General features: G+C 43.4%; 6 protein-coding genes and 1 pseudogene across 11 annotated transcripts; 4 read left to right on the top strand and 3 right to left on the bottom strand.

Moving 5' to 3' along the window:
- Positions 1-3,952: 3,952 nt before the first annotated feature.
- Positions 3,953-4,070, bottom strand: LOC146025353 (5S ribosomal RNA; annotated as a pseudogene).
- A 166,103-nt stretch (positions 4,071-170,173) lies between these two features.
- On the bottom strand, positions 170,174-171,979 carry LOC146021240 (general transcription factor II-I repeat domain-containing protein 2B-like). Its single transcript, XM_083155033.1, has one exon. The coding sequence runs from the start codon at positions 171,977-171,979 to the stop codon at positions 170,174-170,176; it is 1,806 nt and encodes a 601-aa protein (XP_083011159.1).
- Positions 171,980-250,731: 78,752 nt separating this feature from the next.
- On the bottom strand, positions 250,732-286,901 carry LOC146019554 (1-phosphatidylinositol 4,5-bisphosphate phosphodiesterase beta-1-like). Of its 2 annotated transcripts, XR_014450600.1 has the most exons (5): positions 286,821-286,901; positions 274,176-274,342; positions 259,821-259,970; positions 253,026-253,118; positions 250,732-250,834 (listed from the first exon to the last, which is right to left on the bottom strand). XR_014450600.1 is itself a non-coding variant. In XM_083152057.1 (3 exons), exons 1-3 carry the CDS (start codon positions 286,898-286,900, stop codon positions 259,960-259,962), a joined length of 258 nt encoding a protein of 85 aa, XP_083008183.1. In that variant the 5' UTR covers position 286,901; the 3' UTR covers positions 259,556-259,959. The 2 variants fall into 2 exon arrangements, 1 of the variants encoding a protein (XP_083008183.1); XM_083152057.1 differs by lacking the exons at positions 250,732-250,834; positions 253,026-253,118 and having other exon boundaries at positions 259,556-259,970.
- A 45,790-nt stretch (positions 286,902-332,691) lies between these two features.
- Positions 332,692-449,386, top strand: KYNU (kynureninase). 5 transcript variants are annotated; one of them, XM_083153859.1, is made up of 14 exons: positions 332,692-332,806; positions 335,829-336,040; positions 338,467-338,587; positions 352,451-352,533; positions 361,854-361,915; positions 364,916-364,987; positions 370,067-370,141; positions 374,710-374,856; positions 395,765-395,863; positions 400,207-400,280; positions 405,136-405,188; positions 407,494-407,579; positions 445,794-446,024; positions 448,514-449,382. In XM_083153859.1, exons 2-14 carry the CDS (start codon positions 335,872-335,874, stop codon positions 448,646-448,648), a joined length of 1,407 nt encoding a protein of 468 aa, XP_083009985.1. In that variant the 5' UTR covers positions 332,692-332,806; positions 335,829-335,871; the 3' UTR covers positions 448,649-449,382. The 5 variants fall into 5 exon arrangements, with proteins under 5 accessions (XP_083009985.1, XP_083009986.1, XP_083009987.1 ...); XM_083153860.1 differs by having other exon boundaries at positions 332,739-332,794; XM_083153861.1 differs by lacking the exon at positions 332,692-332,806 and adding an exon at positions 333,039-333,160 and having other exon boundaries at positions 338,470-338,587; positions 448,514-449,383.
- Positions 449,387-460,842: 11,456 nt separating this feature from the next.
- On the top strand, positions 460,843-1,040,516 carry ARHGAP15 (Rho GTPase activating protein 15). The gene is made up of 15 exons (XM_083153856.1): positions 460,843-461,236; positions 462,904-463,107; positions 489,287-489,424; positions 553,347-553,415; positions 572,317-572,381; positions 578,529-578,613; positions 586,616-586,705; positions 781,955-782,053; positions 783,816-783,933; positions 822,408-822,530; positions 833,862-833,960; positions 865,882-865,959; positions 935,150-935,284; positions 1,002,650-1,002,755; positions 1,038,620-1,040,516. Exons 3-15 carry the CDS (start codon positions 489,335-489,337, stop codon positions 1,038,789-1,038,791), a joined length of 1,329 nt encoding a protein of 442 aa, XP_083009982.1. The 5' UTR covers positions 460,843-461,236; positions 462,904-463,107; positions 489,287-489,334; the 3' UTR covers positions 1,038,792-1,040,516.
- Positions 480,662-482,068, top strand: LOC146021239 (paraneoplastic antigen Ma2 homolog). The gene has a single exon (XM_083155032.1). The coding sequence runs from the start codon at positions 480,662-480,664 to the stop codon at positions 482,066-482,068; it is 1,407 nt and encodes a 468-aa protein (XP_083011158.1).
- On the top strand, positions 510,575-514,350 carry LOC146020609 (uncharacterized). Its single transcript, XM_083153857.1, has 2 exons — positions 510,575-511,334; positions 512,187-514,350. Exons 1-2 carry the CDS (start codon positions 510,918-510,920, stop codon positions 512,757-512,759), a joined length of 990 nt encoding a protein of 329 aa, XP_083009983.1. The 5' UTR covers positions 510,575-510,917; the 3' UTR covers positions 512,760-514,350.
- Positions 1,040,517-1,153,433: the final 112,917 nt, after the last annotated feature.

The following is a 1,153,433-nucleotide window of genomic DNA, read 5'->3' as shown; positions in this document are numbered from 1 at the left end:
AATGAGAATAACAGTGTAAATATTTTCCTTTCAAAATTCAAGACTTTCATTTCCCAGCATTAGTTTATATGGTTCTTTTTGATGTGATTATTTTGAGAGTGACCATATAATTTGGCCATTTGTTTTAAATTATTATGAACCATGATAACATATATTTGATATTGCAACTTTAATTTTGTTTGATAACCTTAATATTGTAATATATATATATATATATATATATATATATATATATTCCAACAATACCCCTAGTCGCGCTAAATGACACTTTATATGTTATAAATGAGTAAAAGGGTAAATAATAGGTTACGCTGCTGATCCACTTAGATTCCCTGAAGGTGGAGAATCATAACATAACAAACATGAACAACAAAAGTGGAAAAGCGCCAAATGATCTCTTTCAACAAGAGATGACTTAAAAAGTTAATAACAGTCCATGACTTGAAATGTTGTAAAAATACTCGAAGTAATATACGGTTTGTCCGATATCTTTATTTGATCGTGAAGTTTTCATGCATAATACGGAAGTGACCCAACGCGTTTTGTCTTATCAATCAAGACTTTTTTAGGGGTATTAGTCTCCCAATAGAGAAAATTGTGTTTGATTTAGTTTTTTCAGATTTGTCAAACCCAATTTTTTTCGGGATAGAAGATGCCCTCAAAGTATAGGACCGAATTGAAAAAGTTAATTCGACAATCAAGTAGTAGCTGGTACCTGGAATAATCTGATTCCAGTGGAGCTATCTACCAAACCGAGTCACTGGGATGTATTTATTTAGTAAAGTTTACCATTTAAAAAATACCTCCTGAGTGCCTCTGCCTGTTCTTTGGACTGTTCTATATCATTGCACCAAGAAGGCACCGGGGCAGCTGCGAAACTCCAGGACGAGCGCCGGGCTGATTCCTGCTATATATATAGGTCTCACTAGCACCTTGATAAAAAGGTCTACGGACCTTGGAACGTCGGTTTCCTAAACACCGCCTGCTGTATTTATTTATTTCCGAGTGCCGCCGCCCCCGTTCCTTTATATTTATATATATATATATAAAATATTCATTTATTCCAGTATAAATTCTTAAAATTGCACTGTCACATAGCTGAACTGATTGCTGAACTGATTATGTTTTGACTATGATTGCCTGACTGTGAGCGCCAGGTGGAGTAGGAACATTAATGTATACCAATAAAATTATAATATTTTAACACCAATAAAATAACTTTTTAAAGCATGTCCCAGCAAAAACAAACAAAAAGGGGCCCAGAATAGGTATGCTGGCTGTTTGGGGATGGATTGTCACCATTAAGTAGTGATGTTTTACAATATATTGCAAATATTAAGAATTCCATGTGGCTCAGTGTACTTGCAGTTACATACATCCATTGAAGCACTTCTATTGTAGATACAGTATTTTGAGTTGTGTCCATTTCCCCTTGTTAATGTAGGCTCAGATGGAATCAGACCATAAGAACCATGTGAAATAACAAATTCCCAAAGTGTACCCTCATGGAATCTCTTTGCTTGCCATGCTTCAGGGTACTAAAGGGAATAGATTTTGAGGTGGTTAGTAAAACTGCTAGAACACCTATCTTGCTCTTCCACCTGCGATCATGGGTCCCATGGTATGTGCCATAGTTCACTTGGTATGATTACATCAGAGGCTACATTACATAAAGGGAATCTAGCCACAAGCCATCTAACGACTACCAAGCCTATTCAAATCTATTCAAGGATAACCAATTCTCAGATGCTGCACATTTCATCATCAACTGTATAGTGGAGCTACAAAAATAGCACAAAGAAGTGATACAATTCAAGGCCTAAAGTTACACATTACACAACTACGATGGTTTGAAATCCAGATTTACTGTCAAATGTAGCCATTTATAACATCCAATAAGCCACACAAATGTATTCATAAGGAATTAATTTGAATAAGTCTCTGAACAAATTTAAAATACATTTTTTATATTATTTAATTACACTGCTTTCTACTGTAATATAGATACGTCTATTTTGCAATGCATTTGTAAAATCTGCTGTTTGTGAAATGTGATGCCAGAGGAGTTTTAAGGAATTAGCAATTCAAATCTGGTTAAGGACATAAATGATCTCAACGTTTATGACAACAATGTCCTATTCAAAGAAAGGCACATACAGTGCTGTCTGTGATATGCGGACACTAGAGACACAAACTACGCATTACATGCACCATTCAATGCTGTTATTATTGCAAAGTAATATAATTATTTGTGGTATAAAAAACACACACGAATAAGTTCACTAAGATTCATTGATTTAACTTCAAATTTCTAATTAGATTTTACTGGTACATTTGTACTGAAGCTACAGTAGTCTTCTACATGCTGAATATTTTATTCATTTTATTTTTCATGTTACCAAGTGTGTGTGTTTGTGTTTGTGTGTGTGTGTGTGTTTCCTTGTAGTTCTTTGTTGGATTACATAAAGCTTTTTCTGAATAAAAATAAAATAATTATATATATATATATATATGGATACACAAAAGAAAGGGAGTTCAGCGCCAAGATAAAGTGAACAGAAAATGTTTGTAAAAATAAATTATGGGGTCCCTTTTGGATCTGAAAGAAACACACTCCCCACTATACAATGGGTGTCTGCACGGGTTCTACTTAAGGGACGGTGGTGGACCGTCTCTATAGAAAGAAGAGTATTTAAGGAAAGTTTTGCGGAACCCGGCGATCTGTGCTTAATAAAAATTGGACCAATTTGACTATGTCAAAAAAGATAGATATTTATTATACTAAACAGGGGAATATAGGGTACACAGCAATCAATAAGAAATGACACTAGCACATAAAAATATATAAAAAAATGTATATATAGGGTAATGATTATGATAAGAGCAAAAATATATATGAGAGATAAAAGCAATTAAGAGAAAAAAATCCTTTAGGAATAAAAACTTCTTTAGGATAAAAAAATATACAACACAGTAGCTTAAGTGTAAAAGATAAATAGCTTAACTGAGGGATGAGGATAAGGACTCAAAAGCTGCCCGACATGTTTCGTCTTACAAGACTTCCTCAGGGGGTGTGGACAAACTGGTTAGGAGCTAGTATATATCAGTAAGGCAGGCTGACATCACTTCCTGTAGTTAGGTAAATCAATTAAGCCAGATATACTATTTGGATGTTACTTATACACATTAAACTTACTAGATTACATATTAGACAACCCGTTTTATATATATATTCATTGGTCAAATAGTCTCTAAGCGCTGATGTGTGTTAGCGCTGACGAAATAGTTAATTGGGTAAACGGAGGTTTCAGGAAGTGGGGCGGGACGTCACATCCGCCCCACTTCCGCCCCGCATCCGCCGTCGTCAGGAACGATGTGCGCATGTGGTTTGAGACAATTCTGCTGGAAGGAGCGTCTGGGTTCTCCGTTGTTCTCCGTCACATTGGAGGCAGGTGCTTTATCCAGTGTCAGGACCCGGATCGCGCTCATGCGATTGGCTGTGTTATGCTGACATCTTGTGGTTAGTTAACAGAGCTGCAGCTTCATATGTTATTTTTCAATTGTTTTGGCAAATAGCGTTCCTTAAGTATAGGAAGCTCATAGAGGCGAACATAAAGTAATGTGGAAGACAAGAAAAAGGAGATTTTAGTAAATCAGTTATAAATACTCACTCACAGGTGCATGTTTTTGATGGCATATCATATATATTTAAAAACAAACAAAGGAGGCAGCTATTACTACTAATGCCAAGTATCAATAATTAAATAGGAGTTTAGATCCAAAGACAATATGCATACGCGGAGAAGTAATATAATATTAGATGAAATTATTAGTGGTATTGTAATTCATATAAGGCATAATTTCTGATCAAGTATTTATACTAAAAGGTACACGTCCAGCTAGGCAAACTGTATGATCGACCTTTACTTGTGTGTCACCACCTGATTTTTTGAAACTACAGCACCTGGTATTCCATAGAGGTCTCCCATCCATGTACTGACCGGGCCCTACACTGCTTAGCTTCCAAGATCGGACGTAGTTGGGCGTCCCAGTGTGGTATGGCTGTACGATATTGGATGGTATATTGGCACAAAAGGGATCAAGACCAGTTAACTACTGACATCCGGGTTCAAATACAAGCGTTAGATACGTTATCACTGTTAATATTAGGAGTATATCCAACCTTAATGAGTGGTATACTCTTGTCATCTTGTCATTTCCCATGTGGGATGCGTTGGTAAGGGTTCACAGAAAGGGTGCTATCTCGTAGTTGTCATTAAATCCTTCTGGATGGAGGGTGTTTAGTTCAAAAATCCAGAACATTTCCCTTCGTGAGAGTAGGTTCGATAGGTCTCCTCCTCGTTCTCCAAGGGTGACTTGCTCGATCCCTTTATACAGAAGTTTTTCTGGGTCTGAGTTGTGATGTTCAAGGAAATGTTGTGATACTGTATGTGTTTGGATTTTATTTTTAATGTTTCTGGCGTGTTCCTGGATCCTGGTCTTCAAAGGTCTTTTGGTCTTTCCAATATATTGGAGGCCACAAGGGCACTCCAGCATATAGACAACTGAGGTGGTGTTGCAATTGATAAACTGCTTTATTTTGTACTCCTTGGTTTTCTCTTTGTTCTGGAAGATTTTTCTGTTGGGGTGTAGTAGTCTACAAATGTTACAGTGACCGCATTTGTAACTACCTACACATTTGGGCATTGTGTTCGTTGGGATGGTCTTTTCTTTAAGCATGCTTGGAGCTATCATATCTTTTAGGTTTTTTGTTTTTCTGAATACCACTTGGGGGCGTGTTGGTAAATGATCCTTGAGAACTGGGTCCATCATGAGGATGCCCCAGTGTTTATTGAGTGCTGTCTTGATGTTCCTCTCGTGATGGTTGTAGGTGGTTACAAACTTCACCCCTGGTTTTTGATGTTCTCTTTTGGTATATTGGAGTATGTTGTTTCTGTCGAGATCTTTTGCTCTTTGTTCAGCATTGATGAGGATATGTTCCGGATAACCTTTCTCCCTGAATCTGTCTGCATATGTGTTGAGTTGAGTGTCTCTTTCAGTCTCCATTTTGCAGTTACGTGTCAGTCTATGGAACTGCGAGAAGGGTATATTGTCCTTCCACTTCTTGAGGTGACAGCTTTCGTAATGCACATAGCTGTTGGTGTCCACTTTTTTGATAAAATTTTTTGTGATGACTGAGTTACCGCTTTTCATCAGCACCAAATCCAGAAATTCCACTTGTTCCATGCTCGTATTGGAAGTGAATACTAAGTTTAGGTCATTGTTTCCTATGTATTCCAAGAATTCATTGAACTCTGTTGTGGTCCCACACCAAACAATAAGAATGTCGTCAATATACCTTTTAAAAAGAATAATATTGTCCTTAAAACGATGGTCGTTATAGATAAAATTCCTTTCCCAGTAGCCCATGAGTAAATTGGCAAAGCTTGGGGCAAAAATAGTCCCCATAGCAGTACCACACGTTTGTAAGTAAAAGCCATCCAAAAATTTAAAATAGTTGTGTTTGAGAATAAATCTCATGATGTCACAGATGAATTGTGTGTTGTCATCTGACAGTGATGTATCCTCCTTTAAAAACTCATAGCATGCTTTGATACCGTCTTCATGATTAATGCACGTATACAGTGATTGAACATCAATGGTGGCCCACATGTAATTCTCTTTCCAAGTTACGTTTTCCATGATGTTCAGTACTGACGTGGTATCTTTCAAGAAGGATGGGAGATTCATTACGTGTGGACGTAGAAATTTATCCGCGTATTCTGACAAATGGGATGTCAGGGAATCAATACCGGCCACAATCGGCCTACCCGGAGGATTCTGCAGAGATTTATGTATCTTCGGGAGAAAATAGAATATAGGTGTGGTTGGATTGGTGTGGAGCAGGTATTGGTATTCATCCTTAGTTAATGTTCCGTTTCTCAAACCTCTAAGTAAGGTGATCCGGAGTTCTTCTAGGAAACTGTCTTTTGGATCTTGTGATAACGGGGTATATGATGATGTATCACTGAGTAGTCTCTTAGCTTCTTCTTCATATGCTGATCTGTCCATAATCACCAATCCACCACCCTTGTCGGCCGATTTGATTACTATTTGGTCATTATCACGCAGAGTCTTGATCGCTTCTCTTTCCTTGCTTGTGAGGTTCTTTTTCGGTATAACGGGTTCTTCCTCAATGCATAGTTCCTTCTTTACTGCTTCATAAAATGTCCCAATGTATGGTCCTTTGGACTCCAGGGGGTAAAATTTTGAGGTGGGTTTCAGGCCAGATTTTGAGTTATTCGTATAGTTCTGGATTACTGCATCCTCCTTTCTTAGGAAATGTCTTTTAAGTGTCAATTGCCTTGTGAATTTATTGAGGTCGATAAATGTATCAAACCGGCTTTTTCCTTTAGTTGGTGCAAATGATAATCCTCTGTTGAGAAGGCTTATTTCTGGATCTGAAAGGGTGTATTTCGAGAGGTTAAAGATGCCTTTGGGTGTTACTGGTTTTGGTTTAGGGTTCTCCTCTTGTGGTAACTTCTGTTTGTTCCTTCCGCTGCCTCTACATCCTCTCCTTCCTCTAGTCTTCTTTTTAAGGGGGAGGCATGGTTCACTTTCTCTATAATTGCTGTAGTGGTTAAGTCCTTGATGCGGGTACTCGTTCCTGCAGATAAAAAAGTGTTCCTTCCATTGAGAGGTGAATCATTTCTTCCTGGTATGAGTTGATTAGTCGTATAGACTGGTCTGTGTCTCCTGGTTTCCCAGTCAACATTTTCTTTTTTCCTGCCAGTGTATCTGGTCTGTTTCCAATTTGGTGTTCTTCCAGTATTGGGGTATATATATATATATAGCAGGCTTCAGCGTGGCACTCCAGACAGTAGTAAAGAATTTTCAGACGGACACAAGATGTGGTCAACGTTTCATTTCTTTATCAGAAATTTCATCAGGATACAGTAACAGTGAATAACATACCTTTATATACCCCACACAATCAATGCCAACTAGGTCCCACGCCTCCACGATCCGAGCCACGCCACGCCGCCGGTACTCGTGACGTCATCAGTCCTGCGTCAACACGTGCGGCCAAGCAGAGACGCGTCACCATGGCAACACACGTCCATACAACAATGTGGTGCCATGGAAACCTGACTCGTACGGGCCCGCTAGTGTAGACACTGAGCACAATGCGTCCAAACACTATACCGTGGCTGCGTCGGCATGGTAACCCAGGAAGCGCTGACTTTACCAGCTTTTATACAAATAAACCCACCATATAACCCCAACGGTATAAACAACATTAAAAACACCGAAATCAAGTACATGTGATACAATGGATAACTGCACTTGGAAAAGAGTCCCTCTAAAAAACACAGGGAGGTATATAAAGAAGCATTCATTTAATATAACAACATTACAGTAATCTGTCAGTTCATTCCGTCCTCTGATTTTCCATTACCTGAAAATGTCCCCAAAAAAGAGTTAAAATGTATTAGTAGAGCTAACAACTACTTTCAATTAAGGGGTACAGCGACATATAATATAATCACAATATAAATGGGACGGTTTTAATTAAAGCATGATAAAGTGATATTCTCATTAAGACCCAAGGGTGCCAACACCTTAAGCCTGTGAATCCAAGAGGATTCTTTGCACAGTAGCATGCGTCCCCTGTCACCCCCTCTTATAGATGGTGCTACCCAGTCGATAATGCGATATCTGATCGTATGTATGTTATGTCGACACACCGCAAAGTGACGAGCAACAGGTTGCTCGCTAGTACCTTGCTCGATTGCTGCCCTGATGGCCGACCTGTGTGCCGTCATCCTTTCTTTGAATTTACATACAGTCTTGCCTATGTAAGCAAGACCGCAGGGACAAAAGATTTGGTACACCACGTAAGATGTCTCACAGGTAAAATGTTCTTTAATTTTATACACAACACCATTGTGCTTGAATGTGTTCCCTGTGAGAAGATATTTACAAGTGATGCATGGACACTTAAAGCAGCCTGGTTGTTTAATGGCCAGAAAATTTTTGGTATTGCTGTTTTTTTTAGTTATATCTGCTTTAACTAACATATCCCTCAAATTCCTTGGTCGTGAGTAACAGGGCATAATTTTTGTTGTTTTAAGGCCTAACTCATGGTCCGATTGCACAATGGGCCAGAGCCTCCTAGTGTTCTGAAGTTCGAGGTCTGATTGGCAATGGAATTTATTTACCCAGGGGAGTTTGTTACCTAATTCTTTAGATGGTGATTGTAACAACAATCGTTCCCGTGGGATGAGCATCACCTTTTCTTTGGTATTCCTGAGGGCCGATAAATCATATCCCCTCTCAACAAATCGGGTAATCAGGTCATCGATTTGTATCGATGCTTTAAGAGTGTTATCATTTATGCGTCTAATACGTAGCATTTGCGAATATGGGAGGCTGTATTTAAAATTCTTTGGGTGACAACTGTTACTGTGCAAAAAAGAATTGCGATCTGTATCCTTAGAGAACACCGTTGTGTGTAATAATCCATCAAGGATAGAGATTCGCACATCCAAAAAATCAATTACATTACTGTCAATTTTAAATGTAAATTTTACTGGGCTATCACTAGCATTATGATTCACCATCAGGTCATTGAACTCAGTCTCAGTCCCTGACCACAACAACAGCAGGTCGTCTATAAATCTAGTGTAAAACACAATTTTTTCAGAAATACATTTTTGAGTAAAGAAAATGGAATCTTCTACCCCAAACATGTAGGTGTTGGCATATGCGGGTGCCACCGAAGACCCCATCGCACAACCCCTAGTTTGGAGGTAAAAGACCCCATCAAATATAAAATAATTTTTTGTCAAAATCAACTCCAACAAGGCAAGTAAGATCTCAATTTGCGCACCATCGAATTTACCATCAGCTAGTAACAATCTCTTAACCGACTGTAACCCTTCCTGATGCGGAATCACCGTATACAAGCTTGTTACGTCGGCAGTAATCAACAATACATTATCCAATTTACCTTCCAAACCATTCAATTTGTTTAGAAGTGATGTAGTGTCCAATAAGAAATTAGGGTGTCTCTGGACCAAAGGTTGTAATATAGTGTCCAACAACACCGACGTTGGTTGAAGTAGGCTACCCCGGGCGGATATAATTGGGCGTCCGGGGGGGGGATTAACCCCTTTATGCACCTTCGGCAAAGTGTATATTAATGGGACTAGTGGGTATGCTGGAATTAGAACTTCAAATGTTTCCTCCGAGATCAAATGGGCATCTCTGGCTAAAATCAATGCTTCTTTGAGTTCTTTTGTAAACATTGATGTCGGGTCTCCCCTCAATCTTGTATACACACCAGGATCCTGTAATTGTCTAATGATCTCGGTTTTGTAGTCCCCAATGTCCTGGAGGACAATTGCTCCCCCTTTGTCCGCTGGGCGTATAATTAAAGTGTCATTTGCCCGTAGATTTTTTAGCGCACTATGTTCACTACTAGTCAGGTTAAGTGGACATTTAGTTGCCATAGCAACATCATTTTTAACATCATTGTCCAGGACACGAATAAAAGTCTTAATACTTGCATTATTGGACAATGGGTCAAATCTGGACGGTTGTTTAAATTGTTTAAGTTTCTCAGGTATTTTTACCTCACTGCTGGTTGGTTTATTAAAGAAAAATTCTTTAAGCTTTAACTTACGTTGGAGTTGGTGTTTCTCCACATTCCAGCGCAAATCATCAAATGATTGAGAGGGAGCGAAAGACAACCCCTTTGACAAAAGGCTAATCTCACTCTCACTCAATTCATGACTTGATAAATGTATTACTACTTCCCTTTGCCGCTTGCGGGTGGTTTCTTTGCTTTGACGATTGCACTGACCCCCACGTCTTGTGGATTTTCTTTTGGGGTTCCTCGGCGTGTTGTCACCCCTAAAGGGATGGTCGGGCCCCTACGTCTATTACGTCTGGTGTCGTTTTCACTTGCTGAGCTTGCACCTTCTGTGGAAGTATCAGTGTCAAAAAGCGTTTTGTTTGGTCTATTGCGGCGGAAGAATGGGCGACGATTATTGTCTTGATTGCCTCCAGACAGCCATCGGTACACCTGATGGTTGTCATAATCTTTCTCAACTTTCAAAAATTTTTCTTTTTTAAATTTAATGAGTTCCTGCTTATAAGTGGCCAGCTGTGATTGAATTTTGTCCAGCCAATCATTATCTTTATCAGCTTTGAGTACCGGTAAATGGTCCTGTTCAAACCCAGCAATTTTGGTCTGCACTGCAATCATTTCTTTATTAGATTGTTCAATTACCAGCAAGGTTAAGTCCGCTGAACACTTGTTCAGTATTGAAATCCATTTGCGGCAGAAGACAGGATCGAACCGGCCAATGGTTGGACAGTTCCGTACTCTCAGACCCCGTGGGATCTTTTTTGCACGAAAATAATCACTGAGTGTGATAGCATGGTAATTAAAATCTATCTCCTTTTTCTTCATTCTTAATAGATCAAAGTAAATAGATTCAGGTGTGCGAGCTTCAGCCAGTCCCAATAAGTGATCCTTACGCAGGATAGAATCACTATCAGGTTCGGAGTAACTGAGGAATTCCTGTAATGGAATTAGCAATGGATTGAATTGCTCACTCATTTCTGAGTTACCTTCCGCCATTGTGTCGGCAACCACTGCACACAATACACTAAATGTGCACAAGAGATCCTCGTGAAGAAAAAGGGTGATTTTGTAAAAAAAGCTGCTATCAAGCAGAGATTCCTGAGCATATAATAATCTCAAATTTTGTATATTGCTCACGTGCCTTGGTCTGGTTCAGTCCCAATGTCCATAGGCTGTTCCAATATGTAATAGCGTCTTGACCCGGCACTGTGTAAATAAATCTGCTGCGTCCGGTGCCCCCACATCCAAAATAGGAAAAATATAGCAGGCTTCAGCGTGGCACTCCAGACAGTAGTAAAGAATTTTCAGACGGACACAAGATGTGGTCAACGTTTCATTTCTTTATCAGAAATTTCATCAGGATACAGTAACAGTGAATAACATACCTTTATATACCCCACACAATCAATGCCAACTAGGTCCCACGCCTCCACGATCCGAGCCGCGCCACGCCGCCGGTACTCGTGACGTCATCAGTCCTGCGTCAACACGTGCGGCCAAGCAGAGACGCGTCCCATTTATATTGTGATTATATTATATGTCGCTGTACCCCTTAATTGAAAGTAGTTGTTAGCTCTACTAATACATTTTAACTCTTTTTTGGGGACATTTTCAGGTAATGGAAAATCAGAGGACGGAATGAACTGACAGATTACTGTAATGTTGTTATATTAAATGAATGCTTCTTTATATACCTCCCTGTGTTTTTTAGAGGGACTCTTTTCCAAGTGCAGTTATCCATTGTATCACATGTACTTGATTTCGGTGTTTATAATGTTGTTTATACCGTTGGGGTTATATGGTGGGTTTATTTGTATAAAAGCTGGTAAAGTCAGCGCTTCCTGGGTTACCATGCCGACGCAGCCACGGTATAGTGTTTGGACGCATTGTGCTCAGTGTCTACACTAGCGGGCCCGTACGAGTCAGGTTTCCATGGCACCACATTGTTGTATGGACGTGTGTTGCCATGGTGACGTGTCTCTGCTTGGCCGCACGTGTTGACGCAGGACTGATGACGTCACGAGTACCGGCGGCGTGGCGCGGCTCGGATCGTGGAGGCGTGGGACCTAGTTGGCATTGATTGTGTGGGGTATATAAAGGTATGTTATTCACTGTTACTGTATCCTGATGAAATTTCTGATAAAGAAATGAAACGTTGACCACATCTTGTGTCCGTCTGAAAATCCTTTACTACTGTCTGGAGTGCCACGCTGAAGCCTGCTATATTTTTCCTATTTTGGATGTGGGGGCACCGGACGCAGCAGATTTATTTACACAGTGCCGGGTCAAGACGCTATTACATATTGGAACAGCCTATGGACATTGGGACTGAACCAGACCAAGGCACGTGAGCAATATACAAAATTTGAGATTATTATATGCTCAGGAATCTCTGCTTGATAGCAGTTTTTTTTACAAAATCACCCTTTTTCTTCACGAGGATCTCTTGTGCACATTTAGTGTATTGTGTGCAGTGGTTGCCGACACAATGGCGGAAGGTAACTCAGAAATGAGTGAGCAATTCAATCCATTGCTAATTCCATTACAGGAATTCCTCAGTTCCTCCGAACCTGATAGTGATTCTATCCTGCGTAAGGATCACTTATTGGGACTGGCTGAAGCTCGCACACCTGAATCTATTTACTTTGATCTATTAAGAATGAAGAAAAAGGAGATAGATTTTAATTACCATGCTATCACACTCAGTGATTATTTTCGTGCAAAAAAGATCCCACGGGGTCTGAGAGTACGGAACTGTCCAACCATTGGCCGGTTCGATCCTGTCTTCTGCCGCAAATGGATTTCAATACTGAACAAGTGTTCAGCGGACTTAACCTTGCTGGTAATTGAACAATCTAATAAAGAAATGATTGCAGTGCAGACCAAAATTGCTGGGTTTGAACAGGACCATTTACCGGTACTCAAAGCTGATAAAGATAATGATTGGCTGGACAAAATTCAATCACAGCTGGCCACTTATAAGCAGGAACTCATTAAATTTAAAAAAGAAAAATTTTTGAAAGTTGAGAAAGATTATGACAACCATCAGGTGTACCGATGGCTGTCTGGAGGCAATCAAGACAATAATCGTCGCCCATTCTTCCGCCGCAATAGACCAAACAAAACGCTTTTTGACACTGATACTTCCACAGAAGGTGCAAGCTCAGCAAGTGAAAACGACACCAGACGTAATAGACGTAGGGGCCCGACCATCCCTTTAGGGGTGACAACACGCCGAGGAACCCCAAAAGAAAATCCACAAGACGTGGGGGTCAGTGCAATCGTCAAAGCAAAGAAACCACCCGCAAGCGGCAAAGGTAAGTAGTAATAAATTTATCAAGTCATGAATTGAGTGAGAGTGAGATTAGCCTTTTGTCAAAGGGGCTGTCTTTCGCTCCCTCTCAATCATTTGATGATTTGCGCTGGAATGTGGAGAAACACCAACTCCAACGTAAGTTAAAGCTTAAAGAATTTTTCTTTAATAAACCAACCAGCAGTGAGGTAAAAATACCTGAGAAACTTAAACAATTTAAACAACCGTCCAGATTTGACCCATTGTCCAATAATGCAAGTATTAAGACTTTTATTCGTGTCCTGGACAATGATGTTAAAAATGATGTTGCTATGGCAACTAAATGTCCACTTAACCTGACTAGTAGTGAACATAGTGCGCTAAAAAATCTACGGGCAAATGACACTTTAATTATACGCCCAGCGGACAAAGGGGGAGCAATTGTCCTCCAGGACATTGGGGACTACAAAACCGAGATCATTAGACAATTACAGGATCCTGGTGTGTATACAAGATTGAGGGGAGACCCGACATCAATGTTTACAAAAGAACTCAAAGAAGCATTGATTTTAGCCAGAGATGCCCATTTGATCTCGGAGGAAACATTTGAAGTTCTAATTCCAGCATACCCACTAGTCCCATTAATATACACTTTGCCGAAGGTGCATAAAGGGGTTAATCCCCCCCCCCCGGACGCCCAATTATATCCGCCCGGGGTAGCCTACTTCAACCAACGTCGGTGTTGTTGGACACTATATTACAACCTTTGGTCCAGAGACACCCTAATTTCTTATTGGACACTACGTCACTTCTAAACAAATTGAATGGTTTGGAAGGTAAATTGGATAATGTATTGTTGATTACTGCCGACGTAACAAGCTTGTATACGGTGATTCCGCATCAGGAAGGGTTACAGTCGGTTAAGAGATTGTTACTAGCTGATGGTAAATTCGATGGTGCGCAAATTGAGATCTTACTTGCCTTGTTGGAGTTGATTTTGACAAAAAATTATTTTATATTTGATGGGGTCTTTTACCTCCAAACTAGGGGTTGTGCGATGGGGTCTTCGGTGGCACCCGCATATGCCAACACCTACATGTTTGGGGTAGAAGATTCCATTTTCTTTACTCAAAAATGTATTTCTGAAAAAATTGTGTTTTACATTAGATTTATAGACGACCTGCTGTTGTTGTGGTCAGGGACTGAGACTGAGTTCAATGACCTGATGGTGAATCATAATGCTAGTGATAGCCCAGTAAAATTTACATTTAAAATTGACAGTAATGTAATTGATTTTTTGGATGTGCGAATCTCTATCCTTGATGGATTATTACACACAACGGTGTTCTCTAAGGATACAGATCGCAATTATTTTTTGCACAGTAACAGTTGTCACCCAAAGAATTTTAAATACAGCCTCCCATATTCGCAAATGCTACGTATTAGACGCATAAATGATAACACTCTTAAAGCATCGATACAAATCGATGACCTGATTACCCGATTTGTTGAGAGGGGATATGATTTATCGGCCCTCAGGAATACCAAAGAAAAGGTGATGCTCATCCCACGGGAACGATTGTTGTTACAATCACCATCTAAAGAATTAGGTAACAAACTCCCCTGGGTAAATAAATTCCATTGCCAATCAGACCTCGTACTTCAGAACACTAGGAGGCTCTGGCCCATTGTGCAATCGGACCATGAGTTAGGCCTTAAAACAACAAAAATTATGCCCTGTTACTCACGACCAAGGAATTTGAGGGATATGTTAGTTAAAGCAGATATAACTAAAAAAACCAGCAATACCAAAAATTTTCTGGCCATTAAACAACCAGGCTGCTTTAAGTGTCCATGCATCACTTGTAAATATCTTCTCACAGGGAACACATTCAAGCACAATGGTGTTGTGTATAAAATTAAAGAACATTTTACCTGTGAGACATCTTACGTGGTGTACCAAATCCTTTGTCCCTGCGGTCTTGCTTACATAGGCAAGACTGTATGTAAATTCAAAGAAAGGATGACAGCACACAGGTCGGCCATCAGGGCAGCAATCGAGCAAGGTACTAGCGAGCAACCTGTTGCTCGTCACTTTGCGGTGTGTCGACATAACATACATACGATCAGATATCGCATTATCGACTGGGTAGCACCATCTATAAGAGGGGGTGACAGGGGACGCATGCTACTGTGCAAAGAATCCTCTTGGATTCACAGGCTTAAGGTGTTGGCACCCTTGGGTCTTAATGAGAATATCACTTTATCATGCTTTAATTAAAACCGTCCCATTTATATTGTGATTATATTATATGTCGCTGTACCCCTTAATTGAAAGTAGTTGTTAGCTCTACTAATACATTTTAACTCTTTTTTGGGGACATTTTCAGGTAATGGAAAATCAGAGGACGGAATGAACTGACAGATTACTGTAATGTTGTTATATTAAATGAATGCTTCTTTATATACCTCCCTGTGTTTTTTAGAGGGACTCTTTTCCAATTGCAGTTATCCATTGTATCACATGTACTTGATTTCGGTGTTTTTAATGTTGTTTATACCGTTGGGGTTATATGGTGGGTTTATTTGTATAAAAGCTGGTAAAGTCAGCGCTTCCTGGGTTACCATGCCAACGCAGCCACGGTATAGTGTTTGGACGCATTGTGCTCAGTGTCTACACTAGCGGGCCCGTACGAGTCAGGTTTCCATGGCACCACATTGTTGTATGGACGTGTGTTGCCATGGTGACGCGTCTCTGCTTGGCCGCACGTGTTGACGCAGGACTGATGACGTCACGAGTACCGGCGGCGTGGCGCGGCTCGGATCGTGGAGGCGTGGGACCTAGTTGGCATTGATTGTGTGGGGTATATAAAGGTATGTTATTCACTGTTACTGTATCCTGATGAAATTTCTGATAAAGAAATGAAACGTTGACCACATCTTGTGTCCGTCTGAAAATTCTTTACTACTGTCTGGAGTGCCACGCTGAAGCCTGCTATATTTTTTTTCTATTTTGGATGTGGGGGCACCGGACGCAGCAGATTTTTTTACACAGTGCCGGGTCAAGACGCTATTATATATATATATATATATATATATATATATATATATCTTACAATTAGCTGGCACTCTTCCTTCGAATGGAATGACCGTGGTGCGGGGGGAAAACAGGTAATGTAGATAACGAGCAGCCCGCACCCAACGGATTTCTTAATAGTAAATAATCACTCAAACGCCATTGGCTTCAGCAACGTTTCGGGGGTTTATTCCCGTCCTCAGGCTGGTTACCAGCCTGAGGACGGGAATAAACCCCTGAAACGTTGCTGAAGCCAATGGCAATTGAGTGATTATTTACTATTAAGAAATCCGTTGGGTGCGGGCTGCTCGTTATCTATATATATAATATATATATATATATATATAAAACGTGTGGTATGTCCGGCACTCCTCGCTGCAAAACTTGTATGGGCCCAGGTGCCTTCCCCTGTGGCTGTGCTGCCACCAATATAACCTCCAATAAAGCAGGCGTCACTCCGGGTCTTAGGTGAATCAAACTGTGGTATTTATTCTCCTTCTTAACGGTCTACGCCGTTTCGGGCAATCGCCCTTCGTCAGGACCAGAAGAAATGAAATCAAACGTGCAACAACAAAGTATAAAAGACAAATGGACTTACATATAGGGGACCCGCCGTGTAGCGTCCTCCTCCGTCTGGGACTCCTGCTGACAACTTCCGGGATCTCCCGGAAGTGACCTGTCCGTCTTGGCAGCGGAGGAGGCCACACTAGGGAAAAGTACAAACATGCCAGTACATTAGTTATGCTGGTATAAAGTGCAACGTGCTTAATACACAAAAACTTATAATACAAAACTGTGCTTGTATACATGTGCATATGTAAAAAACGACACTTAATAAGAAAACTCTTTAAAAACATTCCTGCGCACTTTCCCTGTGCTTATTCATGAGTAGCCACAAGATGGCAGTGTGGCACAACATCATTCCCAGAAAAATTACTATAAATCTTTTTTAGATATATTATATTATGCAGGTGTACTGGGATTATCGCATCAGGAACTATAACTGAACAAATCCACTAAATTCATGTTGGGCAACCTGAAAACATATATCTTGGCATAACATTATGTATATAAACATGTCAATATTGAAAATTCTCTGGCTAATACTGCCTCACTACCACCCAAAAAACATGATTGTGTGTATGTCCCTCATTATTTCACATCCACTCTCTCCAGGAGCATGTACAATATTTACAAAAAACTGCCCAGATTCATGGTCTCATTGAGCCCTCCTGGTCTTAAGGTGCCCAGTGTGTGGATCCACCTGCTCTCGATTTGCAGGAGGCTTTTGCCTCTATCTCCCCCTCTTAAAAATTCCGGGGCCTGATCGATGAGCTGAAAACGTAAATTAGCTACCCCATGCCGGGCCTCTAAAAAATGTCTGGCTACGGTTTGCTCGCTATGTCCTTTGTCAAGAGCTGCACGAATGGCTGTTCTATGATTTGCCATGCGATCTTTTATCGTGCATGTAGTCTTTCCGACATAATTCAACCCACACGGGCATGTCAACAAATAGACGACATATTTGGACATACATGTGAGAACTGGCTTGATATTATACACCTTGCCCGTGTGGGGATGCCGGAAAGTAGAACCAGAGGTCATATAGCTACAGGTTACACAGCCTGTGCACCTGTAGCAGCCCCCTTTGCAGGAGAGAAAATGTGCTGGTTTACTCTGAAGTTTGGAGATATCCGTCTTAACTATTCTATCCCCAATACTTCTACCCCTTACAAATCCAGTCTGAAGGCGGGTGTTGTTAAGACTGGGAATGTCGGGGTCTGTGGAAACAATAGGGCACATACTCTTGGCTTTTTTGACAATCCCGGGGCTCTTATCTGAATAATGCTTGACCCATGTGAATGTTCCTGTATTGGACCTGGTGTCCGGTTGTTTACTCTTAAGTAGTTCCTGTCTTGAAATGTTAATGGCTTTAATTTTTGCCTCCCTGAGGAGTTGATAGGGGTAACCCCTCTCCAGGAATCTATTAAGCATGGCATCCAGTTGGGTGTCCCTTACTGACACTTCACTATTAACCCTACATACCCGAATAAATTGGGAGTAGGGCAAGCTGGCTGTAGTGGCCCTTGGATGGAAACTTTGGAATTGCAACATCATGTTGCGGTCAGTGGGCTTTGTGTAAAGTTGGGTACTGATTTTATTCCCATTTTTTATGATGCGAACATACAAAAAATCCAATTGATTAGGACTAATCGTATAGGTCAGCTTGACCGGACTACTGGTATCATTATGCTGCTCAAGCAGCCTGACCAGATCATCCTGTGGCCCTGCCCACAGCAGAATCAGGTCGTCTATATACCTGTAATAGAATAATGCATGTTGTTTAAACATTTCATTACAAAGGAATATTTCACTTTCGACCTGAAACATGAATGCGTTTGCATACACTGGAGCGGACGGAGAACCCATGGCACACCCTGACACCTGATTGTAATATTTTTTATCATATATGAAGATGTTATGGGTAAGAGTGAATTCCAGGAGTTGTAAAATAAAATCTGGACTGGGACCATTGTAATGGGTACTGTGTGCCATGAGTTCTCCTACCGCCCGCAGCCCCTGCTGGTGGGGGATGCAGGTGTAAAGGCTGGTTACATCTATCCCCACCAGCAACGTGTTGATGGGGATGTCACCCAGCTCCTGCAATTTAATTAGTAATGAGGTGGTGTCCTTAAGGTATGTACTTGTGTTCTGCACACAATTTTGCAGAAACGTGTCCACATATCTGGCAACTGGTTCACACAGAGAACCCCTGGCAGAGATGATAGGTCTGCCAGGGGGCCTCTGTGGATTCTTGTGGAGTTTCGGTATGATGTAAAATACCGGCGTGATAGGGTGTTGTCGCAGCAAGCTCTTTTTGACATCAGGTGAAGTATAGTGCTTGGTGATGGCACTGTCCAATATGGCTTCTAATTCACGACGATGCTGTGCCGTAGGGTCAGCAGACAAAGGCTCATAGGTCAGTCCATCCGCCAACAGGCGTTCACACTCTTCCTTATAAAAGGATAAATCCATAACCACCACCGCCCCACCTTTGTCCGCCGAGCGAACAATGATGTCAGTTCTTTCACTCAAATTCTTAAGTGCTTTATGTTCTTCTTTCGTGAGATTTTGTGTAGAAGCACTTGGGACATCATGGCAACTATTTTCTAGTATGCGGGCAAAGGTCTTGAGGGAGGGGTTATTGGACAAAGGGTCGAAGGTGCTCGGTGGTTTTAATTGCTGCAACACCTTATCTTCTGGGGAGGGATTCAATTGTGGGGTCTTGTTTTTGTCAAAATGTTCGCCTAAGCGGAGTTTTCTTCAAATGGAACAGTGGCCCACAACGATTTCAAATGGAAGATTGATAACTACCGCCTGCAAAGAAAACTCCGCTTACGCGAACATTTTGACAAAAACAAGACCCCACAATTGAATCCCTCCCCAGAAGATAAGGTGTTGCAGCAATTAAAACCACCGAGCACCTTCGACCCTTTGTCCAATAACCCCTCCCTCAAGACCTTTGCCCGCATACTAGAAAATAGTTGCCATGATGTCCCAAGTGCTTCTACACAAAATCTCACGAAAGAAGAACATAAAGCACTTAAGAATTTGAGTGAAAGAACTGACATCATTGTTCGCTCGGCGGACAAAGGTGGGGCGGTGGTGGTTATGGATTTATCCTTTTATAAGGAAGAGTGTGAACGCCTGTTGGCGGATGGACTGACCTATGAGCCTTTGTCTGCTGACCCTACGGCACAGCATCGTCGTGAATTAGAAGCCATATTGGACAGTGCCATCACCAAGCACTATACTTCACCTGATGTCAAAAAGAGCTTGCTGCGACAACACCCTATCACGCCGGTATTTTACATCATACCGAAACTCCACAAGAATCCACAGAGGCCCCCTGGCAGACCTATCATCTCTGCCAGGGGTTCTCTGTGTGAACCAGTTGCCAGATATGTGGACACGTTTCTGCAAAATTGTGTGCAGAACACAAGTACATACCTTAAGGACACCACCTCATTACTAATTAAATTGCAGGAGCTGGGTGACATCCCCATCAACACGTTGCTGGTGGGGATAGATGTAACCAGCCTTTACACCTGCATCCCCCACCAGCAGGGGCTGCGGGCGGTAGGAGAACTCATGGCACACAGTACCCATTACAATGGTCCCAGTCCAGATTTTATTTTACAACTCCTGGAATTCACTCTTACCCATAACATCTTCATATATGATAAAAAATATTACAATCAGGTGTCAGGGTGTGCCATGGGTTCTCCGTCCGCTCCAGTGTATGCAAACGCATTCATGTTTCAGGTCGAAAGTGAAATATTCCTTTGTAATGAAATGTTTAAACAACATGCATTATTCTATTACAGGTATATAGACGACCTGATCCTGCTGTGGGCAGGGCCACAGGATGATCTGGTCAGGCTGCTTGAGCAGCATAATGATACCAGTAGTCCGGTCAAGCTGACCTATACAATTAGTCCTAATCAATTGGATTTTTTGGATGTTCGCATCATAAAAAATGGGAATAAAATCAGTACCCAACTTTACACAAAGCCCACTGACCGCAACATGATGTTGCAATTCCAAAGTTTCCATCCAAGGGCCACTACAGCCAGCTTGCCCTACTCCCAATTTATTCGGGTATGTAGGGTTAATAGTGAAGTGTCAGTAAGGGACACCCAACTGGATGCCATGCTTAATAGATTCCTGGAGAGGGGTTACCCCTATCAACTCCTCAGGGAGGCAAAAATTAAAGCCATTAACATTTCAAGACAGGAACTACTTAAGAGTAAACAACCGGACACCAGGTCCAATACAGGAACATTCACATGGGTCAAGCATTATTCAGATAAGAGCCCCGGGATTGTCAAAAAAGCCAAGAGTATGTGGCCTATTGTTTCCACAGACCCCCACATTCCCAGTCTTAACAACACCCGCCTTCAGACTGGATTTGTAAGGGGTAGAAGTATTGGGGAAAGAATAGTTAAGACGGATATCTCCAAACTTCAGAGTAAACCAGCACATTTTCTCTCCCGCAAAGGGGGCTGCTACAGGTGCACAGGCTGTGTAACCTGTAGCTATATGACCCCTGGTTCTACTTTCCGGCATCCCCACACGGGCAAGGTGTATAATATCAAGCCAGTTCTCACATGTATGTCCAAATATGTCGTCTATTTGTTGACATGCCCGTGTGGGTTAAATTATGTCGGAAAGACTACATGCACGATAAAAGATCGCATGGCAAATCATAGAACAGCCATTCGTGCAGCTCTTGACAAAGGACATAGCGAGCAAACCGTAGCCAGACATTTTTTAGAGGCCCGGCATAGGGTAGCTAATTTACGTTTTCAGCTCATCGATCAGGCCCCGGAATTTTTAAGAGGGGGAGATAGAGGCAAAAGCCTCCTGCAAATCGAGAGCAGGTGGATCCACACACTGGGCACCTTAAGACCAGGAGGGCTTAATGAGACCATGAATCTGGGCAGTTTTTTGTAAATATTGTACATGCTCCTGGAGAGAGTGGATGTGAAATAATGAGGGACATACACACAATCATGTTTTTTGGGTGGTAGTGAGGCAGTATTAGCCAGAGAATTTTCAATATTGACATGTTTATATACATAATGTTATGCCAAGATATATGTTTTCAGGTTGCCCAACATGAATTTAGTGGATTTGTTCAGTTATAGTTCCTGATGCGATAATCCCAGTACACCTGCATAATATAATATATCTAAAAAAGATTTATAGTAATTTTTCTGGGAATGATGTTGTGCCACACTGCCATCTTGTGGCTACTCATGAATAAGCACAGGGAAAGTGCGCAGGAATGTTTTTAAAGAGTTTTCTTATTAAGTGTCGTTTTTTACATATGCACATGTATACAAGCACAGTTTTGTATTATAAGTTTTTGTGTATTAAGCACGTTGCACTTTATACCAGCATAACTAATGTACTGGCATGTTTGTACTTTTCCCTAGTGTGGCCTCCTCCGCTGCCAAGACGGACAGGTCACTTCCGGGAGATCCCGGAAGTTGTCAGCAGGAGTCCCAGACGGAGGAGGACGCTACACGGCGGGTCCCCTATATGTAAGTCCATTTGTCTTTTATACTTTGTTGTTGCACGTTTGATTTCATTTCTTCTGGTCCTGACGAAGGGCGATTGCCCGAAACGGCGTAGACCGTTAAGAAGGAGAATAAATACCACAGTTTGATTCACCTAAGACCCGGAGTGACGCCTGCTTTATTGGAGGTTATATATATATATATATATATATATATATATATATATATATATATATAAACAACAAAGTCCTTGTGACGAAATGCATTAGTGCGCAGTAGCGCACGCAGGGGGGTTTCTGAGTACCCAGAAACCCCCCCCCCTAGAAGTCTAAGGAACCTAGGCTGAAAGCTGAGGGTCCCTTCTTTCCAAGGGTACAAGAATTTTAAAAATCGCCCCTTGGGAACCGGAGATATCTGACTTCAAAGCAGTGGTCCCCGACCAAGCCTGTTAATGGCTTTCCCAGTCAGATATTTAAAGTTCTGTCTGACTTAGAGTTTTTCTGAGGGTATATTCCAAAGCTGGGAGTCTCCCCCTTTGATAAACACTAGTAGCTTGTCTCTACTGTTCCCAGAACCAGAGATATCAGCCTTCCAGCAGCTGGTTACTGCTCCAGCTCCACACACATGTAGTTTTATATTCTTGTTGGCAGATTGCTCTGCCTCCTGAACTCTGATCCCCTAGGCCACAATACCATTTGGTAGGTGGGATTCTCTAGTTTTTAATTCCTTTAACATCTAAAAAAATCTATTTCCGGGAACTGGAGATCTCTGCAGTCAAGCAAGCTGTCCTCCCACCAGAAAATTAGGAATAATAAGCCCACTCCACTATACACCCCTCCTCTGCATATTAAACATCCTCTACCACCCTGGAAGTTATGTATCAGGGCCCCATTATTCAGCCCAATGCCCCCTTCTCCCACTCCATCTCCCACCATCTGTGCAGTAAAGGGGTAATTAGTGGAAATTACTGATCCAGGCCCTATATGCTGATCGGTTGATATAATACCCCCACCACCCGCGGGACATAAAAGCTTACCCCACCCCTACTGCTGGAGGATCGGTAGGGGCCCCAATACATTGCTATGCCCAGGGGTCTGCACTGCTGTTGATGCCCCTGTATATTTTATTTTTATTATTGTTATTTATATACATTTGGTCTATCTATAATACTTTAACAGACCCGGCATATACTGGGTCACCTAAGTATCCATCTCCGTGCTTTGCTCCGCCCCTTTGGAAACCCCCTTCTGAAAATCCTGCATTTGCCCCTGGTGCGTGGCCCAGCACTGAAGTCTGCAGAGCTGCACAGAGTGTAACTGCTCCAACTAAAACTGTGCCGATTGCACTGTATATTCATGCTTGTTACCACAACGGTCGTGTTAACCGATTCTACCGGTACGTGACCCATTACCTTGCTCAATGTGGGATCGTGATTTTACAATAACATTTTCTTACCTGTGATAAACGCACTATGGAGCGCTCTTGTTCTTTTTAGAATATATATATATATATATATATATATAGTCCATAGAGCAAATGCACACGCTGACTGTTAATAGGGACCGTGCCAGGTCATGAAGGGGTATAGGTTAAAGTCCTGTATGTGATCCCCAGAGGGTAACAGAACTGACAGCACCAGTCATGAAAAAGATCCAATCCACCAGATAAATGAATGCAGGTTTTAATAGATCCAAGCTCACAATAATCCGGAGCATAAATGGACACCAGGCTGATACAATGCTTAAATTGATACATTACACGTCTCCTCGACGGCCGTTTCGGTGCATGGCACCTTCATCAAGAGGGGTCATCAAGACACTGAACTCAGGACCTAGAATTTAAAAGGGCATCCAATGGCATACTCACCTGTCGACACTCAGACCATCAACCTCAGGTGCAGCGGTCGCACACTCCAATCACTCCTCGCGTCACAGCAGACAGCGCACACCATCTCCGTGTACCGGAAGTACAGGCGGCGGTGTGGAACCAATCTGCCGCACACAGCAGAGGGGGAAGGAGATGTGGTTCCACTGTTCCTGGAAGAGATCCGGTCTCCGGGCGGTTGTCATGGTAACCAAACCCCACATCAAAATACGTGACTTCTAATAATAATCTTTACTACATTGTGAACAAATGCGCGTTAATATGGGGAGATATAGAACATCTACGTGAAAAACAGAAAATCTATCAAGTGAATGAATGAAAAATATATACGTGCGCACATAGCGTCACCGGAATAGCCTTACATCAGGAGGCAAGTGTCCAGTGTGCTCCCGCGTATATATACACAAATCTAACAATACATTCAGAAGGCACAGTGATACAATAGACAATCACAAAAGACTGTCTAAGCATATTGTAAGGGGATTAATTAGAGCGGTACATCAATGAGCTAACATACAATATACATAAAAAAAAATACATAAAAAACCATCCAAATAGACACACTAGCTTGCACTATAAATTAATTGATGAACGGGGCAAAAGAAAACTCTTCATTGAGACCCAACGGTCTCATGCAATTGAGTTCATAAATCCAATAGCATTCTTTCTTCATCAGAAGACCATGTCTATCCCCACCTCGCCTCAGGGGGGGCACATGTTCCAATGGCATGAATGCAAAATCCTTTATGGAATGTCCACAATTGACGAAATGATGCGCCACTGGGGGCGTGCTTGCTTCTAACTTCTGATAAGCCTTGTTGATGGAGGACCTATGTACTCCTATACGCTCCTTGAGCATTCGCATGGTTTTGCCCACGTAGATTTTGTTGCATGGGCATTTAATCAAATAGACCACATATTTAGTCTCACAGTCCATAGGATGTTTAAAATTGTATCTCTTGCCTGTGGTTGGGTGTATGAATATTTTGGTCTTAATCATATAGCGGCAATTGACGCAACCAGTGCAATTTTGGGAGCCGACAGGCCTAGAGAGCCATCTTTTTGACTGGTCTACTTTAGGGCTAATGTCCGAAAAAGTCAGTTGATCCTTGAAATTCTGACTTCTTTTAAAACAGAACAGAGGTGGACACCGACATACATTCCCCATAATTGGGTCGGTTCGTAGAATGTGCCAATGATGTAAGATTGATTCTTTTATGGCTTTTGACGCCACCGAATACGTGGTGGTGAAGTGTAGTCTCTGTTCTTTCTCTTCCCTCACTTTGGGGGACAACAAATCCGCCCTGTGTAGACCCTTGCACTTGGCTCTAGCATCTTCGACCTCCTTGCGATCATATTGCCGGTCAGTGAACTGTTTACACATAGTATTCAAGGTACTGTCCAAGGCAGCTGGATCAGACGTGATGCGTACTGCTCTAAGGAGTTGGGAGTATGGCAAACCGCTTTTGAGCGGCTGGGGGTGGAAACTGGTAGCAAGTAAGAGTGTATTTTTATCCGTGGGTTTTTTGAAGAGTGATGTTACAAGTGTGTCATTTTTGATGGTAATGAGCACATCCAAAAAATGCAGAGCAACTGTACTGCAATTGGATGTGAACCTAATGTTCCCTGGAATGGAATTCAGAAGGTTAACAAAGTCATTGAGAAGTGCCTCAGTGCCAGTCCAAATAAAGAACAAATCATCAATATACCTAAAATAGCAATTAATGAATTTTGAAAAAAATGAAATTTGAATGAATGTGTTGTTTCTCATATTGGAACATAAAAAGGTTGGCGTACGATGGGGCTATGTTTGACCCCATCGCCGTCCCACGGCGTTGCAAATAAAAAAAAAATATATATATATATAATTTAACCGTGACCATATTAACATGAAGATCCAAATAGAGATGAGCGGATCATATTCCGTAGAATCCGAGCTGCTCCGAACACTTCTCTGCAAGCCTGCCGCAAGCCACACTAATGAGTTTCCGGCTTAGCTTGGAAATCCGCGTCAGATTCTTGTGAGACGCCAAGTCTTTAAAGGCTCGTCGTCCAGAGAATTCGGCACCATTTAGTTGCACACTTCCAAGCTGCGCACAGCTCTGCCGTGTAGTCAGTCTCTGTGGGGTGTGTTACTTGCCTGGCAGGGGTCTGAGTCAGTTGGGGGTGTACTGGGCTGGTAGTGGTCTGTGCAGAGATTGCAATGCAGAGGGGTCTGTGGCAGATGCATATGGGGTGCTGTTCTGTAGTGCAGAGGGGTGCAGTGCAAAGGGGTTTGTGCTGGGTATTGTACTGGTCAGTGGTCCTGTGTTAGGCAGGCTGTGTCAGTGCACAGAGGGCAGAGTCTGTCAGTGTAGTGAGGTACAGTACAGTTCATTGTATTGTGTGGTGTGCTGCACTGCAATCCAATACACCATATACTATACTGTCAGAAGTTCTGTGTGTGATTGTTCTGCCTCCACACAAGCCCCACCCATAAATAAAAAATAAATAAAAATGTTACTTTTCTTTATTTATTTGTGTTTACTGCACCCCAATAGTATACACCATAAGTTCTGTGTGTGATTGTTCTGCCTCCATGCAGCGTTATACAAGCTGCACATTACGAAAAAATAACAGTAAAAATGTAAAACAATTTTTCTCTTCTTTATTGTTTGTGTGTACTGCGCCCATACTATACTGTCAGAAGTTCCATGTGTGACTGTTCTGCACCATGCAGTGTTATACAGTACAAGCCATGTCCTCAAAAACAAGTAAAAAAAACTATTTTGCTCTTATTTAAATCTAATTTAAAAATGGAGAACAAACAGTTTAAAGGACCAAATACTCCCACACCAGCTGTTGCCATAATTCATGGTTACGACTTAATATGTACTACTAAAGCTATCGCAGATGCTCAGCCTCAAACCAGGCAAGAGTTATCCAAAAAAAAAGATTACATAAAAAAATACCCCCAACAGGAATAAAGAGAAAGTTAGTTCCTCCTGTAGCTGAATTAAAATTGCCAGAATGCCATTCACATTATGCAATGGCCTTGCCTCTATTTCTGAGTCAGACTTGGGAATCTGCAGCTGTCAGTGAGTCATCTCATGCGTCTGACAATGAAAGACCTTGTCATTCCGCTTTCCTAAGTGAGAAAACAGGGCAAACCACTATGGGCCTTATTCTGGTCGGTGCAGTCCGTTCCGAATTCTTTCGGAGGGCGCGTTTTAGTCGTCTGCGCATGCGTAGGCAACGCAATGCGCATGTGCCACGCATGGTCTCCGTACTCGTTCTCACTAATACCATACAGAAATGTGCACTGAATTGACTCGGGAATTATGGGCGTAATATGGGCGTCATTCGGACCTACACAAGGGGCGTGGATAAAAGTGGGAAAAACTGGGCGTAAATATGGGCGTACACGAGGGAGTGCACGAACTGTGGTAGGCGTGCATTCGGACAGCACACTGACTGCAAAAAAACCAACACGCATGAAATATGCGGTCTTCATAACCAAGTTTCACTTTGCGGAGAGCACTTGTTCATGTGCTAGGCATTCGGTTCGCCCAATTAGTACGCCCGCATCTGAAGCACTGTCAGCTGAACACAATACAATCTACTCCTCTACTATTGGAAGCATTGCTGCCTAAATGGCCCATTACTCAATACACAAATATATGCTGAAAACACGACTGCATGCTTGCTATTTTACACACATTTACACTGCAAGCAATGGACAGAAATTGGTACCACTAATATAATTTTACATGTCACTTTTACATTTTATGAGGTTGGCTAATTGCATAAGTGCTGTAAGACTGTGCAGAATCTTTGTGTTCCCACCGCACACGCACGGTTTGGATGTTGTCCATAAACACACCCTCTTCTTAGAGAGTGAGTCCGTCCGAATGCGGAGGACCTGTGGGCGTTTGTTCTTACAATGTCCGCACAGCGTGGTGTTCGGTCAGCTCCGAAAGAATTCGGAACAGACCGCACCGACCAGAATAAGGCCCTAAGTCTGCAAAACAAACTATGTGTCTAGTAACAAAAACATCAAAAAGCAGTGATGGGAGTCCAAGCCTGTCCTTGAGTCCTACGTGTGAGCATTATCTCTCAGAGAAGCCGCCTTCCACTCCCATCGAATCACAGCAAGAGGATGAGGGGTCGACTTGTATAGCAGACGATGGCACTACTGAGGAATCAGATATTGAGGATGAGGATGTTGAGGTACAAGTGGGCATAATAAGACTGCCAATGTCATGCCTGGTCATAGGATCAACAAATGCAGTATGTGTGGAATTATTTTTACACAAATTCAGAAAACTTTTGCCAAGCCATCTGTAGCCTTTGTGAAAACAAAAGAAGCCAAGGTAAGGACATTAAGCATCTCGGAACATCTACGTCATACTGTATGCAGCGAGCTCATGGAAAGCATAGCGATGTTTCCAAAATTGGTGCTGAAAAATTAACATCAAGGAGCAGTCCAGCATCAAATGTGTCCCTTCTCTAGTGGACCCCACCACTTACAATCTCCACTACCAACACTCTCACCCTCAATATCCTCAGTAATCCCTGGTCATTATGATCAGGGATGGTTCTTCTGATACTACTATTGTGCTAGAAGAATCCTCCTCTTTCCAGGATTCTGCAGAAGAATCCTTGATTGCAAGGTGTCATGCCTTTAGCATAAATTTCTGTTGTGTTCTATTGATTCTGTTTTGCATAATCCACTCCTTCCTGTGGTCAGCACAGAGCTACTGTAGCTAGCTAGCAATGCATTCTGGGACAAAGATGATCATCAGGGGCCATATTAAGTTTCACATGGATGCAGGCAGACACAGCTCACATGGTCCAGCCTGATACAGCATTCGATGGTGAGTTTATCATGCAAAACTATGTCACCCTTAGCTCATTTAGGCAGTTATGTATGCTAGCAATACCAGTTACACTCTAGCATATACCTTTTACCCATAATGTCAGGTTGTAAGCCAGTGGTTCCCAAACTTTTTTTAATCACGGCACCCTAGAGTATCAAAATGTTTGCACGGCACCCCTAGGCCCCCCAAAAATTAATAAGATTGGGTTTATATGCGATTCCTAGGGTCAGTTATGTAGTAACGGGCAGGATTTGGTTCTGTTTGTACACATTTTATTATTGTCAGCCACCAGCACTGGTTTTGCCCATAAATAATTAACCATAAATAATTTGAATTGGTCTTGGACCACCAACCCAGGGCACCCTTGCATGTGTTCCGAGGCACCCCAGGGAGCCACGGCACACAGTTTGGGAACCACTGTTGTAAGCACAATGTTATGTGTACTGCATGTTTACCTTGCATTTTTCTATGTGCAGATTGTAATTGCATGTTTATGTTTTATTTACAGTTTTACCCAATTCACTTGTATATACACCATCTAATCAATCATCGCATATATATACATGATCCCTTTACTGAATAATAAATACCATTCTTCAGACATCGTATCAAGATCGATTATTGAAAAGTAAAGGAGGGTTATGCTGTAGGTTTCGAATTTGCCAAGCTGCTTAGTGAGAGACTAAACAGTAAAACATCGATGCTACCAGCATCCGGACACATGCACACTGACCTGGTCAGCAAACCATCGATGCTACCATCGAGTTGGACATATACACACTGACTTCGTCAGTAAAATATCAGGCTGTCAGCAAGTTAAACATACAGTGAACATCCTGATTCATCAGCAGCATTGTCTGTCAGCAAGTTGAACACATATAGCGACTTACAGATCTGTTACACTGCCAGCAACAGCTATCTGCATACGACAGCACAAGTTTCTATACAGTCTGCTAACAGTGGCAACTCAGCAAAAGGAGTACCGCCATTTGACTACACAGAAGCCTCACACTGTCAGCACAGCTACTTGCACACGGCAATACAGTCCCTGCACAGTCAAAAAGCTTAACAGTTCCAAGAACCTGACTTCACAGAGCTCTGCTTCACCGTCAGCATAGATACCTGCACACGGCAATACAGCAGTCTCTACGCAGACAAGCATTTACATCTCATCAGTATGTCTCATAAAACAACATCTTCATAAAAAACAAGGCCCCACGTCTCTGGTTCCTCCAAATCAACATCAGTCAGCAATGCAGCCATCCTTGCACACGCAAAAGCCGAAGCTGCAAAGGTACGGGCCAACTTTGCTGAGCAAGAAATGCAGTTCAAAGTAGAGAAAGCACGTATGGAGGCAGAAAAGGTGCGCATGGAGGCAGAAAAGGCGCGTATGGGTGAAGAAAATTATATGAAGAAAAAACGCTTAGAAGCAATTAGTGAGAAGCTTGCTGCTGAGAAGGAAGCTGCTGCCGCTCTGGCCGAAGCAGAGTTTTTAGAGTCTGCGGAACGCGTCAACATAAAGGGAACCATTAATATACTTGATGCAGAACTTGATGCAGAACTTGGATCACAGAATTCAATGCAACGTGCAGCAGAATACGTGCGCCAAGTGTCTGCAAATAGCAGCAATGCTCCACCAGTACAAGGTATGGAATAATAAATGAAACAAGCCAAGTACGCTATGCAGTGCCATCACAAGTCAGAAGCAAACTGCAAACCTGCAAGCAAGAGGCCTCCAATCACAGTGCATCCACGAGAGACAACTCACCCTCACGCCAAGAGCCTGTATCTGCAAACTACAACCATGGCACTACCTCCTACACACAAAGGTGGGGAAATACAAGCCAGCAGGAACCAGTCATTCCTACCAGGTATGATAGCACACCATTTACCCACCATGCTAATACACCTAGAGCCAATCAAGATACATTAGACTTTGCCAGATTTCTTGCTCGCCGTGACCTGGTCACAAAAGGACTCTCAAAGTTCAATGATTACCCTGAGAGTTTCAGAGCATGGCGATCCTCTTTCCAAAATGCAATCAAAGATTTAGGCCTTTCATATAGTGAAGAGATAGACCTCTTAATTAAATGGCTTGGGAATGAATCAGTTGAACATGCCAGAAGGATAAGAGTGATTAATATTAACCATCCTGAGAATGGCCTTAAAATGATCTGGGACAGACTTAATGAGTGCTATGGCTCACCAGAGGTAATAGAAAACGCACTGTTCAAAAGAATTGATGATTTTCCTAGGTTACCTAACAGAGGCTATCAGAGACTTAGAGAGTTAAGCGACTTACTAATGGAGCTCCAAGTAGCCAAATGTGAGGGAGACTTGCCAGGACTTGCCTTCCTAGACACCTAGAGGCATTAACCCTATAGTGCAAAAACTACCTTATAATCTACACGAACAATGGATTACCCACGGTTCAAAGTTCAAACAGCGGAACAAGGTACCATTTCCACCATTCTCTTTTTTCGTGTACTTTGTAAGTCAGCAAGCCAAGACTAGGAATGACCCTAGTTTTGCCTTTACCCTAACAGGCACTACCCCTGCGCTACCTAACCCTCGTAAAACTGCAGTCACAGTTCACAAGACTAACGTTCATAATTCAGATTCTTCCCACAGGTTTATCAGCTCTGCTCACCAAGAGACCAGGGAGAAAGATCCCGCCAAGCAGTGCCCTCTGCATCACAAACCACATCCTCTCCTGAAATGCAGAGCCTTCAGAGAAAAATCCCTGGAGAACCGTAAGGCCTTCTTAAGAGAATCTGCTACAAATGCTGCTCTTCCTCATCTCACCTCGCCAAAGATTGCAAGGTTAGTCTTAACTGCACAGAATGTCACAGCACAAATCATAACACAGCTTTACACCCTGGGCCTCCCCCATGGACTTTACAAAACAGTCACAGTAACACAGAGCATGGCGGGGAGCACAATGCAGAGCAAAAAGACACTAACGCAGCAACACCAGAGATGACTGCGCAATGTACCGAAGTCTGCAAAGATGCCATTAGCAACAGATCTTGCTCCAAAATCTGTTTAGTCAGAGTATACCCCAAAGGCCAACCAGATAAAGCTGTCAAACTTTATGCTATCCTAGACGACCAAAGTAATGGTTCTCTAGCCAGATCAAACTTCTTTGAGACCTTTAACATCAGAGGCCCAAGCACCCCTTACTCCTTAAAAACCTGTGCAGGGAGTTTTGAGGAAGCAGGAAGGAAAGCCACTGGCTATATAGTGGAATCCATAGATGGTAAGATACGTCTTCCCTTACCACCAATCACCGAGTGCGTTGATATCCCAGAGAAAAGGTCTGAAATCCCTACACCAGATGCAGCCTTTCATCATTTACATTTAAAACGTATAGCACATCTGATACCAGAACTGGACTCACAAGCCTAGGTATCTCTACTCATCGGGAGAGATCTCCTACGAGTCCACAAAGTCAGAAGTCAGATTAATGGTCCACACAATGCACCTTATGCTCAGCGTCTACACCTAGGATGGGTCATAATAGGAGATGTATGCCTTGGGAGTGTGCACAAACCAGCTTCTATCAATACCATGCTTACTTGCACTTTAGAAAATGGACGCCCTTCTCTGTTTCAACCATGTCACAACCACTTCCTCATTAAGGAACTACCACACTGTACTCCCATAGATTCTCTTAGTGACAACCAGACCTGTGACAACTACCAAGATCATCTGGGATTCACGGTCTTCCAAAGAACAATAAGGGATGACCAAGTAGCAATGTCCATAGAAGACAAACTATTCTTGGAAATAATGGAGGAAGGACTAGTTAAAGACAATACCAACAGCTGGGTTTCCCCTCTACGATTTAGAACACCCAGACAATTTCTACCTAACAACAGAGAACAAGCTCTCAAACGTTTCTCCTCACTTAAACGCAATCTTCACAGAAAACCAGAGATGAAAGATCACTTCTTTTCTTTCATGAGCAAAATATTTGAAAACTGTCACGCTGAGATAGCTCCCATTCTTAAAGAGAAAGATGAATGCTGGTACCTGCCAATGTTTGGAGTATACCATCCAAAGAAACCAGGTCAGATCAGAGTCGTATTTGATTCCAGTGCTAAATTTGAAAGTATCTCCTTAAATGATGTGCTCCTGACAGGACCAGACCTTAACAACAAACTCCTTGCAGTACTCATACTGTACGATTCCAAAAAGACTCTATTGCCTTCACAGCTGACATTCAGCAAATGTTTCATTGTTTCCTTGTGAGAGAACAGGATAGGAATTTCCTAAGATTCCTTTGGTTCAGGGACAACGACCCCTCTAAGGACATTGTAGAATACCGCATGAGGGTACCATCTTTGGTAACAGCCCTTCACCCGCAGTTGCCATCTACGGACTTAGACGTTCAGCTCAAGAGGGTGAACTAGAGTACGGTTCTGATGTTAGACAGCTCGTAGAAAAAGATTTCTATATGGATGACTGTTTGAAATCTATGCCAACAGAAGAGACCGCAATCAGCATTCTCAAGAGAGCTCAGGAAATGCTTGCTTGTTCCAATCTCAGGCTTCACAAAATAGCCTCCAACAGCAAAAAAGTCATGGAAGCCTTCCCTACACAAGATCATACCACTGACTTAAGGGATTTGGATTTAGGAACTGATTCGCCACCAGCCCAACGTAGCCTTGGACTCTTATGGGACTTGAAATCTGACTCCTTTACCTTCCAAGTAAGTAGTGAAGAAAGGCCCTTCACTCGCAGAGGTGTCTTATCTACTGTCAATAGCTTGTACGACCCCTTAGGATTTGCAGCTCCTGTCACCATTCAAGGTAAAGCCTTGCTCAGAGACCTAACCTGTGAATCATCCAACTGGGATGCCCCTCTGCCTCTAGGAAAAAGGGAATTGTGGGAAGAGTGGAAAAGTTCTCTGTCCGCCTTAACCAACCTTTATATTAGACGCCCATATGCACCTGTACCTTCCTCAGAAGTGCAAAAGCAGAGACTGTGTGTATTCTCAGATGCTTCAGTTCAAGCAATTGCTGCTGTTGCATATCTCAAAACCATGGACAATAAAAGTCAATGTAACATTGGATTCGTCATGGGCAAAGCAAAGCTAGCACCTCTTCCAGAACACACAGTGCCCAGGCTAGAGCTTTGTGCTGCAGTACTAGCCATAGAAGTAGCTGAATTAATCTCATCAGAGTTGCCCATCGAACTCTCAGAAACAGAATTCTACACTGACAGCAAAGTAGTATTAGGGTACATTTACAACGAGACCAGACGTTTCCATGTTTATGTCAGCAACCGTGTGCTAAGGATCAGGAGATCTACCAATCCAAAACAGTGGAACTATGTATCTACTGCTCATAACCCCGCAGATCACGCCACAAGAGCCGTTCCAGCCAGTCTCCTCAAAGACACCACATGGCTCACAGGACCTGAATTCTTGTACAAGACAGATTTGATCAATCCTCCAGAGGACCCATTTCTACTTACCCCTGCCACTCTTCTTACTCAGAAGACTGGGACTGCTTATGCTCCTTCTGGAGATTTCAACACCAAAGACTTATTTAAACGTCAATGGAGACAAGTTTAAAGCCTTGCAAACACCTTTTGGGACAGGTGGAAAAGTCAGTACTTATCTACCTTACAACCAAGAAGCAAATGGCAAGTTGCCAAACCCAACTTAAAACCTGGTGACATTGTGCTCATCAGAGACTGTCAGGCACAACGTAACGAGTGGCCTTTAAGTCTTGTCACTAAAACATTCCCAAGTAAGGATGGGAAAGTCCGTAAGGTGGAGGTCAAGGTCTGTAAACAAGGAGAGACTAAGTTCTATCTCAGACCCATATCCGAACTGTTCTTACTGATATCATCTTAGAGTTTAATATATGGTATCAGTGATACCAGACGGGGAGTGTCATGGCGCGCCCATTTTTTGGGGGGCGTGGTCTATCAGTATGGGGGTGTGGCCTATTTCAACGAGGCCACGCACAATTTTTTGCCGCTGAGTTGAAAAAAAAAAAGCTAACGTTCACATTATGCAACGGAATGAGAAGACACAGGGTGAGAGGGTGTTGGTGCAGGGTGAGAGGGGTTGGTAATGAAGGGTGAGAAGGGGGTGACGAGGGGTGAGAGTAGAGTGGCAGGGTGGAAGAGGATGCAGGGAGGGAGGGTGGACGGAGGGTGGCGTACAATGCTGGGAGGGGAGATGCAGGGTGGCTGAGAATGAAGGGATTGAGGAGTTACACAGGGTGGCACAGGACGCAGAGTGGGAGAGGGGCATGGTGGCACAGGATGCAGGGTAGGATGGGGAATGCAGAGTGGCAGAGGATGCAGGGAGGGAAGTCAATAAGTGGTGGAGAATGCAGGGAGGGGAGACAGTGATGCCCATTATACATTTGCCACACACCATGATGCCATTATACATATGCCACACACCGTTATGCCATTATATATATACTGCACACCGTGATGCCCATTATACATATCCCACACACCTTGATGCCCATTATACATATCCCACACACCTTGATGCCCATTACACTTTAGAGCGTGCCCTCAGCTGTTTGAAACCACACACCCTGATGCCCATTATACATATGCAGCACACCATATGCCCATTATACATATGCCACACACTGCGATGCTCATTATACATATGCCACACACTGCGATGCTCATTATACATATGCCACACACTGCGATGCTCATTATACATATGCCACACACCGTGATGCCCATTATACATATGCCGCACACCGTGATGTCCATTATACATATGCCACACACCGTGATGCCCATTATACATATGCCACACACCGTGATGCCCATTATACATATGCCACACACCGTGATGCCCTATACATATGCCACACACAGTGATGCTCCATTATACATATGCCACACCATGATGCCCATTATACATATGCCGCTTACCGTGATGCCCATTATACATATGCCACACACCGTGATGCCCATTATACCTATGCCACACACCGTAATGCTCCTTCATACATATACCGCACACCATGATGCCCATTATACATATACCGCACAACGTGATGCCCATTATACATATGCCACACACCGTGATGCCCATTATACATATGCCGCACACCGTGATGCCCATTATACATATGCCGCACACCGTGATGCTCCATTATACATATGCCGCACACCGTGATGCTCATTATACATATGCCACACACCGTGATGCCCATTATACATATGCCGCACAACGTGATGCCAATTATACATATGCCACACACCGTGATGCCCATTATACATATACCACACACCTAGATGCCCATTACACATATACCACACACCGTGATGCCCATTATACATATGTTACACACCGTGATGCCCATTATACGTATCCCGCACACCTTGATGTCCATTACATTTTAGAGTGGGCCCTCGGCTGTTTGAAATCGTGTGATGGGTTGCCAGCCAATAGGAGCACACATTTACATGACATGATTGCTACAAACCAAATGATTGAACCTTTGCTAATGTCATAGTGATAATGATATAGTGATAATAGTATAGTGAAAATGCCATTACTGTATCAGTTATCCCTCGCTGTCCTGCTTCTCTAGATGACTATTAAGGTTCCAGCTGCTTCTTCACTTTTACAAGACAGAAGTACAGTGTATGTGCCAGTGCCCCTGATGGATGGACGTGTTCCCTCCCCAGGAGCCGCCTGTCACACACCCCAGTCTTCCTGCAGAAAGTTTGTTGCACTGTGTAGCCTGCAGCACTGCCTAAGCCCCGTCCTGCAGGAAATACCAACAGGTTTATAGCGCTGAAGGATACAGAATGGAGGGGCAGTACCTGTGTGTATAGCTCAGCCAAAGCCATGGTGACCGGGCGGGGGGTCCGGTGCCGTCTCCGCCACTCTGCACTCACTGCGACTTGTCCAGCTGTATTGGTTGGCGTGCCAGCGCCTGTCCCATCACATGAGCGGCCGCAGCGCCCCCTTCCTGATTTTGATCCCCAGCGCACAAAAAACTTGTGCTGCGCTGGCTGCTGGGGATCAACTTAGCAGCAGCCGCACACACACTCAAGGGGGCCGCGGGAGCTGCTGTGGTGTGGGACCACACATCACTGCTGCCAGGGATGAGGCAGGCCGCGGCCATCTTTATTGTGGGAAAAGTGCTGTGGCCGCGGCCGCTAACCGCGGAGAAAGCCATTCCGGAGCCAAGGATCACATGACTGTGAAAGCCCACTGGGTGGTTAAATCCCCTCCAGCAGCAGTAGGATCTAGCAAGCATCACCAGCTCATTCATACGAGGCAGGCTACTCTATGTATCACTGGCTTTACTAAGAGGCATACCGCTGAGAACCTCTTGGAAAAACTGAGAGATGTCATAGCGACATGGCTTACCCCACTTTGACTCTCCTCGGGATTTATCATGTCTGATAACGCCAGTATTATCATGAAAGCATTACAGCTGAATGAATTCAAACACATCCCCTGTTTTGCTCACACGATCAACTTAGTGGTTCAGGCATTTTTAAGGAATGACAAGGGCATGCAAGAGATGCTGTGGGTTGCATGAGAAATTTTGATGCATTTCCAGCATTGCACAACAGCGTGCAGGATATTGAAGCAGCTGCAAGAGGAATTCAATCCGCCCTTCCATCAGCTGAAGCAGGAGGTGCAAACATGGCGGAATTTCAGCCTGTACATACTTCAGCGGATGGAAGAACAGCAAAAAGCCATTCATAGCTATACAACAAACCATGACTTTGGGAGAGGAGGGGGGGCGTACCTTAGCCCAGCACATTGGAAACTAATTTCTGTGCTGTGCAAGGTGCTGAAACCCTTTGAAGTAACCACCTGTGAAGTGAGTGCTGAGACTGATAGTTTGAGCCAGGTGATTCCCTTATGTAGGCTTTGGAGAATCAACTTGCGAAATTGAAGGAGGAGATCAAACAAGGACCATGCACAAAATATGCTGGACTTGTAGATCAAGTCCTTTTTTGTCTTCAACAGGATACACGGGTTGCCAATATGTTGAGAGCGGAACACTACATTTTGACACCTTTGCTTGATACAAGGTTAAAGTCTATGCTGTGTCTTTTTTTCCAACTGACACAGATCTTATGACATGCAAAGAGCTCCTGGTAAGCAAGTTGGCAGCTGAAATGACGTCTCTTCCTTCAATTTTGGAAGAATCTGCCCGTAAAAAAATGCATTTTCCAAAAACATCTAGTGGGGGGTGAAAAGCAGTCCACAAAAAAAACCCTTTTTTTTTACATCAGGTCAGGTCTAAGTGAATTGGCCAGTATCAGAGACACCACTAGCATGACTACTCCATCAGATACGGTCACCATGCAGGTTAGTGGAGGACTATTTTCAGGACAGCGTCATTGTAGGCATGTCAGAGAGTCCTTTCAAAAACTGGAAAGAAAAAAAGGCAATATAGAGGCCCTTGTACAGGCTGGCTTTGTATTACTTAAGCTGCCCACCCTCCAGTGTGTACTCTGAGAGAGTATTGACACTGCTAGGAACCTTGTGAGTGATCGTTGTTGGAGGATACTTTCTCAAAATGTTGAAAAAATGATGTTCATAAAAATTAACTACAAATTTCCCACCAATTCCATCGCAAAACACATACATCACTCTCTTCGCAGTGATGAACTGATATTGTGTGATGATGATAACTCCAAGGATATACACACTGATGAGAGTGAAGATTAGGATGGTGAATGATTACATCAGTCTGTACCTTATTGTGGGGGCCCAAACGAACCATTTGGCAGCCCCTCTGACTGAAATGACTGGTTCATGTTCAAGTGTGCATGTCCTTTTTTTTTACAAAGTTTTTACTTTTTACAAAGTTCCAGATGGTATAGTGGCACTCAGGGCTATTTTTGTGCAGGCTCCAGCAGGAACTGTGGCCCTTATTCTAGTTCACTCTTTCTGACAAAATATTCCTCAGATGGACAAACCCATGTGCACTGCAGGTGAGGCAGGTGTAAAACCCCACCCAAATCTAATTATCTCTGCACAAGTAACACCTGCCTCACCTGCAGTGCACATGGGTTTGTCCATCTGAGGAATATTTTGTCAGAAAGAGTGAACTAGAATAATGGCCACAGTTCCTGCTGGAGCCTGCACAAAAATAGCCCTGGTGGCACTACACCATCTGGAACTTTGATGTGTTGCTTTGACGTGCGCAGTCTGTACACGTCGATACCACATGAAGGTGGTTTAAGAGCAATGCAAAAATTCCTGGTTGATGCGGAATTTAACAATCAATTGTTTCTGTCTTTGTTGGAGTTAACGCTCCGTCTGAACTATTTTTTATTTGACTGAGAGTTTTTTGTTCAGCGTAGGGGGTGTGCCATGGGATCTTCCATGGCACCCTCCCACACAAATGTGTTTATGTTTTTGACAGAGCATAATTTATTTTTTACGGATCCATCCATCCATCAGTGAACAGGTCTTGACTGGGTATATTGACGACGTGTTTTAATTATGGACAGGCGGTAAGGATAGGTTTAATCAACTCATGACAGAGGTGAATTCTACTAGTCCTTTCATTAAAGTCATATTCTCATGTGATCCTACTAGAGCTAATTTCCTCAATGTGGATCTACAGCTCAAGGAAGGTCAAATTATCACTAATGTGTTTAATAAACCAACTGACCGCAACACGTTGTTGCAGGCATCAAGCTTCCATCCCCCAGCCCTGAAGAAGGGCTTACCTCTCTCACAAGTGATCCGGACAGCCCGGATCATGAGTGATACCAGTTCAGTCCCTGCACAATTAGAGAGGGTGGTTCGGAAATTTAAAGCCAGGGGGGTATCAGAGATGTGATCTTGAGAAAACCAAGGATCAGGTTTTGAAATTAAATCGAAACAACCTCCTTAAACCTAAAAATAAGATTCCATTGGTGTGTAAATTTTCAACTTCCAACCCAGTGTTCCAACGAGCTACGAAAGCTTTGTGGCCCATTGTAAGTACTGATAGGGATCTTCCGGCCTTTAAAAATTTGAAACCTATTGTAGTGTTTTCTCAGGGTAGAAACCTAAGAGACAGGTTGGTAAGGACCGATATCACGGGGATGGGCAAAACCAGGTGTCCTAACACCTACTTTAAGCCCCCGGGGTGTTATAAGTGTAGCAATTGTGCCACATGTAGACTCCTCATTCCTTGCAAGAGTTTTAAACATCCCCACACTGAAAAAAGGTATGACATTAGATATTTGTTGGGGTGTTCATCATCCTATGTGGTCTAGTGGTCATAGTGGTATGCCCTTGTGGACTCTACTATGTAGGCCAGACTACATGCAAATTCAAGGAGCGAATGGGGGGCCATAGGTCACCTATCAGTTTGGCACTTCGGGTCCGTGAAATAGACCAACCGGTTGCCCATCATTTTAAAATGTTAAATCATCCTCCTGAGTCCCTGCGGTACTTTATGATTGATGGTATTTCAAGTATTCAGTGCACCACAGTGGAGTGTTGGGCATATATATATATATATATATATATATATATATATATATATGTATAGAAATTGTAGGTGGAAAACGCACACTATACTAGAACTGTTGTGGCGGGGTGCAAGGGCTGGTTATAGATACATGAAGACAGACCATAAAGACAAAAGTCCCTTGGAACGACAGGTCCAGCACACCCTTAGTTTGAAATGCAAAACTTTTAATAAAGCATCGTGTCAATCATCATTGGAAGCCAAAACAAGTCATACTTAACAGTGACAGCAACATCATATCATGCAGAGTTGTGCCCTGACGGGCCGTTTCGGTAACCACAAAGCCTATATATAAGAAGTACACACCTGAAAATCGTGTAAGTGATAATTACCTGAAAAGCACCATATGTGCATGTGTATCAGCGTGCAGGGCGTGTCCCGGATACAGCCAGCTGGGGTGGAACCAATATAACCTAGGCTAACACAGAGGGGAGCGAAAAGAGGTTCCCGGGTACCGGAAGTGAGCTCACTTCGTCACCATGGCAACCAGACGCTTCCCCCGGCTGTCTAGCACACCACAGTAAACACTGCATGCCCGATCCTCAGACAGGGGGAGGCGCCATCACTTACCAGGTGTCAGAGCCAATTAAACTCCGTTTCCACAGTACCCTGACAATGCCCACCAGTGCCCGTGCTATAGTACACCATCCTCCAGAAGGCATATAAACACCGGGCGGACTACAAGTATCATGCACCATCTGTACAACGTTACTATATCTTATGAATCTCATAAAAAATATATTCATGAGAAAAAATGTGAGAAAAGTACAGTACATAGCTGTTCTATATAATAAGTGTAATAGCAGTGGACTATTTTCATCACTTACATATAGCGGTACACCCGCAATAATCGTCCCACTCATAATGTTCCAATTATCACTTACTGTATACCAGCAATCACTTAATCTCAAAATGTTATACACTACACAATCACGATATTACTGAAAAGAAAGAAAACTATCAAACAGTGAGAAAACAGTCGTGAAAATAGAAGCAATCAATTAGTACTCAATTGCACATAAACAATTTCACATAAAATATATACAGAAAGAATGCATATAAGAATTTATATCGGTGGAGAGAAATTGAACGTCGGGTCCACAATAAACATGATTAAAGGAATACTGACCAGTTAAGTTCCTCATTTAGACCTAGAGGTGCCATGGCCTGTAGCATGTGTGTCCAATAACTTTCACACTGCAACAGTAGCGTATGCCTGTTCCCACCTCTGCTCAACGGCATAATGTAATCAAACGGTAAGAACTTAAAGTCATTCAACCGATGTCCTGCTTGCGCAAAATGCTTTGCCACCGGTGGTGTGGTGTTATCATTCTTGACCAGAGCTTTATTAAATGAAAAGCGGTGCATGTTGATCCGTTCTTTCAACATGCGGATGGTTTTACCCACATATATTTTGTTACACGGGCACTGGATAATATATACAACGAACTTGGTGGTACAGTCCATGCGATATTTAAGATGATACTTTTGGCCCGTAATCGGATGTTGCCAGTCACTGCATGTCAGCATGAATTTACAGTTGACACAACCACTGCATTTCTTAGCACCAACTCCCAAATTCAGCCATGTGCTGTTCCCCGTCGCTTTCGGTCCCACATCCATGAGAACCACTTGTTGCCCAATATTAGGGCTTCTCTTGTAGCAGAACATGGGATTATGCAAGCAGTGTGGACCCATTATTGGGTCAGTCCTCAAATTATGCCAGTGCCTAAGGATTGCTCCTCTCAAAACTCCTGAATTTATGGAGTATGTATTGGGAAACATCATCCGTTTCTCCGCTGCCAATTTATCTCTTGGGCACAGTAATTCTTCTCTCTTCAAGGATAGGCATTTTTCTTTAGCTGTAATAACCTTATTGGCGTCATAACCTCGAGACTGGTTATCTGAAAGAAAATTACAACCATTGTTTTTTACTTGGATAGTGTAGGTCTTGGGAGCATGCCTTCCTGTATAATTAAGAAATGGTCAGGAAAGCTGCTGTAACCGGCTGATTTAGGTGTATGAGAAATTTTCCATGACAGACATGAGTGAATAACTCTACCTGTATATTTTTGGATTGTGGGAGGAAACAGAAGTACATGGATAGAAATCCACGGAAGCATAGAAAGAATATAAAAAAGGCCCTTATTCTGGTCCGTTCACACGGACCAGAATATTCGCAAGGGCATCGATGGTGGGTGTATGTGCATGGTCATTTCTGCGCATCTGCATACGCCGGGTGCGTGCGTCCATGGTAAACAGTTTGTTCACCAGATGCATGTACCAAAGTGCGCGGCCAGAGGGGCGGCCCATTTGCATTTTCTAATGGGCTGATGAACCAAGTGCTGGGGTTGTGCAGCTGACATCACCAGATGTCATCTGCTCACACACTTCCCTCAGAGTACACACGCACATCTAAGGTTGCTCTGAGCAACCTTAGATACACGTGTGCTTTCCACATCATTCGATGGTCAATTTTGGCTTATCATTGCTCAGTGATATATCGATCAGTGACCATTTCGCACCATGCATCGTTTTTTTTTTTTTCATTTCAGTCTTGATTGTCAAGTCAGCAATGAAAAATCAAAATCACAGGAGCATGTTCTTGCAACCAACATTCATTAAAGGCTGGCTGTGGGAACGCACTCCTAGCGATGTATCGCCCTGTACACACAAGAAACAACCATTTAGCCTGCTGATGGCTAATATCTCCCCTTGTGTACAGGGTTTATTGCTGTGAGGCAGTAATGCTAACCACTGTATCTTTATTCACTATTTAGTAAAAGACCCCACACTCTAAAACTTTAAGCTATTGGTAAACTAAACTACTACTGATAATATCTCTAGGAATCCAGAGTATACTGCAGCTCATTACTACAGCAATTTTGACTGCACTATCACAGTGCTCTCAATGCATAGTTTCTGAAATGGAATTACTACTTATTATAGTACACAGTATAGCTCACTAGTGTACTTATAGTACATTGATTCAAATGGATACTAGGGATCCACAGTGTAAAACTCATTTGTGTATTGTCCCTCTGCAGGATCCTATTAGCTCCCTTGTTTGCTTTCTGTGATCTATGTGCACCGGCTACAATTTCCTATTTAGGGTTCTAAATTTACTAAAGCTGGGTACACACCATATACACCATGTATATACCACTAGACGATATACACAATAACATAATAATAATAATAATAATAATAATAATAATAATAATAACAACAATAACTTTATTGCTATCATGCATATCGCTAAGAAATATCTGTAGTCTATCCTATTGATCTATCGATCTATTGATCTATCTATCTATCTATCTATCTATCTATCTATCTATCTATCTATCTATCTATGTGCATAAAAGACGCATGTACAAAATCTGTAGTGGCGACCTCTACCTTTAGCATATCCCACCCTAAGCAGATTCCACCTCTATTTGGGCTTCCTAAGGAAATTTCCGGGGATAGATTAAATCCCTGTGTTCCTAACCATACAGGGAACTTCTCTCTCAGATGAGGTGGGGTGATTTGCACATATACCATACCTCCCAACCATCCCACGTGTGCAGAGAATACTGTACCCCAGGCCCCCACTGGGCCCCATGGCCTGAGCCCTATGACATAACCAGCTCTCTTGATTCCTGTACCAGTATGTAAAACAGGTGAGGGCAATTATAAATTAAGAGGGAAGTCCGGTAACAGAGCGTTGTGTCCCTCCTGGAATGGGTCCTGTTGGGAGGTATGTACTCTAGCTGTTTGCACATCTTTCTAAGGATAATTTCCTTGGTTACAGCTAGCAAGGTGAGAACTCCACAAGTGTATTATTAATATTACATAGCTTTGTGCTATTTCATGAGATTTATTTGATTTGTTTTTGGTTTTATGTTTCAATATTGTGCAATAAAATCTATTACATTATACCTTATAGTTTAAAATTAATAAAATAATTTAAAATACAGGTACTCTTTACTTATCACGGCGCCCATCGTGGCCATCGCGGGCATTGAATGCACTAAAAAATCGGGTGCGACGCGACCGACGCGATGCCCGGGATTTCCCATAGGGAACAATGTTAAATGTCTCAATTGACCCGATTTTCCTGTTCAATGCCTCAATTGACCCGGTTTTTCCATAGGAAACAATGTTAAATGGCCCACAGAGGCCAAATAGGTACCGTGAAGTGTGAAATGGCACCCACAATTGTTAACGCCACCCAACGATCAACGTGAACCCGAAGCGTGGCGAGCGCAGCGAGCCCGCGAGGGGCGGCGGTACGCGTCCTACGACCTTTTCATACCCCCACTATCCACGTCAGCGTGGAGATGAGAATAGAATAGTGTGGCGAGCGCAGCGAGCCACCGAGCCCAAAGCGTGGCGAGCGCAGCGTGCCCCGCGAGGGGACGCGGATACCTGTGAAGCCCGCGAAGGGATGCGTTTACCTGTGAAGGTATCCGCGTCCCCTCGCGGGGCACGCTGCGCTCGCCACGCTTCGGGCTTGGTGGCTCGCTGCGCTCGCCACACTATTCTATTCTCAACTCCACGCCGACATGGATAGTGGGGGTATAAAAAGGTCGTAGGACGCGTACCGCCGCCCCTCGCCGGCTCGCTGCGCTCGCCACGCTTCGGGTTGACGTTGATCGTGGGGTGGCGTTAACAATTGTGGGGGCCATTTCACACTTCAGGGTGGCTATTTGGCCTCTGTGGGCCATTTAACATTGTTTCCTATGGAAAAATCGGGTCAATTGAGGCATTGAACAGGAAAATCGGGTCAATTGAGACATTTAACATTGTTCCCTATGGGAAATCGCGGGCATCGCGTCGGTCGCATCGCACCCGATTTTTAGTGCATTCAATTCCCGCGATTTTTTTACCTGCGATGCCCAGGATCAAAATCGTGGGCGCCGTGCTAGGTAAAGAGTACCACATTTAAGTATGCCGTACACTTAAAGAGAATGTAAAGTATGATGATGAAAGTGTTTATTTAATTTTAGATTTATAGTATAATCAAGCTCCTGCGCCATTCGGTTCTAACAATTGTTCTTCTATATACAGTGTGTTTATGCTGATGCTGACATTATATTGTACTTGTTTATTACAATAAACACTCTAAAGGTTCCATCTGTGTTCATTTCTTCATTGTGTATTTTAAACAATGGTAATAAATATTGCTTTTTGTGAGGTTATCAGATTCACTGTAAATCTGTAATTACTATATTTTATTAGGTGTAGTAATTAATGTACTATTTTAGTCCGTCGGTACCCTCTTGTTCTCCATATATGTCTATATACTCCCTATATGTGTGTGTAGTTCCAGATCAGATCGCTCTCGCCCTAATATGGTCTGCCAGGAAATACCCAGGAAATAAGTCACCAAAAGGTTATGTCCCATTACCATACTTTTGTTCCTGCTATCACAGGAGGGTGGAAGCTGAGGGGCAATCTCCACAGGGGGGTTTACAATTCTTTGCAAACCTCTGGGCTCTAGCAGACTTTGTGGAACCGGCCACCACAGGGGGTGATCAGCCCATAATGTAATCAGCCGATTATTGTTCCTGCTGTTTACATGAGGGGGATAGCTGAAGGACAATCACCACAGGGGGTGATCAAATTCCCCTACTATCAACAGGAGGGTTGTCCACAGGGGGTGACCACCACATAATGTAATCAGACTGTGTTTTATATCTTGTGTTGACTCTGCTATGCATATCTTGGCTACTTCCAGACTTTCTGGAACCGACCCCAGCAGGGGGCAGAAGCAGATGGGCAGCAGCAGTACCTGGGAGGGGGGATAAACCTGACTTGAATCCACCAATAGGGATTGAGTGCAAGCCCACTGATGGTATGGAGAAGCGTGGGAAATTGGAAGTTTTTAAAATGACTTGTACACCTGCCAGCTCAGTATGTTAGTCGCAATCCGGTCTCAGGGGTCCTACCCTTCACTGGATCTTGTGGAACACATCGTTTGCCCGGGAAGGGGGCATCCTACCAAGCTCTGGTGTGGAGCGTCTGTGTTGTGTGGATTTACACAAGGTATCGTGTGGACTTATATGCTATCACTGCTGTGGGGATTAAGTGATAGTTTGCCCTGTGAAACTGATCTGGGACTGTGACTATACAAGGACTGTCTGTTTGGGCCTGCTACCTGAATATCTTTCTACTCTGCAATTTACCTTTGCCACTGTTTATTGTCTATTTGTGCGTGCTGTGGAAAATAAACCATTCTTCTGGTTTCATCTGCTCGGTGTCTGAGTGATTGAGGAACTCGTACCCTCACATTTGGCGGCAGCGACAGTGGGATCATTCAGACACCAACCATCGAGCACAGAAAGCACAGAGAACAGAGGATCAGACCATATGTAAGGAAACGGAAAATGCAATAAGGTGATGTTCAGCAAGTGAGCAGGTGTCAGTCCTGTGAAAGGGAAAATGTTTCCAAGGAAAGAAAATCGATGCCTCAAGACCCCTGTAGCAGAGGAGCTCAGGGATGGAGGTTCTTCAGTGTATCGGCAGGCTGGGAAGCCGGATCTGTTATTTATTGTCAGGAAAATGCAGTATATCTGGAAGTACTGGGAAGACGCTCAGCAGATGGTCAGCGGGTGGAGAGTATCCAGCATACAGGACAAAGTGTGTTACCTGGGGGATGCATTCCTGCACTGTAAAGGTGAGGCCACTTCTTGGAATCTGCTAGGAGAGCCAGAGTTTGTAGAATTTACAGAGGAAGTGATTGCTACAGTTACCCAGATGCTACAAAGAGGACAATATTCTGAGGCTGAAGGACAAGTCCAGAATAAATTGATGCCCCAGATAGAACCAGAGGAAAGGTCTAGAAGGGGGCTACTGCAATCTGGGCAGACAACCGAGGGGTCTGCCACAGAATTAATTGTTACCGCAAGAGAAGGGTCGTTGTCAGGGGGGCCCCTAACTGCCCTTGAAGAAATGAGTATGGAGGAGCTGATAGCAGAAGGTCAGCTGCGAGGTATACCCATCCAATCCTGCACTCGCGGGGAAATCCTTCAGCAGATCCTTCACGATCAGGGAGATCCTACAAATGCATTTGCTGATTATCGAGCCTGGATCCTCCATTTCGGTGCCCAGTTGAGTGTGTGGGAACAATTGCAGTGTCTGGAGGAGTGCTTCGTGGTGGCAGAGGAAGAGGCGATTGATCGGGGGCTCCTGGATACCCCAGCATGGCAAGATCAGTGTCGCAGGGGGCGTGATGAAAGGCACCGTTTGCAATTGCTTCTTCCCCATCCTAGGGAGGAGCTGCACTACTGCTTCCCTTTTGCTGAGGTGGGAGATGCAGAGCTATTATCCTGCTGCCAGGGGATCTATGAGGACTGCGTCCAAGAAGAGATCGCCGTGGTTAGAGGAGTATCCGACAACATCCAGGCCACCAGCCCACCAGTCACAGATGACGTCGTGTTTCGGGCTGCCCAGCATACTCAGCTGGGGAAGGAGGCTATCGCGGAGAAGGAGGTGTGCGCAGAAGTAGCTGCAGGTGAGCATCTGGCTTTTAAGGGGACAGAGCTGACACAGCCTGTCCTGCAGCCACCAGCGGAATTGTTTGTGATGGAGGGTCCCTCCTCAGCCCTGGACATTGAGACCAAATGCTGGACTGAAATGTGCCATGCCCCTAGTTTGGGTTTGGGGGAGGAAGGACATGACGGGGTGGTGGAAGTGCCAGGGCCAGAGCCCCTATATTGGCCTGCTGTTTGGCCCCTGTTCCTTGGGCAAGAGGGGGAGGTGGAAAGTGGTCCCTGCCCCATTGTGCCCGAGGCAAAAGTATTAGTAGGTTACAATGTTGCAGAGGGGGGGTACCCAGAATCCGAAGAAGAGGAATTGCTACAGCCCTTGTTAGTTCCAATGTATGACTTAGACGGTAATCATGCCCTTGCTGGTTCTGCAAACCAGCCGCCTTTTACAAGATGGGTTTGGTATGATGTCACCCTGTGGGACTCAGGTGGTATATCCAAACCCCAGATTCTCGGCTCTGCATCCCGCTATTCCAGGTTGTTATTGGTTCCTGAACAGCTGGGTACCGGGACTACAATAGTAGGGGAAGGAATGTGAGGTTATCAGATTCACTGTAAATCTGTAATTACTATATTTTATTAGGTGTAGTAATTAATGTACTATTTTAGTCCGTCGGTACCCTCTTGTTCTCCATATATGTCTATATACTCCCTATATGTGTGTGTAGTTCCAGATCAGATCGCTCTCGCCCTAATATGGTCTGCCAGGAAATACCCAGGAAATAAGTCACCAAAAGGTTATGTCCCATTACCATACTTTTGTTCCTGCTATCACAGGAGGGTGGAAGCTGAGGGGCAATCTCCACAGGGGGGTTTACAATTCTTTGCAAACCTCTGGGCTCTAGCAGACTTTGTGGAACCGGCCACCACAGGGGGTGATCAGCCCATAATGTAATCAGCCGATTATTGTTCCTGCTGTTTACATGAGGGGGATAGCTGAAGGACAATCACCACAGGGGGTGATCAAATTCCCCTACTATCAACAGGAGGGTTGTCCACAGGGGGTGACCACCACATAATGTAATCAGACTGTGTTTTATATCTTGTGTTGACTCTGCTATGCATATCTTGGCTACTTCCAGACTTTCTGGAACCGACCCCAGCAGGGGGCAGAAGCAGATGGGCAGCAGCAGTACCTGGGAGGGGGGATAAACCTGACTTGAATCCACCAATAGGGATTGAGTGCAAGCCCACTGATGGTATGGAGAAGCGTGGGAAATTGGAAGTTTTTAAAATGACTTGTACACCTGCCAGCTCAGTATGTTAGTCGCAATCCGGTCTCAGGGGTCCTACCCTTCACTGGATCTTGTGGAACACATCGTTTGCCCGGGAAGGGGGCATCCTACCAAGCTCTGGTGTGGAGCGTCTGTGTTGTGTGGATTTACACAAGGTATCGTGTGGACTTATATGCTATCACTGCTGTGGGGATTAAGTGATAGTTTGCCCTGTGAAACTGATCTGGGACTGTGACTATACAAGGACTGTCTGTTTGGGCCTGCTACCTGAATATCTTTCTACTCTGCAATTTACCTTTGCCACTGTTTATTGTCTATTTGTGCGTGCTGTGGAAAATAAACCATTCTTCTGGTTTCATCTGCTCGGTGTCTGAGTGATTGAGGAACTCGTACCCTCACACTTTTTGTTATAGATTTTCTTTTTGTGTATTGTCAAATTCAGGGACAATCATAATGATATTTATTTTATAAACCGAAAGCCTGGAACTAATTAAAAATGTGAAATGAATATGTTTCTTTCATGTATCTAAAATAGAAGAAACATTCTGCAATCTTGCTGATTAAAATGGGAATATAATGAATAAAGTAAGCTTTTTTTTTTACTCAATACATTAATCCTATGTAGTCTCATGTTTGCTACTTTGTCAACCCTGAATATGGTTATATTTATGCCCAGTACCCTAAAACTTTCATTGGTTGTCGCTGATGTTCGCAGAAATAGGTTTCACAATCATAGAGGGATTGGCCTGCTGTGGAATGAACAGAAAACCCCTCTCTATCATTGCATCTTCCATAGGCAAGACCAGCCTAAGCCACAGTGCTAAATAATGGAGACAACTTCTAAAAAATAATGTTAAATAGCTCAATATTGCCATCACTACAGAGGACTATGGTGATTGCAGCTACAATCAATTAGTCACTGATATTGACTGCAGGTAATTTCAGTGATATCTTCTGTGCTTTTAGTGTTGTGTAATATCAATGATGTCAATTCTCTTCAAGACGATGTGCTGTGATGTCATGTCAAAGAGTGCCGGTACTCACAGGTGTTTTAGTCACAGGAACAAGTATTTTCCAACTTACAGTAAGTGTACCGTGGCGATGCTGTTTGCACCGTACTAGGGCACAAAACAGCATTGCCATCTTGGTTTTGTCAGGTTTCTGTAAGTACCTCAGGAGGGGTGCGAGCAGAAATCCACTAGTCGAAGTTAGCAGTGTGCTGATAAACACAGCAATCCCCATGGACTTGCAGCCTATGTGTATGCTACATACATTTCTGCATGTTTGTTTACATGTGCTAACCAACTAAACAAGTGTGGTGTGAGCTATAACATAACTACACAAAATGGCAGGTGAGCGAGTGTATCATAGTGGAAAATGGTGGAAGAAAGTTTACTTAAGAGCTCATATATGGCGAAATGTGTGAAGCCTTGAAAAGGGATAAAATGGGGAGTGATAACCCACCAGCCAATCAGCTGTAAGATGACAGTTGAGAGTTGATTGGCTGGTGGTTTATCACTCTCCATTTTTTTCACATTACAAGCTTAGTACATCAGTTGTTTTTTTGATGAAGTATATTACACATTTCCATACCTATCATGCACTATAAGGGGTACATTTACTAAGATGGAAATTCTATTGAAGATTGGATGTTATTTATTTAGCACCTTCTAGAAGCTAGTAATTGGGATGTTTTCCATAGTAGCCAATAAGATTCTATCTACTATCTTTTAGAAGAAGGTGCTAAATAAATAACATCCCATTTCACTAGAAATCCCACCTTAGTAAATTTACCCTAAAGTGTCGGTATAGAGATTTTTGCATAGTAATGATTTTAGATGTTGGTGTAATTGTAATACATTTAGACGTAGATGCATTGGGATGCGTTGAATTTCCCGGTGGTCAGGATGCCGGTGTTCACAATACTGATGTGGGCATCCCGACTACCACCAGGAGACCAGCCTTAGAATCCAAATACTGTATCAATGAGGATGCCAGGCCTGGAATCCCAATTGCCAGGATGCTAAACATAAGTATACGGGGCAGGTGAGGATTATTCTTCTTTTAAATAAATTGTATTAATGAGATGCCATGGATACATCAAGAAATAGTAAGGCAAAAAGACATATTGAAGAACAGGGTCCAAAAGTGTACAAATTAACGTTAAATTTAGGAACCTACGTAGAGGTTCCAAAACCTGGACCAAATATATACAGTCAACAAAAATATAGAGGCATCTCTTTTGTTTTTAAGGGTGATAATATACGGTACTTGTGAGTTATCTGGGCGCCCGATTTCTAAATCGGGTCGAATCGGGCACATCGCATCGCATCGCATGCGACCATCGGATGCGATGCGATGCGATGCGATGACCCGATTTTTCCATAGGAATCAATGTTAAAATGGATAGAGTCCATTTTAACATGGAATTCAATGGGAAAAAGGGGTTCTTTTCATACCCCTACTATCCAAGTGGGCATGGAGTTGGATATAAACCTGTGGCGAGCGTAGCGAGCCACCGAGCCCGAAGCGTGGCGAGCGTAGCGAGCCCCGCGAGGGGACACAGAATACCGTCCCCTCGCGGGGCTCGCTACGCTCGCCACGCTTCGGGCTCGGTGGCTCGCTACGCTCGCCACAGGTTTATATCCAACTCCATGCCCACTTGGATAGTAGGGGTATGAAAAGGACCCCTTTTTCCATAGGAATCATTTTAACATTGATTCCTATGGAAAAATCGGGTCATCGCATCCGATGGTCGCATGCGATGCGATGCGATATCGCATCGCATCGCATCTGATTGTATGCCTTAACTTAAGGCATACAATCAAAAAATCGGGCGCCCAGATAACTCACAAGTACCTAATATACTTAAAGACAATAAAGATATAATGCTTATAAACAGTGATAAATAATAATAATAATAATAATAATAATAATATATATATATAGGAAAAAAATAAAAATAAAGAACAACACTGTTATAAGCTACAGAAACCATAAAGAAAAAGTATTTAAGTAAATTAATAGAAAAGTAAAGGAGGGTGAAAAAAGGAAGGAAGACAAGGAAGGCAAAGAAAAAGGGAGGGGAAGGAGGGAATCGGAAAGGAGGGGGTCCTACCCGACCAACCCACTAGGAGATCAATTCCTCTATTTTTAGTGGAAGGCTGGGGGTACATTAAAATACATGGTCCAGGGCTCCCAGACCTTAATAAATTTAGTGGAAGAGCAATTTAAGATACTAGTGATGTACTCCATTGAATGAATATACCAGATCTTAGCAGTCAACTCGGCCAAAACAGTTGGAGATCTCCAGAGACCCGCTATACAGGTTCTGGCCGCCAGAACCATATGAGTGAACAATTTGTTCTTAGCACGAGTTGTTTCTGGGATATTCATAGAGAGGAGAAAATAGCCAGCCTCAAATGGAATTTGCAAAATTAGAATAGAAGTAGCTAAGGTTGCCAGCTTCAGGTGAGGATTATTATTACTGTATATGATCTGCAAACTATAGCTATTGGGAAGAAACCTAAAATTGATTCTTTCTAGTAGTCAACTGCAGTATCAGCTGACATTTAGCAGTTCCAATTGATAATGTGCTGTAATAGCTTTGCCCCCTTCCACCGCTCCCTTCCCTATTCGCTACATAGAATTTGACAGGAGCAGGCAGAATATTTTTAATGGTAACATTGAGTATAATCAACTAATAGGACCACATACTTCATCATAATATAAATACCACCATTAGAACCCTGTCTACTGTGAACAATTTGCAACATTCTTATTTAGAGACATATATGCAATGTTACAGATTTATTATCAGTAACATCTACTACATTTCCTTAAGTAGGATTGCATACTATCCATTATAATAGTTATTAGTATAGTGCCTCTTGTGTACACTCTATAATTTATAATTGCACTATAATTTTGAGTATACAACACAGAATGAGATGCCCAGTGAATTAGAGCTTTATTGAGAAATACACGCCAACTAATGCAATTGTACAGTATACTGCCACAATTTTTTAATCAATTTTTCAACACTTTGCCACCGTTTTGTCTGTTTTTTTTTTTATATTCTGCAGTTTTGTTTATATGTACTATGAATAAAGTTACATTTTAATTCTCTTTATGATGCACCACAAAAAGACATCTCTTTTGTCTTTTGATGTACTTACCTAACTATTGTCTAGATATACCATAATAAAGGGTTCCTTGTCCATGCGATTGACTCCACCTCTTTTGTCAAAACTATAGTTAAAGTTAGTTAAAAACTATGGCCCTTATTCTGGTTGGTGCGGATATGTCCGCATGCGTTCGTTCCGCCGATGTTTTGTGTTTGCGCATGTGCAGAGGCATATCTGCGCATGTGCGAAAGGGACATACGTCCAAATTCCGCATGAATTGTTTACACTACGAACAGGGGGAGGAGAGGGTCGTGAAGGGCTGTTTGGCCTCATTAACATATGCATACGCCCCGCGTTTCATGGGCGTTCCCATAAAAAAGCTGGGCGTACGTATGGTAATGCGGCTGTGACGCACGTGTAGGGGGCGGACATATGACATTGTCGGATGTCAGCTGCCCGCCCAGATCCCTGCTTTTGCACTGAGAAATGCCCAAATGGTCTGAGCTCGCGGGAGCTGCCTGACCACTCGGTCCTGCATTCGATGGTATGCGACCATCGAATGATGGGGGAGGTTCCCAGAGATGGAGGAGGTGTATACATGAGAAATCCACTCGTGCTCCGTGCGGTCAGCGGCTTACCGCATTCGGACGGAGTGAGCGATCAGTACGGAAGGCGGGGTTTAGGACGCACGGTCCTGGCCGCATATTCGGCTCCGGCCGCACAGACCAGAATAAGGCCCTATATGAGCTGCCCTCCAAAATAATAACCCTATGCAGACTGTAACTGTATATCATAGACATTAGGAAAAATAATTTCCACCTAGCGCTAAGAGGTGAGTTATTTGGCAAGCTGCTCACACCGAAATGGGGTGGGTCAGTCCCCAAAAATACATACAAAGAGAAAAAGACTAATGGTGGAGCGCTTAATAATTGTAAAAAATTATCACACAAAAATAAATGTATAACGATCAATTGGGTATCACATAAAGAATCACAATTTATTTTTGACTAGCACATCTTTTTTTTTAAATGAAACATGAAATACATCATAAGAATAAATGTAAATATAAAATATAAAATGCACTCTGGAAACTATTCATAAATGACAATGGATTATACTGTTATCAATCTCACTTGTTCCTAATGTGCTCTCCTCAGATCATTGGATATGATCTCCCATGGCCTTTTGTAGTTTGTATCCACTTGCTCGAGACAGGATTTTTTGAGGTCTCCGGATCTTAACAGGCTCCAATGGTTAACAGGTGGTGGTGTCCCAAAAGATAGTATCCAGGTGGTATTGGCAACATAGGAAAACCAGATTGGGAGGATGAAATAGGAGAGCTGGTCCAAGTGTAGGATTAATTCAAAGTCCAAAGTCATGTAACAGAGTGCAGCCTGGCCTGACACGTTTTGTTGCTCAAAGACAACTTTTTCCAAAAAACTGTAATAAAAAGTATTTAATAACAAATTGTGTATACAACTTTCAATAAAATCAAAAGGTACAGTAATAGGGAATCCTTTCAGGATATTGACAGTGGTGATCATGAAGTTGGTGTAGGCAGTCCGACGTGCTTCGTCAATAGCATGACTTCATCAGGGGCAGAGGTGTAGATCATCAAAACAGATCTTCAAAAAATATAAGATGGTCCAATGAGAACAATCTTTTTATAAGAAGGAAACAACCAATGCTAGTTTCTCAAAGGCTCACAAATTAGCCCAGGTATTTCCGTGACCAAAATCTCTGTCAATTATATAGACTCAGAGGAGAGTGTGTGCACTGCTGGATTCCAAAAACAGTTTTTGGAATCCAGCATTGGGCTGCCTACACCAACTTGATGATCACCACTGTCAATTTCCTGAAAGGATTCCTTGTTACTGTACCTTTTGATTTTATTGAAAGCTGTATAACAATTTGTTATTAAATACTTTTTATTACAGTTGTTTTTCCATTAACTACTTCATAGTGCCCTCTGAACCTTTCTTTTTGTCATTTCTATTGTTGGATTCCACCTAACAGGGGATCCTTAGAGGTGCTGCTCCATTTGTATAGAGCGAGGATTGGGGTTCTCTCTCTCTCTCCTCTCTGTCTGTCTGTCTCTCTCTCTCTCTCCCCTACCCCCACACACACAGCTCAAAGCTGCTCCTAAGAATTACATTTCTTATCAATAAATCAGCCATACAAAACTAAAGAAAGGACAATTAATACAAAACAAATCTTAGCAGTCCATTATCAACTGGAGATAAAATAAAATAGTGCCCTTCCCCTTTAAATGAACTTATAGATAATAATTTCTTTTGATGAAATATTTTACCAGATTTGATCATCTCTTCACACACTAAAACCTTTACACGTATAGCACTAATAGAGGAGAGAACCACAAGCTCACAATGCTTCAAGGGACAAGAAAAAAATGGAATTTCAATTGTATTTCTAGAAAAGCTTTATTAACTACTAGAGGAAAAGGTCATGGCGATGTTCTCTAAACATGTCTAGTGAATTGAAGACAGAAGATGCCAACACATTTAATAAGCATAACCTTGACCTTAATAAATGTCTTGATGTTGTGAGCAAACAGTGTTCTGTATACAATTTGCAGAAACTCATTAATGTGTTTATTATACAGGTAGTTGTGTGTTGTCAGAATAGTGTAAGTACCTTTGCACATTATGGGTCCAGAGAGCAGAGGACTAACTTCCATTAACAGTACTTAGTATAGTAATAGTATAATTACATAAACAAAGTGCAATGGCAAATGTCAGTTTCAATTCTTCTTAGAAGTGTACTATTCGGCTATACAATGTTTCACTGCAGTTCACTAGAGATAAAACTAATAGACACTTCTTTTGTTATTGACTAATGGAAATATTGAGCAAAGAATGTATACAATATTCTTATGATAGGGCTTTATCTAGTTTGTATAATGGTGCTAGAAAAGCTGATGGCACATAATGTACAATACAGTTTCCATTGTTTCCATTCTCTACTCCCAGTGCCGTCTTTCCCATTGGGCACGATGGGCAGTTGCCCGGGGGCCCTAGGACCTAGGGGCCCCCGGCCCAGCCCAATGGGAAAGATGGTGGCCGGGGTCCGGGAATCCGCTCACCCTCGCTGGGGGATCCGGGCAGGGGGATCAGGGCGGTGGCGGTAGCTAGAAGCCTGATTCGGCAAAGCTCTATTTGCCGGCGGGGCGGGAAGCGCTGTTGCATTTGAATAGACTGGCCGGACGCTGATTGGCTGAATGATTGGCTGAATTCAGAAAATCAGCATCCGGCCAGTCTTTGAAAAGGCAACAGCGCTTCCCACCCCGCCGGCAAATAGCGCTTCACCTCCTAGCTGGCAGTGAATTTAATTTCGGGGGTCCGTGTGCCGGGGTTCTGATCACCCTCACTGGGTAATCCGGCAGGGGGATCAGGGCATCGGTGGCGGAAGCTAGGAGCCCGAAGTGGCGAAGCGCTATTTGCCGGCAGGGGGAATTCAGCCAATCAGCATCCGGCCAGTCTTTTCAAATTCAACAGCGCTTCCCGCCCCCGCCGACAAATAGTGCTTCGCCGCTTCGGGCTCCTAGCTACCGCCACCGCCGCCCTGATCCCCTTCCCCAGCGAGGATGGTCGGATCCCCGCCACCCGGCCACCATCTTTCCCATTAGCGCTATTTGCCGGTGGGGCGGGAAGCGCTGCTGCATTTGAAAAGACTGGCCGAACGCTGATTGGCTGAATTCAGCCAATCAGCGTCTGGCCAGTCTTTTCAAATGCAACAGCGCTTCCCGCCCCACCAGTTAATAGCGCTTTGCCACTTCAGGGCAGGCTCCTAGCTACCGCCGCTGCCCTGATCCCGCTGCCCGGATCCCCCAGCGAAAATGATCGGATCCCCGGCCGCCGGAAGCTGACTGGCTGCCGCACGGAGCCAGAGAGGTGAGGGTTGGGGAGGTGACTGTGGGCTCCTGGGCAAACTAATTTGGGGGGGGGTCCAGTGAACTAGGTTTCCCAGGGGCCCTTCCTAATGTTAAGACGGCCCTGTCTACTCCATAACCCCGGGTTCCCCTCCAAGAGCTCTTTTGTCAGTATTACATTATATGTTAATCATCTCCCAATGCAATAGTACTGTATGGGTCATAGGCCCTTTTTCTGGTTCACTCGCAAAGGTAAATTCCTTGTCAAATGGAAAAAAAACATGTGCTCTACGGGGGGGGGGGTGTGCAGATGTAATAAGAGAGAATAAGATTTGGGTGGGGTTTTACTTCAAAGTGAGATCTATATTGCAGTGTAAAAATAAAGCAGTCAGTATTTTCCCTGCACAGAAACAAAATAACTCATCTAAATCTCTCTGCACATGTTACATCTGCCCCCCCCTGCAGTGCACAGGGTTTTGTCCATTTGAGAAACATTTTGCCTTTGCGAGTGAACCAGAATAACCCCCATAGTCTATTGACCAGGAATGTGTGACAACATTGTAGTGAGGTACAGTATGATGCCACTGGCAGCATGACCACGTCTGTCCCCCATCTTTGCCCCTGCCCCATTAACTGTAGAGATATCATAGGATGAGTGGCACTCTTTAGTGTAGCCCTGTCATGAGTCCTTAGTTTAGTTCTGTCCAACTACATCTGTTATTGGGCTACTTCCATGTAAAATTTTTATATTTAGCTCTAGTAATAAGGCTTTACTGCTTAGCATAATTAATTACAAAGATTTGCATACCTGCAAATCAGATAAACACTTGTGGCTGAGTCACATTATGTGACATTATCACCTGGGATACTGGCAGAAGGGTGTCGTAGAAGAGTGCAGAGTTGGATGCGAGTGTGTGGGAGCATCCTATGACCTTCAGGGAAAATGCTCTGCAGCCAGATCAGCTCCTCTGTTGCAGAACCTCCTGGCTAAGCATGTCATTTGGCATGCTTAATATTAAACAGGAATGGATAAACTATGCCCTCTTTTTAGTTTGTTGTAAATTTGGGACCAATGATGAATCGATGGGGGGAGAGGATGTGTGTTTTCAGATCAGCTATTTAAATATCTCTCTCGAGCAGGTGAATGCCGCCCCACCAGCCTCTCCTCCCACCCCTGTGTACGGTTGTGAATGCACAGGAGGAAATCAATTCTGAAATATTCACCATCAAATGGATTCCCCCCTGCCCCCAGCTGCCGAATCAGTCTAGACCAAAGGCAGGGCAACACCTGCATTTTCCGCGGCACTCAGGCAAATTGCCAACATTCCACCCCCTTATGCTCTGCACCTGTCAATCACCTTGCACATAGCAGTGAAGAATGGTTAATTTGCAAGGGAACCCCACGCATGTGCACAGAAGTGGTTGTGGCAGGCAAGATACAGCTTGTGTGTATAATCTCTCGGGACATTCAGACAGGGGCGGATTGGGAATTAAAACCAGCCCGGGAAATATCTTGAAGCAGCCTTAATGCAGGGGTGGGGGACCTGTTGCGCACCGGAGCCACGCACAATTTTTTGGGGTGTGGCCTAACTATATGGGGGTGTGGCCTATTTCAACAAGGCCACTCCCAATTTTCTCTGCTGTGGGGGGCATGGCTAGTGGCTCTCTGAGCTGCTGGCTATGTCCCCAGCCCCTCAGGCTGCAGAATAGGTGCATGGAAGGGGGGACGCAGGGTGGCGGACAATGCTGGGAGGGTAGATGCAGGGTGGCTGAGGACGAAAGGAGGGAGGACATACGCAGGGTGGCATAGGACGCAGATTGTGAGGGGGGAACTCAGAGTTACAGAGGATTCAGGGAGGGGAGTTGCAAAGTGGTGGAGGATGCAGGAAGGGGAGACGCAGAGTGGCGTAGGAGGTAGGGTGACAGAGGGTAGACGCAGAGTGGCATAGGATGTGGGGAGGCGGAGGATTCAGGTAGGGAGGGGGGAAGCAGGGTGGCGTATATGTATAAATATATATATATATATATATATATACACGGGGGGAGGGGATGCGGCGGCACTCGCAAACAAAAGAAACCACACCAGGCGGATAACTTCACCAACGTTTCGAGGCTGGTTGCCTCTTTATCAAGGTGCTCAAAAAAACTTCAAACAAGTACACAAGTGCAAAGCAAACAGTTTAAATACCTGATCCGGTCCTGTCGGAGCTCACGGCGCGGTCCAGCGTCTCCGGCGTCTAATGGTGACGTCACGCGAGTTGCGTCCCGGCCGGGAGCCCGAGGGGCGGATACCACATCTGAAAAAAAGCATACAAAGAGAAATGCATAAAACTTCTAAACAGTGACATAATCTGTCAGTTATACTAGTACTGTGCTGCAATATGAGTGTTATAAAAACACAATACAGTGCTAGATGTGCGTGGCAAAATTACTACTGGCATAACCAATATGGCGACGCAATTAAAGTGGCAGTGCATTATTTAAAACTGAAAAAACATAAAAAAATCTGCACAGTGAGAAAGTACAAAATACATGTAACAAACAATTAAAAACAAATGGCAAGTCTGAACTATTCTATCCACGGGGTGGGAACGATCCGCTATGTAGAAACTAAATACTAGGCAACTTTCCATTTAGAGGAACTATCTAAATGCCTACTGCGACCTGTCAAACCAAAAAAGGGGCAGTGCCGTAGATGTTTATGCAGCTCTTTAGATGTTAGTGCTACCTTTACAGAAAATGGGATAAGCCCGTCTGTTCGTTTAGACCCCTGGGTGCCAGGGTGTCCAACCGATAAATCCAGCGGCTTTCCAACTGAAGAAGCCGCAAAGATCTGTCACCCCCTCTAGACAGTGGGGGGACATGATCAATGATGCGGTACCTTAAGGTGTTCAAATTGTGTCGGGCTTCTGCGAAGTGCCTAGCGACTGGTTGGTCGCTATGGCCAGAGGAAATGGCGGCCTTGATGGCCGAACGGTGGGCTGTGGCCCTCTCCTTGAAAGTGTGATCAGTCTTCCCCACATAGTGGAGGCCACAAGGGCAACTGATAAGGTAAGTGACAAATTTAGTGTTGCATCCCACTCTATATTTGATTTTAAACTTTTTCCCTGAATAGGGATGATGAAACGAATCCCCAGGAATCATATGGCCACAGGTGATGCATCCACAGCACCTGTAGCAACCAAGTTTGGGGGTACCCAAAAAGGTGGGGGCTTTGGGCAGGGGGAATACAACATCATTGCGCACCAAATAATCCTTCAGATTCTTTCCTCGTGTGTATGAATTCATGACCCTTTTGTTGTGCAGCGCTGGTAGGCTGGCATCTGATGTCAAAATGGGCCAATGTGAATTCACCACCTTTTTAATTTGTTGGCTAACAGGATTGAATTTGTTAACCCAAATGATCTTATCATCCATTTGGCGTACTTCGGTTCTGGGGGCCAAAGCCTCATTCCTGGTCATGTCTAACACCCTGTTTTTAGTGGCTTCTAATTCACTAGCTATGTATCCCCTCTCTGCAAATTTGCTGCACATTTTAGTAAGGGAATCCACAAGGTCTTCTTGTGTACTGCAGATGCGGCGGGCCCGCAGCATCTGTGAAAAAGGGAGTCCTTTTTTGAGGGGTGTGGGGTGAAAGCTGTTGGCCAAGAGGGTGTTGTTCCTGTCTGTTGGTTTGGTGTAGAGGGTGGTCACAATGGCCCCGGCTCGAATGTTGATGTTAACATCGAGATATTGCACTGACTCCTTGCTCAGTACGTATGTTAATTTTACTGGGGAATCAGATGCGTTGTGATCCAAAATAAGATTCTCCAGAATATACTGATCCCCTGACCAAAATATTAGGAGATCATCTATATATCTGAGGTAAATAATTAAATGATCTTTAACTTGTTCATTTTGGGTGAACAGGTGCTGCTCCACTCCAAACATGTAAGAGTTAGCGAGCGATGGGGCCACTGAGGACCCTATCGCACACCCTCTTAACTGCAGGAAAAATTTCCCATTGAACCGAAAATAATTACGCTTCAGCGTAAGTTCCAACAGTTGCATGAAAAACGGGATGGAAGGACCTCTGTATTTTTCACTGTTGGAAATCAGGGATTCCACTGCATCTAAGCCTGCCTGATGGGGAATGATGGTGTACAGGCTAGATACATCAACTGTAGCCATTATACAATTGGGTGGTAATTCAGGGATAGCTAACAACCTCTGCAGAAGCATGTTAGTGTCCTTTTAAAAAGAGCTGTCATTTTGTACACACGGTTGAAGAAAATAATCTAAATAAATGGAGATGGCCTGATACAGAGAACCCCGGGCAGAGATGATGGGTCTGCCCGGGGGTTTCTGTGCATTCTTATGCACCTTGGGAATAGAGTACATGATGGGCACAATGGGGAACCTGACGGTTAGGGCTTCCCTAGTGTCGGCATCAATGATGCCATCGGCCACTGCCGTATTCAATATAGTGTCCAATTCCTTTTTGTACCCGACAGTCGGGTCATTGGGTAGCGGACTGTAAGTCGCAGTGTCCTGTAACTGAGTGTTCAACTCCTGGACATAATCTGATGTGTCCATGATAACTGTGCCCCCGCCTTTATCGGCGGGGCGAATGACGATGGAGTGGTCATTGCTCAGTTCTTTTAAGGCTGACCATTCCTCCTTGGAGAGATTCGACCTGGCAGGAAGAGGATGGTCAAGTGCGATTCCAATGTCCTGCTCAACTAATCGAGCAAAAGTTTTTAAAGATGGGTTAAAAGTTTGTGGCTCAAACTTGGATTTCTTTTTCAACGCTTCAGGGAATAGGGGCAGCGTTGCAGGAGTTGGCGGTTCCACTGGTTTAGACTGAAAGAATTCCCTCAGCTTTAGCTGGCGATTAAGTTTGAACTGTTCTTCTTTAACCATAAAGGGGTCAGTTTTAGTTGTTGGAACGAATTTAAGTCCCATAGATAGTACCTTTGTTTCTATGTCGGTCAAGGTGCGGGAGGATAAGTTGAATGTTATTTCTTTTGATGGCGGAGGGGCTGGAACCGGGTCTTGGCGCCCCGACCTCTTATTCTGCTGCCCCCTGCGTGTGTATTTCCGGGTTCTGGATTTAGATGTGATGCCTGGCGTGCCCCTAAAGGGGGAAGACCCTGATGAGAGTTAGGCTGTTCGATCTCGCTGTTGGAAGAGTTGTCATCTCTTGAAGATTCAGTATCACCTCCTCGTCTGTTAGGCCGCCGATAAGATCGCTTTCTGAAGGGGCGGCTGGGGGCTTCGCCTCCTGTCAGCCATGGGTAGACCATGTGCTTCTCATAATCTAAATTCACCCGGTCTTTCTTGTTGCGCTTGTAAGCAATAAGATCTTTTTTGTACTTATCCACCTGCGTGGTGAGTTTTTCTAACCAATTGACTTCCGTGTCATTTGTCAAAGTTTGACGGTGTACAAGGTCAAATTCAGCAAGTCTGGAACGAATGGAAGCCAATTCCTTTGTCACCTCCTCTATGACCGCCACCATTAAATCGAACGAACACTTGTTGAGGATGGCCGTCCAAACCTTACAAAAAGGTATATTGTAGCGTCCGATGGTGGGCACGTTCTTTACCCTAAACCCCCGGGGTATCTTTTTATCTCGGATGTAGTCCGATAAGGTAACCCCGTGGTAAAAGTAGTCCATCTCTTTTCTTCTGAGATTAAGCCACTCGTGATACAGTTGGATGTTATCCGGGGAGCCAGACTACATCCGAGATAAAAAGATACCCCGGGGGTTTAGGGTAAAGAACGTGCCCACCATCGGACGCTACAATATACCTTTTTGTAAGGTTTGGACGGCCATCCTCAACAAGTGTTCGTTCGATTTAATGGTGGCGGTCATAGAGGAGGTGACAAAGGAATTGGCTTCCATTCGTTCCAGACTTGCTGAATTTGACCTTGTACACCGTCAAACTTTGACAAATGACACGGAAGTCAATTGGTTAGAAAAACTCACCACGCAGGTGGATAAGTACAAAAAAGATCTTATTGCTTACAAGCGCAACAAGAAAGACCGGGTGAATTTAGATTATGAGAAGCACATGGTCTACCCATGGCTGACAGGAGGCGAAGCCCCCAGCCGCCCCTTCAGAAAGCGATCTTATCGGCGGCCTAACAGACGAGGAGGTGATACTGAATCTTCAAGAGATGACAACTCTTCCAACAGCGAGATCGAACAGCCTAACTCTCATCAGGGTCTTCCCCCTTTAGGGGCACGCCAGGCATCACATCTAAATCCAGAACCCGGAAATACACACGCAGGGGGCAGCAGAATAAGAGGTCGGGGCGCCAAGACCCGGTTCCAGCCCCTCCGCCATCAAAAGAAATAACATTCAACTTATCCTCCCGCACCTTGACCGACATAGAAACAAAGGTACTATCTATGGGACTTAAATTCGTTCCAACAACTAAAACTGACCCCTTTATGGTTAAAGTAGAACAGTTCAAACTTAATCGCCAGCTAAAGCTGAGGGAATTCTTTCAGTCTAAACCAGTGGAACCGCCAACTCCTGCAACGCTGCCCCTATTCCCTGAAGCGTTGAAAAAGAAATCCAAGTTTGAGCCACAAACTTTTAACCCATCTTTAAAAACTTTTGCTCGATTAGTTGAGCAGGACATTGGAATCGCACTTGACCATCCTCTTCCTGCCAGGTCGAATCTCTCCAAGGAGGAATGGTCAGCCTTAAAAGAACTGAGCAATGACCACTCCATCGTCATTCGCCCCGCCGATAAAGGCGGGGGCACAGTTATCATGGACACATCAGATTATGTCCAGGAGTTGAACACTCAGTTACAGGACACTGCGACTTATAGTCCGCTACCCAATGACCCGACTGTCGGGTACAAAAAGGAATTGGACACTATATTGAATACGGCAGTGGCCGATGGCATCATTGATGCCGACACTAGGGAAGCCCTAACCGTCAGGTTCCCCATTGTGCCCATCATGTACTCTATTCCCAAGGTGCATAAGAATGCACAGAAACCCCCGGGCAGACCCATCATCTCTGCCCGGGGTTCTCTGTATCAGGCCATCTCCATTTATTTAGATTATTTTCTTCAATCGTGTGTACAAAATGACAGCTCTTTTTTAAAGGACACTAACATGCTTCTGCAGAGGTTGTTAGCTATCCCTGAATTACCACCCGATTGTATAATGGCTACAGTTGATGTATCTAGCCTGTACACCATCATTCCCCATCAGGCAGGCTTAGATGCAGTGGAATCCCTGATTTCCAACAGTGAAAAATACAGAGGTCCTTCCATCCCGTTTTTCATGCAACTGTTGGAACTTACGCTGAAGCGTAATTATTTTCGGTTCAATGGGAAATTTTTCCTGCAGTTAAGAGGGTGTGCGATGGGGTCCTCAGTGGCCCCATCGCTCGCTAACTCTTACATGTTTGGAGTGGAGCAGCACCTGTTCACCCAAAATGAACAAGTTAAAGATCATTTAATTATTTACCTCAGATATATAGATGATCTCCTAATATTTTGGTCAGGGGATCAGTATATTCTGGAGAATCTTATTTTGGATCACAACGCATCTGATTCTCCAGTAAAATTAACATACGTACTGAGCAAGGAGTCAGTGCAATATCTCGATGTTAACATCAACATTCGAGCCGAGGCCATTGTGACCACCCTCTACACCAAACCAACAGACAGGAACAACACCCTCTTGGCCAACAGCTTTCACCCCACACCCCTCAAAAAAGGACTCCCTTTTTCACAGATGCTGCGGGACCTTGTGGATTCCCTTACTAAAATGTGTAGCAAATTTGCAGAGAGGGGATACATAGCTAGTGAATTAGAAGCCACTAAAAACAGGGTGTTAGACATGACCAGGAATGAGGCTTTGGCCCCCAGAACCGAAGTACGCCAAATGGATGATAAGATCATTTGGGTTAACAAATTCACTCCTGTTAGCCAACAAATTAAAAAGGTGGTGAATTCACATTGGCCCATTTTGACATCAGATGCCAGCCTACCAGCGCTGCACAACAAAAGGGTCATGAATTCATACACACAAGGAAAGAATCTGAAGGATTATTTAGTGCGCAATGATGTTGTATTCCGCCTGCCCAAAGCCCCCACCTTTTTGGGTACCCCCAAACTTGGTTGCTACAGGTGCTGTGGATGCATCACCTGTGGCCATATGATTCCTGGGGATTCGTTTCATCATCCCTATTCAGGGAAAAAGTTTAAAATCAAATATAGAGTGGGATGCAACACTAAATTTGTCACTTACCTTATCAGTTGCCCTTGTGGCCTCCACTATGTGGGGAAGACTGATCGCACTTTCACGGAGAGGGCCACAGCCCACCGTTCGGCCATCAAGGCCGCCATTTCCTCGGGCCATAGCGACCAACCAGTCGCTAGGCACTTCGCAGAAGCCCGACACAATTTGAACACCTTAAGGTACCGCATCATTGATCATGTCCCCCCACTTCTTCAGTTGGAAAGCCGCTGGATTTATCGGTTGGACACCCTGGCACCCAGGGGTCTAAACGAACAGACGGGCTTATCCCATTTTCTGTAAAGGTAGCACTAACATCTAAAGAGCTGCATAAACATCTACGGCACTGCCCCTTTTTTGGTTTGACAGGTCGCAGTAGGCATTTAGATAGTTCCTCTAAATGGAAAGATGCCTAGTATTTAGTTTCTACATAGCGGATCGTTCCCACCCCGTGGATAGAATAGTTCAGACTTGCCATTTGTTTTTAATTGTTTGTTACATGTATTTTGTACTTTCTCACTGTGCAGATTTTTTCATGTTTTTTCAGTTTTAAATAATGCACTGCCACTTTAATTGCGTCGCCATATTGGTTATGCCAGTAGTAATTTTGCCACGCACATCTAGCACTGTATTGTGTTTTTATAACACTCATATTGCAGCACAGCACTAGTATAACTGACAGATTATGTCACTGTTTAGAAGTTTTATGCATTTCTCTTTGTATGCTTTTTTCAGATGTGGTATCCGCCCCTCGGGCTCCCGGCCGGGACGCAACTCGCGTGACGTCACCATTAGACGCCGGAGACGCTGGACCGCGCCGTGAGCTCCGACAGGACCGGATCAGGTATTTAAACTGTTTGCATTGCACTTGTGTACTTGTTTGAAGTTTTTTTGAGCACCTTGATAAAGAGGCAACCAGCCTCGAAACGTTGGTGAAGTTATCCGCCTGGTGTGGTTTCTTTTGTTTGCGAGTGCCGCCGCATCCCCTCCCCCCGTGTATATCGCCAGCCTAGCGCTGACTCAGGACGGGCACCGCTTTATTTCATTTAAACTCTGCATACTTCTAGCAGCTTGGAGTGCCGCAAATCCCCCCTCGCATTTATATATATATATATATATATATATATATATATATATATATATATATATAGTATTCGATGCTGGACAAAAAGTGGCACTCCACATGATTTTACAAATCAACAATGTGTTTAATAAAACCGACGTTTCGGGGGCCATAAACGGAACCCATTCTTCAAGGTGTATAAACAGTGCAGTAAAGTAAGATCCTACCTTAAATACCGGAGGAATGTATGTGCCTCTCCGTCCGTGCAGGGAACCAGCCTGGGCATCTGACGTCATGTCCGGCGCTGCGGTGTGTGAGGAGGCGGGTTGTCATAGGAACAGGACGCTGCTGTAGGTTGAATAGGCTGAGGACGCGCTCAGCCTAGACGATTGGCCAATGTTTGTCAGTGCTCAGCTGTTCCGTGCACGGGCTCGAGGCTGTGGAAACAAAAAGAAGTGATAATTATACAGTGTTGTGCACGTAACAGCTAAATAAAGTGAACACAGTGCAATGGGTGATATAAAGATGAAAATAAGGGACATAGCTATGTGCTATAGTGACTACAGATTACATGAAGTGCTCATGCACGCAAGAGGGTGATCTAGTCGTAAGTGGGCTATCTGATGATGAGGGACAGTCCAATGTACAAGCTGTATCTGGGAGGGCACTGCTGAGGGGAAACTAATATGACATAAAACATCACACGTCCATGAATCAAACTAAATGCTGGGATCTAGATAAACAGCATCAGTGGGAGTCTATCATTGAGACCATGGGGTTTGCTGCACCCCACATGAAATATCCATCTAGTCTCTCTCCTTAAAAGAGCTCCAGCTCTGTCACCTCCCCGCTTGTAGATGGGTTCATGGTCGATTACCATGTGTCTGAGGTCGGAAAGTTTGTGTCCCTTTTCACTGAAGTGCCTCGCCACTGTTTGGTCCAAGGCTTTGCCGTTTATGGCAGCCTTTATGGCTGACCGGTGTTGTGCCATTCTTTTATGCATAGTGCAGGTGGTCTTGCCTACACAGAGGAGGTGGCAGGGGCATGTGATGGCATATATCGCATACGTGGAGAGGCAGTTCAGTACATATTTGCATATTTGATGGGTGCTTACAATGTTAAATGCACCCCCACTAGCAACGCAAACCCGAAGCGTGGCGAGCGCAGCGAGCCCACGAGGGGCGGCAGTACGCGTCCTCCGACCTTTTCATACCCCCACTATCCATGTCGGCGTGGAGTTGATGTTAGATAATGTGGCGAGCACAGCGTGGCGAGCCCCGCGAGGGGATGCGTATTACTTAACATGTATTCCGCCACGTGGAGAGGCAGTTCAGTACATATTTTCATATTTGATGGGTGCTTACAATGTTAAATGCACCCCCACTAGCAACGCGAACCCGAAGCGTGGCGAGCGCAGCGAGCCCACGAGGGGCGGCAGTACGCGTCCTCCGACCTTTTCATACCCCCACTATCCATGTCGGCGTGGAGTTGATGTTAGATAATGTGGCGAGCACAGCGTGGCGAGCCCCGCGAGGGGATGCGTATTACTTAACATGTATTCCGCCACGCTTCGGGCTCGGTGGCTCGCTGTGACGTGGATAGTGGGGGTATGAAAAGGTCGGAGGACGTGTACCGCCGCCGCTCGCCACGCTTCGGGTTGGCGTTGATCCTGGGGGTGGTGTTAACAATGGGGGGCCATTTAACATTGTAAGGACCCATCAGCAGGGCTATTTTTGGGCAGGCTCCAGCAGGAACTGAGGCCATTATTCTAGTTCACTCTTTCTGACAAAATATTTCTTAGATGGACAAAACCATGTGCAATGCAGGTGAGGCAGGTGTTACTTGTGCAGAAATAAATAGATTTGGGTGGGGTTTTACACCTGCCTCACCTGCAGTGCAAATGGTTTTATCCATCTAAGAAATATTTTGTCAGAAAGAGTGAACTAGAATGAGGGCCTCAGTTCCTGCTGGAGCCTGCTGAAAAATAGCCCTGCCCATCAGGGTGCTTGTACAAAAAAAAATCATATACCATTGCATCGTATTCCATTGTATGGCATACGATGCAATATTTTATTGTACAATATCGCGTTGCATCGCATACCATATTAACTGTTATGGTTACGATGCGATGGGCGCCGTGCAAGGAAACAAGTACCAAGGCTTCTAATAAATTATAAATTACCTGCTTGTTGCCAAGGGGGTTAATGTCCGTTGCCAAGGTTGTTAATGTCCGTTGCCAAGTTGGTTAATGTCCATTGCCAGGGGTTATTGCTTGTTGTCAAGGGGAGTAAATGTCTGTTGCCAGGGGCTCTTGCTCATTGCCAAGGGGTAAATATGCATTGCCAGGGGTTATTGCTTGTTGCCTACCGGTTTATACTGGTTCCCAGGGGTTAATGCTCATTGCCAAGGGGGGTTAATGTCCATTGTCAGGGGTTCTTGCTCATTGCCAAGGGGTTAATATGTGTTACATAGAAACATAGAATTTGACGGCAGATAAGAACCACTTGGCCCATCTAGTCTGCCCCTTTTTTAAACATGTTACCTCAAACCATATTTGATCCTTATTTTTTTGTAAGGATATCAATATGCCTATCCCAAGCATGTTTAAATTGTACTACTGTATTTGCCTCTACCACCTCTGATGGGAGGCTATTCCACTTATCTACTACTCTTTCTGTGAAGTAATTCTTCCTCAAATTTCCCCTGAATCTTCCTCCCTCTAGTTTCAGTGCATGTCCTCGTGTTCTGCTGCTCCTCTTCCTGTGAAGAATGTCTCCCACCTGTACCTTGTTAAAACCCTTGATATATTTGAAAGTTTCTATCATGTCCCCCCTTTCCCTTCTCTGCTCTAAAGTATACATATTAAGATCTTTTAGTCTTTCCTGGTACGTTTTGTGATGTAGGCCATGCACCATTTTAGTTGCCCTTCTTTGTACAGTCTCTAATGTATTTATATCCTTCTGGAGATATGGCCTCCAGAACTGAACACAATACTCTAGATGAGGTCGTACCAATGACCTATACAGTGGCATTATTACATCTTTCTTTCTACTGCTGATACCTCTCCCTATGCAACCAAGCATCTGACTTGCCTTCTTTATTGCTTTGTTACATTGCCTACCTGCCTTTAAGTCCCCTGACATAGTGACACCTAGATCCCTCTCTTCCTCAGTAGTTTCCATTATAGTGCCATTTATACTATATTTAGTCTTTGGATTTTTGCAACCCAAGTGCATGATTTTGCATTTTTTGGCATTAAACTGTAGTTGCCATGCTCTTGACCATTCCTCTAATCTACCTAGATCATCAATCATTTGTTTTACCCCTCCTGGTGTGTCTACCCTGTTGCATACCTTTGTGTCATCTGCAAAAAGGCACATTTTACCCTCAATTCCATTTGCAATATCACCAATAAAGATATTAAAAAGCACTGGTCCAAGTACAGATCCCTGGGGTACTCCACTTGTAACCTTTCCCTCCTTTGACTGTACTCCGTTTACTACAACTCTCTGTTTTCTGTCCTGCAACCATGCTCTTATCCATTCAACTATCTTAGAATCCAATCCCAAGCTTTCAAGTTTATTTAACAGTCTGCGACGTGGGACAGTGTCAAAATCCTTACTAAAGTCTAGATAAGCTACATCTACAGCCCCACCTTGATCTATTACTTTAGTCACCCAGTCAAAAAAGTCAATAAGATTTGTTTGACATGATCTTTCCCCAGTAAACCCATGCTGTTTTGGATCCTGTAAATTGCTGGTTTTGAGATATTCTACAACTCTTTCTTTTAGGAGTGTTTCCATCAATTTCCCTACTACTGATGTAAGGCTCACTGGTCGATAGTTGCTTACCTCTTCTTTGCTTCCACTTTTGTGCAGTGGGACTACATTCGCTGTTTTCCAGTCCTCTGGGATTACTCCAGTAGCTAGTGACTGGTTGAATAATTCTGTTATTGGTTTTACCAGCTCCCCTTTGAGCTCTTTTAGTATCCTTGGATGTATCCCATCTGGCCCCATTGATTTATCCACTTTCAGTTTTGAGAGTTCTGTGAGGACTTTCTCCTCTGTAAATGTACTTGTTTCTCCCTCAGTTTTCTGACTATACTTGCAACTTAATTGTGGCCCCTTCCCCTCTCTTTCAGCAGTGAATACTGAGCAGAAGTAATTATTAATATTATCTGCTATTACATTGTCCCCCTCAAGAAAACTTCCACTCTCTGTCTTTAGTCTTATTATTCCACTTTTTGTTTTTCTCCTTTCACTTATATTGCCAAGGAGTTATTGCTCGTTGCCAAGGGGTTAATATGTGCCCGGCCACCCGCCCGTCAGCTGCTGCTGCCCCTGCCTTCCCCTGCACACAGAGAGACAGACGCTAGAAGTAATTTTTCACTTCCAGCGTCTCTGACAGGGAGCACAGCCTGGCAGCGTTACCAGGAAGTGCAGAGCTGCGCTTCCTGTCAGACGCTAGAGGTGAACTATCACTTCTAGCGTCTGCCTCAGTCTCTGTGTGCAGGGGAAGGAAAGACAGGGGAAGGCAGGGGCAGCCGTAGCTGACGAGCTGGTGGCCGGACACATGGGCTGCCGCGGTGCGGCAGCTATTGAAGTGAGGTGAGGACTGCTGGCGGCCGGAATGACCGCTGTGGCTGTGAGTAACAGGCCGGCCGGCAGACATGAGCAGCCGGCCCGACAGAGGGTGGATTGGGCCGGCCCAGCGGGATTTCTCCCGGTATCCCGGTGGGCCAATCCGCCCCTGCATTCAGAACACATTAAAATTAGGCTCATACACTCATCAATTATTTATGATGGGGTCAGCAAATTTTGGGTACCATTCTAAGTAGCATGACATAGTTTCCCTTTATTAAAGTTAAAGCTGTAGTGGAATCTTAATATAATCACATATTCATTTATACCCCATATATATATATATATATATATATATATATATATATATATATATATATATATATATATATATATATATATATATATATATTAGAAGAGCAGGACTTTAAATGGTAAAAATATTTCCCGATCAACATTTTTTCAACCGTCTTCAAGATCACAGATTAAATACGAACAATAAATACTGTACATATACACCTGTTGACAGGTCCCATGCTACCACCGCTGCCCACAGTGGCTGTCTGCATCCCTGTCCTGGGACGCCCACCTCCCGGGGTTATCGGTGACGTCACAAATTCCCGCTTATCTCCCTCTTATATTCAGCTGCCTCTTGCTGTCGGCTCTAATATATATATAATATATAGCTGGTGTCTTGCACTCATTGAATAATACGTAATCAACTTGCTCTGGTGCCTACCTTTATTTAGGAAAATATATAGTAGCTGCTGGCTGGCACTCAAAGAGACTTTCATCCAATAAAACACTGCACAAGTGTTTAGTTGACTTGTGCAGTGTCTTATCGGATGAAAGTCTCTTTGAGTGCAAGCCAACAGCTACTATATATATAATATATAATTGTTCCATAAGATTAAAATTGCCCATTACTTCTAATATACGATGATTGTCCCCATAATTAATATATACTTTATTCCTTAAGTTCTGATTGCCGCCTAATTCTCTATATTTAGCTTTTTGGCATTTTAAAACTACTGTATGTTTGGAATCTTGTTGATTTCTGGATTGTATATTGATAATTAACAATCAGGGGACATACTGTATATATAATAGAGTCAGTGGGTGAGATTTACTAGGATGAGAGATTCAGAAAGTGAGAGATTTGGTGAGAAATCTCTAGTTTTTTTTTAAAGCGGCAATCATTTACACTGCAAAATCAAACTGGTTTAGCAGTGTAAATGATTGCTGCTTTAAAAAAACTGGAGATTTCTTACCAAATCTCTCACTTTCTGAATCTCTCATGTGGGATGCTGTCTGATCTTATTTAGAAGGCTAACCTGCTTATTCAACAGTTCATGAATGCACCATTATTTTCTTTAAAGAGAATAACAACCCAAAAATTCAGCTCTCCTTTGAGTGGTCTGTTATTATTTCTGTTTACTTTATATCATGTGTTTTTCAATCTTCTATAGGACTTTGAGTACTGGGAGACAAGCCCTATATAAAATAACAGTGTTATGGTTGGTAGTAATTGTACTAGGGTACTATATTTTCCTATTTTCCACAGTAAAACACAATAAATGTGTCAGTTACACCAGGTTCACTTCAATGGAAGAAGTATAATAATAATAATAATCTGTCTGACTTGTGCTAACTAATGTGGCAAATAAAGTAAATGTTGCATTTATTTATTTATTTACAGTTTGTTATATAGCGCAGCATACTCCGTTGCGCTTTACAATTGGAAACAACAGTGATTAAACAAACTGGGTTGATACAAACCGACATGGAGGTAGGAGGGCCCTGCTCGCAAGCTTACAATCTATAGGGATAGCTGACTCTTTCATTTCCAAACAAGCGATTATGCTGTAAGCCACATTTCTATTGTGTAGTAGCTGTGCTGCTTTGCAGGTTGACCAATCGTTTAGAATAAACAAGATGTTGGGTGACATTTAATAGGATGCGATTTTTGATTTTTGGCAATAATTAGGCAGCAAAATGGCGTTGTCAAATTTTTTGCCGAAATCACCAATGTAATAGGGTGCGCTAAGTCCCGTAAATCGCACATTTTGTGCGATAACTCGCACTTTTTCAATTTGCATTTTTATTGCATCCAGATGTTTTCGCATAGAAAAGTATACAAATCGCTTATTTAATGGCATGCGTAAACGGAAATCGCATTTTTGAGGTGTCTAAAAATCGCACATTATTCAGACCAGGATCGGTTGGGCGAATTTGACAGAGACATGCAAATATCGCAATGATCTGGGCATGTCTCTGTCAAATTCGCCCATCCGAGTTAAAACTAAAATTAAAAAAAACAAAAACGGTGTGGGGTCCCCCTCCTGAGCATAACCAACCCCGAGCTCAAAGACCCGGTCCTGGTTTCATAAAATCACGGGGCAAAACAAATAGGGGTCCCCAGGATTTTATAAAACCAGCACCAGGCTCAAGGGCAGGTCCTGGTTCTCAAAATACGGGAAACAAAATGAGTAGGGGTCCCGAGTATTTTAAGAACCAGCACCGGGCCCTACCAGCCAGCAGGGTAGTGCCACAGCCAGGGGGAGACTTTTTATACAAGTCCCCCCGGCCAAAGCATTCATCCCTCTGACCAGTCAGCATTTCCCAATGCTGAACCATGATTGGCTGGTGGGCAGGCCTAAGTCCCGGTTGGGGGGCGGAGCTCCAGAAGTAAACAGAAGACCAGAGCGTGGTTACAATGGTGCAGGGGTCCCGGAGAAGGCCTGTAGATGTACGGTGAGTATGTTTTCTCTCCACAGGTACCCAAGTGGATACTACTATGGCAACATAGGTGAGTATAGGATGAATGGGCTCAGTGTGTAATAAAGTTTTACTGTCAGTGTGTAAGTGTATTTATTTAACAATTTGTTCTACTGTGGGATAACAAGTCCCAGCGGGCCCTTTACTGCTCCACATGCTGGGACTTGTGGTTCTCCAAGTCCCTGCATGCGGTGCAGGCTTGCTGGAACTCATAGTTCCACAGCAATACACAATAGTTTTTCTATTTTTTTTACACAATAATCAGCTCAATGCCCACCACCCAGGGGCATCGAGGACAGCCTCGGCCTTCAGTATGGGCAGGTAAGTTCTGGAGGGGGGGGTCTTTGGGGGGTCCCCACTTCCCCAGGACCCCTGCCCATGCTGACCGGTCAGAGGGATGAATGCTTTGGCCGGGGGGACTTGTATAAAAAGTCTCCCCCCGGCTGTGGCATTACCCTGCTGGCTGGTTGGGCCCGGTGCTGGTTCTTGAAATACAGGGGACACCTGCTCATTTGGTTCCCCGTATTTTGTGAACCAGGACCGGCCCTTGAGCCTGATGCTGGTTTTATAAAATCCTGGGGACCCCTATTTGTTTTGCCCCATGATTTTTTTTTTTTTTAAATATGTTTATTCAGAGCCATTGCATATAGAAGGTAAACATTTTACAATAAACAATGAACAGTAAACAATATGTAGTAAACACCTTCTTGAGCATAGCAGACACAATATTAGCAGGTTCATGTTACACAGTGTCAATGACTTATTATCTGTGATGGTAGTATATACTATATCTTCTTAGTCTTTTTGTAATCTATATTATGAGTGCCAATTGAGATTCTGCTGGCCACCGGTGTAAATAAGATTGTTGTGTCTGCGCATATATTCAGGATTAACTAGGCCCATCATTTTCCATATAATATAACAAGGGGGGGGGGGGGGTTGGAGGTTATCATATGATGGTGTACATAGGGAACATGTGGTTAGGGAGGGGAGGAGGGGGGGGGGAGGTACCTTATTGGATTTCTGCTCTGCAGTTCATTGTACAAACTTGATACATTCATACAACTACAGTGTTCCTACATGTCTCAAGTATCTTATAAATGTTTTGTCTTAATTCCGGGTCGCGACTGTCTATGAATGGTGTCCAGACAGTGTAGAAGCGGGAAGAGGTTGAGTTTGTGTTTCGAAGGATGTCATATCGGTCGTAATACATATATTTTAAGAGGAGAGTTTCGACCTCAGTTACAGTGGGTACATGAGGGGTTATCCAGGCATTTAGTATAACTTTTTTGGCTACCGTTACTATAAGTGTCAGGATGGGGATTAGGTATAGCTGGGAAGGGGGGAGCGACCATGGGTCAAAATTTGCAAAAAGAAGCGGGATCGGGTGGAGTGAAACTTTTGTTTGAAAGTTTCTGTTTATGAAATACATTAGCTTAAACCAAAATTTCTTTATACACCTACAGTTCCAAAAGTTATGGAGGTAATTTGCTAACTGGTGTTTGCATTTAGGGCATTTCCCCGATTCTTCTTGTACATAATGGCTGCGTTGTTGCTGGGTGATATAAGCTCTGTGAAGAGTTTTAATATGTACCTCTTGGAGAATTGAGGCTTTTAGTATACGTATGGTGGAATGATAATATTTGTAGAGGAGTGTTTTGTCTTCTGATAGTTGAATATCTTGCGACCATTTATGCGTTATCTTTTCCCACACAACCACCGCCGGCAGTTCCGCCAGTGTTTGATATAGAAATTTGGTTTTGTATTTACCGTTTTGGAGTTTCATAATTGCAAACTTTAGCCACGGTGGTGTAAGGCTCTGGGTGTTCATATTGGGAAGAGATCTGGCATAATGCAGTAGTTGATATATAGCGAAGTAGCTATTTGCGGGGAGACCGAACCCATCTTGAAGCTCCGAGATCGCCAACATTCCGCCTCTGGGGTCGAATACCTGTGAAATAGCTTTGAGGCCTTTGTTTCGTAGACGGTGGAAGATCGAGCTATCCACACCTGGTGAGAACATTGGATTTCCCCAAATGGGAAGCCAGTGTGATACTCGGGGATCGTGGCCCAGAGCAGTGGAGACCGCCCACCATGCAGTGTGGACGTCTTTAAACAGTGGGTTTTTGTATATGTGTGTTGGTATGTGAGTCTTAGGTGTGTGTAGGAGAGCGGCTGGGGAGTAAGGGGAGAACATAGCGCTATCCACGTGAAAGTCCGAGTAGTCACTTTTCTCTAGTAGCCAACCCAGAGCGAATCTACACAGGAGTGATCTCGAGTATTGCTTTAGGTTTGGGATATTGAGGCCTCCCAGATTCTTAGGGAGGTGTAACTTGTGTAGTGCGATTTTTGGCTTTTTGCCATTCCAGAGGAATTGTGATATCAGGGAATTAATTTTAAGGATATCTTTATTGTTTAGCGGGATAGGGAGCATTTGCATTACGTACATCAGTTTGGGCAGAATCATGGATTTTATAACTTCTGTCCTACCTAGTAGCGACAGAGGTAAGTCTTTCCACGTGGACAGCGATTTGGTTAGGTTTTGAATGATGGTGTCATAGTTGCTGGGATATAGTTGATCAATTGTTACTGGTATGTATATGCCTAGATATTTTATCTGGGTTTTTTGAATCTTTATGCTGCGAAGATTTGGGTCATCTGGGAAAGAGGGGGGTGTTCCTCTCAGAGTCATCAACTCTGATTTGTGGATGTTAATTTTATAACCTGAGAAAGTGCCGAATTGTTGGATAATATTGTAGGCTTCGGGAAGTGAGTGTTGTGGGGCAGTGAGAAATAGAAGCATATCATCTGCGAACAGGGATACTCTTAGGTCCACAGATCCAATTTGTATTCCTTGAAACTTCGGGGACTGTCGGAGGGCAATCGCCAGGGGTTCCAGGGCTAGGGCAAACAGCAGGGGCGATAAAGGGCACCCCTGCCTGGTGCCTCTTAAAATGGGGAACGGATCTGAAAGGATTCCATTACAGTGTATCCTTGATGCAGAGTTGCTATATAGAGTGTTTAGTATGGAGATAAATTTTTCGGGGAACGAGAACTTACGCAAAGTGGTATATAGATGATCCCAGTGGACCATGTCGAAAGCCTTTTCCGCATCCAGCGACAGTATCGCCAGCGCGGGGCCCGACACGGTCCACTGGGACTGCTGCAGAACCGACAGTACCCTCCTGATATTCGTTACCGGATTGCGTCCCATAACAAATAAAGTTTGGTCAGGGTAGGTAACATTGGTTTTAGCCGCTCGGCCAAGATCTTAGTTAGGATTTTGTAATCCATGTCTAGCAGGGATATAGGTCTGTAGGAGCCTGGGTCCGATAAATCACGGCCTGGTTTGGGGAGCACTTTAATTGTGGCTGTATTAAAGTAGAGAGGGGCTTGGTCTGAGTGTAGAATAGAGTTGTACATGTCCATTAGTATGGGGGCGATTTGTGGTGCGAGGAGCTTGAAATATTCAGACGTCAAGCCGTCTGGGCCTGGGGCTTTTCCGGGTTTGAGACCTGCTATAGTGTTCAGTACTTCGTCTAATGAAAAATCTTTACAAAGAGAATCGGACATGGGTGTCGTCAAGTGTGGCGTCGGAAGATTTTCCCAGAATTGTGTGGCTGCACAATCATCAGAGGCGGGGGCTGAATATAGTGATTTATAATAGGCATTTAAGGTGTTGGCAATTTGCACATTAGTGGAGGTTATGGAGCCATCTTGACATTTCAGAGGATGGATTGTGGAGGGGGAGTTATATCCTTTGAGTAGATTAGATAACAATCTACTAGATTTATTGCCATACTTGTGAAATTTAGCGTTGGAGGCAAATGTGTAGAGAGCTTCAGATTTTATAAAAAGACCCTCAAATGTGGCTTTGGCCTGGGTGTAGCTAAGTTTGGTGGCTGGGGTGGGAGAGGATTTATATCCCAGGAAAGCGGTTGTGAGGTCCGCTTGGGCTTGGGCAAAAGCTAGGGCTATCGTTTTACGTTGGTATGAAGTGTGTGCGATTATAGCTCCTCTGATTGCAGCTTTGGAAGCTTGCCAGAATAGAGCAGGGTTCGTACGGGCCGTTTCTTTGTTGTTTTGTGTATATTCATCCCATGCTTTTAAGACCACTGCTTTTAGGGAGTCGGATGTAGTAATAGATGAGGGGCATCTCCATGATATGAATGAGCTTTTTTCTGGTGATACTTTTAGGGAAATCCAGATCACAGCATGGTCTGATATTGATATTGGTTCTATATGGGACATGAGGATTTTTGGGAAAAGGTCTGTAGAAGTAAGTATGTAATCTATCCTGGAAAGTGTGCTGGTGGCTGAGGAAAGACACGTGTAGTCACGGTCAGTGGGATGGAAGATCCGCCATATATCCTGTAGGTGCAGTTGAGCTGCTAGTGCTGGGACACCTAAACTAGGGAGCTTTCTTGAAGTAGGGAATTGTTTGTCTAATTCTGGGTGGGAAATTAAATTGAGGTCTCCACAGAGGATGATTGGGAGGTGCATGTGTGGGGTGAGTTGTTTAATGATAGTCTGGAAGAACGTTTTTGTATAGACATTAGGGGCATAGGCGTTAAGGAGGATGTATTGTGTTTGTGCGATGGTGAGGTGTGTTAAAGTATATCTACCCTCTGGGTCGGAGTATAAGGTGTCAGCTGTCAGCGGAGTGCGTCTCTTGCTCAGGACGACGACCCCTCGGGCCCCTCGGGCCGTAGATTACATCTCCTGGACCTGTTTTCAAGGTCCTGAACCTTGTTATGGAGGAAGTTTATTTCCTTATTTGCAGATTTAAGAGATGATTTCAAGTCAGTAATATCAGCAAAGTTTGCGCCTGCTGTTTGCTCTGTGGAAATAACTCTCTGTTGGAGCTGGTCTATTCTTCTGCCGAGATCGTCAGTCTGTGCTTTTAGCAGTGGACCTATGGCTGTTCTGATGGCCATAATCATGTCCCCATATGTGACTGGGGAATCGGGGGAAGGTAGGGTTTGGAGCGGCTGCGGGCACTCACTGTGGGAAGCGCTCTGGTCATCTTGGTGAGAGAAGCGCAGGGGGGGAGTGGGACCCCTTGAGTCTGGGGCAGGTGAGGTTGGTGCAGCTCGGCGGGAGCTGGTGTCTTGCGCCATCTTAGGACCCGGTGTTTGGCGGTCCTTGTCTTTCCTGCGTGTTTGGTTGCTCGGCATAGCGTTGTAATAGCGCTTCATACAATGGGGTGTAGGTAGGGGGAGGTAGGTTAGTGGCGGGCGGCAGTTATGAAGGCAGAAGGCCGTGTATATTAGGTTTTCGGGCTGCCGGGTATTGGAGCTAAAGTCCCCTGTTACTGCTGCATCAGGGGGTGGGACCGGGAGTCCTCACTCATATAAATTTATAAAATTGCTGAGCCAGATGTCAGGGTAGTTTAGAGGCTGGATAAAGTATGTTGCAGGGTAAATATAAACATCACTGAGCTTTAGTGGGGGGTGGTGGAAGGTGGTAGTTTCCACCTGTGGCTATAGACCTGGGAGAGAGAGCAGGGTGTATAGTAACCAGCGTGCAGCTCCCGAGCCTCCGTGTCTGACAGCTTATATCAATGTAAAAAGTCAGAACAGTGCAGTTCTTATGGAGAGAGAGCACACAGTCTCCTCCAAATGCTGCTGTCAAATACTGATGGCTTGTGAGGCTTATTCACAGCTTGGGGGTTGAAATAGGTAGCCCAGGGTGTCTGCTGTGATTGTGCAGCGTTTTTAAAATGGCGGCCGGGTCTTGGGAACAGGGAGGCTTATAGGCTTAATTTTGTGCCCACACTCTACCCTGGAGGGCGGCTGCCACTGGGGAGGTCTCCGGAGGTATTGGGAGATGTGTTGTGGTGAGGTGGGTACCTGTAGCGGGCGTAGAAGCCCGCGATCGCGTCCGCGGCGTTCGCGTCTCTCCTTGCTTCCAAAATTTAGGCCCCGGCTTCACCGGCCGCTCCGTCTGAGTAGGCCGCAACCCGCAAAGACGCTTAGAAGCGTCCTCCGGCTCCGCTGCACTACCCGGCGGGCGTCCCCGGTATCTGGGCGCTTGATTAGAAGGTCTGAGGGCACTGCAGAGGGGTTTATGCACCTATTAATGCTGTTTTTCAGGTGCTTTTGGACAGAGCTCTCAGGCACTGCGTCTGGTCCTGTTCCTGGTCAGGCCACGCCCCCTTGCCCCATGATTTTATGAAACCAGGACTGGCCCTTTGGGCCCGGGGCTGGTTATGCTCAGGAGGGGGGACCCCACGCCGTTTTTTTCTTTTAACACAAATCGCACGTCTGAAAATGTGCCGATTTTCATGATTAAAAATCGCACTATATTGCACTTGATTGGGATTTTTTGCCGTGAATTTGCATCTCATTAAATATGTGATGTGTAGTGATACGGTGCGATTTTAACAAGTGCGAAAAAATCGCATCCTATTAATTGTCACCTGTTATGTTTTATGATCAAACAGGATGTGAGCCAACAAGACAGGGTGCACTACACCTGCATAGAAATAAATATAACCAATGCTCTTGTGCCGTATGGATTTTCCAATAAATAATGTGTGGAACTGACCTCCTCTCTTTCTGCAGCATAGTCATTTACTGTGTGCTATGTATTTATAGGTAATCCTGAACATAGTTGTAAAACCTGGAGATGTCAGAAATTCCACATTACTGTACCTAGAACATCATTGCTTTGAATCAGGATAACTTATATGAAAATTTATCACTGAAAATTGGTCAATGGGGAGAATGGCATTAATAAATGAGGAGAACAATGCTTGCTCTACTATAGTTTCCAAGAAAATAATTACTAGTGGGGTCATTTGCAATTTGTCTTCTTGTGATCTTGTCTCTTTAAATACCAGGCACCAAATATAAACTGATATGGGGGAAATCAATTGTTCCGTAATGTGCCTCTGGAACAGCCACACTGTGATGAGAGCGGAGAAAGTGTTAATATTTCTATGTCTCAGAGACCATTCATTCCCCTTTCATGTCCTGTACTTTGGGTGTCCCAAAACGGTACCTGTGTCGTTTCACAGCACCAGCATGGCGCATGCTGCTTCCAGGTTCTATGCTCACCACTAACTATCTACAATAAAGTAAGTTAACTCCATGCCAACATGGATAGTTCGTACCCCCCGCTATCCATGTTGGAATGGAGTTGATTTTAGATAGCGTGGCAAGCGTAGCTGGCGCCGTGAAACTACACAAGTACCCCCAAAACATTGGACAACATAACTGCATCTAGCTTAATACTACTCCTAAGCAGTTAGGCGCCTTAGGTACAATATATTATTGCCTTATCTGTAGAATAGTCTGTAGTCTGCATTGTGGAACAAAAAGAGACATAATATGTGAGACTGTAGTTGTTACTGTAAGCATTCTTGCGTGGTACAGTACCAGATAAGTAGTTTGGAACTGGTTTTTACTAGTTTTGGAGGGGCTATCAATAGTGAAGAATGTGGTGTCTGATACTCTGTGGGTTTTATCTAGATCACCGGTTCTCAAACTCAGTCCTCATGACCCCACACAGTATATGTTTTCAAGGTCTCTTTGCAAGTGAAATAATTAGCTCCACCTGTGGATCTTTTTAAATGTGTCAATTAGTAATGAATGCACATGTGCAACTGCTGGGTGATCTGGAAAACATGAACTGTGTGGGGTCCCGAGGACCGAGTTTGAGAATCCTTGATCTACTGTAGATAGAGCTATGAATTGATTATTTAAAAATGTAGGGGTAAATTTACTAAGATTTTATTGAAGATTGGATGTTGTCCTTAGCAACCAATCAGATTCTAATTCTTATTTATTTAGCAACTTCTAGAAGATAACATATAGCATCTGATTGGTTGGCAGTGAGAGAAAGCTATGGAGTGAGCAATCTGATATATATGTAGGGAGGACTAGATGAGACAGCTATGAAGGGGGCAATGAAGAGGGCAATTAAGTTATACAAGGGTAATGGAGAAAGAAACCAGTTAAACCATGCCTGCAGTATTTTTACCACTTCTATCTTGCCATTAATGAGCATTGGTAGAAATGCGGGGACCACTTTATCGGATTTTCTCTCATAGAGACTCTGGGTTATGACTTTAAATGTGCAGGAATTTGTTTTAAACACTTACAAAGTTGTAGTTGTAGATGGAGAACAATGGAACTTGCAATTAGAAACAGCTGTGACATAGCACTTCATATAGAGACTAGATTGAAGGTGCCGTACACTTATCCGATTTGAGTTAACTTCACCCGATCCCGACGAATCAGGCTGAGAAATCTGCCCAAATCGGATGAGTTTGACATTCCATCTGACCTGATGCGTGGTCCCATGTGCATCAGGTCAGACCCTACATATTGAAACTGCTGCCGGTTCAATCTGTCGGATCGGACCCATCAGTGGCACAGTGTGCATGCTTTTAAGCACCCACGATGTTCTTGTTCCGATCCTTAGATGTGTGCCAGCGGTAGCGGCATTTGCCGGGTGGCAGAGTGGGAATTAGCTGCTGAATTAGAAAAAATATTTTGAAAAGACTTGGTAATCCGATGGGAGGCCGCTGACTTCCTGAGAGAATTATCTCGGCCAATAACCGTCCGGCCAGTCTTTTCAAAATATTTATTTGGAAGCCACAAACACCCCCCCCCCCCCCCCCCCCCGCCTCTGCCCACTCTCCAGAGTTCTTTTACATGCAATAAAACACATGTGATTTATTGCATGTAAAAATGGCACAACAAGCGCCAAATAGTAAATGAGCATCCTGAGGAGCTCAAGGGGAAAACTGGTCAGACTTGTCCTTAGGACAAGTTGGACAAGTGTATGGGGGCCTTAAGACTCTTTGGCCTTTGTTTATCACTTTCCACATTTGGCCCAATCAGCCCCTGTCATTTTTTTTAAATCCAGACACTAACATGGCAGTTAGGAGCTGATTGGCTGGTTGTTTACCACTCTCCATTTTATCACTTTTTGAAGCTTGATACATCTGGCCCTGAATCACTCTCCACATTATCACTTGTAAAGAAATTTAGCCAAGTGTCACTATCCATTGTTTTATTTCTGTGAATAATACATACAATTTATCTGGGAGCTAGTGTGCCTTGTGGGGCTGTTTTGTACGAGTATGATGAGATATATGTAGCTCATTACAGAGGCATAAGTTCATCAGAGTCGCCCTAAAGCAAGTTTGGTGCCCCTCTTTCCTTTAAAAAAAAGTGTGACAATGGGCGAAGGGTCAGAGTCAAATCAGCTTTCAATTGTGGGTTCTATCTCACACTTCAGCGACAGGCACCGTTGCTTGCTGCAGTGCAAGCTGAGCAATACTAGGCATGAGACGTCATTTCCCCTATTACAGGTGTTAGCAAGGCTCCTGGGACAGAGCTGATTAACAGGTGAGCTACAGAGTTTTATTGGGAGAGCAGCAGTCACACGTGGATACCACTGTGAAGCAGCAGGTGCAGGGCCTGATGAAGGATTCCAGCTGCCCTAGGCTAATGCATCTTTTGACCAATCAATGTATCACGGTGTCAATACCAGCAAGAGATGTGAAACGCACAAGGGGGCGGTGAATGCACCCATAAGACACACGACTACGTAAGGGCGCATAACGTATGAAGAAATGACGCAAATGACGCATATACGAAAAGGACGGGCTCCGGATTGTCCAGATCCGATAAACCCGTGCAAGGATTGGTTGAACAAGGTGCACAATGCTAAAGGGCATGACGCACCCACCAAAAGACGGGCTCCGGATTGGCCAAACCGGACAAACCCCCGCTATGATTGGTTGATCACACGCAAAGCGACGGCATCACAGCTGCTAAACAATTTAGAGATCTACAAACACTCCCTATTTAAACCAGCTCATACACATCGTCTGAATATCTGATGAAGCCGCTGATACCTACACAGGAGGCGGAGAAACGCGTCATACAGCTTTTTAAAATACCTCCTCTATACTTTCTGGAGCTCCAGAACCGGATTCCCCACCTGCCTGTCGAATTAATCCAAAAAGCAAGTATTGGTTTATTTTCAAGTTAATGACTGCCTCAAATATAGCAGCAGGACAGTAGCAGTTTGGGACCCAGAGACTTCAATCCATCATTGACTACCAATATATTTATATTTTCTTTTTTTCCTCTACTCCGTTTTTTTTGCATTTTTGAACATTTTTTTCATTTTTTACTCACTTCTGTCTGGCCAGACATCAGCTATTAAGAACTGCTGTGGAGCACCAAAACAAGTCTGCCTAGACATGATTATCCTATGTTTTTAAAATGTGCAGTTCTTAATGTGTTTTATACCTACTTATAATTTTTATTGGTACTCTTTACCTAGAACGTCGCCCGCGATTGGAATCGCGGGCGTCGGGGGTAAAAAATCGCGGTCATCGCGGGCATCGCGGGTACATAAAAATCGGGTGCCCGCGATGACCGCGAATTTCCCATAGGGAACAATGTTAAAAAGGCTGATTGACCGCGATTTTAATGTAAAATGCCTCAATGCCCGCGATTTGGACATAGGAATCAATGTTAAATGGGCTACAGAGCCCAAATAGGCACAATTAACCCTTAAATGTCCCCCCAATTTTTTAACGCCACCCCACGATCCACGTCAACCCGAAGCGTGGCGAGCGCAGCGAGCCCGCGAGGGGCGGCGGTACGCGTCCTCCGACCTTTTCATGCCCTACTATCCACGTCGGCGTGGAGTTGAGAATAGAATAGTGTGGCGAGCGCAGCGAGCCACCGTGGCCCGAAGCGTGGCGAGCGCAGCGAGCCCCGCGAGGGGACGCGGATACCTTCACAGGTAAACGCGTCCCTTCGCGGACTTCACAGGTGTCCGCGTCGCCACGGACACCTGTGAAGCCCGCGAGGGGACGCATATAACTGTGAAGGTATCCGCGTCCCCTCGCGGGGCTCGCTGCGCTCGCCACGCTTCGGGCCTCGGTGGCTCGCTGCGCTCGCCACACTATTCTATTCTCAACTCCACGCCGACGTGGATAGTAGGGCATGAAAAGGTCGGAGGACGCGTACCGCCGCCCCTCGCGGGCTCGCTGCGCTCGCCACGCTTCGGGTTGGCGTGGATCGTGGGGTGGCGTTAAAAATTTGGGGGGACATTTAAGGGTTAATTGTGCCTATTTGGGCTCTGTAGCCCATTTAACATTGATTTCTATGTCCAAATCGCGGCCATTGAAGCATTGAATGTAAAATCGCGGTCACCACTAAATTTAACATTGACCCCTATGGGAAATCGCGGTGATCGCGGGCATCGCGTCGCGGCCGTTAATGTACTGCCCGCGATGCCCGCGATCACCGCGATGGGCGCCCTTCTAGGTAAAGAGTACCTTTTTATTATATCTAATTGTTATTTTTACTAATTGATTGCCACTGGCCAGTGCAATATATATATATAAAATAAAATTTTTTACATTATATATATATAATTTTTATTTCTTTATATACATTGATTCTAGCGCGTGTATCCCCCTTCTTTGTCTTTTGTTCTCACACTAGGAATTGGCTATTCCTTTCCACGCTGCCTGAACCCTGTGCACACGGGGGATAAACTTTAGACAAAGTGTCTTATAACCTTTTTCCCTCTGAGTGCAACTTGGTATAAAATTAAAATCTGATTACCAAACAGATTGATACAAATAATTTTGGGGCAAATAGAGCAGAGCGCCATTTGTTTTCTTTACTTAGTCGTCTGTTTTGTACGAGTATGATGAGATATATGTAGCTCATTACAGAGGCATAAGTTCATCAGAGTCGCCCTAAAGCAAGTTTGGTGCCCCTCTTTCCTTTAAAAAAAAGTGTGACAATGGGCGAAGGGTCAGAGTCAAATCAGCTTTCAATTGTGGGTTCTATCTCACACTTCAGCGACAGGCACCGTTGCTTGCTGCAGTGCAAGCTGAGCAATACTAGGCATGAGACGTCATTTCCCCTATTACAGGTGTTAGCAAGGCTCCTGGGACAGAGCTGATTAACAGGTGAGCTACAGAGTTTTATTGGGAGAGCAGCAGTCACACGTGGATACCACTGTGAAGTAGCAGGTGCAGGGCCTGATGAAGGATTCCAGCTGCCCTAGGCTAATATAGAAGTGCACCCCCCCTCATACAATTCCCCCAAATATGTACCCACATACTTATTTCCGGGGATACATGCTCGTTGGCTCTGGTTAATTGTTGTTTGGGGTTACATATGCTCATTACCAGAGGGTTTCTTGCTCATTGCCAGGGAGTCACATTATCGATTGCAGGGGTTAAGTGCACCAATGCTTCTGGAATCTGAACTTCCAGGTTGCGCTGGGTGCTTTGCCATCCCCTGACAGATGCTAGAGGTTTATAGGACCTCTAGCTTCTGTCACCTAGAAGGTTGCAGACACTTTTGAGAGGCCATATTTGCAGATTCCATGCCGTCCACATGGAATCAGCAAAAGTAACCCCCTGCTGCACTGCACCCCCCTGGACCCAGTGCACTTGGCTACAGCCTAATCCACCTTCTGGCTGATCTGGCCCTGAGCAGGTCCCCCTTTAAGGCTTGAAGCCCAGAGTCAGGAGTCTCCATCGCCTCTCAGATTTAGGCCCCAGGCTCAGTAGCTGATGAGAGAGAGAGAAATACTTGTTATAAATAATGGAAAATCTGTTAAACCACCAGATTGCTGGAGCAATATACCGTATATTTTCTCCTTTTCCATAGAGACCCAGAGAGAAAAAGTGAGCTAAATATTGTTCACCATAGTACAAGGGTGGGCAATTATTTCACCTGGGGGGCCACTTTAATATTTCCAGTAGATATTCGAGGGCCAAAAGGGGGTGTGGTCACTCAAAAGGGGGTGTCTTTGAATGTATTGTAGCACACTATATACCCCTTTTACGCATCATGCAACACAATAGTATGCCCCTTATACTTGCCCCTTACCTTAGTAATCCCACACACCAGCTCCCCCTTAGTAATGCCACACCTCTGCCCCTCTATAGATATTCCAAACACCTGCGCACCAGGCTTTAAAAATGGCCTTGATTTCAGCCCCATGCAATCACAGCGACTCACCCATCCTTGGTGGCGGCGCTGTGGCTGTAGTGACATGCGGGTGGCGGGCGCCTCTGTGACACTGTATGTGTGTCCGATGGCAGCTGTGTGTGCACGTGGCATAGTTCTGCAGCCCTTTGCACATGTGCCGAGCCACGCCTGGCACCTGCTACACACAGGCTGCGTGTCTGCTACACAGGACTGCGCCAAGCGCATACACAGCCGCCATCAGACACACATACAGCAGCGCCGAGCGACGGGCCAGCCAGGAGCTGTTGCCCACCCATGCCATAGTAAGCAGTAATGTGCCCAGCTAAAAGTCATTCTTGGAGGTTACACTTTTTAAGATAGTTTTATAATAATAAATACACCCCATTGATGGATCATTACATGTGACATCTGGTCACTACTAAAGCAATACTAGCTGAAACTTATCTATTTTGTAGAAAGCTCCTGTCTCACAGACTTTTGTAAACCATGTAATTACCAGGATCTAATCCGTATCATTTTACTGGTGTGTGTCTTTGAAAGAATCAGCTAATGGAAGGATAATACATGTTTCCAGGCCCACAATTCTCCTAAAAGTCTATATTTTGCACTGCAAAGGTGTTTATTTCCATGTAAGCAATTGATTAAACCTCTACTGTGCTGTTTATATGGATTAATATTAGTTCAATCCAGGTCTGTTTTCTAACCTCATCTCCTTTCTTTTAACTAAAATCTAAGCAATGCTTTAGCTAGTTAAACACAGTGGGAAGAAGAAGCACAGAAAAGGACATGGTAAAATTTGTGCCTAATGTATTAACCTAAATGGCTAGCTATGCAAAATAATGAGAGTGAATGGGACTCATGAAAGGATATGAACAAGTAGATTATACAATTGGAGCATGGCCACTTCTACTGTATACTGAACATTAGGCTGCGGACTGCATGGGAATCTATAATATGGGTGGCGCTGTTCCATAAAATGTGACAGGGTTATTCAGACCTGATCACAAAGCTGCTTTTTTAGCAAATGAACAAAACCATATTAAAGTGCAGGTGGGGCAGATGCAAAATGTGCAGAGAGTGAGATTTGGGTTATTTTATTTATTATTTATTAACAGTTTCCTATATAGCGCACACAGATTCCACAGCGCATTCACATCAGTCCCTGCCCCTGTGGAGCTTACAATCTATATTCCCTACCACACATACACACGCACACAGACATTCTAGGGTTAATTTTTTTGCTGGGCGCCAATTAGCCTACCAGTATATTTTTGGATTGTGGGAGGAAACTGGAGCACCTAGAGGAAAGCCACGCAAGTACTGGGAGAATATACAAACTCCGCACAGCTGGAGCCATGGTGGGAATTGAACCCATGATCTCAGCACTGTGAGGCAGTAATGCTAACCATTACACCATTCGTACTGCCCTAGTTGTTTTTGTGCAGGGTAAATAATGGCTGCTTTATTTTTTACACTGAAATTTATATTTGAACACACCCAACCCCAATCTAAAGGCCCCCAAACACTATGCAATTTGGGCTTGATTTCACCCAATTCCAGTTGATCGGGCTGATAAATCTGGTGAAATCGGCCCACATAGCATGTGGGCATCGGATCGGAACTGGAGACCATCTCTGCAGGGGCTGGCGATTCTATCGCCAGCCCCGCCAGCGTCCGTCTCTCGCCAGGGACGCGTCCGCAAGAGACGCTCGTGTGCGCCCCGTGGCTACGGAGCTGGCTCTGCCGCCTCCCCTGGTGCCCCTCACAGCCCTGCTGTCCCCCCTATCCCTGCCCATTTCCCTGAAGAGGAGATGGGCAGGATGCCGCCGCTGCATCATCCTGAAACTGGGACGTGCGTGCCTGTGATATCCATGTTCTATGAAGTATACATGCACAAGAATGGGTTTTCCATATCTCATCATCCCTGCTGAATTTGATACTGTACGCACTATATTCTAAAACAGAAAACCAATATTAAAATAGAAGGCAGTGAATGCAGCAGCTCATAAGACCATCATTCAAATGTGCAACCATTAATTTGCACCTATATTATTAGTTTCTAAAGCCAATATTGTTTTAAATTTTATAGCCGCCCAATGTAAAGGATTTGGGTGGTCTGCCACTACATAAAGACTATCTGTTTCTTCCTAAAATGGTGGCGGGACAAGGCAAGTTCATCCTCAGTGGGAACAGTGTCCTGTGTGGAGGGTGGCGGTGGTGGTTGCGGCTGCTGTGGTGGATGTACATGAGGCAAAGGCTCCATTGGAGTCTGGATTATGTTGGCGTCATCCTCCTCTTCTCCTACCCCTGGTGAATAGGCCACTAGCCCTGAAAATGGAAGGCCCAGAGGCACTGGTGATGCATAAGGGCACTGACCACACATGAGAAGGATTTGCAAAGGATAGAACTATTCAAAAATAAACACTTGTAATGGAGAACACATTAAAACTACACTAACTTTGAACACCTACCAAAGTAGGCAGTTTAAAAATTATACTGACAAATTTAAAAAGACTACACAAAAAACATGTTATCACAGAATTTTCTATTTTCTGTGGTCCTTTTTAATTTGAAAACAAACATACTTCACATATCAGTTTAAAGTATGCTTGTGTGGTTGGTCCTAAACATGTTAATTTTATGGTTGCATCATTACATGGTTACATGTGTGTAACGTGTGTTTTGGCTGAAATCACACTTAGTATACCATCTTATCAGTGTCTGTTCCACATCATTTATTAATTTCAGTGTAGCAGACTGATTAAATTAGGATAATGCCTATTAATATCATCCCTATATTTCTCAAAGGGAATATACAGTATCTATTCAGTGATTGTCAGTGCTCAGTATATGTCTAAAATATTTTGTAGTTGCAAAAAAGACACCAAATTGTTTTGATTTTTGTTTTCAGCAATAATGTTATTTGTATCAATACCTTACTCATTGGTTCTTACTGTCTTTTTTTATTTAGAAGTTTTAATAAATCTACAACTGGAACTATTTTTGGCAGAATGCAGTTATATTTCATTATGTTTTTGGGGTGCTAAAGTAAACTCACACAAACACAGAAGATCGTCTTTTATGGAATGGTGGAGAATCTTAAAAAGCACCATTAAATGGAAAAAAACACATATAATTAACAATCGTAGTCTTAAAACTGCTAATGTACAATATTGTACAAATTTGGATATACTGTATCATGTTGCTGAGTAGGAGCTGCCTTTTTATATATGGGTGCTGCAAAATGATATAATTATTGAGAACTACAAGTAAAGATGATGACCTAGAAAATGAGGTTGCTACTATGGAAGTACAATGAGATGAGGGAGATATTTTTGTATCTGACACTAATGATGATGATGATGCTGATTAGGATATCATTTGTGTCAAAGTAGTCAAGGCTAAAAAAAAAGCCACCTCCTTTGTGTGGAAATATTTTTACCCAAATCTTAACATGTGTCAAACCATCTGTATCATTTGTGAAGTCTAAAGTATGCGCAGGTAGGGACAATAGCTATCTATGGACCTCCGCAACAATAGTTATCTATGGACCTCCTCCCTTGTTTCAGTGACTTCATGCATATCATTTATCAAAATCTGAAGAACCCTATAAAACAAGCATTTCATTATCTGCTGCCTACAGTTTGGACCAGCACATCCCCTCTGCCATCCCCTCATTAATGATTAGTGGTAGTCCTTCCCAAAAAAAATGGTTTGTGGAGAAGAACAAACCTAGCACAAAAGTTTGTTAAACTTGCATGTTCTTTTTAATTTGCAATTTTTTATTATTTTAAAAGGTGGGCACGGACATACTGGCACACATTAGGTGACACTAGTTGATGAATGTGGACCAAATGATCCTGCCAACGCCGTTTTGTGCATAAAAGGCACTGACGGGAAGCCTGCGGGCAGACCCCATGCATCTTTTGGGACAAAGAATTTACCCCTCACCAAGGTCCTACTACAAAGACATTTTTGGAATCTTACCCATCAAAAATATTATTACACAATTTGTCAATGTGTCTGTCCTGCGCCCCCCCCCCCTTCCCACTTGTGTATGTGTACCAGTATTAGGCATCTACAGTGTACCTTCACCACATGGGACCTTCATTTTATTTATATATTTTTTACGACATAAACTTGTCATATTTTTATCATTTATTACAATACATTATTTATTTTTGAACTATCACTCAGTCTCTTTATATTATTTTACGTACTGTATCCATTGACCTATTACTTCATAATGTATAATCTAGTATAAATATCATATAAAATATAATATTAAAAAGGTACAGTAAGGCAAGCGAAGGGTGTCAACACTATTTCCATTATACACAAGCACACTAGCTATGCCAGCATTGCCATGACTCGGACATCTGTTTATTAATTATTTGTAAACTTTTTAAATAAAAATAACTGCTTTGTTTATGTGCTGCTGCTCTTTTACTTAGTTTAGTCAGTCAACCTTTGGCCAATATTGGTGAACAATATTGTGAGCTGTGGGGTGGTCAAAATTGACTGGAAATGAATGTTATTGAAATACTGCAGGAATGAAAAAACATCCCAAATTACATGTATTTAGCTGTTATTAGCTCAAAAACATGTGAGGGTGATTTTGCCAAAACCAGAAAACAAAAACTAACCACAGAGGATGGAAACTAAAACACACGGACACACATCTCTAGTTTTAAAAGCTTGTATGAGAGGATTTCTGCCCATCACACTTAACCTGTACAAAAGGCAGATAAAGATATATATAAAATCATAGGTTAAACCAAACATTGAAGTATGACTTGAAAGGGTGTAGTATATAAAATAGTGTATGTTAAACAGTTTAATAGAGTATAACTGACAAAGAAAATGAATGAACTAAAGTAAAATAATACTACAGTAAAATATTGAAATTAATATTTTAAGCATTCCATATGAGTCACTAATGTAAAAAAAATATATATGTAGTGTGTGTTACATTAGGTTTAAAGTTAAAAAGGATGTTTGTCACAAAATACTAATGTTGCCTCCTGCAAGCATTCCATTACCTATTACTTGGCAAAAAATGTTTTATAAGAAAGTTCTCCACAAACCTTTCAGTACGTAAACTTTATTGAAGTCCTGCAATTGATCTGCATCAACATTGATAGTTATCTGTATAATTTCATCTATATTGAATAACATCTAAACAATATGTATACGTATAATTTCAACGGTATGCCAATATTTCCAAGTGCATTAAAGAAGAAAATAAATGGTATGTTAATGAATGTTATATATATGTGTGTGTGTGTATATATTCTTGAAGATTGTGTATAATCCTCATTCTCTTTGTTTGCAATGATACATTTAATGTTACCTATATTTTTGAGACCCCCAGCTCTTTATTTCTATAGACTCCCCTGATGAAGTCCTGTTGGAGTGATTTGTCTTTTGGAATATCTGGGTGCAGAGTGAGCTACGATAACTTAAGGCTCACACTCTAAAGGCCCCCATACATTAGTCCGACTTGTCCTAGGGACAATTCGGACCTGATTTCCCCTGCAGCTCCCCAGGAGGGGGACACAGGATTAGGCACTTGATATGCCAAGGTTTGCATATGATAAATCGCATTGGATTTAATATATGCAGTCCCCGGGGAGCTGCAGGAGGAGGGAGCCGTGCGGGGGACGGCAGCGGGCGGGGGATGCCGGCTTATTGAGAGCCGAGCAGGGAGAGGCTGCATAGGGACCCGGGCAGAAGGAAGCTGTTGCGGTGGGGTGACAGCGGGAGCAGGAAGAACTTGATGATGCTGGCTGCCGGGCAGCGCCGCAGCGGTGGGAGCCGGGAGGAACAGATAACTTGGAGAAAAAAAACGCCCATAGAGATGACAAGCAAGCCATTGATTGGCTGAGACCTGAGAGAGGTCTCAGCCAATCAATGGCTTGCTAGTCACCTCTATGGGCATTTTTTTCAAGCTATCTGTTCCTCCCGGCTCCCGCCGATGCTTGACAGCCAGCGTTATGTCATCAAGTTCTCCCTGCTCCCGCTGTCACCCCACCGCAACAGCTTCCTCCAGCCCGGCGCCATGTGCAGCCTTCCCCTGCTTGGCTCTCTATAGCCGGCATCCCCCGCCCGCTGCTGTCCCCCGCACAGCTCCGAGGCAGGGCTGCACATAAGATTTGGCAAATCTTATGTGCAGCCCGTCCGACCTCCCGACCCTGATTCGATGCGCACGCGACCGCACATCGGATCGGAGGGGATGTCCACAAGTGCGATTTGGGCCGATTTCACTGCCCGATTCATCCGAATCGGGTGAAATCGTTCCCATATCGCATAGTGAATGGGGGCCTTTAGGATAATACATTTTTTAAATACTGTATGTTATTATTCTGATTATGTGTTATTTTGTGATTTTAAATGTGATATGAACTAAACAATTTTCAAGGTGCTCACAAAATAATTTTTGGTCATACCAGACTGCCCCTTAGAATTTGGTTTTAAAAAGATTAGGACTATCTAATCTACTTTAAGGCGCTCCCCTTACTATTGGAATGTGCTGTAAACATTGCTATTTTGAATATCACTTTATTATATCTGCAAACCTCTAATGATTTTGTTGTCGCCATACAAATATATTTGAAGGAAATATATTTGAAGGAAATCATGCAGATGTTACTAAAAAAACAATAAGTGAACTTTTAAAACGTATCATTTTTTGCATATCGGTAGGCTTTACTGACACTCTGACGCTTCTGTGCAGTGACAGCAGTCATGCTGGTCTGTCAGCAATTGATTTATGGATTGCAAAGCAACAGATAGCTATGCGCTTGAAAGGCCTCTGTGCAAAACTTATAGGAAAATGAGATGGTATATAATTCAAATAATTCCCTAATTATATAAACTTACCTTTTTTTAGACAATGACGTCTTTCATTCAGGCAGCAGAAGGTACTCTTATACCATGGACAGAAAACATATATGAGAGACTGTGTAAAATGAAGACATATTGGTACTTATGTATTATCTGGGCTCCCATGTTAAATGCACCCCATTTTTTCATACCCCTACTATCCAACTACGCATGGAGTTGATTTTATATAGTGTGGCGAGCGCAGCGAGCCACCGAGCCTGAAGCGTGGTGAGCGCAGCGAGCCCCGCGAGGGGACGCGGTCTCATAAGAAAAACGGGAGCCCAGATATTACATAAGTACCGACATATTTAATACTACTAAAAGTAAATATAATCAATACATTAAATGACACAATTATGTCAAACAAACAAATAAACAAAACAAAAATCACAAGATAATGAGATTAGTATGATGAGTTGAACAAAATAAGTTCTCTTTCAAGAATGAATAAATAAATGAGACCTCTGTGCTCTTGCAGATATTAGTTTGGTTAGTGGATGAAACAACACAATGTTCCAAATGAAGAAAGTGCTCTTGCTTAATTAGTATTGATAAGACCTCTTGATGATTATGGTATAAACATTAATCGGTACTTATGTAATATCTGGGCTTCCATGTTAAATGCACCCCATTTTTTCATACCCCTACTATCCAACTACGCATGGAGTTGATTTTATATAGTGTGGCGAGCGCAGCGAGCCACCGTGCCCGAAGCGTGGCGAGGGGACGCGGTCTCATAAGAAAAACGGGAGCCCAAATATTACATAAGTACCCATTAATCATATATCTAGCACTTCTTTTGCATTGTATGCAGCAGTACTGACTTTTAGCAGGTGCACTAATTTGTGCGCAGGTGGCCACCTGATTGATGTAAAGGTTGTGGTATACCTGCGCACCAAGTGTTACTGTTGTGGACTAGCTGCAAAACACTAGAAGGTCTGACTGTGCCTTCCTGTTAAATGGTACATAGAAAAAGGATTTTTTTGTGTTGAGCTTGGTCCCTATGCGTATTTAAATGGATCACAAAGTTATAGTTGGGTAATTTTACTTGGTGATAACGTATATATACAGTGCAAAGTAAGACATCATGATGCCAAACAGATATACATTATGAAAAGAATGCAAAAAATAATAAAAAACAAAGAATAAAACAATCCAGAGTGATACAGTAGCGAGTGCTAGTGTATGTTCATAAACAGTACCAGAATCTCCAAATTTGATCGACGGGCTTGTAGCCAGTCCTGTCAAACCTGGGAGATCAGTCTCCTGGTTAAGCTGGATTGTGGGGGGTATGCTCGTCCTCCTTAATTCAGGGGGATGAGGTTTGTCCAGAGTAAGTGTCTTTATCTGATTGCGGCGTCCCGCAGATCAGATGGTGGATGGTTGATTGCAATTTATTCGGGTACCCCTTTTAGACGTCAATATGGGTGTCTCGAGTTTTCGGGAGGGGGATTGGAAGGTGCAGTATAGGGGTGCCAGTACGTTGGGAATGTCCTGTATGGTGCGGTGCTGCACACGTGTGATACAATACAGTGTGCCACAGCCGCAGTGATCTGGACTGGTTCCGGGTGTAAGAACAGCAAGTGGATGCACGTTGCCGTAGTCAGGTAGCTGACTTGTGCTCCGTGTCCTCCGTGCTGCCTGGGATCCCTCCTGCCTCACGTCACCAAGCCCCGCTTCCTACTTACCGATTCTCCACGATTGGTGCGTCTTCTGCTTCGCTCCCGCCGACGGCTTCTGACAGGTCACGCTGACTCTTCAATCTCTGCTGCCAGGGGATGGATGGTATGCAGTGCGGGGTGATCGTCCTAAAGTGCTTCTCAGGGTATGTAATTCCTCAACGCGTTTCTGCTCATTAGAGCCTTCTTCTCCTTGAAGAAGGCTTTAATGAGCAGAAACGCGTTGAGGAATTACATACCCTGAGAAGCACTTTAGGACGATCACCCCGCACTGCATACCATCCATCCCCCGGCAGCAGAGATTGAAGAGTCAGCGTGACCTGTCAGAAGCCGTCGGCGGGAGCGAAGCAGAAGACGCACCAATCGTGGAGAATCGGTAAGTAGGAAGCGGGGCTTGGTGACGTGAGGCAGGAGGGATCCCAGGCAGCACGGAGGACACGGCGCACAAGTCAGCTACCTGACTACGGCAACGTGCATCCACTTGCTGTTCTTACACCTGGAACCATTCCAGATCACTGCGGCTGTGGCACACTGTATTGTATCACACGTGTGCAGCACCGCACCATACTGGACATTCCCAACGTACTGGCACCCCTATACTGCACCTCCCAATCCCCCTCCCGAAAACTCGAGACACCCATATTGACGTCTAAAAGGGGTACCCGAATAAATTGCAATCAACCATCCACCATCTGATCTGCGGGACGCCGCAATCAGATAAAGACACTTACTCTGGACAAACCTCATCCCCCTGAATTAAGGAGGACGAGCATACCCCCCACAATCCAGCTTAACCACCTGATTGATGGATTAATCAGATGGCTCCTCAGCATGGTTAGCACTGCATAGCCAGGAATGGGGATCCATTTTAGCAATGGCACCCTCCAGTGGTAAGTGGTGTAGTAGCTGGTACCAGAAATGTCCACTTACGCATTTCTCTGCCTTACAGAGGCTCAGTGGCTTCCTCAGAGAGTAAGGAAGCCGCCAACTTGCTGTATGGTGGAGAAACGCGTCAGTGACATTTCTCTTTGCAGTGTAAAAATAAAGCTGTCCAGTATTTGCACACTACATGCACAAACAGCCAATAGTTATCCTGCATGTAAACAAACACATATATAAATAAATGAATAAAAGTAACTAAATAAAAAGTAAATAAACTAGTATTCTAGCATCATTTGTACTTGGATCAAAATTATGTTTGCTTTGCTCCCCCTTCAGAATCAAGGGTCTAATTTTTAGAGTTGATCGCTGTTGAGTGAAGTTGCAATCTGTTCGATTATTGAATGACTGCTCATGTGTACGGACTGTAGTGGACATGTTTGAGACAAAATAGCAACAAAAATACTGTTGTGAAAAGATCTTTTCGCAATCCCTTCGCGATTTGACTGACAGGAAGTTGGCGTTTGAGGATGGTAATTGGTCATTTTCTGGGAGTGTCTGAAAAATGCAGGAATGCCCAGGTATTTCTTTAAGGGAGGGTGTTTGATGTCAGTGCCCACCTCGATCAGCCTGTATCTGTCACAGACTTGTGGAAGGGTCACATTTTCACAGACTGGAAAAATCATTTGTTTGTTCGTGCATTGCAGTGCGACAGGATACTGGATAGAGATATGTTCTCAATTCACTTACAGATTTACACAGAGTGGGATTCTTTCTGTCTGGGCTGTGGCTAACTACTTGCAGTCCTCTGGAAGTTTGCAGATGAGCGATCAGGACTGAATCAGATCTTTAGCCCTTTATTTATTGTTTGGTTTATCTTTTTCCCATCATTATCTGAAGGAATGCTCTCTTGACATGTATATTATTATTCTGTAATGAACAAAAATAAATTATATAAAAAAAACACAACTATGTATCTCCTTTTTAAAGGAATTAATAAATAGACTCAAGTACAGTTAATGGCTGTTGGCAAGAGTATAATGTTATTTGCATTTTAATGACCTCCTGACAGTTACAAAGTGTAAACTGCAACTACAGATTAATTAAATGCAATGTGAATCATTTTAAATGGAGCATTCTCTGGTAGAAGAATGTGTTAGTATAATTAGCCTGGAGAACAATGTATATTTGCCGAAAAACTCTTAACCAAGTTATGTATCCCAACAAAATTCACAGGACGACAGTCATAAATAATGGATAAACCAATGTCTAAGATATATTCAGAAAGTATAAATCTATTGCAGTATACAAATCCTATAATTTGAGAATTTAACAAATAATTTATCACACAGGTAAACCAAAACATTTTTTTTGCTTATGATATTTTGGGGTTGTAAATTTCTCCAATGTGAGATGAATAAAGGAATTCTATTCTATTCTATTAAAACTACTGGCAGCTGTCATAGATCTCCAGGTCAAGGCATTTAAAGCATCCTTTTTTCATAGATAAAAATTCATCTTGAACACACTGCTTTTGATGTACAGTAGGCCTGTAACATCAGTCTTCACCACCCAATATTTAATAGTACATCCTCTCATATTGCATGACATTATAATAGTTATATCCAAATTCAGGGCTTTATCTGAATGTACTTGGCTATAATGACTTAGGGCCTTATTCTTGTTGAGTCGGATGGTTCCGAATGTGGACGGATTTGCTCATTACCATATGTGTACGCCCGCGTTTTATGGACGTTCCCATGAAAATGCTGGGCGTTTGTATGGTAATGTGGCCGTGACGCACGTGTGGGGCGGACATATGACATAGCGGGATGCCAGCTGCCCACCCATATCCCTGCTTTTGCATGGAGAAATGCCAGAGTGTTCTGGAGCATTCGGTGCTGCCTGACCACTCGGTCCAGCATTCGATGGTTGCCGACCATCGAAAGGTGGGGGAGGTTCCCACAGATGGAGGAGGTGTGCACATGAAAAATCCGCTCGCGATCCGTTCAGTCGGCACCTTACCGCATTCAGACGGTGTGAGCGAGCCATACGGCTGGGCTAAGAACACTCGGTTCCTGTCCGAAATTACGCATCCGACCGAACCAACCAGAATAAGGCCCTTAGTGACACTTCCTTTTGATGAAACCATTGACATGATAATGGAGAAACGCGTTAAGGGCTTTGGGGTTCCTTATCCATACCCCCATCATCCAGCTGATCAGACCTATCATCCTTGTTTTAGCTCTGGACTCTCTACCTGTTAGTAGATCTTACTATTATAGCCGCAGTGTTATCCACCCATATATTCACCGCTACAGCCGCTTCACAGGCACCTGCCTGACCATCTCTGAGCAGGAGAGGCTCACTACCTGCTGATTACATCATGGAGCAGATGAGGGATGGCTCGCTCCCTGCCAAACACATCTACAGCGGCCCGTCAACAGGCGATGGCTGCCGGGCAGGCACAGATTGAGCTGTCCGGGCATCCTTAAACATCTCTGCTATTGTTGCTGCTGGATATTATACAAGTCTGGTTTTCACCTAAATACTACTGCTGCCGGTTAAATATACAAGTTGTCTGGAGTAGACCTAAGGGTCCAACATAATTAAGTACCCAATTTGGGGTCCTCCTCTTCATCTCCTCAAGTACAAAATTCGCAATTTTGACTAGGAGTGTTAATGGTTTAATGGATTCCTGCCAGTGCAAAACAGGGTGAGATAACATCTTGTTTCCCAATACAAGACATTTTAATTGAAGGTGATTTACTTCACGAACAACAATTAACTCATTGTAATTTCCGGAAGTGATCATGCTGAATAATTATTAGTATATTAATTTATTAGGAATGTGTATATTCATAAATTATTGCTTATATATTTTTTATTATTCATTTACAGTTTTTATGTTTTTTTTTAAATATGATAAACAAATAAATTGATACATTTTGTATCATTAATTGTCCAACCATGTGGCACTCTCTTTATATATACTAAATATAGTAAATTGTATATATTTCTATTCAAGACTTTAGTGACATGCCTGATCTTACTGCTCTGTGCATTAAAGTGGTTTACCCAAAGTAAACGTTTAGTCTCACTCTTGCTGTTCTGTTTCCCTTCTTTATTGTTCTCTGGGAAGAGACATAGCTTTCTCCTTAGCTATAAATAATGCTTTATTGTCATTTCCTCGTGCTTCAAATTTGTCCATCATCATGTGAATGCATGGTGTTTAGCAAATGAAGCCTCACTAAAACGCCTTTTAGCCCATATGAACTGTGAGTATGGTAATCCATATTTACAAGATTTAGGGTGAAAGCTTATTGAGTGCAACACCATATTGCAGTCCGTTGATTTATTAAATAGAGATGTCCTAATCTGCCCATCTACAATAGAAATTTTGACATTAAGGGAATTGGTTGTTTTTGCATTTATGGCACATGTAAATGTAATAAGGTTATTGGCACAACTGTGGTTCTCAATAAATTCAATTAAATGTTTTTAAGTAGATGGCCATAGGATGAAAATATCATTATTATAATGGGAAAGCATCGTAATTGAACCAGACACGACCCCGTCACTGAAAAATGTTCACTCTCTGTCACTGTCTTGTGCGCATTGGCGCATGATGGGTGCCACAATCAACCCCATTGCACAACCAGATGTTTGGAGGTAAAATCTTCCATCATATAAAAAAATAATCGCGCATAAGGAAGAGATTCAAAAGTTCCAAAAACAGGCCTGGGTCTGGTTCCACATACAAGGGATTGTTATCAATCAATTGCCATACTGCAGCCCAACCATCATTATTCGTTATCACAGTGTATATACTAAAATATCAAATTAAACTCCATTAACATGTTTAAGAAAGAAGTGGTATCATGTATATGTCCCACGCTATTAACTATACAAGGATGTAATAATCCATCTGAATATGTCAAAACCTCCTGAAATAAAGATCCTGTAGCAGCAATAATCGGATGCCCTGTTTAGACGTACTACATCTTTATGTACTGAAATCTTACCATCATCTGTCTCAGCTCTTAATATTACACTTTCTAATTCTTTACTGAAGGCAAACTTTGGATTGCTTTCAAATATACAGCACACTATTGATCCAATAATTGCCATTCAATTTCCACTTTATAAGCTGTCAAGTTTTGTACAATTGCCCCGCCCTTGCCCACAGGGCAAATAACAAAATCGGTATAGTGTGACAAACCCCTAAGGACTTTAAATTCATGCCCACTCCTATTCCTATTTTGTGATTTCACCTGTATTGAGGTATTTATAGGAGCATATGCCTCTTGCTCTAACATTCGTCCAAAAGTTTTTCTGGACGTATTGGTGGACATTGGTTCAAATTACTAATTTTTCATTTATTTGTGAATATCATGAATCTGTGTCCATATTTGTAGAGTTGTGACCAGAGCTGGCCCTAGGCATAGACAATTTTGGCAAATACCGAGGGCATTTGGAGTGTTTAGGAGCATGCATACCACACCTAGGTCTCAGCTAGCTTGAACAAGGGGTTACTGTAATTAAGATGGCAACAGCACTCTGTAGAAGTAGTGCTGCACTTTCTGATTGCCTATCTGCCCCGTTATTGATGCTGCTAGTTTCTAATAAAGCTACACAATGTGCTTATCAGGGGCAACAATTACACTTTTAAAGAATTGAAACTGCCCAAAAAAATGAAAGAAGAAATAGAAATAGTCCTTTTAAGTAAACCAGAAATTGCTAAATCATTGGAACAAGCCGACACTAAAAGTAATCATCGATTTGCTGCAAAGGAGCAGATCCTAACACTCAACCATTCTTTTGTAACTGACCTTATATTAGAAAGATGTGCACTTTTAATACAGGAATTAAAGTGCGAATTGCAGTAAAGGTCAAAGTTGTAAGAACTCATTTCTAATATCACAGATAGAATGTATTCATGGCACACTCATAAAAAATATTTGTTCAACCTTGCAGGAAACTTCCTACAATGAGCAGATTGTATAGCTGGAAGCTGCTTGTCTTGCAGTATTCACCTTGAAAATAAATATCACATTCACTATCATGAACATCTTGACCTTTTCTGCTGCAGTAATGGTACAAACTAAACTTGGGCTGCGCTACAAAAATGAGTAAGATGCACAATGATTTTCTGACAAGTAGAGTCAGAGAACCCTCTCTCAGTATAGTGCTTATATAGCTGCTGCATGTTATAATGGTACATTCTATTTATAACAGAGAGGCACTAAAATGACTTTATAATGCATAAAATTCATGTTTATATGGCATGTATAAAGTTCTGTATATAATATCTGTATAGTGCGCAATCTCATCAATTGCAGCTTGGTATTATTATTTTGGAACACTTGCTTTATAGTAAAGTATACACCACATATTATGTTTGTTTAAAGCGGCAATCTTTTACAAGGCATTACTTGCTTTAAAAAAACATCTGAGATAAAAAAAAAAAAACTTAATTTCTCTGAGATAGCATCATGAGGCTGCACACGTCCTGCATTTTTCTACGGATGAGGCCAATTTATCAAGACAGGCGAAAAAGTATTCAATCTAAGCATCTCTTAAGGTGAGGAGTGCAAAGCATATTTCGGCATGACTGTTGGGAATTAAGACCAACACTATAGATAAGAATTTAGTAGCCTGGAAGTAGCTTCAAGACATCTTCCCTAAGCTGTCTGAGACAAAGTTAAAAGCTAGTACCTTTGTGGGACCACAGATTAGGAAGAAAGTGCAGTGCAAAGAATTCACAAAGATGCTTGCTCGGCTGGAGGAAGCACCTTGAATCAACTTCACTGCATTGGTTTGGGGCTTCTTGTGCAATCACAAAGCCAAAATCCTAAGTGCAGTTGGTTAAGACTTTGGTGAAGAATTACGGCACAATGGGGTGCAGGATGTCCCCCAAAGTCTACATTCTTGTTGCTCATCTTGAACAATTTAAGGAGAATATGGGAGCATACTCTAAGGAGCAAGGTGAGCGCTTCCACCAGGATAGACTTATGTTTGAAAACCACTACGGACAGTTTAATGAGAAAATGATGGGAGACTGATAAGTAAAAGTGACACTGGATACGAGATAAATCTTGAGAAGCTGCTCACTTCTAATTCTGATTTGGTCATGTTTATACAACTTTATATGTTGATTTTCATATATATGTATATTTCGTTTCGTAACTTCTCTAAAAAAATGCAAATTTGTCTGCAAAATGAACCGGGTTTAGCACTAAGATAAATACCCTGCAACTTAAGACAGGAGTTCCCATTAATGCAGGTCCAGTCCAGGTGTAGGAGCAAGTGCTTCCAGTAACCATACACACCTGTGTCACACTTTCTAAAAGCTATCGTTCATCCTCATGCACCGCCAATATCATTAATAATTTCGGCAGTGCTGCAATCTCAAAGTGTGTAAGTACCTTAAGTGCCACAACTGCATCATAGTTATTTAAATAACTTATTTAATGTAAATAAATGGATTACATGCAGGCCAGCAAAGGAACAGCACTGGGTTCCATTAAGACTACAATCACAGGTGAGTTGTCCTTAAACAAAAGCATTCAATTAATAACAGAGGGCCTGACTTAGAGGAGTACACAGTGCCAATGTTTGAGTAGTTTGGTGATGTTTTGCTACTGGACACGCACAAAAGGTCTAGGAAACTCTTCATGGCCACAGTCATTCCAATATGTGCCATAGTGTATGCATGTTTTAAAAGGGCTTCTATGATTTATGAGTATTTTAGGGTGGAGCCTGAGAGGTGACCTGTAATGATTTATATATAAAAAAAAATATGCCATGGGAGTGGCATGGCTGTGTTTTTGGCATGAGGCTATAATCTCTATCACAGCACATCAGCCATAGTAGCTATTTTTTTAGAAAGTTACATGGGAGGCCGGGGTCTATGAGTGTACATTCCAACTGATAATGCGTCATCGTGGAGAGATTGGATCCACCAGGGCCATTGTTGGAATGGCACACAGGGGCAACCCACGTTTTTCTCTAGGGATCAGGTTCCAGACTGTGAATTTCAATTATACATTATCCATGATTTACATTATAATGCACAGATGTGTGGTGTATTCCCTAATGTGCATTGCTATTATTAATCTGGTACATTGTCATGCAGAGCAGTATTTACAATATATATTTTTCAAGGGGCCCAGACCATGCACTATCTCTAAATTTTAGCCACACCCACTGTGGAGACTCACCACACCCCTGAATATCCCATACCAACACTGACCAGGGCTGTTGAGCATTAACATAGAAACATAGAATTTGACGGCAGAGAAGAACCACTTGGCCCATCTAGTCTGCCCCTTTTTTTAAACATGTTACCTCATAGCATATTTGATCCTTATTTTTTGTAAGGATATCAATATGCTTATCCCAAGCATGTTTAAATTGTACTACTGTATTTGCGTCTACCACCTCTGATGGTAGGCTATTCCACTTATTTACTACTCTTTCTGTGAAGTAATTCTTCCTCACATTTCCCCTGAATCTTCCTCCCTCTAGTTTCAGTGCATGTCCTCGTGTTCTGTTGCTCCTCTTCCTGTGAAGAATGTCTCCCACCTGTACCTTGTTAAAACCCTTGATATATTTGAAAGTTTCGATCATGTCCCCCCTTTCCCTTCTCTGCTCTAAAGTATACATATTAAGATCTTTTAGTCTTTCCTGGTACGTTTTGTGATGTAGGCCATGCACCATTTTAGTTGCTCTTCTTTATACAGTCTCTAATGTATTTATATCCTTCTGGAGATATGGCCTCCAGAACTGAACACAATACTCTAGGTGATGTCGTACCAATGACCTATACAGTGGCATTATTACTTCTTTCTTTCTACTGCTGATACCTCTCCCTATGCAACCAAGCATCTGACTTGCCTTCTTCATTGCTTTGTTACATTGCCTACCTGCTTTTAAGTCCCCTGAAATAGTGACACCTAGATCCCTCTCTTCCTCAGTAGTTTCCATTATAGTACCATTTACAGTATACTATATTTAGTCTTTGGATTTCTGAGACCCAAGTGCATGATTTTGCATTTTTGGGCATTAAACTGTAGTGTGTGTCTACCCTGTTGCATACCTTTGTGTCATCTGCAAAAAGGCACATTTTACCCTCAATTCCATTTGCAATATCAAAAATAAAGATATTAAAAAGCACTGGTCCAAGTACAGATCCCTGGGGTTCTCCACTTGTAACCTTTCCCTCCTTTGACTGTACTCCGTTTACTACAACTCTCTGTTTTGTGTCCTGCAACCACGCTCTTATCCATTCAACTACCTTAGAATCCAATCCCAAGCTTTCAAGTTTATTTAACAGTCTGCGATGTGGGACAGTGTCAAAAGCTTTACTAAAGTCTAGATAAGCTACATCTACAGCCCCACCTTGATCTATTACTTTAGTCACCCAGTCAAAATAGTCAATAAGATTTGTTTGACATGATCTTCCCCCAGTAAACCCATGCTGTTTTGGATCCTGTAAATTGCTGGTTTTGAGATATTCTACAACTCTTTGTTTTAAGAGTGTTTCCATCAATTTCCCTACTACTGATGTAAGGCTCATTGGTCGATAGTTGCTTACCTCTTCCTTGCTTCCACTTTTGTGCAGTGGGACTACATTCACTGTTTTCCAGTCCCATGGGATTACTCCAGTAGCTAGTGACTGGTTGAATAATTCTGTTATTGGTTTTACCAGCTCCCCTTTAAGCTCTTTTAGTATCCTTGGATGTATCCCATCTGGCCCCATTAATTTATCCACTTTCAGTTTTGAGAGTTCTGTAAGGACTTTCTCCTCTGTAAATGTACTTGTCTCTCCCTCAGTTTTCTGACTATACTTGCAACTTAACTGTGGCCCCTTCCCCTCTCTTCCAGCAGTGAATACTGAGCAGAAATAATTATTAATATTATCTGCTATTACATTGTCCCCCTCAAGAAAACTTCCACTCTCTGTCTTCAGTCTAATTATTCCACTTTTTGTTTTTCTCCTTTCACTTATATCCCAAAAAAAAGTTTTCCCCCCTTTACCCACTGACTGGGCCATTTTCTCTTCAGCCTCTGCTTTTGCACATCTGATTACCTTCTTAGCCTCCTTCTGTCTATTCAGATATGCTAAGTGGGCACCCCACCCGCTTTTTTTTTATTTTTACTTTTAGACACTTTTTTGGACAGAACCATGCACAGATCTCATGAATCTGTGCATGGTTCTGTCAAAATCATCTGCCAGAAGCAGGTTTATTTGTATTGCAATTTTTGGTAATGTTTAGGGTGCGATTTTAAAAATCTGGGGCATGAGTCCGGGGATACTTCCCCCAGAATCCAGCTCTGGATGTGACAATAGGTCAGATTGTAAGTGCCCCCACAATGGCATGGTACCCGGCGGCGGGAGCCTCCATTGCCCCCCAGAGTTCCGCCACTGCTTGCTTTATGTTTCCATGTAATGATGCGATCATGGTTCATTTGATTGTAACAACATGCTGGAGAAACTGCACTATCTTTAGTTATGGTACCTTGACACAAGGTACAAGAGACAATTAGGGATGGCTATCACTGCCATTGCCATCGATCATTGCCATCGATGGCAATAGTAAAACTGGCCATCAATAGTGTTAAAATATGCAATTGATGACCATTGATGTTTTTACATATCGATGGTCATCCATAATTTGAGTGCTTGGCCCATGGGCCAATCAAAACACTGGGGCAGGGCTTCACATGTGTCGGGCGGAGGTATGCTCCATGTCCCAGCACTATGAAAGAAAAGCAAAACTTTGGTTTTGCTGTGCCATTAATGGAGGGAAACCATCTGGTTCTCCCCCATAGATGGCAAAAGTATTCGACATCGGCCAGAAACCATTGATTATTTCAAATCATCAATAGTCAAGGGCATCCCTAGAGACAATGCTCCCTTATTATTTTTGTGAGTTGCTTCTGTACTCAGTAAGAAAACATTTTGCTGTACCAGAGTTACTCAAGCTAATGCTTGAAGGACTGCAGTTCACAGATGTGAAAGGATTGCATGCAATGTATTGATCGGATGGCTATACGCTGCTGCGATACATTGCATGGCCAGTTTAAGATCTGACATAAGTGGATTATGTTGCGAGCCTCATTGTAATTGTTCAATTAAAGAGAACCTGAGACATATGGGTAAAAATAAAAAGATGTGATGTTGTCGATATGGTGTGTACACACTTGTACAATCATGACTATATTACAATTTAGATTATCTGCATACAATATATACAATTTAGACTATCTGCATACAATTTAGACTATATAGTGCAGATCTGCATATATATATAGTCTATGCAGCCAAGACTTTCTGGCTGCGATACGGGAGCAAGCATCGGGATCGCAAGGGTTAAAACCTGTGCGATCTGCATGAGATCCAGATGAGATTTTGACTATATAGTCAAAATCTCATGCACATTGTACAAGTTGTGTACACACCAATAGACAGATTCTGCCTATCATTTTGTAGGATGCAACAGAGAAATGATAGACAGAATCTGATTGATTGCTCTGGACAACAGCATTTCTTTACATTTTTTAGGAGCTTTAGTAAATTTACCCCATGGTGATTATAAAGTTATGTTCTTTTATGTAAGTTAAAATAGAAATAAATCATATTAGTATGACGGAAGACTTAACTTTAGGAGGGCTAATTTCCCCATGCTGATTTTATCAATTTCATTCATAGACTGGGATGAAGTGTTCTTAAGAAAAGGCACAAAACATTAAAAGAAGTCTCTCTAAAACTATTTTAAATGAAGACAATTGCCAATGTATTTCTGTGGGGAACAAGAACAAAATCCATGTGGCTTCAATCAAAGGTAGAACAAACAAAAGGGCATTTTAATGAGGAATAGAAGCAGAAAAATCTGAATTTGTGAGGTCCAAAGAATCCAACGGAAATATAGAAAATGTCAGTCTTTTGGCTAAAGTAGAAAATAGATTGTTAAATAGAGCGAAATCAATAGCACATACTGAATATGTATATATATATAAATATTACAACCTCAAGGTTAGAGAACATTGGACCTATACGAATTAAAAACTAAGTAAAATTACTAATTTGTATATAAGCAACAATAATAACAATTTTTTTTTAACCTGTGTATAAAAAGGAATAAATGGTGTGCAACAGTGACAGATGATAATCTAATCCCATTTTGGCCCTGGTGGATAGTTTTCTACCCAGAACATTAATATTTTTGATTATATCCCCAAAAATCCATAACTTGTTCTTAATTGGGTTCAAATTATTCATCCATCAAGAAAACTCAAAAAGATCTCAACCTTTTCAGGTACCCGGACAAAACAGCTAATGGCACCATACCAAATGTACCATTTTGAGTGACAGGTGTCTACATGAACTCCATAATTTCCAACCCACTATTTATTTATTTATTTTTTTAATCTTTAAATATAAACAATGGATTGTTGAATAGGAAATGTTAAACCTGTAATCAAAATAATATTTATCTGGTTACTATTGACCAGTAAGTTAAACATCTATTGTCGAAATTCTATTTAATTGTATTTCAGGTAACCACATGCAAAATGTTATCTCTGGAAACAAGGATGGGTTGGGCTGAAGCGCTGCCTCTATGTATAATAATGTAATAATGAGGAGAGGTGATTTGTAGGATAAATAAATGCTTTTATTTGAAAATGTGCAAATAATCACTGTAAAAATGGCATGCGTGATGGGAAAAGGCTGTTCCTAGTCGTAACTGGAATGTCTTTTCTCCAAGGTGAATACCCGTCCGTCTGTCACTGTTTAAAAGCCCCGAGGGGAATGAGGGTGTCAACGGACCCCTTTAAACCATAAGCCCAACTGGGCTTATGTCTCTTTAGGCAGTTAAGTAATGACAGTTTTCTGGGTCAAAGGTGGTACAGTCTGGCACAATGGTGCTTAGGTTTGCAGAAGTGTGGTATAGTCTTGCACCAAGTGCTTAAGGTATGCAGGAGTGTAAGGTAGGTACGTACTGGGATTCAGCGAGGTGCGGCGTCCCGCTTGCTCGCTTCTTACCCTGTGTGTCCTGTAGTTGGAATAGCCTTCCGTGCTTCTGCTGAGTTGGGCTCTACCCCTCTGTATGCGCAGCCGCGCTGGATGGGGGAGCCTGTATGTGGGTCTGGGGTGACGCTGCAGCCGCAGCGCTCAGGTCCCCGTTGTTGATGTGTGCCTGCCCGGCTCCACTGGCGTCGGTCTGGATGCAACTTCCGGGTCTCGGATCCCACGAGATCAGCGTTGATCCCCGGAATGACGTCAGACGATGCCGGTGTGCTCGACTCGCGTCGGAGGAGACTTCGCCGTTGTTCTTTTGGTTTGCAGGGGATATCTCTTGATGTAAGGTGCTGAATGCACCTTACATCAAGGCATTCAGCACCTTACATCAAGAGATATCCCCTGCAAACAAAAAGAACAATGGCGAAGTCTCCTCTGACGCGAGTCGAGCACACCGGCATCGTCTTTCCGGGGATCAACGCTGATCTCGCGGGATCCGAGACCCGGAAGTTGCGTCCATACCGACGCCAGTGGAGCCGGGCAGGCACACATCAACAATGGGGACCTGAGCGCTGTGGCTGCAGCGTCACCCCAGACCCACGTACAGGCTCCCCCATCCAGCGCGGCTGCGCATACAGAGGGGTAGAGCCCAACTCAGCAGGAGCACGGAAGGCTATTCCAACTACAGGACACACAGGGTAAGAAGCGAGCAAGCGGGACGCCGCACCTCGCTGAATCACAGTACGTACCTACCTTACACTCCTGCATACCTTAAGCACTTGGTGCAAGACTATACCACACTTCTGCAAACCTAAGCACCGTTGTGCCAGACTGTACCACCTTTGACCCAGAAAACTGTCATTACTTAACTGCCTAAAGAGACATAAGCCCAGTTGGGCTTATGGTTTAAAGGGGTCCGTTGACACCCTCATTCCCCTCGGGGCTCTTAAACAGTGACAGACGGACGGGTATTCACCTTGGAGAAAAGACATTCCAGTTACGACTGGGAACAGCCTTTTCCCATCACGCATGCCATTTTTACAGTGATTATTTTAAAAGCATTTATTTATCCTACAAATCACCTCTCCTCATTATTACATTATTATACATAGAGACAGCGCTTCAGCCCAACCCATCCTTGTTTCCATTTATGACCCACAGGGGAAGCGGGTAACCCCTGAGGCTTAGCAGCGCCCAAAACATTAGTCATTCTAAGCGAGCGCAGTGTACACCCCAAACCAAAATGTTATCTCTGTCTGTAGAATTTACATTCATTTATTAAATTGTATAATTTTTTAACCAAGATCTTTTGTATATTGCATATTAGGTTTTGGGACATTTACGGCACAGTTTGTGCCATTTCTAAGTCTACTATCTAAAAGTATGGGGATGGCTGAGATTAATAGAGTAGACCATGCACGATTAGGTTTAAGAAACAGTGCCTGCATTTTTGTAGAAATATTTGCTGTTCTCCTTATGGTACATATGCTGTAACCCTTTACAAACTTCTCAATTACAAATTTCATACATTTTTAAGCCTTAAATTTCAATATCATATTCCAAAAATTTGCTGTGCTATACCTGTGTTATGGCTTTCTCTGTAATCCTGACCACAAATGCTCACATATTGCTCTTCAACCAAGACTTCTAATTTTCACTCTTCTTCTCTACTTTTATATGGAAGGTACATTCCTCCATTTAACCCCCCTCGTCTCTCCTGGCTGCAGCGCCCTGCCACGCAGCACAATATAGAGAAACAATTTTAACTGATACCCACAGCGCAAACGATTGGTAAAGTTTCTGCCCAGGGTGATATAGAAAAAGACCTTCACCAAACAAAAGTCTTACAGCGTATTGACAAAAAAAAAAAAAAAGAGTTATAACACCCACTGGCGAAACATGAGGATCACTTACACAAAAAATTGTAATGTCCAAACAACAGTCTTTAAAACAATAAAATCCAGGAATCTAAAAGGGCTCAAAAGAAAGAGACATAGTGCAATCCTGTACCATGTATTTGGCATGATTTTATTTTAAATAATGCACTCACATAGGATTGTGGTATAAGTGCATATCACAAACACAACCTTCTTTATCTTTTGTTCCTCTAAACAGGTTCCAAGAAAAACTCAATAGAGCAAAAGATGGTGCAAATACCGTTTTATAGACATAAAAACACACATTTTATTAAATGCACTCACAAAAGAAGATGATTAAAAGCACATAACCCATAGGGTAAAGTTTATCCCTGTGAATATTGTTGCTTCAATTACATTTTTGTGCAGAGTCTTCATCTGAAGCTTGGTACCATTGCAGAGTTGTATTGGTTCAAGTTTGTGAAAGCATCATGGATGGCTCAATTACTGCACCTCGTCAGGATTTCAGTCAACCACTATGGAAGATCAGGTAAATGTTGGTGTTTTACAGATTTAGACTATGTGAACGTGTCAATTAAAATCCTTGATTCCTCGTGACTACTGATCCTCCCCAGGAACTCTGTGCAGTCCATTAAAACTGTCTTAATCCAAAGGGGTTTTGCATTTGATTTGAATGAACATTGTTTAATCTACAGTGGCATTTCACATCATAATCCCCCTGCATTTGTGTGGCAGGAACCTCAAATTCAATACTTTGTACTGAATTCTGGGACAGTTTATGCGTCTTTGCCTGCTGTTTCTATGCCACAGCTCTTATGACAGTCCATCAAATGTCTGCTAACATTTTACAGTTATACAGTATTTGCTTTGAATTCTCTTTTCCATTTCTGAGATGTCCTGGTGGAATCTCTTCACATGCTCATCACATACTGCACCACAGTTGTCCAGGAATAAATCCAGATGAGAGGAAAGTGTAATTTAAGGATATGTTGCAGCCTTATTTCTGATAAAATAGCAGTAGGCTACTCACAATCTCCTTACACGTATTTTCTCTGTTGTTTCAAAAAAGTTGGCTGCTACAAGTTTGAATACATCCCATTATTTTTTCATTAACCCGGATGCAGTTGTGTGTTCATCTTTTGACATCAGGGGGAACGAAGATGGAAAAACAGGCAGCCCAGATGTTTCAAAATGTAAATATTAACATCTAAATACACTACAGTAGCAGTATATAGAAGCAGAACCATTACTGTCATGCAACATAGCGAGCATTCTTATGCCAACCATATATTACAGAGAGCACTCTAGTTACCACTATGCAATACAAAGAGCTTTTCAGCCGTACAAGGAAACACTAAACAGCAAGATATGAGCGCTAGGGACAGGTGTTGTGTGCTGTGTGCAAGTGGCTGCCTTCTGGTAGAGGGATGCTGCCCTCAATAAAAGGAAATACAGAAAGAGAAACCAGTAGGCGCCTTATGTACACAAAACCACAATTTAATTAATAAATAAATAAAAATAATAACTTGCATGCATGCAGTATACAATTTAAAATGGATACATCAATGCAATTGCATTTAAAAGTAACCTACTGTATAGTTACCAAGTCCTGATTGGATGATCAGATTGTACGCAAAATTGGACAGATGGTTTCAGTCCTATATTAGAGCGTGGAATTCCCAGCGCTTTGTTGGGGGAAGACAGGTTACTTTTAAATGCAATTGCATTGATGTATCCATTTTAAATTGTATACTGCATGCATGCAAGTTATTATTTTTATTTATTTATTAATTAAATTTTGTTTTTTGTGTACATAAGGTTTCTCTTTCTGTACAAGGAAACACGTCCTGTATCCTAATCAGAGCCTTAATAACATGGATCATAACAAGTACAGAACATTGTTGAGATTTCAAATATTAATATCGAGTATTTTTGTGACAAATCACCTCATTAATAATTAAACGCTCTTCAAATATTCTTAACTTCTTTAACATACTTGTACCAACAACATGCAATTTAATAAATAAACTTGCTTGCCCTAGTAATTGATTACTCGCAGCATCATTAGTTAATTTAGTGTTCATTAACACCATCATGGCTTCACTCAGTCTAATAAATAATTCCTTCATCTTAGTTAACCCCTTATACTTTATTAACTTTCTATCTCCACCCATCCTTCCAGCCCACTGACCAGTTGATGATCTATTATTCTTTTTTGCGCTCTTTTGACTCTCCTGTGTGCGCTTATACCACTGTATCACCAAAAGCATTAGATGACATATAACTGCAGGTAACAGGTCCACTCACAGCTTGTGAAGAGTTAGGGCCACTAGGGAAGAAGAGGTAGCAGATGGACAACCCTTACAAGTGCAGGAGATTTAGGAGGTTATTCTGATCGGTGCGGCCAAACGTGCGTACGTTCACTATTAACGTACGCTAGCCGTACGCGGCCGTTGGAGTTAAGTCCACCCACAAATCAGCCGCTTACGTACGGGCAGAAACAACGTAGAAGGGGAGTGGCGTACAAATGAGCGTACGGCAACGTACGCGGACGGGCCAGCCCTTACACTCCGACAACTGGCGTACAACTGAGCGTACGGCGCCGTTTACGGACGTCTTTCGTCTGTCTTCCCAACGACTTCTTGCGGAGATCTGAGCGTACGCCAGCTTGCACGGACGGGTCCCTATTGTTTTCAATGGAAAACTCAGCTTATGTCACCGCTCGTGAGAGTGAGCGTACGTCCGTGTACGCTGGCATACCCTTCACATATATGGACCTGCAAATCTTGCCTTTCAACTACAATTCTGACAATTGATTAATTAATCTATTTGTTATTCAATTATTGTTTTCTATTAACTCAATTGTCTACCTTAATAAAGACCTAATAAAACAACATTTTAACCCTCATTACATGTATATTTGTTATGTTCTAATGTGGCATTTTAATCACTATCTATGTGTCCCCATATTGCTGTTACTTTTAAATCAAGTTATGTTGGTGTTTCTGTATATGTACTAAATTATGTCCATAATTAGTTTGTCCAAAATGTGTAACATGTATACCTACCCTGATGTTATGTGTGATGTTTTAATCGAACAACATTAAACATTCATGCATTTTCACTATGTGTTATTTTACTCAAAAACACACACATTCACACATCAATCATTACCCCTCACCTCAAATTACAAATATAACTTACATTACACATCTGTATGTACCTACCCTTACAAGCCCTCTAACATATTTATTATTAAAAACACAGGCAACTTCTATCTGAACTTAAACTTTTATTATGAACAAAAATAATAAGGGGGGGGGGATAAAAATAAATTAAATGCGGGCCTCCAGAAGGCCAAAAAGGATTTGTAAATACAGGAGGGTCAGGACGATCTCCAGCATGAGGGCTGCCACCTCCTCCTGCTGCTGTTCAGTGTCTGTAGTGAAGGGATAAAAAAAAAAAATTAATATATAACATACACAAATGTTTGTTGTATTTGTACATAATAAAAAGTTCAGAGTTATGTGTGAAGGCCACATACATTTTTAAACTACATTGAAGATGGGTCTGCTGTAAACACAGTACTAAAAAATAATATGTTAACACACACATACTGTACATAGTAAATAACATTAATTAAATTACTCCTTCTTGGATGAATGTATGCTCTATCCCAATTGGTACTTTGGTTTTGGGGGACTGTCCTTTAACCTCACAATTAGGCTGTGCTATTTAAGGGTTATGACATTGTTGTGGCTTAAGCACTCCTTACTATTTTAAATTTAGGACATTGCTGTACAAATTATAGGCCTAAAGCTATGTTTGTAAAGCATGCATCCGCATGGCCTCACACACTATTAACAAAACAATCTCTACATTTATGTTGCACATCATGCTGGGAACTGGAGTTACCCAACACCTGGAGCCACATAACTACCACACCACTAATGTCGGATATCTCATTGGATGTACTGTTATGTCAATTATTCAAGGGGTGAGGCATGGCCCCACTCAAAAAAACCACCAAGGGGACCCTTGTTCCTGGAGAAGGACAGGACACACCTCATGGTCGCCCTGCAGTGATATGTTGCAACTAATGTTGATGTTGGATACACATATGTGGTTGTTGTGATTGTTTATGTGTAGAAATGTGTAGGTAAACATTAGACACATTATTTACTTACGGCTACTTGAGCCATCCTGGTCGCCGCTGGTTGGCTGTGCGGTGGTTGGGGGGGTCAGGAGCAAGGGTGATGGGATGGGAATTTGGATAGAGGTAGTGGGTGTGAGTGGGGATTGGAGAGGTTTGGGGGTGGGTGGTGGAGAGGTGTAGGGGGGTTGGAAATGGGGTGGGGAGGGGGTGGGGGTAGGGGTGTGGGTGGGGGTGGGGGTAGGGGTGTGGGTGGGGGTAGGGGAGGGGGTTGGGGAGGGGGTGGGGGTGGGGGTTGCGGAGGGGGTGGGGGTTGGGGAGGGGGTGGGGGTTGGGGAGGGGGTGGGGGAAGGGGATGGGGAAATTGTGTGGGCCCCAGCTTGACCCATTGTCTCGGCCTCCTCTTCCTCCTCCTCTTCTTCCTCCTCCTCTTCTTCCTCCTCCTCTTCTTCCTCCTCCTCCTCTTCCTCCTTCTCTTCCTCCTCCTCGTCTGGCTGCTCCAGGGCTGCCTGCTCCTGGGCTGCCTGGTCCCGGGCTGCCTGCTCCCGGGCTTCCATGCGTGCCCTTGCCCGTGCTGAAATGTTCATGTTGATGACATAGAAATCGAAGATTGGGTTTCATAAAAAAGGGGGAAAGAAAAATTCACATTAGTCATGCTCATAACCTTCCAAATTATCATTGCTGTTATATTTAAGACATTTATAATGCAAACTAATTGATATGCTACACCCAAAAACTGAGCAACTACTTAAACCCCCCCTATACACCCCCTATACACCCCCTATACACCCATATACACCTCCTATACACCCCATATACACCCATATACACCCCCTATACACCCATATACACCCCCTATACACCCCCTATACACCCCCTATACACCCCCTATACACCCATATACACCCCCTATACACCCCCTATACACCCATATACACCCCCTATACACCCCATATACACCCATATACACCCGATATACACCCCCTATACACCCCATATACACCCATATACACCCGATATACACCCCATATACACCCCCTATACACCCCCTATACACCCCAAATACACCCCCTATACACCAATATACACCCCCTATACACCCATATACACCCCCTATACACCCATATACACCCCCTATACACCCCCTATACACCCATATACACCCCCTATACACCCCCTATACACCCCATATACACCCCCTATACACCCCATATACACCCACATACTCAGGAACATATTTATAAAAAGTACAGAAAACATTTGCAAAAAAACGCAGACATACTAGTAATAAAAACTTACATCGGGCAATATGGCGGCGAAGTGTGCAGAGCAAAACTGGCTGCCGCCGGCGCAGGTCAGACCAGCGCCGCTCCACTTGCCCCAGGCTTCTGCGGACGCCGGTCGTGGAGTAGATTAGGCGGCGGGCAGCAGTATACGCCCGCCGCTTGTCCATATTGCTCACATATGGGCCCCTGGGCCCCAGGTGACGGTCCATGACCTCAACCAAGGCCAACAACTCCTGGGTCGAAAACGGCCTAGCCCTGGTTGAAGTCATAGTGCCAATGGCGCAGTTAATAATTGCAGGTACATATATCACTTTTGGTGCTTGCTGATTGGTCTAAAAAATTGTTTGTTTGGTATTAACTTTATTAATCCTTCTTACATTAACAAACTGGATGCGAATAGAAACTTACGCGGACCGTTCCGATATACACAGACCAAAACCAACAGCAAGCATTCAATGTATAGAGAGGAACTGTATATACAGTGTGCGAAAAATAATACACGCAACCGTCTACTTATAAATACGCTGCTTAAAGGGGGCACAATACACCGATTTCCATGGAGAGCCGTACTGTATATACAGTGTGCGGAAAATATTACACGCAACCGTCTACTTATAAATACGCTGCTTAAAGGGGGCACAATACACCGAATTCCATGGAGAGCCGTACTGTATATACAGTGTGCGGAAAATAATACACGCAACCGTCTACTTATAAATACGCTGCTTAAAGGGGCACAATGCAACATGTTGGTGTATGACAATTTCATACTCTTTACATATGTAAGGAAAGCATTATAACGTGATGTTTTGAAATGTGACTCACAAAGCATACACGAACTCCAACAGATACCAGCTGACAACACTCATCATTGGAATGACAGGTGCACACATTTCACGCTGCAGAACACAATGCTCCACAACCTGTGTATGTGCATATACAGGTGATTGATCAGGTGCGTGGAGACCTGCGTAATTTAAGCGGCAATTATCGGCGGGAAATATCGGCGTAAATGAGCAAGTACATTGCGGGGAAAAATATACGCCCCCTTGTTCATGGCGGGAGATTAACATATAAATATTCAGTCAGATGCAGGCCACAATTGCTGCAAACATGTCTAGTTCAGACGATTCCGCAGCTGAGGACGCTCTCCAGAGAGCCAGAGCAGAATCCTTGCTTGAAAGGTTGAGGCAGAGGGAGCAGGAGAGGACAAGAAGGACCCAAGACCAAGCGGGCCCCTCAGTAACAGGCCCTGTTCAACCTCCACCAGCTCCACAAGGGCCAAGCAACCAGCCAGAACAAGAGGTTGCATCTCTCCAAACAGGTGTGACCCAGCAGGTGCATGGTGAGAGAACTGGGGCCACCAGAAAACAAGCTGCAACATCGAGGGTGAGGACTGAGCAGAATACCACCACCAGAAAGAGAAACCCTGCATTTGTAGAGGCCGAATTAAGAATTTTAGTGCCCAGAGCACGCGAATGGATAGAATTGCCAATCAGGAAGCTGGGTGCCAGTGCAAGGAGAAACCTTTGGGACAAGATAACAGAGGAAGTGAACCATGTGTCACCAGTGGTCAGAGATTGGCAAGCGGTGAAGAAAAGGCAAGTGTGTTTGTCCCCCTGATAATGTCATATGTGTGTACATATGTTACATGTATGTTTTGAGAATAATAGAAAGCTGTGTTTGTAGATAGTGCTACACTTCAATGTCACATGTGAACACAACCATGTCTAATAACCCACATTGATATATGAAACATGCACCATTGGTGTGATGTGAGGTTTTGGGCACAGTTCTGCTCATGTGAAGTATGTGATGGGACAAAAGAAAGTGTGTTTTTGAAAGAGTTGTTGTAAAGGTGCCCATACACGTTACAATTATTGCATACAATATTGTATACAATAATTGTAACGTGTATGGCCACCTTTACATGTTCCATATGATGCAACTGAAACAAGAATGAGCAAACTGTGCACATGTAGCTGGTGAGAAACTACACATCCCAGTATGCCATCCCATAGTTAAATGACTCCATAATAACCACACTGTCAAGCTATGGTGGAATGTGTAGTTTCACAACAGGTGGAGGTGCCTAATTTGGCCAGGGATGATGTCATTTCTGCATAGTGATCTATGTATGTGCATTTAGTGGCCTAATGAATGAGATGAGACACTGAAATGCCTCCTAATGGAGACATTAATGTGTGTGTGGGACACATATGGATAAAAAACATAAGATCACCCACACTAGGAAATGTAACGTAGTCATGATGTTCACTAGCACAGTGGTGCACATATCTCATGGTGATATTTGTATTTTTAAACTTGTAGGTGGACCGACTTCAAAAGTACACTGAAGAGGAAGATGACTGACCGGTACAACCACAGCATGTCCACCGGGAGAGGTCCTATGCCCGATACTTTGGAGTATACCCCCCTGAAGCAGGACGCCTTGGACGTCATTGATGTGGGCGAGGTCAGGGGGATCTCCAATATGGACAGTGAGCTCCCGGCGGAGGTCTTTGATGCTGCTTTTGATGGTAAGTCACAGTAATGCATTGTATTTTGAAAGAGAATTTTTAGTGCGTATGTGATGGTGACATTGTTTTCAATTATTATCCTAGCAGAAGCAGAAAGCCAGGATGTACCGGCAGCATCTTCCTCTGCAGAGCCACAGGTGGAGCAAGTGGTCCAGCCTCCACCAAGACGTCGCCCCCAGCCCCAGCCACAGGAGACATGGGATGAGAGCGTGGTGGTGATGCTGGAGAGGATCGAGCAGCAAGGGGTGGATGCTGCGATCCGTCAACAGCAGGTGGCGGAATTTCTGGCGGAGTGGAAGGCCACAAACAGGCTGCAGTGTGAGGCCTTGAACCGCATTAATGACACTCTGGCGGCTGGCATGCTAAGCATTGGCCAACACCTCAGCCGCCAGAATGAACTTCTTGCGGAGCAGCTGACCACCGCCAGGTCCCTAAGGGACAATCCCCCATCTGCTGGCCCACCCCAAGCTGCTCCCCAACCTTCCACCTCTGCTGACCCTCCTGTGTCCACTAGGGGAAGACGCCGCAAGCTAGCTGAGCCAAAGGCCCCTGTCCCCAAGGCCCCATCTAAAAGGGGGAAAAAAGGGCCAAAATAATGAGACCTGGTTCACTTCCTCTGTGGTTGGACCCCAAATGTTTAAATTGCACTGGACATCCACTTCCTGAGTTGGCCATCTATCCATTTGCGTGCCATGGGCATTAAAGTTCTTATTTTGACCTCTACAAATGCAGGATAAATTTTTGGTGGTGTGTATCTTGCTTAGTATTCACCCTGGTTGTTGCAGTATGTATTCTGGTGTCCCCATTTCTTTCACCATTGCATTTGCAGGGTAACACATGTTTGGAGATATGCAACCTCTTGTTCTGGCTGTTTTTTTATTTTTGTGTCTATTTGATTTGTTTATTTGATTTCTGACATTAAAGTGTTCACACTTTAAGCTGTGATGCTGAACAGCAAATAAATTTATTTTACCAATTAAATCAAAATTGTTGTATGTGTAATTTCTTGTGTGAAACAAATACTAGATTTATGTGTACTTACTGACCAGGGTATTTTTGAACATTTGTTGAAGTGTGGTCGAAGTTTCCCATGTGTAACCCTCTCCATGGCCATTCCCATGTTCCTATCCAACTTTTCCCTGCTAATTAGTTTGTGTCAGCACATGTGCAGAGCAACTTAATAGGTGAGAAAGCAGTTTGTGTGCAGGTGAGGTAGCTCCTACAGTAGTAGGTAAAAGCAGGTCCAGAACAATGCTTTCCTCATGGAGTGGGTGAGGCAGACAAACAAGGGTGAAAAGGTAAATTTGTGTAGGAATGCATATGTGTCCTCCCTAAAAAAAGATGTGTGAATGGGCCAAACATGATAAAATTGCTTGTGAACAAACATGTATAAGTTTTTACATATATATGATTTGACAGTATCATAAGCAGATGTAGGAATCCTTTGTTAGAGAGATGTGAGTGCAATAATGTTATTGGTGGCATCTTACATCCAGAGTGTAGTCAAATCCAATTCATAGCAGATGAGATAGTGGTAGAGTTCTGTATTTTGGGTACTATACAAAGATTGTGTGCAAAATAGTGGTCATGGGCTTAAAACATTGCTGAAACATCCTTTGTAGGTGTTAGATGTGGTTTATGTTATTGTATCCTAAATACAAAACCTATGTTTGTATTAGAGTGAACACGTTGACACATGTCGACTTGTGTAGATTGAGTGTGCTACTGTGTAAAGTCTATGAAAGCACGTAGTGAATGTGTCTAACTGTTTAGCAAATAGCTACCTTAGCATATATAAGCAGGTCTTCAAAAGATTCTTACCTTAAATTAAACAAACCTTTAAATGTCGAGAAGTATAGAAAGATAAGCTTCCAATGTGTTTGAGTGCTGTGTGTGGCTTGCAGGTAGTGAAATCATGGTTTGGACTTAATAGACTGCAGCATTGCTTATTACATTCAGGTGTATGTGTTTGAGTAGGAATCAGCGTTAATTAGCAAACTCAGGCGCACGCTGGCATGCGGTATCTGTAGGGGTGGTTTGAGATGGCGGTTGGCGGCCGCCTGTTTTGTGTCCGAAATGAACGGTGCCTTAGTCGATCGTGCGGTAGTAGCACCGCTCATTTTTGGTGCACACCCCCGTGTACGCCCATATTTACGCCCATTTTCCCTCATTATTTCGGCCGCTCCCCTCAACACGCCCCTATGCCGCCCCCAATACCCGTACACTCGCGTACAGGTTTTTTCGCACGTAGAGACCCGTCCGTAAGCGTTGGTGAGTGGTCGCGCCTGCGCATTGGCGAATGTACGCATGCGCAGATCATAAAAAATCTTGGGACGTACGCGTACGGCCCGGCCGCTCCAACCAGAATAAGGCCCTTAATGTGGTCCATCAGAGACATTGTTTGTAAAAAAAAATGATATGGCCTCCTGGCAGTCCAGCAATGTCATAACTGGTGACACTGTAATATTTGAGAGGGGCAGCCACCTGCTTGCTGTCCCTTCACTCGTCCTCTGACACCCATGTTCCTGATGTTCATCAGGAGGAGAGGCCAAAGCATTAATCCATGAGAAGCATCTGTATTTATGTATTCTGGGCTAAAGAAAACACCTTCCTATATTGTGGTCTCAATAACTTTAGTACAATTGGTCCAATTTCATAGGCCCCCATTTAATGCTCAGTGGTTGTAGCAGGATTTATCTTGAATCCAATTGTGGAGTCTTATTTACAATTGATAATCCTGGTCAGATGGCCAAACTTTTTTTTTTTTTATTGTTCATTGAAAAAAAATTATGGAAAATGCAAAAATCTCCCTAAGTGTTTTTGTTTTAAATCTTTAAAAAAGAATCTAATAATCCATAATATTGGTTTTTTTTATAGAATTAGTAAAGTCAACTGATAAAGTGAAACTGTTAAACATTGTGTCAGAAGATGAGATTATTAAAGTACTGTACAATGAACAAAACAAGATCACGTTAATAAACAACTCCAAAATAAGTCAGCAACTCACATTTTTTTTTCAAATGTTACATTCTGCCGGAGATTTGATGGAAGTAAAATTCTCCAGCATACCGGTACCTTACAAGCGCTCATTAAAATCCAATTTTTGATGTGAAAAATGAGAGTGAATAAAACATTAAAAGATAAGAGATCAATCAATGCAAATGCTTAAAGCTTTTGCTCTAAAAATGTAAAATGTCTTGTAAGACCCCTCCTTGATGCCATATCGAGATCTTATAATGCATAATCAGCCTCAAGCTGCCTCACATACACTGTCACCTTTACAATTTGCTGTCTCTGCAGCTGGCAATAATGTATATATTAGATATGTACATTTTAGCGCACAATATAATTTTCAATGGAAAAGCTGCTTCTATGCCTAAATTATTAAGCCATTTCTAAAACACATAATAGAGGGTCTGATTCAGACATTTACGCTAATGCACCCGTATGCAGCAGATGTGTGAAAGGGTAGTAATGTTGTAGCTGCAGGAAACGTTTTCGCATACCATAGGCATTATGGAAAATACAAGGGACTGCATACAAATATGTAGCAGCAGGCATCAGTTGCAGGTACTTTAAAATGAACTACCCATGTAACCCCATATATATATATATATATATATATATATATATATATATATATATATATATATATATATATATATATATGGGAAGAAAAGATAGGGGTGTGCTAGATATACAACTCTATGGCTTTACATACAATGAATCAGATAAAATAAATAAAAGCAAGTAACATTTATTGAAAGGTTAAGTCCAGCATTCAGTTTTCATTTCACAGATTTTTTATGTGCCACATATAGTTCAGATCCGCTGCCCAACGCGTTTCGTCCCTTGGGACTTCATCAGGGGCGATGAACCAATCGAAGCCAAAATGTGGAGATATCTCCTTTGTATAATGTGGTCGAAGCTCTCTTAGAAAGTTTATAAGGGTTACCAATTTTGCAGAGAAGAACTTTCTCAGGTTACGATTATTTTATACAGAAGTTCTGTTAAATCCCGCCACGTTTAGGTGATCTTAGTCTCTCGGGCTTGGTTAATGTGAGTTCACACAGAAGAATAGGTGTTCTACACGCAGTCACTCCTATCACAGTAGGAGGTATGCAGCTTCAGATTTAAGAGAAGGATCTCTCCAATTAGGGAGAAAGATAGTCTTCAGCAGACCGAAATAAATTCAAATGCAAAAGACTGTTTTGCAGTTTCAACAGCCTCTGAATGTTGACAAAGCCACGAATCACAGGATCTCTAGGAGATATATATAGTGGTAGATGCTCAATTAGTTTTCTGCTTTCACCATGGGGTTACATGGGTAGTTCATTACAAAAGTACCTGCAACTGATGTGTGTATATATATACATATATATATATATATATATATATATATATATTATTTATTTATTAACAGTTTCTTATATAGTGCATACAGATTCCGCAGTGCTTTACAGAGTATAGTTGAACATTCACATCATTCCCTGCCCCAGTGGAGCTTACAATCTATATTCCCTACCACATGCACATGCACACACAGACATTATAGAGTTAATTTTTGTTGGAAGCCAAAACCGGAGTACCCGGAGTAAATCCATGCAAGCACAGGGAGAATATACAAACTCCGCACAGTTAAAGCCATGGTGGGAATCGAACCCATGACCTCAGCGCTGTGAGGCAGTAATGCTAACCATTACACCATCCGTACTGCCCTATGATATATGTATATATACTGTATGTCTGTTTTGAGAGGCAGAAAGGACCCTGCATTAGGAGGAGATGCAGGTCCTGATATGCGACATGGAATATTATGGGGTTGCTCCAAGGTAGGTAGCTCTTAGTTTAGATATAGTTCAGTAAGGAGCCATTATCATGTGGCTCCTTGCTGGTCAATCGTAGACGCAATTTAGGGTAACGTGTGGGATGCGGTGCCCTGGATTGGTTGGGCTGGATGGTTCTAGTGTGGCACACCTTTACATTCTATTAACACTTAGCATTATAATTTTTTTCTCACTAACACTATTTCTTTAATATTCTGTAATAAACTACATAAATACAAAGAACATTTTTGTGACCACTATATAATATATAGAGCATTTTATAGACCACAAAACTATACAGAGTAGTTTAGATTCTGTCACACAGGGCCTGATCGCAGTAGTCTATTAGTCAGCTAGTTAAATGGTAGATAAAGGAACATGGATGAACTTGTCATACTCCGACAATCAATATTTGAGGTTGGGTTAAAAGTTCTAATGTTGTCTTGTGTGAAAATAACATTTAAAATACAGCAGATTGCAAAATAAGAATGCATTTGAAACAATAATGAAACAGTAACCAGCAATTACATCATTCCAGTGATAATTCATTTTATTTTTTACAATGGCATATAATTTGGCCTTTATCTACTTTACCAACTCATTGAGTTTTAAACACTGACTTGCATTATAGTGGGCAGGTCACAAATAAAGTAGTCCAGTACGATCATGTAGTTCCACTGCACAAAAGAGAGATTTCGGTACTTATGTAATATCTGGACTCCCGTTTTTCTTATGAGACCGCGTCCAATCGCAGGGCTCGCTGCGCTCACCACGCTTCGGGTGCGGTGGCTCGCTGCGCTCGCCACACTATATAAAATCAACTCCATGCATAGTTGGATAGTAGGGGTATGAAAAAATGGGGTGCATTTAACATGGGAGTCCAGATAATACATAAGTACCGAGATTTCTTCCATAACCATAAAGTAAAAGTACAAGTACCACCGATACTGAGCAAGAGCCGCACGCTGTTTTTGTTTACATTGTGTGGCTCCGCCCCCCAAAAAGCACTATTGGCTACCTAGCGGCTTCTGAGTTTTATATTTCTAGTGTCTGTGTGTATTTTTTTAACCATTGGTTTTGCTATGGAACTAAGAGTTCCAGCAAGCCCATTAATGGGCCGCATGCTGGGACTTTTGGTTCTCCAAGCCCCAGGATGCGTTCCAGGCATAGTTCCACAGCAAAACCCAATGTTTTTTTCTATTTTTTTTACACTTCAATCAGCCCAGTACCCACAGCCCAGGGGTACCAGGGGCAGCACCAGGCTTCAGCCTGGGCAGGTAAGTTCTGGAGAGGGGGACCCCTTCATTGGGGGTTCCCACTCCCCCAGGACCCCTGCCCAGGCTGACTGGTCGGTATGGATAAATGCTTTGGCTGGGGGACTTGTATAAAAAGTCTTTACCCAGCTGTGACATTACCCTGCCAGCTGTTTGGGCCTGGGGCTGTTTTTCAAAATACGGGGAACCCCTACTCATTTTGTACCCCGTATTTTGGTAACCAGGACTGGCCCTGGGGCCTGGTGCTGGTTATAATTAATCAGTGAAACCCTAGTCAAATTGTTTCCTGTTTTTTTACAACCAGGAGTGTCTCTGTGAGCCTGGGGCTGGTAACGGCTGTGGGGGGTGGGGGTGATGTTGTTTTTTTTTTAATTATTTATTTATTCATTTTTTTTACACAGTGAAGCCTGCACAGATCTGACTGATCCGTACAGGCTTCTGCCAAATACGCCAGGAAAATGAATTGTTTTTTCCTAGCGTAGTTGGCCGGCAATTAGCGGCTGTTTACTTAATAAATTAGGAATTACTATTCTTTTGAATGGTGATTCCTATTTGTATTTTTCAATGGCGTGTATATATTTGTATTTGTAAATACAAATACGAATGTGCCATAAACACGAATACGAATTTACCTATTTTCAGTATAGTTAATCCTGAAACTACGTATATGCCTAAAAAAATTATATTTACTATACGAATAAGATGTTTTTAGGCGTATTAGCTTTAGTAAATTTCCCCCTCAGAGTCAGAGGTGTACAATTTTATACATTTCACAATAAAAAAGGTGACACATTAAAGGTCATCATTCATAGGGCGGGATGTATTAACCTCTTCCCGACATTTGACGTATATTTACGTCATGGTCGGGATGTACTTCCCGACACATAGCATAAATGTACGTCATGCCATTAAACTGTCACCGCGTCTATAGACGCGGTGACAGAGGGACGATGTCTGCTGTCCCTGACAGCAGACATCTTCCCTCATTGCCCAGGGGGGGCAGCGATGCCCCCACCCATCGGCGATCGCTATGATTGGCTGTTCAATGTGAACAGCCAATTACAGCGTTTTCTGTGTACCGGCGAATAACGTCGCTCGGTGACACAGGGATCGGTGGTGATTGGTGCTGTTAAGTACAGCACCAATCACCACCGGGTGTAAAGGTGTCACTGGTGGTCACCCCACCTCACCCCACCTGCCCCCAAAGGCTGTGATTGGTCCGTCGGACCGACGGACCAATCACAGCCATTACACCACACAGAAAATAACGGAGACAGCCCTGCAGCCGCCATTCCGGTCAGGAACAGCGTGCAGAGCGGTCTCCGTGCCCATCTGTGCCCTTATACTGACCTGATCAGCGTTGGTGGCATCCGTGCTGCCAGCTGCTGGTGCCTCCTGGTTGCTGTGGTTGCTTTTGCTTCCTGGCTGCTTGTGCTGCTGTTGCTGCAGCGTCATTGTGTCAGAGATATATATTGTGTGATATAATTTTGTATCTGCTGCCCCCTGCTGCCCCCCTTTTGTGCTGATCAGTATAAACTAACTGATCAGCAACTTTTTTGGGGTGCAGGTTTTTTTTTTTATATATATACCCTGTCAGGTTGCACCCAAAGTTGTGTGCCTGCTGCCCCTCACTGCTAATCAGTGTTGCATCACTGATCAGCAGTTTTTTTTTCTTGAGGGTGCTGTGGGGGTTTTTTAAAAAAAAAATTTTACACCCACGGTGATTTTGTGGGTGTCCTGTGGCCGCTGAGCGCTGATCAGTGACATACATCACTGATCAGCATTTTTGGCACAGGGTTGATCTAATTTTTTTTTGATCAAATTACTGTTGCCTTTGACTCATCAGCAGTTTTTTTTAATTTTTTTTTTTTGGAGGGTGCTGTGGTGTCTTTTTAAAAAAAAAAATGTTTACACCCACAGTGCTTTTGTGGGTGTCCTGTGCCCGCTGAGCGCTGATCAGTGACGTACATCACTGATCAGCATTTTTGGCACAGGGTTGATCTAATTATTTTTTTTTGATCAAATTACTGTTGCCTTTGACTCATCAGCAGTTTTTTTGTATTTATTTTTTTTGGAGGGTGCTGTGGTGTCTTTTTTTAAAAAAATTTTACACCCACGGTGCTTTTGTGGGTGTCCTGTGCCCGCTGAGCGCTGATCAGTGACGGACGTTACTGACCAACATCTGTGCTCAATTTTTGGCGCAGGAGCTTTTTTTTTTTTTCTTTTAACTTACACGTGTTAAAGCACTACATACACACTACATACCCCCCGTGTTGAAATAAAGTTTGTACCCCCCCTGCACTATACACGTGTTGAAACACTACACTTAAAAATAATAAAAATGTCCCAATCATCGCAAAGACTGTTTTCAGCGGAGGAGGCATATGCCCTTATTGCCTCTGACACTGACACAGCCAGTGAAGTAAGCGATGAATTTGCATTCGTCTTAAGCTCCTCTTCCTCCTCTAGTGATGAGGGACCCCCTCAAAGACGCCCCCGTAGAGCAGCTGAGACCCCCCCCCCCAATGATTGATCTCGTATGGACCCCACCACCAGACAATTTTGAGCCCCAGGTTCCTGAGTTTTTGGCCAACCCAGGAATCCAATTTGATACTACAGGCCTCAAAGAAATTGACTTTTTCAAAGTCTTTTTCTCTGATGATTTTATAAATTTAATGGTGGACCAAAGTAATTTATATGCCCAGCAGTTTATTGCCCAAAACCCCACGTCATCATTTGCTAGGTGGACCCCTGTAGATGCAGTAGAGATGATGACGTTTTGGGGTCTGGTGTTACATATGGGCATAGTTAAAAAGCCAGAAATTAGGCAATATTGGAGTACAGATGTTCTGTACAGCACCCCACTTCATCGTATGGCCATGACCCGGACTCGTTTTGAGACGATCCTTAAATTTTTGCATTACAACGATAATGCACAGTGCCCACCCAGAGATGATCCCACCTTTGACCGGCTATTCAAAGTCAGGCCGGTCATTGATCATTTCAGCGCCAAATTTGCTGAGATGTACATCCCCCAAAAATTCATTTGTGTAGACGAGTCACTTATACATTTTAAAGAAAGGGTTAAATTCCGCCAGTACCTTCCCAATAAGAGGGCAAGGTATGGCATAAAAATGTATAAGCTGTGCGAAAGTACCTCAGGGTACACCCACAGGTTTAGGGTATATGAAGGGAAGGACACAAGAATTGAACCGCCAGAATGCCCCCCTCCCTCGTAGGTGTTAGTGGAAAGATTGTCTGGGATTTAGTGCACCCCTTCCTGGATAAGGGTTATCACCTCTATGTGGATAACTTTTACACCAGCATCCCCCTGTTTAAGGCCCTTGGTTCAAGAGGTACAGCAGCTTGCGGTACTGTGCGCAAGAACCAAAGAGGCCTCCCAAAAACGCACGTTGCCCAATTACTGAGAAAGGGTGAAAGCAGGGCAATATGCACCGAAAATATGTTGTTGGTCAAATATAAGGACAAGAGGGTTGTCCTTATACTGACAACAATTCACGGAGACAGTACCACCTCCGTCCCTGTACGAGGTACCAGTACCCATACCTCAAAACCTATTTGTATCCTAGATTACAATAAGTACATGGGCGGAGTGGATCTATCAGATCAGGTACTGAAGCCGTACAGTGCCCTGCGGAAAACAAAAATATGGTATAAGAAGCTGGCCGTGTATATCATCCAGATGGCACTGTATAACGCTTACGTACTATTCCGTTCTACCAGCCAGACGGGAACATTTATGCACTTTCAAGAGGAAGTCATAAAGGGCCTAATATTTGGGAACCAGCAGGCAGAGGGCCCCAGTACTTCTAGTACTGACCCCAGTACTTCTAGTACTGGCCCCCATATTGTATCAGGGCAGAATTTTCCTAACGAAATCCCCTCCACTGGAAAAAAGGGCAGGACACAAAAAAGGTGCAAAGTTTGCTATAAAAAGGGAATACGAAAGCAAACTATTTTCCACTGTGAAACTTGCCCCGACAAACCCGGCCTATGTATGAAGGAGTGCTTTAAAATATACCACACATCTATGGATTATTAGGTTCATCATTTCACCGTGCTTCGGGGGTCTTGCTAATGCGACATAGCACCCACCATTCATTCCACCAGAATCTGTGCTGCAAAATCCAAATATCACTCCTTCCCTTCTGAGTCCTGCCATGCACCCAAATGGTATTTTTTGGTCACATATGAGGCATTGCCGTACTCGGGAGAAATTGGGGCACAGATTTTGGGGTGCTTTGTCTCCTTCATTACTTGTGAAAATGAAAATTTTTGAGCCAGAACTGCATTTTTGTGTAAAAAATGTAATTTTTCATTTTCACAGCCCAGTTGTACCACAATTGGTGAAACCCATGGGGGTTTGAAATGTACACTATACCCCTAGATGAATTCCCTGAGGGGTGTAGTTTGCAAAATGGGGTCACTTGTGGGGGGGTTCGACTGTATTGGTGCTTCGGGGGTCTTGCTAATGCGACATAGCACCCACCATTCATTCCACCAGAATGTGTGCTGCAAAATCCAAATATCACTCCTTCCCTTCTGAGTCCTGCCATGCACCCAAATGGTATTTTTTGGTCACATATGAGGCATTGCCGTACTCGGGAGAAATTGGGGCACAGATTTTGGGGTGCTTTGTCTCCTTCATTCCTTGTGAAAATGAAACATTTTGAGCCAGAACTGCATTTTTGTGTAAAAAATGTAATTTTTCATTTTCACAGCCCAGTTGTACCACAATTGGTGAAACCCCTGGGGGTTTGAAATGTACACTATACCCCTAGATGAATTCCCTGAGGGGTGTAGTTTGCAAAATGGGGTCACTTGTGGGGGGTTCCACTGTATTGGTGCTTCGGGGGTCTTGATAATGCGACATAGCACCCACCATTCATTCCACCAGAATCTGTGCTGCAAAATCCAAATATCACTCCTTCCCTTCTGAGTCCTGCTATGCACCCAAATGGTATTTTTTGGTCACATATGAGGCATTGCCGTACTCGGGAGAAATTGCGGCACAGATTTTGGGGTGCTTTGTCTCCTTCATTCCTTGTGAAAATGAAAAATTTTGAGCCAGAACTGCATTTTTGTGTAAAAAAATGTAATTTTTCATTTTCACAGCCCAGTTGTACCACAATTGGTGAAACCCCTGGGGGTTTGAAATGTACACTATACCCCTAGATGAATTCCCTGAGGGGTGTAGTTTGCAAAATGGGGTCACTTGTGGGGAGGTTCCACTGTATTGGTGCTTCGGGGGTCTTGCTAATGCGACATAGCACCCACCATTCATTCCAACAGAATCTGTGCTGCAAAATCCAAATATCACTCCTTCCCTTCTGAGTCCTGCCATGCACCCAAATGGTATTTTTTGGTCACATATGAGGCATTGCCGTACTCGGGAGAAATTGCGGCACAGATTTTGCGGTGCTTTGTCTCCTTCATTTCTTGTGAAAATGAAAAATTTTGAGCCAGAACTGCATTTTTGTGTAAAAAAATGTAATTTTTCATTTTCACAGCCCAGTTGTACCACAATTGGTGAAACCCCTGGGGGTTTGAAATGTACACTATACCCCTAGATGAATTCCCTGAGGGGTGTAGTTTGCAAAATGGGGTCACTTGTGGGGGGGTTCCTAACTTTTAGCATCTTATGGTGCCTAGAAACCTACATGGTGCCTAAAAAATAATCTCATAAAAAGGAGGCTCCAAAATCAAGTAGGTGCTCCTTCTATTATGAAGCCTGTGGTTTGGTCAACGTGCACACTAGGGCCACATATAGGATATTTATGAAAACAAAAGAATTGGGGGAATCAATTTTTAGTCACATTTCTCTAATAAAATCTACTGTGTTCCTTAGAAAAATGTATTTAAATTTAAAATCTGCAAAAAAAAATGAAATTTTGAAATTTCACCTACACTTTGTTTTAATTCCTGTGAAACACCTAAAGGGTTAACAAACTTCCAAAATGCTGTTTTGAATACTGTGAGGGGTGCAGTTTTTGAAATGGCATCATTTATGGGGGTGTCTCACATACAAGTCCCTCAAAGTCACATCAGAACTGAACTGGTCCCTTAAAAAATCAGTGTTTGAAATTTTCTTGAAAATTTGAGAATTTGCTATTCATATTTTAAGCCTCCTAGTGTCCAAAAAAATTAAAAGGAGGTTGAAATAATGATGGAAACATAAAGTATACATATGGTCTATGTTAGTTATTAACTATTTTGAGTGGTATGATTATTTGTCTCACAAGCAGAAAATTTAACAGGTACTCTTTACCTAGAAGGGCGCCCATCACGACCATCGCGACCATCGAATGCACTAAAAATCGGGTGCGACGCGATGCCCGCGATGGCCGCGATTTCCCATAGGGACCAATGTTAAAAATGAGATTGGACCCGATTTTAGTGTTCAATGCCTCAATGCCCGCGATTTTTACATAGGAAACAATGTTAAATGGGCCACAGAGCCCTAATAGTCACCGTGAACTCTGAAATGGCCCCCACAATTGTTAACGCCACCCCACGATCAACGTGAACCCGAAGCGTGGCGAGCGCAGCGAGCCCACGAGGGGCGGCGGTACGCGTCCTTCGACCTTTTCATGCCCTACTATCCATGTCGGCGTGGAGTTGAGAATAGAATAGTGTGGCGAGCGCAGCGAGCCACCGAGGCCCGAAGCGTGGCGCGCGCAGCGAGCCCCGCGAGGGGACGCGGATACCTTCACAGTTATACGCGTCCCCTCGTGGGCTTCACAGGTGTCCGTGGCGAAAAGCGGACACCTGTGAAGCCCGCGAGGGGACGCGTTTACCTGTGAAGGTATCCGCTGCGCTCGCCACGCTTCGGGCTCGGTGGCTCGCTGCGCTCGCCACACTATTCTATTCTCAACTCCACGCCGACGTGGATAGTAGGGCATGAAAAGGTCGGAGGACGCGTACCGCCGCCCCTCGCGGGCTCGCTGCGCTCGCCACGCTTCGGGTTCACGTTGATCGTGGGGTGGCGTTAACAATTGTGGGGGCCATTTCAGAGTTCACGGTGACTATTAGGGCTCTGTGGTCCATTTAACATTGATTCCTATGGCCAAATTGCGGGCATTGAGGCATTTAACATTAAAATCGCGGTCAATCACCGTTTTTAACATTGATCCCTATGGGAAAATCGCGGTCATCGCGGGCACCCGTTTTTAACGTACCCGCGATTTACCCGCGATGCCCGCGATTTTTTACCCCCGACGCCCGCGATTCCAATCGCGGGCGCCCTTCTAGGTAAAGAGTACCATTTAACATTTTGCAAATTGCTAAATTTTCAATTTTTTTACGACATTTTGGTATTTTTCACAAAAAAACACACTGTATCGACCAAAATTTACCACTAACTTGAAGTACAATGTATCACGAGAAAACAATCTCAAAATCACTGGGATAAGTAAAAGCAAAAAAAAGTTATCCCCACTTAAGTGATACATGTCAGATTTGAAAAAAAGGGCTCTGTCAGGAAGGCAAAAACAGGCTGCGGCGGTAAGGGGTTAATATACATCGTCACCCTTCGCCGCCTGGCCACCACGGAAGGACGTCCGGCTGCCTTGCTAGGGGGAGGAGGGGTTTACCTTCCGGGTACCAGGAGGACCTGCAGCAGGAAGGTAAGCCAGGGGGAGGGGGGTCGGCGGGTTTGCGGCGGCCGTTGAAAAGAAGCCCATAGGCTTCTATAGGGTACGTATGTACTAAAACCTGCCCGGCGGTAACGGTGCGGCCAGGTTTTAGTACATATGATAATGCGGTAAAACGGGGATTTTACCGCATCATCAGCTTAATACATCCCGCCCCATAGGGAGAAAGATCAGAAAATAGTCATTTCTTCAGTTCTTCATTCACTGTAACGTAAGTTGTTCAGTATTGTGTATGCCAATCGTTCTGATTAACCTGTGTAATTTAGTTAGGAAATGTATGCTAATATAACAGTTTAAACAACAGTGATACTACTCCTCCTATTAAAACATGGACTAGAAGAAATCCAAACAATACACAGTGGGGGAAATTTACTAAGATGAGACTTCTATTTCACATGGGATATTGCTATGGGCAACCAATCACCAATACTGTATGATTAAAAAAAAGCCTTCATCCAATATATTTAATTTTAACACTGGTTTGTACAAGGGTCCCCTAGAATATCTGCAGTGCATTAATGTGGTATATATAGACAGTCTCATTATCATCATTATTATACAGATGGCGCGCCTCTCAGCCAGCGCCGGTGTCTCGCCAGAATGCCCCCGCTGGTGATCGTTTACGCTTCAGGGAGACTGTCAGCAATAGGGGGGTGCAGGGAGGTGGCAGGGACCAGCGGACAGTGATGGGGAGGCAGCAGGGACTGACAGGGAGCTCTGTCGGAAGGGGTCACGCGAGTGTCTCATGCGCACAAAACCCTTTGTGGCAGCTGGCGGTTGGTGATCTGACCGCCAGACCCATTTCCCAGGTGGGTCCTTCATGCCCCAGTCCGACACTGGGTTCCCTTGAGGCATGTGCCTATATATCAGATTTGAAATATGTTACATATAATAATAAAATAATTGAAAAAAAGAAATTAACAAAAATGATCCAATAAAAGGTATTGTTTAGAGCTGTGAAGTTTTTGACGTGTTTACAAGCGCAAAGTCTATCAATATCAATACTTTCTTAAAAGGTAAGAGAGTAGGGTAATGGCCTTGACTATTAGAAGTAATGCATATTGGATTCAACAAATCTAAACAAATCCACAATGTTAATTAAAAATAAACTATAAAGATGTAAGGGCCCTATTTAACACAGATACATAACCCCTTTAGCACTTACTGTACTACAGGTATTACTGTATGCACTCATTGTAATATTTATCAAACAGTAGTGTGTCACAGTGACACATCATCAACAGATGGTGATATCATTATGGCACCCATTGTCAGCAATGAAAGTCCAGCAACAATCATTCCCACTTTCTGTGCAGATATCCAGGCACTAGCAAATCCCCACCAGGTGACAGTGCCATGAGTATGCGCTACTGCTATTTTGTGCATGCGGATGACACAGCTGCCAGCAACAGAGTGAAGAATGCTGATGAGAATTAGGGGATGACGCTGGACCTAGCTGGACAGAGTACTGTTAAATTCCAATGGTATATTCAACAGGTTCTCAAACTCGGTCCTCAGGACCCCACACTGTGCATGTTTTGCAGCTCTCCTCACAGAATCACAAGTGAAATAATTAGCTCCACCTGTGGATCTTTTTAAATGTGTCAAGGAGTAATGAATGCACTTGCCGGGTGACCTGGAAAACTTGACCTGTGCGGGGTCCTGAGTACCAAGTTTGAGAACCGCTGGTATATTCGATAGTATCATTCCTATACTAATCAAAGTATATCGCTGGTAGTAAGCTTCATTATTTAGGGTTTGAAGTATCAAACAGTGCAAATAGTGGAAAAGTGGATCAGTGCAGAATTTGCCCATTAGCAACCAAAGAAATGCTTTCAATAACATGATAGGTAGATGCTGATTGGTTGCTATGACCACTTCCCTACTCTTTTCACTGCTTGATACAACAACCCCTAAATGAGGCCTTGCTAGGTGAAAACTAGTAAAATGAGAATTGCAATAGCCAATTCCAGAGGTAATGAGCATATTAACGTTTCAGAACATACAATTGATATCTAGAATTGCGAGTTTGGCAAGATGAAGAACCAATTGTGAACTCACAACTAATCATTTACTAAAATTAACTGATTACTTTTTATTTGTGCAGAGGCTCTTCCATTTGGAGTGCGGAGCCAGCTATATAAACCATGTACATTCACTCATTAATCTTCTCGAACTGTATCACAGCAGGTAATGGATGCACCACTTGTCTGTAAGAGACCCACTTAATTTATGCTGATTAAGGGATTGGTGTCATCTTGTAGTAATAGATTACTACTAATTGGATCAATTGTTTTAATGGCTTTCTGACAAACTGGCAATTAAGAAATCTGACCATGGAGAATTATCCCAGTGAAATAAAGATGGTTTCTATTGCGCTCTACAACATTACATCTATCTATCTATCCCCATGAGATGGAGAAATTAGAAAATGAACCACGCAAAACAATTGTCAGGTTATCAACAATATAAAACTACATTTTTAAAACTTTCGGTGGCTGCATCTGTAATAATTTTTGACATGTTTTGAATGCTAAAAAAGCAAGGTAAGAGTTTAATACCGCAGAGAAGGCGATGAGTCATTCCATAAATTTGTTTAAATCCTACTTATACAGTTTAAACAATTCCAGAGAACTTCATTATGAGTGTTGCCTGGTGACAGCAGCTCAACTAAGTGTTTTAAGTCAGACGAATACTATCTACACGTACTGTATGTGAACTTTCGATATAGGCCATCACCAAAAGTAGGTTCAGGAGTTATGCAAGGACACAAAACATTCCAACATCTTCTCTAAAACCCATGAAAACAAGGGAATCACTGATTGCAACATGTAGAGTATAAACAGGTGATCAGTCACAATGAAGTATTCTTAACGGATGGTGTGTTCTTTTAAAAAGCATTTGATCGGCTCTAGAAAACAAAAAAGTAGTCAAACGAGAACAAAAGATACAAACATGATAAAGAAAATGTATTATTTCTTTAGATAAACCATGACACTGAAATGTTTCTTTTTTCTTACTATAAAAACAAATATTAATATGTTCTCCTTGACTGGTACTCTGCGAAAGCAGGATGATTCAATTTAGCAGCAATAAATCAAGGGACTTATATATTTGTTGTTTTTCATCCAATCTTTTTACTTTCTGAGGTAAGCATTGAACGGAAGCTGATTTGTTTTCCCAACGTTGGTCTTGTGTGTTTAAAGGTTTTTCTCTTATGTGTAATTGACTGTTTACATTGATCTATGTCATGTTATACTAGTCTCCCTGACAGTACAACAGAGAATTTATAAACTTAGATGATTAGGAAGAAGTGGATGTAACTTTATTCCCTTATTATATGTCTGTGTGTGCTCAGAGACTAGTTTCCTTTATGTTCAAAGCTTACATTGATTTACTTTTACAAAATGTATCTGTTTCAGTGTTTTTTTTATTTATCATTTATTTCTTATTGTCAATGCTTTTGTATCCCATTTCCTGTTTATATATAGTTCTGGCTTTGGGTCCTGTTGGTTTCTTTTGGTTAATTCCATCAACACTTTCTGAAGTTTATTGCACCTCTACTGGACACCCCTTTTATCTAAATTAGTCTACCATCTTCTCTACACTGGGTAGATTAACAGCCTGGTGTGATGACAGGTGTTGTCACCACACCACTCACATTCTTTAAACAACGCATAACCAGTTTAATCACTGGAGGACTTCGGGGGCAAAGTCCTAGAGGGACAAAACCAGTTTCTTGACAGTGTGCAGTGACTGAGATTGTGGTACCATTGGCTATTGACTATTGAAATCAACAGCAACCGGTGCTGTTGATTTTAAACTGATGTATGTGAGCTTTTTTTCTTTATTACAAAATGTATTATATATATATATATATATATATATATATATATATATATATATAGGGTAGTTGGATGATCCGGCACTCCGGACAAAATGAGGCGATCCCAGGGTGCCTTCCAGCAAAACAATATACGCAGGTTTTACCCCCTCCTGGTGTAGACACAGCAAGTAGAAGGAAATAGGCGGCACTCTCTGGTTTTTAAACAATGGGTTTTTAGTGCAAAAAGAGGTTAATTACATGACTGACTAGTCAGTCATGTAATTAACCTCTTTTTGCACTAAAAAAACCATTGTTTAAAAACCAGAGAGTGCCGCCTATTTCCTTCTACTTGCTGTGTCTACACCAGGAGGGGGTAAAACCCGCGTATATATATATATATATATATATATATATATATATCAGATAGATGGAAGCAATGACCTGGGGTTTAACATAGAAACATAGAATTTGACGGCAGATAAGAACCACTTGGCCCATCTAGTCTGCCCCTTTTTTAAACATGTTACCTCAAACCATATTTGATCCTTATTTTTTTGTAAGGATATCAATATGCCTATCCCAAGCATGTTTAAATTGTACTACTGTATTTACCTCTACCACCTCTGATGGAAGGCTATTCCACTTATCTACTACTCTTTCTGTGAAGTAATTATTCCTCAAATTTCCCCTGAATCTTCCTCCTTCTCGTTTCAGTGCATGTCCTCGCGTTCTGCTGCTCCTCTTCCTGTGAAGAATGTCTCCCACCTGTACCTTGTTAAAACCCTTGATATATTTGAAAGTTTCTATCATGTCCCCCCTTTCCCTTCTCTGCTCTAAAGTATACATATTAAGATCTTTTAGTCTTTCCTGGAACGTTTTGTGATGTAGGCCATGCACCATTTTAGTTGCCCTTCTTTGTACAGTCTCTAATGTATTTATATCCTTCTGGAGATATGTCCTCCAGAACTGAACACAATACTCTAGATGAGGTTGTACCAATGACCTATACAGTGGCATTATTACTTCTTTCTTTCTACTGCTGATACCTCTCCCTATGCAACCAAGCATCTGACTTGCCTTCGTCATTGCTTTGTTACATTGCCTACCTGCCTTTAAGTCCCCTGAAATAGTGACACCTAGATCCCTCTCTTCCTCAGTAGTTTCCATTATAGTGCCATTTATACTATATTTAGTCTTTGGATTTTTGCAACCCAAGTGCATGATTTTGCATTTTTTGGCATTAAACTGTAGTTGCCATGCTCTTGACCATTCCTCTAATCTACCTACAGTAGATCATCAATCATTTGTTTTACCCCTCCTGGTGTGTCTACCCTGTTGCATACCTTTGTGTCATCTGCAAAAAGGCACATTTTACCCTCAATTCCATTTGCAATATCACCAATAAAGATATTAAAAAGCACTGGTCCAAGTACAGATCCCTGGGGTACTCCACTTGTAACCTTTCCCTCCTTTGACTGTACTCCGTTTACTACAACTCTCTGTTTTCTGTCCTGCAACCATGCTCTTATCCATTCAACTATCTTAGAATCCAATCCCAAGCTTTCAAGTTTATTTAACAGTCTGCGATGTGGGACAGTGTCAAAAGCCTTACTAAAGTCTAGATAAGCTACATCTACAGCCCCACCTTGATCTATTACTTTAGTCACCCAGTCAAAAAAGTCAATAAGATTTGTTTGACATGATCTTCCCCCAGTAAACCCATGCTGTTTTGGATCCTGTAAATTGCTGGTTTTGAGATATATTCTACAACTCTTTCTTTTAAGAGTGTTTCCATCAATTTCCCTACTACTGATGTACGGCTCACTGGTCGATAGTTACTTACCTCTTCTTTGCTTCCACTTTTGTGCAGTGGGACTACATTCGCTGTTTTCCAGTCCTCTGGGATTACTCCAGTAGCTAGTGACTGGTTGAATAATTCTGTTATTGGTTTTACCAGCTCCCCTTTGAGCTCTTTTAGTATCCTTGGATGTATCTCATCTGGCCCCATTGATTTATCCACTTTCAGTTTTGAGAGTTCTGTGAGGACTTTCTCCTCTGTAAATGTACTTGTTTCTTCCTCAGTTTTCTGACTATACTTGCAACTTAATTGTGGCCCCTTCCCCTCTCTTTCAGCAGTGAATACTGAGCAGAAATAATTATTAATATTATCTGCTATTACATTGTCCCCCTCAAGAAAACTTCCACTCTCTGTCTTTAGTCTTATTATTCCACTTTTTGTTTTTCTCCTTTCACTTATATACCTAAAAAAAGTTTTCCCCCCTTTACCCACTGATTGGGCCATTTTCTCTTCAGCCTGTGCTTTTGCACATCTGATTACCTTCTTAGCCTCCTTCTGTCTAACAAGATACACCTCTTTGTCCTCATTCTTCTGCGTCTTCTTAAATTTCTTAAAGGCCAACTTTTTTGCTTTCACAATACTTGCTACTTCTTTTGCAAACCACAATGGCTTCCTTTTTCGTGTGTTTTTCCTAACTCTTTTGACACAAAGTTCTGTTGCTTTTAGAATTGCACTTTTTAAATTTTCCCACTTATCCTGCACTCCTTCCAAGTTCCTCCACTCTGCCAAAGAATCCCTTACAGAGTTTCCCATCTCTACAAAATCAGCCTTCCTAAAATCGAACACCTTTGTTTTTGTGTGCGATGAGTCAGTCTCTGTCTTTATTTTGAACCATACTGCTTGATGGTCACTGGATCCCAGATTTTCACCGACATTTATGTCAGATATTCTGTCTCCATTTGTAAGTATTAAGTCTAATATTGCGTCCTTAAGAGTGGGCTCCCTCACCAATTGCTGGAGGGATGCTCCTTGCAAGGAATTCAGCATGTCCCTACTTCTGGTGGAACTTGCAACAGGCAGCTCCCAGTTTACATCAGGTAGATTAAAGTCTCCCATAATTATCACCTCTCCTTTTAATGCCATTTTATTGATGTCCTGCAATAGGCTCTTGTCAAGTTCCTCTTCCTGACCTGGTGGTCTGTAGATCACCCCTATACGAAAAATCGCCTTCTCCCCTGTTTCTATGGTCACCCAAAGGGCCTCAGTTTTTTCTTCAATACTTTGTATTAAGGTAGTCTTTATACTTTCTTGCCTGTCCTATTCCTTTATGTCACCGCATGCACACTCAGCAGCCCCTCAGCTCTGGCTGCTGCTGTTGGGATCTGGGAGACTGGTGTGTCCACATTTACTGCCCCACTCTCATGCCTTTCCATGGTGTTGTGGTGCCGTGAAGCTCAGTGGGAGAAGTGACTGAACTTTGTGCCAGCCCCAGCGTAAGCTAATGCAGACGGCAACAGTGAGAGACTGAGGTGTAGGAGGTATGCAGGTGGGACTTCCTCTCTCCAGGTCACATGTGCTGGAGGAGGCAGCTCCTGATCAGCACTAGCCAGGGGAAGGCAGAGGGGAGGAAAAGCAATGTAGTGCTGCAGAAAAGGCTGACGGTGCAAATGGAGCATTGTGTCCCTGTGCTACCTGAGCCCCATAACAGCAGCATTACATGCACCTACTGTATAGTAATTACGCCACTGCCTACTATTTATTTTGAGAACAAAATAACCATTTGTTATTAATTCAATATATGTCTTTATAAATCAGACAAAAGTCTTTAAAATTATGATATTTTTGTCTGTTCTATTTTTTTGTATTTGTATCCTATTTAAACTAATTATCTCTCCTGGGCTATAGGGATGTGCCAGGAAAGAACTAAACATATATAAATATATAAATTATTTCTCTTCTCGCTCTCTCTCTTTCTCATTATATGGAAAAGTATGAAATAACAACAGTATTTCCTAGGTGACGGTAGATTTGTGGAATTGTTAGTATTTATCACGTAACCTACTTTTGGGCTCTCAAAAGCAGAAGTTGTTTGTTGGTGGAGAATTTGAAACTGACATTTTCGGCAGTTTTTGTCAGTACTCACTATTCCTTCAATTCTATTAAATTATATTTATAAGGGTTTTTACAACTATTGAAGAGATTACACTTATGTAAGATGTGTTTTTCCACATCATTTATATTTTTTAATGCCTCTGTTTTGATTTATCCAGATGATTACTCTAATTAGAGAAAAAAATTGTTAAACTTTACTTTATTAGGTACAATAATGTTTAAAGTGAAAAACAAGCTAATGGAAAGCAATACATGGAAATCATTATTTAAAATATACATATTTAGGAGATGAACCAGCAGTAGTCAGGCAGCAGGATATGTTCGCAGTGGGGAGCATGTCACAGGTGGACTAAATAAAAACCGGACCCGGACAAGACCACGGACCGGACATCAAACTGCATTCCGGAGCTTGTAGTGTTTGGTCCGGGGAGTATACCATCCGGGAGGTTTCTTGTCCAGGGGGATACCTGTGATAGCTTTTACCAGTGACATGGGGAAAGGGAGATTACAGCCGCCCCGTGTGGTCTGGACCATTCCGTTTTTATGCTACGTGCCCAGACCGTACAGGAAGGCTTTATTATCTTCTGCGCTCTGGTGACAGCTGTCACAGGCAGCACCCCAGACTAGAAACCCAGAACACTCCCCGGACCGGACACTACAAGCTCTGGAAGGCAGAGTTAAATGTCCGGTCCGGCATTCCGGGGTCATGTCCGGGTCCGGTTTTTACCCATACCCTGTCACGGGTCCTACTGCTGATCGTTGCATAAAAGAGAAGAAGAGAGAAGGTAAAGAGAGGGGTCGAGCAGCCCTGTGACTGGCCCAAAAAAGGAAAGGCTAGAATACAGTGAGTTTACTGATCTATGCTTACACTGTGTGCAGTGGGGACCTGTCTCAGAATGGAGATGATGAGGGAAATCTTGAGATTTCTTCTGCTTTTTTTCTACCATTACCGTTGTTTTGCTTCTCTATTGTAATATGTTTTAAAAAATTTTGACTATAATGTCTTTAGTCAATTTATATCATATAGGGCAGTATTCAATGTAAAAAATTTGCGGTCCATGGCGAGAGATTTTTTCTCTCGCCATGCACTCGCCGTGTTCCGGAGGGCTCGCTGCCTCTCCTGCTCGCTCTATTCAACGTGGTTAAGACTCGCCGCCACTCGCGGCGAGTCTTAACCCCTGCAGCGGACGAGTGTCCGCGGCAGGGAGCTGACAGGGAGCCGTGGGACAGTGGCATCCAGGGAGATTAAAGTCTCCCTGGATGCCCCAGAACATATGTGGAGGGGAGGGGGCTCCCCGGGACCCAGACAGCACAAGCTGCCCCCCCCCTATAGCCAGCGGGGGACCCAGTATTCACTGCACCCGATCGTGCATATGTAATGATCGGATGCAGTGAATATATGAATATCTAATGAGCGGCACGAGCACTCCGGCCCCCTGCTGGCTGCTCGGTGTAAAAAAAAAAAAAAAAATAATTAATAAAATATATTTTTTTTTAATTAAATATATATTCATGTGCTATAAGCACATGAATAAAAATAACATGCCCCTTCACAGAAAAAAAAACTGATTTTTTTACACCAAAATTTAAAAAAAAACCTTTTAGTTTAAAAGTTCAAATTCCAGCTCTCCATGAAAAGATGGAGAATTGCTACACGGCGAGAGACGGCGAAAATCACTTAAAAAGACGGCGAATATTTCACATTGAATAGGCTTGCTCGCTTTTGGAGAGCAAAATGCTCCGTCCAAGGCGAAAAAAGCACAAATTCGCCATAAAACATGGCGAATTTTTCTCATTGAATACTGCCCATAGTCTGAAAAAACGTATATATATATATGGTAGCAATGACCTGGGGTTTCTTGCCTGTCCTATTCCTTTATGTCACCGCATGCACACTCAGCAGCCCCTCAGCTCTGGCTGCTGGGATCTGGGAGACTGGTGTGTCCACATTTACTGCCCAACTCTCATGCCTTTCCATGGTGTTGTGGTGCCGTGCAGCTCAGTGGGAGAAGTGACTGAACTATGTGCCAGCCCCAGCAAAAGCTAATGCAGCCGGCAACAGTAAGAGACTGAGGTGTAGGAGGTATGCAGGTGGGACTTCCTCTCTCCAGGTCACATGTGCTGGAGGAGGCGGCTCCTGATCAGCACTAGCCAGGGGAAGGTAGAGGGCAGGAAAAGCAATGTAGTGCTGCAGAAAAGGCTGACGGTGCAAATGGAGCATTGTGTCACTGTGCTACCTGAGCCCCATAACAGCAGCATTACATGTACCTACTGTATAGTAATTACGCCACTGCCTACTATTTCTTTTGAGAACAAAATAACCATTTGTTATTAATTCAATATATGTCTTTATAAATCAGACAAAAGTCTTTAAATTATGATATTTTTGTCTGTTCTATTTTTTTGCACTTGTATACTATTTAAACTAATTATCTCTCCTGGGCTATAGGGATGTGACAGGATACTTTCTTCATTTTACTTTAATTAGAGCCAAGAAAGAACTAAACATATATAAATATATAAATTATTTCTCTTCTCGCTCTCTCTCTTTCTCATTATATGGAAAAGTATGAAATAACAACAGTATTTCCTAGGTGACGGTAGATTTGACGAATTGTTAGTATTTATCACGTAACCTACTTTTGGGCTCTCAAAAGCAGAAGTTGTTGGTGGAGAATTTGAAACTGACATTTTCTGCAGTTTTTGTCAGTACTCACAATTCCTTCAATTCTATTAAATTATATTTATAAGGGTTTTTACAACTATTGAAGAGATTACACTTATGTAAGATGTGTTTTTCCACATCATTTATATTTTTTAATGCCTCTGTTTTGATTTATCCAGATGATTACTCTAATTAGAGAACAAAATTGTTGAACTTTTCTTTATTAGGTACAATAATGTTTAAAGTGAAAAACAAGCTAATGGAAAGCAATACATGGAAATCATTATTTAAAATATACATATTTAGGAGACAAACCAGCAGTAGTCAGGCAGAAGGATATGTTCGCATTGGGGAGCATGTCACAGGTGGACTAAATAAAAACCGGACCCGGACAAGACCACGGACCGGACATCAAACTGCATTCTGGAGCTTGTAGTGTTTGGTCTGTGGAGTATACCATCCGGGAGGTTTCTTGTCTGGGGGGATACCTGTGATAGCATTTACCAGTGACATGGGGAAAGGGAGATTACAGCCTCCCTGTGTGGTCTGGGCCATTCCGTTTTTTTGCTACATGCCCAGACCATACAGGGAGGCTTTATTCTCTTGCTTGCTCTGGTGACAGCTGTCACAGGCAGCACCCCAGACTGGAAACGCAGAACGTCATGTCCGGGTCCAGTTTTTACCAATACCCTGTCACGGGTCCTACTGCTGATCCTTGCATAGGAAAGAAGAAGAGAGAAGGTAAAGAGAGGGGTCGAGCTGCACTATGACTGGCCCAAAAAAGGAAAGGCTAGAATACAGTGAGTTTACTGATCTATCCTTACACTGTGTGCAGTGGGGACCTGTCTCAGAATGAAGATGAAGAGGAAAATCTTGAGATTTCTTCTGCTTTTTCTCTACCATTACCGTTGTTTTGCTTCTCTATTGTAATGTTTAAAAAGTAAATTTATATCATATAGTCTGAACCCCCCTTTAGTGTGCGGTGTGGTGCAATGTGCCTATGTAATGATGCACCGCCTGTTGCTCCAGGCTAGGTCTTCAGAGTGTGAACAATACCTGAGAAGAAGGTCCCTGCCAATGTAGGCTTTATAACAGTACGTTATGATAACAGGGAAACACAGTCGTGCAGCAACAGTTCCCTTTGAAATTATTTGGGTGTCAGACCTTCTCTTATACAACTATAACAATAAGAACACAGTTACAGCAAGCGTCTCATCAACCTCCTGCTCCAAAACTTGGCATCTCAGGAGGCATCGATACTGTAGTCTAAGGGCCGGCCACACATAGCAGTGCAGTGTGTCCTGTTCAGCGGGATCCGCTGTGCAGCAAAGAGCCTGCACACAGGATCCTATGCGGCTGCCCACACACTAGCATCAGGGCCACAGCGGCCTAGTCCTACCGCAGCATTTCAATGTTTGTGTTCACACAGTGCGGCTATTCTTGGCCACTAACCTGACAGATATTGTTACATTACACCACACTGTTTTCCTCCAGCAGTATTAAAGCACACATGCATCTACCGGGCTCTATAATGACCTCATGGGGCCGGATGCACAAAGCTTTGAAAAGTGATGAACTGGAGAGTGATAAACAACTAACCAATCAGCTCCTAAATGTCATGTTACAGACTGGGTTTGAAGAATGACAGATAGCAGCTATCTTCTTACCCCCCCCCCCTAAGCTGCACCTCTGCTGCACCCCAGCCGCTGGCAGGCAAAGAGAAAGGCTGGTGGTGGGCAGGGTTTTCAAAACTGGCGGCAGTGGTGCAGGGAAGGTGTGTGTGTGTGTGTGTGGGGGGGGATGCCGCTGCCATGGCCACATCGTGTCTACAAATAGAAGTATGTGGCCAAATCCATCCCGATGAGTCGTTCATCTTTCTGCCTGCTAAAGGGATCAGCAGGCTCGATGAGTGACCCGCAGACACCCCCGCATTGGATTGTCATCATGCCCATACACTGTAAGTTTTTAAAGGATTGGTGGTTCCTTTCTGCCGGAAATGGCAAAAAAACTTATGTACAAACATCCATATCTCTCTGCACCATTTCTCCTTCACATAGAACAACAGTATACAGGCTTCTACAGTGCCACTCTGACACTGTCACTTTCGTTTCATCTTTATTTTCATTCTAAAACAAGTCTTATTCACACAATAGTATAAAGACGTTTCACTAATCAAAATCTTTGGGGAGCACTGGACCAAACCTAATCTCTTAGACCAACCCTGTGAGCTAATCAGACTTGCTCTTGGTGTACAAGAATAAATATGCGTGACTTCTATATAAATCACTGTGGCTTATTTTCTATCTTAACATTGAATAGACAAAAAACCCGGTGTTTTTAAATCGAATGCACAATTAAATATTCTTCTATATGTACCTTAACTCTTTGAGTGCCAAGAGAATTTGTCAAAATAGGTGTGCAAACATATTTATTTATCATAATGACCTGTAATGTTTACCTTTAAATAGGAAATCTTTTTTTACAACATTGATTTGAATTTATAATGGATATCTTGAGCATTTCTCACAGAAATGTTGGCACTCAAAGGGTTAAACTACTCATATTCTGGAGGGGGTTGGAGTAATGTATGCAACATGTATAAATGTCTGATCACGTCATACTGCACAAGGAACTCAAGAGAAAAATAAAATAAAAAACATGTTTTAAACTTTACTACATTTTGATGTCATTTGAGCAGGGGTTAAAGTGGAGAGGGGGGAACTGGGTGAAACTGAATTCCACCACCTGTAATGATAGGGGAACTGAGTTCCATCACCGCCCTGGAAGTCATTTCAACAGAAAAGCTCTTCTCAGGGGCTTCCTTTTCGCGGTACTGCGTATGTGATGTCATGTGTAAAGTGAGGAAGAGCCACTAAGAGTGGCAGCCTCTGTTCATGCTGAAGACAAGGTGAGAGGGGGATGGAGGGACATAGTGAGGAGGTGAAACTGCCGTAGGGGCACAGGGCATGGAGCTTCTAGAGCAGGCTTTCCCAACCACGGTCCTCAAGGCACACCAACAGTGCAGGTTTTAGTGATATCCAGGCTTCAGCACAGATGGTTTAATCAGAATCACTCAGGTACTAATGAAGTCACCTGTGCTCAAGCCTGGATATCTACAAAACCTGCACTGTTTGTGTGCCTTGAGGACCGTGGTTGGGAAAGCCTGTTCTAGAGGGACATGGGCAGCGAACTTCTGGAGGGACAGAGTCAGATATGTGTATAAGGGCCAGGGGCACTACTGTCGACATTATTTATATAAATTGCATTATTGTGGGATGTGTAAGGAGTACCACTGTGTAGTGTAACTTGAATAAGGGGCACTACTATGTGGTGCAATATGAACCAGGGGCACTACACTAATGTGGTATAATATGAATATGATTGTACTACTGTGTGGTGTAATTTTAATGGGAGTTACTATTGTGTGACAACACCCCTTCCTTGTGCTACCACTATACCTTTATAAAGTATTGGAGGTAGGGCACAAATTTATAGTTTTGGTAAATGGGCTGTCCTATCTCATATGTAAATGAGTGCTTCAGAGCATGACCTGGCACTACGTTAAAACTGTGTGTTACTTTGAAGTATTTACCACCTACAACGATAAGATACACTGGATCATACAAGATATTTCATAGCTTCCACTGTGTGTTTGTTTAACTGTCATTTGTCGCATAGCAAATATTTTTCACAGCTGTTTAACTATAAAGGTTAATAAAATGAATCTGAAATCATCAGAACAGCTTTTTTAATTAGCCACTTCATAAGCATCGTATTTAATTACATTTACTTTGCCAGGGGGAATGTTTGCATCCTCTGTCTGCAGTAACGCTACATCATGTGCAAGTTCATAAAAGCACAATCACACAAAAAATGTAATAACATTTCGTAGAAGGAGAAAAAATGGATTTACATTCTACAAAAGTGCCATATTTTAATGCGGGTGATTATCATGCTTTTTGCATATTAAAGAGTCCTAAATAGAGTTTTCATATTAATTTACTAAAACTTGTCAGTGCAATTATTTCTTCCGTTATTATAAAACATTGAAAACCTTTAGATGGCTATTTTTAAAAATGTACAGCACTGTATACAAATCTCTGCAGGCTTTAAACAAACAGTACTTCTAATGGCCCCCATACACTATGCGATTTTGGGCCCGATTTAATCAATTTCCTGCAGATCGGGGGTGAAATCGGGCCAAAGCATACATGCTGCACACAAGATAAATGTTATGTGCAGCCATGAGCAGCACATCGTGGGTGCTTTTTAGCATCCAAGATGTATCACATCTGATGCGGGGGAGGCAGAGAGCTGGGGGTGGGGGGATACCAAGAGCCAGGAGGCGTGACAATTTTTTTTTTAACATACAAATGAATGTAAGTGGTTTCCCCTTTATTTGTATGGGTTTTTTGTATTCTCCCTCCGCCTGCTACACCCCAGAAGTTACATGCGATATATTGCATGAGATTTATCACATGTAAAAAATGGCACATCAAGTGCCAATTTGTATGCAAGCCCTCCCGGGGAGCTGCCAGGGAAATTAGGTCCGACCTATTCTTAAAACAAGTCGGCCTTGTGTATAGGGGCCCTTTAAACTTCACCTGTCAATCTACAGCATGCTTCCCTACTTTTGGTCTGCTTTATATGGGAGCAGAGAGCAAGGGACTAGCCTTGTTCCTAGGTAGGGGTCATGGAGGAGGTGTTCTGTGGGCATGGCACTCGATGTAGCCAGACTGTCGCAGACATCGTAAATGATCTGAAAATTCTTTGATTTTGGCAAAGCCTACCGAGATATGGCAAAACACAGCAGGGACTGCACAGTGCTATGGGGGGGAATCATCTCCTATACACCACACCCCTGCCAGAATGCAGCGCACTATTAATAACAAAGGAAAGGTGGTGCAGTGGGATTGCTTTATGCTGTGGGCATCATAGTAGCTGCATCCCCTGCACCTTCCATAGTTACGCCACTGGTTACAGGCTGTGTTTGAAAAATGACAGGAGCTTATAGGCTGGTATCTCTTCACACTTTATCACTCTTAAAGGCTTTCTATATCTGCCAGTTAGTCAATGCAACATTTAAGGTTTGAGGCACAAAGCCTCACTGATGTCTCCTATTGGATCGATCATTAAATATTTGTTTGCCCTCAAATTGAAGGTTTTATTTAACCAAGGTAGGAACATGAAAGCACACTTCTAATTTCATCTTAATGATATATATTCTTTTAACATTTTTTTTTTTTACAGAAGTGTAATTGCTTAAATACTGACAAAATATCAGAGGTGAGACACCTAAATAGTAACACAAAGATATTACTTATATTAGACAGAAATTACACCTGTATCAATTTCCAGGTAACAAAAGGAAGACATATCTACTGTACTTACACCTCCTTTAACCCTGAATCTGCAGTATGCATCAGGAAAACACAATGATTCAGAGCCCACTGGCGGTGCAGGTGATGAGGATCTGTACTGTGTGTACAATGGTAGCAGCATCTGCTGAGAAAAGGTGAAGGGAGAACACAAGACAATAGGCAGCTGTGACTATATAACAGCAACGCTGCTGGGGCTAAATGAACAGTCCTCCTAGATATCTTATATCATTGTTGAGGCATCAGTGCAATTCCTTATCCAGTTACTGCTGTTTCTGTACGGTCTGTGCTATCTACCTAGAGTAGCAGTGACCAGATCAATTTTACTAGACAACGCACGTGTCTATGGGGCAGATGTATTAAGCCTGGCGAGGAGATAAACTGGAGATAAAGTTGAGATAAAGTGGAAGGAGATAATGCACCAGCCAATCAGCTGTGTTTGAAATATGTCAGTTAGGAGTTGATTGGCTGGTGCGTTATATCCTTCCACCTTATCTCAAATTTATCTCCAGTTTATCTCTTCGCCAGCCTTAATACATCTGCCCCTGTGTTCTCTACATAAAGAGATACTCTATCCTAGCACATTGTAAAGACACCAATTTACTGCTATTATTAAGAAAATTCTGTGCATTTTAAATTCTTCAAAGGAATATACAGCTTTTCACTAGATATATACTGTATGTAGTGGTCATACTATAATTACAACCAGCACTTTTTTCAAAGTATAGGATCATAAATTTGCCAGGAATAAGGGCAGCAGGTGCTATAAATGAATTTATGTAATTTACCTATACAGGTTGAGTATCCCTTATCCAAATTATTCTGAAAACCATACATTGCAGTAAGTAAAAAAAAAGAATTCTTGCTAAAAACCTAATGGAGACATGATATATAACAGCACTACTATGGACATGATATGTAACTGGCACTACTGGGGACATCTGTAACAGCACTACTGAGGACATGATATGTAACTGGCACTACTGGGGACATCTGTAACAGCACTACTGAGGACATGATATGTAACTGGCCCTACTGATGACATCTGTAACAGCACCACTGAGGACATGATATGTAACTGGCACTACTGGGTACATCTGTAACTAGCACTACTGGGGACATGATATGTAAGTGGCACTACTGGGGACATCTGTAACAGCACTACTGAGGACATGATATGTAACTAGCCCTACTGATGACATCTGTAACAGCACCACTGAGGACATGATATGTAACTGGCACTACTGGGTACATCTGTAACTAGCACTACTGGGGACATGATATGTAACTGGCACTACTGGGGACATCTGTAACAGCACTACTGAGGACATGATATGTAACTACCACTATATATGTGCAAGAAAATGATTGCTTGGCATTTAAATTCAGTGCCTGAGATAGTACACAAACTTTGTTTCATGTTTTGAAACCGTGTATTATGCACAAATAAAATATATTTGTGTGTATTTAATGTGTTTGATGTGTACTAAAGATGTGCGGGCTCGGATTTCCCAGATCGGAGCCCGCACGAACGTCATCAATCCGGGCCCGCATCCGAGTGGCGCTCAGAGCTTCCTGTCTGACTCGGATCTGGGCGTGCGGGCAAAACGTCATTGCCCGGGGTCGGATTCTTGCAAGATCACGGGATCCCCACCTCCCCGTGCCGCCATCTTCACTCCTGTCTAGGAGCAGGGTGTGCTGCTTTGTACTGTCTCTGCTGCTGTGTACTGTGTCTCTCCTCTTTGCTCAGTGGGATCATCACCATTGCAAGGACGACTGCTGTGTACTGTCTATCTTCCTTTGTGCTAGGGCTTGCCTCTGCTGTATACTCCACTGGTGTTACTAATGCCTGCCCTGCACTGCCTAGTGGCTGCCAGTACCTACTGTATCTACCTATTGCAGTATATAATTCCAGTCTGCTCTCTGTTGTTGCAACTGGCTACCAGTACCTATCGCAGTATATAATTCCAGTCTGCTGTTGCCCCTGGCTACCAGTACCTATCGCAGTATATAATTCCAGTCTGCTGTTGCCCCTGGCTACCATTACCTATCGCAGTATATAATTCCAGTCTGCTGTTGCTCCTGGCTACCATTACCTGTCGCAGTATATAATTCCAGTCTGCTGTTGCCCTGGCTACCAGTGCCTATCACAGTATATAATTCCAGTCTTATGTTGCCCCTGGCTACCAGTACCTATTGCAGTATATAATTCCAGTCTTCTGTTGCCTCTGGCTACCAGTATATATCGCAGTATATAATTCCAGTCTGCTGTTGCCATTGGCTACCAGTACTTCTCACAGTACATACTGTAGTTCCAGTCTGCTGTCGCCACTGGCTACCAGTAACTATCGAAGTGTATAATTCCAGTCTGCTGTTGCTACTGCTTACCTACTGCTGTATATAATGCCAGTCTGCTGGTGTGTCAGTATCAGTCCAGGGGTGCCTGCATGTGTGCCGTGTAATTCCAGGGGTGAGCCAAGTCTGACGTATAATTCATGGGGTACTACCAAGTGTGCCGGATCAGTCCAGGGGTGAGCCAAGTGTGCTGTATAATTCATGGGGTACGCTAAGTCTGACGTATCAATCCAGAGGTGCTGCCATTTTTTTAATTAAAAAAATAAGACTTTTTATTTATTTTTACTGCAGGAAAGTCACCGTGTCTGCCATATAATTCCATGTGTGCTGTATCAATCCAGGGGTTCCGCCATCTGTGCCGTATAATACCATGTGTGCCGCCATGTGTGCTGTATCAGGTCAGGGGTGCCACCATCTGTGCCGTATTATTACTGCAGTAAGCCAAGTCTGCTGTATCATTCATGGGGTGCTGCCAAGTGTGCCGTATCAGTCCAGGGGTGAGCCAAGTCTGCTAAATAATTTTTGGGGTGAGCAAAGTCTGCCGTATAATTCATGGGGTGTTGCCAAGTGTGCTGTATTAGTCCAGGGGTGATGCTAAGTTTGCTGTATCAGTCCAGGGGTGATGCTGTGTGCCATATCAGTCCAGGGGTGCTATTGAGTGTGCCGTATCAGTCCAGGGGTGCTATTAAGTGTGCCATATCAGTCTAGTGTTTGTGCCGCACACTTTTGTGGCTTATCATAGTTATCCAGCTACCTCGGTGCAACCTTTTGGCCTAAAAACAGTATTGTGAGGTATGAGGTGTTCAGAATAGACTGGAAATGTGTGGAAATGAATGTTATTGAGGTTAATAATAGCATAGGAGCAAAAAAAAAATGATGTGATTTTATGCTTTTTTTTAAAAAAAATCAGAACCCAAAACCCAAAATCTTGGGGTAGTGTTTTGGCAAAACCTATTAAAATCCAAAACATGAAGGTAATCAGAAACCAAAACGCGAAAAAAGTGGCCAGTGCACATCCCTAGTTTGTACAACATAAGACACATCATTGAAATATAAAAATATTCTGAAATACAGAATAACCCATTATCCAAAATTCTTCTGGTCCCGAGCGTTTTGGATAAGGGATACTCAACCTGTACCGATTTCTCGGTGTGAGCAATGGCACCATGAGTGATGTGAGGGCTGTAGTTATGGGGCCTACACACGATGATCGGTGACCATTGCATGATTTCTCTCCCCCTTGGCAGCTTGTGAGGGGATGTGTTTGAGTACACATCTCCTTACATGCTAGTGCGGGGATTGTTTGGGGGGGGGGGGGGGGGGGGGGGAAAGATGCAACTTATAACCAGGATGGCAATGTCTGATACGCCTCCTGGGTTAAGTATTTTGTAATATTTGTAACAATACATTTGATTTTATTAACGTATCTGTAAATAATATTTTCAGTTATAACACAATGAATGCCCGGTAGCATACAGTATATAAGCAACTATAACAATGTCCTGATACAGTATATGCAAGTTTCCGGTTCAGTTGTGCACGTTTATTGTAAATATTGTATTTTGTGAACATTCATGACTCCTAAGATTTATGCACTAACATATGTTATGTCAATATATATTAACTAAACAGTATTTTAATCAGACTTCTAGCTTACAATGCACTATTTTGCTGAACTGGGAAATTCATATTAATGCCATACTGTTTCTAAAAGCCAATCATGTAATACACTATCTTGTTTGAATGTGAATCACATATACAGAAGATCAATCATCTTTTCTAAAGGACAATGGGGGTCATTCTGGTTAACTCACATAGGCAAATTCTCTCTCTCTCTAATGGACAAAACCATATGCACTGTAGGTGGGGCAGATGTAACATGTGCGGAGAGAGTTAGATTTGGGTGGGGGGAGTACTTCATGTTTTTTTTCCATTAGAGAGTGAATAATGGAAATAATCCCCAATGTCTGCACTTGCGATATATATATATATATATATATATATATATATAGAGAGAGAGAGAGAGAGAGAGAGAGAGGTGGGTTAACCTCCGTCGTGCGCTAGTACTGAAAAGACAGCAGCTCCTCCGATAAGGTTCTCCTGTTAGTGAGAGCCTAGGGTGTACAGAGATACAAAGGGGTTATCGGAGTGCGCTAAAGTGAGTACCACTTAGCCAATTCACAATAAGTCCAAACAGCTGGTGTTCATATCGGAATTTGAACAGAGCAGTTTTTTCATCCACTTTGGAAATAAGAAGGAAACTCGGTACTTATGTAGTATCTGGGCGCCCGATTTAGAAATCGTGTCGGATCGGGCACATCGCATCGCATGCGACCAAATCGGATGCGATGCGATGCGATTTTTCCATAGGATTCAATGTTAAAATGGTCTGAGTCCATTTTAACATAGAATTCAATGGGAAAAAGGGGTCCTGTTCCTTGCCCCACTATCCAAGTGGGCATGGAGTTGGACATAAAACTGTGGCGAGCGTAGCGAGCCACCGAGCCCGAAGCGTGGCAAGCGTAGCGAGCCCCGCGAGGGGACACAGAATACCGTCCGCTCGCCACGCTTCGGGCTCGGTGGCTCGCTACGCTCGCCACAGGTTTATATCCAACTCCATGCCCACTTGGATAGTAGGGTTATGAAAAGGACCCCTTTTTCCCATTGAATTCCATGTTAAAACATTGAATCCTATGGAAAAATCGGGTCATCGCATCGCATCTGATTGTATGCCTTAACGTACCGGAAACTCCTTTTAGGATATGTAATCCTTTATTCAAGTCCTTTGGACTTATTGTGAATTGGCTAAGTGGTACTCACTTTAGCGCACTCCGATAACCCCCTTTGTATGTATGTATATATATATATATATATATATATATATATAGATAGATAGATAGATAGATAGATAGATAGATAGATAGATATCATGCACCGTATCATATGATGCATTACATGGCAACACAGGTTGAATGTTGAAAAGTAATTTATAATTGCATTATTTTCTATGATCGTATTACTCTAAAAGGAGCTTAATTAAAATGATGTTGAAACCAATCCCAGAGTGATACTGATGAACAAGATTCAAAAGCTTGTTAGTACTGATTGGGCTTAATAGAGGTTCCAGCATCTTCACTGTAATTGCTCTGATACAGCTCAGGTTACAGTCAAAATAAAATCCACAGCTATTTTTCAGTAGGTATAATCACAAAAGACAAAGATAACAACTTCACGGTAGGTTCAGACTAGGAAGTGCACTTAGTGCAGCATTAGTCAAGTTATAATTAAGCTATTTTCTCGTTAAGGGAAATGACTGAAGTAACTAGAACAGAGAAATGAAAAGAGCTCAGATGTTCGGAATGAAGACGGAGCTGTGCGCTTTCCTGGCAACAATATTATTTCAGATGACTTTAAAGATGTACAGTAGGTACAAAACATAACGGGAATTTGTGCAGAATAAGAGATTGTTGTATTGATGTTTTTTCCCCCCAAGGAATATTTGATCAATTTGAGAAATTAAAATACATCTTAAGACCATATTTAATTATTATCAAAACATACATGTTAAAAAATAAATAAATCACAATTACAGTGTTAGTTTAAATTGATAATAAAATTGCACTAAAGCCCATCTCCAAAAAGATAAGAATATTTTTTGTAAATGACATTGCAGAGGCACTTACTGAATGAATGCACTAGAAAGAGTTAGCATGAGGAGGTCATAGAAGTCATAGTAATTCACATTCAGTTTAACAGGTCCGGCCTTTGCTCACAGGGAAGTTTTCCGGGGATGCGTTTAGCATGCCAGTCGCCGGGATGTCAGCATTCACAATACCGATGCCGGCAACCTGGCTCCCGCCAGGTTTCAAGGAGATACTGCACCCCAGATGTTATCCCCATTATAGAGTACGGTGGTGGATCCAGGGGGATGGGATTGGTGGCTCGTGTTTTTTTTTTTTTGTTAAACTAAAGCAACTAGTAGCAGCATTTGTCAGGCATAACAGAGCCGGCGTGCACTAGGACCCGCCGTGGCTTTAATCAGCAGTTCCATAGAAAGCTCTCTTCTCTCTGTGCAGTGTAGTATCGGGAGCTGACTTAGCGAGAGTCCAACCACAGTTGGTGGTTTGTTAGGCAGTGCCTCCCATGACTCATCACCCCAATAAATTATCAAAGAAAGGGTTTGGAGGAAATGATAGTCTGCAGTATGTGTCTGAGTGGGGGAGGCATCCTGAGTTTGTGTAAATGTGTGTGAGTGCACATGTTTTGGGCTGCTGTCTGAGTGTGTGTGCGAGGGGGGTGCAGTCTGCTGTGTGTGCATGTGTGTGTGTGTGTGTGTGTGTGTGCGTGTGTGGTAAAGAAAGGTTTGCAGCCCGTAGCCAAAGTTGGGAATACATCTATATTATTACTGGCTGATTAAACACCTGTGAGGATTCCTGCATTGAGCATACATGAAAATCTGTTTAATTTTTGCAAAAATGTCATGATTATTTCATTGTGATTACATATAAGTTTAACTGCACAGGTTAATAAGCTTTTTATGTGCACAGACTTTGCAAGAGGCCTTATCTTATAGTAATGGCTACTACTGATTAGACGTATAGATACATTTCCTCTAAAACAGAAACAACTTTTAATATGCTCCATATTCACCATGTCAAGGTTAATGTTCTCATGTGGTGCTGACTGAAATCCCAGTTTTGAATTTGTGGAATCAGGTGCATTAATGCACACATCCCTTATTTAAATGGGACAACCCTATCAGCACATATCTAAACAACTCTATAATATGGTGCTAAAAATTGCACTTCTTAAAAACAGTGCCATCTTTCAACACTAATTGGTGTGGAACAGCTACTGTATAGCACCAAAGTAGGTGCATGACATTACACAATGACCCCACATCTACATTTTACTTCTGTTATACACTAAATTATCCTTTTGTCTCATAAACATATTTTTTACTTCAATTTCATAAACATCAGTGTCTATTTATTATGCTGATAACATAATTAAGTGTATTTCATTTCAAATAATGCTATCAAATTTGCAAAAAAGCAGCACCTGATATATTAAGGACATTGTTAAGTAGACAAAGACATTCTGATATAATACTGTAGGTGCATGGGTGTAAATAGTAGGGGTGTGCACTGGGAACTTTTCGTGTTTCATGCTTTGGGTTTTAAGTCTGTATCTCCACCCAAGTTTTGGATCTGGATCTGTTCCAAAACACCACCCTTTTTGTGTTTCGTTAAAAAAACTGCTAAAATTGTAGAATTGTTTTTTTCTTTGCTCCTACGCTATTATTAACCTCAATAACATTAATTTCAACTCATTTCCAGTCTATCTTGAACACCTCACCCCTCACAATGTTGTTTTTAGGCCAAAAGGTTGCACCGAGGTAGCTGGATTACTATGCTAAGCGACGCAAGTGGGTTGCACAAACACGTGGCCCATCTAGGAGTGGCACTGAAGTGGCAGACAGAATGGCAGTTTGAAAAACTATGCCCCAAAGAGAAACAAAAAGAGGTGCAAGATGGAATTTTCCTTGGGCCCTCCCATCCACCTATATGTTGCGTAAATAGGACATGCACACTGTCTTTAACAAACCAATCATTTCTGCGACTGAGTCTGCCACACTACTGTGGCTTGAATGATTGGTTTGTTTGGGCCCCCACAAAAAAAATGCAATTCATCTCTCCCTGTACAAACCGGCTGTATAGAGGCAAGATGTCCTCCTGATCATCATCTTCAGATTTCTCACCCCCTTCAGTGTGTACTTCCTTATCCTTACAGATTATCGATTCATCTCTACTGGACTCCACAATCACAGGCTCCTTTGTAGTCTCTGGAGGCACCTGCTGGTCTTCATTAAAGAATTGATCATTCATTTTGATGAACATCATCTTCTCCACATTTTGTGGAAACAACTTTCTACACCGCCCGCTGACCAGGTTCCCGGCTGCAATAAAAACTCTTTCGGAGTACACACTGGAGGGGGACAACTCAGGTAAAATAGAGCCAGTTTATACTGGGGTTTCCAAATTGCCTCCTTTTCCTGCCATTACAGGCACGGGCTGACTGACATGCTTACTTGCTGTCACCAATGTAATCCTCCACCATTTTTTTTCAATGGTGACAGCATCATATGCAGCAATAGTAGACATGTCAGCAATTGTTGGCAGGTCCTTCAGTCCGGACCAAATGTCCAAAATTGCTCTTGCCTGGCCTGTATCACCATCAGTAGGTTGGGTAGGAAATTAAAACTGTTTCCTTGCAGCCACAGGTGTGGGAGAAAATGAAGGAGGAACTGTTGCCATGTCACGGTATGCTTCAGATGACAATCTCCCTACTAGCAGGTCTATCCACCGCTGTAGACTTGTGTCCGTTGGAAACAGAGACACAACATACGTTTTAAACCAAGGATTGACCACGGTGGCCAAAATTTATTCCTCTGACTTTAGTAGACTGACCCCCCTCATATGCTGGCAAAGAGTAGGAAGGTCTTCATTCACAAGACCTACATGCTATGTGGAATCGCCATGCTTTAGCTCCTCCTTCACTTTCTCCAACCGCTTCTGCAACAGCCTGATCAGGTGAATGACCTTACTGAAGCTGCAAAACATGATGGTTTTTGAAGAGACAAAAAACAACTGGAGAATGTCTCTATGTGGTGCACCAAAGAGAAGAAGAATAAAATGTAACTTTTAATTGATGCTTTGTAAAATTAAAGCGAAATAAAAGACACAATACATATACACATACATGGACATTTAAATAAAAAGGACAATTAAATCATCACAACGTGGGACCCCCCTGTCCAAGATGAGTTTTATAATAAACTTTATTATTTATTAGTGTGTTTTTTTTTTATCTGAGATTCAAACTGGTTAATTCAAATACCACCAGTATTTATGTATTCATGCGCAAATTTCCTTGTATAAGCGGAGTTTTTAGATGGTAATCACCTAGATAGTACTGTCAAATTGGGTAAACTTTATAGCACTGATTATAATAATCACCAGGTCAGGAAGGTCACTGCAAGCGATCTTGCCGATGGATTATAAAATCCAATCCGGGCTTTATTGCATCCAATGTAATTGATCAGCATGAATCACAATTGTTATATTTCCATATGTGCCCCATATGGAAATATAACAATTGTGATTCATGCTGATCATTGGATGCAATAAAGCCTGGATTGGATTGTATAACAAGCTTGATTCCTTTGTTATAAAGGCAATTGCCTGACATCCCCCACCCAAGGTGTGGAGGATACTCCTGGATTATAACTGGGGTTGTGTGTCAAAACACATTCCCCTTGTCTGGCACCCCAGATCATTGAACTGTATGAAATGTGAGTGTGGTCTTGCTCTGTAACTATATAATTATATATATATATATATATATATATATATATATATATGTGTAAAAGAAAAAATGGTTGGCGTTACTTCCTATATGGATAGTATTGTTAACACTCGAGCCGCTGGTCCTTAGTAAAAGGGGGGCTGCCCTTTTGAAATAGTAATGGAAGGGGGGAGTGAAGACCTGCGGCAGGGTGTGTAATAAAAATATACTGACAATGTGTGCTGGAATATCTGCAAGTTTTATTCACTGACAGTATAACCAACTTTGCTGCGTGCAGCTGGGGTAATGAAAGGGTCTGGGTGAAAAGGGGGGTTTTGTGGTGCTGTTGGGATAAGCACGCGGGGGTGGTGGAAATAAGCAGTCAATGGGAGAGATAAAGTCACAAAATACAGGTGTAAGTGGTGCGGGGGGCTGGTGTCCCGTCCCACCCGCAGTGCACTTTACCTGTTCTCACCGGCCGGGTGATGCTGGTCCTCTGTCTTCCTTCCAATCGTCTGCTCCGTTACACCACAGCTGAATCGGCGCCTTGACCGCTCGATCCGCCGGTTACCACAGCATCAAACAGACGGGACTTCCGGGGTTGCGTCTCGCGGGACTTGACGCCGGGGTCCGTCTGTAGCGAGTGCCGTGCGCTCGACTCCCAGCCCGGAGGAGACTTTAGGTGTGTCTGTGGTGGTGGAAAAAGTAACTCCAACGCGTTGCGACCCTCTTGGGTCTTCTTCAGGGAGTAATCTTTCATTACCCCAGCTGCACGCAGCAAAGTTGGTTATACTGTCAGTGAATAAAACTTGCAGATATTCCAGCACACATTGTCAGTATATTTTTATTACACACCCTGAGCGCAGGTCTTCACTCCCCCCCTTCCATATATATATATGTATCAAACCCCAATATTCCTCCATGCACTATACCCCAAAAAATCTATATGAACAATTGTGCAAATAGGCTGCCCAACCACAATGCTCCCCGAGGGTCAAGGGAACAAGTACCACAATCTTCTCCCCAATAGTGGTGAGGCGCCAATCTGTCGATGTACAGTCCTTATGAAACCAATAATTTTAAAATAATGACGAAAATTTCATCCAAGCAATTGCTTTATTTGATCCTTCAATAGATAGTCATAAAATGGAGAAATGTACCAACGCGTTTCGTCTTTAAAAAGACTTCATCAGGGGAATAACAGGTACAATATTCTGTTTGATATAGGATATCCTATTATCATAATAGAGGTCCTATGTGGTTCTTATTGTTAATTCTACAAAAATTATTTATTCCTTGGTAGGAGACCCTTGAATGGTGTTAGATAATTGTTAAAAAAGAAGAATCGTAAAATTACTTTCTGAATGGCTTATCTGGCTAGTTCCTTAGGAATTTGTAAATTTCACCAATAAAAAGATGGAAATTTTTTCATCGATGGTGGACACAATTGTATTGAGCCACTCTAGAGGACTCCTATCTCCCACAGGTATAGCCAGCTCTGTCCTGTCATTTGCTCACTGCTGAATTATGCTAAAGACCATTGTCATTTGGAATTTCATCTGGTGAATGATTATGTATAACAATTAATAGCACTCACAAGATAGAGGTAACTACTGTATATTTTGAAACATTGATACTACCTCTGCATCTGCCTTATATATACTGTATATTTGCTGTTGTTAACTATCGATTATCCCCGAAAAGGTTTAACTGAATACACTTTAGCCAGCTGCACTGCTACATGTGTCTGAATGTCTGGACTCCTTTATATATAATACAAAACAGAGAACTCATCAATCACCACAGTAAACTCACTCACCTTAATACTGTACATCAGAGGCGTAACTCTGGGAGGCAATGGAGTCATCTGCCGCAGGCTCCTGCTCCCAAAGGGGGCACCTCTCCTCCCCTGCAAATTTAAATCAGTTAATTGAAAGCCTACAATATCGCTTCTGCGGCTGACTTCCCCTCCCATAGACATCACACTCTCTTTATTTTAACATAACATACATAACATACATACATATATATATTTATATAAGTTGCTGTGCGTGTGTGTGTGTGTGTGTGTGGGGGGGGGGGGGGGCACCAATATTTATCTGGCCTCCGGGCAACTGGGACGAACTTACGCCACTGCTGTACATCAAATAAATAAATTATTGGTTTTTAGATCATGGAGTGCTCAGTGCATTCAGCCTAATGTCAAGCAACCCCATTTCACTGCAAGTCCTACTCTATCACCTAGATTCTTGAAAACCTGGCAACTGCTGTCACATTGTCAAACTGAACATATGCTCCCTGGTTTAAAGCTCACTTGCAATCTAACTCATGGCTTTTAAATGTGAGACATTCACCAACTCAGCTCCTGAATTACCACTAAGGAAGCAGCTGTCACAGGTATAAGATAAATGAGCTTACCTGGGGTGCATCACAAAAAGGTTAATAAAAAATACACACACACAGAATTCTAGCACCCTAACCATTCCATTTCTGAATCACCATCATAGTCCATTACTTGTGTCGTACTCAGCATTGTTTTGTTCATCAGGGAAATATACATAGGACCATATTCATTTCCATTCGCAGTGCTGCCTGCATTCGCATGGGGCCGATGTTTTTTACCTCTTTTGCAGATGAGCATTTGTACTCATGTGCATGCGCTGGGTGCCTGTGGCAGGGCTGCCATTAAAAATTGTGGGGCCCGGGATTGACCCGATAGACAGCCCCCCCCCCCCCCTCCCCCACCTAAAAAAATAAGTCAAGCAAAAAAAAATTCCTTGGCAGAGTATGCTGCCGATATGTATACACATAAGAACAGCTGGGCATAGCCTCTCCCTCATATTACATAAAGACCAACCTCCCTCCACCACGATGCACTTACTGTACTTGCGCTGCTGCTGGCCCCTGGTTTTCATTAAGCTGCGCTCAGCACAAGCAAACAGAAAGGAAAGGACGAATGTGGGGTGCGCTATTATCAACAGCTGGCTGGGGGGTTGTCAATCCCCTAGTTATCAAGAAGAGATATAAATATGGTAAGCCAGCGCTGGCTGAATAATTGTTTCAGACGGTATAAAATTATAAATATTTATTAACTCTAATCATATAAAATGAATAATCAATATAACAACTGAAATAATAAATAATTTAAAAATAAAAATTAAAGGATGGCGAATGTGTCACAAAGTGACTTTTAGTTGTATTTTCATAGGTTGATTAAAAGTCAGTTGTCATAGAGTAGCCCAGATAGATATGTATTGTATTTTACAAAATGGGAAATCCTTCCATTGATGTCTGCTGTATAAATGGATGTTATGTCCTTTCCAGAGTTGGATGAAAGGTGAAGCTGGAAATGTTATGCTCAATGTATTGGGAGCAAATTATATCCTGATGGCGACCACTGGTTCTCTGGTACTGTATGTCTCTTTAGGGAACTGGCGTAGTATCCCAATGATGTTAGAAACTTGATCTAGGCTCAGGTGGTTCTCTATGGTTCACAGGAGTGGAGGCGGATCATCAGTCGGTATGGGGGTCTCAATTTGATTAACTCAACGCGTTTTCCCGGATAAGTAACTTCCGGCTTCCTTAGGAGTTTAATCAACCTATGAAAATACCACTAAAAGTCACTTTGTGACACATTCGCCATCCTTTAATTTCATTTTTTATGTATTCATTATTTCAGTTGTTATATTGATTTTTTCATTTTATATGATTAGAGTTAATAAATATTTATACTTTTATACCGTCTGAAACAATTATTCAGCCAGCGCTGGCTTACCATATTTATATCTCTTCTTCACAAGCAAGCAGAGGCTGCTACTGCCTCTTGCTGGGAGCTTATGAGCAGCGGCTATTGCTGTAGCTGCCACCGCTGCTCCTGTCCCCGCCGACGTGGTGGGACTGGACATGGACACAGTAGATGCAGACGGCTCCGTGGTGCCGCTCGGCACTCAGCACAAACAAGCAGAGGCTGCTACTGCCTCTTGCTGGGAGGTTATGAGCAGCAACTTTGCTGCAGCTGCCACCGTCACTGCTGTCCCCGCCGATGGCAGTGCATCGCATAGCTACTGCTGTGTGGAGGAGGCCAGCGACAGTATAGAAAGTACATGTAGGGTACAGGCAGGGGGTTCCTTGCTGGACCCTTGGGCCCCCCTGAATGTCAGGGCCCAGGACAGCTGCACCCCTAGCACCCACTTGTTGGCGGCCATGGTCTGCGGCCACAGCGCTGGGTGCACGCACCCAACCTTGCGGCTGGTGGGGGGGGCAGCGGGCAGGGGTACTCACCCATGGGAACTCCCAGCAATCACCTTGTGATATGGGCGCCGGCGGATGACATCACCAGATGTCATCTTCCCGCCCTCTTCCCTCAGAATGTGCACACACATCTAAGGTTGTTCTGAGCAACCTTAGATCAGGGACGGTTCCAGAGGGGGGCAAAAGGGGTGATCGCCCCCCCTAGGGTCCTCCCGCCTTATGCTAGCCGCTGGTCACTCAGTGTACCTACAGCCTGCTGCCTGTTGCTGAGAGGACAGACAGGGCTGCAGGTCCGAGCACAGAACAGGCACAGGCATGACGCTGGTGCAGGCTGCTTGTTTTCTCCGGGGCTGCAGACATGATCAGAGGCAGCAGTTCACAGTCCGGGGGAAGCAGCTCAGGTCTGGCACTTCTCACCTGCCATCTCCGGCAGCCAGCCTCCTGCATTGTAAAGCATGATCTTTAGCCTTTCACTTGTGCACGCACATCAGGTGACCCCCGTTATTGCTGCTGATGAGGGAGGGAGGTGGGGAGGAAGCTACAAAGCTCTGTCCCTTAATTAAAGTAAGCATTCCCCCAAATACAGAAGGAAGAGATACAGGCTGCCTTCTGAATTATCTGATGGAAACAGTGGCCATTGCCAGGTGACTGCTGTCCCTGGTCTTAGTGCCCCCTCCATGCTGTTTATTGTGAACACTCATTACATACATGTTTATCTTTGTGTATACATGTACATTTACAGCATATACACTGTGTGTATACCCCCTAGTATCCCCCCTCCTATGTATATCGCAATACCTTCCCTACATCTCACCACTGTGTATATACCTACTATCCCCCCTCCTATGTATACCCCAATACCTTCCCTGTTACCCACTGTGTATATACGGGTGCACTGCTGACGTGTGCAATGCGTCCTTGGGACCAGGGAAGACAAATCCAATGTCGCCATGGACCCCATGGACGTCTGAGGATCACCAGAAGTTCAGGTGAGTATGTAAAAAAAAAAATATTCCCGAGATCCGGAAAAAATCCTTTATCCTTTATCCAAAATGCTTGTGTATACCCCCTGTTAGGACTGGGAAGGGGGAGGAGTCAGGACTGGGAAGGAGAGGAGTTGGGGGAGGGTTAAGATTATATAGTAAACCGCCCCCCCCCTAGAAGAGAAGTCTATATCCGCCCCTGCCTTAGATATGCATGCATATTCCACATAATTTGATGGTAGGCTACCATCGAATGATATGGGTGTTCCCCCGCAGGCTGCGAATGGATGTTTACTGTATGTAAAACATCTATTCACAGCCAGTGCATGCAAACACACACTGTGAATGGGTGGCGGCCAGTCCACTATACGCAAAGCAGGGTTTGGTTGACTTGCAAGGATGCAAATTTGCAACCGAATTAATCAACCAGAATAACCCCCATAAAAAAGGTGTCAATACATGATATACTGTACCAGAAAAAAATTATAAAATTGTGTGTGCTCAGTGCAGTAACATGAGCGCACCAATAGTCACCCTTTATGTGTCCACCAGTACTGGGGAAGTCCAAGTTGTTTTGGTGAAGGATTGGTGTCCATTGAGTAAGGAGGAGAAGTTTTCTTCCTAGTAGTTGGAATAATGTCACCGGAGGTGGCGTGCCTCCCAGCCAGTTGTTTGCCGCGCTGGAAGAAAGAAATAAATGTTGCTTTATCCAGATGATAGTACAATAATGAACCTCCGCTGGAACGAATAGCAATCACTTCATGGGTGTAATGGGGTGGCTATTTCTGTAGATGAACAGGCAAGAACCTACGCGTTTCGCTGTTAACATGCAGCTTTTTCCTTGAAAACTACAGCAGCGAGTAAAACTACATCTCTTTCTCTCTCACACATGCACAAACACAGAGGCATTCACAAGGTAGCAGACTAGCTTTTGAAGCATTTACTTCAAGCGAGCTTACTAATTATATTAACATGACTACTGCTGTAAGTGACCAGAAAAGCAAAAAAAAAAAAATGACAACTCGAATCTGTGAGCAGGATCCATAAATGGAACGGAAGCTGTGCATTGTGTCAGGGATATGCAACTTTCAGTCTCATTAATATTTTACTCTGGAAGCATTTTGCCAGCATTTTCATTTCTTGTTACATCTTTTGTCACAGAATAAGGGTAATGTTGAGTAATTATCTATTCCTCTTATTGTCAATGCACTTGGCATTTGACAAATGGCAGAACAGGATTGTGTCATTATCCATTGAAGGTTAAAGTATTTGCGGAACTGGTAGAGATGGTGGCAGGTGTGACACATTTACACTTAACAAGAGCTGGACTTTACATGTCTTCTTTCAAGATAAGTGAACTTAACCCTTTGAGTGCCAACGTTGCTGTGAGTGATGTACAAAATATCCGTTAAAAATGCCAGCCTCACTCAAATCAACGGTTCTTTCTTATCATGTGTGCAATATTTAACTAAACTTCAATGAATTGACTTCATTTGCCAGAAATAATTAAAGTGATTCATATTCCTCGACTATGCCCTGGCATTTGTAGCAGATATTTTGCACATCTCTCACAGCAACGTTGGTCCTCAAAGTTTTCTTATTTATACTGTACATGTGTATGCATGTCTGTCTGTCTATCTAAAGAAAGTGCTATCTTAAGGAGCTTATACTCAGGGCCGGTGCAAGGCACCGGGGCGCCCCAGGCGAGTCGGGGTGGGGGCGCCCCGGTGCCGGGGGTGGTACCTGTGTAAAAAACTTGCGTCCCCGGCGTCCCTGCAGTGCTGGAGCGTGCAGGGGTGTCCGTGCTGCCGGGGGAACCTGCGGTGCTGTCATTGTTTATAAGCTGGCTGCGGCCGGCGGGGTCCCTGTAGTGAATAGAAAATAACTAGCGCTTCCCGCGCCGCCGTGCGCATAGCGCTAGTTATTTTCTATTCACTGTAGGGACCCCACCGGCCGTGGCCAGCTTATAAACAATGACAGCGCCGCAGGTTCCCCCGGCGGCAAGGACACCCCTGCACGCTCCAGCACTGCAGGGACGCCGGGGACGCAAGTTTTTTACACAGGTACCACAGTTCGCTAACCCTCCATGCTGGAGGTGAGGGGCGAACTGCCGCCCTCCAGGTGCCGGCGCCCTAGGCAAATGCCTAGAGCTGCCTAGTGGTGGCGCCAGCCCTGCTTATACTTGTCAAACAGATGAATCTACTAGGGAAGGAAGGGCTTACCTTCCGGGTCCAGGAAACCAGAACCTTCCTCTGTGTTTGCCTATGAAATCCCAATAAGGAAGCAGGCAGATTCATCTGTTTTATAGCTAATACTTGGTGACCAGCGCTCAGGCCCTGTCATACATATGGTGTGATATATGGGTAATTTGAGCGTACTGCAACAGACAAGTCTGTGAGCCAGTAGTGAAAATAAAATGTATTTATTGAAAACGGTGCACAAAATTACTGTACTGGTGTGATCTGTGTTGCAGCAGCTGTTGATAGCCGGGGCAGGGCTAAAGGACACAGCAGGCTGGTGGCACAGTCACCTGTAGGGAAGTGAACAGTCTGGGTGAGGAGGGGGTGGTGGTGGGTGGGGGCAAATGGGGGGTAAGGGAAGAACAGTCTGGTAGTTCTGGGTTGGGCGGTGCCCAGATAGTCCCGGACTGGAATGGAGGAGTGGAAACACTGGATGCCCACAAAGGGGGGAGGACAGTCCTGGGTCAAGGAAGATGACAGGGTCCTCCCCTGAAGCAGACGCCGGTAAAGTCTCCAGGCCGTGGACAACGCCGAAGGACCCTCCAGACAGGAGAAGAACCAGCGGGTATTAGGTACGTGCACGGTGCACCGCTGGAGGTGCTTGGGACGCCAGCCTTCGACGACATCCTGTCACCTTCCTTGACCCAGGACTGTCCTCCCCCCTTTGTGGGCATCCAGTGTTTCCACTCCTCCATTCCAGTCCGGGACTATCTGGGCACCGCCCAACCCAGAACTACCAGACTGTTCTTCCCTTACCCCCCATTTGCCCCCACCCACCACCACCCCCTCCTCACCCAGACTGTTCACTTCCCTACAGGTGACTGTGCCACCAGCCTGCTGTGTCCTTTAGCCCTGCCCCGGCTATCAACAGCTGCTGCAACACAGATCACACCAGTACAGTAATTTTGTGCACCGTTTTCAATAAATACATTTTATTTTCACTACTGGCTCACAGACTTGTCTGTTGCAGTACGCTCAAATTACCCATATATCACACCATATGTATGACAGGGCCTGAGCGCTGGTCACCAAGTATTAGCTATAAAACAGATGAATCTGCCTGCTTCCTTATTGGGATTTCATAGGCAAACACAGAGGAAGGTTCTGGTTTCCTGGACCCGGAAGGTAAGCCCTTCCTTCCCCTAGTAAAGCAGCCGGACGTCCTTCCAGCTGCAGGGGGGAGGAGGAGGCGCCGGGGACAGCCTGCTTAGCTGTCCCCGGCGTAAGGGGGGAAGCAGGTGGCAGGGAGATTACGGATACCCCCCCGCACACCACAGTACAGGTATCGCGGGGGGTCTCCGTCACCGCACCTCGATGTCAGCCGCGTATGTTAGTACATATGCGCAGGCATCGTGGCGAAGGGCAGCAATGTATTTTAATACATCCCGCCCTTAGACTAGGTTAGTAGCTAATTAGATTAGTAGACAGGTCCAGTTAGAGATGTATATTTATATAATAATGATAGCATGCAAAGTGGTTACAAACAGGGCCGGCGCCACCACTAGGCAAATCTAGGCATTTGCCTAGGGCGCCGGCCACTGGAGGGCGGCATTTGCCCCCCCCCCCCCCCCGTGCCGCGGGGGTACCTGTCCTGCGGCTGTTTATATAAAGCTTGCGGCGGCGGCAGTGGGGGTCCCTGCAGTCAATAAGAAATAACGAGCGATATCCGCCTGGCTACGCGGAAGCGCTTCTGTTGTGGAAACACTGGCCGCACGCTGATTGGCTGAGATTCACCCAATCAGCGTGCGCCGTGTGCCTTGCACCGGCCCTGGTTACAAAGAAATATAATACTTAAGGCCCATACATACAGATGGAGCCACGCCCATTAGCATGAGTCTGAGGAAGCCGCCGATTGCAGTAGTAGGCGGAGAAACGCGTTTTTGAGCCCCATCTGTGCTGGTCCTGTACTTTATCCTTCAGCGCGATATCTGTGGATTACAATAACCATCTAGCTGGCTGGTCCAGCAGAAAAAGGTCCCCAAACAGCCTATTTCCGGAGTGCAATTCTGGTAAAACCACTTGGAGAGACTGACCTGAGGTTATACCCCACCATTAAAAGCGCAGCAACTAAATGGAATCAAGTATATGCAGGACTGGTAAATATGAGAAATTGTTCACTGCTTCTAATAGAAACAATCATACAGCCTCATATATGCTCTTATTGAGTGACTGACAAAAAGCAATCCCAGCTATTAATAGCTTTTAGTGTATGTTACATGTTGTTTGTCTTGTCTGTTTTATTCTGCACAATTGTTAATAAATTGGGTACTTGTTTCCTAGCACGGCCACAATCTTATGGATCGTGTACCTTTAAGTTAAGGTACACGATCCATAAGATGGACCCGATTTCCTTTGAAATCAGGTCCATTTTGCCGGCTAGGACACAATATCGGGGGCATCGCGTCGGTCGGGACCATTAACATTGGTCCCGACGCGACCGACGCGATGCCCCCGATATTTCCATAGGCTTCAATGTTAAAAAAATATTTTAACATTGAAATCGTGTCGGGAAAGGTAAAATATCGGGGGCATCGCGTCGGTCGGGACCATTAACATTGGTCCCGACGCGATGCCCCCGATTTTTCCATAGGCTTCAATGTTAAAATATTTTTTAACATTGAAATCGTGAAAAAAATGTGAAAAATGTGAAATGGGCCAATATGACCCATTTCACATTATAGATGTCCCCGTCGTCACCCCACGATAGACGCCAACCCGAAGCGTGGCGAGCGCAGCGAGCCCGCGAGGGGCGGCGGTACGCGTCCTACGACCTTTTCATTCCCCTACTATCCACGTCGGCGTGGAGTTGAGAATAGAATAGTGTGGCGAGCGCAGCGAGCCACCGAGCCCGAAGCGTGGCGAGCGCAGCGAGCCCCGCGCGGGGACGCGTATAACTTCACAGGTATACGCGTCCCCTCGCGGGGCTCGCTGCGCTCGCCACGCTTCGGGCTCGGTGGCTCGCTGCGCTCGCCACAATATTCTATTCTCAACTCCACGCCGACGTGGATAGTAGGGGAATGAAAAGGTCGGAGGACGCGCACCGACGCCCCTCGCGGGCTCGCTGCGCTCGCCACGCTTCGGGTTAGCGTCTATCGTGGGGTGGGGTGTACGCCGTTAAATTTGGGGGGGTTGGGAATATTTTACTTTGAATTCAATGTAAAATAGGGTCCCAGGGACCCGATTTACATTTCATTCAATGAAAAAATCGGGTCGAAAATCGGTCGGTCGCGTCGATCGCATCGCATGCGACCAAATCGCATGCGATGCGATCGACCCGATTTTTCCGACACGACCACCCCGATGTAAATCGGTGTGGCCGTGCTAGGAAACAAGTACCATAAATTGTTGTATTATATAGAAGTTTTTCCATTATATGTGATATTTAAAATAAATGATTTATACCTTGTACTAAAAAACGTGCATGGACATTCAAATTACTGAGCAGGACTGCGCTTCTTAAAGTGCCAGACACCTTTGGTCTCTGACACTAATAGCCCTACACACATTGCGATGTGTGCAGGGCTACCTAGCTATGCTAGGTCGGGCTGTGCTGCGCCGCTATCGCCTAGCACACAGAGCTGACAGCCCACACACAGAGCGAGCTGTCAGCTCTGTGTGCTAAGCGAGCAGACAGCACCAGTGTTCTCCGGTGGGAGAATACTGCCGATGCCGAGTTTGTTGGACACTGTCCATCAATCTCGGCCAGCGATAAAGACGTGCGGGGACGCGCACGGATGCCGATATAGCCCCCACACATACACCGATGTGAGGGCATTTTCTAAGCGACTTTGCCAAACTAAGCAAAATCGCTTAGAAAATGCCGGTACTTATGTACTATCTGGGCGCCCGATTTTTTGATTGTATGCCTTAACTTAAGGCATACAATCAACGCGATGCGACTCGATAATCGCATCGCATGCGATGCGATGGACCCGATTTTTCCATAGGATTCAATGTTAAAATGGTCTGAGTCCATTTTAACATATAGTTCAATGGGAAAAAGGGGTCCTGTTCCTTGCCCCACTATCCAAGTGGGCATGGAGTTGGATATAAACCTGTGGCGAGCGTAGCGAGCCACCGCGCCCGAAGCGTGGCGAGCGAAGCGAGCCCAGCAAGGGGACACAGATTTTTAAAAAAGTATTCTGTGTCCCCTCGCGGGGCTCGCTACGCTCGCCACGCTTCGGGCTCGGTGGCTCGCTACGCTCGCCACAGGTTTATATCCAACTCCATGCCCACTTGGATAGTGGGGCAAGGAACAGGACCCCTTTTTCCCATTGAATTCTATGTTAAAATGGACTCAGACCATTTTAACATTGAATCCTATGGAAAAATCGGGTCCATCGCATCGCATCCGATTTGGTCGCATGCGATGCGATGTGCCCGATCCGACCCGATTTCTAAATCGGGCGCCCAGATACTACATAAGTACCAAAATGCCTTAATATCGGCATGTGTGTGGGCCGTATAACTCTCCATTTCTGTTTCCAAAAGGGATCAACACTCCCTAATTAAGAAGCAGCAAATCCTGCACAGTTAAAGTGGGTGCCTTATGAATTGGCAGATTGATCTTTTTTATGGTATACCTTGAATGTGGAATAACTAATTGAGAATTAAGATCTAGCATGACTAGCGCTACAGAGTGACCCTAGGGTCACTACTTTCTTTATTTACACTGCAAAACTAGTTTGATTTTGCAGTATAAATGATTGCTGCTTTAAACAAACCCTGGAGATTTCTTGCCAAATCTCTCACTTTCTGAATCTTTCATCCTTCTATATTTCACCCATTATCTTCTGTAAAGGTCCATACACACTGGGTGACTATGCCCAGCGTGTATGGACTGCGATGATCGCTATCATCGCTGGGGGCAAAGCTGCTCAGTGCATACACACTGTGAAGCTTTTCCCCTACTACAGGGTGGGCAATTAATTTCTGTCGGGGGCCGTATGAAAAATCTGAAGGGTGTCGGAGGGCCGAACCAATAATAACTTGAACTTAATTATACTTAATATTATATGTCTACCATTATAAAAAACAGAAAATTATATATTTTGATAAGATGCTTCTGGTAATCAGAAGTTTAAGAATATTCTGTAAATATTTTTGTAAATTCATGAATTGTGGTGTAGGACAGGTCAAAATGGAAAATAAGTAAAAGAGTCGAAAAGTAATAAAGTAAACAGTTTACTTCAAAAACAAACGTTACATCACTGTTTCATTTTATTTTTTAACTTGTTAATCTTCACAAATAATTAACAGGGTTTTTTGGTATGTTAAAGAAAAGCAACTGATCAACTTTACACAAAACAAAAAGCAATGTTCAGTGAGAAAAATCCAGTCTGTTTTGGGCTTGAACAAGTGCACTGAAATCTGGCTGAATGTCTGAGGTGGCTATACGAAGGATGGCTGAGAGGTGATCATCAGTGATAGAGGATCTGTGTCTGGATTTGTTGAACTTCATGACTGAGAAAGTATGTTCACATATATAGGTAGATCCAAAGAGGACTAGAATCCTCAGAGCATGTCTCTTCATGTGTGGAAAGTTCTCCTCTTTGATTGAAGAGTAAAACTCAAGCAGTGAGACTGACCTAAAGTGCTCTGCCAGAAGTGTGTCAGACTGCAAGTCAATGAGTTCCATCTGAACATCACTGGGTGCATTATCCACACTGCAGGTGAAGGGAGAAGATACCATGTTCATTTCACTCTCCAATCTCTTGAAGTCTTGAAATTGCCTTGAAAACTCACCATGCAGTGCTTCTAACATGGATGAGTACCTGTGGAGGTGATCAGCTGATGGTGTAGCTTCCTTTAGTGTTGGCATGTGAGTGAGATTATTGTCCCCCATTTGGCTTGAGAGGAGCTGCAACTTTCTCATGAAAGCCTTCACTGCGCTGTACATTTCATGCACAAAAAGGCCCTTGCACTGCAGTTTGACATTCAATTCATTCATCTGAGCAGTCACATCTACAGCAAAACCAAGGTCTACCAGCCAGTCTGCATCTGAAAGCTGAGGGATGTCATTTCGCTTGTTCTCACAGAACTCCCGGATCTCCTCTCTCAGGTCCCAGAAAACTTTCAGCACTTTTCCCAGGCTGAGCCACCTGGCAGCTGTGTGGTAGCTGATGTCATGATGTTCAGTCTCATTTTCCTCCAAAAGTGCAACAAACTGCCTGTGATTCAGTGCTCTTGCTCTGATGAAGTTAACGGTTTTAGTAACAACATCAACAACATGGTTCATTTTTAATACGGACTTACACAACACTTCCTGATGTATAATACAATGCAAAAATGTTAATTTCTGCTCCGGGTTTATTTCTGTGACTTTATCCTGCATTCTCTTCAAAAGTCCAACATTTTTCCCCGTCAGATTTGGACAACCATCTGTTGTCACACCTACAAGTTTGTCCCATTTCAGTCCCAACTTGTCCAAACATGCATTTACCTCTGTCAACAAATCACTCCCTGTTGTTGTCCCTTTCATTGACTGCATGGCTGCTAGCTCCTCCGTTATTTTGAAGTCTGCAGTGATCCCACGTAAGAAGATGAGTAGCTGGGCAGTGTCACATACATCGCAGCTCTCATCCAGAGCCAGGCTAAAACATTCAAAGTTAACCGCTCTGTTCTTCAGCTGAAACTCCAGATTTCCCGAAATGTCCTCAACCCTTCTTGTTACAGTGCGCCGGGAGAGGGGGATGTTCTCAAATGCACTCTTTTTCTCTGGGCATATTAGCGCAGCAGACTCCACCAAACACTCCTTAATAAACTCTCCATCAGAAAACGGTTTACTTCTTCTAGCTATTTTCTGAGATAAGACATAACTTGTCTTGGTAGCTGTATCTCTGGATGCGCTAAGATTTGTAAATAGCGTTCGTTGAGTTTGCAGCTTGGCTAGCAAAGCCTCCGACTTCTTTGCGCGCTCTTGGTCAGTTAAGTTCTTATATTTATCCTCGTGTTTGGTCACATAGTGGCGATTAAGATTGTAATCCTTAAACACAGCGACTTGGGTACCACAAACTAAGCACACGGCTTTACCTTTGACTTCTGTAAATAAATATTTAGCAGTCCATGCCGCATTGAAAACGCGGCATTCTGAATCAACTTTTCTATTTTTAATGTGAGCAAACATTTTTGGGGGGCCAGGAGCAGCTAGCTATGCGATGTTGGGATGGGCCAGATGGGGCGCTCAATACCTATGGAATGCTCACACTTGTGGAGTACGGTGGATAGTATAATAATAGTATATGTCAGGTTTGGTAATCAGTGGTTGAAAGGGACTGACAGAAGAGGCTTGAGCTTGACCCATAGAACTGTAGTGTGAGGAGAGAGAAAAACAGAAGCACAGTAATTACTGTAGTGTAGGCAGAATGGGCAGCAAATGAATAGTTCTTGCCCTAGGCCTTATCACTCACGTTTAGGCAGATTTAGGCAGCGTGTCTCAAGATGTTGACGTGACAGCTGCTGGGCGTTCAGGCTGCGGGGTCTGCTGGGCAGCTGGAACTGGGTGGTAGTGTTGGGGATATCTCTGCTTCCAGACTCCTCAGATACTGATCTTTAGGCAGGCTTGATCTGCTCACGTCCTGGGTGGCTGAAAAGCACAATACCCCACACACGCATGAATGATAAATCTAATATTGGGATATTTTACATAGTCTATATTACATGTAAAGCAGCACGTGACCAGACTCCACATGGAGGATGCCACGTGTTCTATGTCCTGATACATTCTGCCCTTGGACACACATGGCAGGAAGCTGTGTGCCTCTCTCAATATACATGTGTAACAGACATACCAGGATAATGCAAGTTGACATGTTATGTACAGTCATGTCACGTGGCTAGCTAGATAGATATACATACAAACACACACACATCTATACATTATAGGTGTGTATATATATATATATATATATATATATATATATATATATATATATATATATATATATACACACACACACACAGTTACGTGTTACTACACATGTAAATATATATATATATATATATGTGTAACACTGTATGTGTGTGTGTAAATATATATATTTACATATACACACACACAGTGTTACACGTGTAAATATAATATATATTTACACGTGTAACACTGTATGTGTGTGTATATATATTTACATACACACACACACACACACACACACAGTGTTACACGTGTATACACACAAACAGTTACTTGTGTGTATATATAATATATATACACACGTATATATACACACGTGTAACACTGTGTGTGTATATATGTGTTACACGTGTAAATATATATTATATGTACACGTGTATATATGTGTGTATATATCTATATATATATCTATATATATATAGATATATATATACACACACACACAGTGTTACACGCGTGTGTGTGTATGTATGTATATATATATATATATATATATATATATAGTCGCAGTACGGTCCGGCACTCACTCCGAAAAGGTTAATGGCCCCGGTGCCTGTCTCAGTAAACAGTATAGGCTAGAAAAGAAGACTAGCACTCGTAGGTCTTTCTTAGAAATTTGTATTCAGCAAACCAACGTTTCGGGGCAGCGCCCCTTTGTCAAGGTGTGTGTGAACAAGTAAAACAAAAATAGTGCTTACCTTAAATAAGGGTGAGTGGGTGGGCGGCGGCGCGTCGTGCTGGGCCTGGCCTGCTCCGTTGGAGGGTCGTGGTGACGTCGCACCGGAAGTGATGTCAGAGCCATATCAGGGAGATAGAATGTTCTGGCTCTGGTACCGCCGGAAGTGATGCGGCGGGGGAGCTGGAACGCACGCTGTCAGGGAGCCATGGTTACTGGAATCTCCAATCGGACCCAGTGGGCGGCACTAGGCTGCCAGCATGACGCGTAGCCTGCGTGAGGACATATCAAAACAAAGTGATTGTAAGACGATTATAAGGCAGTTATGCATTTGTGATAAAGTGAAAACATTAAACAAGACTGTTGCAAAAGTTAAAAAGCGTTATGCAGCACAGTTTCTCACAGTGTTAATAAATTATGAAGCACATGAAATGCTTGGTGAATAAAATGTATAGCCTTAGGATGGACCAGCATAAACCCTAAGGACTCTCTGTTACAACGGATGAAATTCCCATGTTTTAGTGTCGACACCATTTGTGTCGACCTGCACGAGTCACTGCAAATATCGGAGCAGTGGTTAGTGGAAGCATGTCAGGTACCACAGGGGACATACATAAGGAAATTTACAAGTATTTTAAATACATTAGGAAGAAAATCAAAGGGATAGAAAGAGTATTAGCAGAGAGAAGAAAAAAGCACACCAATGGGCGTATAAACGCTTGCAGCTACTGAAGACGTGGGGACTCCCTGGTAGCAAATATTGCTGTGGGAGATTGTGATAGGCACATTAGTTATATCCAATGTGGGACACTCAGAGCACAGCGGCCCTCATGTATAACTGGGCCTGGTGCAGGTATGTTCACACATTATTGTACACAAGGAAGAAAATCAAAGGGACAGCAAGATCAAGCGGAGAGAAAGAAAAGCACACTCAGAACGTGGCTGCGTTCATCTAATGTATATATGCTCATGGGTTATCCTGCCCCGAGAAGAACTTCGGAGGGACAGTGGGAGAGCAGAAATGGCACACTCGCAGCGCTAGGCTTACAGATTCCCGCTTAGGCTAGGGCCAGGTGTATTGCCTAATGCTGAATGGAGGCTCATGGGCTAGCATACATAATATACACGGAAGAAAATCAAAGGGATAGCAAAAAAGAGCGGAGAGAAGGAAAAGCACACCAAATGGACATATATACGTCAACGGCCTGTTCTATAATCTAGGGTGTTCCGACACTTGCTACAATAGAAAAAATTACAGGGGTAAACAGTATACGGAGCATGCAGTGTTGAAGACCTCCTCCGATGGGGCCTGCTGGGTGATGGCTATCCTCATTTCTAAAGAAGGGCGAGTGGACTAAGGACTGACTAAAGGAAGACATTAAGTGGCAGTCTATCGTTCAGTCCTCCTGGTTTCACAGATTTTAGACGGTGGATCCATCTCGTTTCAAGGCGTAATAGTTTACCGCCTCGATCGCCTCTCCTTAGGCTCTCAGGGATGTGGTCAACTGCCATGTGCCTCAATTCGCTTAGTTTGTGTTTTTCTTGTGCGAAATGCTTCGCCACAGGTTGGTCGTTGCCCTTGCCCATTAGGGCTTGGCTGATGGCCGAGTGGTGTAGGGCCATCCGTTCCCTCATAGTTCGAATGGTTTTACCCACATATGTCAACTTGCACGGGCAAGTGATCACATACTGTATATAATGTGGGTGGAGGTGCACGTTAGCACTTGTCTGATGGGAAACTTTTGTTGGGTCTTCGGGTGTGTGAAATGGGTGCCGATATCCATATGCTGGCAGGTGGTGCATTTGATGCACCTGTAGCACCCTGGTGCTTTGCTCAAGAAGTTGCTTTTATGGCTGCTCGCCGTTAGAAAACCTGTAACATCATTGTGCACCAATGTGTCCTTTATACTCTTGCCCTTGGTGAAACAGAGCATAGGTCTTTTGTTCAGGAACCCCGGAAGATTTTTGTCCGTTTTTCTTCATGGTTCCCAAGATCCATAAATCCCTTACCCACCCCCCAGGGCGCCCTATCATTAGTGCGTACCAGTCCATCTACCAGCCCATATCCCAATTTCTGGACAGTATTATTCAACCTCTTATCATCAGTCAACCCTCTCACATCAAGGATACCACCGATTTCCTAAACAGGCTAAACCAAATTCGGGATCTCCCAACTGAAGCACTGCTGGTGACCATGGATGTCACCAGCCTATATACCAGCATCCCCCAACAAGAGGGCCTGGAGGTCATGAGGGAATTCCTCATTGAGAACAACATGGATTCCTTAGACTTGGACCTGTATATGAAATTGCTTGAGTTAACCTTGACTAAGAACTACTTTTTATTCAACGGCCAGTTCTTCCGCCAGAAATCAGGGTGTGCAATGGGCAGCTGTGTATCACCATCCTTCGCCAATGTATACATGTTCAAACAAGAAAAGAACATGTTCCTGGACAGCCCTGATATACAACAACACATCATCATGTTCACCAGGTACATAGACGACCTGTTTATGATCTGGACAGGGGGTGAGGAGGCCCTGGAAACACTCATCTCTAACATCAACTCACAAGCGTCACCCATAAAATTGACTTATACTTTTTCACACAAAGAAATCAATTATCTTGACGTTTCAGCTACAGTCAATAATGGGCTCCTAAGCACCACAGTATACTCTAAGCCCACCGATAGGAATACCCTGCTGAGGGCAAACAGCTTCCACCCCAGAGCATTGAAGAAGGGGCTCCCCAAGTCCCAAATGGTAAGAGCGGCGAGAATCACCAGTGACCCTACTCAGTTGCCTCAGGTCTTAGACAACTTTGTTGACAAGTTCCAACAAAGGGGCTACGACCTCAAGACTCTCAAACTACAGAAGCAGGAAGTCTTGGCCATGGAGAGGACAAATCTCCTTGAAAGGGCGCAGAAACAGGGGGCGAACGAACTGGAAATACTGCCATTCGTGACAAGATTCAACACCGCCAGTGCCATCTTACCCAGGGCAACACGTGCCTTATGGCCCATTATAAAAACGGACAAAAATCTTCCGGGGTTCCTGAACAAAAGACCTATGCTCTGTTTTACCAAGGGCAAGAGTATAAAGGACACATTGGTGCACAATGATGTTACAGGTTTTCTAACGGCGAGCAGCCATAAAAGCAACTTCTTGAGCAAAGCACCAGGGTGCTACAGGTGCATCAAATGCACCACCTGCCAGCATATGGATATCGGCACCCATTTCACACACCCGAAGACCCAACAAAAGTTTCCCATCAGACAAGTGCTAACGTGCACCTCCACCCACATTATATATGTGATCACTTGCCCGTGCAAGTTGACATATGTGGGTAAAACCATTCGAACTATGAGGGAACGGATGGCCCTACACCGCTCGGCCATCAGCCAAGCCCTAATGGGCAAGGGCAACGACCAACCTGTGGCGAAGCATTTCGCACAAGAAAAACACAAACTAAGCGAATTGAGGCACATGGCAGTTGACCACATCCCTGAGAGCCTAAGGAGAGGCGATCGAGGCGGTAAACTATTACGCCTTGAAACGAGATGGATCCACCGTCTAAAATCTGTGAAACCAGGAGGACTGAACGATAGACTGCCACTTAATGTCTTCCTTTAGTCAGTCCTTAGTCCACTCGCCCTTCTTTAGAAATGAGGATAGCCATCACCCAGCAGGCCCCATCGGAGGAGGTCTTCAACACTGCATGCTCCGTATACTGTTTACCCCTGTAATTTTTCTATTGTAGCAAGTGTCGGAACACCCTAGATTATAGAACAGGCCGTTGACGTATATACGTCCATTTGGTGTGCTTTTCCTTCTCTCCGCTCTTTCTTGCTATCCCTTTGATTTTCTTCCGTGTATATTATGTATGCTAGCCCATGAGCCTCCATTCAGCATTAGGCAATACACCTGGCCCTAGCCTAAGCGGGAATCTGTAAGCCTAGCGCTGCGAGTGTGCCATTTCTGCTCTCCCACTGTCCCTCCGAAGTTCTTCTCGGGGCAGGATAACCCATGAGCATATATACATTAGATGAACGCAGCCACGTTCTGAGTGTGCTTTTCTTTCTCTCCGCTTGATCTTGCTGTCCCTTTGATTTTCTTCCTTGTGTACAATAATGTGTGAACATACCTGCACCAGGCCCAGTTATACATGAGGGCCGCTGTGCTCTGAGTGTCCCACATTGGATATAACTAATGTGCCTATCACAATCTCCCACAGCAATATTTGCTACCAGGGAGTCCCCACGTCTTCAGTAGCTGCAAGCGTTTATACGCCCATTGGTGTGCTTTTTTCTTCTCTCTGCTAATACTCTTTCTATCCCTTTGATTTTCTTCCTAATGTATTTAAAATACTTGTAAATTTCCTTATGTATGTCCCCTGTGGTACCTGACATGCTTCCACTAACCACTGCTCCGATATTTGCAGTGACTCGTGCAGGTCGACACAAATGGTGTTGACACTAAAACATGGGAATTTCATCCGTTGTAACAGAGAGTCCTTAGGGTTTATGCTGGTCCATCCTAAGGTTATACATTTTATTCACCAAGCATTTCATGTGCTTCATAATTTATTAACACTGTGAGAAACTGTGCTGCATAACGCTTTTTAACTTTTGCAACAGTCTTGTTTAATGTTTTCACTTTATCACAAATGCATAACTGCCTTATAATCGTCTTACAATCACTTTGTTTTGATATGTCCTCACGCAGGCTACGCGTCAAGCTGGCAGCCTAGTGCCGCCCACTGGGTCCGATTGGAGATTCCAGTAACCATGGCTCCCTGACAGCGTGCGTTCCAGCTCCCCCGCCGCGTCACTTCCGGCGGTACCAGAGCCAGAACATTCTATCTCCCTGATATGGCTCTGACATCACTTCCGGTGCGACGTCACCGCGACCCTCCAACGGAGCAGGCCAGGCCCAGCACGACGCGCCGCCGCCCACCCACTCACCCTTATTTAAGGTAAGCACTATTTTTGTTTTACTTGTTCACACACACCTTGACAAAGGGGCGCTGCCCCGAAACGTTGGTTTGCTGAATACAAATTTCTAAGAAAGACCTACGAGTGCTAGTCTTCTTTTCTAGCCTATATATATATATATATATATATATATATATATATATATATATAAGAGAGAGAGAGATCTCGCTGCAGTTGTCAAGTCTGCATTTATTTTCTACAAATCCGGATGAGTGCCGCCTCACTGTATATATATATATATATATGGGATGCAGTTACAATCCCAGCGTTCGGGATCCCGGCGTTCAGAATCCCGACGCCGGAATCCCGACCGCCGAAATGCCGACACATTCTCCCTCCTGGGGTGTCCACGACACCCCTGGAGGGAGAATAAATAAATTAGTGTGCCAAGCGTAGCGAGGCACTGGGCCCGCTGCGTGGCAAACGCAGCGAGCCCGCAAGGGGGGGCGATCCACGTCCCACCCTTGTCGGCATTTCGGCTGTCGGGATTCCGGCGTCGGGATTCTGAACGCTGGGATTCAATACTGAATCCATATATATATAAATATATATATATATATTTATACACACACATGTAACACTGTGTGTGTATCTATATATATATTTATATATTCATACCAGTAGCGCACGCAGGGGGGGTTTCTGAGTACCCAGAAACCCCCCCAGGAGTCTAAGGACGCTAGACTGAAAGCTGAGGGTCCCCTCTTTCCAAGGGTATAAGAATTTTAAAAATCGGCCCTTGGGAACCGGAGATATTTGACTTCAAAGCAGTGGTCCCCATCCAAGCCTGTTAATTGCTATTCCCAGTCAGATATTTCAGGTTCTGTCTGACTTGGAGTTTTGGTGAGGGTATATTCCAAAAGCTGGGACTCTCCCCCTTTGATGGACACTAGTAGCTGGTCTCTACTGTTCCCAGAATCAGAGATATCAGCCTTCCAGCAGCTGGTTACTGCTCCAGCTCTACACACCTGGTATGTAGTTTTATATATTCGTTGGCGGATTGCTCTGCCTCCTGAACTCCGATCCCCTACTCCCCAATACCATTTGGTAGGTGGGATTCTCTAGTTTTATTTCCATTAAAATCTAAGAAATCTATTTCTGGGAACTGGAGATATCTGCAGTCAAGCAAGCTGTCCTCCCACCAGAAAATTATGAATAATAAGCCCACTCCACTATACACCCCTCCTTTGCATATAAAACATCCTGTACAACCCTGGAAGTTATGTATCAGGGCCACTTCATTCAGCCCAATACCCCCTTCTCCCACCCCATGTCCCACCATCTGTACATTAAAGGGGTAATTAGTGGAAATTACTGATCCAGGCCCTACATGCTGAGCGGTTGATATAATACCCCCTACTACCCGTGGGACATCAAAGATTCCCCCATCCCTACTGCTGGAGGATCGGTAGGGGCCCCAATACATTGCTATGCCCAGGGGTCTACACTGCTGTATATATATATATATTCTGTCATTTCTTGATAAAAGTGCACGGGCACTGAAACGTTGAAAGAGCAAATCTGACATCTGTCGTTTATTTTGGGAAGTCTGAGAGTGCCGCCGCGATCCAACCACCTTAGTCAGACGCCCTCTGACTAAGTGGATTACGAAACGCGTAAGGGCGGGCCTTGGTGACGGCGAGCTCTGTGTCTGTCAGGAATCCCCTGCCGCATCTGATCCTCTCCAGCCTGTCGGTACACCGCTTCCCTCACAGAGTGTTCGGTGAGGTTCCGTGTCGTGCTGCAGTTGCCCCGGATGGTGGTAGGAGGCTTGCCTGGCTTGTTATATATACATCATGTGGTAACCAGCCCACTGCTGTTTTTAAAACGGTACGAGTACTGATTGACTGTACCGTGGATATTTTATATCTATTAAATCATATCTGGTTTTACACTATGGAGCGCTCCTCCTGTGTTTCTTTTTGTACATATATATATATATATATATATTTATTATTTTTATAAATTTGGTCTATCTATAATACTTTAACTGACCCGGCATATACTGGGTCACCTAAGTGTCCATCTCCGTGCTTTGCTCCGCCCCTCTGGAAACCCCCTTCTGAAAATCCTGCGTTTGCCCCTGCATACATACACATATCTATACATTATAGATGTGTGTGTGTATGTGTATATATATATATATATATACACACACACTATAATGTATGTGTGTGTGTATATGTATATATATATATATATATATATATATATATATATATATATATATATATAGTAGCCTGCTCCTTACATTGGTTTCATAGCGTCTGAGAGAGGGGGGGAAGCCAGGTAGCTGAGAGGGGAAGGCAGGAGAGAGGCGAGTAGACATTTACCGCCTCAGACTCAGAGATGAAATCTCGACTGCACTGCGCTCGCCCTGCACTGCGCCCGCCCTGCACATCATTACTGTGGTGTGGGAGGGGACGCGGTCACACGGCGGGCGCACCAACCAATGGCGGCAAAGCGGCTGTCGCGTCCCCGCATCCCCTCCCACGCTCCCAGTAATGCTGTGCGCGACAAGCACAGGTCCCCATTGACGGCAGCTGCGGCAGAACAGTGCTCTCCCGGTCCCCGCTGCAACTTAAATGACAAGCGGCTATTCATAGTCGGGCCGCTTGTCATGCTGCTGGGTGTCAGTGCGGCGGGCCGGACCTAAGCGTCTCGCGGGCCGCATCCGGCCCGCAGGCCGGCGGTTGCCCACCTCTGCCCTACTAGGTGCCATCAGCGGGAAGAGGATGGCTTTGTATAGCGCAGAGCTATGCAAAGCCATGCTCAAAGCCACTCATCTGCTGGTACCAGCAGATGAACGGCTTTCCTGGCGATGATGCTGGAGCGCGCAGCAGCACTCATCGCTCATCGCCGGGGCATACACACTGGGTGGCTTTGAGCAGAAAGCCACTCAAATATGTTGTTTTGAGCGACTTTCAGCTCAAAGTCGCCAAGTGTGTATGGGCCTTTACTCCAATTCCTGTCTCTAACTGACAGTGCTCAGACCCCATTCATCTTACTATCTTATCAAGAATCACAGTGGAATTTCTGCTACAACAGATCACATCCTAATGTCAGGGTAAACCAGCAGAGGGGAAACTGTGTTCTGGGCTGTGGTTTAATAACAGGACAGAATAGAAATTCCTGCATTACAGTATTGTTCTCTTCTTTCTGATAATCCAGTAACAACACTCTTCCATAAAAAAGGTATCAGTGTTATAGGAGACAGTTTTTTAAAGCCCATTATTATTTAATTATGTGCATTATACAGAATCATTAATTATTTTTAATAACATTTTAACCTTATTGCATTTTAAATGTATTAGAACATTTAGCTGAAATTTGTTTCAAAATCAGCCTGTCAGATGTACAATGCTGGATGTTCGCTGCTACTGTACTATTAATGCAATGGAAAAGTTAATGCTTTTTCTTAATGAGATATCAGTCTATTGTTCATGACTAACAGCATTGTTCTCCCAGAGCCATTAATATGTGCAGGTATGAAATACAATTTAAAAATGGTGAATGTGTGAAACTAGAGGAATCTGCTTAAAGGGTCTAAGGGCGAGATGTATTAAAATGAAAATGCGGTAAAACCCTCGTTTTACTGCATTTTCATATTTACTAAACCCCGGCCTAACCGATATCGCCGGGCAGGGTATTGCCACCTTTGGGTGGCGATACCCAATAGAAGCCTATGGGTTTCTTTTCGCCGCCACCCCACCGAACCCCTCTTCCCTCTCCCTTCCTTGGGCTTACCTTCCTGAAAGGTCCTACTGGACTCCGGATGGTAAGCCCTTCCTCCCCCTAGCAATGCAGCCGGACGTCCTTCCGGCTGCAGGGGGAGAGGAGGCGCCGGGGACAGCCTGCTTAGCTGTCCCCGACATGAGGGGAGAAGCAGGAAGATGACAGAGACACCATAGTACAGGTATCACGGAGGTCTCCGTCACCGCACCGTGATGCCAGCCACATGTGTTAGTACGGGATGCAGTCAAAATCCCGACGGTCAAATCCCGACAGGGTCAAAATACTGACAAGGACAAAATCCCGACAAGGACAAAATCCCGACATTTAAAATCCCGACAAGGTTAAAATAAGACATATAGAATGTAAAGGTGAAACAGTCAACATGACTTTGTTTCGACAGGTCGCGAGGTCAACATGTTTTTTTTCCACTGTTTTTTGACCGGACGTGCATACAGGCGGTATTTCATGCCCTATCATCCACTAGGGCGTGGTGGTAGAATAAAATAGTGTGCCGAGCGCAGCAAGCCACCGTGCCCGAAGCATTGCGAGTGAAGGGAGGGGCTGCGGTTCACTTCCAACTGTGTCCATGTCGACCGTGTCGACATTCGGGTAAAAAAAATGAAAAACCCATGTCGACCTCACAGCCTGTCGACACAAAGTCATGTTGACTGTTTCACCTTTACATTCTATATGTCTTATTTTAACCTTGTCGGGATTTTAAATGTCGGGATTTGGTCCTTGTCGGGATTTTGTCCTTGTCGGGATTTCATATCGGAACCGTTAGTACATATGCGCTGGCATGGCAGCAAGCAGGCAGCGAAGGGCGGTGGTGTATTTTAATACATTCCACCCTAATCAGACAAGCATTTTCCTGCTATCAAAAAGTTGCCACCCAAAAAGAAAGAATAAACGCTGCTTTCAGATTTGTAAATGTATTCGCAAAAAACAAAACATCAAAGAGTTTTTTTTTCCATCTGCGCCAATCTAAGGCTTCCACTAATCCTGCTAAGGAACCAGGCTGGATGTGGTCAACACTGACATCAAAGACCCACCCAAAAAAGCCCCTGGCATTTCACAAACACAGACAGAAAACGCCATATTGATCTGGACCCTGGAATATATATATATATATATATATATATATATATATATATATATATATATATATATATGGTACTTGTTTCCTATCTGGGCGCCCACTAAGTTAATTGCGCACCATGCTATTCTCCGTAGAGAAATCGGATCGCATCGCATCGTACACATACACGATATTGAACGATGCGATGCGATGCGATCCGATTCGATTTCCCATAGGAAACAATGTTAAATGGCTCAATTTAGCCAAATTATCATAGGAACAATAGTAAATGGGCCAAAAACACCCCTGAACATTGAAATGTCCCCCCAAAAGTAGTTGACGCCACCCCGCCATCAACGTGAACCCGAAGCGTGGCGAGCGCAGCGAGCCCGCGAGGGGCGGCGGTACGCGTCCTCCGACCTTTTCATGCCCTACTATCCACGTCGGCGTGGAGTGAGAATAGAATAGTGTGGCGAGCGCAGCGAGCCACCGAGCCCGAAGCGTGGCGAGCGCAGCGAGCCCCGCGAGGGGACGCGGATACCTTCACAGGTAAACGCGTCCCTTCGCGGGCTTCCCAGGTGTTTGCGTCGCCATGGACACCTGGGAAGCCCGCGAGGGGACGCGTATAACTGTGAAGGTATCCGTGTCCCCTCGCGGGGCTCGCTGCGCTCGCCACGCTTCGGGCTCGGTGGCTCGCTGCGCTCGCCACACTATTCTATTCTCACTCCACGCCGACGTGGATAGTAGGGCATGAAAAGGTCGGAGGACGCGTACCGCCGCCCCTCGCGGGCTCGCTGCGCTCGCCACGCTTCGGGTTCACGTTGATGGCGGGGTGGCGTCAACTACTTTTGGGGGGACATTTCAATGTTCAGGGGTGTTTTTGGCCCATTTACTATTGTTCCTATGAGAATTTGGCTAAATTGAGCCATTTCACATTGTTTCCTATGGGAAATCGAATCGGATCGCATCGCATCGCATCGCATCGTTCAATATCGTGTATGTGTACGATGCGATGCGATCCGATTTCATTACGGTGCCGTACGTAGAAAACCTGGGCGCCCAGATAGGAAACAAGTACCATATATATATATATATATAGATATACTGTGGCCTCTGATTCAAAACTGAAGTTGAATAACAAACAGCCGATGATTGCTTATCGACGAGGTCAAAATATTCATACATGGCAGCCAATGGCTGAGATCCACACGATTGGGGTGCTATAAGTGCACCAGATGCACCACGTGTCAATCCATGAACACAGGTGATCACTTCAACCACCTGCATAGTGTTTGTAAGATAAAAATTAAACACAGACTTTCTTGCTCGTCTGACCATATGAAGTGCCCATGTGGCTTAACATATGTCAGAAAGACTGTCTGCACCTTTAAGGAGCGGATGGCGAACCACCGCTCCAGTATAAGGGCAGCCCTGACGACCAAGACGAGCGATAAACCAGTGGCACGTCACTTTCTTGAGCATCAACATGCCATGTCCACTTTAAGAAGCATCATCATTGATCAGGTACCGGTTCTAACTCGAGGAGGGGACCATGCCAAGATATTATTACAAAAGGAGGCAAGGTGGATTTATTCCCTTAATACCATCAGCCCAAGGGGCTTAAATGAGTATAACTAATTTAAATGTTTTTTTGTGATTTTTTTTCTCCTTAACTAAAATGGACAATCTCATGATAAACATACAGTAACGATTCCAGTAGTGATAAGAAGGGGAACCATGGTTGCACACTAATATCAGCAATGATTTTTTGGAAATAGTTATGAGATTTACTTGTTCTTGCAGTGCACTTGTTCTCTGCCCCTTTTATCGTATGTGTATATTATGTATTGTTAATAGGGGGGAAATTTACTAAAGGAATATTGTAAAAAAATAGGTGTATTTGTATCCAGAAATACACTTATTTTTGACATTTACTATCCCGAAAATATGGCAATTCGTAGTCGTATTGATATGCTATCAATACGAATACGAATTGCCGTATTTTCGGGATAGTAAATGTAAAAAAAAAGTGTATTTCTGGATACAAATAGACCTATTTTTTACAAATTTCCTTTAGTAAATTTCCCCTTATATGTCTGTTTGTTTTAATGTTGTTTGATTAGAAGCTGATCTCTGGCCATAATAATATCACCCGCTTTTTTGAGAAAGGATAAACCCTATTCATCACATATGGATGCGCATATAAACCACATCTTGGTCTGATTATTTTTATAGGGATGCGGTCATTTGGTCTACTGCATTATGGTCGACAGTCATTAGGTCGAATCCATTAGGTCGACATGCTAAAAGGTCGACATGACTCTAGGTCGACATGGGAAAAGGTCGACATGATTCTAGTTCGAAAGGTCATTAGTTCGACAGGTCATTAGTTCGACAAGGTCATTAGTTCGACATTGTCTATGTCGACATTCATAAGGTCGACATGGAGTTTTTCACTGTTTTTTGAGCCAACATGTGCCGACAGGCGGTATTTCATGCCCTACCATCCACTAGGGTGTGGTGGGAGAATAAAATAGTGTGCCGAGCGTAGCGAGGCTCCGTGCCCGACGCATTGCGAGCGCAGCGAGCGATGCAAGGGGATGCAGTGCACTTTAAACTGTGTCCATGTCGACTGTGTTGACATTCAGGTAAAAAAACAGTGAAAAACCCCATGTCGACCTTGTGAATGTCGACATAGACAATGTCGAACTAATGACCTTGTCGAACTAATGACCTGTCGAACTAATGACCTTTCGACCTAGAATCATGTCGACCTTTTCCTATGTCGACCTAGAGTCATGTCGACCTTTTAGCATGTCGACCTAATGGATTCGACCTAATGACTTTCGACCATAATGCAATAGACCAAATGATCCCAACCCTTTTTATACATTCTATCTCACTCGTATGGTTATAATTGTCACGACCACCATCTCAGCTACCCTGGCTCCCTGTGCTGTCCCAGTCCTACAGACCTCTGACATGCTACCCTCTGTCTTGGTACTCAACTCCGCTGCTGATACCCTTGCTGGCTGTGGTGTGCAGTCTCCTGCTGTGCAGGCTCTGAGTGGCGTGAGGCATGAGCCGCCATGATGGTGTCCGTGTCATGTTAGGCCTCTGGCTGGGAAGAGCCGGCTGCAGCACCTCCACGTATATTCTCCGCCGGCTGGTTTCTGTCGCCGCATCTGGCGGCGGCCATCTTCTTGGTTGCTACAGCCTATGTTGCGCGGCTCCAAAGGGTGAGGTCACACGCGCAGCCAATCACCGGTCAGCTCTACCCTTAAAGTCTGACTAGCCGGGCCAGACCGGCAGTCAGTACAATGATGTCTATACGCTAACATCATTGATCAGTCCTGGCTATCCCTGTAGTATCCACTACAGCTCTCCTTCGCATCCTGGTGACAGTCTTCGCTGATCTCCCTGCTGATCGTCCACTGCTCCACCATATCATCACGGAACCCTCTGCCGCCTATTAGGATAGGACAAGGTTAACCCCCCAAAGGGTGTCATCTTCTTCCTTTATTCCTGACGGTTATTATCCGTGGTCGCATCCCTGGTCCTGCAGCTACGATCTTACTCAGCACAGTTTCAACTGGACTTCATCTTCTTCTCTTTCATCCAATCATTCAACCATCCAATTCTTCATCCAGTCTTTCTTCAATCATCCAATCATTCAACTTCCCAATCATCTTCAAGCTCTCCAATAAGTATTGTTTATTATTGCCTTCTTTAAGTTTATCAATATCTACAGTTATTCTTTATGCCATCATTCATATCTTGTACCGCAGTATTTTTATTAAAAAAAGGTTTAATTTTATCCAATTGCTTCACTCCAATCTGTTGTTCATGCAACAGCCCTACATTAAAGCACCCAGCCTCCGTTACACTCCAGCTGGTGCTTCATGAAACGTGACAATAATGAGCGACGCTGTCGGTTCCTATAGCAACCCAAAAAAAGGGGGCGGACATGCAATGACGCACCATAGATAATTGCTATTGTGGGATATACTATAGGTCTCCATGACAACGTGGTGGGCTGGACACGCAGTGACGCGCCTGATGGAGGAAGTGCGCACTGTGTTGTATGCACATGATGATGCGCATAGATGGGAGGGCGCACATCATGTAGCTAGGACACATAGTAGCGCATCCATAGTAACTGGCGTGTACTGTGATGATGCACGTGATAACGCGTCCTATGGACGGGCACACATCATGATGCTGATTCCACTCTTCCAGTGTAATGGTACGCATATGGAGCCGCCCACGTGGGGGCTATGCGTTCCACGCCGTTTGTGAACTGTAAGGCTATACAGGTTATACATTGCCTATTATTGGCTCTTTTCATTATTGTGTGAGTTCTATTACACCATGGGATGTGTTTCTGTATATGGGCATTCATCTATATCTGTTAGATTTAGATCTGGTGACATATGTTGAATATATGATAGCGTGAGAGACTTCCTGGTTTAACCAGTGCATCAGTACTAATGAGAGCACTATATAAAGTGTGTGATGTGTGGTGAGAGATCAGTTGCATTTCTGTGTGGCAGTCCATGATTAAGGGCCTAAACAGGTCCGAAACGTCGGCTTATTTTTTCTGACCATGATGGAATAAAAAAGCATTGATTTACTGCTATCTGGTGAGTGCCTTGAATATCTTTTGGATTGTGGATACGGACCGTGTGCAAATACGTGCCTGATGGGAGCACCGCCCTGACAAAACCTGTAACCATGAGTGCATTGGACATATACCTACATATATATATATATATATATATATATAGGGCAGTGTAGGGACCGGCACTCCAAGTCCTTCTGAAGTCCAACAGCCGGGGTGCTCACTCAATGAAATAAATAGTGGGGCAGAATGGAGGTGCACTCCCGCGGTCTTCACAAAATGAACAGCCAGACACTGGTAAAGTGCTAACGTTTCGGGGTGTGATCCCCTTTATCAAAGCAAAAATAAAGGGGATCACACCCCGAAACGTTAGCACTTTACCAGTGTCTGGCTGTTCATTTTGTGAAGACCGCGGGAGTGCACCTCCATTCTGCCCCACTATATATATATATATATATATATATATAGCGTTTTTGTAGGGCAGCACTCACTTCAATAAATCAGTCTCACAGGCGGAGGTAATATCAATGTTTCGAAGATGTTTATTTCTTCGTCATCAGGATATATCCTGATGACGATGAAATAAACATCTTAGAAACGTTGATATTACCTCCGCCTGTGAGACTGATTTATTGAAGTGAGTGCCGCCCTACAAAAATGCTGTTAATGGACCCCAGTACCGGGAGCATCCATGGGAAGGCACCCCAAGTGAGTTTACCTGATTGAGGAGTGCTCACCTATACTGTGACTGTGTATATATATATAGATATATCTATATATCTATATATATATATATATATATACAGATATATCTATATACAGTATATATATATATATATATATATATATATATATATATATATATATATATACAAACCTAAATATGTAAAATTTAGCCATGCAATGTAATCTATTACATTACAATTCAACCAAAAGATGGAATCCTTTAAATATATATCATTTTTTATAATGATTAATTCTAATGTATCTTATTGTGATTTTATTAATTAACCTATTTATGAGATCTATAAAATATGTATGGTTGTAGAACAGATAATATTCATATAATTCTGGTGAGTCATGCGCAGTAATGTGCACCGGCGTCCCTATTATAAAATAGAGGAAGCGTATACACACATAAGGAGTGAAATGGAACGCATAGGAACCACCAGGTAATGACAAGCACATGCACTTCTGGTAGCTCTGAAAGCCATCCCGGTTTGCGTGTGCTGCAGGAAGATACTAGTATTCAGCGTCAGCCTAAGGATGTACAGTATGTAAGTTGTAATATAAGACACGCTGAATTATAGTACTTATAGCGGCATATGAATTGCTATTAAGCGGAACGCAACAGTGAACCGGGCAGTGACACGCACTTCCGGGCAGGGGCGAATTTATGGGTCAGGCCACCCCTAGGCACAACCTTTTTGCCCCCCCCCGCCCATATGTGTGTATACATGTATGTATATGTGCATCCGCGTTGTATGTATGTGTATATATATATACACACACACACACACACAGCATAATAGAAAAAAAAAATACTCAGTCACCAACAAATAGCTCTGGTACACCCCTAAAGCACACACTTTTTTTTAGCATACCAATTTATTATTGCACTTACTGTTTAATAGAAGGTATGCAAACGCACACAGATAAAGTGCTCCAGACAAATTCCGTGCAGCATGAAGAGAGGAAGGAGGGCTCGTAACCTGAGTGCTCAGTGCAGGGAGACGGAGTTTCAGGTTGTCAGCGTGTGAGCAGGGCAGGCATACTGTCTGCCCTGCTCGGAAGGAGGGAGGGAAGGGTCATTGTAACTTCAGGCTGCAGTGCCGATGCTGCTGCCCAGAGTGGGACAGTTACAGTGGCAGCCGATGGACAGCAGCAGCACTGCTGAGCACAGGCATAGCTGTGGGAATGCAGATAGGCTAGAGAGCTCCTCCCTGCACTGCAGAGCGGTGGCAAGTGGCTGCTCTGTAAAAGTGTGTCACTGGGTGACAGCAGGTGCCTGGCAGCTGCTGCCCATAACAGTTGCCGCCCCTAGGCCCGTGCCTCACGGGCCTAGTGACAAATCCGGCCCTGCTTCTGGGTGCGGCATTCACCGTCCCGTGGTGTATGCTGCAAATTCAGTAATTGGATAAATAGAATTATATGCGCTTACAATAAATATTATAACAAATACTATAAAGTAAGTAATAAGTTCATAAAGGAGACTTTTATGATAAATACCCGGACTTCCTGGTTACGAACTATACTGACACTTCCGGTTACGAGGGACGCCAGTATATGAATATTGTTATATACTTTTTAGAAATACACTTATGGCTTTTACTTTTTAGATATGTTTATTTATATATACTGTTATGAAATGTATACCTCGGTTTTTATGTTTATGAACAATAATTGGTATACTCCCATGTAACAAAGGAAATGGGAGGAGTAAGAGGCATGATGGGTATAAAAGCCCAGACTAGCTAACATGGGAAACACCCTGAGGAAGGCTTGTGATCAAGCAGAAACGCATTTGTGTTTTTTAAAGGAAATAGATACCGTTGGACTGGACTTCTTGTTCATCTGGAAGCTACAGTATCTTAGGAGGAAGATTTCCGTGGAGACCCGGGATCTCACCAGGACCTACTCCTTTGACTGTCTAAAACGACACAAATAGCCTTGATCATAAGGCTAGACACGGTACTATGCCATTTTTTTTTATGTTTATATTGTTTCTGAATAAATGTTTACAGTTTTACGCTATGTCGAGCATTTAATTCTAATCCGAGGTATACAAGGAATGAAAAAGGGAATCTTTTAACTGTGGAGCATCAGACGATACTATACAAGATATCTTGTGGCCTAAGGGAAGGCTCATTTGCGGTATGGAGAATACATACGCACCAGAGAAATTTTATATATTTTTTCTTTTGGTAATATCTACACTATGAAAAGTTCATAGTGTCAAAACTTGTCAACATCGAATTCCATCATATCTCAAGTGGGAGCGCCCTATCAGATTCTTCTATTTTTGTCTACTATTGTTTTGATAGTTTGGTGACTATCTTTCATAATAAGGCTGCACCCTTTGTTTAGAGTGCAGGTTCCCTGTCACTTTCTTTGTTACTAGTGCTGATATATAGACCACACTGTGCTAGAAGCACTTCAGCAGACAGTGACACCCCAGGCAGGGAAGAGGAACTGCATGGGTTTTCAAAGATGACAGGTGCTAGAATGAACACTACAATCCTGATGCGAATTTGACTATATAGTCAAAATTGTATGCTGAATTGTATCATGTGTACATACCATAGCAATCTTTGCTAACTCATGTGCTATTTACATACAATTCATACTATCTACTATTTATATATCATGTAACTTTCAACATTATATGGCTCACATCCAATTCTTTTCCATCTCTCTGACATAACCCTCCGAGGCACTTATGTATTATATAGCTTCCCTTCTGGACTTGTAACTTGGTGGGACTGCTATGCTATTACTGGTGCCTGTCCTTATGTTTCCCCCCCTATATCCCTATAGATTGTAAGCTTGCAGCAGGGCCCTCCTACCTCAAAGTCTGTCTGTTGTTACCCAGTTTGTCTTATCACTGTCTACTATTGTAAAGCGCAACGGAATCTGCTGCGCTATATAAGAAACTGAAAATAAATAAATAAATCTACATTAAATCTGCACTGTATAGTCATTGCTGCACTGTCTATTCGGCTTTTTTATTTCAGCTGAACGTGAGCACGCAACAGCATAGAATCGGGATAGAAAGCTTAAAAAACATGTTCTATCTCCATACAATGGCCCTTATTCTGATTGACGCGGACTTTACCGCATACTTTCGGATCGCGTCTTTTCGGCGTTTGCGCATGCGTGGAGAACGCAACGCGCATGTGCCACGCCTTGACTCCGTACCAGTTCGGCCAAATCCCGTACAAAACTGTTCCCCGCAATCAGTCGGGAAATATGGGCGTATTATGGGCGTCATGCGGAATGTCACATGGGCGTAGTTTCAAAGTGGGCAAAACGGGGCGGAAACATGGGCGGACACGGGGGAGTACACTTATGTTGGGGGGCGTACATTCGGATAGCACTCCGAATGCACGCGATCAAAAAGGGCAGAAATGTGCGGTGTCCACAAGTGTACTATTGCTTTGCGGACACCACTCGTTCATGCGGTAGGCGAACGGACCGCCTAATGACTACAAGCATTAACACCTGAACCCAATAGAATCTACTCCTTTACTCATTACTCACTAATAGGCCGCTTGTCAGTGCTTTAATTGAAACCATTGCTGCTTCAAGGAAACCTTAGTAATCCCCCACATATGCTGTACTTGTCCCACACTTAAAAACTGCTAACAATGGACATGACTGAATCGTAATACTATCAATACACATGTGTATTCGACATGTACTCATGAAACCACACATTTTTGGGTAAAGTAAACAAATTTATTTCTATACATGTCACAGTCAATGCCACTGTGATGCAATGACCAAAAAATACAAAATCCAAAAAAGAAACAACATGGCAGGAATGTAGCAAAATAAATAATAATACAAAACAAATATAATTGCACACAGATGGACTCCAGCACCTCCTATGTGCCACTGCACATGCAGCCAGTGGGAAATGAGGATGCTGCTGGCCCTTCTACAGCAGGGCAACCTGCACCTGACCATTCTACAGCAGGACAACCTACACCTGGCCCTTCTGCAGCAGGCCAACCTGCAGCTGGCTCATATGCACCATCAGCAGAATCATTTGGAACACAACCGGGGACTTCACAAGATAGTACCATGGCCATCACTTCAAGTACAGCTGACAGTAATGGCAGGCAAAAGAGGGCAACAGGGGAACCAAAAAGGACATATGAAGCAAGGGCTCATCTGGTTACCCTCAGCACGTGATTGGACACAAGAAGCTGACACACACAGCACAATGGAAGATTTGGGACCACATAACGGTGGAGATTAATGCAGCCACAAGTTCATTTGTGACCACGTTTGGCCTTGGTAGGCTCCTTGGCCTGTGCAGCAGCTCTTCGGGGACGGCCAGATGCTGGGGCAGGTGGAGCAGATGATGTTGAGGGGTTGGCTGGTCTACCCCTCCTGCCAGCAGGGAGTGTTGCCGGTGGTAATGCACCAGAAACGGATGACATTAGGACCCTGTTGCTGGTAACCAGCTCCACCATAAGCTCATTATGGTGGAGGAGGAGATCATTTTGGCGGGTGGCTTGCTCGGCCAGCACCTGAGCACTTGCAGCCATGGCCTGATGTGACTCAGCCATGGCCTGCATGCTCGCAGCGATGGCCTGCTGGGTGCTGACCAAGCTCGCCAGGATCTCCTCGGTCCTATGCATCCGTTCTGATGCCAAGTCTCCCTGCTGGTTGATGTCCCCAAGCATCTGGGCCAAGGCGGCCAAATCGGCTTGGGCCGATGGCTGCTGCTGCACAGGCCTACCACTGGGGCCAGGTGGCACGGACTCCTCCACCTCCTGAGCAGAGTCGTCACCAAGCGGTGGGGTGTCTGTGGAAAAAGATAAACACAATTAGGAGACATTCTAAGATAATTACTTGCACAAGTTTATGGCATGACCAATATTTACCTTCCAGAAAAGACGCAAACACTTCAGCTGGGGCCTCGCTATCCATCGTGCTCACCCCCCTGATCTCCTCAACTGATATACAGCTCTCGGCCATCAACTCCAGGGGGGTGAGCTCTAGCCCTGATGGCATGGGCCCGGCCCCAGATGTCTGGCTGTGTTCCCACCGCTTGGTCATCTTCCTCTTCAGGTTGGTTTTGAAGTCCTGCCACCTGCAATGTAAGTTGACATATTAATACATGTCACTCCAGATGTTAGCTGTTGCAGCCATTGCTCTGTGCTACATATTACGACATGTGATTAATGTCCTAAAGATAATATTACATGCAACTATGATATCCACCGTTACAATACACATTCACAATCACCCTACTCTAACTCTCACCGAAATAACATGGCAATAATGTATGTGTATCGTAACAACCTCACGGGCCATTTGCAAAATCCATCTAAGCATCAATTCAATCATTACTTGGCTATTACTGGGCACATGTATCACAAAACAACTTGCCTCTTCTTCACATGGTCCGTCTCACGAACTTGTGGCGCTACTTCATTAATCTCTGCCGTTATCTGTTCCCAAATCTTCCATCTGCGTGTGTGTGTCAGCTTCTCCGATGGACACTCAATCCAATCACGTGCTCGGGGAACCAGGATGGCAAGCTCCTGTGCTTCATATGCCTTATTTTTTTTGGGTGGTTCCTCTGTTGCCCTGGCTCTCCCCTTGCCACGTCCTTGGCCACGCCCCCTGTCACGTGTCGCTGCACTTGAAGTGCTGGCCATGGTACTACCTTGTGAAGTCCCCGGTTGTGTTCCAATCAATTCTGCTGATGGTGCATATGAGCCAGCTGCAGGTTGGCCTGCTGCAGAAGGGCCAGGTGTAGGTTGCCCTGCTGTAGAATGGTCAGGTGCAGGTTGCCCTGCTGTAGAAGGGCCAGCAGCCTCCTCATTACCCACTGCCCGCATGTGCAGTGGCACATAGGTGGTGCTGGAGTCCATCTGGTCAAATAGTTGCTGCAGATCTGGGTCCACCTCTGGTTGTGATCCAGACATGTTAGCAACAACATGGTCACCTTCTAATACACCTTTATATACTGTTTGTGTATCCTGTTTGGCGGACATCAGCGGCAGCTGCGTTCCGTGCGTGAGCGTACGTCGCTGTTTTTTCGCGCCGCATACGGTGGCGGAAATTCCATTGTGTAAAACCTGGCGAAAGTTCTACATGAAATACTGGGCACCAATGCTAACATTGCATAGAATCTTCTGATACACCTGTGACTATTGCACAATACACATGCTATTTGCTAGCATGACATGACATTTGATTCATGACTACTGTGGTATTGTGGCGTTTGATTGCAAGCTAAAAGTAGCCCAATCCCTTAGATAATCCAGGCCACAAGTCATGCAATACTCATCTCTACTGTTATAGACCACACATGTGAGAGGCCTATAAATAGTGACTTGCTGCTAGAATCATTTGTCTCCAGATCTGGACTTGTCAGGGTCTAAGGTAAGCTCTTCCATGCTCCTTGTAGATATGATATCCATTAACAATGTAAGTGTATGAATGTATGCACCATTGCCTCACTGACTACAGATTGTTGGGCCAGCAAAGTGCGTGTAGCATTATTGCAACATGTCACATGTTCACTATTTCACTCACAGGTCTTAAACCTGTGTGGGTTCATCTATTGCAGGACAACATGTCCCAGCAATAGATGAAATGTCTCATAGTACATGATGTCGGCAAAAAATGCTGACACCTTTATCTGAGTGTTTGGGACGGTGTGTATTGAGTTCATATTATTGTGTCATCATTATAGAGTCAAATGGATCTGAGGGATTTCACGGGGCGGCCATCTATTGTACGTATTGAAGGCTACAAATCTATTTGTAGTGGGATATGGCCATTATGTGCATAGGTGCATCAGTATTTATGTTCATTTCTTTATAGGTTGCTGAAGCAATGATGCGCTACATGGAGAGGAGGCTAAGGGCACTTGCGGCTCTCCCCACTCGTCGGCCAAGGAGGCCAGGACGTGCTAGAATCTATCGCACACGGGTGACTCTGTTTGCTATGCCCGATGATGAGGTACTTACTAGGTACCGGTTACCGCCACATGTAATTCTGGATCTGCTCACCTTAATTCAGAGCGATCTGGAACCTCTACACGGGATCACGACAGCAATTCCGCCTCACACACAGCTGCTGGCGGTGTTGCATTTCTGCGCCTCAGGATCATTCCAACAAGTAGTGGCAGTACTTGCTGGAATATCTCAGCCGGCCTTCTGCCGAATCCTGAGGCGTGTGACGTCGGCCATGTTCAGGCGCAAGGGGCACTTCATGGCCATGACATTTGCCACCGAGACCCTGCGCAGAAGCCAGCAGGCCTTCCATCAAATTGCTGGCTTCCCTAATGTGATAGGGGCTGTGGATGGCACCCATGTACCATTTGTGCCTCCATCTCGAAGTGAGAAGATATATAGGAACCGCAAATTGTTCCACTCACTGAACGTGATGGTGGTATGTGGCCCATCCATGGAAATTCTCGCCTTCAACTCGAAGTTTCCCGGAAGTGCCCATGACTCTCATGTCATCCGACAAACCGGGATATGGCAAAGACTCCAAGAGCTGGAAGGCCGTGATGCGTGGGTTCTGGGTGACTCCGGTTACCCATGTACGCCCTGGCTACTTACGCCGTACAGCTACCCAGCACCGGGCCCACAGGAGGCATTCAATCGGGCGCATGTTGCCACCAGGCAAGTGGTGGAGCGCTCAATTGGCCTTTTAAAAGGTCGATTTAGAGTGCTCCACCGCACTGGTGGTGACTTACAATATGCGCCTCAAATGGTGTCGAGGATCGTGGGCCTGTGTATATTTTTCCACAACATTGCTGTGCGGCGTGAGATACCCTTTGATGAGTGGGAGGTACCATCTGAGCCGCAAGATCCGCCCATGCGCCCATCCCGCGCCCCTGAATGCCGGAGGGGATACCAGCTGCGGGACTCTGTGGCGCAAAGATACTTCAGGTACATGTTATCGAGTTGACAGAACACACCAATTTTAGTCAAAATCAGCCCTTCAAATAAGTACAGTGTGTTAGTTGTCAGTGTTACAAAACTAAAATTAGCCAGCCTGCCCTCCTAATGGCAAAGAAATAGGAGATATTTATCATATGTGCTTAGTTTTGGGGGAAGTTCAATATAGGTGCTAATTATTATACCTTGTACAAGGGATCTTATGTGTTTGTTATATCTTCATTATTGTAGTTGATACTATCCCTGATGACTGGTGAGTACATTGATTTATTCTCTAATGTGTTGGGGATTTTTTCCTGTGTTGATGTATGATTTGTTTGCAGATATATATATATGATATTTGAATTTATTCACATGTTTCAACATTTCAAGGAGCAGGCACCCAGGCAGGCAGGCAGGCAGGCAGGCAGGGCTGGTGTATAATGCTGGTCTCAGGATACCTGCAAGTATGTGTATGTGTCTTTTACACATAAATGTACGCATACACATAGATGCATAGAGTAAGTTATGCTAACTACAGCTATGCGTTGCTAAGCTATAGCACGCGTTGCTTGGCGGAGCGAGGCGTCATTGGATTTGCTAAGTGCATACACACTGTGTTTTATATATATCAGATTTGTTCATTGCCATACATCAGCACTACTGTTTTTAAGGCATGCGAATTTGTCACCATTTGTGTTGGCGCAGAGACGCTGTTCATGTAAAGATGAACAATAAAGTTATTAACACAAATAACTGTGATCAACCAATGCCACCACCTGATTGGTTGATAGATGCCATTGTTAACATGGCGGAGACACGAAGGGCAGACCCCTTTACACATGCGGAGCTGAGGGTTCTGGTCTCCGTCATGGAGACAAGGCTGGGCCGTGCGGGGCCCTTTATCACTAACCGCCATAAGCGGAGGGCCTATGCTGCGGCAGGGCGCCATATTTACGCCCGCACTCGGGTGCGTAGGTCCCTCGGGCAGCTCGAGAGGCGGTGGTCGGACCTCCGCAGGCGCCAGCCCCAGCTGTTGCAGCAAATCAGGGGCGAAATTGCTGATTGTGAGTATTTTCGCTATGAAATTTCGCACTTACAACATAGCATATATAAACAATAACATGTGTCTCATGATAAGTGGGTGTCCATGGGTTTAAAAGTCCATAGACTGTTATGTGTGCTTCTTCCTGGTTAACATGCAGTCATGTGGCTTTTATATGTAATGACATAGCATTGAGGATTCTGATGCATACAATGTGCCAGATCTAATATGTGTTACACATTGATAAATGCCAGGGTTGTAATGTTTGAACAAATTACTAACAATCACATAATAATTTAAATGTCACATTTTTGAGTCCATTAACAGTAATGAGCTACTTGCCTGCATCGTTTGCCATCATTATCACCCTTCCATGTATGTCTTGTTATGGATTAATACATGTGCCCCAATGACCCGACATTGACCATGATTTTTTTTTCTACCACACAGCACGAGCCCGAGCCCGACAGGCCCGTGAAGAGGCCGAGGCAGCCCTGGCCCAGGAGGAGGCCCAAGACCCTGAGGAGGAGGTGGCGGCAAGGGTGGAGGAGGAGGAAGTGGAGGAGGAGGAAATGTTGGAGGAGATGGTGGAGGAGATGGTGGAGGAGGAGGAGGTGCCTGAGGAGGTGGTGGTGGAGGAGGTGGAAGAGGAGTTGGTGGCAGAGGAGGAGGTGTTGGTGGCGGAGGAGGAGGTGGAGGAGGAGGTGGTGGTGGTGGAGGAGGAGGTGGAGGAGGAGGAGGTGGAGGAGGAGGAGGAGGTGGAGGAGGAGGTGCTTGTGGCGGAGGAGGTGGACGTGGTCATGGTGGCAGAGGAGCTGGCGGAGGAGGGGGCTGAGGAGGCCACGGTTGCCCCAGAGGATTCAGATTCCGAGGGGGAGGAGGCGTGCCAAGCCCCGGAGTCCCAGCAGATCGGTATGTTTACATAATGCATCATTCATGAAGTAGTTGTACTGGTATTTGTTATGTAGCACTGGTGATTAAAAATTTTGTTCCAATACTATTCATATAGACCCCAAAGTGGGTAGCTACAGATACAGGTACGGGTTAGATGGGGTGTCCAAGGCATCCCTTTCATCCAGGACACCTCTCAATTACACAGGTTTGTGGGATGGGTTGGAGCTCCATTTTGACTGCCACATAACCGTTGTAGTTAAACAGGATCCTGGAGTAAAGGGATGAGTGGCTCATTTGTGGATTAAATTCACCTGCTGCAATCGTAGATTATGACTCATCAAATAGTGGCATCTATATTGTTGGTGAATGTTATTTATAAACTCTAGGATGTATGCTATAAATGGAGTATGGGCCGGCCTACCTTGGAATGGAGTCAGAAGTTGCCAGTGTCCCAGGAGCCTCCTCTACCTAAACACCCCCTGTAGTTCAGATTGTTTTTTTGCCCTCACAGAATTGTAGGTTGGTTTAGACAGAATTATGATTTTGAGGATGTGTACTGTGCATTCCTGACATTTGCATAACTCCCATGCCACGAACCATCACTGAACTTTGACTGAGCAGATTGTGACAAGTTCTTATTGACGGAGGCCATGACATGCTTGTCAGTGGTTAGTCATGGGTGGGTTGTGACTGAGAAGAAACACTATGACTGTTATGTCTTCTGCAGAGTAAAGGGTAGAGGCAAAAAAAGACAGTATGTAGTAAATAAGTTTGCATGTATGTATATATGTATGTGTCATATCTATTTATCTATGTGTGTCTCTATCTCTCTACATAGATAGATATATATATATATATATATATACACACACATGTCACCTAGCATTTGTGCAATTTATGTCGCAGTATGTGAAATGTATGCATGAATAACATGACTAATTTTTGCCCCTTTGACATGCCCACAGATGACACCACACCGGAAGATGAGGGGGTGCGTGGGGCCCTCCTGCGGGCGGAGCACCATTTGAGGCTCCTGCTAGCCGACCTGCAGGACCTCAGAGATCTTCTGCTTTAATTTCTGATTTGATATTTTTTTATTTATATGTTATTTTTGTTTTCAAATAAATTGTTTATGCAAGTTCACAGTTGTTGGTTTTCTTTGCACATTAAACAGTATATGTGTAGATTGTTTATAATCTTTTACACAGGGTCTAATACAAACCATTGCACTTAAATTGCTGTAAGGGTTAATGTGTGCAATGCATGTGTTAGGCATGCTTGTAAGGATATATTGGCATCTAATTGATTCCAATTCCAAATAAGCAGTTTTTTATGAGGATAGGTAATTGAATAAGTGGGTCATGTGATGTATTGCAGAAGATACTTAATAGTGGGTTGTTTGGCGTAAATACTCCGCTTACGGGCGGTAGCACCGCTTGGCTCCCGTTCGGATGCGGTATTCCCGTGCATACTCTGTAATACTCTGTAATACCGTGCAGAATCGGAGTGTTTCTCCCGCACACGCATGGTTTGTATGTCGTCCGTAAACACGCCCTGTTCTTAAAGAGTGAGTCCGTCCGAATGCGGAGGACACGTGGGCGTTTCTACGGACGATGGCCGCATGCGGCAAAACACCGTGGCGTGCGGACCGCTCCGTAAGAATGCGGGAATATCCGCACCGATCTGAATAAGGGCCAATGTCTATGCATTTACTGTTCAATTTTGATTATTTGGTCAAAATTGGATGTCAAATTGTACCCTGCATACACAGCATTATTGTGCTGTCATTAAGAGCTTGATACATTTATATCTCTTTATTTATTTGAATAATAAATATTTAATATGAGACACTAAGCAGTGAAAACGGTTTTATATATCATGTAACTTTCAACATTATATGGCTCACATCCAATTCTTTTCCATCTCTCTGACATATAAATTCAAGAGATGGGTATTACTGAAATTCTAGTGCATTTCATTTACTATCTTTCCTAAGGTGAAGTCCCCCATACAGGAAAAGGAGAGTAGAAAGTCCCCTCCACTGGCGCCAGAAAATAAGAAAAATACGTCCCTCCTAAGAGGATTAGCATCCTCTTCTCCGAATAGGGGGATAGATCAGCATGTATATAAATAAAATACCATACGTCCCTTTAATTGGGGTCACGATCCTCTTCTCCGCCTCAGTACCAAGATTTCATATCCAACATGTGAGCCAATGATCCCTCCTCTCTTTGTGATCTCACTCAAAGGATATGGTAGAAGTTCCCAAAAAACAAGATTATATGGCATATAGTGTAATACAATATTTAATGCGATAAAACAAACATGAAATCATTAAATGAACAACAAATGGATGCAAATGGCCTGTTGCCCTTTTTGGTGGAGGAACATGGAATGAATCCAGCCCTCAAACACACATAAAGACTGATGTTGAATCCGGATTTCACCAGCTGGCTTTAGAGATGGTCAGGTATACTGTAGGTCCAAAAACAAATCCACAGTGCCTTAGTCCTACGAAAAGGGTCCAGACTTCAAGCGCTTTCGACCTCCACTGAGGTCTTTCTCAAGAAAGATGTTATCCTTCTTGAGAAAGACCTCAGTGGAGGTTGAAAGCGCATGAAGTCTGGTCACAGTCTGTGTAAAATATCAGGCAGGAGCTGATTGGTCGGTTGTTTATCACTCTCCATTGTATCACTTTTGAAGCTTAGTGGATCTGTCTCTATAAGAGCTGTCCTTTTAAATCAATGGACTTCCGAGTTTCGGCCACTGGGAGTCCCTGGTAGAGGGACTATATAAGCTGTGGTTTATAAAAGCCAACACTGAATAGATAAAGCTCATTGTTTGTATTCAACTGTGCAGCAGCCCTGAAAATACTGTATTATTGTGCAGTTACTCAAATAAAATAATATGGACATTTTCAGGGACAGATGTTTCCAAAGGAGAAACTTTTATCAAGTTCTTCACCTGTGTTCATCATTTCTATTCCTGCAGGACCCTCTCCATCCTCAATGTCATGTGCGGCGAATGCTTATTTTGTAATCCGTATATGTATTAGTTTTGTTTATGTGTATAAGAGGGGGGGGGTAAGTGTGTGGCAGGATGGCCCAAAAAGGTGGGAACACTCCGAAACACACTTCCTGGCGCTTAGCAGTGCTAGTGAAAAATAATTAGACAAATTCTAGTATATAATTTTTTAAAATTTTATACAGCTGCAGCATGCACTTCAGTGAGTCTGCCTTGACTCACACAAAAAAAGAAAAGATAGGGGTGGGTTGAAGTGTATTGCGCTGCTGTCTTAGAATTTTTTGTTTAAAACACACTGATTGGCTGGATAAAAATAAATGTTGGACACACTGGTATATTTTAAATTTTTATATAGAAATATAGAAAATTAGCAGTATACATACATACATTTATTTCCTAAATATTTTATTTTTCATATTTAGGAAATAAATGTATGTATGTATACTGCTAATTGTTTATGTGTATGTAGGGTTTGTGGTTGTGATTGTCCAGTGCTATTATTTTTCTATTGCGACCCAAAAACACAACTTTACCATCAAACCCAGATGATTTAGGCAGGACAGTCCTGATATCAAGACACACAAGCAAGATGAGGACTGCATTATTTCTGTCACCAGACAGTTGATGAGAAATGTCCCAACACTATTTCTCTTATAAGCAAAAGTATGCAGAGTAGCAATAAACGGGTGCCACATACATCTGCAGCCAGTATGTGCAGCAATGATAGTATGCATTGGAGGGCCCCAGTAGGATAAGGTGCAGCCTGGTCACCACCGGGTGCACCACCGTAGTGGGCTATTTTCCTTCTATGAAACATACATACAGTGGCATCACTCGGGGGGTGTGGGCTGCATCTGGGTGTTACCTGCCAAGGGGTAATACCACGGTGCCAACTCCTGCTCAGTAACAGGAGCCGGGTGCTACACCAGTAAATTCAGAATCCAGCTCCTGTTCCTGTGTAGGAGTAGTAACCGCAGCCAAGGCACTCTAGGGAGGCAGCCTGCATCTCCCAGACCCCTGCATTGATGAAACCGGGTGTTTGGGCCGCAAGGCTATGCCCCCAGCAGACAAGGCCACATCCCGTTTCCCCGGCTCATGGTTGTGCCATTTGGACTAAAGTTACTGCAGCATTGAGTGTCTACTATGTGACATAAAATAGACGTCAATTCAGTTTCATTTTGGCGCTTCAGGCTTTCCTTTGCCTGGGACAGTCTTGTTTTAAAGTTAATTCACATTGGCTATTTTGACATGTGACATAATTATGGGTCCAAATTACTTTACATTAGTCTTTTTTTCAAATGTCATGCTGAGCAGCCACAGTCAGATAAATGCCTGTCAGAAAAAAAAATGCATTTTATCTCAGTCTCTGACAACCAGCAAATATAGTCTCATGGTTATACACTGTTTAGCCATGACATATGGGTCCCGGCCCTAGGGAGGAGGCCTTTTCCCATCATCTTCCTGCCGCAGCAGAGAATACTGTACATTGTCTAATGTGGTCAATTTGCAACTTTAAAAACATTGCATCAGAAATGGCAGAATGATCTGGCAGGTCCGTCTGATCAATATTTTCAAACTGGTCAAGCACGTACACAGTACAGTTATTATATTGGCCCAAACTAAGGTTGCATACTGTATCTTTCAGTCGGTCACTTGAGCATACCTCCCAACTATCCCATTTATCACGGGAACATCCCAGTTTTGGGGATGTCCCCGGGCCAGCAGGGAGTTGGGAGGTATGCTTGAGGCCAACACATATAAAAGGACCATGTGCTGTATTATCTCAAACGTTTTTTACCTGCAATTGAGCCGCTGGCCAGGATCACCCATGTTGCCCAGTCCTGATATTAAAAAATGTGGAATGCAGTTGTATTTATTTTTCACCATTAACAGCAATTAGTGCGGCAGTATTACACCACAGCGGGGATTTCTACATTTCTGCAACCGCGTATTACTCTGTCCTCTAGATCACAAATTCTATGTATAGCATAATGTAGAGCACCATTGACATTTCCTTATCACTGGGAAGATAAAAGTAAACAACACATAATTGCAGTGACGTGCGGTGAGGTCAGTGGCTGGTGAGGCACTGGCTAGTATCAGAGCCAGAGTTTGCAGTGGTCAACTTGGACATAAGCCCCATACACACTAGACGACTAGAGGATCATTAATGATGTACAGGAGCACGCATTGTTATCAATATTGAGCGTACACACAAAACTTTTTTTTTTTTAAGATACAGTATTGCTCAGGGCGATATCTTATTTTTTTTGTTTAGTGTGTATGGGGATTATAAACAGATATTGGGTCATTTTAACACTATATAGCCAAAGTGCATACCATGGTGGAAATGTTACTTATACAGGTGTGTCTATCTATCAAGTTTTTCAGAAAATAACTAAGGGGCTCAAACAGATGCAGAACATCAGAGAATGTTACCCCTTTATAAACAGTTTAAGGAGAAGTCTGCTTAGTACTGTAACGCATTATACTATCCTGTAGCTGCAGATGAATAGGACACTAGCAGTACAGCCTTGGAGGATTGGCATGGCAGCCACGACCGAGCTGATACCTGGCTAAGAGTGGTGATTACTCTACTGAAGTCCCAGAGGCCTGCTCGGGGAAGCTGCTCCACTGTGCCCAGGAGCTGCTGTAACTTTCCCATTGTGTGTGCAGGGCCGGAATACTCCTGCGGGGTGCTGACCTCCTCCCCATGTGCAGGTGCTATATATATATATGATACAGGGGTTAGGTTTAACCTCTAGTGGGTGGGTTATGGTCAGGTTGTAGGGGGAGGGTGGGTTATCTTTTGGAGCCCCTGAGAATCTCTGTATTGGGATACTGGGGACAGTCCTTTCACCACCGGCATTCTGATCACCGTGATATCATATGTATCAAATATATTCCCCTCCCAGAGCAATTCATTATATCAAATCTGTTGATTTTCACCCCTAACCCCCACCTCATATATAATCCACAAAGCCTTCAATATTTAATGATCCCCACTCTCTCTCCCTATTATATATATATATATATATATATATATATATGTATATATATATATATGTATATATATATATATGTATATGTAAATAGCTTTTTCCATTGCCACCTTTTAAAATAAATGTAATGATACACCCTCAATAAGCTGAACTCTCCTCTTGGGGAGCAAAGTCAGGCAGTGTCACACAGGCCTCCTGCACCTCAGCGTCGCAGATACCTACTAGTTATCACCGGCACCTGCAGCAGTGATACAGGAGCAAGCAGCGCCGTGGCAGGTGAGTACAGCCATAGATGCACCACATCAGGACAAGTCTACTTCTCTCCTTCAGCAGCGCTGCTTGCTTCTGCACTGCTCATGCCGGTGATTACCAGAAGAAGACGCCACGCTGGCCCCTGAGCTCTCACCTCAATTTATTCCTCCCAATGGATGCTGCGCTGCAATGCTCTTCAGCCCTGGATGCAGGGGGTGCGGCGGTATTCTGGGAGCGGGTTTGCCGGGACTCGGTGGTGTGCTGGGAGCGAGGTCCTACTAGCAGGGTTGTCAGCAGGGGACAGGTCCGGGGCTCAGCGGTTTCCTGAGAGCGTGGTTGCCGCCACACAATGGGATCCTGCATCCGTACTGTAATTGTAAGTCGGACCTGAGTGGAGGTCCGGGCGGCACGCCAATTGTATCCAGGTGGCAGGGAAACTGTCCTCCCGGGCAAGAAGAAGAGGATTGGAGTAAGTAAGTAGCTGCAGACTGTTCCTCCTTGATGGCGTCCACTCCCGCTGTCTGTGTGTTCCCCATTATATGCTGGAAGCTGCAGGATTATCTGTCCAATCACATCTGTCCCAGTGACAGGGACGTTCTTTCATATGGGCAGAAAGCACGTCCCTGTCACTGAGGCAGTGATATAGGTGCCGCTTTTTCATCTTTTTTAATGGGCTTTTACAGCCCAAGGCTCAGCCCTGCCTCCTACCCGCCCCTCTTTCTGAACATTTTACATTTACAGCCGGAGGCACCGATCTCGGTGCCTCTGGAACCAATTATAACAAATGTATGTGGTAAAAATGATTACATTAATATAAAGCAAATACTTATAACAGAATATGTGTCATAAGTATTTACTTTGTATTTTTTATTTTTATTTTAACCATTAATGACAGGGGAGGCACTGCCTCCCCTGCCTCCCCTGACTGCACGTCCCTGCATAATTGCTATCTTTCATTACACTCTGATCCAAAGAGATTTCATCACATGCCCCACAGGTCACATGATTTGGCAGCAGAAAATTAACAGGCAACACAAACTTGCTGTTAAAAGCTTTAATATTGCACTTACGAAAGCTACTAATTAGAATTGTCATTTGTTGATTGATTACTACCTTCTAAACTGCAAAAGAAGCTACTATAAGTGTGTGAGTGGCTTATCTTAAGGGTACAAATCTGCAGTGTTCAGCTTCTAGCTGTCAGCGAGAATTCACTAAACGCAGTCCTTTTTATCACTACAGTCTGTTCTGCAGCTCTTGGGAGAACATATATGGCATGTTAACCATCAGAGATTGCCAGGATAAAAAAATCTAACACCGTAAAGCTTCCTATAAATCTATAATACTTACTGTAAAATAAATCTGCTTTTATGTGTGAACACATGTAATAGTCCCAGCCATGGTGCTGGGCAGATTTATTTAGTTGCAGTCTAAGCCAGCGGATATTGCAAGATTAATTCTGTGGGAAAAATATATATTTGGAAAGTCTCTGCAAATCAGCAGGCACAATCTAGGGACATTTGATGGCTAAAGATAACCTCCATATTTTTGCAATAACAAATGGAAAGAAATGGAGAATATTGATACATTTATGGTTAAAACAAGCCATTTCTACCATTAGAGGATATAATTTTCAGTTTTTGAGAATTTTTTTTTCTGCTGCAACGTGTTCCGGTCACCTTCTCACAGGGTAGGATTATTCACAATATACTAGCACAAGCTGCTGCTAGGGTCCACCCATTCATAGCTGACCTGCCTGCTGTCTTTGCTGTGTTAAAAACAGTGGCGGTTTTTACCTATGGGCTGCAGCCCCTCCAGGTAAAATCCGCCACTGTTCTCTGCCTAAGTGAAGCCAGGTGCAGTCTGTGAGACTGCTCTGGCTTCATTGTGACTTGCAGTGAATTCCTATTGGAAGTCCAACCTGCCAGTCACCCAAGACAGTACCATTGAGAGGTGTTCCCTCCCTCCGGGATGCCCACATGCGCAGTACAAGGATAATACTGCATATACGTCGGACCCGGGACCCTGAATATGCCGCTGGGGGCTGCTGAAAAAGCGATGGCCACTGGTGCAGTCGCTATCAATGGGTGATGGCAATCATACATTACCAGGGAAGTCCAGGAACAGAGCATTTTCTCCCTGAAGGAGAGGGTCCAGTAGGCAACCATGCACTAAGCTCCTGCCCTTTTCAGAAGACTCTATCCCCTTTTTGGAGTGCACATCATCTCATATCTCAAGACAGCAATGTTGGGAGGTACTGTATGGAATATAGACTTGACATTTCTTATTAAAGCCAAAGGGGGAAATTTACTGAGATGGGAGTTCTATTTCAAATGAACTGCACCTGGCTTACTGACACTGAACTGGCGCACTTTACCGAGGTAACAGTGGTTCTGCAGCCTATTGTTAAAATACGTCCCTTAGACCTTATGAAATGCAAATCATTTTGCACACCATTGCTATACAATATTGCCACCAATTATAGCAGAACATTATTTTAAGAGCTCCAAATGTCTGATGTATAATAACCTTCAAATGGCATTGCCTATGATGAATCTTTGCAGCTGCTCTGATTCACGGTTACTGTATGTTGGTTGGACAGTTGGAATGAACAATATTTATCCATCGTACTCCACATTAGTTACTGAAGAAAGATGACCATTCAGGATGATAAAGGATCTGCAAATTCTATGCAGATTAATTACGCTATGTGACTTTTTTTTCCTGTGTGGACAGTAACTAAAGTTCAGGGGTCTTGGGGAAAAAAATAAGCTAATTATGCGCAGGTCAAATCTTAAAATGCAAAGATACTTGTTAGAGAGAAATCGACTCTTTCACAATCTTCAAATTAATTGGATATGGAGAAATCCATAAGAGCTTAGCAATTTATTTTAAGGACGACATTAGATGCTGCATCCAAGTACAATAGAATATATAGCGCATTGCCTAATGCTCACCCATGTATTCATTCTCAGATGGAAGAGGGAACTAGTGTTCCTGCAGGCTCTATATTGAGATTATGTTAGACTTAAATACATGTAAAACTGATAAATGGGCATTGAAAGCAAAGCTGTTTCTGGCTCATTTATCAAACTGTCAGAAGGCAAAACATGTACAAAAATAAGGCAATGCTCTTCTCGAGGCCAAAGGGAATGCATTTTGCCATAAAGTTGAACACTTTCAACCGTCAACTTTTTCTAAACGAATCTCCATAAACATATTGGACTCTACATGCAACATATTCCCACAAGTAATACTTTTAATTCAACATTTTACAGAGTGACTTTGGAAAGTTCCAGAGAGTATTTAACAAATGTTGTATTTGTGTTACTAATTAAAACATACTTTGGAACTCCCACAGGTGACTGCTTTCAATCTGCAAATCTCAGTTTGAATTTACATAAGAAATGAACTCCTTACATTGAACGCAGACTGCGGAAATGAACTCCCTGACATGCCATCATTCCAGCAGGCCTATACCTGAATAATGCATACGGCGGATGTTTATTTGTCTCTGTACATCACATAATTTTGCGACTTTTAAATGATTAAAACGAAATGTACGGTAATTAAAAACATCTGGTTTTATTCTCAAAATGACAGTTTGCTAACAAGTAGCGCATTTATGTTTCTGAAAGGTTTGTGTTATGGGGAGGCAAGAATATGAATTATTTGTTAGGTTATTAATGCAATGGAATTGTCTACTAAAATTAATGAACAGACAGCTACATGCGCACAGCATCTGTCAGTGCAGGGAAGGGAGCCGGTGGCTGCCCGGCTGCTTGAGGAGTTCTTGGCATGCCCCCAAAATGATGAAAATGGGGAATGTGGTGCTAGGCCGCACCCAACTCTGGTTGGCCATGGATCTGATGTAGCAGGTCTCAATTCCAAGAATAGCAAGGTTGGAAGGCATGGTATTAACCTACAAGTGTAGGGGGAATGAACCCAACCAGTTGCATACAGTATCTAGTGGACAAGTTGCTCCTGCCAATGTCAAAGACTTGCTCATCTAGTTAGAGATGTCATAAGGGGGTGTAGACTGCTCCATGGTTTCACCCTTTTAAGAGGTGATACCAGGTGCTACAGTGTGGCATTATCTAGCAGCACTTGGCTTCTGTCCCACCTGCACCCCCTTAGGACTATTTCACATGCTCCGGCTCCTGCCGGGCGGTGAATCCCCGCATGGCCAAGAAGCCATGCCGCACTGAGAACTTTACAATGGAGGGGATGTCACAGCCCGGCAGCCGTTCCTTCCAGTGGTGGGATCCGGCTGCAACCAGACGGCCGGGCCGTGGCCTTCCCATGTGAATGGACACAATCGTGTCCATTATTAACTACTGTGTGCGGCACGGCTTTTGGCCGTGCAGGGTTTAGCCGCCCGGCTGGAGCCGGAGCGTGTGAAATAGCCCTTAGAGTTAAATAATCAGGAGCTTCCCTTAGAGGCCATGCCTCCTTTAATGATGTCATTGGTGCTTCTACAAGGCCATGCCCCTGTCCACAAAGCCACACCCAATTTGCAAGCTGAGGGCCTTTTTGAGAGAGATCTCTTGCCTACACCAGGTGTCATTGACCCTGGTGCTACCAATGCATCTCGTCATGAGTTCTGCATTTCTGTGCCACTGCATCATAAGAGTACAATGAAACAAAAGGCAAGGCTGTGGTAACTTGTAGAGATCTTTTCCTGGCATTGAGCGGCTGCTTGCGCTCCAGGAGTTTAAAATTTGTGGTTGGCTGATGTTACTCTGCATTGTTTGCAGAGCATGGTGAAACAGCTAGCATTCATGTAGACCTTCCATTGCACAATGCACACAAAGACTATAAAGATCATAGCATAACTACTAGCCAATGTTTCTCCTGCATTTGTGGACAATGGTTAGCTATTATCAACAATTCAAGAGTTAAACCTACTAATAGGGAAATTTACTAGAATTGAATGGGCACAAATTTTGATCGAATTGGTAGAAATGCCCATGGAAATTTGCTATACTAAAAAAATCAGCCCACTTTACTAATTTACAAATGAAAAACAAAGTAGAAAACACAAGTAAGATGACAGTGTAAAAACATATTCCGGTACCCGTGATTGGTAGGTAATGACCTGCTGATAAGGTGGGGTGTCCCTGGGGGCTGGGGGGTGGGGGTGAGAGAGAGTATTTTGATTTCCTTTCAATATTATATTTATTTACATTTAATTTATTATGTACCAAACTGTGTTGTTTGTATATTTATTAAACTATTAATATGTTTATAAAAAATATTGTTAAATCTTCAGTATATTTGAATCTGTGTATAGTGTAGAGCTAAAATACAGCTACAGATGTCCTTGTGTGCCTATACAACCTTTTTCATGCAAAAATGTCTGTATTCTGTTTATTTTTTTAAGGAATAGATGACTTTTTGGTATAGAAATATATATTTGTACCTTTATTGTTTAATATACTGTATAGTGCTTCATTAAAAAAGAAGAGAAAACAAAACAAAAGCATGAATCATTAGACCATCGGCCAAACTCGGCAGGACTTTTTATAGGCATCAGGACAACTTGGAAATTTACCATCATTCATAAGTGTGAAGTGGGCCAATAATTCAGCTCACAAATCCCCTGTGGTTACCTTTTAATTAAATTTTAGGTCAGGCTGAATTGCCAGTTCCCATCATAGATCTTTTTTCCATAACATTGAGTTCTATGGGACGCAGAGAGCCAATCACCTGCAGAGCTCCTCTCTAGCTCTAAGGTTATTGGCTCAGTCGCAGTGGTTCCCAAACTTTTTAAAATCGCGGCACCCTAGAGCATCAGAATTTTTTTCACGGCACCCCTAGTCCAAACGTTTCTTATTCTGTAAATTGATTTGTATGTCATACATGGGTTTATTTATGGGTGAGGGACAGGATTAGCTTCTGTCCACATATTTTATTATTGGTAGCCCACCAGCAATGTTTTTGCCTTTTACAATGACTATAAATAATTTCAATTGCCTCTAGACCACTAATCCAAGGCACCCCTGCAAGTGTCCCGAGGCACCCTGGGGAGCCTAGGCACACAGTTTGGGAACCACTGGCTCAGTGGATCCCCATTTACAAAATTCAGTGGCATCCTTGACATTTGCACAGACTCCTCTGTGCAAATGTCAAGGATGCCACTGAATTTTGCCATGGATCTGGCTGATCCATGCGATGATTCAGGTTTGACCAAGTTTGGCAGATCCGATGTATTTGGTAACCAGACGAGTTGCTGATAGGCAAAAATGGATGATTTTCATAAATTTCCCTCTAATAGTCCAGCAGCTGCTGTAGAAGAAAAACAGGGCTGTTTTTAAGGGTGTGGTATAACTCACAGACAATGTCTAGGTCGACAGAAGAAGATGCAAAAGGTCAACATTGACAAAATGTTGACACATGCAAAAGATCAACACATGAAAAAGGTGTCAATATTTTTCTTGTGTCACTGTTGACATTTGAGCACAGGGACCCTCAATTATATACTGTGTCCAAAAAAGAAAGAAATTGTGAAAAACCTATGTCAACCTTTCCCATGTCAACATTTTGCTTGTGGCCATATTTTAGCAATATCGAGCTTGTCCGTGTCCACATATTGGTGTTGACTTACTGACTGTTGACTTAGATATTGTCTGTCCGCCATCCGAATCCCATTTCGAAATGGTAATCTAAGTTTTCTTAGGTATAAGTTGAATAAGATCTAGAATTAATCTAAAATTGAATGGAAGACCACTTAAAAACTGCTCTGCATAATTAAATAATTGCTAGGTACTACAATTGCAGTTGTTGATGAGTTATTCGATCCATATCTGAAAAATAGTAGTTATGATTTAAATATTTTAATAGCAAGAAGTTAGTCAATCTGTAAGTTGTAACTGGCATTATGATTTTAAATAGGTAGGCACAGTCCTTTCTGAGTTGAAATGCCTTTTAATGGCTAATTTGTGATTTTCACTGGAGCTCTTTTTTAAAGTTCATCTCATTCAGTTCATGTGTAAGAGAGGAAAGCTACTTGCAACTCTGCGATTCAATCAGAAAAAGCAACAGAACTGGGAGCAAAGTTGTCAAGGTAACTTGTAACCATGGCGAGAGCAATATACAAACCCAGATTGTAACCAAAATATAATCATTAGATGATTTGTTACCTGAGTGGATCAGCCACCATGCTGAGATGCAGAGACATGAGATACAAGTAACACATGGAAACACAAATAATTACATAGACATGTAAGCAAAGATATAGTGATTGCAAATTTAAAAAAAATAACTTGTAGATTATTTAGAAGATTTTTAACCACTTTTACATGGCAACCATTAAAAATTCCACTACTTGTGTAACCTTTTTATGTTAAATTTATATTTTTAACGTATGTCTCAAATAGTACTGGAGATGTTTATAAAATGAGCAGGTCAAAAGCTTTTTTAAATTTGTGTAGATGAATTGATCATTGCATTGCAAATTCATGACTGAAAACCCAATTTGAAGATGGAGACTCTGCCAAAATTATGATCAATTAGATGAGCCATGAAGTAATTGTTAAAGAATTTTAAATCCATTTGTTTTATCAATAAATCAACTATAAGATAAATAATGTCTGAATCCATACATGGTGCATGTAGCTGCTGTCACATCACTTCTTACCTTGTATTTGGACTGCAATGTAACATTCAAAGTCTTGCTTCTAGATGCAGGTTACAACATAGGAAAGCAAGGTGATAGATAAGGGTATTAGGTCTTATCTGTAGGTCACAGGAACATAGTCTTGCAATGTGGCTTTTAGTTTAGTCCCAGCATCCCTCTTTGCACAAGTCTTGATTAAAAGTATGTGGTTAGGTTAAGGCAGCTTAGTGCATGGGTTTGATCTTAGTGTTAGACTGTTGGGAGGGTTAGGTACATAGAATGGGGAGTGAGGGCTAGGTTGTGGGTGGAAGGGATTAAGGTTAGAGTTAAACACTAACAGGAAGGGTTAGGAATAGGCTGCACTTGGGGGGGGGGGGGGACTCCTGTCAGGATTCATATCATTGGGATGTTGGTGACAGTATTCTGACCAATGGTATCCCACCAGGAGGTCATCCATATTTACTTTGCTACATATACAGCCTTCCCTTAATCTATTATTTTAGTAATGGAGTCAAAAAGTAAATTAGATTTGTTTGGCATGATCTTCCACCAGCAATCCAAACTGTTTGAGATCATATAGGATAGTTGATTAAAGATATTCAACAACTTCTTTTAAAAGTGTTTTATTACTTTCCCTACTCTACTGATATAAGATTTTCTGGGCTGTAGTTACTGGCTTCTTCCTTGTTTCCACTTTTGTGCAGTGGTATGACATGAACATTTCCAATCCTCTGAAATTGTGCTTGTAGCTATTGAATAATTAAATAATTCTGCTAATGGTGCTAAAAGCACATCTGTTAGCTGTTTCGGGAACTACAGTAAGGTAGATTTAGCAAGCATGACAATTTACACTGGGGCAACATGTTTGCCAAAAGCCAATTAACTTACGTGAATAGATTTCAGAATATGTCGGTTCAAATTACCATGTTGCTTTAAACTTCACAGGAAGATGCTTAGTCCTGAACCTGTAGTAACAAGCATCAAGTGCTAACTCATTACTAGTAAAAGGGCATTAGCTATTCCATGGTTTAGGTATTTTCAACACAGTAGGGCATATATACTAGGCCTTGGAGAGATAAAGTATTGAGATATAAAGTACCAGCCAACCAACTACTAACTGTCCATATCTAATGGGCAACAATACATCAAATCAAGGGCCTAATTCATGCTTATTTGGAACAAGGCAAATTCAGCCCAGTTCCAATGTTTGGGGGTCTGCACATGCACAAACACGTATTTGTGCATGTGCATACCCTGGCAACGAATGGCTTCAGCGAGTTATACAGCTGGGCTGTTTGTTGCAGGGAGGGAGAGCTGGAAACAGGGATCACCCATGGGAATGCCCAGCAGTTTAATGGGCATCCCCATGAAAACACTGGACATTCCCATGGGTATGCGGGTGGGCTGATGGCTGTTGTGGAAGTGGCGGCTTATATCGCAGGACATCAGCCAACCGCCCCTTCTTCATCCAGGCACAAGCAAATAAATCTTAGTTTTCACTGACTTCTATTTGCGAAGGCAGGAGAAATAATTTGATGGACGGCGATCATCAAATGATTTCTCCTGCAAAGGAGTCATGCGAGGGGATGTGTTGGGCGGCATCTCAAACATTGCAGCTTACCATAACTAACCTGAATCAGGTCCCTAGTGTGTGGTTGCAAACCTCTCTTGCTGGAAAGTCACCTCATTCTAACCAGACATACTGTAGAACTAGAGACACCAAGCAAAGCAGCAGGGTCAAACTTTACAAATGTGGCCCTTTTTTTGCTATGGGTTGCAGGTCCCCTTATACCAGTGGGGATATGTAGCTATTGTTAGAGTTATTATTTCATCTCATATTATTGCAATTATTTGAATATGATTTGCCTCTATACTGCTCGCTTGTTCTCTCTCCTTTTCCAGTTCTCTCTCCTAATCCCTCCTTTCCCACACATACACACACACACATACAATTCAATTCCTTTCTGCTCTGTTCTCCTGTCCACTACTACTTTAAAAGGCTAGTCATCAACAGGTTACCCATCTGTGTATTTTAAACATCTGGGGAAACTATTGGTGACTCAACCATTGGAAACAACTGATTGCGCATGCACAGATTGAGACTGCTCTCTCACACTGGACTTCTGTGCCCGATGTTCATCGTGGTGTCAGACTGGTTACTCACCACCGATGGTCTATAACTATATAACTGTGGCTACCCATTGAAGCATTATAGGCAGCAGCACAGGTTTCATTGGAAAAAGTGTCCTTGAGTTTTATTTTTCTGCACTATAGATATGTTAAGGAAATTAATGCTAAGACTTCTCACAGAGCAATTTCCTTAGAATCGCTACACTTGCATCTCTTTTCATGTGTCCAAAATGCATTGTTTCTGCAGAAACTTGACACAGGTACAGAAAGGGATAATTTGTCTCTATTAAAATACAGGCTGCCCATCCACACTGGTTTCCTATTAAACTATCCTAAAGAAATGGAAAGCAAAAATATATGATAACAATAAAGGTCTGATTCAGAGGTGCATGCAATGTCAAGGTCGGATGCAGTGGAGTGATTTTTTTTGTTAATGTACCAACCCATACTCTTTCATTTGGTCTAGCTTGGCAGCCAATAGGTCGACCACTATTAGTCAACAGGCAGGTCGACACATGTAAAAGGTGGACATGCATTAGGTCAACATGATCAAAAGGTTGACATGGAAACTGTCAAAAGGTTGACATGAGCCTTTACAGCACACAAAAAAAGCTAGTGGATATTAGTGAAATGCTTGAGAAAACAGGAAAGTCTTGAGTCTATTTTTGAAGAATTCTAAAGTGTGGGGCCCCCTCTCACTGTGTGGGAAAGAGTACCACAGAGTCGGAGCCACAGTGTGGAAAGCTCTACCACCGGATGAGTTCAGGAAGATTCTAGGTACAGTTAATAGTCTGCCATCTGCAGACCGCAGTAATCGAGAGGGGCAGTAAGGAATCACAAGCTGCTTCAAGTACCTTGGGCTCTGGTCATGAAGGGCTTTGAAAGCCATTAAGCCAGTCTTAAAAGCAATTCACCATCTTACAGGCAGCCAGTGAAGGGAGTAAAGAATGGGAGTAATGTGGCTGGAGCGCGGCTGATTGGTTAATAGCCTGGCAGCTGACATTTTGTACTATCTGCAAGCGGTGCAATTCTTTTGCTGGGAGACCAAGGTAGAGGGCATTGCAGTAGTCTAAGTGTGATGATACAAATGCATGAACGACTGTAGGCAGATCTTCTGGGGGAATGTCGACATGGACACCATATAGGTGTACCGCGTCCCCTTGCATGGCTCCTTGTGCTCGCCATACTTCCGGCAAGATGCATTGCTGCGCTTAGCCCACTATTATATTCTCCCTCTATGACCATTGGGATGGTAAAGAATGAAGAAGTCGGTTTAATAAAATCACAGTCGTTTGACTGTCGAACAACAATGTCGACCTTATGACCACATATCACTCCTTGCACGAGCTGATGGTTTCATGAAAGGGCACCGATAGAGGATTTATTTGTAAAGTGAGACACTGGGTCAAATGTAATAGAGTGAGAGTTTCATAAAGTGGGGGATTTTGGGAGAGTTTTCCCATTTTTTTTAAAGCAGCAATCATTTATACTGCAAAAACCAGGTTGATTTTGCAGTGTAAATGATTGCTGCTTTAAAAAACATGGGAAAACTCTTCCAAAATCCCTCACTTTCTGAAACTCTCACCCTATTACATTTGGCCCACAGAGAGATGTAATCAGATTTAATGGGGTGGTCTAGAAAAATGCAGACCATTTTCTGGATGTGTATAATGTCTGTCACTGCAAATGTATTCAATGCAGTAGAAGGTCAGGAGCCTTCTTAGATGAAATGCACAAATAACACTAACTTGTTCAGAGGGTTGATAGTGCACCTACTGTAAGTTCGACTAAAGTTTCCATTTAACAGGGGTTAAAGAACTGAGATCCACCACCTATAATGGTAGGGGGAACTGAGTTCCTCCACCAACACCACAGCCCTGCAAAGTGCTTCCTTTTCCGTATGTGATATTGGGCGGGATGTTGTAACATCCGCAGCCCTGTTCGCCCCCCTTCGCCGGCCACCGCATTATTAATAACGGCATATGTTCTAACATATGCCGTTATTAACGCAAGGGACAGCTCTTGCGAAAAGAGCTGTCCCTTGCGATGCAGTGCCGGCACTGGACTTCTGGGTCTGTGACCCGGGAGTCCATCTCCGCATGCGCATAGTGACGCGCCGGCTGCAGGGCATGCTGGGATCCGTGACGGATCCCTCACACAGTGCTGAGGTAAGAAGCCCATAGGCTTCTGCAGGGAATCACCAGCTTTTGCTGGCGATTCCCTCCGCAGCGCTGCTACTGCGGAGGGGGGGTTAGAGCATACAGAAATGCGGTAAAAAAAACAATAACGGGGTTAGAGAATCGCCCCCATTATGCTGTCAACACTACTAAGTGAAGAAGAGATGCTGAGAGAAGCAGGCTCGGCATGCTGGAGACAAGGGCCCACAATCAGACTTGTGAAGTAGCTTAGTTCATCTTCAAATATAACAAATCATTTTTGAGTTGCATTCATTTTTTTTTTTTAGAAAACTTAACAATGAGTTTTCTCCCACATTGGGAATAACCTAAAGCCCCCTTTGAATTTATTATATCCCTCTTTCTTTTAGGCTACACAATTTGAAATAACTTATTAAATAATAAAGATTATATATGCATATTCATATCAATTGAGTAATATACCCAAACCACAAAGGTTGCACTTCTAAAATGATTTTACTTCTCATTGTTGAGCTAATTTAAATCTACACAACTAACAATTACCAGTGCTATTTATTGCTGAAAATCACAATGGAATACATAAGGCCAAAGTCAAAGTTTAATTTCACAAAATGGTGCTAATTATGTATTCTAATGCACCAAAGAGCCAGACAAAAGGAACTAATGTGACAGATTCTAGAATTATGATCAATGTAGATGTTATACTAGTGTAGTAGCACCCCCATGTGGTTAACACTCAAACTGCTTTGCTTAGATGCATAATAGATATGTTTGCTTTGTGTTATTGCAACAATTTTTACTTGCTTTTTCATTAATAACGGTACTGACATGCATATCATTAGAAGCAGCTACGGTACTTATGTAGTATCTGGGCTGCCGATTTTTTGATTGTATGCCTTAGTTAAGGCATACAATCAGATGCGATGCGATGCGATATCGCATCGCATCGCATACGATGCGATACGATGCGATGCGATGCGATGACCCGATTTTTCCATAGGATTCAATGTTAAAATGGACTGAGTCCATTTTAACATGGAATTCAATGGGAAAAAGGGGTCCTTTTCATACCCCTACTATCCAAGTGGGCATGGAGTTGGATATAAACCTGTGGCGAGCGTAGCGAGCCACCGAGCCCGAAGCGTGGCGAGCGAAGCGAGCCCCGCGAGGGGACGGTATTCTGTGTCCCCTCGCGGGGCTCGCTACGCTCGCCACGCTTCGGGCTCGGTGGCTCGCTACGCTCGCCACAGGTTTATATCCAACTCCATGCCCACTTGGATAGTAGGGGTATGAAAAGGACCCCTTTTCCCATTGAATTCCATGTTGAAATGGACTCAGTCCATTTTAACATTGAATCCTATGGAAAAATCGGGTCCATCGCATCGCATCGCATCGCATCGCATGCGATTTGGTCGGGTGCGATGCGATGCGATGGACCCGATTTCAAAATCGGCAGCCCAGTTACTACATAAGTACCGCAGCTACTAACCATGCACAATCTTCATCATTCACAATCATGTACCCTATTTGAGAACCATGAATCTTGGTGCCCTTTGATCTGCCTTTACATCAAAAGTTATAATCCTGCAGTTGTAATGTCACCTGTCACTGGAGGTAGAACAATAGGAAGAAATGTAGCTATAACTTACAGAGTGAATGCAGAAATCACACTGGATACAGATAGGTAGGCAGATGGACAGACGGATGGACACATTGGTTTAGTATGTTTTCCTGACAATTAGGATCCCAGCTGTCAGGAACCCCACACTGGGATCCCAGTCACCAGAATATCGGTAGCGGGGGAGCACAACGATGGAGAATAGACCCTGTCCGGCAAGATTTCGGCTAACGGCATATAAACTACATCCCAACAGGTCAGCCATGGGGGGGGGGGGGGGGGGGGGGGTGACGACACTGCAGGGACTCCAGTCACTGGTCCAGACAGAAAGGAGGCCCAGGACAGGAGTTTATAAAGTAGAATTTGTCATAAAAAATGTAACTTTCCCTTGAAGCGATGGTCTATAACTATATATGTAACTGTGGCTCATTTAAGCATTATATGCAGCAGCAGAGGTTACATTGGAAAAAGGGGTTGGGATCATTTGGTCTACAGCATGATGGTCGACAGTCATTAGGTCGACATGGAAAATGGTCTACATGGGAAAAGGTCGACATGGTTCTTGGTCGAAAGGTCATTAGTTCGTTATGCTCGCTGCGCTAGCGATGCTTCGGGGACACTATTTTATTCTCCCACCACGCCCTAGTGGATGGTAGGGCATGAAATACCGCCTGTCGGCGCATGTTGGCTCAAAAAACAGTGAAAAACCCCATGTCGACCTTTTGATTGTCAACTTAGACACTGTCGAACTAATGACCTTTCGAACTAATGACCTTTTGACCTAGACCCATGTCGACATTTTTCCATGTCGACCTAATGGTGTCGACCTAATGACTGTCTATCATCATGCTGTAGACCAAATGGCCGCATCCTGGAAAAAAGTGTCCCTGTGTAATATTTTACTACAATAGGTAGATGGTAAGGAAATAAATGCTACATACAGTAATACATGGCTGCTTACAGTACAGTTCCCTTAGACTCAGACTCAGTGGCGTGATTTTTTGTTATTGTCCCAAAGCCACTTACATGTGTAGATCGTTTGGTGGACAGTGTCTAGGTCGGCAGTCAATAGGTTGACCACTGTTGGTTGATAGGCAGGAATTCGACACATGAAAAAGTCGACATGCATTAGGTGGACATGATCAAAAGGTCAACACAAGCTAAAGGTTGACATGGAAAAGGTCAACATGGGGAGGATCCGATGACCAAAGACCCCTCGACTAAAGACGGAGGATGCCCCACCGCGGCCCTGGAGACCCCGAAGGAGAACCCCAGTGGGGGGAGCATCCCAACCTACAGGACACCCTCCAAAAATAGCATCCCTGGGAACCCGTCCACAATACACGACCTCCGGGAATCACATCAGTGGCCTTCATTGGAAGGTAAGGCTCTTGCCTTGGGGAGAAGTGGAAATGGACCAGCAGCCCAGTGAAGGCCCAGTGAAAGCCCCCAGCCTCACCTTTCTCCCCACACACTGGCTCATCCCACAGCCGCGGCTCCAACCAAGGCGCCTGGACATGCTGGCCTGCAGCGCCTAAGAAGGTCAGGACTCTTAACATGCAGACAAAAAAAATGTCCTGCTAAGTCCAGCTGCTGCTCTGGAAGTAGCAATGACCAAGATGGTGCCGCTGATGACTGCCTAGGAGCTGTGCAGCTCAGTTAAATATGTCCCCTGTCTTATATATATCTGTACTGTCACTGTTTACTTGTTACCTACCTGGCTGTTGCAATGACCAAGTGGCGCCGCTGATGGCTAGGTGCTGTGCAGCTCAACCAAAATATGTTTCCTGTGTAGGGTTACCACCTTTGTGTTGAGCGATTCCCGGACAGTGACCCGCCCACAGAGCACCCTTATAGTTTTTTTTTTTTTTCATTTGCTTCAAATCTTCTTGATTTTGCACACGGTATTGCCAAATACACGTTAGAGAATATTTGAATATTAACATCAGTTATGCCAGGCCTCAACAATTTTTCTTAAAAAGAAGGACAACAGGCACAGTACGTGCCAGAGGCGCGCGTCAAAAATGTACACCGTAATGACTATTATACATCACACAACCATTACATAAGTATACTACATGCCCATTACACGTTATGCCACACAATTTAATGCCCATTACACATTATCCCAAACACAACATAATGCCCATTACATATACCACACACCGTAATGGCTATTACATGTTATACCATATAAAAAAGCCGCCTACCTCCATGTTAATTGCTTGGGGTTTCTTGCTCGATGCCAGAGCCTTCATGCTCAATGCCAGGGCCTTCATGCTCAATGCCACGGGGGAGTGCAAATGCCTGTTGCCAAGGTGGAGGGCAAATGCTCGTTGACAAGGGGGAGGGCAAATGCCTGTTGCCAAGGTGGAGGGCAAATGCTCATTGCCAAGGGGGATGGCAAATGCCTTTTGTCAAGGTGGAGGGCAAGTGCTCGTTGCCAAGGGGGACTGCAAATACCTGTTGCCAAGGTGGAGGGCAGGTGCTCGTTGCCAAGGGAGTTTTCTGCGGGGGGTATCACCAGCAAAAGCTTATGGGCTTCTTACCGCGACCCCCTGCCGACTTCCTCTCACTTTTGTCCGGGCAGCACAATGCTGTGCTGGCCATACTAGTGGCCTCCTCCTCCCTAGCCCCTACATCCCCTTCTGGGTGCAGGAAGGAGGCGGAGCCATGCCGACAGCCAGTGCGATAATTATGTGTGCTGTATCTGGTGATGTGCTTGTTGCACCTTTGCAGCTGTGAAATAACAAAAGTTGCCGATACCCCATAGAAGCCTATGGGCTTCTTACCACGACCCCTGCCGCCCCACATGGACCCCCACCACCCTGCGACATCCCCTTATGACCCCCATCAATTTTGTCTCGGTAGCACAATGATGTGCTGGCCAGACCAGTGGCCTCCTCCTCCCTAGCCCCTAAAATCCCCTTCCAGGTGCAGGGAGGCTGAGGCAGAGCCATGCCCGACAGCCCGGAGGTGGGTAACAGTTAACAGCCGGGTAAGGGAGGGAGGGGGGAGGCAGTGGGGACCTGCTGCACATTGCTGGCCACAATGCAAAGGACAGCTCTTAACGCATATGTACATGCATATGCGATAGTCGGCGATGTGCTTGTTGCACATTTGCAGCTGTGAAATTAACGCGTTGTACATTTTCTAGATGTACTGTTAAGTGAACAACAGGTGGACTTCATTCATGTATGGGAAAATTAAAGAATTCGCCATACAGCTTCATTGCTGCTTATGTGTCTTCAAGCCTGATACTGTGTTATTTCATCATTTATATAATAGTATGTATATAAAAACATGTGCGTATACAAATGCAACATTGCGTCCAAATTTCAAAGCAATTGGTGTAGAACTTTCAGAGATTTAAGATTTTGAAGCTGGCAATACCCCATAGAAGCCTATGGGCTTCTTAACGAGACCCCTGCCGCCCCACACGGACCCCCACCACCCTGCATGGACCCCCGCCACCCTGCAACATCCCCCGATGACCTCCCCTCACTTTTGTCCGGCCAGCACAATGGTGTGCTGGCCAGACCAGTGGCCTCATCCTCCCTAGCCCCTAAATCCCCTTTCGGGTGCAGGGAGGTGGAGCCATGCCCGACAGCCAACAGGTAGCTAACAGTCAGCAGCCGGGTAAGGGAGGGAGGGGGAGGCACTGGGTACCCACTGCACATTGCCGGCCACAACGCAAAGAACAGCTCTTAACACATATGTACGTGCATATGCGGTAGCCGGTGGTGTGCTTGTTGCACATTTGCAGCTGTGAAATTAACGCATTGTCCATTTTCTAGATGTACTGTTAAGTGAACAACAGGTGGACTTCATTCATGTATGGGAAAATGAAAGAATTCGCCATACAGCTTCATTGCTGCTTATGGGGCGCATTTATCATTAGAGAGTGATGCCGCCGCAGTGACATCGCATTGCAGTACCCTGCAATACCGCCGGGATTTATCATCTGGCAGGCGCAGGGACAGGCTCCAAAAAGAGCCCGTCCCTGCAAAGCCCGCAGCCGGAAGCCGGGGGGGGGGTCTGCGCATGGGCGGTTATGGGCTGTGGGGGGGACCCCACGCCGGGTTTTTTTTTTATTTATTTAATTTTTCTATTTTTTTACACTGAAGCCTGCACGGATCTGACTGATCCGTGCAGGCTTAAAGCAAATAGAACAGGAAAATGGTGTTCTATTTTCCTGTCGTATTTGCATGCCTGTTTTACACCACTAAGCAGCCGTATTATCAGTACGGCTGCTTAGTAAATCAGAAACCACCATTCTTTTGAATGGTGATTTCTGTCGTATCCTATCGATGGTGTAGACATTCGTATTTGTAAATACAAATACGAATGTTCCATCTTTAGGACTACGAATTGTTGTATTTTCGGGATTTACAATCCCGAAAATACAAATTCGTAAAAAAAAGGTGTATTTCTCCCTACGAATACACCTTTTTTCTAGGAATCCATTTTGGTAAATGTCCCCCATTGTGTCCAAATTTCAAAGCAATCGGTGTAGAACTTTCGGAGATTTAAAATTTTGAACAAACATTTACATTTTTGTTTATATAGATATCTGTACTGCCACAGTTTACGTGTTATCTACCTGGCTGTTGCACAGCAATCCAAATCTAATTCCTAGTATACGCAAGTATACCTGACCAAATAAATCTGATTCTGATGTTATACTTGTAGATATGCCAATATCGGGCTACTTGGACAAAATATTTCAGGGCCACTTGTAGTTCCAAATGTGTCCCTGCTGTCAACTGGAAGTGATATTATTACAAAGTATAATTATTTAAGAACAACATCAACTCGCATATTGTTGCCATTTGTTTTGAAGTTCTTAGAACATTAGGATTTGCTGGTAAATTCCTCCAAGGTACTGTATAATGGCGTTATACCATTCCCCCTTGTCAGCGTTACCTGTCAATCGCCTCACTTCTTCTTTTAGAAACACTAATGGTACCAGACAGGACTGTCCACTGTTGCCCTTAATTTTTGGTCTTGTTATGGAACCCCTGGCAGCAAGGATTCGTAATAATGTAGACATTACTTGTGTTAAAATTGGCCCCTCTGAACATAAAATTGCTTTATAAGCAGACGTTTTGCTACCAGTGGGTAAGCCAGTTGAGTCCCTACATCCTCTCTTTTCCGAGATTGATGTTTATTCTGGATATAAAATCAACTCGATTAAAACCGAAGTACTCGATTTTTATATTCCGAGCTAGTCCAAACTTGCTCTAAAAGCCGACTTCCCTTTTAAATGGTATACACGTAAAATAAAATATTTGGAAATTTATCTTACACATAGCCACCATCAATTATTTCAAGCTAATTTTCCTGGAGTACTGGACAGAGTTAAATCTGACCTACAATGCTGGTCGAATTACTTTATCTCCTGGATTGGGTTAACTGGGTAAAGATGAACGTGCTTCTCCGACTCTTTTATCTCTTCCAATCCCTCCCTATATTTATTCCCCCCTATGTATTCAAATTTTTAAAACATATCAAATCACATTTTATTTGGGCTAATAAGCCCCCCAGGGTTCGTTTAAACATACTGAAAAGCTCCACACATAGCGGTGTTCTGGACATCCCCGATTTTAAAAGATATTATTTAGCTGCCCAATTGGCCCAATGTGTTCAGTGGTGTAATCCGGAGGCAAAGACGGTATGGACTACTATTGAGGCTGGTGAGTTAGGGGTCTCCAAATCCTCATCTATGCTTTGACTACCTGCTGTAGATCTCACCGTCCCAAAACTGTTAGCTCCCATTCCATTGTTTCCTGCTCCCTAGTCATTTAGGACTATACAAATTTCACTTGGTCGCTAACTCCTCGCCAATTATCCCCCTTTCATAATCCAGACTTCCCCCCAGGGATACATAATTAATAATTTTCTTAGTGGAAAAAATTTAATATTTTAGATTTAAGCAACATCTCTAGGGACCTGTCTTTTCCTCAAATTATCCAAATCCAATTGGAAAATAATATTCCTGCCAGGGATTTTTACCAATATTTGCAGATCAGCCATTTTCACTCTAAATTGGGGCATGTTCTGTCCAGTAGGCCTCTCTCTACTTTTGAAGCTCTATGCCCTACTAAAGGCTTAATCTACCTTTTATATATATGTTAATGATCAAGGATTCTACTCCTCAACACACCCTGGGGGAGGGGTTGCAGATGAAATCCCGGTGGTCGGAATCCCGACCGCCGAATTCTCGACACTTTCTCCACGACACCCATAGAGGGAGAATAAATTAGTGTGCCAAGCGTAGCAAGGCACCAGGCCCGCTGCATGGCAAGCGCAGTGAGCCCACAAGGGGAGGGGTGGCGATCCACGCCCCACCCTTGTTGGGATTTCGGTGGTCAGGATTCCGGCGTCTGGATTTTGAACGCCGGGATTCCGACTGCCTTAATTTCATATCAATCCCCGGGGGAGAGGGCATGGGAACCAGACCTACACTTCCCCTTATCCAATGAGGAATGGATAGAGATATGGGACAATGCCGCCTCTAGCTCTATCTGTGTCAAAATCAAAGAAAACATGGGGTGGTGTTTACCTGCTCGTTACGTAGCGAATATACTCAGCCTAGCGAACAGGTACGAATCGGACCCTTATTCCATTGTCCTCTGCTGATGCAGCCATGTTTATGCACCCTGTACTTGGCCGCTATTGTATTCTACTGTAAGTCATTGTTTCGTTTATTTTTATGTTTCCTTTGTGACGCCATATAAATAAAGGATAATAATAATACTAAGTACTTTTTTTTTAAATCAATGTTATTGGTTCATAATTAATGAAAATCAAACTCAATTTAAGTTGAGTTTCTGGGGCTAAAATGCACATTTACTATAAACTGATTTTTTGATTATTAATTTTTATTTTAGTACAGTAAGTAGAAAATGTACTTAGAGAGCGCACTGTATTGATCTATTATAATCTATTTATTTAAAATAAAAATACCATATATATAAAACAATTACATACATATAAAAAAAATTTTTTTTGTATATTTAGTAGTTAAAAAGTTATAATTAATTCATTCATATAGGTCAATTATATCCACTATAAATATTAAACTTTTGGGTGCCTCAAAACCTTTTTATTGGATTCGATTTCTTGGAAAAGTTCCAGATAATATTGGCTGGTAAAGTTCCTTTTAAGTATAATTTGTAAGGAAAAGATCTGGCTTCTTTAGCAGAATAAACGTGTGCAAACAGTCTCTATTAATAATAAAATTCACCTGAACGGCTTTGCATTTGAAAACACACTGTAAATTAGATGATATTAAATGAAAGGATAGTCCCGCTGTACATGGGTCCGCTTCTATCGGTGTTGCTCCTTTGGCTGGAGCCGGTGACGGGAGCAGACGTTGTAGTTATTGCAGGAATTGGTTCAAAGGTTCCCGGACCCACTACCACCAGCGTGACTTTGATGGACGGGAGTCGAAGCTGGGAGCCGCCGTGGAGATTACCTTGTGACTGGTATGAATAGCCGGTGCTGTTACTCGGTGGAAAGGATCGCCACAGGTCTACTTTTCAGTTGCCGTGTGTTTGTCAAGAGGTTTGCAGAACGTGAATCAAAGAGGGGGGTGAGGCAGTCCCAATATATTCAAGGATTAAAGATGAAGAGTGGAGATAAAAACACACTCTTGACGCGTTTCACTGTCCGTGAAGTGCTGGCGGTTTCCTCAGATGAGGCTCCCAGCGTCGACTCCCGAACCAATTCCTGCAATAACTACAACGTCTGCTCCCGGCAGCGGCTCCAGCCAAAGGAGCAACACCGGTAGAAGCGGACCCACGTACAGCGGGACTATCCTTTCAAAGCCAGTAATATCATCTAATTTACAGTGTGTTTTCAAATGCCAAGCCGTTCAGGCAAATTTTATTATTAAGAGCCTGTTTGCACACGTTTATTCTGCTAAAGAAGCCAGATCTCCTACAACTAAAATATAAAAATTACTTGGGTGTGTACAATGTCGGATCTGACCCCCCCCCCCCCTTCCCCCCCCCCGTATAAATAAGATATATATGAAAACTATGTAAACCGCCCAGCATATATAGAATATCTAAGAGAATATAAATACGTTTTTCCCAGAATGAATGTTTAAGGATGTAAGAGTGTGGTGTGAGAGATAACTACATTAAAATATGCAGGAGAGAGGAGATGAGAGAGGTATAGAAATAAGTAGACGAGAATAGACCCAGCTGACCTCTCCCCCTATCATGATCACCGGTAGTAAAATAAAATGTTTTTAAATGTTTTATATGGTTTTGTATAAACTTTGTGATAAAGATAATGAATAAGTGTAATATTTGAAGTGAATGTATTTATGTAGACATGGATGAATTGAAAACATGTCTAAATGTCTAATGTATGTTTTTTTCATATTTTGAATAAAAAAAAATAAAAAAAAAGAAGCCAGATCTTTTCCTTACAAAGTATACTTAAAAGGAACTTTACCAGCCAATATTATCTGGAACTTTTTCAAGAAATCGAATCCAATAAAAGGGTTTTGAGGCACCCAAAAGTTTAATATTTATAGTGGATATAATTGACCTATATGAATGAATTAATTATAACTTTTTAACTACTAAATATACCCCAAAAAAATTTTTTTATATGTACAGTATGTAATTGTTTTATATATATATATATATATGGTATTTTTATTTTGGTAAGTGTGGGTTTTAACCCTGGAAGTGCACCGCTGATTTTACTAAATTTCTATCAATATGAAAATCTGTTGATATTAACCTTTAGCAATTATACTGTAACTCCATGCGACTCATGGGAGCATCCAATTACAGGGACACACTGAACGATCAGACTGAAGTGTGGTTCTGATTTGGCTGGAAACGACATCTCGTGCAAAGAATATATGGTACTTGTGTATTATCACGGCGTCCACGATTTTCATCGTATGGGCTCCTAAAAATATCATCGCATCCCCCTGGAATATTGCAGCATGCGATGCAATTCGATTTTTAATTGTACAAGCACCCATGCCATGAGATGTGATGGGTGCTAACAATGAAATGTAACCCCCAGTATCCACCCCATCCGGAAGCGTGGCGAGGTGGTACGCATCCTCCGACCTTTTCATACCCCCACTCGGCGTGGAGTTGATTTTAGATAGTGTGGCCGAATCGGACACGGATTACTTTACATGTATTCCATGTACCCTCGCGGGGCTCGCCACGCTTCAGGCTCGTATACCACTAAATCAGGTACACGATGCCATGCGATGGGTGCCGTGATAATACACAAGTACCGAATATACTATTATGTATCCACCCTGACACAGATGAAATGTATTACAATTGGAATTTTCTCAAACAAAGGCGGAGATAGATCAAAGCTTGAAGAGAGATAAAGCTCTCAACTGTCAGTTTGAAACACTGGGGCAGATGTATGAACTAGCGTTAAGTGCATATCTGCACTGATGTATTAAACACCCCGGCCGCTTTGCCAGCTCAGGGCTAGCGTTGTCCTATCCCCACTGCAGGGACAATGCTAGCCCTGCTGCTGGCTCTGGCCTGCGCATGAGATTTAAAAGCGAGATCTCGCGCATGCCCAGAGAGCCGGCCGGGGGAGAAAGGGAGAAACTTTTTATAAATGCGCAGGCCTGAGGGGGGGCGCTGATAAGGAGAGCTGAGCAGGTAGACCATAACGGCTCTCTTTTTTGGCAGTATGTGGGAAAATACATTAGAGGGAAAAGGGTGCCCGCTTGTCCTTGTTAAGGCAGGAGAATCAGGTAACAAAAATTCAAAAACATAAAGTAGATGTTAATACATCTTCCCCACTGCCTGTAAAATGGCAGTTAGATAATCAGATAGATAGCAAAGTGTATCTGATCCTGTCTGCCATAATTCCTATTAGCAGTACTCCAGTGCCACTGATTTTGTATATAACAACTGAAAGTCTACATTCCAGTAATGATTCTGATGCTGCTTGTCGTATTTTCCGAATCATTACCTCTGACTCTGGGCAAACTTAGCTCGTTCTACTTGACATAGGCCAAACATTCACTGCTGTGGCCAGAGGCGTAGCTAGGGTAGAACAGGTGGAGCACAAGCTCTGGCCGCCAAATTATGACAGGGCGCTGGAGCCATGCACCCTGCCACCGGCTCCCCCCACCCTGCTTGCCCACTCCCTGCTGTGCCTGGCGTCAGAGTGCATAGTTGCGGGACACCCCCCTTCAGCAGCGGTAGAAGCAGGAGACCAACACTGCTGACCGAAGCGCACAGGAAACCCGGCGCTGCTGACTACCTGGATATCTGGCAGTGACTGCTGCAGGACACTGAAGACCCCACGCTGATGGCTACATGGAACAGGACACCAGAATCTGCGCTGATGGCTAAGGACTGCGGGGCACAGGAGACCCAGCGCCAATGGCTTAGGACCGCAGGAGACCCAGCGCTGCTGACTGCAGGATACAGAAGACCCTGCATTGGTTTAGCTGAGGACCGCGCGGCACAGGATACATGCCACAGCCTGCGCCACGGAACAGGAGACCCAGCTCGGTAGGTCCCAACTCTGAGGAGCGCAAAGTTGTGAGGTATGCTCTCACTCCCCCCCCCCCCTTTACCCCGGCATCCATCTGAGTCTCTGCTATTTCTCTCCCCCTGCTCTCTCTAGCTCCTCTTTTCCAGACTCGCTCTTCCTCCTGCCCCCTCTCTCTTAATATAACTTCCCCTCCATCTCACCTCTTTATATATCTCTCTCCTCCCATACTCTTTCCCCACACTCCCTCCCTCTCCGACTCTGACAGTCTGTCACACTTTCTCTCCTACTCTCCTCCATCTCTCTCTCTAACCGGCACCTTGTTTCTCACTCTCTGTCCATTTATTTTCCTTACATGCTCTCTCCCTCTGTCTATCCTTTCTCTCCCCTGCACCCTCTCTATTTCACACATGACAGTGGCAGTGGGGGGCTTTCAAAATCTCGCTATGGGGCCCACACAGTTATAGTTACGCCCCTGGTGGCGTCACTGGGTGGGCTGCACCCGACCTCTGGCAATTACCGCTGCTGTCCGAGGAACCGCTGACCTGGTCCCAGCAATTACCTCCACACACCCCCCCTGCCCCCCCCCCCCCCCGCCCTCATCGGCTGTCATATATATATATATATATATATATATGTGTGTGTAAGTAAAAAATGACACCATTCAGCTCACTGAATGGTATTAGTAACCAATCTTGTACACTACATTATAATATAATTCAGAGATATTGGTTACATATACCTGCGCAGGTGTATGATATGCCCCCAAGCCACGTCAAGGCTTCTTTTTATATTGGGGGTCCTTATCGCTATATCTAGGTGCAGGGTGCTGCACCCCAAAAGACTATCACAAGCTAGAAAGCCCAGTGCGGCACGCCAAATACTATAGTGTTAATAAATGTTAGTGATAAGAAGCCGAAGCTATGTATGGAGAGAGAGGGAGAGAAAAAATAAATGAAGTGTAATTAAAATATTAAAGAAAAAAAAGGTCCCTACCCAGAGGTTGCCTGCCGGTCCAGGCAGGAACCAGGGGACATATAAATCCATTTGGGAAATAAAGTGGCTTACTAATAGCATTATTTCAGAGGAATCAATCAATATACTTCCCCCAGTGGAAAGATCACGTCCATGGTTAACTGTCGGTCCAGGCAGAAACCATTAGAACGTGAAGATTCCATCTGGGGATACATTGTGTCAATAAATTAAATACATAAGGAGTATCGATACTAACACCTCTGCCCCCATCTGTCTGTACTCACTTTATGAATAAGAAAGATCATCCCCTATATTCCATCATTTGCAATATAGCAACAAATAATACCCACAAATACCATCAGGACACAATTGAAAAAATTTGACGACAACCAGCATAGCCAGGGCCAGTATTTTTAACACTATTACATTTTTCTTCTGTTTATGAACACAAATTAAATATTGTTAATGTAAAAAATGTGACTCTTATTTCACCCTCCGGGAATTCCCTCTGCTTTCCCCAAAAGGAAGGAACAAAGGGATTTTTAAATCAATATCAATAAAAGTGAAATTTTATTTCAAATATCTGTTTCTCATACAGTATGTGTGTCTAATGTTGGCATCTCTTTCTCTTCTCTTTTGAAATTGATATATCTAAACTAAGAGCTACCTACCTTGGAGCAACCCCAAACTACTCCATGTGGCATATCAGGACCTGCATCTCCTCCTCCACAGAGAAGCCTTGACGTGGCTTGGGGGCATATGGTACTTGTTTCCTATCTGGGCGCCCAGGTTTTCTACGTATGGCACCGTAATGAAATCGGATCGCATCGCATCGTACACATACACGATATTGAACGATGCGATGCGATGCGATCCGATTTCCCATAGGAAACAATGTTAAATGGCTCAATTTAGCCAAATTATCATAGGAACAATAGTAAATGGGCCAAAAACACCGCTGAACATTGAAATGTCCCCCCAAAAGTAGTTGACGCCACCCCGCCATCAACGTGAACCCGAAGCGTGGCGAGCGCAGCGAGCCCGCGAGGGGCGGCGGTACGCGTCCTCCGACCTTTTCATGCCCTACTATCCACTAGGGCGTGGAGTGAGAATAGAATAGTGTGGCGAGCGCAGCGAGCCACCGAGACCGAAGCGTGGCGAGCGCAGCGAGCCCCGCGAGGGGACGCGGATACCTTCACAGTTATACGCGTCCCCTCGCGGGCTTCCCAGGTGTCCATGGCGACGCGGACACCTGGGAAGCCCGCGAAGGGACGCGTTTACCTGTGAAGGTATCCGCATCCCCTCGCGGGGCTCGCTGGGCTCACCACGCTTCGGGCTCGGTGGCTCGCTGCGCTCGCCACACTATTCTATTCTCACTCCACGCCCTAGTGGATAGTAGGGCATGAAAAGGTCGGAGGACGCGTACCGCCGCCCCGCGCGGGCTCGCTGCGCTCGCCACGCTTCGGGTTCACGTTGATGGCGGGGTGGCGTCAACTACTTTTGGGGGGACATTCCACTGCTCTGTGGGTTTTTTGGGGGTTTCTGGCCCATTTACCATTCTTCCCTATGCTGATTTGGGTAAATTGATCCATTTAACATTGTTTCCTATGGGAAATCGAATCGGATCGCATCGCATCGTTCAATATCGTGTATGTGTACGATGCGATGCGATCAGATTTCTCTACGGAGAATAGCATGGTGCGCAATTAACTTAGCGGGCGCCCAGATAGGAAACAAGTACCGGGCATATTATACACCTGCACAGGTTTATGTAACCAATATCTCTGAATTCTATTATCATGTAGCGTTCAAGATTGGTTACTAATACCATTCAGTGAGCTGGGGGAAACAATGTCTTTTACTTATTCGGTATTTTTTTACTGAGTGGTATTACTAAACTAATTGAGCATCTCCCACTATCCATATGTATGTTGTTAGAGGCAGAAAGGAGCTTGCATTAGGAGGAGATGACAGGTGCTTGCCTGACTTCACTATTACACATTACGCCTACAGTTAATCCCCTCCCTGAGTGCCCTATTAAAGTCCCCTTAGATCACTAGCACATTGGCCCTTATTCTAGTTGAATCAGACGGATGAGTATTTTCGGACGGCCACCGAGTGTTCTTAGCCCCGCCTACCATACGGATCGCTCACACCATCCAAATGCGGTAAGATGCTGAGTGAACGGACCGCGAGCAGATGTTTCATGCGAACACCTCCCCTATCTGTGCAAACTTTCCCCATCCTCCGATGGTCGCTGACCATTGAATGATGGACCGAGTGGTCAGGCAGCACCAAGTGCTCCAGACCACATGGACATTTTTCCGAATGAAAGCAGGGATATGGGCTGGCAGCTGACATCCGGCTATGTCAGTTGTCCGCCCCCCACACATGCGTCACGGCTGCATTACCATACATACGCCCAGCATTTTCAAGGGAACACCCATGAAACGCGGGGCGTATGCATATGGTAATGAGCCCAAACAGCCCTTCACGCCCCTCTCCACCCTCTGATCGGATGGTTCCATATGATCATTTTCTGTACGGAACTCACGCCGTGTTCTTACGAGTGAGGTGTTCGCACAAGCGCAGATACACCTCCACACATGCGCAAACACCAACCATCGGCCTTCCGTCCGCAGACGGATAAGAATAAGGCCCATTCTATCGCCAGCCCCTGCAAAGATTAAGCTCGCTCCATCTTTAGATACAGTTACATTGAATCATCAGTACCACTTACAGCACTTTACCAAGTATAGTATCTCTTACTAACTGCTTTGGGGCTCATCTACATATGGATCTAAGTCATTTTAGAAGATTCCTCTCAGATGTAGCAGTACACACCCATGCTTCTAGGTGCCACGTTCACAATTTCTTTTCATAATCTCTCCATATATGGAACTAGACACGCCCTCTGGGTGGAGCATGACACGCCTCCTCAATGGGGCGCTTTGCAAAATTCTATTACCAACTATAATCTCCCTGAAACTAATTTTCATAAGTAGGTAAGTATGGGTTACAGCATAAAAAAAAACTGATATTGGTACAGGTTGAGTATCCCTTATCCAGATGTCCATTATCCAAATTATTCTGAAAACCATAGCTTTCAAAATACATCTGTAACAGCACTGCTGAGGACATGATATGTAACTTGCACTATATACTGTATGTGCATGAAAATGATTGCTTGGCATTCAAATTCAGTGCCTGAGATACAGTAGTACACCACCTTTGTTTCATGTTGTGAAACCTTGTTTTTGCACAAATAAAATATATTTGTGTGTATGTCATGTGTTTGATGTGTCTATACAACATAAATGCAAGATACATTACCTCAAGATACATTATTAAATTATAAAAAAATATTCTGAAATATGGAATAATCCGTTATCCAAAATTCTTTTGGTCCCGAGCATTTTGGATAAGGGATACTCAGCCTGTATTTGACTAGTGCCAAAACTACCTCCGCAAAAGCTCAACACAGTGGTGTGCTAAACCTCAGTCATGACGGGGTTAAGGACCTCAGCAATCTGAAGTAATCATGTCTAATGCTGTGTACACACGGGGGAGATATGGGCTGTAATTGCTGGGAATATGGTCGCAGGCGACCATATTGCCAGTGATTGGGAGTGTACCCCGGCGATAAATCGCCGGGTGCGCGCTCCCGTTTTCTGCCCCATTGTAATCGCTGGTCGCAGGAGCTTGCTAATTACCTCTGCGGCACCCCCAGCAGAGGTTCCTTTTCAACAGCGACCATCTCTGGTCGCTTGTTGAAAAGGAGACACTGAGCAATATATTGCAAGCAATATATCTCCCCCGTGTGTACGCACCTTAAGAAACTCAAACAACATCAATGCAGCAAGCATGACTATGTAACATTTTTTAAGATGTACTATTAAATAAAAGACTATCATGTTATTCACTGCAGATATATATTATATGGGGGCAATATTATACACAGTAAGAATACATTAAATCTAAGTGTTGGAAATACATTATATTAGGGCGGCAAATGAAGTTTGCATAAGCCAAAGACCAAATGTCATATTATTTTTGTGTGGACTTTGCCTTGTATACATTTCTTTTTTCTTATTTAAACATAACACTGGCTGCTCTAGACAAACATGTTGAAGAATGAGTACAGGAGAATAACACATATTAGCAGATATTCATGAACTAACTTAAGTATTTTTAAATTGGTTTCTCAGAACCAATTGCAAGCCCTGCGTCTATGAGTCACATTTTAATAAAGCATTGGTACATAGTTACAGGATAAAGATCACCCTTGGAAACCAAAAGTCATTTTTGTCAATTATATCTCAAAAAGTTAATAAGTTTTTCACAGTAACAAACCCTAATGTCAGGATAATGATGTTTGACAGGCATCTGTGTAAAGCCATTATTACTTATCTTTGTTTATGGTGCTTCTGAACAGTCATTTCTGCCATTCATTCCATAATGTACCATAAGAATAGATTTTTTTTCTCTTCATAAAGCAAGCTGGTTATGATACATAGACAAATCGTTGCAGTAAAATATAATGTGTTGCTTTTTAATTGTAATTGTATAGTTAATCTCTATACAATTAAGATAATGAACTAAACTCTGCGATAACAAGAAAAAATAAATATACAACGTGCTGACAGATGTGAGAAGAGAAGTCTTGGCGTAGGTGCCTCATTTTAAGTCTAATTGAAATGAAATTGATTTTGGTTTGATGAATGACTTGACTCATTAATAAGCTCAAGGAAAAAAAAAGTCTTCAACAAATGTTTCCACTCGGCTCTTTGTCCGAAGTTGCTTTCGTCCTGTGACGGCTTATGCGAACAGCAGGGGCATACGCACCATTAGGATCAATGAAGCTGGTGCCTGCACTATTTTTAGATCAGATTCTCAATTTGTGGCAAGTTCAGATCAAGGCCTTTTTCCCCATACACACGGGGTGACAGGAGCAGTGTGCTGAATGATCTAGTTAAGCACAGATCACTCAGCACACAGCGCTGCACCAGTGCTGTGTGCTGGGCGATCTGTCACGGCCAGTGTTCTCAATTGAGAGAACACTGGTGATGACTAGATTTATACTGCATGGAGTATAAATCTAGTAAATTGATAGTGAGCGTGGGACTACGCATCCCCATTTCTGGGGGCCATACACACGGAGCAATCCCTGCTTCATTTCTAACCGCACTAGATCAGCGGTTCTTAAACTGTGGGTCCTGACCCCAAAGTTATTCCCGACCAATGTTCCCTCTAATTTTACGAAGGCTGTGTGCGGCAAAAGATTTTAGCTGTGCAGCTTTGGAAGGAAATTTAAATTTTTGTGCGTCACTTATATATAAATGGAAAATGACGTTCAGCATTTGTGTTAACTTTACTTCAAAATTATATTAAACATTTAAACATTCAAAACACAGCACACCATGTAGTTAATGGGTGAACACACACATTAATTGAGTCCACCACTGCAAAAAGGGACCACTGCTGCTTTGTGCGCTCTGTTGTCATGTCTGTGCGCACGCTCGTCGAGTTGTGTGCGCGCGCACGTGCGCACAGCTTAGAGGGAACACTGGTCCCGACCTTCTCAGCATGGGGTCACGACTCCATGTTGCAGACCATCAGGCTGATAACTTTTCTAATCTCAGTCAGTGATTCAAGGGAGGAAATTTACTAAGATGGGCATTCTATTTTACAAGGGATGTTGCTATGAGCAATCAATCAGAATCTACTTATTTATTTAGCACCTTCTGGACGATAATAGATAGTATCTGATTGGTTGCTCATAGCAACATTCCATGTGAAATAGTATTCCCATCTTAGTAAATTTCTTCCAAGGAGTCTAAAATATCAGACAATTCAACAGATTTTTCAGACTCCTCCCACCATTTTGTGCCTCCACCATGCTGCCATGTATGTGCTGTCTGCTGACTACACATGTGATGTAATGGCCTTCTGCAGTAACTTGCTGTGGTCCTGTAATTATTTTTAATGTCTGATGGGGTCCCAAAGAAAAATAGTTGAGGACTCCTGATCTAGATCTAGATAGATCGCTTAGAAATGGGTCTGTAATTGCACCATATGTATGGCCCATTCGAAATAGTTGCTATACTGCAGGCAAGTTTAAATTTACAAAAAGGGGTTCTACTAATAGCCTTACGGCCAGAAGTATACGGGTGCCTAATAGGGTGTGTTGTCAAGCAGCTCCTTCTAGGGAGCGTCAAACCCCTAACAAAGGTTGATATACCAGAAAAAAAGGGGGTGGAGCGCTAAAAAGATGGTTCAGTCAGTTAATTGTTAAAAGACAAGTGCACATTATTTATTAATACAATTGAACAATTATTATGGTATAAAAATGTATGCGGCATATATTAAAAAATAAATATTTGAAAATAAATTTGGGTATTAAAGTTACACTTATTGGTGTGGAGTCCCATTTGTGATCTTTTTATGTTATTTCCCCCTGGGTATGTCCATAGGTGGAATAATTAGGAAACCATAAACCTTGCTGGATTAGATGAATAACGCTGGAGGATAATGGTGGTCCCCATATGGGTGGGGGGATGTCCTCAACTATAATTGCGATAGTTTTATAACTGCAAAGTTTTTTATGGTAACAGCACCATTCGGACCTTATTCTGGTCCGTTTGCAGTCGGCGTTCGTTCGCACAGGGACCGATGTTTGGTGTATACACATGTGAAGCATCATTTCTGCACATGTGCATACGCTGGGTGCTTGCGGCAAACATCGAACAGACTGTTCGCCAGGTGTATGCACCCAAGTCTGCGGCCGGGGGGCATGGTGCGGCGGCGTATAGTCGCGCCCATGGGAATGCCCAGCATTTCATGGTCATTCCCATGTAAACGCTGAGCGTTCCCATGGAAATCAGATGTCAGCTGCATGCCCACTTCCTCCTGAGGATGCACACAAATCTAAGTCACCTGAGAGTCACTTAGATATGCGTGCACGTTCCACATCATTCGATGGTTGGCGACCATCGAATGATGCGGGTGCTTACCCACAGGCTGCCAATGGATGTTTATGTTAAACATCCATTCGCAGGCCCTGCGTGCGAACACACAGGCATACCACCATTCGCAGGGTGTGTTCTGGTTGACTCACAAGGGTGCGAGTTGGCATCTGAGCGAATCAACCAGAATAACCCCCTTCATGCTGTACATTAACATTTGTTGTAATTGCATAAATGTATTCTATTTAAAGCTTAAGCTAGACATTTTATTTGCATCTGATTTACAATCAATATGGGAGAAAGCAAATTCCCTGAATTTCCGGACCTGCTGTTTCATTTTCTGTGCAATGCAAATTATCAGACAAAATTAATAACCATTATGATGAACAGTGGAAAGAACAGCACAATTATATATCTACATGATCAATAATTAATGCCCAATTTCATTATAATATTATGAATTATATTATCACAATGTTTGTAAATCCATTTGTATTATGTTTTATAAGATTAATAGTAACAACAAAAGGTTCTGTGGTTAGAACCCACTGACCAATTACTCAAGCAAACAATCTCCAATCTGCAATATGCCAACTGTATCTCCGCCAAATTGTAAATTAGCATCAAAAGTTAATCTATAAGTCTTGAGAACCATAACTCATAACTGCTGATCTCTATTTGTTATCGTCTCCAGTGGATTTGCCAACCAAACCATTAGTGTGGCGATTAATTAAAGTCTACTGTAATAATGATGCAGGACATATCTGACCAAGATGTAAATCGCTGTAACCCTCCTCCCCTCCCCCTCTTACACACACTGGGGCAGATGTATCAATAATCTTTTAACGTTTGTTAAATAACGAGTCCCGCTTCTCCTGCATAACGAGGAGAAGCGGGCACTCGTTATGGGGAGATGTATTAACATCCCCCAAGCCGATAAGGAGAGCCGTTATGCCCAGCGTTAACGGCTCTCCTTATCGGCTCCCTCGCCGCCCCGCACATGCGCACTCGCCGTCGCCCCCCCTGCCCGGCTTACTGGGCATGCGCGAGATCTCGCAAAAAACGCGAGATCTCCAGCGCAGCCCTAGCCAGACGCAGGGCTAGCGTTGTCCCCACAGTGGGGGATAGGACAACGTTAGCCCTGAGCTGGCGAAGCGGCCGGGGCGAATTAACGCCTTGAAGGCTGTTAATACATCGCCCCGGCCGTTAATCCCTGGGGGGGATTGCAGGGACAGCCCCACCGAGCGTAACTCGGCGGGCTGTCACTAGCGCACGTTAGGTGCGCTAGTAATACATTAGGGTCAGACGTAATCCCCCCCAGTTAACCAGCGTTAAGAGCATTTTTGCACTTAACGCTGGTTAATACATCTGCCCCATTACCGCCTCTCCGGCATTTAAATCTTGAGCAGCATTTAGTAGTGCTAACAAAACTGAAAAATCCACATTGACAAAATACAAACCTAAGGGTGCAGAAATGATCAAACTGTGTCATAAAATATTTAATGTACCTCCTTTCGCTTCAAAACCATGTGCACTGCAAGTGGGGCAGATGTAACATGTGCAGAGAGAGTTAAATTTGAGTGGGGTGTGTTGAAATTGAAATCTAAATTGCAGTGTAAAAATAATGCAGCCAGTATTTACGCTGCACAGAAACAAAATAACTCACACAAATCGAACTCTCTCTATACATGTTACATCTGCCCCACCTGCAGTGCACTTGGTTTTGCCCATTTTCCAAACAAATTTGTACTGCGATCAGATCTGAATAAAGGCCATAGGGGCCGATTCAGAATTTGTCTCCGCCTCCGATGGTGGGGATGTGAGCATGTGCATAGTCGCTCATGTACATAACCCCGGAGTGAACGCCTTTGGCAAGTTTTACACTCGCTGAGGCATTCAAAAAATGATTGACAGGCAGGGGGCGGTCGCTGGGTCTGCTCAGCGTTTCATGGGCGTACCAAAAAAAAACCCCAGTAAGCGTGCCCATGGAAATGCTGCCCCTGCCTACTTTGGATGGGCGGATGACATCGCAAGACATCAGCGCCTGCCCCAAATTCACACAAGAACCTTCAAGATAAAGTACAGATGGGGCAGGTCCCATCCTGGCTGGCGGATCGCCAGAACGTCCGCGCTGGCGACCCGCCAGCAGCCGCGCCAGCGAATACACTGAGACGCGCGTGCGTCTCAGGCGCACGCGCGTCTCAGTCTCCGTCGCCAGCGTGACGGAAACCCTGTCCGTCTCCGCCTCAGGGAGAAGGACAGGGTTAGGGGGGTTAGGGGGGGATGCGGGCAGGCGGCGGGGACCCCGGGTTACCGCCGGCAAGCCGGCGGGGACCCGGGGGAACGGATGGAAGCACCGTCGGAAGGGGAAGCGCGCGCCTCTCGTGCGAGCGCGTCCCCTTCTCACCATCGCCATGGCGCTGGCGGGGGATGACGGCTGGCGGCGCCAGCGCCATCCCCTGCCAAGATGGGACCTGCCCCGTAAGTCCAGAGGAGAAATCATTCGATGTGAGTAACCATCGAATGCTATTGCCTCTGTGCAGACACATGTGAGTGGATGTGTAAGCATACGCACCTGCTTGCATCGTGTCACTGGGATTCGGTTGGCAGGGGCATGCGTTTGGACTTGCTCACTACGCAGCAAATATACACAGCCTAGCGAGCAAGTCTGAATTACCCCCATAATGACAGAATGCTGTACCTCTACGCTTCGGTCAGCCCTGCCGCTCTGCAGCAAAATCCTATTCGTCTAAAGACATTTCTTAAGTTCAAATTGGAGCATGTGTGTGTGTGCAATGGCTAAAATTGTGCAAACACAACAAACCCACTTGTCTCAGCAAAACATCACAGAGAAAATGCAATGAACAGCCATTTGTCAATTTTTTGCAGCAGCATTTAAAGTACCAAATTAAAAGGTAATCCAAGACTGGTATTGCTTTAAAAAAATAAATACGTTTATTTTGCCTAGAAAGAAAATTCATTATTTATTTTGCCTAGAAAGAAACACATGTTTTTGCAACTATTGCAGATTATTTTATAAAAATAAAGTTAATTTGTTGTGCAACACAGTGCACACTACACAGCCCATTTGCTCGCAGCGATGTTCACGGGCGTCTCATTTTGCACGAGAGTCTCATACAGTAAGCGCACTCCGTACAGCGAATGGCGGAGTTCCATTGGCACATTACAGTTTATCACTCTGATAGCTTGATGGAGCATTAGCCACCCAGTGGTGGAGGATTGTATTGCATGGCGTGCGCCCACGCCCCTTGGCGGACGGGAGCACAAGAAGAAAATTGGAATGCCAGCTGGTGGCAATGATGAGAGGCGCTACATCTGTATGTTCCACACCTAGTTTTACATCATCTCTCCTACACTTCTGTCAGTTCTGCCTGCACCTGAATCTCCCACTCTTGTGCCTTGCGGCATTGTGACCTGCCTTGTTTCATGTGACCGTATTAATGCATTATCTTTAATACATATGTTATGTATGCACCCATAATCTGCCGTCACCCTAGTCTGTCACTTCCCCGATGCTCCATTCTGCACCCCCCACTCTCTTTAGCACTTTTTCCCGCATCACCCTGGTTTCCAGGGCTTCCACATTATATGCAGGTGCTCTGGTTAGCGTCCCCTGTTACCATAGTTACCCAACCACTGGTGTTGCAAACACACCCTCCAGTGACCCAGAGATTACCGGCGCTGTGTGCGCCGATGACGTCATCTACTCTCCGCCGGGTTACAGGCAGTTGATGGATGCAGGAGGTGATCCTGCTTATGCACTCCCCTATATATGTAAGTAATGTTTCACTTGTTTTTATGTCTTGATAAAGGGCTATGCGCCTAAAACGTTGACTCGCTATGGGCGAGATTCACCAAACTAAAAAAGCCGTAAAAACCCAGTTTTCGGGGTTTTTACCGCATTTTCATATGCAGCAAAGCCCCACTGCCTGGGATTCACTGCGGGGAGTTACGCCAGCTCTAGATGGTGTAACCCCATGGAAGTCTATGGGCTTCTCTTTGCGTCCCCAGCCGCCCCGTGCACCCCCCGCCGATCCGCGACGCACCCCCCCCTCACCTGTGTCTGGGCTGCCTCCTGCTGTGCTGCCCGGACCAGTGATCTCCTCCTGCCTGCACCTCTTACGAGTGCAGGAGGAGGAAACAGAGCCCTTACAGCCAGGTAAGGGTGTAAGGAGGGAGGGGGGAACTTGCTGCACATCGCCGGCCATCGCCTTAATAATCGCATATGTTACTGCATATGCTACTGCATATGCGATTATTAACAATGCGAATGCTGGCGATGTGCACCTGGGGTTATTAGAGAATCCCGCCCATTACCTGTGTCCTCTTCACTTCATTGACTATCTGCCGCCGAACAGAATTATAAATCTTTTGAGTGCCATCACTGAGGGCCTTATTTTGGTTCATTCTTTCTGACAAAATCCTTCTTAGATGGACAAAACCATGTGCACTGCAGGGGGGGCAGATGTAACATGTGCAGAGAGAATTAGATTTGGGTGAGTAATTTTGTTTCTGTGCAGGGAAAATACTGACTGCTTTATTTTTACACTGCAATATAGATCTCACTTTGAAGTAAAACCCCACCCAAATCTAATTCTCTCTGCACATGTTACATCTGCCCCACCTGCAGTGCACATGGTTTTGCCCATCTAAGAAGGATTTTGTCAGAAAGAATGAACCAAAATAAGGCCCTGAGTCCCGAGCCGCAATAATTGCGGTCTACAAGTTACTACCCGGCGATCCCACGATCGCATACAATAAGGAACTACTGTACATCAAATCCTGGACAATGCGGTTACAAATGGGACTCTCATTGCTACTATGGCTAAAGCACTGGGCACAGAACATCCGACTGCCCCAGTTCTATACTCATTACCCAAGCTGCATAAAAACGCCACCAACCCACCTGGACGCCCAATTATTGCGGCTCGGGACTCAGTATATTATAAAGTATCTACATTTTTAGACCATTACTTTCAGCCCACCATTCAGTCCCAGAACACTTATTTGAAGGACCTCATCTGAAAATTGCGGGACTTGAAAAATCTTCCTCCTGGCTTTTTTCTATGCACCCTGGACATTGTCAGTTTATAAACTAATATTCCCCATGAGGCAGGCATAGAAGCTGCACACAGACTACTGACACAGAGTACTGTGTACACTGGACCTGACATTGCGCTGTTCATCCAGCTATTATCATTGACTTTGACAAGAAATAATTTCTTGTTTGACAAGAAATGGTACTTGCATTGCAGGGGCTGCGCAATGGGATCTTGCGTAGCCCCTGCGTTCGCTAATTGCTTTATGTATGTTTTGTTTAACTCAGGTTTCCTGGCAACCTGTCCGGACACTCTGACGTACCGGTGGGTGCGTGTCGTCGGATGATGGCGTTACTGGACCAGACTGGCAGGACAGTGCGGGAGGCTGGTGAAGGGCATACTCTCCACTTTGCCCCCAGTCCCTATCTGCTTCTACCTCCAATCTCTGTATTCACAGCTCCCTCACTCCATATGAAGCAAGTTTGAAACAGATGTGTCCCTGCAAAAATAAGGAATTTGGTACTTACCGATAATTCCCTTTCACCGAATCAGCAGGAGACACTGCAGTCATTACATGTGGGATAGAGTAGGTGTACTGGAGGAGTGGCACTTTAAGAAAACTTTATTGCTGCAGGCTCCTCCCTCCTCTATCCCCACCCAGACCCCAGTCTTAGAAAAACTGTGTCCGAGAGACCGGGGCCTGCCCGGTAGGGAATGGAGCTTAAACATAAACAGAGTTAGTAGACAATGCACATAACGTGAACAGAACAGAAACATAGGAAATAAAGAAGGTTCCTTATGTAACAAATAACAACTATGCAACAAACAGAAAGAGCATATCTTTCACTCATACCACACTAACATCATGGCAGGAGAACCAGTGCTGGGTGGGCGTGCAGTGTCTCCTGCTGATTCGGTGAAAGGGAATTATCGGTAAGTACCAAACTCCTTATTTCACCTACATGCAGCAGGAGCCACTGCAGTCATTACATGTGGAGATGCATACCCAAGCTTTTAAGTCCGGGCGGGTGAGCTCTGGGGCTCCTGTAACACTGCCCTACTAAAAGCTGTAGCTGAGCTGGCGAAGGTATCAAACCTATAAAACCGTGCAAACAAGCTAGATCCCGACCAGGTAGCCGCTTTGCACACTTGTGTCAAGGAGACACCTCTCGCCATGGCCCAAGAAGTACTTACCGACCTCGTGGAGTGAGGTGACACCCCCGATGGTACTTTCTTCTGTGCATACAAGTAGGCTTCCCTAATTGTACAGCAAATCCATCTAGCCAGAGTCCTTTTTGATGCTGGCCAACCCCTCTTGAGTGCATCATAGAGCACAAAGAGGCAGTCAGACTTTCTCAGATGTTGGGTCCGCGTAACATAGATTTGTAAAGCTCGGACGACATCCAATGAAGCATCTTCTCCCTGAAGAACCGGCACCACAATAGGCTGGTTTAAGTGGAACGCAGAAACCACCTTTGGCAGGAAGTTCCTGCTAGTGCGCAGTTCAGCACAGCCCCTGTAAAAAGCAATGAATGGAGACTTACATGATAGGGCTCCTAATTCAGAAACCCTACGAGCTGAGGCCAAAGCCAGCAGCATCACCGTCTTCCAAGTCAGAAATTTGAGATCCGAGGTGTCCAGTGGCTCAAAAACTTCGGACTTTAGAAACTCCAATACCACCGCTAAATCCCACGGTTCCGTAGGGGCAGTAAACGGTGGTTGAAGACGAAGGACCCCTTTCAAAAATGTCTGTACTTCAGGGATCAGGGAAAAAATACTGAGAGGGCTGAAATCTGGACTTTGAGAGAAGCCAGCTTTAAACCTGCCGAAAGGCCTGCCTGCAGGAATTCAAGAAGTCTAGCCAGAGAAAAAGTCGCCTTAGGTGCCTTCCTGGCCTCGCACCAGCAGATGTAAAACTTCCATATACGATGGTAGTGAGACACTGTCACATCCTTTCTTGCCTTGATCATCGTAGGAATGACTGTCCCTGGTATACCTCTCCTCTTCAAAAGTTCGGCCTCAACCGCCATGCCGTCAAACGTAGACGAGGTAAGTCGGGGTAGGTGAATGGACCTTGCAACAGCAGATCATCTCTCAGTGGTAGGCGCCATGGGTCGTCCACCAACAGGTCCCTGAGGTCGGAGTACCACGGTCACCTGGGCCAATCTGGAGCAATCAGGATGACCCCACTGCTTCCCTCTTTATCCGTTTGAGTACCTTTTGAAGTAACGGAATAGGTATACCAGGTCGAAGTCCCAAGGAATGGACAGGGCATCCACCGCAGCAGCTGCTGGATCCTGAGCCCTTGCACAATACTGAGGAAGTTTGTGATTCAGCTTGGATGCCATGAGATCGATCTGTGGCATCCCCCATCTCTGAACCAGTTGTTGGAAAACCTCCGGATGAAGGCCCCACTCCCCCGGGTGGAGATCCTGCCTGCTGAGGTAATCCGCCTCCCAATTTTCCCCTCCTGGAATAAAGACTGCGGAAAAACTGGTGGTGTAGGCCTCTGCCCAGGACAGAATCGGGCGGACTTCTCGCATGGCCGTCCTGCTCCTGGTGCCCCCTTGTCGGTTTATATAGGATACTGCTGTGATGTTGTCCGATTGTATCCTTCTAGGCCTGCCGACCAGAAGGGTGTGGGCCTGAGCCAGGGCCAACCTGATGGCCCGTAATTCCAGGATATTTATGGGTAACCGGGCCTCCTAGTGCTAAAGTAGGGGAAGGGGGTAGGGGAAAAGGTTCTGCACAAGAGTAGTGTATTGGTATTCACGTGGGTATCCCCAGTTACTAATTGCCGTGCTACTATTGCAGTTAGTGCATATATGGGGGTGCTGCCAGAGACAAAAATTATGGTACAGGAACAAAAAAGAAAAGGGTTGTCTCTGTTGTTGGCGCACTGAAGAAAGATTGGTTAAAATTTAACTTTTATTAGTCTCAAGTAAAAAGAAACCGTTGTAATGAAATATATATTACTTACAGGACATACATAAACAATGAACAATTATTAAAAGAATGCACGCGCTGTGTGTGTGTTGTAATTAGTATCCTCTAGTGAGTTAGTTTATCATGCGTTATGTATCCCTTAGGATGCACCGCTCTCGTTACTGGATGCTGTGGGTGAGGTCGTGTGGGTGACCAGGTGCTATACTGCGTCTGGTTCCTCTATTATATCACGACTGTGTTGCTGTACCCACTTCTCGTCAGTGCTCTCTGTTGTTCGGGATGCACCCTGACTCTCAAATTAAATAGATGAGGTTGGTTAGTGTGTATCCATATGTATTGGGTCCGTAAGTGTTGGTTACCCAATATGTTGCACACAGTGGGTTTTCAAATGCCCACACCTTGCTAGTGCCAATAGTCCAATTCTGGACATGCGTATTGCCCCCAAGAAATTATTATATATATATATATAAGTGTCTCTTCTGGCTCCTTGTTGTCGCAAGTAGAATTTTGCGCTGTGCACGGAAAGCTCTATGCGCCCGTTATTCTGGGCGGGCCGTGTTGATGATCTGGGTAGAGAGTACCCGTGGGTTTGAGCAGTCGGTGACACTTTGACGGGCTCACGTATTGGGAGATGGTGCTTTTGAAAAAATTGTATGGGTTAATCTGACGGTGTGTACCCTGTCAGAGTCCTCTATTGTGTGTCGTTAGTCCTAGAGGCGAATGTGTGTTCCAATTATAATTTATACACACGTGGAATTGGACAAGGTTGTATGGGTTTATCTGACGATATGTGTCTTGTCAGATTCCTCTATTTAAATCGTTTTGTCCTGTTCCAACAAGGTAAGTATATTTTGTTACAGGTATTTGTACATACATGGAGTTTTTATGCTATGCACACTGAAGTTTGTACGTGCATCAATCGTATAAGGTAAATATCTGTGCGCAGATGGGAAGGACTACTGCAAGCTTACATAAAGTTTGAAAAGAGGTAGCCTGAGATAAAGATTGTGTGGGCAATCTGGCGGTGTGTACGTCGTCAGATCCCTCTATTGCGTCACAATTATATATAGCCAAAAAACGGCAGGTGTCTATTCCTTTATAAATTTATTGTGCACGGATAGAATTTTTGTGCTTCTGCGCAATAAAGTTTTATGTGTGTCTCTCCCTTTTGTTGTGGGGATCAGCACAATTGCAGATACCTTATACGAATTGGGTAATAAAGACTCACGTGAAGTTTTTAAAGGAGGTGGCTTAAGATGAAGATTGTGTGGGCAGTCTGGCGGTGTGTACGTCGCCAGATCCCTCTATTGCATCACAATTCAAAAAAGCGGCAAATGTCTATTCCTTTATTGATTTATTGATTTGTAAGGCACAGGTAAGATTTCCGTGCTTCTGCACAATGAATTTTATGCGTGTCTCTCCCTTTTATTACGAGCATCAACGCAATTGCAGATACCATATACAAATTGGTTAATCAAAACTCACGTAAAGTTTTTGGAGCAGATGACCTGAGGTGAAAATTGTGTGGGCAATCTGGTGGTGTATACGTCGCCGGATCCCTCTATTACATCACAATTCAAAAAAGCGGCAGATGTCTGCTCCTTTATTAATTTATTTCTGTGCTTCTGCACAGTGAAAATCATGCGTGTCTCTCCCCTTTGTTGTAGGGATTAGCGCAATTACAAATACCATAAACAAATTATGCAATTTTATGGAGAGTCAAGATGTCTCTTAGAGACGTACTGGGAGAAGGTGGGTGGGTAATCTGACAGTGTGTATACTGTCAGGTTCCTCTATCACTTTCAATCAATTATACTTTCGCCACATTGATACTTTCCATGGATACAGTATTTAATATTGTGTCTGGTTGTACATATTTCAACACCGTTAATTCATGACAGTAACTCTATCTGGTATAGGGACAGGTATCTAGTGCTTAGTAATAGTAAGAGAAGTCTGCTGGGTATCAGACTAACTAATGTATAGCACTGGGGTCTATTAAAAGTTCTGGGTATCTGGTTAGTATAGCGTGTTGGTTGTCTGGTGCTTTCCCTGGGGAGCACTTGTCATATAGTGACTGGTTTCAAACAATCAGAAGTTTGCACTACCGGCAGTCTTCACCGGTATGCTAGGTTTCAAACTATAGAGTGACAAGTACGTTTGCAGGCTATACGTTATTACCAAGACCCCGCTAAGCGGCGTTAATTACTGCTTAGCAGTGCTATTGTCCCGTACCTATTAAGTTACGCTAACATGTCATTTTGTTAATACATTGTACAATTAGAGGCACACACACATATACAAGCAGCGCGTGCATACAGGCCAACGCGCGTTTCACAAAACGGCTTTCTCAAGGCTGGACCCGAACGGCATTGCCGGTGGGTATAAGTCAGTTGGTTAGCCAATCAGGTGTATTGTTGTGAACATGTGATCTATGTGCGTCATCAGCTGTCAGTTCGGGGGGTATTCCCCGTATTTGGCTGCGTGAGTATGTGTCGCTTCATCTGAATGAGACTGTATTCTTGCTGGTGAGTTAAGAATACAGTCTCATTCAGCAAGAATACAGTCTCATTCAGATGAAGCGACACATACTCACGCAGCCAAATACGGGGAATACCCCCCGAACTGACAGCTGATGACGCACATAGATCACATGTTCACAACAATACACCTGATTGGCTAACCAACTGACTTATACCCACCGGCAATGCCGTTCGGGTCCAGCCTTGAAAAAGCCGTTTTGTGAAACGCGCGTTGGCCTGTATGCACGCGCTGCTTGTATATGTGTGTGTGCCTCTAATTGTACAATGTATTAACAAAATGACATGTTAGCGTAACTTAATAGGTACGGGACAATAGCACTGCTAAGCAGTAATTAACGCCGCTTAGCGGGGTCTTGGTAATAACGTATAGCCTGCAAACGTACTTGTCACTCTATAGTTTGAAACCTAGCATACCGGTGAAGACTGCCGGTAGTGCAAATCTATGCAAAACTTCTGATTGTTTGAAACCAGTCACTATATGACAAGTGCTCCCCAGGGAAAGCACCAGACAACCAACACGCTATACTAACCAGATACCCAGAACTTTTAATAGACCCCAGTGCTATACATTAGTTAGTCTGATACCCAGCAGACTTCTCTTACTATTACTAAGCACTAGATACCTGTCCCTATACCAGATAGAGGGGGAAATTTACTAAAGGAAATTTGTAAAAAAATAGGTGTATTTGTATCCAGAAATACACTTATTTTTGACATTTACTATACCAAAAATACGGCAATTCGTAGTCGTATTGATGTTCTATCAATACGAATACGAATTGCCATATTTTCGGGATAGTAAATGTAAAAAAAAAGTGTATTTATGGATACAAATACACCTATTTTTTATAAATCTCCTTTAGTAAATTTCCCCCAGAGTTACTGTCATGAATTAACGGTGTTGAAATATGTACAACCAGACACAATATTAAATACTGTATCCATGGAAAGTATCAATGTGGCGAAAGTATAATTGATTGAAAGTGATAGAGGAACCTGACAGTATACACACTGTCAGATTACCCACCCACCTTCTCCCAGTACGTCTCTAAGAGACATCTTGACTCTCCATAAAATTGCATAATTTGTTTATGGTATTTGTAATTGCGCTAATCCCTACAACAAAGGGGAGAGACACGCATGATTTTCACTGTGCAGAAGCACAGAAATAAATTAATAAAGGAGCAGACATCTGCCGCTTTTTTGAATTGTGATGTAATAGAGGGATCCGGCGACGTATACACCACCAGATTGCCCACACAATTTTCACCTCAGGTCATCTGCTCCAAAAACTTTACGTGAGTTTTGATTAACCAATTTGTATATGGTATCTGCAATTGCGTTGATGCTCATAATAAAAGGGAGAGACACGCATAAAATTCATTGTGCAGAAGCACGGAAATCTTACCTGTGCCTTACAAATAAATAAATCAATAAAGGAGTAGACATTTGCTGCTTTTTTGAATTGTGATGCAATAGAGGGATCTGGCGACGTACACACCGCCAGACTGCCCACACAATCTTCATCTTAAGCCACCTCCTTTAAAAACTTCACGTGAGTCTTTATTACCCAATTCGTATAAGGTATCTGCAATTGTGCTGATCCCCACAACAAAAGGGAGAGACACACATAAAACTTTATTGCGCAGAAGCACAGAAATTCTATCCGTGCACAATAAATTTATAAAGGAATAGACACCTGCCGTTTTTTGGCTATATATAATTGTGACGCAATAGAGGGATCTGACGACGTACACACCGCCAGATTGCCCACACAATCTTTATCTCAGGCTACCTCTTTTCAAACTTTATGTAAGCTTGCAGTAGTCCTTCCCATCTGCGCACAGATATTTACCTTATACGATTGATGCACGTACAAACTTCAGTGTGCATAGCATAAAAACTCCATGTATGTACAAATACCTGTAACAAAATATACTTACCTTGTTGGAACAGGACAAAACGATTTAAATAGAGGAATCTGACAAGACACATATTGTCAGATAAACCCATACAACCTTGTCCAATTCCACGTGTGTATAAATTATAATTGGAACACACATTCGCCTCTAGGACTAACGACACACAATAGAGGACTCTGACAGGGTACACACCGTCAGATTAACCCATACAATTTTTTCAAAAGCACCATCTCCCAATACGTGAGCCCGTCAAAGTGTCACCGACTGCTCAAACCCACGGGTACTCTCTACCCAGATCATCAACACGGCCCGCCCAGAATAACGGGCGCATAGAGCTTTCTGTGCACAGCGCAAAATTCTACTTGCGACAACAAGGAGCCAGAAGAGACACTTATATATATATATATATATATAATAATTTCTTGGGGGCAATACGCATGTCCAGAATTGGACTATTGGCACTAGCAAGGTGTGGGCATTTGAAAACCCACTGTGTGCAACATATTGGGTAACCAACACTTACGGACCCAATACATATGGATACACACTAACCAACCTCATCTATTTAATTTGAGAGTCAGGGTGCATCCCGAACAACAGAGAGCACTGACGAGAAGTGGGTACAGCAACACAGTCGTGATATAATAGAGGAACCAGACGCAGTATAGCACCTGGTCACCCACACGACCTCACCCACAGCATTAAGGGATACATAACGCATGATAAACTAACTCACTAGAGGATACTAATTACAACACACACACAGCGCGTGCATTCTTTTAATAATTGTTCATTGTTTATGTATGTCCTGTAAGTAATATATATTTCATTACAACGGTTTCTTTTTACTTGAGACTAATAAAAGTTAAATTTTAACCAATCTTTCTTCAGTGCGCCAACAACAGAGACAACCCTTAACCGGGCCTCCTAGCTGGTCCAAAGACCCTGGAATGTGTGACCCAGCGTAACCGCTCCCCAACCCCGAAGGCTGGCATCCGTGGTCACCATAGTCCAGACCTGAGACTGGAAGGAGCGATCCTTGGTGAGGTTGGAAGTATCCAGCCACCACTGAAGGGAGAGTCGTGCTTCTCTGGAAAGCACAATGGTCCTGTGGATGTGAAGATGGGACCCTGACCATTGTGCCAGAAGATTTCCCTGGAAGGTCCTGGAATGAAATCTTCCGTAAGACAGGGCCTCGAAGGCTGCTACCATCAGGCCTAAAAGCTTTGTGCATAAATGCACCGAGACTCTGCGAGGCGTCAGAACCTGACAAACCTTCTGCTGGATAACTGTGACCTTGGACAATGGTAGAAAAACCTTTTCTTTGGACGGTGTCGAACAACAGTCCCAGGAACAAGAAAATTAGACATGTTGAACATGATGCAGTATATGATGAATTAAAATGGCAGCCATACTATACTGCACTGTGCTCATGTGTAATTTATTTAAAAAATGATGCTAGGCTAATATTTGCATAATTTCACAATGTTCAAGGTAACTTAGGCTAGAATAGTTAGTGTAAACATTTTTTTACAGTAGCTTGAAAAAATAATGCACTTTAAGTGCAAATGTCCATATTGCTAAATCTGCCATTTTGTTTTCATAGCTCCAGCTCCAGACTCCCAGCCTGCTATTGTGGTTCATTCATCTCATCGCCATCTTGGTGATTTCGACCCTGCAGGTGAGATGTGATATTGTTATGCAAAGCATTTTTTAATATCACACATGGCTGAAACCTACACCCTGCACTGTTCAACTACACAACCATGCCTGGGAGTTTAAACTACTTTGCACATCCTGATTACTAATAATATTTTGTGAAGCATGTGTTCTACCTAACACATGCACTTTACAGTTGTGATTGTCATGTGTTTGGACAGCACATGACATTGCAATGGCGGATTAAAGTGTTTGAAATTAATTCCTTTAAAAAACAGTACATTGGAATGTGTCATTTTTTTAAGAAATCAACAAAACTAAAGCTGGCCATACATCAGAAAGATACATCGATTGCGCTCATGATTGTGTACAATTTCCCTTGAAATCCCCGGCAGTCCTTGGTGGTTTTTGGACACACAATCTACACACAATCCATCTTACAATCAGTCATACAATCCATCTGCTGTATGATTGTGTATACAAGATGTGCACACAATCTGCATACAATCCATCATACAATCAGTCATACAATCCATCTGATGATTGATTGTATGATTTATGTACACAAGATGTGCGCACAATCTGCATACAATCCATCTTACAATCAATTGAGATTGTATGATTGGGTACAATATCTTTCTGATGTATGGCCACCTTTCGCATTGTTCAAAAACATCAACCATAGTCCCTTTATGGTGGAAGTACTGATCCATCACATAGATGCAATATGCATCTTGCAGACCACACCATTATAACTCCCTGACGCTCCAACCAAAATTCAGCATAACATACTTACCTTTGTCATCTTCTTTGTAGGAACATCTCAACCGATGCCAGAGCCAACAGAACCCATACAGATGCTGGATGGGGATGCAGTCAATTCCCCGGCGAAACCCCGACCGCCGAAATCCAAAACTTTCTCCCTCCGTGGGTGTCCATGACACCCGTAGAGGGAGAATAAATTAGCGTACCAAGCGTAGTGAGGCACCGTTCCAGCTGCGTGGCGAGTGCAGCGAGCCAGCAAGGGGGGGAGCTCCACTCCCCCCCCCCTTGTCGGGATTTTGGCGGTCGGGATTCCAGCGTCGGGATTCCGACCGCCGGGATTCCGACCGCCGGGATTCCATACCGAATCCGCTGGATGATAGGAGTGAAATAATACTGGAACCTGTCAGCACATTGGAACCTGCACAAAAAACACCAATCAATATTCCACCCTATACTCAGTCACATGGGCAGCAGGCCTCACTCCTGCAAGCCACCAATAGTCCTTCCAATGCCGAAGAATTGGCCAGATCCATTCACACATTTAAAGAGAAGCAAATATTTTATATGTCGTCTCAGAGCCTCCAAATTGAGCAGATGAAGGGGTATGTGCAAAGCATTGGTCAGCAAATGAGAAAAGTATATCAAAGCCTGCGTGCAAGTGTAGGTACGCAAATTCGTATTGCAACCACAATAGACACACGCTTAGGAGAGATTGGGCAGGCCATTAGGGGCTAAACCACACATTTTGGAAAACTTAATGAAAATATGCTGGCACAGACCCAAGCTATTAATGGGCAAACAACTGCGTTGATGTCCCTACAAAGTCAGTTAAGCCTAAGTGCAAGCAATTTGTTAGATCAGCAACAAACCACATCTACTCAAAGCAGCAGCGTGTCCTCCACACCAATGAATGGGTCACCCACTACTCCCCTCCCGCCGTAGTGTACGTACTAATGGTGGGTCTGGGTCTATTGGAAATGGTGGCATTTCCCGGTCTCAGGGCAAAAATGTTTAAGGGTAGAAATTGTGGATTGTTCTGTTAATTTACATGCATCCGTTTTCCTGATGACAATGTCATATTGCACTATTTTACCTTTTGCATAAAAAAGTGTTTTTCTGCAAGTAAAATGTTTTTCTACCTGCAACCTTGGTGTCATTCTCTTTAATAATGAAGGCATACTTTGATTTGTGTTTCTATATTGCAATATTACCTTCAAAGGTTGTATTTGGCTTACAAGGAGATTAATGTGATTTCATTTGGGCCTATTACATACGATTTAAAGGGTCCAGCATTGACCATTGCAGAGTGTAAGTACTATGTAATTTAACCAATACATTAAAATCCCCTCATCACAGGCCTCCATGGCAACTCCACCCCTTGAACCTGCGTTTTGTACCCTTACCAATGAATTATACACATCACCCATGTTAGGATTACTTACATTTAAAGGTCCTAGGTGCCAGCATGTATCAAGGCAAGGACAAAGCAGGTATGGCAGACCTTGCAGGGGGTGTGCATTAGTTCCCAAATGGCCCTGTGCAATGTTAAAAAAAGCAGTGAGTTGTTTTGTAAGGTACACCATGTCAGATGATATGGGTTATTCTTTAATGTCAATGTTTGCAAGGTAAATTACCTGTAAAATGTGAACCACATTCCCCCTCCGTGTACTCGTAACTACCACATGTTGTGTAGCTTCATCTTCCTGCACGACTGCTGCATTGCCAACATCAACATAATTTGGTTATGCCAGAGCAATGTTATGTAGCATGCAGCAAGCCTGGACGATCAGTACTACTTTGGTAGGGTGGTAAAGAAGTGTAGATGCTGATCTGTCCAAACACCGGAATCTGCTTTTCAGCACCCCAAAAGGTGCGTTCCACTACATTGCGGGTGACAATGTGTGCAGCATTGTAGCGTTGCTGTGCAGGGCTTTGTGGGTTCCACAGAGGTGTCATGAGTCACGGTAGACACCCATATCCTGAGTCACCTACAAATGAAATACTAATGTGTTTTGTTGGGCACATATCATGTGGGTATTTAGCAAATCACATGAATAAAACACTGATAACTGACTTACCTATTAGCCAGCCCTCCGGCATGGTGTGGGCCTGGAAGCGGTCCCAGAGAGCTGAGTGACGCAGGATATAGGCATCATGGCAGTTCCCGGGGTAGCCTGCAACCACACTGAGAATTTTGAGATTGCCAACGCATACCACCTGAATGCTGAGGGAGTGGCCGGCCCAGCGATTAACATACACATGCTTCCTCACGTGCGGAGCCCGTATCCCAATGTGGGTGCAGTCTATGGCTCCCAGCACATTTGGAAATGCTGAGAGCTGATAGAATGCCACCTTCAGGTCCTGCCACTCGGACTCACAACATGGGAATGTGATATATGTGCGCCACAGCTTCTTTAAAGCATTTAACACCTGAGAAAATGTTTAGAGAAAGTGGCTTGTGACACCCCCAAATGACCATGAGCTCAAAGACTGTGGCCAAGAAGTAGAGGGCACACATTAATTTCTGCAGCCCAGACACTGCATAGTTGGCACCCCCAAAAGGGTCTAAATCATCACTCACATGCTCATATAAGTTCAACAGGTTATTGCGCTTCAGCCTAAACATCTCCACCACCTGTTGATCTGAGAGGGAGTCCAGGTACACCCTAGCACGATACCTACGAGAAGCACAAAGTGGTCGGGGTACCTGGATCTGGTGGGCAGCAAGATCCCTCCTCCTGCATAGCTCCTCCAAACATCCCAGCTCACACACTAGCACCTCCAGTCCACTCTGCAACATCTCCATCTCAAACACCCTCACAGGTGTCCATAATCTTGTGGGGGTATATGTAGTGGACTTCATGATTGCAATGTGAGCCACCTGGGATGGATTCAACCATTTATGAGTTTATCGCCACTTTTTTTAACATAAATCGCCAGCCTCTACCTCGTCTGTTTTTTTTCCTGATTACAATTCGCATTTTGATGGCAAATTCCAAAATCGCCACCCATTAAATTTCCGAATTGTATACTTTTCATGGGGAAAACATCTGGATGCGATAAAAAATGCTATATGAAATCGCGTTTCCAACATGTGCGAGTTAGACACCACTACATGCAAATTTAGCAGTAAATCGATGATTATTAAATTGGCGATTTCTAAAAAACAGGTGATTTCGACATTTTCACATCACAAAATCACAAAAAATCGGAAAATGCAACCTATTAAATGTCACCCTATGTTTTTCAATAGGAAAACATCTGGATGCGAATTGAGAAATCGCCACTTCAGAATGTGTGAATTCCCGGAAAAAAGTGTGATTTTTGCCACAATTCGCATCCTATTAATTTGGCGTTTTCTGAAAAACGTGCGATTTCGGCCTTTTTTTGTGCGAAAAAGCACCAAAAACAGAAACTCACTCCCTATTAAATGTCACCCAATGTGTTATTGATCTTGAGTGAAGAAGTAACCAATTAGTACAAACAGCAACTCCAGATTTGCAAGTACCTGAAAGTCAGCTAGAATCGTGAAAATGTCCCACAATGCACAATGGAAAGATTAAAAGAATAAAAAAGATTCTGAGCATAAGCCATTTAAAAAATCAAGGCTTTTAATACAAACAAACTAGGCGAAAAAAGAGAGATGAAGACCGAGAGGTTAGCTTAGGAAGAGCAAAAGGGTGGGTTGTAGTGGGGAAGAGTAATGCCCCATACACACTAAAACGAACCACCCGTGGGGAAAACACTGAACGATGGGCCTATTTCTGACTTGATCACAAAGCTGCTTTTTTAGCAAATGGACAAAACCATGCTGCACTCCAGGTGGGGCAGATGTAACATGTGCAGAGAGTTAGATTTGGGGGAGTTATTTTGTTTCAGTTCAAGGGGAAATACTGGCTGCTTTATTCTAACACTGCAATTTAGAGTTGCCAAATCTAACTCTCAATGTACAGGTTACATCTGCCCCAGCTGCACTGCAGTATGGTTTGTCCATTTGCTAAAAAAAAAAAAAAAAAAAAGCAGCTTTGCAATCAGGTCTGAATTAGGCCCGATATCGTTAACGATAATTTTCAGTGACTGATATGGATTATTGGGACCCCCGTAAAACATTCAGTCCACCCCATAGAGGTTATGGTTAACAATTCGTGGGAGCACGTATTGTTAATGATATAAAGGGAAAACATATGCACGTTGAAATCATTAATGATATTGTTATTGAGCATATCATTAATGAAAATCATTTGGTGTGTACCCACCCTAAGAGCAGGAAACAAAAAGATCCAAAAAAAAAGAAACCATACAGCGCTTGGTGGTACTTACACCTGTAGGATACCTATAATATGGAAACAAATTGGTAATGTACATTTGTGTCCTGATGAAATACAGGGGCTGTGACTTTTCTGTAGGACAATGTCTCTTGGGAATAGTTCTCTTGGTGACAGAAACTTATTTTCTATATGACATTAGTTTTATTATTTCATTGAAAACTTGTACTTTTTATTCATAAAGATAAAATGGCGAGATATTCCGTTACAGTAATGTAGATCCATATCACAAGATATGAAAAGATCAAATATAAAACAAATTAAACCTATATTCTATAACTTTTAGTGTAAAACAATGTAAACTTTATTAACTATATAAAGAGGGACAAACTGTCAGCAAAGCACTGGGAGAGTGATGTCACAATAGCTTGTGATGTCACAATGGAGCTTGAACTGGAATAAAAAGCTGTGCACTACACAGAGACCATTATTGTTGCAGATTCATAGGACGGAGAAGCAGCTCTGACAGATTTTGTCTATTAATCTTCTCAAACTATGGCGGAAATACCCTGCAATGTAGTGGTACACAGTACCGTGTGTATGGATGAGCAAAAGATTGACTTGCTCTATTCAGTGATGAAGAGAGTATGTGATGATGGTGAAATAATACACCCAGGGGATCTACAAGACGACCAACTGATGGTGACCATCAGGGATGGCTCAACAGAGATTGAGATGGTTGGTGCTCCAAAATCATGGAGCTATGATCGTTATTTAGGCTGGATAGAAGTGGCCCATAACTACAGTGCCATGTGGACCATCACAGAAAGTCTACTGCCTCATACGGTCAGCACGGACGTGACTGACGATGACAGGAGTGACAGAGAAATGAGCGGCCAGCAGGAGGAAATCATACAACCTACTCCAAATGACGACATGATGGACGCATTACAGCTCAAAAGAGAAGTGGAGGAGGAAATAAAAAAGAAAGAAGCTGAGCTAAGAGAACTCCATCAAGTGAAGGAAAGTTTAAATAACATTCTACAAGAAAAGACCCCACGTTCAGGCTGGCGAGGCTTCGTCAGCAGGATTAGAGCGTCAGTGCACAATATATGTAGAAGACGCAGCAGCACTTCTTTCCTCACTACAGAGGGTGTAGCAGGCCCACCGGCTGAGACAGACATTCATCAATGGGGCTCCTGGGGAATGACATATTCCCAGCTCCTATACTAGATCAGATTTGTCCGTGGGCTAGGCTGAGTTCATCCCGGTGCCGACATTCCACACCTGAGAGATGAGCATTGAAGCCCCAAGGCTGAGCTCATCTTGGTGCAGACATTATACACCTGAGAGATGAGCATTGAAGCCCCAAGGCTGAGCTCATCTTGGTTCAGACATTCCACACCAGAGAGATGAGCACCTGAAGCCCCTGCCCCTTACACACCCTCTGCTGCACCACCTTATCCTGGAACAGAGATTCAACACCTGAGATATCATCACATACAGCTTCTGGGGATTAGGGCTACTGGCGAAACCCCATTAAAAAAAACGACACAGCGCAGCCACCTCATGGGTGTGTTGGAAGAGCTGCTAATTATTTATAAAATGTTGATAGTTACATCCAACTTGTTGATAACTTAATAACCTGAATATTTAAACCCAGGCACCGCTGGCTACTTCAGCTAGTGCAGTGATTCCCAACAGTGGTTCCCTGGGGCGCCACCTGACTCTTGCAGGGGTGTCATATTACAGTAGGTTGGTGGTCAAGTACCAAATCTATTTATGGTCAAAACTATTGGCAAAACCAGCGCTAGTGGCTGCCAATGATAAAACACGTGGACAAACAGACGCACAACTGTAAACCACCACAGAACTAAATAATGACAGGTAGGCAAAATTTACTTTAATATTTTTCTCAAATTTGTCACTAAAAACAGCTTTTATCCTAGGGGTGCCATGAAAAAAGTGCTGATACTCTAGGGTACCGTGATTCAAGTAAGTTTGGCAACCCCTGAGCTGGTTTAATATATGTGCTGACTGTCATACCCAGTGATCAGCAGCACCGCTGTGTGTCACTGACCCTGCTGCAGCATAGGACACAGCGCTCAGCTTGCCTGTCTTCTACAAGCCCACCCCCTGATTCCAGTAGGCTACTTTCCCTGGAATCTGGGGTAGACAAGCTGAGCGCTGTGTTCCGTGCTACAGCAGGTCAGTGAAAAACGGTGACGGTATAGATGATAGACAATGTCTAGGTTGACAGTCACTAGGTCAACCACTAATGGGCAACTCTGCCAAAAGGTCAGCACAAGCTTATGGTCAACATAGGCAAGATCAAAAGTCAAAAGGTTGGTATAAGGGTTACATGATTTTTTGGTGTCTCTGTAATTGTAGGTCGACATGTACACCATATATGTACTGCTTTGCTCTCCATACTATTATATTCCCACTTTCTGCCCACTTGGATAGTAAAGTATGAAAAAAACACCTTTTTCTGACAACAAAAAAAATCATGAAAAATCATGTCGACCTTTTGACTGTCGACTTTGCCCATATCAACCATAAGCTTGTGTCAACCTTTTGGCAGTGTCGACCTAAGCTAGGTCAACCATTTTTAGGTGTCCATCTAGTCACTGTCGACCATTAGCGTTCAACCTAGTGACTGTCGACCTAGTCACTGTCTATCCACTGACTGCGTACCCTGAAAAACACGGTGCTGCTGATCACTGGGTATGGTTGACAGCACATATATAACATACATCACTACCTGTATATATGCTAACTGGCTCCCCCATCGTGCCAGGTCACCAAAACGTCATTGCTGGTGGCAGAGACAATGTGTTATTGATCTTGAGTAAAGAAGTAACCAATTAGTACAAACAGCAACTTCAGATTTGCAAGTACCTGGAAGTCAGCTGGGATCGTGAAAACGTCCCACAATGCACAATGGAAAGATTAAAAGAAAAAAAGTCATTCTGAGCATAAGCCATATAATAAAATCAAGGCTTTTATTACAAACAAACTAGGTGAAAAAAGAGAGATGAAGACCGAGAGGTTAGCTTAGGAAGATCAAAAGGGTGGGTTGTAGTGGGGAAGAGTAATGCCCCATACACACTAAAACGAACCACCCGTTGGGAAAACACTGAACGATGGGCCTATTTCTGACTTGATCACAAAGCTGCTTTTTTAGCAAATGGACAAAACCATGCTGCACTCCAGGTGCGGCAGATGTAGCATGTGCAGTTAGATTTGGGTAGGTTATTTTGTTTAAGTACAGGGGAAAAACTGGCTGCTTTATTCTAACACTGCAATTTAAATTTGCCAAATCTAACTATCAATGCACATTGAGAGTTAGTGCTATCCCGTGTGCTCCCAGCGGGGAGTGTGTTACCTTAAAATGAAGGTCCCTGGCGTCCGGCGGCGGCTGTGGCTCCCCAATGCCCCAGGCCCCACCCGCATGTGGCGCTGCAGCAGTAGCACGGGTGTCTGATAGACCACCAGCTCTGCGCTCGAAAGCAGCCCCTCTCAGGTCCGTCTGGCTCCTGCCAGCACCCTGAAAAAACTGAGTCCATTGGCCTGGGGGAGGGGTAGAGGAGGACTGGGAGGCAGTGAAGTTTAACCTCTAGGGTGCTAGAAGCACTCTCCTAATCCACTACTCACTCACCTGACGTGTTCAGAGAATAAAACAGTTAGCATTTACCCTGCACAGAAACAAAATAACTGCTCCAATAACACCTAGTGGAGGAAGGAGAAACAAAATAACTAACCCAAATCTAACGCTCTCTGCACATCATCTGCCCCACCTAGTGAACCAGAATTAGGCCCACATTTTATTCAAGCTACATACAGTATTTGTCAATACAACTATGATGGGAAGAGCGTTCTGTAGAACTCGTCTTGCTAGACATATCTGTAATTATTAATCAAATGGTTGAAATGACAAAACAATCAAGGTCAAAACAACCAGTCTTGTACCTTAAATGATATTTCAGTGGTCATAGTGAGTCAGGGTGTAATTATTGGGTCTTCCTCTGCAGTTTGCACTTTCCAGCAGTCCAGTTCCAAACAGCGGCAGCCAGCCAGAAGCACATGACGATACATCTCTACTTAGGAATTACCAGCCAGCTGTGACAAAAAGAGAAGAATGGAAGGAAAATACCATAAAATAATTACAATGAATTCTCATTTGCTATATGTTACTATGCTGCATGCTGGTGGAAGCACTTATTTCATTTACTGGTAACCAAATAGATTTTTCTAGACTTTTGAATAGAGAAGTTTACTACTAGACTACTAAGGGATATGCTTCAAAAGGTGATAAACTGTAGAGCAATAAACAACCAGCCAATCTGCCCCTACCTTTCATTTTTCAAACAGCCAGGAACATGTCAGTTAGGGGCTGATTGGCTGGTTGTTTATCACTCTCCATTTTATCCCTTTTTAGGTGCCCATACACGGTACGACAGGGCAGTGCGATGAGCTGCGGGCTCCCGTGCACATCCCATCGCACAGCACATAAACTATGTGCTGCCCATGCTTTTAGTACTAGATTGCATCATATCTACTACAAAAAGCACAGTGCTATAGCACATTGTATGGTTTGTGTACTAGATGCTATGCATAGTACTGAAAGCACAGAGGTCATCGCACCGTGTATGGGCACCTTTTTAAGCATGCTACATCCTGCCCATGGTTTTTTATGTTGACATTCAAAATGTTCCTATTGTTTGAACGTCATGACATTTAGGATGTCAACATGTTCAGTAGCATTCACAGGGGAAAATTTACCAAGATGGAAGTTCTACTTCACATGGGATGTTGCTATGGGCCACCAATCAGATACTATCTATTATCTTCTAAAAGGTGCTTAATAAATAAGAATATTCTGATTGTTGCCCATAGCAACATCCCATGTGAAATAGAACTCCCATCTTAGTCAATTTCCCCCACAATGTCAGCACTGACATAATAACGAAAGTTATGGTGCTACGTTAACTTTCTTTCTTCGAGGTCCATTGTAACCACAGGGGAAATCGGGGTTGTAGGCAGATCCAGGGTCTGTGGCACCAATCAGCGAAGCTTTTTGCAGTTTCCCAGGATGCCTGTCCCTCTCCCCTATAACGCCACCTCCAGGCTTAGCTCTTCAGTTTTGTTAACCAGCCGTTAGCAGGAAGCGGAGAAGGAAGAGGACAGATAGAACACATGCCCAAGTACTCATACACACTACTTACAGTACCTGGACAAGACTAAGGTCGTGGAAGGTCACAGCGTACTATACCACACATAGGGATACCTCAAAGCAAATTTAGGGAGGGAGCCCTGTGGTTATCATGGACCTCGAGAAAAGAAAGTTAACCTAAGGTAGGTCTACCATAACTTTCCTTTTCTTCTTCGGGTTCCATGGTTCCCACAGGGGAAATCGGGAACTGTACTTGCAAGGAACTGTACTTGTCCATGGGGAGAGACATCCTCAAGGACTGAGTATCCAGAAGTGCACCCAAATGCAGCATTTGTTGCGACGGGATGAGTGATGATTTTTCCCAATTGAGAAGCCAACCGTGTTGTTGGAGTATCCTGATTGTTATCTGTAGATGAGATAACAGAACTTCATTGGATTTGGCCACTAAGAGTAAGTTGTCCAGTTATGGGAATATCCGGATTTCCAGGTGGTGTTCCGCCATGACTGCAATGATTTTTGTGAAAATCCTGGGGGCAATGGCTAGGTTGAATGGAAGAGCCTGGAATTGAAAATGGTGATTTAGAAGAGCAAACCTTAGATATTTTTGGTGTGCTGGTAGAATTGGGACATGCAAGTAACGTCCCGAATGTCCAGAGAGACCATGTATTCCACTGGCTCCATGGCTAGGATTATTGTCTGTAAAGTCTCAATCCGGAATTTTGAAACCTTCACCACTTTGTTGAGTGACTTCAGGTTGAGAATTGGCCTGTAAGTCCTGTTTGGTTTTGGATCCATGAACGGAGTCGAGTAAAACCGAGCACCCGCTGGTGCTGGGGGACTGGGATCCCAGACGATAACTTTTTCCCGGCAGGTGTGCGCCTACCTCCGTTGCCGTCTCCACACTTCCAACCTGACAAAGGGCTGTCCATTTACAGTCCTACACTGCTCACAACGGATGCCAGCCTGCGGGGTTGGGGAGCTGTCCTGTCATTCCTTTCGGGCCGTTGGTGACGAGAGGAGTCCAGCCTCTCGAACAACGTGCTGGAATTGGGCAATTTTCTGCACTCTTCGTCTAGCACGGCCACTCATACAGGGTCAGGCTGTCAAGGTTCAAACAGACAACGCCACGGCTGTGGAGTACATCAATCATCAGGGCGGAACTCTGAGCGGGGCGGCAATGAGGGAAGCCATCCGAATTCTGGCCTTGGCAGAATGCCACTTACTCAGCAGTTTACATTCCAGGAGTCAAACTGGGAAGCCGACTTTCTCAATCGGCAGGACATTCAGGCGTTAGACTGGGCACTTCACCCGGAGGTTTTTCAGTCTCTAGTAGATCGTAGGGGTCTCCCCCAATAGACTTGATGGCCTTGAGGTTCAATCGCAAGATTCATTGCTTCGGCACTCGCACCAGAGGCGTTTCTGGTTGATGGCCTGTCTGCCCCTTGGCCGTTTCAAAAGGTTTATGCTTTCCCTGCTCCCTCGGTTTCTTTGGCATCTCAAACAGGAGTCTCTAGTGGCCATTGTAATAGCCCCCAATTGGCCGAGGAGAACATGGTTCTCGGACCTTCAAGCTCTGTCCATAGCACCTCCTTGGCTACTACCTTTGCTCCAGGACCTCCTCACTCAAGGTCCGTGTTGTCACCCCGATCTGCGGAGGTTGGCTTTGATGGCCTGGCACTTGGCTCTTATCCTAAGAGCTAAGGGCTTCTCCCCAAGCGTGGTTAAAACAATGATTGCCGCCAGGATGCCCTCTTCTGCCCCCATTTACTAGCGCGTTTGGCAGGCTTTCTACCGGTGGTGCGCAACAAAGGATTTTCCTCCACGGGAATTCCGCTTGTCTCGGGTTTTGGCTTTTTTGCAGGCGGGCCTAGATTTGGGCCTTCGACTTGCCTACATAAAGGTTCAGGTCTCTGCCTTGTCTGTGCTTTTTCAGCGGCGTTTGGCTAAACGCATGGTCATGCAAACGTTTCTCCAGGGCGTGTTGCATGTACAACCTCCTTTCGTACCCCCTGTACAGCCGTAGGATCAACCTCTGGTGTTGCAGGCCCTCCAGAGACCCCCTTTTGAGCCTCTAGATCAGTGATAGCCAACCCCAGCCCTCGAGAGCTACCAACAGTTCACATTTTCCAGACAACCTAGCTGCTGCACAGCTGCACTTATTAATCACTGACACATTTTAAAAGATCCACAGATGGAGCTAATTAGCTCACTTGTGATTCTGTGAGGAGACCTGCAAAACATGCACTGTTGGTAGCTCTCAAGGACTAGGGTTGGCTACCCCAGCTCTAGATAGTGTGGATTTACGTTGGCTCTCTTGGAAAGTTTTCTTTTTACTGGCGGTGGCCTCTGCGCGACGGGTCTCAGACTTGTCGGTCTCGTCTCAGGCCTCACCTTTTCTGGTGTTCCATCCACATAGGGTGTTCCTCCGCACACAGCTGGGCCACCTCCCCAAGGTGGTTTCTCATTTTCACTTCAACCAGGAGATCGTGGTGCCGGATTTCTCCCCTTCAGAGGATTCTCCGGAACTCTGTTCTTTAGATGTGGTACGGGCACTGCGTCTTTATGGGATCGGACTTAACCTTTTTGCAAAACCGATTCTCTTTTTTGTGTTATATGATGCCGCCAAGCAGGGTTGGCTGGCATCAAAACAGACTTTGGCCCGTTGGCTAAGTCTTACCATTAAGCAAGTTTATGTGTTGGTTAACAAGCCAGTTCCTTCTTCTATTCGAGCCCATTCAGTTCGCTCGGTAGGCCCTTACTAGGCGGGTGCTCGTGGAGCATCAGCGGAACAGTTGTGCCGTGCTGCCACTCACACGTTTCCATCGTTTTGACACTTTCACTTTGTCAGACGCTGCTTTCGGGCGTAGTGTCCCTACTGCAGCTCAGGAGCGTTCCTTCCCATAAAGAGGGCGCTTTGGGATGTCCCACTGTTTCCAGTGACCACCAGAGGTACCATAGAAAAAACTGGATTTTTGTCCTACCTGGAAAGTCCTATTTTCTGAGTCCATGGTGGTCACTGGACGCCCACCCTTAGGCACCTGGCTGTTTGTAGGGTCGGACATTTTCTGTTCTCTTTCCTCTTTTTTCCCTGTCTCCCAGAGGCTTGCTTCGTACAAACTGGGGCCTGGGAGCGAGGTATGGGGAGGAGGAGCCTGGGATGCACAAAGAAGTCTTAACTCCATGGTGCCTGTTCACAAAAGCTCCACCCACACCCTACTGTTTCCAGTGACCACCGTGGACTCAGAAAAAAGGATTTTCCAGAAAGGACAAAAATCCAGTTTTTATTGTGGTACCCACATTAATCTGTGAATGTAATATCCTTGCAGACAATCACTTTAAACACTATTATTATAAACAACAGAATAACGTTCTCTATTTGCAAAAAATATACGCTGCTACAGAACTAGCAAAAATAGTTCCCTGTGAGACCGTCGCAGGAATCCCGACCACCGCAATGCTGGCACTTTCTCCCTCTATGGGTGTCCACCACACCCAAAGAGGGAGAATAAAATAGTGTGCCGAGCGCAGCGAGGCACCGGGCCCGCTGGGTGGCGAGCACAGCACGCCCGCAAAGGGGGGCGATCCACGGCCCCCCCTTGTCGGTATTTCGGCGTCAGGATTTCGACAGCCGGGATTCCAACCGCTGGGATTTTGTACCTATCCCCTCATAACTGATGTCTGTAGTGTGACTTAGTGATGAAGCACTGATTACGCTGAAGACACATAATTGAGTAGATACAGTTTAAATAGCACTATCTGATATGCTCCCACACTAACTGAACAGTGATTTGTCTCCACATTGGAGGTATATTCTGCCTCTGACTGTATATATTATCCTGCACAAGCTTAATAAACCTATATTGACTAATTATAATAAAACTATTCAGCCCGTGTAGACTGTTCTCAGTTCTCAGTTCAGTTCAGTTCTGTCAGACACGCACTCGCATTGAGAAACCAGCGCTCTGTCTCTATGTAGGAGACAAATGCGTCTATGTGTACTGATTTACTACGCAATGTAAAAACACCCATCTAATCTATAAATTAAATCCTTAGCGAGAATAAAGGTGTGAGCCTGCAATTTAACTGGCGGTGAAGCATAGTTTGTGTGTTTGAATTGAATCTGATAGATCAGCATCATGGGCCTTATTTTGGTTCATTCTTTCTGACAAAATCCTTCTTAGATGGACAAAACCATGTGCACTGCAGGTGGGGCAGGTGTTACTTGTGCAGAGAGAATTAGATTTGGGTGGGGTTTTACTTCAAAGTGAGATCTATATTGCAGTGTAAAAATAAAGCAGTCAGTATTTTCCCTGCACAGAAACAAAATTACTCACCCAAATCTAATTCTCTCTGCACATGTTACATCTGCCCCCCCTGCAGTGCACATGGTTTTGTCCATCTAAGAAGGATTTTGTCAGAAAGAATGAACCAAAATAAGGCCCTATATCCCTTTGTAGGGGACACACGCTAATACAGGAAGGATTTATAACACATATGACTTTTCTTAGCTCACCTCAGGCTTAAAGGATGAAAGAATATATTTCTAAAGGTGATTACACCTGATTCACATAACAGATGAGACCATAAAGAAATTCTTCCCACCTTCTGTACGGCTTATATAGTATCCAGTAAAATGTGTTACTAATAACAGTTACCTATAGGGCAACATAGTAGTAGTAGTTTATTTCTAAGGTGCCACAAAGTGTCCGCAGCGCCGTACATAGCAAACAAAAAACAAATTACAAGGTAACGTACAGGGTGTGTTGATAAAATACAGCATAAATAGGGGTATAGCTGGTAGAACTAAAATCAGCATCAGTTCTGAAGTAGGTGTCGAAATTGTCGAGGAGACTGAAGATGAAGTAGAGGAAGGGAAGAACAGGGCAGGAGCACTGGTTAGGTAAAGAGGTAGGGTGAGTACGTGAGGAAGGAGGGCCCTACTCATAAGAGTTAACAGAAAAAAAGGAGGTGGGTGGACGAACGAACAACAATAGGATAAGTAGGAATGGATGGGAATGGATGAAGGGGTAGGGTATGCAGGATAGGAGGAGCGAAAGAGGTTAGGAGGAGGAGGGATAGGCTAGTCGGAGGAAGTGGGTTTTGAGGGAGCGCTAGGAGGTTGTTCCAGTGCAGGGGGCAGCGCGAGAGAAGTCTTGGACACGGGACTCGGAGGAGGTGATTAGGTGATACATACAACATTACAACATACAACATTGTGTTCAATCAGTAGGATAAGATATACAGTTAACTTGCTGAAGCTGATATTAACATCAGACTGTTTGAATGGAATAATAAACAGGCAGTTAGACACAAATTAGGAAAGTTATGGTAGACCTACCTTAGTTAACTTTCTTTCCTTGAAGTCCATGGGAACCACAGGGGACATCGGGGGTTGTAGGCGGATCCAGGGGTCCGAGGCACCAATCAGCGAAGCTCTTTGAAGTTTGCCAGGATGCCCATGCCCTCTCCCCTATGACCCCGTCTCCAGGCTGATCTCCTCAGATTTTGTTAACCAGCCATAAGCAGGAAGCAGAGAAGAAGGAGGACACATGCCCAAGTACTCATACATACCACTCACGGTACACGGACACGAATAAGGTCAGGTAAGGTCACAGTGTAGTATATCACACATAGGGATACCTCAGGATCAAATTTAGGGAGGGCGCCCTGTGGTTCCCATGGACTTCAAGGAAAGGAAGTTAACTAAGGTAGGTCCTTAGTTAACTTTCCTTTTCAGGGTCCATGGGTCCCACAGGGGACATTGGGGATGTCTAAAAGCTGTATTTAAGGGAGGGAATTTGCCTGAGGTGTCAGAAGTACCCGACGACCAAAGGAGGCATCCTGGGAGGCGAACATGTCAAATGCATAGAATTTTATGAAGGTATGGACAGATGACCACAAGCACCTGATTGATGTGGAATTTGGAAACTACCTTTGGAAGGTGAGATGGTTTAGTTCGTAACACCTCCCTATCCAGATGAAATTTGAGGAACAGAGTTTTACAGGAGAGCGCTGACAAATCTGTCTAGCGGATGCAATGGCCAGGAGGAATACTGTCCTGGCTGTCAACCATTTGAAATCCGCCGTCTGCAACGGTTCGAAAGGTGGTTTAATCAAGGCCTGCAACACGAGTGATAAGTCCCAAGGTGTTGTAGGAGGGAAATACAGGGGCTGAATATGTATCACTCCTTGTACAGGCATCAGGTAGGAAGGCTATTTGCCTCTGGAACCAGATGGATAAAGCTGATACCTGGACTTTCAAAGACGCCAGTATCATATCTAGGCCCTTCTGAAGGAATGCCAGTATTCTGGTCACCTTAAAAATCTTTGGGTCATACTTCTTAGCCGTACACCATGCGAAGTAAGCATGCCAGACTCGATAGTAAATTCTGGAGGATGCTGGCTTGCGCTCCTGAATCATGGTTCTGGCTACTTTGGAAGAGAACCCCTTACTTTTTTTTTTAATTGAATGTTTTTATTGCATTTTTCAACCAAGTAAAGAAAATACAGGTCCCGACAGATGCAATAGATAAAAAACATAGGAACTTAAACAGTATTTAGGTTATACATAGATCAATAAACGCACGGTGAGAGATAAGAAAATACTGACTCCCTTTGCTACAATAAGTGAATCATATTTGCCCAAAGGCACCATCCGGGCACATAGATCAACAGGAGGTAGTGGAGCACAGATGCAAAGTGATAATATTTTGAACAGTATTCCAACCGCATAAGGAGAGATAAAAAATTGGTCGTCTGTCAGGCACACTAGTCTAACCCACTACCACTAATAAAATAAACCACCCATAAAGCCCCCAAAAAACCTCCCACAGAACCCCCACCGTGTACAACCCACCCCAAACCTAGGCGTACTTGGATCCCTATTACTACCCCTATACCCTTTTTAAACTAAACTAATCTGAAACACCATAAGCATAAAGAAAAGAACATAGTTATAAAAGTGAGCGGAATCAACACTCCAAGCTAGTGTGGAACCCTAATCTGGTCAGCTTTTAGACTCCTGAGGAAGCAAGTTGGATTTCCCATAAGGATAACAAGTCTCATGAGGTCAAGTAAAGGAGTAGCCGGAACACACAGGGGTCAAAGTCCAGGAATAAAACATAATCGTCGGTGGCAGGAGAAGAGACTGGAGGCAAGCTGTGTCACCATCAAAATTCACAGAAGGAGTACACCTAGCAATCTCAAAGTTATACAAGTCGACATAAGAATACATGTCCAATGTAGCATTCAGGATTGTAGCAGGACAAGTCAGACGACCATTAGACATCAAAAAATCTTCCACAGCAATTACATCACATCTTCCAACAGTACAGAGAGAGGATGGAATACCTCCTTGTACATCATCCAACTGGCGATAAATTCTAGCAGAGGAGGCATATATATCGCCCGCAAAATCTGTGCAGTCTAGGATTCCATATTCATCCAAAGAAGAAGTGACTTCCGATATCCACGTAAAGCAATGTAAAAAGAAGTCAGGTTGTCATGAAGCAGAGCACTGTCAGCAGTGCCTTAACCAAGTGACCAGGCAGGAGAAATGGCGTCGGCACATTAAATGTGCTGCGTCAGGCACCACACACCACTATAGGGGCACCAGACAGTTGCGTGGAGAAGCAGTGCAGAACCGACAAGGAGCTCCAAATCACTCCGGCACCAACTAGCAGCCGCAAGAACTAAAGTGGCCCACAGCAAGTGCCACAGCCCAGTGAGCGGAGGAGTAGGGCAAGATGGCGCCAGTTCCCTCCATGCAGACCATGGCAGCAAGTCTCAACTGAGACCGCTTCCCGCTGTCCCCGCTATACACCCCGGAGAGATCACCAGCGTACACCACCCCCTCCCACCAAGTCACCCGGGAACAGGGCACCACGTAGCAGGGCGCACTGAGTTGATGCAGGGGGATACAGTGAAGAGAGCCCAGGCTTCCGGGTCCCACAATAGCAGTAGGCCGCAGCTGTTATTGCTGTCAGAGCGACGGAGAAAGTCTGTTGTACCTCACCAACAGGAGCAGGCAACTATCAGGTACAGCGTCACTCATTCGGCACAGGTAGCAAAACCGTCAGTAGGATTAAAACAAGGTATTACACAGGATAGATGCTGGGAGCTCCGGAAAGCTGCTGCCTTCTCCTAGTTCGTTCAAGCCACTCCCCGAAACCCTTACTTTTTAGTAAGGCAGTCTCAAGCGCCATGCCATCAAAGACAGGCGCTGAAGGTATAGGTGCAGGCAAGGTCCCTGACTCACTAAGTCCACCCAGGGGGGTAGGAGTAATGGAGGCTGGAACAACATTTGTTGTAGGTCCACATACCAGTGCCTGCGTGGCCAGGCCGGTGCTATGAGGATGTGGTCCCCGCCTTCCTGTTTGAATTTCCTGATTACCCTGGGAATCATGGATATTGGAGGAAAGACATATGGAAGACGATAATTCCATGGAACTGATAGGGCATCCGTGAAGCTGGCTTGAGGATCCCTGGACCTCGACCCGAACTTGGACACTTTGTTGTTGTGTCTGGACGCCATTAAGTCCACGTCTGGCCTCCCCCAACAGTCTTTCAGGAGGGCAAACACCTCTGGGTGGAGTGACCACTCCCCTGGATGAATGTCTTGTCAGCTTAGGAAGTCTGCCTCCCAGTGTAGGACTCCTGGGATGAAGACTGCCGACAGAGCCAGAAGGTGCTGTTCCGCCCAGGTGAGAATCCTGGAAACATCTCGGAGAGCAGCAGCACTGCGAGTACCTCCATGGCGATTTATGTCCGCCACCGTCGTGGCGTCTGATTTGATCTGAACCGGTTTCCCTCGGAGAAGGTCTTGAGAATGGATCAGGTCGTTGTTAGCTGCCCTAAGCTCCAACATGTTGATGGAAAGGAGTGTTTTTGGTGTGGTCCACACGCCTTGCAAGGATCGGGATTCAACTACCGTCCCCCCAGCCTTGTAGGCTGGCGTCGGTAGTGAGAATTGTCCACTCTGTGAACCAGAATGGACGACCCTGAGTCAGATGGTCTGTTTGCAGCCACCATTGAAGAGAAGTTCTCACCTCCTTTGTTATCGTGAGAAACGTGGACCTGATGTGGTGAGGTTGTCCATCCCATTTCAACAAAATAAGACGTTGGAAGGGGTGGGAATGAAACTGTGCCCACACCACCATATTGAACGTTGACACCATCAGGCCCAAGATCTTCATAGCCGAGTGGATTGAAACTCTGGGACTCTGCACAAACAACCTGATTCGGTTATGCAGGGAATTGCACTTGTCCCTGGGAAGAGACATCCTCAAGGACTGAGTGTCCAGGAGAACTCACAAATGCAACATTTGCTGAGAGGGGATGAGTGATGATTTCTCCCATTTGAGGAGCCATCCGTGTTGTTGTCCTGATTGTTACCTGTGGGTGAGATAACAGGACTTCCTGGGACTTGGCCACTAATAGTACAGTAAGTTGTCCAGGTATGGGAATTTTTTATGAAAATCCTGGGGGCAGTGGCTAGGCCGAACGGAAGTGCCTGGAATTGAAAATTACGATTTTGAATAGCAAACCTGAGATATTTCTGGTGTGCTGGTAGAATTGGGACATGCAAATAGGCGTCCTGAATGTCCAGGGAGACCATGTAATCCCCCGGTTCCAGAGCCAGGATGATTGTCCTTAAAGTTTCCATTCGAAACTTTGAAACCTTCACCATTTTATCGAGTGATTTCAGGTTTAGAATTGGCCTGTAAGTTCCTTTTGGTTTTGGAACAAGGAACAGAGTCGAGTAGTAGCCGAGTCCTCTCTGTTGCTGAGGGACTGGAATAAGGACTCGAGACTATAGCAGACAATTTAAGATTTTTAATAATTGTTCTGCTTTGTGTGGATCGTGGGGTAGACCCGTGCAAAAAAACTTGCGTGGGGGAGGTTTTTTGAACGAGATGGAGTATCCCTGTGACACAACTTCCCTTACCCAGGCATCCTTTGTTGTGGATAGCCACTGGTGGGCAAAGTTGAGAAGTCTGCCGCCCACTTGGAGGTCCCCCTGCGGAAGGCTTGTCATGGGCCTGTCATGGGCCTGTCTAGCGGCCCAGGCCTGCTTGGGCTTTGCCTTACTTGCCTTGTTGGTAGGAGCGGTCCTAGGGTAGGACTGACCTCTGGCTTTACCTTGGGGACGAAAGGCCCGAAAGGAAGAGGTCATAGCTTTTTGCGGTAGAGCAGTGGGCAAACACGCTGTCTTGGCAGCTGCCAGAGATGCCACAATTTTGTTAAGCTCCTCCCCAAATAAATTTTCACCCTTAAAGGGTAAGAGTTCCAAGGTCTTCGTGGATTCCAGATCTGCTTTCCATGGTCTTAGCCAAATGATGCATCGGGCCTGGACGGAGCTGGCGGATGCCCTGGCAGCGAAGGTGCCCGCATCTGACATAGCCTCCATAATATTAAATGCCGCTTGTTTAATGTGATGTACCTGTACACATAACTTGGCATCCTCAGAGGCGTCAGGGGTAAGTTCGTCTTTTAAGACCTGTACCCACGGTAAGATGGCTTTAGCTGCCCAAGTCGCTGCTGTGGTAGGTCTCTGGACCGCCCCGGTGAAGGAGAATATGGTCCTTAGGGAGTGTTCCAAGCGTCTGTCCGTAGGATCTTTTAATACAGATTCTGAAGTGACCGGCAGTACTGAAGGTTTAACTAGCCTGGTCACATGAAAATCTACCAATGGAGGAATTTCCCATGGCTTAAAATCCTCAGGGGGTAAGGGATACCTGAACAATAGATTCTTAGAAATAGTGGACTTTTTACCCAGGGCCTCCCATTGATCCCTCCTGATCTCTATCAGATGGTCAGAGTGAGGGAATTGGGCCTTAATCACTTTCTGCTTCTTAAAAACATCTCTGGTTTTAGCAGTAGGTTCAGGCTCCTCAGAGTCTGACAATAACACCTCACGGATTGCATGGATGAGAGCTGCCACATCAGTTGTCTCTGCTTGGTCAACATCAATATTAATGTCATCATCAGCATTATCATCCCCATCATCATCTGTGTCATCCTGTGCTACAGTGAGCAATGGTGTTAACAGATGCCTATTAGGTTGTGCAGGATTAGGCAGCAGCTTCTGCATAGCTATCGTAGTCTGCTGCAAGGTCTGCACCTTGGTCGATAGGGCATCCACCCAAGGTGGAGGGGACTGGACTACAGGGGGTGCAATGGAGGGAGGAAGGCGATCCACTAGGGTGCCTAACAACTGCTGAAAGGCTGCCCAGGGAGGTTGTTGGGAAACCACCGTGGCGGAGGACTGGCCGGGGGGATAAAGCAATTTACACATAGCCCCTCCTGAATGACATCCTGTTCAGACAGGCCTGCAGCACAACTCGGTACTTGTGTATTATCTGGGCGCCCGATTTTGTTAATTGCATGCCTTAACTTAAGGCATGCAATGCGATGCGATTTCCCGCAATAAAATCGCGTCAATCGCATCACAGGCAACCAAATCGCATGCTATGCGATTTTCCATAGGAATCAATGTTAAATGGTCCCAAATGATCCCTGAGACCATTAGGGTCAATGTGAAATGCCCCCCAGCCCCCCCCCCCCATTGTTTGTATGCCCCCTCATTGTTAACGCCACCCCACCATCAACGCCAACCCGAAGCGTGGCGAGCGTAGTGAGCCTGCGAGGGTCAGCCACCGAGCCCGAAGCGTGGCGAGCCCCGCGAGGGGACGCGTAATACCAGTGAAGTAATGCGCGTGCGCTCGCCACGCTTCGGGCTCGGTGGCTCGCTGCGCTTACCACACTATATAAAATCAACTTACGTGGATAGTGGGGGGATGAAAAGGTCGGAGGACGCGTACCGCCGCCCCTCGTGGGCTCGCTGTGCTCGCCACACTTCGGGTTGGCGTTGATGGTGGGGTGGCGTTAACAATGAGCATACTTTTTGTACTAGATCTCATGTCATCTCATCTCATTGCAAAACCTGTGCGATGCAATGAGATGAGATGAGATGCGATATTGTATACAATAATTGTACCGTGTATGGGCACCTTTAGAGGGATTTAGGGTGGCTGTGAAAGCGATTATTTAACCTCTAAACGGTTTCACAGGGGAGACTGTGCCCGCACTCCTGGAAAATGGCCACTGGTCTGAAGAGAAGGGGCGGGCATAGGGTTAAACAGCTTGATGGACGGCATATCTGCGGAGAGATTGGCGCCAAAGCTGGGGGAGGTACTGCAGGCCAAGCGACACCCCCCCCCCCCCCCCCCATGCTGGACTTCCCCCACCGGAACAAATGGAGCCCTGCGCTCTGGCCCCGGTGGTCTAGTGGAGTCCCTGCCCGAAGCCAGTGTCCACCCCAGCTGCTGCGACTGTCTCCCACAGCGCGCAGCACAGTAGCAGTTTATGCCCTCATAGAGGGCCTTACCTGCTCCCAGATTCCGGCCACGCTGCCTGGGGGAGAATCGGCGGTGCTAGGCGCTGTCCTCTTCCCCCGCCGAGTACCCCTCTTGAATGCGTCGTGGGGGAGTTCCGGCACCGGCGGGAGTGATGTGACCGCCCGCGCCGCCGTCAGTTGATTGACGGCGGGGCGGCCTTGAATTTGTATGGGGTGGGTTTTCTTTCTGTCAGGGCGGCTGCTATCTACAACTCTGTAAATGAGAAATCAGGTCTGAATCGGACCCCAGATTATTAATGATCATATTGCCCTTTGGTCAGGACAGCTTTCTCTGTGGACGTACCTGACTTGTTCGGCAATTACCTAGGTTAAGGTGCTGCTCACAGATGAATCCTTAGGTGATGTTGATACCATTCATGATTTAAAAGTAGTACATTTCATTTGCAACAGTACTTTCCTATTCATAATAGAAATATACTTAAGACGCTCTGTCATATTGGTTTTGACCAGACTTTCTTTGTAGGCCAAGCAAATACTTACCACTAGGGATGGCCATCAATCATCGATGATTCGAAATCATTGATGGTTTATGGCCGATGTCGAATACTTTTGCCATTGATGGGGGAGAACCAGATGTTTTCCCTCCATCGATGGCACAGCATTTAGTGAGTATTGTGCATTTAGAGGTTATTTGTTCAGCATGACGGTGAGATTTCCTTATGCGATGCCCGTGACTGGAATATCACACAATATATAGTAACATTCATGAAATATAATTACATTTAATTCTCACCTTTTGCCACCAAGCCGCGGTTAAGCTCATACTTCTCCATTAGCTCCTGAACTTGTTCTTGTTTCAGTGGCGGATAGAGGATCTCCTTTAGTTGTGGATCCCGTTGCTTGACGTTAATGAATTCTGTCATGTGGTCAACACGGAGGTATGGCTTGCTCTTCATGCCTCTGCAAAACAGCCAATATACATTGAGACGACTGACAATAGTATAGTCAATAGTAGCCAACTCATAGGCGAATGCCAGCGGGGTTTGCAGCTGCCCAGAAACCACTTACCCATAGCCTGGCCACTAGCCACGACATGCAGTATAAACATTTCTCCCAACATGACCCTACAGGGGGGACACAATGCGCTGTTCCTGGACTTACATCTTAATGTATGATTGCCATCACCCGCGGTGAAACACAGGTGATGGCAATCATACATTAGGAGGGAAGGGAAGGAGCTCAGCATTGCATCCCTCCTGGAGAGGGTCATGTTGGGAAGTGGAGCTGATAGCTGTACCCGTTAATTCAAGGCTTCTCAAAACTCGGTCCTCAGAACCCCATACAGCCCATGTTTTCAGGTCACCCAGCGGGTGCACAGGTGCACTATTAATGATTGACACTTCTAAAAGATTCACAGGTGTGAGGAGACCTGGGGTCCTGAGGATCGAGTTTGAGAACCTGTGCACTAATTAAAGGCATACTTGCCTACCTGACCCTCTCCATGAGGGAGAAAATTCCCTGTTCCTGAATCATACATTACCAAGGAAGTCCAGGAACAAAGTATTTTCTCGCTCATGGAGCCAATTGGACTCCCCCTGCCCGCGGGTCACAGCCTGCTTGTTTGCGGTGCCACCTCCCCAACGCAGGAAGCCGCAGGCACCATCTTGTGCAAGCTCTGCCCGCCGTCCTCCGCGGCTGCATCTAATGGTGGCCGCCACAGAATAAGATAAGGCCCTGAGGGACTCCTGCTGTCTGCCACTGCCCATGATCCCGACGGGTCCCCCAGTGACCGCGGTAGACAGAGCACCGGACAGGCACCGGAGGAGCCGGGGACGCCGCCTGGAGCACTGCCGTCGAGGCCGCGTTACTCGCTGCCCGCCCCTTTCAGCATCTCGGCAGGCGGAGGCTCGGCGCAGTAGCTCAGAGCCCTTCTTCTTCCCGGCGGGGACGCAGCCCCGCGAGGCTGAAGGGATATATGTTTAATAAAACGACAGACAATGATGGAATATTATAAGAAATAATATCAGGAGAGGACAGACACTGACAGAATAGGGAAGACCAGGCTGAGAGGAGGAATAGACAGGACAGTATTAGAAGACTAAAGGTAGAATAATGGGCAAAAATATACTCCCTCTCCTAGGCATCCAGGGAAAAGAGGCAGAAGACCCTATGTAACAGCTAGACAAAATGTAATCCGCCCGACCCTAAACACACCCCGAGCAACCTTATTGGGCAAACTGCTCAGCCTATTAACCCTACTGTCCCCAGGGGCAGAGCTTCCCCAATTCCACACTTCCTTGCTCCCGCTCAATCCAGCACTCGCCCATCATAAAGGGCGGAATGGAGCTGATGGCTGTACCCACTGATTATACGTTATACCAATGTCCCCTACATCATGTGCATATACCAGTAGGTATAGGGTAGGTATGGGGTCATTAGACGCAAAGGGTTCTAGTCCCACACACATTTCAATGGGCTAGGACACTAGAACATTTGATTCATTTTTATTGAGTAATACCCTCTTTGCGCCTTAGAATTCTGTCTCACACGTTAATTAATCTTTAACCCCTTTCACATAGCACCATGGACCCGGGTTGGTGGTGTATGGACCCGGGTCGAGGTGCGATGTGAAAGCACCATGACAAACCCGGCAATTGAAAGTTATAAGAAGGGTTAAACCCGGGTCACCCTCTGTATAATTGGTGACCCGGGTTTAATGTGAAAGCGCCAGAGCCAGGTCATTCCCGGGATGAACCTGGCTTTGCGATGTGAAAGGGGTATTTGTTTTCCTATCTATAAATATTCACAAAGTGCATATCTATATGATTGTACAAAAATAAGTTATAATACACCATAAGAAAAAAATAGGATTTTAATACCTACCGGTAAATCCTTTTCTCTGAGTTCTTATGGGATACAGGGAAATCGTTCATAACGATGGGGAAAAGAGGGTTTCCGTAGGAGACAGGCACTTATAAAACTTTATACAGGGTGTACTGGCTCCTCCCCTCTGCTCCCCTTCCTCTAGTCAGTTAATAGAAACTGCGCCGTAGGAGAAGAACAATATGAGAGGAATATGTGTAATATTTAACGTGGTGAGATTCATCCAGCACACCCAGACATAACTTTTCAACATACAGAGACCACTGTAGCGACCACAGAACATGTGGAAATCTCAGGGCCTTAATAATATGTCAACTATTGACAACATTTGTAAAACACTATGGCAGTATTCAATGTGAATACTGGCGATGTGCAGCGAATCCTGTTTAGGATTCGCTGCACATTCGCCACTGCTCGCTGCGTTCCGGAGCCTCGCCGGCTCCGATATTCAACGAGTCAGGGGCTCGCTGCCCCTGACCGGCGATTTTGAGCTCCTGCGGCGGACGCCGCAGGGAGCCTGAGGACGGCGGCAGGCAGGGAGATGGAAGTCTCCCTGCCTGCCCCAGAACGTTTGTGGGGGGGGAGGTGGGCTCCCCGGGTGCCAGGCAGCACAGGCTGCCCCCCGGGGGTGCCAGCAGGGGACCGGGTATATTCACTACACCCGATCATGCATATGTAATGATCGGGTGAAGTGAATATATGAATAGCTATATTCGGCCCCCTGCTGGCTGGTCTGTGTAAAAAAAAATATATATATATATATATATATATATATATATATATATATATATATATATATATAGAAAAAGTTTTTGTTTAGGACTTTGGATAGCGACTACTGTGCACGTATTTCACATGGGACAATGTATGAAAAATAGGTGATTTATTTAAACACAGAAGAGAAAAGTATAAAAATACATATGGATATTCACACAGTGTTATAAAACCATAATATAAAATGTATCGGATATAAACCACAAAGACAGAAATAAAAAAGGGGGGGAGTGGGGGATAAAAAATAGATACTAAAATGACAATATGTAATAAAAGACTGGGATGGCGATGGTGTTAGTTTAGTATAATGATTGCACTAATGGAACACAGCAAGTGAGCTAAAAAAACTGTATTCAAAAAAGTGTCAATGTGCCACCTGATGAATATGCAAAGCTGAGTAAACCAAGATATATATATATAAAAAAAAAAAAATTAAAATAGAACAAAGAAATATAGTAAAAATATATATATATATATATATATATATATATATATATATATATATATATATATAGTGCACTATTGCCGACTCTCCCGGAATGTCCGTGAGACTCCCGGAATTGTGGGTAATCTCACGGACTCCCGGGAAGAGCCCCCTTTTCTCCCGGATAAAATTTTACGCTGCCGCAAATGTCTACTGCGCATGCGCGAGATACAACAATGACGCCGCCAACGCAATGACGCGTTGATGCAGCGTCATCACGTTGGCGGCGTCATCGCCGTTATGTAGCGCATGCGCAGTAGTCATCCCGGAAGAGACGCGGCAGAAGACGGTGGATGCGGAGACTGCAGGAGAAAGCCAGCGTTAGCAGCAGCAGGAGAAACGGGTCCTCTAATCGTTCGGTAAGTATCTGTGACACTCACCCCGCACCATTCAACTAAGCCCCCCTCCTCTGCCCTAAGTATCTGTGGCTCTCCCCGCACCATACAACAAAGCCCCCCTCCTCTGCCCTAAGTATCTGTGGCTCTCCCCGCACCATACAACAAAGCCCCCCAAAAATAGTTGTAGTTAGAAATATAAGTTAGCTTAACTTATTGGCAGTGTAGTGAGGAGCAGGAGTCAGAAGTATCCCAACATGTTTCGTCCAACAGGACTTCGTCGTCGAAACATGTTGGGATACTTCTGACTCCTGCTCCTCACTACACTGCCAATAAGTTAAGCTAACTTATATTTCTAACTACAACTATTTTTGTTAGCAGCTTGAAACAGCAGTTCACTATATATACTGTATATATATATATATATATATATATATATATATATATATTTTTTTTTTTTTACTATATTTCTTTGTTCTATTTTGTATTTTTTTTTTTTTTTTTTTTTATATATATATATCTTGGTTTACTCAGCTTTGCATATTCATCAGGTGGCACATTGACACTTTTTTGAATACAGTTTTTTTAGCTCACTTGCTGTGTTCCATTAGTGCAATCATTATACTAAACTAACACCATCGCCATCCCAGTCTTTTATTACATATTGTCATTTTAGTATCTATTTTTTATCCCCCCCCCCCCTTTTTTATTTCTGTCTTTGTGGTTTATATCCGATACATTTTATATTATGGTTTTATAACACTGTGTGAATATCCATATGTATTTTTATACTTTTCTCTTCTGTGTTTAAATAAATCACCTATTTTTCATACATTGTCCCATGTGAAATACGTGCACAGTAGTCGCTATCCAAAGTCCTAAACAAAAACTTTTTCTACAAATCACCCCCTGAGTGGCACACCACCGCTCCTGGACTTAGCTGACGCCCCAACCAGAATACTAGGGGAGTGCACTATATGGGATCACGCTCCTGGACAATTACCTGTTGATATCCTCCTGGCGCATACCTCACCAAATTCTAACCTTTCCATATATATATATATATATATATATATATATATATATATATATATATATTTTTTTTTTTTTTTTTTAATTAAATATATATTCATGTGCTTACAGCACATGAATAAAAATAGCATGCCCCTCCACAGAATAAAATTCCTGATTTTTTGACACCAATTGTAAAAAACAAAACACTTTATTTTAAAAGTTCACATTCCACTTCACCATAAAAAGATAGCGATTGCTACACGGTGAATCATGGCGAAAAAAACCTTGAAATTTATTCGCCATCTGGTCATTGAATAGGGTGATTCACCGTTTTAGTCAGAAATTCGCCTTACAGCACAAAATCGCCATAAAAACCTGGCGAATCAGCCTCATTGAATACCGCCCTATGTGTTCCAACCTAAGTGACAACAGCTGAGGTACACGATGTAAACAATAAAGGTTACCTTGGCAACCTCCACCCTTATGACCGCAAGGACAGAGGGTAACAGGAGGACCCAGTATTGGTCCACGTCTCACCAGAGTGAGTAAGGCAGAACTCCGCACAGAGGCGGGCGCCCTTTATCCCATAAGAACTCAGAGAAAAGGATTTACCGGTAGGTATTAAAATCCTATTTTCTCTTACATTCTTATGGGATACAGGGAAATCGTTCATAACGATGGGGATATACCAAAGACATCAGAACGGGCGGGATTGTGTGGAGATTGCGGCAGCACCGCTTGCCCAAACTGAGTATCTTCAGTGGCCAAAGCATCAAATTTGTAAAACTTGACAAAAGTGTGTTGGCCTGACCATGTAGCGTCTCTACACAATTGTAAGGCCGACACTCCTCGGGCAGCCGCCCAGGAAGTCCCCACTGAACGAGTTGAGTGGGCTTTCAGCCCAGCAGGCATAGGAAGCTTCGCCACCACATAAGCCTGTTTAATGGTTGCACAGATCTAACACCTACAGATAATATAATGTGTAAGGGCTATAGCCTGGGACATTTTTAGGGCTAGGTGAATGCAATCTGAAAAATGGATTTAAGAATCCAAGCGCAAAACTAAAAGGTGTGCAGCTGGGTTACTGTAATGATGGTGTTTTGACACCCACCACCAAAAAATACAAGATATACAAACGAGATTACAGAACCACTAGCGCTCCTTCCTGTTCACAATTGATTGATATGGAAGCGATATTCCAATCAGGTGTGTTTTCAGAACCTGAAACAATACAAATTGCCTCCACACACAACCTCACATGAATGAAATATGAGGTGAAATGGAGGCAGTTCAGACAGATTGGTGCAATACGTCTGGTATTAAAGAGGTTAACAATTTATTCGTTTAAAAACACTCACAAACATATGCGGTAAATAGGCATGTAAAGCAAATCCCATATGGTAACAACTGCTGGGCTAGTGTCCCGTGAAAGTTCTTCTCACCACCAAGATGTCATACGGTGCGGAGTAGAAGGTGTCCGATCGCCGGCTCAGGATACCTCAAACCCGTCGGGGAAATGGCAGCAGCGGAAGTCCACAGCAAGGGATCCAACACACTTTACGCGTTTCGGACGCTCAGGTCCTTCGTCAGAAGTGTGTTGATTACTGTCCAGGGATGGGTATTTATACCCATAACAATGTGGCGGTAATATCCGGTTTTTCTGTGCAGCTGAACGGTGATTATACTCACTTCCCCGTTCTGGCGACTCCCGGAAGTGCGTCACCGCTTATCTTCCGGAAGTAGCTTGCGTGTCATACGTGCGTTCCACCTAGATACCGGACTCTCCGGAAGTAGAGCTATATCTCAGCCGCTTTCCGGAAGGCACTCTGCGTGTCATACGTGCGTTCCACGTCTCCGTGGACAGGGGAATCAATGAAGTTTTATTGACACGCTGGCTGCGTTTCACAATTACGGCATACACCGATCCCCACTGAACACCAAATAATCTGGTGCCCTAGATTGCAAGACTGGCAGTTTCAACGCTTAAGCTCCTTGAATTTTCCCCATTTGATGATGAGTTCCAGCGTTTCTTAATTAGCCACCGCTTGCCTTGTCAACTGAGTTCTTACGTCTGATGCTGGAATAATAGTTATCTGGCGTTTTTCTTGTACTTTTTCCACCCTCTGTTGAATCCTCCTGGTGACTACAAATCCACTCGCGAGTGGATTTGTAGTCACCAGGAGGATTCAACAGAGGGTGGAAAAAGTACAAGAAAAACGCCAGATAACTATTATTCCAGCATCAGACGTAAGAACTCAGTTGACAAGGCAAGCGGTGGCTAATTAAGAAACGCTGGAACTCATCATCAAATGGGGAAAATTCAAGGAGCTTAAGCGTTGAAACTGCCAGTCTTGCAATCTAGGGCACCAGATTATTTGGTGTTCAGTGGGGATCGGTGTATGCCGTAATTGTGAAACGCAGCCAGCGTGTCAATAAAACTTCATTGATTCCCCTGTCCACGGAGACGTGGAACGCACGTATGACACGCAGAGTGCCTTCCGGAAAGCGGCTGAGATATAGCTCTACTTCCGGAGAGTCCGGTATCTAGGTGGAACGCACGTATGACACGCAAGCTACTTCCGGAAGATAAGCGGTGACGCACTTCCGGGAGTCGCCAGAACGGGGAAGTGAGTATAATCACCGTTCAGCTGCACAGAAAAAACCGGATATTGCCGCCACATTGTTATGGGTATAAATACCCATCCCTGGACAGTAATCAACACACTTCTGACGAAGGACCTGAGCGTCCGAAACGCGTAAAGTGTGTTGGATCCCTTGCTGTGGACTTCCGCTGCTGCCATTTCCCCGACGGGTTTGAGGTATCCTGAGCCGGCGATCGGACACCTTCTACTCCGCACCGTATGACATCTTGGTGGTGAGAAGAACTTTCACGGGACACTAGCCCAGCAGTTGTTACCATATGGGATTTGCTTTACATGCCTATTTACCGCATATGTTTGTGAGTGTTTTTAAACGAATAAATTGTTAACCTCTTTAATACCAGACGTATTGCACCAATCTGTCTGAACTGCCTCCATTTCACCTCATATTTCATTCATGTGAGGTTGTGTGTGGAGGCAATTTGTATTGTTTCAGGTTCTGAAAACACACCTGATTGGAATATCGCTTCCATATCAATCAATTGTGAACAGGAAGGAGCGCTAGTGGTTCTGTAATCTCGTTTGTATATGGCTAGGTGAATGCCCAGGATTCCACACCATGAGCGCTCTGTGAGCTGTTGGCATGTCCCTCTGTCTTGCATGAATAGACACTGGGCACATGCGGACAACATCTATTATTATTTATAGTTATAAAGAGGAGCATATTCCGTTGCGCTTTACAAGATTAACCACAGTTATTCACGGGTCTCCCAACTGCTCCCTCCCTCACCGTGGGACCCTGCTGCCCATGGTTGGGACAATCCCCCCAAAAACTGAACTGTCCCATGAAAATTGGGACAGTTGGGATATAGAGGCCCATTTATCAAAGGGTGACAAAACTCGTGACTGATAAAACTCATTGTATATGATAATTGCGGGTAATTGAGGAGGGGGTGGGGCTAAAATGATGTGAATTGCCGTCATTTCTTTAAAGGATTCACAGGATTTGCCATCATGGGGGCGGAGCCAAAGGACATGGGCCCTTGGCTCCATCCCTGAATAACCAGCTGCTTCACCTCTCCTGGCGTCTCCCAGATAGGTGTTTTGAAATGTAGACAAATACAGATAAATGGTGCTGTAGCCAATCACCCCCCTACCTGACATTTTTCAAACATGAGACAGCTGGGAGCTGAGTGTGTGGCAGTTAGGAGCCGATTGACTGGAGGACCATTTATCATACACAACTTTTATTATTCACAAAGAGTTTTTGCACTTGTTGATAAATAGGTCCCTTCGTCCAGAGGTGGGGTTCAGCCGGTTTGCACCTGTTCTGCAGAACCGATACCTAATATATGATCAGTTCTGCAGAACCGGTGGCTAAGGAGCGCTGCGGAAGCTCACACGGTACTTGAAGCTGCTGTGACAGCCGGGCAGAGAGCTGCGTGCTGCCCGGCTGTATACTGAAAGCAAGTCCGTCACCGCCCGTGGCTATTTTGAATGCTACTGTTGGACCGCGAGCCAATAGGAGCTCGCGGTCCGGCAGCCAATAAGGAGCAGCAATGGGGGCTTCTTATTGGTTGCCACCCGTGAGCTCCTACTGTCTCTCAGTCCAGCGGGAGAATTCTAAATAGCCGCGGACCTGCTTTCAGTTCAGTATACAGCCGGGCAGCAGCACGCAGCTCTCTGCCAGGCTGTCACAGCTGATACAGCGCTTCTCCTCTCCATTAGCCGAACGCTCCATGGTGACAGTCATCCCTGCAGTCTCCTCCTCCGTGCCGAGTGCTGAGGTGTGGAGTGTGGACCCGGCGGATGACGGGGAACCCCTGCAGCAGGGTGGGAGCTCTCACTCCTGGAATCCATGGCACTGGGACAGATGCCTGTATTTACCGCTGAACAGGTAGAGACTCTCTGTGACACTCTCCAAGATGCTCTCTCTCTGACACACTCTCTCTACCTCCCTGAGATGGGGGGCCTTCCAAAACTTTTTCTATGGGGCCCAACAAGTTCTAGTTACACCCTGGCAACCAGCATGTATTCCCCCTTGGCAACGAGCATGAAGACCCTGGCATCCAGCATGAAGCCCCTGGCATCAAGCATGAAGCCCGTGGCATCAAGCATGAAGCCCCCTAGCAATGAGCATGTAGGTAAGTGGTACATGTTTCAAATATGTAATGGGAATCATGGTGTGCAGCAAAATGTGTAACTGGCATCACAGTGTGTAGCACAATGTGTAATGGGCATTACGGTGTGTGGCCTAATGTGTTATTGGCATTATGGCATGTGGCTTTATGTGCAATGGGCATTAGGACATAGAACCTGTTGTTAATTTATTTGAATCCCACCACTGGTTTATGTCCCTGTTTTTTCTGCCTTCCTGCAATGTACATTATCTGGAGGGGCCCCCATAGGCTTTCTGTTTTCTTTCCTATGCCGGCTTCAGTGCTGTCATGATCTGCCTGTTCAATGCTTTGTAATAAATGTAACAATCTCTTCCTCCTGTAGACTTATCTTTGCTTATATGTTATAGGGATTCATGTCTATTCTAATATGATGACACCCCAGGAGTTGTTGTTAATTGGATGGAGTGCTATCTTATAGCGTGACATATATAGCGTGACATAAATACATAATTTTTTAAATTTTTATTCATTCTAATTTATACTATAAGTACCTAACCTTATCTATTTCTTACATTCATTCTTACTTTTCTACACTTTACGTCACTTAATTTTCCTATTTCAGCGCATGAATAAATATAAAAAAAATAATTAAAATGGCCGCGGCCAGCCAATCACGGCTCGCCGCGTCATTGCCCCGCCCCCTAGAGCTGGCTATATTAGCCAGCTCGAGACAGGGTAGGGGTAGTCTGTCCGACGGCGGAAAAGAAGAGAAGAGCTCCTGAAGTCCTGGGTGGCACGGCCAATGCAAAAGAGCTTAAAAGGCCGACGCTCCCGGATGAAGAACGCAGATGAAGAGGCTGAAGCCCTGGGAGGCGGCGGCCATGCAAAAGAGCTTAGAGGGCCACCGCCCCCAGGTGAAGACGCCCCAGAAGCCCTGGGGGGAGGGCTGAGCTCCCCTGAGTGAAGAAAGAAGAACCAGTTTAATAAAATATTTTAAAACTAGTGTTTGTGTGTTTTATTTTAATATTTCCTTTAAAGGGGGGCCTTTAATGCCCAACACCTGTGATTCTCCCAAGTACCAGCATGTGGGGCAGGATTGCTGGGACCTGTAGTGCCACTGTAAAGGACAATATTACATTTGGGACAAGCTATCAACCCTGCACCCACCGCACCCAGGGGTGCAGGGGATAGTCGTGGGCTTCAGCCCAGGCCTGGAATGCCCTGGAGAGGGGGGACCCCTTTATTTGGGGGGGTCCTCACCTCCCCAAAAACTCCTGACCTGGGCTGACTAGTTAGGGTGGGTAATGCATTGGCCACGGGACCCCATCAAGCGTGTCCCCTGGCTATGGCATTACACCCCCTGCTAGTGGAGCCTGGTGCTGGTCCCCAAAATACAGGGGACCCCTATTTATTTTGTCCCCTGTATTTTGGAAACCAGGGCCAGCTCAAGAGCATGGTGCTGGTCCCCAAAATACGGGGGACCGCCACTCGCCTTGTCCTCTGTAATTTGGGAGCCAGGACCACTCAAAGAGCCCGGGGCTGGTCATGCTTGTGGGGGGGGGGCCACACCATTTTTTTTAAATATATATTTTTCTATGCCCTAACCCTAACCAATGACCGTGCAGGATTGCTCATCACAATCACATGGTACCATTTTCTGTAGCTGCTTCTCCTGCTTTCCGTCCTGTACTAATTGTGTGGTTGACATATGAAAAATGTGGCCGGAGCTGATGACACGCACCTTTCCCTCTAACGTGTGGGCATGCCCGTGTTTTCCCTAACCCTCCCAGAAAACGTCTGGTTACCACCCACAAATGTCGGCTTTCTGTCAATCAACTTGTGATCAGCCAGTGACTTTATCTCAGGATGATGTCATGCATGCATACTGTGATCCGTACGCACAGGGCAGGACTGGGACCAGAAATCGGCCCTGTAATTTTGAGCACACAGGCCCACCTGCAGTAGGCGGGACCCTTGCGCGGCAGAGCCTCGCTGCAAAAAGGGGGTGTGGTCCAATGGTCCATGGTAGTACATGGGCAGCATGAGCGTGCACCCAGGAGGGGGGGGGGGGGGGGGGTTAGGTTTAGGCACTAGTGGTTGGTCTTATGGTTAGGCTGTAGGGGGAGAAGGTTAGTGTCAAGGTGTGTACACACGGCAGGATATGCCGTGAGATGCGAGTCCCGACGCGATCAGATCGAATCGGGACTCACATCTCACGGCATGCCAGATGGGCACAATTTACACTATATAGTGCAGATCAGTGTTGCCTGCCCTCTCTATCTGGCTGCCGATATGCGCTCACACGGGAAAAAAAGCATGCGATTTGGCTTACGATGTTCCCTACATCGGGAACATCGGAAGCCAAATCTTACCGTGTGTATGCACTATTAGAATACGGGGAAGAAGTAAGGGTTCAGCTGCGGAGGTCACATTTAAACAGTGGGGTGTAGGGGTTAGGCTTAGGATGTGTAGGGATAGGTAATTAGGCAGCTGGATGGTAGGTTTAGTGTTTGAGGGGCAGGGGAGGGTAAGTATACTTTTATCCGACCCATGTCATCCATATGTACATACATATACATATATACACATCCCCCCCCCGTGATGACAGTTAAGCACATCAGTGTGTGTGTGTGTGATGCTGATGGCAGGGCAGCCGAGAGGAATGCCGGGCCCCGGTAAAATGTTGGGGGCGTGGCCTAAGTGTGTGTGTTGTGGGAACCTCCCACACTTAGGCCACGCCCCCAAGTGTTTAGAGGAGGGTGAAAGAAAACTAAAAACTGTAATCTCAGAAGCAGCACACACCTACAGCATGTGCTGTGCTGACTGCAGGCTCAGCATGACCTCTCACGCTGTCAGTGAGACACTCATGCTGAGCCTGCTGTCAGCACAGCACATGCTGTAGAAGTGTGTGCTACTGTTGCTACCCGGGAGGGATGGAGGGGAAAGGGAGTGGTCAGACCAGGGCCCCTGCGGGGCCCCTTCAGCAAGCCTGGGCTCGGGTAATTAGTACCCACTCCCCCCCTCTCTCGGCTCCCCTGGCTGATGGTGCATAAATACCACAATACCACTTCTTAGATAGACAGATACTCCAGAGAGAGGAGGGAGGGGGAAAGAGAGACAGAGAGGGAGAGAAGAGACTATAAAAAGACAGATGGACAGTGACACAGACAGGACACAAAACAAGAGAGAGAAGGAGGGGTTAAATAAAATACACAATAATGCTTCTACTGTATGATCCTGAAAATGATGTCTGGTCTCTCCCCCACGCTGCTGCCTGCTACTGCCTCCGAGCTGCTGCATGAGTGCATGTACACCTTCTTCCTCAGTAACTTCGTTTAGCTTTCACTTTTTTGTGTTCAATGCAGAGCACAAAACAAGAGGACGACACCTAGGGGCACCCAGCGATACTGCAGTGAGCAGTGCACTCTGAGAGAACAGCTGCTGCAGCAGCAGCTGTCTCTCTCGTGTGCATCCGTCCTCTTCTCCTTACAGCAGGCATTCCCAACCACGGTCCTCAAGGCACACCAACAGTGCAGGTTTTGTAGATATCCAGGCTTGAGCACAGGTGACTTAATTAGTATCTGAGGGATTCTGATTAAATCATCTGTGCTGAAGCCTGGATATTACTAAAACCAGCACTGTTGGTGTGCCTTGAGGACCGTGGTTGGGAATGCCTGCCTTACAGTATATAGCGGCCACAGGTATGATGATGTGATTGATCAGCTGTACTGCTGGACTCAAATTCGGCCCACCTGGCCATCGGCCCTTCTGGCATTTGCCAGAAGTGCCAGATGGCCAGTCCGGCCCTGCGTATGCATGCAGAGTCTATCGATTATCGCCCGGCCAGTGAATTCACAGCCGTGCGATACAGTCTGATTTGGGCCCATTGTGTCAGGGTAACTGCCTCAAAAGGTGCCTGTCCCTGCGTTTCGCTTAGCAGCGTGGTCACCCCACACTGACCTTACTGCCCGGGCGGCAGTGCTGTGTTGCCCATAGAAACCTATGGAGGATACGGATGCCGGTGGTAATTGAGGGATTGCAGCAGGTATTGGGGAATTAGCTGCAAATATTACACGATAAATGGGCCCCTATCAGAGATGCAGCTTCCATCATCATGATTTCCTGCAATGTAAAGCTGGATACAGTCAAGACGTAGCTGTTGGAGTTCCCTGTTCTTTTAGAATGATTATGTAACAGATGTCTTGGTTCCCTGTGTACAAAGCATCGTATCTGCCTGATGTGAACAGTTTTTACTTCTAGCCAAGGGGCCTGATTCAGAGTCCATCAAAGATATCTGAAAATCGATACTCAGCGATTTCCGGAGATATGCGTGCTGTTTAATTAGCGAAGTGGGTGGCAACAGGGCAACGACCGACCTTTTAGGGGCTACGGAGTGTTTTGCGGGAGCCGTCCAGACAACGCAGGCTTTGGGGCATAAAACCATAATAAAGCATTTACCAACCTAGTCTGATAATAGTCTGTGGGGGGTCATTGATTTTGGGAACGCCTTTTATTGGACAAACTTTGTTGAGTCAATTGTGAATATTTGTGCCAAAGAAAAAAAAAGTTGATACTTCCCGTAGTAACCATTCAAATGGAATTTGTCAATGAAAGCAAGCATTTAATTGAATGCTACGGGCCACACCTTTGAGTCACAAACGGCTTCTGAGATGCGTAAGCAGCTGCATGTTTAGCGGATAAGAACATGATTGGCGCTGTGAGGTCCTCGAGCAGATTCCTTCCTCAGCAGGGAAGATCACATGACTATAGCAGGGCTCACAGAGTGATCCTCTGCGTGTTCTGCAGTTACTGGCAGCATGTCCGTCCTTATATTGTGGTGACTTAGCCATGGCAACTTATTGCATTCATCCCCACAGGTCAGTTACGGGAGTTATTTATCACCCTAACAGGTGAAGCCTCTGACGATGAGGTAGGGAAGAAGACCGTCCAAGTGGCCGGCTGCAGGGTCCAGAGCGGTGCCGTCAATAAGAAGCTGAAATTTCATTTGGTCCGTGACGGTATTTGGGAAGGAAAGTGAGGCAGATTCTGACTTTCCTCTCATTACTCGGCTCGGTAAAGGAGTCAACATTTCATTGAATCTGAATTATTCGACCCCTGCAGGATCACTAAGCTCCCTGATGCACCACAAGTACAGTATGATGTCCCCATAATACAGACAGGAGGGGAGTCCTGCATGAGTTTGGATGATGATGATATAAAAGTTGAAGATGAAATCATTTGCGTTGAACAAAAAACTGTACCTCAGAAAATACTGTATCATGGGATCCCAGATTTTTTTGGTGTGTATCGTACACATGAGCACTTACTTGTACTGTCCTCCAATTAATGAGGTGCTGCTTATGGACTACTAATGTGAAGCCGCTCCTAGAACACAGGGCATAATAAATAAGACAACGTGTCGCCCTGTGATTTGCCTAATCACATGGCTAGATAGGGCCTGCTCATTGGTCCTGGTAGGTGTGTCAAGGGATAAGGGCTGAGGTTGCTCAGATAGGCTCCTGTCTGTGTACAGTGATCGGCCTGAACTATTTTCATCTGGCTTCCATACTGTATGTCCCTGCGCTATCTGTTAATGGACCCATTTCAGTCTTGGTTGACAAATACTATGCCTCATGTATGAGAAGGTACAGGAACGGTCGCTGTAGGCCCTCCCACCCGGAGGTAGGGCTTGCAGAAAGAAAACGTTAACTCCTCATATAAGCCTTATACGTGGTCCATCCTCTTTAGCATAATGTCCTTAGGAGAGGACATATGCCCCGCTCTCTGAGCCTGTTTTGTATGTCATTTCATTTTGCTGGATTGTATTCTGGCACTCCCACCATTCCCACCCCTGTCCAGTCACCTAACAATAGCCCCGTAGACCCTGCGGTCGCAGGGAGGCACTGAGAAAGTGTGGGCGTCGGGGGTCTGTGGGGCTATCGATGCGCTGCACTGCTGCCAGGGCCCGGGACCAACTTTACCCCCCTGCTCACCGCGACCGTGATCCAGATCTACTGGTCTGTGATCCAGGATCCTCCTGGCAGGCTCCTGTTAATGAAAAATAGCCCAAACAAAATGTCCGCCCCCTTACAGCAGACACTTTTGAGGATGCTAGAGGAGGTGGTGGCTTTAATTTACAGGGGGGGAGGGGGCGCTATATTTTTCCCAAGTTTGAGGCATAGGCTTAGAGCAGGCATGTCCAAACTGTGGCCCCCGAGCTGTTGTGAAACTACACATCCCAGCATACCTTGCCATAGATTTAGCATTCCGTAATAGCAAAACTGTGGAAAGGCCTGATGGGAATTGTAGTTTCACAGCAGCTGGAGGGCCATAGTTTGGACATGCATGGCTTATAGCAGATGGGGTGAACAGGGCCGGATTAACAATTGGTCTATTTTATAGCTGAGGGCCAGGGCTTTCCAACGAGCCTGGCGCCGCTTCGCTAGCCCCTCGGGAACCGGAGATACAGATGGGGCCGGTTTTATCTTTGCTGGCGAACCGCCAGCAGCATGCTGCTGGCGATCCGCCAGCAACACTGCGCTCCATCTGTCCCCCACGCACTCGCGTCTCAGTATCCAGGCGGCGAGGTGGACGCAATACTGTCAACCTCCCGCTTGATAGTGCTGGGGGGGACCCGAGGAGGCTGCGGGGGGGTGCGGTCGCCCGGTGTGGGCATCGGGCGACCGAGGGCAGCACCGTCGGAAGGGGACGCGCGAGCACCTTGTGCGTGCGCGTCCCCTTCCGGCATACAGATGGCGGGGATGCAGGTGATGGCGATGGCGACGCCATCGCCATCACCTGCAAAGATGAATCCCGATACATCTGTACCACCAGGCAAAGCTGGAATGTTTTCCCCATAGGATAACATGGGACCCGGTTCCAACGGCTGCCAGTTCCCCCTCCAGCACCACAGAATATCGACTGATAACCCAAATTGATGGGCATTCAATCTGATTCCAGGCTGGTCCATATGGGTTCATTGCTTCTAGAGATATTGCAAGTAAACTGATTTTTTCATTTCTGAAATGTAATTTCATGGCTGTACATGTTGTTTGAGGACAGATTTCTTTGGAACCAAACGGCCCAGTTTCAAGGGACCAAAATCATTCGAAGCCCACATGTAAATGGGTCAGTTGGTTCTGAAGATATAGCTGGTTGGTTGAAGGGGGGGGGGTTTCTCTCCCCCTCACACCAGAAAATGCAGGGGCCAGGCTGGTGTAAAAGGGGCCAGTCCCTGCATTTTCTGGTTTGAAAGGGGTAGTAGTTTGTTTATTTATAAGGCGCCACAAAGTGTCAGCAGCGCCGTACATAGCAAACAAAAACCACCAGGGTATTATTTCAAATAGCTGGGACCTGCAGTGCTCTGAATACAGCTGGGCAGCCCGATGCTCTCTGTCCAGCTGTCACTGGCTGTCATTTCTGCCCAGCAGTGGCTGTCCCCCAGTTACCGCGAGCATGTATTCCCCCTTGGCAATGAGCATGTAATCCCACATGGCAACTAGCATGGAACCCCTGGCAATGAGCATGTAATCCCACATGGTAATGAGCATGGAACGCCTGACAATGAGCATGGAACCCCTGGCAATGAGCATGTAGTTAAGCAGCACTTATGTAGCATAATTTTTTTATAGGCATTATGGTGTTTGGCATAATAAGTAATGGACATTATGGTGTAGCTTAACATGTAATGGGCATTATGATGTAAATTTTGAATGCGCGCCAATGCCCCTGTTTATGAAGCATATTGTGCATTATTGCTCAATCTGTTTGGTAAAATGTGTATTTTGGCTCAATCTGTGTGGCATAATGTGAATTTTGTATCAATCTGTGTGCCATAGTGTGAATTTTGGCTCAGTCGTTGTGAATTTTGGCTCATTCCATGTAGCATAATGTGTAAGAGGCAAGTACATTATAAAAGTATTACTGTTGTGTTAAGGGGTATATGGTGTTGTAAACTTAGGTGACCACATAAAAGGTGCTGAAATGTTGTCTACCAAGTTTCGGCTTTCAGTATTTTTTTTTTAATGACTGGAGTGCCGCCTCACCCCGCAAGTAGGACATCAGTATCCTGTGGGGGCACCGCCAATATATCTCCCTGCATTTTTGCTATGCCAGCCCCCTGCTTTTTCCAGGTATATATAATTAGTTGAAAGTATTTACACAAATAGAGACACACCCATGAGCAGACCACCTAAACACTTGTTATGCCCCCCACATTGTTAGGTGCTGGCCACGACTCCTATTATTGCGCATAATAGGCCCTTGATCATTTTCAGCTCCAGGCCCATTTAGACCTTAATCTGGCATTGCATCCACCCAACTGTTACACCTCGCATGATCATTAGATGCATGTTTAAATGCAGCAGTTTCAGCACCCAGGGACACCCTATACTGCTACTGTATGTCTAAATTCTTCCTGTGGCTCTGTACCAGAGAAATGGGACACATGTGCACTGCGACACAGAGGCATGTGCAGATAAAAAAAAAAAACATTTCTCCCCTGCATCTGACATAGGACCTTATTCTGGTTGACATGTAAAACTTGAAATTGTTTAAACAACTTTAAAAACCGCCCGCACAAACGCCCGCCCCACTCGCATGCCGAATATCCCCGCATGCATGCGAATGGATGTTTAGCATGCGTGGACGAAATCATTCGATGGTCACCAACCATCGAATGATTTACACAGCGCTCACAGATCTAAGACACCTTCCTGGTGTCTTAGATCTGCAGGCATCCTGTACGTGAAGCAAGTGGGCAGCTGATATCTGCTGGCAGTTAGCCATTGTTGGAGGGGGCATGGTCTCAGATGGATCCCGCGGCCACAAGCCAGCGCTGTGTAAGCCTGGGAGGGGGGCTTTATTGGGGAGGTCCCCACTCCCCCAGTTACCCCATCCAGGGCTGACCAGCCACGATGTGAATGTCATGAAAAAGTGTCCCCCGGCTGTGGCATGGCACTGCTGGCTGTTGGAGCCCGGTTCTGGTTCCAAAATATGGGGATCCCCAGTTTTTCGTCCCCCTGTATTTTTGGAACCAGGACCGGTCCAAGAGTCCGGGGCTGGTTTCAGAAATACAGGGGACCCCTGTGCTTTTTGTCCCCCAATATTTTTTTGAACCAGCTCAATGAGCCCGGGGCTGGTTATGCTCAGGACGGGGCACATTTTCGTGACTAAAAATTGCACTCTTTCCTTAATTAAATTCACAGTAAAGTGCATGAGAATCCTGACTTTGTCTAAAAATTCGCACCCTATTACATTTGCGATGTTTTTTTACAAAATGTGCGATTTTTAGACAAGCAATTTAGTGCAAATCGTGACTAAATATCACACCTTATTATATTTCAGCCGTCATGTTTAAATAAAAAGTTTATAATAGAAAAGAAAGAGAAAGGAATTACATTGTATTTATCCAAGCTAAACATAGAGAGAAGAGTGAGAGAGAGAGAGAGAGAGAGAGAGAAAGGGAGAGAGAGAGAGGTACCCTCATAATCATACATCCATGTGGAATTTTTCATACATAATGAATTCTAATAATCTAATAAACACAGAAACAAGATACACAGTATATTACAGAGATCAAACATACAATGTTTGAGCTTACGTCGACCTATCAATAAATGCAAATAAATATACATATATAATGGATAACCATACGTATTACATCTCATCCCTAATGGGGGATGTTGACCCCAGTATGGCACATGTAATTTCAGCATCATTTCTGGGGCATCTCTATACCACTTATCACTGACGTTCTGTATGTTCAGTCAGTCGATGGATCATGGCAGTGGTCTGGATGGACCTCCAGTCCCACTGTTATTTAACCCATCATGCCTTTCTGATCACACATTACTATTTTCTATAAATAAATACTAGTAAGTGAACAACTAAACACCAAATCCCGTGCGCAGTTTTATTGTTGTTTTGTTGTTTTTGCTTGTTGTGGGGTTGAGCACCTCTGAATATCACCGCTAAATGGAATTTGGGTTTCCTATTGTTATAATAATAACTGTATTATATTCCAATTTTTCATATCGGAGCCACAGCGCCAGACTGCTTTTTACTTTTTTGGATTATTCTCCTTTTAACCTGCTCCCCATTTCCCTACAGAATAATATAAACATACACCGATGGATTCCAGAACAAACAGGACATGTGCTAAATAAACTAAATTAAACCCCATGTACAAAAGGAACAACACGTTCTATTATATGAATTATTAGATCAGCACAAAACCCAGACATTATAAATAATAGAGGTTATATTAAGGTTTACATAAACATATCAAAGTACTTTAAAATGCACTATTAGCAAGAACAGCACAATTGCCAACATCTGCAAAGCTTCCAGTTACTGTATCATCACTCTGGATAAGTGGCAATGAGTCACTTTCCTCTTAATCAGCATTTCCACAGGCAAGAGGTGAGGTGACCTGTATTAATCTTTAGTTACTTAGCTTCCATGTGCCCTACATAGCAGCAGATCATTTGCCGCTCAGTGCACTGTCCGCACTCACCATCCATATTTTGCATCTACTGAACTTCAGTTGTTCAAGGGTATTTGTTATATACCTCGCTAATTAGTGGACAATTAAGAAGACGTTTTTCACTGCATGTTGGTTTTTAGAAGGAAGAAACTGTGTCAAGGACATACAGTATACTGTACAGCCTCTCGCGTGTCCAATTCTCTCAATGTCTCACAAACAAACTTTAAATCGAGGAGATTTGAGGAAATGGGGTGGAACAAAAACACAGAAAAACATATGTCATTTATAAGCTGGTCCATCTGGATCTTAACAGGTTGTGATAATAGGGATTTATATTTTTAACTTGTTTAAAGTTAAAGTGTATTTTTTTGTTTTAGGCAAAAGGCTTTTTTGATTTGTAATGAAATTTATTACAGCCATACAGATGTAGCCCCTGTCATCTTTGCTCGGCGCCCACCAGAGCCTCCCCTCTGGCGAGCGCTTGGGGACAGGGACTACATTGAACTGGGACGCGCGTGCATCTCACGTGCATGCGCATCCCAATCCTTCGGCGGCGGGGCAGCGGCATCCTGCCCGTCTCCGCTTCAGGGAGATGGGCAGGGTTAGGGGGGGTCGGGGCGGCAAGGGGGAACAGCGGAGGCGGCGGGGAACCGGGGGGAGCTCCATTGCCACGGGGCGCTCGAGTGCCTGGATGAGCCAGGCTCCATCTGTACCTGGATTAGTGGGACCTGGATAAGTTGGAAACCTCTGTTACTGGGGTTAAAACTGGGCCCTCATTCTGGTTGACTCCGTGAGCTGCGAAGCTGACTGTAAAAGCGATTCACTATAGAAGCCTATGGGCTTCTCTCCGCAGTGCTGTTTGAGGGATCCAGCATACCCCGCGGCCCGCAGCGTCACTCTGCACATGCGCAGAGGGACTCCCGGGTCTCAGACCCGGAAGTTTAGCACCGGAGCTGCTTAGCAAAGGATAGCTCTTATCGGAAGAGCTGTCTTTTGCATTAATAATGTTGGATCATATGCAATTATTAATAATGCAGTACGTCGACAAGGGTGGCGGATGTTAGAACATCCCGCCCTAAGTGAGAAGCTGGATAAGAGAAATTCCTCTTTAAGGACCCATTTATTCACAATATTTTTACAAAAATTATGTGAAAAATGGTGTTTTCACACCCTTTACACCATTATTTTAGTGTCACCCGGCCATTATTACACTATTAGTTTAAATCTAATATACGTACATAATAATGACTGTGTACTGTTTTTAGCTCCACCTAATTGAAATATAATAAATTTATAAAGTTTTCTTGTAGTGGAACAAAGACAAAACTTAACCTCAAAATACGCAAAGGAAAATAAAATCTAATGTATCATCTATCTTGTCACATGCAAGCATAGCAACAACCTCTGTACTACTTACACACTGGGACAGGAATCAGGAAACGTATGGCCCGATTCAGACCTGCTCGCTAAGCAGAGTATATTCACCACCTACCGAGCAGGTAAACACAACCGCCACCCCGCCGAATGCATGCCGCAGCGCAAGTCCCCATAGTTCCATGCGAGCAGATGTGTATGCTGACGGGGTGGTTGCTAATGTCATGTGATATCAGCCGCCCTCCCCAAGCAGGCATGGACACGCCTGAGTTCGCAGCTGTCCACCCAGCATTTCCATAGGCCTGCCCACCATTTTTGTGGGCATGACCATAAAATCCTAGGCAGACCCCAGTGACCATCCCCTGTCTGCCCATCAGTGAGAGAATGCCCCCGGTGACTGTGAAATGCACCGAAGCCGTTCGCTCTGGGGGTTTGCACAAGTGCATATTCTCGCATTCGAAACCCCCATCATCGGCTAGGAGAGCAAATTCGGATCACAACGGGGAGGTCTTATTCACCCCCTTAGTCATCTCCATGTGCTTCGACAGGAGGGCCCCCTGACAGAGGGGGGGGGGGGCAGTAGCGCACGCAGGGGGGGTTTCTGAGTACCCAGAAACCCCCCAGGAGTCAAGCCTGAAAGCTGAGGGTCCCCTCTTTCCATGGGTATAAGAATTTTAAAAATCGGCCCTTGGGAACCAGAGATATCTGACTTCAAAGCAGTGGTCCCCATCCAAGCCTGTTAATTGCTCTTTCCAGTCAGATATTTCAGGTTCTGTCTGATTTAGAGTTTTTCTGAGGGTATATTCCAAAAGCTGGGACTCTTACCCTTAGATGGACACTAGTAGCTTTTCTCTACTGTTCCAAAAACCAGAGATATTAGCCTTCCAGCAGCTGGTTACTGCTCCAGCTCCACACACCTGGTATGTAGTTTTATAAACTCAGTGGCGGATTACTCTGCCTCCTGAACTCTGATCCCCTAGTCCCCAATATCATTTGGTAGGTGGGATTCTTTACTTTTTAATTACATTAAAATCTAAAATCTATTTCCGGGAACTGGACATACTGGGGGAAATTTACTAAAGGAAATTTGTAAAAAAAATAGGTGTATTTGTATCCATACGAATACGAATTGCCGTATTTTCGGGATAGTAAATGTCAAAAATAAGTGCATTTCTGGATACAAATACACCTATTTTTTACAAATTTCCTTTAGTAAATTTCCCCCACTGTATCTGCAGTCAAGCAAGCTGTCCTCCCACCAGAATATTATGAATAATAAGCCCACTCCACTATACACCCCATCTCTGCATATTAAACATCCTCTACCACCCTGGAAGTTATGTATCAGGTCCCCTTCATTCAGCCCAATGCCCCCTTCTCCCACCCCATCTCCCACCATCTGTGCAGCAAAGGGGTAATTAGTGGAAATTACTGATCCAGGACCTACATGCTGAGCGGTTGCTATAATGTCCCTACCACCCGCGGGACATCAAAGCTTCCCCCACCCCTACCGCTGGAGGATCGATAGGGGCCCCAATACATTGCTATGCCCAGGGGTCTACACTGCTGTTGAGGCCCGTGTGTGTATGTATATGTATATATAAAAAGTCCAAGCCTGCCGGCACTCCACAGAAAAAGTCAACAGGCCCCGGTGCCCAAGGTATATGTGTATAATTTATATACGTTTGGTCTATCTATAATACTTTAACTGACCCGGCATATACTGGGTCACCTAAGTGTCCATCTCCGTGCTTTACTCCGCCCCTCTGGAAACCCCCTTCTGAAAATCCTGCGTTTGCCCCTGGGGGGGGGGGGGGGGGGGGGCAGGGTACAGTATCACCTGTATTCTCTCCTTAATCTGGCTACTGTATGTCTGTCACTTGAGATGCCACTTAATCAGGTTCGACTATATTATTGGGTTAAGAGTTGAATCTTTATGACAAAGTCACACTATACTACTGGTGGAACAGATTTACAATGCCCATCAAAATTAGAGTCTAAATAATGTCCACATTTGTGGGCTACATGTAAAAGACAGCCGGTTTTAATCCAGCATGCAAAAATGAAAGTAATTGCACCGCTGGCATTGCAACATGATTTGTGTAGGTGCACATTTACTCGTATCTTCCAACTGCCCCGCTTTGTGTGAGCCATTCCGACTTTTCTGGAAATGTACTGCATCCCAACCATGGTCTGCAGTGTCCAGCGGTGGGGATGGTGGTCAGGAGTGGAGTGGAAGACACACCGTTGTTCTGCGTAGAAGAGTAAATGGGTGTGGAACAATAAACCTACACAAATTAATAGATCAACATGAAATAGGTCAACAGGGTGAAAAGGTTGAGTGTCAAAGGTCAAACGTTACACAAGGTTGACAGAGTTGAAAATTCAAATCAACAAGTACATGGATGCCAGGACTGGAACTTACGGTCCTCTAGTATCTTTTACATAGTATGAATATGTCAATGTATAGGTTTTGACAATGCAACATGGCTTTGCCAAAATGCAAGTCCATCGTTTTTATAGTCACCGAACAAAATGCACGATAAAGCCATAGGAAGCTTCACGAGATGTTCAGGAGGGTCTACGACTACATGCAGCCATCCTTTGAGTGTACATATAAATTGTTATGATCCGGGGACCACCTTGCCACCCCTATCTCCGTTGCCTCAAACCGGGATTGGCGGACGTGTGCAAAGAGCTAGACTTCACCAATAATAGCCGCGTTCGAGGGAGCAAGTTAGTCCGGCTCCAACCCCGATGCCACCTGGTCTTATGAGAGGACAACACGACCGCCAAGGCCAACAGAGAGCAAGGGCACAGCTAACTACACCTACAGAAGGCAAGGGGACCCCGGACGCCTGGCGTGTAATACCCCTGGGGGACACTACCCAATAATACGGAATAGATCCAGGGGAGTATGACTAAACGTAACAATACGTGAAAATGGTAATAAATGTAAATGGTGAACAAGGGAGCAACAATGCTACGAAGATGGAATGCTATCACAACAACTGAGGGCAACAATGCCGAAGATGGAATATAAAGACAAAAGATATAACTGGCAGCAATGCTTCTAACCAGGTGGAATATGGGACTAGAAAGCACTGGCAACCAGGTCCTCTGATGACACTTATCTGTAGCCGGACACGGGTAAGCGGGACACGGCACGAGGAACAGCACGAGGCACGGCACAGAACGGAACGGCACAGCACTGCAGAGTACTTCTGGAACCAGGAACACCAAGGCACACTCAGGTATGACCAAAGCTATAACCGGCGTCTGTTCCCAGCAGACGCCGGCTATTTATTTGAATCTGCCGCCTGTGATTGTGCTGACGTCAGCTGCGCTGACGCCGCACGCTGCTTGGAGACTCGAGAGCGTTGCCCAGCAACGCCCCGACGTCCAGCAGCCGGAACTACAGAGCCGGAAGCTCGGGGCGTTGCTAGGCAACGCCCCCGACGCTCCCCCGGCGCTCCATCTCCGCCGCCCGTCCCGGACGTGACATCACGCAGAGGCGCTCTGGGACGGCGGCGGCTGACAGTACCCCCCCCCTTGAGGAGAGGTCAACCGACCTCCAAATCCTGGCTTCAACGGATTTTGCCTATGAAATAATTATTTTAAGGATGGGGCGTGAAGGTCCTTGTCCGGGACCCAGGACCTTTCCTCAGGTCCATAGCCCTTCCAATGGACTAGAAAGAACAAACGCCCGCGAGTGATTCTCGAATCAAGAATACTATCGATCACAAACTCCTTGATGCCTTGCCGAATTACTGGGGCCGGCCTGTAAGCACGTGGCCGATGGGCAGGTTTAAGTAATGAAGCATGGAACGTGGGATTGACCTTCAGAGAGCGTGGAATCTGGAGTCGAAAGGCCACAGGATTGATCCTCCTAATGATCCTGTAGGGACCGATAAAGCGAGGACCCAACTTCTTGGATGCCTGATGGATATTAATATTCCTGGTGGATAGCCACACCCAGTCTCCGACTTTAAACGAACAAGGTCTCCTGTGACGGTCGGAGAAGCGCCTTGCGGCCGTGGTCGCAGAGAGGAGAGCCCTACGGACCATAGCCCAGATACTCCTCCTACTGGTCACCCACCTGGGATTACCTGTTCTGGCGGGAACAGGATCAAACGAATTAGCCCGAGGGTGGAAACCATAGTTACAAAAAAATGGAGACATCTTGGTGGCAGAATGCCAGCCATTGTTATAGGCAAATTCTGCGAATGGCAGATTTTCCACCCAATCCTGTTGGGACTTTGATACGTAACACCGCAGGAACTGCTCGAGTGTCTGATTCACACGTTCCGTCTGCCCATTAGATTGTGGGTGATAGGCCGAAGATGGACTGAGCTTAATCTGTAACGCAGAACAAATAGACCTCCAAAACTTGGCCACAAATTGAACGCCCCTATCTGAGACAATATCAGTAGGAAGACCATGCAAGCGAAAAATGTGGCATAAAAACAAAGAGGCCAACCTTTCCGCGGAAGGTAAACCAGTCAAGGGGACAAAATGTGCCATCTTACTGAATCGGTCTACCACCACCCAGATGGAATCACAACCCCTGGATAGTGGTAAATCAGTTATAAAATCCATGGAAATGTGTGACCATGGCCTCCGGGATATCGACAAGGGAACCAACTGACCAATGGGCGAAGAACGGGGAGTCTTATTCCTGGCACAAACGTCGCAGGCAGACACCCATTCCTTGACATCTCTCCTCATGGTGGACCACCAGACAGCTCTTGATAACAAAGATAACGTTTTATCACTGCCGGGATGACCCGCTGATTTACATTGATGAAACTCCAAAAAAAAATTTTTGCGGAGCTCAAAAGGTACAAAGAGTCTACCCTCTGGCACGGCCTTAGGAGCCGAAGCTTGTGCCAACATGACTTGATCCAGAAGGCTATGAGTAACCCCAGCAATAATACAAGAGGCAGGAATAATAGACTCTGGTTGTAAATGCGGTTCTTGGACAGCGGAAAAACTTCTCGAAAGAGCATCGGCAACGACATTTTTTGACCCTGGCCTATAAGTGATAATGAAATTAAATCGGGCAAAAAATAATGTCCACCTAGCCTGCCTAGCATTGACTCTCTTGGCTGTTTGTAGATATGCCAGATTTTTATGATCCGTTATGATGGTAACCTGGAACCTAGCCCCCTCCAGCCAATGTCGCCATTCCTCTAAGGCTGCTTTAATGGCGAGAAGCTCCCGATTGCCGACATCATAATTACATTCCGCTGAGGAAAATTTCCGAGAAAAAAAAGCACAAGGATGTAAGAACCCGTCCTGCCTATCCACCTGTGAGAGGACTGCCCCAATCCCTACTTCTGAGGCATCTACTTCCATGACAAAGGGTAATTCAGGATTGGGATGCCTCAAAACCCCGGCGGAAAGAAAGGCTGCCTTCAACTTAATAAAGGCGTTAACAGCGGCATCGGACCAGACCGAAGGATTGGCGTCCTTCTTGGTTAACGCAACTATGGGGGCTACAATATCAGAGAAGAATGGAATAAATCTCCTATAATAGTTAGCAAACCCCAAAAACCTTTGAGTGGACTTGAGGTTAGATGGTTGAACCCAATCCTTAATGGCCTGAAGCTTTACTGGGTCCATTTGAAAACCCCGAGGGGAAATGATGTAACCCAGGAAAGAAATGCTCTCCACCTCGAACTCGCATTTCTCCAACTTAGCATACAAATTGTTCTCCCTCAATTTTTTTAGAACTGCGCATACATGCAAGCGGTGTTGCTCCAGTGATGGGGAGAAGATCAAAATATCATCCAGATACACTACGACAAAAACTCCCAGAAACTCCCTTAAGACGTCATTAATAAAATCCTGGAACACTGCAGGTGCATTAGCGAGACCAAAGGGCATAACCAAATACTCATAATGTCCCGAATGCGTATTAAACGCAGTTTTCCACTCATCACCGGCTTTAATGCGGATTAAATTGTACGCCCCTCTCAAATCAATTTTAGAAAAAATGGATGCCTTACGAAGCTGATCGAAGAGGACAGATATGAGTGGAAGAGGATACAAATTCTTTACTGTAATGGCATTGAGCTGCCTAAAATCAATGCACGGGCGAAGGGAGCCGTCCTTTTTCCCCACGAAAAAAAACCCGGCTCCGACGGGTGACTTTGAGGGCCTAATGAACCCTTTCTTAAGGTTTTCCTCAATATATTCCTCCATCGCCTTCTCCTCAGGAAGGGACAAGGAGTATAGTCGCCCCTTGGGAAGTTTGGCCTCAGGAACGAGATTAATGGCGCAATCATATGGTCTATGAGGGGGCAAGACGTCTGCTTCTTTTTTGGAAAACACATCAGAAAATGACAAATAAGGTTCAGGTAACCCAGAAACTCAGGGAGTCACCATGCGGACTGGCAGAGCTAGACAATTATGAGAACATTGCTCACCCCAACTTACAAGTTCCCCTGACTGCCAATCAAAATGTGGGTTGTGTAGTTTAAGCCATGGTAATCCCAGCACTACGGGTGTAACAGGACTATGAAAAATAAAAAAGGATAGGAGCTCGGAATGGGTAACCCCAACCTGGACCTGTAGGGGAACGGTGCGCTGTGTAATAACTCCACTGGGCAACCGATTGCCATCTAAGCCATACACCGAAATCTCTGGAGATACTGGTATGAGGGCAATCCCCAGTTCTTCAGCTAACTGGGAGTCCAGAAAATTACCCGCAGCCCCACTATCAATAAATGCCTGGCCATCCCACCTATGAATCTCAGAACAAATACATATGGGGATTAATAAAGAATTACTGGGAGATATAAGAGATAGGCCTGATAGGATGTCTCCCCGCATCCTCAGGCCTTGGCGTTTCCCGGGCGCTCAGGACAAGCATTTACCAAGTGTCCCCGGACCCCGCAGTATAAACAGAGACCCTGAGCACGCCGTCTTGCCTTCTCCTGCGGAGATAAGCGAGCTGCGCCCAACTGCATAGGTTCCCCAAGGTCAACGGCAGAATCCTCGGGGACACTGGGCAATGGCGCCAACCCTGCCCCTCGTTCTGAGCGTCTCTCACGGAGCCGGCGATCCACCCTGATAACCAGCTGCATGAGGTCGTCCAGGGACGTCGGTGTGGGATACTGCACCAGGGAATCTTTTATTTGGTCAGACAGCCCAACCCTAAATTGGGAGCGTAAAGCTGGATCATTCCACCCTGAATCATTGGCGTATCGCCGGAATTCAGAGCAATAGGCCTCTGCCACCTGGCGACCCTGTTTGAGAGATCTGAGGTGAGCCTCTGCTGCGGCTGCCTTATCTGGGTCATCATATAAAATCCCCATTGCCTGAAAAAAAGACTCCACGGACCGGAGAGCCGGACTGTCTGACTTCAGCCCAAATGCCCATGTCTGCGGATCCCCCTGGAGGAGGGAAATCACCAACCCCACTCTCTGTATTTCAGACCCGGAGGACAGGGGCCGTAACCGAAAATATAATTTACAGCTCTCCCTAAAATTAAAGAACTGATGTCTATCCCCAGTGAACCGATCAGGAAGACTCATTTTGGGTTCCTTAACCGACATAGCCGTTGCAGGAGCTGCTCTACGAACCTCCTCCTGAGACTCAACTCTGAGAGTAAGATCCTGCAACTGCTGAGTGAGGTGGTGTAACTGTTCAGCAAAAACCTGGGCCGGAACCCCCGCATTGGGATCCATGCTAAACCAAGAAATACACAACCACTGTAGAGGTAATATGGTTGTGTTAACTTTATCTGGCCGGTTATAATGTTATGATCCGGGGACCACCTTGCCACCCCTATCTCCGTTGCCTCAAACCGGGATTGGCGGACGTGTGCAAAGAGCTAGACTTCACCAATAATAGCCGCGTTCGAGGGAGCAAGTTAGTCCGGCTCCAACCCCGATGCCACCTGGTCTTATGAGAGGACAACACGACCGCCAAGGCCAACAGAGAGCAAGGGCACAGCTAACTACACCTACAGAAGGCAAGGGGACCCCGGACGCCTGGCGTGTAATACCCCTGGGGGACACTACCCAATAATACGGAATAGATCCAGGGGAGTATGACTAAACGTAACAATACGTGAAAATGGTAATAAATGTAAATGGTGAACAAGGGAGCAACAATGCTACGAAGATGGAATGCTATCACAACAACTGAGGGCAACAATGCCGAAGATGGAATATAAAGACAAAAGATATAACTGGCAGCAATGCTTCTAACCAGGTGGAATATGGGACTAGAAAGCACTGGCAACCAGGTCCTCTGATGACACTTATCTGTAGCCGGACACGGGTAAGCGGGACACGGCACGAGGAACAGCACGAGGCACGGCACAGAACGGAACGGCACAGCACTGCAGAGTACTTCTGGAACCAGGAACACCAAGGCACACTCAGGTATGACCAAAGCTATAACCGGCGTCTGTTCCCAGCAGACGCCGGCTATTTATTTGAATCTGCCGCCTGTGATTGTGCTGACGTCAGCTGCGCTGACGCCGCACGCTGCTTGGAGACTCGAGAGCGTTGCCCAGCAACGCCCCGACGTCCAGCAGCCGGAACTACAGAGCCGGAAGCTCGGGGCGTTGCTAGGCAACGCCCCCGACGCTCCCCCGGCGCTCCATCTCCGCCGCCCGTCCCGGACGTGACATCACGCAGAGGCGCTCTGGGACGGCGGCGGCTGACATAAATCTAGTGGCAGAGGTAAGGATTAATTCTAGGCTGGAAGAAGGATGGATCTCTCTATTTCCAGTCTGGTAGGAGTTAATCAGTTAGTCACTGTCTCTGGTGGTTATTCAGTTAAGCTTAAGCCCGAGAGACGAATACGGTAAAATGCTGCCCTTTTGTACGTGAAGATCCTTTATAATTTTTTGGCTTGCTGGGAATCCGCTAGTGATGTCACCTCACCCTTTGTAGGGAATAGCTAACCTTTAAAAAAAAAATATCAAATTAGGGAAATATGTTAATAATATCTTTTCATTTTATTGCATGCAAAATATTAAAATGATGAATTATTTCCATAGTTTGCTAATTAGACAATTATATGTACTGCTAATGGGCAAAGAGAAAAGGAACACAAGTATAATTATTTTACAAAAAGCTTCAGTAATAACTTGGGATAAGTCAATGGTGATCGTGCGCCTGTCAGAGGGGATTTGCTGTAATGAGTCACACAGGTAATCAGCATGAACTTGCAAGAATATTTTCCGTGATTGCTTTCCAGTGGGACCTGATTAGATAAAATATGAAGTTACTTCTATAAACTGACATTTTTTCAGGCTGGCTCAGAAATATTATATAAGGTTCTCAAAGCAAATAGATGCCGAAGCCCTATGTAATTCTGCTATTAAAGGAGCACAACCCCACTTAGCATTCTGGTACAGTACATGTAATTATGTGTAATTGTGCGCAAAGGAAACATTTTGTTATCTTCTAAATCTAAAGCGTTAGCCAAGAAGTCAGGTGTTAAGTTTATCATTTATTATAGTTATTAATCACCTTTATTCGTCTCGGATTACCCCACCACTATGCCCATAATATTGGACATAGTGGACTCCTTCGGTAAATACTCTGGTCTGCTAATAAACTGGGATAAGTCATGTATTATGCCCCACACTGGTCCATGCCCGAGTAGCGTGGCAATTCCCCTCCCGCTTAAATGGGTGGATAGGTTCAAATACCTGGGGATATGGATAGCCAATGACCCATCCAGCTATATAACACACAACGTCCAGCCCCAGCTGGAATACCTACAATCTAGGGTCGCCGTTTGGGGAAAATTGCCCCTTACCGTCACAGGTAGGATTGGTCTCATTAAAATGGTCGCACAGCCTAAAATACTCTATGCCCTACAGCACTCTCCAGTCTATATTCCCCAGTCTATATTTAAAAGAATTGACGGAATCTTATCATCCATTATATGGTCCTCCAAAAGGGTTAGAATCAGCCTGAACACCCTGACACGTACGAGAGATATGGGGGGCATGGCGGTGCCAAATTTTCGCCTTTATTACCTCGCTTCACAACTATCCCATATACACTCGTGGATAGGGGTGGCAACTGACGAGACCTTACCCACCCAAATAATATCTACCCTGGTTCCGGGACTCACACCGCTACGGCTCCTCCTATCCGGCAATACTGCGCCGATCAGGCTACCTCTGGTTAGGCAGGCTGTTCTGGTCTGGAAGAGGGCGAATGATGTCATGGGAGCCGTGGGGTGGGACCCCGACACCCCGATAGATGATACAGCGAGCTTTAAAGAATTAAATGGAAAACAATTCAGATGGGTGTGGGGGCGTTATGGTGTAGTTTCCATAGGACAACTATATACCACCAATGTGTTTAATTCGTTCCAACAAATACAGAGAGTCCACCCAGTGCCCAACACATACTTTTTCCGGTACCTTCAGCTAAGGCACGCCTGTGGTGCTCAGTTTGCTCAGGGTTACCCCAACATATCTGTGGCCCCTATTAAGACCCTACTACAAAACCTGGGGGATTCACGCCTAATATCTAACATCTATTCTGCACTACTTACATCCCATCATAATAACGAGCTACCGACGTTGAGGGCACGCTGGGAGGAAGACGTGGGCCCCTTATCCTCTGAGACATGGGAGCTGGCTCTGGCCAGTCCACGGGCAGCGACCTCCTGCGCCCGTTTCCAACAAATTCAATTATACATCCTACACAGGGTGTACCTTACCCCAACGAGACTTTTTCGCATGGGAGGGAGGGCTGACTCCAGGTGCCCCAAGTGTTCTCACCGGGAGGCCAACTACTGGCATCTAATATGGACCTGCCCTGTGATAAGAGACTTCTGGCAACAGATCACCCAGGTTATTGTATCTACTGGAATACCCCTAGACGCACTTACACCCAAGGTGTGCCTCCTAGCTGCTGCCGGGGACGATACACTTGACCGAGACGCCTTGGGGTACATAAATGTTCTCTGCACGCTGGCCAAGGTCTGCATAGCGAGGGCTTGGCTGGCCCCTAGCGGACCGTTCTTTGACGCATGGGTTTCGCTCACCAACGACACGGCCTCTCATGAGAGATTTGTGCATATGGCCAGACGCTCTGAGATTAGATACTTAAGAATCTGGGACAGGTGGTTATCCTCCCCCTTATATGTGCGTTCATAACGCGACCATGGCCTGGTAGCATACCCCCTGACTATATAAATGACAGGAACCGGCGCAACAAAGCTCCACAGGGTGCTGGAATTGATCCAATGAGTATACCAAATACACAGATGCCGGGGACCGGAGAGGTGTGCTTGACAACACTCATGATCTTGTTGAGAAACAGGATAGAACACGCTTTACTCTTAATACTTAGTGTAACGCCTTTATTGTATATGCAGGACCAGCTATATATTGTTTACATTGCAAGTTGACCATGTAAGAAATCCAATGTAACAGCAATAACAACAATAATGTTAAAACAGAAATGTTGACTGCTTGTTAATGTCTTTTTTTTTTTTTTTTCTTATTTCTGTATGTGTGTGTTTCTTGAAAATCAATAAAAAACTATTGAATTAATCACCTTTACTTTGCAGTGGATATTAACACTTATCAAACCTTAAAATAAGGGACCATACAAAATGGAAGAAAGAATGGAGTGTATCATTATTGTATTGACTATTAAATAACTATAATGTCCATTTCTCCAACAATGTACAGTAATCTATATATATCTATAAAAGTCTTAACTACTTCTCACCTCTATGGGCAGTATTCAATGAGAAAGTTCTCCGTGCATGGAGAGCGTTTTATTTCGCTCTCCATGCACTCTCCGTGTTTTAGTGGAGATTCTCCCTGTTCCGGAGCCTCCTGCTCCCACTATTCAATGTATTTAAGACTCGCCGCCACTCGCGGCAAGTCTTAACCCCTGCAGCGGACGAGCGTCCGCGGCAGGGAGCTTTCAGGGAGCCGGGGGACGGAAGCAGCCAGAGAGATTAAAGTCTCCCTGGCTGCTCCAGAGGAATGTGGAGGGGAGGTGGGCTCCCCAGGACCCAGGCAGCACAGGCTGCCCCCCCCCCCTATAGCCAGCGGGGGACCCAGTATTCACTGCACCCGATCGTGCATATTAACGATCGGGTGCAGTGAATATATGAATATCTAATGAGCGGCTCGAGCGCTCCGGCCCCCTGCTGGCTGCACTGTGTAAAATAAAAAAAATATATATTTTTTTAAATTAAATATATATTCATGTGCTATAAGCACATGAATAAAAATAACATGCCCCTTCACAGAAAAAAACCTGATTTTTTTACACCAAAATAAAAAAAAAAACCCTTTTAGTTTAAAAGTTCACATTCCAGATCTCCATCAAAAGATGGAGAATTTCTACACGGAGAGAGACGGAGAAAATCACTTAGAAAGACGGAGAATATTTCACATTGAATAGGGTTGCTCGCTTTTGGAGAGCAAAATGCTCCGTCCAAGGCGAACAAAGCACAAATTCTCCATAAAACACAGAGAATTTTTCTCATTGAATACTGCCCTATGAGGTGAAGTACTGCCATTGACCAATAGAGGCCACTCGCTGGACATAATTACTCCTTTGTATGCTAAAAGATGTCATAGCGGAAAGTGAAAGCAATTTTTGCAGGGACACTGATCTGTTTCAAATTTGCTGGATATGGAGAGAGGGACCAGTGAAGACAGATTGGAGGCAGGAGCAGAGAGGGACTGGGGGTAAGCTGATAGTTTGTGGGCTATAAACTGTCACAGCTCAAAAAGAAAGTACATTGCAGAAGCCGCCATTTTGACAGGCTTTTTTTTAACCAGTACACTTCATAAATGCATGCAAATAATGAATTAATTTATGGGGATCTACTTATCAAACAGCCCAGAATCCTCTGTGCTATCACTACAGCATACTTTTCTTGGATGACCCTGGAATCTTTGTTACAGATTCAATGATAAATAAGGTATGGGTCATACGGTATACATGCATTGGGTCGAATCCATTCCCATTGTCAACTTAATGCCGCCAACCCTGTCAACATTAGCCATGTCGACCTATTTCAGATGTCAAGCTAAGCCCTATCGACCCTCAGTGGTGAATCGAATGCATGTCGCCCTAAATAGGGTCAACTTAATGACCATATCCCATAAATATTATATATATTTTTTAAGACAAACAAAACGTGATTATTTTAATATACTTGAAATAAGAATGCATGCTTTAAATGAATAATAAAGCCTTTTCTCATATTAAATCTGCTATCAGCCAGCATTACTGATCAGGGCCGCCAAGAGAAATCCTGGGCCCTGGTACAACAACTTCCTGGGGCCCCCACGGACGGAGATCCCCGCACACTCTGCGGACCCGGTGTTACGCCACTGCTTCCAAGGTGGATACACGTACAAAAATTTACACTGTAATGTCTATTACACATGTCACACACCCATTACATATTATACCACATGCCATAATTCTCATTACACATTATGCCACACACCGTAATGCTCATTGCATATTAAGAAGTTAACATGCTCTACCAGGGGTTAACATGCTCTGCCAGGGGTTAATATTCTGTGCCAGGGATTAACCTGTCTGTCCTGATTTACATGCTCTGCCAGGGGTTACATGCTCTTTGCAAAGGATTTACACATACCCTCCAACATGGCCCATTTCATTAGGTACAAAATGCTCTGTTCCTGGACTTCCCTGCCAGTGGCAAGTACAGATGTGAGCCTTCAGCACAGTCTAATATTAAAAGGGGGGGGTCACATATACTGCCACCACAAGCATCACTGTCCTGGACTCACTGGCAGTTGATGTGACTGCCCCTCTTTGAATTTTGGACTGTGCTGGAGTCCAACCTCTGTAACTACCACTGTCAGGGAAGTCCAGGAACAGAGCATTTTGTACCTAATGGAATGGGTCATGTTGGGGGTACTTGCCACCAAATAAAAAAAAAACCTGTGTGTCCAGACCAGGGCCCCCCTGACAGGCCCGGGCCCGGGCAAATTGTACCTGCTCCCCCCCTCTCTCGGCACCCCTGTTACTGATACCACTGATATCCCTAAATGTGCACCTTGTGCTTTGCACTGGCCGGCTCGTGCAGTAGTGATGTCACCTCACCCTTTGTAGGGAATAGCTAACTGAAATGGTCTCATCAGTGATGCCATCACTTCCTGAAGTACTTCATAAAACTAAGAGAAACAACAGCATAAATATAGTATCTGTGATGCTGAGAGGCTTAGTGGGCCCTCTCCTACACCCACAATCATACTTACTAGCGTGGGAGCAGCTCATCTCAGGAGAGTAGTAGATCTCCTGCTAAACAACAGCTTTACTGGCATGCTGCAGCAGTTTGGGGGCAGGGGATGGTGACAATGATCAGCATTAGAAAAAACGGGGGAGTGTTGGCCTTGTTTTCTGGGCATGCCGAGGCCAGTGGCTGCATCTTTCCAGCTTCACTGGAGCTGGAAGCATGAATTACTCGGTTATACTGAGAAATCTAAGGTTGACTAAGATGACTGTTGTTCGCACAGATGATAATGCTGTGACAGAGACATCACAGACCCTCCCTGAAACGTTTGGAAAGGCCTGCGTTTTTGCGGACAACCGCAGGTTAGCACCCACAAACAGTGACTTCCTGTCAGTCAAGTTGCAGAGGGATTGCAAAAAAAAGAATTGCAGAATTTAGCTCTGTTTAGCCTTAAGATAGTAAGATTTGTATGTATGCAAAGTTGTTTGGTAATCGATCGCCTAAATACCCTTGGAGCATTGGAGAGTGAAATGGTGCAGGAAGCAACTATGGGCAGTATTCAATGAGAAAAATTGTGTTTTATGGCGAGTTTGTGCTATTTTCGCGTTGGAAGGAGCATTTTGCTCTCCAAAAGTGAACCACCCTATTCAATGTGATATTGTCACCGTCTTTTTAAGTGATTTTCGCTGTGTCTCTCCATGTAGCAATTCTCCATCTTTTCATAGAGAGCTGGAATGTGAACTTTTAGACGAAAAGTTTTTTTTTTTTTTATTTTGGTGTAAAAAAAATCTGGATTTTTTTTCTGTGAAGGGGCATGCTATTTTTATTCATGTGCTTATAGCACATGAATATATATTTAATTTAAAAAATATATATATTTTTTTTTACACAGAGCAGCCAGCAGGGGGCTGGAGCTCTCGAGCCGCTCATTAGATATTCATATATTCACTGCACCCGATCATTACATATGCACGATCGGGTGCAGTGAATACTGGGTCCCCCGCTGGCTATAGGGGGGGGGGGGCAGCTTGTGCTGCCTGGGTCCCGGGGAGCCCTCCTCCCCTCCACATATGTTCTGGGGCAGCCAGGGAGACTTTAATCTCCCTGGCTGCCACCGTCCCCCGGCTCCCTGCCAGCTCCCTGCCGCGGATGCTCGTCCGCTGCAGGGGTTAAGACTCGCCGCGAGTGGCGGTGAGTCTTAACCACATTGAATAGTGGGAGCAGGAGTGGCAGCGAGCCCTCCGGAACAGGGCGAGTGCATGGCGAGAGAAAAAATCTCTCGCCATGCACAGAGAATTTTTCTCATTGAATACTGCCCTATAACAGGCAGATGGAGAATTCCCTACTGGAGTGGCACATGTAGTGGACAGGACCAGGCAGGAAGGCAGACTGGGGGCGGGATGTACTAAAGGGAAAATGCGGGGGTTTTACCGCATTTTCCTATGTACCACCTCTGGGTGTTGATACCCTATAGAAGCCTATGGGCTTCTATCGCCGCCCGCTGCCCGCATGAACCCCCTCCCGTCCTCCATCAATCTCCTCTGGGACGGAGAACCCCGCACACCACATTACAGGTATTGCGGGGGTCTCTGTCACCGCACCCCGATGCTAGCCGCATACAGATGGGGCTGGTTTTATCTTTGCTGGCGAACCGCCAGCAACACGGCGCTCCATCTGACTGAGACGCACGTGCGTCCCCCACGCGCGTCTCAGTATCCGGGCGGCGGGGCGGCGAGGCGGACGCAATACTGTCCGCCTCACGCTCGAGGGGGCTGGGGGGGACCCTAGGGCACTGCGGGGGGGTGCGGTCGCCCGGTGTGGGCACCGGACGACCGAGGGCAGCACCGTCGGAAGGGGAGGCGCGCGCACCTCGTGTGCGTGCGTCCCCTTCCGGCGTACAGATGGCGGCGGGGCAGGGGATGGCGATGGCGACGCCATCGCCATCACCTGCAAAGATGAATCCCGCTACATCTGTATGTTAGTACATATGTGGTAGCATCGCAGCGGCGAGGGGCGGCAATGTATATTCATACATCCCGCCCTGGTAGAGCAACCAATGGTTTGGCAGTTTATCCACAGGATAAGTACTAGGCACCGACTAGAGGAGATTCAAGTTGGGCTGCACACTCACCTTGATAATAGGGCAACACAGCCCAGAAAGGTTGTTATGTCGCAGTTTCTGTAATTTAATAAAATATATATATATATATATATATATATATATATATATATATATATATATATTTACGGCACTGTAACTGTTTATCCGAGAGTGCCAAACAATCTCCTCTCTCTCTCTCTCTCTCTCTCTATATATATATATATATTAAATCTCATTGCCGCTGCTTGTTTGTGTGGAGACATATTGCTTATGATCAAGGCTGCAAGGGGGGGGGGAGTGGAGTAATTTACCAGAATCAATCAGGATTTTGTCCATCGGATTGTACCCAACCTGATAGATAGCTATAGCTTTAGAATGTAAGCTCTCACGAGCAGGGCCCTCTTCCCTCATGTGCCCTTTCTGCTTTTACTTACCCACCTATCATTTCTGACATAGCTCATTTTGTAGCTGAGGACCGGGGCTTTCCAACGAGCCCAGTCTTTGTGGGTGCTAGCCCCCCACAAACCTGAAACATTTCCCCCATAGGATAACATGGGACCCACTAAGTCTGACCCCCACCCGGTTCTGAAAGCTGCTGGTCCCCCCCCCCTTCTCCCCCGGCATCAAAGAAGCTTGCGGTCAGTGTTCCCTCTAAGCTGTGCGCGAGCACACAATTCAACGAGCGCGCGCACAGACATTACAACAGAGCGCACAAAGCAACAGTGGTCCTTTTTGCAGTTGTGGATTCAATTAATGTGTGTTTCACCCATTAACTACATTGTGGGCTGTGTTTTAAATGTTTAATACCATTTTGAAGTAAAGTTAACACAAATGCTGAACGTCATTTTCCAGTTATATACTGTATGTGACGCACAAAAATGAAAACTTCCTTCCAAAGTTGCACAAACAAAATATTTTGCCGCACACAGCCTTCGTAAAATTAGAGGGAACATTGCTTGCGGTTGATCTCATTCAAACCCAAATCCCCAGGCATTCAATCTAATAAATTGCTAATCCATGTGGGTATTATTAATATTATAATTTAATTTATAAGGCGCCACAAGTGTTTCGCAGCGCCGTACAAAGGATAAATTGTTTCCAGAGCTATTGCGAGTAAACCGATTTTATTTCTGAAATGTAATTTTATGGCTGTTCATGTTCTCTGAGGGCAGATTTCTCTGGAACTAAACAGCCCAGTTTCACTGGACCAGTATAATTCGAAGCCCACTTGAACGTCCTTTAATAAATGGGTCAATTGGTGCTGAAGATATAGCCAGTTAAACAATATAGCTGAGTAAAGGGGGGTGAATTTCTCTCCCCTCTGACACCAGAAAATGCAGGGACTAGGCTGATGGGAAAGGGGCCAACCCAGGAATGTCTCTGCATGAATCAGGGACCATATTCCTGGTTAAGATCCTCCATTTTCTGGAGTGAAAGGGGTATTATTTCAAGCAGCTGGGACCTGCAGTGCTCTGAATACAGCTGGGCAGCACCCTGCTCTCTGCTCGGCTGTCACTTCTGCCCAGCGGTGGCTGTCCCCCAGTTTCCACGAGCATGTATTCCTCCTTGGTAATAAGCATGTAATCCCGCATGGCAACGAGCATGGAACCCCTGGCAATGAGCATGGAATCCCTAGCAAGTAGCACGTAGGAAAGCAGCACTTATGTAGCATAATTTTTTATAGGTATTACGGTGTTTTGACACGTGCCTTAGGAGCGCAATGGCCCTTTTTATTAAGTGAAATTAAGTACGTGTATGTGAACTTTGGATTAATCCGCTTAGAATTATGAGAATTTTGTCTCAATCCATTTGGCATTATGTGAATTTTGTCTCAATCCGTATGGCATTACAGTATGTGAATTTTGGCTCAATCCGTGTGGCCTTATGTGAATTTTGGCTCATTCCGTTGGCATCATGTGTAAGGGGCAAGTATAATGGGGTCTAGTATTTTGTTGCATAATGTGTAGAAGTGGTACTGTATATGGTGTGGTACACTACATTTAAGGATACCCCCCTTCTGAGTGGCCACACACCCTTTTCTGGAGCATCATCCTTCACTTTCGACGACAAGGTGGGCCTGTGTACTTTAAATGCCAGGGCCTATTTTTAATCCCATTCCTGCCCTCTCTCTGCTCTCCTCCTCTCTCTCGCCACTCTCTGAGCATGTACACTGGCACCACTTATACCCCCCTCCCCTCCCTAGAGGTACACCCCATGTCATTTTCTCCTCGATCTGCCCCTGAAGAAGCCACAAGATAATCTCTAGTGATCCGTGATATGTTTCTATTTACCAAATTGCATTCAATCAACCAATCAGCTCCTATCACCTCTTTCTCATTTCATTCATCTGCTGGTTTTCTCTACTGTCTATTTTCCAAGACTGCTACTTAGGTAGAATCCCAGCAAAAAGACTGAAATAAACCAAAAACAGAATAATAATAAAATTAGAAAAACAAAAGAATAATACAATCAAAATTACTGTTTTAGGATGTTTATACTTTGAATTGATATTAATAGTGAGGCCAAGACTGCACATGTTACATCTGCCCCACCTGTAGTGCACATGGTTTTGCCCATTTTCCAAACAAATTAAACAAATTTGTACTGCGATCAGATCTGAATAAAGGCCGTAGAGGAAGGCAGTGACAACAAAAGGCACAGGGAGGCAGAGGTTAATGTGGAGAAGTAGGTGACGGAGAGGGAGAGACAGTGGGTGGCAGGGGCATAAACAAAATGTCCTGCATGGTGCGAACAGTCAACATGTTATGGAAGTCGAGTTACACACACGCCATTTTAGGATAGTATGGCCGCCATTTTGGTTCACAGAGTTGCGCAAATAAAGTTTCCATACCCGAGTATGCGTGACAAAGTGGACCAGAAGAGTAGCCATACTATCACACATAAATTCATAAAATACATACTGACACTAAGTAAAATGTAGTTAAAGGTTTAGAACGCCACACATAGCTTAGTTAGCCCCGCATACATCTGTCTGTATCATGTTTAGTACCGTTCCGTTCAGCTCATTATGCGAAGTATTCCGGTCATTGCGAATATTTCGCAATGTACACTGCCCGATAGTTATGGACATAATCCATAACTCAGAGACAGTTTCTGTTGAAAGTAGTTAACAAAGGAAACTAGATGAAACCAGTTCTTATCCCTGCTGACGCCGAAACCACCGAACAAAGGACTCTTAAAGTTCACTCCCCCGCACCTGGTCAGACCAGGTACAGCGTCTAACCTCCAATCACAGTGGACCGGACATATGATCTCTGACCAATGAGTATGGCCTTTGACCTCCCCTTTCTGACCCTATAAGATAGGCGACCCGGAGCAGGCTCGGTCACTTCGGCACATCTACCTTTCCCTGACCTGACCACCGGACTATAGTTCATCCCTGAACGATAGTGAGCTCTGACCGGACTACACTTCGCATATTTGATGAGAACGGTAACGGTTGCATTTCACGGTATTTATTCTTAAAGTATTGTTGGCTGGTTGTGTCTTGTATCTGTATTCTTTCCCCTTAGCAGAGTCTGTCTAGTATTCATTGTTAGTATATTGTATTACTTGTTATACTTGTTTATTCTTATTTCTGTAACCCCCTTTTGTCCATTAGGGACTTAAATACAACCTTTTTACGGAGTTCTAATCTCCTTATTTCTATTCAGTGGTCGTGTCTGTTTATTCGCACAATAGCGATAAGGTATATTACGGACACTGTCCTTTAAGGTATATTCGCAGAATAGAGACAAAGTACTGCGAAAGGATCTCGTATTAAGGTATTGTTTCTTGGTGCAAAATACTGAGTAAAAGGTACGCTACGCTGCGCTACGTTTTGTTCGCACGTAGTTAGGCATAAAGGGTAAGCAGGTTACGGACACATTACGTAACCTGCGCATTTCACTCATTGTCTCTCTGGTCATAATCAAATAGCCATTAACAATTGGGGTGCTCGCCCGGCCGTTTCACATTCCAGAACTCAGTACCAGGCGTGCGACCCGACCTATACCAGCAAAAGGGTGGAAGTATTATCCATTGCTGGATAGGCCGGGTCCGCGGCGGTGCGGGGTTTGGGAAGTGCTAGCGTTGAACCCGGAGCACAATAAGTGAAAGCCACGTGTTTAAAGCATACATTAAGTGTTTAGTAAACTGTACTTCTGCCTGCCACAAGTAGTTTAACGGGGTATAGTGTCTTGAGTTGCTTGTTCATTACAGTATATGTACCACGTGCGATAAGGTTCGCACACGTGGAATCTGTGTTTATTATAGTACATAGAGGATCCCCTCTGTGCAAAACTATAATTGTTTATTGTTAGTTACCGCAAAAACAGGGACTCCGCCACGTGGCGACAAGTCCTGGGCCTTTTGCAGTAACGTAAAGCGTCTATTGTGTATTACGCAAGGTGCGCGCGCACGTGCCCACATCGGGAAAGTTTCGCATCTTTGTACGTGGTTTACGGATTAAGTGCGGGATTTATTTCGCATCTTGATACGTAACTCTCGGACAGAGTTAAGGGATTTATTCCACATTTAGGCGCAATTACTGCGTATAGCGAAACCCGAGCGCAACCTTGCAAATACACTATAGAACACGTGGGTGGCCGATTCATCGGCGGCCTGTGAACAACACACGTACACACGTGGCTGTTCATTGGTACTGCACACGCAGCACACATAGGAACTAAAAGGTGAACAGTGTTAAACCACTAACTTTATTTAAACAAGTATAGTAATATACTGCGAATAAGGCGGTGATTAATAAAAGAAAAAAAAAGTTTTTTTCTTTTTGTTCATTTTTTCATAAGCAAGCAACTCAAGCATTATTTTAATAGATTCCTATAGTTTATTATAAGGGATTTATACCTGCATAAGTATCTAGTGAAAAGCTACCAGCTTGGGAAAATTTTCTGTACAGAAATATTTCAAAAATTAGCATAAGACCAAGGTGTAACTAGCGCCCAGTGTGAAAAATAACTGAGGCGAACGGGTGTGTGACGGCACGACTCAGCGCAGTGTAGTCCAGTGTAGGACAGTCCAGTTAGGACCGGGTTCACGTGACGACGTGCCCATAGGAACTGCCCCTTCAGTGGAATTGATTCCGCTAGGGGGGTACAAGAAGATACATCGGAACACACTTGTTTCCGATTAGCTACTTTAGAAATCCAATTTTTGGGGGTATAGGAAAACAAGTTTGTTATACCCTGGAAAAATTGTGCCGCACCAAGCAAGTTGGCTAGAAGTTCGCTGCTAGTTGAAAGACTTGGTGATTGAGTATCGTACCTCGTAGCCTTCGCACCTGCTGAATTGTGGGACTGTTCTAGGTTGCTGTAGAAGTGAGTGGTTGGGGAGCTCTCAGACAAGTAATAACCCACCGATATCTATTAAGCTGTGAACGTTTATTCCTGTAACTATGGGTAATAACGGGTCACGCTGTGATAACGTGCAAGATAGGGAGGAAGCAAGCCGGCCAAAAGGATCGGCTGCTTTTATTATGTGCAGGAAGCACGGTGAACTCACAGTTGTTTACCAAAATAAATGGAGAAAAATGACACAAGGCAGCAAGTTAGAATTTCCCAGTGTTGGTAGCTTCGATCCAGAAATCTTATCGGCAGTAAAAGATGAAATATGCCTACTCTCCAGTCGTAAGGAGAGAGTGAAGCATATAAATATTCTTAAATTGTGGCAGAAGGAAGGACAGGAACAATGGGGAACCAGAAGTCTGGCAATACCTGATGCAATCAGCCACAATAAAAATGCAAATGCAACCGCTGCGAAGGGGTTAATGACTTATAAGAAAGACATAAGTAAGAACGTATAAGTTGCTAACTTGTACCCTGTTTTATCCCCTTATAAGGAAACCCGAGAGGAGAACGAGCAGCTGTTGGCATTGGCCGTCTCCCATGCAATTAACATGATTGAGGGAAAAGCTCAACCCGCTGTTGAGGCCCCAGCACAGGAGGAGGAGACGGCTGATGCCAACAGCGTAGTATTGGACTCAGGTAAGGATGCACTACACAGCACAGACACAGACGATTCCCAAGCAGGTCCCAGTAATGCAGATGTGGTACAAACATACCCTGTACGCACACTGGAGGTTCCCTATGGTAAGGCAGACAGAGAAGGTGTGATACCTACCAGAAAGATGACCATGCTAAACCCATGGACACGGTTAGAGCTGCGGTCCATCATTACAGACTTCCCTGATCCTAGGAAAGATCTGGCAGTGTGCCGGAAATTTGTAAGGGATCTAGGAAACTCTGATGAGCCCACCAACAAGGATTGGAGAATCATGTTGAGGGCCTGTCTCCCCACTCACATTGACATCCCGAAATTCATTCAGGATAGTGGATTGAAAGTGGACAAGGACATAAATGATGAGATCAACCAGGAAAATATACGCCTGATTAACTTACAGTTGGGAGTATATTTTCCCGCGACAGTGGAATATAGCAAGATGTTTACCATCAAACAAAAGGATGGCGAACCTGCTGCTGATTATTTCGCGAAGGCTTTGCTAGCGGTATCAAGATACACTGGTGTCTCCGAGCCTAAGGACGACCCCCACCTGAGGGAAATGATTGTCTCTGTGCTGGTGGAAGGGCTTAGCGAAAACCTGAGAGCCAGAGTCCAAACTTCTTTCCCAAATTGGCGTGGAATGACGGTGGATGCCCTAAGGGAATCCGCTGTGGACCACGACCGCAACATCAAGAAACGCAGAGAACTGCAAACTGACAAACTGATGATGGTTAGCATCCAGGCCCTTACTAATGCCCCAAACAAAGCTGCATACCAACAACGAAACACCAGGGACACAGGTAGAAAGCCAATTATCTGTTACAACTGCAATAGGGAAGGTCACTACTCAGCTCATTGTAGGTCAGGAAACCCCAGGAGTTATCAGACACATAAGCGAGAATGGGAATCTCACAAAGGTGAGACACGGAGATACCCAGCCCCTAGACAATGGGAGGAGACAGACAGGTCACGCAACATGCCTCCTCCCCATCTGATGGCTGACACTGTGCTAAGGGCAACCCAGGTCAGACCATAGGAAACAGGTCATACCTGTATCCTACAGCCAGTTAGACTAACACAACACCTTGGAGAGGAACCTCAGGTGAAGGTTGATATAGCTGGAGTAAGGCAAACCTTTTTGGTTGATACAGGGGCGGCCAGATCTGTTCTCAACACTCCTCTTCACTTGGGTTTCACTAACCAATCAGTAGCAGCAATTGGGGTAACAGGAAAAATACAACATTACCCACTGACGAAACCAGCGGAGGTTACAATTGGGCCTTTGCATACCAAACATTCTTTCCTGTTGGCTGCAGCGGCCCCGACTAACCTCCTGGGTAGAGATTTACTATGCAAAATGGGATGTGTCATCTATTGCACCCCCGATGGGGTATTTTTGGACACTCCTAGAAATCTTACACAAGAAGTGCAAGATATGCTGGATAGTCCTCAGAGGCTAATGTTGTGTTCCACTGTTGTAGAATCAAATCCATCTAGGGTAGCTGAAATTACAGCACAAATACAGAGTTCCCTTTGGACTAAAGATGGACAGGATGCTGGGCTGATGGCAAATGTAGCTCCAGTAGAAATCCGCTTAAAAGAAGGCAGGATAGCCCCAAAAATACCGCAATACCCTTTAAAACCTGAAGTTGAGCTAGGAATATTTCCAGTGATCCAACGGTTGCTTCAACAGGAAATCCTAGTTAGAACTTCCAGCACGGCCAATAGTCCCATCTTTCCTGTGAAAAAGAGCGGGGGGAGGGGCTACAGACTAGTGCAGGATTTAAGAGGGGTAAACAAGGTAGTTGAGAGCCAATTCCCCGTAGTGCCAAACCCAGCTGTCATCCTAATGCAAATCCCACCTCACTGTACTCATTTCACAGTCATTGATTTGTGTTCAGCATTTTTCTCCGTCCCTTTGCATCCTGACAGCCAGTATCTGTTCGCCTTTACTTACAGAGGAGTACAGTATACCTGGACACGACTCCCCCAGGGGTTCATAGACAGCCCCAGCATCTTCTCCCAGGCCTTGCATGATTGTTTACAATCCTTTCAACCCATGAGTGGTTCGATACTGATACAATATGTCGATGACTTGTTGTTGTGTTCTGGGTCACTGGAGTCATCAGTGGATGACACTAGACAGCTACTGATGCATCTCTCAGAGACAGGACATAAAGTATCAAAGGATAAGCTGCAATTATGCCAGACCAGGGTTAAGTATCTGGGACACTGCCTTACCCAAGGGCTGAGACACCTCACCGACGACAGAATCCAAGCGATTCAGAACATGGTACTGCCACAGACCCAGCATCAGATCCGTACGTTCCTAGGCATGTGTGGATACTGTCGCAATTGGATCCCAGGATTCTCTATTCTGGCATTACCACTGCAAGAGATGGTTTCCTCAACTAAGCCTGATCGGGTCTCTCATACTGAGGAATCTGAACTGGCTTTCGAGGAACTAAAGGTGAGCCTAACCAAGGCCCCAGCACTGGGAATGCCAGATTATGGGAAACCCTTTGAACTGTACGGAACTGAATCAGGTGGGTGTGCGGCAGGAGTGCTTGTACAAAAACATGGTGATGCCAACCGACCAATAGCGTACTACAGTGGCCAGCTGGACACAGTAGCACGCTCACTCCCAACTTGCTTACGAAGTGTAGCTGCAATAGCACAACTAGTAAGTAAGAGTGAGGACATAGTGTTGGGACACGATTTAACTGTTCATGCTCCCCATGCTGTCTCTGCCCTCCTAAATTCTGCCCAAACACGTCATGTGTCCTCAGCGCGGTTCACTAAGTGGGAACTGGCGCTGATGGCCCCAGTAAATATTACCATCAAAAGATGCAACACACTAAACCCAGCCACATTCCTTCCTCATGTGCCCTCCAAGGCACAAAGGGTGGAGGATGATGGGAATGTTGCTGAATATGGTAAAGCAGAATTTAGTGAGAGTGAGGACAAACATGATTGCATGACCTACCTGAATCAGACCTTCACAGCACGTCCTGACATAAGCGACAGCCCATTAAGTGAGGTAGACATAACCTTATTCACAGATGGTAGCTGTCATAGACAGACGGAGACGGGAGAGCTGTGCACAGGCTACGCAGTAGTAGATGGAGAAGGTATTGTGGAAGCTGAACCCTTGGGACCACCTCACTCAGCACAAGTAGCGGAACTGGTGGCACTGACCAGAGCATGTGAACTGGCCCAAGGAAAATCAGTCAACATATATACCGACTCCAGATATGCTTTCGGAGTAGTCCATGATTTTGGAGCCCTATGGCGCCTCCGAAATTTCATGACGGCGGCTGGCACACCAGTGGCGCATGCGACATATATTAGGAGACTTCTGGGAGCTATTCAGCTTCCAGACAGAGTGGCTGTTATCAAGTGCAAAGCTCACACATCAGAGAAGGACCCGGTGTCACTTGGTAACAGCCGCGCTGATGAGGCAGCGAAAAGGGCCGCATGCCCTGTAAATATTTTCACCCATCCCACCAACCTTTGTACACTGAACATGGTATCCACATCCAAACTGATAGACATGCAGAATTTGTGTTCCCCACAGGAAAGAGCAGTATGGAAGTCGAAGGGATGTGGCCAAGAGTCCACCGGACTTTGGAGAGATGGACACGGGAAACCAGTGGCCCCCAGAGCATACCTTCCTAGTCTAGCCGAGGCGGCCCATGGGCTGACACATCTTGGGAAGGAAGGTATGTGCAAGCTGGTAAAGGCCTACTGGTGTGCACCAGGGTTCGCTTCTCAAGCAGGTAGAGTGGCAATGTCATGCCTCACCTGTTTGAGGAAGAACGTTGGAAAAGCCATCCCAACAGAGCCATCCCACATCCCTCCTACAGAAGGCCCTTTCCAGGTAATACAAATCGACTTCATACAGTTACCACCCTGTAGAAATTTGAAATATGTATTAGTTTGTGTTGACATGTTTTCCAGCTGGGTGGAGGCTTTCCCCGCTGCCTCCAACACTGCTACCTTTACAGCAAAGAAAATATGTCAGGAGTTTGTCTGTAGGTATGGTATCCCAAAGGTCATTGAGAGTGACAGAGGCACTCACTTCACAGGAGAGGTCTTCCAAATCATGTGTAAACTCCTGGGGATTAATAGTAAACTTCATACTCCATATCGTCCCCAGGCGAGCGCCAAAGTTGAGAGAATGAATGGTACTATTAAGAACAAATTGGGTAAAGTGATGGCTGAAACAGGGTTGTTATGGCCAGAGGCACTGCCTATTGTGTTGTATAGCATTAGGACCACTCCCAGGACTCCGCTCAACCTGTCCCCCTTCGAGATATTGTTTGGTCGGCAGCCACACATCATGATAGACCCACAGGATGATCTAAAATGTAATAATGAGCTAACTGTACAGTATATCCTAAAGCTAAACAAACAGCTAAGGGAGCAACAAAAGCAGCTGAATTTACTGAACCCTGATATGCCTACCGAGAATTGTCATAATCTTAAACCAGGAGACTTTGTTATGATCCGAAATTTCTTACGCTCAGGTTGTTTGATAGACCGTTGGGAAGGACCGTACCAAGTTTTGTTGACCAGCACTACATCGATTAAAGTCGCAGAGAGAGAGACTTGGATACATTCGTCCCACTGCAAGAAAGCCAGTAACCCAGAATCCCAGTGTGCAGAGAGCGAGAGAGAAGAAGTGTCGCTAGAAGCATTGTTTCGGGAACACTGAGAAGCAGCCAAGGTCGAGCAACCTGAGCGAACAAAGGTCTAAGAGCAGAGCAAAATAAAAGTCCCCTGGTAGAGATGATGGAAGGACTCAAGCAAAAGGTTCACAGTTATGCATATATGTCTTTGTTTTCTTTCTGTGTTCTTCTCTTCATCCTAAAATACTCGGTGGCTGCCACATTCTAGAGCGATCGGAGCGGAGTTCTGACAGTGTAATAATGGACCCAGATATGGGTGAGGTAGAATCCCTAAACCAGCTTGACACTTTGCCCATGACAGGAGAAGGTAAAAGGTATGAGGAAAACGTAGTTCAAGGGCTATGTGATGATTTATTGTCTGGTGAGTACTGTGTCTGTAGATATTGTCAACCTAAAATGGAAGAAGGATGCATCCAGCGATGTCAGTCGACCAGTAAGGCAACTACCGGCCGACATCCCTTGAGTGATTACCACTCATTAGTGGGTAAGGTTTTAAACCAAACAGAATGCTGGGTGTGTTCACAAGTATTACATAAAAGGAGTAGTGTAGGCCTAGTCCCATACCCGCTTAATATTTCAGAGATAAGCGTATTAAATAAGGGGAGGCCATTGGATAAGAGATACCTGTATACCAGGTCCCCTAGTCTTAGATTACACCCATACCAAGTGGATAAATCCCTGGTATGTATGAACTTCTTAAGTTCCAGAACAATCGGTACTTGGGAAGTGACATGGCAAAACCAGACAATAACTTACTCCCAGCGCCCAGATGGAGAGCCCATAGATAAAGAATTATTGTTAAAAATCCGAACCAGTGGAAGACACTATAAATATGTTTACACGGTGAAGAAAAGTAAAATGATGGCCGGCAGAGTATCAGCCGGCTACTGTAATGTAACCCTACAGCCAGAAATCTGTGAGGAACAAGTCAGGGAACAGGGGACGGGGATGTTCTTATGGATAATGTGTGACAAGATCATGAAATACTCTGTCCCTTATTTTCTCCCTGACGATGTTTATTATATTTGTGGTAGGAGGGCGTACAAATGGCTCTCCATGAACTACGTTGGTATTTGTTATCTAGGCAGAGTGTTACCGGAAGTGATGACCCTCACACACGATGAGATGATGAACATACACAGAGGTATTTCTCCTCCTTACACTCATACCCATTATGACCAAATCCATAAAAGGGATTTAACAATAAGAAAAGAACCCCTAGCTTCTGAAATGATACACGAGTCGTTCGGTATCCAACTCCTAATTGCTTTAGATATCACCCATACCGCCAGAGGAGTCATCAATTTTAAATATATACAAGCATTAGCCAGCTTGGTAGATAACATCACTGAGGTTTATGATGACACTTTTAGATACACTGGGAAGGAGTTGCAAGCATATAAAAGAGAGCTAGTCCAACATCGGATGGTGTTGAACTATCTGACAGCTATGACAGGAGGATATTGTGTCACCCTTTCTACACAGTTTGGGGTGAAATGTTGTGCATATATCACCAACAATACTGAAGACCCAGAAGAAATCATCGATCACCGGATGGATGAGATTCTTCAGCTTAAATGGGAATTTAGAAGGGAACATAATATCAGCCTGGCAGAAATAGGTAACAAAGTTAGCGAATGGACCTCCTGGTTGAATCCAATGCACTGGTTCTCTGGTTTAGGAGAATGGGCGCAAGGGATCATAGCTAGCATAGGAAAACTCCTTCTCTGTATCGGTGGTGCCATCATAGTCTTTGTGCTATTGTACAAATGTTTAAAGGTGGTGACCCGGGGAAAGACAAAACGTACCGAAATCATGAGTGTAAGAACGAGAGATACAGAGGAAGACCAGGGTTTGGTATATGACCCTAAAATCGAAACCACCTCCCTTTAAAGAAACCATATTTGTGAACGTGTATATGTTGTAACCACCCCTGTTTTTATTTTTATCCCAAAATTGTACATTATCCTTCGTGACCCTGAGTAGGTTGTTCGATAAATGCGGCCCATCGTTTATCCATGATCCTGGATCAGCCGAGAGCAGATGGTTTACTCCCCTTATATGTTTTATTCATGTATCCCAATTTCTCTGTTAGGATTATGAATTTCTGTATTGTCGTGTGAAATGTTTTGTATTGTAACAGTTTTATAATTACTGTTAAAGGGTGGACTATGGAAGTCGAGTTACACACACGCCATTTTAGGATAGTATGGCCGCCATTTTGGTTCACAGAGTTGCGCAAATAAAGTTTCCATACCCGAGTATGCGTGACAAAGTGGACCAGAAGAGTAGCCATACTATCACACATAAATTCATAAAATACATACTGACACTAAGTAAAATGTAGTTAAAGGTTTAGAACGCCACACATAGCTTAGTTAGCCCCGCATACATCTGTCTGTATCATGTTTAGTACCGTTCCGTTCAGCTCATTATGCGAAGTATTCCGGTCATTGCGAATATTTCGCAATGTACACTGCCCGATAGTTATGGACATAATCCATAACTCAGAGACAGTTTCTGTTGAAAGTAGTTAACAAAGGAAACTAGATGAAACCAGTTCTTATCCCTGCTGACGCCGAAACCACCGAACAAAGGACTCTTAAAGTTCACTCCCCCGCACCTGGTCAGACCAGGTACAGCGTCTAACCTCCAATCACAGTGGACCGGACATATGATCTCTGACCAATGAGTATGGCCTTTGACCTCCCCTTTCTGACCCTATAAGATAGGCGACCCGGAGCAGGCTCGGTCACTTCGGCACATCTACCTTTCCCTGACCTGACCACCGGACTATAGTTCATCCCTGAACGATAGTGAGCTCTGACCAGACTACACTTCGCATATTTGATGAGAACGGTAACGGTTGCATTTCACGGTATTTATTCTTAAAGTATTGTTGGCTGGTTGTGTCTTGTATCTGTATTCTTTCCCCTTAGCAGAGTCTGTCTAGTATTCATTGTTAGTATATTGTATTACTTGTTATACTTGTTTATTCTTATTTCTGTAACCCCCTTTTGTCCATTAGGGACTTAAATACAACCTTTTTACGGAGTTCTAATCTCCTTATTTCTATTCAGTGGTCGTGTCTGTTTATTCGCACAATAGCGATAAGGTATATTACGGACACTGTCCTTTAAGGTATATTCGCAGAATAGAGACAAAGTACTGCGAAAGGATCTCGTATTAAGGTATTGTTTCTTGGTGCAAAATACTGAGTAAAAGGTACGCTACGCTGCGCTACGTTTTGTTCGCACGTAGTTAGGCATAAAGGGTAAGCAGGTTACGGACACATTACGTAACCTGCGCATTTCACTCATTGTCTCTCTGGTCATAATCAAATAGCCATTAACAATGTACTTTGTTGGGGACACGAACACAGTGGTCTCTACTCTGTTTGTTACAGGGGCCCCTGCCCTTTGTGCTTTATTGGAGTGATCTGACTTTCACAGACAGCAGAGAATGGGAAAAAAATGTACAGCGGTACAGTATATTAACCTGCAGCAGTTTATGAGGGGAGATTCTGTAAAGCAAGAATGCGGTAAAAACCCTGTTATCAGGGTTTTTACCACATTTTGATATGCAGCAAAATCCGCACAGTGGGTTTTCGCTGCGAGGGGTATCACCAGCAAAAGCTGGTGATACCCCATAGAAGCCTATGGGCTTCTAAGCGCGACCCACACCGCCGCAAACGTACCCCCGCCGTCTCTCGACGACACCCCCCCTCACCTGCTGTGTCCAGGCAGCACAGCGTATGCTCCCTGGACCTGTGACCTCCTCCTATGTTACAGCATATGCGATAATTAGGTGTGCGGTAGCCGGCGATGTGCGGCAGATAAGAGGCGCGGATGTTACAGCATCCCGCCCTATGGCTGTGATCAATACTGCTGATAGGGTGCACAGACAAGGGTCAGCCCTGCAGCCCTAAGGTAAGTGGTCTCTCAGGCAGTGGGGTCCACCCTGCTCTCTGCACTGTGCCGTTCATCTGACAAAATGATCTGCAGGGGGCCCAGGGGATAACTCATTGCTGGTCTGGGCAGAAGTGGGTCCCTTAGTGCTCAGGGGCCCTATTGCAATGTACCTGCTGCACCAATGGTAGTTTGCCACTGATTGCAGTGTGATAAGTTCGGCGGGCTGTCTGCAGGGATTTGGGCCACATACCAGTAAATAAAACAGGCATCAGATATATGGCGGCCTGCCGGGGATCTTCCCTGTGGATCCTATGGCAAAGCTGCCCACTGCCCACCATCATGGGACATTTCTGCCTGCAGAAAATAGGAGCAGAGGGTGAGACTGTACTAAATGGGTAACTGACATGTGTTGGGGGGGGGGGGGGGAATGTTTTCATCACTTAATACGTTACAGTCACTACTCAAAGGCCGTAATTAATTTAGTTTCCAAGTAACCATTGATTAATTCGAAAAACTCTTCTTTCTCCCAAAAATCCTAATATTGATTAGAAGTCAACAGGGCATGCTGAGCCTTATAGTTCCACAATATATGGATATATGGAGAGTAAATTTGCCTTTCTGGAATTCAAGGGGCGATTCAGACCTGATCGCTGAGGACCAAGTTCACCTCCCGTCCTGATTGTGGGGGTTTGCGCGTGCGCATGCGCGAATGTGGGCTTGTGCAGACCCCATAAGTGAACTCCTTAGGTGAGTTTCACACAACGGTGGGCAGGAAGTGGGCTGGCATCAGTGCCCGCCCCCAATTCGGCTGTTAGCAGGCATCGGAAGCGTTAGTATAGACTTTTCAGAGCGAAAGCTGGAGAAATCATTCGATAGTGAGCGACCGTGGAATGATTTCTCTTCTTTGTGCACGCATGCGAGGGGAGGTGTAAGCCTACACCTCCCCTCGCATTTAGGTGCAAGGATTCACTTTACAGGGAGATGTGCATTTGGCTGGGCAGCGTTTACCTGCTTGGTTGGCAGCAAATAGACAATGTCTAGTGAGCAGGTCTGAATCAGGCCCTTAGATTCAAAGACACAGCAGACACACATTATAAAGCATACACACGTCCATTCTCTCAGTGCTGGTGTAAGGCCCTTCCTTTCCGCTCAGGAGCCCACACTGTTTGGGTTATTCTGATCACTTCGGTCCGCCGTGCGTTCGCACGTGGAACCAATGTTTTGCATCTACATCTTTGTACGCATGTGCAGATGCAGGGTGAGAGCGGGCATGGCAAACTCCACTTTCACATCCCACTCGCCCCTAGCAGTGCGGCCGGGGGGCGTGGGCCGGCGGCAGGAGCAAATTCCCATGGTTATCGCCCGGTGACGTGGGTGCGGAGGGCGGGTAGTTGACATCAATGGATGTCAGCTGCCCGCCTGCTTCCCACACAGGACGCTCGGAGATCTGTGAGCGCTGGAGAAATCATTCGATGGTCGCCGATTATGCAAATCATCCATTCGCAGCCATGCAAGGGGGGGTGGCTGGCACTGCGGGCGGCGTTTGGTCCTCACGCAACGCTGTGAAATTCGCAGCATTGCGTGTGGACCAGCTAAAGTCCAGTATGTATGATGAGGGGCATGGGAAGGGTTACATATATACATACTCTGTTTATGCTGAGTGGCCTGTGTTCCTGCATTGCCTTACAGCCCAATTTAAAACCTCTTCATCACGGAAGACAGGTAAACACTTTGGGCAGCTCTGGGTATAACATGATGTGATGGCATTATTGCCTTTCATAGCTTAAGGAGAAGAGCTAAAGTAGACCCTGGGTATTGCCATTAAAATAAGTGTGCACATTGGAGCGTTCCCGTGGCAGCACTGATAGCGGCTCCATAGCTGAGGGAATTACCTACAGCTCTGGAATAATTGTTCATCACATCCCATTGTAATTGAGTAGCTATTCCTGATGGTGAGGAACCTTTTGGGAAAATTGCAAATACAATTCAGATGCACAGTAATGATGAAAAAGACACAGGTCTAACACAGGCCATCATTCCTAAATGGTAATTGTGTGATCTTACACCATGGCAAATAATACCCCCAGGATAGACAGTTGCAAATGTAGCTTTCCTGATTCCTAAAATGTACAGTAATTGGATAATTGACCCCTGTAAGGGCCAGGGTTCTAGTATAAATGACAGACAGTCTATGTTGACAGTCACTAGGTCGACAGTCACTAGATGGACCACTAATTGTCTACAGTGATTAAGGTGGCCAAACATCAGAAAAGGCCCCCATACATTAGGCCGACTTGTCCTAGGGACAACTCGGACCCAATTTACCTGCGAGCCGCCCGGCAGCTCCCCGGGAGGCTCACATACAATTTGGCACTTGATGTGCCATTTTTACATGGGATAAATCGCATGCGATTTATCCCATGTAAAAAAAAACCCGGGGAGCTGCAGGGCGGTGAGCAGTAGTGGGGGCGGGCAGCGGCAGTAGTGGGGACGGGCAGCGGTGGTCGGGGCGGCCAGCGGCGGTAGTGGGGGCGGGCAGCGGCGGCGGGGACGGGTGGCGTGTGCGGTGAGCGCAGTGTACTTACACATAGCAGCAGCGGCGGGGACGGGACGCGCAGTGGCGGCTATTATATTTTTAAAATACTTGTCAAATGACCGGCCGCTCTCTGATTGGCTGAGAGCTCTCCGGCCAATCAGAGAGCGGCCAGTCATTTGACAAGTATTTTAAAAATCTAATAGCCGCCACTGCGCGTCCCGTCCCCGCCGCTGCTGCTATGTGTAAGTACACTGCGCTCACCGCACACGCCGCCCGTCCCCACCGCCGCTGCCCACCCCCACCACTGCTGCCGCTGGCCGCCCCCACCACCGCTGCCGCTGGCCGCCCCCACTACTCCCCCGGTGTCTGTATGCATATGTCTGTCAGGTGGCAGGCATATGCATACAGGGAGGTCGGACGTGATCGTATGTACAGACCGTCCGACCTCCCTGATCCGGTCCGATGCGCACGGGACCGCGCATCGGATCGGATCAAATGTCACATACCTACGATTTTGGGCCGATTTCATCCGATTATCGGCACAAAGTGCCGAAATCGGATGAAATCGTCCCAAAATCGCATAGTGTATGGGGGCCTAAAGATATTGTACCCAATCATACAATCTCAACTGATTGTAAGATGGATTGTATGCAGATTGTGTGCACATCTTATGTACATAATCATACAATCAATCAGCAGATGGATTGTATGACTGATTGTAAGATGGATTGTATGCAGATTGTGTGCACATCTTGTGTACACAATCATGCAGTAGATGGATTGTATGATTGATTGTATGATCGATTGTGTGTAGATTGTGTGTCCAAAAACCACCAAGGACTGCCGGAGATTTCAAGGGAATTTGTACACAATCATGAGCGCAATCGATCTTAAGATCGATCTTTCTGATGTATGGCCAGCTTTAGGTCGACACCTAAAACAAAAGGTTTGACATACACTAGGTCGATATTGAACCAATGTCGATACAAGCAAAAACTCGACATGGAAACACGCATGAAAATGTTGACATGAGTTTCTCAAGTCTTTGTGTGTGCCATGGGCACTGTATAGGTGTACTGCTGCTCTCCCCATGCTTCGGGCACACTGCTCCTGTCTCCTCCTATGCCCACTGGGATGGTAAAGAATGAATAAGTTGGTTAAAAAAAAATCAGGGAAAAACTTTATTTTATGTGTCGACATGTCAAGATTCTACTTGTGTCGACCTTGTCAAAGTCGACCTAGTGTATGTTGACCCTTCACAGGTGTCAACCTAATCATTGTTGAACCAATGGTGGTTGACGTTGTGGCTGTCGACATAGACATTGTCGACCTATCGACCGGATACCAAGGGCCAGCACTTATTACAGCTTCCATAACAAAGGCCACCAATCCATGTATAAATTCTGCCAGCGAGTTTGCTGTTATCATGTCAGGTGATAGCGAATCACATACATTACCCACCCATACGGTAAGGAATTCCTCCTTATATTCATGTTAAAATCATATATCTCCTATTCTCAGCAAACTCCTATTATCTTCTTTTAAGTCCTTTGCAAACATTGACAGGTGAAATGTTGCCCAGGTTCAAAACGTCGACATGACAATTTTCAACATGCATTTTTTTTTCAACTTTTGTTTTATCCTCCACGTGGGCTATCATTAGGAATAGTAACCTGTGGTGGCTGCAGAGGTAGGGGAGTGCGCCACCCGGAGTGGGACCTTTTGCATGTTGACCTACTGACTATGTTATGTACAGTAGGTCTATTATACCGCATCCGTCCAGCTTTAGTTAGTGTAAACATTATCTGAATTCTTTGTTGCTTCAGCAAATTCTACACTGTTTGTGTTAGCTGCACTTTGTACACTTTTGATATAGGTTTAAATATTTGCACTCGTAAGTTGCTATTTGTACTTTACTCTCATTGCCGTTTTGGTGTATTTGTTCTTTTAAACATAAACAATATGCTGTCTACTTTAACTTATTACATTTTACTACTATGGGAGGTATTCTTTTTGACATTTTTAGGTCTAGTTTACATTCGAACCATTCATTTTAAAGTGACGATTTTTCGATTGTTGAAAACGTTATTTTGAAAACCACATGGATCAATGGGCCTTATTCTAATTCACTCTTTCTGACAAAATCCTTCTTAGATGGACAAAACTATGTGCACTGCAGGGGGGCAGATGTAAAATGTACAGAGATAATTCGATTTGGGTGAGTTGTTTCTGTGCAGGGTAAATACTGACTGCTTTATTTTTACACTGCAATATAGATCTCACTTTAAAGTAAAACCCCACCCAAATCTAATACTCTCTGCACAAGTTACCTCCGCCCCACCTGCAGTGCACATGATTTTGTCCATCTAAGAAGGATTTTGTAAGATAGAGTGAACTAGAATAAGGCCCAATGTCTGCTGTTGACCACTATTGATTTTGGTTAGTGCCAATGGCAGTGATAATCAGTGGCGGCTCCAACTTTGAGTAGGAAAGAGGCTGACGCTGGCTGTTACTCTGGGTCTGCCCCAGTCTCCCGGAGCTTATACTATACAGTTGACAGGTGCCAGACACAGCGAATGTGCAGTATCAGCGGCGCTACTGGGCATGTGCAAAAGTCTGGCTTCTATGGACTGTGTCGGCTGCAGCCCATAGAAGCCAGTATGGGCTGCACGTTAAGGCAGGGACTGGCTTCCTAAAGGAACGCAGCCTGGACGAAAGACTGCCCCCCCTGTCGCGCGAATCCCAACGCATGCAAGGGGATGTGAACGCTTACACATCCCCTCGTATGCGGCCTCACGGCACAAAAATCATTCGGTGGTCACTCACTATCAATGATTTTTCTGCTTCGTAATGGGCCTGGACTGACTTTTCATTTAGAGGCTGATCTCCGTATTCGGGACGGGCGCTGATGTCATGTGATGTCGTCGCCAGCCCCAAGCAAGCATCAACATGACATTTTATGGGGATGCCCATAAAATGCTGGGGTTCCCCTGCTGCCATCCCCATTCCTCCCCTCCTGGAGCAAATGGCCCGGCGAGTATGAAACTCGCCGAAGCTGCTCGCTCCCTGGGTTTGTGCATGTGCAAATCCCAAACATTGGGGGACAGGGACGAATCCGGACCCTAATAAATGGGTCTGAATTGGCCCCAATATGAACTAGAACAAGGCTGTTCCAACTTCTAAATAAGAAATTTCCTAACAAACTCTCATGGCTGACTTTTTATACACTGTATATTGCTGGAGGGTTCCGGAAGATTGCCCGACAGGCGGATCCTGATGGTCAGTATCCCGACGTCGGAAACCCGACTGCCGGTGCTCCGGCAGGGCAAATGAAGCGAGCCAAGCTAGTATGTTAATTTAAAGTGGGCTTGTCCTGCAGTTTAAAAGATTGTTCACTGACCCATGGCATTCCACCCGTCGAGATGCCAACTACATCCCTACAGTAGAGCCTAAGTAGAAAGTAATGTACAGTTATTAATACACAGATCATAGTGTAGAAAAAAAAGCATCCATTCAGTTGGCAGCACATTAGAAACAAAGGTAGCATAAGAAAAGGGTTGTGTAGCCTACAGTATTTTGAACATTTTAATTGTACTATTGTGTCTAATTTGTCCTATCAGCAAACCGCTTTTCATGCATTCATCAGTTTGTACATAGCACAATAAAAGCAGAAGCGCTATCAGCTCTCGGGCGGAAGTACTAAAAGCAGCCAGCTTGATGTCACAGTGTGTAATATAAGAACACACTGAGCATGCTCAGTGCCAGTAGATGGGCTGGTTATATTCTTCTACTCAGTTATCTTCCTGGTAGTTGGCTGAGAAGTTTTGTACAGTATGTCATGCTAGCATGTGAAGAGGTGAATATAGAGGTACCCTTATAGCTGTAACACAATAATTATTTCCTCTCTGTTGTGTATTCAGCTATTTAGTTATTGTGCAGTTGTTTGTGTCAGATACAATTAGTAATATTTTGTTATACCGTTACTATACCTGACACAGAAACTACAAGACACAGCACACAGTCCAAACATACTGGTTCAATAGGTCATGTGTATTTTGGCAAGAGGTCTAAAATAACCTTTGGTACCTTAGTTATTTGCTGACAAATAGGGGGCGTGATATGACGAAAACATAAACTGCAGCCCAGAATCAAATGTTCTTTCGTAGTGTAAAGATTGTTGCTCTTCTGCTTTTAAACTGTTCAGACTTTTGGGACACACAAGGTACTGTATGTACTGTATTTTATGTTTTGTTTATGATATGCAGAAGCTACATTCACATTATATTAAGGTGCATGTTTATGTGTATGTATCCAGCAGTGGGAATTAATTTCCAAATGTAAAAAAAAGGGAATATTTGATACATAAGACGGCCATATACAGTATGCAGTATGTCCATGTTAACCCTTGTGAATGCGAAGCTACACTCTATTTTGCTGCTGTGGGGGAATGGCCACTGCTCTCAGAGCTGCTGGCCATGCTTCCTCTCTAGCTTCTGTCTCAGTGAATAGAGGCTGTTCTAAGCAGAGCAGTGCCGGGCAGGGGGGCTCCCAACTGTCTGACACTACCTGCCCTGGCTGTAATGCTGCAGAGAAGTATCTATATAGAAGCATTGGGACAGGGGCCCCTTCAAAGTTCTGCTTATGCCTGTGTCATATACACTACTTTCATACATCCTGTATATCTTAAATTGCAACCCCCCCCCCCCCCCCCTTCTTCTGTGTATGGTACAAATATTTATTTTTTATTTATTTATTTGTTAATTATTGCATTTTACTAATTTCTGAAGATAGTAACCCTATCAAACTATTTGTTTAAAGAGGAAAACAGTGTATTTGAAGGGTAATTATTATCACCTCACTATCTGTTTGCTATTAACTAAATCACATATGTCTGGCTTTAAAATTTCCTATACATTTAAAATCTCATCCAGTCTGCTTTCTTCATACTGTACTTTCAGGCTGCTATGGCTTTGTCAGCATCTTCCTGCACAGCAGTTGTGTGTTGTTTTTTTCTCTTTACATCCAGAAATTTGAGCCATGGGGCACTGGCTCTGATCTATCTCTGGAGACCTCTCAGCCACCCTGATGGTTGGGAAATGAGTAGTGTTCAAGAGGGGAAAAAAAGGACCAATTAAAAAAATTTCTATTTGGCAATCCATATAAAATTCAAGTTGCAAGACAGTTTCCAAATAAGGAAAGTCACCGTTTTGCATGTGCATTGCAGTTCTTGCTACTTTCTGACCTTTATCTACAGTAGTGCCCTTATTCTGGTTCACTCGCAGAGGCAAATTCTTTCTCACATGGACAAAACCATGTGCACTGCAGGTGGGGCAGATGTAACATGTGCAGAGAGAATTAGATTTGGGTGGGGTTTTACTTCAAAGTAAGATCTATATTGCAGTGTAAAAATAAAGCAGTCAGTATTTTCCCTGCACAGAAACAAAATAACTCACCCAAATCTAAATCTGCACCACCTGCAGTGCACACAGGGCCGGCAACAGAAATCTTGGGGCCCGGTACACTGATATCTCTGGCGAGCCCCCCTAACCCCGCCCCCTTGAGCAAAACATTTTTTTGTATATGGCATATTGAATTTGTTTTTATTATTGTAAAAGAAACATAATTGGTACTTGTTTCCTAGCACGGCGCCCATTGCATCGTATACCATAAGCCTTACAATGGTATGCGATGCGACGCAATGGCACCCGATGCTATACAATTTAAAATCGTATACCATTGTATATGGCATACAATGGTATACTATTTAAAATTGTATAAGCACCCTAATGGGTGCTTTCAATGTTAAATGGCCCCCCATAAGATTATTAATTGTATAAGCACTGTAATGGGTGCTTACAATGTCAAAAGCACCCCCAATATCAACGCCAACCCGAAGCGTGGCGAGCCCGCGAGGGGCGGCGGTACGCGTCCTCCAACCTTTTCATACCCCCACTATCCACGTCGGCATGGAATTGATCTTAGATAGTGTGGCGAGCGCAGCGAGCCACCGAGCCCGAAGCGTGGCGAGTGCAGGGAGCCCCGCGAAGGGACGCGGAATACATGTTAAGTAATACGCGTCCCCTCGCGGGGCTCGCTGCGCTCGCCACACTATATAAGATCAACTCCACGCCGACGTGGATACTGGGGGTATGAAAATGTCGGTGGACGCGTACCGCCACCCCTATACAATTAAAAATCGTATAGGGGGGCCATTTAACATTGAAAACACCCATTAGGGTGCTTATACAATTTAAAATCGCATCGCATCGCATGCGGCTATATGGCATGCAATGCGATACAATGCTTAAGATGCCAATCGACTGAAAATCGTGGGCACCATGCTAGGAAACAAGTACCACATAATTAATATTCACTAATACCAGAGGAGGGTCCGAGTAAGTACCCTTACAGGAACCAGGGAGGTGCCTTCATAAACCATTGCTAGACACTGCTATGCTTACAGCCCCTGAGTGCCTCAGAACCTTGGAGCCCCTCACAAGTTTGAGGCCCGGTATAGGTGTCCCCTTTGACCCCCCCTGTCGCCTGCCCTGAGTGCACATGGTTTTGTCCATTTCAGAAGGAATTTGGCTTTGCGAGTGAACCAGAATAAGGGCCTAGGTAAAAGGGGAATTTGTAACCGAAATCCTGAGTAGAATTGCACTGTGTATAATGTATTCTTATAGGGTTTCATTTACTAAGATAGTATTGAAGATGGGATATTGCCCATAGCAACCAATCAGAGGCTACTTCTAGAAGATAATAGAATCTGATTGGTTGCTTATAGCAATATCCCAGCTTCAATAGAACTACCATGTTAGTATATTTACCCCATAGAGCACAGATTTACTGAAAATGATGCCGAGTATGATGTAGATATTTCTGCGTTTCAGGTCCGGTCTGCAGACCACATCCAGTTTCCTTACCTCAGCCACCATGAGTATATTGTCTCATATATCACCTGTAACAACGCTAGAAAATATCGCCTCTCAGCTGGGATGTAGTGTGCTCAGTGAGAAGCTTGCTCTTCACTTAGATGACGAAGACGAAGTAAAGCATCTCAGGCAATGTTTTCATATTCCAAAGAAGAAGGATTTGCCAACAAGTAAGACACATTTTTATGGATTTGGAATATCTGGCCTGGATTCTACAGTTTTTTGGCTGTAAAAAGAAATATTATCAGAAATTGCAGCTACTGTACTGTATATTAACTAGTAAGCTTTGAATCACTATGGAGTATATTCAATACCGGGGGTGAGCTGTGACAGCAAGCAGGGCTGCCTGGTCGCTGTCACAGTTTGCCCCGTCAGTATTCAACTGACAACCCCCCCCCCAGCGCGCGCATGCGCCGATTACCCCTCGCTCTAGTTTTTGAGCGAGGGGGAATTGGCATATGCAGCTGCAGAAGCAGTGAGACTCATCGCTAAATGCAGAGGGCTCCCTGCATTAGCCGCAAGCCTCACTGTTTGGGGGAATCCTAACTGTCCTGTGACCTGTTTTAGTCCCCTGTCACTTGTAGATGTGTATTTATCCTGAGACATGCTCACTCCTCTTCTGTCCATGTTTCAACTCCTTATATGCACAAGTTATCCTATGATAGATTGGATCTCTCAATCAAGTACTGTGATGTGTGAACGACTGTCAGAACGGGTGAGGATTATTAGCTAGACAGTGCATAGATAGGCAGTCAATAAGTCTACCCCAAAAGGTTGACATGCAATAGAACTACAGGGTCAAAATGTTGACTTGGTCAAAAGGTAGACAAATGAAAAGGTTGAAATTAGTTTTTCCCATCTTTTGGTGTCAACTGTTGACATGGATCCCCATTTAGTGTACTGCACACCCTCGTATAGTTGACTTCGCTCGCCATGCATTGGGCTTGGTGCATCGCTATGCTCAGCACACTATTATATTCTCCCTCTATGCTGACATGGATGGTGAAGTAAGAGCAAGCCGGTTTAAAAAAAAAAAAAGGTACTTGTTTAGTTTCACGGTGGCAGATATATGCGATGCCATTTTGTACCTGTTCATAACCCCACTCTCCACTACGCATGGAGTTGATTTTATATAGTGTGGCGAGCAGACGCGGATTACTTTACATGTATTCCGTGCTGGGGACGCGGATACATGCTTCGGGCTCACCACACTACGGGCACTATATAAAATCAACTCCATGCATAGTGGATAGTGGGGTTATGAACAGGTACAAAATCGCATCAAATCGCATCCGATCGCATCACATGCGATTTATCTGCCGACGTGAAACTAAACAAGTACCAAAAAAAATCATGATAAACTCATGTCGGCCTTGTCATGTGTCTACCTTTTTCATGTCAACCTACAGATGATAGCAGCTCTCAACGGAGCTGCTCCAGGCGATAATCGCCAACCACCGCTGTGCCCCATCCGACAGAAGATGGCGCGTGCACATGAGACGCTTGCAAGCCCCGATCTGTCAAAGCCTGCCGCCGCCCCCCACCAGCTCCCTGCTGCTCCCCCGTAGCCTCCCGCACCCCCCACACGCCCTGCCCATCTCCCTGAGGCGGAGACGAGCTCAGGAGATTTGATGATTCTATTTGCTGGCTGACAGGTGCTCCATCTCTATTGTTTTACATGTCAACCTTTTCACCCTGTCTGTTTTTTAATTCTGTCAACCTATATTATGTTGACCTTTTTCATGTCGACTTTTTGACCCTGTTAACCTTTTGGAGGTAGACCTATTGATTGTCTATCTAGACACTGTGTAGATCTATGAACTGGAACCAGGCAGAACAACCATAAAGTCAGAGGATACTTTTGTCCATGGGTGGATTAGGGACTGGAAGTGGCCCTAGAATATTTTGTAGAAGTGGCCCATTGGGCAGCGCCAGAGGTATAACATGACATGTAGCAATGTCAGCATCATTGGATGGCAGAGTTTTGTTCCGCAGATATGGAATAATAGATTGAATGGGCACAATGCAGTGTGGTGGGCTGCAGGTCCATCTTAATAGCATTGGGGCCCTAGACAAAGAAATTGCACTGGGGCCCCTACTAAAGTAAAAAAAAAAACATAACTTCCCTCAGGTGTCTCTCCACCTGCTATCTGCCACCCAGCAATTAGCAGCTTACAGCCAGTAACTGTTTGGCTGCAGGGTGTAGAGAATGCTTCCCAGCAGCTCTGATTTTGTCTAATTCCTAATCAAAGCAGCCGGAGAGCATCTGTACTAGCCTCACAGGAAACACCAGAGGCACCAGCAAACCCCTGCTCAAAGGCCCCTAGGGTTGTGGGGCCCTAGGGCAGCTGCTCAGTAAGCCCATTCATTAAGATGGCCCTGGTGGACTGTCTGTAATGCTGGGCCACATGTTAGCTCACAAAACAGGCCACAGAGGTACGTCTGCCCACAGGGAATCTTCCTTATGGGCCCCTAATGACAATCCGCCCCTGCAGTATATGGTATTTTTTAATCAAATAAGTAACCCCATTGGTTACACTACATGTACTTATTAATTATTCATTTGTGCTTATTTTGGGACATATATTTCATTCAGCAGATAAATCTCTTGCTAATGAAGAGGACAACAGTATATATTTATGTGGCAACTCTCTTGGGCTTTTACCGAAGAATGTTAAACCCTATATTGATGAAGAATTGGACAAGTGGGCAAAAATGTACGTATTGATTAACCACATTGTTTTATTGCTGCAAACTTGACAGATTTTGCTCTGGACTTTTTGTACAGTTGCATCAGTACCAAAAGTAATGTACCTGTGGCAGTAAAGCAGAAATAAAAACAGTCTCACAGACAAATTAAGCCAAATATAGATCCTTGACACCTGTATTCGGCTTGTGATGTGCCTGTATTCGGCTTATGATGTGCCTGTATTCGGCTTATGATGTGCCTGGAACAACAGCCTGCAGAGAGTCTCCCCCACACACTCTAAAACCTTCAGAAAATTCAATTTTTACATGATTAGAAAGGAAAAAGCTATCTGACATTCCAGTCCTATAATCAATAATTCCCAGTGTTCCTGAGGAAAGTCTGATGAAAGGACTGAAATGTCAGAACACTGTTTCAGTGAACTGTTGAGTCATTCATTTTTCTGAACCAACCTGGGCCTGATTAAGGGTTCCAGGTTGGTTCAGAAAAATGAATGACTCAACAGTCCTTCATTTTTGACCCTAGGCTAAAAACAGCACTTCTGGGTAGTGATGGGTGCACTGCCTTCCCCTGACAGACACCAGGGGCGAAATGTAATAGGGTGTGATTTTTTAGACATGTGCGATTTTTGGTCAAAAACGTCCGAAATCGCACATTTTCCGAAAATCGCACATTTAATAGGTTGAAAATCGTGGTAAAAAAATCGCACTTTTTACCGCGAAATCGCACTTTTAGAAGTGCGATTTTTAGTCACATTTCAATTCGCATCCAGATGTTTTCCCATTATAAAGTATACAACTCGCAAATGTAATAGGGTGCGATTTTTGGTAAATGTTACCAAAAATCGCAAAAAAAATAGACCAGGTTCTGACAGGCGAATTTGACAGAACCATGCACAGATCATTGAGATCTGTGCATGGTTCTGTTAATAAAAATGTGTAAAAGTGTTTTTATAAAAAAAACGGCGTGGGGTCCCCCCTCCTAAGCATAACCAGCCCCGGGCTCATTGAGCCGGACCTGGTTCCAAAAATACGGGGGGACAAAAAGCATAGGGGTCCCCCGTATTTCTGAAACCAGCCCCGGACTCTTGGACCGGTCCTGGTTCCAAAAATACGGGGGACAAAAAATCTGGGGGTCCCCCGTATTTTGAAACCAGCACCGGGCTCCAACAGCCCGCGGTGTCATGCCACAGCCGGGGGACACTTTTTATACAAGGTCCCCCGGCCAAAACATGAGCACCGTGGCTGGTCAGCCTTGGACGGGGTACCTGGAGGAGTGGGGACCCCCCCAATAAAGGGGTCCCCCCCCCCAGGCTTCACCCGTCCAGGGCTGAAGCCCGGGGCTGTCACCGGCGTCCGTGGCCAGTGGACGCCTGCCTGATAGGGTTAAATCCATCATACATATCATTACATTGCTTTTTACTGGCGAACTACAAGTGCCAGCAGACCTCCCCCGCATGCTGGGACTTGGAGAACCACAAGTCCCAGCATGCGGGGCATTAATGGGCCCGCTGGGACTTGTAGTCCACCTGTAAAAAGAATGTTTATAAAAAACACACACACAGAGAAGTACAAGTTTATTACACACACACACCTCACTTTTACACCAGCATACTTACCATTCCTGGATCCAGCGCTGGTCTGGCTGCTTCACAGCCGGCTCCCCCCGCACTGACAGGCAGCGGGGAGAACCGGCTGTCTCCGTTGCTTCTAACAGCTTCTGTAGCGCTGTCCGAGTGCTACAGAGGCTGAGAGCGTGATTGGCTGAGCTACAGTATGCGTCTCCATGGAGACGCATAGCTCAGCCAATCAGGACTGAGCTATGCGTCTCCATGGAGACGCATACTGTAGCTCAGCCAATCACGCTCTCAGCCTCTGTAGCACTCGGACAGCGCTACAGAAGCTGTTAGAAGCAACGGAGACAGCCGGTTCTCCCCGCTGCCTGTCAGTGCGGGGGGAGCCGGCTGTGAAGCAGCCAGACCAGCGCTGGATCCAGGAATGGTAAGTATGCTGGTGTAAAAGTGAGGTGTGTGTGTGTAATAAACTTGTACTTCTCTGTGTGTGTGTTTTTTATAAACATTCTTTTTACAGGTGGACTACAAGTCCCAGCGGGCCCATTAATGCCCCGCATGCTGGGACTTGTGGTTCTCCAAGTCCCAGCATGCGGGGGAGGTCTGCTGGCACTTGTAGTTCGCCAGTAAAAAGCAATGTAATGATATGTATGATGGATTTAACCCTATCAGGCCGGCGTCCACTGGCCACGGACGCCGGTGACAGCCCCGGGCTTCAGCCCTGGACGGGTGAAGCCTGGGGGGGGGGACCCCTTTATTGGGGGGGTCCCCACTCCTCCAGGTACCCCGTCCAAGGCTGACCAGCCACGGTGCTCATGTTTTGGCCGGGGGACCTTGTATAAAAAGTGTCCCCCGGCTGTGGCATGACACCGCGGGCTGTTGGAGCCCGGTGCTGGTTTCAAAATACGGGGGACCCCCAGATTTTTTGTCCCCCGTATTTTTGGAACCAGGACCGGTCCAAGAGTCCGGGGCTGGTTTCAGAAATACGGGGGACCCCTATGCTTTTTGTCCCCCCGTATTTTTGGAACCAGGTCCGGCTCAATGAGCCCGGGGCTGGTTATGCTTAGGAGGGGGGACCCCACGCCGTTTTTTTTTTTACTTTTTTTTTTTTGCACAAAATCGCATTTATGAAAATGCGCACATTTTCATGACTAAAAATCGCCCGAAATCGCGGCAAATCGCATTTTTTGCCGCTAATTCGCATCTCATTACATATGCGAATTCGCGGCAAAAAATGCGATTTTTAAAGGTGCGATTTGGTGCGATTTTTTTTTAGTCTAAAAATCGCACCCTATTACATTTCGCCCCAGAGGTCTAGTAGTGACAGTATTTGTATATTCCACATGGAATCTGCAGAGACCCAACCCCCCTCCCCCCTGCTCTTCTGCGTCCCATGAGGACCCAGCGTTCCAGGCTGCGGCCTAATCATCCTCTATATATAAATGGGTAGATACTGTAGATGGATAGATAGATGGATAGATAGATAGATATATAGATAGATAGATAGATATGCAATAGCTTGTTAAAGAGGAATTAGTGGAATAATTGTGATTATTGAAACATCAAAAATCAATTATGATGTTTTCTGTGAATTACAACATTTCGTATAGATTTTTTGGACAGCATGTGTTAGAACACTTATGTGTGCTGCCATGTTGTCCAACTGACTAGATAGATAGCTGTGCTACTACTTAGTGTGCCTTCACACGTAACACCAGGAGACCTTTTTATCTCTATCGTCATTACATCCAAACATTTAGCATTTCTCAACAAATCTAATATCAAGGTCACCTTACAAGATCAAATGGATTCCTGGAAATAAAAGCAGAATCTATGTACAAAGGGTGTAGAAGGATTCTGGCAGTCACAAGCCTGAAGTACCTAAATCCATTAACAGCACTTGCAGCCCACCAGCAGTTCCTATCTCGGCAGTACATAATAATTATGTGTCCAATACAGAGAGTGGTGACAGGGAAAGTAGAGGTGAAGGAAAGTCAGCCCTCATTATCTCTCCTTTTTTTTAGAAACCGCATTAGGCTTTTAATAATGTTTTTAACACTTTATATTATTGAGTAGAACTGACCAGTCTATAAAGTGCTGCAGAGTAGGCTTTTACGTTCTAAATAAATGTTATTCATTATCAGTGGTGGCCAAAGGACACAGGTATCACTGCTGTTTAGTGCGTTATCTAGAAAACAAAAAAACAAAAAAATATAAAAAAAATTGCTTTATTTGATATAATTACTGTTAGTGTATAGCAGATGGCATTAGCATCAAACACTAGAAAATTCAAGTAATAAAATACACACTATTAATTTTAATGCACATTTTTTTTCAACATTCAGATGACTTTTATTTATTGTATGCCTGGTCTTATGCCACTTTTACAGGGCATATTGTGGTTTTATTTGTTTATTTGTTTTTACTCTTTTTTTCCTGTGCTTTTCAAGCTTGCTTTTAGGAAATAGAGTTATTTTTCATGTTGATGGGGATTTACAGCAATTTGATACAACTACCACTGTACATATCACATAAAGAATGCATAGCAAAGCTGCATTATAATCAGCAGCAATGGAGATAAACAGCTTTAACTGGTGACATGAGTACATACATCTCCATTATATTAGAGATATACAGTAATCCAAATGAAAGATATACAATAATCATGGTCCTCATTGACTGATATCACAACTTGGTGGGTACATGTGAAGTCAAGCCCAACACATCGGATTGTCAATTGGTAAGTGTGTATGCACCTAGCAATCATCAGATACTATAGGGTGGCAGATCAGACGAAAGGTCACTCCATCATCCTAGTATGTACTCGCATTAGATGTATAGAGTCAAATAGTTGACAGGTGCAAAAGGTCAACATGCAAATCATTGATACATAAAACGTAGATACATGGCTTTTCATGATTATTAATGTTAAGATAGGTTCAGTGTTAGGGTTTGGCACTTGGATTAGGGTTAGGTTTAAGCTGCAGAAAGGGAATGGTTAGGGGTGTGCACCATGGGGCAGGTTAGAGCACTAAGAGGAATGCTTAGGTTTAGGGTCAGGACTTGGGTTACAAAAAAATACTTGTCAACTGTTTCTACAGTGAACATTTGCATGGTGAACTTTTGACCAGGTCCATGATGACCATTTTCTGGTGTTGTCCTAATGATTGTCGATCTATATATTGTACTTTTGGTCTTTTAATCCACACTGTTTAATAACGATATTGCTGCCAAACCTGGCAGAGGATAAATTAAATCTAATCAAACACATTGGAATATACCAATCAACAATCACCCGCAAGAAAACAGTGTTCCTTTCAAATGAGATCATGACAGCAAAAAATAGGCCCGCTCATTTTTTTTCCGTACAGTGGAGATGCTTTGCAAACCAGCATGCCTGCAGCCTGATGTAACCCTCTCGCAGTCAAGATGCAATGAGTTCGCTAAATTCTTTGCAGATAAAGTATCTATCATCCGGGCTGGAATCCCCACAGTGACACCAAAGGAGTTCCAACAGACCAAGCCTACCAGTTTAAGACACTTGCCTTCATGGGACATCTTTGACCAAGTGGATGTACAATACATTGCTGGAATTTCCAGACTGTTGCGTCCCTCCTCCTGTGATCTGGACCCTGCCCCATCCAAGCTTCTTTTAGGGTGTATGGAAATAATCGGCCCTGCATTTGCAAAAATAGTTCAATGCTCTTTGCAGACAGGCGTTTTTCCCGAACCACTAAAGGAAGCAATAGTCAGACCACTTCTTAAAAAATCTAATTTAGACCCTGACTGCATGACCAACTACAGGCCAGTATCAAATCTTCCTTTTCTAGGAAAGGTTATTGAGAAAGTGGTTGCAACTCAACTAGAGACCCACCTGTTAACCCATGACATTTATGATCCATTCCAGTCAGGATTCAGGAGAAGACATAGCACAGAAACAGCTCTGGTATGTGTGCTCAATGATCTTCTAAATGCAAGGGATAGAGGAGACTGTTCAATCCTAATCCTTCTGGACCTCTCTGCAGCATTTGACACCATTGACCATGGGATTCTAATTGAGCGCCTGAAGAATTTCTGTGGCCTGGGTGGCACAGTCCTTAGCTGGTTCAAATCATTTCTCGCTGGCAGGTCACAGAGAGTTGCATCAGGAGTATACTCTTCACCACCAGTGCCGTTGTCTTGTGGTGTCCCACAGGGCTCTATACTATCTCCCATGCTTTTTGCAGTATACATGCTTCCACTTGGTGACATAATCAGACGTCACGGCCTGGTCTACCACTGCTATGCAGATGATACCCAACTGTACCTGTCCTTTGCTCCAGGCACCGATAACACAATAAAAACCTTAAATGGCTGCCTAGCTGAGCTCCAGGAGTGGATGAGTGCCAGTTGGCTGAGACTGAACCCAGATAAAACAGAAGTCCTGATGATAAATCACAGGACAAGACGGCAGCAAAGCCAACTGACAGGTCTTAAGCTGGGGGGCACAGCACTAAAAAACTCTGATCATGTGCGGAATCTTGATGTTGTCCTGGATAATGGCCTGACACTTAAACATCAGGTGTCAGCCACAATCAAATCCTCATTCTTTCATCTGAGAAACATAGCCAGAATCAAGCATTTAATTCCCTCAGAAGACCTTCCTAAAGTCATACATGCATTTATATCATCACGACTAGACTACTGCAATGCTCTCTACCTGGGTCTTCCAGCAAAAGAATTGCACCGCTTGCAGCTGGTACAAAATGCAGCCGCCAGACTATTAACTAACCAGCCCCGCTCCTGCCACATAACTCCCATTCTCTACGCCCTTCACTGGCTACCTGTAAAATGGCGAATCGTTTTCAAGATTGGCTTACTCACTTTCAAGGCCCTACATGACCAGGGCCCAAGGTACCTGCAACAGCTGCTGATCCCTTACTGTCCTACTCGATTACTACGATCCACTGAAGACGGACTACTAACAGTACCCAGAATCTCCCTGAATTCATCTGGGGGTCGAGCTTTCAACTTTGCTGCTCCAACTCTGTGGAACTCTCTTCCTCGCACAGTGCGAGAAGCGCCCACTATAGAATCCTTTAAAAATAGACTAAAGACATACTTATTTACTCAAGCATTTCACGGACATCTACTGTTAAGCTTGTTTTGTATTTCGAGCTGTAAAGACAATGTGTGAAGCACTTTGAGTCCTATTGGGAGAAAAGTGCTATATAAATATCATTATTATTATTATTATTTTCTTTTTTTCTTTTGCATCAAACCTATATATAATTACTATTGCTATTATATTAAGTTAGTGTCATATACAGTTCAACTGGGCGTGAGGGGGGATTGCACCGATTTTCTCTTGAATCAAATACATGCAGAGGTGCTCTATTACTCTTTGGCTTCAATGCATACCTATCACAGCACACAGATCATGGCATAAGTCACATCATTGTGGCCACACGCCCTGCTATACAATGCCGGGATTACCAGCATTGCCTATAGATTGTAAACTGGCAGGCAGGACCTTCCTACCTCTATGTCTGTCTGTTATTAACCAGTTTTGTTTTATAAATGTTGTTCCAATAGTAAAGCACAATAGAATTTGCTGTGCTAAACTAAATAAATTGCACAGCAGGGGTCATGGATCAGTATCAGTCCCACGCCATCGTTGAACATAGGGCAGTCATTTTCCAGGATACAATTTAGGGAGCCTCTCAGCCACTCTGGGAGAGTAGGTAAGTATGATGTGGCAGAGTCTAAATTAGTTTAAATTGCCTTATGATATCTCGCAATATATGCAAAAGATCTGCATTTCTTATCCACACTTATTACTTGCATTCATGCAGTTTTACAACCAGCGGCAGCTCCTCCTTGTGCATAGCATGGAGGCTGCCACTTGCCACACTGCTGAATCTCTGCTGCCTATGTGCCTGCCACCGACTGGATTATGACACCTGGAGAATGCAACTGACAGGCACCTGCGCGTACACAGTAGCAAGGGATGGTACTGCACTTGCACAAATTGGCTTCTATGGGCTGCACGGGCCGCAGCCCATAGAAGCCAGCTAGGGCTGCACAGTAAGCCAGGGAGTGAATTCCTATGGGAAGCCAACTCTACTAATTGCAGGAAACTCCCAATGGGACTGCTTTTACTGCAGGTGATTGGCAGGTAGGACTTCCAAAAGGAAGTCACTTCCAGTCACAGTAAAGCCAGTGCAATCCCCTTTGTAAACAGCTTTGGCGACTTGTTTAGTTGAGCTGTTCGCAAGGTTTGGGGCAGACGGGCGACGAGGATGGGAGTCGCCCATTTAAAAGCCCAGTATTTTATGGCCGTCCCCACGAAAAGGCTGGTCATTCCCATTGGTACGCGGGCGGAACGATGTGTGGCGGGACAAGCAGAGACATACAATAGGATGTGTCTTCGTTACACATCCTCTCTCATGTAAAAGAGAGGATTCAGCGGCGGTGGGGGGCGGACGTTCCAACAGGTGACAGGTGGAGTCTCTGGTGCTCGGTAAACTGCAAACTTCGCAGCTTACTGAGCCAACCAGAATCACCATCTATGTGCATTGGTGGCCCTACTTTGAGTTCCACCACCTCTCCAGGACCACTGTGAGTCCTGGGAAACAACAATTTGTTTAACTCTAGAAATATATATTTCACTTCTTAGAGGTAAAGTTATCTAAGTCACTAATTATTAACATATTTAAGGTGTCATAAACTATCCCTTAAAATATATTTTCTCTTTATTGGAATTTTACTCTTCAGACCAAGGGCCTGAAAATGGCAGCTATATTAAAATATATGACATGCTGGAAAACCTTTCTAACCCTCAAAATTTGTTCAATAATGTCAAAATTAATTATTTCAATGTATGGGAAGGTGAGGGATTATGCAGTATCTGCACTGCATTTAACAGCCGGCTGCAAATGTGATAGGACATTGAGAGCCCACTGCCAGCAGCAAAAATGTCATTATCTTAACTGATTAAAATATGCTGCCTAAATTTCAATAACAGATTATAATAATCACCTAGGATATATTTTCCTAAATGCCTCAAACATTGTTGAAACAGCTGCGCTTTCAGCTTGGAATCAGCCACAAAGGGCAGGACACTAAAAGTTCATCTAACAAACTAGCATCTTGGACAACACTTGGGTCTTGGACAGCACAAAGACTGCTGTTAAAGTTTTATTTAGAATGTGTGTCAGTGTGTTTATTTTACTATTTTTAATACTGTGAAACTACAAGTGCCAGCAGGCCCTTTAATGCCCCACATGCTGGGACTTGTGGTTCTCCAAGTCCCAGCATGCGGGGGAGGCTTGCTGGGACTCATAGTTCCACAGTATTAAACAATAGTTTGGCTTTTTTACTTTAATCAGCCCGGTGACCACAGTCCAGGGTCACCGGGGACAGCAGCAGGCTTCAGTCTGGCCAGGTAAGTCCTGGAGGGGGGACCTCTTTATTGGGGGGGTCCCCACTCCCCCAGGACCCCTGGCGAGGCTAACTGGTCAGTAGGGTTAATGCTTTGGCCGCTGGACCTTATATAATAAGTGTCCCCCGGCTGTGGCATTACCCTGCTGGCTGGGAGGGCCTGGGGCTGGTTCTTTAAATATGGGGGACCCCTAGTCATTTTGTCCCCCATATTTTGGGAACCAGACCGGGGCCTGGAGCCTGGGGCTGGTTTTAAAAAATTGGGAAACCCCTATTTGGCTGGTTTCCTGTTTTTTTTTTATTACCAGCCCCGGCTCTTTCAGCCGTTTTTTTTAATTAATTTTTTGATTTTTTTACACACTGCAGCCTGCACAGATCTGAGTGATCCGTGCAGACTGCCTATACTAATTCATACGAATGAATACGACATCGGGGATTATAAAGCAGACGTATTTGACTGCTTTGTAAATTCCCCCCCGGAATATGAATTTGCATACGGCTGAAACAGCCGTATGCTGTTGTATTCATTCGTATTAAGAATACGAATATGATATATCGTATTCGTATTCTTAGTAAATTTCCCCCATAATGTCAATCTTCACATTGTCAATATGGACACCATATCTAGAGCAAAAAAAATGCATGTACAAGATAAGGCGAGGATTTGCGGTCATACATTTCTCAGGGGATCACGAGTCCCTGCTGGGTGACGATAGGTGACACATAATCCACGAGAGGTAGCACATCACCTGCTAATGTTGTGTGCGGTTATTAAACCACCATTTGGGTGAAATATCAGATAAGAAAATAACATAGATGAAGATGTACAAGAAAGAAAGCCAAAACAAATGAGGGCGCGGGGGACGACACATAGGGGAAGCGCCTCTGGTCCGTATATACTGTAGCTAGTACAGTACATGACTGAGAAAATCACAGCATACAAAATAAATCTAAATGATTACAGTTAGACATGGAGCGCAGGATTAAGTTAGATAATTATAAACTTAGTAGTTAAAGACATTTTACGGTACAGGTTCCAGATTCAAAAAGAGATATAGGCCCTTACTCTGATTGAGTCGGATGGCTTCGTGTTCGGACGGACGGCCGATGTATTGTGTTTGTGCAAGTGCAGAGGCGTATCTGCGCATGTGTGAACGACGCGCATGTCCGAATACGGCGTGAATTCCGTACAGAAAACAATTGGTTGGAACAATGCGAGCAGGGGGTGGAGAGGGTTGTGAAGGGCTGTTTGGGCTCATTACCATATGGGTACGCCCCGTGTTTCATGGGCGTTCCCATGAAACCGCTGGGCGTACGTATGGTAATCCGGCCGTGACGCACGTGTGGGGGATGGACAGCTGACATAGCCGGATGCCAGCTGCCTGCCCAAATCCCTACTTTCGCACTGAGAAATGTCCGAGTGGTCTGGAGCACTCGGAGCTGTCTGACCACTTGGTCCATCATTCGATGGTCGGCGACCATCGGAGGATGGGGGAGGTTCCCACAGATGGGGGAGTTGTTCACATGAAACATCAACCCGCAGTCCGTTCGCTCAGCATCTTACCGCATTCAGACGGTGGGAGCAATCCATACGGTAGGCGGGGCTAAGAACACTCGGTGGCCGTCCGAAAATACGCATCTGTCCGAGTCAACTAGAATAAGGGCCATAATTTGTTCTTGTTATGTGTGTCCTAAAGATTCAATAAATAGACTCCTTTTTTGTAAAACCTTTTGCCACCTTCTTTAATGTTAGGTAGAGTGAAGTAGCGTTTTAAGTACAGGACACAAAGTAAACAGATACACAGCCTGTCGAATCTAGGGGGGGAGCGACTATACAGTTGGAGAGTATTCGTTTTTGCCTATGGTGAGGATCACACATAACAAGGGGATAAGGTGTTTTTGGTTTCCAGAGATGCCCCAAGAGAAAATTTCTTTGAGTTAGCATGGCTAGGGGGTCCAACTTCAATTGGAGTTTGAGAGTAGTATTGATGAACCACAGGGTTTTGTACCACATTTTAATATTGGGGCATATCCAAAAACAATTAAAAATTAGATACCACATTTCATGCATTTAGAGGAGACATCTGGTACCATGTGCGATCTCTGATTGGGTCAAATATATACCTTGTGCATAAAACGTATATGTGTTTCCTGCAATTGCAGGGACTTAAGAATCAAATGTAAATTGCTGTGTAGATCCTTTAATAACATAGGCCTCGCTAAGTCCGTCTCCCAGGTCGACACGCTGCTAACGTATGGGCGGCTGGATAATGGAGTGGCGGGCGGCTGGCAGGGGCAGAGTGGTCGAGCCACCCGAGTCGCTGCCGCGAGCTACCGGTAGCTCGCGAGCCACTGTTTTAGGTCGAAAGTCATTAGGTCGACATGAGTTTTTCACTGTTTTTTTACCCGAATGTTGACACAGTTGGAGTTGAACCGCAGCCGCTCGCATCGCTCGCAATGCTTCGGGCACGGTGCCTCGCTGCGCTCGGCACAGTATTTTATTCTCCCACCACGCCCAAGTGGATGATAGGGCATGAAATACCGCCTGTCGGCACATGTCGGCTCAAAAAAACAGTGAAAAACTCATGTCGACCTAAAACCATGTCGACCTTGGCCCATGTCGACCTTAAGTCATGTCGACCTGGAGCCATGTCGACCTTTAACCCTGTCAACCTTGGGGACAGTCGACCTTCCGGGGTCGACCTAATGACTGTCGACCTAGGTCTGGTCCGACAGATGACCGTTTCCCCCTGATAGTTAGTATACCTTATTGCTGCCACAGCTGCTGGAAAGCACGGATTGCCACAGAATGGCCCTTATTCTGGTTGGTGCGGTCAGAGCCGCACACGGGGCTCCGACCGCACAAACCAAGGGCCGCCCACCAGACGGATCGCCACGGCCGTCCGTACACGGACGGCTGGCGATCCGCACAAAAATGGTGGAGGCGTACGCCTCCACCATGGTGGGAGCTGCCCCCTGCATTCGATGGTCGTCGACCATCGAAGGCAGGGCCGCACGCCGCGGCAGCTCCCGCAAGCTGAGACCACACGGACAATCGTCCGTGTGGTAGCTTGTATGGGGGCTGAAAGCTGACATCCGGCGACGTCAGCTTTCCGCCCCCATGTCATGGTAATGAGGGCGTCATGCCCTCATTACCATGCATACGCCCCGCGTTTGCATGGGAACGCCCATGAAACGCGGGGCGTACACATAGGGAAATGAGGGCATGAAGCCTCTCACGCCCCTATACGCCCCCTTTGCGGCGGACGAAATACGTCTGCGGCGAAGGGGGCTGCACATGCGCAGATTGACCTCTGCGCATGTGCAGAGTCCAAACATCGGCGGTACGGCCGCACGCGGGCCGTACCGACCGAAACAGAATAAGGGCCAATGTGATGAATTTAGAATTGGTAGGGTGACATTTCAGGAGCTTAATCCCTGACCACTAAGCCAAGGTATCCCAAAATAAAGGATTCGATTTTGCCTCTGTGGGTAATTTGGCCCGAGGTGTGTGTAGTAATGTGAACAGGGTATAGGGATGAATTACAGCTTGTTCGAGAGAAAAATTGGAGTAGAGTGAGAAAGTAGCCAATCCCATATATACCAGAAGGCAGTGGCCTTTGAGAAGGCTTTGATGTCCAGGACTGCCATGCCCCATCCTTGAGATGCAGTTTGGGTTACGCTATATGTGGCCTTTTTTTGGCCTATAGTAAAAAGTAATTCACAATAAACTATGTCAGAGGACTTAGGATATATCGAGAGCATTTGTATGATACAGTATATGATAATTTAGGGAATATAATATTCTTTAATACCACCACTCTTCTCTGCAGCAAGATTGGCTTGGAAGTCCAGGATTGAAGAAGTGTGGATATCTTTCTAAGCACCTGAGAAAAGTTCATGGAATAAATATCAGCCATGTTTGGGGGAATTATAATTCCTAGATATTTTAGAGAGGAATTGTTAATTTGAAAGCAGAGAAACTTAAAGAATCAGGAGAGGAGATAAGAGATGTCGCCGCAGCATTCAGAGGGAGGAACTCAGACTTGTCAGCATTCATTTTGTATCCGGCAAAAGAGCCAAAAAGGTGTATCAAGCTAGTAACGGAGGTCCAGAAAGAAGGAAATTAAGAAAGGCCACAAAATTTCTGAGGTAACAGAAGTGTTACACAGTTTACTCATGCCTGACTTCCAAACCAGAAAGAGTCTGCTATAAATTCAAATCCTCTGAACATTATTCCTTAAGGGTATACACCTCTAACCAACCTGATACTGTAGGCTAGATTTGAACTAATTACCAAATAATTAAACACAGAAATCTACCTATTAGCAGTACACTAATAAACTTCAACCAATCACAAAAAGATCAGGACTCTGGGGGTTATTTTAGTTCACTCCTTCGGGCAAATTCCTTCTTAGATGGACAAAACCATGTGCACTGCAGGTGGGGTAGATGTTACTTGTGCAGAGAGAATTTAGAATTGGGTGGGGTTTTACTTCAAAGTGAGATCTATGTTGCAGTGTAAAAATAAAGAGGTCAGTATTTTCTCTGCACAGAAACAAAATAACTCACCCAAATCTAAATCTCTCTGCACATGTTACATCTGCCCGCCTGCAGTGCACATTGTTTTGTCCATCTAAGAACAAATCTGCCAGAAGGAGTGAACCAAAATATCCCCCTCTGTGCTTAAACAGCCCTCAGCTAATCTTATCATAGGCCTGAATAAGCTTCCATGGTAGTAAGTCTTGTCTAGATTTTAAAATTATTTTTCTTATTTACAGTATGTGTACAACTTTCATCATCAATATATTTACCAAATATGGAATCCTAATTATAAAGGTTTACTTTGGATTTGAATGAATTTCTGCCTTTTTTTTATAGGGGGGTCCACGGCCATTTCATAGGACAACGCCCATGGGCACTTGCTGATGAATGCATAGTAGATCTTATGGCTAAACTTGTTGGTATGTGGAATAATATTATATTGCTACATTTTAATTTTGTGCTTTTTGTTGTTATTAAGATAACTGTTATTGGAGCTTTTTTCCTTAATCATTGCCACTGTAGCTTTACAGATTTATGCTTTCAGACAGTAGAACGTACTGGGTAAACTCTATGGGGACCAGCCCTCTTTCCATTACTCTTTTTTTCCAGAAATGAGTACATGTATACCAGGGTTGCCTACCCTCCTGGAATGGCCGGAAATCGAGTCCCCCTCCCGGCCTCCCAGAAAGAAGGGCAACCCTCCCACAATGCTGCCCGGCTCCCGCGACACCCCACGGCACCCACAACCCCCCCTCGGCAGGGGGGGGGGGGGTCCGCGGGTCAAATGATGCGAATTGTGCCATTTTAGCCCCACCCACTGCCATGAAATGCCTTTAAAATGGCATTCCATGGCGGTGAGCGTGGCTAAAACGACACAAACGCTCTGGCCACACCCACAAACAAGAAGCCATACGTGTGGCTCAGCCCCCACTCCACCCCTTTTCACCCCCCCCCCCTCCCAAGCTGACTGCCCTCTCCCCGAAAGGGCAGCCAGAAAGTAGGCAAGTATGATGTATACCATGAAGATATTGTAATGCCTTTTCAGGTCTAGAACTTGTGGGTCCTCACCAAAGCACTGGTGGGGCCCCACCTAGATTTCAGTGTCCAGTTCTGGGAACCACACCATAACAAGGACATTATGAAGCTGGAGAAGGTACAGAGAAGGGCAGCTAAATTTATTAAGGGCTTAGAATTGTTAGACTATGAGGAACTGTTAACCAGGTTAGAAATGTTTACCTTGGAAAAAAGGCGATTAAGAGGGGACATGATAAATATCTACAAATACATCAAGGGCCTGCCAAGTGCTTGGTTTACTATGAGGGCTATACACAGGACACAAGGCCATCCACTAAAGTAAGAGCAAAGGAAAGGATTCTTCACAGTTAGAGCAGTTACGATTTGTAATGTATTGCCAGAAAAGGTTGTATTGGCGGATTCAATTAATATATTTAAGAAAAGGCTAGACACATTTTTAGTGAGGAAAAATATCCAGGGATACAACCATTAATTACAATGTTTATTGGGAGGTCCAATAAGACAATTATAAATCACAGAGCACAGGGGTTCTGACCAAGAATTGTCTTGAGATACGTAGGAGGGTTTTAACTAAGGAATACTACAGTATGTTACTTTGAAACAGATCCATATTTTGAACATCAGGAAATTATTCCTAAAAATGGGAAAGTCCATTTTAGTAATAATATTTTACCACTGTTTCCTGCTTACCCCTTTTACACCAAAACGCCGGGTCGCACCCGGCTTTTTTAGACCCAGGTTCAAGCCGGGTGCGACCCGGCGTTTAGTGCCATTTACACCGGGCGGACAGCCCGACCCTCACCCGCGCCCGCCCCCTTCCCCCCCCCCCGGAGCTTGGAGATGACAGCACGATGTCATCTCCAAGCGCCAATCACCGCTGCGCGCCGCCGCCGGACCGGAACGCTGCTGGGGGCAGCCCAGCACTAAGGTAAGCTGCTAGGCTGCCCCCAGTCCCCGTGCACACTCCCCCCGCCGTCGCACTGGAGGTGAATGGATGCCGCACACAGGCATCCGTTCACCTCCCTTCCCCGCCGCCGCTGCTGTCTGCAGGGTATAGCAGACAGCAGCGCCGGCTGTCAGTGACTGTCAGGCTGACAACCCGTCCAACCTGCGGACGCTGCGGTCCGCAGGTTGGACGTTCCCCATTCATGTAAATGGGAGCCGGGTCATCCGACCCGGCGTTCCCATTTACACCGCCCTCTACCCAGGTCCTAGCCGTGTTCTACCCAGGTCAGGACCTGGGTAGAAGTCCCGTGTAAAGGGACACGGCGTTAGGGATTTACACCGCCGAAGATCCGGGTCTGACCCGCCGCTGACCCGGATTTTTCGGCGGTGTAAAAGGGGTATTAGTAGAGTAGGCCGCTCAGCATGACAGAATCATCTTTGTGTGGATGGGGAGCATAGCAGTTCCGTCACTGGCTTTGCAGCTGCTTGGAGCAACAGAGGCAGGAGGTAATGGCACTAAGGCATGAAGGCATCCATTCAGCAATGATTTACACTCGCCATTGGACTTCTGATGGTTGTTAAGCATCGCTGCACTCCTAAGAGGAGGCAGGATCTGAAGGACCTCTATGTAATTCTGCTCATTTCCCTGCTGTCGCTGCACAGAAGAAATAGGAATCAGAAAAAATGGATAATCTCAAACATTCCCTTATTAATAAAATAAAATATGATGAAGCTCAAACACTAGGTCCATAACCTCAGAGGAAGGAGGCATTTGCAGATCAGGTACAGGGGAAGGAGAGGAACATCGTGCTCCCAGCTACTGTATGTAGAGTAGCTTACAGAGTAGGTAATTACACCTTTTGTGTCTTAGTATTACTTACCCATATCAGCTTATCATATGCTTCTTCTGGCCATCTTCGGCAACATTCTAATCCCTGGAGCTATGATCACATGACCTCTGTTACCACCGATAGCTCAGATTGCCCTATTTAAATCTGCCTGTCATTTCCTCATTGCCAGAATGGGATACGGTTATTAGGTCACCACCAAGTAGGTCGACAAGCATTCGGTCGACACCACTAGGTCGACTTGCAGATAGGTCAACATGAATTTAGGTCGACATGCAGTAAAGTTGTCAAGACTTTAGGTCGACATGGGTTAGGTTGACAGGGTCATTAGGTCGACATATGTTAGGTCGACAGGGGTTAGGTCGACAGGGTCATTATGTCGACACGGGTCATTAGGTCGACATGGGTTTTTACTGTTTTTTTTAGCCGAAATGTGCCGACATGTGGTATTCATGTTCTACCATCCACTAGGGCATGGTTGGAGAATAAAATAGTGTGCTGAGCGTAGTGAAGCACCGTGCCCAAAGCATGGCAAGCGCAGCGAGCCATGCGTGGGAAGGCGGTGGTGTGTTTCGGTGTACATGTCGACACGACATGTGGTACAGGCGGTATTTCATGCTCTACCATCCACCAGGGCATAGTGGGAGAATAAAATAGTGTGCTGAGTGTAGGGAGGCACCATGCTCAAAGCATGGCGAGCGCAGTGAGCCATTCGAGGGGACGTGGTCATACATTTCGATGTCCATGGCGACACAACATTTGCCGACAGGCAGTATTTTATGCCCTACTATCCACTAGGACATAAGGGTAAAAAGGTAAAAAAAAAAACTTTTTCACTGTCGACCTAACCCATGTTGACCTAATGACCCTGTCGACCTTACCCATGTCGACCTAATGACCCTGTCGACCTTTCCCCTGTCGACCTAATGACTCTGTCTTCCTTATGACCCTATCAACTTAACCCATGTCGACCTAGTAACATGTTGACCTAAATGCATGTCGACCTAATGGTGTCGACCTAATGACTAACAACTTGCTGGTGACCAACGGATCCACACCCGCCAGAACAATTCCGTTCTTTTGAAGATGATTCTTCCTGGATCTGAGCTTCTGCTGCTTAGGTTCTGTACCTGTTTAACCTGCAATCCCTCCTGTGTTCCTTTACAAGCACTCCTCTCAAATCTGCAAGCATTCCTGTGTTCATCTGCAAGAATAACTGTGGTGTGTACCGGCCACTTTTACTGTTTTGTGAAACGTGTTTCGGGTCTGTATCTCCAGCAGTGTTTTGGATCTGGATCTATTCCAAATCACCACCCTTCAGTGTTTCATGTTTTGGATCTGTATTTTCTAAAAACAAAACATAAAAATGGCTAAAATCGCAGAAATTGGGTTTTTATTTTGCTCCGACACGATTATTGACCTCAATAACATACCTCACAATGTTGTTTTTAGGCCAAAAGGTTGCACCGAGGTAGCTGGATGACTATGCTAAGTGACACAAATGGGTGGCACAAACACGTGGCCCATCTAAGAGTGGCAATGCAGCGGCAGACAGGATAGCAGTTTGAAAAACTACAGAAGGCACCAAAGAGCCTCATTTAAACAAACCACGTCACCATCAGCAGCATCCTCCTTGTCAACATCCTCCTCAGTGCCAGCTACATCAATATCCTCCTCCTGGTGTACAATATTGACACGTTCAATGTCAAAATCAGGAACTGGAATGTGGGTGATCCTTCCAGCATATGCAGAGGGTGTGCTGCAAATGGTGGAAGGAGCCACCTCTTCCCGTACAGTGATGGGAAGGTCAGGCATCGCAACCACCAACACCGTTGGACTCTCCTTGGGGATTTGTGATACCATGTCTTTAGAAGGCACAGTTGTTTGCTGTGTTTTGGATGACAGCTTAACTCTCTTAAATTTTCTAGCGGGGGGAGGAGTAGTGCTTAGATCGTCGTGTGAAGCTGAACCACTAGTCATGAACAAAGGCCAGGCCTTAGCCGTTCCTTGCCACTCTCTCGTAAATGGCATATTGGCAAGCTTAAGTTTCTCCTCTAACGATTTACTTTGATTTTTTTCTTCAATTTACTGAATTTTGCCATTTTCGATTTTACATGCCCTCTACGATGACATTGGGCATCGACCTTGGCAGATGACATTGATGGCATTTCATGTTCTATGTCATGACTAGTTGCAGCAGCTTCAGCACTAGGAGGAAGTAGTTCTTGTTGTTTCACTATTTTATCCTCCAATTTATGGTTCTCCATTATCTTTCTGGAGTATTGGTGGACTGGAATTATGCAGCACTATCACTGGACTGGCCTATACAGCACTATCACTGGACTGGCCTATACAGCATTATCAATGGACTGGAGCAATAGATGTGATATCTCCCACACTTATGAGCACCACACTTTCATATGTGCAAAAACATAATTTTTTGAATAGCTTATCTCAATCCAGGCGATTGTATGCCAATCCTTTCTTCAAATCTCTCAATTTAGTACCATAAAAGAGAGAAAGATATAGCCACCATAGCGTAATTCAATTTTAATACAATGTTACACACATGGATTTAAAAACAGAAGGAAGATCCTTGTAATAATCACAATTGCCATAATGACCATAAAAGATTGAGAACTGAAAGAAAGTTCTCTACTTTCTTTCAGTTCTTAATCTTTTACGGTAATTTTGATTATAACAAGGATCTTCCTTCTGTTTTTAAATCCATGTGTGTAACATTGTATTAAAATTGAATTACGCTATGGTGGCTATATCTTTCTCTCTTTTATGGCACTAAATTGAGAGATTTGAAGAAAGGATTGGCATACAATCGCCTGGATTGAGATAAGCTATTCAAAAAAATTATATTTTTGCACATATGAAAGTGTGGTGCTCATAAGTGTGGGAGATATCACATCTATTGCTCCAGTTTGTTTTACTTGGAGGGCTTGTGTAATTACCTCCTTGATATCTTCTACATTTGCTGCTCACCTCGGTGTGCACTGGCTGTGAATTCAAAACCTCTTTTGTAAAATGAAACTTTCAATGGACTGTACTATATAGCACTATCCATGGGCTGGACTATACATCACTATTACTGGACTGGCCTATACAGCACTATCAATGGACTGGACTATACAGCACTATCACTGGACTGGACTATACAGCACTATCACTGGACTCACCTATAAAGCACAGCACTAACACTGGACTGGCCTATACACTACAGCACTGTCTATCACTGGACTGGACAATACAGCAGTATCACTGTACTAGTAGTGCTAGTAACTACTATCAGCGGGACAGCAGGTGGCCGGGCAGTCAGCCAGGACACACTCTGCCTCTTCACTCTCCTAGACTGGAGTGAAGATGGCGTCCAGTCGCCCGCCCCTTTATAGGGTCTGGATCTCGCAAGATCCGACGGCGCGATCTCGCAAGGTCCGGAGACCCGTACTCCAAGTCTGGGGGTGTGACTTCCTGAACAGGCTCGGACCGCGAGTTCGGATTGGTGGTGTCCGGATCCCCTCAATCCGAACTCGCACATCCCTAATAAGAATATATGAATAAGGCCCACAACTCCTGTAATTCTCATTAGCTAAAAAGAGGATTAGATTGGGGAAGAGTGGTAGAAGTGTATCTGAAGTCCTCTGTTTGGATAGACACTGTGGAGCACTGCTGATTCAGCACATGGCAGTTAGAGCTGATGTGATGAAGTGTATATGCAAAAGGCAAAGTGCATTTAAATTAGAATGATTGGACTACTATTCATTAAAATGGTGTAGGTTGATTTATTTAGCACTATGCAAAGCCTGCTCCCAATTCCAGCCACTATTAGTTCTCTAAAACTCTTCTTCTATTAATCACTTTGGGGAGATCTAATGATCCAAATGTCTGTCAGCTTCAGTTTAAAAGCTACAATATTATATGTGGAGTGTAAATGTATTTAAAGATACCTAACTTTTTAAGATAATATAATATATGGGATCAAGAGATCTAGCACTTTGAACAATTATTATTCCTTTTGCTAATACACAGTAATTTGATATATCTGAAAAGGATGGAGCAACAGCACAAGCACACATGTGAGACAAGGATAACAGATAAACCCAAACACACCACACTATGAGGTACATTTACTAAGATTGAGGTTCTATTGAAGATGGGATGTTGCCCATAGCAACCAATTAGATTCGACTTCTTATATATTTAGCACCTTCTAGAAGATAATAGATGGAATCTGATTGGTTGCTAAGGGCAACATCCTATCTTCAATAGAACTTCCATCTTAGTAAATATACCCCTATGGGTGAGATGCATGATGTTTGGCATTTGGCAAGAGATGCATTCTGTCAGTTATTGCAATTATAATAGCATTTATTAACACCGTTTGCTTAAAGGAAATCACACAGGACAGCTTCCCAGTAAGAGTTATCCTTTGTAACAGGACTTCCAGGAATAGGACCCAGGAGCCATTTTGCACATGTGTCATCGCTGGGGGTTTCTGGGAAGGATCTGATTGGATACCTCTCTGAGGGAAACACAAATAGAAGCCCATGGTGGGTGAATTTGCAGAGACCTGTGGCCAGAAAGATCCCGCCCAGACAGAGTAAAAACCCGCCCTGTGTGATCGGCGGCCAGCATCAAATCCATACGCAACTCACTCACCAATGAATGCTTTTCGCAGTACTGTATGTGCAAGTGTCCGATAATAACGCTGCCTGCAATATTGGATTTGTTTGCAACTATTTACATAATGTGATGCCTATGCAATAAATTCCAAAGATTCTTACTGCTACATGATGTGGGGTTCGGTGAAATTAGGGAGATTCCTGAACTATTCAGGGAGAGAGGGAGATTGTTACTATTTCAGGAAGTCTCCTGCAGAATGCAGGAGGGTAGGCAACTATGGTTTTTAATGGAGCAAGGTGTAGGGCTAAATTGATCGCTGATTGGGCGAATTCATGGCTGTACAATAAGGTCTGAATCAGGCCCAACAGCCTTAGATTAATAACCTTGCATTTTAATTTTAAAGGTTAAAGGTAAAGCTTTAATATGGTCACATCCCACTCCTTTTGCTATTAAAAGGAGTGCCATACCAGAAGAGTCTCTGTATCCAGAACATACATGTTGTGTACACTTTTAGCTGATGTTGTTTGTCCATGCCTTTGTGTATATAGCCTTACATACTGTAGTTGATAAACAGTACCTTACATTTTAATTGGGTAGTAATGTATGTACATAAACTATTATTCTGTTTCACTGTGTTCTAAAGTTATTTCTAAACTTTATGAAACCCTCTAAAATGTATCAAATTTCCTTGGATTTTTATGCAAGCATATGCCCCCATCCATCTGCTCCTATTATCAGGTGATATTAATCTTCTGTCAGAAATGTGGTGTGCCCTTTCCTGTAATGCAACAGCCTCTAAAAAATGCCTGAGTTTTAAATAAATTAACAGAGCTGCTGTAATAGCATAAAAACAACTGAGGGAACGATCTGCAGAGGCCATACTCCTGTTCTTCTGCTGTGATCTCAGAATTAGAGCTTGCAGATTGGGAGAGAGGTCCAGCGATGGAAAAATCCTTACTTTCCTCTTATAATAGGGGGTATATTTACTATAGTGGAAATGTTGCCAATAGCAACTAATGAGATTTAATTGGAGTTTCCAATCCCTTGATTTTGGGATTAGACTGCACATGTTCAGTCTAATGCCGGGCAGCGTCTGAGCGTGTGCTCAGACGCTGCCCGGCTTCTCCCTTCCCAGGCAGTGTGGCTCTGCGCAGTGGGACGAGGCCAGAGGTCACGCTGCGTAGGCCAAGCAGCTGCACAGACCCATCCTGGGCGCGCAGCATGACTTCACCGCCCACCCGCCCGCCCACCTGCCTGCCTCCTGGATCCTGCTGCTGGCCGCTCACTCACCTGCCCGCCTCCCGTCATCAGTATTCGGCTGCCCACCCTCCCAGCTTCACCGACCACCCTCCCGGCCGCACCGCACATGTAAGCAATTATGCGGGGCGGCCGGGGCAGGTTTTTTAATTAGGGAAGCCAATCCCGGGATCCCTGGAATCCCGGGATCGCGCATTTTTCAATCCCGAATTCCGGGATTGAAAAAATGCTCCGGGATTGGCAACCCTACTCCTCTCCCTGCACCTCTTCTGGGTGTTGGGTGGAGGAGGCATAGCCCGAAAGCCCCTGCAACTGTCTGAGCAGGAGAAGGGGGAGAGCCGCCGGGGACCGCTCACACATCGCCGGACACATCGCAAAGGGCAGCTCTTCAATGCCAGAGCAGTCCTTTGCATTATATGGGATAATAAGTTTTGTGGTAGTCAGCGATGTGGGGCGGAGAGGGGCCGCAGATGTTACTGCATCTCGCCCCATGTCACCAAAGGGGGCATGTAATAGTTGATGATAACAGGAAAGAAATTTTAAATCTTGCATAAGACTTACTTAGCATCGTACAGACGCTTTGCTCTTCTTGTTTACTTCAGTAGATTACCAGATGCATGAAATCTCTATCATATCACTTTGAATTGTTACGGCAAAGTGATTTATTTTAATGCAATCAATATCATTCTCCATAATCCAGGTCCGTAGCCTGGCTCCGGCTTTGTTTCAAGCTCCCGTCTCACATGTGTTCAGAACTAAAATGCAATTTGTACAAATTCAGCTGGAAAATAATGATAGTCATAAATCAGCCTCCTGTTCTCTACAAAACACAACTACTTCATTATCTTTTTATTCTGATCACAAAATGAAAGCAATAAATTGACTCTAACTTTTATTAGAAATGTGTTTACTTTTTCAGTATATGCAAAGTCATCACCTGAACTGCAGAGAATATTTTCCATCTTAACAGAAATGATTGGACAATAAGAAATTGCTGACATTTCTTTCATACTATTTTGCAGGTGGCAAAAAGGGAGAAGTGGCGTTAATGAATGGACTGACGGTTAATTTGCATCTACAAATGGTGGGTCCTTTCTCTCCAGTCGTGATTTGTCTACTTTCAATTGCAGATTCTGCTTATCTCTTATGCATGTTCATACTGAAAAACATTACTTGGCTTTTCATGAAATTGTTTTCTTGTAAATCATGGAAGCGAGTATGGAACAATAATCGTCTCCAGCAGTTCTCAGAAGCTTCTGCATGTTTAGATATTTTCAAAGCCATGAAAACTTGTCTTGATAATGAAGGTTTTTTGACAGAGAAGCAATGCTAAAATGTGCACACAATGAGGACATCCGTATTGTGTGCTGAACCAATAGTCATCTCACTACTAGGAATTAAGGATCACACATGTATGGCCTACTGGATACCTGGGATAAATTGAGCCACCATCAAGTTCTGCCCAAATACACCTAGATCCACCCATCTTCCTCTGAATAGGTCACACCCCATTTCACAGAATGGCCCACTCCTTTTTTACCCTTTTTCAGCTCTTATAATTATTTGTTCCATAAAAGAGACATGCTAGTCAGTGGAACCAACTTAAACATTTATTTGTTCTGTAATCACCTAAACCATCACTATTCAATTGTCCATGACTTTTTTTTCCACAAGTCAAGAAATTTGAGCCACCAAGGTCATTTTTACAGAATTAAACATAGATGTTTTTCTGGCAGTGCTACAGAAGGTGCAGTAGGGTAAACATTTTTATTATACTTGGACCTGGGGCCTGCTTCAGATTTGCTAATTTGCAGATGACCATGAGTAGAAAGCCCCTGTCTAGACAGAAAGAAAACCCACCCTGTGTAAATCTACAAATTAATTGCGAAATTATCACAGATCGTTATCATTCTAAATTCCATATGAATTTCCCAAACCATTGAATGATATTTCCAGTTTGTGCAAATGAAAGTCTGACCAGAAAGAGGCTGATCGAGGCCAGTATAGGTGTCATAGACCCCCCTTGAAAGGCTTGGGCAACCCTGCATTTTTTCTTAGACACTCCCTAAAAACGACAGGTGTCCACCCCAAAATGCTGGCTTACAGTCAGTCAACATCTTGAAAAATTGCGTTTACAATCCATATGTAATTTCTGACTTCAAGCGTGCACACTACAATTCATACGCATGCGCAGCCATCTGATAAACGATCCATCTGGAAATTCTCAGATGAGCGATCAGCTCTCAATCAATTCCCTGGTTCAAAACCTCTTGAACCCCCCTTCCCCAAGAATCTATTATTATTAATAGTATTCAGTTAGCTCAATTAAGCCATTCATTCATTGTCATTTCTGGAGGGATTTAGAATAATGGGTTAAAAGATATAGGACACATTTATGAAAACTGGTTCAAAAGAGGTGGTTTAACTACCAATAATAAATGAAACATTTGCTCTCATTTTTTTAATTGGCCAATACTTGTCCCTCTGTTTCATCAGTTTACTAAAGGTGATGAGATATGCTGAATATTTTACTATCTATCTATCTATCTATCTATCTATCTATCTATCTATCTCTCTCTCTCTATCTATCTATCTATCTATCTATCTATCTATCTATCTATCTATTTAAGATTAAGGGGACATTTTATTATTATTATTATTATTATTATGCTATAAGGCTGTTTTTTTCTTTTGAATCTCTGCACTCGACCATTGAGACTCCACTTAGTAAATAAATATAATAGATTATGTAAAAAAAAAAAATAATAATTAAGTATCTTTAATAAATAATGCACATTTAAAAAAATGCTTTATATGTAAGAAAAATAAATTTTTAAATCAATTTTCCTCTATTAGCTGCCATCATGAGATGCCAGCATCAAAACAAGCATTGTGACCTATAGTGAACTGGGGGAACCCCCCCCCCCCTATTACTTCAATAGGTTATTTATATGTAATTTTATTATATACTCTCTCTGCTAAAGTGTATGCCTAGAAAATAGTTACACAGAAAAGAACCATGATAATTGCTCTTGCTCTTGCCCAGTGAATTCACTATCTTTGGTTGACTCTTCCCTATCTCAACTCTGTTGATCAGGATGATGATAACATGATGTCTTGGTTTATAGGTAGGGCAGAGGAAGCTGGAGATTTAGAGGTAAATGATGTAAAGGTCTAAAGGGGATATACTATTACAAATGTGATAATTTACTGCTTGGTAAAAAATGGTCTTCTTAGCCTGACAGTACAATTGGGCTATCCAATTGCAGCCGTAATGAGTGAGAACGCATAAGATCTGGTATAACTTCCCAGACGCATGTGTTATCCGCTCAAAAACTGGTCTCCTAAAGCACAGAAAGCAGAATCCCCAATAAGTGCCAGCTTACAAGACTAATGGATTGCCCCTGGCGCTAGCACAAACAGGTGGGTTTTTGAGCAGAAGCAGATGTTACCTATGGGCTGCAGCACTGCCAGTCCAAGCTGTGATAAGCAGAGAGCTAGCTTACTGCACAAAGCCACTCTCTGAATTATTGTGCAGCCCTAGCCGGCTTCTGTGGTCTGCGTGGCTTGTGAAAATTAGCTGAATCGACGGATAGCTACAAGCATTCACAGGCTGCTCACCATCAAATGATTTCTCCACTGTGTGCAGCCTGTGCGTAGCCCAGGACTTACTCGGCCAGTGCGATAGAAGCAGTCACATTTGGGGCCAGAGCTGATGTCACACCTTCAAACACCTGGGCACATCTACGTTTTCTCTGACACTCCCAGAAACTGCCGGTTACCACCCACTAACGCCAGCTTTACCTCAATCAACTTATGTATGGCCGTGATAATAAAATTGCAGGATTGTATCGCAAGATGGCGTCTCACATGTACGCATGTAATCCGTACGCATGAGCAGTCTACCGATAATCACTGCAAATTCGCAATTGTGTGATCAGGTCTGAATAACCCCCATAGATAACTGTACACTATTTTACAAATTCTTTTATCCTTTTTTGATAACAGCATTAAGGTCATGATATGATAAAAGGCTCCTTGTGTGACGCTCCGCTCACTGCTTTCCTTTGGCTTTGTTTTCTAGCTATCCTTCTACAAACCGACAAAGACTCGCCACAAGATTCTGCTTGAAGCTAAAGCTTTTCCATCTGACCATGTAAGAGGCATACCTAACACTCAACTTAGTAGCTGTTAATGTACATTTTATTTTAAATAAACATGGTGATAATAATGTTTCTGCAGGAAATATCCTCCACACAAAGCAAAAGGTATTCCGCTTCAAAATAATATAAAATATCACAGTCCGCTCAATAGAAAAACACATTACAAGAGAGAAATTAATTTGCTCATTGATTTAAGATTTTGTTTTCAAAGTCCCTGATAGCTTGTGCCTTAGCCCCACATAACGTATGCATTCCTGACAGAGGCTTGTGATGTTCTGAATGTGCAATGTTAAATCGATGCGATACAGTATATCAGGTGGCAAAATATCATTTACTTAAACAGGAGCAAAACAAGATTATAAGTAAAACATACAATTGTCAGCAATAAGCGGCAGAATTACAATTTGTTGTTGGTGTACATTTAAGATTCACATTCACTGTAAGTCTGTCTCCGGAGGTTTATTCTTTGATTAATGAATGGCGAATGACAGGTCATAAGTTTTAGACACGGTTGCATAATGCTGCTTTTATTGCTCCTTCCCCTAATCACTGCACAAAGCTCCTGTCCATAATACACTGGTTCTCAAACTGGATGCCATAGCACCTTGACGTGCCTTAGAGCACTTGCAGATATGTTTTGGGCTTGTGGACCAATTTAAATTATATATGGTAAATGTAAAACCAATGCTTGTCATAGCTACCTAGCCTCCTGCATTCTGAAGGAGACTCACTGAAATACTGTAGTAGCAATCTTCCTGATTTCCTGAAGAGTCTATCACTATCCCTAATTTCACCTAGCCCATATTATGTAGCTGTTATATATATATATATATATAAAAAAAAAAATACAGATAGTCTATTACTATCCCTAATTTAAAAAAAAAAAATACCGGTATTTTGAAATGTGTTAAAAGCAGGATCCTACACGTTTCTGAGCCGTTTTCCCTGCAGTCTGAACAGCTCAGAAACAGTATTTGCTACAAATGATAACCACACAAGGGTGATCCCCGTCCACACGCAGGAAAAGGCCATATAAAATGACATTTTTATGGGTGAAACGGGTTGAATCTCAAAGGTACAAAAATGGTATTTAAACTGCAATATACATTTACAACATGCAATATGAAAGGGGTTTAACTGGCTTTTGACCCGTTTTAAGACATGTTTACAAAAACGGGTTGAAAGCAGGTTTTTGCAATGTGAAACCGGCTTTAGTGTCACCTTCACGTTCTCCCTAACATGCTTTTTGAGTAGGTTATGCTGCTTTCAGACCGCATAACTGGCTTTGACCCTGTATTTGGAAACGTTTCCAAAAACGGGTCTGCCAGATAAAACCCCTTTCACACCGCAGCACTTAAACGGTATATTACCGTTTAAGTGCCGATTTTTTGACACTGGCAGACCCGTTTTTGGAAACTTTCCAAATACAGGGTCAAAGCCAGTGCAGCCTTCAGCCCTCCCCTCCGTGCAGCTCCCCCCCCCCCCCCCTCGCGTGTCGACCGAGAGCATGTCGACGCCCCCCGCGCATGTCGACGCCCCCCCCCACCCCACCCCGCGTGTCGGCGCCCCCCCCGTGTCGACTTACCCCGTGCCGGTACCTCCGTTGTGGACTGCAGCTCAGTATGCTCGGAAAGCACTTATGAAAAAAGTGTCTTCCAGAAAATGGCTGCCCCATAGGAAACCCTGTTTAAAAAAACTGTCTTCCGTATGGGGGGCAGCCATTTTCTGAAAGACACTTTTTTCATAAGTGCTTTCCGAGCATACTGAGCTGCAGTGCCGGGAACCACAACGGAGATACCGGCACGGGGTAAGTCGACAGGGGGGGGGGGGCGCCGACACGCGCGGGGGGGGTCGACACGCGCGCGGGGGGTGTCGACACGTGCGGGGGGGGGGCTCCAGTGCTGTGAATACTTAATGAGCGCTCATTAAGTATTCACTGTGCTGAATTTAGGACCCAGCTCATTGGCTGGGTCCTAAATACCGTTTCTGAGCCGATTTTTGCGCTAAAATACCGGTTCAGAAACGGGTAGGACCCTGCATTTTAACCGGTTAGAAAAAACGGCATTTTCTAACCGGTTAAGTGGGACTGGACCTTTCAGACCGCACACATTACCGTTTTAAAACGGTAAAAAAACGGCAATTTACCGTTTTAAAAGTGCGGTCTGAAAGGGGCATAAGTATAATCAGAGCCGGCCCTAGGCATAGGCAAACTAGGCAAACTAGGCAAATATCTAGGGCATTTGGAATGCCTAGGGGCATGTATTCAATGCCTAGGGCCAGCTCACCTTGACAGTGGTGGACTGAGATGGGCATAACATGTATAATGTAAAGAGGTTACACAGTGTGGCGTAACATGAATAAGGTACACTATGCGATGTAATGTGAATAAGGTTGCACTACTGTGCTGGAACAATGCTCCAAAATGTCTAGTTACGGCTCTGTGCATGTGGATTGCTATGGGTGAAGGATGATGGGTGCTGTGCATGGAAGTGGGGTGCTGGGTCATTATTGGAATTGTTGGCAGTGCTAGGGGGCACCAGCCAAAGTCTTGCCTATAGTAGGGCATCAAATTTCCTAGGGCAGGCTCTGAGTATAGTGCCTTATGGCTTCCAATCATAGAATTTGTTTACAAACAGAAGCTAATACTGTAAACCAGGGCTATTTTTGTGCAGGCTCCAGCAGGAACTGAGGCCCTTATTCTAGTTCACTGTTTCTGACAAAATATTCCTCAGATGGACAAAACCATGTGCACTGCAGGTGAGGCAGGTGTAAAACCCCACCCAAATCTAATTATCTCTGCACAAGTAACACCTGCCTCACCTGCAGTGCACATGGTTTTCACCATCAGAGGAATATTTTGTCAGAAACAGTGAACTAGAATAAGGGCCACAGTTCCTGCTGGAGCCTGCACAAAAATAGCCCTGCTGTAAACAACAAGAAAAACACAGCGCATATTTATATAGCCCATACACTTATGAGATATTGCATGCAATCATTCGATTTCGAACACATCTGTTCAATAAATCAAATGATTGTATGCACGTCGATAGATCGTATGTGCTGCACATAAAATCTATAGAATTGCAGGAGCGATCTCATGTGGTTTTTATACCCATGCGATTGCTCAAATGCAATCCGTGGGTGGGGGCAGAGGGAACGCTTTCAGCGGCATCGGGGTTTGGGGAGAGAGGGCAGGAGGGACTGCTGGCGGCATCTGGCTGAATAGTGTGATCTACTATGAAGTAGCTCTAGCAAGAGGCCGGGGTCAGCGGTGACGGCAGAATTTGAAAAAAAATATTTAAAACACTGGATGGCCCTCTGATTGTCTGAACTATTTCAGCCAATCAGAGAGCCACCCAGTGTTTTATAAAAAATTCAAATTCTGCCACCGCACTGACCTCCGCCGCCCGCTAGTGCTACTTCATAACACTACACTACTCTGCCGTCCTCTTCCAGCACCCGATGTGCCATCGCAAGATGGCATGCGACATCGGGTGCGGAAAGGGGGCACTTTTTGCACCGTAAGATGCAATCCGATGCGATGGGCATCACACTTCGATGGTGCATCGCATCCAATCGCATAAGTGTATGGGCAGCATTAGAGGAAGAGCTAATATTAAAACTCATGGTATGAACAATTAGTGCATTTATTTGTAAAAACAATATCCAAACTAAAATATCACTGCAATGGTTGCAGGAACTTTGAATATAAGTGCAATGGTTAGTAAACAGGCTTTCATAAGTGAAAGGTAATCAAATAGGCAGTGAATATGTCCCATTCCTATGGTAACCTCGTTTGTGGGACACAATGCAGTAGAACGTGCAATAGAAGGTAAACAGTCAATATAGGGTCCCATGTTGTATAACTCACATATTGGAGTGGATATCCCTGGAGTGGAGAAGGTTTGCTGGTAATTGTAGCTTGCACCAGCAGAAGATGATGGTCCCGGCAGAAGATGAGCACTGCTGGAGATGTTCTCATGTTGGGGTCCAATATTGGAAAGAGTTCAATCCGGTTGTTTATAAGAGAGACTGTCACTTGGGTTACACCTGACACATTTTGCTGGGTAACCCAGCTTTTTTTAAGCGATTACAGCCTCTTATATGGTTCAGACTGTTCCGTTATTTATTTACCCCACCCCCGGACTATACATGGAGGCAGCAATCTCTTTCTCCACATCTCCCTGGTGATAGATGTCATAGGAACCTCCCTTGATGGGGACAGACAGTACAAGTTCCAGAGTGGCAGATCTTGGTGCAGAGAGCCAGTCTGGTCCAGCATTCGGGGGTCCAGACCTTTCTGTATTTTTCCCAATCCCTTTGCTTTGTCTTTCTAAGTACATACATTTCTACCTCTTTTTATTTTACATTAACATTTAACACTTACACAGCCAACTTTAAGACATATCGCCTGTGCACTGAGGAAAATGGTGGTTGAAAGGACAATTACTGTATATACAGTATATAAGAGATAGATAGATAATGAACTCACCATTGGGTATCCTTATGCCAAACACTTTATAAACTTCAACCATAACTTAACTCTAACCTAATTAATACTTTAAAGAATGGTCAAGATAGGAAAGTGAGGGTAAGCATCACCATACCATCCATACACCACTGGTGATCACTTTTCCAGCACCACCACTCTTGCAGATGGTGCGGCCATCCCCGTGCAGAAGCATGGCCCATGACAATCGATGTCAGGGAGAGTGCACCCACTATCTACAAACTCACACAACTACACAAGATGACCGTTCTTTACCGCCGCCGAAGAATAAGAAATAGGGACGGGAGGGAGGGGATTCTGAAGCAAAAGAGGAAGCTTCCTATATCACATGCCCCTTTCTATCCTGTCTACTCCTCCTTGAACACTCTGATTGGCTCACCCCCTATCTCATTTACATATGACCTGATTACTAACTAAAGTGTCAGCATGTCAGAACCGTTTAGTGGTTCATGTCTCCTCATTGCTTATTCAGCATTCAGAGTTTCTATGGATTATAATGTGTGATTCTTATTGTATATTAAGCTGCTGTATTTCGTTTAAAACTAAGACTTGTGCCTTGCAGTATACTGTGGAATCTCAGATCCAGTTTCATGGCCTGGATGTGGAGAAGAGCATGCTGCTAGTCCATCCCCGCAAGGTTTGTGCTGCCACACACACTTTCGTATCTGTTTTTTACGCCAAATAGCTTCATCTTTTGTTTTCTACATAGATACAATTAAAGGGGTTTTTTTTTGTTTCGATTTTATATTTATTCCAAGTATATGTCATTCCCTGAACTCAGTTCATGCATATTCTCCAACCACCAGTTGTATAAAAAAGCAATTTAGAGACTGAATTGTAAATGACTGTTAATATACCTGTATAACAGTTTTAAAGACCCCAAACTTGTTCTGGTGAGAAGATAATTTCAGCTGCATACAGTAAAAGCCATCACTGACCACTGATAATCTAATAAGCAAGCATGTCATATTTAATGTGTTTTAGTGGCAATAATTATTACTTAATTAGGGGGCATTAGTGTTTTGTTAGCTCAATAATGATGGCAGTACTATTTTATTTTAATTTGGGGCCGTATTAATTAACGATCGAGGGATGTGCGTAGTGGCACTTGTTATGCCACATTTGTGTACTATAATTAAATGATTCTACAATTAATATTTCCCAAAATTAACATAAATTATTACTGCACTCCTAATTTAATTAAAAATAATATTGTCATCTTAATAGAATAATTCAGTGAGTTGCCTCGATCTCCCAAAAAATGAATAATTGTGCCCTATAAACTGATTTATTGACGTTCTAGACCCCGTAATCATATACTAATCACTGGCAGCATAATAATATGGTAGTTTCTGTTTTTTAAGTTCTTAATAGCCAGATAGCCTAATCTGCATGCAAAGGCACTGTGGGTTCTGTAAACACTGGTCAGATGTCCTACCTGCAACTCTTCCCTGCTGACAATATATTTCCCTACATAATGAAATTTTGTTTTGCAGTTGGTCACATACGTAAGCATGTTGACAGTGCCGAGTTCCCTATTTAATATGCTCTACCGCCCGTCCATTACCATGACAACTGATCACCCAGGTCTACTGGTCCATATAACAGAAGCAGTTTCTGAGCTCCAGCATCTGTACCAGTTATCTCCATTGTTTCACCAGAGTTCTAGTATTTAGCAATCACCATTCTGTAGCATTTCATCAATGTTCTGAGTAGGGATGGCCATCATTGCCATTGATGGTTGCCATTGATGGTGCAACTGACCATAGATAGTGTTAAATTATGCAATGGATGACTATCAATGTTTTTTAAATATCTACGGTTATCCATTTTGTTTTAATGATTGGCCTGTGGGCCAATCAAAACATGGAGGCGGGCTATACTTCGGGTGTTGGGGGGCACAGCTACGCTCAGTGTTCTGGCACTTTGAAAAAAAACATAAGGTTCTCCCCCCATCGATGGCAAAAGTATTCAACATCGGCCATAAACCATCAATGATTTAGAATTCCTAGTTCTGAGCTGCTACTGACTGTTAACATTGTACAGCTATCATTATAGGCACACATGCTCTAGTGCGTTCCAGACTGATTCCTTATCCGTAGCACTACTATGGTTTTACAGTATAGCTACCCCAGTGTGGTAGCATACCTATTATGCCTAGAATTAATCTCTATACTCCATACGGGAAATTCTGGCTAAGAAGTATCATTTACCATCCTAGTTTCATTCCCTTTAGTGTAAGCCTGTCCTGTCCTGCGGCCCTTGTTCGGCGTACTTTACAAACTCAGAATTTGACACACTGTCCCGCCCCTTTATAAAAAGTCCCTCCTCCTCGTGTAGCACTAAATGTGCACCCCTTACATCTCCCTCATGCCACAAGTTGTGCTGCATCTGTTTTGCTGGCATAGATCAAGCCACTGAATTTGCAGTACTCCATTGCAGAGCATGGCGGTTGTTTCCAGAATGCTGATATCAGATAAAAAGACAAAGGGCAGTATTCAATGAGAAAAATTCGCTGTGATTTCTGGAGAGTTTGTGCTTTTCACGCGGTGGAGAGAGGTTTTTTTTCTCCAAAGGCGAGCCACCCTATTCAATGTGAAATATTCTCCGTCTTTCTAAGTGATTCTCGCCGTCTCTCTCCGTGTAGAAATTCTCCATCTTTTGATGGAGAGCAGGAATGTGAACTTTTAAACTAAAAGGGTGTTTTTTTTAATTTTGGTGTAAAAAAATCAGGTTTTTTTTTTCTGTGAAGGGCCATGTTATTTTTATTCATGTGCCTATAGCACATGAATATATATTTAATTTTAAAAAAAATATTTTTTTACATTTTTTTTTTTTTTTTTTACACAGTGCAGCCAGCAGGGGGCCGGAGCGCTCGAGCCGCTCATTAGATATTCATATATTCACTGCACCTGATGCACGTTCGGGTACAGTGAATACTGGGTCCCCCGCTGGCTATAGGGGGGGCAGCCTGTGCTGCCTGGGTCCAGGGGAGCCCTGCTCCCCTCCCCATATCCCCTGCAGCAGCCAAGAGAGACTTTAATCTCTCTTGGCTGCTACGTCCCCCGGCTCCCTGACAGCTCCCTGCCGCGGACGCTCGTCCGCTGCAGGGGTTAAGACTCGCCGCGAGTGGCGGCGAGTCTTTAACACGTTGAATAGGGGGAGCAGGAGGCTCCGGAACACGGAGAGTGCATGGCGAGAGAAAAAATCTCTCGCCATGCACGGAGAAAATTTCACATTGAATACTGCCCAAAGGATGGAAACAAGGGACATTTCTGAATAACTTGACCTTTTCATCGTGGATCCACAGATTTCAAATCAGATTAAAAAAAAAACACACAGACAAAAAAAACCCCCTTAGTTGAATTCCCTCGGATCCAAGCTCCAGTCACCTTTTATTAGAAACCCTTTTTTTCCTGAAAAATGACAATTTCTCAGTTGCATCATCATTAACATTTAAGAAGGTTACAATGTACTTAAAAGAACATATGGTGGAAGCAGCGCCATTTTATGTCTTTCCATTTTATAAAAGGCTAAGTTCTTTAAACCTTTAACAATTCCATTAAACTAGTATAAATAACCATGTACGGATCTGCTAATTAGTCCCTGGGTGGATAAACGTTTTGCTCTGTCTTTGTTTATGGCAGATTTACTATTTTTAAAGCAAATGGAATCCTGCAGTTTATCCCAGGTAAAGAACTTCCAGTATCACCGAGTATTCGCCCACAGTATACATTATGTACTCATATGAGTCCTGAATGCAATGCCTCAATAACCAGCTGATTCACAGGAGCGTTCGTCAACACATGAAATATATATGAATACTGCATTCGGTCTTATGTCTCTCCCCCAATGATAACTTGGCCTGCAGAGATTTTTAGTAGACGAGAAAGATGCAATCCAAGAACTCTCCTAAAGTCACAAACCCTTTCGGTTCTGCAACATAATTATACTAAAATAATTGTTCACTTTCTTAAACTATAATTATCAAAATGTTGGGATTGATGTCATGAAATGGTGGTCCAGGGGAGAAGTTGCACATAGAACCCACTCAGCATCTGTCTATAAACTGTTCTTGGTACATCAACCGCATGCTAGAATTTTTATGTTTTAAGTGACAGGTCAGGGCCCCTGGGCAAAATAATTCACCGGGCCCCTGGGCAAAAAAATTAATTTCCCTCTCCGTGCAGGCAGTGGCGTTCGGGCAGCGGGGGCTGGGAGCTTGTGGCGAAATTTGCAGCGGGTGGAAAGCAATGCTGAATTAGAAAAGACTGGTTGGATGCTGATTGGCTGAATTATCTCAGCCAATTTTCAAATTCAAATTCAGTACCGCTTTCTGCCTGGCAAATAGCACAGTGCTACAAGCTTCCAGCCACCGCTGCCCGGACCCCGCTGCTCCCCACCCCTCAGCAGCTCCCCGGGGTAGTGTCGTCTTCCCCATTGGGGTGGGTGGAGGGCCCATTAGAATCCTCGTGTCCCTGGGTACAAGCCCAATGGGAAAGATGGCACTGTGACAGGCCCATTCATTACTAAAAGGACTGCCTAATATTCAGATGGCATTTGTTCTCAGAGCCCCGTTCTTTCCTATGGGAAGAAGGTTGGGGGTTGGCGGTCTCACAATGTGATGTTAGGCTGTGTGCATGGAGACCTCAGGCCTCATATGAGCAAAAGCCAACATGGTGGACCGAGTATCACAATAGTGACTGCAGGTAAAGCTGATTTTCAGGAAAAGCTGTCCGTGCATTGGAGCCATTCTGGTAATAAGGTATTCCACCGTTGTAACTTGAGTTGGATGCTGTATTATAGGGGGTCGATGATGAATGGGCCCCTTCCAAATAAAAAAAGAAGTGCATCAATCAGACTCACTCAAAGGGAATCATATGAGAATTGGCAAAACTATATAATGGATTCAATTCAACACAAAGTGCATCCGTAGAACAGTTGGGCCACATCTATTCACAAGCTGTAACAATGTTATATTTTCCCCTGTACTCCATAAAGGTGCTTAGGAAATTACCTTATTGTAATGTTGGCAGCTTAAAATACTAAGTACATCACTTTAAATTGAATTCTCCCCTTACTGTATATTAATGTTGTTCTTTAATGCATACAATTATTTTGACTTGTGGATAGTTAAAATTTGTTCCACTTAGATATTTAGATGCTATTTTTTTTTTATTAAAATGACAAATTCTATTTTCACAGGGAGAAGAAACTTTAAGGACCGAAGATATTCTGTCGATTATTGAAAGTGAAGGTGATTCCATAGCTGTTGTCCTATTCAGTGGGGTGCAGTATTATACAGGGCAGTTATTTGACATCCCCAAAATTACAGAAGCTGGCCACAGAAAGGTAGGTGGTCTATGATTACTAATATCACAATATTGCACTTTTGTGCAGTATATATTTCCTGTGATAAGCAGGGAAATTGGACTTGGGATAAACCAGCTGCTGTCTTGGATGTGTTTTTCAGGCAGCAGATAGATCCCGGGAGTGCTGACATTAGTCTTGCTCAGCTCGTCAGCCTGCAAGAGACGGGCTCTATACCAAATCGTTCACTTCATATTTTCTTATGATTGGCCTTTGGTGACTTAACCTTAGTGCCCCAGAGCCAAAGCTACTCTGGATTCCTGACCTAGTTTAAAAAAAAAAATAAAAAGGATAGAGAGATAAAATGAATCAATCTTTTGTATCTGTAATGGCTCATTCCAAAAACAGGGGAGGGGGTAGGATAGCTCAGCAGACTTGATGAAACTGCCATTCCGATCTGTTTTTTTTTTTTTTTAGCAGGGATGTAGCAACTGACAGGTGCTGGATGGGTAGAAGTTGTGAGGGCCCTAAAATGTTCTACTGATTTTTTTAACTAGTAATTAATTAAAGCGAAACATGGTCTTGCTCCAGGCACTGTGACACCTAGCTGCACCGCTGGAAGCGAGTGAGAACAAGAGCTTACAATCTAGAAGCCAATCTGAAGTATATCTGAGCAGTCATTGAGTAGTATAAGAGGTCGGATCATCCTGTACATGGTCATGTTAGGAATTGTAGCATGTTAACAAAGGAGGAGATAGTATCTAAATAGGTTATACCTATCATGTCATAGAATGTACTGTTTAATGTTACATTTGATTGTTTGCTAGTGGCAATTTACAGTATTTGTTTGTCTCTTTTAGAATGTTTGATTTATGTTCCCCAAACTCTATTATGCAAAGGTACAAATTTGTCTGAGATTATATTTCTCTGCTCTGAGATTAAGGACCTTATTCTGGTCCACATACAACGCTGCGAAATGTGCAGCAAGTGGGCAGGCTGCTGACATCCATTGATGTTAGCTGCCCTCCCCCGCACCCACGTCACGGGGTAATCACCATGGGAACGCCCAGCGTTTTCATAGGAACGCCCATGAAATGCTGGGCGTTGCCATGGGCGCGACCCCTCGCAACCGCCCTATGCACCCTACCCGCACTGCTAGGTGCAAACGGGACAGCTAACTAGCAGTTTGCTGTGCCCTCTCGCACCCAGTGTCTGCACATGCGCATAAATACATGTGCGCAGAAGCAAAACAATGCTCCTCCGTGCAAGCGATTCAGAAAAAGGCCCTAAACCAGTGGTTCCCAAACTGTGTGCCTAGGCTCCCTGGGGTGCCTCAGGACACTTGCAGGGGTGGCTTGGATTGGTGGACAATGATCAATTCCTATTATTAATGGTCAATGTAACAAGCAAAACTAGTGCTAGTGGCTGCCAATCATAATATATGTGGACTAACAGGAGCAAATCCTGTCCCTCACCACATAACTGTGACATATACACACAATGTACTTACTGTAATTTTTTTTTTCTACATTTCTCAATAAGAAACATTTGGCCTATGGGGTGCCTTGAAAACATTTTGATGCTCTAGGGTGCCGTGATTTAAAAAAGTTTGGGAACCACTGCCCTAAACCATATATGTAGATCAGTAATGAGGGGATGTGTTTGGTTTAAATAGCACTAGACAACAATTAAGTAGTAATGTTCTTTATTCATTTTGATGTGCAGATTCCAATTCCTAACAACTATAACACCAGGAACTAAAGCAGTACATAAATAAATTGCTTATTTTGTATATTACTGTGACATAACAAGACAGCACTGCGCCCTGTAGGTCATGCCTTGGGGCAGGGCTGGCATCAACGACCCCGGCTCTGATAAGTAGAGCACTGCCTGCAGCACCAGTGTCTGAGGTAAAGCATTGCCTGCAGCGATCTAAGATCACAAAGGGTATCTCTGCGGTAGTGCTTGTTGTACAGCACTCTAGGGACATAGCGGGCAGCTCTGCTGTAGTGTTAGTGGCTGCAGGGTGCCACTCGAGGACCAATGGTAGCGGCTGCAGGGTGCCATTTCAGGACCAGTGGTAGCGGCTGCAGGGTGCCATTCCAAAACCAGTGGTAGCGGCTGCAGGGTGCCATTCCAAGACCAGTGGTAGCGGCTGCAGGGTGCCATTCCAGGACCAGTGCTAGTGGCTGCATGGTGCCATTCCAAGACCAGTGGTGGCGGCTGCATGGTGACATTCCAGGACCAGTGGTAGCGGCTGCAGGGTGCCATTCCAGGACCAGTGGTAGCGGCTGCAGGGTGCCACTCTAGGACCAGTGCTATTGGCTGCAGGGTGCCACTACAGGACCCGTGCTAGCAGCTGCATGGTGCCATTCCAGGACCAGTGCTAGCGGCTGCAGGGTGCCATTCCAGGACCAGTGCTAGCGGCTGCAGGGTGCCATTCCAAGACAAGTGCTAGTGGCTGCAGGGTGCCATTCCAGGTCCAGTGCTAGTGGCTGCAGGGTGCCATTCCAGGACCAGTGCTAGTGGAAGCAGGGTGCCATTCCAGGACCAGTGCTAGCGGCTGCAGGGTGCTATTCCAGGACCAGTGCTAGCAGCTGCAGGGTGCCATTCCAGGACCAGTGCTAGTGGAAGCAGGGTGCCATTCCAGGACCAGTGCTAGCGGCTGCAGGGTGCTATTCCAGGACCAGTGCTAGGGGCAGCAGGGTGCCATTCCAGGACCAGTGCTAGTGGCTGCAGAGTGCCACTCCGAGACCAGTGGTCTCTACTGTGGCAACTCTGGGAGGCTGCTATAAGGAATGGGCAAGGACGGTGAAGGGGGAGGTCTTGGGGAAGGCTTTGAAGATCTTGCGTCCGGCTGGGATCAGTAAGTCTTCACCAGTGCTGTGTACCCTCCTGGGACTGCTAGTGTGGGCGCCTAGACGTTGCCACAATCAGCTACACAGGACTACTGGCCACTGGCCTGCACTGTGACTCTCTATGCGGCCTCAATGGGTACAACCCTGTCATGCGCTAGGGGTGTCCATGGGTCCCTGACCCTATAATGTGCCTGGCGGGCGATATAATAGGGGTGGTAGGCGGGGGCACAGTGTGCAGTAAGGTACCTGCATCGGCTGCAGGTGCTGGTTCCAACCAGTCTCGATCTCCCGGACTCTGTCCCTGGTGACTGCATCAATGGTGCCTCTGCTGTCCAGGCTCTGCTGCTGCTGCTTGCACCATGCTGCTGGGCTCTGGCTACTGTGCTCTGTGCTACCCACGTGCTGGCTGCTGGGCTCTGGCTGCTGGGCTCTGTGCTGGCTGCTGGGCTGGCATTTAATATTTACTGCAGGGCTCTGGCAGCTTGACACTGTGACTGCTGTGTTCTCTTGAACAGTTTGCACGCTCCTTCTCTCACAGGCTGGGCTGCCACTCATTACTGGAGCTCTGTGCTGCTCAAGTGTCTGGCAGGTCAGGGGTCACAGGTGCCACACTGCTGTCTTCCTCTCTCTAGGTTGCCCAGTGTCTTTCAGGCTGCATGGAGAAGTCTCCTCTCTCTGTGCTAGCTGCTAACTTCCTCAATCACGCTGCTGGCTCAGGTCACCTCTGACCTCTCTCTTCCTGTCACACTCCAGCCTGTCTGTGTTTAACTCTTTAGGTCTGAGCTGTGCCTAGTGCTGGGGTTTATTAACCCCTGGTTAACTGGAATGCACGGCACCTATTATTCCACAGTTATGGGGTGTTACAGAAGCAGGGTGCCATTCCAGGACCAGTGCTAGCGGCTGCAGGGTGCCATTCCAAGACCAGTGGTAACGGCTGCAGGGTAACATTCCAAAACCAGTTCTAGTGGCTGCAGGGTGCCATTCCTGGACCAGTGATAGGGTCTGCAGGGTGCCATTACAGGATCAGAGTACTAGCAGCTGCAGGGTGCCATTCCGGGATCAGTGCCAGTGGCTACAGGGTGCCATTCTAGGTCCAATGCTAGTGGCTGCAGGGTGCCAATCCAGTGCTAGCGGCTGCAGGGTGACATTCCAGGACCAGTGCTAGTGACTGCAGAGTGCCATACCAGGACCAGTGCTAGCGGCTGCAGGGTGCCATTCCAGGACCCGTGCTAGCGGCTGCAAGGTGCCATTCCAGGACCAGTGCTAGCGGCTGCAAGGTGCCATTCCAGGACCAGTGCTAGCGGCTGCAGGGTGCCATTCCAAGACAAGTGCTAGCGGCTGCAGGGTGCCATTCCAGGTCCAGTGCTAGCGGCTGCAGGGTGCCATTCCAGGACCCGTGCTAGCAGCTGAATGGTGTCATTCCAGGACCAGTGCTAGCGGCTGCAGGGTGCCATTCCAAGACAAGTGCTAGTGGCTGCAGGGTGCCATTCCAGGTCCAGTGCTAGTGGCTGCAGGGTGCCATTCCAGGACCAGTGCTAGTGGAAGCAGGATGCCATTCCAGGACCAGTGCTAGTGGAAGCAGGGTGCCATTCCAGGAGCAGTGATAGCAGCTGCAGGGTGCCATTCCAGGAGCAGTGCTAGCGGCTGCAGGGTGCCATTCCAGGAGCAGTGCTAGTGGCTGCAGGGTGCCATTCCAGGATCAGTAAAAGTGGCTGCAGGGTGCCATTCCAGGACAAGTGCTAGTGGCTGCAGGGTCTCATTCCAGGTCCAGTGCTAGCGGCTGCAGGGTGCTATTCCAGGACCAGTGCTAGCAGCTGCAGGGTGCCATTCCAGGAGCAGTGCTAGTGGATGCAGGGTGCCATTCCAGAACCAGTGCTATTGGCTGCAGGGTGACACTCAAGGACCAGTGCTAGCAGCTGCATGGTGCCATTCCAGGACCAGTGCTAGCGGCTACAGGGTGCCATTCCAAGACAAGTGCTAGTGGCTGCAGGGTGCCATTCCAGGTCCAGTGCTAGTGGGTGCAGGGTGCCATTCCAGGACCCGTGCTAGTGGGTGCAGGGTGCCATTCCAGGACCAGTGCTAGCGGCTGCAGGGTGCCATTCCAAGACCAGTGGTAACGGCTGCAGGGTGACATTCCAAGACCAGTGGTAGCGGCTGCAGGGTGCCATTCCAAGACCAGTGGTAGCAGCTGAATGGTGCCATTCCAGGACCAGTTCTAATGGCTGCAGGGTGCCATTCCTGGACCAGTGATAGCGGCTGCAGGGTGCCATTACAGGATCAGAGTACTAGCAGCTGCAGGGTGCCATTCCAGGATCAGTGCTAGTGGCTGCAGGGTGCCATTCCAGGTCCAATGCTAGTGGCTGCAGGGTGCCAATCCAGTGCTAGCGGCTGCAGGGTGACATTCCAGGACCAGTGCTAGTGACTGCAGGGTGCCATACCAGGTCCAATGCTAGTGGCTGCAGGGTGCCATTCCAGGTCCAATGCTAGTGGCTGCAGGGTGCCAATCCAGCGCTAGCGGCTGCAGGGTGCCATTCCAGGACCAGTGCTAGTGACTGCAGGGTGCCATACCAGAACCAGTGCTAGCGGCTGCAGGGTGCCATTCCAGATCCAGTGCTAGCGGCTGCAGGGTGCCATTCCAGATCCAGTGCTAGCGGCTGCAGGGTGCCTTTCCAGAACCAGTGCTAGCGGCTGCAGGGTGCCATTCCAGGACCAGTGCTAGCGGCTGCAGGGTGCCATTCCAGGACCAGTGCTAGCGGCTGCAGGGTGCCATTCCAGAACCAGTGCTAGCAGCTGGATGGTGCCATTTCAGGCATACTGCAAGCCACAGGACTCTACACTCTGCTGTGGCACAACTTGCATTATCCCTGAGCTATAGCCCTGCTAAATGACATCTAACGTAGAACTAGAGACTAAAGGTTGTAAACAAAGCAGGGCCGGCTCTACCACTAGGCAGCTTTAGGCATCTGCCTAGGGCGCCGGGATCTGGGGGGCACCACCAAGTCTGCAAATCAAAAAATCAAGGATGTCTATGAGGATCCTTGTAGTATTTAATGCAGGCGGCGGCTGTGGAATGTCTAAGATCTCACCTCTATACTTTCCCTTGAGTCATACTTCCTACATTGCTGCCCCTTCTCCTTGTACTCTGTTGTGGGTGCAGAGGACCTCCAGGAGAAGCAGGGGACTTGGCCACCCTCCCGGGGGGTGTGGGGGGGGGGGGGTGCTGAGAAGCCTTGCACCGGCCCTGAAACAAAGAATAAAGTAAAGGTTGTAAACAAAGAATCTTCACAAGAGAACAGGTTGTTCGGATTCCTTTACTAAATACAGAAGAGTTTTTTAAGGAATAAATTAAGTTTATTGTTATAGCAGATGAGACTGGAGCTGGCCCACATCAAAGGATTAAAGACATTGTGAATTTTCTTACAAACAGCTCAACATGATCTTAACGATTAATGGATTATCAGGGTGGATTTTACAAGGTTAATTACAAATATGCTTAAAAAGTCCTCTTCCTGCAGACAAGATAAGACATTTGGTTACGTGTTCAGTTTCAATGTATCTTCTACTAGAATGTGGGTCTATTGATGCTGCATACACTGCATGAATGTTCTAAGCACAGAACAGAAGAGAAGGAAGCAGGAAGAGAGCTTTGTTCTTAGTAGCTGGAAATAAGAACAGTGTAATCAGGTGCAGCTGAAAAGGTTCCCGTTCCTGTGAGATTGGGAGTTTGTTCAGGCATTTACATATCATCATTACCTCAATATACAGAGCTTCAGCACATTATTATTATTAATAATAATAATAATAATAGGAATAAAAAAGAATGAGTGATTAGAGCAGGCCTGGCCAACCTTTGGCTCTCCAGATGTTGTCAAACTACAAATCCCATCATGCTGGGATTTGTAGTTTGACAACATCTGGAGAGCCACAGGTTGGCCTGTCTTACATTAGAAGAAGAACCTGTTATATCGCGGGAGGTAGCACCCGCACACCCGCCCCCCGGAGCTAGTCAGTGTCATTGGTGGGGGTAGCGCCAGCACCCCCCCTTTCCCTTCGAGCTGGTCAATGTTATTGACGGGAGGTAGCGCCCGCATCCCAGCCCCCGCAAGATAGTCAGTGTCATCGAGGGGGGGGGGGGTTGGGGTGTGCAACAATATCCTTTGGCCCCACACTGTTAATAAGGGCGGTGTGCCCCAAAAGACAGGGTATCAGCAGCGCCGTAGTTAATTGATGGCCATAGTGACTGCCATATACTGTAGAAAGCATCACAGTGATGACTATTTAGAATAGTGACCATCACAGTGACTGCCATATAATGCTGATAACATTACAGTGTCCATGATATAATACATGACCATCAGTGCCCACCATATACTTCAGAGAGCATCCCAATAGCCACCATATAATATGGAGAATATCAATGACACCATATAATTCAAAAAGCATCCCAGTGACTGCCAGATAATGCTGGATCTGGTTGGTTTGCAAAAGCAAACTCCTCCTTTAATGGGCAAACCCATGTGCACTGCAGGGGGGGCAGATGTAACATGTGCAAAGAGAGTTACTTATGGGTAAATGATATTGTTACTGTGCAGAATAAATACTGGCTGATGTATACTTACACTGCAATTTAGATATCAGTTTGAAGTACACCCCCACCCAAATGTAACTCTCTCTGCACGTGTTACATCTGCCCCATCTGCAGTCCACATGGTTTTGTCCGTTAAAGAAGAGTTTTCTTTTGCAAACCAACCAGAATCACCCCCCTAATACTATATACGACATACATCAGTGCCCACCAAATACTGCAGAGATAATTGCAATAACCACCGTATTATATAGAGAACATCACTGCCACCATATATTTCAGAAAGCATCCCAGTGACTGCCAGATAACGCAGAGATCATTGCATATAACACATAGACCATTAGTACCCAACATATAGGGGGTCATTTGGGTTCATTCGCTCCCTCGCTCGTTCATACGGGGCAGCAATGGTTTTTTCTGTGCATGTGGTGTCTGAACAGACTTGGCGACTTGCCACTGACTTATATTGGCGTGCCCTGTAGAAATCCTTCGCTGGTTGGCGACCATTAAATGATTTCTCCTGGTGCGGGCAAATGCAAGGGGATGTGTCTTCTCCTGGCATGGTTGTGAGGCGATATAGCGGCAGTGGGGGGCGGCGATTTGGCAGCTTACCAAGTCAACCAGAGTCAGGGCCATAATGTAGAGCTTGTCACAGTAACTACCATATCACTGTTGCAGTGTCACCGTGCCAGCCAAATAATGTAGAAGACATAGCAATGCCTGTCATAATGCAAAGAACAAATCAGTGACCGCCATATAATGCCGAGACCACCAATGACCCAAATATAACTTATAACCGAATATGACGACAAAATTTGAACATATTAAAACAAATGCCAGAAAACATTAAAACATTTTACACTTCTATTGGCATTTATATGTCCATGATGTCAGCCCCCCCCCCCGTCTTCATCCAAGGTACCTGCAAATACTGTAAAAGTCAGAATCGCTTGCTTACCTGGAAACGTAATGTTATTATTTATAGTGTTACGTATACTATTAATACATTACTAGTACTCAGTCTCCAACATTGCTATGTGGTGCTATGTTCAGTGTCCCGCCACACATAGGGGAAGGAAGAACATCTGATGCTTCTATATAATGGAAAGCTGTTTGGTTCTCCCCCATCATTGGAAAAAGCATCTGATGGGGCGTAAACCACCAATGATTTCAAATGATCAATGGTCGATGGACATTCCTATGTCATATCTCATTTTTCACCTGCGTGACTACTCAAAATGGTCTTTGTCGGCTCTTTACAATAGACTGCTACACTGTAAGTACGAGCGAGAGGACCAATGAAAAGTAGCAGTGTCCTTCCCAATATGTTCTAAAGCCCTGGTTTCCTGTCCAGTTTGTGATATTTCCAACAGAAACTGGAGACTACAGCTGTATAGAGCATCTACCCAGAGTTCCACATTCGCATTTTCCCCCATTTTGATTGTATAAACGACCGTTTTACTGTTTTCCAAAGCATTATAAGTTTCTGGCATGCCTGAAACAAAGTTAACACGTACGTAATTTTGCAGGTGGTGTAAAGCACCCATTTGAAATGTCCCGGTCTTGAGACCCGACATTTCAACCCTGGCAGCAAGCAGAGTTGAACACGGCTTGCTGTGCAGTGTAAACGGGTAACCCGGGATGATGCGACCCGGGAGGCGTTCACTGCAATGGAAAAGCTGGCGCTGGGAGAAGCTCTCATCTCCCAGTGTCGGCACAGGACCGACCCCAGTGACGCCACCCCCCGGCATCATGCCAAGTCAGGAGGCAGGTGTAAAAGGGGTCACAAGCTGGGTTGCACCCGGCTTGGAGCCGGGTCTAAAATCCTGGGTGCCAACCGGCTTGTAGGTATAAAAGGGGTATTATGCTGATTAGACTGAGACAAATGATCTCTCATTTATAAGCAGAGCTATTTAATTTCAGTGCTTGACATGGGTACACATACATATTCTGACAGCCATAAATGAAAAATACTCCTTGCTGTAAGTTCAACGTGTACGTGTGCTTCATCAAATCAACCTAGGGGGGACATTGGAAATTAAGTACAAGGCACATGACATTCTACAGTGTGAAAGTTAAGGGAAATATAAATTATCATAAATGGCAGACATTCAAGTTGTTTTGAAAGTCTATATTTAATTTTGGAAAGAGATCTTGATGCTAATGTGTAAGGAAAATGCTCTTTCCCTCGCCGCTCAGAAAGAAAGTACAAACGTACCATACACTGTGCTGAAATAGCTGGATGCTTACCACATACTGTAGATATGCTAAAAATAAGGTAAAGGAGCCAGTAACTACTTTGCTGCTAGAAGTGTCGCCATATAGTATAACTCTTTCACTACCATCTGGGATATTCACACACTAGAAAATGATTTACCTTTATATATTTAGGAAATACATAGAGGGTCCTGTAAAACACCACTGCACCCTGCTGTGTTATATAAAAGTGTTACTCTGTAAGTAAAACATTGGTTTTGCTGTGACATCGATGGTGGGAAACCATTTGTACAGTGGGGATGGGATTGGATAGGAACAGTATATGAAGGTTAAGGGTCCGGTTCTGGAATTTGATAACCTTGCCTGAAGAGATGAGTTTTCAGGGAATGTTATTGTGTGTTTGAGGGCATTCCACAGAGAGGGTGCAGCCCAAAGAAAGTCCTGCAATTGGGAATGGGAGCGGGTAAATGAGTGTGGATGAGAGACGTAGATCTTGTGAGGAGCTAAGAGGTCGGGTCGGAAGATATTTTGAGAGAAGAGAAGAGATGTACAGTATGTTGGTGTAGCTTGGTTCATGGCCTTGTGTGTAAGTAAAAGTATTTTGTATTGAATACGGTAGAATACAGGTAACCAATGAAGTGACTGACAGAGTAGCTTTGCAGACGATGAACATCTGGCTAGGAAGATTAGCCTCGCAGCTACATTCATGCTCACTATCTGGCCTTCCCTCTAATTGTAAATCTTTACTTACAATTTTGACTAAGTGCTATTTGGCCTATGGGCAAAGACTTGTACACATAACAAAGTCCAAATTGTCTTGCCTACACAGTCTACAGTACCTCTACTTGCGATACTTACCTCACAGGGCCGCACATCGGTATCGCATGTAGGGTCAACACTGCAAATTTGGCAAACTTACTATATGATTTTGACTATCTAGTCAAATACGTAACCAAAATTGCACCGTGTGTACACAGCTTAGTCAGTGTTCCGACTAACAACCTTTCTCAATTCTGTTACCAACCTATCAATGTGTAGGCATCAATGTGTAGGCATCTGACAATATACAGTATTTAGCAAGCATATTTTTATTTAAGTCAAAGTTTCTGCATGATTTCGTCCCAGCTATGTAGGAAAGGGTAAATGAGTTATCCTCTCTGTTAATGCCAGATCCCTACAACAACACATTGTAGATTACAAGTCACTGCACTCTACAGGAGTTAACATTTCCTCTGATTCATGTAGCCAGCAACCAATAAAAATATCCTTCTACACTTACCTGGTATTTTTTTCTAAAATGCTCAGACCGTTTGTTTTCTTATGATTAAATTAGGTTAAGAACATCTAATTATAACATATTCAACCCAACCCCCCCCCCCCCTTCAAAAAAATAAATGATATTTGTTTGCTATAATCATGGGTAAAACATTAATGGTCATGATATATGATCATCAATGATTAGAACCATCTTGATCATCACAATCTTTCTTTTTCCCGGGGGCTGTAGAGGGGTGTGGTCCGACAGTCGGGATCCCGACAGTCATTAGCCCGACGTCGGGATCCCGACTGGCCGGACAGCATGGTGAGCACAACTAAGCCCCTTGCGGGCTCGCTACGTGAGCCACCTACTCTATTCTCCCTCTATGGGGGTCGAGGACTCCCACGAGGGAAAATAGCAGGTGGCCGTCAGGAACCCGGCTGTCTGTGATTTGACAGTGTGTTTGACACCCCCTTGGGTGGGTGTGATACAAATACAGTATGCCTCCAATAGTGCAGTGCCATATATACATATGCCCCCCACGGTGCCAGGTATGCACCACACGGTGCCGGGTATGCCCCCACAGTGCCAAAAAGCTGCTATGCCCCCACAGTGCCACAAACTGCTATGCCCCCACAGTGCCACAAACTGCTATGCCCCCACAGTGCCACAAACTGCTATGCCCCCACAGTGCCACAAACTGCTATGCCCCCACAGTGTCACAAACTGCTATGCCCCCACAGTGCAAATTTCCCAGCAGCAGCACTCACCGTTGCTGCTGCTGCTGCCTGTCAGCAACGAGGGTTCTTGTGTACTCAGCTGTGACTGTGGTGGGCCAGTGGAGGGCACTGGGAAGCAGGATATAGAAGGTTTGGTATGACCTACACAGGGAAGGCAGGGCACAGTAACTCAGTGTTGGCAACTGACAGTGAACAGTCTGGAAGCTGCGGGAGTTGTTGACGTAGGATGTCGACAGTCAGATGGGAGACGACTGGAGGCACAGGTATAGCAACTGGAGGATTCTCAGATGAGACTGGGAAGCCTGGAGTCTTGGGAGCTTCGCTGACACAGGAGAAACTCTGGGGGCAGATTTGAGCAAGAGACTTATATATATATGACATACACTGGGAACCCGACCAGAGCGAACCAGAGGGTTGGCGGAGACCAGAAGCAGGGGCGCGGAGTCTAACTCACCAGCGGTGTTCACCAGGGAGTCCCGCAAGGAACTATGGGCTTGGCTGCGTCTGGCAAGCAGGTCGCGGCCCCCTGTCCTGGTCCTCTGGACGCGGGCTGGGAGTGAGGACACTGGAGAAATGAGGAAATGTCTTTGGAGACGGCCTGAGAGCCGGGGAAGATAGTGGACAGCATGGAAGCTGCGAGACGGCCTGGGAGCCGGAGATGACAGTTGGCAGCCTGGCAGCTGCGGGATTGCCTGGGAGCCGGAGTTGTAGTTGGCAGCCTGGAAGCTGCGAGACGGCCTGGGAGCCGGTGATGACAGTTGGCAGCCTGGGAGCTGCGGGATGGCCTGGGAGCCGGAGTTGTAGTTGGCAGCCTGGGAGCTGCGAGACGGCCTGGGAGCCGGTGATGACAGTTGGCAGCCTGGGAGCTGCGGGATAGCCTGGGAGCCGGTGGTGATGACCTGGAAGTCGTCAGTACATGATGTAGATAACCTGGAGAGAGTGACAGAACCTCTGGAGACACTTGGAAAAACAGTTGACACAGGATGTCGACAACAGATGTAGGTGTGACAATGCTTGAATGCGGCAACTGGTGGACGTCGGAGATGACACGGATGTTGTTAGTCACCAGGAGATGACGGAAGCACAGAGTCTCTGGAGGCCCTTTGGGAAACAGTTGACACAATGTCGACAATAGATGATAACGTGACAATACTCAGATGCAGCAACTGATGGACGTCAGGGATGACGCAGATGTTGTTAGTCAGGGATAGACGGCAGAAGCTGAGTGTCGACTGTGAGGTAGACAGTGCCTGTCGGCAGATCATGACTGAGATGGAAGAAAGTCACTGATAGGTTTGAAGGTAGTTTGGCCTGGGAGCCAAGGGGTCTAGCCTGAGAGCTAGTGGAGATTGCTAGCCAGTGCCAGTGGTATCCTCTGCAGGGAATAGCTTGCTCACTCAACCGCAGGATGGAATTAGCAGGAGTCTCTGGAGATGACCGGAACCAGGTAAGTAGCAGCAGGACACTTGGAGCTGGGATAACTGGAGACTGGATAACCAGGAGCCTTGGCACTCTCTGTCTCTGGGGTAACCACTCAGAAAGCAGAATGAACAGTTGTTCAAGGCAAGGAGGACTCTGGGAAGCTGGCTTATATTCCTCCAGGTGATTGCTAATTGTCTGCTGCTGCAGCAGCCAGAACTAAGAATTATACCTTGAGTACCTGGAACATGTGACTAGTGCAGAACTCAGGAAGCTTCATTGGAGTTAATCACTAAGGAATGGAAAGCAGCTGCAACAGCAGCAGCTAGGAACCAGACCAGCATCAGGAAATAAGTGTGAATCAAGTCAGGTTTGTGACACTGCCAGGCGGGGAGAGGACAGTCTGCTGACAGCCTGCAGTCCTCCTGTCATGTCACCGATGGGAGGAGAGCACAGCACACCGCGCGTCTCCTTCCCCTCACTTCCCTGTGACTGGGCTGCCCACCAATCAAAGCTCACTGGCCGGCTCCTGATTGGCTGCTGGCCCACGAGCTCTGATTGGCGGACGGCCCAGTCACAAGGATGCACAGTAAGGGGTAGGAGAGATGCGCGATGCGCGCTCTCCTCCCCTCAGAAGTAGAAGGGATTCAGGGAACCGGCCGCAGGGGGGAATGGGACAGACGGTGGGCGGCGGGCAGCAGTGGGAGCAGGAGCCGCACTTTACAAGGGGGGAGAGCTGCATGAGGCTCAAGAGCCACAGGTTGGCCACCACTGGCATAGGGGATGTACAGTATCTATTGCATGTGCTGGGTGGTGGATGTTTCTAGATAATTTGGCATCCAGTAATAAATGCACCCTCCCCTGCAAATGAACATTATAAAAATTAAACATTTGCACAAATAGTGAGGTAACATTGCAAGGGCTTCACTGCAAGAGGTGCGACCTTGGATGGAAGGACTACCTTACACCCCAATTATGTCCACACAGTATGTGCCCACTTTTGTAGGTACAGTACCTACTTTTGAACTGCCTGCTTGCTGACTGGGGTTATTCCCAACAATATAATGCGCCTTATAAATGATGCCCCACAGTTATGCCCCTGTCACCATATTATGGCCCACACAGTGATGCCCTATTAGTTAAGTGACATCAGAACTGTTATGCCCCTGGAACCATATTATGCCCTATACAATAGTACCTCTTACACATGATACCCCAAAGTAATGCCCTACACCATAAAGTAATGTCCTGGCACACAGTAAAGCTACCTAGTTTTAAACTAACTGCTTTCTGTCGTGGGACCACTAACAGCATAAGGCAGCAGTTCTGTATACAATAAGCCATACCAAGACAAAAGACATACCTGTACCAAGCACTAAAGCCCCATACATTCTAGAAGACCCCACTGATGCCAAAATCTGTGGTGGCAGGGACCAAGTCGCGGATGCATACACGTGATGGAAGCGACGGCTGTACTGCCACTGCTGTATGGCCGTCGTTAAGGAGGACCTCACCTGAGCTGAGACAAGTACTGCAGCTAGTTTGTAATGAAATTAAATTGTTTTGAATTTATTATATTTATTTATCACTACCATTGTAGATCCTAATGCAATCTACTGCACAGAGCTGTGTTTAAAAATAGGTTTTTATTCTCATTATTTGAAATGATTGAACCACAAAATCTGCTGTTGGATAAAACTTGCATTAGAAGCTCAGTACATACATATACAGTATATCAGCATTTCAATAGCATGAGCAGAAATGTATCATTATTCCCAGATATTTTAATGCCAGTATCTCTAAATGATTATACTTTGTCTGATATATTAATTTGCTGTTATGTAAAACGTCTTTGAAAAGAACAGTATGTTTGGCCCTTAAGAAATGAGTAATTATTTTATTTTTAAAAATTCTTTTATATGTGCTTTGTTATTCCGATACGGTGTATGATAGAATGCTGCCATCTAGTGGTCATATTTTAAATTGCTTGTTTTGAGGTTTTCTGTTCTGTGGAAGTTTATAAGCTGAAAAATGGTTTATTAACTCGTCTTTTAGTTTAAGTAATACATTTCTATCTGTAAAGCCTTATTTTAATGAAAAGCTTTAGAATTTAGAAAAACATTATTTTGAAAGGTTCACTAAATTGTATACCCATGCATAGAGGAAAACAACAACAACAACAACTATATTGCCTACAGACTACTATCATTCTGTATGGGTTGTGTGTCTCAATGACTGGATGGAGTCCATAGCAGTATGGTACAAGGAAACATCTAATCTGAACAGGGAGAAAAACATTTGACAAATGTTATTTTTTTAAATTTCCATAATAAGCCTGTGTCCTTTATTTAAAAGCATAAGTTCAGCTGTGCACACCCTAGGAACAAAAGCTTAACCCTTTGAGCGTAAAGTGACTTTGTCAAAATTGGTGTAAAATTTGCCAAGCAAACATTTTTATTCATCATAATGACCTGTAATGTTTACTGTATATAGGAAATATCTTTTTTACACAACATGTTTTGGTACTTGTGTAGTTTCAAGGCGCCCGATATATCGATGCTATATCGGCCGATTTATCGGATACGATATCGGCCGATATATCAATGCAATCCGAACCGATTTTTGACCTGTTCATAACCCCCACTATCCACTACGCATGGAGTCGATTTTATATAGTGTGGTGAGCGCAGCAAGCCACCTAGCTTGAAGCGCGGCGAGCGGACGTGGATTACTGCGCTCGCCACACTATATAAAATCATTATGAACAGGTCAAAAATAGCTTCGGATCGCATCGATATATCGGCCGATATCGCATCCGATATATCGGGCGCCGTGAAAATACACAAGTACCCATTTTTTATTTGACTTTATATAACAAATGTGAGCGACGCTAGCATATATATATTTTGCACATCTCTTACAGAGATGTCGGCACTCAAAGGGTTAATACTGTCGTATCCAGTAGCTATTATAAGAAATGTAACTTTTACTTTTGCGGTAATATATATGTAATTACAGGAACGCTTGAAGAGCGAGATATGTCACGGTCAGTAATTAGCCACAGGAGCTTACAAGTGTCTTCTTGCTGTCGTCTTCAATAGATATATAGATATTAGCAGGTTGTCTTCCGAAAACACACAAAAAAATTGTCCTCACAAATCACAACCGTATCTGCTGTGTTCCCTGTTAAGGGGAAGTGGCTGACCATAAATCATGATAAGTTAAACAAGATAAAGTGTCCAGGACACACTGCTCCAGGTTATTTCCCACAAGGATCTGTGGTTAAATAAACTGAAAGCAAACTACTTCTATTTGTAGGATCATTACATCAGCACAACATGTCTCAGGTATAATATCATTCTTTCTATGGTAGGGTCGGATTGTAAATGAAAGGGGTATTGGTGTCGATTAGAAATTAAAATAGCATTGTTTTACTTATTAATTTATCATTACACACCTTTTTATTTTAATATTATTTTAATACTAAGTAGTCAATGATATTAGGAGAGCTGTAGCAAGTGTTGGAGAGAGGTAAAGGGGAGAGAGATAAAATATCAGCCAATCAGCTCTAACTACTATGTTATAGGCTGTTTGAAAATAACAGTTACAGTAGGAGCTGGGTTCTTCGTATTTTATCTCCAAACAATCACTTTTCAAGCCTTAGTACATCTGGCTCATTGGCAAGTCAAAATGAATTGTGTTGACCTCCATTGTTGACCAACAACAGGCTAGATTAATAAATATACAAATTATAATACCCTTCACTGGATATTTGTGTTCAGACTGATATTGGCCTTTATGGAAGGAAGTAAACGTGTCCTTGTTTGGCTGCTCTGCTCCTCCAACTGATTACTGTATACAGATTCCTAGGGGGAAATGCAGGATTTCTAGAGGGGGTTTCCAAATACAATCCACAATCTCTAAAGGGGTGTACACACGGAGTGATTTTTGTTAGTGAGCAACTGTAAGCGATTTGACTAGATACAACAGCGATTTTGACTAAGCTATTTCACTAAATGCACCAGCGATTTTGTCTATCAGTGATTGACTACACTAGAATTAACATGGTTGGTACAGATGGAGCGCCTCTGATCCTTGGATGGGGATCGTCAGCATGCCTGCGCTGGTGATCGCCGGCGCAGAGGCGCTCCATCTGACTGGGACGCGCCTGCGTCTCACACGCACGCACGTCCCAGTTTCAGGTAGGCGCCGCGGCGGCATCCTGTCCATCTCCTCTTCAGGGAGAAGGGCAGGGATAGGGGGCAGCGAGGGGCAACGAGGGAGGCGGCGGGTGCCGGAGCCTGCTCCGTAGCCAGGGGCGAGCATCTCGTGTGTGTGTGCCGCTGGCGAGAGCTGGCGTGGGCTGGCGATAGAATAACCAGCCCCTGCAAAGATGGAGCCTGCTCCATCTGTATTCATTGCAGATCACCTAGTGAATATCTCCCTCAGCAGTGAATACCAGTGATTTTGACTAGATGGCCAGCGATCAAGTCAAAATATTCTTGCCTGGCAACTCTTATTTACTAAGCGATATTAAAGGACGATTTGTCTAACCTTGACAGAGATCTTTACTAACCTTTTAAGCAATTTGACTATGCAGTCAAAATCGCTTAGAAAGATCGCTCTGTGTGTACATCCCTTAACTCTGCATTGGAACAAGTGCTGGACTCAGGGGGAGGTGTTATAAGAACCAAGTAAATACACTAGAGATTAATGTACACATTGGTCTTTTTATACACTGGATACTTTATGGAATACAGAATTATGTTTAACACTAGTATAGGTTACGATCTAGCCACAACAGCAGAGTTGAAATACAGGCAACTACTTTTTTCTTTTACTGGGTACTATAGACTGGGCTCTACTGTATGTTAATACAAAGAACAGTAGGTTTGACAGGGCGCTCCCACTTGAGATAAAGGATTTCGATGTAGATGAGCCTTGTAGAGATGCGATACCTTAAAACAAGAAAAAAAGAGAAATCGCAACCTTCATAGTGTAGATATTAAAAATGAACATATAATAAAATCTCTCAGGTCAAAGGATTTTTCCCGTACCGCAAATGAGCCTTTTCTTAGGCCACAAGATATCTCGTATAATGACGTTTGATGTTCCAAAAACGATCCCCTTTCTCTTTCACTTGTATACCTCGGTTTAAATTTAAATATTGCACATAGTGTAAAACTGTAACAATTTATTTCAATACACAAAAATACACACAATGATTTGGCATAGTACCGTGTCTGGCCTTATCATCAAGGCCATGGGTGTTCAAACTGTGACCCTCCAGATGTTGTGAAACTACAAATCCCAGAATGCCTTGCCACAGTTTTGCTATAAGGGAGTGTTAAAACTGTGGCAAGGCATGCAGGGATTTGTAGTTTCACAACATCTGGAGGGCCGCAGTTTGAAGACCCATGATCAAGGCTATTTGTGTCGCTTAGTGGACAGTCAGAGGGATAGTTCTCAGTGGGATCCCGGGCCTCCACCGAAAAAAAGTCCTCCTATAATAGCCTCAGATGGTATGGTGATAAGTTCAGTCCAACGGCCTCTATGTCCTTTTAAACTCTCCACCAACGCGTTTCTGCTTGATCACAAGCCTTCCTCAGGGTGTGGCACCTAGATACACCACTGATGGGGTCCCTTATGCTTTTTGTCCCACGTGTTTTTGGAAGCAGGTCCGGCTCAATGAGCCCTGGGCTGGTTATGCTCAGGAGGGGGGACCCCATGCCATATTTGTTTTTATGCAAAAACGTACATTACCATGTCTCCCAAATCGCACATGTCTTCAAATTTGCACATTTTCATGACTACAATTCGCACATTTCTTGACTAAAAATCGCACATTTTCATGACTAAAAATCACACCATATTGCACTTTTTTTGCCACAAATTTGCATATCATTAAATAGTCAAATTCTTCCATTTTTGAAAAATGCAATAAGGTGCAATTTGAGAACCTTACTAAAAATCGCATCCCATTAATCTCACCCATAGAATTTGATGGCGGATAGGAACTACTGGGCCCATCTAGTCTGCCCCTTTTTATATACTATATTATTACCTTAGACCCTATTTATCCTTATTTCTTTGTAAGGATATCCTTATGCCTATCCCAATCATGTTTAAATTGCTCTTCTGCATTAGTATTTACCACCTCTGATTTAAGGCTATTCCACCTATCCACTACCCTTTCTATGAAGTCATTGTTCCTTCATATTTCCCCTGAACCTATTGGAAGATACTATGACACACATAACCTAGCAGTGGCCGACTGTCAACCACATTTCCAATCCTGAATTAAAATAATCCACTTGATATCAATGGGATCATTATTGGCATTGTGCAATGGTGCCATAAACCTGCAATTTTTTATTTAGAGTCATTCTGCTATGAACTAAGCCTATAGTGCTACAGAATAAATGCCGTTACCCACAAAACATCAGTTAAGGTTCCTTTCTTTTTGAGTCCCTATCTATTAACCCTATGTAGTTTATTTACTAAGATGGGAGTTATATTGAAGATGACATGTTGCTATGGGCAACCAATCAGATTATATTTATTATCTTCTAGAAGGTACTAAATAAATAAGAAGTACATTTTGATTGGTTGCTTTGGGCAACATCCCATCTTCAATAGAAGCCCCAAATTAGTAAAAACCCAATGAATGGACACTATGGGCCTGATTCAGACTCACTCACCGGACTGCGAATGTGCACCCCGAGCGATCATAGAACTAACACGTACTCTTCGCATGTGCGAGCCTTCCTACCGAAGGCAGCGAGTGAAGACTTGCCTTCGCTTGTTGCTCCCTTGCGGGTGTATGGGGGCGTGCCATCAGGGCTTTCTGGGCATCCCCCAGAAAACCTAGGCATTCCCTGGGGCAGGGATTCCCCTGAATCAGGCCCAATATTACTTTTCTGTATATAAAGTACAAAGGCTTTTATTGCATGTTCCAATTTCATTAATGCACTTGTTCTTAAAAGTTATTCTTTGTTTGTAATAAATAATAATTAACTTTTACAGTCATGAAAAGTTAACAAACATCCTTTACAATTCTTAGATCTTGGCAGCATTAAAACATACGGAAAGAAATAGAGTTGTTGTCAAATGTTGGAAAATCAACAACAAAATTAAAACCATAATTGCGTCCATATCTGTGAAAGTATGTGAGAGTAAATGACAGTAAAAGCTTTTTTTAACAATAATTGCGAACATTTTATATTTTCAATACCCGCTACTAAAGCCTAGTAAATGTGCTTTTACAGTGATCGCTGATAAAATAATGTAAGTGGATGGACTCGCACATTTAGACATCCTGACAAGTGTTCGCCTTGCTTTCCTCTGTCTACTGTATTTCATCGTTGCCTGCAGCGTTACTGCTGGGTACAATATAATGGAGTTCTATAGGTGCGCTCATTAAATACAAAGTACATGATGCTTTTCAGAACACTCTTTTGAACGCTCTTGTCAAAAGCAAGAATAAAGTGCAAGGGTTTGTATGTGCTTTAACTGGTCCTGTATCTCAATGCCCGCGTGTACGACTATGTGTGTAATAATACAGTAGGAATGCCATCGTCAAGAGAACATGTGTTTTATATGTTAAGCTTTAGCTTAAACTAAAAAGTGCTTTGTTACATTGAATTAACATCCTGCCTTTCATAGTTAGCATCTTCCAGCTGTCTGATTATTAAAATGGGAACATTGAATCTATTACTACGGCATATAGATTTTCATATCTTATTTCATGAAATGTTTATATTATGCCAACACTGCCCTCTTGTGCCAATTTTGCAAACTGCAGTGCCATAAAATAAAACTGAAATAAATGTATTATCTTATGAAATATTAATTACAGTTATGTCTTCCCCAGGGATGTTTTGTTGGATTTGATTTGGCCCATGCTGTTGGTAATGTTGAACTATACTTGCATGATTGGGAAGTGGATTTCGCCTGTTGGTGCTCATATAAGGTGCTTGATTTTATTACTATTCAGCTCTCTTAGTTAAGTGAACTAAATAGTCTAGTGGTCGCTAACACCAAGATATTGGGAATTGGAAAACCATCTGTCCAACACATCACACTGGTGGTTTAAACATTTGAAAATGATCCTGAGTTTGTATTTAGAATAAAAAATACATTGGGGCAGATGTATTAAGCCTTAACAAGAGATAAATGCAAGGTTGATAAGGAGAGATAAATGTCCAGCCAATCAGCTCCTTACTGACTTTTTTCAAACACAGCATGTAACATGGCAGTTAGCAGGTGATTGGCTGGACGTTTATCTCTCCTTATCACCCTTGGATTTATCTCTTGTTAAAGCTTAATACATCTGCCCCATTGTTTGGTACTGTACACGTGGGGCACCCTGTCCTCCGTGCTTAGCGATTTATTTATTTATTATTATTTATTAACAGTTTCTTATATAGCACATACATATTCCGGAGCGCTTTACAGAATATTTGAACATTCACATCAGTCCCTGCCCCAGTGGAGCTTACAATTTATATTCCCTACCACATGTACACGCACACACAGACACTATAGGGTTAATTTGTTGGGAGCCAATTAACTTACCAGTATATTTTTGGATTGTGGGAGGAAACCGGAGTACCCGGAGGAAACCCACCCAAATACGGGGAGAATATACAAACTCCACACAGTTAGAGCCATGGTGAGAATTGAACCCATGACCTTAGTGCTGTGAGGCAGTAATGATAACCATTACACCATCCGTACTGCCCCAAAGCGATGGGCTTAAGAACGATCACTCAGCACACATCACGGTACACCCCGCAATGCTTTGTGCAATCGTGCTGAAAGGGGCTTTGCCTATTATTTATAGGCAAAGCCCCACCATCTAGCAGGAAAACCAGTGCAAGCACTGGCTTTCCCTGCGGCCGATAGCAATGCACAGGACCGCACATCACCATCGCTGCAGGGCCAGATTAAGCCTTTGGGGGACCCGGGTCACCCTAGACAGGGGGGCCCCCCTCTCATTTGCCATTACCTGCCGCAAACTGTACGGGGTGATATTACACTGTCAAAACACAGCGTAAAGGGGGATTAATATATACAAAATATCACATGAAAAGCCTGTGTTTGTCCCTCTGTACGTTACTCTGTAGGAGCTCTGACAGGCTCAGTGCTGCCTCGGAGTAATAACCCTCCCATCACGAGGCCACCGCTGCTGCTGTCCTCCATGGGCCTGAGAAGCATATGATAAGCTCCACCAAGCAGAGCTCAGCACAAGCCTCTCAGCCTCTGACCTCTTGTGCAAAGTCCAGTGGGACTCCCAGTAATGCACTGCACACTTGTGCAGTTAGTGTGCCTTGGCTCCTGATGCTCAGCACCATTAATCATCGTTACATTGGCAAATAGGTGAAGCTGCAGCTCTACCCAACTTCCATGCACAAAACCTTTAGCTAAAAAACAAAATACACGCCATCCACAGTGGGCCCCTAGATCGAGGGGGCCCAGGGGTTCTGACTCCCTGAGCCCACCCTTAATCCAGCCCTGCTGCAGGGCATATACTGTACACGGAGCGATCAGTACTCCATTTCTAAGCGATGCTGGTCTGTGTATGTTGAGACAATGCTTAAAACAATCCAATACGATGCCCCCACTCCCTGGACTGGCAAAAGATCCCGTAAATACCTTGTTGAGCTAGTCCGATTCTACCCTGCCTCGTAAAGCAGGATAGCATAACCAACCCCGATCTACTCTGCCCCTAAATGCTAAATAATAAGTTTACTGTATGTCCTCCACATCATATATGGTGATACAATGATTATTTGCGTATCTTGGATCTTGTTCGGCTGCTCTTTGGTAACAATATATGACAACTAATGATGTTTGGATGCTTGTCAGCAGAAGAAGCCCTTACACTCTAATATAATATAGTTTCATACGTCCAGTCTGGTCGTTATCTTAGGCCTGATCCACCATAGACCTTGGCAGCCAGACAGCAGTACTATTCAATGAATAGTAAAGAAACCCATCATGATCGCATTACAGGTTGAGTATCCCTTATCCAAAATGTTCGGGACCCTAAGCATTTGGGATAACAGATTATTCCGTATTTTGGAATATTTTTATATTTGAATGAGGTATCTTGAGTCATTTTGCATTTATGTTGTACATCAAGCACATGAAATGCACACAAATATATTTTGTTTGTGCATGCAAAAATGGTTTTAAATCATGAAACAAAGTTTGTGTACAATCTCGGGCATGGTATTTGGATGCTAAGCAATCATTTTCTTGCCCATATATAGTGTCAGTTACATACTGTATCATGTCCCCAGTAGTGCCAGTTACAAATGTCCCCAGTAGTGCCAGTTACATACTGTATCATGTCCTCAGTAGTGCCAGTTGCACATGTCCCCAGTAGTGCCAGTTACATACTGTATCATGTCCCCAGTAGTGCCAGTTACAGATGTCCCCAGTAGTGCCAGTTACATACTGTATCATGTCCCCGGTAGTGCCAGTTACAGATGTCCCCAGTAGTGCCAGTTACATACTGTATCATGTCCCCAGTAGTGCCAGTTACAGATGTCCCCAGTAGTGCCAGTTACATACTGTATCATGTCCCCGGTAGTGCCAGTTACAGATGTCCCCAGTAGTGCCAGTTACATACTGTATCATGTCCTCAGTAGTGCCAGTTACAGATGTCCCCAGTACGTTTTTAGAATAAAAAAAAGTAAATTTTGGAGACTATGGTTTTCTGAATAATTTGGATAACAGATATTTGGATAAGGGATACTCAACCTCAGTGGTGGGATTCAGCCGGTTCGCACCGGTTCTATAGAACTGATACCTAATGTACTATTGGTTCTGCAGAACCATTTGCTGGCCTGCTGAATTCCACTACTGATTTTATTTCCACTAACACAATCACACAATCGGATCCCAATCCCATTTATCATAGCCGGGGAGGCGCCTGTCATTTTGTCTGCCGCAGCTTGCCCTGACAATGATTATAAATTAATATAATAGCTGCTGCCTGGCTCTGCTCTTCTGGGCTGAGCAGGACTTTCCTGGCTGTCAGTCAGCCTGTAAGCCCTGCCCTGCCTCCCTTGGATTGGCTGGCTGGCTCCCCCTGCACACGTGTTCTGAACTTCTGTGCAGAGGAGAGGAGCCACCATCAGCCATTACTTGACACTTCCTATCGGCATGGCAGTCGTGACTAGTGACATCACATCAGTGTCTGAGGCGGAGGCTGCGGCATGGACAGAGCACGCCCAGGCCCAGTAGAGCAGAGCCAAACAGCGCAGGAGTACAGAGTCATACAGTACTGGGTTACCGACCGCCGGAGTCTGGGTAAGTTACTTATGCTGCTGCTGCTATGCTGTCACTGTCAGTCACTGTGTGGGGAGAGTCAGGGCCGTCTCAACATTAGTGAGGGCCCCTGGGCAAAATAATTCACTGGGCCCTCACTGATCTTGAGACTGCCCTGGCGCGGCTGCCAGTGCTGTGCCGCTGCTGGGGGCTGTTGGGGCTGTGCCGCTGCCGGGGGCACGGCAGTGCGGGGAGGCTGGAGTTGTTCTGCGCTTCCTGGTGTCTATGACGTGGTCGGTGCTGAGCGACCTTGCCCGCTCTTTCTGCACGCACAGCTTCATCACCCGTCTGCTGCCCTCGCTGGTCTCTGAGACGGAGTGGGTCAGCATGTGGATGCTCCCCTGCAGGTATCAGATGAGGCTGTCACTTTCTACTCTCCTGCACACAGTGACACAGGACAGTGTCCCCTCCTGAGGGGATCCGGGCAGTGGCAGCATGGAGCTTGTAGCGCTATGCTACTGTATGTGCCAGCGGGAAGCGCTGTTAAATTTAAAAAGACTGTAGCCCCACGACAAATAGTGCTACGAGTCAGCTGCCGCTGCCCGAATCATCCCCGCTGCCATGCCGTGTGCCACCCGCCGCCATGCCGTCTTTCCCATTGGGGTGGGCCCGTAAAATCATTGGGCCTCTGGGCAACTGCCCATTGTGCCCAATGGGAAAGACAGCACTGGGGAGAGTGAGACAGAGGAGAGGCTGGGGCAGCATGGCTGTAGGCTGTTGAGCTGGCCAGAGGGCGAGTCATTATTGTATTAGGCTGCACAACCTTCACTGCAGTGTTTAATGTGGCAGGGGAGGGGCCGGGCCTACCGGGGGCATTACAATGGTGCAGTTATGTAGTATTAGGACATAGAACCTTTTGTTAATTTATTTGAATCCCACCACTGCTCAACCTGTATATACAATAAAGATGTTCATTGTTAAATATGTCATTTTTGAGAATGTCAATAACTGGAATTATTTTCACTGTTCTTTTAGTATCTGAACTCTGGAGCTGGTGGATTAGCTGGAGCGTTCATTCATAAGAAACATTCCTGCACTATTAAACCATCGTACGTAAAACCTTCCCATCATCCGAATGTTAAGTCATGGATCGAACCAAGTAGATATGTAACCACAGTATTGATCTTTGGGTTTAATTAATTAAAATTCACGCACTCCGAATACTCCACCATCTCTTGCAACTAATCTAGCTTCAAGTGTAACAATAGATATACAGAGGCTAGGCTAAACGTTTCATGGGCCTAATTCACACCTGATTGCAGGACAAATTTGTTCTCAAAATGGGCAAAACCATGCGCACTGCAAGTGCAGAGAGAGAGATAGATTTGGGTGAGTGCAATTTAGATTTCAGTATGAGCACAACCCACCCAAATCTAATCTCTCTTCACATGTTACATCTGCCCCACATGCAGTGCAGCATGGTTTTGCTCATTTAGAGAACAAATTTGTCCTGCGATCAGGTCTGAATTAGGCCCCATGTGCCAAATCCACAAATGCACAGTAGAGAATTCTGAGAGCGCAGCATGGTCCTCGGCAGAGGCACAATCCTGCTGTTCCCCAGTCTCGGGGGGTGCTCCATAAATGTTGCAGCCCGGCTGCTATCAAGCAATTGGAGGGTGGAGGCTAAAGTAACAGGTTTCACGGTGCGGGATGTACAGTATGCTACTGCCACCGTGGGAGAGAAAAAGGAATCAGGGAGATAGAAACTGATAAATATGAGAGAGTGACAGTTATTGGGTGTTACTGAGGAAGTAGAGAAGGGCTTTCCAGTGCGCTGTCAATGATCAGGGCACATGACTAGATACAGGCCAGTCTTTCCATGAAGATCGGCACCTGGAGTACGTTTTCTTCCAGCTGTGGCCCTGTCCAAGTAGACTGTACTCTATATAGAGTTTTAGGATTATTACATTGGCAAGGAACACACCTTTAAGAAGATCATATACTGTATGATCTGTACATACCACTGCTCCACAGACCCTGCCAATTGGGATGGGCTCTCTGCGGGTCCTCTGTGCTGCCGCGTCTGCACAGCCAGGGCTCAGCAGCTTTGGTGACACATCAAGCGGCCTGTACCTCTCTCTTTGTTCCTGCTGCACCTGAAGCTGTGCTTCACCTCTCTCTCTCTCTCTCTCTCTCTCTCTCTCTCTCTCTCTCTCTCTCTCTCTCTCTCTCTCTCTCTCTCTCTCTTCCTACCATGCACAGGCCAGATGGCAAGAGCTCAGAGAGGCACAGCGCTGTGTCCCCAAAGCCAAAGAGCCCTTGCTGTGCAAGCGTGGCAATGCAGAGGACCTGTAGAGAGCCCAGGTAGTAAGCCCATTGCTGAGTCCCTACAGTAAGTGTTCCGGCAGCCACCGCTTAGCACCCCCTGAAATTTCTGGCGCCTGGAGCATGCACTGGAACTGGAACCACAGTCCCTACACCCCTGAATCCTGGGCAGGGGCTTAACTAGAACTTTGTGAACCCCAGATTAAAATGTTGAACGGGCCCGCTTCACAGCCTTTTTCACTACATTGCCCTTAGTATTAGGAGAGAAATGGGGGTGAGAGATAAAGATTGTGTAAAGAGGAGAGAGAGAAAGAGGGGAGTGAGATAGAGAGGGAGAGATAAAGAGTGAGAGAGGGTTTCCATGGAAAAAGAGGAAATGAAAGAGTAATGGTGTCTGGGACAGAGATCATCTTTATGTTTAGAAATCATGGGCTTCCTTTGTTTACAGTTAAGCCCCCAGCCATTTTTGCAGACATACAGATGGAGTGCCTCTCGCTTTTGCAGGGACTGGCGCTTCCACCGCCAGCCCCCGCCATCTGCCAGCTCCCGCCAGGGGGCACGTGTGCATGAGACACTTGCACGCCTAATGGCAACGGAGCTCCCCACCACCGTCTGCCTACTCCCCTGCCGACACCACAGATCCCCATCGCCGCCCCGACCCCCCACCTAACCTGCCCGTCTCCCTGAAGCGGAGATGGGCAGGGTCCCGCCACCCAGCTGCTGAGAGACTGGGACATGCTTGCACGTGAGATGCAGTTGCATCCCAGTCTGATGGTGTCCCTCTCCCCCGGCTCTCGCCTGCAGGGATGTTCTGGCGAGAGCAGAGCAACAATGAGAGGGGCTCCATCTGTATCTGAAGCTAAAAATCCCTACAGATCTTCCTTGAATACTTCCAGATATCTGTTCTGACCCTGGGCTAATTTTTCACTCTATTCAAATCAGATACATCTGCTCAGACCTATGATAGACCCCTGACAGCTTCATATCAGATGGATCTTTGGTGCAGCACCAAGGATTTTTTTGTCAGATGGATCTGAGACTCAAGCTGTGTAAACACGCTTAGATTTTTCCCTGTTTTCGATTCGATTTTGCTTATAGAAGCAAAATCGAATCCACATCGAATGGTTTTTAGAACACTTTCGATCTGCATTCAAATCGATGCGTGCTCCTGTTTTCTCAAAATCAAAAAGAAAAATAGACTGTGCAGCCAAGGAAATATCGAATTCGATCCAGTAAATCAAATGAGTACTGTACATTTTGAGATCGAAATCGAATCGAATGCTAAAGTACAGATCTAATGCCAAATTGAATGGGAAGATCTAATGCCAGATCTTATAGAAAATCGAATCTTAAGATGCATACACACATTAAAATTTTCTGTCTGATCTGTCTGGTGGGAACAAAAACCTGGAAATGTATGGGAGCAACTGACAATCAAAAAATTGTTCCCAAACACTTGAAAACAGACAGTGATCAGTCAGACAAATTGTTTAAATCATTCTGATATAACAAATGAATCAAAGCATATTTTTTTTTCTGTTTTCCTGCATTTGGGTAGAAATTTTTGATTGTCATGTGCTCCCATACATTTCCAGGTTTTTGTCCCCACCAGATAGATCAGACAGAAAATCTGTACGTGTGTACGCACATTCACATTGAATCTAAAGCAAAACGAAGTGTGTGTACATAGCTATAGCCTCATATATGATCTGAGGGAGCTCAGATTTGGCCTTTTTTTCATCAGATCGGTCTGTCAAAATCCATCTGAATCTGAAGAAAACAGGCCAAATCTGTCTAGTCCAGTGGTAGCCAACTCCAGTCCTCGAGAGCTGCAAACAGTTCCCATTTTCCAGACATCCTAGCTGCTGCCAAGGTGCACTCATTACTGACTGACACATTTTAAAAGATCCACAGGTGGAGCTAAATACTTCACTTGGGATTCTGTGATCAGATCTGGAAAACATAATCTCCACCAGCCCTAGGGGGCATGTTCTAACATCCGTACCCCAGCTCCGCCCCCTATCGACGCCAATCGCATTCATAATTATCGCATATGCACTAACATATGCGATAATTATGGCAAAGGACAGCTCTTGCGTTAAGAGCTTTCCTTTGCGGTGAGTCAGCAGACCTGCCGGCTCCCCCCTCCCTCCCTCCCGCTGCTGGCTGCTACTGCGGGGGGGCTGGCTCTCCTCCTCCCTGCACCCGGAAGAGGATCGGTGCAGGGAGGAGGAGGTCACAGGTCCGGGCAGCACAACTGGCTCACCTCCTCCCTGCACCCGGAAGAGGATTTACAGTGCAGGGAGGAGGAGGTCACAGGTCCGGGCAGCACAGCTCTGTGCTGCCCAGACACAGGTGAGGGGGGGGGGGGAATGCGGGGCGGTGTGGGTCCGTGCGGGGCGGTGGGGGTCGCGTTAGAAGCCCATAGGCTTCTATGGGGCATCGCCAGATTTTTCTGCCGATGCCCCCCGCCACGGTAACCCGGTGGGGGAATGCTTAGTGCATCCCAAAATGCGGTAAAAACCCTGATGTTGACATTCTGTTTGCTGTCGAACTAAATACTGTCTGTCACCCCCTTGTGCACCCCTTTATCTCATTACAATAAACTTGCTTCAGATAATCAAAAGTTAATTTCGCAATGCTCAGCAAAACAATACGGACTAATGCCCCCAACTCTGTACGTGTACTAACTGCTGCTTGTACATGCGGCCTCCTTGCGCTGAGAGTATTTGCAAATCTAAGCTGTAACACACACACTCCTTAGGCTGCTTTATTCAAAGCCTAGGGAGCAGCACAACCCCCCCCCCCGGCCTCTGTGAGCAGATGGGCATGGTTACACCCAGTACTATTTTTCTGTAAAAATAGGTTCAGGAACTCCAGGTCTGGGGGTGGATCAATTAAATAAAAAAAAAAAACATATATAATAGAGAGAGGGAGGGAAAGATAGATGTATGTATTGTATTTAGAAACAAAGGTCCTCACAGGTGACTTTAAAATAAAACTTATCTTATGGAAAGTACATTTTCAGTTCCTGATGATGTCATATTTAATTAGAGAAACGGAGTTCCTGCTGGTTCCTGCTGAAAAATAGCACTGGTTACACCACATCTGCTCACAAGCGCCCGCACAGAGCAGAGGAAACACTTATTTTTCGGCTGTGCAAACTTCTGCGAATTGGGGGGTTCCCCCGAGCAGGTAGGGAAAAACCTGCGTTCCCTGGAGCCCGCCCAGCATTTCTATAGGTGCGCCCACCATTTTTGTGGGCACGCACATGAAATGCCGGTTGTCCACCCCGGAATGCCCCTTACCTGTCAATCAGGCAATGTGTGTTACGCTCAGTAATCGTAAACAACCTCCAGAATCTTCTCAGATCCAAAGTCTCTGTCTGTACCAATTGTGCCAATCTCCGGCAAAACACAGCTCTCTCTGGTCAGTAATTGTGAACTAATGTTCTAAGCTCCCTCCCACAGTGATGTTTGAACTGCACAATAAAAATGCTGTAATGTTATAACATTGTGGATGTCACCTGCTGGGCTGAAGAGCAGTTTTCTAAATACAGTAATGTGTGTCTGCCTGGAATTAGCTCATTCTACCGCTGCTGTAATTACCTATAATGAATTTTATTTCACTTCCTTCCAGGTTGGTAGGCTGGTGGGGTCATGAGTTCAAATCCAGATTCAGTATGGAGAACGGTGCGTACTGTTATACTGATTAAAAAGATAACATTGCCTTTAATGTGTCAGCATCTCAATAAAACAATGTGTTCAGCAGATCATTTTGTCCTGGACACAGCTCATGTCAGTGAAACCGCTACTCTACTAATCTTTCATGATGTGCCGGGCAAGCCTCAAGCTTTACATTATGTTTTGCCTTGACCTTTCAGCGGACCTGTCATTCCTGTATAAAAGAAATATTGCTGTTTTAAAAACCTCAAAGATACATTTGTCTAGTTGTCTGTAGGTTACAAAGTCTCTAATAGGACTATAAATCCCAGTACAAGTGGCATATTGAGTGATACAGTTATATGTACTAGTACAGATGGAGCAGGAGAGCATAGGACATACTGTATACCTTGATCTTGTGCCCTCAGAAATAAAGAAGCAGCATTGGATTATGTTGTTCCCACAGTGTCAAACTGGGTGCACATAATTGTCCAGTCTTCCAGAATGGTCGGGAGGATTATGATGGTACCTCCCTGCCTTCCCTGAAAATAAAGGCAAGTCTCTCACTGCCTGCGGCACACCGCCCAAACCCCCATCCTCCCTGCAAGTCCCGGGAATGGCACCCACTGGTCTCCACCCATGGGCAAAAAGTGGGCAGGTTAGTGACAAATCCTGTCATAGTAGCCCTGACACCCCCCCCCCCCCTCCCACCTGCATTGCAGTGCTGTTAATGTGAGCATTGTATAGAAGGGTGGGGCTACGATGATGCATTCAGATCTCTAACTCCTATCCATTCTACCAGACCCCCCCCCCCCCCTTTTTGTGCCATCCTGGCAGCTCTCTCAAACAAAGTTGGCAAGTATGCAAGGGAGTGAAGGGACCTAGTTCCGTGCAGTATAAGGTAACACACACACACACACACACACACACAGACACACACATATATAGGCACCGGGCGCCAATATATCACAAAGCAGAGGAGTTTATATATATATATATATATATATAAAGTGCACAGTCTAGCCTGATCCATAGAAGAGCGGGTGGCCGCACAGGTGGTGGGGCTAACTGGGGGGTTCCTCTGTACCAGTGGTGGGGGAGACAGGTGAGACAGGTGCTCAAATATGTGTCCCTTCCTTCACCTGTCTATCATTAGAAATAAAACAGTGTACAGTACATTGACCCATAACTGACATTGTGGCTATCTAATAATTGCACCTCGTAAATAACAAACACACCTTATCTCCATTGTAATCTAGTTAAATAGTTGGCCTATCACAGCTGTTACGTAAATTCCAGCACCCCCAGAATGTGTAATGCTGCTAGCGATGACATCTATGAATCTTGGAGAAGTGTTATCTATCCTTATAAAAAATGTTATGTGCAAGGTGAAATGCACCAGCCAATCAGCTCCAATATGTAAATTGACAGTAGGGAGCTGATTGGCTGGACTATTATCACCTTGCACATCATGTTCTTTATGGGGATAGATACAACTTCTCCATGCTTTATTCATTTCCTCCTAAATCCTCCATGGTAATCTTTATGAACTCTTCACAGAGTCCATATAGCACTGTGGCCATGACCAGCGTTGGATGGGCAAAACCATTAATATTGCCTTTGGTCAACAGTATCTAGGTCGACTGTCAATAGGTGGACCCATGAAAAAGTTCGACATGGTCTAGGTCGAATTAGACCATAGGTCGACCTAGACAAAAGGTTGACACATGTAAAGGTCGCCATGAGTTTTTTTGGTGTCAATGTCAAAATCTGCCTATATGACACCATACAAGTGTACCGCATCCCCCCCCCACATGGTTTGCTGTGCTCGCCATGGTTCGGGCCCACTATTATAATATAATTCTAATCCAACTTGAATCATGAAGTAAGAACAAGTCGGTTTAAAGAAAAAAAATCAGGAAAACCCATGGCCACCTTTTCATGTGTCGATATTTTGCTTGTCAACCTTTTGTCTATGTCGACCTAGACTATGTCAACCTTTTTCTTGGGTCTACCTATTGACTGTCGAGCTATAGTGGTTGACCTTTTGACCGTCCACCCAACCTAATGATCCACTCCCATAAGCTAAGCTTCATGTGTCTGAAATACATAATAATATGAATCCCAAAGTTCCCCCATTGACGGGACAAGTTTGTTTTTTGTGGAATTGCTACATCAGCAGCAAGTAACTATATCAGGCATTATTCACAGTGATGTCTCTTTCTTGACTACGTCTATTGTTAGTAACTGGCTCTAGGACAACTGGCTATATCTCCAGATGTTGCTGTATGCAATGTAACCTAAAATAATATAATGACTTTTATTTTTCAACTAGAACTGAAACTGAGCCAAGGAGTTGATGGATTCCGTCTATCTAACCCTCCTATTTTATTGGTGTGTTCCCTGCAAGCAAGTTTAGAGGTAAATAAATCATAGAACGCTGTAAATTTACTGTGAAGTGTGGCGAAATTAGTGTAACGCATCTTGGCCTACTTTCCACATAACTTATCAGCCTACTGGAAGTGCCGAGCCAGGATTGTTGTGCACACAGTATAATGCATTGAGGCATTGCCGTTAAAGCCTTAGAATCGTTTTTGCAAATTGCGTATAGCTGTGTCCTCATTCAGCCTTGCTGCATTGAGTACCCACATTGCGGTACTGAAGGTGTCTCGTGACTTTCTGGCAGCGTGCATATGCTTGCACCTTCAACTCATTTTCTATGCTGCAGTATGAGTGTATGCAGCCTAGCGGGGATTAGCATTGCCGCAATGCGCTTGCCTGTGCATATGCATTGCGGCAATGCTGAACTGGGACTCATTTGTAGCTTAATTTTTATGCAAGTGTGACTACAGGTATTTGACAGCAGTACACAAAATATAAATTCAAGCACACATGCCAGAATTTCCCAAAACTCTGTCGTTGCAGTCCAAGTTTTAAGGATATCCATACTTGGGTACCACTGGACTTAATTGCAGTACCAATGGACTTAACAGCAGTACCACTGGATTAGCAGTACCACTGGACTTAATGACAGCACTAGACAGCTCAGCACCTCTGCAATGGATTTATATAGCAGCACAGGACACCAGCACTACTAGACAGGGGCGTAGCGAGGGCGGGGCCAGTGGAGCACGAGCTCCGGGTGCCGAAAGTTCAAAGGGCGCCAGAGCCGTGCACCCACTGCACCGCACACTCTGCCATCCGCCCGCTGTCTCCTGACTCCTGCACCGCCCGGCTGTGGCTCACAACATCAGCCACGGCCGGGCAGCACTGGAGTCAGGACCTTCCCCAGCGCCTGCCTAGTGTACAGTACCTGCTAAAACACCCAGCTGGCCGTCCGTATGTCCCCTCCGCCGAGTGCAGCATCAACGCAGGCATGGGGGAAGGAAGCCCACCCCCAACAGTGACATCGTGACTGTGGTCGGGCCTGCCCCTGGCACACAGCTGCCTCGCCGCTATCCCAGTTACATCATGTGTGGTGGCCGGGCAGGAGGGATGATGATGTCATCGTCCTGGGCACTGGCCTGACGGTGAGTGTCCCGGAACAGCATGGCTGTGCAGTGGTCTATAGCGGGGTGAGGGGGACAAGTGCTGTATCGTGGGGTGTAGCAGGTTTAGTATGATGGGGTGTAGTGGAATGGGAGACAGGTGCAGCGAGATGTGGTGCAGCAGGTGTACCATGATGGGGTGCAGTGGGATGGGGGACCGGTGCAGTGAGATGGGGGCAGCAGGTGTAGTATCATGGGGGCCGGGCGACTGAGATGGTGGACAGGTGCAGTGAGATGTGGTGCAGCAGGTGTAGTATGATGGGGTGAAGTGAGATGGGGGACAGGTGCAGTGAGATGTGGTGCAGCAGGTGTAGTATGATGGGGTGCGGGGACTAAGATGGTGGACAGGTGCAGGGAGATGTCGTGCAGCAGGTGTAGTATTAGTGTTCCTGCTAGGCTGTTTTAGCAAGGCGCTGCACACTGCCCAATTTTAAAGGGCGAATCGCGTCAGGCAGGAGGGGTCCCCCACCTCCCCATCACAGCAGCGGTGAAAGCAGCAAAAAAGTGCCACTTTTGGGGGCATTGTGTAAGGTCAGGTGCATTACTAGTGGCATTACGTTTATAGGCATTATCACTGGGGGCATTACATTAATGTGTGGCATAATATGTAATGGGCATAACAGTGTGCAGCATATTGTGTAATGGGCATAACAGTGTGCACATAGGCGTGCGCACGGGGGGTGGCGGGGGTGCACAGGCACCTCCTAATGCCCGCCGGCACCCCCCCCCCCCCCCACGCGATTGCACGCAAAATTCAGAGCAGGCCAGCACCCGTCATCCGGCGGCGGTCAGGACAGCCTTACTTGCCTGCCACCTCCGCCGATCTCCAGCCCGCAGCAGTACAAACATAAGATAACACGGCGGCCAGGTGTTACGACGCTGCGGCGTATGAACCTATTCCTGAACCGCTGGCTGGGCCGTGGGCTCCATTCAAGTCAGCCCCTGGCCCCACCTCTACAGACATCACACGCTAGCGTGACGCGGTGACGTCACAGCACGCACCCGTCCTCCTGCCCGCGGTACCGTCCTCCTGCCTCAGAGAGCCAGCAGCACGCGCCCTGGCAGAGGCAGTGATATCCACGCTGAGCAGGAGCCAGCGCCAGTCGTGACCTGCAGGCAGCCAGTGTTCCTCCTAGGAGGAAGCAAGCTAGGTTAGGTTTTTATTCTTTGGTTGGTGAGGAAAAAAATAGAGTACTGACTGATTTTACTGTTTTGGTGGGTAGGAGCTGCTGCAACAGTCAGTCTGCTGCAGGCATCTGTTAGGGGAGAGAGGGCCAAGGGGTGAATATATTGTAACAAACACTGCTTTGTGCCCATACATGGTGCGTTTTCACCATGCGATGCGATGTGTGCCCTTGCGTGCATCCCATCACACAGTACAAAAAGTATGTTCTACATACTTTTTGTACTACCTTCGGATCGCATTGCACGCGAAGCGTGTGCGATAGACACGCCCACTAGGCGGTGATAGACACGGCCAGTGGGCGGTGATAGACATGCCCCTCCAATTGTGCACCCACTAATAAAATGGTCTGCGCACACCTATGAGTGTGCAGCATATTGTGTGTTGCATCATGTGTGGCCTTTTGTGTAATGGGTATTATAAAGTTTGCTAAAATGTGCAATGGGCATACGGTGTGTGGTTTAATGTATCCGTTAGGCTGTGCCCCCTTTTTACCGAGCAAGAGCCCCACCTACTACAAATCGGGGCGGGGGGCGCGAGAGACATGCCCTTGCTCCAGGCACTGTGGCACCTAGCTACACCACTGCTACTAGACAGCACAGGACACCAGAACTGGCTTCAGCAGCACAGTGCCACGGGACTGGACTGCACAGGACACCACAGGACACCAGTGCAACCAAGTCAGCACCCCACACCTGCACAGAAAAAACAATTTATGTGAAAGTAGCTGCGCCAAACCTGGCTGCTGCACCTTATACCACCCTGGGTTACCACCCCAGATCCAAACAAGCACAGAAAACACAAATGGTGGACAATAGTGCGCTGTCAGGAAACAACTCTGTGATCTATTTCTTCTCCCCTTTTTGGTCCGGATTTCAATCCAAGATGGATACCGAGAAACAATGAGGGTAGAAACAAAGATATTTAAACACTCTTGATGGACATTTCTGTCTTCAAGGTTGCACGTGTTAATCCTCTACTGACCTGAATAACAGGCCCTATTTTCCCGTAAAGGTTTCTTTCCTTTCAATTAGCATCAGACATTCCCATAGAGTACAAGTTCACCTTGGCACTGGGCCCTATTTTCATATCAAGGTATCTTTGTCTTCCGGGACCTCTAGATAGCCACAATGGAATTCCACACCAATATGATTCAGGTGAAAAAACAGGGTTTATTCCAAAGTCCAATGAATACAGATAAAAAGATGGTATAAGGCCTAGGATCAGAAGATTGGGTTGGAAGCACTGGAACCATCCACAGACTCTGCTTCCAACCCAATCTTCTGATCCTAGGCCTTATACCATCTTTGGGCAAGTACCTACCTCACACCCGGGAGAGATTGGTTTGGTGAAGTAGTGAGGGAGAAGCGGCACGTGGAAACCTCCATTTTTTAAAACCTTTTTTAAAACTTTTTATCTGTATTCATTGGACTTTGGAATAAACCCTGTTTTTTCACCTGAATCATATTGGTGTGGAATTCCATTGTGGCTATCTAGAGGTCCCGGAAGAGAAAGATACCTTGATATGAAAATAGGGCCCAGTGCCAAGGTGAGCTTGTACTCTATGGGAATGTCTGATGCTAATTGAAAGGAAAGAAACCTTTACGGGAAAATAGGGCCTGTTATTCAGGTCAGTAGAGGATTAACACGTGCAACCTTGAAGACAGAAATGTCCATCAAGAGTGTTTAACCCCTTCCTGACACAGCATGTTTTTGCCTTCCTGACAGAGCCCTTTTTTTCAAATCTGACATGTATCACTTAAGTGGGGATAACTTTTTTTTGCTTTTACTTATCCCAGTGATTTTGAGATTGTTTTTTCGTGACACATTGTACTTCAAGTTAGTGGTAAATTTTCGTCGATACAGTCTGTGTTTTTTTGTGAAAAATACCAAAATGTCGGAAAAAAATGGAAAATTTAGCAATTTGCAAAATGTTAAATTTTCTGCTTGTAAGATAAATAATCATACCACTCAAAATAGTTAATAACTAACATAGACCATATGTCTACTTTATGTTTCCATCATTATTTCAACTTCCTTTTAATTTTTTTGGACACTAGGAGGCTTACAATATGAATAGCAAATTTTCAAATTTTCAAGAAAATTTCAAACACTGATTTTTTTAGGGACCAGTTCAGTTCTGATGTGACTTTGAGGGACTTGTATGTGAGACACCCCCATAAATGATGCCATTTCAAAAACTGCACCCCTCACAGTATTCAAAACAGCATTTTGGAAGTTTGTTAACCCTTTAGGTGTTTCACAGGAATTAAAACAAAGTGTAGGTGAAATTTCAAAATTTCATTTTTTTTGCAATTTTAATACATTTTTCTAAGGAACACAGTACATTTTACTAGAGAAATGTGACTAAAAATTGATTCCCCCAATTCTTTTGTTTTCATAAATATCCTATATGTGGCCCTAGTGTGCACGTTGACCAAACCACAGGCTTCATAATAGAAGGAGCACCTACTTGATTTTGGAGCCTCCTTTTTATGAGATTATTTTTTAGGCACCATGTAGGTTTCTAGGCACCATAAGATGCTAAAAGTTAGGAACCTCCCCCACAAGTGACCCCATTTTGCAAACTACACCCTTCAGGGAATTCATCTAGGGGTATAGTGTACATTTCAAACCCCCAGGGGTTTCACCAATTTTGATACAACTGGGCTGTGAAAATGAAAAAATTTAATTTTTCATTTTCACAGCTCAGTTGTATCAAAATTGGTGAAACCCCTGGGGGTTTGAAATGTACACTATACCCCTAGATGAATTCCCTAAAGGGTGTAGTTTGCAAAATGGGGTCACTTGTGGGGGGGTTCCACTGTATGGGTGCTTCAGGGGTCATTCAACCAGAATCTGTGCTGCAAAATCCAAAAATCACTCCTTCCCTTCTGAGTCCTGCCATGCACCCAAATGGTATTTTTTGGTCACATGTGAGGCATTGCCGTACTCGGGAGAAATTGGGGCACAGATTTTGTGGTGCTTTGTCTCCTTCATTCCTTGTGAAAATGAAAAATTTGGAGCCAGAACTGCATTTTTGTGTAAAAAATTTAATTTTTCATTTTCACAGCTCAGTTGTATCAAAATTGGTGAAACCCCTGGGGGTTTGAAATGTACACTATACCCCTAGATGAATTCCCTGAGGGGTGTAGTTTGCAAAATGGGGTCACTTGTGGGGGGCTTCCACTGTATTGGTGCTTTGGGGGTCTTGCTAATGCGACATAGCACCCACCAAAATTCCACCAGAATCTGAGCTGCAAAATACAAAAATCACTCCTTCCCTTCTGAGTCCTGCCATGCACCCAAATGGTATTTTTTGGTCACATGTGAGGCATTGCCGTACTCGGGAGAAATTGGGGCACAGATTTTGGGGTGCTTTGTCTCCTTCATTCCTTGTGAAAATGAAAAATTTGGAGCCAGAACTGCATTTTTGTGTAAAAAATTTAATTTTTCATTTTCACAGCTCAGTTGTATCAAAATTGGTGAAACCCCTGGGGGTTTGAAATGTACACTATACCCCTAGATGAATTCCCTAAAGGGTGTAGTTTGCAAAATGGGGTCACTTGTGGGGGGGGTTCCACTGTATGGGTGCTTCAGGGGTCATTCAACCAGAATCTGTGCTGCAAAATCCAAATATCACTCCTTCCCTTCTGAGTCCTGCCATGCACCCAACTGGTATTTTTTGGTCACATGTGAGGCATTGCCATACTCGGGAGAAATTGGGGCACAGATTTTGGGGTGCTTTGTCTCCTTCATTCCTTGCGAAAATGAAAAATTTTGAGCCAGAACTGCATTTGTGTGTAAAAAAATTTAATTTTTTACACAAAAATGCAGTTCTGGCTCAAAATTTTTCATTTTCGCAAGGAATGAAGGAGACAAAGCACCCCAAAATCTGTGCCCCAATTTCTCCCGAGTACGGCAATGCCTCACATGTGACCAAAAAATACCAGTTGGGTGCATGGCAGGACTCAGAAGGGAAGGAGTGATATTTGGTGGTGGAATGAATGGTGGGTGCTATGTCGCATTAGCAAGACCCCCGAAGCTCCAATACAGTGGAACCCCCCTCACATGTGACCCCATTTTGCTCACCAGATTTGGGAGGGGGTCTGGCGCTGCGGCTGGTGGGGGGGTGGGAGGGGTGCTGGCGCTGCGGCAGCCGGGTGGGTGGGAGGGGGGACTGCCGGGTGGGAGGGGGGGGGCTGGCGATCGGTGGTGATCGGTGCTGTACTTAACAGCACCGATCACCACCGATCACTGTGTTATCGAGCGGCTTAGCTGCCGGTAACACAGAAAACGCTGTGAATGGCTGTTCAGATTTGAACAGCCAATCACAGCGATCGCCGACCGGGGCTCAGGGACAGCAGACATCTCCAAACTGTCACCGCGTCTATGGACGCGGTGACAGTTTAAAACCATGACGTATATATACGTCTTCGGTCGGGAAGTACCTCCCGACCATGACGTATATATACGTCTTCGGTCGGGAATATCTATCTGTATATATATATATATATGCCCAGGGGTCTACACTGCTGTTATGTATGTGTATATATATATATATATATATATATATATATATATATATATATATATATGTATATATATATGTATATATCTATATATATATATATATATGTGTGTATATACACACATATATATATATATATATATATATATATATATATATATATGTGTATATACACACATATATATATATATATATGTGTATATACACACATACACACACACATATATAAATATATATATATATATATATATATATATAAATCATTTCATTTTATTTCTTTCATTTTTACATGGCCCCGTAGGCTGCTGCTGCTGCTGGCGGGGGGGAGGGAAGGGGGAGGCAGCGCTGCGGCGCTGCTGGATCAGAGCAGAGGGAGGAGAGCGACTGCCGGGCTGGGGTAAGAGCACAGGGCTGCCGGGTGGGTGGGAGGGGGGGTCTGCGGATCGGTGGTGATCGGTGCTGTACTTAACAGCACCGATCACCACCGATCTCTGTGTTACCGAGCGGCTTAGCCGCCGGTAACACAGGAAACGCTGTGAATGGCTGTTCAGATTTGAACAGCCAATCACAGCGATCGCCGACCGGGGGGGGCATCCCTCCCAGGGAAGAGGAGGAATGAGAGACCCAGTGTTTTACTATAACCTTTTTTGCGACTGTTATAAAACCATGGTATCAAATGGCGATGTTGAGGGTTTAGTTCCCAATTATGGAAGTTGGCACATAGACTGGCCAGCGGGTCTGGAGGTACTCAGATTTGAAACATTGAATATATATTGCCTAGCAATTTGTTCCAAAACAGACGGATTTTTCTGCATTCCCAAAAACAATGGAAAAGAGAGGCTTTGGAAACGTGGCATTTCGGACATTCTCCTGTGACTGAAGGCACGAAGTGTGACAAACATGCTGGCGATATATATGCTCGTTGTATAGTTTTAATGTGTACCTCTTGTAAGTATGAGGAACCAAGCACTTTAAGTGTCTTTTCATAGTGGGAGCTAAGGCTGTTAGGTGAGGGCATTGAGGGGATGTCTGGTAACCATTGGTTGTATAGTTTGGACCATCTGACATTGCACGTGTTTTTTAATAGGAGTTGATAGTATGGTTTCAGACGAAAGATATAGACAGCGTTGGTATTTAGGAGCCTCTGCAGGGGTCACAAATTAAAATAGAGGAAGTGGATTGCCATGCGGTTTTTAGTGAATATAGATAATGGCGTACTTGTAGGTACACGTCAAAATGGTTTTGTGATAGTGAGTATTCCGCACGAAGTTGTGCAAAGGACTTAATGTTGCCCCCAATTTCGAAAACTTTGGATGAGTCAGAAAGCCTCCGTAGTTAAAGATGGGGGGAAACTAGGGTTGCCCCAGAGGGGGATTCTCTGTGTGACGAGATGATTCCTGTTCAGTTTACGGTTTATAGTTTGCCAGGCTTTGAAGATATCATGGAAGAGTATATTATTCAGTATATGTGTCTGGATGGTTAATGCTCTGGAATGTAGTAGACCGCTTGGGGAAAAAGGGTGAAACAATGCGGAATCTAGTTCGGTGTTAGTGTTAATAGGAGTTGATAGTATGGTTTCAGACGAAAGATATAGGCAGCGTTGGTATTTAGGAGCCTCTGCAGGGGGTCAGAAATTAAAATAAAGGAAGTGGATTGCCATGTGGTTTTAAGGGGATATAGATAATGGCGTACTTGTAGGTACATGTAAAAATGGTTTTGTGATAGTGAGTATTCCGCACAAAGTTGTGCAAAGGACTTAATGTTACCCCCAAGTTCGAAAACTTTGGATGAGTCAGAAAGCCTCCGTAGTTAAAGATGGGGGGAAACTAGGGTTGCCCCAGAGGGGGATTCTCTGTGTGACGAGATGATTCCTGTTCAGTTTACGGTTTATAGTTTGCCAGGCTCTGAAAATATCATGGAAGAGTATATTATTCAGTATATGTGTTGGGATGGTTAATGCTCTGGAATGTAGTAGAGCGCTTGGGGGAAAAAGGGTGAAACAATGCAGAATCTAGTTCGGTGTTAGTGAAGGAGTAAGTGTCATTGATCCAATCTGACGCACATCTTAGTAGGGTTGCTACATTGTACATTTCAAAATCTGGGATACCAGCTCCACCAAAACTTCTGGGGCCCGACAGCTTAGAAAAGGCAATTCCGGGTCTCTTACCGCACAATAAAAAGGCTGTCATTGCTTTACGGAGTTTTCGTAGATCGGGTTTACTTAGGGCAAAAGATAGCATCTGTAATAGATAAAAGAGTTTTGGGAATATTACACTTTGGAGGACTAAAATCCTGCCCAGTAATGATCGTGGGAGTAATTTCAAACTTGTAAGGAGTGTAGTAATTTTAGTTAAAAGGGGGGAATAATTTATAGTGTAAGTAGAGGAGATTTGTTTTGGTGATAATATCTAATGCGAGAGTTAGCCCTAGTAAAGGGTAAAGAAGAAATTTATTCCTCTGCTTGTGGATCTGCATTAGATAAGAGTAATAGTTCGGATTTAGTAAAGTTTACCCGGTAGCCGGATTTGGCTCCAAAAGAGGATTATTTCTGCGATTGAACATTCTGGGTTGGTGATAAGCAATAACATGTCATCTGCAAAGAGAGATAATTTTAGTTCTATTGGACCCACGGGGATTCCTGAATATAATGGGGAGGCTCTCAGGGCTATGGCTAGGGGTTCTAGTACTACAGCGAACAATAATGGTGAGAGGGGGCATCCTTGTCTGGTTCCCTTGCAAATTGCAAAGGGCTCAGATAGAAGGCCATTGCAGGTAATTTGTGTATGAGGGTTGTGATTGATGAGACGAAGAATAGAGATAAAGTGTTCAGGGAAGCCAAATTGAGTCAATGGGGCAGATGTATTAAGCCTGGTGAAGAGATAAACTGGAGATAAAGTGGAAGGAGATAACGCACCAGCCAATCAGATCCCAACTGTCATATTTCAAACACAGCTGATTGGCTGGTGCGTTATCTCTTCCATGTTATCTCCACTTTAACTCCAGTTTATCTCTTCTCCAGGCTTAATACATCTGCCCCACTGTGTCGTACAGATGTGACCATTCAACTAGGTCAAAGGAGAGGATCATAGGATTTGGCGGTAAGTGGATGTGTTGCGTAGATGTAGAGGCAGAAATTGCACTAAGGACCTTTCTCATATTAAGCTCCGAGCGGCGACCACATATGAAACCGGTTTAATCTGGATGTATAATTGTAGGAAGAATGGGTTTTAACCTTTCAGATAAAATTTTCGGAACTAATTTATAGTACAGGTTTAAAATGGAAATAGGGCAATATAATCCAGGTAGGGACCAATCTCTGCCCGGTTTGGGTAATACACAGAGAATTGCTGAATTGAAATGTAAAGGGGGAGTTGCAGTCATTAGAGAATTGAAAAAGGGAGTGAGAATCGGAATAAGTCTTGGGCGTAGGAGTCTGTAAAAAAGTGACCACTATAGCCATCATGGCCTGGGGCTTTATCACATTCAGTTGCTTTATGGCTTTTTCTACTTCTTCGTCAGTGATGGAAGAAATTAGGGCATTAGATTGGTCTGTGGATATTGTAGGGCAGGAAAGTGAGGACCAAAAGACTTCCGGGAGGGAGGGAAGTGAGGGGGAGGATTTGAATTGGGAGGGGGGCCTGAGTAGAGTTCGGAATAGAAAAAATGTAGTATGGCTCCGGTTTCTAGATCGGTAGTGGTTAGAGTTCCCTGTGGGGTTTTAGTGGGAGAATCTGATGGGATGGGCGTGAACTTTGAAATAAAGTGGAGAGTAGTTTTCCGGTTTAATTGCCTAACTTATGGAAGCGGTAATTGGTGGAGAAGAGATGTCTATTCCCCCATAGATTGCATATGAGCATCATAGGAGGTTTTAGTACATAAGTATATCTGTTTGTTGGGGTCCGTAGGGGACGATTTATATTGCTGGAAGGCCATGGAGAGTTTGGTTTGTAAAGATAGGTATTTTGAGGAACAGTATATTTATTTTTTGTGCTGGTGACGTACAAGAGAATTTCTCCCCTAATAACTGCCTTGGCTGTCATCCAGAACAGTACCGGGTCTTACTCAATATGTGAATTATTGTTGGCTAGAAAAGAATCCCAGGCGAATTCCAGTCAGTTGCAGAATTTTGTGGATTTTGCTAGATAGGACGGGAATTTCCAAAGCCTAGTTATGTTAGTTGGTGGTAGCAACCCTATTGTAACTGCAATGAGGGCATGGTCGGAGAGTGCGATTGGATCAATGATCACTTCTCTAACCAGGGGGAATAAGGAGTGAGAAAGTAGTATGTAGTCTATTCTAGATAGTGTAGAGTGGGCTGCAGATAGGCATGTACAGTGTATAGTCCCTATCTGTGGGATGAAGTGCTCTCCAGGCATCAACCATCTGTAGGGATTTTGCGAAAGCAGGTACACCTAGTTTAGGTAGGGAAGGAGCAGATCTGTTGGAAGTGGATTGATCTAGAATTGATGAGGAGGTCAAGTTAAAATCTCTGCATACTATTAGTGGTAGAGTGGCTTTAGGGAGAAGTAGGGCTATTAGCTTTTGCAGGAAAGCTTTAGAGTATTTGTTAGGGGCAAAAACATTACAAATTTGGTTTGGAGGCAATCTGAATTGACAAAATCAGGTATCTTCCCTCAGGGTCTACAACCGTTTCCAATACCTTGTGAGGAATAGAGGATTTGATCAGGATGACAACCCCCTTGCTTTAGAGTTATAGGGGCTAGCGCCTATTACCTTCCAGCCAAGCATGTTGAGTTTTTGTATCTCTGAGGGGATGAGGTGTGTTTCTTGTAAACATGCCAGTTGTATCTCTCCTTTGTTCAGACACAGGAGAATTTTCCATCTTTTTGCAGGGGAATTGAAGCCAGCAACCTTCCAAGAACCAAACTTCAAATCAGACATTTACAGCTATGGACATATGATAAATCAGAAACACATGTGAGATTGCAATGAGGAACATTATGGTGTTTGGGAGGGGGGGGAAGAAAAGAGACATACTGTACGGACAGGGAATAAACTGAAGACATATTTACAAAGAATGAACATGGGCGTTTCAGCTGCTCATTACGATTTGAGAATATGGTGAAGTAGTCGTAATAAGTGCTGTGCGTGGAGAGCAGCTGACTTCCGGGGTTATGAAAAAGTATAAGTTATAGCATTACCCAGGTCTGAGACCATGGGCCAGAATATTTAAAGAGAAAGGGCATAAGGTGCGAGTGGAACTCAGGCGTTCTCCTACCTCGCCGCCAGCATTCAAAAAGAAGAAGAAAAGGGAGATAAGGCATAATGGACATGGCGGGACGCATGTATTAAAACCGGCTTACATTGTGTCGGTGCAAGATATAATTATAACTCTAATCTAAATTAATAAACATTGTATGGTGCAGATTATAAATGGTGCTATGACGGCTGTGTATGGAGAAAAAAGCTCCTCACAGTAATTAACCAGCATTGGTAAGAGGTCAAAACGTTTAAGAAATACACATCTCACAATTAAACCTTGAGTCATTTGAATAAGAAAGCTGAAAATAAAAGAAAACATTAACATGAAAACTAACAAACCACAATGACAAGGCAGAAGCTGGTAGTGAGTCTCCATGTTGTCATATAGTGGTGAAGGGAATGAAGTGTGTAGATCGTTATCTTCTTTAGACGCAGAAGTTCAGTAGTTTGGGCATTGGTTATTTCTGGTGTATTAGGTGGAAGTGTGTGTGTGTGTGTGTGTGGTGGTGGTGGGGGGGGGGTTAAAAGGTAGCAGTAGTCAGGCCTACAGACATTTAAAGTAGTATGTGCCGGGTGCAGGAATCACTTGCAGGGTGAGAGCTGATGAATTTCAGGGTGGGTAAGGTGTGGATGGAGGAGGCGTCTTTGGGTCACTTATATTCTGATCCTGAGGAGTGGAGAAGAAACGTTCTTTCAAGTATGCCTCAGCATCTGATGGAGATAGGAAGTCTTTATGGGAAGAGCCTTCATAGATGCGTAAGCATGCTGGGTAAAGCAAACCAAATTTTGTGGCTCTCAGCAACGAGCAAATGGGGGAAACACTTTACGAGCCTTGGTCAGCTCCACAGAATAATCCTGAAAAAGTATATAGTCTATTGCCTTCCCATTTTATTTCCTTGAGATGGTGTGATGCAGTCCACATAATTTGTTTGTGTAAGTAGTTCAAGCATTTGAACAGTGTGACCGGGCTCTACGTTTGTTGGGGGAGGGGACTGGCCCTGCCCTGTGGGCCCTTTCTATCACCATGTCGATGTAATCTTGTTCTATTCCCAGGATCACTGGCAGTGTGTTGTGGATGAAATGTGCTAGTGGTGGGCCTTTTATTGATTCTGGTAACACCACTAGATGTATGTTGTTCCTGCGTGATCTGTTTTCTATTTCATCTAGTTTGTTCCAGATATGGTAGTGCTCAGTGATGAGGCTTTTAACAGAGTGCTTTAATTCAGCAATGTCATGTGTGGCAACTTCTAGCTGGTTTTTAGTCTGGGAGACTCTTTGGGTTAAGGCCTTTAGCTGTCAGACATCGCTTGTTGTAAAAGGGGGGTCATGGTGTTTGTAATTGCGGTAACCACTTCGCTGTATGAGACAGGGGCATCTGGGGAGCATGGTGCCTGGGAGCCGGTAGCATGTGTGTCTGCCGCTGCCTTCTTGGACGCCGGAGCCGCAGCATGTGATCCGGCATCCGGCGCCATGTTGCTTTCTGCCTGGTGCTTCTCCTGTCTCTGCTGAGATGCGGTAGTGGTGGGTGGGGACATAAATTTGTCCATTGCTGGCTTTACAGGAGAAGCGGGTGGCAAGGGTGAGTCAGTGGGTCCCGGGGAGGCGGTGGAACAGCTGTGAGAACGGTAGTTGGGAGGTTGGGACGGAGCTGAGGCGCCTGCTTCCTCACTCCATCAACCCAGAACCTCTCCCATAATCTCTCACTTTCTGAAACTCTCACCCTATTACATTTGGCCTGTGGTCTACTTAGATTTTGCTAATGCCTTTGATACAGTGAGGTTGATCTACAAAATATGGGCGATGGGACTGGGTTGCATCATTTGTACTTGGGTGAAAAACTGGCTGGAGAATAGGGAGGAGAGAGTTGTGGTAAATGGAACATTTTCAAATTGGGCTGAAGTTTTAAGTGTTGTTCTGCAAGGGTCTGTGCTAGGGCCACTTTTTTAGCATATTTATTAATGGCCTAGTTAGAAAAGTGTCCATTTGTGTACTAAACTATTTAAAGTAATTACATTAGATCAGGATGTAGTCTCCATAGGTTTAATATTAATAACTATAAATGTAAGATTATGCATTTTGGGAAAATATTGGTGATACATTAACGGAGAATTTGGGGATACTCATTGACAATAGACTTAGCGGCACTGCCAAATGTCAAGGGGCAGCTGTGAAGGCAAGTATTAACATGCATAAAAAATAGAGGCAAGGAAAGACAGTGTAATTTTGCAACTTTATAATAGATTTTTATGGCCTCATTTACAATAATGTGTAAGGTTCTGGTGACCACTGCATAAAAAAGGACCAATGTCTTTTTTTTCCACCTTACAAACTATATGTTACTATATGTTGCAATGTAATTTCCTGGATAGTGTAAAACCTGTCCAAATAAAAAAGATGCTTGTTGCCCTATATGAGCATTTTTGTGAGACAGTCGCATTTTTGGGGGAGACTGTCCCACTGTTCCACATCCTGGCAGCAGTGTCCCATGGTGATGGGGCAGTTTGCAGTCCCCCTGTCACTTGCTGCTCTGCTCATTTGCTGCTCTGCTCGCTGCCTTGCTTAGCAGAGCAGTGGTGAATAGATGCTGTGTTTTGCATGCACACAGCATCTGTCTTCTTTATGGCACCTATAGTGGCGAAAATGGGAGATGTGGCTAATGGGTAATGAATGCACTCTACACACATTTATGCTAATCTTTTACTGCAACACAGAATGTTAGCTTTGCATTGGGTTCCAGTGTATAGATGACATGCATTAGATAGACATGAAGAAAAGCTCAAAAAAGTAAGAGGTAGACAGTGGTTAAGATCGACAGATTCAAAAGGTTGACATAACAATAGTCAAAACACATATGTTCAACCTAACTATTGCTTTATGTACAATCAACATAGACTGGGAATCGTGTCCAGTAGCGAGCACAGCCGTAGTAGAGCGACGCACCTTGCCCAAAATGTCTTGAGCAAAACCAGCCTGTGGGGTATAGATTTACAATAAGTCAGTCCGGTTTGGTTTCGGGGTGTTCAGTTTATTTTTTTGCAAAGACCCTTACCTGGACTACGTCGCGCTGGGACAGGTGAGTATGGTTTCCTTCCACAGCTTCCCAAATGGATTTCGTCGGATCCGGACGGGGACACCATCGCCGACAGCGACGTCGACATGGAGGAAGAAGACGACACAGGACCAGAAGACGCCGACACAGGACCAGGGCGACCTATGGGAAGAAGATAGGTAAGTATTAGTATGTGTGGGCTTTGTGTGTAATAAAGTTTTATTTTAAAAGTGTATCAGTGTGTTTTGTGCACTATTTTTTTAACTGTAGAACTACAAGTGCCAGCGGGCCCTTTAATGCCCAGCAGGCTGGGACTTGTGGTTCTCCAAGTCCCAGCTTGCTGGGGAGGCTTGCTGGCACTTGTAGTGCCACAGTAAAAAACAATGGTTTATCTATTTTTTACAACATAATCAGCCCGATGCCCACCGCCCAGGGGCATCGGGGACAGCACCAGGCTTCAGCCTGGTCAGGTCAGTCCTGGAGGGGGGGGACCCCTTTATTGGGGGGGTCCCCACTCCCCCAGGGCCCCTGGCCAGGCTGACTGGTCGGTAGGGAGAATGTTTTGGCCGCGGGACCTTATATTATAAGTGTCCCCCGGCTGTGACATTACCCTGCCGGCTGGTTGTGCCTGGGGCTGGTTCTTAAAATACGGGGGACCCCTACTCATTTTGTCCCCCGTATTTTGGGAACCAGCCCCGGACCTGGAGCCTGGGGCTGGTTGTTAAAAATCGGGGAACCCCTATTTGTCGGGTTCCCTGATTTTTAATTACCGGCCCCGGCTCCTTCAGCCTGGTGCTGGTTTCGGCTGTGGGGGGGACCCCACGCCGTTTTTTTTATTTATTTATTTATTTTTCTATTTTTTTACACTGTAGCCTGCACGGATCTGACTGATCCGTGCAGGCTAAAACGCAAATAGAACAGGAAAATGGTGTTCTATTTTCCTGTCGTATTTGCGTGGGTGTTTCACACCACTAAGCAGCCGTATTGTCAGTACGGCTGCTTAGTAAATCAGAAACCACCATTCTTTTGAATGGTGATTTCTGTCGTATTCTATCGATGGTGTAGGGCATTCGTATTTGTAACTACAAATACGAATGTTCCATCTTTAGGAATACGAATTGTTGTATTTTTGGGATTGTAAATCCCGAAAATACAAATTCGTAAAAAAAAGGTGTATTTCTCCCTACGAATACACCTTTTTTCTACGAATCCATTTTGGTAAATGTCCCCCTTTATACCACATACTTTTCATTTTACCACAGTGTGCCTGATTCAGGTCCTGACACAAGTAGGGCTGCGTGTCGCAAAGTACCAAGGTTCAGTACTTTGAAAACATGCTGACCCCTACTAGGCATGTGCAGTACGAGTCCTGTGTCATTGGACACACTACAGCTGCAGACTGTCAATGATTGGCATGTTGTCTCTGTTTTGGGGAAGTCAATGCTAACAAGCTAGATATTTCCTGCCATCTTGATTTGAACCCCCAACTAACCAGATAACATTCCTAAAATAAGGTCTTCAACACCTCAAATCTAATGTTTGCATTTGGATGCAAAACAGGTCAGAAGTGCCCTCTTTACACAAGGAATGCCCCCCCTATGCTTATCTCCAAGCTCAGAAGATGCATCACAAAAGTATGCACTTCCTGTGTACACTGGGGGAATATTGCAAAGAAAAGATAAATAAACAAATATATATATATATATATATATATATATATATATATATATATATATATATATATATATATATATATATATATATATATATATATATATATATACTGTAGATACGGAAGTACCAACACAGGCCACTGCACCCCAGCCTGGGAAATGTGGGTGTGGTTTGCACCTTATTCGTTGGAATGGCGAGTGTGTTGGTATTTCTGTATCTATATATTTGGGTTGATTTTTAATTAACCTCTGTTACTGTGATCATAGCTTTCTCATGCACCCTAGATAAGCTCATTTACCTGAAACCTGTGACAGCTGCCCCTTTAATACTAATTCAGGTACTGTGTTTGGGATTGTCTCACCTTTAAAAGCCATAAGGTACTTGGCAGGTGAGCTTTAACCCAAGAAAAAACACATGTTCATTTTAGCTATGATGTGCAAACAGTTGCCAGGTTCCTAAGAAAACCAGTTGTTAGTGTAGGACATGCAGTGAAATGGGGGCCCTTGGCTGGTTCAAATACCACCATTCATACTAACCAATTGGATTACAAATCAATTTGTGTTCTTTGGACTGCCATAACAAAAGCCCACCGGGGTTCCTTTCAAGGACTGGCACACCACTCTAACAACACAATGGGTGACTATTGACCTCATGTCCATATTGTCTTTTAAATAATCTTGTATTTTATCAATTTTTTATTGTTTTGCATAAATTAAAATAGCTTATTCCTTTTTTCATACCTGACCAGGTTTTCTTTTTCTTTAACATAATTTATGATATTATAATTGTATACTAGCGCATCCAAACGTTCTCTTTCCCTGTGTGTCCATGATGACTATGTCGACATTTGAGTAAATAAATAGTGAAAAACCCCATGTCGACCTATTGACGGTCGACTTAGGCACTGTCAACCTAAAGCTTGTGTCGACCTAATGTCCTGTCAACCTAATGCCATGTCGATCTTGACCCATGTCGACTTTGATCCATGTCAACCTTGATCCATGTCAACCTTGACCCATGTCGACCTAGACCCATGGCAACCAAATGGTGTCGACCTAATGCTTGTTGACCAACATGCTGTAGACCAAATGATCCCATCCCAATAAAACAGCAAATTAGCTCCTAACTGTCATTTGTCAGACCCAGTCTGGCAGTTACAAGCTGATTGGCTAGTTGTTTATCACTCTCTACTTTATCACTTTTAGGTGCATCTGGCCTTCTGCGTGGGTCCTGTCTTCTCTGGCAGAGCAGAATAATCTGTGCCACGGTAATAGGGTGAGAATCAGAAAGTTTTTTTATAGCAACAATTATTTACACTGCAAAAACAGTTTGATGTTGCAGTGTAAATGATTGCCGCTTTAAAAAAACCTGGAGATTTCTTACCAAATTTCTCACTTTTTGAATCTCTCACCCTACATTACATTTCCCCCATACTATCTTATTCAGCATTAGGAGCTTTAGAGATGCTAAAGTACTCTTATGAATCATCTTAATACCATTTTTTAACATACTGTAAATATCATGGGTGACATTCTATGGGATAAGATTTGTGTTTTTTGGCGAAATTTTCGCAAAAAACGGCCGAAATCCCATTTTTGCATATTTAGGCCCTTATTCTAATTCGGACGGTACGGCCCGCGTGCGGCCGTACCGCCGATGTTTTTACTCTGCACATGCGCAGAGGTCAATCTGCGCATGTGCAGCCCCCTTCGCCGCAGACGTATTTCGTCCGCCGCAAAGGGGGCGTATAGGGGCGTGAGAGGCTTCATGCCCTCATTTCCCTATGTGTACGCCCCGCGTTTCATGGGCGTTCCCATGCAAACGCGGGGCGTATGCATGGTAATGAGGGCATGACGCAACTCATGGGGGCGGAAAGCTGACGTCGCCGGATGTCAGCTTTCAGCCCCCATACAAGCTACCACACGGACGATTGTCCGTGTGGTCTCAGCTTGCGGGAGCTGCCGGGGCGTGCGGACCTGCCTTCGATGGTCGACGACCATCGAATGCAGGGGGCAGCTCCCACCATGGTGGAGGCGTACGCCTCCACCATTTTTATGCGGATCGCCAGCCGTCCGTGTACGGACGGCCGTGGCGATCCGTAGGGTGGGCGGGGATTGGTTTGTGCGGCCGGAGCCCCGTGTGCGGCTCTGGCTGCACCAACCAGAATAAGGGCCTTAATGAGATGCGAAAAAAAGCAAAAATCGCAGATTTTGCCGCGAAATCGCACTTTTACAAAGTGGGATTTTAACTCGCGCCGGAACTCGCATCCAGATGTTTTCCCATTGAAAAGTATACAATGCGCATATTTAATGAGATGCGAATTTTGGAAATGTGTCTTAAATTGGCCAAAAAATCAGACCAGGTTCTGATATGCGAGTTGGCCAGAACCCTGCACAGATCATTGAGATCTGTGAATGGTTCTGTGGTAAAAAAATTTTTTTTTTTTTTTTTTTTTCGTGAAATTAAATTGCGTGGGGTCCCCCCTCCTGAGCATAACCAGCCCCGGGCTCATTGAGCCGGACCTGGTTCCAAAAATACGGGGGACAAAAAGCGTGGGGGTCCCCTGTATTTCTGAAACCAGCCCCGGACTCTTGGACCGGTCCTGGTTCCAAAAATACGGGGGACAAAAAATCTGGGGGTCCCCCGTATTTTGAAACCAGCACCGGGCTCCAACAGCCCGCAGTGTCATGCCACAGCCGGGGGACACTTTTTACATAAAGTCCCCCGGCCGTACCATGAGCACCGTGGCTGGTCAGCCTTGGACGGGGTACCTGGAGGAGTGGGGACCCCCCAATAAAGGGCCCCCCCCAAGGATTCACCCGTCCAGGGCTGAAGCCCGGGGCTGTCACCGGCGTCCCTGGCCAGTGGACGCCGGCCTGATGGTGTAAAATCTTTCAATCCTAACATTGCTTTATACAGGAGAACTACAAGTCCCAGCAGACCTCCCCCGCAGGCTGGGACTTGGAGAACCACAAGTCCCAGCATGCGGGGCATTAATGGGCGAGCTGGGACTTGTAGTCCACCTGTAAAAAGAATGTTAAAAGAAAACACACACACAGAAAAGTAAAACTTTATTACATACACATCCACACACCTCACTTTTACACAAATATACTTACCGATCCAGGATCCAGCGCTGGTCTCCCATCTGCTGCAGAACCGGCTACCCCCGCACTTAAAGTGGGAACAACCGGCTTTCTCCGATGTAGCGCGACACAGGCTGAGAGCGTGATTGGGCGATGCGTCTCTATGGAGACGCATACCTCAGCCCTGATTGGCTGAGCTATGCGTCTCCATTGAGACGCATAAGCCGAAGACGCTCTCAGCCTCTGTTGCACTGGGACAGCGCGACAGAAGCTGTTAGCTCCATCGGAGAAAGCCGGTTCAGCCCGCTGATAGTGCGGGCTGACCGGCTCTGCTGCAAAGAGACCAGCGCTTGATCCTGGATCGGTAAGTGTATTTGTGTAAAAGTGAGGTGTGTGGATGTGTATGTAATAAAGTTTTACTTTTCTGTGTGTGTGTTTTCTTTTAACATTCTTTTTACAGGTGGACTACAAGTCCCAATGGGCCCATTAATGCCCCCGCATGCTGGGACTTGTGGTTCTCCAAGTCCCAGCCTGCGGGGGAGGTCTGCTGGGACTTGTAGTTCTCCTGTATAAAGCAATGTTAGGATTGAAAGATTTTACACCATCAGGCCAGCGTCCACTGGCCAGGGATGCCGGTGACAGCCCCGGGCTTCAGACCTGGACGGGTGAAGCCTTGGGGGGGGGGACCCCTTTATTGGGGGGGTCCCCACTACTCCAGGTACCCCGTCCAAGGCTGACCAGCCACGGTGCTCATGGTACGGCCGGGGGACCTTATGTAAAAAGTGTCCCCCGGCTGTGGCATGACACTGCGGGCTGTTGGAGCCCGGTGCTGGTTTCAAAATACGGGGGACCCCCAGATTTTTTGTCCCCCGTATTTTTGGAACCAGGACCGGTCCAAGAGTCCGGGGCTGGTTTCAGAAATACGGGGGACCCCTACGCTTTTTGTCCCCCGTATTTTTGGAACCAGGTCCGGCTCAATGAGCCCGGGGCTGGTTATGCTCAGGAGGGGGGACCCCACGCAATTTTTTTTTTTTTTAATACAAACCCAAAATTGCACATACTGTAAGCTCAAATTCGCACATTTTCATTGCTAAAAATCGCACATTTTCATGCCGAAAATTCGCCCATTATCGCACTCAATCGCACTTTTCTTGCCGGAACACGCACCTCATTAAATATGCGAATCCAAGGCAAAAATGCGATTTTAAAAAAGTGCGATAATGGGTGAATAACTGACGTGCGAAAAACTCTCATCCCATAGAATGTCACCCCATGTTTCATGAATGTCAATATAATTATTCGTAACAAGTGTTTTTATTACATTTCCAAAGTCAATGCAATCATATATTAAGTGTAGTCTTGTAGCTCGGCATATTTGATTATACAGTATACCCATTAAAATTACACCAATGCATAGGATTTTCTCAATTTATTACCATTTACAGGACATTGAGCTCTGAATAACAAGTACAATATTTGAATATTTGAACATGACACACGAGACGTACATGCACTCAACCAGATGATAAGTGCAATTCAATCAAAACTGCTTATACCGTCCCTCTCTAAAGGTCCATATACTGTACACTGGGTGATGTTGAGCTGAAATCCGCTCAAAACACACAAAAACCACCCAGTGTGTACGGCCCGGCTATGATAGGGGGGCACCCCTGCATCATCACCGTGAAAGCCGCTCATCTGCTAGTATTACCAGCAGATGAGCAGCTTTGTGGATGGCTTTGCATAGCGCTGCGCTATGTAAAACTGTCCGCCCCCCGCTGACACCACTGGGTAGGGGGAAAGCCGCTCAGTCTGTATTTCACCCAGGCGTGCACACAGGGGGGTTTCTGAGTATCAAGAAACCCCCTGGCCACTGATGTTCCCTGTCTTTAAAGGTCTGGCGTTCATGGTTCTGCTGCTGAGCAGCAGTGTCAGTCAGTCTGGCTCCCTCCCTGCTGCTGCTGTGATGTGAAGTTGCAGACGCTGGCAGGCAGGGGGAGCAGCTCCTCTCAGGCTGATGTCGTCCGGTTACAGCCTAAGAGGAGAGAGGACTGAGCAGTAAGCACTTCAGCGGCACTGTTTTGAACCAGTTGTCTGCAAAGTGAGTGGGGGAGGGGAGGCCAGTCATTAATGTTAGTATTTTACAAAGGTGCTGGCACATACTTTTGGTTCCACACACGGGGGAGGGGGGGAGGTCAGGCTGGCTGTTTGTGTCTGTTTTGCCTGCATATGGCAGACTGATACCCCTTTCACACCGCTCTTGTTAAATGGTATATTGCTGTTTTTTTCCATATCAACACGTTTAAGGCTGCAGTGGGAAAGCGCCAGAGTTCATTTACCGGTTAAAGATAACCGGTATTTCAAAACGTTTAAAAAGCAGAATCCTACACGTTTCAGAGCCGTTTTTTATGCAGTGAGAATGGCTCTGAAACGGTATTTAGTAAAAACAACAGGTTACAGACCTGTGATAGGCTTTCCCCGGCATTCTGCCTTGAAACGTGTTCTGGGGATTAAACGGGTTTACTGATGTGAATGGTATTTAAACAGTAATTAAAAGGTAATCTACTGCAATGTGAAGGCTCAGACACGTTTTAAATACTGTTTCAAAATACCGTTTTTTAAAACGTTTAGGCAGTGTGAAAGTGGTATGACAGTGTGTGTGTGTGTGTGTGTGTATGTATTTGCTATATACATGCATACTGTGAGTGTGTGTGTATGTATGCATGCATGCAGTGTGCATGTAATCTGTGTATATGCATGTATGCTGTGCTCATGTGTACTTGTATACTATATGTGTGTATCTATCTCATACTTGCCTACTTTTGAAAACGAGTTTCAGGGAGATTATAGTTGGTAATAGAATTTTGCAAAGTGCCCCATTGAGGGAGCGTGTCATGCTCCACCCAAAGGGCATGTCTAGTTCTATATATGGAGAGATTGAGAAAAGATTGTGAACGTGGCACCTAGAAGCGTGGGTGTGTACTGCTATATCTGAGAGGATTCTTTTTAAATTACTTATATACAAATGTAGATGAGCCCGAAAGCAGTTAGTAAGAGCAACTATACTTGGTAAAGTGCTGGGAAATAATGCTGATGATTCAATGTAAATGTATCTGTCTCTCATTCCTTTTTACCTAAAAATGTAACAGTGTAATGTGAGCTAGGTGAAATGAGTGAGATTGCTAGACTAATGAGGGAGAGAGGGAGATTGCTGTTATTTCAGGGAGTCTCCTGCAGAATGCAGGAGGGTAGGCAACTATGCTATCTGCAGTGTGCATGCATAATGTGTGCTTGTATGTATCTACTGTATAGATAAATAATTTATACTGTATGCATGTATAGTGTGTGCATGTATGTATGTGTATATACTGTATATATACACACACATACACATTAGGAAACCCCGCCATGAAAATCCTCCATTTGCCACTGTCCCCGGCTGTCCATACACGCTGGACATTGCCCAGTGTGTATGGACCTTTATGGTGACACATTCTAAACTAATACCACTGACTTTATCAGCCTAATGACATTCACTGCCTAAAAATAATCAGATCAAAATCACAAACACAACTACAGTACAGGAAGACTGCTAAGGGAAAATTTGCTAACAAATACGAATACGGCTCCTTACGACCAGCTTCAGCCATATTCTTGGGGAAATACAACTCATAAATAGGGCAGATTTACAAATCTGCCGAATTTATGGGATTGTATTTCCCGATAGCATGGGTGGGCGTATTTTTGTTCCCTTCTTATACGTATTTGGCCGCCATTCCTTTTCGTATTTGGCGGCTGTATATATATGGGCGCCAAATACAAATACGAATCGGCAGCCTGCACGGATCAGTCAGATTTGTGCAGGCTTCAGTGTAAAAGAATAGATTAAATAAATAATTGTTAAAAAACGGTGCAGGATTCCCACCACGGCCATAACGAGAACTGGTCCTGGTTCTAGAAATTCATTGGATCAACCAAATAGGGGATCCCCGGAATTTGTAAAATTAGCACCAGGCTTAAGGTCCCCATATTTTGAGAACCAGCACTGGGCCCAAACAATCAGCAGGATATTGCCACAGCCAGGTTAAACTATTTATAATAGTTCCCCCAGCCAAAGCATTCACTTTGTGGCTGGAAAGGCCAGGCAGGGACCCTGGGGGGAGTGACTTAACCCTGCCTGGCCTGAAGTCCGGGGCTGTCCCCAGTGCCCCAGGGTGGTAGGCACCGGGATGATTTCAGTGTGTAAATAATAGAATTATTAACTATTGGGTTCACCCTGTGGAACTCTGGGTACCAGCAATCCCCCCCCCCCGCCCCAAACATACTGGTACTTGGAGACCCACAAGTCCCAGCATGCAGAGCATTAAAAGAGAGAGTTCTCTGTCTTCCCCATTTTTGCATCATATCACTCTCTAGGGAGCACCTCTACTCACATGATTGACAGATACTATAGTATCAATTATATATTTTCTAATTGTGGAACATTTCATTGACAAATATTTATACATCCTTTGATAGGAAACAGTGACACTTGTGCATTGACAAAACCCCCTTTCCCCTCTACCAGTTCCATAGAGTAATGCCAGAAAAAGCTGGTGATACTCTCAGCAAAGGGCGTAACTACCATAGTTGCAAGGGGTTCAGCTGCTATGGGGCCCAGAGCTGAAGGGGGCCCATTTCAGTCTAAGTAATATGTTTTACATATATTTTGTCACCATCAGTTGCTAAATAGGGGGCCCTTACAAACCTTTGCTATGGGGCCTATGAATATCTAGTTACGCCCCTGCCCTCAGCATTGAAAAATCAGCAGCCACAAATTTATACATATGAAAATGCAGTAAAAAAAAAAAAAATAGGGGTTTTAACACAGTTTTTGTTTAATACATACCACCTTAAGCATCTTGAAGGGGCCATACACTAACAACCTAGTCATTTATGTTGGAAATTATGTGTGTGTACGGGTTGTTATTGCAAAATGATGTAGGCACACACAACCAGCGACATCTCTGCCACAGTAGGAACAGTCCAGTTATTTAACCAGTTGTGTTTCTTTATTGACATATATTAATTACAGCCATTCTCAGTATTGTATAAACACTGGTTCTCATGGACCAAAGCTACAGCGTAGTGGGGTTCTATACAGCTCACCAGCTTTTATTATGGGTCTCTTTTGAGCTAAGCAGGAGACTTGTGTCTCCACCATGTAATTTCTTACAGAGTAAAGATCTACAAGATGGCTGCAATCACATGGTACAGCTGAATATCAGATTGGAGGACAGGTCTCACTGGGTCCTAGTTTCAAACAGATATTCACAGTTTGGAGACATAGTTTAATTATGCTCTCACAGTGGTGCCAAGAGGGGGGGTGCTTTTTACCCAGGGTTGGGTCTGGGAGAGAAAGGCAGCTTCAACCGAGTGGCCACCCCCCCACCCCCCCAGTTGGCCACATCCCTTCATTTTACCAGGGCCTGTTAGAGCTGTCGGTACCTCTGGCTCTCACCTACAGTATTCTGCCATACGCATCACTACAAACCTGCCCATACTCAGTAGTAGACATTGCGCCTAGTCTTGACCATTCAAAATCTTACAGTAATCTATAAAAATAAAATCAGAATAAGAAACTATTAAAACGATAATAAAAACGATAATAAAAACATATTGCAGCTGCTGCAATGCCATTTGTGGACAACAGGTGGCGAAACAGAACCAATCCATTCTTTCACTGCTTATTTTAGGACAGGATAATGTTCACTGTAAATTTAGTGTGAGTGTTGTTAAACTTTCTGTATATTTATGCATTGCATTCAAATAAAAGGCTTGTGCATCGTACACTATTTTTATGTTACACGTGCAGAAAGGAAATTAACAACAGTTTTTATGTATGACCCTATTTCCACCTCACTAAATCCTACATTTGCCCTATTCCACGTGCCATTGTTACACTGTATATTTCCCAAGACGGATGTCCCAACAAAGGCTCAATACAAATTTCAAGGACATGACACAAACAAATTAACTTTCTATACACTCGTAGCACAGTTTAAAATGCATTTAGAGAACAGTCATTTATAACGTTCCTGAACACTGATTGTTTGTATCATTTTCTACATCGTAACTTAATGCTTCATCTGTAACAACAGAAGCTGTTAAGCCAAATCCTGAAAGCTTTTTGCATGAATTTTAGCTGCTAAATTAGGCAAATTTGACCTGGGAATCCAAATACAGATAGAATATTCCACACCAGGGGCTCATTTGCACAAAGTGTCTCACTGTAAAGACTCTATAAAAATCATATTTTTTTTTGGTTTTAGTTCATCATGGCGAGGCTACAGGGTTTTCATTTATGAACTTATGTCACTACGTAGCTGCTATGTGTCTATGTCATTAAATCCGCTGCAGGGAGTCTACAACAACGAGAGTTAAGAGCTCAGCGATTCTCCTTTTTATGGCTGATTTTACCCTTTTTGGCACGGCAAGTTAGGCTTTCCAAATGCTAATTACTGCTGTAGAACCTCTAGAAAATGGATCTAACCATTGCTAGCGAAGTCCCAGCTCCCGGTGCAATCAAAGAAAATGGATCCTACAGTACTTTAAAGCTGTGAGTTAAAATATCGAACAATTTAGATAGGGTTCAATTATCTGCATTTTGCAATACTTTTGTTTGTTAAAGGTAAATGATATCCTATTAGCAGTATACATTTTTATGTAAATACTGTATTTTCAGTTTACACGATTTTGTATTTTTATGAACATTACATATATTTAATTTATTATTTGTTGGGATTAATAAACGGAACAATGGCAGATAGAAAACTGAATCAACACTCTGGAGGAAATTTACTGACAAATATGAATACAGCTGATGCCGGATATGATTCCGGATATGGCATCGGCTGTATTCTCGGGGAAAATACGACTCATAAATACAGCAGATGGTACTCTTTACCTAGCACGGCGCCCGCGATTACAATCGCGGGCGTCGGGGGTAAAAAATCGCGGGCATCGCGGGTAAATCAAAAACGGGTGCGACGCGATGCCCGCGATGCCCGCGATTTTCCCATAGGGATCAATGTTAAAAGTCAGATTGGTCGCGATTTTAGCGTTAATTGGCTCAATGCCCGCGATTTTTACATAGGAAACAATGTTAAATGGGCCACAGAGCCCTAATAGTCCCCCTGAAGTGTGAAATGGCCCCCACAATTTTTAACGCCACCCCACGATCAACGTGAACCCGAAGCGTGGCGAGCGCAGCGAGCCCGCGAGGGGCGGCGGTACGCGTCCTCCGACCTTTTCATACCCCCACTATCCACGTCGGCGTGGAGTTGAGAATAGAATAGTGTGGCGAGCGCAGCGAGCCACCGAGCCCGAAGCGTGGCGAGCGCACGCGGATACCTTCACAGTTATACGCGTCCCCTCACGGGCTTCACAGGTGTCCGTGGCGACGCGGACACCTGTGAAGCCCGCGAGGGGACGCGTTTACCTGTGAAGGTATCCGCGTCCCCTCGCGGGGCTCGCTGCGCTCGCCACGCTTCGGGCTCGCCACACTATTCTATTCTCAACTCCACGCCGACGTGGATAGTGGGGGTATGAAAAGGTCGGAGGACGCGTACCGCCGCCCCTCGCGGGCTCGCTGCGCTCGCCACGCTTCGGGTTCACGTTGATCGTGGGGTGGCGTTAAAAATTGTGGGGGCCATTTCACACTTCAGGGGGACTATTAGGGCTCTGTCGCCCATTTAACATTGATTCCTATGTAAAAATCGCGACCAATCTGACTTTTAACACTAAAATCGCGACCAATCTGATTTTTAACATTGGTCCCTATGGGAAATCGCGGGCATCGCATCGCACCCGTTTTTTAGTGCATGCGATGGTCGCGATGGGCGCCGTGCTAGGTAAAGAGTACCCAGCAGATTTACTAATCTGCCGTATTCATGGAATTCATATTTTCCGATGGCATAGGCGGACATATTTTTTCTATTAGTATCTATATTTGGCGGCCGTATATACGGCCTCCAAATACAAATTGGCATCCTGCACGGATCAGTCAGACCCGTGCAGGCTTAATTAAATAAATCAATCAATAAAGAGCCAGTCCTGGTTCTAGAAATTCATGACTTAAACCAATTAGGGGTTCCTTGGAATTTCTAAAACCAGCACCAGGCTCAAGGGCCAGTCCTGGTTCCCAAAATACAGGGGACAAAATGATTAAGGGTCCCTTGTATTTTGAGAACCAGCACCTGGCCAAACAACCAGCAGGGTAATGGCACAAATGGGGGAAACTTCATATTAATTCCCTCGGCCAAAAGCATTCACCATGTAGCTGGCCAGGCTGGCAGGGACTCTGGGTGAGTGGGGATCCCCCAATGAAGGGGTCCCGCCTCCAGAATTAACCCGGCCCGAACTAATGTCCGGACTGTCCCCGATTGCCCAGGGCGTTGGGCACCAGGCTGATTTAATTTGTGTAAAATTAGAATCATTAACTATTGGGTTCTGCTCTCGAACTAAGAGTCCAAGCAAGCCTCCCCTGCATACTGGGACTTGGAGAACCACAAGGCATTAATGAGACTACCCCTTACTGGATTAAGATCACGTGCTCAATGGCAGGCTTCAGTGTAAAAAAAAAGTTCAAATAATATAAAAACAATGCTGGGAATTTAAGTTCCACAACACAACCAATAGCCCAATAAAGAGACACACACACACACCAGAAAAATACAACTTTATTGCATCTGGAGCCCATACATAATTATACTCACCTACCTTGACCGGAAGGATCAGTCCCCTTCTCCAGTAGAAAATCCGTTTGGGGTACCTGCAGATCGAAATTTTACACACAAGCTCCTCCAGTATGGATCGCATCCTTGGCAGCCATATGCACTGGGAGAAGAGGAGAATGTTATTGTTTACATTCTCCGCTTCTCCCTCAAAATGCGTGATTGGCCACCTAGCGGCCAATCAGAAGCCGAGTTTCGTGAAAATCGGCTCCTGATCAGTCACAGGGTGAATGCATTGGCCAGTGGAACTAATAGAAATAGTTTCAGTCAGCTGTGGAATTATCCTGTTGTTTGGGCCCACTGCTGGTTCTCAAAATACAGAGGGATCCCTATTTATTTTTGTCCCCCATATTTTGGGAACCAGGAGCGGACCTTGAGCATGGTGTTGGTTTTAGAAATTTCAGGGGAATACCTATTTGGTTAAGCCGTGAATTTCTAGAACCAGGACCAGGGCTGGTTATGGCCGTGGGGCAGGGGATCCCACTCTGTTTTTATATTATTTTTACTTTTTTTTTACACTGAAGCCCGCCATTGAGCACGTGATCTTAATCCAGTAAGGGGTAGTCTCATAAAAGTCTTTAGAGACAAAAAATATGTTTTCATGGGGTATGGGTCATTGGGTCGACCCAATTTAGGTCAACATGCATTGGGCCAACCACTGATGACTAGGATTGACAGGGTTGGAAGGTCAACACAAGCAGTTTTGTCCCCAATGTCGACATAATGTGTGCGGTATAATGTGTAGTGGGTGTTACAGTGTGTAGAATAATGTCGAAACACATGACGGAGTGTGGCATAATGTGTAAATGGCTGTACAGAGTGTGATATAATGGTCATTATGGAGTGTGGCGTAATGTGCAATGGGCATTACGGTTTATGGCATAATGTGTAAGGGGCATAATTTAGGCATTTTTTTTTCCTGTGGTGGATAATGTCTTGGTGTGCATGTTGCAAAACTGTGGTATAAGGTAGTCTTTTCTGTAAGGCCACACACATTTTTTTAAAATGTCTATTGAAGGTTAGGGTGCATTTTTAACTGTCCACATTGGGAGCCAATTGCCTAGAAAGGGATGGGAGGGGGCACCAATAACTTTCTTGGCAGGGTTGAGCAAAATTTATAGTTACGCCACTCTAGGAATACTGGTCCCCTTCCAGACCCACCCCCTACGTCGGGAAGGTGTCCATTTCTCTTGCATCGCCCTGCAGCACCAAATACCAGGTTTCCAGTGGGTGCATCTGAAATGGTGCGAATTATGTAAGTTTGCATCATTTTAACCCCCCCCCCAATCTGCGGACCCGCAAATTGCCATGTTTTCCTGCCAAGGGGGTGGGGCTTGGTGACGTCAGCCTCAACCCACACCCCTGACATGTACTATCTGGTCTCCTCTCCAGGTTTCTCCCAGAGAGGAGAAAAAAGAAGTAGGCAAGTATGATGTATTCAAAAAAAAGTGAAAGTAAAATAGCACATATAAAAATGTAATATTTGCTAATATTTATTACAGCAGGCAGTGCTGCAGTTGCCTGCCCTGTCGACTCCACCCCAGCAATGTCTCCTACAGTGTGTGCAGGGCCTCAGAGAGACATAATGGCTTATCTCTAGAGTGACTTCTGCCAGACACAGGAGCCATTAAGTAGCTCCTTCTGGGCACATAATAAAAGAGGTACTGTATGCAGCAAAGCTTAGGGGGAGGATGGAATTTTGGTAAGGAAGGATGAGAAGGAGGACTGAGGAGGAAGAGGAGAAAGGTGGATGGGCTCTATCATGGCACAGTGGGCCAAAAAGCACCAAGCTTCAAAAAGTGATAAAGCAGAGTGTGATAAACTACCAATCAATCAGCTCCTAACTATCATTATACAGTCTGTGTTTTAAAAAGTTTTGAGATGGTTGGGTGGTACTTTATCACTCTTCACTTTATCCCTCTTTAAAACATAGTGCATCTGACCCAATGTGTGTAAGGGGCTCTACTGTGGTGTAACATGTATATGTAGATCTACAGTAGTATGACATGGGTCTCCACCGTGGCATATTTTGTATAATGGCCACTACAGTGGTATAATATGTAAAAACTGCTATGCTGTGATGTTAAATGTGTAAATAGATCTACTGTGTGGTGGAATGTGTTTATGGGGTACAACTGTGTGGTGTAATTTATTTATTTATTAACCGTTTCTTATATAGCGCATACATATTCCTCAGCGCTTTACAGAGAATATTTGAACATTCACATCAGTCCCTGTCCCAGTGGAGCTTACAATCTATATTCCCTACCACATGTACACGCATTACCTCAGTGCTGTGAGGCAGTAATGCTAACCATTACACCATCTGTACTACCCCAATGTGTAATGTGTATTTGGGGCTCTACTTTGTGGCATAATGTGTATAAGAGGTACCACTTGTGGTGTAATGTGAATACTATAGTGGACCCCATTGTATGGCCATGCTCCTTCCCTAGATAGCCACAACCCTATATTTTTGGCATGCATTTCCCTATTTTGAGTATGGGGTAAGGGTAATCTTACTGCCACTGGGCACTAATATGTCTGTTTATAGTACTGCACAGCCATCCCCTGAATGCATAATAAAAATATTAACTTTAAGAAATAGGCTTATATATATCATAAGTTTTAAAACAGCAACCTCATAAATACTTTTAGTTAAGAAATATTTTGGGGTCCATCTTATTTATCTCTATTACACTATATATACTATATACTATACATCCACTGTAGGTTTCCATTCTCACCATTGATTTGTATAATAAGTGGCTATCACCTCATATGCTTACTGATTCGAGCGCTATTGCTACTTCCCAAACTCTATCACTCTCTGTCCAAACCAAGCTTTCAGCTGCTCATCAACATACTTCCATCATACCATCACAACTATGGGCATCACGCATGTCCGCCTCACTAGGAACCGGAGAGCCACACAAGAGATACACGAATTAGAAACACATACCCCAAAAATACCGCCAGCTGATTTTTTTCAATAATTTCAGATAACTAGAAAAATTGATACATAAAGAAACACGCATTTGGTGGGATAGACATATTTTAGAATGGTACCTCAAAAACAATCTCATACCAAAGGGCCTATAAATTAAAAAAAAAACACCCACCACATAGACGACACAACATTTATGAATAAATGGTAGGAAATCCTACATAAATATTCAACTGATTTGATAAAGTTAGTGTTAGAAAAACATGACACTGATCTAGACATTCTATCAACACAAATAGAGACTGCCAATAAACACATTGAACCCTTCACCAAAGAGGAAGTCTACCAAGCAATAGAGGACATTACCAATTCAAGATTCACCAACAAAGGAAACTCTCTCATCAAATCGAAAATCAATAAGATACACAGAGATCATAAGCACAAACTTAGTCTTATACAAATCCAAGGAATCTCCACACAAACAGAAAACAAATAGGCCAACAAACAGAAAAACACTGATACACATACCACTTGGTAAAACATGACAATAAAGACCTAGAACCAGAAACATACTACTCTATAAAAATAGAGGTATGACACAGAGGCGGAAGTCTCGGAGGCAATGGAGTCATTTGCCGCCGGGCACCACGTTTGAAGGGGACACTCAGCGGCCTGACATCCATTGCCTCCGATAAACGACACCCCCTGCGTGCCAGCCAGAATACTGTATCAGAGCAGCGCAGCTCCACGATCTCAGTGAGAGAAGGAGAAGGCAGGACTTCCTGTCACACACAGCCCCTGTCTCCTCCGTCCAGCTCTTCACCTCCCACACAATCTAATGAGTTCTGATTCATGCTACACTATGGATGGATGCTTCTTTTATAGGTGAGAGGGGGCAGTTGTAGTGTTTGTTAATCTATTTATGTGTATTGTGTGTGTGTGTGTGTGTGTGTGTGTATGTATAGGTCTATGTTTAAATGCATGTGTTGCTTTGTGTGCATATTTGGGCTGTTTGTGCATATGTGGCTGTGTGTTTACAGAGGTGTGTGTATATGAATATGTAGTTGTGTGTAAACATATGTGTGTGTGGCAGTGTGTATACATGTGTGTGTGGTTGTGTGTATACATGTGTGTGTGTGTGTGTGTGGTTGTGTGTATACATATGTGTATGTTGCTGTGTGTATTCATGTGGGTGTATGTGCATTTGCAGTTGTGTGTGGCTGTGTGTATACATGTGTGTATGTTGCTATGTGTGTGTGTGTGGTTGTGTGTATACATATGTGTATTTTGCTGTGTGTATACATGTGTGTGGGGCTGTGTGTATACATGTGTGTATGTTGCTGTGTGTGTGGCTGTTTTATATACGTGTGTGTGTGTGTATACATAGGTGTATGTTTCTGTGTGTATACATGTGGATGTATGTGCATATGTAGCTGTGTGTGTATACATGTGTTTGTGTGTGTATGTGGCAGTGTATAATTGTGGGAGTATGTGCATATGTACTGTAGCTACTGTATGTGTATACATGTGATGTATGTGGCAGTGTGTATACATATGATGTATGTGGCAGTGTGTATACATGTGGCTTCATGTGCGTATGTGGCTGTGTATATATGTGTGTGTATATGTGTGTCTGTGTGTATGTGCCTATGGGGGTGTGTCTGCATATTAGGATGGCTAACCAATAGTCCGGGCCTCTGTTATAAACTTACGCCACTGGTCTGACATATCAACAATACATGACAAATCTACCATGGACATTCTCACCACACTTAACAAAATCAAATGGGAACTCGACTACTGGCTAGCTACAAGCGATGTGACATCCTTATACATGGTCATAAAACACGAACAGGGACTTGAGACCATCAAACATTTTTTTGACGCAAAACAGACATACACACAGATCAGACTAAATTCATCATAGACGCCATAGACTACATCCTGCATCACAATTATGTTTGGTTCAACAACACATTTTAATAACAGACCACCGGGACCGCCATGGGATCTCGAGTAGCACCCAGTTATGCAAATTTAGTCATGGGGAAATGGAAGGAAGACTACATTTGAAGTGCTAACCTGATCCTGTGGCAGCGTTATATTGATGACATAATCTTCATCTGGAAAGGTACACAATCATCACTCACAGAATTCACCACCTACCTCAATAACAATGACAGTAATCTGACTTTTACTACCAACACTAGTCAAGACAAAGTAGAATTCTTAGTATTTACAGACAATGGACAAATACACACAAATGCATACAAAAAGAATGTTGATGTAAACAGTTGTATCTTATACACCAGTGGACACCAAAGACCATGGCTTGAAAATATACCAGAAGGACAATTCAGACGGATCAGACGCAATACCACTAAAATTGACGACTACATGACACAGGGACAAGACCTAAAAAAACGGTACTTGTTTCCTAGCACGGCGCCCACTAAGCAAATAGCTTAGTGGGCTATTCTTTTCATACCCCCACATACCCCAGACCTTTTCATACCCCCACTATCCACGTCGGCGTGGAGTTGACTTTATATAGTGTGGCGAGTGCAGCGAGCCACCGCACCCGAAGTGTGGTTAGCGCAGCGAGCCCCGCGAGGGGACGCGGATTACTTTACATGTATTCCGCGGGTGCTCGCCATGCTACGGGCTCGGGGGCTCGCTGCGCTAACGTGGATAGTGGGGGTATGAAAAGGTTGGAGGACGCGTTCCGCTGACCCTCGCGGGGCTCGCTGTGCTCACCACGCTTCGGGGTGGCATGGATACAGGGGGTGACGCAAAACAATGCCAGAGGTGCTTACAATTGTAAGCACCCATCACATGTAATCACAGGGAGCGGGAACATGAAAATCGCATCGCAAGCTAGTACTATGCGTTATGCTATGCGATTTGACTACGTTTGCGTACGTAGCAAATCTGGGTGCCATGCTAGGAAACAAGTACCAAAAAAAACAACTCCAAGACAAACACTATGACAATACCATTGTGGAGCAAGCATTCCAAAACATCATTAATTTGGACAGATCAAAAATATTACAAACTAAGAAACCCATTGATAGACAGACAGACAGACAGACAGACAGAGACATTACATTGATAACACAGTACAATCAGCCTGCCAACAGATCAAATGCATCATGACAAAACATTGGCACATATTCAAACAGGATAACGACCTAGGAGAGATCCTAAAAGACAAACCTACCGTCATATACAGGAAAGCACCAGACATACGAAAAGAAACTCATACAAAACCATGTCAAACCAATCAACATAACACAAACAACTCTCACTAAGAAAAAAGGTTTTTACCACTGTGGCAAATGCCCAGGGCGCAGAAATATGGTTTCCAACACAACCAGAGGTACACAATCATGGACCTCCACCATCACTGGAGAAACATTCCCCATACGACAAACTATGACATGTGACAACCACGGAGTCATCTACATTTTAAGAGTAAGAGTGCATAGGGAGCACCATACGTCCTTTAAAAATACGCATATATGAACATATTAGGAACATCCGGAGAGGATATGAACAGCATAGTGTATCACTGCATTACAAAGAAACCCACGGATCAGACCCTAGGGGATTATTTTTCATGGCAATAGAAGCACCCGAAAAAAACTGTCGAGGGAGCAATCACACTGACACCCTCAACAGAAGAGAACTATACTGGATCTATAATTTAAAAACCCTGACACCAGGAGGTCTCAATATTGATTTCAATAGCAGAATTATCAGATAATGACCACCACACAGACAATCTGACATAAGGAATACAATCCGACAATTAATTTGTCTTTTAACATAATTTATTCTAATCCACATCCCCCTCACCAATAAACAGTGCATCACTACATTCATCCCAACATCCCAGTAACTATATACATATTCTGTATGACCATATACATAAAGTAGCATGTAATAGAGAGTGTTACCACATCCAGTCTATTATAGTGCAGAGCATATGTACATGAAATTCATCTCCTCTTTTTATTATTAATTTTATTTCTTTTTCATTTTCACTTTCTCTCTCTCTCTCTCTCTTTAGCTTTCCTTTTCTTTTTCATCTTCTTTTTCTTTCGAAATTTTCCACAAACCCAATAAACACATACCCCGATCACATTCATATAGGAACACCTTATCACTTATAAAGCATCATCATCTACAGGCAAAGCGGACAGACACTGATCTTTTACTACATAAACATTAACCGCTGACCATTTTTACTAAATGTGAAATCACATAGCATCCATCACATATAGCATTGATACTTCCATTCATCAATATAACCTTCCCCACCCTCAGAGAGACCCATTTCACTGACAACCAATCCATGAATGGAACCGTCCTCATGAACTCTATAATAAAGCCAATAACATCAGCACCCAATACAACCCTGGAAAAAGGCCTAAACGCATTGGGACACACCTACTCCAGCCCATTCCCACAGCAGCGCATCACGACAACACAGTCTCCTCCCAGCCGGAAGTAGAGCGCACCGACCCCCACACTCATCGCTGACTCTGGCTGGCCGAACTCTCGCGAGAACGGCAACCCGGAAGTTATGCTCACACAGGGTCTATGGCGCCGGGTGCTGCTGTCACACACGGCAGACGCTCGCGGAGGCATAGAATGGACCAGATGCTGTGGCACAGACTACAAGGAAGTTGAGCAGCAGTTAGCGGGACGCCGCTCTCTGTTTACCACACACGTTGTTTATTCTGGACATTGTCGTTTTTTTCTTTTTTTTTTTGGTTTTGCACTTTGTTCAATGTGACCAGAACTATTCATCCCCATACTGCCCCTGCAATCATTTGCACATTTGACTTCCGTTGAGTAGCACAGACGCTCACATTCCATCCCCCATCCCCATCAGAGACTGCTGCGGTCACCTGCTATTGGACATAGGTCCCAGGTTAAGGGACCTATGGTTTAAAGGGTTCCCTAAAATATACCCTTAAGCCCCGCACTAAGGTCAGGCAGAGTGATACCTTGCTGGCCTTATTCCTGTGAGATACCCAGGACTATGCATTTGCATATCACTTTAGATTATTAATAAATTCACTTTTTTAGTCATTATTGTTTCATCTCTTTATTGACATAAAAAAAAAAAAATTCTTTAACCAAGCGCAGGGCACTAATTATAGTCCCAGCTGCCGTTTATAAGGGATACTCAACCTTTAGAATGAACAAACACTTAGAAAGAAAAAGTAAACGGCGCTTAGGGACTATAACACAAGTAAAAAATAATTATATATTTTGATACTTGTGTTATAGTCCATAAGCGCCGTTTACTTTTTCTTTCTAACCCTTTATTGACATTTACCATGACTACATAAGGATGAGTGCTAAGTATACCCCCCAATATTGCTCAACCCACAGGGTATTTGGACATACCCATTACTCAGCAGCTCCTCACATCCACTGAAGATTTCCATTCTCACCATTGATTTTTATAATCAGTGACTATCACCTCATAAGCTTACTGATTCGAGCACTATTGCTACTTCCCAAACTCTATCTCTATTATATGCTGTTTTTGCTTGTCATGTTTAACGATGTTTTTTTTCTAATGCTAGCTGTGTGTACTGTTCATTGTGTTATTGTTTGTGCATTAAAAATAAAGCTTAAGCAAACAAAATAATTCTTCTTTAGTTTACAAATAAGTATCAATGATTTTTACTTGTATAATGTTATAATACATATATTATAATGGCAACCACAGTTGGATGGCAAAGGCTGTAATGAGCAGAGAGGTTTTGGAACAAACATCTGAGCTTTTTTTGCACTGTGGCATCCTTCCCTCATTTTTGTCTCTCTGCCATGGATAGACATGCTGAGAGTCTGTGATTATTTTACCTTTAATGTGAATAATCTGATACAGTCTTAAAAGTTGCTTATCTTTAAAAATGAAATGCAATTAATGCTTTAAATAAATTTAATGCAGATGAAATAAATATCACATCTGTGTAAAATATACAGGTTGAGTATCCCTTACCTGAATATCCATTATCCGAATTATTCTGAAAACCATACATTCCAGAAACTGAAAAAAAATATTTTTTTTTGCTAAAAACTTACTGGGGACATTTGGAACAGCACTACTGGGGACATGATATGTAACTGTGTAACTGGCACTATATATGTGCAAGACAATGATTGCTTGGCATTCAGATTCAGTGCCTGAGATAGTACACAAATTTTGTTTCACGTCTTGAAACCTTGTTTTTTGAACAAATAAAATATATTTGTGTGTATTTCATGTGGTTACTTTGTTTGTACAAAATGCAAGATACTTCAAAATACATCAATAAAATATTCCAAAATACGAAATAATCCATTATCCAAAATTCTCCTGGTCCCCAGCATTTTGGATAAGGGATACTCAACCTGTATTTGAAATATATATATTTTTCATGGATTCTTTGTACACAAGTAAGATTTTTTTTTTTGAGAGGTAAATGCATTGTTACTTTCCTTTCTGATCAGCAAAGCCTTCCACAGTACAACTTAAGGTTATTAATTCATAAATAGCAAGTGGAATCTTTAATCTGTTTATCCATTTACATTTTAAATGTCTCATTTTTTACACATAGGTCTTCGATCAAACCAGCATGATGGCCTTAAGAAAAAAGTCTATTTTACTGACTGCTTATTTGGAGTATTTAATTAAGCATTATTACAGAGAAAACATTGCTGAACCCAAGAAACCTTATGCAAAGATAATCACGCCCTCTCACTTTGAAGACAGAGGCTGTCAGCTCTCTTTGACTTTTTCCCTGCCCATAAAAGCTGTTTACAAAGAACTAGAGAAGAGAGGCGTTGTGGTACGTGATATTGTCCTTTGCCATCAATGCGTTTGCAAATTAACAATGTCAACAACTATTTCATTTAACAAATGCTTTCAATAAAATGGCACTTGCCGGGGTAATCACATTAATATATCAACAGATATTAATGCTTAGGAAGACAGACATGATTGTAGCATGCCTTTATCAATCTTTGTTTTTCTTTTCTAATAGAGCTTCTTATGGAATTGTTTTGTATTTTATTTCTAAAAAATAACAGTTTGAATGGGGCCCCACACGTTCAACGTGACCCGCTTGGCCAGAAGGAGCCTAATGTGTTCTACTTGAAATCCGGTTGGCAGTGGCCGGATCCTGTTCTGAAGGAACTGGCCAAAAACGCTGTGTGTGACTCCACACAGCCTTCTTCTTGTCAAGCAGGTGCTACTGAATTGACCTCACTTGACCTCTTTGTGTGGCCAAAGCCTTAGAAAGCTTATCTTGTAAAATCTATCCTTACATTTGGAGAGTACAGATGTCACTTGATTCATCAGTTTATGGAAAACACCTAAAGATAATGGGCAGTATTCAATGCTCTCACGGCGAGCTATGATGGTGAGCAGTGCCAAAAGCTCTCCATCAGAGTATTCAACTGCCTCCCCTTCACTCGCCGTTTCCACCTCGTTGCATTTACGGCGAACCTCGCTGTTTAAGGGAATCCTCGCCACTGCATTGAATACACCTCAATGTGCAGTAAGCCATAATTATGTTGTTTCCACCAAATTATACCTATGTGTACTGATATAACTTACAGTGAAAGTAATAACCCCCTTACTGTAAAGTAAAAATAATATTAAATGTCTCTTAAAAGATTTTGCAGCCCAGTGGGTTTATATATGGCCACAGTGGTTTTAATATCCATATATTTCCCATCACCCAAAGAACACAATCAGCAGCAGGGTCTGGGAAACTGATTTGAGTTGAGGGAAAGATGGGTGCTAAATACAGTGATATATTTGAGCAAAACCTGTTTCAGTCTGTCTGTGATTTGTGACTGGGATGGAAGTTCACCTTATGCAGGACAAATACCTGAAGCATACTGCTAAAGCAGTGGTTTAAGGGGAAACATTTAAATGTGTTGGAATGGTCTACTCAAAGCCCAGATCTCAATCCAATTGAGAATTTGTGGTAGACCTGAAGATTGCTGTTCACAAGCAAAAACCATCCAACATGAAGTAGCTGGAGCAGTTTTGCCTTGAGGAATGGGCAAAAATCCCAGTGGCAAGATGTGGCAAGATCATGAAGAATTATCTAAAGCAACTTACAGCTGTAATTGCTGTATGTTCCCTGATTGAATTTTCAAACAATCCATTTTAATTCTAGGTTACGAGACAACAAAACATAAAAAATGTCAAGGGGGTGAATACTTTTGCAAGGCACTGTATTTGTTGACATTTCTAAATGCAGTTGCAACCTTTGAAGGTGACATCTTACCTCAACCCCTTTGTGTCTACCATTAAAAACCTTAAAAATACTATATAATACAGCTATTAACATATTAAAATTAAATCTTCTTGGGCAGGCCTCTGATCCTCGCCAGACTCAGACTGTTCCATTGACCCTCTCTGGCCATGCACACCATCCATGGGAAGAAAATATCTGGTGGTATGCCTGTAAAGAGGCTGGGTATGCCTGTAAAGAGACAGGGGACATTGTTTATGTTAATTGAGAACATAAGGGAACAATGACATAACAGGGTGTCGGCACCGGGAAGTACTGCACTGCCCGTATCATCTTGAGGAAGCTCCAAATGGTTGAAAAAACTGCAGGGTGCATGCCCGGAGAGTAGCAGTGATCCTAGTTACATGGTGCCGTTCCAGGCAACTGCTATCCAGTAGCAATGACTGTGTGTCAGCCATGGTGCTGCACCCAGAACTCTGTGCTCTGTGCAAAATCATAGCTTGAGTTATTCTGGTTCACTCGCAAAGGCAAATTCAGATGGAAATAACCATAGGCACTGCAGGTGGGGCAGATGTAACTTGTGCATAGAGAGTTAGATTTTGGTGGGGGTGTACTTCAAACTGATATCTATATTGCAGTGTAAAAGTAAAGCAGCCAGTATTTGCCCTGCACAGAAACAAAATAACATCTAAATTTAACTCTCTCTGCACCTGTTACATCAGCCCCGCCTATCGTGCATATGTTTTTTTCCATCTGAGAGTGAATTTGCCTTTGCGAGTGAACCAGAATAACCCCTATAGTCTCTGATACATATAGCAAATGAATGTCATCTCCAAGCACGGGCAGATGTAAGACCCACCACTAACCCAGACTGCAGTGTGAATGGGGTTTCAGGCAGCAGCTACCTACAGTGGGTCAGACCTTGCCTTTTGGTGGAAAAGAGGCATTATACTGTAGTTACTGTATGTGATTAAAGTTTATCCTGAAACAGAAGTCTTGATAGACTCTAGACATTATATAAAGAAACTACTGTACAATCCATTTATAGTTGTTTTTTTATTGTCTTGCAGTGTGATATGCGGGAGCCCAGTGGTCTACGTATAGCGCCGGTACCTCTCTACAACTCTTTTCATGATGTCTTCAAATTTATTGAAAACTTGGGAGAAGCATTGGCCAGTGCTAGGAAAACTTTGGAAACACTGTAGGCAGAAACTGTACTCTAAAGAGACTTCTTAGCATTGAGCATTGCTCACTTAGTCTATCACTTGTTTAAACCACATTAATCCTTCAAAGGCCTGAAGCGAGTTGAATGTATGCATGCTTGCAAAGGAAATCTTGTGTGTGTTCACAATACACGTTCCCTGGAATCGAGTGTCCGCCAAGTGCAAGAGATGCAGTCATGCACATCTCAATCACAGCTACAGTCAGGGGCTGGCTGGCAACTTTTAGCCTGGGGGGCAAGTCCAGAGCACTGGCCCATAAGTAGGACCCCACCGGCTGCTCCCCTGTATAATATAAAGACCCCCACAGGCTGCTCCCCCTGTATAATAGGACACAACAGGCTGCTCCCCCTGTATAATAGGACACAACGGTCTGCTCCCTGTGTTATAATAAAAACAGGACACTACAGGCTGCTCCATTGCGTAAAAGACAGGACACCACAGGCTTCTCCCCTTGTATAATATAATAATAGTAATGCCATGAGACAAATTATTATTCAAGGGGAGCAGCCTGTGGTGTCATAGCATTACTTTTATATTATACAGGGGGAGCAGCCTGTGGTGTCATGGCATTATTATTATACAGAGGGAGCTGCCTGTGGTGTCATGGCATTACTTTTATATTATACAGGGGGAGCAGCCTGTGGTGTCATGGCATTATTATTATACAGAGGGAGCTGCCTGTGGTGTCATGGCATTACTTTTATATTATACAGGGGGAGCAGCCTGTGCTGCCATGGCATTATTATTATTATTATACAGGGGGAGCAGCCTGTGGTGTCATGGCATTATTATTATACAATAATGCCATGACACCACAGGCTGCTCCCCTTGTATAATATAAAAGTAATGCCACGACACCACAGGCTGCTCCCCCTGTATAATATAATAAAAGTAATGCCATGATACATAAATTATTATACAGGGGGAGCAACCTGTGGTGTCATGGCATTATTATTATTATACAGGGGAGCAGCCTGTGGTGTCATGGCATAATGCCATGACACCACAGGCTGCTCCCCCTGTATAATAATAATAATGCCATGACACCACAGGCTGCTCCACCTGTATAATATAAAAGTAATGCCATGACACCACAGGCTTCTCCCTCTGTATAATAATAATGCTATGACACCATAGGCTGCTCCCCCTGTATAATAATTTGTGTCATGGCATTACTTTTATTATATTATACAGGGGGAGCAGCCTGCGGTGTCGTGGCATTACTTTTATATTATACAGGGGGAGCAGCCTGTGGTGTAATGGCATTATTATACAGGGGGAGTGGCCTGTGGTGTCATGGCATTATGCCATGACACCACAGGCTGCTCCCCCTGTATAATAATAATAACGCCATGACACCACAGGCTGCTCCCCCTGTATAATAATAATAACGCCATGACACCACAGGCTGCTCCCCCTGTATAATATAAAAGTAATGCCACGACACCACAGGCTGCTCCCCCTGTATAATATAATAAAAGTAATGCATGACACATAAATTATTATACAGGGGGAGCAGCCTGTGGTGTCATGGCATTATTATTATTATACAGGGGGAGCAGCCTGTGGTGTCATGGCGTTATTATTATTATTATTATACAGGGGGAGCAGCCTGTGGTGTCATGGCATTATGCCATGACACCACAGGCTGCTCCCCCTGTATAATAATAATAATGCCAGACACCACAGGCTGCTCTCCCTGTATAATATAAAAGTAATGCGTTGACCTCAGTGAGTTTGATTCTCACTTACTGAATTGTTCCTGCTGCAGCCACAGATCAGTCCCCCGACTCATCAGACTCCAGCGTGCGTGCCTGCTTAATCCTTTCTCTGCAGACGCATGGGTGGGAGGCGTCATTGTCATGACGTCCACACCCAGCGTCTGCAAGTGCTGGGTAAACAGAGGAAACAGGCTGCCGGCCGGGGCCCTCCTCCACGTAGCTGTGGATGCCGGCGGCCATGTTTCTGTAGCCGCAGCCCGCAGACATGTTCTAAAAGACTACAGGAACATGGCCGCCGGCAGTGTAACGTAGGTAAGGCGGCCGCGGACGCGGCCGCGGCCCGAAGCACTCGTGTCAGAGCGGCCTGGGGGGCACATGGCACCCTGCCCCCCGGCCCAGCCCGCCCCTGGCTACAGTACATTTAACTGTAGAAACATAACTGGACTGCAAAAGGGCTTGCTCATGTAGGCAAAGTACAGTTAGTTAGATGTCCCTTCGGACTATTCAGGTAGGTAGTACAGTAAGTGTAAACACTGTGCACCTAATCCCAGGCATATTATTATCCCTCTGTATAGGCTGGTGCAAGTTCTTCCTGATGGCTTGCCTGCCAATTTGTGGACAATGTCTAGGTCGATAGTCAACAGGTCGAACACAATTGATCAACACATGAAAAAGGTCAACATGAAAAAGGTCAAAATTGACAAAAGGTCAACACAAGCAAAAGCTCGATACGACAATAGTCAACATTGGTCGCCATAGGAAAAAGTTTTTCATGATTTTTTTTTTTTTAGATTTGTTCTTTGTGAACCCAGTGGGCATAAAGGGAGATACAATAATGTGGCAAACCCTGCGCGGGGATGTGGGCCACTAATATGATGTCTATGTTGACATTTGTTGACATAGACACACAAAAAAGTAACATTTGCATCGACCTTCCCATGTGTCCATCATTAACATGTTCACCTTTTACTTGTGTTGGCTTTTTGTCAATGTTGACCTAGACCATGTCAATCTGTTTCATGTGTCGACCTATTGCTTGTTGATCAAAAGTGGTTGACCCATTGACTGACAACCTAAACACTGTCAGCCTAATAATCCACACCCTTCCTGCTAAGAATAATGAATAATTAATCAACTGTGCGGAGACAAACCGGGGCATTAATATGGGAGCACATGCGGCAGCCTCCTCTAGCATCCTGAAATACGGTCTGCTGTTAGGGGCAGCCATTTTGTGATGGTCATTTTCATTAGCAGGAGCCAGCCAGGAGGAGCGCCTGTACCACAGACAAGTAGATCTGTGGGTCCTGGCCACAGACTGGCGCCAGTGGGGTAAGGCAGGGTTGGGAGGGGGTTTTATTTTATGGGGGGGGGGGGGCGTGCAGAAATTTTCTGTGAGGGGGGCGCACATTTTAGAGTTACACCACTGTTGCTATTATATATCTGAACAATCCCCAAATTACTTTGTAATAGCACGAAGTTATTCAATTTTCCATGCAAGTGATAGGATGGTGTAGGTTGACTCTGGTTTATGACATTTCCCCTTGGTCCTTTATGCCATTCCAGAAGGATTAGAGGTTCCTGTTATACTGCAGCTTCTGGATGATGTTACCATTGTACTGGTCCCTACCCAATATCAGAATCTTCAGAAGTCTCCCACTAATTCTGTTGTTTACTAGACAGTATCATACTCCATGTTTCCAATGGACAGTATCGTACTCCATGTTCCCAATGGACAGTATCGTAGTCCATGTTCCCAATGGACAGTATCATACTCCATGTTCCCAATGGACAGTATCGTAGTCCATGTTCCCAATGGACAGTATCATACTCCATGTTCCCAATGGACAGTATCGTACTCCATGTTCCCAATGGACAGTATCGTAGTCCATGTTCCCAATGGACAGTATCATACTCCATGTTCCCAATGGACAGTATCGTACTCCATGTTCCCAATAGACATCATCGTACTCCATGTTCCAAATGGAAAGTATCGTACTCCATGTTCCCAATGGACAGTATCATACTGCATGTTCCCAATGGACAGTATCATACTCCATGTTCCCAATGGACAGTATCGTACTCCATGTTCCCAATGGACAGTATCATACTCCATGTTCCCAATGGACAGTATCGTACTCCATGTTCCCAATAGACATCATCGTACTCCATGTTCCAAATGGACAGTATCGTACTCCATGTTCCCAATGGACAGTATCGTACTCCATGTTCTCACTGGACCCAATCTCCATATCTCCTTTTCTTCTCCTATAATCTACTTTCACTGCTGTACATTACTATGCTCAGATAGTAGTTGTTAATCAATTGTTTTATTACATCTTTCCTTAAAAATACTTGGAAGTTTTCAATTATTAAAAAATATACCTTTTACAGTGATGAAAATGTGTATTTAAAATCTGTGTTCATTGTAGATGCAAGTAATTGATACAAATCTAAATGAAAGGAGTAATCAGAGGTTCTCTTCATAGAGATAATTAGTGGTAGTGGCAAAGAAGAAACTTCCGCAACCTACAGAGAGTGTCAGTGACCTAAGAAAGCCTTCGACTCTACAAAAAGGGAGAAATGTAACAGACCAAATGACAAATAAAGTTTTATTGAATTAATAAAACACATATGTAATTAAGAATAAAGACCATATATATTAACCCAGTTTTACAGACAACTTCCAAAAACAGATGTTTTCTAAGAATTTCTGCATCATTTAAGTATTCTTATCATGTACAGTACTAAGAAAGCTCTTTAGCATATATCATAGATTTTCTGTATCCAAAGGGATGTACCGAATTTAGAAAAGCTGTGCTTAGCCCCTGATAATTAATGTCATCTTGTGTAATGTACAGTCCAGTGGTTGCCAAAATTGTGAGCTGTGTGTGGAGGTATGGCCACACCCCCTCTTTAGAAAATACTTAAAAATAAATTGATAACAACAGAATTCTGAATTATTTAAAACCTCGGATCATGAGTCAAGCAACGCGTAATTACAGTGGGATCATTAAAGGCAGTACCGATGGATGTTACAGTTTATTTGTAAGACATGCAAAATTCCAAGGACCATGAATAACCTCCATTACATTAAGAACTTTATTTACAGGACACTGTCAAACTTTACATTAATGACTAATCCATTTGTTAGGGTTTGCTATTGTTTACTGTAGTTTTATGCATTGCATATCCGTCCACTGATATTGTTTTGCACAATATACATGGTTTTGATTAGTGGAGCAATTTCCGTGCAGTGGTGAAGCTCTGTATTGCATACTCTGGATACTCTTACGCCTTAGTATGTATTACAATGCCATACCATGCTAACCTGTGGTTTAATTATGCAGAGACAGACGCATACATTGGGAAAGTAGTCAGGCAGTAGAGTGTGGTATAGCAAGCAGGGATGGGCTGAGCTGAGCACAGTAATTTCAAGTAGACAATGGGAGAGGGACAGCATACCATCAAAGAGCAAATCAAGTTGTTACGTGGTACTATCAAGTAGGTAGAAGAGCTGGTCAACACAAAGTCAACCCAGAGCAGGTTACAGTACAGATAACAAGCTCTTCAATTAGCTAAAACATAAAATACTGCTAGAAAAAGTTTAACTAAAAGCATTCAGGGTCATAGCTGCCTACCCTCCTGAAATAGCAGCAATCTTCCTCTCTCCCTCAATAATCTAGCAACCTCCCACATTACACTGTTACATTTTTGGGGAAAAAAGGGAATGAGAGCTAGATACATTTACATTGAATCATCAGCACCATTTCCCAGCACTTTAGCAATTACAGTAGCTCTTACTAACTGTGTTGAGGCCAATCTACATTTGGATATAAGTATTTTTCCCCTCAGATGTAGCAGTGCACATCCACCCTTCTAGGTGCCACGTTCACAATCTCTTTTCACAATCTCTCCATATATGGAAATAGACACGCCCTTTGGGAGGAGCATGACACAATGGGGCGCTGTGCAAAATGACCAACTATAATCTCCGTGAAAAAAAAGTAGGAAAGTGTGATTCAGGGTGTGTGGCTCATTCACTGGGGTGTTATTTTGTAAGACCTGTGCAGATAGCATAACCAGCTGTTGGTAGCTAGTAATCCATTTCAATGCTGTTGGTTAGTCTGTAACATTTGTGCCCTCACGGTGACTATAGATCCTTTATTGAGCAACTTCCTTACATAAGAAACTAGAGAGGAAACATATCAGGGGGAACCCTTTTGACTATCACTTTTTTCAGCAGGGTTATATTGTACATTACTAATCTTACAGTATGTGGTGAACAAAGTTATAGGGAAGCCGTTGAAAGACATGAGGTTAAAAGGAGGTTTTAAATTATAGGAGTGTTAAATCAGGGCAAAGAGCATAGAGCAACCGTGTTATGCGAGCGTAGCAATGCAGAGCAGGGGTGTGTGATTTTATTGGTATTAATGTTTTACAAAGGATGGATACATGTTCTACATGGTATACATATAGATAACTGGTGGATGGGATGCCAGTGGTCAGAGTAAGGATGCAGGCATCCCAATGGAGAGAAACCCGACAGGGGTCCGATAAGATAACATATCTAAAAGGTGAAACACAACACAAACATCAAGGCACAAATTAATATAATGAATATAAGTATACAGTTTTTTTTTTAAATATGTCTCTTAAAAAACATTTGGAGCACCTAGAATACGATTAAGTGAGATGGTGTATTCGACTTCGGGATTTCGGTGTGGTTGTATTGAGTTAACTCAGACCATGCAAAAAAGACAAATAGAAAATAACCAATGTGAAGGGTCATTTAAGATATTCAAATGGTTCATGTATTACACAAGTAGGACTGAGGCGTAACAACCTCACATTTATTTCCCTTTGTGGAGTTGGTGGGGTCAATAAATAAGAATTTCTATTTAAGTGGTATAAAGGTTATGTGTAGGGATAAATCACGTACCCCAACTCACAGCTGCGAGTGGTGCCCCCTAGCACCATTGCTAGTTCCACCCCTAACCCATTGCTCTTTATTCACATTACACCACACAGCAGTGCCTTTATACACATCACGCTACACAGTAGTGCTCTTTAAACATTTAATGCCACAATGTAATAGCAATCATTATACACATAATGCCACACAGTAATGCCCCTTAAACATTTTGTATCACATTAATAATGTCTTTATACACATATGCCACACATTATCACAGACCAATTTTCCCACCAGCATTCCCCCGACCTGGACTCTGCAGATACTGAAGCCTGGGCTGGCTCCAGGAAGTCAGTCAGTGCAAGCTCATTCTGCTGGACTCTACAAAAGCCCATGGGAGGAGGAGCTGCTGCAGCTGGACATGTAAGCAGCCATCCTCCAGGGGAGGTGGCCATATTTGTTTCTGCCCACCGCTGCCTCCACTGTCTCTGCTCCCTGCACTGGTGCTCCTGCTGGCTCAGTTCTATGAGCTTCATTCCCTTAGCCATTCTAAATGTCCTAGGTATTTGCCTAGTTTGCCTATGCTTAGGGCAGGCTCTGATTCCGGGTATGCACTTTATCAATTCGGTACTTGTTTCCTAGCACAGCGCCAGCGATGGAAATTGTATCCATCGGGTCCAAAAAATTGCGTGCAATGCGATCGATGCGATTTTTACATTGGAACCATTGTAAAATGGTCCCTGAGACCCGATTTTACATTGGCCCCAATGTTAAATGCCCCCCAGACCCCAATTTTCATTGTATCCCCACCCTGATGGGTCAAATGCCCCCCCCATTGTTAACGCCACCCACGATGCACGCCAACCTGAAGCGTGGCAAATGCAGCGAGCCCGCGAGGGGTGGCGGTACGCGTCCTCTGACCTTTTCATACCCCCACTATCCACGTCGGCGTGGAGTTGATTTCATATAGTGTGGCGAGCGCAGCGAGCCACCGAGCCTGAAGCGTGGCAAGCGCAGCGAGCCCTGTGAGGGGATGCGCATTACTTCACAGGTAATACTTGTCCGCTCGCCACACTATATAAAATCAACTCCACGCCGACGTGCATAGTGGGGGTATGAAAAGGTCGGAGGACACGTACCGCCGCCCCTCATGGGCTCGCTGCACTCGCCACGCTTCAGGTTGGCGTTCATCGTGGGGTGGCGTTAACAATGGGGGGGGGGCATTTGTCATGTAAATTACCCATCAGGGTGGGTATACAATCAAAAATCGGGTCCATTGGCCCATTTAACATTGTTCCCTATGTAAAATCGGGTCCATCGCATTGGTCGCATTGTATGCCATTATAATGGCATACAATGGACCCGACTTTACATAGTAATTTAACATTGAATGCAATGCATTCAATGATAAATCGCGTTGGTCGCATCGCATGCCTTAACTTAAGGCATGCGATGGACGCGATTTTTTAATTGTCGGGGAAAAGGCTAAAAATAGCCCTAAAATCGTGTCGGTCGCGTCCATCTCATACCTTAAGTTAAGGTATGCGATCACCCACGACGGGCGCCGTGCTAGGAAACAAGTACCATCAATTCATTTGTGGTGAAGTACCAAGCTCAATGTATTTGTTTGAAGAGAAGGAAGGAAAAACACAAACACTTTTACAGTATGTGTAAGATTGTGGGAACAGATGATAAAAACACCTTGTGAATTGAAAATAAAGTCAGTGGAGATGAGGTATACCCTAACTCACAATAGACAATGTGGGGTTTGTACGTAATAAGGTTTTTACATGTCACCAGACAAGCAGCCCCCTTTCAGAGGAACACCTTAGTAGAAAAGTGCTTTTCAAGTATTTCAAGGTATCTTTTCTATTCCTGGGCCAGTTCAATTGAAACTTTCAGCAAGGGATTTGTTGTGGGAACCAGACAGGATGTTTCAATGGAATGAAAGAAACATCAAATCAAAAAAATCTTAATATCTACTTGTCTAGGATTTCTAGGATTTATGAGGTGCACAAAAAAGGACACAATGGTGGTGGGACGTACCTGGACTCATAGAAGACATTGTAGAGTTTGTGCGCATCAAGGTTTCTTTAGACTTCCTACGATAAACCTCCTCCTTTAGAAGAGCATCATGGACACAATGTGCATACCTTACTCACATCCTAATATGGCAGAGAAATACTGTAAGTATGGTTTCTTTAGTCAACATGAGAATTTTTAGAGTACCCAACTCACAAGAGAAGAGGGAAATATTTAAGCATATCACAGTTTCCCATTCAATGAATTACTCCATAGGATAAAGTATCTATTATTCCACAATGATGAGATTTGTAAAAAGGCTGATTTATTTATTCAAAAATATAAAAGAACCCTGCACAGTCCCTGAGATCTTAGCAAAGTATATACAGGGGTTAACAACACGTACCTATACTGCCTACCCCGCCGCCTAAACCTTAGCCCCGCCCACAGCCTAACCCTAAACCCCCTTCTAAGTGCCTAAGCCTAACCCTTCTTCCCTGCAACCATTCCCCAATCCTCCTCCCCTCCACAGCCTAAGCCTATCTCCCCTTCAAAGTGCCTAACCCCTCGCCCCGCAGCCGAAACCTAACCCCCCCCCCCAGCCTAATGATAACTTGGCCTACATATTAGGAATATGATGCTAACAGTCATGATTTTAGTGCCGGCATCTTCAATGTCTGCATTCTGGTCCAGTTCTCTGCTAGTCAGGATGCCAGCATTGTTATTGACTGCTGGCATCTGACCGCATCCCCACTACATGGCACATTGATCAGCAAAAGTTAATATTTATTTGGTATAGTGAAAACTTATACAGTACAGTTATATATTTACCATTCGAATTATAGCAGAAAAAGAAAACAGTCATTGTAGATGGTACACACGGAATAGTAAAAAAAATGTAATACTGTAGGCCAATGGAGTATGAATGCAAGTTATTCGTAACTGCTAATGCAGTGCATGCAAGGAAGAAAATGTGTATATTTATTTATATACAGTTTCTAATATAGCGTAGCATATTCCATTGTGCTTTATGCATCCTTATGCATTTGTTGACATCTTTGCCAGTAGTCCTGATGATTCCGTACGTTTGGGTTGATACTAGGGAAGCCAATCCCAGGGCATTTTTTCAATCCCGGGATTCGGGATTGAAAAATGCTCAATCCCGGGATTCCCGGGATCCCGGGATTGGCCTCCCTAATAAAAAAATGCCACTGTTCCCAACTAATTCCTCCACCCCAATCCTTCCCATCACCCCTGCCCTGCACTGTCACTTACACAGCACCAGTGACAGGCAGCATGACCTTCTCCGGTCCTCACAGCGAGCGGGTATCTGGGAGCGGCACAGGCACAGCAACCGGGTGGCTGGGCGACCGAATACAATAGACAGAAGAATAAGCGTCATGCCGGCGGCTGGGCTGCGCAGCGTGACCCTTGACATCACGTCACGCTGCGCCGTGCACAGCCGCCGCAGCAGCACCTTGAGGGTCGGGCAGCACATCTGAGCCATGTAAGGTGCTCAGCGCGGCCCGGCTTTTAAAGAAGAAGTGTATTCTGCATGCCCGCAGTAATCCCCGAATCCCGGGATTGAGCGCTTCAATCCCGGGATTAAAATCCCGCCTATTTTAGGCCAAAATCCCGGGATCCCGCCGATCCCGATCCCGGGATTGGACTCCCTAGTTGATACCAGTCATCAGCATAAAATGCATTTGCACCAGTGTATATTTGGTGCATAGGATAAGGAATATGCATGGTTCTGTAAAACCTTGCAAAAAGAGAAAAATAATCAAAGCAGCGCTGATTTGTTTAGCTGGGCAGTACCAGGCTCATTCCCTGCACTAAATAGATGTCAGTGATCATCCACTCCCCCATCTGTGCCCCCCCCCACCCAAGGGATACTGCCACACACAGTGCCACCCACACTGCCATATATATGGTTGCAGATACAGCATGAGGATAATGTGGAGAATCCAGACCAGGTTTTAGATCAGCAGCAGGGAAAATATTCCAGTCCAGGTTTCCTAATTGGTGTGATCTGGGTTGGGCTGATTAAGCAGCACCTGTTATCTCCTGATATAAGGGTTTCCAGGGTAGAGGGTCATTGCTCTTGATGGTGGAATAGCTGCCCAAGTGAAAGGCTGGAGTGTGGGCTATGGGAGCTTTCTGAAGTGTTTGTACTATGCTGTGACACGTGTATGCGCAATTCTGTAACCACTCTTGCTGTGCTGATTAACTGGTACACTGTTAATCTGCTACAAAAATGAAGACCAAGGCTTCATATGATCCAGTGTATACAGTATGCTTCCTTGCCACTATACAGGGCCGGATTTACCACTAGGCCCGTGAGGCACGGGCCTATGGGCGGCACCTGCTGGGGGCGGCAAACAGTGGCATGATTTATTTTCTTTTAAAAATATAATTACCTTGTGGAAAGTGCCCCTTAAGCTGTACCTACGGCACTTGTAAACTGGCATTGGGGATCGAGTGCTGCTGACTTGACAGATGAGCAGCGGCGGCAGGCGCAGGGGAGAAGGAGAGAAAGAAGCAGTTTCAGGTGCCGGGGACCACAAGATGAGCAGCGGCGGCAGGGACAGAAGAGGAGGAGAGAGAGGAGTAGTGGCAAGTGCCGGGGACCACAAGAGGAGCAGCGGCGGCAGAGGACAAGGAGAGAGAGAGGTGCAGCGGCAGGCAGCCCTGTGACACGGGGATCGGCTGCTGCGCTGCTGAAGACCTGGTGTAAGGGGGATGCCACCCTGCTATGCTGGGGAGAGGGAGCTCTGTGCTGCCAAGAATCTGGTGCTGAAGACCCGGGATAAGCAGCCCTGCAGTGCTTTTGAAGGTACATGCACTGCTTTCGAGTGGACAGAGCCCTCTCCCTCTCTCTTCCCCTCCTCTCTCTCTCTCTCCCCCTATCTCCCCCTCTTTCTCTCCCCCCCCTCTCTCTCCCCTTCCCCCTCTCTCTCTCCCTTTTATCTCCCTCCCTATATTGGGGGAGGGGGGCAAAAAAGGTGGTGCCTAGGGGCGGTCTAACACTTAAATCCGGCCCTGTCACTATATATATATATATATATGTGTGTTCTATACATATATATATATAGAGAGAGAGAGAGAGAGAGAGAACATATATATATATATATATCTATATATATATATATATGTATATTTATATACATATATATATATATGATCACTAAACCGTCTCCAGACTATATATTTCCAAACTCCAGGTGCCGCCTAAACTCGTTGCTATATATATATATATATATATATATATATATATATATATATATATATATATATTGAACTCCTGAGGAGACAGTTAGGTTGCTAAGAAACATAAACTTGTTTTTTTTATTTTTTACTTCATTAAACCCAAATGCCCGTACAATACATTATAAGGAGTTTCTATTTTGCAATTACACTCTCTGTGGGTACAAAGGGTCATGAAGGATTTGACTCAGCTCAGTAAGTAGTAAGGTCTCTATTACACAAACATTATCAGAAGCTATCCAGAACTGCAGAAAACAGGAAGTGACTGACTTTAGGGGTCTGCAGTTGCTGTATAACATCAAACACCCAGTGCACATTATTATTTGTAGATGGCATGTTATCATTTTGCACAAAAGCGTTACATCATTATTGTAAATATTTTACAGCCAACGATGTGAGACAACATATTTAAGCTTCAAGAAAAGAAATGTGGAAGTGAAGTATACGATGCAAATGAGGGCAGCAGGAAGTGGTTTCTTTTGCATCTCATCCTCTTACTGTAGAAGATACGTTACAATTACTTACAGTACAGTTGGGTATTCCTCATGATTGTTTTCCACATGTGATTAAAGTGATTTCCTCTATCAACTAAAGCCGCCTGTTTGCTCATTAGGACTTATTTTAGAAGAAGGCAACAACTAACTAAGGGTAAGTAAACAGACATGACTGCATTGTTATGCACATATTCTAGAACTATGCAACAAGTGTTTCAGACAACAATCTTGCGACATTAGCTATTAATTTGTAACAACTTCAGTATATATTTGTTAGCAGTGGCCTTGCAGGCACGTTACCATGATACTGTATGTGATATACATTATGTGCTGCCTACATAGAAATATTGTTAAGGAAATATCTATTAAATGTATATGGTAACAATTTACTTCTGTTTTAATGAAATGTATGAATATTATACCAATTAGTGCAGTATATTTTTGCACATGCCAGACTAGACTAGTCTCTGTCTATCCAGCTTTACATGATTCAGCATTTATGCCAACTTGCATCTGGCGAGATGGGGGGGGGGGGGGGGAGAGGGAAGGGGCATTTTGAAATGGAGTGCAATGATGGCAGAATTGTGAACAATTAAATAGAAATACATGTACACTCCTCACCCTGCCAGTGGTGAAGGGCCTGCAATGCATATTAGACTGCCACCATGCCAGTGGTGAAGGGCCTGTAATGCATATTAGACTGCCACCCTGCCAGTGGTGAAGGGCCTGCAATGCATATTAGACTGCCACCCTGCCAGTGGTGAAGGGCCTGCAATGCATATTAGACTGCCACCCTGCCAGTGGTGAAGGGCCTGCAATGCATATTAGACTATATATATATATAATAGATAGATAGATAGATAGATAGATTTGAGTTCAAATAAAATTATTGTTTTTATGGTCTAAATCCTTTGTGGCATGTAGATTATTGGTGAATTTATATGTGCACTTCTATATTCCATATCCCTACCTATTCCTGTTCCTCGTCTAACAGCAAGGTTACATAGAAGTGCTGCTAGTTTTATAGAACATCTGGACGGGTCAGTCTCTCATTTATATATATATATATATATATATATATATATATATATATGTGTGTGTGTGTGCAGCCGAGGATCAGGATGCTGACGCTGGAATATTGAAAGCTGGCATCCCAATTAGTGAGATAGTAAGGTGGGCTATATGTATATATGCATATCAATATTCCAGCATCCTGATCCTTTTCCAGATTCCGGCACCGGTCTTCTGACGGCAGTCCAAATGAATGCCAGGATACTGACCACCAGGATGCTGAACACATCCTTGGCTGCACATGAAATGCACATTACTTACACAGCTATAATTATGAGTCCCACTTGTTGCCATATACTGTGCTTAATTGCAAGGCAGTTCTCAGTAGTTATTAAGGTATATTCCATATGCGCCTTCCCTACATAGATGGCCTATGCACGGTTTGTGGACAAAATGTTTCTCAGGTGCAAAGTGCCAACATGATTTGGCATGCAGTGTGCACCTCCTCCAGTTACATACCGGTGTCATCCCCCTACAGTAAGCCGACATGGCATGCAAATATAGTCAGAGGTAGCGCTAGCGGCATCCCACTAGATATGCAGTAATACCTGCAGCTCTGTGTTCTTAACTTTCCATAGGTTTGGTTTATTACTACTAATCACCATCATCAATTTATTTATTTTACACTATATTCAATGAAAATATATTTAGCTTATTATATATTAACATGTCTTTATAAAGTGCCTGCTCATTCTAATGTGCTATTTAATTTAACTGAAATGTAATAATGAAATAAAATGTTTCCCCCAGGAACAGTAGAGTATCTGGAATTTTCAGCAAAAGCTCAAAGATTTCATTCTGGAGCCGCCGAGTCCTACCGGCCCCCCAGTCCAGGTTCTGGACCAGTGGGAGGTACATGAAGATATTTCTGGAAGAAAATTCTATGTCCACGTCACTAGTAAGGAGAGATCCTGGAAACCTCCCAGGTCAATTCCAGCAAAGAATAGTACAAAGGTAAGCAGATATATATTTTTCCTTGATGTGCTCATACATAAAACATTCACAGCCCTATACAATAGCAATTGTAGGGACCACTTATCATACTGGAAACATCAACATTCGTTAAATATGTATAGGTTTTACAATCCATTGTGTTGGGGGGTTTCAGGAAAGTTATATTGTTAGTTGCCCTGTCCAGGGTAAGCAGATAGAAGATTACCATCTCCTGTTGGTCAAGTGTGACGGCCACAGCATGAAGTCTGATGACCAGTGTACAGTACTTAGACTCTACCAGGTTTCCTTTTGATTGCCAGATCTGAAAATGCTTCTGAAATGAATCTCAAAACATCCTAGAGCTGAAGTTGTCTCAGATGTGGTGCTAGACTCTTGGCAGAATTCTACTAGTTTGGATGCAAAATCTAGAGATACTATACTCTGACTCATATTTAGAGGTGGTAGAGTCAAGTGGGGGTTGAACCCCCTGACATCTGTTTTTGCATTGACATGGGACAAACATGCCTGCAGCACCATAGTCTGACCCTTCTGTACAGAAAAAAAGAGCCACCTGGACTGGTTAATATGGTTATGGGCTGGTTAAACTCTACTCAAATGTGCCAAGAAGAGGTTCATGCTTAAAATGTCACTGGCACATGCCTGGAAGGGGTCCGGGATAGCCAGGTAGACAACACTATTCCGTCAAGACTGTATGGCTTTACTGACCGCAACAGTATGTAGGCATGATATGAACAATGGAGCATAGGCACAACCCTGCATGCTTGGTAGAACTACACTACACGGACCTCTACATGGCAGCTCTACCCCTTTAACTTATTAAATTTAATTTAAACAATATAAATAAAGCAATATTAGCATATGTATGTATAACATCACTTACTTCAGTCTAGTAGTATGTGTATGCATTTAAATGAACAGATCTTATATGAGCAATTAAGCACCATTACTACTAAAAGTCCTCTTGTTGCTCTTACTTTCATGCATTATGTGTATTTGTGTTGTATAAAATGTAGTTAGTCCATATGTCACCCCTCTCATTTTAGTTACAGTAAGACATACAGTATATGAGGCAAATGCAGGGCTGAAACTAGGATTTTCATCACCTGAGACAAGGCAGTCAAAACCAAACGTGGGAAAAGAGGAGGTAAAAAGAGAGTGAAAAAATTGTGGCGTACGAAAACCAATATAATTAATTATGAGAATCCTGACGCAGAAATCATGAAAGAGGAGGGTGTAAAGATATTTAATTTAAGTTCATACGTTCTCAATGACATTGAACAAAAAGTCCTACAGAAGGGCATGACATTTTGCCCGACGAATGATGTTAACCACTTTGATCTCTATGTGGATGTACAGAAGTTTGTGCGCAAACTATCCATAAAAAGATTTTTTGGAGAGACTAATGAGGAGAACATCATTTCCAATCCTTTTAAAAAGAAATCCCTCTTTAATCCCACTCATACTAAGGGTTGCTGTGTGGAAGCCTTCCAAAAAAGTGTTCTAGAAGACTTGAACACAATGAAAATGCTGCCCCCTAGCCATAAGAATAATCTCACAAAAAATGAACGTGAAGCTTTAGTGTCCTTGGAGAAAAACAAGGATATAATGATCAAACCGGCGGACAAGGGGGGGAGCATTGTCATTATGGACTTGGCCGTATATAGGGAAGAAGGTCTACGTCAGCTTAATAACGGTGTCACTTACAAAAATTTTTAAAATGACCCATCAAATAGCATCTTTAAATTATATCAAGACTTAATTGTATGCCATCATGAAGCAGGGACTTTTAATAAAGACGTTAAAGAATTTCAATGAGAATTATTCGGTCCCTGTACTGTATCTTCTACCGAAAATACATAAAAATGTAGAACACTCCCCCAGTAGGCCCATTGTGGCAGCTACGAATTCTATAACTGCCAACCTTTCGGCATATATTGACCATCAATTACAGCCCTTAGTAATTAGGGAAAGATCACATTTGAAGGATACGAAATATATTTTAAATCATTTATCAGAAATACAGTGGGGTGTAAACTACTATTTAGTAACAGCAGATGTATCATCTCTTTACACTATTATTTCACATAACCTGGGGATTGAGGCCATTAAAAATACTCTACTCAGGACAGAAATAGACGAAGAAATGTGCAACTTTCTCATAGAGGGTATCACCTTTATTTTGGATAACAATTATTTCAACTTTGATGGTTCTTTTTACAAGCAAATGGTTGGTACCGCCATGGGCACCAGGTTTGCGCCCAACTATGCTAATTTGTTCATGTCCAGATGGGAGGAGACTCTCGTCTGGGCAGGACATAGCTGGGTCGCAAACCTGGTGCATTGGTGGCAGTACATTGATGATATTATTTTTATTTGGCAGGGTGGTGAGGAGGAACTTCAGAATTACTGTTCACATCTGAATAATAATGAGGCTAATATTGTTCTGACTTTTGAAATTAGTAAGGAGTCAGTCAAATGTTTGGATTTGAAAATTGACTTCATGAAAGGGAATATAGAAACCTGTACCTTCAACAAGCCCACTGACTGCAATACATACATACATAAGTCCAGTAACCATCTATCAGTCTGGTTGGACAATGTCCCTAAGGGACAATTTACCCGACTTTGACTAAATTGTTCAACCAAGAGTAAATATGAGGAGCAAGCCAAAGGAATGGTTGATAAATTTGTTAAAAAGGGTTACACCCCAAAAAATCTAAAAAGTATTGCAGAACAAGTGGGAAAAATAGATAGGAGTACACTTTTATCTAATACTTTTAAAACTCCCCAAAACAACAATTATACCATAGCCTTCAACACCAATTATCATAAGAGACACAAACAAATCGAAGGTGTTATTAGAAAATATTGGAATATTCTACTATTACTAATGGAAATCCCAATCACCCATTTTCTATGCACTTCAGTGACAAGCATCAGTGTAAAATAGATGGTATTAAAATGTTTGCCCCTATTGCATGGGTTAAGGATAATTGGCGTGTAAAAAATAGGGACATTCGTCTTGCACAAACGGAAATGAGGTATATTTATGACCTCAAAACTCTTTCTCCTGCTGGTTTGAATTGTGACTTTGAATTAAGATGGTTTTTATAGTTTGTGTATTTTTAAATGTATTATTTTCATACAGTATGTATTTCATGTACGAGTCCTATTGTAAATCAGATGCGATGGGGTGATTAATAGCTGGTTGCTAAAACTGCAATACTATCTGCACGATATAAAAGATCTTTTTCATTGAGATGTATATTGCCCTATCATTTTGCCCATAACAAATATAACACGGAACATCTAGACCCTTTATATGGGAAATACTGGCAGAGCACTTCTTAAAAATGGCCGCCGATCCTGCTCACCATCTAGGAACTGGTTTATTGTATGCGTGTAGATGCCGGACATCCATTAAGTTCGGATACGTCTATCCAATCAGGCGGATATGACGTAGTACACTTCCGGGTTTACCGGCTTTGTATTTCCGGCTGATGGACGCCGCGACCTTTGACTTGAGAATACACGTGGAGGATCCTGGTGAGAGCTGGTCCTTGCGTCCTCGTGCTTGAGAGTCTTTTGATGTTTTGGTAAGCATACTACACATATGTTTTACTGGTATCACGCCAAACTTTTGGCGATATTTTTATGCCTGAGAGTTTTTTGATGTTTTAGTAAACATACTATATATATGTTTTACTGGTATTACGCTAAACTTCTGGCGATATTTTTAGGATATGAATTTATTAATTACAGACACATTTTCTTGAAAAAGGCACCGCAGCGAGCCGAAACGCGTAGAATCAAGTGTCTGGAAAATTTTAAAGTCAGCGGAGTGTGGAGCATTGTGGTTGCAGTGTTTGGTACCATAATTAAACACCCGGGTAACATCTGATGTGGTATGAAGGCTGTCATTATCGTGTTCCTGCCCCGCTGTGGTTCTAAAGATTAAAGTATTCTGTTTTTATTCTGGCTGTTTGGAGTCATATTTCAAAAGATACCTTTATGGGAGTACACAGAGCTTGGCATATGTTAGCATTCATGTGAGCACTATTTTATATGTGCACGTGTGAGGTGACCCTATAAAATCACCCCGGATCGTTTGGAAACTATTGGGAACACCATTCTCTTAGAATCCTGATTCACCTTAAAGGGGAAATAGATTTATTGTTAATAGTTTCAATATATATATTTCTTGTCCTTGTTTTCTCCACATACGGACATCTGGAGCAACAAAAAAAAAGTAAAAAAAAAAAGGATTGGAGTCCTGTGCATGATCATCAGTATTACAGAACTATACCTTTTAGCGCATGTGAGACTTCTCTTTCTTTGTACTACAGTTTTTGGTCGTCCGGTGACCTCTGTTGAAGTATTATATGCAGCTTTAAGGCCTGCAGCGCCTGTGGTGGAATTCCCCTTTTTTGTAAAAAAAAGTATTTGGGCTCTGCTCTGTCGTAACCCCCGTATGAGTATCACATCCAGGACCTGGGTCATTGGACACTCCCCCCCCCTTAGTTGTAGCCCTGGCAAAAGCAAGGAGTATTGAGGAGCAATAGACGCTGTGTATAAGGACAGCTTTGTAGTTGCACTAGGGCAGGGGTGGCCAAACATGTCCTCAAGATCTACCAACAGATCATGTTTTTCAGGATAACCACTGCCATTTCTGCACTAGGGGGACATTAAGAGTTTGTAATGAGAGCTGTATGTATCATGTGGGTCCAATTCAGACCTGTTTGCATGGTTGCGAAACTAGACAATTATTGCAGTACGAATGCGCGAGGCCATCCTGCAGTAAAATCCTGTTATTTTTATATGCACGCCATTTGCAAGGTGATTGAAAGGAAGTAGGCACCTTGGGGTAGAAACCGTCTGTTTAGTGGGAGTGCTAAGAAAAAAGTGCTACAAAAAGGTTTATTTCAGTGCAATTCTCTTGTATTGGAAGAATCATGGATCAAGTGTTAAAGAGAATACCCGGTACTCAATGTTACCTCAATTATATGTTTATCAGAGGACAATATGATAAAAATGATTTAAACAATCTTAAATATATATACTCACGATATTCCATGAATATGGGTGACAGACATATAAGGCAAATGTGAGTTATTTAAACATTACAGTTCTTTTTTTTTCCAATGGTATTTTTATTAGAGGTCAACAGGGGTCACAAATAGTACAGAAACAGTATCAAGATGGCCAAGCGTATTCAAGCACATAGTCAGCGAACCAACAGGAATAAGAAGAAAGAATATACATTATCATTTTATGGATGACCATCAACAAGTTGTGTGCGACACCACAAGACCTGGTTTTAGGATACATTTTCCAAAACAATAAAACGCAATTAAAATAACTAAAAGTCAGGGGAGTAACAGGATCAGGTAGAGGAGGTAATGGTGTGGCTAGGACCATTCAGAGAAAAAAGGAAGAGAAAAGAGCGAGGAAAGGAAGACAGGAAAACAGAGCTTAGGAAGAGGGAAAGAAAGAAAGGTTTAGATGAAGGGGGAGATGCCCCCAAAAAAGGATAACCAGGGACCCCAAATTTTGTCAAAGGATTTGGAGGAGTGTTTGATAATACTTGCAATAAATTCCATTTGATGAACTGTCCAGACCCTGGTTATGACAGAGGCAAGGGTGGTTGGAAGGGGCTATTTCCAATCAGCTGCGAGTTGGCAAGTAGCTGCTGAAAGGACGTGTCTGATCAGTCTATTTTGGTGATGCGTAGCCTCAGGAATTGGCAAGCATAACAGAAAAAAATTAGGTTCATAGGGGAGAGAGTTGAAGGGGAGAGGAGATAAAATTTCTGTCTTCGGACCAGAAACTAGTTTGTTTGGGACAGCTCCCCTAAATGTGAAAGAACGTTTCTTCCAGCCCACAACCGCGCCAACATCTGTCTGAGGTCTCAGGGAAAGTTTTATCTAGTCTGGAAGGACCAAATGGGTGTTATTCTGGTTCACTCTTTCTGGCAAATTCCTTCTTAGATGGACAAAACCATGTGCACTGCAGTGGGGCAGATGTAAAATGTGCAGAGAGAATTAGATTTGGGGGAGTTATTTTGTTTCTGTGCAGGAAAATACTGACTGCTTTATTTTTACACTGCAATATCGATCTCACTTTGAAGTAAAACAGCACCCAAATCAAACTCTCTTCACATTTCACATCTGCCCCCCTGCAGTACACATGGTTTTGTCCATCTAAGAAGGATTTTGCCAGAAGGAGTGAACCAGAATAACCCTCATCTGTAGACAATCTTATAAGCGTTTTCTTTTATTCTAACACAGATGGAATTAGTAGCTGTTTTTTCTCTAATTTCGTTCCAATCCTCAGCGTCAATGGTCTCACCTAAATCCTGTTCCCAGGCTAGTTCATAGGGGTCGCGAGCAGGCTGGGAGGAAAGAGATAGTTCAGAGTAAAGGGAGGAAATGAGGCCAGCAGTTGAAGACTGATATAAAGAGAAGGATTCAAATAGCGTTAAAAGGTGAGATGTTAGGCGGGAAACCTAAAGTGCTGTGAAAGTTTCTAATCTGTAGGTAATGTTTTGTGGGAATATTTAGTTTGGATTGGAGATCAGAAAAAAGGGCGAATAAGAGATCAGGGGTTAAATCGTTCAGATATCTTACCAGGGTAGAAAGGCTTTTGGGTTCAGGCCAGGCGTAAAGTCTCTAGAATTAAATAAGGGTATGATTGGTGTTGGGGATGGGGATAATTAATATTTACAATTAGCTGAATCCCAGAGTGTTAAGGAGTGAGAAATAACCAAGTGATCACCAACCTTTTTTTGGGCGACGTGCACGAGGAATCCAGAGGAGAGAGGCAGGGGTGAGTAACCCTAGGGACACGGCCTTCAGGCGAACCCGCATTCTAGAGTTACTCTGTATACATTGGGCAAGCTGTGCTGAGATATAATAGAGTTTGAAATTGGCTATGCCCAGGCCACCCTTCAGTGGCGTCACTAGGGTTGGTGTCACCCGGTGTAGGAACTCATGGTTTCACCCCTCCCCCCCGCCAACTTTCTGGAAGACGGAGTGGATGCTTGTGCACGCCGGAGATGTGCCGAAAAATTGGGAGTGTGGCCTATCTGAAGGGGGCGTGGTCTATACCATGATTGTATTGTGTACCTGCAGATTGCACATTTTAGCGAACTATACCTATTACACATGACGTAATGCCAATTACACATAATGCCGCACACGTGATGCCAGTTACACATTACGCCCCACACCGCAATGCTAATTACACAATACACCGCACTCTGTGATGCTAATTACACATTATGCCGCACACCTTGATACCCATTACACCCCACACTGTGATGGCAATTACCCAATGCTTCCCACACCGTAATGCCCATTACGCCCCATACAATGATGCCCATTACACCGCACAATGTGATGTCCATTAAACATATGCCCCCACAGTGCCAGATACACATATGCCCCCACAGTGCCAGAGACACATAAGCCCCCACAGTGCCAGATATTCCCCCACAGTGCCAAATACACATATGCCCCCACAGTTCCAGATATGCCCCTACAGTGCCAGAAACACATATGCCCCACAGTGCCAGAATTTCCCACCAGCAACTCACCATTGTTGCTGTCTCCATCTGCTGCTGCTGCTGCTAGGTAGGGGGGTACATGCCCTTCCTACCCACACCCCAGTCCGGTGTCCCCCTGGCCTGCTGTCCTGTCTCCTGCAGCCACGCCGCTTCAGAGGGGAGCGCTCAGCGCAGGTCGCATATCTCCTTCCCCTGGCTCTTGATTGGCTGCTGGCCCGCAAGCTCTGATTGGCTCACGGTCCCGCAGCCAATCAGGAGCCGGCCTGCAAGCTCTGATTGGCTGATGGCCCAGACAGGGACAGACTCATAGACATAATGAAGGGGAAGGACTAGGAAATATGCGCCCCATGCTGAGCACTCTCCTCCCCTCCCCTCTGAAGCGGCTGATAGTGAGGGGAAGGAGAGATGCAAAATGCACTCTTCTCCCTCACCTCTGCATGGAAGCAGCGGCGGGTGCGGCAGCACGGCTGGTGTTGGTGTCACCCCACTAACTGGTGACACCCGGTGCGGGCCGCACCCCCCGCACCTGCCTAGTGACGCCACTGCCACCCCTACGAGTCTGTCTCTGTAAGATCTTGAAGCGAACGCAAGGTTTCTTTCCTGCCCAGATGAATTTTGAGGAGTGGAAATGAAGGCTATTAAAAAAGTACGTGGGAATGTAGATGGGAAGGGTTTGAAAAAGGTATAAAAGTTTAGGAAGGGTGATCATTTCTATAGCATTAATGCGACCTAACCAGGAGATTAATTGGCAGGACCAAGAATCTAAATCTAATTTTACTTGAGAGAGGAGGCGTGGAAAATTAGCCTGGAATAATTGGTGATATCATTATATTTTGTAATATAAACACTGAGGTATTTTATTTCCTGGAGGTGCCAGGAGAAGGGAAACAATAACATTCGGTCCATGTCGGCGTCTGGGTCCATGTCGGCGGCGTCCGTGTCGGCGTCCAAAGTAATCCATGTGGGACCTGTGGAAGGAAATCCAACTCACCCAGGTCCTCCTGCGAAGATCTGTCCTCTTGATCCGACGTAGTCCTGGTCTTCTGCCAAATGCGGGCGATTCCGGCAGCTCCCCGCATCGGACTGAGGAGAGGCGCAGAGATGTTTCATCTTCTGCGCCTCTCCTCCGAATTATTCTATTGTGCTAGGCGGCCAATAGAATCATTCAGAGGAGAGAAGCGGAAGATTAAACATCTCTGCGTCTCTCCTCAGTCCGATGTGGGGAGCTGCCGGAATCGCCCGCATTTGGCAGAAGACCAGGACTACGTCGGATCTTCTACGAGGACAGATCTTTGCAGGAGGACCTGGTGAGTTGGATTTCCTTCCACAGGTCCCCCATGGATTTCTTCGGAACCGGACGCCGACACAGACGCCGCCGACATGGACCCGGATGCCGACATGGACCCGAACGCCGACATGGACCCGGACCAGGACACCGGACCAAGACCCAGGGACCTACCTACGTGCTCAAGATAGGTAAGTATCAGTATGTATGGGCTTTGGATGTATTAAAGTTTTATTTTTATTGTGTGTCAGTGTGTTTATTTGACTATTTTTATTACTGTGGAACTACAAGTGCCAGCGGGCCTGTTAATGCCCTGCATGCTGGGACTTGTGGTTCTCCAAGTCCCAGCTTGCGGGGGAGGCTTGCTGGGACTCATAGTTCCACAGTATTAAACAATAGTTTATTCTATTTTTTTACACTGAATCAGCTCGATGCCCACCGCCCAGGGGCATCGAGGACAGCACCAGGCTTCAGCCTGGTAAGGCAAGTCCTGGAAGGGACCCCTTTATTGGGGGGGGGGTCCCCACTCCCCTAGGGCCCCTTGCCAGGCTGACTGGTCAGTAGGGATAAATGTTTTGGCTGCGGGACCTTATATAATAAGTGTCCCCCGGCTGTGACATTACCCTGCTGGCTGGTTTGGCCTGGGGTTGGTTCTTAAAATACGGGGGACCCTTATTAATTTTGTCCCCCGTATTTTGGGAACCAGCCCCGGACCTGGAGCCTGGGGCTGGTTTAAAAAAATTGGGGAACCCCTATTTGTCGGGTGTCCTTATTTTTTATTACCGGCTGCGGCTCTTTCAGCCTGGTGCTGGTTACAGCTGTGGGGGGGACTGTGTATCTTTTTACACTGAAGCCTGCACAGATCTGACTGATCCGTGCAGGCTAAAGCCAAATACGACAGGAAAATAAAGTGTATATTCCTGCCATATATTCGCGGCCGTTTCACGCTAATTAGTGGCCGTATTTTCAATACGGCCGCTTAGTAAATCAGGAACCATCATTCTTTTGAATGGTGATTTCTGTCGCATTCTTTCGATGGTGTATTCATTCGTATTTGTAAATACAAATACGAATGTCCTATCAATAAGGATACGAAAATTCGCCCCCAAAAAAACGTGTTTTCGTATGAAAATACGATTTTATTTCACAAATTTTTGTTAGTAAATTTCCCCCATAGTGTCTGGTTTTTATCACCGGCCAATCAGCTCCTACCTGTCACTTTTCAAACCAAGCCTATAACTTCACAGTTAGGAGATGATTGGCCGGTGATAAAAACCAGACACTTTGGGGGAAATTTACCAATATGAAAAACCTAGTTTTTTGTATTGGTATTTCCCCTACGGCTGCATATGACTGTTTGATTCGTATGCAAAGTCGTGTTCCGGAGGGGAAATTACAAAGCAGTCAGATACGACTGCTTTGTAACCCTCCGATGGTGTAACAATTCGTATTAGCGGCCGTATATACGGCCGCTAATACGAATTATTTGTAGCAGTCTGCACGGATCAGTCAGATCCGTGCAGGCTGCAGTGTGTAAAAAAAATAGAAAAATAAATAAATAAAAAAAAAAACCGGCGTGGGGTCCCCCCCACAGCCGTAACCAGCACCAGGCTGAAGGAGCCGGGCCGGTAATTAAAAATCAGGGAACCCGACAAATAGGGGTTCCCCGATTTTTAACAACCAGGCTCCAGGTCCGGGGCTGGTTCCCAAAATACGGGGGACAAAATGACTAGGGGTCCCCCGTATTTCAAGAACCAGTCCCAGGCACAACCAGCCAGCAGGGTAATGTCACAGCCGGGGGGAGACTTTTTATACAAGTCCCCCCGGCCAAAACATTAACCCCCTGACCGGTCAGCCTGGCCAGGGGCCCTGGGGGAGTGGGGACCCCCCCAATGAAGGGCCCCCCCCCTCCAGGACTTACCTGACCAGGCTGAAGCCTGGTACTGTCCCCGATGCCCCTGGGCGGTGGGCATCGGGCTGATTATGGTGTAAAAAAAAGACTAATCTATTGTTTTTTACTGTGACACTACAAGTGCCAGCAAGCTGGGACTTGGAGAACCACAAGTCCCAGCCTGCTGGGCATTAAAGGGCCCGCTGGCACTTGTAGTTCCACAGTTAAAAAAATAGTACACAAAACACACTGACACACTTTTAAAATAAAACTTTAATACATACAAAGCCCACACATACTAATACTTACCTATCTTCTTCCCGTAGGTATCCCTGGTCCTGTGTCGTCTTCTGGTCCTCCTGTGTCGTCTTCTGGTCCATGTCGACGTCTTCTGGATCCATGTCGTCCTCGCTGTCGGCGGTCCGGAGTCCGACGAAATCCATGGAGGAAGCTGTGGAAGGAAACCATACTCACCTGTCCCAGCGCGACGTAGTCCAGGTAAGTGTCTTGGCAAAAAAACAAACCGAACACCCCGAAACCAGCCGGACAGGGAGACGCACAGTGTTTGTGTACATCGTGCGGCTCCGCCTCCCGAATGCCGCTATTGGCCGCCTTGCGGCCTAGCGGCTCCTGATTGGCCGCTAGGCCGCAAGGCGGCCAATAGCGGCATTCGGGAGGCGGAGCCGCACGATGTACACAAACACCGTGCGTCTCCCTGTCCGGCTGGTTTCGGGGTGTTCGGTTTGTTTTTTTGCCAAGACACTTACCTGGACTACGTCGCGCTGGGACAGGTGAGTATGGTTTCCTTCCACAGCTTCCTCCATGGATTTTGTCGGACTCCGGACCGCCGACAGCGAGGACGACATGGATCCAGAAGACGTTGACATGGACCAGAAGACGACACAGGAGGACCAGAAGACGACACAGGACCAGGGATACCTACGGGAAGAAGATAGGTAAGTATTAGTATGTGTGGGCTTTGTATGTATTAAAGTTTTATTTTAAAAGTGTGTCAGTGTGTTTTGTGTACTATTTTTTTAACTGTGGAACTACAAGTGCCAGCGGGCCCTTTAATGCCCAGCAGGCTGGGACTTGTGGTTCTCCAAGTCCCAGCTTGCTGGGGAGGCTTGCTGGCACTTGTAGTGCCACAGTAAAAAACAATAGATTAGTCTTTTTTTTACACCATAATCAGCCCGATGCCCACCGCCCAGGGGCATCGGGGACAGTACCAGGCTTCAGCCTGGTCAGGTAAGTCCTGGAGGGGGGGGACCCCTTCATTGGGGGGGTCCCCACTCCCCCAGGGCCCCTGGCCAGGCTGACCGGTCAGGGGGTTAATGTTTTGGCCGGGGGGACTTGTATAAAAAGTCTCCCCCCCGGCTGTGACATTACCCTGCTGGCTGGTTTTGCCTGGGACTGGTTCTTGAAATACGGGGGACCCCTAGTCATTTTGTCCCCCGTATTTTGGGAACCAGCCCCGGACCTGGAGCCTGGGGCTGGTTGTTAAAAATCGGGGAACCCCTATTTGTCGGGTTCCCTGATTTTTAATTACTGGCCCCGGCTCCTTCAGCCTGGTGCTGGTTACGGCTGTGGGGGGGACCCCACGCCGTTTTTTTTTTTTAAATTTATTTAATTTTTCTATTTTTTTTACACTGAAGCCTGCACGGATCTGACTGATCCGTGCAGGCTAAAACGCAAATAGAACAGGAAAATGGTGTTCTATTTTCCTGTCGTATTTGCGTGGGTGTTTCACACCACTTAGCAGCCGTATTGTCAGTACGGCTGCTTAGTACATCAGGAACCACCATTCTTTTGAATGGTGATTTCTGTCGTATCCTATCGATGGTGTAGGACATTCGTATTTGTAAATACAAATACGAATGTTCCATCTTTAGGACTACGAATTGTTGTATTTTTGGGATTGTAAATCCCGAAAATACAAATTCGTAAAAAAAAGGTGTATTTCTCCCTACGAATACACCTTTTTTCTACGAATCCATTTTGGTAAATGTCCCCTTTATCACTTCACCGAGCTTACTAAATCTGCCCCATAATTACCTGGAAGCTGCAGCAAAGCTTCTCCTCAACCCAGCAAAATACCTGGGCCCAGTCCACTCTGTCTATGAATGTGCCCCAGATACGGGTGTGCTGGGGTAGACTATGCAGCATAGTGATATGTGGGCTTTATGTGTTGTGTTTAAACATAATTTTATTCCTAATAAAAGGATACGTAAGACAGACTTCACCATGCTGCGCCAGTTATTTTCTATGCTGACAGATTGACAGATTTTATTTTTGTGCTGTTGCGGAGCTGCATTATGAGGCAGTGAATTGCATGGCATCTGGGCTCAGTGATCCTTGCTGTTGCTTTTTGTGTCACACTCTGAAAACTACAAGCGACACTTACAAGTAATTCAGGAAGGAAATTAACAAAGTTCAATCATGTGTGCAGGAAAGTATGTTCAGCAAGGTACAGTATGCTAGGATTTGTAATGGCTCTAACATCAGCACATATGGAGATATATAACAGCACATACGGGACTATAGAAATTGGACAAATAGAAATTTCTATAGTTTTCACTGAGCCGTATGAGTAGCGGTAATTCAATTCTACCATACCTTATAGTAAGTAAAACCTGTGCATACCATTTTACAGTTATGGTTTACATTGGAGCAACATTAATGCATAAACTCGCCATCGGGTATCCCCAGGTCCACACTTTACAATTCACAAAGCTAAACCTTAACTTAACCTTAACAACTAACTTATCTAATAAAAAAGACACGGACACAAGTGCTGGCGTTTCAAAATGAATGTCAAATTTATTTTGACAATAAACTATAACTATAAATGGTGGCGGCACCAAAGAACGGTCACTATAGGAAAGTGGGGGTTAAAGATGACTACCCATACACACCATCGCTGGTGATCACTCTCCCTGGTCATCCACCCAGGCTGGTGGTGTGGCCATCCCCCGGACAGAAGGATGGCCCATGACAATCGATGTCAAAGGAGAGTGCACCCCACTATCTACACACACACAGAGATCTTACAAGGATGAACGTTCTTTACCGCCGCCGAAGAGAGAAAAAAAAGGGAAGGGTGGGTGGGGCTTCGCAGGACAGAGGAAGCTTCACATCTAGCATGTGACTTTTCCTACCCTGTCTACATCCCTCCCCCTGCTCTGATAGGCCTTGTGCCCATCCTAATAACAATATCACATGACACCTTCCAAGTGTAACCTGGAGAACCCATCAGCGGTTTATGCTCTCTCACTGCTTACTCAGCATTCGTGATTCTTTCATTCTAATTTACAATAGTTTGCAAAAACATGAGATATACCTTCCAGGTAGATGGCCAGATGCACTAAGCTTCAAAAGTTATAAAATGGAGAGTGATAAGCCACCAGCCAATCAGCTCCTACCTGCCATGTTAGAGACTGTGTTTGAAAAATGTCAGGCAGGAGCTGGTTGGTTGGTTGTTTATCACTCTCCATTTTATCACTTTTGAAGCTTAGTGCATCTTGCCCACTGTCCTACTACTTTTTCCTTCGCTAGCCATTTGCAAGGTAATCGAAAGGGGTGCTTTAAAGGCAGTTCCAATAAAAACACATGCATGAATGAATAGACGCAGGCGTGTCTAGGCAAAATGCAGGCGTGCCCAATTGTTTTAGAGGAGTGTGCTGCCGAGCAGTCTGGTCTCAATCGGGCCCATGGGGTGGTGCATTTTTAGTTTCAATAGGCACAGACTACTGTTCGGATTATAACTGGGATTCTGCAAACTGGTCCTTAGGGTCCACTAACAGTCCATGTTCAGGTTCTAGCAGGAGTGCAGCTGGAGGTGGAGACGAGATTTAAGAAGCATAGTATAGTGCAACTCACATTTTCTTGCTGTTTCTTTGAACGAATGAAAACATCCTATATAATAATAAAAGGCTAAGGGTGGGATGTTCTAGCATCCGCTGCCCTGTATCACTCCCCTTCGACGGCCACCGCATTCTTAATGATCGCAAATGCTCTAACACATGCAATCATTAATGCAAGTGTAATACCCCATTCTATGTATATATGATGTAATGGAATATCCCCATCTAGTATAAATGAGCATATAAAGCCACGCCGTTTTGTCCCCATAGAGGATACTGATCTGTCCCTGTTTAGATATGTTATGTTATTGTTGAATGTTGTCTCTATAGGGGACATTATAGAAATACTGGACAATATATTTATATAAGGGTGCTTTCACAGTAGGCACCAAAGGCTTCCATGGAGGGCAAGATGTTTATTGTTGATACACGGAGCCCCCCACCCTGGCGAATGGACTATGCTACTCAAAGCCAATGCACCTTAGGGAGGACTCAAATTCCCTGTTCAGAGGGGTTAACGGGTTGTTGACCAGAGCAATAAGGAGGAATAAAGTTATTCCGCTCGTGCAGTGAGCGGGGAATGAAGAGAGCGCGTGCCGCAATAGATATATCACAGCGGTTGGTGGTGTGGCGCAGTTCCCTGGAGAGTGTAGCCTGGAAAGCAGAGCTGCGCAGCATGAGGGAAAGCGGAGAGCGGTGCTGAGTAATAGAATCTTCTTACCTGGAGCTCCGGTGCCGACAGCCGATATCATCCTCAGGTCAGTGATAGATGCGGTGACGGTGAGAGAAGCGGAGTCCCGGCGGGTGAGGTTCGCATCATCCGGAGAGGAGGCGGCGGCATTGCGGAGCATCATCGAGGCGGCGAAGAGGCGGTGTCGGAGGGAGTGACCGGTCAGGCCTTGCCTGATAGACGGAGAGAGAGGAGTGGTGAGTGGCGTCATAGCCCTGTATCTATCTCACACGGCTCCTCCCATGCTGGTTACTGACACTAGCCCAGTGCCCGCCTACTATCAGGATATTGAGTAGCAAATACCCTTAGCTAAGTGACAGCTCTCCCCTCAGGCAATAAGTAACCAGGGAATACTGACACCACAGCAGCGCAGCTAGTGAGAGAGGTTGTTCCCAGCATTAATAGACTGAGTGAGGGACAGAGGTTGATCCGTGCTCAAGTTGATTAATATTACCAGGAGCCTTTGTATTATTACCTCAGCGCCTAATCATATTCAGAGAGGCTGCTCTGTTATTATACTTACCCACACTACTGGTGTTAACCTTCCGTTTCTCTACTTGAGCGGGCGCAACCAGGTACTGGCATAACTAATTGTTGGCATAGTTGACTTAAACCTGTGAATATGGAATAGCGAAACCCGGCCCTTCAGGCCTGGGGAGGCTAAAAGGAGGCAGGATACCCAGCAACATTGTGCCGACTAAGCATATACATTGAGGCAGCAGGGAGTCAACTGCTAGAAGCGGTAGCCATAGCAACCACAGCTGCAGCGAGGAGGATAACTGCACCGGTCTTAGGGCGGCATCGTTGTAGACAACTGGTAGTTATATTTGCTCCAGAGTACCAGTGAACCGCAGCCACTCTAACAGGAGAGCATCTAGGAAGTGAGACTTTCTGTACATTGTAGCGCTCTAGAGGTGAACTATTAAATATATCTCAGTGTGCCACTAACTGAATGGAGGTTAGTCCCATGAAGGTATGGAATAACAGGTAGCCTCCCATCGTCATACCTATCTGCGCAGGGGCCAGGAGAGAGAGTTAAACCCGGTTTAGACGCCAGGGGACACCTCTCTGACCATTTCGACCAAGAGAGCAGCGATAGGGACCATCGAAGTGTAGAGGTTACTACAGTTACCCGTTACCTATAGCGAAACCCGGTGAATTAGCCTGGGGAAGCTAGTTAACGATCCTACAGCAGTACAGACACGGGCGAATAAGACTTTGTGCAAGGAGCATATTATTAAACTTCAGGAAAGCATTATCTAGAGGCATTCCCCACCTTAATAGATCATAAACAGATACGTATACCTAGTGATTCCCCGCCGCACGTCACGTTGAAGTCATACACACAGTTTCAGAGTAACAGCGTAGATCAGGAGAGAAGGAGATAGAAGAGAAAAAGGGGGCTATAGGAAAGTAATTCTTTACAAGTACCTACGTTGGATTAAATAATAGAGCTAAACCCGGTTCCCCAAGGGCCAGGGGACGCTCTTTCAAGACTGCAACTATAGGATCTATATCGATTAAAAGTGATGGATGGCCACTCCGTCACTATCTACTGCGATTGAACTAGTTGACTGAAAATAGTATTCAAATCGTGAAGTACATCACCGAGGAACTCAATACATACTTACCATAGGCCATAACATTGTGGATATTATTGGCTAGGATACCGACTTTTCTACAAGAGGTAGTAGGGTGATCCCCTATAAGATAAAGAAAGCGCTTAGTCCTGTAGAGTATAAGAAAGGTTAATGCAAATTGGTTAATATTATTGCGCAATAATATGGTTAAGTGAAAAGTGTCAATTTCTATACATGCTAATTGTATTATTCCGTTCAGATTACTAGGAGGACGGTATCTTCAGGTTCCAGATCCAGTACAATAAAACAGAGTATTTTGGGTGTTAGAGTACTAATTATATATATATATATATCTATATGTACACAATCTCTTGCTATTTCACCACCATTGTATTGGAAAAAATACTATGTTGAAGGTATTACCTGTATATGTTTAAATAAATTGTTAAATTGTTCAATCCCATGACCATTATTCCGGGTGATTCCCCAAGCTCACCCAAGTAGTCGTCACCGACTTTATAGCTATCTGGGATTGGTAGTCGATAACAGCGACACGGCTTGGGGTGGAGGCACCGCCACAACATATTTTTATTCATCAAGGAAAACAGGGTTACATCTGGAGGCACTGCTGAGATCTAAAAATGGAACATCTAACTTCCCAAGAATTCCAGGAGTGGATGCAGCTACATGGATTATTTGTGGACTGTAGTTTTGCTATGGTGGGAAAGTTTGACAACCTGTCTGACGAAGAAATTCTGGAAGAAGTTGATAAACTGTATGGAGTACGTCGACCCAAATTGGTCGATAAAAAAACCAAAGTTGGCGAAAGAGAGGTGTGGGCAGTATTGATTACTAACCTTAACAAATTGGATTCTACGTTAATACCAGCGCAGATTATAACCTCCCAGTCACCCACGCAATGGTGGAAGATTATCTGGCCGGAATGTGCGGGAGAGGAACAGAGAGAGATACAACTGGAGAGTTATGCTACCCATGCTGGAGATGGGGGAAGGGACAAGGACTCCCATACTAGTCCGCACTTAGATACTGATGCAAATCGGGAACCAGATCAAGACCCGTCGGTGGATAAAGTTATGGACCGAGTAGTCAGTCAGATGGAAAGGTGGCATTATGAGGGAGGATATAGGCGGTTACGCATATTTTCGGGATTGGTACCAGTTCCAACGGGAGAAGAAAATTATGAGGCATGGAGGGAAACTGCTACCCAGCATTCAGAAGAATGGCGATGCCCGGAGCATATAAAAAAACAACGCATCGTAGAGAGCCTTAGAGGGCCGGCCATGGGCATTATACAAGCTACCAGGAGGAGTAATAGTAATGCTACACTCAAAGATTATTTTGATGCCCTTGACTACTCCTTCGGAACATTAGAGGATGTAGGAGATTTATTATCTAGACTTAATCACACATACCAAGAACCAAATGAGACTCTTACTAATTTCATCTATCGTCTAAATAAGATTTTGTATAAATTACTAGACAAAGGAGGAATTCAGGGGGCAGAAATGGATGAGAAGAGACTGAAATACGTGTTGCGGGGAGCTTTGACATCCAACCCAGTGGCTCAACGACTTAGGTGTACTATCTCCAAAGACAAGGCCCCGACTCTGAGTGAGCTAATAAAAGAAGTGAAATTGGAAGAAGTGCAAATTGAAAACAGAGAAAAGACTCTCAAACGAGTCAAGGTGGTAATTCCAGCTGCGGAAGTACCGTTAGCCTCTGACCGGTTATACAAGCTTATGGAAGAGCAAACGAAGAAATTAGATCAAATAATAGCCCTTCAGACTCCAGCTGCGTCCCGGATGACTGAAGTCCCTATGAATCGTGGAAGAGGATATAACCGAAGATCCGATGATAGAGGAAACTATACTTGTTATAGTTGTGGTCAACTGGGCCATCGTAGTTTCGAATGCCCCCAACGGGGAAGATATAGCCGACGAATGACTAATCCCGACTCCCGGGATTCTACACAGTCGGGAAACGTACAAGGGACGCCGATGACCCCCGCATCGACTCCCCACGCATAGATGTAACTTCAATGGGGAACACCCAGTGGTCTAATTTAATACACCCTGGTCTAGTTGGGGACGCCCCAATGGCTCCAGCGCTAATAAATGGACAGTATTGTAGAGTGTTATTGGACAGTGGGTCACAAGTCTCAATAATTTTTGAGGGATGGTACAATCAACATTTGTCAGACGTACCTTTGAACCCCATAGATGGACTAGTGATATGGGGATTGAGTCATCAAAAATACCCCTACTTGGGATATGTGACCACTCACATTCAGTTTATGGACAATACTGCAGAGTATCAAAACCCCTTGCCTTTTTTAGCCCTTGTATGTCCTGATCCTCCCTCTGGACAAGATGCTGTTTCTGTAATTGTGGGGACTAATTTACATTTATTCAAAACATTGTCTAAGTGGTGCCAAGACCAAGATAACTTCATCTCACCTTCGTCTGACCACGAGGCAAAATCTCTCAATTGCTTTGCGTCTCCCAAGGATATGGCCCCCTCCAGAACTGATGCGGTTGACCTTTCCGACTTCAACAACCGAATATTGGCATGTTTCAATGGCAGCGATATCTCATATGACGATCGTGAACAACTCATCCGGGACATGAAAGTAATTGAATCAGTATATTCATTAAGCGATTGGGATTTAGGAACGGCTACCGGGGTGGAACACAGAATACGAATGACTGATGATACCCCATTTCGTGAAAGGTCAAGAAGATTGGCTCCGGCAGACTTCGACGATGTGCGCCTTCATTTAAAATTTCTCCTTGAAAATCAAGTAATAGCTGAATCCCAAAGTCCTTATGCATCTCCAATTGTGGTGGCACGGAAAAAGAACGGTGATATAAGACTGTGTATAGACTATCGAACTCTTAATAATAGAACTCTGGATGATCAGTACACAGTACCGAAAGTAGAAGAAGCGCTGGACTGCCTTCAGGGGAGCCAATGGTTTTCCGTGCTTGATCTACGGTCCGGATACTATCAAATACCCATGCATCCGGATGATTGTGCCAAGACAGCCTTTATTTGCCCAATCGGATTTTTTGAGTTCCTTAAAATGCCGCAAGGTATAAAGGGGGCCCCAGCCACGTTTCAAAGGACAATGGAAAAAGTAATTGGGGATATGTGCTATCGTGAGGTACTGGTATACCTCGATGATGTCATAGTGTTCGGGAAGACCTTAGAAGAACACAATCGTCGATTAATGAAAGTACTGAAAAGATTACATCAAAAGGGATTGAAGCTGTCCATTGACAAGTGCAGACTGTGCCAGACCACCGTCAAATATCTGGGCCATGTAGTCAGCAGGGAGGGAGTATCCACTGACCCTGATAAGATCGCAGCCGTGAGGGAATGGTCTAAACCCACAACATTGAAAGAGTTACGTTCATTCTTGGGATTCAGTGGTTACTACCGGCGTTTTGTCCCTCAATATTCTCAAATTGCTCGACCACTCACCGAACTTACCAAAGGGTATCCTCCGATAGGGACACCTCGGCAGGACCTGGGAAAGTATTATAAGCCACAAGAAGAGTTTGGAGAACGTTGGACAGCGGAGTGTGACAGCTCGTTTCAACAATTAAAGCATCATTTGACGCACTCCCCCGTATTAGCCTATGCCAATCCAGAATTACCCTATGAAGTTCATGTAGATGCCTCCATGGATGGAATAGGAGGGGTACTTTATCAATGGCAAGAGAAGGTTCTGCGACCCATAGCTTATGTTAGTCGGGGTCTTTCCAGTAGTGAGAAGAACTATGCGGTCCATAAATTGGAATTCCTGGCGCTAAAATGGGCAGTAGTGGAAAAATTCCATGATTATTTATACGGAGTTCGTTTCACTGTGCATACAGACAACAATCCCCTTACGTACATCAACTCCACGGCAAAACTGGATGCAACAGGGCATCGATGGTTGGCAGCGTTGTCCAACTACACCTTTGATTTGAAATATAAGCCTGGGATCAACAATACCGATGCCGATGCATTATCGCGAATACCTCATTCCAGCAATATTAGTGAAAATGATGACTGGGTAGAAGTACCGGCGCCGGCTCTACAAGGACTGTGTCATCAAGTGCACTGTATCCAACAAATGCCGGAACGGGTTAGTGCGTTAGGCGCTTCTGGAAGGTCTTTACCGTTAATGTATTGTTGGATTACAACTGCAGAAATGAGACATTTACCTAAATGGTCCCAGGAACAGTTACGGAAAGCCCAAACCGATGACCTTGATATAGGCCCTATGTTGCAGCAAATACAACATCCTTCCAAGCCAGATTGCGCATCTCCAACGACTGTGCGGTATAAGATATTGTGTCGTCAAAGAAGAAATTTAGTGATAAAACAAGGAATGTTGTATCGGAGAACTACCCCGCCCAATGGTATTACCAAAGACCAGTTAGTACTACCCGCGGAGCTAAGACAGGTGGTGTTGAGTGCCCTACATGACCAACATGGACATTTAGGATATGACAAAACGCAACAATTAGTAGCTGAACGGGTGTATTGGCCTTTAATGAATCGGGACATTGATGAGTATTGCCGCAAGTGCAGAAATTGTATTCTAAGAAAGACTTTACCACAGCATGCTGCCAAGTTAGTCAGTATCCAAAGTTCTGGGCCTATGGACTTAGTCTGTGTAGATTTCCTTTCCTTTGAGAGTCCCAATGGTAAAAATAGTAACATCTTGGTGATAACTGACCATTTTACCCGATATGCTCAAGCCTTTGTCACCCCAGATCAGAGGTCAATCACAGTGGCAAAGACCCTCTGGGAAAAGTTTTTTGTGCATTATGGGTTACCTGCCCGCATTCACACTGATCGGGGTCCCGATTTCGAGAGTCACCTCATCAAGGAGTTGTGTGAACTGTGTGGGATAAAGAAATCTAGGACCACGCCCTATCATCCCCAAGGAGATCCGCAGCCGGAGAGGTTCAACCGAACTTTACTGAATATGTTGGGTACATTAGATCCGAAACAGAAGACGCAGTGGAACAAGTACATTTGCCATCTAGTACATGCATACAACTGCACCAGGAATGAAGCTACTGGATATTCACCTTATGTACTTATGTTTGGCCGAGAAGCAAGGCTCCCTATTGATATCAGTCTGGGCACTTCTCCTACTACAGTCCATGCTACTTCTCATTCAAAGTACGTTGATAAGTTAAGAAAAGAACTCAATAAGGCGTACTCGTTAGCCCAAGACTCGGCCCGAAAGCAAAATGAAAAGAATCAAACCCTGTACAACCGACAGGTAAAAGAGCACGTATTACTACCAGGAGATCGTGTACTTCTCAAGAGGCTGGGTTGCCCTCGCAAGCAAAAACTCGCTAATCGATGGAAGGACATCCCCTATGTAGTGTTAAAAAAGTTGCCTGACCTCCCGGTGTATCAGATTGTCCCTGAAAATAATACCGGACCAATCCTTACCTACCATCGCCAACATTTATTACCCATTACACAGGACATTGTGTTTCCTTCTAGTGAGCATAAGGAGAACAAGGAATCGGCCACAGATCTGGTAACCCCTGAAAAGAAATTTACCTCTTCTGATTGTGCAGTAAGCGAAGAATTTCGAGAAAATGAGATCGACCAAGAGATGGGTTACTTCTACCAACATGAAAATACAGCACCAGCTGTACAGTGGGAATTGGAGGTTGACCAGTTGACAGATGTAGAAACCCCCAGGGAAATAACTGGTGAACAAGATTTCATTGAGCCCGATGTGATCCCAGAAGATAGTTGGGGGAGTGAGCCTTCTATCAGTGATTATCCAAGTGAACATCCGTTACCAGCACGAGTACGTAGACCTCCCAGGATGTTGACATATGACCACTTAGGGTGTCCCACCGTGGTAAATAGAGTAGTACAGCCAAGCATTGTTAATTCCTGGCCGTATTTTGGAAGTAGTGCTGTAACCTGCGGTTATATAAAATACTGTTGCGGAGCTACAAATGTTATAAGTCAATAGGCGACTAAGTGTAAATGGAGATCAAGTGGCAATTTGTGAACAACATGGCCAACTTGATCGCCAGGGGGAGAAATGTAATACCCCATTCTATGTATATATGATGTAATGGAATATCCCCATCTAGTATAAATGAGCATATAAAGCCACGCCGTTTTGTCCCCATAGAGGATACTGATCTGTCCCTGTTCAGATATGTTATGTTATTGTTGAATGTTGTCTCTATAGGGGACATTATAGAAATACTGGACACATATATTTATATAAGGGTGCTTTCACAGTAGGCACCAAAGGCTTCCATGGAGGGCAAGATGTTTATTGTTGATACACGGAGCCCCCCACCCTGGCGAATGGACTATGCTACTCAAAGCCAATGCACCTTAGGGAGGACTCAAATTCCCTGTTCAGAGGGGTTAACGGGTTGTTGACCAGAGCAATAAGGAGGAATAAAGTTATTCCGCTCGTGCAGTGAGCGGGGAATGAAGAGAGCGCGTGCCGCAATAGATATATCACAGCGGTTGGTGGTGTGGCGCAGTTCCCTGGAGAGTGTAGCCTGGAAAGCAGAGCTGCGCAGCATGAGGGAAAGCGGAGAGCGGTGCTGAGTAATAGAATCTTCTTACCTGGAGCTCCGGTGCCGACAGCCGATATCATCCTCAGGTCAGTGATAGATGCGGTGACGGTGAGAGAAGCGGAGTCCCGGCGGGTGAGGTTCGCATCATCCGGAGAGGAGGCGGCGGCATTGCGGAGCATCATCGAGGCGGCGAAGAGGCGGTGTCGGAGGGAGTGACCGGTCAGGCCTTGCCTGATAGACGGAGAGAGAGGAGTGGTGAGTGGCGTCATAGCCCTGTATCTATCTCACACGGCTCCTCCCATGCTGGTTACTGACACTAGCCCAGTGCCCGCCTACTATCAGGATATTGAGTAGCAAATACCCTTAGCTAAGTGACAGCTCTCCCCTCAGGCAATAAGTAACCAGGGAATACTGACACCACAGCAGCGCAGCTAGTGAGAGAGGTTGTTCCCAGCATTAATAGACTGAGTGAGGGACAGAGGTTGATCCGTGCTCAAGTTGATTAATATTACCAGGAGCCTTTGTATTATTACCTCAGCGCCTAATCATATTCAGAGAGGCTGCTCTGTTATTATACTTACCCACACTACTGGTGTTAACCTTCCGTTTCTCTACTTGAGCGGGCGCAACCAGGTACTGGCATAACTAATTGTTGGCATAGTTGACTTAAACCTGTGAATATGGAATAGCGAAACCCGGCCCTTCAGGCCTGGGGAGGCTAAAAGGAGGCAGGATACCCAGCAACATTGTGCCGACTAAGCATATACATTGAGGCAGCAGGGAGTCAACTGCTAGAAGCGGTAGCCATAGCAACCACAGCTGCAGCGAGGAGGATAACTGCACCGGTCTTAGGGCGGCATCGTTGTAGACAACTGGTAGTTATATTTGCTCCAGAGTACCAGTGAACCGCAGCCACTCTAACAGGAGAGCATCTAGGAAGTGAGACTTTCTGTACATTGTAGCGCTCTAGAGGTGAACTATTAAATATATCTCAGTGTGCCACTAACTGAATGGAGGTTAGTCCCATGAAGGTATGGAATAACAGGTAGCCTCCCATCGTCATACCTATCTGCGCAGGGGCCAGGAGAGAGAGTTAAACCCGGTTTAGACGCCAGGGGACACCTCTCTGACCATTTCGACCAAGAGAGCAGCGATAGGGACCATCGAAGTGTAGAGGTTACTACAGTTACCCGTTACCTATAGCGAAACCCGGTGAATTAGCCTGGGGAAGCTAGTTAACGATCCTACAGCAGTACAGACACGGGCGAATAAGACTTTGTGCAAGGAGCATATTATGAAACTTCAGGAAAGCATTATCTAGAGGCATTCCCCACCTTAATAGATCATAAACAGATACGTATACCTAGTGATTCCCCGCCGCACGTCACGTTGAAGTCATACACACAGTTTCAGAGTAACAGCGTAGATCAGGAGAGAAGGAGATAGAAGAGAAAAAGGGGGCTATAGGAAAGTAATTCTTTACAAGTACCTACGTTGGATTAAATAATAGAGCTAAACCCGGTTCCCCAAGGGCCAGGGGACGCTCTTTCAAGACTGCAACTATAGGATCTATATCGATTAAAAGTGATGGATGGCCACTCCGTCACTATCTACTGCGATTGAACTAGTTGACTGAAAATAGTATTCAAATCGTGAAGTACATCACCGAGGAACTCAATACATACTTACCATAGGCCATAACATTGTGGATATTATTGGCTAGGATACCGACTTTTCTACAAGAGGTAGTAGGGTGATCCCCTATAAGATAAAGAAAGCGCTTAGTCCTGTAGAGTATAAGAAAGGTTAATGCAAATTGGTTAATATTATTGCGCAATAATATGGTTAAGTGAAAAGTGTCAATTTCTATACATGCTAATTGTATTATTCCGTTCAGATTACTAGGAGGACGGTATCTTCAGGTTCCAGATCCAGTACAATAAAACAGAGTATTTTGGGTGTTAGAGTACTAATTATATATATATATATATATATCTATATGTACACAATCTCTTGCTATTTCACCACCATTGTATTGGAAAAAATACTATGTTGAAGGTATTACCTGTATATGTTTAAATAAATTGTTAAATTGTTCAATCCCATGACCATTATTCCGGGTGATTCCCCAAGCTCACCCAAGTAGTCGTCACCGACTTTATAGCTATCTGGGATTGGTAGTCGATAACAGCGACACGGCTTGGGGTGGAGGCACCGCCACAACATATTTTTATTCATCAAGGAAAACAGGATAGCGATAAGAGCTGTCCCTTGCGATGCGGCTCCGGCTCTGGACTTCCGGGTCTGAGACCCGGGAGTCCATCTGCGCATGTGCAGAGCACGGTGCTGGATGCGGGGCATGCTGGGAGGGATCCGTGATGATAAGAAGCTGACACTGCGGAGGGGGGACAGAGCATACAGAAATGCGGTAAAGACCCCGATAAAGGGTTTTTTACCACATTCCTGGTTTAGAGGATCCCGCTCTAAGGCTGCTCCTCACCTCTCTATGTGGTGAATTCAAGTGTTTCGCATGTCAGACAAGCCAAGTGTTGCTCTATTTCGGTCCGCATAGCTTCCGGTGCTAACATTATTTTATTACTGTAACTGTATATAAGAAATGATTATTACTTTTGCTTACTTACTGTATCTAATCTATTTGCTTTTGCTTAAATGAAGGAAGCATGTGAAGCTCTTAATGACAAGTTGCCAACTGGTACTGTCCAGATGAGGATCAAGAACGTAAACTCACAACATGATCGACTGAGCCAGACCAAATCTATGGTCCTCATTGACCCCGGAGAAGCCAACAAGCAGGTAGGAGAACCCTTGTCATATTTATTTTCATACAGTGTGTGAAATATATATATATTTTAAGTTTGGACATTTAAGTAAATATAGTTGCATTTTTCCTGACCTCAGATTACACAAAAAAAAATTATTGAATTTTTTTTTTTTTTGTCAGTATTAATTTATTTGACAAAATTATTACAAAACCTGTAAGATATTTACAGGAGCCATGTAGTGATATAATAGATTACAGCTTTTTTAATAAAATTACTTTATCCCAAATATTGTGTAATTTGTAGATGTGAGTTAAAGATCAGGAATTTACTGGATGTTATTTTTATTTGGACAATGAATGTTTGTACCGGTATACGGTCACTAAATTGACAAGGGGAAGGTCAACCTGCATTGGGTCCACCACTGAAGGTGGACATGCATGAAAGTCAACATAACTGAAGGTCGATATTAGGTTAGGTCGACAGGGTCATTAGGTCTGCACATGCATTAGGTTGACATGGGGAAGGTCGACAGTCAAAAGGTCAACATGGGGTTTGAGAATGGATGTTTTTAATAAACATCTCTTCCTAGCCTTGCATGCGGGGACAAAATCATTCAATGGTTGGCGACCATCGAATTATTTTGCAAGCGCTCGCAGATCTGAGACACCTCTGTGGTAGAAACAGGAGGGTAGCTGACATCTGTTATTGTCAGCTGCCCGCCCCGGCACCGGTGTCATCGGGGAATTACAGTGAAATACGCCCATAGGCGCTTCCCTCGGCTTGCCACCCCCCGCCCCCCCGCCCGCACTGTTGTGTGCGAGCACCCGGGGGAATAAACTATTCACTTCTCGCACACAGTGGCTGCCCATGCGCATGAATAACTATTTGCAAAAAATTGCTCCCCTGCGATTACATGCATGGGAGCGTGTTAATAAGAATAGGGGCCAATATTTCAAATCATTTGCAAATTAGCCATGGCCCTGTCTATGCAATAACCCATGACATGGGTTTCAAAAAGTTTATGCAAGATGGGAACCAAAACAACTCACAGTAGAGCAGGAATAGACATCTGCCAAACAACATTTGGACCAATCCGCTAAGGAAGATGAAAGTTTCTCACTGGTGATGAGACATGGGTTCATCATAACAAGCACGGAAGTAAATGGCGGTGTATGGAAATTAAACACCTTCAATCACTGGCCAAGTAAAAGTTTCAAATTCATTCATCAGCTGGAAATCCTATGCTGACAGTTTTCTGGGATTTTCAAGGCGTATACTGTAGATCGTTAAGTCGACAAGTTGTAAGTCAACATTTATTAAGTAGACTGGTAGACAGGCAGTAGGTCAACACTTGAAAAAGGTTAACATGCATTAGGCTGACATGGTCAACAGGTCGACACAGCAAAAGGTCGACATAAGGAAGGTCGACATGTTTTTTTGGGGGGGGATGTCTATGTCAACGTGCATCGACTAACTATATTTTAACTGCATGCAGTCAAAATCAAGTCAGATCACCAGTGTTCTCAGGAGAACACTGCTCAGCACAGACCGCTCAGCACACATGTGCTGATCGATCTGTGCTTAATTACATTGCTCATCACGGGGCTTCCATCTCCCCATGTGTATGGGGCTTAAGTTTAGGAAACACTATGTTATTGTGTTAAAGAGATTCTTTGCTATCCACCCTAAAGGGTAAATTTACCAAAGCTTCTAAAAATAAAAAAGAGGTTATGTTGCCCATAGCAACCAATCAGATTTAACCCCTTCAGTGGTGGGTTTTGCTGGGGTAGGAAATACCCACCACAGGGGAAGCCTTCCCCCCCTGTTGCGCCCCCCCTCCGTGTTTCTCACCGCGACCCAGACCTGAGTCCCCACCCAGGATGGCCAGGTTTCTTCGCTTACCCACAGTCATTCACAGTAGTGACCAGGCGGCAGGCTCAAGAATGTTCAGAGGGACTCAGGCGCCCGAACTCCAGAGCGCTCCCGAGTCCCCCCGAGCCGCCGTGAACATCCCCAAGTGGGGCCTCCACCTGGTTACTGCTGTGATTGGCGTGGGGGCAGCGGCAGGGGAGCTCTGGCGTATGATTTCCGGAGCAGAGCTGAGTCGGGGGGGGGGGGGGTTGGGGTTTGAAGTGACAGGAGGGGGGCGCATCTAGAGGTGATGCGTCAGTGGTGCACAGCTGGAGACACCACTTGAACACACCTACTGTTTCGTGGTATGCCCGGAATTTTTCCAGGACGCCCTCTGCGTCATACCACTGCAGTGGTTAAGGGCCAATTTATACCTGTTCGTTCGGGCCTGAATTTGGCTCCTTGTCTGATGGAGAGGGTTTGCGCATGCACATGTGTGTTTATGCAAATGTAGAAACCCGGGGAACGAACGGCTTCGGCGAGTTTCTCACTCGCCGAACCGTTCGCTCCAGAGGCAGGGGGCGGACACAGGGCTGGAGCATGGAAATGCCCATCATTTTATGGTCAGGGCGGGCGGCTGGCATCACATGACGTCACCACCTGCTCCCTTTTCGGCCATCTCCCTTTTTCTTTAAATTGTTTTTTGACAGTGTTATTTGATGAAGAAAAATACCTTTTTTGAAAAAGTTGAAAAGTTAAGTATATTTAATGAAGCCAAACATATTTTATTGCCTGTGTTTAACAAAAGGCACCCGGCTGCAGTTGTTTTTTGACAAGCATGAAAACATCACAGCGTGAGACTGAAAAAGGAATTATGTCGAGAAATTACAAGTGATCCATTACGCAATGAATTATCCACCTCAATAGCCTGCAGAACTCAGCTACCAATTAACACCTACTTTATTATATGTTGGGATATACTTAATAACTTTCATGTGTTTCTGCACTATTACCTTGACTGATGCCTCTTGTACAATTAGGCATAATTGGCATATCAATATGCAAAAGTTAAAAAGATTAACCCTCTTAAAACTAATGAGCATTTCTGTATCCAGCTGCTAAATGAGACATAATTAGCATTTTTCACTTTTGGATAGGATTTTATCATGCAGTTTCTCATTGTTGACATTACCTTGTTATATAAGTTCAATTTTTGGCAAAATAATCAGGACGATTACTGGCAAACGAGTTTCACGCTAGAAAAAAAAAAAAAGTTATTTGCTAAGTTAAGGAATAGGGCAGAGAGGTTGTCCGAGCACCAGAGATACCTGCGAAATTAGAGAAGACGGGACGTCAATGGAATTCTGCCAGTTTCATTGGAAGAGCTAATAGCTGAATGCTGTATTAGTAGGGAAACTTGACACGGTATTGCTACATTGGCTGGCAGATGTAACGCATACACTTTAATTATTTTTGGCAAACGCACAATGTATTTTTCCATACAAATAGTTTGAGGTGGAATGCAGCAACAAGCATTAATATGATATCACGCTGCTTTGTAGCATAGATCAAGGATTGACGGGCGGCTGCTCCAGATTTAAGAGAACCCCCTGGTGTTGGCAGAGCTGTCACAACGATTACAGAGGACAGGAGTAGGACAGTTTATGGCCTTCAACAGTATGGCATTAATGTCATATAGTAATTCTAAATGAGTATTAGGGTTGTCGTCATAATTATTTATAAGTGCTGTTTTCTGCATTGCGACATAAAGCTGATCCGCTACCAGGGATTCTGCAAAACTTATTTAGACACCGCAGCAGCTATTTAAAGGAGTCAGACCCAGTGGCGTCACATTGGGGGTGCAGGAGGTGCTCGCCTCACGCTGGTGTTACCCTCGGAGGGGGTGACACTAGAACGCTTACCTTTCTGTAGTGACAGGAGCCGGATGCTGCAATGTGACATTGGCCTGAAGCACTTGGCTTCTGTCACAGAGGAGGAGGCACTAGTCTCTGGGGTCAAACCAATATCTTTGGGGATGCTGGGCTTGTCCCTGGAGAGATGCAAGTAGGATTTTACACAAAGACACTTCCCCTTTACGTTAAGCTATGATTCCTTTTTACATGCACATATCAGGCAGGGCCGGTGTAAGGTAACCTAGGTGAAACATCAACCTACTGTCCTTCCCCAACTCTACACTGCCCTCAGTACCCACTTTTCAGCTAGTCGAGTGATAGTTTGGAGGCAGCATCTTAGTAGTCCAACAGCCTCAACCTGCATTATGTACAACAAGGATGTAATTCATTTTGAGAGTTTGTGATAGGCAGACCTGATGGTGCCCCCCCCCCCCCCCCCCCCCAGATCTCAGCACCCTAGGCAGCTGTCTAAAGCTGCCAAGTGGTAGAGGTGGCCCTACATGCAGGGGGATATGGAGTACACAGTAGGTGTCACCAGAACTGGTGATACCTCTTACTTGTGGTTATCAGAAGAGGGTGATGTGTCAGATTGCCCCAATGCACAAAGGAAATCTATGACATTAAGTGGTGCTTAGCTTTGATGGTTGGTCCTGCTATAGCCAGTGGTGAAGACCTTTATACTAGTAATACATGTACAATGACTGATTAACAATTAGGCTATTTTGCAGCATAGGGTGCAAAGACTTGGAGGGCACCACACAAGTGGCAGCAATAAATTGAAGACATTTCAAGGTTGGGTATGATTGGTCAACATTTATTTTTTCGACAGTACAAATGCATTATAACTTTAAATATGATGCTTTACCATCATTACTATAATGTTTATACAGGTAAAATGCTTAATAAAACATGACTTCTGCATTGGCACTCTCTGGTCGACATTACGCTGTGGACATTGTTCAACAATAACATGTGTCAGCTATTTCACTTCCTCCCCTTATTTTATGGTGTCAATGGCCACAGAGCTTAAGTAACAAGCTTGTTACAGTAGTTATCAGACATCCCAAGGCAGAGTTTTGGGAGCAGTCCTAAAGTTATTAAAGTGATACCAGATAGCTGTGCTTATGTGACTTTGGGGAACATGTTTCAGACCTTCTAAAGATGACGGGTCTAGCAACCAAACAGCATATTTTATAAAATGATAGCTAGAAGCTGATATGCATGTCAACCATATGATATCAATCTGTTGACGACGTAGACATTGTCGACTTTCAATCCGGATTCCGTTTACTTTTTTTTTTAATTGCTATTTCTTTAACTTTTAAACTATATTTATTACAAAATTGGTGATTATACTCAGTAATTAAATCTATTTCCTGGCATCATAGCTAAAATTAACCCCTTTGAGTGCCAACATCTCTATGAGAGATGCACAAAATATCAACTTAAAATGCCAGCGTCGCTCACATTTGTTAAAAAAATTCAAATAAAAGAAGTTGTATAAAAATAGATTATATTTCCTATAAAAGGTAAACATTATGGGGGAAATTTACCAATATGAAAAACCTAGTTTTTCGTATTGGTATTTTCCCTACGGTTGCATACATATGTTTAAGTCGTATGCAAACTCGTGTTCCGGAGGGTCAGTTACAAAGCAGTCATATACGACTGCTTTGTAACCCTCCGATGGTGTAATGATTCGTATTAGCGGCCGTATATACAGCCGCTAATACGAATTATTTCTAGCAGTCTGCACGGATCAGTCAGATCCGTGCAGGCTGCAGTGTGTAAAAAAAAAATAGAAAAATAAATAAATAAAAAAAACCGGCGTGGGGTCCCCCCCACAGCCAAAACCAGCACAAGGCTGAAGGAGCCGGGGCCGGTAATTAAAAATCAGGGAACCCGACAAATAGGGGTTCCCCGATTTTTAACAACCAGTCCCAGGCTCCAGGTCCGGGGCTGGTTCCCAAAATACGGGGGACAAAATGACTAGGGGTCCCCCGTATTTTAAGAACCAGCCCCAGGCAAAACCAGCCAGCAGGGTAATGTCACAGCCGGGGGACACTTATAATATAAGGTCCCACGGCCAAAACATTAACCCTACCGACCAGTCAGCCTGGCCAGGGGCCCTGGGGGAGTGGGGACCCCCCCAATGAAGGGGTCCCCCCCCTCCAGGACTTACCTGACCAGGCTGAAGCCTGGTGCTGTCCTCGATGCCCCTGGGCGGTGGGCATCGAGCTGATAGTGGTGTAAAAAATAGATAAAACTATTGTTTTTTACTGTGGCACTACAAGTGTCAGCAAGCTGGGACTTGGAGAACCACAAGTCCCAGCCTGCTGGGCATTAAAGGGCCCGCTGGCACTTGTAGTTCCACAGTTAAAAAAATAGTGCACAAAACACACTGACACACTTTTAAAATAAAACTTTATTACATACAAAGCCCACACATACTAATACTTACCTATCTTCTTTCCGTAGGTATCCCTGGTCCTGTGTCGTCGTCTTCTGGTCCTGTGTCGTCTTCTTCCTCCATGTCGACCGTCGCCGTCGCCGTCCAGACCTGACGAAATCCATTTGGGAAGCTGTGGAAGGAAACCATACTCACCTTTCCCAGCGCGACGTAGTCCAGGTAAGGGTCTTTGCAAAAAAACAAACCGACAACCCGAAACCAAGCGGACACGGAGACGCACGGTGTTTGTTTACATCGTGCGGCTCCACCTCCCGAATGCCGCTATTGGCCGCCTTGCGGCCTAGCGGCCAATCAGGAGCCGCTAGGCCGCAATAGCGGCATTCGGGAGGCGGAGCCGCACGATGTAAACACCGTGCGGCTCCCTGCTGTCCGGCTGGATTCGGGGTGTTCGGTTTGTTTTTTTGCAAAGACCCTTACCTGGACTACGTCGCGCTGGGACAGGTGAGTATGGTTTCCTTCCACAGCTTCCCAAATGGATTTCGTCGGATCCGGACGGCGACGGTCGACATGGAGGAAGAAGACGACACAGGACCAGAAGACGACGACACAGGACCTGGGATACCTACGGAAAGAAGATAGGTAAGTATTAGTATGTGTGGGCTTTGTATGTAATAAAGTTTTATTTTAAAAGTGTGTCAGTGTGTTTTGTGCACTATTTTTTTAACTGTGGAACTACAAGTGCCAGCGGGCCCTTTAATGCCCAGCAGGCTGGGACTTGTGGTTCTCCAAGTCCCAGCTTGCTGGCACTTGTAGTGCCACAGTAAAAGTAGTTAGTAGTAGTTAATAGTTTTATCTATTTTTTTACACCATTTATCAGCTCGATGCCCACCGCCCAGGGGCATCGGGGACAGTACCAGGCTTCAGCCTGGTCAGGTAAGTCCTGGAGGGGGGGGACCCCTTCATTGGGGGGGTCCCCACTCCCCCAGGGCCCCTGGCCAGGCTGACTGGTCGGTAGGGTTAATGTTTTGGCCGTGGGACCTTATATTATAAGTGTCCCCCGGCTGTGACATTACCCTGCTGGCTGGTTTGGCCTGGGGCTGGTTCTTAAAATACGGGGGACCCCTAGTCATTTTGTCCCCCGTATTTTGGGAACCAGCCCCGGACCTGGAGCCTGGGGCTGGTTGTTAAAAATCGGGGAACCCCTATGTGTCGGGTTCCCTGATTTTTAATTACCGGCCCCGGCTCCTTCAGCCTGGTGCTGGTTACAGCTGTGGGGGGACCCCACGCCGTTTTTTTTTTTATATTTAATTTTTTTTCTATTTATTTACACTGCAGCCTGCACGGATCTGACTGATCCGTGCAGGCTAAAACGCAAATAGAACAGAAAAATGGTGTTCTATTTTCCTGTCGTATTTGCGTGGGTGTTTCACACCACTAAGCAGCCGTATTATCAGTACGGCTGCTTAGTAAATCAGAAACCACCATTCTTTTGAATGGTGATTTCTGTCGTATCCTATCGATGGTGTAGGACATTCGTATTTGTAACTACAAATACGAATGTCCCATCTTTAGGACTACGAATTGTTGTATTTTTGGGATTGTAAATCCCGAAAATACAAATTCGTAAAAAAAGGTGTATTTCTCCCTACGAATACACCTTTTTTCTACGAATCCATTTTGGTAAATGTCCCCCTATAGGTCAATATGATGAATAAAAATGTTTGCTTGGCAATTTTCACACCTATATTGACCAAATCACTTGGCACTCAAAGGGTTAAAACTAAAATTATTATATATCTCTTACATATTAATTTGTCCCTGAAGAGGTTAAAAAAGGAGCAGTTGACACTGATCTAGGTTGCCACAGTTAAAAGAGAGACATGACGCCTTGGGGCTGGTGGTCAGTGTATGTCCTCAAGTGGCTGACTGCTAGAATTTCTAGAGGGATCATCTGCTTCAGCTCCTCATTGCTGGTGCACCAGATCACAATACTGTGGTTCATCCACTCCTTGTCCTGTGCGATTCATGCAGCTCCTTCACCAGTTTTCTCTTCAATATCCACTTGATGTCATGCATAGCGTCCTTCACACTCTGCCACGTGGCCTTCTTACGGGCTGTGCGTCCCAAGAGCAGCAGAAATACCTCCACATCATTTCCATCAAAAGAAAATGGCACATTCCTCCTAGTGCAAGTCTTTTCAGGGGATGGAGCAGTTGGTCCCTACTCCTCCTCCTGAATCCCTTCCTCCCCTTCCTCCTGGGTCCTCTCACTGCTGTCTTCCTCTTTAGTGTGATTCTGCAGGCAGGATGTACCAACCAGTGGCGGTACATCCTGCCATCCATCGCACCGATTCTCATCGCATATGTACTGACATATGCAATGAGCATTGCAAATGGCAGATCTCCATAAAAGAGTTGCCCTTTGCATTCCCTGCCTCTGCCTGGACTTCAGAATGAGTCCCCCCCATATACACACACAGTAGAAAAAGGGACTAAAATTTACATCATAATGCCCATTACACATTATGCCACACTCCGTAATGCCCATTACACATTAGGTCACAATCCATAATGCCTATGAAACTTTATACCACACTCAATAATGCCTAAACACCATAAATACCATTGCACATTATACCACACACTGTAATGCCAATTCCACATTAGAACACATGCCTTATTATGCCACATAAGTGCCGGGCGGGGACAGTGGACGGGCAGAGAGAGGTGGGCAACCCGCCCAATTCCCTTGATACATCAGGTGCAATGTATCAAATGGAATCCATGTTTTCTGCTGTTGGAAAGGGGGTCCAACATGGAGATCATATGTGCAGCACAAATGATCTCCGGGTCTGATCCGATCGGACGTCAAAGACATGCTATTTGGACCAATTTCTCATGAAATCGGGCCCAAATTAGATAGTGTATGGGGGCCGTTATTCTGCCACATCTTAAAAATGAACATAAAGAAACACAGAAGGCTGATTAAGCCTGAAGGGACATAAACCACTAAGGGTTCTCATAAGGTACACTTTGCTGTTGGTCACATGACATGTTGATGAGGATGGGCACAAGGCCTATCAGGACAGGGGGGAGGGTCCAAGCAGGGTAGGAAGGATCACGCTGTTAGAGTGATCTGCCCCTGTCCAAGAAGCTGTCCACCAGGCAAGACGTCCAGTGCAGCTTCCCTCACTTTGTCAGGTTTTTTATTGCTTAGTATCGCTAGTTGTAGTGTACTTTCCTTTACTCCCCCGATATTTAAGGCAATACCTGTATAGTCCGGGGTTTCCAGCAGGGTTTTAGCAGAGTAAAGGCAGCGTTTCATTATGTCACGGCCAGCCAGGCTCTCTCGCTTGCCTGCCCGGCTAGCCGATGCCGCGTTCACCGCTGGCGGGCCTGCTACGTCCAGCCCCGCCGCTTCTCCGGGTCCTGTGGTCCGGGGGAGGGCGCGGCGGGGACCGGCGGCTCCTAGCGCACGTGTGCGCGGTGATCCGGCCGGGGCGCGAGGTGATGACGCGGCCGGGCGCTCGGCCGCGTCACACGCCGGGAGAGGCCGCGGCCGCGGCGCCGCAGCTTCTCAGGCTGCAGGGGGGTCGGGCAGGGGTAGCGCCCGTGGTACCAGTAGTCGCGGGCGCGGGCTAGGCACCCGCAGCCCGCGTGGCACAGTGATTCAGCGGGTGGCGACCAGGTCTGGCGCCCGCCAGGCGGGGCCTGATTCAGGCCTGGTCGCGCCTGCAGCACCCGTTCCCACTGCACATAGGCCCAGTATAAGGGCAAGAGGTAGGGGGCGCATCTCTAGGGGACAGCAGACTCCCAGGGTCCCCGCTGCTAGTCCCAGAGGGGAGAGGGGGCAGAGGGCAACCCATCAGGTAGCTGCCCCTTCTGCCACACCCACCAGAGCAGGCAGAATGGGGCTCACTTCCTCACTGCAGATAGCTAGGAGGCACTTGCTGCAGGTGGCCAGGAGGATTCCCCAGCGGGTCACCGGGGGCGGGTCTCCAGCGGCCCTCACTAGTGGGCCTACGGCTGTAGTGCAGGCGGCCCCGGCCCCCCAAACACCTATGGCAGGGGAGGAGGCAAGGCAGTTCCTGGCTATGCTGTCTTCCTTTTTGGGGCAGACCCCAAATGCTGCATCATCCACCCCTTCACCCTCTGCGTTGCCCAACGTGACGGCCCAATCATCAGGAGGAGTCGGTGGTACGCATGATCCGGAGGCTTCCACATCCGCGGCTGCAGCTGTCCGGCCAGCCTCTACGGATGCCCCTGACCAGGGTGGATCGTTGGAATTGAGCCTCGTGCCTCGGGACGGCATTTCAGGTGGGTCGAAAAAGAAGGGCAAGAAGCGCAGGCGAAGGTATTCCCGCACCTCCTCCTCATCCTCCGGCCGTTCAGACTCTGCTACGTCCGGGGAGGAGGGAGGAAGAAGGTCGCGGAGACGTCGGCGTCGCCACGGGCGACGCCGCCGCCACTCTAGCTCTAGCGGCAGTTCAGGGTCCCCCCTATACCCTAGAGGTCAGGTGGTGCAGTGTGAGAATACCGCTGTGCTAAGGGGCCTGAGGCGCAGCGTACAAGAGCGGATCAGGGATGGGAAATATGTTAATTTCTTTAAAATGACAGCCCAAGACGAGAAAGATTACCGCGCAGCGACACGAAAAGGGGGGATGGGGGAAGAGGCCTTTTGCACCTACCACAGGTGGCAAGCGGGCCTTTTCATGTTTGCCGCCTGTTACCTGGAAACTAGGCCCCAGGAACACATGAATATGGTGCGTTATATGCACATGATTCATGCTATGTTCCTTACAGATGGGGACTCGACATGGCGATCCTATGACGAGAGTTTCAGAAGGAAACAGTCAGGTTTGGCAATCATGAACCTGGGTTGTAAGGACGTAGAGATTTGGATGGGCCCAAAGCCCGCAGCTCCAGCCACCGCGGCCCCTACCCCTCCTCCAAAAAAGACCACGGCGCCCTTTCGCGCAGGAGGGGGGGCCGGGGGACCCTCCGCCGGTCGCTGTTACGCATACAACGGGGCGGGTTGCCCCCTGGGGGCGCGATGCAAGTACAAGCATTGCTGTTCCAAGTGTTGGGGCCCTCACTCCGTCAAGGAATGCAAAAAAGGGAAGCAGGGATGCCCTACAGCTGCACAAGCAGCAGGGGGACACCCTCACTAAGGCCCCTTCCCCAGTTAGGCTCGACCGCATGGCCAGTTGGCTGGCGGCATACCCTCAAAAGGAGGAGGCTTCCTTCTTGCGGACGGGATTTGATGTGGGTTTCCGCCTTCCCATTGACGGGGAGGTGTCGACCTCGTCACCCCGGAATTTAAAATCGGCCATACAGATGCCCGGGGTGGTCTTGGATAAGGTGGCTAAGGAGGTTTCACTGGGTAGGATGATAGGTCCTTTCCAGTTCCCCCCAGTGGCCAATTTAGTTTTATTACCAGTGGGAGTGGTGCCCAAGAAGGCCCCCGGCAAGTATCGGCTCATTCAACACCTGTCCCACCCTGTGGGCAGTTCGGTGAATGACGCCATCCCCGAAGAATTGTGCAAGGTTCGGTACCAATCTTTCGAACAGGCTTTAACAATGGTTCGGGGTTTTGGCCCTGGTGCACTGCTGGCAAAGATTGACATCGAGTCGGCCTTTCGCCTCCTCCCCCTGCACCCGGAGTCGTTTCGGTTCATGGGCTTTCGCCTCCCCACAGGTTTTTATGTGGACAGGTGCTTGCCCATGGGCTGCTCGATCTCCTGTGCCTTTTTCGAACGTTTCAGTAGCTTTCTGCACTGGTGCGTCGTTACGGGATCGGGGGAGTCCGGGGTGGCCCACTACCTGGATGATTTCCTGTGCGTGGGTCCCGCAGAATCATCGCGCTGCGGAACTTTGCTCGCATACATGCAGGGCCTGTTCCAGTATCTAGGAGTACCGGTGGCAGCTGACAAGACGGAGGGGCCGGTTCCCTGCCTTTCCTTCTTGGGCATCGAGATCGACACCATGGCCGGATGCTGCAGGCTGCCCCTGGAAAAACTGGCCCGCCTGAGGGCGGCAATATCCCTTGCGCTCTCCACAGGTAAGCTGCAGCTGCGCCAAATGCAGTCTTTGTTGGGTCTGCTACATTTTGCATGCAGGGTGATCCCCATGGGACGTGTTTTCTGTAGAAAACTTGAGAGATCCGTCTCGGGGGTCAGACATCCCTTGCACTTCATACGGCTCTCAGCCGAGCTGAAGAGGGACCTGCGAGTGTGGCTCTCCTTCTTAGAGCAGTTTAATGGGGTCCTCATATGGCCCTCCCCCCCCTGCGACAATCACCAACTGCAGTTGTTTACTGATGCCGCGGGAGGGGTGGGTTTTGGAGCATTCCTGGACGGGTCATGGTGCGCCGCACCATGGTCCCCAGAGTGGGTCACCGAGGGCCTCACAAAAAACTTGTTGCTCCTCGAGCTGCTCCCCATAGTGGTAGCTTTGGAGATATGGGGCGATAGGCTGCGCAATGCTAGCATTGTTTTCTGGTGCGATAATTTGGGAGTGGTGCACGCTATCAACCGCCAAGGTTCATCCTCCCTTCCAGTGGTTCGCCTCTTAGCGCGGCTGGTTTTAAGATGTTTGCTGCTGAATGTACACTTCATGGCAAGACATATTCCGGGGGTGGATAATTCCATGGCGGACGCCTTGTCCAGGGCCGACTGGGCCAAGTTCCGGGCCCTGGCACCTCATGCTGCTCCCGTTGGTGAATGTTGTCCCTCTTATGTTTGGCAGATGATCAGGCCGGAATGGAGGGGCTAGCCATGCGGGCTATTGCGCCCACGACGCTGCAATGCTACCGGGCAGGTTGGCAGGAGTGGGAACAGTTTCGGCTGTCTGCCCCTCAAGCAGGTAAGACACCTAATGTGGCCATGGTGGCCTTCGTATGGAGTTTATACTCCTTAGGCCGTTCTGTCGCCTCTGTGCGCAGGATACTGGCAGGGGTGTCTTTCTTTTCTGCCTTGCAGGGTAGGGCGGACCCGTCCCGGTCGTTTTTGGTGTCGAGAGCATTACGTGGCTGGTGGAGGGCCTCGCCAGCACCCCCAGACCGGAGACGCCCGATTGATATGTCTTTGCTACCAGCTTTGCTGGGCGCCCTAGGGGACATTTGTTGGCCTGCCTACGAGGTCCTTTTGTTCCGAACGGCGTTTGCAATGGCGTATCATGGGGCTTTCAGGGTTGGAGAGCTGGTGGCTCCGTCGAAACGGGCTCCTTCACCTTTGTCCGTGGATGATTTGGTGGTCCAGGAGGATTCGGTGCTTTGTCACCTGCGACGATCCAAGACAGACCAGGCTGGTAGGGGGAGATGGCTGTCCCTGCTCCCAAGTACGGTGGAGGGGGCGTGCCCTGTGGCGCTGGTCACGGCCTTGACGCAGGCACGCCCGGATCTGCCTGGTGCTTGGTTGATGCATGAGGACGGGTCACCTCTCACAAAATACCAATTTGGGCACGTCTTGGGACGGGCGCTGGAGGCCATAGGCCTTGATCCGAAGGAATTTGGGTCGCATTCCTTCCGGATCGGGGCTGCTACCTCGGCGGCTGCGGAGGGCCGCTCCGACGCAGAGATTCAATCCCTGGGTCGATGGCGCTCTGCAGCATTCCGAAGGTACATTCGGCCGTCTCTATCTATCACTGATCACCATGGTCGACTGGACGCATAAGCGCTCGCCAACTTCCAGTGGGGGCCTTGAGGTGTGTTTTCGCATCCGCCCGGGGGCACAATTTGGCTATAATTACAATCTGGCATGGCGTACTTGGTAGTTTACTCCGGGCGGTGTGTTTTGTGCCTCAAGAGCTGGTCGGCCACGGTTTTTTCCTCCTCCCTTCTTCATAACCTGTGCAGCGTGTGAGTGCGATGACGAGTACTTCATCCAACTAACTAACCTTTTGTGTGCATATTTCAGATCGACGGGACGTTAAGTCCGTGTGGATGTTGGGCCATTCCTTTGTGTATTGGGCCTCGCAGGCAATAAACGCCTCTGATGTATGCATGTTTCCACAAGCTGGGGAGGTTAGGTGGTTGGGTGTGAGGGGCATGAAATGGTGTTCACTGCAGGCCCAAATGATCAGTGCCGTTACGCAGTTTGGGGTCCCGGAGGTCATCATATTCCACCTTGGCGGGAATGACCTCGGACGGGGATCCGTCCTGGAGCTGCGCTCCATGATTGTCCGGGACCTCCACATCATAGCCCAGGTGTTGCCGTCATGCAGGTTGGTGTGGTCCTCCATGATATCCAGGATAGTATGGAGGGCAGCGAGATCATGCACCAGCATAGAGCGTTCACGCAAGAAGGTGAACTCTATGGTGGCGAGATACCTGTTAGCTAATGGCGGGGGTGTCATTTGGCACAACGCCATCAGCTTCCAGCGCCCCGAGCTCTACAGGAGCGACGGTGTACATTTGAGCCCAGAGGGTATGGCTTTGTTTTTAGGCAATATTTTTGCCTGGTTAGCGACACGGTGCTGAGCGTTTTGTTGGTGGTGGCGGTGGCTGCGGCCTAGGGCCTGGCTGTGGCGGTAAAGAACGGTCATGCTTTAAGAACTCTGTATGTGTGTAGGTAGTGGGGTACACTCTCCCTCGACAACGATTGTCATGGGCCACGCTTCTGCCCGGGGGATGGCCGTCACCACCAGGCCTGGTGGTTGACCAGGGAAAGTGGTCATCCAGCGTTGTATGTATGACTTAGTGATCTTTAACCCCCTCCTTCCTATAATGACCGTTCTTTGGTGCCGCCACCATTCATAGTCTTAGTTTAGTTTAATTTGTCAAATAAATTTGACATTCTGTTTGAAACGCCAGCACTTGTGTCGTGTCTTTATTTTAGGATAAGTTGTTAAGATAAGGTTTATATATAAGTTAGATAATTAATGGTATCAACAGCAGGTGGGACCAAGGGGATACCCGATGGTGAGTTTAAGAAACACAGAAGGCTGATTAAGCCTGAAGGGACATAAACCACTAAGGGTTCTCATAAGGTACACTATGCTGTTGGTCACATGACATGTTGATGAGGATGGGCACAAGGCCTATCAGGACAGGGGGGAGGGTCCAAGCAGGGTAGGAAGGATCACGCTGTTAGAGTGATCTGCCCCTGTCCAAGAAGCCCCACCCACCCTTCCCTGTTTTTCTTTTCCTCTTCGGCGGCGGTAAAGAACGGTCATGCTTTAAGAACTCTGTATGTGTGTAGGTAGTGGGGTACACTCTCCCTCGACAACGATTGTCATGGGCCACGCTTCTGCCCGGGGGATGGCCGTCACCACCAGGCCTGGTGGTTGACCAGGGAGAGTGGTCATCCAGCGTTGTATGTATGACTTCGTGATCTTTAACCCCCTCCTTCCTATAATGACCGTTCTTTGGTGCCGCCACCATTCATAGTCTTAGTTTAGTTTAATTTGTCAAATAAATTTGACATTCTGTTTGAAACGCCAGCACTTGTGTCGTGTCTTTATTTTAGGATAAGTTGTTAAGATAAGGTTTATATATAAGTTAGATAATTAATGGTATCAACAGCAGGTGGGACCAAGGGGATACCCGATGGTGAGTTTATGTAAAATCCTTAAATATTTAATGTCCCTCCCCCATACCACGCACCCTATATATGTATAATTCACTTTTCCCACCCCTAACCTTATCAAATATATTTAACGATACCTTTTTGCTTTGATAAACTGACCCCCACAAAGCATAGGTAGCTTCCTAAACCTCTGACTCATGTGTACCTGATGCTGCCGCGAGTCTACTCTGTTGTCCGAGCCGCGGTGAAGCCTACTGCAGCTGCATGGATAGTGCCGGGGCGGCACTTGTGTCATGACAGCGCAGCTATGCTACAGAGAAATAGACTGTGCGCCGCAGCGGCGCATACGAAGTAAGTGTGTGGGCGGGCCGGGGAATGGATTCGGAGAGATTGTGTATATGGGGGACTGCGCTGCAGCCAATACCCGCTCGAGCCAGTGCTACTGTGTGCATGCGGCTCAGCTCAGAAGCCAGGGCCATCTTAAGAGCATTAGGGGCCCCTGGGCAAGGCAGTACAGTGGGGCCCTTAAATAATAATACACAGCACTAAGCAAAAATATGTGTACATAAAATGTTTGATTAAAGGTGAAATAGTTACAAAATGCCCATATACATATACTCCAAATAATAGCACCCTCCCACCCCACACTTCTCCATTCAGACAGAGAGCGACCACTATCAATTGCACAACCAGCTCTCCCTCCCCCTCTTTCTTCCATGTTCCATCCCATCCTGAATCATCTCACCTGAGCTAATGGACAGCACCACATCCTATCTTCATGGCTCCTCTCTCCCTGTATGTGGCATGTCAATTGTAGCACACTGTGACAGTGTATGGGGGGCACGGAGGGAGATCCATGCAGCACCGGCACATGTAATAATAGAGCATTTATGCTGCATAGCAACTGTAAGGGACACCATGAGCTCGGCACCGCCAACAGGGTTATTTAATAAAGCCTATCATAGGCTCTATTAAATAATCCTGTCAGCGGTTCCGGGCTCATGGTGTCCACTACACTTGCTCTGCTGCAAATATGCTTCTGCATAAGTGCTATCAGTGGAGGAGTGAAAGGGGATCCGCGCCGCGGCAATTGGAAGCTGAGGGTGCAGGGATAACGGCGTCACTGCTTACCAGTCCGTTCTCCACCAGATGCTGGGCTCCAGAGCCACGATCACCGGACCGTAAGTCCTGCACCGGAACTTCCATTACTTTCTAGCTGTGCGCAAAGCAGGAGGCGCCTGTCTGCAACGTTACACCTGCCCCACTTCCTGAATGTCACCATTCAGGAAGCGGGGCAGGTGAAACGTTGCAGACAGGGGAGGGGGAGCATGAGGAGAGCCGCCGCTGCCATTGAGCACCCTACTGTGCCAGTAAAACTGGTACTGTGTTAAACTAGTGTGAGGCAGGTCATTAGGAGGTGCCTGTGCACCCCCGGAACCCCCTGTGCGCACCCTATGCACGGCATGCTGGGATGTGTTGTTTCACAACAGCTGGAGGCCCACAGTTTGGCCACGCCTGACTTAAACCTATCAAAGATAAAAATGGGCGAGCTAGAATTTGTATGGACTAGGGTGTATTCATTTATAAATCAGGGGGCTTTTTTGGGTGCCTCTCTTATCAGTGCATAACCCCCCCTCCCCCCCCCCCCCACACTAACCCTAATGTTATCCCCTTAGTGCTTCTAAGGCAGGCATTCCCAACCACGGTCCTCAAGGCACACCAACAGTGCAGGTTTTAGTGATATCCAGGCTTCAGCACAGATGGTTTAATCAGAATCCCTCAGATACTAATTAAGTCACCTGTGCTCAAACCTGGATATCACTAAAACCTGCACTGTTGGTGTGCCTTGAGGACCGTGGTTGGGAATGCCTGCTGTAAGGAGTCAATTTTACAGATGGGATGTTGCTATTGGCAACCAATCAGAATCGACTTATTTATTAAGCACCTCCTAGAAGATAATAGATAATATCTGATTGGTTGTTCATAGCAACATCCCAGCTGAAATAAAACCGCCATTTTAGTAAATTTCTCCCTTAGTGCCTAACCCTAATCCCTACACCACAGCCTATCCCTAGCCCCCCTTCTCCCCTGCAGCCTAACCCTAAGCCTCTAGTGCCTAAATCTATACTCCGCCTATTCCTAACCCTCCCCAGGATACTTATGGATGGGATGCCGACAGTTGGGATTCCTTCACTGGCATAGTGTGGGATGTCGGGGGTCCAGGAGTCAGGATTCCAGGATTGGTGTTCTGATTGCCAGCATCTGAATGTGGGCATGCTAATTGGCTCCATACTGAATTTAGCAGTAAACATGGAGAAAAATGAAAATGGTACAATTAACAAACACAGTTTCTATGTCCCCACAAACTAAAGGCCACATTAATTTTGTAGAGAAGAGATGTTCTTTGTCGGTGCACCAAAAAAAGGAGAGTAAAACTTAACCTTTATTATTAACTTTTCTAAGAACCGCGAGATAAAAGTTTCAACATATTTTTTTTGCTTTATTAACAAAGCTGAATCAGTCACAAATGAATACTGAGCAGTTTTGCAGAAGAACAGAAAAGTATGTTCTTCCCATCCACAGAGGTGCTGTTCAAGTTTGTGTTTGAGCCACCTGATAACTGAAAAGTCTGGTTGTTGTTTGAAAATGACCTCCATTGTTTGTACAGGCTCAGGGCTGCTGACAGGGGGTTGCTGTGGGTACAGCTGTCCCGGGCCCAGGGCTCTGGAGGGGCCCCGGCAGCTGCGCACAGCGACAGCGGCACACTTGCAGTGAGGATTTAAACAAAGATTGGTTGCCAGGAAGCAAAGGATAGTGTTTCCAAAAGGCAACCAGGGCGCCTGCCTAGAGCCCAGCAGGTCCCAAGGGGCCCAATAAATATATCCTGGATGTCCAAAAACATTTCCAGAGGAGCATTACGTGACTACCACCTGATGTCATCACATCACATGGACCTGCCCACACTCTCAAAGTCCCTTTGATGTTTTTTTTAATAGGTTTAATTTAATGTACAGTATGTGGGCAGTAAGTTTATTAAGCCAACTTGAAAAATAAGAAAGTAATTATGGGGGGGGGGGGGGGGGGGATTTAATAGGATGAGAGATTCAGAAAGTGAGAGGTTTGGTAAGAAGTCTCCAGGTTTTTTTTTTTAAAGCGGCAATCATTTACACTGCAAAATCAAACTGGTTTTGCAGTGTAAATGATTGCCACTTTAAAACACAGGAGATTTCTTACAAACCTCTCACTTTCTGAATCGCTAATCCTATTAAATTTCACCCAGTTTCTGCATTGGTGCGGCATATGTGTACGCAGTTACTGAGGACTTTGCTATGGCTTCGGTGGGCATCTATTTTTTTCAGGGCAATGCTTCACTTGTGATGCTTAGCAAGTCTGTAGCCTGAAATTGCAGCCAGTAGGCATTACTGTACATATCTGTGTCAGGCTCTTTGCTGTACTTGCATGCACAATATGTTTCACCTACAGGTGTAAGTTCAGCTCTGTATATACAGATTGTTTAAACTTCCATTTACATTGTAAGATGACCCTCATTCTGAGCTGATCGGAAGGGGGCAAATTCGATGTTTGGGGCTCTACGCATCATTGCGCACCTTTGTCCCTGCCTGCTTGGCGGAGATTTTGTTGGTCACAGTGTGATATGCTTTCTGATATTTCAGGGGTTGGTAACAAAAAAACTCCTGCAGTAACAGGGGTTCTGACACGGGTCCGTGTCTGCAAAGAGAAAAAGGTCATGTGATTTACTTCAATGTTCTGATCCAGCAATGCTAGGGTACCTTTGTGAGAGAATATTGCATTGTTGCAGCATACCAGCTGCAATGGCTGATGGCGCAATTAGCTCTCAGGGCATGCCCGGAAATGATACGCTTTCTGAGCATATTATACAGTATGCAATATTCTTACTATCCCCATAGAAGTTTATGGGTACTGCCTTGTGATAAATATTCAAGGGACCACAGCAGATGTTTCCTTTTAATAAACACATATCCCTAATGCAGGGGCTCCCAATCTTTTTTGATTCACGGCACCCTAGAAAATCAGACTTTTTTTTACGGCACCCCTAGGTCAATTTTTTTTAATTTTGATTGGGTTTATATGCGATTCTTAGTGGCAGTTATGTGGTAAAGGGCAGGATTTGCTTCTGTTGGTACACATTCTATGATTGCCAACTACCAGCACTGGTTTTGCTCATAAATAATTAACCACTAATAATTTGAGTTGGTCCTAGACCACCAAGCCGTGGCACCCCTACATGTGTCCTGAGGCACCCCAGGGAGCCACGGCACACAGTTTGGGAACCACTGCCCTAATGCCTAATTACAGTAACAGTTGTTTTATGAGGATTGACCATAAAAATAACTTAATATTTGACCACAAAAATAGCTTAATAATAAAGCAAAATCAAATAGTTTTATACAAGACTTATGCTGGGTACACACCAGGACGACTAGGGCACGATTCTGTCAATTTAGATCCAATTCCGACCGGTTGTATGCAGATTGTATGTACTATCGTGTGTTTTTGACATTTATTTGATCCGATTCCGATCAAATGCGCGTTCACGCCGCTCGTTTGGTCGCATCTTTGGTCCTACGTGCTGCAGGTAGGATCCGTCAATCCCAGGCCGACCGACCGTCAATCGTATGCAGATCGTGAGTGTTTTTTGCCGCCTCCGTCGTCCGTCCGTCGGTGCGTCCGTCGTTTGATCCAGCCTATTTGAGTGGCATTTCCTAAACACTCCCCCGGCGCCATGTTTTTCCACATAGCAAACAGCGCTGGCGCAGCAGTTGGACTCTCCTTCTTGTCTCATCTCCCAGAACAACAACCTGGTATGTTTGCACTCCCAATGCTCTTCTATGCATGCCCACTGTTGCCACCAATGTATATAGTGTGTATAAAGCACTGGTTTGGCAACCGTGCACCCGACCATGTCACTGTTTTTTTTGGGTGGGCCCCATGTCTGTGTGTATACATATAACCAATGTCCACCATTGCAGTATTCCAAGCACTCCTCTCTGCTAGGCCCCATTCACCTGTGTGTGTGTGTTTGTGTATATATAGATATATATACATAAACCATTGTCCACCATTGCAGTATTCCAAGCACTCCTCTCTGCTAGGCCCCATTCACCTGTGTGTGTGTGTTTGTGTATATATAGATATATATACATAAACCATTGTCCACCATTGCAGTATTCCAAGCACTCCTCTCTGCTAGGCCCCATTCACCTGTGTGTGTGTGTTTGTGTATATATAGATATATATACATAAACCATTGTCCACCATTGCAGTATTCCAAGCACTCCTCTCTGCTAGGCCCCATTCACCTGTGTGTGTGTGTTTGTGTATATATAGATATATATACATAAACCATTGTCCACCATTGCAGTATTCCAAGCACTCCTCTCTGCTAGGCCCCATTCACCTGTGTGTGTGTGTTTGTGTATATATAGATATATATACATAAACCATTGTCCACCATTGCAGTATTCCAAGCACTCCTCTCTGCTAGGCCCCATTCACCTGTGTGTGTGTGTTTGTGTATATATAGATATATATACATAAACCATTGTCCACCATTGCAGTATTCCATGCACTCCTCTCTGCTAGGCCCCATTCACCTGTGTGTGTGAATAGCAATCTGCACAATAAAATGTATAGTGGTTTTCATAAAAGTTTATTAACATTTTAAATACTTAAAACATAAGAACTAGGTAAACTGGTAACTATAACTATAAAAATTTAAATATGAAACAAAACATGGGTATAACTATAACAACTAAAATGGTTTTATCTTTTTACAGTCCCAATGTCCAACGCAAAGGAACAAGAGTTTTTGGAAGGGTTTATTGAAAAATATCGTACACACGAATGCCTGTGGCGAACAAAATCCAAGGAGTATTCAAACAAAATGAAAAGAAACCAAGCCTTGGAGGAGTTGGCACGCTACAGTCTTCCATTTCATCCAGAGGCCAATGTTGAATGGGTGAGGAAACGCATCCAGAATATGCGCACGGTGTTCTTAAAGGAACACAAGAAGATGGAGGCTGCAAAGAAGTCTGGTGCTGGAGTCGACGAGATGTATCAAACATCGCTCTGGTACTATGACCGGTTGACATTCACCCTCAGCCAGGAGTCGATGAGGACAGGAGTAGTCCTTATGGTCGAACATGAAAACCAAGAAGTCGCGGCGCAGGAGGAGGAGGAGAATTCGCAGTCTGCATCGGTGAGTCTATTTTTTTGGCTATCTAATTGATTCCTCCTGCCAATCCACAGCGCCCTCCCCATTAAAGTAGGCCATGTACTCTTCCCTCACCTGTTTGGCTCGTGCACTCCCTGTGTAGCGTTGTGTTGGGGTTTGCAAGGAGGATATCTGCACTACCTCCTCTGGCAGTTCTTGGTCTTCTTGGAGTGCTGTGCCTGTAGCCCTTTGCTGTGTGGCTTTTCTGCGGAGCAAATTGTGCAGGACACAGCACGCCGTGACAACCCAGTCAATTTTGTCCACCCTCAGGTTAATGGCAGTGTGAAAAATGCGAAACCGGCTTGCCAGGATGCCAAAAGCATTTTCCACAACACGCCGTGCCCTGGATAGCCTGTAGTTAAAGATCCTTTTGTCATGGTTCAGGCCCCTTTGCGCATATGGCTTCATGACATGCTCGTGCAGGCCAAAAGCCTCGTCAGCCACAAAAACAAAGTTAAGCCCCTGTTTAGTTTCCTGGACAGACGGCAAGTGAAGGGTGTTCGCTATGAGCCTTTCGTAGAACTTTGTGTCCTTGAAAGTGCCACCATCCGATGCACGGCCATTCCTTCCTACATCCAGGAAGATAAACTCATAGTTGGCATTCACCACAGCCATTAGTACAATGCTAAAATAGCCCTTGTAATTAAAATAGTAGGAACCACTATTGATAGGCTGGGCTATGCGGACATGTTTGCCATCAATGGCTCCACCGCAATTTGGGAAGTTCCATCGCTGTTCAAACTCCTCTGCGATGACTTTCCATTCATTCACGCTGGTAGGGAACTGAAATTAGAAGTAAATAGAATTGATTAGTAAACATGTTCAATTTTTTTACAGCTTGGTGACTACCCACCTGCAACCCCAGACCTATCTGTCCTATCTGAGAATGCATGCACATCTAACGAAGTTCCTACTCCGGCACGCACTCCGCCACCCACCCTGGAACCCACTCCACCACTCCCCCGTGCCAAAAAAATGCGTGGCAAAGGAAAAAAAGGAGAAGCAGCGGCACATGAAGAATTTATGATGCGGGCACATCAAGTCCTGCAAAGAAACCCGGACAAACATGACAACTACTTCACTTATGTGGCAGAGTGTGTTCGCAACATGGCTCCTGACCAGCAACTTACTTTTGAAAAGTTATGCATGGAGTTGGTGTATAATGGCAGTTTAGGGTATCTCAACAGTGGCACTAAAATAGTTGGCATTGGTAGTGCACCAGACACACCACTGTCATTAGAATCACCAGTGCCTACTCCGCCTGCCACCGTAGCAGGCCAGTCGAGCACAATTCCAACACATACCCAGTCAACACCTACACAGCCTTCTCAACCCCCCAAGTACCGTCAATTCTACAGTTCTTTACTGATAGAAGATCCAGAGTGTCCTGTTTTTGAGGATCTGTCTTAAAAAATAGGCTACTTTATCATTTACCATCGACATGGTCTCAGCTGCAGGTATGTGATGGCCACTGCTCACATGGCGTATGGCGCACATCAATGGGGCCGGGACCATTGCATCTGCGCCATGCGCCATGTGGGCCGCAGCCTTTACATATCTGCAGCAGACATCCTCTGCCACACAAGGGCCACAGTGTGTATTTTTGTTTATTTATATGCTGCTACCTGTACCTGCATTACCAGAGGGAGAACAGGATTCTCCTCAATCTGGATAGCAAACTCCATTTATTGCCCTTTTTTCTTTGCCAATAGTATGGGGTACTGTGCGGCAGACATGGTCTCGGCTGCAGGTATGTGATGGCCACTGCTCACATGGCGTATGGCGCACATCAATGGGGCCGGGACCATTGCATCTGCGCCATGCGCCATGTGGGCCGCAGCCTTTACATATCTGCAGCAGACATCCTCTGCCGCGCAGTACCTTATCCCTACTGTTGTAAGGGCATGTTCCAGAAGTTACCAGAGTGTCTTTTGTCTTGGTTTTCTACATATATGCTGCTACCTGTACCTGCATTACCAGAGGGAGAACAGGATTCTCCTCAATCTGGATAGCAAACTCCATTTATTGCCCTTTTTTCTTTGCCAATAGTATGGGGTACTGTGCGGCAGACATGGTCTCAGCTGCAGGTATGTGATGGCCACTGCTCACATGGCGTATGGCGCACATCAATGGGGCCGGGGCCATTGCATCTGCGCCATGCGCCATGTGGGCCGCAGCCTTTACATATCTGCAGCAGACATCCTCTGCCGCACAGTACCTTATCCCTACTGTTGTAAGGGCATGTTCCAGAAGTTACCAGAGTGTTTTTTTTTTGTTTATTTATATGCTGCTACCTGTACCTGCATTACCAGAGGGAGAACAGGATTCTCCTCAATCTGGATAGCAAACTCCATTTATTGCCCTTTTTTCTTTGCCAATAGTATGGGGTACTGTGCGGCAGACATGGTCTCAGCTGCAGGTATGTGATGGCCACTGCTCACATGGCGTATTGCGCACATCAATGGGGCCGGGACCATTGCATCTGCGCCATGCGCCATGTGGGCCGCAGCCTTTACATATCTGCAGCAGACATCCTCTGCCACACAGTAGCCCGTACTTATTGGGAAAGTTTAAACTGGGTCATACATACTTAAATCTTTATATATAGTGTGTGTTTTTGTACAATATCTTTTATATATGGTATTATAATATATTTTTGTTGACACAATCTATTTACTATTTTACATGTTTTAACCATGAAAGGCCTAAAAAACCTGTTTCTGTCCTAGGCCTAAATTATAAATAAAAATATTTTGTTTGCACAATAAAGTGTACAGTGTATATTTCATCCTTACCTTGCAATACTGGTACTGCAGCACCTTCACAATGGCTTTGCAGGTCTCCGGGATGATGAGGCCCAAAGCTTGCGGGGAGATGAGGGATCCAAACTTTAGGTCAGCAAGAGACCGTCCTGTCGCCAGAAACCTCAGGGTGACCACCAGCCGTTCCTCAGCAGGGATAGCCATGCGATACTTGGTATCCTGCTTCTCGATGTGGGGAGTCACCAGACGCAGCAATTCCTGGAATGTGGCATCATCCATCCTCAAGAAGTTACGGAAATCGTCTGGGTTATTCTCCCTGATGTCCCTGAGCAGTGGCATGTGCGAACGAGTCTGACGCTGAAGTAGCCACTGCTTTGTCCAGCATGATCTTTCTCTCCTGCGCTGGGCTCTCTGACGCCTGAGCTTCAAAACTGCATAATAGAGCAGGTACTGTTGCTGGTGACTACCCATCACTGCATTCTCCATAGTGCAGGGTTAAAAGACACTTTGTAATGGCAGGCAAAACAAAGTAATGTGTAAATAGCTATGTCCAGCGTTCAGCAGGTATAAACCAAGCCTCACTAGTAACAAAGCAGAAATACACTGGTTTAAAATGGCTGCTGCTATTCCTATCCCCCTCTGCTAGTCCTCCCCCTCTGCTAGTCCAGCCCCTTCATTCAAATTTCAAAGGCCCATCTGACGACGGTCGCATGTGTTCTTGCAAAAAAAACAAAAACCAGCGATCCGACCGTCTTAACGACCATCGCGGGCGCATCGGGATCGGATCTAGATCGTTCCGCAAAAAAACACAATTTTTGCTAATCGTTTGCTGGGGACTGCCTGGGAGCTCCCGGGAAGTCCAAGGGAAATCGTTCCATGGTCGTCTATCGGTCGTGAACGACGGTGGTCGTCCTGGTGTGTACCCCACTTTACTGTGCACACCAGACAGCCAGACAGTGAAAATAATAGATTATATTAACAATTATTGCCCACGTGGTTGTAGTGTATGTTACAGCACTTTAACCACGTTGGTATCATACATTTAAACATGATTTTAAATAATCTGAAACATCGGTCCCCGCAGAGTGACTGATAAACCTGAATCAGGCCCTAAACTGTAAGAGAATTGTGAATGGATTGCTAATTGCTATCCACAAGCAAATCCATATGCAATTTCCGCAACATCAAACAGTTTTTGCCATTGTGCAAATGTGCGTAACTCTGAGGCTTGCACTAGCCTACGGCTGAGGCAGGCTGGAAGTGGCCAATGCTGATGAAGTAGACCCTGCTCATAAGTTTCCAGACACACCCAGAAAATGGCAAATGTTCACCCCCAAATGCCTGCTATCTGTCACTCAAAGTTCGGCCACTTTGCGTTTCCGATCTATACGTATTATCTGATGCCAATCACCATCGCACATGCACAATGCGAGCTGTACACATGTGCAGTTGTTCGATAATCTCTTGGTTTGCCCCATGTTTGCAATATGCCATCAGCATTCTGTCCCCAGTGACGGATCCAGTGGGACGGGTAATCCATAGTGTATTATTTGCAGAATTGTCAAGAACACCAAATTGCAGATTATGTGTGTACCTTAATGATCTTATATCAACACCTGTTAGTTACCATAACTCACAATTGTCCCTGATTGAGTGGAAGAGTCCTGTTTTCTCTGTAACTCTCCTGCTGGAGAAAAAGGTTTTGTTTTTTGGTGTATTTTCAATTACATACATTAACAATCTGGACATACTGTAGACAATTGCATATTCAGCCTGGTACAATTTAAATCTAGACACTTGTTAATCACTTCCATCCAGGGCCTCTGAAAATTCTAGAAGTGAATTCATGTGGGGGCACCAAATCAAATGTAGGCAGAACCAACACCATATAGGTTGGATTAATGCATCACTACGCCTGTGTGAAAAACGTCGATTTTAATATACTTTGCAGACTAGTGGCCCCCAGACCTTTGAGCTGCTGTGACAAACCACAAATCTCCACATTTCCCATAATAGCCCACGTTTCCCCGCTGAGACTGAACACAGACCCCCAAAAATCCAACAAGTAGACAAACAATTCATTAACATGATCTCCTAAATATCCCCTCCCCCAGCGTGGAGCGTACAATCTATATTCCCTACCGCATGTACCTGCGCACACAGACATTCTAGAGTTAATTTTGTTGGAAGCCAATTGACCTACCAGTATAGTTTTGGATTGTGGGAGGAAACCGGAGAACCCGGAGTAAATCCACGTGAACACAGGGAGAATATACAAACTCTGCACAGTTAGGGCCATAGTGGGTATCGAACCCATGACCTCAGCGCTGTGAGGCAGTAATGCTAACCATTACACAGTCTATCCCCAGATAACACCCACTCCTGTCCCTGTAACCAGGGCCGGCAACAGAAATCTTGGGCCCTGTACAATGATTTTTCTGGGGCCATCCACCTAATTTCAAATCCACACAACCCTCTTCTGCATGAGCCTTATTTAACCTTTCACTGCTCCAGATACTGCTTTCAGGTGTGGACTTCTCTCGTTCTCAGTCCCCCTGGCCTGGTTCCTGGCTTCTACTTCCTGCTGACTCTTGGCTGCTGCTGGCCTGTCACTTTCACAAAAGAACGGCAAGCACTACGAGCAGGCAGGGCAGGTTGTTTGCAGAGTGTTGAACAGACAACCCACGCATGCGCATTAAAAATACAGGAGCATGAGACTGGGGCCAGAACGCCAGTGGTGGGTACAGCTGTGCACCTAGGGCCCCAGGCCGTGTGCACACACACAGAGTAAATGGCTCTGCGTGACGAGCAGCAGGGCGCACACAAAGTAGACGGCAGTGACACACTGTGAGTCAGTCAAACTCAGCCACACACAGATGGTGCACAGTAGACGGCCGGGCCGCAAGGGTCACTGACAGGCCAGCTAGTACAGGCAGCGGCTGTGCCGGGGCATGGAAGCTCTGGGGCCCGTCAGATCGCTGGGGCCTGTCACACTTGTCCCCCTTGACCCCCCCTGTCGTCGGCCCTGTTTGTAACAGATGTCACAATGGACATAGCTGGGCACCCACCTTAGATGAGTATTTGCAGCATCTGGTACTATGCTCTGTGAATCAGTAAAGGTTGTTTGTGTGGGAAACACGAAGGGGGTGGAGCCACTACTCTGGGCACGGCCACATCTTAAAAAACATGTTACTGGCTGATAGGTGGTGTCACAGGTGCGTCAGCCTGCAGGGACTCATGCTTATAACTCTATGCCCAATCTGCCCTTGCCGGTGGGTAATGGCCCCAGACTCGCAGCATTATTGGGCCAGTTTAGTCTTTGTGTCCACATACAAAATGAGTTTTAAAGAAAGTTCCTACTTTGTATCTAGCAAAAATTCTTTCTGTCACAGATCTTTCTTCTATCCATTTTGCCCTCCTTATGATGAATTATAAAAGAAACTATAATAGTAATTTTATGCTAAACAAAAGCATAATTAAGCACTTAATATGAAAACCTAGTTACACCACACAATTATAAAAGTAACGCTAGCTGCCCACGTAAAGGAGATAAATGGGACAAGACTAGCATAGCTGATGTTATCTCAAATTATTTTTTGTCAAATTTATTTTTAATACTCCCTGTTAAACGTTTTGCCTCCCTAGTCTGCAATAAAATATATTAAATACGTTCCTTAATCTGCTCTATATTGGTATTGTTTTATGGATCACTACTATGTGTCCTTTATAAGCAGGACAGAAAAATGATACTGTTGTTTTAGAATATTAAACATGGCAAATGATGCCGTTACTCAATAAGGATCTGGCAGAGACTGGTAAGAAGCTCGGAGCTAAATGAAGATAGCAATGTTTAGTCCGTGGCTTTTTATTGAACACACCAAGGAAGATGTACACGATCACGTATTGCATTTTCAGTGCCATACATCCTGCCCCTTATCGCATGCATTTATTAATGACATATGCATGAAGAATTAAGCAAGGGACAACTCTTCCGATAACATCTAACTCTTGCAAAAAGAGTGATCACTTGGGAGTCCTACTACACATGCGCAGCTATTGGAAAATGCATGCATAAGCTGCGGGGGGAAGGGGGGGACATATTCAAATCTCTCTACTGGGAGTTCTATGGTAAGAAGCCCACAGGCTTCTATAGCTAATGCCATCTACCTGGCACAAGCTATAGTACAAACCCATATAATTCTAATGGGGACTGCAGTCCTAGTGGACCACAGAAAATATCAGAGATCCACTGTGGACCACACCCTCTTCAGTGGTGGGTTTTTTTTAGGGAGCACTCCCCACTGGGGAAGTTTTTATGGGGAGCACTCCCTAAAAGAAAAACACCACACTGTCTCCCGAGGCCGGGAAGCACAGCTGAGCAGTATGTCAGCCGCTGCCCTGCCCCCAGAAACCCGCCTCTGCCCCGGTAACACAACAGCCGGAGGGCGGGGAGAGGAGGAGGCGCGGCCGAGCTGAGGGAGCCGGGCAGCGCAGAAGCTTGCGATGCCCGGTTCTAAGCACAGGCAATCCCGAGAATTTTCTGGGCTTGCCAGTCTGGGCACTGAAGCATAGCCTGGAAAATTCTCGGGATTACCACTGAAGGGGTTTAATGTATAAAAGGATTGCAACAAATCTCTAGCTTTCAGAGGTTTGAACACATTTTAGGGGTTGGTACAGCTACACTATCAGTTGAAATTCAAATGTGTTATAGATTTACAAAAAAAAATTTAAATACTTGCCTGGCAGGTGTCTGTGGCCACACCAGGCTGTACATTACCTGATCTGGTTGCAAACAATACGACCAGTTACATACACAGAGTGGCGGCTGCCAAAAGATAACAGTCTAGCAGCCGCTCACAGGGGGACCTCCCATTCAATCTTCTTTCCTGCACCCTCCCCCAGTGTCTTACTGATTGGACAGCAGGGCAAGACTCCCCACCTGGTGGCTGCACAGAGGAGCAGCCATCCAGGACATATAAATAAACTCAGATGAGTAGCCGCTGGGTACATCAAAGTCATGATGGCTGCATTTATATCAAATCATTTTGGATAAGTTTATATACATATTCTTAACCTAATTCACTAATTAAAAAAATGACCGGTTATTGGAAAAACAAAATCGCCTGTTAAGTGGTTAAAAGTAAAAGTGGTGCACATAGCAACCAGATACTGGCAATCATTTTAAAAACTGTAATACATAAATGATAGTTTACACATGTCCTGTTACATTGTTGATGCATACAGAAGCATTCTGTGCTGAGACTTCAATGCGTAAGAGTCACGGCTGGACGATTCTGCCTAAGAAAATTCGATGCGATTTTCCTATGTAATTTATTCACTGCTTTCTGGCCTTGTGGACTGCACATAAAATCACATGCATGCGATTTTATAGGGACCGATGCCATTTAATTTGGTATACACTTGTATGACATACAATGGGATTTAGGCACCCCCCACTATCCATGACACCCCGAAGCGTGGCGAGCGGCGGCAGAACGCGTCCTCCCGCCCTTTTCATACCCCCACGATCCACGTAAGCGTGGAGTTGATTTTATATAGTGTGGCAAGTGCAGCAAGCCACCGAGCCCAAATCGTGGCGAGCGCACGCGGATTACGTTACATGTATTCCATGTCCCCTCACAGGGCTCGCTGCGCTCGCCACGCTTCGGGCTTGGTGGCTTGCTGCGCTCGCCACACTATATAAAATCAACTCCACACCGACGTGGATAGTGTGGGTATGAAAAGGTCGGGATGACGCGTTCCGCCACCGCTCGCCATGCTTCGGGTGGCGTGGATAGTGGGGGGGGGGTGCCTAAATCCCATTGTATGTCATACAGTGTAAGTACCCTCTAAATCTCATGCGATTTTAACTGCGGTGTGATCCGATGCGATCTCATCGCACCACCCAAGGACAGAGAGCAGTGAATAAATTACATAGGAAAATTGCATCACATGTGATTGCATCGCATGCAAAAAAATTGCATGCGATGCAATGCGATTTCCCTACGGTGCCGTACGTATGCTAATTGGGCGCCCTGCTAATACATAAGTACCGAAAATACGTATAGATCGGAGATGCAAAGTAGCCGAACTTTGAGTGACAGAGAGCAGGCATTTGGGGGTGAAAACTTGCCATTTTCTAGATGTGTCTGAAAACGCAGGCGTTCATCTTCTTCATCGGTGTTAACCACTTCCACCCTGTCTCAGCCGTAGGCTAGTGCAAGCCTCAGAGTTACGCACATTTGCACAAATGGTAAAAACTGTTCGATGTTGCGGAAATTGCATATGGATTTGCTTGTGTATAGCAATTAGCAATCCATTCACAATTCTCTTACAATTTAGGGCCTGATTCAGGTTTATCGGTCACCTGCAAATTCTCTGCGGGGACCGATGTTTCGGATGCTTTAAAATCATGTTTTAATGTATGATACCAACGTGGTTAAAGTGCTTTAACATACACTGCAACCACATGGGCAATAATTGTTAATATAATCTATTATTTTCACTGTCTGGCTGTCTGGTGTGCACAGTAAGTCTTGTATAAAACTATTTGATTTTGCTTTATTATTAAGCTATTTTTGTGGTCAAATATTAAGTTATTTTTATGGTCAATCCTCATAAAACAACTGTTGCATTAATTAGGCATTAGGGATATATGTATATTAAAAGGAAACATCTGCTGCGGTCCCTTGAATATTTATCACAAAGGCAGTACCCATAAACTTCTATGGGAATAGTAAGAATACTGCATACTGTATAATAAGCTCAGAAAGCGTATCATTTCCGGGCATGCCCTGAGAGCTAATAGCGCCATCAGCCATTGCAGCTGGTATGCTACAACAATGCAATATTCTCTCACAAACGTAGATTAGCATTGCTGGATCAGAACCTTGAAGTAAATCACATGACCTTTTTCTCTTTGCAGACACGGATCTGTGTCATAGCCCCTGTGCCTGCAGGAACTTTTTTCTTACCAACCCCTGAAATATCAGAAAGCTTATCAGAAAACTGTGGCCAACAAAACCTCCGCCAAGCAGGCAGGGACAAAGGTGCGCAATGCAGGTGCATATTTTAGATGATGAAGAAGATGATGAGGATAATTAATTGCCCCAAGCACAAGCTAATAATTGGTTGTTCGGAAATGCTCCACTGCATTGAGTGGTGCTTCCTCCTTACCGCCTAACATCTTGAGAAGGAATGGAGCGGGGCTGTAGAGGAAATGCTGTATCTGTTAGTCACGCCCCCATTTTTTGAGGGTAGGTGCCCACTGCTCTAGGAGCTGCTGGTTATGCCCCCTATAGCCCACTTGGATCTTGCATCCTCCGTGGCCCTCTGTCCTTTAAATAGACATTGGGCGGTATTCAATGTGAATACCTGCGAGGTGCAGCGAATCCTTTTTAGGATTCGCTGCACATTCGCCACGTTCCGGAGCCAGCGGGCTCCGGTATTCAACGTGTCAGGGGCTCGCTGCCCCTGACAGGCGAATATGAGCTCCTGCGGCGATTGCCGCAGGGAGCCTGAGGAGGGTGCCAGGCAGAGAGATGGAAGTCTCTCTGCCTGCCCCTGAACGTTTGTGGGGGGCAGGCGGGCTCCCCGGGTGCCAGGCAGCACAGGCTGCCCCCCGGGGGTGCCAGCAGGGGGCCGCGTATATTCACTATACCCGAACGTAACATCGGGTGCAGTGAATATATGAATATGTAATGAGCGGCTCGGCTCCGGCGCCCCCTTCTGGCTGCTGTGTAAAAAAAAAAATATATATATATATATTTTTTTAAATTAAATATATATTCATGTGCTTACAGCACATGAATAAAAGTAGCATGCCCCTCCTCAGAATAAAATTCCTGATTTTTAGACACCAAATGTAAAAAACAAAACACTTTATTTTAGAAGTTCACATTCCACTTCACCATAAAAAGATAGCGATTGCTACTCGGTGAATCATGACGAAAAAAACCTTGAAATGTATTCGCCATGTGGTCATTGAATAGGGTGATTCACCGTTTTTGTCAAAAATTCGCCAAACAGCACAAATTCGCCATAAAAACATGGCGAATCAGGCTCATTGAATACCGCCCATTATGTGCATGTGCACAGCATCTATTCCCATAGCAAATGATGGGCACAAAAGAGCCACCCAACTTCTCCTCCCATCATGGAACACTGCAACCCACTGGTGGGGCAGTGGGACAGTGGGACAGTGCCCAGCAGTGGGACAGTGGGACAACGCTCGGCAGGACTGCCTTTTTTCTGCATATGAGCTGAGGAGTTGTTCATGCTGTATGCTGTATTTCATAGGTTTTCACAGTTTTAAGTTTTAAAAATGAATGTATTCCTTGTAAATAAGAGAAGGTGGAAATCACAGGTGGAAGTGAAATATAAGTGTTATTTGTGTCTGGTATAATATATTGTATGTTGTTACACTGTATATTTTATAAGTCTGTACCCATTGTTTAACTCTTTGTCCATCAAGGTTGATTAATAAGAGAGAACCATCTATCATACCATAGATTGACACTATTGTCTGCACTTTAATTTAATAATGAAAATCACATTGGGGGTGATTCTGGTTTGCTAGGTAATCTGTGAACCTCGAAGCTTACCGAGCACCAGACACCGCCCAGCCACTACTCCGAATATCCGTGCCGTGGCGGCTGCCAAAAGATAACAGTCTAGCAGCCGCTCACAGAGGGACCTCCCATTCAATCTTCTTTCATGCACCCTCCCCCAGTGTCTTACTTGTAGCCAATCATTGCTGATTGGACAGCAGGGCAGGACTGCCCACCTAGTGGCTGCACAGAGGAGTGGCAATCCAGGACATATAAATAAACTCAGATGAGTAGCCGCTGGGTACATCAAAGTCATGATGGCTGCATTGGTTTCCAATGTCTTCTTTATTTATTGTTTTATATCAAATAATTTTGGATAAGTTTATATACATGACCTAATTCACTAATTAAAAAATGACCGGTTATTGGAAAAACAAAATCGCATGTTAAGTGGTTAAAAGTAAAAAGTGGTGCACATAGCAACCAGATACTGGCAATCATTTTGTACACTGTAATACATAGATGATAGCTTCTGTGCTGAAACTTCAATGCGTAAGAGTCTCGCCTGCTACTTCGTATGCATCACTAGCCAGCTCCTGCTGGTTCCCTTAAAAAGTCGACATAGAGTAGGGTCACCTATGCCAAGAGTTGTCTGTATACATCGCAGTGAAAACGTAAGAGGACATATCTTTAAATCTGATTGTTGTGATGGGCAACAACTCCACTGTTTCATTTTAGAAGTTTCAATAAATATACTGTATACATCATTAGACTGTCAGCTGTACGCCATCTGTATTCAGCGTCAGACAGCTTTAAAGAGACATAGATAGATAGATAAATAGATAGATAGATAGATAGATAGATAGAAAGATCTCTTTATAGTGGACCAAAGAAGCTATTGGAGAGCTATGATCTTCTATGACTACAAGACAGCAGGAGGGTAATGTCGGACAGCAAGCTGCTTTTGGGGTGGAAGCACCATCCTAAACACGTGTTTGAGTGGGTTGCAGAATTTCTGTATGGGAGATGGTCTCTGGAAGATGAGGAGCGTTGCAGCCGACCTATGTCTCTTGAAGTAGACTCCATGGTGACTGAGGTCAAAATAGGGAAGGAAATCGGCACAAGATAGGCATCTCATCGGGATTCATATGCTTTATATGCCACTAAAAGCTTGGCCTGGGCAAGGTTTCTGCATACTGGTTGCAAAATCAGCTGACTCAAGAGCAGAAAGACCCTTGGGGGACTTGGTGCCTCAAATGTTGATAAGTGAAATGCTGGCATTTTGTAAAATGGCGATGTCAGGATTAGTGTTAGATTTAGGGACAGAGACATACTTACTGACGCATTTGCAGTTCCGGGACATTAAATGCAACATGCGACTCCCAAACAGCCAGAGTGTTATCTGCAGCTGCAGGGTTATAGATAAACTTAGAGTTAAGCTTAATGTTAGGCTTAGGATTTTTATCGAAAATAGACCCACGTCGCCATACATATACCCCACATATGTATACCCCCACAAATTAAAATTGCAGCAGGAAGAAACGCTGCTAATCGGCGTACAACATCCGGCCTCCGTGTAAAGCAACATGGTGGTGCATTCCAAAAGGCGAACCGGAAGTGAAGTATTTGTACACAGCAGCCAATCTCTCTGTGAAGTGTATACATTATCATTTATACAGTATATATAGTCCCTCTTTTTTTATTTTTTATTGGGTAATGGAGATGGAACGCAAGCGGCAATGTTTAAAGTCCCTGTGGAACGCAGAGCGGCTCTAAGTCCATCATTATGATGACTTCCGGTAAAATGGAACGCATGCGGTGACGCGGTTCCGCCTTTTGGAATGCACCGCCATGTTGCTTTACATGGAGGCCGGATGTTGTACGCCGATTAGTAGCTTTTCTTCCTGCTGTGATTTTAATTTGTGGGGGTATATTTATGCCCTGATAAGGACATGTGATTCACACTTCTGACGAAGGAACTATTTGAGAAACGCGTTAAGCATGATTCTTCTGCTTGACTTGTATGTTGAATAGGGGAGAATTGGAAAAGATTTGAATAATCTGGATCATCAACATATTTCATCATATGACATCTGATAAGTTGTACCTGGTTTTGTATTTTATCTATACAAGGTTAATTCACCTTGGGGCATAGCTACCTTTGAGCGCTATTGTTTCAGATTCACTTTCTGTACCTGTATTTAGTAGTTTGAGGTGTTTCTACTTTGTGGATCTGTTTATAGCTGCACGCTGGATTTATTGTGCACTCACTAGTCATATGTGCTTTGTTATTCTGCTGTAGTCAATGACAGGTCGACTTGGCCTTGCGTTTTGGATCATTGTCATGTTGGAATGTCCAAATAAGTCCCATGCGCTGCTTCCGGGCTGATAAGTGTAAATTTTCCTCCAGTATTTTCTGATAACATGCTGCATTCATCTTGCCATCAACTTTGACCAAGTTTCCAGTGCCTTTGTAGCTCACACATCCCCAGAACATCAGCGATCCACCTCCATGTTTCACAGAAGGAATGGTATACCTTTCATCATAGACCTTGTTGACTCCTCTCCAAATGTAACATTTATGGTTGTGGCCAATAAGTTTAATTTTGGTCTCATCACTCCAAATGACTTGGTTCTAGAAGTTTTGAGGCTTGTCTCTGTGCTGTTTGGAGTATTGTAAGCAGGATGCTTTGTTGCATTTGCGTAGTAATGGCTTTCTTCTGGCGACTCGACCATGCAGCCCATTTTTCTTCAATTGCCTCCTTATTGTGCATCTTGAAACAACCACACCACTTTTTTTCAGAGAGTCCTGTATTTCAGCTGAAGTTATTTGTGGATTTTTCTTTGCATCCCAAACAATTTTCCTGGCAGTTGTGGCTGAAATTTTTGTTGGTCTACCTGACCTTGATTTGGTTTCCACAGAATCCCTTATTTTTAACTTCTTAATTAGAGTTTGAATACTGTTGATTGGCATTCTCGATTGCTTGGAAATCTATTTATATCCCTTTCCTGTTTTATACAGTTTAATTACCTTTTCCCATAGATCCTTTGACAATTCATTTGCTTTCCCCATGGCTCAGAACCCAGACACGTCAGTGCAGCACTGGATGAAAGATGCAAGGGTCTTTCAGGAGACCAGAAACTCACTGACCTGTTTGCTTGTAATCAGTGTGTGTGTGTGTGTGTGTGTGTATAAAAGATCACAGGTGAGGATGGTTACCTTTAGTAGCCATTCAAACTTCTTTGTGTCAACTTGTGTGCATGTTATCAGGCCAAAATCTCCAAGGGAATGTAAACTTTTGATCAAGGTCATTTGTGTAGTTTCTGTTTTCATTATGATTTGAAAAGAGTGAACAACAAATGGCTTCACCCAACCACTAACCATGAGTGAAAGAAACGTTTGTGAGTTATTATTCATATTCTCTGACAAATGGCCAGAAAATCACAAATTCTGCTAGGGTATGTAAACTTATGAGCACAACTGTATATACCTGTTGCATCTACAAATGCACATGGATTTAGGACTTTATTATGGACTCATTGCATGCCTGAGATGCATGTAAAGGCATTTTGGGAGAAACATTACAGGAGGAGAAACATTACATGATTTGCGGACATTATATATTAACAGAAGAATAAATAAGATAATTGTGCAGTTGTGGACTACTATTATTTTTTAGACTTACTTTGCCTTCAAGTTAATTTTGATTTGGTGAAAATGCATTTGCCCGAGTTAAAGATGTGCCTTGAATAAAAATGGGTATGCTACCCAATGCTCACAACTTGCTTCCGTAATTTTTCCTTAAATTTTCTCTGAACCTACCTCCCTCAAGTTGTAATACTTCTCTTGTTTGAAGAATGTTTCCCTCCTGTACATTTCAGCAGTGGTAAAAACACCTGGATTGGCGAATTAGCTACCAATGTTCTCACCACTTTTCAGGCAAAATTGCATTGGTTTTCACCGCTTTGCATTTTTTGCCCAAGCCCCCCCCCCCCCCCCTCCCCCCCCCCCTAAAAAAAGGCAAAAAGACATGGGTAAAAAATGCCTTCCATAGCAGCAAATACAGATGTTACTGAATAGTCAAGGGGTGGACTCATTCAGTTTTTTTTACCTATGTGAGTACCCCCTTAGTCTTTCCGGGTAAGTTTTGTTATGTAGGCCATGTACCATTTTATTTGCCCTTCTTTGTACACTCTCTATTGTAATAATACCCTGTTGGAGATAATGGTTTCCAGAATAAGAGTATTCCAGATGAAGTCATACCAATGTCTTATACTGTACATTGTCATTATTACTTCATTTTTCCTGCTACTGAATCATGCTACTGATTCCACTCCCTATGCAGCCAAGCATCTGACTTGCCTTCCTCATTGCTTTGTTACATTACTTGCCTGCCTTTAAGTCTCTTGCAAAAATTACTCCTAAGTCCTTGGGGTTTTTCAGACCCAAGTGAAAGATTTTAATTTTTTTTTTAATTTTTAACATTAAACTGTTACAACATTTTTGACCATTTCTCAAGACTACCTAGATCCAGGGGCATATTTGTAAATGGATCAGTGTACGCAGTGCACAGAGACCCCTGAGTCCCAGTGGGTACCACACTGCACGCGCTGTACCCATTTTTTTATGCTTTACAGTTATCCAGATGAGAAATAAGGACTTTAAGGGGACAATTTATCACCATCCACATCTGGTGTGGTCACTATCAGCCCACTATCTAATATCTACTAATATCAGCCCACTTTGTAAAGCGATAATTGATTACATCGCATGGATCTATCAATTATAACCCTGATCATGTGCTGTGCATGTGCCGCTTCTACCGCCGCCCGCCCTCTCCATCATGATTACTGCCTCGACAACCCCCATCCCCCTCAACCCCCACGGGTCATACTCACCTGATCAAACTCAGTAAACACTGAATGGATCCAGGAAAGCTTCCGGTCATTGGGGCTTTTTGCTTATGTGACCCCCGATACTTTAGAGTGAGATGCAGCTTTGCAGCGTCCTTTAATGCACCAGGGTTTAAAGGAGATGCAGGGCCCCAGATAACCGGCAGCACTCATCGGAATACTGATCACCGGATACTGGGTAGATGAGTATAATTTCTATTTTCTTTTTTTATACAGTGATCAACTTCTGTGTCAATTTGACACCCATAGATTAGCTGATCACACTGGCAGAGACAGCTGGGATAAGATTTTCAGTGAGCCCTGTGAATTTGCCAGCTGAAACTAACATTATTATCACAAGGCTCACTGCAGGTTTTTTGTTCACTATTTTTTTAGTAAATTTGGCCAGATCACATTTTATTTATGTATTTATTTATTACCAGTTATTTATATAGGGCACACATATTCCACAGCGACTTACAGAGAATATTTGAACATTCACATCAGTCCCTGCCCCAGTGGAGCTTATGGTCTATATTCCCTACCACATGTGCACGCACACAGTATGTCAGTATATTTTTGGATTGTGGGAGGAAATTGGAGTACCTGGAGGAAACCCACGCAAGCACGGGGAGAATATACAAACTCTGCACAGTTAGGGCCATAGTGGGAATGGAACCCATGACCTCAGTGCTCTGAGGCAGTAATGCTAACCATTACAACATAAGTGTGGGAAAAGCAATTTTATTACTTAAAAATGTGATTTTAAGGTTTTGGGGCCATGTTTTACAAAAACTGCTCCGAAGGCTCTTTAATGCATTCAGGTGATACTAAAATAATGTGGAAAAAGGTGTGAAAATACTTATTTTGGTATTACAGTATTTTAGGAAAAATAATGATAATAAATCAATAATGGGAGAGGGACTGGATGAAGGTAGAGAAAGAGATTGGAGAGTAAAGATGATACCAAGGCACACCCCCTCCAAGCCTTCCAATCATTCCCCCTCTACACCACCATGGGAATACCTACTGTACATTTCCTATTTTCTGCAAGTCCAATGCCTTGGTGTCATCCTTTACTCTCCCGTCTCTTTCTCTGCCCACATCCAGTGGCACAATTTTTTTCAATTTTAGAGAAGTTGAGTTTATGAAAGCTAGTACTAGAGAGGACAGGAGGACAGAATAGAGATTCCTTTGCTATTCGACTACTAGCGCATACACATGGTGAGATATACACTATTTTTCTATTCGATTTTGATTATAGAAGCAAAATCGAATAGAAAATCGAATGGGCATCGAATGGTTTTTCTACATTCGAGGCAGATTCGATCCCAATGCGTGATCCTGTGTAATGTAAATCCAAAAGAAAAATAGTCTTGGCAGCCAATACTATATAATAGAAATCTAATAGTAGATAGTGCAAATCTAATGTGTTCACTGCAGCATTCAATGTCCATCTCCTGCCTGAAGCCAGTGTTGATCTAATAGCAAATTTAATAGCAAATAGAATGCACATCGAATGGAAAATCGAATAGAAAATAGTGGAAATCGAAAACAAGTAGAAAAAAACCTCAGAGCAGGTTGAATAGTCCATATCTAATAGAAATCGAATCGAAAATGCAATCGAACCGTGTGTACGCAAGATTCGATTGCTATGCAAACTTGCTAACTCATGTGCTATTTACATACAATTCATACTATCTACATTCAGTCTGCACTATATAGTCATTGCTGCACTGTCTATTTGGCTTTTTGATTTCAGCTGAACGGGAGCGCACATCGGCATCAAATCTCAATAAAAAGCTTAAAACATGTTCTATCTCCATACAATGTCTATGCGATCCCGATTCGATTTTGACTATATAGTCAAAATCGAATGTCAAATTGTCCCGCGTGTACACAGCATTACCGTTATGGAAATGTTTTTATTTATTTTATATCCTTATAAGTAAACACAAAGGAAAAACAACACCAGCAACCTTGTTTCTTTTTTTTATCAGTACAATTTCTATACAAAAAGCAGAAAAGTAAAAAAAAAAACATAAAACTTAAAATACATATACGGTACATCTATAAAGGCCGCCATACACTATGCGATTTGGGCCCGATTTGACCCGATTCGGAGGAATCGGGCCGTGAAATCGGGCCAAATCGCATGTGCAGACATCCCATCCGACCCGATGCGCGGTCCCGGATTCGGGAGGTGGGACGGGCTGCACATAAGATTTGTTAAATCTTATTTGCAGCCCAAGGCGGGCAGGGGACGCAGCGTATAGTACGTGCGGTGGAGGGAGCCGAGCGGGGGACTGTAAGCAGGGAGCCGGGCTAGAGAGGCAGTGGGCGCACTATCCTGGGCGGGGGGGGGGGGGAATAGATACTTCCAGGCGGTGAACGCCACAAGGGGATCAGAGACAGAGACTAGGTAGCGTAGGGGAAGCCGGGCACATAGAAATGAATGGACAGCCAGTAATTGGCTGAGAGCTCTCTGACTGAGAGAGCTCTCAGCCAATCACTGACTGTTAATTCATTTCTATGTCCACCCGCTGCTGCCCGGCTTCCCCTACACTACCCGGTCTCTGCTCTCTGGTCCCCTCGTGGAGATCACCGCCTGGACCAGTGCGACCACTGCCTCCCCTGCCTGGCTCCCTGCTTGCAGTCCCCCGCTCGGCATCTGGCTCCCTCCACTGCAGGTACTACAGGCTTCGTCCTTTGATAAAGCTGCTGTAGCGACGAAACGCGTCAGTAGTGCTGTTGCCCTTTCTTCCACCATTATTACTTTGGATTGTAGTCCGGACCAGCCCAGGAAAACTATCTGTTGACACCATCATATTGGGATATTTGGAAACCGCCATTTCACCACATCACCCCACATTTCAACACCCAGGTACCTGAGGACTCTATCATCTGTCCTCGACTCTTCAAGTGGATTTTGGTTTTATTTGTGCCAATCTGGGCCGACCATGTGGACACCAGGACATTCATATTACAGTGTGTGGAGCGGTAAATATATAATCTTCCATTTTCTCCATCTGGGCCTAATAGGAACGGACTCTCCTAAACCACCATAGTGTGGAATTGGGCATCAATTTACTGCAAATTTTATGCTATTGTTTTTATATGTATACATTTGTCTATGTTATTGTTTTTATCTCAGTAAAGTATTTTGTGTAAAGATCATCCAATTTGCCAATTTTAATTTTGAGCGCTGCTACCACCCCTTTTTCTTCTTCTTTGTACACTTATACAGCCCTAACTAACCTGTTTTCTGAGCAGCTGCTGAGAAGCCACTCCTACCAAGCGCCCCCCAGATCCCTTCCCCACTATTGGGGCGGGTTCACCCTACCTTTTCTTAGGCTGCGTCCGCTGCCTGCTTGCAGCCCCCATGCCCTGCTCAGCTCCCGGCTCCCTCTGACAGCAGCTCCCCGGGGGGACTGCATGTGATAAATCGCATGCGATTTATCACATGCAAAACCTGGCACATCAAGTGCCAAATCGTATGTGACCCCCCCAGGGGAGTTGTCAGTAGATTAGGTCCAACTTGTCCTTCGGACAAGTCGGCCTAATTTATGGGGGCCTTAAGTCTCAAAAATAAAAAAGTATAAAACCTCCAATCGACATTCAGATGGTCCAGTCACCTCTGATGACACAAGACCGTCGTTCATTTCATTTCTGAATCTAATTTCTAATTACTTTCCCAGGAAGGTTTGTGCAGAACAAATTCCTTTTGTAATCTACTTCTGATTGAAAACTGTCTTCAATTTGAATACAATAGAATTGTTTTTTTATTTGTTCAAGTTAGCCTCCGATAAGTAATTTAAATCAAAAAACTCCTAACCTTGTTAGCATCTGGACTTATTTCCATAATAACAACCCCTTCAGAACCTACAAAGTGATGAATAATTGACAACAAATGAAATGTTTTGATAGTTGCCGGCACAAAGCATGTTTAATGTTTTGTGTTGCTTCCTAGCTAATTATGTAGATGACACATTTGTCAGACCCTGACTGCCATTAGAAATGTGTTTCCAGAGGGGAGAAAAGCAGGCTATTCATAGAGTAATTAACTGCAATGCTCAATGACCTGTGAGAGATTCAAATGGCTGCCAGTTCAGGCATTGTTTTGTTACAGCAGCAGAGGGGTAATTAAAATTCCGAATTACAGTGCTATGATGAAGCATTTGTTTGTTGACAGTATACTTTTCCTCTAGTTTGTTAATTCTTTTTTAAATTGCTTCTAATCCATTTTTATAGCTTTATGAGTTGTGTGTTTGAATATTTACTGACAACTAATATTATTGTAAATTGTTTTTAGATGAAGCGCTGAGCATTTGGCACTTTTACAGTAGCACAAGGTGGGTGGGACAGAGATTCTGCTCACCCCTCGCACTGTGCTATCGTATCAATCCCAGTTCATTCTGCTTTCTGAAATGACAATGTTAAGAGAGCAGTGCTAAAAGAACAGTGCTATAAATGTGGACCTACAGTAAGCATAAAGAGTCCACGTAACCTTTACTACTACTACCAATGCTACTGCTACTATTATTATTATTATTATTATAATCACTACTACTCTAAGTTTATTAATGCCATCATATATTTTAGCACTAAGAACTTTATTTAGACATATCAATCCCTGGAGCTTGCAATCTAATTTTACTACAATGGCACACAAACACAATCTCTAGATCAATTTATTTATTAATTAACAGTTTCTTATATAGCGCACATATATTCCGCAGCGCTTTACAGAGTACAGTTGAACACTCACATCAGTACCTGCTCCAGTGGAGCTTACAATCTATGTTCCCTACCACACGTACCCACAGACATTCTAGGGTTAATTTGTTGGGAGCCAATTAGCCTACCAGTATATTTTTGGATTGTGGGAGGAAAACGGTGTACCCGGAGGAAACCCACGTAAGCATGGGGAGAATATACAAACTCCGCACAGTTAGAGCCATGGTGGGAATCAAACCCATGACCTCACTGATGTGAGACAGTAATGCTAATCATTACACCATCCGTACTGCCCCGATCAATCACTGGGCTATTTTATTAGCCTCCGGCAGTCAAGGCAAGTTCCTGAAAAACTGCCTTTTCAAGTGAAAACACACAAATGTCGCTGAAACAGAGTGTTCTCAGGCGTAAATGTATAGCCATAAAAAATATATGTACCCAATGATTTTTTGTTGGTAATTGAACATTGGCCTCAGTCTGAATATTTCTCTATAGGTAGTTAGTTATTTACCAATGATCAGACTTATTAAAACCCATCTTTAAAAAAAAAAAACTTTTATGCTACTATACTGTTTATGAATCTCTCTCCTTAATTTCATATTCATACTGTACAGCGCTTGCTGGCAGATACAGAAGGAGATGGGCAAACAGGGTGGTGCAAATTGCGGGTTGATGGGGAAAATCGATGGGCTGAAAATCGCTCACTGCATAAACACTGAAAGCCAGCCATGGTAATGCCAGCAGATGATTGGCTGGGCCAGTGATGATACATACACACTAAGCAGTTTTCCTGGTGGTGGATGGCTTTCAGTGGCGGTTTTTACCTATGGGCTGCAGGGCTGCAGCCACCCCAGGTAAAATCTGCCACTGTCCCTGCCTAAAGTGAAGCCAGATGCAGTCTGTGAGACTGCTCTGGCTTCAATGTGACTGCCAGTGACTTCCTATTGGAAGTCCAACCTGCCAATCACTCAAGGCAGTCCCATTCGGAGGTGTTCCCTCCCTCTAGGATGCCTCTATGTGCGCAAATGCACAGCAGCCCCCAAAATGGGTTCTGCACATGCGCAGTACCACAGACCATACTGCGCATGCGCCGGACCCGGGAATCTTATTAAGCCTCCAGGGGCTGCTGCAAAGGCAGCCCATGAAGGTTTGGGCAAGCGCATGCGCAGTATTTATGAATTTACTGCGCATGTGCTGGCCCAGTGCAGGGGACCGGTCCGGATTTTGTGGGGACTCGGAGCATGGCAGAGGCAGCGGAGGGGGGGCCCAGCATTGCGACAGCCCCCCTCCTTGAAAAGGGTAAGAGCCACCACTGATGGCTTTCCATAGCAGGACACTATGGAAAGCCATCCACCCCGTCGCTCATCTGCTGGTAACACCAGCAGATGATTGGCTGGGCCAGCGATGATGCGCACACACACTGGGTGGCGTTTGAGCTGAAAGCAGCACAAACAAGCTACTTTTAGCTTAAAAAAAATCGTGTGTATGAGCCTATAGAAATTGATGACAGATAAGAACTTTTATCTGCCACTTTTCATTACTTTGGAGAAGGCCACATGCTGGGAAGACACCACATCTTATATTCCTGTGATCTACTTAATGAAAGAGGTTCTTAATGCCTCTGTCGTACAGTAAGTGTCCTGAATTTGTGTAATGTATCTATTTTCGCAAGTAAGATTTTTTAATATTGTTTGGATTAAACACATTTAATCTAGCGTATTCTACAAGATTCTTTCTGTACCTGCGAGCTAATAAGGCACATGTTACTTACCTATGTGTAATGAAATGATATGCACGATGATGATATCATTAATGATATTTACATGCATATCGTCTGATGTGTATGCACTATATCGTTAATGATGGGTGTTCCCACAGGTCATTAATGGCCCCTCTCTGTCAAATGTACATGCAGTAAAATCCTGACTATATTCTATATTCCTAGATGTGGCCACTGAAGATATATTTTGTGAAATCTTTTAGATAAAGTGTTTAGTTATCAGTAAATGACTGAAGTTCTCATAGTTTATTACCAGCTGCATCAGAATGCTGTACTGAACGCAGCCAGGTCCCTGCAGCAAGACCTGGTGTCCATATTGATAATAACGGGCATTAACAAATAAGGGTGGTCTGATGGCAGATACCATCAGTTCTGTACATTAAATTGTGCATCAAAGACCAGATTTAGGGCGGGATGTATCAACGCTTACCGGTGCACTGACATCCCCCGTTCACCTCCGCATTGTGTCCGGCGTATGTATCAATAAAGTTTCGCATTTCTGTTGTCAAAAAAACTTTGCCGGCTTGTACTATTGCGGAGTTTCCGGCGCGGCAGTTCCTGTAATAGATTCCTATGTACGCTGATGCGCTGTGTAATGTGTTAACATTCGCAGCACTCAGCTGAGCCTTGGAATAATTCGCCTAGTATTGCAGGCGATATACAGGGGCGTAACTACCATAGGTGCAGGGGGTGCAGCTGCTATGGGGCCCAGAGCTGAAGGGGGCCCATCTTTGCTGTCAAACTAATATGTTTTGCATACATTTATCACCATCAGTTGCTAAACAGGGGGCCCTTACAAACTTTTGCTATGTGGCCTCCGAATATCTAGTTACGCCTCTGCCGATATACATATAAAAAACATTAACACAAGCATCAGCGGCAGGGACTTTTGGCCAGCGGGCATTAGAGAAACTTCACATACACATCACCCATATACACAGCCAGCATAGCACTATATAGCATGTATAGCATTCAGGTAATCATGTTATCATCATGCTAAATAGTGCTATGCTGGCTGTGTGTTTGGAAAGTTCCTCTAATGTCTGCTGCCCCTAGTCCAGTGCATAGAAAAAACAGATTTAACAGATCTGCGCATGAGAGGAAAATTACACTTCATTGCGCATGCGCAAAAAAACAAAAAAACCCGAACAGATTCCAACGGAGGTCGGCGTTACCGCGGACCTAGAGAAAGGAGAAAAAAATTATACATAACGCGGAAATCTCCGCAAAACGGCAGCGAAAGAGGCACGAAAAAAAGAACACTTCACTACAGAAATGTGAGTATTGATACATCCCGCCCTTAGACCCAGTTGTAATTTTGTGATAGCTGGATCTCCTTGCCAAACCCGGCCCCAGACAGGCCCCAGCCTGGGCTCTTTACACTGGGCAATACCCCATGGCACCCTGGTATGCACAATCTGCAATGTAGACAATATTGCTCAAGTAGTCTATTAGAAATAAACATAATATGCTACAGACTACATAAAATTGCACTGACAAATTTCATGGATCACATGCCAGTCGCATGTGTCATCCGACGCGATGAACGGGCACATTGATCAAAACATCTCGCATCTCAAGATAATTTGTGCTACACATAATATCTATCGCATCGCATGTGCAATCTCACATGGTTTTTAAACACACAGGGCCGCCATCAGGGGGGTGCTATGGGTACATCTGTCCTGGGCCCTGTGCCACTCTGACAGAGATAGGAGGGCCCGGCTGTTCAGTTGCACATTGCACCCCCGGTCGATGGTCGCCCGCAGCCTGCTTCTTGTCAGCCTCTTTTATTTAAAAGCAGCAGGCCATGGGTCGACCTGTGCCACAGCCTGCTGCGCACCACCCGCCATCCTTCCTTTAACAGCAGTGTGTTGCCTGCTGCCCGCTGCCATTTTCAATACTAGGCAGGGGGTGCAGCCCGCATGCTGCACTCATACCCACTTTCCCTGCCACATATCCTGCCTGAGAACCTGCCGGGGAAGTCTGAAACCCCGCCAAATGAAATTTTGTGCGGTCATCTGCATGATGCTTTTCTAGATGCCCTGTCCCAGTCCCTATCTTGGTGCCTCCTCCTTGGATTCACCTAAATGACACCCCGGGTCCACCTCAGAACAGGACAGCCAAATCTCCTTGATGGCTGCACTGGCCGGCCGTGTGGCTGCAGCGGTTATTCCATGATCGCGGCTGTTGGCCGTTTTCTGCTTGTTGCTACACAAGGTATGCAAGTATCTTAAGAAAGTTTTTTTCTTGAACACATTTGATATATTTGGGTGTTTCTGACGTTTGTGTACGTGTATATATATTTGTGTGTGTGTGTAACAGTACAGCTGTGAGGGGGGGGGGGGCTGCTTATGCACTATGGGTTATAAAATATGCAAATGTTTCAGTGTGAGAGAGTCTCAGAGACCAAATAATACTATCACTTCGGGTCCGTATGATATGCCGGTGGTCGGAATCCTGGAGGTCGAAATACTGATGCCGGAATCCCGACCGCCGCAATGCCGACAAGGGGGGGCCATGGATCCCTCCCCCTCGCAGGCTCGCTGCACTCTCCACACAGCGGGCCCGGTGCCTCGCTACGCTCTGCACACTATTTTATTCTCCCTCTATGGGTGTCGTGGACACCCATAGAGGGACAAATTGCCGGCATTGTGGCGGTCGGAATTCCGGCTTCGGTATTTCGACCACTGGCATAGTGACCACATCCCATCTGTTCTCTACCAGACAAACACACACTAGGATTCAGTTGTGACAACAGCAAATAAATAAAACAAGTATCTAAGGTGGAGGGAAACCAAAGCACATGGAAGCAACCCACACCAGCAAGAGAGTACATATAAACTCTATTCTGTCTATCTTCAACTACTCTATGTTTGTCTCTGGAGTAGTATAATGTATCTCCTTAATGTCAATTATAAACACAAGCAAGTAATTGGTAAATAAAGATGTATACTGTATACTAACATTGTCAAAAGAGTCAAACTGAAAACTTTAACAACCAATTACAGTACATTAATGCTTTCACCTGTGTATTATCACTGATACAATGAAAGCTAAGATCTGATTGGTTGTTATGATTTTACAGGTTTGCACTTTGAGCAATGTTAGTAAATGAAAGTCACTGTCTATAATTTTTATTGTGTAAAGTTGTGAGTATGTTATTTCTCATGAAATGTACAGTAAGTAATGATTAGGTTTATGTTGGTACTAAGTGACTAGAAGCATATCTTCCACCTGTCCTGATTTATTGTGGGACGGTGCCTTTTTCTGGACACTGACCCACAGTGTCAAGCGTTGGGTGTGTGTGTGTGTGGGGGGGGGGGGGGAGGGGTGCTGCAGTTGGGAGCCCCCCGGTCACTCGCAGTGAATAGATTCTGTGCACATGCATACATCATCTATTCATGGGAGACAGAGGGAATGGGGGCATGGCCACAGCTCACAGAGCACTGGGCATGGCCCCCCAGTGACGGCAAATGGGCGGCATTGTTTGCATTAGCAGGCTTCTCTGAGTAACAAAATAGAAAAATATATAATAAAACAAATAGCGTGGGGTCCACCCAGCCTGGCTATAACCAGCCCCAGGCTCATTGAGCTGGTCCTGGTTACATAAATACATACCTCCCAACTTTTGGCTTGAAGAAATAGGGACAAAAGGGGGCGGGGCGTATGCAAATGAGGGCGCGGCTTATGTTAATTAGCCGCAACCTCATTTTCATACGAGAATAGACGCTGTGCGCATGCGCACAGCGTCTATTCTACTAGATTGGGGGGTCTCCCAACTGCCACCCCCCGCAGCGGGACAATGCCTGCCGCGGGTGGGACAGAGGGACAGGACCCGAAAATCGGGACTGTCCCTCTAAAATCGTGACAGTTGGGAGGTATGTAAATACAAGGGGGGAAAAGCTGGGGTCCCTCTGTATTCCTATAACCAGCACTGGTCCTGGTTCCCAAAAAACAGGGGGACAATAGGAGTAGGGGTCCCCCGTATTATAGAAACCAGCACAGGGCTCAAACAGCCAGCGGTGTCATGCCACAGCCAGGGGACACTTTTTACATAAGGTCCCCCTGCCAAAGCATGAGCACCCTGGCTGGTCAGCCCAGGCAGAGTACAGGGGAACCCTGGCCCGGGTTGAAGCCACTGCTGGGTAGAGAAATGCACAGCCACTCATCAGAGTGGGAGGCGGGGGTCACTGAGCAGGGAGGCGCAGGAGAGGAGGTGGCTGAGGAGACCTCGCAACAGCGGTGGCGGCGATGTCTCGTGCGGCCAGCTGCGGATGTCTGATGACCCGCCGATGGATTTCTCCGGCAACAGGTACGACCTAGAAGGTGCGATGCAATGCGCACGGGAACGTGCATTGCATCGCACCTCCTGTCATGTACATGCAATCTGGGCACTGTACATGCAATTTATTGAAATCACTGTAAATTGCCCATATTGCATATAAATTGCCCTAGTATATGGGTACCTTAACTGTGCCCCTGGGGAAATCTATGTTGAACTGCAGGTGGGGTAGATGCAAAGTGGTGCAAAGAGATTACGGTACTTGTGAGTTATCCAGGCGCCCAATGTTGAAATTGAATGTCAGTACAATAAGAGTACGATGCGACGCGATGCGACGCGATTTCCCTTGAAATGTCCTTGTATCCAAAATCGCATCGTAATCGCGTCGCATTGGATGCTATTGTATGGTATACAATGGCACGCGATGCGACGCGACCCGATTGTAACACATTTCAATGAAAAAATGGCCAAAACCCCCAAAAAGTGACAAAACTTAAATCCCATCCCCATTGTTAACGCCACTCCACTATTGACGCCAACCCGAAGCGTGGCGAGCGCAGCGAGCCCACGAGGGGCGGCGGTACGCGTCCTCCGACCTTTTCATGCCCTACTATCCACGTCGGCGTGGAGTTGAGAATATAATAGTGTGGCGAGCGCAGCAAGTCACCGAGCCCGAAGCGTGGCGAGCTCAGCGAGCCCCGCGAGGGGACGCGGATACCTTCACAGGTAAGCGCGGCCCTTCGCGGGCTTCACAGGTATCAGCGTCCGCTCGCCACGCTTCGGGCTCGGTGGCTCGCTGCGCTCGCCACACTATTCTATTCTCAACTCCACGCCGACGTGGATAGTAGGGCATGAAAAGGTCGGAGGACGCGTACCGCCGCCCCTCGCGGGCTCGCTGCGCTCGCCACGCTTCGGGTTGGCGTCAATAGTGGAGTGGCGTTAACAAAGGGGATGGGATTTAAGTTTTGTCACTTTTTGGGGGTTTTGGGCATTTTTTCATTGAAATAAATGTAAAATCGGGTCTCAGGGACCATTTTACATTGATTCCAATGTTTAAATCGGGTACACTGCTAAAATCGGGTGCTGATCTCGTTGCGTCGCATCGCATGCCATTTGGTTAACACGCGATGCGACAAGATCCGATCCGATGGTACCCGATCTAAAATCGGGCGCCCGGATAACTCACAAGTACCGAGATTACTTGTGAGTGGGACATTTCCAGACTCAGATCTAAATTGCAATGTACAAATAAAGTTGGCTACATGCAAAAGCAGACAGTATTTACCCTGCATGCAATAAATACATTTTGCATCGTGCAACACGGTTTACCCAGGTGGAAAGTGACTTTTTTTTTGGTCAGAATGAGCCTGAATATATAGATCCTCATTCACAATGACAGTATACGGTACGGTGGTGTTGGTACAGTATACCTGCTGTTGGATATCAGTCACTTATAAATAACTTTCCCGGGTGTCAACATTCCTATTTGCACACAAATAAAATACAATATGCCTCATAACAGCAATTAGTCGCCAGCTGAGTGAAACATCCAATTGAGTTGGCACAAGCGAGAGGATGTTTTTTTATTAAAATGATATGACAAAGCTAACATTGATTTTGATTCAAGCGAAATGACAGCGGCATAGAGTGAGCTCTGAGTATCCTCAAGACACTGTCAACTGGGATTGATTCCCTCTCTTTTCCTTCATATAACGACTCCTGTAATACAGCTGACCCCAAATCATGCTACCTTGTCATGTCTCTGCATGGATCAAGAAGAGATGGGCTGAAAATAGCTCAACACTGACCTTGAACTTGACAGTAAGAAGCATGTGTGCAGTTAATAGCTGCCATTTAAATAAAATGTACTGTTATTCCTAAGAGGACCACAAGAGGGCAGGACAGTACCATGAATACAGGGATAAAGTCATATCAGCCTCGTACAGTAACGGCACTAGACACAGAATCATATCTTAGAAGCATCAGAACGTCCGACTTATGCTACTTTGCAAACAGTGTAATGTTATTTTACAGTACTTTTTATTGTAATAATGATTCATGTATATATAAAAGATATAGCTTTTTTAATATGTTTTCTAAATGTCATTAATGGTTTATTGAAATGATTATAATATATATGAATACTATTGATGTGTGAAGAGGTACATTAGCTTAAGCAGCACACCCATTCAAGTGGGTATGAGCAACCAATGGGAAGCTGCAATGGGCTTGGTCCTCCCTATCCCATACCCACCACAAATACACATTACACAATGGGCTTGATTCTGGTTCACTCGCAAAAGTAAATTATCTGTCTAATAGACAAAACCATGTGCACTGCAGGTGGGGCAGATGTTACATGTGCAGAGAGTTACATTCGGGTGGGGTTTGTATTCAAACTGATACAGGTTGAGTGAGTACCCTTATCCAAAATACCAGAAGATTTTTGGATAACAGACTATTCCGTATTTCAGAATAATTTTATATTTCAATGATATATCTTGCATTTATGTTTTACAAACACATCAAAATAAAGGGAACACTTAAACAACACAATGTAACTCCAAGTCAATCACACTTCTGTGATTTCAAACTGTCCACTTAGGAAGCAACACTGATTGACAATCAATTTTACATGCTGTTGTGCAAATGTAATAGACAACAGGTCAAAATTATAGGCAATTACCAAGACTTTGCACCACAGACTGTCCAGGAGTTAGCGGTCGCTTTAGTCCAGGTCTGGGAGGAGATCCCTCAGGAGACCATCCGCCACCTCATCAGGAGCATGCTAGGCATTGTAGGGAGGTCATACAGGCATGTGGAGGCCACACACAATACTGAGCCTCATTTTGACTTATTTTAAGGACTTTACATCAAAGTTGAATCATTCACTTTAATTTGAGGGTGACTCCAAATCCAGACCTCCATGGTTTAATAAATTTGATTTCCATTGATCATTTTTATGTGATTTTGTTGTCAGCACATTCAACTATGTAAAGAACAAAGTATTTAATAAGAATATATCATTCATTCAGATCTAGGATGTGTTATGTTAGTGTTCCCTTTATTTTTTTGAGCAGTGTATATTTTGTTTGTGCATAAAACAAGGTTTCAACACATGAAACAAAGTTTGTGTACAATCTCAGGTACTGAATTTAATTGCCAAGCAATCATTTTCTTGCTCATATTTAGTGCCAGTTACATGTCGTGTCCTCAGTAGTGCTGTTACAGATGCCCCCAATAGGTTTTTAGCAAGAAAAAAAATGTTTTCCTCACTTTCTGGAATGTATGGTTTTCGGAATAATTTGGATAACGGATATTTGGATAAGGGATACTCAACCTGTATCTATATTGCAGTGTAAACATAAAGCAGCCAATATTTAGTCTGCAAAGAATAATAATAATAATAATAATAAACCCAAATCTAACTCTCTCTACACACGTTACATCTGCCCCACCTGCAGTGCATATGGTTTTGTCCATTAGAGAGAGAACTTGCTTTTGCAAGTGAACCAGAATCAGGCCCAATATGTACAAGGGAAAAAGGTGATGCAGGAAGGAAATGCCAGGACTCTGGGAATGGGATAGAACCAGCTACTGCATACTTTCTGGGTTGTGTAAATTAGTATTTACAAAAAATGTGTTCAATAGCCAATAAATAAAAAAAACTTTTAAACTATGGTCGCTAAGCATTGCATGATGGGACTAAAACAACAAGTGGCATATTAGTATATTTACCATAATGGGGCAAGTTGGGTGGATGTGGACACTGCTTGCCTAATACGGGCTGGGTTCATGAATATACCAAGGTGGCAACTGCCAGTTCCTCTAGAACAACAGGGCCCGGGTTACTATTCCAACCTGTTTGTGGTACCAAAGCCGGATGGCTCAGTATGAAAAATGCTGAATTTGAAATCCTTGAACCCTTATCTAAAGGTCTTCAAGTTCAAGATGGAGTCACTGAAGGCAATGATAACTGGGTCACTGGATGTGAAGAATGCTTAACTTCACATACCCATCTGGCCTCCTCATCAAGCATACCTGAGATTCACCCTCCAAAAGGAACATTACTATTTTTCCAGGCTTTGCCGTTTGGTCTGTCCATGGCCCCACATACTTTCACAAAAGTGATGGCAGAAAAAATGTTCCTGCTCAGGACTCAGGGAATCAATGTAGTTCTATATTTGGACGATCTCCTGCTCAACCGTCAAGGTATGACAAAGAGCTGTGCGTGCATGAGGGAGGTATCCAAGATCCCCTCTTGGGTAGAACAACATGCAAGGGTAGTTTCAGCCATATTTATCCCGGGTGTGTAAACCGGGAAACAGATTTCCTCCGTCGTCGCGATCTACATCTCGGGGAATGGGGTCTGAATGCCCAGGTGTTCGAACAGATTGTGAATCTGTGGGGATGTCCACAGATAGATTTAATGGGGTCGAGGCTCCGCAAGAAGCTAACGACAACATGGTCTTACCGACTAGTATACCTGTTCCCTCTGATTCCCTTAATCTCAAGGGTATTAAAAAGAATCAGAAGCCAAACAGTGGAGGCAATCATGGGGGCCCCAGACTGGCCTTAAAGAACGTGGTACAGTATGCGGATCTACCTCTAAGAAAAGATGTACTCCAACAAGGCCCATTCGTCTACCAGGACTTAAGGCGACTATGTTTAACGGCCTGGAGGTTGAGCGGCAGATTTGAGCAAATAGGGGCCTTGATACGAAGGTGATTTCTACCATGAATCAGGCTAGAAAGCTTGTGACCTCGTCACATACCATTGTCTCTGGAGAAGATATGTTTTCTTGTGTGAGAAAGAAAAGCTTCCACCTGAGGAATTTAAACTGGACCTTTCCTGCGGTTTTTGCAGGAGGGTCTGGAGTTGGGCCTACGCCTCGGATCTCTAAAGGTTCAGATCTCTGCCATATCAGTGTTTTTCCAGGAGAAGTTGGCAGTTCAGCCAGAGGTACAGACCTTTCTCCAGGATGTTCTTCATATTTTATCGCTCTTTGGATTTGGACAACCATACAACAAGCCTACGCGCCAGCAGATTTACAAATCCCTGCTTTTGTGAAAGCCCACTCAACAAGAGCAGTGGGTTCTTGTTTGGTGGCTGCCCGGGGTGTCTTGGCTTTACAACTTTGTCCAGCTGCGATGTGGTTGAAAAAACATACATTTGTAAAGGTTTTACAAATTTGATGACTTGACAAAAGAGGATACCCAGTTTGGGCAGGTGATGCTGCAGAAGTCTCCACACGTTCACGCCCGTTCTGGAAGCTTTGGGACATCCCCACCATATTGAGACCCCAGTAGCCCTTATGGATGATATATAAAATAGGATTTTAATTACAGTACCTACTAGTAAATCCTTTTCTCGTAATCCATATGGGATCCAGAAAACTTTGTCAGGAAGGGAATCAATACACAAAAGATATTTTACAATGAATAAACAAAAAGTACACATTAAAATCATTGTGCTACCATATTTGCAAGTGCATCATCATGTACATTTATTGATAATGCACAGTGGGCTGCACTTTGCACTGGCTGATGGGAGGAACTGAACAGAGCAATTGTGTATTTTGCAGAGTAGATGCACAAGTGCATCTAGTCTTACAGACCTGTGACAGAAGATCAAGCTAATCAATATTTGTGAGGTAACTTATGAGTGGTGTGCTCTGGTGCAAAATTATGATTTGGTACCCATTCTCCACCCCACGAGGAAGGGCAGAGAGTGACAAACAGTCAGAGGGTGACAGGGAGAAGCAAAGGACGATGGAGAGGCAGAGAGTAAGAGAAAAAGGTAATTGGTGACAGGGAGCGGCAGAGGATGTCTAACAGAGGTAAAGGGTGACAGGGAGAGGTAGTGGGTGACAAGTAAATGCAGTGGATGACATATAGTAACAAATCTCTTGGCCTGGATGAAATACACCCTAGGATACCAAAAGAATTGAGTTTTTTTCATAGCACTACAGTTATATCTGATATTCAATGAATGGTACTTGTTTCCTAGCACGACGCCCAGAATTCCAACGTACGCACCGTAGGGAAATCGCATCACATCGCATGGGCCATTATAGCGGCATGCGACGCGATGCAATTTTTTTATGTAATTTTTTCTATCCTCATTGTACCCCACTATATCACATTGCATTGCATTGCATGTCCCGCAAAATCGCATGCGATTTTAAAGGGTGTGTGATGCCATGACATTAGCTATACAATGATCTGATTGTTTGTCCTAAAAATAGGTGTAACGCACCCCCACCCCACTATCCACGCCAGCCCGAAGCGTGGCGAGCGCAGCAAGCCCCGCGATGGGTGGCGGAACGCGTCCTCCGACCTTTTCATTCCCCCACTATCCACGTCGGCATGGAGTTGAATTTATATAGTGTGGCGAGCCACCGAACCCAAAGCGTGGTGAGCGCAGCGCGGGGCGCGAGGGGACACGGATTACTTTACAAGTATTCCACGTCCGCTAGCCACGCTTCGGGCTCGGTGGCTCGCTGCACTATATAACATCAACTCCACGCTGACGTGGATAGTGGGGTAATGAAAAAGTGTAATTTTTTGCAATGCGCCTTGGGCGTGCACTGTCCCCATTTCTGTGTGTATGTGTGTGTGTGTGGGGGAATGATTGTCTAATCCTTGCTGCATACTAGATGGGAGAGGATAGGGTGGTGAAATGATGGTAATGGTGGTGGGCCACATGCTTGTGTTGCCCCTCAGGCTGAAAATTGCCAGCCAGCCAGTGATCCTTTCCATGGGTCAACAATAACTAGGTCGATCAACAATGTTCAACAGTGAGTAGGTTGACACCTAAAATGGTCGACATAACAGAATGACAGAAGGTCGACACAAGCTAACAATTGACATGAGCATGTTTGACATTTTTTTTTAACCAATTTGGTCCATACTTTACGATCCACATGGGCCTAGAGCTAGATTATAATAGTGTACCAAAAACAATGGGACGCCGTACACTTATACGGTTTCTATGTCGACACAGACACAAAAAAACATGAAAAACTTGAGTCAACCTTTTCTGCATTGACCATGTTCATGTCGACCTTTACCTTTTGTCGAACTTTTGTTACTGCTGACCTAGAGTATGTCGACCATTCTTAGGTGTAGACCACATAGTTAGTATTTTATTGGTTGCTATAAGCAACATCACCTCTTTTCATTTTTTAAGCTTTTTTAAAGTAAATGTACCCCCTAATGTGCCATATTTTATAACTCTCTCCAGACCTCTGTTACTGTCAGAGCAATGCTGTAACTACTGTGGCAATCAGCAGAATCTACTAAAACTGGACTTCTATTGAAGACGTGGTGTTGCTATGGGCAACCAATCAGATTCTATTATCTTCTAGAAGGTGATACTTAAATAAGAAGTAGATTCTGCAGTATTATAGAACTTCCATCTTAAATAAACTTGGTATAGTGGTCTGTGATCCTGTGGGCTACAGTATGTCATACAATCAGGGGTTAAAGTGAGGGGAAACGAGGTGAAACTGAGTTCCACCACCTCTAATGGTGAGCTGGAACATTTTAACCTCCACATTGGCCCGGTACAGTAATTCTAACAGAAAAGCATTCTAGTTTGCAGGGGGATACCCTACCACTGGCCCTGTCTCTGCCTAATGGGGGTAGTTTAGGTTAGAGTGGGGTAATTAGGTGGCTTAGAGAAGGGAGTTCCCCACTTCTGCATGACCACTTTACAGTAAGTCCTGTATACAATCGATGCAGCATCCAACTAGCAACCCCACCGGGTCAGGGCAAGAGCACACACCTTGTTCTACCTTACCTTGTGCCTCTAGTCTAGCATGTGGGCTTATCTATCAACATGCTGATTACAGACAGCAGTGATGAGACAGGACCTACTCCAACCAAGTATCAGAGAGTATATTAGGACTAATTACATCTATTTTATGACTGGTCTTTAATGCATAACCATGAATAAATATCCATTTATTTATGAAAGAAGTTATCTTTAAAACTAACACATAAAATGACAACAGGACTTCCTACTAGCACATCTTTGTATGTAAAAGGTATGCAACCAAGTAAGAAATAACAATTACTGATAATTCTGTTCAAGCTCTCTTTGTCGCGGAACTTGGCGTGAGATCGCTTGCCCTCGGCGAAACACAACATGCCTCCTGATTCACGTATCTTGCAAAATCACGTAGCAGCACCAATTTCTCAATTTGTTTTAGTGCTGATTGGTTGGGGAGAGGCTGAGGTAGAAATGTATCTCACTTTCTCACAGAAAAAAATATATTTTCCTTAAGGGAGTACTGAAATACACACTGCTTACCAGATACAAGCTGTTTGAAAAGGTGTTTGGCTGCTGAAATCCAATAAAATCAATTCAAAAAGGTATTCTCTGCTCTGGGGTCCTGAGATTGTGTTTATTGTTGCCATCTGTTAAACTGCCTTTCAGGTCTACATTGCTAAATAATCCCTGTTTTCCTTAAAAGACACTTATACATTCAATGCGCTTTTGCAAAACACATTAACCAAATACAGAGATTCTTCAAAAATTACTATATTCATCCTTGGTGTCTGTGTCTCATCTGCTAATTGTAGCTTCACTGTAGTCACTATGATCCATGCGTGGTGATATGGTGGGATCAGGTTTTTATTGGACGACGCACATAATAATTACCCAGGGTTTTGGTTTAGAACAGGCTTGCCTACCCTTCCGAAATGGCCCTTGCCCGCTGGTTTAATTAATGTAAAATCGAGGGTCCGCGGGGAGGGGCTTAAATGACGCGATCGCTGCATTTTGCATCATTTAAGCCCCGCAAATCACAGCGTTTTCCGGCATGGGGGCGGGGCCAAGTGATGTCAGCCTTGCCCCCGCCCCCCTGAAGTGTTGCCTCTCTGGGCTTCTCCCGGAGAGCTGAAATCCAAAGTAGGCAAGTATGGTTTAGAATAAAGGGGGTTATTCTGGTTGACTCGCTCAGATGCAAATTCACACCCCTGCAAATCAACCAGAACCCACCCTGGGAAAGGTGGCACATTGACCCCCCCCTTCGCATGCCAGGTTAATTCACAGGCCAGGGGTGACCTCCCATATCTTTTGATGGCCGCCGACCATCGAAAGATGTGGTGCGTGCACACATATCAAAAGGGACTCTCAAGGTCACTCAGATATGCGTGCACATTCGGAAGGAAATGGGCGGGCAGCTGACACCTGGTGATGTCAGCTGCCCGCCTCCTTGCCCTCGTCACTTACCATGGGAATGCCCAGTGTTTCATGGAAACGCCCATGAAATGCTGGGCGCTCACATGGGCGAGTACTCCTGCTCGCCACCCCCGCCCGCAATGTTGGGTGCGTGCACCCAGTGAGCAGTCTGTTTGCCGTGGCCACACGCACCCGGCATATCCACATGTGCATAAGTCGGTCCCCTTGCGAACAGATGGCCGATGCGAATGGACCTGAATAAGGTCCAAAATGTGTCAGGCTCTTACAGAACATGTTTGGCTTGTTCTTTGTCGTTGGAGGTATCTAGTAAATACTTTGTATCCTTATGTCATACATTTTGCTCCACTATGTATTTATCTACGCACCGCCCCCTTATTATCAGCAATGATTGTGGGATGCAACATCTGATACATGCCTAATGGTCATAATTACATCTGTATACAGAGTCCAGTGACATAGATTATATAGATGTCTCCTTTGAGGGTCTGATGCAGACTCATGCACACAAGTACAGAAATCACTATACCGCCCTTCTGTGCATGTGCACACACCAGAGCAGACATGCGCAAGAACCGAAACTTCGATCACAGGAAATTCCAGTGTCAGTGCCGGCCAGGGCGGCAATGATGTGGTGGGTCGAGGGCAGAACTGACCATTTTGTGGGGGCGGTCTGTACAACCCAGGCATGTCCCAACCGCTGAAGTGGAGGGCCATGGAGGCTATGTGGCCAATCACGGGGAGGGACACAGTGAGAAGTGTGGCCTTGCCCTGTGCTGGGCGGCCCCCAAAGGCAGCAGTTTTAATTTTGCGCAGTTTTAAAAATTAACAGCTGCCTCTGAATCAGACCCTACTGGGCAGCATATAAATAGGTTTGATTAATACAAGTTTCATAGGAAGGGGAGCAGGGCAGCCTTGGCTCCTATCCTGTATACATGTCATGGCTGTGGGGTACCCACAGCTGGGCAGATGTTGGTGCTTGCTGACAGCTGCCCGGGAAAATGAATAAACCTGCCTACAGTATTTCCTCAGTATCGGGCCTTCCAATTTTTGATTGCAGTCCTGGAGGTCAGTAAAACATCACAATCTTTTTACATAATTTTGATTGGACAGTTTTGTGCTGCTTGTGAAATCTTTACTATCCCTTATATACTGTAGAAGGAAGGATGGTGGACGAGCACAGATGGATGGGTGTAGTGATAGACAGATGGGGATAGAGCACCATGTATACAAAATGGACAGGGGGGGGTACAGATGACACGAACAGCATAGACAGATGGGGACAGACCACCATTTGGGGGACTGAACACCATATTGGGGAACAGAAAGACATACGGATGTGGGGGCAGCATAGACAGAGAGAAGGGTGGGTGCAAAGACAGAGGGACATGATGACAAACAGTCAGTCACTGGCATCGGGTTTGTAGTATCCTACAATGGCTACATCTTCCTCTCCTCCATGGTGCAGCTCTTGTCAGCAGCAGCATTGGGTCTCTACCATCATGGTGCGGCTCCTGTAAGCGGCAGCACCAGCAGGTCCTCTTTCTCCTCCTCACCTCCTTACTGTTGTGGCTCCAGGCTGTGGTGGCAGCATCAGCTCCGGATACAGGTGATTGCTTTTGAGCCCCCTTAAGCCACAGGGCCCCATAGCAGCTGCATCCCCTGCATCCTCTATAGTTACGCCTCTGCTGTTGGTGTTTGGTGACGTTTCCTCATACTACAGTATCTGATACAGTTGAAAGTAAATGCATGTACATTGTTCAGGAGAAACATACATTAGAAAATGCAGATTTGTGGCTGCAAGCAGACTTGTGTGCACCTGCAAGTGCTCCATATGCACCTGGCTCCCTGCAGGCCCTGATTATCAGTGCGCACTTCCACCTGCCCTATACTAGGTGCAAAAGATACGCCTCCAAACAGGTGTGTGTTTCTGTATGGCATACATTTACATGACCACGCTGCCTGCGCTGAACTCGGCTTATGTGCGATTACACAGAAAATGTGCAATACATAAAATCTATTCGCATACATTAGCAATGGCCATTGCTCTTTTGTTTCAAATATTAGTATTTTACAATTGTTATTTAGAAACTAAAATTGTATTTTTTCTGTCTATATTCAAATATTTTACGCTTGGTGCTGAACTTCTGCCAGACCATGGCAGATATTTTGGCACTGCACAGCATTCACTAGGGACATCAGACTGGCACTGCAGTTCTCATGTTGGCATGAAATATCTGGCTTCAGTTCACATCACCTGAGCAACATAACAAGTTCCCATCATCTGTTTATGTGTAACTTCCTGTACAGCTCTCAACTGATCTAATCTGAATTATATATACATTAATATATATATATATATATATATATATATATAAAAAAAAAAACAATAGGTGGATAGGGGCATAATTGACCTACAGTACAGTGTCATATATGTGTAAAACCTGATGGTGTATTATAACATAATGTTTCTAAGCTTTTTAGTGTACGATAGTGATATATATATATATATATATATATATATATATATATATATATATGCAGTGTCAGTTTTTACCCCCCAGGTAAAATCTGCTACTGTGTGAATCCAGATGCAGTGTCTGTGAGATGGCTTTACTGTTACTGTGACTGGTAGTGGCTTCTTATTGGAAGTCCGACCTGACAATCACCCAAGGCAGTCCCATTGGGAGGCATTACCTCTCTCTGGTATGCCCTAAAAATGGGTTCTGCACATGCGCAGTAGCGGGCCGTCAATATGCTTCTATGGACTGCTGCCGAAGCAGCCCATAGAGGCTGGGGGCCGACGTATGCGCAGTACCGAAGAGGGGGGTAGCATCATTGCAGCAGCCCCCCTTCTCCACAGAGGTAAGAGCCGCCACCGTATATATATATATATTTATATATACAGTGTATATATAGATAGATAGATATTTATCTCTCTCTATTATCTATCTATCTATCTATCTATCTATCTATATATATATATATATATATATATATATATATATCTATCCTGACAACTGGGTGGAAAGTATTCTAGCCCTACCCCCTATCCCTAACCCACCATTCCTGCAGATGAACCATTACATTGTGCTTATTCCACATTTAGCAGGGAACAGCCTTGAATCCCCCTATGTTTCCCTGCAGAACATGCACTCAAACAAATGGATGCAAAAATAAGGCAGCGTGACATTACAGAAATGCAAGGGCTTTACTTTTTTGCCATTTCATAAATATGATCAGATTTGAACCTAGATGTTAATGACAGCTGATTGGATGACTGTCCACTGCCAGTCCAATCATCGCCACTGGATGACCTCGTCCAGTCAGTCCCACTAAAAATCATTATGCTCCAAGAACTTAATGATCAGAGTTACTGGAGATATTGTTTCCAAGAGTCTGGAGTCCCCGACAGATCCATCCTTGCCACTTGTTGGAGCTGAAGTTCTCTTTAAGAAAGACCTAAATAGAGTTAAAGTAACCAGAGTTTTCAGTTCTTCGATTCCCCTTGGCTGTTGTGGGAATTCAGTGCTGAAGTGGCCGGTTGATCAGCCAAGGGGGGCTTCTGAATCTTCTCATTAACCATCCCCATTGTATCCCTGTCCTAGATTCATGTATTACATGTAGTATTCTCTTTAAAATATGCATTGCTTTGTATACGTAAATTTCTAAAATATTAATCACAGGTTTACGGAAAAATGATTCTCTGTAATAATGGTATGTTGATCCTTTAATTTCAATTTGCCATTAATAATGAAAATGAAAACTCGGAGATCTTAGAAGTCGTCTCAATAGCATCGGTGAATCACTCTCACTTACAGTACATGTTAATAACACGAGGAGCTGACACTTCAGAAAACAGGCCTGCAAAAATACAGCAAATAAGCTATGACATTTTCCTCCTTCCCCAAAGGAGTAGCTGCCACGCACCAAAGTATTTTCATGAAAGCGCTTTTGCTTTAGATGCAGAATATTAAGAGAGCAAAACACTTTAGGACAAAGTCTTGTCACCAGATGTTTTTTGCCTGTAATGTATTTGTTAAGCGGTGTTCTTTTATATAGGTCATGTAAAGTTTTACATCGTGTCAAAGATGCCAGTCTCTTCTTCATTTCAAACTTACAATTGTGCTGCTTGGATTGTTACAGTGCTGCAGAGGAGCTGAGCATCAGATGAAGTGTATTACTATTATTTGTCATTATATGTATGTATATATTTATGGTATCGTTATTGTACAAATTTCTTATCTATCAATGTTGCTGTATATTTATGTCATAAATAGAAATAGTGATAGGATCATTTAGATAAGAGAAGAAATATACTGTAGATAAAGAATGAGATGTTTCTGGGTAACATTGTTGTTTCAAAATATAGTGGGTTTCAATGCAAAGAGATATTTGAAGAGCACAATTTAATTGGCACTGCGCATACTGTATATAAATGACATTGCACAAACACTGTTTCGTGCCCCAATTGGGCAATGTCCTTTAACTATGGAGCCATGATGCTAACTGAATAATCCATTAAGTCTTTTTAGTATACTACTGTTGACAGCTAGGCAGGCACTCACGTCAATGGATACACAGTGGCCCTTTTTCAGATGTAACATGTATAGAGAGAGTTAGATTTGTGTGAGTTTTTTTGTTTCTGGTAGATACTGGCTGCATTATTTTTACACTGCAATTTAGATTTTAGTTTCAACACACCCCTCCCAAATGTAACTCTCTCTGCACATGTTACATCTGCCCCACCTGCAGTGCTAATGGTTTTGCCCATTTTGGGAACAAATTTGTACTGCGATCAGATCTGAATAAGGGCCGATATGTTGATGGTGGGATGGATTGGGATCTTGGTGCTAAGTGTGCCGGCGGTCAGAAGCATCCGGATGGCCAGGATCCTGACCGCCTCCATATCCCTCCTTTCCTAGCCTCTAACCCTTTCTACCTGCAGCCTAACCCTAACTACCCCCCACAGCCTAACCCAACCCCCCTAGTCCCCAACTCTATCCACCCCCCATAGCCAATCCTAACTGCCCCCCTGCAGCCTTACCCCAACCATACGAACTCAGTGCCTTACCCACCCTTCTTAGTGTTTAACCCTAACCTTCCTACCCATAGCCTAACCCTAACCTCCTCACCCACAGCCTATCCCCTAACCCTTCCTCTAGTGCCTCCATGAGTGATATCGTCAACAATTTCCCTTGAACTCTCAAGCAAACAATATAGCGCATTGACATATTAACAATATCATTTACTGACGTTCCCCGCTTTGTACATGCAGTCGATGATATAGTCAGATTATGCTGCATGTACAGACAATGGAGGAAATCATTAACAATCCATGGAAGCGTGCATCAGTAATAATATTGAGCGTACAGACTAAGCTACATTTTAAATGACACTGGGAGTGTAAGGATCCTGGTGCCAGTCTTCTGGTCGAACATGTGTATGCTAACTGTATCCTGTCCATGGCCACCCAACTGCCAATACCTTCTCTACAGTGGGCCCAGTGCTGAGCACTGGCTGCACTACTAGTATTTCCACCCTGCTTCTCACTGGTCTCCTATAGCTGTAACTGATAATTTAAAGAAGCTCTTCTCATCAGTTGCTTAAGTCCAGGTAACTGCAAAAAATATATAATTGACAAGTTTGGGAGGATTTTATCATTTTTTTATTCTTGTGTTCCTATATGAAACAAGATTTCTTTACAAATAAATGTATGTTCTGGCCAATTCTCTTCCTTTAATAAACATACATTTAGTTTTAAAATTCTTAATTTCTTTTCAGATTTCTCGCCATCGAAGGAATCACTCTCAACACTACGTGACTGAGAACACGATTCTTAAAGATATATTAGTAAGTTCTTATCCATATTTACGACTGTCTATTTAATTGGCTGGACTGTAATTATTTTAATTAGAAATATTTATAAGACATCAAATAATGTAGTTATCATCATTTGTTTCCTTTGTAAGAATAAAAGTATACAATATGACCCATCCAGACTTGTATACAATGGTTAATGAGCAGATAACACTGCCATTTCTAGAGTAGTTCCCATGCTGCACAAATTCCTAGAATATTGGAGTGGGAGTGGATTCCCAACATAACCTGCTTCCAACTCTTCTCTCTCCTGGACATTGGTGTTCCCAATTCTGGTGGGGAAGGGCAGTATTATTGTACAGTGAATATGAGATGGATGTAGCACACTTGGCTGGCCCCACACATGGATGCATCGCCATGCCTGTTAGGGGCAATGAGGCATATGTGAACAGGGGTTTCTGTATGGTATCTATGTGAATGGGGGCACTATTTATAACAGTTAATAAATAAATAATAAAAAAAATTACATAAATAATGTCATACATATATGCCATCTGTTTGTTTGTCCGGTATGCATGTTGGATTTATTTGGACAAAACTATGTGAGGTGGCTTTATTGGGTCCAGATTAGGTTCACGACCACTAAGACCTCCAAACCTGACCCCGTGGGGGTCCTTGGGGCCTCAAAAGGGGTCTGGCCACTACACATAGTGGGTCAGGCAAGCAAGAAATGGCAAAGTTGCATAATATAGAGGGGGTAGAGGACATTGATTAGGTCCAGCTTAGGTTCATGGCTACTAAGACCCCCAACTTGGGGGCCCAGGGGGCAGAAAAAAAGGGGTCTGGCCACTACACAAAGTGGGTCAGGCAAGCAACATATGGCAAAGTTGCATAATATAGGGTGGTGGGGAGATGACATGTGGTTTAAGTCGAAAAATAAATGTAGTCTGATCTGGGAGCCGACCACAGAGGGTTGTATGTCTGGGCATGGGGAGTGGTTAAGCTTAAAACAAGAGAAGGATAAAGTTCAAGTAATGCTAATTGCACAATAAACCAACGCCGGGTACCTCAGCTAGTACAGTAGGTACATATTACAGGTGAAGAGCTATTCCTGTGAATTCCAATTAAATCTTCTATCCTAATAGTTTATCCTCAGCAGTTATCTATGGGCCTACTGTAATTCATGTGGGTATGCAATGGGCGATTATCACACAATTGGGTGATTATTTTTGCTGAAAGTTTAATTTTAAATATATGTTTAATTGATTGAAATGAAATGATACATGCACATCGTATATTATGTTCCCTCAATTCATCGTTCCTGGCTGTAATTTATTGAATGGTCCTATGCTCTGCATATCCAATGATTCCACAACCAGCGGAGTGTTGTTATGTGCAGTATGCATGCAATGATACACTTATACCCCTTTCACATCGCACTTTTAAAATGGTATATTGCTGTTTTTTTTCCATTTTAAAACGTTTAAGGCTGCAATGTGAAAGTGCCAGAGTTGATTTACCGGTTAAAGTTAACCGGTATTCCTACACGTTTTAAAGCCGTTTTTTTTGGCAGTTTGAACAGCTCTATTTCAATGGCTTGAATCGTGTCCCTTGGGGGTTAAACGGGTTGAATGTTTGAATGGTATTAAATGATTTTTAAAACGGTTTTCACCTGCAATGTGAAAGGTCTCAAGGCTCAGACCCGTTTTAAAGTCCCATTTAAGAATACCGTGTCATTACCCATTTCTGCAATGTGAAAGCAGTATGAGTTGTCGAACAGTGCGTTGTTTGTTTACCTATGCAATGTATATTTAAATCGAAGCGCCATGTCATTGAGTCACATTGTTGCATGGTAACTGTAAACAGATGATGTTACTCCTTCTGATCAGACATTCTGGGCGAAATGTAATAGGGTGCGATTTTTAGACTAAAAAAAAATCGCACCAAATCGCACCTTTAAAAATCGCATTTTTTGCCGCGAATTCGCATATGTAATGAAATGCGAATTAGCGGCAAAAAATGCGATTTGCCGCGATTTTTAGTCATGAAAATGTGCGCATTTTCAGTCATGAAAATGTGCGCAATTTTATAAATGCGATTTTGTGCAAAAAAAAAAAAGTTACAAAAAAAACGGCGTGGGGTCCCCCCTCCTAAGCATAACCAGCCCCGGGCTCATTGAGCCGGACCTGGTTCCAAAAATACGGGGGGACAAAAAGCATAGGGGTCCCCCGTATTTCTGAAACCAGCCCCGGACTCTTGGACCGGTCCTGGTTCCAAAAATACGGGGGACAAAAAATCTGGGGGTCCCCCGTATTTTGAAACCAGCACCGGGCTCCAACAGCCCGCGGTGTCATGCCACAGCCGGGGGACACTTTTTATACAAGGTCCCCCGGCCAAAACATGAGCACCGTGGCTGGTCAGCCTTGGACGGGGTACCTGGAGGAGTGGGGACCCCCCCAATAAAGGGGTCCCCCCCCCCCCAGGCTTCACCCGTCCAGGGCTGAAGCCCGGGGCTGTCACCGGCGTCCGTGGCCAGTGGACGCCGGCCTGATAGGGTTAAATCCATCATACATATCATTACATTGCTTTTTACCGGCGAACTACAAGTGCCAGCAGACCTCCCCCGCATGCTGGGACTTGGAGAACCACAAGTCCCAGCATGCAGGGCATTAATGGGCCCGCTGGGACTTGTAGTCCACCTGTAAAAAGAATGTTTATAAAAAACACACACACAGAGAAGTACAAGTTTATTACACACACACACCTCAATTTTACACCAGCATACTTACCATTCCTGGATCCAGCGCTGGTCTGGCTGCTTCACAGCCGGCTCCCCCCGCACTGACAGGCAGCGGGGAGAACCGGCTTTCTCCGTTGCCTGTCACCGGCTTTCTCCGTAGCTTCTGTAGCGCTGTCCCAGTGCTACAGAGGCTGAGAGCGTGATTGGCTGAGCTACAGTATGCGTCTCCATGAAGACGCATAGCTCAGTCCTGATTGGCTGAGCTATGCGTCTCCATGGAGACGCATACTGTAGCTCAGCCAATCGCGCTCTCAGCCTCTGTAGCACTCGGACAGAGCTACAGAAGCTACGGAGAAAGCCGGTGACAGGCAACGGAGAAAGCCGGTTCTCCCCGCTGCCTGTCAGTGCGGGGGGAGCCGGCTGTGAAGCAGCCAGACCAGCGCTGGATCCAGGAATGGTAAGTATGCTGGTGTAAAATTGAGGTGTGTGTGTGTAATAAACTTGTACTTCTCTGTGTGTGTGTTTTTTATAAACATTCTTTTTACAGGTGGACTACAAGTCCCAGCGGGCCCATTAATGCCCTGCATGCTGGGACTTGTGGTTCTCCAAGTCCCAGCATGCGGGGGAGGTCTGCTGGCACTTGTAGTTCGCCGGTAAAAAGCAATGTAATGATATGTATGATGGATTTAACCCTATCAGGCCGGCGTCCACTGGCCACGGACGCCGGTGACAGCCCCGGGCTTCAGCCCTGGACGGGTGAAGCCTGGGGGGGGGGGACCCCTTTATTGGGGGGGTCCCCACTCCTCCAGGTACCCCGTCCAAGGCTGACCAGCCACGGTGCTCATGTTTTGGCCGGGGGACCTTGTATAAAAAGTGTCCCCCGGCTGTGGCATGACACCGCGGGCTGTTGGAGCCCGGTGCTGGTTTCAAAATACGGGGGACCCCCAGATTTTTTGTCAACCGTATTTTTGGAACCAGGACCGGTCCAAGAGTCCGGGGCTGGTTTCAGAAATACGGGGGACCCCTATGCTTTTTGTCCCCCCGTATTTTTGGAACCAGGTCCGGCTCAATGAGCCCGGGGCTGGTTATGCTTAGGAGGGGGGACCCCACGCCGTTTTTTTTTTTATAAAAACACTTTTACACATTTTTATTAACAGAACCATGCACAGATCTCAATGATCTGTGCATGGTTCTGTCAAATTCGCCTGTCAGAACCTGGTCTATTTTTTTTGCGATTTTTGGTAACATTGACCAAAAATCGCACCCTATTACATTTGCGAGTTGTATACTTTATAATGGGAAAACATCTGGATGCGAATTGAAATGTGACTAAAAATCGCACTTCTAAAAGTGCGATTTCGCGGTAAAAAGTGCGATTTTTTACCGCGATTTTCAACCTATTAAATGTGCGATTTTCGGAAAATGTGCGATTTCGGCCGTTTTTGACCAAAAATCGCACATGTCTAAAAAATCACACCCTATTACATTTCGCCCTCTGTGTCTGAGAATGTAAAAATATCATACATTAGATTATAGGATTATTTATAGGATCCTGTCAGGGTGTAACCAGATATCCACTGTAATTGGGCACTTACTGTAGCTAAGGCAGAACAGATCAGAGGTCAACAGAAATTATGTCGACAGTCAAGAGGTTGACCACTACTGGTTGACAGACAATAGGTCGATACATGAAAAAATTGACAGGCTTTAGGTCGACATTGACAAGAGGTCGACACAAGAAAAGATTGACATGAAAATGGTTGACACAGGAAAAGTTTGATGAGTTTTTCATGATTTTAAAAAAAAAACCTTCTTACTTCAAGATCCAAGTGGGCATAGAGTTAGATTGTTATTGTGCCCGAAGCATGGCGAGCGCAGTGAGCCAGGCAAGGGAATGTGGTACACGTATATAGTGTCCATGTCAGCACATTTCGACATAGACCCTGCCCGTCTCCCTGAAGCGGAGACGGGCAGGGTCCCGGCGCCCAGCCACCAAGAGACTGGGACTGTCCGCCGCCGCTCGCCAGAGGGGGCGTTCTGGTGGGCGCCTGGCAAGGACAAGGGACGCTCCATCTGTATTTTCTGTGAACCTAAAGAACCATTCCCTGATCAGAAGGCATCCTAAGAATGCCTTTATGCCTCTTTTATTTAAATTGTTAGAGGTGGATGAGCAAATGGAGTGCGCAAGGGCTAATTTAGGGCGCATTCACTCGCAATGCTCATAAACAATTTAGTATTAATTAGTTTCTCAGGCTACTGTCGCTTAGGCGCAAAATACGGTACTTGTTTCCTATCATGGCGCCCGTCGTGGTACATCGCATGCCTTAAGTTAAGGTACTTAAGGCATGCGATGGACGCGATGGACCTGATTTTTTCTGTCTTTAACTGTCTCAATTGCCGGTAAAAGTGAAAATAGCGTTGATCGCGGCCCCTAATAAGGGGCCGCGATGCGACCGACGCGATCAATGCGATTTCCCCATAGGGAACAATGTTAAAGTGAAAATCAGGTTGATCGCGTCCGTTGCGCGCCATTATAATGGCCCGCAATGCGATCAACCCGATTTCACATAGGTGACAATGTTAAATGGGCCAATATGGGGACGCGGATACCTGTGAAGCCCGCGATGGGCCGCGATACCTGTGAAGGTATCCGCGTCCGCTCGCCACGCTTCAGGCTCGGTGGCTCGCTGCGCTCCCCACATTTTCTATTCTCAACTCCACGCCGATGTGGATAGTAGGGGTATGAAAAGGTCGGAGGACGCGTACCGCCGCCGCTCGCCACGCTTCGGGTTGACGTCTATAGCGGCGGGGGGGGGGGGGGTAAAATTGGGGGCCATTTCAAACATCGGGGGGGGGGGTTTCTATAACAATGGGGTGTTTTGGGGCATTTCACATTAAAATCAATGCAAAATCACGTCGATCGCATCGCATGCGATCTGGTTGGCATGCGATGGACGCGATTTTTTTTCCGACGCGATGCTCACAATCAAAATTGGTGGCGCCGTGCTAGGAAACAAGTACCCAAAATACTTTTTGATTGATCGTAAAGAAGACAGACACCTATAAAAGATATGATCATGAAAGTAAATGTATAAACTGATCTATTATTTCTTTAATATTCAGGGGTAATGTTATAATTATGAAAATTCATTACTTGGATTTGTTGGTGTTTAGTTAGTTTTCTAAGAAACAAGTCAAATGTTTATTTTTTGTCCTTTATATCTAATTGTTTCAGCGAAACCATATTAAGGCGCCTTAGGATATTTTCCTGTTTTTTTTTGTTAACCTTCCCTCAGCTGGAAAGATGCAAGAAGGGCAACAATTGAAAGAAGTGATGGAAATTCTTCCAGGCAGGTTGAATACTGCACGAAGAGGAACTCTGCGGAAACATGTGCAGATTACTGACAATCCTAGCATCTGTCTAATGAAGCTCTGTGAGGCTATTTTGATAAATTTAGACTCTAATACAGGGGAACAAGACATGAACTGTGTTCTATAAAAAGTGCGAACGTATCTCCAGGCGGCTGAGCACAAAATAAAAGTATTTAGCAGTTGTTTTGCAACTCTAATACTGAACCTATTTTTTTTATAGTTTTTTTTTTCTTAACAGTAGTTTGGAGAGATAACTTGAAGTTTGCTGCATTTGAAAATGTATGGCCAATGGTCCCTGGGCTTTATAGGGCTCAGTCATAAGCCCCGATGGAGAAAATAGTTTTCCTGTACCAATCTACTAGAGCAGGGTTGGCAATTAGTGGCCCCCCAGCTGTTGATGAACTACACATCCCAGCATGCCTGAAGGTCAGCTTATTGCCCACCCCTGTACTAGAGAGAGACCTCTCTCCACAGTGCTTGTTAGTTTTATGCCCCATAATAGTTTTCTAGCTCAGTTCATATGCCCCATAGTAGTTTCCTAGCTCACACTGAACCACACAGTGAACTCAGTTCATATGCCACATTGTAGTGCTGCCAGTTCACATTATGCCACACTTTAGTTCCACAAGTTCAGAGTACATCACAAATGTTTTGCCTCCAGTTCATATTGTGCTGCATTAGCATGCCCCCAGTTCATATCATTCCATATTGCAGTACCGCCAGTTCATTTCATGCAACATTACAGTGCCCCTAATCAATATTCTGCCACACCATAGTGACCACAGTTTATACTATGGAAGATGTTGGTGCCACCCGTTCACTTTATGTCACACTAGCTGAGGTACCTGGCATTGCTCAGGTTTGGGTGTACAATTAGCATTACTAGCACCTTCTCCTTCTTTTATTTTCAGCTTAACCACGCCCATGGAGTGACTGGCATATACCTGTTTGTGGTGGGCTCCCGAATCTGAGCTATTTTGTTTTCTTAAACCCCATGTCCTATACCCAATTTATGTTTGCAACTCTACTATATCTTGCATCCCTGACACCCCCCGGGATGCCAACGGTGTCGGTAATGCAGGTGTTAGTGGCTTTGAACCTAATCTGGACCCAATCAATGTCCTCTTCCACCCTCTATGTTATGCAATGTTGCCATGTCTTGCTTCCCTGACCCACTTTGTGTAGTGGCCAGACCCCTTTTTGGGCCCCGGGGACCCCCACGGTGTCTGGATTGTGGGTGTTAGTGACTGTGAACCTAATCTGGACCCAAACAATGTCTTATACCACCTCTAGGTTATGAAACTGCCATATGTTGCTTTTTATGGAGAGACAGAAGGACAAATTTGCAGTCTTGCGAGTCAACCAGACGCCGCCATGCCAATACGCATTCCCCCCCCCCCCCCCCGCACGCTGCGTTCATATGCACGGGCTGCTAATGGATGTTTAACATTAATATCCATTTGCAGGCTGTGGGGAAACACCCACATCATTTGATGGTCGCTGACCATTGAATGATGTGGATGGCACACACACTCTTAGGTAGCCTTAGATGTGCGTGGGCATTCAGAGGGAAGTAGGTGGACAGCCAGTGATGTCAGCTGGCCGCCCCTGGTGCTCACGTCACCGGGCGATTTCCATGGGAACACCCAGCATTTTTATGGGAACGCCCATGAAATGCTTGCCACTTCTCATGGGTGTGACTATCCGCCGCCGTCCCCCGGCTGCAGTCTTGGGTGCACGCACCCCACGAACAGTCTTTTCAACGTGCCGCACGCACACAGCATATGCACATGCGCAGAAATGTGGCTGCGCATGCGCATACACAAAACATCTGTCCCAATGCGAACGTACAGAATAACCCCCAATGTGTATGTGTGTGATATGTGGTATATTATTCCCAATTGTTTAAAGCCTCCACCATAATGTTAGAATGTGTTTGCATTCATACTCAATGACAGCAATGAAATCTGGTGTGGTGTTTCAAATAAACTGCTCCTGACTTGATAGCTTGTGTGTGTTGATGAATTCCACATCTACTCCTGATATTTAGAACCTACTGTATGATGCATTTATTTTGTATGTGCTCTGTGTGTTTGTGTGTGTGTTGTATTGTTTTGTGTGTGTGTTGTAGTATATGTGGGTGTGTGTTGTACTATGAGTGGTGTGTTATGTGTGTGTGTTGTGTGTATCTGCCCACGGTGTAAGTGTGTGAGGTGCGCTATGCATATATGTGTGTGTGTAGTGTGCTGTGTGTACTGTATCTGTGCAATGTTTAAGTCAGGGTTGCCTACCTGACCCTCTCCTTCAGGGAGAAAATGCTCTGTTCCTGGACTTCCCTGGTAATGTAGGATTGCCATCACCTGTGGTGAAACACCTTTCTTATCAATTACCTAGCTCACCACAGGTGATGGCATTCATACATTACCAGGGACGTGCAGGAACAGAGCATTTTCTCCCTGAAGGTGTTATGCCACTTGGCAGTATGAATGCACCTGGGAGTGCACAAACTAGATACTGTGGAGAGGACCACGGACGGAGACACAGGGGCAGTGCTAGGCAGACTCAGAAACATAGGAACAGTGTAAACATCAGTAGTGAACAAGTACTAATACTAAAACAGACTGGGAGCATACACACAATACACAGAGAGGATACTGGGGGAACTCACAGGCACAGTTAGGGGCTGGGAGTATGAGAGCCCAATGGTAACAGGAGAGATACCTATAGAGGAGCTTGGTGTAATGCTTCGACACGAGAATGTACTTGTTGCTATAGGCAACCCCAGTCCCAACAGGGTACTACAGAGGCAGGTCTATAGATTCCTAGGTTAGAGATGAAGAAGACCATAGGAAAATATCCTAAACCCGTACCCCTCGCTTGCAGTACACGGGTTCAGCTAGCTGCCACCAAGCTGACACCAGTGGGCTCTGCACTGAGGGAAAGGGTAAGATATCAGGACCTGTGCTCACCTGCAGCACACAGGTTCAGCTAGCTGCCACCAAGCTGATACCAGTGAGTGCTGCACAGTGAGAGAGGTAACAAGAAATGAGGGAGTGTAACAGCAACCTAGCTGGATCCACAAGGTGGTACAGGGACCCAGCAGTTACAGTCACAACTCCTGATTACGGTTAGGTCTGGATCAAGATGCAAACTCCAAGACCTATATTACTTGTAATCAACATACAATACAATTGCTAGAAACTAACTAGGCACAGGACAAGGCTGACTGGCTATCTGACTAGGATTCTGCAGCACCTGCCTAGCCTGAGAGGAAGGTTTATATAGCAGGTGCTGCCACGCCCCACTCAGACATCACAGACTGTGAGCACAAAACCTGTGCTGGATTCCCTGCTGTGAACAGACTGCCTGTCACCACTGCAGCAGCAAAAACCCGAACCGGAGTGTCAGCTGCGCTCAGGTTACTTTGCTAACAGAAGGAGAGGGTCAGGTAGGCAACCCTGGTTGTGTGCGTGTTCTGTGTGTTTTGGGTGTATGTTGTAGTGTATGTGGGTGTGAGTTGTACTGCATGTGGTGTGTTTTGTATATGTGTGTGCGTGTTTTGTGTTGTGTGTATCTGTCCAAAGTGTAAGTGTGTGAGGTGAGCTATGTATATATATATATATATATATATATATATATATATATATATATATATATAATATATACACTTAACATCGGCACTCACCTTTCCTAGTTTTGGGGTGCCCTATGGCTTGTGACCACATTGTTTAAACAGACATTGGATGGGCTCTGCACACACTAAATTAACTGATAATAAATAGTGGAGATTTGGTTCATGAATTGATCAATGCATTTAAGCCTGCAGCCCCCGTCAAGGGACCCCACTGTTCTGCAGGTCCTACCACTATCGCTGAAAATGGCTGCAATACACATAGCTATCACATCAATGTTTGATACCAGGCATGCTATCAGGTCTGAAGCTCACAGCAGACTTTGCTTTTATAGGTGAGCAGCTACCAACACACCTGTCACTAATCATCTAGGGAAATGGCTAACTAAGATTCCATAGCTTGTGTTAGCCATTTCCCTAGATGATTAGTGACAGGTGTGTTGGTAGCTGCTCACCTATAAAAGCAAAGTCTGCTGTGAGCTTTAGACCTGATAGCATGCCTGGTATCAAACATTGATGTGATAGCTATGTGTATTGCAGCCATTTTCAGCGATAGTGCTTAAATGCATTGATCAATTCATGAACCAAATCTCCACTATTTATTATCAGTTAATTTAGTGTGTGCAGAGCCCATCCAATGTCTATATATATATATATATATATATATATATATATATATATATATATATATATATATATATATATATATATATATATATATATATATATATATACATATATATCAAAGGTGTACGTGTGTGTGATTTGTGGTATATGTATATCCAGGGCTATTTTTCAGCAGGCTCCAGCAGGAACTGAGGCCCTTATTCTAGTTCACTCTTTCTGACAAAATATTTCTTAGATGGACCATGTGCACTGCAGGTGAGGCAGGTGTTACTTGTGCAGAGATAATTAGATTTAGGTGGGGTTTTTCACATGCAGTGCACATGGTGCACATGCAGTGCACATGGTTTTGTCCATCTAAGAAATATTTTGTCAGAAAGAGTGAACTAGAATAAGGGCCTCAGTTCCTGCTGGAGCCTGCTGAAAAATAGCCCTGTGTATATCCATACCTCCCAACATGACCCTCTCCAGGAGGACACAATGCTCTTGGTGACATTTAATAGAATGCGATTTTTAGTAACATTTCAAAATTGCACCTTATCGCACCGTATCGCACTTTTCCCACTTCGCATTTTTTCCTCTAAAACAGATTATTTAATGGGATGCACTAATGCGCCCAAAAAGTGCGGTGAAGTGCAAAGAGATGCGATGTGGTGCGATGTGATGCAATTTTATGACACAGTAATGTACGATTTTCGGCACTGGACATGTGCGATTTTATGACCAACCGGAATGCGAAGAATTACAACACTGCCTCCACATGCCAAATAACCCCCTAACCTATTGGCCCACCTAAGTCCCCTACAATATGCATCACACCCACTTTATTAGGGGTGGCCAAACCTGTCCTCAAGATCTACCAATGGTGCATGTTTTCCAGGCAACCTGTGGATCTATAGTAGGAATGAATGCAGCATGTTTTAAAATGTAACAGTTAGTAATGACTACATCTGTGCACCAGCTAGGTAACCTGGAAAACGTGGTACGTTGGTAGATCTCGAGGACCGGTTTGGCCACCCCTGCCCTATATAAAGGGGCACAGGTGCCATTTTGACCTTTGAAAGGTAGTAAGGAGCATGGAGAGGAGAGGAGGAATGTCTGGGAGAGGAGTGTCAGTGAGCACAGGTGGCAGAGGCAGCAGTAGGCCAGTTACAGGAAGCAGCAGCGCCAGAGGAGTCAAGGGGAGAGGCAGCAGAGGCACACTAAGAGCCAACAGTGTGAGAGGAAGAGGCAGCAGTGTGCCAGGCAGCAGTGTGCCAGGCAGCATGGCCACATCACGGCCTGAGCCAGGCCAGACCCCAGAGGAGCAGGCACAGCACGAGGAGGTGGAGGACCCTCTTGCCTCCCCATCTCATCCACTCACACAGGACCTGTTCAGCACACAGTCCGAGGAGTCTCTGAGGTCAAATGGCCTGAGGTGGAGGAAGAGGGTGATGCTGCCCTGGAGGAGGAGGAGTTCATGGCCGCAGAGGAGGTGGAGGAGGAGGCAGAAAGTGGCCGCACCCACAGTGGGCGTAAGGTGCGGTTTTCCTATGAGGAAAATGCGGCGGTTACCCAGTCAATGCAGTAAGCAGCCACAAAAGTGTAAGGAATGTCAAGAAGGGCTTCAATTACATAAAAAGGCTATTTAAAGCCAAGATGGCCACCCACACTGGAGGAGGCACCACCCAACCCGTGACATATACGTCATATGAGAAGAAACTTAAACGAATAATACCACCAGAGGTCCTTCCTGGTCTCCATGTGGCGGACACGGATAGGCCATAAACGCCACCCTAAGCTGGTAAGTGTTCACACATTTTCATGCACATCATTTATTGCAATGTTTCATAACTGTAATGCTCTCTTGTAATGTTTGCATAACAATAGTGCTGGTGTGGAACTAGATATCCCAGCAAGGTTAACTTATGTAAATGTAATGGTCATTGCAATTGTTGGTGATGTTGGGTCATGTAGTTCCACACCTGCTGTTATTGGTCAAATGCCTATCAAATTATATTACAAGTTTAAATTGCTCAGGCCCCAAACATAGGGACTTATTCTGGTCTGTGCGGCCGGAGCCGAATATGTGGCCAGGACCGTGCGTCCTAAACCCCGCCTTCCGTACGGATCGCTCACTCCGTCCGAATGCGGTAAGCCGCTGACCGCACGGAGCACGAGTGGATTTCTCATGTATACACCTCCTCCATCTCTGGGAACCTCCCCCATCATTCGATGGTTGCAGACCATCGAATGCAGGACCGAGTGGTAAGGCAGCTCCGGCGAGCTCAGACCACTCGGGCATTTCTCCGTGCAATAGCAGGGATCTGGGCGGGCAGCTGACATCCGGCAATGTCATATGTCCGCCCCCTACACGTGCGTCACGGGCGCATTACCATACGTACGCCCAGCGTTTTCATGGGAACCCCCATGAAACGTGGGGCGTATGCATATGTTAATGAGGCCAAACAGCCCTTCACGCCCCTCTCCTCCCCCTGTTCGTAGTGTAAACAATTCATGCGGAATTTGGACGTATGTCCCTTTCGCACATGCGCAGATATGCCTCTGCACATGCGCAAACACAAAACATCGGCGGAACGAACGCACGCGGACATATCCGCACCAACCAGAATAAGGGCCATAGTTGTAATGTTGTAATAGCTAAAACGCCTCCATTTTTGTACAAATAGACTTTTTATCAAAAAATTTGATATTTTCTAAAGCAACAAGATATTGGCCGCAAATAATTGGTGGACATGACCAATGTGTGTCCCAGGGGCTAAATTGTTATGATGCATGCTGGTAAGAAATGCTGTCCATGCAAGATTTGTAACGGCTGTCCACCATTTTCTTTGCAGATCATCCATCCCGAAGTGCCCACACACCATACACAGGCCGACGCATATGTCCAGATGCAGAGGATGCAGGTAAGCAAAATGAATGCAAAACAAGTACACATACAGTACACAAATCCTGCACCCTACTGTAAACCAAATATAGGTTCAATGTCAAGTACACTATTTAAAGAATTTTATGCAGCATGTTTAAATATTAATACATGTTCATTGAACCAATGTCATATTGGCTAATGCCAAACAAAATAGCACATTAAAGTGCTGCCAGATATGCTGGCCATGCCATGGACTCATTGAGACACACTATGTACCAACGGATATTAATTTAATGTGAAACAACCATCAGACTTATTACAAATCAAACCATTACATTTATTCCAGGGGTACATGTGTTACTGAACAGCACCCATTGTTATGTGGCATAACCCACAAGACACCTTAAAACCAAATGACACATACTGCACAATTATACTTACCCATTTCTCTTTTTGAACAGGATCATCACAAGGAGTGCTGCAACCAACAGAAACAGCAGAAATGATGGACCAAGATATGGAAATAATTCCCCAACCCGTCGAAGCCTTCTCACTTGAGGAAGAAAACAAAGCAACAACAGTAACAAAGGCCATCAACTGTGGTGACACCTCACCAACCCACACCCACCCAATCACCCCACACAACATCGACACCAGAAGAGGTAGCACGGTCATTGCACACATTTAAAAAGAAATAGAATTCATGGCAATGCAAAGCCATCAAATGGGCAATATGCAAGGCTACCTGAGAAATATATTCCAGCAACTTAAAAAAGTGGCCACCAGTGTCCGTGTAAGTGTGAGAACACAAGTAAGAATGGCTACCACCCTGGACACACGTCTGTTTGAAATAAGCCAGGCCCTACAGGTACAAAACAATAATATAGCCATCCTAAATGAAAGTGTACATGGTCAAACACAAACTATATCAGCACAAACCAATGGCTTGGTTGCCCTGCAGGCACAATTAAATAATCAAGAAATAAATGTACTAGGTACAGCTACATCCACTATTAGTATTTTGTCAAGTACACCACAAAGTGGCTCACCCACTTCACCACCACGTAGGAGTGTGCGAACCAGGGGTGGCCTGGGGTCAGGGGCAAAGGGAGGATGTGCACGTACACAGGTTCCTAAAAAATGATTGTACAAGTTGCACATGTGTATTTTTCTTATAATACAGTTATGTAAAGCATAATATTTTTGTGAAAATGTATGGCCCAGAAATTGGACCAAAAGAGAATTTGTTTCATTAGTAAAGACGTTCCTTTTCAGTAAAATGTGTCTGTGTTTTTTTTCAATTATAATGATTTGGGTAATTAAACTAAAATGTTGTAACCCACTATGGTACTCTGCAGTGAGGGCGTTGAACTAATTTGGTGTGTTAGGTCATTTTTTAAATTGCCATACAGCATTGTAAAAATGTACTTTCCAGCATGTCATCACCAAGGGATACCTCAGGTTAAGCAGGTTCTTGCATTGGGCTCTGACTACTCCCCTAAATATTGGTGATTATGTATGGCAAATGGTTTATGGTATGTAAACACACTTACACCAAAGTTACATGGTAGTATAGTAAAGAAATGCAATAACTGAGAAATAGCGCCTTATGATCTCCCTACGCATCAGATCCCCCCTCCGCGTACCCCTAACTACCATAGGTTGGGTAGTTTCTGCTTTCTGCACGACTGCTGCATTGCCATCCTCCACATAACATGGCTGGGAGAGGGCAATGTTGTGTAACATGCAGCAAGCCTGGACAATAATCACTACTTTTGCTGGGTGGTAAAGCAGTATACCTGATGACCTGTCCAAACACTTGAAATGACTTTTCAGCACCCCGAAGGTGCATTCCACAACATTGCGGGTGGCAACGTGTGCTTCGTTATAGCGGTGCTGTGCAGGGCCTTGCGGGGAACGCAGAGGTGTCATGAGCCACGGGAGACACCCATATTCTGAGTCACCTTCAAAGAAAAGTTGAGGTCAGTACAGTTTATGGTAACATATGTGCATTTGGTTTACATGAGCAAGGGGGACAACACCAATATTCAAAGAAGTCTGGTAAAGAAGAGGGACTGATTCCACCTATATATTGGACATATCAGAAGATACTACACACTAAAGTGCCACTTTAGAGTTAAAAAAACATGCACTATAGTACAGGGTACACTTACTGTTAGTAATTAGTAGTTTCAAAAAAAAGTATACCCATGTGTTAGCCAGACTGACATCAGCTTTAAAAGTGATTGAGGGTTAGATACATTTGTGGGTATAGTTTACACACTATTGGCACACTACACAGGAGTAGCCTGCAACCACACTGAGTATTTTTACTTTGGCATCACGTACCAGCTGCACGTTCAGAGAGTGACGTCCACGCCGATTGACGTAGGCGCGTCCCCTCACGTGCGATGCCCGAAGCCCAATGTGACTGCAATCTTTGGCTCCCAGCACATTTGGGAATGCTGAGAGCCGATAGAAAGCCACCTTAAGGTCCTGCCACTCGGACTCACAACATGGGCATCTGATATATGTGTGCCACAACTTCTTGAAAGCAAGTAACACTTGAGTGAAATTCTTAGAGAAAGTGGCTTGGGAGTCCCCCAACGACCATGAGGTCACCGACTGAGTAGAGCCTGTGGCCAAGAAGTAGAAGGCACACATTCAATCATTTCTACAGCCCAGACACTGCATAGTTGGCACCCCCATAAGGGTCCAAATCATCTCTCACCTGCTCATATAAGCTCAAAAGGTTATTGCGGTTCAGCCTAAATATCCCCCCAACCTGTTGATCAGAGAGGGAGTCCAGGTACAGCCTAACACGATACCTACATGAAGCACACAGTAATCAGGGTACCTGGATCTGGCACGCAGCTTCCTCCCTCCTCCTGCGCAGCTACTCCAAACAACCAAAGTCACAAACAGCCAGCACCACACCCCTCTGCACAATCTCCATCTCTCAAACCCTCACAGGTGTCATTAAGATATTTGGGTATATGTAGGGGAGCTTATGATTAAAATTGAGGACACCTGTGTGAAAATTAACCATTTCTGCATTTGACCAAAGTTGCTTTAGGGTCAATTCGCCCATCAGGACCTGGTCTGCCTCATTGGCGATTTTTAGACACTTTTGAAATGCGAATTCCATTTGCGCATTCCATTAAATAAGCAATTTGTATACTTTTCTATGAGAAAACATCTGGATGCAAATTTATACCGGCAAGTGAAAAAGTGCGAGTTACCGCACAAAATGTGCGATTTACGCGACTTAGCGTAAGTAATAGTAATAGTAACCTTACTATTAAGTAAGCGATTTCGCCAAAATGTGCGAAAACGCTATTTTGTTGCTTAAAAATGCACAAATATAACTAGCTCATTCTATTAAATGTCACCCTCTGTTTCTGGAATTCCCTCTTAATGTATGATTACCATCACCTGTGTTGGAGCGCCTTTCTTATCAATTAACCTGTTTAACACAGGTGATGGCAATCATACATTACCAGGGAAGTCCAGAAAAATAGCATTGTGTCCCTCCTGGAGAGGGTCATGGTGGGAGGTATGTACTGTATATCACCTGTTATTCCCAATTGTTGAATGCCTCCACCATAATGTTAGAATGTGTGTGCACTCATACTCAATGCCAGCAATGAAATCAGGTGTGGTGTTGTTCCTTGGTCATCTGTTTCCCAGATCGTCAATCTTTTTTCCAGCTCATCAATCAAGGCAAATTGAACTACGGGTTTTTTCTTAAATTTCTAAGTGAAATTTCCCAAAAATGGCTTCAAGGTGCACCGGGTCCAGAAGTACCTTGTTGCTGAATTTGGCGACTCTGTGTGTCCGCAATGCGACAGACAGACACACACACACACACACGTACTCTTCAACTTATTATATAGATTGCAGACTCTCAGTCAGGGGCACTTCTAAAGATGAGGAGGCCCATGTGCAAACTCTGCCTGGGCTCCCTCCTCTCTAGCCAGCACCGATGCAGAGTCTGGGCCCAATGGTCACTAGGGAATCCTAGCACTGTCCCATAGTCTGCTGTGCGAAAATAGTACGGTGGCTATTTCCCCAGTGATTTTCTTACAAGAAACACTATTAAAATTGCTTCTGCACCATTTTCCTCGTGATTTCTGCAGTGCTGCCGCTGCAGCACTGCATCCATTAATAATATGCCGATGCCCTCAGTTCATATTACGTTAAAATGATATATCAGTAAGGAGGTTTACTGAAAGGGAGATACAAAAATTTCCTTCTAGAGCTGATGATTCTTCCTTTTCAGAAGATTTAATTGCTTAACAATTCCATAATCTTTATAGACATCTATTTGACCTACAGTAGATTCTGGGCCGCCCCTAATCCTATGGGTCCCATAGCAATGGCATTCACTGTACCTACTATAGCTACGTCAATGTCAGGCATAACCGTTTACCGTAGTCACTGAATTAATTAGTAATGTCATTGACACTGATTTCTAGCAAATTGATTGGTGCATATACAATTAATAATTAAAGAATTGTTTTGCAAAAAACTTATGACATCAAACAGGAAGAAAATAACTCGCATTTACTTTGTGCAAATGATGTTGACAATTAGATTTCAAATTTGCAGGTGTGATTTTGCATAACAAATCATTTTCTCGTGTTGTTTTGTTATTGTAGAAAATTGGTATTAATAAATAATTTTGCATTCAGGTAACATAAGAAATAACAGTAACAATAATTAGTTCAATAATTTGTAATAAGAAAACATAATTATAGTAATAAAGCATGCCTTGCTGTTCACTAGATAATGAAAGTCAGTTCTGAAGTCTGCACCCTTTATGAACACCATGTGCCTAATCTTGTATTATGTTTACACAGTTATGTACAGTAGCTCTTCAATGACATCTCACATAATTATAAGATAGAGGGGGGATACTCTAACATCCGCGCCCCCTTACCCCCGCCCATCGCCGGCTACAGCAAACATAATTATCGCATATGCTGTAACATATGTGATAATTATCACAAAAGACAGCTCTTGCATTAAGAGCTGTCTTTTGCGTTGACCCGGCGATGAGTGCCTGGTCCCGGCGGCTCCCCCCTCCCTCTCTAACCCGGCTGGCCGGCTGCTGCAGGGGGGGCTGGCTCTCCTCCTCCCTGCACCCGGAAGAGGAAGTAAAGCGCAGGGAGGAGGAGGTCACAGGTCCGGGCAGCACAGCTCTGTGCTGCCCAGACACAGGTGATGGGGGGGTTTGTGCGGGGCAGCATGGGTCGGCGGTAGGTCGATGCGGGGCGGCGGTGGGTTTACGTTAGAAGCCCATAGGCTTCTATGGGGCACTGACAGATTTTTATGGTGATGCCCCCCGCCACGGTAACCCGGCAGGGGATGCTTAGAGCATCCCTAAATGCGGTTAAAACCCGATAACGTGGTTTTTACCGCATTTTTAGTTTAGAGAATCTCCCCCAGAATCCCTTTTACACTACTGAAACAACACAGGTTATTGCCTTGTTAATCTAGGTCAGGTATGTCCAGACTATGGCCCTCCAGCTGTTGTGAAACTACAATACCGCTAATCCAACCCGGCTAGCTACCTTGGTTGGTCTAAGAACATCCCGTGTCCAGCCCGATTTGCTTAAAAGTACTCAATACCCTATAAGCTGGATCCTGCCATAGATGAAATGTTATGACTTTAATGTGTTTCTTGTATTCACAGGTAACTCAAAGTAAAGAAGGAATTTTAAACAAAGCCAAGATAACAGACAGAGGAAAGAAATTACGGTAATGCTCACTTTCTATAGACCGTTATGTAGATCATTTATGCACAAATTCAGAAGATTCTGCCCTTCGTTACCAGAGTGTTAAAATGTGGAGCTGCTCCCAAAGGACAAATAGAATTTACTTAGTTGGTTTTACAGTGTACTGCCATCTAGTGTTTCTTATTCAGAATACATGTAATGCCTACAAATAAGAATGACATTTGGTTAAAACTTAACTGTGAAAAACTAATTTTTTTAAATTCTTTATGTTAAAGTGGTTAACCAACACAGTAATAAACATAGAAACAAAAGAGCTGCAAATGCCCAATAAAGACCATATTTTTTAAAGTACATTAGCAAGCAAAAGAAAAACAGGAAATGACAAGTGGATAATGGAAGGTTTAAAAGAAAGTATAGAAGGGGAAGAAAAGCGAAGGAGGGGGACCACAAAACAGTATTGAAAGAGTAGGTATACAATAAACAGCAAAATGAAAGTGGAATCATAGAAGTGATAGGAGATTAGCAGTCAATACCCCTGGGTCCACTTTTTTGAGAATTTTTTTTTGAGGGTTGGGGTAGCACAAGAATGTCCATGTATCTTTTGGTGCCAGTCTTACTAGGCTTGAGTTCAATGGGCCATGAATTAAGTCCAAGAAATCTTGTCAAGCAGGTCCTCCATATATATGGATCATCAAATTCCTGCAGCCACACCCACACCAACAGTTGGGTGAAGAGGATAGGAACATTTTATTAAGTCTCTCAGGAGTATAATACCAGCGATAACACATTTTATATGTACCGTTGTCTCTTTACTTTTGCTTGCAATAGAACTATTGGCTATGACCACCCTCATGTCATCCCAGGCCTCCTCATCCAGAGGAGATCCCAAATCTCGCTCCCAAGCAATTTCATGGGGTCTCAATGAGGATAGGCTAGTATCAAGAAGGAGGGCATAAATCTAGGAGATCAAGCCCTTATATAAGGGAAAAATATATTGGTTTATGTTTTTTTCATGTTGCAATGTCAGCAAGATTTTCATCATCATGTATAATAATAATTAGGTAATCAAAATTAAAACATTAATTTATGTTAGGGTGCAGATACACAGGGGGGACACAGAGTAGTAATGTACATTAGAAGCATTTATAAATTGCATGTACATTGAAAAGTATAGAACTAAAAAATTTAATTTCCCCTGCATGCTGGTACTTGGAGAACTACAAGTATCAGCAGGTGGGACATTAAAGTGCCCTCTGGTACCTATAGTCCCACCTTTAAGTAAATATTACAATAAAGGCAATACACAAGCACTGTTACAGTACAACTTTAATAACGCATTCTTGCACACTCACATACATACATTCACACTCAAATTTACTTGTAGGAGCTTGTAGTGTCCAGTCCGGGGGACATAAATACATACATGAATGGAAACCCCCCCATGAAAATCCTGTGTTTGCCCCTGCTTGGGATGCATACATGGAAGGAAGAGGACATTTGTATAGGACAGATAATACCATCTTGTCTACTTAAGCTGGTTGGCTCCTACTTTCTGGTGCATATTATTTAAACACACTTTATTGCCTCAAGACCCAACTGCTCTTCACATGTAAGCAAGCGTTATTAGAGTAAAATATGTCATATTGACTGTTTTGGTGGGAACACAACTATTTTTGCAGGAAATCTGTTCCTTCAAACGGGGCATTGGTTGGTAAAGGGGCTGGTAAACTCCTCTTACCAGGATCCTCTTAGGAAAAGATGTTTGGTCCATGGGCCCAGTATTCAAATCCACAAGTACTATGTGCCTAATTTCCAAATGTATATGGACCTAAAATCAGAGCTTACAGTGTCCATGGGCCATGGTTACAGAAGTCCAAAGGCCTTATGCCAGAATGTAGTATGTCCACAGGCCTAGCAACCAAAATTACAGGTTCCCCATCCTAATGCCAAACTCCCTGGTGGTCTAGATGGAATACAGATAGTCATAAGGGCCATGGGGCACCTATTTCAGGTGCATATGGGAGCTTTGTAAGACTATTTTGCTCTAAACCATTGCAGTCCTCAGACGCCTTCTTCTATTCAGGAAATAGCCAGCACCCTCAAGATTCAGTCACCATCTCTGGGCTTTCTCCTGCTGAGCTTACAGCTCTTGAGCTTGCTGCCTCCTTGCTTGATCCACGTGTCTTCTGTTCTTCCAAACCCCATGATCTTTTTCTTCTATAGAGCTTTTCTTACATAAGTTGTCACCATCAGACTGGGGCTGTAATTTGGCAACCCTTAATTTGCCCACCACAGTGTCTCTAGATTGGTTTCTTTTTACCAAGCTGCAATCATCTTTCTAGAAGCTGCAATTTAAAAAAAGTGGTTGGAATTTCAGTCTTTTCAGATTCAAGTTTGCCAGAGTCGGGATTGGGTGCCAAGGTCTGATCAACAGCTGTGAGAACGAGGTGTGACTGCATGTGTGACATCTTGTTGTTAGTGACTCTGCGTGGGTTAGAGTCTGAGTGCAACTCTACATGTCTGATAACCTGCTGTGACTGTGACTCTGTGGGGTATATTTACTAAGATGGTAGTTCTTTTTCACATGGAATGTTGCTGTGGGCAACCAATCAGAATCTACTTCTTATTTAGCACCTACTAGATGATAAAAGAAAGTATCTGATTGGTCTCCCATAACAACATACCATATGAAACAGAACTCCCATCTTAGTAAATGTCCCCCTGTATGTCTGAGAACCTGCTATGACTTTGACTCTGCATGTTTGGGAGCCTGCTATGTGATGTGTAGGTCACCATGAAACTTCACACCTCACGTATCTCCCATATGGATCCCCTCTCTGGCATTTCTTGGGCAAATATAAATATGGCAAGAAAGGTGGGATGCTAAAGCTTGAAGTAGAAAACAAAATCTGAGACCAAGAGACCATAAAACAGAATAAATAAATAAAAATATTATTAATAATAATAATAATAATAATAATAATAATAATAATAATAATGATGGGGCATTAAGTAGAAAGTAGCTGGGGGCTTCAAGTGTGATGAGAGTTCTATTGAAATTGAGATGTTGCCCTTAGCAACCAACAGATTCTACCTCTTATTTTTTTAGCACCTTCTAGAAGATAATAGATACAGATGGAGCCGGCCTCTTCTAGCGTGGGTCTGGCGGTCAGATCGCCAACCGCCAGCCCCCACCAGCTGCTGGAAGGGGTCGCGCGCATGAGATGTGCGCACATCCCCTTCTGACGGAGCTCACTGGTCCCCACCACCTCACCGCCGGTCCCCGGAGCTTAGCCCCACCTCCCCGCTCCACCCCCCCTAACCCTGCTTGTCTCTCTGAAGCAAAGACGGGCAGGGTTCGTGCCCTCCGCGGCCTGGTAACTGGGACGCCCGTGCGTGTGGGACGCTCGTGGAGCGCCATCTCGCCAGCAGGGGCAATCTGGCAAGCCCCCGCGCTGGCTAAGAGGCGCTCCATCTGTTGGATCTGATTGGTTGCTATGGGCAACATCCCATTTTCAATAGAACTCCCATCAAATTTACCTCTTTAAGTCCCATAATTATATTTCTCCACATGTAAGTTCATCTGTCATATTGTTTCCAAGTCTCCTGTCGTCTGTAGTTCCCTATATAATTATAAGTTCCTGTATGGCCTCCGTTACACTACAGAAAGTACTATTCATTTATTAAGCCAACATTTAGACTAAATAAAATATTGTATTTGAAATGTTCATTTTATATCAAATTCATATAAAAAAAAACACAAATCTAGTGCTGTCAAAACACATGTAATTACTGTTATGTATTTTAATTTATAACTAATACAAATCTATGTATTCATTTTTATTTAAAATATGCTTTCAATATACATGATGGACCATGCACCTTGGGACTTATATAGCAGGGGTTGCATTTAACGGACAAAAAAAGACCACATTTGCATAATGTTTGCATAATGACTCAATTTCACAATATTAGATGCAATGACATAATATTTTTGATATCATAATGCTGGGTCATAAATTGATTCGGTCTCATTATGCAAAATTATGCAAATTGTGTCATTTTTGCACAATATTCATTCCATAGCCTGGTTCATGAGGAAATGACCCTCATCACAGAGGGCAGTAATATAAAATACCTGAAATAAATGAGTTCATAATACCAGTAAGAGGAGAATTAAGTGTGAATACGTTACCTTTCAGCCTCTAAATGATGCGTTAGTTTCCTTTGTGTATTTGCTCTGTGAGATCTCAGTGCGATTATCTGACGAGTACATGTAATATAGAAAAACACATCAGTCTAGTAACCATTTGTCAATGTGGATCACTTCTATGAGGTTCATTTAGAGGAAGACATAAAGGCACCCTTGATGTACATAGAAAAAGATGCATGCAAAATAAATGTACTTATATATAGTCCGTATACAGAGTCTGCCTCCAAAAGAGTCAGTGATTTATCTATAATGGGTGTAGGGTGTGCGTGGTACAAGAGCCCCTGTGTCAAGGCGGGCACCACACTGTACTAACTGCGCACAGAACAGACTGTACTGTGGTGCCTATAACATTATATTTCTAAAAACAATATTTGCGAATAACAATAAAGTGACCACAAGTAATTTGTCATCTACAGTAGGCGCTGAGTTACAGAAGATAGCCAGGATGGGATGGTATCGGGATCCTGGCACTTGGGATGCTGTTGGTCAGAAGGCATCCTGATGGTCAAGATCCCAACACCTTTCAGTCTTGTAGCCGAAACCTCACCCTAACCTTTCCTGCCCCCCTCCCCCACACAGGCTCACCTTTATGCCCCCACCTGCAGCCTAATCCTAACTGTACTTAGTGCCTAACCCAATCCCTCCCTTCTAAGCGCCATACCCTAAACCTCACCTTTCACAGCCTAACTGTAACATTCATCCCTGCACCCTAACCCTCCCCAGCATATTTAGCAGGATGCCAATAGTCGAGATTCTGGCGCTGCCATTGTGAGAGATGATGGGGTCTGTGTTCCAGATGCTGGCATCCCAACCGCCGTGATCCTGCCAGAATTGTGTACTGTATGGTGTACACCACACAGCAGGGCCCCCCCCTTCATAGAAAGCCATGTGGCAATGCCAACAATTAATAGGATGCCACATATAATCTGTATATTGCTTTGAGACTTTAGGGGGTCAGTTTACTAACATGGGATGTTGTCCATAGCAATCAATCAGATTCTACTTATTATACCCCTTTCACATTGCAAATGCCGGGTCGCAACCTGAATTTGGACACAGGTCCGTCCCGGGAGCGACCCAGCATTTGTGAGGTAAACTCCCACAGCAACCCAGCAATAACCCAGTTCGCTGAAGTCATCAGGAGGTCAGGGCAGAGCGGTGGCACGTCATCTGGGGGCGGGGGAGGAGGAAACGCTTGGAGTTGATGCTGCCTCCCCCTATAATGGGAATGGGACCCAGGCCGCTTTTTTTTTTTACCCAGGTCGGATTGCCGGTTTGCTGGATCCGGGATTTCTCATAAGGAGCTTTCACACTGCACAGTGACCGGGCCAACCTGGCAACAACCCGGGTCTCACACAGGTTATTTTTACAATGTGAAAGGGGTATTATTAAATTATTTATTTAGCATTTTCTAGAACTCCCATCTTAGTAAATTAAATTCACCCCTAGGTGTCATTGCTTGCAGTTGACTTTTTCTTATGTTTAGTACTGTTATATTTTATATTAAATAATTTAAGAGTGGATGTCCTGTTATGCTTAAATATATTGACTTAACTATGTTATTTGTTTATTGTACCCTGTATGTACAGATGTATGCTGCTCAATCTCCACTGTACCAATTTACACATGTACTGTAGTCATAAATAGTTTTACTATTTGCCATCACTTATTGAAGATTTGTCTGAGGCAGGCGAAACCAAATTCCCGATAAGTGCCCTTTTTTCTGCAAAATGTGCTGCGAGCATACATAGGTTGGCAGTTTCTTGCAGATCCTATTTATTTTTGTGGGATAGGGCAAAAATGGGAAGTCTATTTGTATACATTAAAAAAATGGTGCTAAAACATGAAAACATGCACACATCTTTACAATGATTTCTTACAATTAAAAGGTCAATATATCCCTTTGCGCAAAGTACTTTCCAACTGTGAAATCTCAATATTTATTTTCATTCCTAGCAAAAATTGGAGTACATCGTACGTTGTGCTTTCGGATCGGAAGCTAGAGTTCTACAAGGATGCCAAGGAGATGACACCAAACGTGGTGAGTGCACTGGGACATTTTGCAGCCACTCTTAAATAGCCAAGTCCAGGAATCTGGGTGGAGCATAGAAGGATAATTATTCATCATTCTTCAATAAGACTTTGATCAGATAAAAGGCAACAGTCATTAAGTCATTGTCTCCCCATCCGCGATGCATTATTGGCATAATTGTAGCAGAAAAGCAATCTTAATGTGAAAACATTTAAAGTCCGCAGTGGTGTTTTATCTAGCGTGTAATGTGACACCTGCCCTATCAAGGAGACCGGGCAGAATATTTCTTTTGATTCCATCTAATGTGGTTAATGCAATTTCTGGAGCAAGCACTTGCTATAAATTCCACTTTGTACTCCATTTCTATCGTGCCTGGAGGAAAGGCCATTGATCTTCACTTTCAGAGATGTGACAGATAAGTTGTTGAGACAAATCTGGCATGTATTCTTATAGCCTTAGATATTATGCTGTTAAAGTTTACAAACCTCTGTGTGGCATTAAAGGGAGAACAAGTCAGCGAGAGCATGATAGCACGGGAAACGCAGAGACACATTTGACAAGAGTCCTGTTGTGAAGGACACCCAGGGCTGGAGATGACCTGCCATACCTTATTGGAATGATGGCTGCCCGAGAAGGTGATTTTCAAGCCAGAGTCACTTAGAATAAGCCATTTCCTTTTTTGGCAGGTGACAAAGATCGGTTTAGTCCTCGCTGCCATGAGTATCTGTCATAACATATCTCTTACCAATAAATGCAGAAATCTGAGGAACAAATGCAGGAGAGAAAGTGATATTTTATTTGTCAGCGACTCAGGCATGGAGAGAACAACGTGTTTCTAGAGCATAGCATCTTAGAAATGAACATCAGGACGATACTTACAGTACAGTTCCTGATGGCTGCAAACAGGGTTAAATACAGAAACTTCATTCATTGAAGAACTGTGAATGTTCAGAAATTAAGGGAGCAAATGAAATGGGGATATTGGGGGTTAATGAGGTCTGGTTGCTGCACCATCCTGGACTGTAAAATACCGATGATCAATTCTTTGTGCTTGTGCAGGACCCGTTCTGTATGTGCGCTAATGGGCCCTGTGATGTGACAGGCAGTCTGGAATCAGACTGTCAGAGGTGGCAATGGCTTCTGTTGCTGCCATTTATGTGAGGGGAATAGGCTCCGCTGTTGCACACAGATTTCCTGGTATCTGTAACAGGAAGCTTCTACATCTCCATGGGTCCGAGTCCGCGCAGCAGCCAGAGGTGGGGTGCGTTGTGAGTGCGGCTAATTGCCGCACCCACATTGTGACACCACTGACGCCCAGCAAAGCTGCCGCCCCTAGGCATAGGCTGCCGCCCCAAGGCAATTGCCTAGTATGCTTATGCCTAGGGCCGGCCCTGTTGACACATGAAAAAGGCTGACATGGCGTTAGGTCGATAGGGTCACTAGGTGGACATTGGGAAGGTCAACAGTCAAATGGTTGACATGGGTATTTCACTTCTTTTGGAGCCGACATGTGCCAGCAGGCGGTAATTCATGCCCTACCATCCACTAGAATAGAGTAGTGCGCAGCGAGTCATGCGAAGGGACGCAGTGCACATTGTGACCATGTCACCATTCAGGACAAAAAAACTTGAAAAACCCATGTCAACCTTTTGACTGTCGACCTTCCCAATGTCATACTAATGCATTTGTCAACCTAATGACCCTGTCGACCTAGAGCCATGTCAACCTTTTTTTAATTTGTCAGCCTAAGGCCTGACGACATTCATTTGGTGATGTCAGCTGCCCACCCCCGGCGCCCACGTCACCAGGCAATATTCATAGGAACGCCCAGCATTTTCATTGGACCGCCCATGAAATGCTGGCCGTTCCCATGGTTAATTGCCACGAGTGCAGGGGGGCGGACAGCTGTGGTCAGAGGATGTCAGCTGCCTACCCACTTCCTGCACAGGGTGCTCATAGATGTGAGACACCAGAGAGGTGTCTCACATCTGCCAACGCTGTTGAAATCATTCGATGGTCGGCAACCATCGAAGGATTTCGTCCCTGCACACAAGCTGTGAATGGATGTTTATGTAAAACATCCATTCTCACGTGCAGAGTAGAGATGGGCCCCCTCATAGCATCTGCATCCCTTGCACCTATGGTAGTTACGCCCTTGCAGAAGCCTATTTACACCAGATGCCTTCTGCTGCATTAGCATATTAGGTGTATGATACCTCATAGCTGCTTCCCTGCAACTATGCAATACCGTACCACTCTAATGGTGTGTGCACATGGTGAGATTCCCTTGATATTCTACTTTAAGCAAAACAGCAGTTTTGAGCGGCTTTCAGCTCAAAGCCGCCCAGTGCGTATGCCCCTGCAATGAGCGGTGAGCGCTGCTGCGCGCTCCTGCATCATCTCTGGGAAAGCCGCTCATCTGCTGGTAATACCAGCAGATGAGCTGCTTTGAGGACGGCTTTGCATAGCTCTGCGCTTTGCAAAGCCGTCCTCTCCCCTCCGTCAGCGCCGGGCAGGGGGAAAGTCGCTCAGTGTGTATGCACTTAGCGGCTTTCCCTCAGCGATGAACGCTATCATTGCTGTCCATACACACTGGGCATAGTCGCCTAGTGTGTATGGACAGGGCCGTAACTAGGGGGGGGTGGGGCGCGCTGGGGGGTCACACGCACCAGGCGCTGGAGGGGGGGGCGCTGTCAGGTCCGGGGACAGCCAGCGGAGGTCCGGTGACAGGCAGCGGGGTTCCGGGTAGCCGCTGTAGCGGCACCTTGACTCCGTTTGTCTCTACTCTCTACTACTAGCGCGGCAGCGGGAAGCGCTGGTGATGACTTTGAAAAGACTTGCCGGACACTGATTGGCAAGTCTTTTCAAAGTCATCACCAGCGCTTCCCGCCGCCTCGCTAGTAGGAGAGAGTAGAGATGGACGGAGTCAAGCTGCCGCTACAGCGGCTACCTGGAACCCCGCTGCCTGTCACCGGACCCCCGCTGGCTGCACACAGGAGGTATGTATGTTGTCAGCGGGGAGGGGCACCAAATGACTACCTTGGCCCGGGCGCCGGAAACCCTAGTTTCGGCCCTGGTATGGACCTTAAGATTCGAGTGCTATGCAATCTTTGCTATCTATTTATTATTTACATACAATTCATACAATCTACATTCGTTTTGCACTATATAGTCATTGCTGCCCTATCTATCTGGGTTTTGAGCGCGCATCAGGATCGCAAGGTAACAAACCTGTGCGATTTGCATATGATCTGCGGATAATTATAGTCAAAATCTCATGTCAAATCTCACCGTGTGTACACAGCATAAGTCAGGCAGAGAGCAACATAAAATTTGTTTAATTTGTCTAATTTTCGAAAACAAAATAAAAAAAAAAAAAACAAGAGAAATGCCTACTGGAGAGAAGCTATGCCCTATTTTAGAAGTTTGTATTATTGTGTTTTCTAATTAATTAGAACCATAAAGCATAAATCATTGAAATGTGAATAGTTGAACGACCTTTGACTTAATCCTGTAATGCTGCATTGTCTGGCAGCAATTTATTTTGCTTTATAAAACTTTGGATATTTTTTTAGCTAACTTGACAAACTTTTACTCAATTGTAGCTACTGTACTTGTTATAGACTAAACTGGCAGCCGAGTATTGTTAAACACGAGATTATGACAGGACTGTGTTCTAAAGCCAAACATTGCTCACGTTTGAATAGAGATGTTTATTTAGGTCGCTGGGTGTAATGTAGTGCTCCCCTTGTATGTAATAACAATTGAACAATGATAATTTAACAATGGTAAAAATAAAAGCTTCATTAGAGATCATGTCTATGCCATCCACAGAGCAGTATTCAGGATAGTGGTTTGCTTGTTAAATATTTCCATGTTCTGCTTTCTGCAGATGAACTTTGTGACTTATATTTAAGTTGTCACTCTACCTAAAATTATATTAATATATTGAGGTGTTTTTTTTGTCGAACATATAATAGATTTATCAATAAATATGCAACTTTGCGCACCTATCAGGATACTTATAGGTATATTTACTGATAATTTACTGCAAGAAATCAATGTAATATGTTTACACAGTATAGAGTTCACCATGAGTTCCACCAGGATAATATTTTTTCTTTGAATAGTCCAATCTTCGCTATACAGTATTCATAAAAATCCAAATCAGGAATAAGAGCGAATAGGTCTCCTTTGTATTCACACAGTGGTACTGATTCTGGTTCATTCGCTAATAAGCGGTCTGTCACTGCTTAGGGCGGGATGTACTAAAGGGAAAATGCGTTAAAACGCCAGTGTTACCGCATTTTCCTATGTACTATTACCCGGCCACACGGATTTCGCCGGGCAGGGTATCGCCACCCAAAGGTGGCGATACCCTATAGAAGCCTATGGGCTTCTTTTTGCCGCCCGCCGCCTCGCCACAACCCCGCCGCCTCACCGACCCTCCCTTGGGCTTACCTTCTTGCAGGTCCTCCTGGACCCCGGAAGGTAAGCCCTTCCTCCCCCTAGCAACGCAGCCGGTCGTCCTTCCAGCTGCAGGGGGAGGAGGAGGCGCCGGGGACAGCCTGCTCAGCTGTCCCCGGCGTGTAGGCAGCAGGAGGCGGCAGGGAGGAGACAGAGACCCCCCGCAGACCACAGTACAGGTATCGCGGGGGTCTCCGTTACCACACCGCGATGCTAGCCGCATATGTTAGTACATATTCGCTGGCATCGCGGCGGACAGCCGGCAAAGGGCGGTGATGTATATTAATACATCCCGCCTTTAGTGAGTAGGCTCTCGCCTGCCGAACGTATACCCACCCCCAGCCGCTGAGTAAATATACGCTCTGCTATGCGACTGGATGTATATGCTCACACATGCATTTGCATTCGAACGGGCAAAAAATCATTCGATGGTCACCAACCATCAAATAGTTTTTGAACCATTCGCAAATAAAGTCAGTGTACACTTCCGAGAACGGCTTGGGCGCTGATGTCATGTTGCACGCCTGCATTTGCATGTGGACACCCGGCGTTTTTCTGGGCGCACCCACCATCTTTGTGGGCCCGTCCAGGAAACGCTGGGCGTCTACATGCACCATCCCCCTGTCTGCCCACTGCCTGTCCCCCTTTGTATGAACGCCTCGGTCGATGTTATAGTCGACAAAGGCGTTCGCACAGCTGCACTGCACATGCGTATATTTGCCGATACACAAGCACAGAGCCAAACAATCGGTTCCAGCAGCGGATTCGCTGCAGGCCAATTGAACCAGAATCAGGCCCTGTGTAAGGTCCCATTCATCAGTGGCGTAGCCACCGTGAGGCAGACCCCACGGCAGCTTGGAGGAGCGACTGCCAGCGGGGTCTGTGGTGGGCGCCAGCGTCTGCTACACAGGCTTAGCCTGTTTCGCCCCCCTTCTCTGAATGCTTCTGCCGACTTTACATCCATTTGCAGCCTGTGGGGAAACACCCACATCATTCGATGGTCGTCGACCATCGAATGATGTGGAACATGCACGTATATGTAAGGTTGTTCAGAGCAATCTTAGATGTGCGTTTACATTCTGAGGGAAGAGGGTGGGCATCTGGTGATGTCAGCTGTGCACCCCCCGCACCCGTGTCATTGGTCCATTAGCAGGAGAACGCTCATGAAACACTGGGCATTCCCATATGCTAATGAGCAGTGAATCCCTGCTTCTGGGGAAAACTTTCCAGGTTGCCAATCTGCCCTGTCTTACCGAGATTATGACAGTTGCACTATATGCATTCTTTTTTACATTTTCTGCGGCATATATGCGGTGGAGACTTCAGCTATTGTGTTTTTTGTTTTATTGTGATCTCAGTTATATGTATTATTGGTGTGGGAAGGGTATCCTACATTTGCCTAATTTCTCAGGCTTCCAGCAGAGAGTAACAAGATCCTTAAAACTAGGTTTGGTGAGCTAGACCCTCCCCCACCACCTGTCTTTATATCAATAACTGCTGCTCTCTAGTGATCACCTTTGGTCTCCAGAGAATAGTAACTCAGGGGTAGATTTATTAAGCTCGGTGAAGTGATAAAGTGTCTGGTTTTAATCACCGGTAAATCAGCTCCTTACTGTGAAGTTACAGGCTTGGTTTGAAAAATGACAGATAGGAGCTGATTGGCCGGTGATAAAAACAAGACACTTTATCACTTCACGAGCTTAATAAATCTACCCCATAGTAACATAATAGTTTAGGTTGGAAAAAGATGTATGTCCATCAAGTTCAACCTTTGACCTTGATCTCCTATTTGAAATATATACATTGCTATAACATTGAATAAATAGTGGTTATAGGTTGTAACCCTGAATGTTTTTAAATGTGTTCAATAATTCTGCCTTCACCACCTCTTCTGGAAGAGAGTTCCAAACCCTTACTGCCCTAACTGTAAAAAAAACCTATCCTTTCAAGGGTACAGAATTTCCCTTCTCTATTCTAAATGCATGTCCACGTGTCCTAGTCTCTGACCTCAAAGCCAAGAGGTTGAGTAATAGTGCCATACCCTCCAACATTTTAAGGGCAGAAATCTGTACAAATCCAGAAATGGACGTGGTCACATGTAAATGGGCGTGGCCACATGTAAATGGGGGCGTGGTCACAGGTAAATGGGGCGTGACCAAGGCACCTTTCAGAATTTGTGTGGGGGGTCATTTATGGGGGGATGGAGGTGGTGGGACTGATGGGCATATGAGTAAAAGCCTGAGAATCACTCTGTCCCCCGCTGAGCATGCACAAGATAATCCCCACCAGTACCTAACAGCTGCTGCTTACCTCCTTCGTCTGGTGCAAGGCTTGCGACATTGGAAACACCTGCTCCTGGTGTGTGAGGCGGGGAAGGATGCATCATCACCCTGTAATTCATAATTGCAGGGGCACAGTTCCGCACAGAAGATCCGATGAATAAATTGTACTGCCTGCCGATAATTAGTATGCACTGCTGCGCTGCAGCAGCCATATGCACTGCTGCGCTGCAGCAGCCATAGCGCTTCCAATCTACTCAGTTCAAGCAGCCCGCCCTGTGACTACTGTATACAGCCAATAGCCGCATAGTGCGGCCAGAAGTCCCAAAGGCTATGGTGGCTGGCAGGGACAAAAAAGATCCAAAGGCAAAGCTCCATCCGCATACAGTATAAACTGTGAAGCCTAGAAATCGGTACATTTAATTTTAGTCGGTACAGACCGTTAAAAAACAATACAGTACCGGCTATATCTGTACAGTTGGAGGGTATGTAGTTCAGAGTATTGTCCTCTGATATATTTGTACATGTTAAGCATGTCTCCTCTTCATCATCTCTTTGACATCTCATGATTGCATCTTTCAAAACAAGGATACCGCTATGTCTGTAAGATATTGTATTGCCCCTAATTACCTGTATTTTGGAAGTGTCTGTAGTGTTGTGTCTGGATAGGGCGATACAACAGCCCACTGCTGTGATAATCTCATAAAGGCTTTACCCTTTCCGAGTACTAGTAACATCAACTACTTGAAGGTGACTATCACGTACATTCCCTCCCACATTTCCCAATTGTACTAAGCAATGAAGGGGCACTAACATCTGTATAGAAGATAACACAAAATGGAGTTTACCGTGGGCAGAAAATCCTAAATGTATCTCTCTGCATATATTAGCAGATATGCTAATGTCTAAGGAATCATAGATGCTGCAGTATGGATTTTGGGGATGATTCAAAGGTCTATTTTATGTATTGTTGAACTGATGTACTATCAAGGTTGATATAGTAAGTGGCCAAAGTTGAGACGTGATCCCGTGTGAGGTTGTGCATGTAATTTTGTAAATAAGGCAGCCTCACTCTAGCTTATTAAGTCTAGCACGAGAAGGTGTTTTATGTGTAGTGTAATCTCTCTGTCTCTCTCTCTTTTTCTCTCTCTGTCTCTCTCTCTCTCTATATATATATATATATATATATATATTAAAGCATAGGTAAGTATTTATAAATGTATACCATTTTTCTAAAACTAGTACATATTTTTTCCTGTTTGCAGAAATCAGTTTCTAAATCAGACTGTATAGACTTATGTGGAGCAGAAATTGAGTGGACGAGTGAAAGATCCAGTCGGAAGAATGTGTTCCAGGTAAAATCTTACTGTGATGATCTTTAAATGGGAAATCCTGCCTTGAGCATTGTTGTTTTCCAGTTAGATATATTTCTATTGCCCATAGATATGATACATATGGCTTATTGTGAGTCAGATGCACAAATGGATGTGTCTTTTGCAACAGTGGCATCTTTGTCCTTATGCTAACCCCGCAACAAAGTCCTTTGCTTATAAACATATGCATTTCGGAATGTGCAAGGACTGCAATGTCCACTATCAGCCTCCATAGACAGTGAAATAATACTTGGTGCATCTATAGACTCCCCATTGCTAGCATCATCCAAAACTGACATGTAAGTAGGACTTGTATGTAGTAAGTTGCTATGTGAGCAGTTCTGAGTCTATCGGGGGTATTCAATATGGGATTGCGACTGTCGGAACGTCGGAATCCCGGGACATATTGTTTGACCAACAGTAACTCGGCAGTCAAATTCCATGTTCCAGCTGTTGAGTGTCAGAAAGTCTGTGGTTTGTCAAAAACAGCGGCGGATTGTCAAAAAGTAGCTATGAATTTAACAATTCATGGCCATTTCTGACAAAACAGATCTGACATTAAAAAAAGTAAGATCTGACACCCTTAAATGCTGTCGTTAACGGCAACATTGAATAGGTGAGTGCCGATATTTCCGTTGTCGGGAAATATCGGCATTTATTGAATTCCTATGCAGATGTTTTCAGTGGCTTCACATTGGACTGGGCTGAAAGTCCCAAGGGGCAGTGCCATCTTAATAACATTATAGGCCCTGGACAAAGCCATGTTATGGGGCCCCTACCAACTCATTCACGGGAATAAGTTAAAGAAATTATCACTCGCAGTTCTACACCATCTGACTACATGCTTTTATGCAGTGAATGGCTATCAGTACTTTGATTGGGTGATAGCAACAACTATCCACCAATGAGCATGCTGACAGTCATTCACTGATGTTGGCTGGGAGGCATGCAGAGAATACTGCCTGGCCGTTCTGAATGTGTGTAATTCATACTGTAATCAGCATAGGCGAATCTAGAATTATGGTAATGGGTGGTCCCAAATCTAGACATAACAGTAGGGGGACCTTAGCGCGGCGCAGCCGCGCTGCAAAAAGGGGCGTGGCCTCATGGGAAGGAGGCGTGGCATCACAAAAAGGGGTGTGGTGTTACACTTTAGACCATACACAGTAATGCCCATAACACATTTTAGCAAACTATTACCCATTACACATAAAGCCACACGCCGTAATGCCACTTACACATAAGGCCACACACCATAATGCCCATTACACATTGTGCCACACATCATGATACCAATAACAAACTATATAACAAACCGTTATGCCCATTACATATTTGCCACATAAGTGCTACTTACCTACGTGCTCATTGCTAGGGGGTTCTTGCTTGATGGCACCATAGTACCCATTACACATGATGCCGCACACCATAGTACCCATTACACATGATGCCGCACACCATAGTACCCATTACACATGATGCCGCGCACCATAGTACCCATTACACATGATGCCGCGCACCATAGTACCCATTACACATGATGCTGCACACATAATGTCCCTTACACATGATGCAGCACACATAATGCCGCTTACACATGATGCTGCACAACATAATGCCCCTTACACATTAAGCCACACATTATGCATAATGCCCCCACATACCGCTACTTGTAGCGTCCCTTAAGCAATGCCCCCAAAAGTGCCACTTACTGTAAATTTTTATATGAGCCTTCGCTGCTGCTGCAGGGAGAGATGGAGAGCGGTGCAGCTGCTTCTATGGGGAGAGGAGCAGAGCGCATCGCAGAGCACACTCACACTCCCCTCCTGGTGTCCCCTCTATCCGAGTGGACATTTGAAATATTGTGCGCGCTGTTGTTGTGCGTGATGTCGAGGGAGCACGCCGGGCGCCGGCACCACATGATTAAAGGGGGGGGGGGGGCCGAGGTGAAAGCGGGAAGAAGAATTGGAGTGGAAGCTGCAGGGGTGACAGTCATTGACAGCTGGGCAGAGAGCAGGGGGCTGCCCGGCTGTATTCAGAGCACTGCAGGTCACGGCTGTTTGAAATAATACCCCTTTCACAACAGAAAATTCAGGGATTTACCCGGGAATATGGTCCCAGGATCATGCAGGGACATTCCCAGGCTGACACCTTATACACCAGCCTAGTCCCTGCATTTTCTGGTGTGAGGGGGAGAGACAACCACTTCCCTCTCTTTACCCCCCTTTAACCAACCAGCTATATCTTCAGAACCAACTAACCCATTTACATGAGACCAGTATCATATTGAAGAACTTTTGAGTTGGCTTCGAATGATTTTGGTCCCATGAAACTGGGCCAGTGGTTCCCAAACTGTGTGCCGTGGCTCCCTGGGGTGCCTCAGGACACATGCAGGGGTGCCGCAGCTTGGTGGTGCAGGACCAACTCAAATTATTAATGGTTAATTATTTATGAGCAAAACCAGTGCTGGTGGCTGCCAATGATAGAATGTGTACAAACAGAAACAAATCCTGCCCTTTACCACATAACTGCCGCTAAGAATCGCATATAAACCCAAACCAAATATTTTTTTTGGACCTAGGGGTGCCGTGAAAAAAATTCTGATTCTCTAGGGTGCCCTGAATCAAAAAAGATTGGGAACCCCTGAACTGGGCTGTTTGGTTACAGAGAAATCTGCCCTCAAAGAACATAAACAGTCATGAAATTACATTTAAGAAATGAAAGAAAACAAACGGTTTAACCTCAATACCCCTGGAACCAATTAACCCATATGGATCCAGCCTGGTATCAGATTGAAGGCCCAGCAATTTGGGTTTGACTGAGATCAACCTCGAGCTTCAGTGATGCCGAAGGGGGAACTGGCAGCCGTTGAACTGGGTGGGGGTTGGAATTAGCGGGTCCCATGTTATCCTATAGGGAAAATGTTCCAACTTTGCCTGGTCGTATCTCCGGTTCCCAGGGGGCTAGAGACACGGGGCTGGGCTCGTTGGAAAGCTCCATCCCTCAGCTACAAAATGGGCTAATGGGTGGTCCTGTGCACCCCCGGACCACCCCCTAGATTCGCCTATGGTAATCAGAGCAGCCAGTCAACATTCTCTACCTGCCTCTCAAGAAGCTACCGAGGCAACAGTCCTTGCTCGAAGGCCCCTAGAATCGTGGGCCTTTGGCAGCTGCCCAGTGTGCCTGCACAGTACTATAGTCCAGTCAAGGGGCGAAAAAAACACTGAGACACAGTTCTGCATGTGATTAACAGGAGAAAGTGCCTACAATGTGAATATACTGCCATGAGGATTACTGGGGGCTCACTGGGGGTGGTAGATGTTTTACTGGGGGCTACAGACCTGCAGCCCATGACTAAGATCCTCCACCGCTTCTAACAATTTTGTTCTTACTTTTTCCACTTCATAACTCAATTTCTTATTATGCTGTTTTATTAACTTTAAAATAATTCCAAAAGTATGTAATTTGTTAAAGGTTGTTAGGCGGTGTGCTAATTGGTTTCTGTTTACAATAAAATATATAATATATGCCGATGGTTATTGCATTATGTGCGTTATTTGCAACTATATAATCACTACATAATTTGCTTATTTGTAAAGGAATAAAAATACCAGATCCTGTGGCTCCTAGAGCTGTAAGATCGATGTTCTAGCGTACAATGTCCTTTCGTTTCATCTGGTCAAGAGCCTCATGCTTCTAGCATGATAATATAGCAATAAGCATTGTGTTCTTTCCTCTTATTTTGTTTCATTACCTACAGAGTAATGAAAGGCCACACTGAAACGAGGCAATAATTAGCCTAGCTGATGTGTTCTCTTATAAATGTCAGTAAAATTTCTTTGTTGAAATTAGCCTGAGTTTTCAATTTAAGACCATGAATTATTGATTATATATGGAAAATGACCACTGAATGATTTGGATAAGAGGAATCAGTGAAACGAAATTATACCTGTTAGCGATGTTTACATTTAAAATCCATTATATCAGAGGGGAGATATTAATTATAGCGACATAATGAGACAGAGTGCAGGTGCCTTTGCATCCAAATGTATTACAGCGTTCCGAGTTGGTTTAATAATACAGAGAATGTATTGCTTATTATTTTCTGTTAAATTAGCGCACACAGGGAAAAAAAAAGCTAAGGTGAAGCCCAGAACGTTGGGTACAGCAGAATGAGAAATAGACAAAGAGAACAATTACTTTCCTTTTAAATGCAATTACAAGTCTGTTTTCTGCCGTCACGTAAGGTTAGGGCTTTCCATCACGCTAGTGGTGAACGGGTGACGATTTATGGTACGATCACACGCCTGGAACATTTTTGCTAAGTGCACTTTGGTGTTTAGGCTGAAATTTAAGGCGCCGGCGATTAAAAGGATTACAATATAATCTTAAATAATCCTAACTGTCATTTACACAGAAACGGTGGTAATAACGAAATAAAACCGTGTTAAGGACCAGCTCCTGTGTCACTCAGCAGCTTAGATTGTTGTCATCCTGTGATTCCCTCACCAGGAAAAGAGCTTTAAAGGGGATCTCTGTACAATTTGGATTTTTTTTTTCTTTTTCTTTTAAGATGCATCCCTCAATTGATAATAAGTTGTATGTTTCTGATCATATTTTTATGAATTTGTTTTCTGGTGAAATGATAAGCACATATAAAAAAATAGTTTCTAACCTATCTACTTGTGAGTTGGTAATTTCAAGTGACATAGGCTTTTGATGACTCCTGATGTGACCAGCTTTACGCCTACCTGGCTACTTCAAATTCAGCTGTTTGCACTTCTTTCATTTGTCCTCCTACCTGCTGATGTACTGCGCCAAGTGCAAATTGTACCTTCCATATGGACTTATTCCTAAAACTAAATGAGTCCTTATAATATGTGTCTGCTAGTAAAACCTCTTATCTGCTCCTCTAATAAGGTCATTGAATCATAAGAAACTGGATTAGCAAAAAATGTCTGACATGCTCAATATTTTCTGCTTCCTAAACCTTAGAAAACTAGAGCTGCACCAAGTTCCTTACGCTGTCTTTTTTATGCATTTGCCTCCTTGGTCTTGTCTCAGCTGTTTGCCTTTCTGAATTCAATACATTTGACAGGTCACCAGGGAAGATCCCTGCATTGTATATGACCTTATTGTACATTTGGCCTCTGGTGAGAAAGTGCTCTGGGTCCTTTAACAAATGATCTTGGCACAATGAACTTATACCTTGAAGGGGGATATTTGTTGTTTCAATGTCGGTTAAATTTAACACATCAAATTAATTGACATAAAACAATGTTCTACTTTTGTTTGGTTGTCTTCTAGTTCTGATGCATTACATGTTGGTTATTAATTATATTACTATTAGCAATTATAATATTGTTGTGGCATACCTTAAAGCCTTTACACGTCTACATCTATCTATCTATCTATCTATCTATCTATCTATCTATCTATTTAACTATCTATAAATCTATGGTACTTATGTAGTAGACGGGCGCCCACTAAGCAATTTGCTTAGTGGGCTATTCTGCGTAGGAAAATCGCATTGCATGGGCCATTTTAAGGGCCATGTGATGCGATGTGATTTTCCTATGTCATTTATTCACTGCTCTCTTAGCCCCGCGGGATCGCATCGCACCTCCTGCAAAATCGCATGCGATCGCTTGCGATTTTATAGGGTGTACGATGCCATTACATTAGCTATACAATAATATCATTGTATGACATTGTATGACATACAATGAGGTTTTAGGAACCCCCCACTATCCACGCGACCCCGAAGTGTGGCGAGCGGTGGCGAAACGCGTCCTCCGATCTTTTCATACCCTTACTATCCACGTCGGCGTGGAGTTGATTTTATATAGTGTGGAGAGCGCAGCGAGCCACCGAGTCCGAATTGTACACTCGTCACACTTTGGGCTCGGTGGCTCGCTGCGCTCGCCATACTATATAGTATCAACTCCACGCCGATGTGTATAGTAGGGGTATGAAAAGGTCAGAGGACGCGGGGTGCGCTGCGCTCTCCATGCTTCGGGGTGGCGTGGATAGTGGAGGGTGCCTAAAACCTCTTTGTATGTCATACAATGTTATACAATGTCATACAATCATATTATTGTATATCTATCTATTATGCCTCGCACGGCCCTATAAATGGCCCATGCGATACGATGCGATTTTCCTAAGTTACCATACGTATGCAAATTGGGCGCCCATCTACCACATAAGTACCAAATCTATCTATAATAAAATAGGTCGATTGATCTTGCATATGGTTTAGAATTAGGCATAATACAGTAGATAGATGATAGATAGATAGATAGATAGATAGATGGATCAAAACATTTTTGGGCTTTGGATGCTTTTCCCATATGTGCTAAGCTCTGGACGCTGGGGCTGATTGATGCTGTAGTAAAGCCAATGCTGGTGTTACCCTATAGAAGCCTATGGGCTTCTTTTCACATTGTGATGTAGAGGGATCTGATAAGATCAGTCCCAGCATCCCCCATTCCTGTCGAATTGCTCTGAACATTTGCCGAATGGACTTCTGGGGCTGAAACCCATAAGTGTGGCCATTGCGAAGAACAGCTCTTATTGGGAGAGAGATGTCCTTCGTAATACTAATCACATATTTATTTATTAACAGGTTCTTAAATAGTGCTGCAAATTATGCTGCCCTTTACAAATGGAAATAGAGATAAACGGCGGTATTCAATGAGAATACCTGCGAGGTGCAGCGAATCCTTTTTAGTATTCGCTGCACATTCACCACGTTCCGGAGCCAGCGGGCTCCGGTATTCAACGTGTCAGGGGCTCGCTGCCCCTGACTGGCAAATATGAGCTCCTGCGGCGATTGCCGCAGGGAGCCTGAGGACGGTGCCAGGCAGAGAGATGGTAGTCTCTCTGCCTGCCCCAGAACTTTGTGGGGGGTAGGTGGGCTCCCCGGGTGCCAGGCAGCACAGGCTGCCCCCCGGGGGGTGCCAGCAGGGGAGCGTATATTCACTACACACGATCATAACGATCGGGTGCAGTGAATATATGAATATGTAATGAGCGGCTCGGCTCCGGCGCCCCCTGCTGGCTGCTGTGTAAAAGCAGCACATGAATAAAAATAGCATGCCCCTCCTCAGAATAAAATTCCTGATTTTTTGACACCAAATGTAAAAAACAAAACACTCGGTGAATCATGGTGAAAAAAACCTTGAAATGTATTCGCCATGTGGTCATTGAATAGGGTGATTCACCGTTTTAGTCAGAAATTCGCCAAACAGCACAAATTCGCCATAAAAACATGGCGAATCAGGCTCATTGAATACCGCCCAAAGCAGTTATGGTAGTTACAAACAATCATCTTCATGCAGAGTATAAAAAAATCTTTAACTTTGTCAAGTTACCTGGAATTCAATGATTCACTGTGTATGGATCCACCAATAATAACCAATTATGGCCATGAATGTTTGAATGAGGTTCTGCCAAAGAAGCGGTGAGCCAGTTCTCAGTGGCATTATGTGGCTGTTGTCCCTGGCTGACAATTCTAATGAAGCCCCGTGGCATCTGGCCAAATTAGATGCATATTCTGTGGTTTGAATATCGAGATATACAGTAGGTGCATGTAGCCACCTACAAGCTGCCCATACTCACAATGATATTTATAACCTTGGTGTTACAGAGGAATGGGGTAGATATATGAAGCAGTGATAAGGAAGGAGAACTTTCAGCAGGGCCCTCCTACCTCCAAGTCTGTCTGTTATTACCCAGTTTGTCTTATCACTGTCTACTATTGTAAAGCGCAACGGAATCTGCTGCGCTATGTAAGAAACTGTAAATAAAGAAATAATAAATAAGTGTTGGGTGTGGCTCAGTCGTGTCGACATGGACACCGAAACTTACCACCACGTCCCCTCGCATGGCTCATTGCGCTCGCCATGCTTCGGGCACAGTGCCTAGTTACGCTAGACACACTATTTTATTCTCCCACCATGCCCTAGTGGATGGTCGGGCATGAAATAATGCCTGTTGGCACACGTCGGGTCAAAAAAACAGTAAAAAGACCACATGTTGACCTAACCCATGTCTACCTAAAGTCTTATCGACCTTTTTTTTTAATTAAGTCTTTATTTATTTATTTATTTTTTTACGAACCAACAAAGACATTGACAAAATTACATATAACATATATTCTTGCGGGTACATCCCGTCCATTTACACACATAGTTTCATTGATACAAAATATCCTCTTACCCCCAAGTTAAACCCCCCCGCCCCCCCCCCCCCCTCCACCCGACCCGCCCTCATATAAAACAGTACTTTGGCCCGTTCCCGATCCAACCATGGAAGCATATGATCTTATCACTTTTTCACCTTTTCTCCGCAATAACTGTTTCCCATTGCTCTCGGACCATTAGTTTGCAGCATTATCATGAGAGATATGAACCCATTGGATAATCATAACCAATAATATATATGTATATGTAGTTTCTCTTAGACACGTTATAGACCCGGCCCTCGGGGCCATTTTTACCCTCTTTAATACCGAGGAAAGGCATTTTAAACCTATACTATACAATAATTAAGAGCCCAACTGCGCAGCCAAGAAAAAGGAGTGAAAAAAAAAGACAACAAGAAACATCACACGGAAAAAGTTCCTCTATCCTTATACTAGTGCATCACCATCTTTATAACTAACTTCCCTCGTGAGGCAAGTTGTAGGGTAGCGCATCAATTATTACTCAACTAAATCGCTACTAAATAATAGTGTACCATTTCTGATTGCAATCAAACACTATTGCAAATATATGTGTTTTCCTTCTTATCCAATTACTACTTGACTAAAATATTTAAAAAAAATAAAATAAAAAGAGAATAAAAAATAGATCCAAAAGATATAAATTCCAAATATGTGCCACACATTACTATTACTACCAACGCTAACATTTTTATCCATCATTCCTGGCTGAAGTTATATAATAACTCGACTTTTTCCACTGTCCCCATATCTTATCGAACTTTGGGGTTGCCCCCCTAGAAGCATACACGTATCTCTCATGCAAACAGGTACTGTTAACTAGACTCAACCATTCCATAATATTTGGTCCCATGGGGGCCATCCATTGTCTTGCGACTATGACCTTTGCTATAGCAGATACATTCTTAACCAGATATTTCCATTTGCCTGCGTTGACGCCCTCTTCCCAGACTCCCAATATCAGATTGGGTGCTGTGAGGGCACTACGAGGAACTCCCACACACACCAATATGTTAACAATCTCGTCCCAAAAAACTTTCAGGACTTTGCAGTCCCATAAAAGATGCCAGAAGGATCCCAATTCAACCTTACACTTCGGGCACCTATCAGAGTGGGAGCTCTAAAACTTTTTCAGCCTCAACGGTGTTATGTAACTTATGTGTAAAATATTAAATTGCACCTGCCGGATGCTTATTGATGTGGTGGCATCACTCGGGGCTGACAACCTCCCGCCACTCCAGTTGAGCAACTTGCGAAATATCCACGACCCAGTTATCTTTTAACTGTAGCAACTCCTCACTCTGCCTATAGGATTGCAGAAATCTATACAGTTTAGACCAGCGGTAGCTCGCCGGGTGTTTTAGAGTAGCTCGGGGACTCCAGTCCACGCTGCCGCTCGTGTAATGGCGGCGACTGGGCAGGGTGAGCGCGACCGCCTCTAAGCGCCATCAAGCGGCACAGGCGCAGCAGCAGCAGCATGCGCCTCGCGGCATCTAGCACAGCAGGAGCACGCGTGGGCGGAGTCCTCCTGCCACGCATTGGCCGTGTTGGTGTGTATGCGGTAACACGGCGGCGTACTGGCGACAGACTACAGAGAGGGACCCTGGAGTGACTGACAGCCCGTGAAAGGGAGCGAAGGGAGAGGTTTCCCCAGCAGCGCACGGACCTGAGTGTGAGTTCCCGCCCATCACCGCGCACTGTTTGTCCACGGGTTGCCGCACTTATCGACGCCACAGGTATAATGGGCATCATGTGTATGGCATATGTTTAATTAAACATATGCCACACAAATAATGCCCATTAAACATATGCCCCACACCTTGATACTCATTAATTAATAATCATCAAGGTGTGTGGGGCATATGCCACACACGATGCCACACACTTGATGCTCATTAATAATAAGCTTCACGCTGTGGGGCATTTGTATAATGGGCATCATGTGTGTGGCATATGCCCCAGATACCTTGATGATTATTAATTAATGAGCATCAAGGTGTGGGGCATATGTGTAATGGGCATCATTTGTGTGGCATATGTTTAATGAGCATCACAGTGTGTGGCATATGATTAATGGAGCATCACGGTGAGGCATATGTATAATGGTGCATCACGGTGTGGGGCATATGATTAATGGAGCATCACGGTGTGGCATATGTATAATGGAGCATCACGGTGTGGCATATGTATAATGGTGCATCACGGTGTGGGGCATATGATTAATGGAGCATCACGGTGTGGCATATGATTAATGGAGCATCACGGTGTGGCATATGTATAATGGAGCATCACGGTGTGGCATATGTATAATGGAGCATCACGGTGTGGCATATGTATAATGGAGCATCACGGTGTGGGGCATATGTATAATGAGCATCACGGTGTGTGGGGCATATGTATAATGGAGCATCACGGTGTGGCATATGTATAATGGAGCATCACGGTGTGGCATATGTATAATGGAGCATCACGGTGTGGGGCATTTGTATAATGAGCATCACGGTGTGTGGGGCATATGTATAATGGAGCATCACGGTGTGGCATATGTATAGTGGGCATCACGGTGTGTGACATATGTATAATGGGAATCTCTGTGTGTGGCATATGTATAATGGGCATCACGGTGTGCGGCATATGTATAATGGTGCATCACGGTGTGGCATATGTATAATGGAGCATCACGGTGTGGGGCATTTGTATAACGGAGTATCACGTTGTTGGGCATATGTATAATGGGCATTGTGTGTGTGGCATATGTATAATGGAGCATCACACTGTGGGGCATTTGTATAATGGAGCTTCACATTGTGGCATATGCATAATGGAGAATCACATTGTGACATATGTATAATGAGCATCACGGTGTGTGGCATATGTATAATGGTGCATCACGGTGTGGGGCATTTGTATAATGGAGCATCACGGTGCGGGGCATATTTATAATGGGTATCACGGACTGCACTATTGTGGTCATGTGTATCTGGCACTGCAATATTGAGGGCATATGTGTATCACACCCCCATTTTCCATGGCCGCACCCCATGTGGCTACAGCTCTTAGAGAGCTGACCATGCCCCCATAGCGGAAAAAATGGGGGATGTAGCCTCGCAGGAGTTCCACGGTAGTAGCTGAACCCTCTAATTTTTGATGCGTGCCTTCGGCACGCGTAGATGTCTCTTTTCCTCTGCCTCCAGTGTTGGGAGGTATGTTTGTGACATATTGGACATTGCAGTGTGTGCCATATTATGTCTGGGGCATTGCAGTGTGTTTTTTTTTATATTATGCAGATTTTTAAAAATTTTTTACTTTAGTAGCTCTTCGGGCGGTTTATTTTGTCGCGAGTAGCTCCCGACCCAAAAAAGGTTGGAGACCACTGGTTTAGACAATCTCTTCCCCCCGTTCAGTTGCTTTATAAATTTCTTACAGGGCGATTCTACAATTTCTGTCAACCTCGTCCCCTCATATTGCTGCATAGCGCTTCTAACCTGTAAGTATCTAAAAAACATGTGTTTGGGAATATTAAATTCTAATTGTAACTCTCTAAAGGATCTGATATTACCTTCCTGGCAAAATTGGCCAATCGATGTTAACCCATATTTCCCCTAGGCTGCTCCACCCTGTTGTGCTTTGATTCCCCTAAGAGCGACTAGCGATAAAATGGAGGAATCCGGGTCTAAGCCCTCATATCTAGTTGTTCTGCTCACCCATTTCCAAATTTAGCTGCTTGAATTATAACAGGAGGCAAATTACCTCGTAGATCTCCTGTCAGCAATCTCTGGAGAGGGGAAAGGTCTGGCTCGACAGATTCTATCATCTTGCCCAACTCCGCCGTAACTACGCTTTCCCGGATCCATGAACACACATGTGTCAGCTGGGACGCCATATAATACACCTTCATATTTGGAACTGCCAGTCCCCCAAGTCTTATCGACCTTACTGCAGGTTGACCTAAAGTCATCCCGACCTAAACTCATGTTGACCTATCTGCTTGTCGACCTAGTGGTGTCGATCTAATGCTTGTCGACCTACTTGGTGGTGATCCAATGACCGTATCCCAAAGTGATACAGTGCCTGGTACTTTATTACCGGCCAATCAGCTGGTGTTTTCTAAACCATCGGGAGTTTGTGGTGATATCGTAAATAAGTGTTTATTTGTAGATGGAAGAGGCGGCACTCAAATGTGCAAGTGGAAAACCTTGACAAAGGGGTGATTAAGACCCCGAAACGTTGGTCCTTTCTTTTGCCACAATACACTTTTGAAAAATCCCATTTGAGTGCCGCCTCTTCCATTCCTCTACCTACCTGTCCTGGAAGGCACCGGGGTATTCGGACCCAGCTGCGGGAGTGCCAGGCCTTCTCCATTTTCTATATATATATATATATATATATATATATATATATATATATATATATATATATATATATATATATATATATATTTATATATATATATAGCACCAGCATACTCTGCAGCATTTTTTTTGTATTATGCATCTTCAGTATATACAGTATCATCCTCTTCCTCATTAATCTTTTCATAACCTACTCATAAAATCATTTCATTTCAATAGGATTATCCTATCTACCTCAGACAGTAAATCACATTGTATAAATCAAGCCTTACTTTAAGCAAAAGTATGGTGCATTCTCTACGAAGTGGCAGCCATTATTGCTCATTTACTCTCACCCACTGAATATCCATTAATGAGGGATAATGGATGGCGCACTTTACTCACTGCACCACCAACGGATGATTTATTATTCTGCAGATTAGTGTGTTTTCCTCAAAGCATGGCAGCAATGTATACACCAAGCTGTACATTACATTTCCACTGGCCAGTTTATATATACAAATGTTGGTGCCAAAATGAGACCTGTTTCCGGACACTCATTAACATTTCATTTAACCTCTTCTATTCAAAATAAGCTTATTCTTTTTATCATTTGTGTCTTGTTATTGATCAGTTACATCACGCGACTGTTACAGAATACTGTACTGTACTGTACTTGCTATTGCCATAAGCCTTTAACTATATGGAATACTTAATAGAATGGAAGGGGTCTGAGATGTAGTAGGAACCCCAGAATCATTAGGGATTTTAATCATGTAAACTCAATTTTTTATTTCTTATTTCAATAATGGTTTAAGCCACCTATGCTAATCTTCCTCATGCCCTTACCTATATCCTGCACCTCTCATCCCTCCTTCCCTCTCTCTCCCCTGCACCTCACTCCCTCCATCTCTCTCTCCTGCACCTCACTCCCTCCATCTCTCTCCTCTGCACCTCACTCCTTCCATCTCTCTCCTCTGCACCTCACTCCTTCCATCTCTCTCCTTTGCACCTCACTCCTTCCATCTCTCACCACTGCACCTCACTCCTTCCATCTCTCTCCCCTGCACGTCACTTCCTCTATCTCTCTCCCCTGCACCTCACTCCCTCTATCTCACACCACTGCACCTCACTCCCTCAATCTCTCCCCCCTGCACATCACTCCCTCTATCTCACACCACTGCACCTCACTCCCTCAATCTCTCTCTCCTGCACCTCACTCCCTCCATATCTCTGTCCCCTGCACCTCACTCCTTCAATCTCTCTCCCCTGCACCTCACTCCTTCCATCTCTCACCACTGCACCTCACTTCTTCCATTTCTCTCCCCTGCACCTCACTCCTTCAATCTCTCTCCCCTGCACCTCACTCCTTCCATCTCTCACCACTGCACCTCACTCCCTCCATCTCTCCCCCTGCACCTCACTTATTCCATCTCTCTCCCCTGCACCTCACTCCCTCCATCTCTCACCCCTGCACCTCACTTCTTCCATCCCTCTCCCCTGCACCTCACTCCCTCCATCTCTCACCCCTGCACCTCACTTCTTCCATCCCTCTCCCCTGCACCTCACTCCCTCCATCTCTCACTCCTGCACCTCACTTCTTCCATCTCTCTCCCCTGCACCTCACTCCTTCCATCTCTCAACACTGCACCTCACTCCCTCCATCTCTGTCCCCTGAACCTCACTCCTTCCATCTCTCACCACTGCACCTCACTCCCCCATCTTTCTCCCCTGCACCTCCCTCCCTCCATCTCTGTCCCCTGCACCACACTCCTTCCATCTCTCACCACTGCACCTCACTCCCCCATCTTTCTCCCATGCACCTCACTCCCTCTATCTCACACCACTGCACCTCACTCCCTCCATCTCTCTCCCCTGCACCACACCCCCTATATGTCCTCTGTATTATACTCCCTCCTACCATTTCTCACTGATCACTTTATGCCACCGTATTATACACACTCCTTCCATTTCTCATCCCTGCGCTTCTTGCTTCTGCATTATACTCCCTCCTTCCGTCTCTTACCCCTACAGTACATGTTACTCCAACCTTCCATCTCCCAACCCTGCCTATCACTTCTATTACTTGTCCCTGTGCTCTGCTCCCTCATGCCATCACTCTCCTATGAACCTCATCCCTCCTTCTATTTCCCAAACCCTGTAACTCACTACCTCCTGCCAACACGTCCCTGGGACCTCGCTACCTCCTGCCAACACTCACATTGGGACCTCACTCGCTCCTGCCATCACTCCCCTAGGAGCTCACTTCCTCCTGCCATCACTCACCCTTGGACCTTACTCCCTCCTGCCAACACTCACCCTGGGACAACACTCGCTCCTGCCATCACTCACTGTTGGATCTCACAACCCTCATGCCATCACTCTCCCTTGAACCTCATCTCTCCTTCTATCTCCTAACCCTGTACCTCACTCCTTCCTGCCATCAATCCCCTTGGACCTCACTCCCTCCTGCCAACACTCACCCTGGGATCACACTCGCTCCTGCCATCATTCACCGTTAGATAAAATTTCCTTTCTCCATCACTTACTGTGGGACCTCACTCCCTCCTGCCAACACTCACCATGAGATCAAACTCCCTCCTGCCAACACTCACCCTGGGACCTTACTCCCTCCTGTCAACACTCACCCTGGGACCTTACTCCCTCCTGCCAACACTCACATTGGGACCTCACTCGCTCCTGCCATCACTCCCCTAGGAGCTCACTCCCTCCTGCCATCACTCACCCTTGGACCTTACTCCCTCCTGCCAACACTCACCCTGGGACAACACTCGCTCCTGCCATAACTCACTGTTGGATCTCACAACCCTCATGCCATCACTCTCCCTTGAACCTCATCTCTCCTTCTATCTCCTAACCCTGTACCTCACTCCTTCCTGCCATCAATCCCCTTGGACCTCACTCCCTCCTGCCAACACTCACCCTGGGATCACACTCGCTCCTGCCATCATTCACCGTGAGATAAAACTTCCTTTCTCCACCACTTACTGTGGGACCTCACTCCCTCCTGCCAACACTCACCAAGAGATCAAACTCCCTCCTGCCAACACTCACCCTGGGACCTTACTCCCTCCTGCCAACACTCACCTCTGCACCTCATCCCTCCTTCAAGTCATCTGCCACCAGGCTCCTGCACCCAAGGAGGCCCCTCTTCTCCCCTGAAAATTTGAATCTGCTCCCCACCGCTCCCCGCCATTTTGCTGATACGAACACACGAGCGAGTGAGATGCTCGCACGTCCTAGTCAGTCAGTCTGCAGTAATCATACACTACAGAATAAGGGCTTATTCAGGTTCGCGTGCCCCCCCCGCGTATTCACACAGCGAGAAGGGGGGCGGCGTATGTGTGGGCTGCGGCTGGTGGACTTGCAAGGCTGCAAAATTTGCTCGCGCGGGGGGGCGTCTGGGGGGGGGCGTCCGGACGGAGGTATGGTGCTGTGCCGCTGTGGGCCCGGACAAAATTTCTAGTGGCGGCCCTGAGCCCAGGACTTACTCGGTGGCTGCGATAGAAACAGGCTGTCCAAACCCGGGGCCTGGAGCTGACGTCACATGATTTTCCCCTAAACGCCTGGGCATGCCTGCATTTTTCCTGACATTCCCAGAAAATGGTTGGTACCACCTCCAAACAATGGCTTCATGTCAATCAACTTGGGTATGGCCAGTGATGAAAAAGGTAGCAGGATTTTATTGCAGGACAGCCTCACTCATGGGAACTAAGGGCCCTACGCATGCGCAGTCTAACGATAGTCACTCGGCCTGCTAATTTGCAGCTGTGCAATCAGGTCTGAATCATAGTTCCTCTACAGAGCTGTAACTTTGGAGTTAATCTTGGACAGATTTGACCAGAAACTTCATTTTAATGGGCAATCTATTTCACAGACCAGTCTAAGAGGCCGATTTAGACCTGTTCGTACAGGTTCAAATTTGTCCCCTCCTCCGATAATGGGGGGGGGGTGCACATTTGCATAGTTGCTCATGCGCTTGCGTAAATCTCCAGAGCGGACGTATTCAGCGAGTTTTACAAAACTGTGGGCATTTACAAACAACGGTGGGCACACCCATGGAAACGCTGGGCGGACACCTGCGAATGCTGGTGTGCCCCTGCTTGCTTGGGGTGGTGGATGATGTCACATGACATCAGCGCACCGATCCAAATTTGTACGGAACTGCTCATGAGAAATGTAAGTATAGGCTTTCTTTTCTTTACGAACAGCGGAGAAGTCAATCGATGGTGAGCAACCATCAAATGATTTCTCCTCTGTGGACATATGCGAACGCCTGGTGGGAGAATAATATAGTATGCCTCACTATGCTCGGCTCATTATTTTATTCTCCCACCAGGCCCTAGTGGATGGTAGGGCATGAAATACTGCCTGCCGGCACAAGTCGGGTCGAAAAACAGTCAAAAACCCCATGTCGACCACTTGACTGTCAACCTAGACCATGTCGAGCTAATGCTTAGGTCGACATAATGACCAGTCGACCTAAAGCCATGTCGACCTTGACCCATATCGACCTAGAACTATGTCGACCTAATGGTGTCGACCTAATGGTGTCGACCTAACGATTGTCGACCAACTTGCTGTAGATCAAATGACCGTATCCCAGTTCAATGTAATCAAACAAATATTACCTTACTGTAGATCCCAAATCCATTGTTACTTAACCTAAAGTAACACTGAATGTTTGCAAGTAACGTGACCATGGACTGTTATATACTGTATACTGTAGTTTTGTAGTATGTGAGTAATGCAGTCAGGTAGTGTGGAGTTACTGTAAGTGAAGGGATTCACATTGGGTATAGAATAAGGTCATCTTTTAATACTGTATATGGCCATTCAAGATTTGCAGTCAAATGTTTTTACAATATTTTAATTTTAAATGCCCAATAAAATGAAACTTATTATATATATAGCGTTAAGTAAATAAGGTTGTGGTATATGTGCCACCATGAAGGGTAATTAATATTTACTCCACCAAAAGAGGAGAGAAGAAGACCACGCATGCATTCATGCTATACCTCTAACATACCTCCCAACTGTCTTGCTTCCCGCGGGAACGTCCCATTTTTTGGGGACGTTCCCGCGTCTCGCCCAGGGTCGCCCCTGTCATCTGTGAATAGACACTGTGCGCGTCTTTTTATGCCCCCATAGCGGCAAAATGGGGCGAGGCCTCACAGGAGCATTACGAGTATAGACCACGCCTCCACTAGGCCATGCCCCCCAAATTTTGGGCACACCTACAGCACCTGCGAGCGTTCATCCTCGACCCTCCTCAAAAGTTGGGAAGTATGCCTCTAATGATGAAAGCACGGGAAGCCAACCACTGTTTAATGTAAATGATAAGAGCAGGTGGTCAAAGAACTTTGTAATGTAAACCATGTTGCAATGCAAGGGGTATTGGTGTAACCATAATGGATGCAAGGTGTGTGGTGCACATGGGCACCTGGCTCCAGAGGGGCCCACACATTGTACACCCTGTACACATTTAATTCTATGTACCACTTCATCAGCCCAGTGCTGGTTGCAAAGATGCAAATATCACTGGGAAAATGACCACCATGTCCATTTTCCAGTGATTCGCTTATGCACACGGACCTTCTCCTAGCAATGAAGGCAAATACATTTATTATTTTGCATAATAATAATAATAATAATAATAATAATATTTATATAGCGATTCTCTGCTAATACGACTTGAAGTGCTTTCCATGTGCCTATATTTGTGAATACTGGCGGCTGTTGCATGTAGCCCACATATAGTAGGCATTTTATTTTTACACTGCAATTTAGATTTCAGTTTTTACATATCTCTCAAATGTTAATCTCTTTGCACATTATAAATGTGCGCAGCATGGTATTACAAGGTGCACAGTTACTTGCTCTTTCTGGCTTATTCCCATCTCAGAGCCAGTCCCTAGTCAGGGCCGGTGCAATGCCTCTAAGCGCCCTAGTCAAATTTTCAGTGTATGTCCTACCTCTCCCCCCCCCCCCCATACCTGGCACCTCATGAGACTGAAGCCGCCGCTGACATCCATGCTGCGGGGGGGGGGGGGGGGGGGGGTGCTGCAGGCTGCCACCGCTGACCTGCTCCATGGGGGGGAGGTGCGGGAGCTACCTGAAGCCACCGATGAGCCGGACATCCACGCGGGGCCGACCTGCTCCAAGTGGGGGGGGGGGGGACACGTGCGGGAGCTACCCGCAGCAACCGCGGCGCTGAGCCTGACATCCATGCTGGGGGGGGGGGGTAGTGCTGCAGGCGGCTGCCGCCGCCGACCTGCTACACACGGGAGTGTAGGCTACTCGTGGCTGGGGCTGGATATAGTGCTGCGTGCCCTGGCCGGCTGAGATGATAAATGGGCTGGTGGTGGATGTTTACCTGCTCTTTGTGCGGCGTGCGGCTTCTTTCCAGAAACTCAGTGCCGCCCTCCATTGGCCGGCGTCCTAGGCAAATTCCTAAAGCTGCCTAGTGGTGGCGCCGGCCCTGTCCCTAGTACACATATAGGAGAAAATTAGCACTTACGCTGCTTGTCACGTGCAGACAAATACATTTATTCAATCCCCAAGCTCCTACCACAAACTGCGCAAGCGCCAAACCACGCGAGTGGCGATGACCTATCACCCATCTTGGTGCAGATGGCTGTATGTTATCACCAGAAGTCTGCAAACAATGTCTTTCAAGTAAAGTTCTTCCTCTGTTTGCTTATTTTGACCTATAAAACTTCTAGTGAAGGGCAGCGCAGAGCCTACATATGTACACGTGAAGTGAAACACGTGCCTTTTGTAAAATTATACGAATCATTTAGCTTTTGACAGTGACAGCGGAGCTTTCAGAAACCGCAGATGTTGTTTGTCCATCTGAAATAAAAATATTTATTTTGAGCCACAGGCAAGTTCTTTGTTTCAGAAAATAGAGCACAACTGCAGTTAATGCTTAATGTGCATATGAAGCAATTTTGTCAAGGATGGCAGCCGTGAGACGATCAGAGCCAAATAAATATCAAGACTGTCACTACTGGGGAAAAGCAGGATAGACTAGAAAATGTACCTCGCTCTGAATCCTACTACTAACAGTTCCACCTAATAGAAGTGTATTCATTTCAAGAACACATTTTTTCGGCATTTTTAGGCTAAAATCTAAGTGTATGGCTGCGTTAACCTCATCTTCTTGCACACTGCTGCCATCTTGTGGATCATAGGCAAATCCTTGTATGCTGCTGAAAATGTAAAAACTGCTAAATGATCTGCTCATTCCACAAATGGGAGCAACATTTTACATGTTTCTCAGGATAAAAATTGAACCAAAGTGTCTCCATTCTGCTTAACTTCAATTTACCAATACAGGACCGACTATTTTATATGAAATTAGTTTTTTTTTTATTACACATTTTTTCACAGTATTTATACATTCCGTACATGTCCTCTAACGAGTGTACTGTAGTTTGGAGTATATTTTCCAATCACAGTGAAGCCACACCTCCTTCTGTATTCTAAAGGTGGCCAAACACAACTGTGCTGTCAGGAAGGGGGCCACGTTGGAGGTTGGACGTGCAACGAATTCTGAGGGCCAAAAAATCAGGTGAAAGTGACCAAATTGGATGTGTTTCAAACCCAATCCAATACGCATCGGATTGGATATCAAACACATCCGATTTGGCCACTTTCCACCTGATTTTTCGGCTGGATTCCATCTGACTTGGGTGAAAAGTGGCCAAATCAGATTAGTGTATAGGGCCTTTAGAGCACTTGTTTGAGTTATTTGCAGTGGTGAGAGGGACACATTGGCTACCTATGAGGAATTTCATCTCCCATTTGTGACCAACTCTGCACTGCAGCGCTGCATCTGGCTTGAAAGGTGCCTGTAACAGAACTCTGCATCCAGATTCGCTACTTCAGTATTGGCCGGGACGAACTTTGGGCTGCCCAGTGGGTACTAGTGGGCACACAGGGGGCACCGGAAGCCGCTCAGGAGGACATTATCCTCATTAACAGCTGCTGCAAACATATTACAGTAAGGAGCAGGTGGCCTTGTGCGCACTCAAGAAAAAATCTCTCCCCATAGCATACCTCCCAACATTTGCGATGCGGCAGTCAGGACCAAAGTCGCTTTAGCTCCAAAAAAAGGGTTGTGGAGTTACAGTGATGATTCACCCATAAGTGACACCTTCATATTCATCACTATGGGGGTATACTCAATGCTCTGTAAGCTGTTAGTCATGCCCACCCACAGCCCCTCTGCCTCCTAGGAATATAAGAGTAGTGAGTGACAAGGGGACTTCCAAATGCCACCCCACTGGGTTACCCTGCTATCGGAGGGTGGGAAACGTTCACAAACACAGGACTGAAAATCGTCACGGTTGGGAGTTACACCATAGGTGCCTGCTGCTAGGGACATTGCTATGTGATCTGCAGGAAGCTTCCTGTTTATATGACACCACATCATTCTGTAGAGCTTTCCAGTGGGGAAAGAACCGTGGTTCTCAAACTCGGTCATCAGGACACCACACAGTTCAGGTTTTCCAGGTCTACCGACAGGTGCCCTCGTTAGTTTGATTTGTATTTGTATTAGTAATTTTGTTTCTGTGCAGGGTAAATACTGGCTGCATTATTTTTACACTGCAATTTAGATTTCAGTTTCAACACACCCCACCCAAATTTAACTCTTTCTGCACATGTTACATCTGCCCCACCTGCAGTGCACATGGTTTTGCCCATTTTCCAAACAAAATTGTATCTGAATAAGGGCCTATGTGGGGTCCTGAGGAACAACTTTGAGAACCTGTGCATTATACTATTAAACCACATGGCAATGCCAAAATGATGTCATTTAATGTAAACTGCTTCATCCAAACTTGGACCATGAACTTTCTCAAGTCCAAAGCACTTTTATGTGCTGTTATTTTATCTTTATGCAAGTATCTAAATTCTAGAGTAAGAAAAATAATTAAAAATAAAATAAAACACATATACAACTTAAAAAAATAGCAATGTGGGGCGAAACTAGATGGACCCCTAATACTGGGAATTTCTGGGCCAGCAAAGCATATGTATTGTGTCTGTAAGGGATCTAGAATTTAGTTTATTCGTACAATGTCATCAAGTGTATATTTAATATGAATATCAGTGAAAACTGCTTGTGTAATGCCTTGCAGTTACATCTGGCACCCTTAGGGTTAATGCATTTTATTTCATCCCACAATGCGGAGATATTCAAGTCTTCTTGTTAGTCTCTTTATAAGCGGTCAGTGATCACCAGGGAAAAGGCAGGTGATATTTCAATAACAGAGAAGCAGCTCTCATTACTGTGGAATGTGGAGGCCTCTCGGCTGCAGGGATCTGAGAGCAATTTGATTGCAGTAATACACGATTTAATGCACCTGTTTTCCGGCTGGTAATCTCTGTTTGTGTTGTGTAAAAACAATCATTTGTTCAACTATTCAAATGACAAATAATAAAATGTGATTTCAGTTTTACAGTTTAAAAATCCAATATGTTTTTTTATCAGAAGAACATGTAGGTAAAAAAACATCATGTTATACATCTATAAAGTAAATAATAATAATAATAATAATAATAATAATAATAATAATTATTATTATTATTATTATTATTATTATTATTATTATCATCTTCATTTTTATCCCAACATGACCCTCTCCAGGAGGGATACACTGCTCTGCTCCTTTTTACTTTCCTCTCAATGGCCCTTATTCTGATTCGGACGGTACGGCCCGCGTGCGGCCGTACCGCCGATGTTTTTATTCTGCACATGCGCAGAGGTCAATCTGCGCATGTGCAGCCCCCTTCGCCGCAGACGTATTTCGTCCGCCGCAAAGGGGGCGTATAGGGGCGTGAGGGGCTTCATACCCTCATTTCCCTATGTGTACGCCCCGCGTTTCATGGGCGTTCCCATGCAAACGCGGGGCGTATGCATGGTAATGAGGGTATGACGCAACTCATGGGGGCGGAAAGCTGACGTCGCCGGATGTCAGCTCTCAGCCCCCATACAAGCTATCACACGGACGATTGTCCGTGTGGTCTCAGCTTGCGGGAGCTGCTGGGGCGTGCGGACCTGCCTTCGATGGTCGACGACCATCGAATGCAGGGGGCAGCTCCCACCATGGTGGAGGCGTACGCCTCCACCATTTTTATGCGGATCGCCAGCCGTCCGTGTACGGACGGCCGTGGCGATCCGTCTCGTGGGCGGGGATTGGTTTGTGCGGCCGGAGCACCGTGTGCGGCTCCGGCCGCACCAACCAGAATAAGGGCCCATGTATGGTTACCATCATCTGTGGTGAAAGAACTTTCTTAGCCAGAGGCAGAACTCTGGGAGGCAATGGAGTCATCTGTCTCAAGGCTCCTGCTCCCAAGTGAGCACCTCTCCACCCCTGTGAGTTTGAACCATAGATGTCACACTCTTTTTATTTTAAACATACTGTAATGTTCATTACATACTGTACATACAGTACATGCATACATATATTTATATAGGGTGGTGTGTGGGCATCCCTCCCAACATGACCCTTTCCAGGAGGGACACAATGCTCTGTTTCTGGGCTTCCCACGTAATGTATGATTACCATCACCTGTGGTGTAACACCTTGCTTACCCATTTACCTGTTTAAAACAGGTGATGGCAATCATACTGTACATTAAAAGGAAAGTCCAGAAACAGATCAAAAAGAGGGTCATGTTGGGAGATATGTGTGTGTACGTGTGTGTGTGTGGGGGGGGGGGGGGGGGGGGGGGGCGGGGGTCACCAATATTTATCTTGCCTCCGGGCAACTGGGATGAATTTACGCCACTGTTCTTAGCCATTAACCTGTTCAACACAGGTGATGACAATCATACATTAAGACGAAAGTCCACGAGCAGAGCTTTGTGTCCCTCCTGGAGAGGGTCATGTTGGGAGGTATGTTATTATTATTATTGTTATTATTGTCATTATTATATGGTATGCTATTAGCTTTTTGTCTGATGGATATTATTAGGATATCTAATTAACCCAATCAGTGGTGGTTTTTTTTTATAGGTAGCGCTCCCAACTGGGTGAGTTTTTTTAGAGGGAGCGCTCACTAAAAAAACCCACCACTCTTTCTTCCAGGGCCGGGCAGTGCCGCCGAACACTGTCAGCCGCTGCTCGACCCTTCCCCCGGCAAGTCGGCGTGATGTTACAGTCACATCACAGACACTGACAGTCACTCGCACACAGCCGGGAGGGGGGAGGAGGCGTGGCCTAGCAGCCGAAGACGGGCAGCGCTGAGAGGGCCCTGCTTGTGAGAGCTTACATTCTAAATGGGATGGTCAGACAGATAGGAGTGACACAGAAGGGGTAGAAGTGAGCATAAACAGAAGGGATTCAGTATTAAATCCCGGTTGTCGGGATCCCGGCGTTCAGAATCCCGACACTGGAATCCCGACCGCCGAAATCCCGACAAGGGGGGGACGTGGATCGCCCCCCCCCTTGCGGGCTCGCTGCGCTCGCCACGCAGCGGGCCCGGTGCCTCGCTGCGCTCGGCACACTAATTTATTCTCCCTCCGGGGGTGTCGTGGACACCCCCGGAGGGAGAAAGTGTCGGGATTTCAGCGGTCGAGATTCCAGCGTCGGGATTCTGAACGCCAGGATCCCGACCGCCAGGATTTACACTGCATCCCAACAGAAGGTTAGAATGAGAGATGGCTTGGTTTTATATGGTAGTGTGAGAAGATAATCAGTTTAGACATTTTAAGTCCAATAGAGGGTACACATGGTGAGATATGCACTATTCTTCTATTTGATTTTACTTATAGAAGCAAAATCGAAATCAAATAGAAAATCAAATGAGTATTAAGTGGTTTTCTACATTGGATGCACATTCGATCCCAATGCCCGCTCCTGTGTAGTGTAAATCCAATATAAAAATAGTCTTGGCAGGCAAGACTATATATAGTACAGATCTGTAATACAGTACATAGTCAAAATTAAATGTGAACACTGTAACCAATCCAGAGCCAGACACATACCCAGATCAAATAGGGGTTGAATAGAAAGTGAAATCTCACTCTGTGTATGTACTGTACCTTTAGAAAGCGCTGGGTCATCAAAGAATAGATAGCAGAGAGACTGGAAATATGAGTGAGGAGAGAAGCAGAGGTAGATTTGAGTATTATCAGCATATATGTGATATTGGAAGTTGAATGAGCGAATTAGCTCTTGAAGATAGGTCGCATATACTGGGATGCGGTCATTTGGGCTACAGCATGATGGTCGACAGCCATTAGGTCGACACCATTAGGTCAACATGGGAAAAGGTCGACATAGGTCTAGGTCTAAATGGGAAAAGGTTCTGGTGGATGGTAAGGTATGAAATACCGCCTGTTGGCACATGTCGGCTCAAAAAACTGTGAAAAACCCCATGTCGACCTTTTGACTGTCAACCTAGACATTGTCGAACTAATGACCTGTCGAACTAACGACCTGTCGAACTAATGACCTTTCGACCTATAATCATGTTGACCTTTTCCAATGTTGACCTAGACCCATGTCAATCTTTTCCATTTATCGACCTAATGGTGTCAACCTAATGACTATCGACCATCATGCTGTAGACCAAATGATCCCAACCCCATATACTGTACTGCAGAGAGAGAATAGAGGAGGACCAAGAACAGGACCTTGGGAGACACCTACTGCCAGTGGAAGTGCAGGAGAGGTGGGGTCATTAGAGGTACAGCTGTGCAACAGTACAAATAGAAGCATTAATGGTGATAGTGAAAGTGTTTACAGATGTCAAACAAGGTGTTATTACGGCTGAATATCCAGATCAAGCACTGATAACATTTATAGTGGCAGCAAATAATGGCCTTACATTATTGTTTTTAGTTAATCACACATTGCATGTACAATTATCACAGAAAGAATGCAGGACAATACTGTAGGGGTGAGTTCATAGATAAATAAATATAGAGAATAAAGTGCAAAGATAGTTTTTTATTCTCTGTAATACCCCGTTCTCACTGCCGCAAAAACCCGGGTATTTCCCAGGGCAAGCTGAAAATTCCCGTGTCCTGTCTCAGTGTGAAAGGGTATTTGTGAAATTCCCGGGTGTTATGCCCCGGGAATTAGACACGGGTTTTTTGCAGGGTTTTTCCTGGGTAATACACGGGTGTACATCAGTGTGAACAGCACAGACCCGTGTTTTCACACATGATGCCAAAAAACAAGCTCATTGGGGGATGTAATCATGTGATATGTGACATCCATTATATGCTACGCAAGTACATATACATAATACGCAATTATTATACATATACAATATACGCATTATACATTATACGCAAGTAAGTATACATTATATGCTATACAAGTACGTATATAGTGAAAATCACTTTAATGTACATATGATTAAAATATGTACATAAAAACATAAATGTCTCGTCCTTATTGTTAATATTTTATTAAATGTTGTAATAGCCATGATAAAATCTATGCAGTGTGCTGGTGAAAAAAGCCCTATTTAAAATTACATAATCTTTAGGCAGCCAATAAAAGCGGTTTTTAAACAGCCAATCACAGTAATTAGTACAAATTTCCCAACAGCCAATCAAAGCTGCTATTACATTCCACACACTTGAGGGAAGGCAGACCATGGAAAGCAGTGTGAAAGGGGCAGACACGGGAAATTCCCGGGTCTGAGGTGCAGTGTGAAGGGGTTCTTTTGAGCTGAGAAGCTCTGTCCCCCCTCAAAAATCCGTCAAGAAAAACATGGGATTTTGCAGGGGCGGCAATGAGAACATGGTTTTACTTGCACCCAGTATCATCTCTGGTGCTCCTCTCTCCTTGGGTCCTCCCAATCACTTCTGCCTTTTTGTGATGAAGCACCTCAGTTATATTTTTACTTTCCATCTCTACTCCCCACAGAGAACATGGCATGACACTCATCCTAATGCATTCATTAATAAAGTGTACTGTACTGTATGTATATTTTTTGTATATATATTTTCCTGCACTGAGCTTTACGGTCAAGGTATTATCATTGCGCAGTGAAATACCTCACCTAAGTCTGTTGACATAATATTTCAGATTATAATAAGAAATATGATTTACACATATGACTAGATTCTCCACGAACAAAGGGACAGTCACATTCATTGATCAGAGAGACACAAATGAAATACGTCAATCTCTGCAATAAAGTATTTTAGATTAAATCCAACCGTTTTTTTATGCTTATTTTCCCTTCTGTTGTGTGTGTTGATTCTTTGCTCCGTGGTGCATAGAATATTAAACTATAAATCTAACATGTCTCTGACAATGATGTCTCATCTCACTGGAAATAATCTGTTTAGTTAAGGACAATAAGCTTAATTTAGAAGGTAATTATGTCAAATAAAACAATTCTCTTCCACACATTACCTGTGTAAGATTGTATCTTGCTTCTTCATGCCTCATTTAACATCAGCTGTTTACAGGTTAACCAGACGTACTCAAAGTTGCGTGAAGGTGATTATTGCTGCAACTAGTCCTATATTTATTCCATCAGTACTATTCCGTGTATAAAGATTATTATGATATTTAAAATGTGGATATATGCTCAATAAATGGGTGCCAGGTACAATTACAGTGCTAAATGTCAGACAAAGTATTTGCTTAGTAAAATTTATTTCAGAGAATATCTGTAAAGCAGGCAAGGGTCACTGGCATCGCCCTGGTTGTCCTGGAATTTATAGGAAAAATGTTTCATTTCCTTGGAGAGAAATAAAGAGGAGATGGATGAAGTATCAACTGGTCAACTCCTAACTAAACAGCTTCGGCAAGTTTCACACTGGCCGAGCCATTCACTCTGGACAACGAGGGCCGGTGGCGAGCAGGGGGTGGCAACAGGGGAACGCCCAGCGTTTTATGGGTGTCCCCATAAAGATGCTGGGCATTCCCCTGAGAATGCAGGTATGGTGATGGCTGCTCGGGGTAACGGCGGCTGACGTCACATGACATTAGCGCCCGCCCCCAACTCCGTGGATACTGGGCTTCTGAAAAGTAAGCATGGACTTACTTTTCAAACCAAACCTACAAAATTATTCTATAGTCAGCGACCATTGAATTATTTCTCCTCCGTTCGGCCACATGCAAAGGGATGTGCTTGGGTACACATCCCCTCGCATGCTAGCAAGGGGATTGGGTCCCATGTGGAGGCGGCCATTCAGATTGGTGGCAGGCTGCCTTTACCTCTTCCCTAGGCTGCGATTACATGTGAACAGGTCTGCATAAGTCCCTTTATCTCTCTCCACTTTATCCCTCTCCACGGTTTGATACATCTCTAACTTCTTATTGTAATCATCCCCTTCGCCAAAGAGCATGCTGGTACTTGTGGTTCTGCAAGAGCTGGATAAATTCAGTTGGTCATCCATAGTCCAGTGTGTGTACTAGACCACAGGCAGGATGGGTAAGATGAGACTTATAGTTTCACAACAGATAAAGAAACGCAGGACAGAAACATAATAGATTTAGATCAACATGAAAAATGAGGCTATAAAAATATTAAACTGAATACATACAGTATTTGTAGTCCAGAAAATAACGGTACTAATTAAAATGGAAAAGAACAATATAAAACAATTAAAAACACCCTGCAGGTTTCCTGTTAGGAGTGATTACTTTTGAACTTTTCACTTGTTATATAAATCTGACACTTCTTGGGTGGTCATGAGGTAAACAGCGCATTCTGACAAAACCTGTGATTTCACACTTAGTGTACCTGTAAACACCTGACACTTGTATTTCTGGGCATCGATTTGTTACAGAACATCCAGTAATTCTGGATACATTGTACACTGAATTAGAATGAACAGTAGATAGGTGTAATAATGCCTGTCGCTTCTGAGAGGTATAATACTTCTGAACTACAATACATCATATTTGTATTAGTTGTTGTTATTATTAATATTATTATAAGGATTTTTTTCTATAATTATTATAATTATCCTGTGTTTGTATAGCAGCACCATATCCCACAGCAATCTACAATCAATGCATTATCTTTGAACCTATAATGAAAAATAGAGGTGTTCTTAAGCAGAAAGGGCAGTGCCCTATATATATATATATATATATATATATATATATATATATATATGAACATAAAGGCATGCATGCATGGATTAAAGTAAAATGCACAGGTGGTTGTACAGTAAAATGGATCAGATGTAAATATATCCACAAGGGTGAACTTTATCAACTGCTCAATAATCTTCTATGGATTACAGTGCTCAATAATCCTTGCACCCTTAAATTATCCCAAATGGTTTACTCAAACACAGCAGAGACTGTCAGACGTTCAGCAAGTATTGAATGCAATAGGGAAGACTCCATTTGTTTTTAGAAACTTTGGCACATACAGCAAAGGGGACAGATGAGCATCTTTTGTTAACGCCTGATGGCAATTAAAAAATGAGACCACACACACAGTTTGGGTAGGTCAGATGCAGACATACATACGCCACTGCTGACAATGTTTTGTGCACCGTTTTATTTGAATTAAGATTTATCACTGAGACAAAGCAGTTCACTGGGACAGTGTCTGCTGGTGGTAGTGTTTAATAAGAAGTCCCGTTCATACCCGCGTTCCACAAATTTCTCAATTAAGTTGTTAAATTGTAACTCAGCTCCCGCAGTCTCAGAATTAATTTGTCTCGCGCGAATCATCTGAGAATACGGGAGCCCCATTTTTAAAGGAATGTAGTGACAGCTGTCTATTTGCAGACCTGTATTCCGGGCCGTAGGTTTATAAAATAATTTGGTGGCCAAACCTGATGTACTGCGTTATATATCTACATCCAGAAAATCAATGTGATTCAAATCCATACGTATGGTTAATTTAACAGGGCAACCCATGACATTATGGGCATCCATGAGTTCTAACAGTTGAACTTTGCTGCTAGACCATACAAAAAACACGTCATCTACATATCTAACGTATGACGTTATTTGGTTGTTCAAAAGTGGTTGGTCAAAAAATATTTGTTGTTCCATGAAGAACATATAAATATTCGCTAGTACTGGAGCAACTGCTCCAGTACTGCACATATTATCAAAAATAGTTTTTGAATTATGTCATATTTGTACTAGCTTTGTCTAGCCGATTGGGTGGTAGTGCAACGTAATCACGTTAAGCAGCATGTTAATGATGTCACCTCAGACTGCCTTGCAGTGGGAGGAGCCAACATGCTGTTTGCACATGGTGTTACTATTTGAGGTCAGTTATGTTTGTTATATTTGCGTCCTGAAGATAGTGCATACAATAAAGCACTGAAACGTTGATGACCACAGACACTGTATTGTCTATATTATTTCTAAGGAGCCGAGTGCCGCACCCATCCCGATATATATTATTTTTTCACTGTTAGATTATAGAAATAAAAATTTAAAAAATGTTTATCACATTATGACAGAATTGGACAATAAGATCCCAAAGTCCCCAGATTGGCATCTCTTCACTTATACTATGGCTAAGTATTCAGCAATAGGTGGCCTGAGTTCCTGAGGAATTAAACGTCTCTTATACCCAGTTAGTGCAGTTTTAAAATAAAACAAGACATTTTTATATACAGTATTTAATGATATCTTACCAGGAAAATGTTGTGTATGACCTCCTCTAATATGGAGATATGTGGCTTAAACCATTGTTACTTCTATGTCAACCATTGTCATTACCAGTGCTGGCAGAATGAAGGTATCTGTCCACCAACAGCATATTATTTTGTGCATCGGGTATATCTCTGATGGTATCACCAATATAACATAACAGGGTTCAGTTGTGGCTGACCTATTCAGCTGTACCTAGTGTGCAAGACGATCAGGAGGGTGAGAACTATTAGTAATGTTTTTCTGGTTACAGTATATCCCTAAAACCCAATGCTATCTTTCAGTCAGTTGCCAAGTTGGAATCAGTCTGCAGCCGCCATATTGGGTGTTCTAAACAGAAAGAGAACCACCAGCAGCCATCACAAATATACCATCAAAAGCTGAAAATAACATGTAAACATTTAAATACAGTATGGTTGATAACTGTGTGGCAATTACTATGGTGCCACCACACTATACTGTACCATCTCCTTTTTTCATTGCTACTTTACTTTGTGGGTTCCAAGGGTTCCATCCCACAGTAGTCCGGCAGCTTCAGCCAGGTGACACGCCAGCTTATCTTCCTCTCTCACGAATTAAATAAGCTTTAGTGCCACCAACTGATTTTTTCACAAATATTTAAATATATTTGATTAAACTAAAAAGCCGATAGAAATTTCAGAAAAGGTGCCAATACTCAATTGATATTTACATTATTTTGGCAAAAACAAATAAAAAAGTCATTGTTAATGATTATCACCAAGCATCAGATCATCCTCATAGTAGAGACACATCACAAAGAAGCCCTATATTTATTCTCCGTAAATACACTTAACAACTTCTTCATACTTGTTTGTGACAATGTGTAAACTGAAGTAAACAAAGTGTTTATGCAGTCTAATCCCAGAGCAGCTTGTTAAAACGTGAAATATGCCACATCATTTTGAAGCGGGTTTAGAAGCAAGTGAACCATTTTATCCATTGGTCCACAAGCCTTTCAAACTGCTTAACTTTTATGTCTCCGATCGCTTCGTGACAACTGGGATCCTTCATTAACAATGTTTGTATATGAATATTGCAACGTCTTACGTGTCCTGTCAGTTTCATATAATAATTGTAATAATAATCCTGACAGTAATTTCACATTAGTCGTTTTTCAGGTCATTTATCTAACTGAGGAGGCTTGCAGATGGGAGAGTGACGGAAGGAGAAAGTATAACGCTAAACAATGAATTGTGTCGGTTTGTCATGTTGAAATCACTGAGGGTATTCCCATTATGTCAGTGTCTGCAATTTTCTACTCCTCATGTCACTATACCCTGGAGGCGTCTTAATTACATAAAGAAAATACCAAAATATAAGCAATTTGCACCATTTCTCCTTTAGTTACATCAATGGAAGGCGGATAATGTAACTACTGTGCCACAAAGTTGTGTAACTGAACGTTTATTAAGTTTGCAAAGTTGAGATTCTGAAGGAATGCAATATAGTGCATGATCTTCTGAAGTAACAATTTCTGACATGTTTTCAAATTGTAATTTTTGGAGTATTTATTTTCTAGTGTTTTGAGGCTGAGAAAACATGTTCCTATATTAATTTACTACTTGTCTTGCTGTGTTTGTTACAGTATTTGTCTTCATCATACTAGTCCCTCCACCGCTAATTTTATATAAGTGTGAAACAGCAAACAGTAAGGAGGTAGTTTGCCACATGCTGATACCACTGCCTATTCCCATAGCATGGGTAAGAGAACTCTACCTGTACAACCAGAATTGGGGACTGCCCAGATATCAGATTCTTGAACTGCTATTATACTAATAATGAATACCCCACACATGTGACATCATGATGACATAAAGAATGGGGGCTACATTGCCACCTCTTTGGACTTCCTTGTACCACTTGCACATCCGTAGTTAAGGCCCGGATATATGTAATTATAGAACTGGTGAATTTATCTGATCTATTGTAGTATCGCCATTGTACTGACAGCAACCAATGAGCTATATAATTACTGTATTTACTATATATAGTCCTGCATTTATAACATTATGTTTTTCACAATTGTAAATAAACTCTGTTGTAAAGCAAGCCTGAGTATTACATACAGGAAGGGTGTAAGAGGCTGTTGTTTGCAAGTCTACAATCTATTGATATTTAGAAACCTGATAAATGCAATCTGTTCCAGCAATCTAGTATAGGAAATAGTTCTTGCGTTGGGCTCAGTAGATTGTTTGAATACAAAGAATACAACTTTGATTGACTGGATATAAGAATGAATTACTGGGAGTAAACATGATGTTTTCACATTCAAGGAAAATAACATATATTATTACTTACCCAACATATCAGTTGTGTTCAGTTCTTTTAGGCATTGAAACTGAAAATATTCAAAACTATGTTGAGGTACTTATATATCCTGTCCCTGGGAGGGCCTGATTAACATTAGTGAGGACAGGCCTAGAGCCCCAGGACATATACAAGCATGAGGATGACCAGCTATAAACCGGGCAAACGGTCAGCCATAAATTATAATTACTCACATTAAAGTTGTATTTCTACATTCCCTCATTAAATGGTACAATTTTTCTACATTTATGTAAGTAGCGTAGTGGCTTTCAACATCAACAATCAAGTCTTGCCAGTGAGTAATGTTATTAAGGTTTCTCTCTGTCAAACCAGGGAGGTTAAATAGTGACCAAATCAAAAATTGATTAGCTCACTTGCTTATGAACAAAGATATCCACACAGATGAGCTGTTGGTGGTTCTAGAGAAAAGCAGTTGAGAACCACTGATTTAGGGCAACATTGGGACTGAAAATGTATAGGGTATTTATGCCCATACAGCACTGTCACCACCCACACAGCACTAGCCACACCCTCATAGCACTGGTCACTGCTCCTCTGCTTTTCACAATAGGCCCTTGCTCATTTTCAGCCCCCGGCCAATGTGGTTGGTATTCGGTCTTAGACCTTCGATGACCTTCAAGGGTATGTGTCCAATATGTGTCATTTAGCATGAAAATAAGCCAATACCGATTGACCATTATCCTCAGTACAGCTCTATAGATTCATGCAGCACAGATAAAGATTTTGCAACACATTACAGCAACTATACAGTGTTAATGACTCTCTCCATAGCTAATCTGACCGAAACAATTCTTCTTCATTTCCAATTAATTGCAGGGAAATGAAGTGCACCTGAGCCTTTGAAAGGATATGTAAGGGCAATGCAGCTCTAGAACCAAGCTAGACATAAATACAGACAGGGAGTTCCATCCCTGCATTCCATTCTTTATAAACATAGAACATTAGCATTTGTTTTCCATAACAAGTATTGTCATTTCTTTTCTATATGTGACATGTGATGCCCTAGACCGAAACTGCAAATCAGCTTTAAGAAAGACTACAGCAGATGTGATCCATAATATTGTGTCCTGCAGCACCCGAGTCCTTCTGTTGTGTCTCTACTAGTAGAATGATATTTAAGAGACTCGCTTTCTGTTCTGCAGCCTTTATCACACATTTGCTGCACCTTTCTTCTTAATTACTGTTGTGTTTAGTTAGAAACATTTAAATATGTAAAGCAATAGTGAGAAGGGCATTTATTCCAGCTTGCGATACAGCGCTGCTGAACCTCTGGCAGTAAAAGAAGAGTTGATCGGACAGACGTGGGGATGTGATGTGGCTTTCCTGGAAGTGTTAGTTGACATGCTTTGAATAGATGCTATTTTTAAATAAGTACCTGTCTCCGAGTACATTCTTTAAGATGATGGTTATATGAATGGCACTGGTGTAGATTATACTATCGACATGGCAGACATGGACATATATATATATATATATATATATATATCATTCCAAGTGCCCGGCACTCCTATGGATGTCTTTTAGTATGACCCGGTGCCTTCCTTATAGCTTTAGTAAGCTCTTGTAGATGCCGGGATGGATATAGGCGGCACTCTCGGATTTAGTGAAGCAAAGAAACATTTATTGTGAAATTTATTTATTATAAAAGGTTTATTTAGAGTGCGCCTATCAGTGAGCCACCACCAGCTCAAAGAACAATTGTAAGTAAAAATGCAACAATAAGCTGGATAAAACGTTATACATTTTTAATAAAATCTTCTTAAAAATCAATCATAGACATTCATTTTGCGGCGTAATCAAGTCCAGTGGTTGTAAATTCATACATTTATCAACAGAAACCCTTTGAGCTGGTGGTGGCACACTGATAGGCACACTCTATATAAACCTTTCTTCCTTTTCCCCCCACTAACAGGGGGGACATATAGAGTTGCAGCCTCCTTATCCATAGTGCAGGGAAAGGGTTATTCTGTATTCTGTGTATATATATATATATATATATATATATAACAAGATATTGGTGGTACTAGCGCTGAGTGAATGTCCCCCTGTCAAGTCTTTTTTAGGAAGATTGACACTATGTGTCCGTTTTCTATAATCCTGCACAGATCCTCTTTTTCGAGTGGCCGCTCCTCTCCTGTTGATTCCTGTTCCCGGGAATCTTTGTATGTGAATCTGGAAAAAAGTGAGATGGGCGCCTTCTGGTGCAGTATATTGATATTACAACGGATCCCTTCACCTTAAGTGAATAAATCACCCCTAGTGTGTACAAGTGTACCGTAATCAGTGGTCTCCCAACCACTCTTTTATTCGTTTAATTGATAGGTGCCTCTGGGTGTCTGGTAGCTTCAATATTTCTCAGCTCCGTGTATGAACAACAATACACCTCAGGTATACAGGAATGGAAAAAGGAATATAATAGCGTAATATTGCTAACACACTTTTATTAAAAAGCAAACAAGACAAAATTTGCCCGTACAATTAAAAAGAAGTCCAAGCCGTTTTCGAGGCGGGGGATGAAACGCGTTGAGAGAGGGACTCTTACCTATGCAATGACTGAATGACCTCATCAAATGCATCAGATAAGCTCTTGATTTTCTTTTTAATTGTACGGGCAAATTTTGTCTTGTTTGCTTTTTAATAAAAGTGTGTTAGCAATATTACGCTATTATATTCCTTTTTCCATTCCTGTATACCTGAGGTGTATTGTTGTTCATACACGGAGCTGAGAAATATTGAAGCTACCAGACACCCAGAGGCACCTATCAATTAAACGAATAAAAGAGTGGTTGGGAGACCACTGATTACGGTACACTTGTACACACTAGGGGTGATTTATTCACTTAAGGTGAAGGGATCCGTTGTAATATCAATATACTGCACCAGAAGGCACCCATCTCACTTTTTTCCAGATATATATATATATATATATATATATATATATATATATAGCATGTGGAAAGAAGCGTCACTCCAGGTACTTGTTCAAATAGTAATTTACTGTAGGTCAACAGTGTTTCGGGCCGGAGCCCGTCTTCAGGGTTTTATGTCCTGAAGACGGGCTCCGGCCCGAAACACTGTTGACCTACAGTAAATTACTATTTGAACAAGTACCTGGAGTGACGCTTCTTTCCACACGCTATTTGACAAGCGCTGGTGTAGCCAGCGTACAGCGGGCACCCAGGCCAAGGTACAGAGTGGAGCAGGGGCAAGTGAGGAGTGCCGGACCTCCAACTATATATATATATATATATATATATATATATATATATATATATATATATATATATATATATATATATATACACAGTATATATTTCATATGTGGATTTCTTAAATATGTATATCTTTTACATGCAGTGATCTATGCTAAATATTGCAAGCTTATTTGATGCGTTTGTCCTGCGTTCACACTTCAAATAAATCACTCAAATTCAGCACTGTCTCTCTTTGCTCCTATTCCCCTACAGTACATATATCTAGATAATATGCTAGTAACAATCTATGTACAATCTAGGTACAATTTGCACGATATCTGGATATTAGAGCTACAATGTAGTTAGACAGTCAATAGTCAAAACCATATGGTACAAAAAGGTGAATAGTGGACATTGCAAAATGCCGGCATGATGATGTTCAACCCAAAAATGGTTGATACAATATTTTTAATGTTTTCTTAACATTTGCTTGATTAATTATACACATGGACTACGATTGGGAATGATAACCTGCCTGAAGTGTGACGAACGAAGGGAACATGTGGGGGTTTACATTTGTACTCATGGCGGTTACATATTCGCAAACATATAAGAAATAAAAAAACTGGAAAAACTTGTGTTGACCATTTTGAATAAGAAACATTTAGCCTCGGGTTTCTCTAGGGTGTGGGATTCCAAAAAGTTTGGAACCACTGATCTAGGACGTGTATCTTCTATGCCAAATGTGCACATAGCCCCTGCAGCTCTCAGTTTTTCTGTTTCTTGTTTGGCCACAGATACTCGTATATTGCTTTCACATTAATTATATCTTCAGCACTCAAATCTGTGATGCGCCGCCACATTTTCTGTGTGATTAGTTTACAACTCGTCATCATCATCATCACCACAAAGCACTTGCACCAACTTATGTTTGATGTAACAAATCCATCTGAAACAGGCAGATTTACGCTGCTGACCAATTCTGCATAGTCTGAAATTCCTTCAGTACGACCTATCTGAAAAATCTGTTACTGCAACTGAAATATAATCAAAGCAACATGCGCAATCTATGCTCCACAAATGGCCAATCTGTCCACTCTGCATCAGTTACAAAATGTACAGTGCAATGACAAGAGTTTGAAGATTTGCATTAATGCCTTCATGGCTTGGTTCATTGTACATACATTAACTGTTATCACCAGGCCAAAGTTTACGGTATTGATGTGTCCCATCTAAACTACAAACATATAGGTCTTGGAACACAGTTGCGATTCTATCCATGAAGAAAAGTTGTGCAAATTAAGGTTTGGTGTAGGTGTACATACAGGAAGTGCACTGCAGGGGTTAAAGTGAGGGGGAACAGGGTGGAACTGAGTTCCACCACCTCTAATGGTGAGGTGGAATATTTTAACCTCCACATTGGCCCTGCCCAGTAATTCTCACAGAAAAGCATTCTAGTTTGCAGGGGGATGCCAAAAACCCTACCACTGGCCCTGTCTGTCTAATGCGGGGATGGGATGGGGGGTAATTAGGTGGCATAGAGAAATTATTTCCCCCACCTCTGCATGACCACTTTAAGCCTTGGTGCACTGTATGAGCACATGCTATTGAGCAAAAGGAGACATGCATTATTGCATTGTGATACTTATGCTAAGTTGGTCAGAATCTACATTTAAATCTCAAGCATTGAAAGTTCCTTGGAAAAGGTACATCTTGGATAGCATGCTGAGCTGCCCATTACTCAAGATGCAGCAAACTTGGAAAAAGCAGCATGTGTGATTGGAGAGAACAGTAGTATATGTGCCTGGTTTATGCAAAGACTGTAGCATTGTACTTTAGTATTACATACTTAAATAAAGTACACAATTCATACAGTACATGTCTGGGAATTGTTGCTCATTATAACTTATACAATTGCATTTACCAGAGATGAAAGTTTTTATTAATTACAAATCAATACACACATCCGTTTCCTTCATTTTTAAAAATATAAAATGTAATTATTTCTTATATGACTGTAATAATGACAATAGATTACAGAAGCATTCATTTAATCAATCAGAAGTGTCCACATATTATGATCATCAATTAGAATGTTTTTTTTTTTTTTTTTAAAGGCATTGATCACCTGAATTTGATCCATTACAAATAAGCTCAGCTGCAGTGGCAAATTGAGTTTGGTGAGAACAAATAGCCAACATGCATCAAAATTACGTTTGTTGTCAGGGTCTCATGGGAGGGGCATGGCCTTGCAGGAAATCCCCATTTCCATCACCCTTGGGGGTCCCCCAGCATACCTGGAGATGCTGGCCTGCCCCTGGAGATTCTGCCTGCACTGTAGGCTCCTCCTTAGTGATAGAAACCAGGTGCTGCATAATAATGTCACAGTGCTATACCCACCTACCGGTCACTGCGGAGTAGACAGCATTTTGGTGTGGTGGGCACCCTGAAATCATCTTAGTGATGCCTCTATGCAGATGCATCTATGCAGATGGGTACTAATTACCTAGCCCAGGACTTTGGAGTGACCAGCCATGCAAATAAGCCAGCTGCTGAGGGGGACCCCCTAGGTAGCTTGCAATGCTACTAAAACACAGTTATTATCCTTTTTTAATACAGGGACCGTGGGCATGCCTCTCAGATTTGACCACACCCCTTCAGTACCTGAGATAAGCAGCCCTCTCAGCAGCATTGTTTGTGTTTTTGTCAGCATAGAACACATATTGTATGAATATGTCCATATTAGACTTTGCCCGTGCTTACATGTTGCCCTTAGCGCAAAGGATTAGAAGCACAATATGTGTCTCTGTAAGCATGACTATGGATGTGTAGCAATGTATGTTGTGAAATAGAAACATTTTGTGTAGGGAAAAATATGCAAATAACATTTGTATCCAATTGTACACGACTCCCTATTATATGTACATGTTTTGAAAGGCACTATTAAATACATTTTAGTATAGATTGCAAAATAAGGCCATATTCTTATTAAAACCTCCTTCTTTCATTTCCTGTAAACATGTTTTCTGGTTTGGACAACCACCTTTAATACAGTCCAAGCAAATCAGGCCTACCTTGATTTGATTTATAGTAAATTGAATGGAAACAGTAACATTAGTCAGAAATGATGTATAGAAATTATATTAAGTACTGCGTTTTGCCAGCTGTAGTGGTAAACATGTCATGTAATGGATATCAGGCTAATCACTTGTGTTACGTGTGTGCAGATTGCTCTTTTTTTGTGTTTCTTTGCATTTTGCCAGCAAGAGTTCTAACTAAGTTATTGCGTTGGATCGTGTACAAATCAGAATTTATTGGCAGCTCAGTCTAAAAACTTGATTAAAGTTCATGAAAGAAATTCATGATATGGATTTACTGACTGGGAAATTGGAACAAAAGCAAGAGCAGATATTTCTGTCAGCATTTCTCTTGACTATATTTATATGAATCCCCCAAATTCATGTTGCCACAAATTGTTTGAATCCTGACAAACTTTTTGCTCAATTTGCAGAATGCCGTAAAATTGTCAATTTTCTACAGTATACAGTACAGTATCTATAAGGCTAGGGTTCTTCTAATTCTGTCAGTTCTCTCTAAATCCAATATTATTTCTCTCTACCTTCTCAGCTATTTTGCAGTCTCTGTAAGGGAAACGGGATCTTCGTGATCCACACGCAAGGGAAAAATAAAGAACACAAATTAAAACTAGAAAATATGCTAGATATTTTTATCATCTATATATATATAGAAGTTGTGTTGCGGCTTGGCACTCCAGCTTACAGATACAGCTCCCCAGGTGCCCTCCAGATACAATAGATAGCCAGGTGGTATAGAAATATATACTCAGACAGCGGCACTCAATGGGTGTTTGAAACAAGTGTATTCAAGCGGTCCAACGTTTCGGGGACTAGCCCCTTTGTCAAGGTGCAGGAAAACAAGCTTGTTTTCCTGCACCTTGACAAAGGGGCTAGTCCCCGAAACGTTGGACCGCTTGAATACACTTGTTTCAAACACCCATTGAGTGCCGCTGTCTGAGTATATATTTCTATACCACCTGGCTATATATATGTATATATATATATATATATATATATATATATATATATATATATATATATATATATATATATATATATATATATAAAGAAAAAAAGGGGGGATCAGAGTGCGCTAAAGAACAATAAACGTCACTTAAAAGGTTGTATATTTAATATAAAATATAAAAAGTACACATATACATTATGTACAATAAAACACCCTTCTTAGGGGTATTACAAATATGCACAGTACAACAATTGATAAACTTCAGGAGGATTTGCTCGTTTCAGAGAATTCGTACTCGCAGATACAAGGGGCCTTGTATCTGCGAGTACGAATTCTCCGAAACGAGCAAATCCTACTGAAGTTTATCAATTGTTGTACTGTGCATATTTGTAATACCCCTAAGAAGGGTGTTTTATTGTACATAATGTATATGTGTACTTTTTATATTTTATATTAAATATACAACCTTTTAAGTGACGTTTATTGTTCTTTAGCGCACTCTGATCCCCCCTTTTTTTCTTTATGTCTATTCGATTGGGTCTTGTCTAGCAGAAGACCCTTCAGAGTTGCTGCTTTCATTCTATTAGCGCAGGAAAGGGCCTCTCCTTTGTATATATATATATATATATATATATATATATATATATATATATATATATATGTATGTCTAGTGTCCGTTTGTCCCTGAAACACTACCATCTGTTGGCAGTGAGTGAAATTACATCTCTTTCTCTCACACATGCACAAAAACAGAAGGTAGCAGACTAGCTTTTGAAAGCTTTTGCTTCGAGAGGACTTGCTAATTTAGGATAATTATAAACATAAGGCCTCATTCAGAGTTGATCGCAAATTAAAAATCTTTCTTAAATGTGTAAAACCATGTACACAGCAGGTGGGGCAAATGTAAAATGTGCAGAGAGAGTTATTCTGGGTACACACATAAAGATTTATCAGTCCAAACTATCTGGTGGAAACAAAAATCTGGCAATGTATATTGAGCAAATGAAAATGTAATAGAGCAAATGACAATCAACCATTTGCTCCCAAATGCTAGAAAAGGGACAATGGTCAAATGAGTTAAATCTGTTTGATTAAATACAGTTATAAGAATAATTGTCGTGCCCATTTTCCAGCATATGGGAGCAAATGATTGATTGTCATTTGCTTAATTACATTTCCAGATTTTTGTTTCCACCAGACATATTGCAGTAGCGCACGCAGGGGGGGTTTCTGAGTATCCAGAAACCCCCCTAGGAGTCTAAGGGCCGTAGGCTGAAAGCTGAGGGTCCCCTCTTTCCATGGGTACAAGAATTTTAAAAATCGGCCCTTGGGAACCGGAGATATCTGACTTCAAAGCAGTGGTCCCCATCCAAGACTGTTAATTGCTCTTCCCAGTGAGATATTTCAGGTTCTGTCTGACTTAGAGTTTTTCTGAGAGTATATTCCAAAAGATGAGACTCTCCCCCTTTGATAGACACTAGTAGCTTATCTCTACTCTTCCCAGCACCAGAGATATCAGCATTCCAGCAGCTGGTTACTGCTCCAGCTCCACACACCTGGTATGTAGTTTTATATACTCTTTGGCAGATTGCTCTGCCTCCTGAACTCTGATCCCCTAGTCCCCAGTACCATTTGGTAGGTGGAATTCTCTAGTTTTTAATTCCATTAAAATCTAAGAAATCTATTTATAGAAACTGGAGATATCTGCAGTCAAGCAAGTGTCCCCCCACCAGAAAATTATGAATAATAAGCCCACTCCACTATACACCCCTCCTCTGCATATTAAACATCCTCTACCACCCTGGAAGTTATGTATCAGGGCCCCTTCATTCAGCCCAATGCCTCCTACTCCCACCCCATCTCCCACCATTTGTGCAGTAAAGGGGTAATTAGTGGGAATTACTGATCCAGGCCCTACATGCTGAGCGGTTGATATATTACCACTTACCACCCGCGGGACATCAAAGCTTCCCCCACTCCTACCGCTGGAGGATCGGTAGGGGCCCCAATACATTGCTATGCCCAGGGGGTCTACACTGATGTTAATGCCCCTGTATGTATATATATATATTTTTTTTTTATTATTATTATTTATATACATTTGGTCTATCTATAATACTTTAACTGACCCGGCATATACTGGGTCCATCTCCGTGCTTTGCTCTGCCCCTCTGGAAACCCCCTTCTGAAAATCCTGCGTTTGCCACTGTATTGGGCAGATAAATCTTTGTGTGTGTGTGTGTGTGTGTAACCAGCTTTAGATTTGGGTGAGTTACTTTTTTTCTGTGCAGTGTAAATACTGGCTACGATATTCTTACACCAATTTAGATTTCAGTTTGAACACCCCCCAACCAAATCTAACTCTCTCTGTACATGTTATACCTCTTTCACACTGACAAATATAGTACATGAACGCGCAACAACCCGTGAAATTGGTCAGTGTGAAAGGGTTCCAGGTCCAACGTTCCAGGATTTCAACCCGGGTCTTGACCAGGATTGGACCCGGGATGCTTGTGGGTCCAGGGGCAGTGTGAACGGGTAACCCGGGTCGACGCAACCCAGATACCGTTCACTGCACTGTAAAGGCACCGCTGGAAGATGCTCACACCGCTGGAAGATGCCTTCCGATTATGCCATCCGCCCGGCTTTATACCAGGTTGGGCGGCTTGTGTGAAAGCGCTTGCAAGCCGGGTTGCACCCAGGCTTTTGTACCCAGCTTGCGACACGGCTTGCCAGCGCTTGCTAGTGTGAAAAGGGTTTAATTTTTGCCCATTTGAGAAAGATTTTGCTTTTGCAATGAACTCTGAATCAGGTCCTATGTTTTACCATTTCTTAGGTAGAACAAATTCAGTTTGCATTTATAGGTGTATTGATTGTAAATCATTTTATTCAATTTAGGAATTAATTTCTAAGCAAATATTTTTTTAGATAGTTTTATCTATATGGTATTATTATTTTTTTTGCCGACATGTGAAAATTGCTTCCACGAACACTAATAAACCCATGGATCTATGCCAGTGGTTCCCAAACTGTATGCCGTATCCATGAGCAGTTTAAGTTGTTTGTGGCCAATGTAATAGTCAAACTGGGGATAAGCATAAGGGAGTTCTGTCCATTACCACATAACCAACTTAAATCTAGAGGCACAGGAGAGTTGGCAAGATCCTTACTGTGCCCAACAGGGAGGAGCCTGGCCCCCACTGAATAAAGGTGCAAGTGGTACAGAACTGTCCAGGACTAAGGGTGTGCAAGTCCTCGATACACAATGAAAACCTGCTCTACATAAGGACATATTTTTTTTGGAGCAGATCCAGTGCATACACCAACTGTAAATGAGGCTCTGTATTTAAGTAAGGAAAGAAAGGAAATTCATCTTAAAATGTCAAACATTTCAAATACGTTCTCTGCTAATCGTAACATTTACGGTCTTGTGCTTTGTTTTCTCTAATTTTTAACTTTTCCCTATCACTCTCTGTACTCTCATTCCTATATTAATAATCAGATATGGATCAATAAGTGCGCAATATATAGCTTTTTTGCCAAACAGTGACAAAAAATATTCGTCTATGTGCTTTTTTTTTTGTTTTGTTTTGCAAGGCACACAATCAATGAGCTTTTCTGGTCCTTACTATCAAAACAATATATTTTTATTTGAACAGACATTGTTAGCTGTGAAGGGCTGCGATAAATTCTAGCCTGCCTTTGTACACTTGCACTGATACACTTAGAGAAGCACGTATTATATTGAAGGGTTCTTGAGAGTGCCAAGCATCGGTGCACTTCAAACCAACACAAAGTAAGAAGCAACACTTCACTTAAGATCCATATCCTAGAGTGCTGGGAATGCTTAATTTATTATCCAGAGGTGTGCCTATAATAAGCCTAACTGCAGCAGTAACTTTTGGGGAGGGGACAACATTATCTAAATGAATGATAATTTTTTAATGCAGACTTCACTAATATTGACTTTATTAGTAGAGATTTTAATACTTCAAACTACATTATTTCCGCTTTACCGTAGACACAACTGATATACAGTATAAATGTTTATGGCAGTTTGTGCAAAGGTCCACACAGGAAGAATGCAATCTGAGCATACAGCCAGAAGGGATCTATTGATCCCCACGTCATGTGTGATGTCTCCATGGACAGCAGTGAAATGTACAGTATGCCGTATGGCAAAGAAGTAATAATGAGAACATAATGCAGATACGATTATCTTGCTGTCACTTCCATAATCCGTATCTCTCTACTGCAAGCGTGAACAGTGTATATGGCATGCCTTAGGAGTCTATTTATCAGAAACAGAACCCTCTTATACTGTATCTTGAGAAATGAAGATGTTTTACGGTATTTAAGGCTTATGCCTATTTATTAAAGCAGCCATTCTGCTGATAACTACCACCAGCAGTAGTCTTCAGTGGGGAACCTTGCGGTGATTAAAGGAGGTCCTGCTGCTGTCCTCTAATTGCTAACACTAGGATAGCATCAGATAGACATGTCCATAAGGAACGCTTTATTGTTAAAATAAAGCATTTTTAGCATTCATTTTACAAATGCAACGTATGTGTTAGATTTTTTTAATTGAATCTGGGAATCTAGTTCCACTTCAAGCACACATGATTCAGGTCACAGAAGGGCGGATTAGAGTGACTGGCCTAGCGAGCATTAATTAAACTCTTACCACTGCCAGACAGGGTCGCTGGTTTTTGCTCCGCTGGCCCAATAACGTTATCTTGAGAAATTGTAATGGACATGGGCATAGAGGGAGAATAAATAGTATGCCAATTGCAGCAAGGCACTGCGCTCAAAGCATGGTGAGCGTAACAAGCCATGCAAGAGTACAGAATACACTAATACTGTGTCCATGTCAACATCTGTAGACACAAAAACCCATTTCGACCTTTCCCATGTCCCTATTGCTTTTGTCGACCTTTTGAACATGTTAATCTAAACCATGTCATCCTTTTCCATGCGTTGACATTTGGCCTGTTCACCAATAGTGATCGACCTATTGCCTGTCAAATCTGTCTAATTACTGTTGGCAAAATGATCCACACTCCCAAAAATATCCCATTGGAATCTAGATATTTACCTGGCGGCAGACCGGCAATATGTGTGGTGAGTATTCTGCTTGTACCCACTAAAGATGGCCATCTTAACGTATAGGAACACTGGGTAGCTGTTCATGGCCCCAAAATTCTAGGGGCCTACGAGTAGGAGTGGGTGGTGGTCGTACAACCATGGCAAGGAGGCAGCATTCTCTACCTACAACCAGGCAGTGAAGGGTGGTCAGCATGCTAATTGGATGATTGGGGCTATCCATCAATCAGACCGCTGACACCCATTGACCATATGGAAGCAAGACGTAACAAGATTTTTTTTTTTTATTGGTTTTCGTGAATGGGTGCGTTGGAGCATCAGTTCATTGCTTTTGCCCATGACCTATAATGCTCTTAAGGCGGCCCTGGAACTGGATTGTTACAGTAAAATAATTTAGGAAGTATCCAATAATGCCTAAAGGAATAATTCTCACAGTAAAAAGCAGTAATTAGTAAACAGAAAGCAATACCTGTATTTGTATATATTTTCAGTGTTATATATATGTAAAAGCATAGGCAAAATCTTTAAACTGGTAAAGACAGGTTTTTATATACTCTAGAGACTCCTCTAAGTAACTGGTCAGTTTGTTTGTGAAATAGCATTTTAGATGTTTCCTGTGACAGCATTGATTCAACCAAAAATTCTTGAAGCGTACTAAGGAAAAGAAATAAAAAAGGAAAATACATATATTAATATATAAGGCAGTATTAGTAAGCTAGGCTAGCATATCGTGATGAATCTGGACTGTGACAAAGAGAATTGGAACCATTTCTCGGGAGAGCAGCTATAGTGTGCTTGCAGAAATGTTTTCCTTGATTTACCACTGTGCTGCAGATCGTTGTACTGTTAAGATTGACTATTCTGGTGCGTTTTGAAACATTTTACAAATCACAGTCGGTGTAGCTTAAACATGAAAAATGGAAACATGTTCTGGAGGTTCATGCGTTGATAGGTGTTTTGTATTCCTGTATGTCAGAGTTAAATATACATTTCTCTCACTGTCGAATGTCAATTTTTACGGGATCTTTGCAAGGCTGGCGTATCGCTAAAAATCCTCACTGTGAAGGTCTATTAACTTCAGTACAATACAGTTTGTGATAGCAAAAATCAAATGTCTACTTTGTAAAAATAAATCAATTCTAAAGTATACACATAAAATAGTATGTAGAAATTTGTATTTGTCTGTTATTGGGGTTTTAACCAGATAAAGGATATATTTGCATCTAAAGAAAAAAGGATGTGGCTTTAAGGACTTTTAGGCTTAATGCAGTGGCAAAAGACTTCCTTATTGCCCCGAAGGAAGCTACTGCACATTTGCGATACTATTATCCAATTGCTGGAGGGAGATCCAAAGATCCATCTGGGACCAAACTGCAGCCTATAGATGCCATTAGCTATCGGGGCCAAGCTATTTATTATTTGATAATATGGCCCATACCTTAGTTCCCACTTTCCAAATGAGGTAGAATCAATTTTGCCCAGCGTGTATGGCCAGCGGCCAGTGGTGATGTGTACATTGTTGGCTGCATACACACTGAGCGATTTTCAGAGGGATGAAGACTTTCCACAGTAGGAGACTATAGAAAGCTGCATCACCGATCACTGCTCTTCGCCCGGCCATACACACTATACACACTAGCCGGTTTTGAGCTGAAAGCAGCTTAAACGGCAAAAAGTTAGCTGCTTTCAGCTCAAAATCGACTAGTGTTTTTGGGCCTTTAAATTGAACCAAAAAGAGGAGGTTCCCCCATATAATCATCGGTGTGGATTAATTGATCGACAATGACTAGGTAGAAACTCATTATGTCTTCACCATATGGTCAACATGCATTAGTTCAATAGATCCAAAAAAGGTCAACAGGTTCAAAAAGTTGACAGATGAAAAGTCAACAGTGATTAAGATTGACAGGTACAAAAGGTTGACATGTTCAAACGGTTGACCTAAAAATGTCCCAAATGTAGTATCTTTCCTGTTATCTGAACAACATCCGTAGAAATTTGAACCCTCGCTTCACTCCCCACAATTCGAGCATTGGTTACTATTCCCAGTAGAGGTTCACGTGGATAGTATATAATGCAGATCCTACAGTTGGGACATTATAATCAATTAAACCTATGCATAACATTTGTGACTCCACCATTTGAGTCTATCTTTTGAACCAGTTGACCTTTTATACCTGTCAACTTTTTCTACCTATTAAACTAGTGCATGTCTACCACAATTATGACTGCGGACCTATTCATTGACGATCGATCATCTGGATACCTATAATCTTATAGGCCAACATTAACTAATTATAAATTCCAGTAAAAGCTAATCTAGCTAGTAACCAGTTAACGATTAAAAGCCAATCATAAAATCTGAGCACTGTTATTTAGCATTATACTTGTACAGTTCTCAGTCTTTTGCAGAAGGCTGCCCTTTACTTTTGAAAGGAATCATTTTCTAATAATTAGTTAATGTATGAACTTCTCTAGGTATCTGTAGTACATTGCACCGTTCCATCTAAGTCTCCACAGTTATTGCTGCTGGAAATCTAGTAAACTCCCCAAACTGTGCCTTATTATAACTTCTTACTTCCTTAATATGTGCTATTCTTAATGTCACAAATATTTTATTACTGTGGCTTTTTCCCACCTGTTCTGTTTTACTTGCACTACTGGATTTAGTTTGCTAAAACCCAGCATTTCTTTACTTTGGATTTGTTATAGCTATTTCCCCGAGAAAGTTCTTTCTTGGGTCTGACTTTTATGGCCTAAGATAAAGTTATGAGAACTGTGAAAGATGGGAGCGTAAAGCACATGTCATCAGTCATCACCTTTCTCCGAGGCGTATTACTGCTTCCTGGACATTAATAACCACGTTGCAGTCACACAGCTAAACTTGGGAGGTCAGTCCTGTCATTATTGTTGTGGCATTTTAATAGACATTGAGCTCTTAGGAGAGTTGAGACTAACAGTAATTTGAGATTTACAGTAGTGCACTGGTGCCCAGAGGCCGTTTTGAAGAAGGACTCGTTTATACAGTGGAATGTGAGCAACTGCTGTAAACTACTTATACATCACTTCCAAAGTGTATTTCCACTGCCAGCTTGATGCCAGTCACAGGGGCAGTCACACGGGGACATTTGGCAGGGCAATAGAAATATATATATTACTTATCTACATTATCTGTAATGTAAAGACAGCTCTGAGCAGGGTTCCAATATTGAATTACATCACTAACAGCTGTTTTAAAGAATATACCATGTTTTCCCACCACCACCTGTTTTCTTTTATTGTTCAAGTATTGTAGAGAGTTTGAGCAGGCCATTGGAAGAGACAGGACGGGGTGACTGAGTCGTATGCAGACAAGCAGAGTTGTTGGAGCATTGTAGTACTCAACAAGCTTCATTTGATACTCCTGGTGGGTTACATGCCACAGCTGCTGCAAAATGTGACCTTAATGGTTTTTTTTTACACAATTATGAATCATCTAAGCAGGATTATCAATATTATCTAGGTTGAAAATGATTGGAAGATAAATATAATTATTGGGAATATATTTTGCCAACTATTTTCAATGGCCCTGAATCCAAAGAACTATAACTATCTAATTATCTACTTATCTAACCGTGTGATAACTAATAATGTATGATATAGACGCAGACAAAAAATTGCCCATATGTAATTTTTTTTCAGTGTAACAATGAACATGTCAGCAACTAGTGCTATAACATGGTGACAGTGCGCTGTGTGCTGGCACTGCCCCCTAAACCCATCGCATCACACCTAGGGGCTAAAACCAATTGTTCCAGTAAGTAGGGAACTGTCCAGCGTGTTTTAAGGATGCTTTGGGTTTCTGCACAGGTAGTAGGGTGGTAGCAATAGCACCAAGAGAGAAGGAAGGGGGTGCACATTACCCAGGCCTGATAGAAAGGCTCTGTGGTGCCCCTGTTACCTGGCAGCACTTCCCAACCCACCAAATACTGCTGTGTGCTGGGCTGCAGTGTGGCCAAGAAGGTTCTTAAAGTAATATTTGGTACTTGTGTATTTGAAGGGCGCCCACTAAGCTATTTGCTTAGTGGGCTATTCTGCGTAGTGAAATCACATCGCATGGCCCGTTTTCGTGCTGTGCAATGCGATGTGATCTCACTAGTTAATTTATTCATTGCACCCTGAACGCTGATCGCATTGCACGCAAATCACATGCGATTTTGCGTGCAATGTGATTTAGCAAAACACCCCCAGTGTACATGTCAATGTGATGCAATGGTATTTAGCACACCCCCACTATCCACGTCAACCCGAAGCGTGGCGAGGGGACGCGGTTATGCGTCCTCCCTACCTCTTCATGCCCCCACTATCCACGTCGGTGTGGAGTTGATCTTATAAAGTGTGACGAGCGCACCGACGCGGATAACTTTACATGTATTCCGCGTCCCCTCGCCACGCTTCGGGCACGGTGGCTTGCTGCGCTCGCCACACTTCATATTATACTAAATTAGTGTTGTGTTTTTTTTTTTTCATTGAATTTTAAAGTTAGTTTATGTGCGTTTGAGGCGCTGTGCGGCACCCGAGAATAAGCATAAACCCGATGCAGTATGGAACCCTTAGAAGCAGTGTGAAGCCCTATCCTGAGCCCTGGGTGCAGCACGGTGGCTGATACACATACAATGCTACCGATCGCTGGTAGAACCAGACAGCACATATATTGCATACATCATTACATGTATATTTATTTGTGCCGAGCGGCCAATCCCTTGCATGGTTCGCACTGCACCCCAGTGCAGTGGCGGAACTTGTGAGTGGTTGGCCCAGGTGCAAAAATATAATTTAGGCCTCCCACCTCCAGTCCAACCTAAGTTCACAATATGCCACACAGCAGTGGTTGGCAGCAGTGGGCCCCTTAGTCCTTATGGGCCCCGGTGCAATGCACCTGCTGCACCAATGGTAGTTCCGCCTCTGCCCCAGTGGCTGAAGCTGCCTGCTTGCTACTGAAGAGACCTAACTGGGCTGTAATGAAGCATTTCCACCTTGACAGGAACATTATTTTTGCTATTCACTGCCACTTTAGATTATCAGAAGGTGTAACTAATCTCTCAGGCTGCTGCATTTTAACATTGTATAATTAGTCCTCTTCATGACTTCTGATAATCTAAGAAATGACATTTGGGGACCAGTCTTCCTTATATAAATCTCTGTGAGGAAATATGGCAGATAGTGAAAGCTTTGGAAGTTTTGCAAACACAATGTGGCTTTACTACAGCAATAAAGGGCATCTATTTGTGATATTTATTAATATAATTAGCTTTCTGTCTAGATACACAATGTAAAAATATTAAAGAACTGAGTATTTCCTCATACAATTATGCAAAATATAAAACAATTTGGCATCTCGTCTGTTTACAACAATATTACATTGTTAGCGGAGAAACGTAATGGCTGCCGTATCCATGAAATGCTGTATTCTAGATAAGCTGTTCGTATGGGGGACACTAACTCTTGGACGATTATAAATAATTGCATTTGCTACAGCAGGATGTTATCATGAAGATTGGGAATCATTTCCTCTAGAATTGGGTGTTTGCTTTCTCAGCAATGTTTTAATTGAAATGAATTTGAATGAGAAGCATCTCATTACTAACAAAGTAGATGGTACTGAGCATACATTCTATTTGGTATTTTATATATTTTCCTCACAGATAACTTACACTTTATTTTGCCAGCCACTAGAAAAATCCTTTGACATCTGCTAGGAGAGCTTCACATGTTTATTGCATTACTCGGAAATGTTTTGTGGCTGGAACTCAATTGGAAAATGATTTTATATAAAAAACAAACAAACAAACCCCCCCCCCCCCCCCCCGACAACAATGAACTGTCTATTTTTTTCATTAAAGGTCGCTGATACTTAAATGTGGTTTATTTTTTATAGATATTATGCATTTTCTATTCATGATGCCTTTATCTGTAGAATATATGTGACATTTTTCATGATAGTGGCCATGGCTACCAATCCACCAATCAGATCTGCTTATTCATGGCCATCGCTTATCAGCGATCTATCGGAGAACAGGGGAAATTCTTAATTTTGCAGTTCCCATCCGTTTTTTGGATGATTCAATGAACGAAGGCCGGGAATGACGGACATCATTCGGGCATCAACCTAGCTAGCCTCCACTGGACCCGGACATTATTGTATGCCGGTTCCTGTAAGACTACGCCCCTTGCAGCAAAGCCACGCCCCATGCAGTAGGGCAAAATCCCTTTTTTTTTGTACAGGCGCATAGGTTGCACGCAATCATTTACAATAAAAATCAGAAAGTTGGAACTGGAACCTTCCATTACCCACTTTCTAGTTTCAGCTATGGTTCTAAGTCTAAACAGATATAATTTTACTTACTGATAACCTTATTTTAATATATATTACTTCCCAACAATTGCTTTGAAAACCAATTTAAATGAAATAAAATGTAGAGATAAAAAGTTATGTTTTTTCATTATTTTCTGATAGAAAGTAAATAAATATAGGGAGACAGGTATATTTAGCAGATATAAATTGCTGACCTTTTTAAGCAACAATGCCATATTCCAGTGGTTCCCAAACTTTTTTGAATCATGGTGCTATAGAGCATCATTATTTTTTCACAGCAGCCATAGGCCAAATCTTTATTATTTCAGAAAATATAAATAGTAAACTAAGTAAATTATGTTTATATGCCCATCCTTAGGTAAGGGACAGGATTTGCTATTCTTTCTCCAAATATTTTTTTGGATTGGTAGCCTCAAGCACTGGTTTCACCTGTTATATATTGATCAAAAATCATTTTAATTGGTCAGGCGTCACCAACTGAAGACACCCCTGTAAGTGTCCTGAGACACCCCCAGGGCGCCACAGCACACAGCTTGGGAACCACCGCCATATTTGCTACACATATGATACACTAAGAATATATGACATGCAACATATGTGACGTGTTTTAATTAAACACATACGCTCTTTTTCTTTCCTGTTGTTTTTGTTAATATTTCTCATACCCTTACTGCCTAATTAATATAGTATCGCGATGGGAGCCATCTGCCTGTGAGAAAGTGATGCTTATTTCAGTCACTAATACACAAAACACAGAACATCTGCCAACGTCTGTACATTTCATGCAGTCCGCCAGTCCTCATGTTGTTATATTGATGCAAGCATTGTACTCTTACTGTGCTGATCTTTAATATGTGAAAATATGCTGATCTATGTGACAAACCCTGCTCAAATCAATACATTGAGAAGCTCTCTGTAGCTCATTATGAATACAAGACTCCAAAAGGCATCTGTATAAAAGAAAACACAAAAGTTGTTAAAAGTAATTTATTCTATCATACAGTAGATCTTGAATGTCTTCATAAAAGATCAACATACTGTATTGATGTGTAGTTAAATGGTTAAATACTGCAAATTGTCTTTTAACAGAGTGTCATTAGGGGTATGTCTGACGTTTCAGCCACAATAACATCACATGCCTGTGTTATTGTCTATAACTAGTAAACCACAGCATAATATTTCTAAGAAAATATTATTCAGTAACTTTACTGTCTAGATGGCAGGTGCATGGTGTTTACCTGCCTCTATAAAGAGATCTGCATGTGCCCAAGCTTTTCACTGTTTTATTGGAGCTTCACAGAGTTGTTCATATGTACAGTACTTAGCTCAGGATAAATTGACATTTTATCATATTGACTGCTGTTTATCTTTTTCATCTGTATCCTGTTATCTTCAGAAAAAACTAATCTGTGTGGACTAACCTCCTTGCTCACATCCACAACACACCTACCTAAGTTTTAGGCATCTATAAATGCAACTGTAGGCCGAGTGCCATGGTTGGTTTAGGGAAAACATTGTAGAGGGTATGTGTCAAGTTTACTTTAGGTGTACGATGTGTAAGCTGCTCAATAGGGTGGGTTGACAAAAACTTTTTTCGAGGATCAATTTCTAATATTGTGTTGCCTCTTTTGGTCAATAAAAACCACCAAAAAGTTCCAGCTTCATCAGTTAATATCTTCTGTCGGAAGCAGAGCCCTGAATTTTGGAAGTTTTCACTAAAAAAAAACCCACAAAAGTTTGCTGTTTCTGTCTTCTGTAGGGTTGTTTGTGCTCTAAATAAGAGGCAAAAATACTCTCAGCTTATTTTATAATAATAATAATAATAATAATAATAATAATAATAATAATTAATAATGATATTTATATAGCACTTTTCTCCCAATAGGACTCAAAGGGCTGTATTTTCTGGTGCTAGAACAGTTGATTTACGAGATAAGATTGCCATGTGTGCAGCTCTTGATATTTTGATCGAATAAAGTGTCCCAGAACCCACTTTGCGGAATTGGGTGCATTATTGAGCTCCATTATGTTTGTGGTTTATTTGTTTTTCACATTTTTTATCATTCTTCTTACACATTTTATATTAGAAAAAAAGTAACCATAGCTCTACTTATCATCTTACCATCTGGCAAAAAACATGCGTGCACAATGGCCCATGAACGATGTGATGAAAATAGATGGCCAGTAAATCACTCATTGCATATACACTGAGCAATTTTCAGTGATTTTCATTGTGAGTGTGGGGGGGGGGGGGATAACTTTCCATAAAAGGAGACTATGGAAAGCGGTTCACTCATCCTGTAATACAGGGTGACAGAGGGTGGTTGCCAGAGTTCACCGCTCATCGCCCACCCATGCACCTTAACGGCCACAATTACACAGGATACTGTCTCTTGTTGTTAAACTTTGAGGCTGTCAGGATAACAATAAGCATTGGATGAAGCCAGTGTAGCAGTATTTCAGGGTCTTAACAGCCACCAAAGGAATAATTGGCCAGTGGTGGAAGTGAGTGATGATAGTCATACATGCAGGTCCCAACAAGTTTCTGGAACAGAAAAAAATTGTGGCAGCATCCCGTGAATTGCAATATTTGTGTTTTTTTATATGACATTTTCAAAAATTCAGGCCCTGCTCCCGGCAGAGGATATCAACCAATCAAGCTGATATTTTTTACGCATTGTATTGGCCCAAAGAGGCAACTTTTCAGCACTTTTAGAATTCAATCTTAAAAAAAAAATGTATCCATAGTATTGATCATATTATAATGTTACCTTGACTGTAAACAGCTACTATGTCCACCATTACTTTTAATACTCCCATTTCTTAGTCCCTGCATTCATGAAATTATAGGGTAAAGTCTGAAGTCTGCCTTTTCCATCGCAGCTACCGAGTAAGTCCAGGGCTACACGGCGCCTGCGATGAGTTTGACCCATTGAGTCTGAGACAATGGGTTTTGGACATTTTCGAATGGCTGCAAATGGATGTGTAGCCGCACACATCCATGTGCACATGGATTCACAAGGCAGGATTTCTCTCTAGTGGGGTGGTGGCTTAACTGAATGCTGACCACTGTGAGTTTGCAGCTGTGCTTTCAGGTCTGAATTCGGCCCAAAGTGCAGAACATCTGGTGCACCAATCCTAATGAATAATTATGTACTTAAATAGTATTTTTTTGGCCATTAAAGACATGGCATTTTTTGGGGAATTTCTCTAAAATTCTTGCAAACTGATGTATTGATGGTTTTTTTGAACCTTCAGATGAGAGATACTGTACCGTTAAAATATTTATTATTTTTTTTTTACGAACTTGTTTAAAAACAACTGAAACATTACTAATCAGTTTTTTGTTGCCTAAAATGCTGGAAAACATTAATTTGTTGAAAACATAATTTTTTCACCATTAATAGCAAATGCAAAAATCATCTATTAAAAATTCTATACTTTATTTATGGCCACTGAAAGATGTCTATATGGTCCTGCTATCTCTGTTGTCACTTTTTTGGGGTCTAGGTTGGTTTTTCCACTTTTTCATGTACGTCTTGTCTTCCATGTAGCATTCTGTAGAAAGTTACACATCTTTCCAGCGAGTACAGCAAATTTCTAATTGCATCTCGCATTTCATGAAACAAGCTCACTTTTGCAAAGTAGCTCCTAACTGAATTGCCCCTATGAATGAGTGACATCTTTTTCATCATTGCTCCATCGTTACCTTTTTTATCTTAGATACTTCAATATACACAGGGGTGGCTGTAATAAGTATAATCCCTGACCTGGGATTGGGTCAGACAATAGCTCGACAATGACAAAAGGTTAAAATGCACTAGTCAGACAGTGATAAAAGGTTGACACGCGCAAAAGGTTGACATGAAAAAAGTTGACACATGAAAAGATGAACACGAGTTTTCTATGATTTCTACCAATTTTTTGGGGACTAATGTTTTACCATCCACATGGACTCCAAATTGCAATGGTAGAGTATGGAGCAAAGCATGCAAGGGTACACACTACAATACACTTCAATGTCGACCTATTGACTGTTGAACATTTGATGTTGACCTACAGTATTAACTGTCTACTAGGCAATGCCTATTCCTATTGGGAACTATTCCACACTGCACTGACCTTGCACCCGTTCCAAACTAGCTCCTCCCCATTTGCAGATAATGGATGCTTACCTTTAATTTAAAAAATTGTATTAGGCAAATACTTGAAAAAAATTACTGAAATAAAAGCCCTTTTTCCCCAGAAAGCTTTTCTTAAGGAAAAGAGCAGCACCTACAGTAGTATGCAATAAAAGGAAGGTAGAGGTCACCATGGAGTTCTCTGCAACCTTCATTTAAGCATGTATCTGTCCTACATAATGTATGTTCACATAACTCAATGCATATATCCTAGTACCTGGAGAGGTCCATATGGAAGCAAGAGGCGGCACTCATCTGGCTTTTTTTCAGCAAATTATGTTGTGAAACAGGTATTTAAAGCATTACATCATGACAATGGCCCTTATTCTGATCGGTGCGGATATATCCGCGTGCGTTCGGCCCGCCGATGTTTTGTGTCTGCGCATGTGCAGAGGCGTCTCTGCGCATGTGCGAGCGGGGCGTACGGCCAAATCCCGCATGATATGTGAACACTCCGAACAGGGGGTGGAGAGGGGCGTGAAGGGCTATTTGGGCTCATTACCATATGCATACGCCCCGCGTTTTATGGGAGTTCCCATGAAAACGCTGGGCGTACGTATGGTAATGCGGCCGTGACGCACGTGTAGGGGGCGGACATATGACATCGCCGGATGTCAGCTGCCCGCCCAGATCCCTGCTTTTGCACGGAAAAATGTCCGTGTGGTCTGAGGTTGCGGGTGCTGGTGGAGCACTCGGTCCTGCATTCGATGGTCTGCGACCATCGAATGATGGGGGAGGTTCCCTTAGATGGAGGAGGCGTATTCCGTGAAAAGAAAGAGGAGATATAGAAATCTATATCAATGGTTTAAGGCGCTTCAATATGAGTGTGCTTTGGCTTGTAGCAGCAATCTAAAATTGGGGGAGTCACCTCCAATACAGTAAACAAGAGAAACAAAAGAGTGGGTGATTGCGCTATAACATATAATAGTATATATTTAAATGAAATAAATATAAAATGGTCAGGTGTGAATATATAATGGAAAATACATTTATTATACCATATTGAAAAAATATAAAATTAGATAAAAAATGAGATTAAAAATAGGGACAATGATACAATAGTCACCCAAATCCTTGGAGAGGTGTGAATAGGACTTATTAGGGAGTTATCCCATCAGGATGAGGTAGTCCTAGATGAATATTTTTGTAATCCAAATTGGTGAGAACACTCGAGGACCGTTGCCGCTTGCACTCCACAGAATGGTTCCCGGGCTTCTTTTAGGAGGTGGCGTGCCTCCACGATGTTGCCTTGCCTCGGATAGTGGTTGTGGGCTGGTCAGCTGGATTTTGTAAAGCGAGTGTCCCAAATAAAGGATGTATTTGTTGATTATCCAACTCCAAGTGGTGTAAGAAGGGTGCTGGTGATCAGAGTCCCATTTGATTTGCACCTACGCGTTTCGCTGTCATGGGGCAGCTTTTTCAAGGTGACTGGTTCATTCAGCTAGTGGGGTTTAAATACCCTCTAAAGCATCTAACATAACACACCTGACCAGGTGATTATTACTTAATAAACTCAGAAACTAAAATAACACATATAACGATATTATCTAAGCGTTGTGTGGAGACAGACCTACTTAATTTTTAACTTTTTGGAAAGGTGATGCAAAACATACCTGAAATAAAAGCCATTGTTATTCTGCCGAGATACATCTCCGGTGGCGGAAGTGCACTTTTTGCGTCACTTCCGGCGAATGGAACGCACGCCAAATAGCGTGTTATTCCGTTTTCAGTGTATGGATATAGGTATATCCGGCGCATAATGGCGCCGCATATGTACGTATTTAGCTAAAATCTTAAAGATCTTGTGAGTGGACAGAAGTCCCTGACGTGGTATTATTGTTTAAAGGAACCGCGATCATTATATCATAGAATATCCGGGTTGGTGGACCGCATATTGGGGATTTCCTGTTTAATGAAACGCAAATATAATCTGTATTATCGGCAGAATAACATTTGCCCTCAAAATATCTAAAAAGTGATAACATACAAATAAATACATACAGATGACTTTCAATATATATCTATAGTAGCGTTTTACCAAAAAATATATTATCGTTTCATAGTGTTATATTTCATTTGGTATCAAACTCACATTGTACATATTGTGCACAGATATAACAATATAGAATACAGAGAATGGTTTTGGAAAAAATATGCATATATTAGGGAAGTATGTGTATAATTTTATACAATATTTTTATACAATAATTTTATACAAGATAGGTAGAAAGGAGAGACAGACGACTATTATAGGAAGACATAGCAATGTCTCTCTATATTATCTTACTAGATGTTCATATTCGTATTAATATAGTTTGTTAGTGGATTGTATAGTTCTATCAGACATATACCGATTATTGAACTAGAAATTACCAATCAACAAGAATTAACAAGGGAAAAGAAGAAAAGAAAAAGTACAAGAATGGAGGGGGGGGGGGGCGGTATATAATGATTCAGATGATTGTATTCAGCTCCATGGCTTCATTTAAACCATCTGGATGGATTGATTGCATTCTAAACATCCAGTATGCTTCTTGTTTACATAATTTTTTATAACGATCCCCCCCTCTAATTGTCTTGGAAATGTGTTCAATACCTATTACTGTTAAACCCTTTGGATTGCCTTGATGTTTTGCTGCAAAGTGTCGAGAGACACTATGTAGTTCGGTTTGTTTTAAAATATTTCGTCTGTGTTCACAGAATCTCGTTTTTAACTTTCTGGTTGTACGCCCAATGTACCCAAGGCCGCAAGGACATTTTAGCATGTATATAATGAAATCTGAATTGCAATTTATAAAATTATTGATGGAATATAGGGTTCCTTCATGGTCTTTTATTGATATATTGGATTTATTTGGAATATGTGTGCAGGTGATACAATTTGTTTTCCCACATTTGAAAAATCCTTTTGGGGAAGGATTCAGCCACATTTTTGGATTTTCTTTATTGTGTGGTGTTATACTTTCCTTATTAATGAAGCTTGGGGCTAGGGAGTTCTTTAGGGTTTTGTTTTTGCGGAAAACAAAAACAGGTTTCTCGGGTAGTAAGTCGGTTAGGTATGGATCTTGTCTTAGTATATTATAGTTTTTTCTGACAATTTTTTGTATTTGGGTAGAATGGTTATTATAGGTTGATATAAATGCCATTTGGTATTGGTTATAGTGGTTGTCTTTTGAAAAGGGATTTTGGATCTGATTTGAAGGTATGTCATTCTTCTTTTTTGTGAGGATTTCGCTTCTATCCAATTTTATAACCTCATTATATGCTCTATTGAGTAGAGCTTTAGGGTAGCCTCTTGATTCAAAAGAGGACATCATCTCTACCGCTTGTTTCTCAAAAGTGTTTTTGTCTGAGCAGTTCCTAAATAAACGGAGTAGTTGACCCTTAGGTATCCCTTTCTTCCAGGGGATGTGATGTGCACTATTATAGTGCAAATAGGATGCGGAGCCCACTTCTTTGATAAAGTTAGAGGTGACAATTTTATTGTCACAGATTTCAAGGGTCACATCCAGATAGGAAATGCGATTCCGGTGCAGGGTGTGGGTGAATTGTAAATTATATTGGTTGTGATTAAGGTGACTAACAAAATCTTGTGCTAATTGGGGTTCCCCATCCCAAATTATAAATAGATCATCTATATAACGGCCATAGAGGACCAGGTTCGCTGCAAAATTGCTGTTCCAAATAAGTTCTTCTTCCACCTCTCCCATATATAAATTTGCATAACTGGGTGCGAACCTGGTCCCCATGGCCGTTCCCATCACCTGTAAGAAGAATGTGTCCTGAAATAAAAAATAATTGTGCTGTAAAATATAAAGAATTGAATCTGTGATAAAACTCTTGTGTCTATCCCCCAGGTCTCCATCTTTTATAAGTCTTCTTGAAATTACCTGTGTTCCTAAATTGTGCGGAATATTTGAGTATAAACTTGCAATGTCAAGAGTCAAAAAGGAATATGACTCTTTCCACTGTATATTTTGTATTAACTGCAAAAAATGTGATGTATCCTTGATGTGAGATCTGAGGGTAGACACTCGAGGCTGAAGAAAGGAATCTACGTAAAATGAAAGGTTAGAGGAAAGTGAATTAATTCCAGATATAATGGGGCGTCCAGGAGGTGCAGTGAGGGATTTGTGAATTTTAGGGAGGTGATAATAAATGGGGACTAATGGGTGTTCGCAGTATAGGAATCGCAGTTCCTCTCTGGATATGACCCCATCTTGTTCTGCTTCTTTGAGCAGGTTAAAAAGTTCTATTTTGAATTTAGTTGTCGGATTTTGTTCTAATACCATATAGAAGGTGGGGTCCTGCAACTGCCTATTTGCTTCTAATAGGTAGTCACTTCTGTCTTGTATAATTATGCCCCCCCCTTTGTCTGCTTCTCTCACAATAATAGAGGTATCTTTTACTAGTTTACGGAAAGCACGCAGTTCATTCTTTGTGAGGTTTGATTTTTGGTGATTTTTCTGGGGTCCTATTGATTGGCACATATTTTTGAAGTCATCAAGAGTGACCTTATAAAAAGATTCAATATTGGTGCCCTTTGACTTCAGAGGATAAAATTCTGATCTTAAACGGAATTTGTCTCTTGATACATCGAACATTTTAATTTCTTTAGGTGACTCCGCTCCGATCTCTTCTAAGAGTTCCGTGAGAGCATCCAATGCTGGTGCATCACCCTGATCAAGGATAATAGCAGCTGCCTCGTCTTTATTTTTGTTCAGAATTTGTTTCGCAAAAAATCTCTTGCGGCACAGGTTTCTAATGAAGCGATTCAATTCGACAAAAAGTTCGAAAATGTTGGGCGATGCAGTGGGTGAAAATTTTAAACCCTTATTTAAGAGTGATAAATCAGCACTGGATAGCTCTTTTGAAGAAAGATTAAATATACTTTTTTTAGGGGATGTACAATCATTCTTATATTTTAACATTTTTAATTTTCTCAATTGTTTCTGTTGCTCCTTTTTGCCTCCTCTTCTTCCTCTGACTGAGGACTTCTGTTTCTCTTTGAGGTGGTCTGCTCTTTTTGTTTTGGGTATTCCCCTTCTAGGGGATATCTCCTCTCTAAAAAAACTGTTTCGTTAATTGTGGGTTGGGGATTTTTTTCCTTTGGGCGTGCTCCTAATGTTTTTGATACATTTGTATTGAAAGTTTCTTTCGCATAGCTGTGTCTATGTTCATAGGACGGTCTGGGGGAGGTACGCTCGTATTGGTAACCGGGTGTGGGGGGACCAGAGTGGACCCTCTGTCTCCCTCCACGATAACCGGAACGTCCACGAGAACTCCCTCTCCCAGGTCGCCCAGGAACATATGACTGGCCTGTTGATTGTTTACGATTTTTGTTGGAATATTCTCTGTCATTATTGTCTTGTTTAGTGGGTTTGTTTTTGTAAGTCCTCACTAATTTAAAACAAAAATTAGAACCATTTAAGCACACCAAAGAATTTAGGGATAACGATGAAACTTTAAATGTAAAAATAGCAAAATTTGAACAAACTGTAATAGATACAAAATGTAGAAAATACCAACGAGACTCAGATGACTATTGTTTAAATAAAGTGAGGACTTACAAAAACAAACCCACTAAACAAGACAATAATGACAGAGAATATTCCAACAAAAATCGTAAACAATCAACAGGCCAGTCATATGTTCCTGGGCGACCTGGGAGAGGGAGTTCTCGTGGACGTTCCGGTTATCGTGGAGGGAGACAGAGGGTCCACTCTGGTCCCCCCACACCCGGTTACCAATACGAGCGTACCTCCCCCAGACCGTCCTATGAACATAGACACAGCTATGCGAAAGAAACTTTCAATACAAATGTATCAAAAACATTAGGAGCACGCCCAAAGGAAAAAAATCCCCAACCCACAATTAACGAAACAGTTTTTTTAGAGAGGAGATATCCCCTAGAAGGGGAATACCCAAAACAAAAAGAGCAGACCACCTCAAAGAGAAACAGAAGTCCTCAGTCAGAGGAAGAAGAGGAGGCAAAAAGGAGCAACAGAAACAATTGAGAAAATTAAAAATGTTAAAATATAAGAATGATTGTACATCCCCTAAAAAAAGTATATTTAATCTTTCTTCAAAAGAGCTATCCAGTGCTGATTTATCACTCTTAAATAAGGGTTTAAAATTTTCACCCACTGCATCGCCCAACATTTTCGAACTTTTTGTCGAATTGAATCGCTTCATTAGAAACCTGTGCCGCAAGAGATTTTTTGCGAAACAAATTCTGAACAAAAATAAAGACGAGGCAGCTGCTATTATCCTTGATCAGGGTGATGCACCAGCATTGGATGCTCTCACGGAACTCTTAGAAGAGATCGGAGCGGAGTCACCTAAAGAAATTAAAATGTTCGATGTATCAAGAGACAAATTCCGTTTAAGATCAGAATTTTATCCTCTGAAGTCAAAGGGCACCAATATTGAATCTTTTTATAAGGTCACTCTTGATGACTTCAAAAATATGTGCCAATCAATAGGACCCCAGAAAAATCACCAAAAATCAAACCTCACAAAGAATGAACTGCGTGCTTTCCGTAAACTAGTAAAAGATACCTCTATTATTGTGAGAGAAGCAGACAAAGGGGGGGGCATAATTATACAAGACAGAAGTGACTACCTATTAGAAGCAAATAGGCAGTTGCAGGACCCCACCTTCTATATGGTATTAGAACAAAATCCGACAACTAAATTCAAAATAGAACTTTTTAACCTGCTCAAAGAAGCAGAACAAGATGGGGTCATATCCAGAGAGGAACTGCGATTCCTATACTGCGAACACCCATTAGTCCCCATTTATTATCACCTCCCTAAAATTCACAAATCCCTCACTGCACCTCCTGGACGCCCCATTATATCTGGAATTAATTCACTTTCCTCTAACCTTTCATTTTACGTAGATTCCTTTCTTCAGCCTCGAGTGTCTACCCTCAGATCTCACATCAAGGATACATCACATTTTTTGCAGTTAATACAAAATATACAGTGGAAAGAGTCATATTCCTTTTTGACTCTTGACATTGCAAGTTTATACTCAAATATTCCGCACAATTTAGGAACACAGGTAATTTCAAGAAGACTTATAAAAGATGGAGACCTGGGGGATAGACACAAGAGTTTTATCACAGATTCAATTCTTTATATTTTACAGCACAATTATTTTTTATTTCAGGACACATTCTTCTTACAGGTGATGGGAACGGCCATGGGGACCAGGTTCGCACCCAGTTATGCAAATTTATATATGGGAGAGGTGGAAGAAGAACTTATTTGGAACAGCAATTTTGCAGCGAACCTGGTCCTCTATGGCCGTTATATAGATGATCTATTTATAATTTGGGATGGGGAACCCCAATTAGCACAAGATTTTGTTAGTCACCTTAATCACAACCAATATAATTTACAATTCACCCACACCCTGCACCGGAATCGCATTTCCTATCTGGATGTGACCCTTGAAATCTGTGACAATAAAATTGTCACCTCTAACTTTATCAAAGAAGTGGGCTCCGCATCCTATTTGCACTATAATAGTGCACATCACATCCCCTGGAAGAAAGGGATACCTAAGGGTCAACTACTCCGTTTATTTAGGAACTGCTCAGACAAAAACACTTTTGAGAAACAAGCGGTAGAGATGATGTCCTCTTTTGAATCAAGAGGCTACCCTAAAGCTCTACTCAATAGAGCATATAATGAGGTTATAAAATTGGATAGAAGCGAAATCCTCACAAAAAAGAAGAATGACATACCTTCAAATCAGATCCAAAATCCCTTTTCAAAAGACAACCACTATAACCAATACCAAATGGCATTTATATCAACCTATAATAACCATTCTACCCAAATACAAAAAATTGTCAGAAAAAACTATAATATACTAAGACAAGATCCATACCTAACCGACTTACTACCCGAGAAACCTGTTTTTGTTTTCCGCAAAAACAAAACCCTAAAGAACTCCCTAGCCCCAAGCTTCATTAATAAGGAAAGTATAACACCACACAATAAAGAAAATCCAAAAATGTGGCTGAATCCTTCCCCAAAAGGATTTTTCAAATGTGGGAAAACAAATTGTATCACCTGCACACATATTCCAAATAAATCCAATATATCAATAAAAGACCATGAAGGAACCCTATATTCCATCAATAATTTTATAAATTGCAATTCAGATTTCATTATATACATGCTAAAATGTCCTTGCGGCCTTGGGTACATTGGGCGTACAACCAGAAAGTTAAAAACGAGATTCTGTGAACACAGACGAAATATTTTAAAACAAACCGAACTACATAGTGTCTCTCGACACTTTGCAGCAAAACATCAAGGCAATCCAAAGGGTTTAACAGTAATAGGTATTGAACACATTTCCAAGACAATTAGAGGGGGGGATCGTTATAAAAAATTATGTAAACAAGAAGCATACTGGATGTTTAGAATGCAATCAATCCATCCAGATGGTTTAAATGAAGCCATGGAGCTGAATACAATCATCTGAATCATTATATACCGCCCCCCCCCCCCCTCCATTCTTGTACTTTTTCTTTTCTTCTTTTCCCTTGTTAATTCTTGTTGATTGGTAATTTCTAGTTCAATAATCGGTATATGTCTGATAGAACTATACAATCCACTAACAAACTATATTAATACGAATATGAACATCTAGTAAGATAATATAGAGAGACATTGCTATGTCTTCCTATAATAGTCGTCTGTCTCTCCTTTCTACCTATCTTGTATAAAATTATTGTATAAAAATATTGTATAAAATTATACACATACTTCCCTAATATATGCATATTTTTTCCAAAACCATTCTCTGTATTCTATATTGTTATATCTGTGCACAATATGTACAATGTGAGTTTGATACCAAATGAAATATAACACTATGAAACGATAATATATTTTTTGGTAAAACGCTACTATAGATATATATTGAAAGTCATCTGTATGTATTTATTTGTATGTTATCACTTTTTAGATATTTTGAGGGCAAATGTTATTCTGCCGATAATACAGATTATATTTGCGTTTCATTAAACAGGAAATCCCCAATATGCGGTCCACCAACCCGGATATTCTATGATATAATGATCGCGGTTCCTTTAAACAATAATACCACGTCAGGGACTTCTGTCCACTCACAAGATCTTTAAGATTTTAGCTAAATACGTACATATGCGGCGCCATTATGCGCCGGATATACCTATATCCATACACTGAAAACGGAATAACACGCTATTTGGCGTGCGTTCCATTCGCCGGAAGTGACGCAAAAAGTGCACTTCCGCCACCGGAGATGTATCTCGGCAGAATAACAATGGCTTTTATTTCAGGTATGTTTTGCATCACCTTTCCAAAAAGTTAAAAATTAAGTAGGTCTGTCTCCACACAACGCTTAGATAATATCGTTATATGTGTTATTTTAGTTTCTGAGTTTATTAAGTAATAATCACCTGGTCAGGTGTGTTATGTTAGATGCTTTAGAGGGTATTTAAACCCCACTAGCTGAATGAACCAGTCACCTTGAAAAAGCTGCCCCATGACAGCGAAACGCGTAGGTGCAAATCAAATGGGACTCTGATCACCAGCACCCTTCTTACACCACTTGGAGTTGGATAATCAACAAATACATCCTTTATTTGGGACACTCGCTTTACAAAATCCAGCTGACCAGCCCACAACCACTATCCGAGGCAAGGCAACATCGTGGAGGCACGCCACCTCCTAAAAGAAGCCCGGGAACCATTCTGTGGAGTGCAAGCGGCAACGGTCCTCGAGTGTTCTCACCAATTTGGATTACAAAAATATTCATCTAGGACTACCTCATCCTGATGGGATAACTCCCTAATAAGTCCTATTCACACCTCTCCAAGGATTTGGGTGACTATTGTATCATTGTCCCTATTTTTAATCTCATTTTTTATCTAATTTTATATTTTTTCAATATGGTATAATAAATGTATTTTCCATTATATATTCACACCTGACCATTTTATATTTATTTCATTTAAATATATACTATTATATGTTATAGCGCAATCACCCACTCTTTTGTTTCTCTTGTATTCCGTGAAAAATACACGTGCGGTCCGTTCGGCCAGCTTCTTACCGCATACGGACGGAGTTGGTAATCCGTATGGAAGGCGGGGTTTCGCACGCACGGTCCTGGCCGCATAATCGGCTCCGGCCGCACCGATCAGAATAAGGGACAATGTTTCAAGACCACAATCGGTCTTTTCATCAGGTCCAAATAATGGTTACATTGTTCAGTACAACAAAGATTATTTGGACCTGATGAAAAGACCAATTGTGGTCTTGAAACGTTGTCACGCTGTAATGCTTTAAATACCTTTTCACAATATAATTTGCTGAAAAAAAGACTGATGAGTGCCGCCTCTTGCTTCCACAATGACCTCTCCAGGGGTACTTGTGTACTAGCACGGCGCCCATCGCATCGCAAACCATAAGGCATGCGTTGGTATGCTATGCGATGCGATGGTAGCCGATGTTATACAATTTTAAATTGTATACCATCGAATTGTATGGCATTGTATGCCATTGTATCACATATACAATGGTATGTGATTTAAAATGGTATAAGCACCCTAATGGGGGCTTACAATGTTAAATGCAACCCCACGCCACCCCCACTATGAACGTGAACCCGAAGCGTGGCGAGCGCAGCGAGCCCGCGAGGGGCGGCGGTACGCATCCTACGACCTTTTCATAACCCCACTATCCACGTCGGCGTGGAGTTGATTTTATATAGTGTGGCGAGCGCAATGAGCCACCGAGCCTGAAGCGTGGCGAGCCCCGTGAGGGGACGCGGAATACATGTAAAGTAATACGCGTCCCCTCGCCACTCTTCGGGCTCGGTGGCTCGCTGCGCTCGCCACACTATATAAAGTCAACTCCACACCGATGTGGATAGTGGGGCATGAAAAGGTCGTAGGACGCGTGCCAACGCCCCTAGCGGGCACGCTTCGCTCGCCACGCTTTGGGTTCACGTTCATAATGGGGGTCGCATCGCAGTGCATCGGGTGTATGGCATGCGATTATATGTAGTGCGACCAAATATCATGGGCGCCATGCTAGAACACATGTACCTCTCCAGGTACTAGGTTGGCTTCTGCATATTGGAAGGCACCACGGCCCTTGTAACTAGACTCCGGAGTGCCAAACTCTCCACGAGTATATATATATATATATATATATATATATATATATATATAGATATATAGATATATAGATACAGAAGTACCGACAAACTCGCCATTCCTAGGAATACCCCATGCAAACAGCACCCACATCCCAGGGTGGGGTGCGGTGGCCTGTGACCACACACTCTAGTATATACAAACACAGGGGGCCCAGCACTCACTATAACAAACTAACTCACCTTAACATTCAAATAATCTATTTGAATGTTAAGGTGAGTTAGTTTGTTATAGTGAGTGCTGGGCCCCCTGTGTTTGTGTATATATATATATATATATATATATATATATATATATATATAATATATCCTTGTGAAAAGCAAACAGCGGCACTCGGAGGACTGGTGAATGAATCAATATGGCATTTATTGGTTAAATGCGGTGTCCGACGTTTCGGGGTCTAAATCACCCCTTTTTCCCACCTTGAAAAAGAGGCGATTTTAGACCCCGAAACGTCGGACACCGCATTTAACCAATAAATGCCATATTGATGCATTCACCAGTCCTCCGAGTGCTGCTGTTTGCTTTTAACAAGGATATCCATTTAATCCTGAAGGCATCGGGGCAGTTGATCATTGGGGAGAGTGCCAGACCACAACCCACAGATATATATATATATATGTATATAATATTGCTTACATATAAATATTCCAACAATATAATAATATATTAATTGTCCTATTTAATTTTCATTTATTTTTGTTTGTATTTCCCGAACCATTTCTTCTCTTAATCTGAGACACGCAGTTATTCATGCTTGGACTGTGACTATTACCAGTGCTTTAGTTCAGTATGTATACCAACTCCCCTCCCCCTTCCTTTTTTTTTTCTTTGCATACTCTTGGGAATCCAGAGACAAAAACTCTCCTTTTTTTTCCCCTACAACGTATGGCCTGATTTCCGAACGTTAAACTTTTTTTTTAATAGTTTATGTTCTTGCCAATCTCAGCACAGCTCTACAAAGTAAAATATTTGGCAGGGAATTTGTATTAACAGATGGAAGAAGAAATTAACACGTTTTTGCTTCGCTAATTCACAGTTCTTTTAGTACACTAATTCCAAATCACCTGTTCTGACTTTGTCAGGCTACAGACACCTGTTTGGGGTAATATTCCACAGCTAATTATTACATGAGAAATTTACTCTTCAGCAGAAGGTTTTCTGTGTGAAATTGTCGGAGTTAACAAATTAGTAATACCAAACTTGTACGTAACGTGTTTGCAGTCATTAAATCATTGCATTCTAACCTTATATACAGTACTATTTAAATACTTCAGATATTGTACGTAGACTTTTTGTATTTATTACTTATCTTTTCTCTTTACAAGTTTTAGAGTTTTTATAGGGCCAATAGGTTAATACTTTAAGAAAGTATGGTTTATTCTACTATAAATACGTAATAGATCAGGTCACGGCGCATTGCTAAGAGATAACATTGTAAAGGAGACATAATTTCTAAATAACAATTCACGTGGGGCTCATTAGTTTCATCTTTCTTACAGTTAGATGGATTAACCTGCAATTAGTTATGGTAAGCTTCCATAGCATGGTTATTCCAAGATTAGTAATTGCTATGCATTTAAAAAAGCAATCCTTGTCATTCGGTAATTATTCACCGTTTTCCTGACATGTCCTCAGGTTACCACTTTGCTGATACCTGTATTTAGAAGATTTCCACACTCCGGAGTATTGCAATACTGGGCCCATAGCAAAATTTATGGGAGGCCAATTATTAGGTGAAATTGTTACAGTTCTTTTAACAGTATTGTTTATCAGTGTTGGTCCTCCCAGGTTGTGAGATTAAATCAGAAGAATCAAATCGGTAGAAGAGACAAGGTTCTCTCCTCATTACCTCCTCCCGATCCCATTAACCCAATTTATTCGTCTGTCCCCATTCCAGTTACCTTATTCGTTATTCCTTCCCCTCATATTCCCCATGTTGCATGGTGACTTGCCTACAATACCTCTCTCCCAGTTTCTTCCTCAATAAACCCTTCTGCTATGTATTTTCGGTACTGGTTACCTAGAAGGGCGCCCACGATTTTGATCTTGGGCATCGCAAGGTAAAAAATCGCGTCAGTCGCATCGCATGTGACCAAAAAAATCGCATGCGATGCGACCGATGCGATTTCCCATAGGGAACAATGTTAAATGTCCCAATTGACCCGATTTTCCATAGGGAACAATGTTAAATATCCCACAGAGGCCAAATAGGCACCCTGAAGTGTGAAATGGCCCCCCCAATTGTTAACGTCACCCCACGATCAACGTCAACCTGAAGCGTGGCGAGCGCAGCAAACCCGCGAGGGGCGGCAGTACGCGTCCTACGACCTTTTCATACCACCACTATCCACGTCGGCGTGGAGTTGAGAATAGAAAGTGTGGTGAGCGCAGCGAGCCACCGAGCCCGAAGCGTGGCGAGCACACGTGGACACCTGTGAAGCCCGCTAGGGGACGCGGATACCTGTGAAGGTATCCGCGTGCGCTCGCCACGCTTCGGGCTCGGTGGCTCGCTGCGCTCGCCACACTTTCTATTCTCAACTCCACGCCGACGTGGATAGTGGGGGTATGAAAAGGTCGTAGGACGGGTACCGCTGTGCTCGCCACGCTTTGGGTTGACGTTGATCGTGGGGTGGCGTTAACAATTGGAGGGGCCATTTCACACTTCAGGGTGCCTATTTGGCCTCTGTGGGCCATTTAACATTGTTCCCTATGGAAAATCGGGTCAATTGGGACATTTAACATTGTTCCCTATGGGAAATCGCGGTGGTCGCATCGCATGTGATTTTTTTGGTCGCATGCAATGCGACCGACGCGATTTAAATTTTAACATGTATTTCTATGTAAAATCGCGGGCATCGCATCGGTCGCATCGCATGCCATTATAATGGCATGCGATGTACATGCGATGCCCGTGATGGGCGCCCTTCTAGGTAAAGAGTACAGTATTTTCACTACACATCTTCAGGGCCACCGACAGGGGGGTGCTATGGGTACAACTGTCCTGGCCTGGCTGCTCTGACAGAGGGTAGGGCCCGGGCAGCAGCCTGCCAGCACCCCCATTCCCTGCAGCCACCCTCCCCCACTACACAGAGGCGGGCCGCAGGTCCTTCGCAGCCTGCCACTCATAGACAGTCCCCAGGCGTGGCCGGATCCTCCTGCTGCCCAGGGACATACACAGGTAGTGCATCGGGCAGCAGGAATGCTGAGTGCCCGCACTGTAAGCCGCATGTGGTGTGATGTCATTGTGCGGCTTACAGTGCGGTTGATCAGCATGCCAGATGCCGGAGGACGAGCCTGAGAAACCGCGGCCACAGGGGGGGGGGGGGTTGGTAGGGGAGGGGGGGGGATCAGGATTTTGTCAGTCCCAGTCCCCACAATTTCTGACAGCAGCCCTGCACATCTTTATCCTTGCCACACTCCTCCAACTGAACCTTCTTATCATGTAGTTATGTGGGCTGTTGCACAAGCACATTATCAGACTTTGCTTCAAATTACTGTACAGAGAAGCAAGTCACCCTGTTTTGCGGAGCCCTGCCTTTACTTTATCTCCTCTTTCCTGATACCTCTATTACTGGGCAATCAATCTGTAATAAATAGTCCAAGACAATGGCAAATAGCAATACTAATAACACCCTAACTTTATGAAATAATATGTTGTTATGTAGGATTATTAAATAAAGAATAACTTGTTAAGTGCATTAGGTTCAGAGACTGTATATCACATATAAAGCACACTGGTTAAGAAAATATATAGTATATGGTCTTCTTGTTATGTTTTGCCATGATCTGCCATTATTAATATTTAAATGTTGTCATTCAAATTTTCTTTATTGAAATCTAATTTGGATATAATGAGGTAATGCATACAATCTAAGTCATTGTACTGTATGGCAGTTATTTAAATGCTGTGTGTGTGTACCATATGGCAGTAAGTGGAGACTGTGTTTACTGGTTGGTGGTCACTGGGATGTTTGTTTGTGTGAAGAGCAGTAGTGTAATATCAGGAATATTATTGATGTCATTTGGATACTAATGAAATATTTCTATTCTGATATTTAAGTTTGAAAAATCTTGGTGCATATTATTCTATTTTCCTTTCCTACTGGTCAAAAGCTTGCTAGGCTACTGATCTTGGATACCATTTATCCTCATTCTCTAGCCTGGCCCTTATTTCCATTCTGAACATGTGTCCATTCACAATCTCTTAATTTCTAACTCACTTAATCTATTTACCATCAATGAAACCTATCCCTTCTCTTCTAACACCACTTTTCCTGTAAGTCACTTCTACATAGTCCTCTTCTTCTTTACCCTCATTACCAGGCATACAGTAAATATTGGAAACACAATAATGTTGGCATCCTTCTCTTTCCCACTGCATCTTCTAAATCAATCCCCTTCTTTGCCTCCTTTGAAATCCACATTATTTGCCATTTATGTCCTATCCTTTTTAGTGTAACAGTAATTTTCTTCCCCCCAAGTTCTTATTAACATTGCTACATTGTTCCACAGTTACTGTCTTCAGACCTTCCTTCCTCATCCTGTGTGATTTTAATAAACCTATTGATAAACCATAATCACTGCCCCTATAAACATCTTTCCCTCTCTTTACTTGGCCTATGACAGTTAAATTCTTCTCCCAAACACTGTAATGGGCATTACTTTCACTGTATCTTCTTCCAACTCTGTGCCCGTGACCTCTTCAATTTTTATAAACTTTATTAAATGGAAGTTACATGTTCTAGACTTCTTGTAATTTCCAACAAATGTCTTAATTTCATTACTTTTCTCCAGAATTGTAAATGTTTTTGTCCAACTGTAATGTACAGTACAGTTCACATCATTTCACTAATGTTGTCAACGTGCTTTAAATAACCAGTACTTATAGAACCCATAAGAAAGTCCCTATAATATGTTTGTCCTTAAAATTATTTTATTTAAGTATCTATTTTGAAAGATTTCCGATTTATTACAAGTACCATTTGATTAAAACCATCTTCACAGATTCCTAAATAAACATTCTATTGTGACAATCATTTTTTGCACAGAATGGACATTCTCATCTTCCATTCGCGAACATCTTAAAGAAACTGGGAATTATCTTTGTATTTATATCTCTGGGAACAATTAGAGTAAAGCCGCACTTATCGTAAATAGGAACTGTCAGATTTTAAACGTCAAACCCGATAAACATAGTCCATCTGACAATTTGATGAAATCTCTGCAAGTCTAAATGCCTCCGTTACAGTTTGGAAATGGTTTTATTTGTATTCATGATTGAAGTACTTTTTGGAAAAATGATGATATTAAATGCTACAATTGCTATGATTCCATGCAATGAAGCCCCGGGTCAAATATGTCACTACAACATGAAAAACTTAATAGTGGAGTTTACATTATTTGAGTTGATATATTCTATTCTTTTGGATATTTTTTTATTCTGAGCAATATATCAAAAAAAAAAGTTAATTCAAACAACTTTTATAAAATAAAATCTAAAACATTGTTATATCAATCTCTCTAGATATTTTGCTTGTTTTTTTATTTTTAATTTTAGTTTATGTTTTCATTAAAATATAAAATAGGTATTAATTTTGTAGTTCAATACAGTACGTGTAATGAATACACGTAATGAGAAAAAATAACTTTACAGGTATTTTTGGCTGTATGTGAAAATATCTATTTTATATTACACATTATAAAATATTTATTTTATAGAATATTTATGTATTGCACTTTGTAGGTAAATGTATGTATATTAACTAATTAATTGCTTATGTTGTAGATAAAGCTGTATCTGCCTTTTTTCCCATATTCAGTAGGGGGTAATTCAATTGTTTCTGTACGCCTAATAGTGCCTTATCCCTCTAGACCACAGGTCTTCAACCTGTGGCCCTCCAGATGTTGTGGAACTATATGTCCCAGCATGCCCTGACCGTTTTGGCATGCTGTTATAGGAAATAATGTGGCAATGCATGTTGGAACATGTAGTTTCACAACATCTGGAGGGCCATAGGTTGAAGACCCATGCTCTAGACCAGACAATATTCAGCTGTGTTTCTCACATTTTTCGCACCCAAATAAAACTGGTTTTGTCTCATAAAGTGGCCAAACCCATTTAAAGATTTTTCAAAGATTCCTACCGACCACCTCAGGAGCCTTGGAGCAGAAATCATGTTATCGCATCCCCTAGCAGCAACAATTAAATAGCTGCTGGTGTGCATGTAACAACTGATTTTGGCCATCTGAAAGGAGGATACTCTTTTGTAGTTATTCAATTGTTAATTACTAAATGAATATGACTGCTAAATAGCTGTTACTATCACTGTTGAGAAAACATAATGGTACAAAATATACCTAATTTACTAACTATGGGCCTTATTCAGCAGGGAATGGCAGATGCAAACCCCTGTGCAGTTTCCCAATTATTGGGAAACTGTGCACGCGCAGGACTTGTTTTGCACATGTGCATGATTGGTCCTGTGATTGCATCGCTATAATGCAAATGCCTTAGCCTGATTATAGGCATAAGAGTTTGCGCAGAGGTACAGTGGTGGTGGTGGTGGTGGTGGTGGGGGGGGGGGTTGGGCAGCATTTTTGAGAATGGGGGTGAAACCAGAAACTGTGCCGTGTTCACGGTTTCTGTGGCCTCGCATTGTCCCCTGCGACTGGGAGATACTTTGTGATTGATCATTCTTTTGGTCTGCGATCGAAAATGCAGGCACAATCTGCTGCAAGAGGTATAGCATATGCAATCCTTGCTGAAACCGGCCCAATGTACAGAATCATATCCTAAATAAGAATTACACTGTGAAGTCTACTGAAATGTTTGGGATATTTGTACCAAACTGTTGGGAGTCATCTTGATAAGTATGAAGCACTTTAACAAATGCCATTTGACGGGTAACTCATAAAATTGCTCTATAAATTGGGGGTCTATTTATAGGGGTAGATTATTATGCTTGTAGTATTATACTATTATCCAAAACCAAGATTTCATTCTGCAGACAAAATATGGTACTCTTTACTTAGAAGGGCGCCCATCTCGGCCATCTCGGGCATTGAATGCACTAAAAAGTCAGGTGCGATGCGACAGACGAGATGCCCGAGATTTCCCATAGGGAACAATGTTAAATGTCTCAATTGACCCGATTTTCCTGTTCAATGCCTCAATTGACCCGATTTTTCCATAGGAAACAATGTTAAATGGGCCACAGAGGCCAAATAGGCACCCTGAAGTGTATAATGGCCACCCGAATTGTTAACGCCACCCCACGATCAACGTCAACCCGAAGCGTGGCGAGCGCAGCGAGCCCGCGAGGGGCGGCGGTACGCGTCCTACGACCTTTTCATACCCCCACTATCCACGTCGGCGTGGAGTTGAGAATAGAAAGTGTGGCGAGCGCAGCGAGCCACCGAGCCCGAAGCGTGGCGAGCGCAGCGAGCCCCGCGAGGGGACGCGGATACCTTCACAGGTATCCGCGTCCCCTCGCGGGCTTCACAGCTGTCCGCGTACCCTCGCGGGGCTCGCTGCGCTCGCCACGCTTCGGGCTCGGTGGCTCGCTGCGCTCGCCACACTTTCTATTCTCAACTCCACGCCGACGTGGATAGTGGGGGTATGAAAAGGTCGTAGGACGCGTACCGCCGCCCCTCGCGGGCTCGCTGCGCTCGCCACGCATCGGGTTGACGTTGATCGTGGGGTGGCGTTAACAATTCGGGTGGCCATTATACACTTCAGGGTGCCTATTTGGCCTCTGTGGCCCATTTAACATTGTTTCCTATGGAAAAATCGGGTCAATTGAGGTATTGAACAGGAAAATTGGGTCAATTGAGACATTTAACATTGTTCCCTATGGGAAATCTCGGGCATCTCGTCGGTTGATCGCACCCGATTTTTTAGTGCAGTCAATGCCCGAGATGCCCGAGATTTTTTACTAACGATGCCCACGATCAAAATCGTGGGCGCCCTTCTAAGTAAAGAGTACCCAAAATATTGAATTATCTCTAAGGGGTGGTGAGCGGCAGTTTAATAAGGGCAGTCCCTGATTAGTAGTGTTCCATTGATTTCTGCTGGTAGTCTGCAGGTGCTTAATAAAGATTCATTTTTATTGAAGCAAAGACACTACATCGCAGCAGCACAATTGGTAAAAACAACACACAACATATTGAAGTGATACAGCAAAAAATTCTTTACATACATACATACATACATACATATGGTACATATATTTTTTAATATGCCTTATTTTTTTTACTAACCAAGACCACAGCATACGTACAATGAAAACATTTTTTTTTTAAATTGCAATATCCATGTTGTCCTATCTTCAGACCTCAAAATTGCTGGAAGTGTCAAATGACACTATATATTGCCTACTTTTCTTAGATATTTTGTCACATTTCTACCCCCAAAATGGGTTCCCATACCAGAGTCTCCATTGATTCCAATTGTTTAAAGTGCATACAACCTGAAGAAGACTCAGAGTGATGGTGATTGGTTTGCAAAGGCAAACTCCTTCTTTAATGACAAAAAAATGTGCACTGCAGGCGGGGCTTCTGTAACATGTGCAGAGAGAGTTAGATTTGGGTGAGTTATTTTGTTTCTGTGCAGAGTAAATACTGGCTGCTTTATCCTTACACTGTCATTTAGATTTAGAACGGTCTGAGCACATGTTACATCATCCCTTCCTGCAGTGCACATAGCAGTTGGCATTTGCAAACCAACAAGAATCACCCCCTTAATGTATTGTATGAGGTTCTGTACAGGGGTGAAGAAATTTGACTCCTTAGTACAAACATATATGTCCACCACAATGGAAATAACTTTTTAATTGACTCCCGAGTGAGCATTGTGGGATCTTATTTCATTTTCTGGCTAGTTTTGCCTTCTTAAGGGTACGCACCAACTATTAATAAAGAGAGCAGCAGCTGCAAAAAAAAATCTTATCTCAAAGGGTCTCTACTAATAAAGTGACCCCTATCCTTCTGCTACCTTCAAACTCACTTTTGTTCCACAAGGACTGGCTGGAAGTATCCCTTAACAATGACAACGGAGCAAAATAGTTCATCTGGATACTCTTTTTCTTCTTAACTCGGCAGTCCAACTCACAGCTGGGTAAAGTAAGGAAATCTCAGTTAACCTGCCTCTTTAAATTCTATTAATGTGGACACCATGCAGTTTGGTATTGCCAAATGGACAGTAGACTTGCATTCCACTCAAATCTATACTTACAGCTGTTATAAGCTTTTCATATCGGCATCATATGTTGAAATGTCTGATAAACCCATGCACCGGGCTTACATCACTTCTAAGTTGCATTTTCTAATGGGGGTTCCATTACACTCTGCATGTTTTAAATGTAAGGCACCTGATTCAGGTACAGTATCTACAACTGTATGCAGAGTTGCCTGGATGTCACAAAATTTTGGACTCTTATCCACACATATTCAAAACACTCTATGTATCTCCTTTACCTCTTCTCCTGAATGTTTTCTTTGGGATATTTATTTAACTTCTCAACATAAGCCCCTATTGGGACACATAACTTATTAGCAAAAATTGCTGCAGCAGGGAGAAAAACCATACTTTCTCAGTGGGTCTACTCAGATACCCTAACTCCAAAGCTGTGTACACATGGGGGCGATAGGGGCTATAATCGCTGGGAATATGGTCGCAGGCGACCATATTGCCAGTGATGGAAGTGTGCCCCGGCGATAAATCGCCGGGTGTGCGCTCCCGTTTTCAGCCCCATTATAATCGCTGGTCGCAGGAGCTTGCTCCTGCGACCAGCTAATTACCTCTGCGGCACCGCGGGCAGAGGTTCCCTTTCATCAGCGACCATCTCTGGTCGCTGAGGAAAAGGAGACATTGGGCAATATATTGCTCAGCAATGTATTGCTAGCAATATATTGCTGAGCAATATATCTCCCCCGTGTGTACGTGGCTATATACCGTTACTGCCACAAATCTCTTATTTATTCACTAAGGCCTGGCTGGAAATTCGATTAACAGGGAAGCTTGGGCTGAATTTTTTTTCAAGATTTGGTTACTATATAAAGTATAGATTCATTAATATACCTCAGAAAGAAATCTAATCTAAGCTGTAGCATTGTGGTATCATTTAGAGGGCAGCTACCCTCAGATGTATTTCAATCACTGCAAGGAGCACTGCTTCACAATTTACTGCTGAGGTGAAATCCATGGGCAGTGTATGGAAAAAGTTCAAGACCTATGTATATTGGATAATAATGGCTGTGCAAATCCTGTGGGTGCCCTGAGTGAAAACCTTCCTCTATTGGAAGTCGTAATATCTGAGTTTATTTGCATGACACAAGTGCAGAAAGCTACTATGGGGCAGTGACATATTTATATTGGGTGCAGAGTCCGTTGTGCACATGGGCCCTTGAGTCCTAGGGGTCCCCACATGCTCAGTGGTGTGCGGTGGGGTGAGGCAGGTGAGGCACAGCCTAATGTATACGACGGAGTTTTGAGTTTATAAAGTATGTCAAAAATACAAAGAATATATTTTAAAAAATCTTATTTTTATTATTCTAATAATTTTTATAGTCAAAATTCTGGAGAAAAAAGTCTATAGCAGGTGAGGCAGTGCCTCACCTGGCTATCTTTTCTGCACATCTCTTATTAAAACTCAGCGAATCTCCAGCTGCTGCACATGTGTATAATGCCCACATGTACCCCATGGCTCATAAAGTGTGTGAAAATTCGGCTCTGGTACTTGCCAGGGACACCTCAGCCATTTACCTCACCACACGTCCCTGCACATGCTGCACCAATTTTTATAATAGTTACCATCCAGAGTTCAGAAATGCTGCCAAAATCACCAGCAAAATGCCGCAACTGCCATACTGTATTTCTGGTGATCTGCGGATGCACAGTGAAGTCTGAGCACTCTAATGCTTAGACTCCCCAATGCTGCACTACCGATGGCAGCACAGCAGTGATGCAAAAATTGCTGGAAAAATGGCTACTGAGTAATATTTCTGGAGATTTGCAGATGTGCAGTAGGGTCGGAATGCTCAGATTCAGACCCTATGAATGCTCAGACCCTAGTACATACTGCACCGCTCCAGGAAGAGAAGAGAGGGCCCCAGCTAGAGGAAGCCTCCTTCTCACTTAAATTGCCCCTGCTATGGGGTCACACAAAAACTGTATTACAGGTCGGGTCTCCCTTTTTTGTGTATTTGAAAACCGAAATATTCTGAAAACCATGGTTTTTCAGAATATTTCGGAATTTTTTTATTTTACTTTTTTTTGCCCTCCACCCTTTTTCTAATACTTACCTCGTCTCCCGATGTCCACGGCGTCCTCCTGAATCGTCTTCAGCAGCATCTCTGGTCCCAGGGGTGCATTGCCCGCAGGGCCGGTGCAAGGCACCGGAGCGCCCCAGGCGAGTCGGGGTGGGGGCGCCCCGGTGCCGGGGGGGGGGTACCTGTCCTGCGGCTGTGTATATAAAGCTTGCGGCGGCAGCGGGGGGTCCCTGCAGTCAAGAAATAACGAGCGCTATCCGGCTGGCTACGCGGAAGCGCTTCTGTTGTGAAAACACTGGCCGCACGGCGCACGCTGATTGGCTGAATCTCAGCCAATCAGCGTGCGGCCAGTGTTTCCACAACAGAAGCGCTTCCGCGTAGCCAGGTGGATAGCGCTCGTTATTTCTTGACTGTAGGGACCCCCTGCTGCCGCCGCCGCAAGCTTTATATACACAGCCGCAGGACAGGCGGGGGGGGGGGGGGGGGCGAAATGCCGCCCTCCAGTGGCCGGCACCCTAGGCAAATGCCTAGATTTGCCTAGTGGTGGTGCCGGCCCTGATTGCCCGAGTGTGCTGTTGCGCCGGTGACATCACTGTTGCTACAGTGCACTCTCGCAATGCACTCCTGCGAAAGATATCGGGGGACCATCGGGGCACCACCAGGGGACGAGGTAAGTATGGGAAAAAAAATTGCAAATTCTGAAAAAAAATACCGTATCCAAAATGCTTATGGTCCCAAGATTTTTTGGATAAGGGATATTCAACCTGTACTGAGCTTTTGAATGTTGCAGAATCTGAAAGAGTCTCTCTATGGAGGTATCTACATTACTACCATAGATTCTTCTGTATTTTATTCCAGCAATGCTATAATAGTTCCTCAGTAAGATACCGTATATGATAAAATAAAATGTCAAACATCATTAGTCCACTGGTGTAACTACTAATTTCTCGTTCAAGTGCGCAGTGTGTATGGTAGGAGTTGGATTTCATCCAGGCAGTCTCACTATCATTTAGTTCTTAAAACCCAGGGTAGACATTTAAGCCCCCAACCCCTATATCTTCTCTGCAGGTGCATAAGAAGATGAACACTTTGCTTCTGTTCTGGCAACTTCATCAGATGTGTTCTGTATAATTAAATAAGAAAGCATTTTCCCCCCTAAAATTAGAACATCTTATGTGCTCTTTGCAAATAACGGTGCAGGACAGAAAGAGAGAAAAAAAGGTTCAAGTGTGATTAGCTCTTCAATTTTTTTTTATATTATTAGAAATTTTCCTCCAACTATAATTGTTTTTTTTTTTTTAAATTAATGCATTTTCTTCGTTCATGTTATTAAATAGCACAAAAGTCTCTGTTTTAGTATCATTACCTTATTTGTATGTTCTACAGCTTGATGGTAATAGAAAATATTCAACTAATTCTTGGCTGTTTAGCAATTCCAAGAGGGACTTTTGTTTTAATCAGTGTTATTGTAAGTAACATTAGCATTATTTCTTTACAGCTGCATCGCGAACATACTTTAAGTTGATTTTGACGAGGAAAGATTTATATCGTCGTGTTAAATAAAAAAAATTGAATCCGACAGAAAATGCACCTCATCGCTATGCAATTTTAATATATATACAAATATATATATATATATATATATATATATATATATATATATATATATATATACTGTATATATAATATACACCTCCAACCTTTCTTTTTTAACATGTCAGAGGGCTATACAAAAGTTTTCATGAGTGTTGCTGTAAATCTGCAATACACAATACAACACAATTTTCTGTTTAACAATACACTAGTGCAATAAGTTAGATTCCTTGCAGTCTTTTTTGAATGTAAGGTCTAATGAGCAGGGCCCTCTCTCCTCGTGTGCTGTTCTTAGTATATGGCGAGAAATTTACTAAGATGTGTATTCTACTTCACATGTGATGTGGCTATGGGCAACCAATCAGAATCTACTTCTTATTTATTTTGCACCCTCTAGAATATAGTAGACAGAATCTGATTGGTTGCCTATAACAACATCACATGTGAAGTAGAATATGCATCCTTAGTAAATGTCCCCCTATATCTATTCCACTGTTATATTTGCTGCTGCAACTGTCTTTTTTATTTACCATGTCTTGTCCAAATTTGCATTTGTACTTTAAATCACTATTTTTCTTGTTTTGTTCTTATGCTCATATATGTATTGTTCGGCCCTGAGGAACACTTGTGGTGCCATATAAATAAACGATAATAATAATAATAATAATAATAATAATAATAATAATAATAATAATAATTTGATGTGCTTATATATACAGTATATATATATATCATATTTTTTTCTAATGTATACATTTTTATATATATGTAATCTAATTTTTATTGATATACTTACTATATTTAATACATTAAGTAGGTATCTATATTATAAAGTTGTAACTGCATATATTTTGTACAATTGAGACCTTAAAAGCAGATACAAACCTAAAGTATTACAATTTTATTCTGCCACAATTTTTTCCTGAAATTTAATGAATTAAGCCGCCAACCAAAGAAGAGCAAAACAGTTTGTTTGGACAAAAATGATTAAACGTTATAACATCAGCCACATAAATATAATTACGTCATATACTGTATAAAGACAAGGGGGGGGGGGGGCGACGACGACAGATAACATGTAATGATAAATAGTGCCTTGGGCTAGGAAGTAATGAGACTGTTTTCCATGGAGGATTTGGTCTCCTCTTCAAAACTCGTCTCTTGTCTTGATAAATCCTAAAAAGTGTAATTTATTTGTGAAAGTAGGAGAACAAAAGCAACAGCATCCTCTTGATAAGAACACTTGTTAAGGTTGATAAGTTGGGTTTCAAACGTGTGAGGAAGAAAATGTGTCACAGTTTGTTTTAAGGTGACAACATTAAACGTTCTGCAACTTGAGTGCTCCTCTGTTAAAAAAGGTGCACACTGGTGCTTGCTCTTTAGGAAGAATACTATGGAAGAAAACAAAACAAATAATTTTGTTAAAAAAAAGAAAAAAAAAAAAGCTTCCTTTCTGGAAGTATGAGAATAATTTGGTTTTGTTCTCAAATCAAAGCTGCGCATTTAGTCTTTGATCTGTGAAACGAAGAAACAATTCCTCCTTAGACAACATCTTTTTCCGGTACTATTGTTGTATAACAGTACCTGTAAATAAATGCATTTTCATTAAGGCTCAATTGAAGAAGTGAGAAATCATTAAAACAACTGCACAGTGAAAAAAAACAATGAATATTCTGCATTAACAGAAGTGGCTTTGTGACTAATTTTATTCTAAGATGGCATTGAGGAAGATTATTCACCTTAACTCTTTCAGGGATGAGTGAGTGTTTCTGAACTAAACTATAGACAGTAATAGAACAAACTGTATTTATCACTACTTCTGTATTGGTAAACTTTAATTAACAAGGTTATTTACAGCCACTGGTATTGTGATTGGCACAAGGATTTATTATAATGTTTCCTGTCAACGTAATTTATTACTGGGTTTTTAAAGATATATTATAGAGCATTTTATGTTTCGTGGAAGTCTCCATTTTTCTTTTAAATGAAAAGTGAAAAATAAAAATAAAAACATAATGTAAAAAAAAAAGATGGTCTGAAGCAATATTGTTGAATATCAGCTTACTGCAGAAGTCATTTTAATATTGGTTAACTGAGAGTTGGAGACCACCAATCTAAGGTTGTGTCTCTAATATTTAGGGATTAGGACAGAGCTTTTTTTTTCCTGTTTGTCTTTTGGTGTATTTTTTTGTCTTTTGGTGTATATACTGTATGTTTGCGTTGTTCATTTTTAAAGGATTTTAATTAGGCAGTAAAATAATTGGATTTATTCTTCTATATGACTGAATAATCAAGTCGTATGATATTATATAATTGCTCATGCATATTCAAAAACTCACATTTATTCCCACTAGAAAAATGTTTGTTTTTTGGAGACGTTCCATGAACAGTACAGGCTGGGTCTGACATATCTGAAACACTCAGGACCAGAAGTATTTTGGATTTTGAATTTTTCCATAGTTAGGAATATCTGCATACCATAACAATATATTTTGGGGATGATCCCAAGTCAAGAACAAAATGCATTTCTGTCTCATATACACTTTATTTATACACATAGCCTGAAGGTATTTTATAAAATAGTGCTAATAATTTTGTGCATGAAATAACATTTGTGTTCATTGAACCATTAAAAAGCAAATGTTTCACTATCTCAGACACTCTCTAAAAATGTTGGGGTTTAGAAATATTTTAGATATGATAGACTAAACCTGTACTTAAGCTCTAGCCCTATAATCAGCGTTCACCCTAATCTCAACCAAGGGCATTATGTCCCCATAGCACTTTGGAGGTGTCTCATTTACATTATGTGAAGTAGACTTCTTCTCACCTCCCATGGATTACTGAGGCTTCTTCTACTGAGGAGTTCAAAATTGATGTTATACAGTAATAGCCAAGAAGAAGCATCATATACTATTACCCAAATCCAGGCTCCTTTTTAAATAGCATGGAATGGTCTGATCATTAGAGGGAGCTTTAATAAACCTACCAGAGAAATTAAGGGATTGTCTTCGTGGTGATCTGACAGGGTAGGTTTTCCCCAAACTTTTTTTATCCCTTCACTTGCATAAAAAGGAATTAAGTCAAAAACCTAAATCAGATATTCCACAAAAATAAATATCTTCTAGCACAGTGTGGATGTGAAATCAACACAACAATGTATTTAAGTGTTTAAGACAGTGGTTCCCAAACTTTTTTGAATCACGGCACCACTAGGACAAAAGTTTCTTGTTGAGAAATAATTTAAAACTAAAATGTAATTGTAAATTGTGTTCAAAGGTCATCCTTAAGGTTAATTTATTGAGGGATTGGACTAGCTGCTGTTTGTCCACATATTTTATCATCTAAAGCCACAAACAATAGTTTTATTTATTATGCTGACCAATTTGAATATGAATTACTCCTGGACCACCAATCCGACGCACCCCTGCAAGTGTCCCAAGGCACCACAGGGTGCCACGGCACACAGTTTGGGAACCAATGGTTTAAGGGCCAGATGCACTAAGCTTCAAAAATGATAAAATGGAGAGTGATAAACAGCCAGCCAATCAGCTCCTGCCTGTCATGTCACAGATCGAGTTTGAAAAATGTCAGGCAGGAGCTGATTGGTTGGTTGTGTAAATATCATTACAATATCACCTTCAGGGGCGGGCTGGGCCGGGGGGCAGGGTGCCATGTGCCCCCCGGGCCGCTTACACAATCAGTACTAACGGACGCCTGGTGGTCCAGTGAGTAGTGGCCACGTCCTCTATTCATTCGCACTGCCCGGGCTTTAAGAAAATGGCCGCCGGCCTCCTGCACTGGGGACATGTCTAGAGAGTGCAGGAGGCCGCTAGGGGGCGAAGCTGTGGGCGGAACGAGAGGCCAGAGCACCAGCCAGCAACAAGCAGCCTGCCTGTGCCGAACATTACACGGCACCCTACTTCCGGCGGCCGGCCTGTGCGTGCGTCCAGCCGTCCACCTTCCCCTGCTAGTGCTGCAGCAGGAACTGAGGAGAAGCCTGTGGTGTCTGCCCGGCGGCAGTGAAGATTTCAGCCTCACTCCCTCAGGTAACAGCATCTGCCTGTGATGTTGTGTTATTATGCAGGGGGAGCAGTCTGTGGTGTCATTATTATGCAGGTGGTGCAGTCTGTGGTGTCATTATTTTGCAGGGGGAGCAGTCTGTGGTGTCATTATTATGCAGCGGAAGCAGTCTGTGGTGTCATTATTATGCAGGGGTAGCAGTCTGTGGTGTCATTATTATGCAGGGGGAGCAGTCTGTGGTGTCATTATTATGCAGGGGGAGCAGCCTGTGGTGTCCAGTTATGCAGTGGGAGCAGTCTGTGGTGTCATTATTATGCAGGGGGAGCAGTCTGTGGTGTCATTATTATGCAGGGGGAGCAGCCTGTGGTGTCCAGTTATGCAGTGGGAGCAGCCTGTGGTGTCATTATTATGCAGGGGGAGCAGTGTGTGGTGTTATGTTATTATGCAGGAGCAGCAGCCTGTGGTGTTGTGTTATTATGCAGGGGGAGCAGCCTGTGGTGTTGTGTTATTATGCAGTGGGTGCGGCCTGTGGTGTTGTGTTATTATGCAGGGGGAGCAGCCTGTGGTGTCCAGTTATTATGTAGTGGGAGCAGCCTGTGGTGTCCAGTTACTATGCAGGGGGAGCAGCCTGTGGTGTCCAGTTACTATGCAGGGGGAGCAGCCTGTGGTGTCCAGTTACTATGCAGGGGGAGCAGCCTGTGGTGTCCAGTTATTATGCAGGAGGAGCAGCCGGTGGTGTACAGTTATTATGCAGGGGGAGCAGCCTGTGGTGTCCAGTTATTATGCAGGGGGAGCAGCCTGTGGTGTCCTCCGGTTATTATGCAGGGGGAGCAGCATGTGGTGTCCTTGTTTATTATTATAGTAGAGGAGCAGCCTGCAGGGTCCTGCTGCTACTGTTGTTGTGGGATTGGTATGAAATCCCGGCGGGCGAAATCCTGGCGTTCAAAAATCCTGACGCTGGAATCCCGACCGCCGAAATCCCGACAAGGGGGGGATGTGGATCGCTCGCCACGCAGGGGGCCCCGTGCCTCGCTTTGCTCGGCACACTAATTTATTCTCCCTCTGTGGGTGACGTGGACACCCACGGAGGGAGAAAGTGTTGGGAGTTGTTGTTGTTGTTGTTGTACAGGGAGAGCAGGGTTTTTTCTCAGCCAAACGCTGTTTCTCATGGGCCAGTGCTCTGGACTTGCCCCCCAGGCCTAAAGTTGCCAGCCAGCCCCTGATCACCTTGTTAGTCTTTTCTGTCCTTATCACCAATGGACCACTAAAAGACCTCTGTTTAATATCAGGTGAGCATGCTGGACAATCAGTACAGTGCTTCTTTGATCTTCTTTCAGTGTGCAGTGACATCAGAGCATACAGTGTCTACAGACCACGTAGTTTATAATCCTTTTGCTAGATAAATTGCATGCCTATAGAATAATAGAATAATAAAAATTTAATTGACATTGATATTCTAGCTGCCATCATTCCCAATGCCGGTATTCCGTATGATATATATATATATATATATATATATATATATATATTTTTGGTGCCCGGCACTCCACTGTCGAATGTGCTTATTCTGTACCTGGTGCCTTCCAGTCGTGCTTTGCCAGCTTTGGATATACAGTGGGGTATATAGTAGGCGGCACTCTCGGGTTTCGTGATAAAGCAAAATATCCTTTATTGGTCCGACATGTTTCGGGCGTCTGACCGTCCTCAGGGATCAATATTAAGTCACACAGTGATACATTTTATACACACACATCTAAGAACCCGCCCCCAACACCTTTACATTACCTGGCGTCCGTCTCACCTGTGATTTCCCGCGCGGGCTCCGTCTCTTTGGCCATGACGTCATCGGGGTGTCCGCCTCTCAGCGTCCACTACCTTTCCCGTCATGCGGCGTTGTTCCCCGCCAGCGGGGCGGGAAAGGTAGTGGACGCTGAGAGGCGGACACCCCGATGACGTCATGGCCAAGGCGACGTTGGGAAGGACGCCGAGAGACGTTGGGGGCGGGTTCTTAGATGTGTGTGTATAAAATGTATCACTGTGTGACTTAATATTGATCCCTGAGGACGGGCAGACGCCCGAAACATGTCGGACCAATAAAGGATATTTTGCTTTATCACGAAACCCGAGAGTGCCGCCTACTATATACCCCACTATATATATATATATTAGGTATAGAGGTTTCCCAACCTGCGCTCAAAGAGTGTGAAAGCAGCACCTCTGAGGAATTCTCTTTTAGACAGAATCCAGGAGTTAGGTATGAAAAGAAAAAGGGTTTTCAGAGGGCGCTGTGAGATACAAATGTAATAAACTAAAGAATACAATTCATGTATAATCACGTAAAAAAATTACATAAAAACATAAAAATACACTGTTTTGGCAGTTTAAGATCACTTGAGGAGGTTTGTTGGTACTTGATATCTCCTTTGATTGTTTTTACCGATGTTGGCATGTAATAGCAAATTTCATTGGTTACTTGTAAATAGGAGTTAGTCGGTTGAAATATGGGGCCCCATGTGATTATACATGAATTGTATTCTTTAGTTTATTAAATTTGTATCTCACAGCGCCCTCTTCTGAAACCCCTTTTTCTTTTTATATATATATATATATATATATATATATATATATATATATATATATATATATACATACACATACATCTCAAATTCAGCCGGCACTCTACAGTAACATGTAACACTTGGCCCCGGTGCCTGAACAAAGCCATATCACCATAATCCCTCCTGGATGCCGTTTCCGGTGTCTCCTTCGGTACATAGAAACGTTCGGCCCCCTGCAGTCCTGAGGCATATACTGTATCATTTTTTTTTTTTTTATGATAGGCAATACTCACCTAATAACTGGTAGGTATTAAAAAAGGAATACAAAATAATAATATACAGTAATGATGGTTATATTATAAGTGGTGTTCATATACAGTAATAATACTTGTTATATAGAGGTATACTACAGTTCTTCAGAATAATTGTATCATTATTACATGCATTTAAAAAAAAAAACAGATATTTTAGCTACATTGTAATTGTTTAAATCAGAGTTGGCAATGTGCCAGCTGAGAATTTGTGTATGTAAATGAGGTTGATTAGGCATCTCTTTCAAATGCAGGGCACCTATTGGGAAAGGGATCTTTGCATTAGATGCATGGGAAATACAACGACATAATACAGGACCATTACTGGGTCATGTAATATTGAATAGTTCCTTGTGCACTTTAACATCTTAATGGTGACATTATAAATTAACCTAAGAGACAATAAAGATAAAATGACAGAGTGATGTATTTATATAGCAATATAAGTTGCCATAGTTTCTTCTTTCATGATGCAGAGGGAAAGTCTCTGTTGTCAGCACACACCATACTATAACGTAAACATGTTTTAGTAAACCTGGCACAACGCACTAAACCCCCCTCCCCTCTCCGCCACCAGAAAACAAACCTCTCTCCATTAACGTCAAAAACAGAAACCGTTTTAAAACATTTTGTGATGATATCAAATGAGACTCAAGAAAAGTCTATTGAAAAAAATGTAAACCTATATGAATTATTCTATTTCTGCTGGTCTTAACCCTTTGAGTGCCAATATCTCTGTGAGAGATGTTAAAATACCCACTTAAAATGCCAGCGTCACTTACATTTGTTATATAAATTCAAATTACAAATGTTGTGTAAAAATCTGTTAAAATGATGAATAAAAATGTTTGCTTGGCAATTTTCACACGTATTTTGACAAATTTGCTTGGCACTCAAAGGGTTTTCAATGTGCTTTATTTTGAAATGGGAAGTTATAGAACAACCTATGGCCTTCCAGATTAATGCTATGCAAATAAAAGCACAGAGTTCACACATCCAAAGGGTTTTTTTGTTGCAGAAGACCATGGAGTAGACAGAGCATTAGTACAGTGAGGTTCGATTTTAGGGCTACTAGTTCTTCACTAGATGTTTTCTAACAAACACCATTTAAAGAGAATTTGCCCAGTCTTAATTTACTATATTTTTGTATATTCTATTAATACTTACCATGCCTCCTTGGCCCCCACTACAATATAATTATGCAAGCCAATGGGTTAATACCTTGCCTATAAAGTTCCTCTAATAGTTTCAGTGTATTCCTGCAGCTACAGTACTATCAGTAGGTGCTGTCAGCCAATGATGACCAAAATGCAAACAGTGCAAGTGGATGTGGTTTCTGGCATTTTCTAAAAAGGTTTTTATTTATCCATGCCCCTGGGCCAGAAAGACTTGGCAGCAACAAGGGTCTTTAGACCTCCTCTAGAATGTTACAAACCTAGGATCATTTTTTGGGATGCCTCAGAGGGATGAGGAAAGGGAAAGTCTCAGGGTCACTCCACCTCTTCTATGTAGATCTGGGTATCAGAGTAATGTGAGAAATAAAATACATAAAAATTGCAATAGAATCAGAATCAGATAAGTGGCAAAACATGTTAACCAAGCCATAACATAATTGCTATGAAGCACTGTTCCAACCTCTACAGTACCTACAATCCTAATTAAATAGTTGTATATATTTAGAATGGCAGAATAAAGAATTGTAGTGAGATCTGGTGCTCTGGGCTAGACTAGTGCATAGGGGCCACACCTATGCCACGGACACAGATTATAATGGGCTCTCTTGCTCTGTGGCGTCGAGAGGGGTGGAGAGGGTACTTTTTACGCTGTGCCAGGTCCTGCTGCCCCTTCTCCCTGCTGCAGATAGCCGGGCATTGGGAGTAGAGAGGACAGGCTGCTGCTGCAGCACAGCCTCTTTCCCCAGCCCAGCACATGCTAATCAATGTTGTGTGCTGAGCGGAGGAGAGAGGCAGCTGCAGCATCAGCCTGTCCTCTCTCCTTCTTAGCAGGTGTCCCACCCACCGGATGGTCGGCTGCCCACCTGCACATGCCCCCATTGTACATGCCCCTTTTTTACCGGGGCTCAACTGCGCTGTCGGCTGCCCTACTCTTGCTACCAATCTTGTGGCCAGTGGACTTAGGTTGACTTTCCATTATCAGTATGACTGCCAGTCCTGTCTATGGAAGTACTACCCCTGTTCTTAGCTAGAACTCAAGTCTATTCAACACTGGTATTAGTAAGACAATAATGGGAGCCCCAGAGGAATGGTCCCCACAAGACTGCAATGTTGGAAGAAAGGACATACCTAAGCAGGTGGACATTGCTTCTATGGGGACTGAAAAATCACTAGCTTGGTGTACAGATAGGGAGTGGACTTTTTATATGTAATAAAGATATGTGACTGTATTGGGCACCCGTGAAAGCCCCCATGCCCATGGTTTGAATGTGGAGCCTCTTAAAATGACACATGACGGGGTTTTACATCTATATGATAATGCTGGCCCACTATACAATTTTAAAATAGAATTAAGATATATGCAAATGCTCTCATGACACCTCTAAGCAGGATATTTTCAGTGTAAGTCTGGGAAAAGGGTGATTAACACATCATAGTAGATCTAAGAATTGTTACTATGTAGCCTGACACTTTGCAACAATTGTAATTGCCTATGTGATTGAGAAGCAAATAAATAAAATGTTTTGGAAGTGTTAACTAAAATATATTTTCTAATGGTTAAAATGACAACTCTATGTGCAGAGGTGATGGTATGCCTATTTACAGAGCCTATCTTGCGTGTTTTCGCACTGCGCATGCTCCAGACCTACACATATCTCTAATTCTAACTGAAGGGGTGAAGCAGAGCTGTGATTGGGCGTTCTCACATATTCCAAGTTCACTGGAATCCTGAAATCCTCTTCACCAAGTATAGGTGGGTCCAAATGCTGGGCTGTCCATCAACCATTGACAATTCATAATCATCAATGTTTCATGCCCGATGTTGAATGTTTTTGCCGTCAGCGGGGGAAAAGCAGTAAGTTACCCTCCATTGCTGGTACAGCATAACCAAACTTTTTTTTTTTTTACAAGGTGTCACAACGTAGATCACAAATCTGCCCAAATCACAAAACAGGGATGACCGGTTGGTGAAACATCGTTATTCATCCTTTATGTAATTGACATTCATCGATGGCTGCTTGCCATATTGACTTCAATGGTAAACACACTGATGGCTAGCCCTACCCTAAAGTTGACAAGTTCCAAAACAATCATAGGTCTAAGGAACAGCATACCTCCCAACCGCCCATCCTGGTTTTTTTTTTACACAGTCTTACTGTCCCACTCATAGGCTACAGTGTCCCACTCATGGGCTACAGTGTCCCATAGTGGATGAGGGGCAGTTGGGAGGACCCCATCACTTGCTGGAGCAGTTGTGAATAGATACTTTGCACATGGTCAGCAGCTCCTCTCACAGTGATGAAAACAGGAGGTGCGGCAATTGCATTATTCTCACGAAGCCGCTACCCCTTTTCCACAGGTCGCATCCTTTTTTGGATGCATGCTGCTTTGCTGAGCAGGCACCCTGGGTTTAATTAAGTAGATGTTGGGAGTTATGGGGTAATAGTATACAACTCTTCATATGGATAAATATACACAGTTATTTCCATGAACTCAATTTGGCAGCAAAATACATCCAATTTGTATTCACCTATACATTAGGTCCAATGTGACTATACATAACTAACTTTGTACTCTCACCACTTTAATGCAACAAATTAGACTATTAGCCTACATTGCACAACCTAACATAACAGACACATTACAAATGATGAGAATGTTGAGAGAAAGTGATTTTTTTTTCTTTTTAACCTAAGCAGGTTCCGGACCTAGATTCCTATTTAATTACTAGACAAACAGTCATTTTAGTGCGTATAGGAACTGTGGGCGGAGATATGCAGATGACTGCCTTTAAGAGCTGTGTTTAAAGAATTGTGCACAAGGAAATCCTGTTGAGTGGATAGAGACAAAGGGTGTAACACGGTTAAGGTGCTCATCTGCATATCTCTGCCCACAATCCTTTGTGAAGTATAATCACTGTTTTCTCTGTCACACCGTGGGAAATGAAGTTCTCAACTTGTTTTGGGCATGTTAATTCCTCCAATATGAGAGTTTTGTGTTTGTTGTGCCGTTAGCTTGGTATTATGCACTGTCACCTTTTAACATATAAATGAATTGTACTTATAGCTAGTTTAGTCTTGACAGTGACACAAAATCTTTCATCTGAAATTTTCAAGTCATTTTGTATTGGTGTCGATTAGGTATACTAGAGTAACAGGACTAAAAGTAGTTCATAGAATCGTTGTTATGTCCAACTCTACAAGTACACAGAGGGCCAGATGCACTAAGCTTCAAAAGTGATTAAAATGGAGCATGATAAACAACCAGCCAATCAGCTCCTACTTGCCATGTCACAGGAGCTGATTTGCTGGTTGTTTATTACTCTCCATTTTATCGCTTTTGAAGCTTGGTGCACCAAGCCAACGGCCAACGCATCATCGCAGGGCAGGGTATCGCCACCTTTGGGTGGCAATACCCTATAGAAACCTATGGGCTTCTATCGCTGCCTGCTGCAAACCCCCTGCCTACGCCAACCTTCCTGCAGACCACCTGGACCCTGAAGGTAAACCCCTCCTCCCCCTAGCAAAGCAGCCGAACATCCTTCCGGCTGCAGGGTGGAAGAGGAGGAGCCGGGGACAGCCTGCTTAGCTGTCCTGGCATGAGGGGAGGAGGAGGCGCCCAGGGAGGTGACGGAGATGACATCACCGCACTGCGATGCTAGCCGCATATATTAATACATATACGCTAGCATCACTGTGGCCGGGCGGGGAGGGGCGGCGATGTATATTAATACATCCCGCCCCCAGAGAGAGTTTTGGTATGATGGTAGGATGCAGTGGCGTAGCTCAGTTTTGGGCGCCCCCCCCCCCGCTGTTAGGGGGGGGGGGGGCGCCGCTGCCCAGCCCGGCCCCGCCAAGCACCCCTCCCGCCGCCTATGCAAACCCCCCCAATCCCCTGCAGCCAGTTACCTATCACACTGGTCCCGGCGGCTCCGTTTTTCTGCTGTGGACCACCACAAAATGGCCGCCCCCGTACAGCAGACAGTTTCAGAGAACTGTGTGCTATATGGGGGCGGCCATTTTGTGGTGGTCCTCAGCAGAAGAACGGAGCCGCCGGGACCAGCGAGATAGGTAAGTCTGCGGGGGATTGGGGGGGTGTAACTATAGCACCGCATCCCCCGGCGCCCCCACATGCACAGCGCCCCCCCCGCGGTGGCGGGTGCTGCGGTGCTATAGTTACGCCTCTGGTAGGATGATAGACAATATCCAGGTTGACAGTCACTAGGATCAACCACTAATGGTCGACAGTGACTAGGTCAACACCAAAAAAAAGGAGTCAGCATACTTAGGTTGACACTGCTAAAAGGTTGACACAAACTTACAGTATGGTTGACATAGGCAAGGTCAACAGTCAAAAGGTCGACTTGAGTTATTAAAACTGCAGTAAGACTCATAACAAGTGGCAAATCAAAATACCATCTAGAAACAGTATATAATGCACCATACTCGTAGAACTGTTGTGTCCCTCAGTACAGACCTGAATGTCATTTGAATTTGACATGCCTGATACAGAGGACCACACTGGTTAGTGATTGCTAATATCCTATTATATCTATGTTAGAGGGGGGGTTTGTTTCTGAAAATGCACACTTGTGTCTAATGAGTACTGAAGTAATTACATTATTATAACAAATGAGGGAAATGGCATCAAAGTTTATCACAAACGGAGTATCGCTGTCGTAAAAGCTATTTGGTGGAGATGAAGTGTTCCGGTGACAAAATGTTTTAGTTCTGCTTTTGCTGAACATTCCAAGGAATTCCATCCTGCACAGTTTATTTCTATATATTGCTCAAAGTTTACGTTTTAATTATATTACTTTATAAATATAACAAGACTTATTTAGATGTGGTATACCCTCCTTTTAAATGAGACTGTTCACATGAAAATATGGTTGTAATGAATTAAGATACTATTTAGGCATATTTGCATATGGTGGAATATTGAACACCATCATCATTAACTTGATGAAGGTGAGGGTTGAGTCCATTTAAAAAAAAAAAACATTTATTGAAATTTGTCTACATTTATTTTATTTTCAAAACTTTATTTATTACTCTGTTCCTGTAGCAGAGCAGCATCAACAGGCTATGAAGTTTGCGGATTACTCTATGGCAGGCTTGCTTACCCTCCCGAATGGCTGGGAGGCTCCGAAAATCGGGTCCGCCTCCCGGCCCCACGGAAAGGTGGGCAAGTCTCCTGCTTGCCTGCCAGAGCCCCTGCAACCCCCAGTGTTTACCGCAAATCAAGGGTCTGCGGAGAGGGGGCGGGGCTAAAATGACGCAAATTGCGTAATTTTGCAGCATTTTAGCCCCGCCCCTACTCGCGGACCCACAAATTGTGGTTGCATGGATTGGGGGCGGGGCTTTGAGTCAGCCGCCTTGTTCCCGCCCCCCGACCATGAGATTCGGCTGGCCTCTCCTGGCTTCTCCTGGAGAGGCAAATGTAAAAGTCGGCAAGTATGCTCTATGGGCCTGATTCTGCTTCACTCTCTAATGGACAAAACCATGTGCAGAGAGAGTTAGAGAAGGGGTCGTTAACATACCATCAGGCCATCAGGTGCAACATACACACTGGACGATAAAATGAGCAATATCGCTCATTTTATCGCCCAATGTTTACAGGGCTATAGAATAGGTTTATCCATTGTGCGTTGTACTACAGTGCATTTAGTGTTAGCTATTCTTCTTGTAGAATATATATAGAATATATATATAGATTTCCCCCTATCAGTCAAGATCTTAAGGCTATCCATGCTTGGCTACAGGTGACTTTATTAGTACCTCAGTCATTTTGATTTAACCCTCTGTGCTGAGCCATGGATATATTTAAAGCTGGACTATTAGGCTGCCTTGGGGAACGCCTTTATGAAGCTCTGTCCTATTTATTCCTCTTGTATGTTTTTCCTGGGCCCAGATATAGAGATTTACGTCACTATGCTACTGGGGGGAGAGTGAGCTAGGTGCATTATACAGAACATATGGTGACAAAATGCTTAGTAGAGCTGTATCCTAATAACTAATTACAATATACAACCCTTCCATATGATATAGGTGCATAGTTTAAAGGCATAGCAGGAATATAGCAGGACAGAACAATGCATTTAATAAAAGTTTCAGCTATCTGTAAACTTTTCGGATGATACATAATATGTGTTGTATTCAAACATTCTCATTGGTCCAAGAGAAGGTATACAATTGTCTCTTCACCCTGTATCTATGGTAGTTACGTCCTTGCAGATACCGATTTAAACAGATATTAAAAAATATGTTCAAATCGGTATCTGCAAGGACGTAACTACCATAGGTGCAGCTGCTAAGGGGCCTGGGGCTAAGGGGGCCCACCTTCATTGTGTAGGTTACATGTGTTATGTACATTTATAACCATTGTTTGATACATAGGGCCCCTTACAAACTTTTGCTATGCGACCCACAAATATCTAGTTACACCCCTGGGTATCTTAATTTTTTATGTTTATTTTCAATAACTTGTCCACAAGCTGTTACCTAGGGGGGTATTCTGGTTGATTCGCAAGGCTGCAAATTCGAAGCCTTACGAGTCCACCAAACCCTGCCTTGCGAATAGTGGTACGCTGGCCCACCATTAGCAGGTTGCGTACGTTCGGACGGCATGCGAATGGATGTTTTACAATAACCTACATTTGCATGTCAGTAGGAGCCTCCCACATCTTTAGATGGTCGCCGCCCCCCCGCCCTCTGCCCGCAAGGATGGGGGCATGCCCCCTGCAAACAGCTTGTTCTCCGTGGGCAGAAATGTGAATGTGCAAAGTAAAAACATCGGCCGCGTGCGAACGGACCAGAATAAGGTCAATGCAGTTCAAGCTCAACGCACTGAACTCAACACAATCGAAGTAACCTATACCGTAGACCAGGGGTGTGGCCGAACCGGTCCTCGAGATCTACCAATGGTCCACATTTTCCAGATCACCTAGCTGCTGCACAGCTGTAGTCATTACTAATTGTCACATTTTGCTGCATTCATTCCTACTACAGATCCACAGGTTGCCTGAAAAACACGAACTGTTGGTAGATCTTGAGGACAGGTTTGGCCACCTCTGCTGTAGACTAACATTTTGCTACTCTGGTATGCAATTATAATTCCAGTCAGGTCCAAAAATCTAATAATAAAAATGTTCTGTATGATCTTTACAAACGGAAATTTCATTTAATTTTTTTCCCACTCCTTTCATTTTCAATATTTGGTGCGTTTCTAGTGTCAAATTTCTAACATTTAAAAAAAGGAGGAAAAAGCTTGAATAAGGATAAATAAGACAGCTAGAGATTAAAATACTTTGAAATCAGATACATGGGCTGTAAAAGTGTATGTTTCTGCTGCGTCCGCAGAGGGAAATTCCACTGGGCTGTTGCTGTGATCTTCTTAGTTAGCTTGAGGGCGAAATAAGTCAGACACCAAAATGTGATTTTTATGTTTTTTTTTTTATTCCTCTGGTCTGTTTATCATGATAAAACAAGGATTATACATGATCCTGTTTTATCGATACTGATGCCTCAATCTCACCCTCCAATGAGGTACATCAAGAAAGGGTTAAGTGACCAATGATCGATTTATATTGAGAGCCAATCAATGGCTAATCTCCATAATTGTGCACATTTACACACAGCGCACCAGCAAGAGAAACAAAGCCGTTCTGCGAGCTCTGCCTTGTTAGCAGTAATTTGTTAACACAAGCTCTAAAAAAAGAATCCGCAGCTGGTAGCACAAATGTGTTCCCAGTATTCAGGGCCATCACCGTGATTCGGCGATAAATGTATAGAATCAGATTCTTGCTAAAAACTACAATTACAGGTGATATACGGATTGAAATCACAGGGCTGGATTGTCGAAGAAAATTGTCCTAATGATGGGTTTTCGGAACGGGGATGCAGATCTTTTCATTCTGTGTGACGGGTTGTGAGCGCAGCTGCACCTGCCGTGTGTCGCATTCTGCCGCACTTAATGATATCGGATGATATCATTAGGCAAAGTGTTCATAAACAGATGTTGAGCCTGTGCCTAAATGCTGTCAGATAAGCGCTTGCTGGCCTGAAACAGTATTATTTATATAGAACATTTACGTTTGTTATGTTAATAACCCCTCTATTAGCTCTCTAGATGTTACGATAGGAATGAAAATGCAGTTAATATGAATAACAGCCTCTTTACTCTTTGTGCACTAGTTGAATGTAACTTTTCCGGAGATAAACAGAGATCTCCCCTCTCCGACCCCCCAGAAAATCTCTCGCCTGACACTTTTACGCTGTCTTAGAATAGTTCGCATTTTTGCACTGTAACCCAGTAGGGTCAGCTAGTTCCTGGTGATGGTGACAAACAGAGGATAGAAGTTTACCTCATGCATCAGCGACCTATCTTTTCCTGTGATTGCTGTGAAACCCAGTCTGGTGGGAGTTTTTTTTTAGTATAGTTGTTACAGGTTTTGAAATGTTTTTACAATTGTAGCGAGTTAAATCGTGACCATGTATGCAGTGGGCTGTCCCCTGCACTCATCTATAGTGAAAGTGAGTGGGATAGATGAAGTTATTACTGCACAGAGTGGCTGATGTAGAGTAGAATCAGAGGTTAAAGTGGTGGTGGGGGGAGACGGGGTGGAACTGAGTTCCATCACCTGTAATGGTTGGTGGAACTAGTCTTACCTCCACCAAGGCCCAACACAGTAATTCCAACAAGAAAACACCACCCACATCGGTAGATGATGCAGCCACATCCAAAATTCCCCTTTCTAAGTACCTGGTTGCTCCATGGTTCTCTTTCACCTGTGGCCTGCACCTCTTGGTACTCCATGAGTTCCACCACCTTTCTTGGACTACTTTAAACTCTGAGTAGAACATATTCTTGTTTGTCAAGCATATTTTGCTTGTTTTTACACTACACTGTCACACTTAGATGAGGAGCAGGGCCAGATTAACAATGGGGCAGATGAAGCTGCGGCTCCAGGCTTCCACATAAAAATAGGCCTATCACCATGACAGGATGGTGATCACCAGACAGACCCCAGCTGGCCACATGGTTGGCCATAAATCATAAATAGTGCAATGGCATTTCAATTTTGCATTAATTTTTGTACTTGTATATACTGTATGTAAGGAGACAGTGGGGCTTATACTGTATGGGTCCTATATGCCTACATGGGATTTGCCTCACCTCCTCCACTTCTCATAATAGTAAAGGGGTGTTTCCTACTGCATTGGACACATTTTCTTTTACATGGAAACAGCATTGTCTCTGTATCCACACTGGCCTCATTCAGAACTGCTACGCGAATATTGCAGATCCTCAAACAGAGAGCTCTGATTGGCTGGGCTCTCTGCATAGTGCAAGAAGATGGCAGTTTTCTGAAGGGGAGCCCCCCACACACACACACACAAACACACAGCAATTCCTCCCATGAGCCTTTGCAGACATTTTCACTGCTCAAGGCTCTAGCCATGAGAAATTACTTTCAAGTGCTGTTGTTATTCCTAAGATTAGCTCCAGACCCTGCCCAGGGTTTCATAAAAAGATATGAAAGAGAAATGATGGTCTGTAAAAGGTCCTCTAATATACATAATGTAGTTGGTGTAATTGCAAGCTATTAGATGGCAGTGAGTGGAAATATACTGTACCTGCCTACAAGTGTATCAATTGCACCTAGGGGGTGATTCTGGTTGACCCGCAAAGTTGCAAAATTCACAAGTACCAGCACACCCCCCCCCTGCACACCGATTTCCCCACACGCTGGGGGGAAATCATTTGATGGTCGGCGACTATCAAATGATTTTGCCAGCGCTCATAGATGTAAGACGACTCAAATTCATCGGGGGCCGCATCAGCAGTTTGGTCACCCTCAAAGGGCCAGTTGTATCTGTAGGACTATGTGTCCACTCTTTATTATCATAAATTATTGTCACTGCATTCAATTATTGTATACTCAGCAGTAGCATTTCCCTCCTGCTATTGCTGTGAACTGCAGTGGATTAGGGCACACGCTGCCTGCACGGGGGGCAGCACTCAGTCTTAGGGCATATGTCCTGCTTATTATCATGGGACACAGCAATTAATGATGGGCTGCAATGTGCCAGTGCGCACACACACACACACACATAGGCAGAGAGTTTGACACTTACCCGCTCTGATGCGTCCACTCCAGTCTGAGCTGCTCCACCACCAAGGTCACAGCTGCGCTCTCACACAGGCGCATTTCCCCCTCCCTCCTGTGAGTAGCGCTCCTCGCACTATCTATCAAGGAGTGGGGGGCAGCGTGTTCCCAGCCTCTGTGCAGTGCACACTCAGCAGTAAGTGACCTGGAGCGCACAGCAGCAGCACCATTCACCACGACGGACCTGCTCTTTCCTCTCTCTGGCTCCTATACAGCAGGTGGGAGCGGAGGAGGGGTTGACGACCGGCGGCACTGCGCTAGAGGGCAGACGTTCTCTGGCTTGTAGGCTGCCGCACATGCGCTGAAGAGGCTGCTTCGAGAATAAAAGGTGAAGGCTGGCAGCGGCTGCGCGGGCCACATGAAGAGGTCTGGCGGGCCGGATTTGGCCCGCGGGCCTTGTGTTTGACACCCCTGAACTAGAAAAACCCCACTAGTGTAGACTGATGCAAGTTCGCTGATGACACATTTTCATACAGGCATTGCAAGGGATACAGAATTTTGCCTGACTTTTATTCATCTTTGCATTGGGCCAAGTGTTCCTAAATGTTGCTTCACTTTGTTTGTCTAACTGAAAATTGTGGCATATGTAAAGTAGAATTTTGGTTGTGGCATTGAAAATATTACTGCATACTGAATCAGTATGCAGGAGCGGTGCCCCCTTGGGAGCAGGAGCCCAGTGGCAGTTGACTCCACTGCCTCCCATAGTTACACCTCTGCAATACAGAATTGATGTTCATGGTTACTGCAAAAAAAAATTTGGGGCTGCAAAAAAAAAAAAAATGTGGGCACAATAAATACACAATACACATGTACAACAACGCATCTCACTTTATTATTCACAGGAAATGAAACAGATGAACTCACTTTTGTTATAGTCAGAGGGAACAATACATGGACTCAATATATGGACTCAATACAGTTTTGGGTTTATTCCTGTTTATTTTGTACTAAATTATCTGCTGAATCTTTAAAGCTGTATCTGACAACAGGTATTAGGGAAAAATGCAAAAGTGACACTTATGCCCCTTTCAGACCGCACTTTGGAAATGGTATATTGCCGTTTTTTTACCGTTTTAAAACGGTAATCTGTGCGGTCTGAAAGGTGCAGATCCAATTAACCGGTTTGAAAATACCGTTTTTTCAAACCGGTTAAAATGCAGGGTCCTACCCGTTTCAGACCCGGTATTTTGTGATCAAAATCGGGTTTGAAACGGTATTTAGGACCCAGCCAATGAGCTGGGTCCTAAATTCAGCGCAGTCAATATTTAATGAGCGCTCATTAAATATTCACAGCACTGGAGCCGCCCCGCGCCCCCCGGCGCGCGTGTCGACCCCCCCGCGCATGTGTCGACCCCCCGCGCGCGTGTCGACCCCCCCGCGCGTGTTGACCCACCCTCCCGCGCGTGTCGACTCACCCCCCTTGCAGCCGGTACCTCCGTTGTGGATCCCGGCAGTGCAGTATGGTCGAAAGCACTAGTAAAAAAAAGTGTCTTTCAGAAAATGGCTGCCCCATAGGAAAACCCGTTTAAAAAAACTGTCTTTCGTATGGGGGCAGCCATTTTCCAAAAGTCACTTTTCTTATAAGAAAAATGACTTTCGGAAAATGGCTACCCCCATACGAAAGACAGTTTTCCTATGGGGCAGCCATTTTCTGAAAGACACTTTTTTTCATAAGTGCTTCCGACCATACTGCAGTGCCGGGATCTGCAACCGAACTCAGGTACCGGCAGCACGGAGGGGAGGGGGGGACGAGGGGGGGAGGGAGGCGGCGCTGAAGGCTGCACTGGCTTTGACCCTGTATTTGGAAAGTTTCCAAAAACGGGTCTGCCAGTGTCAAAAAATTGGCACTTAAACGGTAATATACCATTTAAGAGGTGCAGTGTGAAAGGGGTTTTACCTGGCAGACCCGTTTTTGAAAACGTTTTCAAATACAGGGTCAAAGCCAGTTATGCGGTCTGAAAGCAGCATTAGAGATGATAGCAAAAAAAAATCTTTTTTACCATATATACAAAAGAATATGAATACATTTTATTACAGATGTATATCTATTAGATATAAAATATTTAACTGGGGAGTGGGGGGTTAAATTCAGCATGATGGACTGATCACTGAATTACTTGATCTGTGGACACTTGGGGATTATTTACTAAGATAGGAGATCTATTTCAGTTGGAATGTTGCTATTGGCAACCAATCAGATTCTATCATCTTCTAGAAGGTGCTAAATAAGTAAGAAGTAGATTCTGGCTGGTTGCCCATAGCAACATCCCATTTGAAATAGCACTCTCGTTTTAGTAGATAAACCCCTTCAGGTCCTCCTTACTGAGAGATCCTGTAGCCGGGTAACAGTCAATTTACTGACAGACGTTTTACCGACGGTCCTTATAGCGACACCAATTGACCGACAGACAAAATCCCAAAATGGTCAATATACCGACATTCATTATGCCGACATATTCAAGTGAATGACATTGTCAAAATTCCAACATTTAACATGCCAACATGTCTACATGACAACATTAGTTTTCAAGCAATTTTAGCCCCAAAACAGACTTGTTCATAGTTCACCACCCCAGTGGACATGAAGGGGGGATATAAAAGAGTTCCCGAGTCCAGCAAGACACCATGCCCAAAGCAAGGCTAGCGCAGTGATACATGCCGGGGTGTGTGGTACACCTAGATGTTGTCCACGTTGACCTACGTGGACATAGACACAAAAAAGCCCCACAGAAAAAACATGTCGACATGTTGACACATTACATGGTAAATGTTGGCAATTCGACTATGTCGGTCAATTGAACATTTCGGCATAATAAATGTTGACTGTCTGTAAAATGTCTGTTGAGACATTATACTGAACCCCTGTAGCCATTGCACACTCTCTGGCCTGTGGTTCCATCACTGTCATCATGTTTAATGTTGCATGGCCACAAACCTGTTTGCTCACCCAGATCACTAATCCACACATGAGCACATCTTCTAATTCAACGTATAACTGTACTTCATCTTTAAAAAAGGACCATTTCAATTATTGGAGATTTGGAGCTCAATGGTCATGGAAGGAGAGACTGCAGACCAGCAGGAGAAATGTTATGTTACAAGGAATAGCCCATAACAACCTGTGGCACTGATTAAGAGTTGTTCGATACGGCACAGGAAGCAGCTAATATGCTATTGTTGACCTTTTGAACGTCAACCTAGCCCATGTCGACCCAATGCATGTCGACCCTATAGGTGCCCATACACTAAAAAGATCTGCGATCGCAAGAAATGCGCATAAATTAGCCTTGACAACTTTTGTCCGTCCTGGTCAAAAGATTTCAGGCAAGCGCACATCTTCACCAAAGATTCATCTTAAGATTCCAAGTGCGTTCCTAGGGATCTTTTGCTAAATCTTCTGATCTTTCATGCAGCATGTAAGATCAGAAGATTTAGCAAAAGATCAGCGGGAGCGCACATCCGACCAACATCGGACGATTTCTGACCGATTATCGATAAAAATCAATCTCTATTTATCGAGAATCGGTCAATCTGCAAAAAAATCGTTCTTGTGTGTGGGCACCTTAAGATCTATACCCTCAAAAAAGAATATTATTGCCATGATTGATAGTAGGAGTTGGTCGGAGTGACAGCACTCTTTGGTAATACTCATTCCTAAAACACTTGAATTTATGTCAAATCTAAGCAGGCAAAGATAAGATTTCATCCTATATTCTCATTGAGATGCATCTTGCAATTTGTAAGACAAACACATTTCTAGGAGCACTTTGTGCAAAAACAAACTTATATGGGAAGACACATAATATTTCGGTACTTATGTAGTATCTGGGCTGCCGATTTTGTGATTGTATGCCTTACCTTAAGGCATACAATCAGATGCGATGCGATGCGATGCGATTCGATACGATTTTGCATAGGATTCAATGTTAAGAAGGTCCTGTTCATTTCCCCACTATCCAAGTGGGCATAGAGTTGATTTTATATAGCGTGGCGAGCGCAGCGAGCCACCGAGCCCGAAGCGTGGCGAGCAAAGCGAGCCCCGCGAGGGGACGCATATTTCTTAAAAAGTATTCTGTGTCCCCTCGCGGGGCTCGCTACGCTCGCCACGCTTCGGGCTCGGTGGCTCGCTACGCTCGCCACAGGTTTATATCCAACTCCATGCCCACTTGGATAGTGGGGAAAGGAAAAGGACCCCTTTTCCCCATTGAATTCTATGTTAAAATGGACTCAGACCATTTTAACATTGAATCCTATGGAAAAATCTTGACCATCGCATCGCATACGATTTGGTCGCATGCGATGCGATACGATGCGATGCGATCCGATCCGATTTCTAAATCGGCAGCCCAGATACTACATAAGTACCAATATTTCCTCACAGTCATCATTAATTTAAGCTACTAATGAAGTTAAACAGATGAACATTTGTATAGGAAAACCTATAAGTTTAATGTAATGAAATTCATGCTCCCAAAGTGAATCTTTCTCAGGCTCTTCAGATTGTGTTTGCCTCCTCTTAAATCTTGGTACACTTCTAACATACAAAGATGTCTCCTGAAATGTTGACCATCTAGGTCAGGGGTGGCCAAATCTGTCCTCAAGATCTACTGTACCAACAGTTCATGTTTTTCAGGCAACCTGTGGATCTATAGTAAGAATGAATGCAGCATGTTTGAAAATGTGACAGTAATGACTATAGCTGTGCACCAGCTGATTTGGGGGGATGCAGTTACAATCCCGGCGGTCAGGATCCCGGCGTTCAGAATCCCGACGCCGGAATCCCGACCGCCGAAATGCCGACACTTTCTCCCTCCGTGGGTGTCCACGACACCCCTGGAGGGAGAATAAATTATTGTGCCGAGCGTAGCGAGGCACCGGGCCCGCTGCGTGGCGAGCGCAGCGAGCACGCAAGGGGGGGTGATCCACGTCCCCCCCTTGTCGGCATTTCGGCTGTGGGGATTCCAGCGTCGGGATTCTGAACGCCGGGATCCCGACTGCCGGGATTTAATACTGAATCCGATTTGGGAAACGTGGACCAATGGGAGATCTCGAGGACTGGTTTGGCCACCCCTGATCTACAGTAGGTGCATTATTAGGTGCTCTGTGTTCAAGAATTTATGATCAGTAATCAATGGCATAACTATAAATTTTGCTCCCACAAGCCAAAATGTTTTCTGGCACCCACCTTCCCCTAGTACAGTGTTTTTCAACCACTGTGCCGTGGCACACTAGTGTGCCTTGAGCTGTTGTCAAGTGTGCCCCCAGATCTAGAGATTGCCAAACCAGTTTACAGCCACCACCAGTTCAACTGTTATTTACTTGTCTCTTCTTTTCATGTAAAGGGCAAATGTATTTTATTTTTGAAACCTGTGGGGAACAGTGTGATTGTTTTTTATATGGGGGCAGTAGGTTTGTGTTTTTTTGTTTCCTGTGGGGTTCAATGTGTTTTGCCCTGTGGGGATCTCATGGTGTGCCTTGGCAATTTAAAAATCTTGTTTAGTGTGCCGCAAGGTAAAAAAGGTTGAAAATCACTGCCCTAGTATTTTAATTAAAAAAACAGGGCTTTATCTAGGCAATATGACTCCCAGTAAAAATGTGCCCCTCCAATAGATATTAAAAAAATAATGCACACATTCCAAAAAAGGTTATGGTATAAAACATAGACTGACTCATTATAGACAGTCATATGGTTGACCACTAATGATCGACAGGGTCAAAAGGTCGACAGGGTCTAAAGGTCGACAGGTAAAAGGTCGACAGGGTTAAAAGGTCGACATGAAAATGGTTGACATGGTCAAAAGGTCAGCATGAGTTTTTAATGTTTTAGCGTGTCTATAGTGTCTATCATGGTCTTTGATCAGTCCGGATACCTCCAAAAAAAGGGTGTGTAGCATTGCTTCAAGGGGTAATGCCCATTATACAATATGTCTCACACAGCAAGATATGGCACACACCATAACGCTCCTTACACATTATTCCACACACTGCAGTGCCTATTACACATTATGCCACTCACCGTAGTGCAAATTACACATTATGCAACACACCATAATACCCATTACACATTATGCCACACGGTAATGCACACTACACATTATGCCACACACTGTATTGCACATTACACATTATGCCACACACCTCAATGCCCATTGCAAATTACGCCACACACCATAATGCTCATTACACATTATGCCACACACCACAATGCCCCTCACGCATTATTTTACACACTGCAATGCCCATTACACATTATGCCACACACCATAGTGCCAATTACACATTATGCCACACACCATAATGCCCATTACAAATTATGCCACACATGAATGCCCATTACATATTATACCACACACCTTAATGCCTATTACACATTATGCCACACATACCAACATTCAGATATCCAGAACCAATATCCAGAAAGTAAGTATGCTGGGTTAAGGTCAAGTTGGGAAAGGGGGAGGAGGGATAGTATTAGACACCAATGGGGGGACATATGGTTAGGTAGAGGAGGGGGGGACACATATATACATATCCTGGGGCAGATCCAGAAAAAAAGACGGCGCGGGGGAAGGGGGGGTACCATGCTATAAATGGTCATGCTATAGAGGACTGCTGAGCTCATGAATACAAAATACAGTGCAGTATTTCAGAAGCCGCAACCACGTGAACACGATCCATCCAATCGTGAGGCAGAGCAGTGCTGCAGACACGGCACACAGGCAGTGTTGATTGTCAGCACACAGCACTGCAGTAGTTCGGAGGGAGGGAGGACAGCGGAGGATGGAGACAGACTTGCGTGGCACCAGTTATTTGTCTGCGCAGACTATCTGCACCCGTCGCAGAAGCATCCTGGCAGTGGTGCTCCCCGCAGACCCTACTGGAGCTGGCTCCCCCAAGCTGTCACGGGGTCTGCAGGACCATAGTTACGCCACTGAGTAATCACAGTAATAAGAGTTCAGTTGGAAAAACCACATGTGATCAAAGGGGTAGAGTAATTATGCTCTTGAAAAAGAAGGAAATAAATACAGGTGTAACGCATAACTACGTACAGTACCAATAAGATTCAAGCTATGATTTTGCAGACTGTACTACAGTAGACTAATGATATCTAGTTCAACGCTTCTAGTTTTTTGCAGCTTTAGTAAATCTGCTCCTAAACACGATAAAACTTTAAGGCTGCAGTACAGTCGGAATAATCAAGAACAAAAGGCGTAGCAGTATTTTTCTTGTGCGAAAAGGGAATAAACAGCAGGAACATCAGAGCTAGTTTTGCTATGTGAGAATGCGAGTGGAGAGACCAATTTAATGAGATCAATTTTCAAAGGAAATTGAAGCATAAAGTATCTTTTACAGAGTGGAGTATTTGATACCAAAATATTAAATGATAAACACAGATTGCTTTAAATCAGACAGGCCATTTAAAGAAAAGCATTTTAGCTCATCATAATATGTAGCACCTTATTTAAATTAGGAGGTGTTAATTTGTGGCTTGAATAATATATTAATATAATATGTAAAGTGAATGGGATTGTTAATCACAGTCGCGCCTGAAACGAGTTTGGTTCTGTGCACTGAATGTTAATTTTGCAAAACATTAATTTCAAAGATTTTGCAGCAGTGCTTTTGTAATTAAATATTAATGTCACATGTTATTGCAGTAGCATGTTTATAAAAGCCGGCAACACTTCAAGTTATCTCATTTGTTTTATATTTATTTCTCCTGCGTCCGTAATCTCTCTTATTTCCAAACCTGAAACTATAGGCCCTTTTGAACAGTCATGTGACCATTTTTCACAGTAAGCGTTTTTTAACATCCAGCAAGGTAAATATTTAATGAGGTGTTTTTAGCTTGTGTCATTTGTCAGCATGTTGGCTTTAAAATGTAACTGTCACCAACATACTGCTGCCATAGTGGAAACTGTAGTAATATTTTAGACTATAGATCTTGAACCAGAGAACAGTGAATTTGCCGCAAAATGTTGTGCACAACAAAGTGTGTGGCAGAATAAGGTATGTGAAGAGGTGTGATGTGCATCATACTACTTTCATACTACTGTTTACTTTCATGCCATGCCATGCCATTTTACACTTACATGTCACACCATTCCACACTTCCATGTCAGGCTGTACCACTCCACACTTCCATGTCAGACTGTACCATTCTGCACTTCCATGTCATACCATTCGACACTTCCATATCAGACTGTACCATTCTGCACTTCCATGTCATATCATTCTGCACTTGAATGTCATATCATTCCACACTTCAAGGTCAGACTGTACCATTCCGCACTTCCATGTCAGACTGTACCATCCCGCATTTCCATGTCAGACTGTACCATTCCGCACTTCCATGTCAGACTGTACCATTCTGCACTTCCATGTCAGACTGTACCATTCCACACTTCCATGTCAGACTGTACCATTTCGCATTTCTATGTCAGACCGTACCATACTGTACTTCCATGTCAGACTGTACTATTCCGCACTTCCATGTCAGACTGTACCATTCCGCACTTCCATGTCAGACTGTACCATTCCGCACTTCCATGTCAGACTGTACCATTCCGCATTTCTATGTCAGATTGTATCATTGTGCACTTATATATATACAGTACCATGCCACATTTCCATGTCAGTCTAGCATTCCACACTTCCATGTCATACCGTTCCACTTTTCCATTTAATGCCATCCCATACTTTCATATCATACCATTAAACACTTTTATGTAATATCATTCCACACCACCTGGCCACCATATTATACCATTCTGCACTTCCATGTCATACCATTCTGCACTTCAATGTCAATCCATTTTTTAATGGTCGTTCTGGAGGACAAGCAGTGAGGGTTATTCTGGTTGACTCGCAGGATGCGAATTTGCAGCCTTGCGAGTCCACCAAACCCCGCCCGACAAATGCCAGGCCACCCCCCCCCCTGCAGCGTGTGTTCCCACACACAGGCTGAGAAAGGATATTTAACATAAACATCCACTCGCATGCTGCAGGGGAACACCCACATCATTCGATAGTTGGCAACCATTGAATGATATGGAATGTGCACGCATACAGTGTAAGCTACATATGCGTGCACCCTCGGGAGGAAATGGATGGGCAGCTGACATCCGGTGATGTCAGCTGCCTGCCCCCTCCCTCTGCTTCACGGCCTCTGTACCATGAGAACGCCCAGCATTCTCATGGAAACGCCAATGAAACGCTGGGCATTCACATATTGTGGTGGGGCTGCCCGCCACCTCATGCCCCTCTTCGGGTGTGTGCACCCAACGATCCCACTATTTGCAGTGGGTACATGCACCGAGCGCATGCACATGCATAGAAATGTGCACAGCCCATCCGTCGGTCTGGCTGAAAACGTATTCTGGTTGCGAACTGATACCACTTCTCCCCCCATGTATGCATTCAGTGCAGTGTGCTTAGCTTATATAGGTGCTGCAATCTAAAACATAGCACTCCCATATGTGGGGCCAATGTATGAATGTTCAGTGACACTGACTTGTCCAACACCTGTAGCTATCGATTTCAACAGCTGCAGGTGTTGTTCCCCAAACACCACAATAAGGACAGGGATGTCTTTGGCTGTTACGGCTGCATGCAAGATTTTGCGAGACTAGAGAGATCTCGTGCATGTCAAACGAGCTGTCTGGGAGTGAACTACAGCACATCAGCTCTACGCTGATGAGCCATGGTGGGTCGGGCAGCAATCGCAGGAAGGGGAACTTTTCACTCCCCTACTTTGGCACCTGATATCTCAGTAAACAGGTAAAGCAGATAGTGTTATATTTGCATGATCCGTGCAGGTATAATACTGTACATCTATCATAATACAGTATTGTGCATTATACAGATGGAGCGAGGCTCATGCTTGCAGGGGCTAGTGATTCCATCGGCAGCCGCCAGGTCCCACAGGCCATCAGAAGGGAGTATACACGCACGAGATGCTTGAGCACCCCGTTCTGATGGAGCTCTCCGCCGCATCACCTGACGCCATCGCCGGTCCCTGTCACCTCCCTGCACCCCCTAACCCTACCTGTCTCCCTGAAGCGGAGATGGGCAGGGTCCCGCCGCCCAACCAGCAACAGACTGGGACGCGCGTGTGTGAGATGCTCGCGCGTCCCAGTCTAATGGAGTCCCTCTCCGCCAGTGCTCGCCAGCAGGGAGGTTCTGGTGAGCACCGGCAATGAAAGAGAGGGGCTCCATCTGTATTTGTAATATACATCTCCATGAAATTATAACCTGTGAGTAATACTAGTACAATGATGGTCACTTTATTTTGCTATGAGATTTTCTTGGGGTTGGGGTTTCTTGAGGCATTATGTGTGTAAGCGGCACTAAAGGGGGAATTATGTGTGTAAGCGGCACTGTAGGGGGCATTATGTGTTACACTAAAATTCCATGGGGGTGCAAAATTTATAACTACGCCATTGCGTGTATAACATTTCCCAGAAGTGCGAGGAACAATGGCACTGCCAGGAGAAGATGTCAAAAGCTGCATCTTTTGGCACAAATCCCCTGGCATCGATTAGTTAGAAGCCATCATTTGTAAGAGGCATTTTTGTGTGTGGGACATAAAATGTCAGCAGCATTATGGTATGTGGCATAATATGTAATAGGCATTATTTTGTGTGGCATAAAGTAAAAAAAGCATTATGTGTGTGGCACAATGTGTACTGGGCATTAAAGAGTGTGGCTTAAAGTGAAAAAAGCATCACGGCATGTGACATGAAGTGAAATAAGCTTTACGGTGTGTGGGATGTGTAACTGGCATTACTGTGTGTGGCATAAAGTGAAATAAGCATTACAGATGGAACCGCTTTTTTTTGCCATCACGCCGATCGCCATGGCCACCTTCAACTCTGGTGCGTGTGCGTCTCTGACGCTCATACACCCCATTGCTATACTGATATCTTTTGTGCTGGCAGCTACAGGGAGTGCGGCTCCATCTCTATGTTGTGTGGTACAATGTGTAATGGGCATTAAGGTGTGTGGCATAATATGTAATAGGCATTATGGTGTGTGGCATAATATGTAAAAGGGATTGCGGTGTGTGGCATAAATTTAAATAAACATTACGGTGTGTAGCATAATATATAATGGGCATTATGTATTGTGTGGAATTACTAAAGGAAGGAAAAAAGACTAGGGGGGTGGGTGCCGAAATATACCCTTGCTCCGGTTACCATGTCACCTAGCTACACCTCTACTCATGATGACAATATTATTTATTTAAATATATTGAGCTGTTGGCCTGATATAATGGTGTTTTTTTTCATATATCTAAACATCTTGTTTTACATTACATTGTTAGACTAATTTCATATGTAAGCCAATAAACAATATACACAATCATTTATTAGCTTACACACCTTACTGCAGTTCTACTGATGTTTGCATCCATGATGGAGCCGAGGACCACTAGTAGCCTGTAGGGGGAATGGCGGGGTGGTGAGAAAAGGCCGGTAAGGCATTTATCAAGAAAACATGCAGAAAAGGTACTTTATTTGAGGCAAAATGTAATTATGATAATATAAACAGATTTTATTTTATTTTCCTGATTAAAAAAACATGTAGACTTATTGCCATGTTACATTTGTATATCATTGTACATATGTATTCATGACTGTTTTTGTTTTTACATGGACATTTAAATACTGTATCTAGCTACTGATTAAGATTCAGAAATACAATTCTGAATACAGCTATCAAAGCCTGTGCTGGCACCAATAATATCAGCACCTGATGTTGCATGTCAACAGCTAATATTATATGATAGTTAAAATGAAAAATGAAATGGGGAGGTGGGTTGTCCAAGAGACATGCAAACTGCATTTCACAGCTATGATGGGTCTCCAACAATGCCATTTAAATAGTATTTGTCACTGTTTAAAATGAACCTTTCCCCTTTAAGCTATTCCATTACGCACATTTGTCCTGTCAATGTTGACAGGCTCCATGACTCACGCACCAAAATGGTCATTAGGTAAGGCTTCTTCATCTTATTTAAAAAGGAAAGCATTCTGATGCCACTAAAAGCCTGTAATTATTTTTTATCCGAAGAGATAGTGTTGCTTGGAAGGTAATTTAATAACCTTTTGCATGTACCTGGGGAACACGCCTCTGGGGATCCAAGGTGCTGACATGCCTTTCAGCCGTCAAAACATGACCTTTAATAGTTGCCGGGAGAAAAGTTAGCATGAAATCTGGGAATCGCTGCACGGCTAATTTTTTTTGTTGTGTTCTAATGCATGCAAAAATGCAGAGTTTTAAACCACAAGCATTATGGGAAATATTCACGGAAACTGGCTAGGGACACAAAAAGGACATGGTTGTAAAATCTATCTGATATAGGAAACATTTTGTATGTAATAATTATTGCCTCTTTCTTTATCCAGCGTCCAGCTGGGTAAAGACTGATACAATGACTATATTATGTGCCTGAGATGTGAATACTGAGCCCTTATCAGTTCTTGTGATGAGAATTAATCGTGCCATTGAATCGTAGACCTTTACAATAGTGAATGGGTCATTGTGCTATCATTTTTTGCTGCTGCACATCTGCAGGGTTTCCGTGTGTGTGTGTGTCTGTGTGTGAGAGACACTTGGAGCAAAATAATCTCCAGACAATACAGAGGCCAGAGGGTTAATGTTTGGTTGGGTGGCCCTCATCTAATTCCAAATCCACATTTTTTGTCTCCATCTATTGTCTTATATATATTCATAATAATCAAAGTCAATCAGCTCCTAACTACCATGTTGAGAAATGTCAGGAGCTGCATGGTTGGTAGTTTATCTTCATCCACTTTATCCCTCTCCAAAGCTTAGTACATAGATCCCAAATTTGTGTTATACTAGATCCTTAGTGAAAATAGATGGTTGTTTGAAAAAGGCACACAGCAAATCAATATTTTAATATTTAACTTATGCTGATTTTTTTTGCAAACAATGCTACAAAACACAGAACAAACATGCTGGATGTTAAATTACAATAATGAAATTCCGAACATAATTTGAGATCAATGGCATTAGGAATTTCTTCTCAAGAGCTTACAATCTGACAGAGGTGTCACTTATGAAACTGACACCAGGTGTGTTCCTTCAGAGTCAATGTGCATGTGGCATGAAAGGAGGTGTGCACAGCCAGATTAAGGGAGGACACAGGGGATACTGTACTACTGTACCTCCCCCCTCTCAGGGGGCGTCCTGCCAGAGCCCAGTAACACTGGCTCTCCTAATTCCTATCTCAGGGCAGGATGTTCTAACAACCACCACCCTCTATTACATTAATACTAATCACATATCCGCTAACATATGCGATTAGTAAGGCAAAGGACAGCACATTCAATAAGTCCATTGCCATTTGGTGACATCCCTGGACTTCCGAGTCTGAGACCAGGAATCCACCTGTGGATTGCATGTGCAGAGTGATGGTGCCTGATGCGGGGCATGCTGGGAGGTATCCGTGCCAGATCCCTCACACAGCGTTGTGGAGAGAAGTCCATAGGATTTTATAGCGTATGCCACCGCAGTGGTTCCCCAACGGAGGGGCTTTAGTGCATTCGAAAATGCGGTAAAAACCAGATAACAGGATTTTTACTTTATTTTTGCTTTAGAGCATCCTGCCCTCAGTGTGTAAGCAGTACAGAGTCTGCTACTACTGTATACTTTCATGTGAACAGATAGATATATTAAAATGGAAGTCCAGATAGAGAGCATTTGTTCCTCCTGTAATAGGCCATGTTGGAAGATCCGCAACTGTTAGGAGTTGCTAGGACAGCACGACAGAAATATAATTGCTGGAGGCACAGACGGACAGAGGCAGGCTGGATGGAACTCACTGCTTTACTCAGGAACAGGTACAGGATGCATACAGAAACAAAATCAAAAGCAAGACAACTGACTCAGGAACTCAGGATACATGGACTCAAGATACAAGGACTCAAGATACAAGGATTCAGGATACAAGGATTCAGGATACAAGGATTCAGGATACAAGGATTCAGGATACAAGGATTCAGGATACAAGGACTCAGGATACAAGGACTCAGGATACAAGGACTCAGGACAATGGCAAAAGAAGCTCTTAGCAAACAAACATGAAGCTCACAAACCAAAAGCTATCAAAAGCCCTGAGCTCAGGGCCAATGCCTCTTTTAAAGCAGCTCAGACCAATAGCTGCAGCACATGGAGACAGGCCCACAATTACTCACATGTGCTGCAGCTGGGTATAGCACTCTGAGAACAGCCCAGCTGATTACACCAGCTGGAACTGTCCTCAGAAAGCACAACCCTGCATGCAGGGCCAAACAGCAGCACCTCTGGCCACACAGAGGTACTGCACACAGACCAAAATGGCAATGCTGCCATAACAGCAACTAATATATCCCCTTTTTCCTGGGCCCCCATACCCTAAGTGCCCCAGACCCCCCAAACTTTAATCCAGCATAGGGGTGTGGCTTCATGTTTGGAGTGTGACTTCATGGTAGGGGCATGGCTTTGCATCCCGAAACCTGTTTTTGTCACTCAGGGAATGTGGGAGATGCAGGCTGTCCCCGGATTCTACTGTGGCTGCAGTCCTGTCACTGAGAGTGACACCCCTGTGTAACCCGCACTCTTGCAGTGATGTAACTGCAATCTAATACCTCATTTTACACTACAGATTTGACCCGTGTTTTTGCCAGGTTAATGTTGATGCTCAATGGGAAAGGGTTCACAAAAAAAAGGTGTCCATTGACCCCATGAATCCAACCCATGTAGCTTGCAGCATGGGGAGCATGGGGAGATACGGATTATCATCTCCAAGTTCTGGGAGAAGAGTTCCACTGCACAACGGTGCAGTGTGAATGATGTTAACTTGGTGTGCCCCAAGGAGACTCTTTCCTGGGAAAAAACTTCCCGTTTTGGAGACTGACTCTGCAACCAGTCAGCCTTGGGCATCTAGCTGAAAAAAGTGCCATCATTTTCCAATAACTTTGGGATACCACCACCTGCTCACTGTGGATTACAATATCGCAACATCATTGAGGACACCCCCACTCCATTTGGGGACTGCATATATCCTCCAGGGTTATTCAATTAATCCGGCAAGGTCTACGGATCCCTAATTTATTCAACATCAAGATGGACCTACCCAAGGGAAACTAATTATCTTCAAGAGTTCTCAAAATGGACTCCACACTACTATTTTACCCATATATATTTTGTACATTATTTTTATTATGCATTTCCATAATATATGCTAAATCAATTGTTTTATATGTTTTTTTATACCTTAATAATTTAAGAAATTTTTTAATAATAAATATTGTGCATTGTTCTTTACAAATTAACCAATTGATCCACTCTTTTAGCGCTCCACCTTTGTTTGTTGTTATCTGTATTCTCATTGATGCCCCCTAGAAGGAGCTGCTTTACATCACACCCTATTAGGCGCAGGTGCCGGAAGGGGTCCCGACAGGCATTGACCCAACGTGGGGATCTCGACTGTCAAAACACCGACAGCCGGGTTCCCGACAGCCGTCGGCTATTTTCCCTCGTGGGGGTCCACGACCCCCATAGAGGGAGAATAGAATAGGTGGCTCGCTAAGCGAGCCACCGTGCCTGCAGCGTGGCGAGCGCAGCAAGCCCGCAAGGGGCTTTGTTGCGCTCGGTGTGCTGTCTGGGTCCGGCCAGTAGGGATCCCGACGTCGGGATAATGACTGTCAGGATCCTGACTGTCAGACCCCTATACCACACCCTTAGGCACCTGTTTACTTTTGCCCGTGAGGCTATTAGTTAACCCATTTTGCACAACTGTCCTGGGAAGAAACAATTTGGAAACATGTTCCAAATTCCTGACCAAACCCAGGGCTTTGTTTGAAAAGGGGTATAAAACCATTAAGATTCAGTCCATCACCAGAAAAATTATTTATTTATTAACAGTTTCTTATATACAGTAGCACACACATATTCCACAGCACCTTACAGAGAATATATGAACACACACATCAGTCCCTGCCCCACTGGAGCTTACAGTCTATATTCCCTACCACATGTACACGCACACAGACATTCTAGGGTTAATATTGTTGGGAGCCAGGAGGAAACCGTAATACCCGGAGGAAACGCACGCAAGTACAGGGAGAATATACAAACTCCGCACAGTTAGGGCCATGGTGGAAATCAAACCTATGACCTCAGCGCTGTGAGGCAGTAATGCTAATCATTACACCGTCCGTGCTGCACCTAATATTTACACTGGTTTATGCTGTAGGTATCATTGCAAGATAATGTGTTTGAATTAAATACTGAGTATCCTTGCTGTCACCGTAATAATATCAAAGGTGTCTCGCAATAAAGGATCATTAACTAAAAAGAAAATTATTTTTATTCACTCTGTGGCCTGATCTATCCACAGAAACAGATGCAAAGGTCTGAGAGCGTGACCTGACATGTGTTATTTATCAATGTACAGTATTAGCAATGGGCCTGCTCTAGTAAAGCACAGAACAAGCAATGTCCCCTTTTACTGCTCATGTCTTCATTTAAAACATCTTTAATCCTCACTTCACCTCTCTCCAGCAGTCAGCATTAAAGATTTACGCTGCGCTCTTCTCTGCCACACCTGAATATAGATTACTTAAATGGCCTGTAAATAATTCATTTCTGGGAATACATCTCCATTACTGACAGATAATGTAACTTAATATACTGTTATATTCTGTAATAAAGGACTACAGATTGTTGACTCTTTATACAATCATCGTTTTGGACAGACAATGGATTCAAATAAAAAGAAGTCTAGACGTGGAAAGCTTCTGTATTGCTGAAATCATTGTGCTTATAACCGTGGCATTAAACAGACCAGTACACTGCTTGGCTCCACTGATAACAATAGATAAGTGGAAAGTGTCAGAATTATGCTGCAGAGATGAAGACATCTTCTTGTATCTGATTGACAGATCATCCAGGATTTTGGGCAACAATGTAACAAATTGAAATATATAAGAAATCAATAAAAAAAATGTATAAACCAAAGCAATCCATCTACTGCTTTCTGCAATACTTAAGATGGGTACACAACAGTTGATATATCTGCAGATCAATTGATCTACATATATGTTCTCCATACACGCTGCCCGATACGTTGGGACTGACATCACAACTTGGTGGGCGCCCGCCCATTTGAGCTGTCGCAGCCGCACAGGTGGTTGGCAGATTGCCTGTACACACGCAACAATGTTTAGATATATCTGGCATTAGCTGTTTTGCACAGCCAATGTGATATATTTGTGAACAACCCAATTCAGAGATATCTATTGATGGTACACACTGGCCGATGGTCCATTGATATATCGGCTGTTCGATCAAATAGCTGATATATCGGCCAGTGTGAACGCACCTTTAGACTAGATGAATGTTCATTTTGGCCATGCAGGTACAGATGGAGCACCTCCCAGCCAGCCTGAGGAATCAACAGATCCCTTGAGCTGACATAGGCTGGTGGACAGGTGCTCCATCTAATGAGGACACGCGAGCGTCTCACACGCGAGCACATCCCTGACAGCATGGCGGTGGGGTGTGAATTACCTGGCCGTCTCTGCTTCCGGGAGACGGGCAGGGAATCCCCACCCCCATTTTGGCTGCAGCCAGCTGCATCTGAGGTCACAGGACCCAATCTGCACACGCGTAGTACAGTAACCATTAGAGATGTAAGTAGACCATCAGAATTTGGCCCATAACTGGGATATAGCGGAGCATTCTCAACTCGTCCAAGTACAGAGAGGCATGTGGACAGATTTGCAAGCCCTGAAGAGTGAATATGTTTTAAAATAGATTTTTTTTTTTTGCACAGCATAAGATTGTGCAAGTGTACACTGATGTATATACAGTAACTCAGCATATGGAAGATAATAGGATATTGCTCTGTGCATCACTGGCACAGCTACTGTGTAATGGTTGCAAGGTGTGAGGTGCACATTGGCCCCTGGTTCCAGGTGTGTTCACACACTGCACACCCTGCACCCATTTAATCATCCTCACAAAAAATACCCCTATTATGAGCTCAGCATGCCCCTGCCAACATCACCACTTCTACCGTCGCTGCAGCCCCCGCCCTGTTGTGACACCACTGATCATACTTAAATACACGTGGGGATCAGAGCTCCTTAAAGGCTTTCGGTCATCGGGATTCCCTGCTGCTGTGATCTCCAGTTCTGTAAAGTTAGCTGCCAAGCTGCAGCATCACTTTACTGTACTGGGGGTCACAAGCAGCAGGGAATCCCGATGACCATCAGCCTCAACAAAGCACCGATCACCGCCCCCTGATAAGTATGTTTATTTCTTTTTTATTATGAAAATAAAGCATCTGCCCTGCCCCCCCTTGAAATTCAGCATCTGCCCTGCCCCCCTTGAAATTCAAATCAGTGTCTCCTCTCTGGGCTTCTCCCCAGAGAGGAGCACGACAAAGGAGGTACCCATGCATATTTCTAAACTGAGAACTAACTCACCTGGAGGTACCACAATATTCTCCAAATGGCACTACAAGGCCCAGCCTTTAGCATTGGAATAAGATCATCTGGCAGACTTTAGAGAAGGTACCAGCGGCATAAGTTCATCCCAGTTGCCCTGAGGCAAGGTAAATACTGGTGCCCCCAAAATAGCTCATTCAGTAAGGTGTCTGTCTCCAGTAAGGTCATGGGTCTAATACAGGGTGTGACACTTGCAAAAATGATGTTAGAAGGGGAGTCAGCCACATTAGCAATATCAACTGCTTTCAATGAACTGATTCAAACTCAAAGTGAAGGAGAAGTGCCCCCTTGGGAGCAGGAGCCCGGCGGCAGGTGACTCCATTGCCTCCCAGAGTTCTGCAGTATGGGACAATGAAAGGACTATGACACCCTCCTAATGGCTAACTACAGGTATATTTAATAATGATAGCAACTTACAAAAATAGTAACATTAGACAAACAAAAATTGAGTCTAAAAAATACAAAAATAGAGCTTGTTTAAACAATTATAAAAGTATAAATGAGTCCAGTAATTATCCGGCAGTTTAGTGGCACAACCTTTCAACCCATGTCATTCATCACTAGGTATAGGTTAATGGTGAAAGGTTTTGAAAATATTCTCTCAGGTTCCAGTGGGGGGATTAAGGTTACATTATCGTGAAGACATCCTCTCTCTGAACTGATTTCTGAGTAGCTAAAAGTTTAAACTGTGAAATTATATATGGAGTTCTGTAATTGGTCCTACGTTACTTATATTATCTTTTAATCTGTAGGTACCACATACTTTCTGCAGCACCGTACATGGAATGTATAAAGTATCAAAGACATTGACTTATCATTGGTTTAGTAAATGTAGTGTGAGGGGAGGGTGAGGGTTGAATACTTGTTCTCCTGCGAATTACACCCATATCACCTCGCTCCTCTGTGTGATTCCACCGTTTGCATCATTGTGTGACTGGTATGTAAATAAGTATTTTAGAACCAATTCCAGAACCACCCACATTACTTTCCTAAACCTTTCCCATCCAATTAGATCCTTACTGTACAGCACAAACATGCTCACTTATTTGCTCTCTTATATTCTTCCTGACCCCTGGCTTCGTTTTCTGGGTCACAATATCATTCAGCTCACCAAGAACCTTTGCAATCTGGTTGACCATTTTGTGATGCAGAATACCTATCCTTGTGTATCAAATCCTATTTCCCTATAGATTGTAAACTTGTGAGCAGGGCCCTCCTACCATGCGACTGTCTGTAACCACCCAATTTGTTTTATCCCTATTTCTATTTGTGAAGTGCAAATGAACAAGGGTATAACTACCATAGGTGCAGTGGGTGCAGCTGCTATGGTGCCCAGCAGCTGCACCCCCTGCACCCATCTTTACAGTCTAAGTTATATGTGCTACTCAGGGGTTAAAGTGAGGAGGAACTGGGTGGAACTGATTTCACCTCCACCACAGTCCTGAACAGTAATTCCAACAGAAAAGCTTGTCCCAGCGGCTTCTTCTTCTGGCACGGCATATGTGATGTAAAGTGAAGATGAACAACTGTGGACATTATGTGTATAAGGGGCATTACTGTGTGACTTAATATAAATCAAAGGTACTACATGTGGTGTAATGTGTATACAATTGTGCTAAAGTGTGTGGTGAGCCATTATCCCTTTACGGAAGGTAGGGCACAACTTCCCTGGAACTGGTTTAGGCTCTGCCTAATGGGGAAGGAGGGGGGGCGTGTTAGGGGAACGGGGTTCCACCACCTCTCCAGGACCACTTTAAGCCCTGGTGCTACTGTATATACATTAAGTACCATCAGTTTTTAAATAGGGGGCCCTTACTAACTTTTGCTATGGGGCATACGAATGTCTAATTACCCCCTGCAAATGAAAATAGGGTGCCTGATTTTCTATTATATTGCAATACATTTAAATGTATATTCTAATATGCTACATGAAGAAAATATTCTTATCCTGAATGACACAATTCTGGGTTTATGACATCACCAAGCACGCAATATAACATGTCATAGAATGTGGTTAAGTACTGAGCAGATCTGTGCTGACCATAGGAGTAACTGCCGAGTAATAACAGATGCATGACTCTGTATTTTAAATTGTTGGAGGAGATCAGCAGCCATAGAGACATTCCTTTCTTTGGCATGGAGTGACAGAGCCTCAGAAACTGCAACCATGCATGTGTTTACTCCTGCTCCCAAGGTGATATAAGAATTTTAATGGGAAACTGTTTGCACACCCAGGTTTATCCATTATGATTGGTTCGCAATTCTACCCACTGAAAAGCAATGTAAATTAAAGATTAAAACTGGAATAATAGACACATGAATGAAACATCTCACCTTTCTTCCGCTACTTCTCTGAGTTGTTTAGCATGAAAATGAGGAACAAAATGTCACTACTAAGGTTATGGTGATTTAATGAGGGCCTGAGGGACACATAGAGGCTGTTCTTAGACGTGAGTTTCCACCTTTGGGACACTCGCACATTGGACTCAAAAAATGGTTAGCGATACCATCTCAGACCTGCTGAAAATAATGCACAAATGTATATACCTAAACTGGTGAGAAGAATAAAAACATGGGATCATTGCACATTGTGTGCCATTAATGTATATTTATTTCCCTCGCATTCCTATATTAAAATTATAAACAAAATAAATAAAATAAAAACGTGTGGTAGCAAACAGAAAATGTAATGTACAGAAGTTACAGGCAAACAGTGTTCGCCATTGCCCTGTAAGCATATTTTATAGTGCCAACATTTATTTATTACTGTATATCATTCTAAGGTGGCAAAAAGAGGTGTTGGTAATAAAGAGTTATCCAAGTAAATATGACTTGTTCTTATACTGGCCCTTATTCAGATCTGATCGCAGTACAAATTTGTTCTCAAAATGGGCAAAACCATGTGCACTGCAGGTGGGGCAGATTTAACATGTATAAAGAAAGTTAGATTTGTGTGAGTTATTTTGTTTCTCTGCAGGGTAAATACTGGCTGCATTATTTTTACACTGAAATTTAGATTACCGTTTCGACACACCCCACCCAAATCTAACTCTCTCTGCACACATTACATCTCCCCACCTGCAGTGCACATGGTTTTGCCCATTTTGAGAACAAATTTGTACTGCGATCAGATCTAAATAAGGGCCACTGTGTGATATGTAGTAACTCCAGGAGTGAAAAGAGAAATTATAGAGGGACCAGCAATCCCAGCAATCCCAAAATTTGTGATATTTAGTGAAAGTGTGGAGGAGGTGGTATTTTTTTCGTTTCAACTCTTTTCGAATTAAAAATGCAGTGGTGTTACATATATATACTAACAAATGATTAAGTGATGTACACATTAGTTTTTAGAATAATTGCTAGTGGGTCAATAAGAATACAGACATTAATAATCTATTCAGTGATCCATGGTAGCAGCCCGTCTACCCACATTGTAGTAAAGTGCGATTATGTTCAATTATGTACGATTATGTTATGTACAATTTGAATATTACATTGTGCATGTATGTGAAACATGGGGCAATTCAGACTTGACCACACGGCTGCGATTTTGCACAGCGACCGATTATGGATACACTGCATATGTGTCTGGGCAATGCCGTGGTGGGACTTTGTTAGCCATTTGCAAGGAGATTACATGAAGTAGGTATCTGTGAGTTATAACCGGAAGGCGTGAGAGAAAAAACACTGGGAGGGTCAGGGAAAACGCAGGCGTGCTAAATATAGTCTAGTGTCTTAGGTGCGGGAGTGGGCAGTGTGCAAGAAGAATGCATATCAGCAGCCATTATGAGGAGGTGTGCCAGCCTCCAAACAAAAAGAAAGAAAGAAAGATAATATTCAAGTGACACTTAATACTACATAAAACGAGTCATATTAATAACAAAGATAATTCTTTATCTAATTATTCAATAAAACCAATACATACATACTGTATAAAGTACACATATATTAATGAAACAATTAATAACCTCCCAAGGGTATATTGGTACTCTTTACCTAGAACGGCGCCCATCGCGACCATCGCGACCATCATATGCACTAAAAAACGGGTGCGATGCGATGCCCGCGATGGCCGCGATTTCCCATAGGGATCAATGTTAAAAGTCAGATTGGACGCGATTTTAGTGTTAAATGCCTCAATGCCCGCGATTTTTTCATAGGAAACAATGTTAAATGGCCCACAGAGCCCTAATAGTCCCCCTGAAGTCTGAAATGGCCCCCACAATTTTTAACGGCACCCCACGATCAACGTCAACCCGAATCGTGGCGAGCGCAGCGAGCCCGCGAGGGGCGGCGGTACGCGTCCTCCGACCTTTTCATACCCCCACTATCCACGTCGGCGTTGAGTTGAGAATAGAATAGTGTGGCAAGCGCAGCGAGCCACCAAGCCCGAAGCGTGGCGAGGGGACGCGGATACCTTCACAGGTAAACGCGTCCCCTTGCGGGCTTCACAGGTGTCCGCGTCGCCACGGACACCTGTGAAGCCCGCGAGGGGACGCGTATAACTGTGAAGGTATCCGCGTCCCCTCGCGGGGCGCGCTGCGCTCGCCACGCTTCGGGCTCGGTGGCTCGCTGCGCTCGCCACACTATTCTATTCTCAACTCCACGCCGACGTGGATAGTGGGGGTATGAAAAGGTCAGAGGACGCGTACCGCCGCCCCTCGCGGGCTCGCTGCGCTCGCCACGCTTCGGGTTCACGTTGATCGTGGGGTGGCGTTAAAAATTGTGGGGGCCATTTAAGACTTCAGGGGGACTATTAGGGCTCTGTGGCCCATTTAACATTGTTTCCTATGTAAAAATCACGGGCATTGAGGCATTTAACACTAAAATCGCGTCCAATCTGACTTTTAACATTGATCCCTATGGGAAAATCGCGGGCATCGCGTTGCACCCGTTTTTTATGTGCATGCGATGGCCGCGATGCCCGCGATTTTTTACCCCCGACGCCCGCGATGCTAATCGCGGGCGCCGTTCTAGGTAAAGAGTACCGTATATTAAATCATTTAAACATAAAATGGTACTTCAGTATTATAATAATACAAACACCACTGAGGGACTTAGTAAAAATCGGACCCGAACAAGACCACGGAACGGGGGATGTCCTGTCTTGTCCAGGGGGATATCTGTGATTGCTTTCACCAGGGACATGGGGAAGGGGAGATTACAGCCTACCCGTGTGGTCTGGTTTTTGCTACATGCCTGGACCATACAGTGAGTCTTTATTCTCTCCCTTCTGGTGATAGCTGTCACAGGCAGCCCCCCCAGAAAGGGCACCCCCTGGACCGGACACTACAAGCTCCGGAATGCAGAGTTTGATGTCTGATTTTTACCTATACCCCACCGCTGAGAGTTTACAGGCACTGCACTTGTTTGTAGAAGAACTGTGCCCAATCAAGCTCACCATATAATTTACAGTCCTCCCAAAATCCTTAATCCAGATCAGGAGTGTGAAGGTAATGGTGAATTGGTGAGCATTAAATATAGAACGATAATTGTTCTTTATGTGTAGAAGGTTAACATCAGGGACAGATTCATGTGGCCAATGGTACTCACTGTAAAGTGGATTTCAAGCACAGTATCAATCTGTGTCTTGGGTCTGGATAACACCCGGATCTATGTAGACTACGTCGCTTGGCACATGTATTCTCCTGGACAATGTAAACATCCGCGACTTGAGGTGCCTCTGAGCTGGGGCTCGGGCTGGTGGCTAGTGCGAGTCCCGCTGGTGTTAGCAAGTGAGACAGGGATGTTTGCCTTCTGGAATGTCTTTGTTCCCGGTTAAGTGGCTGGTGGATGACATTAGGTCCACATCTGGTTGATGGCAGCGCAGGAAGCCGTGGGGAACAGTACCTTGTCATCTGCAGTACCTGTTGTGCAGAAAGAAGGATAGGAACAATAGGATGTGTCTGTTAGGTGTGTCTCCATCCCCTCAAATGATGGCTATACCATTTGCTGGTGATAGCTGAGGTTCACTTGTGCACAAAGATATGGACTTCGGAGAAAGGGAATAGTATCAGTCATGTTCCTTGTAGGTTGAATATCCTTTGACGCATTTCACCACACTCAGGGCGGCTTTTGCAAAAAGTAGTGGGGTATCCTAAAGCTTGTTATGGGAAGGTGTGTGACGTTAGTTCCAGCATCAATCAGGCTGGTAAGTATCTAGCTTCTCTGAGCCTGCAATGAATGTTGACCAGTGAATAAATAATTTATTGGTAAGCGTCCTACGGATGGATTTAGACATTTTTGCAAACCTGCGAAGTCTTCGCTAGCCGTACAGATCCATTTGCACAGCGTGCACCTTAATTCGCAAGGTGGGATTTCACTATAGTTGGGCAGCATCTACCTGATTGCTGGTCGATGCAAGTCCTCGGCTCTGAAACAGGTCTGAATCGGACCCATAGAACTAAGAAAGCCCGGATGTCTATTTATTCTAATGATTATCAGTTAGAACAATAGGAACATTTCGTGCAAAAAGAATTTAAAAAACACTGTATTTCTACTTGGAGTCAGAGTAATCTAGAGAGGGCCTGTTTTCCACCTCTGCATATAACAGTCATATTAAGAGAATGGGTATTTTAATTTACAGTACATTTATTCTAAAATACCCATATCCAGCAGTTATTATTTTACCTGTGATTCTGTAAGGGGACAAGGAGAACATGAATGATAGAGGTTGGAAAGGTTGGGGCTTTTATAATGGCCAATAATGTGATGTGTTCTCTGACAACTTAATTGCGTAGCTACTGTTTCTTGTGCTACTTATTCATTCTGAAAATGCTATTTGCATCAGAGTATTGAAAGCAGTTAAAGTGGACATTAATTACTACATGTACTGTATGGTACCTGAAAACTCAGCTACCAAGTCTTAATGACTATCTAGTAGCAATCCAATCACTTACTAGATTCATAGTCTGAACATCTTAAAAAGTAACTGCAACTTCTATTTTGTCAGTTGTGTTCCAAGAAGTCATGACAATCAGACTTTTACAGGGTGATTGTCTTAGATAAAATGTCAGAATAATTGCTTTGTGGAAAGAGTTGACTTTTTTGAGGAAAATTAACAGCGTAAACAATTGCCATCGTAGTCCGTTGAGGATGATCCGCAAAGAAAGGTAACTTTTCAAACTAAATTCTAAAGCGATCACACAAAAATTTTATTTTTCCATTAATCTTAATTCACCACACAAAATTAATTATAAATTAGTGCAATTGCATTTATGAAGTCACATTAGATGATGATTTAAAAAGGAATAATTTTTCAAGATGATTAAAAAAAAAACGAAAAAAAAAAACACAGTATCAGAAAAGAAGGCCAGTATAAACTTGGGAAAAAACATGCTGCGAATAAAGTCTGTTAGATCTTGAAATAGGAGATCTACTAAATAATGCATAGTTTTATTTTTTTTGTATGATTTGCATACATCTTAAGAGAGTATTTATTTATGTAAACTTAACTTGATGTACTGAGGAATTAGAATGGATAGAAATGGCATTTATTTTGTTTTCATTTTGGTATTTAGAAAAAATATTCTGTTACATATGGACTACTTAGACCTAATCATCTGATTCAATATGATGGGCTTCTTGAGCCAGGTTGGAAAGGGCTGAATTGAACAAAGTGCCCGGGTCTTGCTGCAGGCTATGCAGGTTGGCCCAAACTCTGCTGGGGAGCAGATGGCAAGCCAATGCTTCTAGTCACACTTACCTTCCTTGCTAAATCCATAATCCCTAGCTGGACACCGAGCCAAGGCAGGCTTGGAGTCAGAAAGGAGGTTACAATCTGGACTCATATATTGACTGCCAGAACTGAGGGAGCGGTGCAGAAATTTCAAATGCCTAACAAGTTAGATGTCTTGTACCGAAGCCAATGCAGCATTTTTTAAAAGTAATTAAGACATGATTGAAATTGTTCAAGCCATTTGAACAAGAAAAAAAAAACAATCTTAAAAAAATAATCTGTAAACCCTAATGGACGCAAACAATGAATGGTAAAAAATGAAATAATCGGCTCTTTGATGGTATTGCAAAAACGATTATGTGTTTTCTTGTTCTCTGTGCATAGAATCTGGGCCTATAATTAGCAGTGCAGTACACACTAGAAATATCACTCATTTAACAAGACGTGCACAGGAGAGAGAGAGATTTGCTATAGATTCTTTTGTGTAGTATCAAAAATTAGCTGAGCTTTATCATTCAGTGTAATCGGAAATATTATTATGTGTGCTGAGCAATCTTGCTGAGTGATCTGAGCAATCTACATTTCTCAGCACTCAGTGTCGCCTTATGTGTAGGCCCTTTACGATAACACTGTACAGGTTTAGTATCCCTTATCCGAAATGCTCGGGACCACAAATATTTTTGTTGTCTGGTGGTGTCCCTATGGTCCCCCAAATTCCACGGTGTTCCCAGGCATCCATTGCGCCCTTCAGGATCCTCTTCAGCGTCATCTCCAGTCCCAGGGGTGCATTGCGCACCCACGCACTCGTACAATGCACCCCTGGGACCGGAAATGCCACTGAAGAGGATCCTGAAGGTCGCCATGAACATCGGGGACCAGGTAAGTATGAAAAAAGGGGTAAGTATATAAAAACAAAAACAAAATATTCTGAAAAAAACAGTTTTCGGAATATTTTGTTTTTTGGAATACACGGATAAGCACCCTAATGGGTGCTTACAATGTTAAATGCACCCCCACGGCACCTCCCAAGTATAAACGTGAACCCGAAGCGTGGCGAGCGCAGTGTGTTCGCAAAGGGGCGACGGTATGCGGCCTATGACCATGTCCATGTCGGCGTGGAGTTGATTTTATAAAGTGTGGCGAGCGCAGCGAGCCACCGAGCCCCACGAGGGGACGCGTAGAACTTTACAGGTATACGCGTCCCCTCGTGGGGCACGCTGCGCTCGCCACGCTTCGGGCTTGGTGGCTCGCTGCACTCGCCACACTTCATAAAATCAACTCCACGCCGACGTGGATAGTGGGGTTATGAAAAGGTCGTAGGACGCGTACCGCCGCCCCTCGCGGGCTCGCTGCGCTCACCACGCTTCGGGTTCGGGGTGGCGTGGGGGTGCATTTAACATTGTAAGCACCCATTAGGGTGCTTAAAAGCACCAATTAGGGTGCTTATACAATTTAACATCGTATATGGGGCAAAATCGCATTGCATGTCATAGGGTGTATGGCATGCGATGCGATCAAAAATCGGGTGACTAATTATTGTGGGCGCCGTGCCAGTACACAAGTACCTAAAATTTTTTGGGGAATATAATGTAATAGCTTCCATAGATTCAGGGGCAAATGCAGGATTTTCAGAAGGGGGTTTCCAGAGGGGCGGAGCAAAGCACGGAGATGGACACTTAGGTGACCCAGTATATGCCGGGTCAGTTAAAGTATTATAGATAGACCAAATGTATATAAATAGTAATATATATATATATATATATGTGTGTATATATATATATATATATATATATACACACACACACAGTCCACACACACACACACACACACACACACACACACACACACACACACACACACATATATATATATATATATATATATATATATATATACATACATATAGGGGCATCAACAGCAGTGTAGACCCCTGGACATAGCAATGTATTGGGGCCCTTACCAATCCTCCAGCGGTAGTGGTGGGGGAAGCTTTGATGTCCTGCGGGTGGTATATATCAACCGCTCAGCATGTAGGGCCTGGATCAGTAATATCCACTAATTACCCTGCACAGATGGTGGGAGAAGGGGGATTGGGCTGAATGAAGGGGCCCTGATACATAACTTCCAGGGTGGTAGAGGATGTTTAATACGCAGAGCAGGGGTGTATAGTGGAGTGGGCTTATTATTCATAATTTTCTGGTGGGAGGACAGTTTGCTTGACTGCAGATATCTCCAGTTCCCGGAAATAGATTTCTTAGATTTTAATGGAATTAAAAACTAGAGAATCCCACCTACCAAATGGTACTGAGAACTAGGGGATCAGATTTCAGGAGGCAGAGCAATCTGCCAATGAGAATATAAAACTACATGCCAGGTGTGTGGAGCTGGAGCAGTAACCAGCTGCTGGAAGGCTGATATATCTGGTTCTGGGAACAGTAGAGACAATCTACTAGTGTCCATCAAAGGGGGAGAGTCCCAGCTTTTGGAATTTACCCTCAGAAAACTCTAAGTCAGACAGAACCCAATTAACAGGCTTGGATGGGACCACTGTTTGAAGTCAGATATCTCCGGTTCCCTCAGCTTTCAGCCTAGGGCCATTAGACTCCTGGGGGTGGGGTGTTTCTGGGTACTCAAACACCCCCCCCCCCCCCTGCGTGCGACACTGAGATCTGTTGTTTTCTGCTGAAAAAAGGCTTGTCCTAGGAGCTAATTATGAATAGCCTGGGCCTATGCACAAGCAAGGTTCATACCAGGCAAAGCTGCTCTGATGAAGCCCAAATTACATAGACTCTGCTGCATGTCTGGCTGCATCACCCCATGTACACACTGCAAGGGGTATACAGTACTATACTAAGGACAGGCACATCAGTGAATTTCCTTACATCAGCACTGTATTGACAGATACTGACAATAATTATGGTATTTGGGGGGGGGGTGGGGGGGCGACGACATATATGCCGCAAAGCTTTTTTGTTTAAATAAGTCATAAGCTCGACACTGGGAAGTCCCTCCAAAGCCCCCTTTATTGACAGAATAATGGGAAGTCCCACCAGTCACCACGGATGAATAAAGGTGCATTATTTAAATGTGTTGCATACTGTATTGAGTGCAACATTTTGTGCATTTCTTTTAAATGTTTTAATAAATGTCCCTCTATATGTGTGTATAATGCCGCTGGGATGAAATGAATGCATGAATTAAAATGTGATGTTTGTTTCTTTAAGTGACGGATTCTCTTCAGGGAGATGTTGCTGAAAGCGACTCAGTTTTTGCTAGAGAACTAATTGTATAAAATAAACAGCTGGTGATGTGGGCATGTGACTACACTGTGACACCCCCCAAGGATTACACACTAGCACTACTTTTTGGAGTAATCACTGAAGATGTCACTATTAAAATGTGAACTAATGGCAATATATAGAAGAATCAGTGCACAGTAAAGTTACATTCAGATGTGAATGGGCATTTGGGAAAACTATTAAGATCTAAATACTTTTTTTATACCCTCTTCTTCATTCATATAAAAAAGAGAACTTGTTAATATCTAATGACCATTAATAACTTCTAAAGCCTACTTTTGATGATTGCTGGTTATTATCTTTCAAGTTGGCAATAATGTGTTTTATCTTTTTTTGGGGGATAAATTACGGCACATTTCCATTGAAGCAGGGCCATACAGTACCTAGAGGTGGGACTTGTATTTGGCTTGCAGTAGGGTGCCTAGATGGCAGACATTAGTGCTACTGCGAAAACATTACAATTGTCTGCAGTCCATTTTATACCACAATACAATGGGCAGGTTCAGGGGCATAACTAGATATACAGGGAGAAAGTTACTTAGAATACGAATATGAAAATTTGTATTCTTAATACGAATGAATCCGAAATTTGTATTACGGAGGGTAATTTAGAAAGCAGTCAAATACGACTGCTTTGTATTTACCGATGGCGTATTGATTCGTATTAGCGGCCATATATTACATATGGCCACTTAGTAAATTAAGAATCACCATTCTTTTGAATGGTGATTCCTATTCGTATTCTATCAATGGCGTTTCCATGGCGATGGGGAATGTGCCATGAATACGAATTAACGTATTTTCAGGATAGAAAATCCTGAAAATACGTAGACACCTAAAAAATTTGTATTTTACTATACAATTTTTAGATGTATTTTGCTTAGTAAATTACAGTATTGTAGGTCCCAAGGCAAAATGTTTGGATGGTCCCCTAGGTGCCAGACTACGGTACATAGGGCCCATAGCAGCTGCATTCCCTAAACTTATGGTAGCTATGCCCTTGTAAGTGCACATTCTTAGTAGCACAGACAGGACATTTGAGACAATTCTGAAACTGGCATCATACATATAGAAACAAACTAACTGTAGACAGGGCCAACGCAAAAGCATTTGTGGTTTGTACACCATTATCCATGCATGCATCAGGAACTTACCCTTTGTTTCCCAAACACTTTATCCAAATATCCCAATCACACCTAGTATGGCCAACAGTTGGGATTGACAATGAAAGAGAGTGTCCATACAGCAGCAGCAGCAATTTATACAGCACATAGATATATTCGTATACAACACCAGGGTCCTGCTCTAACATCCCTCATCTGCCACACAGAATGCCCATAATATTCCATCACACATTATTTCCAAATAGCATTCATTTGTATCTTGCTTATTGTAAAAACCTGATAGCATAAACATTATTAATAATAATAATAATAATTATTATTATTATTATTATTATTATTATTATTATTATTGTTATTATTATTTATGTATTGCATTCTAGCAGTTGTCAGGGATATGAGTGTAAAATGTCTTATACACTATAACAGTGCAAAAAGTTTCTGATGACAGCAGTGTGGAGCCTCCCACTTCCTGTTGTGTAAATACACTAACCAAATTGTTACTTAGCCTATTTCATGGGTCCTCAAACTGCGGCCCTCCAGATGTTGTGAAACTACAAATCCCAGCATGCCTTGCCACAGTTTTAACACTCCCTTATAGCAAAACTGTGGCAAGGCATGCTGGGATTTGTAGTTTCACAACATCTGGAGGGCCGCAGTTTGAGGACCCATGGCCTATTTGGTCTATTTACTAAGCATTGGAAGGTTATTTAATAGATGGAGATAAAGTATCAGCCAACCAGCTCCTAATTTCCTTTTTTAAAACCCAGCCTGTGACATGGCAGTTAGGAGCTGATTAGCTGGTACTTTATTTCCATCCACTTTATCTGTCTCCAAGCCTTAGTAAATAGATTCCTAAATAATTGATTCCTGCCCATCTCTCTAATGCCTCCCCTGTCACCCATGCCTAAGCATGCTGATCTGTTGGAAGCTGCAGATTTTGGGGTATGCAATCTTGTGTAGATTTTTTGTCTACCCGAAAAATCTGGACAAGGCATTTTTGGCTCATACTGATTGGCAAGGATTTTGCCGAACCACAAGTTTTCTAACAGTGACTATTTTTTTGACAGTTGAAAAATCTGCACTGAGATTGAATATGTTGAGTTTAAATTCAACCAAGAACTGAGGAAAAGTGCCGGTATTTGGGACTGTCAAAATATTGGCACAGATTGAATACCCCCCTTTGCATTAAAAGAGTGTGATTAAAAGGCTGAAGAAAAATCAGCACTTAGACCATGCGTCCTAAGAATCCCTTTCCTGGGACACAGTCATGGCTTCAGTTGCAGATGAATTCTTCAATAAAGGATATTTGGTCCTTTTTTTATTCATACAATGACCGGGACACAGTTGTTGCCAAAATGGAGATACAATTAACTTATGCAAGATATCTTACCACAGTGGCAGATTTTGGATTTTACCAAAGAACTGCAGGCCCCTCAGTAAAATCTGCCACCCAGAGGGACTGCCCAGTGCCTAGCAGTGGCAGTGACTTCCCAAGGCCTGTCAGGGGGCGTGGCTTAAATCTGCCTGGCATCTACAGACTGAATTGGCTGCAGCCTGTTGATGACAGAAAGGGCTAGCAGGGTAATGGTGTCCCATGATATGTGCTATCTCTCTGCTAGTCACAGCCAGAAAGACAGACCTAACAGGCAGTGTTATCTCACCCTGGGACTGCCTTTCTGGACTGCCATAGCAGAGAGAGAGCGCACATCCCATGGGATGCCACTACCCTGCTAGCCTTTTCTGTCTTCTACAGGCGGCAACCGATTTGGTCAGTAGAAGCCAGGCTGTTTCCTAGTACTACTGATCAAAACCATGCCTCCTGACTTAGGCCTTGCCCTCCACTGCAAGCGGACTTAAGCCCCACCTCTCAGTGATGCCAACCATCAATCACCAAGAGGGCAGCCTGGGACATGGATCCAGAAGCAAAAATACAGTACCTATCACAAAATTTGATTGATATATTGATTTGATTTATACACTTCAATAAAATGTTATGTAAAGTACACCATTTAACAAGGTATTACCCTTTTAGAACCTTCCTTTCAGTATTTAACAACCAGCAGTAAGCTTGAGCAATAGGACCCAGCAAAAGCTCTTCCAACTTCCAGGAATTTTAAAGCATCCCTCCTGGTGAAGTGTAATGCACAGAATAGCCTCATTTAGGGGCATGACCCAATAGACTGGCACTGGCATCAACAGGCTGCAGGCAACAAAGTGAAGGATGCCTTCAAGGAAAGGGACATTGTTTGCCCTCGCTGGTGGAGTAAGTAATGTTAAATATCAATGGCATATCCGTTAGTGTCACTTCAACACTAAACAAAAAACGATGCTCGTAATAAGTGTTGTGGTTAATTCGGGCCCTAACTGTAGGACTGGGTAGAATAGTAGTAGGTACATGTGCAGAGTTTTACATTTCCTATTTCAAGACCAGCAACTTTTTCAGATTCACCCCATTAAATATGTTTGTTTAGTTAATCACCATATTTGAAGAAAACATGCATTAAATATTGAAGCAGCTGAAATTAGGTCTTTCCTTTGAGATTTAATATAGACATTAGGATTTGTCTAACTCTTCGCCAGTCTATTTTGTTTTATGCCCTTGATAGCATAATTTAATCTTCAGACTCTTTTAAATACTCTTCCTTCTCTATCTCATCATAATAAAATAATTATTTATTCAATACATATAAAATGGGATTGTCATTGGCCACGACAGGCTCCCCAACCGATTTTAGCTTAAGATGAAAGTTCATCCTCAAAGTATACGAGAAAATATATTAAAATATACAGGAGCTAGTAAAAAGTTTTTTTTTTTTTTTTACTGTAGGAATCCATTTAGTTAGTAAAATGATGAATTAAATAAAAATGCTCAAATAAAATCAAAAGGAGAAAAATAAAACTATTTTTGTGTCTACTTTGAACATCTAAAGCATAAAAACGTACTGCCTATATTTATAAAATGTATAAATACTTGATCATTTGTTTACTGAAGCATAACATCTAAAGCACAAAGTTGGATTATTACACTTTAGAGATATGTGAATTTACAGGTGGAACATATATAGGTGATCATTCTACCAAGAGGTGCCACAGCAGAAGTTGTGTTATGTTTTTATTATGCAGAATTATGTAAGGCAATGGTAGAGGAGTCATGTTATAAAGTACTTTGCAGGACCGGAGCAATGCAGTGAGTGGAGGTATGCATCGCAGGAGGGTGCCGGACAGGATAGGTGCCGTTTCCGCTCCACTGGCCTCATGCTACACCCCATAGACCCAGCAGCAGCTTTATAGTCTGATGCTACTATCTATAAATGTCAGAGAAGATTATGTTTCGCAGCAGTGGCGTAACTATAAATTTTGCTCCCCCCTGCCAAAAAGTTTGTGGCGCCCCCACAGGCTCCTCTCCAGCGTGTTTCCCCACTGTGTGACGTGATGATGTCACACACATAACAGAGGAGCTGAAGCAGGAGAGAGGATGAGAGACCAGCAGACACTGCTGCTTCCCTTGGCTCTGATGCATCCCAGGCCCCCCTAGCATGCTCATCCGCCCGTCCATCCTGTACACAGTAACCAATAGCCGGCTCTGTGTACAGTCAATTGAAGCAGTGGGGGGATTTGTTATCTCTGCCATGGCTGCACCCGCGCTGTGGATGACTCGCCTCTGGTGCTCTGTCAGTGGGCAGCGGCAGGCAGCAGCATGTCAGTGCGTTGAGCGGGTGCCGGCGCCCACACAGACCCCGCTGCTGCTTGCCCCCCCAAGCGGCTGCTGGGGCTGCCTAACAGAAGTTACAGGTTTCGCAGGTTATTAAAGGCCACCAAGCCACCTGTATAATACAAGTTATCTAATAAAAGTAATGCTTATGATGCAACCTTGGGGAATTCATTTGTTTCTATGCGCAGAAGCAAAGTCTCCTACATTTGACTTATAGACATGGAGGTAAATGTAATAACCTTCGCAATGAGTGCAGGGCAAGATACAAGCATGTCTCATTTATTAACGTGGGAATCCTTTAAAAGGCAAAACCAACATGGTTGTAGTTTAGATATGTTTCAAGGTATTTGTGTGATACTTTGGAATGAGTTATGACATTACTCAGGAGCAGTCATCACAGTAAAGCATTAAAAAAATCATACAGACAGAATAGACAGAGAGCCCCAAAAATTGTGTATAGCCTGTCGAGTCAAATTTATTTTATTTATTTATTTGCAGTTTCTTATATAGCGCAGCATATTCCTTTGTGCTTTACAATTGGAAAGAACAGTGATTAAACAACTGGGTAGAAACAAACTGACATAGAGGTAGGAGGGCCCTGCTCACAAGCTTACATTCTATAGGGATAATAGGAGGGATACATGAGGATAGAATTACCTAGCATGGCAGTTCCACCAGATTACAAGACAGTCCTGATGGGATGCAATTAGATATGAATGCTACTGGAGGTTGTGGGGGGGGGGGGGAGGGGGGCTAAATAAGATAAGCTTGTCTGAAGCGGTAAGTTTTCAGGGAACACTTGAAAGTTTGGAGGCTGGTGGAGAGTCTTATTGTGCATGGAAGCGCATTCCATGGGGTGGGTGTTATAAGTGGGAACAAGTAATGATTGTGGATGAGATGCAGATCTTGTGTAGAGCAGAGAGGTCGGTTATGGATATATTTTGAGATAAGTGAAGAGATATTAATCGTGTAGTCAGAGTATGTAAGTAGAAGTATTTTATATTGAATGCGGTAAAATACAGGCAACCAATGTAGGGACGGACAGAGTGGATCAGCAGACGATGAACGTCTAGCCAGGCTCTTTGTTTCTCAACCTCGCAGCTGCATTCAAAATGAATTGTACTGGTGAGAGTTTTATCTTAGTCTTTTCTCAAATAAAACAAAATTATACAGTATCTATTTTACTACCACCTAGTTATGTAAGCCCTTCAAAAAGTGAAGATACAGCTGAATTGTTAATGAGTCCTCCATTCAGGACAGTTAAGCTGGTTACATACTTCACATTACAGTGAACAATCAATGGTACACATCATTTGTTGCATTCTTCCATCTGATGTGCTGCATGTCAGATGGTACAATACAATGAATGATGTCAGATGGGACAATACTATGTATATTGTTAAAGAAGACACTAAGATGTATGATGTGGTACAGTAACATTCTCCTCACACAATATATCGGGGGTAATTTACTTAGTTGTGTATTCTACTTCACATGTGATGTTGCTATGGGCAACCAATCAGATCCTGTCTACTATCTTCTAGAAGGTGCTAAATAAATAAGAAGTAGATTCGGTACTTGTGAGTTATCCGGGCGTCCGATTTTTAAATCGGGTCGGATCGGGACATCGCATCGCATCGCATGCGACCATCGGATGCGATGCGATGCGATGCGATGACCCGATTTTTCCATAGGAATCAATGTTAAAATGGACTGAGTCCATTTTAACATGGAATTCAATGGGAAAAAGGGTCCTTTTCATACCCCTACTATCCAAGTGGGCATGGAGTTGGATATAAACCTGTGGCGAGCGTAGCGAGCCACCGAGCCCGAAGCGTGGCGAGCGTAGCGAGCCCCGCGAGGGGACACGGAATACCGTCCCCTCGCGGGGCTCGCTTCGCTCGCCACGCTTCGGGCTCGGTGGCTCGCTACGCTCGCCACAGGTTTATATCCAACTCCATGCCCACTTGGATAGTAGGGGTATGAAAAGGACCCCTTTTTCCATAGGAATCATTTTAACATTGATTCCTATGGAAAAATCGGGTCATCGCATCCGATGGTCGCATGCGATGCGATGCGATGCGATATCGCATCGCATCGCATCTGATTGTATGCCTTAACTTAAGGCATACAATCAAAAAATCGGACGCCCGGATAACTCACAAGTACCGTAGATTCTGATTGGTTGCCCAATCTGTGCCCCTGAAGGTGTGACTGGACCAAAAAAGAGTAGCACATAGTGATTGTAGCATCTAGTTCAGTGGTCAGGGAACTCGGTCCTCATTACCCCACACAGTGCATGTTTTGCAGGTCTCCTCACAGAATCACAAAAATATTTACCTCAACCTGCGGACCTTATAATATGTGTCTGTGAGTAATTAGTACACCTGTGCACCTGCTGGGTTACCAGCAAAACATGCACTGTGTCGGGTAATGAGGACCGAGTTCCCTGACCACTGATCTAGTTGGTCTTCCCACTTAAAACTAGTTGCAATGTTTACCATTGGTTGTTCTACAGAAGTGGAAAAAGGTTTTAAGTGGACACTCACACGTCGAGATGTGTGCTATCCTTTTGTGCTAAGTGATCAATAGGCAATTTCCTTACCGGTTTCTATATCGCCCTATAAACACATTGCAATGTGTGCTAAGCGATCTGGGTTAACTTGCTAGACGATCTAACTAGATTTTGCCTGCATGCACTAAAGATCTGAGCCGGCAATGGGGTTGCGTTTCATTAGCGTTTCTATAATGGGTGCAATGTATGCGGTGCACATGGGCCCCTGGGTCCAGTGGAGACCCATACCACAAACAGCGCAGCCCTGTTTTATTACTTACCTTTCTAAAGTTCTGCAATGAAGTTGCAGCTGTGGTAAGAATCTCAGGGGCAGATGTATTAAGCCTGGCGAAGAGATAAACTGGAGATAAATTGGAAGAAGATAACGCACCAGCCAATCAACTCACAACTGTCATATTTTAAACACAGCTGATTGGCTGGTGCGTTATCTCCTTCCACTTTATCTCTAGTTTATCTCTTCACTCTTCTCTACACTTGCCCCATACTGGCAAAACAGCCAATACGCAGTAGGGATTTTGTCTCTGGAACATGGCGGGCGCCATATTTCTGGAGACCTGCACATGCGCAATAGGCTCTGCCCCGGGAAGAGGAGGGGGCCCACTGGGAGTCTGCACACAGGCTCCTAGTGGGGTCTATGTTAAAACCCCCCTATTTCCCTTTCTCAACATTTAGCATCTGCCCTCTTTAATCCCCACCCTATCAGCAATCTGACAGTGTTACCAAGCGCGTTATTTATATGGTGGCACTGGCCTGTTCTGTGTCATTCTGCCACTCACCTTATAGTTATGTAAAATCATCTTCAGGAGAGACTGAATATTTCAGCTTTTTTTCTCAAGTCTTAAAATATGAAAGAGACATGAGACTATATCAGACACCATCAGGCATATTATATTAAAATTTATGAACATCTTCATCAAAAAGCACTTTCCTTCTCCTGCATAGAGACAGATTTGTCCTGACATAAACGTTACATGGCTGGTTGCAGCCTGAGATTAATGTGAGGGCTCTGGTGATTCCTTTTAGACTTTATATTATGAAATAATACCTGTCATCTGCTGCCTGATCCCAGAAAAGGGGGCAGGTTTTTCAGGTCACCCTACCATCTGTCAGCTGAAGCTCATCTGTCCCTACACATCAGCACCTGATCTGTGCTAACAGGCCGCTCTGGGATGCTGGCATCATTGGCCCAGTGGGAGAACAGAGAAAGAGACTGTGTGAGGACATCACCTGTGTTTCTGAGATTTAATTATCACTCAAGTGATGGAGACGTGCACACATGCTGGAACGCTTTCTGTCTATCCTCGCCCAGACATATGTTTGTTTTACAACCTGCCTGCAAAAGCCACAGGTCTGGAAACTTGCAAAATAGAAAGTTTTGCATAACGTAGATAAAATAAATGTTTTTATATAATAAAAAAAAAAAATCAGGTTTTTATTTATGCTGGCTAGTTTGCTAATTTATTTCCTTTGCATGGGGACCGATGTTTTTGCATTGCGCATGCGGCATTTCTGCACTTGTGCATGCTCAGGGTGCCTGTGGCCCCGGGTAACAGACTTTTCGCTGGGTGCAGTGCACGCACACAACATTGCGGGCATTCCCATGAAAACATTGGGCGTTCCCATGGTAATCGCCGGGAGACATGGGCACCGGGGGCAGGCAGCTGACATCACCATCACCGGATGTAAGCTGCCCAACCATTACAGCCCAAAAGTGCATGCATATAAAAGTGGCCTGAGAGTGTACCCGGCATGTGATTGGTGGGCTGGCGTACCACCATTCGCAGGGCGAGTTCTGGTTGATCCACAAGGGTGCGAATTCGGATCTGAGCGAATCAACCAGAATAATACCCAAAGTGGTCAATGTTTTAAAATGATGTCTATAGATGCTCTGTGCTTGCATCTAAGCCATGATTGATATGAATGCCCTGATATCCAGATCTGTAACTGTGCTCTCTAGCGTCCTCCTACCCAGTTCCAGATGCATAAAGCATTAATATATTGACACCTCAAAAGAGATGCCACTGTGCATACTTGCTCTTATCCGATGCCTCCACCCTATTATAATATGTTTCCGTATGGGCAATGCTCTCCAGTAGTGCTACGCCAACCTGATGAATTCCCCAGACTGCAGTGTTCCGCCAATCCAGATTACTGTCACTTCCACAGCTCTGCAAGAGGATTTATTAAGAGGGGTGTAATGCCCTCAAAAATGGGATCAAACCTCAATAAAAAATGCTAAACCTTAGATATCTATAGACGCGTTGCAATGAACTGCTTACCATAGATTTCTCTGTGAGGCATCCAATAGAATTTCTACCTGTGCTGACCACCACACATGTGCAGCAGTGGCGTAACTATGCCTCCGCAGCCCCAGCCGTGGCGGGGAGGCGCAGAGTAACTATGGGCGCCGGGGGGGCTGCGGTGCTCAGTGGCGTAACTATATATTTTGCGCCCCCCCCCCCCCGCCAAACTTTTTCGGCGCCCCCCCTCCCCCTCTCTCTCTCCCTCCCCTCGGCGCCCCTCCCCATGCCCATACCTGACAGAGCCGCATCTGCAGGTCCCTGTCCCGTCCAGTCTCCCGGCGCCGGCTGATAATGAAAAGTGACTCTTAGAAAATGGCTGCCAAAACTGTCTGCAATACGGGGGCAGCCATTTTCTAAGTGTCAGTTTTCATTATCAGCAGGAGCCGGCACCGGGAGCGAGTGACGGGACAGTGACCGCAGATGCGGCCGGGCAGCAGCGCAGCGGATAACTATAGCACTGCAGCCCCCCCGGCGCCCATAGTTACTCTGCGCCTCCCCGCCACGGCGGGGGCTGCGGAGGCATAGTTACGCCACTGGCGGTGCTATAGTTACCCGCTGCGCTGCTGCCCGGCCGCATCTGCGGTCACTGTCCCGTCACTAGCTCCTGGCGCCGGCTCCTACTGATAATGAAAACTGACACTTAGAAAATGGCTGCCCCCATATTGCAGACAGTTTTGGCAGCCGTTTTCTAAGAGTCACTTTTCATTATCAGCCGGAGCCGGGAAACTGGACGGGACAGTGACCGCAGATGCGGCTCTGTCAGGTATGGGCATGGGGAGGGGCGCCGAGGGGAGGGAGAGAGAGAGGGGGAGGGGGGCGCCGAAAAAGTTTGGCGGGGGGGTGCAAAATATATAGTTACGTCACTGATGTGCAGGTATCCGGTCAATTGGTTGACAGTAATTAGGTCGACAGTCAAAAGGTTGAACACCATTGGTTAACAGACTTTAGGGCGACATAGACAAAGCAAAAGGTTGACATGAAAATGGTCGACACGTGAAAATGTCAACATGTGTTTTTCATAATGTTTTTTAAACTGACTGTTCTTATTTCACGGTGCCCAAAGCGCATCGAGCGCAGCGAGGGGACGTGGTACACTTAGACAGTGTCTATGTCGGCAGATTTCAACATAGACACCAAAAAACATGTGAAAACTCATGTTGACCTTTTTCACATGTTGACCATTTTCATGTCGAACTTTTGCATATGTCAACCTTTGATAATGATGACCTAAAGCCTGTCGACCTTTTCCATGTGTCGACCTATTGCCTGTCGACGAATAGTGTGGTTGACCTATTGATTGTGGACCTAAATATTGTCGACCTAATTATCCACACTCCATGCGCATAAGGACTCCCATGTCATAAGCTGGAAGTTCTCACACCATGAAGGGCAACTCCTACTGTCCTTGGCATTTTTCATTGCATACATCATTACTAAACACTGTTATACATCATTCTTGCCTACCCTCCTGGAATGGCTGGAAGGCTCCTGAAAATCAGGTCCCCCCCAGAGCCAGAATTCGGCGTTCCACGGGGAGGGGACCAGACAATAATGATGCGAATCAAGTCATTTTGCATCATTTTAGCATCTTGCCCACTGTACTTTTAAAATAAATATTGGGAAATACAGAGGCAATTCAATTATCTGTGATAATTATGGCCAGCAACATCACTCCTTTTACTGATATAATAAGCAAAGTGTCTGTGATGTGTCCATACTTGAGATAGCACATCGCATCCATTGGTTTTTCATTGATTTCCTCCTATGTATATCCGCAAGGGAAACGTGTTTTTTTTTTTTTGGCCTTTACCAACTGGATAGGCCCAATAAAAAACTGCATAGAAATAAAAAAAAAAACATTTTTTCACCAATATTTTAGGGTGTAATTGGATACCTACCTTTGTATGCTGTAATTAAATATCAGTGGGGCAGATGTATTAAACCTTAACAATTGAATTGCCTCTGTATTTCCCAATATTTATTTTAAAAGTACCCACTGTACAGGATGCTAAAATGATGCAAAATTACTTGATTCGCATCATTATAGTCTGGTTGGACGTTTATCTCTCTTTATCACCCTTGCATTTATCTCTTGTTAAGGCTTAATACATCTGCCCCAATGTGTCATGTAAATCAGCACCTCTGATATTTAAAAAAAAAACTCACCATACTTATACAAATTAAAATATTCTGTAACAGCAGATGGCCCCTTGTTAAAAAAAATAATATATTTTTCTTGATTGTTATACCTACAAATAAGCTCAATGCTCTCTATCTATTCCTCAAACCTGTTTTGCCAGGAAATCTATCTATTTGGCAAAATGTAATTCTCTCCTCCCTATTGGCAGTGTATTCAGTCAAGATTTCCAGCATTACAGCCACTTCAATCAGCCTTTTATAGTGATTCAGCCTTTGCATCAGAGTTTTAACACACGGCTGGTGGCGATTGCAGCATACCGTTACCTGGAGCGTAGCGCAAAGACTAAGACCAGCATGGGAGATGTACAGTACTAAAATAAAAGGTAATGCTGGACACAGGAATTCACTGGACATCTGTGTGAATGCCGCTCTCTGCTTCTCGGTACATCAGCAAAGTTAATACAGGTCTGGGCCTTTCTACTTCAAAGCTGCTTAGGCTGTATGTGGCATTAATTCCCTCTAGTACAAAAATATAGTTGATAATCGCCAAGCCTAGGAAAGGATTTGAGAGTAGAACAGCAGATTTCCTCACAGATTACAGACTAAAGCCTAGTTTCTCGGGATAAAACAGGATAATTAACTCCTGTGAAATATGTTAGTTTTGTGCTGGTTTGTAAAACAGATATTATTCCTAAATACGGAAGTTACTAAATATTAAAGTTTTACTGTGAATCTCCAGACAGGCTACGTTATTCCATTCAGAAAAGTAAAAGTATTATTTTAAAGCTGCAGTTACTGTAACTGTTACATTCTGCGGGCGTTACCCCTTCCCTACAGTTGTCCCTGGGAAGCAACCGCTGAAAGAAAGAGATTTTCCAGCTTTCGTAGGTTCCGTGATATAGCTCGTGTGGACCAGGAACAAGCCGGAAGCAAGTAGCTTGCAGCAGTTTCCGGGTCCCCAGTGGGTCCACTCATTTCTGAATGGCAGCTGATTCCATTTGTTATAATACACAAAGGATCTTATTCTGGTAGACTTGCAAGGCGCCTTGCAAGTCCACCAGATGCCACCCGCCACCCACCACATGGCTGTGAATGGATGATTTTCAAAATCATCCATTCACAGCCTTGGGTGCGGAGGGGATCATTAGATGGTCGGCTGGTCGCTGGGCATTCCCATGGGCTGTGCTGCCCTCTGCCACCCCACATCACCCACCCCATGCCGTTCCCGCTCACACCAAGCATCTGCACATGCGCATAACTGCACGTAGCTGCGCATTCGCAGACGCTAAATATCGGTCCACAATGGAAACACACAGGGTTACTGATTAAACTAGAATAACCCCCGATTAGAGTATCCCTGGGACAAGTTTTTCAGCATGCAATTCCATGGTCTATGCAAAAAGGATGGAGCAGCTCAGTAAGGGGGAGATACATCAAGCCTTGAGGAGTGATGTAGTGGAAATGTTGTCCAATACAAACAACCAGCTTCTAACTGTCATTTCAAAGACTGTGCTAAATGATATTTAGAAGCTGATTGATTACATTGAGCAACTTCTCCACTTTATCACTTTCCAATGCTTGATACATCTTCCCTGTAATATGTACAGATTTTGGAAGCTGAGGCAGAGTTGATATAAAGTCAGTTTGGTCAATGTGACTTGTATGTTTTTGCACATGCTCCGTAGCTGATCGTATGCAAGAACAGGTGGTACTGAGTTGCAAGCAAATCAGGGGGCATAATAAGGTGATAACAGGAATCAGGAATAATTTGGAAAGTTTCTATCTTTTCATTGCTTTAATGTTTCACATTTTTTAGTTATTGTGCTTATTTAAAGTCTAGACATCACCTATACAACAAGGAGTCAGCCATTTTGTATTCATCAGTATTCATGAGTCAGAATCTTAATAATTTTAATAAAATCCAGTGACATCACTTCCTTCTGAATTGATAAACTGTATTCTCATAATATTCGGCCTGTCCTCAAAATGGCCACCTTCTACTTTACATCAACAGAATTGAGAACATATATGGTATTAAGGCTTCTACAAACATCCCTCTATCTACGAAAGCTCCACAGCCAGTGACAGCCATCACCAGGTAGATCCTGGTATCTATTCTGAAGGCTTTCCTAAGCAAAGCAGGTCGAGGAGGAGAGGGATCTAGGTGTCACTATTTTAAGTGACTGAAAGGCATGTAGGCAATGTAACCAAGCAATGAAGAAGGAAAGTCAGATGCTTGGTTGCATAGGGAGAGGTATCAGCAGTAGAAAGAAATAAGTAATATTGCCAATGTATAGGTCATTGGTATGACCTCATCTATAGTACTGTGTTCAGTTCTGGGGGCCATATCTCCAGATAGATAACATACATTAGATACTGTACAAAGAAGGGCAACTAAAATGGTGCATGGCCTACATCACAAAACATACCAGGAAAGACTAAAAGATCTTAATATGTATAGTTTAGAGCAGAGAAGGGAACATGAAAGGGACATGATAGAAACTTTCAAATATATCAAGGTTTTTAACAAGGTACAGGTGGGAGACATTCTTCACAGGAAGAGGAGCAACAGAACACGAGGACATGCACTGAAACTAGAGGGAGGAAGATTCAGGGGAAATTTGAGGAAAGTGGCTAAGTGGTATAGCCTTCCATCAGAGGTGGTAGAGGCACATACACTAGATCAATTTAAACATGCTTGATAACAGGCATATTGATATCCTTACAAAGCAATTAGGATCAAATATACAGTAGGATAAAAAAAATGACCTATTACGACAATACGTGCCAGCCTAGTAGCTCATGCAGATCAAACATTGCCTAGCTAGGTAACTCAAGCATTTATTTTTTAATAGATACTTTCTTTAGAAATTCATATTTTCATCACAAAATTCAATGAACAGTAAACTATGCGGTACTTATGTAATATCTGGGCTCCCATTTTTCTTATGAGACCGCAGCCCCTCGCGGGGCTCGCTGCGCTCGCCACGCTTCGGGCACGGTGGCTCGCTGCGCTCGCCACACTATATAAAATCAACTCTATGCGTAGTTGGATAGTAGGGGTATGAAAAAATGGGGTGCATTTAACATGGGAGCCCAGATAATACATAAGTACCAACTATGCAATGCTGTATCCATTATGTGACAAACAGGATCTGTACTAACTAGTACATCTATCTGTCAGATTTGCTAATTTAAAGCGTAGCATTCACAACCTTGGAGGTGAGTGGAATTAAATGCTGAACACAAAACATATCTCTGTGTGACTTTTATGAAACTCCTACAGAAACAACAGATTAATTGGAGGCTGATTCACTGTTGAGCAGGCGTAAAAGACAGAAGGACCTTCTCACATTTTGTTCTGTCATCCGCGCTTGTAGCAGCTCAGGTTGGCAACCAGATCTCAGATGGAACATTTGAAGAGCGAGCTGATAACATAACAGGTGCAAAACATGAACACTAGCTATCCAAAATTAATTATGTTATTTGTATCTGAATTGTTGCCTACCTTTTACGGTTCTGATGTCTGGATAGAATATGACTGAACAAATAAACAGCACCTAATCCATTCCTGTTGTACACATCACAGAGAGGCAGAATAAGTGGCTCAGTGGTTTAGTGTGTTGAACAAACAGCAATGACATTGTTGTGCTGAAGACCTTGGTTCAAGTGTCTGTGTCAGCTTTGTATCCTGTACACCAAGTTGTGTTAAAGTGGAGTAGTACTGCAGGTGCAGAACAGTGCTTTCTCCTTAAAAGTTCATTATCTATATTAAGTTTCAGATATATTTAATTGCGTGTGATCAACACATTATAAATGCTTAACTACGGGTTCAATTAGAGCCAAACTATTTCCATATACTTTGTACATATGGAAAATAGTGTAAATCAGGTGTGACGGGAGAAGGCAGAGGGTCTGACCTGGTAGGAGGTACAGCCACACCCTCAATTTGGTGTGATTGTGTGTTCACAACAGACATGGCCAATCTCCAGCACACCTGACCATGGCTCCCTAAGTTCCAGGACCTGAAAGAGTTCATAGTGGCCCAGGTGGTCAATGGTACTATTATGGTGATAGTTACAAAAGGGGGTTTCACATAATATTTAACCTGAGAGAGACACTTATACAAATAATGAGGCATATATTCCACCAGTTAGATATTACAAAAAATGTAGGTAGTCATTGGGACAGGCACACAACTGCCTGTTTGCAATCATCAGTCACCCAGCTCAACATTATTGTCATCATTAGTCACTAAGCTTTGTCATTTTTCATGCAACTCTCTATCACCATCATCACAAGTACAGCTCCCTATCACCATCATCATAAGTACGGCTCCCTATCACCATCATCATAAAGACAGCTCCCTATTACCAACATCATAAGTACAGCTCCCTATCACCATCATCATATGTACAGCTCCCTATCACCATCATCATAAGTACAGCTCCCTATCGCCATCATCCTAAGTGCAGCTCCCTATCACCATCATCACATAAGTACAGCTCCCTATCACCATCATCATAAGTACAGCTCCCTATCACCATCATCATAAGTACAGCTCCCTATCTGCCTGTTTGCCATCATCAGTCACCCTGCTCAACATTATTGTCATCATTAGTCACTAAGCTCTGTCATCTTTCATGCAACTCCCTATCACCATCATCACAAGTACAGCTCCCTATTACCAACATCATAAGTACAGCTCCCTATCACCATCATCATAATTACAGTTCCCTATTACCATCATCATAAGTACAGCTCCCTATCGCCATCATCATAAGTGCAGCTCACTATCACCATCATCACATAAATACAGCTCCCTATCACCATCATCACATAAGCACAGCTCCCTATCACCATCATCATAAGTACAGCTCCCTATCACCATCATCATAAGTACAGCTCTTTATTACCATCATCATAACTGCAGCTCCCTATGACCATCATCACAAGTACAGCTCCATATCACCATAATCACAAATACAGCTCCCTATCACCATCTTCATAAGTACAGCTCCCTATCACTATCATCATAAGTACAGCGACATATCACAATCTTCATAAGTACAGCGACATATCACAATCTTCATAAGTAAAGCTCCCTATCACCATCATCATAAGTACAGCTCCCTATTACCATCATCATAAGTACAGTCATTATTGAAAAAATATAATAAGCTTTATATTGTCACACTTTGGGTCTAATTCAGCACTGTATGCTAGGCTGCCTATACTCGCAAACAGGTAAGCACCGCCCGCCACTTTGCCAAACACCCCTGCCGCCCGAATCCCCTTACTAACATGTAAGGGTATGTGTACAAGAACATAAAACACTAGACACTCTCCTGCTGCCACCCCCTGCTCACCCTCCTTTCTTCCCTTCCTTGGGCATTCGCTCCCAGTGTTTGCGCATGCCCAGACCCTGAACATCGGGGAAGGGGCTGAATTCAGACCCAAACAAACAGCTCTTTTAGTTAGTGCATTACTTTTAGTTAAGCTCTTTAGTTAGTGCATTACTCTTCTATATTAGTATGTACACACACATATCTATAATATATATATATATATACTGTATATATATATATATATATATATATATATATATATATATATAATTTATGTTTTTGCTGGTGGGTGCTCAAGCCAAAAATATAGTGGCTTCATGGGGAAGGGGTGTGGCCACAAAATTAAATCAATTCATATTATGGAGCACAGTTGTCTCCAATATTCAAATTATGGCAACAGAGTTTCACATACATAAATGCCTCCACAGTGCAGGTACATAAATGCCCCCACAGTGCAGGTACTCCGCAGACAGAATACACTCTTCCCGGCATACTGTTTCCCAGGTGTCGGGTCCGGCGATGTGGGTGCTGCAACTGCAAATTAGCAAGTTAATATGGTGGCCCAGCAGCGGGACTCGGGCCCGTGGGTGCTCAGGCCCTTGAGCACCCACAGAATCGGCACCTACGATATATATATATATATATATATATATATATATATATATATAGATAATTGACACTTCTGATTAGGAGCTGGAGGATACACTAGGATTAATTGGACTCTGGTACAAAATCCCCCTCTCACTTTTCAAGTGCCTAAGTCAATGTTCTTCCATATTGGGTCTCTTTAGAGACATCGAATTTTAAAGAATTTGTCACATTTAAGATCGACATACAGTACTGTTCATTCTTGTGTACCCCTGAGAAAATCTCATTGAGACGAAACGCATTGGATTTTGTCTATGCAGTTGTCCATACGGATGTCATTTCATGATTTTTTAACAAATGCTATCAAAATGTTTGACATTGTACTGCTATTCACTTAAATCAATCTCCTAAAGATGGTGGTTTTTGACTAGCGCCCTCTACGCTCCATTTTCTGCTCTGTCTCCCGCTAACAGGGGAGATTGGAAGTGCATTTTGTGTGTATGTATATATATATATATATATATATATATATATATATATATACACATATACGGTACTTACTGTATATGTTAGTTGGGCGCCCACTAAGCAATTTGCTTAGTGGGCTATTCTGCGTAGTGAAATCGCATCGCATGGGCCATTTAGGGCCATGTGATGTGCGATGTGATTTTCCTATGTAATTTATTCACTGCTCTCTCAGCCCCGGGCCATCGCATCTGCCACAAAATCACATGCGATTTTATAGGGTGTGCGATGCCATGACATTAGGTATACAATAATATGATTGTATGTCCGAAAAATAGGTTTAACGCACCCCCCACTATCCACGCCACCCCGAAGCGACTCACTAAGCCCGCAACGCTTCGGGCTCGGTGGCTCGCTGCACTCGCCACACTATATAATATCAACTCCACTCCGACGTGGATAGTGGGGTAATGAAAAAGTCAGAGGACGTGTTCCACCGCCGCTTGCCACGCTTCAGGGTGGCGTGGATAGTGGGGGGGGGGGGGGGTGCGTAAAAGCTATTTTTAGGGCATACACTCATATTATTGTATACCTAATGTAATGGCATTGCACACCCGATAAAACCGCATACGATCGCATGTGATTTTGCGGGAGGTGCGATGCGATATTGTGGTGTAAAATATAAAAAAAAAAATTACATGAAAAAATCGCATCGCATCGCTTGCCCCTAACATGGCCCATGTGATGCGATCTCCCTACGTTACCGTCCTTATGCTAATTGGGCGCCCAACTAACATATAAGTACTATATATATATATATATATATATATATATATATATATATATATATATATATATAGGTAATAATGTCCAGCGGCACTCAGAAGACTGTAATTAGTCAGGTAATGAATACAACAGACTCAATGAACGTTTCGGGAAGCAAATCCCTTTATCAAGACATGTACTGTATATATATATATATATATATATATATATATATATATATATATAATGTAAACTTTTCCAAAGATGGAACATTCATTTGTTTTGTACAGTAGATCAGATGATCATTAAATGTGAAACATTTAACATTTATGTTGTTGGGTTTGTTTTTTTTGAGTAATTAGCTTTTTAAAATAATAAGGTGCTTTGAACACTTGTTCTGTGGCTAGGTCTGATATTACATTCCAGGAATCCATATGCCATACAGACAGTACAGAAGAGAGTAATTCACAGGCATGTCACAGATTGGACTAATGCAAGCCAAAAAAACCAAAGTGCCATGCCACTAACAATAGCACCAGATTTACTGTCACGACTGCAATCTGTGCTGTATCACAGACAGAAGGAGAACTTTTGGTAGGTAACACCTCAGAGTTTTTTAAATCTTTTTGGCAACTTTTCATTAATCATTATTTTTCTCTGTCATTTCTACAAAATACCGAGAGCACAACTAGCGACAAATAGACCTTTATTTAACAAGGAAATCTGACAGTGTAGTTGGTGTTTTATATTATTTATGCAGTAAGACGTCACCTTTTTATTAGACAAACTTTGTTGTGTCAGATGAGTTAATTATTACAAATGGAAATGCACAGAACTCTTTATTAAGTGATGATTGTCATGTAATCTAATCGTTATTCATGCCAAATATAAAGAGGGCACTCAGGAAAAGATGAATATATAATCACTATATATTTACACTTATATTTTTCCATCTGACACACCACAAGATGCATTTGGCTTAAGGGTCTATTTAGGGACATTTCAAGATAGGAGAGGACCAGCATGCAGCCTACGCTCTGTGGGCCTTCTCTTCTCTGACGGCGGGTAGACTGGCATTATGCCCACGCCTTGGTCCTGGGGACAGTTCTAGTGCGCATTTGCAAGTCACTCGGGAATGCCCATGGCAGCCATTTTTCAAGTGATTTGTATCTCCGGTGCTGAGCTGCCATCCTGGGACTCACTGCACCCATTATAGAAATGCCTATGGGTCTATTTTCTAAGCCTTGGAGAGAGATAAAGTGGATGGTACCAACCAACTCATTCTTTCAGTAATTTTTCAAACACAGCCTGTAACATGGCCTTTAGGAGCAGATTGGCTGGTACTTTATATCCATTAACTTTATCTCTGCAAGGATTAGTACATAGACCCCTTAATCAGGGGCGTAACTAGCACTTTGTGGGCCCCATAACAACATATTATGGGGCCCACAAATATTCTTGAGAGCCACTCTCCACTGTTAATAATTGTATGCCTCATAATTCATTTTCTGAACAAATGTAGTTCCCTAGTTTATTTTATGAACCATCGTACTGTAGTTCCTTAGTTTACATGATGTCACATAAAAGGCCTGCCAGTACACATTATGCCACATCCTCCCAACATATAGTGACATATAGGGTGCGATTTAATAGGATGAGAGATTCAGAAAGTGAGAGATTTGGTGAGAAATCTCCAGGTTTTTTTAAAGCGGCAATCATTCACATTTCAAAATCAAACTGGTTTTGCAGTGTAAAGGATTACCGCTTTAAAAAACCTGGAGATTTCTCACCAAATCTCTCACTTTCTGAATCTCTCATCCTTTTAAATCTCACCTATAGTGTCCCCCGTTTATATTATGAAACACTACAGTGCCTCTGTTTCATATTGTGCCACATTAAAAGTGCAGCAATTCTTATTATGTAACATCATAGTGCCCACCACAATAAAATGAGCAGATCAGATTATGACACATTACAGTGACCTCCAGTGCATATTGTGCCACATTACAGTGCCTCCTCCTTACCATTATAACATTGATCACATACACCTCTCACTAAAAAGGTGTAATGTCACACACTCAGTGCCGGAGCGAGGCACCGGGGCGCCCCAGGTGGTGGTGGTGGTGGTGGGGGGGGGGGGGTGACGCTCCGGTGCTCACCTGCCGCCCAGCCGCTGTACAGGAGGGGGGTGTTGCTGGTGATTGCGTCGGCAGGCTGCAGTGGCGCTCCAGGGGGGGACACCCTGCGGTGCTCACCCGCCCCCGGTCGCTGTACAGGGGGGGTGCCGGTGGCGGGGGTGATGCCCGGTGTGATGTGGAGGCAGGCCACTGCGTCATTTCCTGGGGGTGGCGGGGGTATAGGAGGCCGCCAGTGCCACTCACCTCTCTGTTCTTTGCTGCACACTGGTGCCCTCCAGTGGCCAGCACCCTAGTGGTGGCGCGGCCCTGCACACACTTCAGGCTGTGCAATGGATCAGAATAAATTGCTTAACAGGTAAATCTGGTATATTGAAATGCAACTTTATAACCTGAGTTTTGGCACCCTCAGCCGCTGGGCTCCGTAGCGAGCGCACCCCTTGCACCCTTTATAGTTATGTCCATGCACTTTGTACCTTTAGCCTTTACCCTGGCAATCTTATGGGTAAAATGTAAACTGTAAGCAGGAATAGCACTGTAATGAGATAAAGGGAGAGGTTGACTTGGGCAGAAGGGCTTTAAAGGAATCAGATTGTGGGACTAAAACTTCTAAAGTGAATGTTTTGATGCTGCTGTTGGTCTATAGTGAAAACCACAAATGCACCTTATTGCCCAGCTCAAGAATAATACGATTTGCAAGTGGCGTATCTATAATGGATGCGGTGTGCGCGTGCACCATGAAAACGCTGGGCTTTCTCGTGGTGATTTGCCGATGACTCGGGTGAGGGGGATGGGTAGCGGATGTCAGCTGCCCACCCTATTCCCGCACAGGGAGCCTGCAGATCTAAGACACCAGAGCGTGTCATAGACCTGTGTGCACTGTAGAAATCATTAGATGGTTGGCATTGCTCAAAAATATCCATTTGTTTTGGTGCGGCAGGCAGGCATCCATGCAGGCGGTGTTTAAAGGACACGCAAAGCTCTAAATTTTGCAGCTCTGCATGTAAACCAAAATGACCTCCAGTATCCAACCTCTGCCATTACAGCTCAGGTATTAAGGCATTCAATGCTTGAATCCAGATAACTATGGGCCTTATTCTAGTTCACTCTTTCTGACAAAATCCTTCTTAGATGGACAAAACCATGTGCACTGCAGGTGGGCAGATGTTACTTGTGTAGAGAGAATTAGATTTGGGTGAGTTATTTTGTTTCTGTGCAGGGTAAATACTGGCTGCTTTATTTTCACAATGCAATATAGATCTCACTTTGAAGTAAAACCCCACCCAAATCTAATTATCTCTGCACAAGTAAAATCTGCCCCACCTGCAGTGCACATGGTTTTGTCCATCTAAGAAGGATTTTGTCAGAAAGAGTGAACTAGAATAAGGCCCTATATTAAATTAATTGCGTTGATAATAAAGTCAGATGTGCTCAAGCTTGGATACGCTTAAAACCTTGACTGTAATGGCTAAACTGTAAAGTTTAGTATACTTTGACATAGCACATTCTAAGCTTATTGTGCGGGAGCACAGGTATAGTCATTACTTGCTGACAAAAGATTTACATGTGGTGCTAATTATTGTATTTGTGATTGAGTGTGGTGATATGGACAATGGGGATTATTCTGGTTCACACGCAAAGGCACAATCACTCTGTAATGGACAAAACCATGTGCACTGCAGGTAGGGCTGATGTAACATGTGCAGAGAGTTAGATTTGGGCGTTTTATTGTTTCTGTGCAGGGTAAATACTGGCTGATTTATTTTTACACTGCAATATAGATATCAGTTTGATGTACAAACCCCATCCAAATGTAACTATCTCTGCGCATGTTACATCAGCCCGACCTGCAGTGAATATGGTTTTGTCCATTAGAGAGTGATTGTGCCTTTGATAGTGAACTAGAATAACCCCCACTGTGCTATGGGTGCCAAAAAACTGACTGGAGTTTGGGAACACTGCTACAATCTAAATAAAAATACCATAAAACTTAAACAAATTAATTTGTATCAACCTTTTATTAAATGCGTGAGAGGGGAGGATTTATGGGGACAAATGGCCTGATTCTGGTTGACTTGCAAAAACTTGTCCTGATTACAGCGGGAGACTATTTGGAGACTGTCCCACTGCCCCTCCCATGGGTGGCAATGTTCTACAGGCGTGCGGGGGGGAAGTTGTGGGGAGCCGAAGATCACTGCTGCTCTACTCTGTGCAGAGCAGCCGGTGATCGCTGAAGAAATGCAGAGCGCAAGTGGGTGATTTCACAGCCATTCCTTGTCACTGACAAAGCCCCCAAGCCATAGGTTACCAAACGCGGCCCTTAAGGCACCCCAACGGTCCAGGTATTAAGTATATCCATGCTTGGCCACAGGTGACTTAATTAGTAACTCGGTCAGTCTGATTTAACCATCTGTGCTGAGCCATGGATATACCTAAAACCTGGACTGTTGGGGTGCCTTGAGGACCGTGTTTGGGAACCTCTGCCCCAAGCTTTGTAGTGGAAACGGATTATTAGTATTTATAATAATACAGCGGAGAAGGACCTTACTTAGTACTTGATTGATGTCACTGAACTCAAATAACTTGAAAAAAGACATTAGTCCATCAAGTTCAACCCATTTTTATTGCGGAGCACAGATTATAATGTTTACATTTTTAAAAATAATTTTAAAACAGACTCAGATGAAATCATAGTCAATCGGGTGTATTCAATGCGAGGGGGGTTTGTACGGCGAGGATGGCTTATTTTTGCCGAGGAAAAGCCATCCTTGCCATCCCACCCCCCCTCACCGTATTCAATGTTTGGAAGAAATCCTTGCCGTCAGAGGACGGGAGAATCCCCTTAAACTGTGAGGTTCAACGAAAATGTTGTCGGCTGCATTTTGTGGCGAGCCCGCCGTTTTAAAAAGAATCAGCGAGGTGGAAATGGTGAGTGAAGCGGAGGCAGTTGAATGCTCTGATGATGAGCTATGGGCACTGCTCGCCTTATAACTTGCCATCAGAGCATTGAATACACCCCTATGTGTTTTAATTTAGAATTCCCGGTATCCAGAGTGGTCTTATTCCTTTCAAGGTCCACTATTATAAAACGTGCTTAATAGTTATATCCCTGGATATTTTTTTCTTCTAAAATTTGTTTAACCTCTTTTTAAATATAACAATAGTGCCTGTCGTCACATCCTTTTCTGGCAGAGTATTCCTAACTACCCTTACTGTAAGGCATCACTTACTTTGAAGAGTATGAAACTTCCTCTCATAGGTAGGGATGCCAATCTCGGGGCATTTTTCCAATCCTGGGTTTTGGGTACGAAAAATGCTCAATCCCGGTATTTATGGGATCCTGGGATTGGCATCCCTAATTTAAAAAAAAAACCTCCAACGCCCCCCCCCCCCCCCCCACCGACGGCCGAGCACATTTACTTACATTTTTGGTGCATCGGGCAGCGCGGCTGGGGAGGGGGCCAGGCGGAGCAGCCGGCGATCGGGGTGGATGGTGTGGGGGTGCTGCAGTGGGCGGCCGGGCCAGCGGCAGGGGAGCGAGTGGGGCAGCATCACGTCATGCTGTGCTGAGCCGTACACCGGGACAGCCGGGCAGCATTTCAGCGATTGCTCAGATGCTGCCCGGGCCAAATCCCGGGATCCCGCTGATCCCAATCCCGGGATTGGACACCCTAGTTATAGGGTCGACAGAACTTAGGTCGACAGTCATTAGTTTGACCACTATAAGTAGACAGTCACTAGGTCGACACATGGAATATGTCTACATGGTCATTAGGTCGACACAAGCATTAGGTCGACGTGGACAAGATCAACATGAAAAAGGTTGACATGACTTTTTCATGTTTTTTGGTGTCTATGTCAACTTAAATTGACATGGACACCATCAAAGTGTACCGTGGTCCCTTGTCCTACCGTGTTCGCTCACCATGCTCACCATGATGCCAGCACTATTATATGCTCCTTCTATGCCCACTTGGATAGTAAAGTATGAAAAAACACTTTTTTAGGGGGAAAAAACATGAAAAACCCATGTCGACCTTTTATGGGTTGACCTTTTCCATTCGACTTAAGGCTTTTGATGACCTAATGACCATGTCGACCTAATGCATGTGGACCTAATGACCGCACCCCCTCTCCTCTAACCTTAGGGGTGTCCTGTGCACAGTCCTTTATAGTAAACAGATCACCAGGAAGTTCTCTGTATGGGAATGGGTCATTAGGTAGACCCTATTTAGGCCGACACGCATTGGTCGACCACTGAAGGTTGACAGAGCTTAGGTAGACACCTGATATAGGTTGACATTAGTTTTGCACATTTTTTGACCCGGATGTCGTCATAGTTGACACGGACAACGTCAAAGTGTACTGCACTCCCCATGCTTATTTTATTCTCCCACCATGCCGTAGTGGATAGTAGGGCTTGAAATACCATCTGTCGACACATGTTGGCTTGGAAAAAAACATGGAAAATGCATGTTGACCTTTTGACTGTCAACCTTCCCATTGTTGACATAAGCCATGTCGAGGTGTCCACCTAAGCCCTGTCAACATTCAGTAGTCAATCCAATGCATGTCAACATAAATAGTGTCGACCTAGTGACCATATTCCCTCCGTATGGATCCTTCATGTATTTGTACAGTATGCATTCTTATGAACAATGTATTCAAACCCCAAAACATTCAGCCCCCACTTTAGAAAATTAACTGTAATTGTATTGAGCTGCTTAGTATACATCTAAAATGTCTTTAAAATAAACAAGAGTTCAGCGACAAGTTCCCCGCTGTGAGAGAGGCCAGGGATTGGCCAGGACCTTCAGAAATTCAATAAACATTAAGCTAACTTTGGATGATAGTTTAGAACTCAGCATAATGTTCCGTTAAACATCTACATACCATCAATTTTCCCCCTCAACAATTACTTTAATTTGAAACATGAACTTGTTCAGTATTTCAGCTTTGTCTGGCAAAATGAAAGGCAAAAATGATTGTGATTATATCATTGTGCTTCTATTCCGTCTTTCTGCTATTTCTTAACTTACTCTGAATGAATTTAATATTAAAAGGAAAATATGTTTCCTTTGGAAGGCAAACAAAGATGGTTGTTCCTTGTTTGACATCTTGGATAATTTGTGCAAAGTGTTGCATTTAATAAGTACTGGCCTGACAAGTGTGTTCAACAAGCTTGGAAGCCGTATAGAAGATTTACAACAGAAGCCTTGAACTCGCACACAATACATTGCAGCAATGATCACATTATATTTTATATTTTGATTCAAAACAAATACACAGTCATATCAGTTAACATTGCAATCCTTATTACAGTCAATCCAAATATTGAATACCAGGGAGGTGGATGTTCTGAATGTACATGGTGAAACATACAGACGTGATGAGTTGGATTTAGCTCAAGATGAATCAAGCTCCAAAACAGAAGCTTTATTTTTTGTACAATATACTTATCACCCCCCCCCCCTCCCCCCATTGGTGAGCTCTACATGCTGTCTTAATCCCAACCTCGGTATATCATTGAAAAGATCTGAAGGAAGTACACACTGAGCTACAAATTGCCAAGTGTGTACAGTTGCACATCAATGTGATAATTGCTGTTTCTGAACTGAATGTTTATTGGAAAAAGTTATTGCCTAGTGTATACCCAGCACCCAATGGCAGTCTATGCAGTTAGTAAATAGGACAGGCATATCATTTGCACCAACCAAAGAATTGCACACTGATGATGATGATGATGATGATGATGATGAGGAGGAGGAGTATAAAAACCATAAAGCATACAACTCTGTACCTGCAAAAATATACACATTCACTTCTGTTCATTAAATGTAGAAGCATCTACAGCATTCAACATTGCATTGTGCCCATAGCATTTTTCAAAGCTAAGGCATCCAAAAGTAGGTGTGGTCTGTGCCCAATTTTCCCCCTTCCAGGGCGTGACACTAATATGCTGGCTACTCCACAGTGACAGGAGCGGGATGCTGCAGTATCACATTATTCAGCGGCACCTGGCTTCTGTCATTGAGAAGACAAAGGGCAATCAGATATTCTGGGGGAAGCTCAGCATCTCCGATGATGCTGGATATGCCCACAGAGTAATGAAATCCAGGGGGGCTACCCGCAAAACCATGCCCCCATGATAATGCAATGAGGGCTACCACGAGGCCTTGACTCCTACATGTGAGGCCTCCCTCCTTTTGAGACATGTACATGGGAGGTAATTAACCATACTGCTTTTCTTTAACCTATCACATTGTACATTACCTTTAATGGGGGCAGATACAGGAAACTTTTTTCTGCCACCTCCTTCCTCAGTTTAAATCACCACTAATGAAACATCTGGACAGGCACACAAGGACAGGCACCAATAATAGCATAGCAGTCCCACCAAGTTACAGAAGTTCAGAAGAAAAGCTATATGATACATTAGTGCCTCAGAGGGTTATGTGTGTGGAACTTAAATATGATAGGCTTGCCTGAAGAGGTGAGTTTTCAGGGAGCGCTTGAAAGTTTGGAGGCTAGTGGAGAGTCTTATTGGGCGTGGAAGGGCATTCCATAAGGTGGGAGCAGTCCGATGAAAGTCCTGTAGTAGTGAGTGGGAGTTGGTGATCAGTGCAGAAGACAGACGCAGATCTTGTGCAGAGCGGTTAGGTCAAGAGGGTAGATATTTTGTGATAAGAGATATATGCTATATATCTTTTATATCTTTTATATATATTTTATATTGAATACGGTAAAATACCGGCAACCAATGGAGGGACTGGCAGAGCGGATCTGCAGATGATTAGCATCTTGATAGGAAGATCATCCTAGCAGCAGCATTTAAAATGGATTGCAGTGGTGAGAGTCTGTTCTTGGGAAGACCAGTTCGGAGACAATTGCAATTATCAAGTTGGGATCGGTACAGCATTTATGGTCCAGTGGTACTGCCGTTAAAGTTCAATCTAGTAATACTGCTGTATAATTCAAGTCCAGTGATACTGCTGCATAAGTTCAGTCCAGCGGTACTGCCGATAAAGTCCAGTCCAATGATACCGCTGTATAATTCCAGTCCAGTTGTACTGCTGATAAACTCCATTGCTACTGCCAATAAAGTCCAGTGATATTGCCATTTAAAGTTCAGTGCTACTGCTGAAATAGTCTATTGCTACTGCTGTTAAGTTCAGTGATACTGCAGTTAAAGACCAATCTAGTGATGCTGTTGCATAAGTCCAGTCCTCTGGGAGAGGGGTGCTGCTGTAAATTTGAAATCAAATTACTGACGAGTGACAACACACTGGAGAGTTATCCGCAATTCTGTTTTGGAATACTATTTAGTTTTACAAAGAACAGGGATGGAATAGAGGCAAGGTGATCATTCTTGGAACTTATTTTATAATGAGTTCCTTGTTGCATTTATTTATACATGAGATGAGATGATGATACTTGGTAAATTGTCTAGATTTTGTTTTATTTTTATCAAGTCTAATAATAATAGTCTAATAGGTGTATTATCGGATCCGATATGTAATGCCTGCGGTCGGAATCCCGACACTGGTATCCCGACTGCCGAAATCCCGACATGGGGGGGACGTGGAGCGCCCTCCCTTGCGGGCTCGCTGCGCTCGCCATGCAGCGGGCCCGGTGCCTCGCTACGCTCGGCACGCTATTTTATTCTCCCTCTATGGGTGTCGTGGACACCCACGGAGGGGGAAAGTTTCGGGATTTCGGCGGTCGGGATTCCAGTGTCGGGATTCCGACCGCCGGGATCCCGACCACCGGCAAATTGACTGCATCCCGTATTATCCATTATCCAAAATGCTTGGGACCAGGAACAGTTTGAATACGGGATTTTTCCAGATTTTGGAATATTTTTTTTTCCAAACTTACCTGGCCCCTGTTGGTGCCCTGATGGATGTCCACAGTGTCCCCCGGCATCCACGGCTGTCTTCAGGATCCTCTTCAGCGGCATCTCCGGTCCCAGGGGTGCATTGAGTGAATGATCGCCGGTGACAACAGCACTCAATGCACCCCTGGGACCAGAGATTCCGCTGAAGAGGATCATGAAGGCTGCCGTGGACAGAAGTATGAAAAAAAGTATGAAAACCCCCAAAATATTCAAAAAAAAAACCACTGCTTTCGTCATATTTTGGTTTTTGGAATACACTGATAAGGGAGACCTGACCTGTAATTGAATTTGGAAGTATCAAAACTTTGAGTGCCAACATCTCTGTGAGAGATGTGCGAACTATAAGCTAAAAATTCCAGCCTCGCTCACATTTGTTATATAAATTCAAATAGAAAATGCTGTGAAAAAAATGACTATATTTCCTATATAAGGTAAACATTACAGGTCATTATGATGAATACAAATGTTAGCTTGTCAATTTTCCCACCTATTATGACAAAGTCACTTGGCACTCAAAGGGTTAATAATCTGCTGGTGTTCTTGTGACCCGATTCGTAAGTAATGTGCCACATATGAACTACTTGGCACATACTGGGGGAAATGTACTAAGATGGGAGTTCTATATCAGATGAGATGTTTTTTATGGGAAACCAATCAGATTCCGTCTATTATCTTCTAGAATGTGCTAAATAAATAAGAAGTTAATTCTGATTTGTTGCCCATAGCAACATCCCATCTGAAATAGAACTCCAATCTTAGTAAATTTACCCCACTGTGTGAAACCTGTACAGAACTGACATATATACGTAATATATCTTCTTTAACATGTGTAATTGTATTATTCTAATCATTTTATAATCAAACCTCTGGAATATACTAAAATATGGCAGATGAGGCTCTGCTTCCCTGCTCCCTGACCGTGTGGCACTGCTCATTTTAGTGTGTTATCAAGTAGAATGCCAATAGGGATTCAGTATTGAATCCCGGCGGTCAGGATCCCGGCGTTCAGAATCCCGACGCCGGAATCCCGACAGCCGAAATGCCGACAAGGGGGGGACGTGGATAGCCCCCCCTTGCGGGATCGCTGCGCTCGCCACGCAGCGGGCCCGGTGCCTCGCTACGCTCAGCACACAAATTTATTCTCCCTCCAGGGGTGTCGTGGACACCCCAGGAGGGAGAATGTGTCGGCATTTCGGCGGCCGGGATTCCGGCGTCGGGATTCTGAACGCCGGGATCCCGACCGCCGGGATTTTAACTGCATCCCTGCCAATAACAATACTTAGAAATGAATGAGACAATAGTATCTAGACGAACTTGATGACTTGGGCCTGTCTCTAGGCTCCCCCACTGGGATGCTATACCCTACCTTGCCCTGATACACTTTCATCACATCAGTTGATAAGTCTAATTTAACAACACTATGGGGAAGATGTACTAAGCTCTGGAGAGTAGAAAGAGAGAAAGTGCCAACCAACAATTCCTTCTAAATTGATTATTACTATGTGTATGTGTTTGTTAGACTTGCACATAGAGTAAATGCATTACAGCGCAGGTCAACTGATTCCAGCGAGTAACATGTACAGTGAGCAAACTAGCACTCACATATTCCAAGCAACAAGTATTGCCCGTTCTTCTACTACTTCCTGAAACGACTCCTCCGCTGTGTACAGTACCAGTGTATGAATGTACAAAAAATGTTTTCAGTTGAATGTAAATATATTATTTCTTGTGGGAGCCAAAAAGAAGCTTTTCCAAAATCTTCCGGTTGTTAAGGAGCGAGCAGGTTTTGCTTGGTATTTTGTTCTATACCACATACTGTTTTGTTTGAATATATCTGCAATCATCTCTTCTCTAGTACGTATGAAGTTGTGCACTAATTTGTAATGAAAATAAATAGATTGCAAATGAAATGTTTATTTTTAGTGGCAAGACTCAAAATCCGCTAATAGGAGGTTTTGCATATCTTAATGTATTCATTAGATGTTCCAGTTTCAAACGGCTGTATGCCAAATGTAACTTTCCCGATATTACTGTATGTATATAAACTAAGACAGAAATAAAAATTCGTCGTAGAAATTGAGGGGCTGATGCAGTCTGGAAGCTGGCTGTAATTGCTCCTGCATTGCAGATATTCTCCGACATGCAGATATGCGCACATCTTTGCAGTCTGCCCACCCCTTATTTGCATGCTGGGTTTCAAAGACATCATCATTATCAGAGTGATCTCACAGTCTTGCATCTGCCCTGGTTGCAAAATATATGTCTGAAAACAGGTGTATGTACGTAAATGTGGGCATCTTGGGATGTAAAACCAGCCTGGGATATTTCTGACTCAGCCCAAAATGGGCAAGTGGGGTGGAGATTTTGGAGGAAGCAGGGTTTATGGTCTTTGTAAATATTTCTAATGGTATACAGTATAAGGGTCATGTGGATGGTCTGATGGTATTTAAGAACATGTCATAAAAGGAGTCAGAGGGAGTGCCAAGCAGAAACTTTGTTTCGGGTGACAGAAGCACAGCTTCAGCCCTGGGTTAAGAGTCACTGATTGCAAAATAATAGTAAGGGGGGGGGGGGGGGTATTCAATCAGTGTCAATATTTCGGAAAGTCGGAAATGCCACTTTTTTGTCACATTTGACGTATTCAATATATCTGTCCATCAAAATAATTTGGAAAGCCTGCGGATCGGCAAATACAGCTGCAATTTCGAAAATTTAGCCGCCATTTTTACCATGGCAGATTTGGCTTTAAAAAAAGGTTGCATCTCCATTGGCAAAACGGATGCGAATATGTGGCCATTTTGGCCGGTCCGCTGCTGCATTGAATAGGTGTGTGTCTCTATTTATGCCTGTCGGAAATATCGTCACACATTCAGTACCTCCCGATGTAGGAGGAGGTGATGGCACAGATAGTGGCGGACTTGGTTATGAAGAGCCCTCCAGGTGAATGCAATCATAGGTGCTTGCTATGAGCTATGACCCGTCACCAGAGATCATGGGAGTCTGATCACCAGAGGGGTGGGGCCACCCTTTAGTCTTCATGTCTTTTACTAGTGATTCTAACAAACTAATATTTTATGTATTATTAAAATGTACTTAATTAAATCCATGGTTTAGGTAACTTTATTATAATAATAGGACCATAGGAGTTTGTTGAGGGTAAGTGTTACATATTTCATGCTGATCAATCCAGATTGTAAGGGTGCTTGGTGGGCTTTTTATTTCATGGTTTGAGAATTGTTTGAGTATAAAATAAGAAACTTGTAAAGTTTGTGTGACCGGTGTTTAGACACAGTAATCTAGCAGAATAAGATGGAGTAGCAGTAGTAAAGTAGAATTAAATAGAGGGTGAATAAACATGTTGAATAACTTAGTGGGGTTAAGAAGGTGAATCATGAATGGGAACAGATAATGATAATGTAGATAAGAGGTGAAAATCTTGTGCTGAATAGAGTATGGACTTGGGAGATAGTTTAAAAAAGAGTGAAGAAATGTATACTGGTGTTGTCACAGGTGTAACTAGAATTTATACAGTTGCACAGATATAGGGTGTGTATAGTGGGCCTGATTCTGTACCGCTAACCTAGAGTGTTACCAACCACAGCTGGGTAGGTGCTGCAGCAGCAGGTAGAGAAGATTCCGAAAACCCTCAAAAAATAAGAAAACAATCAAAAGAAAAAAATAACTGACTGGAGCTTGATCTCACATGGATTTCACAACGATATCTGGAGTGTCCGATTCACAGACCAATCTGTTGATGAGTCGCTTATTAATTTCAGTTTGTCAAACATTTTGTAAAGTGAAAATGTTTTTCATTTAATGGACCCTTATAGGCCTTTAAGGGTACAATTAAGGGAGTCTGTTTATTGTGTTGTATTCAGAAAGCTTTCCAACGACATATCACCATGCATCAAAACAACAGAAATAGCAGGGACCCTTATGACTGCACCCTTAAGGGCTCGTCCCATTAAACCCATCTTCGAACTTAGATCGTCCCTTAAGATGATAAGGTAGAGTGCAAATTTAGAAGATGATTAGTTAAAGCATTCAAGAATTATTGTGGAACATCCATACACACACATACACGCATACACACAAACATTGTTCAATTATACTTATGTAGATATTTCATACAATATCAAAGGTGTGTTTATACTGTATGTGTTTATATGTGTTTATATGTTTTAACCCCTTACCGACGCAGCATGTTTTTGCCTTCCTGACAGAGGCCTTTTTTTCAAATCTGACATGTATCACTTAAGTGGGGATACCTTTTTTTTGCTTTTACTTATCCCAGTGATTTGGAGACTGTTTTCTCGTGACACATTGTACTTTAAATTAGTGGTAAATTTTGGTCGATACAGTTTTTTTTTTTTTTGTGAAAAATACCAAAATGTCGTAAAAAAATTGAACATTTTGCTATTTGCAAAATGTAAAATTTTCTGCTTGTGAGACAAATAATCATACCACTCAAAATAGTTAATAACTAACATAGACCATATCTAAACTTTATTATTACATCATTTTTTCAACTTTCTTTTATTTTTTTGGACGCTAGGGGGCAGCAGAGTCTAAATTTTACACATCACACAGTAAACGCTGCTTTTGGCTGTTCACGTTTGAACAGCCAATCGCAGCGATCGCCCATGGCGGGGGGCATCGCTGCCCCCCTGGGCAATGAGGGAAGATGTCTGCTGTCAGGGACAGCAGACATCGTCCCTCTGTCACCGCGTCTCTAGACGCGGTGACAGTTACAAGTCATGACGTACATTTATGCCATGTGTCGGGAAGTACATCCCGACCATGACGTAAATGTACGTCAAATGTCGGGAAGGGGTTAAACTCCCCCATGCTGATTAACTGAGAACCATAATACGAGCCAACACCCAGCACAAGGCGATCCGTAGCTATCCAGAACCCCTTTCAGTAAAATAAACAAAAGAGTGATCATTATGGTGCGAAGGGTCATACTTGAATAGATTTATTTAATTAAATTGGAGAACCCATTTAATATATAATAGTAGTAAGCAAAAACATTAAGTAAACTCAAGCTTATAAAATACAAACAAATGATTACTTATACTAGTGACAGATGCAGAAAATACTTAGATTATGCAAAAGAATACTTATGTATATTTGGTTCCCAGGCCTGTCTCAGGGTTTTGTTTTGGGTTTTTTTTTGGGATGGGGGTGGGGAGATTATACAGTGTCATTCCTGACATTTGTATATGTTAAACAAATCACACAATACAGGGTCTGTGATAAAGGGCTGATTCCTTTCAAACAAGCAGATATTTGAGATGCTGATTAACTTTTAAGTACGATTCTCTATAAATTCCTGTCTATCAAAAAATGACAAATGACACTCTGAAACCTGGAACCCATGCAAATTCGTCTGTGCTGAGTGAAACCTAGCAGGTGTTCTCATTAGTGCGAAAAGACAAGAAACCATTTTTGAATGCATTTTTAATGCTCATAATTGGGGAGAAAATATCGACTGTTGCACAAAGATTTTTTTGTTTTCCAGGTGGCACAAGTTAAAGATTTATTAATACAAAATGTATATGAATATTAGCAATCTGTACTGAAACCTGCTTTGGCAAATGATTGACTGTAATGAGGACTGGATGCTAATAATACCCCAGTGGAGGCTATTCATTATTACAATCCGGTCTCGTGTAGTTACTTTTAAAATGAAAGTCTTTGAGCTGTGTTTTGTGAGATTTATCTGATTGGAATTATGAATTAATAGTAAGAGTAGAATGAAAGCAAATAGGAAGAATCAATATCATCTGAGACCATTTATTGCAAAACTCCAGCATTTCAGTTGCATGTTACATTGCGTAACAATGTGGTAACCCATAGCAACAGCAGGAGCATAATATGCACTAGACTAGACCCCAAGGAAAATGTGGCTTAGAATTCAGATTTAGAATCCAAATCTTTAGTTTTGGATTTCTTGAAAATAATCATGTAATTTTTGCAATTCCGAACCCGAAATGTTGTTTAAATTTTAAACTCTAAACTGCGGGATGATCCAAACTGGGATTCAGTTTAGGTTAGATTTCTACCTGGTCTCTATTTTATTAGGATCTGCAAAATCCTGGTGATTTCGGCTTTTTTACAAACCAAACCGCACATCTCTAGTAATAAGTTATTTACAGTCCTCACTGTCAGGTCTCACCCCCTCTCAGCTTCCACACCTCTCACACGCACCCACAACCCACACAACCTAATATGTTTCTCACCTGTCCCCTCCCTATCTTTCACTTGTGCTCTCTTGAATCCTATATCAATCTGCAACAAGCTCCCAACTATCCACGACCTCTTTATCTCCCACTTTTTTAACCTTCTCACCATCATTGAAACCTGGCTCTCTGCTTCTGAGACTACCTCCCCTGCTGCCCTCTCTTATGAAGGCCTCTTCTTCACACACTCGGTCAGAGCTGATGGCCGTCAGGGTGGAGGAGTGGGCATCCACCTCTCCCCCAACTGCACCTTCCACGTCATTCCACCTGAGCCCTCGCTCACATTCTCCACCTTTGAGGTACACACTATCTGCCCCGTCTACCCCATTCACCTCCTTTGGCTGTAATCTACCACCCCTGGCCCCTGCTCCCCTTTCCTTGATAACTTTTCTGCGTGGCTTCCACACTTTCTTGCCTCTGACCTCCCCTCTATCATCCTCGGTGTCTTTAACATTCCTATTGACATCAATAATGCTGCCTCCTCTAATCTTCTTGACCTTTCCACCTCCTTTGGACTTTCTCAATGGACCTCCACCCCCACTCATAATCTCGGTGACCTAGTCTTCACCCACCATTGTAATCTCTCTGATTTCTCTAATTCTTCCTTCTCACTCTCTGACCACAATCTGCTTTCTTTCACCCTCTCATCCTCCCCTCTCCCCTCATTGCCCAGACCCACAGTCACCAGATGCAACCTCGGGTCTCTTGACCCTACTGTCCTCTCTTCCCTGGAGACTTTCCTCTCTCCTCTTTCCACCATGAACTGCCCCAACCAGGCTGCCTCTTTCTATTACTCTTCTCTCACCTCTGCTCTCGACTCTGTAGCCCCCCTCCGGAGCTCTAAACCCCAACCCTGGCACAACAAACTAACACGATTCTTGCAAAAATGTGCTTGCTCTGCTGAACGCCTCTGAAGGAAATCTCACTCTCTGGCAGACTTCCTCCATTTCAAGTTTATTCTCTCCTCCTACCGAGCTGCTCTTTTCTCTGCCAAACAATCTTTTTTCAAATCTCTCATCTCTTCTCATTCCTCCAATCCCCGCTGTCTCTTTGAAACATTTAACACTCTACTTCGCGCTGCACCACCCCTCCTCCCTTCATCCCTCACTGCCACTGACTTTGCCTCCTTCTTCCTCTCTAAAATTGAGATAATCCAACATGATATCTCCTCCCATACCCCCTCTGCTGCCCACCCACCCCAATCATCCCCCCCCCCCCCCAACTACCCAACTCTGTCATCCTTCTGCCTTACTACAGTTGAGGAAGTCCGCTCCCTCATCTCATCCTCTCCCCCCTCTACCTGTCCCTTGGAGCCTCTCCCCTCCCGTCTCCTCAGTTCCCTCTCCCCCACTGGCTGCTCCCACCTTGCTCACCTCTTTAACCTTTCCCTTTCTACTGGCATCTTTCCCTCACCCTTCAAACAAGCTCTGGTCTCACCTATTCTTAAAAAAACCAAACCTGGACCCTTTTCTCCCACAAGCTACTGCCTTATCTCACTTCTCCCATTCGCCTCTAAACTACTTGAACGATTGGTTTACAGGTGTCTCACCAGCTACCTGTCTGACCACTCCATCCTTGATCCCCTTCAATCTGGCTTTCGCCCACCTCACTCCACTGAGACTGCCCTAGTGAAAGTCACCAATGACCTGCTGTCAGCCAAATCCAGGGGTCACTTCTCCCTGCTTATCCTCTTGGACCGCTCTGCTGCCTTTGAAACTGTGGATCACCCTCTCCTCCTCCACACACTCCAAATCATTGGCCTCTCTGTCACGGTCTTCGACTGGTTTTCCTCTTACCTCTCCAACCGTTCCTTCTCAGTCTCTGCCTCTGGCTCCACCTCACCACCTTCCATCCTTCCTGTCGGGGTCCCTCAGGGTTCCGTCCTTGGCCCCCTTCTGTTCTCCCTGTACACCTCTTCTCTGGGTGCACTCATTAACTCCTTTGGCTTCCAATATCACCTCTATGCTGATGACACCCAAATCTACCTCTCCTCTCCTGAGGCTATATGACCTGGTGATGTAGTGTTTCTTGCACAAAATCTTAAATATGAAGAGAATTTATGAACTAAATTATGTAAAACAGTATCACTCAGCAGCATTTTACATTTTTTTAATGAATTATAGCGATAGCAGCAATGTAGAATTAGTTGTATTCCTGTATTCTAGTCTTCATAGGAAGACCTGAACCTTCAGCTCATAGGGCAAACACAAGGTGGTAACCCATGTTACAATTGCATCAACCCACGTGTTTAGAACTGCCTATTATGGGAAGAAATGTGAAGATAAAAGTTTCATGTTCTCCTGTGAGATATTGCGTGGGTTATATAGAGTGACTGTTCCCTGCTGAGTGCTCTTATTGCTGGTCCAAAGAAAACACAGTGTGTTAGTATTGGCCCTCTGCAAAAACAAGATCAACTCAGGGGTCAGTGCCTTTGTGCTCTCCGTACCAGACCAGGCTGGCCAGAGAATCAGACAAGTAACAAATTGCCGCCCAGCAATTTACATTGGTGAAAACTTATATATTCAGTAAAAAATATATTATTATCACATATTACTAATTACTCCCTCACAGTACTCTGCAGACTACACAAATAGCCTGTTGCAGATGTGGTCACTGTGGGGATATTGGACACAAACAGCCAATGTTATCAGTCTGTGCACGTCCGAGTCTCATTGCACAGGTATGACGATAGATACTTAGGGGGTTATTCAGACCTGATTGCTGGGCTGATAATTTGCAGAGCACTGCGATCAGGTAACCGCCTCCCAGCCAGAGTGAAATCCCGCCCTCTGCAAGCCTGTGAACTGCTGTGCAAGACTTGAGAAAAGCTTGTGATAATTACGCAGTTTGGCATAAAGCTACAAATCCATTCACAAGCCAGTCACCGTCTAATGACTTTTCCAATGTGTGCAGTCTGTGCGTAGCCGAAGAAGCAGGTGGGTGCGAAAGAAAAAGGCTGATCGGGGCCGCAGCTGATGTCACATGAGTTCCCTTCAAAACACCTGGGCACACCTGCATTTTCCCTGTTACCACCCCCAAATGCCGACTTCATGTCACTGAACTTGCGTACGACCAGCAATAAAAAAAAAGGAGCTTAATTTTATTGCAGATTGGCCTTGCGCATCCCTATGTACTACAATCCGTGCACATGAAAGCCGTTTGATTATCACCTGGTCTGCGAATTTGCAGCCATGCGATCTGGTCCGTATAACCCCAAAGTGCACACATACATGCAATTCCATTGGCGTCTCAGTAGGAAGACCATTGACTGCGGCATTGGCATAAAGGCGCAGTCTACTTGTTTACCTCTAAATCTCGTCCATTTGCAGAGTATCTTATCCACTGGTTACATGTTAATGCTCACTGTAGGGATTTTATCACATTGTAACCCCGTTATAGACTATAACAAAACAAAAAAACATCAATTTAAATAGCCATATAGTGTTAATAATAATTCAGGACACTGTTTTTTTTATTTGTTTTGTTTTGTTTTTATAAAAACCAATCTTACACTAAAAAGGTAAATTTAACCCTTTGGTATCTGCAAGATCTCCAGCACACTGCAGCCCAGTGTAAGAATTAGTATCATGCATAATGCAAGCAAAGGAGAGAAGTTAATGCCTCGCACAAGCTAATTAGAAAATGAGTGACTGTTTATCACCATGAACCTGTGTAAGTTTTGCTTCCTTTTGTGCATTAATTAGGAACGGGCATATGTTTAACCTACAGTTTAGTATGTGCATAATAAGTAGAGTCGCTCAAGATGTCAATGCTTAATCAAGCTATGTGTAAGATCTATTCTACATTTATAATTTAATCTGTATATTATACCTAACACTGACTACATGTGTACCCATAATAAACTAAATACATGTCTATGAGGCTCCTCAAGTGTGGGTGCTCTCCCAGACTCCTGGACGTGTAGGGGGATGACACGATTCACATTCTTTCACATAGTGACATTGGGTGACATTCTATGGGATGAGATTTGTGTTACTTGGCGAAATTTTCGCAAAAAAACGGCCGAAATCCCATTTTCCCATATTTAATGAGATGCGAAAAACTACAAAAATCGCACTTTTACAAAGTGCGATTTTAACTCACGCCGGAACTCGCATCCAGATGTTTTCCCATTGAAAAGTATACAAAGCGCATATTTAATGAGATGCGAATTTGGGAAATGTGTCTTAAATTCGACAAAAAATCAGACCAGGTTCTGATATGCGAGTTGGCCAGAACCCTGCACAGATCATTGAGATCTGTGCAGGATTCTGTGGTAAAAAATGTGTTTTGGTTTTTTTTTTTTTTAAAATTGTGTGGGGTCCCCCCCTCCTGAGCATAACCAGCCCCGGTCTCATTGATCCTGACCTGGTTCCAAAAATACGGGGGGACAAAAAGTGTAGGGGTCCCCCGTATTTCTGAAACCAGCCCCGGACTCTTGGACCGGTCCTGGTTCCAAAAATACGGGGGACAAAAAATCATGGGGGTCCCCCGTATTTTGAAACCAGCACTGGGCTCCAACAGCCCGCAGTGTCATGCCACAGCCGGGGGACAATTTTTACATAAGGTCCCCTGGCTGTACCATGAGCACCGTGGCTGGTCAGCCTTGGACGGGGTACCTGGAGGAGTGGGGACCCCCCCCATAAAGGCCCCCCCCCAGGCTACACCCATCCAGGGCTGAAGCCCGGGGCTGTCACCGGCGTCCCTGGCCAGTGGACGCCGGCCTGATGGGGTTAAATCTTTCAATCCTAACATTGCTTTATACAGGAGAACTACAAGTACCAGCAGACCTCCCCCGCAGGCTGGGACTTGGAGAACCATAAGTCCCAGCATGCGGGGCATTAATGGGCCCGCTGGGACTTGTAGTCCACCTGTAAAAAGAATGTTAAAAGAAAACACACACACAGAAAAGTAAAACTTTATTACACACACACACACACACACACCTCACTTTTACAACAATATACTCACCAATCCATGATCTAGCGCTGGTCTCCCTTCTGCAGCAGAGCCGGCTACCCCCGCACTGACAGCGGGGACAACCGGCTTTATCTGATGCAGCTAACAGCTTCTGTCACGTTGTCCCAGCGCGACACAGGCTGAGAGCCCTGATTGGCTGAGCTATGCGTCTCCATGGAGACGCATAAGCCGAAGACGCATAAGCCGAAGACGCTCTCAGACTCTGTTGCGCTGGGGCAACGCAACAGAAGCTGTTAGCTGCATCGGAGACAGCCGGTTGTCCCCGCTGTCAGTGCGGGGGTAGCCGGCTCTGCTGCAGAAGGGAGACCAGCGCTGGATCCTGGATCGGTGAGTATATTGTTGTAAAAGTGAGGTGTGTGTGTGTGTGTATGTAATAAAGTTTTACTTTTCTGTGTGTGTGTTTTCTTTTAACATTCTTTTTACAGGTGGACTACAAGTCCCAGCGGGCCCATTAATGCCCCGCATGCTGGGACTTGTGGTTCTCCAAGTCCCAGCCTGCGGGGGAGGTCTGCTGGTACTTGTAGTTCTCCTGTATAAAGCAATGTTAGGATAGAAAGATTTAACCCCATCAGGCCGGCGTCCACTGGCCAGGGACGCCGGTGACAGCCCCGGGCTTCAGCCCTGGACGGGTGAAGCCTGGGGGGGACCCCTTTATTGGGGGGGTCCCCACTCCTCTAGGTACCCCGTCCAAGGCTGACCAGCCACGGTGCTCATGGTACGGCCGGGGGACCTTAGGTAAAAAGTGTCCCCCGGCTGTGGCATGACACTGCGGGCTGTTGGAGCCCGGTGCTGGTTTCAAAATATGGGGGACCCCCAGATTTTTTGTCCCCCGTATTTTTGGAACCAGGACCGGTCCAAGAGTCCGGGGCTGATTTCAGAAATACGGGGGACCCCTACGCTTTTTGTCCCCCTGTATTTTTGGAACCAGGTCAGGCTCAATGAGCCCGGGGCTGGTTATGCTCAGGAGGGGGGACCCCAATCAATTTATTATTATTTTTTTAATACAAACCCAAAATCGCACATAAGCTCAAATTCGCACATTTTCATGCCTAAAAATCGCACATTTTCATGCCGAAAACTCGCCCATTATCGCACTCAATCGCACTTTTCTTGCAGGAACACGCACCTCATTAAATATGCGAATCCAAGGCAAAAAAGCGATTTGAAAAAAGTGCGATAATGGGTGAAAAACTGACGTGCGAAAAACTCTCATCCCATAGAATGTCACCCATTGGCCCTTATTATGGTTCACTCACAAAGGCAAATTCCTTCTCAAATGGACAAAACCATGTGCAAAGGCAAATTCCTTCTCAAATGGACAAAACCATGTGCACTGCAGGGGGGCAGATATAACATGTACAGAGAGAGTTAGATTTGGGTGAATTATTTTGTTTCTGTGCAGGGATAATACTGACTGCTTTCATTTTACACTGCAATATAGATCTCACTTTGAAGTAAAACCTCACCCAAATCTAATTTTCTCTGCACAAATTACATCTGCTCCCCCCCTGCGGTGTACATAGTTTTGTCCATTTTAAAGGAATTTGCCTTCGTGAGTGAGCAGGAACAAGGGCCATTGGGCAGTACAGATGGTGTAACGGTTAGCATTACTGCCTCACAGCACTGAGGTCATGGGTTCGAAACCCACCATGGCCCTAACTGTGCGGAGTTTGTATATTCTCCCCGTGTTTGCGTGGGTTTACTCCGGGTACTCCCGTTTCCCCCCCCCCAATCCAAAAATATACTGGTGGGTAAATAAGTTTCCAACAAAATTAACCCTAGAATGTCTGTGTGTGCATGTACATGTGTATAATGTGTGCAAATTTAGATTGTAAGCTCCACTGGGGCAGGGACTGATGTGAATGTTCAAATATTCTCTGTAAAGCGCTGCGGAATATGTGTGCGCTATATAAGAAACTATTAATAAATAAATAAAATAAATACATTGTACATTGGTGGGAGGGGGTCACGATTAAAAAATTTGCAACACTGCACCACCCACCAGAACATCTATACTACAATCTCCAGAGGGACATTAATATTAGGTAAGTATAATGTAGCTATGATGGAACCCACATGCTATTCTTAGGACATGCTGAAGGTCACATTCAATGCATGTTTTCAGGTGTTTCTGACTGCGGCTGTCATTTCCAGGTGCATGTAAGGGACCAGGAACTGAATGAAAGCATGCCTGGCCTTATATTCTTTACCAACAACTTTCAAAATAGAATGTTGCTTGCACCAAGCTATCGAGTAGCACCATAAAGTGAGTCCTCTAAAGCCAATGACGTGTCATACAAAGACACACCCACTTTTAAAATGTTTGCCGCGTGATTACTTTACTCTGGGAAACTTATCTCTTTAAATGTTTTTTCCTACTTCAAAACACCATAGGCTATATTTATGAAACAGTAGAATTTGTAAGTCGATGCTTTTCGGAGGAATGTACAGTAGCTGGAAATGTAAAGCAACACTCACACTCAGTGTATTGCCCTTTGAATAATAGTTTTTCATATGCTGTCCTGCAACTTTTATTGAATGTATTGCATTGTTTATTCTGGCTCTCTTCTGTGCTTTTGAGTGACATATTTATAGCAAAAGTTTATTTTGCCCTGGGATTAATGTTGCTCTGATGTGCCCTCTACATTAAAATAACCCAGAAAACGGCAGGATTCTGCCCAGAAACGCTGCCTTCCTGTCAATCAAACAGTGACTATTTGGCTCAAACTGTGACTACTTAGCAATCAGTTATTTTGTCGCTCATTGCAGCTGTGCATGTTCAATGTGGCCGAATAGTTGGCGTAGTCATTTGCTAGTCGGCTGAATTGTGAACTCGCTGATTAGCAATCCATGCTGAATAAGGCCCGGGATCTGGAATAACTTCCCAGACCCATGTGTTTCTGTGGCTGAGGCGCAAGAAGATTAGGGGTAGATGCATGAAGCAGTGATAAGGGAGGAGAAGTGATAAAGTGCCTGATACTTTATCACCGGCCAATCAGCTCCTGACTGTTAAGTTACAGGCTGGGTTTAAAATGGACGATATATGCAAATTGGGGGTATCCTCTCCCACTTGTGAAGGTGGGGGCGGGAACCCTTTGGGGCGCGGAAACCTGGGCTGCCCTAGTCAGTAGCAGCTGCAGTAATATCAGGTGTGTCAAGCCTGAAAAGAATACACATGGAAGAAAAGATAGAATATGCAGCGCTGTAGTTATTAAAGCAATTTCTGACTAATGGATTGACTTTTAGCAGATTTTTATGTATAAAAATATGGCATAAAAAATAACATATAACAATTTAATAAGCCTTTTGGCTACACAAAAATTACAACTTAATAAGCCTAATGGCTACACATAGTACATTCTAAAAAGAAAAGGTGCATGCAGGGGATAATAGATAGTGGCTCAGTCCTTACTGTCCGTTCCTATATTGCCTGGTATATTGATTGGACCACCTCTGTGGCTCAGAGTATAACAGTTGGGTATAGTTACCGTCCACTTTGATGGATGAAGGGGGCGCTGGATCCTGATGGAATAAGGAATTTCCCTTTTGTGTCCAAAGTCCCTTATTTGTAAATCCAATTATTTGGTAAGTACCAAGTGGTATCGATTGGTAGAAGCTGGAAAGGACCAGAAAAAACAGCTTCTACCAATCGATACCACTTGGTACTTACCAAATAATTGGATTTACAAATAAGGGACTTTGGACACAAAAGGGAAATTCCTTATTCCATCAGGATCCAGCGCCCCCTTCATCCATCAAAGTGGACGGTAACTATACCCAACTGTTATACTCTGAGCCACAGAGGTGGTCCAATCAATATACCAGGCAATATAGGAACGGACAGTAAGGACTGAGCCACTATCTATTATCCCCTGCATGCACCTTTTCTTTTTAGAATGTACTATGTGTAGCCATTAGGCTTATTAAGTTGTAATTTTTGTGTAGCCAAAAGGCTTATTAAATTGTTATATGTTATTTTTTATGCCATATTTTTATACATAAAAATCTGCTAAAAGTCAATCCATTAGTCAGAAATTGCTTTAATAACTACAGCGCTGCATATTCTATCTTTTCTTCCATGGGTTTAAAATGGGACAGTCAGGAGCTAATAGGCTGGTGATAAAGTACCAGGCACTTTATCACTTCTTTTCCCTTATAACTACTTCATACATCTACCTCTTATTCCGCAATATGTGCTTAAAACTTAAAGCAGCTATTTACTGTAGGTATCGCGCATATAATCTAAATTATTTTGCTCAGTTTATAAAAAGACATGCACAAAACAGTAAATTAAAGCCAGTTAAATAAATACAATAAAATTTTAGAATAGAAAACAGAAATCAATTCTAAAATAATCAATTTTAATTTATTTTTTATTTTTTAAATAAATATGTGCAGAAACATAATTGTTATACGTATCACACAGACATTTGCAGCTTATGTAGGTGCTTGAGCATTTTATTGTTTTTTATTCATAAATTAAGTTAAAAAAAACAAACATGTATTAGTACTAATTTGGGAAACCAATGGATGTTAATTAATTAGATCACTAAAGGACGAATAAATAATGATATATGCTACGCCTTGGAGAGAAATGTAAGGGTAATAAGTAAAGTGGTAGCTTTCACTGCTGGGCTTGGGTTTGGCTTATTTACTGTCCAATTGTTGCCTAGGGATGGACAAGACCATCAATGATTCAATATCATAGATAGTATAAGACCAATGTGGAATAGTTTCTATCAATGGGGAAGAACCAGTTGGTTTCCCACCATCAATTATATTATACACGAGTAACATATATCTATCCCCGCATGTGTTGGAAATTGGAGCACAGCTCCGCCGCTGACACTTATGTGAAGCTGATGGTTGCCTTGCAGATGGTTTCACAACATTGAGGTTAGCCATCAATGGTATCATCGATAGTTACCACAGATCGCTAACCTACCGATGGCCATCCTTAATGTGGCCTATCGGGACACACTTCCTCATAGTATATTCTGTCAGAGAGGCATTCGAAGTTTAATGTGATACAGAGCAGTAATTTGGTTATAGCTGGAGGTTTCTGCAATATCTCCTGCTTTTGCCTATTATTATTGCACTATGAGGATGTGTTATTCCCCTGTTGTAGAAGCAGGTAGAGGCTCATTTTCATTACTCAACAAATCAAATTGGTACAACTTGCTCACTGTATATAGCAGGCAGCCTGCACCCATTATGCCGGGTACACAGAATACTTTATCTGACACTGCAGTCCATACTCATGCTGTACTTATAACATGCATTTTAATGATCTGCTCTACCACAGTGTATAATTAACAATTGTTTTTCAATTCAGAGGTTCTGATAATGGCAGGGTTACTAACCTTTTCCCCCATTCATCTGGAAACCACCAAGAGGACTTTTACTTACAGGATGTGAGCATTCATAAGCAGCACACCAATTAGTTTTCATTTATTGGTTTTAATATAGCGCATACAATATTTATGCAGGATTGTGCGCACAGAATTTGTCAGGCTCAGCTTCTCTGACCAAGTGAGCTTGTTATCTAGTCTTTGGTGGTCGGGAGAAAAAAATGACGTATCTGGTCCAGAAATATTCTAACGGGGGTCTCCATCACATCTCTCGTTAACAACATTAATGCATCCAGTAGCCGATCATTCCGACACACTTCTCAGTTTCGTGTTCCAAAGACTATTTTCTTATGACAGAAGAGCTGTTAACCCTTTGACTGCTAAGGGGAATTGGAACGAGACCACTGCATGTAATTCAGAAGAGTTGCGATTATCTTGTATTTCTGGTGTTATTATGGGTCATGGCCAGTGCTCTGTGAGCTGCTTCACATGCTCCTGTCTTCCATGTACAGACACTGTAAGCAGAGCCCCCCCCCCCCCTCGCTTACAGTTGTAGTACCAATGCTAACACCCCAGCACCTGCCTTATAGGGTCCACAAAGTGCTTTTTTGGCATTTTAATTGTTCACATGTCATATATATATATATATATATATATATATATATATATATATATATATATATATATATATATATATATATATATATATATATATATATATATATATATATATATATATATATATATATATATATATATGTTCACAGTTAGTGGGTACTGAACAACCTGCAGCTGACCAGGTTATCTGACTGAACACAGAAGCACATGCTGTAGTATATTAGGTTATGAGAGTATTAACATTATGGGAGACAGCAGGCAGCCCACTTGTGAAATTTTGTGAAAAGGAGAACAGCCCTGAGCATGACAGGGATGGTGCCATGATGTGAGGAGCTAGGTGGTGGAAAGAGCAAATCTGTGATGCCCTTGTTAAGCCTATCCAGGAAGATGGTGGTGTCAAATGTACAAGTATATTAAACACAGTTCATATATTCAAAATGTGTCGTAGGGTGTCTACTGTATTTATCACCCTTAACGGGCCTATTAAAAAAGTGGAAACATTAGTTGCAGCATGTATTATATAACACCCATTCATTATTCAGGGCCCCATAGACCAGCAAAGTTTGTTTGCAGGAATCAATGCCTGATTCCTAGCATCCTGCTCTATTTTATAGAAATTAGGACGAGGGACCCAAACTTTTGGGTTCTGTTCTTTTATTGCTCATGAGAGGCCAGACACATTAGTTAGGGAAGATGGGGAGCAGGGTCCAGAGTGGTTTGGAGGGATGGCAGGATTGCTATCTGGCAACCCTATATCCATTCTCAGATGGTTACCAATCGTAGGTTCGCTCAGAAATGTTTTTCATACTGAATATTTTCAGAGCTTTACAAATAGCTCTGCATCACATGTCCGCATAGAGAATTACGGAGACTGCTGGATTTCTGCATCTGTTTGCACAATTTTCGCAACTAAAGGTGCATATACACGAGGCGTTATGAAAATTGCTGGCCAATAAATCACTCAGACCATTAATACTGAGTGATTTTCACTTGACCCAGCGATTTTCTGGGGAACCACTTTCCATAGTAGGAGATAATGGAAAGTGGTTCACTATCCAAATAAAGGCCAATGGTGGCCGGGATGATGTGGGACCGCACATCAGCACTCACCGCTCATCGCCCGCCCATACACACTAGAAGAGTTTTACCTGCTCTGAGCTCAAATTCGCCTAGTGTATATGGACCTTAACTCTGGTATCTCTTGCATTAAACTCGATCAGTAGTCACTTACACTTTAAAAGCGAAACATTTGTTGTAGATTTTTGTATTTCTTTATTTAACTTTTTTAATTGTGCTAAAACCCTGCTACATGATGCCATTGAGGGGTAACACTTGATTATATATAGATATATACAGTATGTGACGCTACTTAAAAAAATCGTTTCAAAGTACAATCAATTATAGTATTGAATATTACAAGCATATTGCAAATGTTAACATTTTAGTTTCAGATTACTAGAAAACATAAAAACACAGAACCTTTCAAACTTTTAATTGTAAAGAATAAATTAGGCATTTATCCCTGTTGTACGCTGCAATTTCTACTACGTTGTTTAGAATAAATCAATGCTATATCTTGGATATTAAGTAAATTTAAAGAAAAGTCTTAGGTTTCTAAATATAAGCAGCAAGGATGTGACACTACTATATTATCTTGATGAGAACATACATATGCGAGTGCCAATTAAAACAAATATGGCTCCCTGGTGTCCTATTCTTCCCAAGACTGATATGTCTGCTATTAGTGTCTCCTGCTGGAACCTATGACAAAGCTTCTTCTCTTCATGGCAAAGAAACTTTTTCAAAAGTTTCAGGGCGAATTGATGAAGGCTATGATTATGTTGTGGAAGTGAAAAGGGCAAATGCAACTTTCATTGGCCAATATGTCTCTACTTAAATATTGCATTAGTAACACTAGCACAATATTGACTAACTCTCTTTGAACTAACTGTACTGTATATTTTACAACTGGTACTAGATATTTGGGTAAGAAAGAACATAGTAGTAGACTTCTATTGTAGGACTGACCAGAAGGAAAAGTCTTTGGGGATAGACACTGGGAGGGGGTGGGTGGTGGTGGTGGTGGTGGTGGTGGGGGGGGGGGGGTGCGGTTACAATTGCATTCAGGACTAGATGAGTCCATTAGTCATTTGATTTTCATTACAACACATTCATCTGAGGTCTCACTTTTAAGAAGGCTCAGAGTGTATCATTTTCATGAAGGGGTGCGTATTTGTTTTTTCAATAAGCGGGAGTTTAAGATTAAGAGTATACATTTTAATGGGATGGGGGGATGCTTATGGTTCATAATTTCTGATATAAATCTGGGGTATGTTTATTCATAAAGTGTGTGGGTGGGGGGTGGGGTGGGGGTTATAAGGGAGGGTTTTTTCAGATCCGGTCCTTTTTTTTTTCAGATCCGGTCCATGGTTTTCATGGATACCCCTAATCTGAAGATTAGGGGTATACTTTCTGGAGAGAAATGAAGGAGAAGGGGTAAACATCTGTGGTCTAATTGATGGTCAGGTGAGGGAGTAGTTTTTAATAAAGGCAGTGGGTCAAATGTATGTTATGATGTAAAATGAGAAGGTTTGCAATATGATTTATAATGATGAAGGGGAAAAATATTAATGAGGAAAGAGTGGGTCAGCAATGTTATTTATAGTGTCATATAGAGTATTTTTTTACGAACTACATTTTATTGTGATGCTCATTTGATGCCGCGGTTCTCTAGTACAAAGACCGGGGCCATTTGAATGTGCTTGCCCCCAGACTGAAAGTTGCCAATCAGCTCCTGCTTTGGAGTGAGCTGGTCAGCGTGACATATACAGTATTGCTTCATCAAGGAATAACCACAATAATCCTTTCTCCTGCACTTAATATATACACGAAATTAAAAATGGAACAAACCCAATTCCAAAGTTTTTAAGACACAGACACTGCTCCTCCTGGAAAATAACCTCTGCCAGGTAGGTTTTAAAAAATAGCATTTTTAGAAAATCATCCTAATCAACTATAAAATATCATAATAAGACTTTAAATAATTGATTGAGGTATCCTTGTTGTTGGTGCCTTCTTTTGGTGTATTTTTCTTCTCTTGGAAACAATCTTATTTCTCCTGAAAATACACCCATGCTATGCACCAAATGCAGTAAAAGAAAAAACACGTCCAACAGGCCACTTATACTGTAGTAAATTGGTGTTGAGTAACTGATTCAAATCCTTACAATATAAAATAAGTAAAAAACTATTCAAGTTGCATATGACTGAAACGTCCTCCTCCGTGTCCACTTCCAGTATATACCCACGCAAACATACACAGTGATCAAAGTGTGACGGTATACAGCAGTATGCCTTACTATTACATTTACTACTGCTTTACATTCAGTGCTTGATTAACCAATAGGCCGATTAGGCCGCAGCCTAGGGCGCCAGGACTGGGGGAAGTGGGAGGGTGAATGCCTTGCTGGTCGCAGCCAAGGAATAAAATGAAGTCCTTATTTATTCCATGCTTGTTAGCTTTCACCTGTCCCAATGTAATGTGTGTGTGTGTGCATGTGTGTGTGTGTGTGTGTGTGTGGGGGGGGGGTAAAGTTTATTAATGTGACTGCCAGATGGCTGTGCCAATGTAACTTACTGATGGAACCATTAGTTTATGTACATTGTGCTAGATGCCAACTGGTCAGCTTAAAGGCAAAGTCTTCCCACACCACAAGCATTAAACCCTTTAATGCAGTTGTATGACCTTTGTTATATGCACATGGGCAGTATGACTAGCTAGTCCCTAAGCGCCCATACATGTGTGCCTAGCAGCATTACGGGGGGGAGCTACACGTGTATTAGCCTAGGGCACCTGGAACCTTTAATCAGACCCTGTTTATATCTAAAGGTGCCCATACACGTACGATTTGCGGGTCTGATGAGATGCGCACTCTCGTGCACATCCCATCACACAGATCAAAAGTATTTGCTGCAAATACTTTTTGAACTAGGTCCCGTTCGCATCGCATCGCAAGCAAATGGCATGCAAATTGCATGCGATTTGCGTGCGATGCAATCTACACCAAAACGCATGCAATTATTGCACCGTGTATGGGCACCTTAAGGCTATCAAATTTTGTTCACTTACATTTTCTGTTTGCCGTCACTAATGCTGCTTTTTATGAATAATATTAAAACACTATACTGACCAAGGCTAGCATATTAACTATATAGTTAGCAGGAATATATATATATATGCAGTATACTGTATCATAAGAACTCTAGGGTATTCCATGGGGTATGTGTAAAGCGGTTTCAGTGTTTACGACTGAGTCTCTGCGAGTTTACAGCATACACAATAATAAAGCATAAAAGGTTATGTAAGTAGTACAGCTTTTATAAACACATTCTGAAGGATTACTGGGTTTTCGCAGGGACTTGCCATACATCCATTGAATTTTCAAGTGCCTGTGAAAGTGAAAGATTGTATCGCCTCTGGTAACTGTGAGCAGGCAATTCAGCGGCAGTTATTTCCTCAGTAATATAGTTAGTAGCACCATAGGTATTTATAATAGTGCCAGTTAAACTGTGGTGGCATTAATTGAGAAAGGAGCAATGTTGGCCAACATATCAGGGGTGTCCACTACCCTTGTAAATTGTATAATAGGATCTTTGACATCCAACTGAACAAATCACAGAAAACACGCAGCGAAAACCTTGATTTAACATCTCATTAACATTTAATTAGAAAAAAAGACATTTCCAAACTAATAGCAATAGTTTAACCAGTCACTAGTGAAAAAAATGAGCAAAGCCCTTTTTTTATCCCTTAACGGTGCCTCTTACTCACTGAGCCATATCAATAAGCATTAATACATATTTTATAAATGATCAAACAAAAGGCATGAAACTAGATGAAAATGATCATTATTCTTTATTTTTTTTAATTAATGTTACCAGTAAGAGAATAAAAAGAGAATAAAAACAGAGAAAGACGATATTTTGCAGCTTGAACACACAGTTTGCAGAGACCTAAGAATAGACCCCGAGGCTTTGATCTGCTAGTGACTGCTGGCACACATACAACCTGCAAAACCTCATGCTACTAATCAGAAATGACTTCAGAGTGCCATTAAATGAGGGAGAGTATTAATCCTTTACTCATATATCATCCCCACAAACAGCTCATGAAAAAAGGTCCAAATAATTAGCTTGCAGTCATTTTCAACACCCCCTTTTCCCCAAAGCCACAACAAACACCACGCCTCTGCAGAATGAGTCGATCCCCTCGGAGAACGTCAACCGGATGACTGGAAAACAAATATTTAATATAGAGGGAAGAAAAAATTGTTCCACCAATCATACTGCAGATCAATGTATTTCCCGTAAATAACAAGCTGCTTATTATAAGGAAACATCCTCTGAATGAGACAGAAAAAAATTATAATCATGGTGATACTATGATGTGAAAATTGATTAACCCTTTGCGTGCCAAGGGAATTTGTCAAAATAGATGTGAAAATTACCAGGCAAACCGTTTTTTTTTTAACCCTTTGAGTGCCCACGTTGCTGTGAGAGATCCTCCGCTCACAGCTATTGTTCCTTTTTTGAGTGCAATATTTAACTAAACTTCTTTGAATTGACTTGGCTGTATTTGTATTTATTTATACTGAGAGAACGGTTGCTGTGAGCGATGTTGGCATTTTTAGCAGATTTTTTTGAGGATAGCTCACAGCAACTTTGGCACTCAAAGGGTTAAATCTGCAGCCACCGCATGGTTAAAAAAATGACATCTAAAGGGATCAGTTTTTCTGTGGCTGTAGGGCCTAATTCAGCATGGATCGCTATCACAAAAATTCTTAGTCTGGATTATTGAGCTACTGCGCATGTGCAGCGTTCACATTGTGCGTGCGTGGCTGCGATTTGCAAATAAATATCCGTACTCATAGTCGCATAGTAGTCACAGTTTGATTGAAAGGAAGCCAGCGTTTAGGGGCAGAAATATGGCATTTATAGGTCTGTTTGCCAAAACGCAGGTGTGCCCAATGAGTTTTCGGGCTAGGCGAAGACCACTTCCAGACTGTTTCTTTAGCAGATTTGTGGATGCGTTTGAATGGCGCAGAAGGAAAGTACTCTTCGATTTTCTGTGTGTTGCAGTGGATCTGCGAATGCATAACAATTTACAATGGACTTTGGCCCTTATTCAGATCTGATCGCAGTACAAATTTGTTCTCAAAATGGGCAAAACCATGTGCACTGCAGGTGGGGCAGATGTAACATGTGCAGAGGGAGTTACATTTGGGGCAATTATTTTGTATCTGTGCAGGGAAGATACTGACTACTTTATTTTTACACTGCAATATAGATATTGCTCTGAAGTAAAACCCCACCCAAATCTAATTCTCTCTGCACAAGTTACATCTGCCCCACCTGCAGTGCATATGGGTTTGTCCATTTGGAAAAGGAATTTGCCTTTGCGAGTGAACCAGAATAAGGGCGTTGGTGCATGCCTGTTCTAGATGAATAGCAGGAAACTAGGAGAATTGAATATAATTGCACAAACCCTACTGCTAAATAACAAATTATATAAGACCACTCTTTGGTAAAATAAAAGTTATGCTTTATTTATTTTAAGCACAAAAACACAAACACAGTATTTAGAAACACTTCATTAAAGCAAGCTAAAAAAAGGGGGTAAAAAGTGGCACGTAATACCGATATACATTAACCAGACAAACACACATAAAACATCAAAGTCCTCTGGGGCCTGATTCAGCGCCTGGTATCAGGACAGATGGTGTGATAAGTAATCCAGAATGATCCCCAGTTGGGTGAAACAAAGTCCTGAAATCAGGGCAACAACTTGTATGGATGCTGATGTTAGGATCTTGGAGGAATGGAAGGGATTTACCTTATGTCCAGATACTCACTGACCACAAAAATCGATAATGTCTGCCGGCAGACTCTACTCCCACTGTAATACTTTGAAGACAGTCTGGAGACCGATTTCTCTGTATGTCCTTTAACGCGTTTTACCTGTAAGCCAGGCTTCGTCAGGAAGAAATTGCAGACTCTGCAGACATTATCATTTTTGTGGTCAGTGAGTATCTGGACATCCAGAATGATCTCCAATTGGGACACAGAGATTAGATACCGTTAAATAGAGAACGTGGTTATCAATTAGAGAAAACAATACTCATTCTGCTAGTTTCTCAATACATATAAATGTATCTCAGCCTAGTTTTAGTAAAATGCTAAATAGCAACATTATAACTCCACAAGTGTCAATTGTGAAAACACCAAGGTCTACATTCAGGCAGCCACTCCCTTCTGGTGATAATTTATCAATAGGTACTGGTTTCAGGATTTTTCTCACATATATAATTTACCAAGCGTTGTAGAAAAAAGAGACAGGTTACCCAGAAACGTGTTGGCTGGACCGCACATCCAAGTGTTGGATATGTCCCTAATTAACCCAAGTATGTGAGACAGCTGACGGTAGTGTGAGATGTCTTAAATACTAGTCACCTGGCACTCTGCTGTCTCTGGGTCTTGCAGAATGCTGCAGCGGACTCAGGATGAGAGGTGACAGGTGTAATTTAAGGTCAGAAACCAAGTCACACTTTTGCTGTCAGTCTTCCGTGATATAGGGGACCTGTTGCTTTAATTGCATTGCAGGACAACCTAAATATCTGTACTAACTGATGAGAGAGTGTGAGAAAAATGGATAAGATAGGCAAAATGGCTTTTAATGCACCACCAACTTGAACTTGACCCATAGAGGGGAAGAAATTAATTTATTGTTGGTTCAGGCTACTCAGGCCAAACCCCTCACAGGGAATATTCGCTCACTCTGGAGCAAAATTCCTTGTGAGAGGGAAGTGCTCTGTGCGGAACTCAAACCTCGACTTCTTCTGTTTAAGTTTTTTGCAAGCCCAATGTTTTCACAGTTAAGTGATTATTGGCCAAATGTGCATGCATCTGAGCTGCACTGCGCATGTGCTAAGGTGGTCTTGCCATGCCAGTTACAGAAAGGAGTTATTCACAAAGTGATTGACAATCATGGACCATTTGGGGCGGTAACCAGCAATGGGGAAAAATAGAAGGCATATCTCAGCCTGCAACTGCAGTACAGTAGCCACAGGGACTTGGGCGTCTCACTTCCTGTAGCATTCACAAATCCGGTAGGAGTGGAGAGTCACCCACTTGATCTTTTCTGTCCTTTTAAAAAAACCTGTAATTATTAAATACAGCTGCCAATGAGAGAGCCATCAGCCCCAGGGGAAATAGGACACTGCAGCTTCTGGAGCCCCCCAATGTCATATTCTGCGCATGTGTGGCAATGCCTGCTTTGAGCAGCAGGAAAGGAAATGCCAGCAAGCCTTGCTGCCACTACATACTGGCAGATAAAAGGACACTGGCAGTTGCAGCTGGCCAGGTCAGTGGCTAGTGGGATCAAAGGGGGTGGTGATACAATGATATGGGAGCAAAACCGGATTAAGGGGGAGGGGGCATGTGCAAACAGGAATGTCCATTTTTACCCTATGCATGATCCACTGTCCTACCATCACCCAATAAATGTGTCCTCTGTCACCCAATGTATGTGCTTTCTGTCACCCAATATATGCACCCTCTGTCAGCCTATGTGTGTGCTCTCTGTCACCAAATGTATGCACTCATCCTGTGTATGTCACCCTGTGTATGCACCCTCTGTTTCCTCATTTACGCGCCCTGCCATCCCATGTTTGAGAACCCCATTTATAAGGCCTGTGTGTGTGTGTGAGTTTGTGTGTGTGTAGTATGGGTGAGTGTGTGACAGTATTGTTGTGTAACGCGCCCTCAGAGGCAGCAGCGAGAACTACATCTCCCAGCAGCCCAATGATGTAACTAGAAGTATTCCAGCGGTGCCTTGCCCACAGTTCATCTGCACTGTGGGCGCATCCACTTACACACAACCTCCAGCCCTGTCAATGCTAGAGCCAGTGACAGGATGTACCCTCCGCGCTGCACTGTGTTTCCCAGCCACCTGTTGAGCAAAATGCACCCTGCCCTTTCTGTGTGTGGCACTGTGCTCCCTTACGCTGCCCCCCACCACGCTGACATGCCGTTGAGAACTTTTGGTGTGTGCCATCATGTGTAATGGGTATTACAGCATATGACATCATGTGTAATGGCACTATGGTGTGTGGTATAATGTGTAAGAGGCATTACAGTGTGTGCCATAATGTGTAATTGTCATTATGAGAGAATATGTAATAGGCATAGCAGATTATTACAATGTTTAATGGGCGTAATCCTAGTGCAGTGTGCAATTTATATTTATATATATATGATCCGAGGAAGCCGGCACTCAAGGTTGCTGTGTGGTCTTCTTATGCTCCGGTGCTTCCCATAAGCCAGATGGCTAATGGATATATGTCCGAGTTAAGACTTGTTTGTTTTGGCTTAAGAAAGGGGGTCATCCCCGAAACTTTGCCTCATCTTGCACAATAAACCTGTTCATGGTTTAAACTGTTCACACCGTCTCTGAGTGCCGCCTACCTCGGACACATATATATATATATATATATATATATATATATATTTTTTTTTTTTTCTAATGTCATTACTTATGTACTAACTGGGCTGCCCATTTTGAAATCGGGTCCATCGCATCGCATCGCATCCGACCATATCGCATGCGATGCGATGGACCCGATTTTTCCATAGGATTCAATGTTAAAATGGAGTCCATTTTAACATGGAATTCAATGGGAAAAGGGGTCCTTTTCATACCCCTACTATCCAAGTGGGCATGGAGTTGGATATAAACCTGTGGCGAGCGTAGCGAGCCACCGAGCCCGATATCGCATCGCATCTGATTGTATGCCTTAAGTTAAGGCATACAATCAAAAAATCGGCAGCCCAGATACTACATAAGTACCATAATTTCTAATATAAAATGTGCCTATTGAAAAAAGTGCCCAGCCCGGTGGCTACCATCCTGCCCTAAAAAAAACCTAGAGTGAACATCAAATTAGTATTATAGTTTAGAGTCATCACATACAGAGATTTACAGGAAAAACTCCATTAACAGCTCAAAACAAACAGTAAATATAGCAACAAGCATAGACAGAAGGTGTAAATATCCTGAATGTGTCCAAAATGTAATGTAAACATGTTTTGCTTTGGACTGTCCTAAAAACTTCATAAAAACTCAGCAGGTACAATCATTGAAAGCACACATGATATATGAGTTATTGGTTATTTAATACAATTACCAGTACAATTTTTGTTCTGTTTTCTGATCATTTAAAAAAAAATCAGCTTTTTTGAATTCTAGATTTTACAGTATATATTTATTATTGATGTTTATGATAGTGATTCGGTTATACAGATAGCGCAGGGCTTGTCTTTGCTGGGGATGGCGGAGGACTCGCCACCCGCCATCCCCCGCCCCGCGCCATCTGTATGTCGGAAGGGGACGCGCGTGCACGAGGTGCACGCGCGTCCCGTTCCGACGGAGCTTTTGCCCGGGTCCCCGCCGGCTTCCCCGGGTCCCCGCCGGTCCACACCGCCCCCCCGCAGCCCCCCGCAGCCCTGCCCGTCTCCCTGAAGCTGGAGACGGGCAGGACTGCACCCGCCGCGCCGCCTCGCCGCCCGGCTATTGAGACGCTCGTGCGTGGGAGACGCACGAGCATCTCATTCAGCCAGAGCGCCAGATTGCTGGCGGATCGCCAGGGACACGGTCCTGGCGCTCCGCCAGCAATAATAAGCCCTGCTCCATCTGTATATGAAATATACGACAATTAAAAAATAACACAAATAGAGCAAAACACCTACAGTAGGTCAGTTCCTGTATTCACTGTAAAAAAAGATTACAGGAAAAATTGCATATTTTTTCCAGAATATGCCTTAAGTGCTACATGTGCTAAAAAGAGCTTAACTAAAGCAGATCATGATAGAAATCAAAGCTGACAGTTCTATGATTTCTCATATTCATGCAGATTTGTTTTACTTATTTTAATGTCGCTATCCCAGTATGCCCGTACCAGCTAAGAACGAGCTACACATTCGCATCCAAGACTCCAGAACATTTCCGTGCACAACTATTTGTTCTTGTTGTCAGTTATAGATCATTTAGATCTACGATCACAAATTGGTCAATCACAGGCTAGACTCAAAGCTAACAGCCTCTACAGAAGTCTTTCCCCAAGGGTGTTGAAATTTTCCTAGTACAAAATGTAAATATGCTTTAGCAAACTGTTCCAGGGCTCATTTATCAGAGAATCAGGCAAGTTAATATATAAAAGAAATCTAAAGAAATGTAAACATTATGAAAAATAAAAATAAAAAAAAAGAACAATTTAACAGCCAAACAGTTTGGATCGTCTTTGACTACAACTCAGAAAAACAGAGTAAATTATCATATGTGATTAAGAAGTGGACACTTTTAAACTGTAGAGAGCAGTAGAAGTCTTTTGAAAGCTGCTCTGAAGACGAGAGCGGCACTAAGAAATGTACGCAGAAGAAATCCCATAAATGTCTTTTGCATTAATCCTCTAGATGTAATTGTGTCTGTTCAAATGCATTTTAACTGTTTTGCTGTCAGATAAAAAAAAAAATAGTTCTATATTTTTTTTTCACTATATTAAACAGAAGGGGATCATTTTAAATAGTTAATAGTTGCATTAATAAGGGGGAATTAATTTATCTTCAGCATAAATAATTCAGTTTCATATTTACGTGATTTTTTTTAGGCGTCCGCCTGTCTGTCTTTCTGTTCGTCCGTCCATCCATCTGTCTGTTACAGGTGGGTTTAACAGGGTGGACAATTTCACCATTGAGTTCAACGTAGTGCAGGCAGAGCCTTTCCCTCCATTAATATGAAATGAAATCCTGTGCCTTTCCAATAGTGATCCCCATAATAATTGTCCTTTCTTTGGACTGGTACAGTACCATTCACTCTATTGAGGAAGGGGTTAATACAGTATACTAATATACTTACAGATTACCTGTAGCAAACCTAAAGTATGAAGTCTGGTTTAGTCACATAGATATAAAATGATTTGATCATTAAGGTATTTACCGTTACACATGTTATATGAGTGGTAAGTAATTGTGAGCATTTGGGGATGTTTAGCACAATGGGCCGGATTCAATGTGGCCGGCAAGGGGGTTGAATGGCGAGGATAGCCAAAACATGCCACCCTCGCTGTTTAATCCCCGCGCCGGCCACTCACCCTATTCAATGTTCCAGAGGAATCCTCGCTGTCAGAGGACGGCAAGGATTCCCCCAAATGGCGAGGCTTGCGGCTAATGCAAGGAGCGTGCTGCATTTATCCGCGAGCCTCACTGTTTTGGTGGCCGCACATGCTGTTTCTACCTAGCTGTAAAATTGAGGTGGAGACAGCGTGTGCAGGGGGGGGTCAGTTGAATACTGACCGGCGAGCTGTGACGGCGAGCAATCAGCTCTGCTCGCCATCACAGCTAGCAAAAGAGCATTGAATACTGCCCAATGATTCTCAGGTCCATAGGACGCTTTGAAAACATTTGTAAGCAGGTAGCATTCAAAAAATGTGTTTCTGCTTATACTCTCTGTGCCATGCGCATAAAGAGAGGGTGCATCAGCGGACCGTTCCAAAGGCTGAAGGACACATGCACTAGGGCTCTGCATGACATCAGCTTTAAGATGCTTTTATATCACATTAAGCACAACTCAAAGTGACCTGTAGTTCGGATGGGCAATATAGCTTTTTAGGGACTCCTAAGTGGCCCTTTTACCCACAAGAGGACAAAAATCATGTTGTTGTGGCATAATGTCACATAAAATAGTCCAGAAGCCCAACTAACAAGGTGACCTTGGCTGGTAGCCAAGATTTTTTTAAATGAAATACATTACACAATAACTTGGGGGTGCCGGACGCGTTCCCGGCAGTCGGGATCCCAACAGTCATTTACCCAACTTCGGGATCCCGACTGTCAAAACGTTGACAGCCGGAGTGCCCGAAGGCCAACCGCTATTTTCCCTCATGGGGGTCCACGACCCCCATAGAGGGAGAATAGAATATACGCGAGCCACCGTGCCTGCATCGTGGCGAGCGCAGCGAGCCCGCAAGGGTCTTTTTTGCGCTCGCCATGCTGTCTGAGTACGGGCAGTTGGGATCCCGACGTCGGCCTAATGACTGTCGGGATCCCGACTGTCGGAGCCCCATACCACACCCATAACTTGGTACTTATGTGATTGCACTGTTGGGATGTCCAACAACCATTGATGGCTAGCGACACTGATGTTCTACTATCAATAGCTAATGGTTTTGACATCAACAGTGCAGGTTCATTGTTTCTTTGCCATTGATGTAAGTTCCGATGGTGTGACTCAACTATGTTTTTTATTTTTTATTTACTCCTGTTATTGGCCTTGCTTTGCTACTGAGTTTTTGGCTACCAGGATCTTACAAAAGAGGCAGCACTAACGTATAGACTTATCTCAGGGATGCTATTAGTGGAGTCAGTTAGTCACAATGGGTGGGGATTGCTTGGTTGACAGTGTTTACATCGACAATACGTCGACCACTATTGGTCAATAGGCAGATGGTCTACACGTGAAAAAGGTCAACACGTATTAGGTTGAAGTGGTCAAAATGTCGACACAAGCAAAATGTCGCCATGGAAAAGGTTGACATGGGATATGGTCAATATGAGTTTTTCATGGTTTCTGGTGTCCATGTCGACATAGGGCGACATGGACACCATATTAGTGTACTGCATCTCCTCGCATGACTCACTGTGCTCACAATGCTTCGGGCATGGTGCCTCACTGCGCTCAACACAATATTATATTATCCCTCTATGCCTACTCGGATGGTAAAGTATGAACAAGTTGGTTTTACAAAAAAGTCACGAAAAACTCATGTTGACCTTGCACCATGTCCACTTGCTCCAGGTCAACCTTGCTCCATGTCAACATTTTGTGCTTGCATTGACCCTTTGACCATGTCGACCTAAGGCGTCAATCTTTTTTATGTGTCAACATTCTGCCTGTTGACCAATAGTGGTCGACCTTTTGACTGTCGACCTAATGACTGCATACCGTCACAACTACTGTATAATGGATTTAAGTCCATTCTCATAATAGCATCAGCATCCAATCACACACTAACCTGTTGTATGCATTGCGTGACAGGACTGCGCTCACTCTGCTGCATACACTGTGTGACTGCACTAATCTCATTCTGGGCCTGATTCAGGCTCAACCGTCAGGGAGGAATTTGGCCCCATTTCCAATTGTTTGTGTCTGCGCATGCACATGTGCAATTTGTGCATGTGCAGACCCCCTGTGCGAACGCAATCCCTGAAGCATTCGCACGGGCAGGGGAGGGGGCGGTCAGGGTGCTGGTGCAGGGGAACGCATGCCGTTTTATTTGTGTTCCCATGAAAACACTGGGCGTTCCCCTGGGAACGCAGGTGGGTAAATGCCTGCTTGGAGCGGTCGGCTGACGTCCCATAACATTCAGCGCGGCGGCATGCGGCGCTGACCTGTTCGCTAGGCTGCGAGTATGCGCAGCCTAGCAAATAGGTCTGAATCAGGCCCATTGCTTCATCACCAATGGAGGCTGCTGTCCCTGAGCTGCAGCACTGACTACACATTGCAGGGGGAAGCCGGTCAGCACATATAAACATACATGTAATGTTGTATGTGCTGGCCAACATACATGTAATTTTGTATGTAATATATGTTCTGGCTGCCTCACCTGGGATCAGCCTCTGTGTTTAATGGGACACAGTAGTTAACTTGTCTATTTTATTTATTTATTTATTTATTATTCATTAACAATTTCTTATATAGCGCACACATAGGACCTTATTCTGATTTATTTGGACCTCCGTGTATTCATGCATGTGCAGAAGCAGGGTACGTGCACCCACGGCAAACATTCTGTTCACCGGGTGCACGCACCCTACACAGCAGGGGGCAGAGAAGGGCGGGGGCGCCAGGCAGCCTCATTAGCATATGGGAATGCCCAGGATTTTTATGGGCGTTCCCATGAGAATGCTGGGCGTTCTCAGGCTAATGAGCCCGTAACGCGGGTGTGGGGGGCAGGCAGCTGACATCACAGGATGTCAGCTGCCTGCCCTGTCCTTGCACAGGGCGCCCGCAGTTTAGAGACACCATATAAGTGTCTCTGGACTGCGAGCACTGGAGAAATCATTCAATGGTCGCCGACCATCGAATAATATCTCACTGCCTGCAAATGGATGAATATGTAAATCATCCATTTGCAGGTATGCAGGCGTTCGCACGTGCGAAAGGGGGCGGCCGGCACTGCGTGCGGTGTCTGATGGACTGGCAAGGCTGCGAATTTTGCAGCCTTGTGAATCAATCAGAATAAAGTAGATATTCCACAGCGCTTTACAGAGAATATTTGAACATCCACATCAGTCCCTGCCCCAGTGGAGCTTACAATCTATATTCCCTACCACATGCACACGCACACACAGACATTCTAGGGTTAGTTTGTTGGGAGTCAATTAGCCTACCAGTATATTTTTGGAATGTGGGAGGAAACCGGAGTACCCAGAGGAAACCCACGCAAGCACGGGGAGAATATACAAGCTCCGCACAGTTAGAGCCATAGTGGGAATCAAATCTATGACCTCAGACCTAAGTGCGACCCTGGACTCCCATTGGCTAGTTTCACAAATCAGTGAAACACAGAAACATTGCTGTTCCCCGTCTGATGGCGGCATTCAGATATACAGTGTATAAAACGACATACAATATTGCATGAATGTTTATATGTGCTAACCAGCTACCCCCTACGACTTATGGCTGGCACTGCAGCCCAGAGGCAGAAGCCACCATTTCATATCACCATCAAATCGCAGACTACCCTACTACATACAATGTGTGACAGTGTTGTGCTCACTCTATGACATCACCATCCAATCACATACTAACCTGCTGCATACAGTGTGTGACTGCAACGTGCTCCCACTGTGACATCTGTGTCACTAGAAACTTTAGAAAGAGAGCCAAAGGAAATAACTGTATAGGAGTCTTCTCATGTTTCCCCTTTGAGAGATGCATTGTACCCTCTTCCTGTGTCTTCTTGCCCACTATGTGTGTACTGCAGTCTGATTAAAAGCAACTACTGTACCAAAAGTCTGTCACCATATATATATATATTATATATATATACACTTTTTTGCTTTAAAAGTTTGTATAAAAACAATATTTAAGAAAAAAAATAAAGTACTTTCCTGAAAAACAGATGCCGAGTAATACGGTGTGGAAGTTATGCCAAGAACAGAGCAGCGTATATTTAGCTTGAACTCTGCTCATAGTAATTCTGAATGTGTTCTGTTTAGTTAAATGTTCTACTGGCACGAGCCATTTCACAGTATAGAATGTTTGTATATTAACATATTTTTTGTAGACATCCTTAGTTTCCAGTATTATTACATTTGTGTTAATTTTAGCACTTAAAATATGGACTGACAGAGCTGCGATGGTACAATTACGAGCCAAATTGAAAAGATAAAAATAGCAACAACTAATCTGTGAGAAAGAAAATACACTACAAAGGTTGTATGGATTAATATACAGTATAACAGGGCTCCTCTTAAATCCTTTGCAATGTGTATTATATATATTCTTTTCTCATTCCTTTTATGATTATTACAATCATTATCAGGGACAGCATAAGGCCTATCAGCCCCACATGTAAAACGTCCACCTACAGTTCGTCCCCAACCCCACCAATACTCACCTTCCAGTCCCTCAAGTGAAAGTGTTGCGGTGTCATCTTAGAAGTTCCACAGCCAACAACAATATCTTCCTCATAGACATCCTTAATATTGTCATAGGCAGACTCCCTAGATCCTGGCACCCTAGGCAGCTGCCTAATGTTAAAGTTTCTTACACAAAAGTGCACAGAACCTTAATTAGACATGTTCAATATATACTTATGGATTAAGGACCATCCGTAAGTCCCTTTTTTATTTTGCATTTGACGGAACAAATTGGCATTAGTAAACTAAGGGATGAAACAATCAGCACAACAAAGGAATGCATAAAATAGACGTCAATAAATCAATGTTATCATTGAATATGGTACATGGGGGCAGATTCTCTAAGAATCTCCGCCCCCCTTCGCCGCCAATTGCATTTATAATTATCGCATATGTTCTAACATATGCGGTAATTATAGCAAAGGACAGCTCTTGCGTTAAGAGCTGTCCTTTGTGGTGAGAGTCGCCGGGTCCCAGCAGGTCCCGGCGGCTCCCCCCTCCCTCCCACACCCGGCGCTGCTGCTGCTGCGCCGGGCACTCCTCCTCCCTGCACCCGGAAGAGGATCAGTGCAGGGACGAGGTCCGGGCAGCACAGTTCTGTGCTGCCCGGACACAGGAGAGGGGAGGGGGGGGCGATGCGGGGCGGCGGGGGTCCGTGCGGGGCTGCGGCGGGTTGTTGAGGGGCGGCGGTGGAATGCGGTAGAAGCCCATTGGCTTCTATGGGGTTACCGCGGCGGGGGGCATCGCCAGAAAAAATTACAACATCCCAAAATGCGGTAAAAACCCGATAACGGGGGTTTTACCGCATTTTTCACTTAGAGAATCTCCCCCATGGTCTTTTCTCTTTGTGGAAGGGACTTATTCTTTCTCTGATTTAGTCAAATATATGACAAGTGTAAGAACCTTCCACAGATAGAAAGGAACAAATGGTCACATCAGGCAGCTAGTTCTACCTGTACCTATGTAGTGTGTACCCATACATCCGAACTGTCCTGCTTTTCACTGAACCATCCAGTTTTTTTGGGACTGTCCCGTCCAGGGCAGGCAGTGTCCCCCCGGCAGTGTCCCCTGTCTGGCACTGCATGCTCACAGCGTCTATTCAGAGGGGCAGAAAGGCTGGGGGTATGGACAGCAGCTTACAATACAATGGCCACGCCCCCATACTGATGGAAAACGGGAGCTTCTCCACGAGGCCATGCTCCCTATGACATAGGCCACACCCCTATTTCAGCCATGCGAGTGTCCTGATTTCTACAGTGAAAATATTTTAGAGCTTACCTGAGGCTATGGTTAATTTACATAGTAGGTAAGGCTGAAAAAAGACTTGCGCCCATCTAGTTCAACCTGGTATAGACATCCATTGCTGATTTGGTAGGTTCTGATATTTTACAGACAAATTATATTTCTTATTTGTACCCATGGATGTTTTTCTCCAGTAAATGTTTGTCCAACTTTGCCTTGAACACATTAAATGAGCCAGCCGTTACCACCTCTCTGGGAAGAGAGTTCCAGAGTTTGACTGTTCTGACCGTAAAGAAATTCTTTCTACTAGCTGAATGAAATCTTTTTTCTTCTAATCTATACTCATGCCCTCGTGTCCTAGATTCCTTTCTAGTAGAAAAGAGGGTGTGTGACAGTTCCTTATATTGGCCCTTGATATACTTGTACATGTTGAGCATGTCCCCCCTTAAACGTCTATTTTCCAATGTAAATAGTCCCAAATTGCTTAATCTCTCCCTGTAGCTTAAATTCTCCATTCCCCTAATAAGCTTTGTTGCTCGCCTTTGGATTTTTTCTAATTCTATGATGTCCTTTTTATAGTGTGGGGCCCAGAACTGCACTCCGTACTCGAGGTGAGGTCTCACCAATGCCTTATACAGTGGTATAATTACCCTTGAGTCCCTAGTTTCCATTCCCCTCTTAATACATGCCAGAATTTTGTTGACCTTTTTTGTAGCTACATTACAATGGGCACTACATCCCAGTTTGCTGTCTATTTGGACTCCTAGATCCTTTTCAAGTATGGAATTACCCAGTTTATGTGTTAGTCCGAACAGTGATGATGTAGCTGGCGATTCACAGTGTACATCAGACACACTTTAGCATTGCACACTGGGCCTTATTCATTCTGATCAATGATCTGCAAAGTTACAGATGACTGCGAGTAGATAGCCAGGACCCAGACAGAAAGAAAACCCACTCTGTGTAGATTTGGTAGTGAATTGCGAATTAATTGCTATTCGTTATCTCTTTCAAATCCATACGCAATTCCTGAACCATCTAATGATTTTTTTTTTTTTTAGCCTGTGTAAATGTGAGTAGCTCTGACCCTTCCACAACTCACGTCTGAGACAGGCTGATTGAAGCCGGCACTGACATCACAGCTCCTCCCTTAAAACATGTGGGCACACCCACTTTTTTTGGACACGCCCAGAATACAGCAGGTGTGCATCCCCAAACACCAGCTTCTGTCAGTCAAGCTCTGGCCGATTCACATTTACCATCCATACACATTTTCTGATGCTATTTACCCTTGCACATACAGTATACAGATATTTGATTATCACTCCATATGCGAATTTGCTGATCATCGAAAATCTCTGAGTCAGGCCCTCTATCTCCAAGCTTGTCAGCAAAATGACCAACATTTAACTGAAGTCAGCAAGTAAATCACTCAAAGGAGGAATTCAATTAATTTTGGATGCCTGACAGGGTTATTCAATTGTTCTGCCAATGGAGGCAAGTGCTGCTGTTGCCTATTACTTATCGCACATGATTCGCATAAATGCATGCACTGGGCTTAGACATGAAAAGTGGCTAAACCTGTGCAATGTACAGTGCACACAACATTTGGACACCCTACTTTGGGTAAATATCTGCTCGCGACCTCAGGAGGGTGTCAGCAGGAATAATGGCTGCTCACAGTACTCATAGGACTTAACAACTCCATCAACTCCCTAACTGTCTTCACCCCAGGAGGAGTTGGGGACCGATCACTGCACATAAACTATTATCCAGCTTTATTTTGTAAAAAAATTATCGACGGCACTACTATGGGGCATATTATGGTCATACTGTATGTACTGTAAGAGATGTAACAGAGTTGGGATAATTGAGGGGAGATTTTATGGGGATTGGGTGGATACTGTTGGGACATGATCATGAGAGAGTGGATTGAAGACCTAAAACTTGTCCTAAATACATTCATTGATCAAGAGAATTACGCTCTACATTTTCCTGGGGACAAACCCTAAGGAAAAGTGTGGTACACCCCAATGGTGTACATGAGTAATAATATGTAATTGATCAAATTCAATCACAATCGCAAAAGCACCTTTACACATGTGCAGTGCAATCACTCTACATGCACATTTTACCGATAATCGCTTTCTTAAACATCAGTGAGTGTGTATAAACATGAATTAGGCCCTTACTACGAAGGGCATTACAATTATTCTATATAATAAAAGGATAATACTGCTCCTTACCTCTATGGGATGAATTCAAGTGTTTTGCGCACCAGTGGACACTAGATGGAGCCGACGGAGAAATTCAGAGAAATTCAAGTGTTGCTACACTCGGGCGCACCCAGAAAACGTCAGGTTTCCCCCCAAACACCCGCTTCCTGACAGTTAAGTTCCGGTCAATTTGCGTTTACGCATTTTCAGTCGCTATTTCTCATCGGTGCATGCGTTTGGTACGCGTGTGCAGGCATTCGATAATCGCTCAATTTACAATTTGAATTAAGGTGCCCACACACTAGAAAGATCTGCAAACTTAAGATGTGCGTATAAATTAGCCATGACATCTTTTGTCTGTCCTGGACAAAAGATTTCAGGCAGGCGCACATCTTTACCAAAGATTTTTCTTAAGATACCATGTGCGTTCCTATGGATCTTATGTTAAATCTTCTGATCTTTTATGCAGCATGAAGAGTCAGAAGATTTAGCAAAAGATCCACGGGAGCGCGCAGCGGACCGATATCAGCCGATTTATCGGAAATCGGCCAATCTGCAAAAAAATCGTTTTAGTGTGTGGGCACCTTTAGGTTTCATTTTCCTGATTAGTAACAGTTATTTACAAATCAATATTGGTACTTTCACATTTGATAATTAACACTAAGTTGATTTTTCTAAAGAATATTATTTTTTTCTGCTGACTGGATAATAAAAAATAAGCATAAAATAATATTAAATGAATAATATTAAAATGGTATATAACCTATCTAATTGCGAGCTAGAGATTTGATCTGACAAGTGGAAGGGAAGAATTCTCGTCTCTCCCCTACTCTTTCCGTCTTGCATTAGCAGCGCAGTTATAGATGCTGATAAGCTGATTAAAATGTTGTTTGTTCAGTCATTAGGCAGCAAAAAATAATCAATAATAATGTTTACAAACTATCATATTATACAATGTTTGATGATTGCAGTGTTCTTACGTACAGTACAGTACCATATACACACATTAACTTATTAATTATTATAGATCTCACAGAAAATAGTGTTCTACGTAAAGAAGTGCTAGAAAACAATGTGGGAAATTTAATAGGATGAGAGATTCAGAAAGTGAGAAATTTGGTAAGAAATATCCAGCTTTAAAAGCAGCAATCATTTACACTTCAAAATCAACATGGTTTTGCAGTGTAAATGATTGCCGCTTTAAAAAAACTGGAGATTTCTTACCAAATCTCTCACTTTCGGAATCTCTCATCCTATTAAATTTCACCCAATAGCTATTAAATACTATCACACATTGATTATTTCAATGAAAAATATTTTGCTTTGCTATATTACACAATACCATCCTCAGCATTTAAGAACGATGACAATAAAATAATGACATTTACTTTCAAGTGTAAATCCCTTTTTTACTTGATAGTATGGAAATAATGGATTTCCCACTGACAAGGCATGTTTGGTGTAAATAAATAATCTTTCAGCAGTCCATTTGCTTACAATGAAAATTTTCTCCTCAGATCACAACAGTATCGGGAAATGAGATCCTTCTCCAGTCAGACACAGACATTACTATACAGGAATGGTTCCAAGCAATCCGGAACAAAATTGACAGCTTGGTATGTATTAGTTCATAGCCTTATTTTCAAATACTGTTTTTAGAAGTATAGCATGTTTATATAGTTTAGCAGATAGCTGAAATGACAGATTTGCAGAAAATAACAAATACACTGAGCAATCAATAACTAAGTAATTACATTTTGATTATTTGGATAATTAGACACTTTTCTTGGCTCTCTAGGATAGTTGGTTCTTGGGTGAAGAGAAAGCGAAACATTTATGAAAACTGGTGTAAAATAGATTTCAAACTGGTTTAAAGTTTGATCAAATGTAAAAACCCCATACACACTAGAAGATGCCCTCCGACGATAATATTGAAAGTGGGGCCCGGGGCAGGCATTGGCAAGTGCATAAACACTTGCCTTTGCTGCGCGTGAGGGGGGCGATGGCGGGATGGAGCATCGTTAAAGAGAGCTCCCTTGTCTGAACATGTTTGGACAAGAGAGCGGCTCGTTAACGATGTGCAGGAGTTTATCGAGCCTCTAACACTGCTGTGTTATAAATTCATTGTTCATTGTGGACATTGGCAAATAAAATATTTCAAATTGACTCGAAACACTGATGTTGGCATTTAATTACTCCCGATCAATGATGTTACAGATTATCAAAGTTTTTGTTTCATCTGGGTTTTTTTTTTTTTTTTGAGAGAGAAGGAAAAAACGTCTGTTGTCTGCACCCAATGTTTTTTCAGCCCTAAATGAATATCATCCTATTTATGATTCAGATGCGGACGGAGTTAGTATCGCTGCTACGTACATGGAAGCACCAGCCATGGCACCAATATGTGGTACTCTTTACTTAGAACGGCGCCCACGATTTTGATCGTGGGCATCTTTAGTAAAAAATCGCGGGCATCACGGGCATTGAATGCACTAAAAAATCAGGTGCGATGCGACCGACGCGATGCCCGCGATTTCCCATAGGGAACAATGTTAAATGTCTCAATTGACCCGATTTTCCTGTTCAATGCCTCAATTGACCCGATTTTTCCATAGGAAACAATGTTAAATGGCCCACAGAGGCCAAATAGGCACCCTGAAGTGTGAAATGGCCCCCACAATTGTTAACGCCACCCCACGATCAACGTGAACCCGAAGCGTGGCGAGCGCAGCGAGCCCGCGAGGAGCGGCGGTACGCGTCCTACGACCTATTCATACCCCCACTATCCACGTCGGCGAGGAGTTGAGAATAGAAAGTGTGGCGAGCGCAGCAAGCCACCGAGCCCGAAGCGTGGCGAGGGGACGCGGACAGCTGTGAAGCCCGCGAGGGGACGTGTATACCTGTGAAGGTATCCGCGTCCCCTCGCCACGCTTGAGACATTTAACATTGTTCCCTATGGGAAATCGCGGGCATCGCGTCGGTCGCATCGCACCCGATTTTTTAGTGCATTCAATGCCCGCGATGGCTGCGATGGGCGCCCTTCTAGGTAAAGAGTACCCAATATGTTATTGCAGCAGGAGGCATCACACTTCTTGCTTGCATTAGTGTTCTGAGCTCTGTTCTAGAACAAAGCATCGGATCGCCTGCGACACCATTGCCCACCGGCATGACCCATGGACAGTGGTTGAGTGGAATCTTCTGAATAAGTGATTGATGCTAAATTATGCCCAATGTTGCAACAGAATTTCACAGACATTGGTGAACACTGAATGCCCCTTACAATGGATTGCATGCTTTGTGCACTTTCTACCAGTGAAGAAGACCTCACCTAGCATTTTTCCATCTAGTAATACTGTATGTTCGGACTACTTTTTCTTTCAGGGAAAAGGCCATTTATTTCCCCCCCTGAGTGCTAATGTCTGGAAATCTTCTAGTGCAGAGATGTTGCACCATGGAGCAGAGCCCAAAGGGAAAAAGAATGACCAAAGAAAGTCTCTGGGTGTGTATGTTATTGGTTTGACAAATGGCTTCAACACTATATGGCACAAGCAACATCTTTATGTGCTTACATAATTCCGCTAACTAATACCCATTTTTCTGATCCCTTTCACTTAATCTCCCTCAGTTCCCCTTATTCAGTACCTCATTCATTTGTGGTTTAGATATATATATCTTTGGTAGGACCGGCACTCCCAGCTGATGCAACATGACAAAGGCACCGGTGCCCTCACAGCTTTGGTGAAAAGCAGTAGATAGGTATGTGGGTGTGGCTCTCGGCTGTTACAATACAAAATGACAATACAGTGTCTTAGGTGGTCAACGTTTCATCTTTTAATGGCACTATCGTCAAGATCACATATAATATCTCATAAACCTGCACTAATAATCTCATAAATCGTCAATAATAATTTACATACATGATTTACATAGTATGCCCACATAAATTATGAAACTTCATGAATCAACTGTTTATCTAAGATCAACATTTCCAATGTAAGGCATCCAACTTACATGAAGTCATGCAGTCCGAAATCATCATTGAGACCTCTCATCATCTGGGTATCAAACTTATAGATCCATCGGGACTCTTATTTAATAAATTCAAAAATCTTTTCCATCCTCATTAACTCTGGGGCACATGATCAATGATCATGTAGCATAAATTAGCCATATTGTGGCCAGCCCTGGCAAAAGACCTACCCCCGGCTGATGACTGCCGACTGGTGAACCACCTTCTTTTCTCTCAATGTTCTGTCATTCTGCACTTCATGCAGGGAGAGAGGGGAATGTCTGTTTCTGTCTCTCTCTCCAATGCATGTGTGCTGGGCTGTTGAGAGAGGCTGCTGCTGCAGCAGTCACTTCCCTCTCTCCCCGCAATAGGTAGTTACTAGTGGTGGCTCCAGAGATGATGTTAATATTATAACCTCACCAACTGCCAGTGAGTCAGTTCAGAACTGCAGTTTGTGGCAGTTGCTGTGGCTCTACTATTTGAATTTTGAACTGCACGGCAGCCCCAGCTCTGGAGCCTCCCCTGGTAATTATGGGGTTGATTTATTAAGCTCAGTGAAGTGATAAACTGTCTGGTTTTTATCACCGGCCAATCAGCTCCTACCTGTGAAGCTACAGGCTTGGTTTGAAAAATGACAGGTAGGAGCTGATTGGCCGGTGATAAAAACCAGACAGTTTATCACTTCACCAAGCTTAATAAATCTACCCCTAAGTGTCAAAATAGATATATATTAGATCTACATGAGGTTGAATGGTACACTTTATGGTTTTTGAAATAGTCTATTAATATCATTAAAATTAGATAATAGTTACAGTCAATATTACATTTTTAGTTATCATTTATTTGTATTGTTACCATTCAGAATTGCGGTAACAAAATCAAAAATATCTTTATTTTGTCAAATTCTCTAAATTTATTTATCTAATACAATTTATTGAACATCCATCAGAAGCATATCAAAATTGTATTGTGTACATTTACAGTATCATAAACATTAAATGTTAAAGTGTTTATTATGCAAAAAAACTATATATTTTTGAATAGGTTTTTTTTGTTTTTTGTTTTCCAATCACACACAGCCGAGTATTATACTGTAGCCAGTACTTCATAAAGACAGAGCCAACTGACTTCTGAATATTTGGCGTAGAAATACAGATGACACATTGTTAGCAATTAACAGGTGGCTCTTTCATTGTCCAGTTTGCCTACACAGAATTCCAAAAATTAGGATAATTCAAATGAAAATTCATAACATCACAGATTTTGTACCACCTACACACAAATCAGTAAGTAAACACATGTTTATATTTCAAGTAATGCAGAGATAACAATTAAGAGAAACAGTGTGGAATTGTATTTCTATAACTTGCTATGAAAATACAGTATTAAGTAGGCTTTTTGGATTTTTTTTTTATTTTTTTGCTCATTTTAAATATCCTGCTAAAATGTTGTATTTGCCTGAAATACAATTTTGGCTCACAGCTTGGGCTTAAAAGTTTGTGTTACCACCCAATTTCTTACATAAAATACAAGCACAATCCTATTTATCTAACTTAAGTCATACTGTACTGTATGTTTCCAACAAGCTCAACACATATAATTATATTTATTTAGATTTGTAGTTTCTACATTTTACTTATTTTTTGCTTAGAGCTTCAAATTATTTAGTGCCAAATAAGATTACATCAAACAGAACTTTACACTCTCTCGTAGGTTTGGGTTGATATTGTTTACGCAAAGCAGTGTCAGTGCCATATACATTACAATAGCAGTATTAGTCTTCCACAGATTATAACAGCAGTGTAATGTTATGACGTTATATTGGCAGGGCATAGCGGGAGCTTTCCCAGGGCACAAGAGTGACAATAAAAATGATCCATCCATATTGTGAGCAACATTATTCATTCACATTGCAAACAATAAATCTCCTATTGGCTGATGGATATCTCCTATGCCAGGTACATCCTTTATCTTAGAACCTCAAAATAAATGTATTCTAAGCTTATTCTGGGGTGGCGTGACACACTTAGCAGAATATGGGAGCAGAGAAACACTTGGTCGGACGCTGATCAGTCGGCTGCCTGGAGTCCGAGGTTGCACTGTGCTCCCGGGGAAACTCGGGGGTGCCGAACCTGCTCGGGTGATCCCAAAAATCACCTTGCACAAGTAAGCACTTGCACTGCACACTTCCCCTCTAGGTTAGGCTGCATGTCCTTACCTCATCCTTTTGGATGGGGTAGGACAATTTTTCACACCCCCACCCCGGCCTTCTGGCTGGGGTCCTCTTTATTATTTATTTCTCTTCTTCTCACGTTCGTGCACTTTTCACGTTTTCTGTTTTCTGTAGTGTGTCACTTGTTTTTTTGGGTTGTGTGGTTGACCCTTATGGGCCTATCATTCCCCAATGTACCAAAGCTCTCATCCTTTTGGGGAGAGCTTCGGTCCCCTCGAGGGCGACCCCGAGCCGCAAGGCGGAGGGAAGCCTAATGCGGGTCTCTCCAAACCTTCGGGTGCGGAGGATCCACCGTCCTGACCCTTCCGGGGGTTGAGGAGAACGGGTCTCTCTAAGCTTCGGCGAAGAGGACCCACCGATCCCTTTTTTCCCCTCTTCGGCCTTATGGCTGAGAGGGGTTAGGGGAAAAACGAGGCCCTTCTCCTTTGGGAGAGGGTCCATCGATCGCACGGCCCCCTATGCATGTGTTTAGGCACAGCACTGGTGGTGGGAGCACACCTCAGGCTCCCTGAGTTTCTTCAAACTCAAACTCAGCAGAATATGCAAAGCATGGTAGCAAAAAGGGTGGAGAGGGACACTCTCTGCTCTACTACCCTGCTTCTGTCCAATGTTGCTGGCAACTGCCACTACGCTTATTAAACGGTATGGCAGGCTTTGGTGCCAGTAGCAGGGGGCATGGTATGGTGGCCCATTAGTCAGGAATCCAAAGGACAGTACACCAGAATCCTGACTGCCGGTACTCTGACAGGGGGCAAGCGCAACAAAGCCCTCACCATGCTGCAGGCTTGGTGACTAGCTATGCTCGCCACAGGTTCTGTTCTCTGTCTATGGGAGTTGTGGACCCCCAGAAGGGATAATAGCCCCTGTCAGTCAGGATTCTGACTTTTCGGCATTTAAACAGTTGGGATACCAATATTGTGTATTGCCCATCGGGATCCTGACTGTGGAGCAGTCATCTGGCACCCATAGCAGGAAGAGCGGCTCCCCCTATTTGCCTGTTTAATGATGTCCATTCATTATTGCTGCCAGTTGCTACAACCAGCACCTCCTCAGTATCCACTTCACCAGCAGGTGCAGGGTGTGCTGGTGCTATGGAGCCCTGTTTGCCTCTGATTGGTTGCCATGGACAGCATCACCTCTTTTCATTTTTAGAAGCTTTATTAAATGTAACCCTATGTTTGTAAGCAGAACTACTGTTGGCATTATGTGTAGTTGGCTATACTACTGTGGATATGTGTGTAAGTGGCAATACTATGGGCATTATGTGAAATGGGCACTACTACTGTTGACATTATGTATGTCACTACTACTGAAGCACTACTGTGTGATGTAACATGTATAAGGGGTACTAATGTGAACGCTAACATTTATAAGGGGTAATTATTTGTGGCATAGCACAAACAAGGGGCTATTGTATAGTGTAACATGTATAAATAATACTACTATGTAAAATAAGGTGAATTAGTGGCACCACTTTGTGGCATAATGTGAATAAGATACATTAATATGTGGTATAATATGAATTAAGGGCTCTACGTGTGGTGTAATGTTAGTATGATGTTCTGTGGTGTGGCATAATTTGAATTGGGGGTATTATTATGTGGCCAGGCCTCTTCCTTGTGAGACTATCCCTTTTTTGCGGCTTACCCTTTTTGTAAGTTACAGGAGGCAGGGCACACATGTATAGTTTGCAGGGATTCACCAAACACTCTAAAACTGCAGCTGAGGTTTTTTTATGTTTTTACAACCTGTGTGCAATGAGTCACAGATCACTTTGTTTTCACACACATATAAGTCCTATGATGCCACACAGTATGAGCAGAGCTACATGTTATATAAATAATATATATTATTTGTTCTGTTTGGTATGCTGTACATTATTGCAACTTTGTTTATATATTGAAAAGCCTTTTGAATCCCTGCATTGTGGGCTGAGCTGGCAACATAGCACTGTAGAGTTGTTAGCTTAGTTGCCTTAAGTACATAGGTAGCTTGTTTTATGTGCGCCCAAACAAACCATGCACTTCAGTCACCAGTCCCTGTTGCTGAAGTACTTGGTTTGTTAAACTGTGCATGTCCTTTTTAATATCCAACAGAAGGCTAATTGTGGGTGGGAGTGCACCACAAAATAATAAAAAGTTACACTTGGTCTTTCCCACTAAAAATGTACTTCAAAATAAAAACATTTGAGAAAATACCATCAGGGAACGGAGGGGTGGGAATGCTTCACCAACTAAAGAGGTCTGTGTCTATGAACCACAGGCTGTAAATTCCATGTCAATGGCTCCAGAGCCAACCTTGGGGATGAAGACACATCAGGTATATTCTGCCTTCAGTTCTTATAATGTCCAGCCATCTTGTCAGCCAAATTTCACACAACCATGTGTTGGATTTTTACCTACAATTATACAGTATATTAAGAATGCAACTTGAGACTTGGACACATTGTAGGTGTCTACGATATAGTGTTTGCATAAAAATCCCTGATTTGGTTCATAAAGAACTATTTTATTTCAATATATTAACTAAACCTTTATAAACTGTATTTTCTATTTGAGTAGAATTATCCTACTGTACAGTATCTCTCTAGTCAATCTTATTTACGTCATAAAATGATTTTGAAGTTGCCCACTGACCGCTGCCACACTTGGGCCAAAGTCCATTTATCAAGTCTTCAGCTTGTTCCAGCATACCAATGTTATGTCTGTTCAATGCAATGAATGCTGGGAAAGATGCACAGTGTCATTTTCCTATCAGGTCATTTTAATGTTGCAGAAAAATATGACAAAATATGTGTAGTGTAAATTGACAAGGAAACACAATATAACCTCGAATATCAAGCAAAGTCTGTGCTCACCACAGTTATAAATGATGATTTCCTCATTAATATGTATCTTTCCTGGAACTCCAAATTTCTTTTGTTGATAATGTTTGGGTCAAATTCAAAATTAATAAGTATTTTTAAACAATATTGTCTGGATATTAATATTTTGACTTAAAGTTATATGATATATTCAATTAATTATTAAAATGTACAATATTTTCAACAAAAATCAGATATTGTCAAGGAATGAAGTTTGTCACTGGTTTTTGGCTCAGTTTGGAAAATACTGCATGAGCCAGAGAGTATTGGCTGTAACAATTCAATATGTCCCACAGTACAGATTGGCAAAATGTATTTTCAAATGTATTTAATGTTGCTAGAAAATGTTAGTGACTAACCATACTCTGTATCTTGATTCCTGAATAGAGTGGGTTGCATCTGAAAGGTCAGATTTTATTTATCTGTGCAACTTAAAGGACTACGGCCCCTAAAATACATTTATTTTGACAGAATGTATTGATATGTGCTTCGAAATTCTGCACAAAGCTGTTGTCCTCTGTTATCAGATGTTTTAGATGAAAAAAGACTAGATGCAGTGGAGTACCCATAACTTTTTGGGCCACATATTAAAACCAATTGTACGGACAACTGTCCCAGTGCTTCTTGACAGACACCTCTTGGCTGCAGTTATTAATTTTATGCCCTATGCAATAATTATCATTATTATTATTATTATTATTATTATTATCCTTTATTTATATGGCGCCACAACAATACAACAATACATAAATGAGCAAAAATGCAAGAAATTAACAAATCACAGTACACGTCAATTTAGAACAAGTACATGGTACATAAAGACAGTTGCGGCAGGGGACAGGACACTGTAGCAGTTATTAGGGTGACAGAGATGTGTATATTCTAAGAAAAGCACATGGGGAGAAAGGGTCCTGCTCGTGAGAGCTTACATTCTAAAGTGGAGGGGCAGACAGACAGGGGTGACACAGAAAGGGTAGAAGTGAGCATATATTAGTGCCTTAGTCCAAATAAAAAACCAAAGTATGTAGTGCCTGGGTTATTATTATTATGCCCCATACTAGTGGCCTAGTAATTATTCTGAACCATAGTAGTGCCCTAGTTCACATTTATGTCACATCATAGGGCTGCCAGTATATATTATTTCACAAAATACCTCCCCAATTTACACAGATATTCCCAGTTCATATCTTGCCACAATAAAGTTCCCACTGTTGATACTGTGCCACATTAGTGCCCTCTAGATCAAATAATGCCATGTTACAGTGACCCAGGTCAAATGATGAAGTCAAATCTAGGATATTGGTATAAAAACCTAGGTCCAGGCCCCATAAACCACTGGGTCCCATAGCAATGGTACCCTTTGCTCCCACTATAGTTATGTTCATGACATGATATAATGTTAATCAGTTCAATAGCATTACCAACATGATGACTGACTGCTGTGCATAGAGTAAACTGTTTCTCCAAAGTACCAATTCGATATCAGGTGACCAGGTACCCTCCTATTTTTAGTTCTAGTGGTCAATTACCAAGGTGTACTGTATAACATAAAAGGAAATGTTTATTTTCACATTTTTTTTCCACCATGCATATTGGTATGTTTTTTTTTGCGTACACAAATTCAGAACATTATTAACATGTTTGCAACAAATCTTCTATGAAAAAAGCCCCACTACCTCATTTTCCAGTAGGGACACAAGGCCCTTGCCCTTGCAGGTGATGGTCAAGACAATACTGATCCCTAAGATAGTCCATGCTATGATGTCCCTATTTATTGTGCGCACACATTTATAGAGCACTGTAAGAAAATTTAATTGGACACAAACACTCCTTTTAACTCATTCACGCACTCATCTTGAGAGCTATTTTTTGGTCAATGCCCTTTAGTATATTAAACATTTCCATATACTGTCATCCCTAGGATTCAAACCCATAACCTGTTGCATTTACCTGTAGCAAAGAGCACTCAAGTTAGGTTCATGAATGTTGCATATGTATTAGCGACGGAACGGTTAGGGGAAGGATACCAGCCCAGTTACAGCCCATGCATTAAGATGGCCATGAACATTTTACTGCAGATTTAGAGTGGATGAGTAATTTTTCCTTATATAGTAAAAAATGTAATTAAGTTGTTTAATATGGTGTTACCAATGGGTGTGATTACTACGCAACACTCCTAAATGTGGGACAGATTAATATATAAACAGAGTTGCTGTGTTGGGGTTTGAGTACAGTACCCACGCCCAGAATTCTGTGCACCATGCTAAGCCACTGGAGAGGAGAGCCCTGATACTGACAGTGGTGCAGGGCTATGCCCCCCTATTCTTGGTCATGCCCACTAGTACCAAGACCCTAGGATTTCCCAAGCAGTTCTACATATGAGACTGGATGACGGATTCCCGATATTACTATTTGGTCTTGTCCTGTTAGTTCCTAAATTTATAGAACTTTAAAGGAGCACTTGTGACCAATACATGCAACTGAAGGTCCCCAATAAACTTATATCAATAGAATTAATAGGAATCAATTTCGGTAATTGGTTATTGAAGTATGGTTTTTATGAATTGGACATTTACCTAACAGATAACATTTGGTACAACCATGTATATGCACAATACACAATGCACAACTGGCTTATCAAATAGAGCTTACAATCTAGTTGTCTATGGTTTGCTAGAAGTCCAAGAGCATAAGAAAATACCAGTGAGATCAAATGGGGATGTCTGGAACACCTCCATAGCTTCTTCCTACTGAGCTGCTCTAGCACCTTAAATTAAGAACCTTAATTTTGCCATTTATTAAAGTATATTAATCTGAATTTGAATAAAAATATCTATATAATGAAGAAGTCAATATGATGGAGAGGCTTAATTTCTTTTATTTTCCTATGCTTTTATTTTTTTTTCTAGCAGATGTTAAATTTGGTGCAGTCACATCACAGCTGTGTGGCATCAAAGCTCAATCTGGGTTTGAGTATGCAAATGGGCACATGAATATACGCTTTGCTTCCGTTATTCCACAATCCAGCACGCTAATATATATTGTATATGCAGTATGTAAAAGAAGCTGATATTATTAAGATAATGCAGCCAAGTGAGGTAGGCGTATTTCCCAACTCGCGCACAAAAGAGGCAAACGTTTTTCTTCACAATTTAGTTTACTAAACAAAGCTGGGATGCTCGCGAAGAATGCTGCTATATAGAACTTTCAATTCTGTTCTTTCAATCGTACTTCAAAACACAGCTGTGCTGGTCCTCTCACCATCGTGGCCATTGGTATGCAAATCAGCATAATGCATCACATATTCCACGTTCTTTCTTTAACTGCTCTTCAGTGTGATTGTTAGCCATCCTTTATTGGCAGTTTGTGCCAGACCATTTTATGACAACAATAAAAACTTTGTGATAAAGGGAAGGATGGATGATCACACCTTAATGCTGGGCGAATACCTGCTGAAGAAATAAGGAAAAAATAATCTACCTTAATGCATTCAGAGCCTGATTCAGATGAAGAAGGGTTAGCATTAACTATAGCTCTCGTATGGTAATGCAGCAGGAGGTGTTACGCAAGCAGTGGCAATCCGAATTGCGTCCTGGGATGCAGTTCAGATCACTTGCAATACCAATAGCCTGAAACACCAATAGCCTGCAAGGAGACCAGGAAATCTCGGTACTTGGACAGGCATCCTGGCAAGGGCGTAACTACCATAGGTGCAGGGGGTGCAGCTGCTATGGGGCCCAGAGCTGAGAGAGGCCCACTTTGCCTGTCAAAGTATCATGCGTTATATACATTTTTTAGCATTAGCTGATGAATAGGGGCCCTTACAAACTTTTGCTATGGGGCCCACATGTATCTTGTTACGCCACTGCATCCTGGCCCAGTTCCTCCCCAACAACTGTGAATACATGTCTCCGTTTTGGGAAGTGAAGGCCGTTGCAACCCCTACTCTGGCTGAAAATGGCATCATAATGTCAATCACTGACAGTCTGATGCTGTAGTGCAACCAACATCGCAGACCCGAACTGCACATGCGCAAAGCACCAAAAAATCAGTAATACTTTGTGGGATGCGCTACATTAACATCGGGACCTGAATGAGGCCCTCTATTTCTCTGGGATAAATGTACCAATGAAGATTAGGCCAGGTGAGACGGGTGGAGGTAATGTAGTCTTTAGACTTACTTCATATACTTATGGGGTCCTACACACATCGCGACACTGCTGAGCATTCTTGCGATGCTAGATCACATCATTTTTGTGTGCTGATCGATCTGTCAGGGCCAGTGTTCGAACAAACAGGTATAATATCTCCAACACGTGTGCGCACCAAGCCTTTCACATGTGTAGTAAGAAATAAATTTTGCTTATCTCAATCCAGCTGGTTATACATTGATTTTCCTTTTCCAAATCTCTCAGTATGTATCATATAGGAGAGAAGGATAAAACCACCATAGCGTAATTCAATTTTTAATACAATATTACACAGATGGTAATGAAAACACAGAAAATCTTTAAAAACGCAATTACCATAAAAGTATGAGAACTATTAGACAAAGTTCTCTACATAAGCATAAAAGTATAGAAGAATGATCCACCCCAGTCAGTTCAGCCAAAAGAAGGAAAAGTCAGCAAAAATTACCAGATCATGTGGAGAACTTAAGACGGACTTAGTTCTCACAAGGGCAAAGATTGCGGCTGTGCGCCGTTCCAGGAACCCTGCAGTAAGCTCCCGGGCAGCATCTCTTCCTTCCGGCTTTCGTCCTGTCAGTGGGTCTCTGTGGTCCTCTCAAAATAGGCCAGTGTTCTCCTTTAAGAACACCAGCCCTGACACTGGCCACCTCATAATATATATCCAGCATGCTGAATATACACACGAAGCAATGTAGGGGTATTTTCTAAGCAATCTGGTGAGTTCATTTAGAAAATGGACTAAAATCGCCTTGTGTGTGTGGCCCCATTAAAACCTAGAGATTAAGACTCTGATAAAAAGGGACTTGTCCTGAGTTTAACATTTGCAATCTTAAAGAATACTGATTCGAATACAGAAGAATCAATTCCCTAGAAATCAGAGACATCAATGGTGAACCTTATGGCGTTAAGAATAATATATAAAACTTAAGGTGCCCATAAACTTCCCCGATTTGGGTCGATTTCAACTGATTCCGATGGATCGGGTCAAGAAATCATTCCAAATCGGATGTATTTGATATCCCCTCCGACCCGATGCGCGGTCCAATGTGCAACCTGCTGCAGGTTCAATCTGTCGGATCTTACCCATAAGCAGCACATCGCGGTTGCTTTTTACTGTGTTTTATGTGTTGGGTCCGATCCCCTATGTGCAGGGGCAGTGAGTTGGCAGCAGCTGGATCTGGGCAGCCGGCCACTGATTGGCTGAGAGAATTTCTCTCAGGCAATCAGATGAAAATCGGGACGGGCGGTCTTTTGAAAATATTTTTTTAATTCAGCAGCTGCTTCGCGCCCAGCCTCCCTGCATAATGCCACTCGCCGCAGCTACCAGCTGACCGGAACCTGCTGCCCGCCCCCGGCCGCTGCTGCAGCAGCTCCTTGGGAGTTATTACATGCAATAAATCACATGTGATTTATTACATGTAAAAATAGCACATGAAGTGCCAAGTCGCAAGTGAACCTCCCGGGGAGCTGCCGGTGGAGCTCACGGGCATATCGGTCTGACTTGTCCTTAGTACAAGTCGAACTAGTGTATGGGGGCCTTTAGTTCCCAACAAACCTAAATTGTGGGGTCCTCTGTGGTACAATTCTGATTCTTATAACAGTTAAAGTATCTTTATTAGTTATAGGCACAGATTTATCATAGAACAGAAATCCATATTCTCAGTTGTAATAAGTATCATTTAGCTGCCCAATTGATCATTTTTATTACAGTTTGGCAATAACTTTTTTGGGTACTTGTTTCCTAGCACGGCCACACCGATTTACATCGGGGTGGTCGTGTCGCAAAAATCGGGTCGATCGCATCGCATGCGATTTGGTCGCATGCGATGCGATCGACGCGACCGACCCGATTTTTTGATTGAATGAAATGTAAATCGGGTCCCTGGGACCCGATTTTACATTGGATTCAATGTAAAATATTCCCTAGACCCCCAAATTTAATGACGTAAACCCCACCCCACGATAGACGCCAACCCGAAGCGTGGCGAGCGCAGCGAGCCCGCGAGGGGCGGCGGTGCGCGTCCTCCGACCTTTTCATTCCCCTACTATCCACGTCGGCGTGGAGTTGAGAATAGAATAGTGTGGCGAGGGCAGCGAGCCACCGAGCCCGAAGCGTGGCGAGCGGACGCGTATACCTGTGAAGTTATACGCGTCCGCTCGCCACACTATTCTATTCTCAACTCCACGCCGACGTGGATAGTAGGGGAATGAAAAGGTCGGAGGAAGCGCACCGCCGCCCCTCGCGGGCTCGCTGTGCTCGCCAAGCTTCGGGTTGGCGTCTATCGTGGGGTGACGACGGGGATCATATTGGCCCATTTAACATTTTTCACATTTTTTTAAAGGTGAGATGGACTTAATCTAGTCCATCTCATCTTGTGCCATTATAATGGCACAAGACCGACGCGATCCTCCCGATTTCAATGTTAAAAAATATTTTAACATTGAAGCCTATGGCAAAATCGGGGGCATCGCGTCGGTCGCGTCGGGACCAATGTTAATGGTCCCGACCGACGCGATGCCCCCGATTTTGAACCTTTGCCTGCAAAATGGACCTGATTTCAAAGGAAATCGGGTCCATCGTGTGGATCGTGTACCTTAACTTAAAGGTACACGATCCACACGATTGTGGCCGTGCTAGGAAACAAGTACCCTTTTTGGTGCCATGATAATAGGCCTTGTTGCAACAACTGAAGCTATAGTAATAAATAGCGCCCTAAGGGTCCTATTTACATAAGAGATAATCATCATTGTTATACAGTCTAGACAGTTGAATTCCTGATCTTTTATATCTTTTGTATTAAAAAAAACAATTTTCTTAATACCAGAAGGTAAATACTGTATGAAGTTCAGTATGATCCCAATTTTGCATTTTGGGGCTGATTCCAGTTCATTCACAATGACCCAAAATCGGCCCCTTCCCCTGATGGTTGGGGCTTGCGCAAGCCCATTTGTGCCCATGTGCAAACCTCGACTGAGATTTACACTGTTGCCAGACCATTCGCAGCGGGGAGGGACGGAGGCAGAATGCTAGGCGTTCCCATGCAAATGCGGGAGGGACGACGTGTGGCGGGGCGGGAGGCTGAAGTCACATGACGTCAACTGCCCGTCCTGTCTTCATCCCCGCACCCGCAAATATAAGTCAGCCTCCACTTATATTTGCAAGCCCAGGTGAAATCATTGGATGGTCACAGACCATCAAAAGATTTCTGCTGCTGCGGGCACATGCGAGGGGATCTGTTGGCGGGGGGCGCATATTCGCTGGGGCAGCGGGGCGGGCACTCTGGGACTTGGTAAGCTGCGATCTGCAAGTCAACCAGAATCAGGCCCTTTGTATAATAGGTTTTTGTTACTGTACCTCTAAGTAGCACATCTAGCCCACTACATTGTTTTCATTTCATATCTGATATTTTTTTCAAGGCCCAGCATTTTAACGCAGGTTATAGTTTCAATCGAGCAATCAGCTCCTACTGTATAAATGAAGTTACAGCGGAGAAATCATTTGCACATCATTTAAGGACTATTGCTTTGAAACACCCACCTCAGTTTTTTTTTTACTTTAGCCTTTTCCTCTAAAGATTCCTATTATTTGTTTTATTCTATGTGCTTTAAAAGTCCTGGGTAATATGTATTGCAGTTGTTTGAATAAAATAAAATGCATATTTATTCAACCGAGACTGAAAAAGCCCTTGTTAAGATGATCATATAGTTTTCCCCTGGGCATGATATTATACAAAAATGTCTAACTGAAGGTCTCCGTAGAATTGTTCAAAACAGCTCAGAAAACTGAAGTTCAAGGGACTGATCTCATGTGTGACTTCTATAAACATTAATCCTTTGTTGCCAAGAAGGAGTAAATATATATTGTTAGTCTATTGTCTTTTTCTTTTGGGAACTAGTTGTAATAGAGATCAAAATACACTTAAAAGATGCCAATGTATTTCACAGTTGTTGTTGTTGTGCGTCTATATCTCTGTACAGAAATCATTGTCATGTATAATGTGGTCAGTAATTTATTTAAGTCCTCATCTTAGTAATAAGCATTTTGCAATCATGCCACGCACCACCCAGTACAATATGAAAGTATACATGTTGGTACTTTCTAGATATCGACATCTTAGATATTGACATTTTAAATATGTTGACTTTATAACTATCGACATACTGGTATCGACATTATGGGCGGGATGTAATGAGGTGCAATTTTTTTATTGTTTTTGACTATAAAAATGACAGCATGTACCCTACAAATGTTAGATAACTTTATTTTTTTATAATAGACAAGAAACACTGCGCTAAAATAGAAATACATTTTAATATGAAATCAGAATAATTTGTAAAATAACCATAAATAAAAAGTAATATTAAGGAAACACATCAATAAAAACAAAGCTCATTAATCAACACACATTCTATGCATTTTAGCCGTATAAGTAAGTCATCTGGAGGTGATTCCCACCAAGTGGCATGAGAGTCCTTGCAATGAAGGTTTAGTAATTTAGCTGATGCATATGATTGATCCCATTCAACGACATAAGTTAGTGAATATTGCAGCAATGGGTTATGCGTTAAAAAAGATGATATGATATAGTAACCATTTTGTTGCAGCAGCAATTGCAGCAATTGTGGTCAATGGCCTCAGCCAAATTTGGTTGGAAATACAAAGGTGGCCACCCAGTGGTGACGGCTGAATTGCAACTCCTGGCTTGGTCTGGTTAGCACTCCAGTGTCTTGCCTTATCTGGATCCGCCCACAAGATGGTCACCGATCAATGTGCAGAAAACTGGTACCATAAACGAAAGAGATCACCGCCTTACGCGTTTCTCTGCCTCCAACTGCTCAGCGACTTCCTCAGGGAATGTCAGTTTTAGTGTGAACACACCTCACCATATTCTGGGGTTATTCAGAACTGATAGCTGTTGTGCGAATTCCCAAGGCAATCGATTATCAAATGACTGTGAATGCGTACTGATTGTAGTGTGCATGCGCAAGGCCAAACAGCAACAAACAAACTGCACATACTGGAAAATAATATGAGATGGTGAGTGAGTTGCATATGGATTTGCAGCTGGACATTGATCAGGCAATATTTCTGCAAGCCATTCGCAGACTTGCACAGGGTGGGTTTTCACTATGGGCAGTGACAATCTGATCATAGACTCAGCGATCAGTTTTGAATAACCCCCTCTAAATCTCAGTGCACATGTTACATCTGCCCCACCTGCAGTGGTTTTGCCCAGTTACTTTTTTTTTTTCTTTTACTTACAAACCTGAATCAGTCCCACTGTCCCAGAAGGCCATTGCCATTTCAGTAACAAAGAATCAGGACATTCCCATATATATCTGCTCATGCTTGACAATAGAGCTGCATAAATAGCACTAATCAAATGTAACAACTTACAGTTTTGTTATGTTAAAACTAGACCCTAAAATCAGATTAGTCATAAACATACATTTTTTATGTGTTGCTAAGATGTCACCTAAAGCTTATAATTGTTTCATTTGTCTCCGCTTGCATTACATTTGTTGTAGATGAATTCAGATGTATGGCGGATGTATGAAGCAGTGATAAAAGTGGAGAGGTGTGCAACTGCAACCAATCAGCTGCTATGTATAATTTATAGAATGCACTTGATAAATGTTACTGCATAGCTGATTGGTTGCCCTGGACAACTTCTCCACACTTAACACTGCTTTATACATCTACTCTACAGATACTAATGTGAAGGATTTTTTTCACCACTTGATACAGATAGAGCCATCCTCATCTAGGGTGAGATGTACTAAACCTTGAAAAAGTGATAAAATGGAGAGTGATAAACCACCAACCAATCAGCTCCTACCTGTCATATTTCAAACACAGCCTGTGACATGACAGGTATGAGCTAATTGGCTGGGGGTTTATCATTATCAATGTCATCACTGTTCAAAGCTTAGTACATCTGGCCCCTAGCCTTTTAATAGGATTTTGGGCCAGATGTTTCAAGCTTCATAAAGTGATAAAATAGAGTGATAAACAGCCAGCCAATCAGTTCCTACCTGTCATGTTACTGCTGGGTATGAAAAAATGTCAGGTAGGAGCTGATTGGCTGGCTTTTTATCACTCTCTATTTTATGACTTTGTGAAGCTTGATACATCTGGCCCTAAGTGAGCCAGAGCTGTCTGACTTAATCCTATATTTATCCCCTACTGCATTGTTCTATGTATTGTATTGCAGCTGAGAACAATACTGTAGGCCTTGGCTCACAATGGCTATCCAGAGAAGGCTAGCTGAAGAAGGCTCCATCTGTATGTTGAAACTTGTCACTAACATGCTGGATGGATAGTGTCATTGGTCTTTGCTGGGCTTCAGTTCCACTAAGCTAGGAAAAATAATAATTGTAAAAACAGAATAAAATTTCCGTGCCTGTGTCGGTCTGTGCTTCTAGTGCACATATAGCAGAATCAGGTCTGTTGTCAAAGAATATCATGCAGTAAACAATTATTGAAAAGTTTTGGCAACATTTTCTACTGCTGTGATAACCATCTTGATAAATAGACTCTTTAATCCAAATGATTGGAAATACAAGTTGCATCAGATTCCATTCAAATGTTGCCACGTACAGTATGTACTTGTGGTGGTTACAAGCAGAGCAGTGATGATTCCTAAGCACCTGTCCCAGACACAAGTATGCCTTGAAGTGAAGTAGTGTGCAGAAGAGTATGGCATCACTGCCAATAAAAAGTAAACTCATTCCTAGTCAGTTTAGACACCTCAGTCTTTTCAGTTATTACAGAACCCAGAAGTGAGAGCAGGAAGCTCATATTCATCAATAGGTATACAATTCAGAAATCACGCAAGGAAGCACAAGTTCATCAATATGTACATAAATCAAAGATCAGCGTACGCAGCATAATCTAACAAGTGAGAGGACAGGGCTGGAACCTCAGGTTCATCAGCTAAAGACCATGAACAGTTACACAACTTTGTAGTTAAGGCAGGAATCTCATCAACGGTTAAATAAATACCTGTTCAGGGTAAGAAGCACGGGTTCATCAACAGGTATCAGGGGCATATTAAAAAAGGAGGGGGCCTCTGAGCAATTCCCGTTTTCTCTGTGATATACAGTATCCACCAGACATGCACAAAATTCTGGAAAAATAGCCGCCACACCAATTTTCACAGTGATTTTGCACCTGTGTTGCTGCTGACTTGGGACTCCACAGAGGTAAGTAATGAAGAAATGGATGCAGTGTTTACAGTGGTGCCCTCGTGGACCCAGGGGCCCATGTGCACTACACACACTGCATCTATTATAGGTACTGTACGCTATTGACAGAAACACAAGTCTTAGTCCAAGGTCATAAAAAGGTACAAAAGTCAGAGGTCACAGCAGGAAGTGTTCAGAGCAATTAACTTAGGTTCATCAACAGATGCATAGGCGCTGAAACCATGGGGGCTCCGGGGCCCGAGCACCTATGGAAAGTGAGGAGCACCCACACGCCACGGCCGGAGCTCACCCACTGCTCGCTGTCGGGGATCCTGGCAGCGCCGCAGCGGTGTCCCAGCAGTGGATATGCCATCAGCAGCGGGGGTCCCTGCGGTGGATGGGAACTAGTAGCGGTATTAATACCGCTGCTAGTTCTCATCTGCCGCAGGGACCCTGCTGCTGACGGCATATCCGCTGCTGGGACCCCCGCTGCGGCGCTGCCAGGATCCCCGCCTACCTCCATCCAGGACTGGGGGGGGGTCTGTGTTAGCCCATTGCAGGGCCACACCCCTTGAGCATGCCCCCTTGAGCACCCACCGGCAAAAACGTAAATCGGTGCCCCTGAACAGATGCACATGTTGGGGTCAATTCTGAGGAATCATTAGGAATTCACAACAACCACTGTATGACTCAGAAAACAATGTAGATCTTCCAACAATGTATGGAATAAGCTGTGGTTCACCGGATGTCAGCTGCCCACCTACTTCCCAATGTGCAGGCAGATGTAAGGCTGCTCTGAGCAATACACATTATGTGAATGGCGGGATCTGGTTGACTTGCAAGGATGTGAATTTGCATCCGAGCAAATCAACCAGAATAACCCCCTCTATTCTTATACTCCTTTCACACCAGAGCCAGAAACAGTATAATGAAAACCCATGTTGCTTCATTTCACACCCCACTTTGGTCCCGGGGTAAATCTTGGGTCATCACAATGGGTTCATGTCCATCCAGCATAAGAGGCTCATCAAGCTGATACACCATTAAGTGCTTTGGATACACCTGTGAGTTATTTGATCCAAACCCAGGTAGATTAGCACAGTATCACCCTTTCTTAATGCATCCTATCCAGCACACACCTGGAAAAATCCCAGGTCATAACCAGGAGTGTGTACCCAGGTCAGATAATCCACGATGAACCTTTCACAGTGACAAACAGCTTGCATTTTTTCCGAGTCCATGTTATGGTGTGAAATGGCTACGACAGTGTTAAACCTACTAAAACCTAAAACATACTGTACATAAAATATCTTATTATGCACCTACCTATTTTACATGTTTAGTATTGTGGATATCATTGGGCAATGATTTGTAACATGCTGCCCTCTGAGCTTTCTCCTGTGGTTCCAACTCTGTGCTGCTTTATTGTCAGACTTGTTTGTTACAGCTTTGAACCCTTGTCTGCGATACTGTACCTGCAGATTTGTTATTCAAATAGAAGTCTCTTTCTTTGAGTCAATGTATTTTTAACCTTACTAGTGAGATTGAGGGTAATATTAGTTTAGAGGTTCATCTTTGTGACCCCAGAAGTGTATCTGATTGTTGCATGATTTCATCAGATCAGAGAAGATGGTTGTGTCATAGTTTTAGGTCTAACGAACAAAAACAAACAATATTGCAAATCACTGTGCATTTGCAGATCCATTCTCAAATCCCAGGACATGGAAGCAGGGGCGGATTGGTGACTATAACCGGCCCGGGAGAAATCCCACAGCAGCCGGGGGGGGGGTTGAGCGGAGGAGAACTCCTCCTCCCCCCCCCCTGATCTGGCCCTATGTATCATCCCTGCAGACACCCCCTTTGAATTGAGATGCTGGGGGGGTGCCCACTACCATCCCGCAGCGCTCCCCTGCACGTACAGTTAGCTGCCTCTGTCTCCTGGAGCTGCTGCTGCGTCCTCTCCTCCCTCCCTGGAAGTCACGCAGCGCTCAGTCCTGCCTGGGGGGTGCTATCGGGTTCAATGGAGTTTAGCAGAGGTGAGCGGAGGAGAACTCCTCCCCCCCTTCCCGAGCTGGCCCCTGCAGACACCTATAGTAGCCCCTGAACTCATCACCGCCAGTGATGCACAGTGCCTGCTACCATCCCGCAGTGCTCCCCTGCACGTACAGGGATGGCTTCGGACTCTCACCTGTCTCCGGTTAGCTGCCTCTGTCTCCCGGAGCTGCTACTGCGTCCTCTTTTCCCTCCCTGGAAGTCACGCAGCGACTCTGTCCCCCACCCTCCCCCTCGCTTGGGGAGCTCTAGTCGGTGGTGGCAGGGAGGACTCTCCAGCTCCGTGGCCAGCCAGGGGAGAGACAGCGGTGGCCCGGTCATGGGGGAAAGTGGCCAAATCCGGGCCGGCCCACCGGGAAATGGCCCGGTTTCCCGGTGGCCCAATCCGCCCCTGCATGGAAGAGTTCTTTCCATTTGAGTAAGGTCTAATGTAGGGTACACACCAGAATGATTTGGCCTCAAAACAATCTTGACTGATTGTATGCAAATTGGGCATGTTTTGGGCCATTTCTGATCCAATTCCAGTCCGATGCGTGGCCCCACGGGTCATTTGGTCGCTTCTCAGATCCTACCTGCTGCAGATAAGATTTGGAAATGACCGCCTTCAACTGGGTACCGATCGGGATCGAATCAGGAGCGGATCATATGCAGATCATGTGCTTCAACAGATCGCGAGACTATCGTACGATCATCTTACAATTTGCTCTCAATCTCAATAGTTCTGGTGTCTACAAGGCATTAGGATTCCATTGATCTTTGACAGAGACAGGGTAAGAGGGGTCAGAACTTGTGTCAGAGGCCTTGGCACAACTGAGATTTTTCAAACACACCCAGAAAACACCAGGTTTCCGCCCATAAACGCTGGCTTCCTCTCATTAAACTGCATTGGCATACTCAGTTGCAAATTCTGTGCATGTATGGGTAATGTGAACGCGGCACTTGCGCAGTACTTCAATAATTGCTCGGTTTACAAATTCTCTAATAAGCGATCAATGCGGAATTAGGCTTATTATCTGCAAATAGTCCTCTGTTTTTCTGCTTTTTATATAACCCAATCTGTAATGTATATTGGCAACTTTTTCTTTAACAAATACTGTACGTGTCTACATCATTACAAGGTTTGAGAAATGTATCTGCATAAAACACGTGCACTTTCAGCAGAAAGTTTTCTCCTGATTTGTATAGATGATTGCTACCTATTCACAGGGTTCCATAATGTAGCACAATTTGAGGCACAATGAATATCTGCCTTGAATAGCCGAATGTATAATAACAACATGGGTAAAGTAATCGCACAAAAAACAAATTTAAATTTCTTTAGATATTATCTTTTGCAGACAATGCTTAACTGCAAGGGCTAATTTATCCTGGGGAAGAATAAGCATATTCCTTTATTGATATTTTAAGCACATTATACAACAGGTGATCGCAAAGTTAGTTTGGTAATGACAACACCTGCAGCGCTTTTAAAAAAGATGATTTGAGTCTGTCTGATGGAGCCGCTGGAATGGGAAAGGGTTTTGTGTATGCCGCGCACATCATTCAGAAATGCCTCACTAAGAGATTTTATTTTGTGTATTTGGAAAGAGTTCATTTTTGGTTCGTTCACTTGCATGTTTATTTTTCTGTGATTTGAATTTAATTAATGACGATGGGAAGCAGCTGTGAGGAAGAGACTGTGGGCACTGGATAGCGCTGCTGATTTGGGGATTTGGGAGCCATTCAGACAGGAACATTCTACCTTTTCAAGGCCGAGCAGATCAATAGCAATGATGTCTTGTTAATGAGCCTGTACACCTGTACCTTCATGTAAAACTTGCATGCGACAAGCGACTGTGCCGTTTTCTGTCGTTCTAGATGATTTTTCCAGCGTTAGATCAATGCATGTTTAAATGTGGGATACCAGCCAAACAGCAGCTTTTTATCTTCTATTACTGTGACACGTTACTGCAGTTGAGTGTCTTTTTCACAGCTAATGACTAAATATATCTAATCATAGATTATTCAGTGTTTATCCAGAGTCTCTGTGCCAGGTATCCTTTGCATAAAGAGGTTTTATACCTACACTAATACCCCAAGCACATATAATACCCTTTAATCATTCAAATGTTAGAGGGCGGAATGTATTCTTTTTGAAACCACTGTAGCAATCTCATCTTATATAAGAATACAACTGCTAAAATCATGTACAAAACAAAACAATGATTAAAGCAGATAGAACACTTACTAATGATTATTGTTGAGTACAAAATAAAAGATGTGTGTGTGTGTATATATATATATATATATATATATATATATATATATATATATATATATATATATATATGCAGATTTGTTTGGCACTTCGGATGAGCTGATTATGCCGCAGTGCCTTCCCAGCGGAGTAATATACGATATATCCACAATACCTTGCAGGGTGCTTTGTAGAAATAAGAGGCGGCACTCGTCGGACTTTGATTCAAATGAGTAATATATTGTACAAAAAATTTACAGCATCATTCAAAGGTGGCGTGATGCGATGCAATGTGATTTATTCACTGCTATTTCCAACCCCGGCCGATGTGATCGCATCGCATGCGATCACATTGCACCGCAAGATCGCATACGATTGCATGCGATTGTATAGGGTGCAATGACATTTACTTTACTATACAGTTGTACGAGATGCAATGAGATTAAGGCACCCCCCCCCCCCCCAGTTTCCATGCCACCCGAAGCGTGGCGAGGGGCAGCGGAACCTGAATAAATGACATAGGAAAATCGCATCACATCACATGCGATTGCATCGCACGCAAAAACGGCATGCGATGCAATGCGATTTTCTTACGCAGAATCGCCCACTAAGCAAATTGTTGTAGATAAAACTTAGTACAGAGCAGACCATTTTGCACTTTCACATTTGTAAAAATAGATGATACATAATCGGTATGCAGAAGAACCCAACCCATTTCCTCTACAAAGAGACTTCATCAGGGGTTTGTACTGAACACAGATGGAGCGCCTCTCAGCCAGCGCTGGGAATCGCCAGTGGAGAGGCGCTCCATCTGATGGGGATGTGCGAGATTCTCACACATATTCATGTCCCTGTCAACATGGCAGCGATGAGCACTTTCCCTGCCTGTCTCCACAGTGGGTGGCAGAGGGCTACGTCGGAACTGGGCACAGAAAACCTGGTGCACAAACCACCATTTTTTCTAATTGGCTGGGCAGAACCATCTATTTAGAATCTCCTAAATGGTGATCTAATCAATGGCTAAACAGTTGGAGACAGACTGTTTATCCATTGCGCTAACCACCCAATGGGGAGCTTGCTTCTAAGCCACACCAGTTCCTGGGGTACAGCATACAACGCTTTCCAGCAGCTTTAGCAGATCTTATGGCAGATGTGCAGAATCAGAAACTCTGTGTAACAGCAGTGACTGCTCGATCCGTGTGGTCGGAAAACTGATTTACCACTCAAATAGGTGCCTTGGAAATTGCAGGCTTGTGGGAGAGCTTCCAATGTAGTAGATAAAGTCCCTAATGTGTATGTTCCCATCTCTGGAATATCCTCAGAGGGGTAAAACTACCTTGCAATCTAGCATTTTACGAGAATATGGTGCAATGCATATCCTCCAACTTTCATTTTTAGATACAAAGATAGTCATTGACATGATTCGAAGATGTACATCCAAAATTGTGTGCATGTGGTATAGCCTTGTGGGAAATGCAGTGCAGCGAGCCCAGCTTTTCGGAAGCTGCTGGAAATTCCCCCAATCTTTTGCTCCCTTGAATAGATTATTTCTGCATGTGTACTACATCTGTTCATGGCTGTTCCATAGATCATCAAGTGAGTGAAGACCACCAGGGTACACTGCAGCCCAATGCTTGGACAGCAGAGCAGTGCTCAAAAATGGTACCATGGACAGTTGAGATGCTTAGAAATGGCATGACCAGTGAACTCGATTCTGGGTCCAACCCGGGTCCGTCAATTTTATAGTAAAGTACCCTGAGTCTAATCTTACTAATTAGTTTAGTCAGGGGCATTTTAAGTGAGGAGAAGGCTTGTGTACAGCATCCTCTGTCTGAGCCCCCTCCTTTCTGCTTGTAGCCATACAACATTGTAGAATCTGAGCACTAGGGAGCTCAGACTCTAATGTGCATGCCCAGTTCTCCGGAAAAAAAATGTGGAGGCCATTTATTCTAAGATTTCTGCAGAGCTGCTGCAGTTTTCTCGGGCCTCCGGAGGGGTAAATAATAATAAAAAATGGGTGCCCCCACATCCATTCGCATACTGCTGTATGGGTGAATTTTCATTCTATGGTCGCCAACTACCAATGATAGGTCACCCGTTTGCAAATAAAAATCAGTCTTATTTGCATTGGATATGTCCAAAATCTGGGCTTCGTCACGCCTGCTCGGGGTGGCACGCCAGGTGAAGCCCAGTATTTTTCTAGGTGCGTTCCCATGTGACAGTCCCCTGCCCTCCCCCTACCCACCCCTCTCTGTGCGAATGCCTCAACGGGTCTGCACATACGTATTTTCACACATGCAATTGTGCAGATCCGCAACATTGGTCCCCGGAACCTAATTGAGCCAAATGCGAGCCAACCTGAATCACCTCCATGATGTGTGCACTTGTGTGTTAGAACATTTGAACTATACACTTTAATGTCACATGTAATGATACTGTAGGAATGACAACTATTCTGTTTATATCACTGTGATATATTATAGTGGTATAGTAATAAATAATTATATCTCATTTTATACTTTTTAATTACTTAGTTTTTAACCACAACTGAGAAAAGACCTTATCTCATATAGTATACAGTATGTAAGCTTTCGTCACATCACTGATGTTAAAATCACACCTAATATTTAGATAGGTAATTTAAAAACAATGAGTACTGTAGCATTTTAGAAATCAGTGTGTATTAGAAATGAGAAAACTACGGAGAAATGGCTTTTAGGCAGTTTTTCGAGCAAGGTTCTCCAATTGATTTCATGAGTTCATCAGGTTAATATTGATAGGGTTGCAGGTGTCCCATGCTTCACAGAGATAATGAGCACTTAAACCATTAGATTGTCGCATTACAGTAAAATTATTAGCCCTTTGTGAGAATTAATGTTTCTTTTTTAGTCTTTAGTCTTCTGTCTACCTCATTTGTCTTTTCTTAGCAACCTGCAGTTTACTCAATATAAAAGATCTATTGTTCGCCTCTTATGACATACTTTAGGAACGCCTAATGAAAAATTCTACTCAGCAACATCAAAAGATCTGATACTTCTTTACCTATAATAATGGTATCTTATTAACTGATACATACCTATAAACATAGGCATCACTGATGACACCTGATGCGCACTATGAATCCCACTCGCACACCAGAGTCATGTGCGACTGAAAAGTGGTGGTATTTAACTTAAATGTCATCACTCTGGGGACAACCCAGCATCATCCGGAGACTAGAGCCTGTATTGTCAGCTCATCCTCTATGACATGTTCCAAGGGTGACACCCAGGTGCGACCTGAACCTCCTTCCTATGGCAGACTGACAACGGTTAGTATCCCAACATCAGTGGGCTTGCTGAGTTCGGCACGCTGCCTGCTCAGTGGCTTGCTTCACTCTCCACTGGTTCTATTCTCTCTCTATGGGGGTCGTGGACCCCCAGAAGGGAAAATTGCCCCTGTCAGTTGGGATCCTGGCTGTCGAGCAATTTATAATACTATATATATTATTGATATAATATTTTGGCATCTGTCCTGTGTTTCCTTGAGCTAGGGGCTAGTATTAAGTAATGTATCACTAGGAGTAGAGGCGCCATGGCGGGTTACTTATATATTTGCAAATGTCCTCTGCATTTTATTATGTTGTATGTTGTTCTGTCCCAATGCATTGTTCTGGGGGAATTTATTGTGTTTTCTTCTTGTCTACGTTAACCTCATTCCTTAATTGCTTTTGTTGCCAAATGGCTACAGCTATGTCAGGAATTTTTTGCTGTAAATCTGTTGAAATTCAAACTTTGTGACCAATTGGCAACATCAGACCAACCATTACCATCTGGTGGTGAACTGGAGTCCTGCAGCCATAAGGAAAAAATATCTACTTTTAAAGTATGAAATCAATGTGACCGATAAAGGGTTATAAGCACCTGTGACATACTTGCCTACTCTCCCTGAGTCGCAGATGGCACCCCAGCCACAAGGAAGAGCATTTAAGAAACTGCACCGTGTTTGCAATGATGCTGTTCACTTCCCACTGCCCAATTTCTGCTTTGTATAGCAGGAATGGATGCAATTGCGGTGTTACATTCACCCTGCCCCCATTATGCGACCTGGCTGGGAGCATCAAGAAAGTTAGTAAGTGTAATCTGTGATGGGCTAATAAATTGATTATTAGTAACTAATTTTGCTTATCAAATTTGCTTATCAATTTACAAGGGCCATTCCTATTTGTTGCCACTGAAAGTGTATTACTTTTTGATTACTATTATTTTTTATATAGAGATTATTTTGTAGTGTAATATCAATTAATCACAGTGTACAATACAATTTCACTTTACAGCATGTGGTACAAGGTTCAGTGCCCTGTTACAGACAGGGCTGGACTGGCACCCTGACACTTCAGGCATATGCATTTCATTTCTGAAAAGAAGATATAAAACCTACACCACATTTATCTTTCCTGAAGGCCTTTATTTATTATATATTTTATTTTAAAGGAAATGTATAGGAAATGTATAGGAAAATAATATTGACATGTCTCTATGTCTAAATATATGTACTGTATAAAAAAACATGTTAAGCAATTTTGAATTCTTTTTTTTTTTTAAAGATTTTTTTGAGGCTGAGTGGAATGTACCAAATGTCCTGCTCACACAGGTATTGTAGTGTAAACCAGTTGTTGTTTGGCGGAAAGGGTACATCTCCAACCAGCATCTTTCTATCCTTAATCGTTTGAGTGCCAACAGCTCTGTGAGAGATATAAATATCAGCTAAAAATGCCAGCGTCGCTCACATTTGTTATATAAATTCAAATTTAAAATGTTGTGTAAAAAAAAATTATATTTCCATTATATAAAGTAAACATTACAGGACATTATGATTTATAAAAATGTTTGCTTGACAATTGTCACACTAATTTTGAAAAATTCACTTGGTACTCAAAGGGTTAAGAAGCATTACTTAATATGCAGAGATAGCATTACTAATATGCAGAGATAACATTACTAATATGCAGAGATAGCATTAAAGGTGATCTGTCAATTTTAGGTGTTCCAGGGGAGAGGCCCCCAAATAAGTAAATTTATAAGGAAATGAGAGGGTTCAATAGAAATGGAGAATGCAATAAGATTCTTCTGACTCAAATGTACTCACTGCAAATCTTTTTTTCTATGCTTTAAATGATATGACTGGTGGTTATGATAAACTGATAGGAAGCCTGTTATAATGTATTTTAGTTAGGATAAAGCACTTGAAAGAAATTGGTTTTGCTATACACATGATGTGAAAAAATCAATAGTACTTTAGTTTGACAAGCTATGTCAATAACCATTGTTACAGTTCAGAAAGTCGTTAATGGATAGTTCTTCCCCAACCAATGCTTTCAACACATGTTAAAAGTGTTCAAATATACCCTGGCAGGAATTAATTATAGGTAAACCCATGGGATTATATACCAATGTTGTTTTTTTTTTTTCTTAAATAGAGAGTGAAATAAAAGTCAGAGGAAAGTCTGAATTCTCCCATGAGAAATGGAATAAGCACAGTTGATAAGCACCTAATATTCATTTTTCATAGTGAATAATGTGACTTGTAATAGGAAACTTGCTCACATTTTCAGTTTAACTCAAGAAAAAATGCATTGTCTGTCACTTTCAATAAGTTCCTTCTTCCGTCTAGTAGCTGCTTGTTTTAATATATTGATTCCTTTAAGGTGACTAGATAAAGGTAATGGGAAGCAATTAATTGCTGCCAGTTTCTTTTGATTAAATCCAATGCAGAGAAATCTAACTAGGCGCCTTGATAGACTGCTATCAAGGAAAGATGAATTTTGTCTCCAATAAGTGCTAATGCTATACAGTTCTTTCACTTTCACTATATTTAAACTTCAGAACATGTTTCAACAATGTAAAAAAACTATATAATTTTGTTTTTTTAAGTTGAAATATTGTTTATTATTCATAAATGATATGAATGCTGCATTTCGGGGAAAAGAAATCAGAAGCCCAACCAACACTATTACATCTGATCTGCTTGCCTGAAAACCAGGTTTCTACCCTAATTCAAATATTTATTAAAACTATAGGGTTGTATGGTTCCAGTGACTCTGATCCAGGGCCGGACTGGCCATCTGGCACTTCTGGCACTTCTGGCAAATGCCAGAAGTGGCAAATGCCAGAAGGGCCGATGGCCTTGTGGGCCGAATTTGTGCAGAAAGTTCTGAGAACTTCACTATCGCTGAGCCTGCTGCCACGCCGCCCCCCCCCCTTGCGTCATTTACATATAGTCGCCATGATGCTGCAGCGTCATGGCGTCATGATGCGGCCATTGCTGAGCCCGATGTAGTGCCCCACATCCCGTGGTGTAGCCAGCGCAGATACGGATGTACCGGCTGCACACCCACATCGTGCTCCGTTCACAGTATTAAAGATGGCGGAGCGGAAAATTTGGGGGCCTGACCTCGGGCGGCAGGCAGAAGGGAGGGAGAGGTGAGGTAGAATGATGTCTGGACGGCGGACTGGCACACACTCACTGGCGTGTTGGTATGGAGGAGGCATGTACTATATGAGAGAGGGCCCTGTATCAGTCCGGCTGCTTTGTTTTTACTCTGGCCTGTGAGCTACATGTTTGTAGTATTTTCTTAGTACTGTGCTTATGTTATGTACTCTGAGTATTTCTCCTGGCTGATCTGGAGGTTCCCTGCTGCCCATACAGCACCTGTGTAGCGTTCCTATGTCTGCCAGTATATCCTAACAACTTATGCCCACAAGGAATGTGTAATGGGCATAATGGTGTGTTCCATAATGTGTAATGGGCATTACGGTGTGTTCCATAATGTGTAATGGGCATTATGGTGTGTTTAATAATGTGTAATGGGCATTATAATGTGTTCCATAATGTGTAATGCCTCCTTTTTGTGATGCCACACCTCCTCTCCATGAGGCCACGCCCCCTTTCCGCCGCTCGGCTTCTCCGTGCAAGGGTCCCACCTACTTCAGGTGGGCCTGTGTGCTGAAAAATGCCAGGGCCGATTTCTGGTCCCAGTCCGGCCCTGCTCTAATCTCCCCTGTAGTCAGTTGCGTTGTTGCTATGTGGGCACTTCCTGCCATATTTACTAATATTTGCTGCAAAAGAATACATTGGGATCAATGGAGTATTCTTGATTACCTTCCCTGACCACAAGTGGAAGCAATGTTGCTTGTCAAATGCTATTGATTTCAACAAGAATGTAACTAGTCTTAAGAGTTATGCTCCTGGGTCATGGTGCTCTCAAGGTGTCTGTAGTGCAAGATGGCTGTAGACTGTGATTTGTTTATCAGTAAACATTTCCCTATGTTACTACTCACTTTGTTAATTGCATCTAAAGGTTTAAAAATTAATCAAGTTGTGTCCAGAATAGGTCAAGAATTTGAACCCTAAAAAAATGACTTAATTGGGCTAGATGGTATATCGGCTCCTTAGTGAGTTGGTGCATGTGGTGTGATCACTAAACTATTAATAACATCTACCTTGACCAAACCTCTTAACAGTCCCAATTTTCATGGGACAGTCATGATTTTTTGTGTGTCTGCATAATACCTGAGGGCAGCATTGTCCCGTAGTTGAGGCCATCAGTTTGTTAGACCCCCTGTTCCTCACTGCTCTGCTTAGCAAAGCAGTGTGGATAAGATTGCACATCATCCAGTCACTGGAAAATAGGGACAGGGGGCATGGCTTGCAGCTCATTGAGTACTGGCCATACCCCAACAGTGACTAAAATGGGGCGCAGCCTCATGGGAAGTGCCGCTATCGTAGACCACGTAACCTAACCAGGAGGTCTTGTCACTCCTCAGCAGTCTTACAAGTTGGGAGGTATGCTTGATCAATGTTGTTAGACATATTTTGATTCAATAATGAACTATCAAGTTCTATACTGTAATACATAATGCTACTGAAAGAATTACAATTTCCAGTGACACTTTCCATTAAAAGAAACATAATTTGTTTATAACAGAGACTTTATTGCAAAGATGACAATCACTCCTACCTCTCAAGCTCGCTGCCTAGGTGTTATCCTTGGCTCTGAACTTTCCTTTGTACCCCACATTCAATCTGTCTCAAAATCATGCCACATGCACCTAAAAAACATATTTAAAATTCGCCCTTACCTTACTCAAGACACTGCAAAAACTTGGATCCATGCTCTCATTATCTCACGGATTGATTATTGCAATAGTCTCCTTATTGGCCTTCCCCAATACAGACTCTCACTACTATAGTCCATCATGAATGCAGCTGCGAGGCTAATCTTCCTAGCCAGACGTTCATCGTATGCAAAGCTACTCTGTCAGTCACTTCATTGGTCACCTGTATTCTACCGTACTCAATACAAAATTCTTTTACTTACACACAAAGCCATAAACCAAACTACACCAACATACATATCTTCTCTTATCTCAAAATATCTTTCAACATGACCTCTACGCTCCTCCCAAGATCTGTGTCTCTCATCCACACTCATTACTCTCTCCCATTTCCAACTGCAGGACTTTCTTTGGGCTGCACCCACTCTGTGGAATGCCCCCCCCCCCCAAGCACAATAAGACTCTCCTCCAGTCTCCAAACCTTTAAGCGTTCCCTAAAAACTCATCTCTTCAGGCAAGCTTATCAAATTCCAGAACCAGTCACAGAACCTTGCATTCTGGTGGAATCGATGCAATAAAGAATACAGTATCTATCCTTATGTATGCGCAGGTATATGTAACCAATATCTCTGAATTCTATTATCATGTAGTGTTCAAGATTGGTTACTAATACCATTCAGTGTGCTGGGGGAACCAATTCCTTGCTTTACTTACTCAGTATTAACCCCTCCCTTGCATGCACCTGAATGGTATTACTGAACTAATTTGAGCATCTACGACTATCTGTATGTCTATCCTTATGTATCAATACCTATTTCCCTATAGATTGTAAGTTTGCGAGCAGGGCCCTCCTACTTTTTGACTGTCTGTATATACCCTGTTTGTTGTATCACTGTCTCCTTTGTAAAGTGCAACGGAATATGCTGCGTTATATAAGAAACTGTTAATAAATAAATAAATAAATCTTATCTGAACACATATAACAGCTTATCTGCCGGTAACACTGGGAGGAAGTCACTGATCAGCCGTTCGGTGTACCTAAGTTATCTTTTATGTATTTTATATTCTGTACCTATGTGATTAGCCTGTTGTCTTTTTATACCCCTTTCACACCAGCCTAAATTCCCGGGTTGAGTCCGGGAACAACCCGGGACTAGCTCTGGTGTGAAAGGTTCCCGGGACAAAATCCCGGGCTAATTTGCCGGCAATCCAACCCGGCTAGGTACCAGGATTACTCCCGGGTCCTTCCCGGTCTACTGGCTGGTGTGAAAGGTGCAGGGACATGTCCCTGCTTCCCGTGTTGCCTCTGCTGATGTCAGCTAATGCTGATTTGCTAGCAGGGCAACTTCCTGTTGTGCTGGACGCTCACAGACACTCCCAGAGGCAGCAAACAGCGTGCAGGGAGATACAGCGTGCATTTTAAACCCTGCAACTCAGGCAAAGTGGGTTTTAACCCCTGCAAGTGTGGCTGCCATGTCTTGGACGAATGAAGAGGTGAGGGAGCTGTTAGCCATCAGAGGGGAAGAGGAGAGCCGGCGCCAGATTACAAGCACTGTGAAGGATGCCCAGATATACCACAACATTGCCAAGGCCCTGGCATCACGGGGCTTCGTCCGCAGCCAGCAGCAAGTGGTGAACAAGTTGAAGGGGCTAAAGAAACAATTCCACCGCATACATGACCGCAATCGGAATAAGAGCGGGGCTGCAAGGCAAGATTGGATCTTTTATGAGCTGTGCAAAGCATGTTTTGGCCACACTGTGCTGAGTGACCCCGTCAGCCTGTCCTCCTCCAGCTCGGTCACTCTCTCATCGGTGGTTGATGAAGACAATAATCAGTCGATGGACAGTACCCAATCTGGGCATATCACCTGGGCCAACATCACCGATATTAGTCCCAGATGACACCGATTTAAACTCCTCCATTAACTCCTCCGTTAACCATGCAGATGACAGCATAAGCGGCACCAGTGTAGAAACCATCCAAGAGAGTGATGTGCCCGCCACACCCAAAGCGACACCCAAGAAAGCTCTCCCTATGATGCGCACCAATAGTAAGTATTTATCCTTGCTTGAATGTCCTAAGCACTTGCATTCCAATACACAGTAATGTTGCACTATACGCCACCACAACCGTCCACTGCAAAGTTTGGTGTCGCAGAGTGTATCAAGTGTAGGTGGGAGTAGGCCACAAACACATACGATCACACCACTGCTTTTTCTTATGCCCTTTTCTCCTTCTTTTACTCCCCTTGCAGTATATACAGTTCCACTGCGGAAGCGCAAAGCCACCAAAGTAGAGCTTGCAGCACGGGAAATGACCAGGGTGCTCTGTGAAGAACTGCACGACATGGACAACAACATGCAGCGACAGGAGGATGCCCGGCAACTCCGTTTCATCGAGGCGGAAAGAGAGCTGCAGCAGACCTTCATAACGCAGATAATGGGTCACCAAGAGCGCATCTTGCCCAACTACCAAGACCGTCAATTCCAGTTCCTGGAACACATCCTGCCTCGCTTTGTGGGTAACAACATGCTCCCAGCTAACCAAGGCCCTATTGCCCCTGAGCATAGCTACCAGCCATATTCCAGAGGTCCATACTATGATCCTCCTAACCCGCCACCATCCTCGCCTGAATACCCTGTATACAGGCAATTGCAATAGGCATTTTAAAATAGTATTGCTGTTTTAAGGGCACATTTCATTTTGAAATAGTATTGCTGCTTTAAGGGCACTTTTGTAGGTAGGGGGGCGGGGGAGGTTGGGTTTTTAGGGTGTTATTTTTTTATTTATATGCTGATAGTTCGGCACTTTATATGCCTGTGCACTTTACAGGTTTGATGTTTACAATGACCGACCGATGTTTGCCGAGCACTTTTCAAGTTTACAAAAAAGTTGGCCTGATTCATAAGGTCCTGTTTAGGGGGCGGGGGTGGGGGGGATTTTTAATGCTTGTGGGGGGTGGGGGTGGGATGTTTGATGATTGTGGGGGGCGGGGGTGGGGGGGGGGTTGTTTGATTTGTGTAATGTGCCTTTATATTTTTTGTATTTATCTTGCACTATTGTGCCTAGAAATAGGCAAAGTTTTACACTTTTATATATGCCTTCTCATTTGTTTTCTTGAAGTAAACAAGGTTAAAATACTACTACTGTTTGGTGCCTAATTTTTAATAATCAATAATGTAATGTGGGCCTAAAAAAGGCCATTTTCAATGATAAATGCAGGGTCAACCTGGGTTTGGTATGAAAGGTACCGACCCGGGTTGTCCCTGCTTCAAAAGCATGTGTGAATGGGTCCCAACCCGGGAATGTCCCTGCTTGTCCCGGGAATGGAATTCCCAGGTTTGTCTCTGCATTTCTGGTGTGAAAGGGGTATGAGACAGACAGGCTAATCACAGACACCAGCTCCATGCTTTTGTTCTGCCTGTAATACCCTTTTCACACCAGCCTAAATTCCCAGGTTGGCCCTGGGACTAGCATTGGTGTGAAAGGTTCCCGGGCCAAATATCCTGGGAAAATTTGCAGGGATTTCAACCCTGCTAGATAGCAAGGTTACTCTTGGGACCATCCCAGAATTCCGGCTGGTGTGAATGGTACTTACCTGGCAACCCAGCTTGCTGTCACTCTCCACTGATGATGTCGCTTAAACGGTGCAGGTGACAGCGGGGCAGCAGCTTGAATCCCCGGTGATGATGCCGCTGTGGTGCAGTTTCCCCAGTGTACTTATTGCCACCTACGGGCACAGAGTTGCGAGACAGCAGGCGGCAGTGCAGGTAAGTGGAGGACCTGGCATCCACTGTCAGTGCATATGCTATTGGATTAATCGAGAAGGAGGTAAGTATACACAGGGTTGTCCACATCTGTTGAGGATCTGGACTTTTCAGCAGATGAGTGGACTCCACGGTGACACTACCCCTACTCTGAGGACTTAGCAGTTTTTACAATCTTATTAATTTAGGTAATATTTGTGTGTGTGCGGAAAACCTTTTAATGCGGATTGGAATAAAGAAACCGCTATAGGTGTGAAGTCTCCTATCCCATCATGAGGAAGGGTATACCACCCTATCTTCTAAAGAAACCTTGATATGCTTATATAGTCGTTTGCAATAGTGAGTCCTGGTACGCCCTAGTTGAATCATTTACATAAAATATTTAGATTGGATAAAAACCATTCTACACATTTGCATTTCTTTCTTGTTTTATTCTAATCTCGGATGAATCCTGAGCAAAAGATTGGGAGAAGTCTGATTATCTACGGTTGAGGATTAACTACTGTAAACACCATAGAAGGGAAGCGTTCTCTTCACATCCATTTTTTAGAGTGTCCATAAGGGGAGCGCCTAAGTTTAGAGTATAACCTATCTTGTATATATACCTTTGCTGGGGATCAAGGGTAATATCCCCCTACTCTGAACTGGCGAGCTCCGGTTATATTAGCGCAAAAAGAGTCGTCTAACGTTTACGTCTATATAAATAAGTTTCTGAAGATTTGTCCAGTATATGCAAACAGAGAAGTAATTTGTAGTCATGGCACCAAGAGCAAGTTTGTGCAAGAGTATCCCAATCATTTTGTGAGTATGTACCGCATCCGAGTATAACCTCTGTGGTGACTTGGGAGCTGGGTGCTGCCCCGTGACATTACCAAGCAGCACCTGGCTAGTCAGCAGTGCAGCAAGAAACTTTGGGGGCAGCCTAACATTTCCAGCAATACTAGACATGCCCCCAATGTCATGTAATCCCTGTACTAAATTGAGGCAAACCGAGGCTTCTAGTGAGACCTTGTCCCCTATATGCTAGGCCTTGCCCATTTTTGAGGGCATGAACCTTCTGCATTCTCAGGGGGTTATTTAGTTATGTGCACAGTGGCATGGTTACAAAGTACAATCAGTCTCACTGCAGCCTATAAGAGAAATTGATCATAGGATAAATGCATACCATGAATGCCAGATTAGAGAAACCTGTGCTGGTCAAGTTGGAAGATGTTGAGCGAGTGGATAGGAGTTCCTTTAAAATCTTGGATAACAAATGATGTATTCTGTAAATGTGACTTACATTGCAGTGGTGGTCTGAGATAATTTTGTGCTCTGGGCAACACTGAATTATTGTGATGATGTTCCCTCCTTCCAAAACCTCTTGTCCAGGTTCAGGACTCTAACTAGCTCCAAGAAGCTAGAATGTATTTACATTTTGATAATGGCTCTACAAAGACCACTGGGAAGAAATTCAGGATCTGTTGCAACACTTTTTGTATCCATCCAACAAACCTGCAGAGGTGTGCTTGAGTAAACTTGTATGGGACCGCAGCTGTATGCTATTGGTCTGCACCGTTTCTTGTCCCTATTTTTCTGTAAACTGAAGGGCAAATTAATATGTGGCAGTCACACTGCTCTGAGTCCTGGGAAGTATCGAAATCCATCCCTATTCATATGTATGTTCATATTCATATGTGTTCATATAGTGTGCTGTAGTCTTTGATTCAATTTCATAGACATGGCGGAAAAAAATGTATTTACAGGTTGAGTATCCCGTATCCAAAATGCTCGGGACCAGGAGAATTTTGGATAACGGATTATTCCGTATTTTGGAATATTTTAATATTTCAATGATGTATTTTGAAGTATCTTGCATTTATGCTGTATAAACACATAAAATAAACACAAATATATTTTATTACCACATAAAATACACACAAATATATTTTATTTGTTCAAAAAACAAGGTTTCAAAACATGAAACAAAATTTGTGTACTATCTCAGATACTGAATTTGAATGCCAAGCAATCATTTTCTTGTACATATATAGTGCCAGCTACATATCATGTCCTCAGTAATGCTGTTACAAATGTCCCCAGTGAGTTTTTAGATAAACAAATTTTTTTTCCCACTTTCTGGAAAGTATGGTTTTCGGAATAATTCGGATAACGGATATTCGGATACGGGATACTCAACCTGTACAATGATAATTGTTTTATAGAATTGGAAGTAATTGGTGAAATTAATTTGGGTGATTCTAAGCAGCCATGTTTTAATTTTTAATCTACAGTATAGTTATTTAAGTGCTGTCGATAGATAAATGCATATAGACAGATGACTGCTTGACATTCTTTTCTGATTATATTTCCAATACAATTATTGCTTTTGACCAAACAGTTGTATGCAGCTGGATAGATCATTTTGTAGAGCAATAGATTATTTTGCTAATGCATGTTTTAGCAGAAGCACAGTTTTTCTTCGTGTGATTACAAGTTCTTGAAAGTATTTGTGAGGTCAGCTGGTGTTGTGGGAAAAAGGAGAAGCATTATATTAAATTCAGTAGTAAAACGACAGGCAAACTCTTCTCTTATTACCATGGGCATGTGTTTATATTTTACTTTCCTTAATTGGCTATCTTTTATTTACTTTAAATGAACAATTTGGCAAGTTTAGCTCCCCTGATATCAATGAGGCACAAAGTGTGTTAGAAGTTTGGATTATAAAGTCATACATCCAAGGCTGCAAATCCAAACATCCCCAAGATACTTCAGAAATAATTGGCTAATGTAAATGAAAATCAACTTGCTAAAGATAACTGTCTGTTGTGTTTTGTCTCTCAGGAACCTAATGAGTTAATTTAGGTTATTTATTTTTTTAAACTCCAACCAGGACATGAAAATCATCCAATTGTTTGATATTTGTTAAATACATATTATTTTCACATATACATGGAAAAATTAAAATCAGAGAGAAGTGAAAAACAAAATTTAATTTGATAATTTTAACAAAAAAGTTTTGATACCTCCTCCTCCTCGGGATGTTGCTTGCTATGAAGATATGCTAAGCTCAAGGGATAATGAGAACTTTCTTGTCTAATATAGTTAAAAACTTTTCAAGCAATTTAAATGTGTATTTTTACTTGTTCGCATAACATAAGTAAGGATACCTCCCTACATTATACTGTCAAAATTTGGACAAAACAAGCCCCAACTGGCCCAACTGTGGCCCCAATAGGCACCACTTCACCTCTTGTGGTCCAGAAATCAGGACCTAGAAGTAAAATTGGAGCATCTGGGTGACTTGGTTATTTAGAGAACGTATGCACACTTTGGACCTTATTCTGATTGACTCGCAAGGCTGCGAAAATCGCAGTGTGCGAGTCCTTCAGACGCCACCCGCAGTGACAACCCCCCCTCGCATGCATGACCCCCCGCATGGCTGCGAATGGATGATTTGCATAATCATCCATTCGCAGACAGGGAGAAATCGGGTGCCCTTTGTGAGGACAGGGTGGGCAGCTGACATCTGGTGATGTCAGATGACCGCCCACCCCCCCACATCCATGTCATGGCCTCATTCAGTGCCAGATTAAGCCTTCGGGGGGCCCGGGGTACTTTAGACAGGGGGGCCCCCTTGCACTTGTCATTACTGGCCGCAAACTGCACGGGAGAATATTAGACTGTCAAAACACAGAGTAAAGGCAGAATAAACTTGGTCAATGGGTAACTGCAGGGGATATTACACACACACACACACACACACACACACACAAACAGTACACATACATACTTACCACATGAAAAGCCTGTGTTTGTCCCTCTGCACCTTACTCTGTAGGAGACCTCACAGCCCTAGTGCTGCCTCTGATTAAAAACCCTCCCATGACTAAGCTGCTGCTGCTGTTCTCCATGGGCCTGAGAAGCATGTAATGAGCTCCACCAATCAGAGCTCAGCACAAACCTCTCAGCCTCTGCCCTCTGGTGCAAAGTGTCATGGGACTTAGTCAACTCCCAGTAATGCAATCAGTGTGCTTTGGCTCCTGATGCTCAGCACCATTAATCATTGTCACATTGGCAGATAGGTGAAGCTGCAGCACTACCCCACTCCCATGCACAAAACCTTTAGCTAAAAAAAAAATATATATATTTTTTTTTAAAAATACATGCCAACAGAGGGGGCCCCTAGCTAGAGGGGGGCCCAGGGGCACTGACCCCTTGTGCCTCCATTATAATCTGGCCCTGGCCTCATTACCATGAGGACATCCTGCGTTCTCATGGGAACGCCCATGAAATGCTGGGTGTTCCCATATGGTAATGGGGCTGCCCTTCTCCGCCCCCCACTCTCTGTGTAGGGTGCGTGCACCCGGCGAATATTGTGTTTGCCGGGTTCTGTATGATTCATTGCATTACCTGTCGATCTTCCGCAATGCCAAATCCTATAACAATAAACATTATTTTTGTATTTTGGCATAATTCAATGCACATTAATCTCCTCCCATCGGGAGTAAGGAGACATATTTGCTCATCCTTACATAAGTGCCACCATCCTAACCAGGTTATTACCTGTATAAATGGAAACAAAGTCACAATTTAGGTGATTTACATAATGAAACAGCATTTCCACTGCCATTTGTCTAGAACCTTTTCTTGAGCGCCTTGTTGTACCAGTAAAGTTATAATTACATTTTATAACCATGACCCCAAACCTCATTGGACATTTTAATTTCAGACCATCAACATAGCCAATCTCCCAGCACCCCACAGAGGTGCACAGTTGGCCATGTTGATTTGCTGTATAATAAATAATAATAATAATAATAAATACCTGAATAGGGCCAATAAAGTGCTGCTGAAATCACCTCCTGCATCTGATTCCCATATAAATGCTTTTGATATTAGCCAAGAAATGCAGCAAGAAAAGAACGATACAATATGGATTTAAAACAGAGGAACATCTGAAAACCAAATATTCCTGGAATAAATAATAAGTTTGTACATAGATTTATTTTACTGTCAAATCAGATGTTAATTTATGGTGACAGAATCACTTAAAGTTATTCATGGTTGTCAGTTTTATAAAATTATGCTTTATATGATATTTCACAGATAGCTACGTAAAAACAAAGAAAACATTATTTTGCTGTAGTTACAATGTATGCGTTCTGCCGTACCCGTGGTAGTTAATGGTAAAATTGACAAGTTACATCTATCTGCCAAGTTATAGCCATTTAGTTTGCAAGTAGAACTGTAAAAGTATTGTGCCCAAAATGTGAGTTCTGTAATATAGCACACGTAATATACTCCAATCTGTGGTAAATGCCTGCTTGTAATAAATTGTGTTTTCTTTTGTTTCCAGTATTTAAATTGAACTACAGTGCTTCAGACACGACTGACAGAAACCGTGTTAAATCCAGATTAAAGAAGTTTATATCTCGTCGACCATCACTGAAAACTCTACAAGAGAAAGGACTTATTAAAGGTATTGTAATGACCGTTTGTAGAATTGTATTAAGATGAATATTACAGACACGGTTTTTTTTAAGAACTTGTGAAAGAAAATGATAACCAAAGTAATCTCTAAACTGTGTTCCTTTATACTGAATAGACCATTTTGAGTGTAAATGAGTCAAAGTACTCTCTAATCAGGCTACATTTGTACATTGCTTGCCATAGAGTATATGTTGGAAAATACCCTTGTGGTGCATACACACTTGCCGATGCTGGGGGGAAAAAGGGAGCGACTGCAGGGGGAGCAATGGTCATGCTGCGGCTACAACATGACCATCGTTAAAGAGGAATCCCTTATCTGAACATGTTCAGATGAGGGAGGGGGTCATTTACAATGTGGAGTGTACACACTAGGTGATATTGTCAACAAAATCTCTCAGAAAGCCTTTTCTTAGCGATATTATGAACAATATTGCCTAGTGTGTATGGGGATTAACCCCTTGAGTGGTGGGTTTAGCAAGGGCAGGACAAACCTACCAGGGCAGGTTTGTCCTGCCCCACAAAATCCACCACAGAGCTGTGGGTCGACCTCCGAATCTCTCGCCCCCTCCTGCCACTCCCCCTCATCTCTGCTCTGGCACCGTATGCCGGAGCTCCTGTTACCTCTGTCCCAGCCGCCGATCATAATAGGTGGCAGGTTCGGGGATGTTCGTGGTAGCTCGGGAGGACTCGGATGCCTGAAATCCCGAGTCCCCCTGAGCCGCGCCGAACATCCCCGAGCCTGCCGTCTGCCGCCTACTTAATACTAGAACTAATGGCGGCGGGGCAGGGGAGTTTGCTTCGGAGTACAGTAGCTGGAGCTGAGAGGTGAGGGGGATTGTTGGGTGGGGAGAGCAGAGCGGCCACTGGGGGGGGGGGGGGGTGCAGCGCAGCTGAGCACAGAAAATTGTGGTTAAGTGGGAATTTTTGGGCTGGTCACATTTCAACCATCAATCTCATATATTTTTTTCCGGTACTCTTTACTTAGAACGGCGCCCACGATTTTGATCGTGGGTATCGTTAGTAAAAAATCGCGGGCATCGCATGCACTAAAAAATCGGGTGCGATGCGACCGACGCGATGCCCGCGATTTCCCATAGGGAACAATGTTAAATGTCTCAATTGACCCAATTTACCTGTTCAATGCCTCAATTGACCCGATTTTTCCATAGGAAACAATGTTAAATGGCCCACAGAGGCCAAATAGGCACCCTGAAGTGTGAAATGGCCCCCACAATTGTTAACGCCACCCCACGATCAACGTGAACCCGAAGCATGGCGAGCGCAGCGAGCCCGCGAGGGGCGGCGGTACGCGTCCTACTACCTTTTCATACCCCCACTATCCACGTCGGCGTGGAGTTGAGTATAGAATGTGTGGCGAGCGCAGCGAGCCACCGAGCCCGAAATGTGGCGAGCGCAGCGCGCCCCGCGAGGGGACGCGGACAGCTGTGAAGCCCGCGAGGGTATCCGCGTCCCCTCGCGGGGCACGCTGCGCTCGCCACGCTTCGGGCTCGGTGGCTCGCTGCGCTCGCCACACTTTCTATTCTCAACTCCACGCCGACGTGGATAGTGGGGGTATGAAAAGGTCGTAGGACGCGTACCGCCGCCCCTCGTGGGCTCGCTGCGCTCGCCACGCTTCGGGTTGACGTTGATCGGGGGTGGCGTTAACAATTGTGGGGGCCATTTCACACTTCAGGGTGCCTATTTGGCCTCTGTGGCCCATTTAACATTGTTTCCTATGGAAAAATCGGGTCAATTGAGGCATTGAACAGGAAAATCGGGTCAATTGAGACATTTAACATTGTTCCCTATGGGAAATCGCGGGCATCGCGTCGGTCGCATCGCACCCGATTTTTTAGTGCATTCAATGCCCGCGATGGCCGCGATAGGCGCCCTTCTAGGTAAAGAGTACCTTTTTTCCTTATACCTCTTGATAAAACTACCCAATCTACACAAAATAGGCCACTTTTTTATTGTATAGAAAGTGAATGAAAATAAAATGGGTGTATTACTGTGTTTTCTAAACACTACCAATAAATACTTTGTTGGTCTTGGTTTGGCATTAACCCATCTTACCAAAACTAAATTCTGCTTGTTTTCATCTGGTCTTGAATTACAGGCACAGGACATGTTAAATAGTGGTATTATATGAGTATCCTGACAATAAACAAGGGACCAAATGTAATAGGGTGTGATTTTTTCACACAAAATCCCATGTTTTTCCAAAATCACAAGTGTCTGTTTTAAAATCTTAAAATCATTTTAAAACGATTTATCTACAGGTGATGGGTACGGCCATGGGGACCAGATTCGCGCCGAGCTATACAAACCTCTATATGGGTGAGGTGGAGGATAGTCTCATCTGGGGGGGACCGTTCGGTGTGAATCTGGTCCTCTATGGCCGTTATATCGATGATTTGTTTATAATTTGGGATGGGGATTTTTCTCACACTTTCCTTTGTGAATCACCTCAACACTAACACTTTTAATTTGCAATTTACCCACACATTTGACAAACAGAAAATAGATTTTTTGGACTTGACTCTTGAAATTAAGGAGAGTATGATTTCAACAAGTACATTCTTTCAGGAAGTAAGTACAAATAACTTCCTACATTTCTCCAGCTCACATTACCCTGCATGGAAGAGGAACATACCAAAGGGTCAATTGTTACGATTAAAAATATATTGCTCTGATCACTCCACCTTTTTAGAACAGGCAAAAGAGCTTACCACCTCTAAACACTAAAAAAGAGAGCGAAAATAAACTCACTTGGCTAAAACCTAAACCTAATGGCTTTTTTAAATGTGGGGCGAATCGCTGTCACATGTCAATATAAACCACAAAAATGTACTAATATTCATATGAATGGTGAAGATAAAATCTATCACTTAAAAAACTTTATAAACTGTAATACTTGTTACGTCATCTATGTTTTACACTGTTCCTGCAACCTCTGTTATGTGGGCCGGACAACCCGCCCACTTAAGCAGAGGTTTTTAGAACATAGGAGGAACATCATAAATAAAATATCTACACATAGTGAGACACTTTTCTACTGTACATAATGGGGATCCCGATTCCTTAACCTTAGTAGGTGTAGAAACCATCCCAGTTACTAAAAGGGGTGGAGGCCGCTTCAAATCTTTATGTGAAAAAGAGGTCCATTGGATGTATCGGATGGATTCTCTTTTCCCGAACGGCTTGAACAAAGCCGTAGAACTCAATAGTGTCATTTGACTTAGCTTGTCTTCAGTATAGATCATTCCTTACGTCCAGCAAGACCTAGATAAAGTGCCCACTTTCTTATTATGAGTATATATATATTTTTTCTTTGTCGGTATCAGATTTATATAATTTAATAAAATAGAGGGGGGAATAGGAGAGGGGGGGGGGAGGCCTTGAGAGAGGGAGGGGGAGGGGGGAGGGGTTCACATAATTTTTTTAATTTTAATTTTTACTCATATCCATATATATATATATATATATATATATATATATATATATATATATATATATTACATGTCCTTTATTATTATTATTATTTTTATTAACATCTTTAAGACCTATTTGATCCTTGTACCCACTTTATTAGAACATTATGAACATAAGCTGTATCACTATGAGCCACTTAAACCTATATATGATGGCCGCTACGGTTTCCATGACAACCCTCCAACAAATCCATGTTGCTCCTTCATTGGGCCAACCAATTAAACCATCTGGTTTCTGTGATATAAAGATCAGCATACGTGACTTTCATGAAATAAGACTCCATATAACTTTAGATGTGGGCAGTACCTACTGTATATGCCATAATGAAGATCATTTCTCACACAAATGATGTTTGAATTGACTTGTACCACATGCCCTTGCCCGTAGCGGACTCTCGCTCTGACATTTTGATCAGAGCGAGACCTGGTACGCGAATCTTACAACGCGTGACCCGACTGACATAGTCAGAACGGCATCTGGACTTCCAGGCTCAGTAATACACTGACAGTATAACAACACGTGACCGGACAATCCGGACAAGTGATTGGATGGATTGCCGATCACTATGGATACCATTCAACAGAATTATGCTAATCCCACTCTCTTCTTTACCGATTGGCTATTTTCTTCTCTCTTGTCAGAAGATTAAATGTTTAAATTACACTTACGAATACTCTTTTTTACAACTATTGATATGTATTAGCTTTAAAATATGAATTACTGTAGTTTGCCTTCTGTTGATATCTATTTGCTTTATGTATATTTACCATGTAAAACCACTTGTGTAGGGGTATATAAACACCATGGTGAGCAGTACTCATTCTACCTTTGACAAAGCTGAACCTCTTTTTAAATATACTTTAGGTATAACATAACTAACAATGCTAACAATGTCCTTCATTAGTTGTTTCTTAAACTATAAATCCATTGGATTGGATCGATTGTCTTGTCTGTATTTTCACCGTCGGTCAATGGTTGTCGGTATAATGACCGCCGGGATTTTGACCGTCAGGATTTCATACCAAATCCTTTGGGATATCCCATGGTGTTCTCTCCATGTTGGATCTGGTCACCTGACTGCAGAGCACTAATGAGAATCCAGCTCTCCCTCATGTGACCTCCTCTACTAATCCCAGCACAGCTTAAAGGATACAAGGAACAACTCAAGCAATCACTAATCACCAAAACATTGTTGCTTTCCAGTAACATCCTTGACTTACTGATCTCTGTTGGTCAGGATGTGTATCTCCCGCTTCTCAAGATACAGCATGCAGTGGCTCCTTGCTGGCGGAGAGCAAAGAACATTATTCTTCTCTGCTGCTTCTCCTATTACCAAACAACTTATCCCAGCCAGCTTCACCTTTCATTATGCGATTCCTTCTACTTTTCTGCTGCAAGGTACATACAGGTCACTGTCATTTGACAGCATCGTTATTGGTAGTCTTGCTGTAACTGAAGCTATAGCAGTCCCAGCCCTGTTCCTAAAGCTGTATCGGACCTGGTCCGATTACCTACAACCATACATTTCCCAGTCCGGTTACCTAAAGCTTTCCTGGTCCCAACCCGATTCCTGAAGCTATACCGATCCCAGCCAAATTTCTGAAGCTATTCTGGTTCCAGCCCAATCTCAATATGTGTGCATATGCCAGACCCAGTGCATGTATAGTCACAGATTTCTTACTTTGCAATATACGAAGTATGCTGATATCCATGACTTCCACTTAAGTCCACCTCAAAATAAGGCCTTATGTGTGTTGGGAAAGAGCCATTTGGCAGTATCGCCAGTAATAGTCTTGCTGTGCCTGTAGCTATACCAGTCCCAACCCAGTTCTTGAAGCTATATCAGTCCCAGTCCAGTTACCTGAATCTATACTGGTCCCAGTCTGCTTTATGGAGCTATTCCAGTCCCAGTCCAGTTTTTAAAGCTATTTTGGTCCCAGCTTGGTTTCTGAAGTTATTATGTTCTAGCTTGGGTTCCTGAAGCTATTCCGTCCCGAGCCTGGTTCTTTAAGCTATACTTAGTCTAGCCCTCTGAAGTCTTTAATGGCTCTAGTCAGGTTCTTAAGCAATACAGCTCCAGTGGCTTACCGTTTCCAGCCCAGTTCCAGTATTATTCTTACTTAGCCTGTGAGCCAGGTCTACATACTCCCCACTAGTAAACATACTAATAATACTTCTCCAGTCACCTCACTAGCCAAATCCATGAACCTTATTCTCTTATGATAATGGGAGGATCCACCTGTATTTGCCAAAGATCCATGAATCTGCAAGTGTAAGCCTTTCCCCACTGTTTTATGTCTATGCAGAAGAGATAAACCTTATCAGAAACCAATGTCCCATTTGCATCTATACACTATTATCAAGCTAGGATGTTTGACAATATACAATAGTTGCTTGTGTTCCATTAAAAAATGCCCATTTCACAAAAAGTATGGTACATCAATCCATATGCACTTGTAAGGGCTTATATAATAGCATACAAGCTGTACGCTTTGCAGAAATTTTGTTGGGTCTGTGCATATTTTTAAGTACATTGTTTTGCCTTTTAAATTATTGTCACTTTATGACTAACCACCAGAATTTCCACAGTCCATAAACCCAGTAATCTCCATCTTGTGTGCCTTTTCCAGATCCACCGCATGTACAGTCATAGATTCATTACATTGACACATACTGTATGCAGTATGCTGAGATTGCAGGTAGAGCCCTCTCATACCATTGATTGTACAAGCTTTTTTGCAATTTTTGATAAAAATTACTTTTCTTTCTAATTCAGTTCTGTTCATATTTTCAAAATTAAAAAAGTTCTAGCTGAAAAGAGTTGTATGCACAGAGCTGTGTTATATCCCAGGACAATCAAAGCCATCAAGGCTATGTTATGACAAATGCAAGAAGCAGTAAATCTAAAGCAATGAATGTTGCAGGAGGTCATGTACCGCTCAGAAAATAAAGTGATCTGAAGGTGGAAGAAGACATGACTTGGCCACATCTGGATTTCATCAGTTGTCAAATTTGTATCCTTGTTCTGTTATGCGAGTTCAGTTCAATCTTTTTTCTCTTCCTTCATATCTACTTGTTCTGGATGGTATTTTACTGTCCCATGCATATAATTATTTTATTATTGCAATGATTTATTTACAAGCATCTTACGTCTCTAGCTATTGCACTCTTCATTTATGGTTTTTTTTTTTAAATAAATGTCTTGAGAACAAGTAATTTCATACCCAATCTAGTTTGTTGTAGAAGTTAACAATTAATTTGTTACATTTTTTATTTGAAATTGAATCTGATGCTTCTGAGGTTCTCGTGATCATTCATTGTTAGTAGTAACATTCCTGACCATAAACACATTATCATGTAACGCAATATGCAACAGCTCAGAGCTGGCTTTATTTCTCATATTTTTCCATATTCATTATAAAATATTTATACTTACATACAAGGCCATTAACCTGACTACACCAACATATATCTCTTTGCTTATCTCAAACTATATACCCACCAGACCTCTCCGCTCTACACAAGATCTGTGTCTTTCAACCACACTCATTACTAGATCCCATTCACAATTGCAGGACTTTCTTCGGGCAGCACCAACCCTATGGATGCCTTTCCATGCACAGTAAGACTCTCCTCTAGCCTCCAAACTTTCAAGCGTTCCCTGAAAATGCAACTCTTCAGGGAAGCTAATTTTATTCCAGAACCCCCACATAACCTCCAGTAGCATTCATATCTAATTGCATCCAATCAGGACAATCTGGTGGGACTGCCATGCTATCCTAAAGCATCAATCCTATTATCCCTATACATTGTAAGCTTGCGAGCAGGGCCCTCCTACCTCTATGTTGATTTGTTACTACCCAGTTTGTTTTATCATTGTTTCCAATTTTAAAGTGCAACAGAATAAGCTGCGCCATATAAGAAACTATGATAAATAATTATAAATAATATTATTCAAGTCAGACCTGCAATTAACTTTTTAAATACTGGGGAAGCATTTCTATAAACAAATATTTATCTTACAATAGATTTTATGTAAAAATACAAGCAATGTGTAGATATATTGCCCAACCTAAGGAAAGAAATTATGCTAATTTTTGTAAGTCTGCTATTGACTATCTGTCTTCCTTGTTTGATGGATGTTGTACAAACCTTGTGTAGACTTATGGTCTGAGCTTAACTCACTAGTTCTGCTTTCGCAACCAATTCAGAACAGCTACAGACGCCCTAAGACATTAAAATTGACTGTTCCAATGAACTCTGTGTGGGAGTTTGGGGTTTTTAATTGATAACAGCTGAAAGAATGAATGATGCTTGTGGAATATGGGCGGCACAATGCTCAAACCTATTGCTGTACTCCTGTGAACCAATTGTTTTGTATGGGAATTTTTGTTAACTTAATGAACTACATTTCCTTACAGTTTTTGTGTGTGGTTTCATTATGAAAAATTCCTTTTGAAAGTTTGAAAAAAATAAATTGGCTTCTATCTTGTATCAACTCTAGATAGATAAACAGACAAACAGACAGATATGTTATGTTTTATACGCTTAAATTCAGCTACCATATATTTAATGCAAACTGGACCTGAGTACCCTACTATCCTTTATACCAGTTAACGTTTTCCATGTCTCCTCACAGAATCACAAGTGAAGTAATTAGCCCCACCTGCGGATCTTTTAAAATATGTCAGTGAATAATGAGTGCACCTGTGCACCTGCAGGGTGACCTGGAAAACATGAACTGTTGGGGGTACTGAGGACAGAGTTTGAGAACCACTGGTCTATCCTATGATAATTTCCTCTGGCATTGAACTTAACCTTTAAAAGGAGTACAAACTTTGCATTCAGTTTGGAACTTATATATATATATATACAGTTCAGATATACATAGCATCCAGCACACTGGTTACTCAAGGAGAGCAACATGTACAGTAATACTGCATTAACTTGTCACTTATCTAGACCCCATCGTCAGGGGTGTGGTATAGCGACCCGACAGGGAGGCGAGTGCATCGAAGCTCGCTGTGCTCATCACAGGCTCTGTTCTTCCTCTATGGGAATCGTGGACTCCCACGAGGGAGAAAAACCCCTATAAGTCAGTATCATGACTTACTTGCATTTTACAGTCGGGATTTCGCTGTCGGTGTTCTGACCGTCGGAATTCCAACGGTCAGGAGGTCACCCGGCATCGTCGTTCAAATATGGAAACCGATCCAACAGTGCCCCAGTTTTCACACTTATAATGGAATAACAGTTGAATAGGACGTTCTGTCCTTAGTTACGGTAATGTATGTACAGAAGAATTAGCCACATTGATAAATTTTTATTTTAATCAGAAATATTTAACATGGAAGTGAACATGGAAAAGAAGAAAAACAATTTATCCACACAATTTCAGCATATTGCCGCAAGCCAAACAAAATAAAGTCTTCGTCATTGACAGTCACCCTGATCCCCTCGTTTGCAGTCACTCGAGACATAATCTTGGAAAACATCATATTCATTAACCTGCTTACATTAAATAGCTGCCTCAAATAATTTGACATATTTATAGAAACTAACCCAATTAACATTACAGTCACCTTTCATAATTTGTCAAAATATCGCAAATGAAACAAACGAGAATAAACTCATTTGAAATTGGCGAGATCTCACCTGATATACCGATATATTTTAAGACAAGCATCATGTCGACCAAATAACATGAACAAAAATAATTTCATGCTAAAGTGTAATTCATTATTTAAATGTGATTACACAATTAGCAGGTGGAGACACAGACGTACCCTGCATCCTTCATACCGGGTGATATGTCATTAAAAATAGCAACAAACAGGAATCACCAGGTTCTCACCTACTGCTGCATTATTGAAAAACATTAATTTAAGAAACACTACAAGAAAGAATCACCGATGTGTCTGGGATTTATATTAGATCTAATTAGCATGCATTTCCACGTCTTGACATGCAAGCAAGAGGTGTTTATGAATAATTACTATGTTAAGATAAGAAATTAACCGATTCACTAGTTAAGGGAGCCTGTAACATGCAGGTAGAGATCTGGAAATCGCTGGTAACAGGGAATATAGATATTTATACAGTATGTCATTTTCTCATGTATGTGTTTTCTTTTCAACTGATGAAATTTCTGATTGATGAGGAATTTGTCCATTTAGTATTTTAATTCATTATCGAACACAAGAGTTGTGGATTATGTGGAGTTTAGAAACTCAGGGATAAATTTTGAAAACAGTGGCCACTAAAATATAGTTCAGAAAAAGAAATGCATCCTTGCCTATACGTACAGATTAGTCCTTGCCCATCTTACCCATGGTTACTAATAGTCACAGGTCCTTTGCCGCAAAACGTGTGTTTAAGGTTGTGCATGTGCACTGTGCATGCACCTGCAATCCATGGGGTGGAATGGGTGCACACTCTCCCTGGATCAGTTCTCATATATAGGCGTGGTTAGTTACAATGATGAGCGTGGACATACAGTATCTGTAATTACCAGTAATGGACTTTAGCTATGGGTTGCAGGACTGCAGAGCCACAGCCCTCCCAGTAATATCCACCTAGAAGTGGAAGTGACTTCCCATTTAGCTTCTATGGGCTGCAGCTGCTGCGGTCCTTAGAAGCCATCCTGATCAGCAGTGCCTGATTTATGCCCCACCTCCTGTTATTGAACCTAAGTCCTACTATCTGCTTTGAGGGGGTGGCCATTTTGGAACTGGAGAAGTTCGGGAAGGCAGCCAGGAAGATCAGCTGGTCCCAGCGGGCTGGCAGCAACAGACTCGGCAATGGTGGCAGCTCCGTTAGTGATAGCAGCAATAGTTTTCGCAGTGGCAGCAATAGATTTCGCAGACCCCCCCCCCCCAGCACCCAAACTTACCTAGCACCTCCAAGCAAACGCGGGGTCTGCGGAGCTATCTTTAAGCCACTGGGCAGATGTCAAATATGACATGGTTTTACCGGGTGCACAGTTACAGTACTTTTTTTTTCTCTTTCTGCTCCAGACACCTATTATTATTATTATTATTATTATTATTATTATGGTTGACATGAGTTTTTCATGATTTTAAAACGGCTTTTTACTTCACCATCCATGTCAGCATTGTAAGTTCAGCGAGCCATGCAAGGATATGCGTTACACTAATTGGGGGCCATTGTTAACAGTAGTCAAGATTGACACCAACATTTTTTTTTTACTCATGTGTCTACTCTTTCATTTGTCTGTTTCATGTCAACATGTTGTACCTGTCCACATTTTGACATTGTCAAACTTTCCCATGTCAAACTTTTCATCCTATTGACCTATTGCATGTTGGACTTTTGGGCTAGACCTATTGACTGCCTATCTAGACCAGGCATGTCCAAACTGTGGCCCTCCAGCTGTTGTGATACTACGCATCCCAGCATGCCTTGCCATGGTTTTAGCATTCCCTAATAGCAAAATTGTGACAAGGCATGATGGGACTTGTAGTTTCACAACAGCTGCAGGGCCATAGTTTGAACATGCCTGATCTAGACACTGTCTATCTAATAATTGGCCAATGTATAGCAGAACAGCAGTGGTGAGACATCATGCAGAGAGAACAAGTCCCCGGAAACTCTGCAGCCCAGCACACACCACCGGACTGTTGTGAGAGGATGTTGCCACTGAGCAGTCCCCTCTCTCTCTCTCTGCATGATGTGCTGCTGTGACACTATAACATGTCCAGCAGTAGTATACAGGTAAGAAGTGTTATCATGGGGTACTATTAGACTGTGCTATGTAAATTATACTGACATATAATCCATAAACAGAACCTGTCTCCTTCCTCTCCAGATCAGGTGTTCGGCTGTAGCCTGGAGACTCTCTGCAGACGTGAGAACACCACAGTTCCGCACTTTGTTATAATGTGCATTGAAGCGGTGGAGAAAAGAGGTTGGTGACATCACAGATGAAGGCTTTAAAAAAATAACAATTTTTTAGCGTTTACTCGCTGCATTACATCTATTTAATAAATACAGAATCTAATAAATAAAACATTATTAGTGATGCAAATGATTAACGCTGTACTTGGAACACACACTACTAAAAACCTGCAATCCACATACTTGATTTGTGCCGGTGAAGGTTGTACCAGTTTAACATGTTTTCTTCTTGAATGTGCTCCTATAAATCCATCTTCACTTTGCAAAATATGCAGTCAATCGGATTTTGCTGTGAGACTGCCTGTCATACATTAAGTCATTGTTGTAGCACAGGCTCTGCTAAGGATTGACAACCACCCCAACACCACCCCCTTCCCACTGTACAGTATATAGGGCTGCAATTCTTTAACCCCTCCCTCTCACCATAACCAGGTGTGTCTGGTGTGGGCTATGCCAAGTTCAGGAAGTGTGGCCTTGCACTACTTGTAAAACAAATAATAATACTATGTGTAGCACTTGCTGCAAAATGGTCATTTGTGCCTGTCAGAAATTGTCCTTGTCTTCTCCAACAAGCCCGGGCACCGGTAATCAATACCCACCCCTTATTACACCATTTCTGTCTCTTTCTGCACCCACATATTGTATGTATATGTGTCTGCCCCCCATGTATGACTCTACTAACCCTCCCATGTAAGCTTCCACTCAATACATGTGAGCTTTGACCCCACCCCCATTAGTGCCTCTGCTTGCACCCCCCCATGTGAGCTTCCACTTTCTACATGTGATCTTCAGATATCCTTCCATATTTCCACCATGCATGACTCTGCCCAAACCTTCCATGTGAGCTTCCACTCTCTTCATGTGAACTTTGTATATACCCCCCATATCCGCCAATGGGTGACTCTGCCCACACACCCCATGTGAGCTTCCCTGCACGTAAACTTCGAGCCGCTTTTCCCAAGTGTGCCTCTGCTTGGGTGCACTACATGTTTCATTTATATATTTATAATTCCGGTACTTATATGTTAGTTGGGCGCCCACTAAGCTATTTGCTTAGTTTTCCGCGTCCCCCTGCGGGGATCGCTACGCTTGCCTCGCTGCGCTCGCCACATTATATAGAATCAACTCCATGCCGACATGAATAGTGGGGGTATGAGCATACTAACTATAGTGGGCGCCAAACTAACATATAAATACCATAATGCCTTACAAATTCTGATTGCAGCCCTAACTAGTAACCCAATAGTCTACAGTCTGCAGGTTACATGGTATGAGAAGGACCCTATTTTAGCTACCACCACAAACAGCAAAATATCTACGCCACCTTCAGATAAATCTCGGCAGATACTGAAAAGCTGAGTAGCGTTAGTCACATTATTAATAACCTGACTATAATTATTTTTACTATACATGATTACATATTACCATGAAAGAGAAATTAGGATAAGAGAACCATTTATTTATTGCAGAGCAAACATTTTTTAAAGAGTACAAGATGTTGTTATGGTAAATGAAGCATAGAGATGAGGATGGCATGACTATAAAATAGCTTTTTTTCAGTTTATTCCAATATACTGTATTTTTAGATTATTTTTTATTTTATTTTTTTGTTGACTGATCAAAACTGTAGCAGAAAAGAATTGATGACATTGTAATTTCAAATCTAATGTATCTAATAGTCTTTTTTGGGTGATTTCCTTCCAAGTAGTGAGTATCCAATAGGGCAGAGTTTATAAAAGTGAATTGTCAATGGCTTTATTATTATTTGGCTTGTCAGTGGTCCCAGTGGAAAAAAAAATATTGTGACTTCAGGTTCTATGTTATCAGCATCAATGGCTCCTAAATAAGACCTTAAATAAAATTGTAATAAAATAAAATAGTACACATGTATGTCTAATATAGTTCTTAAAGAACTGCAATTTCCTAACTAGTGTATAATAGCCCTGCATATTAAAATGAATAATAATAATGGATATGGAGGTTCAGTTCTTGAGCTAGCAGGTATATGTATATATGTAGCAAGAGAGAAAAGAGTGCGCTCCTATTTCATGGCTCCACCACCAAAAAGATGTCCGAACAGTAGAGATTCAAGACAAATTTTCAATTTGACAATTTAATACAATTTTAAAACTACAAATAAAACGTTTTTTTTCATCTGTGTGCAGTACAGTTCAGTATGACAAGGAAAATACCCAACGCATTTCGTCGACACAACTTCCTCAGGGGTAAATTTCCGTGTATTATTTGGGTAGTGAAAGTATTCACTCCCGTGTATGCAACCTTCTTATTAAGAAAAACAATGGGATCCCTTGGAGATCCCAAATTTCGTAGGTTTCCATATATATGTGGTTTCTAGACAATAAGTATGTGGTTCTTAGATTTTCAAATAGACTCCTCAAGCAGGATCTCAGCAGGCTCACAACAAACCAACTGCAGAGTTGCTGCTTTAAGTTAAATATATATAGCGCATTGAAAGGGTACTTCTTTTTTTCCCCATATGTATATATATATGTATACACTGTATAACTCTGAAGGTGTTTTCTGCCTATGGGCGGGATGCACTATTGCAAAAATGCAGGTTTTTACCACATTTTGGGATGCACTAAAGTCCCACCGCCGGGTTATCAGGATATCACCATCAAAAGCTGGCGATACTCCATAGAAGCCTATGGGCTTCTTACAGCAACCCACGCCACCCCACAATGATCACCACTGCCCCGCACATGCCCCCCCTCACCTGAGTCCGGACAGCAGTGAGGAAGGGGCGCAGCGTCGTGTGTTGTTGAGGCCTGGACCAGTAAACCTTCCGGGTGCAGGGAGGAGGAGGTGGAACCTGCCCCGCAGCAGCATCAGCATCAGCAGTCGGGAAAGAAAGGAGGGGGAGCCTCCGGGGGCCCACTGCCATCACCAGGCACGTCGCAAAATACAGCTCTTATCGCAAATGCTGTCCTTTGCGATAGTTATCGCATATGTCAGTGAATATGCGATAATTATCTATTCGGTACCCGGCAATGTGCGGCGGAAAGGGGTTGCGGGTGTTAGTGCATCCTGCCCTAATACTGTAGATCTCTTTATTGTGATCTATTAGGCGGAAAGTCTGCTACATCCAGTTCACAAATGATATATGAGCAATGCAAAGCTTAGTATCAGCACAATAGTGTAATAGCGTATTTGAAGAAAGGAAAGCTGCTTGTTGTGTTTCAATGCTCAGCTTTACAGTCTACTCAGAAACCTTAAAATGCTTTATTTTGCCTGATTTATTTTTAGATTTTAGCCATGTTTTATATAATCAGGCAGAATCTTTTATTTTTCTGTATAGTTCCTGATATAATAACAATGTTCAATACTTTCCACATGCACAGGACCCATTCGGCATGTGCGTGAATGGGTCCTGAGATGTAAGAAACAGACTGGCATCAGACTTTCAGTGACTGACAGTCTAATGCCATATTGGGGGCAAGGAGGGAGCCGCAATGGTCTCCATTTGTGAAAAAAGAGGGTGTTTTGCCAATGTTTAGGGATGGGGAAGAGGCCAGAGATCTCCATCATATGGACAGAGATTTCCTGGCCTCTGCAACTAGCAGTTTGTGCATCCCCAGGGGTGCCGCAAGGTACCCAATGGTGATCCAAGGTGTCCTAGGATGCAGGATGGATCACTACTGTAGCAGGAGGCATCGGCTTATAATAGACACATCCTGCTACATTAACATACGGAGCAAGGAAGCATATACTGGAACCATTTGTTAAGTTTCCTTACTAAATTATTATATTACAATAATGATCTTTTTCTGCAGTAATGAATGGGATGCACGGATCACGGATGAGATCTCAACTGTATAGATCTCCCCTCCGTCCACATGTGCATTAGCCCAGTGTTTGGCCCAGCACTCTATTGTGGTAATTCTAATTGACTCGCAGTACTGCAAGTTCAGCCCTGTGCATGTGCAGGCATTCCTTTGCGCATACATAAGGGCAGATTATGGGCAGACTGCAGCAGGGACGGGGATCGCCCATGGGAATGCCCAGCATTTTATGGGCGGAGCGATGTCTGCCAAGGGGGGTTAGACTGACGACAAAGGACGTCACTCGACCGGCCCATCTTTAACCCAGCGCTTGCAAATAAAAGTTAGTTCCCACTGACTTTTACTTGTGAAGCTAGTAGAAATCATTCATTGGTAGGCAACCATTGAATATTTTTTACTGCAGCAGAGACATGCAAGAGGATGTGTCTTCATTTCACATCCCCTCGCATGTTAAAGCGGGTATTCAACGCGGGTATTTGGCGGGGTGGCGTAACAGGCGCTAGGTAAGCTTTGAGTCTCTCAGCTTACCAAGCTAACCAGAATCAACCCCTATATATGTTACTTGGTTACAATATTACAAGTGATCTATTGGTGAAGGGCGAAATTGGATACGCAGAGGAGGTCTTCTCTATACATACCTAATGTTCTAAACTATAAGATTTGCTAAAAAACAGATTCAATAGTGAAAAATGGACTAGTGGTGATTCAATAATTAATAATTAAAGAAGGTTATACTGTATTTGCTGGGTTAAGTTTTCTAGAATAAATTCTTCACCTTTGGGATTTTGAAGAACCTTACATTAACTTCTTGTAGGTCCATACAGGAGGAAACCATTAGGTATGAACCTTAGGATTAGTGACGAAAAAAGCCTGTGCGCATACCTTTATCGTTAATCTTGGCAAGGTTTGGATTCTTTGTTGAACATACTGTAGGGTCCCAAGACACCACTTTTAAATTTCAAGTCTCATTAATGTAGTACATTATTCCAAAGGACCTCTATAAATTCAAAGATTTTTTTTTATAGCTATTATGCTGTTTACTTAAAACTTTTTTGCGAAAAATTGGCATTAGCTCTCGGACCAAGACATAGAGCATGTGAAGCTTGACTTTCATATTTTTGTAAGCTCCTGATGACATTTCATGCTGAAGAGAAAGTGTGTGAAGGTGCCAAAAAAGCCAGAGGAAGGTTAGGGTTCAGAGGAGCTAAAATTTTCCTGGTAACGGACCCTGCTCAACCAACTGCTCCGACACTCCAATGTCATGGGAAAAAGTTACTTTCCAGCTATGGGAATACATTTAATTTAAAATAGTAATTGATGATTTTCTTAGATGATCTGATGTGAGAAAATCAAGTTTACTTGGAAGAAATGGATTAAATACAGATTTGATAATACAGTGGAATTTGATGGCTCATTTCCACAGACTTCTCACAATGTATATAGTATATATATATATATATATATATATATATATATATATATATATATATATATATAAAAATATTTGTGTAAGTGTGGCATGCATCCATATTCTTTCCATATTAACTAACACTCTTTAGTTCCTTGGTCATTTAAACATAGTCTGCTATCCCAAATAACATGATATTCAAACTGTACATGGACAAGGTGAATCCTTTCCTGGTGTGCATCAGTCTCAGTGACTGGGAGAACCACTTATTCTTATTGTATATTTGCTGAGCACCATAACATGTTCTGGTGGTGATCATGTAGCTTGAGGGATGCAGTGATTGACATGTTTCCAATATCAATGGATTACTAAATGGATAAAATAATCTACAGGGTGGGGATTTCATAGAGGATGGGATTAGCCAATGTTTAGAGGTGGTTCAGACGAGAGCGTCTTTGTGCAGTCTTCATATGGGCCTTGCATCTCTTGGCTGCACATGCACCGAATAGACCCTTGAACAATCCCAGAGTCTACAATTCATCTACAAATCTCGGAGAAAATGGCACTGGTTCTATGAGCCCTTAGATTTCTGTGGCTTTGGGGGAGAGGTAAGTAGTGTATAGACTGGGTGTAAGGTGCACAGAGTGGGACCCCTGGATCCATGGCGTCCAGATTTACTCACCAAATATGACTAAATTCTAGATATTACTATGCATGTGCTAACATGCCATAGGAAACTTTAGAAATCTAAAAAGTGATTAATACACAATAAAGAATTGTTGAGGATCATTCTCCTCAATCCCACAATTATAACGCCAAGTCAATACACAATCTCTAATGGGTGCAGGTATGTGCTGCACATGGCCAAACACCCTGCACCCATTTTGTGTACTTACCTTTCCAGAGTCATGCCTCCATGCTGCACAAATGATCGGAATATGGTACCGCACCATGACCTTAGAGATCCATGCATGAGCCTTTGGCACAATGCCATATGGAGGCTGCAAATGGGCCCACTTCTCTATTAATCTGCCACTGAGCCCATAGTGCTTAAACACAAATCAGAACACAGACAGCTGTATCCAACTATCCATGTAACTTGACATTCCACCTGGTACAGTAATGATGCTGCGAAGGGCATACAGCAAGATAAAGTCAACAATTAAGGTATCCACTTTGCACTAAAACCAAAAAGGCTCACCTGGACCGGTGGTGCTGCTGAACCTTTTTTAACTATGATAAAGTTGACACCATGAGACAATGAACCTGCTAAAGGAAAATTGGGCAGGAGGGCAGGAAACTGTCCCTGAGCAACACATCACCGCAAAATGTATCCAAATAACCTTATCCTAAGTAACTCTATATCCTGACCTAGCCCCAAACATTCTTTCACCATGTTAACCCTTGCTACACCAAGGAACAGCCCCTCACAGACATGGGGTTTATAATCCTATATGTATATAAAATACATATCGTCACCATTCTTGCAGTCTACAGCAAGTCTCAATAGTGCTACAGCTTCTATGTGTCTCACGGGGTTTCTACTTTGTCACTGCAGACTCTCAGTTCCAATTTGTTTATGTATTAACAGTTTCTTATATAGCGCACACATATTCTGTAGTGCATTACAGAGGATATTTGAACATCAGTTCCTGCCCCAGGGGAGTTAAGTTGCCCATACACTGAGGCGATTTGGTCCGATATCGCTTCTCCCTGGCATGCAGTCAGGTCCGATGCACGGTTCTGTGCGCATCGGACCCGACCAGGTGGTCGGACCGGCTGGCTGTCCGACCACCCATTCTGGGACCTCCCTCCAGGCGGCGAGGCGGGCGGGAAGCAGGGAGGCATGCGATCCATCACAACGGAACGCATGCGTCCCTGCCGCCGGGAAGGTCCTGGTGGCTTGCAGGGGTATCGGGTGTCCGAACACTGCTGCGAGACGTCGCAGCATTGTATAAGCACCTTTACAGTCTATATTTCCTAACACATGTACACGCACACACAGACATTCTAGGGTTATTTTTGCTGCATTTCATTCTCAATTACTTGGGAACCACAATTGCCAGCAGCAAATGGCAGGGTCAGTTCTCTTTGTGGTCACACAGATATGTACTGTCCAACACTCACCACTTGCTTTCTTCTATGGCCCTCTCCAAAGTCATTTACTGGTACTGTTACTGTGTGACCAAGCTGGCATTCCGAATAATTTACTACTTTTAAAAACAATTAAATAAAACCAAAATTTGCTTTAGCAAATCATGTTGTCTTGGAAAACATTGGCAAAGCCATGAATACTACAGGTTGAGTCTCTAATATTCAAAATGCTTAGGACCAGAATTATTTTGGATATCGTATTTTTCTGTATTTTGGAATATTTGCTTACTTAAGTGGGATATCTTGGGATCGGATGCAAGTCTCAACATGCAATACATTTAGTTTTCATATACTCCTTATTACACATAGCCTAAACATAATTGCATACCTCCCAACAGTCCCGATTTTAGCGGGACAGTCCCGATTATCACGCGCACAGCGTCTATTCCTGCAGCCAGGGGGCTGGGGGCATGGCTAGAGGCTCACAGAGCCTCTGGGTCATGCCCCCATAGCGGCAAAATGGGGGCGTGGCCTCGCGGTAGAGCTGCGAGTATAGGCCACGCCCCCAGAAATTTTGGCGCGCCTACGCTGCGCAGCAGCAGTGTCCCGCCTGCTTAACTGGCAAGGTTGGGAGGTATGAAATTGAATACAATATTTTTAATAATCTGTGCATGAAACAAAGTTTAAGTGTATACATGACATTAATTTATGCATTATATACTACTACTGATAGAGAATTACATGTTTTCTTTTGGTTAGTTATTTGACAGATGTACGGTTTAATTTGCTAAAACTTTTGAATGTAGACAGAACATTACTCATCTCCATATACCCCAAATATTTTCATCTTATTCTAGTCTAAATCTGTTGAGATGAAACAGCACATGTTTGTAGCTTTATATGGCTTTGACACAACATTTTAAAGTGACAATCATTTAAAAGGCAAAACCCATTAAGCTAATTTTTAAAGTGATTGTCACTTTAAAACATTGGGTAGACTCGTTGGAATCTGGCCAATGCCGGTTACATCTCCATTATGATTTTTTGCCTATTTTTTTTAAATAATCTGACTAGATTTGACTAGATCGCTTAGAAATTAAGCACAAATTGCTCTGTGTGTAGGGCTAATAGCAATAGCGTTGCGTGGCCCCACGCAGCGCTATGGCCTGGCTAGCATGCTTGAAATATCTAGTCATCACCAATGTTCTCTCTGTGGAGAACACGGGCAGTGACAGATCTCTCAGCACACATCACTGGTGCAGCACTGTGTGCTAAGCAATCTGTGCTGAGCGATCTGAACCATATAAGCTTAGCACAAAGCTCCCATTGCTACATGTGTAGGCCATGTAAGCATATCTTAGATCACGTTTACGCATTCTTAAAAAGTAGGCACTCCTTTTTTAGTGTAAACTTCTGTGATCACATGGGTCTCTTGCTGATACATTGGATCTCATGAAATGTGTTCTCAGTTTATCTGTATGTGTAAGAAGCTATTGGATGTTAATAGACTATCCAATCACCATGGTTGATTTTGTCAAATTAATTTTCTTATTTCCTGATGATAGAAAAAAGGTTGGACATGGAAGGAAATGCCAACATCATATACAGTTCTCATTATTTATGGTGGTCTATGTCAAATGTCATATACAAGTGTTAAGTGCTAATTACAATATGCCAGGACATTTTTGTACTAGAAATAATCTTGGAACAGTATAAGCTAAAGCAGAAATCTGGAATAACACATAGAAAATAATGACGTTTCTCTCAAGTATTTATCTCGATTATATCTGCCAGCATTACAAAGCATCGTAGATACTTTGGAATATAATCTAAACGTAACGTTCCCAGTTCATGTTATTCGAAAACATTTGCATCCAATACCCCAACGTGTTATATATGCAAATTATACTGTACACTGGTTTTGACACAATTGCCTATGGATACAACAAATTGTTACAAAGTGTGAAAAAAATACATTTGCATCTTAGCATATTCAATTTTAACTGGTCTAATTTGCATGGATATTTAAATTAGCTTGAAAACTGCAATAAATAAATATTCACCTTCCTTAAAGGGCCACTAAACTTTAAATACAAGGTAAGTCAACACAAAGAAAGTGGGAATCTTGTTACATTTACATATATATAAAGGGATTCTCTACTTTTTAGAGGATAATGTTATATCATAATACATGGTGTAGATTCACATATAAGCAACTACCTACAATGGTTATTTTTGTAGAATAGTGATGTCAGATTATAACCAGCCATATATTTTACTACAATGTCCATGTTAGGAAATACAGTAGCTCACTCCTATCATTAATCAATAAGTATAGCAATATAATACCCCTTTCAGACAGAAAATAAAACCTGGGAATTACCCTGGTGCAGGAGGTTTTTTCTCTGTATGAAATCGTCAACCGGATCTAAAATGCCAGGGCTTCGACCCTGGAATTTCCCAGTGTTTTTCCCGGATCTTATTTCCAAAAACCCGGGTCGCCAGCAGTATGAAAGGATTCAACCCGAGTTTTTGATTAATACACAGAAAGGCACTGATCACTGTGTAGATCAGGGGTAGCCAACTCCAGTCCTCGAGAGCTACCAACAGTTCACATTTTCCAGCTCACCTCGCAGGTACACAGGTGCACTCATTACTGACTGACACATTTTAAAAGATCCACAGGTCGAGCTAAATACTTCACTTTTAATTCTGTGAGGAGACATGGAAAACGTTAACTGTTGGTAGCTCTTGAGGACTGGAGTTGGCTACCCCTGGTGTAGATGCAGAGCAGCGGTGACTGGGATCAGGAGATGGGGAGTGGCAGCGGTGGCTGGGAGATTGGGAAAGGCAGCGGCGGCCGGGAGCAGGTGATGGGTAGTGGCATAAGCGACCGGCAGCTGGAGAGCATGTTGCAGGGCAGAAAAGTAGCCTGGCGCCGGTGAACAGGAGGCTGGACGAGGCTAGTAAGAATGAGACTAGCCTCCTCTGCTCTTCCACCCCCACCTCACTTCATCATCCCCTCTCACCCCCTGTTATCTCACCCCCATCACCTCACCCGCTCATGCCACCCCATCGCCACTCCCCCTGTCAAGCTCACACCTCCTCCACCATCACCTGGCTCCATCATGCTACCTTGCACCCATCACCTCATTCCCTCTCACGCCCCTTTCACCTCACCTCTTTCATTTCATTATATTCGTGCAGCAATGAATGTAAGTTTTATGATACAAGCAATAGATTGGTTCTGGACTTACAGTGTGAAAACAAAGGTATCATTATGGCAGAATGATATAATCAATACACATATATTCCTAAATAATAACCATATACAAGTAAGACTAAAATAAATTACACACCACCCATATAGGACAAAAATGTATTAACTAAAATAAAGGCAGAAGCTGGAATGGAAAGTCCTACAAACTGCATTATATTTTGACTAAAGGTAGTGGTATATAGTATTAAGTAGATTATAAATTGCTTTTATTCTGTACATTGTAAATAAATTTAAATTGTATCAAAGGGTATATTGTAAATAGGAACAGAATAAGTACTTTTACTAGAGTCTATGGGCCAAATATTTTAGAGTATTGACTCAGAAGGCAATGGTACCAATCTTAAGGCTAGTTGGCAACCTCTGTGTTTCATGCTCATACGCGGAGTGCACCGCTATGAGCAGGTGTACTGTATCAGCAAAAATTCTGGCTAAGCACAAGGGGCCTTATTCTGGTTCACTCTTAGAGGCAAATTCCTTCTCAAATGGACAAAACCATGTGCACTGCAGGTGGGGCAGATGTAACATGTGCAGATAGAGTTTGATTTGGGTGGGGTTTTTCTTCAAAGCAATATCTATATTGCAGTGTAGAAATAAAGCAGTCAGTATTTTCCTTGCTCAGAAACAAAATAACTCACCCAAATCTAATTCTCTCTGCACATGTTATAGCTTCCCCACCTGAGGTGCACATGGTTTTGTCCATTTGAGAAGGAACTTGCCTCTAAGAGTGAACCAGAATAAGGCCCAAGGTTCCTATGATGATTTGAAACTGTGCAACACTGCAGTGAAGGACAGCATGCCAAAGTATATTAAGCGGCGTGTATAAAGTGTACAATTTGGTCGTTAATGAAGAGATTAATTTGCTACAGCACTTTGTCTATTTCAATAGACTTACCAAAGCAATTTGTAGGCCAGTTTATAAATAAAAATATTTTATAGTTAAAGTGGGACCTCCATCTTGGAACATAATTCTCCATGTCTGTATCTCAAAGCTTTATTTATAAAGATGGTAATATTGGGCATGATTCTGTTTGACTTGGTAAGCTGCATAGATCGCAGTTTACAGATTGCAATAGAGCCCACCAGAAAAGCCAAAAATCCAATCATCCCACTAGCGTTTCCCCTCACAATCATGCGTGTACCGAAGACACATCCCATCACATGGCGCTGCTTCAGGAGAAATCATTCAATGGTCACCGACCATCAAATGGTTTCTTCTGCCTTCGCAAGTAAAAGTCAGTCTCAACTCACTTGTATTTGTGAGTGCCTGGGACGAAGACAGCCGGGCGGCTGACGTCATGTGATGTCAGCTGCCTGCCCCCAGCAGGCATCAGCCCACCCGCATACCCATGAAAACACCCAGTGTACCCATGGATGGCCAGCACTGCCAACCCCCCAACCACTCTGGTCCTTCCCTCCAAGCTGTGAATTGCCCAGCGAGTGAGTAACACAGTGGCCATTCGCAGTCAGGGTTTGCACTCACTTTTATTTGCTGGCCAATTGAGATCACTACATGTGATCCAGAATCGGCTCCAATTTTCAATTTATGAAACTAATATTCAGAGCAGGATATTTTTTAAAATACACTTTGAATTACACATCAATACTAGAGAGGTGTGGATTATTTCTTTAAAACTCTGAATCAATCTGAATTTTCAGTTCAGATCTTTAGCAGTTCGGAATTTGTATTTTTCGGGTTTTGTAATACAAAATGTCATGGTTTCATCGGTTTTGAACTGTTTGCAAGAAATCCAAAACCCAATATGTGGATTTTAAATCCTATTTCTGAACCGAAACACTTGAGGTTGGTTTTGCAAAACCAATTCCAAAAACACGAAGAAATAAGAACCAAAACAAAAAGACAAGTCACACACATCTCTAAACAATACTATACTGGAATAAAGTGTGGGTATGCGTGCGTCATTTATTTTAATAGTCCTCACATCAAGAAAAGGAAAAACAACAGTCGTGGGATACGCACAGTAGTGCAAATTTGATTCCATGCCAGAAATGTCAGCCTGGAGCCCGTGACAATGTTACGGGAATGAAAGAGGCCATTGGTCCCATTCCTGAGAAGGGTCTCTGCACTTATAGCTTTATCTCTCAACTGTAATTCTTAGCAGCTGTTATATATTTTTTACTGTCGTTTGTTTGACAGGATCCAGTTATAGGTTCCGATGTCTGTTTAAAGAAACAAAGCGGTTGTTGGCTAGAAAAGGCCTCCTCTGCATGTGTGATCAGCTTGTTCCCAGGGCTTTGCATAGGGTTTGCCAAGCAAAGGGACTGACCTTTTGTAGCAAATACTTTTTCATTTCTAAATGCTCACTTTGATTCTTGTTCCATTTTTATGCTCATTCCAAACTGTTTACAGCCCACGAAAATGACTGTGAATTATATGTTTGTGTAATGGATTCCTTTTGTGGTCACACTGGAATGTTTACTTTGAGCAATTAGTTATCTTTAGTTAGATTACAGTGACCTGAAAAAAACAAATTACTGAAATTATTACCTCAAACTACTTTGTTATGATGTTGTGTGTCAACCGTGCGATTTGCAGGAAGCGGGGGCTCTCGCGCTCCCAGCATGCTCAGCTATTTTATTGTGCAGTATTTTATTTCAAAGGTTTCCCCTTCCAAACTTGAATTGTTGAGAGATGTAAAAGTACACTCCGTGGGTATCATTTATTCCTTGACAGCAAAAAATTATTTTTTTACAAATTTTTATTTATAAAGCACATACATGTGTTGGGACACTCAAGTTGACCCAGAAACTAAAGTTCTTCCACCTCTGTAAGCCACTTAAAGGCTTTACTAGATCACAACATGTGAGCTAGAAAGGCCTTGTTTGGGTGGCTAACAGACACTTATGAGCCCAGTCTTGTGGTGGGTGTGCACAGAATGGTTCAAATCCAGATTCCAATGGACATGTCTGAGCCCAATCCAGAGACTACTTGTTTTATGTGATAGATAGATCCAATCTTTAGCTAGTAGGCACATCCGACCCCATTCTGGTGGCCATTGAAAACCAATAGGTAAAGTAAGTGCAATATTATATCTATTTAACATACTTTAGTGAAAAAACGTGACACAACTGTGACCGATATTATCATCAATAGATATAATCAAGCCCATTTGGTGGTAAGCATGCATTTCAACCTACAGTATACTGTGTATATATAGGAATTAGGGTCCTTACTGTACTGTAGTGTACTGTGTAGTAAGTCGGGGGATTTAGAACTGAGAGCTTCTTTAACTTTGTGGTATCAATGTCTAATACATTTCCAATTAATTGTATGCACTTAACATTCATTTAGTGAAACAGAGAAAACAACTATATCAAGTAGTAGAAGTCTGATGTTCCAGGTGTTGTCGCTTTCCACTTCCTTTTACCTGGCATACTATGCTATGACCATGCCTGTGGTCTGAGATGCCATACAAGTGTCCTGGCAACAGTAGCAGTGGTGAATTTCCCATTAGGCACCTCATGCCTAGGAATGACACTTGCTTGGGGCGGTGGCACAACATGCTCGCTTGCATGAGAGTCCTACTAGGGCAATAGCAAAATGAGACCATGTGATTTTTTTTATCTTTGCTGCTTTTTTTATTTTGTAATCAGTGTGGGAGGAGGGGGCAGTGGTCAGCAACTTGTGGCTGGAAGAAGGGAGGTGGTGAGATTTTTACTGATTTGGCAGTCAGGAGGCTCCAACATGAAGACGGGACAGACTTGATAGGTAGCAGCCAATAAAGTTATGCCTAGGTGGGGCCTGAACCCTAAATTAGCTACTGAGCAGCAGTTGTTATGTCTCTTACTAACACCATCACAACACTATTAGGTAAGACCCTTACTAGCTTATACTGAAGACCACACTGGCTACCATATCATATAATGTGTTCAATTAGTAAATTATATTTCCATATATTCTAGGCAGACAAGCTATATAAAAGGTAATTAATGAGAAACAGCTGATCTGTTTGCTGCTTCACAGACCCATGCAGCACATGCACCTCTATTCCCATCTGAATTAGGCCCCTAGTAACCAGGGATAGTTGCCATGAATCATCTTTCATTAAACTGTGTTTTTTCTACATCCGTAAAGAAGATAAACTTTTTTTATTACCTGTTTCTTATTTCTTTCACTTTTATACATCAAATTTTGCATTTTACTGCAAATAGTTTGTTAATTATGTGATAGTCATTTTTGGCAGTTCAGTTGTGATAAAGCAAGTGAGATAATACTTTATGCTTTGTAAAAACTTTTAGTGATAATAACTTTACATCGCCAACATCTCTGTGAAAGATGTGCAAAATATCCACTAACAATGCCAGCATCACCCACATTTGTTATATCAACTCATATAAAAAATGTGGGGAAAAATAAAAAAGGTATATAAGGTAAAAAAAATAAGGTATATAAGGTAAACATTACAGGTCATTATGATTAATAAAAATTTTTGCTTGACAATTTTTCACACCTATTTTGACAAATTCACTTGGCACTCAAAGGGTTAAAGAATAGTCACATTTCCAATGCCTAAAAAAGAGTAACATGCCAGGAATAAAAGTGCAGTATTAAATAATTGAGGCATAGCTTGTGGAAATTGGGCATGGTAACGTTCTAATTCACATGAGTCTCCATTTTTATTATGAAAATATACCTGTTTCATTATTATTTCTATGAACCCTAGTACTCATACAGGATATATTGCTATATCGAAAAAAGGTACTTGTTTCCTAGCAGGGCGCCCAGATTTTCTACGTACGGCACCGTAGTGAAATCGGATCGCATCGCATCGTATGCCCTTAATGGCATCCAATCAGATGAGATCCAATCAGATGAGATCCAATTTTTTATCTTATCCTATCTTTTTAATGGGCTAAGTCAGAGAATACATTAAAAAGATAGGATAAGATAAAAAAATCGTATGGCATACAATGAGATGGGATCCAATTTTTTTTATCTTATCCTATCTTTTTAATGGTGAAAGCGCCTGACGCCACCCCGCCATCAACGTGAACCCGAAGCGTGGCGAGCGCAGCGAGCCCGCGAGGGGCGGCGGTACGCGTCCTCCGACCTTTTCATGCCCTACTATCCACTAGGGCGTGGAGTGAGAATAGAATAGTGTGGCGAGCGCAGCGAGCCACCGAGCCCGAAGCGTGGCGAGCGCAGCGAGCCCCGCGAGGGGACGCGGATACCTTCACAGTTATACGCGTCCCCTCGCGGGCTTCCCAGGTGTCCATGGCGACGCGGACACCTGGGAAGCCCGCGAAGGGACGCGTTTACCTGTGAAGGTATCTGCGTCCCCTCGCGGGGCTCGCTGCGCTCGCCACGCTTCGGGCTCGGTGGCTCGCTGCGCTCGCCACACTATTCTATTCTCACTCCACGCCCTAGTGGATAGTAGGGCATCAAAAGGTCGGAGGACGCGTACCGCCGCCCCTCGCGGGCTCGCTGCGCTCGCCACGCTTCGGGTTCACGTTGATGGCGGGGTGGCGTCAGGCGCTTTCACCATTAAAAAGATAGGATAAGATAAAAAATTGGATCTCATCTGATTGGATCTCATCTGATTGGATGCCATTAAGGGCATACGATGCGATGCGATCCGATTTCAAGATAAAAAATTGGATCTCATCTGATTGGATCTCATCTGATTGGATGCCATTAAGGGCATACGATGCGATCCGATTTCCTTACCCTGAATAGCCCATTACGTAAATAGAGTAGTGGGCACCCTGCTAGGAAACAAGTACCCGAAAAAATTATTTATTGTGACTTGGTTGATGAACCCATCGTTGAACTACTATTTTCATGTATACCTAAATCATACATTACCACAGCTTTATCACCCAGTTTTCCAATTTAATTTTAATTATCCTATTCAAAGTTACGTTTTTTAATTAATACTTTTGTCTACAAACCATTGCCCCAAGAAGAGTCTTCTTTTTCTCGCGTTCTTCTTGGTATATATCTGACACAGGGGAGCACCACCAACTCTGACTATTAGAACCGTCTGTAGGGTAATACCTGACTATAGTTGGTTTAAGGCAACCCAGACCACAGCAGCCACACTCTGGGCAACTCTACCTTGAACTGACCCATATGTGGAATTCAACCCAGGCACCTTTTATGGCAAGCACCAATGTCAACAAGTTTGTGGTCTCCTCATTGACAAAAACCCCAGAAAACTAGAGTACAGCAAATGCAGTGACAACAACATTGCAAATCTGTTGCCAACAGCATTATCCTGTTCCCAGGTATCTAGTATTACAGAATTCATTTTCCTATACAGGCATTCACTTTGAAGGGCTCTCTGGCAATTTTCAAAGAGCACTGTAGAAATCATTTCACAAACATACAATCAGGAGAGATAAAAAGACAAACAGCATGACATAAATCAAACAGATGCAGCATATCATAAAAAAGCACATGTATCTTGTGACTATACACAAACACAGAAGTGACTGTTCACTTAAATGCTTCTGTCCTGTACACAGGGCCTTATTCAGAGTGAGGTGTAAACGTGATTTTTGGATTTTCTTCAGCAACAATATAAATTTCTTTCTGTTTTCCCGCTGCATATGTTTTTCCAGTCATATGCCTGCCATAAAGGCTAACATAGCAAATGATTTGAAGGCTGCAGGCCTGGCAGAAATGGACCTGCAAATGTGGATAGTGGGCACACTGCCATGGGTATTGGGTGTGCAGACGCAGGTCTGATTTGTGGGTGCTCTCACCCTGGTGTAAGTGTAAAGCTGATAATACAAACTTTGTGCACAAATACACCCATATATGTGAACCCCATAAAACATCTGCAATATATACTATGAATGTTTTATACTCTGTTGGGGAAACTGGACTTTTGTTTTGTGAACAGGGCCTGACCAACCAATAGGCTGATCAGGCTGCAGTTAGGAGCTCTGGGTCCTCGGTCGTTCAGCAACAGCACAGTAGAAGCTGTACCTACTACAGGGAGCCCCGTCAGGGCAGAACCCGGTCTCGGCAGACCCAATGTGGATGGCATGGAATCTTCAAAAACAACCGCCCAAAAAATGGGCACTACCCTCTAGGAGACAGATGCTAGAGGTCTGATTAGACCTCTAGCATCTGTCGGAGGAAGGCAGTGCATCCAGTGCTTACCAGAAGTGTGAATTCCTGGAGCGCTGGTGCGCTCTGAGCAGTAAACCTCTAGCACCGAGCATTTAACCCCCTGTCAACGAGCATGTAATCCCCCTCAATACAAGCATGTAAACCAACCCCCCCTGGCAATGAGCATGGAACACCTGACAACAGACATGTAACCCCCAGCAATGAGCATGTAACCTGTGCCAACTAAAACATAACCTCTAGCAATGAGCATGTAACCCTTTTAACCCTTGGCAACGAGCATGTAACCCCTGTCAATGAGCACATGGGTAAGAAAAATTATAATTAATGCATAGGAGGGGATGGACACTTCTGTCTAGGGTGGCTTTAACCCTTAAACAGGTCCTGTTTGTGATGCTGCACCTGTGGATCTAGCTATAACAGGCATTACCCTCTGTATTGGAGCTTCTGTGTTGCGGCTTTAGAAAATTTGGAAATCCAGTAAAAACCCTGAACACAGAATTTTCCTGCATTTCTGGATTATTGCATCTTGCTCAGGCAGAGAGAGAGGGGAGCAATCGAAAGACAACACTACCTGTTACAGCATCAGGTCTCTTGGGCAAGCACTTGATGGAGCTAGGCCATGCCCCCTTTCTCATATATCCTCAAATGTTGACATTATACCCATGAGGGTTTAGGGTTCCAATAGTCAGTCACACCCACCCACTGCAGAGATGGAGACAAAGTCAAATGGGAAATTCATCCACCGGGTGGGATTCTCTAAAGCTGGCGATGCCCCATAGAAGCCTATGGTCTTCTACAGTGACCCACTGCCACCCCAAATGGACCCCTGCCGCCCCACACGGACCCCCGCTGAACCCCCCCTCACCTGTGTCCGGACCTGTAACCTCCTCCTCCCTGCACTGTAAATCCTCTTCCGAGTGCAGTGAGGAGGAGAGCCAACCCTCCCGCAGCAGCAGCACAAGCCAGGTAAGGGAGGGAGGAGACGCCGGGACCCGATGTCTCACTGCAAACGACAGCTCTTAATGCAAGAGATGTACTTTGCCATAATTATCGCATATGTTAGAGCATGTGCGATAATTATGTCAGCGCTAACCAGCGAAGTGGTGCGTAGGGCGGGCGTAGATGATAGAGCATCTTGCCCAACATCTCTTACTGATGGCAATGATTCCGTGGCTGGCCATAAAGTGTGTAGAGTGGGCAGGATGGGGGAGATACTGACATTGACAGCCTGCAGCAGTTCTTTGTCCAACATCGCAGACTTGTACACATGCTCAATACCGAACATTAGAACTTGAAATGACTCGCTAGATACCTTTGGAGTTGTGCGCCTACTGTAGTTTTTAAATTTCTGAGCTCTCGGGAGACATCACTGCAGGCTACAAATGTGAACTTTTGCACTTACTCTGTAAATTAGCAACTAGTGCTCTCGCTATAACCCCGAATCATGTTTGGTGCAGAAAATTATTCGTGGCTTGCCATTTTGCAGTATAATGAAAGTGCACTCATCTCCTAAACATTCTCAATGTACCGACATCTTCTGGTTCTAATAAGATCATGTTAAGAGTTGTTCAAGAAAAAATAATTGCACATGGGTTAATAGAAAAGTGCAGTCATTTTTTACAGCCATGTTATTTATTGAAAAAGATGATTTCACGTTTCAACTGCACTGCTCTTTACACCGTGTGGCCTAGTTATTCTAAAGATATATTTAAAGTTCTTGTATGGATATCATTAAATTAGAAATGAGTAAACTAATTAGTTGTCAGTTAGTTCTGAAAATTAATTAGTGCAAAGGTTGTAATGTATAAAATGCTATCTGTTCAGGAAAAGCCATGTAGACAGTGCTGCCAATTTCATGTTTAGATTTTATTTATATTTATCTTGAGCGTTTGCTTATGGACTTATAAGGTTACTATTATTATTATGATGATGATGATGATGATTAGTATGTTTATACTGATGATTATATTATTATAATTACTATTATTCTTATGATGATTATTATTAGTTTATTTTATTTATAAAGCCGCTGACAGAGGAGGAGTCAGTGAGTTCCTGAAACACCCCCACTATCCACGGCAGCCAATAAAGCGTGGCGAGCAGACGCGTTACGTGTCCGCCCAACCTTTTTATACCCCCACTATCCACGTTGGCATGGAGTTGATTTTATATAGTGTGATTAGCACAGCGAGCCACCGAGCCTGAAGCGTGGCGAGCGCATCGTGCCCCACGAGGAGACGTGGATTACCTTACATGTAATCTGCGTCCCCTCGTGGGGCTCGGTGGCTTGCTGCACTCGCCACACTATATAACATCAACTCCACGCCGACATGGATAGTGGGGGTATGAAAAGGTCGGGACAACGCGTAACACGTCCCCTCACGGGGTTCACTGCGCTTGCCACGCTTCGGGCTGCCATGGATAGTGGGGGTTTGAAAAGGAGGCATTTTCCAGTATGTAACATGGAACACTGGCAAATGCCTTTCATGCTTTGGGCTGCCGTGGATAGTGGGGGTTTCAAATGGAGGAATTTGCCAGTACGTAACATGGAGCACTGGCAAATGCCACCTTCATTGTGAATGAGACGCACTTGTGTCCGCACCCCCTCTTTGGACAGGAGACGCACGCGCTACAGAACCCCTAACCCTGTCGGCATGGTTGCTGTACCCTGCTGCAATAGCTACTCAGACGCAGGAGCGTCGCATTGCTGGAGCGTCTGAGACGCTCCTGCATCTTATACAGATGGAGCTCCTCTCCACCGGCGCCAGCATGATTGCCTCTCCGCCAAAGAGAGGGAATCATGCTGGCGCCGGTGGTGTGAGAGAGGCGCTGACTAGGCTTGGCAGGGACGCCAGGGACAGGGATGCAGAGTTCCCGCCAACAGTACGGTAATTATTTGTGTAGTTTCACGGCGGCAGCCTACGCTGATAATGTATCTTAGGCTACCGCCGTAAAACTACACAAGTAAGGCGGCTGTTGGGCTACGCTATTAGCATAGCTTTAAACATAGCATAAACTGCCGCCGTGAAGCTACACAAGTACCCAAAATTTTAACATGACAAAAAAAGCAAAACAAAGGCAAAATAGAGCCATTCTCATCTAGCCCTTCAATGGGATTAAGTGAGTCAGAACTGTTGGACTTAATCCTATCCTAATCCCCTACTGTATTGTTCTATGTATTGTATTGCAGCTGAGAATGACCCTCAATTATGACAACAAGGTTGGTCCAAGAGGCCATGCCCTTACATGCTATGCCACGTCATATTTCAGTCTGGTGCAGGATTATTGTCAGCACACTGGGTGTTGCTGACCCCATTGAGACCTGTGCTGAGTGCATATCAACGGAATTGCGGGCTATGTAGAGTTAGGTATATGTAGGGTTACTACCACCCATCCGACAGGACTGGTGCACGAAAGCACTGATAATGATGATGGCCAAGCATTTGGATATATACAGATTGGTCTTCCAGATGTCACAAAACCTAAATAGAGGAATTGGTACTTGTGGAGTATCACGGCTCCCATCGTATGGCATCGTATGCCATATGTAGTGGCATACGATGGCATACGATGCAATACGATTTTTACCGATTTTTGAGCATTTTTGCTCAAAAATCGTATGCGATCGCATCCGATGCCATACAATGGCATCCGATGCGATGCGATGGCACCCGATTTTACACTGAAATGCATCAGAATGCATTGAAATGTGTATTAAACTAGTGAAATGCCCCCAAATGCCATTTTTCATAGTGCACCACCCCCACTATCAACGTCAACCCAGCGAGCCCGCGAGGGGCGGCGGTACGCGTCCTACGACCTTTTCATACCCCCACTATCCACGTCGGCGTGGAGTTGAGAATAGAATAGTGTGGCGAGCGCAGCAAACCACCGAGCCCCGCGAGGGGACGCGGATACCTGTGAAGCCCGCGAGGGGACGCATATAGCTGTGAAGGTATCCGCGTCCCCTCGCGGGGCTCGCTGCACTCGCCACGCTTCGGGCTCGGTGGCTCGCTGCGCTCGTCACACTATTCTATTCTCAACTCCACGCCGACGTGGATAGTGGGGGTATGAAAAGGTCGTAGGACGCGTACCGCCGCCCCGCGCGGGCTCGCTGCGCTCGCCACGCTTCGGGTTGACGTTGATAGTGGGGGTGGTGCACTATGAAAAATGGCATTTGGGGGCATTTCACAAGTTTAATACACATTTCAATGCATTCTGATGCATTTCAGTGCAAAATCGGGTGCGATCGCATCGCATGCGATTTGATCGCATGCGATGCGATTTTTAGCATACAATCAGCATACGATGAAGGTCGTGGGAGCCGTGATACTCCACAAGTACCGAGGAATTTCAGCATTCATTTTGCTGCATGCATTGCGGAAGCATTAATAACATCATCTCTATGACAGCCATAGAGGAATTCCATATCGGTAATGTAGAGACAACACTGTTAACTTGCAATGGTATTGTTGTGAAAAGCAGCCTATAAAATAGAAACAAGACATTAAACTATCTTTGAATGCTATTGTCCCTTTAACTAGCAGCTGAGATTCTTGGTCTAATTTCTCAGTGAGTGAATGAAATGTTTTCGAAATATTCCTTTATATTACATGACTTGAAACTTGTGGGCTGTGATTCATGTTAAGCCAAAACCCACAAGTCTTATTTAAAGGAAAAGATTGATTTTCAAAAGCCTCAGTCCCATCTTACTACTTTTCCATTGCAAGATGTAGTTTCTCTATTGGAGCAGAATAGTGAGATCACTTTGCCAGATTGCAACCGTACACAGGTATATTCTAGTGATGCTGGTTTGTGCAGTAGAATTAGGCCTCACTTTTCTGCAATAGGATCTCTTTTTTCATCTGAAGCCATTTTACACAATAACAAATTGGTATCACCGCAACCTTTAATATGGCACATTCAGATGTTAGCAAAGAAACTGAATATTTATAAAACAGTTATCAATATCCCATATTGCTGAATTCATTTGAAAAGTACTGAGTATAATTTTTGTCACTGTATGTTCCATGAGTTACACAGTTACTGACAGCCAGAATGCTGTCAACGCTGGCAGGGAAAACCAGGCAGAGATCTGAAACACCCTGCACAGTATGATGTATGGGAGCATATGGGACTTTTGGTTGAAAAGAAGCTGCAGCCAGTTCACACAGGAGCCACAAGTACTACAACCCTCATCGGTGCTTGATTAACCAATAGGCTGCAGCCTAGGACTCCAGGACAGGGGGGCGCCTTGTAGGTGACAGCCGATGAATAAAACGAAGGCCTCATTTATTCCATGTTTGTTAACTATCACCCGGCCCGGTGTACTGTGGGGGGTAAAGTTCATAAGGTGACTTCCGGTTGTGCCAATATAACTTACTGAAGGAACCATTACTTTATGTACATTGTGCAACAATGCCAGCTGGTCAACCTAAAGCCAAAGTCTCCTTCACATGCCACAAGCATTAGATCCTACAGATGGAGCGACTGTCAGCCAGTCGCAGGATCGCCAGATGTCCTGAGCTGGCACAGGCTGGTGGGCAGAAGCTCCATCTGAAAGGGATGCGCGAGCGTCTCATACATTCGCGTGTCCACTTTAGGGAGACAGGCAGAGAGTGGGGGCAGCTAGTGAGTGCTGCAGAGTACTGTGTGGAGGTGCAGGGGACCGGCGGCACACAGTGGCACGGGGTGCATGCATCTCATGCACGTGCGCCCCATTCCACTGGCTGGAGTGAGATGGCGATGAACAATTCTATCCCCAGGAGCAGCTTCATTGAGAGCTGCTCCATCTGTACATGCCAGTTGTATAACCTTTGTTATGTGCACATGAGCAGTATGGATGGCGAGTCCCTGCACGCCCATACACTTGTGTTTACCAGCATTACAAGGGGAGCTACATGTGTATTTGCCTAGGGCACCTGGGACTTTTAATCAGGCCCTGACCTTCATACTAGGTACCTGGAGAGAGAGCGGAATTTATGATGTTGGCTCCTACAGGAGAAGAGAGGTAAGTAGCAGACCATAGTTATTTGAAGGTATTTTAAGGAAGACAATACTCAGCGCAATAGTGGACCGTGATTTGCATTCTGCCAAATTGGTACGCCAGCAGATACAGCAATAAGGGCTTATTTATTTATCGCTTTACTGTATATTGCTGATGGGCTCCTGGAGTAGCATTTGCCAGAACCTGATTAAGACCTCTTGTGGCCTAAGGGAAGATTCTGTTTTCTGCTATTTTGTGAAAAAAGGCCATATTAAAATAGGGATAGAATAATCCTGACCCCTCTGTCTTCTGGACACTAGGCGGGAGTCTAGGATACATATATTCAATGTATGCCGAAACTTTCTACAGGGTAAATATCGGCTGGCCATCATGGTCAGGATTAGCCTGCTACATTGAACCAAGTCTGTATAGGCGTAAATGGGCGTGGATTGTCAAACCCACGGACGTTTTTTTTTTACAAAACTGACTTTTTCGACACTCGACAGCGTGAACATTGAGTTCCGACTGTCGAGTTACAGTCAGTATAACCGTAAACGGCCGGGGATTCCGACTGTCCCAGTGGGAATCCCGGATTGTATACCCCCCATAATGTATGATCCAGCTTTAACAGGTGTGGAGGTTATTGCAGGTTGAATGGGACAGAAACTCCTGTTTGATATTGGGGCCCAGAGGTTTAGGTCGGTGTCACTTAATAGATTTATTTCTGACATTAGCTGCAGCTGATGTACATTTTTCTAGGTGGAACTGGAAAAACAAACTGGAGCAGCATTCTCTTATAACATGGAAAGTGAGTTTCCCCTTTACTTTAATGTGTCATGATCCTGAAGTTATAAAACTGCCCTTTTCTAGGGGACACCACCCTTCTGCAAAAATCTGTGTAATGCATCCTGAGAGACTAAATTGCTGGAAGAAAATGTTGCCAAACTGAAGTCATGTATAACACTGAGAGCACATCATCCTGAGCGATTAAACTGCCCAAATCATTCCATTTATACGTTAGCTTTTCAAGCTCCAAAATGTTTCTCCTAAAAAAGTTGTCATAGGAGGAATATACTGTAATTCTTTTTATATATATCTCCTATATATTTGGCTACATCTGTCACTCAAAGTGGGTGTCTGTGTCTATAACGCTCTGTTCCTGGACTTTCCTCTTAATGTGTGATTGCCTTCATCTGTGCTGAACACCTTTCTGAGAAATTAACCTGTTTAAAACAGGTGATGGCAATCATACATTAAGGGGAAGTCTAGAAACAGAGCATTGTGTCCCTCCTGGAGAGGGTCATGTTGGGTGGTATGTGACAGAGAACCAGCCCAGTGAGCCCACAGACAGTGCCAGACACCCACTGCCTTCCCATGTTGCCCAGCACTGCTACTCCCTAGCCACCAGGTGAGCGCCCCCCTCCCGCGATTTGTGGCAACCCCCCCCCCCCCCGCGCGCCCCCACCCCTCCCGCGATTTGCGGCAAAAATACCCGCTCCCCCGCGACCCCCCCTACCGCGATTCGCAGCAAAAACACCCCCGCGACCCCCCCTCCCGCGATTCGCTGCAAAAAGAACCCCCCCACGACCCCTCCCGCAATTCGCGGCATAACCACCACCCCGCGACCCCCCCCTCCCGCGAATCGCTGTAAACCCTCCCCCCTGACCCCCCCCCCCCCCGATTCGCGGAAAAAACACCCCCCCCGCGACCTCCCTCCCGCGATTCGCGGCAAAAAGGACCCCCCCCGCGACCCCCCCTTGCACGATTGGCGGCACCCCCCCTGCGACCCCCCTCCCGCGATTCGCGGCACACCCCCCCCCCGCAATTCGCAGCAGCCCCAGGATTAAATGGCACATGCAAAACACTGACATGGCTATGGTCGACAATGAAAAAGGTTGACATGAGTTTTTGAGTTTTTGAAGATTTATTTTTAATTTTTTTAATTTTTTCATATTCATTGTCATGTGTCGACATGGACACCAATGAAGTGGCACACTTATGTCAACATTTACATGTGTTGACCTTTCTGTGTTGATTTTTTCTTGTGGCGATTCGCGTCACACCCCCCGAAACCCCCCTCCCGCGATTCGCGGCACCCCCCGTGACCCCCCACCTCCCGCAATTCGTGGCAACCCCCCACCGGAACCCCTGTGAACCCCGCCCTCCCGCGATTCGCGGCACCCAACCCCGCGACCCCCCCCCTCCCGCAATTCGCGGCACCCCCCGTGATTCGCGGCAGCTCCAGAATTAAATTGCACATGGAAAACACTGACATGGCTATGGTCGACAATGAAAAAGGTTGACATGAGTTTTTGAAGTTTTTTTTTTCATTTTTTGAATGTTTTCATATTCATTCTCATGTGTCGACATGGACACCAATGAAGTGCCACACTTATGTCAACATTTACATGTGTTGACCTTTCTGTGTTGATTTTTTCTTGTGGCGATTCGCGTCACACCCCCCCCCCCGCAACCCCCACTCCCGCGATTCACGGCACACACACACCCCCCCGCGATTCTGGGCACCCCACCCCGTGACCCCCCCTCCCGTGATTCACGGCACATCCCCCGCGACCCCCCCTACCATGATTCGCCGCAACCCCCGCCCCCGTAACCCCCCTCCCGCGATTTGCGGCAACCCACCCCGCGACCCCCCTCTCGCGATTCTCTGCAATCCCTCCCCTCCCGCGATTCGCAGCATCCACCCCCCCACAACCCCCCCTCCTGCAATTCGCGGCACCCCCCGCGACCCCCCCTCCTGCAATTCGCGGCACCCTCCGCGACCCCCCCTCCCGCGATTCGCGGACACCTAAGTTGCAATACAGGGTATCTTTCATACAATTCTAACCATATTTCTCATATACAAACGTTCACAAATTAAGGGGGCGCAGCCCCTTACGACGGTGTGAAGAGCGCCCGTAGGGCGCGATGAATCACCTAGTATATATATATATATATATATATATATATATATATATATATATATATATATATATATATATACAAAATGTACTAAGGCTTGGGGAGTGAACGGAAACAAAGTAACACCTAACCAGACCCTAACTGTCATTTTCAACACCCAGCCTATACCATGTAACTTAGGCCTGGGTACACACCAGAATGATCTGCTGGCTGACATGCCTACATATTACACCATGCATACACACTGTACTGCACGATGCAGTGATATGATGGCACCATGTACCTTGCCTGTGTACACAACATCTTCTGATTGGCAGCGAAGCACGGCCAATCCAAAGATATCATTATGAAACCACGTGAGCATGCAATTGAGGGTGCACACTGAATGATCTATGTGATTTGTTATCCCAATTAGCCTGGAAATGACAAACTATGCCAATATCATTACCATGTGTACAAAGACTGATTGTCTGGTACTTAGCACTCTCCACTTTGTCACTCGTCAAAGCTTAGTACATCTTCCCCTACGTAAGAGATTATTCATGTAAGCATATGGCATGAGTTCTGTGCTGTTGGAGCATACTGCTACTTATACTATCTGACAACTAGTATTACAAGTATCTGCTTGTGTATTCTCCCTTACACCAAGATGCTGCCTGTGTCTATTATACCATAAGATCAGCATCCTATCACCTAATATACTCAGTGCCAGACTGGGGCAACTAGGCCCCACTGGCGAATTCAGTGTTAGGGGCCCATTCTTATCAGGTGTGTAACTAGACATTTGTAGGCCCCATAGAAAAAGTTAGTAAGGGCCCCCTATTGACCAACTAATGGTAATAAATGTATAAACTGTAGCACATATGACTTAGACTGTAAAGGAGGGCCCCTTTCAGCTCTGGGCCCCATAGCAGCTGCAACCCTTGCACCTATGGTAGTTACATCCTTAATTCTTATGGGTGTGGACAGCCACCAGATGACTTAGCTCCTTTCTAAATATATTATATATATATATATATTTATATATATATATATATATATATATATATATATTTATTATTTATTTATTAACAGTTTCTTATATAGTGCATACATATTACTCAGCGCTTTACAGAGAATATTTGAACATTCACATCAGTCCCTGCCCCAGTGGAGCTTACAATCTATATACCCTACCACTTGTACACGCACACACAGACATTCTAGGGTTAATTTGTTGGGAGCCAATTAACCTACCAGCATATTTTTGGATTGTCGGAGGAAACCGGAGTACCCAGAGGAGGGATGCAGTTTAAATTCCGGCGGTCGGGATCCCGGCGTTCAGAATCCCGACCGCCGAAATCCCGACACTTTCTCCCTCCGTGGGTGTCCACGACACCCTCGGAGGGAGAATAAATTAGTGTGCCGAGCGTAGCGAGGCACCAGGCCCGCTGCGTGGCGAGTGCAGCGAGCCCACAAGGGGGGGGGGGGGGCGATCCACGTCCCCCCCTTGTCAGGATTTCGGTGGTCGGGATTCCGGCGTCGGGATTTTGAACGCCGGGATCCCGACCGCCGGGATTTCATACTGAATCCCCCAGAGGAAACCCACGCAAGTATGGGGAGAATATACAAACTACGCACAGTTAGGTTAGTGCCATGGTGGGAATCAAACCCATGACCTCAGGGCTGTGAGGTAGTAATGCTAACCATTACCCCATCCGTATTGCCCAATTTTCTACATTTGTAGCAAAAATAAAAATACTATAATATAGAAAATAAAACGAACTTCTGAACAGGAACGTAACATATATATATATAATCAAATAATACTATTGTATGCATGATAGTGTATCAGGTTGATAACAGCAATGCACTGTACTGTAGAAAGTACACCATAGTCCTGTGCAGTGTAATGTAACATATGTATAATCAAATGTTTAATATAGAAAAGCAGAGTAACTTACTGCACGCAGATGCAAAAGGTGAATATAATCATTTAAATTAAATTCAACCATGGATGCCTGCAGCTGAATTTCCAGGTGGGTCTTTATGACACAGTTATATGAATTCGGTACTTATGTAGTAACTGGGCTGCCGATTTTGAAATCGGGTCCATCGCATCGCATCGCACCCGACCATATCGCATGCGATGCGATGCGATGCGATGCGATGGACCCGATTTTTCCATAGGATTCAATGTTAAAATGGACTCTGTCCATTTTAACATAGAATTCAATGGGAAAAGGGGTCCTTTTCATACCCCTACTATCCAAGTGGGCATGGAGTTGGATATAAACCTGTGGCGAGCGTAGCGAGCCACCGAGCCCGAAGCGTGGCGAGCGTAGCGAGCCCCGCGAGGGGACACATAATACCGTCCCCTCGCGGGGCTCGCTTCGCTCGCCACGCTTCGGGCTCGGTGGCTCGCTACGCTCGCCACAGGTTTATATCCAACTCCATGCCCACTTGGATAGTAGGGGTATGAAAAGGACCCCTTTTTCCCATTGAATTCCATGTTAAAATGGACTCAGTCCATTTTAACATTGAATCCTATGGAAAAATCGGGTCATCGCATCGCATCGCATCGCATGGTCGTATGCGATGCGATGCGATATCGCATCGCATCGCATCTGATTGTATGCCTTAACTTAAGGCATACAATCAAAAAATCGGCAGCCCAGATACTACATAAGTACCATGAATTCTACTAATAATAGTAGTTTAAAAAAAAAATATTTCTGATTTTTCCAGTTTATACTAAGCTGCTAATGTTTTACAAGAAAGAAGGATCACAATTTTGGTTTGGATACATCTATATCCTGTTTTTGTAGTCTATAGTTGTTACTATTGGGTTCTTTGAACTACATCCACCTTACGCAACTCGGTAAGAGCATCCTACATTTGCCAGATTGGTACTAGACCATGCAAAGAAGAATTGTACGGTTCCTACCAGCCACCACTTCCTTCATAACAGTCTGGTACAGACGTGGTCAGAACTACTGTACTATACATGTAATTTCTTTCTGTCGTACGTATTATTGAACGTCAGTGTCCTTGTGTTTCACAATGTTTTGCTTTTTATAGACAAAGGTGCCTTTAAAGTTGTTTTGTTTGAAAATTGTTCACAGAATCACAACTTTAAAACTTTCAAGTCAGTTCTCTCTTCTAAGTTACACTTGGCCTAAATGTGTTTCTAAAATAATATATCTGCGATCCAGCTAAGGGAATGTGGTCGCAAAGCCGATGCCCAAATCTTCCACTGGTTTGGTTTTGGCTAAACTTAAAAAGTTCTTGGATCGGAGCACTGTGGCTCGTGAAAATTATAATTGGAGTAATATTTCTGAGGGTCTGCATATGTTACATAAACTGTGCAAGATGCTAATCAGCCTCCAGAGTGAGAAAAAGATACACGTTTAGGACAATTTTTTACTTTTGTAGCAAAAAAAAAAAAAACTATAATATAGAAAATAAAATGAACTTCTGAACAGGAACATAACCATTGTATGTACTGTATGTTGTTATTTTGTAAACTGTGGAATGTTTAAGGGAACTCAATGTCAAGTAACTTGTAACAAAAAATATTCTTGTCTTTGAGTAAAGGTGCCCATACACGGTACAATATTCCTGTGCTTTTTGAACTAGATCACTTTGCATGCGACCAAATTGCATGCAATCAAATTGCATGCAAATGGTTTGCATGTGATGCAATCCAAACCTAGTTCAAAAAGCACGGGGTGCAGATACTTTATGTGCTTTGTGATGGGATGCCTGCGGGAGCACGTATTGCATCGAACGGTACCCTCGTACCATGTATGGGCACCTTTAGTTATAGTACACTTTTGCCGGTATCCAGTTACATGCAATCCTTTTCAGCCGATAAAAGGGGATGCAGTTGATTTGCCGGCGGTCGGGATCCCGGCGGTCGGAATCCCGACACTGGAATCCCGACCGCCGAAATCCCGAAACTTTCTCCCTCCGTGGGTGTCCACGACATCCATAGAGGGAGAATAAAATAGCATGCCGAGCGTAGCGAGGCACCGGGCCCGCTGCGTGGCGAGCGCAGCGAGCCCGCAAGGGGGGGCGATCCATGTCCCCCCCTTGTCGGGATTTCGGCGGTCGGGATTCCAGTGTCGGGATTCCGACCGCCGGGAAATCGTATCGGATCCGATAAAAGCAGCATGGTTTTTAACCGATGGTCATTATCGCGCTAACCTATTGCAGTACATTTTTTGGCATTGCATTTATGGGCCAAAAAAGGATCCAAGATCGTGCAATGGGATCCAGGATAATTTTCTGATCCTATTTATTATCGCGGCTTAGGTGACTGCTTATGGTTGATTATACTTCTGAAGCCTGAGCCACTCGACGCAAAATCCCTGGTGGTGCTGCATATAGGGGCTAATTAGATTGCCCTGGGTGAATTCGTTAGCTGGGATAAATTACCACGGCTAGTTGGATACCAGCCTGTATGTTTTTATAACTTTTGCATCTATTTACTATTAAGATGCCTGTGCTAGGCATGTGTTTCTTTAGTTCTATTTTATTTTTATTATTTAAAAAATGCCGGAAGTTCTGGAAGCTTTTCTTACATGGTTTGAAGATGGAACAGTAAACGAGTAAAGCATACTTGCCTAATTTTATTGTTGCCTCTCCGAGAGAAGTCTGGAGAGGCAAAACATTGGGGGTGTGGGGACAAGGTTGACATCACTAGTCCCTGCCCCCAAAAACCCTGTGATTCGCAGCCCTGTGGAGAGGGATTAAATGACGCAAAATGCAGATACTCGTGTAATTTTAGCCCTGCTCCCTCTCTGCAGACCCGCATTCCGGTAATTGAATCAATAGAGAAGGGGATTGGACAGCAAGTGGGAGAATTGCCTACCTTCTTGGGGGTTGGCAGGTGGATCAGATTTTCGGGAGCCTCCCTGCCATTCCGGGAGGATACGCAAGCCTGCAGTAAAACTACACAATAATTAGATGTGACAGAGAAAGTGGGTGCTACAAAAGGTTGTTAAGCTACTATCGAGAATTGGTGGGTGGGTTGGAAAGGGGGGTTGGTTTTGCTTCTTTGGATAGGATAGTAAAATACTGTAAAATACTGGATATGTGATGCTGGTCATTAAAAGGGTAGATATCTTCTGTGCTATTTAGTTCCATGTTTTGTTATATAGCACTGGGTTGAACATGCAATTCTCAGGGCCCTTTCTGCATACTGCATCACATAAAGGGCCTGATTAAGAGGTTCACACAAATCATGCACCGCTGCTACTGTATATCTCAACAGTATGTTATGAAAATTGAACCAATTCTACATTGCCTGTGTCCTGCATATACTGTATGTAACACAGCCTGTTTCTCCTTTCCAGGCTTGGATGCCGGTGGCTTGTACAGAGTCAGCGGGAATCTGTCTACAATACAGAAGTTGCGATTTGTTGTAAACCAGGGTGAGTTACTCCTCATGTAACAGACATGATTTGACTTTTTCACATCAAAACCTTGTTGTTCCCAAAATAGAGACCCCCGTCTTTCCCACTTTTATTTTCACATTGCAATTTTCATCAATGTTTGGATTCTTGTTTTCAGCCTTTGATGATAATATGCTCAGCTTATCTGGAAGTAAAAACAAGAAAGTTTAGTGGTGAGTGTTTGAACTTTTCTAAGCAATAATGGCCACAGGGGAAGACATTTCCTGGAAATTGATGATTGTCTTATAGAGCTAAAAGCCCATGTCTCAGGCTACTCCGTCATTAACTGCAGGAAATGCCCTTCCCATAGGTTAGTGAAGCTATTGTGAGAATCCCCTGCCAATTAGGCCCTCTACCACTACATAATTACCTAATACAGCACGTTATGCCATTACTGTATCTTTGTTACTGTTTTTTACTGTAGTATTAAGGAAAAGGAGAGTTTTCTTCAGATTTACATTTTGGTACTTTTTCTAAGCACTTTTATTAAATGTAAAAGTACAAAAATGCAAACAGATGGTAATAAGTATGAAACAGATTTTATTGGAAATATGTTTAAATTTTTCCTTTTAATTGTTCCTATCGCTATATATCACCCAACTAGTAAGGGACCTGGCACAGTGTATGCCAGGTCATCTGCATCTGCCCTCTGCTTTCTGTTCCCCTCACCCCCGCACACACTATGTCCTGGCCACCCTCACATGCATAAAAACCAATGCATTGCAGACTTATGGCCTGATTCAGGAAGGCTTGCTAAACAGCATACATTCGCTGTCTAGCAAGCCCATAAACACAGCCCACCCCCCATCCAAATGCACCCCCCCCCCCCCAGCCGCGGAACCCCGGTACCGGGTCAAGGGGATGTACATGAACACATCCCCTCGCATGCGGCCGAAGGGGAGAGAAATCATTTGATGGTCTAAACTGACTTTTATTTCTGTCGGAGAAGCCAAAGAGGGGGCTGGCTCTTATGTCATGTGACATCAGCCACCCACCCTGAGCTAGGAACACCATGCCTGCGTTCCCAGGAGAACGCCTAGCGTTTTTATAAAAGGCTCAAAATGCTGGGTGTCAGGGCTGGATTATAATGGAGGCACAGGGGCCCCCTGTGGTTGGCATGTATTTTTTTTAAAAATAATAATTTTTTTTTTTTTTTTTTTAGCTGAAGGTTTTGTGCATGGGAGTGGGGTAGTGCTGCAGCTTCACCTATCTGCCAATGTGACAATGATTAATGGTGCTGAGCATCGGGAGCCAAGGCACACTGATTGCACAAGTGTACTGTGCATTACTGGGAGTTGACTAAGTCCCATGACACTTTAAACCAGAGGGCAGAGGCTGAGAGGTTTGTGCTGAGCTCTAATTGGTGGATCTCATTACATGCCCATGGAGAACAGCAGCAGCAGCTTAGTCATGGGAGGGTTTGACAAGTGCAAGGGGGCCCCCCTGGCTAAAGTACCCCGGGCCCCCGGAAGGCTTAATCTGGCACTGCTGGGTGTTCCTCTGAAGCCGCCGCCTGCAAGCCCCCGGCCCTCCTTCCCCACAGAGAATGGCCCAATGAGTTACACTGCCAGGGTTTGCACATGCACAGAAATGCACATGCGCAAAACCTGATCATCGGGGCTGGGGCCGCATTCGGATCTATAAGAGCGATCCTGAATTGGCCCATTAGAGTATAATGGTATGTCGGCATACCAGAGTATAATGGTATGTCATCATTTATAATAATTCTGGGATTTATTTTTCACCTAAGCCTCCCTGTACTTCTTAGCCTAATCTACCCCCTGCAGGATAACCCTAACCTCCTCATAGTACCTAACCCTAACCCTTTCAACTTTTAGCCTATTTTTTTCCCCACTATTTCATTTTTTAGTAAATTCATCCGATCATATTTCCCAATATTGGAAATGTGATCTGGTTACTACAAAAACAAATTATTAGGGTATCGATAATTAGGTCGACAAGCATTGGGTCATCAAGCTATGGATTGACACCATTAGGTCAACATGCAGAAAGGTCAACATGGGTCTAGGTTGACAGGTCATTAGGTCCACATGGGCAAGGTCAACAATCAACAGGTCAACATGGGTTTTTTTGTGGTCAGTGTGAGAGTTTTTACTGGGCTTATTTATAGTAAATGCATCTGTTGTGGAGTCAACCCATTTCCTTTTCAGGAGCTTTTTAATAAACGTTTGCTGGCTCGCTAGCTGCCAGAAATGCATAGCTGGCGCGCCGGCGAGCTGAATGAGAGTGGCTCCATCCATATATACTGTATATATATATATGTATATATATATATATATATATATTAAAACAGCCAGCTTTTAACAAAAGTGCCAATATTTTATAAGAAACTTATTTGAATAAATTGAAAAGCATTTAATCTGTATTACTGCTCTGGATGTTATTGTTCTTCAAGAAGAACACAGATTAGAGATGTGCAGTTCTATTCTCCAGAAAGCTAAATCCACCTAAATTTTGTGGATGTGAACGGAACTGAAACCTGTTTCTGATCTACCAAGGGAATTTAATCCAAACATTGGGGTTTATTCTAGTTCATTCTTTCTGACAAAATCCTTTTTAGATGGACAAAACCATGTGCACTGCAGGGGGGCAGATGTAACATGTGCAGAGAGAATTAGATTTGGGTGAGTTATTTTGTTTCTGTGCAGGGAAAATACTGACTGCATGATTTTACACTGCAATATAGATTTTACTTTGAAGAAAAACCCCACCCAAATCTAATTCTCTCTGCACAAGTTACATCTGCCCCACCCGCAGTGCACATGGTTTTGGCCATCTAAGAAGGATTTTGTCAGAAAGAATACACTAGAATAACCCCCATTGTCCCGATTCTGATCTTCCCATTGTTGGGAATTTGGGTTTTACCCGGTTTTTTTTCTTCTAAATTTTTAGCATTTTTAGCATTGCTTAAAAATATAGGGTAATGCACACATCTCTAACAGGGACCCCTGTGTTTTGGAAACCTATAAAGTTTACTAGGGAACAATGATTAGGAACCACCTAAAACACGGACTGACAGAATGTCTTCTATCCAACATGGAGAGGTGGCAGCTGATGTTAAATATAAGAAGCCAGCACATCTTATATGCAAATCTGTGGACTACTGCTTCTCCTGGGAGTGGCACTGTGCTGTTATGTCATATCAAAGCACAACTGTCCTCTTCTGCGGAGCTGAGGAAACTGTCCCTCTCTTCTCTACCAAGGTAATTAGCAGCAGTTATGTGGACTGCTTCTGAATTAGTTGTATCAACCGGCAATTCCAAGTGCAGAGTGAGCGTTCTAGGGCTTGAACTGGCTGCAGTCATTAATGTTACAGAAAGTTAAAGATATTTTTATTTGTGTGCTATTGTATTATGCTGTAATCTTCCTCCTTAAAAACAACAGCTGTGGAAATATAAAGTATAAGCATAATATTCTCTTTTTTCAGTTTCATAGGATATATTTGGCAGAAGAAACCACTGATATTAAACTATCTGGCTTACATGTGATAAGATTATCTTTTAGCAGTGATTTATTTTTTCTATTAAAAGTAGGAAACCACATGACCATAATAGAAACTTTTATCCCGATCTTGTATTGATGGAGCGAGCCAAACACTGTTGTGTATTACTACGTTCCATAAGAATCATTCACACGAGCAGAATCATTCAAGTGACTGATCATTGTATTATTTTGCGCCGTTTCAGATAATTTGTCGAAAAACTATATTTTCTGTAAATAAAACTTGTTAAAAAGAAACGTTTTGTTTCTTTCTGTTTTACCCAGCAAGCAAATCATTTCTCACAGGCTTGAAAAAATATATATATAGTAAACCCCTGTTGTAGTACAACTAGATAATGACATATTAGTGGGCTGTGGGTCTCATAGCGCAAGACCACTTTCCAACTTTCATCTCTTTGCCAATATCCTTTCTGCTTGAAACATAATCAAGGTTGGCACTGTGAGGGAAAATAAATGGTACAGTTATGTTGTGACATTGTGGGTGCATGGTAAGTTGCCTTATTGTGGATGGCAGGTTCATACCCATATCCAATAGTGAGCCTACTCAGATACTGGCCACACCACTAGCCCCTTTCGTTGTCACCAGGCCTGGTAGAATGACAATGGCTGTCTTGTGTTATTCTACGTGGCTGGCCTTTTTCTTACAGGGTAAGGTCTCTTGACCTCAATTCATTATTTGCCTTCCACAATGAATCCATCCTCTCAGATGGCATCCACTGCCCTTTAAGTCTACTATCCTCAAAAGGCTCATCAGGGGTAACCTAGCTATGAGGACCCCATATGGTGGTTAAGGATGCCCTGTTTAGGCCACTATGGCTGCTGACAGTGACATTGCCAATGTACCGCTTACACTCCATGAGATTCTAGACCTGACTTGGTGAAAATAGTACCTTATGGTCATGGATTAATATTCTGGTTGGTTTGAGATAGATTATCTTATCAGAACTAACAAATACCTGTTAGACATATGTTATAGAGATTATTTATTTATTTACAGTTTCTTATATAGCGCAGCAGATTCTGTTGCGCTTTACAATTGTAGATAGTGATAAAACAAACAGGGTAACAACAGACAGACTTGGAGGTAGGAGAGCCCTGCTGCAAGCTTTCAATCTATAGGGATATAGGAGGAAAACACAAGGACAGGCACTGGTAATAGCAAGTTACAAGTCCAGAAGAAAAGCTATATAATACATAAGTGCCTCATAGGGTTATGCATGTGTAACTTAAATATGATAGGCTTGCCTGAAGAAGGGAGTTTTCAGGGAACACTTGAAAGTTTGGAGGCTAGTGGAGAGTCTTATTGTGCATGGAAGGGCATTCCATAGGATGGGAGCAGCCCGATAAAAGTCCTGTAATAGTGAATGGGAGCTAGTGATCCATGCAGAAGAGAGACGCAGATCTTGTGCAGAGTGGAGTGGTCAAGATGGAATATATTTTGTGATAAGTAAAGAGATATATGCTGGTGTAGTATGGTTAATACAGTTGTGCTCATAAGTTTACATACCCTAGCAGAATTTGTGATTTTCTGGCCATTTGTCAGAGAATATGAATGATAACTCACCAAATTTTCTTTCACTCATGGATAGTGGTTGGGTGAAGCCATTTATTGTCAAACAACTGTGTTTACTCTTTTTAAATCATAATGACAACAGAAACTACCCAAATGACCCTGATCAAAAGTTTACATACCCCAGTTCTTAATTGCGCCCTTTAACATCAGTGACATTGAAGTCTTTTGTGGTAGTTGTGGATGAGCCTCTTTATTTTATCAGATGGTAAAGCTGCCCATTCTTCTTGGCAAAAAGCCTCCAGTTCCTGTAAATTATTGGGCTGTCTTGCATGAACTGCACATTTGAGATCTCCCCAGAGTGGCTCAATGATATTGAGGTCAGGTGACCGAGATGGCTACTCCAGAACCTTCACTTTATTCTGCTGTAGCCAATGACAGGTCGACTTGGCCTTGTGTTTTTGATCATTGTCATGTTGGAACATCCAAGTACGTCCTATGCGCAGCTTTTGGGCTGATGAGTGCAAATTTTCCTCCAGTATTTTCTGATAACATGCTGCATTCATCTTGCCAGCAATTTTGACCAAGTTCCCAGAGCCTTTGTAGCTCATACATCAGCAATCCACCTCCATGTTCCACAGTAGCTATGGTGTTTCATCATAGGCCATGTTGACTCCTCTCCAAATGTAACGTTTGTAATTGTGGCCAAAAAGTTACATTTTGGTCTCATTACTCCAAATGACTTCCAGAAGTTTTGGGGCTTGTCTCTGTGCTGTTTGGAGTATTGTATGTGGAATGCTTTGTGGCATTTGCATAGTAATGGCTTTCTTCTGGCGACTCATCCATGCAGCCCATTTTTCTTCAAATGCCTAATTATTGTGCATCTTGAAACAACCACAACCACTTTTTTGTATTTCAGCTGAAGTTATTTGTGGATTTCTCTTTGCATCCTGAACAATTTTCCTGGCAGTTGTGGCAGAAATTTTTGTTGGTCTACCTCAGGGGTTCTCAACCTCGGTCCTCAGGACCCCCCAACAGTGCACTTTTCCCGGTCCCCCGGCAGGTGCACATGTGCACTCATTATTCACTGACACATTTTAAAAGATCACACATGGAGCTAATTATTTCACCTGTGATTCTGTGTGGAGACCTGTAAATGTACACTGTTGCGGGATCCTGAGGACCGAGGTTAATAACCACTGGTCTACCTTACCGTTATTTGGTTTTCACATATGCCACATTTTCCACTTCTTAATTATAGTTTGAACACTGCTGATTGGCATTCTCAATTGCTTGGATATCTTTTTATATCCTTTTCCTGTTTATACAGTTCAATTACCTTCTCCCGCAGATCCTTTGACAATTATTTTGCTTTCCCCATGACTCAGAATCCAGAAACATCAGTGCAGCACTAGATGAAAGATGCAAGGGTCTTTCAGGAGACCAGAAAATTACTGACTTTTTATACACCACACTGTTTACAAGCAAACAGACCACAGGTGAGGATGGTTACCTTTAGTAGCCATTCAAACCCGTTTGTGTCAACTTGTGTGCATGTTATCACGCCAAAATATCCAGGGTATGTAAACTTTTGATCAGGGTCATTTGGGTAGTTTCTGTTGTCATTATGATTTAAAAAGAGTAAACACAGTTGTTTAACAATAAATGGCTTCACTTATTCACTAACCATGAGTGAAAGAAAACTTTGTGAGTTATAATTCATATTCTCTGACAAATGGCCAGAAAATCGCAAATTCTTCTAGGGTATGTAAACTTATGATTGAAAATGTAGCTTTATATGTGAGTAGAAGTATTTTATATTGAATACAGTAAAATACAGACAACCAATGCATGGACTGGCAGATGAGCGTCTTGCTAGGAAGATCAGCCTAGCAGGAACATTGAAAATGGTTTACAGTGGTGAGAGTCTGTTCTTGGGAAGACCAGTTTAGGGACTATTGCAATAATCGATGCGGGATATCATATAATGAGTGCATGGATAAAATATTTAGTAGTGTCTTAAGTGAGATAAGTTCATATTTTGGATATGTTTTTTAGATGCATGTAACATGATTTTGAGACAGATTGAATGTGGGGAACAAAGGACAGTTCAGAGTCGAATATGACCCCTAGACAACGGGCTTGTGGGGTAGGGTACATTGTTGAGTTGTTAACAGTTATGGAGATATCAGGATGGTAACTGTTCTTGGCTGGTGGGTATATAAGTAATTCTGTTTTGGAATATTGAGTTTGAGCTGGCGAGAAGACATCCAGGATGAGATGGCAGAGAGGCATTTAGAGACTCGGCCCAAAACCACTGGTGACAGCTCTGGGGTTGATAGATTGATTTGAGTATTGCCCACATACAAGTGATAGTGAAATCTGAAAGAGTTGATTAGTTTGCCAAGAGATGAGGTATAGATTGAGAAAAACAGAGGACTTAAGACTGAGCCTTGCAGAACTCCGACTGACAGAGTTGGGAAGAGGAGGTAGAGTCAGAGAAGCAAACACTAGGAGGAGGCAAGTTCTTGTGCACTTATGGTAGCCATTGGAGGAGGAGGGGGAGATTACAGAAGAGACTTAAATGTGTTAAAAAGTCACTTAGGGTTGGTGGCATGAGAAGAGATGAGAGATTGGAAGTACATTTGTTTGGCAGGATCCAAAGCATTGCAGTAGGAAGGATAGAAAGTCTTAAAAGATTCTGATGTGTTTTTTTCACTCCTCATCATTTTGAGAAATACTCAGAAAGATGGCCTTCCATCTTGCTCAATGCATTCTCTTCAAGTGCACTTGCACTATAATTCCCTGCAACATGTTAAAACTTAAACTGCATCTTTAGAACAAAATGTAACATGCAGAACCTCAGGTTGCATCTCAAAGCCACTAATGTTAAAATATCCCACTGCTTAAGACCATTGTACCATAGATAGACCATCTGCATCCAGACCCCTATCAGAACGTTGCATCAATCTTCCAAAAGGTCCAACAGCTACAGTACGTGGTGGAAAGTGATAATGGCTTCTATGAGTGCAACAGGCCCTGCCTCCTAGCGGCGTGTAAGCTAATACCTTCGCCTCACCTGACAATGGCTGAGAATGTCAGAAAACCTATTCTAAAGGTAAATGAGTCCCCTGAAGAAGCATCTATGCCCATTAGTGAGCCCATTCAGACAACAGTCATACCACTAGGCCATTTCTTTGTCACCAGGCATAATCCAAAATTCCAGGATAATGTTACCTAATTTCCCATTTTCCAGTTTGTTTGTTACTTGCTGTATGCTGTTTCTGTCTTACACCCAGAAAAAAGTTTATTGTTTCCAAAGGTCTCGGACTTGCTGTGAGGTAAATGGCTAAGTAGTCCCTAGCAAGTACCAGAGCCAGATTTGCACACAATCAGTATATCAGCGGTTCTCAAACTGTGCGTCCTGACCTCAAAGTGGGTCCTGACCATCTCAGCATGGGGTTGCGACTCTATGTTGCTGACCATCAGGCTGATGATTTTTCTAATCTCAATCAGTGATTGAAGGAGTCTGAAAAATCTGTTGAATTGTCTGTTATTTTAGACTCACATAGTTTTGTGCCTCCACAATGCTGCCAGCTGTTTGCTGACCACACAGGTAATGGGATGACCTTCTGCAGTAACTTGCTGGGGTACCGTAATCAATTTTATTGTTTGGTGGGGTCCTATAATTAATTTTATTGTCTGATAGGGTCCCAGAACAAAATAGTTTGAGGACCTCTGCAGTATATGAACCCAGGGGTACATGCCGGCATTATACACATGTGCAGCAGTATATACTGCTGGAGATTCCTTGAGTTTTGATAAGAGATGTGCAGGAAAGTTAGCCAGCTGAGGCACTGCCTCACCTGCCATATACGTCTTACTCCAGAGATTGACTATAAAAATTATTACAGAAATAAAAATAAGAAATATTTTATATATTCTTTGCATTTTTGACATACTTAAACTCAAAACTCTGGTGTATAGATTAGTATGACAGTAAAGGCTCTACCTCACCCCACCGCACGCTAACCGTGTTGCTTCAGTGAGGATGGTGATGGAGTTTGTTCAGCATGACTGCAGCTAGGAATGACACACTTCTGCTGCTCTGCAGAGTTTTGTGGTGACTTGGACACAGACCACTTTACAGACACCACTATCCAAAATATTGGAAACCCAAGTTTACTGAATAATCTTTGTGGGCTTTTGTAAGGAGTGAACATTGAAAAAAGTCTTAAATTACAGGTACATGGAAAATCAGGGTTCTGGGAATCTGCCTCCTGTACACGCAGATATGCTGTTTGTGGGCAGGCTGTTGAGGATTTTCCTTCAAGTGTGTCCTGTTGCCCAATCATCATCCTCAGATGAGGAGCTGAGGCCAGTTACTACGGCTACCTGTGGTCCTGCCTTTGCATAGTGTCCTGCTGGTATTTGCCATGTGCACTACCATCGGCTGTGTGCTATGAGCATCTGCTGGGACTACACCATGCATTTTCTGCCTTTTTAATATCTATTTCAATTGTCAACATACCATTTATAGTTTCTATCAGATTTTTACTTTTACTTTTTACTTTTATACCATATTTTTATTGGTTGACATGATTTTACTCAATTCTTCAGTTACTTTCTACATTCCTACATTTCATTGCTGAGCAGTTACAGATACTAGAAATGTGTTTCAGGTTTACATATAAATAGGAACAAGGATATAACAATAGGCAGCAAAATTAATCAAAAGCAATGATGAAAGTTTGCTGATGCTTAATAAATAGGTTCCTTCAAATTACTTACATCTTTTTACCCAGTGGAATTACATAAAGGGGTATTTAGTAGCACACTGCAAAAGAAACATGAATTCAGCAAATCATAGCACACAATCAAGGAGTAGCTTTCATTAAAATGGCTTGTGCTAGACTGATTTAAGCTAATTTTGGATTGACAAGAATGGGTTACTACATATTTGTGTTATTAAATAAACCTTAGCAATGACAATCAAGAGGACGTATCTGTAAAATATTTACCAAATTATATTTATAATGAAATAATTGTACGCAGAAAAATCATTGTTTTTAGTGGAGCCACATGCGGCAAAATGTTAACAATCTCAGGATATATATTAACTAAACTACCCATTGAAATAATTTAATAATAAAGAGAATGCCGGCTTGATTAATTGTTGCAGAGTTAAATTTACAATAAACCTGTCTTGATCGGTTCCTCAGCGACGCAGTATTACTGTCTGTGCAGTTGTTTAACAAGAATTTAATTGGAAAGATAAGTGAATGCACATTTAAAAGTATTGTTAATTTGCTTTATAATCACCCCATCCTTCAAAGTATTGACAGCACCAGGCTGAAATCCTTTCTACTTTTACACATATTATTTTCCATATGTGCATCATAAATTATAGAGTTTTAATTGGAAGATTTATAGATTCTATCAGAGGAAAAATATTTTTAACGGCTCTGTGTTGTTGTAGCAAATGATGATGCACTTCTTATATCTGAACTATAATATGTCTTGTGGAAAAATCTCTTTATAAAGACATTTTTAATTTACTGTCACTCACGTCATATATTGACACTCAAGTAGGGATCAATGCAAAATTCGACATTGATCCTTTGTATTTTCTTTAGTCATTTTGGGGTTAAATGCAGGGTTGAATGCAAGTAGGCCATAAATACTCCTGTATTGCCTAGAGGGCGGGATTAAGGCTAGTAGGGGCCTTGGGTCAACAAGGTTGTAGAAGACCCCGCCAATAAAATTGACCCCTGCCCATACATGTATCCGTCACTGACACTATGGGCCTAATTCGGACCTGATTGCAGGAAAGGTTTGTTCTCAAAATGGGAAAAACCATGTGCACTGTCGGTGGAGCAAATGTATTATGAGAGAATTCGATTTGGGGTGTGTTCCAACTGAAATAGAAAGTGCAGTGTAAAAATACAGCAGCCAATATTTACCCTGCACAGAAATAAAATAACTCAACCAGATCTATCTCTATCTGCACATGTTGCATCAACCTCACCTGCAGTGACACATGGTTTTGCCCATTTTGAGAACAAATTTGTCAACGCTGAATAAGATGGAGTATGCAGCAGCAATAGGGTAAAAACTATAGACAGACGGAGAGGGAGACTGACACAAACACATGGGGGGAGTGGTGGGGCAGTAAGTAAAGGCGTGATGTGTGATGCTGTATATAACCCCCTGATGGTGACCCTATATGGCAGTTCTACAGGGTGTAGCCACTAGGAGGAGGGGGGGGGGCAGTCCCAGATGTCCCCCCTTTAATTGTGGCCCTGGGGTGTCATTAGCTGTCACACCAAAGTAAGGGTTTTCAAAATGATTATTTTTTTGATTTTTTAAGTCCGATTAAAATTGATTTTAGGAGAAATTTGTGTCACGCTTGAAAAATAGGAGGAATTTTGACATTTGAAGTCAGTTCTGATTGAAAATCTAATGCCATAAAACGCCCCTCAATGCCCCTATGTAGCTTAATTGCTTCCAACATTTATTTATATCAGCTGTTGGTGTGGGGATAAAATCACTTTCTCATTTGATCATTGAGACACACGGCGGGATGTATCAATATTCGAATTCCGGGTGCGAAGAGTGGTTTATCTTTTCGCCGGTGTTTCGCATTTATTTCGCGGAATGCTGCGCGTGATGTATCATTTTTTTCAACTTTTTTTTGGGCGGCGTTAAGTCCGTCCTATCGCGGAAAGCTTTCGTGGTTTTTTTCATGAACGAGTTTAACAAATAAATACTCTCGGAGTATAATACCAGTGTGGGGCAGCCAGTCGGTACTGGTGCAGGCCAGGAGGGGATAGAGCACGTGTGTCAGGACCATCGGGAGTATAATACCAGTGTGGGGCAGCCAGTCGGTAGAGGTGCAGGCCAGGAGGGGATAGATCACGTGTGTCAGGACCATCGGGAGTATAATACCAGTGTGGGGCAGCCAGTCGGTACAGGAGCAGGCCAGGAGGGGATAGATCACGTGTGTCAGGAACATTGGGTCAAAAATACCAGTGTGGGGCATAAACCTTTATACAACCTCCCTCTTACCCTGACAGGACACAAGCAGTTCGCCAGCAATACAAGGCGAAATATATGTAAGAGAAGCTGAGCGCTGCGAGTGTTAGTACATCACACAGCGCTTCAGCTACCATACACTGCAGTGGGAGGATCTTTCACGCCGGAAACTCCGCGATACTTTAACCCGGCGGAGTTTTTTCAACAACAGGACACGAAAACTTTATTCATACATCACACGAACAGGGGGCGAATGCGAAAACGGGATGTCAACGCTGCGAAAAGCGTTGATACATCCCGCCAACAATGTGCTATATAAGAAACTGTAAATAAATAATAACCAGGGCATAAAGTGGTCATGCAGCGGTGGGGGAACTAATTTCTCTATGCCACCTCATTACACCCCCTCCCCTCCCCCCATTAGGCAGAGACAGGGCCAGTGGTAGGGTTTTTGGCATCCCCCTGCAAACTAGAATGCTTTTCTGTGAGAATTACTGTGCAGGGTCATTGTGGAGGTTAAAATGCATCATATGAACATGTACCCAGGCATCATACTTACCTCTTTTATCCACCCAAACCGCACCCTCAACTAAACTAACACAACAATACTCAGATTATAAAGAAGCCCCATCTACTCTGCAGAAAGCCAAACCCTATGTGGGATTCATAAATAAGAGCAGTTCCACAATAATCAGAACTCTAAGCAGGTATGTGTTCAGATACCGAATGGACAGTGTTGTCTAGGAGTTAGGTGTGATTTAAAGTGATTGCAATTAAATTACCACCATTTTAAATACAATTTCTTTCCACTTTCTGCTTACTCCACTTGAATAGAATTCCTAGGTGAATTTTAATGGTTTATTGAATATCAATTAGCATAACTACGGTTCTTTATGCTTGGAAGTGGATGCACTTTGCAAATAACATTTCCGAAGCGTATAACTATAATAACTATGTAATATACTTTTAAGCAAATGATACAACAAACAGCCATTGATGTATTTTGCATAAAGTGTATTAAAGAGTTTAGTTGTGTTTTGATACAAGAAACCAGAGTGTGTTAAAAAGCGATCAATGCTGGTGAACATTATGGCCAACCACATAGTGTTTGCAGAACGTTATGGCTGGAGAGAAAAAGCCACATCTAACATTAATCCTGTTCTGTGGCGAGTTCAGAATGGGCATTCTCACAGCGTAGTGGATTTTTTTTTTTATATATAGCACAGTTTATTTATTCTATTCCACAAATATTAAAGTGGACAAGTTGTCTGTATTTTGTGGAGAACATCTTCTGAGCTGAATCAATATTCTTGAAATTCACACTATGGGGGGGTATTCAATCTCCCACCGCTATTCCTGATGGGGAAATAGCGGCGGGGCCCTATTCAATGCTGTCTTTCCCGACAGCATTGAACAGGGATCTCGGCAAAATGGACCCGACTTTAGAAGCAGTCGTGCCCGTTCTTCTGATATCAGCTATGGATTGTCGAGCTCCCGGCCGCAGCTCGACGATCCTCGGGCGTATCTTGCGGCCATGACCCCTTTTTCGGTGTTCGGCAGGCGGAACATTGAATCCCACCTGCTGATTACCAGTCAAGCCGGCCAAAAACAGGACAGACTCACGGCTGTCGAGCCAGCCGAACAGTCGTGACCCAGGATTGAAAGTCCCCCTACATCTAATTGTGTTTACACATCTACACATCTACACATCATTGACATCACTAAGAATGCAGTATATCTATTCACTAGGAACCAGGGACATACAGTAAATTAGAAAGTAGCCAATCCAATTATTAGGAATCAGTGACATCACAAAGAATTTAGACTAACTATTCCTTTGAAATCAGCAAAAATTAAGCTTATCCATTCACTAATAACAAGCTTACATCATTTGGAATGTAATTTCCATTGAATAAGCTGAATTTTCTTAATGGTCACCTCTGCTCCACTTTTTTTGTTTTTTTGTTTGGAGAATAGCAACAGCTGCAGGCTGAATATGTGTTGAAGGTTGGAAGGAGAGATGTTGGCACTGTGTTTGGGCTGTCATTGTGTGTGCTTTCACTATGTTGTAAATGTAATTGTGCATTCTGTATCATAGAATATCGGTCCTCCATTTTAAAGTGTATCCAAAATCGGTACTCTTTACCTAGAAGGGCGCCCATCGTGGCCATCGCGGGCATTGAATGCACTAAAAAATCAGGTGCGATGCGACCGACGCGATGCCCGCGATTTCCCATAGGGAACAATGTTAAATGTCTCAATTGACCCGATTTTCCTGTTCAATGCCTCAATTGACCCGATTTCTCCATAGGAAACAATGTTAAATGGGCCACAGAGGCCAAATAGGCACCCTGAAGTGTGAAATGGCCACCCCAATTGTTAACGCCACCCCACGATCAACGTGAACTCGAAGCGTGGCGAGCGCAGCGCGCCCGCGAGGGGCGGCGGTACGCGTCCTACGACCTTTTCATACCCCCACTATCCACGTCGGCGTGGAGTTGAGAATAGAAAGTGTGGCGAGCCCGAAGCGTGGCGAGCGCAGCGCGCCCCGCGAGGGGACGCGGATACCTTCACAGGTATCCGTGTCCCCTCGCGGGCTTCACAGCTGTCCGCGTCCCCTCACGGGGCTCGCTGCGCTCGCCACGCTTCAGGCTCGGTGGCTCGCTGCGCTCGCCACACTTTCTATTCTCAACTCCACGCCGACGTGGATAGTGGGGGAATGAAAAGGTCGTAGGACGCGTACCGCCGCCCCTCGTGGGCTCGCTGCGCTCGCCACGCTTCGGGTTCACGTTGATCGTGGGGTGGCGTTAACAATTGTGGGGGCCATTTCACATTTCAGGGTGCCTATTTGGCCTCTGTGGGCCATTTAACATTGTTTCCTATGGAAAAATCGGGTCAATTGAGGCATTGAACAGGAAAATCGGGTCAATTGAGACATTTAACATTGTTCCCTATGGGAAATCGCAGGCATCGCGTCGGTCGCATCGCACCCGATTTTTTAGTGCATTCAATGCCCGCGATTTTTTACTAACGATGCCCACGATCAAAATCGTGGGCGCCGTTCTAAGTAAAGAGTACCCCAAAATCTACCCTGTGTGTTTGATGCCTGAAAAATGTAGGTGCACCAGATCACTTCTTGCTCTAAGGATTGTGAACCCACATGGAACCACTGCTGGTGAAACTAATACTTACCCATACATTCTATTGATCTGAACTAAAGCTGTGGAAGAATGGATTTATATCATATATCATATGTGAAATGGATGAGAAGATAGAAAAAATTTGGGCTGAATAATATTTAATTCTCTTTAGCTCACCTGCTTACCCATTTTGTGCCTACACAGCCACACCCTCCTACATTACATTATCGTCTAGCTAGTGGTCAGGAAAGGGCCACTAGCGTCTAATCTGCATATGCTTAACATTTAGGCCAAAACCACAGAACATCACATGCCATATCTAAAGCTGTGGAAGACTATCCATCCATACAGGTTCCATGAAGACAGAAAAATAACCATTAGTCGAAGCTATTAAGAACAGTGTCATCTCTCCATCTACCACAGTTTCCTTGGTTCCTTCTCCCTAGGTGATATTCATTATGCTAGGCATACACAGACAGAGAAAATACCTTTCAGACCAACAGACATTTTTATCAGCCTCACACTCTTGCAATTTATGGCTGTACATTGTTATATGTGAAGGAACAGGGGAAATGTCTATTGGTCTGCTGGGACAATGCATATACTTCCCATTGCAGAATTCTTTTGTTCATCAAAATATCCCATTGGATGGATATGCTGACATATTTGACCAATCCATATTTTTGTATTGGTCACATGCATTCATGATACAATTATCTCATTATCCTACTGATATCAATGCAGATCGGCAGATAATTGTATAGTGCAAGCCCAGCATTTTGTGGATCATACTTCAGGGTACCGATTCCCTGATCCATTCAGCCAATCAGCAGTCGTCAATCATAGGTGATCAGTAGGGGATTATCTGATGTTAAAAATCACTGATTTGCCAATCCAATTAAGTTTTTGTTTTAGATAGGCAAATTGAGGCAATGTTGGATATTGCAGACTCCCTATCCCCAATGTTGTGTGGATAGAAACTTGCCCCAAAACAAGATATTACTCTGCTACTCTACATAGATATGGCTGGATTTGTTAATAGGTGGCCGGATTGCATTTCCTTTACATTTCTTTTTCTAATATTTGCTTGACAAAATAGACAATCACTGAAAATCACTAACACGTGTGTGTGTGTGGGGGGGGGGGGGATGTAAGTAAAAATGAACTGTGCATTTGTGGTTGGCTACAGACAGTAAGGCAGAGTAATCAGCACTGTTGCTATAATTATATCAGGCCAGTATGTTACATTTCATAAGGGAGACATTTGTATGGATCAGTATTTTCATTTTGTATCTTTTACTATATTCACCTGGGCTCAGTTAATTAGATGATTAATTCATTAACTGAACAATTAAGTCCTGGCAAATGAAGTTAAAGAATAAATACTAAATATCTAATCACATAAATGTCTCCCTCATGAAATATATTCTCATATCTGGATACATTCATTAAAAGTATGTACAAATAAAGATGGAGTACATTTTAGTGTACATCCGCACACATTTGTTTCATTGGGAAATGTATTACAGCGGTACTGTAGCTTCAATCTCTGATAACTTGGTGTGAGTGTGCATGTGTAATAATTACAATTAACAAACTCGCTTCCTCTAGCTATGCAGTAAAACGAAACGGGCTTTTCTGCTATATTACGTAGTAATGAGTACTGTAGATTAAACATGAAAAATTCAGACAAGATAGATGAGGAATGTAATTTTGTTAAATATGATACACATTTTCTCCATGCATCTATTTTTAAGTGAAAATAAGAAATATTTTTTGTTTTTTTTCTCAAATTCATTAAATAAATAAATAATAAAGAATTTAGTATTGGGATTTATCAGAGTCTAACAAAACAATACCATGCATCTTTACAAATTGTAGAAAGAGATCAAAGTACAAAATATATAAAAAATGTAATAAGTGGAACAGTTAAATCTCATTTTCTTCAACAGTGAAAAAAAATTAGAGATGTGCGGACTCGGATTCCGGAGATCTGAGCCCCCACGGACATCATCAATCCGAGCCCGGTTCTGAGCAGCGCTCAGAGATTCCCACCTGACTCATGTCCTTCCGCGTAAACAAAACATCATCGCCAAGCATTTCGCGAGGCTTTAAATAGAGGCTCACGCGCCCGCCATCTTCACTCCAGTTTAGTAGTGGGTTGGGAGAGAGTGTGTTGGTGCTGCTGCTGGGGCTGAAACTTGAGCTTTAACTTGACCTTGAACGCAATATTTTATTCGCTGGGGTTGTCTCCCTCAGTGCTGCTTTGTACGCTGTTCTCCTCTCTGCTTAGGGTGGGATCACCCTAGCAAGGAGGACAGTCTAACTGTGTACTTGTAGTACTACTGTCTCCTCTGTGCTGGGGTCTACCTCTGGTGCTGTGCTGTAATTATTTTATTCACTTGGGCTGTCTCCCTCACTGCTGCTGTGTACTCTGTTCTCCTCTCTGCTTAGGGTGGGATCTCCCTAGCAAGGAGGACAGGCTAACTGTGTACTTGTAGTACTACTGTCTCCTCTGTGCTGGGGCCTACCTCTGGTGCTGTGCTGTAATTATTATTATATATTATATTAATAATTAATTATATATATAGTCCACTGGTGCTGCCTGCACTGAATCTGCCAGTATTATTTACTCAGTCCACTGTTGCCACTGGCAGTGCTACTGCCTTAGTGTACCTACCTAGTACATACTAGGCTGCTATATATAATTTAATTAAAAAATAATACTTGTGCTGCGTGGGACTGTAAAAAATAATTCCATGCTGCTGGTGCAATGACGTGCGCCACTGAGTGCCAAGCAGTACCTAATAATAAAATTAATTATTATTAATTCTGCTGGTGCATAATAGTCTACTACTGCTGCTGTGTAACTACCTTTTTATGCTTTTTTTGGTACTCTTTACCATTGAATGCACTAAAAAATCGGGTGCGACGCGACCGACGCGATGCCCGCGATTTCCCATAGGGACCAATGTTAAATTTCTCAATTGACCCGATTTTTCTGTTCAATGCCTCAATTGACCCGATTTTTCCATAGGAAACAATGTTAAATGGCCCACAGAGGCCAAATAGGCACCCTAAAGTGTGAAATGGCCCCCACAATTGTTAAAGCCACCCCACGATCAACGTCAACCCGAAGCGTGGCGAGCGCAGCGAGCTCGCGAGGGGCGGCGGTATGCGTCTTACGACCTTTTCATACCCCCACTATCCACGTCGGCGTGGAGTTGAGAATAGAATAGTGTGGCGAGCGCAGCGAGGGGACGCGGATACCTGTGAAGCCCACGAAGGGACGCTTTTACCTGTGAAGGTATCCGCGTCCCCTCGCGGGGCACGCTTCGCTCGACACGCTTCGGGCTCGGTGGCTCGCTACTCTCGCCACACTATTCTATTCTCAACTCCACGCCGACGTGGATAGTGGGGGTATGAAAAGGTCGTAGGACGCGTACCGCCGCCCCTCGCGGGCGCGCTGTGCTCGCCACGCTTCGGGTTCACGTTGATCGTGGGGTGGCGTTAACAATTGTGGGGGCCATTTCACACTTTACGGTGCCTATTTGGCCTCTGTGGGCCATTTAACATTGTTTCCTATGGAAAAATCGGGTCAATTGAGGCATTGAACAGTAAAATCGGGTCAATTGAGAAATTTAACATTGATCCCTATGGGAAATCGCGGGCATCACGTCGGTCGCGTCGCACCCGATTTTTAGTGCATTCAATGGCAGCGATGCCCGCGATTTTTTTTACCTGCGATGCCCACGATCAAAATCGTGGGCGCCGTACTAGGTAAAGAGTACCCTTTTTTTTTTATTTGTGGCCGGTGCACATCCCTACAAAAAATATTGTTTTTATTTTGGAACTTTGTAGTCTAAAGCTTTGTTTTGTACAGTTTAACTTACTATTGATAGCTAAAGGTAAGCCTAGTGTGTGAGTCGTATAAGAATGTATGCTGTAAATCCTCTAAATTCTTTATGAATCGTTTAACAATATTTTCAAATCATTTTATAAGAGCAGGGTTTTTTAATATAATTTGTAATGTTGTCCCAAGAAGGTGTAATGGTGGCAGTGGTAATGGGGGAATTAGAACTTTCTTTCTAATACTTGATCTTGTAGTAGGAAAGTTATTAAGATATAAGGGGATATCCTATTATTGATCACAGGTAATACTGTATGCTCAAAAATGCCATCAGTGCCTTGACTTATTGGGGATATTGTTTTGCCTGTCTCAGGCAGGCAAAGTAAAATCCAAGGAGATGGGCGACCTACTACTCCACAGGCATAGTGCCTGTTTTTACCTATGATCATAGTGCCTGATCCCCAATGGTCTGGGGAAGGTAGTGACATGAAGGACTCACAGTAGGCATACCTGTACAACTGGGAGAGGCTACAAGGGGAGTTTCATTACTTCTTTTACTTTCCACTCCAGTATGCCTCTCTAGATTTCTGCCACTAGCCTGCCCTATTTAACATTCCCATCTCTTTCTCTTTGCATCCAGCCGGCAGCTACCAGTCCTGCCATGGCAATCTTCTTTCCCTGCCACTACCTTTCTTAATCCTCTTCCCATACATATCTGATGTCAGTTGCCGCTGGCAGGCTGGGCAAAGACACAGTGAGTTCTGAATAGCTCTTCCAGCTGCTTCTCATTGGTTGCCACTCTGTGAGCCATAATTGGCTCGCAGGTCGCACTGGATTCAAATGTTCACCGCTGGCTGCTGCTTTCTATTTGCTGCTGGTCTGGTGCCAAATTTTAAACACCATTTCCATAGTGTACCTAAACCATTGGAAGTCCAAGACATGTGCAAGTCTCCTGGAAGATCTAAATATATGTAATTATTAAGAATTTCTGGAGGAAATTTATTAAGAGACAATGACCACAAAGGAGATCTAGGTTAAGACACTAGAACACTAGGCAAGATATTGCATTTTTACTTTAGTCCACTTTGTCAAACTTTTTGTTAAAGGTTTAACAGTAATTACTGTTAAAATATTTTTAAAAAAATGTAACCATACTGTACTTACATAGCAATTTAAGGGCCCCATACATCAGCAATTAATTGTGACAATTTTCAGATATGGAGATGATTGCCACAATTAATTTTAGATGTGTGGGCTCCCCCTTTTGGCAATCCCAATCAAAATCGCCAATCGATTGCTTAATCAGGTTTTTAAACATGCTTAATAATCTGGTATTATCTGCAGATCTTTTTTAGATGTGTGGGCATTCCCAATTCGTCTTCTTCATCTATTTACATTATGAACAGCTGAAATGACAATCGATTGGGGCAATTTCCAGATATGAAGATGCAATCTTTAGATGGAAAAATCTGCCGATCACTGAAATAAATCTGTAATGTGTGGGCAAAGTCAGATAGATTGTAAAATCCATTTATCTGGCCAAAATATCCCTATATCTGAAAATCCATAAATTGTGATTGCTGATGTATGGGGCCTATGACTCATTCCAATAAAGGGGCTAAAAATGTTGGTACAACAGTTAAAATAATGCCTAATGCTCAGGCTCATGGAGCTATGTCTGGATCTGTAAAGTGACAGGGTAGAAGGTGCAGCTGAATTAACATTGGATGAGCCATCAAAAGCATCCATGCAATCGTGATCAAACATTGCAATCCTGGTTGTGAATGGAAATACCATTTTTTATTGAGTTAGAAACATTTATGATTGCATAATATCAGTTTCTGTTGGTTGTTCATCCCTACAGGGATGTTGCTGTAGTCACTGGGCCAGCAGCTATGCATAAAAGTATCTTAATTCGCTGCAGGGCAAACAGGATCTCTGGAAGGTTTTTTGTCCAAAATACTATTTTAGATCTTGTTGCCAGCCCATGATAATTAGTATGTAGCAAACTGTCCCCCAGTTACTGTGAGCATGTATTCCCCCTTGGCAATGAGCATGTAATCCCACATGGCAATACCAAAGGCTTTTCATGTGGTATATATATATATATATATATATTTCAAAAGAGAATGAAGAAGGAGCGCTCCATAGTGTAAAACAGTAACAATTTATTGAGCCAATATAGCACGAGAACGAGACATAAGATAGGACTCGTACCCCAAATAAAACGGCAGTGGACTGGTTACCACGTGATATGTAAACAGAGGGGGTTTGGGCTCTATCTCGGGCGCTCTTTAAGGATGGCAGCTGTGGTATATCAATAGGTCAAACCTTGGAGGACCTTGAAGAGCTAAATTGAGAAAATGAAATTTTTGATAGACCCGATAGCGCTATCCCAGTGCGGACACCACAATATATTAGTGGAATAATACTTCCCTTCCCTTTTTAATGGAATTCTTCGATCTTGGTAAATGTATAATTTTCCTCCCGATGATATTTATATGTGAATAAAAGAAAACAGAAAACGACGTTGTCTGGTATGCTTATTTATCAATTGATTCAAGATTATGTAGTGAGGCTCAAATTGGATGCATACCTCACTTACATAATTATGGATGGTAAAACATATATAAAGGTATCTTTCATATAGGGTGGGTGGCGTACCCGTACTCACGGTGCGATGATGTATTCAACTCTTATAAAGGTATCTTTTCCAGTCTTGGCTTCCAAAAAATTTTTATTAGTAAAACGATATAAAATATATAAAGTGCAGGGCAGTGGTATACAACTGAGGCGGCTGACTAGCTGACAAAAAGTATCTCGATCCGGACGAAAATACTGTTGTTACAAAGAATCAGACACTCTACAGTCGCTACCTTAAGTCCTCACTTGCAGGGTATATAAAAAGGTTGGTGGCAGGCTCTCAGACCAACATGTTTCGGGACAGAGTGTCCCTTTTTCAAGGTGAGAGCTTGTTCAAGTGTTTGCTATATATATACCCTATCCTATTAGCACTTCCGGTCACGGAAGATTCTACTTCCTGTAACTTGCATAATGAGTTGTTACTCTATTTATGGTACGGTGGTTCCTTCCTATGCTGGATAGCTTTAACTATTGGTAGGTGGTTAAACAGTAACAATAAAAAGTGGTGCTGTAGGATTATAAATTCTGTCCTTTCTTAGAAGTGCCGCTACGTAGTAACCGGAAGTTCGGGCGCGTGGAACGCACAGCTTGCGTTCCATCGCGTCTTCCGCTTGTGACGGCGTGGGATGCTGTACCCGGAAGTTTCTTTTGTGCTGATGGAGCGCATCGCTTGCGTTCCATATCCCGGGGCAGCCCATTGCAGCTATGACGTTTTCCATTTGTGCTGATGCTGTACCAGGAAGTCCTTTGTGGTAGTGGAGCGCATCGCTTGCGTTCCATATCCCGGGGGAGGTACTCCTGATGTTTTCTGGCTCACTCCCATACGTCATGTTGCGGTTGTTATAGCGACCATAATGTTTATGTTTGTTTATCAATGTTTTTCATGCTGATGTGCCGGAATTCATTATACTTTACGGTACTTCTCCTTTCTTCTTATTTTATTCCTTGAAAAAGATGGGCTATTTTAGTAAAAGCTTAGATGGTGTTGAATATACACAAGTTTATAAACAAGAATAGACATAAATATGTATAAAATTTCAGAATTCAATAATTTAAAACTTTTAAAAGAAAAAAACATATGGAAGTGACTGGTTCCTATTATAAGAAAGTGGCTGGTGCTTAAGAGATACATTTAAAGTGACTAGTGCTTCCTAATATCGATGTTTAGAATGGGGGATCTCGTAAAAAGGGGGATATCATAAAAACCACTTTAACTCAAAGTCCTGATTCAGTCCGTTTGGGTGTAAGGTTTTTAGTGTATGGATCAATTTCATTTCGGACTTTGCTAGGTTGGTCTCAACATTACGATCTTTCCATGTTGCCACTATTTTTCTGATCCCTATGAAGCGTTTTATGTTTCTAGTGGAACATGAATGAGTTTCTCTAAAATGGTTGGAGAGATGGTGAGCTTGGAATCCCCGTCTTATGTTTCGGAGGTGCTCTCCTATGCGTATTTTTAATGCTCTTGTCGTGCGACCTATGTAATAGAGGCCACATGAGCACTCTATAGCATAAATTACATTAGAGGTCTGGCAGGTAATAAAGTCTTGTATTTTGACCTCCATTCCATTGATACAGATTGAAGTAGTTTTGGATTTATCACTTGTGATCCATTTGCATCCTTGGCACATGCCACAACGATGGAACCCCCTTGTTCTTATAGTCATCTGTCTTTCTTCAGTGAGAGAGCTCTTGACTAGCATATCCTTTAAGTTTTTTGATTTCCTATATATAAAGGTTGGTTTGGGGGGTAATAGTTCTTTTAAAATTGGATCCTTTTGCAATATATGCCAATTCTTCCTGAAGATTCTTTCTAGTTCTTTATGGTTTTTATCGAACCTGGATATAAAAGAGAATTGGTAGTCCTGTTGTCTTTTTTCTTTTATTGTCTCCACCTTCTTCTCTTCTATAAGTGTGGCCCTTTCTCTTCCAGAGACGTCTCTTATAGTTTTGTTGAGTGTATCCTCATTGTAGCCTTTTTTGAGGAAGTTTTTCTTCATATTATTTATCTGTGTAGTGTATTGGGCATCCTCACTACAATTGCGTCTTACTCTCAGGAATTGGCTTTTTGGGATTCCCTTTAACCATGGTCCATAGTGTTGACTAGTGGTTGGAATGTAGGTATTGACGTCGGTGGGCTTGTTATATATTTTACTATTTATTTCATTGTTACTGATGTATATAGTCAGGTCCAGAAAGTTCACTGTCTCTGTACTGATGTTGAAAGTGAGTTCAATATTTACACTGTTATTGTTGAGTGTGGTAATGAAGTCCTTTAGTTCTGATTCTTCTCCTTCCCATATAATAATCACGTCATCAATATATCTTTTCCATTGGGTTAGTTCTTTCTTCCATTTCTCACTGGTGTAGACAGCTTCCTCCTCCCAACGCGCCATAAATAAATTAGCGTATGCAGGGGCGAATTTTGTTCCCATTGCCGTACCTTTAATTTGGATATAAAATTTACCGTCGAAATAAAAATAATTATTATATAAAATAAAAGATATGGCATCAAGGATAAAAAGTTTTCTTTGTTCTGTATAGGTTGATTTTTCAAGAAAATAGGAAACGGCTTTTAGTCCATCTGTATGTGCAATACAAGTGTACAGGGATGTCACGTCTCCTGTTCCTAGGATATTTTTATCATTCCATGTTGTTTCCTTTAGGAGTCGTAACACATCACCTGTGTCTTTTAAATAAGCTGGATTTTTTGTGACTAGAGGCTGTAAGAGTGTATCTACTATTTCAGATAGGTTAGATGTCATGGAATTGGTGCCCGTGATAATTGGTCTTCCCGGCGGTTTTGAGGAGTTTTTGTGAACTTTGGGGAGCGCATAAATCGTTGGAGTGGTATGTTCTTCTATATTTATGAAATCAAATTCTGTATTGTCGATGCCTTTTGATACTAGGTGTTTTTTTAGCAGTGTTATCATGGCTTCCTTTATTTTATTAGTTGGGTCAGAGGTAAGTTTTTTGTAGGTTTCTTTATCTCCCAGTTGTCTGTGTATTTCTGTTGTATAGTCATCTTTGTTCAATATTGCTACTCCTCCTCCTTTGTCACATGGTTTGATGATAATTGATTTATCATCCTTTAAGCTCTTTATGGCATCACGTTCTTTTTTTGTTAGATTTTGATGGATTCTCTTTTTTTGGTGTTGTTGTTGTTTCATTCCAATTTCCTCCATTTCATCAATCACAATTTTGCTGAATGTGTCGATAAAATTACCCTTTATATAAGTTGGGTAAAATTTTGATTTTTTCTTTCGTTTTTTGGGAGTGTTTGTTTCTGATTCTTCATTTTCTTCTTCTCCAGTCTGCTCAATTGCCGTTGTTATGTTTCCTATATTCGTTTTTTCTTTGTCCTTAATTGTGAAGAATTTTTTCAAAGTAATTTTACGAATGAATTTATGTATATCTACGAATTTTTCAAAGGTTTCGGCTGATGATGTAGGGGCATACTTTAAGCCTTTTTTTAGTAGGTTTTCTTCTGCTTCTGTTAATATCCTTTTGCTCAAATTGAAGATGTTACTGTTTGTTTCTTCTTGTTTTTGTTCTTCTCCTTCCGTTCTTATTTCTGGTTCAATATTAAGATCTTTTTTCCTGATTCTAACATTGCGGCGTCTTCTTTTTTGGTATTCCTTTTTCGATTGTTTTCCTCCCCTTTTTCCTCTTTTCATTTTTTGTTGTTCTTTCTTTGAATTCAGTGTTGTCTTGTTTATTTCCTTATTGGGCTGTTGTAGTCTTCTGATGGCGTTCTTTTTCTTCCTCTGGACCTTCTCCTTTGTTCCTGAAAAGGTGAGTCTCTTGAGTCTTGTTTTCTCATTTCGTTCTGCCCTTCTGGATTTTTGTAATATTTACTTCTTCTTATTTCTGGAGTTGTTCTTGGGGTATTAGACCTAAATCTAATTCTTCTTTGATGTTTTTCTCCTTGATTTTTTGTGGTTTTTTCTGAATGCCTTTTTGGGGAGTTTTCCTCTCTATTTTTTCGTCTCCTTTGTTGCAAATTTGTTTCGTTTCTTCGTACTGGTTCCTCATATCTTCCAAAGGTGGTTTCATGTTGATTCGATCTTCTTTCGGATCTATATGAGTTAAAGTTGTTTGTGTTAAATTGGTGATTCCTTCTGTTCTGTGGGTAATTTCTCCATTCTCTATTTCGTTGGGGATCCTTGTTATAATGATATCTATTGTAGTTTGTGAATTGATTGTACTCCCTTCGTTTATTGTAGGGATAGTTGGTGTAGTTGCGATTTTGTTGTTGATATGGATTTCTTCGATATTGAGTTTCTTTCCTTCGTACTTCTCTATCTTCATATGTATTCCCATACGGTGGTTCTTCGTGATGGTTTTCTATATATCTATATCTTCCATTTCTCGGGTATGATGGTTCGTTATAATTTCTTTCTTCCATATTATAATTGTTAAATTCTTCTTTATGATGAAATGTGTGGTCCTCTTCTCTTCCTCTCTGATGGTTATCGTTCCTCATTTCTTCTATTTTGTTTCTTCTTTTCCTTCTTTCTTTCTTCTCTGTATTCTTTTTAATTTTGTTTTCTTTTACGTTGGTACTTCCTCCCTTTTTGTAGAAGTCATAATCTCTTTTCAGTTTTTTCTGTTTTTTCCGTGTCAGGAAGTTGGTATTTTTCTCCATCCTTTTTATGATCTCTAGTTCAAGGAGTTCAAACATTGGTAGTTCCTCGAAAGGTTTGATAAGTTTCTGGAGGATGTCAATTCTTTCTTCCACTTCCTTCAATTTTTTTCTTCGTTCCTTTAGTACTAGATCCATGAGGGAAAATGAACATGAATTGAGTACTGTGTCCCATTCTGTTCTAAATTCTTCAGAGTTTTCTTGAAATGACGGGGATTTCTTTATACGTAGGCCTTTAGGTATAATTTGTTCTGCTTGATATTTTTCAAGGGTGGCCACCTCCCACCATAGTTTGTTTTCTCTTATAAGCCAATCTCCTAATTTGTGCATGGCTGTCTCCAGGCTCTCATCCGTCATTTCTGGTGATTTCTCTTTAAAGTCAAATTTCAATGTTTCCGTGACTTCTTCTATTCTTCTTTTGCGATGTCCAAACATAGTGCGACTCTGAGATGGTAGCCCTAAGGTTAAACTAGATTAATGAAAACAGAGCGCCCGAGATAGAGCCCAAACCCCCTCTGTTTTCATTAATCTAGTTTAACCTTAGGGCTACCATCTCAGAGTCGCACTATGTTTGGACATCGCAAAAGAAGAATAGAAGAAGTCACGGAAACATTGAAATTTGACTTTAAAGAGAAATCACCAGAAATGACGGATGAGAGCCTGGAGACAGCCATGCACAAATTAGGAGATTGGCTTATAAGAGAAAACAAACTATGGTGGGAGGTGGCCACCCTTGAAAAATATCAAGCAGAACAAATTATACCTAAAGGCCTACGTATAAAGAAATCCCCGTCATTTCAAGAAAACTCTGAAGAATTTAGAACAGAATGGGACACAGTACTCAATTCATGTTCATTTTCCCTCATGGATCTAGTACTAAAGGAACGAAGAAAAAAATTGAAGGAAGTGGAAGAAAGAATTGACATCCTCCAGAAACTTATCAAACCTTTCGAGGAACTACCAATGTTTGAACTCCTTGAACTAGAGATCATAAAAAGGATGGAGAAAAATACCAACTTCCTGACACGGAAAAAACAGAAAAAACTGAAAAGAGATTATGACTTCTACAAAAAGGGAGGAAGTACCAACGTAAAAGAAAACAAAATTAAAAAGAATACAGAGAAGAAAGAAAGAAGGAAAAGAAGAAACAAAATAGAAGAAATGAGGAACGATAACCATCAGAGAGGAAGAGAAGAGGACCACACATTTCATCATAAAGAAGAATTTAACAATTATAATATGGAAGAAAGAAATTATAACGAACCATCATACCCGAGAAATGGAAGATATAGATATATAGAAAACCATCACGAAGAACCACCGTATGGGAATACATATGAAGATAGAGAAGTACGAAGGAAAGAAACTCAATATCGAAGAAATCCATATCAACAACAAAATCGCAACTACACCAACTATCCCTACAATAAACGAAGGGAGTACAATCAATTCACAAACTACAATAGATATCATTATAACAAGGATCCCCAACGAAATAGAGAATGGAGAAATTACCCACAGAACAGAAGGAATCACCAATTTAACACAAACAACTTTAACTCATATAGATCCGAAAGAAGATCGAATCAACATGAAACCACCTTTGGAAGATATGAGGAACCAGTACGAAGAAACGAAACAAATTTGCAACAAAGGAGACGAAAAAATAGAGAGGAAAACTCCCCAAAAAGGCATTCAGAAAAAACCACAAAAAATCAAGGAGAAAAACATCAAAGAAGAATTAGATTTAGGTCTAATACCCCAAGAACAACTCCAGAAATAAGAAGAAGTAAATATTACAAAAATCCAGAAGGGCAGAACGAAATGAGAAAACAAGACTCAAGAGACTCACCTTTTCAGGAACAAAGGAGAAGGTCCAGAGGAAGAAAAAGAACGCCATCAGAAGACTACAACAGCCCAATAAGGAAATAAACAAGACAACACTGAATTCAAAGAAAGAACAACAAAAAATGAAAAGAGGAAAAAGGGGAGGAAAACAATCGAAAAAGGAATACCAAAAAAGAAGACGCCGCAATGTTAGAATCAGGAAAAAAGATCTTAATATTGAACCAGAAATAAGAACGGAAGGAGAAGAACAAAAACAAGAAGAAACAAACAGTAACATCTTCAATTTGAGCAAAAGGATATTAACAGAAGCAGAAGAAAACCTACTAAAAAAAGGCTTAAAGTATGCCCCTACATCATCAGCCGAAACCTTTGAAAAATTCGTAGATATACATAAATTCATTCGTAAAATTACTTTGAAAAAATTCTTCACAATTAAGGACAAAGAAAAAACGAATATAGGAAACATAACAACGGCAATTGAGCAGACTGGAGAAGAAGAAAATGAAGAATCAGAAACAAACACTCCCAAAAAACGAAAGAAAAAATCAAAATTTTACCCAACTTATATAAAGGGTAATTTTATCGACACATTCAGCAAAATTGTGATTGATGAAATGGAGGAAATTGGAATGAAACAACAACAACACCAAAAAAAGAGAATCCATCAAAATCTAACAAAAAAAGAACGTGATGCCATAAAGAGCTTAAAGGATGATAAATCAATTATCATCAAACCATGTGACAAAGGAGGAGGAGTAGCAATATTGAACAAAGATGACTATACAACAGAAATACACAGACAACTGGGAGATAAAGAAACCTACAAAAAACTTACCTCTGACCCAACTAATAAAATAAAGGAAGCCATGATAACACTGCTAAAAAAACACCTAGTATCAAAAGGCATCGACAATACAGAATTTGATTTCATAAATATAGAAGAACATACCACTCCAACGATTTATGCGCTCCCCAAAGTTCACAAAAACTCCTCAAAACCGCCGGGAAGACCAATTATCACGGGCACCAATTCCATGACATCTAACCTATCTGAAATAGTAGATACACTCTTACAGCCTCTAGTCACAAAAAATCCAGCTTATTTAAAAGACACAGGTGATGTGTTACGACTCCTAAAGGAAACAACATGGAATGATAAAAATATCCTAGGAACAGGAGACGTGACATCCCTGTACACTTGTATTGCACATACAGATGGACTAAAAGCCGTTTCCTATTTTCTTGAAAAATCAACCTATACAGAACAAAGAAAACTTTTTATCCTTGATGCCATATCTTTTATTTTATATAATAATTATTTTTATTTCGACGGTAAATTTTATATCCAAATTAAAGGTACGGCAATGGGAACAAAATTCGCCCCTGCATACGCTAATTTATTTATGGCGCGTTGGGAGGAGGAAGCTGTCTACACCAGTGAGAAATGGAAGAAAGAACTAACCCAATGGAAAAGATATATTGATGACGTGATTATTATATGGGAAGGAGAAGAATCAGAACTAAAGGACTTCATTACCACACTCAACAATAACAGTGTAAATATTGAACTCACTTTCAACATCAGTACAGAGACAGTGAACTTTCTGGACCTGACTATATACATCAGTAACAATGAAATAAATAGTAAAATATATAACAAGCCCACCGACGTCAATACCTACATTCCAACCACTAGTCAACACTATGGACCATGGTTAAAGGGAATCCCAAAAAGCCAATTCCTGAGAGTAAGACGCAATTGTAGTGAGGATGCCCAATACACTACACAGATAAATAATATGAAGAAAAACTTCCTCAAAAAAGGCTACAATGAGGATACACTCAACAAAACTATAAGAGACGTCTCTGGAAGAGAAAGGGCCACACTTATAGAAGAGAAGAAGGTGGAGACAATAAAAGAAAAAAGACAACAGGACTACCAATTCTCTTTTATATCCAGGTTCGATAAAAACCATAAAGAACTAGAAAGAATCTTCAGGAAGAATTGGCATATATTGCAAAAGGATCCAATTTTAAAAGAACTATTACCCCCCAAACCAACCTTTATATATAGGAAATCAAAAAACTTAAAGGATATGCTAGTCAAGAGCTCTCTCACTGAAGAAAGACAGATGACTATAAGAACAAGGGGGTTCCATCGTTGTGGCATGTGCCAAGGATGCAAATGGATCACAAGTGATAAATCCAAAACTACTTCAATCTGTATCAATGGAATGGAGGTCAAAATACAAGACTTTATTACCTGCCAGACCTCTAATGTAATTTATGCTATAGAGTGCTCATGTGGCCTCTATTACATAGGTCGCACGACAAGAGCATTAAAAATACGCATAGGAGAGCACCTCCGAAACATAAGACGGGGATTCCAAGCTCACCATCTCTCCAACCATTTTAGAGAAACTCATTCATGTTCCACTAGAAACATAAAACGCTTCATAGGGATCAGAAAAATAGTGGCAACATGGAAAGATCGTAATGTTGAGACCAACCTAGCAAAGTCCGAAATGAAATTGATCCATACACTAAAAACCTTACACCCAAACGGACTGAATCAGGACTTTGAGTTAAAGTGGTTTTTATGATATCCCCCTTTTTACGAGATCCCCCATTCTAAACATCGATATTAGGAAGCACTAGTCACTTTAAATGTATCTCTTAAGCACCAGCCACTTTCTTATAATAGGAACCAGTCACTTCCATATGTTTTTTTCTTTTAAAAGTTTTAAATTATTGAATTCTGAAATTTTATACATATTTATGTCTATTCTTGTTTATAAACTTGTGTATATTCAACACCATCTAAGCTTTTACTAAAATAGCCCATCTTTTTCAAGGAATAAAATAAGAAGAAAGGAGAAGTACCGTAAAGTATAATGAATTCCGGCACATCAGCATGAAAAACATTGATAAACAAACATAAACATTATGGTCGCTATAACAACCGCAACATGACGTATGGGAGTGAGCCAGAAAACATCAGGAGTACCTCCCCCGGGATATGGAACGCAAGCGATGCGCTCCACTACCACAAAGGACTTCCTGGTACAGCATCAGCACAAATGGAAAACGTCATAGCTGCAATGGGCTGCCCCGGGATATGGAACGCAAGCGATGCGCTCCATCAGCACAAAAGAAACTTCCGGGTACAGCATCCCACGCCGTCACAAGCGGAAGACGCGATGGAACGCAAGCTGTGCGTTCCACGCGCCCGAACTTCCGGTTACTACGTAGCGGCACTTCTAAGAAAGGACAGAATTTATAATCCTACAGCACCACTTTTTATTGTTACTGTTTAACCACCTACCAATAGTTAAAGCTATCCAGCATAGGAAGGAACCACCGTACCATAAATAGAGTAACAACTCATTATGCAAGTTACAGGAAGTAGAATCTTCCGTGACCGGAAGTGCTAATAGGATAGGGTATATATATAGCAAACACTTGAACAAGCTCTCACCTTGAAAAAGGGACACTCTGTCCCGAAACATGTTGGTCTGAGAGCCTGCCACCAACCTTTTTATATACCCTGCAAGTGAGGACTTAAGGTAGCGACTGTAGAGTGTCTGATTCTTTGTAACAACAGTATTTTCGTCCGGATCGAGATACTTTTTGTCAGCTAGTCAGCCGCCTCAGTTGTATACCACTGCCCTGCACTTTATATATTTTATATCGTTTTACTAATAAAAATTTTTTGGAAGCCAAGACTGGAAAAGATACCTTTATAAGAGTTGAATACATCATCGCACCGTGAGTACGGGTACGCCACCCACCCTATATGAAAGATACCTTTATATATGTTTTACCATCCATAATTATGTAAGTGAGGTATGCATCCAATTTGAGCCTCACTACATAATCTTGAATCAATTGATAAATAAGCATACCAGACAACGTCGTTTTCTGTTTTCTTTTATTCACATATAAATATCATCGGGAGGAAAATTATACATTTACCAAGATCGAAGAATTCCATTAAAAAGGGAAGGGAAGTATTATTCCACTAATATATTGTGGTGTCCGCACTGGGATAGCGCTATCGGGTCTACCACGTGATATGTGTCATAAAGCCTGGCAAAACTCCTACCGCCGTCCGGAGCTCTGTAGTGGGCACACGATCTCCCGCTGCAGGCGCAGCGTGTCGGAACCACGATCAGGAACAGACGCCGGAGGGAGCGGCACAGGTAAGCAGCAGCAGCACGTCACCAGAGCACGCCCTAACGCGTTTCGTCAGGAGACTTCGTCAGAGGGCGTGCCTGGTGACGCAAGGCCGCTCGAATATATGGGAAAAAAGCACGCTAAGATCCAGCCCCTTAGGCGACCATATGTCCAATGGATTAAGTGCTGACATAATCGGTTGCCATGACTGCATACCGCCCAGTATGATAGCAAACAGAATGAACAGGACGGGATAAAGCATACATTTCAGTATGACGGGAGCATCATATTACATGCAAAAAGCAAATCCGTATACATTTGAACAAGAATGGTACATATCACAAAAGATATTTCTTTAGACATATAATAAAAAACATATTTGATAAAAAGCATATAACAAGAGGCATTTGACCAACAACATTATAAAAACACACACAAGGTGACCACAGATAAATTCATGACAAGAACCAAAGGGATTTTTTTGCAAAATATATATAGGGAGTTTACCTCTTTACAAATTCATTTATATAACAAAGGAGTTATATAAAAATTAGTATACAATAAAAAATGGTATACGATAAGAATCAATATAAAAACTAATAAAAAAGGTAGTAAAAAAGATAGCAGCAATTTATCGATTTAAAGGGTGTAATTTCATACCCTTCGTTAAGACCGGTAGGGGTTTGTGTATTGAGGGTCAGGATCCAGAAGGTTTCCCTCCTCAAGAGGGCATCTCTATCACCGCCCCTTTTTCCAACTGGTACCATTTCTATACCGATAACTTTCAAACCAGAAGGATCGCAATTATGTACATTCTTGAAGTGTCGGGGTACACTATGATTTAGGACGCCGTGTTTGATATTTCTAAAATGTTCAAGGACACGCACTTTTAAAGTGCGTTTGGTCTTTCCAATATACCTGGAACCACACGGACAAATCAACAAGTATATTATGTACATTGAATTACTACTAATAATAAGATAGAAACCGAAACGTATATCAAACCGGTCGACCAGAGCCGTTATTTAAAATATGATAGTGCACACGCAAAAACGTGGATAAATAATATTCCAAAAAGTCAAATGATTCGGATAAAAAGAAATTGCTCTTCTGAAGAAGCTTTCTATAGACAAACACAAAATATAATGGGGACCTTTTTGGAACAAGGCTATCCTGACAGTCTTGTCCAAAAGGCAAAAATCGAAGTTGAAAAAACTGAAAGAAAAAAACTTCTTGTAGATAAAACATCCAAAAAGAAAAAAAGGGAAAATATAATAAATAAAGAGAAAAAATTGTCATTTGTAACTCAATATAATAATTGTGCCCACCAAATTCAACAAATAATTAGTAAAAACATGATTATTCTAAAACAAGATGACCTCTTAAAAGAAGCTCTAAATAAAAATGACAGAGTAATATTCAGAAAAGGGGAAAACTTGAAAACAAAATTGGTACGGAGTCATTTTGGAGGACAGCAATCCGAAACCAATAAGGAAAATATCGGTGGAGGAAAAAACTGGCTTACCGATCTCCCAAAGGGGTACCACAAATGTGGAAATAGTAAATGTTACACCTGTTTACATAGTGAGCAACAAAAAAGTGTTGAATTTGTCTCTTTTTCCAACAAAAGTACATATAAAATAAAAGAATTTATAGGGTGTAAACACACTTATGTGGTGTATTTGATAGATTGTGGTTGCGGCCTTCAATATGTAGGCCGCACCACAAGATGTCTACATACGCGCTTTATGGAACATAAAAGAAATATAATAGCCGGAGTCAGAACCCATCCTTTGTCTAAGCATATTTCCCTTTGTCAAAATCAAAGCACAAGAAATATACGAGTTAAAGCTATAGAATATATTAAACCTACAAAACGGGGAGGCGACCGCTTTGGCTTGCTGTGTAGGAGAGAGGCCTACTGGATTTTCCAGTTGGGAACAATGGTACCCAGAGGCCTCAACGACACAATAGAACTAAATAATATCTGAAGTAAATGATATCAAGAAATGTACGCGGTAAGCCGGGCTGGCCACCTCCCCTTTGTATAAAATAAACTTATCTCTTATGAGGATAGTCTTTTTCTTCATTGAGTCTCCCATATATATGTATATACAGTTTTTGTTTATTAATTTTTCCTAGCCTTTCCTCCCTCCTCCTTCCCTATTCTAAGCCTGGCAATATACCAGGTACAAAGAATTTAGCTATGGTCCTCTTCTAATTTGCGAGATATAGATGAATTATAATAATAATAATAATCAAAAATACTGCCTGTGCTTAATTAATATCTGTAGTCTGAGTCCCTTTTTATATATTTAGAAAAAACACTTCTTGTTAGTTACATATAAATGTATCTTGTATACCTAATTGGAAATGTTCAGTTAATATCATCTATCCAATTTCAAAATAATTCATACTAAATATAAAAAATAAAAAAAGACTTGTCTCTATATGTATATATACTATATACATTTTTGTATAGTTTTTAAATTTTATTTAATGTAGATTGTATTTATTAAATATATATATATATATTTGTTATTATTATTTTAATTTTTTGGTATAATCGTTATATATGTTTTCCCTTTCTCTAGGTTTCCTTTTTATTATTAATTTATTTTATTAGATTATTTTATTTAATATATAATTTCCCTATATATGAATTAAATCTGTGTATTTTTAGTTATGACATGGCGAATGTATAGAATCAAGTATCCATGGATATGTATATATTGGCTACTGCTGCTATAGATGTAGTAATGTTGAATGACAAGAACAATAAAGTTATTTACTACAATTTGAAATAGAGGCTTGAGCCGCACACAAACAAGGAAGCAATAGCGAGCAATAGCGTGAATGGAGCCGAAATCGAGGCTTGGTCTCGGGCTTACAAATATGACATGCACAAAAAATAAAAGAATCTGGTGAACCAGTGACGTAACTAACACACGCCCAGTTGGGCGGGATATTGTGCAGTTAAATAGACGGAGAATGAGTCCAACAAACTATCTGATGAAGCCGCTGACGTATTGAAGGCGGGGAAACGCGTCATCCATTTCGCCGTCACTTCCGCATATTGTCATCACTCGAGCCGGGGAAACCAACGCCGGAGCTGAGAGTCCTAGAAAAGGCTGCATCAATACGGGAAGACCAGCAGCCGAGGACCCACTCCAGGTGAGCTGCACCTTACCCTTACCATTTGGACAAGAGACACCAATACCAGAGCTGGGAGTCCCAGAGAGGGCTGCGAGAATTGGAAATACCAGCAGCCGGGGACCCGCTCCAGGTGAACTGCATCTTGCCCTCAGTGAAGTATAATTCCAACCTTCCTGCCTGGGTTCAACTAAGCATAAGTATAGCAGTTATTTCTTACTAACTCTGCTGATTGAATGAGCACTAACAACGCTTGTCTCTGCTGGGTCTAAAAGGACTTATTAAAACTGCTTAAGAACGAATGACTAACTTACTTATCAATATTCGCTTGATGCTGGATAAGAGTATTATTAATTTTCCCTGAATCAAACAGGACAGTGCTGTGCTTTTGCAAAATTCCATTTAAGGCTTAAAAAGGAGTCCTTTAAAAAAAGGCAAAATAACCCAGCTGGGTTAATTAGCTGGAAATACTCTAATTGTGGAAGAGCTAATCGACTATGCAGTAATAATGTCTTTTTAATAATATTTGTCTATATATGTTGGGGTAATTGTATTATCTGCCGGCCGGTGGCATTGTATATTGTATTTATTGTTTTTTATACGTAAAAATAAATTACATTTTTGATACTTGACTTGTAGTCTCTAAAGCGCCGCTTACATTGTTTTTCTTTGACGATAGGGGTAGTAGGCTGGTTGAGGGAGGAAAGAAGGGAGACACTGAGCTGGCAAGGTTGTAAACACTGAGATTTGTAAGTCAGTGAGATGGTGGGGATGATGGGGACCCGGCAGCCATATGGGGGGTTTCCCTATAATTAACAGGTATGAGGTGGGGGATGTGAAACTTCTTGTAGTGGGGCAGTGGCGTAACAATGGCATTATAGGACAAGCGGTAGGTTAGGGAAGCCAACGTGTGTGGGTGCATGGTCACTACAGATTTTTATGGAATCTTCTGAAAATGTCCCTACAAAAATGTCCGTCGCCTTGGAGAAGACAAATGCTGGAGGTGCTGCTGGACAGATGGATAGATGCTAGTCCTACTGGGTAGCATATATTACTACCCTAAAGTTACAAATCCCAGGTAGCGATATACATATATATATTGGTCACGATCCAGTTGTCTGGTCTGCTTATTTGAACGAGTGCCGCCGTCACCCAGCATCTATATATATATATATATATATATACTGTATATACTGTATATATATATATATATATATATATATTGCCCCTGGCAATGGGAATGTAACCCACTAGTAACAAACAAAAAAAACACTGGCAATGAATAAAACACCGCTGGAAATGAGCATGAATCCTATGGCAACATGCATGAAACCCCTGTCAATGAGCATGAAACCCTTAGCAACAAACATATAACCCCTAACAATGGAACCCGTGGCAACGAGCATCTAATGCGTGGCAACAAGCATGCAGGTACAAATAATTATAATAGATGAATGGGGTGGGGGCATCAGATTTTATTTTGTCAGGGGGTGCAAAATTTCTATTTATGCCACTGGGTAGGGTGGAACAGTAACTATAGTCACGTCACTGGTTCTTTGAGGGCAAATTTATTGTCAAAAGCCTCTATGTAAATCAGGGTTGTCAACTAGAGAACGATGATTCTAAAAGGATTTCAAACCAACAAGAAGAAAAATGACTTCTATAGCCTACTGGTGGTATTTTCTGTGTAAGATTAGTTAGAATAAAAATGTCTAACCTGCTTCTGTTATTTAAAAAAGAAATGAGATTAACCGGGCAAGAAAAAAAAAACATGCACAAAAATGAACATTAATCTATTTCTTTTTAATGCTAGGAAAAAAGTAAAGTTTGTATTAGTCATTGTGTCAGTTAGCACATCTTCCATTGTAACTGTAGACATTAAATGTGTCAAAAGGCACGCCATAAAATAAATGTCTGGGGCACCTTCATAAACAAAAATCTTATTTCCATAATTCATACAGCTGGCTGCCATTTATTGGCATGTCAGGTGCAGCAGGGACATTGCAGAAACATTAACATGTACAGCATCATTTGTCAACAAAGGAACAATGTAAGCAAATCGTTCAGAACTGATACAGATTTACAGCTCTTTCTGCCAGCTGCTAATTACGATGTGCTCTGCCTATTTGATATGGCCGCTTTTATTGGAAAATGACAAAAGGGTAACGGTATCCCGGTTAGGAATATGGATGAAGCTTTTAGTAATAAAATCAGACTAATGAAGAATCCTGTGTTTCTTCTGCCGGGCCTGGTCATTTATTCAGTTTGATGGATGGAAAGGAAGAATGCTGTTTAGAGAGGACAGCGAGCAAACTTCATTAGCAGAGGGAAAATACCATCTAAATAAACAAAGGTATACTTCTTAGAATTAGAGATAGACAAATACATTCCGCTGAATTGCAGTAATCTCCAGATTCGACGGAATGTTCCAGATTCGCAGAATGTTCCAGATTCACCCAAAATTTGCAGAGTAATTTATACCTCTCAAGAGGATCAAGCCCACTATTGAATGTAAAGAAGTCTATTAGCAATGGTCAGACAGGAAGTCACATGCCAGTGGCCTTATAAAAGGAGCACTCAGGCCCCCAGGCATCCAGGCTTCGCGGGTTGTTCTACATGTACATGTCTATGAATGCTTTGGTTTGTGATTGTGACCTGTGACATGATCTGTGTCTCATCGATGGACTGGCCTGTGGCTTTCATAATCTTCACTTCCGTGCTGTGTACACTGCAGCAGTATCTGATTTACATTTATTGCCATCCTCTTAACATTTGCCCTTTTTATTTTATTCATTACTGTAATAGATACAAAACCCACTGAGGTGTTCAAATAACCAAGCAATAGAATGTTTGCTATCGCTTAACGCACTGAATGAATAAAAAATAAAAAAAAAGTTCTATGCTGGACTATGTATATTCTTTTATTATCTACGGAGTATGATGAATATATATATATATATATATATATATATATATATATGGGGCACTAAGGATGTATTATTTATATATATATATAGGGCACTATGATTGTAATATTTATATCTGTGGGGCACTATGACTGTATTATATGATTGTAATATTTATATATATAGGGCACTATGATTGTAATATTTATATCTATAGGGCACTATGATTGTAATATTTATATCTATAGGGCACTATGATTGTAATACTTATATCTGTGGGGCACTATGATTGTAATATTTATATCTGTGGGGCACTATGATTGTAATATTTATATCTGTGGGGCACTATGATTGTAATATTTATATCTGTGGGGCACTATAAATGTAATATATATATATATATATATATATATATATATATATATATATATATGGGGTACTATGAATGTATTGTTTATATCTGTGGGGCACTATGGATGTAATATTTATATTTGTGGGGCCCTATAAATGTAGTATTTATATCTACAGGGGCACTATGACTCTATTATTTATATCTATGGGGAAATATAAATGTAATATTTATATCTATGGGGCACTATGAATGTATTAATTACTAGTAAGCCTGCTCGAAGCAATTGTTTAGAGGCTAGTCTGCTACCTTTTAACTGCTTCCGTGTTTGTGCATGTGTGAGAGAGAAAAAGATTTAGTTTCCCTCGCTGCCAATAGACGGCAGTGTTTCAGAGACACACAAACTATAAATTTAGTATTTATATACAGTATATAGGGCACTATGAATTAATTATTTATATTTAGGGTGAACTATAAATGTAACATTTATATCTATGGTGTACTATGAGTGTATTATTTACTGTTTATCTATTGGGCACTATAAATGTATTACTTATTATATCCATGGAGCACTATGAACAGTTAGGTGTAGGTACTAGTGTGGGGACTTAGGGTAAGGCTGCAGAGAAGTGGGGTCAGGTTTAGTCAATTAGAAGGGGGGCTAGAGTTAGGATGTGAGGCAGGGGGTTATTGTTTGGGCATTGGGGTATGGAGGTTACCCGCTCCGGAAGAGACATATGGACACTCCAGAATGGGTATGAACCATACTCTATACTGAATTTCTGCTAAATATGTCACCCAAATAGTCAGTTACTCTGTATAAACTCCTCCTTCACAACATGACAACTTGCTGCACATGTGTGATAGAGAGCAAACACTTTCATTTTTGTGTGTAGTATGAACACAAGCTATACATACATACATACATACATACATACATACATACATACATACATACATACCCTTTGTATATATTCTTGTGTTAATCTTTGTCTTTATTTGCCCTTCAATGATTATTTCTAACCAAATTATCATAATACAAATGCCCTATTTAATGTAAGGGTCATTATAATTATATATTTAAAGGGGGTGCAGTCCCATATCTGCATCTCTGTAATTAGCATGATTGTCACGGGCATACCTAACCGCCGGTAGAAGCCAATCACGTTATAACCACATCAGATCCTGGAATATCCTCTTTGGCTAGGTATTGATGCCGAGTCCACAGGCCAAACTTTATAGACACTGCTTTGCTGCCAGTTTCTTATATAGCGCATATATATTCCACAGCGCTTTACAGAGAATATTTAAACATTCACATCAGTCCCTGCCCCAGTGGAGCTTACAATCTATATTCCATCCCTACCACATATACATGCACACACAGACATTGTAGGGTTAATTTTGTTGGGAGCCAATTAGCCTACTAGTATATTTTTGAATTGTGGGAGGAAACCAGAGTACCCAGAGGAAACCCACGCAAGTATGGGGAGAATATACAAACTCCGCACAGTTAGGGCCATGATGGGAATCGAACCCATGACCTCAGCGGTGTGAGGCAGTAATACTAACCATTACACCATCCGTACTGCCCTAATTGAGAATGCAGACAAGTTTTGTTCATTGGGGATAATGTAGCTTTCACAATACAACAGATTTAAAATAACCTGTTCATCCAATGCAGCTGGTGTCTGTTGTAGCTTGGTAACATCCTTTCGCAGGCCAGGGGGATCCACCCACATCTTTCGATGGTCGTCGACCATTGAAAGATGTGGTCGGTGTATGCATATGTAAGGTTGCTCTGAGCAACCTTAACATATACGTGCATGCTGGGAAGAAAATGGGCAGGCAGCTGACATCCAGTGATGTCCGGCTGCCCACCCCCTGCACCTGCGTCATGGCTCATGGGAACACCCATGAATTGCTGGCCAATATGCTAATGGGGCCGCCCACTGTTCCACGCCCCTCTTCACCCCCCTCTACACAGTCTGTTCGCCATGGGTGCATGCACCCTGCATATGCAAATGCACAGAAAATGCATATGCGCAGTACAAAAACATCAGTCCACCTGCGAACGCAGCCCTGCTGTGAACGAACCAGAGTAATCCCCCCTGTCCCCTTTACATGACTCAGTGACACCACGTGAATTGTTTCAGTTGTGTGCAGTAATGGAAACAGTAAAATAATTAGTAGACCTTTATTGGGGGTATAGAACCGTTTTCAGAGAAAGAAACATATATACTGTATATATAAATATATATATACAGACTGGAGGAGGCAGAAAGGGGGTCTTGAAGAAGGTCCATTGCAGGACTGAAACGTCGACCTGTACCCACTGTCATGCACTAATTAATTGAGGTGATATGCACCATTAAAAAGTTTTATCATCAAGTCCGGTGAGTGTCTCCAACTTTTACCCACTTTCTCTTACACCCCAGATGAGCTAATTTATCTGTAACCTGTGACAGCTGCCCCATTAATTCTAAGTCAGGTGTTGTGTTAGGTGACTGCCTCATCTTTAAAAGCCATAAGGTACTTGGCAGGTGAGCTTCAAACCAGGAAAAAACACATGTCCACTTTAGCTATGATGTGTCAGCAGCTGCCAGGCTCTTGAGAGTGTAGGATTTGCAGTGAAATGGGGTCCCTTGGCGATGGGCTGCAAGCTTAAATGCACTGATCAATTCATGAACTAAAACCCCATTATTTATTTGATTAATTGTATACTAAGGTGAGTTAGTTCATTATGGAGAGTGTTGAGTCCCTGTATTTGTATTTGTATATATATATATACAGAGAGAGAGAGAGAGAGAGAGAGAGAGAGAGAGAGAGAGAGAGAGAGAGAGAGAGAGAGAGAGAGAGAGAGAGATTAATTTAGCCATTAATGTGTCTCCCTTATGTACCTGCCATTATTTATATAACAAATATGCTGTAGCTGTGAAATGGTCTTGGAGAAATTGGACTCTACAGGGCTCCACGTCTGCTTCTGCTGTGAGTTTTGACACGCTGGCACATGAATCCACCGCATGATGATTAATGTTCACATACATCACTGTCTTCTAAAATACAGTAAAAATACGGCTTGTGACTTAATAACTGTATTTATATGGTCTGTAAATTGCTTAAGCAGTCTTCTCAGGGTGCAACATGAGGTGTTTTATTCAGTATTTATGAGTCTAATAGAACTTGCTGCTGCTTGTCAGGCCACTAAGCCACCTCTCCAAAAATAGATGAAATCAGACAGTTTTTGTCTATAAATAATAAGTATAAATCAACAATTTTCAGACATTTTTGTTAAATTCATAAATATTGCTATCCCTAGAAAATATACTTTATTTAAAGATCATTGTCCAAATAAATGTAGAACATTATGGGGTACCCAATTGGGCATGATGTTTAGCCCAAACAAAAACCTTGCGGTCCTCGCCCCCTATTTTGGATAACCTGCGCTCCCAATACCAGCAGTATTCAATTTAAAAGAAATGCAAGTAGAGTTTTCCACATTCAGGGTTTTAGCTTTACACTGGGGTGGGATCTGGGAGTGGAGATGGCTGCTAGGACATGTAGGTCTCCCTGCCGCAGATTCCGGACACACGGGGAGGTATCACACCTACCCATGCACACACCTCATTTTCCAAAGACCTGATTCCGAAGACACTGCTAGAAGGTGAGTAATGAGGACTAATTTAGCTTAATTACTAAATTATTCATTGGAGGGGGGGTCCACAGGGGTGCCAAAGCAAGTTCCGGACAGCTCTGGTTCCAGCTGCAGAAAAATGGCCTTAAATATAATAGATTGTATATGACAATGTTTCCATTTCATAAACAGGCTTTGGGTTCATTCCTACCCCAAAACTAGCGCATAGCAGCATTTATTTGCCCATGACAGTTTCCACTCACATGGTCTAAAAAATCGATGTCAACATTTATAATGTTCTCTACGGTAGTAACTCAGTAGCAGCAGAAGTATGCTATGGGTGAGTGCACACCAGCACAGGAGCCTCATCAAGCTATCCTGAGATGGCAAATCCAATAACACATATATCCTGAGGAAGATGGCGGCGCGTGCACACGCAGCGGCTACAAGCTCCTGTGCATATGGAGCGTTTAGGGCAATATCCAGACCTAAGCCCAAACCTGAGCCCAAACTTGAGCCCAAAAAACGGCAATATTTGTGCAGCCTACCTGGCCTGGTTGTCTGGCTGCTTCTGCTATCGTGGATTGGCTGTGGGACTGCCCGGATCGTGTACCCGCGAGAGGCGCTGCTGGAGCTGAGAAGCAGCGGTTCTGAGTGGCGGGGACGAGTCTGGGAGGTCGGAGCCGCGCAGCGGGGATGAGCAGGGGAGGCTGGAGCGAGTGGAGCGAGTGGATGTGCTCCCTCCGCTGGACGCGCTCCCCCTGCGAATTCGGCCGGAGACGCCGGCGAGCAGGTGATTGGAGGGCGGCTTGGTGAGCGGGGTGATGCGCTCGCTGCTGTTGGGAGTGGGGTGCATGAGCCCTCTGCCACCACTATGTCCACAGAGCCCCTGGAAGCACCTGTATTACCTGCATCATGCAGCAGAGGTGGAGGACAGCAAAGGCAGGAGCAGGCACAGAAGGGTTGGGGAAATGGATGGAGGCATGGTGGCAGATATAAACGGCATGGGAAATCTGCTGACCAGCAATATAGGGAACTCTGCAGGGTTGTAAATCTTGCTGGTTGCTGGAAGCGATGCCCACGGAGAGAGAGGCGGCAGAAGCGTGGAAAGAGGTCTGGAGTGAGATGTAGACTTCAGTTGTGCCCACTAAGATCCCCCCTGCCTAGCCTGTTTATGGCAAATGTTCAATCACTGCCAAGTAAATTGGATGACATTGAAATGGAGGTGGCTAGCAAGTCACACCTGAGGAACTGCTCTATTACAATTTTTACCGAGACATGGTTAAAAAATAATATTCCCGATACGGCACTGGACTTTATGGACAGAGCATTGTTTAGGGCTGATCGAACCCGCGAGTCGGGGAAAAGTAAGGGAGGGGGTGTTTGCATCTATGTTAACAAAAAATGGTGCTCAGACTCTGTTGCTATTGGATCCTATTGTTCGGTGGATGTGGAATATTTAATGGTCAAATGTAGACCTTATTATCTGCCTAGGGAATTTTCTGTGGTAATAATTATGGCCGTTTATATATGTCCTCAGGCAGGTGTAGCATGTGCACTTGGCACCCTATATGAGACCCTGGCCGATATGCAGGCTAAATATGTGGATGCTGTTTTTATTGTTGCTGGCGACTTTAACCAGTGTGATTTAAAATCAGTGCTTAGGAAATTTTCCAAGAATGTCTTTGTCCCAACAAGGGGCGGGAATATCTTGGACCAAGTTTATACGAATGTGGAGCATGCATACGAGGCCGTTGTTTGCCCACATATTGGAAGATCAGATCATGTTTCCCTATTTATGTTACCTAAGTATAAACCACTGGTTAAACAAGTCAGACCAAGTAGGAAAGATGTTACTATATGGCCGGAAAATGCAATAGAAAGGCTACAGGATACTCTAACCTTTACTGATTGGGAGTTGTTTATTAGGGAGTCCACGATAGGCGAGGATATTGATGTGGATCTACTAGCAACTATGGTTCTGGGCTACATAAATTGTAGCATAGAGAGCATCACTGTTAAACGCAGGATTAGAACTTTTGCCAATAACAAGCCCTGGTGGAATTCTACGATACGCTCACTAATAAAAATTAGAGATAACGCCTTTAAAATGGGTGATAGTGAGGCTTATAAATCAGCTAGGACCAATTTAAGGATAGGGATCAGGCAGGCTAAGAGACAATTTTCGGGTAGGATGGAAGCCAGATTCAGAGAATGCCACGATTCTAAAGATATGTGGCAGGGGTTGCAGGAGATTACAAACTATAAACCGAAAAAAACAGAGCCCCTAGACGCAAATAGAATTCTGGTGGAAGATCTAAATGATTTTTATACTAGATTTGATAAAAATAACATGTCCACTGCAAGCATGATTATAAATAGACCAGATGAAGTACAAATTGTCCTAGACGAGCTGGAAGTTAGGAAGTGCCTGCAGGGTGTTGCCCTGGGGAAGGCAGCTGGCCCGGATGGGATACCAGGGAAGGTCCTTAGAGGGTGTAGCGAGCAGCTGGCATGGATCTTTACATTGCTGTTTAATTGTTCGTTACAGACTTGTGTTGTCCCGAAATGTCTCAAGGCTATGACGATTATCCCAATACCAAAGAAAAATCCCCCGAAGGGTCTGGATGACTATCGTCCCATCGCCTTAACATCATTGGTGATGAAATGCTTTGAGCGCTTGGTTTTGGGACACATTAAGTCTAATTTTGCTGCAAATTTTGACCCATTCCAGTTTGCCTATAGAGAAAATAGGTCTACGGATGATGCGATTCTGCTGGTTCTGCACCAAACGTTGGGCCATCTTGAAAAGAAGGACTCCTATGTTAGAATTTTATTTGTGGATTTTAGTTCTGCTTTTAATACCATTATTCCTACTTCGTTGGTTTCCAAACTTTTTAATTTGGGGTTAAATGGGTATCTGTGTAATTGGATCCTACAATTTTTAGTGAATAGACCACAGGTAGTGAAGCTCGGAAATCATATCTCCGGCGAGGTCATGGTTAGTACAGGCGTACCACAGGGCTGTGTCCTGAGCCCGTTGTTATATTCTTTGTTCACGCATGATTGCGTGTCAACCTCAGAATCCGTGCAGATGGTGAAGTTTGCAGACGACACCGCTGTGGTTGGCCTGATAACAAATGACGACGAGGTAGCGTATAGGTCTGAGGTTTGCAGACTGTTTGAATGGAGTAGGCAAAATTGTCTGCACCTTAACACAAATAAGACCAAGGAGATGAAAATAGATTTTAGGCGAGGCTGTGGTAGGCCAATACTTCCCATTTTTATTGAGACTAAGCCTATTGAGGAGGTGCAGGTTTTTAAATTTTTGGGGCTACTCATTTCAAATGATCTTACGTGGTCTCTAAACTCTACCACGGTGATTAAGAAAGCTCAGCAACGGCTTTTCTTTTTGAGAAAACTTAAAGCTGTATGCTCCGACATTAACACACTAACTAGATTCTATAGAGGCATTGTGGAGAGTGTCTTAACCTATGGAATCATAGTTTGGTTCGGGAGCTGCACCGTGGCTGAGAGGACCGCGTTAGATCGTGTGATTAAAATTGCAGGTAGAATTATAGGGGTGTCTTTACCATGCGCCCATGACTTATATAAAAACAGATTGCTAAAGAAGGCAAATTGTATTTTAGCAGATTCTAGCCATCCAGAATACAAGGCTTTTGAAGTTTTGCCATCGCAAAAACGTTATCGCAGTATTTTGGCACGTACAAAGCGTATGACAAATAGTTTCTTTCCCACTGCTGTTCGTATGCTAAATGCTGTTAAGTGACATGGGAATTGCCCTAAATGTTTTTCCTTTGTGTAGGTTTTTGTGTTTAAGTTTTGTTGACGGTGCATTGTTGTGATGTATTGTCAATAACAATAAAGTATTCTTATCTTATCTTATCTAGTTAATTGCACCAGCATCTGCCCACGGTGGAAGTGCCTTATGTCTCAGTGATTTCACTACTCTTTAACAGGGCACTTCCCACTGTGGAAGTGTCCTATATATATCAGTGATGCCTCCAGGCTTCTCCTAATATGGACATGTCAGCTGCCCATAGCAAAAGTACCTCATAACTTAGTGATGTCATTGGTCTACTCTTAAACCTGACGTTTTACTGCGCTCATATAAAGTTCCTTGTGTCTCATTGATGTCACTAGTTTGTAGTTAATTTATAGGCTTAATGTTACTTCTGTATATAAAATGGCTGCCTCCGCAACTGTATGTGTAAATTATGGGTAGAATTTAAGATCTGATAACAGAGGGGTAGATGCATGAAGCAGTGTTAAGGGAGGAAAAGTGAGCCAAAGGAGAAGTGGCCCATGGCAACCAATGAGCTGCTCTGTATAATTTTATATTATGCAAATTATAGCCGTTACCTCAGTGCTGATTGGTTGCCATGGACAACTTCTCCTCTGGCTCACTTCCCCTGCTACTTCCCACTCACGTTCACCCCATTATGACAAATTGCGAGACAAGGTACAGAATGAAAAAATCTCAGAAGCTTGGGATGAAATCAGGGAAGTGTATTACATTCAAAGAGAAAACTAGTCATTCCCAATCGTTTTACCACCCAAAATAAGTGGATTGCATTCTTCCCTTCAGCAATGTGCGATTATTCTCTTCCCTTCCATTGTACGTTGCTTAGTGTGAATGCTCTTTTAACAAATACGATTCCCAGTGGCATTGCTCCCTTGAAATGTGATACTGTACATCCAATATTAGAGACTGATAAGAATATTAAACCACTGCTGAAGTTGTACCTCACTCTCTGTGATGTGCCATTGTGATGTGCCTAGAAGTCTGTTTCAAACAGCATATTTTTTTGTTAATTTTGTGTAGCCCTCTGCTATAGTCAATAAAATACATGTTCTTATAAATAGATTGAAATAGCTACAAGCTGGCGCGGGGCCTGTGTGAGTCATGTGAAGTGGGGTTTTTTATATCATTTAAGTAGTCATACACAGACAAAGTGACAAGAGGGCTTCTGTCTTGTCCTTGGCTCCGGGACTTACCTCAGGCAATGCTACAGAATAGTAACAATAGGTCTGGAATACCAAATGTACTCCTCTGAATACAGAGCTGACTTTTTCCTTTGCCCTTGGGAATCCTGTGTAACATATAACGTGTTTACTGGCGGCAGCGGACCACCTGTAGGAAGAAACAGCAAATTAAGACGGGATCATGCTGCTTTTCCACAATAAAGGCGGTTTTAACATGTGTTAAACAGGATACATAGAAAATATATAAATATAAAATACAAGCTTTGTTTTAGTTTATCAGCATGGTACTTCGAGAAAGCAACGTACTGTTTAATGTAATCCACTTCAATGTTAAATAGCAATATACAAATATCAATATAATTCTGTGTAGCAATGAGCAGCACGCATGGGAAATGCATGAACTGAGATATAATGTAATAATAATAGCAAGTTATAAGGGTTAGAAGCGCATGTCGCCCTTGTATTTGTGTAAGCAATAACACAAACCTCTTCCCATTTGCTGAGCGGTATTGCTGAAAGAGGTTAGCAGTGACACACACACACATGCACAGAAAATAGTTGCGGTAAAACATGAAAATCAAGGCATATACATTTTTTCAATAAATGCTAAATTCGTGGGTTTTTTTCGACCTTTTTTTTAGGTTTTTATTACTGAAAGCTGAAACATGTTTGCCTGCTTTACATTTTTAGTTAACTTATTTTAATATATATATATAAAATAAGTATATATAAAATAAGTATATATGTGAACAGTATTTTTTTTTTGCATTTGGTGTCAGACTAAGGGGGGTATTCAATCACCGGCGACCATCTCCTGACGGGGGAGATGGCCGCCGGGCCCTATTCGTCCTCGACAGCATTGAACAGGGGAGCTCAGCAGAACAAGCCCGACTTCACAAGCAGTCAGGTTCATTCTGCCGAGAAGTGATGAGCTTTCAGCTGCAGCTCTCCTCTTCCCAGCCGCAGCTCACGACCACGCCCCCTTCTCACCCCGCTGCAGGCGGGACATTGAATCCCGTCTGCAAATTATCGGTCGAGCTGACTGAGAACGGGACAGGGTCACGGCTGTCGATCAAGCTCGACAGCCGTGACCCCAGATTGAATACCCCCTAAGGGTCAGGTGTATCAAGCTTCAAAAAGTGATAGAGTGGAGAGTGATAAACAACCAGCCACTCAGCGACTAACTGTAATTTGACAAACCCAGCCTGTAACATGTCAGGTAGGAGTTTATAGGCTAGATGTTTATCACTCTCCACTATCACTTTTTGAAGCTTGATACATCTGACCCTAATTCTCATAGCAATACCTTTAATGACATCACATAAATAAGGCTCTGAATATGACATCTGACTGCCATAGTACCATGACATCACATTACATTAATAAGGTATTAATATCACATCTACAGCCACACCTCCAATGACATCACATACTGTAAATATGTCAAGAAATATATCGGATAGCTACATCTCCATTTATATCACTGGCAACAACATTTTCTCAGAAAGATTTACAGTCCTGCTTTATATACATAATGATATACATAAACATTTTTAAAATTCCTTAGTTTATGTCATAATATAAAATAAAATGTAAAAATGTACTAAATGATAGATCTGAATCTGTAAATGGAATGGTACATGTTAGATACTGCACCAGACCATGTTATTTCATCTGTTATTTTTTTTTTTTTTGTGACATCGGACATCAGGTGTAAAACAAAATAGAAGTCTCCTGAAATAATGGACATATGGGAGTGTATCCTGCCAGACATTCTGCCTTGCTGCTCTATTGATCTTGCTGCCTCTGAGTCTCTCCTGTGTTTGAGATCAGATACTGCAAGATTGAGGGTTGCCAGGAACTCAGCCTAGCGGAGCATTTGGCACAGGATCGGGGGAAAAAATAACAGACTTGGACCTGACTTATAGCTGTGCGCTGCTCCGGCAAAGCAGGTGTCAAACGGTAAAACTCAGAGAGCTGGCTCGCTAACCTGAATTTTAGTCATGGGTATAGCTATCTGATTCAGCATCAACTTCCAAAGTCTCCATTTAGGAAAAAAATAAAATACATTTTTATATTCATGAGGTGCTGCTAATAAATAATGAAACTGATGCTATAATTTACATTTCATTATATTACGTACATTTTACCTCCGTTTCCCTTCTATGTACTACCCTTCTGCATCCACTCACTGTATTCTTATTTTACATTGGTCAAAGCTGTGCTGTAGCTCACTATCTGTCAGCTGTCCCGTCTCCATTGTTTTCTTCTTTACCTCAGTAACTGGTGCAAATGAGTTGCTTTAAAAACAGATTTGACTTTAGGGAAAAGAAAGGAGTACCAAGGGTGCTAGATCTAGCGAGTATGGAAGGTGTTCTAGCACTGCAATCCGTATCTCAGCCAAAAACTGCTTCACAGAGAGTGCTGCGTGGGATGGTGCATTGCGAGTATGGAAGGTGTTCTAGCACTGCAAACTGTATCTCAGCCAAAAACTGCTTCACAGAGAGTGCTGGGTGGGATGGTGCATTGCGAGTATGGAAGGTGTTCTAGCACTGCAATACATATCTCAGCCAAAAACTGCTTCACAGAGAGTGCTGCGTGGGATGGTGCATTGTGCTGGTGGAGGATGAAACCATTTTCCACAACTCTGGCCTCTTTCTTCTGATTCTTTACTGTAGTAATGTTCATGTACTGTTGCCCATTCTGGTAACCAGACCGCCAACACAACAGCCTTGATATCAAATAAAACAATTACAGTAAGATGGCTTTAAACTTGGATTTGCTTTGACATGCTTTCTTTATTCTTGGTGATGTTTGTGTTTTCTAGTACATGGACTGGTGTTCTGTTTTAGGATTATACTGTAAGATCATTGTTTCATCACAGGTGCCTTTCATCACAAGTCCATTTGCCTTTGTTCCAAATTGTATTTACCAATTCCCCCTTCGATTTTATTTCTGCCCAGCAGTGAGAAGCCTTAAAACCGTATTTGCAAAAACTTTTGTTATGTTAAATTTGCCTATCAGTTTCTTTATTTTTTAAATAGCCCATGTTAAATTACCACAGTTAATTAAATTCCCCTATTAATCGCATGTCTGGTTAATGTTCCTCCATCCCCCTCACTTTATATGCTGCCCAATACTCCTGTGATTGCAGCTTACCAATCATTCATTAGCTAATCATGACATCACTTAACTACAGTATCAATGGGATATAGGTCATGAGTGTGTGTTTGTGCATGTCTCTGTGTGCATGTCTGCATGTCTCTGAATGTACTGTGTGTGTGGGTGACCACTGTTACAGTTGAAATCATTGGAACATTCTCAAAACTACACTAGTCTATAGTCAATCACAACTTTTAATGTTCAGAGCACATTGGGTGGGGTATACTAAAAAAATGTCAGGTGTGCTGCTGCTGGTTTTGTTATGAAGATGTTGCTCAGCAACCTGGAATGGGTTCTTCGTGCAGCAGTCCACCTGCACTGGATATCTCAGTAGTGGGTTACCCTTCATTAGGGATTCTGATCAGCTTCTCCATGCCAGTGGTACTTCCTGTTGAGCTCCTAGTAAGTGTTCAGCATTAGCTGCACACAGTTGAGCCCCTTTGTGCATTTCCTAGCCTAAGCTCCTAGCTATTTGTATACTGCTGTTCTATGTATATTTTGTGTCTGGGTTGTTTATTTAATGTTTGCTCATTATTATCTGTTCTTATCCACTACAAGGTCAATAATATTCTTTTACTGTATATGCAACAAGGTCACTTCTGGTACTTGCTTATTAGTGGCGAGGTTGGCTCTGGTTCTTATTTGTGAAGAGATCGCTATTGTTCTTTTTACTATTGACCGTTTCCTTACATTGGTCACAGCTTGGTTTTTGTTATTCCAATGTTCCATTTGTACATCCATACCTCGGTCATTTGATCTGCATTCTCACCTTTATGTTCCTGGTTCCTGTCAGTTACTCCTGTCAGTCCTGAGTGCTATATTCTATTCAGTTTTACTCATTTGTTATTTCTGATCATTCTGCAACTGCTCCAGGTGCCTTATTTCTTTCATTTCCTATTCTATCCTTATAGAATAGGGGCTAATCATAACAAGAAAAAATGCGGTAAAAAAAAAAAATCAGTTTTCTGAGTTTTTACCGCATTTTAAATGTACTAAAGACCCTCCTGGCAGGGCTTTGCTGTGGAGGGTTACGCCAGCTCTAACTGGCATAACCCTATAGAATCCTAAGGCTTCTCTCCGCAGCACTGCTGTGTTGGGGATCAAATGCGGATCCTTCCAGCATGATAAGCTCCTGTGCGATAAGCAGCGGGATGTACCACCGCTGGTTGGTACGTCACACACCTAACCTGCTGCTAATGTCAACAGAAACAACAGCAAAATCTATCGGCTAAATAATATACTGTAAATTCTGTCTCGTACAATTTGTTTCTTGGCCCATCTAGTTTACCCTTTTTCATTTAACCTTTTGGCAACTTCATTTGTCCCATAGGTATTTACAAGAATATTGTTATGCCTATCCCAGGCGTGTTTAAATTGCTCTACTTTATTAGCTTCTACCACCTCAGATTGGAGGCTTTACCACTTATAAACTATCACTTCTTTAAAGTAAGTTGTTCTGCAAATTTTCCCTCAACCCAGTTTCAGTGCATGTCCTTGTGTTTTTGTGTTTTTTTTAAAGCAGCAATCTTTTACACTGCAAAACCACATTCATTGTGAAGTGTAAATGATTGCCGCTTTAAAAAAAACCTGGAGATTTCTTACCAAATCTTTCACTTTCTGAATCTCTCATCCTATTAAATTTCACCTCCTATGTTCAATAGAACTCCCATCTTAGTAAATAAGCCCCATAGTATTATGAGCTACTGTATATACTTTACAGGAGGAAGCACATTAATTATCAACAATATGCATTTGAGAAGTAAGTTGTAATTTCCCAGCAGGACAAGTTTAAAGTCTACAAAAGCACAACCGAAATCATTATCTGCCGTTAACTACTAACAAATTAATGCAATTATGATTTAATGATGCTTCGCCTTCTTAAACGTTTCTTATCTGTTTAAAAAAAAATAGTCATCTCAGATGGACAAGACACCCTCAGTTCCTGAAATGGCCTAATTTGGCCAGCGAGTTATGTTGAGAAACCTTGGAATGTTGTCTTGCAGTTTTAGAATAGATCTTATTTAGCTTCCCAGAAACTATTATGCCTTGAGGTGCAGTAGGAACAAGTGATGCCTTGTTAACAATAAGACACAGCAATAAAAACCAGCAAGCTACACTACAGATATAAATCATAATTTGGACTTGCAGTAACAGTGAATCCATTCATTAGCATTCAACATGGTCACAACTTATCAGTGATATTTCTGCCTTGTGACTGAGGAGGCTATGGAAAGATGACATCACCGGCATTAAGCACATTACCATCGTGTCTCTTTTTCTATATGTAGGAACTGAATTGGGTTCGTTCCGCTACACTTAAATAATACCTTTGTGTTCCATACAGCTGCAATACCAGGGGCTGGAAATACCACATCATCTAATGAGGAATTAATTGTCACCTCTGACTTTCTTACCCCGAATGTTATGAGACACAACTGTTTCCTGAACAGATTTCTCTAATCCTCTACATGCCAAGGAGAAAACACAGAAATACAGCAGCAAAATAAAATTCTAGACTACAATGTGACTGAAAATACACAAGAACTGTTAATTAATTTATTATTTTTATTTAGTTTTTTTCATAGTGCAGTGAATGAGTTTGGATGAGGACACTGTACAGTTTGGATGAGGACACTGGGTAGTGTCTTAAAAAACTGATTTAGAGTTGGGTGCACATGGAGCAACTGAGTGCAAATGGGCACCTGGAATAATGGTTCTGTGCTGTAGAGGAAAATGTGCCTACGCTTCCAAAAGTCTTCCTGTCCTGAAGTCTCCCAAATATCAGGAAGAGCTCCCAGAGTCTAAAAAGGGTAGGCCATTCAACCGCATTTGCCTGAGTAAAGTAGTTGGTCTGGAGCCTCAATGATACATTTTGCAGAGAATAGTGTCATCCCAGTATCCATACACAACAACTAATGCAACCATGAACCGGGAGCTTTTTTTCAAAACTGCACAACCACTACTGTATGTTTTGGAGCTCTTCATACAATATTGTCACAGATGTAAATACATGAGAAAAAGGCAGTTGCCCCAGGGTGCCCTGAAGGGAGCACACTGTTCTCCTCCATTGCACCAAGTTCTGCTTTAGTTCCCCCAGTGCAGGAATAATTAGGGAGACCACAGGGCATGTGCCATGGGTCTCCCTCTCCCTGTCTAGGTGCAACTGGGGTGGTGAAAGTTATTGTGGAAAGTGAATGTGATCTGCAGGAGGCAGGGCTCCTCCCATAGCAGCCTACACCTATGGGAATAGACTTTCTCTTGAGAGCACACCCCCCTCCATCCTGTACAGCTTCCCGTAGCTGTACAGGGGACACAGGCAACTGCACCATTGCCCCACCAGAACACTAACCTTCTATACAGTATATTTATGGTGAATCTCAGTGATGTGGGATAAATGGGGGATACTATTACATTGAGGAGTATTGCATGTCTATAAGTTTTGAACCATCAGAAATGGCAAAATCATTCAAAATATTGTCTAGTGTGCACCCAGCTTTAGATTGTTCTAACTTGTAACAGGTAACCCCATCACCAAGGGGCCATGTAATATCAGCAATGAAAGTGTGGGTTTCTTTGCCTGAGGTTCTCATGCCTGAATTTGGATGTCTTTGCCTCAGGATCCCAAGCCTGAATTTGGGCTGCTTTTTGGTTTGCAAGCAGAAATGTTGCCTTAATTCATGGCAACAGAAAACTTTTCATCAAAGCTCGCCACAGTTGCTAGTTACTGTATTAGCCTATCTGACCTCAGATGGGAGTCTATTCCACTGAGAAAGCACCTCCAGGTCAGGTAATGGGGCCTGTTGAGTACTGTCCTAAGTTAATTTTATATCCTGCTGTCCACCCTCAGCTTTAAGATCCTCAAACACCTAGATCAAAACTGGGGGTCAGCATGGAAATTGAGCATCTTTGCACTCATTAGAATGAGAGGCAATGGCTCCAAAAGGCTTCCTTCGAGTTTTCAACTAGGAAAGGCCTCGATGAGTATCAGGGTTCACTGGCCACATATGTGTAGAATATGTACAGACATTTTGAAAGAGATGACATTAGTTCCTGCATGCTGAGCAGATAGGACAAATCAGCCGAAAATAGGATCAGAAAATAAAGCAAATTTACAAAGCTGGGAACCTGCGGTCAGCCATAGTTGCCATTTCATACCATAACAGCCAATGTTAAGTTCATAACATGGGCCTCAATGGAGCCTTGGAGGCTGCTACTGATTGGCTGAGGAAGATCTGGTGACTAACATCACCGGGGATTCCCTCATTTTCGGTGAGGGACTGCAAGTGTCAACACAATTTCCACTGGATACAGGCTATAAAAAAAAAAAAAAGCCAGGGATGATACTGGAAGGAAGAGGACACGATTTACGCCAGATGAGATGGTATGTATAATTTTTTTTCGCAGGTATCCTCTGGAGAAGAGGAAGGAACGACGGGGGACCATATCGATAAATATGTATGTGTGTGGTGTGTATTAAACTTATACTTGGTGTGGCATGACACCGCTGTCTATTTGAGCCCAGTGCTGGTTTCCAAAATATGGGAGACTCCTACTCCTTTTGTACCCCATATTTTGGGAACTAGGACCAGGCCAAGAGCCTGGTGCTTTTTATAGAAATACAGGGGGACCCAATTTCATATTACCCCCTGTAGTTCTGCAACCAGAACCGGCTCATGAGCCTGATCTCAAGGGCTCCTATTAATTTCTGTATACCTTGTGAGGCCTAAGATACTTGCTGATAGTCGAAACTGAAGGGGTGCTTTATGGAAACCTGGTACAGTATTTTTGAACACATTCAACAGTTTCATGCTTTGAATCCTGTCTTTTTATTAAATGAGAAGCTCACAAATACTCATCAAAGGAAGATTGTTCATCAAGTCCTGAGACTCTGTGCATTATTATGCTTATTTTATTTATTTACAGTTTATTATATAACACACCATATTCCATTGTGCTTTACAATTGGAAACAACTGTGATTAAACAAACTGGATAGAAACAAACTGATGTAGAGGTAGGAGAGCCCTGCTCGCAAGCTTACAATCTATAGGGATAATAGGAGGGATACATAAGGATAGAATTCCGTAGCATGGCAGTCCCACCAGGTTATAAAACAGTCCTGATGGGATGCAATTATATATGAATGCTACTGGAGGTTATGTGCGTGTTCCTGAATATGATAAGCTTGCCTGAAGAGGTAAGTTTTATGTTCTGAAGTATCTTTTATATCGAATTGCACAATTTTTCAAAAACCCTGATGAAATCTCTTGAGAGACGAAACGTGTTGGGTTCTTCCACACATCAACTTTATCCATCCTTTGCATCAAGAATGAAAGTGCAAGATGACTTGTTCTGTATGAAAGGCTATAGCAACAGAGTTTATGAAATAGAGACTTTTAAAAAATATATATTATTTCATTTTAAGGACACTGGTGTGTAGCCGGCGTGGGTCTGTGGTCCTGCGGTGCTTGGAAGGTGATAGGAGTTGTGCCCTGGGGTGCATCTATATTGAATCTTGTGGTAACCAGCCCACAGCGGTTACCTACTTTGTACGAGTCTTTATTGATTTCATGTACCGTTAGACAGTGTTGTGTTTTATTAAAAAATGGTGCGCACCTCTGCTTCTTTCTAACAGATCATTTTAAATCCTTGAGTCTGGAGTTCCCTCTGGAGGTTGCAGCAGTCTGGACTGGGACTTAGTGTATTTCTAATCAGTGGACTTCTGATCAGTGGACTCTGTAAGCGGTCCCACTGGGAAGGGTGGGCGGCGATAGATACTGGGTAGGGATGGCAGCACTCAGGTCTTGTTTAAAAGGATCATCATGGAGACATTCTTAGTTCAAACTATGAATGTCTCCGTGTTGATCCTTTTAAACAAGACCTGAGTGCCGCCATCCCTACCCAGTATATATATATATATATATATATATATATATATAAAGGGACCCCAACCCGCGCTAATATACAATAAAAGCAGCACCTCTGAAAGAATCCTCTGTTAGGCAGGATTCGCAGTTGTAGAAATGGAAAGAAGGTGGGATTCAGAGGGTGCTAATTTCCTAATAAACCATTAATACAAATTTTGTACAAAGAAAATATAATATAAAATTTTCCTAAAAGCATAGCATGCTTTTATATGCAGCTGATGCTGGCAACAGAGCGTTGCTTGTTCCCCTCTTCGAGCCAGTATCTGGTTCGTCCCTTGGTCACAACCTGGATTGATGACCCACGACGCACGATTTGGGCTGAACCTTTTATACCAACACAGGACCCTGGTTGTCCTAGCAATATCCTGTACTGGAAATGCGGTGTGAAAGAGGTATAAAACATTTCTATAAATCCATCCAATATTACAAGTCACTGACTTGTATGAACAAAGGAAATACTGCAATATAACTTTCTTTTTCTTTAACTATTTATATATATAGATAATGTAGTATTAGACTTTAGCTCTGTTATAAAGACAGGTTCTCAGAAATTATGCAATTCTACTATTATAATAATGTATTATTGCCCATTTACTGCCTCAACATGTATGAATATACTGAATTTTAATGTTTTCTTTTTTATTGCCTCGTTCTACATTAAATCATTACTTTTCTTTTCTCCCCGCGCATCTCGTTTATGTACATTCCGAGAAAGCACACAAACTAATTCATTAGCTAAGTACTAATTCCATAACTGTATTTTATATTTAAGAGAGATAGTTTTAATTAATATTTTTATTGCTCTGTTAGAAATGTTAATCCCCCAGCAGTTCTCGCTGAAATCTTTGATTTTCTATCTGTATCTCATATCATGCTTTCTCAGGATTCTTGTGAGTTAATTATGTTAGCTGAGAAACCTATCAGGCTTTTCAATAGAAAACTTCAGCCCAAGCACTTAGTAAAGCAGCTGCTGTTTCTATTGCTGATCACTTTGTTAGGATTTGTTTATGATTTTTACATTTTATTGCATCAAAGCCATGTATTTTATATTGAAGTATTTTGGTTGGAAGTGAAACGCACAGAAGCAAACCAGAGAAAAGAAAGGCATAGATCACTTATGTGGACACACAGTACCACGGGTCCCGGATGACTGGCCGGCAGGAGGGATCCTGAAGGTCAGTATCCCGACTGCCGGTGCTCCGACAGGGGGGATCCCGACTCACAGGGGCTATTCTCCATTGTGGGGGTCCATGACCCCAATAGAGGGAGAAAAGAACCTGTGATGAGCAAAGCGAGCCACCGAGCCCACAGTGTGGTGAGTGCAGTGAGCCCACAAGGGGCTTCTTTGCATTTGCCCCCCTGTTGGAGCATCGGCATTTGGGATTCCAATGTCGGGATACTGACCATTGAGATCCCCCCTGTTGGACCACCAAACCACACCCCAGTACCACTCCCGTAATGGGTGCAAGGTGCACACTGGCCTATTGGTCCAAGAAGGCCCACACACCGCACACCCCGCACCAGTGGAGGTTCAAGAGGGTAGGTCTGCAGCACAGTTCAAAATTCAAATAGGGGAGGCACAGTAACTGCCACCAACTGACATTATAAACAGACTCACTGGGGCCTATTCAAACCTGCTCTCACCAGGTCTGAATTTGCACCCTCTGTTGATGGTTGGGTCTGCGCATTAACACCAATGCGCATGTTTTTCTTCGCCGAGGCAGTCAAAACCTGAGTGACAGGCAAGGGGGGTTTCTGGGTGGATCACCAGCTTTTCATAGAAACATGGGTCGGCCCCAGCAAATGCAGGCGTTTCCCTGCCTGATCGGGGTGGGTGCCGCAATCATTTGGCCACCCCGAGCAGGCAGGGGAACGCGTTGATCCATACAGCCACCGGGTGACTCCCAGGTCACGCAGCGGTTGCGAGCACCAGGCAGAGGAGAAAAAATCATTTGATGGTAAGTAACCATCTAATGATTTCTTTTCTGTGCAGGTGCTAGTGGACAGAACGTATCCATTGGCAGCAATGCACAGGGCTGGCACGTGGGGGGTGTGAGTTTGGCAGTGATATTGGCCCATATTTAATTGTGTGTCAGACTCCAGAGGGGGTGTGGACAGGCTCCACAGAGGCTTGCCTAACCAGTGTGCATGGCTAGGCCCTTTTATAAATACAAAGTGCACTGTAGAAAATGCAGTACAGTCATTTGTAGCATAAGGTAACATCTGTATCATGTTTCATTCAGTGTCAGTTGTAAAGTACATAAAGTACAACCTACTAGTAATGTCACGGTCACCCCTTTGTCACCCCTTTGTGACCTTTGTCACGGTCACCCAACGTCACTTTTTTGTTGGCGTTCCTGCATCCCACCTGCGTCGGGGGGGGGGGGGGGCAGTTAGGAGTTCCCCCTGTCACCCGCCAAGCAGCGGTGAATAGACGCTGTGCACAGTATCTATTCCGGCAGTGAGAAGGGCTGGGGGCATGGGCAGAAGCTCACAGAACCACTGGTCATGCCCCCACAGTGGTAAAACATGCGGTGGCACCGTGGGAGTGAAGCAATTTGTAGGCCACACCCCCTTGCCGACAGGCCACGCTCCCAAATTTGGGGTGCGTGGCCTCAGGCGCAGGGGTTTCGAGAGTTGGGAAACTCCTAAAATACTGTTTGCTTTAGCTTCATTTCTGATCTTATATTAGTCACATGTCTGAGAGGACATCACATCAGTACTGCATTATATATACAAATTTGTTTTTTTTTTTCAAATGTTTTTTAATTGCTATAGTTTCTATATAATATTTAAAATGTTTTTTTTTTTTTTTTTGATACCATCATTTTTTTATTTAATCAAATATAATAGCAAAAGGTTGCAGACCCCTGCAATAGGCAAAAACCTTCATATGCTCATAAGGGATCAGTTTTAGTCAGAATGCGCAATGTGTACAAATGTCCTTCCTCCCATAGTAGCCAATCAGATGCTTGCCTTGCTGTGTTCTGTAAAAGTAAATGATTCAGATTGGGGGCTGAGTCTTGCAGCATAAATGTACACGCTATGTAATTGTATATCCCTGTTCTGTTTGTGGTATATGGTATTTCAAAAGTCATAATGTTGACATGAAAATATAGACATTCTCATAATTCTGATGTTGACAGTCATTGTGTAAACGCATTTTAAATGTCAACATATTAGAATATCTTCCTGTCAGCCCAGCTGTCACTTACCTGCTTCTAGTAGCTGCAGGACCATATAAAGGGCCACTTGGGGCTAAAAATGTTGAAAGGGCCTATACTGAGAAGTGGACGAGCTGCGGTCTTTGCTAAGTGATCTGGCCAGGGGACTTGGAGACAGTCAGTCATTCCTATTACTGCCAATTTCCTTTGACAATTGTAATAAAGGAGTTCCCAACACTTTTCAAAGGAATTGAGAATGTTTAAAGTAGCTCCAGACAATCAATCTGATTTTTTTTAAATGCATTATTTTTTTTAAATAAAAGCACAATGCCCCAAATATACCCCACGAATGTAAAACTCTGTTAAACATCAGGCCTGTTCTTCCCATACAGTAGCAGATACTATTATTCCTTATCCAGGTCATCAGCAAGGGATTAGAGAGAAGGGAAACATTGTATTACAAGTAATTTTGCCTTTCCCGTCATCATTATCGGGATTATCTGGATGTCCAATGTGAGATCAAAAAAACTAGCGTCTGGGAGGAAGTGCTTGATCCGACACAGTGATATATTATTTCTCAAGTGACAAATAAACCCTTTCAAATGAAATGACTTGCACATTTTTTGTATATTCAGCAAGATAACAAATATCACTTTGTCTCTGATGTTCTTTTTTGAGTAATGAAGGCTGCACGATCAGTTTAATGAGGAGATGTTCACTTAGAAGACAGGTTTTGGTTCACTTGAATACAATATGGCTGCCTTTATGTCATATGTTTATTATGTATTTATTCTTTTTTTTGTGTACTAGCTTATTAAATGTAACAATATGTTTCAAGTTTATGGTTGTTGTTTTTTTATTGTAGCTATTTTATGAATCTTTTTTCATAATCATCTAATTTAGGCCGGTTTTCTCTACTGGTTCAGTAGTTGCATGAGTGATTTATAGAATTAATGAACTATAAATGAAACCGTTGTGGATTTTGAAGTTCAGTCAAAACAGGTTTACAACTGCAGAATGTTATATAGCATTTTTGGAAATGGCTAGTGATGTCACAGAGGCACTTGGAACTGAACATTAGCGAATTTATGTGTGTTAAAAAAAAGAAGAAGCTTTCACTCATACAGTACGTGTAAGGATACCAGGCAGTTTGCTAGTTTATAAAAGAACATGTAGCAATATATGGAACAGTATGAACGGTTACAATGGTCCCAAAGGAAGTATCCATGACTATGCAGTATGGGAAATGGGAATTGCATTTACAACAGGACGTTCGCAAAAGATGTATCCTTTAAATACATCTTTGTTTCTTTGGTCCTTAGGTTTTGCCTAAATAATTCTGAAACGTTTCTATAGAAGAGTGTGAAAGCATTTGCGAAACATTCATTTCAAGTAATTACTTTCCTGTATGATTTGAATTGCAGCCCAGCAAACTAAAATGATCAAGGCAAAAGAGACAGAGGGGTATATTTATTTTATAAGGTACATTCATTTTGGGACGCGCATCTAAGGAGTGCGGATAGATGATTTTTCTCTGCACTGGGTATTACAGTGGTAAGTGACACCGCTGCCAGCAATTGTAGCGGCAGGAGTGGTGACTCAAACGCAGGAGGGTCCCAATCCTGTATGCCGATACAATGGCCCTAGCATCTTACTTCCAGTAGCCATGCTGTACGGCCATAGGGTTACTCAGAAGGTCGATATTTGTCCAATGTGTGTCCGATGGTTGCTTTTCAGATGAGCCTCAAGTGGGCATCTCAATACAAAGCCACCTGGTTGCAACATTTGCATACTTTTGCACTGCCACCGCATACAAAGGATGACATCTCTGAGTTGGGTCCTCAGGGCCCGATTCAGACCTGATCGCTGGGCTGCGAATCTTCAGAGCCCAGCAATCAGGTAAACACCTCTTCCCTCCGCCATACACATGTGAATTCCCGCCCATGTGCACGGCTGCGAATTTGTTTGCAGCCGTGCACATGAGAGGAAAACCATTCGCAATAACTCACCAGTGAATCTTTTTTTACCAACTTTAACAACTTTTACCTAAACCATGGAGAAAGAATCTTACTCTCATACTTCTGCTTTAGGCAAAACAATCATAGTCTGCCATCTAACAACCCATCTATGTATTGTGCATTAAAGCAGTACTCAAAACAATAAATATATTGTTCATTTACAAAAAAATAAATATTTTTTAGAAATCATCAAACAAAATCCATCGAGGCAAAACTTCTGAAGCCTCCACATGCCTTCGTTATCTTAAAATCTGAAAATATAGTATAGTCAGCCCTAGTACTGCGATCCCGTAACAATCCCCTTTTCAATGACCATACTCTCATAGCACTACACATTATTCTGTGTACATTTCATCTTCAACCATTGCAACATAACTACTTTTACATTTTCTAAATGTGTTTTAAGCAATAAATTGTACAACATTTTTAGAACATGTGTTCAGCTATTTCTGTAAGAATGAAGCTCTTAACAAAACATAAGCCCTCTGCATGAGATCCGAGCTACAAAGTGCTTAAAAGATAAAGTAAGAATTGGTGTCATGGGAAGAACACCAGCTGTAAAGCACACAGGTCCATTATGAAAAGTATGGTAGTGGGAAAGGAGAAAATGATTTAATCAGGAGTATAACCAATTTTATTAGATGTTCACGCGGGGGGTGTGGCGCCACGGTGAGAGGGACATTTCCAAATATCTGACACATTTTAACCATGCAAAGCCCCCCAGTTCTTTAACGTGACAGTAAGGCCATCAGGTTCTTTCCTCTGATGTCTTTGTTGCTGATGACTGTTAAGATCCTGCCTGTGTATAGAGACATTCTGTTCCAAATGAGCGTTAAAAGCCCGGGGAGGAAGATGGGGGGGGGGGGGGTGGTAATTGATCATGTTTAAACAATTAAGATGATTGCATTTAAAGGGGAGGTCACCTGATGACCACGGCTCTACTGAGATGCACATGAAATCTATTGAGAGACTACTGTGGGAACTTTCTCTCCTGGAATTTTAGTTGAAATTATGACTGACGTCAGTTGTGGAATGTAACACACAATGCTTTTGATTATCAATCTGTAGATTTGCTTTGATGCACATTTCCTAGATGTGTATCTACCTATTTCAAACACGAACAAAAATAATGAACATTTTTTGGTCTTTATTTATACTCATGCCATGCAGCATTATGTCACAGATATTTGACTCTGGTCATTTGTGTTGATGGCCAGCTGCACAGCACCCATTATATACACCTCTGTATATACAGTCGGGCAAAAAAGTATTTAGTCAGCCACCAATTGTGCAAGTTCTCCCACTTAAAAAGATGAGAGGCCTGTAATTTTCATCATAGGTATACCTCAACTATGAGAGACAAAATGAGGAAAAAAAATCCAGAAAATGACATTGTCTGATTTTTAAAGAATTTATTTGCAAATTATGGTGGAAAATAAGTATTTGGTCAAAAACAAACAAGCAAGATTTCTTGCTCTCACAGACCTGTAACTTCTTCTGTAAGAGGCTCCTCTGTCCTCCACTCGTTACCTGTATTAATGACACCTGTTTGAACTCTTTATCTATATAAAAGACACCTGTCCAACACTTCAAACAGTCACACTCCAAACTCCACTATGGCCAAGAGCAAAGAGCTGTCAAAGGACACCAGAAACAAAATTGTAGACCTGCACCAGGCTGGGAAGACTGAATCTGCAATAGGTAAGCAGCTTGGTGTGAAGAAATCAACTGTGGGAGCAATTATTAGGAAATGGAAGGCATACAAGACCACTGATAGTCTCCCTCGATCTGGGGCTCCCCGCAAGATCTCACCCCGTGGGGTCAAAATGATCACAAGAACGGTGATCAAAAATCCCAGAACCACACGGGGGGACCTAGTGAATGACCTGCTGAGAGCTGGGACCAAAGTAACAAAGGCTACCATCAGTAACACACTACGCCGCCAGGGACTCAAATCCTGCAGTGCCAGACGTGTCCCCCTGCTAAAGGCAGTACATGTGCAGGCCCGTCTGAAGTTTGCTAGAGAGCATTTGGATGATCCAGAAGAGGATTGGGAGAATGTCATATGGTCAGATGAAACCAAAATAGAACTTTTTGGTAACAACTCTACTCGTCGTGTTTGGAGGAGAAAGAATGCTGAGTTGCATCCAAAGAACACCATACCTACTGTAAAGCATGGGGGTGGAAACATCATGCTTTGGGGCTGTTTTTCTGCAAAGGGAACAGGACGACTGCTCCGTGTAAAGGAAAGAATGAATGGGGCCATGTATCGTCAGATTTTGAGTGAAAACCTCCTTCCATCAGCAAGGGCATTGAAGATGAAACGTGGCTGGGTCTTTCAGCATGACAACGATCCCAAACACACTGCCCGGGTAACAAAGGAGTGGCTTCGTAAGAAGCATTTCAAGGTCCTGGAGTGGCCGAGCCAGTCTCCAGATCTCAACCCCATAGAAAATCTTTGGAGGGAGTTGAAAGTCCGTGTTGCCCAGCGACAGCCCCAAAACATCACTGCTCTAGAGAAGATCTGCATGGAGGAATGGGCCAAAATACCAGCAACAGTTTGTGAAAACCTTGTGAAGACTTACAGAAAACGTTTGACCTCTGTCATTGCCAACAAAGGGTATATAACAAAGTACTGAGATGAACTTTTGTTATTGACCAAATACTTATTTTCCACCATAATTTGCAAATAAATTCTTTAAAAATCAGACAATGTCATTTTCTGGATTTTTTTTCCTCATTTTGTCTCTCATAGTTGAGGTATACCTATGATGAAAATTACAGGCCTCTCTCATCTTTTTAAGTGGGAGAACTTGCACAATTGGTGGCTGACTAAATACTTTTTTGCCCGACTGTATGTATATATGTACCTCTGTTAAACTGGCTAGCTGCACAGTACCATTGTTGAACTGGCCTGTGATGCTCTACCACCGTTATACTGTCCAGCTGCACAGCACCATTGTTGTATTGGCCCGCTGCGTTGTACAGTACCTCAGTTATACTGGCCAGCTCGCAGCTCTACCACTATTATACTGGACAACTGTGCTGTACCACTGTTATACTGGGTAGCTGGACAGTGCCTGTGTTATATTGGCCAGCGGCACAGTACCACTGTTATACTGGCCAGCAGCACAGTATCTCTGTTATACTAGTTACAGTAGCTGCACAGCAGTACTGTTAAACTGGCCAGCTGCACAATGCCACTGTAATACTGGCCAGCTGCACAATATCACTGTTATGGCTAGCTGCACAGTACCACTGTTATACTTGTCAGCTGCACAATACCACTGTTATACTGGCCAGCTGCATAATACCACTGTTATAATGGTAGCTGCACAGTACCACTGTTATACAAACCAACTGCACAATAATACTGGCCAGCTGCACAATACCACTGTTATACTGACCAGCTGCACAAAATACCTCTGTTATAATGGCTAGCTGCACAGTACCACTATTATACGAACCAGCTGCACAATACCATTGTTATACTGGCCAGCTGCGCAATACCACTGTTATACAAACCAACTGCAGAATTATACTGGCCAGCAGCACAATACCACTGTTATACTGGCCAGCTGCACAAAATACCACTGTTATACATGCCAGCTGCACAGTACCATTGTTATAACGGCCAGATGCACAATACCACTGTTATGATGGCTAGCTGCACATTGCCACTGTTATACTGGCCAGCTGCACAAAATACCTCTGTTATAATGGCTAGCTGCACAGTACCACTATTATAAGAACCAGCTGCACAATACCACTGTTATACTGGCCAGCTGCACAATACCACTGTTATAATGGTAGCTGCACAGTACCGCTGTTATACAAACCAACTGCACAATTATACTGGCCAGCTGCACAATACCACTGTTATACCGGCCAGCTGCACAGTACCATTGTTATACCGGCCAGATGCACAATACCACTGTTATACTGGCCAGCTGCACAAAATACCTCTGTTATAATGGCTAGCTGCACTGTACCACTATTATACGAACCAGCTGCACAGTACCACTGTTATACTGGCCAGCTGCACAATACCACTGTTATACTGGCCAGCTGCACAATACCACTGTTGTAATGGTAGCTGCACAGTACCACTGTTATACAAACCAACTGCACAATTATACTGGCAAGCTGCACAATACCACTGTTATACTGGCCAGCTGCACAATACCACTGTTATAATGACTAGCTTCACAGTACGACTGTTATACTGGCCAGCTGCACAGTACCACTGTTATACCGGCCAGCTGCACAGTACCATTGTTATACTGGCCAGCTGCACAATACCATTGTTATGATGGCTAGCTGCACAGTACCACTGTTATACTGGCTAGCTATACAGTACCACTGTTATACTGGCCAGCTGCACAGTACCACTGAAATACTGGCCAGCTGCACAGTACCATTGTTATACTGGCCAGCTGCACAATACCACTGCTATACTTGCCAGCTGCACAATACCACTGTTATAATGGCTAGCTGCATAGTACCACTGTTATACTGGCTAGCTATACAATACCACTGTTATACTGGCCAGCTGCACATTACCATTGTTATACTGGTCAGCTGCACAATACCACTGTTATAATGGCTAGCTGCACGGAGCCAGATGGACAATACCACTGTTATACTTGCCAGCTCTGCTTTAAAACTGTTACAATACTGACCAGCTGTGCTGTACCATTGTTAAGATTGTATACGAACCAGTGGAGCACACACGACACGCCCGCACGTGCCTAGTTTTAACACACACTATCTGTCCTTTGTATGTTTATTTGTGTTTTTTAATACATTTTTCGCTTGCTTCTAATAAGAATAAAATTAAAAGTTAAGTTTTATGTATGAAAATTCTTGTTGGTGCACCACACCAGGACAAATCCTTTCTTTCTTTGTTTTCCCTGTACCATTGTTAGACTGGCCATCTGCACAGAACCACTAAATAAAGAACACTGAGTACGAGGGACGGGTATGGGTCATAGGGTCGACACACCTGAGGTTGACAGGCATTGGGTCGACCACTGAAGGTCGACATGGGCTTAGGTTGACACCTCAAAAGCTCGACATGGGATTAGGTCGACAGGGTAATTAGGTTGACACAGGCATTAGGTCGACATGAGCTGGGTTGACAGTCAAAAGGTCTACACAGGTTTTTTACGTTTTCTGTCCCGAATGTTCACACAGTTGACACCATATCAATTTCACGGGTCCGCGTGCATGAACTCGCTGCGCTCGTCATGCTGCAGTCACGGTGCCTCTAACTGGGATGCGCAAGTGTCTCACACATGCGCGTCCCAGTGTTTTGGCGACAGGGAACAGAATCCCTGCCCGTCTCCACTTCAAGGAGACAGGATAGGCTTAGGGGGCTGCGGGCATCTCGTGCACACGCGTCTCCTCCTGGCGGCTGGCGGGAGCTGGTGGTTGGCGGTCCGACCACCAGCCCCAAGCTAGACGCTAGACTACATCTGTACATCTCGCCCTTAATCCCTACTGTGAGAATTTGTAGTACAGTAGACTATGAGGAGTAAGCTGCCACATGACAGAACGAGTAACCACCCGTTTCAAAATTGCGAGAGACTTGCAAATTAATCACTAATCGGTATCCACACACAAATCCATAAACAATTATTGGACAATCAAAAGGATTTTACTATCTGTGCAAGTGTAAGTCTGAGGCTTTTACTATTCTGCTGCAACTGAGAAAGGGTGGAAGTGGTCATTGCTGAAGTCACGGACCCTTCTCAAAAGCACCTGGGCACACCTGTGTTGACACACCCAGAAAACATCAGGTGACCACCCCTAAATGATGTCTTCCTGCCAGAGGATTACATTTACAATCCATGTGCATTTTCTGTTGCTAATTCTCCTTGTGCATGCCCGATGCATACGGTAAGCTTGCCTTTGACAGCGCAGCATTATATACATGCTGCAGGCATGTTTGGGAGTAGACAAGGAGCGGTCCATAAAAATGGAGGCTTGTCATCTCCAATTTCCGTGGCATGCCAAGAGCAGTGGCTGCATCCTGTGACACAGTTTCACAAGCCCCACTAACACAGTTTTGCTGGACATACTGCGTATCCTGAGAATTAAAGAGAAGTCCAACGATGTGACCGATTGTCGCGATGTTGATCTGATGCTGCATCTTTAGACACAGCCAGCAGATCAGAAAAGCCGGCAGTGGGCATTTTGTTTACACAAGTATTTTTGCACAGCCGCTGTGTACAAAGACACAGCATTTGTGCCATTTGCTTCCACCTCAGTATCATACACTAGTTTCCCCGGCATGCATAGTGCGGAAAGACATAAGATACGCTCTACAAGCCATACATCCAACACATCATCATGCATCAACAGCATCAAGCCCTTAGTTTCTATTTTGCTAAGTTATCTACGTGCCTTTTTTCTTGCTTGCCATTTATATAGTACCTCTAATATTTTTCAGAAGCCCTCCGGTAGTTTGGCAGCACTGCTACACAAACTAATTAAATGAAATTATTATTTTTGCCGTGTAACACACACTTTTCAAAAAGTTGTCACCGAGTAGTGAGGTGCTGCTCTGTGTAATTACTGTATGTTTGATGTTTCAGCAAATATACCCTGATAACACCAAGCAATGGAGGATAATTATTTCATTCCTCCTAATTAAATATTGCATTTAAGTTCTCCGTTTCAAGTTTGTAAAGATTCTCTATTCAGGTTAGCTTCAAACGAATGTTCTCCTATGTGGAAACAGGGGCTTCTGGAACAAGAGTATTTTTGTGTCTGGCACTTTATCATCCCTGACAGATTTAAACAGCCTAGGTAGACCAGCAGGGGTCTGCCTAATATTGTTCCTCACGCAGCCTACCTTGCTGAGTTGAAAACAGAACATTATTGGAATCAATAAAAAGAGGATTCACCCCCCCTCTCCCCTGCTCCGTGTATATTCCTAGTTGATATTGCTGTCAGCCACAAACAAATGTGACAATGCTTACCTATAATTCCCTAGCACATTGCATGGCCAGCATATGTAAAGTAATAGCTTATTTTCTATTGCCACGCTTAGCATATGTCTCCTGTTGGCTCGGTTAGGCCTTTAGGTCGGTCCCTTGAGCTATACAACATTGCCAATTCTTAGCCCCTCTTCCTCACAAAACCAAATAGCTTTGAATCATGTTGAGCTGTAATTCTAATTTCTATGCTGATGCATTATGGGAATAAATGTATCTGACATGTTATGTCAATGCCACGTCTCTTTGTATCTCCTGTTTTTTGTAAGCCGCATTCCTACAGATGGTATTCCATTGAAAAAGCTCCTTTCCTGGAGTTTAAAAAAAAAAAAAAAAAAAAACAAGCACATCACCAAACCTCTAGGTGCAGAAGGCTGTTAACGGTTGCTGATGATAGTAGGGAAACATTAACATAATAATTAGTGTCTTGTAATTGTTTCATTAAAACCAGTTGTTCCATTTCTCCTCGTGTTTTCCCAGAAGAGAAGCTGAATTTGGACGACAGCCAGTGGGAGGACATACATGTTGTCACCGGAGCACTCAAGATGTTTTTCCGAGAGCTGCCGGAGCCGCTGTTCCCGCATAGCTTCTTTGAGCAGTTTGTGGAAGCAATAAGTAAGTGTATTTGTTTTTTAAGTGCACAAAATGGAAGTGAAATAAACGTGCGGGCGAGAAAAGAAAAACAAACAGCTAGCCTGCTATTTTTTTTTCTCTTCCCAAAGATTGTGTGCCAGTGGTAATATTTGCGTTCTCATACAAAGGCAGACAAAAGGGTAAAACATTTGATATGTTGCATGAAATAATTTTACAGCATTAATTGCTTTTCTCTTTTTTTAAACAATTTCTATTCAGGAAAGAATTGTCACAGAATTAGACTTGCGTCTGCTTTTGGGGAGATACAGGAAGGCAAAATTTAAGATGGAAGTCAAGAATATGTCCTATAAGTTATTTGTTTAATGGAGGGTGGGTGCTGTTCAGAGAAGAAGATTAAGGAAGATATAGGGAAAAATGACTAAAATGGGAATTAGACTTCACATGTGATGTTGCTATGGGAAACCAATCAGAATCGACTTCTTATTTATTTAGCACCCTCTAGAAGATAGTAGAGAGGATCTGATTGGTTGCTCATAGCAACATCACATGTGAAGTCTAATTCACATCTTAGTAAGTTTCTCCCACAAGCTTATGTAACTGATCAGTAATTTCACTTTCAGCAGTAAAGTTAGGTAGCTATTACCCCTTTCAAATCTATTTTGCTCACCAGCTTGTATAGAGTTTACATACAGGAGTTAAGGGGGGGGGGGGGGGGATTCCACCTCCTGTAATGGTAGGGGGGGGGGGGGACTCAGGTCCTTCTCCATCACAGCCCTGCACAGTAATTCCAATAGAAAAGCCTATCCCAGTGGCTTCCTTTTCTGGCATGGCATATTTGCAGACATGCTGTCACTGACGCTGAAGTGAAGAGGTGTGGAGAGGAAGTTGAAGGCTCAGAGGCAGGTGGGGTTTATTTACAAAGATGGGATTTCTATTTCAGATGGGACATTGCTATAATTGTTTAATACAAGGATTCACTGTGTAAGATTACCCTAGATGAAATAGGTCATGCCTAGAAGAGAGGAAGTGGTTGCTTCATCCTTCAGCTAGAAGTAGGTTCCAAGCTTACATGTATTTTTCATCCCACCCACAAGCATATCAGATAAGGCAGCCATGTTTTAGACCCATACTGTAGACCCATGGCCTACAGTATCTGGTAGAACTGACTAGTGTTTAGTAGTATGATTTACCCTGTATGACTCGATCCATGAACAGCAACTCCCGATAACAGGGGGACCATCCAAGGCAGTCATCTGGTGGACACCTTGTAGGGGGATGCAGTTAAAATCCCGGTGGTCGGGATCCCGGCGTTCAGAATCCCGACGCCGGAATCCCAACCGCCGAAATCCCGACACTTTCTCCCTCCGGGGGTATCCACAACACCCCCGGAGGGAGAATAAATTAGCGTGCCAAGTGTAGCCCACTGCGTGGCGAGCGCAGCCAGCCCGCAAGGGGGGGCGATCCACGTCCCCACCTTGTCGGGATTTCGGCGGTCGGGATTTCGGCGGTCGGGATTCCGGCGTCGGGATTTTGAACGCCGGGATCCCAACCGCCGGGATTTCATACTGAATCCCTTGTAGGACCTTGATGGCTTACCTTGACACTCCAGTTGTTGTTGAACAACACATCCCATCATGCTCTGCTTCAGTTTTGCTATTTGCCATGCTAAATCTTATGCAGATCATGCTGGGATGTGTTGTTCAACAACAGCTGGAGTGTCAAGGTTAGCCATCAAGGGTGTAGGGTGCTGGCAAGGCGTGCAGACAGTGGAGGTATAGTATATATGGTATATAATACACAGTAAAAGGTAACATCAGTAGCTAGGGACACGGCCAGATTAACAATAAGGTGGATAGAGCTTCAGCTCCAGGACTCCACATAAAAATAGGCCCATCATCATGACAGCAGGATGATCACCAGCTGGCTGCATGGTTGGTTATAAAAGTATTAAAATTGCATTTTAATTTTTAAACAATTATGCAATTTTTGTACTTTTGTATACTTAGGGAGACATTGGGGCTTATAGTGTATATGTTCTAAATGCCTTCAAGGCATTGCCCTCACCCCCTATACTCATAGTAGGCCCTTGAACATTTTCAGCTCCAGGCCCATGAGACCATAATCCAGCCCGGGCTTGGGGTGAAAATAATGGTACAGGCTGAGCATCACTTATCTGAAGTGCTCGGGGCCACGAGCATATTGGATAAGGGATTTTTTACAGATTTTTTTTTTTTTATACTTACCTGGTCCCCTGTCAGTGCCCCAATGGTCTCCCAGCATCCAAGGTGTCCCCTGGCATCCACGGCGGCATTCGTCATCCTCTTCATCAGCATCTCCGGTCCCAGGGGTGCAGTGCGCAAATGCATGATGTCACCGGCACACTCGCGCAATGCACCCCTGGGACCAGAGATGACACTGAAGAGGATTCTGAAGGCCACAATGGACACCAGGGACGAGGTAAGTATGAAAAAAGTGTCAGCCTGTGAAGTAACGGGCATTTACCTTTTAGATCATGCAGGGTTTACAGTAAAGTGATGTTTGCTAAAACTTTATTCACGGGTTCTGAACCAGACTATTCACTGCACATACTGTATGTGGCTTCACATGCTCAGAAAACAATCATTTTAATATATCCTGCTTGTCCAGTAATATATCCGATATTGATATGTGCAATTATCATGCAAAAATAGCTGTAAAGCAAAAAATGATTGATAAATACTGTAAGCCACTTAAATCACACATGACAGTCTCCATTGCTGGCCTAATCTGAAGGGGTACAGTATGTGACCCTTACTGTATTGCACTCAAAACTTGCTTAGCCTTTCCATGCTTGACAATGACACAGAAGTTTCCATCCTCCATTTTGAAGCAATTTCTCAAAAGATACACATTCACCATCCCCCCCAGTACGCATCTGACAATCAGGCACTGCAAAGAGACACATCTGCAAGTGTTTCATAGCAGATACATTTAAGAGCAAATACAATGTGCTGTTACACTGCACAGCATTGCACCACCATGACCTTTTACCTTATGCTGGGTATACACCAGAATGATTTCGGTTCAATTCTCCCCGGTTTAGACGCATCGTACAAAAGGATTGGGTGTAAAAACTGCAGCATTGTACTTGTTTTCAGTACAATTCGGATCCAATGCGCGCCCCCGTGGGTCGTTTGTCAGTTTTACCTGCTGCACTAAAGATTCATCATCTACATTGAATTGGGTACCACTACCAATCATGTGCAGATTATGTACTCCAATGCATTGTGCGACCGTCATACTATTTCAAGGAAATTGTTCCACGATTGTCGCTTGGTCATGGTTGTTCTGGTGTGTACCCTACATCACAGTGAGGGCAGGATCACCAAAACAAGTGCAATACCAACCCATTCAGAACAAATCTTGCAAAAAAAATTGTGTTTTATTGCCAATTTTTATGTTCAGTTCGGAAAATGTGATCTTTACTAAAAGCTAATCAGACTGTTTTTAAACCACCCAATGGTACTGTAGGTATTCTATTTTATACATGACATTCAGGGGCAGATTGGGAATCTAAAAGTGGCCCTGGAAATTTTCTAAAATTAACCTCAGGTGGGCAGCACCAAATCAAATGTAGTCAGAGCCAACACCAAAATAGGTGCATTTAATGCATCACTACTGCGTGGAAGCCGTTGGCAGTCTGGTGGCCCCCCGACCTTTAAGCTGCTGTGACAAACCACAAACCTCCACATTCCAAATAATAACCCACATTGCCTCACTGAGACTGGCCACAGACCCCAAACCTCCATCAAGCAACCAACTTATTATTTATTTATTTATTAACAGTTTCTTATATAGTGCAGAAGATTCCGCTGCACTTTACAATTGTATTACCATAACCCCACAAATATCAGCGATATTCCCACCCTTCCTCCGGTGGAGCCCTGAAATTTGTACACCCCCAGATAGCACCTACTTCTGTCCCAATGATGTCACAATGGATTCAGATGGGCCCACGACTTAGATGAGTATTTGCAGCATTGAGTACTCTGTGAAATGGCAATGGTTGTTTGTGTGGGAGACAGGAGGGGTTTGGGGCTACTCTTAAAAAATCACTAGAAGGTGGCCTCACGGGTGTGTCGGCTGCTTGGGAAACTTCCCAAGCAACCGACACACCCGTGAGGCCACCTTCTAGTGATTTTTTAAGAGTAGCCCCATACCCCTCCTGTATCTATGGCCCCTGATGGCATTAATAGGTGTACTGTCTCAAACTGTATTGTGTTTGATCTGGGGGCCATACATAAGCTCCAGGATTCCTTTGGCACCATTTCAATCTCCTGATGGACAATCAAAACAGCTGTTTGGTGAAAAGCGATCACCGGTGATCAGCCAGAGAACAGGAGAACTGTTCTCTGGCAGTAACGCTAGAGGTGGGGTGACAGTAACACTAGAGGACTGGGAGGGTGGGTGGCAGTAACGCTAGAGGACTGGGGGGTGGCGGTAACGCTAGAGGACCGGGGGGCCGGAGGACTGGTGCTAGTAGCACTACTGACCCGGGGAGGGGGGGAGCAGGTGCACAGCATGCGATTGGAGGAGGCTGGGAAGGGAGGATTTTTCTGCACAGCAGTGGCGGCGGCAGCAGCAATCCCCAGACCGGAACTCCACTCAGTGTGCTCAGTGCGTGATGATGATGAATAAGGGTGTCACACTCACAGCACCTGCCGTGGCCATCTTCCAACTGGTCAAAGCCGTGGCCATATTTACTGCGGGCTACACAGCCAGGCAGCCCAGGGGGGAAAGCAGCGGCCCGGCCAGGGGGGAAAGCGGCCAAATCTGGACCGGCCTACCGGGAAATGGCCCAGTTTCCCATCGGGCCAATCCACCCCTGGACCTGGCCACTTTTAGTGTTTCGTGAAACGTGTTTTAGATCTGTATCTCTGGCAGTGTTTTGGATCTGGATCTGTTTCAAAACACCACCCTTCTGTGTTTTGTGTTTTGGAACTGTTTTTTTTTTTTTAAACACATAAAAATTGCTAAAATTGCAGGGTTTTTTTTCTCCTACGCTTATTAACTTCAATAACATTCATTTCCACTCATTTCCAGTCTATTCTGAATACCTCAGACCTCACAATGTTGTTTTTAGGCCAAAAGGTTGCACCAAGCTAACTGGATGACTATGCTAAACAACTCAAGTGGGCGGCACAAACATGTGGCCCATCTAGGAGTGGCACTGCAGCGGCAGACAGGATGGCTGTTTGAAAAACTAGGACCCAAAGAGCATATAATGCACAAATAGGACTGCGTAAATAGGACATGCACACTGTCTTTAACCCCTTACCGACGCAGCCTGTTTTTGCCTTCCTGACAGAGGCCTTTTTTTCAAATCTGACATGTATCACTTAAGTGGGGATAACTTTTTTTTGCTTTTACTTATCCCAGTGATTTTGAGATTGTTTTCTCGTGACACATTGTACTTTAAGTAAGTGGTAAATTTTGGTCGATACAGTCTTTTTTTTTTTGTGAAAAATACCAAAATGTCGTAAAAAAATTGAACATTTTGCAATTTGCAAAATGTTAAATTTTCTGCTTGTGAGACAAATAATCATACCACTCAAAATAGTTCATAACTAACAAAGATCATATGTCTACTTTATGTTTTAATCATTATTTCAAACTCCTTTTATTTTTTTGGACACTAGGGGGCAGCAGAGTCAAAATTATACACCTAACACAGTAAACGCTGCTTTTGGCTGTTCATGTTTGAACAGCCAATCGCAGCGATTGCTGAGGCACCGGTGCCCCCCCTGGGCAATGAAGGAAGATGTCTGCTGTCAGGGACAGCAGACATCGTCCCTCTGTCACCGCGTCTATAGACGCGGTGACAGTTTAAAGTCATGACGTACATTTACGTCATGTGTCAGGAAGTACATCCCGACCATGACGTAAATGTACATCAAATGTCGGGAAGGGGTTAACAAACCAATCGTTTCAGCGACAGGTTCTGCAACACGACTGTGGCTGAAATGATTGGTTTGTTTGGGCCCCCCCAAAAAAAGATGCAATTCATCTCTTCCTGTACAAATACGGCTCTACAGAGGCATGATCTCATTCTCATCCTCCGATTCCTCATCTCCTTCAGTGTGTACATCCTCATCCTCACAGATGATCAATTCATCCCCACTGGAATCCACCATTACAGGTCCCTCTTTAGATTCTGGAGGCAATTGCTGATCTTCTTTGAAGAATTGATCATTCATTTTGATGAATATTTTGTGGAAGCAAACTCCTACTCCGCTCGCTGACCTTCACTAAAAACCCTTTCGGAGTACACACTGGAGGAAAACTCAGGTAAAATAGAGCCAGCTTGTACAGGGGCCTCTAAGTTGCTTTTTTCTCCTGCCTGTACAGGTACTGACTTTCTGACATGTCTACTTGGATGCTGTCACCAAAGTAATCCTCCACCATTTTTTCAATGGTGACAGCATTGTATGCAGTGACAGAAGACATGTCAGCCCTCATTGGCAGGTCCCTCAGTCCAGACCAGATGTCCAAACTCGCTCCTGCCTGCCCTGCTTCATCGCCAGCGGTTCAGGTAGGAAATTTTAGCTGTTTCCTCACAGCCACAGGTGTGGTAGAAACAGAGACACAACATACGCTTTAAACAAGATCAGACCAAAAACCCCACATAACCTCCAGTAGCATTCATATCTAATTGCATCCCAACAGAACTGTCTTGTAAACTGGTGGGACTGCCATTCTATGGAATTCTATCCTCATGTATCCCTCCTATTATACCTATAGATTGTAAGCTTGTGAGCAGGGCCCTCCTACCTCTATGTGTGTTAGTGTCTACCCAGTTTGTTTCATCACTGCTGTTTCCAATTGTAAAGCGCAACAGAATATGCTGAGCTATATAAGAAACTGTAAATAAATAAATTCCTCTGACTGTAATAGATTGATCACCCTCGTATACTGGCAAAGCTAATAAAAGGCTTCATCCACAAAACCTACATTCTTTGCAGAATCTCAACGCTTTAGCTCCTCCTTCACTTTCTCCAGCTGCTTCTGCAACAGCCTGATCAGGGGAATGACCTGAATCAAGCTGGCAGTGTCAGAACTGACTTCACGTATGGCAAGTTCAAATGGCTGGAGAACCTTGCACAGCATGGAAATCAGTCTCCACTGCGCTTTGGTCAGGTGCATCCCCGCTCCTTTGCCTATGTCATAGGCGGCTGTGTATGCTTGAATAGCCTTTTGCTGCTCATCCATCCTCTGCAGCATATAGAGGGTGGAGTTCCAGCACATTACAACCTCTTGTTTCAGGTAATGGCAGGGCAGGTTCAGTAGTTTTTGATGTCGCCCCAGTCTTCGTCAGGCAGTGGCAGAATGGCAAACTTGTCCCACATCTACCCTGTGGGCTCTCACAGTCATATGTCCATGGTTAAGTGGACAGTAGTTACAACTGCATTTTTCAGGGCACTGAGGACACTTTTTCAGATGTCTCTGTACATCCTGGGTATCACCTGCCTAGTGAAGTAAAATCTAGATGGGACTTGGTACCGGGAACACAGTACCTCCATCAATTGTCTAAATCCCACTCCACTGATAGGGGACACCGGACGCACATCTAACACCAACTTAGCTGTCAAGGCCGCAGTTATCCACTTTGCTATAGGATGACTGCTGTTGTACTTCATCCTCATCACAAACGACTGTTGGGCGGCCAATTGCTTATTGAAAAATGTAGCGGTGTTCAGGCTTTCCCTCTGGGATGATGAATGACTCCCAGCAGCAACAGAAGCGGCAGAAGTAGACATAGTGCTGCAGGATCCTCCAGAGGAATTCCAGATAAAAGAGGAGTCAGTCATGCCGGTGACATGGCCTCCAGGACTACCTCAGATCCGGATTGAGGGGGAAATTGAACTAAACTATTTCTGAACTAAACAGTGACTTTTGAATGAACTTCAGGTGATGCATAAGCGAGGATGTCCCGAGGTGGCCAACGGCCTTACCCCTGCTTATTGCAGCATTACATAAGCTACATATGGTGAGACAATTGTTGTCCCGATATGGATAAAAATAATTCCAGACCAAAGAGGTGGGTTTTTTGGTCCTCTGCCCAGGCATGGCGACGGGCTTTTGCATCCTACTGACAACAAATACCTCGCCCGGTGCCTCATTTAAGCAAATCACATCTCCATCAGCAGTATCCTCCTCGCCAATTTCTTCCACAGCGCCAGCTACATCAATATCCTCCTCCTGGTGTACAACATTGACACTTTCAATTTCAAAGTCATGAACTGGACTGTGGTTGATCCTTCTAGCATATGCAGAGGGCATGCTGCAAATGGTGGAAGGAGCCACCTCGTCCCATATAGTGATGGGAAGGTCAGGCATCACAGCCACCAAACACCTTGAACTCTCCTTGGGGATTTGTGATACCATGTCTTTAGAAGGCACAGTTGCTGTGTTTTTGATGACAGCTTAACACTTACATTTTCTAGCAGGGGGGAGGAGGAGGGCTTAGATCATCGTGTGAAGCTGAACCACTGAACATACACTGGGCCTTAGCCGTTCCTTGCCACACCATGTCTTAAATGGCATATTGACAAGCATACGTTTCTCCTCAAACGATTTACATTTATTTTTTTTCTTCTTGTTACTGAACTATGGCATTTTGGATTTTACATGCCCTCTTCGATGACTTTAGGCATTGGCCTTGGCAGACGACGTTGATGGCATTTTATGTTCTATGTCATGACTAGTTGCAGCAGCTTCAGCACAAGTGGTTCTTGTTCTTTCACTATTTTATCCTCCAAAATTTTGTTCTCCATTATCTTACTAGAGTAATAATAATATGTAGCACAGGAGAGTGGCAAAGCCTGAAAAAATGATACGGATTAAAACAACCCTTTTATTTTGGGCTTATTTATTAAATGCGGATGGCACAGGAGAGTGTACCCGGCCTAAACCCTACACACTCGGAAAAACCTGAAAAAATTATACGGATTAAAATAACCTTTTTATTTTGGGGTTATTTATTATATGCAGGTGGCACTGGAGAGTGTACCCAGCCCACACACACAGCAAAGCCTGAAAAATGATACAGATTTAAATAACCCTTTTATTTTGGGGTTATTTATTATATGCGGGCAGCACAGGAGAGTCTACCGAACCCTTTTTAGTGTACATTGGACTTAATGGTAGTACCGCTGGACTTAACAACAGTACCACTTGACTTAATGACAGTACCACTAGACTTAATGGCAGTACTACTGGACTAGCAGTACCACTGGACTTAATGGCATCCCAAGACAGCACAGCATCATTGCATTGGACTTATACAGCAGCACAGGACACCAGCACAGGACACCAGCATCTGCAGTAGACAGCACAGTATCACAGGAGTCAGACTGGACTGCACTGGACTGCACAGGACACCACCACTGCAACCAGGTCGCCACCCCATGCCAGCTTCCCAGAGAGACACACAGAGACACAACCTCCCTCAACCCTCTCCAATGCTGAAGTGAAGATGGCAGCGGTTGCGGATCTCACAAGAATCTGACACCGGGATGGTGACGTTTTGCCTCTTTATGCGAGCCGAGATTGGTGTTTAGATTGCAGTTTGGATCTCTCGCATTTGGTAGTGTCCAGATTTCAGAAATCCGGACACTCATCTCTAATATCTACAGTATATCTATCTATCTATCTATCTATCTGTCTGTCTGTCTGTCTGTCTGTCTGTCTGTCTGTCTGTCTGTTTGTCTGTCTGTCTGTGTGTGTATATATATATATGCTGCTCCGTCCAGTATCTTCTCTCCCTGATCGTGCCGCTGACGCCGCCACACTGCCGGGTTGACTTTGAACATCTTCCCCGTCCGAGCTCCATGCTTCTGGCTTCAGACGTTGTGCCGGTGATTGGGTGGATATGCTGATCGTTTATTTCTATGATGTATGTGAGCTTTATACACCTTTTTAGTAAAATCTGATATACCTGCTCATTTGTGCGCTCCTTCTTCCTTGTTTTTCATATATATATATATATATATATTCCATAGGGTGTAGAAATACTGTATAACAAAACCTTTCCTTTGCAAAAGAAGAAAAGTTGGGTTAAGGTCATTTCATTTCAACATGTTACCTGTGTTATTTAAAACCTCTTATTTCTACATATTTTCAACATCTGACATACATTTGAAAAATGTTATATTCCTGCTTTGGCAGAAAATGTTCACATACTTATTTATCAAAAATATTTGTGGTTACGTTTTTTTGTCTTGTTCAGTAATTGAAGTGTCAGATTTAAATGTTATATACAGTACAAAGCTGAAGTGTATTGAGACAGTTATCTACTGTTAAAACAACTAATAAGTTCAGTTATAAACACAATGAGTCAGAGAGATGATGTCACAAGATCAATGTCTGTTTAATACACCGATTTTACTTGTGTCATTGTCTGTTTATTCTTTCAAATACTCCAGTCTGAAATATCATTCTTTATACTTTTCACAGTTGTGCCAGCTAAGAAATGCCTATGTAATATATACCTCTCTGCCTAAGCAGTGCCAGCGACGTTGGGGTTTGGCTGTGTGAATGAGTACTTCTCTTTCAGTTTTGGCTTCTATCTGGCCTGAATGGATGAAGTAAATCTATATTCAAAACTTAATATTAACTTTAATAACTGCAATTTCAACTGTGTATAACTAAGATTGTATCCACTAATGCTCCTATGGCGTTGATACCTAGTTTTATTAAAGCACAGTTTCAAGTAATTCCACCTTATTCATTTCATTCAGATTTTCATGACACTGTTTTGCTGCCTGCCGCTTGATCTAAAATATCGCTCATACTTTACAAACTAACAGAGCCTTCTCCGATATATACTGCCAAAGGTAAATCACAATGTCTTACTCACACAGGCCTTATATTGTAGTTGTTGTAGGAGAGCCTCGGAATATCTTGGCTTTGATTATTTTTCATCACTTTCATGAATATTGATGTTATATTTTCTATGAGTATATTTTGGGGGTGGAGGCTCCTCAAACCTATGTTCTCTATCAACGAATGAGGTACTTGTGAGGAAATCAAGGTGTACTGAGGTACCAATGAATTAAGGGGTGGCCCAGGGGGTCAGTGCCCCCGTGGCCCCCTGACTTTGGATGATTTCTGGCCAGAGATGCACTGCTCCTGCTGTGAAACCTCTCCAGCCTCCACGACCAGCAGACAGCGGAGCTAAGGCTAGAAAGTGTCTGCCGCTAAGCTAAAAAGGAAGGCTATGCCACACATCTACTGGCATGGGAACCCTCCCTGCCCAGCATCCTAATGTCTTTGTGGGGTCTCCCCCCCCCCCCACCTCCTCTGATGGCCTCGGTCTCCAGTATCGCCAGTGAGGGGCTGCAGCGTGGAGTGGGGCGGGGGGGGGGGGTTCTTGGGTGCCGTCCCTGCAACTAGAGATGTGTGCTGAACCCTGTGTTTTAGTTTTGGATCCGGATTCATCCTTTTGTTTTGGTTTTGCATTTTGGTTCACATTTTGATTTTGCTAATCATTGATAAACATCAATAAAAACTGGTAAAATCATGTAATTTTTGCAACTTAATACACATAATTAGGATTTAGGATACAAATTCTGAACCGCTGTAAGTTTCATACCAGGACTCAGTACAGAACTGATCTTCGGTGGATTCGGATTGGGTTTGGTGCAGATCTACAAAATTCAGGTCAGATTTGTGGAGAACGGAACCAAACATTTCTAATTAGGACAAATTAAAAGTTATTTAGGAGAGTAAAAATAATATGGGTAGCAAAAACATTTCTATTTACACAAATCCGCCTATTTGACTGCCTCACACATACTCGTGGCTGGCACATGGCAGCCAGGAAGCGCGGTGTATGTCTTGTGAAAAAAATGTGTTGAAGAAATATATTTGACTTGCACCCATAACGCAATTTATTAGAATAATTATTACTAAATATTATCAATACATGTTATACTATTCACTGAAGCACTGAATATGCTGTAAACACTGAATTTTTCAGCATATTTAGATAGATGTGTACTAATTAACTAAAAATGTTGACAGAAATGAAGAGGATCCTACTTAGATAAAGATCACTCACAGAAGTTATATAAAATATGTAGACTAATGCAAAAAAAGCTGCAAAATACTAAACCTGCAATTTCTCGTGTGACTTCTTTTTTTCTCTCCTAAATTTTCTTGCAGATGCTTGGCCTGTCTCCTAACTCATGCTAATTATATTCATAATTAAATGTTAAACAAGACTTGACTGAAGCCAACTGGCTTGCACAGGTGTCTTTGTGTATGAATGGCTTACTGCATATACAATAAATCTTTGCACCCCAATGGGCCCTTACGATGGAGCCACTGAAGGTGAAAGCCCAGTGTTGAGAGACAAATAGATTACAAAGGTTGTTGAAGAACGAACAGGGAAGATCTGATATAAGCTGTATATTTGTATCATATTTGCTGCAGCAGTTCCGTTAAAAGCACAATACAAGGTCATGTCATTAATGAACAATCACATATTTGGAAGCAAAGTTAATGTAACAGAATTAAAATGGATTCTTCACTTGGCTCACCATAAGTGACGTTCCAAGAAGGTTAAACCCAAAAATATAATTTGACCAAGAATGAAGAAAAGCGAAACATTTTTTTTATTGTTCATTTAATTAGAAAGAAAAACCTTTTTAAGGTTTAAACACTTTTTATAATATGAAATACCCAATATTAGTTTTCCTGAAGGGATCTTGGCCATTCACTGTAATTATCACAGCTCTACCACTCTCATATATAATATGACCTCTGCTGACCTTTTGGTAGTTCCCAGTTTTCTCAGCATTGGGACATGGCTAAGGCAATTCTCTAAATTAAAAAAAAAAAACCAGCCTTTTAAATACATATGTAGGGAGGGGCATGGCCAGAACTTTATTTATTAAATATATAAAATATATACTTTGTGTGTATGCGTGCACCGTACATATAGTGGGATGCCGATCTTTGCTCAGGTCAACAGTGGGTGTGGCAGGTGTCATGTTGCACACAGCAGTGGTTTATATTCCTTCCTAATGCATGGAGAGAGAGGATGGAATGCTGCTGATGCCTCTCTCCCCAGACCAGCACACAGTGGCATGCGCTCAGCTGGGGAGAGATGCTACTGCAGCAGCAGTGCATCCTCTGTCTCCCTTCACAACAGCTCTGTACAACAGGTAAGAGGTAGGGTTGCAGGACCTGGGCTCCCACCCGGCCTCTCCAATAGGTTTGGGCTCAGGTAAAGAGTACCAGAGTATCCCCCCCTTTCGGTGTCAGTATACGTAGGGTGGTCATAATTAAACCATCCTTATTCAGAGCCATAAGTAGCTCAATCTTACATCCAGAGTGTCATCAAATTTGGTAGGGAGACTATTTATTCAAAATGTGGTGGGGGATCGTCACAGGCTCAAGTATGGATTTATTTAAGTAACAAGAATTCTGAATACCAACATAAGACCAATGTTTGGACAATAATTGTCTTAGGTACTCGGTTGGTGGTGCTCCCAAAAAGGTTCAGCAACAAAGCTGTATATAGTGTAAATGTCCAAAAGAGGGGACAAAGGAAGAACAAGACAGGGTTTTGGGGCACGCTTAAATGAAAATTAGAAAAATAAGGTAAATGGCAATAGAATTAATATATAACTTTTAATAGATTTCACTTAAAATACGTATGCACGTCAAAACGGCGGCGTCAAGAATATGAGAATTGTAGACAACAGACGATATGTCAAGACTACAAGACAAAAACAATAAATGTTAAATAACAATAAAATATTATTAAATTATTTACTATAATAGTAAGTAATGATCTCTGCTGGTTGGCGAAGATTCTTAACACCTGGGGGACCACCCCCAATTTGGTGGGACGTCAGAAAATAGAATAGTATGGTATAATGCTCGTATATCTCACTGATTGATGTGAATTAGTAGTAGGTAGTCGGAGAGGAAATAAAGGAAGGAGAAAGAAGAATAGGACAGTGGTCCTTACTGGGGTGCCTGATGTTGTATAATCACCTGATGCTGATACGACACCAAATATTCCCCATCAGTCCCCCAATGGGTACTGATCTGGCCAATGACTGTTTAGCTGCTGAGATCAGACGAGATCAGGCGGCTCAGTGATGTATGGTCGTATACTCTATCTGGCGGAGCAACACAGGGATTGCATGTTGGACCGACAGACACTTCTGCTTTCCAGGGGCAGCTAAAAACCACAGCCTGTTACGTGAAGTATTGCAGGATGGGTCTAGTCTTGACCATGGATGAGAGAGTGATGAGTAATGGAGATGACAGGTATTGAGAGTATTGCAATTTAACAGGTCCTTCTGCTATCCTCCATCATATGATAATATCAGATGGGGGTTGAGAGTGATGACCTGGTAGTGCTCAGCTCAAGAAATAGAAGATCAAGAGGTTGGTAGGTAATGGAGGGAGGAATGTGCCCCCCCTATCCGGACGGTCTAACTGGTGACATGAAGGAGTTACATGAACACCAGAGTAGATTTGGGGGTTGTGTTGTACAATTCTGTAATTATTCAGTCACTGAGGGACAATAAGGTATAACTGAGTCCCAAAGCAAAAGCACTGATGGTAACAAATATATGATGAAAAAATATCACAGATGCTGGTATAAGAAGATTTGAGTTCACGGTAAGGAATTACCAGTAAATTATTGTAACAGAAAACAACAGTCACAGATAACTCGTAGGTAGTGTGTTGTTAGATACACAAGTTTACGTTAAGGGTCACAGCATTGTTGTCATGCCTGTGAATTTGAAAATAGGTCACAGTAAGGACATAGTAGAAATTTCACCGTAAAGATTTCACACTAAACATTTCATAGTACAGATTTTTAACCGTGAGGATTATATCATCCGTGGGGGAACTGCCACAAGTATCCTTATTAAGGTACACTGTTAAACCCACAATTGTAATGTGGGTCACAGCATTAATAGTATGTACATGAGGTGAGAATTTTGGTCACAGTAGATTCCCAGTAAAAATTCCACAGACAGTAAAAAATTATACAGTAAAGCTTCTATAACAGTAGGGATTTTTCCCATCTGTGGGGGAACTGTCACAGGTGTCCTTAATATAGTACACTGTTTAGCCCACAGAGTTGTGGTGTAGGTCACAGTATTCCTAGCATGTGAGTAAAGATTTCAAAATACATACAGCCGCATATTCTCCCATAAATAGTAAGACAGGGAGGGTAAGGTAACAATGTGGATAGATTGGTTAAAGTAACACGCAATTGGACCCAGTTAGTTGGGAGAAGGTCAATTACTCGGAGCTGCACTAGCTGTGCAGTCCACGCTAATTACTGAGGGTACCTGGCGGGTAAGAGCCCGCTGACGAGGGGGGCGCGCTCCGTGCCCCGGGTTTCCGGGTGAGGAAGGGTAGTCCCAGGGGGGAGTCCGGCAGTCTGGTCGCTGCTGTAGCGTGGTGACCAGTGCGGAGGTTCCCTGGCGCCGCGCTCGTAGTCCACTGTTGGTAGGGAAGTTCCGGGTGTGGGTGACGTCAGGGGGTGGTCCCAGGGTGCAACACTGACACGTGTTTCGCCGTGAATATGGCGCTGTGCAATGTGAAAAATGGGCAAACAATAATAACAAGACTAAGCTGTAATAAGTGATTAACTTGTATTACACTAATAACACAGCAACAAAGCATTTAATATTAAACAGCATTTCTGAACATTACTTTTCACATTGTACAGAGCCATAATCCCATTTTGGTGGCTTAACTGGGATCCGATATGATTTCCCGGCGGTCGGGATCCCGGCGGTCGGAATCCCGACACTGGAATCCCGACCGCCGAAATCCCGACAAGGGGGGGACATGGATCGCCCCCCCTTGCGGGCTCGCTGCGCTCGCCACGCAGCGGGCCCGGTGCCTCGCTACGCTCGGCACGCTATTTTATTCTCCCTCTATGGGTGTCGTGGACACCCACGGAGGGAGAAAGTTTCGGGATTTCGGCGGTCGGGATTCCAGTGTCGGGATTCTGACCGCCGGGATCCTGACCGCCGGGAAATTAACCGCATCCCCTTAACTGCACTAAAAATTATATTATGTGTATGCAATTTCAGTTGTAACACTCAAAATGGTTAAAATCTGATTATTAAAACCACAAAATCAACATCCTGGCCTCAGATTCATCACTGTTAACAGTTTAAATAATACATTAAATAATAAAAAAACTAGGACTTAACTTTGAGATTTGAGGGCTGAGAAACTGATTTGCAGTCACACTCACAGTATTGGTCATATGCAATGATAACAATTAACTACAATACATGATCTACTATCACAGGCTTCCAGTCCAAGGCTGCAAAATGCTGGGGCTCTTTTTGCATCACCTTGGGTGTGAGGGCTGGGTTATTGGAGCGTTGGAATTGCAGATTTGCCACCCAAGCAGTACCAGTGTACTGTACAGCTCCTTGACATTTCCTGTCCAATTTAACAAAAAACTAAACAGAAATAAACAATTAAAAAAAAAATAATAAACTGTCCTTGAATAAAACCATTGTCTCCCAACTTTCTTAAATAGTATTTAATCCTATTTCCTTTTTCTGATACATTGTAGACCATATGGAAAATGAACGCAAAACAAAAACCCAATCACAGATGGCCAGTGTGGCAGAACGTTTGTAGTTGGCTGCTCGTTAAGGAGAGTCTTTTTTAGTATTTATGGCTTAGACTAGTAGTTTCCAAACTTTTGTGAATTATGAATTATGGTGCCCTACAGCAGTGGTTCCTAAACTCGGTCCTGAGGATTCCATACAGTTCACAATTTCCAGGTCACCCAACAGTTGCACTCATTACTGACTGACACATTTTAAAAGATCCACTGGTAGAGCTAGTTATTCCACTTGATTCTGTGAGGAGACCTGCAAAACATCCTGAGGACCGGCTTCGAGAACCTGTGTCCTACAGAATAAGATTTTTTTTTCCACAGCCCCTGGGCTAAGCATTTGTTACAGAGAAATAACAAAAAAAAATAATTACATTTAAAAGACTTGTGTTTGTATATCATCCTTAAGTGCAATTATTTAGTGAGAATAGAATTCACTTTTTTCCACATCTATTATGATTGGAAGCCACAAGTACAGGTTTTGTTTAATACAGTACATTTTCAATAAGTCATTTGATTTAGTCCAAGGCACCGCTGCAAGTGTCCTCTTACAGGACCAGTTTTAGAACCATTGGACTAGAATATGATAGATCAAGAGAAGAAACAAAGGTTTGGTTATTTAATACTTGATTATTCAAATGACTTTCCTTAAAAAATGTGTATGTGTTTATAGATGAAACTCTTTTTGGTAAACTTGCATTTCTTTACGTAGTTGTACGTGGAAATTGTTTATGATAGAGCTTTTCCAGTTTCGGTAGCTTTCAAGAGTTTTTTTATATCTTTGTATCATAGCTGGAAATGCGCAACAGTTTTATAGCTCACACAGCTTGTAATGAGCTCTTAAAAGGCTCTTAAAAGGCTCTGTTTTACAGGTCCTGAAGAGATATATGGATTTCAATTAAAGAGCGTTTTTATTAAGTGCTTTAAACACTTACTGATGTCTGAGTTTTAGAAAGCACTCTCAATATTACTCATGTAAATGAATGGTTTCAGTTTGGAGTGTAGTGCTGTTGCCCTGCCATCATGTTGGTCCACTTTGGTCAATGTGTTTGAACCATTGTTTAATACTTACTTTTTATGTAGAGATGAGTGATTCAGCTGTAGTTTACATAGTAAACATTATTTACCTAACTCTACTTAAGAGATGGCCATCATGATCATTTTAGGGGCCAGGCCACAATTTGCAGAGTAGCCACACAGGTCTGAGCCGAGGTGTCACATGTGCAGTCAGTGTTGGCATTGCCTATACTTTATTTCTTTAATTGTTTTCCTTTTTGTATTGATAGGTTACTTGTAGCATATTACAGACTAGACTGAGAAACTGTAGGGCTGAGTAATGACTACTAAGGGGCATTCTAAGAGGGATACGACTGTTACTGCAGCCAAGGCCAAAAGCTGAGGGCATGCTCCAGTGACACCAGTGCCCAGATTATTAGGATACCAGACACATCTGGAGACCTAGGGATGCCAACAGCCATACAATGTACATGACACCCAGCTTTCCACTTCTTAGAAGTGAATGTTAGGTTATAACATTGTAACATTGACAAAGAAGAAGAACCGTATAACAGGACACACCAGCAAACAGAAAACAAAGAAGTAAAGACATTAGTAGAAGAATCAGAGAAGACATTGAGAGTCAATCCCTGAACTATCTATGGAGGCCTCCAGAACAAGACTAGCACAGGCAAGAGAGGCATGGAAGTCATGCTACAGATTTTAGGCTGTTTCTGTTATTTATTGGTGGAAATGTGCTTGCTTCTACTTCTACTAAAAGCAGCAAGGATTTGTTTTTATGGCCGGGTATTCCATAGTAACAGGTTTTCACCCAAAAATAGAATAATCATACTAAGTAGCCCAGAAGTTAGTTTTTCAGATTATAGATATATATATAATGGATTCCCGTCTTTTAAATATTTTTTGTGGATTTTCTTTAAAAATAAAATCAGTGCTCCTCCATTGCTTCACAGCGTAACCAGTACAAGGGTAGCCACCTGTTATGTACAAGTGCTAAATGCCATAGGAAAGAATGAAGCTTTCCCCTCAAATGCCAACTATGGATCAAATTCAGGTTGGGTTACAGAAGTGCGAAAATAGTGAACACTTTTTTTCATGCTTCTGTGTAAACGCAGCAGCGCACTTTGCTTCAAACTGAGATCACATCCTGAAAGGTGTGAGCATCGAGGGGGTGTCAATGCGGCATTTAAGGTGCCTGATCTACACTTCTTTAACATTTATTAATAATCTAGAACAGTGGTTCTCAACCTGGGGTACTAGTTCCCCTGAGAGTACTCTGCAGACCAGTTGGTGGTACTTGAAAATAATATTGGTAAAGGCGGAAGAAGAAGAAGTATCCCGATGGTGGAAGAAGTCTCCCATTGCCATGGAGATTAATCACGTAGCATCACTTCCGGTTCTGTCTTTAGCATCATCAGAGTCTCCTTGTGCTTTGCCCAACCAGCAATCCACTGGGAGCTACCCATGCTTCCATCAGACCTCATTGATCATCTGCCTCACGCTGACATGGGTGAAGGAAGCAGCGGTAATCCCACGGGTGTTATCAGGAACCCCAAAAAAGTACACAGCCAGCGGCCAGACACAGAGGGATCCAATTCCTGAACGCACACTACTCACTCGCTACTCATTTATGTAAGGACACAATTACTGCTCACTTCCACTCAACTTTTAAGTACTGTGGATATTTAAAATTGAGAGTAGGGGTTATTTTGTTTATATTGGCCGCTATGGTAATGCAGTCATTCAGTTCATATTCTGTACACTTCATTTTTTCCTGCGGATGCCAATGTGGCATGCAGGTGCACTGATTTATCAGCCATAAAGTAGACAACACTAGAGTGGAGTGTGGAGAGGTCAGTAGAACTTAAACTTATCTCATATCGTTCTGAGAAATCAGTTCTGATTAACGTATCACAGTTGACCATATAGATTGCTGCAGTGAAAACCATTAACATTAGGCACTGGGAAATCCTGACACTCTGGGCCAAAAACATTATCCACATATTAGTAAAACCTCTTGACTGGTGGTACACTATTCATCAGGGGAAAGCACTGTATTTAGAGAAGCTACGACTGGATGTCCTCTGCTTTATTAAACATAAATCAAAGCTGACCTAATAAAGAAAAATATTTCATTCAAGCCAAAACAGCATTAAAGCAAGTGGAAGTTAAAGAATAGAAAAATTCCCCCCTAACACAAGTGTAACCTCAATAGCCATGCATAAGGATGCTGGCGCCAAGAGTACGAGCATGAATTCAGTAGCAGATGTCAAGGTCTGCAGGATGTGTCCAGCCAGCTTAAATCTGCACATATTCCTGAGCAGCTAAAATGAATACTTTGTGTCATAATTTACAAGCAAATCAGCACTAATAAATCACATTCATGTTCAAAGCCATGTTGCTTATATTCATCTTCCTTAATATTCATGATAGTAAGTTATTTTTATAGTTCCGTTTCACTGCTGTCTTCTATAGCACAGCCATTGGGAGAACACAAAACTGCCTGAATATACTGTAAAGTCAAAGCTAGCGCATGCAAAGGGGACATTGCTGGATATAATGTACAGTAATGTTGCCTTTTTATATATGAGATGTATTTTGAATAAAACTGTGAAAAAAATATATATATTTTTTTTAATAAAAAATAAATAAAAATATATATATATTTATTAAAATTATATTTATTGTTTTCATCCAACTAAGTTTTTTATTTGAGCGCAGTTTTTCTTTTCACCAGGAAGTGTCACTGTTACAATCATAGATGTAGAATGCATTTAGCCAGTGCCTAAAATATCTACTTATGTAGCAGTGGAAATAGTGCCACCTATAGGCGAAGAATACATTAAAAAACTTACAGTAGGTTAGAATTGGATTGATAGCTTTGCAGTGTGTCACAAATAAATTGTATAACTGTTTCGCACAATGAAAACATGTATTTAAAAATAATAATTGTGATTACAGATTACAGAGCTGTTACAGGTATAGATTTAAATAATGTATTTTCTTTTGTGTAAATAAAACTTAAGAGCTTCATTTTGCACAAGGCGATCTGCTTTTCCATTTTATTACTTATGATTATAATAGAAAGCCTGATAAATAGCTTTCTTTAAAATAAAAACTTACCAGTACTGTTCTTTGTGGATCCCATAGCTGTTGCTACAAGATCTGAATAACCATTATTGTGATTCCATTGGCTAAATTTGTATGATGTTGCAGTACATTCTATCCGGACAAGGGATTGCATAAGTAGGGCATATACTGAGAATATGATTGGTATAAAACATCTTTTCACAGGGCTCTATGTAGTGGAGAGGAGGGCTGTTGATAGGCATACAGTACATGTAGGGGTGGATTGGTCATAGTCCTTACAAGGAAGATTCCTGTAAGGCCAACACACCTGTGGGGCTGTCTGTCAGCCAGTGATGTTTCTTAGTTTTTACCTGCCCAGAGTAGTGGCCTTGTCCCCATCCTCTCTCCCACAGAAATAACCTTTGTCAGGTCACAGTGCCGAGCACCCACCCAACATAAGCGGGTTCTATGTGGGGGGTCACAATATCTTGAGTATTTCTGGGCACCACTGGCAGAGGGATGGGCATATTGTGATATTCATGGTTTTATGTTAATTAGTCATTTGTATGCTTGATGGAGGTTTTGGAGACTTTGGTTTTGGAGGGGGGGGGGTGGTTCCATATCCAGGAAGTTTGAAACATATCATTTTAGTTTCACTTTCTTTTAACTAGTAATTTGGTCTGTCAAGCATCCTCTAGTGGTCACTGGCAGTACTTCATTTCAGAATGGTGAGGTGGACTTAGCCTTTTTTATAGTGATGTGGAGGTTTGTGGTCTGGGGGCCACTTGATGTCCTTACAGGTGTAGTGACATTTAATACCACCTATTATGGTGTTGGCACCGCGTATACTGATTAGGTGCCACTCACATGAGGCCACGTCTAGTTCTTTTTTAATGCCATTTTTAGTAACCACCATGTCTGTACAGTATGTGGTGACATGAGACTTGTGGGCATAAGCCTGATAATATTGGGATGTAATTATGTAGGGTATAGTGTTCCATCCCCAAAGCAGTGACCCGCCATTGCAAACATAGAAGATAAAAAAAAATAGAAGATAGAAAGAAAGAAGTGAACAAAAATGAAAGTAGATATTTACATCAAAAGCTGAAGGCTAGTTACTATAAACAGTCCGAAAAATGGCCTCTTTATAAATATTCAACTGACTTCCTAGAATTCATGGGGCTCTTCCCATTTCTCTGCCTTGGGATTTAAAGAGATGGTATAATTGTTTAATAAACACCCCAGGGATGGCAAACTGATTAGCTAATATCCTTGTATAATTGACAAGTAGTCAAGTATATTTATACATCTGTTTTACATATTGGTTTCTTAAACAAACATGTCAGGCTTTCTCTAAAGTTACATCAACCATCGTGTCCACTGTTGCAGTTCAGTATTACTGTGCTGTGTGCTCGGCCAGATGCCTGTGTCCCACATCATAATATTTGCTAGGGATAACAATTTCTTATTTTCGTATTCCTGTGTAAGGGGCATGCCAGGCTCCAGAGGCACTTTAAGAGAGGAGGGGGGGCCTGAGTGGAGGCTCCACTCTCCAGTGGTGCGGTAGATGCTGGCATTGTGCCAAAATCTACTGCACATTCAAAGGTCTCTGGGACCGATCACTGGAAAATGGCCAGTGATGTTTTCCGCTCTACAGACAGTGCTGAGGCATTGAAGTGGTAATTAGAATTACATAGGTCCAGGGTGTATGGTGTGTGGGCCCCCCATACCCAGGGACCCATGTGCACTGCACACATTGCACTAATTTTATATGTGTTTAAGACATGACCAAAATTGCATCATCATAACAACTTTTTTTATTGTCAGATTTCAACCATTTGTATACAAAGTAGATTTATGACAACAGATTTGTGGTTAAACTCCTTTACTATTTATCTTATACTCCTTTCACATCGCACCTAATTTCCGGGTTTCTTTATACGCGATGATCTCGCACTTCACAGCAGTCTGAATTTGCCCAAAATTTGCCCCATAGAAATAGAAAGGATGGTTGTGCTAAACAATCATGACAGGTATTGCACTTAATAAAAACAATGGTATTTATTTAGAAGTGAAGTAATTCCTTTCCTTTAAAAAGTAATTATAAATATATATATATATATATATATATATATATATATATATAGCTGAATAGCTAACAGAACTTAAAAATGTAAATATACATGAAATTTGTGCTGCGGTATTTTGTGCACATTTGGTTAATTTCTGAGTCACCTCAAATCCAGATGTGTCCTGTCCTCTTTTGGGCCCAAAAGGATTGTAATCCCAGTAGCGAGTAGGAAACAGTGGGATGCAGTGTTTCCCCACTGTGTTGCCTCCCATATCGATAGTAGGATGGAGTTTCTCCACAGATTGGTGTTGAGGAGGTAGTGGATATGGGATCTTGGCTTGACAGTATTTACAGAGGTGGCGTTCCTCCACAAAAGAAGTGATGCTTGTCCTGCAATCCAAAGCTATATAAGCGATTCTAGTGGATACTCCGATTTTATAGTGGTGCTGGCAGACACATACTGGAGACGATAGTAAAAAGCAGCTGAATGGGTGTACCACCTCCAACGCATTTCGCTGCCCCTGCAGCTTTTTCAAGGTTTTTCCACCTGTCATTATTGTTTAGCGCAACCATCCTTTCTATTTTTTGTTTCTGCAAGGGGGTGATGCCCCTTTTTTCCAGGTTGCAGCTTGGCAAAGCACGCCATACGGGTGCCCTATGCAGATATCTAGGTATCCATCTTTCTCTTTTCTCGCTGCCCCATAGCGCTACAAATAATTTTGTGCAAAGTCAGGCTGACACCCGCGAAGGGTGTGAGTTTGGGTGCAGTTGCTGGTGTTGAAATACTGCGGCAACAGTGCATCCCACCAATCACAAATAATAGTCAGAGGTAAAGGGGTGGGGGAAAATGATTAGTTAATTAACTATATTTTCTCTTACTAAAAAAAATGAGTAACAGAATTTGACAGCAGATTAGACTCACATGGTGTTTTGGATGCATACCATCTACATTGTTTAACTCAAAGAATTAGGTGCCTTTACGATTTCAGTATAGTTAAAAAAAAAAAACTACAAGTAACAAAATCTCAAGAAATACAGAAGAAAAAGCACCAGGATGGGTTTCTACAATTATGACTAGACTATAACTGAATTTTTAAAACGTTGTGAATAATTTAATCCATTAGCTTTGTGCCACCTATTTAAATACTATTAGGGTTGCAGGAATCATGTCTGCAGTTTTGGCTATTTTTTTTTCTATTTTGTCACTTGCAGTTTTATTATCTTAAACAAACAGTGTTTACATGGAAGATATTTTCCTGTAGTTGGCACGAGTTGAATGATACTGGTGTGGTGCAATTATTGTTCAGAATAGTCTGTAACTTTGACAAATTCACCTTCAAATATCATCAACTGAGCTCTGAAAATTGCTTTTATGATCTAGTCAGGATCTTTGTGCAGTATTAAAAACCGGTGAAAGCTGCAGACAGATTGTGTTTCGTTTTCGTTCAACTGTAACATAATATTACATTTTGTGATTATGTTCTAGGAGTAAATTGTAAAAATGCCGGTCACTACATTTGTTTTATCTACTTACGCTATGATTGTGTTCAATGAGGTTTTGTGCTTTCTAAACTACTAAGCTTCATTTACGAAGCAGAGAAGTGTAAAACAGCAGCAAGAATGTTCTTTCAGGATGTTATGCATCAGCTTTTGTGCAATTTACCTGGTTGTAAGAGAAAAAGCACATAGATGTGTTGGATATCGGTGGGTGTCCAAATGTTTACACCAGAGGGGGGATTCGCAGCTTAGCATGCACACAGCTATACCTAGTTCTGTAGTACGGAAACACGAGTACTTTGTTGTATGAGGGTTATTTAAAGGAGATAAAGTTATGGATGTATGCAGCTTGAAAAGTGATAAAGTGGAGCATGATAAACCATCAGCAAATCAGTTCCTAACTGCCATGTGACAGGCTGTTTGAATAATGACAGGTAGGAGCTGGTTGGTTGGTGGTTTTTAAATCTCTCAATTGTATCACTTGTCAAGGCTTATTACATCTTGCTCATAGAGAGGGAACATTTATAGTGGGGGGGGGGGGGGGTTGGATGTTATGTCAGGAACCAGTTTCTGTCTGTTTGGCATTTTTGCTCACTGGTGGCCTCCAGTGGCAGGTCTGTTGCCATTACAGCTTTGTGTTCTGGGAGCTTAATTTATTCACTAGGCTGTGAGACATTAAGCTAATCAAGCACTTGCTGGAATCACCTGAGGCCTTTATAAGCCATGCTCTCCTGGGGATCTGTGCCAGTGATAGCTCATTTCCTGTCAGCTCAGTTCCTGTCAGCTTCCTGGTTAAAGTTCCTGCTGCATGTGCAGGGAACTTCTGTCTGGTCCTTTGTTTCGGTCTCCTGTCTGGATCCCAGGATATCCTCTGCACCTCAGCTTCTTGCAGCCCTGCATTTAGCGTTCTATATGCTACCTTGGTCCCTGGAGTGTTTGGGTTTCTCCCTGTGGCTCCAGTTGTCTCCTGCGTCAGCATCTTCCGTGTCAGCGCCTCCTGTGTCTCCTGCGTCAGTGTCTTCAGTGTCAGCGCCTCCTGTATCTCCTGCGTCAGTGTCTTCAGTGTCAGCATCTTCTGTGTTCCCTGTGTCGACGTCTTCTGTGTCGGCGTCTCCTCACTCCTGCGTTCAGTGTTCCTGTCCCGGGACGGAGTCCACGTGAATTCCACCTTCTCCCTCTCTTCGTGGGTCACGTAAGTGCTCCTGTGGAGCCCCGGTTCTTCTTTCATCTCTGTTGTGGCCCGCCGTGGCCGTTCCCCTTCGCGGGACTGTTTTCTCTTGTTGTCAGGTTACGGTTTATTCTTGTCTTCTATTTTTCCCCCTATCTTGTTCCTTAGTCTCCGTCAGGTAGGGGTTTCCCCTTTCCTCTCTGCATCCGGTTTTGGGGAATATCCGTTTTCTGTTTTCTTGGTTCTGAGGATTCCCTATCTCCTGTTGGGTTTGCGACTCGGTCGCGTTGTCCCGTCCTTGGCCTGGTGCCGGTTAGATAGGGGTTCTTTTTCAGTTAGGCCCGTTAGTTAGAGCTGCCTCTTGAGATACCCCCTGGCGATCGCTCACCCCTTGTCTCCACGTAACACCTGGCTGCATCGGGGTCAGAGCCGGCGTAACTGGCTCTTTCGAACGCGGCGGCTACAGGCGAAGCCTAGCACTACCGCAGGGGTATTCCATCTGCCCGGGGGACTCAACAGAGTTAGTGTAGGTTTCGCTGTGGCCGTCCTAAACAGCGGTCCCAGCTACGGGCTCACGCCTGATCTCCAGCTCCCTGCCTCCTGCAGCACCACACCAGCATCCTCACGTCCCTGTCTCTGGACTTCAACCGTGGGTAACACCCAAATCCGTAACATGTTAAGCTTCATTTTGGGGGTCTCACTGCCCTCGATTATCAACCACCACTGAGGTGCTAGATATTAAATCTCACACATATATTTCTATGATATCATTGGTGAGTTAGTGAGAAAACTGTAATGTAATGTGAACTGGGGGTACAGTAATGTGGCAAAATGACCTGGGGGCTGTACAATGTGGCATAATATGAATTGGAGGACATTGGGTCATAAACTGATCTGGAGAAATACAAAAAGCGCACTCCTGATCTTCTGCCTAGTTTCCACCAGAGTAGAACCACGCCTCCTAATCCACTTCACACCAAACAATAGGTGGTACCCGGCGAAGATCCAAATCTGAGAGGCGCCTTAGGAAAATGAAATGTCCACTCAGTAGTTATAAGTTTTTACAGGGACACACTGACCTGTGTGTGGAGCCCTATATTCATAATCAAGGTTTCTTTATGCAGTTGTCCACATCAGATAGACAATGGGTGGTGGGCAGAAGGTTCCAAAATGGGTACACTGACCTGGACTCTGGTCCCTATGTGCCCATAAAGGTATCTTTTGCTCCAACCTTGTTTTTCACACCATACAGTGGCAACCCGTTGTAGGAGTACTGACCTGGGAAATATTTCGGTACTCTTTACCTAGAAGGGTGCCAGCGATTGAAATCGCGGGCGTCGGGGGTAAAAATCGCGGTGATCGCGGTCATCGCGGGCATCGCGGGTAAATCGGGATGGCCGCGATGCCCGCGATGACCGCGATCACCGCGATTTTCCCATAGGGAACAATGTTAAAACGGCAGATTGACCGCGATTTTACTGTTAAATGCCTCAATGGACCCGATTTGGGGCCAAATAGGCCAAATTAACCCTTAAATGTCCCCCCAAATTTTTAACGCCACCCCACGATCCACGCCAACCTGAAGCGTGGCGAGCGCAGCGAGGCCGCGAGGGGCGGCGGTACGCGTCCTCCGACCTTTTCATGCCCTACTATCCACTAGGGCGTGGCGTGAGAATATAATAGTGTGGCGAGCGCAGCGAGCCACCGAGCCACCGAGCCCGAAGCGTGGCGAGCACAGCGAGCCCCGCGAGGGGACGCGGATACCTTCACAGGTAGACGCGTCCCCTCGCGGGCTTCACAGGTGTCCGCGTCGCCACGGACACCTGTGAAGCCCGCGAGGGGACGCGCATAACTGTGAAGGTATCCGCGTCCCCTCGCGGGGCTCGCTGCGCTCGCCACGCTTCGGGCTCGGTGGCTCGCTGCGCTCGCCACACTATTATATTCTCACACCACGCCCTAGTGGATAGTAGGGCATGAAAAGGTCGGAGGACGCGTACCGCCGCCCCTCGCGCGCTCGCCACGCTTCGGGTTGGCGTGGATCGTGGGGTGGCGTTAAAAATTTAGGGGGACATTTAAGGGTTAATGGGCTCTGTGGCCCATTTAACATTGATTCCTATGGCCAAATCGGGTGGATTGAGCCATTTAACAGTAAAATCGGGTCCATCGCGCCTTTTAACATTGATTCCTATGGGAAATCGGGAGCATCGCGTTGCGGGCATCGCGGGTACATTTATGGCCGGCCGCGACGCGACCGACACGATTTCCATGTTTAACATGGGTTTCAATGGGAAATCGCGGGCATCACGTCGGTCGCGTCGCGGCCATACATAAATGTACCCGCGATGCCCGCGACGGGCGCCCTACCAATATTTCCCTATATACACTGTCCCTCTCACCCGGACTGAGCAGGACACATAAAGGTGTAGACCGATGGCATGGGTAGGTATGGACATCTCCTGATGAACAGATCCTTCTCACACCAATGCATTTCTGTATTAACCTTCCTCAGGGTGCCACACCAAAAGATACTTTTTGGGCACATAGGGACCAGTATCCAGGTCAGTGTACCCATTTTGGAACCTTCTGCCCACCACCCATTGTCTATCTGATGTGGACAACTGTATTAAGAAACCTTGATTATGAATATAGGGCTCCACACACAGGTCAGTGTGTCCCTGTAGAAACTTATAACTGCTGACTGGACATTTAATTTCCCTAAGGCGCCTCTCAGATTTGAATCTTCGCCGGGTACTACCTATTGTTTGGTGTGAAGTGATCTTGAGAAATGTCTATGAAATGGCGGCACTATGCCTCATTATGGGCCTAATTCAGATGAGGTTGGAGGTGCAATAACGGCTGCTTTCTTAGAAGAAGCAATGATAGCGCTGTATGTAAATGCAGCATGAGGCATCTATTACAAGCAGAAGCCTCCTACTGTACTTCATACGTGATCCGACCTGTATTCTAGGATGCAGCATCGGCTCATTGACTTACCATTGGAAGGCTTATTGTACCCATGATACTGCACAAGCTGCCCACTGAGAGGCCAGGAAATCTCCATCCAATGATGGAGATCACAGGCCTCTTCCCTGCTCTAAATGGCAGAGACACACCTCCTTTAGTCACCGCAACCTCCCAGACTACTAATCAGCAGAACACTATTAATCTGCTGCCGAAATGGGTCCTGTGCATTCGCAAATTCTGATAATCAGGCTTTTGTGGTACAGGGCGCACCTCCAAACACATCAGAATTAGGCCCTATATGAAGTGGCATAATGTAAACTTGTTTTACTGTATGGCACAATGTACACTGGTGGTAATACAATACATATTGTTCAGGGGGCACCATAATGTACAGTAGCATAGTATGAACAGGGGGCACTCTAAATTGGCATTATATGAATTGGAAGCACTGCAATGCATATTTTTACTGTAATGCATAATGTGAACTAGGGCCAGAATGTGAACCAGTGACACTGTAACATGGCATAATGTGAACTTGGGGAACTGTAGCATAATTGGGACTTGATAACCATCATTTGGCATAATATAAACTGGTGGAATCCATTATAGAGTAGCACAATATGAACTGGTCCTCTTTGTGGCATAAAGTGAACTAAGACAATACAATGGTCACAAAATTTGCTAGGGCAGCACCAAAAATAATAAAATTAACAACTGCTTTAGAGAGAGATGTTTCTTTCTTTCTCTCTCTCTCTCTCTCAAAATCATTATTTTTATTTTTATTTGTTTTTTACATTATCATTTAATATGTTGCTGGTTTATTATTAAATAAAAATCTATAGTGTAGTTATTATAATGAATTGGAATCATAATTTGTATTATATAAGTTTAACACGTGTATTGACTATATGTAAGTATAGTTCTATATTTTTGATTTGTCATTTATCTGACTATCTAAATGTATTCATGATTTTGTCAACTTTCACCTGCATGCGATACAGTGATCGTACACTGTAAGCCATTCTTCTTGTTGCATATGATTGATTGGCTCCATATTTATCACTGTCAGATCATTTTGTTCTGTTCTTTTTGCTTGTCAATTTGATTGAGCAGAATATATTTTCTGCCTTTGCTGTTAATGTGTATTATTTAAACATTGTCATGGTTATTAGGTACTGTAGTGATGTGTTGCCGAACACCTATGTGGACCAACCTTTTAATCACTACAAATATTCATTCCCGGTTGTTGCTCTAATAATTATACCTTAATAAATTGCCACTAGGGGGCTGATGTAAGACTGATAGCAACGTCGGTGTAAATGATTCCCCCAAAAATTGCACAGAAAAAATAGTCTATTTCTGCTCACATGCAGAACCACTGTACATCCCAAATTGTGCAAGCTTCTGCATCACCAGCATATGTACTGTACCTAGTTTAACAACAGCTCATCATCATTAGTGTACCAGGGGGGGGGGGGGGGGCGATTCATGATGGCTCGTAGGAATCCGAATTTGGACCCAGCCCTGATGGTTGGGTTTTGCCGATACGCATTTGTGTGCATGTGTGAACCCCGGCACTGAAAGGATTCAGCGAGTTACACGCTTGCCGGGACATTTGTTGTGGGGAGTGAGGGCTAGGGGCAAATGGGGGCAGAAACAGGCCTGGATCAGGGGAACGCCCAGAATTTTATGGGCATTCATGAAAATGCTGGGCCGTTCCACTGGGAACGCGGACTGGCCAATGTCTGCTGGTGATGGGCAGCTGACATCACATGACGTCAGCACCTGCCCCCTATTTGACGGATACCATCGTAAATGAAAGTCAGGTCAGAGTGACTTCTATTTTCGAAGGGGAGAGAAATCATTTGATGGTCGGCGACCACATACAAGGGCCGAAGGGCCCTTCGGCCAAAGCCCCCCTCATATGGTACTGAGGGGCTTTGGCGTGGGGGGTGGTGGACTTTCAGCTGGGCGGCTGTCGGCTTTTCAGGGCTCTCTAAGCATAGGTAAGTGATGATCCTGCCATCCCACACTACAACATAGTTATTTGTAGGAGGTTTTCTTTACCATGCCATTTGCAATGGTGGTTCAATAAGCAAGGTAGTAAGACATCTTAATGAATACATTTTTCTCAACATGTATGTTCAGTATACTGCATGTATGATCAATAGTATGGCATAAGTACCGATGGTTATTCCACACAGACCCTATACTTGTCAAAGCCTTTGTGCCAATGGTATATCCGGCAAATGCCAGGACATGACGGTTTGTGGAAATTCAACGTTGATTGTGAATCACTTTCCACTACGGTGCTTCGTCAATGGTCCAACTATATGGAAAGAAGGATGGTCCAGTACCTCCCAATGGTAGAGCCATAGTAACTCATGCAGTTGCCTATTAATAAAAGCAATGCACTAGACCAAAACCTGTTTGCATGGTATTATCACATATACCTCAACAAGGTGGTAATGAGTTTCAGATGTGCCCTTTTGATGCAGAAATCTGATCACACTGCTATCTCAATGTTTAACCATGTTTCCGCTAGAGATGTGAAGGTTCAGATTTGTTTGGTTCTGAACAACAAGTTTGGCTCTACCTGGATTGTTATTTTTGTCTTTCCAAGACATCCAAGAGCTAAGATGCCATTTTGAGATCCGGGTAAATCCAAGTATCCAACCCTGTGCATTTAGTTTCTGCCATATCCGCCATTTTACAACTGATGGGACAGTACGATTGATGAGGTGCAATCTAATTAGGGATCTGCACCGGCCGCTTTTCGCGTTTTGGGTTCTGATTACCTTCAGGTTTTGGGTTCTAATGGGTTTTGCCAAAACACCCCCTCAACGTTTTGGTTTTTGGGTTTTGGTTTTAAAAAAAGCATTTTTGCTCCTATGCCTTTTGGCCTCAATAGCATTCATCTCCACTAATTTCCAGTCTATTCTGAACACCTCACACCTCACAATATTGTTTTTAGGCCAAAAGGTTGCACCAAAGTAGTTGGATAACTATGATAAGCGACACAAGTGGGCGGCACAAACACTAGACTGATAAGGCACACTTGTATAGCATCCCTGGACTGATATGGCACACTTAGCTTAACCCCTGGACTAATACAGCACACTTGGCAGCACCCCATGATTTATACGGCATACTTGGCTCACCCCAGGAATTATTTGGCAGACTTGGCTCACCCCTGGACTGATATGGCACACTTACCATTACCCCTGGACTGATACGACACACTTAGCATCACCCCTGGACTAATACAGCACACTTGGCAGCACCCCATGATTATACGGCAGACTTGGCTTACCCCAGGAATTATACGGCACAGATGGTGCTACCCCTGACCTGATACAGCACATACTGTATGACGGCACACATGGTATCATATGGCACAGATGGCGAAACACCTGGACATGAAATTATATGGCACACATAGTGACACTCCTGCAGTAAAAAGAGTTCTTCTTTTAATAAAAAAATGGCAGCACCCCTGGATTGATACAGCATACTTAGCAGCACCCCTTAAATTATAAAGCACACTTGGCTCACCCCTGGACTGATACGACACACTTAGCATCAACCTTCGACTGTGACGGCACATTTAGCAGCACCCCATGAATTATACAGCAGACTTTGCAGCACCCCATTAATTATATGACACACTTGGCTCACCCCAGGAATTATGTGTCACACAAACAGGCATCCATGACCTGATTCAGCACACATGGAATTATAAGGCACAGATGGCGGCACCCCTGGACTGATACGGCACACATGGTGGCAGGCATGGAATTACACGGCAGATATATTCCTGCAGTAAAAATAAAAATGTTTATTCTTTTACTTTAAAAAAGGAGCAGCACACCTGGAATTATACTGCAGACTTAGCAACACCCCATGAATTATACAGCACTCTTGGCTCGCCCATGGACTACAGCGCATTTAACAGCCCTTGCAGTTAAAAAAAAAACACCTTATTTTTATTTTCATTAAAAAAAGGGCAGCTCCCCTGGTCTGATACCGGACACATGGGAGCACCCCTGGAGTTATACGGCACACATGCGGGCACCCCAGGATTGATACAGGGCACATGGGGGCGCCCATGGAATTATATGGCACACATGCGGGTACCCCATGACTGATAAGGGACACATGGGGGCACCCATAGAATTATATGGCACACATGTGGGCACCCCTGGACTGATATGGGACACATACTCGATGGACGCAAGTCTTTATTCAGCATCACCTACTATGTAACTATGTAACATGGGGGCACCCCTGGACTGATACGGGACACATGTGGGCACCCCTGGACGGATACAGGAAACATGTTGGCAGCCCTGGACTGATATGGGACACTTACCATCACCCCTGGACTGATACGGCACACTTAGTATCACCCCTGGACTGAACTAGGACACATGCACCCATAGAATTATACGGCACACATGGACTGATATGGGACACATACTCGATGGACGCAAGTCTTTATTCAGCATCACCTACTATGTAACTATGTAACATGGGGGCACCCCTGGACTGATACGGGACACATGTGGGCACCCCTGGACGGATACAGGAAACATGTTGGCAGCCCTGGACTGATATGGGACACTTACCATCACCCCTGGACTGATACGGCACACTTAGTATCACCCATGGACTGATATGGGACACATGCGGGCACCCCTGGACTGAAACGGGACACTGGGCAGCACAGCTGGACTGATAGGGAACACTGGGCAGCCCTGCAGTAAAAAATATATATATATATATATATATATATATATATATTTCAGAGAGCCCCTTGTCCTCCACAGTAGTCCCATATAGCAGCCCCCCTAGTAGTGCCACAGAATAGTACCCTTAGAAGTTGCTCCTTAGTTTATTTCACAGTAGTTCTCCCTAGTAGTTGTTCCCTGGCTGCTCAGTAGTTCCCCCTTAGTTACTGTACCTGGCCGCCCAGTAAATCCCCCTTAGTAACTGGACCCTGGCCGCTCAGTATTTCTTCCTTTAGTTTGTCCCCCCTCCTGCAGCCCCTTTAGCCAGTTTAGTTCCCCCTTTAGTGTGTCACCCCCCCCTTGCAGCCCCATGTGTGTCACCCCCCACCCCCCTCTGCAGACAGCACGGACACATCCTTGCTGTCTGACATTCACTTGCCGAATAAAGATGGCGCTGGAGCCGGGACTTATACAGTATATAGTGCGATCAATTCTCGCGAGAATCTCTATCTCTAGGATCCGAACCTGCTCTTCTCTAAATCTAATGGCTGTGAAGGGAAGCGGTGGTCTACCTACTCTGGTCTGGTTGGAAATTAGAATGAAATGGAGAACATTATACAAGAGAGGTCTTGTTATCTTTCTTGTTACACTACCCTAATACAATTCTAGGGGGTAGATTCAACTAGTCACAAGGAGGGACATGTAATAGGGTGAGAGATTAGGTAAGAAATCCCCTTTTTTTTTAAGCGGCAATCATTTACACTGCAAAATCAAACTGGTGATTTCTTACCAAATCTCTCAATTTCTGATTCATTAACCCTATTACATTTCCCCCTAGATGTCCTTTTTACTGCAAATAAGTGACACTGTATACTGCAGCCTTTTGTTCTCAACCCTATAGAATAATATCGGGCCATGAGGGGCACAAGTGCAGCGGCCATTGCTGGCTTTACTATGTTGTTGCAACAGCAACCCCCTTGCAGTTAATTGAACATACATACATTTCAGCTCCATCAACTTTAATAGATCATTGTTGTGCCCCAAAGTCAGCAAACCCTAATATATTAGAACTGAAGGTTCTACAATGTAAAACCGACATTTGTTTTATCACTTCCTTCTGCATGAATGGGTGTCACTTACATGGAGCTATACTCGGACACATTGACAAGGCTGCAGAGCATAAAGACCCCTTAACCCCCTAGAGGCAATGATCAAATAAGCCACTCAGGTGAAGGAGAAGCAAATCCTGCTAAATTATTTTAATGGTCAGCCCTTTGTACTCAACAGTTTGTGCGTAGTCCCAATATACGGTAAGTAGAGAGTAGGATTGTGTGCATGTAACTATTGTTTTGCTGTAATGAGAACATCATACATGAGCGCACTGTATAGCTCTGTAGATGCTGTATACGTATGTCTCTCAGTTTATGCCTCTTCTGCCGCAACTTAATGAAGCAGTTATTATTTAGACATGTCTGTCAAACTATTAATTGGTTTAGTTCAGAAACCCAAGAAATCTATGGACCACTGAGCATGATGCATTTTATGGGTTTGTTTTTTCCAAGTATGTGACAGTGTGCCTGTGTTAGCGTCCTGTTCTGTGTGAATCCAGGCTCAGTCCTCAGGTGGATGTGTGTAGTGGTTCCTGTGCTTTCATTCTCAAAGCTGTTATTCTGGACGGGAATGGAGGCAGCTGTGTTTACAACTCAAGTCTTGGCATACATTTACCAGAATCTATTATTCATATCATTCAGTATCAGAGAGAGATCTCAGGCCACCTGTCTATCTGACAAATTCACCCTTTTGTGAGCTTTCCGTTCAGAGCAAATTATGCTCACATTGATGAATTGGGTTTTTATGAGCGATGCTAACGAACATTCTCACAGAGCCACCAGGCAGCAAGTGATTCTGGTCCGCACAGAAATCCTACAAAGAAACAAAATGTTGATATTTTAAACCCATTTGCCGTAGGACGTTAGGTAGAACATTTGGCACCTTCATGATTGGAATTGCAAGCCGTCCATAAATGAATCTAAATGATTAACTTTTTCAACAAACAAATTCAAAAAATATTGTTATTGTCTCTGAAGATTATATTTTTTTCCTCCTGAATAGGTAAACAATCAGCAAGATTAATTCAGTCATTTTTCTAAACATTGATTATATTAAATGTTATCTTCTGTTTGCGTGTTGAGGAAATCATTAATTTGGGGTGGAAAACAGTACTTGTTGTATTTTATTACATTAACTTAACTTTGTTATACATCTAGAGATTGGAACTGGTCATTAGAAGTAATATTTGCGGTACTTATATGTTAGTTGGGCGCCCACTAAGCTATTTGCTTAGTTTTCCGCGTCCCCGCGGGCTCGCTATGCTAACCACGCTTCGGGTTCGGTGGGTCGCTGTGCTCGCCACACTATATAAAATCAACTCCACGCTGACATGGATAGTGGGGGTATGAGCGTACTAACTATAGTGGGCGCCCAACTAAAATATAAGTACCATATTTGCTAATAGTGGGTAAAATTGTATTAATCTAGATAAAGTCTGTATGACCAACTATAGGTATCATCAGTACATCAGTTTCTATCTTTTCAGTATCCTTTTGGACTCAAAGTCATGATTTTTTTAGTCTAATATACAGTTTGCTACAGACGTGTCCTCATCAGTGTCGGCTCCTACCCAAAAGTAGTAGGGTGGGCTGCCCCTGGCCACGATTCCGGCACCCCCACCACCACTGCCGCCGATACCTGCTCAATGTAAGTGATAGGCACTGGGACTGGCGCATACGCCGTATCGGCCTAGGTCATGCACATGCTCATACCCCAGATTCTATGAGCTGTTTCGGCTGCAACTCAGAAGGCAAAGAGGCAACCCGGAGGAAGTATCTGCCAGTCACAGTGAAGCCAGTGCACTTACAATGAGCAGAGTGATGGATTTTACCTGGAGTCCTGAAGCCCATAGGTAAAAACCACCACTGTTCCTCATTCAGCATCTGATCTTGTGAGACTCTGCAAGTATCAGGCACCTTTTGTGTCACAAATGCATCTTAGTCGCAACACAGTGCAGATTGAATGCAACATGAGTGCAGGGCCATCTTATCAGCATTATGGGCCCCTAGGCAAAACAGTGCAACCTCAACTCTCCTCACTGATAACATCAGGCATGATGATGTCACACCCTACATTTAATGTGACCACTGGAGGAGGAGGACAGGGGGAGGAGGTATGCCAGCCAACACTGGCCAGCGCTAACAGGATTGCCGTAAGCAACATTTTATTTTTTATTTTTGATAGGCCCTGCCTTAGGCTGCTCTGGGCCCCCTATGCATGTGAGGCCCGCCCACCCAGCACAGTGGGAACGATGGTCCTGCATGAGTGTGTTAATTAATGTTATGTGCAACACTTGTATATCTACAGTATATTCACCTGAATCTCTGAATCTGTACTGTAAGTTCTACAATGTACAGTAGCAGCCACAGCTTTTCTCCAATACAAATTAAGCTCCATTGTTTTTTTTTATCATTTAATATATAAAATATTGGCAGATTCTCTGATCGCTGGTGTGATCAGAGGGTCAAGAGGTTTGAACATGTTTAATATCCCTGATTCCCTTGCACGACAATGAGATGATAGGGGGATTGCCCCAATACATTGTAGATGTAGTAAGAGACGTAGATTTAGCAACTGACACAAGACATACAAGACATAAGCCAAGTAATTAGGGCACACATACTATAGCTCCCCTTTACAATGTTTCCTTTTATCAAAGTGTGTTTTTCTCTTTCCCTAACCACCACCGACAATTACTTTGATGTTCTTGCTTCAGTACTAATCCACCTTTGCATAAGAATAATATGGAAGCCCAGTAAGGAGCACAATTTTTTAAAAATAGACAACCCTCAATGGGAACAATGTGCTTATTAATGCCAGGATGTGAGAAATCTCAGCATTAGAACTCCCACATCTCTGGACTTCTAGGAATGTTCTGTAGTATAGGGTGTTATTGTCTAGTAAACACCAGACAATAACTACTTAAGAGGAGGCACATTTTTTGAAAATGGAACTTCATTATAGCAAATGAAGGTGCTCGTAAGTGTACGGGTGCCATAATGAGGGAGATTATTAAGTGCTCTCCCCCCATATACTAGATTAACTTGTACTATACATCCGCAATGTGGACTATTGTCTTGCAATCACATGTAATCATTAGGCAATCACCACTATGTGGATCACATTATTTGTAATAAAGGTACAGATGGAACCACACTTATTCAATCCACTGGTGCACCAGAGCGTTACGTCACTGAGAATGGGACAAATGTGCATTTCAGACCCTCGCGCACCACATTTGTGGCAATGGGATGCTCATGCATGTGATACGTTCTCCCGTCTGGCATGCCGGCGGGTTGAATTGGTACTCTGTTCTTTCAAATAAGTGTACCTTATTTGAAAATAGGAAACAGCTGTGGGGAAACAGTTCATAGGCTCTGTGGGCGCACTCAATATATATACTCAATATATAATTCTATTTACTCAATAATCAAAAGTGGTGAGTTTTAAGGGATTCGGGGCAAGCCCTCAGAGTGATGGAAACAAAGGACTTCCCACAAAGCAAAACCTCATTGTGATGTCAATGGGCAGAATTCCTTCAAGGTAATGCCCCTTTTGACCCTGATGCCACCACTTTGCTCTTCTCTCTCTCCTCCCTAAAAGCTTCTTCCCATGCTCTCCTTCAGGATTTATCAAGTGCTGCTCATTTTTTCCAGTTTTAAATGTGTCCTCAAGTCTTCCTTTTTTCAGCCAAGCATTCATCTTAATTTACCAACATCCACGTTCCCCCATCTCTACTTCCATTTCTGTCCATGTGTGAGCTCTTACTGACCTCACTGAATTCTGTGTGGAAATATGTACTGTAAACACTGTAATTATGTACATTATAATTGTAATAATGTATTATGCTCTTGTTTGTATGTCTTACTAAATTGAGGCAGGTCCGAGTTAAGGTTATGGGGGCAGTGTGGATCATTAAAGGCTGGACCACCTACTGTAGATCCATCTGGATACTGAGGGGAAAGGGGAGGGATGTTTGAAGGGAGTACTTCCTGTCTCATTGGTCATTACAAATATGGAATCATTTTTACATGGATTATGTAACAGGTGATTAACAGTAATCAGTGAAGTTTCTTCCAACACATGACTGTACTCTCTTTCTGAAATACATATTGGAATGTCATCTACGACTCATTGCTGGTCTAATCTGTGAGACACGTTGTTTTTTATGACATTTTCTGTTTGGTGTCCCAAACAATGTGAGATTTGTAGAGCTGGTTATTAGATGCCTGAAGAGCATGATGTATGCATTATTAATTAAAGAAGGTACATTTGGCTAATTGTCATTTCTATACAGTAGCTCTGCACTAAGATACATTTTAACAATCTATAAATAATTGATATTTTTTTTTCTTTCATCTTCCTTAGTTTGCATAAAATTAATGACTTGGTAAATGTTACTCACTTCAAAATATTCTTCTTCGTCTGTGAAAATTAAACTAACACAGTAACCTTAGAAATGGAGGAAACTCTTTTTATTTCTTTCGGATTTTCTTTTCAAATGATGAAAGAGACTCCGCAGATATTTACATCCAACTGACCTATATGGTCACAATAAGCAAGGTAGGACAATAATTCAGCATCACTGGTTCCATCAGTCTACCTCATTAACGCAATGTATAGAGTCTTTGTTACTTGCTTAAAGGTAAACTGAGATAAATGTATTTACAGATATTTATAGAGCATATACATTTTTATTTAGTCATTTAGATAATTTCCTGCCCCAGCGGAGTTTACAATCTATGGGGCAAATTTATTAAGCCTGGTGAAGTGATAAAGTGGCCGGTGATAACGCACTAGCCAATCAGCTCCTGTCATTTTTGGAACCCAGACTGAAACTTGACAGTTAGGAGCTGATTGGCTGCTGCATTATAACTGATCACTTTATCACTTCACCGGCCTTAATAAATCTGCCCCTACAGTATATTCCCTAACACCTGTACACACAAAAACACTAGGGTTAATGCCATTATGGTTTTTTGCACTGTCGTTGGAAACTGGTGCACTTCAATGATACCCCCCAAACACAGAGAGCACATATAAACTCCTAACAGACAGTGCATTGGGGTTTTTCACGAATGTCGACACAGTCGACATGAACACTGAAATGTAGCAACGCGCCTCCTCGCATGGCTCACTGAGCTTGCCATGCTTCGGGCACGGTGCCTCGCTATGCTTCGCACACTATTTCATTCTCCCATAACACCCTAGCGGATGGTAGGGCATGAGTCGTGTTGACCTTCATGCATGTCAACCTAATGCTTGTCAACTTAATGCTTGTCGACCTAGTGTCCGTATCCCACACCAACATGCTCCACTACAGTGCGAAATGTACAGTTACAATTCATTGGTTACCTGGACTATGTGGTTCACAAATGGCTGCATGAAATAGAAAGCAGCATTCAATAACATTTATTTTTACATGGCAAACACAATAATGCTACTGTTTAATACAGACGTAAGAGAAGAAGAATACAAACTGCTTCTTATATCACTGTTCTATGTTACATTACCGGGTGTCCTGGCCACACCAAGACAGAAATACTGGAAAAGGTACAGTAATCCACTATAAGGACTCACCAGAGAGTTATAAAAAATGATAATGTATTTAATAATAGATACACGTCTAGGATTACATTTTCTAAGATGGGAGTTCTAGTGAAGATGGGATGTTGCCCATAGCAACCATTCAGATTCTACTTCTTCATTTAGCACCTTTTATAATTTATTTATTAACAGTTTCTTATATAGCGCATACATAGTCCGCAGCGCTTTAGATAATAGAAGATAATAGATAGAATCTGGTTGCTATAAACAACATCCCATCTTCAATAGAAGTCCCATATCCATTATCCATGTACCCATTAGTATTCTGTGTACGCAATAATCAGAATATAGACATGCTGTAATACACTGAGACAACAGAGGGCAATGGCTGCACTTTGCCAGATTTTTGTGTGTTTGTGTGTGTGTGTGTGTGTGTGTGTGTGTGTAAAGTATTTTGCAAAGGTCCACTTGAGACTGTGGCACTATGATGGCAGTGCAGGGCTAAATCTATATATTCATGGGTGATTTTAAAGAGAAAATGATTGTTAATGATGTCTGACACTTTGGGCTTTATTCTAGTTCACTCGAAGGCACATTCCTTCTCAGATGGACATTTCCATGTGCACTGCAGGGGGGCAGATGTATCAGGTGCAGATAGAATTAGATTTGGGTGTTATTTTGTTTCTGTGCAGGGAAAATACTGACTGCTTTATTTTTACACTGCAATATAGATCTCACTTTTAAGAAAAACCCCACCCAAATCTAATGGTGTGTGCACACGGTGAGATTCCCTTGCTATTTGACTTAAGATTCGAGTGCTATGCAATCTTTGCTTTCTCTGTACTTTTTACATACAATTCATACAATCTGCACTATATAGTCATTGCTGCCCTGTCTATCTGGTTTTCGATTTGTGCTGTCATGTGAGTGCGCATCGGGATCGCAAGGTAAAAAAGCCTTCGCGATCTGCATGCGATCTGCATGCGATTTTGACTATATAGTCAAAATCTTATGCTGGATTGTACCGTGTGTACACAGCATTACTCTCTCTGCACATGTTACATCTGCCCCACCTGCAGTGCACATGGTTTTGGCCATTTGAGAAGTAATTTGCCTCTAAGAGTGAGGCAAATTCCTTTGCCACCTGCAAGTTATAAAAAGCTGCTGTAGTGGCAGGTACGGCCAAAAGGTGGCAGTACAGAGCAAAACTATTCATCAAGAATCTTTAAAGGGGTGTACATATGGTATAGTTCTGGCTTCCGATTTTGACTAGGTAGTCAACATCGGATAGTAAGTTAGCCAAAATCAAACAGTGCTAAGCCTGCATCAAGATACCGATGCGTGGCCCCACTCAGTCTGTATTGCATGGCAAAATATACTAAGCAGGCAAGACAATTTTGACTCTGTCTAGATGTACAGTGTATTTGGCAATAGTCCAAATAACACATAGGGAAAATGCAAGAAAAGATAGCCAAATTTGTATAGTCAAAATCGGCCATGACCTAGAATTGCACTGTTTACACACCTTAAGAAACCAGTGCCAACATCTGTGGGAGATGGTTAAATTATCCATTAAAAATGCCAGCATCGCTCACATTTGTTATATAAATTCAAATAAGAAATGTGTAAAAAAAGGGTTATAATTCCTATATAAGCTAAACATTACAGTTCATTATGATGATTAAAAATATTTGCTTGGCAATTTTCACACCTATTTTGACAAATTCACTTTGCACTCAAAGAGTTAACATCATTGACATTTCTATATTGTCAATGTTCCTATGAATTTTCTAGCACCTAGTAACGTCACTGTAGCAGAACATGGGTAGTATTCTTGACGTACTGGGTAACATTATATTAAAATACTGCATTCTCCTTTCTGGTGCCTCACCTCATGTATTCATTAAATACATAACAATCATATATAATTTTATATTTCAGCATAAATTATTTTGCACAGTAAGTCTACTGTATATAAACATTCTGAAAAAAGTGCCCCCTACTGGCCAAAAACGGCATGAAACCTGGTACAATAATTGCTTTGCTTTACCAACTGATAACATAGTAGCACGCTTGTTTAGATCTCAAGTTGGACTCTTCATATTTTTTCAGTGAATATGATTTCAGTATAATGTCGTATAATCTGGCATACACATTATTGGTATAATACTAGAACAAGCACACATGAAATGTGCTTAACATAAAGATCACTGTGTTAATACAATACATGGGAATATATAAGGTTTATTATCTCACACTGATAATGATACAATATGATCATGTGTAGCACCAAAATGTAACCACAGTAACGATGTGTCACCTTCTCAAGATATAGATGCAATGTGTAATACATTTATACATCTAGGAGAACTCTGTATTGACCTTTTATTCTCATTTTAACCCTGCTTATGTGTCACCAATGGCAAGCCCTAAACTGATTTTAATAGAGTCTATCCTATTATTCATTCAAATTGAGGTGCAGGAGCACTTAGCTAGGAAGAATTTGCATCCAGCAAATGAGGATTTGATGAGCAGAAATGATAAGATATATATTATGTAATCTGCGCTATTTTGCAAGCAAATAAACAGCACTTGGAATTGATAAACTTGAGAATATTTTATCCTCAAATGTTTACACATAAATGATTAAAATGCATTAGCAGTTCTGCGTTACAGAAGGGGGGGGGGGAGGTGCGGAAAAGGAGTGTAGTTATGTTGCTTAAATTTGTAATTATCAAATTTATGACTGGTTCTGTTCACTTGCTTAGTATGCGGCATTCCGGAAGAGCAACATTAATACACAATGGCATGAAGAAGCCAATTTTAAGACTTTAGTGAAATGAATGTCTTTTAATGCTCCGTGTTTGTCTTATCTGCATGCTGCATTATTGTAATACGTCCACTCAAGAACCATTTCTTTCCACATATTTTTTACAATTCTCACCCTTATTTGCATGCAAGTAAGTTGTCAGCTTAAATCTTTGAAATGCAAAATATATCTCATTTCTATATTTCATCAAGGAGACTTTCATGTTTAATAAATTACAACTTAGATCCTCCAAGACTTTGTTTTTCATTAACTAAAAGCAAAAGGATACATTTAAAATCTTAATCACAACCTGAAAGGTTATTTGCATGCTGCTGGTATTTGTAGTGGTATGGGCCTGAAAACTGTTTTTGTATTAGAAGTATACAGCAACGACGTCTTTATATACAATGCTGAAAAGTTTCTCTAAACTGTGCATCTTCATCTTGTCCAATGCACATAGAAACATAGGCCCTTATTCTGGTTCACTCGCAAAGGCAAATTCCTTTTTAAATGGACAAAACCATATGCACTGCAGGGGGGGCAGATGTAACATGTGAGAGAATTAGATATGGGTGGGGTTTTACTTCAAAGTGAGATCTATATTGCAGTGAAAAAATAATGCAGCCAGTATTTTCCCTGCACAGAAACAAAAAACTCAGCCAAATCTAGATCTCTCTGCACAAGTTACATCTTTCCCCCCTGCATTGCACATGTTTTGTCCATTTGAGAAGAAATTTGCCTTTGCGAGTGAACCAGAATAAGGGCCATAGAATTTGACATCCGATTAGAACCACTTGGCCGATTTAGTCTGTCCATGTACATGCACAAGCATTCACACTGGGGTTAGTTTTTATCAGGAGCCAATTAACCTACCATTATATTTTTGGATTGTGGGAGGAAACCGGAATATACAAACTATACACAGTTAGATGGTGGGAATCGAACCCATGACCTTAGTGCTGTGAGGCAGTAAAGCTAACTATTACACCATGCGTTGAGGGAAGGAGACTTTGATTAAAGCCCTCTACTCTACACCCATCTGCTTGTCACAGAAGAGAACTCCCATATTTATCAGCAGCTGTCTGGTCAAGAAATGGATTATGTAATCTGTCAATCTCAAGGAATCTCAGGAATGTTATAATTGACTGTAATTGTTTATTATGTAAACATGGACCAAAAGCCATTCCCTCTTTTATTTTTATTCTGTTAGAGAGTGTGTTTTTGTGTGTGTGTGTGTGTGTGTGTGTGTGTGTGTGTGTTGTGTGTGTGTATGAAAAAAAAAACTCAGTTTGGAATTCCACAGCATCTGTTTCATTTCTGAATTTTCCCTCCGGTCAGTGCAGAATTCTTTACATTAATTTCCAAGTTCATGGTACAGAAGGTTGTAGTAACATGTCACCAGTGGCCCCTGTGTATTAAGGTGGGGCTGCCGAGCTTACGATACTGTCATCTACAACAGATGGCAACATCAGTCTTTGGCCCTTATTCAGATCGGCACGGTACGGCCCGCGTGCGGCCGTACCGCCGATGTTTGTGGTCTGCACATGCGCAGAGGTCATTCTGCGCATGTGCAGCCCCCTTCGCCGCAGACGGATTTCGTCCGCCGCAAAGGGGGCGTATAGGGGCGTGAGGGGCTTCAGCCCCTCATTTCCCTATGTGTACGCCCCGCGTTTCATGGGCGTTCCCATGAAAACGCGGGGCGTATGCATGGTAATGAGGGCATGACGCCCTCATTACCATGACATGGGGGCGGAAAGCTGACGTCGCCGGATGTCAGCTTTCAGCCCCCTTACAAGCTCCCACACGGACGATTGTCCGTGTGGTCTGAGCTTGCGGGAGCTGCCGCGGCGTGCGGGCCTGCCTTCGATGGTCGTCGACCATCGAAGGCAGGGGGCAGCTCCCACCATGGTGGAGGCGTAGCCTCCACCATTTTTGTGCGGATCGCCAGCCGTCCGTGTACGGACGGCCGTGGCGATCCGTCCGGTGGGCGGCCCTTGGTTTGTGCGGTCGGAGCCCCGTGTGCGGCTCTGACCGCACCAACCAGAATAAGGGCCTTTGTCTTGATGACCATCCAATAAAACACCTTTTTTTTTATTTTGAGAAACTGTGCTAGAATCAAAGGTTTGTAATTGCCGTTTGTCATCTGCCTGTTTCTCTTTTTGCTTAATATGTAACCTGAAAAACAAAAAAAAAATATCTCAGTTTAAAAATATTTCAATGCACGCCTGCTATATATTAAAATATCATCAGTGTTAATCACCATTGGCAGATCTAATTAACTACTTTAATTGTAAAGTTTTTTTTTTTAGCCCTGTTGGTCATCTTAATGTTTAGTTTTGTCGTTAGAGAAATATCAGAAGGCAGACTCGATTGGGTGAGGGGCGGGCGGAAAGAAATAAATCATTGTATTGTGAGGAACAGTAATCCTTGTTGAGGATTTTGGCTGATTGATATAAATAACATCGTCCCTACCATCTGTCCGAAGAGGGACCTTTCCAGTTAGTGTTAAGCTACAACGGCAGAATAATTAATGAATGGTGTCCTTTGTGCCGGTAATAAAGACAAGACGAATTATGTTATAATCCAACTGCTGCTCATTTGTCACAGCCAAATAAAATGTCAAATAAAAGTGAGGGGGCCACTGTGTTTGTTTAATAGTCTACAAGCTACCTGTTTCTACTGCCGGCAGCATCCAGGATAATTGCTGCAAATATAAAACTGTTTACAATATTCCTACTTTACAGACAGTCTTGACCGGCTGACAGCTTTATAATCATGGGTGGGTGCAAATGAATGGTATGAAGAGTGGACCCCTTCCCATGCTATATAGACAGTCCTCCAATTAACCAGCCAACATAAATTTGTATAATAAAAAAATCCCCCATTAAAGGTTGTGGTGTAGGTATATTGTAATATAAATAAAGTTTTAGACACAACTGCTTTTAATCTAGTGGATTTATGTAAACTCGTGCTTTAGATGTATACTCGTACTTTAGCTGTATACTTGTTGAAAGATTTCTTTCTGTACTTTTTGTATGAAATATGTTATTATTGCTATTAGTAAGCAATGCATTGGTAGCCCATCCCTATTGGTACACACAGGGCAATATTTTATTACGTAGGCAGTAATTAGAAATCGAATGCAAAAACATAGCATTTTTCTCTTGCCTACATGCTAATCACTCTGTCTACCTGCAAGTACCTTCGCCCCCTGCTGGATGTCATGGTCCTCAGGGTGACCCCTGCAGTACAGAGGGCCAGATGTACTAAGCTTGAAAAGTGATAAATTGGAGAGTGATAAACAACCAGCCAATCAGCTTCTAACTGCCATGTTACAGGCTGTGTTTGAAAAATGACAGGTAGGAGCTGATTGGTTGGAGGTTTATTACTCTCCATTTTATCACTTTTCAAAGTTTAGTACATCTTGCCCATGGTGAGGCTTTTACAGCAATGAAAACTGTTGGGTAACATTCAGAAATACTTAACTACTTTTTTTTCCTCTCCATGAGAAGCTTAGAGAGGAGACTGTCATCAGCATTTCAGGGTGTGGGGGTGGAGCCTAACATCATCAAGCCCCGCCCATTACAGATAAGCTTGTCTACAAGGAGGAGGAGGGGCTAAAATGATGCAAGATTACGCGATTTGCTTAATTTTGGCCCCTCACAGCAGAGCCATGAGTGCTGGTATTTGGCTGGAGGAAGTGAGGGATGCAAAGGGGATGCATTGTTGGTGGTGGGAAGGAGGGGTACAAGTGCATGCGTAGGCAAGTGTGCATTCAACTAAACAAAAAATGTGCCTGCCATGCTAATACAGTACATCTGCATTCCTCCCCTGCTTTCTGTCAGCGCTCTCAGAGATATAGGCCTATTATGAGGGTTTAAGTGGAAGTGAGAAAGGGAATGTGGGTCAGTAAGTAATTAGTACACTAGGCATACATATTACTGAACAGATGAAGAGAGGTGGATTCCCAGAAAATAGATCAATGTGCTGGCAAGGTTTGCTAACAGGAAGTTTTATTTATAGGCCTGGGACTGTGGTATCAAGTCTCAGTGGCTGGAAACTGATTACTGCAGGTTATTGACTAATGCAGATTTAAGAGATAATGAACAGGTTTAGGAGTGGCAAAGTGGGTCAGTGGAGTCCACATTGCCCAATCAGCTTTGAGGTAGCATTTATTCAGTGCCTTCTATAAAATGACAGATCCAGTAAAAGCTGATTTGATACCATAGGCAACTTCTTCACTGGTACATTTCTCCACTCTTTTCACAGCTTCATACATCTTTCCCTGAGTTAGCCTGTGGCTCACTGTGTAGACACACCACACTCTTCCTGGGTATTGTTGGTGGCATGGACCCCCCTTCTGAGACAACAGAGCAGTCACACCATGCTCCCCTACTGTAACTCAATGATGTTAGAATTATAGGCCTGTTATTAGGCCTGATGTGGAATGGTGGGGCTGGGAAGCTGTGTGGGGCGGGCAGCAGGGTTCCTGTGGTGCTGGAAAAAAAAGAAAAAAAATCAGCTCTTTAAATATAATAATAAAAGTTAAATTTTATATTCTTTGTGGTGCACCTACATAGGACATTTCTTTCTTCTTAAAATTCATTCCTGCGGTGCTGGTCAACGAGTCCAGCGGATGGGAAGTGAGTATCGCTATTCCCCGGGTGGTTTCGCGGGAAGAACTGCTGAATTTGAAAACACTGGCCGGATGCTGATTGGCTGAATCTCAGCCAATCAGCGTCCGGTCAGTGTTTTCAAAATGAAATGTGATTTATTGCATGTACAATTAGGCACATCAAGTGCCAAATCGTAAGCAGCCTCCTGGGGGTCTTTCAAGGGCAAACTGGTCCGACTTGTCCTAAAGACAAGTCGGACCCAGTGTATGGGGTCCTTTACTGTAAGTATGTTTTGGATGTTAACATTTTTTCTCATACGCTAGATGCCATTCCTTATGGATCAGTTTTAGTGACTAGGGAAAAAATGTAATTGAACAAGGAAAGTGATGATTCACAAGCAGAAAGCTATGATAAAATCAGTGGGTCAGACTAGATAATGCTGCTATTAAGCATTTCATGCATTTACATATATTTCCAGAAGGTGAATCTTATCATTTTCACCTGGACTTGATAAGTATACGACTCGGAAATGTTGATCTATTTTGAGTGGATATTTTCCTAAGAAAAAGATTAAAGCTGGGTATACACGCTATAGTTATATGGCCGATCTGCCTGATATGGCGGATCACCCAGAAAATTGTCTTCGATCCAACAAAATAATTTGGTCAGGAATGCTGGATCATCCCACACGTTCATGTGATGCAATATATTCTCAGTTTAAAGTCGGCTACATAGGGCATGTCCAGAATATCTGCAGGGTCTGAGGCTGTCACTTATGAGTTTATTTTATCTTTATCATAGTTATAGGTTTAATTCCTCAACATGGGCACAATTATACATTCACAACTTATTTTGTAAATACGATATTGCGAATATTGTAAAAATCAGTTTGTGTTTAGGACCCTAACTGTGCGGAGTTTGTATATTCTCCCCGTACTTGCGTGGGTTTACCCCGGGTACTCCGGTTTTCTCCCACAATAGAAAAATATACTGGTAGGTCAAGTGGCTTACAACAAAATTAACCCTAGAATGTCTGTGTGCACGTGTATATGTTGTAGGGAATATACATTGTAAGCTCCACTGGGGCAGGGATTCAGCTATACTCTGTAAAGTGCTGCGGAATATGTACGCGCTATATAAGAAACTGTTAATAATAACAATAATAATAAGGACCTCTTCATTGGCCGTGGTAACGGTTTGCTGTCACATGACACCTGTAAAGTTTGAAGCCGATTATTCTAGATTTTTTACAGTGGCATTAAAATAAAAAAATGCATATAATAGAAAAATACATCTTTGTTTCCACATGATGTGCATGTCAAACTCATATTAAAATGTACATGAAGTATTAATGTAAATAGAGTTTGACTGGCCCACAAAGGTACAGGAAAAAAAAACCAGTGGACCCCATTGCCTGGGGACCCCTCCTACTGCTCTAGGAATCAGGTTCCACACTGTGGGACAGATGCACTAAGCTTCAAAAGGTGATAAAATGGAGATTGATAAACAGCCAGCCAATCAGCTCCTGCCTGCCATGTTACAGGCTGGGTTTGAAAATTTTTGGGAGCAGGGGGTGTGGAGACCTGCGCTAATGTAATACCGGAACTTGTGTACCCCTAAATTCGATATAAGAGATAAGTGTAAGTGCTGGGCTATACACGTGTATATAAGGTGGATAGAGAGTTTATTCTGTCGAATACTGAGGGTGTGTGTGATGACAAGCGAATATGCTGAGAGGGTATTGTTAATACAAAACAAATTTATTAAGAGTAAAATAAGGGGTGCAGTGATAAGCACAGATGGCTTAGGAGAAGGGGGATTCACTGTTAAAGCACTCTGTGATGGTACTGAATGTTCCTCATGTGACGGCTTGCAGATGGTAATAAGTGCCGGGGAGCAGGGGAGCACAAAGTTAGGAGCGCAGGTGCACTACACCTGGGTGGCAGCAGAAGCTGGGCACCGTATGCAGGATGCGCATATAAGTCTCGATAACAGTGGTGGGGGGAGAAAGTCAAGTATGCAGGTGGGATGAGTACGGTCACAGACCGGTGGTGCGGGGGGCTGGCGTCCCGTCCCGCCCGCAGTGCACCTCTAACCTGTGGCTGCTGTTGATTCCGGTCCTCGTTTCTTCCCTGTATACCCGCGATCCCGCCACGGCTCAGGTCGGCGCCGTGTCCGCACGTCCTGCCGGGCTCCACGGACTTAGCACGGGACTCGACTTACGGGATGTGGATGACGCGAATGACGCGGTATCCCTGCACCCGAGTCTGAAGTCCCGGCGTCTGCCGTGCGCTCTACTCCCGACGGGAGGAGACTAGGGTGGGTGTCTGGTGGGTTTGAAAAATGTCAGACAGGAGCTGATTGGCTGGACGTTTATCACTCTCCATTTTATCACTTTTGAAGCTTAGAGAATCTGGCCCGCAGTGCTTCCTCAAGGGTTCAGCAGGGCTGTGTGCATAAGGTGGGACTCAGTATAAGGCATCGCACTCCTCTTAAGCCTGCCCTCAAGCTCCCATTGGTTAGTTTCATAGGAGCCTGGGACGGGCTTAGAAGAAATGTAATGCATTATGCTAAGTTCCTGGGTGCCACATGACGCTTGATGCACTCAGCAGCACTGCCAATCCCAGGGAGAATCAGCCAGCACATATATTACATACATCAAAACATGTATGCTGATATGCGCTAAGTGTTTCTCCCCTACACTATACGGTTGGACCTTCAGAGGCTACAGTGGCCGCTGGTTGTTTTTCCCAAGATGTTCTGCAGCAACAGTGGGTTTTCTGCATTGACCACTTGTCATACTGTATCTGGACTAACTATTATAAAACAACAAATATAGCCCACAGCCCCTCCACTCCATCCTTCCAGTCCACTTCTGTTCTCTGCCTGCATACACATTTATTTTATTCCTCAATTCATGATGCCCAAGAAATGAATGTTTCATCTATATTTAGTTAGTACAGAAATCTGTTCCTGTTCATGTCTGGTTTTGGTAAACATTAATGCAGCCAGTTACTAGGAGATGGCGTAAACATGGCCGGGGTCTAGCAAGTTCCCCTGGGAGCTACCTATGATAGAGGGCAGGGCTGCACTTCCTCAGAACATGCTCCGGCAGTAAAAATTCACAAAGCTGGCATTTCTACAGGCATCTGTCGCTTGCTCTAATGCCAGTTCATAGTATACACACAAACATCTGCTTCCTTACACAGAGGGATGCAGAAAGCCTGACAGGTCTGTGTTAGCAGGATTCGCAATGCCAGTTTTTTTATGCGAAAAAAAAACAACCCCTAATGCTTCCCGTCAAGCCATTAGAAGTGATACAATCAGCCCAGGCCCCATTAAGTCATCAGTGTCCACCTGTGATAAAGACGGCCATTTGTTTTCTTAAAGCTCACTTAATGTCTGGTTAACTCAATTTATCAGGAAATGTACAACAATTTCCTCACAGTCTGAAATTTGGTAGTGGTTCAAAGTCAAAAGGCCAGGTCTAGTATTATTCAGTTGATACGATAAACGGTCATAAACCATATCCACCCCTTAAACATGGTGTTGTGGCATAATTACGGATGCTCAGAGAATCTTACATTGCAGATAATTGCATTTATTTAGGAAAAGAAAATCAAACAAAAAAAGCACAGTTCCTTACCTACAGCGAGTTGTCTGTATTTGAAAAAAAATGATATTTAAATTTATATGAAATATTGCGATTAAACAAAAAAACAATATTGTATTGTGTTCCGGGGGTTATAATAGTTCCAAATGCCATGACCTTTTTTTTACATCCTTAACATTTGCAATGAGTTAAATATTTGTTTAAAGAAGCAAATAAAAAGGAATCGCATTGTAATTTACAATTCTTTCAATGCAGGATGATAATAGCATTATAACCATACTTGGCTACCCTCCTGGAGTGGACAGTAGGATCAAGTCTGCCTCCCAGACCCCCGGTAAAGTCTGCAAGTCCCCCTCTGTCCCCCCTCAAGGCCCTGCCACCCGCTGTGCAATACCTGCATAATACCGGTATTTCACAGGGGGAGTGTGGACATGATGATGCGATTGCAATAACCACGCCCCCAAACAAGGCTCATTTGATGAGCCCCGCCTCCGGCCTCGTTCCTTTTGCATCACAGCCGCAGGACCCGCCCCCTACTTACTCTAGCTAGCAAATCCATATGCAAGCTGCTCACCTTCAAATGTTTTTTCCAGTGTGTGCAGTCTGTGCCTAGCCCAGGACTTACTCAGCCGGTGCGATAGAAACAGTCTGATCGGGGCTGGAGCTGACATCACATGACTTCCCTCTGAAAATGGCCAGATACTGCCCTCAAATGCAAGGTCTTTTTTTTGCAGCAGCAGCAGGTAACTGCCCCTGCCCTTACATATACGTGTATACGGAAGGAATTATATTTTGCAAAGTGCACTTTGTATTACATTTCTAACTCAGCAGTATCGTCATGTTTTGTACAGTAAATGTCCACTAGGTATAGATTAATTGATTTAGCCAATTTTGACACTTGGCCGAAGGTCAGAAATTTGAATGTTAATTCATAACTTGGTTTAGATATTTAGCAAATGTGCAGTATAAATAAATAATGTATGCCCACTGGGGAATTAGGACAATCACAGTGCATGGAATAGAGATAAGCTAATGAGCCACAATTAAGAAATGTCACATGTCTATAGCCTTGCTCTGCAGTGCAATTGGAGCAGTGCTCCCACTCTGTGGCCTGGTTTTTGCTGGAGTTAGTTTAACATGGGAGTCCTATTGAGGTGTGACTAGCCAATCAGCCGTGGAGCTCCCCCCAGGGGCCACGCCTGATGGGCTGGGGGAGAACCAGTGTCTGACATCACCGGGGACTCCCCCAGTTGGGGGGAAGGAGCCACAAGTGTAAACAAACACTTGCGGCTCATCCAGTTTGTGGTACCGGTGCTCGATTTCTTTTTGTAAACCCCGTGGATGCCTACTATGGATCGAAGAGAACGCAATAGATGCCAAAGGGCATGGTAAGTATAATTTCCTTCTGCAGGTTCCGACAGGAGTCTACTGGAGAAGGGGGCAGGCCTACAGTGGAAGCCATAGTTGAGTATGATTGTAGTATGAATTAAAGTTTTATTTCTCTTATGTGTGTTTTATTTCACTATTGGATTTGTTGTAGAACTACAAGTACCAGCAGGTCCTTTAATATCCTGTATGCTGGTACTTGTGGTTCTCCAAGTCCCTGCATGCAGGGGAGGCTTGCTGGAACTTATTGTTCCACAACAAAACCCAATAGTTTATTTATTCTATTTTTACACCACAATATCAGCCTGGTGCCCACCAACCTGGGGCACCGGGGACAGCCCGGCTTTCAGCCTGGGCTGGGGTTATCCTGGAGGGTGGGACCCTTTTATTTGGGGATCTTCAATCCCCAGGGTCCCAGCCCAGGCTGACCAGTCAGGGGGTTAATGCTTGTAATAAAAGTTTCCCCCGGCTGTGGCATTACCCTGCTGGCTGTTTGGGTCCGGTGCTGGTTGTCAAGATACGGAGGACCCCTATTAATTTTTTCCACGTATTCTGGGAACCAGGACTGGCCCATGAGCCTGGTGCTGGTTTAAGAAATTCTGGGTCACTGCACCTATCAGCTTTTCCGGTGGCTGTCTAACAAATAGACCAATGACCCAGACAGTCCTTTTATACTCTAGACTACTCTTTCCACTCTCAGACTGGCAGGCAAACAACACTCCTACCTTGCCTTTAAAAAGAAGTTCCTCACAGCTGCTCTGTTTTGATCAGTCACATGCCTTCAGTTGTGGTAGACTCCATGAAGAAATACATTGAAATCAACAAACATGTACAACTCATAAGTGTTCTTAACTGTGCAGCACACTGTTCCTATATAATATACACAGTCCTTTTTACAGTAAGTAATATTTAAGCTTAACTGCTTCTAATTAGTTTGTAGACCAGGTGCTACACTTTTCACACACGGCACACCTAGTGGCATGCTTTCCCTGCAGAGGGGTTTAGGCACAGGGCTTTCTGTAACACAAGGCTTGGAAGGCATGGCACCGTGGAGGGAAGAAACAACTAGTGTTATGGAGTGGTGAGAAACTTAGGTCTGCTTTGCAGCACTCGGAGATTGTTGACATCTGCTGAGGTTGAAGCGCTCAGTAAGCAGGAAATGGGGTGTCACTTTGAGTGGTAGTTTACCATTACCCTGGCATCCTAATGAAATGTCTGCAGTACACAGAGCTTCTGGATGGCATCTTAACGCACGGATAAGCAAAAGCACTTTCCTCCTTGTCACTGTCATCCATCTGCCTGCACCCTACTGCAGCCAATGGGATGGAACCATGCTACAATGTGCTATAAGCCATTTAGAGTTGCATATTGCATAATCAGTGCCATTAAATATGTTAAAAAATGACGATTATTGGTTATTTCCCTCTGTCTCCGGCACCTGGAGTTTGATACATTAATGTTCAAGTTCTCCAAGAGCAGATTCACTTATTAATGTTATCTATGTAAAACATTGCAAGATTAAGCTAAGCATCTCGGTATTAAGAGCTGTATTCAGTGAGCACACACAGACTGTTTAATGTGTTTAGTTCATTTATCAATACACAATGCAAAATCTTTAATACAAAGGTTATTTGTAGCCATGGACAAGAACACGTCAATTACAAATACTCTTTTTTTTTATTGTACTGTAGGTTGTATTTTTTTTTCATTGTAAAAAATCTGGAGCTATACTTGTAGCATCTTTTATATATATATATATATATATATATATATATATATATATATATATATATATATATATATATATATATATATACTGTATATATATATATATATATATATACTGTATATATATATATATTTTTTTAAATATATTTTATTATAAATAGAACATTAAATCAGGGCTATCCATTATCATTCACTAAGGAAAAATGTTTACAAAATATTTGCATTGTATTATGATATAAATGTAGGTTTTTTTTGTTTGCATAGTATCAAAAAAAGTCAATAATGGATGAAGTTGGGCATATTTTATAAAATATATATAGTAAAAATGTACGCTAAATTGACAGTAGGATTTGAACATTAGAACATGATATGCTAATTTGCAAATGACATATGCAACATCCAGTGCGTGTTTACACTTTGTTTGTTTATCACCCTAATTTGCATTGTAAAGTTATTTATCATACAGAACCACAGGCACAAATAACAACATGCAGGTACAAGATAAAATGTAAAGCATAATAGGAATTATTTGAAAATATTGTGTTTTACAAGCATCATTCTTGTTAATTTTCTATATATGCTTATCAAATAAATAATACACATACAAAATATATTAATCCTACCCTAGCATCGCCTACAAACTAGGTTGTACAAAAAGTACATCCTATAGTTATTGCTCTGCAGATTCCACCTGGTGGCCGTTAATGGCACTGCAACATCATTTTTCTCTTGATTTCTTTAATTTTTTTATCAACATTTTATGAGATGGTGAAGCATTCAAGGTGCACATGTATAATTCAAATAAATCAGCATTATTGATTATGCTTTTTGATGTCTATTTTATAAATTAATGTTTATAGTTCTCCTCACTCTTGATCTTGGATTGGTCATTTACAGATCTTGGCTACAAAGCAGGACTCATAGATGGATCTGTGACAGAACTTTTTGTGACTATCACCATAAATATAGTTATGCTGTAGATTACCATGGTAAAGGTTTCATATCTAAATGCAGTCTTAAGCAATACAGCTTATTGACACTCAATATTCTGTAATGTTATCGCCATGACTTTTAAGGGATCACGATGACAGACAGACAGTTGGGACTCCGACAGTCATTACACTGACATTAGAATCCCAACTGTTAAAACCCATACACTCGGGATCCCGACGGCCACAGGCTATTCTCCCTTGTGGGGGTCCACGACCCCCATAGAGGGAGAATAGAATAGGTGTCAAGCGCAGCGAGACACTGTGCACGCAGCATGGCGAGTGCAGCGAGCCCGTAAGGGGCTTCGTTGCGCTCCCCGCAATGTCTGAGTCCGGGCAAATGAACGTCGGAATCCTGAATGTTGGTGTGATATACAGATGGAGCGGGTCTAATCTTTGCAGGGGATGGCGGAAGATTCGCCATCCGCCATCCCCCGCCAGCCGCCATAAGGGGACACGCGCACACGAGATGCGCACGCATCGCCTTACAATGGGGCTCCCCCCGGGTCCCCGCCGCCTCGCCGAGGGTCGCCCCGGGTCCCCGCCGCCTTGCCCCCCCCCCCTATCCCTGTCCGTCTCCCTGAAGCGGAGACGGACAGGGTTCCCATCCCCCCGACGACGGGAAACTGAGACGCGCGTGCGTCTGAGACGCACGCGCGTCTCAGTCAGACGGAGCGCCTCTCCGCCGGCGATCGCCAGCGGACAGATTCTGGCGCTGGCGGGGCAAGAGCGAGAGGCGCTCCATCTGTACCACACGGACTTTTACTCTCTGAAGCTTCTAATTTATGCAGTGATTTGAAAACCATCATGATTGTATTAGACCAGACTGTCCCATATCACCTTTCGGCCCTAAAAAACAGCAATCCTTATCAATAAAATTGATTAAAATCCAGTAAGCCTGGATCTGCCAACAGAGGGAGTGCCGAGTCATAACAACCAGAAATTACTTTGTCAGAAATTTCCCCCCAAATGTATATTCCACTCCATATTTTATCAATTGGTAGTTGGGATCAACTACATACCGGTAACTATATATTGATCAGCTTATTTGGAAGGAAATTTTTATTTATTTATAACACTGTTGCCATTGCGCTATTGAGCCCAGTTGGAGAAAGAGCACTATGTAAACACAATTATTATTATTATTAGTTATTGTAGCAGTTGGAGTGCACACTGACGGTTGCTAACACAACTGTCAATGAAAATGCTGTATTTCTTACTTTGTACACTCATTGCTTTATATCTCCCTAACCACAAGATTACCTTTGTAACTATATTATCCATACTGCTGATTTATAACCTGAATGAAAGGAAAACATATTGGGTGACATTTAATGAGATGTGAAAATGAGATTTTTGTGATTTTTAGGCAAAAAACAGCTGAAATCACACGTTTTTACGAATTCACATATTTAATGAGATGAGATTTTGCAGCGAAATTCTGAAGGTTTTTTAGTTTTTTATCACCGTAACTCGCTTCCAGATGTTTTCGCATTGTTAAGTATACAAATCGCATATTTAATGGGATCCGAAAACGGGAAATGTTACTAAAAATCGCCACACATGCAGATCAGGTTCTGACAGGCGAATTGGGCAGAACCATGCATAGATCATTGAGATCGGTGCATGTTCCTGTCTTTAAAAATATGTAAAAGTTAATTTTGTAAAAAAAATGGCGTGGGGTCCCCCCTCCTTTGCATAACCAGCCCCGTGCTCATTGAGCCGGACCTGGTTCCAAAAATACAGGGGACAAAAAATGTAGGGGTCCCCTGTATTTTTTAAACCAACCCCGGACTCTTAGACCGGTCCTGGTTCAAAAAATCTGGGGGTCCCCGTATTTTGAAACCAGCACCGGGCTCCAACAGCCAGCGGTGTTATGCCACAGCCAGGGGACACTTTTTACATAAGGTCCCCCAGCCGTACCATGAGCACCATGGCTGGTCAGCATTGGACGGGGTCCCAGGGGGAGTGGGGACCCCCCCAATAAAGGGTCCCCCCCCAGGCTTCACCCATCCAGGGCTGAAGCCCGGTCTGTCACCGGCGTCCGTGGGCTGTGGACGCCGGCCTGATAGGGTTAAACACTCATTCATAACATTGCTTTATACAGGTGAACTACAAGTGTCAGAAGGCATCCCCCGCATGCTGGGACTTTGCGAACCATAAGTCCCAGCATGCGGCGCATTAATGGGCCGCTGGGACTTGTAGTCTACCTGTAAAAAGAATGTTAAAATAAAACACACACCTCACTTTTACACCAATATACCTACCGACCCAGAGTCCAGCGCTGACTCCCTCCTCCAGAGCCAGCTCACCCCCGCACTGACAGCGGGGTGAGCCGACATCCTCTGGCACTGATCACAGCTTCTATAGCGCTGTCCCAGTGCTACAGAGGCTGCTCGCGTGGTTGGCATGCTGGGACTTGTGGTTTGCCAAGTCCCAGCATGCGGGGGAGGCCTGCTGGCACTTGTAGTTCACCTGTATAAAGCAATGTTATGAATGAGTGTTTTAACCCTATCAGACCGCCGTCCACAGCACACGGACTCCGATGACAGCCCCGGGCTTCAGCCCTGGAGGGGTGAAGCCTGGGGGGCACCTTTATTGGGAGGGTCCCCACTCCCCCGGGACCCCTTCCAAGGCTGACCAGCCATGGTGCTCATGGGACGGCTGGGGGAACTTATGTAAAAAGTGTCTGCCGGCTGTGGCATGACACCGTGAAAGCAACTCAGCCACACCAACCCAAGGGGAGCCGTGCCCCAAATCCATCCCCAAGACTAGCAATTAATGTCAATTTTAGGTCTTACCTACATTGTGCCTCCAGTTTGCAGTCTGTGGCTACCAGGGACCAAGCTGGTAAAATAATATTCAAATCAGGTGGGTGGGGTGCTACTCTAAGTTGAAGGAGTCCCAACCTTCAGGTGTACAGGTGTACACAATATTAGTTTATGAGGGGGGGGGGGTCTTAGAATGCACACCCTCTATACATGAGGTGCTATCATGCTGGGACTTGTAGTTCTGCAAAGAAAAACACATGGTGCAGATGCACACTCCATATTATTAATCAATAATAGAGGTTCTTGGTATATTAATTGGCCAAGAAATATTTGCCCACCTACCAGCTTCACGGTGACCCCATTTCTGGTGGGTCCCTAATACTAAGTTTGCATCTGGGGTGCGGAACCCCAAAAAGGTCGGCATAGGCCAGTCACCCCAGGGCAGCACACAAGTGAAAAACTAAGCTAAAAGTGTATTTATAAGCAAGAAACGTGAAGTGCTAGTATAATATATTAGTGGAAAATAAATAGTGCTAAATAAATGTTAGGGTGTGCCACCCCGAAAGCAACTCAGCCACACCAACCCAAGGGGAGCCACGCCCCAAATCAGTAATAATTAGTATTAGAGACCCACCAGAAATGAGGTCACCGTTAAGCTGGTTGGTGGGCAAATATTTCTTGGCCAATTAATATACCAAGAACCTCTATTATTGATTAATAAAAGGGAGTGTGCATCTGCACCATGTGTTTTTCTTTGCAAAACAGTGGCATAACAAGATATTTGTAGGCCCAAAGCAAACTTTTGTAAGGGTCTCATGTGCCACCCACTGTTGAAAATTGGTTATTATACTGTAGCACAGGTTTTAGGAGGCTGTTCCTCCATCGCCTTAGTCCCCTCTCTGGCACCGCTGCTGTCAGTGACAGCGCCAGAGCTCCAGAACACTGCAGGCGGTGGTCATCTTCTTATGGCGGTAGCCTAGCAACGTCCCGAACTTCTGCATTATATAGCGGCAGGGGCAGCGGCTGACGTCAGACCCCGCAGAGCGGCATTTTTGAATTTAAGCCGGCGTCTGCTGGGAACAGACGCTGGTTACAGTTCTGTTTCAGACACCTGCTGCAGAGTGTTCCCGGTTCCAGGATCCTGTGCCCTGCATCTTGTGTGCCTGCCTTGTGCCTTTGCCTCAGTCAGCTTGTTCCAGGTTCCAGATAAGTCAGGTGTTTTATTGCATTCATTTCTGGTTTCATCTTCTTGCATTGTTGCATTTATTTATCTGTGGGGTTCTTACCACTTTTTCCATCCTGCGTATTGTTACATTTATATTGGTAGTTATCAGTATCACCTTCTAGCATTGTTGCATTCCTGGAAGTCCTGTGGAGGTTTCCTCCCGGAAGCCTGTTGAATTTAGGGGTACTCCACTATTTCTTCAGCCGTAGTTTACCCTTTTGTCATCTCTCCATCTCGGTTGACGCGTTGTCTCACTTAAGACCTGAAGGCACCGGGGTTGGAGCAGGCCAACCAGCTCCTTCAAACACGGCTGCTAAAGGTGAAGACTAGCACTGCACTTGTCTGCCGACCACAGGGAGAGACAACAGAGCTTAGGGTTCAGGTTTCACTGAGGGTACCTCCGAGAGTCCTAACAACAGGTTACTTTGAATGGAAAGGTGGGCTCCTTTCAGCTGCGGGCCCCATAGCTGCTGCACCCCCCGCACCTATGGTACAGTGGCTATTCCATTTATTTAAAAGGAACACTTCCTTTTACCTAAAAACTGATGTACATGAAATACCTATAGATTAATTTAAACTAAAACTTTTTCCAGTAATTTATATCCTATATATTTAATGCTAAGATTTGCTCTGGTTTTTTACTTGCATTAATATTATAAAAAGGGACATCCATTATTGGGCAAAATAGTATTCCTCTTATGGTGTGTACACACAGGGGCAATTGCCGTGCTATGCGAGTCCCGATGCGATCAGATCGCATCGGGACTCGCATCGCACAGCATGCATGGAGGGGCACAATTTAGACTATATAGTGCAGAGCTGCACTATATAGTCTTGGCTGCCCTCTCTATCTGGCTGCCGATTTGCGCTCACACGGGAGCGTGCATCGGCAGCGCATCAGGCTTGCAAGCCCTTAAAAAGCATGCGATTTGCATGCGATATGGCTTCCGATGTTGACTATATAGTCAACATCGGAAGCCATATCTCACCGTCTGTACACACCATTACACCACACACAGATACACTAAACTTAAAAATATGACAAGCACTGCAGAAATGGCACTGATACCATCTTCCTGGAAAATTGTGCATGCCCATAAACTCTGGCACAGTGCCAAAATCTACTTGGTATGTTCACATGTACTGAGACTGAGCATGGGCCACCTTCTCTATTGAACTGCCTCTGCTGGGGCTGACACAGATAATGAATGACAAACACCCAAAAGTGGGGCCTACAGATTTTTGCCTATTTTCTAAGCAATCTGACTAGATCTGACTAGATTGCTTAGAAATGAAGCACAAATCACTGTGTATTTAGGGCCCATAGTGGTAGTGTTACGCATGCTTGAAATATCTAGTCATCGTCTGTGTTCTCTCTGTGACAGTGATGGATCATTCAGCACACATCACTGGTGCAGTGCTGTGTGCTGAGCAATCCGTGCTGAGCGATCAGTGCGATGCTAGATCACTCAGTGCAAAGCTTCCATCACCCTGTGTTTAGGCTCCATCAGTGTCAGACTGGAAGGGTAAGGGTCCATCGGGGGTGTCCAACACGTGATATCACGGTGGACGGAACCGACATGTGATATCATTATGGAGCAGATGTCATGACGTCAGTCCATCCTGTGAGACCCATGGGGGCTCTTCTCCCCCCCGCTCCCAGCAATCGTGCTGCTGCTGCTCCCGGCTCCCTCCCTCCCTCCTGCTTTGCTGATGCTCCCCCGCTCAGTCTCCCAGCCAGGTGCCTGTGGCTGCTCCCGGCTCAGCATGTGTGCTTCACTCGCCCGGTGGGGGACCATGCAACCAGCCAGACCCCGCCCTCCTCAAAAAGTGGTCCGGGGCCTACCGGGGAATCACTTGGTCCCCCTCTGGGCCTTTATGAGCATGGGCCCCATCATTTTGGGAAGGATTAAGAGAGCTGAAACAGATATCCTACATTCAGATCCATGTTACACTTGTTATTACAAAATCCAGATTTTCCACAGGACTTGCCAGATAATGATGTTTTATGCAATATATACAATGTTGTTTCAATACAAAGTCATATTAATTTACTTTATGTTAATGTAATAATAATGAGTCAAATAACCACGAATAACATTAATCATACACAAAGGAATGCAATATGTAATACCATTTACTTTACTATTTAACAAAAAGGAAAAATCTACAAAATGCTGGTTCAACAAAGGAGGGACTGGAGCTCCAAGGCCGAGATGTATTAAGGGCCTAATTCAGGACTGTTCACTAGGCTGCGTGTATTCACAGCCTAGCGAGCAGGTAACCGAATTCAGACATGCCATATGAACAGTGAGGCCCTGTGTTCATCTTCCAATTGATGAGACAAAAACTGTCCATTTGTACCCCGGTCTTACACTCGGAGTTGCCCGTTCCTGGATCTGCTCAGCTCTTGGCTACTTTTGTCTGACTGCCATATTAAAAATGAAATGTTGAGCAATAGTTTTCATGCTAACCATAAGCTTAACGAAACATTCCCTACCGCCATCAGACAGCAACAATTTAAGGAACATCCAGATCAATGGTGGATAGAACTTCCAAATCTTATTTTGTTCCCCATAAAAACTTATTTACTTTTCATAGGCCGAAAGAACAATAAAAAAAAAACTGTAGACAGCGCTTATCAAGCAATGAAAACACTATGGAGTACGTCTTGACTTTATTCCGCTTTGATAAAAATATTTCCGATGCACAAAAGACTAATCGAAGCATAAAAGACACAGATACATTCTGTCCTCAATACTTTACAGATGAATAACTTAACTTTATCTTGGAGAGAATATCCCTTGCAAGGTCAAACGTAATGCGCACAAACACCTAGAAATAATGTGTTTTTTTATCCATTTTAGATTGGGCAGCAAGAAGATAGAACCTCATAAACTGCTCTTGTACAGGAAGGCAAAGGTACATAGCAGAAAGGAATCATATTACGCTTTTTAGTGCATCAGTACTCAATATTTCCCAGAGACTTAAAAGAGCAAAGTGTGGCAAAAGCCCAGTCTCAGCAGCTTTATGTAGCAGAATGGTAGAATGTGACTGTGTGATTTATAATGAGAAAAGGTATCTGCAACACACAATTTTCTACCTAGCTGCAAATAATAATTCAAAGTGATGTCCTTTGCAGATAAAAGACCTTTTGTGTGTTAGGCCTACGAGGTAAAGTGATCGTGATAAATGTCATACCAGCGCAGGTAACGGCTTTACAAACCATTAAGATTAGCTGGGCCTTTCTTCAATGATAACAGTAGCCAAGCTTTGACTCTACGTGGTAATAATATTGCGCTACTGATAAATGCCACAACCGGCAGAGGTGTTTATCATCCCTGCTTCAGAAATGCTGACTAAAAGTTACCACATGTTGACTGTTTTTTCCCCATTATTTTCTTGTTTTACAATAGATTCTAAATGTACAGTTACGAAACAATGAAAATCAGCAAAACGCTGCAGTTTTATTAAAGTGTGGCTGTCTCCTATACACAGCGCAGACAGTCCTTATTATTTATTTATTTACAGTTTCTTATGTAGCGCAGCATATTCCATTGCGCTTTACAACAACCACAGCGATTAAACAAACTGGGTAGAAACAAACCGACATACTGTAAGAGGTAGGAGGGCCCTGCACGCAAGCTTACAATCCTTATGTGCCTCGAGCCGCAGTGAAGTCACTTGTGAAAAGTAATGCATTCAAATTTTTGCAATCTCCTGAAGTCAGATGTTTCTACTGTATCAAACTATATGTCCTTGAAGGGTATGTGTGGCTGTCTTTATCTCTTTGGAACTGATGGTGGATATTGCAGGTGTAGTGTGCAGTCCTCCATTATTCTATTATTACTAATGATGACCTTCTCATGATTATTGTCCAAGGTACAACTTGCCTGCCTCTATGAGTGCAAATAAGTACTGTACAGTACTATAAGGGCCTACATAGTTCAAGCTTCCTAAATTATGCAGAATTATTCTCAGTTGAAGTCGGCACCGATATATTAATATTGACTTCCAAAAGGTAAAGACATCTACTATGAGCTACATTACACAGGGGAGGGATCTTTGGAGCCCTATCCAGCAACATGGACTGTACGCACCAATAAGAAAGTAGTGAAGAAGATTTTGATTGGGCAAAGTCATTGTAATATGTTAATGCAACATCTGCTGTAATCTGTCCAGATGTGCCCATCGGTGCTCCCCGGCAAATCTCTAATACACCACTTGTGCCACTCATTATTTGAATAATCCTAGGACTGCTCAGAATGTCAATTGTAAGTCACCAGAGCCATTACAACTGCATGCAAAGACGAAGATGGTGGCTGCCATGAAACCGTCCTGACAGGTCTGCATTTGAGTAGCCAACCCCCCCGTTACCTCCCAAAAGGACTGCTATTACCAGAGGCACTGCAACCGAAAGGGAATCCAGATGTTTCACAGACAATGTCTAGGTAGACGGTCTTTAGGTCAAGGATTAAAGGGCTTTGAAGGACAATCTTTAGGTCAACACCAAAACGTCAATATCAAATTTTTGGCTGGCAACATTGAAAAAAGGTGGACATGCACTAGGTCACCAATGACAAAAAGTTCACACAAGCAAAAGGTTGGCATGGCAATGGTCAACACATACAAAGTTTGACATGAGTTATTCATGATTTCTTTTCACCATTTTTGGATATATTAATGCTGTAACATCCATGTGGATTCCCATTGGAAATGTTAATGTGGGCCGAAGCATAGCGAGCGTACAGGTTACACTAATTGGAGGTCCAAGTGTTCAGGTGCCGACATTGATAACCCAAAAACACCTGAAAAACCCATGTCAACCTTTTTTCTTGTGTCAAGCTTTTGTCATTGTCGACCTTTTGTCAGTGCTGACCTGCATGTTGACCTTTTGGTGTGGACCTATTAAATGCCTAAATAGACATGGTATGTGAGCTAATCCACACCCTATCACAAGTGTAGCCAGCTAAGTCCCAGGTACGGCTTGTACTTCCCCCACACTCCGGCCTAACAGTTGATGATCGCTGATCACTAACTGCGGTTAGTTGGCAAACCTGGTTGCTGCAGCTGCAGAGTGACACTGAGAGGTTCCCCCTTGTGTCTTTCCTTCTCCTCTGTCCACAGTAATGGAAGTAGGGGGGATGATGGTGGAGGAAGAGGAGCCTTGGAATCAATTTGGCTTGTGGAGGTCCCCACAACCTGGTTGCCCCCAGGGTCCTCACCAGCCTTAATCATGCCCTGGTTTGCCCCCTACGACAGATTGTGTTGTCAAGCAAACATTGATTATTATTCTTTTTTTTATTGTAATATAATTAGCGCAGAGTTTCTCAATATTTCTTCTGGCTTTGCACCATTTTCATTACACGAGAAAGGTAAAATATATATATATATATATATATATATATATATATATATATATATATATATATATATATATATATATATATATATATATAAAAATACAGCCTGATCACACCTGTTAAAATCTTCTTTATACATCTGCTGCATAAAAAAATAAAAATTAATTATATAAAATTAAGGAAAATGTTTACTTTCTGTTGTGAAATTATTTTAGACAAATAATAACAAGCTTACAGACTGAACCATATGTTTCCACAATGTAATCCGATGAAAAGGTATATCCATGGGTGTACAGCCCTCCTGCCTGAGGGGTGATTTTACGGCACATTAAAAAATGTTATCAGATTTATGAAGTCATTGTTGCAAGCAGGTTCTGGCACACAATTTGCACAGTGGGCTCTTGGAGGAAGATTTATATTGTTCAAGTGCCAAAGTGGAAGGTGTCTTGTTTAATGGTTAAACAGCATTTTTCTCGCTGTTGTGGATCATATGCTGCTCTCGTTGTGATTGGCATGGAATTTTTGGCAAAATCCTGGCAATCAGTGTGTTTTGGTATAGTAAATATATACACAAGGACATGTGAAGAGCAAACTCTAGCAAGTGATGTTGCTTCTGTTTGGGGAGTACGGCTTAATTGCTGCTCTTAATGTCCTATTAAGTGACTGAGTAAATTCCAGCTGCGAGCCTGTGATAAATCATTTTATGTTCAGCAAGTGGGACTTTCTCTGTAAAATGAAAAGATTCGATACTGAGCCCTTTTTTCTTATTAAACCAAAGGAATTCTTTAATGTTAAAAAAAAAAATTTGCACATTTGTCCATAGTAAAGTATAGGACAGAATTGTTTGCAGATGCTTTACATGGTTTGTCCACCTTCAGATGATTTATACATGTTAGCTTGTATACGCCACCCTTTGACTTTTACTGTATTCGCTGCTTTTTATCTTAAGCTGCCACCTGTGCTTTCTAGCCTCGCAATTACATCATCCTGCTGAGTTGTTTATTAACTTCTGCCTTAGGATGTAACACAAATCTGCATTTTGTATACAATGCTATCCAATCAAAACGAAACAAATTTTATATACTTTCATAGATAAAAATCATAGAAGAAGCTACAAAATTAATGCATTTACTAAAAGTACAGAAGAAGTTAATATGCTATGGGACTTGTGTAATAACTTGTGTAATAATGGGCCAGATGTATCAAGCTTCAAAAAGTGATAAAATGGAGAGTGATAAACAGCCAGCAAATCAGCTCCTATCTGCCATGCTACAGGCTGGGTTTGAAACTGAAAGGTTGGAGCTGATTGGCTGGCTGGCTGTCTATCACTCTCTATTTTATCACTTTTTGAAGCTTGTTACAGTTCATCTGTAACCTGTGATAGTAGCAATAATTAGTATGGCAATACAAGGATCCTTTGCATTTTAAGTGATTGCCACTATAAAATTATAGGCACCAGTTACTACATCTCACATACTGTTGCATTCGCCCAAGGGCGTAACTACCATAGGTGCAACGGGTGCAGTTGCTATGGGGCCCAGAGCTGAAGGGGGCCCATCTTTACTGCCTAATTAGAATGTTTTACATACATTTATCACCATCAGTCGCTACATAGGGGGCCCTTACAAACTTTTGCTATGGGGCCAATGAATATCTAGTTACGCCACTGCATTCGCCTCTGTATATTTAGTAAAAGTTACACAAGGGTACATTTAAGCCAATTATTTAAAATCATCTGAAGGTGGTAATCTTCAACTGACTAGAATTTAGATATGGTCAAGATGTTCAGCTGTTCAGACTATGGGCCAGATTCTCTAAGCTTCAAAAGTGATAAAATAGAAAGTGATAAACAGCCAGCCAATCAGCTCCTAACTGACATTTTTCAAACACAGTCTGTGACATGGCAGGTAGGAGCTGATTGGCTGGCTGTTTATCACTCTCTATTTTATCACTTTTGAAGCTTAGATAATCTGGTCCCAAATGTTAAAATGGGAGAGTAGCTTCGATCATGGAATGGATATTGGTGTCAATTGAGGTGTATTCACACACAGCAGTCTCAAAGGGTGACAGAGAATAGTGCACAATATAAAAGATAGACAGTAAGGGGTACTAAGTACTAAGATGGTTCTACTGAAAATGGGATGTTGACCATAGCAAATTCCCAAATACCTGCACCCACAGGCATCCCTGTTGATATTACTCTCGACCAATGGTTTATTTATTTTATTTATTAACAGTTTCTTATATAGCGCACACATATTCTGCAGCATTTTACAGAGAGTATTTGAACATTCACATCAGTCCCTGCCCCAGTGGAGCTAACACTCTATATTCCCTACCACATGTACATGCACACACAGACATTCTAGGGTTAATTTTGTTGGGAGCCAATTAGCCTACCAGCATATTTTTGGATTGTGGGAGAAAACCGGAGTACCTGGAGAAAACCCAGGCAAGTACGGGGAGAATATACAAACTCCGAAAAGATATAGCCATGGTGGGAATTGAACCCATGACCTCAGCACTGTGAGGCTGTACTGCTAACCAATACACCATCTGTACTGCCAATGGCTCTCAACCTCTGTCCTCAGGTCTCCCTGCAGGTACACTCATTATTCACTGACACATTTTAAAAGATCCACAGGTGGGGCTAATTATTTCACTTATGATAATGGGTGGGACGCTCTATGTGAAAAATACAGTAAAATCCCTGATATTGGGTTTTTACCGCATTTTGATATGCAGGAAAACTTGCACAGGGGGTTTTCGATGTGGGGGGTATCGCCAGCAAACGCTGTCGATACCCAATAGAAGCCTAACACAATCACTTTAGTTCCATGCGCTGTCATCAGACCACTCAAGTGGCCATTGTCATGTTATGTTTGCTGCACAATCTGGAGCTTGGTAAATTCAGTATTTTAGCAGCCCCATAGAAACTTATGAAGGCTACTTTTGCAATTAAAAAGAAGGATCACATTTTTTTATTCTCCATTTACATTGAAATGTGCAGGTGTAGTTCTTACCAAACTCTTCTCTTATGTCTACCTCAGAAATCCAGGACAGTGATCTGCAACTGAAAGCAATGAGGGACCTTGTGAAGCAGCTGCCACCATGTAGCCATGACACAATGAAAGTTCTTTTTAAACATCTGAGAAAGTAAGTTGGTAGATTTATATCTGCACTTTTGTTTAGTGTTTTTAACTAACTAGTCTGTGACAAATTTCTAAAATATACTCTGGAGAGCATCGCACTCGCATACCAGTCCTCAGCATCCATCGATTGCTCTACTACCGAGTCTATAAGCAGCAGCAGGTTCCAATCAAAGTGTGGCTCAGCTCCATTACCTCACAGGGCCACACTCTAATTGGACCCTGCTGTGGGCCACTTTGAAGGGAAATGAAAAAATCAACACATGATTCAAGTAATGATTTTAGTCCCTCCTAAACATCTTTGCAAATTTGTTTTAACTCCTTCCTGCTGGAACAAGTTAAAATACCAACACCTTCCACAATGCTAGAATCTTTGGTCAACAGTACAAGCCCAGGTTGGCCATTGGAGTTACCAGACGGGCCTTAGGCCCAGGTGGACCCAGACATCATTCTCGTACTTTATGGAGTATGTAATTGTGTGTTTGTAATACAACAATGTGTACTACTGTATGTTTTGACTGGGTCCTTATAGCTAAGTTTCCCAGTGAGTCACTTTCCAGTCCGACACTGTGACAGGAATCACACCCATAGGAAATTATTGGTCTGAGGAAAGAAAACACTCTGAAATCTTCACAACTTAAACATATTACAAATAACCTGTAGCCACTGCAGTGTTATCCCAAAACGACACATACAGTACTGTAATAATGAGAAAATGTCACTATATAATATATAGATATTATTTACTGTATCTAAATGTACAGTACAGTACTGGCTATGTTTGTTTGCTATGTTCACCATGTATGGTACTGCCTACATTTTGTGGGTCCTTATAAAGACAATAAATAATAATAATAATAATAATAATAATAATAATAATAATAATTATTATTATTATTATTATTATTATTATTATTAAAATAGTACATATTTTTAACCAATCTTTTCATTAAACATTTCCTCTTTTTTACCCAGACCTAAGGGCCTTATGCAGCCCTGTTTGCTAGGCCTCATATACTCGCAGCCTAGCGAACACACCACCGCGAGTGTGTTTTTTCCTCCGTTCATGGATAAATTTAAGTCTATACAGCCCCTGTCCCATGCAGGAATCGACGTGCCTGCATTCCCCGGGGAACGCCCAATGTTTTTATTGGGATGCCCATAAAATGCCCCATAGAAGCCTATGGGCTTCTACCGCAACCCATCGCCACCCCGCATGACCCCTCGCCGTCCCGCACCGACCCCCGCCGCCCCGCACCGACCCCCACTCATCTGTGTCCGGGCAGCACAGAGCTGTGCTGCCTAGACCTGTGACCTCCTCCTCCTCCCTTCACTGTAATCCTCTTCCGGGTACAGGGAGGAGGAAAGCCCGGCGCAGCAGAATCAGCGCCGGATAAGGGAGGGGGGAGCCGCCGGGTCCCTGTGGGACCCACTGTCTCCCACCGCAAAGGACAGCTCTTAACGCAAGAGCTGTCCTTTGCAATAATTATCGCATATGTTAGTGCATATGCGATAATTATGAATGTGATGGGCGGTGAAGGGGGCGGAGCTGCTGTGCAGATGTTAGAGCATCCCCCCCAAAGTGTCTGGTACTTTATAACGAGCCAATCATCTCCTGACTGTCCCTTTTTAAACCCAGCCTGTAACTTAACAGTCAGGTAGCAGGATGCACTAAGCGAATAATGCGGTTAAAAATGCATTATGAGGGTTTTTACCACATTTTGATATGCAGGAAAACCTGCACGCAGGGTTTTTGCTGCAGTAGGGTATTGCCAGCAAAAGCTTTAAGAAGCCCATAGTTAAGGGTATCGCCAGCAAAAGCGATACGTGGCGCTGCCCTGCACAGGCCCCCACGGACCCCAGCCAACCCCTTCTCACTAGTGGCCTACTCCTCCCTACACTGTACATCCTCTTTCGGGTACAGAGAGGAGGAGGAGAGCAAGCCTCGCAGCAGCAGCCGGGTAAGAGAGGAGGGGGAGCCGCTGGGAAGCCACCGGGAACCCACTGCACATCGCCGCCGCAACACAAAGGACAAGAGCTGTGAAAGCAAGAGCTGTCATTTGCAATAATTATCACATACAGGGCGAGATTCAGCAAGCTGAAAATGCCGTAAAAACACAGTTTTCGGGGTTTTTACCGCATTTTCATATGCAGCAAAGCCCCATTGCTGGGGCTTCGCTGCGGGGGGTTACGCCAGTTCCTATTTGGCGTAACCCCATGGAAGCCTATGGGCTTCCCTTCGCGTCCCCCGCTGCCCCGCGCGCCCCCCGCCGATCCGCGCCGCACCCCCTTACCTGTGTCCGGGCAGCCTCCTGCTGTGCTGCCCGGACCATTGATCTCCTCCTGCCTGCACCACTTCTGAGTGCAGGGAGGAGGAACCGGAGCCCTTACAGCCGTGTAAGGGTTCCGGCAGGGAGGAGGGGACCCGGTGCACATCGCCGGGCATCGCTTTTGTGTTAATAATCGCATATGTTACTGCATATGCGATTATTAAGTATGCGAATGCCGGCGATGTGCACCGGGTATTATTGCTGAATCTCGCCCACAGTATGTTAGTGATAATTATCAATGCAGTAGCCGGTGATGTGTGGCGGAGAGGGGCTGCGGATGTTAGTGCATCCCACACAAAAGCTGATTGGCAAGTGATAAAGTACCAGGCACTTTATCACTTCTCCTCCCTTATCACTGCTTCATACATCTACCCCATTGTCACAGTAGGGAAGAGATTGTACTTCTATTGTTGGTCCATTCCCCGTCAACTGCTTATGTTTCGTTAATTAAATATTTCAATTTGCATTTCCTGTAAATGCTTAGAATAGTCAAACATTGATTACACAATTTCACAATAATAATTGATTGCAATATTTCTACAACAATTATGTTGGATGTGTGTCAGCTAGAACATATAATAAGAAATATTTAATTTATTGATTAAGTCTTCATATATCGACATTGCGTAAGCACTGCACTTACAAGATGTCTTTTAGATGTCAATTTTATTACTTACCCTGTTATATTAATGTATCACTAATCCATATAAATACATAGATACAAACATACATTTGCATATTTACTGTCCCTTCCTTTTTATTGCAAACTTTATATTGCACACGTCATTTGGTAGATTAATGCAGTAAAAATTGCTTGTTTTTATTTCACTGTTTCCCAATGTAAACTCTTTGAAATACATATGGTAGGAATTAAATATTCATGTTATCATGTTATCTATAGTGAGATAAGCTAATAGCGCTGTCACATTAATTGATAACAAATAAACAGCTCTTGGCACTGGTAAATACTTCACACCTCTCCTAGTAATAGTGTCAATATCTCTTACCATTACCTCTGCTGCAGGTAAATATGATTTCAGTCACTGTAAATATACCATTTTCAGGCTGGTTAGAAAGCTTCATAAAACACTAATGCCAGGCTGTTAGCATGTGAAATCACGCTGTGACATTACTTATCGAAAGTAACATTACCTGAAGGGATTTGGTCTCTTCTGCTTTCAAGAGAGAATTTAAAGTGTTTCCCGAAACATCAGCTCATTGAGTTTTAAAGAGAAACATGTGATTTCCTGTGATTGATGAAAATGTACTAACGGGGCCTACACACGAGGCGAATTCAGGGCATTGTCTCAGTGATCTAACTAGATTGTTTGGAAAATGCCCTTATATCGCTCCATGTATAGGGGCCATAGCGATGCGTGGTTCCGTGCATCGCTGTCACCCAGAGATTAATATCCAGCATGCTGGATAAATCTAGTAATATCACTGGGCAGGGCCAGTGTTCTCTGGTGAGATATTACTAGGTTTCTGACAGATCGCTCAGCGCACAGCGCTGACACATGGCTGTTTGCTGAGCGATCTTGCTGAGTGTTCTCAGCTATCTTGCATCTCTCATAACACTCAGCAAATCTCCCCATGTGTAGGCTCCTTGCGATGCAGCATCCTTCACAGATCAGATAAGTTATTGAACTTATATGTAGCCTTATGGACGCACGGCCGTGGATAGACATTATTGTTTGCAATTGCAGTTCACAGCTCAATGTCTACCCTTTGTGTTTTCATTTTTTTTTTGTTATTATATTGTGTTACCATTACCTTCCTCTGCCACAGCCCCATCACATTCCTTTGCTTCATCATCACATCAGTCTCCCTGTCCCATCACCTTCCATCACAGCCTGCCTCAGTGCAGATGGGATAATGTGCACTGACATGACCTACTGTATGGCGTCAATCCACCAAGCCACCAGCTGTAGGTGCACACTCAGCCTGGGATGCATCAGGAAAGAGCCTGACTACAAGAGAGATGCGCTGTGCTTGTACGGTGCCTTCTGAAGTTTTCTGCACCTGGAGCTCACGCTCCCCAGGACCGTCCTCGCTGCACCTCTGATCTCCACCACTATTTCTTTTTTACCCAAGCAGGCAGGAGTTGGGTGTAGCATGATTGACTGCTCGAGTGCAAAGTTCTCAAATGACACTGATATAGAGAGGCGGCAGCCAACAACTCCCCTGTAAGAACAATGTTATTATGCCACTCATTCAGTGTTTTAATTATAGAAACATAGAATTTGACGGCAGATAAGAACCACTTGGCCCATCTAGTCTGCCCCCTTTTCAAACATGTTACCTCAACCCATCTTTGATCCTTATGTTTTTGTAAGGATATCAATATGACTATCCCAAGCATGTTTAAATTGTTCTACTGTATTTGCCTCTACCACCTCTGATGGGAGGCTATTCCACTTATCCACTTATCCTCTACTTATTGGTACCCTACTTGTTGGTACCCTAGGATAGCCTAATGGTAAAAGACATGCATCAACCATAAACATGCAAACCAGTGGTATAAATGTTCCATTGTGATGTCACATGTCTATATTTAACAGTTGCCAACTTTTTGTGACAGCCAGGTAGCAAATTGAGGGGAGATGGGGAGGGGAGGCATGGTTCAGTTAGGTAGGTGGTATATGGCAATAATATATGCAGGGATTTACAGGGCAAGATCTTGGAACTCAAAGGTGTGTTACCCAGGGTTAGTGTGTCTACACTGAATTGTAGAAACAAGCTTTTATATCTCAGAATGGGATTATTTCAAGAAGTCCCCGATGGTCGGGTTTGCGCACGCACATTTCTGCACTTGTGAAAACCTCGGCAGCGGACAGCTTCCGTGCGTTGCACACTCGCGGGCCATTCACTGCGTCGAGGGAGGGCCAGGGAGTGTAGGGGGCAGTAGCAGGGGAACACACAACTTTTCTGGGCATCCCCGTAAAACTGCTGGGTGTTCCTTTGGGAATGCAGGCGGCCGATGCCTGCACGGGGCGAGCAGCTGACATCACATGACGTCTTCATCTGCCCCCTCTTTGGCAGACTCTGATGGAAATAAAATTGAGTTTAGAATGACTTTTATTACCAAAGGGGAGAGAAATTTCTCTCCCCTTCAGCCACATGCGAGGGTATGTGTTCGCGTACACATCCCTCTTACAGTACTGAGGGGATTCGGCAGGAGGGGGGCAGGCATTTGGCCAGGAGATGTTTATGGGATCTCTAAGCAGCAAAAGACCACTGCTAAGTGAGCCAACCTGAATTAGGTTCAATATGCGGTCTAGTCCGTATACTTAATGGATGTCCCCCCTGCAATCCTATTGCAGGAACCATGGGGTAATAACTCCACCCTGGGCCCTGAGCACTAGCACCACTCACACACCCCTTCCTATGGCCCTGTGGTTTACAGTGGTTAGGTGGTTGTGGGTTCTCTGCAAAATATGATCTACAATGTGGGAGTACTTACCTGCAAATTATGGCTGCCAAAGTATATTTGTCCCTGTATAATTGTTCAGTATGATGTGCTCTGTGATGCTGTCCCGTACGTATATTTGTACTGAGAGAGGATACTTAAAGAATGTAACAGACATGTACGTTACTAATACTGATATGTCTGGGATTTGGTAAAGTCCATGTCTGAGGATATGTATACTCAACCGAATCCGATAAGAGTGGATTCAGTATGTCCCCAATTATATTATAACTTATTGAACTCCACTCAAAATTGGATTTTTAGTTCTAGACGGCATCTTCTTTCTATTTTTTTCTCATCAATTACATTATTGATCCTGGTTTTCAAAATAATTTTACCAGTTGTTAGAGCTAAAAATTATTAAAGGCCGCATTCAAACCGTCATCAACTCTAACTCACATTACACTGGTATGCCATCCATCTGTGTCCACCTGGGGCTATCGTATGCTTCTTTTTATAAATAAATCTGTAAAAAAAAAAGGCCAATATTACATTGTACAAAAATGAAGTTGGACTTTTTCTAAACAGATTATAGGTCTTCCTTTGCCATTAGGCATCTATCTTTCATTCTTCATAATTAGTAGAAGATAAAAGTGGCACCCCCACCCCTGTCTTCTTTTTATATTTTTTTAATGAAAATCACTGAACCCAGATTTCGCTATTTGCACAGACAAAAAAAAAGCATCTTCCAACAAAGGCATCTGGATAACTGGCTCACTCATCAGGCAAGTCGTAGGAGCCTTGCCGGGACTTTATCGTCTGGTTAGGACGCACCGCACTCTACAGTATTTTCTCCCTGCATTTTCTTTACCCAAAACAGTTACTGTACTTATGATTCATCTGATCTGGGCTCATTTCCTAGCAATTTAGCTGGCAACAGGCAACAGATTTGTATTAAACAATGTTTTCTCAAAAACTTGTGTTTTCGTATGTAATATGCAATATTGTTATTATTATTATTTCTAAAAAAAGACTGTTAAACATTATCAGACTTGTTATACAAGTTTCTTGCAGAACAGAGATCTTTCGTTTCCAAAAGGTCTTTCTTTTAATAAATTTTATTTTATTAAAAGAAAGCATTGAGGGGCCGATTCAAGACCCCTTTGTATGGGTCTGAATTTGTCCCCCTTTCCCGATGTTTGCACATGCGCTTGTCTGCGCATGTGCAAACCCCGGGAATGAATGGCTTCAGCGAGTTTTACACATTAGCCTGGCCATTCGCTCCAGAGGGGTTGGGCGGGAGGTGGACACTGAGCTGGTGCAGGGGAACACCCAGCGTTTTATGGGTGTTACATAAAAATGCTGGGTGTTCCTCTAGGGGCTGGCGGCTGCCTTTTCGGCAATCTACAACCGTAATAAAAGTCAGTTCAGACTCGGCTGCATGCGAGGGGATGTGTTCAAGTACACATCCTTTCCTTTCGCATGTTTGAGAGGGGATTTGGCTGGAGGGAATGGGCGTTCGGCCGGGTGGCGCTTCCCTGTTTGCTAGGCTGCGAGTACACGATCAGTCCTTGTTTACATGTGTGTGTGTGTGTGTGTGTGTATAGATAACTAATATACAGTCAGGTCCATAAATATTGGGACATCAACACAATTCTCATATTTTGGGCTCTATACACCATCACAATGGATTTGAAATTAACTAAACAATATGTGATTTAACTGCAGACTTTCAGCTTTAATTTGAGGGTATTTACATCCAAATCAGGTGAACGATGTAGGAATTACAAGGGTTTCTATATGTGCCTCAGACTTTTTAAGGGACCAAAAGTAATGGGACAGTCGTATCAGAAGCTATTTCATGGACAGGTGTGGGCTATTCCCTCATTATTTTATCATCAATTAAGCAGGTAAAAGTTCAGGAGTTTATTCCAGGTGTGACATGTGCATTAGGAATCTGTTGCAGTTGACTCTCAATATGAGATCCAAAGAGGTGTCACTATCAGTGAAGCAAGCAATCTTTAGGCTGAAAAATCAAAGCAAGCCCATCAGAGAGATAGCAAAACACATTAGATGTGGCCAAATCAACTGTTTGGAACATTTTTAAAAAGAAAGAACGCAGCAACACCAAAAGACCCGGAAGACCATGGAAAACAACCATGGTGGAAGACAGAAGAATTACTTCCCTGGTAATTATTATCAACAGTAAATATACTCAACAGTTGGCGAGGTCAAGAACACTCTCCAGGAGGTAGGTGTATGTGTGTCAAAGTCAACAATCCAAAGTAGACTTCGCAAGAGTAAATATTGAGGGTTCAAAAAACCATTGGTGAGCCTCAAAAACAGGAAGACCAGATTAGAGTTTGCCAAACAAAATCTAAAAAAAATTCTTTACAGTTCTGGAACAATGTCCTATGAACAGATGCAGAGGCGGATTAAGCACGGGGCGACAGGGGCGGTCACTCCGGGGCGGTCACAAATAAGGGGCCCCCACACTGGCACTGCTGCTGGTGTGGGGCTGCTCTCACCCGGTGCTTGGGTAGCGAAGGCCGGTGGCGCAGCACAGGAGGGCAGGGGGTCTCTGCAGCGGGCTAGGCAGTCAGCGCCAAGAGTGATGTTGAATAGAAGAGCATGGAGAAGGAAAGGAACTGCTCATGATCCAAAACATACCACCTCATCAGTGAAGATGGTGGTGTCAGTGTCATTGCATGGGCATGTATGGCTGCTAATGGAATTGATTCCCTTGTATTAATTAGAAATGTGACTGCTGACAAAAGCAGCAGGATGAATTGTGAAGAGTTTCGGGCAATATTATCTTCTCATCTTCTGTCAAATGCTTCAGAACTCATTGGATGGCACGTCACAGTGCAGATGTACAATGACCCGAAGCATACTGCAAATGCAACTAAAATGTTTTTTAAGTGGAATGTTATGCAATGTTATGCAATGGCCAAGTCAATCACCTGACCTGAATCCAATTGAGCATGCATTTCACCTGATGAAGACAAAACTGAAGGGGAAATGCCCCAAGAATAAGCAGTAACTAAAGACATTTGCAGTAGATGCCTGGCAGATCAACACCAGGGATGAAACCCAGTTTCCTAGAAACATAGAATTTGACCACAGAAAAGAACCACTTCTAGTCTGCCCATTTTTTAAACATGTTACCTCAAACCATACGTATGTGATCCTTATTTTTTTTAAGGATATTAATATGCTTGTTTAAATTGTTCTACTGCACAAGCATGTTTAAATTATTCTACTGTATTTGCCTCTACCACCTCTGATGGTAGGCTATTCCACTTATACACTACTCTTTCTGTGAAGTAATTTTTCCTTAAATTTTCCCTGAATCTTCCTCCCTCTAGTTTCAGTATATGTCCTTGTGTTCTATTGCTCCTCCTCCTGTGAAGAATGTCTCCCACCTGTACCTTGTTTAAACCCTTGATATATTAGAAAGTTTCTATCATGTCCCCCCTATCCCTTCTCTGCTCTAAACTATACATATTAAGACCTTTTAGTCTTTCCTGGTACATTTTGTGATGTAGGCCATGCACCATTTTAGTTGCCCTTCTTTGTACAGTCTCTAATGTATTTATATCCTTCTGGAGATATGGCCTTCAGAATTGAACACAGTACTTCAGATGAGGTTGTACAAATGACCTATACAGTGGCATTATTACTTCTTTCTTTCTACTGCTGATACCTCTCCCTATGCAACCAAGCATCTGACTTGCCTTCTTAGTTGCTTTGTTACATTGCCTACCTGCCTTTAAGTCCCCTGAAATAGTGACACCTAGATCCCTCTCTTCTTCAGTAGTTTCCATTATAGTGCCATTTATACTATTTTTAGTCTTTGGATTTGAGACCCAAGTGCATGATTTTTGCATTTTTGGGCATTAAACTGTAGTTGCCATGCTCTTGACCATTCCTCTAATCTACCTAGATCATCAATCATTTGTTTTACCCCTCCTGGTGTGTCTACCCTGTTGCATACCTTTGTGTCATCTGCAAAAAAAGCACAATTTACTTTCAATTCCATATGCAATATCACCAATAAAGATATTAAAAAGCACTGGTCCACGTACAGATCCCTGGGGTACTTCACTTGTAACATTTTCCTCCTTTGATTGTACTCCATTTACTACAACTCTCTGTTTTCTGTCCTGCAACCAAGATCTTATCCATTCAACCATCTTAGAATCCAATCCCAAGCTTTCAAGTTTATTTAACAGTCTGCAATGTGGGACAGTGTCAAAAGCCTTACTAAAGTCTAGATAAGCTACATCTACAGCCCCACCTTGATCTATTACTTTAGTCACCCAGTCAAAAAAGTCAATAAGATTTGTTTGACATGATCATCCCCCAGTAAACCTATGTTGTTTCGGATCCTGTAAGTTGCTGGTTTTGAGATATTCTACAACTCTTTGTTTTAAGAGTGTTTCCATCAATTTCCCTACTGCTGATGTAAGGCTCACTTGTTGATAGTTGCTTACCTCTTCCTTGCTTACACTTTTGTGCAGTGGGACTAAATTTGCTGTTTTCCAGTCCTCTGGGATTACTCCAGTAGCTATTGTCTGGTGATGTCTGCGTACCAGACTTCAGTCTGTATTTGACTGCAAAGAATTTGTAACAAAGTATTAAAAAGTGAAAATTTGATTTATGATTGTTTAGTTTGTCCCATTACTTTTGGTCCCTTAAAAAGTGGGAGGTACATATAGCAATCTTTGTAATTCCTACACTTTTCACCTGATTTTGATATAAATACCCTCAAATTAAAGCTGAAAGTCTGCAGTTCTTATTTGGTTCATTTCAAACCCATTGTGGTGGTGTACAGAGCACAAAATATGTGTAGACGTCCCAATATTTATGGACCTGACTGTACATAAAAAATGAAGACACAGATGGCACTTCACAAAATTCTGAATATGTGTATTAAATAAAGTGCAAAACAGGCATTATAAGTTTCAAACACAACCAATGCTACGTTGAATAGTTGGAACGGTACTTATATGTTAGTTGGGCGCCCACTATAGTAAGTATGCTCATATCCCCACCATCCATGTCGGCATGGAGCTGATTATATATAGTGTGGCGAGCGCAGCGAGCCACCGAGCCCGAAGCGTGGCGAGGGGACACGTAAAACTAAGCAAATAGCTTAGTGGGCGACCAACTAACATATAAGTACCGTTGGAATTTACGAGTATGATGCCGGTTTTGCAGATGATTTAATAAATGTATTCAGAAGTCCATGGAGTGCTACCTGTATATTTATGTAATGGAGGTAGAAACTCTAAACGTGGAGCCATTGTGTATGTATTCAATCTGGAGGAGTACACGTTGGCAATTCTCATGTTAGATATACATACATACATACTGTACACTCACACACACACGTATATACTGTATGTTTATAGCTGAAGGATTTTTTTCTATGCTTCTGTTTGAGCAAAGATCAGATTACATCACATGCTGAATTAATTGGACTATAGATACTTGTGTTTTAATAAGTCGCTTCGTTTTGGATTTCACAATGCATCACCATTGTGCTCTGGAAAATGTGACCTGCTGGGTGGTCTGGAAACTTTGACAGTTATTTGCAGCCACCCACTAAGCAGGGAAATTTCAAAATTCCACTCTAAAGGGGGTGAAAAGGGGTAAAATGCTCTGCCCAGCAAGCCTTTGCTTGGTTGAAGCCAGGCACATCAGCTAGTAAATGTTTATTCATCATACTATTGTAAACATACTTAATATTTATTTTGCTGCCATCTTGTAACTAAAATAGATGCTAAGCAAATATAATCATAATAAGCAATGAGAAAAAAATAAAGAATAGTAAATTAAGAATCTTTTCGCTGTTAACATGGTTTAGCTTAACAAAAACATGTATTTTTAGAGCAATGTTATACAGGAATAAATAAAATTAACAATGTAGCCATAACAAGGAGAAGCTTATGAGACATACTTAAACTTTATTATTTTATTACCGTAGCTTTTCACTGGCAAAATATTGAATAAAAATATATGACAAAGCGTAGTAGCCACAACCAGTACACATTTTATTTTTAGTTTAATTATTGTATATTGGTGTTGCCTCTTTATGTAATATTTTTATAAATTAAAAGCAATGTTTGAATTCATTGGGAACTTAATTACGTTGTGTATTCACTGATAAAATAATTTAAATCCTATACCTTTATGTTGGCAGCAAATATTAAACCGTAAAAATGTGTGAAAATAGCACATGCTTAGTTCCTAAAAGGAATTTAAAACGCTCTCATCTGAGCAAAGAAAACAATGTATAATTTCACAATATAATTAAAGACATTTCTATGGCTGCTAGTTTCATAATTACAATTGTAATAGTATATTGGCTAGCTCTAAAAAGATCTGTGAATCTTTATAAACAAATACCACTTGGAAAATGAAGGAGAGGATCATAGACTGGAACGCACCCCATTTCTAATAGGAACAAAACTCTGGCAGGCAAATACAAGAATCTGCTAACTCACAACAGAGTGACCTACTTGGAGGCATTTGCCAGAGAGACAGCATTTTATGCAATCCTTCTGAAGCAAAGTCGTTATGTCTATACCATCTGCAGATTTATTATTCTGCCTTAAAATAAAAAAAAAATCTAAAACTCTGCCTGAACAATATTGAACCGTACCCAAGAAAGGGCTCCAATATTGCGGGCGCCACACCTACTGATGTGGTCCAATTTTCTTTTCTTTTTTTTTTTTTTCCCTCCCTCTCTTTTCTTTCTCTGAAAGCACCTAATTAAGAAATCCTGACTCATTTACATGGATCTTTTTGATCTAAATTACACTCCAAACCACACCAAATTAGGAGCATCTGTGAATGTGAAATGTTTGTTCCCCGTGTCGGCTCGGGAAGGGCCAACTCTGGACAGCACATGTTGAAGTGACGAAAAATTATTTCATATAACTTACCTCAAAGATGTATTTTTTTCTCCCACTAATAACTCATAGCGAGAATACTCAGTGCATAGATGTTCATGATTATTTCAGGCTGTGACACAATATGCTGCTGGCTTGAAGTAATGAGTGCAGACCACCTACCTAGTTCCTATCGTTTAGAAAACTACATTTTAATGATACAGACTCGAGATGCATTAGAATAGCTCAACCTAGCACCTGACTGATAGCTAAATATTAAGTCATCTCATTTGTTTTTGTACCTTGTTTGGCGCTGCAGAGCCCTTGTGGCGCCATATCAGAATAATCACCATCTTCTATAGCAGTGTACTGTACATTGTTATTTGAGCATTCTGCCACAGCAAGTTGTGATACTGTGAAGCTTAACCCCTTCCTGACAGAGCCAGTTTTTGCGTTCCTGACAGAGCCCTTTTTTTCAAATCTGACATGTCTCACTTAAGTGGGGATAACTTTTTTTTGCTTTTACTTATCCCAGTGATTTTGAGATTGTTTTTTCGTGACACATTGTACTTCAAATTAGTGGTAAATTTGGGTCGATACAGTCTGTGTTTTTTTGTGAAAAATACCAAAATGTCGTAAAAAAATGGAAAATTTAGAAATTTGCAAAATGTTAAATTTTCTGCTTGTGAGACAAATAATCATACCACTCAAAATAGTTAATAACTAACATAGACCATATGTCTACTTTATGTTGACATCATTATTTCAACTTCCTTTTAATTTTTTTGGACACTAGGAGGCTTACAATATGAATAGCAAATTCTCAAATTTTCAAGAAAATTTCAAACACTGATTTTTTTAGGGACCAGTTCAGTTCTGATGTGACTTTGAGGGACTTGTATGTGAGACACCCCCATAAATGATACCATTTCAAAAACTGCACCCCTCACAGTATTCAAAACAGCATTTTGGAAGTTTGTTAACCCTTTAGGTGTTTCACAGGAATTAAAACAAAGTGTAGGTGAAATTTCAAAATTTCATTTTTTTTGCAGATTTGCAATTTTAATACATTTTTCTAAGGAACACAGTACATTTTACTAGAGAAATGTGACTAAAAATTGATTCCCCCAATTCTTTTGTTTTCATAAATATCCTATATGTGGCCCTAGTGTGCATGTTGACCAAACGACAGGCTTCATAATAGAAGGAGCACCTACTTGATTTTGGAGCCTCCTTTTTATGAGATTATTTTTTAGGCACCATGTAGGTTTCTAGGCACCATAAGATGCTAAAAGTTAGGAACCCCCCCACAAGTGACCCCATTTTGCAAACTACACCCCTCAGGGAATTCATCTAGGGGTATAGTGTACATTTCAAACCCCCAGGGGTTTCACCAATTTTGATACAACTGGGCAGAGAAAATGAAAAATTACATTTTTTTACACAAAAATGCAGTTCTGGCTCAAAATTTTTCATTTTCATAAGGTATGAAGGAGAAAAAGCACCCAAAATCTGTGCCCCAATTTCTCCCGAGTATGGCAATGCCTCATATGTGACCAAAAAATACCAGTTGGGTGCATGGCAGGACTCAGAAGGGAAGGAGTGATTTTTGGATTTTGCAGCTCAGATTCTGGTGAAATGTTGGTGGGTGCTATGTGGCATTAGCAAGACCCCCGAAGCACGGTGAAATGATGAACCTAATAATCCATAGATGTGTGGTATATTTTAAAACACTCCTTTATACATAGGCCGGGTTTGTCGGGGCAAGTTTCACACTGGAAAATAGTTTGCTTTCTTATTCCCTTTTTATAGCAAACTTTGCACCTTTTTTGTGTCCTGCCCTTTCTTGCAGTGGAGGGGATTTCGTTCGGAAAATGCTGCCCTGGTACAATACGGGGGCCAGTACTAGAAGTACTGGGGCCCTCTGCCTGCTGGTTCCCAAATACTAGGCCCTTTATGACTTCCTCTTGAAAGTGCATAAATGTCCCCCTCTGGCCGGTAGAACGGAATAGCACGTAAGCGTTATACAGTGCCATCTGGATGATATACACGGCCAGCTTCTTGTACCAGATTTTTGTTTTCCGCAGGGCACTGTACGGCTTCAGTACCTGATCTGAAAGATCCACTCCGCCCATGTACCTATTGTAATCCAGGATACAATTAGGTTTTGAGGTGTGGGTACTGGTACCTCGTACAGGGACGGAGGTGGTACTGTCTCCGTGAATTGTTGTCAGTATAAGGACATCCCTCTTGTCCTTATATTTGACCAACAACATATTTTCGGTGCATATTCCCCTGCTTTCACCCCTTCTCATTACTTGGGCAATGTGCGTTTTTGGGAGGCCTCTTTGGTTCTTGCGCACAGTACCGCAAGCTGCTGTACCTCTTGAACCAAGGGCCTTAAACAGGGGGATGCTAGTGTAAAAGTTATCCACATAGAGGTGATAACCTTTATCCAGGAAGGGGTGCACTAAATCCCAGACAATTTTTCCACTAACACCTACGAGGGAGGGGGGGCATTCTGGCGGTTCAATTCTTGAATCCTTCCCTTCATATACCCTAAACCTGTGAGTGTACCCTGAGGTGCTTTCACACAGCTTATACATTTTTATGCCATACCTTGCCCTCTTACTGGGAAGGTACTGGCGGAATTTAACCCTTCCTTTAAAATGTATAAGGGACTCGTCTATGCAAATGAATTTATCTGGGATGTACATCTCTTCAAATTTGGCACTGAAATGATCAATGACCGGCCTGACTTTGAATAGCCGGTCAAAGGTGGGATCATCTCTGGGTGGGCACTGTGCATTATCGTTGTAATGCAAAAATTTAAGGATCGTCTCAAATCGAGCCCGGGGCATGGCCATACGGTAAAATGGGGTGCTGTACAGAACATCTGTACTCCAATATTGCCTAATTTCTGGCTTTTTTACTATGCCCATATGAAACACCAGACCCCAAAACGTCATCATCTCTACTGCATCTACAGGGGTCCACCTAGCAAATGATGACGTGGGGTTTTGAGCAATAAACTGCTGGGCATATAAATTAGTTTGGTCCACCATTAAATTTATAAAATCATCAGAGAAAAATAATTTGAAAAAGTCAATTTCTCTGAGACCTGTGGAATCAAATTGGATTCCTGGCATGGCCAAAAACTCAGGAACCTGGGGCTCAAAATTGTCTGGTGGTGGGGTCCATACGAGATCAATTATTGGGGGGGGTCTCAGCTGCTCTACGGGGGCGTCTTTGAGGGGGTCCCTCATCACCAGAGGAGGAAGAGGAGCTTAAGGCGAATCCTTCAAATTCCCCGCTTGCATCACTGGCTGTGTCAGAGTCAGAAGCAAGCATGGCATATGCCTCCTCCACTGAATACATTCTTCTGGATGACTGGGATGACATTTGGGATGACATTTGGGATGCCATTTTTATTTTTGTGTTACTGGTAGTGAAATGTTTCAACACGTGTATAGTGTAGGGGGGGGTACAAACTTTATTTCAACCAGGGGGGTATGTAGTGTGTAGTGTGTATGTAGTGCAGAAAAAAAAAATACTTTATACAAAAAAAAAAAAAATGAAGGGGTTAAAAAAAAAAAAAATTGAAGGGGTTAAAAAAAAAAAATTGAAGGGGTTAAAAAAAAAAAAAAAAGGTCCTGCGCCAAAAATTGAGCACAGATGTTGGTCAGTAACGTCCGTCACTGAACAGCGCTCAAAGGCAACAGGAATTTGATAAAAAAAAAAAAAAAATAGATCAACCCTGTGCCGAAAAAGATGATCAGTGATGTACGTCACTGATCAGCGCACAGCGGCCACAGGACACCCCCAAAATCACAGTGTGTGTAAAAAAAAAATTAAAAAAAGACCCCACAGCACACACACAAAAAAAAAAAAGGTGATCAGTGATGCGACACTGATTACCAGTGAGGGGCAGCAGGTGCACAACCTTTGGTGCAACTGACAGTGCAACTGGCAGGTATATATAAAAAAAAACACCTCTGCACCCCTAAAAAGTTGCTGATCACCTCAGATATAGTGATCAGCACAAAAGGCGGGGGCAGCAGACACAAAATTTAGCACTCTCTATCACTCTCTGTCACTATCTCTCTCTATCTCTCTATCTCTCACTATCTATCACTCTATGACACTGCAGCAGCAGCACTGACAGTTATATATATATGAAAAATAACCCCTGCACCCCCAAAAAGTTGCTGGGGGTGCACAAAAGGGGGGCAGCAGACACAAAATATAGCAGTCTCTATCACTCTCTGTCACTATCTCTCTCTATCTCTCTATCTCTCACTATCTATCACTCTATGACACTGCAGCAGCAGCACTGACAGGTATATATATATAAAAATACCCTGTGCCCCCAAAAAGTTGCTGATCAGTTAATTTATACTGATCAGCACAAAAGGGGGGGCAGCAGTCAGTTATATAAAAAATATATAGCACGATCTGTCACTATCTCTCTATCTCTCTCTATCTCTCTCTCTCTATCTCTCTCTATCTCTCTATCTATAACTCTATTACACTGCAGCAGCACAAAATATAGCACTCTCTGTCACTAGGCCTCTCTATCTCTCTCTCTCTATCTCTCTCTCTCTCTAACTCGATGACACTGCAGCAGCACAACACAGCACAACACAGCACAGGATGTCACAAGATGAAGCAAGATCCCAAGCAGGTAAGTATTGAGCAAGGTTCTGGTCAGTAAATGGCGACAGCTGGGCACGGTGACCGCACTGCACGCTATTCCAGACCGGAATGGCGTCTGCAGTGTAGTCCCCGTTAGTTTAAACCCCCCTCCATGGCTGTGATTGGTCCGTCGGTCCGACGGACCAATCACGGCCTTTGGGGGCGGGCGGGGTGAGGTGGGGTGACACCAGTGTCACCCTTACACCCCGCGGTGATTGGTGCTGTACTTTACAGCACCAATCACCTCCGATCCCGTGTCACCGGCGAACGTTATTCGCCGGTGACACAGAAAACGCTGTAATTGGCTGTTCACACTGAACAGCCAATCACAGCGATCGCCGACGGGGGGGCTGCATCGCAGCCCCCCCTGGGCATGCAGGGACATGTCTGCTGTCAGGGACAGCAGACATCGTCCCTCTGTCACTGCGTCTCTAGACGCAGTGACAGTTAGAAGTCATGACGTATATATACGTCATGTGTCGGGAAGTACTTCCCGGCCATGACGTATATATACGTCAAATGTCGGGAAGGGGTTAAACACTGAGTTATCTATATAATAAAACTCAGTGCTGAAAAAAAAAGAGTGCACATCAGACCTAAAATGCACAGTGCCACTGATATTACTGTTCATAATCCAGGCTTAAAACAATATATATATATATATATATATATATAAACTATATATCATTTTAACTCTAAAGCCCCTCAGTCAATGTTGAACATTTATTTATTTACAGGCAGCACAAACGATGGGGGATATACACTAATACCCCTCTTAGACATACGTCCCAGGAATTACCCAGCAATTAAAGTGCCAGGTCATTTTGGCGGGGCAGCCTGACCCCTTTACACACTGAACAGCAAAATTTCAACCCGGTTATTTGCTGAATAACATGGGTCCTTTTTCTGTGTGAAAAGGTGAACCCGGGTCATAAACCCTAGAAAATTCCGGGGTCGTAAATTCAGTATTTATGACCCAGGTTGACCCTTTTACACAGAAAAAGGACCCGTGTTATTCATCAAATTACCGTGAACTGCTTCACCAAGTAATTTGGTTTTCTGTACGAAATACACAATATCGCTCAAAAGAGCCAAATTGAGCGATATAGTTTACAATATTGCTTAGAGTGAATTGGGCTTAATACCTGGTTATGTTAAGTTTTAATGAAGTGTACCTGAGAGCTCCTTAAGAAAACTATGTTGCAATCATAGTTGCACTATTTCAATGTAAAAGTAGAGCAGGTATTAGGGAACATTGCTGCTTACAGGGCAAGTTGCAGAGGTTAAGGATCCCAGAGAAATTTGCATTTAAGTATCCACCACTGCAGTACCCAGCCTTTGATCCTGAATAGACCCCATGGCATTAAAGACTTTAGGGGTTATGTAACAGGTTCCAAGATTATGGTACTCATGTGATTTTAGAAAGTTCAATGTTAAAGTTAAAGTGGCAATCATTTAGAAAGCTGGTTTTGCTTTATAACTGATTGCCACTTTACAATTAGGAAAAACAGAAGTGTTGACCATAACGACCAATCAGATTCCAGATATAATTTTTAGACATGATTAGATGCGCATTAAAAGCACAATTAATAGTTGCTATGAGCAACACCTCCATATGTTGCTTGATTAGCATATATAAAACAGGTATTTTCTTTTAATAATGATATACACACCGATTTATATTTAATCAATCAAGAGTGGTGAGATGCATGTAGTGTATATAGTTATACACTAATGGGTTGAAAAGACTGTGGACATCTTTCAGTGGGATAGTTATGCTGACAGCTGCTTAAACGAAGAATAATGATTAAAATGGCCACTGGAAACATATTTGTTCTGTCTAGACCAAACAAAATTAACCTAAATCTTCAATTGGAAACCCAGTGAGAATTCAACACTAGTGTAATATAGATACTAGTAATGACAGAAGTGGTAACTGAGAAGTCATAATCATCAGCAAATATGTGTTCCAACAGGCTGTTTATGTCATCTTACCTTAGCAGCTAACATAATGGTCAACTGAAAGCACAAGTGTCCTATAATTACTAAACAATTATAGTAATCCTGCAATAAATATAATTTCATAAAATGATGTGTTTTATATAAAACCATTTTTTAGATTTGCTATAATGATTTAATGTATGTTACGTAAATGCATTTAAATGAATCATTTTTTAACAAATATAATTCCATATCTAGTAAATACATCCATAAATAAATCCACACGCATACTGTATGCATAACTGCATATATTAGAATAAATACAATAATACAGTATAATTTTAATAACATTTCTGCTGTCCTTTAAACAGTGATTCCACAGACATATGCTGTGATAGCTTATCATACCTTAATATATTTATATTTACTTTGTGACTATTGTTTACGGTGCTTTACGAAGCATTAATGGGAAGCACAACATTTAGCAGTATATAGTATTTAGTCATAGGGATGATAAATGGCAGTTTTCCACCCCCAAACGCCGGCTTCCTGTCAGCCAACCTCGTCCGCTTTGCATTTCCGATCCATACGCATTTTGTTTCGCTAATTGCCCTTGTGCGTGGGGCATGCGTACGGAGTGCATGTGCAGTCATTAGATAATTGCTCCATTTGCAAATTCACTGATTAGCGATCATTGCTGTATAATGCCCATAGTTTTGAAATTAGCTAAACAGATATTTATTAAATATGTATTTTTGGAGAACAATAATAATTGACATCATGATCACGGCCATGTTATCATTCATAGTACCATGAGCAAAATTTACCCAATGCACACAAAATGCATACAGCCATGACATATGTTTTTGAGTAATTACCATAACCGTGGTGAGGCCACACCCACTAATAGTAACAAGGTTGGATGGGATGGGGGTGTTATTCTGGTTTATTCGCTCGGATGCAAATTCGCACCCTTGCGAGTCAACCAAACCCCGCCTTGCGAGTCAACGCCTTGCGAGTATACCATCCCACCATTCGCAAGGTGTGTTCGCAAGCACTGGCTGCGAATGGATGTTCTACATAAACATCCATTTGCAGCCTGCGGGGTAACACCCACATCATTCAATGGTTGGTGACCATTAAATGCCCTGCATAGGGCATGAACTCCTCCATCTGAGAGATGTGACATAAAATTGACTGATCTACTGTAATTGAGGCCTAAATTAATTCATGACAAAACCAGCAAGTATGAAACCTCAAATTAATCTCAGTTGGCATGTGCTGGTTTGCATTTTTTGCTATACATGTAACATAGAAAAATATGCATTTTGTAGGAGGAAGACATTGCAACATGTGTTATGACCATTTCAGTATGTTTTATTTTTTTAAACTGGTTGCAGGTATTAACTATGCTGGGTGCAGGTAGTGTGGCTACCTACAGGGCCCAAAAGAGAAGGTGCATCAGAGGTGAGGACAGCAGAGCTAAGTCCCTACACAAAAGGGGCTTTAGGGCTGCAAACACTCTGTTCCACCCCTCTCTTGTAAGTGGATCTAATAGGGCAACTGTCTTGGAAAGTTAGCCTTAACTAGGTAGAGTATGTGTGATAGTGCACAAGGCAGATGAGGCGGTAATCTTGCTTCATGTGGACACTGAGATTTAGCTTGCAGCATGTCTGGAAAGCCAGCCTGGAGAACCACCAGAGAACCACCTAGTTCAGTTGCCTGCTTTTGGGGCCCACTTTGTGACATTAGAGGAAGAGGATAAGGGGGCGGCACAATACGCAATATTGCTCTGTTATACTATGTTGAAACTAACTTGATAGTTTGCATAAGAAGTAATACAAATAAACACCATTTTATTGCCATTGTACTGTACATGAAATATATACTGTACATGGAAAATGTCACAAATCCCCTTTATTTCTTATCTCAGAACACAAGGTCTACTGTACATTTTTAATCCGTCTCTGTTTACAATCCATCAAACCTGCATGGTTCAAAAGCATTTTCCCACAGTACTTAACCATTAGCTATCGAGAATAAAGGAAATATTTAAAACATGTTCCTGCTGTTAGATTATATGGGTTTCTACTGAGTAACTCAATTTAAGGAGAACAGGTAAAAAACCAAGGATACGTAAAAATATGGCTTGTCACATGAAACAAAGCCAATGTTTTATGTATTCTGTCAGAAAAACATAGAGAAGAAAGTGGCTTCACTTTGTTGTGGGAATCATTATTACAACATGGAGCCAGCAGTCGTCCCCTTGTCTATATCGGCTGGATCCAATAAGCAGTTATGTATGCGGATTATGACAATGCGGTCAAGTAGAGCAGGTTTTTTCACTCTACCTTCTTATCCCAGAGAACACAGAATCTGGTGTTTATTTTCGCAGTCCTCATTCAGCATTTTAAAATATTCACAAATTTGATTCAGGCTACGCTTATTTGATATGATAATTATAAATACTATAACATAGACATAAGCACAACTGAAGTCAAAGGAAGGAATTTTCCCTGTATAACAAAAACATCATTTGCATACTATGTTTTAAATATCAGGAAGAATGTATAACAAATACACCATCATTCAGAACTTTGACGTGCGGTTACCACGGTTTCTTAATCAGATGGTCACACGTTTCAATCCTTTACAAAAATGTGTTGTGCATGATATTTCCCCCAAAAAAATCTAAAATACAATTAAATATGATATTTGTATTATGTGTATGGTAAACCTGTGTTTAATAAAAGACAGATTTAGAATCCAGTTGGGAATACCGTCAAATGGACGTTCTAGTAATAATTTTATATTCGCTGTCAAAAATGGCAGCAATGGTTGCCATTTGTGACGTATTTACAAAAGTAACCGAAAAGCTATGAGAACTTTACAGCAAGTAAATCTTTTACTGCCGTTAAAAAGTACTGGGGCCAGACTAGCCTACAAGGGCAACCTAAGGTGGGCCTCAAAACCTGGGGGCCCAATTTCTCCTCTAAAGATCAGATTACAGACTTTGAACTTGAATTATACATTATTCATATATTACCTTATACTGCACAGGACGCTGTATATTCTTATTATCATGCAGCCTCTAGCAATATTTACTGTATACAGTTATCAAAGGGACCAGATAATGCACTCTATAATCAATGTTCCCTCTAATTTTACGAAGGCTGTGTGCGGCAAAAGATTTTGGCTGTGCAACTTTAGAAGGAATTTAAAATTTTTGTGTGTCACTTATATATAACTGGAAAATGATGTTCAGCATTTGTGTTAAGTTTACTTCAAAATGATATTAAACATTTAAACATTCAAAACACAGCACACAATGTAGTTAATGGGTAAAACACACATTAATTGAGTCCACAACTGCAAAAAGGGACCACTGCTGCTTTGTGCGCTCTATTGTAATGTCTGTGTGCATGCTCGTGGAGTTGTGTGCGCACGCACATGCGCACAGCTTAGAGGGAACACTGTCTATAATGGTTTGTTAATCCTATTTAAAAAATGGCCATAGCCCTAAACATGTACTCCTACGCATTCCCCAGTGGGCCCTTCAATCCCCCTTTCCGACACTGAATGGGGTCCTAGGCAATATACCATTTTGGGGCCACATCTCTCAAATAATCCATAGCACTATGATTTTGTTTGTAATTGCGATTGATCTAATCACAATCACCAGGATGCTGGACATTGGTTGGCGGTAACCTTTTATTTTCTGGGAGTGTCAGGAAAAATGGCAGCATGCCCATGCATTTCATGGAAGGTGTGGGACGTCAGCTGCCGGCCCCCTGGACGTTGCCTACCCTGCTGGCTGCACACAGGTATGTTGGCAGCGGGGGTCCAGGGACTGGTGTAGCGGCAGCTTTCACGCACTCGTCACTCCGTCTCCTAAAGCTATTTGCCTGGCGGCGGGAAGCGCTGATGACTTTGAAAAGACTTGCCGGACGCTGATTGGCTGAATTCGGCCAATCAGCGTCTGGCAAGTCTTTTCAAAATCTGCTTCCCGCCCACCACCCGGCAGCGCTAGGAGTCGGAGTTAACCTACTCCAGTCCCCGGACCCCCGCTGCCTGTCCCCAAGGCAGTCATTTGGTGTGTGTGTCCCCCCCCCCGCCGGGGGGGGGGGGGGGGGTGGGCGACCAAATGACTGCCGCCCCGGGCGCTGAAACACCTCACCTTTCGGCCCTGTGTATTGTTGAAACTGGGGTCATATAATTGCATCTTTGTTTTGTCCCATGTTGCCTCAAGAAGACCTACAGCTGGAATTTTTCCAACAAGAGTAGGCGAGAAAATGCAGTCTGCCTGTGAGCAGATCATTACGCAATCATCCATGTTTCACCCATGAATATTGGAGGGATTGCAGATCCACCTAATAAGCCTCACATTGCTGCCATTCCAGCACAGAGAGGGAAACTACAGCTCTGAGGAATCAAATGCACAGCTAAGAGCCTCAGTAAAGTGATAGCACAGTGTAAACATGTAGAAAAAGAACCAGGATGCATGTTACTATTCCCACACAAGGATGTGATCAATAATACTGGCTGGAGTCTCTTTTAATTGGGTTGGATCGAACATTTGTATTGCTCAGTGATGGAAATAGGACACCATCATTTTTTTAGGATTCAGCTTTTTCCGTTATTGCGTGGGAAAACAGAAAATGCTCTGTTGGTGTGGGGTGAACTGAGGTTAACAAAATAGTTACTGGCTTAATCTAGATGGTAGACTGCACAGTTCTAGGTGTTATAAAGCCATAGAAACACATGCTGCTTGTACAGGTTGGCTATAACATGGCCTAACGTACCGGCAAATGAAATGTGTTACAGTATGATTTGGCTGTCTAGTGGACACCATAAGGGCGTGACAATGGAGTGGCACTAAAAACCTCTGTCTCTGCCGAATTATTGAAGAACTTTGTGTAGAATTCTCCTGTAATAGAAATACGGTTTCATTCTGAGCAATGCATGCCAGATGCAGTTACGAGGGTGAAGCATATCTATCATGAAACGGCCAGTGTCATGGCACTCTGCCAATTTATATACTGACCTTCAACACGCAACAGACATAAACCTGACCCCATAAGATGAAGCCTAAGGGAAAATGGCACTGAACACCGATTCCTATATCCTGTTGTGCTGCGGTCTAAATTACGTGCTAATTAATTACCACTGGCATCTTTGGCATTGCCTGTCAAATTGGATTAAGTGTATCCCTTCACTGCTAACACAGAGAAACTGGGTTCTCAGTCAGTCCTAAGTGTTAATTCTGCTCATGCAGATCAATGGCATAGCTGCAGAGCAGGTAGCTCTTAAATAAAGAAAACAAGAATCAGGGTTGTCATTGCTGATTTATAGACTTTCATTAGCAGCTCACCACCTGCATCTTCTGGCCCTTGTCTGGAATCAATTAGTCAATTTAATACCATTTATTTTGCAAAGACTATTTCTTTCATACGTAGCAGAGTCTAAACGATGAATCACTAGAACACCGGTTCATAATATGTTTTATTATTCATATATCTGTGTGTATCAAAAGATCTTTAAAATTAAATGTATTTCTCCCTAAGTAAAATAGTCTAAATGTAAATCAATGGTAGTTGGCTCAGTTTAAATAGAAGCATATTTAGGGGCTGATGCAGTATTGAGCACAAGTCAGTTTTTCGAATACATCTTGCATGTTTCCAAATGGTGTATGCTAAGAAGCTGGGTACATTTAACTACAGGTGATATCAGAGGCAGAACTCTGGGAGGCAATGGAGTCATCTGCTGCCGGGCTCCTGCTCCCAAGGGGGCACCTCTTCTCTAATGATAACAGCTATGGTACAGCATACCTCCCAACTGTCCCTATTTTCATGGGAAGTGTTCCGCGGAAGGGGGTTGGAAGTCCCCCTATCACAGGAGATGGAGGGACAGGGTGCATTGCTAGGAGCTCTCAGAGCGCTGACCATGCACCCCCAGTGGCAAAATGGGGGCGTGGCTTCGTGGATGCGGACAATTCTATGAAGCCACTTCCCCTTTACACAAAGCTACGCCCCTTTTCAGGGCTACATAGACGTCCCGATCCTGCAATGTTCAAAGTTGGGAAGTATGATACTGTACCCGGTGATTTATTTACTAAGTTGGGAGTTCTGTTGAGATGGGATCTCGCTATGAACAACTAATCAGAATCTACTTATTTACAGTATTTAGCACCTTTTAGAAGATAATAGAGATAACTATACTCTGATTGGTTGCCCAACTTCCCATCTTCAATAGAACTCCCATCTTAATAAATAAACTCCCATGTGCATGGATGTGTACAAAAGCACATGAAGGCATAAATAGATTTATTAACCATGAAATGCAGTAGTTATTATGTCAGACTTCATTCAACTCTGCATTAGCCCCTATATGTAAATTGTATTGATAGTTTAGAGCTGTGGTTCTCAACCTCAGTCCTCAAATAGCACCAATAGTTTTCGGGTCTCCGCACAGAATCACAGGTGAAATAATTAGCTCCATCTGTGATCTTTTAAAATGTGACAGTGAATAATGAGTGCACCTACCAGGTGACCTGGAAAATGTGCAATGTTGGGGGTACTTGAGGACCGTGGTTGAGAACCCCTGGTTTAGAGGACAATGAAGCTGAATGTCTCAATTTAATATATGATTTCTTTGCTATCCAGGGGAAAATACAGTATTTCCATACAATTACATGATGAATGTGTGCTGTGCTCTCAGTGTATGCTTGTCATATGCTGTCACACGCTGAGAGCTCATGCTGCTGGGTAGGTGGCCTTAGTTGTGGGTGGCAGTTGGGAATGGCAGTGGTGGGCAGTGTAGCATCCAGCAAGCATAGGCGTCCATGAAGGTGCGCTTTGATGGAGCCACACATGGCACTACCAGGGGGGGGGGGGACACAAGGAAGAGGAAGCGGACTCATAATGGGTCTGCAAATGTAAAAGATTTACTGAGAGCCTTTGCCAGAGGCTAATAAAAATAATAAACTATGTTTTGGGCGTATGGATGGTCACCTGCAGGACAAGCTCCCAGTCCCAGTGGAACTGCCAGTCCGGGCTGTGATTTGCAGAGAGGGTTCTTCATGAGGGAAGCCATTCCCTGCCTAATTGTCAGCCCTAGCTATCTTCTATGGGCCGCAGCCTTAAAGGCAGATCAAGACTTTCTCTCTTTTTGAAATATACTGGAGAGAGAGAGAGAGAGAGAGACTGTTGTCAGGATTAGCAGAAGTCTGCTGGAAAAAAACAAACGAGTATATTGCAGCTACAGTAAATACAGAAATAGATTCATTGTTGCTTGTATTCTACATGACCATTTGGGGATGCATCAGGCTCCATTGTACGTCTCATTGTGTTAGCCCAGTTGGCTCTTGTGCTTTGGCTTAATCTATCATACTTTGTTTCATTTACTTTCACACACTTATCATTTTGTCATGACAGTATTCAATTGTGTTTTGACTTTAATTATATCAGTCATTTTTGGATTCAATTGCATTGTTTGTATCTGGCTTTGCTAGAAGTGGTTCGCACATGTACAGAGAGTGAGTTCCATAATATGACAGTGTCGGCTTTTTACTATTTCTGTTTAAATCAAAATTATATCAGCATCAGGCTTAAAGTGATTTGAAATGCCGTCCGAGGTGTCTGCGTTCCAGTTGCTGTGAATAATGTTGTTCTGTGCAGTCACTGACATTTTAGCTCAACATTGTGTATGACCTTAATGCATGTTTTATTCAAAACAGAACAATCTCTGTGAATAACATAATATTTAAACAAGGATACAATCCATCTAAATATATATGAAGTGTCCCTATCGCTAAGCAGCCTTTTCTTTAACCTGGACAATGGGGGTAATTCCAGCGACAAGGTAGGAGCCGTCCTGCAATTCGACCTTATTCAGATTGTTTCGGTCCTCCATGCGTTCACGCGGAGGACTGACGTTAAGCATCTGCAGGCGCGTTTCTGCATATGTGTAGACGCAGGGTGTGTGCGCCCACGCCGAACTTTCAGTTCACCGGGAACACGCACCCTACACGCCGAGCAGGGGGCCGAAAAGGGCAGGGGGCGCCGGGCAGGTCCATTAGCATATGGGAACACCCAGCGTTTCATGGGTGTTCCCATGAGAACGCGTGAGTTCCCAGGGTAATGAGGCCAGGATGGACATGCGGGGGGGGGGGGGCATCTGACATCACCGGATGTCAGCTGCCCGCCCTGTCCTCGCACAGACTTACTTGACATCTCAGATGAATACAGGCATATTCGCCCTATTGCTGATGTCACACACCCTCCCTTAGACGCTTGGGGACGCCTGCATTTTCCTGGGCACTCCCAGCATTTTGTCTGTCACGCCTAGCCTTTTTTTTTTTACATTCCCATGAAACAGCCGGTAACCACCCGATGATGCCTACTTCCTGTCCATCACCTATTGAACGGCTTGCAAATAGAGAAAAGAATACGCATGCGCAGTTCATCAATAACTGGCAGATGTAGGAATTTGCAGCCGTGTGAATCGGTCCCAATATTCATGAGAAACTAACGAAGAAGTACTGCAGTAATTAAATCACAGAGACACGAGGTACTTCTGAGGAAGCTTTGTGCATCTCACAGAAACCTATGAGGGCTGTTTTTGCTGTCAGAATGGAAAGACCATGATGTCTGCTGTGACCCCTTATTACATCCTGTGTGTGCTTAGATTTTGGGTGGTTGCTCTCAAAACAACTGTTTTTAGGGGATTTTCTGCATCTTAAGTTTAATAAATATGCCCCATGTTCTTGTATAGTTCCACAACTGTGGTAGAGACATCTAGCACCCTTGTCAACCTTCATCTCCTGACCCCTATTGGCACCACAGGGGTAGCATACTCACCGTCACCATTGGTATCCCACTGTCGAATTTCTGACTGTCAGGTTCCTCACAGCCTGCATTTCCGACCCAAACCATGCCAGGGAAGGATCACTTTTACCATGTACAGAGCTGCAGTGGAATGTCAGATATCAAACAGCAATGTATTGATTCATATCTGAAAATGAACATTTTGTGGTTGAACTAACCTATAAATCATTGGACCAGATATATCAAGCTTTAAAAAGTGATAAAGCGGAGAGTGATAAATAACCAGCCAATGGCACTTAAGCTGATTGGATGGTGGTTTATCACTCTCCATTTTATCACTTTTTAAAGCTTGATACATCTGGCCCATTGATAGACAATACAATTGTTAGCCACCACCAGGGCTTAAAGTGGTCATGCTGAGGTGGGGGAACTCATTTCTCTATGCCACCTAATTACCACCCTCCTCTCCCCCCATTAGGCAGAGACAGGGCCAGTGGTAGGGTATTTGGCATCCCCCTGCAAACTAGAATGCTTGTCTGTGAGAATTACTGTGAAGGTTAAAATGTTCCATCTCACCATGGGCCTTATTCTAGTTCACTCTTTCTGACAAAATCCTTCTTAGATGGACAAAACCATGTGCACTGCAGGTGGGACAGATGTTACTTGTGCAGAGAGAATTCGATTTGAATGGGGTTTTACTTCAAAGTGAGATCCATATTGCAGCCAGTATCTACCCTGCACAGAAACAAAATAGCTCACCCAAATCTAATTTTCTCTGCACATTTTAGATCTGCCCCCCCCCCCCCCTGCAGTGCACATGATTTTGTCCATCCAAGAAGGATTTGTCAGAAAGAGTGAACTAGAATAAGGCCCCATGAGAGGTGGTGGAACTCAGTTCCCCCTCACTTTAACCCCCGGCCACCACTATTACAATTTTCCCACCCAAGGTCTAGGTCTGTTTTGCTTTTCTAAAAACTTGACCTGTGTGTTCTATGGTCATGTTCTGAAATCACTGAAAATCTATATATACAGTATGCACCAAGTAAATTCCTTAGCACATTTTAATATTCTCCAGTGTTACTTAAGACAAAAATAAATTTGGCTCATAATAGCTATGGCACAGCATAACACAGCTCTTATTTGAGTCTATCTTTGGAAACTTCAAGTTGATGGAACAGTGGCTTTTATTATGTGTGCTTCACAAAAACTAGCAGAAGTATTTACACCCCCACCCCCTTATTGCATGGCGAAGTATACTGTATTTCATGGAATTACTGTGTGCCAAATCTGAGATCCATGGACTTGCTTTGATTTTATATTCATCATTGTTTTCAGAATGGTTAATACCTACAGAATCGTATGAAGGCGGAAGAACCTGATAGTTTATGGATAATCTTATTAGTTTATATTTTTGGATGATAATATACGTCCTTAGAGTTAAAATGTAACCAAACAAGTCATAAAAATCTGCTTTCCCTCTGCCTCTAAACAACAGCTGGAATAAAATTGGCATGCACTAAATGTTTTGCCGTTACACAATCAAAACAGTTCTATTGAAAAAAAAATGTTATAAACCGCAGCTAAAGTTATTTTACCTCCTCTGTGTACAATAGCCCAGGCTGTTAGATTATTGTTTTCATGTTTTAGAAAATACTTTATTTTTTTTTTCAAAGTAGGAAAATTGTACATGGCATCTGACTAATTCAGAATCCTAGCAATATATCCATCTCCCAATGGCTGCAGTAAACAGAGTGTGGATGTGTCTGCTACTTATAGGCTAGTCTTTCCCACATACTGTAAGATTACCATGCATTTCATCATGTTCAAAGAAAGATCGCAGCCTAGTTGCTGAACCACTTACAGATAAAGTCTACAGAATATTATTGGCACAATCTACTTCCAACAATTTATCTCTTTTCCCAGTGCGTATCTCTCATACAGTGTGGTTCCTAATTCAAATACATATACATACACAAACCCTCTGCCTGGATTTGACAAATATGTATTCGGGGACAGATATGAACATTAGAGAGTGAGGCTTCTTGGAAAAAAATTGATCATTTCAATGCAAAAGATATCTTGGCTACATTATTTTAAATACAACCGATGGTATAAAAATGGAAGGGGTTACATGCAGATAAACAAATTAAAATGTCCCATATGGTTCAGGGGACGCACCTCCACCAGTTATCAGACAGAAGTTCGAGATCAAGAGTAGAGCTGGATACACACCTATACAATCATTGGTCGTTCAATTTAAACCTTTTCATTCAATACTGTAAGAATGTGTACGCTCCTTCAATCTTGTTTTGTTGGTAGAAACCCTATTGAATCCGGCAGTCGCATCTTATCTCCAGTTTAATTTTTATCGTTAGGGCAAGGTTTCAAACAAAAGTGTTGTGCGTATTCGCCGTTAGATGCCACCACTTCAGCTCCAGCGACAGCTATCTGATAATTGCATTTACTTTCCAAATTCTCCCCATTGTTAATTAGGGAGAAGGTATTCTATCCGGCAACAATGAAGTTGGGTATCTCCAAAAACGTGTTGATTCTCCAGATGGTTCTTTCAGATTTATGGATATACTAGTTGGTAGAAGGGTGTATATTGGGAAAATATGGCTTTAGGCTGGACCTCAAGCTTAAAGGTTACAGACGTGTTCTCATACAGCTAGACTGAATATGCCATGCAGTATGAGATGCCTGGTGCAAGTGAGCTGCCAGGTCCAGTGCAGCTCCCATGGCGCCAGTTGCCTTTCTTTTGCAAAAATTGTGATTGCAACTTAGATGCACCAGGAGATTGTGCTGCTAATTTTACATACAACTGTGTGCAACTGAGCCTGTATATAAAGCACTGCGGAACCAGTACCTTTGAATCAGCATAAGCCCTCACTCACTGCCTTTCCAAAGAGTCCCACTTTCACAGGAGACTTTGGGTGGCCTTAAGAGTGTGTGATGGCTAGTGCTGATTCCTAGGTGCCGCATGGGTCCCGATAATTACAGTGCTGCCGATCCCCAGGGTATAGATCCAGCACATATACTACAAACATGTACCTTTATTTGTGGATAGTGATTCCCCCTACTATGGTGCTGCAACTGCTGCTGCATGGAACTTGGCATGGTAAAAAGTCACAGTTGATGCATCGTTGCACTTTGAATGCAGATTCAGAGCCTCAATTAATCAGCACAGTCTCCTCTTTGCATCCTAGTCACATCAAATTGCGTCAGTCACATTTTCATCAAAAAAGATGCTAAAGACATCCAATTCTAGCAGAGTCTCACAGGACTTGGCATACCAAGAGAGTCTGTTTGACTTGACTACAGCAAGGATATATGAGGAATCATGCAGCTTTGATTTAAAAGATACTGCTTATGCAGGGAACATATGCTACAACATATCTGGCCGTTCCACCAGATATCAGAAAATCAAATAGATAATTGCAGCGTTTTTGCTGGCCACTGATCTGGTAATATCGATTGGTTGGACATGCTGGATCGTCCAGCATGTCCTAAAAATGTCATGTTTGCTGCTTCATTCACATGGGAAGGAATAGGGAAATGTCCCCTCCTTTGGGGTGGAGTGCTGATATTATGGAAGTGTATGCCCCTGATATCTGTAGTGTCAGAAAAAATACCTGCCATTCTGATAACTGGACACATGCACTGGTAAAGTTATGCAGAAAAAAGGTCATTTCTTTCACATTTCACATTCAATTAACCATTACACCACTGACCAATTGGAAGCAAGCAAAATTACACACAGTATATGTTGTAAGCTTCTCAATTGGACATAACCAGTAAGATGAGTCATTCATGTAAATTTAATATGCTGCATTTTCTGCAGATGGAAAACTGGCCACCTCCATCCAGCCAGGCTACCTAATATACTGAAAGAAATTGCAGTTTCCATCATTAGCTCTAATGACAGAGTATAACACCCCATACATAATAGAGGATATAGTAAAAGATATCGCTCAGAAAGGGTATTGTGAGCAATATCATTTACACTCAAAATCGTTACTGATGCATGCGCCCGCACATCATTAACGACCCCTGCCGTAGGTAGAACATGCAGGTCAATTTGGCTATGTAGCCAAACGACTCGCATGTTCAATGGGTCCCGGTGACTTCACTGAACGATACAGATATATTGTTTACAGATATCATTCAGTGTCTTCACACAATCTAATATTATATAATATGATATTATAAACTATATCAACGGTGGCTGAGATCGCCTAGTGTGTATGAATTTAGACCTCTGCAGTAAAAAAAAAAAAATATTATTAATAAATTCCCTACATTTTGTTGTCCCTTGAAGCTCATTGCCTCATAGGCAACCATGGTGCCTAGATCATCTTCCATCATGTTTATAACAAACTGCTCTTGTGTTTATATAATTTTGCCTAGTTATGTCACACTTATACTGTTAAGAACACAATGTAATAAACAAATTCCTGATAAATCCAACAGACGGCAAACACATTGCACAATAAAAAAAAAGGTTCTTTAAACTGCACCTAAGACCGACAAATTGTAGATAGCCTGGATGTTCCTTCATTTTCTGAATACTAAGGTGACATTTAAATGTTTTTTCCATACCGTTATATCTCACAAATCGTTTTATACAGTATGAAATATTATCTTATCTTAACAGATTATGATGACCTATTTTTGCCAATAGGTTTATATTTAGTGCACTAACTAATCAAATGTAATTTCTAATTAAAATAGAATTAATCGTATTACTAGGAAACTCACCATATCTATATATGTTTTTCTAAGTAATCTAATTAATGGTATACAGTCAAAATGAGTGCACAGTACTATTTTGACCTTAAATATACAGTCCTTCTGTAGTTTATGTGTGGGTGCTGTATCCCACTAATAATTCATAGCAGCACACCTATAGTCCCTGGGTGGGTACTTTATCCCATTAACAGAAATATAGTCAATTAAATTGTGCTTTTATAAATAACCTCTGTGGTAGAAAATAATATCATATTTCCCACAGCTGGGCCAAATGCAGCTAATGAAACCATTCCACTGTAGCCCATGTCATGCTCCTTCTTAGAGAGGTCCCTGTTAAATGCTATCCCAGACAAAGCTCATTAAACATTATGCTGGGAAGAGCCACCATTACACATTATGCCAGACAGAGCCCCTGTACTGGCTCCAGGTAGGGAGAGCTAGGGTTAGGCACTTAGATTGGGTTTCGGGATAGGCTGTGGGGTGGGAAAGTTACGGTTAGACTGCAGGGTAGGTAGGATAGGGTTAGGCACCATCAGGGAGGGATAGGCTGTGCGAATGGTGGGTTAGGCTTAGGAGTAGCTGTGGGAAGGCAAGTTTACTTACCGCACCCCTGTCAGGATTCCCTCCATTGGGATGCCAGCGTCAGTATTCTGACCATTGGGCTTCCATCCGCCAGTTATCTGTATATATTTCTGTGTATATTTAATTTACATATTCAGTCTTTATAGCTACCTCACTTGCATCATCCATACTGTCTCTGTATATGTGTTTCAATGGACAGGGCTGTGATTTGGCCACTACTCTGCTTTTCCATTTGATTTACTTTTTGGTACACTGTGCCATAACGACAATTTATAGAACACATGCAAGAAATGGATTTGTACACAAATCTTCTTTATACCACATTCATGGATGTAACTTGAGAGCTTGTTTGTATTCAGTGACAATACCCTTTAGTAAATAACACATTTGAATTTCCTGCCACATTCAGGATTTGAATCCATAACCTGTTACATTCCAGTCAAACACCCTAATCATTGATCCTGCATAAACACAATAAGATTTCTAACTATATGAAGCTACTTTTACTTTGTATAAAATATAATCAGCATTGTAGTTGAGCAGATCTATGTAGTATGCAGCCATACATCTTATCTAATGCAGTTACACACTAAACAGATCTGCTGGGTTGCAATGCTGATAGTTTTTTCACAAAGTAGCAGTTTAGCATCAAATAGTTAGAATTCTCAAGCTTTCCATACAAGGAAAACAAGCTCAATGTTTAGATATTTAGAGTGAGTGACTTCAGTTCCTTAGGTGATAGGTTTGAATCCTGTGTATGTCAGCATCTTAAAATCTAATAAATGCAGTGTGATTAATAACAGAGAGTTCCCAAGTTAAGTTCATGAATGTTTTATAGGTATTAGCAACAGAAGGAATAGGGGGAGACTCCTACCAGACAGCAAGCGTGCACCTTGATGTTCGCCGGACGCACCACTTGTTATGCCACTGAGGTCCTCTGTTGCCACTTCTGCCCAGAAGAAGATAATTGCATATCTTCAGCAAAAATCTCTAACTATTAATTTCATTCAATTTTCTTTAGTTAACAAAATCTATCTGCTTAAAAGAAAAACATCAGCTTTGGCTAAAATTAAACATGCAGCCAGTAATCTGGCCTAGAATGGAATAATTATTAGCTGCTTTTACATCTCATGAAACAATGTTTTATTTTAGGAATGTAATAAGAATCTTTTGATTATGGTTATTTTGATTTAGACGTGTTGGAAAATACAGACAGCTACTGATTTCATCTGTTCCAGAAATGAAAATTATTAGAAATTAGTTTTTCGAAGCCAATTTATCTAAGTAGCCTGCACTAAATCCACTGAGTTACTAAAATCCAACAGAAGTACAGTGTATATATCAACTATTTTTCCCAATGGAGGTAGAATTTTATTGACATAGTAGATAACATTCTGCAAATTTATCTTGCATGGTTACGCCCCGCACATGCTTCATATCTGAGCATACTGAAGTATGGGCCATGTAGAGCCATATGCAATCTCCACTTGCAAGTTGAAGCGGCATAACTGAGTGATATCGGGGCATTCTTATGTAGTCACATCAACTGAATTGTGAACTATGCAGAGTTGGGCTTACACATAATTACATCCAGTGGTGGTTCCAGAGGTGGGGCTGCAGCACAGGTAAAAATCCAAATAGGGGAGAATGACAGTTGGGGCAGTGGGCGTGGCTCCCCTATTTGAATGTTAAATTGTGCTGCAGTCCCACCTCTGGAGCCTCCCTTGATTACACCTCTTCGCAAATTGATCTTTTGCATTGTTGATAGGGCTTGTGCAAGCGTGTACTGATGGTGATGATATTCCAACCACAGGGATATGTACAATTCTGCACCCTAGCGAACCTACAGATAGAGCAGCTCTCATTAGAGCTGCTCCTGGTGACTCTATCACCATCTGCTGCCGCTCCCCATCCACCAGAAGGGGGCGTGCATGCACGAGATGCACGCGCACCCCGTTCTGACAGAGCCTGCCGCTGCCCTCTGCTGCTGGTCCCCTGAAGCTCCCCCCCCCTCTAACCCTGCCCGTCTCCCTGAAGCGGAGACGGGCAGGGATTCTGCCACCCCCTGCCGAGTATATCGGATGCACGCGTCCCCGTCATGTGCAGCGTCTCTCCACCAGCGATCGTCAGCATTGCAACCCAGCAGATCTGTTTAGTGTGAAACTGCATTAGATTAGATTTGTGGCTGTATACTACATACAGTAGATCTGCTCAACTACAATGCTGATTATGTTATATATAAAATAAAAGTAGCTTCATATACTTAGAAATCTCACAGTGTTTATGCAGAATCAATGAGTAGAGCTGGCTGAGAGGCGCTACATCTGTATGCACTATTTTCCATTAATTTACAGTCATTGTGCGTTCAACCCCACAGAGTAATATATTACAATATGATATACAGCAATGTCATTTGATATATCTTATTGTTATTTCCGCAGGATTGTGGTCAATGCATCTTCAAATCTAATGTCGACGCAGAGTTTGGGGATTGTTTTTGGACCGACTCTTCTGAGACCAGATAATGACCTAGGGAACATGGCAGTCTACATGGTTTATCAAAACCAAATTGTTGACCTTATGTTAATGGAATTTGATGCCATTTTTGATTGAAATTGTTTTTCAGATTGTTTATGTTATATCACTCACAATACTTGGAGATCAATTTTATTTTTCACTTTATGTTTTATGCACTTATCAGTATTTTTTTAAATTTTGTTTGGGTTTGTTTTCTGTCAAATTGACGTAGTCCAGCACAGTATGACCAAGTGAAGTGTGATATATCACTATATGTAGGTAAAGCTATATAATTCGTACATACATTTTCATAATATAAATAAGGAACATCCCACCGGGTGTATATATTCAAAATAAATGGTGACATTTCGCCCTAGACTGAATTCCCTCCAAAGTGTCGGTGTTTGTGAGTGTAAGTTATCCATATATATATAATTATGTATACAGAGTGCCCACAGGTCCAAGAATGCCATAACTCTCCTTGGGTTGCGAGCCAATAACTGTGACATCACTGGCATATATGAAGGGGGTATTTTTGGGAATCTCCTGAACAGAAGAAAGAGGCAGTTTGGAGGAATTATTTTCAAAGGGCTAAGCTGTACCTACTCATATGCACACATGGCAGAATGAGGTTTCATTTAGCATGATGTATGTCATGAAACTATTTACATGAGAATCAAGAGGGTGTAGAATGAGCACTCACCTGGCATTTCCTGATTTGTGATACACATACAGACATTTTCCTCTGTGCAAAAGCTCTTGCATTTTACATGTACACAGAAGTTATATCTGGACTATATGATTCCATTTGCACCATACAAGACGACTTGTGACAGAATCTGCATGCTCAGTTTTCCTAGCTTTCAATAAATATGTGATGTATCCTTGGTTTTATTTGATCATATCATGCCATTATACTAACTGAGCCAATGTTTTAACCTTTTCCTTGACTTTGTTTATACATAAGTTATCAATGAAGATTTTATTTTTATTACTGTTTGCGACTTAAAAATTAAATATAACAATTAAAATTCAACACAAATTCAATACATTGGTAGCAGGAAGAAATTCCTGTGACTTCTAACATGTGGGTCTAACTACAGGTGACTTCTATCATTGCGCTACTTGCTAGAAGTGACGTACAGTATTTTATTACTGAACTTCCTCCAACAGGTAACTTCTATCACTGTGACAGGTGACTTCTACCACTGTGCTTCTTCCTTCAAGGGACTTACTCTATTGCAATTTAGCAGGATCCAGTCGAACAGGAGCTGTTTAGTAGGATGTTTACTCAAGAGGAAATACAGTATACACAAGCCTGCTGCATCCTGCAAAAAAGCAATGTGTAGGCACAAGAAACTGCATCCTGCTAAATAGGATCCTGCTCGACTGCATCCTGCTAAATGCAATGTGTAGACGCAGCTTAGTGATTTTGAAGGGAAATCAGGAAAACTTTTTTCAGTTTGAAACTTCTCTGTTTTGTTGCCAGTAAAGTAGACTGCACCTGCCGTAGGACTACACGTCCTACCATACCGTGGCATACTGTTGAAGTTAGTGCATGTGTATAATGTGATAGGTCATGCTGGGTTGTGCAGTGCCAAAGCACCTGGAGAGACCCACTTATTGCTGTTCACTGTTCCTAAGTTAAGATACGTTTTGGGACATGGATGTATAATGCAATTGTGTGTTGTAATAATCATTAAAGGATAGTCATATTTTGTGTAAATATTGTGAAAAAAATGATCATGTTACCAGCAGCCTCCACTCATCATGGAAATCACACATTTGTTTTTTTTCCTTTAATAAAATAATGGTGCAATATTTTGGTTTTAGTATACTTACAGTAACATGTTTTCTTTAATTCAATCACTAAGTGATATTAGTTATGTCTATGGCCGGTGCAAGGTTTCTTGGAGTCAAATCAAGCAAGCCAAGGGAGCGAATATGTGTAAAGCAATCAATTGGGGGGTTTTAACAAGTGCAAAACAATTGCGGCAGGGGGGTAATATGCGCTAATCAATGTTGGCGAGGGGTAATTTGGGCTAAGCAATCACGGGGTTGTTTACCATATGGCACTCTTCATGTGATGCAGCGTGTGAATATGCTGTGTGCCATCGTGAGGGGGGAGCAGGGGTGGTTGCTGTGAATGGAGCATATAGCACTGCAAATCAAGAGCTTACTTATCACCATCACACTTTAGTCGATGTCAGGGCCCGAATGCAGGCTGATAAAACGTAGGTTGCCACAGCATAACTGTTCCTTGTCTCTTAAGGAAGAGGAGGAGATTAACTGTGGGAAAATTAAGGAAGCCTTCATTGGTAGCGTGCAGTGCCGCCCTCCATTAGCTAGAGGTGGCCATCGACTATCGATAATTTGAAATCATCAATGATTTATGGGCGATGTTGAATACTTTTGCCATCGATGTAGGAGAACCAGATGGTTTCCCTACATCAATGGCAAAGGATAACCGACATTTCTTTCTTTTTTTATTCAAGGTGCTGGGACACAGAGCATAGTTCCGCCCCCAACACCAAGAAGTTCTTATAGGCCCACGGGTCATTGTCAAAAATAATGGATGACCATTGATAGCTAAAACTAATAGTTAAACACTATTGATAGCTGGTTGCAGAATCATTGATTAATTAATGGGGACTGCACCGATGGCCATCCATATCCCAAACTGCCTAATGGTGGCGATGGCCCTGATTATGACAAAGCACATTTATAAATGCTTACCTTTCTTTTACTGATTCATATATAACAGGATACAATGTCTGCTTTTAGAGGTTAGAGGTAAGTGTGCCAAACATCACATACACATGTTTGTATCATAGGTTCTGAAGTTATTCCTGAGGATCCAATAGAGCCCATCTCTGATGGCGGAGGCATGCAAACACGAGACACAAGAACTGATGGTTACACTTCATATGTTTCCACTGACACCACAAATGCAACATACCCCCACAGTGCCTCCAACAGCATCATTTGTTGCCCCTATGCCTACTCCTCCACATCCAGACACTAGGCACTGTTAGGATCTTTAATATTATCAGTAGAGGTCAACACAGGCTTAACCAAAACATGGCTTTCCAAAATGTTGAGCTAATCTGAACTACAAACAACATAATAAAGAATGCAAATATGCAGTTTCACATCACTTTGCTAAGGATGCAGGGACCAAACTCCAGGTTTCATCAGGAGGCATCGCTTCACATAACACAATGTCAGCAACTACCACACCCTGACAAACACCACGCACCAGATGTGGTTCTTAAGAGCAGCAGGGAAGCAGCAGTTGAAGTAGAGTGTGAATGGTTAATGTAAAGTTAAGTAACAAAAAAAAAACATTATTTGTTACAAAATGTTGACTAAATTTACTATTTTGGTTTTCTATTTGAATTTCTATTTGAACAAACTAACAGTTTTGTTATGTACGGCTATTGTACTTTTTGTCACATTAATAATTTGCATTCTAAGTAAATAAAAGGTAACATAATAACAATGTGGGAGGAGGGGTTTAGTGGCCTTATGGTTAAAGTTGAAACACATGAGAAGACATGAAAACTTGCTGCAGAAAAGGTAGTGTATTTGTAAAGTGTATTTTTTTGCGTGTTCATGCCATTGAATGGTATATTTCAAAGCATGGATCTTGGTAATTTAAGTGCTGTATTGTTTCTTATTGAAACTTGTACTTGTGAGTTCGTTCAATGGTGTGTTTAGTTGTATTTGGGTTTTCACCCATGTTTTGGAGGGTGTTAGGGGAGATGGGGTGTTGGTTCACACGTGTTTAGTGTAAATGTCCATGATGTGAAGATTGCTCAAATAGACCCAAGAATACATTCTCGACCAAACACGATTCTAAATTGGGCGCATACAGTGTGTCTGGAACAAACTATATTATAGTACAAGGGGTGGAAGGTCATTTATTGCTTTACATGCATGGTGAATATTGGCTCTTTTTGAATATAGGCCCTGATTCAGATCTGATCGCAGTACAAATTTGTTCTCAAAAGGGGCAAAACCATGTGGACTGCAGGTGGGGCAGATGTAACATGTGCAGAGAGAGTTAGATTTGGGTGGGGTGTGTTTAAACTGAAATCTAAATTGCAGTGTAAAAATAATGCAGACAGTATTTACCCTGCACAGAAACAAAATAACGCACACAAAGCTAACTCTCTCTATACGTTACACTGCCCCACCTGCAGTGCACATGGTTTTGTCCATTTTGAGAAACAATTTGTACTGTGATCAGATCTCAATAAGGGCCATAGTGTGGTAGGTTAAACCAGTTTTGGTGGCTGCCAATCCTAAAATATGTGGACAAACCCTGACCACCTTAACATAACTCTCCAACTGTACAGGTTAGTACAATTTTTGGTGAATGTCTCAGTAAGAAACTTTTGTCCTAGAGGTGCTATGAAAACAGTGCTGATACTCTAGGGTGCAATGATTCAAGGACATTGGGAACTACTGAGCCAATTGATATATATTTTGAGAAGCGTACACTTCACCCTACATCAGTTTGACATTGATCGCATCATTGCCACTTGGCAAGCACAATGATGTTATATGGGAGTATACTATGTGCAAACTAGGCTGTCAGTAAAGACGCTTCTAATGCTCTGTTATAGCAATGACAAAAACAAGGTTTTGCCAGTGCTTTTAACTAGAGTTATTTAACAACGCCCGTCTCTATGAGCCCTAATTGTGCCATTATTAAGTCTAATTACGTGTAGCTAATTCTTGTCAGTGTTGGTAATATGTGTAGTTTAATTAAGGATATATGGATAGAAACATTTAGCTCTTTACAAAATAATCTCTGTCAATGAATGGGTTAATTAAAATAATAGCTACTTTGTGGCCTGAACCAATATTCAGCCTATCCTATCCGATGCAACTTAACTTCTAAGGGAAACCATAAAGATCAATCCTGTTGCTGCAGCTAAAGGTTTTTTTTTCTGGTTGATTCACAAGGCTGCAAATTTGCAAATTTGGCTGGTGCCACCCATTCGCAAGGGCAGGGGGAACCTCCCACATCTTTCAATGGTCGCTGGCCATCGAAAGAAGTGGAAGGTGCACGCATATAAAAGTGACTCTCAAGTCACTAACATATGCATGTACGCTGGGATGGAAACGGGTGGGCAACTGACATCTGGTGATGTCAGCTGGCCACCCCCCACACCCACGTCATGGCCTCATTAGCATGAGAACGCCCAGCATTCTTGTGGGAATGCCAAAGAAATGATGGGCGTTCCCATATGCTAATTGGGCCGCCCGCCGCCCCTCTCTGCCCCCTGCCCACTGTACTGGGTACGTGCACCCGGCGAACAGGCTATTTGCAGTGGGTGCATGCACCCTGCTTATGCACATGCACAAAAATGCCCATGGGCATTACAAAAACATGGGTCCCCGTGCAAACGCAGCAAAAATGTACTCTCCGGAGTACACACCACGGCACACTTATGAGCCTAATTCAGACCTGATCACTCAGCTGCTAATTTTTAGAGCTCTGCGATCAGGTTCACGCCACCCGCCAGATTGAAATCCTGCCCCATGCAAGCCTGCGATTTGCTTAGCACGGCTTGTAAAAATTAGCTGGATCAGCAACTAACTGCAAATACATCCCCATGCTGCTCACATCTAATGCTTTTTCCAGTTTATACGTAGCCCAAGACATGCTCAGCAGATAGGATAGAAACAGGCTGATCGGGCTGACGTCACACACCTTCCCCTAAAATGCCTGGGTGCACCTGTGTTTTCCCTGACACTCCCTGAAAACGGATGGTTACCACCCCCAAACGCCATCTTTCTGTCAATCAACTTGCATATGGCCAGCGATAAAAATGTAGCAGGACTTTATCACAGCTTGGTTTTGCACATGCATCCTATGGGTCCCACGTATGTACAGTCTATTGATAATTGCCTGGGCTGTGAATTATGCAGACATTCGAGTTTGAGTTATGCCCTTTGCTTTGCATCCAAAAAGGTAATGAAAGTGGGTGATGTAGTAGGTAACATAACTGGCAAATACGTGGGCAGCTATACATTGCAGCAATTCCCAGCGATACTGAATTGACCAAGTAGACTGCATTCTCATGGATATTGGCTGTCACACAAACTGGCTGTCCCCGCTAGGTGTATAAAGGGTGGGTTTTCGGGAGGAGTTGCGCCGTGGACTTTGTGAGGTAACCCTGCTGCAATGAGTGTAGAGGTATACTACCAGTATCTCTTGTTGAAGCTAGTCTGGGGGGGGGGGGTTCCACCTTACGGTGTACACTCTGCGCTAGGTGTATGTCTGTGTTAGAGTTTCCCGAACTTTGCCATCACATGGATAAGAATAACCATGCCTGAATCCAGGAGGTTAAATCAAATTAACTGAGGTAATAATTAAGTCAACTGTGCTCAAGCACCTGGATTGTAATAGCAGAGTTTGTCAATAGTTCCTTGTGAATTAGTGAAATAGACTTTATTATCAACAATACTTGTTTTGTCGCCTTCCCCAAAGTGGGGATGCAGTCAAAGACATCTAAACAGCATCATGGGCCCCAGGGCAACACAACCACACCCCTTTTTCACACTTTTTGCTCCATCATGTACAGTACAAGTAGCGTTTGCTGCCCTTCACTTACCTTTCTATTGTCTTATTTTTCTGATTTATTCTCTTCTGTCTTTTCCATTGTGGCGTTATCTCCTCTCTCTCTCGTCGCTCTTTACTGATAACGCTGGGCGTGAGGATGCCATGCCGGGCATTCAGTGCGACCACTGGAGAAGGAGGACAGGGGAAGTAGGGATTCCGGCCAATGCTGGCCAGCACTAACAGTATTGCCATAAGCAAAGTTTTTTTTTTTAAATTGCCCTGCCTAAAGCTGCCCTGGGGACCCTATGCTTGTGGGGCCCCTAGGCAGTAGCCCACCAAGCTAAGTCAAAAATATGCCCAGGGTTGCAGTGAAATTACAGTATATATGCACTACAGCCCGGCACATGTATAGTCTCAAAGACATTGGTCACTTGTGGTCAACAGGGGAATCATCCCCTTACATAGGTGCCTATTCTGTGGGTGCTCAAGGGCCCAAGCACCCACGGAAATTGATAAGCACCCACGGGCCTGAGTCCTGCTGCTGGGCCGTCATATTAAGTTGCTAATTTGCGGCTGCAGCACCAGTATCGCCAGACCCATTGCCTGGGAAACAGTATGTCGGGACGGTGGGAAGAGTGTATTCCATCCGTGGAGTAATACGCAGACGTGGGGCGGGCCCGCCTGTGTGTGCTGTGCGGCGCCGTAGTCTGATGCTGTCACCGCACAGCACACATAGCGCACACTGACTATCTCAGCAGCGGCCCACCTGCTCGTGTCCCACTGCACTCCCCCTCCCACGTCGCTGGTACAGGTACTGTGGGGGCATTTATGTACAGTTGGAGCCCCTGTCAACTTTTTTCCTTAGGTCGTGGCTCACCATGGCTAGCCATGGCTATCCTGTTGTTCTCAGCAGCAATACAATACATAGAACAATACAGTAGGGGATTATCATAGTAATCCTATTACTCATTTAATCCAATTAACAGGCTAAATGAGGAGGGCTACATCTGTACCTGCACTGTGGGGGCAGTTATGTACTTGGCACTGTCGGGGCATTTATGTACTTGGCACTGCTGCCGTAATTTGAATATTGGAAACAACTGTGTTGCGTAATTTAAATTGGTATTACTTTGTAGCCACGCCCCTTCCCCATGAAGCCACTCCCCTATATTTTTGTCTTTAGCACCCACCAGCAAAAACATATGTCCCCTTAGACTACTTGAGACTATGCTATTGCATCCCATTTGCAATCAGAAATGCACATACAGTGTACGGTAAAAGTTGATTTTTTTTATCTTGAAATATAGTATATTATTTTTCTAAGTTTATTTAAATTTTGCTTTGAAGCTGCTGCTGAAATTCCAGGATATGTGATTTTTCTGCAACTGTGCTACAGTATGTCTTCCGGTGCCTTATAATAAATATCTGTCTGGCAGAAAGTCCAGGTGAGACCTTACACCAAAGTGAAAATGATGTACCGTATTCGAAATGCAAAAAAAGAATCCAGGCTTAACATTTCCGAGCTATCAGTTCTAAGGTCACAGTCAGCACAACTGGAAACTTCAAAATGACTTCAAAAAAAGCAAACGCTAACTAGATTTCACACTAGATTTCATTTTACTTGGCATTATAGAAAGAATGCAGGTATTAAATTGACTGTTTCCTGCATACAATAAGGTTAATTAGCAGCATGGGATAGAAATTGTTGTAGACATAACTCTTTTGGACAGGTATCAAAAATAATCCCTCGTTACTTACAAAAAGAGAAAAAAAAAACCCAGCTGCTTCAAAAAAAAAATGTTAATTTCCAAAAAATATCTTCAAAAGTGCAAACTTTAAGACCTTCTCCAGATGGCCTTTGTATATGTATGTGCTGAAAGGTACAACCAGACATGGGATCCTGTTATTTCCACTATGTAGGTCCGCAAGCCACGATTAAATTATAGATGCCAACTTAGTAAAAAAAATACCCTCTAGGAGAAACTGGGGAGAGGTGGCATAGTGAGTCACGTACTTGCCTCTCCGCTGCTCAGTGGTTGTGGTAGGATTCATGCCACGATATCTTGATTATCTTGGGGAGCTCTTCAGAAGGTAGGGGTCATTCCAACAAAGTACAGCACTTGATTTGGGATTTGAATCTAAAGGGTTTTGTTGCAAAGTATCAGAAGCAGCTGCGATGACTATAAGCAAGTCTATTCTGTGCATTCAATGTATCTTTAAGCTCCTTACCAATAAGGTTAATAAGGGTCTTTGCAATTTACCAATCTCTGCAACTCATCGACTGTCATATAGGTAGGAAATAATGTCCTAACGGTTGCACGACATTCTCCTCTCAATGATAAACGAAGTCGTTTTTGTCCCAATATCGCATTAAACTCGCTTCATTTATGAGTCATTTTCAGATCTGTGTTCCTACCTGCCCCGGTTAAGCAGATTAATGGCTTTTTGTATCTTTTCATCCAATAGAGTCTTAATTTAAGAAGGGCTTAGATGTATTTAAAATGTATTTCTAAAAACTTCAATCTTCTCCTTATCCTCCAGATTCATTTGGTTATCCAGGCTGTATGTTTGATATGAAAACTTGAAACTTGTCTCTATTAGCATAAAAAATTGTGCGCTACACTGCAAAGGTGACAAGGAGGGTGGGGGGAAGTAATTAGTGACTTTTGCTGAGTTCAGTAGGAAAAGTTAAAATGAAGCAACATATTACTTTTTATGTTAAGATTTCACAAGACAAATCTTGCCTGTGTTTTAATTGTATGTGACCCTAGCTATCCCACTCTGAAATGAAGTGCCGTAAAATTAAAGATGACAGACTCTCAAAACAAGTCTTGTGATCTTGATTAAACTACAAAGACCCCACTTTCTCTCTGCTGCAATTCAGATATGATGGTCTGTTTTATTTGGGGAATTGCTTCATTAATGTTCCTTTGACTCGACGTGTTTATCATAAAATATAGTGAATATAGTGTGATATATGGCTAAATAGAGAATAAAGGCAAAGTTCTAAAAGCAGAGTCTTAATCGCCCCTGGACTGAATCTTTTTCTTTTTAAATGTATGACTTTATTTGATGACGGTAAAGGCAATCGGCACAGTTGTTTACGATAATTAATATACGTTTTGAAAAACAGGCCACTGACAGGTTCAATGTGAAGTTATTTTTTTTTTTGCTGTTGTTTGATGTGAGCAAGATTTGAAAATGAGTCAGAAGAAGAATAAGATTTAAATGTTCTATAATGGGAGCCGCATATGCGGGTTGCAGAGTTAAATTGGAAGAAAATAGCTGATCGATTAGTGTAAATGACTGTAATTAATTACCAGCACGTAATTGATGATTTTGACTAGGGTAGAAAATTGGCATAGCATACGCCATATGCAGTGAATTACATAATGTAAAATGGCATTTTGTGGACGTAACAATCAACAATCCGCAATGACTGCATGGCAAATTGGGCCTGCTTCAGAACTGTTGTTTTTTCATATGGACCAAACCCATGCTGCACTGCAGGTGGGGCAGATCCAACAAGTGCAAAGAGGGAGAGATTATTTTGTTTCTGTGCAGGATAAATATTGGCTGCTTTAGTCTTACACTGCAATTTAGTTTTCAGTTTGAATACACCTCAACCGAATCTAACTCTCTCTGCACACTTACATCTGCCTCACCTGCAGTGCAGTATAGTTTTGTCCATCTACAAAATTTGCAGCCTTGCTAAAAGGTCTGAATCAGGCCCATTGTGTCCTTGCACTCATGTCTGCCCATACATTGTAGAGTCTTGTGGTTTTCAGTGTGTTGTACCCATTTTATAGCTCTCAAGTGAAAAAGTGGTGGTGGCATCTTAGAAGTTCCACAGCCATCACCTGTATTAAGTACAAGGATATCTTCCTCATAGACATCCTTAATTTTGTGATAGGCAGACTAGGTGGTGCCCCCAGATCCAAGCACCGTAAGCAGTTGCCTATTAATAGAGCTGTCCCTGCTCATATAATAAAAACAATTACAATTATCCTTACTATAAAGAAATGTATAAAGAAATTAAGCTAATATCTTTTGGTACTTGTGTAGTTTCACGGCGCCAGCATGGTGCCTTGCTACTTCCGGGTGTACGCTCGCCACGAAATATGTCCAAAAAAAGTAACTTAACTCCATGCCAACATGGATAGTTCATACCTCCACTATCCATGTTGGCACGGAGTTGATTTTAAATAGTGTGGCGAGCGTAGCGAGCCACCAAGCCCGCAAGGGGACTCAGACACACGGCGCCATGCTGGCGCCATGAAGCTACACAAGTACCTAGCTTTTTTATAACTTGTAATTAGATTTGACAGAAAATAAAGCTATTGATCAATAATATAATTTGTACAGTGTCTTGTAGGACAGAAAGGACACTGGATAGAGTCACCTCTGTCCAAGAGCAGATGAAAGTGCAAATAGAGGTGCAGTGTTTCCGGGGAAGAGGCCCAGGGTGTTTTTTCCAATAGACTTTGACAAAAAAGAGAAGATGTGCAGTGTGATAAGGAAACATAGTCTTTGCCCACAACACCATAATGGGTCTTGGCTATATACAGTTAGCCAAGAGCATCATAGTAAAATAATATCAAAATAAGAACAGGTTTAGGAAGTTTTATCCAGAAACCCATTTTTCCTGCAAGTTTTATCCAGGAACCCGTTGTCCAGGAATTTTTTTTTCTAGGAACCCGTTGTCAAGGAATTTTTTCCTAGGAACCCGTTGTCAAGGAATTTTTATCCAGGAGCTTGTTCCATAAGATATATCTAATAGCTTTTTCTCCATTAGTTTTATCTATGAGCCCAATGTTAAGAAAGTTTTATCCAGGAGCCTGTTGTCCAGGAAGATTGGATCCTGGAGCTTATATATTGAAAGTTTTATGCAGGAACCAGTTGTACTGGAATTTTTATCTAGGAGCCCGTTATCCAGGAAGTGTTTTTTGAGGAACCCATTGTTTAGGAAGTTTTATCCAAGAGCTCGTTGCCCCATTACTTTTATCTTGGAGCCCATTGTTCAGGAAGTTTATCAAGGAGCCCAGTGTCCTGTACGTTTTATCCAGGTGCCTATTGTCCAAGAAGTTTTAGCCGGGAGACAGTTGTCCAGGAGGTTTTATTCAGGAGCTCAATGTCCAGGAAGTTCCAATGTCCATAAAGTTTTACCTAGGAGCCTGTTGTCCAGAAAGTTTTATCTAGGAGTCTGATGTCCAGGAAGTTCTGTCTTGGAGCTTTATCCAGGAACCCATTATCTAGAAAGTTTTATCCAGGAGCCCATTAACCAGAATGTTCTGAAGTCCTGAAATTGAAAGAAGGTAAAGAGTTGCATCTACTTGAGGATAATGCCACAAACATGCACAGGTTAACTTGGCCTACCCTCTTCTCTATATTCACTGTGAAAAGCACCACTACAGATAGGTATTGGGGGAATGCCATGGCATACCTGAGCAAAACAGGTTTATCTTTAATTGTCATTTTGTGTATTTTCCACATGTTGCTCCAAATTATAGTAAAGCCACTTACAGTATCTCAAAAAAATCAGAGTTGAAAGTGCTCTGGATAACATATTGTATACTTATTTATAAAATTGTAAAATTATTTACCTTGTAACACTACGTTAAAGAAATACAGCAATGTCTGATCTGGAAATAGGAATAAATGTTCAGGAGGGCCATCAAGTAGGATAACTTTGTGACAGTTTGGGGTAGTTATGTCACTTCACATTATATTTAGAGATGGGGCCCAGACAGTAATATTACCTACAACTGCCCTGTTTGATCTTCTGCATTTCTCAGTCTTTCTAACAGCAATAATCAGGCAGGAGGATGAAAAGACTGATTTTCAAGGAATTAACATGATAAGCAAGAACACAAAATCAATCCCGATCCTTGTGAGGCCGTCTCTGATTGCTTTGAACTGTCAAAAATGGCAGAATCAAATGGAAAGTGCTTGAGGTTACAGGAGTGATTTGTTGAAGAAGAGATCGCTGAAGCAATTGACACAGCTCTTGAGACAATAATTGGGTTATCAAAGAGAAAACAGTCGCAAGTACCACAGGGGTGAAGGCTTATTTGCATTGAATTTTCATACAGCCAGGCACACCTAGACGTAAGAGTATCCATTTTTTATATACTTGAAGATAAAAAGGACACAAAATTGCACCATTATCTTCTGCAAGTTTAGTTCTTAAAATATTACTTTTCATTAAACCAGTAAAACTTTAAAACCATTTCATGGGTTCTGAGCTCTTCTTTTACTTTTTCTTTATCTTTTTTTAAATAATTCATGAGCTTCATGGATGACATAAAATAAAAAAGACAGTGCCACCTTCATACAGAATTTGCGAATAGTCTGTTGAAAAGTTTTTTAAATGTCCTTCTTTATTAATTAGAAAAGAAGTATGAAGTATCTAGATATATAGATAGACGGACATAGATAGATAGACAGACAGACAGACAGACAGAGAAATATATATTAATATTATTAGATAGATAGACAGAGATACTGTAGATATTTTTATTATTATTATTATTATTATTATTAGCAGCACTTCTGTTAAAGAGTTGTGTGATTGTGGGTTCAATTCCAGCCAGGGTACTATATGTGCATGTATGTTGGTGGGAGGAGGGGTGTTCGGCATTGCATAATAATGTATGACTATAATTTGTATTTGTATTACTTTAAATAACACTGATTATCTATTTTTTTTATCTCCAATCATATTACAGCGATATGGGGTAACTTTGGGGTGCTGTTTCCGAATATGACATTGGTTTTGCTAGATTGTCTCCAATGTGAGATACATGGACAAAATGCCAGAAAAACACATCAGAGAAACAGGAAAAGTACAATGCAAGCCGCTCAACTGCCACCTGCCAATTGCTTATATACAGAGTGGGAATATTCTAGAATGAACACCTAGAATATTTGTGTTTCACCGTCACACCTTCTACAATGTTCTGGTAGACTCCCATTTGGATGTGTTATGGGTAAGTTGACTGTTGATTGTGGGTATCCATTATCTCAAGAACAACAAACTGGCAGCAGCCATCTCTTAAATAAACTAAGTAATCTTCTTTTGATTGATTTTGTTTGAATAGTTGTATATGATGTTTAAGATTCATTGAATATTATGTAGACCCAAACTCACAAATTCAGTCACTCATCCTATTAAAGCTTAAGAAGTCTATTCAGTCCTGGTCAAGGTCTGTATTTTGTAGAGTTTTTCCCAACAAGAAAACTGATTGGATCTCTCATTTTCTCGACTGTCTATCTCAGCTTAACTGTTTTCTGTTCTTGTTTCTCTCGAGTATCGAGATGAACAATTTTCGTATTGTCGAGCTAATTTTGCCCTAAACTGATGAGATAATTCCTCGAACCTATTCAATGTCCAATACTTGACATAATGTCGACTGCTTTTAGTCACTCTTCCGACAATTTGAACTAGACAGTTTTGTTTGTTGTGGTATTGGTATTTGGAGAAATTTCCATGGGCAACACTCTGGTTTTTTTATTCAAATCATGGATACATGCTTCCTTAATGTATGAACTGGTTAACTTGACTTTTTGGATCTCTGGTTGAAAGGCAGTGAAATGTTTTTTGCCTGTCGAGCAAAACGAAAATGACTACGCTTGACTATTCGGGCTATTTTTGTAGTGGTTGAATACCCCCTTCCCATAGTCTATTGTGTCAGGCAGACAGATATGCAAAAAAAAATCCACCAATCTTTGTGTGTTGGCTCATGTGTATGTCCCCCCATGTGTCATGAATTTCGAACACACTATCAACAGTTGTTACCCAGTACAATTTGTTCTTCTAAAGCACTAACCCAACGCAATACTCCATGTGTTATAATGTTGTTCAGGTACTTTTTTTTTTTAAAGCATCTGGTTTCTTTCATATTGTTACCACATGTTAATACATTGGGGAAGTCTACACTCTATTTCAATGGATCTCAAAAAGCATTGAAGAAACCTAGACTGAACATCCGTGAACTCAGCAAGCATAGGAGAAGCCTAGACTGAACTTTAGTGACCTCATCACGCATTGGAGAAGCAAAGACTGAACTTTAGTGACATCCATTGGAGAAACCTGGACTGATATTACAGATTGAGCCTCCTATATTTAAAATGCTCAGGACCAGAAATATTTTAAATTTCATATATTTCCACATTTTGGAGCATTTGCATACTGTAATGAGAAATCTTGAGGATGGGACTCAAGTCTAAACATGAAATGCAAGGGGTCACTATCCAGCAGCAAAAAATATGATTTCTGCCATACAGTTACAGAGGGTTAGAGTCAAGGCGGAGCCAGGAGAGAAACCTCTTGTAGGTATTTGAGTATTTTTTCCCAGGATAGGTAAAAGCTTCAGCATCTACTTCAGCATCCATATCTATTTCAGGATCCACATCTATTTCAACCCCCACATTTACAGTTCTTTCGCAACCCTACTGATTCCACAAGTGATTAAGAGGGAAGCATCTCTGTGTAGGAGGCAGCCCTGTCCTTTAACCAACAGCAAGAACATTCTAAGAGATACTGTGTAGTGGTTTCATACCCCATGTACATTAGCTGAAAGTGTCTTAAAAATGTGATTATTTTTAGACATGAAAAAATTATTAACATAATATCTTGTCACATTAACGGCTTAGGATATATTCTCTGTTCAGAGGCAGGCTAAGCTGCACACCCTATGTAATAAGATGTGCTATCTTACTGAGGTTTATAGTTCCATTGACAAAGAGAAGAAAAGATGGAGGTGCACTTTTCAAACATTACTAATTAGAATTGTAATACATTTTGCAATACATTTTGCAATAAGTAGAGTTTTCTTGCATAATCTTGACCAGGGTTATGGACTTACCTGCCATGTCCAGATAACCTATAAGCCCTAACATGAAAAGGGGCATGGGACACCCTCCAAACCAACCCAGCCAAACGATCCCAGGGCAGCAAGTAAAGTGTTAAAGAGTGTTTGATCAATAAGAGCAGATATTTTCTCTGCACTTTGTGAGATAAAACAACTATTCACTCTCCAGAAGTTGGAATGCAGAATATATTGCTCTGTTTCGTGATATAGTGGGCAAATGTCATAGCATACAGTATCTAGTTCACAGCAGTAACTAGCCCTTTACAGTTTTGCTTTTAAACTGGTTAAGCTGGAGTGTAAACGCCATCAGAATTCGCCACCTTCATGGCTTGCACTCACTCCAGACTAATATATTTTTGCATGAGTCGGTAATACTATATGTGCAGTACAAACCTCCACTTACTAATTGAAGCAGTATCATTGCATCTAATTTCATTTCCCCCTTTATGTTCTAATTCTTCATTAGAAGGAAGAGTAAAATTTCTACAGTTTGGTTTGTGGAGTGTTTCACAATACTCCATCTTTGGATTCAGTCATTAGGTCGATGTTAACAATGTTAATAGTTGTAATGTTAATAAAGTTGTAATGTTGTAATGTTTGTAATGTTACTACAATTTCCAATAGACAACTAGGATGTGCAGCCAAACTTACACAGCTAGTGTTTTGTCACCACTAGAAATGAGAACATAAATATAAACACAAGTGCAAATTGAATGGCGTTTTCCCTTTAGTTTTCCACCAATATAAACCACACCTCAAGTGTAGAAAATGAGACAAATACAATGACCTGATAAATAGACTTGTTCACAAGTTTATTTATCAGGTCATTGTATTTGTCTATTTTTCTACACTTGAGGTGGGGTTTATATTGGTGGAAAACTAAAGGGAAAGTGTCATTCAATTAATACTACAATTTTGACTATTATTATTAGCATAACTTGGTAACCAGCAATCAAACAACACTTTTTACCTTGAACGGGTTCCCCCAATAACCGCCGCAGCAATTAAGTCAGACAGGCCAATATACAATCAGCTTTGAAGTGGCACTTACGTTTCTTCATGAAAAATCACAGCATACACTGTTATAGCATCAATGTTTCGGTATTTGTTATTATTAATTATAATTATTAATTAATTATTAATGATCCTGATGACGGTATTAATAAATACCGAAACGTTGATGCTGTAACAGTGTATGCTATGATTTTTTTTATGAAATAACGTGAGTGCCACTTCAAAGCTGATTCTTCTTCGACAATTATTATTATTAATGTCAACACATGAATGTCAGAATATGGACATTAGGGTTTAGATCGGTGATTCACAACCTTTCTTGATTCATGGCACTCTAGAGTATCGGCATTGTTTTCATGGCACCCCTAGGTCACATGTTTATTATTTATATTTTTGGAAACAAATATATTAAATCAAATAAATTGTGCCTACCTATCATGCTTAGGGTCAATTGTGTGGTGGTGTACATTTGTGCTTCTGATTATTCACATATTTTATGATTGGCAGCCACCAGCACTTGTATTGACTATCACTTTGACCATAAATAATTTGATTTGGTCCTGGACCACCAATCCGAGGCTCCCCTGCAAGAGTCTGACGGCACCCCTGACTCCCTAAGAACCACTGGTTTAGATGGTAGATAGAAGGTTTAGGCTGTAGTTGTAGGGTAAAGTGTCTAAAGAGGGGAGATGATAGGGAAAGGCTGCAAGTAGGTTAGTGTTAGGGATAGTATACTCACCGGAACACCATCAGACATGCCAGATGATTTGCTGGAAGTGACAGTCACATGACCGTTGGGACCAAAAAAACACAGCTAGAGCCGCTGCAGCTACTGGGAGCAGTGACTGTACGTCACTGCTGGGCCACCTGGGATAATATGTTGGCATTCTAACATGTTGACATTTCATCACCACCTACCTAATATCAATGTTGACATTATTACTATGTGATCATTATGGCTGTCGACATAGGATACCCAACCCTCTTTACATGCTTAGGTCTTTACACATATGGTACATTTCGTATAGCTTGCTAAGGTTTACACCTATAGCCCAATCTGACTATTATAGAGGTCATGGTAAGCACAGATACACTGTAGTTTAATAAGAGGGAAAAACAATAGAGCTACATGGTTATATTTCTATATTATTATTAAAACATTTTTTATAAGACATTACTTCATACATCTTCCCACCAGCGGATATATTAATAGATACATCACATCCACATCATACAAACAGCAGACCACAGCTAAAACCAATTCTGTGCTATTAATAAAAATGTATTGCCCACAAATCCTTCACAATAGCCGTTATATTATATTCATTTAGAGATAATGACTGAACATTCCCTCTGGACACTCATTTGTCTGTCTTTACCCTTTTCGTTTCTCAGAGTCTCTGACTTTCCCACTGTAAAACTATGTGAAATATTGGTCTTTTTTCACAAACCGAAATGTACTTCTAGTCCGTTTCAGAGATGTGATAGGTAAAAGGAGGATTATTTACTTTATTGCTGCAGTACAGACTTACATGTAGATCAGAAATCAGATTTGTATCGTTTTAAGTTTTAGACGAACACATAAAACAACATATACTTTACTACTACTCAATGATGGAACATGTGGGTGGTGAGCCCAGGTGCAAAAATATAATTTGGGCCCCCCCGCCTCCCCCCCAATCCAATTTCCCAATATGCAACACTGCAGTCGGTGACAGGAAGAGGCAGAGGGTAACAGGGAGAGGCAGGGGGAGGCAGAGTGTGACAGGGAAAACAGTGGGTGACAGTAAGAGGACAACAGGCGCATCAGTGGGCCCATTAGCCCTCAGGGGCCCTGGTGCACTGCACCTGCTGCGTCAATGGTAGTTCTGCTTCTGCCACTACTACATACTTGATATGTTGAACTCAAACACCTTAGATCTATTTATCTTTACTGATGAGTGCACAGTTAATGTTACAGCTGTGGCATTTGAGACCCAAAATCAAAGTCAATATCCCGGGGGTCGGAATCCCAACGGTCGATATACCGACGCCAGAATCCCGACCGCTGCAATGCTGGCACTTTGTCCCTCTATGATTATCCCTAACACCCATAGAGGGAGAATAAAATATTGTGCACAGTGAGCCCGCAAAGGGGGGCGATCCACGGCATTGTGGCGGCCGGGATTCCGGCATCTGTATTTCGACCGTTGGGGTTCTGACCGCCAGGATTTCATTCTGATACCTTTGAGACATGCGGTATGCTATAACAGTGTGGTTGGGCACCATAAGAGTAGTACTAAACATCAGCAACTTCCATCCCTGAGAAAGAGAAAACCTATAAAAATAAAGTCCACAAAATGCCGCCTGCATGGCAGCCCCCCCCCCTCACATGCCACGATCGCCTGCAGGCATGCAAATGCAGTTTAGCATAAGCATCCATCTGCAGCTTGCATGCGGGGAGGAAATCATTCGATCATCGATGACCATGGAATGATTTCTACAGCGCTCGCAGAACTAAGACTCCTCTGTGGTGTCTTAGGTCTGCAGGTGCCCTGTGCGGAAAGCGGGTGGGCAGCTGACATCCGCTGATGTCAGCTACCCCCCGCACCCGTGTCATGATTGTGAGGTCATAGGGTCGACAATAAGAAGGTTGACAGTCATTAAGTCAAACACTTTTGGTTGACAGGCCATAGGTTGACACATGAAAAAAGTTGACATGGCTTTGGTCTAAAGGGCCAAATGGTCAACACAAGCATAGGTCAACATGGAAAAAGTCGACATTAGATGTCATTTATGGACACCGAAAAGGTGTACCATGTCCCTTTGCTACGCTCTGTACACTGTTATATTTATCCACTTGGATAGTAAACAATGTAAAAGCACCTGCTTTGGGGGAAAAAACGTGAAAACTCATGTTGACCTTTTTCATGTCGACTTTTCCCATGTCCACCCATTGTATGTGTCGACCATTTCACCATGTCCTTATTCATGTGTCAACCTATGGCCTGGCGGGATGCAGTTACAATGCCGGCGGTCGGGATCCCGGCGTTCAGAATCCCGACGCCGGAATCCAGCCCGCCGAAATGCCGACACATTCTCCCTCCGTGGGTGTCCACGACACCCCTGGAGGGAGAATAAATTAGTGTGCCGAGCGTAGCGAGGCACCGGGCCCGCTGCGTGGCGAGCGCAGCGAGCCCGCAAGGGGGGGCGATCCACGTCCCCCCCTTGTCGGCATTTCGGCTGTCGGGATTCCGGCATCGGGATTCTGAACGCCGGGATCCCGACCGCCGGGATTCAATACTGAATCCGGCCTGGCAACCAATAGTGGTTGACCTATTGACTGTGGACCTTTTTTATTGTCGACCTGCTGACTGCATCCCGTTATTATAAGAAGTCAATCTATCATAATACTCAATTAGGTGCCCTAGTTTTTCTTCTGAAATTGATGATTTTACTAACAGATGGTCATTATCAGGATATCCAATTATAGCTTTTTTTCTGGTGACAATACATAGATCTGAATAAGTTCAAAATCCCATGTGTTATCATGGCTGTGAGGGCTGTTTATTGTGGATTATGCTTCGGGTAACTGATATTCTCAAGATATTGGGGCTAATTTAATAGCCACTGGCAAAGCAATTAGTTAATTGAGATAAATGAATGCTCTGCTCAATGTTGCCTTTATTATTGACTGTTCTTAAATGTAGTGCTTCCTTTTGTTCCTATGTACAGTATTTGTTAAGGTACATACACACGGCAATTGTGCCCAGCGTGTAGAATAGAATAGAATAGAATAGAATCAACTTTATTGGCCATGTGTGCTTGCGCACACTAGGAATTTTTTGTGGATATACAGTACAGCATCAGCAGGGATGAAGGGGGGGGGGGGGGAATTACATACATTACATTGAGACGTTACATGCGGGGAACACATACCACCAAGCAGCACAGCGCCTAGGCAGCCATCTGCGGCGCCACTGGTCGCTGCACCAGCTCGGGTAGGTAGCAGTAAAAGCAGGTACAGAACAGTATCACACAAGGAACACATACCCGCCAAACTGCACAGCGCCTAGGCAGCCATCCGTGGCGCCACTGGTCGCTTCAGCAGCCAGGTTACAATATAAGCAGGGACAGTACTGGCACATAGAGAACATATACCCGCCAGGCTGCACAGCGCCTAGGCAGCCATCAGCGGCGCCACTGGTCGCTGCAGCAGCCTGGAAGGTAACAGCATGAGCAGAGACATTGCAGTTAAAGCAAAGACAGTACAATTATCACACGGGGGACAGGGGATAAGAGGTTACATGTGGCTGAGTGCACAGATCCGAGGCAGCCATTTGCGGCGCCATTTGCGGTGGGGGGGGGGGGGGGCGGGGAGAGGAGAGTCAGTGAGGCCTGGGGAGAGTCAGTGAGGCCTGGGGCTGGAGTTGGGCCCTCCCTGTGCTGAGTTCCATGCTGCTGCCCGATAGTCTTTTCGACCCTGCTGATAGCTGCTGGTGAGGCATCCAGGGGCAGGGGGTCTCATCTCCTAGGTGAGGCAGGGGGCCGGGGGTGAGGGCCTGCAGGGAAGGTAGCATATGCCGGTGTCCTCCAAAGCAGAGGCCTCCTCTCCTACCGGCCTGCAAGGGGGTGAGCCAGGGAGCCTGGGGCCATGGCTGGCACTGCTGGTGTCCATGCCAGATCCTCCTCACCTCACAGTGGGTCGTGGGGTGGACCTCTTCTGCCGCTGTGCCCGTGGTCCACTGGCCGGGGCTGCTTGGTGGATGAGGTCATGTGGGGCCTCTGCTCGGCCCGGACTGCCGCTGCCCGGGGGATCCGGTCCGCTGCTGCCCGGGGGGATCCCGGTCCGCTGCCTGCACGTAGCTTGCCCGTCTCGTGTGGTAAGGGGAGGGGGGGGGGGCGCCAGGGGTGGGAGCTCCGAGGAATGGAGCGGGAGCCTGGGACCGACCCCAGCAGCCTCTGGCTGCCCCATCAGTCTGGAGGACGGAGCTAGCGTGCTCTGCCCCTCCAGCTTCCTCGCCTCCTCCGGCTGCCTCCGATCCTCTCCCGTCCGTCTCCCGACGCCTCGTCCGCCTCCACCACTCCTTTATGGACAGCGATGACCGGGGGGGGAAGTTTCTCAGTACACACACACTGAGCGGCTTTCCCCCTGCCTGGCACTGTCAGTGGGGGGCGGATGGCTCTGCTTAATGCAGCAATATGCAAAGCCATCCACAAAGCATCACCACTCATCGCCGGGGCATACACACTGGGTGGCTTTGAGCTGAAAGCTGCTCAAACTTGGTGTTTTGAACGGTTTCAGCTCAAAATCGCCCTGTGTGTATGGGCCTTTAGTAAATGTTGTCAGCTGTTTTGTCTCCTCAATGGTGGTGACCATTTTATTGAGCACTTTTATCTACACATACACTCAGAGCAGAGGATGAGTTTGTATAATTTCTCTGTATTTACAATTACATAAGTTTCCTCCCACAATCCAAAATATACTGGTTTTTCTAATTGGCTTCCAGCAAAATGAACCTTAAGGTCCGTTTAACGGATCCGTTCGGCACTTAATTAGCACACATCGCATCGGATCGCATCCCTAGTGCATGCCTTGTCCATGCACTGTGATCCGATGCGATGTGTACCTAGTACAAAAAGTATGTGCAACACATACTTTTTGTACCATACGATGAGATGCGCGAGAGCGCGCATCTCATAGTACAGAACGGACGGTCCGGGAACGGACCATCTATGGGCACCTTAAGTGTAAATGTGTGTGAGCAGTGCTCGAAGTGGGCCGGTATACAACGGTATGTCATACCGCCACTTCACTTCGAGCACTATTTTTTTTTTCCGGACACCAGTGCTCCTGTACTCCCTGCCCCCATCCACTTACATTGTGTGCCAAGAGGAAGATATAGAGGAAGCGGCGGGTCAAAGGGTCAGCCCAGAGCAGGAAGAGGTGAGGCAGGCTGGGCTGTGAGGAGTAAGATGCAGAGCATGCGGCCGCACCGGGAGTGACAGCCGGGTGCCTGTGGTAGCAGCCAGAAGAGACAGGCAGCGGTCCCGACGGCGGTGAGAAGAGCCGGGGATACAGTGGCGGTAGCGCGGCTGACAGAGACCGGGCAGAGGACTGACGGCTGTGCTCAGGAAAGGGAGGAGGCATGGCCCGGCACCCAGTAACTACGCAGGGAGTCCCGGCGCTTCCCCCAGAGTTGAGACACCCGGCGCCGCCAGAGGTGAGCAGAGAGGCGCGCCGTGCAGAGTGACGGCAGACGCCCGAAGCATAGAGGCAGCAACACGGCGGGGACGGAGCGGGGAGGGGGGACCTGCACACCTAAAGGGGCGGTTGAGACGCCGACAACAAGCTACCAGCATAAAGTACCAGCGTGCCGAAGGCCTGCCGGTGAGTTCCTCATTCCACCTAAACTCCACACATGTTGATACCAGGAATCAGCCATTAGACTCATCCCCCTCCCAGAGCAGCCTATTGCCCAGCACCATAGACCCAGCCTGAGCGATGCCTGCAATAACTGGACCATTGGGGGTACCTCACCCCTGGGGCACCTGTCTAGATAGATGGTGCATAAGGACTTTAGTTGACCCTTAAGAGAGAGAGAGAGGGAGAGTGGACATTGCAAAACTGTGACTGTTCACCCCTCTACGGCGCTCAGTATATGTATATGTGCCCACCAGCAGCACAGGGTTGAGGTGGCCAGGGTGCACCCTAAAGGTGCCCATACACACTCTTTTTTTGCAGATGCGATGAAATGCGTGCTCCCGTGTCATCTCATTGCAGGGTTCAAAAAGTATGTGCTGCACATACTTTTTGTACTGTCTTTTGATCGCATTGCATTGCATGCATAACACATGCACAAGGCATGCAATGCGATGCGATTTTAGCACAAAACGGCCGCCCGCATTTAACAGCTGCCGTACGCACACCCGCTTCTTCCCCTGCTACACAGCCTGCCGGACCATCTGAAGGACGGCCACAAAATCCCGACTGTCGCCACCTGATGCTGCTTCCCTGTTCCTATCTCGGTGCCTCCTCCACGGATTCTTCTGTCACCTAGGAGACATCCCAGGTCCACCACAGCACCCATATCCATCTCCATGGAGGCTGCACTGGCAGATGTTACTCAGTGATCGTATCTGTTGCTGCTGCATAAGGTATGCAAGTATCATAAGAGCCTGGGACTGACAAAATAGGTAGTACACCCCTCCTTCTCTCCTGTCTCCCACTATCCCTCCACTCCCGTCTCCCACTATTCCTCCTCTCCCATCTCCTGCTATTCCTACTCTCCTGCTCTCCCATCTCCCATTATTCCTCCTCTTCTCCCATCTTCCACTATTTCTACTCTCTCCTCCTCTCCAGTCTCCCACTATCCCTCCTCTCCCATCTCCCACTATCCCTCCTCTGCCATCTCCTGCTATTCCTACTCTCTCCTCCTCTCCCGTCTCCCACTATTCCTCCTTCTCTCCCGTCTCCCACTATTCCTCCTTCTCTCCCGTCTCCCACTATTCCTCCTCCTCTCCCATCTCCCACTATTCCTCCTCTCCCATCTCCTGCTATTCCTACTCTCTCCTGCTCTTCCGTCTCCCATTATTCCTCCTCTTCTCCCATCTCCAACTATTCCTATTCTCTCCTCCTCTCCAGTCTCCCACTATCCCTCCTCTCCCATCTCCATCTATTCCTCCTCCTTTCCCTTATCCCGCTATTTCTACTCTCTCTTTCCTACACAAGCTGTAATGTAAATGTAGTGTAGCATTTAGAGGGATTTATTGTAGTGATATCTGCAGCGTATTGTGGTGATGTTGTATAGTGATTTATTGTGGGGATGTTGTGTAGAGATGTGTGCCACATTTATGGGGTGTAGTGTAGTGATGTCGGGAGTGGGGCTATGTGGTGTGGCACACTGCACTTAAAGACACACCCCTTTTGAGTGGCCACACCCCTTCTGAGTGGCCACACCCCCTTTTCTGGAGCGCGCGCATAAGTACATCCTCTGTTTTTCCATACCCCCACTTTAAAATTTCCACTTCGAGCACTGTGTGTGAGTGTATGTGGTAGGATTCGGAACCATATATTGAAAGCTCCACGGGGGAAGGGACTGATGTGAGTAGCCCAATATGCTCTGTGAGGCGCTGTGCTATATAAATAACTGGTAGTAAATATTAATGGGTACAGAATATCGGCTTCCAAGGGACATGGCAACACAATTGCATCATTGCAGCCCCGCTAGACAATGCCCACATTAACGGTTGTTAAGTTAAGGTTGGGACTATGATAACACAATTTAATGCAAATCACATCATCCCCTCACCCACTTTTCATCCATCAGTGGTGGTGTGGGTGGGAGTTACCCAGATAAAGAGAGACAACATTTTTGGTTTTCAGGAGCCACTAGGCAATTAGAATAGGTCTGTTAAGGCATGGCTGGTGTAATGCTTATAGGCACCCTAGGCAAAAAGCCAACTCACTTCCCTGTCCCCTAAAGTCCACACTGCAACCATTACCACCTCAGTCTGTAGGTGGCATCTTACAAGTTCCACAGCTCCCATCTGCATTAAGTACAACAAGGATGTCTTTCTGATAGACATCCTTCATTTTGTGATAAGCAGACTAGGTGGTGCCCCCCAGATCCCACTGCCGAAGGGAGCTGCCTAAAGCTGTGTAATAGTAGAGCTGGCCCTGCTACCAGAATACCTCTCCCACAGACAATTGAAAAGAAGACAAGTACAGATGGAGCCAGGCTTTGTGTTGCTGCTGACGCGCCATCCGCAGGTATCTGGCGGATGGCAATCCAGCGGACATGGACGAACAAGCATCTCATGCTCGCGTGTCCAATGCCGAGAATGGACCTGTTCGAGACCTGCGCGAGACCTGTTCAGCTAACAGTGGCGGACAACAGATGCCAGTGGCTGGCTCTAAACCATCACATATGATTTAATTTACATTACATTTTCTCCAGGGGTGTAACCAGAACTTTGTGGGCCATATACCAAAATCTTGAAAGGCCCCCCTACCCACCAGAAACAGGCACAACATAATATTGAAAAAAATATTATAAAAGTGCATAACTCGAAAACAAACTGCATTATATTTTATGATTGTGAGTGAAATAATATTAGGGACCACTAAGGGAGTCTTCCCCATCTATAGGTGTATGTCTGTACATGTAGTTATTACCTGGCCAGATGTGCAACACATTAACAGCACCTTCCCCTGCGCCTCTGGTCCCAAGATGCATCCGGCATGTGGCTAAGTTGCATCTACCACCCACTCCCCTTGCTTGTCAGTAGAACCCTCAGGCTGCTTGCTAGGCCTCATGGGAATTATAGAGTGGCGGTCTATTCAGAGGCTGTGCTGAAGAGCTCCGCTGCAAACCACAACTCCCGCATCCCCCGCCGCCTCACCTTCCAACTAACAAACTTTGATGCAGTTCAGAAGGTGGCTTCTATGGCAGCTGTAGTTATGCCCGGCAGGCAACTGTGAATGGTGGGCAGCACTGAGCGATGGGCCTTGGCATCAGCTGGGTGCACGGGGAGCTTCAGCCGTCGGAAATAGAAGAATGAGAGGGAAGGGCCATTTTTGAAAATTAATTATTGAAAAATAATTTATTTATTATCAACAATACATTAATGAGCATTATTAATGATATAATTTATTAATAGACCCTGCAGGGCAGATACCCTTTAACTGCAGTGCAGCCATTGCTAACCTGACACAAATATCTGGGTGATTAAGATGAAAGAACCAGTGGAAATTTTCTTAAACTATAGTACTAAACATAAAGTGAACACATGGAAGTCAGAGTAATAAAATGCACATATTTATAATTAATGTTGCAAAGAAACATTCGCTCTGAGGTTTACTACGGTACTAAGATTGTGGCAGTCATTTATTTCTTTTTATTCTGGATAACAAATATAAGCAGAAGTGCAGAAGGTTATGTATATATACAGTGTATATAATTCAGATGCCACCATTGCCTTTGGTTGAGAAGTGTTAGGGGAGTAATTAGATTTCCCTATTAGGAATGAAGATCCAACATTAAATCTCCGAGTCCTGCCGTGACATACAGAAGTGCTAACAATAGCTGAAATAAAGGTTACATACGAACCTAACGGCTCACTTCCTGGGAATTACAGCATGAAGTAAAACATAATGATACAGGTGGAGAAGGCTGGAATTAAATAGCAGATTGTGAGATACTGGGGAGCATTACTCACCTCTTGGAGAGCGAAAGCTTCACCACTAGCAATCCAGCACGTCTGTTTCATGTCAGGGTGAAATGGAGAGGAAAGCTACATACATATTAACATACCAATGTTTACAGATACAAGAACACATCAGCCCAACCTCCACTCTCTCAAGGGGATAATTTGATCAGAGAAGTAAATAATAAGTCCGCTTTTATTTTTGGCTCCAGAATGTGGACTTGTTACCTCCACCATTAGTTACATCGATGTCTTTAAAGTGACACATTTAAGTTTAATGGCAGAACTTTTCGGTCCGGCGGCCGGTGATACTGATTCTTTATGAACGGTCGCCGGGACCTGATATTGATGAGGAGGGGAGGGATGGCTTGAGGACAGCACGCGGGGGGGCGGGAGAGGGGATGCTGCATTGGGCAGCATGGGACTGCATTCGATCTGCTACTGTATATCGAAGCAGAAATAAACTTGGAGGAGGCAAATCTATTTCTGCTTTCAATCCCCATGCCACGGGGCTGTGCATCAGGATCGAATCTGCATCTTATGCAGCAAAACACTGTTTGATTCAGTGTCATTTTCAATTTGATTTGGAGTATATCGTCCAAATCAAATAGAAAATGACCAGTGACGTTTTTACTTATGGGCTGCAGCCCCACAGGTAAAATTCGCCACTGTAATGAAGCCAGATGCAGTCTGTGAGACTACACTGGCTTCACTGCTACTGGCAGTAACTTCCTATTGGAAGTTCGACCTGCCAGTCACCAAGGCAGTCCCATTGGGAGGTGTTTCCTCCTTCCGAGACACCATTCTGTGGGCTGCCAAGCAAAGTCCAAGATTGCACATGCGCAGTCCGCCGGGACCATGATTCCCAACAGCCTATAAAAGCTGGCCACATGCGCAGAACAGAGGTTTGTGGGAACCGGGAGGAGAGCCGCCGACGATAGGGGGGGTGCCTGCAGCATGGTACGCCCACGGCAGTTGCGGCCAGAGGCAGCAGCCCCTCTCCCACCAGAGGGTATGAGCCACCTCTGAAAATGACCCGGAATCGAAGCGTGTGTACACAGCATAAGTTTAGTGGCTTGTCAAGGCCTGACATTTGCATTGGATACAGTTTCCAAAATAGAAAACAAAAACCACTACGATGATATAAAAGTTGTGCTGAAAAAAAACAGACGTATTTATTAATAGTTGAATGAAAGAACATTAGCAAATAATATTAATAATAATATATATTCATTACATATCTAACTATATTGCCGGATTCACACCTTATCATTAAATCAATATTTTTGTCACGTCTCACTTTGGTATTTTAATTGCTTTCCATGTTTATCAACCTGAACTTGGTAAGAGTGATTATTATGAGGAAAAAACAAAGACCAAATTGCTCATTTATTTAATCTATCATATGAAAACACCAGATTTTTTTTTTTACAGAATAAAGTCAGGAAATATGAATCCTTAAAAAAAAGCTGTTATTGTCGCTTGATAGCACTATTTAATATGTATACTGTGGTCTTTTTGACAATTGTATTAATCCCTTTATAAAGTCTTTAGAAGTCCCATCATAGAGGCACGGATGCTGTTTTGATCTGTTTATTACTCTTAAGTGTTCAGAGAACTGTCCCTATTTTCTAATTAACACTTTTAAAGATAAAAGGCTATGTATTAAATCAATCTGAATGATGGTTGTTTGTGAATCCCACAAGATAAGGCAATTTGCATGTTCACTTTGTACTTACAAACTAAATCTGCTCATCTCCAAAGTCGCTCCTTATAACGTAAAGCTTTTGTGAATGTTTTTAACTTAAAAGTAAGTTCGTCCTGCTATTGAGGCAGTGCAAATGTTCTAAAGGACTTCTTTACCAAACATGATTAAGATACAAATTATATGCACATTATTTGCAAAGGAATTGGAAGAACCTAAGAATTAATTAATTCTTAGTGCATAAAACTATATATAAATATATATATATATATATATATATATATATATATATGATTTTTTTTACTTTGGTGATAGTTCTATTGAAGATGGGATGTTGCTATGTGCATCCAATAAGCATCATCTTCTTATATATTTTGCACCTTCTAAAAGTTAATAGATAAAATCTGATTGGTTGCCTATCGCATCATCCCATCTTCAATAGAACTCCTATCTTAGTAAACCTTAGAGTGTCATAACATCAATGTTTTGGCCACCAAATGCAGCCTTCATCAATATATAATAGTAGTCTCTCCAGCTGAAACATTGATGTTATGACATGGTGCCAATACACTTGTGTGATTTTCCATAGTATCTGAAGTGCTTTTTTTTCAGCACCCAATGTCGCATCGGATGCTGGAAGAGGGCTGGTGGGCATCGATGTAGCTGAGCAGACAGCATGAGGGCTGGCATGCGGTGGTAGTCAGCAGGAGGTGGTTCAAAACATTTCAAAAGACTGGGTGGCCCTCTGATCAGAGGCCTCACATTCAGACGGCTGCTCATTGGCTGACAGAGCTCTCTATCAGCCAATCAGAGGGCTGCCCATACAATGCGATAGATATTATGTACAGCACATAATATTTATCGATGCAACATTCAACAGGCGAGCCCGCCTATCACGTCGGGTGACATATGCGTTCAATGCGATTTGACACTGCGATTTATTAAAATTGCATGGATCGCATTCTATATCTCAAATGAGTATGAGGACCATTAAGGTGATGCGTGTGTAATAAACTTGACCTGTTGAAAAGTCCCTGGTGTATGCACCTTTTTCAATACCTTTGGATTTAACTCTGAGAAGTATTGGGTGAATCTGTCACTCAAGACTCTGCCCAGCATTACACAGTCACAGTGACAGATCTGGCCTGACTATGTAGGACAGAGTGGCTACCTGCGGCTCGTGAGCCGCATGCGGCTCTTTTATTTATTAAGTGCGGCTCCCTCCCTCGCCTCCTGCGTCCGGCCACGGCCTGTCGCAATGTGCAGCAGAGCGCGACGGACCGCGGCTGTGATGACCTGGCGCATGCACATTTACGCTAGGTGCCACAGTCCCTGGCACCATGGGCCGCTATGCGCGGGGGCATGCGCAGTAGCGCTAGGAGGCAGCTCCTTCACCAAGGCCTCCAGCTCTGCCATCCTATTGACAACACTTACTGGACTCTGGAGTGAGTCTGAATTATTTATATACAGTTTAAGTATAATATATACCCTGGCTTTGTGTGAATATATATATATATATATACATTATATATATATGTGTGTGTGTGTGTGTATGAGATATTGTGGCTCTCACACGTGAAGCTCCAGCCACTGGCCCACATTCCTTCATTACCTCACAGCCTCCAAGCGCCCCGCCCAGCACTGTACGGCACAGCCCTGCTCCAGGGGGTGTTGCTATGTGTGGCTACGGCTCACACATTACATGCTACATGGCGCTCCCACCTCTGCCTCGCTGTCCTCCGTTACCCGCAGCCTGCAGATGCCCAGGTGCCTCGTCCAACGCTGTACCCCGCAATCCCACTGCCCTGGCACACACACCAAGTGCAGACTGTATCAGGGGGAAGCGGGTGTTCGGCCGGAGCGGGTGTTCGGCCCCCTCCCACCGCTGTGTAGCTAAACATGCCGTCTCTGCGGCCTTATGCAGGCAGTCACACACAAAGGAAGCGATGGCAAATGCTGCCATCCCCTGCCAATCCATCCCACACTGGCTGCTGCTGCACATGGAAGGGTATACTGTACCTCTATATTAGCTGCCACATCCTGCATGACCCTCTGCCGCCGCATATGCAGGAGCCGCTTCATCACACCCAGGGCCGGTGCTACGCACCGGAGCGCCCCAGGCAGGGGGGGGCACCCCGGCGCTCACCCTCCCCGGTGCTGGCCACTCACGCGCTCCCTGCCGTGTCCGCATTGCATTACAATTCCCCCCCCCCCTGTGCGCGGCCGACGCACGGGTTGGGATGACGGACAGACGGGCTGGCAGGGTGTTGGGATGACGGGCTCCCTGGCTGTAAGGTGCCACGGGGGGGGGTGTAGGGAAGACGGGTGGACGGGCGGGGGTGATGTGGCGGCGGCCGTGTCGCTGGGAACGGGGGGAGAGGAGTGACAGGCAGCTATTAACCTCCATCCAGCGGGGTCCTGGCTCCCAACTACCGCCCTCCAGTGGCCGGCGCCCTAGGCAAATGCTTAGAGCTGCCTAGTGGTGGTGCCGGCCCTGATCACACCATACAGCTGCAAAGCCACATTACAAGCATCCAGAAGGTATGGCATCCCCGCAACTGCCCCACTCTGGTGCACCACAACACCTAATCAGCCCACACTGCCCACCACCCACAGTATCCCCACACTCCCCCACCCATGGCACGCTTGCACCCGAACCTCACCCACAAAAAAAATCGTTCACATGTTAAGGGGGCGGAGCCACTTAAGACGGTATGAAGAGCACCCATAGGACGCGATGAATCACCTACTGTATTTATATCCTTCTGGAGATATGGCCTCCAGAACTGAACACAGTACTTTAGATGAGGTCGTACCAATGACCTATACAGTGGCATTATTACTTCTTTCTTTCTACTGCTGATTCCTCTCCCTGTCACGTTCTTAGGAGCACCAGCTGTAGAATAACGGAGGCTAGGTGCTTTAACGTATGGGGGTTGCATCCACGACAGAAGGGAGTGAAACAAATAGGATAAAATGAATTTGGTTTAATAAAGATATTGCAAGACAATGATACTGATGGCACAAATGATATATGGCAGATCATGCAAATATAAAGTCAATAGTCCAATATGTTATTGTAGAATATGATGATGCTTGGTACTTGAAAGAATATGGTAATGTTGCTTGAAGAGTTAAAGAATGAATGAAAAGGATTTGATTGGATAATTGAAGAATGGATGATTGGTTGAAGATTAGATGATTGTATTGGAGGTTGGATGATTGTATTGAAGATTGGAGGATTGGATTAAAGATTGAAAGATTGGATTGGAGATTGGATTGAGGATTGGATGATTTGATTGAAGATTGGATGATTGAATTGAGGATTGGATGAATGGATTGAAAATTGGATGATTGTATGAGGATTGGATGATTGGATTGCAGATTGGAATGAAGATTGTATGGTGAAAGAATAATGACGAATATAAATGAAGAAGACTTGTCCTTGCTGAATTGGATCGTGGCTGCAAACATAGGTGACCATGGGAAATAACCGTTGGGAATATGGAGCAAGGAAATACCCCTTTGGGGGGCTAACCTTGCTGGATCCGCTTTGGCGGAAATAGAGTCTGTGGCACTCGATGCAGTTGACCACCAGCAGGAAGACTTCCTTGAAGACGCTCAGGAGTGTAGTGGAAAACTACAGAGCCAGACTGGAGCAATGATGCGTAGGGTTCGACATCATTGTACTAACTGCCGGTCTAACCCGGTCAGTCAGTACTTAACAGGTGGACTGTGCAGCGATAGGTCAGGCAATCTGACAGGGGAGGCGGAGCCGCACAGGAGAGGCTGGGGAAACCAACAAGATGGCGCCTGCCAGAGAGGGCGACAGATTACAGCCGCCCAAACGCCGGCATTCAGTCACAGGGCTAACCAGGCACAAACACACATGGCGGCACGCCACTCATACCCCGGATGGAACCAGAGCACACACCACCGGTGTCACCATGCGGTGACACATGTACCCCACTGGAACCAGGGACACAAGCAGAGGTGAGAGCCATGGTATTATAAGTGCAGTTAGAGAGCCTAGGGCTGAGCACAGCACAGGGGATTTGGGTAAACGCCATGGTGGATGTGACACTCCCTATGCAATCAAGCATTTGACTTGCCTTCTTCATTGCTTTGTTATATTGCCTTCCTGCCTTTAAGTCACCTGAAATAGTGACGCCTAGATCCCTCTCTTCCTCTAGGTTTCGCTTATATCATGTCAGTTGCTTCCTTTAACTTTTATTTCATTCTTAGTAATGCCAGCAATCATTCACTCTCTATGATAGTGACATAAGAAAGAAAATAGAAGTAAGTTCAAGAGTAGTATAAGAAACCCAATGCTTTAAACTTTGTTAGGGGAATTAACTTACCGATGTAAAATATGAAAAACCCATTTTTTTTTAGCCACAGCCATTGGGTTTTCCTATTCAATTACAGGACTAAAAATGGAATGCTGCAATTTTTTTATTAAAAGGCTCTGCAGCTTGGTACAAATGTAACAACAGGGGCCTTAGATAAACAGTTGGCAATAACTACTTCCCAATATAAATCAATATAAAGATAAAAAGATATACAATGATGATGACGGTGATGAAGAGCACAAAACATATAATACTTAATCTAGATTGGCAAATCATTGGCAATTAATCATGTTAAATACAACGCAGTATTTTCTATAGAAATTACCAGGTCTTGTCACTTCCAGAGCAAGTCTGATTTTTTACTATAATAATTGAGACTCGCTCAGGGAACCCGATGGTTTTCACCTCGCTGAATTGCTCTCTCAACTGAATTCCTCCCAATGCTTGCATTTTTCTTCATATACTATACAATCTATACAATCTAGTCATGTGTTCTGACTTATTAATGTTTATATTTGTATTTTAGCTCACTTTCAATTTCATTGCAGCACATGTTCAAATTTTTTCCCAAGAATCAACTGTGTTAGAATAAGGGCAAGGTTGCTTGTTATTGTATTGCTAATAAAGATTTCTCATTTAATACAAATGAATAAGGAGATCGTTTTAACTTAGATTAGAACAAAATACATTTTCTTAATAATTTAAAGAGGGTTTAAAAGTTGATTTACATTATTTCTCTGAGTACCGAACTTACTGGCCGATTCAGACCAAAGGCAGGGCATGCGAATTCGCAGCCCTGCCAATTATCAGATGACCTTGCATGCACACAGCGTACCGTGCATGTGTGGTCATCCAATTATCCACAGTCCTGCGCTCGGGTCTGAGGTCCCCCTTTGAACATAGCCAGTGATGGCTTGCCTTACCTGGCAACTCACAAGATGAGTGACAGACGGCACGCTTTTGTGGGCGGCACCCCAGTGTTTTCTGGGAGTGCCGCTGAAAAGTGCAGGTGGATCCTGACCATCGGGAGCATAGGTGCCGATTTATGTTTTTGCTGGGGGGTGCTCAAGCCAAAAATATAGAGGAGTGGCTTCATGGGGAAGGGGTGTGGCCACAAAATAATACCAATTTATATTACGTACATTTGTCTCCAATATTCAAATTACGCCAACAGAGTTTCACATACATAAATGCCCCCACAGTGCAGGTACATAAATGCCCCCACAGTGCAGGTACTCCGCGGACAGAATACACTCTTCCCAGCATACTGTTTCCCAAGTGGCGGGTCTGGCAATGTGGGTGCTTCAGCCACAAATTAGCAAGTTAATATGGCAGCCCAGCAGCGGGACTCGGGCCCGTGGGTGCTCATCAATTTCCGTGGGTGCTCGGGCCCTTGAGCACCCACAGAATTGGCACCTATGATCGGGAGGTAGAGTTGGCAGTGATCCGTTTTCTCCACAGCCATTGCAGTCCCGAATAAGTTTTGGCTTATGTGGCTGTTGCACATTTTGTGAATCTATTTGATGGTGAGTGATTGCAAATGGATTTCCCCCCCTATTAACCCGGCTGTGATAGCATTCGCAGCCATGTTGTTGTAATTGTGGCAGATGGCGGCTAACTGATCTCCATGCTGCAAAAATACTAATACTATACTAACAATGCACATGGATACAAATAGGTAGGGATATGACCATGCCTTAACCTAGCTAAGTTATCTTTATACGAGAAGACACCTAAAAAACATTTTCACTCAGAAGCTTGATAATATCTCTGAACACACTGAACTAAGACAGAGAAGTTCTTATTCTACAGGTGGTGTAAAGTTTCTTCAAAGCGGAATCAAGCAGTTGTCTTGGAGGCTTAGCAGTTGTCTGGGAGGCCTACACACGTAGCGATTTAGGGGCATTTTGTAAGTGACTCACTAGATTGCTTAGCAGATTCCCCTACTGTACATCACTCCTTGTGTAGGGGCGTCGCTGTCACCCAGTTATTAATATCAAGCATGCTGGGTATTAATCGGCCATGGACAGATTTCTCAGCATTTTAAGCAATCTAGCACCATGTGTAGGCCCCTTAAAGCAAGTGTCTCTTTAGTGGATGTAATATCATCTAATCCATTTATGTACCTCTCAATTTGGCGAGTAGATTACAAACTGCTGTGGAGCCTCCCAGATGACCACTCTCCATCCAGCCTGTGATGGATCACCAACAGTCTCCCCTTTAGAATGTAAGTTCTTACAAGCAGACCCTTCTTCCGTCATGTGCTTCTCCTTACCTTATACTAACATTTATTAAATGCTACCTACAAGGGCAGATGACTTTTAGATGATGACATCTGCAGCTTATACTGTATCAGTGTTTTGATAGCTGATGAAGCTGATGAATATCACGTCCTTGTCGTGCATTGTCTTGTACTGTCCGTTGCATGTGTATTCCTTCGATAATTACTCGATTTGAGAATTCTCTGATTAGCGATCTATGATGAATCAGCCCCTTAGGATGGAATGTATTATCGCATGGAGAGTAATAAAGTGTAGAGAAATAAAGTACCCACCAACCAGCTCCTGTCATTTGTATACTGTAAACTGACACAAAGCTGATTGGTCAGTTTTTTTACATCTATGGTTTGTAGGTTGCGTCTCTACTTTACATTAATCATAGACTGTGTTGGGCATTCCTCAATAAGTATGGCAAGGATATGTTGAAATGAATACGTAAGGGATTCTGTTATACTGTAATTCCTCTAAGACCCCTTTAACACAGAGGCAAATACCCAGGTTTTTGCCTCGTGGACCCGGGACAGCATCGGTGTAAAAGGGGTACTGAAAAAAACAATTTTCCCTTGAATTCTACCTTGGTCCTGACCAGGGTGGAACACGGGGAGGACTTGGGTGATGCGGCAGTGTAAACGGGTAACCTGGGGTAATGAGACAAGGGACCCATTTACTTCAGTGGAAAAGCAGTGCACTCATCTCCCAGCACCGGCCCAGGACACGTCCCTGGTGACGTCATCCCCCCCGGGTCGTGAGTCTAAATGGGCCGCAAGCGGAGTCGCACCCAGCTTGGAGCCAGGTCTAAAATCCTGGGTGCAACACAGCAGGGCCGGTGTTAGGGTGTCCGGTGCCCTCCTGCAAAGCATAAATTTTGCGCCCTTTCACATTGCCATTGCAACAAGCTGCAGCCCGATTGTGGGAGCATATGCAACATGCGATCCTAGGGAAGGAAGGGGAGGCGGCGCTGCTGCCCGTTCCTCATTTGATTGACAGCTGACAGGCGCCGGGAGCAATGGGTAGGGGGCAGATGCGGCATGACATGTCATCCAGGCATTCACAGACAGCGCTACATGCCTCAGCGCAAGTGTCCGTGAGGAAGAGGGGGTAGGTCACAGGAGGAGGACAGTGTGTGCGCGGTGCAGGGAGCAGCTCTTTATACTGCCACCCGCTGTCAGACAGGCACAGCAGGCGGCGTGCAGGAGGCAGTGACAGTTAGGGTTGAGGCAGCTTTAGCAGAGCAGGGAGGGAGACAGCGCCTTTTCAGCATGGCGCCTCCCTGCTTTGCAGGAGCTGCTGAGTGGGTAGCGCCGGCCCTGAAACACAGCATTTTGCTATAAACGGTGAATAAGACATGGTTGTAGTCAAATCAGAATGGCCAATGTGTGTCTAGGGCCATGTCAACAAAAAACTGCAGCATGCTAGCCCCAGGAAATTCACAACTAGGGTGGACAAGTCTGAGGTGCCCCGCTCCATTACCACACTTTACTGTTCCCAATCATAGTCCGACCATTTTCATGTTGACCTTTTGCTTGTGCTGAAGTTTTGTCAATGTCTTCCACGTCAAAGTTGAATATATTGTGTCATCCTATTGACTGTCCACCTAGACACTGACCTATTGACCAGATCCCATAGAGATCTAATGTGATCTATGTTTGTTTATGGAGAAATCTTAGATAAATGAATATTACCATTTGTGAAAAAAAATATGCCCCAAATATGGATCTGCCAACAAGAAAACAATCCCAAACCCTGTTCCAAAATGATTCTGGATTATTTCTACAAAATGAAAACCAATGTACTATACTAGAGTGACCAAGTCTAAGTGCCAACGTTGATCCCACTGAGCACTTGTGGGATGAAGTAGATAGACGTGTAAGGACTCAAGAGTAATCTGGAAACATCCTGTACTTAGCAAAGTTAAAGGACAACTATTTCCCAGGAACGGTTATTCAATCTTCGCTCCAAAACTCCAGGTCATAGCATTAGCAAACGGTTTTGCAAAGTACTATTGTAGTTGTGTTGAAATATCTTGTTTAATGTTATCATTTTGTTGCAAGCTACATTTTGGATTTTCAAAGCTCTTATAACCTTCAAGATATTGTATTTTCCTCATAATACACAAAAGGGGCCGATTCTGAGTTGGACAATGTGGACGTTTCTTGCAGATTTCAGCATACTGCATGAGCACCAAAGAAATAAATTGACTACTGCACATGCACCAAGTAAGACTCAAGCAAACAGATGGAGATTCCTAGTAGTGCATATGGATTAAATGATCCTTCGGCAGACCACACTGTGCTATCAGTGTTTATGGGTGGTAACTGGAAGACGACCATGTGAACTTAAAAAGTGTTGGCATATGGAGTGTACTACTTATATTGTATATCATATCCTTGTTCTGCATTGTATCGTACTGTAGTCACAGTTTTCTTGTTTTGCTCACTTGTTTATAGACTTTGTAAGGCACTGTGGAACCCTTGTTGCGCCATATAAATTAAGGATAACTACTACTACTACTACTACTACTAATAATAATAATAATAATAATAATAATAATAATAATAATAAAGTTAATTAAAGATTGAGGGGTAAAAATACTAAGATGGTAAGTTGCCCAAAGCAATCAATCAGATTCTATTTAGCACCTTCTAGGTCTACAAAATACAGATGGGGCAGGCCTCTTCCTTGCTGGCGAATCGCCAGAACGTCAGCGCTGGCGATCCGCCAGCAGCCTGCCTCACCACGTGCACGTGCGTCTCAATCTCCGTCGGCGGGGCGACGGGAACCCTGTCCGTCTCCGCCTCAGGGAGACGGACAGGGTTAGGGAGGGTGCGGGCAGGCGCCGGGGACCCCGGGTTACCGCCGACAAGCCGGCAGTGACCCGGGGGAGCGACTGGAAGCGCCGTCGGAAGGGGACGCGCGCGCCTCTCGTGCGCGCGCGTCCCCTTCTCGCTATGCAGATGTCGCTAACAGGGGATGGCGGCTGGCGTCGCCATCGCCATCCCCTGCCAAAATGGGACCTGCCCCATCTGTAATAGAAAGAATCTGGTTGCAATATCTTCAATAGAACTCCCTTAGCAAATTTATCCCTGAGTGGTTGGTAGAAAAAAGAATAGTGTCAACGGTACTTGTGTAGTTTCACGTGCTACTTCCTGGTTCTACGCTCGCCACAAACTATGTTAAAAAAAGTAACTTAACTCCATGCCAACATGGATAGTTCATACCCCCACTATCCATGTTGGCATGGAGTTGATTTTAAATAGCGTGGCGAGCGTAGCGAGCCACCGAGCCCGCAGCGTGGCGCCATGCTGGCGCTGTGAAACTACACAAGTACCGTGTCAACCAACAGCACATGGGGGTTTAAATGTTCCCTTGAAATATACAGTATGATATCAGTTTAATGGAAACTAAAATTCAGAGTTTGCACTTGGTTATGTATAATCTACTCTGGTTTCAGAAATATATTTCTATTGCATTTGTGAGAAGCACGAGGCAGCTCAGAGGGTGAAATGTAATAGGATGAGAGATTCAGAAAGTGAGAGATTTGGTAAGAAATCTCCAGTTTTTTTAAAGTGGCAATCATTTACACAGCAAAATCACACTGGTTTTGCTGTGTAAATGATTGCCACTTTAAAAAAACTGGAGATTTCTTACCAAATCTCTCACTTTCTGAATCTCTCATCCTATTACATTTCACCCAATATGTTGATTGGCGGTCAAGTGCTGATTTTCCACTTTTTCCCTTAACTTAATTATATTACGTAATTAATCATAATTAGATTATTATGTTTAAATTAAATAACACAGTCCCCAAGAACAGGACCATCTAATTCACTGGCTTGGAACGGATTTAGGTTTTCTCGATTTAACACTTAATTAGCCAATTAACTTTCCCGTATACATAGAATTATCACAATTTTAGAAATAGTTTTTATTTTGCAAGTTACCATGGTGAATAATTAAATGCTGGAATATTTAAAATACATTTTAAATATTTGTTTTACAAGCGGAATTTTTTCAGGGGTGCAACAATTTTGGAATATAATTTCCTTTGGTCTGATAACCATTAATCGCTTATCCATGGCATGTGAAAACTCTTATTAGTAATCAGAACAGTCATTGGCTTATTTTGAATAACCCAAAACAGAGCTCTATGTGTAGGTGGTCCAGGAATCATCATGGATCGCTATAGTATGAATTTACAGTGGACTGCGAGAAAAAGCCACTGGCCAGACATGTCTTGCTAAATTGCTAGGGAATTGCAAATGGATCACTAATCACCATCGCCTCGCAAATCCATAGGCAATACCCGAACCATCGAAGAACTTTTGCCATTGTTGCAACTGTGAGTAGGTCTGAGGCTTCTATTAATTTGCGTCTGAGACAGGTATGGGTCATCGGGTCGATCAACTTTAGGTACACATGCATTGGGTCGACCACTGAAGGACGAAAGGCTTTAGGTCGGCACATGAAATAGGTCAACATGGGTAAAATCGACAGGATCTGAAGGTCGTCCTTTTGACTGTCGACCTTCCCATTGTCAACCTAATGCTTGTGTTGACCTTCAGACCCTCTCGACCTTACCCATGTTGACCTAAGGCATGTTGAACCTTCATTGTCACCTTTTGCTTGTGTTGAAAGTTGGTCAATGTCATCCGGATCAGATACGTAATCCCGGCGGTCGGGATCCCGGCGGTCGGAATCCCGACACTGGAATCCCGACCGCCGAAATCCCGACATGGGGGGGACGTGGATCGCCCCCTCTTGCGGGCTCGCTGCACTCGCCACGCAGCGGGCCCGGTGCCTCGCTACGCTCGGCACGCTATTTTATTCTCCCTCTATGGGTGTCGTGGACACCCACGGAGGGAGAAAGTTTCAGGATTTCGGCGGTCGGGATTCCAGTGTCGGGATTCTGAACGCCGGGATCCCGACCGCCGGCAAATTGACCGCATCCCTGTCATCCTTGTCAAAGTTAAACATACGGTGTCAACCTATTGACTATTGATCTAGTTACTGTCGACCTATTGACCAGATCTCATAGAGAATCTGTTTGTTTATGGATCAATCTTAGGTAAATGAATACACCCATTTGCGAAAAAACAACATGCCACAAATATGGATCTGCCAACAAAACAACGATCCCAAACCCTGTTTCAAAATGACTGATGAATATATCTACAAAATGAAAACCAATGTACTAGAGTGACCAAGTGTAAGTGCCAACGTTCATCCCATTGAGCACTTGTAGGATGAGCTAGATAGACGTGTAAGGACTCAAGAGTAATCAGGAAACATTCTGTACTTAATAAAGTTAAAGGACAAATATTTCCCAGGATTGTTTATTCAATCTATGCCCCAAAATGCCAAGCCATAGCATTAGCAAACAGTTTTGCAAAAAGTGTAGTTGTGAAGTTGTGTTAAAATATCTTGATTAATGTAATCATTTTTTTGCAGGCTAAGAAAAAATGTAAAGATTTTCAAATCTCTTATAACCCCCAGGATATTGTATTTTCCTTATAATACACAAAAGGGGCTGATTCTGAGTTGGACAATGTGGACGTTTCCTGCAGATTTTAGCATACTGCGTGAGCACCAGATATATAAATCTAGTACTGCACATGCACCAAATCAGGTTTAAGCAAAAAGACGGAGATTGCTAGTGCATATGGATTGACTTATCCTTCGGCAGGCCACACTGTGCTATCGGCTTTTATGGGTGGTAACTGGAAGGTGAACATGTGAACTTGAAAAGTGTACAGTACCTTTATGGTACTCCATAATTCTAATCTGTACATGCATTGTCCACATCATACCGCTGTGCTTAAGTTCCACAGTCCTACACAAAAGAAAGAACTTGGCTTCATTGGGGATCCTGCGATATTTCCCATTACCTATATACATGACTGGCTGGTCCTCTGTATGCTCTTCTCCATTTCCGATACTTTGTGCAAATGTGAGTACAGCTATACAAAACCACAGCACTTCAAAATAAACCCAAACTCCTTGGTAGGTCTACACACTGTTGTCTACTATTTACTAACTGTGTACAACACAAAGTAGTATAGACATATCAACAATAGGGCTATTAATCTATTTATTCAGGCAAAAATTATACCTGCACTCTTATTGCTGCTAATCACAGTGGCAAACATATACACTAACAGGTTCTGAGCCTGATTTAGGTTAGTTATTCATTAATTAATGTTAGAACAAGGATTCTCCCCCAGTACTTACCATTTATGGTGCTATAGGGGTGACCAGTCCAGAGCGGACCCAATAAACCTCTACTTCCATCTTCACACTTACCTACTCTCGCAGAAGAAAAACTAATAAATAGAGAGCGCATGCAACACTCAAAGTTCTATGTTTCTAAAACAGTATTTATTTATAAACCATTACACACAAGTAGTTAATAAAAATAGCATATAATATACATGAATGTATGTATCCTTAATTGCTCAAGTTGATACACATACAGTATAATAAAATTGTAACACTGCCAATTGTTGCCAATAAATCTGTATACTTCAAAAGACCATATTAAACATATCCTCCAGTAGCCGGATGTTTATTGTTTTCTCAGAAGAAGCTGGAGATGGGGTAGCCCCAAGCAACCCTGAAAGAGTAGGTGCTTCTCCCGCAGCAGACATAGATAAAGTGGGCAATCGCGGGTCCTCTTGGAGGGTGCAGGGCTAAAATGACTTAAATTAATTATGCACATGCTTGTCTTCCCCCCAACATAGCTTCCCGAAGACCATAGCTGCTTTAGAAAAGCAGGTAATTATGCCTATCCTATTACTGAAAGTGGGTGTATGTGGCCATATATATATGACATTTGGCTGACTTATCTGTAGTAACTAATATATGCTGGCTGTCTGGTTCCTGCTATTTGCTGTTTATACCCTTGTCCATATTGCACTGAGCTGCTAGCTGGAGTGACCCCTACCCTTCTCAGAACTAAAGTTCTCACACTATAGGCCTTGAGATTTGCCTGCTTGCCTGTGCAGTGCTGCTAGAAGGAGGAGGCAGCACTGTCATGGATGTCCAGCTGCCCATTACTGTAAATCTCTGGCCGCCATACATTGTAATGCAGCAACATTCTGATATGCTAGGAATATGAGGAAGGGGATTTATCATTGGAGATTCCCCTTCTGCCCCTTTCCACCTCCCAGTTTCCAATCTTTGCCTGCACACAGCAAACAGAACTTCTGACGACACCGGGGTTGAATTTATATTTCAGACGCTACATGATCTCTTCTCAATGCTGCTGTACACAGTCTGATGGATTTTGAAATTGTGGTTCTGCAATACAGAAATAGACAATCAGTAAGTAAAGTATATGCAGTTTGTGATGTGACAGTCAGCGAATCAGCTGCAGCTCTGCCTACCTCCCACATCCATCAATGTATATATAAAGTGTGACCCTGGAGCACTAAATCATACCGGCCTGGTGGACAGACGGTTCCAGTACAGTCAACCCAGCATATTCAGTGGTGTAACTATAAATTTAGCTCGCCCTGCCAAAAAAAATTGCCCCCCTCCCCTTCTTTAGTAAAGCATGACAATGGTGCAGACTGGTTAACTGGGCCACTGTGCGCCACCATGTATAGTGCTGCAGCTCCCCAGGAGTGACATGCTCCATGTGGCGTAACAGGGAGGACATCCCATCCACTGACATACTGTAGCCTTCCGCCACCAGCCTCCACTTCCAAGGACTGACCAGGGATACTAGCGGAAGTGTGTGTGGGTAAAGACACTGGCCGCCCCAAGGCGCAGAGGAGGCGAGGAGACTGGGGAGGGGGTGGGGGCTGTCACCTACGGTATGCAGCTACAGTACACAGCCACCACCGACCACTACTACTGAGTGACACCAAACTGTGTATTCATATAGGACAGCAGGCATTTTTCAGTGCGCCCTGAGACCACTGGCTCCCCCAAGCCACAGCTGGGGCTCCAACACCATAGTTACGCCACTGAGCATATTTCATTATATGTCCTTAGGTAAGGAAAGGAACACACAAACCCTTAACTGGCACCCCATGGACAACCAAATCAACAATGGGCCTAATTCAGACCCTGCAGTACAGAACGGCCCTGTTTCCGGATGGCCCCATTCCCGAAGGAGTTTTCGCATGTGCGAATTTGCCCATGTGCAGATCCCCAGTATCACACTCACCAAGACATTCAGACGGGCAGGGAAGGGAAGGGGGCAGGCAGGGGCCGACAGCAAGAAAATGCCCAGATTTTTAAGGGCGCCATATGAAAACACTGGGCATTCCCTTGGGAACGTAGGCTGGTCAATGCCTGCTCGGGGCAGGTGGCTGACACCGCCCCCTTTTCAGCCATCTAAGGCAGCATTAAGTTCAGACTTAATCATTTGGTGTTAGGTGACCATCAAATTATTTCTCTCCGCTTCGGCCACATGCGATGGTATGTGTTCTCGTACACATCCCCTCACATGCTAGCGAAGGGATGCAGGTAGGTTGGCATTCGCTAGGCTGCGTGTATTCCACTCTGAACCAGGCCCAATATTTTACCTTTTAGATTATTGCCGCAATTGTGCTAAGTACAACTCACCGCCTATTACATCCCAACAGCATGGGCTAGAGAGGTAAGCGTGTATCTCCATGGGCAGGGTGGAATATACAGCTGCGTTTTTCTTCGGTGTAATAATTTTAAATGAATTTTTAAAGCTCCCTTTGTGGGTTTGAAGTGATTTTTCATGATCTTTTGTTTTTTACAGTGTCCCTGTAATGTTCGTCATGTCATTCACTAATTAGTCACTTACTATCTCTTCACCAAGTGAGAATCTTCAGCATCAGCATTAATGTAAAAGTGCCACAGTGTTTTAGCATCACTGACCCCCGATTCATGTTAATGTCAAGACAATTAATGGAATAATTATGATAGCAATTTATTGAGTACACAATTATGTCTTAAAATCAGCTTTCCTTACAGTGAGGTAACGTGTCATCATTCTAGCAAAGGAAATACAATTAAAAAGCTTACGTGTTCTCTTCGGGGCATTCATATATAAAGAGAATACATAACTGAGTAGGATTAGAGTTTTGACTGTTTAAGTATAGTATTTCTGGCCTACTTATTCTGCACATTAAACACCGGCTCCCTGTATACTGTATTTGTACTGAACCGCTTTTACATTTTTAATTTTAATGGTTACAAGATAAGCAGTGCACTGGTATTAGGGGCCTGAGAATGTTTTACCACCATTATTTATATACTCTCAAAGTTATGGATGGGAATTGCAAAGGGAAAAATAGATGCTCCACAACACAACACAAATAGTACATCTTCCATCCTAAATTTCAGTATTTCTCCCCTGAATGAAGTTGGCAAGTGCTTGATGATACAATGGGCCTTCTTTCACAGGACGTCAGTACCCGCCCCCTCTTCAGGGGACTCAGTTCAGACTAACTTTTATTTTCGAAGGCGGGACAATCATCAAATGTTTATTCTGCTAGCGGCCGCATGAGAGGGGATATGTTAGAAAACATTTCCCCTCGCTTGGTACCGAAGGGATTAGGCGGCGGGGTTGCGTTTCAGCGCTTGGTAAGCAGCGATCTTTGCTGTTTACCGAGCCAACAAAAATTAGGCCTAGTGTCTGCTCTATTGCATTATTATGGTGTAGCCTTAAATTGAGGCATTGGGGTAAGAACATTGTGATGAATGTTGCTTCATCGCAACTCCCTGATATGAAAAATTGCATCAAAACTTATTTAACTGGTCACCATAATGCCACCATGCTGATGGGCATGTTTGTATGTAAAGGCCTGTAGCTGGTGCTCCAGCTGCCCCATTGTTAATCTGGCCCTGTCTGGAGGGTAAAGTAACTAACATGAATGGAACCCATGTGTCCAAGTGAGAATGTTGCCAACCAGTAAGGTAATTTCTAGACTTATTACATGGGCTGTGCAGTGTAGCCAAAGCCCAATATATCTACACATATTGCGCATCTGACTGTGTGTTCGGGTGGTCTAGTGACCACCTGTACACTCGCTGCAAGGACGGCCAGTGGCTGAAACAGGGCGTGCACATTTAAATGTCTGCATTGTTGTAATGTCACACTCCACACATTGGTCAAAAAATTGGTAAGTGTGTATATGTTTATCATTGGTTAGAAAGGTGGGCAGGTTGGCTGAAGGTCAACCCATTTGACCAGTTGTGTTCCGAGCTTTAGACTTGTATCCTTTACAGTAAGGATTAGAAAAATCTAAACACTCCTACACAATTTTTAAATAAACTATACATAATAAAACCTTCATAAAACCTGATTACTGCTCTTCTTCACTACTGAATGCAGTGCGCAGAGAGCCTAATTCTGAGGTGGGAGGAAATACATTTTTGCATGCAGATTAAATACTTGCTGCTTTTATCTGAAACCACAAATACTGAGCAGCTTTGTTTTCACACTGCAATATGAATTTGAGCTTTGATACGGTCTTCTCAGATCCAAATCTCTACACATTTTACATCTGCCCCACCTGCACTGCAACATGGTTTTCCCCAGATGCACAACTAGAATCAGGCCCAGAAAGCATTAACTAGCAAGTACTATTAAACCAGATTAGATATTATATGAAATTATTTTATTCTGGTGAGATTTTAGTTGGAGTCCAGCAGTGATCTAGTTCATGCAAATCCCAATACATCAATGTTTAACAAACTACTGCTTAGTAAATGCAGCCCTATATATTTTAATATCTAAAAGAAAAGAGCTTGTACAGCAATATAACTCACAACAGACTGTACACATAAATGGAAAACACAGTGTGTACCTTCTGCAGACAGAAAGGACGGAGCCACGCATATGTTCTGTACTTGGCTCCAGAGCACGGTATAATCTTGTTGTGGGTAGACAGAGGAGACCCCTAGGTGGAGGCACACACTGCTCGCTTTGACAGGAATATTAAAAAGAGTAAATTTCCCATACAGGAGCTGAGTTCTTCACAGACTGTCATTTCTTCCTGATGTTCCAAGCAGTAGGTTTTTTTTTTCTAATATCTGGTTCAAACCCACAGTTATAAATCTTCCTGTGTTGTGGATATTGCAAAACATTATAGGGTAGAGGTTTCCTTCCCCAAAGTAGAGTCCAAATATCAACTGACTACAAAGGAAAACCATAAGTCAGAACTGTAACTCGTACAATCATTAATTATCTGACATCGTATTACAATGTAATAACTAATATAAACTAATAAAAAATATACTTTGCATAAAAGTAAGTTTGGCTTTTCTTCCAGCTCTTTATTAGCTGTATCTCTTGTAGTAACAAGGCAAGACAAATCCATGTCATTAGTATGATTGCATGTTAAAGTTTTTTTGGAGGGGTTCCCACTTTCCATTGCAATCTAGTTTAGGGGTCTGCGGAGGGGAGGGGAATCATCCCATCCACCCACCCTTGGCCATGTCCCTTGTACATATTGTTTGGTGTCCCTGCTCCTATGTACTAGCCTTATGCTTAAAAGCAATCACATCTATATTATCAATAGAAAAATTCAAATTATATAATTAATTCTTTGATTCAGATTAGGGGGCCTATTTATCAGTGAACCATTTCCAGTGGGTTAGGTCTAAATTAAAGTGAGCTAAAGACCCTTTTCACGTGACAGGGGAGTAGAGGGGATGGAGTGAGGAAGTCAAGGTTGGAACAAGGGACCCAAATGGACCTCCACCTCCTCGCTTTGCTTGCCACTCTTCAATCACGTTTACTAAAGGCAACCAGTGGTGGAGTGGCTAGTGAAGGCGCAAGGCCCCCGGGTTTGCTCCTCCCCCTGGGCATGAAAGGTCCTTTAACCCACTAGGATTTATGGATAACCACTATCTGGAGATGGCAGTAGTTGCAGGGCCAATATCAGGAATGCTTTTCATTCTGGATATCGGTAAATATGGCTACATCCCATTCCCCATAGAATCCTATGGTTATGTGGCTGCAGATGGGAATCGAGGGATTGTTGCAGGTATCAGAAATACTTTCCTTAATCAATCCTTATTACATCCAGATTTGCGGCTAACCCCTAAAACAGGTGTTTTGTATGATATTTTTATATTGTTTTTAACAAGCTCCCTAGTGCTTTACAACTGAAAATAGGGATAAAAAAATAGTTACAGGCAGTCAAAACAGTGAGAGCTTACAACATATAGGGAATAGGCATTGATACACAAGGATACGTGTTATATATTGCATAATGGTCCACCGGATTGCAAAGTCGTTTGGTGGGCTGAATGATTTGTCGGCCAGGAGTCTGGAAGATGGAAAGGTGAGAAAGAAAATAAGAGAAGCATGTTTGTACTGTACAGCAAGACTCTAATAGGATAGGAAAGGTTTATGAAGGGTAAGTGTCTGGTTCTGGAATCTGATAAGCTTGCCTGAAGAGGTGAGTTTACAGGGAACATTTGAAGGTTTGGAGACTAGTCTTCCTGTGCATGGGAGGTCATTCCACAGTGTGGGTGCAGCCTGAAGAAGGTCCTGAAATCATGAATGGGAGCATGTAATGCTTATGAATGAGAGACATAGATCATGCGAAGAGCAATGAGGTCAAGTTGGGAGATAATTTGAGACAAAGCCCCTTATTCTAGTTGACTTGGTAATCTGCAAAACTCGCGGCTTACCCAGTTCCAGAGTGCCCGCCCTGCCGCAAGAAATGCCGCCCCCCCCCCCCCCCCCCACCACCACCACCGCCGACATATCCCCATGCAACAATGTGAGGGGATGTGTTTTTCGCATGTACCCACAGCAGGAGAAATCATTTGATGGTCACCACCAATCAACTAATTATTTCCCCTGGACTCGCAAATATAAGTCAGTGGCGAAGACAGGGTGGATGGCTGACTTCATGTGATGTCAGCCACCTGTCCCCAGGACACGGCATCCAGCCGCATCTCAATGGGAACGACCAGCATTTTCATGGGGACATGCATGAAACAATGGGTTTTTCCATGGGCCGCCTCCGCCACCGCCCCCATCCTGCCCTGTCCCACCCCCATACCCTTGTGCGAGCACCACTCTGACTGTGCAGGTCGGTGAAGGCGCCTGCACAGAAGCCCAACACATGCGCATATTAGATTGTACGCATGCGCAGAGGCTTAACACTCCTTCTGCTTCATGTATCTTAAATAAATCCTGACTCCTACAAAGCTCTGCCTATTAAATGTATAAACTCACATACATTGCTATCTTAACTTGTCAGTGTATATAATGTGCACTTTTATCAGTTTATACAGAGACAATTTGTACACATCTCACTTGTCAGTGTATATAATGTGCACTTTTATCAGTTTATACAGAGACAATTTGTACACATCTCTACTAAGATCTTGGAATATATTTTATCAATAAAGCAACATAACACTATAAGGTTTTTACGTATTAAAGATCACTTTTCATGGATTCAAATCGATTTGGGTTCCCGGTGCTAAAAAACACATTTACTAACAGACAGGTTTTAATGTAATATTTAAAATTTTAGTAAATGTTTGTTTTTGCCCCAGAGACCCACCAACGATATAGATTGATTCAAAGTGATTTGGAACCGATAGAAATATATGAAAATCAAACCTTTAGTAAATATTTAACTTGAATAGGTTTTTGAGATCATTGGTCGGTCGGAATCATTTTATTCATTAGCATTGATGGGAAAATCTTGATAAATCCAATAAGTCTTACTTCTGTTTTATAGATTGTAAGCTTGCAAGCAGGGCCCTCATACCTCTATGTCGGTTTGTATTTACCCAGTTTGTTTAATCACTGTTGTTTCCAATTGTAAAGCGCAACATAATATGCTGCACTATATAAAAACTGTAAATAAATAAATAAAGGCATTCTATAGTAGGGGCCTCTTGCACTGTCTTGAGAAGTGAGTATCATAGAATCAGAGACATACAGTATGGCTAAAAGCTCGACCCCCAGTTGAATTCCAGGAGATTGTAGGTATTGCTAATAGTCCTTCATTTACAGATCTCAGTGACTGAATGGGATAATATGCCATCAGATGCTGTTGCAGGTACCTTGAGCCCTGTTCACCTAGGGATTTGAAAGTCAGTAAGCCAATCTTGAAAACGATTTGCCATCTTACAGGCAGCCTTTGGAGGCATTAGAGAAAATGGGTTATGTGGCTGCAATGGGGATGACTGGTAACAGCTTGGCATCTGCATTTTGCTATGGCTGTAAGCAGTGCAATTCTTTGCAGTTGTAGTAGTCTAGGCTAGATGATACAAATGCATGTGTGACTTTAGGCATTTTTAGAGAGAGTTAAGTACATGATTCTGGCTATGTTCCTCAGATGGAATAATGATGATTTGATTTTACCTGATATCAGATGTTCCAGTGTGAAGCCCCATCCAGGACAACTCCAAGATTCCACACATGTGTCAGTGTTTTTTATTTCTATACACCCAAGTGTAAGTCCAGTTGGTTGCAACCATTATGAAGGTCTGCCTTACACTCAACTTCAGTTTGGAGGTTCTGTCTGACACTAATGGGCCCTACACACATGCTGATGCTATGCTAGGTCGGGCTGTGCTGCGCCGCTATAGCATAGCACACAGAGCTGACAGCCCACACACAGAGTGAGCTGTCAGCTCTGTATGCTAAGCGAGCAGACAGCGCCAGTGTTCTCCGGTGGGAGAACACTGCCGATGCCGAGATTGATGGACACTGTCCATCAATCTCGGCCAGCGATAAAGACGCGCGGGGACGCGCACGGCTGCCGATACAGCCCCCACACATACACCGATGTGAGGGCATTTGCTAAGCGACTTTGCCAAACTAAGCAAAATCGCTTAGAAAATGCCTTAATATCGGCATGTGTGTAGGCCGTATTAGATTGTTTAGCTGTTTTACAGTAACCATCATGTTGGCATTCTTGCCTAGCACTATCCAGCAGATTGGAGATCTTGTTTAAAGGTGCGTACACACATGACGATCCCTGCTGCCACTAATATCGGTGGCCATGGAGAACCAGCGTGGTGCCAGCATCAGCAAGGACATATATACTTGCTGATATCAGTGGGCATTGAGCAACAGTGGGGCATGCTCCATTCTGGCATGCATGGCCCTCGATAACGATCCGCTTCCTCATCTGTAGATGCACCGATAACATAGCAGAGGTCTTTCTTTATAGCAACCAACATATTGGAGGTCACCTAAAACTGGTTACTCACTACACCAACTTGCTGGTGGACCCATGTTTTTGTCAACTAAGTGGCCGATTCAGGAAAGCACATAACACTTACCAGTTGATTGAACGTATGCTGGATTGCCCAGTGTGGACTCAGCATTAAGTACTAATCAGTACATTGAAGTCTTCTTGGTATTTTCCTCACCAGAATAAACTGACAGTTTGTATTACTGCTTAGCAAATTACAAGGGGCCTAAATAAACTTCTATTGGCAGCCATGTATGACAGCATGTACTGAGCAAGTAAGAGACTTACCATAAAAACTGGGATATTCTGACAGTAAAGGAAATATGGCTTTGTGCACTCATTGCAGAAAAATAACATCCAGATTAAAGGTGCATATACACTGTACATTTTTTTTACCAATACAGCTCATTTGGAGATCTTTCAAAAAGAGCCTATACACTCTAGCTAGATCTTTTGTCAAATCGTTCGGTGTGTATGCAGGACACTGGGGAAGTTCAAGGGAAATTGGTCATCATCTTTCAGTGCATACATTTTCCACTGTGTATGCATCATAGATGTTCAGTAAAAAAAAAAAGGAAAAAAATCAAGTTTGAAAGAGGAAAAAAAAACAGCTCAAAAATCGATTTTTCTTGTTACTGCTACAATTACTGAATCACACAAATTCAAAAATTATTTTGTATTATTAAAAACATGTTTGACATTGCTTCCATCAGTTTCTAAACCCTTCATAGGCCTCACTTTAAATAAACTAATCAGACGAGAAATGAAGGAGAGAAGGTAGCTGTTTTTTTTTTCTGAAAACAACACGGATCATTCCAGCCTTGCCATTTGTTTGAATTCTTCCTTAAGGCGAACTGGCCAGCTGTACTTCTAGGTCTCTTAGTCATGGATTGTGAGCCCCACCTGGCTAGATTTGTTTAGCTGACAGCTGGCAGAATTTAATAAAAAAGAACAAACTGCCTCTAAAATAAAGCTGAAATCTCTTTGGATGATATACCCATTGCTAATTTCAATATTCTCTTTCAAACACATTTAAATTATGCATCCAAAATAACCTGCACAATTGTGGAGCACAAAAAAGTGCAATAGTACAGCACAGAAAATAATATCACAACCACTCCAAGAAGATAAGGAAGTTTATTATTGCTGATTAGGGAACACTGGATTTAAATTAACCTTTTTTGGGGGGGTTGGGGGGGGGGGTTTGAAAGAAAATTTTATTAAGCCGAATCATTCTATATTTCTTTATAGTTTTTGTGTACTGTAAGTTCTTTTCAGTTTGAAGATAAGAAGCGCCGTAAAGGATGGGAATGGCATTCTCTGCATCTGTTTTTCTCGCAAACCTATCAAATATCTTGGTTTTTTGGCACTGTTGCTGGCTCAGTGAAGGGATGACATAAACCAGCTTTGTGGTTACGTTTCATTTTTAATCTCATGGAAATTAAAATCAGTGCTGAATTGTCCCCTACGTATGTGACAATAAGCTGTTCTGTTCCAACAACCAAAGCGAAGGGGCGTCAATATCTCTTGGCTTAATGTTCAGCATATGCAAAACGTCATTGCATTTTATATGTTAAAAAAGCACAGACAGACCTGTCTTTGGTTTAGCTCGTGAAACAACACACAATAGCTTTGTGCACTCAGTTTTACAATGTACTGTAATTCTCAGTCCAAATGATTCTGCAACTGAAGCAAATACATTTAAAAATCAAGGAGGAACCTTGATAGTCTCTTGCAATAAAATTCCAATATGTAACAGATAACTCTCATAAAATTCTCTCCATATTATTCTTTAAAAAAGACAGAAATGTCAGCAGAACTCCTATTCATTAAAGAAAACAGATCTGCCATTGCACGATTACTGTGTATTGTGATATAGACTAAAACAATTAAGTTTGGCCATATTCCTGATTGAAGTACCAGTAAATAGACGCCAAATGCTGAGCAGGAAGCTATGTATACTGGCGCCCTTCTGAGAATAGAGGACACATCTTGTAGAAGATAGGGCCAGTACCTATTAAAAATTATGACTTTTCTTGTGGTTAAGCTCTGTCTACAATACTAAGTTTCTTTTCAAAGCCATTGGGGGAAAAAATAAAGCATATTAAACTAAAAGGAACCATGAAACGTATCAAACTCATTACACATTACGTTTTCTCAGGGAAAGAGTGTCACTTGGCCGATCTCCACCATGCCCATAATACATCTCAGAGGAAGCTAAACACGCTGGTGCCTCGAGAGATATGTTCCCTTTATAGACATTATTCTACAAAGAAAACACAACACACTGATATTGAGCTTCACACGGTAAGACGGCTGATTCTTTCCAGCAAGATTCTGCAAATACGAAACTGTGGACACAAAGCTACAATGAATTTTTGCTGCAATCAAGAACATTAGAAGTTAAATAAAAATGACTATTCAATATTTTGTCCAGTTCATAGTTTCTGATCAGCACCACCATTGGGAACTGAAATGGAATTAAATGTTAATGTTATTTTGTTCTTAATTGGGTATGGTGTTCATGATTGCATTGACCAGTAAAACATCTTCAAAAGGAAATATGGCTTTCATCTAAATACTGCACAGGCATATTTATAATGGGTGCAGTGTGCACAGTACACACTGGCCCGAGTCCCGGGGGGCCCCACCACACCCATTTTTAAAAATACTTCCACTCCAGAGTCCCGCAATGCTGGCCTCAGCGCTGCTGAAATCCCCAAAAATGGCAGCCACACCATTTTTCTGGAGATCTGCTCAGACTCTACAGTGTAACACTGATGAAGCAACAGAGGTCCCTGGAAAAATGACCACTACACAATATTTTAAGAGATTTTCACATGCGCTAAGTAGTATCTGAGAACTCTAGCGCTCACACCCTCTAGTGCTCAGACCAGCACGGTGTAAGTGACTGCAGAGAGGAGGGGGCATGACTGCAGGAGGCTGCACATGATCCTCCTCCTCTCTTAAAACGCCTCTTGAAAACTGTATGTATAATTGCGTTTGCTGGAAGTGTACCGATTTAGAGGGGACAGCCCCAATTTCAGCAATGTGTCTCACATCCTGACATGGGCAGAAAGTTAGAAGGCTAGTGCTATCCACCGCTGCTCTGCATACTGCTGTAAGCACTGAACACACCCCCAAGGAAATGTGGCCACACTTAGAGATAAATGATTACACCCCTTTCTCAGTGTCTACTGATTCCAGAACATAAAAGTTTGGATATAAAGTAGTGTATGCACAGTGCGAATCAGGGTCACTTTCTATTTGGACTACTCTATATAGTCCAAATCGAATAGAACGTTATTATGAATCGCACATGTACAGCCGCATTCAACGCTGATACAATCCCGGTATGCGGCCCCACGGCATCAGTATCAAAAGCAGAAAATGACTGTGCAGGCAAGTCTATTTCTGCTTGATCAAAAGGAGGACCATGCTGCTCAATATATATGTGCCTAATCACAGTGATACAGGCCATAATAAACTAGGGCATGGCCATTCCAATTAGGTTATGCCTAGCTCCACATCCTCTTGTCCAAAGTTCCCCTTCTATTTCAATTGCTCCTGTTTTTCAGGTCTGGGGGGGGCGCCGTGTTCCCGGCTGTGAACGAAGTGGATCAGCAGAGACAGATGGGTAAAGAAACTGGGGGTACTTGATATAGTGGTGCATATACTGCAGATGAGAACTGATATACGGCGGGCACAGATGACCAGGGAATTGACAAATACTTTGACATAGGTGGAGTCTAAACCTACCGGTGGTCTTCACCAGGAAGGGAAGGGACTATGGAATTTGCTGCACCCGACAGTCAGGTTGCGGTCCTCTGTCAGTGTCTCCCTTATTCAAGCTGTGGGTACAGAGGACATATTAGAGAAACAGTCTTTTGAGTGTTATATACTGATATCAAGGATACTTTGAGAACCGATGGTACAAGGTAGTTTCGGACTGATTACTGATGGTCAGTCTGAGAAAAGTTGGTACTGGGTGGTATTGTGCGGAGTACCGCTGGCACAAGCTGATATCAGCCTGGTTACCAAAGGTCGGTCTGTGAACCGATGGTACTGGGTGGTATCTGGTTTCATAACAATGGCACAAGCTGATATCGGCTGGTTACCAATGGTTAGTCTGGGAACCAATGAGGTATCTTGGACTGGGCATAGAGACTAGCAAATGGAATCTGGAAATGGTATTAGCTGGAGTCAATCTGGCAGCAGGAGCTGAGCAGCAGCAGAATCCAAACAACTGGTAACACTGGAAGAGCCTGGAGCCTTGGGAGTACTCCCCGGAAAGAACACAGAAGGAAAACAATTGTTCAAGGCACTGGAGGATTGTGGGAAGCCTGCTTATAACCTCCAATGTACCTGTTGATTGGCTGCTGGCAGCAGCATCCATTTGGACATAACAGGAAGTAACCTTACTTGGTTCTACCTGTGTCATGTGATCACACCTGGAGACACTAGGGTTGCTGGATAGATGAACAGTGGTCAGCTGATTGCAGGTGTTATGGCTGCACCCATGTCCAGTAATGTTTGGGAACAATGTCAGGTGACATGTAACCACATGAGAATGTGACACAGGGGCATCATTCCAAAGATTGCCAGCAGCCACTCTGTGATGCAGAATGCACCAGCATACCTCCCAACATGACCCATTCCAGGAGGAAAAAAGATGCCCTGTTCTTGGACTTCCATGCCAGTGGCAGATGCAGATGCCGGGCTGCAGCACAGTCCAAAATTCAGATAGGGGAACCCCACCACTTGCCACCCCAAACACCATAGTCCGGGACTCAATGGCAGGTGTGGCTCCCCTATTTGAATATTGGACAGTGGTGTAGTCCCACCTCTGCAACTGCCACTGGTATGGAAGTCCAGGAGCAGAACATTTTGGCTTTCCTGGAATGGGTCATGTATGCACCAGCGGGCTGGTAAATCACTTGCACGAACAGAGTTTTTACTGTGATGACCGGGATTCCTGACTCTTGTACATGTGGCATTCAGTGAGCATCTATAAGTGGTAAATTGCAGGGATCGGGCAAAAGTCACATGAAATCAGGACTGCCCTAACTACATTTGGACAGTTAGGAGGTATGCACAGAGAATTGGAATATATGTATTACCACAAACCTCTTCCCCCACCTGACATGAACAAGTTATATACAGCAATACAGTATAATATATAGAAATAATGCAGTGGGGCTGGTGCAGCAACTGCTTCTGCATTGCATGCATAGAACTAAGGAGATGTATCATATCTTGGAGAAAGATAACTGGAGAAGTTTACCATAGCAACCAATCACCTTCTAGCTGTCATTTTAAAGGCTGGTCAAGAAAAATGACTCCACTTTATATGGCTCCAACATTTGATAAATCTCCCCCCGTAATTGTTTACATTTGTCCTTATGTTGAGTTATATTCATGGCTAAGGGAGGACTTCCCCTATCCATATAACACAGAAGAGGCAGAACTTTGGGAGACAATGGAGTCATCTGATTCTGGACTCCTTCTCCAAAGGGGGCACATCTCTCCTCCCCTGCAAGTTTAAATCAGTCAATTGAAAGCCATCGATATTACTTGTGAGTTCTGAAATACACATTGCTCTCTCTCTCTCTCTCTCTCTCTCTCTCTCTCTCTCTCTCTCTCTCTCTCTCTCTGTTCATCCTTGGATGCAGCATGGGATCACTGCAACACAATCAAGTGACTTGCAGCACCCACAGGGTCATGTACTGCACCATTGCAGAGGCCATTAACTCTCAATACAACAAAGCAGATCCCAGCTTCTTCCTTCCCTCCAAATCAGTGGTTCTCCACCTCAGTCCACAAGACCCTCACACACGTTTTTGAGGTCACCCAGCATGTGCACAGGTGCACTTATTACTCACTGACACATTTTAAAAGATCCATAGGTGGAACTAATTATTTCTCTTGCGATTCGGTGTGGAGACATGGAAAACATGCACCAAGGTCGAGAACCACTGCTCTTAATGGTGAAAACACTCCTCCATTTTTACAAACGGAGACTGTTGCCTCCCCTCCCCACTCCAAAAGGCATCAGACTGTCAATCACTGACAATCTGATGCTGTAATGTGTCCTGTTATCTTTCAGGCTCTGAATTAGTCCCACACTGCGTAGTCTGCTATTTAATTAACACAACCTCAACAAACTTTGCCAACATGCACACACCCTGCTACAGCCTAGTTACACCCCTTTTAGGTGCAAATGAGAAGTAACTAAGGCCCTTATTCTGATCGGTGCGGCCAGATCCGAATATGCAGCCAAGACCGTGCGTGCGAAACCCCGCCTTCCATACGGATCGCCAACTCCGTCCGTACGCGGTAAGAAGCTGGCCGAACGGACCGCACGTGTATTTTTCATGGAATACGCCTCCTTCATCTCAGGAAACCTCCCCCATCATTCGATTGTCGCAGACCATCGAATGCAGGACCGAGTGGTCCGCCAGCTCCCGCAACCTCAGACCACACGGACATTTTTCCGTGCAAAAGGAGGGATCTGGGCGGGCAGCTGACATCCGGCATGTCATATGTCCGCCCCCTACACGTGCGTCACGGCCGCATTACCATACGCACGCCCAGCGTTTGCATGGGAAGGCCCATGAAACGCGGGGCGTATGCATATGGTAATGAGCCCAAATAGCCCTTCACGCCCCTCTCCACCCCCTGTTCGGAGTGTTCACATTTCATGAGGGATTTGGCCGTACGCCCCGCTCGCACATGTACAGAGACGCCTCTGCACATGCGCAGACACAAAACATCGGCGGCACGAACGCACGCGGATATTACCGCACCAACCAGAATAAGGGCCTAAATTCTCTGCCCATCTGATTCTGCAATGCCCATAGATGCATAAGCTCAGCTCTGGAGCATGTGCAGTGTGAATACAAGCACAATACTGTGTGCTCTACAAACCCACTACAATCATTTGTGCATCAGCCCAGTGTGTAAAGAAGATAAGTGGTACTGTCCAGGTGCCCAGCCTTACAGAAATACAACAGAGGGGGAGCATGGCATGCAGACTAAAGGAAGGGACCATGTAAGCAAGCGTAACTGTCTGGAGAACAATAACAGCTACAGGGACATGTGGCAGCTACATTATGCTTTCATGGTGATGCCAACATTTCAGAACTTCCTTCCATCTATTACCTGTAACATTAGCACTTTCCTTCCTCTTATACACCAGATACAACTATTTGCAGGTTAAAAATTCTGTAATTTCCCTTCTTTTAATCTGTCTCTTTCCTTCCCCTTCTTTCAGCTATAATGTAAGTCACTGTACAAGTAAAATTACATGTACTGTGTATACAAATGTAGCATTGTCTACACCAAGGGCCTTATTCTAGTTCACTCGGACAAAATCCTTCTTAGATGGACAAAACCATGTGCACTGCAAGGGGGCAGATGTAAAATGTGCAGAGAGAATTAGATTTGGGTGAGTCATTTTGTTTCTGTGCAGGGTAAATACTGGCTGCTTTATTTCTACACTGCAATATAGATCTCACTTTGAAGTAAAACCCCACGCAAATCTAATTCTCTCTGCACAAGTTACATATCCCCCCTGCAGTGCACATGGTTTTGTCCATCTAAGAAGGATTTTGTCAGAAAGAGTGAACTAGAATAACCCCCCAAGTATCAGTGCAATGCAACAACCATAATAATAATAATAATAATAATAATAATAATACCATGCTGGATATATGTTATAGCAGTTCAGTATAAAAACAATATGCACAACAATGAAAACAAGCACATTAACCACACCCCCTCCCATTACCTGGGACACCTGTTGGTGCCTCTGCTTGGGATTCACTGGCAGTTGACTGTCCTATTTGACTTTTGGACTGTAGCCAGGGCCGGCTCTACCATTAGGCAGCTTTAGGCAGCTGCCTAGGGCGCGGGGATCTGGGGGGGCGCCACCAAGTCTGCAAATTAAAAAATCAAGGCTGTCTATGAGGATCCTTGTTGTACTTAATGCAGGTGGCTGCTGTGGCACTTCTAAAGCCCCGTACACACACAAGCTCCTGCGACCAGCGGTTAGAACAGGGCTGAAAACGGGAGCGTGCACCCGGCGATTTATCGCCGGGGCACACTCCCATCACTGGCAATATTGTCGCTTAAGACATCACCTCTATACTTTTCCTTAAGGCATACTTACGTACTTAGCTGCTTCCTCCTCCTTGTACTCCATTGTGGGTGGCAAATGGAGGCCTCCAAGGAAAGCAGAATGTTAGGCAAAATATGCCTTAAGGGGTTGGAAAGTGGGTATTGGTGGCAGTATGGGGGGGAGTAGGTTGAAGATTTGCCTAGGGTGCTGAGAAGCCTTGCACCGGCCCTGGCTGTAGCAGTATTTGCAAGTCAGTCCAAGAATATAGCATTTTGTTGCTAATTCAGGCAGTGGCGTAACTATAAGGCCGCAGCCCCCGCGGTGGCGGGGAGGCGCCGGGGGTCTGCGGGCGCTATTTTTTCTCCGCCAGCTCCCCACTGCTTGTGGGTGCAGCGGGGAGCTGGCAGGGGGGTCCGTGTGGCGCGGAGGTACCTGTATTCAGGGAGAGCCTGGAGGTCCCTGCGCCTGCGCCGCTGAGTATGATGTTGCCGGCCGGGGGGCACGAACCCCCCTGCCAGCTCCCCGGGGGGGTCTTTTAACGGGGGGCAGCGGGAAAATTGTCCCGGGGGGGGCGGCGAAATTGTCCCGGCGGGGGGGAGCAAATGTTTTCGTTACGCCACTGAATTCAGGCTGGATTGCATAAGCAATAACATTGCAGAACAGTGAATGTCTCTGTCTGAGAGACAGACAGAGGTGTTTGTGGGGAGGGGGAAAGCAGCGTTTTCATAAATGGGGCATGTTACAATTGAGATTAGCGGTTTGGATTTTAGTAATTCTGAAACCTCCCAAACCTTGCGACAATACCATGACATCCTGCTGTCGGATCTTGCGCAAAAGATGGTGCACCCGAACCTGCCGGCACTCCTGCACTACCGACACTACCGGGACCTCACATGTTACCGGCACACAGACTACCGACACAGTGGGCAACCACTGCTTTGAGGTCACGGTTGGCACCCCCACAATGTAAGCACCAACCACTGCTCTAAGGACACCACCCGCCAGCAAACCCACACTGCCGACACAGCCATCCACCCCTGCTCTGAAGACACTAACGGCAACCCCACACTGCCAACACAGCCCTCAACGCAACCTCTGAGGACACCTCCGTCAACCCCGACACTCGCACTGAGAATACCACCGGCACCTCTTCACTAACAACAACGCCGGAACTCCTACACTGCTAACACTAACAGCACCTCCATGGTGAGGATACTGCTAGCACCGTCAAACTGAGGACACCGCCCGGCATTCCTTTATTGCCGACACTGCCTGCACTCCTACACTTAGGACACCGCCAGGACATCTGCACTGCCGACACAGCCAGCACCCCTGTACTGAGGGTCTGATTCAGAACGGTTTACTAGGCTGCATATGTCTGCAGCCTAGCGAAACAACGTCCAGCCGAACGCCCCCTAGGCTGCATATGTCTGCAACCTAGCGAAACAACGTCCAGCCCAACGCCCCCTAGGCTGCATATGTCTGCAGCCTAGAGAAACAACGTCCAGCCGAACGCCCCCCCTCATCCCCAGTGTCCGAATCCTGAAGCTAGTATGCGAGGGGATGTGCTTGAACAAAGAATAAGTGGCAGATTTATTAAGCTTGGAGAAGAGATAAACTGGAGATAAAGCGGAGAAAAGGTAAAAGAAGATAAAGCACCAGCCAATCAGCTGTGTTTGAAAAATACAGTTGGCAGTTGATTGGCTGCTGCTTTATCTCCTTTTACCTTTTCTCAGCTTTATCTCCAGTTTATCTCTTCTCCAAGCTTAATAAATCTACCCCTAAATCATTTTTGATGGTTGCTGACCATTATATGATTTCTGCAGCCTTCACTCTGAAAAGCAGGCGCTAACGTCATGTGACACACCTGCGTTCTCAGGGGAACACCTAACATTTTTATGGGTATGCTCATAAAACACTAGGTGTTTCCCTGCACTGCCCTGTACTGTAAAAAACCCTTACGGTTCCCCGCACTGTATCCAGCCATATGGTATCCAACCCAAACTGTATCCTGCATTAGATCCAGCCCACACTGTATATTGCACTGTATTCAACCTGCACTATATTCAACCTGAACTGAATGTAACACACACTATATGCCGTACTGTATCTGACCCATACTGTTACCAACCTGCACTGTATCCAACTCACACTGTACACCAGACTATAGCTAATCTACACTGTATTCAACCTTCACTGTATCCAACCTGCTCTGTATCCCACACTGTATCCAATCCACACTGCAAACAACCTGCACTGTATCCAACACACTGTATCCTGCATTAGATCGAACCCACACTGTATGCTGCACTCTATGCAACACAAACTATATCCTGCACTGTATCTAACCCATACTGTGTCAGACTTATAGTGTAACCAACCCACACTGTATCGAACCCACACTGTATATCTAATCTGCACTGTATCCAACCAATACTATATTCCTCACTGTGGCCCTCATTCTGGTTGACTCGCAAAGCAGCATGATTTTGCTGCTTTTCTAGCCTTGTAGCATTCCCCCTGACATTCCCCCGAATGCCTGGCCTTTGCTATTCGCATGTTTACCCTGCAGTGCTGCGAAAGGATGATTTGCATATACTTTACATCCATTCGCAACCCTGCGTCTGTGCCTGAAATCATAAAATGGTCGCCGACCATCGATTGATTTACTGTAAGAAGCACTCTTTAATCTAAGTCCCTCCCTGGTGAATTAGATTAGTGGCGCATTGCTCTGTGAACAGGTTTAGTGAACTAGAATTTTAGTGGGTACAGTTAGGAAATGCTGCAAATGCCCCCAGCACACCTCCTCCATTCAGCCCCCCCCCCCCCCCCCTGCAACACATGCGCATATTAGCTTATGTGCATGCACAGATCTTTAACATCGGTCCCTGCTGCAAATTCCCAATGGGCGGAACCGATTAGAATGAGGGCCTGTATCTGACCCCACACTGTACAGTATCTCAACTGTCTAATATGCACTGCATTCAACACTCACTGTATTCTGCACTGTATCCAACCTGAATTGTATTTGATGGGCACTGTATCCAATGTTCTGTAACCCATACCGTAAACCCACACAGTATCCGACTTGCACTGTATCCGACCTATACTATATCCCACACTGTATTTGACCTAAACTGTATCCTGCACTGTAAATGATGCATACTGTATACTGTACTGTAACCCACGCTGTATGCGAGGCACACTCTAACCCTGCATGTGTACTGGCGCAGTGCACTGTAACACTATTGTGTGCTGCTGGGGAAAAGAAAGGAGTAATGATAATGAGGATTGAGGAGTGTATCTACCATGGGATCATGTGTATAAGTGTCTTTAGTGTGGTGTAGCATGTATAAGGGTACTACTGTGTGGTATACTGTGACTAATGGACAATACTGTGCGGTGTAATGAGTAATGTGCAGGGGTGCCGAGACGGGGGGAGCAGGTACAGTTTACCCGGGCCCAGGCCTGTAATTTGGTGGCAAGTGCGCTGGGTCTGAGTGCGTCGTAGTCAACTTTTCAGTGGCGGCATTGGGAGTGCGGATGTGGGCCGGCACAGGGGCAGCAGCATCACAGAGGTCCTTCCGCTCTCCGACTCCAGGGCCTGCTGAGAGCCCGCCACGTGATTTGGGAGTTTACTCCTGGCAGAGCAGGTTAACCCCTGGCAGAGCATGTTAACCCCATGCAGAGCATGTAACCCCATACAGAGCATGTAACCCCTGGCAGAGCAGGTTAATCCCATGGCAAAGAGCATGTTAACCCCTGGCAGAGCATGTAACCCATGGCATTGCATGTAACCCCTGGCAGAGGATGTAACCCCTGGCAGAGCAGGTTAATCCCATGGCAAAGAGCATGTTAACCCCTGACAGAGCATGTAACCCATGGCAGAGCAGGTTAATCCCATAGCAAAGAGTATGTTAACCCCTGGCAGAGCAGGTTAATGCCATGGCAAAGAGCATGTTAAGCCCTGGCAGAGCATGTAACCCATGGCAGAGCAGGTTAATCCCATAGCAAAGAGCATGTTAACCCCTGGTAGAGCATGTTAACCCCTGGCATCAAGCTACCCCATAGCAATGAGCATTTAGGTAAGTGGAATTTACAAGGGTCAACAGAGTGTGCGGGGAGCTCCGTCCGTGGGGGCCCCAGGAAGTTGTTGTACCGGGGCCCAGGATTTCTCTTGGCGGCCCTGGTAATGTGCTGTATATTTGTGCCTCTGCACTTAGTGTCACCCACCAACTCACTGCAGCCTTTGATCAATATTGGTGAAAAATGTAAAACAATATTGGGAGATGTGATATGGTCAAAATTGACTGGACAGTAAAACATTTTTTATTGAGGTCAATAATATCATAGGAACAAAAATGGCCCAAAATTTTGTGATTGTAGTGGTTTTTATGATAAAAAAAAAGGTACTTGTTTGCTAGCACGGCGCCGATCGCATACCGTACTTAGTGTGCGATGCAATGCGATGCGATATTCCCGTTAAATTAACAGGAGTGCTTGTACAATAAAATATCACATAGCATTGCATGCCAGCAAATGGCATGCGATGCGATGCGATTTTTAATTGTACAAGCACCCTGATGGGTGCTTAAAATGTGAAATGCACCCCCATTGTCAATGCCACCCCCACTATCAATGCCAACCAGAAGCGTGGCGAGCACAGCGAGCCTGCAAGGGGCGGCGGTACGCGTCCTCCGACCTTTTCATACCCCCACTATCCACGTCGGCTTGGAATTGATTTTAGATAGTGTGGTGAGCGCAGCGAGCCTGAAGCGTGGCGAGTGCAGCGGAATACATGTAAAGTAATCCGTGTCTCCTCGCGGGGCTCGTTGCGCTCACCACGCTTTGGGCTCGCCACACTATCTAATATCAACTCCACGCCGACGTGGATAGTGGGGGTATGAAAAGGTCGGAGGATGCGTACTGCCGCCGCTTGCCACGCTTCCGGTTGGTGTTGATAGTGGGGGTGGCGTTGACGATGGTGGTGCATTTAACATTGGAAGCACCCATCAGGATCCGAAACATGAAGGAGATACAGATCTAAAACCAATGACAGAAGCCAGCGCACATCCCTAGTCACAATGAGGTTATACAATTAGTGCATGACATCCAGTTCCATTAAGTTGTGGTGCTCACACAATATTCTTGGAAAAGTAGAATTTGTGATCAAGTGATTATTGTGGTTCCTCTCAAGGTCGTGTCAGGAGATTATTTTTGTGTCCAAAACAGATTCCACTGCTTGGGGAGTCTCTTGTCTTTGAAAGGACTGTGCAAGTAAGACACAAGCGGCATTTCAGACACTGTGAGCAATATGGCTGCCCTAGACCTGCGCATATGCACTACAGCTTCTGCGCAGATGCAGATCTAAAGACATCGAAGATATGAGTAATGTAAATATTGGATATAAGTACATGGTTGAATTAGGCTCCAGGCCAAGAAATAGTAGCGGGGGAAAAAAACAAAATAGCTGTATTACAAATAACCACTAGGTGGCAATGAAGAGTTATCTCTATCATTCCTAAAATTTATTTTACAATTTAGTTTCTAAACTATACTAGGGCATACATGTGTGAATATATGGCACCCTATTACATCTGCAATTTTGATATTTTCTATGAGAATACACCTGAATGCGATTTTTTTAAATGTGAATTTTTTTTATCACGGCAAAACGTGCAATTTTTTATGCAAAGTGCACACTATTACATGTGTGATTCACAGAAAACATGCAATTTTGGCTGTTTTTGACCAAAAAATTGCACACGTCTAAAAATCGCACCCTATTACATATTACCCTATATTTCCATCTGTGACTCTTCTTTTTGTACAATGATATTTTCATTGAGAACCATCTTCCCCTGCTTGTGTTCCTGCTGCATTGCTCAAGACTGGGATATGTATCTCACTGGTCAGTACCTTACCGTTTAGCCTAAGAAGATCTTACTGCCCAGGGCCCCACAATTCTAGGGCCTTTGAGCAGTGGTGGTCTGCCCTCTGGGCTGGTCTAGTGCTTCTTTGGAGAAAGTAAGAGAATGCTGCCTGGCCATTATGATTATGAAATATGAATTACATAAAATCAGAGCTGTTAAGGTGCCCACAGACGCGTCGATCCCGGCGTGCGTTCTGTGCTTAACTAGCACACATAGCATCGCATCGTAGGCCTTGTGCATGCGATGTGCATGCGATGCGATGCTATGTGATAAAAAGCTAGTACAAAAAGTATGTGCTGCACATACTTTTTGTACTGTGCGAAGAGGTGCCGCGGGAGCACGCACCCCATCGCATAGCATCGCACCGCCGGGATCGGTGCGTCTGTGGGCACCTTTAGGCAGCATTCTCTACTTGCCTCCCAGCTTGCAGTTCAGTCAGACAATAAATGGCTGTCAGCTTGCTGATTGGTAGATGGATGGAGCTATGAGCCAATCAGAGTACCATTAACAGAAGAGAAGCTTGTGGACAAAAAACACAGGACCACAGGTGCGGATCTATAAATAATTATGTCTAGGTTGACACTATGTAGTCGACATAGACAAAAATCGACACAAGCAAAAGTTCAACATGGCAATTATCGACGCATGTAAAGCTTGACATGAGTTTTTATTATTTAGTTTTTCTTGTATTTGTTTTTATATTTTACGGATATTTTTCTATCCATGTGGACTCTGATTGGTAGCAGTAAAGTTACATGGAGCACTAATTTATAGTCCACGTGATGAAATCTACAAATTGACAGCAAAACCCCTCAGCAATGAACAGTACAGCAATCAGTACAGGTACTGCAACTATGTATGAGAAACAAGCTTCACTACAGTTTTGCATGTGGAAACTTCTGCAATAATCACCTCAACCAAGGTGATACTCAGTGATGGTCACTGCATGCTACGGGTGTTGAAATATACTGTCATAAAAGTTGGCAGAAAACTGAGGGATTATGAGGTAGTGCAGTAGTCCCCCTGTCCCCCATCCCCCCCCCCCCCCCCCGTCCCAACCAAAAAAAGAAAAAAAAAACAGATTGATTCAGTATGAATGCCAGAGGTTTTCCAAGTGCAGTCCTCAAGACACCCCAAGGTCCAGATTTTAAGTATATACATGCTAAGCCACGGGTGACTAAGTTAATACCTCATTCAATTTGATTTACCAGCTGTGCTGAGCTATGGATAATGGGGCCCCTATAACATCTCCTGCTTTGACTAATTACTGAGGGGAAGTAGGAACGGATACTGACAAGATGTATTAATATCTCATCCGCCGAAGCGGGGAGAAAAAACTCTCTAGCGCTGTCCCCTTGAGCAGACAGCGCATCAGTGGGCATCCCAATGGAAGGAATCCTGACAGAGGTCAGGTAAGTATACTTACCCTGCCCACCCTCACCTGCCCTTCCTGTAGCCTAACCCCAATCCCCTACCTGCAGCCTGATCTTAACCATCCAAGATAGTGCCTAACTCTAACTCCCATACCCCTCTACCTATACCTAACCCCCCCTTCTAAGTGCCTAACCCCCCTCCCTGCAGTCTATTCCTAAACCTCCCCCACAGCCTAACCCTAAGTCCCTCCTACTGCATAAACCTAACCCCCTTTTCCCCATCTGATGCTAGAATTGCCTGCTTACATCAAAGCGGTGACATCCTCATTGTTGTCAGGATTCCAATGCTGGTCTCCTGACCGCATCCCACTGCAATGAAGCTCCAGAACGTATTACCGCACTTGTAAAATGATAGCCCTCTCCCCACCCAATTATCCCACCCCAGCGGTGAACAGCAGTTTCCAGGAGTCCAGTAGAGGTTAGTTGTTACTTGTAGGATGTCTATTAATTGTTATCGTATTCTAAAATTGGAAAACAGAAAAATCTAAAGATATCACATTTATCATTACAAAGGATTTGAACATGGAGTTCTAGAATGTATTTATATATTTGATTGACCTGAGAAACTTTCTACATTAAAAATAAATAAATAACAAAGAAATGATACCAATTACTGATATACTCTATACTATTCCGATGATATTGTAGCTAATTTATCAGTTAGATGCTTATTGGTCGTAGTCTCCCAAATACACTGTAGACTGTATACTATCCAGGAACATCACACTAAATAATTCATTTGAAGATCTGTTTTTTTTCCCTGAATACTGTATGTACTGTGAAGCAGAGTTTGATGTCCGGTCCGGCGGTCCGGGGTCTTGTTAGGGTCCGGTTTTTACCCATACCCTGCAAAAGGCCTTATGAACTGAGTTACTCTGGTCAGTTGGCCAATTGGCTGGCAAGAGTAGACCTTACGTGGAACGAGGAAATGTGCAAGTGAAAAAATCTACACTACAGTACCATATAAAATAACAATATAATAAAGATATACACATAAATGTAGTTCTGTGAATATATAGTTTAGGCAGCCATTATTTTTATAGAGCAAGGCAGCTTGTTGAGGAATATTTTTATTAGCGTGCTATAGATAAGGGTTGTGACGGCCCCGTTTTATTGTTCTGTGTGGTCACTATTCATTCTAAGTATGTCATCATTATGTATTCATTTAGTATTGATTTTAAACAGCACTGGTCATAAAGAATTAATTTGGCATTTCAAGTAGATGTCGTGTGTTCTTCCATAGGAATTGCATTGTAATTCAGTATTAATTAAGATACTATTAAAATAAATTGTTATTGCTTTTCTAATTTAAACTTATGCGATATATCATCTGAAATTAAATTTTACAGCTGTTCATACATTGAGTTCAAAACAATATACATTTTTTTTTTTAACTGTGCTAAGCACACTGCATAAAAAGAATATTACTCTGTGTCAGTAAGACGAGATGGTGGGGAGAGTGCTGGTTACAGTTTCTTCTTTAGTACTGTAAAAGTCGCCTGTAAATATGTATCTGCTTAGGTTGTCTGAGCAGCTGTGTATCATGGCGCTGCCACCTGCTCGCCTGCCTCAGGTGTGCCAAGGTGATTGAAAGCTTCTCACTCATGGCTTTCTTGCCGTCTTCACACGTGGTAATCCGTTTCGGGTTGCAGAAGGAAATCTGAGTAAATTAGCACAGGGGACTATGCTGTGGGAGTCTAGACATGGGTTAGTATTAGGTTACAGAAGAATGAATGCCCCTGGGGGTTTGAAAACTTCCAGATAGAGTAGGTTACCAGACATTAGACACATAATCCCACAACAAATGGTAACAGATACAGATATAAGATTGCAGAGTAATCTGCAGTTAAGATTCCAGAATGATTTAAGGCTCAGGTACTAATCACGTCTTTATTTATTCGGTTCGCTAATTCTCTAACATGCACATTTTAAGTTATACATCCACTCCATGCTTTTACCAATAGGAGTAATCTGTTCCTGGTTCTGGAGTTGGCATAAAAAACAATAAGGGTGCAGGATGGAACAATAACAAACAACAAATCAAAGAAAATAAAGAAATCTCAAATACTTTATGACGAATCAGCAGCCTGCATGAATCAGTCAGATTTGTGAAGCCTGCAGTGTTAAAGAAATAGAAAAAACAAAACAATAATTTAAAAAAAACGGCGTGGGGTCCCCCCGGGCTATAACCAGTTGGGGAAAAACTTGTAGGCGTCCCCCTGAATTTCTACAACCAGCACCAGGCTGAAAAGCCGGTTCTGGTTCCCAAAATATGGGGCGGGGAGGGAATGTGCAGGGGTCCCCGTATTTCAAGAACCAGCACCGGGCTCAACCAGCCTGCAGGGTAATGCCACAGCCGGGGGGAGACTTTTTATACAAGTCCCCCCGTCCAAAACATTACCCCCTGACTAGTCAGCATGGGCAGGGACCCTGGTGAAGTGGGGACCCCCCCTCCACGATTAACCCTGCCCATGCTGAAGCCCGGGGCTGTACCTGGTGCCCCTGGGTGGTGGGTGCTGGGCCAATAGCAAAAGTGTAAAAATAAGAATGAACTATTGGAACTATGAGTCCCAGCATGCCTCCCCCGCATACTTGGACTTGGAAAACCACAAGTCCCAGCATGTGGGGCATTAATGGCCATGCTGGAACCAGCAGAACAAATAGCCAAATAAACACACACGCCAGAAATGTGTAACTTTATTACACCACACCACAAACATACTGATACTTACATCTCGTTGGCGTGGATCGCTAGGCGCCCAATATCGCCATTCGGAGTGAGAAGCGCTGAATCTAAACATTCAGGGCTTCTCACTATTAGCGATGGTACGGGTGTTCATTTTATTTTTTGGCCAAGTACGTGAATTAATTTGGAAAAGACCTGATCCACGCCAAAGAGATGTAAGTATCAGTATGTACACCACATACATGTGAGTGTAATAAAGTTATACATTTCTGGCGTGTGTGTGTGTGTTTATTTTGAATCTGACTGATCTGTGCAGGCTTCAGCCAAATACGCCTGGAAAATTAGTTATATTTTCCATGCGTATTTTACCTGCAATTATCGGCCGTATTTTGCTAATTTCCAGCTGTATATTGTATATACGAAAGTTGATTCCTATTCGTATTCTTTCAATGGTGTATTCATGGCACATACATATTCGTATTTACGAATATGAATGTGCCATGAATACGAATACAAATTGCTGTATTTTCGGCATAGTAAATGCCGAAAATGCCATTATGCGTAAAATAGACATATTTTTTTATATGAATATGCATATTTTTTGCATTTTTAGCTTAGTAAATATCCCTCATTGTCTCATAAAATAAATTGATTGTTTATTATTATTATTAGTATTATTATTTATGTTGATTATTTGGTGATATTTTGTTTCTCCCATCTCCGAAAGGTTTTGCGGTACGCCGCCCACATCTGTGAGGAATATCCATGTAGAACTTTCCCGAAAAGCCACAGTAGTTTTTCAAAACAGAAAAAAATATCATAAATATCATATTTAATTTAACTGAGAAGCAATTATTAATATTTACAGTTCTCCAAAACCATCTGACATTTCCCAGAATGCTGATCTAATGCATTCCCTTTTAAGTTTATATTGATGAACAGATATACGAGTTTATTCATAAATTGCTGCACTTTACTATGATATGCTGGTCCAGGAGATTCATTAGAGGTGATGTCCTTCATATACTACAGGATCTGCACTATAATCCGTTCTATCACCTCTGTTATACTAGAGATAAGCAATGATTCGCTGGCTAATTATACAGGCAATCAAGGTTTTTTTGAGACATAGAGTAACATTTAGAAAACTAATGCAAAGGGATGAGCTGCTTTTATCCATGATTACCAATAACAGAAGCATATATATATATTATTATATGCGGGGTATGGGTAAAATCCAGACCCAGACAAGACCCCGAAATGCCCCCGGACAGCACAAACCCGGACAGGACACCCCCCCGGACCGGACACTACAAGCTCCGGAATGTAGAGTTTGATGTCCAGTCCGACATTCCGGGGTCTTGTCCAGGTACAGTTTTTACTTAGTATTTGCGCTACAGCACCTTGTGTTGCTGCAGCTATTATTAATATTCCCAAAGGAGGAGCGATCAAGTACAAAGTGCGAAGTACTGCCAAGGAGGTGCAGCCACACCCCCAATATTGGACAGGAAGTATTGATTTTGATTGAGGTTTGACAGTTGTGCGGCATTCTGGCCGAACTTAGACTTTTTAAAGGGGCAATTATTGACAAGGCATGGTTTTGCCTTGTAAATGATTGCCCTTTAAAAAACGTCCGGGTTTGGCCAGAATCCTGCAAAGCTGCCGAATTCCAACTTCATTACAACCCGCCCATTGTATGACCATGTCCTTTTCAACAGGTTGTTCAGAATGTATCTTGAGAACTGGACATGGCCCAATGCATTTTACAGTAAAGAATGGGAATGACCTGTTAAATCAGGGAAATTGGGGATAAGAATGAGTGGATCGGGGATGTGGCAACTTTTATCTGATTATTTGATTACATTTTTAATCTGGAGTCCTGAAGGTATATTATGACAAATAGATACATTATTATTTATTATATTCACAGAGCCGGTATAAGAGATGTATGGAATTGCATTCATAGTTGCACATTTGTATGCAGCAGTTATGCGACAATATACAAATGTGCTGCCCCTTGGTTTTGCATAGAGACGCCACCTGGTCACTTTGCAGATCCAAGTGTCCATGTATAAAGGTGAATATTCTGGTTGATTGATTGATTCACAAGGCTGTGGATTCACAGCCTTGCGATTCCAACAAACCCCGCCTTGCAAATTGATGGTTGCCTCTACCAATTTGCAAGCGCAATTCACACCCAGGGCATGCGAATGGATGTTACACAGTAACATCCATTCGCAGGCCAGAGGGATCCACCCACATTTTTCAATGGTCGCCGGTGATGGTCCGGTAATGTCAGCTGCCCGCCTCCACACCCGCGTCATAGCCTCATTAGCACGAGAATGCACAGTGTTCTCATGGGAACGCCCATGAAATGCTCGGCATTACCATATGCTAATGCTGGGTGCATGCACCTGGTGAACATACTGTGCACACACCCTGCGGTACTTGTGTATTATAGCGGCGCCCATCGCATCGTATACCATAAGGCATTCGATGGTATGCGATGCGATATCGCGCGATGTTGTACAATGGCATACAATTTTAAAATTGTATGGCATTGTATATGGCATAGAATGCCATACAATGCGATGGGATTTGATTATAAATTGTATAAGCACCCTAATGGGTGCTTACAATGTTAAATGCACCCTAATGGGTGCTTACAATGTTAAATGCACCCCCACGCCACCCCCCACTATAAACGTGAACGAAGCGTGGCGAGCGCAGCGAGCCCGCGAGGGGTGGCGGTACGCGTCCTACGACCTTTTCATACCCCCACTATCCACATCGGCGTGGAGTTGATTTTATATAGTGTGGCGAGCGCAGCGAGCCACTGTGCCCGAAGCGTGGCGAGTGCAGTGAGCCCCGCGAGGGGACGCGCATAACTTCACAGGTATACGCGTCCGCTCGCCACGCTTCGGGCTCGCCACGCTTCGGGCTCGGTGGCTCGCTGCGCTCGCAACACTATATGAAATCAACTCCACGCCAACGTGGATAGTGGGGGTATGAAAAGGTCGTAGGACACGTACCGCCGCCCCTCGCGTGCTTGCTGCGCTCGCCACGCTTCGGGTTCACGTTTATAGTGGGGGGTGGCGTGAGGGTGCATTTTACATTGTAAGCACCCATTAGGGTGCTTGTACAATTTTTAATCGAATAGTCGTGTAAAATTGCGTCGCATCGCATCCTATGCCATCGGTTGTATGACATACGATGCGATAAAAACATTGCACGACCAACATCGGGGGCGCCGCTATAATACACAAGTACCCACCCTGCATATGCACATGCCCAGAAATGTGGATGCGCAGTAAAAAAAAGCAGTCCCTGTGCGAACGCAGCCCTCCTGCGAACGGACCTGAATAAGGTTTAAAGACACAGGATGGGGTTAGGATCAATCAATTATCAAAGTTTTGAGTATTCCTATAGTCGGACAGTATGCAATGATTCAAAAACAGATGTACTGTACAGTGTGACAATAACAATGTTGCTATTTTGAACCTAGAAATGAGGGTGATTGAAGTTCATGCTGGGACTTGTAGTTGCATAGAAACCACAGAATTAGAAACAGGGATATTATTTCCCAAAATAAAAATACATTGATCATATTGTTATTTATATACATATTGTATTATTATTATTATTATTATTATTATTATTATTATTATTATTATTATTTAAGGTATGGACAGAAACTTCCAATAAAGGGTTACGGAGGAAAACTTGGACACTGGAGTGCTTTTTCTTTATGTCAACGACTATATCATTATATTTTTCTTCCTCCCTGTGTCTTTCTACATTGCTGGAAAATAATGATTTATTTCTGATAATGTGCAGTTACCATGAACTCCATTGTTTTTTTTTTTCCCGACTATTCAGAAATGCCCGAAGATCTCATTATTCTGCCACGTATCAATATTAAACCTTTTACAAACAGCTGACTAAATGAGCTGTTATTATTTCAGTGCGTGAAACAGTATACCTTTTTTAGTTCATTTATCAGTAACTAGGTATAAGCAATTGCACTCTGTATTGATCATAACAGCCATTGCAGAAGCGGAATACCTTTGTTCAAGGTCATTGCAGGGTCGAGTTATGATCAATATGAATTGAGCCGTCTGCAAATAAATTTAAGAAGCTGACATAATTGCAAGAGGTTCATTTTTAAATTAAGGTGGACTACTTTGTAGAGTATATTTGTTTTAAAAATGTTCTCTGGATTTTTTATGCCAAAGATTAAACACCTACAACACACAATATTAGGACAATATGAAGAGAAAGTTACGATTTTGTGTATGCTTATCACTCATTTACTAATAAAGTTATGAGATTTATATATATATATATATATATATATATATACCAAGAGAAGGACCTGTCACTCAGGACTGACATGAGCTGCGTTTCCGTGTGGCTTGCTCTGTTGCCATGAGTCGATGGTCTGTGTCGACACACAGACATCCATGCACAATATTCCAAACGGACAAAGGCACTCAGAGGCTTGATGCAGGTGAAAAAACTGGAGGAATTTTTATTCCATTGCCTGTCTACGTTTCAGGGGTCATGCCCCCGTCGTCAGGACACAAAGGCACAAGTAACAACCTACTCAGTGTGTGAACAGTGAATAAATAGTGTACAAAACAGTGCATACTCACCCCCTGAACTCCTGCGTCCCGCCCATGACCTCCGGTGCGAGTTTCCGGTACTTGGCGCACTGCTATACTCAGGGATCCCTGAGGACGGGCAGACGCCCGAAACATGTCGGACCAATAAAGGAGTTTTTGTTTCATCACGAAATCCAAGAGTGCCGCCTATTATATACCCTCCTGTATATCCAAGGCTGACCAAGCATCACAGGAAGGCACCGGGTACAGATCGTGCACATTCGACAGTGGAGTGCCGGGCTCAAAGAACCTATATATATATATATATATATATATATATATATATATATATATATATATGGAGAACAGACTCTCTTATCGCGCCACTAATTCTGGTATATACTTTAATTAGGGCTGCCGGACTCACATAGACCCCTGTTGGATGGGGACAAAAAGAATGTGGATAGCAGTTGTGGGTTGGCGCCCCTTTGTATGATCTTCAATAATTAGATCTGTGTAGCCTTTAATCAGAATTCCAAGACACAAGCAAGTAAAGTCCAAAGTTCAATGTAAATTTATTAAAATGTCTTTGATTCCACACTACAGTGGTGGTTGAATCAGACCATAAAAAGTTCAGTGATATATTTCATAACAGCACTTAAAAACGATCCCAACGCGTTTCGTCCCCACACGGGACTTCATCAGGGGTTCGCTATAAATACAAACATACCTAGATTCTCAGTTTAATATTTCATATGATAATTTAAACATCAGCTATATTCAGGCCAATTCTTTATAAAATTCAGAGGACTTTACACAAAAAGCATTTAAACAATATTGTAGGCAAAAATTCAATAGACAATACATTGTTTGATGGAAAGATGGAGAACAGGTGATGAGAAAAAGAAAAAAAGAACAAATGAGAAAATAAGAGTCTTAGGCCCTTATTCTGATGTGTGCGGCCGGAGCCGCATACGTTGCTCCGGCCGCACAAACCAATCCCCGCCTACAAGACGGATCGCCACGGCCGTCCGTACGCGGACGGCTGGCGATCCGCATGAAAATGGTGGGGCGTACGCCTCCACCATGGTGGGAGCTGCCCCCTGCATTCGATGGTCGACGACCATCGAAGGCAGGGCCGCACGCTCCACCCGCTCACGCAAGCTTAGACCACACGGACAATCGTCCGTGTGAAAGCTTGTATTTGGGCGGAGAGCTGACATCCGGCGATGTCAGCTTTCCGCCCCCATCACTGGCGTCATAGCCTCATTACCATGCATACGCCCCGCGTTTGCATGGGAATGCCCATGAAACGCTGGGCGTATACATAGGTAAATGAGGCTATCAAGCCCCTCACGCCCCTATACGCCCCCTTTGCGGCGTATAATTTTTGTGTGCGGCGATTTCGCCTGCACATGCGCAGAGTGACCTCTGCGCATGTGCAGAGTGAAAACATCGGCGGTACGGCCGCACGCGGGCCGTACCGCACAGATTAGAATAAGGGCCTTAGTTCCCAAGAATTTTAAGGGAGAACAAGAACCAGGTAAGTGGTTTAGACATAGCAAAAAGCTTAGGAACAATTTCAACCACTATCTTGGTGAAGATGTCTTCAAACTGGATGTTTTGAGTACTAAGTCCTTAGGATATCAAAAGTACCTGATGGATAGACATATTATTTCTTTAGAGGATACTTTTAACAACGGGGATTCGCTAAAGGTAGTAGGCTTGTAAGGGGGGAGGGGCTCTATATAATATGTATTCAAAAAATAACAAAAAAAGGTACTTGTTTCCTAGCACGGCCACACCGATTTACATCGGGGTGGTCGTGTCGGAAAAATCGGGTCGATCGCATCGCATGCGATTTGGTCGTATGCGATGCGATCGACGCGACCGACCCGATTTTTTGATTGAATGAAATGTAAATCGGGTCCCTGGGTCCCGATTTTACATTGGATTCAATGTAAAATATTCCCTAGACCCCCAAATGTAACGACGTAAACCCCACCCCACGATAGACGCCAACCCGAAGCGTGGCGAGCGCAGTGAGCCCGTGAGGCGCGGCGGTGCGCGTCCTCCGACCTTTTCATTCCCCTACTATCCACGTCGGCGTGGAGTTGAGAATAGAATAGTGTGGCGAGCGCAACGAGCCACCGAGCCCGAAGCGTGGCGAGCGCAGCGAGCCCTGCGAGGGGACGCGTATACCTGTGAAGTTATACGCGTCCCCTCGCGGGGCTCGCTGCGCTCGCCTCGCTTCGGGCTCGATGGCTCGCTTCGCTCGCCACACTATTCTATTCTCAACTCCACGCCGACGTGGATAGTAGGGGAATGAAAAGGTCGGAGGACGCGCACCGCCGCCCCTCTCGGGCTCGCTGCGCTCGCCACGCTTCGGGTTGGCGTCTATCGTGGGGTGACGACGGGGACATCTATAATGTGAAATGGGTCATATTGGCCCATTTCACATTTTTCACATTTTTTTAACGGTGAGATGGACTTAATCAAGTCCATCTCATCTTGTGCCATTATAATGGCACAAGACCGACGCGATCCTACCGATTTCAATGTTAAAAAATATTTTAACATTGAAGCCTATGGCAAAATCGGGGGCATCGCGTCGGTCGCGTCGGGACCAATGTTAATGGTCCCGACCGACGCGATGCCCCCGATTTTGACCCTTTGCCGGCAAAATGGACCTGATTTCAAAGGAAATCGGGTCCATCGTGTGGATCGTGTACCTTAACTTAAAGGTACACGATCCACACGATTGTGGCCGTGCTAGGAAACAAGTACCCCCAAAAAATTTTTGAATACAGAATTTCGTCACCAATCCCAGGAGTGCCAGTCCCTTCTTTCTATTTATTGTCCATTTACTTGAACGGGCACCTGGGCAGTTGAGCAGGAGGGGTGAGTGCCGGGCCGCAACCCAGATATATATATATATATATATATATATATATATATATATATATATATATAAATATTTATATATATATTTTGTTCGCAAAAACTCTAATTAGAGATCAATGTCACATTATTTTAAAGTGCAATGCTAATGTACGTGTCATTTTAATAGAACCACTTTGTGTACGGGTGATGGATATCAGGTTATCTGTTAGTCTGTGTAAATAAAACAAAATGACCAGTGGTTTGTTTTACATTTATGTTGAATAAATGCAGAATGCTTATAGAAGCAAAATCAAATCGAAATCAAATGATTTTTGTGTCACTTTCGATCTGCATTCGATTCGATGCACGCTCCCTTTTTCACAAAGTCGAACAGAAAAATCTACTGTGCAGACAAGGAAATATCGAATTAGAAATAGCAAATCGAATGTGTACAATGTACCATGAATGTATATCGAATTTGATATCAAATTCGATATCTAATGCAAAAGTACAGATCTAATGCCAAATCGAATGGAAAGATCTAATGCCAGATCTAATAGAAAATCGAATCTAACATCGAATCAAAAGCAAATCGATGTGTGTACAGGGCTTAAAGTGAATAGAGTGAAAATTAGCCCAGGGTCAGATCAGATATCTGGGATGCTACCCATACACCTGTGAGATATTGCATGCAATCATTTGATTTCGACCATATCTGTTTGATAAATTGAATGATTGTATGCATATTTTTGGGACCATGGGCCCGCCGTCAAATGTCGCGTCAATAGATAGTATGTGCTGCACATATTATCTATCGGATTGCAGGAGCGATCACATGTGGTTAAAAACCGAAGGCAGTCCACGGGTGGGAGGCGGCATCGGGTTTGGGGAGGGGGCCGGAGGTGCTGCTGCTGGTGTCCGTCTGGGTACTTTAGCGCTGTGAAGGAGTGCTAGGGGGCGGAGGGGGTCAGCAATCATGGAAGAATTCTTTAAAACACTGGGCAGCCTTCAGATTGGCTTAGCTCTCTCAGTTAATCAGATGACCGCCCAGTGTTTTAAGAAAAAAATTCAAACTCTGCGACCGCGTTGACCCCATGATCACACTGTACAATATGGACATCATTTGTTTTTCATTCTACAAATACAGAGGGGATTAAAATTTATCATTAGACATTTCACAAGGTGGGTGCAAGAAGGACAAGTGTTTAGAGGCCAGAAACCTTCCATTGATAAAGGTAGCGGAAAGGTTCAATTAGTTTATTTTTCTTTGGGCACACCGTATGTTGTGGCTGATCTAATACAGTATATATACACTGATGCAATACAAAGATTTATCTAGTAATGTACTATACATTTCATACCTAGTACTGCACAGCATATAAGATATGTCAATAAAAGAAAGATCTTACTATGATGATAGTAGGGAAGGATTCTTTACTGTAAATGCGAATAAATTGTGGAGCTCTGTTGCATCACATGAGTATTGAAGGCAATAATCACTAGCCTAATGTAAGATGGGGTGTATGACTTGTCTGGATCAGCAGTATTAAGAAGGATAATGGTTCGGGCTGCGATATCGCAGCCCAGTGAATTAATCTGAATCTGGCCCAAAGTACTCACCAATCAACTCCTAACTGCCATGTTGTGGGCTGTGGTTTAAAAATGACAGGAGCTTGTTGGTAGTTTATTTCTCTTCAATTTTATCTTTCTCCAAGACAAGAGGCCAGATGCACTAAGCTTCACAAGTGATAAAATGGAGAGTGATAATCAGCCAGCCAATCAGCTCCTGTCTGACATTTTTCAAATACAGTCTGTGACATGGCAGGTAGGAGCTGGTTGGCTGGCTGTTTATTACTCTCCATTTTATCATTTTTGAAGCTTAGTGCATTAATAAGAAGACCTTGCAGTGTTTTCGCATACCCAAAACACGGTAATTAAAGAATTTGGTAGATCTTTGTAACTTCCTATTAGCAAATGTACTGAGAACTACGTGGGTTATTCAGACCTGAAGGCTGCTGCACAAAAGACTGCATATGCATACGGACCATAGCATGCATGCACAAGGCCAAACAACAAAAAAAATCAGCAATTACTCTATTTGCAAGCCGTTCACAAGTTGATTGACAGGAAATCACGGTTTGTGGGTGTAACCCGGCCCTTTTCTGGGAGTCTAGTGGTTATATATTTAAAAAAAAAAAAAAACGGCTACAGGGGGAGGAGGAGGAGGCACCGGGCTGATCCAGGATGTGACGGAGACCCCCCTGCACAGCACATCACATGTATCGTGGGAGGGGGGCCTCCATCACCGCACTGCGATGCTAGCTGCATGTGTTAATACATATGCACTAGCATCGCTGCAGCCGGGCGGTGAGGGGCGGCAATGTATTTTAAGACATCACGCCCATTGTGTATACCAAATGGTGCTCCAGTTATTTGTATCACTTATCGATAATTGGGCCCCTTAGTGATTTAAAAGAATGGGAAAGCTAAAATACCGTGATTACCTACTGTGATTAAATTTTTTGGTCAAAATCTTAAAATGGCTGCAAAACATAGGTGTAGGTGGGAGAATCCATAGTGTTCCTGATTACAGTCTCTCTTTGAGCCTAAAGCGACACCTTCCACAAAAATGTCAGATAAACTCAGCTTTACATCAGGGCTTTGAAACTAACCATGGAGCCCCAGGAGAATAGCTGCTTTAGGGAGCCCCACTCGCTCCTCTGTGCAGCTCTTCCTATTGGTAGAAATGAACCTTTAATGTTTACCTGTCACTTTCACACAATGGTGGCAGCCATTTTGTTCACTGTTACTTGTGAAACTACACCGTATCCATTTACAGTACATAGGACCTGGAACACCAGTGAGGGGTAAAATTCAATTCTGACGACTACTGAATAAACCGATAAAATGTCTTCCTTCAACCTTTGTACATAAGAAAAATAAAAAGGTATTAAAAAACAAATAGTAATTGCCTCCTAAAACATTATATCATTTAGAAAAGTATGTAAAACTAAAAAACTTTCCTTACACAAAATGAGCAAGCAAACACAATAGCCTTAATGAAGACATTAATAAGGTGCTTTTATTTATTTGAAAACATAGATGTCACTGCTTGTTGGTCCCACCGTCCCAGAGTTCTTTCCACCTTAAGGAAATTAAATCATTGAACAGCAGTAGGTAAGACGGTCAATGCAATTAAATTTAAAACCTGAATGTATTGAACTTCTTAGCAATTATGCATGGGTCATCTCTGGACAATATGCTGGCCATCTGCTGCATCTGTGCGCTTCCCAATAACAGAGAGCTTGATATGGCTTTAGGCCATCGCAGGCAGCCCTGTGCAGGTCACATGGTGCCTCTTTCAGCCATATTTAGGTCACAGTATTAGGGGTTAGCATGGATACAACAAAAGTAATGTAACACTGAAACTGCCTAATTTCTTTCCTTTGCTTTAAATAAACCTGCTTGGGTTCAAAACACTACTGGTTATTTTATAATAAGTTTATATGGAGTTGGTTACAACTAAATCACAGTTCACATAATAGACTACAATTCTACATGTACTGTTATAACAGTTAGTGTGGGGTAAAAATTATTAAATATATATAAAAAGTTAATTCAGAATTTATTTCAGTTGCATTTTTTTTTATTATTTGATGGTTGAACCTTAATTTGGATTTGGTGGTATCTAAATGGGACACTATGTATGAAACTGCACACAGTATTTTAAAATCATGTGGAAGGTGCATTTTGCTATAGAGCAGGTATGGGAAAGTTTTGGCCATGCTTGCCTAATTTTTTTAACTCTTCTCCAGGAGAAGCCCGGAAAGGAGACCAGATACTAGGTGTCAGGGGAGCGGGATGAGGCTAACTTCACCACCAAGCCCCGTCCCATGACAATGAACCGTGGCAATTTGCAAGGCTAAATAGCAACACTGCTGAGATATTTAATTCAACAACAGCTGGGGTGCAAAATAAAAAATAAATAAGAAGTAGAATCTGATTGGTTGCTATGGGCAACATTCCATCTTCAATAGAACTCCCATCTTAATAAATGTACCCTTCTGGGGGGGGGATTTTTTTTCAGTTTTTTTAGAGTTTTCTACAATCATCGATGTCCTCCAATCGGCGGATCTGCAAAAAGGGATATTGTAGTCATACAGTATATGTATTGTACGCAGGATCATATTAACCCATAGCTAGGCCCCTAGGCTTTCATGTATTTTGGACCTCTCTTTAGCGCTTCAATCTTTCACAGGTAAACGCGTCCCTTCGCGGGCTTCACAGGTATCCGCGTGCGCTCGCCGCGCTTCGGGCTCGGTGGCTCGCTGCGCTCGCCACACTATTCTATTCTCAACTCCACGCCGACGTGGATAGTGGGGGTATGAAAAGGTCGTAGGACGCGTACCGCCGCCCCTCGCGGGCACGCTGCGCTCGCCACGCTTCGGGTTCACGTTTATAGTGGGGGCGTGGCGTGGGGGTGCATTTAACATTGTAAGCACCCATTTGGGTGCTTAACATTGTATAAGCACCCATTAGGGTGCTTATACAATGTTTAATCGCATCGCATCGTATGGCATCGTATGCCATGTACAATGGCATACAATTTCAAAATTGTATGCCATCGTGCACTATCGTACGATATAGCGTCGCATCGCATACCATCGTATGCGTTATGGTATGCGATGCGATGGGCGCCGCCAAAAAGTAACGAAAAAAGTCAGTAAGGAGCTGATTGGCTGGACGTTTATCTCTCTTTATCACCCTTGCATTTATCTCTCGTTAAGGCTTAATACATCTGCCCCATTGTTTGCTGACCTCCTTCTCATTGTGCAATCATTCTCCTTTTCCATTTCTCTTTTGAAATAGCAATAGCAATTAGTTTGCTGTATTGTCCCCCTACACACATACCACACACACACACACACACACACACACATACTCTGTCTCAAAACAATCCTCATCTTAGTACAAGCGCCTATAACCATTGGTGCCATACGGCACAGGTGAAATCAAAAATTGATGGGCCCCTATTCACTGTGGGCCACTATGATTTAGCCTAGTCAGCCTAATAAATAATGCGTCCCTGGATGTACAGTATGTCTGGCATAAGGCCAACTGTATCTACAGGAGTAACTGTAACTCTAAGTCCTTGGCTACAGGCAGGGCCATACTATACCTTTCAGAGCATGGCAATAATAGCTCTGCCTCCAGGTGTAGATATGATGAAGCACCCAGACCAAACTATGAGGCTGGCTCATTACTGCGGTCAACAGGGAAACATTTTGGTATAAGGCAGCTGCGTTGAAGGTGCCCAAACACGGTGCGATGATCGCGTCCGTTATGGGTTGGATCACATTGTGCATGCGTTTTGCATGCGATTAGCATGCGATGCGATCCGAGGGCAGTACAAAAAGTAGCAGCACATACTTTTTGTACTTTGCGATGAGATGCCCGTGGGAGTGCACGTGTATGGGCACCGTGTATGGGCACCCTTACACCATTGTGAGAACAGCCAGTGACAACATGGATAAGTGCCTCTCCCAGGTAAATGCTCTTATAGAGTTCAAGCTGGGACTTGTATATAAGTATACCAAATCCAGTTGAGTATCACTGGTTAGCAATATAAAAACAAATGGTAAGCATTACATTATGATTACTGTATGTAATAAACCAGTGATAAAAAAAAATAAAGGACATTTTTATTGATTAACATTTTCAGAGACAAAATTTTAAACCTTGGTATGCCCTCGAAATTTGTATTTGATAACTATGAATAACATACTGTAGTCCCCCAGAATCTGATTTGGGGCACCAAGAAATGGGGCATGAAAAGGGTCCGACTGGACTACAAGGGAACCACCGGTGGACCCCACTCACTGAGGGGTCATCCCCTCGTCTAGAGATCAGGCCACACTACGCACTCTCGAATGGTTAACAACATCTTTGCGGTTTCTGGCCACACCCTATCTGGCAGCTGACCACACCTACAGACATGGGCCCCTACCACTGCATCTCCGCCCTGTGGGCATTTCATACCCCAATCCGATATTGGGCATGACCTTGCAGGGATAATTGAAGCAACTTTGATGGTTGGTTGAAGTGGTCAAATATTGTCTTTAAATTGTTTTTCATGTGATTGGAAATTGGATATATTTTATGTAGTTTTAATTTTTAGCACTAAAAGTATTAGATTTGCCAGTTTACTAGTTGTAGGTGCTGGTCAATCATTTTTACTTTTACTTCTCCCCAACTCATGGGCTTGTTGCTTGGTACTGTTGCAGATACAGCATATTTCCACCTGATGATATGGAAAATCCAGAACAGGGTTTAGCAGAAGCAGGACATTTAGATCCAGTCCATGTTTCCTAACTGATGTGCTCAGGGTTGGGCTGATTAGCAGCATCTTCGGCTTTCTGATATAAGTGTTTCCAGTGCAGGAGGTCATTGTAACTGAAGGTGGAATAGCTGCCCAGGTGATAGGCCAGGGAACTTACTGATGAGTTTGTACTATGCTGTGACATCTGTATGCTGCAATGCTGTTACAATTCTTGCCTATGCTGTTTACCTGGTATGCTGTTTACATGCTACAAAATAAAGAACAAGACTTAATTGTATCCAGTGTATGTGATTCCTTGTCACATGACTAAAGGTGCCCACACACTAGAAAGATCTGCGATCATAAGATGTGCGCATAAATTAGCCTTCAAATCTTTTGTCCGATCTGGACAAAAGATTTCAGGCAAGCGCACATCTTTACCAAAGATTTTTCTTAAGATCCCGTGTGCGTTCCTATGGATCTTTTGTTAAATCTTCTGATCTTTTGTGCAGCACGTAAGATCAGAAGATTTAGCAAAAGATCCACGGGAGCGAGCATCGGCCGATTTTCGACCGATTTTCGACCGATTATCGGTAAATATCGGCCGATATAGCGGCCGATTTATCGAAAATCGGCCAATCGGCCCAAAAATCGTTCTAGTGTGTGGGCACCTTTAGTATTAAAACTAATTAAATGGCTTTTTATCCGTAGTTATAATTAGCCTGAGACTGGTAGAATAATTGACTTGGACAAGACACATCATAGAGTAAAGGTGCCCACACACTAGAACGATTTTTGGGCCGATTGGCCGATTTTCGATAAATCGGCCGATATATCGGCCGATATTTACCGATAATCGGTCGAAAATCGGTCGAAAATCGGCCGATGCTCGCTCCCGTGGATCTTTTGCTAAATCTTCTGATCTTACGTGCTGCACAAAAGATCAGAAGATTTAACAAAAGATCCATAGGAACGCACACGGGATCTTAAGAAAAATCTTTGGTAAAGATGTGCGCTTGCCTGAAATCTTTTGTCCAGATCGGACAAAAGATTTGAAGGCTAATTTATGCGCACATCTTATGATCGCAGATCTTTCTAGTGTGTGGGCACCTTTAGACCTAATGGGGCAGATGTATTAAGCCTGGTGAAGAGATAAACTGGAGTTAAAGTGGAAGGAGATAATGCACCAGCCAATCAACTCCCAACTGTCATATTTCAAACACAGCTGATTGGCTGGTGCATTATCTCCTTTCACTTTATCTCCAGTTTATCTCTTCACCAAGCTTAATACATCTGTCCCAATGTCTCTTGTAGAATCACAGCGAACCTGCTCGTTTAGCAATTCCAAACAATACAACAGGGAGATAAATACTAAGTCAAAATTTTTTATATTAATATTGTTATCAGGCATTTTTTATATTGAGACCTACCTTGGACAACTTAAGGTGCCCACACACTAGAAAGATCTGCGATCTTAAGATGTGCGCATAAATTAGCCTTCAAATCTTTTGTCCGATCTGGACAAAAGATTTCAGGCAAGCGCACATCTTTACCAAAGATTTTTCTTAAGATCCCGTGTGCGTTCCTATGGATCTTTTGTTAAATCTTCTGATCTTTTGTGCAGCACGTAAGATCAGAAGATTTAGCAAAAGATCCACGGGAGCGATCATCGGCCGATTTTCGACCGATTTTTGACCGATTATCGGTAAATATCGGCCGATATATCGGCCGATTTATCGAAAATCGGCCCAAAAATCGTTCTAGTGTGTGGGCACCTTAAGTCAATGAAAGCAATTCCTGATTGGTTTGTGTAGGCTACCTTGTTAAGGAATAACTCACAGCATAAAACATAAACAAAAAGACTGGCATACACACGCATACACACATATATAATCAAGTGATTTAGAAAACAAAATAGAATATACAAGATATAAAAAAAGGCTAATTTTGGAACTGTATAAGGCAGCAAGCACACTATATTACAGTGTACCAGTCTCACTTTCCAGATTCCTAAAATAAATCCTTTTTATTCTCCAAGAAAAAAAAAACCTGAATTTTAAATTGGCAAAATTTGGAGAGTTTAGAAAACGCTTTATTGTGGAGTGTTCATTAAACTTTATTTGGGGAATTATTGTGAGATGTGGGCACAGCACAAGTAATGATCTTCCCTCTATAATATATAAGAATGTAAAATGTAAAAATAAGAACAATGTGCACTTAAATACCCCCCCTCCCAGACTTCTTGTCTGCAGATAAATTATGTCAGTGATACCACAAGTCAGATCTGTAATAAACCAGTCCTTCCCATTAATAGAGACAATAGCTTACTTATGTGGGCATACAATAAGGTAAAGTACAGTACATAGAGGAAACAACAAAAAAATGCATATTCAAAAACTGGAAAACTAAAAAAGAAAACGTGTAATAGTCCTTAACATTTTCCTAGCAGTGTATTTTGTGATTGGTCCTCCTGCCCATACAGTACAGTACATTCCTCTGCTGACATTTTAAAGTTGCAAACAGCATACATTAACCAGTTCTAGAACAAAGATAGGGCGGGATTCCCTAAAGCAGAAATGCGGTAAAAACCCTGTTATTGGGGTTTTTACCACATTTCTGTATGCTCTAACCCCCCTCCGCAGTGTCAGTGCTGTGGAGGGAATCTCCAGCAAAAGCTGGGGATTCCCTGCAGAAGCCTATGGGCTTCTTACCGCAGCGCTGTGTGAGGGATCCCTCCCAGCATTCCCCATGGGCGGTGCCATGCTCTGCGCATGCGCAGACGGACTCCCGGGTCTCAGAACTGGAAGTTCAGTGCCGGCACTGCATGGCAAAGGACATCTCTTATCGCTAGAGCTGTCCCTTGCGTTAATGATCGCATATGTTAGAGCATATGCGATCATTAACAATGCGAAGCCCGGCGGAGGGGGGCAAAATTTTTAGAGCATCCCGTCCATAATCCCTTCAAACATGGTGGTTTGGAAGAGCCCCTACCACTCCACCAGCTAGGCAGTAGAGCACATTAGTTAAAATGTACAGTAGATTATAAAGTAAAGCTTTATTTAGTACCAAAAGCCATCATTAATCTATAGCAGCGGTTCCCAGTCTTTTTTCTCTCCAGTAACCCTTGATTAGACTTTTAATTTATGAGTACCCCCTGCTCTCAATTTGAAATATCCACAGTACTTTCCAAGAGGAGTGGTAGTGAGCACTATATGTGTCCTTATTCACAGGGGCGTAACTTCCATGGGTGCAAGGGGTGCAGCTGCTATGGGGCCAAGAGCTGAAGGGGGCCCATCTTTACTCTCTAAGTAATATGTTTTACATACATTTATCACCATCAGTTGGTAAATGGGGGGCCCTTACAAATTTTTACTATGGGGCCTACTGATATCCAGTTACGCCCCTGCTTATTCATATCCTTAAATGAATGAGTAGCAGAGGAGTGGTGTGCGGTCAGGAATCTGGTCCCTCTGTGTCTGACCGCTGGCTGTGTAATGCCCCGGGGTTCCTGCCAACGCCTGAAGAATTAAGGCCGCAGCTTCCTCCACCCGTGTCAGTGTGGGGCAGATAATAGCTGATGTCTGAGTGCAGAGCGGGTACGTCCCAGTGGATTGCTGGTCAGCAAAAGCACGACGCTGCAGACTGAACCAGAAGTGACGTGACATGGTTCATCTCCATGGCAATGGGAGACTTCTTCCACCATTACCAATATTATTTTCAAGTACCCCCAACCAGTCTGTAGAGTACCCCAGGGCTACGAGTACCCCAGGGCTACGAGTACCCCAGGTTGGGAAGCACTGATCTATAGTAAAGGAGAAATGCAATCATTTTAAATGCCATCTCCATTGTAGACTCCAAGGGCTAAATATACTAAGATGGGAGTTCTATTGCAGATGGGATGTTGCCCATAGCAACCAATCAGATTCTACTTATTTATTTAGCACCTTCTAGAAAACAACACACAGAATCTGATTGACTCCTCTGATTGACGCCAATCATAAGTGCTTCCCAGGCTGACTTCCTATAACTAACAGTTTCAGCCATGGGTGTTGTGTGAGCGGGTCACTGGTTATGGGGAGTTGCTTAGATGGGGAGAGTTTCTTGTTTGAGTTATTAATGAGAAGAAAGAAAGAAATAGCAGTGACGCTGTCGTCAGGTATCACGTTCTGAGCTAGTTCTGGATGGGGGAGTGGGGGGGGGTTAGCTCACAGACAGTGTCTACAGTAGATCAATAATCAATAGGTCAACACCAAAAGATCAGCATGCACAAGGTTGACAGGGACAAAAGGTCGACACAAGCAAATGGTCAACATGGAAAATGTCAACACGCGAAAAGGTCTTCATGAGTTTTTAACTTTTTTGGTATCAATGTTGACACTTTAGCATTTTTTGAACCCCCAAATAGTGTACTACGTGCCCTCACATGTCACACTCCGATCACCATGCTTCGGGCCGCTACGGATGCACTTGGCGACACTTTACCGTTCCCGCGTGGATGGTAAAGCATGAAAAAGTCCCAAAATATAAAAGAAATTGATAAAAAATTATGTGTCGGACATTGCTATATCGACCTTTTACTTGTGTTAACCTTTTTTCAATATCGACTTAATGCATGTTGACCATTTGGTGTTGACCTAGACATTGTCTGTGGATGAGTGGGGGGGGGGGGGTATTTCTAATTTTATATATGTCATACTCTCACTGATCCCTACGTTAGCAGAACTGAATTGAACGGAACACCAGGCAGTTAGGGACATAATTCATCCATAGCACCCATTCCCCATAGCACAAATTCAGTGACCTGCCTCTGGTAGGGATACGGTCATTAGGTCTACAACAACTAGGTCGACAAGCATTGGGTCGACACCACTAGGTCAACATGCAGCAAGGTCGACATGGGTAAAGGTCGACATGGGTCTAGGTCAACATGGCATTAGGTCGACACAAGCATTAGGTCGACATGGGCTAGGTTGACAGTCAAAAGGTCAACATGGGGTTTGTCACTGTTTTTTGAGCCGACATGTGCCGACAGGCTGTACTTCATGCCCTACCATCCACTAGGGCGTGGTGGGAGAATAAAATAGTGTGCCCAGCGCAGCGAGGCACCGTGCCCTAAGCATCGTGAGTCAAGCAAGCGATGATAGAGGGTATGCGGGGCACTTCAAACTGTTCATGTTGACTGTGTAAACATTCGGGTAAAAAAAAGTGAAAACCCACATGTCGACCTTTTGACTGTTGACCTAGCCCATGTCGACCTAATGCTTGTGTCGACCTAATGTCATGTCGACCTAGACCCATGGCGACCTTGATCCATGTCAACATTGACCCATGTCGACCTTAATACAGGTCGACCTTGCTGTATGTCGACCTAGTTGTTGTAGACCCAACTATCCCAACCCCTCTGGTACGTACAACAGTGTACTGTGAATGTTCCCTCGATAACATGCAAAGCCCCCACTGCAATGTAGTTATACCTCAGATATTGGGCCAGATTCTCTAAGCTTCAAAGGTGATAAAATGGAAAGTGATAAACAACCAGCCAATCAGCTCCTACCTGCCATGTCACAGACTGTTTTTGAAAAATGTCAGGTAGGAGCTGATTGGCTGGCTGTTTATCACTCTTCATTTTATCACTTTTGAAGCTTAGAGAATCTGGCCCAAAGGGAGTTATGGATATTTTATATTTCCTAGTGCATTGTACAGTTTGACTGACTTCTTCGTAACAGGAAAGTATACATGCAAAGGCACTTCTACTACATGCACACAGTGGCAAAGTTGCCTCACTATCCTGATTTATCAAAACCACCAATAAGGCACAATTAAGTATTTTAGGAGGAAAATTATTAAAACTTTATTGAAACGGAAGGGGCGGTAGTAGGAAGGAGCGGTTGTAAAGTAGGAAGGAGATTGGACACATCTTCTAGCAATATTCTGAACATGTACTTTTACAGTACTGTAATGTACTGTAATATACAGTACAGTGGTTGCTTTGGGTGCAGGAAGGGCCTTATATCGTACATGAGGTCATTGAGTGCCTTTTGTAAATGAGGTCCAGTGAAAGCAGCAATTATAATGTGATTTAATATTCATGAACATGAATCCTTTACAGTCACAGGAAACCAGGGATGTCACCTGTCACGGTGAATTGATGAGAATCCTTCCTATGAATGTTGGGTCAGCCCACATCACAAATGCTGAGTGGGGACCAGGACACTTTATCATCTGTATACAGTATGTTCAGGGAGAACAAATATCCTGCAAATTGTTTTATTACATATTAGTAAAATATATCAATGGTGGGAGCAGCAGCACAATGTTCTGCAAGCCTCTATAGATGTTTAAGAAAAATAAATAAAACCCGCGCTGCTGTCATATGAGGAAGTGTGGTTCTGCAGCTTATACAACCATACTGTATATTCTGTTCCCATAAACATCAAGGCCAATTTTGATCTATGCAGAAACACTGAAAACATGTCTGAGATCCATCAAGCCAGCTCAGTCGGATGAAGTGATTAATAATCATTTTTAATTGACAGGTAACAGCAACCAATTATGGGGATCCTGAAAAACACCACAATGGGAACTATTGGCCTAATTCAGTAAGGCTCGCTAAACAGTAAAGATTCAATGCTTAGCAAGCCCTTTAATGCCGCCCACTAGGCGAGCAAATGCCCGCCCCCTACTTCCACGCATAAAGTCTCCACATGCATTAGATCCTACATGCCAGTTGTATAACCTTCATTACATGCACATGGGCAGTATGAATGGCGAGTCCCCGAGCTCCCATACACATTTGCTTTGCAGCATTACTAGGAGAGCTACATGTGTATTAGCCTAGGCACCTGGAACCTTTAATAAGGCCCTGCCTCAGGGCGTTCAGCTTATGTGGAACAAAAGATCCTATAAAGCTGAGACTTGTAGTTCCCTGAAACCTGTGTGCTGCAGTATGTCTACCTCTGGTTTCAAGCATGCAACACAGATAAAGAGGGGGAAATTTAATCCCCCTCCCGACCCCCCAGGAAGGTGGGCAATCCTCCCGCATTGGCATTGCAGTCACCGCTGTCACTTTGCACATGCGCAGAAGGACTCCTGGGGCGCAAACCTGGAAGTTGAGCGATGGCGGCGCTTTTCAAAGAACAGATCTTATCGGAACAGCTGTCCTTCGCACTAATAATCGCATATGTTAGTGCATATGCAATTATTAACGTTGCGAATACCAGCGATGTGTGGCAGGATGCACTGGCGGAGTTCAGTCCTCTGTTTGAAAAATATCAGTTAGGAGCTGGTTGGTTGGTACTTTAACTCTCTCCAGTGCTAGAAAATACACCCCTTTATCGCTCCCCAAGACTGATACATATGTCCCTGTATAGTTTATGCAGAATTCTATATTGAAATATATTGAATTACATCTGAATATCTACCTTCTCTACATCCACTGTCATTGTACTGTTTGGCTAATGGACTGCAGGAGGAGATGCATATTAAATGACTTTGATCAGGCCACAATAAAGGTAGATCATAATTCTAAGTAACTCATAAAAAGCAATGACCTGTGCAGGCAGAACATGAGAAACAATTGTTGAGATAAAAGCCTTTCATACTGGCCCATCTGCTTCATATGATAACATTTATACATCTGGTATTACCAGGAGTGATTATTTCACTGTGGGCATCACATGCTCATTAACTTCATCCATCAATTAGAGAACGTTTTCTAGTATTGCTACTGTACCTACTGTAGAAGGAAGATATAGATCAACCCAAAGGTCGTCCACAGCTAGTCTCCCAGGGCCGCTGTTTCCCAGACATGCGTCTGCTTTTTACAGTTTATGTTTTTCATTCCAGTATGCAAATTGCATTTCTGGAATTGTTCATGAAACATGAATGGGATAATCAAGTCCCAAAGAGCTACTTATCTATGCGATTATTCCCACTGATCCAGTCTACTAAGTTGTGCAGATTTGGGCAGCCCCCTTTTTATATTTCTGCCACTTCTATTTGCACATACAACAGAGGGTACTAAACAACTGATGCTCAGTTCAGCAAAAAGGATTGATTCACAAAATACCAAAATAGGGGGAGTATATGGTTATTATTGAACCTGCTTGTTGTGTAAGCAGGGCCGGCCCTGGTGACACAACTGTCTGTTAATTAGAGGCAGTATGTGACTGTGATCATCATCGGTAATAGGTGACAGAACTCCTCTCTCAGGGCGGGATGCACTAAAAAATGTGGCAAAACCCCCGTCATCTGGTTTTTACCACACTTTGGGATGCAGGGAAACCCTGTGGGGGGTATCGCCAGCAAAAGCCTATGGGCTTCTTACCGCACCCACGCCACCCCACCCCACACGGACCCCCGCACTAACACATGCCACCCCCCTCACCTGAGTCCAGGCAGCACAGAGCTGTGCTGCCCGGACCAGTGTCCTCCTCCTCCCTAGCACTTACATACCCTTCTGGGTGCAGAGAGGAGGAGGCGGAGAGCCTGCCCTGCAGCAGCAGCCCTGGGTAATGGAGTGAGGGGAAGCCGCTGGGGAGCCTCCAGGGACCGGCTGCACATCGCCGGGCTCATCGCAAAGGGCATCTCTTAACGCAAGAGCTGTCCTTTGCAATAATTATCACATATGTTAGTGCATATGTGATAATTATCTATGCGGTAGCCGGCGATGTGCTGCGAAGTAGGGCCGCGGATCTTAGTGCATCCTGCTCTCAGTCTGGCACACACAAGGTCAGCCCTGCCTCTCTAAGTTAAGGGGCAGGTCCCTCAGGCAATGAGGCAAATCCTGCACTCTGCACTGGGCTATTAATCCGACATTGCTCCAAATGGTCTGCAAAGGCGACAGGGAATCTGGGCAGCAATGAGCCCCTCAGACCTCAGGGGCCCCGGTGCAATGCGCTTGCTGCACCAATGGTATTTCCGTCTTTGTGCTATACAGTACCAGTTGCCAAACCATCAGAATATAAAGGAAATAGTTCCCTCCACTTGTCTCGTTTATCTTCATAATCTTCACCAGTTTAGAGAAACCCTCCGAATAAGCTGCTGCGAACACAAGGTTTTATGTAAATCTTCTTCTCAACATGTCTAACTTTCTAACTATATTCTTACAAAAATATATTACAACTGTAAAGTAAATGCTTCAGAAATTATGCGTCGTTAAAGGTAAAACCTCATTACATTAACTTGCTCGTAACAAATGGGATATCTATTACACAAATAGCACCTTGAAATTGTGTATAATATGATACAATTCATTTTCCAAAATGGAGTCTTTCCTAAGAACGCATTGCAATATTATAGATTGAAATGACATTAACTCATTAAAAAGAATCACGGATGAATTTATAATATAATCAGTTAATTGTGATCTTAAAACAGCATAGCGCAGCCAAAAACATTTCTGCATTTAATACGAACGCACTTTCTACCTGCAACACAACATTAAGCAATATTAATACTGCTATGCATCTGATTTATGAACTTATTAATTCAGTTTGCATCGAGAGTGGCCATAAAGCACTGCGCTCTGCAGAATACCTATAATTTCATATAATTAGTAGAAATTTTGCTTATGTTTTTCCTCTATTTTAATAACAATAAGTCTATGATCATTAACAAGGCAATGTGAACGGTGTTGCGGTCGGGGCTGTTATATGCAAATGGAATTAAATGGATACAGGTTATTTAGCTACAGGAGTAATAGAGCTATCATAAAGCTATTGAGCAGCTTTTTGACTAAGGTGGAAATAAATGTTTTATAATTTTTCTATAAACATACGGAATCCTTGTTCTCTTGAATACACACTACACTACTACACAAATAAAGGGACAGTACACCAAGGGATGCGTGGACATACAGTAACTGGTGCCTTTAGGTTCAAATCAATTGTCCGCTATGTATTGCAAAACATGTCTGGAGTTTGTGTGTGTGTTGCGGGGGGGCGTCTTAACATCAGAGTGGGCCCCTGGGCAAAAATTATTTGTGTTCCCACACACACACACACACACCTATGTGCAGCAGCATTGTCATCCAGGCAGCGGCGATGATGAGCCGGGCGGCGGAGGGCTGGGACGGAGCTTGTAGCGGTATTTCCCGGGCAAGAAGCGCTGCTGATTTTGAAAAGACTTGTCGGACGCCAGGCGCTCAGCCAATCAGTGTCTGGCCAGTCTTTTCAAATCAGCAGCGCTTCCTGCCCAGCAAATAGCGCTACAAGTTCGCAGCCGCCCCCCGCTGCCTGGATTTGGGCAGTGGCGGCTGGGGAGTTTGTAGTGCTATTTGCCTGGTGGTGTGGCGGGAAGCGCTGCTGATTTTGAAAACACTTTCCAGACGCTGAATGAATGAGCGTCCGTCCAGTCTTTTAAAAATCAGCAACCTGGCAACTACAAAAAGCTCCGTCCCAGCCCCCGCTGACTGTCACCCACCACCGCAGCAGCTCCCTGGGTCAGTGCCGTCTTCCCCATTGGGACTAGAATCCTTGGGCCCCTGGGCAACTGCTCATTAAGCGCAATGGGAAAGACAGCACTGGGGGGAGGCAAGAAGCCCCTATCATAGTTATATATTAGCTCACCTAGAGTTAACCTTAATTTTCAATAATACAATTTACTGCAAGTTCCGTTTTAGTGATTGTGGTTATAGCCACAGGAAAGTATTATTCCAAGGTCTATTTGTGAGAGCAGTAGGATAGGCTAGGAGTGTACTGTAGCTCACAGTCATGATGACGCATATTCTACCAGTTTTATGTGCAAGTACCAGGTTTAAAACTAATATCAGCAGCATTAATAAAATACAGCATATAAAGTAGCACCGCAACTTTATGTTGAAGATGAAGATCTACTGTCAATACCTGTACAACTACACTAACAGATGGTTACCTCCACAGTTCTCCCAATAGTCCCAGACAAGTCACCTCAGCTAGGGTCTTTTGGCACTTAAAATGGACCGCCCATTTATGTACAGGCTATAATTCTGGGTAAGTGAAGGGTGCGATTGCTAAAGACTCAGGGCCTAAGAGGAAGCAACATCGCAATTTGACAACCTTCACACAGCTTGAATAAAGCTTAGGGACATCATCTCTGATGGGTTTGGGATGATGGCCCAATAGTTGGGATTCCATTGGTCAGTATACGGACATCGGAATCCTGACCGCCAGTACTCCGACAGGAGGGCGGTTGCAAAAAAGCCGCTTGCAGGGTCATGAGCTTGCTGCGTTTGCTAAAGGTTGTATTCTCCTTCTACGGGGGTTGTGGACCCCCACAAGGAAGAAAAAACACTGTCAGTCGGGATCCTGTCAGGCATTTAAACAGTTGGGATTCCAATGTTGGTATACTAACAGTTAGGATCTAGACTGTTGGCCGGTCATCCAGCATCCATTTGCGATCTTTTGAGGATTGGGGGTGTTTAATTATCCAAATTTAAGACAAAACTGAAGAAGTTCAAATCCCCATATTAGTCTGTTTTGATTTTGTTACATGACAAGAATACAAAACCTTCAATTTATAAACTCTGGCATAATATACCAAAAGAAAATTCTGTCTGAAACATTCAATGGTTGTGAGAGACAAAGTAACAAAAACTACATGTTATTAGAGCTGTCAAAAGATATTTATCAAAAAATGGCTGATGAAAAATTCTCTACCTTAGGCCATTATAGCCCAGCTACTCAGCAGTGGGCCAGTTCTCTGGGCAAAGGTGGTAGGGAGAGAAGAATTATTGTTACTTGTTTAGTTTCACGGCTGCAGTTACGTACTTAGCGTAGTGTCCCTTTCAGCGTAGTCAGTCAGAAGCAGCGTAGTGTGTTCCGCGCGACCAGCATAGTCAGCCAGAAGTAGCGTAGTGTAGTCAGCGTAGGCAGTACGTAGTCAGTGTAAGCGTCCCTGTCAAAATCGGCGTAGTGTTCCCGCCACTAGCATAGTCATCGTAGTTAGTCAGAACTAGTGTCCCTGTCAGAAACAGTGTCTTGTTCTCGCGGCAAAGTCAGCGTCCCTGTCAGAAACAGCGTCTTGTTCTCGCAGCAAAGTCAGTCAGCTGGTAGATTGAGCAGTATGTCAGTCAGCTGTTGCGTAGTCAGTCAGCTGGTAAATTGATATGGCAGTTGTGAATGTGTTCCTGAAACACCCCCACTATCCACACCAGCAGGTGTGAATGTGTTCCAGCAGGTGTGAATGTGTTCCTGAAACATCCCCACTATCCACACCAGCCCGAAGCGTGGTGAGCACAGCGAGTCCCGCGAGAGGACGCAGTACCTACCTTTTCATACCCCCACTAACCACGTCGGCATGGAGTTGAATTTATATAGTGTGGCGAGCGCAGCGAGCCACCGTGCCCGAAGCGTGGCGAAGCACAGGGAGCCCCACGAGGGGATGCGGAATACATGTGAAGTTACCCGCTGCTTCGGGCTCGGTGCACACTATATAAAATCAACTCCACTCCAACGTGCATAGTGGGGGTTAAAAAAAGGGTGGCCCTTTCCTACTGTCTGAGAGAGAGAAGGGGACCCTTAGGGGCGCAAGGTGTGACCTGCTTGACTCGGTAGCAGCTGCAGGGATATCAGGTGTGTCAGACCTGATTGGTAGGTGTGTACAAAGAAAAAACAGGGTATGCAGCGCTGAGTGAAAGAAAAACTTGTAAACTTGTTGGATTGACTTCACAATTTATATTAATAATTAAAAATATCACAATTTAATAGGCCACACGGCCACACAAATGGTACAATGAATTTAAAAGGAATGCATTATGCAGATAAGCAGAAATCGAATTTAGCTCAATAGACTGTCCGTTCCTAGGTTGCCTGATAGATTGATAATTGGACCACTTCTGTAAACTATAGTTATCGTCCACCTCGCTGTGAAAAGCTTTCTCCAAGGTAACATGGATAATCCACGTTACCTTTGAGAAAGCTTTTTACAGCGAAACGCGTTGGTGGACACCAATTCTTAAGCAGAAGCGGACTACAAGCTCCAGTAATCACCTGTGATTTTCCATCTGCCCAAACCAGCCTGAAATGACCGGATAAACCATCAGTTTGTTACATCGACACCCAGTAGCAAGCCCCACTTTTGCAAACGGACTCACCATTATAAGGGACTTTGGACAACTAAAGGGAAATTCATAATTCCATCAGGATCCATTTCTCAGTTTCTAGTTTACTCAGTTTACAGAAGTGGTCCAATTATCAATCTATCAGGCAACCTAGGAACGGACAGTCTATTGAGATAAATCCGATTTCTGCTTATCTGCATAATGCATTCCTTTTAAATTCATTGTACCATTTGTGTGGCCGTGTGGCCTATTAAATTGTGATATTTTTAATGTTTAATATAAATTGTGAAGTCAATCCAACAAGTTTACAAGTTTTTCATTCACTCAGCGCTGCATACCCTGTTTTTTCTTTGTGGATAGTGGGGGGTATGAAAAGGTCGGTAGGACGCGTACAGTGTCCCCTCGCCACGCTTCGGCCTTGCGTGGATAGTGGAATAAACAAGGTCAACAGTGTCATTGTCGACAGGTTTGCTAGTTTTGTTCACGTTTTTTTGTTTTGTTTTGTTTTATATGCTGCACCCCTATACCCCACTAAAATTTAGACGCTCTACCGTCTAAATTTAGACGCTCTACCGTCTAAATTTAGACGCAAAAGCGTCTAATTGCCGGCGCTGTACTTAGACGCTATAGCGTCTAAGTACTAGACGTACCCTTTGGACGCCCCCTTTGTTAGTGGTGTGCTGGCCTGTCTTTCTCTGTGGAACTACAAGTGCCATATAACATATGTTATATGTGATTTTAACCTCTTATTTCACCTAGCAACAACTACTCCCCTTTGTCTCTATAAAAGAAAACAATACAAAGGGGGATTTTTAATAAATACGTTTATTAAAAGTTAAATTGTATTTATTATTTTTCATCTAAGTTAAATCATCATTACAATAATAAAGTGTGCATTTAACTAGTGCAACCACTTTGTGCAATTCTTCTTGCTTTTCCTTGTGTGGTTAGAGTTGCCCTGAATAGTATCCCCGCAAACAAACCAAATTAGCGGGAAATAGGTCTATAAATCAAAAAAGACCTCTAATTTGAAGTGTGCAGATTTACACCCTCCCCGTCCTTTCCTTTCTAATAAAGAACTACAAGTACCACAATGACCTATCAGCGCTGGGCTGCCGCGGAGTCACTATGCTGACAACGTAGTTCAAGCTGCCGCCGTGAAACTACACAAGTAAAGCAGCCTACGCTGATAACGTAGCTTCAAATTAACTACCGCAGTAAGGCAGCCATTGGGCTGATAACATAGTTTCAAAAAAACTTAGCATAGCTTAAGGTGCCCATACACGCTCCGTTCGCCGGCGGTCCATTTTGTACTTTGAGATGTGCGCTCTTGCGCATCTCATCGTACAGTACAAAAAGTATGTGCTCAACATACTTTTTGTACTAGCTTTTCATTGCATCGCATCGCATTGCATGCATAATGCATGCACAAGGCATGCGATGCGATGTGTTCTATTTAAGTACAAAACGTACGCCCACAACGTAGCGTGTATGGGGACCTTTAGAGAAGTAAGGCAGCCGTTGGCGTGCTGCCAGCATTCAAACATAGCGTAGTGTAGAGCTGCCGCCGTGAAACTAAACATTTATCAAACAATTATCAAACAAATGTATCTAGAAATGCCATTACCAATAATAAGGGGCTTCTTTGATCCTAAGTAATCATTAGGAATAATAAAAAGACAAAATGAGCACTCTACCTAAAACTAGTTGAAGGAAGATACTGAGGCCCATATTCAATGCGGCCAGCGAGGGGGTTAATCGGTGGGGATCGCAGAAAACAAGTGATCCTCACTGCTTAACCCCCTCGCCGGCCGCTCACCCTATTCTATATACCGGGGAAATACTTGCTGTCACAGGACGGCGAGGGTTCCCCCAAACAGCGAGGCTTGCAGCTAATGCAGGGAGCCCGCTGCATTTAGCCGCAATTCTCGCTGTTTCTGAGGCTGTATACGCATATTCCCCCTTGCTCCAAAAACGGAGCGAGGGGGAATCGGCATATATGGGGGAAGGGGAGGGGGGCAGTTGAATACTGACAGGGCGAGCTGTGACAGCCAGCAGGCAGCACTGCTCGCTGTCACAGCTCGCCCCCGGCATTGAATATACCCCTGTAAGTTAACCTATTCAATAGACTACCAGCAAATCACAAAATAGTCATCTGGGCACAGGGTCTGTGCAAAAGTCCGATGAGCAAGGGCCAAGTGTCTGAGACATGTGGACAGTTTACATAGCAACAGTGAGTGCTCACAAAGCAAGTGCTTTCTATTTACATGAGATAGAGTTCTATTGCTCAGTCACATCATGACTTCAAAGGCATAGCTGTGCGCACCATGGGGCAGATGTATTAAGCCTTAACAAGAGATAAATGCAAGGGTGATAAGGAGAGATAAACATCCAGCCAATCACCTGCTAACTGCCATGTTACAGGCTGTGTTTGAAAAAAGTCAGTAAGGAGCTGATTGGCTGGACGTTTATCTCTCCTTATCACCCTTGCATTTATCTCTTGTTAAGGCTTAATACATCTGCCCCATTGAGTCTTATGGGTGCACAGGCACCCCCTAATGCTGTGCCCACCCTTATGAACACCTCCATACCAGCAATACCTTTTACCAAAGACTCTTGCTTTTTAGAACTGTATTCATTGAAAGAAGCTCACATCAATCAATTATGTGTGTTTTGCATTGTTACTTGTACCAGACCATTGTCATATCACTATATATCATCCATATATGTTTTTACTTTATTTGCATGTATTATTATACTGAGAGACGTTTTATATTGTAGCAAGTACCAATAGATGATAGTAGACACGCCTGATTGGTGCTGTTAGACACACCCAATGGGCTGTGTTATACATGGCCATTATGTGGTGCTAGGCACACCCCTTTGACGGTGCACCCCCTAATAAAATGTGCTGTGCACGTCTATGCTCAAAGGTCAACTTTTTAACAGAACCTGCACATAGCAAAGTACTGTAGCTTCCAGTTCCACCTCTTTTTAGTGTCTGTGGTTTCTTATCAAGCGCTTTCTGTAAGAAAGCTCAAAAAGTTATAACAAAACATTTTTGTGTTCTTATTAGCCTGACTCCCATTAAAGAAAACATACGCCAAGTTTCCACACTCTGACAGGTTATCCCAGAGCCCACTAAGTTAAGTGTTATTTTACGAGCCCTGCTTGTACTGTATTTCCAAGTTAGCATAATGGGAAAATCCATATTTCCCTTTATTATTGGATGCCCAGCTGAAAAAGCACCTTGTAGAAATGATGATTTGTAAGCGACTTTACAATGCATAGACTTGTCTATGTGTACTATGGGAATGATTCAGGTTGGCTTGCGAGGCAGCATACATTTGGAGGTCTCAGTGGTGCGAATCTCAGTTCTGCCCAGTAGGGATGGATTTTTATCAAGGAACCATGGGCATCCCTACTTTGAGCAGGATTCAGAGGTGAATGCTGTTGAATCCACTCTAAAGCATGTTACTGGAGCTGTTGGTGTGATAATAGATCATATGCAAATGCTAGTTTCTGCCTCCCACTAATGTACATTATTGGTGGTTCTAATTAGTGCGCTATTGGTGTACTATTACATAGACCACTTTGGCAGATGCAGTTTCTACATTGAAACATGTTCTCAGTTAAAGTAGCTATATGTGCAGCTGCTTTTACTGAGACACAGAGACAGGCATAAAACTTCTATATTTATATATATTTGAGACTTTTGTGCATTCACGTTAAACCGTCTCCTAGATACTGGCCAAGAATGCCCATTGACAGTGGAGAAACTAGTGGTGGCGCAGCCAGTACATTGCAGCAGTGCCCAACACTTTTACAGTAAGTTAGTGGTGCTGTGGGGGAGGCAGTGCTGACAGGCCAAACAACAAGGGTATAGAAAGGGGTTAAGAGGTGCCATCAAATTCAGAAGGGCACACACAGTACCAGTGATTTATATAATGCTTGCACATCCACTCATCTGGTAAGCAAGCAGGCAACAAATGATATATATTAAATTATGCCAATCAGGGTACACCCCCCACAGATACCCCCTCACCTGATATAGTATGTGCTGCATGGCGCTTAGCAATCTGTTGCAACGTTAGCATTGGCCCTTCCCTACCATGCCCCTGCCTCACCTCCACCATGGTCCATTGTAACTGAGGAGCAGCAAGAACAGGCAGCCTGGTGAGAGGAAACGGAACCACTAGGCAGGCCAAGGCGCAGTGGTAGTGTCTACTCTCTGCAACTGCAATCAATCAAGAAGCTGGTATTGAAGACACAACACAGACTGGCAAAGCCGACACCAGAGACAGTGTCTTTCCAGTCACCCACTGCCTTTTCCCTGTCACTTGCTGCCTCTCCATCACCCATGGACTACCCAATCGCAAACTTATGCTTAACATCTTCCTCCTACCTCCATCTGCCTCTTTCCATCACCTACTGCCTCCCCAATTACCCACTGCCTCTCCCAGTCACTTCTACCTAACAGCTACTGATTTCCCAGTCACCACCTGCCTCTCCATCACCCAATGCCTTCGCCCACTGTTACCTACTTCTTCTCCAAAGCACCTATTTTTTTGCACCTGGGCTCACCACTTGCACATTGCGCCACTGCCCATTGCCTTTCCTCTCTAATTCTGACACTAGTTCCCCCATATATACAGTAATGGGCACTACAGGGGGACATGGAGGTGTTCCATTAAGTTTGGCGAGACATTGTGAATACTGCAATCCACAACTTGCACATCCTTCCCTACTACCCACATACAGTCACCGGCTGGTAGTCCGTCAGCTCCGCTCCATGCTGAGAGCCTGTTACTTGCATAATTGTGAGCACAGCATTATTCCCAAATTACCAAAATCCCTAAATAACAAAATAATACCATTAAAATCCAAAGTTTGGGGGTTTTAGTGGCTTTAAAAATAAGCCTATTCAATCAGGACTACTAGGGTAGAGGAAATATTTTGGAGTTGCATATATATTTATCCTCTGTATATATATTGCAGTTAATAAGCAAGGATCATGACCCCAACAACTGTTGTTCTGTAAATGTCTCTTGCAGTAAAGAAATGTAAAGTAACAGGATGCGTATTGTAAAACATCTCACTTTATCCCGAATCCGCTGCGTGAGACATTCACCAGGCATCTTATGCAAAATCCTAAAAATGCACATTAAAAAAATAATTTCATGTGAAATAAAAGTCACCAAACATACTTTATTAATTTCATGGGGAATATTTTCTATGATATTGAGCAGTTATCTAAAGTCAATGTTTTTATGGTGCCTTAATAGCAGATTCAGTGTCAAATTGCCCTTTTCTCAGCAGGGATTGCTAAGCCCATCTATATTACACTTCCAGAGCACTCAGGAGCTGGAGTTGGGAGATAGAACATTTTCTTTGAAGTTTGAATTTTGTCTACACACTGGAATGAAATCAAGTTCAAGACGACGCTGTAGTCAAACGCCACTGTCACTCAGGGACCTAGGATAGAAATATTGCACGATATCACTAATTAGGACTGTGCCCTATTCACCAGATTTTGTGAGACAAGATTTTAATCTTTTTTTTCGCTGCTCATTTATCTGCAAAACAGGCTGGTATAACCTATTAACATTGGAATTGACTATAAACAAACATAAATTATACTCAGGCTGAATCCTGTAAGGCAGATTTACATTTTTCATGCTCAGCTTGGGCTCATTACATGGACATTTTGTTCCGTGTACTCCGTTCTCCCCTCTGATGCTTTCCAGATACTGTATATGGTAAACCGGTACAGCACTGGGGGGCTGTTAAATTAACCTCAAGTCAAAACAATTGTAAGCTCAGCAGAGCATTGGGTTCTGATACTTTCCAAACTAGTCATGGATCCACTTCTGGACCTACTGAAGCAACAATTTCCTGGCTGGTTGTGGAGTGGCATCAATTTATCATACGTGCCTGATCTCCATCTCCTGCATTCTGTCCACTTTGCTGAGAAATGGCCAGACATGGGTATAACTATTATGTGTGCAGGATGTGCATTGTATTACTGGCCCCTGGGGGGCCCCACAAACCTAATGCTGCACTCGGACTACTATACTTACCTATCCACCAAGTCTACATCTGCCAATATCTTTGGTAATATGGCACAGGATGTGCATGGCGTCCCTTTTTCCTAAACCACTCCAGGGACACGTTGGAGCTTTGCTGATATGATTCCTTGCATCATGCCCAATGCAAGTGTCCAGGGGCGGAACTAGGGGTGTGTGCACAGGGCCGCCACACAGATGTCCTTTTATAGCAGGGTGCCTAGAATGGAAACCTGTAGCTATGATCTCTGCTGCAATGTTCTTTAGAAGCTTTAGACAGGCACCCTTCAGTCTGTGTAGCCTCTGAAGCGTCCTGAGGACACTATGTACAGTCTGCACTTAGCTTCCTAGGGGTCTGAATCACAGATGAACTTTGGTGCTTGGCATGTTTATATGGACAATACAACAAAATTAGCCCTCCTGCTAAGTGGGTGGTCTTGGTACACCAGTGTACCCTCATTTATAAAGGTCCTGATTACAAAACTACAACATAGTTCTTTACCCTCCTCTAGAATAGTTGTCCAAGCTAGCCACACCCCTGAGGTTTGGGCCACTCTCACTACATATTCTGGGGGGGGGGGGGGGCCTTCATGCCTTCATGCCTTAGTCTAACACTGTGTACATACTGTACATCATTAACCCTTTGCAGTCCAATTTTTTATTTTTATTTTTGCAATTTACAGATTAAATGTTTGAATTCATTGTAATTTATTTCTTTTTTTTTTCATTCAAAATGGTCTACATCGAATGTTGATCGATGTTAATGTTCTTATTTTAAAGTGGCTCACCATTGGAAATGCTACTAGCGCTAGGGCTGTTAAGCCTGACTAGACGTTGGACCTGAAAGGGGTAAGAAAGCTATTTCCCATCAAAAATGAACTTCTGCCCAATTACCATCTCTCATAGGCAGCTCGGGCTGTTTTCCTGTGAAAATACACAACTTTACCTAATACATCATTAGAGAACATCCAACTATAATTTATTTTGTTTCCACTTTGCCACTGAACTACATTTCCCCTCATAGGCTGAACAGAAAGGCATTGCCCAATGTGCTAACAGTGCTAGAAAACCTGGCTCAGCGCTCACTCTGTGGCAGCTCCCACATCTATCTATTTATTTGCTCTATTCTGCCCTTTTTCTATACCGAGCTTTGAACCTTTGTATACTGTAGAAATAAAACACTCACAGAGAAGTCACAGCACAACAGTATACAATTGCACCGGCAACTACAGCACACAGAGTGGTCCTAGCCAGAAAGTGGGTGTCACTAGCGTTCAAACATTTCCCATATGGGTATGGGTCGACCCATATAAGGTCGACAAGCATTGGGTCAACCACTGAAGTTCGACATGGCTTAGGTCATGGGTAATGCATCCATGATGCACATGCGGGTGTGCGGACAGCTGACGTCAGCGGATGCCATCAGCCTGCCCGCTTCATCTGTCCACCTGCTTCCCATACAGAGGTGTCTTAGATCTGCGAGTGCTTGCAAAATCATTAGACGGTCGGCAACCATTGAATGATTTTGTCCCTGCACGCAAAGCTGTGAATGGATGTGTATGCAAAACATCTATTTGCATGCATGTGGGCAGGGGTGGATCCAGGATAAAATGACAGGGGGGGCACCATGATAAAAGAGGGTTTAGGTGGGGGAGGGGCGGTGTTAGTGGTGCCAGTGTACATGCTAAGAGAGCAGCAGAGAGAGGGTGGGAATGGGATTAAAAAGAGGCCCTGGCATTTAAAGTACGCAGACCCACCATGGTGACAAAAGTGAAGGATGTAGTTGTGCGCGCGCCGAAGGCGCGCTCTGGAAAATGGGGTGTGGCCACTCAACAAGGGGCGTGTCCTTGAGTGTAGTGTACAACACCATATACAACTTCTACACATTATGCAACAAAATACTAGACCCCATTATACTTGTCCCTTACACATGATGCCAAATGGAATGAGCCAAAATTCACATAATGCCACACGGATTGAGCCAAAATTCAAATAATGCCACATGGATTGTGTCAAAATTCACATCAAGCCACACGGATTGAGCCAAAATTCACATAATGCCACATGGATTGATCCAAAATTCACATAATGCCACACGGATTGAGCCAAAATTTACATAATAACACACGGATTGAGCCAAAATTCACATAATGCCAAATGGATTGAGCCAAAATAAAGATAATGCCATATGGATTGTGTCAAAATTCACATAATGCCACACGGATTGAGCCAAAATTCACATAATGCCACACGGATTGAGACAAAATTCACATAATGCCACACGCATTGAGCCAAAATTCACATAATGCCACACGGATTGTGACAAAATTCACATAATGCCACACGGATTGAGCCAAAATTCACATAATGCCACACGGATTGAGCCAGAATTCACATAATGCCACACAGATTAAGCCAAAATTCACAATACGTTTCATAAACAGGAACATTGTCCACCAAAGGCGCACATTAAACATTTACACCATAATGTCCATTACACGTTAAGTTACACGCCATTATGTCCATAATGTATTATGCCAAACACCATAATGCCTTTTAAAAATTATGCTACATAAGTGCTGCTTATCTACATGCTCATTGCCAAGGGTCCTATGCTCATTGCCAGAGGTTCCATGCTCATTGCCATGTGGGATTACATGCTCATTGCCAAGGGGAATATATGCTCGCGGTAAATGGGGGACAGCCGCCAGGCAGAAGTGATAGCCACTGACAGTGGCAGAGCCTGGCTGTATTCAGAGCACTGCAGGTCCTGGCTATTTGAAATAATACCCCTTTCACACCAGAAAATGCATTCCCAGGTTGGCCCCTTTTACACCAGCCTAGTCCCTGCATTTTCTGGTGTGAGGGGGAGAGAAAACCACCCCTCCCCCCCTTTAACCAGTTATCTTATTTAACTGGCTATATCTTCGGAACCCACTGATCCATTTACATGAGACAAGTATCATATTGAAGAACTTTTGAGTGGGCTTTGAATGATTTTGGTCCAGTGAAACTGGAACGTTTGGTTCCAGAGTAATCTGCCCTCAAAGAACATGAACAGCCATGAAATTACATTTCAAAAATAAAAAAATTAGTTTACACGTAATATCTCTGGAACCGATTGACCAATATGGACGATATGGACCTGGTATCATATTGAAGGCCCAGCGATTTGGAATTGAATGAGATCAACCACAAGCTTCTGTGATTCCAGGGGGGGAACTGGTAGCCGTCGGAACCGGGTGGGGGTCGGAAATGACGGGTCCCATATTATCCTATGGGGAAAAAACGTTACAGCTTTGCTAGGCGATATCTCTGGTTCAAGGGGGGCTAGAGACACGGAGCTGGGCTCGTTGGAAAGCCCTTGTCCTCAGCTACAAAATGCATGACAGGGAAGGCACGTGCCCGGGTGCCCCCCCCCTGAATCCGCCACTGCATGTGGGGGAACTCGGCGTGCAATGGGGGGGCAGGTGGGTGGCGGGCAGCATTTCAATGACTCGCAAAGCTGCAAAATCAACCAGAATAAGGGCTGATATGCACACTGTCCTTGTACCAGTAGTACAGCAGTAGTAGTAAATCTAAGGTGAGCATAGGCCCACCTTAGATTTACATGCCCCTGTAGAGGTCAAGTACTCCTATTTTACTTAACAGCTAGGCCCACAAAAACAGCAGACTACATACCTCCCAACTTTCTTAATAGTAGAATAGGGCTTGAAAAGGGGGTGTGGTCTATGCAATTAAGGATGCAGTTTATTCAAAGTAAGCCGTGCCCCCTTTTCGGTCGCACATAGACGCTGATTCGGTCAGATTGGGGGGAACTCCCAACTGCCCCCCTCAGCGGGATACTGCCGGCCGCGGGAGGAACGCGGGAACGTCCCCAAAAATCGGGATGTTCCCACAGTTGGGAGGTATGAGACTATAGTCACCCTCTTCCTTGGCAGAATGAGACAGTTGTCTCAGGCATCAAATTGCAACTATGGGAATAGAATGTTAATAAAAAAATCCCGTAACATTAAGTAAATTATTTCTAAAGTAGAAAGTTTGGTACATTGCACAGAGAAAAAAATCCTGTTGGTTCTATTTGCCATATAGGTCAACCAGGCAGATGCATTGGGCAGCTGAAATCTGTTAAATGTATATTTTATTTATGTTTTTTCTTTTTATGTTTGTTGAATTGTATAATCTCCAGATTTTCTATACAAACATACGCTGTGCTCGAAGTGCGGCGTGCAAAGTGTAAGCGTGATGCCACCTAATTCATGCATTTGTTTTTCTTAACAAAATAATTTGCAGTATAATGGCATTGTCACTTTGGGGGTTATTCTAGTCCATTCTTTCTGACAAAATCCTTCTTAGATGGACAAAACCATGTGCACTGCGGGTGGGGCAGATGTAACTTGTGCAGAGAGAATTAGATTTGGGTGGGGTTTTTCTTCAAAGTGAGATCTATATTGAAGTGTAAAATTCAGTATTTTCCCTGCACAGAAACAAAATAACTCACCCAAATCTAATTCTCTCTGCACATGTTACATCTGCCCCCCTGCAGTGCACATGGTTTTGTCCATCTAAGAAGGATTTTGTCAGAAAGAATGAACTAGAATAAAACCCTTTATTATTGGGAAAGTAAAGAGGGATATAAGGGTAGCTTAACTAATTATGTCATTGCATTATTTGCTTATAGAATGTAAATCTGCATAACCAAACACAGCCAATCTTAAGGTACCACAAATCAGTCTGGAGCAAGTAGGAAAATGAAAGCAAGTACCTGGGCAGTAGGGATGGTGTAATGGTTAGCATTACTGCCTCACAGCACTGAGGTCATGGGTTCATTTCCCACCATGGCCATAACTGTGCTGAGTTTATATATTCTCCCCATGTTTGCGCGGGTTTCCTCCGGGTACTCCGGTTTCCTCCCACAATCCAAAAATATACTGGTAGGTTATTTGGCGCCTAACAAAAATTAACCCTAGAATGAATAAGTGTGTGTAGGGAATATAGATTGTAAGCTCCACTGAGGCAGGGACTGATGTGAATGTTCAACTATTCTCTGTACAGCGCTGCGGAATATGTGTGCGCTATATAAGAAACTTTTAATAAATAAATAAGTATCTGATTAGATGCCCCCAGGATTTCATTCTGTAGCCTTTATTAGTAACCTACCTCTACTGTTTGAGTTTTGGAACTGTTTATAAATGTGAGTTGACCCTTCATCGTTTATCGTGGCTGACTTCCCTCATTCATCACCACATCAGCACCACATCAACATGGATGCGAGACCTGTTGGGTGTGCAGTTCTTTTGCAGAATGCAGCTAGGAGTGAATAGCACTTCAGACAAAGTTGTGGTAAATTAAGTCATTGACCTGCAATTGTGATTAATACAAAACAAGGTGCCCCCATCTTCAGAAGTAATGAATATTCTTCAAACAGCAAGGGAGAACTGGCCGCTGTTTGATGCTGATGACATTGAAAATTTAGAACAGAAATTCCATCATTTTTCATTTGTATGCAAATGTCCCTGTTCCAGAAATTAACCAGTGATCCTCAATGTCAGCTTTCATCTGAAGGAATTCTCCTGGTGTCTCTAGTACACTTGTGGGGTCAACCAGGTTTCCCCTGTGCAGAAAAAGAAAGGAATTAGAAAAGGGGAAAGACAAAAAAACAGTTATAATGTGAGTCTTTGTTTATCCTGAGTAGTTGGGGGGATAAAGGGAGCTGCTGAACAGGGGCCTGTTGTAAAATGCACATCCCAAAGGCCCCACGCTGAGTCCTTACACTCAGCCATTGAACTGTTAATCACAGTTTTACCTTCTTAAGTATTACAGCGTCTACTAATCACTTCTACTAGTCTTAAGGTGAACCTTGTGACAATATACAAATCCTATTTCTTATGCTTTCACCTAAATCTTCCGCTCAAAGAAAGTTCTTTTTTTTTTTATTAGTCACCTTAGACAAATGCGGTTATCTGCATGTGAAGGGAAAGGAGGGCTTCCAGGAGATTTGTATTGATGTGGGTTTAATTATGCTAATTTAGGCAGCTGTAAAGAGCTCTCTTTCCATTGAGAGGCACAATGGGCACAGTAAATACGGTACAGGTGTCCTGCGCCTCAAGAGGATTCAGTGTATGACCGATTTTAAATCCTAGACAGTTATTAAACATTTCTCACCACCTGAAGTAATGCATTCGGGGGATGAGTATGTGTGGTGGGGGGACAATGCACACAGAGGGGCTTGTCCTCTGGTTTTAAAGCCCTGTGACCTCTGTAATCTCATAAAGGCCAAAGAGTAGATGTTATAGAGGCAACGCCATAAAATGGAAATGAATGAAAGGTATATGTGACTTGGGATACCCATTATAAATAACTTTTGTGTTTAGTTGTATTGTATTGTGTCATCGTTAGAAGCTATAATGTTCCTCATGCAGACATTTTATATTTGAGTTAAACATTTTACATTGGAATCTTAGTAATATGCCAATGCAAAGGTAAATGATAGGTTTGGGTAATTTAAGGTAGCCAAATGTATGTCAATGCCAGTGATCATTTACAACTTGGCTATATGCGTCAATGGCCAGATTACACAGATGTAGCCATGCAGCGTTCATGCTGATTGAACAGATAACAGCGATTTTATTTATTTATTAACAGTTCCTTAAATAGTGCACACATATTCCGCAGCGCTTTACAGAGAATAGTAGAACATTCACATCAGTCCCTGCCCCAGAGGATCTTACAGTCCATATTTCCTACCACATGTACACACACACACATTCATTCTAGGGTTAATTTTGTTGGGAGCCAATTGACCTACCAATATATTTTTGGATTGTGGGAGGAAACCGGAGTATCCGGAGTAAACCCACGCAAGCACGGGGAGAATATACAAACTCCACACAGTTAGGGCCATGGTGGGAATCGGACCCATGATTGCATCGCGGTAATGCTAACCATAGCACTGTCCGTGCTGCCCCAACTTTTTCAAACATTTGAGTCATACAGTACTGTACAGTACATACTGTATAAGACTTCATGGCATTTTAAAAATAAGAGACTTAGGTGGGTATTCAATCTGTGTCGATATGTCCCGACAGGAGAAAATATTGGCACCCAGCTATTCAATGCTGCTGTTACCGACAGTATTGAAGGGTGTCAGATCTGACTTTTTAAAAAGTCAGATCTGTTTTGTTGGAAACGGGTGTGGATTGCCGAATTCACCCCCGTTTTTCGTGATCCCCTGGCCTTTCGACACTTGAATTCCGGCTGTCAAGTAACCATGGCCGCCCCCTCCAGAGGCCAGGGCCAGGGACAGTTGTACCCACGGCACCCCCCTGTCGGCAGCCCTGCAAGTAACAGTCGGAAGAAACAAAAAACGGCCTGAGATTCTGACTGTTGGGACGTTCCATCAGTCAGAATGCCAGGTTGAATACCCCCCTTAGGGGTTAATTGATGTATCAAGCTATAAACAGTGGAAAAGCGAATCATTGGGGAAGTTGTTTTAACTTGGGTTTTAACACAATGCTAACTGCTCCACAATAGGAAAAAAACAAAAAAAACTTTACACTTTTTTTGTCAAATCGATTTGTTCATACTTTACCATCCCAGTGGGCATAGTGGGAGAATAAAATAGCGTGCCAAGTGCAGCAAGGCACTGTGCCCGAAGCATGGTGAGTGCAGCGAGCGATGCAAGGGGACGCTGTACACTTATAAGTTGTCAATGTTGACCTTTTTCTATGTCGATCTAATGCATGTCAACCTTTTTAATGTGTTGACAATTTGACTGTCGACCTAAGAACCCATATCTGAACCTGCTGCATGTGGCTTTGACAGCTGAGGGGACATCCATAGATGAGGGATTTGTAGTAGCGACCACCTCAATGGTAGATTTTCCCCTGAGACTAAACACAAGTTTAGGGGAACACTCTTCAGGGACAGCATACAATAATTTACATTTATTTAATTTGTTAATCTTTAGAAGTAAAGTCAACATCTCCATTAAACCTAAAGGTGTGTGATGATTGTATAGAAAAACAATCGGAATATCAGGTTTTACCATGGAAGAGGCCATTAGGCAGGGGAACAGTCATAAAAAGTGGAACGAGATGAAAATTATAAATAGCATTCTGAAAATGTTGCTCATCTGTACATCAAAGCAGGCAGACCTATATATATATATATATATATGTTTTACTCTTAATTAGGAGAGTCTGTGCATAAATTACACATACAGGTTTTGTTTCCCTTTAATTAGGCAGCTAGAGCCAAATTTCAATAAAAAAGCAAAGTGTTCAATGTGAATTCACTATTGTATTAACATAATATGAAAAATACCTTGACAGCAGTCTGTTGACAATGTTAGTTATACTCCAATTCCCACTCCTGCTGTGGTCCAGAACGAAATCCAAAACTCATGGGCGGCATGCCCAAAATGCCAACTGATCTTCAGCATATTCTTTCCAGCCGCAACACCTGACTTTTTGGCCAGGTTCCTTAAGGTCCTTGTTCCTGGCTGTGCCCGTCGCTGGCTGTTGAGGCAGCTGTTGAATTGACGACTTTGGTGTTTGGTCAAATTTTCTGTTTGGACAACTTACTCATGTAAATATCATCCTGCCTGAGTCACACTTGTTTTCAGGGAATGTGATATTTTAAATTATTAAGAGATTTTGAAAATTGTTTCTTTAATGTGGAACTGTGAAATACATTGCTGAAGTCAGTTAGGCACTTGGAGTATGGAATTATATGCTCATACATTGTCGGAAGAATATATATCAGCAATGGCAGCTTAGTGAAAAATGTAATATGATATTTTACAAGGTTAAATAGAAACATTCCATTGCAAATCAGAGCTTTGTTTTGTCTCTCCCATAAAACGCTATTTTGCCTTTTGGTGGCGTACCGTGAAAATGAAGTAACTATCAGCGTCTAAGGGAAACTTTAAAGAACTGCATGGCACTGTCAGTAAGTAGTATTGGTGGTGAGTGGTATTTCATGTTCAAAAATGTGTATTTTGGTTTTGTCAATTTGGGAAGATATCCTATATGAAACCAACTGGAATAGGAACACATGGTGGTCTTTCCCCCTACATTCAAAGAGATCTGCAGCAATAATGGACAAAGTGAGATTAGTAGCCTCATGAAAAGTGAGCGGCTCTGTTGCAGGATGGGCCTGTGAAACCTGGCAGGGGCACAGGCAGAGGTAACTTACTCAATGTCAGCAGCCACAGAGGCCAAAACAGGGCATCGTTATCAAACTGTGTGAAGGCTTCATACATAAAGTGCCTTTTGTGGGCTGGCTGAGCAGAAAAACTGTGAAGGGTACAAGGTACAGATGGGGCAGGCTACATCCTGGCTGGCGGATCGCCAGAACGTCCCCGCTGGCGATCCGCCAGCAGCCTCGCCATCCATCAGACTGAGACTCGCGTGCGTCTCAGTCTCCTTCGGCGGGGCGACGGAAACCCTGTCCGTCTCTGCCTCAGCGAAACGGACAGGGTTAGGGGGGGGTGCGGGCAGGCGGCGGGGACCCCGGGTTACCGCCGACAAGCCGGCGGGGAGCGGATGGAAGCGCCGTCGGAAGGGGACGCACGTGCCTCTCGTGCACGCGCGTCCCCTTCTCGCCATCGATATGGTGCCAGCGCCATCCCCTGCCAGGATGGGACCTGCTTCATCTGTATTACAAAATACTGCATGTACAGTAGGATGCCATCATGTTGTCATGCAGGAAGACCGAGAAATTATTGAGGTTACTAAGGGAAGAAGCCACATATGCAGGACAATACAAGACAACATTTGGCCAATGTCATGCAGAAGGAGGAAATTATACCAAACTCCATGACATCCAGGTCAGTAACAGGCACACCAGAATTTGGTAGATGAGTACATGATAAGGTGTCACTGACTGAAACAGAAACAGGAGTGTAGAAGGCATAAAACTGGGTGACGAACAGTCAAACTCTGCAACAAAGGTGAGATTTTGGAAGACAGTTTTATGTAACAGGACATAGGGGGATATTCTGGTTGATTCGCAAGGCTGCGAATTTGCAGCCTTGCAAGTCCACCAAAACCCACCTTGCAAATGGTTGGCTCGCAGGGGTTTGTGAATGGATATTATACAGTAACATCCATTCGCAGGGCAGGGGGAACCTCCCACATATTTTGATGGTTGGCAACAATCGAAGATGTGGAAGGTGCACGCATATAAAAGTGACTTTCAAGTCACTTACATATGCGAGCAAGCTGGGAAGGAAATGGGTGGGCAGCTGACATGTGGTGATGTCAGCTGCCCGCCCCCCGCACCCGCATCATGGCCTCATTAGCATGAGAACACCCAGTGTTCTTATGGGAACACTCATGAAACGCTGGGCATTCCCATATGCAAATGGGGCCGCCCGAGGCCCCTCTCCACCCCCATCCACTGTCCTGGGTGCGTGCACCCGGTGAACAGTGTGGGTGCATGCACCCTGCATATGCACACGTGCAGAAGTGCGGATGCGCAGAACAAAAACATCAGTTCCTGTGCGAACGCAGTCCTTCTGCGAATGGACCATAATAAGGTCCATAAACCCTCGCAAGACTGAGCACAGCAACAAGACCCACTTAGTTATACTGCATCAGCAAGGTCTCTCCCAGGCAAAGGTTTTAAAGCAGACTGGGGTCTCAAGATGTGCTATTCAAGCTCTCTTGAAGAAGCAAGAAAAAACAGGCAAAGTTGAAGCCTGTAGATGCAGGAAACAATGCATCAGACAAAAAACACATAATGCTTTCTTCCCTTAGAAAATCGGAAGATGTCCAGCAGTGCCATCAGCTCAGAACTGGCAGAAACCAGTGGTTCCCAGGTAAACCCATCTACTGTTTGGAGATGTCAGGCCAGAAGTGGTCTTCAAAAAAGAATTGTGTTAAAAAAAACGTTACCTTGAATAAGAAAATAATGCCAATTGACTCCAATATTTAAAAAAAAAAACATAGGAACTCAGGTGCAGAAAAATGGCAGCAGGATCTCTGACTGATATTTTAAATATGTGTCTAACAGAAGGTAGTTTGTTCACCAAAGGGCTGAAGAGCAGTACAATAATGAGTGTCTGCAGGCAACAGTGAAGCATGGTGGAGTTCTAATAGCTTACTTTACACATATGTATTTCTGCCTTGATTAAATGTAAGGTTGGAACTTATTATTGAGGTAAAAAGTGATATGCTGCCCATGAAATGTATCAGGTTGACTATAACTGATCTATAACATTGATTACTTGATGTAAAACAACATGTGATTCAGAGAAGCATCAATAGGGGGTACCACTGAGATACTTCACAGCTCCCAGTTTCACTAGGTCACCTTGATACATGCATATGAATACACCAAGACCTCACTACAATCACATTATACTGCACCATCCTCCTTTCCTTGTACATATGTTATATAGTGTCATATGTGAACAAATATTTGTTTTCTACATTTATCCAAGTTCACACACTTCTGCAGTTGTCATATCTGTACAGTCACCTATTGTTCAGTCTAAAGATGCTTTTTTAATTAATAGTTGCCTCTAATGAGCTTAGGTTTAATGAGTTCTAAACAGGAATCTATGGTATAATGCTTATTTAATAAAGGTCGATATTCATGCAATTTAAATTTTTTTAATCAATTTTAAATAGGTGAACATCAATCTAAATTGATACCGAATTTTATTGGCCATAGCACACGTGTACTAACAAATGATTTTTGTATTAAGTCTTTTATGCATAAATTATGATATCCTATGTTTTTTTATTAGGCTTCATGGCTTAGGCCAGTGGTTTCCAAACTTTTTGAATCACGGCACCCTACAGTATAACAATATTTTTCACGGCACCCCTAGGCCAAGTTTGCTACTGAGAATTTCTGAAAAAAATATTACATTTAAATAAGTTGTGATCACTTCATTAAATCTTTTGTGTAGCATAAATTAAATTAATATACTCATTAATTTGTTATATATTTCTAATAAAAAAAAAAATTGTATCATAGGACTTCAAAGCACATAACATAAAACAAATAAAATCAAAAAACTTTTTTCACTTGGCATAGAAAAATATGTAAAAAAAACTTTTTTTCGAGCAGCTGAGCAATTGTAAATTGGGGATTAAGAGTGCACCCCACCCGAGTTTCTTTTTTCTTCTTTTGTTTATAATTAAATGTATTTCTACTCGGGGGTGCACCACTGACCATCACACTTCTTAAAGCTACAGCTCCGTGCATAGGCTGGTAGGTGATGTTAGATAAGATTATTTATCGTCAATTATAGTCACTTTTTTCCCCAATTTTCCTATCTCTTCAAACTTATTATTCCCAATTCTTAGTGCAGGCTCCTCCCACCCAACTTCTTCTTTAATTAAATTGTATCCGTCAGTCCAGTTATGCGGTGAAGAAAATAATTCACTTCTGATTACCCACATATTTTATAATTGGAAGCCACAAGCACTGATTTTGCCTATTTCATTGACTATACTGTAAATATTTGGACCACCAACCTAAGGCACCCCTGCAAGTACTCCGAGGCACCCCAGGGAGCCTAGGCGCACAGTTTGGGAACCATTAGCTTAAGCACAAGAACGTTTCTTCTAAACCATAAAATATATATTTTTAATTCACCAGCCGCTTCCCACCCCGCCGCTACTAGCTCATAGCCGATGCTCCGACCCTGCTGTCTGCCCCCCACTGGGAGTTTTTTTTTACATGCAATAAATCGCATGTGATTTATTGCATTTAAAAATGGCACATCAAGTGCCAAATCATTAGTGAGCCCGCCTGGGGAGCTCAACGCGCAAACTGGTCCAACTTGTCCTAAGGATAAGTCGGAATAGTGTATGGGGGCCTTTAGACAAAATTGCTTAGTAAAAATCTCCAGTGCTTTTAGCCAAAATCTCTTGTGCTTCTACTCAAAATTGCTTAGTCAAAATTGGTCATTAGCCAATATCTGACCGTGTAAGGTGCGATTTTAGCATTAAACGCCAGGGATATGGTCGCTAAATGACCATATCCCCGTGTGTACAGGGCGGCTGTCGCCGGCAGTGAGCTCCCGCGACCAGCCCTGGCGTGGTCACTGGTCACACACATGTACACACATAGACAAATAATTACCTATGCTGACACATAGATCAGTTCAATAGTGAGCTGTGGGAAAAATACTCACCTACTACCAGTGTAGATTTCTCCTCTTTGTTCCAAAGTGGGCATTCAAGGGTTTAAAAATCAAACCACTCAGACTTATGAGAGGAATGTGTGGTTACACATGTGGCTCCTCCATGTAAATGACAAGGATTCCCAATGACTTCTGTCAATAGGAATCCCCTCAGCCAATCACAGAAAAGCTCCATAGAGTTCTGTTCAGGGACTGGCTGGCCGAGTTCCATAAAAGTCAATGTTATGAAAATAACATTAACTCGTATGATGGGAACCAGAACTTCAGCCTAACCGCAAAGTTAACTGAAGGTATCCCCAGGGGTAACACCTATTAACCTTGTGGATATCTTCAATTAACTTTGTTG

Source organism: Crinia signifera, chromosome 7 (assembly GCF_055691185.1).
Source record: "Crinia signifera chromosome 7, ASM5569118v1, whole genome shotgun sequence".
In the NCBI taxonomy this organism is placed as follows: domain Eukaryota; kingdom Metazoa; phylum Chordata; class Amphibia; order Anura; family Myobatrachidae; genus Crinia; species Crinia signifera.
Note: the sequence above shows the minus strand (reverse complement) of the source record. Positions and strands in the feature narration are given on the sequence as shown.

Coding starts and splice junctions, on each gene's coding strand:
- LOC146021240 (XM_083155033.1), bottom strand. CDS start 171,979: ATGTTTGCTCACATTAAAAATAGAAAAGTTGATTCAGAATGCCGCGTT.
- LOC146019554 (XM_083152057.1), bottom strand. CDS start 286,900: ATGCACTCATGCAGCAGCTCGGAGGCAGTAGCAGGCAGCAGCGTGGGG. Junction 274,343..286,820: donor ATCATTTTCAGGATCATACA/GTAGAAGCATTA, acceptor GCTGTTTTGCAG/AGGCATGAAGAGCAAGCCAT.
- KYNU (XM_083153859.1), top strand. CDS start 335,872: ATGAGTATATTGTCTCATATATCACCTGTAACAACGCTAGAAAATATC. Junction 370,142..374,709: donor TGCTAGTCCATCCCCGCAAG/GTTTGTGCTGCC, acceptor CTATTTTCACAG/GGAGAAGAAACTTTAAGGAC. Junction 405,189..407,493: donor CAGATTCAGTATGGAGAACG/GTGCGTACTGTT, acceptor TTTTTCAACTAG/AACTGAAACTGAGCCAAGGA.
- LOC146021239 (XM_083155032.1), top strand. CDS start 480,662: ATGGAACATCTAACTTCCCAAGAATTCCAGGAGTGGATGCAGCTACAT.
- ARHGAP15 (XM_083153856.1), top strand. CDS start 489,335: ATGAGGATCAAGAACGTAAACTCACAACATGATCGACTGAGCCAGACC. Junction 553,416..572,316: donor CGATTCTTAAAGATATATTA/GTAAGTTCTTAT, acceptor TTGTATTCACAG/GTAACTCAAAGTAAAGAAGG. Junction 572,382..578,528: donor GACAGAGGAAAGAAATTACG/GTAATGCTCACT, acceptor TTTCATTCCTAG/CAAAAATTGGAGTACATCGT.
- LOC146020609 (XM_083153857.1), top strand. CDS start 510,918: ATGTCCAACGCAAAGGAACAAGAGTTTTTGGAAGGGTTTATTGAAAAA. Junction 511,335..512,186: donor AGAATTCGCAGTCTGCATCG/GTGAGTCTATTT, acceptor ATTTTTTTACAG/CTTGGTGACTACCCACCTGC.